General features: G+C 42.2%; 6 protein-coding genes and 5 long non-coding RNA genes across 16 annotated transcripts in view; 7 read left to right on the forward strand and 4 right to left on the reverse strand.

Annotated features, from left to right (window-relative positions):
• Nucleotides 1-1891: 1891 nt before the first annotated feature.
• ACTR3B (actin related protein 3B) lies at nt 1892-27881 on the forward strand. The gene is made up of 12 exons (XM_048323668.1): nt 1892-2033; nt 9414-9469; nt 11255-11379; nt 12308-12418; nt 12777-12872; nt 13027-13134; nt 14460-14603; nt 15200-15373; nt 17853-17945; nt 25736-25861; nt 26260-26343; nt 26929-27881. The coding sequence occupies exons 1-12, from the start codon at nt 1990-1992 to the stop codon at nt 27022-27024; spliced, it is 1257 nt and encodes a 418-aa protein (XP_048179625.1). The 5' UTR covers nt 1892-1989; the 3' UTR covers nt 27025-27881.
• Nucleotides 27882-101463: 73582 nt separating this feature from the next.
• LOC125335880 lies at nt 101464-116440 on the forward strand. Its single transcript, XR_007207585.1, has 3 exons — nt 101464-114550; nt 115398-115564; nt 115717-116440. It is a non-coding gene; the product is annotated as an uncharacterized LOC125335880 (long non-coding RNA).
• A 196761-nt stretch (nt 116441-313201) lies between these two features.
• On the reverse strand, nt 313202-322992 carry LOC125328926. The gene is made up of 2 exons (XR_007205056.1): nt 322911-322992; nt 313202-313652 (listed from the first exon to the last, which is right to left on the reverse strand). It is a non-coding gene; the product is annotated as an uncharacterized LOC125328926 (long non-coding RNA).
• A 34096-nt stretch (nt 322993-357088) lies between these two features.
• DPP6 (dipeptidyl peptidase like 6) lies at nt 357089-901279 on the forward strand. Of its 5 annotated transcripts, none has more exons than XM_048324150.1 (26): nt 357089-357329; nt 733940-734054; nt 741339-741437; nt 765131-765225; nt 767529-767603; nt 786797-786849; nt 803198-803279; nt 819976-820096; nt 848066-848220; nt 849432-849529; nt 853382-853505; nt 854347-854385; nt 861152-861259; nt 861824-861915; nt 863601-863648; nt 865519-865637; nt 886039-886086; nt 889283-889381; nt 891653-891722; nt 893436-893630; nt 894595-894649; nt 895513-895618; nt 896458-896516; nt 897785-897857; nt 897957-898030; nt 899026-901279. In XM_048324150.1, the coding sequence occupies exons 1-26, from the start codon at nt 357273-357275 to the stop codon at nt 899170-899172; spliced, it is 2406 nt and encodes an 801-aa protein (XP_048180107.1). In that variant the 5' UTR covers nt 357089-357272; the 3' UTR covers nt 899173-901279. The 5 variants fall into 5 exon arrangements, with proteins under 5 accessions (XP_048180107.1, XP_048180176.1, XP_048179947.1 ...); XM_048324219.1 differs by lacking the exon at nt 357089-357329 and adding an exon at nt 419225-419462; XM_048323990.1 differs by lacking the exon at nt 357089-357329 and adding an exon at nt 500233-500524.
• On the reverse strand, nt 499162-500427 carry LOC125336152. The gene is made up of 2 exons (XR_007207688.1): nt 500339-500427; nt 499162-500236 (listed from the first exon to the last, which is right to left on the reverse strand). It is a non-coding gene; the product is annotated as an uncharacterized LOC125336152 (long non-coding RNA).
• A 37954-nt stretch (nt 901280-939233) lies between the features above and the next one.
• Nucleotides 939234-971991, reverse strand: PAXIP1 (PAX interacting protein 1). Its single transcript, XM_048324636.1, has 21 exons — nt 971561-971991; nt 966530-966664; nt 964626-964669; nt 962009-962072; nt 961558-961671; nt 959020-959664; nt 955536-956247; nt 954685-954779; nt 953633-953728; nt 953127-953264; nt 951656-951777; nt 950922-951106; nt 950746-950789; nt 948254-948321; nt 947766-947868; nt 944802-944970; nt 943155-943255; nt 941862-941996; nt 941703-941778; nt 940486-940547; nt 939234-940016 (listed from the first exon to the last, which is right to left on the reverse strand). The coding sequence occupies exons 1-21, from the start codon at nt 971648-971650 to the stop codon at nt 940002-940004; spliced, it is 3213 nt and encodes a 1070-aa protein (XP_048180593.1). The 5' UTR covers nt 971651-971991; the 3' UTR covers nt 939234-940001.
• Nucleotides 971992-991210: 19219 nt separating this feature from the next.
• On the forward strand, nt 991211-995317 carry HTR5A (5-hydroxytryptamine receptor 5A). Its single transcript, XM_048324884.1, has 2 exons — nt 991211-991964; nt 992915-995317. Exons 1-2 carry the CDS (start codon nt 991227-991229, stop codon nt 993245-993247), a joined length of 1071 nt encoding a protein of 356 aa, XP_048180841.1. The 5' UTR covers nt 991211-991226; the 3' UTR covers nt 993248-995317.
• A 26637-nt stretch (nt 995318-1021954) lies between these two features.
• On the reverse strand, nt 1021955-1038636 carry LOC125336451. Its single transcript, XR_007207762.1, has 4 exons — nt 1037606-1038636; nt 1035783-1035917; nt 1032473-1032753; nt 1021955-1021965 (listed from the first exon to the last, which is right to left on the reverse strand). It is a non-coding gene; the product is annotated as an uncharacterized LOC125336451 (long non-coding RNA).
• Nucleotides 1038637-1104399: 65763 nt separating this feature from the next.
• Nucleotides 1104400-1106445, forward strand: LOC125335048. Its single transcript, XR_007207315.1, has 3 exons — nt 1104400-1104575; nt 1104784-1104968; nt 1106243-1106445. It is a non-coding gene; the product is annotated as an uncharacterized LOC125335048 (long non-coding RNA).
• Nucleotides 1106446-1112692: 6247 nt separating this feature from the next.
• On the forward strand, nt 1112693-1122393 carry INSIG1 (insulin induced gene 1). 2 transcript variants are annotated; one of them, XM_048325163.1, is made up of 6 exons: nt 1112693-1112733; nt 1113164-1113558; nt 1115958-1116082; nt 1116738-1116904; nt 1117360-1117459; nt 1120134-1122393. In XM_048325163.1, exons 2-6 carry the CDS (start codon nt 1113180-1113182, stop codon nt 1120161-1120163), a joined length of 801 nt encoding a protein of 266 aa, XP_048181120.1. In that variant the 5' UTR covers nt 1112693-1112733; nt 1113164-1113179; the 3' UTR covers nt 1120164-1122393. The 2 variants fall into 2 exon arrangements, with proteins under 2 accessions (XP_048181120.1, XP_048181028.1); XM_048325071.1 differs by lacking the exon at nt 1112693-1112733 and adding an exon at nt 1112754-1112863.
• Nucleotides 1122394-1133177: 10784 nt separating this feature from the next.
• The window catches only part of LOC125327102, a 38539-nt gene continuing 18283 nt past the window's right edge, over nt 1133178-1153433 (forward strand). Inside the window, exons 1-2 of the mRNA XM_048306558.1 lie at nt 1133178-1133499; nt 1135711-1135997. Of these exons, the coding sequence (XP_048162515.1) occupies nt 1133292-1133499; nt 1135711-1135997 (495 nt within the window). The 5' untranslated portion in view covers nt 1133178-1133291. The remainder of the gene's footprint in view (nt 1133500-1135710; nt 1135998-1153433) is intronic.

Here is a 1153433-nt window from a genome sequence, read left to right on the forward strand (position 1 = left end):
CTGCACGTGAGCTATTGCAATACCCGTTTCCAGATGAGGTGTTCTCTCTCCTCAGCTGTAACAGCTAGCAACTTCTTAAAAAAATAAAATGAAATGAAAGTTGAGAATTATAAGAAAGTTTATGGTGATGTGCCCATATAGCATATGAGCAGATATTCTCTGAGCCCAGCGCAGCATATTGTGCAACAGCATGGGAGAGGGGAAATTTTGGCCAGCAAAGTCAAAGCATATTCTTTCTTTTATCTGTTGGATGCTAAAGCAGTGCCTTTCATGTGCCATTTGATTTCACCGGCCAGACAAGGGGGGGCAGACAATTTCCACTGCGCTCCAATCCCCAGCTCTGGAGGTACTTATTAGAGTCTGAACATTCGCTATTTCAACCCACTGATAAGGGAGCCCATCCAACAAGCAAATTGGGCTGCCTTCCATCATGCTCTGTATCTTCCAAAATCTCCAAAGGGAACAGAGCGAACAAATATGTTGAGCGAGTGTGCTCAGTTTGTGGCAAACGGCAGAACAACCCCCCCAGGACATATGCACAGTCTATAGCCATCGCACCAATGCCGGGGATGAGGACCGGCGGATGCAGCTCATTAATTTTCTTCCACAGGCCTTCAGTAAGCACAGAGCTGGGGGCGGGGGATAGGAAACTGCCCCCTCATGGGAAACAAGCTTGCTCTGTAGTTCATGCTGGGGCCAAGGCATCTGGAGGAGCTATTTCTGGCATCTCCATGCACTCACAGTGTGACCAGGGCTGAGTCACACATCATTATCCCGTATGCAAATTAGATGTCAACAACTTTGCAGGTGATGTTTGTTGCAGCCTATTTTTTTTGTTTGAAGTGCTCAAGTGTACTAGTACATGGTATTCTGGGCTGACCTGGAGGATCTGTGGGCTGTAGCGCAGCCACCTGCACCCAAAGAAATAGCGTTTTGTGTTTTTACAAGTGATTGGTTCCACGTTGGTGTTTTTTCCTGGGGCAAACCCCACCTTCACTGAGACGTGAACCAAGGCAGGTCTTGCTCTGAAGGGCAGCAGCATCTGCAGCATTTGCTGGGGGACGGCAAACCCCTTCTTCCCCCTACAACATGCACTGTAGCCTTTGCCATCATATATGGCTTGAAAGAATCACAGAATATTCTGAGTTGGAAGGGACCCACAACGATCATCAAGTTCAACACCTGGACCTGTACAGGACATCCCCAAGAGTCACACTATGTGCCCAAGAGCTTTGTCCAAATGCTTTTTGAACTCTGTCAGGCTGGTGCTGTGCACGTTCCTGGGGGCCCTGTTCCAGTGCCCAGCCACCCTTTGGGTGAAGAACCTCTGCCTAATATCCAACCTAAATTTTCTAATATCTAAGCTAAGAAGCTTTTAAGCTGACGAAATCCATCATGTCAGGCCCTGTAGCAGGGGCCCTGGTAGATGTGGGTGAAGGAGCGTTCTCAGAAGCAGGAGGGCGACTGCGGGACCTGTGCACGTCAGTGGTGTGGAATAAGGAGTGAAACGTGCTGGCTTTGGCTGGGGTTATTTTCTTCACAGTGTCTAGTGGCTGGTTGGGATTTGTGCTGGGCACAGGGTTCATAATACAGAGATGTTAATTTTGGGGAACGGGAGTTCAGTTTGGAATGGGCAGCCCAGGCAGGTGGTGGAGTCACCATGGAAGTATTTAAGGAAAGACTGGATGTAGTCTGGTCGTGCTGCGTCGTAGGCTGGACTCGAGGACGTCCAAGCTCTTTTCCAACCTAATTGACTCAGCGGTTCCGAATTCATCACCCAGCCCCAAGCACGGCTCTCTGCCACAGACACAGCTCCGCACCCGCGGGAGGGCCCTGACCCGACATGGCGGCCCGGGCGCGGGCGGCGGCGCAGGCGCGGGGGGCGGCGCTGGCGGCGGCCGCTGCGGGCCCGCCCGCATGGAGCCCGTGCCGGGGGAGCCGGTGGCCGCCCGGATGGTGGCGTAGGGCCCGCACTGCCGGCCCCGCAGCATGGCGAGCTGCCTGCCGCCCTGCGTGATCGACGGCGGCACCGGGTGAGTGCGGGCAGGGGGGACCGGCTGCCGGTCCCCGTGCTGGGGACGGGGGGGTGTCTCCGCGCCGCGCCCCTCCGCCGCCTCCCGCTGCCGGCGAGCGCTCCTCGCACGGGGCCGCGCTCCTGTCGTGTGTCCCGGTGCCTTCTCGGCTTGCCGAGGGCTTCCCTCCGCTCCGGCCTTCAGCGGGCTGGTGCCCATCCCTCTCGTCCTCCTTCTCCTCCTTTTGCCCTTCCATCCCGCCGGAGCGCGGAGCGGGGCAGGCGTGCTGTGTCCCCGCCGTGTGTGTTTCTGTGTGCCTTTTTCGCCTCTCGGGACCCGTTTTTGTTTGTGTCTTCTGGCTTTGAAGTATTGCATGATGCAAGTGCTAAAATTGGGGACGGCTGGTTTCAGACGGGGAGAGGAGCCAGGAGCCCGCACTGAGAGCGGTCCGGAGACAATACCTGGAAAGGTTCGCGGAGATGCCCGAGCAGGGCGCAGTCCTGGCGGTGCGGAGCTGTGCGTGAGCACAGAGCCCAGCGAGCACAGCTCTCTTGCCTCCGGGCCCCTCGCAGTGCGGGCTCCTGCTTCCTCTCCCCGTTTGAAACCAGCCGTCCCCAATTTTAGCATTTTCAGCTGAGGTGGGAGCGGGCTGCCTTACTCCAGTGATGCGCTTGGTCATTGGCTCATCCCTTCACCTTTCTCGGATCAGTGTGAGATTTATCCCATACTTGACCAAACCACAAGTTTTGTAACTCAAGTCTTGGAGGGCAGGAGTGACTCTGAATTGCAGAGGCTGTGTTTGGGAGGCGTTCCAGGAGCGGGACTGTCCTACCTCTCTCTGCTAGAGAAGACCCATTCAGCGTCCAGTCCTGCTGTGCCTTAGTGGGGGAGGTGTCAGAGGGAGCTGTAATGAAGGTAATACTGAATCTATGGTGTGCTTTTGCTAATTAATACCTTTCCTTTGGCCCAACAGTTACAGACAGCTCTGAGGAGAAGAAGTGAAGCACCGGTCCTTGAGTAACTATTCATGCAGTAGCTTTACTTGTCAGACTTGGTGGCACGGATTGCATTAATTTAGCCTTTCCTCTGCAGGGAATTTGCAACACTATTTTAATTTCTTTCATACTTGGAAGGTTATCTTTAAAATCTCCTGAACTAAACAATCTTTAAAAAACCAAACCCCAGACTAATCCAACCAAATCAAGAAACCCCAATCCTAGGTAACCACAGGAAGCACTTTCCAATATTGTGGTGCCACATTGCATTCTCCTGAAAAAGTGTGTCACATTTTGAAATACGTCTATATTAAACTGTAACAAAAGTGTTAGAAGTTTTTGCCTGTTTCTGCTTATACTTTAGCGTACCAGAAACCAGGTCTGTTTCCTCAGTGGGAATACTGGAGTTCACAGCTGGAGACTTTGGAAGTAGAATAGAGACGAGGTTCTACCTTATATATAATTCTGCTTGTTCTTTAGATACTTCTTGGTAGTTTCTCAGGTTTCTTCTGAAGATATTATAAGTATTTGTTCTCCACAGGTCTGTTGATATTACAGGACTGCTACTTGGTAGTTCTGGAGAGAAATGGGAGGTCTAGGTGGAGCCTTTAAAAAGGGTACAGTATAAACTATAAAATCCAGAAAATGCATTAAATGCCAAGTCTGCCTTTTGCAGAAGACCTCCTTGGCTTTCAGTTTGTGGAGTAATTCCAGTGTTACACTAGCAGTAGATATTGCTGGCCAACAGTTACACAAAATAAATAAGGATAGGAAATTGCTTTTTGTGTCCTTTCAAAGAAATAACAACTGAAGTAGAATTTCTAAAATCTGTTTAGTGCTTGCATGGGTAGACTAATGGGGTTTGTGGGGGGGGGGGAGGAGCATGCATCTTGTTTTGTTTCAGGAAGGGTTTGGATAGTCCCCAAATCATGCACGTTTGTTTTTCAATGCTTCCAAGTGACCTTAATTCATAGGAGACAGCATGATGTCTCTGCTGGTGGGACTTGTGCTTGACTTTGCTGTAGGGCACTCAAACATGGAAGACTTTTCAGCAAAGTGCCTACTGAATGTGAAATAAGTTATCTTGGAGAATTCAGGATGAAATGAGTCTGAACAAAAGCAGCCAGAAGAAGTAGCTTGAGTCATTGATGTGCAGTCTCTGGAATTTTCCTCTGTGTGGGCTGAAAACCTTCTTATTGTTGGAATGGATCTACTTTGGGTTACAAGCTTCAAACAGTTCATTCAAATTATTCATGAAAGGGCTTTCAGATGAAAAACTTGAGAGAGCATAGCAGAAAGCAAAAGGTATGTGCAGATGTGCACTGTGGGACATTGCGTATATAAAACACACTTTTCTACTTAAATCTCTGCTACTGCATGACGTGTTCTGTCCAGCCGCTAATTCATCTTTTTTTCATGTAAGTGATTTTAAGAAGTTTGTTAAAAGAATGGTTTTGTTGTTGTTTTGTGTATAAGGAAGCTGGCTTAATTTACCGTTATTTGCAACCACAGGCCTTAGTCCTGTAAAATGCCAGAATTCCTCCAAAAAAGTAAGAACAGATGTATAGAAAATGGGTGCAGACCTTCAGTGAGAAACATACTGCTTCAGGACAGGATAACATTCCTTTAGTCTATTAGATAGATGACTCGAATTTCCTTTGCCATAAACTGTTCACTCTTTATTCACATATGTTGCAGAAAGAGTTAATGATTTGCTATAATCTTTTTCCATTAGTATTGGCAAATGACTTGACGTAGTGCAGTTTTGATGCACTACATCTTGATTTTCTCTGCATGAGGTTCTCCTCGTGATCGGTTTACACATTGCTGTCACTCCTTTTGTGGAGAAGGGCATGCTATTTTTAGTTTCTTAGGCCTACCAAGTCTTTCTGTGTTGCTGTTTTAAGTAGCTTTAAACTTCATAACTAGTTTTATTAATTGGCATTTAGCTGTGGGACATCAGAACAGTAGTAGGTGGGTGAGCAAAACGAAGATATCTTAAAATACCTCTCTTCAATGTATTTGCAGACACTGAGGAGTGCTTCTGGTTTGGGTGTATTTTAATGAAGCCATTCCTTTTTAGTAAAGGAAAAGTACTTTGGCAAAGTCTTACAGATGAGTTTAGAGGTAAATACTTGATTTCTGGGAGAAGTGAGCTGGACTGGGTCTTAAAACTTGAAGGTTAAGGTGTTTTTTGATGATGTTGCTATTAAAGATAGTTGGAGCCTCAGAACATGCTGTTTCCCCTTTTCTTAGTATATTTCTGATGCCTGATGAGTTGCTTTAGCCAAGTATTACCTCTCCTGTCAACGTGTGGGACATGTAATTGCTGTTCTGTGTCTAACGAGCTTGAGTTAATTAACTGTTGTTTATAATCACAGGCTTCAGTCCTGTAAAGTGCTAGACTTCCTCAAGAAACCCAATGGCTCTGCTGTATTCTTTATTCTTACAGTGGCTGCTGGTGCTCTTGGGTAAATTGTGCAGACATAATAGATTCTTTTTCTATTTGATATTTTCTCCTTCATCCCTTCTTCATTCTCATCCCTTGATTTCAAAAGTGCTTTTCCAAACCTTCATGAAGAACTTGTGTTGCAAGTTCCTCAGACATATTTGTAGTAATGATAATAGTCTGCTATGGCAGCGTGGCATCACAGGTGTTCTGGCAGCAGTAGCCTGGTTATTCAGCCTCTTAGCTGTCAGGGAAAGTGTTCTATTTACAGAGGCTATTTGTTTGTTAACAGGACTTTCTCAAAGCATTCTGCTATTTTTAATCACATCATATCTATCTTTTCAGAGGGGTTTTTTTGTGTGAATGTAACACATTGTTTTAAAGATGTGGACCAAAAAACCAATAGAGAGTGATGAAATACTAAAATAGGTGCATTTGGGCTTTGGTCTTTTGCATACTTGTACAGAGAAAAATTGGATGTCTTGTGTTTTCAGATGGATAAAGCAACTGCCTGAGTTCGTGATTGGTTCTCATGCTTTGGGAAGAATTTTCCAAAACATCTCTCTTCTCTCTAAAGTGGTTAAGGGTGCAGCATCTGCTTCTAAGTGCAGTCCATTTGTATATCTTTGGAGTTATTTCTTGGTGTAAGGTTTCCATCTTTCCGTCTTGGTGGGACCTCAGAAGAGAACAGGGTTAGGATGACCAATCCTCATGCAAAAGCTGGTGAAACTGGCTTGTGTACGAATTCATCATCCTGGCAAAACAGTATGGAAGAGACTATTTCTATTTTTAGAAGTTGCTTGTTTCAGTAATGTGTAATTTCCAGAGATTTAAAAAAAATGAGTAGTCCTCCAAATCTCCTTGCATGAAATAGCCTTACTCTATTGGATCAGTTTTCTGCTAATTTTTAGTGCAGTATCCTATATTTTGGCCAGTTTCCAGTAGGTTCCTATCTCACTGGCAACAAATTGCTGCTTTTAATGAAATTAAGTTGGAATACTGATTATCTACACATTCCGCTACAGCTGTCTCTGTAATTTACAGATCACAAGATGTTGTATTACCATTAGTCTGCTAGGCTGTAACCCAGGAGAAAGAAAACTGTGTTTTAGATGCTTAAATATTCATTGGCGAAGGGACTGGAGACCAGGTAGCCTCTGTAACTGTTTAAGTCCAGAGCCTTTCCGGTCAGTGAATATTGAAATATCATGTAGGAGAGGGAGTGTTTTCTGTAGGAGGTCCTGGAAGTGGGTTACCCAAACACTTTAATGTACCCTTGAGAGGTGGAATGAGTTTGGGTCCTGCTGGGCAAAACAGAAATCTGGGACCAAGTCTGCCATGTCCTGAGGCTCCTGGATAGCAAAGAGCAGCACAACTGCATAATCTATCTTCCTTCTCTTTCTCAGTGGTCTTGGGAGAAATTTGAATTTTCCTTCCATTTGGTTTTATCAAAACACCTGAAATGTGACTACTTGTTCCAATATGTCTCTTGTTTGATCCTAAATAGATTTTTTTTTTTTAACAGGTTTTGTTTCACTGCTTCTTTGCTTCAGCATTGAACTGAGAATTTAGTTATTCTCATAGTCTTTCATGGATTAATGGCACGCAAAAGAAATCTTTCCATATGTTACCTTCTGTGAGATGAGTTCTTTGAAGAGAATTTTTTTCGTTATACTGAGAAATAAACTTACCCTGTAGTTTTTTCATTAGGTGAATTAACCCAGCTTAAAAATGAATCTGTAAAATACTGAGCTGTAGGGGTTTGGTAACTTTACAAGTTACTCTAGTAGGGAAATTTGATCCATTCTTGAGAGGGAAGGTAAAGCTCTTTCAGACTGGTAGCCCAGAATGACTTTTACAGAGTGTTTCTTTTTTTAATACTGTGAGTGGGTGTGAGTTTAGCATGTGTGTTGAGGGGGAAAAGATGGCAAACTGAACTCACCTCTTGGCCAGACTTTAGTTTAAGAAATGAGTTCTGGTTAGACTGCAGGAACCTTTTAATTTATCCATGCACACAGATATATAAAAATTGCATTAAAAAGTATATATATGTATTTGCATGCATGTGTATGTATACATTGTCTTTGGTTTTTTTCACTGAGGCTTGAAGGGCTCTTTTTATGAGGTTTCTGCCTAATTGTCATTTTTAAGTCTTGAAACTAGGTCTTTTAAACCAAAAAAGGTTTTCCTTGGTTTTTATTATGTTCTTAGTCAAGATTCATTTCAGAGAGAGAAATAAGAGGAAGTGTCCTGTACTGGTCTTAAATCCCAGTGGAACTCCTGTTGTTGCTTGTTAGGTCTTAACAATGTTCCCTATGTAGGCCTCATTCTAAAATGTGAAGAATCTATGCAATAATAATAATAAAAAGAATTTTTACTGGTAATGGCCTTCTTTACAATCAATCTAATTTAACATTCTGATTATGTTTTTCTGAGAGCCAAAGCAAGTGTGCATAAACACTTTGGATTAGACTGAAAGCATATGTCTATAATGATGATTAAAAACCCAACAAACCCTTGCCTCCAAAACACAGTCCTTGTCTTTTTAGCCTTGGGGGAAATGGCTTTTAAACTATTGTTTGAAGTCTATTGAAGCTATAGCTTTGAAGAGATGTTGAAAGTATAAATATTTAAGTTCCAAGGTCATTGATAATTCAATTTAGATTTAATTCCTTTATCTAAGAAAACTGGGATTCTTAATGAGTATTTTTATACCAAATACTCTGTAAAGAGGAACCTACTTTTCAAGCTGCTAATGAAGATGCAAACTCTCTGCTTTGGCCATGGCATAATATTGTTTGCAAATATTGAGAATAGGATGCAGACAAAGACTTTAAATTCAGTTTAGGACCTAGAGTAGGATTGATCTCATTTAAGAATGTCATGGCTTTAGGTTTTTCGTGTAAAAGTGATGTGAACAATGCTGATTCCCTCAAGTCATGCTGCTGTTGTACTTCTGTTTCAAGCTAATGGCAATATTCAAGAATGACATCAGTCTCGGCAAGTATTCAATCAATTTAGTTGGGTTGGGTTTTTTTACACTGTTTCTGAAGTGGGTTTTGTTGTTGTTGTGGGGTTTTTTCTTTTTTTTTTTTTTTTCCCCCCCTAGGAGAGAGAGCTGTTTTTCACAGTCAGGGATGTTAATTGTTTCTAGTTGCTAAAGACCTGGAGTAGCTTGCAGCCACTAACACCGTGTAGAAATTTTTAGGCTTTATGTGGAAACTCCTTTACGTTTTTTCTTCCCCCTTCGTTTTTGCTCTTGATCCTTTACTTGTTAAAATAGATATTATATGTATATTGAAAGAAATGATCAATGCTTTGTACCATCTGCTGTCTGTTTGTAATGCATTTCATCAGTGCAGGCTTGCTTTGGTGTAGTATTTGTCTTTTATCACACACTATTACCTGTGAGGAGATGAGTGGTTTGTTCAAGGCCTGAAAAGGAATTGTATCACGACTGTAACATGGGTTCTCAGCTGTGGTTTGTACTTGTGACACGGTACTATTTTTTTTTTTTCCTGTATTTGAGGATATTAAAGAAATATGTAAAGTCTTAAGGCCCTCTTTGGTCATGGTAACTGAAGAGTAAAATCTGCATGGCCCTGTTTTTACCAAAGGGGGGAATGTGACCTGCTTATCCTTTGTCATAGCTGGTCAACAAGATGGAAGAAGTTAGAGCTGAGTTTTCAGATTTGATAGTTCAAAATAACACTAGCAAAATTTGTAAGCTGAAGTTGTCTGAAAAATAAATTAACACCTAAAATATTTACCACTTCTGAGTTTTCTTCTCAGCAGGATGATACTTGAAAGCATAACCCAGAAAATGTGGACATGGCATGTGATACATGTTTCATCTTCACTTTAAGAAGTAGAGAGAATTGAAAGTATTTTTTTTCTTCATGTTTTTGCATCTAAGTGCATCTAATGACCTCGTGCTCATTTTTTTTTTTCCCCTAGGTATACGAAGCTTGGCTATGCAGGAAATACAGAACCTCAGTTTATTATCCCATCATGTGAGTTGATTTTTCTGTCCCTCCAAACTGTAATATACACTGCTGTCACTGAGCACTTCCAGGATTAAATGATGTGCTTCCAGCTCCCAACTCAGCTGTCGTAGTCCCTTGTCCATCTAGGAAGTGATATTCATCGTGTTAGCATCCTTGGCTAGAGTGTAGCTAAACAGAGCTCCTTGTTTGCAGTTAGCTTGGACTGTTGCTCATTAAACCAGCTCTTGGTTGCTATGACAAAGATGAAGAGAACTCCAGTCCAATTTCCTTTTTATCTCCATTATTTTTCTGCCCAGACTCTTGAGTAGACAGAATGCAATTTACCTCCTGTCTACCTGACACCATGGTTACAGCCTGGATAATCTGGGGAAGGCTTCCAATCAAATTAAGTACTAAAGTGCAGGTGGTGTCTGCCTTATTTACATTGTCTGGGACTGTAGACAGTGTAATATTCAAAAAAGTTGTTCCTATTAGAAAATGTTCCTTTTGAGTGTATATTTACCAATTAAAATGTTCTTGCACATTTACCATGCTTTTGTTGAACAGATTTACTCTTTAATTTTTTTTGTGTGTTAAACTTGTTTAAAATGTTACACTTTTCTGGTGTTCTTGATTTTAATTGACATCTTAATAGTTTCTCTGAAATGCTATATATATTTAGAAATAGTAGCACTGACTATGTATTTATATCTATAATGGCATGTTACATCCATTTATGTTAAACACTGCTTTTTACTTTTTGTAAACTTTGCCAATTAACTACTTATTAATGCATCTAGACTACCTTGTAGCTACTCAGGGTAGAAAGCATAAAGATAAGGAAATTATAAAGGTAATTGGTGGCTGAAGAAGTGAGGAGGACACGTGTTCTTCACCAGCTGTAGCTGCAGTACAGTCTCACTATTTTTAAGGATTGTAAAATTCCAAACCTAAACTACTGGTAAAGATTTAAATGTCTTATGTTAAAGAAGTGGGATAGTAGGGATTTCTTGTGAATTTTCTGTAAATCCTGTTTTATACAGCTGTAAACCTGTTGGGGTGTAGATGTTTTTCCAAAAGAATCGTTTGCCTGTGAGTCATTTTTTGGTGCTAGTAGTATTTGTGGATGATGCATGCCTACTCTGCATTTTCTGCTGTATGTTATTTAGATCCTGATTATGACATATTTAAAAAAAACTATATAAATAAGGTTACATTTTAGCAGTACTTCATTCCATTTTTATTTTTAGCTTGCCCCAGATTTGATTTTTGCTGTCTCATCTTCTTGCCTACAGCAGCCATCATCTAATAATTTTAGTGGTAGTTGCAGGCTGCTAATGGGAAGCATAAGTGTCTCCAAAGATTTCTCTGTAGCACTGCAAATTGATTTCTCCCCTCCCTCTTTCCGTTTTCTCACCAACCAGGATAATGACTCCAGTACTTATTTTTGAATACACAGTTTATTTTCTTCTTCTCCTGTGCTCTTCCCCTTTATTCTAGAGTTAAAACTCAGTAAATTGTGTTGCTTACTGGAATGCTGCACTCTGCTGAAGTCTGTAACAGAAGGCATTTTCAGTATTTTCTGTGAATTACTATTTGCATTAATGAGGGATGGGTGACCAGAATCCTGCAGGATAGAGTAAGAATGAACTCGGCTATATTGTCTTGTCAGTAGATCCCTTACATGATTTGTACTTTTTATATCCCAGTTTTTATTTCTGGAAGAAAATCCTTAAGTAAAAAATTTTCATCACTTGGCATTTAGCTGTTTAAATTTTTTTGGTTTTATTTGTTTTTTGGGTTTATTTTAAGGTATTGCAATCCGAGAGTCAGCCAAAGTGGGGGACCAGGCTCAGAGGAGAGTAATGAAAGGTGTTGATGATCTGGACTTTTTCATAGGAGATGAAGCCATAGATAAACCTACCTATGCTACAAAGGTGAGCAATCAGGAGACTTAGATAGCTTTTCCCAAGTCTCACATTTTCATGATAAAATGTTCTAGGACTTTTGGATAGCCCTTCAAAACACGTTTGCTTTTTTTATAAAGTATTTTTATTGATTTTTAAAAACTGCATGATTTGGTTCATGGCTTTACCCTTTTTTAGATATCTGTTTTACTAGTGCTGTCTTGTGTGGTTGGTGTTTGTGTAAATATTCATTGATATAGTGCAGCTGTTCAGTTTTCAAAATTCTGAGCTATTAAAATAGTGATATACACTGAATATTTAAATTCTTGCTAAAAGTGTACCCTTTTAACATATGAACTGGGAAATGTGTTGGATACTTTTGCTTCAGGGAATGTCACAATTGTTTTGTGAAGGGCTGTCTTCAGTGCTGCTGTTCTGTGAATCATATTTTCCATACCCTAGTAAAGGACTTCCTGTACTTACAAAGCGTTACTGGCTTATGAACTATGTGGAAAAAATAATATTTTATACATCCTTCTGTGTTACTTAAATGTCAGCTGTGTTCTTAGTATTGAACTAAAGGTAAACATCATCCCTGCCAGAAATTTTTGTTGAAAAATATATAGCCCATATGGGCTTTATTTCTTTTTATAATATGGAAAGGCATACTGAAGCCAAGTACAATTCTCAACTTCATAAATGATAAAATTTATACAAAAAGACCTTAAAACACAGTTCTGCAACAGACTTACAGGAATAGTCTGGATTCTGGCTGCTAGTCCTGCAAGGTAGAATTTGGCTTGGAAGTATGTGGGAGCAGGAGCTAACTTTGAATTGTGCCTCTAAATTAAAGTCAGGATGGAGGGTTTGATAAGATACATGTGAGATGAGGTGTTGGACTGTTCCTGGGTTTATTTGTCCTTGCATGATCCAGTGTTGACAAGTTTTCCTGTTGCAGTGGCCTATCCGACATGGTATTGTTGAAGACTGGGATCTCATGGAGAGGTTCATGGAGCAGGTCATTTTTAAGTACCTTCGAGCTGAGCCTGAGGATCACTATTTTTTAATGGTGAGTTAATGAGATCTGGTAAGGAAAGTTTTTAAGAGGAAAACCAAATGCTATTCCAAGCACAAGTAGCTCTGCTGGAGGATTTTTCTCTGTATGTCTTATTTCAGCTGTGAGAGGGTTTGGGGTGGGAGGAGAAAACTAATCTTCAAAGCTGCATTATAACTACATTCTGTTAATTTTATGATGCAGGCTACTGCAGGTCAGCTGCTGCTTTTGAAAAGCTTCAAACACTGTCTAAATTCTGTTTGAAATTTTCTATTTTGAGTGCACTGAGGACTTTAAAAGTTTGATTACCATACCAAGCTAATCAAGGCAGGATCCTATTGAGGTGCTTTTCCAAAACTCTTTGTTTTTGCAGACAGAGCCTCCACTGAACACACCAGAAAACAGAGAATATCTTGCAGAAATCATGTTTGAATCATTTAATATCCCAGGACTTTACATTGCTGTGCAGGTGAACAAAGTGAATGTGTTCTTCTAAAGTACAATATAACTGCAGTGTTTTGGCCTTTTGTAGGCATGTGTCTAAAATGTTTGAAACAGTATTTTTTGAGAACGTAAATTAGCACACTCTGCCTGCTTCTAAATATAAACTCTGTGTGCTGTAGGCAGTGTTGGCCTTAGCTGCCTCCTGGACGTCACGGCAGGTCGGGGAGCGGACTCTGACTGGAATTGTCATCGATAGTGGTGATGGAGTGACCCACGTAATCCCCGTGGTGAGTAGTAGGATGCACTTTGAAATCAGCAGTGGTTTGTACAAGGACATGGTTTGTTTATGACAGATTGAAATAAGAGGTGTCAAATGAAACCTTATTTTACAATTTTTTGTGGTGTTTGGGACTTCTTTCCTTGAAAAAGTATGTATTTCGTTATGTGAACTTTATTATATAATAATTTAGCTTGCAGACTACAGGAAGGTCACAGTAAAGAACCATCAAACCATCTTTTAAAAGGCTATTTCTGTGTAAAACCCTACTTTCTATTGCTGTGATGCCTCAATTCTCTTTAGTATCAATAATTTTCATGGGTTTATGTCTCCTGCATGCCACCAGTGTCTGACAAGAAACGTCCTAACTTTTTTTACATCCTGTATTTTGGTTGTTTAATATATCTGGTAATGTGTGCTTTTTATATGATGTATTATATATTGTTGTTTCCACTCTGCTTGTGTGGAAACAACTATAAACTTGTATAAATACCTGTTCAGGTACATGGTTGATCTCATCAGTTTAATTATGTGAGGATGTTAAAAATACAGAGCTATCTGTATATATATATACATATATATATATATATCTGTATATGTATATATATATATATATATATATATCTGTGCATACTGACATCTGTTGATGTAGTTTTGTGTGGTTTTGAACCATACAGTGTCCTTGAATGATCAGGTATTTTGGAAATGAAGATTTGATTCCCTTTAACTTCATCTTGCATTGGTGTTAGCCTGGTCTTCTCAGTATTTTTATTGCATGGGCAGTGCTGTGAACAAACAGCATTTACTGTGTGAAACTCTGAAAAGTGTAAAAAAAGGAAGGGGTGAAATAATGTGGCTCAGCAATACCAGTGTTTTGAGTAAATGCATCCTAAAAAAATTCGGCAAGTAGTTTTTTTAATTTTTGTTCTGCTTATTGTTAGATACTACTTAATTTATTTTTTCGTGTCTGAGAAACTTAATTTTATATGTTTTTCTACTCATTTTTCACTCTCAAAGAGAACACAGGTAGTCTGTTTATTATGTTTGCTTTTCTGATGATGCCTTAAAGGAATCATCTTATCTGACTAATCCGTACAAGACCATTTATCACTTGTGTATCTATTGGATAGTCCTTACCTGTTTCTATGTGGTAATCAAGGTCTTTAAATAAAAATGATCCCCACTTTGCAGTAGGGGTGCACATTTTTAGAGTGATTTTACAGTTTAAAGATTTTACTTTTAATAGAAAATCAGAGTATTATAAAAATGAATGTTAGTTATTGATACACAGTAAGTTTTCCCCTTAAATATGTTTTTTCCTCTCCTCCTACATAGGCAGAAGGCTATGTAATTGGAAGTTGCATCAAACATATTCCTATTGCAGGTAGAGATATTACTTACTTTATTCAACAGCTTCTAAGGGAAAGGGAGGTAGGAATTCCTCCTGAACAATCTCTGGAGACAGCAAAAGCCATAAAGGTACACCCTCCTTTATCTCTTAATACATATATAATAAATCTCCGTGAGCTAATTTTTTGGCTCTAGCAAGTTGCCAGTGGCTCTCTTAAAAAAGCAAATGTAGGCAGTGTATTATAATTACACCAGCTTCTGGTGGTTTATCCAATCAAGTGTGGGGTAAGAGGAAGAGGAAGAAAATATTCATGCTAGACTGTTTGGAGTATGTTCTGCAGATGAAATCAGCATTTAAACTTAGGAGTTGTTTAAAATTTGCTTTGTAATAGAATTTTTAAAAAGTAGAGTGATTGTGTGGGTCTGATCTTGCAGTGAAAGCTTTCCCTTGAACTTCTTTATTGTCCCAGACCTGCTGTTGGTGATGTTTTCATTTTGGGAGAGGCAAATGTAGCTGAGTCAGCATGTGCAGCCCTTTGGAAGCAAATGGGGCTCGTGCTTTGTCTTGTGGGGTTGAGGCTTCAGTAGTCATGTCGGTGAGAAAGTCCCTCGAGTAGCTCCATCTGTAAAAATGCCCACAGTTTCGTTTTTTGATTGTGTTGCACTTTAATTCACCAGTGTACTAATTATTTCAGCTCTTTTTAATCCATGGTGTTTCTTAACAGGAGAAATACTGTTACATTTGCCCCGACATAGTGAAGGAATTTGCCAAGTACGACGGAGACTCTCGCAAGTGGATCAAACAGTACACGGGCATCAACGCCATCAACAAAACCAAGTTTGTTATCGATGTGGGTTACGAGAGGTTCCTCGGACCCGAAATCTTCTTTCATCCCGAGGTAAGAACAGGGAATAGCTGTGCTAAGTTGTGCCATTCCCGGTGCCTGGGCGCCATCCCGTGGCAGTGAGGGGCCAGTGAGTCTCCTGAACAAGGTGCGCTCACAGGTGACTTCAGCACAGCAGAGAAGTGTTTTTCTGATGTCCAGGCTGATGTTTAAAACATCTTGTTCTGTTCCTTTAAAGGCACTCTGAACTTGAGAAGAAGTTGTTTGAATTCACAGTTTTTATGTAGTATTTTCCTCTTTCTTTCAGTGTCAGTTTAAACAAGTCTTCCTTTATACTTTGCTGCCAATCCCTTTGGGCACTACTCAGCATTGCGTTGATGATATTTTAAATATTGGATGCAGACTTTTGATACTGAATCAGTTTATAATGCATGGATGATAAATTTATTCTTGAAGGAAGTCCATTGAAATCTCTGTTGGTGTGGTCATAAGTAGGATGTACAATTTTGGGAAAGATTACTGTACCTCATCTGTCTGATTTTTGGTAGTTCAGTTTGAGTGAGTTTCAGGATATTGTGGAGAGGAAGGAGTCAGGTTTTAATACAGTCCTCTCCATTCCTGCACACTTGGTTGAATTGATGCAGGCACTCATAGTCTGTAATACTGTTAAAAACTTCTATTAAAATCTACATTAACACTGGTGAGGTTTCCCTTTTCCTACCCTCCTCCTATTTAAGAATATTAAAAAACTTCTCTCTGTCACCTTTTGTCTAAATTCCTGCTTTAATCTTCTGTGGTCAGTTTGTAGCCATCTGATCTCTTGCCAATATTTAATCTCTGGGTTAAATAGTTTTTCTTCCCTGCTGTTTACCCATGTGATTTAACAGAGAAGCATTGAATCCCATGTCAGACATCATTTTAAGAGCTCCTCTTTCCATAAGTCTCTGAAAAGACTGTTGGGAACAGGATGAAGGACCAATTTCCATGTATTTCATTTCTTGATAGTTTCTTTACTCTGTATTGAAAAAAAACACCTGAACCTGAACTGACTTCCTAGACAAGAAAAACATAGTAGATGATGTGTACAGCATCCAAAGAGAATTTCTTGTTGTGTTTCATTAACTCCTCACTTGAAAGGGTATCAGCTTAGCTAAGTAAAAGCTGCCTTCAGTAAAGCTGTCTTGTAATGTTTTCCTATTTTCAGTTTACAGAATTTGTTCTGAAGTCTTTAATACTCCTGAAGTTAGGTCTTGGGGTTTTTGGTTATCCAGATTATTTCTCCACTTTTTAAATTAGATATTTTATTTGCCATTCTCTAACCATATTGTATTGGCTAGTAGACTGCAATTTTACATTCAGTTCTCTTGCTCCTGTTCTGGGATGATGTTATACCCTGCCTCTCACTTCTACTTATTTCTTTTTCCCTGCTGTTTTATCAATATCTTTGTGGAGAGCTCAGGAGTTCTCAGGCTGTAGCTCATTCAGATGAAAACTCTGTGTGCAGCAGCACAGCTGCTTGCTTCTCTTTTGGTTTATGTGGCTTCATGGTTTTGCTTCTTGCATGATTAATTCTTACTGTGGAGGTTAGCTTGAATTCTTGGGGAGTGCCCCCATCATCCTTAGGGCTTCTGAGCTCCAAGCCAACTTCCTTTGCTAATTTTCTCTCGGTTCAGTGTATGCTTGTTATGTTTGACTGTTGTTATTTGTTCGTCCAGGTAGATACCTCATCTTGCTTTGAATGTAAATCCCATGTACTTCTACTCCTTTGGAAAAGCTTATAATATATCCAGAATAATATATTATTATATACTGGTAATTAATTTAACTTTTCAGAGTTTAATCTCTGAAAGGAAAAAAATGTGGGCTATTATCAGTTCTTTTCTTTAAAGTAAGTTTTAAGTGGAAAAATGCCACTAAAATGTTTTCTAGCATTAGCAACTCTTGACTCTCTAGTATTCATAAATGCAGAAATTCACATTAGCACTCTATTGATGGTTGCATTGTCATTGGTGGGGGCTTTCACTCAAAACTGTAGACTGTTTATGCTTTTTTGAACATTAGATACTTCCTGGGCTTGGGGAAAAAAAAAATCTAACTTTTTGGTGGGAATTTTAACTGGAGTATTTTAGAAGCATTAATTTTTTTTTTTTTTTACAGGGAAACATTCTGATTTGCACACTGATATTTTTTATCTCACTTGAAAGGAAAGGCAGGACTACAGTGCATAGTAATAGTATGTTTAATATTGCAGGAGAGCTCAAACTCATGTCACAGGCAATAAAAGGCCCATAGTGCATAAACTGTAAACAGTGAATTTCTGACCAAGGAAGAGAATCTGAGTTTCTCAGCAGAAAAAGAAATTCTCGTTTCCTTTGTAGAGAAGTGATTGTTTTAATGTAGAATAAGTGGTGAGCAAGACTTGAAACTCCCACTTGTCCCCTATTATAAAATCTCTCCACAGTCTTATTTCTGCCTTTTTTTTCCCCTCTGTTCTTTGGATGAAAAATCTAATGCCTGTTCTGTTTCATTTTAGTTTGCTAACCCTGATTTCATGGAATCCATTTCGGATGTAGTTGATGAAGTTATACAGAACTGTCCCATTGATGTCCGGCGTCCATTATATAAGGTATGGCCTTTCTCTGGCAAGATTCATGTTATTTATTTAAAGACTAAATACCAGCATCATGATCAGAAACCTGTACATGGATACCACATCCTCCATGATGAGAAATGTGAACTTTGTAGAGAAATTAAATGAAGTGCCACTTCTGAATGCCGCTAAATATTTGCTGGTTTTTAGTTTTGAAAGAAAATTATCTGTAAAGGCTTGATACATATATAAGTATTGTCCCTGAGGAACTGAGGCACAGGGATGTTATTTGTATCTGACATTTGTAATGTGAATTCTTGTGCATTGACGACTTTGGTTTGCCCATTTTAAGGGTTATACTGTGATCTTACCCCTCTCACTCCCCTCCTTCCCCTGCTTTATTAAGTAGGGATTTCAAATTGGTTTTTTTCATAGCCTTGTCTTTTACCTGCCCATTGTCTGCAGTTTTAGTCGGTGTTGAATCACTTATAATGTACATGAAAACTGAAAATATTTCGGGAGACAACAGTTAGGCCACCTTAAACCTTCCTAGGCTGTAGTCCAGAGTACTTGCAGTCCCTGATTTTTAAGGAGTGAAAAGTAAGGTACTGACATGCATAGTCCATGTCAAGCTCTGTATTGGCAGCACATCCCATGGTTCCCAGTTTTCTGCTTGAGCAGGAGCAGTACCATTTTCGAAGTAACAGCATAAAGCAATAGCACACAGAGATTTGCCTGCTCATGTAAAAGGTGGTAGCGTTCCTCACCTGTTAGAATGAGCATTAACTTCCACCTAAGTCATGTCTCAGGGTAATTTGTAACTACTAAAATTTTGCAGTCCCTTCTCTTTGCCTGGTAAACACTAAACACTCTCTGTAATCTAGAACAAGATGTAGCACTCCAGAGCAGATCTGTGGAGCAGGATAAAAGGGATAGTTAAACTACTTCACAGGCTCATTTGTGACTGTAGATGTCTTCAGTGGCTTCAAGCTTAGCTAGCAGAAGGCTTTAGAAGCCCCTTAATGTGTGGTTGTGTTTAGGGTCTGCTTTTTACCTGAAAGACCAAAGCTTCCTCACAGCAACAGCTTCTTTGCTTGATAGGGTAGGGCTTGGTACTGACTTAGAAAGTGGTATTTAAAATTTGAGGTTGTTACTTTTGCCTCATCATAATCAGCAGACAAATAACTTTCCCTTGGCTTGGCACTGATTGAGACTTTGTTTTTCCTTTTTCTGTTTATCATTATACTTGGTTAATTAAAATAATGTTTCACAATTGCCTGTTGAGTGTACTGAGAAATAGCAGCAGCTATTAGTGGTGATAGTTGCTATCTTCTTTAAGCAAGGTCACTTCAAAGGGACAAGCATCTCTTGTTCTCATTGTTTAAAACAGTGTATGGATGCAGAAATACTCCACTCGTACTTTCTCTCTGAGGTTTATCAGTTTCAGCACTTGCCCATGGTGCTGAGTGGTGGCCAGCCAAGCCCCTGTGCTTTGGAGCTGAGTTTCCATCAAATGTATTTGGATTCTTCCTTAGTGTTCCTGCAGAAAATACCCAAGTACCTAATATCCTTCTTGCAGACTTTATGTGGTATGCAGCCTTTGAATCATTGTTCCACAACCCATCTTTTGATGTCCTATGGTATTTCTGAGTTTTATTGGCAGTATCTCTGTTTCCTAATCTCATCAACATCTCTCTCACAAGGCCAGTTATCTTACCTCGTGTTTGGGCCAGCAGAACCTAGATAAGACTTCTGTAGCCAGATCTGTGACTCTTAAGGGGAGGAAGGCATCTAAGATTCATAAATGCTCATTGGTCAAAAGGAATGACAAAAGTCAGAGGCTCTGAAAGTTTTATTAATAAATTACACACTTGGCATGGAAATTGGTCTGTTAGTTTCTGACCTACTATATAAGCACACAGCAGCAGGTTTTGGGTAAATGGGTTGATGCCTTGAGAGGCCTCCTAGAAACAGAGACTAGACAGGAGTAAGGGAATAAGGCAGGTATTTATTTGAAAGGCCTTCAAAGGTACCCCCTGAGGGCCAGAGGCCATTGCCAAGATGGACCCTGGGATGGATGACAGGTCACGAGTTCTTCACACTTTTATAGGTTTGGTTCATTTGCATATCAGGGTTAATTCTCCAATTAAAGCTTCAGTTTAATGATGTAATTTCCCTCAGCTTGCCCCCTTTAGAGGCTCTTTGGTTTATACTTTTTGGGCCTAGGACGGTCAGGGTGTCCTTGAAGAGCAGGCCCAGAGAAGCTTTGTTATGTCTACCTATCATGAGAGAGCAGGCTACAAGAAACTAAAGAGTTACACACTAAGCAGTACAGAATTTGAAAAATATAGAAGTTAAAACCTAAGGCATCAGGGTGTAGAGTGAAAAGGAAAAGAGGAATTAAAGAGAGAAAGCAAAAGGGAGCACCAGTCCTGGTTTCAGCATCAATCCAGCTGCATCAGTCTGTCCAATGACGTATCCAGGGTCTTGGGGGCACCCCCAAGGCTTGGGGTGGAGGTACCTTTTTATGGACAGGTTTCTCTGCCCCAAATAGGTTTCTTGCTTTCCATGTAAATTAGTTACCATGTGCAGTCTTTTCTTTCAAGCCTTTCTGAAAATGGGTTGGAGAGCTTTAGGGCGCTTCGGTGGTAGTAATTCCACCCTATAGTCCATGCCCACTTCCTCCCTCTCGTTCCTTGTACTGCGTTGTGGTTCTTTCTCATGGACAAATGCCCTTTATCTGCCTTGCCCCTCTTCTCCAGCCAAATCCTTTTCTTCCTCACAGTGTGTTAATAGCATTAGTCCCTGTTGTTACCAGCAGTTCTTGTCTGTTATTACCAACAGACCTTGGTTGGCTGCGCAGCCATCTGATTATTGGTGTTTGAGACATACACAGGAGCCCCTTACTTTCTGGGAATTGGGAGCTCAAAAGGATCTCAGTTTCGACTGCTGTTCACAGGATCAGTAGAGAGTGGGCTTTAATTATGGTAGTTTTCAATCCTGGCCACAATTTGAGTTGGTAAGTTTCTTTGAAAGTTCAATAACAGAAGTATTATTTCACTTGAGTTGTTATTCAGGCAAGGAAAGTAAGTTTGCAAGGCTGTTTGTTAAAAAACAGGTTCTCACTAAACACCTGGGAACAGACAGTGTTTCTCTTAAGCTCAAGAAGGACTTAGTCCAAGTGCAGTTTGTCAGGGTTGAGGCCTAATGAGCTTTCTCAGATCCCAGTGGGGGCTGGGGTGGGGGGGAGGTGCACCCCCAAAAATCCATCCCACAGCTGAAGTCAACTTCTGTGTGGTTCCACAAGATCCCATAACCTGCGGCCATTCAATACCAAGCATGTTTAGGTATTCATGATTCAGATCATGCTGAATCAAATGACAACATCCTTAACCTTTCAAGCCAACTTCTCAAGTTGAAAACACTGCATGAGGTGGGGACTGTAGGATGCTGGCCAGTGTGGTGTTATATTGTTGATGAATTATGCAGGTTTTCCATGGAAATGCAGGTGCACGGAGAGAGGGTTTTGACAATATTGGCTCTTTTCCTTAGAGAGGGTGACTTTTTAGCTGGGTGTGCAGCTGTTGTGGATTCTCTCAAAATGAGAACTTAGTGAAATAGTTGAGCCCATTGGTGCAATTAAGACTTGGACTGCACTTGTGTCAGTGTTCACTCAGCAGGTTAAACTGCCCAACTCACAAGAGCCCATCCTCAAAGACTGGAGAGGTCCAGGAGGTTAACAGGGTGGTAAAAACCCCCTGTTATCACTTCTGACTTCAGTTGCTGATAAATAGAAACACTTGGTGTGAGAGCAGCTCCAGCTGCACAGTGTGGTGGGTAGATGGCACTGTTCGACTGGCTTTGCTGATCTGTGCTCCAGCACCACAGAAATTCTCTGTTACTGACCCAGAGCAGAGTGGGGAGGCTCTGGGGGTTTGGGAAGGGTGGAGAGGCTACCAGTCCATGGGATCTGCTGGCACCATGACAGGACATGGGAAAGGAATGGCATTCCTGCTGCATTCTTGTGGTGGTCAAGTGGAAGCCCCAGGTGCTTAACTCTGTCAGTGCAGCACAGGAGCACTGAGGAGAAGCCCTGCTTATTCCTATCACAGCTGTAAATAAATTTATAAGATTACTCCTCCTAGTTGGTTTAACAATGGCTCAGTGCATCTGTAAGGTTTTCTGGTTTCTTTTGAAATTGAGGCATATTTCTGCAGAATGGCACAACCATAAGTCATGCTGAAATCTCTTGCTATTACTTGAAACGTGAAATGAATGTTAAAAATCATGATTTTAAGGAAAAAGAAATGGTTTCTTTATCATTAGAAGTAAATGTATTTGAAAAGTAGTGTTTCTCACAATAAATTCACTTCTTTGTATTATATTTGTTGTTTGGTATGAACAGTATTTATTCTTAGACTTTCCATACCATGTTGGCAAATAGTGCCCTGTTTTAACCAAATTAACAGAAACATGCAGGTTAATTGATTCACTTGCTAAGGAAGTGCTTGGCTTCAGCTTGCGAACCTTCCTGGTTTTGCCCATAATAATTTTTATTAACAGTCATATATTGATCTAATTACATGTGTCGGGTGGTCTGGTTGTGTCATGTTAACTTTTAATTCAGGCTGTCAGTTGGAAAGAAGGGAAAATGGGATGTGTTGTTCTTACTTGCCAGAAAAGCAGGGGATGCTTTTCAGCTTGGTGCTGCAAAGTCTGATGTGTCCAGCTGAGAGTGTGCTCACACCACAGTGCAGTGTGAAGATGCACAAACCAATTCAGCACCTTGTGTTTGGTAGTGCTGAGTTCTTCAGGAGCTAGTTTCACTCTTCGGGATTTTATGTGAGCTTGATTTAGTCAGAGATTTCTGTTGCACGAGCTGGGTTGCTTTGTAGGGTAATTTCATGTCTCTGCAGCATTACATTGTACAGGCATAATACCAGAAATGGTACGAGGAGAAACTCAGTACCACAGAGTTCGCAAGAGAAGCAAAAGGTGCTGATGAGAAGGGGGAAATCTCTTGCCACCTGTCTGAGATGATCTCGATGACCTTAGAGGTCTTTTCCACCCTTAATGATTCTGTGATTGGCATCCACTCTCCTGGTCTACTTCCAGAAACAGGCCACTTTCATTTATTTGCTTGTTGCAGTGAACTTTTTCAGGTGTGTGGAAGGGCTTCATCCCTCTCTGTTAAGGGAACACATTATTTCAAAACAAATGTGCAGCCAGTTAGCTATAAAAGTGAAAACCAGCTGGAGGTTCTTTCCATCAGTAGGTATGATAATTGGTGTTAGCTGAGAAACATGGGGGCTGCTCGGAGCTGTTAAACCAGCTGAAGTGTGTTTGAGCAGAGTAAGATCAGAAGGAGTCTTCTTTAAAGGAATCAGCTGGAAGCAGATACTTAAAGCCTAACTTCTTTGATGTCTTTTTCTGGGAGGTCAGAGGATTCCCTGACAGGCTGAAAACCCAAACATTTCTAGTAAGCTTTCTCCACAGTCATATTTAGCATGCTTCATTTTTATGGTTTTTGTTAAGTAGTTACTGGAATTATTCAGATTTATTCTAGCGAATACATTTGAGAGGTGAGGTGGGTGGTGCTCCCTTGGTTGTTTTTTGGGGTTCGTTTTTGTTTTTTTTAATGTGCCCATCTTTTCTCACTGTTACTGTATCCTTTGTAAGTGGTGGGTGTGGTATTTGAGGGCTGGGGAATGAATGTGGATTCTGCTTTCATTTTAAGTGAGGAGTACCTGGCTTCTGACCTTGCAGAAGTCTGACTTGCTGAGTTCAGAACTTATGGAAGGCTGTATATCAAAAGTCTTGACTAAAGAGTTAGCATGGATTTGGTCTGGCACTGACAAGAAGTCCAGGGAGCAGGGGGAACTGTAACTGTATAATTAACCATCTTCTAAAGGCAGTTGGTGTTGCCTAGTTACTTACATCCAGAATTTTGCTTAGCCTGGCTGGTCCAGATATGTGATAATGAGGTGACTCATCTGTTCAACATTTGTGCCTTGGTGCTTCTGTTCTCCTTGGGCAGTGTTATTGTTGAACTGATTTCAGTGTGTAGAAGTACTTGAATAATCATAATTTGAAGAAGATGTAACTTGTTATCCTCTAACTCTGGAATGGTAACTGAGTGGAAGGATCCTCCCAATGATACTGCTAACTCTGTACTTGTATGAATTGGTCTTGCATGTATTTGAAAAATTATTCCGGGGATTATTTTGGAATCTATTTTTAGTGGTAGCGTTGTCCACTTTATGGAGTATGCTTGAAGTTTAATTTGCTTTGAATAGAATTATTGCTTTCACATTCTTTGCCAGCTTCATTATCTCCAGGCAATATTTTCTGATGGCATCTTTTTAATTGCTATTTCATCACTCAGGTTGGTTGTTGTCTTTTTTTGCCCATTAGCAATTTCCTTTTCCCAAGTGGAGTGCATGACCACTTTGATGCAGGGGAAGAGATGTTCTTATGTATGGGGGGAGTAGGGGGAATCCTCCCTCCTGCTTTAACTTTAGGACCAGCTGTGATTTCTGGCTCCTTTCCTCTTCTCTGTCCTCTTTTCCTTTTGGAAATGTTTCAGTAATGTTATGGGGACTTGTGCTTTTTTCTTTAAAGCACACCTGCCTTGTTATGCATTCTTTTATACTGTAGATAATCTGAAGCTGTGAAGAAATGAGTTTTTTCTACTGTAATGGTTTTTATGATGTGCAGGGATTTTTTTTCTCATGAATAAACAAACAGCTTTCTCCTCCCTTTCCGAGGTACAAACAAGACTTCCCTGGTTATCTGTTGCTTAAAATCCAAGTACTTCTGCACCCTGCAAATGTGAACACTTATTATGCATGTCTTTGACTCTTCAGATCCATGTGCAGGCTGAGAACAGTGGGTCAGGGATTCTTTCTTCATGTGCACAGTCTTGGTCTGCAATGTCAAAAAATGTTACTGAGAGAGAATCCTTAGACCTGTGTGTGATGAACTCCTGATCCAAGTTCCTTGTAGACATGTGTCAGAGGCATGTGAGTGGTTTTAGAAAGTGCTAATTGGCACTTGGGGTTGTAGTTGCAGCACTGTGCAGAGGCACATGTGCAATTTAGTCATATGGAGTTCTTTTTTCTGATCATGAGTTGCATTTTTGCAGTGTTAACTTCTAGAGATCCTGTCTGATGTTATGCTTTAGGGGTCCTGTTCTGAATCCCCTGCCTTTGAAATGGCTTCTGCATTAGTCTGTGATGCTGCAAGGTTATCAGAATTAGGGATGCGAAGTCCTAAAATGCCTGTTTAGAATCCCAAGTACAAGTCCAGCTAAGAAGCGTTTGATTCTGCTTGGAAAAGTAAGTAGTACCAGACAAGCAAGGGAAGAGGTATCATACCTTCCTCTGTTCTGCAGTTCTCTGTGAAGGTGTGGTGTCTTTTTGAAGAACTCTGGAAATTAAAAAAAAAAAAAGATTCAGGTAATTTTGTAGCTATGTAATATGATGAGACTTGAGCCTTTTTATTGTCAAGGCTAAAACTGCATGCTGTGAACATTCTCAGGGAAACTTCTTGAAGTAGTGTCTTCTGCTGCTCTGCACTTGTAGGGTAATAGTTCATGGTTCTAATGGAATCCTCTTTTGTAATAACCCATTCTACATAAATGTATTTAAAGGAGAAAAGTAGGGGAGCCATGAACCTCCTATGAATTGGGGGATGCTTAAGGTGTTCTGCCCTCCTTGTCAGCTTCTCAATGATGCTGAGATCCAAATAGTCACCTCTGCAGTGTTGGCTGGTGGGAAACTTGGTTGAAGACAGATTTACAGAATGTGTCTTTAATTTCTGCACAGAATGTGGTCCTCTCAGGAGGGTCCACAATGTTCAGGGACTTTGGACGACGACTGCAAAGGGATTTGAAGAGAGTGGTGGATGCAAGATTGCGGCTTAGTGAGGAACTCAGCGGTGGTCGGATAAAAGTAAGCAAGCATTTCAAGTGTGTTAATTACATGACTAGTGACAGAAACTTAAGTTCAAAGTTTTCACCTCACTAGTGAAAACACATTGTAAAGTCAGTAGGATATGTTTATGTGTTGTTAAATGCGCTGGTAGCCTTGCAGTGTATGACATCTCTTTATAGGAATCTTAAAATTACTGTAAGCAGTTCTGGTTTTCCTTCTAGGAGATGTGTGAGCAGTAGGCAAGAGAGATTTGTGTCCTTCATCACAGTTACCATGAAGAGTTCTGTGACTTGGTCTCCTAGGGGGAACATATCTGAATAATAAGTGTGATAGTGATGTGAATGGAGGGTTGAAGGTGTCTGGTTCTGACCACGTTAAGTTTGAAAAACCAGCTAAATACAAACTTTTTTCCTTAGCCCAAACCAGTGGAAGTTCAAGTGATAACACATCACATGCAGCGTTATGCAGTTTGGTTTGGAGGTTCCATGCTGGCTTCAACAGTAAGTCTTTATCAAAGTTGTTCTTAATTTTTATTGCATTTTGAGTTCTGGGTGTATTTGATCTGACTGCTAAGTTTTAAACTTTTTCATTGTGACAGCCTAAACTATGTCACATTCTGGAATCCTTACCCAAGTTTTATCTCAGTAAAATTTGGACAGGGCAAATGGGAGCTTGAGTAAGGATATCATGAGTTGACATAATTCTGATGTATTTTTTTATATGATAGTTGCAATATAGTGCCTTTATTCCTGAAGTCAGCACTAGAGATCAGTTAGGACTTCAGGAACATAAAATCCAAATCAATGGTCTTAAATGCAAGACAGAAGCAAATACAGGAAAATGGGAGCAACTGCTGTCTGCCAAGTGGGAGTTCTTACTGCTGTGTTTACAAGCAGTCTTATGACCAGACAAACTTCTCTTGATTAGTTGTATTCATATCCTAATTTCTCATTTTATTATATTTCAAAATGTAATACTATGTCATAAAGCTGCAATCTACAGAAATGCTAAGATGTTACATATTTGTTGGTTTTTTCTACTTATGTTCTTATGCTTTTGGGGGGATTTGTTTTATATTTTTATAGCCAGAGTTTTTCCAAGTGTGTCACACCAAGAAGGACTATGAAGAGTATGGCCCTAGTATTTGTCGTCACAATCCCGTTTTTGGAGTCATGTCATAATGTTCACCCAATGGAAGTAAGATCTCTGATAGATACTGTGCTGTTGAAGAAACTCATGCAGTGCAGAGGAAAGCAGCAGATACTGTAAATACTGAAGCAAGATGTGGTTAACTCTGAGGCATTTGGATCACCATGGTGCACTAAAGCACAGCTTACAGCCCCAAGTCATTTCAGTATGAGCCATTTCTCTGCTGACTACTCAGAGCCTTTCCTTCTTTCTTCCTAAATGTGAGGTAATTGAAAATAGGTAAGTCTCGGTTTAGGGGGTTGTGCAAATACTACTGAAACTGAATCTAGAAGAATAAGGCAGTGTTTTACTGCTTGTGGAAAGATTTAAACCTTTCCCACTTGTGCCCTGAGTTTGCAATCAAACCTTTAGCAATGGAGCACTAAATACCACATTGCCTTTAGGAGAGTTGGAATGGATACGGGTACCTACCCAAATGGAATAGATTGCAGGATTGGGACAGTACTTTGTAAATGTAGGTTTTCATACCATTTTGTATTTTATGATATTGCTAGGGTGAATTGATGCCTAGTTCTAAGCACGAACAGCTATCAATGTCATGGAGTGGTGTTATGCAGTTCCAGGTGTGAGGCATGTATTGGAGTTGTGCCCCCCCCCCAATATTTTTGGGGGGAAAATAATAAGCCATTTATGATAGAAACTGATCTGTTCATGTTTGGATGATACAAAGTGATTTACAGTATTGTACGAAATTTATTATAGACACTGTTACTTTGTTTTGAATTTTCTGAAACTGTTTTTTAGGAGATAATGTTTTGTTTTGCTGTTGGTGAGTGATGGATGACACATGGGCCTTGCACCAGTGAAATAAAAGCTGTTAACATCTTTATTAATGTTTGTGGTTGTCCTGATTTACTCCCCCACTTCATCTCATGAGGTTGGTTTGGCATTTATATGTCAGTGTCTGTGGGATCACATACACTGAATGTGAAGGGACCTCTGGAGATTTCTGGTCCAGACTCTTGTGTAGTGCAGGGCTCACTTCAAAATCACCTCTGTTTGCTCAGGGCCAGTCAAGTTTCTGTGCATGGAGGTTCCTGAACACCTGGGCATCCTGTTCCAGGGCTTAACTACCTTGTTGTGGGTGCATGTTTTTGTGTTATGGGCACAGCTTTTGTTCTATGGCTTAAATCTTAACAGAGTAGGAAATCCTGCTTCCTCTGTCCTTGCTGATACTTGTCCTACCTGTGTCAGCAGAGGTTTTGTACAGTTTGTGTAGCCCAGTAAGAATTTTGTAAGACAAATCAATTTGATTTTAGCTGGCATGGAGGGATTGAGACGAACCAATTATTTGTTCAGCTTAAGTTAGAAATTAAACAAAATGAGACTGCAGGACTCAAGCCTGCTTCTGAATGCTTTTGAACTTAAAGCTCAGCACTCAGGGGAAAAGCATTGAAGCATAATTTGCTGAATCCTCTCACTAAGAAAGAAATGCATATTCTATTACAATGTGTACTGTTGCAGCTTGTTCCAGTGGTACATCAGCTTGTCTGTGTTTAAAATCTACATTTCGAGTTTGTCACTGCACTGCTGCCTACTTAGGATTTTGGCCTGTACAGCAGAATCCAGAGCCAAGAGCAAAACGTGGCTGGAGTTGGGCTTTAGAGGAAGATTTCACACATTTGGTGCATTGAGAAAGTGGTTGCTGAGGCCCCAGCACACTCACGTGGTGCTACAAAATAGGGAATGCTGGGCAAGTAGCATGGGATGTTACACGTGGCTTGCAAACAGCTCTAGCCAGGCATTAAGGTATCTTGAAATTTGCAGGAGGTGGGTAATCTTTTGCTAAAAACTTCTGACATAAGGCATGGGCATCCGTTTCATTTGGGGGGGGAAAAAAAGCTTGTAGAAAGTGAGCAAGACTTGCGTTGAAAACAAATGGGGAAATGGGCTCATGTTTGCTCTTCATTAAAAATATAGATAGTAAGAATGTTAAGGATGTTTGAATGATCTGAAGATGAATTTCCCTATTCTTCAACTTTTTTGAAGCCTAAACTGCTTGCCACACTACAGACCATGTTGAGTCTAAAGCAGTCATTGTGCTGAAAAAAATCCAAGGTGAGATTTGTCAGGGGACCAATGCAAATGTGAGTTATCAGCCCCCCCTTCCGTCTTTATGCTGTTGGGATAATTTGAGTTTGAGGGCAAGTAAGTTTGCCTTTTCAGTTACATTTTATGGATTTTTTGCACATAGTGAAAAGCCACAATGACACTGAAAATGATCCCCTTGTATTTTGGGTGCTGACGTAAGAAAGAAGCATGTGGTTTAGCTTTGAATCCTTTTGGACAGAGGAAGGAATTGAACTCAAGACTTGTAAACAAGGGCCAGCAGGTACCTAGTCCGCTTCCAGGGACTTACACACCAACAGTTCCTAGTGGGCTTCTGCACAGCATGATTTATTTCATAAGGAGTGCTCTCTCTCTAAACATAATACATTCCTGGAACCTGGTGAGGGTAAAGGTTCGCTGCTCTTACAGCTGTTGTTGGAGGGGTTGTGATCCTTTTTTGTCCCTGGCGATGTCAAGACACTTTTGTGAGATGATTGGAAGTATTAACCTTCAGGCAGCTTCGCCCCACCACTGCTTTCCTGAGCACAATGATCTGTTAGTGCTTCACCATGCTTGGTGGAACTGCAAGTTCATGAATAGCACAGTGAACCTGGAACTTAAATTGATCTTGGGCTTTGCTGCTGCTTTCTAAATCAGTCTTGTGAAGTTGGTTCCTCTGGTTTGTTTGTTTGCTTTGGGTTTGTTTGGGTTTTTTAAATTGGCTTGTAGAATGCCTTGAATATCTGTTTAAAAGCTCTTCAAAGATCTCATCAACAGCATGGCTTCAGTGGAGGGACTGCATGGAGGCAGAGCACAGGTAAGCTAAACTGCAGGAAGTTCAGTATGATCTGCATAGCTGTAACTGGTGCTTTTGGCTCTGTTGAAGGTTTATGGTACTGTGTGCCCATTAGAAAAAGGGATTACCTTGCCCCCCCCTCAGCCAGTTAGCAGATGATGTGTTCTATCTTTGATTAACTTTGGCTTGATTTGAGTCAGTGCTCTAGAACTGGAAGGTATTGTTTCTTGCTAACAATCTTTTGAGCCTTTCCCTTTTTTTTCAGTAGTATTTAAAAACACTTGAAGCTTTTATGAACCTGAAGAGCATTGTGCATATGTTCAGTGTGGTACTTTCAATTAACTGCAATTAGTGAAGTCTTGACGTGTACTGGAGTACTGATGTTTCTGTAAATAATTCATTCTTTATGATCACGGGATTCTCTCTCATCTGGAAAAATTGCTGTTTTGCCAAACAAGTGTTAGAGATGGAACAAGCAAAAACCTTATTAAAAACCACCAGGGATACTGAGCAGAGAGATGCAGCCTCCAGCCTAATGGAAAGTGTGTTGCATGATATTAAGAAGTGCTGTGTGGTGCTGTCAGATAGTTACAGAGATGAAAGCTCAGGTAAAACTGTGAAATAGCCACTTACCTCACTTTCATCCACTGGTCCCTAGCAAGAGCAGTTTTGCAAAAGGTAAAGAAAAACACAGAGTAGCAAAGGGGAGTGTCCGTATAACTTTCCAGCTTCTTGGGTTTCTTTTCTGCAAGCTAACGTACACGATGGAAGAAAGAATCAAAAGGATATGTATTCATGTCTTGCTTTTGTCGTCACTTTTGTTCTTGCTGTTTCACTTCTTATGATTCCTCTGTCAATATCCAGGGTCTGATCCAAAGTCAGAGGAAAAGATTTCTCATTGGCGTTTTTGATCCTGTAATACTTTATATTCTTTTCCATTTATTATAGCCACTTCCTATGTCAGTCTTGCCCATGCTGCATCCCTTCAGGCAGGTCACTTAATTTCTGTGTGCTTTTTCCTAACCTTTTCCTAGGGACTGCCTCTTAGACACTACCTTAGCAGCCAGTGTGTTGACTGACTTCAGTGACAAATCCTTAGGTGCAGATGTCTGACTTTGGCTTCAAAGAGTAGCATAATTACATTCTGAGGACAAGTCATCTCATCCTAGCATGTATGCATCTATAAGAAGTTGGTTCACTCATCCTTTGTCAGTGCTTTTTCCATTCAGTTAATTAATAAAACTCTATGATGTGATGCACAGATGTTACATCTAATTCTTAAAGGCTTAAAGTTGGGGGGTGGGGTGGAAATCCCAGCCTGATTTTGGTCTCTGGGCACTGTGGGTTGAACACACTGAAGCAGTGTGGCTGAGGGGAGCTGAGGAGGGGCTGCTGCAGTTCCCTGCACTGCACCCAAGAAAAATGCTGAAGGATGCTGCTCTGCTGCTTTGGCTTCCAAACAACCTGACGCTTTTTACCTTGATGTTGTTTAAATGAACAGCCTCTGTGGTTCTGCTTGTGTGTTCACAGCTTGGGTCTTGCTGTGCCAACCTGTTATGTGTTAGTTACTCTTCCTGCCTGTTCTCATGAAAGATTAAGAAAGATTTGATCTTGTGAGCTGCAGCTTTCTCTGGTGCAAGGTAAGGGTGAGCTGCCACAGCTGTTCCTGTGTTCCCGGGGACACACAGAGCTGCTATGGTGTGATCTCACAGCACAGAGCTCTCAGCAGCCTTCTCAGCTGTACCAGCACATTGTTCAAGAAGGAAGTTTTGTCCACTCTAAGCAGTGGTGGTTGAGTGACATAAGTGGCAATTTATGACAGATTTTTTTCAATACTTCTGACTTGTGCATCCAGTCAGGTGCTCTTGAACACCAACCTCTGATGCAATAAATACACAGTGAGAGTAGAAATCCTGGTATTTTCAGGTTGTATATTCTGATGTTTATTAATTAATTAATCCTTGTTTAACAGCCTGCATTCCTGGCTCTGCTGTTGCTTTTGCTGTGGCTCTTGCATGAGTTTTTAGCACATTTGCTCGTGTAGTTGTGTGGTGTGTCTGTAATGCATTAGATGATATTGCCAATTAAAGGATTACAGCCAAGATCTAATTATGGCCCTGTGGAATAAAGTTTTCAAATTATTCTGCTGCAGTCTGTAATTATACTGTGTGTGCCCTGATGCCAAGGATTAATAGGGGGATTACAGACTGTTTCCTGTAACATGCAGTTCATGGATATGCTGTTCACAACTCACTGGCTTTAAGGAGCTGGTAACCTCTCATGGGGAATGTTATTAAAGGATAGAGTCCAGTAGAATGTTTTGTGTTATGTTATGCTTGTTTCCTTCCCTCACGCTAAGTTTGCCATGCAGGCACTGGTCAGAGTAGCTCAGATCTTGAGTAGACAATGCTGAAATTGAAGTATTAAGGAAGTGAAAGCAGACAAGCTTCAGTAGCCAACCTTGCACTGTTAAACTCATTCCTCTTTTGTACTCGTCCTTCACACCTCAGCAAAAAGCTGTGGATTCTCCATTGCTGTGGAATGGAGGTGGGAGCTTTCTTGATGTATTGTTAGATATTACAGAAGTAGTAGAATATAAACTTTCATTTCTGCATATCTGAAAATTATTTACTCCAAGAACCTCTGCAATCAATGGTTCCCTGTAGAACTGCAAGTGTTTAGTTGTAATGAAGATAAACCAATGCTGATGTTATTTGAAATGGATGAGAATGTAACTAAGAATTGTCTTTGGAGTAGCATTAGAGTGCTGAGCTGTTAGTTGGAAAGCTGAGGCTACTTTCTGCCAAATTACAACACGTAACCTAAATGCCATTTTGTTACAGTGGCGATTCTGTAACACGATCTATCAAACAAGGAGGGCCGTGGAAAAGAAATATATATGGACGGATTCTTCGTAGATGTTTGAGAGAGATGTTTATTTCTCCAGCCACGTGGCCGGGATCTGCCGAGGAACTGCTCAATCACGGGACCCAAGGGTCCTTGCCCGCGCAGGGGAACACCAAACAACCAATGGGGAACGAGGCTGACCAGGGCCAGAGAAACCCCGTGTCTCCCTCCCAGGGCCCCTCTCCCCGGGCTCCGTGGCAGGGGGGAAGGGACCCCGACATTTCACCCATTTATTTTTAACAAAAAGAGATTTAAAACTTAACATTGAAAACAATTGGATAAACATAACAAGAACAGTTTTAAAATAAGCCATCCTCCTGAGTCTTTGTATGTCCAAATAGATTCTCTGGAACATCTTAAGGCTGACAGAAGGGAGACAGGACTCTCTGAGCATGCTTTGTGGGGAAACGGAGGCAGGAGAGGGTTTAATTTCTTCCCCTTTTCATCCCCCACTCGGCATTGGAAAGGGATTTTTGGGGAAACAATTGGCAAAAGCATGGTTTTGTGAGGGAAACCATGAGTGGAAAAACGGATTGGGAATACCCTGGGGGTAATAGGACATAGGGTAAAAGGGAAAGGTGGGATTAGGAAAGGGAGGCTGTAGGGGGGGCTTATAATGGAGATACTGTCTAACATGACTACGATTTTTTGCATATATACTGCCTTTTACAGGAACACCATCAGGCCCAGTGACCTCTGACGCTTGTAACCCTTTTCTACCTTGCACAATTTTGAATTCCACTACCTCTCCATCTCCCAAGCTTGGGATGCATTTTTCAAAGTTACTCTTTTTAATAGCAGTTCTATGAACGAATATGTCTTGCTGGTTGTCACATCTTGTTATAAAACCATAATTTTGTTTAACATTATACCATTTTACTATTCCTAAAACCTTAGCTACGGTGATCTTTCCCTTTTTCCGAGTGGCTGCTGTTCTTGCTTGCTCTTTCGCTTTCGGTTGCTCCTGTGTTGGAATTGTTGGGGCTGCTCGTGCCTGCGCACTCTTCCCGGGGTCTCATTCGGGGCCGGCTGGGCTGGGCTGGGCTGCGCCGCTCAGTTCTCCATGCGTTGCTGCTTCTGCTCTCAGCTGCGCTGCCACTGTCTGGGGCCGCGCCCATGTCTCAGCCGGGCCCCTGAGCAACGACCCCCCCATGCTCTGCTCCAGCACACATTTCGGCTGGGCACGGCTTTGCTCCACCGCCGCCAGCCGCCGCCCACACGCTGCCCCTCTCGGTTGGGTGTTCCCGGGGCTCGCTCCACCATGCGCTGTGCGCGGCCGGGCGGGCACCGCTGGGTCGCGCCGCTCCCGCCGCTCCTCACTCCGCTGCCGACACTGCGGCTCGCGTGGCTCCGCCCGCGCGCGGGAACTGCCTCGCTGCTGCTCACAGAGTGCTCGGTCCACATCGCACAGTCCCCGAGCCAGGCTTCCCTTCACCAGGACACAGCTGACATTGCTCAACACTCTCGGTAATTAAATAATATTCATGAAAATATTCTTCCCTCGGCATATATTTTGACTATAAATTAACTGTGTCCAAACGGTGTTCCAAAAGTCTTTGGTCAGAATTAAATCCCAAGAAACATAGAGAAAGTTCTTAAACAACCATGCCAGGAAGTGTTTCAGTTCTTTTTGAGCTTGAATCAAGCTAAAATTTACAAATCATTGTTCAATAATCTTTTCAAGTTTAAGATAAATGTCCATATGCGGCTCTGAGAGCCAAGAGTCTTCCCACGGTTCCTCCATAGTTTAGATATGGAATAGCAAAACAAAAACAAGAAGAGGAATCCAAAGTTTCTTTACTCACGCATCAGTCGCTTAGGGATCGGGGATCGTTCTGCTCGCAATTCTCCACCATTTTGTTACAGTGGGGATACTGCAACATGTGTATCAAACAAGGAGGCCGTGAAAAAGAAATGTATATGGACAGATTCTCGGTAGATGTTTCAGAGATGTTTATTTCTCCAGCCGCATGGCCGGGCTCTGCCGAGGAACTGCTCAATCACGGGACCCGAGGGTCCTTGCCGGGCAGGGGAACACAAAACAACCAATGGGGAACGAGGCTGAGCAGGGGCAGAGAAACGCCGTGTCTCCCCCCAGGGCCCCTCTCCCAGGGCTACATGGTGGGGGGGAGGGACCCCAACACCATTTAACTTTGTGAACTTGGATGACTCTTCTGAAGGGTAGTATCAAACCTTAGATTAATTTTGAAATGCATCATCTTGTTTCCCGTGTCAGTTCTGAGTGGTTGAAGCAATGCTTGTAAGCTGAAAATGCTCAGAGCCCTTCTTTGGCACTGAGACCCACTTGCATGAAGCAGCCTGTTCTTACTCAACTCCCATGACTGTGCCAATGAAGTGACCACGTCTGGGCTGCTTTATGGGCTGGTCTCTGAACTGTGTTAATTCCTGAGTTGTGCTCTGCCATTACTTGGCTGACTGACAGTTGGCCATGGCCAAAATGGTGCTGTGGATCTTGATTACAATTTAACAGCTGAGCTGATGGCACTCAGCACCTGGGAATGTTCTTGGCACTGTTTAATTTACCAGTGTAAATCTAACCTGTGTCTTTTGAGTAGCAGAGTGATGCTAAATATTTCAAACAGGATGTTTTATTTTCTTAAGACCCCAGATCTTTGTCCTGCTTGTTTTTACATTAATCTGATCTATGTTTTAGGAGAGTGTTTTTACCACGGCTGATGAAGAAATGTGGACTGTCAGATAATAATGATAAATAAAGACTCTCCAGTTTGTTTTAATAAAAAAATAGTTTTTAATACATTGTTCCTAATGTCAGAATAAGATCTAAGTGTGTAAGTTGAACATATGTAACAATACAGGTCAGCTTACACTCCTAACTGCTTTTGCAGTTTTTATGGTTAACAGGATTTTTTCCTTCATCTTTTCATGTCACTGCTTTGCGTGAGTTACCATCATGTAACCTCAGTAAAGCTCTCATTACAGAGATGTATCTAATCTCTGAGAATCTTTCCTCCTGATGGGAACATGTGAGAAAGGAAAAACCACCCTGCCCAACTTCCACATTTCTCCGGATGGCTTTACGGAACTATCAGTCAAACAATTTGTTCTGGAGTATTGGCACAAATAAGGCCTGGCAGCTGGAGCCAGCCTGCTGTGTGCATGGCATGAACATTAAAGCTCTTCTGTCTTTCTCTTCAAGCAGAAACTGCTTTGAAACTGTAGTAAAAACTCTCCTTTGTCCTTTTGTGTCTGTATGGTATTTTCCCTGTTTCCTCTGCCAGAGTATTGTTATGTCTTGGTCCTAAGAAGTTGGCATGGATGATTCAATTAAATTATTAAATTAACAAAAAGATTGGTGTGACGAAATGATACTTTTCAGTGGAAAGGGGAAGACTTTTTGGGCAACTCTGCTAGAATAGTTTCTTTGCGTAGTCATTTTTGAGAACAAGGAATACAATTCTCATTATTTGGCAAGATGCAGTCTTTTGAACCTACTCCTCAAATGGGTCCAACTTAATGAAATAGTAAAGCAGAGTTAAATAATGCTGATAGATGCAGTTGTCATTGTGGTTTGCAAAGCAGCAGAAGAGCAGTGAAAAATAAATTGCTAGTATCAGCAGATGACAAGTTTAGTGGTGTCATTCTTTTCAAAGCCAAGCATTGCTTTCTTTTTCACAGGTTAGGCTGTACGCTTGTAATGAAAGCCAAAGAAGGTAAATCTTTCACAGAATAGTAATTTAAATCCATTCAGTGAGTTAGAGACCCTGGGTTATGAGTACTCCAAAGTCTTAATAACTGAAGGTAACAGAGAAATTAATTCCCCTTTCCTTTGCTGGTGCTGAATGTAACTGGGCAACAGCTCAGTCCAACCATCAGTTAAACTGCTAAGAAATAAACACCTGAAACATTGAACGAAGTAAGCTGCAGCACAGCCAACTCAGTTCTTTCTGAAGGGAAGGTCTGCTTGTTCCAATCATGATTTGTGCCACAGGCTTTTATAGCAGCACTGCAAAAATCTTATAAAAATTGTATTAAAGATCAGCCACCCTTAAACATACTAGGCTTCCAGCTGTGAGCAGATTTGTCCCAGAAGCCCAGTGAGTTTGTGTGAGGTTCCTGATTTTATCTTTCTTTAATTGTGTCTATTATAATAATAAAGCTATTTCTTGCTCCTGGATGTTTACAGAGCAACAAGCACTTGGGGCTAAATGCATGTTAGGGTCCTGGCTGTAGCACTTAGTGATTCATGAGGCATTGTGTCTTCAGAGACAAAAAGAAAATTCTCCTCCAGAGAGCACACTTTAATTGCTCAGATAGGTACATTAAACTTTTACACTTGAATAATAAATTATGTGGAAGAGGAGCTGCCTCTTTGCAGCCACTTTTTACCTTCTCCAGCCACCACCAGAAATCATCAGCTGGCAAATCAGCAGCTCCCTGAGACCATTCAGGTACCTTCTGACCATGTCCTGAGGGTTGGTGCTCCTTGTTCAGGATTGCTCCCCCCTCAGAGGGATGGTTCTGTAGCTTCTAAAGGTAGCTGTCACTTGAACCAGACACCCAAAATTAAGCACTAATATTTTTGTTGTTGTTGGTTGGTTGGGTTTTTTGGGCTAGGTTTGGGTTTTTTGTTTGTTTTGTTTTTGTTTTTTGTTTAAAGGAAGGATTCATGATGAGCTACTCGGCATTTTCTCAGCCAGAGCAGGGTTAGTTCAAAAACCAGTTTTGATAAAGCACTTTTTCATGTCAGGCATTGGGTTTTTTGTGAGGAAAATAAAGTATTTCAGTCCCCAAACTGAAATTGTTCTTTTCCAAATGATGCTAATAGGCATATTACACATCATATGACAGTTAAGCTACACTTTTGCTATGATTGGCTTTGGTTGGGATTTTCCTTTCCTTTTGGACTACTGGCAAGTGCTTTCAGGATTTCTATAGTTTGTTTTTTTGTTTTTTTGTTTTTTTTTTGTTTTTTTTTGTTTTTTTAAATAAGTTTTCATTTCATTTAAATCCTCTTGAAAGTTCGGTCAAAGTGCTATTTTGGTTTTGTGAGCTCCAGTAAATCTAATGTTTTGACCAATGCTGTGTACTGCCAGAGATGCATTCGGCACTCTCCCAGGCCTCCATGGCAGTAATTAACAACAGATACTAATTTTCTTCAATCCAGATGATCTCTGATACCATCATGGGAATGGTGAGTGCTGACTAGGAAGGCAAACGTATGGCAGCCTGGCACAACTGCTCAACACGAGCATCTCTTGCTCTAGAGCTCTCTGGTTTTTGGTCTTGTTGACCATTCTGTCAGGTTTTTCAGCTCTGTGAATGGCAGCAGAGTGGAGCTAGATGTGAGCAAATCGTTCTGGAAGGGGGGGTGAGGGTATCATGAAGAATTTACGATTTTTCCTCCTGAAGATGTTAGCTCTTCTGTGAGGAGGGTATTCCTTATGTTTGATATTCCTGAATCCTTAGTGGGTATTCAGGTAACTCACTGTTGTGTGCTGAGAAAATAGGGTTATAATCCTGAGATGACATGCTGGTTTTTTAGGACAGAATTAATTTTTTCCACTTTATGATTCTCAGATACCTGAACCTGAGCTTATCAGTTTTGGCTCCTTTTGTAATCCTAGGAGGGAAGTGTGTGCTGCTGAGTGTAATTCACACAGGTCTGAAATAGGTCAGGGGAATGACTCCATGGCTCTGCTTGTTTCTTTCTGTGCAGTGAGATCAAGACATGCAGCTGAAACTGGGTGAGAAGAGTTTTCTTCAACTCAAATCTGTGTCACAAGCTTGGGTTTAAATTTTCTGGTGGTATATCCAGTCTCTGACAAGTACAGACATTTGCTAACCTTTCTTCAGAAACAGCAGGCTTTTTCTGAGTCCTGAGAGGATCAAGTTAGGACTAAAATCTCTGAAAGACTGAGTTTACTTCTAGAAGCAGGGAAAGAACCTGTATTTCCTAATGAAATTTCTGGTAACGTTTTCATGCTGCCCTGAATTTTGAGTAGATTCAGACATCCATTTACCAGTTACCAGCTGGTAGTAGCACTAAATTGAGTGTAACCATCATAATCAAATAAACTGTGAGTGTTTATTCTTTCCATGCATCCTTTCTTCATTATTCAGTAGTACTTTGTGATGTTGTATTTTAGCTGCCCCGATGTAATTTGTGTGTGTGAATATTACATTTTTTCAAAGGCATGGGGTTGATGTGCAGTGTCAGAGCTGAAAAGGTTCATTTCACATTGTTGTTTCTGTGACAGTACTGCTTATGTTTAAAGATCTTCTTTTGATGTCTTTGAAATCATTTTACTCCTGGACTGTAGCTATTCTTGGGTCCTTCCATATTTCTGTTTCATGAATCTGCTTTTAATGTTATTTGCTTTTTATCTTCACTGAGCTGTCAGCATCTCTTCCTTCTAACAAACAGGACTGCAATGACTTGCTGTATTGTGATTTATTGAGTGCTGGGGACATCAAACAAGGCATTTATTATAGCTTTGGAGTTCAATAATAGTTCAGATTTGGGGCTTCATCCTCCTTATCTTAAAGGCAACTGTTAGTTCATCAGTGACTGTAATTCCTGATTCTGGGTCTGCGTTTCTTGCCACTCAAAGAACAAACTCCTAAATAGCTTTATGAATTCATTTAATATCGTTTAGTGCTTTAACCTTTTCCAAACCATGAATTAGAGCTTCTAAGAAGAAGCAGACAGATGACAAGGAGAGCAATATGTTAAACTGTGAGCACACTGAAAGAAGATTGGGACTAAATCCTGACCACTCCTTGTGGGGAAGGAGGGCAGCCAGTGGAGCCCGTTCCATCTGTATTTGTTTGCTAAATGGATGTTAAGATGGGAGGTGCCAAAGGAACACTGTTACCTTGAACCTGATATTTTTTTTTAATGATAATCTTGATGAGAATTACAAGACCTGGGACAGCCACACCATGGCTTTGCTGCATGCAGCTTTTTGAACAGCTGGCCTGCTCTTTTGGACATCTCTGGTTACCAGTGGGATTGATGAGGAATGTGACAAGTACTAGCAGGGCTTTGAATGACAATACCCAGCTTGGTGGTCCTTCTCTTGTCCTTCCACAAAGGTGATGTGTTGCTAAAGGTCTTGGTAAAAAAGCTGTATCGTGGTTCCTGTGGTGTGGGCTAAAGTCCCTGTGTGATCTGTTGGTGCAGTTGGTGCAGCAGGAGGAGAAGTTAAGAACTTGGAAGACACAAGCATTACCTTCATATAAATTTTAGACATATAAAGAGTGCCAAATCCATTGGCCAACAGTTCAAAAAATCCCTTTTAGCCAGTCTGAAGCATCACTGTGATCAGTCTAGCACTTGCTATTCAGAACATGTGGGCAAGTCCAACTTGGTGGTGTTTTCATTGGTGCTGTAAAACCAAATGTGGTGCTTCTGTTCCCTGCTCTCAGCTGCTGTGTGATGGCTGTTATTATACAGTTGCCATCTATCATTCCAGCCATTCAGCTGCACAGTATCCAGCTATTTGTCTTGCACACTGAAAATTATTGTCAAGTGTCCCATTGTTTCAGCCAGGTTTGCTCCTCTGCAGTGAACAACCGCAATTGCCTTTGACATCAAACCTTGTGTGTCAACTGCCTTCAAATTTTGAGGTGCACCCCAAGGCCCTCATCACAAAGATGTGATTCCTGGTGAAGGTAAGTTAACCCAGGAAGAATGACTCTGAAGAAGCAAAAGGCAAGTGCTGTTACCTACAATTATTTGTACTGCTCTACCGGCTCTTCCAGCCACATCATGAATTGTAAGGTTAAAAAGGGCAGGCTCATAGCAGAGAAAAAATTCTGTGTCACAGGAATGACACCCTCCACTTACATGTGGATTTTCTTTTTGCAAATCAAGACCTGTGCAAGGTGACTAAATTTTGATGGCCTCTTCGCAGGTGGAGAAGCAAAAGCAGAGGGCAGTAAATGACTTGTAGGAAGTACAAAGGGTCAGTGGTGGTGGTAAAGCATCAAAGGTTCCTCTCCAATCCCAGACCAGAGCATTTTCCCTGCTCACACTCAGGACTGTCAATATTCTCTTACTCTGGGCTGCCATTTTTCCTAGCACTTTACTCTGAGGAGAGCCTTCTAATTAAATTGTTTACAGGTGGGTAATTTGCTGGACTCCCCACACTTGTCTTTCTGCTGCATTGATTGGGAGTGCTGGGCACATCACAGGGCCTTTAGGTTCTTTGCAGGAAAATTTTCTCTGTGAATGCATCAAGGAAAGTGCAGCAGCTCAGTCTGTGCTCCCTCTTCCTGAATCACTGACAGAAGTAACAGGAGCAGCTCAACTGTTGGTCCTTTTGAACTACAGTGTTGCTTCTCAGGACAACACCATTTTCTAGATCTGGAAATCCATCACATGGATTTCCCATGTGCTGTGACGGTGTCATTTGAATGTGTACAGTGGCTAAGGGATGTCAGTGGTTGAAGGAGACCAATATTTCACAAGTGAATGCTCCTGAATAATGTTCATTTATTTGTTTATTTGTTGGCAGCTTTAGAACAAAGTTTGTGAGACACCAGTCTGCACACAGGGCCAAATGTCTCTTACCTCCTTGGCTGGGAAGGATCTTGACAATAGATGTTCTGACAGCAGGGCCTGGGATGTTTGGGAAGGAGTCACCTATGGAAAGCATGCACTGGGGAGAAGGCAGCAGCCAGGATCAAGCAATGTGTTTTCTCCAACCTAAAACCAGAAAATCAACAACAGTGGCTGAGAACAGGATCTCCTGCCCCTCACTGGTTCTGGGGAAGGCGTTTCAGTTTATCCTCTTGCTTGGGAGCACAGTGCAATTCTGTTAGTCAAGCTGTTATGATAGTCAGGTGTAACTGTAAGAGCGTTCTTAGGGAGTGAAAACCAGTGTTAATTCACTCCAAATAGCTGCATTAGTCTGGATTGTGTTGAATTTGAGCACAAAGAGTTGTGGGGCACAGAGGGATGGGAAGGAGGGTTGTACCGACATTTAATCTAAAGCCCATGGGCACCTGATGCTGTTTTGGTTGCATTCATTTGCTCCACAGGTCCGTGTGCCTGCTGGGTCCAATTCTGTGCCCATCTTCTTTTGGAGATTGCTAGGTTTATCATAGCACTACCTTGTGTCCTGCTGATTACTGCAGGACTTCTGGTAATCCTCACCAAGAACCTGAGCTGCTGTGCAGGTTCATAATGTGGGAGAAGATTTATCCTGTGTGATCCGTAGGTAAAATATGTTTATTGCTCTGTAATTTTCTCTAAGGAAGTTGCTAAAAGTTCGAATGCTTTAAAAAAAAGCTGATTTATTTGTTGTTGTGCTTAACTTGGATAAGAATGTGAAAACATTTGGTTTCCCTAATTTTGATGAAAACAGGTTGTATGAAGAATTTCCCAACAGGCATCCACCACTACCATCATGAACAGTCTGCATTAACCTGCTGGCTCCTGCTTTTTAGTCAGTTTTAAATCCTACTTGTAGTGTTAGGATCCTGTCATTACACTTGATAATTTAAAAAATTCCAAGCTTTTGGCCACTTCATTGCATGAAGTTTTAACTGATGCAAATTTATTATTCCTGACCTAACATTTGTATAAGCAAATGGAATTGCACCACTGTGGTTAGCCTACGAGGTGCAAAAGTCATATATACTGAAAAGTCAAATACTGAACAGCAATTTCCTTCATTAGTCTGATTTTTTTGTGCAAGTAAAGTGCTTCTGGTATATTGCCAACCATTTTTTTTTCCCAAGGTCATTTCTATTTAATGTATCATAGTGCTTAATTCTGCTATAGCTCTGCCTGAGTTGAATTAGAAATCCCTGTATGCTGTAACAATTTCTTTTGAAAGGATACCTTAGTAATACTTCTCAGAAGAGTGAAATGTCCAGGTATTAATAGGTACACTTTTTCAGGGATTTTGAAGATGGTAAAAAAAAGCTGTCATACACCTCAATGATCTTTGCTGAAATTTGACTGGGGCACTTGATGGAGGTGTGGAGGCAGCCCAAAGTCCTGGACTTGGTTTGTGCTCTCCATTTCAGAAGTGAGTGGGAATAGCAGAGTAGAGCTTTCAGGAAATGTTGATAATTGGGAATCTGATGGACAGATGTTGCCACTTTTATATGTCATTTATACAGTCAAAATATGTCTCTCATCAGTTGTAGCAGGATCCCCAGCTCTCAGTAATGATTCCACCTGCCACTGTCCAGTGCTCGCTGTCCCATTAGAGATCAAATACAGAATATAATGTTCAGTAGTGATTTAAGCAGGGTCTGGGAAGGATGCTTGGGCCTCATCTTCTAATTTTGTCATCTTCAGAAGAGCATGGTTTAGGAGCTGCAGTGGGATTGGAGGATTCAATATCCAAGGGGATCTTTCAGGTTGTCTGGGAAAGAGTGGTCTCAGTTCTTCTCTGCTGCCTGTGTAGAATCCTGAACCTGGCAGGTGTTAATTAGCAGCTTGTGGCCAGTGTAGTCAGGAAGAGCTGGAACCAGTGTTTGATGCACAGCTGCAGTTCACATCCCATTTAGGTCACGTATACAATAACACTCTATGTACAGAAATGCTACAGAGCACAGAGCCCACTGCACCTTTTCGCAGCCACAGGAATGACTGCATAGCTGTTGTCTTCTAGAGTTAACATTTGTCTTTGGTTAGAACACATCTAGTAAAAAAACCCCTTCAGTAAATGGTTAGAGGTAGCAGGGCGGTGTGTTGTCCTTTTTTGCAGAAAACTGAGTTTAGAAAAATTCAAAATTCCAAGGCCAAGACATTTTGCAGTGAGCATGACCAAAGAGCAGGGAGAAATAGCTCAGTACATCTGTAGAACAACATGTTTTAGTTCTGCCTGCATGTACCAGCCAACAGCTCTTACTTACACCTGCTCTGGAGTCTGTCAGCTTTGCCACAGACAGAACACGCTGTCCCTGGTGAACAGCCTCTCTGTTGTGTGCTCACAGACACCCTGTGCTACTTGTCACCCCACAAACCACACTCAACACCTCATTAGCACCCAGCTCCCAGGCCAAGGGGTCTTCTGTCCCAAGAAAGGTCTCCATTACCATCAGAATTGTGCTGCCCCTTCTAGGAACCCCTCTGGCTTTCAATAGAACCAGTTAACTTTGGGAAAGCTGCCGGGTGGCAAGAGTTTCCCATTTGCTTGGCTGGGCTGTGTGGGGGAGGAGTGGGAGGAAAGAAAAAACCACAGTGAGTGTGAATTTGTGTAAGATAGTTTCTAATTTCTTGCTTTTTTATAAGTTTGGCTTTTTCATAGTTTGGTACTCAGGAAGGACCATAGAATCATAGAATGGTTTGGGTTGGCACCTTTAAAGGTAATTTAGTCCAAGCCCCCTGCAGTGGATGGGGACATCTTCCACTGGATCAGTTTACCCTTCTGTGGTGCTTGACTTGACAGCCTCCTGTGTGGATTCAATGCAGTAAAAGGAGACTGTACTTAATAACCAGATCCAGCCCAAATTTCCAGGAGACCCTATGAGTAAAGCAGATATTCATCAAAGTCTTCTCATGTATTTGAATGTCTTATGACAGCCATATTGTTTTCAAAATATTTTTGCTATTTTTTACCTACTTATTTTCTCCTCTAGAAGTACTGTCCTAGATGACAACTGTAATGGGTTTAATTTCATAATGGAAATACTCCATGTAGCAGTGTTTGGCCATCACTGCAACACAGGGATTTACCCAGTTGCCCAGCTGCTTATTGGGAGATCCTGGTGAACTAAAATAAACTAGCAACCAGCCCCAGTTTGGTAGTTATGAGAAAGGGAATTAAAGTACTAATTGGAAATGGAGTGCATGAATTTGACTGGCATGAGTAGGAAATGCCTGAGGAAGCTGACAATCCATCACTACAATGTTGCTCCTCAGAAATTCTAATTAGAGATAGCAATTGGGTCCTTTTAATTTTTTTCCATGTACACTCTAAGCAACATGAAACCAATTAACTTCCTTATTGCATTGATACATTACTTTATGTACAGAACATAGTGATAGAAGACATTTCCATTTGAATTCTTGCCTTTTGGCCTTTAACAGAAAATCAGATAGTTGCAATTTATTGGACAATTACAGATTATATAGGAACAAAATTTTTAATCTTTTTTCTACCAGAAAGGAAACCCTAGACCTTTCTACTTCTAGAAACTTTCTTCTTGTACAGAGCTTGTGATTTCTCAGCAATTTTCCAAAACCTGATAAGGATGCACATTAATTAAGTTTAGATGAAGGAAACTTCTTTGCAGTTAATCTTTAAGTCTGATTGCTATTCTGAACAAAAAGCTCTCCTTGGCTGGTAGTAGGTATTTAACCAGGATTTTGTTTGGAGGCAAGGCCTGAGTGTGGGCGCTGTGCATGTTCACACACAGGATGAGCTAGTAACTAAAAATAAGTGTCTTAATCCAGCTTGGAATGATTAATAAATTTAGCTTTTCCTGTTTTGACTTTCTTCTGTTGAGGTAGGACTTATTTCTGAGGGAAAGTTGTATAAAGCTAAAAATTAAAGTCTTGTGGTGATTCCAGTTACATTGCCCTAACAAAGAGAAGTACTGAATTGAGGCTGGTGGGGGACTGGGAGGAGGCAGGAACTGATCTGTCTCAAGACATTTACTCCAAGCCTTACTTCCATTTACTTTCTTTATGGGTCATTCATTCAAGGCTCATAAATCAAGAACAACAACTACGATGATTTCTGTGAAACAGTGTCTGTTTGGGGAAACTCCACAAAGGGTGAAAACTGGCAGAGACTGGAGTACCTGGCACTGTCTGAATGTGGATTTATGGTGTTAGAGACCCCCAGTCACTCCCCATCATGGTCTCACATGGTGCTGCCTATACCCCATGATGCAGAAGGAGGAAGAGGCTGCCTGCTCCCATTGTTGGACCCTTCCCAGTTGTTACCACAGCTCTGTCCAGCTCTGACAAATATCCAGACCCAGCTCTCTGTTCAGACATCACCCCCAGACAGATGCAGCTGACTGAGAAACCAGTTTCTCTATTGCTCAATGAAGCAATGTAGGGCAGCTGTACTTTATTTTCTGCATAAACTGTGCTGAGGTCCTTGGCAGTGAATTAAAGCCCAGCATGAGCCTTCAGCATTTGTAGCAGCGTGGTCCAACCTTTGCAGGTGTTGGATGTGGGAGTGTGGCCCCATCCCCATGATCTCCAGGGGTGTAACCTTCTTTGTCCTCTGGAAAATCAACTGTTTTCATCTTTTCTCTGACCTCTCCTGTCCCTCCAGCAGCCACTGCAATCACTCTGTGGTACCAGCTTCCTACCTGAGGACAAGGAGAAGACAGTGGGAAAGGTGGGATGGCTGCTGCTGTGCAGGGGTGTTGCTGCTGGGCATGTGGAGAACCAGAGACAGTAACTCAGGTGCTGCCAGGTGCATTTGAAGAGGTGCTGCCTGCAATGGTTTCAAGGAAATTGAGCAGTATCTGCTCTGCCACTCCTGGTGAACCTGCAGAGCAAAACTGGCTGCATTACACAGATTGGCACAACAATATTGAGAGCTGAGATTTTTTTTTTTTTTTGGTGTAAGATGCTGAGAGAGTTTCAAGAAGTGGCAAAAACTCTTAAAGGCAGGTTGGATTTAACATTAAGGAAAGTAAACTCAAAAGTCTCAGGAAACTGAACTTAATGTCTTACTGGTTTGTATTTATTGTTCTCGATCCTATGGGAGTGATGAGAAGTAGATTTTCAAACTGCATATACTCTGTACTGCAATACTTTTCTGTAAAGTCCAACTTGCATATGTGCAGTGTTGCTCTGTGGTGCAAGATACAGTTCTGTGGTACTGAACACTATCTGATGAGCTAGAGGGAGCTCTTAGACAAAGATATGTGCTCTTTCAGCCTTGCTTTTTCTTTTCAAAACAGTAATTTTAATATCACCAACCTGTCATGACTATTGTTTTCCAAACTTACGACAACATTTAAAGACTTGGAATAGATTTTCTGTGTAAGAAATTGGGTTTTGTTGAGCTCGTTTGCCTATCTGATCTCCAGAAAAAGTTTGGGCACACTGATAGAGGAATATTTCAGCTTCCCTTACAATGAATTCCTGCTACAGTGGAAAGGCAAACATCTGCTTAAAAAAAAAAAAAAAGTCTCGTTTTTAATTCTGAAGTCAGCAGAGCTGTATGTAAGGGGTGTTTTCCAGCGAGAAGCACATTTGCTTATGGGATGCTCCTGTGCTCAAGTGCCTGCTCCTTAACAGCCTGACCCAAAGCTCTTTGCTGTTTGTGGGATGACACTCATTGACTTCAACAGTTTGACCCCAATTATTTCCTGCTGGAGCTGTGGTTTCACACAGGAAGAATTCTGTGTCTGTTGTCTTGAAAAGTTTGTGAAGACTCTGTAGGTTTTCTCTTATCACAGCTTCTCCCTTCTCTCACATCTGGATTTGGTAAAAAGGTTTGGGTGCTTTGTGAATCTTGAATTATCACTTTCCCATGTTCAGATTATCTTTCAATAGTTAGTGAAATAAACCCTGCAGTATCTCACAAGCCCAGCAGTGTTTCTGTTCTCAGTTTACAGGTGGAAGAACTGAGGTGCACTGTGAGCCAACTGCATCCATGGAAACATGTGGGATTTCTGTGGCAAAGCCACTGAGCCCCCAAACCTTCCTCTGTTCCTGCCTTTGCTCTGTGGCTTGGATTATAGGATTTGCAGTACTTTAGATGTTTGCACATGTGTCAGGAGTAAACTTGCAACCCTTTTCCCCTCTGGTCAAGAATTTTGCTGGTTTATTTCTGAATATCAGTACCTCCATGAAATTCAATGTGTCAAAGACAAAACAAACTTCCTGACTGCCCCATGCTTCCACGTCCAGTTTGTTGAACCAGAGCAATCATGAGATGTCTCAGCAGGGTGTGGTGGATTCATACCCATACATCTTTTACAGCGAGCTGGTGCCTTGATCCAAAAATGTTATCTCTTAAACCTGGACTATTGGCATTTGTAATTCAAGGCAGGATACGTTTTTATGTGTGGAGATAATGCAGAACAAGTCTAAAGATTTCTGCACAAAAGCAGCACTAAAATCAAGTGGAGCATGGAGTCCTTTTCAGTGCAGATGAAATCAATGGCTCTTTCAGCTCCAGCTGCCACACGTGATATCCCAGCCAGGTCTGCCTGTGCAGGAAGCTGGTGATGCTGGGAAGACTTTCACAGGCAGAGGGTTAGGTCAAGTACCTGGTTTTGTGGAGGGTCAGGAAGAACTGCCTGTGTAACTGCACCATTGACATCACCTTTCTTTCCCAGAGATCAATTTGTTCTGGGCACGACAAAGCATCCTTTTTGGTTTCCATCTCAAAATAAATGCATTCAGGGTGAAAAATAAGGCAAAAAAAAAAAAAAAAAAAAATAGAAGAAGAAATAATTTTAAAAATACTTTGGAACCCTTGAAAACTGCCTTATTTTTCCATTCCAAGATGTTTCAAATAAGCTCCATTCACCACCACTCCCTGGGCCTGGCCATCCAGATGGGTTTTTACCCAGTGAACAGTACACCCATCCACGCCATGGGAAGCCAGTTTCTCCAGGAGAATGCTGTGGGAGACAGTGTCAAGGGCTTTACTATAGTCCAGGTAGACCACATCCACAGCCTGTACCTCACCCACTACGTGGGTCACCCTGTCACAAAAGGAGATAAGGTTGGCCAGGCAGAACCTGCCTTTCCTAAAGCCCTGCTGGCTGATCCTGATCCCCTGTTTGTCCTTGTGTGCCATGTGGCACTCAAGATGATCTTCTCCATGACCTTCCCTGGCACTGAGGTCAGGCTGAGAGGCCTGTAGTTCCCTGGATCCTTCTTCTGGGCCTTCCTGTAGATGGGCATCACATTTGCTGACTTCCAGTCAACTGGGACCTCCCCAGTTAGCCAGAACTGCTGGTAAATGACGGAAATATTCCCAGTGATAACTTCCAGCAGCTCCCTCAGTATCTGTGAGTGGGTCCCACCTGGCCCTGTAGAGTTGTGTGTGTCTTTGGTGGCACACCAGGTCTCTGAGCTTTTCCCCTTGGATTATGGGGGCTTCATTCTCCTCCTCATCCCTGTCTTCAGGGGAGCTTCAGCTTGAAGCAGGGGATGCTGAACTGTTGTAACCACTGGACTCTGCCTAGCAGGCTGCTGCTCCCTGAGAGCTCAGCGAGGGTTTCCTCGGGCCATGCGATCAGTCGCACCCCGGAGTCCATTTCGGACAGCCCTGAGATCTGGCTCCGGCACACAGCAGCGTTACAGGGCAGTGCTGGTAAAGAAGGTAGAGAAGGGTCTCTCATGAGGGCTTGAGATGGTTTTAATCACATCTTGTCCCCACGATGTTCAGAGGTAGAGAGACTGTGGGGTCTGGGTGCGGGGTGGTTTTGTCAGGGGCCCAGGGGCGGTCCCTGGGTGGGGTTGGGGTACAGAACAAACAGGGAGAAACCAAGGGAGTGGCCAAGGCTAGGGAGGGAACAGGGGGATCGTACAGAATCACAGGGTTAACAGGCCACCACACTAAAGCTCAGCTCTGCGAATCAAAATCACAGTTTGATATATTTGTTCTAAGCAACCTGGAGAGGCAAGGTGTGGTTTGCCCTTTCCTGTCCCACAGGTGACTGTAGCAGGACCTGCTTTCTAGATGCTCTTTAGGAACATCAATCAGGCACTTTGGTCTGTAGGGGAGCACAGATGAAAATGAAATTTTCTTCCTTATTTACAGTCAAGGATGCTTCAGTTGGCAGCTGTTGCTGAAGTCACTTCCAATCTCATCTTGCAGAAATATGCTGCCAGTTAACATGCACTGGCTTGCTTTTCATCCCATTACAGATGCAGCTGCCAGGAGCTGGGACTGGTCCCAGTGGGTAAACTGGCCACAGAGCAAGGTAATGTGTGTATAGAACAAGGAAGGGAGAGTGAGGAGATGCAGGAATGTTTTTTACATATCATCCCAGACTGGGGACCCTGGACCAGGCAAAGTTTTTCTCTGTTTATTTGTTGTTGCTGAGTCTATTTTGCCTGTAAGTGCCTGCCCAGGATCTGCCCCTCAGAGTGTGCTTGTTCTGGGCTCTGCATTTCTGCAGCACAGGCAGTGATGGCAGCAGTCTGGAGGCTGCTCAAGTTGTGGGAGTGGCGGTATCCACATAAAACTCTTCCACAGGAGGGAGAGCCTCAGAGCTTCATCTGGGGATAAGACAGGCTAAGATCCACCTGGATCAGGACCAGAAGGATATTCCCACATTCCCTGATAAGGACACAGCTATGTAGCTGTATGGTCCTCCTGCTTGTATTACAATGCATCTGGCCCTGTGGAAAGGTCAGGAGGATTGCCAGTATGACTATAATTGTTTTCAGGCTGGTGGAGCATTGAAACTGCTCCCCAGCCCCAGATTTAACTTTTTTTAAATTCCTAGGCCTGTGATATCTGCCATTAAAAAAATCCCTGGCTGAAAATTCCTGCCAATTTAATGTTTTCAGGACAGGAGTCTTCTGAATTGTTTGTCTGAGCTACAAATAACTTATTACACATATGTATGGTGTAAATAACTAATTTTGGGGAAAACTCTTAGAATGCATTTGTTGAGAGATACAAGCCAAGTGGTGAGGGCTTGAAGCTGCCCCAGAGGTTTGAGTCCACTGGTTCAGTGGAAAACAATGAAAATTATATGGGGATCATTTGATATCTGGTTTAGATTCCTAAGATTTTGTGGCTACAGTGTAAGCATCTGCAGGCAAAGCAGATGTCTAAGCTCTCATAGCTGATGAAGATGAAGGCAAAATAGTCACTGGAGATATCTGCTTTAAGTTGAATAGAATCATTCTCTAAACTCTGTTAACTACATTGGGATCTCAGACACCTGGATTCTATGTATAGAGCTATAGGTAGGCACTTATGTAGAGGTTCATTCTCTGGAGCTGAATAGTGCTGTAAATACAAAATACAACCTGGAGAGATTGAGATCAACACTTGCTCAAGCCTAAATATGAAAAGACTGAGAAGGAGTAGCTCTAGTCTTCAAATACACAGAGGACTGCTACCAAGAATAACTTGTTTTTCAGATTCCTGGAGAATGTGATGAGAATTGATGGATTTTGGTTGCAAGCAAGGAGGATTTAAAATCGACATCACAAAAAAATTTGGTAATGAAACACTGAATAGAGATTCACTGAGAGGGATGTAGAGATGTCAACATTTGAGGTATTTATTAACATGTATCTGCCAGAGGAGGTTGGTTTGGATTCCTTACAGTCAAGTAACTGAAAGATAAGGTCTCTTTACTATTATAGGATAATTGAAAGCAATATATGAAACACTACACAAATCATGGCTTCATTTACAGAAACATTTCCTGCCCTGGAATTGAGGATGTCACCAGACTGGGATGTTCCCTCTGTAGAGGTTACTGGCTGTGCTTACATTTTCCTGAGGAGTCACTGGTGTGGCAACAAGAACAAATAAGTCTTTCTGGAGGAATTCAAAGTCAGTTTTGTTTTCAAAAGCTTAAGCTACTTATAAATCAAGTGGTATGAGCATTTCTGCAAGCATTTTGCCTGTTGAAGGAATCCCATCCACCATTTTGAACCTCTCAAAATCAAAATCAACCTTCTGCCTGTCCTGCAGAAGCAGCTTCTGAAGGTGCAAGAGTCCTATACAAAATCTGTGTGCTCTAGAGCACATGGCACCTTCTGTGCTCTATATTAAGTCTGAAAAATTGCAATAGGCACATTATAAATGCTTGGATACTGGATTTTTCTGGCAAAAAATAGGGAGAAATGAAATCTTCAAAGGCATTTGACATAAAGTAGTTTAAGCCTTGTGAACTGCTGAAACAGCATGTTTGGGTAGGGCTATCTACTGTAGCTATTATCAATATCAAGCACTATATTACTGTGGCTGTGTTATCTCTGACAAGATTAAGTGCATTCCTGTCAGAGAGAATTTTCCGATAAAGATTTCATTGCGTCTTCCCCACATACAAAATGATAAGTGACCCTGATATTTCTCTGCTCCACTTTATCAATAAAAATTGTTCTGCTTGGATTATTTCTGTTTGTCTCCTAATGAAGTGACATTTTGTGATGTGTCAGTCAATCCTGGACTTGAGAAAGACACATGGACTCAAACCCACATCCTAGAAGTTGTAGCTATGCACCACACACTGAAATATGCTGTGCTAGGCTTTTAATCTGCTTTGATCATAAAGGCATAAATCACCAATTAAAAATAATAACTGAGGTGAGGCAATAGATTATTTGATGACCCAGATTGCTCACTGTGAATCATTGCATCACTTGCTGAAACAGGCATATGATGGCATGGAGTTGGAGACATTGAAGCTGATTTAAGAATAGACACCAGCAGTGTTAAATCAAAGTTACTGCTTATAGAGCAGAATTTATAGTTTGCTGGGTAGACATCTTGAGGACCACATGGAGTCCCATGAATATTAAATATTCCATGCTGCATGTGAAAAGTGCAACAGAATGGTCTAAAATATGCACAGGAACCTGAATTGATGACAGTGCCCTCGTGTCCTTTTCCTCACTTACTCATCCTAATGCATCCATTTCCAGGGAATCTTGGCTGTGCTAGGGTGAGCCTTCCACACTCAGTTGGGCCCAGCACAACGAAGGGAGCTGGGATTTCCATGTTGGCACAGGTGAACTTACCCAGAATAAAAGTTATTCTCTGGCATCTGTGTAGGTTGGATAAGCTCATGATGGCTGAAGCTGCTTTCCAGGGCTTCTTGGGAAGTGTGAATGCCATTTTAAGAATATTTTTGTCAATGGAAGTGGCTTTGGGGATGATAGAAGGAGTCAGTGGCCAAATAGGAGCTCAGAATACCTGCCCATTCCTGACTTGGAGTGTTATGGAACTGCTGCAGGTGGTGTCTGGTGGAGACTGAAACCAGTTCCACCTACACTGTGAACAGACCAAGGGACAGGATAGTCCCCAGGCATGAGAGGAAGAAGGGGGAAGAGCATTTAGGAAAGGCTGAGGCTAGTGAGATTGCACCTGATTTAGAGCATGGAATTTGCTATCTAAACTGAGGCAAAGAGCCAAGTGAAGAGCCAGGAGAATGGAGAAAAGAGCTGTGTCTAGAGAATCAACACCATGGCATGGGAGAATCATTGATTCCCTCCATCCCAACAAAGAGCCATTGGTTCTTATTACACCCATGGCTGTTCTGGTGGCCTTAGATTACCTGAGTAGCAAGACCAGAGACTGGGAAAGCTGATGTGAGTGTGCAGCAGTCAGTGCCAGTGGTTGTAAAGGATCTGCAGCTGTTTTCATAGGTGACATAGTTCTCATTTGCCCATTATGATGTCAAGTGTGTTAAATTTATGAGGCAGTGTGTTTATTTTAATGTGCAGTGTCTGCATCTCACCAGCCGCATATATTTCAATCTTTAATGCAGCCATCTCATTGGATTATAACACTCTTGCATATTTACTCACAGTCTCTCTGAATGGAGAATTGAACAGTATCTCATGGCATTTTACTAATTAAATAGATTGTGTGTTTTGCTGGCAGTGTGTTGTGAACATTAACTTCTGAAAGCTTTTTCATTTGTCATTGTCTCATTCCTTGGCATTATGATTACTGCAATTTTATATGTGGTAAGACTGTACAGCAAGTTAGACTGTACATCAGAAATTCCTGCCAGCAGCAATCTGCTCCATGAGATAGAAGTGTAATGGGATTCATAATGTTCACTCACACTCTCTTCATCAGCATTTCCTCCCTCCTCTTGACTGGGCATTTTATTTGTGTCTCTCCCTGTTCCATTTGGGCTGTGGGGAAGAGGGCTGTGCTCTTTTTTCGATTTTCTACTTTAACCTTGACTCTGAAACACTTTCTTATCAGGAAAGGGATGCTGCAGGAGCATATGGCTGTGAATAGGATATGTGTTCTCACAGGTACTATCAGATCCCCTCCCTCCTAGAGTGTGGAAGAAGCTACTCCATCCCTAAACCTCCAGCTCAGTGGCACTACTCTAGCAGGGTGTGAGGCATAAAACCCCACAGCTGAGCACTGGCTTGCTCCTGGCACTGAATGAGGTTTATAAATGCCCATGTTGCCTTTAGGTTTGGGGTTGCTGTTGCAGCACAGTGGTGTTTGTACCTGTTTGGACCCATTTTCTATTGTAAAAAAGCCATGGCCATCAGTGTGAATGGTGTTTGTATCCCCTAATTTAGGATGTCTACGTTATAAAAATTTGCCTCAACTATATTCCAGTGCTGAATAGAAAAATATTTTAACTTTGGGAAAAGAGATGTATTCTAGTCCTGATTTCAGAAATTGCTGGTGAGATGCAGATTGTCCTAAATTTAGGGATGGGTAAACTCTCAGATTGAGATGGCTATGTGTGAGCCTGGTGCCCAGATTCCCATTTTATTCCATGAAGAAGCTGTTGATGAAGAGACCAGATTGTACAGAGTTGTTCAGCTCTGCATAAATGTAGGATGAGATTAATATTTCCTAGATTTCACTAACTGGACAGCCTGGCTCTCTGTGAGATATAATCGGGGGTCACCTGCAGATGTCTCACCTGGCAAGATGTGCCTGGAAGTGACAGTGCTGGATGTCAAAGCTACTGTGATGTCTGTCCCAAGGGATGGCAGGGACCTTGAAAATTCTTCTCCAGACTCCTCATCTGAAAGAGAGCCCTTCTAGAAATGCTGTTAAAGTGACCCCAAGCTTGGAAATGCTTCTTTCTTACTTGTTGATGCTTCCAAAGGTCATAGCTGCCCCCTGCCTGAGCAATGAAGTGCACAGAGCAGTGCAAGTGCTGTGCTGCTCTTTCTGCAGGATTATTGTGACTTGATGCCTCTTCTCAGCTGCATCTGCAGGAGCCATCAGTCTCCTCCAGTCTGATGAAGTACATCCATCTTCCTCCCTCTCCTGGTGGCCTCATCTCCTGATGACAATGCCTGTTCTTGTGTGGATGTGTTTTGGAGCCCCTCTAAGCATGGTGATCTTCAACACTTTTTTAATGCTTGCTAGGCTCTTCTATTTCTTTAAGGTAGGGAGCTGCTCTTATAAGTTATACCTTTTGAATTTATTTTTTTGCTCAGGCAAAATAAGATCAATCAAATCGTATGGCTAATAAAATTGATAAAGAACCAATAAAAGCCTGATGACACACCATCTGGCACGCTGAAGATGAATGAGAAAACCAAGCCACTGCTCAAATCTTAACCTTCCCAATCACATTAGAAGCTCATTCACACTTCATAATAGCCCAATATTTCATTTCAGCTACCAAGATTAATGCCAAAGAATACATAATCAGACAATAATTCTCTGTATCTTTCCATCCAGATGCATCGAATGTAGTCATCAAAATAAACAGATCAACACTTTCTTCCTTCCCACCATATTCACTAGCACTGTAACAGCAGCAAGCAAAACAGAACCTCTGCAGGAACTGGGGATCCTGCTGTTAAACAAAAGGCAGCTGGAAAGAACAGCTTTTCCAAAGCATCAAAATTACCTAGGGGGAGAACCCCTGTTAAAGTCCAGAAAATTCAAGTTGTAACTCATGGAGCCTCCTGCTGTGGAGCCATCAATGGGCTTTTGAAATTTTCACCTGACCCTGCCAAGAAGGGTGTTACCACAGAGTATAAAGCTGAGTCTCAGATGGAGAGCTCAGGTGAGAGCACCACAGTGCAATCAATGGAGTTGTATCTTAACAAGGGTTTTCAAAAGTCAGAAAGGAACCGAAAAGCCAAATAAGGGTTATTGGAGATCATAGCACTGAACAGCCACATCTATAACATTGAGTGACCTTTTAGAAAGTGAACATATCCTTAATATGGATTGTGATCCTGATGCACCCTGAAAATATGGGGTATTTTAACAAATATTGACAAATTGTCAGTGTAATCATACCAGACAGGGCTGGAGAGTTAACTGCATATTTAAAGTACAGATTGCTGAAGGCTCCTCAGCTCCTTCTTTCCCACTGCTGACCATCCCTCTTGTAATGCATGGTATCTTGTACAATGTCTGCTGCAGTACTGTGAGCTGTTCACAGTCCCAGTGACAGGCTTTGCTCATCTATCACCTCAAGGCCTAATCAGAGTGCTGCTCTGCCTGTGATGTGTTGGTGCAATGCATCTGCCCAGAGACAGGGCTGGAGATTGCAAACCCACACATCTGGCAAAGGCACATGCCCTGCGTGTTTATGGATGTGTGTAAAGGGGTATGTGGGCACACACATGGAGCTGTTTCTCACTTTGGCTTTAGATTAAAATTGTATTGATGTTTACAGAGTAGCTCAGGACTCCCAAAAGAGAGATGTGCATCTCTCAAAATGCCTGTGGGCCAAAGTAATCCTGGTATCTGCCCTGAGGGATGCCATGAATTGGGAACGATGACTTTGGTGGGAGGATTACAGCAATTGTGCTCGGTGATATTAAATGGCCATTAAACCGTTTATTAAGCCCCACAATAAATGGCATACTGAATCATCTGAACCATGCAAAATATCTTAAAGACCTGACTTACCAGGAGAACTCAGTGAGTAGTCACACACAGGATGTAACTCAATGCAATGCATTTATTAATGATCCAAAGGAAAAGAAGGGCTCATTACTAGCAAGGTTTGTGGTTTGGAGCAGCAGCTGGCAGTGGTGAATAATGGTGAGGGAAGGGCAGTTATACGGTGTTCTGTAAGGTGAAATGATTTAAAGAACCAGCATTTTTAATGTACTCAAATGCCAGCATGTACCCCTGGGAAGTGGAGTTGTGCCTGGAGCTGGCAGGATGTGGGGCTGCCTCCTGGAAGGCATCAGCTTGGGGAGAGAATGAGAGGTTATGGCCAACAAACAGCGTGCAATGATTGTCTGATATAATTATGTGGCTCAGAGAGCTAATGGGAGGCTCAGATGTAAATCCAGGGGAAAATGGAACAAAAGAAAGAAAGTTATATTACTGCTGTTTGCTGCTGTAGTGTGTTTAATGGCCAGAAGTTATCTTGGAGTCTGAATGAAGGTGCAATGCAGTCCTTACTACAAGAATAACCACTTACATTTTAAAAAAGTTATCTGACTTTAGGCAAAAAGCCTAAGTACAAGAGGAAGGGTACTCAGAAATAAATGGGTCTTACTCACAGACTGTAAGCACCTATGTGGGATAAAAAATTACTGAAGGCAGAGTGCTGGGGAAATGAGCAGGCAAAGACATGGTGACATCCTGTGCCAGAACTTCAAGATGGATATATTCAGGGTAACAACGCAAAACTTTTTACAGGCTAGCAGACCTGGTAATACTCCATCTAATGATTTTCTGGATTCTGCATCACTGCTGGGTTTCTCTTGGTAAGTTTTACTCAGTTCAAGCAGAAATTATGCAGGAATTACCAGGTGAAATGTTATGCCCTGTATTACAGTGCTGTCATACTCACTGATCCTCATGTTCCCTCTTGGCACTACAAATCTGTGAACCTAAGAAACACATGACTGAAGGGCAGCTGTGGTACAGCTGCTGCATTCTTAAGTGGAAAAAGCTATCTGGGTCATATCTTGGGGAGAGAGATTGTGCTGTGCTGGGGAGACAGGCAGAGGTGAGGACTGACCTTTGGCTTGTTCTCAGTGACAGGAATTGCAAATGCATGTTCTTTGCAAAAATACACCTTTCCCTGCCAGTCCTAGGCAGCAAAGGTCTGCTACAGACAGAGCCTGGCTGGCTCTCACAAGGCTTTGGGAGGGGTAAGAGGGGGAATGCATTTTTGCAGGGGGCCATACTTAGGGCTTGTACTGGAAGAAGGCTGTTCGTGTGGCCACAGAATGAGCTGGTATGGTTTTTCCCCACTCCAACAACAATTCAGACCAAGACTACCCATGTTTATCACTGTGCCATCCCCTGCTGTCAGTGCTTCTCACAATGCAGCCCAGGATGCCATTTTCCCTCCAGGCTACAGGGGCGCATTGCCACTGAGCTGACTTGTGCTCAGCTTGGTGTCCACCAGCACCTCCAGGGCCTCTTCTCCCAAGCTGTTTTCCAGTCAGTCAGCCTCCAGTTTATCCTGGTGCCTGGGGATGCTCCTCCCCAGCTGCAGGACCTGTCACTTGCCTTTGCTGAGCTGCATGACATTCCTGTTGGCCCATTTCTCCAGTCTGTCGAGGTCCCTCTGGATGGCAGCACAGCCTCTGGTTCATCAACCACTCCTCCCAGTTCTGTGTTGTCTGCAAACTTGCTTGCCAGTTAGTTGGCTTCAGTAGCCAAGCTGCTGCTGGACATTCTGCCACATGAAGCTTCTACCAGGACTTTCACCAATGCAAGGAAGGCATCATGCCCAGGCAGCCCAGTGTCCCCAGGGCTGTGAGCTGAGTGCCACATTTGGGACACCTCTACAGAGCAGGTTTGTGTGGCAGCAGCCACTCACACCAGTAAGTGACAGTCAGTGCAGACAGACAGTGGGCTGGGGCACAGGTATCTAGGTTAGGTTTCTAGTAGAGGACTGATGTCTCCTGTGCTTCATTTTTTGTCAAAACTGTCTCCTTATCCCCGTGGGCTCCCTCCCTAGTGCACAGCTACACTCGGAGACCATCACTTGATCTATCCTGCCTTTAGTCAGGTCTACACCTTGCAGCTGATTTCACTGCAAGAATCAGTGAGTTAATGTGGAGTTTTCTGATGGAGACACAGATCATGTGGGTATTGAGTCATGCAGAGATATTAGATCAGACCCCAATAGCTCATCACTCTTAGCACAGCAACAAACCCACGCTGGTAATCTTTGTCTCTTAGCAAAACTAATGCCCTCAGAGGTGGGGCTGTGCTGCTCTGGAGCTTGGGTGGCCATCACTTGCTGTGGCATTTCTGCTCTGTTCCACGTGGTGTGATGTAGACACACTCTTAGATACTTTTCAGACTCACTAAATCATGGCAGTTCCCAGGAACTGATTGGGAAGTTGTATTCTCAGCTCCTTGGAAAATTATTGCTATTACATTGTCACATCAACAGTTGGACAGGCATTTTTACAGGCATATAATACCAGATCAGGTGGGGAGATTAAAAGGTGTAACCAATGAAAAGGACAAAGCAACAGGGATGAAAAATTATTGCAGTGCAGATTAATTGCAAAGCACTTACAGATATAAAGTGCAAGTCATGCAAGTCAGGAAGGCAAGAGAGAGCTTGATAGACAAGGAATAAAATGCAAAGTACAGGAACAAATGCAATTTCAACAGAAAGTTTATGAGGAATTATTGCTCTGAGGTAAAGAATTTGAGGCTGGAAGAAATAGCTAATAAAGCAGAAGGAAAGTAATTTATTATTTGAAGAGGTTAAGGTTTAGGAGCAAAATCTGTGACAGTTCTTTAATGTCAGCAGAGATCTGAGTGCAGTTATTCCCTTGGATAACATTGAGACCTCTGGAACTTCTGCAAACTACAGGATGAGCCCAGCAACAGCCTGTCCTGTTCATGAAGTAATTGTGGGTTCTTTCTCCGTATTTCAACAGAGGACAGAGGAAAGCTCAGAGGTAGAAAACGTGCACCTGAAGGCTGAATGATTTTGATAAATGTTTAACTTGCGAAATGCATTGCCCTGAGCTGTCATGGAGCTCACCACATTGAGACAATTCATTGAAATAATGGTCACAAGGAGAAGGCTGCATTGTGGTGACAGTTTGACATCACAGCTGAGCCAGTCTGGCCTGGTGAGCTGGGGGAGGCAGCACGCACCAGTTTTTCAGCTACAGGCAGGTGGTGCAGCCATCGTCCGTGCAGTGTAGGAGGCAGCTCCTGCACTATCCACAAGTGACACTCCTGTCACTGAGGCTGCTTGACAAGTCCCACTGCAGAACTGTCATGGTAAGTCAGCATAATTTTGCTGGGCATTAACAGTGAGAGAGAAACTTTCTTGGATGGACAGTTCGAGGAGGATGGCATTGATGGTTTTTTGTCTTCCTCAGCTTCTCTCTCAGCTATGCCCAGCTCAAGCCTGGGAATGTGACAACAGGCTGGTTGTGGAGTTCCCTTGGAGCAGCCAAGGCTGGTTGCCTTCAGCCACTGGCATTGCCTTCAGCCTCATTACTGATGTGCTAATTAACCTCATTGGTGCAAAGGGTTCTGGCACACAGTTCCAGAGGCTGTGTGTGCAGTATTTACATTTCTAGGGAAAGAAGAATTTGATGTCTTTTCCCCTGGTAATTAGTGCAGAAGTTTGAAACCTTTCACTTTTACTGATGCCTATCCAAACTCCACTCAGCCCATAGCACTCTTTTTATGAAAAGTGTATGGAAGATGTTTGAAAAACCTCTGAAAGATTGCCAGTGTCTTGCAGACTTTATGCTGTCCTATACTAGGTGAAGGTCCCTGAAGAATTCACCCAACAATTCTGTCATTTCCTGTGTAAATGGCTGCCTTATGTACAGAAGGGGTTTCTGGGGGGGGGGGGGGAAATCATTTATACCTTTCTGGTTTGTTAACTTGTCCATGTAATAGGAGGCAAGCTGTGCTATCTGTCTGAAGGTGGGTGAAACAGTTTTTACTGAATGAAGAATTCATAAGAACATGAGAATGACCATACAAGGTCAGATCAAAAGTCCATCCAAGCCTGTGTTTGGCACAGACAATGAAGTGGCAGAGGGAAAACGTAGAACAGAAGAGCAAGCAGACAATATACCCTCTTTACCACTCTATGGTTTCCTTATACATACACTTTTTTTTTTGTGTGTGATTTATTCTTTTGCCTTTACAAACACAGATCATAATCCTGATGTCAGTGGCCATGCTATAGATTTGTGTAAAAATGCCTGGTGCTCTCATCAGGCTGAGGTCAGTAATGCAAGTAATGGCAGAGCTGCTGACCCAAAGCCCTTTCTGCTGGAAGCATCCAGGACTGGAGATCTTGGTGGTTTAAAGACCAGATAGGATTGACTGGCTCTCTGGGAACTGGGATACTGATTTGACATCCTGTAAGAGTAAAGATAGTCCTGGGATTATATTTCATGAATAAATAAACCTTGGTAGTGAATTCCCTCAAATAGCTGTCAAAGATTCATATTGGTGTTTCAGTAAAAATCAGAAGCCTTGATGGTACAACAAAGCTGATGTAGTGAAGCAAATGAAATTTTTACCAGTGAATGCTTGAGGTTCAATTAATCAGTTCTTTAAAGTCAAGAACATTTATTCTTTTCATCACTGAATTTAGTAATATTATAGCAGTAAATGCAAAAAGGCTTGCTATAAATTGTGCTGGCCATGTATGGTCAGATTATTTGTGGGAATAATTGCTACATGGACTAGAATTACATTACCTCAGGTTATTGGATTACATATCATGTCCTGCTGAATTTGTAATATCGTTTTCTTTAAATGCAAATGCTAAAATAAATGATAGCTTCTGCTTTAGGGCTGTGGATTAGTTATTCAAGATGATCTTACTATTAACTCTGCAGGGAAGATAAATTGGTTAAAGGAAAAACTTGACATCTTATCAATTTTTTCTATATAGAGGTTTTAGTGGAAAAAAATGCTTGTTGCAGCAGTTTCATTTTAGTTCCTTAATCATGTGTTAAGTAAGTCTCCACTAGGAGTTTAATATGGAATTTTAAAGTGCTTGGACCTAATGAAACCAGGCAGGACAGTGGCACTGTGGCAGTAGCAGGGCAAGCTGTCTTAGAGTAGGAAAAACCCAAACAAGTCATGTTGACATTCCTCCTTCCCCTTGAAAAGTTTGCCAAAGCTTTTATGGTGCCTAATGACACTGAATTTGGGTGCCAGAGATTCACAAGAGAGGCAGGTTAGTGCTGTGTGCTGCCACCACACCTTTCAGTGACTTCTTAGAACTTAAAGGAGGCCTATAAGGAAGATAGGGGCCTCTTGTGAGGATGAGGGAGAATTGTTTTGAAATGAGGAAGGGTAGATTCAGACTAGATACAAGAAATAAATTTTTTTAGAAGGAGGGTGGTGAGACACTGGCACAGGTTTCCCAGAGAGGTGGTAGATGCCCCATTCCTGGAAACATTCAAGGCCAGGTTGGGTGGGGCTCTGAGCAACCTGGTCTAGTGGAAGGTGTCCCTACTTGTGTCAGGGGGGTTGGATGAGATGACCTTTAAAGGTCACTTCCAATCCAAAATGTGCTATGATTCTATAACTCTGTGCAAAAAATTTTGAGACAGAAAACTGGGGAGATTGGAAAAATTAGATGAAAGGTAATTTAAAGAAGAAAAACTCTGCACAAACTCCAGATTCAGTGGAAGGATCAAGCACATAAGGAGTAGTAGGAAGGGCTGGGAGTGCAATCATGGGTGTTATGGCTTGAAGCAATGGGATGAGGAGGCAGTGACTTCATTCTGCCTAAACTTTTGTGCATTTAATCTTCTGGTCTCCCTAGGCAGGTCATAACTGGGACACACTGAGGGATGGGCTAGAATTCAAGCACTGATAATAATAAGGGCTGTAGAGCAGGATTTATGAAGAAAAGTTAAGCACCAAATGTGCACAATTTGTCTCTGTGACAGCCTGACATTAGAGCAGTGTAAATACAGATGAAAAGGAAGAGGTGTCATTTAACATGGATTTAACAGAAGGATGCTGTGAGCAAGGGCTTTACACACATCCTCACTTCAAGGAAGTCTGCACATTAATGAAGACAAAACTCAACCCGTTCTGCATGCTTGGCTGCTGCTCAGATTCCCACCCCCCTGCAACTCCTCAGTCAGAGCCTTACCCTCCTCCCAGGAGGGAAATCAATCACTCCTAGCCACATCCAGGTGGGATGAAGAGGGATTCACTCTCCTGGGAGTAAGCAAAACTCCCTTCCCGTTTCTCCAGAGGCTCAGAATAAATCCCCTTAGTCAATGATGTGCTGCACACGGTCCCTGCTCTCCTGTCACCTGTACCTCAGGTTAGGTTTGAGGTGTAGCTGCTGAGGTTACCTGAGTGCTCTAATCCATCACTGCTCACTGGGGCAATGGCACACAAACAGTTGGCCCTGAGGAACCACTTAGCCAGTGAAATGGGTTACAAAGCTACCAAACCTCAGGAAAACTTTGGAGACCATCAGGCTGAAAGAAACACCTGTCCAGAGGAGCTGTCTGCAGCCCTTTTCTGATTCCTCGCTCAAGGGTAGCAGCTGTCTGAAACCTCCTACAGCCCGGGACAAGGCAACCAGTGCTCAGCTATCAGGAAAGCATCCACAAGTAGTAATTTCCCATTATTTGTTAGATTGCATTTTAATTATTGACAGGCGGGCAGCCAGCATTGGATGGTGATAGCTGCCAAGAGCCCAAAGGCTTTTTGTGTAGGAGGTTAAATTTTGTTAATGATCTGAGTTTCTGCCAAACTCACTGCCACATATCAGGAATGACGCTAACTAGACTTGGAGGCTGTTTCAGTTAAGTGCTTGCACTTTATTTACATGAGCCATTTCATAAACTGCTGCTCAGAAAATACAGAAGAGCACAGAGAAGACATAAGGGTGGGTGAGTACCTCTGGATGGCTGACCAATTTCCTTCTCCACATCGTCAAGTTATTTTTCTGCAGTTGGGGAAGAAATTTGCCCTTATACTGTCATATTGATTTAAGAAAACTCCTTCTTTCCAGTCCTACCTGCCCTTCTGCCTCTCATTCCAGGAAAGAATTTTACTAGAGAGTCTGGGAATTTTTATACAAGAGGAATGTTGTGATTTCTGGGTTCCTTTCTGACATGTCTGTTTAATTTTTCCTTCGTCTCCAGCTCAAGAAGTCACACAGACGGTTTAGATTCATTACCTTCCTTGACAAAGTGACCTTCACTTCATGACCTTCAGCTTCCCTTCTGGTTACCAAATCCACCTGCCCTCATCTCCCCCCTTCTTTTCCTTAGGGTGGCAGCTCATCTCTTCAGTATTTCACTTTCATCCTTACCCCTGGTGTATTAAATTCAGAGACTCATCTACCCATTTCCAATTAATTTTCCTCCTTCCATTTTCCACTTCATGAAAACCATCTCTCATGCACTACCCAGGGGTTTCCAGGAAACCCTTATGCTATCCACTCTTCCAGGAACTCTTGTGGCTCTCATGCCAAAGAGGATGGTGCTGTTGCCATCAGAGGATTTCACTGCTACCACCAATTTCTTGACCATGATGTTTTTCCCAGGACTTCAGTTTTTCTCACCATCTAAATTCTGAAGGATCCAAAATGAATGAAAATAGCACTGACAATATGTTCAGCAGGTGACCTGAATGCACATGGTATTGCAACAGCAGATGATGTTGACAGGATGGGAATTCCAGCTCACCATTCTGGTGGCCTGTAGAGTTGGGGCTGGTTGGCAGGGGAAATGTCAGCCTGTCTCATCCTGTGTCAGCCTTGCAGTTAGAGCTTCTTCCTTGAGCCCTGGACACCTCTGCAATACCTGGTAAAGTGATTGCTTGGAGAGTGCAGAACATCTGAAGTGTGTGCCCACAGCTTCATTGCACACCCAAAACTCTTAAGTAGGATTTAGGGCTGAGAAGTACAGGAAGTTATGTGATTCCTTACTCTAAGTCAAGAAAGCATCACCTGTCAAGGCAATCTAACTTCCCTGTTTTATCTCCTGAGAAAAAATACATGGTTGATAAATTTTTAGAAGTTAACATGAGCAAGTTATTTTAAAGGAGATATTCACCACCGTCAAGAAATCCCTTCTGCTCAAATTTGGCTGGCCCCCAAATGTCTTGCAGAAAGGTTAGCACTGAGTATTTTAATTCCCCCTCCAGGCCTCCACAGTTATGAGTTCTCATTTCCCTTCCCTTCCCTTTTTCCGTTTTCCTTTTTCCACTTCTTATATAAGTAAAATTCCAAGTGCAATGCATCTCATTAGTGATCATGTTTCATATTAATTTAGGTAAACCAGGAGAGGGCATTATATAAAGCACTCAATCGAGCAATAGGCTGAGTACCAGCATGTTGGATAAATAGGGAAACAAATTCCCAGAATGCTCAGTGCTTTGTGTTTTGCTCACTACCTTGCCCAGTTCCTTTTCCTGGCACTAGATTCCCAGTAATGTGAAATAATACTTAATAAAACTTACGCTTGGAAAAGTAATTTGTTTGGGCTATTGATTTAATTAAGTCGAGTCCATTTGTTTGAGCACTGTTTTTGTTTTAAATGCACAGCACAGAACCCACAGAAGAATGTTCCTCACTGCAGTCAAGTACTCTATTCCTTCCTGGAGCGAGGTAAGGAATGGCAAAAGAGTTTCCCTTGGCACATGCCCTGTTGAAAATCTCAATATGGAGGGTTAATAATCTATCAGTGACCTGGTGCTCCAGTTTGGGCTGATGTCTGTGGACTGAGAGCCCTTTGTGCCCTTGGTGTAATGGAACCTGTGGCTCCAGTAGGGAGAGTTTGCAACTTCACATCAATGGGGATTTTGTCTGTGATTGGTTTTTCTTGTTATTCAACAACAACCAAAAGGCTTTAAAATACCATGAAACTTGTTAGGCTGATGTCTATTCTACCAACTGCCTCTCTTTTATTGGTAAATTTACTCAGCTGTATTATTTTGTAATGCCAATATCCCTTCATCAGCCATGAGTCACAGTGTGTGTCAGATCTGAGGGAGTGGGTTCTGTAAGGCTTCACCTGTGAAAGATCTTGGTGAGAGTTGGGAAAGTCCCTCCATTTTGCCATTTGTGAAGTGCAGTTATGCTTTTCTACTTGATTTAATGCTGGGCAACAGTCTACAGGTGGAAGAAACAGCAATAAACCAGTAATATTAGGAAACAACCCTTTAGTATAAGAGTATATAGGCACGTTGCCTTGGATCTATGATTGCTAATAAGGCATGAGAAAATGTCAGACATCTCATTTTTCTGTGTCTTTTTTAAGGCTGAGATGTGGAGAGTGCTACTTTCCACTTACTCATTCTGAACTGGGAGCCAGTAGTGTTCTGCAGAAGTGTCTCTAAAATATCTAGAACTGATTAAAAGTAAGATTTTAAAGGATTTTCATTTTTTGGCTAGTACAGAATTAAAATGTTGGGTGAAGGTTACAACTGCCTGTTGATTTCTGTGCATCACTCTTGTGGGCATGAGAATAAAGAATTACCATCACCCTAAGTTACTCAACTTTCTTAGTATGGAGAGTAGAAAGTCAAGAATATCGTCCTCTTCAAGCACTGCAGAACAAGGTATCACACTTCTCTCATCTGGGGACCCTGACAGGGCCCCAGAAAATGGCCACATCACCAGATTTTTAGCTGGAAGGCTCGTCAGCCCTAACTTCCATTCACAAAATCATATTTTGGGTTCACACTCAGATTTTGATGAATATGGGTGGTATGAGAAGCTGAATGGGATGGAGAAAAAAAAAAATCTTTTTATTGTTTCATGTTTAGTGCACCATATTCTTCATACAGAAGATGGGTTTGATTTTCTTCTAGCATGATATAATTGTGTATTTTGTCCTGACACTTCATTTCCCTCCTCAGACACAGAGATGCCATTTTATACCATCAACTAATTGTTCATTATTGTTGAAAAGGATGAGAGGAATTTGACAGCTCCACAGAAATCCAGAAGTCACTGGGTGTCTGTGGTTGGGCTCCTGTAGCCAAGTGTAACCTCTGTCCTCTGGCAGTCAAAGGAAACATTCTCCATGAAGCCAAGGATGTACAAGTAAATAAACACCCTCATTAGGTTTTGTAGTGAAGACCTCATCACTTAAATTATAGATATTTCAATTAATTTGGAGAACTCTCAGGATCCTTGCTGCTTACAGACTGCTGACCTTCATGGCCAGAGATGCTAATGCTCAGTTAATTATGAACAGGTTAATGCCAGTTAGTTATAAGCAGGATTATGCCCTTAAAAAAATGCAAATGTGTTTGCTGTCAGAGAAACAATTTAACAGTCAGCAAAGGTATGGACAGGAAGAGCTGTTGGTATTATTCCTCTTCTTGAGTTAGTTTCTCATGGATTTTTTAAGTGTTTTGTTTAGTTTATTTATCTGCCATTATTAAATATCTCTATCCCTAAAGAGAAGAAAAGAAGCAAGAAGACATTGTGATTTTTTGTATCTATTTCCTAGCATGAAAGATGTGTCAGGAATTTTTAAGATTGCAAATCCAAACATAAAGAAATGAGCCAATCACAGCCATAGCTCTCCCTCTTTGTGCATCATTTAGACAGACATACATGGGAAAAAACCCGTGAAGGTGCAGTTAAAGAATCATAAAATTATAGACTAGTTTTTGGAAGGGACCTTTAAAAGTCATCCAGTCCAGCCTCCCTGCAATGAGCAGGGACATCTTCAGCTGGACCAGGTTGCTCAGAGCCCCATCCAGCCTGACCTTGAATGATTACAGGGCCAAATCCTGATGCATAGAAATCTGCTTGCTTTCCATGGAATTTCACAGGGCTTTTTGATCACAAAGCTCACTGTGCAACCACTGGCATGACATCCATTCTTGCTTCCTCCTGAGCATCTCCCTGTCTTCCTGTGGACCTTGGCAATTCTAGTAGGTGCAGATACTGGATTTTTCACAGCAACATAACAAATACAATGTATGATCTGTAAGGTAAGAGCTGTGTGAAGTGCAGAATAGCATTGCCAATTCCCTCAGCCATTCCATGTTCTGCAATTCTCTCTGCTTCTCACCAGTTCAGCTTCGAAAGCACCCTTCACAATTTTACTGGTTTTTCTGGGAAGCATCTGTCTTGAAGCTGTACCAGAGGGGAAATAAAAAAGGGAGCTGGGGGACTGTTGGAACCATATTGATTGTGTGAAAATCCTTCTCAGTGCTATTGAGAATAAAGGAAAGGAAAATGATTGAAATTATTGAAAATAAAGGAAAACATTCATATTTATATTAATGAAATAATATTAAAACTACTGATATATCTTTTGTTTTGTTTTGTTATTTATTAATTTTTAAAAAGACCTTATGATCCAGCCAAGCAGGATTTTTACAGCCTTAGTGAAAGGGATAATAAAATCCACAGTGTGTCCCTTTCTTTCCCATCATTTCCTTGTTGAGCTGTCTAAGACATACTTGGCCAGCTGCTGCAACAGGCTGATGCTTTTAAATCCATGCCATCCTTCTTGCAATTGGTTGCAATCAGTGAGGTCAAGAAAGTTCTGCAAAATCAGCTTTTTTAGGCTCAATACAGGTAAATGAAAAGCACATAGTTTTGAGCTGAAGAATTCACTCAGTATATTCTTTGTTTAATCACAATCAAGCCAAATTCCATTAAAACTCATTGTGCACTTGACTGCCCATGTAATAGGAACCACAGCAAACAATGAGGTATTAGTTGTCTTTTTTCCTTTTCCTTTTCCTTTGACCCTTGAATTTGTACAATATCCATGGAGTGCAACTAACTATGATCTCCGTACTTAATCTTAAAACGTAATTAAAACAAAGAAGTGTGAAATGAAAAGCAATCAGACAGAAAATACGGACTCCAGTCAGAGAAATTCTGTCTGTTTTAGGAATATAAATTGGGCTGATTGCATACTTGGATCAGTCTAATCAAAGTAGTACTAGAAACCCAAACCAGTTTTTGAGGAGAAAAAACAGATATAATTGTTAGGTTTTCCACTCTACAGTGGACAAAAAACAACCAAGATTGCAAAAGTCTTGTCCAGCATTGGGTCAGGTTGGGAGCCTGTGCTGGAAGTCCATGGTTCTCAGTTCCCAGGGGAAGCAGCAAATGCCAGCCCTTCCAGCTTTGGTCATCACTCTGCAATTGCTGAGTCAAAAATTATAACAGCGGCCACGCACTCCTGGCCAAATGAACAGCAGCAAGGACTCCTTTGGTGTGGCATCTTACTCAGGGCACTTCTTAGCCTTATTCTCTTTTGTATTTCTACCTTATCTAATTGTCACTGAGGAGGCTTTGCAGCCATTAAACAAATAGTTTAGTGCTTAATCCTGTCTGTGTCAGCATTCCCAGCCTGCCAAACAGAAAAAGAAAGAAAAAGAAAAAATAATTCCTGGTTTTGGGAACTCTTTGGGCAAGATTTGTACTCTGTATATGTACAGAGCTTTATCCCAACTCGACTGTTTTTCTGTCACCAGGATCCATATAATGAACAGTTTATGGCCATGCTATAGATCAGCCCATTTGGCTCAAAAATTAAATAACAGTAATATGAACATCAGATACCAACAGTGAAGCTCTCAATCAGTGTATCCAGGAGTACTTTATGAAGGTGGCCAGGTACAGCAGTAACCAGTCATCAGACAAGGCATACTCAACGCTCTCTATCTCAAAATGACACCCACAGGTGTCCATTTGTCCTCATTTCTGTCCCTATTATGCACTGGATGGGATATAAATTGTTCAAGTGGCAAATGATTTTTTCATCAGTATAATCGACTGTTCCACAGTGGGGAAGAATCTCATAATCTTACATAAATGGTTTTAAAACAAATCTACTGTGTGTCTTCTCAAGAACTTATAATGAGTGGATCTCCCTCAGCTTTGACATATTTTGTTCTATTCACTCTGTGTTTGGCCCATATTGACCATCAGTCTTTGGCTAAATTAGGATCAGTTCAATTTGCTGTACCTCTTGGGCAGACAGTGCAGGAAAGCATGAAAATATCCATGGAAAAAACCCTTTCTCAAGGGATATTTTATCTTTATTTGAATTAGGATTGTGAAAAATCTCTCCACTGTGTTATCTTTCCAGGCTGCAAATCTAATAAACATGAGCCCAAGAATCCTGCATTTAGCTATTTTTTAGATGTCGAAAATAAAGTATGAAGAGCTGTGAAGCAGCAGCAGCAGGACAACCTCATCACCTTGGGGTCAGGGAGGACCCTGGGAGGGAGAACTGCTCCTTCCCAACCAGCAGCAGACCTCACTTAACTGGGAAAACCTTCAGGAACTGGGAGACTGTGAGAGAGGTGGTGACCAGGAAGTTCTGAAGGGAGTCAAGGAGCGGGGCCACATTAAAGCCTTCAAGGGGAAGGCAGGAAGGAAGGAAGGCAGGAAGGAAGGAAGGCAGGAAGGCAGGAGACATTTTCTACAAACCTTGAGGGATGCAGAGTCCATTGAGCTCCAGAAGTTGATGAGGGCTGCTGGGCTAAGAACTGGTTGGGAAGAATGGACCTAATGTGAGGACTGTTTACACCTCCTTATTCTCAATCATCGCACCCATAAGACCCCAGTTTTATCCACCTAAAGGTTGCTTCCTTCTAAGATGTGCTTTGACAAAGTGCAGAACTTGAGTTTTTGATGGGGAAGATGGAGGCAGAGCCCCTTCCAAGGCTGACACCTCGCAGCACTGGAGAGCCTGGCCAGGACTGTGTTGGGGCTCAAGCCATGCTGTCTAGCAGTGACTCCACCCTCCATCTCCCCAGCACCAACCTAAGTGCCTCCCTAGCACCAGGTGGTAGAGGATTGGAGCCCTGCATCTTGTTTTCTGAGAACACCATGTCCCTGCAAAAGGTTGGGTGCAGCCAAAGTTCTGACCACAAAGCCAGACTTCCCCCAGCAGCATTGAGTAGAGAAGAGGAAAACCCTGAAAATTATTAGCACTGCTTTTGCTTTTAATTTCCATGGTTTAGCAGGAAGATGACCCTTTCTTCATGGTTTCAGCATGAAGGGAGGAGAAAAGCAGGTGAAATCCAGTGTTGAATGGAGTGCTGCTCATCAGCAGGGCGTGTTAGCCACTGACAAGAGGAGAGTGTTTGGTGAGGGCTGTGACTACCCACCCCTCCAGTCTGACAGCAAGACAGCAACACAGATGAATTTATGTTCCTCATTCTTCCCACTTCTGATAGTGCTCTTCTCTCCTTTCCACTCCTCAGTTTTCCTCCTCTCTGATCCTCCTCTCAAACTTTAATTCTCTCAGTGTTTTCCTCCATGCACTGACAGCGCTCTCTCCTCATTTCTCCTTTCATAGCATTTCCCTCTTATCTTCTTTTGAGCCCAAATTACTTTTGTTTTGTACCACCCGGTTTTCTTTCAGCAGCTCTATTCTTCCTCCTCACAATCCAAACTCTGTTTTCCCAGGAGGCCTGGCTTATCCCAGCTCTTTGAATTCAATTAATTGATCTTCATCAGCCAGATTGCCATTGGCAAAGAAAACCAGCATGCTGACTGTCTTTGTGCTTTAACTTCTGTTTTATCCTCATTTAATTTGTGCCCTTTGCAGCTTACTGAGCTCTAATTACCTCTGCTGCCACCTCACTGTATTCAATTATAGCCTTCATCTCACTGACCTGACGTCTCTGTCCTCATCAAATCTCACCTTTCTGACTTTGCCCATTATTTTTGTATAAAGTCAGTACCCTCAATGGGGAGCTCAGTTCTTCCAATCTCATTTCATTTTCTTGACTGCTTCCAAGCACTTTCTGTGCATTTCCCTGCCTTCACTTTTCCAAACTATTATGAGATTCATCAGAGCAGAGACAGACCAGGAACTCAGGCAGTGGTTTCATCCAAGCCATCTTGACCTGGCTTGAGGAAAATTGATCTATACACCAGCATCTCATAGTAAGGGTAAAAAAATCTCCCACATCCACTCCACAAACTCTCATATGCCCATGCTATTAATATTTAATAATATTTTTGCTAACATTTCTGGTGAAATCTATCCCACTGGTGCCTGGCTACCTCCTCTCCTGCTCCTTTCATTCCTCTTCCTATTATCTCTTTTCCCACCATCCCATCCCACTGCTGTCAGGTCATGATCCTCAGATATGCCTCTTTCAAACAGCCCAAATTTCCCATATCCTTCATTCCCTGACCTATTTTTGTGCTGCTTCTGCTCTTTTCCTTCTTACAAACCTGACCATAATGTGGGGGGGGCTGCACACTGACACAGCATTCACATCTTCTTATTCCTCTATCTCTTCATTCTGCTTTGTTTGGTTATCCCTGATTTTCTTAACTTCTCTGGAAAGGCTGATGCTTTCCTAATAGCTAACATCCTTACCCTTTGCCCCATTCTAACTTTTACCTTTATTTTCATATTTTCTGTCTCCCATGATGGTGATTTTTGTGTCATTTATGGGCTGTTGTTTGGAAGTGGGGATGGTTCATCACTTGAAAAGCTCTTAGCCACAACACAGAAATGCCACTGAAGGTTCACTTCTCACTGAGTCGATCCTGCAAAGTGCCTGGGTTTGACCATTTCCCTCCTTTCCAGCCTTTCTTGCCTCTTGCTGTGAAGCTCCTTCATAAGGCTGATTTGGGCTCTGGATTATGTCTGTGACTCTGTCCTCATCCACCAGCAGGTTTCTGGTCAGTGCTTGTATTTCTGTGGGTCACCTGCGGCAGACTTTATCTACTGATGCCAATATACCATGGTCCATGATGCCTCTGGTATCTCCTAATTTCATTCACCTCACTAGTACTTCTTTAAAAGAAGAAATTCTGTCAACTGCTGCCATAGTGGCCCATGTCAGGGATGGCATACAAGAAGGTCTGGGCATGAGGACTTGCTGCAGGAGCCCCAGCCTATTGAAAAATGCCCATTTGTGTAATTTTTTCTGGTTTTGTAATCCATCTCAGAGGTGAGGAGGATCTGGGCAGTTACTCTTTCTAGGCTGCATGAGTCCCACTCATCAGTCAGGTTTCTGATTCCTCACAATGTTCTGATTCCCATTTCAGCTCATTTCTCAGTTGGATGTTTGGTTTATCACTGATCCCAGGAGCTGCACTGCTCTGGTTTGGCTGAAGAACAGTGCTGGTTTCTCACAGTGCTGGTCGTAAGGGGCCTTGAGGAAGCTTGCATAGCACAGGTGTTGAGTTGTACATAAAACACACCTGCCCGAGTCCTTTGCTGTGCACAGGGAGCTGAGGCCCCATGTCCTGCAGCTGAGCCCCACTCAAGGAAAGTCTCCAAAAATAACCTTGAGCTTTCCTCTCCCTCAGTGAGATCTATAGCTCTGGGTGGGAAGGCAGCTCCTGAAATTAAACACAAATTCCCCAGTCACTAGTGCAGCCTCAGATGAATATTTGCCTGCGAGGGAACAGGCTGTGAGACTTGCCCTGAGTTATTTTCTCACTTGGGGCTCACTCCAGCAGCAATGAGCAGAGTTACTGCTTGATCTCTCACTCACAAAGGAGTGAAGTGTGGCATGCCAGGTTCCTCCTCTGACCTTATGTCAGAAGAGAAAGTGCTTTTTAGTACTTTTTCTTTTTGACATGACTGTACTGCTTTGTCTTCTCCTATTCTTCCTGAACATTCAACTCCCTTCAAAATCCCCTTGCTAACTACAAAATTCCTTTTTTCCTTCCTCCCTGCCTTTACTCTGCTGTGTTACTAGATACATGAGAATAAAACAAAAGAAAGTGTAAATTCAGGAGACACAGCTGTTTTGATTATCTGGTTGCTTTTGTGCCATCCTTGAAAATTCTATTTCTGTGTAAGAAATTCTTTTAAATCAGAGGAAAACTTTCTGCCTTCACTGTTCATTGAGATGTTTTGTGGTACACACAGGTACAATAATATGACAGCAGAGCTTCAGGTATGCTGAATGATTCCCATTTATCCCAAAGCTTTTCATGAAAACAAATTGCTATGAAATTATTGAACAAGTCTCTTTCTAAGACTCTCAGAGCAGGCAGTCCAAACCCATTCCCTTCCCAGAGTACAATGAAATGAGATCTTCAGCCCTATTGCAATATTTATCCCAAGGCATCAGATGGAACGACAGAACTTAATACTGCAAGGAATTACAGTTGCATTTTTTATCATGTCCAGCTTACATCTCAGCCATGCTTTGGTTTACTTACCTTTGAATTTGCTGTATTTATGCTTCAAATGTGCACTGTGGCTATTTCTGCCTGGTAAAAAATAGATAATATGTGTGCCTACAGCTTGTTGTAAATGTGTACAGAAGCACATTAAGGGGATCAGATTTCCAGGAGACACAAACCAGCACTACTTTGTTAATGTGTTTGTAATATCAGCCAAATTTCACTGCTTAGAACTATTTACAGCTATTTTCCACCTTTACACAATGCATGGGTCTCAAGGTCACAGTTACCAATAAAACAGAAGAATTGGGTCAGACTGGAGTGTCTGCACCTACTGTAAGATGAATGAACTACTGAAAATTGGTGGTGGTGCTACAGGCCCCGGTTGACACATAAATTGGTGAGTGTTAAGTGTGTGGGCTTGGGAACTTGGTGTCTGGAAGGAGGAATTCAGAGTTTTACTGCCATATGGGTGTGCTGTGATTGAAGCAGAACGATGTGATGATGATGGCACTGGGTGGGTTACCCAAAGTGTTGTGTGATTTGGGACACATCCTTCACCTGGACACACTCTCTCTGCTCACTGGGGTGAAATAAAGGTGCTGCTCCTCTCCTCTGTACTGAGAACCTTAGAGCAGAGCGGCTTTTATTCTCTAACATAAAGCCCTCATTGAGAAAGATGGGTTGTATCTGTAGGGATACATTGCCTGTGGGGCTGAGCAACAGAGCTCCTCTGACTTGATGATGGACCATAAACACTCCCATCACTTTTTGCATTCCCAGGGCAAACTGGTAGAGGTAGAAGCAAATCTCTATGACTTCTAGTAATACTAGGGTTTTTATGAAACCTGCTCCTTCCCTAGCCTGGCTAAGGGAGGCTCTGCCTTGCTGTCATGAGAGATGCTTTTATGTGTAAGTGCCTTTTCTCTCCACACTCCTGTCAGTTTTCTTCCAAAGCTATCTCAGAGTGGTAATTTGGGAAATCAAGGTTAAAGTTTCCAATTCCTCTGTTGACAGACCTCTTTCAGAGTCCAGGTCACTTCTTTAATGGCGATTCACCTTTTGCACCCTGAGCAGTAGGTTTCCTATTTCATAAATTTAAAGTTGTCTCAGAATGACACCTTCTGTTCTGATGTGATGGTGGAGCTGTAGCAGTGAACACAGCAGCAAAGCCCAACCTATCTCCTCTCCTTTAGGGTCCATGCCATCCTTTGGAGCAGGTGGAGGGTGTTTCTTGCTTTTTTGGACACATCCTCTGCATTTTAGGCATCTCTCATACCTTTGGACAGTTTCTGCACTTTCTGTCCTGTTTCCTTTTAGGGTGGATGCATGGGAGGGGAGTGCAGGTGTGCTGAGCATTGGGGTTTTACTGCTGGGATTGAGCTGGGAGCAGCAGCTGCTTATTTCTCTGAAGCTTAGGCTGGAGTGGTAAGGAGATGGGGAAAGTGGATGTTTGGAGATGCTAGGGATAAAATGGTGAGGAATGTTAATCAAGGAATGTGGTCCTCCATGCAGGGCTTCTCATGAAGGGCATTAAATAGGGAAAGGGACTGTAGGAATTGTGAGAAAAATAGCTTTATTTTTGACAAGAAGACTTAAGGAGGATATGAAAGCCACTGACGTGAGAAGAAAACACTTTAGTCCATTTTTATTATTTGTATTAATTAGCTGTGCCTGACTGTGTCTTGGGACCAGGCAGTGATTCTGCCTTGCTTTTGTGCTTGAAGGGCTGCAAGGACCTGAGAACCAAGACCTCATTACTCAAGATTCCCTGTGGCTGAAGGACAGCTTCATCCAAGCAGGCAAGACCTGGGACATTTTTGAGTATCTCATGTTCTGTGTCCAGCTGGGAGGAGTTTGGATGGCATCACATATACAGGTGAGTTCCAGGAGCCTACTCTTGTTGCCCTCCCTGGCTTCTCTTTGCAGGTGGCTCAGTACCAAGGGGTTCATGAGTCAGTTTAGAGCTCATTTATGCTTTTTCAGTGCTGTTACCAATAATGATTGTACAAATTTAAAGGCTAACACGCAATGGAAGAAACTGTTCTGGGGAGCTTTGTTCCAGGACCAGAGGTAATTTCTCCAAGGCTGATAATGTTGAAAATTAATAATTCCCCATTTGAATTAATTAATGTATTTCGATTGTCTTAGTATTAGCAATTTAATGAAGAAAAAGGGCATGTGGGGGAGGTGAACCCAATTAAAATGTAATTGTTTCATTCAATTCACAATCTTGCATTAGCGAATCTGTGAAAATAAGTTTTTATAATTAAAACGAAAAGTAGGTTTGATGATGTCCACCAGCACTTTTGGAGTCCATCTATACTACGACAAAAAGAAATTCAACATGTTTGTGTCTGGAAAGAGCATCTGGTATGTACCCCTCCTTTCTGACTTGCTAAGAGTTTATTAACATTTACATGAGAATAGAAGAAGCCATTCAAAAGAAGGAAATATGTAATGATCCTTTACTGCCACTTCTAATACTGGAAATATGTAATGTATCATAGTGGGGACCCTCCTCCAGCATGTTAAGGTTTGTAAGTTTGATGAAATGACTACCTACTAACTAAATTCCATCTGTTCCAAATACTCCAGGAAGCACGGTATTGCACTAGATTTTGGCAAACTGTCACATGAGGTTCGGCCCCATATTAGCATTTTAATTGCTGGCTGATTGCTTTTATGTTGCAAAACTCAGCTCACAACAGTGTGTAAGTTGCAATTAGTTTTTACTGTGTGATTCATTAGTTCCTATAAAGCATGTCGTGCTGCAACATTTGGAAGGTAATTTGCTAGAAACATTAGCACTCGCATTCAAGAGTGGGGAGTGGCACTGGAAATGTAGCAGTCCTGCCTTTTACAACACACAGCCCACGTTTGCTGGCAGGACGCCTTCTCTCAAACGAGATCGAGCTGACAGCTGCGGATAAAATTGTCTCACAGTGGCAGGTTTTCCACGTAAACAGCATCTTGTTCCTGCAGCCTGCTCCGTATGGATTTGCATCTGCCTGGGATCTGAACGGAGTTGGTAGGATGGACACAGGTGTGAGAGTTCCCTTTCTGGGAGTTTGGCTGCTGAGCTCAGCCTGGTCTGTGATATTTCTCTGGGGGAGTTTCAGATGTCTTTTTCATGCCTCAAGAATCTCAGGCTTCTTTTGGAGATGCTGCCGTGTTCACATTGCTTGTGATGGGGAGGATGTGTGTGTTCAAGTTACATTAATCAGTTTTGCCTTGAGAAAGGGGGATAAATTAAGCACCATCTTTAAAACTCTGCTACCTCTATCATCCTATATTCCTCTAGGTAAAAAAGCAGGTATTCTGATTGGGTTTAAAACCAGCCAAGAATTCTTAGCCCCATTCTGTTAAGCACAGTGGTTCATTTTGCCTTCTTCCATCTCTTGGAAATTGTTGTCTCTGGCAGAAAACTTCGACAAATAATGCATGAGGACATGATCAGTGAGTTTCCTACCGGTACACGCATGGTGTGACAGCTTTTCTGAGTAACCACATCAGTCATATTATTTTATCTCCCCTGACTGGGTGAAACTACCCTGGAAAGATTATTCTGCATGTGGTTGCTGGCAGTCCAAATTCTAAATCCTGACTGTGAATGGCCTGTCTGGGATGCACCACACCACACATCACACTTCAGCACTCACTGCTAGCACCTCTCTGAAGGTGATGCCTTAGGTTTTAACTTTCAAAGGTGTAAATCTCAAAATGTAGCCTATAGTTTTAAGGAGGAATTTGAATTTTTCTTGACTGATGAATAAAAAATGGATCCAGAAAACAATAGTTAAAACATCTCCCCTCTGAGCAATGTCCCTTGGGATTTTCTAGGTTTCCTTTCTTCTGTTTTCACAAACCCTCTGAAGATTTGAAGCCAAACTTTGTGCATCTTGCCTGTCAGAAGTTTTGCATTTGGGAGCATTTGCCAAGTAAAGAAAAACACTGCTTATTCCTGAGGAAACACACTTAAGTCAAATTAAACTGGCACATTTGTAATTATACAACAAATTAGGTAAAATATAAACTTGCAATACTTCAGCTCAGACTGGAAAAACTCACTCAATTTTCTAGCATATGCTTTACACCTGTAGGAGTCAAAAGCACCTGCAGCTGCTCAGTCTTCCCTGTTGGTTTGGTATAAGTGGCAGCTGCCTCCCAGCCTTGATTTTCATCTCTCAGTTTAAGCATCTTGCTGCTCAAACCAAATTATAATGCAAAGCGTGGTCTGTGCTGGGAGATTTGAGATGCATGCTCTAGCTGTCTGTTGATAAGTCTGATTGTGGAATAAGAGTTTATCCATTTCTTTCAGCTCAAGCTGTACAGTGTGTTCTCTGTTGTGCTAGAACAGAATGACTGCTGAGGGTGTGAGTGCAGAGGTCAGCTGACAGGTAAGGTGGGTGACTCCAAAGGTTTTATGTTAGGTGTGAGTCAGAAGTACAGGATTTATGCCTCTTTTTGTGTTTCTGCTGCCTGGAAAGTGAAAGCCATGGAAGGTGTACTGACAGCAGCAGAGGTAATGCCAAAGTGGGAAAGATGGAAATCTTTCTCCTGCTGCCTTTTCCTGTTTTTATAGTTTATAGTGCATGGAGCCCAACCAGCCAAAATCTTCCCTGAAGGCTTAGTTGGTAGTCACTGTTGGGCTGCTCTGCCAGCACTGCCTGTGAATAATTTCTGTTTGAATTTCTCTGGAATGGGAGCAGATGGAACTTCCTAAATAGAAGTTTGCTTTGCTCAGGTTAGAGGACTAAGTCCCACTGACAGGCATAAAGCAGCTGCTCTGACTGCAGTGAAATATGAGTGACTTGCCTGTGTGTATTTAAAGTCTTGCTCCAAATAAAACAGTGCTTGAAGGAATGGCCAGGGAAATCAGGAGCACCCTTTGCTCTGCTCATCCACTGCTGGCCCACACATGTGAGCAGTGCAGGGTAGGCAGTGTGTGTAGGGGAAGGAAAAATGGTGGGCTGAGATTTGAATGGTGCAAGTGCTTATTTGGTATCTGAGATGCAGGGAAGTGGGCAATGAATCTATTGAACTCTACTAACTGCCCTGGATTTGGTCCTGCAGTATTACCCAGACTCTCCTGGAGATGGTGATTATTCAGTACCCAGCAGAGCTGATCTTCAGGAGTGTGGCTAAGGCTCTTGTGTATACCATAAAAACATAACTGCTCCTCTGTTGCAGTCGAAATATTTTTCTTCAACACAACTTAAACTGGTTAAAATAATAAGCTAAGCTGGAAAAAAGTCCAAAAATCTGTGTTACACTTGAGTAGGACGGTGTGTTGTATGTGTGTAACTGTAAGTAGATGAGAATGACATGGGGCATTACAGTGATTGTATTTACTGCAGAGGCAAATCCTTAAGCCAGAGTCGGTAACATCTTTGTTGGACAACATGGCTGGAAAGAGTTTTTTCCACAATCATTTTTTTTCTGTATAAGGTGTAAAGGACAATGGTGACTTTTTTGATCTTTTATGCATTTATATTCAAGAAATAAGCAAGTAAACTAAGAATTTTCTCTAAATGCAAAATTATTGGTTGTTTTTTTTTTTCCCCCTTTGCCAAACGTTTCTTTGGTGAGGACGGGCAGGATGGGAGGGTTGTCAAAATTTTTTTCATCTCAGCACTTTCAGTGTGTGGTATTTAATTTCAGAGGGCTCCTCATTCTCTGTCTGCTGTTCAAGCTGACCTCAGAGACTCCCTTTGCCCCTGCAAAAAAAGAAGAAAACTTTTGGAGATATGGCATTTGCTTTGTTCCACCAATGGGTAAAAGGGGGAATAAAACCTGATGACAATATAGGTCTTGGTACATACTTAAAAAATATATATATATATGGCAGCCCAGTGCTGCTGAGATTTCCAGCTTTCTTCTCTTATTCTTTTTTCTTTTACAAGCGCAGGCTGTAGGTGGGGGAAGTCTGACTGAAGTTGGCAGAGGCATTTTGTGTGAGACTGTGCTGCTTTTAACATACCCCACGTATCACTGGCAGTGTTAGCCAGCACTGCTGCTTCTGTGAGACTTTTGATGGTGACATAGTGCTTTGCTGAAAAGGCTCAGAAATCCTGTGGAGAGACAGATTTTTCTATTTCACTGTGTTTAATAGATTGTCTTTTGCAAATGTGTTTTACTCTGGTGGACAAATGCAAAACTTGACTTCTTTGTGACCCAATACTTAAATTACATGGCATTGGGAGGGGTGAGGACAAGCATTCCTAGTCCAGCTTTACACATGGAAAGTGGGTGCAAAATTCTGTGTATGGGAGAAGAAGAATTGTTCCTTGTCTGGATGCCTTTGGGCTGGGGGAGAGGAGATTAAGGGAAGCCTGAAGTCAGTCTGGCATGGGCAAAAGAGAGTGTGCTTGATGTCTGCTTTGCTCTGCAAGGCAGGTGCAAGGAGTGGAGACATCTTCACTATTGCAGCATAATGGAAAAATTCAGAGAAGCAGACAGCCTGATGTTCACCTGCTCTCCCAGAGGAAATGGGAGAGAAGGAAATGGTACCTTTAAGGAGAATTTTTATGCAGGAGTGAAAAATCAGAGATGGCATAAAGCAAACGTGCAAGAAACCCCCACATGCATCTGGCTTTGGAGTGAGACCAGCCCTTTTCTTTGAGATGCCACACGAGTGCTTAGTGATGGCAAAAGCTGACGGTAAGACAAAAATAGAAATATGGCAGTCACTTTCAACCTATCAAACTAGCTGACATCAATGCTGTAGCAGATCAATCAATGGTTGATTTATTTATCCATGTATTTCTCTGGCACACCCAGCCCCTATTTCTGGAAAAGGAAAACATTTGTGTGTTTGCATAGTGTAGGAGTAGATTTGTCAGTGGAGCTGCTGAGGATGTTTGCTAAGTGAAAAATAATTTTGTGTGTTTTAGTAAATGCAATTCATCAGAAGCTGTGCAAATTAACTGGGTAGAGCTACACTGAACACAATGGGATCTGCAGACAAAAAAAAGATAAATTATGATATTAATCCTGCTCTATGATTCATTGGGAAGAACTCAGAAGCCAAGTATTTTCTTCAAAGAAATTATTCAATGAAGACTGAACAGTGACTATGAAAAAACAAAACACCTCTTTTGCAATGGTTTTAAATATTGTTGTACATAAAATCTAATTTATATGGTATTAAAGGCTTTTCTTTGGACTACAAATCATCTTTGAAAAAAGCATCTTGTAAACGGTTCCTCAGATGCATCTCAAATACTTTTATGATTATTAGTAAATGGAAATAGAGTACCTTGTAGTAGTTTTATTACATTTTGCATCACTGTAATGGATTACAGAGAGGCTCTCAGTGCTGTAACTCAGGCTGCATTGCAACTTCTAAGTCAATACACATTTTTCATAGGTTCTTTGTTTTTTGGGATGATACACCACTTTGCTCTGAAATGATCCATGCCTGATGCCAGCTGGAAGTGGGAGCAGTCAAATGGAGCTGCCCATGTCCATTAAGAAAGCCCATGATGTGTGTAAATGACTGGACTTTACCACCTGTTTTTGTTTCTTGCTTTGTCTGGCAGGTGGAAGGAGGTCTGCAGCACCCTAAGGAGGTGTGAGAAAGGGAGAGGTTCACCTTAGGTCATGTTGGTGTTAATTGTGGAGTGTTCAGGGAATCTCTCTCCCCAAGCTCCCGTGACACACTGTGGCTCTAAGGGAGTCACTCCAGACCAGTGTTATTTTGGGATGGCATTTGGTGGCCATCTGTGATGACACACAGTGCCCAAAGCAGTGCTTGGCCATGATGTTTATGGGGCTGGATGTAGCCCTCTCTCTGCAGCTGAGCTAGTCAGTGTAGGCCAGGCTGGAGAGAAATAAGTGCGTTCAAGGCATGAGTTATTTCAGGTTAGGTGTCTAGCTTGTGTCTAGTTAGTCTGCAACATCAATATCTTCATTAGTACAGAGAGGTAGCTTGGATGGATGTGGGAAGAGATAAGATAGAATTGAGCTGTGGGCTGTGAGACGTGCTGCAGAGGCACATGGCAGCACACAGAGGCTCGTCTCCACCGGACCCTGGGAGGAGGAGGTGTGTCTTGGGCTGACTTTATGATGTGTATCCCATATCGCTGCCTATGCCCAGAAATTAATTTTTGTGCCTTTCTATGCCTCTAAACTGAGCCTGAGAGGGGGAAGGAAAAACTGAGCAAAACTTTTTCAACGCAGTTTGCAGCTTGTTCAAGGTCACACAGAGATAGCAGGTTTTTTTTCCCCAGCTGCAGCAGGGGAGCGAGGAAGCTCCCGGCTTGCGGCTTTCCAGTCAGCTTTTGGCCAGTGGTTCAGCTTCTTGTTCACCGGAGAGAGACTGAGAGCTGAACTTTGTTTACCCTTCCCTGGAATTCTGGATTTTCTCCCTTTTCTACTGGACTGCTTTCAACCTCAGAGCACATCAGGAGGACTTTCCACCGGGCACAGAGGGCCTGGCCCTGGGCCAAGCCCCAGCTCCGAGGAGACCGAAGGGAGGACTCTAGGGAGGACTCTAACACTTTCCCAGGTTTTTTTTCCACAGTGAAAGATTTTATTATTTAGCATTATTTTCCTTTCCTGTGTGTTTGGTAAATAAATAGTTTTATCTCCTTCATTTTCCTTCGAGGAAAATTTATATTTTCCCGAACTTGGTGGGGGAGAGGTGGTTGTGCCTTCTCTCAGAGGATATATTTCTAAATTTGGCCAAACTGGAACAAGGTGTCACATGGCAGAGCCCTACGGAGAGGAGCCTGCCGGGAGCTGACGGACGGGTGAACAGCGAGTGATCATCCCACAGAAGGAAGTGTGCTGCTGATGTGGCAACAGGGGATAGATCACAGGGTAGTGAGAATTGCCGTATAAGGAAATATTGTGCCTTGGAAAAGTGTATAAAACCAGCTCATTTCTTTGAAGAAACGACTGAGATTCCTTGCTGGTCTGGGTCCATGCCTCAATCGCTACAGATGGACACTTGAAGTTGGTCAGATGAAACTCATGTGTTTAATCTAAACTACTTGTGTGGGCTTTTCCAACAAAAACAACAGAGAAACAGAGCATGGTTCATCCTACCCTTTTTGGAAACCTCCACATGGGATGGATTCATAGAATCAGTAAGGCTGGAAAAGACCGCTGCTAACCCATCACCACCATGTTCACCACTAAACCAGGTGTCACATTCATGCATTTTATGAACACTTCCAGGGATGGTGATTCCAGCGCTTCCCTGGGCAGCCTCGTCAAATGCTTGGCAACCCTTGTAGTGGAGACATTTTTCCTAATATCCAATCCAAACCTCCTCTGGTGCAGCCTGAGGCCATTTCCTCTCATCCTTGGCATCTCTGTGTGTTCTCCACTGACTGCAGACAAATCCTGGGTGAGTTGTTTAGAAAGCATAGCTTATCTGAGGCCAGCTCAGGTGAAACAGGATAAATCCTAGCTTTACAGGCCTGTAAGAAGATTTCTGCTGCCTAAAGTTTTATCCAACTGCATTCCATGCAGTAAAGAATACTAATTCTGTGTATTTTTGTCCTTAACTTGCCCTAGTTACACCTCTGGGCCAAGGTCCAGCTAGAAACTGGTCTTGGCTTCTAAGTTATAGAGATCCTTTGAAAATATAAGGCATTATCCAAGTAATATAGTATCTTATCCCAGTAGTGCCTGGCCCAATAACATTGGTGAAGTTCTTACTGCTCCCATGTTTTTCCTTGCTTACAAAAGGACCCATGTGCTTGCTAGATGAGTGTTGAAGTAAAGCACGAGCACATGAGTGCTTTGCTGAACAGGAATTGATTAAAATACATACTTTGGGGCCTTACTTAATTATGTGTTGGGGACTGCATAATTGGCACCATACTGAAGTCATTTAATAGCTTTCTTCTGATAAATCTGTACAAGCACAGCAGACCTGAACTGTAATTTAGCATGATAATGCCAGCTTCATCAAGGCCTGTAGAAAAAAAGCAGAAAGACGTTCGGCTCTCTGTGTCCTTGTGAGAGGACTGAATTAGTGATTGCAGTCTCTGATCTGACAAAAAGCAGCTTCAGTGTATTTTTCCACTGAAACAGCTTCTTACTTGAGCAGAATGAAGGAGGCCCTGCACAGCTGGCAGAGACTGAGCTGCCTAAGGTAGTAACAGAGACTTTCAGCCTCTAGTCAGAGTCAGGCTGACAAACAGTGGCACAAGATTAATTCACTACAGGACTTGAAGAGATTATAATGCCCTCCATTAGTTTTAAACAGCAGTCCAGTGTCTGATGGGAGACACTAAATCTTGGTGTAGTAAAAGACATTATTTCTAAGCCCTCTGCTCTGTATTTTCAGGGTTAATAAAAAGCTACTTCACTATCAGAAGCTTCACAAAATGTGTATATTTAGTAAGTATCTTTCCTTGAGAATGAGTTGTGACTGTTTTCTTCTTCTCTTTGTTGCAACACAGAGAGAAAAAGACAAACTCTTGTGCTATCAGAGTGCACACTGCACACAAGCAGAAAGAGGCAGGAGAGAGACCCTCGAGAAAGGTGCAAGCTGTGATTTAAAGGCTGCACAGGTCACTCTCCAAATCGAGTCCTGGCTGTGACTGCTGGCTTGTCACTCCCAGCCATGGACAGGGCTTACAACTTCTCTTCCCTGCTGCTGCCTTTCTTCTCAGTCATCCTGCAGGCTAGCTCCCCTGTGTCTGTGCTGGTGTGATCCTTGCTGCAAAAAGCCCAAACAAAGGCTTGTCAGATGTGTTGTGTTGGGAAGAAATGTGCTTTTCTTTTCAAGTGAGAAGGCATTGAATTTTATTATATTATGAGTTTTCCCGTATGTTTCTGGAGCTCAGCGTGTGCTGTGCTGTGTAGTGCAGGGAAATAAGCCTATGCAATATTAATACCCCTGTGTCCAGGGCATCCAAGGTGGGTGCAGGGTCCTCTCTACCTCCAAGACTCTGCAAGAAGGAGACAGGTGAAGCAAAAAGTCATGAGGTGTTTACATTTGTTAAGAAAATTGACATTTGACAAGAAAAGCTTTTGAACATGCATCACAAAAGCATGAAACATTTGCTCTGAAGGGTAAGTTTCTACCTCCAGGAGCCAGTGCTTCACAACTCATAGGAAGGAGGAGGTCTGCTTGCCCTGAGGCCCAGCTGTGGATACTTGTCATAGGGTTCATCCCACCAGCCCACATCCAGGGCCCTGTTAAGAATGTTTGTTCCATTGGGGAGAGCTGATATCTTCAGCAGATATTTCTTAACTGTTCCTTTACCAGAAATGTTAAAAAACCCCCAAGTTCTGCCCCCTAAATATTATAGAAGTATGCAGTGGAGGGTTTTACTACAGGCGTTTTATTATTCTGCAGCAGTGTTCCCACAATATGGTCTCCTTCCTCACTCAAGCTTATAGGGAAAATATTTGACTTACTTTCAATAAATCTGAAGGCCATTAAGTAGTGAGTATTTGGTTTATTTTTCTGGGGGCTTCTCTAGTGCTATTCTTGTTGGGTTTGTACATTGGTAAGACCAGTTTGCATTAGAAGAGGTTAAATAGTTTTTCTTTGTTTATAAACATTTTGCTGACATAAATATTTAATGTCATTAGGGGGCTGCTCCTCTTCATGAGAGTGCTAAATATCATGCAAAACTGAAATAAATGTTACATCAGGGAACTCTAGGGAGCAGTAAGAAAAATAGTCTTGAAAACAGGAGCAGAACTGTAATTTATGTTTTACCTAATTTTGTTTCCAATGAAATGATCTGGTTTTATAGTCTAAAAAGAGTGATCTTGTCCAAAGGGGAGCTATATTTTACTAAATTTTTTCTTACTTTAAATCAGGCCTTACTGTCCCTTGAACAAGGTGAAACATGTTAGAACAGCCTAAAAGAAAAAAATTCTGACAGTCCCCTGAAGTTAAGCAAATGGCAAGTAATTGTTAAATGGAAGGTACGAAATGGGAAGTAGTTTTCAAGGGTGGCTTCTTCAGGGGAAATCCCCCCCTCCAAAAAAAACCCCAAAAAACAGCCCTCAACAACAATTTCAGGAGGTTTGGGAAGGGTGAAAGCTACAATCCAAAGAGCTGTAGTTGTTTTAAGAGTCCTTCTGTGACTCCTTCATAGCCAAGAGAAGCTGAATAGTACAGACGTGATCACCATCATGGAATATCTACAACAAGATAGAGAGATTGTGTTTGTAAGGTCTTCCATGGGGAGGAAAGGGATTTTGGGCTGATAGCTCAGATCCAGCAAGTTCCATCTGTGGATAGGTGGGAAGTTTTTGGGCTCTTGAGAGAGTTTTTGAGTTCTTGAGAGAACAGGAGTTACATGAAGTAGGGTAGGCAGGGTACAGGGATGTCCCCATGTCCTCCTCATCCCACAAAACTGCCCTTGTCCCAGTATTCCCCATTACTGCATCTCAGCAGGAGCTCACAAGATGAATGGCAGGCATCTAAATGTAATGAAGGGTGTACTGCAAACAAAGTATGAGGAATATTAATTTGTTGAGAGCTAAGGAGCTAATAGAGAATCACAAAACTTCTGGGAATAGACAGAGATGAGGACTAAAGAGTTGTGAATTATTAATTTATTGCCACTAGATGAGAGGCACAGTGCAATTGATCCTCTCTACTGCTCCTTCCCTGCTACATGTGACTTACATCTACCTCAGATTACAGAATCTGCCATAAATTTCACTGCTAAGAGCATTCCAAGGACAAAGAGAAAACATTGAAGGATGCTCCCACCCCACAGATGCTGGGTGAATATGCTCCATGTATTCACTCAGCAGTTCAGATTTGCACCCGAGGGATTTCTGCTGCAGGTTGGTGATAATCTCATTGTTCCTTTGGTCCCTGAATCTCCCTTGCAGTGTGTCCCTTCTGATACAATCCTGCAGAGACAAAAATTCAGTGTAAATGAGCACAGCTCCATCAGTCAGATGCACTCAGCTGTAGCCAGCCCATGTGAGATATTCACAGCTCTCACACAATCCTCTGGATGTGTGTCCCCAGTTGTCCCCCGTTGAAATCGTCACTCTTCAAGTAGCTGGATGGTGCTTCCCTCCTGCCAGCCCAGCTTTGCCATGAGAAGGGATCAAGTTCTGTTGAACAGATTCATCCCCTGTCTTAGCTGCATGTATTTAGGGTACAAGAGAGCAACTACCCAGACCTGTCTCTTCCCTGCATCCCAGCTACCTGCTGTGCTTGTTGGAAGGTGAGTTGAATCCATGAATGGCATTTGACCCTTTTATTGCCAGCTGAATTTTCAGCTGTCAGTACATCCTGCTGTAGCCTGAACTGCTGCTCCCAGCCTGGCACTGAAATGCCCAGACAGACGGTGCAACCCAGCGCTCGCTTATGGGACATGAGTTTGAGCTTGCACCACTTTGACTCTCCCCTGCCTCCTGTGCAAAACCTTCTCCTTCATGCTGCTGTTACCAAAAAAGCAGAGTCAGGGATTGCTCTTGCAGCAGATTTCAGGGTGAAAACAGGCCATTGACAAATGGTGCTAGGTCTTACAGAGCTCGTTTGTGTTCTGCTTTGCTCAGCTGCACCATCAGCTATCAGTTGTTCCTGGTTTCATTAATATCAGGCTGCTACAGAGACCTTAGCGTGAGGGGCAATGTAAATTAAACACAAAAAGGTGTACCCAATAATTCATTGCCTTTCTCACTTCTAATTTGGCATTGAGAGAATATCACTTCTTAATACAACATTTGGTGCCTAGCCAAACACTAAATTTAGGTATTTGTTTGTCCCCTGTTTACCATTTGCATGAGGAGATAAATATTGCTCATTGAGTCACTGTTATTACCTTAGAAATAGCTCCGCTGCCCTAAAAGCTTACCCCTTAATTGAAATGGGCAAAAGGTGTGTCAAGTACAGAAAGCAAAGCAGCTACCAGAGGGGATGCCATGCCCTTTTCTTGCATACAACTTGATTAATTCTTATTGTTTAATGCCTGGAGGAAAATGTTGCAGATCACTTCTAGGTAAATATCGTAGGGCATGACTTAATTTGTAATACTGGGGGCTATAGCACTACATTTATTATCACTTTCTTAGCTATTGCAATTTGTTTTTCCTGACAGGCACAGATCCCAGGGTAGTTTATCTCACAAGGACATTGATAATGGGGAAACGCCTTCTTTGGAATAGGAACTCTTTGTGAGAAGATGAACAGAAGAGCTTAGCACTGTTCCTTCCCTCACCAACTCTGATAAGCAAAGAGCGGGGGTGGATCACAGCTTGTGCACAAGAGCTTGTCTGCAAGGTTCCAGGGAATTGTGTGGGCAATGGGAGCCTGTGGCTGTGGGTATAACACAGCCAGTGCATGGGGGTTTGGCAGGAGAGACGGGAATATTTGTATCTGGTGCTGCATTTTGAGTATCTTGAGGCACAAATACTGATGTCCCCAGCCAAAGCTTTGTGACTGACATTGCAGTATTTAATGAGTAAATCATAACTGGCCCAAGAAGTCAACACAGTCGTGACTGAGGTTCATGGTGAGCAGCCAGTGCCTGCATCTGAATCACACTGGCTCATTTAGATCTTGTACTCCTGCATCCTTATGCACATTCCAGGAGCACATCTCGTACTCCTGCGTCCTTTTGTACCATTCCTACTCCTCTTCCACACAGCACACCCACCTGTTGGAAAGGACTCCTGTACCCCATTGCAAGGGCTGTGTTTTGGTTGTCTTTTTGGTTTTCCTTCAACATTTTTGCCTGCTTCTGTGCCTCACCATAGCAGCCAGACATGCATTCCTCCAGCAAACAACATGTAACTTCCCTCAGCACCCCTATTCACAAGATAAACCTCCTGAATGCCTAGTCAAAGCTTTGGGTTTGTTTTTTTTTTCCTCTCTCCCTGTCCTGTTTTTTCTTGTCGTAAGGATTATATTTGCTCTGTGTTTTTGCAGAGCCACAAACAAGGAAGGTTGGTGTGACAGTGGCTCTGAGTGCTTCTGCATGTGGGTGAGCCACAAGTGGTCCCTCCTGGAGCCAGAGTAGGTGTCAAAGCCATGAGCTGGTGGAAACACACAGCTGAGGCTGTGGCTGTATCCCTGCCATTTCTTTTCCTTGCTGCTAATGTGCAGGAACTCTGCTAGGAAGATGATAAAGCCTTCATATTGGGGCTCAGTTTTTCAATGGTTTATACTACTCAGAGCTGTTCAGAAGCTGCAAAGTGAATTTTGTTTGCAAGCCACGTGAGCCTCTTGCTTGCTTTTCTGGCAGGTGCAGGGAAGACACGGGCCACTTGTTTGCTTCCTCATTTCTATGCGAGAGCATGGTGACATTTGCTCTGCTTGACATTGTCTGTGCTGTGTGCAGGATGCTGAAACATGGATTTTACGACTGCTGCATCTCTGGGAACTCCAAGAAAATTAGATATTTCTCTCATGAGGTTCATCTGCTGGGGAAAAATATTAAAATAACTGCACAAGGCTGCAGTGATGCCATTCTTATCCCTTAAAATGAGAAAGCAGATTGCTTTGCTTTTGTGCCTGGATTTTGTCTCGTATCCAGGGTGATGCTTAGCACTGACAAAAAGAGGACAGGCTGATTTCCACAGAGCTCTGGGCAGTGTTTATACCAGTGCATATGTACCAGTCTGAACACCCAATAAAAACACTTGATGGAAATACTTAAATTTATATGAGCACCATGGAGCTTTGGCTATGGCTCTTGCTGCACACACCTGTGCTGCTGCACATAGGCCTGGTAATTATTTGCCTGAATTTAATAAAAATTGGCTGTGTTTGTGTTAGGAAAGACCACTCAAAGGAGCTGATGCTGAGTACCCCCTTTATCCTCATACTGTGATAGATTTTATTTCAAACCAAATTTAACCTGGTGCTCTGGAGTCAGTTTTTCCACTTTATAAGTAGCTTGAAACTGTTCAAAGGATGGTTTGTAACCCTACAACTCATTTGGGAGTGGGATTTATACTGCTTTTGGTGATGTGCTGGTTTGGCCAAATTTGGAAATATATCCTCTGATAAAAGGCAGGTTACAACCAGCCCTCCCCCACCAGGTTCGGGAAAAAATGAATTTTCCTTGAAGGAAAGTGAAAGAGATAAAAACTATTTATTTAACAAACACACAGGAAAAGGATAATAATGCTAAATAATAAAACTTCTCAGTCTGCTGAGAGAAACCTGGGAAAATTTCAGAGTCCTTCTGTAGATCTCTCTCCCCCTCCTTGGAGCTGGGACGGGATGGTGGGCCCACCTCCAGGGCCAAGGCCTCCCTGGAAAGTCCTCCCAATGTATTCTGATGTTGAAACCATCCAGCAGAGAAGAAGAGAAAAAACTGAAGTCCCAGGAAAACAAAGTTCAACTCTCCAGAGGAAAAGGAGCTGAAAAATTGGCCAAAAGCTGGCTGGAAAGAAAGCAAGCTGGGTGCTTCCCTCCGCTCTCACTCTCCTGCTGCAGCTGAATGCAGAGAGCTGTCTCTATCTCTGTGTCCTTGAAAACATGAAAACAAACTGCAAACTGCTTTGAAAGTTTTGGTCATGTTTTTTTCTCTTCTCAGGCTCAGTTTAAAGGCATAGAAAGGTACAAAATTAATTTCTGGCCATAGGGCAGCGATATGGGATACGACATCATAAAGTCACCCCTAGACATGTGAACTGGGGAAGAGCTTCTGTTGTAGTTTCCACTAGAAGAGATATATTTCACACATGCCAACACTGTGCTGCAGACCAAAACAATGGGGATTCACTTCAGAGCCTCCTTGCTGCTTTGAACCAAACAGAATACCCAAATGTAGACCCAACCAGCATGAGTTAGACATAACTGGGAGTTTTTCCACATGTGCCCTGTCCATACTAACTAGAACAAATCCACCTGCTCCCTCCTTGCCTGTTCTTTGGCTGCAAATGGAAAAAAACTCAATTAAGAATGCTGTGGCACTTAGGAATTGTACTGGAGGCGAGTGGTAAACACTTTCTTTGTGACTGGGCTGGGTGAGCCATGGTCTTGAGCTGAGTCGCCTTGAAGATGTAGGGGATGGGCCAACTACCAGGACAGAAAATACAGCACCAAAATCTGCACTAGAAACTGCTGAACCACATTAAAACCTGTGGTTTTGGGCAGACCTTATGATATTTGCCTCTCTCTTTCTTCCCACCCTCCCATCCCCCTTTTAATTCATATTGGTTTAGGCTTTTCATTTAAAGTTTGAACTTATCCTAAGAAAATGCTTTGAATGAACACGATTTTCCAGTAGAAGGCCTTTATTAAACATTTTAGATTAGCCTTCTTGATTGTTGAATTTTAAAAGATTTCCTCTTGGCATGGTAATTCAGGCTTTAAGAAGCAAATTTCTTATGAAAGGACTCAGTGGTTGGTTATAAAAAAATGCTAACAGATGTGGTTAGCAATAAAATTGCACCATGATGTCTTTTAATTCCATATTAATATGTAATTGAGTAATAAAACAGTAGCCTAATGTTTTGCATGCTGCAGTTTTACATACCCATAATTTATCCTGTAATGTCACCTGGCTTTCTTGATCTCATCACAGTATAAAACTGGAATTTCATTAATGAAACTAAATTCTATTTCTGCTACACTTTATATCTGAGTCTGCCAGGCAGCACTGAAAACCCTCAGGACAGTTTACTAGAAGCTAAAATTGCTGTTTTTCTTTCAGCATAAGACACAAATGAGACAAAGCTGCCTCTTCCAGTAATGTGGATAATACACAGAAGCTGAACTCTATTAAAAAAAAAAAGGTGTTTATTTATAATTAAGAGTAGGATAACCACTAAGCCTATAAAGCCATCATCCAGAGTTGATAGTGGGATTTTTAAGCCACAGATACTCTGTGTTTTTTAGGACTCTGTAATCATTCAAAAGCCATACAAAACCCTGTAAGCTCTCTAGGAGAATTGCTTACCAACCTATTTTGAATGCATCTGAAACAGATTTAATTTACAGTGATCTTTCAGCAAAGCTTCTCTATAGATTCAGTTCCCTCTGGCTTGCTCTTATATCTAAACATATCTTATAGAACAACCTTCCTGGCTTTAATGATAGCCAAAATAAATATATAATTATGCTTGTTCCTGTAAGTCATGACCATTTCCACAGGATGAAACAATACACGTGTGATTTGTTTGAATTTGATGTTAACTCAGTCACTGTTGCAGCTCCAAGTGCTCTGCAGACAGAATGCTTTTGACTTCAGCAAGAAAATTAAATTAAGCCCACAAAACAGACACCTTTAGATGATTCCAAGGATCTTTTGTTATCTCTAAGCTGGGCTTTTTTAGAGATGCTTCAGCAAGGCACAGGGTTTCTGAACTGCAGATTTTACTCATTTTCAACAGCACATTAACAAAAAACCACAGAGCAAATGTAAAATGGATACTTAATTTGTGGATCTAGCAAACCATAAATGTTGCATTTAAAAGCAGAGGTAGATTAGATTTTTAGCAGGAGCTGGTGTTATCGGAAAAGTTTTACTGGAAAATGAGGTTTTCTTTTGAAAATGCTCCTTCAGCAAAGCTGTGTTGCCAGAAGCAAAGGCTCTGGGAAGCACTGTGAGCTCTGTGTGTAGCACCAGGGGATGGATCCTGGTCTGATGTGTCCTCCAAAATGTAACCTGTGACCTTTGGGGCCTCACTGGCTTTTTGGCAACAGATCACAATGAACATGATCATGAGAAAAAATTTTAGACATTGTCCCAGGAAAACAGCATTTCCCTTGGTAAATCACGTGTATTTTATCTCAAATGTATATTTCTGCTGCTTTGAAATATACTGTCAGTCACCACAAGCCTCAATTTACTGGTGAAAATACTGCATGTTATCAGTTTTTATATATTTCAGTACATTTTGTTTTCGTAAACCTAGTCATAAAAATCCATACCTATTCCACTGACAATTTTAATAGAAGTTCAGCCTTAGCAGAATCCGTATTCAGCAAGATGCTGCATCTGCCCAAATCCTTTCACAGAGGAAAATATTCTTTCTGTGGCTGCATTAGAGATAGGAAAGGATGTAATAAATTCCACATGTTTTAAAAAAGTAGCAGGAAACTGATGTTGAAGGTTCTGGAATATTGTGTGTACTCACTGTACTGAGCCAGTAGGTACAAGGTATTTCTGAAAAAATATGTTCAGATCCAACTTTGTATTAGGGTTTGGCCTCTCAGTGTTTGGGACCTTAGAAGTCAACTTTTTTTTCTTCCCAGAGAAAAAGACTGATTCAGGGTAAGTTTATCTCATTTGCTGTGAAACTGGCTGTTCAAGGGCCAACTCACGCCACAGAATGAAATTGTTTTTGAGATTTTTTTTTGCCCTGAGATATTTTTAGATAAATTACACATCTGATTAAAGAATTTGTTCTGTGATTTTTTTTTTCTTGTTGTAATTTGCTCTTCACTGAATCCTCTGTGTCACAGACTTGAGCACATCCCAGATGAAACTATTCTACTTCTAAGACAGCACCTTGAAAATTTTAGCATGCAATTTTAGCACATAATTACTATTCAGTAAAAAGTGTCTTTCCACTGTCTTCATCTTTGCCACTGTGAAGAAAATGTAACCCTAACCTTGTCTCTATAGAAAGACGTAATTTTGGGAAAATATTTGAGATCCTTTCAATATACATGTAATTACCTGTGTGGGTGTGCCTGAACGCTTTGCTGTGCTGAAGGCTGACAAATGGATTTCCTGTAATTTTGAAATTCTGCTGGCACATGACAAGTGACTGAAAACTGCAGTTACATAAACTTCCAGATCAAAGGATGCTTTTCTCAGGGTGCTCTGCTGTGTGACACTGTATGAGAATGAAGCACCTGAATGGAAGCAAATATTTATACTTGTTTTCCTCTGAACATTAGACACATTAAAAATAGCAGCCCCAAAGCAGATTGTATTCTTGAGGTCTCAGCCATTTATTTGACTGCAGTAACCTTTTTACACCTGCAACTTTTCTAAATGAAGTTTCACTGCTGCCTGGCAGATCACCAGACAGTGGATTGTTTCCTTTTGAAGCACGAAGAAACAAGCTGTTTTGGGAGACATTTTTGTATGTCCATGATTTCAAGGATTAGTGGCAACAGAGAAAGAATAAGCTCTTTTCAGCCATTTCATGTATTGGTTTTTTTTGGTTGGAAATTGTTTATATACATGTGTAAGGTGTATGGAGGAAGAACTGATAGATTTTGGCACAGAAGTGTGAAGATGCATCCTGTTACCTCTAAGTTGTGTTCTCCAAGGTTCACGCTCCACCTTTGCAGTTGCTCTTGGGGTATCCATATGAGTGACTGTGGGTAATGCTGAAGGGCACTTCTATCCCTTCTGTAACCCTGTCATTTTCTATCTCCTCCAAGGACCTTGGTATCAAAGTGTTTGAACTGTTTTCTCTCAAAACCTGTTGAAATTTTTAACATCTGCCCCATTTGCATGTTGCCTTTTGATGATCCACCATGAGCAACTGAGAAACTCTGCCTGCCTAAACTGCAATAAACCTCAAAGCAATTATTGCTTCCCTCAGTGATCCATGGAAAATCATATCTCTGCTCATTTAAGAAAATGCAAAGCTGTTCCTTCTTTCGGGGCTTATGTCTTGCCTTTCTGATGGGATGGTAACACCTCTGCTGTTGGTCATAAGCCCTTTAAGGCTCTAAATCAACCAAGTGTAAATACATAAATAATCCACTGATTTGACTTCATCTGCCTGTGCTCCCTCTGTGTCGGCTTAGAGCTTCCCAGGCACTCTGGGATTGGTGCTCACCATGGGCAGTCAGTCCATGGCTGAAATAATTTTTGGAAAGTAAAAGAGCGTGTGCATATGGTAATATTTATGCACTAATCTTCTTTCCTGGCCAGGCTGAGGCTAAGAAATTGTCTCACAGTTGATTTTTTTTTTTTTTTTTTGACATGTCAGTGGTGGCTGAAATTTCATCAGTCTGAAGTTTCTGGTCTAGTTTATGATCCATTGTTCTTTGAAGTGTTGCATGAATGAATGATTTTATCTAGAATCTAAAATGGTGACCTTGATATTGAGCTCTAAAGTGTCTTGGAGATGTACTTTAGTCTTCCCTGAAGTCCAACTTTCTATATGTGATAAAATTGCCAGATGAGTAACTCCTTCCTGATAGTCACTGATGCTGTATCCTGTGTTGTTTATACATCTGATATTTTTAGTCTTTACTGAAAAGTATCAGTAAACTTGTTTTGCTGCCTACAATGTTCTTAATAATTTTAGATCACATGCAGGTGCTATCTGAAGAGGTGGACACTGAAGAAGGAATCATAGTGTTCCCTTCTCGGCAAGGCACAGTTGCTACCTCAAGAATGTTAACTGCAAATTGAATTTCAGCAATGGATGCAATCTAATGGGTTATTCTCCTGAGCTTCCCAGATCCACAGATGTTTCCATTTCCTGATACCACCAAAAGTTTGTCAAGAAGGGAATGCCACAGGTGAAAAATTCTTAGAATTAATGAAGTGGTTTCTTGCTAAAAGCACTTTTGAATGTAATAAAAAACTTGGGTATTAGGATTCTAATGAGGGAAACGTCACAGAAACTGAGATGAGCTGCAAGTTGATCACTAGCAGGTAAGCTGCAGTACTTATCTCCGAAATAAAATGTGTACTTGTAAAGACAAGCACTAATGGAGTGTTGGGTAAATGTAATAGATTAGATGAGGATGGACAAGTGGAAAATAATTTGGTCAAGATGACAGGTGGAAGGATTCCTACTGTTACCCGTATAAATACTGAAGAAATTTTCTGTCCCATCAGTTATTAAAATTATACATTAAATCAAGAAGAATAAAACCAGAATACTGTTAACATCAGCAATTTATACACTGCAACAGAAAATGTTGTATTCGTTAGAAATGAGCCTTTTGCTAATGCCTTCCTAACTCCAAATTTCCCTGAGGGATGAGGTGAAGCTTCAGGTGAGAAATGACATCTAAGTACAAGAGATGGTCTTCTGGCTTTGAAACATATCACAATTATATCTTCTCTTGCTAAATTATCAACAGAGGCAAACAAAAGTAGTTCATCAACCACAGCAGAGGTACTAACATTACTTATTGATGATGTATGTAAGTGCAGGTAGAAAAGAAAAATCTACTGAAAGAACATTCTGCTTTTATTTGCTCTGGTCACTAGTATGGATTTTCTAAAAACAGTTGTGCCATTCATTGTCTTAGTAAATTAATGAATTAACTGTACTGTACCACAAGATTTAGCCTTTGAAACTCAGGATTTGTTTCACAACAAGATGTTGTGTTTACAAGAAACATTAATCTTGTGTGTTTGCTACTCCAGCTTTGAGTAACTTAGGAAGAGCAGCTCTCTGTGGGCGAATGTGGGTGTTTATATTACACTGAGCTGGGTAACTCTTTCGGTTGACTTCTCTACCTCCCTCTTAATACTGGAAAGAGTAAACAGAGAAAAGTCAACATCACAGCACTGTATCTGCAGAACAGCATTTAGAGAAATATTTTTGGATTTCTGCTTTACAGATACCAGAAGAGATTGCAAAAGCTGAGAGGAAGCAGAGAAGGATCTGCATGGTCACATATATTATCTATTTGCTGGTTATAGGTCTGTCCCACCTATATGAACAAGTGTGATTGAAACAACAAATGCTGTTAACAAGGCATTAGCAGAATGGGACGTTTCTCATCATTGGAGCTCCATGAAGACACAGAAAGTCATAGAATTAATGTAGTGTTCAGCCTTTACAAGGAAATGTCAATTAGAGGTGCTGAGAAATGAAAGAGGGGATAAACACACACATTTATTTCAAGAACACAGGTGCAGGTTACAAATCTCAACAGCAAGTCAAGCCTTGCCATGTTCTAGCTTGGAAAATAGGGAGAAAATGGTTGGAAAGATGTGTGCACATCATCTACAGTACTTGTGAGCCCTTCTGATTGCAGTTAAGTGGAAGCACTGGAAAGAACTTCTACCTTGTGGCTTGAGGACTCATGTTCCAGTGGTTTTCTCCATGTGCTGTTGACGTCTCGTCATGGACACAGGACAGTCAATCAGTGCTGGAGAAGCAGGCAGTCTCAGGCTCTCTGCCTTGTGTTCAGCTATGGTAGTCGCTGCCTGGTGTAGTAAAAGTAGGGAGAGATTTGGACATGATTTATTGACATTAGAGAATTCACATTCCTTTTTTTTTTTGGAACAGTTGCATGGAAAACTCTGGTTTTCCTGCTTGGCTTTTCAGAGGACTTTGATAAATGCAGCTTTAGTATAGATTTTGCTGGTGAGAGAGAGCTGGTAAGCTGAAATCTTTTGCAATGCCAGTGTCAGTGAATGCCTTTACCAACCCACCTTTGCCAAACAGGGTGAATGCAACACTGATCACCCTGTTCCTGCCTGTGGGATGTGCAGACCCAGGCTGTTCCTGACTGGGGGAACACAGTGGTGGGCATGACAGCAACAAGATGCCAATGGAAATTGCTTGGGTAGGTCATGGTAGCTGGATGCAAAGCTGCCTTGGAGACTGTGAAACGCATCTCTCTCCATTTTGGACAAATCAGTGGGTGCAGGTGCACTGGCAAAGCACCTGGGGGTGCAGTGATGCACAGGTATTACCAATCAAAAGGCTGATGCTGAAGAGGTAAAGAGCTCCTTAGACTATTTCAATGAATAGGGTAAGACAAGAAGGAGGAAAACAATTACCATAGTGTTTGAAGTATATACCAAGTGTCTTAAAAATGCCTTACCATAGTCTTTTATCACAGGAAAATAATGGGTTGTGGCACTTACAAAAAAGGAGTATATTATATATTTTTAGTTCTTTGTATGTATTAATCCCCTCTTTTTGAGTCATAAGCAGTAAGTTTTAAGAGAAAAACTAAATTTATTGCAAGATTATCACTGTTCAAATCACCATACTTGTTCTGAGCTGTACTTCAGGGAAGGGTATCTTACCTAAATCATATTTGTGCCCACAGAAAAATTCAAAGAGCATTCTCGGAGTTGGCCTTAACATGTAAAGTCATAGGAACAACTAAGTTTTCTGAACTGGGTTCAGTGGTGAACCAGAGCTTTCTTTCTGTTGCATGGCATTTCCTTACTGAATGCAGGAGTATTTACTGGGAGTAAATCACATTTTCAGAAGCCTTAAGTGAGAAGCTAAACCCTTATTTGTTAGTTTATGCTGTCAATTCAACGGGGAATTATCCAATTCTGCAGAATTGGACAATTTTGTAGAAAAAGAGCTTCCTCCTTTTTTCTTCCCTATTACCTGCTGTTGGGACATGTGGTATGTAAATTTACACACCATTTACACATTTAGAGATGGTAAATCTGTTGTGAACACCAGGAAAGAATTTCTGCTTTTTTTTTTAAATGTGTGTGTTTTCAGCATTTCTGGAGTTCAGAGCAAACTCCCAGACTTTGAGGTTTATTCCTGTCTCGCTGAAGTCAGTGGGTGTTGTGCTATTGATTCCCACAGAGGGAAAGCTGAATTGTCCAGAATGCAGCTCTGGGTCTGTCCCTTTGCTGTTTTCCCGGTACTGGCAGTGGGATGATGTGGATGAGAGCAGAGTGGGTGGTTTGAAAGCACCAACTGAGACATTGATTTTAGTTTTAGGTCAAAAATGACTGGGCTCCAGGTACCTAATGAGAAATCCTTATATGATGCCAGGCACTTAGCTGAGGTTTAGTAGACCATCTTCACATAGGAAAAATACAATGCACTTCATGAAGTGTATTTCCTGGGTAACTCCTGCTGAGTTAAATGGGACTAAAGTAAATAATTAAAGTTTCTCTTTGTAGCATTTTTTCACCCTGACCAATGTATTTGGTGGCTACAAAAATTACCTTCTTTTAGCATGGTGTGCTAGCAGGTACAACAAGCTTTCATCTCCTTACACTTCTGATAGCAGCTTTTCCCCACTGTATTTCAGATGTGTGCGAGGAAAGCCTCTTTAATCAGGCAAGAGTAAATATCTGCAAAAGTATTTTAATTATATTAAGATGAGTTGTTATAAAGGCTTTCTTCCAGTCTCCTTAGGGTTTCTGTTTAGTTCTTATCACTGAGAGAATGTTGTTCTTTTACCTTTAGATGGAGAACAGAAAGTTTAGGGCAGAAATAATGAAATTTTTGTTTATTTATAGGTTATTTTTTAAGCTTAAATATTACTGTAGTGGATACTTTCCATGGCACTGATAATAACAATGAAAGATCAGCCACAGATCATAGAATATTGTCATGTAATGGATAATGTATTAAATGCTACTGCACTTTCTTTTATTCTGAGTCAAGTTTAAATTACATGTGACATTCAGATCAATGAGAGGATTTTGAATTAAATGTCTCATTATCCTCTAATGGAACAATAAATACTAATGTAGGTGTTCCTAGGTAGTAACTCCCTTTGGAATACGGTCTGACTGTAGAATGCATTAGTTCATAGTAACATTTAATGTGTTTCTATGTTAACACCAACAGAAACAAAGGTGGAGCCATCCACAGCTGATCCTGAGGTCTGTGTTAATCCTGGGTTTAGCCTAATGTTAACCTAATCCTCATTTGCTGAATGAGATGGAAGAAATTGAGTTCTTGTCAATCCAATTAAACCCCTTAGGTATGAAGGGTTTTGTCTGTGAGCACTGTATCATGACAACTTTAGTCAACTAAAAAGAACGTATTGGAAACCTTGTTTGTTGCTGGCAAGCACAAGATTGTCCCCTGAGTGTGTGCAGCCTCTGCTGGTGCCTGTTAAATCACACTGAGCCAATGGCCAGTGTCACATCTGCCCAAACTTTGCTCAGTTCATATGCTCAGACCTTTGTTTCCCTTGTACATTAAACATAACTAGCCTGGTTTAAGTTCCTGTCACAGTTTGATTAATGAGTGTATAAAACTCAGATCTTGTGAGGCAGCAAGAAGGAGTGATAGCAAGAATGAGTGAGTTTTTGTCAAAATGTGTAAAGCAGAGCTAAAGAAAATTTGTATCTGACTCCGAAGCCTTAAAGGTTTAAAGAAACATATGCACATCTGTTAAGAATCAGTGGGGAAAGCCTCAATTTCAGCTGCATGCATGGACTGAAAATTATTTCTCTTAATAAATTAAGGGCTTGGCTTTGCTGAATTGATTCCAAATATACCAGGGTGAAGAGCAACCTCTTGACTAATGAAGCTGTGTAAATGACTGAAGAAAATTGTCACTGGGACTTTGTTTAAAGAAGTGGAAGAAGACTTTGACTGAAAAGCTAAGTACCTACCAAGATATATAATAAGGAGAAGATGAGTTACTATTATTTGTCTTTTTTTAGTTCAAATTGGATTACTTGTAGCTGGTGAAAGAGGACAAATTTTGAGTTTTTTGAGAAAACTGGAATGTACCATTTGTTGCTTTTGATTCCACAGAAACAATTATTTTCCATTGGAACTAGCACTTTTGACTGTCTGCTCTGGCTGTCAGTTTATGCTGCAGCTCTGTATATTTGCCCTCAGTGCAAGTTTGGTGTTTTGGTGGTCCTGTCTGCTCACTGAGTAGCTGTGAATGTGTCAACACTGACTTTAATCCACTGTTGTTGAATCGATGGCCATCTTAATCCCCTTTGTGCTCAAATTGAGGCCAATGGATCCTGAAATGAAGAAATCAATAGGCAATTGATGTCTTGGAGGAGATGAAAAATGAAACTTGACTTGAGAAATAGTGCTACAAGATATACATAAATATGATGATGAGAATGGCCTTAGGCAAAGCAGCTTCAAACTATTTGCTCCACCTTTACCAGAGAACTGCTTCCATGTTTGCTAGATGAAGCAGAATTTGCTGATGGTTTTGCACCCTTTCTTAGACAGGTCACAGTCTTTGCCAGCTTTTCTGCCCTCCTTTTCTCAGTTTGATGTGTTTTAGTAGGTTTTTTTTTAATAATTTGCCTGTCATTCTGAGAGTGCACATTGTTCTGAGCCTGCCAACATCTCCTCCCATCTCACAACTTTCTCTTTTTATCTTTCTCTTGCTTCTGGCATCCTTGTACCTTTTGTGCAGTACTCCACACTTTTTGAATCATTATCTTGTGCGCTAATCCTTCTTAAAATCCTTATCCTTCTTAAAATCTCATATATTTTCTAAGGGTCTCATAAAAATCCCTCAGGCTTTAATCAAACCTTTTATGACAGGTTGATGCCTCTGGTGTTGACCACAGCAGCCTCTGGATGAGTCTTAGCTGCTTCTCTCTGAATATTATAATATTCATGAATTCATGAATTCAATATAATTCATGAAACTTGAAGATCTTGCTGTTGAATACCCTTCTTGTGTTCTAGCCTGCATACTCTAAATATTACTAAAATTGGCTTATGAATTGGTGTGAGTTAATTCACCGGTGCTGAGCCTGAGAGCCTTGAGAAGAGCTGTAGAAGTGAGATCCAAGCAGGTCTAAAAATACAAGCAGTGTGCTCTGTGACTGAGGAAACTGAAATCTTGGTTTTCTGTGGCTTTATATTGGGTGGTTGGATTATCTTCCATCAAATTAAGTGCAGGCTCTGACTGAAAGTTTTCCTGAATTTCTAACAGCATTTGTAACAGTCTGTACTCAGGGGGATTCTCTGATGTCTGGTTCCATAATTAAAGTAGTGCTGAGCTAATTTTTCTCCTCTGCATTGGAACCTCTTTTCACAAAACTTTCAGGGTCTAAATGCGTCTAAGCCTTCAGTTCCTCTCTTCAAATTTTCACTGAATCTGGCTGAGTGGTTCTGATGTTAAGAGGATGCACAAAGGCAGTGGGATTAGCTAACCCCTTTTTGTCTCAAATCAACCTTACAAAAATGTTTGGAGCAGGACTCATGGTTCAAATATTTTGAAAATTGATGGCTGTTTCTTAGTTATGAGAGTGGACGGAGGATTCGTCTCTGCTTGTCTTGAAAGAGATACTTTCTGCTAGGCATGCATTGGAAACCACCTTGGTGTGTCAAAAGGTGCAGAGAACAAGGCTTATTCTTGTTTTACATATAACATGTTAAGACAGTTTCATTCTAAGCAAACAATGGGAAATAAAACTTTGTAGCAAAATTAAAATATACCTACCATTTTGACAGAGACTTATTTTGTAATTCCTATAGAAAACATGGAACATTTGTTTATAAATGATGTAAAAAGCAAGAATGTAATTTTGGAAATTATTGGAGAGAAATCCAGATTTTCAGGCAGCTAGAGAGCACTTGTACGCTTGGTTTGAAAGAGATTCTGCTTATGTGTGTAGAGTTCACACCTGGCTTTCATAGTTGCTGGACAGCACAGAGAAGCCTTCCCACTTTGATTTAGGGGCTTGTTCTGAATGGGGAGATCACAAAAGGGGTTTGGCAGAGTTTGGGTGCTGGCAGAGAGTGGGAAGGAGTGGGTTGCTCTTGTGTGTAGGTGGGAAATAAAATACTCATGTCTGCCTGTCTAAGAATGCTGACTGGAAACAGGAAGGTTTGGCTCCTCAGTTTTACACTCTCTGATGAAGAACCCAGGTGATGGTGCAAAGTTAAATTTGTCCCATTCCTGTGTACTGGACTTAAATGGACTTTGAAGCAGGCAGTACCTTCCTGTGTTGAAACCCCAGCTGATGGCTAATGCCTGTCTGCCTTGTAGAAATGCCAAGAGATGAAAGCAAAGATGTGGTGGCTGCTGTGAGGAACCACTTGGAAACCAGTTTCTGAGGTGCCTTCTGAACACAGCATTATTTTCCTCTCCAGGAACACAGAGAAAGAGTCCCTGTAAATGTATACTGGGATTTGGGCAAACCTGTGTTGCATTAAGTCTCCCTGAATTAATGTTATTTTTCCCAGACATTGCATTTTAGAAAGATTTTTTAATTGGAAGGGGTGGCCAAAGCCTTTTAGTAATTTTTAAGCATCCTATAGTGATTTGCTATTCTCTCCTAAAAATATGCTTTTATTTCCTGCTGGAATTGGTTTCACTTTGACATTGGACCTTGTTATGCCTTTGTCTGCTAACCTAAAGATCCTGTTAAGTCAGAAAAATCTCTTTCTTAAAGTAGGTATTTATAGACTAATTTATCATTTAAGCCAAACTGAACGTTTTTAAAACTCTTGGTGGAAAGTTGATTTTACAGACCTTGAATCATTTTTTCCTTATCCTTTGTGAACCCTTGCTTGACCTCTGCACTCTGAGAATGATGACAGAAATGTAGTGGACTGATCTCCAGTCATGGTGTCTCCATGGTCTCATGAACAGGCAGTTGTATATTATCATGGGATATTTCTATTTTTAGATTTTGCAGCTCTACAGCCATGCCAGTTGTTGTTAACCTGAATTACAGAGACATGTATATTTATTCTTTAGGGCTTAATAATTTAATGCTTTGCCTCTCACGCTTCACTGATACTTGAAAGTAAACGATAACATTTTTCTTTTCATCCTTTCCTCTTGCCTGTTTATCGGAAAATTTCACAGAAATTAACTTTTTAAGTAAGCAATACATGTTTAGAGATAGAAAAATATCCCAAAAGGATTTGATTTCCACTCTTTGTTGTACCCAACCATGTCCTAAAAGCCAATGAAGGAGCAGTCTCAGATACAGAGGAAGTCAGGAGACAACTAGTCATTATTCCTTGTTATTTCATTGTGTGTTCCTTATTCTGGTATTATCAGGCTGAAGAGTTAAAACATTTTTTTAGTCTTTCCTTTTTTCAAAGCACTCCAGCCCAACACACCCCAAGGAAAGGATCTCAGAGCTCAGGGAGCTATAAAGTTTTTCCTCTCTCTGGGCAATAAGTAAATGTGTTTTCTCATTATTTTTCTCTGTTGTTAGCACATTAATCTGAAACCAGAAAGAAAAGACCAACAAGTACTAAGGGTGATAAGGGATTTGCTGATGTTTCATGAAGGCAGCTAGATTGCTGCAATACAGCTGGGAAATAGGAATACTAAAGTCTACTCTAAACGCCATTTTACGATAATGACTCATAAAATATCAGTTCTTTGTTTTAAGATTTTGTGGCTGTATAGTAACTATGCATTTCAGGAGAAAGTATCTCTAAGTTGAGTACTAAGACTAACTTATCAAATTGAGAGGAAATGAGGGAAAGAGATTATTTTTTTTAAGCTCAAATGTGATTTTTCTGGCCCCAGATTTTCAAGTAAAAATTGAAGATAAATCTTAAGGAAAGAAAAAAAAAGCAGACTATAAATGTAATAACTTGCTGGAGCATTTTACGAACCCTCAGTACAAACAATATTTCTTGTGATAGCTTTGAAGATGGAATTTGGACCATATTTCATGTGCTGGTGCATATAACAGTGGCTGTAGTATATGACAAATATTTCTCTCTTTTTTTTTTTAGAAAACCTAGAACTCCTATTGCACTTTATCTTGTTCACTATAGATCTGCAAGTGTTTTGTTGAGGGGAAACAAAGAACAGCAAAAAAATAAAGGGATTATAACCTTTCATATTAACTGAGATCTTTGTTGTATTCATTGCACTCAAAATGGACTCCAGAAATGCTCTTCGTAATGAGACCATGTCAAAGAGCCTGGTCTTTAATTTGTGGAAGTAGGGATGCTCTGCAGTGCAGCTCCACAGAACTCAGCAGAGCTGCTTCAGACAGCCCCAGAGGAGGGTCTGCTTTATCTGTTTGGTGTCAGAACAACTTAACACACGGTTGGTATCATCCTTCCCAGGTTCAGTTTACTGTGCAGTTATTAAGGTATATATATCTGGATGTCTGTAATGAAGTTATTTGCAGCCAAACCCAGACAATCTGTGCTCCTTTTGGTCAATAGGTCAGGTGAGTTGGATCCTAAAAGTGTTCATTCCAGGGAGCTGGATGAAGCAGGGCTCTAACCTTTGCAAAAGGAGGCAGAATACAGATATGTTTAGTCTTTTGTAGATGGGTTATAAGCTTGTTTTGCTCTTGATCCTCATCTGAAAGAAATGGACCATTACTAGTGTGAATATATCCTGCCTTTGACCTGAGATATACCTGGGATATATTACCTGGTGCAATATGTGGACTGGTGTAATATATATAATCCCACCCCTGCATGGACCCATCATGAACCTGTGGTGAACACGGTGGTGTTGGGTTAATTTTGGACCCAATCATCTTAGAAGTCTTTCCAACCTTAATGATTCTGTATTTTTTCATTCTGTGATTTACCTGTGCTGATGGAGCAAGCTGGGTGGGTGGCTGAGCCCGCACTGGCCAGGCTGCCCCTGAGATGTGCAAATCCACATTTAGGTACCGTGGGATATGAGAAAAGCTGCTGCAAAAGGGCATTCTGGCTATTTTGACCCTGCAGAGCACTTCTCTGTTTCACAGGCAGCGACTGGCACTGGAGTAATTTGAAGCAAGTTTTGGCCTCTTGTGATTACTGCAGCCCAGTGAAGGCTAAACAAGCCTGGAATTTATTGTAAATGTGGGGGGAATATGAGGGAGGCCGATGAGATATCTTATCCCTTTTCCTTGTGATTTGTGCTGTTTTATTTTGCTGCACCTCCTAATCCCCCTCACAGTGGCTGCCCAGTGAAGGTGTGCAAACACAACTCAGAGCTCTCCAGGAATGGAAGGAGTACCAAGACTGGCCTTGCATAGCAACAAGGACTACAGTGCTGTGTGCTTTGCAATTTGTGGTGGTGCCCTTAAATCTGACTTCACCCTCAGGAGGAGATCCTGGACAGAGGTGACTGTGGCAGGCTTTAAAGGGAATGGTCAGGGTGGCAAACACTCTGCCAGACTGATTTTGCACAGTTCACCCCTGACGCCTTCTCTGTCTTTCCCAACACAGCTCAGGAAAGGTGTGAGGGAGAGGAAGCAGCTGCCTCGTGGGAATCTGTGTGTCCCTGTCAGGAGTGTGACCTGGGACAGTGGTTCCACTGCTGAAGGAGCAATGTGAGGATGCTTTTGTAGGGACAGGTTTCAGCAAATTGTTGCTGGTCCTGCCTGTGCTCTGAGCCACTTTGAAACCTGAAGTCAGAAGTGCAGTGGTGACACAAACACAACCTATCTCCTCCTGTCAGCTTCCACCCAATACAGAAAGTTTTTCCAAAATCTGTCACTTGGAGAAAAAGAAATTCTGTTAAAAAGTCCTTATGTATGTGTCCAGAGATAGACTAACTTGTGCACGAATAGAATTTCTGCCTTAGGAACTGGGCAATAATCTAAATTTGTCCAACATACAGCAGCAAAATAGGGAGGGGAAAAAAAGTACTTTTTTTCCTCAGCAAGGACTCCAAGAACTCCAAGATACTGATAACATTTAACCTTCTCTCCTCTTCTGTAAATATCTGTCCCCTGAGGACCTTGACAATGGCTAAAACCCAACTGTTCAGTCCAGCAGAGCTCTAGAGACATCCTGCTGTTTTAAAATTGTAACTGTGAAACAGGATGGCAATGGCTCATTTTAAAAATTCCCTATGATACCATTTCTAAATCAAGTTAGTATGCAAGAAGTGTCTTGGAGCAGGAGAGAGGCTTTCCTGTTTTTCATTCTCCTCTGGTATTGTCTGCGTGGGAGGCAGCTGTTGGAAGGCCTGCAGGAACTTGAGAATTTGACTGAAAGCCATAAAATTGTACAAATGCATTCAAAAGCTTTGTACAGTTTCTATTGGAATCTGGGTTGCAAGTTTATGGTGAAACCTGAAAACTTCATCTGCCCGTTATCTTTTTTGATGCAAATGTTTTGCTGTGAATATTTTGGAACATCTAATTTGAAGTATTAAAATATATCTGCAAGGAAGAGGTGTAAATACTTTCCTGGAATCAACTTCCGTGCAAGAAATTAATTACAGAAAAGAATTCTCTTCAACATCTACGTCTGCATATGTCTGTTTTCATCTAGGGCTGCTGTTCGTTGCTATTCAGAGGTGCTTTCCAACCGTTTTATCATATTGTGTTAATTAAGATGATGTTTTCATTAGTTTCAGTTCACATATTGTTGGAATATAGATTTTTGAAGAGAGATTTTAGCAGATAATGGAACGTGGGCAGCACAGTGGAGGCCACAGGGAGCTCATTACCCTTTTCTCAATTCGTTGTGGTTTCATCAGTCATTAATTCCACTCTAAGTACCCTATTGTTAGAATGTACATTGTGAGTGACTTTGCTTTTCATATTCAACAACGTGCCACTTTCCATACATAATACAAAGGTAGACTGTAATTATTGGAAGGATTAGAATACTTCAAAAGATTTAGAGACGTGGAAGAAGGCTCCCTGAGGAGGGTGCATTTGAGAGTGTTTGAGACAACAACACAAATAACCTTGTAAGGCTGGAGAAAAAGGCAGTGAAGAAAAGGGATGATGTTGAACTTGCTCTCATTTCACAAAGGGATAGAATGAGTTAGGTTGGAAGAGGACTCTCTCTGGTCCAAGTCCCTCCTTGGGACTTGACTTCAGTGTCAGGTGATATTGCTCAGGGCCTTTTCCAATTGGGTTGTAAATATTTTTGAGGACCCTGATTTCAGGCTTGACTACCCTCAGGATGTTAAGCTTTTACTTTTATTTAAAGGGATTTTTTCTTGTGGTAACTATCGTCTCTTACCCCTTGTTGCGCTTCACCGCTCTGGACAATTTGTGTGTCTTCTGTCTATACCACCCCACTAAATAGTTAAAGACAGTAATAAGATCCTCCCTTGGACCCTCTTTCTTTTCCAGGCAGAACCAAAACAGCTTTTTCAGCTTCTCATGGTACTTTGTGTGCTCCAGGCTCTGGAACATCTGCTGTACTCTCTTTTGTATGTCTGTGTCCCTCTTGTATACAGGAGCCCCAAATGATATGCAGTATTCCATACGCTGTCTTGCAAGTCCATGATGAAAAATCACTTCTTTCGACTAGTTGTCTATGCTTTTGCCCAGTATTTCGTTGTTTTTATTTGCTGCAGTGGTACACTGCTCACTTGTCCTCAATTTGCCCACCAGCAACCATGGATGCTTATCCATGGAGCTGCTCTCCAGCTGCTTGGCCTCCAGCCTGTGCCAGTGTGCAGATGATTCCTCCTCATGTGCAGGGCATTTCCTGAACTCTGGGAAATTTCTGCCAGCTCATTTCTCCAGTCTGTTAAGGCCCTGCTCCAGCTCCCTCTTGCCATTCTTGAAGATGCATATGATGTTTGTCATCACCCTTGCATGCATCCTTCCTGTTCTTGGATACTTTGGTACAGGCTTGTGTAGTCTCTAATTTGATGTTCTTCTACCACAAGCAGGGCTTCACTGCCCTCGGCTTTGGCCTCAGTGCAGGGGTGTGGCGCACTGGTATATGTTTATATCCATACCCACTCAATTCACATACAGGAGCAAAAGGACACACACATATAAAACCTTCTGCCCTGACATCCCTGTCTCCTTGTACCATTGCAAATGGACCATGTGCATGCTAAGGCTCACCCCTGGGAGCTGGAAGCAAGCTCCCCAAAATGGATTGAGGTGATACCAGACTTACGGCTGGGCTATTGTTCAATTAATAGATTTTGGTTGCTTACTAGAGGTCACAGCATGGCCAGATCCAGAAGTGAAGGCTCTCCCTGGAAAAGTGAAGTGATGGCTGGTTATAAGTCAGCTCTCACGCAGATGCATGCAGAGGCAGTTAGGACAGAGAGCTACCAACTATCAGGAAAGCTGAGTATAATCCTGGCACAGTCCTATAACTCACAGAGCATATTAGGTGCTGAAATTCTTATTCCTCATTTTCTTGACAAATGATGCAACAAGAGCAGAAAATGGCTAATATGAATCTTGTCTCAAGACTGTGATTACAGTGGTAATAAGGAATGATGTAAACTTAACTTGCTCTTGTTACAGAGTGCTAAGGAGAGGGAATTGGACTTCAGGAGCAGTGTGCAGCCAGAACAGAAGCTGGCTATAAAATAGCTGTTTAATAACCCTTTTTCATGATTTTTGAATTCTGTTTAGCAAGCAGGGTTCTTGTGTGATACTCAGTGACAGAAAACAAATGCTTCTTTGCTGTACCTTTTGACCATCAAAGAAAATTTTGTTTTAAGGAAGGACATTTTGTAAGGATTATAGAATCATAGAATGGTTTGGTTTGGAAGGTACATTCAAAGGTCCTCTCTGCAATAATCAGGGACATCTTGAACTACATTAGATTGCTCAGAACCCCATGCAACCTGGCCTCAAATGTTTCCAGGGATTATACACCACATCTCTGGACAGCCTGTTCCAGTGTTTCACTGAAAATTATTGTAAGAAATCAAATTCAAAAAACTTCTTCCTTATATCTAGTCTGAATCTACCCATGTGGGACATAAAATACTTGTTCACAAATACCATCTTCTAGCCAGACTCTGTGTGGGTTTGCTTTACTTGAACATGAAATCTTGCAGAGAACACAATACATGATACAGAAATCACAGCAAAAGGAGGCTTCAGTTCCCAGAAATCTCTCTTTACTGGTCTGGCTTTTGATCCCTTTGTGTATTTTCTAAGTAAACTATCATTATTGGATTAATCCAATAACTGGTAGAGCCCTTTAGTTTGCTTTCAGGAAGCAATAATGTGTCTCAGTGTCTTAGGAGGGGGCACAATCCACTGTTTTGCAGCCCTCTGGGGCAACACTCTGCTGAGCTGTCAATACAGGGATTATCAGGTGCCTCCACCTCTCACTTCCTCTGTCAAAAGGCTTCTCTCAAGAGCTTGATTCCTTTAAAAGTCTTGTCTTCATCTCTCCTTAGTGACCGTGATTGAAATTGCTTTTTCTGGAATATAATAGCTCAGTTTAGGAGTGTCCATTTCACCCAATTCTTGCTATTTTAAACTGTGAAATCAATTACCTTCATTTATTTGAAAATAAATAATATTTGTGTTCAGCATCCCTGTTCTTTTGGTACTTTAGTGTTTCTTTAATGCCTCCGTTTATCTGTGGCCAAATGAGAACTATTTTATTGGGATTTTCTGATTCTGGTATTCATTCTGACATTTTTCTTTCCACCAGTGTAGAAGTTGGTTTGTTCAGCCCTGAAACGCATCCCAGACAAAAGTGTTAGAATTTTGATAGTAGAAACATGCACACAGACTGATTCTCTTCTATTTGCAATGTTTCTTCTTCAGTGATCTGTTTCTAGTTCATCTGCAGACTTGCAGATTCAATGCAAAGCTCTTTATCATGTTTGCATGCAGGTTTACTGCTTGTTTCAGATCATTAGCTGCTCTTGAAAGTGTTTGTGGTATTACTAATGGGACCCAAGCTGAACCTTAGTTGTGATTAAGTACTTCCATATTTGCAAAATCCTCTTTGGTGGTATCTGTTACTTTCTCTTTTGGGTCTTACAGCCAGTGCTCATTGATTAGTTTCTGCTTTGAAACTGCAACTCCAGGGGAAGCTTGAAAATGTTATTCATAGATACTTGCTTGGGTCAATATAGCAAATGCACCATCTATTTCACTTTGTGAACACATCTCCAAGTAGCTCCCAAACCTGTGGGTTTGTAAGAGGCTAATAAACAGCCTGCTCTGTGATTCTGCAGCAGTTCTGCTCCCAGCCCTCCCTGCTGCTTCTGTAAGGAGAGTTTGATTTCTTTCGACAGGTTGGTGTTTTCTGCTGATGCTGAAAGGGTTTTCTTTCTTGGGCTCCTCTTGTGCCGTAGCATCCATGGCAGTTTGCTAATCTAGCACAAGTTCTGTGAGCTTTGCAGGGGCCTTACATTTCCCTTCTGACTTTTGAACCATTTTATATAAGAGTCTTGGCACATGCAGTATTACTTGAAAATGAGGTCATGGGGCAAGGTTTTTTTGCACTTTAGAGTAATATGGCTCTTGCTTGAAACTAACAGCTGGTCTTTTATGGCTTAAGATCCTTTGCTTCAGTCATTCCTAGTGTTTGCTGCAGCTCATATCCCCAGGCCATCAGCATGCCCTTTCACATTTTCAGATGAACTGTGTCTGGCTTGCTGTCCAGTGAAATCTCTATACACATTCCTGTGCAATATTTAAATTCTGCTTTACAGTCATGAGGTGGAAATAGATGTAAGGGTTTCAGCTCTGCTCATAGATTTAGCATCCTGCTCTACCAGCTTCCTCTGTCATGGCACAGAAGGTACAAAAGTGTCATTTTGGATCCTTTGCTGCATCCCATGGTATTGTCCTGAAGAAAGGAGAATGCTCAACTTCTCATGTCACTAAACTTGACACTTCTGCATAATTTTGACCAGCTGCAGATCAAAACCAAAAAATTGTGCAAGCCAAGATAATGGCCCAGAATCCTTCCAAGGTGAAGAAAATGGTTCCTACTGCAATAGAAAATGCAGGGGAAATGTACAAGAAGGCCTCCTCCATCTGATGGTGTTGTGTAGGTACAGCCAGGCTATCCACATGTGACACTTCTCTAGCCTGCCTTCAAAAACTCCTATATGAGGAAGATTCAGTAGGTTCTCTAGGAGGTTTGAAAAAGAATTCTGTAATTCTGATGTAACATTACCTTTTCTCTTGCTTTACTGGTAACCAAGGAGAAATCAGATCCATTAATTGGGTTCTTCTCTAAATGTTATATCCTGCTTTTGTATGGCAGATGCCACATGCTCCATGTCTTTTCTGAACTCCTGTGATTTTACTGGCATATGTTGTTTGGTCATATTTATATTCTGGGCTCTGTATAGGATACTCTGGTAATAGAAATTTAATGGTTCCCACTGTGTTTAATTCAGTCATTGTATTTAGCTACACTTGCTCCTCTGTGTCCATCTTGTATGTGTTGTGTGTTTTACTGGAATACTATTTAATTAATAAGATCTCTCAAAAACAATGATTAAAAATTCCACACTGTATTTAAAACACACATTTCACTGACTTTTAGGTGCACTGGAACATAAGTTTTGCACTGGAACATAAGTTTTGCACATCAGCCTTTTTGTCCATTGTCTGTGCAGTTGCCTGAACTTTTTTTCTGTAGTCTTTATTTTCCTGTAGTTGTGCTGATTGCTGTGTTACTGCCATTGCTTCCTGCTTTCCACCATTTGCAAAATTCACCTCTGTTGCAGTTGCTTCCCAATTTGCTTACAGATTCTTATCAATATATCTTCTTGGCCTTTCTCCAGGATTCTGTGTAGCTATTTATTTTACTGTTTGATATATGCACATCTGTATCTATCTTGACTACAGTGGTGTGAAATCCATCCCTAGAGCTAACAGACTTGCTTTTTAATAGTTATAACCTGTCTGGTTTTTAATAAGAAAGTCTTTTATGACCCCATCTTCAGAGGAAGTGGTCCTTAAATTTTCCTCTTCATTTTGTCTCTTCCTTGTTGCAGTTTTTTAATAAGTAATGCACAGTGCTCTAGACTTGCTGTGGATTTGTAAATGCATTTCCATCTTTGCTGAGTTTTTGTATTAATGTTCACAAAATACACAGTATTTAGGGTGAGGGAAAAAAAGAGCATATAAGACTTTCTTCAAACAACAGGCAGAACCCTCATGTTCACAAGCCCTGGACCTCAGAGTGGACTTAAGCCACCCTGATACGTGCTGGAAAGGCCCAGCAGGGCCAGGGCACAGGCAATGCAACAGGTTTCTGATGACAGCACTGATAAGAGCTTCTTGACACAGGTGATTGAGAAGCTGATGAGTGGGGAGACACTGCTGAACCTCATGCTTACAGTGCTGGGGCATGTGGAGTTTGGCAGAAACCTTGATGACACTGACTGCATAAAGGTAAAAGTCAGGATTATGAAAGGAGGGCAAAAAGCAGGATCACAGCCCCAGACTTCAGTAGAACAGACTTTGAGTCTTCAGGGACCTGGGCCTTGTTCTGTCCAGTTTGAAAATCTCCAAAGCCAGTGATTCTCTGAGCATGACTCTCTCTGTGAATGTCTTTTCCCCTCTTCCATTTTCCTGTCTTCTGCCTTTTCATGGTACAATTGCTGGATTATCCCATCTCTTTCCAGCAGCTAAACTCCTTTGACTGAACTGTTGAAGTCAATTGATCTGCTATGGTCAGCCATGTACACACAGCTTTCTATTTCACTGACCTGTTCAGTTTTCCTGTCTTGTGGGGTCTTATCTTCTTCAGTGAACATTTCAGTACTGCAGCTCAAAGTGGTCATAAGGTTGCTGGGGAGAGGCAAGGATGAGAGAAACAAGAGCACAGCTGGTGCTATTTTCAGCCTGTTCAGTCTGGGATCAGTGTACAGGGAGTGTCAACACACATCTTGGAAGCGTGGCTACACACTTGGAGGTCTTTGTTTTCCTCACCTAAGAATGATGTTTGACAAGGCGATGAGTGAAAATGGAGACCAGCGAGGATCTTTGACTTAGAATTAATCACTCCCAGAAGTAGCATAAAAAATGGTGACTTAGGTGGACATAAAAATCAGGCTGGGTTGTTCTTCATAAAGTCATAGGAGTGGAGAGCTCTCGCTGTAATGCAAGAAGGATGATGAACAAGCAGAAGGAGCTTTAAATCTTAATGCAGGTTCTCAGTTACCCGCATATCTGTTGCAAATAAAATGTATTTCAGAGGGAGCCTGTTCAGCAAGTGCTTTGAATGTGTTTCTGATGGACTTTGGTAAAGATAATTAAGGTAAGTAGAATAGGGTGAACTTTGATTAAATACTGACCGATAGGAAGAAACTGACAATATTTAGACAAAGATCATGTTACCTGAGAATGATCATGAAATTATACATTTATGATTCACAGGACTTGAAGGAACATAAGTAGCAAAACAGTAACAATGGATTTCAAGTAGGAAGGCTTCAATACCCACAAAATTGGTAGGTGTTGCCTGGGAGGCAAGCGTGATGGAACAGGGAATTTAAGAAAGCTGGCAATTTCTTAAAGAAGAATATTAATAAGGCTCTCTCCTTGAGGAGGAGAGATAAGACGTCAGTAAGAGATCAACTTGGTTAAATTATGAGCCTTTCATTGACTTCAAACACAGGAGGAAAGGGTACAGAGACAAGAAACTAGGTGAGGTTACTAAGGAGGAGAATAAAGGCATTGCAAGAGCTCTCAGTAACCTAATCAAAAAGGTTAAGACATAAAGTGAGATGAAATAGCAAGGCACATTACTTAGGAGAAGTCCAAATGTTGACACTTAATAGACAGAAGATTTGGAGAAGCCTAAAATGATGAATGCTTTATTCTGTGCTGATCTTCACTTGCCATCAGGTAGACAGCACTATTAATGCCTGTGCACAACAGAGTGAAATGACAGCCAGAGCAGGAGAGCGAAACAGCAGAGGGAGTTCTCAAATTGATCATGTAAAGTTTTTCTGTCAAAGGAATTTTAGCAGCCCTTAGCTGATAAAAAGCCCTTATTATCCTTTTTCCCATGAGAGTACTTGGAGATGAGTGAGGTACTCAGTGGGTGTAGAATGTGGATGGGTACTAGGGAAGTGTGGTCTAGAGGAAATGACTGTAGACTGATTAGTTCTCTCAGAACAATATAACACATGAGCATTTCACCTTGAAATGAAGGATATTGTCAGTGAAGTCCTTCAAAGTTTCCTCAGGGTTTGGCTGCTGTTGTTAGTGACCTGTACAATGCAGAGGATCCTGAGATGAGAATCCCCATCAGAACGATACAGACCATAATTAAAAATGATCCTGACAGAATGGAAGTATGACCAGAAAAATGAGAATATTATTTAATAGGGAAGGATTACACTTATGTAGGAATAATAAAGTATGTGAGTATAGGATGAGACGAAAACTCTCTGGACATTCTGAGATGGGTGAAGAGGCTACAGAGAACTGCAAACTAGACAGAGATGAATGATTGCAAGCTTTTCAAAGTAGTTAGTGTCACAGGGAATGTGTGAACAGCAGCACAGGCTGCCATGTGAGGTAATTATTCCTGTGCAGCAAAAGGATGGCCTTAGAGAGAGAATTGTGCCATTTTTAGTGCTGTCCTTCAAGACAGAGATGATCTATTCTCTAGCTGAGAACAGTTTGAAACATGACCTAAAAAGAAATATTGAAAGAATTGGGCTTGTTCAAGATGAAAAAAGAATGCTGATAAGAACATGCTATCTTCCTTATTTAATTTTCATATTACTTTTTACTTATTTTCCCTCCTATTTTCTCTTGTTAAAGAAAAAAGGAGAGTATCTTCTCTAAGTGCATTTTGAAAATGGAAAAAGGACAAGATTTGACCTTCAGCAAGGAAGTTTCAAGTTGGGCTGTGGAAACTCTGTCATTGGGGCTGACTTAGTTGACAAATGTTCATCAGGAATGCCTTGGGCAGGGAGATGGGTGGACCAGGTAATGTCCTCTTGGATATCTTCCAGCCTTATTTTCTGTGCTGTGAGTTGTTGCGGTGGCTAAGTCCATTTTACACCCCCCAAGTTACCCTAAAAGTGATCCCTCCCTACAACACTGTGCTAGAAAGTTCTCCCTTTGTCTAGATTCTCCCGGTCACTGGCCCTCTCCCCACTCCCATCCCTTTTCCCATTGGCCCCTGTTGTGCCATTCAACCTTGCCTCTGCCCCCGAGCCCTCAGACTATTGGTTTTGGATGCCCTCCTTTGGGAGTTTTCGGGATAAAACTGGCGTAAGCTTTCGGTTTTAGGTTCTTCTTTCCCCTGCCACCCTTTGGGTGTGTTGCCATTAAACGCCTTGGAATTGCATGCAGAGAACCCCTCTCGCCTCTCTGTCTCCAGTTCCTGCACAGACTGTGGGTGTGAGCGGCTGTTCGCAACCACTGACGTTGACTCTGGTGAGGGAAGACATGCAGACAATCAGTGTGATTGATAATGCAAGCTTCAGTTTATTGAAATCTAAGCTCTGCTTTTATATACTCAAATATGCATACTTGTCACTTCTCTATTGACGCTGGGTAAAAAGCTACATGTTGCGATTCGGGAAATCAGGGTTCTTCCTCATTTCTCATGATCAGTACATCTTGTCAGCACGTCCTGCTTTTTATCTATAACAGGATTGTCAAGAACACTATGTCTGTGTCCTTGCTCTCCTTCTTTATTCTCATGATTTCTGTTCTCATGATTTCCTTTTGTTTGCAGCTTTAGCAAAAGGCTTGCAAAGGCCTGCTGATTTCTGCAGTTAGCAAGAGGCCTGCTTATGTCAAGCTAAAAAGGTGTTTGCATGTACAGCTCTTCCAGGGACCCGTGTCTCTGATCCTCCAACCATTCCTCGACAACCACCTGCGAAGGAGAGATCGTGTGCACGCGTAGGCACTGGGAGAGCGCTGCCTGAGCGGCCCACGAGGGACCCAGCAGGGACGACCGCGGCATCGACCCACCGAAACCTGCATTCAGTAGTGAGTGAATGAGGTTTTAGTTGCATTACTGTTGGGAGGCAGTGACCCTTCTCCCTACTAATGTCATACTGGCTTGTGAGCAGAATGACATGGGGATGAACAGGAATACTGCTGGCAGTAATCGCTTGTTGTTGCTCTATCTTTACTTTCAGACATCTAGTCACCAAAGAGAGGGATAATATCCCATGGCACAGCTGATTTCTCACTTTATACAGACTGAGAGTGAAATTCATATAGAAACCTTTGATTGAAAACTTTATTTCTGTATGATGTGTAAATACTACATTATCACTTCACAATTGACGAGTGAGCAGAAAAATAAACATCTTTGTAATCATTTGTTTGTAATACAGGCAAATCTGTTCACATTATGAAAGGAATAAATTTTACCAGCTTCTGGGTATCTTTTTTTTTTTTTCATTGTTTGTCACACTTCAGAATGGAATAAATCTGAAAGAACATCATAGAAAGGCAAAATATAAGTGCTGAATAGAAAAATTGGCAAGGAGTTAGGACTTGTCTATCACTTGTCATACGTCAGTTGCAGAGGAGGCATAAATGACTCTTGTTAGACTCCGAGATGGTTTGTATTGACAGAGTTTGTTGTGTTTAATTGCATTAAAACTTTCCATAAGACAATATATTTCAGCCTTGTGTACTCTGAGTTTTAGAAAATAGTTGTAGATAGAATTTCCTAGAAATAAATGATGCTGTGGGTTGATTGATACATATGAACCCAAAGCCCTCTAAGACTGTTTGGCAGCTAAAAAAGCCTCTAAGGAATCAAGGACAAGTGTAAGACTTTTCTTCTTAATAAATCTGTTCTCATGAGCCATGAATAATTCTGATATCTAGGACAATTTTTTCAGGACAGAGAGCATCATGTTTCAGTGTTTGATATGGTTACACTTTCATGTCATTTGTTCCTGTACATAGGAAATAGCTGTACTGTGTTGAGGGATCTGGTTTTAATACTGTCAGAATGCGTAATCAATGAAGTTTTTAAATACTCTTTTTTTTTTTTAACTTGTGGGAAGTTATGCATAATGCAACATGTGAGAATACCTTTAGCACTGCTGCTAATGAAAATCCATTTTTTTGAAAATCTCAGGCATTAATGAACGCAGGAATGTGTTATTCCTTGCAGTCATTATTTTGAAGATTATCCCAGGTTATTAGATTTGATTAAAGGATTTTATGCTTGGCTTGCTTGAGAGCTGAGGATTAAGCAATAAGGAGCTTTCTCCTATGCTGTATCTTTGGGCTTATCATTTCATACTGCAGGGCTTTGATTACTTACCCAATTTTGTAAAACATACAGATTTTGTTAGTTTACAGCTTTTTAGATCAGTCAGAGCTATTAAGCCTGCTGGGTGATATCCTGCCTGACAAGCCCTATTATGGGCTAGGTTTGCTTCTGCTGGCTTGACCAATGTATGCCCTTTGTCAATACAGAGCACTCAGCCCTTGTGGGGATCCCAATCCCTCCATACAGGGACTTCAGTGTCCTTGGGGATTGAACTTGCCTCCCTGTTAGCAAATATCCAGAAAGTTTTGGGGATCAGAAGATTTTTTTTGACTTGTATGAAGGATGTGAGGTTCTTCAGCTTCATCCGGAGACAAGGACTGATACTAAGATGGTTCAGGGGATGCCTGTCTGGATTGTTTGTCTACTTTACTGTAGAACTATCCCTGATCTGCCTTTGCACAAGTGCAGGCTTCATCCAGTGCTTTCTTACGGGGGGTTTGGAGGGAAAGGTGAGGAATCCAGATGCTCATTTCACTGTTACAGTGGTTTACAGACAAGAGGACAAATGTGTTTTCACTCTGTGGATGCTGCAGACAAAGGATATGTGTGTGTCTCTATGTCCTCTTTCTGAAGACAGTGCAGAGGTGGTCAGAAGTGCAGGAGCAGGGTCAGAAGATCACTGTGAATTACTCTCCTGAGGATAAAAACCCATTCTGCTCATGGTTCTGCCTCCCATGTACCAGGAGTTAGGGCTATAAGAGGTCTTCTCCACACCAGTGTGCCTGGCTGTTGTGCTATGTTTATGCTCACCCACAGCCTGTGCACTGGAGGTGTCCAGGTGGGAATGCTGTCACTCATATCCTCCAGCCAAACCTGCAGCAGTTTCAACAGATGTTCTGCTGAAGGTGTCTTTGTAGCCCAGTCTTCTCTGATACACTATCAAAGAGCAGGTCAAATTCAAGGGTGTGGGTTTGTGTTTTGGGTTGGTCTTCAATACCAGAAGATGCACGTCACGTTAATGTTGTCTTTGTTCATGGCAAAAGACTTTCCTTGTCCCTAAACAGCTGCCTGAAGGATATAGGTTGTGTTTCTCAAACACTCTCTTTTGCTGGTCCTTCAGCTCATTTCCAGTGTGGGATGAAGGACCTTGGTGTTTAGAACAAAACAAGACCTCTGACTTCTTCAACCCAACCTCCCACACACAGACTTCACACAGAATGAGTCCAGCAGACTGCCTAGGCTGCTTTTTGATATTTAAAGACCCTGCATGTATATAGATTCCCCTGATGTTCTTTGAAATATGTGGGCTGGTGGTCACTTTAGTGTTAAACTTAAGTGTAGAGCAGCAGATAAATACAGCTTCTGAGCTTTCACAACCTCTAATGCATTAATTGTTACTGCCCCATCTGACTTGATTTTCCCACTTTGGTCTATAATTCTGATTTTTTTTTTTCCAGCTTTGACCTCTTTTCCATTATCAAAGAGCTGAAAAACAGACACCATTCTTTTACTTTTTATTCCCTGTGGTCAGTTCATAACTTATTCAGCATATTAATTGCATGTTACACCGTGCTTGGCTTATCTTTCTTCAAACAACTCATTTGCAGAGCTGCAGTTCAATCTGGTTCCAGTTCTCGTTAGAAAGAAATTAAACTTAGATTGAGCAGAAATCAGAGTCCATAGTTGTTAACCCATGGGAGTTCAGGGAAAGCTCTGGACTGAACAGCTTTTGTCAACTTTTAATGTGTAAGGTGGTCCAGGAGGTGATGAGACATGGAATGCGGTTATAGGAATGCCAGAGGAGAGGTATGAAAGGAAGCCAAGACATTTCTAATGCTGTTGACAGTGTAGATTCCTTTCCTTTCCTTACTTGCTGTTTCTTGCCAGGATCGTCCTTCTTCTTTACATCCTGTCCTTGGTAGAAGCATTTTGACAGGTGGGACAGTACAAGGGTGAATGTCTCAGAATAGTCTGCTGAGCTAATTTCCTCTCAGTTGTCCTTTTGCAAGTTTGGGAGGTGTGGACCTGGGCAACCTTAGGGAATAGGGACAAAATTCCAGTGACTAATAATTCAGAAACCCCTCCTGAATGAAACACAGCATATTTGTTTTTGTTTTGGTGTTGTTTTTATCAATCAATTGAACTTACTAAAATGTGAACCATATTCAGACATTAAAAACCTCTCACCTAAATTAACTTTTGATAGAACCATTTTATTGGTGTTCTTAGACCTCCAACAAGGAGTAACGATGGTAAATCATTAATATATATGCTGCCATTTTAAAAATTAAATCTGTGCCCTGATATGTTTTACTGCTTTATAGCTATTATATGAAACCCCTTGGGATGTTCTCATAAAAGGTGCCCCATAAATTTTATATAGCCTTGTACTGCATTATATTTTATTGCAATATTCCAGCTTTTCAAAAAACCTCCAAGGCATCGTTTTTTTTCCCTGCAGGCCTCCATGGGAGAAAGACATCAAAATTTGTGTTGGCAATTTCTAGTGAAAACACCTACCATTTGCAATTGTCATCTCTGTTCTCAGTGACATATTGCCTTCTGTCATTTTCGATGGAAAAAGCTTAGGTGTAAAAGATACAAATGGAGATGGATCTGTAGGAATGAGAGAGATCTATTTTGTATGTACTTCTTCTGTCTCTGATTACACACCAGTTGGTTTCTCTCTGCTTGTTTTACCCTCCTGCTGAGCTTTTACAGGCTTTCCTGCAGTTTAGCTACTTCTACAAAAACAGCCAGGGCCACATCCTATAGGGGAGGACAGAGGCAGATGCTAGGTGGGGTCCATATGCTCCCAACTCCTAATGATGGCCCCTGGGGGTAAGGAAATGAACCCTGAGGCAGCATCCAAGCATGGGGAGATTGCCCCATAACCCCTCTTGGTAGGAACAAAGAGAGAGATGCTGATTTTGTCAGCCCTCTGGAGACTTGTAGTCCCTACAAAGGAGAGAAGGAATGATCTCCTGGATGGTAGCCTGAAATTTAGTACTTGGGCTTAATTCCCATATATACCACAACACACTGTCCATGTATTGGCATATTAGAAGAGAGCAGGTTTTTAACATTATTTTGGAGGCCTAAAGATGCAAATCCTCTTTGTGTGTGGAGATCTGAAATGCTCTGGGGTGCTTAAATGATTAAAAAATGGAGATGGGTGTGTGGAGAAGAGTCTGGGACAGCTGTCATCTCACTCTGAGTGTGCAGTGCCCAAGGCTGTGGTACCTGAAGGGAAGGGAAGGAGTCCTTCAGGAAAGCCACAGTGCTGTTCCTGCATTGCAGCAACAGCAGCTGCTCCATCTCCAAACTCCGGTGAGGAGGGATTGCAGAAACCCAGTGGCTCAAAATAGACTTTTGCAGGCATTGGGGAATACAGAGGAACTTCCTCAACACTGTGAATGTTCTTCAAAATCACATCAATTGTTTCTTAATGTGGAAATTATTTTCCTACTACTGCTTTTCTCAAGGATTGAAATTAGTCCTTGCTTGAATTGCTTTGGGGCACGCAGAAAGGAGGTACATTCCAGGTCTTTCAATTTCTTCAAGAGCCATCAATGCTTTTCCTTGAAGCCTTACTTGCAATGTTTCTCAGTTATCAAATAAAATGCTCTCCTAGATTCCAAGTTAAGATAAATACTTAAATCAGAATGCTTAAAGCAAAAGATAATTTCAGAAAGGTCCCGTGAGTTTTCAGGCTTGTGATGTTTCTGAGCATTTGTCATCCTCTTCAGTTATTTTTGATGGGACCAGTGATGTGCCAACAAATTCTGCCCATCAGCAGATCTGACAGTACAGGATGTATCAGAGTTCTGCCTCTGAGCAAACTACTTGAGAACTAATGCCTCCTAAGCTGTGCCTTTTGAATGATGCATGTATCTTCTACCCCCTTTGACACCCACGTCATCTGTGATCTAATTCAAAGAGTGAACTAAAATGGGAAAAGGAAAGAAAATTTTGAAACATGGTCACTTGTAATTTTGCCTACTGAGTTTTCCCCTTGGGTTCTGGTTTTGCTCTTGTATTAGGTGTGCTGCTGGTCCTAATGCCTCTATAAACCCATTTACAATCTCACTCCTTGCTGTTTGATTCTGTTCATCATTATTATCCACCCTTGTCAGCAATTTTAATCACAGTGATGAAACCAGATTAGAACTATTTAAATATGCTAATATGGTGACAGGCAATTGAAGGGCTTCTTATAAATGACTCAAAATCAAACATAACTTCCTGTGCTTTGCTGCACCTTATTAGCTGTGATATTTCTGCTTGTCAAATATGTTATACTGCCTCTTACTTTCTTTGTGGTCTGATTTACCCTTTTGATTACTCTCAGTTTATTTCAAATTCTTCCCAAATTGCATTTGTGCATTTCTCTCCTCACCAAGGTGGGTGTAGCAGGTCCCCGGTTTGACACCGGGCAGAAACACCAATTAGAGTGTAATGGTTTGGTTCAAAATACTCATTACTTACTTATTTACCTTCTGTGAGATAAGAATTAGGAGAAAGCAAAGCAGGCACAAAGCTTAAGAGAATATAAAGAAGTTTATGAACAGAGCTAAAAGAAAGGAAAAAAAAATCAGACCAAACCTTCAGAACACTTCTCCTCCCCCCACCTTTCTCCCTTCTCCCACTGACAATGTAAAAAGACAACCCTTGAGATTTTCAGTCAGTTTACCACTTCTATAATAACCTTGTTCAGTTCACTTAGGGAGAGGAGTCTCTCTTGCTCATGCTATGGAGACATCTCCACAAGAAGTTCTCTCATGGTTTCAATGTCACAGCGAGCCAGCCGCCCGGGTTGGTTCTCTGCTCGTATGTGAGAGTCCCTTCCCCCAACTTACAGCTTTCCCCACAACTGCTTTCGAGGGTCCAGTCTTGAGCTACTGGGGTACCATTTTAAGGTTGAGCTGTTCAGAAACAAAAGTTCTCTTCACCCGTGTCTGAGAACATTTTCATCTCTAGGAATGGAGGCCCTCCCCCTTCCCTGGGAGCAAAAGGGTCCTCATGGTCCTCATCATCTTCATCTCTAGGAATGGAGGCCCTCCCCCTTCCCTGGGAGCAAAAGGGTCCTCATGGTCCTCATCATCTTCATCTCTAGGAATAGAGGCCCTTCTCCTCCCCTGGGAGCAAAGAGGCCTCATCAAATTACAGCTACTGTCATTTGCTTATTTCTGCTCACAATTACAGTTTGAATACTCCATCCCCCCATGCTTTCATGAAATTACAACGGGTACTCTGATGTATCATAGTCCATCACCATAGCTTTACAACAGAATTTCAGCTTCTAAGCATCTCCTCTTTCATCTCCCTCAGGGTTTCAGCTCTTCCTTCTTCACTGACTTTGGTGTCTCTATGGTGTTTTCTTCACCTTCCCTCTTCCTCAGACTCGGAAGAGCATTAATGTCTGCAGGCTTCATCTGTTCTGGAGGAAACTTACAGCACTAAAAGGATTAATCTCACCCGGGCCCCGCAGCTGGAGTTCGCTTATCGCCATTGGTCACATGAACTTTGCCGGGCAGCGGTGCAGCTTCAGCTGAATCTTTGGCTGCACTGGAGGCCTGCCTGCACGGAGCAGGGCTGTGGGGGCTGCCTGCACAGAGCAGGGCTGGGGTGGGCTGTAGATGGAACAGGGCCACGCCACGGCTGACCCGGCTGGGCCGAGCAAGGCCCGGCCCAGCCCCATTGGGACGCCTGCAGGCTGCCCCCACCCCACTACATGTCCGAAAGCTGGAAGGCAAGAGAGCTTTCCCAGCCTCTGTTCGTTCTTAAATGTGGGTCACAGAGGCGTGTCAAGCTCTTTAAGTGGCTTAAAAAGTTGCCAATATTCAAACTAGCCAGTTGATAGGTTCTGTTAGGTCATAGAGGAAGCTGTAAGCACCTCTTTGCAAGAGAATCACTTCCGTAGCTATGCTAACCCATGACAGTGGGTTTGTAAAACTTCACCCTAAACTGCACCCAGTGGCAATGCACTGTAACCTACCAGCAAAGCAGGTGATCAGCCTGGAACAGTTAAACAATCACTGGAGGTCTTCAAAGACTAAGTCAAGGATTCTTCTCATCTGTTTTGCAGCTATGGAGGCTGGAGGTTTAAATGTAAGCTTTAGAAACCACTAACCAGCAGAACACAGGAATACAAAGGTATCACAGGATTGTCAAATCTGCTGGCGAGGGGCTTTCAGCTCTACATCAAGACACTTTCTGCATGTCAGACAGTGATAGGACAAGGGGAAATACTTTCAAACTAAAAAGAATAGATTTTGATCAGATGTTAGGAAGAAGTTCTTTATTCAGAGGGTGAGACACTGGCACAGGTTGCCCAGAGAAGTTGTGGACACCTCATACCTGGAAGTGTTCAAGGCCAGGTTAGATGGGGCTTTGAGCCACCTGCTCTAGTGGAACGTGCTCCTGCCCATGGAATTAGATGATCTTTTGAGTCCCTTCCAGCCCAAACCATTCTATGATTCTAAGATAGTTACAGGACTGAATTTATTGCCAAGCTTAATTTGGTCCACTAGAAGTATAACTTCATTTCATGTTTCTGACTAATCTAATTATGGTAGCAAAACATTGAGATTAGCAGTCTCCTGTGTAACCCTAAATGAAAAAGACAGCCTAGATCCCAGTAGAGATCCTGGTCTGTGTTATAATTCTGGCAGAGTGGGAGGGAGTGGGAATAGAAAAGCTGTGTGTCTGTTTTGTGGCTGAAGCAGAAATGCTTGTCCTACACAGACTGACATGGGAGGTAAAGACTTTGCTAGAGGATGGGGTCTCTAGACGTCTTTCCTCAAAAGGAAAGACACTGTTTTTCCCCATGTTTACAAACCAAGCTAGTAAAGAAACTGATTGCAAATTTGTAACAGAAAATTTGAATATATTGATTTTTTTTTTGTAGGGGTGTATAGATTGCATGTTATTGAAACTAATTCGTGGCATTCTAGAGGGAAAGTTTTTCCAGATATTAAAAAAAAAAGTAGGAAAACCTAATTTTAAGCATTATCTTTTTCTGAGATCTTCATGACCCTTGGTGTACTGAGCTATTCTTAACTCATGTATGTGGCTGGGAGATGCATGTACAGGTGATTTGGGAGAGACTGAACGTTATAGCCAGCAGTGGTGAGATCTCAGCTGAGTGTTATAGACACATATCAGTGAGACATTTGAAGAAAATGCTGAGCAGTAATAGAGACTCTGAAAAATGAACTCCAGAAGGAGAGGACTAGAAAATGTGACCTGAGTCTTCAATTTACTGAAAATAAAGAAGATTAATTTTGCTGTGGCCTAGGAACTGGACAAGAAGTAGTGAGCTTAATTCTTCAAAGAAAGGGAGGTTCAGGTTGGAATGACACTGAAGTTAAGAAGAAGTCTTTTGGGAAGAGCTGTGGAGCTGTTTGGGAGATGTACAGTTTCCACCACTGGAGGTCTTTGAGAAGCACTCAGCTCAGCATTGCTTGGGATGATTAAGGCATGGCAAATCCTCACCTGGGACTTAGCTTATAGATCTGCTGGAATCAATTGCTATTTACTGAATCAAAGGGAGTAATACGGAAGTATAAACCCACAAAATGCCATGATAATTTATAGTTTCAAATAAAATAATAAAAAAGTAGAATATTGTCCTGGGTTGCAGTGTATTCTATTACTATCCTCATGAGCTGTTGAAATCAGGTGGGGCAGTGTTTCCTTGCCTCCTGCCCCCAGACTATCTTTCTGTTAATGGCCCATCATTGTCCTGCCGCATGACTCAGAGATAACTCCCTCTGGACTATCTTCTGTTAATGAGCCTAATCAACACTTTGCCTCATGACTCATTACCCCATTGTGAGATGCTCCACCCAGAGGGAGGAACCAAGCATCCCATCGTGGATATAATCTGAGATGCTGAACACCAGAGGCAACTGTTCCACTGGATTTCCTGAGGACAGGAGCTACACAGCCACCACTGGACCTGAGGAAGAGCAGACCCATTTTCTACAGGATCACCACTTCAGAGGACTGCAGCCACCATTCTACCAGACTGCTACCACCACCCTGACTAACAGGGTGTCAGGTTGTATCTTGAATCTGTCAGTTTGAACCAGTGTTTTCTTTTAGATTTTCCTTTTCTTTAATTTCCCCATTAAATTGTTATTCTGACTTGGTGCCTCCCACTGGTTTGTTTTCAAACTAGTACAAGTATCTAAAAGGCTAGAAACTCATCTACCAAATGAGTTCTCAATTCTAGACTCTGGATAAATGAATGTTAGATGTATCCCAAGCTAAATTTGGAAAGTGCTAGAGAGATTAAATCACACACATGTCATTCTTTTCAAAGCAGGATGTCATTTGCATGTTTTATATCAAATCAAACACTATTAAACTGCAGTGGTTTGTAAAGCCTGTCTTCACTCAGACAAAAAAGTCTCTTACAGTCATGTATTCCAAAATAAACTCCTTGAGAGTGAGCTGGGAGAGAGTGAGTGACCTTCAGCAGAAGAAGGACATCATGTGTTGAGGATACCTTGGGATGCCTTGTCTTGTTACATCACCACTGCAGGCAATGAAGAAAGCTTTTCAAGAGGTAACCAAAATCCAGCTCTTAGAGGGATTTACAGTCTAACATGATAAATCACATTTGCTACCCAGGCATGGGAATAATCTTGATGTTATTTCTACTACATAGTCTTGATGTTATTTCTACTACTCATAAAATCAGAAGCTTGCTTTATGTAGGAGCAGGCATTAAAACTGGGCTAATAATTCTGCCCTGCCATGCATAAATATAGCAAAAATCTATATGTCCAAGAAAGCAAGATTTGCCTCTGAGTTTAAAAATCTAATGGAAATAAATCAGTGTATATAAAACCAAGAGAGAAATGTAATTAATGCCTCTCAGTGCACTCTTCTCCAAATAAGAATCCCCTGGCAAAAACTATGCCTTCAAGCAACTGGGTAATGTAAAGTGTCACTTACAGTCATCACTAATGGAGCTCTCAGTACGTAAAATGATGAGCTCCCAGCCACAGGGTTTATTGAAGATGTTTAATAGTTCAAAGCACATAAACACAAGTTGAGCTGAACTTGCAGCTCGACTTTGCCAAGAGATCTGCAAAAGGAAGATTGAAATGGGTGACGGCAGAAAGCTGCTACCCTGGATCCTCTCACCCTCCCCAGCCAGGGCAAGGATCTTCTTTAGAGTCTGTTTTCTAGTGGTTGTCTATAATCTGTGGTTGGAAGGGACAGATCTGAAATTAATTATGTGTTGTTGAGTGCTGAAATGTTGTTTTTCCTTTGCTGAATTATTGTTGTCTTGCTGAGTTGGGCCAGCCAGAGGTTTATTTCTTTTTGTCACACAGATTTATTCCACAGTATTCTGTGATTAGAGCAGTGGGGAAGGTGCATTTCAAAATCTGCCAGAAATCTTAATGTAAATGGACTTTAAAAACATCATGCCTTTTATCATCATTTTACTGAACTCCCCTGAAATTATCAACATCAGCTTTGAATTTTTCTACTTCATTTTCACCTATTGATGTTCCAACATGTAGCCTGAATAAAACAAATTGGCTTTTCTATTTTTCTTTTCTGTTCTTCTCATTTTGTACATCTCAAAAATTTATTGCTGGGGCCCAGCTATGAAATGTGGCCATTGATTTAAGTTCAGTTCCCTGAAAGACAGAAGGTGGTTGTGGTCTTAGAAGATCTGCTTCCCTGAGGTTTGGTTTCATATGTTGGAGGAAGCTCATCTGTCTCTAGGAATGAACAGCACTAGCCACAACAGAGTCTTCAGGATTGTTTAAGTGAAGGTAAATACTAATAAAAAAAAAGCTAAGAAGAACATAATTACAGAGCTATTACTCAGCATCCACAATCAAGTACTTTCCCTGACATCATTGTTAACAGTGTTCAGCTAATCCTTTGGAAGAGTTTTTACTACTTAAACTCAGTACAATTTATTTTCCATTTTCACTTCTATTTATCTGTTTTTATGATAATGAGTGCTTAATCCACCATTCATCACTGGTCTTACTATGATCCACTTTTGAACATTTCAATCTGATTATACCAGCTATGTAACTCAGGGAATTAGCACACCAAAGTGTGAACAGCAGGACATTATCTGGCTTTTTATTTTTGTGTGGGTAACAATTTTCAGGTGGTGTTTCTAAATTTTTTTAACAAAAATAAATGAAATGGCTGCTGAAGGGGAATGTAGGAGAAGGGAGGATTAGGCTTTAAGGTTAAAATGGGTTAATAACAGCCAGGAAGAGTAGTTTTGTCAGAGCTTATCAGCATCACTCCCTCCGTGGGTGTGAGAAGAAGCCTGGAAGGAGCCTGGATACTGCAACAATTCAGCTGGGGATGGCTCCACAGTGCTCTGGTGGTTCATTTTTATTGGTTCTGTATAAAACCACAGAATTAGGAGAAATGTCGGAAAATAAGATATGAGTAATGCTTTCAAAATTGATAAGCAACAGAAGAGACCAGACCTGTTTTTGATGCTACACCGACAATCCAAAGCCAATGTCTTGTTTTTTTCCAAGAAAACTAAGACCTGAAGGTTTGTGGTTGTTGGCCAAGGTAGTTGTATTTATGAGTCTTTGCAGGAAACTTGTATTGGGGAAGAGAAGTTGCTGCTGCCACAGCTTATTCCTTCCCCTTGAGCAGCACAGCAGCATTGTCACATGTGCAACACAACCACACTGCAAAGCTTTTGTCAGCACAGCTGTGGGTCACAAATCACAGCTTACCCGGCTACTGGGTGAAATCACAGCTTACCCTACTACTGGGTGAAACAAGAATTGTAGCAACAGCTGGTGGCAAAGACCTCTGCTCCAGGCCCCATCCCTCAAAAAAACCCTCTGGCTTTAGCAATTCTGGCAGGACAAGCAACCCAAACCTTTGCTTACACCAGCGTTGTTGCTCTTAAAAGTTGTTAGGTAACAACTAATTACAGAGCTATTTCATTATAAAGTTGCTCCATTAAGTTGTGCTGGGAACTAGTTTGCAAAGTTCCTTTGGACATAGTTGGGTCAGTTCTCACCAGAATTTTTTGAACCTTGCCCAAACCTTTCTTTGTGGTTCATTCTTAATAGTGATATGTTATTGAGGCACCAAGCAACAGAGGTTTATGAAAATAGTATTGCACAATACGAGAACATCACAGGTTATTTATTACCCAGATAATATTAACAAGGTGAGAATAATTACTTGTTACACATGGAAATTAAAATAATGGCCTCTTCCCAGTAAAGCACTGTGGCTTCCTGCTGCACAATCATATCCTGCTTAGTTCAAATGCTGCAGGTGGTAAGGAGAAAACTGGGAGGGGTGCAAGTTGGGTGGAGTGTAGGGGCATGAGAGAAATAATAAGGAAATAGATCACCTTGTAGGCAGATTTATGTAGGAACTTTAGAGAAAAAGGTGGAAGGTCTGGAGTTGATCTATTAGAGAAGAATACCTGGATTCTACTCTTGGACTACCAGCAGGAGAGGAGATTTATAGACCTCTCTGGGCAATGTTCAAGACCGTGGCTTGTTGTGGTGCCACTCAACCAGCTGTTTCCCCTGGCCATTCTATACTGAAATATGGGCCTGCTGAGAAGGTAATGGAGAGTGGCCAGAGAGGCTACAGAGAAGGTGGAGAGCAGCCTGGGTAAGGCTGATGTGAGTGTGGGTAATGGAAGAGGCAATAACTGGGTGCTGAGGTCTCGAGCTAGCTAATCAACACCTTTTTGTAAAGCTGAAATCTCTTCTTTATAGGCAAGAGGAAAGAATCCTGCAAACGGATTAATCTTTCCAAAAGGGGACTAAAAGCTCATACAAAGGCAGAATTATGTCCCAGCTCTTCTGCCACGAGCCATTGAACTTCTAGTGAAATATGAAAGTGCCATTTTTGGCCAGATTGGATTAGTAAAACAACCACATCTATTAGCAAAACTTAAGGCACTGTGAGATATGGTTATCCTAGGGAAAAAAATGTGCTGCAATATAAAAGGTAGGTTCATTTGGCATTCTTGATACGTAAAGTCATTGAAACTGCTTTTGTTAGAACAGCACAGGGGGAGGGGGCTTATGAATAGGAACAAAAATTCTTTTGTGTTTATATTAACTATGAAGTGACTTAGGTATCATACAGAACACAGTTTTTCCTTCCTTTTCTTTTTCTTTCTTTCCATCCTTCTCAGTGAGCCTCTTCCTTCCTTGTGATGTTGAGATAAATAGGATGGAAAATAAATGTTAAGGAACAACTAAAATAAATATAAGGAACAACTTATATCCCAGCTTTGTCTCATTTAATTTTACAGTGACCATATCCCACCTGGGATAGAGGACACAGATACCTCAACTCAAATTTTTAGAGTAATTTGGTTGAAATTGAAAAAAAGAACTTAAAATAACACTATTACAATCTCATATTTTTACATAAACAGGAAAAAAGCATTTTCATCCCTGCATTAGAGATGGCTACCCAGCTCTGACTGAATTTACCACAGCAGGTGGCTTGCTGGGGCAGGGCAGGGAGAGCTGTCTTGAGCAGGTGGAAAGGCTGGGTCTGCCTGGAGAGCTCCATGGGGAGCCCCAGCAACAGCATTCCATGTCAACACATCACAATGGATCCTCAGATCAATACTGCTTTGGCTTGCATACGTGTAAGGCTGAATGATTAATTTAGCAAACAAATATAACAGAATGACAATTCCCTACTGGAGACTGTTAGAGGAGCAGCATGTTTCCCTTTCCAGTAAATCTGGAGGCTTGTGTGTGTTGTTACATCTCATTTTCAGAGATTGCTGCTTGGGTGTCTGCTTGATCAGCTGAACAAGAGTTGATGGGAGAGGGACTCATGGTACTCACACATGAGGGATTGTGTGACCTCTCCAGTCCTGTATTTCCACTGGATAACAGAAAGGGACAGGGGTGAGCATCTCAGTGCTCTGCCTGCTGAATCCTTCTCTGGATGGTCAGAAAATGGCCTTAGAAATTCCTGTGCCGTATTCATGCTTTGGGCTGATTTTCTTTTTTTTGCACAGCTTTCAGCACATTAGTCATTGTTCAGCTGCCCCTTGAGATAGAGAGTCCAGAATTTTATGACTATTTTATACTCCCCATTCTAAATGTGCTCTATATTTATAGTCTGAAATTCACAGAATCATAAAACAATTTGGGTTGGAAGGGACTTTTAAAGCTCATGTCATGTAGTCCAACCTCCCTGCAATGAGCAGGGTTGCTTTCAAGTAGATGGGGAACCTTATCCAACCTGACCTTGAATGTTTCCAGGAATGGGGCATCCAGCACCTCTCTGGGCAACCTCTGCCAGTGTTTCACCACCCTCACTGTAAAAAATCTCTTCCTTAGCCTGAATCTATGCTCTTTTTATTTAAAACCATTACCCCTTGTTCTATTGCAACAGGCCCTGCTAGTAAGTTTCTCTCTATCTTTCATGTAGCCCCTTTAGGTACTGGAAGGTGCTCTAAGGTCTCCCCAGAGCCTTTTCTTCCCCAGGTTGATCAAGCCCAGCTCTCTCATAGCAGAGATGCTCCATTCCTCTGATCGTCTTCACGGCCTCCTCCAGACTCACTCCAACATGTCCATGTCCTGCTTCATTCTGCCTTAGACATCTCCTTCTACTCTCAGAAATCCCTTTTCCCTGTGGGACACAAGGCTGACACAGCTGCTCTCTATGAGCCAAACTAAACCCACACCAGGATCCCTGAACTAAGTAATTTCAGCTATGCCCACTGAACTCCTCACAAGTGGCCTTGTGCCTGCAGCTGACCTTGTGAACCTTGGTTCTCAGAGTTGGCAGCTTTGACTTTCTGTAGCTTTCAGTAGGTGATAAGGTTGAGCCTTCCCCCAGAAACCAATTTAGAGCCGCTTTTGCTTTTCAGTCTTTTACATGGAGCATTGTCTCCCATAACATCCCCTTCCTGGAGATGCTGTCCATCTGTCAGATGCTACTATCACGCCTTCCCCTGGGCTGCTCCTCAGCATCTCTGCTGTCACACCCAGCTACCCTTGACCTTGCTGTGGACTTTGGAAGTACAGACTGAATATTGTCACACAGGGGTTGTCTGACATTGAGGTACACAATGAAGTGATGACAGGAGATTTGCATTTGTTGTTGCTTTCATCCTCTGCTCAGGGTGACTGCAACCCTTAGGAAATGTAGTTCTTGGTGTAGAAATTGTAAATACTTAAGTGGCATTCAGTTTTCAAGAGGAGAAAGGAAAATGGTGATATTTGAGGCACTTGTTATGGTAAGTTCTGCACTCTGCATAGAAATGAGGACACAACAATGTGCATGTGTATTTAATACCTCTGGAAGCGGGGTGGAGCTTGTCAGCTTGTACTTCAGCTGAAACAGGTTCAAATCCCAGCTTTGCCTGGCTGGTAACAGTACTAGAGTACTTCCCTATCCTTGTCATCCTGAATGTGGTAGAACGAGAGCTGAATTTATCTCTTCAGGCATCCAACTCTACTAACATCTGTGTTTTCCACTCCCAGCCTCTGGCATGAGCTGCAGGAAATGGCAGAACCCTTACCAAATTTTCCTTCTGATCAGTTCTGTACAGAGGAAATATTACAGACAGTTCATTTCCAAGGCACGTGGAGAAGTGGAAATAGCTCCTTCTAATTCAAGATTAAATTGCCACTTAGGTAGTCAGACAGGCATTAAGCCACCTTCTGAGCTCAAGGAAATGGCTCCATGTCAGAAAACAGGCATAAATCACCTGAGAATATGATCTTGAAGTAGCTTGGTGGATTGATATATAGAGAACAGCTCTTAGAGCTGTATTTAGTTAAAAAATCAACATGAATTATTGAAAGGATATGCATAAGACAAGCACTATTCAGCTTGATTCAAGAGTATCTTCAATAAAGGCAAGAAAATCTGTATCCAGGTGACACAGGAGGTAAGAGCTGATGTTATGACTGTTCTCATGGAATGTCACTGCAGGGGAGCCAGAGAAGAATCTGATATGAAATTTATTTTGGTAGACACCAACTTGTGAATGTCAAAACTTAAGGAAAAAAAAATCAAGAGTTAAATTCAAAATGGGGAAAACATTTGCATTTAAACTATTGGGCCTTTTCATACTTCTCCAGTTAACTGCCATAACTTTATTGAAAGATTCAGAAATACAAAAGATACTCACCACAGGTTTCATCTCTATCACTTTGCTAGTAAAAGATTATTTATTCCGTAAGTGTCATTGCCATGAGCCACTGCCCCAGGGGTCTGATCTGTGGATAAGACTCAGAGAAATCATAATATACCAGTGGAGGAAAGTAGGAACAGAAATGTCAATAGAATTGGTCTCAAATATCTGAGGATTGAAGTAGACTTCTAATCAGAGGGATTATCTTACTCATGACCTTAAGTCCCTTACCTTATCCTTGGTGGGTAGTGCCTCCTGTACATGTCTTCCCAATAAAACCAAAGGTGGTTTGTTTTCTTTTTGTGTGTGTAGGTTGTGTGGAGGACAATGGCATCTGAGGGTGGAAACAGCTCATGGGCTCTCCCATGATCAGGCTGAGACAATAAAGAGTCTATCTGTATTTTTTTTCGTGCTCAGTGGTAGAAAGTACCAAGTTGTGCAGAGCCATTAGCATTTCAGTTGTATTAGTGGTTCCTTCATGCGTGTAATCACAGCCATTGCCACTGCTCCTCTTAGACTTAGTGAGAGGAAGTAATTATCAAAAGGAGAAAGGAGACCTCAAGGTCAGGTTTATATCTGAGTGCTTTGTGTTTCAGACACCGGCATTGTCACAAGCCCTGAGAGCCTCCCCCACCTAAAAGTAAATGTTGTGTTGGTGGAGCATGACTACACGTGTCCTCCGTGTAAGGAGAGGAAGTTCAGACATCTGTCTTGTACTTGTGACTTCCAGAGAATTCCACTGGAGTGGAATGAACCCTTCCTTCAATGAGTAGCATGAATTTCTCTGCTCTTCAAACAAATATATCTTTCAAGGAATTGGGGAGTTTGCTGACAGTAGGGTTTCACTATGCCCGATACAGATCAGTCAGATTAGAACTTACAGTTTTATATGTATTTCTGTATTTTAAAAGAAATTAACAGGTAAGTAAAATAAAATGACATTGGCCTTGATTTTCCTGTTTGGGGCTTTGCCCCATTTTTTAAATCTCTGGAAACTAACTTTGTAATTCTGAACTGCACTCAGCTCTCACCTGTCAACTGTCAAAAAGTGACATATGAAGGAGGAGAAAAATTATACCCTTAAACCTAATGTATGGTCATGAAATAGTCTCGCTTTCTTATATGACTGCAGCTCATTAGCTGTGCTGCACAAAAGGGTGTGACAGCCTGCTTTTCTGCCACCATTAAAACCTCCTCCGTTTTCTATAATGCTTCAAGCTGGACCTTCCCTGGGTAGTTGCCTGTCAATTGCTGTGCCCATTGCCTTTTAGTAAATATTTTTCTCTTTATATGTCAGTCAGAGGGGTGGGAATTTTCAGAAGAAGCAAATGCTGGAGGAATATTTTGGTAACTTTTTGTGGACTTTTCCAAGCCAAAGTCTTTCTGCTTTCCATTCATCTGAGAATTAGTGAAGGTTGCCTTGAAGATCTATTGTTGTTTATGGTAACCCTGTGGAATAGCAAGGCTTGAAACTTCACTGGTTTTGCTATCACTGTGCTCCAGGAGACGTGCTGTGAGGATAGGGACTCGACATAACATTTCTTCTCCTGTCATCTCTGATGACGCAGATGCACAAACGAAGGTCTACTTGTTTACTCGCATGTTAATTTTAAGCTTAATTAGTAACACAAGGGGTGCAGGGAATTAGTGTTTGACAAATAGAAGAAGACACATTTGGAAGGAGAATGAAGCAATGTTTGTTTTTAAGCTCCTAAGAGGATGTTGCAAACTGTGAAGAGAAAAGGAAAACAAAGTTGAACTACACGAAAAGTACTTAAGAGTGTGTCCTTTCAAGTACACCTTCCTCTAATTTAAAAGGGCAGTGACTGCAAATATAAAGAGCACAGAAAAATTTGTCCTGTATTTAATTTTCTAGAGGAACAAGAGCCAGTATGAACCTGGCTGTTCATTCCCCAGGGAAGACATCGGATTAAGTTTCCTTTGTAACTTGGGTATAACCCATATAGTTTTATCCAGTGGCCCCTCTGTGATTCCTGCAGTCCTTTAATAGTCTTTAATATACCAGCCTTATGTTGGTTAAACAATCAACAGAAGAGATCACTATCTAGCCACTGCTGAGGAACAGGGAGAATGGCTTTAAGGACCCCTGCCAATTTGCTTTACCCCTAATATTTCCCCTTCCCAGCTGAAAAGCAGCCTTTGTGGAGGATCTCACCTTCTGATATTTCTAAACCCATTCTTAAACTGCAAAATGGCACCAAGGGTCACATGAAAGCTGATGAAGAGTCAAGACCAGGTCTGAGGGGTGTGATCTGTATTACGAGCACCAGGCAACCGCGTCAGTTGTTCAGGGGATAAGATTTACCACTGGCTCATGTTGTACTGTTGTTCCTGGTGTGTTTAGAGGCAGTATCTCCTCCTTTCCTGCTGTGCCTGCCATCCCTCACCTGGAAAAACAGAGCAGCAAGATCAAAGCACACGAAGCAGCTACACTGCACTTGCAAGGTATTTTAAAGTCTTGTGTCTCTGTTCTTGGTGAGACTGCAAGCTGTCAGCTGAACAACTTCAGCAAAACACGGTGGCCTGGATCCAGAGCTTTTGATTCTGAAAGTCTCTGGAGGACAAGAACTCGATTTAGAGTTGGAGGAAAATCAGTAAGAGCTGGTGAAGGTTGAGAATGACTGTGCAGCCCCTGCATGAGAGCTAAAGGGTCATGGACCCTGCAGCATACCAGCTTTGAATGATTATCTCTCCGGAACAGTGCTTTGCACAAGAAGCATCTCTCAGGTCCTCTCAGCAGCTGGAAATCCTTCTGGTTTTGTTTAGTTTAAAATGTAATTTCAGCAGTGCTGATGAGCAAGGGCATATGGAGAGGGCACACGCTGCCACCCATGCTGCAGGTCATGAGAAACAGATCAGCACTCCTCATCCCCAGAAAGGCTCCTTCCAGCCCTTTCCTCCAAGGGGTTCTCTCAGTGCATCTGTGCTGTTGTGTGGACCTGTTTTGCTGTTTTGTCTTGGTTTTTCCCTGTAACTGTGCCAACTCTGCGGGCAGAGGGAAGCACAGCACCTCCTGGTTTTGCTGGTCCCATGGAGAGTTCTTGTGGAGATAGTGGGCCCTGCTTCCACTTCCCCCACTCCACAGCTCTGTCATCAAAACTTCAGTGGCCAATTACTGCCAACATTGGCTAGAAACTTTGGAGTTTGGCATGTTTCTTCTTGCACGTTCAAAGAGTTGAAGGGTGAAGTGTGAATCTCTGCCAAGTATGTTTGGGTCTTGTTATTGGTTTTTGTTGTTTTGTTTTGTTTAATTTAGTTTAGTTTTGGTTTTTTCCCCTAGAAAATTACAGCTCTGCCATTGGGCTCTCTTCTCTTCCCTGCTAAACTGGTGAGCATTTAGAGAAATTTCAGTGTGACTGCTAGTGAAGTAAATTTATTCTGGGGTTTCTGAGCAGAGCATCTGGCCCTGCATAGATCTATCTTCATTGCCCTGCATGAGCTGGTCTATACAATTTTAATTGTGCTGCTTTACACCTCCCCTGAGAAACCATTTGCTTTTCCTTAAAATAATAAGGAGTGCAGTGGAAATTGGATTGGTTCCCAAATGCCATAAATCTTTTCCCTGGTTTTGGGAGAGACTTCCAAAATCATTGACTAAACTAAAAGCAGAATTAAATGCATATTATAGACTTCAAGAAATCTACCTTTAATAGTTACACTGTGTCAGCTATCTTTATTTCTTTTTCCTTTTAATAAAAAGTCTATTACAACATTCCTCAGAGTTTCAAGTTGTTAGTGCATTCTGTAGTTATTTATGGATAAATGTAGTATATGGCATATCTAGGGAAATAGTAGCCTACAACAGCCCTGTGTTCAGTTGCTTGAAAGGAAAAAGCCCGTTTCATGTTTTAAATTTACTAGCTTTGATATACGTAAAAGGCATAGAGAGACTTCTCCTTTCTTCTTCAGACTGAGCTGAAGCCAAATATTTTTTGTCTTCCACCAGGGACCAAGTGAAGGATGCTCAGAGCTTCCTCAGCAAGGTTTTCTGAAAGCACAGGAGAGACTCTCCTTGTCAGGAATTCAATTCAAGACATCAGCACAAACCCTGGTTCTTAAATCATACTAAAATAATACTTTCCTTTTTGTATAAAGTCAGCTTTCTCTAGACCAAAGAGGGACTTTTCTAGAACTAAGAGGCAAGTAAGGATACATGTTCTGCTTATATTCTCAATGCACAGGTTATCTGAAGTTTTTCCAAAATATTTCTGGACTGCTGTTGCAATGTTTTTATTGCAGTCTTTTATTTTTCGTTTACTTAGCATTAGGAATTGACCTGGTTGTTTCACCAAAAGTGTTGAGATGAAAATTATAAATCTATTTCCTTTTTCTGCAAGGAAAATGGTGAGGTTTGGTTTTTTTTATTGATTAAAAAAAAATAAGTATCAGGATATAGCTTCTGTTTTGCTGACAAAGTTTTGGTCATAATCATTTTTTGAGTCCATGGCTATCATAACTGAGTTGAACCTGACAAATTTTTGACAGTGTTCTGCAGCTGAATAATAATTCCACTGAGGTTCATGTAATAATTCAATCCCACTTCACCTTCGTTTGCCAATCACTCATGCTCAAATAAATCTTATTAATAGGACATAATGCTCCAGACCTGTGTTTTGATCCTGCTCTTCTTTAAGGAAAACTCCTGCCCCTTTCCCTGTGATATCAGTTTCCTGTTCTTTGTTCTACTACAAATAATATACTCCAAGCTTTTAAGTTTAGTCTTTTTGCTGTACTTCATTTACGCATTGTTTTTGTAAAATTATTCTGCCCGCATGATTGAAATTATTCTTACAAAATTTCTCTCCTCGAGTCTCTTTGCATTTTTATGAAAGTTTGTATTGCTCCCCTCAGAGAGACTCTTGTCTTTGATTTGCACAGTAATTTTCCTGTGCACTTAAATTTTTCTCCTAGAAAAGGAATTTGTATTGTCCCCTGGCCTATGTGTTAAGATTTTGTTTTGTTTAATCCATTTTAATTTGGAGAATGAAAAAAGGTCATTCAACTTGATCCAGATGGAAAAAGACAAAGTTTTTGAATTCCAGAGGACATTTCTGTCAAGTTGTTACCAAAACTCATCTTTATTAATGATGTTCTAGTATCTGGGTACTCATTTAGGGACTATGTTACCTCTCCATATTTTATAACATATATGGAAACAACTATTAATTTCCTCATTGATGAATGCAGTGCTATATTCAATTTTGTGCATTCATGCCTATTCTTTAGCATCTTTTAAAGTTATTTATGGAACAGGATTCCTACCTACTTTTACGAAAACAAAAGTGTTATTTTCTTCTTTCTTCGACAGACTGCTTTGCCTCTAGATGGAAACCTAGCTGTTTCCACTACTTCTTTTCATGCAGGAATTTTTTCCTTTCTCAATTCTTATTTTAAGGGAGTTTTGCTGGTTCTGTGTCATCTAACCCAATAGTTCAGGCGCCTCGTGTTAGCCACCTCTGGGTGGCTGCATTCCTATCTCTATATGTGATGTTATAGAACTGCTTATCAAGATGAGAGATGAAAATCCTGGCCCTGTGGGATTTAATCAAAAATAGTAAGGAAGGATGGAATGGAAGGGAGGATGAATGAATTAAATTCAATTAAATACTAAAATAATGATGTTTCCTGGTCTGCATTCTGTATGATATTCCCCTAACAGAGAAGACATTACCCTCACATAATTCCCTTTTATCCCCAGATACCCTCCTGTTCTTCTTCAAGTTGAGGTGCTCTGTGTCTTATTCCTGTGTGGTGCCACACAACAAGGACTAGGAGCAGTGAGTGATTCAGACTATGTGGGGTTTTGCCTTGAAGAAGGCTGTGAGTGGGCTGAATTTCTCTGACTCATTGGAGAGGCTGTGTGTGTGTGAGAAAGGGCTGGCACTAGGGTAGGATAGCAGAGCCTTCCCTTGGGGTAAGCTCCTTTGGGAGGGAATGACCAAAAGAGCAGAGCCATAGAGCTGGAGTTTTAATTCCCTCAGTGCAGAAGATGGTCAGAAAGAACCACCAGTCTGATGTTAAACAGTTCATAGAAGAGTGCTAGAGCAGGCTGGTCTTTCTATTTACCCCTGCCCTGAGCCACTACAACACACTCACTGTCTTCTGGACCTACATTTTATAGGTAATGATCCTGCTTTATCCTTTGGCATCTTGCCTTCCCTGGGGCAAAGTTAATTTACATTTACTTTTGCTTCTTGCACTGCTGTTTTTCCTTATCATGGAGGAGCCATGGTACTTTTCAGTGTCTCTTATCTGGGTGTGTTGAGGAGACCGAAACAACGCTGCCTCTTCCTAAATCTTCTGCTGTCACAGGTAGTGCTCCAGAGGCAGACTTAAATCAGGCCTGATGACTTTTCCTTCTCTGTTGTAATACACCTGGCTCCACTAACTTCAGAACATGAGGCCCCATCTTTCAAAAACCATCACTACTTTGATGTGTTCAGGTCCTGATGTGAAGAGCCTGGTGCTGAGGAAGGAGGGGAGCCACATCCCACCCAACCTAGTGAATGTTTTCTTCCCTGAAAACACTTGTGTTTACGGATGCTGATCATGAGGACAGGGCAACTCCAAACAAGGAGCTCAGCATGAGCTGGAAAAGAAGCAGTTTCAAACAAGAGACAATTTAGAGCAATCAGCAGCAGCCCTAACAGGTAACTCAAGGAGTCAGTGCTCCCTTCCCATGCCATTAGCATCAAGGGCAGCCACCATGTGGAGAGAGACATGACGTCCTTTTGCTTTCCAGTCTCCCTCTGTGGATGAGGGCTCTTTCCTGCTTCTACCCATTTTATAGCCATGACCAGTCCCAAAAAGGCTGGGAGATGAACATAGACCTCCTGGTTCAAAAGTTGCTACTGAAAGGGCTGTTATCCTTTGCGTGTCTTTCTCCAAACATTGGGTTTGATTCCTTTTTAGGAAATGCTGAGTAAGTAAACATTAAAGAATGAAAAATGCATAAATGTCTTGCTTTGTAGCGCTAAAAAAAAATACCTTAGCACAGTAGTTCTCTCCCCTGCTGTCCCACCTCTGTTATCTGAGGATGTTGTTATAAGGCAGTTCAGAGCCTGACACACTTTGCAAATATAGATTGTCTTTCCCTGCAGTGCTGCTGTAAAATGTGTTTTTGGGAGGAATCTCTTGGTTTCCCCTGTGATCTCTCATTTTAATCTTCCCACTCTTCAGCTCTTGTTAGCAATAACTCTAAGCTTTGGGGAAGACTGAATGGCCACCAGAGTCACCTGCTCACACACTCTAAAGTCTTTAGACAGATATCAGCATTCATATTGAGCATTCCAAAATAAAAACCTCTTTGCATTTCTGTGCTTTCTCTCAATATTCTTTTGGTACTGGGACACAAATAAATGTTTTTAATCCATCTGAGGACTTTCAACTATCATTTGCTGATGAACACGTCTATGAAAAATAGCAGTAGGGCACTTGTATCTGTGCCTTCTTCACTGTATTTCTGTTCTTGAGCTACAGCAGCCTAAATGAATAGTGACATAGCATAGATGGAGTAGCGTGATCAGGGCACACTAATTTGGAAGCACAGCTGTCCCCAGAGCTTGTGTGATGGGGCTGATGTGATGTGGTGTTGTGCAAGGGCTAGAAAGGGTCTGATAAACCCTCAAATGGCTCTTGTGTACTAAAATGCCTCCAGTTTTTCAGCCCTGGAAAAGACATCTCCAAGTCTATCCAGATTCACTGATGACTGAATCATCCCATTACAGGAGGCTACCAGAAGCACATCTCCAGCAATAATCTCAGCACTTCTGTCAGCAAAAGAACAGCAGTTTCACAGTCTGAATAATTTGCTAACTCAAAAAATTTACTACTGAAACAAGTGGTTAAAAATGACGGCTTAAAAAAGTGAATCTCGTAAAAGTAAATTGAGTTTAGGCAAATGAAATAAGATGGTCTTTTAGTTTTTGGCTTCTCCAAATCCTGGTAATTTTGGGTCCTGGTCACTTAAGTGTTTTACTTAATGAGATCACTAAAAATAATTAGGTTCATGTTGCTGATGTAAAGGAAATTCCAGCAGCGATTGTATATGAACTGATAAAGATTTGCTGCAGGTGGAGTTCTTGGAAATAGGAGTTTAAAAGAGGATAATTACTGTAGAAATCTTGTTGACTTTAGTCAGTGGTTACATAAAACTGTCCTGATCCGTTAAAGGCAAACCTTTTGCCTCAGAAATAAGGCAATATTTTCCCAACAGGGGTATTGTTTGGCATTGCTGATGCCATTCATCTAAGAAAAAACCTGTTCCCATCATGGAAGAAAAAATTTAACAGGCTGCCTCTGTACACAGGGAGCTAGAGTTTGGATAGGACTCTGTGTCAGGTAAGACAAAAGGCACCTGAATAATCAAAGCTGGGCTCATGGTTTTGTGCAAATTCTTATATTTTCCTGCAAATATCAATAATATGAAAACTGCATCTCAATTCACATCATTTATAATATTGTAAGGAGCCGGTGCTTTGTAATAACCACCAAGGATTTGGGGAATTGGGTGCAGACGCTGGGGATACAGGTGTCATTACAGAAGCCTCTAGGGCCATGATCTGCCCCTGGGACCAGCCATCATCAGCAGAGGATTTGGAGGATGAGGCAGATCTATGGGGAGCTCTAGGGGATGGCCCTGTCTAGCCCAAGGGCCAATTCTCCATGGTGCCCAACCTGGGGGCACCAAGTTGAAAAAAAAATGCAAAAGAAGACAGATTGGACTACCCCTGCTAATGTTCTTCCAAACAGCTCTCCCCGAGGGTGGTTTGCCATTAGCTCAGGTTTTTTTTGAGCCAAGGATGACCCAGAATCACCCTGCACAAAGATTGGTATCTGCCAGGTGAGCCTCTCCATTTCTCCTCATGCTGAGGTGCCAGGAGGGCCGCAGGCTTGAGCATGTCCTGCCTGGATGCACAATGAGCTGAGTAGTTTTCCCTGGATTTTTGGTGGATTTTCAAAGTAAGGCATAGCTGTTCTTCCTCTGCTGAGGAGCTGGGCAGTAACAGCTCTGTGAAGGGGACACCTGGAGACTCCATGGGGCAGGAATATCCTTGTGTTGTCTCCATGAGAGTGAGTTCTTCCTCTGCCCTTCTGCTCTTGGCTGCTACCAGCTGCTGGTTTGGTGTGACCCAGAGAGTTCTCAGCCTTCAGAGCTGGACAAAGGGCTTTCAATCCTGCAGTCTGCTGCACAACAACTGTGTTCTTGTGCTGTCAGCTTTCATACAGACTGATAACTTCTTGCTGTTTTGAAAGCTGTAAGGCTTGAAACTTTGGGAGGCTTAGGTTCGCCTTGTGACAGATAATTGAGTCTGTGTCACTGAACTCCAGATTCTTAGTTTGATTCAGTGTTCTTCCATGAATTCAATACTATGCTTTTGTTTGTTTCACCTTTCCCCTAACAGCTTGCACGCCTTCAGTAGCAAACTCCAGGTAAAAGGCTTTCTTTAGAGTGGCAAAATGCTGTCTTCAGTGTGGGTGTTAAAAAGACAAATAATTGCTGCAAACAATTTCCCTAGCACTAATAAGGGTAATTGGAATTGTTTGGCTTACAAGAAGCATGGTGGATTTAAAAGCCTAAAAGCTACAGCATTCTGCAAACAGAGAGATCCTCCTCAACAGGGAATGATTTCATTTATTATAAAGGTATAAACTCCTTCTCTGGACAATAAGTGCTGAGAGCAGCAGGCTTAGGAATATTATGGCTTTTAAATAACTGGCCATAATAATTTGAGTCATAGAAAAGCTTGACTTCTTGAATCGTGGTCTTCAGAAAATCTTTGTGTGAATCTTAAGAACAATTTCTGCTAAGTGTCCAGTTACACTGAGCTCATGATTATAAGGAAAAGAGGAGCATGAACTGAAATCCTGATTTCAGTAATAATAATACTGTTATTTTCTTAGGTGGAAGATATTGCTTCTGAGACTTATGTTGGGAGAGGGGTGGTGTGGTTTCCAGTTATTCTAAAAAGGGATTTCTTGTGTAAAATTAATCCAAACTGTCAAAAATGCCTTACTAAAAAACAAGGAAAAGGCTGCTGGAAAGTGGCCTAAATGTTAGTTCATAACTGTGGCATAAAATATTACTCTATTTATCTGAAAAGACCAGAGAAGAATAGCAGAAATAACTGTATTGGGAGCACTTTAATCCTGGTAAACATGAGATAATGAGGCTTAAGTTTCTTCCATTGAGATTAAAATAACTTTTATTACACTGTACTTGCAGTGGGCAACAGTGCCTGTGGATGGTTATCAAGGCCCAGCTAGCCCATGGTAGCTGTTTCTCGGTCACCTGAGTGTGCAGGTTGAAAGAGAAAGGAAAAAAAAGAAGAAAAAAAAGGAAAAAAACAGGTCTGAGCACTTCATAAAGCACCAGAGGTAGTGGGACTGGGATTTTGCTTTACTGTTATCTGGAAGATCAAAGCTGCTGGCTGTCTGTTTTGTCTTCTCCTCTCATACCACAGCAAGCTGCCCATTTACCCCATAGGTACCTAACAGATGATCAAAAGCTTTTATGCTTTTTCCAACTACATCAGCCAGTCTAATAAAAATAAAGTCATCTTTCCCTTTATTTCCTGGTATCCTTAAAAGCCTACAGCATTACCACCACCATATCCTTAACACATTCAAAATGGGAGGGAAAACAGCTGAGAGATGGGGAATTAACCCTGTATCATTCATGTCTGATTGATGATAACCTGGTACCATTCCTCCCCAGTCAGTTAGAACAGTCATCTAATAATACTGTATCTGTGTTAGTGTTAAGAGTATTCAGGTTTATTCGGGTAAAGTATTGCTGTTTTGATATCACTTCCTTCACCCTGGTCTGATCCACGGCAGTCTGAAGCTGACTCTTCCAAGCCCCATCTGCTCAGAATGGTCTGCAGCTCAGGTAGGAGACACTCATGTCTGTAAATATTGTCTTTCTCCTTCAAACCCTGCTGTGGCTGACATATGCTGTTCTCTGCTCCCTCTTTAGAGCCTGATTAATAATACTGAGGAACTCAACATAAGCCTGACTCCTTTTGTATTACTGAGCCAGTGACTCCTTTTCTAATATTGAGCCAGTTAACCTCTGATCTATTAACATTAAACTATATAATTCAATAAGTAAGGGCTGGGCTTTCAATAATTGAGAACAGGCTACAGGGTAATTAGATATTATGAACTGGGGGTGAAGAAGCTCTAATAATCTGAGGAGACATGCAAATCCATAGTGAAAACTTTCCTGGAGGATTACTCCCTTTTCATTTAGGGCTGCTAGGGAGGCTGTGCAATACCTATGCCTGCAAACTACTCTGCCAATACTGAGTGGGTTCAGGAAGAAAATAAGTATAATGCTGACATGACCAATATGGAATATGTGACAGAGTCTAAGTAAGTTGGATGAATATTTCTTAATTAGTGTAGGAAACGTTAATGCAAATGTATGAACACTGCTAAGCATCTTCATGATTTATTCATGAATATTCCTAGCTGCTGTGGAAGCAAACCGTGACTTACTGCAGACTTCTTAGCTTCCTGTTGATAACAAAACCAAATCCTCTGGTAAATTACTCTGTGGAAAGTCCTGGTGCCCCATAAGATTTTTTTCAGGAAGCACTGCAGGAAAAATGTTCAGATCGCAATGGATCTGATGGAGTTAGAAGGCTTACTCAGATCTTATAGGATCATCAAAGTTGGAGACCCCAAAATTTAGGGCAGGGACATAAGGCCCCTTGACAGCCACCAAAGGGATTCTTTTGACACAACTGTGTTTAAAATCAAGCTTTTGTGTTCATGAAAGCCACTGGTGTTTGAATCCAAACATTTTCAAGGAAATCTTGAGAAGTTTGGTAAGTAAATGCTTCTTGCTGTTCTCTCCTGATGTTTGCTTGCAAGAGTTGAGTCAGTTTGCTTGTGCTGTGGAAATTGCCTATGATTATCCACCAGTTCCCAGCAATTACTCAAAATGTGACAGAACAGTATTTCAGTATGACTAAGTCAAAACAGATTCTTACTGGGCTTAGGCATTTTGAACTCAATGGGACTGCTCATGTGGTTAGAAGTAAGTTACAGCTCCAAAATTAGTCTAGATTTCACTATCAGTTTATTCACCTCCTTTTCAAGGGCAGATGTGCAAATTGCACATCTCAATAAGGGGCCATGAAGGGCACCCTCAAATAGTAGCTTTGAATCTTTGTCAGCACTTTATTGAAAAAAAACGGATTAGAAAAAGGGGTGTTTACTGCTCCTGAAAAGAGCAGTTCATCTTCCTGAGTACACACTGTTCCTAAAGCTGAGAGAAAATCCTCCAGACAGTTGAATTATTGACACCTATCACTAAACCAGTCATCCTGTGCTCCTACCATAGTATCTGAGCTGAGGTGCACTGAATCTCTCCATGATTCAGTCTATTCATGTGTTTGAGGTGTTACAAATACTCATTCCTATAGCCAGTGACATCCTGGGAAGTTGTACTTGAACTGCTTGCAAAGGAAAGCAAAGGATTATATAATTTCCTGCTTTCCTACAAACCTCTTTCTGTCCAGGGTTCCACAAAACAATTGGGGAACTCTTAATTTTCAGCAGGGAAAACACAGATTCAATGCCAATATAGCAGCTAGTCTGGTTCACATGGGCCATTTGGAAAACGTTTGTTCACATGCAGAGTGTATTCATGACTGCCTTGTGATCTCAATAACAATCCTGAATCCCTTGGGCAGCACACAGGGCAGAATCTCTTGTCTCAATTCTATTCGAGGCTTCCTCTGGAGTCCCAAGTAAAATCAGAATGATGTCAATGTCCCTGGAAAGCATGAAGGGACAGCTTTGGAGGTAAACTCAGGATCTCAGCTCAGCTTTGGCATTTATTCATTATGTGGCAATTCCCAGTGAGGGTCTTCAAATGTTCTGCCAGAAATACACACAAATGGAAATTCTCTGAAAGAGGGAACATCGATGCTGTTTATAGATTAAAAGTAGGTTATCAGGAAATTAAATTATTTTAGTGAAACTTTGGCTGAAAATTGTCAAAGTCTCTTGGGATGAGATAAAAATAGAAAAAAATTGCATGGAGTTATTTCTATCAGTAATTTCTGATGACTTCCATGGTCTGTAGAATTATGCCCTCTGTGTCAACAACATTGTTACAGAGATCCAAATGAAATCATAGTCCTCACTTTGAAAAGTGGACATAAATGCTATAAAAAAAGTAAGAACACAAAAACATAAAAGAAATTTCCCTCTTTAATCCACTTTATATCTATGCTACAAGCTCTGCTGCAAGACTCTTCATAGTGATGAGTCTATACCCTCCTTTCACAGCTAAAGCAGAAAAATGAACAAATCATTCAGCTTTTATACCCTCTCCAAATACAAAGCTCATCTGCTTGTTTGTGGATCCTTTCTTTGCTCCCTCTTAATTGCATCCATGTGTATCAGCAATCACTGATGACTCTAATAATGAGGGAAAACTTGCAAAGGCTGAATGCTGAGAGTGGCAGTTCTGAAGTGTGAGTCTGCCTGTGCACTGTGTTCTTGTTTTTTGTCATGTGGGAGTGGGATTTTGTTTTTGCAATGTGCTGCAGAAGTAGCACCCTTCAGGGATGAAGAGATTGCTTGTTGGAACCCTAACCAAAAGAAGAATCAGGATTAAATAAGAGGGTTTCTCTTTTTTTCTTTTTATTTTTAAAAAAAATTATTATTTCAACAGTTGATTTTCTGTGAAATAAGAAAACTTGCAATACATGTTTAACGTTGTATTTAAGCAGACAAAACATGTCAGGCATTGCAGTTTGGGGTGATACTAGGTGGCAATTTACTTATTTATTCATTCCAAATTTCTCCATGCACATTAATGGAGTGTCTCTTCCTGGATCTAGGCACCTTAACAGATACTTAAAAATCCAACCAAATGAGGACAAGAGAGAGCACACACACTCCCTGAATGTCTGAAACCCTGTAAGGACCATCCCCAGTGGGATTTTCGTGTGCCCTCAAGAGCAGATCGGGGATCCTTTGGAAGCAAAGAAAATGAGGATTACAAGCTGCAGCATTCTCAGAGAGGATATTCCAGTAGTATTTTCCTTTCTTATGTTCAAAGAAGGGTTCAGCACTTCTGTTGGTCTTATCTGTGGGAACATGGCGAGAGTGTGTTGGATCAAAAAAAAGTTGTGAAGAGAAAGTACACTGCTACAGTAAAAATGGTGCTAAATCCTGAAAGAAAATACTTCAGACTATGTAGAATTATAAAACTTGTACCCAGGCATTTTAAAAGACTGGATATATGTATATTTTTTCTTGATATAAGAAGCCATGGAGAACTCCTTCTCTACATGTATGTACATGCATTTAAGCTGCTCAATTTGCAAAATCAATATCTCAAGAAGTCAAGACATGCCAGTATAAAAAAATGATATTTAGTCTGCTTTTTGTCACTGTGGGCATATGATGCTATGGTATGCACTTTAATAATTTGTAAGCATAGTTGATATTTTAATTTCCACAGGATTTTTACTTCTGTGTTTCAAGACCAACAGTTTTCCCACTAGTTTTTTTTTCCCCTTAGGTGTCACCTGGCTGAAGAAGGAGTAATGAGAGGGAAAGTTTTGCTCAACTTCTGCAATCTTTAGACCTTTCTCAGTACAACCAGTATATTCAGAAATTAGATGCACATACATGGTTGCACACCAGCTTGTGTTGTAATCTCTAACCAGATTCAACCTCTAAATTCCCATGGACATCTGAGTTGGAGTGAGGTAAAGTGAGTTTTGCACTGAATTTGAAGGGAGGCTTTGGGAAATACCACAGTGCCATAGATGGATATCCCTGGCTGACGCCTGAATTCTTCATGGGGCTAGTGGTAAGTATACAATGCCACGTGGTGTCCTGTATGGCTGCTTTCTGAGCCACTTCCAATTCAGGTGTGATTTACAGCCTGCTCTTGCTTTCTTCCTGATCAATTGCATGAACTCTGTAATAATTTGTGCTGGTGTGTTCTTATATGGTAAAATAATCCCCTGTATTCTTCATTTCACTAAAAGCAGGTACATTTTCTGTGCAGCTCTTTAGTCACAGAGTGAGTGAGAAATAGGAATGTGACATGTGAACACATCTGGTGGCACCATCAGAGGGTGTGCTGGTGGCTGGAGAGGGGATGTCCAGGTGTCAGGTGTGCAAAGAGCAGTCCCAGTTTGCAGTGACCTAATTAATGACAGTAGAGCCCCATGAGAAGAGAAGCCTGAAGTGACCCATGAGAGCTGCAAACCTGCAGCTCTCAGCTGATGGTAGCATGGGTGGGCTGCTCCTGGTGCTATCCAGAAAATGTCAGCACCCTGCAGGGGTTAAAAACTGGATGGTTTTGTATTATGGACCTTAGATCCCTCTTGGATAACTGGTCACTGAAGATTATGATCTTTGTACAGGAATTAACAGGGAAAGAGAGATTTAAGGAGAGGAAACATATATGAAGGTGTGTCAGATGGAACTGGATATCAACCAGAAGTTCTGGCTGGTACTGTAAAAGTAGCTGGAAAATATGCTGTGGTGGTAACAATGCCAATATAAAGAATGCAATGAGAAACTCATAAAAAAAGAAGCAGAAATATGAATTCACAAATTATCTAACCTGAAATACTCTGAGGTACATGAATAGCAGACTGTGAGAGTTGCCTCCCCCCACAAAAAATTCTTAAAGGACCAACTCTCCTTCAGCTGAACCAGAAAAAATGTGCATTAGAACATCCTAATCCAGTTTGGATTCACCTTGAACCTCTTGCTAAAAAGGTAATTTTGTTTCTGTTTCTCTGCCCTACCCAACAACGTTCTTCCCCCGTGATCAACATTCAGATCATGCAGCTGAAAGACTGTGACATCCACCAGACACTGAGACACCTCATGGAGAGGCTACTTCCTTTGGTCTGTAAAGGCTTGGATTGGGCAAGAGTAGCTGGATACTAATCATGCAAATGACATCCTTAACAAGTCTGTGCAACAGAAAAGGTGATTTGTTTCTGCTAATTGCAGCTATGTGACCCCACAGAAAACTGCCCTGGATTTCCAGCACGACTCACAGGAGCAGAACTCAACCTACTATTTGTTCTCTTTGGTTTGTTGGCTTTGTTCTCTTTTGCTTCTCTCTTTATTCTATCTGCTTTCCTCCATGCTCCACGCCCACCTTCATATTTTAAAGCATCTTGAAGTGTTTCACAAATGTAGGTTAATTAGCAGTTTCAGACCAATCTTTACAAAGAGGCAGGAACATTTATCTAGCACAAGACTAGAGTGGTTTGCTCTGTCTGCTTTGGATCTGAAGGACGATGGCTCTGCTGGACAAATGGACATGTGCTTATTGAAGCTGACACAAGGAATGATGTTTTTTCTCTGGTTCAGGGTGAAGTTTAGCTACCATTTTCTTAGAAACCTGTAATGATGACAGTCTAAACCCCTCCTTACAGTCTATTCCAGCTTTTGAATATCTATCTCCTAGCTACAGCAGGCATAAAGAACAGCTTATTAATATATTTTTTTCTTGTGTGTATCTTTTATGTTGTTGATGTTTGTTTTCTTGGTCTCCTTTTTCCAAACTGAACTGAGCCCCAAGCCTTTCCTATAAGTCACATTTTCTAGAGCTCTTGCTGTTATTTTTCTCTATTCTCTCTGATCCATGCATTCCTTGAACTGTGATGCTCAAAGCAGAAGAGTGTTTTCTTAGTCATTTGGTCAACTTTGAGTTGCAAAGAAGAAATTCTGTTTGTATTTCAGGAGTTATTTTATGTTTTTCTTCCTTTTTTTTTTTCTCTTTTTAAAGAAGTTTGACATTTACTTCTCTTTATTTCCTCATCCTCTAAAAACCGCAAATCCTTTTTGTAGAGGAGCTGCATAATCAGTTGCTTCTTATCTCTTATGCAGTTGATTATTCTGTGGTCTGCATCACATCCCTTACAGGCTGCTTCTCCAAGGGGACAGTCTTATCAATTCTTCCCACGGAAAGGCAGAACATACTTAGTTTATAGATAGGTTAACCATATTCACTGTAATTCTGGCTGGTTTAGTGTCCAGGGAGAGTGTGACTGTATCTGCAACAAATTTGGATAATAGCATATAATTTTTTGTTTCCTTGAGCATCTTTTATCCCAGTGGTGTGCGGTACATGTACCTGCTGCTAAGTACTATCATGGAACCACTTTGGAACAGAGCAAAGTTCAAATCTGAAAGGATAAGGGAGGATGTATTTCATTGGAATATTTTTTTCTAGGACAGTTTTATAGAAACATTCAGAACTTGATGTCCTGGTATTTCCTGAGGCTGAAGTCACAGACTATAGTATTTCCCACCAGCTCTAGATTAGAGCTGAGTTACAGCAGGGCTCCTTTCACATGCCAAGTTGTATAGGAGATTCAGGAACTTCATGCTGTCTCTTTGCATGAGCCCAAAAATGCTAACTACTGGTAATTAGTAACTAATGGAAATTAATACATCACTAATATGGGAGAATAATTTAGGTCCTACTTACATTCTTCTATAATGAACAGCACTTGCACCTTCATGGTTGCTATTATCACAGTGTGAGCTCTGACAGAATATGAGAACTGGGAGTATAGACCAATTTGCAATAATAATAAAAAAAATTCAGTCTGGAGGAAACCAATTCAGTGATTGAATTAATGGAAATGCAGTACTGTTCAGTCAGTGACTAAGCCAAGTTGGTGCTGTATAAGTCAAATGTCGCAGCTGTCATTGTCTGCAACTTCTAGTAGGACAAAACCCTCGCAAATAAATTGAGTCTTCTGCAATCTGCATGGCTTGTTTCTGTCTGAATTTTCTCTTGATTGTGTCCCCTTTCTTGGATGTGGTTTTGTGCTCTGATGTACAGCAGCTGCCCTGAGCTGGTGGTTTCAGCCAGTACAAATCTCTTCTCCGAGCTCACAGGCTGCTCTGTACTGTCTGCTGGCAAAGAGTAGCATCAAATCAAGTTACTACAGCTCTCTCTCAGGTGCCAATTAAGAGTGATCCTGAAATGAGTTGTGGTACACAGCCTGGGAAAACTGACAGCTGTGTTATGAAAAGCAGGAAGATTAGCTTTTCCCCCTAAATCACTGAGATATCCCCAGTGACACGGTATTTGTGAACTAAGAAGATAAATAATATATGTGTTTTTTACACATATGTTTTTAAATATACAAAGAGTTTAGGAGTTGGAATTATATCTCTAAAATCCCTGTGAACTTTGCTTTACTTCTTCGCATCTCAGTAGCATAAATCTTGCCTTGGGGAACTATTTGCAAGCCCAATCAGGGGATTTCAAGCCTGTGTGAGCACCTCCTGCCCATATCACAGTGGATCAATCAATACCACAGCAGCGCAATAATGCTCTGCATCAAAAATTCTGCAGAAGTCTTATCAAGACCTACCAGGGAATGAAACCAGAGAGTGTTATTTTGAGTGCAAAGGCTAGCCACACGTTTTGAGATGAAGGTTGTTAATCTCAGCACTGTCAAAAAGTGTGGTATCTGGGGAAGAAATGAAAAAATAACATCAGCTTGCTTTTATTTTTGTATTTACAGCTGGGCAATGCAGTATTTCCTTTTGTTATTCCTGCTTCTGCCTTCCTCAACAGATTTCCCACCACTGTGACATAATAGGTCAAGTTCATAACTGATAATGCCACTTGGTTTGACAAGAAGTTGGCGTATTTTTTTTCCCTATCTTCCTTTATACTTTTGCATGTCTGTCCATTTGTCGTATTCATATTTTGCAGATTATCCTGCAGGGCTTGGCTCCCGAGGCAGAAGAAGGACAACGTTGTTATGGGATATTCATACCAGTTATGCACATTTTGAAGCTGACTCTCCAGCACCTTGTTGTGATGCAGCCACTTCTCCCCTAAAAACCAGCTGTAAAGTGCCTACTACAAATGCAAATAGCTGTAAGAGCATGCAAGGCAATACACTACTTGGCTCTGTGGCACTACAATTTTGAGGGGGAGGAAGCAAAATTGTAATTTAACCCACAAATCATGGCTTGCTCTTGCTTCTATTTGAGAATATATCATCATAATCTCTTCCAAAACCACTCTTATTAATCTCTCAGCATTTGTGTTAATCACAGCCATTCATGTGATTCGTGTAGAAATCAAGAACCTATGATGTCTCTTATCACAGCATCAGTGTGATGGGTAATTAAAAGCTAATCAAGTGGTCTCCCAGAGTTCTGGGCCATCATTTACCATGTAGCCAGCATGATGGATTAGAACAGTAATTCAGCCTGAAAAGATAGAATCCATGTTATTTTTCCTGATTTTAATTCAAATGGTAGAATTTCATCCTTTTGGTAAGATGGATGATGCCATTTCAGAATATTTTATGTTTGTGGGTAGATTTAGGAGGGGGGGATTTAATAATAAGGCACAGGAAAAAGAGAAAGAGGTTGTTGATAGAGCAATAAAATACAGACAGCAGAGCAAGGTGGGCAAAATAGCAGTCTTGAAGCTCAATCCCTTCTGAACACAAGCTGCAGTTTGGTGCAGTTCAGCCTGTGGGTCCTCATGGATGCTCTGAGAGCTTTGTTGAGTTTTTTCTGACAGAAGGAATCCAGTGTCTTTCTTTCTCTCCACCTCCTAAACTCCTACTTCCTATTTCCTGCTTTCTTTCCTATGGGAAAACCTCACTCATTTGGAAAGCAAAAGACCAAAGCTCAGAAACTACAGGCTAGCTGGTGTAAATCTTTAAAGCACCCCTGGAGACTTTGTTAGCCATTAGTGTGCTCTGTGATGTGTCTGTGAATTGTACAACTCCCTGGGTTGATGGGGACACACATGAAGGTTTGCACTAATTATTCTCTTGACTCAGTATTAATTTAGTACCCTGGACTCTTCTCTATTAACACAATTGGAAAAATAGAGCTAAACCATTGAGGCTCTCACATTCAAGAGTCTTCTCTATAAGGCAAAAACCACACAGTGTAGACCAATCATGGGAAAGGCAGTTTTTTAAGAATCCTAGTCTCTTAAAGGCCTTTGTGAAGTGCAATCTCTGACAAGAACATGTCTTCATTGTCTCTCTTCAAAGCCCTGTTGCTGGGCTGCTTGTGTCAGTGAAGGAAAAAACACTCTCTTCTAGTCAGCAAACTGTCAGACTGTGTCAGTAAAAGTGATGCACAGCACTGACAAGCTCAGGGTGGTATCAGTGCTTGTTTTCAGTAAGTGGTGTGACCTTGCATTTGACTCTACTACATTTGTCATTAGGGATAATTAGGTGTGTTCTGCATCCCATAGCTTCCAACTTTTCTTTACCCAACTTTTCCCTCTTCATTCTCCTTCACTGCCTGATTTTCTGGAGTTCTTCCTAGAGCACATTGTACCAGACACACATGGTTATTTGTACTCAAGATTCTACTTGTATTTGATGAAAAATATGAAGCATATTTTTAGCTTAGATTAGACTGAGAATGATCAACTATTAAACAGCTGCAGGTCAGGGCAGAGGTTCATCTTGCTCAGTACTCTCTCAGAGTGGGCAATAGTAGAGGCAAGAAATGCAGAGTGATATTTCCCAGCACATTCTTCCAGCCTCTGATATGTGACTCAGCAAATTCCTTATCCAGAAGTGGTGCATCTTTATATTTAGCACCCCTTTCTCCATTAATTCGTATTTTTGTTCTGAAATGTGCCCTGAAATTTTATGTACAAGGATTTATAAAAATTCCAAAGGCTAGACAGCTCCAGGTAGTGTTGGATGTTGACCCCTGTGCCTTGCATTACTCCAGGAGGAAAGACAGTGTCCTACGGACACTGACTATATTAGATTTTCTCTTTACAGTGAGGGAACTGGGGGTAGGTGTTCCTCTTCTCCAGTGCTTGCCAGCTCTGGGCAGCCTTGCATGTTGTTCCTCAAGGGATTGACTGTTCTCAGGCTTTCACCTGTGTGAAAAAGAGGCTTTTATGGTAAAGCTCTATGTTGCTCCAACAAACTGTGCACTGGTTTCTCAAATAATTTATTTTCATTTGGTTCAGTGCTGTACTGATTCTGCAGTATAGCTGATTTTATACTCTTCCATAGCAGTGACTGGTCTCTTAACAGGCAGCAGTAAAACTTGACCTATAGCCCATGTTTTCCCCCCAAATAGTGATTATATTTTAATGTGGAAGGAAATGTTCTCATGGAAAATATTTCTCAAAAGGAGCAGTAATAAAAAAAAAGAAAAAAAAACAAAAAGGAGACAAGAAGGAATGGGAAGAAAATGGGACTTACTCTGGTTATTTGCTCCCTGTGACCTGACAATAATTTATGTGCAGTATTAAGTAAAAGAGAAGTTACCATAAAGTTTCATATTGTCTTCTTCTTGAGGGAATCATAATTGTAAAATGGCAAAACCCAACCCCAGTTTGCTGTTATAAATGGATTGTATATATGAATAGCTTGTGGAGGTAAGTGGTGAAACTGTTGCTTATGAAGGTGCTTATTTTATATTGCTTTTGTGTGCAGGGCAATCAGTCTCCACTTGTTTGTGATTTTTATTAAATATGATGCCCGCTGATATTTTATGAGAAATATTTAGGCAAAGTAATCTATTTGATTCATCATCTGAAATTTACCTAATGAATATATATTGCATATGATTAATCTTCTTATATTTCACTGTTCCAAGCATTTAAAAAAAAAGAGAATATAACCAGAATGGGCAGCTTAATGCCATCCAATAAACTGCAAATGAATAGAGGCTTTTAGCAAAGGTGTTTGAACTTGCAGCTCATGGCTGGCTGGCAATGTTTCGCTTTCAGACAAAATGAGTTTTCTCAAAGAATCTTTTTCTTCTCCTTGTTCTCCACTAAACTGAACTGAAATGCCTGACTTGCAGTTTATATGATTTAAGAATTTGAACTGTGTAATTGGGTGGGGTCTGCAATTTGTTTCCATCCTGCGGTTGGGTTTGTCTCTTGTTTCATCAGATGCTGCAGAGGGAGAAGCTATCCCTCTTCATAGTGCGACAGAAAACACCAAAAATGTTTAAAAGTTTGGGCACCTCTAGCAAAGCCCTTTTGCTCTCTAATATGTTCTTATAAATTAAAATGACCCAGAAGCTGTTTTTCCTATCTGTTTTACTAGGGAAAATGGTGGACTTCCTTTAATACACACTGGGATTCTCTTTTAATGACTGTCCCTTGAGGTTGAATTTTCATAAGCTCTGCAGACAAAGAGTGATATGTGACACCTTTTGTGACCCTTTTGTCTTGGAATCAAAGTTGTTTATTGGAGCTTTTGTTCTGTCTGTTCCCCTTCTACAGCTTTTGATGCAGGTGGCCATTTTCATCCAATGATGGCGTGACTCTGTCCCTGCCAGCACTGATGAAGTCACATCTCAGATCTTGTGGTCAGTTTTGGGCCCCTCACTACAAGAAAGACATTGAGATGTTGAAGTCTGCCCAGTGATGGGCAACAGAGCTGGTGAAGGAGGTGGAGCACAAGTCCTGTGAGGAGCAGCTGAGGGAGCTGGGGTGGTCAGCCTGGAGAAAAAGAGGCTCAGGGGGGACCTTATCACTCTCTATAGCCACCTGAAAGGAGGAGGCTGTAGCCAGGTGGGGGTCAATCTCTTCTCCCAAGGAACAAACGATAGCCAAGAGGAAATGGCCTCTAGTTATGCCAGGGGAGGATTAGATTGGATATCAGGAAAATTCCTCATCAGAAGGGTTGTCAAGCACTCGACCAGGCTGCCCAGGGAAATGATAGAATCACCATCTCTACAGGTATTTAAAAGACATGTAGACATGGCACTTAGGGACATGGTTTAGTGGGGGCTTCACAGTGCTGGGTTAACATTTGGACTTGATGATCTTAAAGGTCTTTTCCAACCTGAACGATTCTGTGAGAATTAAAGACCTTAATGATACCTTTTGATACTTAGGTAAATAGAAGACAAAAGAAGAAGGAATCAAAGGGTAGACCAAAGAAGGGGGAGACCAAAGGGAGACCAAAGAAGGAACAAGGGGACACCCACTTAAAGAGGCATTTATGACCTCATATATCCTGGGGGTAAGAGCTACCTAGCCAGTGCCCACTGGCCATGTCACAAGAGCCCCAAACTGCTCTGCTGGAAGGAACTGGAAGTACTGGTTGGGGAGCATGGGAAAGAAGGCAGAAAACCTGACTGCAAGAAAACAGTCTTTCTTAAGCTTTACCATTCATGAAACAGCTTTTGTATTTTGGAGCTGGATTGAGTTTCTGATATGGTTAAGGCCACACTGTGAATCACTGTTGACAAGCAGGACATTTTTTGTTCATGGCTGACAGTCCCTATATTGCCAGACAAGCTGCCAGCTTGGAACAATTGAGTCTGTGGCAAAGTCAGGGTGATGGGGAAGCAGAGATGCTGATTAAGATATGGATATTATCCCAATGAGTAGGAAAGTGAGGGAAATAATCCCTTTTTCCATAGGCTGGAAATTTAGAGTAGTATATCCCATTATTTCCACACCTTCTCTAGTTTTCATAGAAATGTATGTAAGTTTGGTCTTGTGGTTTGTTTTTTTTCCCCAAAGTAGGTAAGAATATTGTTATTAAATATATAAGAACCAGCATTCTGGGCTAGATTAAAAGCAGGTAGTGTCCAATACTTTCTCTGTTTTTAATCAGTGATTCCCCTGGGTGAGGATTAACAGGTTGTATGGGAAACTATTTTTATCTGGTATATCCTACCAGCTCCTGGCAAACAGCAGTTCAAGGAATTTCTGAGCCACTATTCATCTGCAATGACATATTCTCTATCAGTGAGATTAAACTTTTTTTATGAACCAGATTTTGCTTTTGTCTCTACAATTTCCTGTGGCAATGAGTTACACAATTTAATTATAAAGTGCATAAAAAATAATTTCTGTTGGTTTTGGGTTTTTTTACCTTCCTTCTGATCATTGCATTTCACACTGGCTTTTTCTTGGGCATCATGAATAATGATTTGCAACCTTTCTTGTCTGCACTGCTCCTATACAGATCTCTCCTATCCTTTTCTTCTCTTTCTCTAATTTCTATAACCTATAATTTTGTATGTGTGGTTATGTTTTTTTCCCCCAAATGCATTAATTTGTATTCATTAGTATTGAAATTCAACTGCAATCTTATCACCCTGTCATTCAGCATTGTGAGCTCCTTTTCTGAGTCTTTGAAATCACACAGAATCGACTGTTCTGAATAGTTTTTTGTTATTTATTCTTCTCCCTCAACCATTTATGAATATGCTGAGCTGAACAAACTCTGGGATGGACCCTCGAGGGGCTTCCCTGCTAACTTTACCTCCCTCTCTCTGTCTCTCTCCAGTTTTTCGTTATTCCTTTTGTTTCTTGTGTTTTAGTGTGTGCATTAATCTGTAAGGACATATTTGTTCTGTTGGTCTGTCCATGCCTGTGGTTCACTACATCATTTCCCATCCATTTTCACAGGCTCCTCCTCCAGATGAGGTTTTTTCTCACCAAGGCAGACCTTCCCCGTGGATTACACAGAAGTGAGCTGGGAGCAAGGCCAGCGGAGTGAGGAGCAGCGCAGCAAGTCTAGAAACACCACTGATAAAGGAGGCAGTGATGCTTTTCTCTTTCCTTCATTAACACTGGAAGAGAAGAACAACTCAAGCTACCACACTTAATGCAGCCTGGGCTCCGTGCTGCATCAGGAGAAGGCAAGGGGAGAGCAGCAGACCTGGCTGGCCATTAACTGAACCTGACAAGTGTTTACATGAGGAATCAGACTGGCAGTGCCCTAAATGCACTGATTTATAAGGCTATTGATTAGCAGTGACCAGTCAGGAAGAGCAGTGGCAAACTGCTGCTTCAGCATTGCCCTTAAGGGCAAAGATCAGTGCAAGCAGCCCACGCCTGTGTATTTATAGCTGTATCCATGCACTCATTACCATCCCGGGCTTCTATTAATATATTCATATATCTCAACATCTGTGCATTCACCAGACCAAACCCATGTTCTGTTATCCTTCATATTGATTAGGTTTTTACACACATATTGAGAGAGATGTACTGGATGTACTTGTTTTTAGCTGATACATATTTATAAAGGAAGACGACTAAGTGTGTGCCTGTGGTCACAGTTTATCTTTTGCTGCCTTGCTTTCCGAGGGATACAACACAGCTCTCTCCAAGATTACTTCCCTTTTTATTGGTATCTCATGTTCCACACTGAAACAGTCTCTAAAGTCCTTCAAATTATAAATATATCTTAACACTCCCTGATGTAATGCATCATATTTATGCATCTCACAACCCAAGTATGAAATAGTCTCTTGGCCTACTCGGGTTGCTGCACATGGAATATTTTAATATTGTAAAAACCAACTATTCTCAGGTAAATATTTTTTCATCTCCTTAATATTGGAGTACTCTTTTCAGATATATATATAAAATTCAGTGTCTTAAAATCCTCATTTATAGAAATGCTTTTGAACTTAAGTTGCAAATACAATGTAAAATGAGGTTTATCATTTGCCCTTTCTCTGATAGCACAGAGAAATATTATATATCAAGTCCAGTTTCAAGTCCAGTGAGCTTTCTGTTCTGATGAACTTGTACCTCCTGAGATGTCAGAAGCCTCTAAACAGAAAATTCCCTACCAGTTCTACTGATGTGCTCTGTGACTGAAGCCCTGCAATTTCTTTTCTCCATCTGTGCCGTATCTACCTATCTACCCAAAAAATGATGGGAAATGATGGATGCAGGACCCAGATTCATTTGAGCCCTAGGGAGTGTTCTCAGTAATATCAACCCTCCTCATGTACACAGTTCATTCATATCACTTGTTATTAATATTTGTTGTTTTCCTTCCTCCCTTTGCACAGCTTGGCAATGGTCCACAGCCCTGGGTCTGGTGGCTGTGGAATCAAGAGGTGTAATGCCCTTCTGCACTTCCAAGCTCCCCCTGCCCATGCATCAAGCAGGAATTTCTACTGCTTCCCATCACTAGGTGAAGAAGTTTTTTGTTTCTGCTCCTCAGTTGCATCAGACCTGACTTTGAATCCTGATTTCCATTCCCATCTTGTTTCTCAGTCTCTCTTGGAGAGATTTAGCTGCTGGCAGGTGCTTTCTGGAGAGATTGTGGCTGGAAGTTGTCTGCAATCTCAGGATCTTCCTTTCAGAAGCAGCATTGTGGATACTGAAGTCATCCAGAGGCAGGGGAATACCCAGTGCAGCATGGGCACACTTTGCTTCCTGCGCAGCTTTGGGAACATCTGGGTCTGCAAGCAACTCAGAGGTCACCACATTGTGTCTACAGGTTAGATACATCACCATGAAACTTTGCTTGAGGCTCTCAGAGGGACCTGCTGGTTCAGATTTTTGTGGCACCAGGGAGCTTCTGGGATGGGTGCTGTGAAGTGCAAAATGAACAATGTCCTTCAGCAAAGAGCTGAGAGTGCAAACTAGGGCAGCCATCAGCACAGTGCCACAAATGCCATCTAGAAAACTAGCCAAAGTTTAGGTCTCTCTGCTGAATAAATAAGTTAGAGCTTTTGGTTACCAAAGATCTCATCTGTACAGAAATTGTTCTGGCCTTTAGCATGAAGTTTGCCTCGGATGTTGCAGAAAGAAAACATTTAGAAGTCTGAACTGTGCAAATGGGCTTTGGAAGCGACCTTATCTGTATTTGTAAAGATCAGTATTACAGCCATACTTGTAGTTATACTTTCACTGGACTGCCGAGAGCCCCTGAAACAAAGCCACTGCTTTGCCCTGTTTTGGTCTGTCATGGCAGCTCTCACAGCTCCAGACAATAGCATCCATTAACCAGGTTAGGGGCCACTGTGACCAAGGTAAGGCTGACCTGTGAGCTGCTCCTGGGTCCACATCCCTAATTCTCCTCCTCTGGAGAACTAAATGAGCTTTCTGGGGGACTGGCAGGAGCCAGAGTTGCTCATCCATGAGAATGAGGACCCTTTCTGAATTTCATGCTTCTACTACTTCTACAAGAATCTTTGCAGGAAGCTGTGAGTTCTGCAACTCTATAAATTGTTCTGGCAAGAAATCAATAAAGACTAAAGCCTAATGAACTGGGTTTCCATGAATGATTTCATTAAAAGCCCCAAATCAGCCAGGTGCTTAGATAGACTTACCTTTAAGCATCTGATCAGTCTTACTTTTAGTCAGCTCTCTGCTGTCTTAGCTCCAGGCATGAAAGCAGCTCAAGTCAAGATGTCTTAATGGAATAAATTTATGTGTATGATGAATCACAATAATGAAATATGTGCTTTCTGCTTTCCTGAGTACAGATCTAACAACAAAAAAAAAAGAATGTCAGCTTCTGGTTTGTTTTTGCTTTCACTGTCCTGTGTGTGTATAATGATGTCTGCTATTAACTTTAGGGATTATTAAAATTCCCTGGGCTGTATGAACAGAGTAGTAACTAGAAGAATTTTCTAATCCAAATTAGCTTTACTGCTGGGGAAAGTTTAGGGACTACAGCTTGGCTCTTCAAGCATCTATTGTGAATGCTTTTTGAACACTTGTCATGAACAAGGCCTGGGTTTCACCTCTCCACCTGTCTGCTACCCCTCCAGCTTGAGACGATGATGGACAGCCAAAACTTCTGGTCTTGGAGGTCATTTTACACTAACAATCCTTTCAACCTCCACTAATCTCTAGGAATCACAAATTGTGTTTCTTATTAATGCCCTCAGAGAGCCTCAGTTTCCTTGACTGAGGCAGAGTGTTGGAAAGAGACAGGATTTAAATGAACAAGAGGAACGGAACTGGAATACAGCTCTCCCAGTTTGCGAAGTCCATTCAGCTGTGACTGTTGTTTTGCATATATCATTCTTGGTTTGCAGATACATAGCAGCACAAATGGATTCACATGTAAATTTGTCCCATGATGATGCTGTGTAGCAGAAACGAACATAGCTCTCCAGGGCTTATCTGCTTCAGTTCAAGGGGTAGCCAGTTCCTCTGTAAAGCTGGCTGATATGCTCAGTGTTTGCAGGAGTGAGACCAGGGGAAAGAGTGAGAAATTCCTTTTTTGCTGTCAGCTTTGTGCAATTGCCAGCAGCAGACACAGCACACATCAGTGTGTGTGAGGGGATAAAGGGGCACACTTCTGTTAGGGATTTCCATTAGATAATCTGCACTTCAGAACCAATACGGTCCCCACCACTGTTTAATTGCTGGGGCTCATGCACCAGGATGCAGAGGGCAGGCACTGCATGACTAACGGGAGCAAAAAGCAACCCAGTGTTTTTAAAACCATACTCAGCTCTCCTGGGCTGAGTGATGGCACACTTCTGTCTGCAGGATCATTTAGCCAACTCCCCCTGAAACCCAACTGTCTGTAATGGAAATGCTGATATCTTATCTTCAGTGGCAATAATGGAGGAACCATGAAATATGCCCAGGGAGCCCCTTTATTGGTTTTAAAGTGACAACAGAGACACATTCACAACTGTAATCTGCTCAGGACACAAATTTGCTCCTCGTTATCTGTGGGTCCAAACTTAATGCCTTTTTAATTGCCTATTCACCGCACCTACCAATTAAGGCAAAATGATATCTCTTAGTTTAAAAAATGTATGAGCTTTACAATTAGAAGTAATTGTCCTCGTTAATTGAAAATGCAGCTTTATTTTCTGTTGATTGTATTTCTTTTTTTTGTTAAAGGATTGTAAAGGCTTTTGGAATCCCATTAAAGGGCAAATGCTATCATGTGCTTCCACTGCAGTCACAAAGGACAAACTCAGGGGTCAGCTCAGCACTTGGGGGCTCTTTAAGCTCTGTGAATATTCAACATAAAGTTAGTGATGTTTAAATATGCTAAACTGTGCCAGAGGGTAACTTTCTTACTGGACATCTTTTTCTCACTGCTATCAGCAGCACTCAGATTCTTGCCTCTTGGGACAATGGTCATCTCTACATTATGTGTAAGTGTTATTCCAAGAAAAATAGTGCCAAGCTGCTGTTTGATGAAGGAATGGTAAGTATATCTGTACTGCATGAAGAAGAAGACTCTTGGGGAACACCAAGAATTTTGGAAGCCCCAGAATACAGGACACAGGGTCAGCAAATCCATAGCTGGTTCAGGGAACCAGCCAAAATGGAGCACACAGCACAGGAACCATAGATGGTGTTCACATCAAGGTTGCAGGAGCTTGGTCTAATCAATCTGTATTTCAAATAATAATCTCATTCAGGGGACAAGGGACATCTCCTGCCTACTGCTCTCATATCTCATGCTGAGGATGTTCAGAGTAAAGGCAGACAGAAAAAATGATGAGCTCAGATGAAAATGCTGAAGAAAACTTTGGGGATGGAACCACCAGGGCAGTCCTTGTACATTCTGAACATCTCATTCCATATAAAGAGTTATCTGGGTTATAAGCTGCATCACGACTTTGATAATGCATCACAACTTCAGTAGTGGAATTGGGACATCTTCAACATCCAGGCTACCCCTGTCTGTCAGCGGATGCCAGAATTAAACTTCAGTGCATGAAATCAAGCCTCACTGCTGTGCAAAGATCCTGGCCAAGAGCCTCAGAGTCTCTCTTCCCCCTTCAGCAGAGAGCTGGAGCCTGCAGAGATGCACTGACTGACGTGCAAAGGCATCTTTCATCTTTCCCTGTCCATGCGTTTGCAAATGGAAGCAAATGGACACAGCCAGGCTTTTCTTCTGAAAACCCTCTGCCTTATTCTTCACATCACCTTTAAATGACTAGATCCCGTGTTCCACAGAGCAGCTCAGAAGAAAGACACAAGGCAACTGCTTCATTTAACACTGCTTGACAAAATGATCTTTCATGACCTCCCAGCAGCAACCCTCTCACTCATTTTAAGTACAGTGTAATTGCTGGGTGTCTGACTCACCTCGCTGTTTTTCAAGTGCACTTCTATGGCTACATTTTTAGGCATGACTTTAAAATATACAGTTAAATGCTCTCTGTTCATATTTCTGTGTTACTCTGGTGTTCTGGCTGGGATGTGTGTCAGTCAAATGGACGTTTAACCTTTTCTTCTGAGGGAAGAAAATACTGAAGGATAATATTAATTGGTTTGTGTGAAATGAGTGCTTGAAAGCTGCATGCCTCTGTGTATGTGTTTGAGTGTAATCCGATTTAATGGGACAATGCTTGGATTGCAGCTCCCCAGACCTGGCAAACAGCTCAACCCTTTGATTTGTGGGTTTTTCAGTCAGGGTCCAGTTCAGTTTGAGTGGTTCACTGCCTCTCTGACATGGGACTGTGTATTCCCAGCAAGATACTGGGATACAAGATACAGACCCACTAGCAAAACAAAAGATTGAACTGTGGTTGTACTCCTCATTAAAGCACAAATATATTGTTTGGGCTGTATTCATGTTCAGAAGCTCTCAAAATAATGGTCCTGCTTCCAGCTGAAGCTGGCAGGGAGTGAGAAGCATCCAGAGGTATTCCATCCTGTCTTAACAGCAGTGTCTGAGCAAGGGGTGTGTGTAACTCTCAAGGGCTGCCTCTCTTTCCTTTAATTTTGATGGAAAGCTAAAACACCAGCGTAGCTAAATAGTTGGTATCAGCTAAAACCAATTCCCATCATGCTCTCTATATAATCACAGTGTGATTAATATGTTGGAAATACCCCATGTAGAAACCTACCTTTATTCTACAAAGGAAATTCATGCTGATTCTTCTGACATTTACCTTAATATGGGCTAAAGAGCTCTGTTGAGGTGCCCCTCTCCCCACCCTATTCAAGGACCCCCAGAGTGGAATTCCAGATAGTCAGAGCTATCAGAGTAGTAAGAGCAACCCCAGTCTAGCCTGGTAAGCCATATTTGGCCACCTATTCCTTAGTTGTGGTCTTCATGTATAGCTTATTTTTCAAGTTTTAGAGAATACATATAGAATTTAAATATACTAGTGGAAAACGATACTATAATAAAATTAAAAAACTTGTGGATAATACTCCTTTAAAGTTATTCCAGGGCATTAAGGCTTGTGCTCCTTTTTTGCACTGAAAAGATTAATCTTTAAAATCCATTGTTAATTCTAGATTCTCTTGAGGAAATTGTGGAATTAATTTGGACCTAAGGGACAGATTCTTGATGGGTGCAAATGGGTACCTGGTCCTGTCATCAAGTGTCTGTTTTTTTGTCTTAATCTTGAAATTAAAATACTTTTCAAACCCAAGAACAAATAGTCCAGTGCCCAGGGCACTCAGGAGAAGCCTTTGCTTGTTTTCATTCGTCTGCTGAGGTTACTTGGATGCTGCAGTTTTCTATCTCAAAGCTCTTCCTTGCGAAACAGATCCATCCAAGACTTTGCCCCACAGAGTCCTGAGTCTTGTGGGAGCCCTGGAAACTAGACCTAGCTTCAGTGGTCTCCCACAAGCGCTGGGAGCGCTGAGTGCCTTCCAGCAGAGAGATTTTAAAAGGAGGGCTTGCCTCCTTCCACAAGTCCTTGTTGATCTCAATTTCCCCAGTGTTCCCTCCCTGTATAAATAAGACCTGATCCCTAAAACCAGAAGACAGCTTTGCGAGCAAGCGATTACATGAGGTCTTGTTTGCATTAAAAATTATTAAAGTATGATGAGAATCTGGACTGAAGCAACAGTGCTACCTGCTAAGGCTTGAATGGTGTCTCTGATTAATTTATATTAGCTCAGTCCTATATTCTATAATTCATATGGATTTTTGATTGCCTTCAAGAAATATACTGTGATGTGTGATTTTTATTTTATTTGTGTCTCCTGTCATTCTCAAGCTGGCAAGTAGGGAGTAGGGAGTGGGTCATCTTTGATCAATAGGCTGGCAATTGCCATGTCTCTGTGTAACTTGGCCATGAGCAGTAGGATGTGTCTGACTCAGTGTAGACATCGAAATGCAGAGGAACCACTTGACTGAAGGTGCCCAGGGTAATGGTGTGTGCTGGTTTCATTTTCTTCACAGTAGCTACATGGGGCTGTGTTTTGGCTTTTAAAGATTGGGATGGAAACATCCCTGTTCTTGAGTCCGTGAGGACCATGGCCAGGTTCATTTATTTTTAAACTATTTTTAGAGGAAGTTTCTTCTTGCCTACATTCTTGCTCGTTCTCATTATCTTTTACATGCTGAATTTCTTCCACTCCTCTGACATTTCCTTTCTCTGCATTGCTTTTCCCTGTGCTACACATCTGTTATTCTGCCTCTTCCTATTTATTTCCTCTTCCTACTTTCTAAAATCACTAAAATCCCCCCCTCTTCCCTCTTTCTTCTTTTCCAGCAACCCTCAGGCTTTCTGTCTATTGGTCTGCTATCCTGCACTTTGTCTTGTTTTATTTTGTTGACTTAAGAGGGGAGCTTAGCTGTGCAGGGGACTTGTCATTCCTGCATTGGCAAAGCACAGGGCAGTTAAAATGGTATGAACATGTTTTGCAGAAATAATCACCTATAATATTTATATTTGCATGGCAAAATATTAACTGGAGTCAACTTAGAGACATAAATCCTGAAAATGGCAGAAATTTCTAGTTATGTGCCTACAGCAAAGACTTAAAAATACTGATGACAGTTCTGTTCCTCTTGTGTATGATGTAAGAAAAGGGGTAGCAGAGACCTGTTACAGGTTTTGCCTTTTACATTACTCTACCCTTACCAGCAGAAGCACCACCATCCAATTCAGCACTTAGTTGTCTTTATCACAAATGTCTGAGGTCACAGCTGTGCTGCATCTTACAAAGCATGAGTAGGTTTGTAGTCATATTATCATGTAGCAGAATATCAATAAAAAGGGTGAAGGCAAGAATTATTCTGGTATACTCACCATGTAGAAAACTTGAGCTCTAAAGGTTTTAAATCAGCATTTTCTTTTATAGCAGGTGCAGGCTGAGCAGCAATGGGCAGATCCCATATTCTCACTGTGTAAATGGTGACACACATCACTAGTGGGATTTTCAAATGTGCCTCAGGAATAAATCTTTTTGAAAAGCAGACTCTTAAGCATTCAGGTTCTGCTAACATCACATCCAAACAAATGTGTGGGCACGCATGAAAGCAAAATCTTCATATAATAATGTGGTTTTTTTATTGCCCCTCGAGTATCTGAACAAATCACTGAGGTATTTTTTGCTAACAAACTATCTCAGCACCCCAGCATAAAAAAATGCTGCTTACACACATGCATGAGTGATGCACATGTGTCTGCCTGCACTGCCATGTGCACACAGAGGAGGGAGGAGGGAGAGGACGCAGAGGGAGAGGGCTCTTTTTGCACCATTACTCTCAAAGATGTTTTGGAGCAAATTCAGGGAGAAGTTAAGCTTTGTCTGCCACATTAAGTCAATGTGTGTTAAAGGCACAATAAAAATGCAAAGACGTCAATGAACGCAACACAACAGCCGATGCAGTCAGAACTGTCAGGCTGAGGTCTCTGGAATAAGTGATTTCTTCCCTTTAAAGGTTTTTTGAAAAGCAGCAGTAAGCATAATTAATTGTCATAGCGAGATATAAATTGTTTTCTGGAGAAAACACTGAGCTTTTGCCTACATATTTCATGCAGCTGTGGTTATGGAAAAGGAGGTTTTAGGAAACTGGCCTCCTCTGACTGCATCCTTGTTATAAATGTGTTCATTTCCATTTCTTTGTTTTGTTACAACTGCAGAGACATTTTGTGATTTTAAAAAAAAATTCAATCAATAATTATTCTTTAATCAAAAAAAATATACTGTAAGAAAGTGATTTCTTTTAAACAAGATTCCCTATCCAAGTTTCAGTCCTTTAATCATTAATTTTCTCTCTCACTGATGAATCTTACCCTGATGATCATGATGGGGACAGACATGTATCTGCAACATAGAGCAAGTGGTAGGGGCTGCTGGAATATGTTCAGATATGGCCAGGTATGTCTGTCTGAAGTCTTTGAGGTCTGCATGTCCCTGTCTGAGGGTAAAATTAGGCCTTTGCTATGTTCTGCATGGAGCCAAGACTGGAAGTAGTGTGAGTCGCGAGATGCACAGAGTTTCAGCAAATGAAACACATATTTTCAGGTCACAATGTCAAGGATCACAAGTTTACAGCTTACAGCCTAGATAAATTAATTTTCTCTGATGGGCCATAAAACTATTACAACAGCCATTACTACAAGAGGTGCAACACTGTGAAAAATCTGGCCACTTTTACATCTCTGGGTCAATAGGCTTGTTCAGTTTTGCTATCCTCTGCATCTACAGCTGCTTCTTAGGTCTGGCAAAAACCCTGCTCAAATCTCCTTTATTAACTGATAGTTCTGATGTTATTATTTTCCTATATCCTCTATCATTATTGATACTTTTTTCAGGGCAGGGTGTGCAGTTTCTTGCTAATTCCAAAGCTGAAATGAATACTCATGTTCTACTTAATTACATTTTCATAACAGTGCCCTTGGATTGATAATTTAGAGCTAAAAATACACATAGCTCTTCTTTCTTTTACTAATGGGCTGGGTATTTAGTGTCAGTACAGATTCAGGAATCTTTTATTTTGAGACAGCCAATGGGGAAGTCAAGGATATACTTTTTATTATCCTCAAACAATGGCAAATCTTAAAGCCTTGAAAATAAATTCCTGCTGAAAGAAATATCTATGGCATGGAGTCTAGATATTCTCTTAATCCGAATTCTTAGTAAAGTTAGCATAATGCATCTATTGTGTAGGGAGATAGTCAGAAAAAGCAAATCAAACTCTCACTCCAGACAATCAAAAAACCATTCACAATTCACTCTCTCTGGACAAATTGAGTCATAAAAGAAATTCCCTGCTTGCAAGAGCTTCCCCAGAGACAAGACATCGCAATAACAATATGGCCAATATGGCCTTTCTTCAACACTTTTGCATTCAGAGAATTTATAAAAACAGGTGTGACAGAGTGTTTTACAGCCTCTCACAGTAAGAAGAGAACAAGGCTGTGTCTGTGCCTGGTAGGCAGGCAAATAATTTACCATTGTTTGACACTATGAAAATTAGAACAAACTGAACTTGGGGTTTTGGGGATGTTCTTAGCTTCTTCTGACTCTATTCATTTGAGAAATAACTGTCTTTCAGCTCCTTACTGGGAAAGGACAAGTCCTTTCTGGAAATGCTCCATAGTCTGAAGAGATTTGTTTGGGTTTTCCTACATAATGAATGGCAGTGGGGAGACCTGTGCTGAGAAAATAATGTCTGCTTAACTGTAGTAATTAAAGATTTTGTTCCTTTTAGTTTTTTTTTTTAAGCTGAAAATTTAATTCATCGCAAACACAAAGAAAATGTTATTAAGAGGATGTAAGCCTCTGGCATATTTTTTAGTACACAGCCATACCATGGGGAAATATTGTAAGGAAGGTCCATTTGTGTTCCACTTACTGGCTTTTACTCCTTGGAAAGATTCTTTAATGATAAATGTGTTTAAAAATCCATTACAATGGGTACATTGGGTTGTTTTCAGTTGGAAAGGGGGAAAAAGCAGCATAAACAATTTTGTATTTCAAATGCATTTTGTGCTGAAACATTCTGCTGTGGCAGAATTTAAACTGCAGACAGATTGGAAAAAATAATGCAGAACTGCTTTGTTTTAAAATATTGGTAGAGATAAAAAATGTATTATTCAAGGGAGCTCTTTGGACTAGTTCTGAAATAGCAAAGAGTGAATGCAGATGGTCTTAAATACATATGTAAGAGAGAAATTTGAGGGAGACATAGCACATGGGACCCAGCTGTGATCCCTTCAGATGCTCTGCAGGGATGCTCTCTGGCTTGTAAAGTTTATTTTTCCTTACTCCTTGAAATGCTGTAGTAAATATTTTCTGTTTCGTATCCTTTTGTCTGCCCTCCTTATTTAATCTTCCCTTGCCTCTTCCTTCCTAGACATCCTTGATAAGAATATGATCACTGGTCAGCTTGCTTATACTTTTATTTCTGCTCTTTGGTGTCACTTCCTTTGAGGTCTTCATCTGAAATTTGTCTCGAGTGGCCACGAGGAAGAAATCTTGTCTGCACCCTACTGTGGCAATCTCTATGCCTCATTAGAGTGTTTTTTAATTGCTTGGAAGGTACTTGGGACAGAGTCTGCTCTGAGGCCTCTGTAACATGCTGTTGGTTGATCTGAAAGGAGCCAGTCTCCCTCATAATACCATGTAATTCCAAGGTCTCCCTTGTATTACCATGGACATTGTTTAAACTTCTTGATGACCAGCCTTCACAGAGAGGTGGCAGGAAGAGCTTTTGTCTAAGAAACAACCTCAGCCATCTTGTGTTTGTTCCCAGTGAAGAGTCCTGTCCATCAAACAGGTGAAGCAGGTGGAGTTTCTCCATTTTCAGAAAACAATGGTGGCTTTCAGAGCTGTGGGGATTGCTCCTATTGCTCTCACACACTTCACAAGTGATAACTCAACAGCAATGACACTTATATTTCACATTATATTTCTACCCTACAAGCAGCTGGACCTATTGCACCCTGTGATTTTTAAAGCAGGGATCAGTAACACTTGATTTTGCAGCACAAACACTTCAAGGGGAAAGCATCAGAGTGCAGGTCATACTTTATGCCCATCCCAGTAAATTTTTAGCCCGGGGCTCATGGAGAACCTGTGTTAGTTGTTGATGAGGAACTGCACTGAGGTCAAAGCTGTATGGTCAGAAAGCAAGGAGACAGCGTGTCTGAAGGGGTTTGCAGTGCTCATGTCCCACTTCAGGCCAGCGTGCTGCCTGAGCGGCTTTCTGGCACTGCTGGCTGCCAGGGGAAATGGCAGTGTCAGGGTTCCAGGCTGGTGAAGCGTGGTGGTGACTGCACCCTGCAGCTTCCCTGCATGGCTGTGTGTATTCCCTGCCTGGAGCCAGCAGCAGCTGAGCCCCCTTCTCTGACATCCATCACCAAGCACATTCCCTTTCCCATTCCCAGCACATACCTGGTACTGGGAAGGCAGCTGGGGTTTGATTTGCTCCATCACAGGCATCAGAACCAGTGCTAACAAACAGTCAGGTCTGCACTGGGGGCTGCCTGTAAAGAAGTTGTGAGGGGCCCCCAAGCTGGCAGGCACATGAGGTGGAGCTGGAGACAGCCTCAACCCTGGGCAGCAGGTGCCTCCATGGAGACAGGCTGAGGTCAATACTTCAACAAAAAGCACTGTGTTTTTGCATTCAGACTCCCTCTGGGAGAGGTGGAAGGCATCTCCCACATGGATGGCAGGTATCTTTTCAACCCTTTTCATGTCCAGCAGCTGTAGTTGGGCAAAATTATCTCAAACTCTACAGCTTTCTCTGCCCCCCAGCCAACATATTGATCTGTTCATGAGTAAATTAGCAGGGGGATACCCTTCAGCAAGTGTGTTAACTGCCCCCAGGCAAAAATTACAGTGACCCTACAAGGGAAGCATCAGTCGTTGCCCTCCCTGATGATGTGAGTTTTAACTTTCCTATCTCCTGTCAATAAATAGCAGCCAAGGTTTTCTGACCACTTGAGACACTCAGGAATAAATTACTCCACCTGCCATTACAATCAATATTGAGGCCAAAAATATAAGGCCAGTACTTTAGCCAGAAGAGGCATGGAACATGCTGTAGTTGTGATTCACACCTGTTGCCATGTACTGACATGGGATGAGGCTTAATTTTTTCTGGGCTGGTGTGAATGAGGGGGTTGGCATTTCCAAATGTGCCTAAAGGTAGTGGTGCAAGGACCTGCAAACCTGCTAGGCACGGGGCAGTCTCTGTCTCCACAGTGAATATTGTCATATTTGTAGCTGGCTGAGAATCTTGTGATAGAATTGGTGTGTGAATAAGAGATGATGTGGACTGAAATGCTGGTGAAAAAAAAATCAGTAGGCAACACCACAGAAAGAAAAGAGTATACTCAACAAGTAAACACAGTAACTTCTGTGTTTGAGAGAACTGGGGATGGGAGGGATGCTTCAAGGCAAAGACTGAAAGGGGTATTAAATTATTTTATCTCCCTGATGAGTTTTGCTGTACATTTTTCTTCCACCCTTTCAGCCAAGGAAGCTGAATGTCAGGTGACATTTAATATAAAAGCAGCTCTCACTAAATAACCAGACAAGATTGAGGGATATCTTTAATATCACAAATGTGCCTGAGAACCTTTAATAGGCATGGCACCAGCTGTAAAAGCGACTGCTCCTTATGAACACCTCAAATTGGCATATTGTGTAGGATCCTTTTGATGTGCAGATCTAATCTGTCTCTGAGCAGTAATTGTGCAGCTCACACAATGATATTAGCATGTAGACCATGCAGCTTGACTCTGTAAATGTATTCTGCTGCAGCAGATGGAGTAGCAGCTTGTTTTTTTAAAAATGAGATAAAATATCAAAAACCAGAAGCAATTTTTAAAAATTACTTTTTTTTTTTTTTTTTTTTTTTGATGGGAGGGGGGTGTGAGCGCTGTAATTTTGGAAGATGTCAAGATAGCAAGATCAAGCACCTGGACCCTCTTTAGCTAAAACTTTTATCACCACGAGATACAAATGTTGATTTATTCTTCACAATATCAGCGTTTTCATTTTCAAAAACAACCAGTTATTTCTGGTGCCCCAGTTTCTGGTTTCCTATTTTTTTTTTCACTATACAAAGACCTATTTTTGCAAAATGACACTTCAGAAATCAAGCTTCTTCAATGAGATTTAAATTGGACATGCAATCTCCTCAGTTATTTGGAAATAATTTGAACCCAGATAGTTCTAATGAAAATATCCACCATTCATCCATATCAGAATCAGTTGATATCAGAGAAAGCATTGAAACTGATATCAAGTCATTGATGTTTCCTGTGTATGTGAAAGGAAGGAGTAAACTACACTTTCTGTTCACGCTGGGCAGAAAGAGATGGGATTAAAACCAACAGTCAGCACTCGAACAGTTTATTTGGGAGGTTGGGCAATTGCTGTTGTTTGAAGATTTTGTGAAAAGCTTAGATGCCTATCAAGAATGATCTGTTAGATCTGGCCAAGCTTTGCAGAAGAATATTCACTAGGTGAGATCACAAGGTCTTTTCCAGCCTCATTTTCTACCATTTTGTCAATGTATATATCATGATATATTATGTATATATATGTTCAGAACTTCATTTATATGATTTAATAGATCCACCTGATTCTGTCCCCACATATACACATATACAACATACTAGACCAATATATATAGGTAGCTTGCAGAAATGGCCTGATGATTTATACTTAGATTTACAGTTTTTCACGCTGTGGAATGAAAAGCTAATCAGGGCAATAATATTGAAGGCTGGCAAGTGCAGAGCAGATGCAGAGGTTTTGCTAAGGAGCTCATTCCTCCTTCTCAGCTCGAAGAAAAGTCTCCAGATGGGCCACAAGGTGGCAGATGAGCTGCAAAGATTACAGATTAATAGCTACAAAATAAGATTGCAAATGACAAGTTTAAAAAAAAAAAAAAAAAAGGCAACAATTAGGGATGGAGTCGTTGCTGAGCTTTTGGGTGCTTTCCTTGAAATTCAGCAGTGCTTCTCATTTTCATCACATAACAAAGTAAACCAAATATCCTCATCTCTGTTGCAACAGGTTTGAGTTCTGATTATACTTGATGATAACAAAATCAACCACAGTAATTTTTTTGGGCAGGCTCCTTGCCTTGGGCAATATTCCAAAAAATTTACTGGTTTTGGCCTTTCATCAGTGTTTGGACCGAAACAGCTCAAGCATGAATTATTTTACATCTGATGGTTTGGAAGTGTAGTGAAGAAATTTCCTTGGGACTGGAGAGTAGCAAATGCACTGTGTGCTTGTGCTGGAACCCTCACCTGCTTGTTTAAATGCCTTTGTGTGTCTGGTGTTTGTAGCAGAAGAGTGATAAGAAACTGGCAGCACGTGTTTTCTGCAGCTCAGAACTGGTGATCAGAAACAGTGAGCAAGGGATCCTGGCTCTGGTCCTTGGCTCCTCTGCTGTCTGGTAGATCATCCTCCTTCTGCTGTCTCACCAGCTTATTCCTTTTTCTGAGCTACAGTCAGTCTGCTCTGCAACCTTACAACCAACATTAAAAAAAATCCTCCTGAACTCCTATAATTTTCTTTCTGGGATGGACTAAATTATTGGTGTTGTCTGAATCACTGCCCACCTCAGCAAACACACAGCAGACAGGAAACAAGCTCTAATTAATTTCGCTCTTCATTTCAAGAAGACTGAGTTCTCCTTCATCTTTGTCTCTGAGGCTGATCTGAGCCTGTTCTTGTAAGAGCCATTTGAAGCACAGATTAGCTCTCAGAGAGTGACAGCCCCTCACTAGCAGTAGAACACCTGACTGGAGCAAAGACACTCTGCTTGTTAATGGGAACATTAATAATGGTTCCATTGCTTTTGTAGTTCTAAATAATTTTACTGAATAGTTAAACAGAAATTTCTTCTTTTTGTTTTGAAAGCAGTCGTCTAATTTTTCAGCTCGTGTTTGTTATGCTGTTGTTGATTTTCCTGTGTTTGATCTTATGTTTGCTATAAGAAGGATATATACTGGAGTGCTTCTAAAATGTAATAGATAAATGAATTTGCTGGCTATGGTCTTATGTAAGGCTTGGCAATTTTGTGAGTGAATGTTTTGTTATAAATAATTCAGTCAGTATTAATCAAAAAATCTTGTTTAATAATCACTTGGTTCCATGTCTTCTGTTCATTAGTTTTCCTCTTATTAAAATAGTCATAAGTTATAGGAACTCTCTGAGTATATCCCAGAGAGATCCAGTGACAGTCAGAGTAAGTGGCTGAAAAAAGATTCCTGTCAATGTTTTTTCAAAGGTTTACTGTGTTTTTATTAATTTTCTTAACTCATTGTCCTAAGAGCAAGAATGGCCAGATTTTCAGAGTACAGAAGAGAAAGGTTTACAGTGTTTTTTGCCTTATGGTTGGTTATGGTGGCATAATCAATCAAGACTATTTAATGATGAAAATAATCAGGATTCTGCAAAATCAAGAATTTATATTTGCTTCAATTCAATTCAATTCAATTAGCTTCTACTACAAATTCAGCCTATAGTCAGAGAAGGAAGGCAAAAAGGGTTTATGAGATTGGCCTGGTTTTGTCTGGGATATAGTTAATTTTCTTCCAAATGGCTGGTACAGTTTTGTATTTTGAATTTAGAATGAGAATAATGCTGATAGCACACTGATGTTTTAGCTGTTACTGAGCAGTGCTTACTTTAAATCAGGGTCTTTTCAGCTTCTCACACCAGAAAGGAGGCTCAAGGGGCACCAGAAGTTGGGAGGGGACACTGCCAGGACAGCTGACCCCAACTGGCTGAAGGGATATTCCAGACCATATGGCATCACACTCAGTATGTAAAGTGTGGGGAAAGCTGGCCAGGGGCTGCTGCTTGGGAACTGTCTGGGCATGGGTTGTGGGGTGGAGAGCAATTGCATTGTGCATTGTTTGTTTTGTATATTCTAATTATTTTATTTTTGTCACTGATTATTATTTTTATTCTTTTTCAGTCCTCTTAAACTGTCTTTATCTCAACTCAAGGATTTTAATTTTTTCCCCCAATTCTGTCTCCCATCCCACTGTGTGAGGGAAGGAGGCAGTGCCTGTGTGGTGTTCAACCACGACATATAGAGTTTCCTGGGATCTCTAAGATGACCAACATGACTGGTAAATTCCTGGTCTAGTGGTGATGTGAGCATCCATCACTTTGGCTGGCTTTGGGGGAGACAAAGGCATTCAGAGCCTCTCAGGTGTGGGCACAAGTCCTGGAAGAATTAGCAGAAGGGTGTAATGGCTCTTTGCTGGAACTGGCACAGCTGATTTTCTGATTTGGAAGAGCTGATTTTCTCTCAGCTGTAGCACTTACCCTTAATGAGACAAAATAATTTCATTCAGGTAGTAATGTTCACTCTGCTCTTTTGCATTTCCTGATTTGTCTTGGTTAGTTTTTTCTGTCCCTAACAGTGGTTCCAACAAAGCCTCATCACTGCAAAGAAGGGGTTTTTATAGTTATCACAAACCTTATATAAAGTGCTCTTTTTTAATCATCACTTTTGGTATTCCTCATCAAAAATGAACCCACTAGGGATTGCCATTTAATAAACTCTTTTCTTAGGGGAGAATCACATATGTTATTAACTGTATTGAAATTGAAAACTGAATTGAAAAAATTACTTTGAGTATTTAAAAGTTTAAGCAGGGGGAAAATGGCAGTTAAGCAGTTATGAGGAAAACATAGTTTGCTGGACATTCTCAGTCTTCTAAACCACGTTTCAAATTTTGTTTGGTATCCTGAATAAAGTCAATATTCTTTCAGAAAAACTCAAACAGCAAGACTTTGTGCACAAGAGTTACTTCATAGATGACTACAGCTGAATTAATCTTCCTTGCCCTCCTTTACAGGCACCAGAGTCAAAACATGGGACTCATAGAGTGCTATTCTACTCATCCCAAAATAATTTAAATTAATCACATCCTTGAATCATCTAATTCTTCCTGATGACCATAAAGACACACTCAGGTATTTGTTTGGCAGCTGACATCCTTTCTGTGGATGAAATGCCACCCACAGAGACTTTGTGAGATAAGGCAGGAAGACTTTGGATAATATAGATATGTAAGAACTGAAATGGTGCAAAGCTGAATTCATTGCATGAGTCAGCGATGCTGTTGTCGAGGTGTGTGGAATAGCTAAATCAATATAGTGATAATAGAACCTGACTTTTTGCATATTTTTAGTTACAATACCATGATTATACTATTATGCCATAGTTACAATAGTAACAATATACTTAGGAGTTATTATACTATGATGTATTTCCTAGGTCAGGAAAAGGAGAAGAAGCTGTCTCTGGAAAACTGAACTGAAATAATTATTAACTTAAAAGTCTATGTCTTTTCTTTATGGATTAGGTTTAAACAAAATGTTTATAATTTAAAATGGGCACTTATGAATTTTTGCTCAGAGTCCTATCTGGGGGATGTCAGGTATTTCATATACTTCTTTTAAAGTGCTAATATGAGAAGTGAGGTGGAGAAGCTCTGCCTTTGTGATAGCTGTGGCTGAACATTATCCCCATTTTATAACCTACTGTATGTTAGTTACACAACAGAATAAATGGATATTGTATTTTGAAGGGAAGTTTTTTCTGTCATTGTAGGCCTGAATGTATACGAAAACCTGTTTTGCTGATGGACAGTGGGATGGAGAGAAAACCAGAAGATGGGGTTGGCAGTCATGGCTCTTGACAATCTTGGTAGAAGACATCTTGAAAATGAGGTTACTGCTAAATCAAGGTAGCATCAGCATTCCTACATCTGCTTACTTAGAAATGAAAGCTTCAGTGTAGGAATCTGTGAAAGGAATGGGAAATGTTACAGGAGACACTTAGTAAAAGGCAAGGTGGAGGTGATGATGGGTTGGGAATATGTTCCCACGGATCCTGGCAACCCATACCAGTCAGAATCTATCATTACACAGGATTTCTTGCCTCAAACTCCCATTTATCTTTCATGTAAAGAGCCTGCAGGAGAATATTCATGGTATATTGCAGTAGATGAAAGACTGCCAAAGTTGATTAGCTGGAGTCAGCCTTCTCCATATAGTTTTTGTTGGAGTTCTGAGATTAATTTTATGTCCTTTGGTGTTGTCATTGCTGTCTCTTCCAGTGACAGACTATACAAGGGAGGGTGTTTTCAGAGATGTAGGGTATGTATACTTTTTCTTTGCTATCTTCTTTCTGAATAGTTCCTCCTTGCAGTGAATAATTTTTCACCAAGGTATGAGCTGGAAAAGCTCTCCATGAGTCATTGTTGTACAATGCTGATAAGATGCTATCAACAGCTGAAGCAGTAGCATATTGGTTTTTCTTCTCACATCCTACACTACAGATAAAAGATACACGTCAATTGAAAACATGTCCATTTGGTGGAAATGTTCTTGTATAAATCTTTATTATCTGTTTGATTCTTTTTGTTATTATTGCGCCAAAACCTCCTCAGACTAATGTTTATAATACAGGAAATATAGACAAGCAGTTGCAATATTCTTCCCTCTAGTGCGCCTGGCCACTCTTCAACATGCAGCAATGCCACTTGGAACTGACTTTTATGACAGGAGTTTTCCTCTGGACTGGATGAAGATGTGCTGGGAGACAGATCCAGATCCTTTGCCTCCAACTGTTTGGCACTGGCACAATGTCCATGTGACACAAACCAGTCCATGTGACACAAACCAGTCCATGTGCATATTGCCAGGTTCTCTCATGTTCCAAAGTAACCTGCTGGGAATGGTCAAACCTGCCCAGAAATCTTGAGAGATTCTGGGAGATATTGGTCAAAGCTGCCCTTGGAAGCCTTCTGACAGTGCACCAGGATGGACAGCATTTCAAAGTCTGGGGACATTGCTTGGCATATTTCAGTTTTGTAGTAGAGATACAGCTTCTGCAATAACCAGTTTCATGTATTTTGTTCTCACAAATGTCAGTACTCAAAAAGCTATCTCTATCAGCAAACTTAGAGTTATGTGCCTGTTATATATGCTGTTGATAAAAACCTGGGTTTATAGTCTCTGAAGTGGAGGATTAGAGGAAAAATTTATGATTCAAGAACTCAAAACCTAAATTGTTCTATTAGATATTGTTCATTTTTGACAAATACCTCTAAAAGCCAGAGTTCATATCGTTCCACGGCTGTCTCCATACACAGGTACAGCTGCCTCCCTTCAAACATCCTGCCTATTGGTAGAAAGTGAATCTATGACTTTGTGGCTATTGTGGGAAGTGAATCCTTGACCTTCAACACCAAAAGAATAAGAAGTGAGCCAAAAGTGTAAACCTTGCAGCTGTAAGAAATCCGGGTTATTACAGACACTGGAGCTTGCCTTTAGATGAAGACATGATTATACACTAAGCCAGTGTATTATTACACTTTCATTTTCTCTACTGAAAGGTCTATTACCCTCTGTAGCATGATCTAATATCTGTTGAAGTCAGTGTGAGCTTTTCATTGAGTTTAATCGGCTCTGATTCATGATCTAAATGTGTGAGCCTGTTCATACCAGCTAGAATTAAACAGGGTATAAGAAGTGTGAAGAGATAATCTTTAAAATCTATGTGTTGATCTCTAGATCTGCCTCTCCATATACATCTGTTTTCCATGTAAACACTTAACAGAACATCTATCTGAAGGTGGTAACATAAAGTGTGAAGGAACCCAGTCTAAATTTAATCAAGTGGTTGTAAAGGGCAACTTAGGTAAAGCTGATAGAAAGAAAAAGGAGATTTTTGAGTGAAAGGAAAAGAAAAGATAGCAGTTTTCATGAGTAACCTTACAAAGAAGGGTTTTTTATCATCAGCATATATTTGTTTTGTTTGAGGTTCATTTCCTACTTTTTCTTACTCTGTCACTGCAATGAATATGTTTTGTTTTTTTTTTTCTCTGAGTATTTTTTTACAGATACTTTCATCACTGTCACTAAAGGGTGGTTCTCCGAAGGCAGAGTGCACCCAACTCAAATCCATCAGCAAGGAATCAGCTCTCTGAGGCTGTGCAAATAATATGGAAAATACTCCCATATTTTTAATTTTGAAGGATGTGATATAGGCCCTAAAGTCTGAATTTTTAACAATTTCAAATTTTTTTCCAGAGGAAAATGCTGTGATAAGGACAAAACTGGAGCTTTAGGGCAGTTTTATATTGCAGGAAAGGGCTCTCAGTCATCTTCAAGTACTTGACCTGAATCTGCTAATTCTCCTTTTGCTGCTGTGTACATGAATGGCCACACTGGTCATACCAAAAGGTTGTTGAACAGTTCATCCTGTGGCTGATATTCAGTAGGTGCTGATATTCAGGAAACATTTAGGAGACCAACATATGTTGTACACAGAGCTGTCCTGCATCGTGTAGCCCTCATCTTCTCTTAGTCAACAGTTCAGCACCTTTCTGAGCTGTAGTTTCTTTAGTACTGTTATGTTTAACACCCAGTCTCAGCCCTCCCCTCTGGTGTTCCAGTAAATTTTCTAGCAGAGTAGGGGATTTTTTAATGTATTTATTTCTTGACAACTCCAGCTCATTTGCACATATTTTAATGGCAATTCATTCACTAGCAACTTAGTTAGACTCCAAAATGAACTGTACGTGCTACAGTTCTGCCCACACCTCACATGTCCCTACTTTCACTAACTGGTACAACTGCACAATTACAAATCTTCATTGTGACAGCCAAAGTTTCCACCAGTGGGAATTACCTCTGTAGGAAAGCAGGCAAGGGTATTTTCCTGCAAATTGTGGTTGATTGCCATAAGGAGTCCATCCAAATGAAACTGCAGTTGCTCAGCTACAGTAGTAGATGGATCATTTTCAATCTATAGTATAGACAAGTGTAGACTATAAATCAGCAAAAAATTCTCAGTAGACAAGCTATTTCAGCCACAACTATTTACTGTGGTGGAAATTAACATACATTTGATGTGTGCATATAAAAGGTGACAGGATATAACGACTGGGAGAGCATTACATGGGATGTGGCTGTGGGCTGCAGACTGCTGGGAGAAAATTCTGTTTTGCATCAAACTCTCGGAGAGACTAACACCACTCAAATCCTCTACAGTTTGTCACTGCCAATAGTGAAATCACCTGGCTAGTACTGTGCTTTCTATAAGCAAAGAAAAACGATCATGAATCAGCCACTAGCTTTTAAAATAAAAAATATATATTTTAGTAATTACACAGTGCTGACAACTTCAAGCTCTCTGAAGGGCTCACAAACACTTTCATCCAAAACCCTCTGCAGAGAGTAGAAATAACCTAAGGATTTGGGGCCAGGCTTACTGAATTTCCCTATCTACCCCTTTATCTTCCAGTCAACTGGCATCAACATCAATTACTGTGCATACTGCAGGAAATGCTTTTCATACTGTATTATTGTTCTATAAATCATATTTTGATTCAATGAACCTAGAAACTCAAAATGGAGGCTGAATCATGTGTGAGATAGCAAGAAGGCAGGTGGAGAATGGGGAACACTGTGGCTTGTGTCTCTACTTTCTTCCTGCCAGAGGAAGGGAGCGGCCATGGCACAAACCCAGAAACCTTCCCCCTGAGGGTCCCCATGTTTGCAGATGCCCTGCCAGAAAACACTTTTGGGGATATGGCCCCATCCCACAACTTCCCTCTTTGCCATCCATCTCCTATCTCCTGCCTCTTCACCACTTGGTCCAAAGAGGCAGAGGAGCAGAAAGCAGTGAGAGGAGGCTGGAAAGCACATTGTCTGGAGGTGCAGAACATATTTGTGTGACAAAAACTGTGTGCCTTTTGGGCACCCTGAGCTATGGGATGTGTCCCTGCTCTGGACTTGTTTCTTAGATGTTTTTTCTGACCTAAATGATTCTATGATTCTCTGTAGCATGTTCTGCTTGCCCCACATACAGCCAGAATAACTTGGATTGTGACATGGGTAACACCAAACCTGTGGATGAACATTGCTCTTTTGAGAATAGCATAAAATTTCTACTGCAGAGAACCAACTTATTAATTAAACTTTCTCTTGTAACAACATGACATCCCTAGGGAGCTGGTTCAGACAGGAAACGAGGATAAAAAGGGAGGAGATATAATTTAGGGCAACAGTAATTTTTTTTGACATTCCCATTTTGATGCACTTAGCAGGGGTGGGCAGGTTGTCTGATCAAATTTACATTTGACCTCATGACCTCAGTCTGCCTTAATATCAGTGGAGACACGTAGGCACCGCAAAGGCATGACTCACCTCATGAAAGCAGACATCTGAGTCAAGAGAAGCCCCCAGAAGTGCCTATTTCTTTCCATTGATTATACAGGTCAGATATAAGTGCTCACATTACAGATGTGTAAAGATGGGGGTCGTGAAGACATTGCAGAAAAGCACTTTCTACCTGTCCATCCACCAAATACAAAATAAGCCAATCAATTACATGATTAAATCTTTTGGGCAGGAAAAATCTTCCTGACATGCTGGTGCAGGTAAAAGTCTGGGAATAGCAGTAAAGGCTCTCAGAAATATCAGAAGAGAAATAATAATAATTTATGTGTCTTATTACACAGGGTGGAAACTCAAGTGCTACACTGAGATCTGTCACAGGATCTATGAAATATGACTGACATCAAAAGAAAGATAAAAAAAAGGGTAATTTGGTAACCTCATAACTATTCTGGGTTAAATTAGTTTTTATCATTTTAGAGGATTAGGTTTCCACATAAACTTTTATTGGCTACAACATCTTTATTACTTGAATCAAATAGGGTCTAGTTTTCTGGATCTTATTTTGGTCTTGCAGAGTTACTTAATTTTATTAGATTGTTTGATCTTGTCTAAGTGCAGCTGTTAATCAGTCCCTTTCTACATCCTCCTTTCTTCCTCTGCCTTTTCTGGTAAATTATTTCTGCCATTAAGAGCGCAAAATCTGCTAGTCTTAGTAAAATTCATCTTGCCCAATACTATAATAGGAAAATTTAACATGATTTCCAGAAACCCAGATGCTTTTCAAAGGGCATCTATCAGGTAGATCAAGGAAGATCTTGGTCATTTTGGGCAGCCTTGTTTTGCTTGCCTCTGTGTGTTGTTTAATACTCACTGGTCATTAGCCCCACACATAATTGGCACTGGATTTCTGAGGATTTAGATCTCCTTGCTTTAATTACATATATAAAAATACCAGACTATCTCAATATTTTTTGTACATTGCACTTAAATATATATAAATATTGTTAACAGGGGCAGTAGTGAGATATTTTCTATTTTGTGTTTCTTCTCATATACAGATTTTTTCTGAGTTAACCTAGTCTCAATCTTTTTGAATCTCAAAGATTTTCTAAGCGCCTTTTTTCTGTCTGTCTAATGCAGAAATAAAAACAGCCTGCTAGAAAAAAAGGAACAGGTATCTGTTCTCTATAAATAGAAAGTTGTTTTGTTGTTTTCCAGATTGCTAGCTATCCAGTGCTACACTGTATAGAAATATATTGCCAATTTATGCAGAAAATCAAGGAACACAAATTAACAAGGAAGATGAAAAGAAAACTGATGGTGGACTGATCTGTTCTTTCAGCATCTACAGTCTGATCTTACAAAAGTCCTAATCTATTTTTACACCACCTAGGGTGTAAAAAGCCAAAAATGTGGTTAAATTAGCCATTGTATTTCTCTAAAACACACTATGTGCATGTATAGTTTCTAAGAAAACACCAATATTCAGCATATACATAAAGATTGATAGGTACAGTTGAGAGTCTGCTGTCCCAAACTGGATTAGATTCAAAGAAAATAATGAGGTGTTAGAAAGGATGCTCTAAAGTTGTTTATTTTATATTTACTGTGGACCTCTAAGGACCCCCAAAGGGCATTGTTAGTGGATAGGCAGTCAGTCCACATCATCATCTGGTTATAATTTTGTTCTTTGCATCAGTGAACCCAATAAGTGATTGTAAATATGTAAAGGGTTCAAGAGCTGCTGTAATTTGTGGGGGGTTTCTGTAGTGCTTGTTTTGGTTTTTGTTTTGTTTTCTGTTCACTTTTGTTTTGTTGTGTTTGTCTCATATGATGCAGTTTCAGCAGACAGGATGTAAATAGCCAGACTTTCTAGTTTGCCCCTCAAATAAATCAGAGTTTTTCTCTACCACCTCTGTGTTGGCCTATGGAGGGTACTGATATCCTCTTTGTAAACCTGGCCATTTCCACCCATTGTTTGTGGAGGGTTGTGTTAAGCCAGGTAACATTAACTGGGGTCAGCAGCAACACCCATCCTCCTAATCTGGTCCATTCACAGCTGTGCACACTGTATGTCTGAGACGGCAATTTCCCCCTGATTTTAGCTGTTTGCAGCATCTTGACTTCTAGGATGGAAGAAGTGATGCTCAGCTGCAGTGACCCAGCAGTGTGTGCTCCTCTCTCAGCACTCTGGCAAGTAAATCAAGAGTGTCTCTCCCTTCCAGACTGTTCATCAGCCCATGGGCTCTTGCAGCCCCTCTGTCATATGTTTTGTGCACGTAATATACTCTTTGCAGCCAAGAATTGGGCCTGAAAGGAGAAATTGCTGCAGCAGCTCAGTGACAGTTCTTCTGTAGCTATATTTTTCTTGTCCTTACCAGTTCATTCCCCTCCAGAAGTTTAACAGGTTGAGCAGGACTTTGAGTTAGAAAATCTCAGTTCTGCAAAATGCAGTTTGAAAAATTCCCTACAGTACAGAAACAATATTAACAGTAGATGATAATTAGAGTTATTGGAGCCTGATTGTTAATTGGGCTGTTACAAATAAAACACATGGATCATTAAAAGGACATCAAACATGGTGGCTTGCAGTAGGGACAGCAGGCTTTGGCAGAGACAAATTGTTCATTAAGGCCATATGATGACTATAAGTAGTGGTTGTTAACACCAAATTTCACTCTAATGGGATGCTGTTTGGTGCCTGGATAATTTCCCTTCTTATCTTCTTGTGCTTCTTTAATGGGCTTTTCCTTTCCTGAGTGTTGTCTTTGGCTTTGTCGCTGTCAGCTGTGCTCACTGGTCCTGACAGTCTCCTGGCTGGTCTTCTGTTTGCCTGTTTGTTTGTGCAGCCATTTCTTAACTAAGTCACTGGTGTACACCAGACACATCAGTCCTTTGTAGCTTGGTGGGAGCACTCAGTGCTCGTGAGAGTCTCCTATTTCTCTGTATTATCCTGGTTGTTTCTCTTTTCTGTTCCACTATGGTTACCAGCACAGCCAAAGTCCCAGACTTAGAGAAATACCAGTTGCTTTTCACCCAAACTGAGTGACCAGAAGCAATCTCACCAAAATGACAGAATGTAATCTCAACATAAGCAAAATCAGGAACAAGGGTCAGTAAAGAGATCCTCCACAAATGCTGAGGTGGTATCATAGTGCTCTAAGAGAAAGTTGGTTCTGGGGAAGCATTTTAGCTAGGATATCTTAGGTGTTTTAGACTAATTTCAGAATAGACCTTTATTTTTCTGGTATTTAATTTCCAGGGGAGTTCTGCACTCAGCAGCATTTGGCATGATGGACAGCAGGCAGCCTGCTCATTAGTCCTGTATTTAAGTGTTTTTTAGTCACATTCTCAAGCTTTCCATCCCTTCAGTTGCACAGATACTTTTATTGAATTTCACTTTCTTTTTCAGACCTTTCCAGGATTTTTTAGCTGTTGCTTGGAGAGAAGAAGCCTCAAAAAAATTCTAAGGGCATGGGGCTGGCCAAGAAAAGGATTAAGCAGGGACAGATAGTCTGTTCCAGGTTTGTCTCAAATAAGTGAAGGAGTACCTGAAGGTGCCTACAAGAAAGCTGGAGAGTGACTTTTTGCAAGGGCAGGTAGAGATAGAACAATGGGGAACAGCTTTAAAAAGACAGAGAGTAGGTTTAGATTGGATATTAGGAAGAAATTCTTTACTGTGAGGCATTGGAACAGGTTGCCCAGAGAAGTTTTGGATGTCCCATCTCTGGAAGTGTCCAAGGCCAGGCTGGATGGGGCTCTGAGAAACCTGCCCTAGTGGAAGGTGTCCCTGCATAGACAAGGGGGTTGAAACTAGGTGATCTTTAAGGTCTCTTCCAACCCACATCACTTTAGGATTCTATTCCATGACTTCTGGGGCTCATGGCAATGTGCTTTCAGTTTAATTCATCCTTGATCACCGTCTTATGCTGTATTTTCACATCCGGTGGGATCTGGCTGGGTGCAGCCATGCCTGGATGTGAGCACCTGCAGACCCAGCACAGGTAGCTTTATGAATTGACCAAATGTGTTCACGCTTGTGCAATCCATATGAAGCAAAATAACCAGGTACTGCTCTGGGGAATGGAGCTGCCAGTTTGGCATGCACCTCTCCTTGAAAAACTAGACTGAATAAATTCATGTAGACACCCTGACAAGCAGCTGCTGCAGCTGTGTTCTGAGGAGTCTGAGGGTCATTGGTGTCCTTTAGAGACAAGCCTACAGCAGACATGAGGTGTGATAACAGCATCCATCCCCACACAGGCCTTGATTCTGCTGCTGATTTTGTCAGCAAAAGTGTTTTCCCATGAGGAAACCCTCTGACATAAGGATTCCCCAGGCTGGGGAATCTGCAGACAGGTATTTGTACCATGGTGACCTGTGCTCTGTGGGGATAGAAATCACTTTGATAATAGACTTGCTTTCAATAAAGACAAAGTGATACTTCTCTCTTGCTGGTAAGATTAATACATCATATGTATTCTAAACACTGTCTCCTAAGCTGTCTGGCTTGAATTTTGGGTAATGCAAATGGTATTTTTTTCTTCTTCCTGCTTACAGCACCCTTCAGTTGAAGAAATAGCTTTTCACAGGAGAGACCACATTTTGCAATGCTTTAATCTTTGTAAATGTGGAAATCTGATCTTTATAATCACTTCCAATTATTTCTTACAGCAGACCTTTCTAACCCTAAGAGGTTATTGATGTAATTGTGTTTCCTCCTTGTTAGGCAAATGATACCCTGTAAAGTGTCTTGAGCAAAATTAATGGCTCCATTTTTTATTGATCTGTTTGGCTCATGCAATTGATTTGCCTTTCAGTACTGATTGGCTGATGATACTCACAGTAAGAGCTGATAAATAAATCCTTTTCTTGTGCAAAGCATCACGAAAGAAATTGCTCACTGAAATCTTTCTCTTTTCAGGAGGTGTTTAACTGATGCAGAAAGGAGACTTGTCACAATGAATAAAAGCTAAAAGTTGTGGTTTTTTATAATGGGAGAAACTAACTCCTGACAATTTAATCTGCTTTTTCTTGTCACAGGCAGACTATTCCCTATGGAAAATACCCTTCTCCCTAAAATATCCTTCCCTTGTAATTTTAACTGATCATCAAGTTCACTAAACCAGTCAAAGAGGATGAAAGTTGGGCAGTGGATGTGTAATGATACAGGATGCGAAGCTTCTCTTTTCTGTGATGTTACCAGCAATATCTTGGTGTCATCCAGTCAGGAGTCCAGTATGGGACATTTTAAAATCAATCCTTACCCCCACTGAAAGGGGTGTACCAGCCTGGAGATTCAAAGGCAAAGCTTCTTTAAGACATTGGAGACTTGCTCTTTCCTTTTCCTCTCTAATCATCTTCAGGACTATCTTTTAAATGCTGAAGATATCAGATGCATACAGTACAAAATTTTTCCAAAAGTGTCAAAGCCTTAAAAACATAAAAGCAAAGACTTGAAAAAAGGGGTATTATTGTGCAATATGAATTCAGTTGTGAAATGTGCTTGGATCCACTGGCCTGTGCCAGTCCTGCTTTGGGGGACAGAAAGGGTCTGGAGACAATTTCCTTGTGAGCATTTTAACTCTCTGGTCCCAAGTAGCAGGCTTGCATAAGATGTTGACAATTCTTACCACCTCCAAGCATGAACAAGAAGTGTTTGTGCTCAGTACTCAAGCTCTTGGCAGTTTTTCAACCTGTACAGCATCACAGGGAGTCAGAATTCCAGAGCTAAAGTATTAGGTGCCACTGACGTGATTTTAAAGGGTGTTATTTGAAATCAAGAGTTATGCTGTCCATAGAAACATACCAGGAAAATGAGGGTCCAAAACCACCTTCCGCATGCTGAAGTTAGCAGTATGACACCTTTTTTTCAGGAGCAGGACATGAGAAATCTGCTTCCACAAGAGTTGCTGAAGGTTGGAAATGATGAGATAATCAGAATTGGGCCCTTTGATTTTTTCTTCTGTTCTGTTCTAACCTTCTAACCTGCTGCTTCTTTCCATCAGAAAAAGCAGAGCAATATTAATTTCTCTCACACAAACCACATGCTCTTATTAAACAGACTCCTGCACCTGGCTCGTGGCTCCTTGAGGGCTCCTTTGTATATCCCACTCTCTAATTGCCAGCCACAGTGACCTTCAAGTGCTTTGTGCAAAATTCTGGAGAATGACCAAGAGCAATGTTTTAATAACTTCACTAGCATGTTAAAATGTGGGAGCTGGAAAAAGTATACTTTATTTTGTGTAACAGCTGGTACCCATTTCAATAGGATTTACCAAAAAACTTTTTTGCTTCTGGGTTTAGGATGACTCATAATTGATCCTGAGAGGACAGCTCAACTAATCTCTGAACAAAACATAATTATGATAAGTATTTCGGAAAATTTAATTATTCTGCCCTTGGGAACTTACAGTCTTTAGAAGAGATCTGCTTCTTACCACATTTATTTGGACTAGTGATTTGTAAAGGGACAAATAACATCCAACTCCCATCATAAAACAACTTTCATTTTGGCCTCATTAAAAAATTAATCAAGGCACATATACTTTACTCTGAATGGCATTGGCGTGTGGGCCAAGACCCAGTTCCTCAAAGGCATACAACTGTCCAGATAGGAATTAACCATCTAATACTTGGTGATTTTGATGGAATTATTTACTTAACAGGCGTTGTGGGTCTGAGACTAAATCCTGGGGAACTGGGTACCAGCTGGCATCTGTGATGCTGCATAAATGCTGATGTTGCACAGCAGTGACTGAGACACTGAGAGAACAGCTCTGACACCGTTGGCTGATAAATGTGGGAGATGATGGTTTGGGCAGCAGAGGCAGAAAGCAGAGCAATGCCAATGCCATCAGGCAGAAAAAGGAAACAGTTTCACACAGGGGCAGCAAAGACCCCACTCTTTCAGGCATTAGAAGAAATTTTCCGTGATTCACTATTTCTCCATTGCTCAAGTGTATTGACAACATCCTCTGAATGGCATCATATTTTGTGGGTTCAGACATTCTCTTGAGCACCTGGCAAAAATATATCGGGGCAAAGATCAGAGGTAAGGGGTTAGACATTAAAGTAATAGCAAATTTTTCACAGCCAGGTAACATTTGGATTTTGGTTTCCACAACTCCTGTTGGAGATGTGATCTCACCAATAAAAATTTCATTTTTCCAGCAAATGGTGACTAGAACAATATATTCCTGATTTGTTTTAAGAGGGACCTCTCAGAGTTAAATATGGTTTCTGCTCCTAGACTCTGGGAAAGACAGTATAGAAATATTTTAAGTGAAAAAAAAAAGATTACTTGATACAAGAAAAACCTTTAGAATGAAAAAAACCTAACAAAAAACCTCAAATCCCATAACCAACCAAACTGCAAAACAAAACAGAACAACAGCAAGCAGAAAATATATTTTCTTCTGACTTAAAATGAGAATTCATTCTTTCTGTCTGTGATAAAAACAGTCAAAATAATGGAAAGAATTTATCTTAGTGTGCCACAAAATCAGTGCCTCCTTTATTTAAACAGTGTAAATATATTTCTGCTTGCAAGAAAAAATATATTGTAAGTCCATACTATTTTCTCAATAGCCTTAACAGGACCTTGAAGCTAAACAAGTGCTCACACTTATCAAATCCATTTTCACTACATACCTGGCACAATAATGCTTGAGAATGGAAACAGGTTGGTGGGTATCAGTTTATGCAGTCTACTGAGAAGTGTGGATTTAAATGTTGTATCACTAATTTCCACCATGCAAAACTTCAGGGGTTTACATCAAGTGGTAACGTTGACACCAGAAAACTATGGAGTTGATCTTGGATCCATTTGCATCACTGGTGCTGTAGGGATGGTGTGTGTGAGGCATCAGCTCCCACCTGCACACTAATGTCAGATCCAGTCAGGGGCTGCAGATGTGGGAAGGGACAATTTGGAGCCAGATGTGGGAATCTGCCCTCTCACAGACACAAACTGCACTGGTGCTCCTAGGACAGACTTTGTCATCATCTGGAGAGTGGAGATGGAAACACCCTTCAGAAAAACAGGCAGCCCTTCTGAATCCATAAAACATGGAGCCAACCCTCACAGATTCACCCAGCCCCAGGTCTGGAAAAAGCAACAAACTGTCTGCATGGGAAAGGACCTGCAGTATCTGTCACCTGTGGTGCTATCTGGGGAGCAGGTGTCCCAAGGGGTTTGCTCTGTGAATGCCACGGCTCAGAGAATTTTAGAGATGGTTCACTAGTAAGGTGTGTATGTATAATCTGTATGTGTGACTTTTATTTTGTTTTGGTATGGCTATGCTTTACTGGGGAGGGCTATACCTTCAAGAGGCTCAAGTAAGTACTTATTGCTGTGTTGTGGACAATATTCACATTATCAGCATTCTGGAGAGCTGGAGAAAGTGTCCTGAAAAATAGAAATTCATGGATTGGTTTTCACAGACCTCTCAGTCAATTTATTTGTCTTGCAACTAAAAGATTCATTTATTAATTTCTGCCAAATATCAAGTTCAAATTCAGATGAAAATCTAGAAGTCAGGCTGGTGACTCCTTCCTCTTCCTCATCATCAGAAATAGGAGGTTTTGGTCAAGATGCCCCTGTGCAAATCCATTAGCCTTTAACTGGACTGTTAACTGTTCTGCAGCTGGGCTCAGTGCATTGTTTGCAGACTATAGAGTTATATAATAGGAAATGTACATTCATGTCTGTGACTTCTACTTTTGATCTGCAAGATGATCTTTATCGATGAGCCATCTTTTTTCCTGATGTTTATTTTCTTCTTCATTGTTTATAAGCATTTCAAACAGCTTTCTTTCTTTCTCAATCTTTTCTGGGTCTTTTTATTGACACTAATGCACGGCAGTTGGTTAAATAAATAATTGAGTGGATTCAGGTTTAAATATTGATTAATTGTTAAGGAGTCTGGGTTCAAGGTGGGTGGCTGTACAAGGGGCTGGCACATGTGAGAAGGGAAATACCAGGAAGGAAAAGACCATATTTATAGTGTGGTTTTGTCATAAATTACTAAAAAGATTTAAAAAATAATACAATAAGTTTTTCAGCTCCAGATCTGATCTTGCTGTAAGAAGAGAATATAATTTTCCACGTTACACTGCTATAAAGGAAGAATGTGTGACATGCCCACACCTACTGGCAGAGAGGCAAAGAGAATCCAGCCACCACATCCAGATTTCTTGTCCCACCATTGTGGTGCCTGATTGTACTTGAATGCTGGCTGGTGTTTGAAATCCAGATCCATCTCCCAAACTGTACATTCCTCTCCAGCCAGATTACAGTTCCTCCAAAGGATCAAACCATGAATGATTCCTAATATCCATCCATATGAAAGGTTGGAGTCTTTGAATTTATGGTGCAGTTATGTGGTCCTAATGGCAAATCCTCAGCTGAAACAAACTGTTCTGTTGAAATCGGGAAAGTCACAGTGGTTTAGAACAAAACTGGAATAAATTTTCTTAGCAGAAGCAGTTCATGGAAGACTGAAATATCCTGTGGGATGCTGCAGCCCAATGGATCACTAATTTTAGGAAGCAGAAGCTCTCAGTTGCAGATTTCCACTGCTATCTCCTGCGTCTCCATTTCTTTTTTCAGCAGGTGGCGGCTGCGTGACAAGGGCAGCCACTTCTGAAATCAGCAGAGTTGGTTTAGATTTACTATGGCAAAAGTGGGATCAGAATTTGGTTTCCTCTTTTTATATCTTAGACATGTTTGTTAGATCTCTGTCTAGATGGAGACAGGCCAGGAAGAGCTGGGTTTTTAAGAAAGAGATAAAACCAATTCTATCAGTAAGCAGGAAGAAAAAGCAACTCTTCCACTTGCTGATCCATACAAAAAAAGCCCATTTTTCTTTCACAGAAAAACCCAAGGAAGTGATTTTTCATTCTGGACGAAACTGCAGAAATGACATGAAAAGTGCTTTTTCCAAGGATTTTTCTCCAAGGCAGATGCATCTCGCATCCCAATGACCACAGAGGGCTGGTGTGCTGTGCAGTCCCCGTGCTCCAGAGGAGGATGGGGTGTATCAGTCCTGAATTACAAGTGAACAAGCCTTGTCCTCATGCTACCTTCAGATCAGGGTGATCTGTCTGCCCGTCGGTCTCAGCAATGGTGCTGCTGCCCATCATCAGGATACATCAGCACTTGCCATGCGAAATTCGCTGGCAATAGCAGTTTTTGACTGTTCCGTTATCATTAATTTCACTCTCAGGCTGCAAAACCCTTGTGGCTGAGACACTCAGAGAGAGAATTAAAGGAGCCCTGTCTGTGTGAAATAAGCAGTAAATCTCTGAAGTAGTTGTCTGTTTTGGTGTATCTGGTGTGCAAGACTGGACATTCTGTTTCTGGTTGCATCAATTTATTACATCAAGAGCTGTGGTGTCACTATCAGAAGATCCAGACGTTTCTGTACCTGCATGTGGAAAGTCAAAGCAAGGAGGGGATTCTGGCTTTGACTATTTTTTGTTACACATTTTTGTTGGAAGTGGTGATCTGAGGCAAGCATGAATTTTAAGAGGAAAAGTAAAGTTGTAGAGACCAGTGCTCTAGAGATTTCTGCCTCTCAGCATTGAGTAATACATTTCCACAAACCAGAGCATTGGCTTCTAAGAGAGGGGAACAAACAGGACCATAAGGATTCATTTTTCTCCCAGAGAGCAGTGTTTGCTGCTTTGTAGGCAGGTTTGTAACCCTGCACAACAGTCTTTATTCCTCACTTGGCTAGTCCATGACTGGTATCAATGCCTTCCTTGCTGTAGCTTTATGCTTTGTACTGTTAAAGATTGGCACTTCTGGGGTGAGAAACAGGCAGCAGGCTGGAGGAGACACAGCTCTGAGGATGACCACAAGATATTTGGTCTTTTCAGCAACCAGACAAAAGCCCTTTGTGTTTGTGCTTTCAGATCGTGACCCCATGTCTTGTGATTTGATAAATCAATCTCTCCAGAAACAATCTGGCCAGGCTTGGATTTCAAACATCCCCAAACAGTAAACTACTTCAGAGCTGTGCTGCATAACAGGGGTGAGTGGAGAGGTCATTTGTCTATGTCTCTGTGATCAAGAAGTTCTGCCCTGTAGCCCTGCTGAAGGTCTTAGCACAAATAAACTCTCTAATACCCAGCTGAGAGCTAAAAAGCTGCAGTGAAACTTGCCTGTTTTTATAAGAAGCAGAATCAGGGTAGCATTAAGTGCTTCCTAAAACTTCAGCTTCCGTTGAGTTTTTTGACAATTCAGATTCTTTCTTTGATATGCTACCAGCAGAAATACTTATATCCAGTATTAATTTGAAGAAAAAGCAATTTTGTTCTTATGAAGGAAGCACCGACATGAAGGATTGGACCTTTGCAACGGCCAGTGCAAGATGTCACAAGAGTGTTAACAACGTAAGAGTGACCATACCAATTGGGATAAAAAGTCTATTAATCACAGCAGTGCATCCTGCTGCTGCTTATCAAGCCTCAGTGCTCAGGTCCTGTAAATCCCTGAGGTGGAGTGACTGGCTCTGAAAAACCTGTCTGAGGCCTGTATTGAGAGCACTGAGTTTGAGGGGCTCAGACAGGTGGGTAGTGTTTTCCAGCTCTTCCCTGCCATATGGACAGCAGCCACCTACAGCCTACACTGATAACTAATGCTTAACTATAAGGGGAATCAAATCTGAAACAAATAACACATTGTAGAATTAGTTTGTTTTTCTTCTACCTTTTACTAATGTGACTAGAAGAACTACCAGGCTTTCAGGCAGTTGCTATCCCAGGTCCGCCTGCGGTCCTTTCATTTTCCACCTGCTACATCCTTCTGACCCAAGAGAGCTTTAAGGGAAAGGTAAAATGTTGCCATTGGTATTTTGGCTATTTCATCACTGGGCTCCCTTAGGAGGAGTGGATGCCCTGGTCAGAGGCTGGCATTCACATTTCCGATTTGTCCCAGCACCTCTTCTGTGATTATTCAGTCTCAGACAGACCTACAGGCTATACAAGACTCTTTTCAGTTTCTTCCACAGAAAACACCTATAAAAAGAGTTTATTAGCTGCCTGGTAGTGCCCTTGTCTTCCCTGAGTGATCCTTGTCCACTGGGATCATCAGTTGTCCCTACAGGCTTTTCTAGGCTGTTTTGTTCCTGGCGTATTGGAAGAAGAAATTATTATTTGTTTTAATCTTTTAGTCAATTGCTTCTCAAATTGTTTTTTTCATGAGCCTGATTGTATTTTGTGTTTACTAAAAAGAATTTATGATGCTTCACCAGTATTTTTATTACTATTATTTGGTTTGGGTACAGTTTCTGTCTGTGGAATGGTGCCTTCTTAATTCTAATAACCTCTTTTTCTTTGCTGTGTCATCACGCTGCTTTCCTTTTATCTTTTCTCAAGATTTCCTTGGGGGGGTGGGGGGGGGGTATTCACTGTGCTTCCAGTTTCACATCCTTCAGTAGTCTTCATACTGCCTAAAAGGTTTTCATTCCCTCAGCTGGTTGTTTTAACTTTTTAACAAGCTTCCTCATTTATACCGAAGTTGTCTATTGGAGTTTAGCTCTACTGCACTGGACTCTTGTTGTGGTGGTAGGGATATTGAATATCAGTTCATTTCAGTCTGTGCAGGCCTGAATCAGACCCCGTGCATTGCTCAGTGTGAAGGCAAGGACTGCTTTTCATCTCCCCATCTGCTTCAACAAACTATTGCAGATAACTGAAACCCTGAATATATTAAAAAGATAATTCCTATGTCACTGAGGTTATTGCAATAACCATTTTAGAGGACCCACCTGGGGAATTTGATGGCATACAAAGCTGAAACCTGTGCTCCTGAAATTATCCATTTACAGCCAACCTTCACCAACATGGTGGAGAACAAATCAAAGAGTGGGAGCTACTCTCCAAATTTGGATCATAATTTCCCCTTGCATGCATTTTAGTTCATCAACAGCCAGTGCTTGGTCTTTGCTGGGAGTGGGAATGCTGCTCCCTAATTCTCTAATTCACAATTGTTGGGCAATTTGCCCATCCCTTCCAGACAGCCTGGACCTGCAGGTGGCTACAAGGCAGGAGAGGAGGGGATCTTAACAGAGGCACAGAAGGAAAATCCCCTCAACTGCAAGCCAAGCCCAATCTTTGGCGGTATGTTTGTACCATATGGCACCAAACAGCTCTGAAAAACAAACCTGACAGAGTAGGCTCTGCACACACAACCTAATTCTGCTTCTTGCTGTTATTTCACACTTCTTAGGTACAGCTCTGGGAGGTCCTCAGCATATGCCAGCATAACCGAAATATGTACTCTACTTCATCTTTTTCTATATTTTTTTTGCTGGGGTTGGTAGTATTAGGAAGAAGATTTAGAGTGAAGAACTGACATCAAATATACCTCATTCTGCCCTGAGATAATTCCAAGAAGTCTATTCCCTATTTTGTATGCATTGTATTCTCCATTGTGTGTGCATTTATGTCTGTAACGAATTTTCAGGTGTTTTTAGGAGGATTACTGAACAGGGCTGGAGTAATTTTCACGGAAGAGAAAACCATGTTTCTAAATCATGAATGCAGAGATTCACCATCACAGATGGTGGCTTTTACTCTGTGCTGTTAAACCCTGTTACAAAACTGGATCCAGATAGAGCTGAGGTGAAAGCAGACTAATGCCTGCTCAGCCTCTGGCTTTTTTGTTCTTGCATTGTGAATAATCTTAGATGAGATGAAAACTTATCAGGGACTAAAGACATGGTGATGCCATGCTGGCAAAATCCAGAGCACAAGGGAAGTATTCAGCTGAAAGATGGTAACTGAGGGCACACATTAGTCTTCTTCTGAAAATTATTTCTTTTTGTTGGAAAAAAAAGGAAAAAAATCCACACTCCAAGAGCAACACTAACAATAATGCATCACAAGTGTTTATATTTCCCTCTTCCTAAGATTGAGTAAAGACAGTTTCTATCACTGAGTTGCACTCCTGGTGGTTTTGGATACAATTTGGCAATGGTGTCACACTATTGGCAAGAACTCAAATGAACAGAAACCCATGAAGATATCTAATGACGACTAAAATTTCTGAATGTGTTTGTCTAGTACCTTGTGCATTCTTAATTATTGATCCTGCTGTCCATCTCTCAGCACTGACAGCCCTTGTTGTAGGCTTGGCCTCTCAATGGAGCATAAAGGAGTGCAGAGATCTCTGAAATACAAGTAAAACACAGATTGGAATTCCCACAGTATTTCCCTGGGCAGCCATATGACAAATATTTAATTGTCTGTAGATCAGTAAAGCACATATCCCACCTGCCAACATCTTTATTTGGAAAGAAATCCTTGAGAAGTTTGGCCACTGCAATGCAGCTCTTGCTAAGAGCAGGTAGGACTGGGACAACATGTTACAGCAGTCTTATTTGCAGGCTCTTGTAATTTCATTAGGATTTGATTGTTTCTCCTAGACAATTTTATAGGCCTTTTTGTTTTAGTTGCTATAGATTATTAGAGAAGATGACACTGCTCCAGCAGGTCTTACAGCAAGTGCTCTTATGAACTCTGGATGCCATGGACACTATTGGGAGCTTTTCCCTTTTATGGTGAATTACAAAGCTGAAATGTGAAAAAACAAGTTTGTTCCCTTTTTTGCTTCTTTGTGGTGCATAAGGGCAGTTTCAGCATCTATTCTGCCACTGGCCTTTCAACACAAATATCAAGCTCTGAATACCTGGATTTGTTCAGAAGCTCTGGGGAGAACAGATTCAACAGGACAGAAATATCACAACAGACAAAGAGGAACCTGTGCTTTATTCCTTATTCAGCACCCGAACTGAATGTATGACTCCAAACTCTACTTTACTTTTTCTGTGCGGGGGTCTACCTCTTTGCCAAGATTGATTTCACCCAACTTTAGGTGTCACCCTTCTAGTTAAAGGGAAAGAATATATATGTTTAGGGAGTGGCTCATCTGACCCATCTTAGATGTCATCTTTAGCTTGAGAAGAATCACACCATTGATCAAGACACGCTTCACCCTGTCACACATAAGAGCCATAATAGGTCACATGAATCGCTTAAACTTGGAAGAAAAATCACTGACAGGAGAACTTGGTGCCTCCTTATCCTTATTTGCACATAAACACTTCAACTACACAACAGAGAGAGTCACCAAGGCCACAGGGGCTTTCAGTTGTTTCCTGGGATCACATACTGAGCATGACTATCTGATTCCCAGGGCACAGTTCTGCTTTATTTATGAGTCTAGTTATTTTAAGGCAGAAAAACATCAGAGCTTCTAAAGAAATCCTCCAGCTTTTCATCCTAGAGTAAGATGCTGCTTGTAGGCAAAATAAAAACAGTTTGAGAGATGGGGTATGGCAGTACCTTCTGACCATATTTAAGCATAAGAAAAGCAGTTCCGGGTTGTTGTGTGGATGGAACTGGCTGGCAGCACAAGTACTGGTGACCTTAAGCCCTTATTTGAGTAGAGATAGTGAAAACATTCTAGAAATAAATGATGGGTCTCACATAACACTTGTATTTCAGTCTATTTTGATTCCCACCAAATAGGCCCAAGGCTAAAAATAAGCAAACTTAATTATTCTTGGGAGATAACAGGAAAAAACCCCAACCCCAACCCCGTTGTGATTAAAGGGCTTGAAGGGACATGGTGACAGACATGTGAAGAGATTGACCTAACACTTGATCAAACACTTCTAATATGTTAGAAAACCTATTCCTTCTGAGCACTGGTGCTGATACGCCCTTGGGACACATAGCAGGGACCAGACTTGAACACAAATGTGTGCTGGAAATGTTGTTCACTGAACAGGGGAAACCTGAGCATCGTGAGTGCCTCCCATGCAGATCATAGCAGCTGCTGGGGGCAATCTGCTGTAGATAACATTAATATAACCCCATATCACACTGTTATACAGACATATGTCTCCACCAGTATTTTATATTCCTACACTTACACAGAGAAGAAGTGTTGGAGGGTTTGGTGTCTTCTTTGTCAGATATCAAGTGTTTGACCAGCTTCCAGTGGCTGGTTATGCTCCCAGTGGGCATCTTTTAAGCATAATTGATTCCACCCACAGATACATCATATCTGAATATGAAGAAAGCCTTGAACATTGTTTAAATTATACAGGTAGAGTGGAATCAGTCTGAGCACTTGAGCTCTTCCTCCCAGAGAGAGGAACCATTTTATCTTACTTTGTTTCCTTTTTCAGTCAATTAACAGAAAGGAGCAATTTAGAGGATGATGTATGCAATTGCTTAGCCATCATCTTTAGGGTGAGATAAATCATAATACAGCTTCTCTTGACTGGGCATGAAGACAAAGGTTGAGTCATGTTTAAGTGAATGTGAGCCAGACCTTACTGAATCATTTCTGCCCCAACTCTCCTTTTCTTCCTGCTCTGGATGCATTTCTTCTTGCCATCTCAAGGGCCGTAGTTAACGCAGTACAGAGCAGTGTCAGACTAGCAGAACAAGCAGCAAACCCAGCAGTACTAAGGCATCACCTTCCAATAAAAATTGCCAGGCAAATCTGGGGAACAGGACTGTGTGAAAGACACCCATCATACTGCATTTTGGAGGCAGCACTGGAGCATAGCTGCCTTGGAAAAATAAAATATATGTACTTCAGATTTTAGATTTGGGTTGAAAAGTCAACATATGTATCTGCCTGGAACTAGTGGCTTCAGTTTGCTATGTTCACCTCTGGAAAATTGTTGCTCATCCAACTGTGAATATGACAGAGAGCCAGACTCTCCCGAGGGAAGATGAGGAATAGGCAGTTTCAGTGGATAAAGTATATCACTGGCACACACACACCGAGCAAAGGCGTGCTGGGGAGACCCACTCCTGAGGGATGGCAAGTAAATCAGAAATAATATCCTAGGCCAAGAGACTGCAGCTCTGGAGGTTGTTGTGGTATGGTTAAATGGACAGAAGGTGAAAGTCAATGGCCTTCAGATGCAAGGACATTTAGGGAGGTATCTGGGATAAATGAGGTAACTCCTGAAAGGGAGAGGAAGCACTCCAAAGGCCCATAAGTATACAAATACCAGGAAGCAGTAACAGGCACCATGGAGATGGGATCAGTGTGGCTGGAGGGGGATTAGACTAGATTTTGTGGCTGTTTCATGCTTTTGTGGCTGTTTCATGAGAAAGGTGTCTCTGGAAATGGAAGGAGCTAGAAGTGAATGGCCTGTGCCCTGGTAAGACAGCCCACAGTTCAAGTGGAGGATGATAGACCTAAAGACCTACTGATTGCAGATAGACCTGACTGATTGCAGCAGCTGAAAATGGACCTGGGAGTGAGGTGTTACTGATGCAGAGGTGCCTGTGCCCACCCCAGGGAGAACCACTCTTGTGATTGCACAAAAAGGAGATGAGCACGACTGGGAGGTGACTGAGTCTCCGGCTGACCCAGCTGCCTGGATGGCCTACCCCTGGGGAGTGACAGGTTCAGTGAGGCATTTCCTTTTCTTCATTCTCATCTATCCCTTCAAAAGGCAAAAGGCGTGTCCCAGCAGGGAAGTCTGGAAAAGTCAGAATATAAACCCAAGTTCTAGAACGTGGTTTCCCATACTGACGAAATATTAGTTAACTGTTACTTGACCCAGCCCAGCCAGCGTGGCTGTTGAAGAGACACAGGTGTGATACACTGCCCAGGGACCCCCACAGGACAAAGCAGAAATTGAATTAACCCTTTTGATATCAATGCCCAGACCACAATTCCAGCCAGCACATCCCAGTGTGGACATTATCTCCCATTCCAGTGGAGCCAATGAATCAAGCCTCTCATCCCTTGCTAGTACTGTTAGACACCCCATGCTTCTCCAGTCTCCATCATAGCAGAGGTCCAAGGAACCACAGCTGATGCCCTTCTTTTGTCGCTCTCTGCCATACCTGAACAAACTAGTGAAAAAATAACAAAAATCACCTGCATGTGAGGTGAATTCCAAAGATCACTGAGTGCTGGGAAGCACCACGGAAGGCCATGAAGGTGGAGGAGAGCAGGCTGCCTTCATACAGACTCACCAGGTCCACAGCAGCCATTTGTGCCCACAATGAGTTGTGTTCAGTGAGTAAAACCAGATAGCAAATTCATGTGAATCCAATAGGCTAAGCTATAAAGTTCTTAATATGATATTGAGGTGTTACTCTGATGTAATAGGCCACTTACAAAAAAATGGATATAGATTTTCTGTCTTTTACCTGATCCATTTCCTTTCTCACAAAGGAGCAGCTAAGGAGGAAAGTGCTGTGCTCTTGTTTCATAACCATTCCTCTGATACTTATGGTGATGCCTTAATGGAGATGCTTTGAATCATTTGCTTTATATTGCTGTTACCTGTTATTTTCATATCCCTTTTCCATTACAGTTAAGCCAAGCACCCATTTAGTAATTCTTACCCAAGGCCACGAGAAAACAATAGCAAGATACTTAGTGTTACTGAAAAGCTTCGGGAGCTTTCTATGTCCATAAACTGCACAAATATTTCTGTGTACCAAATGAGTTTGCAGACATGGCTGGGATTTGTGCTCAGAGTCATAGATGTTGTAGTTGTGCAGGGCTCTTGGCATCTGTGCCCCAGGAGCAGGAAATTTCAGCAATTTGTTATAAAATGCTGCATTGCCAAAGGCCTGAGCACATTTTAATGCAGAAGATTGAGCGTATGTTGCATATCCTTTTCTGGCACCTTGTCTGCAGGGAGGTTGGGCTCAAAGCAACCACAAGAAGAGGCAAATCCCTTGATGAAGCAGTAAAACTCCTCCATTTGACTCTGGAGATCCTTAATGCCAGTGGATCAGAGCAGAGGAGTGATGGGGCTGCTTCCAGGGTTAATTGCAGTTTCCTACTTTTATGATAGTCTGTAAAAAATTTGTGGGTTTACCCAAATATATGTATTAAAAACAAGAACAACAGATATCTATCATCTTCAACAACATTTTGCTCAAAGCAAATAAAACACTCTAAACCTCTCTGTCTCTGCCTATCACACACAGTCTCCCCCTGCCAACCTACGGAAAGGGTTTGATGGCAGCAAAACATTCTACTTTTGACATTTTCTGAATGCATCATTTTTCACTGTGAAGTCATCTCATACTTTATACTTTGCTAAACCTTTGAGACATATTATAAAAACCGCAAACAAAAGCAAACAAGAACAGCAGCAAAGCAACACATACTTCACTGAAACCTTTAAATAAAATTGTTTTTTGCCATTTTGTCTTACAGGCAACAAGTCCATTGAGTTGATTTATTCTCCTCTGGTTGTTGTGTAATGCAGGGGGTTTGGGATTTGGGAGAATAAAGGGTTTTATTGGAGATATTTAATTCAATTCTTCATTTTTAAGCTTCTTCATGCCTTTAATTATTTAATTCTTCAGACATGCCATTGTGGGTATATGTGTAACAAATTGGCACTTACCTGCCTCTTACAACCCAGGGGTGTCAGGAATGGGAGCCTGAACAACAATGGAAAGTTATATTACATTATTTTGTCCAGAATATCATACAAAGCAAGGGACAGGTTCACTGTCAACCACTCTGAGGGCAGAATTTATCATCTGGGTGCTGTGGAAATGAACAGGCTGCATTCCCTGGTTTATCTGAGTGTACCTCTTCATTTATACTAAATTGGGTGCTGAATGCAGGTCTCTTCCTAAAGTTAGAAAAAAGTAAGCTGGACACAGCCAAATGTAACTTGAGCAAGGCAAGGGAACTAATGATTTGTACTCTGTGTTTAGTAAATAACAAAGGAAAAATTAAGGGACCGTCAAAAAGATTTGGTTCTAAAGAAAAGTAAAAAGATTTAATTCTAAAGCCAAACCCTTTATGTTCTGCTGATTAATACTTAGTCATGCTTAGTATTCAATAATGATGGTTTTCCCACTACCTTAACTGTTAATTCAGTGGGACAAACTTAGTAGGTGACTGATTTTGTAGTAATGTCATTAAAACACTGTAAATACTATTGGCCCAGTGTTTAACAGCTTTTTGCTTTCAGTCCTGTTTGAATACTTTTTCATGAAGCATTGGGACATGCTTTAGTGGAGATGAGGGATTAATCTTTCTTTACTGGTCTTGTTTTAACCAGATTGTTTAAAAAGACACATAAATAAGTGGTTTGAGTCACATTATAGTGCTCACACACAAATCCCGTTCCCCAAAATGCCAAAAAAGCCCAAAACAAGAAAAACGCAAAAGAAATTCTCAGCACAATTGTTGCTGAAATTCCAGTGCCTGGAGCCACCCTGTTTCCTGTATGGTAAGAAAACTGTGCAGGAGATATAATGAGATATAAAATGCTAGTTCCCTTAGATGTGCCCAGTAAGGATCACAATGTACTTTTTCTAATCACTCTCAAAAAGGGTTTATCAGTCTGATCCTTCAGATACTCCTGAATTTCACAGCCTGGATTTCAGTGTCCTCCAACAGTTCCACTTCCATCAAAATTTCCCCCTGAATTGGGAAATGTGCCTTTCTCCTGAGCAGGCTATAGATTTCTCCATGCCTCAAACTGAGCACAGATTTATGCCATGGTGAGAAAAGCTCTTTCCCTGGAAGAGTTTGGCACCAGTGGCAGCTCTGGATTCTCCTGGGACATCCTTGCTCCTGTGGCCTGTGACGGAGCCATGCTTGGATGGTGGTACTCCCTCTGACTGCTTCCCTTGTTGGAAGCCCTAAGAAGTTAAAAGTCAAAGGATTGACTTGACAAAGGATTGATTTGTAAAAGAACAGATGGGGATAACCTGCACTCAAGAGTTTTAAAGGATCCGGCCAAAGTACTCTTAAATTCCTTAAAACTGATGGTTAGCAAGGCCATGAAACTGCAGGAAAGTAAATATACTGATGTTTTTAAAGGCTAAATAGTATGACTTGGGTAATTGCAGCTCTTTCTGTATGACATTGATTCCACAGAATATAATGGAACAATCAATCTGATATAGGATTAAAGGAAAATAACGTAATTAATGCTAATCTGCCTAAGATTATTAGCAGTAGATCTTGTCAAACTAAAGTGGGTAACTTTACTTGATAGCTTTACAAACCATGCTGATAAGGGAAATAGTATCCCGTTGATGGACTTAGGCTTTGCTAAAAATTTTGCCTTAGTCCTTAGAAAAATAGAAAATCAACATGGATGCATTAAATTGATTAAAAGCTGCTAATGGGAAGAACTCAAAACATTCCTGTAAATTAGAGATCATTACTGGACAGGTGACCTGCTAGTTAAGACTGCTATTTAACAGTTCTGTCAAGGCTTTGAATAAAATCCTATCTGATAAAGCAAGGTGATGACAGTAATGTTGGGGGTGTGATAAATAATGAGAGGTGTGATGGAGATGGAATGGTCTGCACTGATTGGCAAACTGAGCCTGGCCAAGCAATGTGCCTTTTGCAACAGCAAATCAAAGTCATAAATTGAGCAAAGAACAAAGGGATGGATGCTAGACAGAGGCTGCTGCTCGAGAAACTGAGTCTGTGGAAGGGCTGGCCAAGGTGGATAAAACTGACGCATTGTAGACTCCTGGTTTGAGGGTCTCACCAGTGGAGTGGAGGGATTTCTTAGATCATCAAATAGGGGGCCATCCAACTAGTTTGGAGAGGTTTGAACACTCTAAATTCAGTTGGTTGTTGTTGTAGGCAGTTTTTGTTTTATCATGTCTATACATAACCAAAGTCTTCATTTAGCAAGTTACCCAGGACCATTTCTTCCATTAAGCATATGCTTAAATAGTTTGCTGAGCTGGGGACTCTCATCACAAGATACTCTTCCATTATCATGTGGTTGTTTTTTTCCCTTGGTTTCATAAACTCATTTGGATGCAGTGGTTTTCTGTGGTTTAATTTACTTTCTCTGTGTTATTATTGTCTCCAAACTGTGTATATTTACAAAAGGAATTAAATGAGTACTATTTATTTTACAGCCTGTAATGGCCCTTTTGGAGGGAAGCCATTATGTAGATACTTAGAACATACATCTTTTCGCATTAGAGAGCTCTCATGACATAAATACAAGGAAACAAATATCAGGCTCAGTCCTGGGAACAGTTTATCACAAAATAGGTTTTATTTCCAAGAACAGCTCTGTAAAAAAATGGAACTATTCATTCAGCTGGGAGTGTCTCCTGATTTTTCCCTATTAAAGCAGTTTGGTTATAGATGTCTGGGTAAAATTGTCATTAAAAAATAAATGTTCTCATGTGTGAGTAATTGCGTGTGCAGAAATCGCAACCAATTTCAGTAGGACTGTTCCTGTTGCTCCCAGTTTCAGCTCAGTTAAAGGAAGGAGATTTAAAAACCCTTTTTTGTTGCACAGTCAGTACAGAAAACTTAAGCAGAAAGCTGAATCTGGACCAATGTAATGAATGTGGCATTAGAAAGGTGAAAGGTTTTTTCTGGGAGAGGAGAGGAGAGGAGAGGAGAGGGGAAAAGGGAAAAGGGAAAAAAGAAGCCACAGGAAACAATTTAACAGAGAGAGAAATGTATGAATGTGCTGGTAGTGGGTGACTTTCTCGACTGCCTTTTGTCAGGGACAGTGGTGACTGTTCTTTCAAATTTTGTCCAAACGTGTCTGCTATGGCCTGGATGAAATTGTTTTCAAAAAATGACTGTACTAGAAAAGTTTTGTGGAGTGAGTATTGTATCTTCTGCCTACAATTTTGAAAATAAATGGTGTGGGCTTAAATGCAATTGGTCTACCTCAGCTGAAGCCAAAGAGTCTTTTTATTACACATAAAAATTGTCTGGATGTATTGACCTTAACAGGGCAACAATGATTTACCCCAGCTGAGAATCTGTCTCTGCATGTTTATTTATTTCCTTTGCTTTCCTTTTCTTCCTCACTGCTCCTATAGTTTGTTTCTCTTGTCCCTCCCTGCACCTTCTGCACACAGACAAATATATACATCTAGACTTCATTCTCATTCACTTTCTTTTTAAATTTTGCTATGAAATTTAAGGCTGATTTCTGAACAGAGCCAGAAGCACTTCAGTTTTTAAGCTCAAGAAATTTTTCCACTCTTCATGCTAATCAAATCCAGCAATTTGTATGGCATAAAGGCAGGCTGTGACTAGCCAGGCTCAAAGATTATTTCTTGACAACGTATTAATGTCAAAAATCTCAGTTGTTTTATTCTGGTCATTGCTGTTCTATGGACACAGGAAAATAGTTTTATTCTTTTTGTATGTCCTGGACAATCAACTCAATTTTCTTTGAAAGCATCTTTTGGCAGAATGTATCCCTCTGATGCAAAGCCTGGTATGTTGATATTATGCCTATCTCACCAGCTTGGTATGAAAGACCTTGAACTAATGACTTCAGAATTTAGATTAAACATATTTATCACCTATTGAACTGATACACCTTGGAGAGCAAACTTTAAAAAAAAAAAAAAAATCTTTTATTTTTCTCTTTTCCAATTCCCACTGAAAAAAACAGAGAATGAATCAATGGACACAAATGTCATGTTAGGCATGGTAAATACTTCTTTGTAGTCATGGTGTTGGGAAGCCATAGCCTTCTGTCTTTTGAGCTAAAGACTGAAGTCTATAACTGGAAGATTGTGGGTCAGATCTCTGCTTTTGCCCTTCTTCTGAAAAAAACTGCCAGCACAAATACAAAATAATAATATTTGAAAAACTGCATTTTGTTCCTGTTTTTCATTAGATTGAGAGATCCAAGGCCATGAGCAGCAGAGAGAATGGAGTGGAAAAAAGACCAAGGGCAATGAAGTAAAAGGGGGTAGGAGACCCAAGGGATCTGGATTAAGAGGGATCTAGTGATGGGATAACTGAGATGATTCTTTGTGAAGAACAGCAGAGGGTAGAACTATAACCATGGCAATGCACGTGTCAGCTTGCAACCCATCTTGCAGAGAATCAATAATCTCAGCAAACAATTGCCAAATCTAGTAGTGAAGTGGGCACTAAACCGCATTCGATGCTGATTCCATATAGATTCGTAACTGTTGATCTGGGTAATGCCAAACTCTGTCACCTGACCAGGTTCCTTCACAGGTGGAAGTTTCAGGGGAGATTTTACCTGAGGTCCAAATACTTTGTCCTTAGCAAGCAGAAAGGTAAAAAGGTAGCCAGGAGACTGATGATTTCAGACAGCACAGATAAGGGAAACTGTTGACTAAAACTGAAAGAGAAGGAAAAGATGTTATAGCAGAAATCAGTAGAAAAAGAGTGAGTGAAAGGGAAGAGCCTTTCTGTCACAGTGACAGAAGACCAGAATTGAAGCAAGAAATAATATTTTAATCACTGCTCTCTATTCCAAGGCTAACAAGTATTTGATGATCAGTTGACAGACCTGTAAAGTTTCCACATGTTATGTGGACCCAGATCATCCCTAAATGTTTCTTTTGATGGGGCCATTCATACAAGACTTCTTTGCTTCATGCCCTTCCAGAATGAGGAGAGCCAGGGAGATTCAAACTTTGCAAACCCAGGAAAGTTGTAGGCAAGCTGTCAATTGGGAGACTGGGAACAGAACAAAGAATCTAAAATCTTAAGGGTTTTGCTACCTTCTACCTGTTTTACCTTCACTTACACAATTTTATAATATATATATCCCCTATGTTTGTAGATATTTCTGGGCTTCATCCTTCTGCAAACAGCACCGACACCTCCAGTTCATAACAGAGGCTTCTTTCACGGCCAGCTGACAGTGATGTGGATCTGGGTGACCAAGAAAATAACAAAAGTAACAAGTTAATGAGGGAAATTGTGTCTTTGCTGTCTCCTGCAGCCTTCAAATCAAGACTGGATGCTATTCTGCATCTCTCACAAACAATTAATTCTAGTAGGTGTTGATCATCTGCCTAGGAAAGGGTTTCAAGACTCCCGAATTTACCTCCTGCATACATTTCACTCAGCTTTGAAGTGAAGGAAAGTGGGGTCTAAGAGCAGGCATTGGGCTGTGGACTTAACAGGCAAGCACAAGGAATGGCCAAATCTAAGGAGAAGGTTTGGCATAAACTTTGGTAAATTATCACCTCTTTTATTTTGTTTGTGAAGTCCAAGCTCAGGTTATGGTTTCTCTATTGTGCTTTATAGGTTAAAAGATACCTGGCATTTATAAATGCCTGATGGAAAATCAATAGTTACTGTTTATGTTCAAGGTCATGGGCCTGGGAAGTTGGAATCAACCTGCAGTCAGAAGCATGCCCTCAACTGAGGAATGTTGGAAAGCTTTGACAGAGAGGGTGGACTGCCTTTTATAAGAGCTTCTCGGGGAGCACCCGATCTCTGAGCAATAGCAAGAAATGCTTCTGCAGTTTTGTTTTTGTTTCCTTTAATGTATGCACTGCCAATTACCACAGCCTTCAGAATTTTAAGGAAAACAGTCATTAAGAGGTAACCATCCCACATTTGTAGGATGGTTTGCTGGCAGCATTTGCTCTAATTGACCCATTCAGGAGAGTTATGTTGGTCATGTGAACATAATCGACCCACAGCAGATTATTATTTCTGTCACAGGGCTTCTCTGCAGATGTGATAGAAAGTAACTTAGGCAGGGGCTTACGGGCTTCCGAGAATCTCATCAGCCTTGAGCAGTACAAATACTTGTATGCTACTGAGATAAACATGAAATACAACATTCATAAATACCAGGCCCTTGGGCTCAGAACACCTAATGAATGTGGAATGTGTTTCTTATATTATAGTAGATGTGATGGAATGCTACATAGAAACTGAAAATAGAGTACTAGTCATGAAATATCCTTCGTAAAAATGTTTATTTATGTTTATCTTTAATTAATATGTTGCATTAACATCTGTTCATATAAAATAGGAAAATTATTGACTCAAATACAAGTTATTTGAACAATCATAATTCTCTGACTGACAGCTTGCTGAAAACATTTGCAAACCCGTATCATGACAAGTCTGGCAAGTTGTATCTTACTATGCCATTAATATTCAGCAAAATGAGATTTTTTTATTTTTGTCATCTATCATATAGAAACCAAAACCAAAATCAAGTGACACTTCACTCAGTTTACTGTGAAAACCCTCTATTTATAAAAAATGAACTGTAAATGAAAGGTACTGAGGAGATTAATTAAATAATATCCTAAATAATATCTTTTAGTCTTGGATGTAATCAAGTCCTTACTGAAATCATGGTATGCATATAATCCTGCATTTATGGTTGTGGCGGGGAAATACCTTCAGTGTTTCACTACTAGCAGATTTTATAGAAGCTATGATTGGGCAACATTTCCTCAAATCCTGATTGTATTCTCCTCCTATCCACCGTTAGTACATTGCCAGGAGATTTTTTTGTATTTAAATTAAAAATTAAAATGCATCGTATGCAAGCTGTAAAGTAAACTGGTATATGAATCATTTAAACTGAAATGTATACCACTGCAGAAACTGGTTTAGAATAATTTCTGAGAATAAAATTATTTTAAAACATGACACCTTCTTATCCATAGAGTTGTGGCTTCCTATGTTTTTTTTAAGGAGGCTGCCTGGTTTTGGTGACAAATGCACTTTTTTACTGTTGTAGCCACGACAACTGCACAGCAAGAGGGAACAAACTGCGCATTTGATTCTTTGTGCGTGTTAGCATCAAAGCCTCTTTCTTTACTCCAAGAATTTGTTCCTGTGCAAAGACATTGAAACCAATGGCTTTCTTAAAAAACTCCTCCCGGGAGCAGGTAAGGCTGAAAAACTTCTGTCATTTCTATGAAATTAGCTTAAGATTTCCAGCTTTTACCTCAGACCTTGCACACACCAAATAATCTACAAGATGGAACGTCATGGAAAAATCACGTCCTTGTGGAGGTGGCATGGACACACCTGAAATTTTGCCACTGCTACAACCTTTAGGCACCAAGTTTTGATGTGGGATGTGAACTGTGGCAATATCCAAGGAGGAAAGGGTGAGGAAAGGCAGGAAGGAGAAAAAGGAAGGGAGGCAAGGCACAAAATTTTGAACATGCATGCCTCTAGGGCTGGAAATGAGACTGGATGTCTTTGCATTTGCCTACATATGAGATAAATATAATACTGCACAGCAGACCTCCCGTTTCACCTCTCCTCAGTCCTCCTCCGGCTCTAAGGAATCAACCAAACCCATCTTGGGCCATGTGTGTTGCAGGTGTTTTGGGATGAGGGATGTTTAGCTATGAAAAATGAACTCTTGGCAAGAGTACAGGGGATGATGAAGAGCCTGGTGAGTGCCAGACTTGCCCAGAGGCAGCTCCTGACACCTCTTGACCTGTGAAGGTCACCCAGGCTGTGATCAGGCACCATCACCTTCAGCCCCAAAATGAGAGCAGGTGTGTACCTCCTTGGGTGGCACCTCTGTGCACAAACAGCTGGCTTAGCCAAATCCATGATGAGCAGGGACAAAGCATGGAAAGACTAGCGGGTACTCTGGGATGTTGGTCTTGGGGACTTCAAAACCTTCAGCATTATTTTTGAAGGATTCATTTTCCCTTGGATATTATTTGACTCTCCCATCAGATGGATATTTAAATGTATCTGGACGCCAGAATATTGTACTGGCTTGTGGGAGGACTGTTTTACTTTTGTGGAGTTTGAGACTTCTGCAGGAGGATCCATTGAGGCGTAAAAACTTCATTTAAGTCTTCAGAATGGTTTGTGACTGCATCAGCTACACACTTTATGGTCTTATGCTTTTCTTTTCTCTTCTTCAGGAGAGTGGATTTTACTGGAGTGGTCCCATGTGAAAATTACTCAGTTCCTGAGTTCATTTCATTTGGAAACCACTGAGAAGCATTAAACACAGAATCTCACATTGGCATTAATGCAAAGCCATTTTTTAGAGCAGAAGTTGACATTACCAGGCGCCAACAGATGCCTTGTAAGATCCACTAACAAGTGCTACTTGCGGAGAAAATTCAGCATATTAACAGTGTAGAGAGCAAGAAACAGAGTAGACTTGGTTTTATCAGATTATTTAGCATAAAAAACATCACTTTTGCTTCTCAAATGGTGACTTATTCCTCTTGTTGCTGCTTAACTTGAACAGATTAATGCAAATTTGTCTAGGGTGCAATTTTGACTTGAATTAAGATAAAAGCCACTTTTAATCAAGTACTTCATGCTCTGTAGGTTCCCAGCCATTCCTTATCTCTTATTAAGCACATAACCCACTCTGTCATTTTGATTTTGTATCAACAATTGTCAAGATCGGTTGTCACTCTCTTCCCTGACCAGCAGATACTTGATCAGAATAGATTTAGGATAGCCAGACTCTTTCAAAACAAGAAAGCAAAGCTTTAGAAATATTTTTTTAGTGCTTAAAGAGGTCCTTAGAGATTTTTTTGCACGTGAACAGAGTTCTGTTTTTTTTAGACAAACTTCTAATTTTCCAGTACGTTTTTTATTTCCACGTGAGTTTGATGTCTTGGCTGATAAAGTGACAGAATTCTGGAAATGCTTCTCTACAGACAGTTGAGAACATTTTCAGTCCATGCTTCAGAGGACCTAACAGAAGACCCATTTTTTCAGAGAATAAATCAGTCCAGCCAACTGCTACTTCAAAAAAAACCCTAAAAAACCAAAAAAACAAACCTGAAAAAAAAAGACTCCACCAAAAAAATAATAAAAAAGAAGAAAAAAAAAAGCAGCTTAGAAGCTTTGAACTATGAGATGCTCAAACTAGTTCTCAATAAATGGAACATTTCTGATTTTGGTGTACAATATTTAAACTCTATGATCCCTAAGATGTGATTTAGGAGGTTGTTTTGTTCTTGACAGGTTTTCAATGCATTTGGAACAGGGTCTGAAAATGGGAGGGCTTCATTTAAATAGAGAACTACGAAGAGTCTGGGCTGCAGATGTACAGAAAAATGTGCACAGTTTGATTTTGATGAGGGAAAATGAGGGTAGGAGGCTAAGAGGGAATCTGCTTACTTCTTAGGGATCCTGAAGGGGAAATAAGGAAAAAAAAAATGGTTAGGCTAACTTACTATCCAGGGGTTCCTGCCTCTGTGGAAATGTCTGAAGGTCTGCCAGTTAGAGGGAAAAAAAAAGAAGAGCTGAACGCTATTAAAATACACCAACGCTGGAACAGCACAGCATTTCAAGACCTTGCTAAGAATTTGCTTGCTTCCAAGTGGTGCTGAGTGAACAATGTATAACAAATAATCTATTTGTCCTGTTTGTTTAGTTTTTTTTTTTTCTTCTTTTATTCTCTCTGTATATTAATCACAGTTTTCAAACTGTGCCCCTGGGTGTGTTTGTAAAGTGAAGGCCCCAGTGCACACCTATCATAGAAAGGTCTTCTGAGTGGGGCTGGGTGAACTCCACTGAGTCTCATTGTGCAGCCCCAATGCTGCAGGCTCTTGGAAAGTTGAATGAACTTCAGTGTGGAAGAGGCCAGGTGGGATTTGCTTCACAGAGCTATGCAAACAGCCTCACTCCAAGTCTGAAAGGCTTTTGAGAGTGTTACACTGGGCTCTGTGCATGTAGATCCAGCTTGTAGAGACTGAAGGCTCTATGTAAATATTTAGAGCAGCCCTATTTGCTAGGCTTTGTTCATTCACTCTGTAAAGTCCTTTTGAAGGATTACCAGAATGCGTGATTAATTCATAATAAATGTACTTAATTATAAGTACTTTTAATACTCTGCACATGAACTTCTTTATATAGCACCTCTTAAAAAAAACCAAACCCAAACCAAAACAAAGACTCATACTTTGTTGATAGGCACATGCATAAAGACTGCATATTATGATCAATTCATGTAGAAAGTGTCCCAAGGTTTTCTTCTGTATATCATATAAATAGGAGTCCTGGGCTACTTGTCATGGGGTAACAATTATCATGGCCCACATATCATCTGCTTGACTTATTGACAAATAAGCTTGAGCACAAGCTTATTTGAATAAGCAGAGTTCTTCCTGGTGGGAAACCTATGGCAGGAGGTTTACATTCTATATCCTAATAGGGGGTTAAGCAGGATAGCCCCAGAGGTCTTTGTTCTGAGAGAGTTCATCACCCAATTAGGACCCAATTCATCACTGTGCACATGAATGTAGTGGTGAAGAACCACAGATTTGTCAGGGTTGGAAGGGACCTCTGGAGATCACCCAATCCAACCCCTCTGCCAAGGCAGGGTCATCTGGAGCAGGTGACACAGGAATGTGTCCAGGTGGGTTTGGAATGTCTCCAGGGAGGGAAACTCCATGACCTCCCCGGGCAGCTCTTCCAGTGCTCTGCCACCCTCAATGCGAGGAAGTTCTTCACGTTGAGGTGGAAGTTCCTGTGTTTTAGTTTGTGGCCATTGCTCCTCATCCTGTTGCTGGGCACCACTGAAAAGAGTCCGGCACCATCCTCTGACACCACCTTTGAGATATTTATTTGTATTAATGAGATTCCCTCTCAGTCTTCTCTTCTCTAGACTAACCAGGCCCATCTCCCACGTTCTTTCCTCAGAACAGAGGTGCTCCAGACCCTTTATAATCTTTGTGACCCTCTGCTGGATCCTCTCCAAGTACCCCCTTTTCTCTCTTGTACTGAGGAGCCCAGAACTGGACACAGCCATCCAGATGTGGCCTCACCAGGGCAGACTAGAGGGGCAGGATCACCTCCCTTGACCTGTTGACCACGCTCTTCCTGAAGCACCCCAGGATACCATTGGCCCTCCTGGGGCCCTGGCCAGGGTACTGCTGGCTCATGGTCAACTTGTCACTCACCAAGACTCCCAGGTCCTTCTCAGCAGAGCTGCTCTCTAGCAGGTAGGAAGATACAGTCTCATAGCTAATGTTAGTTACCTTTCAAAGGCTTCCTTTCGGAATAAAATCCTGAACAACAAATGTGCAATTTTCCACTTATAACTAGTTTTATGCAAAAGAGACTTCTATAGGATCAGTCCTCAAGAAACTACACCAGAAAGTTCAGAGGTCTTTTCTGAGAGTTTTGAAAAACTTTGGGTCTCACTAAGCTGGCTACATAATGACAACAATCCCCCTGAGACTATTTTTTATTTTAACCATAGACAAATCAAGGGCTATAACTTAAAAAAGCATGCAAGTTCAAATTATTTTTGGGTCTGGTTTTATTCCTCCAGTTGGATATAGGCCTATCTGCTTCTTGGCTCTTATCTGAGCTATTGACAATTACCACGCAAAGATTGTACCCAGCTGATGGATTGATTTATTAACAGAAATGACAGAGGTCTGCATTTGAGCTTAAATTTCAAGTTCAAGTTTAACTTCTCTTGACAATCACTCGACTTTGATCTTAAACAATTTGAAGCAGTTTTACCATAATTCCTCACTGTAAGTGAGCCAGTTCTAGTCAATATGTCTATCTCTTTGAGGGAAAACGTTGTAGTTTTTTCTCTGTGAAGGAAGTCCTGCTACCATCTTCACTGGGGACAAAAAAAGTTCTGCATAACATAACATGATTTATCTGGGAGAGATATGATGAGGATGCTATTTTTAATGATAGCTCAACTAAAATAAAATGTGCAATGACTCTAGGAGGTTATCATTTGAGAATCAGAATCTCACAAAGACAGAAAAAGGGCAGCATGAAAAATTAATCATAGGAATGCCTAATCTCCACAGAAGGCATTTTCAAAAGGGAACACCTTTCATGCTTTCAAAGGGAGCCCTACCACTTGAAAAGGCATTTATCAGAGACAGGAAAAAAAGACCCCTGTGAAACTTGCAGCCCAGGACTGGAAACTGCAATAACAGGTTCCAGGTTTTGTTGCAAACTTGCAGTTTTGGCTATAGTTACTGTAAGCTCTGGGTAAATTTGTACTATTAGTGAATCTGGGTGTGTTTACATATGTCACTGAAGATTAGGCAGTGGCAGTAAGAGATCTTTTCTGGATCGTGAAACATCCTCCCCAATACATAAATCTTCAGAGAAGTCCTGATCTTAGCGCTGGTGTTTGAAAGGGTCTATGAGAGGTACAAGAAGTACTGCCCTTACTCTTTTGTGGAATGGTAGGAAGTACCAAAGTGGCTTTATTTTTACATGAAAACTATGCCCACTGAGATCCATAGAAGCAGAAAGCACTTAAGAATCTCAGAAAATAAGTTTCCTGTTATTCATGAATTATAAGTCTACTTTAATTTTGATGCAATTAAAAAATTAAGATAAAACATGAACTAGACTTCAGATTTCATCCCAAAGACACCCAAGTCTATGTGTCTCAAGTATGGTTCTGTTCTACTGACCCAAGCTGTCCAAGTCTTTTGGTTCAAGCTTGAATTTTTAATCTTTAAAACTCAATTAGATTTTCCTCTCTGAGCACATTAGCAGTTGTGCAGGTCTGGGCCATAAAACTTCCCAGATTTTGTAGCACTGCTGCTGTATGTGCTGTGAGGTCTCCCAGAGATGCTCCCAGACAGAGGACATAGCTGTTTGGGGTTTTAAAGGCTGTTATCAGTAATGTTCTGGAGCTTGCTGTGAGCACAGTTGGCTTCTTATGCTTGTACACTCATTCTATTTTTTCTATTTGTTTTGGACTGGTAGAACAATATTTGCTGATTCTGGTAATTTTTTTTTGTATCAGACTGAAGGTGCTGGAACTTGAGTGTATTTCATGAATATCTGAGACTCTTTTGCATTACAGATAGATCAACATTACCTCAGCAAACACCCCTGGGACTCCTATCTCTATGCAGAGGACAAGCACTTTCTTTAGCCGAGCTCACATTCTGACAACTAATGAATGTTTTTGCTTTGCACACCATTGCCAGAGTAACTGATGCAGCACATGACAGTGACCTATAACTTGTCCATTCATCAAAACCTGAACTGAACAGTTTCATTGTGTTTTCTATATGGCTGGATAAATGCCTTGATCCAAACGCCACTGGAATCAGTGAGAATATTGTGTTAATGTTGCTGGGATTTAGGTTGAACTCACAGAGGTTAGGGATTTTTGGAGGGCAGATAATTTTGTATGGCCTTTTGAAATCCATCCTTTTAGAGAGGTATCGTAGATAGAACGTGTGCTAGAGGATTAACAGTACAAATCATCACAGCTCATTAGGGCCATCACAGGGAGATTAATAAACTTCTATTGGAGGGGTTTTCAGCCACTGGGAGCTGGCAGAAGGGGGTTTTACCCCTTGCGTGCCGACACAAAGAAGGCCGGAGGTCAACGCCGAAACCCCTCTGGAAGGTGGCACTCAGTGCCCAACACACAATGAAAAAGGGGTAGAGCTCCTCACCCAAATGGGCTGTATCCTTCTGTCGCTGTTTAGCAGGCACGCAGGCGAAGGCAAAGAAGTAAAGACAGGGGACTCTCTGTATGTGTTCCACGCAGGTTCATTCCCGTGAAAAGACAGGGACGAAGAGGCCAGTTGGTGGGAGGGTCCAGGGATCTCATACCGGGTACAGAATAGGTGGGGGAAGGGATCTCAGCCAATGGGATAGAGACAAGCAGGTGGGATTGACAGGAAGGGAACCAATGAGAACAACACATAGGAGGGACTCAGGGAAGGATCCAATGGGGGTGTTGAGGAACAAGGAACTTTCTAGAACTAATACATATTAAAGAAGGAAAATGAATATACAAAACTTCATATGTAAAACAGGGTGCAAAATATTAACCAATCAGAGGAAAACATGCAAAAAGCAGAACAAGGGAATCATGGGTTCTCACCATGACTGAAGTTAGATGCTAAACTTGGGTTGCTGACCACCACAGCTGGTTGTCTGAGTTCTCCTCAGGAGAAACAGTGGCTAGAACCACCTGCACCGCCAGTTTCCGTAGGGTTTGCTGAGCAGAACTGACTATTTTATAGTTTTTAGATTCTTGTTGGGCAGTCTCTAACACCTGTACTGGACACTTAAAAATCTTGTAATGCTAATGATATTCCATCCAGTCCCTGGGAGTCTGCATCCTGCTGAGAATACAAATAGTTTGCAGTCATGCTGTGCCTCTTGCTCACTGGTGTGTCAGGAAGTGAATGCAGAAGGACTTATTTGTTGACAACCAACAACATGGTTTTGATATAAATTGCAGTTATGACATCAATTTCCTTTTGTATAGCACTCCAAAGTCACAGAATATTTACACAAGGCCAAGTTCACCTCAAGGACAGTGCTGAACTAAATTTAGCAAAGGTACAGAAAACAGAGGAGAAAGGATACACGACTCCTGTTTCTCTTTTTTTTGGTGTGAAGCCTGCAGACCAATTCAGATATTCATACAAGATACAGAACCTTTGAAATCCCAGAACTCCTTATAGCAAAAGTTGGTGTCTTTTGTTTTTGTGGTCCCATCCCGTTACTAGTTTTTAGAGGGAAAAAAATTTCGTTGTGAGTGACAAACTGAGGATGACTGCTTCCCTAGCCAGAAGTAGTACCCCAAAAGCCATGGAAACCTGGAATGCTGAGAACCAGAGCCAGGAAAATCACTGAAGTTTCTTGAAAAACAACCAGGAGATGACCAAGGGGCTGGGGCAAGGTGACAGGAAACCATGTCTCCAAAGCTACAGGGCAGGCAGCAGTCAACCTTCAGTCTGTTGGAGCATTCCAAAACTAATACATCCAGGAAGAACTTTTTCATTCCAACAAATTGATAAGGTCAAATATCAATTTATACATATGGCATCAATCTCTGTCTGATCAGTTTTCTTCTTCACCTGTGTCTCAGAGTAAGGTCAGTTTTGGATTTCAGTCTAGTACTAGACTCATCCTTCTGGGAACACAGCTCCAGACTGATGTAAAGTTGTATTACTTCATAGATTCTCAAAAGATTATATTTTTATTCCACCATTGTTTAACTATTTATTCTTCCAGCCTCCATTACTGCATTTGATATAATTTTTCAACTTTATGTGTGTCTTGGTTTGAAAGACAGGTGTCTGCCAAGGAAGGCAGGAGTCTCCCTTGAAAAAAAAATGCAATCCCCTTTCCTCTAAATTATTATAATTTTGAAATTCAGAGGCTTTCAGGCAAAGATATGAGGAATAGGAATAACAGTTCTTTACTATTATATATCTGTATGTGTATAACCAGTCAAACAAACAACAATAGCTACGGCAGTAACAGCAAACAATCACAAACCCAGTCCCAGCCTCTCTCGGCTGTCGGGCCCTTTCCCCTCGGGTGCAGTTCCGCTCGCAGCCGGCAGGGGCGCTGGCGGCTCCCGGTGAGCAGGGCAGGTGCGATGGTTCCCCCGCGGCTGCAGGGGGCGCTCCGGGGCGAGTTCGGGGAGCACGCGGCACCGGTGCCCCGGGATCCCGGGAAGGGATGGGACAAAGGCTTCACAAACCCCTGGGCAGCCGATCCCGGTGTCCGGCCGGACCCTCGGGAACAGCAGGCTGGAACAGCAGGCTGGAACAGCAGGGACGAGCACAAATCCCTGGTGGCAGACGAGATGTATCGAACTCCAGAGCTGCAGTGGGAACCCCCAGAGGTCTGGGCAGGCAGGGTGAGCGGGGCTACAGAGTAGCGAAGGCTCGAAGCAATGGCGGGGGCAGGGTGGCCACGGCCCGGCTCCCAGCGGGGCAGGGAAAGGCAGACTTGGGAAACCTGGGGTTTCTCCGGTCGAAGGAAGGCAGCTGAAAAAGCAGAAGCCTGCAGTGCTGACGAATTCCTTCCAGCCTCTCTCTCCGTCCAAATGCTGGGAACTAACAGCCCACAAGCCCAGGTGAAAGAGAGTAGCCAGATGGACCCTTCCTGCTGTGGCCAGGTCTTTTGTTTTTCTTAAGCACCCAGTAATTTGTCCCCCTGGCAACATGTATGGGGAAAATTCTTTAAGAGAAAAAGAAAACAGAAGGAGAACTCCTAAAACCCCAACAATGTGCTTCATTCTGATCTGTGGTGACTTCCTCATGTGCATCACTTGCAGCAAGACTGATGTTTTATTATTTTAAACTGTAGGGAAATGCAGAGAAAAGCATAATGAGAAGAAAAGAGAAGTGTCTGGCTCACCTCAGAAGTCTTTAAAAATACTTGAGACAATCCTGGTTAATTTTTTGAAGTGAGTGATTTACACATTTTGAAAGTGGAGGATAGCAATGCCAGGGAACAGGAGCCACCTCTCCAGGCTCCTACCAGATGTAAATCACTGTAATACCAAACTGGAGAAGAGAAGGACCAGTCTTAATCCTTTCCAACAAGGTAGAAAAGAAAAATATTTTTGCACTTTAAATTTGTTGCTTTCAGGCTGCAAACTGAACGGAGACATATAGGGTTAGTTAAGCAGCATTTTCATTTTACATGTGACTAGACTATGTGTTCATTTCCCCAGGAAGAAAAATGAGATGCTTTCTTCTCCCCTTTTTATCCTTTGGAGAAAAGATGTGTGTGTATCTTGCAGGCAACTTGTTGCCTGTGAGTGTAACAGAGAAGACAGTAAAAGTGAGGAGAAAGAACAATTTCAGCCAAAGGTCAGAATTGTAACAACACAAAATTGCTATAAATTTTTCATGAGTGAGTTTAGACTGAATTGCTTCAATTCACAAAACTACCTTTCAGATTGTTGAGTAAGAGCAAAGTGACCTGTGAGGTGTTGAAGCAGAGCTCAGTAAGCTGGCAAGATAAACTACATAATGTGGTGACTGCAATGGGAGCTTTGCAGCAGGGCCTGCAGTCGGTTGCATCTGCAGAGGTCCTCCTGGGAAGGACCTTCTGCTTGGCAGGGGACAGCCTGCAGCATGATGTGACTGCTAAACTCCTTTCCCTGGTAACATGTGTGGTCCCAAGCTGCTGCTGCTGTCATTGCCACTGTGGAAGGTGGTGTGGAGACCTGGCTTGTCTGAAAATGTCATTCATTTTCTTCGTCTGCACTTAGTATGGGTCAAACACACCTGGGGCTAGCTGAGGTGTTCCAGGATCTCCCACCCAAACAGTGTCACTGCTGGAGGCAAGTCTTCTGTAGATCTTGTGTTGTCTGCCAGACTCACGTCCCAGATGCCCAAGGGCATTTTGCATAGCAAGTACACCTATGTTTAGAAAACTAATTATGGCCCCACACAGAGGTTTGAATAAATTTAGATATCTACAATGCAGGCATCTCTATGAGCTAGTCAATATGTCCATTGACTCCAACATGACTAAATCAATTGAGATTTAGTCAGTGTAAGTCACTGGTATCTATGGTGCAATTTATCTCATTCTGAAGCAGATACCTGAAATTAGTCAAGTGGTTCTCACTCTGCAAGTGTCAATTTCTCTCCATTGACTATAATGTGAGCCAGATGTGAGATGGTCTGATTTAACCCTTCATTTTTTCCGATGTTAAAGGTTAAGTGAGCTCAATTTCTTTCTAATTATACTAGTCATGTGCAAACCCTGATGAAGCTCCTCAAATCCAAGAGTTTCTGGCTGGAAGAAGGAGAAATAAAACTTTAGTAACTTATGAACCAGTTTTGTCTGAATGATAGGGTCAGCTCAGCCAGCCTCAGGGGTGGTTGACAGTTCAATGACTCAGTGCCAAGCTTAGCTCAGGCCAACTGCAAATGTGAACCCCAAAACAGCTCCTGTCACTGCCCACTTAAACCACCATGGCTCAGGTGGCATTGTCCAGCTTAGAAATCAGAGTGAAAAGAATTATTTACTAAATTGTGCAGGTACATTATTTTGTCTGTTATTAACATTTGTGGTATTTGCAGTATTTAAACACTCTGCAATTTTTTCCCCTTAGGCTATCAGTGCTTTCTTGCAGCTCGGAGGAGAACAGCTCTGTACACAGTGCTGTTGCATGTTTTCACCAATTTATCTGAAGACAGAATTAACTTATATAAGCAATTATGAGACTTACAAGATTCATAATTGACCTCCTTTGGAATGACTATATAAGATAAATGGATATGATGTCACTAAACTGCCCTCTGATTACCCTTTAAGACCACAAACACTCTTGCAGGTAACACTTGGGATGTTACGTAGGAATATAAATATAAAATTCATTGATGGCATATTGATTTCCTACAGTGACTCAAAGCATTTATCTTAGCTCTACTTATTACTTATCATAACTCCAAGAATGGCAGCAGATTCACCTTCTCACTAATGGAAAACATTGTTCAGGTTTCTCTGAAGAGAGACACAAATTGTTTAGTAATAGTATTTTGCATAATCACCTGTTTAAATAATTACCAACAACCTCCTCCTGCTGATGTTTTATAATAAACATAATGATTTCTGAAAACATTGTGTAGCCTTCTGTGACTGGCGCAGACATGTCAAGGTTTTCTGGTCTAGCAGTCACAAGGAGAAGAAATCGTGCTTAGCATGTGTAGGACTCTTTCCTCCAGTGCCAAAGCCAAATGTTCTGCCAAACATCTTGCTCATGTGTAGTGTTTTCTGCACATATCCAGCTGTCACTGCCCTGTGTCACAGAGCATGTGGGTTGATTCTTAGGTCAAGAAAAGAGCAAAACATTTTGTCTTTGGGATAAGTTTAGTCATAAATCTCCTGAGTTTTCTTTTTTTTTTTTTTCCAGATAGAGTAAATATGGTTACTTGATGCCGCTGTTTGAATTTATGATATTTATATAATCTTTTCCTGTTGGGGAATTGGGAAATTGACTCCTCAATAGGATTGAAAGTATGCTTAAGTAAACAGCCGTGTGAAAGGCAAAGCATGTTGTGATTTTATTTTGCCATTCCTTTCAAAATGAAATACATTTCAGTGGAACACTTATTTTTGCTTTAATTATGGTAACATTTTACCCTGATGGAAGCCAGTAAGTTTCTACAATGACACATTGAATGCTTATGGTAGATAAGGATGGTGGCAATGCCATCACTTGTGTCTTCAATAGCATCAAACCATGGCTCCAGCTTTGACATCCTGTGGTGGCAATGGCATTGCCCTTACTGGCTCTGCTTGCTTGTGTTTCACTTTACTGGTACTTGCCCTTTAAATTGAACAAAGATAAGATGATTTAATTATCTGTCTCAGTTTAGTGGAAGTGAGGTCATTATTTAACTCTTTAATATTTTCCTGTGTCAGCATCATTATTTTTTCCAATAACGGAGGCTGTTGTCTGGCTGATAATCTTCTCTTGTCCTTTCAAATTCCTGAGAAGATCACGGGTCCTTTGTAAAACGAACCTTTAAATATATTGACAGTAAAACCCACAGATACAGATGAGCCAGGATTAATGCTTAAATCTCAAGGGCTTCCAAATGTCAATGACAACGTGGGAGTTGTGCACAGAACTGAGCTGAAAATTCCCATGAAATGTGCCTGTCAAAAACCACTGATTTTCACTTATTCCAGGCAGTTCACTTGAAATTCTTGTTCTCCAAAATTAATATTTAAAAAGTTAGATGTTACTTCAGTTTCTGGGAGGATTTGTTACACCACTGAGTGCAATTATCATTCCCAACCTGTTGTGAAACAAAGTACTTAATGCTAAAAGCAGCAGGGATGCTGGGTGTCTGGGGCTTCCTGTTAAAAGCACATCGGTCTGTTAGCACTGGAGTTAATGCAGCCTGTTTTCCTCCAGGTTATTTCTTGTGGTTGGCTGTCTGATATCTAATGAAGTGTGTGTTCATGTTGCATCTTTTAGTACTTTACAAGCTCTCTTTGTCAGCCAGTTTTCATGAAACATGTCTGAGATTTCTGCTCGTGTTGAATTTGGTTTTCTTGTAGCAGGACTGTCATGCAGTTTCTCTGGCTTGCACACACACATACAGAAAAGAGCTGCTTAACTTCTATAACCTTAGAAAAAGAGTTTAGGATGTCTCGGCTGCAAATAATTAAGCTAATTCTGAATTTGCTTGTGGGGTTTTGCTTGTGGGGATATCACTCTTGCAATGGTCAGGTTCTGTATTCACTGGTTGTTGCACATGTCCATGCCTCAATCGGCCAGTGACCTTCTTGCAGAAGAAGGTTGCCTTGGAATTGTTTGCATCAGGATCATGTTATGGCCATGAATGTTATTCAAAAGCACGTACTGGTTTAGAGGGTTTTCTTTTGTCAAATGAATGCAGGGGGGATAACACTTTGTGGTTTGTAACCTAGCCTGGTGATTGCAATGAAATTACAGCTCGTGGCAGAAACAGATGATGGCTGTGTCAGAACATTTGAGGTTTTAATGAGGCAGAATTTTGTTACCTGATCCTAGATCCAGTAGCTTGTCATCTAGTTGTGAGCAGAATAATTACCAGTGGTCAGGATTCATTAAAAAGGTAATTCTTTTTTAAAAGGAACTGCTGTGTGAAGCTCAGCCTTTGGGCTCTCAAACCTCTGAGCGGCATACAGGGAATGGCAAGGAGATGGCAGTCAGTGTGTAGCTCAGGGGGGTGGGATGGAGCAGAATACTTTGTAATGTCACCCTCCATTTATAACAAAAGCACATCGGATAGAAGTAAGAGGAATGCCCTTTTGTAAGAACTGCAATAGGACTCATTACTCCCAACGTTTTTAACTATAGAAAATATGAGAAGATCAGCAATATCTGACTCCATAGATAAGCACAGACCACATAGCAGGGACAAAGGCAGCAAATTGGATCTAAAATGAGAGAGAAAGAGCCTTTAGAACAGCAATGACTCCAGGAGCTTCAGAGCTGAAGAGGCTTTTGAGGAGACAGGAGGAAAAAGGAAATCTTTTGTCCCTTTTAGGAACAATGACTTCAGGGCTCTTTAGCACTTGGGAGGAGTGATTTGCCTGACTGGAACAACAGACAGGGCTGCGGAAGTTTGCTGGCTTCACTGTGCCTAGGAGAACGATCAACATCACTTTTTACCCTAACATTGAGCTACTTGGTGAGAGAGTCACAGCTGAATACCCTGAGATGGAGTTAAGATCAAGTTTGGGAGTTTTTGAGGCTGGGAATGCACCTTCCTCCTTCTCTGGATGGGACTGATTGGAGGGAGGAGACTGTCATTTGAAAAGAGGGCAGGTTCTCTTCCCTATGGCAGCCTGGGCAAGCAACAAGTGGGTAACTCTGGAGAAAGCTCATGGTCTCACAGCGTGGCTGGTTACTGCAATTAGACTGTTCAGTTTGTGATGTATTTCCATGCACTAATAACTGCAGCCAGAGGGGTGGGTGTCACCAGTGGTATGATGTCTGAGAGATGTGTACCCAGCTTTCTCCACTCCAGTGTTAATAAAAGCTGGTGAAAAGACAGAAATTTGTCTTGTTTATCTTTGGTGTTCAGTTCAGTGCTCTGGAACAGCTGCCCTCCTGTCTTTGCAGCATTCAGGCCCCAGGATGTTGAAGAGGACATTACCCTGACAGTCTCCCAGCTCAGGTTTTGGGCATGGTTCCCTGACCTTACTCAATCAAGAATCCTGTTGGTTCAGAGACCATTCAAAATTATCTGCTGTGGGACTTTTCTTCTCATTCTGATCATTGTTTCCTTTTGTAAATCTCATTTAAGGACATATTTTTACTCTGCCTGCCAGTATGTCCATGGAAAGCACGGAGGTTATATTGCAAAGATAAAGCAGGAAAAGCTTCAGGGTTTTTAGACACTTTTCTACAAAAAATATCAAATTCCTCAAGCCCACATTTACAATAGGCATGGAGTAAGACCCAAAAATTATAATAGTATTATTACGTGGCGACTGCAATATTTTTGTATTTATATAATTTTACTTTATTAGCAGGCAAAGTGTATGACTTTTTAGTAATTCTCTAGGACAAAATTCTCTTTTGAGCTCAGCACAGTTATGTTATTTCCTTCTCTCTGTATCTGGAAAGACTTTTGATATAGCTCATTTAGGGAGGAAAAGGATGGCAGACCCCTGCACTCTCTGCTCTGGGGGCTTTCCTGCACCTTGAGGTCACAGGGTCTCTTCTGCTGTGTTTACTGCTTTCACAGCCCTTTTTATACGCTTCCAGGGCACGCGCTGCAAACTGGAGGTCCCCAGAAACAAGGATGACAGAACTTCATTTACATTTCTTTGTGTGCTGGATTGTCCTACCTGAGACTGTTCAATGCATTTCATTTCTGTTATTCCAACTATTTTGCAGTTAAGCTTGAGCAGTAAAGCTGAAATCCCCCTTTCTCTCTCTCTCTCCTCTTGTGGCACTGCAAAGCATATTTCAAGGCACATTTTTTGTGCTCTGCCTTAAGAATACAGCACTGACCAGGGGCGAATGGTCCCTGTAGCTCTATTAATGTTAAATGAGGCTTTTCATAAATCATGACTGAATTTCTTATGTTACATTATGCCAGAAATTCTTTTCAAAATGCTCAGTGAAATCAAAGTAGCACACAAGGATTGACATTTAAGTTGCATATCTACCTAGAAATATTTTACACACTCCATTAAAAAGTTGAAGATAATTTAAACACAGTAATTCATATTAATGAATTAAGTGGAAAGAAAGTATATTTTCAATGCTGAAAAATGTTTATCTGGCAGCTTAATCAAATATTAGAACAAACAGAAAAGTCTGAGGTCTAATTTTCAAATGTTGCCTGGTCGTATTTGGAAAAGGGTAAATAACTCTGCATCTGTCTGCCTTTCCAAACAGAAAGGTTGTTAGCTACCAGGGATCAGGAGGAGATTTATATGTCTCTTTTTGTCTTTCATCTGCCTAAACAAATAAAATTCATGCTGCACCTATAATGATGGAAGTAATAAGGGAAATGGTAATCAAGCAGAATTAAACGCTCTGAAATTGTCTAGCGATGAATTACTTTAAGCGAATGTTTAAAGTGCATAATCATTTTACTGGAAGATTGGAAAATCTCATCAGGCACTGCAAATGGATAGATGTAGAGCTAAGGGTTGTCCTTTCCCACGGGTTCAGTCCCTGCTGATGAAAATGGTCCCCCACTGGTTGCTGTGACTTGTAGTCCTCATCCTGCAAGGCTCAATCCCTGTTTAAATCTTTACACTTGAAGGCTTACCATGATCATACCATTTTGGGACTGATCCTCTGCACAGCCTTTTCCTCTCTCTTCAAACACCTGGTTTAGAAAAATGAGTGCAACTGTCCTGATGCTCTTGTCCTTCCCTGTCCCATGCCATGTGTAGATTCTGGTTCCTCTGTGAGGGGAAGGATGCACAGAGATGAGTGCTGGAGAGTTTACAGGTTTTATTTTCTTGGTCTCATTTGAAAATATCTCCTAGGGGCAAGGCTGGAGGGTACCTGTAAGGGTGAGTGAGCCAGAACCACTGGACTGAAGGGGAGAAAGCTGTGCCTTGATTTTCCTTTGCTCTTTACAGTCATTAGCACAGCTATCAATCTGTATGGGAGTACTCCACGCCTGTTCAGCAGGAGGTGCTGGAGAATCACAGCTCGAGGTGGTTTTGTGTCTTCAGACTGCAAATAGGGCAGGAGGGTGTCTTAGTTAAACCTTCCTGGGTCACTTCAGCTTCTGCCAGTCTTGTGCAAGACAAGACTTAGCATTTAGGTGTGAGGTGAACAGAGAACTTCTGCAAAACATGGGTGTCTGTCCTGATGTGACTCCTGTAGGAAATAATTTTACTGAAGGAGAGCAATGTGACCTCAGAAGAAAACCGGTTATTAGAAACTGCAGTCAGCAAAAGTGTTTTCAGTACTGAGTATTGGTGTTCTCAGCTGGTTCAAGCTGATACATGGCTGAAGCTTTTCTCCTCTCTGTTCTTTGTGTTGCCCTTTTCTGAGAGCACTGAAGAGCCTTGCCTGATAGAAAATTGTTCAGGAAAACACAGCTGATTTTCCCTGCCCTTTCCTCATGGTGGCCAAAGATCACTGAGGGAAAGATGCTGATTGGCAATATCCAATTCCTGTTATAGCCACGTGGATCCATAAGATAAAGCTTGCAGCAGAGGCAGGGCTGCTCTGATTTATGACTGATCCTGAATTATGGCTGATCCATTGTCATCTGAGACATCTTTTTTAGCCATCCACCTGAGGCTGCCGGGCATTGAGAAGGCCAGAAGCAGGACCTCATTGTTCCAGACAACAGCGTCCACATACAAACAGGCTCTAATAAAGCATGTGGCCATATTTTTTCAGGAGCATTGGCTCCAAAAGGGAGGTTCATATGTATTCCAGAGTTTGCAGACTGTGACAATGCACCTGCTCCTGTGGCAGCATCCCTGGCTGTGCACCGGGGGTGTGTTTCTCTGTTTCCAAGCAGTAGATTACTGTCTGAAATAGTTCAGTGGCCTTATAAAGAAATGTCTCAATTGGGTGAAATCTCTCTGACCCTCTGTTATTTTTCTACTCACCAGCTTTCCCTGTGTGGGTGAGTCTTTCCTCCCCTCATTCAGAGGCTTAACAAAAGTCCTTAAAATTGCCACAAAGTTGTCTGTGAGCAATTCCTGTGTGTGAAAGGAAACACATGGGAGAATGTTGGAAGAATTTTTTAGTTTTTAAAAACTCTTTTCATTTTTCTGATCTCCTTGTCCTCTTCAATCATGCGAAGCAGAAGTAAGCACTTAAATAATAAAACATTTGTGTAAAATTACTTTTTCCTTGCCCTTGTTTTATATTACATGAATCTATCAATTTTCCCTGCATAAACAAACAAGATTAATTATTCTTGGATGTTTGAGAATATTTCTGCCTCTTATGATCAAGCCCATTCAAGTTATTAAAAGGAATAATAAGAACAGCATTTCATGTTGAATAAAATGTCTTTTATTTGGTCATTAATGCACTATTATGGTTCTTATGTACCAACCCCCTAAACAATTAAATTCTCATGAGGTAGATTAGCCTTTAAGGGCTAATCAGAAACCTAACAGACGCACTTTAAAGGGGCACATATTTCAGGAACTGGCTAAAGGATGGATGTTCAGAGGTAGTTTTGAATGCTGACTGTTCATAGCAGAAAATGGTTTGGGTCATCCGAAGTGAGTGTGAATCCATTTTCTTGTCTTGTGAATCCATTTTCTTGTCTTGTGAAAAATGTTGAAGCTTCAAGGAGTTCTTTGTGCCAAACCCATGTGCCTTGGAGACCTATCAAAATGTTTGTGTTTGCTTATTTATTTTTCCTGAGAAATGAGGAGGGGGAGGTTGAGGAACAGAACAGTCTTGGGAGAGCAAACAGCTTGGTAATCGAGTCCCTCTCCTGAGCTCCCTGTGGATGCTCTGCTTGTGAGGAAGGAAAGGGCTCTTTCAGTCTCCCCTCAATGTCTGATACGACTCTGAGCAGCAACTGTGCATGAGCACATGTGGGAAGAGAGTGGTCTGTGTCTCCCTCCTCTACTCAGGTCCTGACTGATTTCTGATCAGTACTCGGGTACTGATGTTGATTTCTCTTCTTCTCCAACAAAAATGAACTGTTTTTTTAGGGAAAAAAAGAGGAGCAAAGGTTCTTGTTGATTCATCATTTCTTAACAAGGAATATCTTACTGAACACTTTCCAATCAATTAGCTCTGCTGTTTTATGTGTTCAGCTCAGCACCTAACTTTTCCTCCCTATGCCAGAAGTGATTGTCCTGCTGTGGTGCAAAGGATAAAAGTACTGCTTTGCTTCTTGGGACAAAGTGAGGAGAGATTGAGTCACGAGCAGCAGCACTTTGTTAAATTGGGATGAATCTTGAGCACTGACTTGGTGTCTTGAGAGAGTGACCGGACAGGGAGGCAGAGGATAGACCCTTCAAGTCTTCTGGAGCTGGGCCCAGTGAGCTTAGCCTGTATCAGCACCATTCCTGCTTACGTGAAATATTCTGCTATACAAACAGAGGGACAACCATGCTGTCAGCAATGGGAGGAAATTGAGATAAGGTAGAGTTTCCTCTTCCTCTCCAGACCATACCCTGGCTCCACAGCTTGGAGGTTTGAGTCTCTGTTCAGAGGGTAAACCTTCTTGGCAGCAAAGTATCATTTTAAGTCAAGTCAGCTGTGAGAGAAGTACAAGCAAGTTGATCCATGGCTGAGCAGTGAAGTGCACTGAAGAGAACCACAGTGACCATTTGGGAAGTGTTCCATTAAACAGACAAATTTCTGCTATTGTGAAAGCACTCAGTGGGTGTCCACATAGTTTGGGACCATCATTCCAGTCAGGCAGGCATGAAAACATGGTGGTTTTATTTTTATTTCTATGTTCTTTTCTTCCCTCTTACCTTCCATGTTCAGTATTTTAATGCTTCTGGAAACCCGAACTGAAGAACTCACCAGGGGATGTGGGTGACAGCAGTGTCCCAGTGGCATTCTACAACTCACACTGATACCTTCAGAGCTCAAAACATCTTTGTCCTCTGTCATATTCCTACTGTACTTGGTCTAAGTAACAAAGTTTATGTCTTTATCTTCTTTTTATTTATTTCTGTCCCTCTCTTTTGGCTTATGGCTATGGGAAAGGTTTTATTTGGGTTCATCTTCAGTTCAACCTTCATCGATAAATACTACATGTCATAAATTTAGCAAAGAAAACTTATTCTGTCAGCAGAAGCATTCACTCAAGTCAGACCTGCTTGGACAGGTGGATGAGGGGAGCGTTACATGACTGACTTCAGAAGGGTCTTTCCGGCAAGTGTCACGGAATTGAATTTAAAGTGTCAGACACTTGTTCCCGTTATAGCTCCTGCTGGGCACCAAAGCCTGTTGAAAAACCCTAAAAGACAGCTGGAAGGGAGTATTGTAGCAAATGTCACTGTGTTTTAATTGACTGGTCTGAGCAAGGAAATCCACAAAATACTGAGAGGCCAAGTCCTTGCCCTCAGGTAGCTGGCTTCAGGAGAACTTGCTGTTGCCTTCAAAGTGTACGTCATGCATCCCTGTTGTCTAAGAAGATAAGGGTCTGATGCAGCTGGTGAAGTTCAGCTTTGAGTTTGAGAGGTGTAGATCTGTGTTCAGCTCCACAGGTCAGGGGTTCAAACCTTGCTAACGACTTTTGAAGAAGCAAATCTCACACATCTATCTCAGAAATCAGCCCCAGAAGTTTAACACCGGTGAGTTCTCAGTAATCTATTGAAAAGCAATGATATGAAGAAGAGAAGCTTTTTGCCTTTGAAAATGCAATCTCCACACGCTGCTGTACCTGAAAATGTGCTTTAGCAGTGGTAAAAATGTCATGTTGCCACCAACATGCATTGGACAGATCTGCTCACAGCAGAGAGGGCTCATTTGGCAAAAATTAGCAATGGATAGAGATTCTCAGCATTCAGAGGACTTTGGCTGAGCTAGAGTTGAGCCAAACCATCAGGGAAGGCTGCTCTTTTTTTTCTTAGTCATCTCTCTCCTCACATTTGTTCATGATTTTCTCCTAAGAAAAGTAGAGAGTGTGGGGAGATGACTTTCTCTGAAGGGAGAAGGCAGGAGAGCAAATACATATCTCAGGTGTGAAGATCTGTTGTTAGGGAGCTAAAGTCATAGGCATGGGAAGGTGGAACTGGTCAAAACATCTTGACTTGCCTTTCAATCAAAGAACTATGAAAGCTTCTGGAAAAAAATCCCTCAAGTATCACATGAGCTAATGTTGCAATGCCTTTTATATGTAACTAAATAAAAACAAGGCAAATGTGCAGTGATTACTTATTGCTCTCATGCTGAGTTTTTGGTCAGTTCCACAAATAGGAAAAGAAAAGTGCATTTGAGGTTTATTTCTAGTAATGACTTTGGGAAGGACTTTCTAATATCTTACAGGGCACCAATAGCTGCTGGAGGATAAGAAACATCAGCATAGATGCCCAGGACCTGGGCCATGTGTAGCATGTTGTGATGTTCATTGGCGAAGACAGACAAAATGGGAACGGGCAGCATCAGCCAAGGGAATTTGGTAACAGGTTGAAGGGGCTCAAGCAATTAAAAAGAAGATATGGATACCTATTCCTTGTGAGAGTGAGAAAAACTTACTCTACTGTAAATACTCTGGCGTGGTGCTGAAAGAAGAGAGTGTTGTATCTAAAGGCACAGCCCTTTAAAGAATGAAAAAGATGCTCCTGGTCTGCTGAGGTTTAGTTCAGATATATTTTCACTTTGGGCTTGTGAAGGATCCAGCCACTCTGCTCCTCTGCCCTGCTCCCACCCGTGTCACACACTGGGCTCTGAGCAGAAAACTCACACTCTCAGGTGTGCATCTGCTTGTGACAACACTCAGGCCAGGAAGAGAATAGCTCAGCTTTCATGTGGGGGCAGAGGATTAAAACAGAAACAGAACCTGAGGGGGTTGGTATATCTTTTGTTGTGAGAAGCATCAGGCAACAAAAAGAAAAAAAATCCACCTCTCTCCCTAGAGATCCAGCAGACTAAAGAGACATGGTGTGAGAGGAAAGGGATGTCTGGAGAGGTGAAAGACTGGCCCAAGGTCACAGAGCCAGGGCAGGGTTTGCTGAGGAGTCAAAGCTTTCCCAGTTGCAGCTTATGGTTTGTCTATTTGTTGGATGTTCTTGACTTAAGATGTCACTTTCAAAGCTGAGTTAGCAGCTGTAATTGCACTCCAGTCATCTTTATTGCATTCTGATAGTTCACTCAGACAGCCTCTTAGGCACAGCACTTCGTGGACCTCTGGAATGGCAGGTGTGTGCTGTGAGGAGCTCAGTTTAGGCTGCGCTTGGCACTGCAAAGTAATGGCAGACAATAAAGTAAAGCAGACAGGTGGCAGGGCTGTAACACTGAATGTGCTGATATATCAAAGGAAAGGTAATGAAATCCTACGTGGGTAGGTCATCCTTCATCCATAAAACAGGACAGTTCTCAGCAAGAGAGAATTACATTTAAATGTAGCTTTGCCTTGTTAACATTTTTTGGACATTGTTCCTTCTCTCTTGTCTGTGTTGTGATGACCACTAGATTTTTCCTTTGGATCTCAAGTTTAGTGTGGAGAAGAAAAGAAGGTTTTAATAATCTTTAAGTATAAAACTAAATTAAAACCTAACTGCTTGCCTAGCATCAGTTTTCAAAAAAAATTGATGAGGCTGGACCTGGAAGTAAAGGTGTGCTGGCCAGTGAGAATGAATGGATGGAAAACAAAGTGTTAAATGTGAGGGAATAAAGAACATAAGGACATTAACGTGCTTGGACATTCTGGAGTATCACTGCCCTGCAATACCAAAAGCCAGAAGGGTGAATTTGCATTCACAGCAGCAATTCTATAAATGTGTGCTGTGACTGTTGGAGAATAGTACTATCATTGAGAAAAAAAAAGAAGTGAAAGTTACAGAGAATCAAACATTAATAATCTGATTGTAATTGTACAAAAGTCTTTGAATCACTCTGAAAGCAAGGAAAAATCAGAGACATAGAGGTGAGCAGAAAGCAGACTAAAAAAACCCACAGGTTTATCAAAGGGACAGCATGTTGTGCTGTTCGATACCTTTCTCTGATAAAGAGATTATATCTGTGGGATTTACCTCGTATAAAAACATCAAAAAACCATTTGAGACAGTGCCATGTGAGAAACTGTAAATAAAATCAGAAAACATGAGGACCAGTGCAAGAACTCTACAGTGAAATGACAGGAAGGAAGGAAGCTTTAGTAGTTGACAGGAGCTATGTCAGTCTTGGGGAAGTTACTTACAATCTTTTTCAAAAATTAATGGACAAATAAAGGACAAATGGTGAGGAAAGATAAATATCTTCCTTCACAAGGTGACTAAAAGACACCATGGCTATGAAAAGATAAATACCTAGGTAGGCTGCACTGGCACAAGCTCATCCAGTAGAGGTTGGTAAGTAATGACACCGCTGTGTAAGGCACTGGTCAGGCATCAGGAATTGTAACATTTTTCTATATAAAATGTAAATGTAGAATCCTGGCCACCTACATTCAAGTGACATGAATAACAAACCAACAGGAGCAGGAAAGTAGAGTGGAAAGGAGCAAGAGATTGTTCTTTATGAAAGGAGAAATGAAGAGTAAAACTTCTACAGCCTGGTAAAAGAAGGATAAGCAGGTGTATGGCAACCATCAACAAATCTGTGAGGATGGAGACTCAGCTGAAGAGAAGAGAAGAGAAGAGAAGAGAAGAGAAGAGAAGAGAAGAGAAGAGAAGAGAATTAACACAGGTGAAGGAACAAACATACCCAGACTAGCTGGGGATACTCTTTTTTAGAAATTTCCAACTCTCAGAGGAGCAAGGCTCTGGAACAGTTTTTGGGTGGGGTCAGGATACAAAACTAGACTATTTTGAAGATGGCACATACTTTGCATGCCTGCAACAGTCACGGACAAAACACAATGACCTAGGAAATCCCTTCTTGCCCTGCACTGCTCTATGTTAAAGAGGAATGGGGGATGTCATGGGTGCATGTAGAGAACTAATGTCCACATGAATTGTTATTTACTGTCCTCAGCTGAGGATTTTTTTTGGCTCTCATGGCAGTGTTTGAACACTGGCTGGCTGAGTTTTGGATGTGATATCTTTTGAAGTAATCTGCAAACCTTCCTCTCGAGCCCTGAAAGCATATCATCCATCAGGGAGTATATCCCTGAGCATCCCAACCTCCAAGGGTATGTCCCAAAGAGCTCAGTGTCAATGGCAGAAGACAATGAATCATTGAGACATAAATGCAGGTATGTAGTTGTAAGAGATGCTCTGGTTTATGTGTCTGCTGTGGGGAGGAGGAGGTGTGCAGAGTACAGAAAATAAACTGTGGGACAAGCACTGCTTTTATGATTACTAAAAAACTTCACACTCCATCAATTCTAAGACCTCTGGTCTTTAATCCAATATCTGAGGCTTACAAACAACTTGCTACCATAACTCACTAAATCTTCATGACTCTCTGGGTCAGAAATGCAGTCCTGGTGATTAGAATTCAATAGATCTCCACCTCTTTACACCACGCTTGGGTCTGGCCACGTAGTCACCCTGGTGGCCTTTGGCTTGGACTGTGTATTAATTTAGGTACAGCATTTATGTCTGCAGTTCAACAAAGTTATTGGCTATCTGAATAATGTCATATGAAAGGGAAATACAATTTCATTTAGAGATCTACAGGGATAATTCAGAGTTCCAAATATCCCCTTGGCAGACCTGCAAATTAAAGGTTACTTTCTTCCTCAGCTTAATAACAGAGCTCTCCTTGATGCATCCATCTTAAGAAAATAAAAATGAAATATTTCAAAATCTAATTTAGCAACTTCCCACATAGTATTGGGATATTTATAAGCAAAGGATATCTGAATTATTTCAGTGTTTAGTAAATATATAACTGTCACTTGCAGAAGTAGACACTGAGGCTTTTCCTTCTGTGAGCTGGAATCAGTGGGCCATTCAAATGCTCCCCAAACACTCCCTAACAGCTAGGCTTCAGATACCTCACTCTATAGGGAGCTACTAAACATGGTCAAAGCCAGGTTCATGATTTTAATTTATATTTGGTTTATGTAGTGTTTCAGAGCATATTTACAGATGTATCCTAAGATTTTCCTAGTTAAAAAGATTATCATCTTGTGGAAACAGGTCTGTCCCTTCTGTGACACACAGAGAAGAGTTGCCAGGTCTCTCTGAACCCCATCTGTCCTACCTTAGACCTGGGCTTCCTGGATGATCCCATGGGAAAAACAGAAGGGAAGATTTAATTCTGTAAGACAATGACTTTAAAGGTACAGAGACTGAATAGGCCAAGCCTTATTTTCCGTGATTGTCTTAAATTGTGCTGTCAGTAGTGGCACAACCTTCATTTGGAAGGATATGAACACATCTTTCTGCTTATCCAGAGGTAGAACTTAGAGAGAGGAGCAATGCTTGAGAAAGAGAAGGTGGCAGCTGCTGGAAGTGAGCAACTGTTTCTTTTCCTGGCATTGAACACTTGTAAATTTTGTCCTTGTATTGAATTCTGACCTGAGCAGTTTGAACAAATGAGTCATAGAATCATGGAAAGGCTTGGCTTGGAAGGGACCTTAAAGACACCTCCCTGCCATGGTCAGGGACACCTTTCACTGTCCCAGGCTGCTCCCAGCCCCATCCAGCCTCGCCTTGAACAGTTCCAGGGATGGGGCAGCCACAGCTTCTCCAGGCAACCTGTTCCAGTGCCTCGCCACATACTGATTAAAGAACTTCCTCCTAATCTCTAATCAAAATCTTGTCTCTTTTAGTTTAAAACTTTCCCCCTTGTCCTATCACTGTCTGCCCATGTAAAAAGTTGCTCTCCCTCTTTTTACAGTCATTTGTATGAAAGTCTTAGAAGAGATAGAGAGATGTTTGGAAATATATCTGAATTTCTTTCTATGAAGATGGGAAAATAGGAAAAGAAAAAAGACAGAACTCCTTTGCCACTGATAGTCATTACCCAAGAAAATAGCATAACTTCTGGAATAAAGAGTCATGTTCATTAACATCCAGGCTTCTACACCACAAATTTTTGCCAGCATGGTTTCTTAGCCAGTGTGATGAGGCAATGTGATGTGTCCAGGCAAAAAGCCCAGTTCACCAGCAGTTACACTCCCATTGTAATACAGAGTTCATTTGAAGATTGAACAGTTGGAGGATAAGAACAGAGATCCGTAAAGGGCATCACTCAACTTGTCCTCACTGTCTTACTGATGACAATATCAGTTTGTCCACTTTTGTGTTCAAGCAACAAAACTTTGCAGTAGGAGCCTACAGAGAACATGAATGTCTTGATCAGTTATCAGGGCTTTGCACTGTGTCCTTTCCCATCATACCCAGACAGCAGAAAATCACTTGCTGCAGTGGCTCTCTGTAGTATCTGTATCCTAAATTAATAACATGCCAGTTTATTATGGGATGCAGCTCTCTGCATTCAGGAAAACGAGGACACAAACATAGTGCTGCTTCCTGCCTGTGGCATTTCCTTTCCTCTCTGGGATGTAAGCTCCTCTGGGTCACTATCAAACTACATTTCTGCAGTCTTTTGCTTCTCTGCTTAAAACTGAGTTTCAGACCAGTTCCCAGGAAACACTGAACATTTTAAATTCCTGTTGTAAAGGACATGCACAGTCAGAGTCTTAACACCTACTCAGGTCAGGTACTTCTTTGATTCGGCTACAAAAGAGGGAAGCTGTGAGCTTCAGTTCCCACAGAGTTATTCAGTGTCTATCTCCAAAGGGGTACGATATCTGAAGTGTAGTAACAAGCATCCATCCTCCTAAGCAGACAAAGCTAAATGCAAATTTCACGGCAATGAATATACGGAATTTCCATTTCATGCTTGGAAGAAGGGGCAGGCTTTTTATGACCTGATCCACTTTCAGAGACTTCCTGAACTGATACATCTGATCTGATCCAAACTAACTGCTGCTGCCCTTGAGTGCCTGCAGTCCTTGCTACCTGTTTCAGTACTTGTTTCCTGAAATTTGATCCTCTGCCCTTCCCTGTCCCCCAGCACTGACTACATTTTAGTGCTTTGCGAAGTTCCGCATTCTGTCCCCTGTGGGTGCATTTAGAAGCCCACATCACTAGCTTAAAGTCCTATCTTTGACCACTCCAACCTCTCCAAATTCTCATGTCTTCCTGTCTACAAGCATCAACACTTCCATGTCATGTCATGTTCCCATGGGGAACAGTCCTGCTGGCTGGTAGGGATTACCTGGATAGTAGGTTGTAGGAAAAACAGCAGCCATTTAAACTGATTGATACATATTTTTATTGTGGTTCCATTTCACTGTGTTCAGCACATTCTGCTCCCCCCACTGATGCAGCTGTTCTGTGACACTATCAGGGGTCATCTGTGCAGGGCCAGGGGGAGGTTGTGGGTTTGCCCCTTTGGTTTTGGTGACCTTTTTTTCCTAGACAAAATCTTATCTTCCCCTTCCCTTTTCTGCCAGCAGGTACTCGACTCCAGGGTCTGCTGGCTTGGGCAGGTCCCAGATGGCACAGGGCACATAGGAAGTCTGTGGTAGAGCAGGAAATTAACACTCCACCAAAATGCCAACATTTTTTCTCATTCTTTTAGCTCCGGGGCCAGGCAAAATGCCAGACCCCATGACTGCTGCTGAGGGGAAAAGAAGGGACTCTTTGCTGACTTCAAGTGTTGCTGTCCTTAGATCACAGACAAAGCTTGGGACTGTCACACAGGGATACAAGTGACCCTCCAAATCTACAGCTGTAAAGTCTTGGGGCTCCTTCATCTTCTAACAAGGACACGGAGCTGCTGTATGGAGCAGTGAAGAGCTTACCAGGAATGATGTGCACCAAAGTGTGGGGTTGAAGCTTTCCCAGCTCCTGATTACCAGTCATGGCAACTCCAATCTCAGTTTTTCCACCCTTTCAGGAAAGGGTGTGGTGTGGAACCTCCTCTAAAGCTGCACCCTATTCTCCAAACCATGGGTTTGGGATAAGGGAGAGCAGAGAAAGGGTCCCTCCTGCCCAGAGTGGCTCCTACTGAGCAGGGTGAAACCCTCCCCACACTCTTGTCCACCTCTGCCTTCCCTTCAGGCAGGACAATGCCATGACCTTCAATCAAACACCTCCCCAAGCAGCTGTGAGTGCAGCTGGGTCCTCTCAGTGCAGTGCATCTGTTTTCCCTAAGTGTGAGGTGCTGTCTTGCAAACTATTCCTCTCTTAATAAATTATTGATGAAGCTTCTCCCTGACAGATTGCAAAGCCAGGGAGCCTTGGGCATTTCTGCTCCTCCCCCAAAATGTTCTAACACTTGTATTTATCTGAAGAACATATGCTTATTGTTCCTGATGACTTTGCAGCTTTTTGAGTTGTTGTCTTCTTCAGGAACACAAATGCTTTCGCTTCCTGCAGACAGGAAATCACCTTCCTCTACGCTCAAATTTCATGGTGTTTTTGGAATTTAATGGGGAAGTACTCTACTGGGAATGTGACTGGACTGCTTACTGATGGATTTTGAAGTTTTAAATTTGGACTGAGTGTTGGTATTGATATAAATGCACAACAAAGAAGCAAATTAACACAAAACTCCATTTTGTATTTTGGGAGTTTCTGTACAGCTGCACTTCTGAGGAGCCAAAGAGCTTTGCATTGTTCAGGTTTTCTAAACACAGGAGGTTCTCAGAACAATGGGAAAGCATGATTTTAATAGAGTTTTTCAGAATACAGCCTCAAATTGACCACCTTGGAGTCAGCATGGCAGATATGAGCTTCTTGTCATCGTGCCTGAGCAGTGGCTGTCTGCTCTGAGTCCTCCTTGTATATCTTAGACCACTAAAAATGTGAGGCAGAGCCATATCTCTGCTGGAAACTGAGCTCCCCAGGCATGCTCTGACTACAGCAAGTTGCCTTGGGGTATGTTAGCAGCCAAAACCTGGCTTACCTCTACAAGCAGAGTAACCTTCAAATGGCAGTGGAGAATATATTTTACTGTTGGTAAAGCCACATGCAGCCGTTGCTGTCCCAGCCACAACCAAGGCTGGTCCAGGCTCAAGGTACTCTTTGCTTGAGCTACACAGGTGGGCTTGGGGCAGACAGGTCTGCTGGGGTCATGCCCGTGCACAGGTCAGGCCATGTTTGCAGGGCTTTACTGAGTGCTGGAAGTTGGATTGCAGCTTTTAGAAAGTGGGTTAACCATCAAACTTCACATTCTTCCCAATTTCCCTCAAGCCATCTTTCTAAAACTCGGCATCCTTTTACTGTGCCAAAAATATTTAAAAATATTCCCTTTTAAGTCAGCAGAATCTCCTGCTATTTCCATATTTAGCTTTCCCATTATTTTTATCTGCTCTGTTTTGTGTTTCTAGAGTCAGGTAGAACTTTTTTGTTCACTTTAAAAGCTGCAAATGCTCACCTACCAGTCTGCTTTTGTGTTGGCTCCACTGGCTTAATGGAGAGGGGTCCTTTAAATTCCCCAAGGAAGGGGGTGTAGAAAGGAGGAGGGATGGTAAAAAGCAGGTAAAGGTTGGAGGTTGGTGAACAATTTTCAGCAATGTTTCTGTGAGTGGTTACATATATTCTCCTTGGAAGCATTCAGAGCTGTCTCTCTCAGTGCCTGCACAGTAAGAGCTTGAACCTTTAGGGTTTTCCTTTTTAAATTTGACATTATTTTAATTTCCATAAGTCATCAGTTATCATACCCCAATGGCCATTTTTTCCTTGCACCAGAGAAAAATAAAAGCTAGTTTTCCTTCAGTACCTTTGTCCCAGTGTGCCAATCCTTGGTTTAGGATACGAAGTCTCATGAAGTTTATGTAAGGCTGTTGTTTTCACTCTGTGTTTCATTATTACTAATACAGACTTTCAAGCAAAGGACATAAATACTAAAAAAAATTTCTTTTTGCCCTTCTTCCATCTGATTTGTTAGTCTGACTCAATTCTTGATTTGTTGGTAAAACTTAAGGGTACAATCTGTTAACCTCGTTTTGTTTTTACATATCTCCTTTGCTGCCTGAGACCTGCATTTAAAACTTTCATCCATTGTGAAAAGCAGATAGGAAAAGCATTGACTGCTGGCTAGAATGGATATTCCTAATCCATCTTCATCAAAGCTACTCCCACTTCACCCTCCTTAATCCTAAATTGCAACCATTTTCTAAATACCTGGGAAAGATGGTTAATACTGTAAAGAAACTACCTGGAGTGTCCCGGGGCAACATCTGTGGTAGCAGTTACCTTCCTGGTGAAGTAATCCCACCTCTCAGCTCTCAAAGGTTGTAATTTTCAGTGACAGAATCTTTTAAAGTTTTCTGTCAGGGTTAGGAGTATTTAGAGGTCTTGCACTCTAGTTGGGATCTCTTTGTGCAACTTTTTTTACATGACCAGTGAATGCTTTTTAGGTCACTATTGAAATGATCATGTGAAGGGCAATGACAGAAATGGGACCACAGATTCTCCTGACCTGTTAAGAGATGTTGCAAAACACTGTCTCTAACTAATTGTGAACAGGGTTTCTGGGTCCTGATCTTGGGGACAAGAGGCTTATTTCTGCAACTAATATTGTAAGATTAATCTGAATTAAATCTACCAACCCTAGCATCTCAAAATAAAAGATTTTCTCATTTATTGGAAAGAGTTTGGGGAAAAGTTTCCAAACTTTCTGGACCACAGGAAGGTCTCAGCCCCAGGCATACCTTACTCCTTTGTGCCCTTAGTGAAAGGTTTGCAGAGGCAGCAGGGATGTGGTGACCGGCTGTGTCCAGGACCTGTGGGACCCCACAAACCATAACTGGGGGATCACCATGGCTGGGCCTCATGGGCACCTGCTGAACTAACTGAATACAAGCAAACATTGAATGAGAGTCATGGTCAAGATTTTGCAGCCTGAAACACAGGTGCTTCATTCCAGGAACTTTTTCAAAACTGGAAGAGTGATTTCACTGCTGATTTTGTGCCTCAATATCCTCAATTATGGTATGTCAAACTGTGGGATAGGATGGAAGACAAGGGCCACCAGTGATCCATGTTGGCACCACACACAGCGCAGGGCAGCACTGTGGGGTGATGCCAGCTGTGATCTGGCAGCAGTAAAGGTGCTCAGGCTGAGGTCCAGATGACCTATCTTGCATTCCCACAGGATGTATTAACTCAAGTGGTAACAGATCTTATTTCTAGTACTACCATGGTCAAGATCAGGGCTTGAGGGCCCACTTGGTGGGCAGGACTTTAGGAACTTTTGAGGATGATGCCCTTGAAGCTCATGCTCCTGTGTGGTAGGTATGGAGTGTTATTTTGCAAGGATGACGAAAAGGATTTATAAAAATTTCCTAATTCACACAAGAACAGTGCCACTGTGTGCTTCATTTCCACACTGAGCTCTGGAACAACTAGTTAAAAAATAATTTGGTTGATTCTGGGTCATCAAGTCCAGACACCTTTCACCTTTGTGAACATGGTAAATCCTGTTTATACTCTGAAAAACTCTATTTTGAGATTGTCTAGATTGCCTTTCCTCCATTACTAGCAAGGCATTCAAAATCCTCACTCTTCTAACAGAAACTGCCATAGGATTCTCAGCCCAAATTTACTGACAGCTAAGTCCTTGTTCCATCATTTCTTTTAATAGTCCTCCCTCTAGGGTTTGTAGCCAATCCATCATCTCACATTTTACAGAATGATCATCTCTCTTTCATTTGTTAAACCAAACAAGGTAATCATAAGATAAATGACTTTAGAGTGAGAGGAGATCAGACTTACTGTCTCATAGAATTGCACAGCAAACTGTAAGCACCTCTTTCCAATCATCCTTTTTGTTCTAGAGCACTGTGGTCTGAAGTTATGTAGTGAAGTATTAAAGACAGGGATTTGTTTATTCCCATGGGAAAATACCTGCCCTGCTGTACCATTACTGGAAATATCTCATCTGAAAAGTCCCTGGCTCACAGTGATTATTTTCATGCTGAATTCCCTCAGCCATGTTATTTTTCTTGTGGGACTATTCCCAATCCAGCAAGCTTTTTGTAGTTCCTGCTGTCAGGGTTTGATTTTATGTGCTGGGTTTTTTCCCCAGCATTCTGGGTGAGGGATTTTTCAGTACCCTGGGTATACTGAGATCTCTGGACTTGGCTTTTACCTGGGATATGACTGTACTCTTCTACCTGTGCTCCATTATTCTGATTGCCTGGGCTTTACTAGCAACCCTGCCTCTTTCTTCTTGTTAAAACAAGAAATATAATGCTTATTTCATATTTTATCTAGAACTTTAATCCCCTCCTAATCCACACTGGCCTTGTCCCTTTTATTCTGCTTCCTCATAGTAGGTAGATACCTTTCACCAGAAATAATTCAGTATGACTGCTGGGCTTTCTCATCTGTTGACAGCATTAACAGATCAGATGTTTTGCTAATGCTTCTGAGATGATGGTCCCAATTTAGTTTTCTTGTTCAGGTTGGGTTATAGGAGTCATTTGCTAAAAGTGAGTAAACAAGAACTCTTTACTTGTAAACAGAACTTAATTAGTAGTGGAGTAATTTAGAGATAATATCACAGTGCCCTTCTGGCACAGGACACACTGTCACTTTCATGCTCATTGATCCTGTTTAATTCCCATGGCATGCAGATTGCAGCTTCCATCAGACCTCTGGAGCCCACCATGCACAGGTCACTGTATCTGATGTGCATTTCATTTAACATCCCTCACAAGTGGCTGTCCCTTGATTTCTCATTTCCCTGACTCCTACCTTGTGTGACACGCAGGCACAGTTCACTGGGTGGGCAGCATCCAGCCTAGGAGTGCATCTTCCACAGGGCTCCTACATGTCACCATAGCAAAATAAAATGGTGCTGCTTTCATCCAGTTTAATCATGTGTCTCAATTTTGTGAGCATTAAAACCATTCAAAGTATTTTCATGCAACTCTAACTGACACCTTCTTCTTTTTTTTTTTTTGGTGAGTAATGAAAAGAAGTAGGGTGAAATTAAATACCTCTAAAATGTTTTGTCAGTTTTCCCCCCATGTTCCAACTCTGCTTTGCACTGACTGACAAATAAGATGCATATGAAATTAAAATCACCAATGAATAACGCATTTCTCCAGGAGAGCGTGTAAAGCCAGGAAGATTGTCTTTCCCATTTATGAATTTAAAGCATGAATAATTTAGCAATGTACTGGCACACTAAATATTTATTTGTGGTGCTGCTCTGAGCAGAAAAGATTTAAAAAGGCACAGAAAACAAACTTGACTTTGACCATGAAGATATAAATAGGGGATTTACGTGCTGACTTAAGAGGTTTAGGAACATGTACCTCAGTTGCAATAGGATTTATGCTACTGAATCCCCATGTTTCTTCTGGAAATGTCCTCTAACATCTTCTGTGGTTCCTAGATATTGCCTTGGTTTGCCTGGATGTGCCTTCTACTTCTGGCCCTTTTTGAACACAGTATGTGGTAATACTCTGAAATCAGCACTTCAGCTGCACTGGTTTTAATTATAAATACACTTCATGCAATTAAAGATTAAATCCCCCATCCCTGACTAGCTTTTCTGAGACTGGGCTAACAATCAGAGCACTTGTTTTTCTGTGTGCAAGGCAAATCATGATCAGCCCTCCCTGGAATCAGCCTCTGGAGGGAATATGGGGGTGGAAAGAGAGGAGAGTGGATTCTATTTTCTGTAAATAGAGAGGAAGGAACCTGAGGATGTGTTTTCCACCATCAGGTTTCCAAAGATGAAAAGCAAACAACACCTAAAGCCCCTCAGGCAACTCAGTGTCTCTGTTTTCTCTCTCTGTTCTCAGCTGTCACCATTTGAAATGGTTCTTAGGGTCCTACATCCCTGAGTTACTGTTCTGAATCAATTTACAGTGGTGCATGAAGGGACAGGACGGAGTGGACAAAATGTTAGGACACAGACCTGCTTTTTAAGTACTTGGCTTTGTAGTTCATACACCATGATTTTAAGAAGGAAGCTGACTGCATGTATTTTTAACTAGAGACAAACAGCACAGGTAAAAGCTGTAAAGAGAGATGATATTTTAAATAGGGAAGCACAAGATGCCAGAGCTATGACTGAGCATCCCAGTGTTTGCATTGAGTCATATTAGAAGTATCTTTTCAAAAAGCTTTCTTCCTATTTTCGTATCTTCATCAGCTTCCTTTTTTTTTAACAAGCTGATCATATTGTTTTCCTCTGCAGAGTGGTAAGATGAACATTGCATTTTCAAGCTGGTAAATGAGCTGAAATGTTGCATTTAAAACCACTTACTGCCAAATCTCCCACGGAGGAGAAATACCTTGTAAGCCTAATAGTCTGCCCAGAGCAGAGTCTGGGCAACTCAGGCTTCAAATGCAGCTCCTTCCCAGGAGAGGCACAGAAAATGTGAAGTGTCAATGAGATGGCTTTCTGAAAGAAGACTCCCAGCTAAATGTTGGGTTGTGCATGCAGAAGGCATTGTCTGGAACTCTCTGGCCTGTGGTACAGCAGATGGGTGGACTCAGACTAGATAATAAAAATGGCCTGTTGAGGTTGCATAAGCCATAAGTGGCATGAAGATAGGAGTGTATGTTTATATTAACCCTGTAAAAACTCATGGAGAACACCAGTAGCATTACAAAATCAGGCACACAGAGGTTAGGAAAAGCCAGAATTAGGGGAAGACTACTAATTTATGCACAGTCACTGTGATTGCCTTTTAATGTGGTAACTAATGATGCATATTTCTTTGTAATGTGAGGGTTCAGTGGGAAAGAGAACTCTCTTCTGACCTGTCCTGACCAAGCCAGTGGGACACCTGTGTTGTAGGGCTGCTTGGAACCCCTGTCTTCAGGTTTGGGAGCTCGGGGAGGAGGGATCTGGGCACAGGGCTCCACTCTCATGGTGGGTTACAGATCAGAACCTCCACACTGTCAGAGAGAACAGATTTAAGCTTTCTTCTTGAATTAGTGTTCCAGCTGGTAATACTTTGAGCTTCACCCCTGCAGACAGGCTTATGGTAACACTCAACCCTGCAGTGCCCCAGCCCATGAGTGGACTAGACCTCAGTTCTCTGGTCCCAGCTGGAAAACAGAGGCTGTGAGCCAGGAAAGTTCATTACTGACAGGTTGCAACTTGCTCAGAAAGCAATGGTTAAATAAATGGAAAATGTCTCATATGAGCCTGTCAGCTCCTCCACTGATCTTCTCCAGAGCAGAGACTGGTAATTATACCACTGCACATTAAATTAAATGGTGACTTTGTCCAATAAAATGTAAGTTAATTAATTTTTACTTATTCTCTGTAAGATTTGTACTGAACTTGTGTTCAAAGACAGTGCCTTAGCCTTAAGTGTTTTCTAGTCTCATTGGCTTGTTTTAGCTAAAACTAAACCTCCCTCACTCTGAAGCTTGTATCATCCACTGGCAAAATGTGTAAAAGCTGGGTTATTTTCCCCAGTTTTTGTGGTGGAATGTGGCCTCATATCTGAAATAAGAACCATGGCCTTACTTTATTATTCTTAGTATACATTTTTCCTGCTTAAGTTTCTGTTTTATTCTTGACAATATTCTTTTAGGCTCTTTAATTATTTGATGCAAGGACTATTTTCATCTTCACTTCAAAACTCTGCAGTAATTTCTTTTCCCCTTTTTAAAAAAAGCAAACGATAATTTGTTTTGCCCATTTGGAACAAGGAGTCTCCTGGGAGCTTAAGAGAGTGCTCATCTTTCACCTTTCATCTGTAGCTGAAAACAAGAGTCTGCCATGACCCACTCAGCAGCACAGGTTAATGCCAGCAGAGTTCCCAGCGGCACAGTTTCCCACCCCCCTCCTCTGAAGCCTCGTTACTTCCTGCACAGTCATCTCTTCAGCTGGATGAGCTAAAGGCACTCTCCTCAGCAAAACGTTGCATTAGCTGGATGTTGTGTATGGATTTGGTTGGCAAGGGATGCTGTGGCACCCTTCAGTGTGGGAAGGTGGTCACGGTCACATACCCCCAGGGTTTGGGCAGCCAGGCTGGTGGCAGCTTCTGAGGGGGTAGGGTTATGAAGGGTGGCAATGACCTTTGGGGGGAAGAAGTGCTGTCCACACTATTCTCACTAAGACCCACCTCCTCCCACTTCCAGCTGTGACCTTTCTCTGTCCCCTCCCTGCGGCAGCAATAGCCCAGCCCAAGGGATCTCTGTGTGAGGGGTAGAAAATGGATCTGGCTCTGTGTTCCCCCTCTGACTGCTCAGCCTGGCACTGTTTCCTGTGCTATAGACATTGCTGAAAAGTCCAGCCCCAAGCTGCTGCTGGTTTTACTTACTTATCTGTGTTTTCCATGCTCCAGGTCTCACAGGTAGGCTCAGTAATGACCCTTTTGAGGTAGGGCATTCTATTTTATCAGACTCTGGGTCTGGCTCTACAATACGTACTCAGCAGCAAAGGAAAATTGGGATACTTATTACCTAAGTATACATGTAGAAGAAGTCAGACTTTACAATGCACTGCTCCTGGTAAAAAATAATTTCCTTTGAGAAAAGGACTCACCTTTCTGCATTTTGGGTATATAAATCTTTCTTAGGGGCAACCTGGATTTTGTAGAATGGATGACTATAAACATATAGAAAATTAATATATGCAGTGTTGAGTGAAGATCCAGTCAAAGTGAATTCAAATGTGAACTTAAACGACAGAAAATCAATTCCTGAGCCACAGTTTGCAACTACAGGCAGGAGTAATTCTATATTTTAAACAAAACATAGTTACTCCTGCCTATATAGATAAATGTACTTTTCCCTTATTTTACACTGATAAAAATTTTATTGCAAATGGTTTATCTACATCAGAGAGATAACATTATTTTTTTCTGTGGAGGAAGAGAACTGGTTAATCTGCAGCTTTTATGGCTTTCTGGGATTAAAAGATGAGGAGAATGCTCTAAACTTTTTAGTGAAAGATGAACCAATGACAAAAACGTAAGAGAAACCCACAGCCCACAAGCACCTTTCATCAAATGCTGCCCAATCAATAAAATGCTAAACAAAATTAGACAGCTGGGGTAAAAATAACACATACAAGATCACTTTGGAAATTGAACTAAAAATAAAGATTAGGATTTGTTTTGGGATTAAATGGTTTAATTCTTCTTTGTGTTGGATTTTTTTTTCAAAGTTGCAGGTGGTTTGTTTGTTTTTAATTGCAGGTTGATGTAGTCCTCTGTGGAAGGGACATGCTAAAAAAGCGTGTTAATAGCAGAGGACCACAGAGGGACAAATAGTTCCCAGCCCTGAAACTCTCCCCAAGTTACCTCCAGCAAATCTTGCTTAGGGCATCAGGGTCCTGCTTTTGGAAGGAGCTGGAGACCTGAGTCTTCCAGATATGACATGTTTCACATGTGCTGTAAAAGCTGTAACTTTCTGGAAGTGTCCAAAAAGCCAAAATTAATCTGGTGATTTAGTCACAAGCTGAAACAGTAGTTGGGGTAGGCTGGTGGGAACAAGGCAGCGGATGAACTTGGCTCACTACTCCCTCTGACATGAACATGGAGGTTGTCTCCTGCTGGATTAGCTCATCAGAAGGAGTTAGAGCAGTCAAAGTCACTGGTTCTGGCACTTTTCAGTCAGCTCTGTTTTGTTGCATCCCAAAATGGATGCATTAGCTAAATCTGATTCTCTTGCAGTCCTTTAAATATAGAGATCCTGAGAGTTGCAATGGATTGGCGGCTTTAAAGAGAGCAGAATTCGATCTTTTGCATGTGGCTCTCTACCCTTCTGTGGGTAAATGCTAGAGAAAGTCAGCCCTTTTCCAAAAGATTCATGCCTTTCCAACCCACATCCACTAATTGATTGCTCTCTATAAATTGTAGTAGTGTTTGAGATAGTTTTACTATCTGCTGAGGTTTCTGATTCACTGCTTTATTTGAAGTGGCACTTTCTATTTCAAGGCACTCTGATTCAAGAACTTCTGAGCTTATATTTAAAAGGTTATTTTGTTCATCATTGCCCTAATGAAGTCACAAAGCCAAGAAGATGCTGCACAAGTTGGATTTGTGCTGCTGCTTTCATCACCTGAACCAATATTCATGCATTTCTACTTGACAAATGTCTCAGAAATTCAGAGCATCCAAATGGCTTCCTGTTCCCTGCAGCTCCTGGAAGAAAAGTTACCTTTGTTTACACGTGGAGATGGTGAGAAGCTCTCAGCAGCTTCTGGCTTCTGCCTTTAGAATGGAGTGAAAGCCCTTGTCTGGAAATACAGACACGTGTTCTGTGTGGGCAGTGGGAGATAACGGCCAGCTGGGGGGAGAAATGATGTCGCTCTGGTGAAAAGTAGGCAGTGGGCAAGCTGAGGATAGACACTAAAAAGATAAGAAAGACAGTGAGGAGGTTTATATCTGATGGGGAGAAAAGTGGTTGAAAAATGCATAGAGTGAAGAGAAAAATAAATGCTGGGGAAAATATATTGTTAAGATCATGTGGGGATTATGACTGGACAGAATTACATTTGCCAAGACCAAAGCAAAGGGTGTTAGAAAGACCATGTGATGAGAAGCAGGTATCTGTCACTCCCCTTTAAGAGCTCCTTGGTTCTGTTTGATTATCTTTTCACTAATGTTACAACTAAATATTTCTTGCAGCTAAATTCCCTTCTCTGAAGATAAATAGAATAGAAGAGTTGTGGCATGGTTACGAAATGTGGTATAACTGAGGAGAAATAGAAGAGGTGAATTGTTACTAGCATGGCATTAGGGTGGTGCTAAGGTTTCTCAGCAGTAGTGATGTTTATGGCACTGTGTGAATTGTGTGCTGCAGTTTTACTGTGTCCACAGAGTGAAAGGAAGACAGATGAGTTACAATTTTCTGCAAGGAAATTGAGTGGTAAGGTCTGTCCTAAGCTCCCAGGAGGAATCACTGAGAGAAGTCATTTGATTTCTCAAATTCATAGCGTCATGGTATTGGAAAAGACCTCCAAGGGTCAGCAAGTACTTTCACTGCCCGAGGCAGGACCGCCTTTATCGATGTTAATCATGCCAAACTTGCTCTTGAAGATGTCCAGTGCTAAACACTCACACACTCCCCAGACATCCCATTCTCCTGCTTATAAAGCATCTAGAAATCTTTTTTTCCTGGTTTACACTTTGTTGGCTATTAGTAAAATATTTCAATCTCCTGTTTTGAAAGACACTTTGTAGACTTGATGAGATGACTTCTTGTCACGACTGCAAGGCACAACTCTAACTTCTGTTGCAACACATTGCAACAGGGGCTCTGCTGGTTTAGGGGCCAGGGTTTAGCAGATGTGCCCATGGTGGAGTCCAACACCTGCATCTGCCATCATGCTGTTTTTACTCTGCAACTCAGGAGCTCAGCAACATCTGTCCCCTGGCTCTCATACAAAGACCTGAGATTTTGGTTTTCTTTTCCTGAGAAAAACAAAGCTGGAGGCTCTGCCCCTGCTTTTTAATGCAGAAAATGGGGATTCAAATGTGATTTTACTTGGGCTACTGTTGGATTCCCTGAACATGCTGCACTCCATAAATAGTCACAGAGAAAAAATCTGGAAGAAAGCTCTGTAACTTGAGTCACCTGAAGGGTGAGAATAGCTGTTTCAAATTTTTGTGGTATATCCTCGTGAGAGTAGAGTTGATCCAGACCTCATGCTTCCTTCTTTTTATTACATAAACATTACTGTAAGATTTCTGAAATCTTTCATCATTTTGTTATTTATGCAGAAACAATGCATTAAGTTCAATAGATTCAATAGATCTGTTGCCCCAAAACAGCATTTTCAGCATAGAAAGAAATTGGAGAATTAATCCTTTTGGATTTGTGCAGTTATAGGAAGAAATTACTTGTGTGCTTCAGGAAAAAGGGAAAAAAACCCAGGGGACAAATATTGATCTTAAGTTTTCATGTAAGATGTGAGCTCCTTGCATCAAGAACTCTGATTAACTGCTTGTCTCTACAGCACCTCATGCAGGGCAGCTGTAAATGTTTTCTATGATGTCTAATAGGAACCATAAGATTACTTTTGTATCTTTCCTCTATGATCCAGTGCAGGCACATGAAAGGCAACATACCAGCACTATATACATATTTAATAGACAGCCACTGCTTGTAACCGTGGAAAGGTCCTTCTAAAGCATGAAGGACTTAATGAATGTCTCAAACACAATTGGTCGTTACACACTTGAAAATTTGAGATCAGTGGAAAAGCTGAAATAGCAAGAATTCCAGGATTGTACTTTGGGTGAATTTTGAATCAAGAAATGGTACAGGGACCGAAGGTAACAGGCTAAGACACTTATTCGTGTGTGGGTGCAATTGGGGCTTTCTTTTCTTCCTTCCACTCCCAATACACACTGTTATTTTCAATACTTGAGAATTTGTGTCTGGTTTCTGTACTTGCTTTTTCTTCCCATGCTTACCTGGACAAGTCATAGCCTTTCTTTCATCCAGTCACAACTGTCTTTAAAAGAGGCAACAACTCCTTTTGGGTGAAAGAAAAGTACTCTAGTGGGGGAACAGTGGGGAGACCTAGTTTCCTTTCTTCAGTATGGCCTATTTGATGTCCATGGAAAAGTGTTGTGACACCCTCGTGCCTCATTTTACCCAAGAATAAACAGAGATATTAGTGCTTCCCTTTCTTTTGGCAAATTGTGTTGTTTGTTGATGAAAGAAGTATATAATATTAGGCCTTGTTGTTATTATCAATGTTATTGCTGAAGATTTCACATGCATTTTAGGGAGCAGGAAGATAAATGTACACCTACCAAAGATCCCAAAGGCTGTCTTTATGAGCTGGATTGCTGTGAAAAGGAGGATGTGGAGCTATTTGAATGTGGTTCAATAGAGCTTTGTGTCTTGTGCTGTCCTCAGGCAGAAGACTTCTGTGTACTGCCTGTGTCTGGGACAGAATTCCTCTTTCAACTGGATACTGGGCACTACCACGGTATTTCAGAAGTGTATTGAGACAGTTCATCCTGGAAAATGTGATTTCACAGCCAGTAAAACACTAGACATGGTAATAAAAAGGCTTAATATGTGTTGTTTGTTTTGCTGGCAACAGTGATTTTTTTTTTTTTAAATTGAGCTTTTGAAGCTGAGCAGAATGATGCCTCTACAGGATTTTCTGAGCAATTTGGTTCAGATTTTCATCTGGAAGATTATTGTTTCCTTGCAGACAATAACAAAAAAATTCCACAAAAATAACTCCTTCTCTGGATTTTTGACAACTATAAGCACAAGCCCCAGACACTCCAGTCCTGGAGCTTGTCTAAAATACACACCCCAGGAAAACAGCCTCTTCAGGCAAAAAGTGGTGCCTTGGTGTTGGCCTGTAAAACTATCAGATAAAGACTGTAATTTAATTGCTCGTTTAAGACAGCCTAAAACTGCACTGCTTTCTGCCCCAGCTGCCTGCCATACCCCAAAAGGAGAGCCAGAGGACCTTGATGCAGCCAGATAAATGAGGCTCCTCACAGAGTGGTTCCCATAGATTGCACAGCCCAGGGCACGGGGAAGGATGGAACCAGCACTTTCCACAGTGATATCAAACTACATAACTGTGCTTTCAGGCTTTCAGGCAATTAATCCAGGACTGCTGAGGTCCAGGGCATTAATATAAACGGCAGCTGGTGGTGATTTACGTTAATCTGGGGGTCGTGATTGTGGCAGTCCAGGGGTGGCTCTAAGCTCAGTTTGGATATCTCTATGAAGAGAGAGAGGCAGAGAGCCTAAACATCAGCCACCCTTAAATTGACTGTGAAATGTGAGTCAGAGCCTTGATTTAATTCTTTATTATGGTGGAGAGGTTCAAAGTGAAGCATTACATTTTACCTTGGAGCTCTCAGCAGTGAAGGCAACAGGCTGCCTACAGCAAAAGCCAAGCACGGGGCAGTGGCATGAGAATGCATGCCTCAAGTTTAAAATTAAAGATTTTGCTCACCTGCAGAGTTCCAGTTATCTTCTATGATGTTTCCTATGTTTTCCAGTGTGTTGTTATTTTCCCTGAAAATAGGGGTCCAAAGCAAAGAACAGTTTTATGCACTGAAACTGTCAGTGCTGTGTCTGTGTGGAGGCAGCACTGGGGCAGGGAAAGTGACTGCAGGCACAAGGGGCTCGCAGGAGCTGCATATCCCCCTTGTTTTAATACTTAACATTTGGGATCCAATCAATGTAATCTGAAATGGGGTGGACCAAAAATGAAAACAGCAAGTGAGGAACTAAGTGGACAGAGAAGCAAAACTGGGCTCATGGTCTACTACTTTAAAGGCATCCTTGAACAGGTGGGCACTCTTCATGAAGCTCCAAGAGCATCCAAAAAATGAGGAGGGAGCAAATCTCTTCAGACCCAGTGGGAACCAAAAATGTCAGAAAAAAAAAAGAGATCCCTTGATCAAGAGCATCAAAGACAGAAGGCACATCTGAAAGAATGGGAAGAGATATGTGACCGCAATCCATCACCGAGGAGGTGCTGTGAGCTGTGACTCTTGGAAATGCCATTGTCTGGGAGCAAACTGAAGTCTCATCTGCCCAGCAAATTTTATGAAAAAGCATGAGGCTCTAGAATCACAAATGATTTAATCTTTTAATCTTAAACATATTTTAACCTTTGTGTTTAACAGCCGCCAGTACACCTGCCACCCATTAATACGGATTATGACTAATTTGTTTTTTAATCCATTTATTCTCCTGGCTAGTATGATAGATCACGGCAATGAGCTCCAAAATTGAAGTGTGGTAAGGTGTTTGGCAGGCTGCTTATTCTTGGGGCTTATTTGTCATACTATGAGAAATAGTCAACTGCTCACTGAGTGCAGTAAGCCTTCCTAGCTCTTCTTTTACTTGTCACCTCAGGGTTAAGAGAGCTTCTGTTGGGTAGGAATTGTGGGGCAGTTGGGATCTTTCACCTGTATTTTCTATTCCTTTGAGTTTTTTCTATCCTTCACTGCACTTTCATTTCTTTTGCTGCTATGCACAACCTTCAGAATACAATAAATCACATTTCATTTATGTTTCTAGTGGGCTTGAACACATTTCAATACTTCAGACTCTCCTTTAGAGTTTTGGCTTTGTCGTCCTGTTGTTCATCAGCATTTCCAGCCACAGAGGCTCACAAAATGAATTCAGGCTGCTCATCATTTTTTGACATACTCTGTGTAAGGAGTTCCAGCTGGCTCAGTGCACAGTCTCTGGAAAGTCCTGAAGCCAGACACAGTTTTCCGTGGACACAAAAAAATGTGAACGGTTTCACTATTTTCCTGCTTGTAACTTATCAGCTTCAGATGACTTGCCAGTATATAACTTTGCCACTCCATTTATCTTTCCCAGCTACTGCCTATAGAGGTGTCTCTTTGTGCCACCCTGCAGAAGATCTTTATCTGTACCTTTGCAGAAAACACCTTACTCTGGCATCTCCTTCTTTAAACCAAAGTAGATTCTTGAGTCTCATGAGAAACATGGCAGCAACATACATAAGGTGGATGTGTACCTGTTGAAGTGAGCCCAGAGGAGGGGCACAAAGATGCTCAGAGTGCTGGAGCACTTCTGCTATGGAGACAGACTGGGCGAGCTGGGTTTGTTCATTTTGGAGAAGAGAAGGCTCTGGGGAGACCTTAAAGCACCTTCCAGTGCCTAAAGGGGCTACGAGGGAGCTGCAGAGGGAATTTTGACAAATACATATAGTAATGGGACAAGGGGAAATGGCTTTAAACTGAAAGAGGGGAGATATAAATTCAAGCACTATCCAGATGAAGGTATCAGCTGTGGATGCAACAGACTGTACCTCTTATCTGCGTGATGGAAAATTCCCTCATTATGAATTGATAGAAAGGTTGAGAGATTATTTAGAAAGCATACAATGAAAGAGTAGTGGCTGTATGCTGATCAAGGCTCAGGCTTATTGGTTTATGACAGTTATAAAAATTGAAATGTTACTTACTGTTCAGAGTAATGCCTCTGAACAAGCAGTACTGTAAATTCTAAGAAAATGTTCATCTCCTAATCAGATATACTTCTCAAGTCTACACTTCTTTTGGAGCTTATGCTTCTTATATGGCTTACTCACACTCCCTCTAGCCATCAAAGAAAATGCATTAGCTTTGAGCTGAAATGAGCTATTATTTCTTGTGTCCTAACTTGGGAAAGCCAAACAGGAAGGGATAGAAGGCGAATCAGAACTATGTAGTTTCTTGCATTTGTGCCCTCATTGTATGCACAGATGGCTAATGAAGCAGATCTCTGACGGTGCTGCTGTGTGAATGATCATGGTGGCTGGCAGTAAAAACTGAAGTTGCATATCTGAATGTATATTCCTTTAACTGACACGTCTATCCTATAGACCATGCATCTAAATAAACCTTCTCTTAGCAGGGAAGTGGGGAAACTGAACCAGGTTAACATTTTAATGGAGAAATCTTGGCTCACTGTCCACTGAAGTAAATAGAAGTTTAATGCCTCAACTTATTTTTTTAGTTGTTACTGTGTAACTATGGAAACCTGAAATTAGTTGTTCAATCAAACAGTCAGTGTTCTGTAGTCTTGCAGTCTTTTCAGCCCTAGGATCAAACAGGAGTTAAAAAATACCTCCCAACAGAAATTTAGTCTTTGTGAAAATGGCGATGATGAAATTGTGTGCTTAGAACACCATCTTGGAAAAATGCTTTAAGTTATTGCAGGGAAAAATAGTTTAGTCTGGCTCACTGGTGCTTAATTTACAGTGTGATTGCTCTGATGTGCCTGTCCTTCCAAATGTTTAGCAATGGAAAGGTTTGGGCATGTGAATGTTTTACTGGGGAGCACTAAATCATTCTGTGGCAGCTTCTTCATGACCATTTCGCAGGTACAGGCACTCCTCTAAGGGGACCTGACAGTAAATGTGAGGGACCTGGGGCTAACACACTTTTAAACTTCTGTTCATTGAGGACTAAAAGCATGAACACAGGTGAGTTGCTGTAAAGTAACTGTAAAGTGATGATTTGTTAAACTAAGAAGATGATTCGTATTTCTATATCGGTGTTTTTAAAACTATTTTCTAAAAATCAGGGTCCTCACTGAGAGCAACAGTACTCTGCAGTATACAGTAACACAGATCTCAGTTTTATGAAATAGATTTTTTCCTTAATGACAAAAAGATGTATAATTTTTTCCCTGCTGTCTGGCTGAATTTTCAGAAGGGGAATTGTTACTCTTTACCTTGAAGTGTTTATGGGTCTGTTCTATGGCTGGTTTTATGGTTACCGTGTCAAAGGTATTTGGTGATTGCTGTTTTGATGCCCAGCTGTAAAAGCCTCACAGGCTCCTCATCTGCATAGTTTCTTGAAAACAAGGCTAGTGAAAAATTAGGGGCAGTTTGCCGAAGCTGTTAGAAAATGGCAGTCTCTCTTTGTAGTGGACATAATTTCACAAAGTTGATAAGAGTGGAAATGTCAGGGAAGATTGTGGGTGAATTAGACACAGATCTGCCAGGTGCTTAGATGCCAATTTCTTGCCAGCATCAAGGGGATGTCAGAGCAGATGCTTTACACCCAGAGTGGAAGTGTGGTGTGCATCCACCTCACGTCTATCCTCCCTGGCTGGGGAATTGACCATTGGTGGGGAAAAGGAGAAGGCAGCAGTATTGAGATAGCTCCTCCTGTCCAAACCCTGCTAGAACGAGGTGTCTCAGGGGAAATGGTTGCAGTAAATCGGATCTGTTCTGGGAACGGCAGGCAGTTAATCAGGTCTCTGCTTACTAAGTGTGTTCACTGGGATTTCCAGTAGAGAAGAGAAAGCTTTTAGTACCACTCCGTGCAAAGTGCAGGATAAAGGAGACACCAATTGGAGAAGTTTGTTTCTCTTTTTTCCCTCCATGTTACATCTGCACTCTGTTTCCTCAAAACTCCTTTTCTACCACTGGGCCTTTTGCTGCTTTTCACCATGCCCTGCCTGATGGCTCTCTGGTTTACTTCCCAGCATAATAGAAGGCTTAAATGTGAAAACCTCTAAGTACTAAGAAGTCACAAGCTGGATGCTAGATATGACTGCTCTGCCTATGCTTTTATGCGTTGCTTTTTTCCTCAGTCTCTCGAGGCTGAAGTGTTTACATTAAGGGCATATTATCTGCTATGTTTTGATAGGATAGGAATATGACAAGGAGTAATGGATATAAATTAAAAGAGGGGAAATTTAGGTTTAGATATTACGAAGAAATTCTTTCAAATTAATTAGCAAGAAATGCAGTTAAAGACTTAGATCACAAAGTCTTTATCCAGAGATCACATGGAAAATCCACCTCTTGTCTCTTTTTCTCTCTCTCTTAGTTATACTGCAAAAGGAACAAGGAAAATGCAAGGCCCATATGTTGAAATGGAATGAGACTAAGAATGTGTTGAAACTTTTCACTTTGGAGATATGAATTCAGGGCATGGAAGGGCTGAGCCCCTCTGACCTGCTCAAAGGCTCCAGACACTCAGAAGCATTTCCTTGGCTGCTTGCAATAGATGTCTTTTGAAAATATTGCCCCATTTAGAGTTTCTGAGCTCCAAGAGTTTCTGAGCATTGAGCTCAGTGGAAATGAAGACAAAACATCCCACAGCTCACTGCCTACCAGCAGACAAACTGCCAAGCAGATTCCATTGCCAGATGCTGCCTACTTTGCTTCTTTTATCAGCCATCACCTGCTTTTATACACTCAGTGATTAATGTAGGCCATCCCCAATCCTCAGGCAGAAGTTGTTGCAACTAGATTAATATTAAATACTTTTGGCTTATTGAAATAATAATTTTACTTTTGCATAATTAAGCTCTTTAAAGGATTATATATTTTTTTTTCCTCTCCATGTGGCAGCCCTAAGAGCTCAATAGTTATTGATCACCACGTATCCTAATGGAACCACAAGAGCTTGTGATACAGCTCTGATCTGTCTCTGCATTGCTAATGAAGGTGCTTTAAGCAAATTAGATTAGCTTCAGTTTTATGTAGCTCATATAGAAGCTTTGAAAATATATAAAATAAAAGTCCTCCTGATAATTTTTGACATTACTAGAGATAAAAGTCTTATTGTGACCTGAGGTAGCATCCTATTTTTTTTTTTGGAAAGCTGCAAGTGTAAACCTGTGTCTCTCTTTTGAGTCAGCACTCCAGGTTTGTTGTGTTCTGCAGCAAGGAGAGATCAGCAAGAGATAAAGGACCACGATACTGCCACAGCCTCAGGCTATGGGGCAAGGGAAATAACAGCTAATGATGATCACAGAATCATAGAATATTAAGGGATTTGAATGGACCTTAAAGATCATTTAGTTCCAACCCCCTTTCCGTGAGCAGGGACAACTCCCACTAGAGCAGGTTGCTCAGAACCTCATCCAACCTGGCTTTAAAAACTGCCAAGGTTGAGCCATCCACCACTTCCCTGGGCAGCCTGTTCCAGTGTCTTACCACGATCACAGTAAAAAAATTCTTCCAAATATCCAGCCTAAATTTCCACTCTTTCAGTTTGTATCCGTTACTTCTTGTCCCATCCCTATCCTATCAAAACATCTGTGTCAAACTCAGCTCTGGAACAGTTTGCATTGTGTGTTCCATTTCTTCCTCTGGGAAATAAAGCACCTTTCACTTCAAAAAGTGGATTTTTACTCAGAAAAGTAATACACTTTGTTCTGCTTCTGAGTGGAGGGGAAGATTGGAAATAGTGGCTGGACATCTATTAACAGAAAAGGAAAGAGGGGCTTTGCAGCTAGTCTTTCTAACTCACTTCAGGAGAACCTCTGGAGTGGTAGGTGCTCAAAAGGAGCCTTTAATTACATCTCCTATTTGGCTGTCATGAGATCAAGCCCAACTGCTCTGCAGACAGGGTCTGGGAGGCCAAACAAGCAAAGTTTGTCTGTAGATGGTACAGTGAGACTTCTTGGGATTGACTCCTCTGACAACTGAACCAAACTCCTTATGCCCCGGATTAGAATATCAAAGTTTGATAAACATTTCTTACAATGAGGGCTGAGTGATGACCTCTAGTGTGGTGGAAATTCAGAATCCTCCTGATACTGTACATGATCTCAGAGCCTGTGTTAAGAGCTTGCACTGTCCATGCACATTTTCTTCAACCATCACTGACTCAAGCCTTTGTATTTTAGACTGCAACATCTCTAGGGTGCTAAAAGGCCAAAAATTCCTTAGTGATTATCAGGTCTTTGGATACTGTGGTAATGAAGCTATATTAGTCACCAGAGAAACTCTCAGTAGTTGACTGAGGTGATGCAGCAGGAATTGGACAATAATTTATTTTTAGCTAAGATGTTTTTATCCATTTTAGCAACATTTCACACTAGTTCTCTGAACCCTGAAACTCTAACAAGGACCATTTTAGAAATTAAAAATGTATGGCATGAGGCTATTTGATGCTACCATTAAGGCACTTCACTGCTGTATTCCTGGATCATCAGGGGAGGAGGAGGAGGGGTGCCCTTCAAATTAGCAGAAGCTGCACATTGCACAGCTGCATGGAGGGAGCCTGAGTGCATTTTACTCAGGGAAAAGAGGTAGTGGTGGCCAGAAAGAATTGCCTTACATAATGGAAATGGCAAACAGCCTTTGGGTGTGCAGTCAAGAGGGAGAGAAGCCTCTGGACATAACATGTCAAAACACTTAGGAGATTTTGCCAGTGGATCCCAGTCATTCAGAGAGTTCAGTGGCAGCGAAGACATCCCACCACATACATTTAATTTGCTTTATGTGTTTATTCATTCTTTGCCTTTTCATTCACATCAGTTTGGCTGTGTCCTGGTACTGTATAAGCTCTAATTGCCTGAGCAGATAGCTTTTCCCTGACTTTTGTGTCATACATGAAGAATAGTCTTGGAAAAGGCAAGGGCTGGGCTAATAATACACTGCTGTTGTGTAGGTGTGCTCAGCACTTCCTTTAAATTCCTGCTGGCTAAAGGGTTCAAAGCCAGCTGGCTGGAACAAGGCTGTTAACTCTGCCTTTACATACCTGAATGTAAATGGCCTGACTTGTGAGAAATGATGGACACCCACGTAAATGTCCTATATTTCTCTGGACACATTTGGGGAATTCTTGTTTAAAAGACTACAGTACTAATTCCCACATCTTCTAGTTGGTTAACCCTGAGGGCTTGGCTAATTCCAAAGGACTGAGCTCTGTGACCTTTCTGCTGAGTACAATGTTTATCATATCTGAGCTGGAACAAAGAGCAAGAGGGCATCAGGACAAAATTCATGCCCTTAATCACTAACAGAACTGGAAAGAAAACACAGATTAATAATTTTGTTCCTTGCTCTAACTCTCCATATGGTAAAGCATGGCTGATTATGGGTTTTCAATGCTCCTTATTGCCATTATTTTGCTGTATTCTGCAAAAACTGCCACATTCATTCTTAGTCTGGTTGTCTAAAGGAAGGGAGGTCAGAGATCCAGTGTAAGACAACATAATTGACCTTTATTTGTCTGCAGGTGCTGGAGCATCTTCTGAAGAAATGTGCAGCTCTGAGCCAATGTCCCACCTGATGGTAATGGACTAGCTTCTCTCAGGGTTTTGTAAATGTTCCTCAAGACTCCACCCATGAAAATTAAGCTTCTGCAAGTACTGCTCACTGTTAACATCACATTTTGGTATCAGAGAGATTCCCAAATTAGTACCCTGCATTTTAAATGAAACTCTCTGAATGTTTTAGCCATTTCCAAGAACAGATTTAGGTGAATGAAGATGATGTTTGTCATGTTAAAGAAAGACAAGAAAAGTATTTTGCTGTAGATTTCAGTAGGAAGAATCTGATTTCTAGAAGATAACCAAATTATTTCACATTTTAAGAACTGACTTACATCCATATTTGAGTGAGGGATAGCTCACTATAATACGACATGAAGACCATCTCTTCCCAACTCAGTGTTGTCCTGTGATTCATCCAAAGCTCCTTAAAGACTCACAATGATATCACCTGGTGTGCACATTTGGACTTTGGGCTTGGGCTGGCTTACGTCCACAAGAAACTCTTCTCATGCTTTAATTTGTCCCTGAGATTTGAAGCTGAAGCAGATTTAGTTCTTTCCCTCTGCAGTGACAAGGCAGAGAAGCTGCATTTGCTATGAAACTTGTGATATGGTTCTTCTTAGTCCAGAGAGGGTTGGGTTGGAAAGGACCTTAAAGATCATCTTGTTCCAAGCCCCTGCCATGGGCAGGGACACCTCCTGCTATATCAGATTGCTCAGAGCCCCATCCAACCTGGCTTTGAACACTTCCAGGGATGGGGCATCCACAGTGTCTCTGGGCAACCTGTGCCAGTGCCTCACCACCCTCACAAGAAAGGATTTCCTACTAATACCTAATTTAAGCCTGGCCTCTTTCAGTTTAAAACCATTTCCCCTTGTTCTAGCGCTATGTGCCATTGCAAAAATGTGCCGTGAAGCCCTGAAGGATGGGAAGACAGGAAGGGTTGCACTGTGACTGCAGAGCTGTTAGCACTGCTGTGACAAGCAGGTCATACTTAGTTAAGCAACCTGCTCATTTTCACTCTGCCTGAACAAGAGGTCAAGAGAAGTTCAGTGTAATTAACAGTAGAGAGATACAGGGGATGGAAAAGTATGAAGCAGTGTTTATTTAAAGAGCTATAAACCTGGTGAAAAAAAAAAAAATTCCTACCAGAGAGGGAGCTATTAGAATCAGCTTTCTTTAGGAATATTTCTATAATAAAGTCTTGCAACTCCATAAAAGGGTGTAAAACTGTCTGAATAAAACCCAAGGAACAGATTTCTGAAGCCCAGGAGCCACAAGGGACAGGAGCATCAAGCTTTGTTCATAGCTCCCTTACCTTGAGCTCATGCATATGTGGGAAGCTGCATTCCCAAAAATGCCCGGTTCATAATGATCCACTATTGCCCAGTGGCTGAAATGGAAATTTAGGAGTCCCAGTGGGGAGCTGCTGCTCCTGCAGGGCTTGTGCGGGAAATGCCGGAGAGCTTTTACAGCTCATGGAATGTAGCTCGACACACTGCTCTTCATCACTTTGTTCTGGCTGCAGCTGTTCCCCCTGGTAATACTGTTAATACCTGTAATGGCTGAAAATGGTGTTTGATGTGGATTTGACTGATAATGGTCCTTGACATGGATTTCCCAAGATTCAAAGGTTTTTCGTGCAGTGAGGCTGCCCTGTGCTATGGGCTGTTCTTCCCCTCCTCTCCTGGGAGCAGTCTGACAGGAGGGGAATGAGAAGGGTGAGAGCCAGAGAACTCAGAGCAGCAGGAATGGGCCAACACTGAAACCAAAATGGGCTTGAGAGGGGGTAGGTACAGAATCTTGGGGCATGTGGGGGTGATGTCAGTGCTTCCCCCTGCATCTGTTGAGTAGGGCAGCAAGCATACAGGAAAGGACAGCACCAGATGCTGACCCAAAAACTACCTAACTAGTACAATTCCAGCAGTAGCACAGCTGTGCTTGGCTAGTTTGGGACTTATATTTTAATTCAGAGCCAAAATAAATGTTTGAACAAAGGTGGTGGTTTTTTTTCTTTGAGGGATGCTCTTAAACACCTCTCATGTCTTTGAGCTCTCTCAAAATGTTGGTGAGCACAGCTCTTACTCTTGTTGGATGTTGGTTTAAAGGTCCCTCCCATACATTATCAATCATCTCCTAAAGTAGTTTTCCTACTTTAAAGCGCCGGAAATTAAGAGTAATTAAAAAAATGCTCAATTGAAATTGTCTGCCACTGAATCTGTCTGCCATAGGAGGAACCCTGTGCTGGAGAGGAGAAAAAACCTGAGCATTCCCTTATGGGGAGGAAGGAGTGGCAGAGACAGCGTGTGATGGATCATCCCCCTTCCTTGTTCCACTGTGTTGCTGTGGGGAGGAGGCAGAGAAAATTGGGAGTGAAGTAGAGCCCAGGAAGAAGGGAGAGGTGGAAAGAAGGAGGTAATTATTCATAAAATGTTATTGGTGTTAAGTTATTGTCAATCAAATCAGAGCAGGATAATGAGAAATAAAACCAAAAGCCACTCCTGTAGCTCCTCCACTACCAGAACCTTGCCATGCAAACGTAACACAAGTAATCGTATTTCGAACAGAACATGGGTTGAAAAATGATCTGCCATCATTAAGGTGGACATAACTCCTATACATGGATCAAAGGCTCTTTCTAGTTAAAGAATTTGTCCTGCCTTTGCTCCTTTGAAAGCGCTTACCACAAATTTTGGTTCTGTAAAAATAATAATTCTAATCATCCCAATCAAAGGTCACCCAAATGTAGGAAGTTTTATCTGAAAAAGGACTTTTAAAGCTGTAGGGTTTGGCTCACCATCAAGGAACATTTTCTATTTCTCATCATTATATGAGCTTTTGGATTTGCAAGGAGAGTACAGTTTCTGAAATAAAACCCCTTCTCTCTAAAAGCTTAGATTTCACACACTGTTCTTTACCCTTGTTGCTCAGTGGCATAAATTTCTAGTTGAAGTTTACACAGCGTTTTATAAACCTTGTAAGATATTTTCTATGTCCTGAAGTCCCCTGATCTTAGGAAAAAAGGCAAATCATGTAGTTCAGGAAATACAGAAACCTTGTCACCTGAAAACAGACTGAAACCCACTTCATTTAGAATCTTCCCTCTGACACCAGCACCAGGCAGTGTTTCAGAGGGAAGCCACAGAGCTTGGTAGGAGACAGGTGGATTTGCTTCCCCACACTGGCCTCTAATCACAGGTGGCTGCTTTAAGTCCTGATAAGTGAGATTCTAAAATCCTCGCTCATGAGGCTCCCTCAGGATGGGGGAAATGGAAGGGAAGGTTTGAAGCTCACAGGAACAGACTCCCATCTAAGGAAGCTGCTGTTGAGGCAGAGGAGATGCAGACCAAGACTTTCCCCTGATTACACATGGACACTGCAGAAAAGACATAAATTAATGAGTTCAGGCAACACCGGGATTCTTTTATAAACCTAGATCAGACCTTCTGGTGTCCACTTCAAGATAGGTCCTTCATACAGGACAATGCTTTCCCCCCAGACATGAAACCAAATGTGACCAAAAGGAGCACTTGGTCCTGCTCTCAGAATCACTTCAGTCTGAGCCTCAGCTGGGGACTGAAATTACTGACATGTTTGAAGTAATGACAATGCTTATATACTTTGGCAGATGAGAGTGACAGTGCTCAGCACCAGCCAAAATTGAGTCCTTGCATGAGCTTACCTTTGTGGCAGGGATTTCTTAAGCTTAAAACCCAAAGTCTCTCAGAGACAGATAATTACGTATTTTTACCTTGTGGAAATATTTACACAGGTTTGCCATGGGGAGTCATAGTGTCCTGTGTTTTGTGTGTTTGTGTTTTGTGTGTTTGTGTCTTGTACCCTCTTAAAAAGAAACAGAGTCTGGCTTTTAAAGTAACATTTCAGAGTGTTCACATCAAATTCTCCTTCCTTTGAGATGCTGCATGAATGGTTGTCCAGGTACAGGTGCAAAGGCTTTAACACAGGTGTGTAAAGAGAAAAATGTTTTTTGTGAGAAAGATGTTTTCCTGTATTTTCTTCTTCTGCTGGGTTTTATACTGGAAAGCAATAACAAGAACAAAAAACTTTCCATAGCTGAGTTCACATTTCCATTTGTAATTGCAAGAGCAGAGTAAGATGGAGCAGAAAAGCTTTAAAACAGAACCATGTGGAGAAGAGAATTTCTATACTAATGGACATGTTGATGCCTCAACATTTCATTACACGTCAGAATGAAACAAGCTTGTATTTTAAAATTTCAGAAGTCCTGCAAAAAGCTGATTCAAAAATTCTGGAAAGGATTTTTTTTTCATTATTTCTGTGAAAATAAACATGCTCTTTGGAAGCATCAATATTGCAAACTATTCATTAATGAGGAAGTACCTAATTCTCAAGGTCTCCACTAGAAAATATAAATTATTCTCATATTCCCTAGGAAGAACTCTCCTACTCCATTGATTCCTTTGCCAGCCTCCCCCATTCTCCTTTCCTAATGGTGTCATTGAAGGAATAAAGTTAATTGAAAATTAGTGGTCAGCTCCACTTATTACTGATCACGCACACCAAATCACTGCAAATGAGCAGTGGGCCTGGGGGATGCGTCCTTCTCAGGTGCTTCTGGACTCCACAGACAGCTTCCAAACCACAGTCCTGATAAAGCTTAATGGATCAGAAATGCTTTGAACTTGAGCTCTTATTTATCTTCTATTTTGCCTTCAATGAGTCAATGGGAGTTTTGCAACGATGTAAACGGGAACACTGCCCACTCAACCAGAATTATATTACAGCAGCTCATTATTTCTTTGGTTCTAAAATGTATAAAAGGACATTTCCCCCACAATTAGGACATTGTTGTGTGATCCTCCAAATATGCAGTAGCTTCTACTGTGCTCATAGACAGAGTAATTGATGTTTATGGAGTTCTCAGAAGGCTGCATTTACTCCTCTGTGGCTTAAAGGACTCTATACTGGCCATTATAAAGGATTTGTGCTTTCTCTAGGAATCACTACTGTTGTGGAACATCTGAATCACTGTTGCAGAGGGTGTATCACTGGTGACAACCAGATGATTGATCCAAAACCAGTTTATTAAAAATTAATTTGATGTCATTCGTAACGTTGGCTCCAGTGCTGTTTTCTCTGAAGTCCTGCTTGCTTTGAAGTTTTGTCACTGTCTTCTTCAATATCAAGATCAAACACTTCTTCTGCATAAGTGTTACCATTCAGGGCAACGCTGTGTGTGACCTGTTTCCTTGATCAAGATTTTCTGGTGACCTATGCAATCAGTCTGTGTCTGTTGTGCTGCTGAACTTCCACAGCTCAGCCACACACCCTGGAAGACTTTCATGGGTTTTGGTTGTTTTTTTTTTTTTAATTTTGAGAGTTTAGCATCTTTTATTCTTTTTTTCACATCCCAAAATGGTTATAAAAGTTGGAGTTGATAATCTGAATGCATCTAGAATGGATTTTATGCTTTACATCCTTTATTCTTATACTATGCCATCATGACCTCCCAAGAAAATCCCCAAGTGTCTTGATTGCAGTTGACAAAATATACATCAATTTTATTTCTCCTTGGATTCCAAAAGGAATAAGAATTAGCAGTCTGATTGTCTTCATAGCCTTTTCTCCCAGTCACAGAGATCAAGTTCACATTTATCAGACCTCCTCCAAGTCATCAGTGTTGCTCTGCTGTTTTGCAATTTCATCAGTTTATGACAGAACACTTACATTAGTGTGATTGTTTGTTCAAATTTTCCTTTCTCTGAAAGTATTCCTCTTTTGGATACTTCTTATTACTGCTATTATTCTGCAGGTCTCTGTTCAATCACCTTCTCTGATGAGGGGAGTTCATCACCAATAGATATGAAAAATACAGGAGATAGAGCTGTAGGTGGTAGTAGGAACAAGGAGAATAAATGTGGCAATTCTGCAAACTGTGCAAGTCTAGGAACTTATATTCTCTAATTTTTGTTGATTTTTTTTGAAAAGAATTCACAGATTTAAGGACTTTGAGGATCTGAGTGTTGGAAAATTTCATCCCAAGCACTTTGTCCAAGGTCACATGTAAAGGGCTTGTGTAAGAGCTAGAACCAAATATCCTGAGACCTGATTAGCTGCAGGATTATGAGCCTTTTGTTTATTCCCTCTCCTGTGGTCATTGCAGCATCACACACTCCCCTCAGTCACATTCAGCTAATGGAAAAGTTGTCATCTAATATACTGAGGATATTGCTTTGTCTCTCATATTTCAAACATCCCAAACTACAAAGCTAAAGAAAAAGATGCCCTCAGCTCCTCATTTATCATTTCTATTCTCACAGGATCTGCTGCTGCAGAATTTGTTTTCAACGTGAGTTAAGGGAAAAATCCCTCCTAATTGCTAAACTTTTCTAGTTTATCTTTTATTAGTTGCAAATAAACACATGAATTACATAGATGTCTGTTATTCATGAAAGATTGTCATAAAGTGTCTTTTTAAAGCACTTCAAATTTAGTGACACTTTCCCTCTTTCAGGAATATTATGATGACAACATAAGAGGAACTTGCCAAAAATGCTTTCTGGGTGGGATAATAAATCTGTGCAGCAAACATGAGCTCAAGTGATATTGAAGGCAAAAGGCTCTATGGAGATTTGCCATAAGAAGGTGTGTTCTTCTCCTTGTGGATGCTTTGTTTCTACAGCTCCCGTATTTCACTGCCAGTACATTATAACCTCTATCATTTTGCAACAATAAAACCAACAGTCACGCTTACTGGCTCCAAAAACTTCACAAATTGTTCAATCCATTTTGCCATTTCCTTGGAAAATCAATTCCATGTCTCTATTTTAGCTCTGGTGAGCACAAAGAAGAATGTTTGGAAAAGTGCTGGTGTGCCAGGATAATCTGTGGCCAAGTGGGATCAGCACCTGTCAAAACCACAGTGTCTTTCCAGCCTTAAGCTTTATCTATGAGCACACCTAGCAAGGAAATGCAACTATTTCTCAGTCTTTGAGGTGAAAGATGTTATGGAAAAAAATGTGCTTGCTAGTTTGCAGGTCCATGTTTAAAACAGAAACTTAGAAATGCATCTTTGAGGTGTGTTTTTTTCTTATTGTTAGCTTTGTTGTTGCTGTTGTTGTTGTTTTTAATTTTTTTTTTTTTAATAGCAAGAAGTAATTTCCTCTGGGTTAGCACATGGTGAATCATGCCAGTTCCTGCAGCAATGGCACACAATAAATCACACAACTAGTACTTACCATTTTTTGTCACCTGAAGAACCAGGTTACAGAGTGCAAGATTTGCCAAGATAGTTTTGGCATAATTATTTACAAATATTTACACTCATAATTTTTTAGCTTCCACCAGGCACTGAAATTATTTGTCATAATTTTAAGGCAAATAAAGAAGCTAAAGGTCATTTTCAGAAATTCTTTTTGCATCCTTGGGGTCCTCTACAAATGTTAGGCAGGTGTCAAAGCTGTGCACAACATCTTAAGTATGAACTAATTCTCATTAGGCTTGGGCAGCTGCTGTGCTTTCACACTGGAAACCTTCTCTGTCCAAGTACAGATTCTGCCAGGAATTTCAGCTGAGGGAAGTATTTTTCTTTCCAACCAACTAAATTCTCTTATCAGCTTCCTTTTTATTTTATCTGTACAAAGCAAGGAGTAAGACCCACATACCAGAGTGAGTACTAAAGCAAATGATTAGCAACCAGTGACCATCTCCTCCATACCTTGAGGTGTGGCCAGAACTGAAAACGGTAAACTATGACCCCCAGTTAAATTCCAGCCACAACAGGAACAATATTTACATTGTGGATTTAGGGTTGAAAAAGTGAAATATTTGGGCAGAGGACCTAGAGTTTCCCATCAGGCTGTCTATACTTGTTTCCAGGAGAGGACATCAGCTCCCGATGCTGCAGAATGCTGGTTGTGTTGAGCAGCATGTGGCAAGATCACGGACACAGGTAGAGGTTTAACGGCAGAAAGTGGAGATGGGCAAGTAGAAATAGAAGATGGGCCATCTTTAGGTCCATCCTCATGGCTCCATTGTCCTGGACATCCCCTCAGACACACAGTGAAGGCTGTCAGGCTTGGCAGACCTCTTTCTCCAGCCCTTTCCTTGGTTGTGATGGAGTCTGTTTTTGTGGGCATCTATTTACACTGTAATCAAAATACTTGTTTGGAAATGTTTGGTTTCATTTGGGTGGGCTGTAAAAGCCTTCTGCTCTTCCTCTGCTTCTGAATGGGAAATGAGGCTTCAAAGTGACAAACCCAAGAGCTTCATTTTGGAAGTTGTTAAAATGAAATGTTCCATCATGTCAGAAAGTATTTATTTGTGACTCTTGAAAACAAAACTCCAATATTTTAAAAACACTTTAATTTTTTTTTCAGCAGAAACAAAAAATCCACAACCCAACAAAAAACCCCAAACTAACAACAATCCCGTTCTGAAAATTAGATATGAATCTACTGGAAGTTTCACTTGCATAAATGCACACTTCATTCCCACTGAAACCCCTTTTTTCATTCAATTTGGTGGTTAAAAGGGAAAAATAAAATAGCCCTCTCCCTGTTTAAGGACACAAGCAGAAGGGAATGACAGTAGTGTCACTTGCAGGCTGGGCCAGGGACTTAGAAAGTGCCAACACTCCCAGTCTTTTTTCCATTTCTCGTGGGACTTTGCTGATGGGATTTCAGCCAGTGGGTTGACAGAGCCAGAGATGTCTTTGAAATAAAAGCAGCCTGATTTTCAAAAATACCTAATGCCTGTCACTTTTACTGACTGCAGCAAAACTTCACTAAACTGAAAGAAGGGACATTTAAGTGTAGGTGTTCAGCCATCTGACTCTCAGGTTTATGTATGAGGCACAATTTCTGGTGTTAATACACAGTATCTCCCCTAAAGAGTCATGCAAGTGTATTTTGGAAAAGTAGGCAGTCTCTCAGAAAAGAATATGATATTTTTACTATGCTAAAAAGAATGTTATTTACTGTGTGTGTACAGCTCCTGTTGGACTCAGTACTATCCAAGCAAATTCTTGCAGAAGCTTGACACTAAGGCAGTTGTGTTATAATGTTCTTTTTACAGCCAGATTTAGCAGTTATATCTTGTTTTCCTTAATTTGTATTAGTTAATTGCTTTGCAAACCAAAATGAATAGAGGCAAAACTCCTGTGAGACTCTGGGAGTGTGCTGGGAGCATGTTGTATGACATCTGCTCTCTTCACTTTGAATTGCATCAGATTTTGGAGTGTAACAGACTGTTAATGGGTGCCGTCACACACACTTTGATGAAACTGTATCTCTACATTCTGAGTTTTCAGCCCTAAGCTTGACCCCAATGGACCCATGAGAAGAGTTTTAGTTCCCTGTGACATGCTTCTTTTAAATCTATGCCAATGCATTTCGAAAGCGCTCTCAGTCTACACTACTGCATAAGTGTCACTGGACAAGATTTTTTTGTCAGCACCATAGGCTTGTCCCAACAATGCCAAAGTCAATGGTATATGAATCTATTTATTTGCAACTGCAGATCCCTGAACACTGGTGAAAGACACAGTTCACATCCCTGAATTCAAAGACAGTATCACTAATAAACAGCATAATCATGTATGTGATCACAGTGTGTAGGGACAACCCAAAGAGACACAAGAGGCTTTAGAAGAAATCTCGGTGAAGAAAAGGGTTAGAACAGTGAGTGTGGAATAAAACAGAGGGAGGAACAGGAAAAGATGGGCACACAGGGCTGGAGCAAAGATACAAGTGACATGAGGTGAAGTTCAGTCTGTTCCACAGGAAAAGAGAGAAAGCAGATGGTTCACAGCTATTGCAGCTACTGCAACTGTTCCTGCAAGCGGGAGTCACTTCGGCAAAGTTGCCTCCAAGATCTCAGGTGAGGAGTGATGGAATGAGGAGGAAGAAGGCAGGAAAGGATCAAAGGATTCTTTAGTTCCCCAGGTAGGGAAAGGTCTCCTCTACCTTTAAGGTTGTTAGTCATAGTAAGGCTGCAGTGATAGTGCACCCCTTTGAAACGCCCTGAGAAATCTTTGCTCTCTGAAAATGAGCATGGATACGAGAGGATCCAAGCTAAAAACTGAATCCCCTAATTGCATTTAAAAAAATGAATTATCTACTTTAGGGAAGCTATCCCTGGATCAATCCATTCTGGAGAACACTGACCTAGATGTGTAGATCTCCAGGGTGAGATATTTGGTTTCAGCAGAGAGATGTTCATTCACCCTGAGAGTCCTGCTAGAGATTTGCAAAGTATTAAACTTGCATCTGATACTTATGTAGTGAACCAAATTCTTGCCTTCAGCAACATTAATTTAATATTGGAATTAGCCAGTGGAGTTGCTCTGAACTCCAGCTTATGGAAATGAGAGGCACATCTAACCTAGAATCTCATGTGGAAACCGGCAATATAGATTGAGATGTTATTTAGAAATATTTCATGGTCGATACCATAACTTCAAAGCTCAATGTGATCTCAAATCTCCTGGCATGGATACATGACATTTATTAATAGAGGTGCTGAAGGACTGGCATCCAGTTGATGTCATCAGACAAATTACTTCTCCATTACCTATTGATTACTGTTCTGCCTGGCAAAAAGTACGTGCTTACTTCTCATACCGATGGGAACCAGAAAAATTCAATAGCTGACTGCTTTAGGTAATTATCCAGTTCTTGAAATGCTTCATCTATGGACAAATAGAAACTGTGGCTTTTCCAGCACCCAGAAATCTGTTTTCTCAGCAGAATAATACAAGAGAACATATTGCTTTCATGTTCCTCATATTTCTCTGATTCTTTTCCACTAGATGATAGGTTTAATTCATGCTCCAGGCTTTATTTTCCACAAGTGGGGCATAGTTAGTCAAAAGATGACTTTATTACATTTTATCCACAAGATAAGAGTGAATCATTAGTAGGATTTGTGAAGAAGTTTGGATCCAACAGATTTCCACAAAAAAAACCACAGTTATTTAAATAGAAATGCATGTAAGAATGTGTAAGTTTTCACCAAATAAGACAGGAGAAAATCCAAGTGACTTTTTTTTTCATTTCATTTTGATAGGAAAAACGCCCTTTTTTCTGACACTATTGTCCAGACTGATTTTGTCTAAACTGCTCCAGTAAATGCCAATACATATTTTTACAGCATTACAAAGGCATCACATAAATTGATATATTATTTCCTTATCTCTGCAAAACATTTTGACACTGCTGAAATTAAATACTTCTGTAGTCTTAAAATCAAACATTAGATTTCTGTGGATGAAAAGACTTCTGGTTTCATTTTGTTTTCTCTCTTTTCATAAAACCACCTAATATGAGCACGGATGTTACGATGTGTTCTGGTGACAGAACAGTAAGGTCTGTTTCCTAGTCACAGTTGAGATTATAGTTGGAAGACCCAGATTGGCTCTTGTTCTCAAAGAGCTGATTCTTTCATGTGGAGAAAAAACCCCCACAACTCTCCTTCCTGTGAAATAAGCCTGGTGTTGCATTTCTGCAGAGGTGGTGTGGAGGTGACTGTTTATAGACCTTCTAATAGCATTTGAGATGGGATAGACACAGTACTGAGATTGGAGAGCTAAAGGGGAATTCATCAAGAAGGGAATGTGATGGATACATTCTCAGAGTGAAGCCCATGGAAGAAAGGATGAAAAACGGCCAAGTGCCCGAAGAGTGGGGATGAAGGAAATGTTTCTCTACTAGCACTGAATCAAAAAGGGGTTTGTCTTGTTCAGAGTCTCCTGAGTCACTGTTAAAGAACTGAGAAAACTCACCAGGCAATTGTGACTAAACTCAGACATTCCAATCCCTCTGTGAACCACAGGGAGCTTAATTTGGGACGGGCAATGGCACTGGAGTGGGAAGAGAAAACTGAGATTGATGGGAAATGTGAGAACACATAGACTCTTGGTGGCAGATTTCAGCTCAGGAGACTGTTATTAGCATTTTATTCTTTCCAAATATTTCTTTTAAGATTAAGGATGTGAAGAGTCATTGCTGCTGTAGCTAAGGAACAGCTCCCCAAGAAAACACAGAAACTACCCTGTACCTCAGCACAGCACCCCAGGTGTACTCTACAGCCCTGTGCAAGAGCAGGCAAGCTATTCTTTTAAGATCTTTAAAAATTGCATGGAAAAGACCTTGACAAAACCTGCCCTGATTTACATCCTTCACAACTTCACAATTTCAGCCATCTTCCACAGAGAGTAAATCAAAAAAGGATTTGTCTCACTGGCTGCTTAATCAGTCTGTAGTTGCTTAGCAGCTCTCCAGATTGGCAGTGACCAGGAAAGTTCAGGAGCCCTTGTGGCTTCTTGCAGAGCATAAAGTAATTTAAAAAAAAGTCTTTCTTTAATCTATGTTCTCAATGGCAAAATGGTCACCCACTGGAAAAATGGTCAGTAAAATGGATTTCATCAGAAAAAAAAAAGCAACACCCAAAGGCTTTGTTTTCTAGATTTCTTGTAACTACAGCTGGGACAAGGTTGAAACCTTGCACTGTGACAATTCAAATAAATAAATAAATAAATAAATAGAAATATTAAAACCCCAACTACTCAAATCTGTTGTTAACACTTCACCAAAAAGATCTCAGCATCTCTGGTTGTCCTACAGCATTCCCCTTTCTCAGACAACAGTGAATCCATGTCCAACTCCTGTTTGGGTCTTCCCCAAAAGAAAGAGAAGAAACACCTCACCAGCCTGCAGGGAACATCTGGGTTATTTTGTAGTCTCTGCCATGAAATCTTCACATGGATGTCCAAACACTGTCATTATTTGTCAGGATTATGAATGGGAAAACAGGATCGGGCATAAAAATCCGAATGAACTTTGAATAGGAGCCAACATGGAGAGCTGTAATCCATTATTGGTTGACAGTAGTGGTTTTTGTGTGAGGAGAGGATGAACGGGGAATTGCAGAGTTGTGAAATGTGTGTGTTTGACAGGGTTGTGCTTTCTCCATTTGTGAGTAGGATCAGGATGTTCTTGCTCTGCTGCCTCCAGCCCTTTTGAATACAGTGACTTTTCCTCAGCTAGAACGACTCAAGTCCCAGCCCTTTCCCACTTGCACAGTGAGCTCTACTGCCCCTACTGCGTTCATGTACAATTGTCAGTAATAAGGAATAATATATGTATTTATCCATATCTGTGCTTGGGAGCTACTCATACCTCCCAGTGCTGAGTGAGGTAGCACTCAGGCCATCTTTCAGAAGATAAATAAATGAACAGACATTAGCTTTTTATTACTTCTGTGATATAAGTAAGTGCTTTTGGTAAGTGACTGCTTCAGTTTTAACAGCTGAAGGTTAAGCAACCTTAAAAGAGAGTGCAGTTTTGTGTTCACTGAGGTAGAAAGGATAACTTTCCTGGCATGATGGAGGTTTTTGAATGTTATTACATGCCCCGTGAGCAAGTGGGGTTTTAAGATTACAGTTCCAGAACTGAAACATATTGAGTGATACATCAGGGACTTGAGAATGAAACATAAGCCATGGGTAGGTCTGTTATCAAGGATGAGGTGTGTATGGCATATAATCAGTGTCCAAAACTGGGAGGGAGCATAGCTGGGACAGGTGGCTTGGACAGTATTCTGTACCATGGAATGTCATGTCCAGCATATAAGCTGGGGAAATTACCTGGAAAGGATATTACCTGGAAGCAGGGACTGATCTGGGCTCAGGAAGGGGGATCTGGCATCGGTCAGTGGGTGGTGAGCGACTGTATTGTGCATCACTTTTTTCTGGTGGGTTGTTTTCTTTCCCTTTTTATTATCACTACTATTATTATTATTTACCATTATTTTTGTATCTTTGTTTTCAACTATTAAACTGTCCTTATCTCAACCTACAAGTTTTGCTTTTGATTCTCCTCTGTATTCCATGGGGGTGGGGAGGGAAGAGAGGAAGGTTGAGCGAGTGCCGTTGTGGTGCCTGATTTCCCTCATTTCCAGCTGGACTTAAATCACCGTACTGGTCCATGGCTTCCCAGTGCTGTTGGCTTTGTTGGTGTGATGACACCCACAGGCTGACGATTCCCAGATTTTTACTGTTCCTCTTTGGATAGAGTACATTGCAGAGACATTCCTGCTCTTGTTTAATAGCACTTTCTGCAGATCACTTCCTTGGATTAACATCTTGCCTTTGTTCAGCTGTCAAAAATAATTCATGCAACAGTGCAAAACATATTTGAGGCAAATAATAGCACAATAATGAATATAAACCGTGTAGCAGTGCAATGCAGATGAAACAAATAGGGAAGGAGATGAAAGAATTAATAACTATAACTACTGGAAACAGGTTCTTTTTTAAAAGGTAAACACAGAGTGATAAACATCAGCCTAAAAAGCAAAAGTGTGTGCAGCCTGGAAACAAGGTGTAGACAAGCAGAACAGAGTCTCCCCTTAAAGCAGCAGAAAAATAATCAGAAAATGTCTGGCAAGAGAAACTAAGTCATCTCTAAAGACTGCCAACAAATAATACATAATGCATTTGACTTCCTGCTTTGCTCTTTGCATACCCAGATCTTTTGGCTGTGTCACAGGGAGATCTGGCAAGCCCAGAGAGGTGAAATGAAGCCCTGAACAGGAATCCAACACATGTTTTACTTCTCTTACATCCTTTCCTGCCCTACATAGGCTTATATGATTTCATCCCATTGTAAATTATCCCATTATCATCACTGTAACACCTGAAAGCTGATCTCAGCCAAGCTGATCTGCATAATGTTACATCTGAGCTTATTTATTCAGGGCAGCACTGCAAGCTGGGTTGAATCTTTGGGGGATTTTTTGCTAGTTTGTTTGCTTTACTTTTTTAACATAAATATAGCATATATATAGTGTTCACTTTGCAAAAGAGAAAGCTGAAGACTTGTGAAACTCCATGAAAAAGAATTTCACAAGATGAAGACCTGACTTTAGCACATTTATGCAAGTCCTTAAATCCCTCGTTGTTGAAATCATCACTTAAGTTTATACACAGTGCAAAGGATGTTCTTCCAGCTCGTTGACCACAACATCTAGTAGATGTGTTTACCTAGGAACTTTTCCTGGTGGTACAAAGGTACATTTTACTGTGCAAGGTTTCTACTTAAAACAATATCTATTTTTTTTTTTTTCTGAATAAGAACTTAATACAAGTCAGGAGGAGGACTAAAGGTGAGGACCTCAGAATTCATACAAGGGAGGGATCTCCCAGGTTGTCATGATCCAGAACAATGATATGCCCTTGTCCACATCCATCAGGGAAAGAGGGGAGATAGCTCAGACCCTGCTTCATTACTTTCTAACAATTAGTAGGTACCCTGGCCTTTGCCAGTCACATTGGTGGGGGTGGCAAGCATGAGAAGGACAAATCCCACCAGGCTGGTGAAAAACAAGTTCTTTTTTCCATTAAAAAAAGATTCTCCAAAGGAGGTGGTCCATTTTGCTTACAGAGGATTTTTTAATAATTGCATTTTAAATGAACAGAAGTAGTTTTGATCCAAGAGCTCAGAAAAACAAAGCAAAACCCCATTTTTTTTGCTGTCCATGGATATCACATTTATGCCATATAAACCCCTTGCTTTGGAACTCCTCCTGGCTATCTCAGGGGACAGGAAAGATTGTTTTTCCCCATTTTTAATCCATAATTTAGCTGCTGGGAGGGACAAGCAATGGAAAATTTTTAATGTTAGAGATGTCATAGGAAGGATGCACTGGGTATTCTTGGTGGCATTAGGCTTTTTAGCCTGTTATTGTGTTTTGTCTGCATTGAGGTTCCAGAACGGATTTTTCTCCTATATTTTTTTGTGTGAGAGTAGGAAAGTGGATCAGTTTTATCTGTAGCATGGGCTGCAGTTCCTTTCCTATGGCACATGGGACAAAGTATATAAGGAGAAAAGGTACTTCACAAGTCCTCTGCTAGGGGAGGTATCTAAAGCAGGGAGGCAGCAGCCACACTCCACTGGACATTTCTGATGTGGCACATTACTTGTGTGGGTTTGGGTTTCCCACTCTATGTCCTTGATCAGCATAAGATGGTGGGAGGAATGTGTGCAGGGCGAGAACAGATGTTCTCTGTGCCAACTAAAAAAAAAAATCACTGTGACATATAGAAAATGTGGTTTACCTCTTTTTTTTTTTTACATGTTGTCTTCTACAAAAATGGACCTGAATTCACAGATTTGGGTGGGGAAAGGGAAGTGTTGTCCACTAGTTCATTTGTATCCTCCTGACCCAGAGAGCTGCTCAGAAGCAAGAAGTTCTGGATTTTTTTAGAAGCAGGTGAGAATAATTTTTCACTTAACCATCCCTTTCTCACTTAAAATAATTACATATATTTTGTCTCTAGGACGATATGCAGGCTAGATAATAAAAAGCATTTTTGTATGTTGGTATCGAATGGGTTTTGTAAAGTACCTTCATGACTATTTGTCTTTTATTTCAATGAGTGCCAGGTGATGTAGAAAATTCTGCTAAGTACCTCTCTTACCTTTCTATAAATATCTTAAAAATCTATGACCTGCACAACCCAGATAAGAGCAGAAAACAGAATATCAATTTGGATGTTTTGTGGATGGCAAATTATCCACACAGATTGTCTGGCTCCTCTCCACACCAGAGTGTCTCCTTCCATCACGGCCCTGAGAAGGACACAACTTTCTAAAGTTAATTCAAGTTATGGGCATGAGTAAGGAAGTGGAACTGCTCATTGGGAGAGGACAGACTTGTCTGACAACCAGAAGGAACCTCCTAACATTGTAGAGGTAACTTTGGAAAATGTTCCCACAGGGAACAGTTCTTGACGTGTTCTGGGTCACTTTAAACCACAAGGGGAAATAAGCAGGACCAATCTAAGCTTTCCTGGAAGGGAAAACACTGGGAGGAGCTATTTTTTCCCAACATGTTCTGTTCTTGTCTCAGACACACTGTTAAAATTCAGGCCAGGTATTTATTTGCATATGGATTTTCCAAGGTGTCAAACAGTTCCTAACACGTCACTGGAGGGTGCTCAGATAATCTAGAGGCTATCACCCTGATGGGATCACATCCTGCTGCAGAGGGAAAGATTTTGCATCCTTCTTCCACGCCAAATTCTGTTCTACTTTTTGAGACTATCTTAGAAAATAAAAGTTTGGTAATTCTTGGACTTTGGGGAATTGGAGAATTTGGGAACTTAGATTAAAAAACCCTCCTTGAATTCTTTAAGCCTAGGGGACTCTTTCCTTTGCTACTGGATATTTTTGGCAAGAGTGATAGAAAATATCCTTTGCTCTATCAAAAGACAAGAAACATCCTGTGGAGGACTGAAAGGGAAGTTGAGAAACCATTTTTGAGAGGCATCTCCAGTGAAGAAGCTTCATTTAATGTCACTTGAAAGAAAAAATCCATTTCTCTCAAACTCTTGCTCCTTTTTACCGAACTATTATACTTGGGCACTGCCAACTAAGTCAGAATGTTGGTGTCAGGTGTTATTAACATTTACATGCCCTTGAAAGTGTCAGGGAGTGTTTCCTTGATATTGTGGTGTTTTTTTTCTTGTTTGATGTCCTACCTTGTAAAGTTGGTGAGAGCATCCTGGAAGAGGGTGAATGCTTCTCTTTCTTTTTAATTCCTGTCTTCTGTTGTTGTCAGAAGCCATAATGTTGGAAGCTAAATGCCTCAGTGCAAAAGTGGAGATATTTTTCTTCTTTCTACAGGCTCTTTTTACTCTTCTACACTGCCAACTCATGAGTAGGTCTTTGATAATTGTTCCCTTCAGCACAACTTTTTACAGATCCTCTTGAGATTAAAACTTTTCAGAGAATATCACTAAACTTTCACTGAACATGTACCAAACTGTACATCAATATAAAATTGTTCCTACCATTCTAGCTGTTTTGGAGAGAAAAACTGAAAAAGAAAATGAGGAAAACAGAATTAGGAAAATTAAAAAAAGGAAGAAAAAGGTTGTCCATAACTCCTGATAAATCTTTCAGAGATCGCCTGACTTCCTGTCCTTGGACACTCTTAAGTCCAAGTTACGAGTACTAATTGTAACTTGTTCATACTGGCATAGGAACAGTGGAGCAAAATGGAAGTAAACCAGAGACTTAAAGAGACTGAGTGGAAAAATATACCACAGGTATGGCTCAGGATGTCAGAAGTGTTCTAGAAAGAGATGGATAATAGGAAAATAGGATTCAACAGGTAAAGATATGTGCTCCACAAGCCAATCATAACCCTCGCTACTGGACACCTGGTCCTCCCCTCCAGGTTATCACCAGAGGGGTCTGTTTGCATTAATAAACCTCAGTAGATTCTCTGCTGAGGTACGGTGGCTGGAGAAGAGAGTAGGTAACACTGCTGCTTTGAGCCCAGAGTAATTCAGGCAGGTTTACATCATTCTCCTGGAGCAGAAGAAAATGGGTCCAAGAGACTAAAAAATTAGGAATATCTCTCAGCAAATTAATTCCTACTTGGAATTCTCTATACAGCCCTAAAAAGTGTAGATTTTTGCAGACTTGAAGGGTGGGTACAAATGGCATCAGAGCATCTTTACTCTTTCACACAGGGGAAAACCAGTTCTGCATGCGACTTCTTGGATGAGTCTGCATTGGCTTGTGGTAGAGTGGGAGAGTGCAGCAGGGCTTTTATTTTAATGCTGTAATAAAATATCTACAATAAACTCTTATGTAATTATCAGTGCTCTGTTTCCATCAGAAATGCTCAACATACCCGACTTCAAAAGATAAGATTCTTTACCAAGTAGGCTAGGTCAGTTATATCTTGCCAGTAAATACTGCATCTAATATCACATCTATTTTTACTGAAGTTAAAATGATTATTTTAATGCATTATTAGTTGTTAATTTTTACCTGAATGTGTCACATTAAAATAAAACATTTAGCATCCAAACAAAGATGCGAAGAAGCACAATGTCACCTGTAAAAATCAGAACAACTGAACAGGGCCAGGCACTTGCTGGCTGCCTCACAGGGAGTGTCACAGCAAAGGGCCACATCCTGTCCTTGGTGCCACCAGTGTAATTTGCAACAAGAGCACTGACTATGAGCATTTCCATTATGTTCTGGTTATAAAGTAGAATACTGAATATGATAATCTGGGAAGAATCATGTGCTTGAGTACAGGAAACCAGTTCATGGAACAGTATGAATTGATGAGAAATGTGGATGATAAAGGTAAATGTTGTTTCTCAGCTGGCTTAAACAAAGGCTGCCATGGAGAGGGAGCGTCCCTTCTCTTTCTGCTGCCCTCACCTGCATGGTTCTTCTCTTCATGGTTCAGTAATTTCACTGAGTGAGTGAAATTTTCAACCAGCTCAGTGCAGATGGATTGTGACACTTAATTTGACATTGCTAACCCAGCAGAACTAGGGCACATCTTCCAGGTCCACATATGTGCCCTCATTACATCATGGTGAAGGAACAGGAGAAGAGGCAGACACTCACTGGCCTCTCCTGCCTCATAGAAACCTAGATCTGTGTGCCAGAAGGGGCCACAACATGCTGTGGCAGATCCTCATCTGGACATCAGGGCTGCACCTGGGGTGGTGTCTTGGTTTGAAAGACAGGTGTCTGCTAAGGAAGGCAGGAGCCCCCCTTGGAATGGCAGATGCGATCCCCCTTCCCTCCGAGTTATTATAATTTTGAAATCAAGGGCCTTTAGGCGAAGATGTGGGAAATAGGAATAAAAGTTCTTTACTATTATATATCTATATGTGTATAACCAGTCAAACAAACAGCAATAACCATGGCAGTAACAGCAAACAATCACAAACCCAGTCCCAGCCTTCTCGGCTGTCGGGCCCTTTCCCCTCGGGTGCAGTTCCGCTCGCAGCCGGCAGGGGCGCTGGCGGCTCCCGGTGAGCAGGGCAGGTGCGATGGTTTCCCCGCGGCTGCAGGGGGCGCTCCGGAGCGAGCTCGGGGAGCACGCGGCACCGGTGCCCTGGGATCCCGGGAAGGGATGGGACAAAGGCTTCACAAACCCCTGGGCAGCCGATCCCGGGCTCTCAGGAACAGCAGGCTGGAATGGCAGGGACGAACGCAAATCCCTGGTGGCAGGTGAGATGTATCCAAATGGGGAACCCCCCAGAGGTCTGGACAGGCAGGGTGAGCACGGCTACAACGTAGCGAAGGCTCAAAACAATGGCAGGGGCAGGGTGGCCACAGCCCAGCTCCCAGTGGGGCAGGGAAGGCGGGCTTGGGATCCCGGGGTTTCTCTGGCAGAAGCAAAAGCAGCCAAAGAAAGCAGCCTCCTTCTCCGTCCAAACACCAGGGACCGACTGTCTGCCACCCAGGTGAAACACAAGAGTAGCCAGATGGACCCTTCCTGCTGTGGCCAGGTCTTTTGTTTTTCTTAAATATCCAGCAATTTGTCCCCCTAGAAACACATATGGGGAAAATTCCTTTAACAGAAAAAAACCCAGGAGGACTCCTAAAACCCCAACAGGTGGTCAAGGCACTTACCCCTCAGGCAGATGCACAGAAAAGGAATGCCTGGGTTTGTAAAATGTCATATGTGAACTCTGTGGCAGAGCTGGAGATAATTCTCAAATACCAGTCAATAGCATCAGTCACAGGGCCTTGAGATGTCTTTAGCTTTTACCACTGAACTGAACTCTGTCTGAGCTGGGCAGGATTGATATGGCTGTGATGACTTCCATGCCAGTAAGCCAGCTTGGCCTGAGATCAAATTAGCCAACAGAATATCACTGTCGGTAAGTTTCAGTTTCCAGATGCCAGTGTCTTTTAACATTCCTACCACAAGAGTGCTACTGGGGTGTGTTTTCTATTATTTAATTGGGTGAAGCCCATCTTTATTTAACATTATTTTGAAGTTTAATGTAGTTTGTCTTTTTTTTTACGTCACAGGACCCACAAATCAATATGTATTGAGTTAGACAACCACAATGAGATAGTTAATTCTCATCCACCACGCTTTGAGCACTACCTGCATTGACTAGAGAAGGCAGAACTGCCTCCTTGCACTGAAAACCAAGGAAAAAACCCACTAATGACATTGCCAAGTACTAACCCTAAGTTATTTAAGCTAGAATTTTTGCTGAATTAAACTGTCAGTTCTTCTACATTGTGTAATGACTTTTCCAAGCAAGCTCATAGGTATGCATTTGAAGTTTCTATCTGCACTGTATGTTTTATACTCTGTGGCCACTTTAAAACACATTAAAGGTAAGAATGTCACAATCTGACTTAGACTGACACTGAGGTTCTTTCTCTGGTATATAAATCATATTTTTTTGCCTTTCAGTAAAATTCCTCTATATAAACTCTGGTGCCACTGATGAAAGTAAATTTACTGCAGGGTATTTGGCAAATAGACACCACCATTATCCCATCTTTGCAGCTTATTTTTACACATAGACTTTGGCAGCTGGTGGTAAGTGGTTATCCTACCTGTAACGGTGTGAAAGTGTTTATCTGTATAAAGCACTAGCTGTCAATGCCATTTTTTCCCACAAAGCTCAAAATACTCTGCATATTTCTTCAAACCCTGGTGTTTAGGTCTGTGTGATCACGCACAGCTCTTCTCTACCTCTGATTGAGCGTAAACACATTAATGGCTTTATGATTAATGAGAAAAGCCTGGAAATGTCATTATTCACAACTTAGAGCTCAGAAGATAAACAGCAATAATCCCAAAGCAATTGGCTTAAAATTAGTAGAGTTATATGTAAATAATTATAAATTGAAAAAAAAACCCCAAAAGTAAATTTCATACTGGCAGTTATGAATGACCTGGAAAGGCAATTTTATGGTTCACTAAGAGGGTGGGGGAATGTGTTTTTCTCAAGCCCACCATGGCAGGATCCTGAACCCAGGTGATGATTTCTTAGCATTGTTACAATACACACAGATAATAAATTTTTCTAAGAGCAGAGTTCAGAGCCTCAGTATTGTTTAGTAATGCTGAATAGCAGATGATGCCTCAAGGAGCTTTCAATCTCTTGGGGATTAAATGGACTATTGCCCAAATCCCTATGGAATTATAACTTTGAGGATACCTAGCAGGCAGTGAGAGACTAGAAATAAATTATGCCCAACCTTGGTGTTACATCCTGTGACACCGCAGGCAGAGCAGTGCCAAGGTGTGACTTGTTTAGCAGTGAAGACACCCAAACCATGGCATGGTCATTCCTGACCTGGGACAGGGCCAGGACTTGCTTTTCCTGCTTTTGGAACCAGCTCCCATGACCACCACTGATGGAGGCATCTGACAAAAGAAGTGTGTGGGATTTTGTTTCAGCTATTTTAAAGTTCCATTCCTTCGTCAATACTTTAACCCTTTTGATCCAAATTTTCTGTGTTCCGTTTTGCATTAAGTAGTTCTGTTCTTTCAGAAAGCAGAGATGAGGAATTGCCTCAGCCAACTTCTGTTGAGACATCTCAATATTTTCGAGTACTTGCCTTTGCAATCTGGTTTTTTTTTTTTTTTTTTTTTTTTTGGTAGTCTACAAACAGGCAAAGGCCATACGCAAAAAGAAATGCAGGTTCCTTACATTTGCCACTTTTCCAGATTTGGTAAGTGTGTAGCAGTGTGGTATTTCCCACCCCTTTTTTAGGTTTATGAACAAAAAAGCAGTGAAAATTATCATGTTCCTGTGACATGAGACTTCACAATATTCCCAGGAAACAGCATTTGTGATGGAATCAAACCAAAACTATTGCTAGTTTTTTTTTCTCCTAAGAGTTCTCTAGTTAGGGAAGAATTTAGTCTTGCTTCTAATTTTTTCCATTGAACAATTTTGTAAATAAATCTGCAAAGTTTAAGGGTGAGATTTTAGAAGGTCTGTCTTGCATTTCTTGTGCTTCCAACAGAAAGTCGTTCTCTTTAATGCATCTGTTTCATGTTTTGGTTTCAGAGAAGATTGTATACTTTCCTTAAAAATGCTGAAGACCCTTGCAGTGCTTTTTATCCCTCTGCATCTTCAAAATTTTGACAGGAATGGAGTCCTTGCTAGTGTTCTCTTTTATTATGCACTGTTCTCTTTGGTGTCAAATATGACAATATTCTTCAGGGAGACTTAAAAAGGGAGGGATGGCCCACTCATTGTCCTGGTTCATAAAGAGCAACTGAAGTGGAAGAAAAATTATCATTAAGGAATTTTCCTGGAGATATTCCAGGGAAAGCCTCAAGACTGAGCAAATGAGAAAGGCAATCTCCATCAGTTACACCTGACTGTTCAGAGAATTAAGCTTGTAATAGAAATCATAACAAATGCATTTTCTGTCATTGGGAGGTTTGCTGGCAAGGCTTGAGCAGTAGGAAGAACTTTGGGCTGTGCCAAAATTAATAAATTTAGGGATGTTACAGTTACATACCTGCTGCAGCTTATTTTGAGCTGCCATTCATGTTTCCTTACTAGTGCTGGCAGTCTCCTCCACCCACAGAAACAGGGAGTGCTGTTTCCAGGGTCCAGGCTGATCCAAGCCCACCCAGCAGTTCTGGTTATGTCACTGGTCAACTAAATAACACAAACCAAGACCTGCCGAAAGGGGACAAAATCCGTTTAGAGACAGTCTCACCACACCGTGGAGAGGAGAGGGGCAGGTGTGTTGTGCAAGGAGTTACAAAAAGAGTTAGAAAAGTAGATTTGTACCTGAATAGCACATGATGATTGCCACCTCTAGTGCTGCTGTAATACAGCTGAACCACAAAAGTATCTGAGCATAGCTAATTTTAACCTTCATGGTTATTATCTCTGGTTTGGTAAACAACCATAGCCAAAGACGTAGAGCAGCTTTTTATTCCTCTGTCCTGTGTCTTGATGAATCCTGCTGTATTTTGCATCCAAATACAGCTGCGGATACAGCTGCATACTGGCATCAGCTGGCAGAGCTCTGGTGCACCACAGGGTCCCACTGACGCAGGACTGGAGAGATGCTGGGACAGGTTCACACTGGGGCCTTAGGTAAGCAGAGTTTTCTCTGATAAGGCCCTAACTCTGTGATATTAGGGATGGGAGAGGAAGAAAGGAAGGGAGGTTCTTCCTAGTAGAACTTCTGGTCTTGCTACCACTTCTACAGGCAAATCATCCAAACTCTAAATGGATGAAATCAGAAAGAAAAGCACCAGAGGTGGAATGTTTTCCTCAGTTTTTTTTTTTTCCTTGGTGTTTTCCACCAGTCTCTGCAATACTGTTTATGTCCTCTGTCTCCCTGCTATGTGGGTCACAGACAGACTTGTCTGCTCCTAAAAAGTCATCCTGTTCTTTTATCTGCCATCAGGACCAGTCAGGCTGCTGCAGATCTACCTGCCCCATACCATGCTGGGGCTCACAACTGTGAATTCTTCCAGCTCATAAGATGTGCCAGAAATTCCATTTTCCTACCAAGCAGCATTGCTATAACAGGTATAAAATAACTAGAGGGTAGGCTGTGGAAGCTGCACATGGCTGGGCAGAAGGAGGCCGTATCTCATTTTCCTGTCTCAGTAATTTTTCTGTTTCCCCTCGGGGCATGTCTCCTAAGCCTGCCTCCCTCTTTGCCTGGTGCAGGGCTGGTCTCACCTCTCCTAGACAGCACCAGCCCAGGTCTAGTCATCTGCTTTGGTCCCACTGGGGACATTGTTCAGGGTTTTTTTCCTAATCATTTACTAGAAGGGGAGAGAGAGTGTGGGAGCTGCATTTTATAGGGGATGGGCACAGGAAAGTGTGGGTATGGGCGCTTCCAAAGGGTGTGCAGATTACTGTAAGGACCAAGGCTACTAGAAATGCCTGCAATACTGCTTATTCAATTATTAAATCAGTGCTCTCCACTTTTTAAAATACTTTAATGTGCTTGGAGGAGAAAGATACTTAATTTGCACATTAGCTAGAACAAAAGCTTTTGTTCTGAGTTGATTAAATGCATTGCAATTGCTCCCACATCTTTCCCCAGGCAAGCACCCAGAATTTATGTACTGAAACATATCAGCACTGGTGATGACTGCACAAGAGGATGGGGATAGAGAGGATTTTGTTGCCTGTGTGTCTGGTTCTTTTGCAAAAGCTGATTCCTGTCTTCAATCTGGTTCCCTCCAAGCAGTGGACAACACTGGCTGAAGATTTGTGCATTGACCTCCAGTTGGTCCAGATCAGAACCCAGAGGAATTTTCTGAGAAAGAGGAAAGGACATTGCAGCCTTTCAAAAGTCGTTCATGCCTCCAAGGCTGATCAAAATGTCTGAGAAGTTGTTCTGGCGTGTCACTAACAAACACGCATCCAGTCAATCATGTTGCATTTGGGGTCTTTTGCCTAAATGGGGAGAAAGAGCTGAGAGAAAAAGGAGCAGTCAGCAGAACCCATCCCTGCATGCCAACTCAGCCATTTCTTGGTGCAGCAGCAGTGTGCCCTGTCTGCTGGAGGACAGAGCTGCAAATATTTGCACTTTGCATGGTCTGTTACATGAGGCAGCTGAAACCCTTATGACCAGCAAAAATTCGAAGCTAACATCTACACAAATCATGGATTTGGCCGTGGTAGTCAAGGTGAGAGAACAAGTCTTGGCTGATCCCTTCTGTGCCAAAAAATCTCCATGGCAATGTGGGTTTAAGAATATTTTCAGTGGAAAAAACAAACTTAATAACATTCTCCTCACTCTTCTTTTTATTCCAGCCATCTTTTGAGCACAGCCTGTCAACAGCCTCTGGAGCTGTGCAGAACCTTTTCTGCTGGATATCAAACTTCTTTTTATAGTGCTGTTCACTTCTTTCTTCCAGTTTGCACAGAGGCAGGAGACACATCTGAACCCGCAGGATATTTTTGGAAAATTAGAAAGAAAAATATTGTGTTTATTTTAAGAAAACAAAGAAGGCAGCCCACTTTTTGAACAGGGTCAAGGTGGCTGTTTAAAATATTGATACTTGTACAAAAGGCCTGGCGACAGAATGATAGTTCAGCTTTGTGTGTGCTTGTCTTCCCCTTTGTTCTCTGATGAGACAAGCCTGTTTATTTATGCTGGGGGCCGCTTGTACAGTGCAGATGAAGGCAGGGAGAATGAGCAATGAACTCTCTGGACAGGAGAGGAGCTCTCAGTAGCCCTCCTCAGCCAGAGACTGCTGACTTTAATTCAGGATGGTGTGTGGAGATCATGGCTGCTCGAGGTGGGAGGGAAGAGCTGGCTCTTGAGCCCTGCTGTGCTCTGCTGCTTGGGTTTAATAAATCAGCTGGATTTATTTTCACATAGCTTTAGACATCTCTGGTATCATCCTGGGCTTCCTTTACAATCAGTAAGAGGAATGGGCACCTACAGCACTATTACAGATGCTTGCTTTCAGAGGAGCTGCTCCCCCAGACTCTGCTCACTCTCTTCCCTGAATATCCACTAACTCTGATGGGATCCTTGTGGGATCAGTGTGGGTTAGAATATTTAAGTGCAGGGAGTTACATTAAGCCATCTGAATGCATCTTTAGTGGGAAAAAGGCTTTTGCTTCTCTGTCCTAGAAGCTTTCTATACTTTAAATATATGTATTCTGACTTGTATTCTGTGACCATTCCCTGGTGGGAGGATGTATGTGTAGCAAACTTAAACCCGCTGAAAATAAGCTTGTTTTTATTATTTACCTTTCCCTGCCTCTGTAGGAATAGTCCTCTCACTTGCCAGGCTCCACGGGCAACAAAGTATAAACCACCAAGTTTTAGAAAGTGTTTTGTGAATAAAGCTGTGAGAATAACCTTAGTGACACTGCTGGTGGCTTATGGTTTATGAACCAGTGAGGCACCTCCAGAGAAGGAAGTAGAAAATTATGGAGGAATAAGGAATAAAATTCTGCTCTCCCTACACTGATAGAAATGTGGAAAGCATGTACCTGGCAGCTCTCATGGTGAGTTTTATCAAAGCAGTTGCTGCTGGCCTAATTTTCCTGCCCAGTAAGCCAGGTTTTGACATTTGTGGCAGCAGAGTAAAGGCTGTATTAAATGTGAACTACTGTTCCCCGTCACCCAGATGAGCATCTCTGGCACCAGAAGTATTGCAGGAGTCCCAGTCCCCATGAACAGTTTTTCTGCCCTTAGACACAGTTTCACTCTGTATTTGGGAATGATGTTGTCTCCAGGTGCAGCTTCTAATGGTGGAGAAGAGACAGCAGAGGTAGTTTTCCTTGTGTTTGGTACCTATGATATAAAGAAATACTGCCTTAAGTGAAAAGTCCACATTTTTTCTGGGGTAGTCTGAAATCCCTCCATGGCCTGCTGGAGATGAGGAGCATCTGTCCATGTGTTTTGCAAAGAGACAGAAGCATTCTGTTGTTGCCCTGTTAAAATAATGACTCACATAAAGGAAAGGTTTGGAAAAATCAAGCGGGAGGAGTGAGAGTGCATGTGACTGTGTGTGCATGATGCCTAAAAGTCTGAGTGAGGATTAATATTGTATTAGAAATTTAACAACTCTGAATCACTGCAGTTTTCATTTAATGTTACAAATGCCTGTAACCTTAAAAGTCTAATACATGACAGATACACTTAATTACCTCACTGGAAGAAAAATAATGATCAGGACTGTTAAGTAGGAGAAATGAAACATGACTAAGATGGCATTTGTTACAGTGTCTAGTTTTAGACTTTTCCAAGCCATTTGATGGCAAGTCTGTAAGCAGTGGGTGGTCACTAATGCCTTTTCATGGTCAAAGTAACACTTTCTGTGCCACTCTCAGTGCTGGGTTGGGGGTGGGCTGGGTCCTCCCCAGGATGCTCTGACAGAAGAAAGGATGGACCGAGATGAATAGAGGAGGGTAGGGCCTGAGAGTTCCAATCTGTCTTCACCACTGACACCACTGAAGCTGGGGGAATCATCTCCTCCAAACAAAGGCCCAGTGTGAGGTGAACAAGAAATTAATAATTTTGTGAGCTTTAAAGTAAACATAGAGTGATTATTAGTTTTAAAATTATTTATTATGCCAAAAAGCAATAGACAGTGTCTCCCATGCGTGGTTCAATATTCAAGTTTCACCAGCAAGCATAATATGTAGTTTCAGTGAAGCAGACTTAGCTGGGTACCTAGTATGGAGTGCACCACCAGAAGGGAGAGATGATTTTTGACATAAATTGAGTTCATCTTTATCTGTTGAGAGTTAGTTTTATTTTTTTAAAAACCAAACAAACCAAACTTGATATTAATGGTAAATCCAGCCACAGTCTTCAAAAAATATACCTTGTGAATGTCTTTGGGCATCAATAAACAAGGCTTCTGACTGGAGCACCTTTTAATATAGTATTTTTTTCTTCTCCTTCCTTTTCTTCTTTCCTCAAATTTTTATTCATTACAAAGTCAAAAATTGTTGAGCTGAAAAATGACCACGTTTAAATTTCTTTTATGTTAAGCGTGTCAGTGAAGCAGCAAAGTGCTTTTTGTATTTCTCCATTGCTCAAGGCAATTCTTAAGGCCTTTTCTCATGATCTACTTCTACCCAAACGCCTGGGAAAAGAAAAAAATTCTTCAGAATGAATTGATTTATGAACACAGCTATTGGTTTTTAACACACTTTTAGTTTTTTTTGTCTTTCTCTCCTGGATGAAAGATGTTTAGTCTATGAATATTATTGGTTCTAAAAATTCTTTCTCATATGTCTCATGCAATCACAGAGATTAGAGAGAGAGAGACTTTTTGAGTCATTTAATTCATCCCCTTACTATTACAGGACTGTCATCTAAAGTATATCTAGTACTTTATTTTGTTCAATTCAAAATAATTTGGTAGATGTGGGCTTTGAAAATGCCCAGGAAACAATTCCAGTGTCTCATCAGTCCCATATTGATCTGGATCAGTTGAGACAGCCCATCTGGACCAGCAGTGTCACAGCACAGCTGTTTTTGGGAACAATCTCAAAGATCCACTGGTGCAGCTGCTACATGTGGCTGCTTCTCCAGCCCATCCATCCCTGCATGGCTCGGGTTGGGGCAGCTTCTGATGTGATCTACAGCAATGCTCACACTTGTGGCTTCCACTCTTCCATCTCTTGGGGATAGGAGGCAGGGTTGTTAATCTTTCCTGTCCTAATTTCTAAGGGCCCTCTGCATACCAGCTTCCTCCAGCTATGGTGCTTAGAAATTTCAGATATGCCTTTCTGGGTGGTGCTTTTAGGCATGTAGCTCCTCTAATGAGAGTTTCTGGAGACTTGCACCTTTGAATCCCATGAAGCAGAGCGTGGCAGTGGCTTGCTTGTAGTAGCTGGAAGATGCACACCAGATCCTCTCTGTGTACCAGGGGCTTTGCCTCAGTTTCTTGCTCTTGTTCAGAATGTCCTAGATTAAAACTGCTCTTTGCTTTCTATCCTGACTGAAACTGAGTATTGGCATCCTCCTGCCCATGAGCTGGCTTGGAGGGAAGCTGAGATTCAAGTCGGAGTGTGTAATTGCTCTATTTTGTGTGAGTGCCTCTGGCATATTCTTATACATTTATTTATTTAATCAAGAGTGTGTTTAACATCCCACAAGGGCCAGGTAAGCAATTTCTATTTGGTCATGACCAATTTTATTTATTTCTGAGCAGAAAACCTTCCATTACCAAGAAACATAATGCAAGCTAAGGTCATTATCTTGAAGTTTACATCATTGTTACAGTTTTCCAATAGTACAAAACTCAAAGATAAGCACTGAATATCGTAGCTTCTTGAAGGGGCTGGAGCCAGATCCATTTGCTATGTCTGTCACCTAACTGAGTTTCCCATTATGCACGGGGCTGGGGTGCAGGTCCTCTGCAGAACTGCCGTGGTTGCATTTGAGCTGAGGAGAGGGTCCTTGTGCTACAAGGTGTGGCACCACACAGAGATTACAGAGCTTGCACCAGGCCAGGCCACTTGTTCAAATACCAACTAATTTTTAACATTTGAAGCATCCACACAGTTACTGAATCATTTAGGTTGGAAAAGACCTCCAAGACCTTGGACTAACCTGCACCTTGCCAACTACACCACAACACTAAGTGCCACATCCAATTGTTGAACGCTTCCAGGGATGGTGAATGCACCACCTCTCTGGGCAGTCCATTCCAACTTTAACAACCCTTTCTGTGAAGAAATTCTTCCTGATGTCCAAATCGAACCTCTTCTGGTGCAGCTTGAGGCCATTTCCTCTTGTTCTGTCACTGGTTGCCTGAGAGGAGAGACCGACCCCACCTGGCTACAGCCTCCTTTAAGTTGCTTGTAGAGAGTGATAAGGTCCCCCCTGAGTCTCCTTTTCCCCAGGCTAAATTCCTCCAGCTCCCTCAGCTGCTCTCACGGCACTTGTGCTCCAGACCCTGCACCAGCTGTCGCCGTTCTTGGGACATTCTCCAGCCCCTCAATGTCCTTCTTGTAGTGAGGGGTCTGGAACTGGACACAGCACTCAAGGTGCAGCCTCACCAGTGCCCAGGGGGACAATCACTGCCCTGGTCCTGCTGGCCACACTATTGCTGATACAAGCCAGGATGCCATTGGCCTTCTGGGCCACCTGGGCATACCTGGCTCATGTTCAGGGGGCTGTTGACTCAGATCCAAGATCAGTGGTTGAGGAAAAAGAGTAGGAACAAAGTCTTTCAGTCCTTCAGGCAATGTTGTGTTGAGGGTAATGAATGGAGTGCTCAGATTTTTCTGCTTCTCTGTTTGTTTTTTGCTTGCTTTTTTGTCAATAGGAAACAAAAATGCAGCTTCCACACCTCTCAGGCGAATTCAAGGGATGCTTTTAGGCAGAAAAGTACTCACTGCTCTTTTTCAGCTGATGCCTTTCACATGCTTTAGTGCTTATTGCAGTAATCAATTAAAGAGACTATGGTGAGCATTTTTTTGACTTAAACTCCTAAACCATGTATCCAGGAACCAAAGTACGTGCCTGGATTTCCATGTGCCAATGCCCAGGAGATCACATGGACACAAGGGACCTGGAAAAAGAAAGAGAAAAGGAGAAAGAAAAGGAAATGAAAAATGAAAAGTGGAGAAAAAGGAAAAGGAAAAGGAAAAGAAAACCTCTATAAAGGTGATTAATCTCATGTAGTTCATTTTGGAAAAATAATGGCCTAGGGACATCAATATTTACCTATATCCACTCAGGCAAGCTTTTAACACACCTATATCCGCTCAGGCAAGCTTTATAGACACACCTATAGCACTGAGCTGTGTGCATTGGGTGTGTGCCATCCACTGTGGGGACAGCCATGTCCCAGAAAAGTATCTCCTCAAAGGCGGATCATCCTGAAAGTGATGCTTCTCCATCTGTTTTTCACTAAGGCATCACTGAACCCTGACCCAAACTCTCCATGACCCCGCAGCAACACAGTTTTCCAGTTTTTATTGATGTCAGTTAACAGCTCCTCACTGCCTTTGCTGCTCACTCTGTTGAAATCTTGTGGATATATCCACACTACTTATTTAATTTTTGACCTAGGAGACAGTGGGTGAGCGGTAGGTCTCACCACAAGCATTTAGTGGCTGACTATGTTTGTGCCAAGTGTTACTAAAGGGACAATTGCCAGCCCTTGCTGGATAAAGATATGGTTAATTATGATTAATTTTAAAGAACAGCCTGCAAGGTGCAACATCCACTCATCCTACTTCTGCAAATCATGTCTGCTTAAAGATAAGCAAATATCTAGAAACAAATTAATTGACATCTACACTTCTTTCTGGCTTAACGCTTGCACTGCTCTGCTATCTGGAAGCTGCAGTCATAAATCCAGTCTCTCCATGTGCTAAATGCTATGGAAGGAAAAGGAATTTTGGGGAGTTGTTATTGTTTGCTTGGGTCTGCAGAGTCCCCATTCACCCACCTTTTGGATAATTTTAGCACTTTCCCAAGCAATTGCTATTTCTTTGGAGGACAGCCTTGGCTGCAATTCACTCTGGATGTTTTAGGTATTATATTAAGATATCATCATCAACCTATCTAGGCTTATCAGTGAGAAGAGACAGGGGATCCTTGGTATTGCCCTAAAAATACTGTGTTCTTTGTCCTGTCTTCTCCAAATGAGGATAGAACAGGAAGTCACCAAGTAGGAAATCAGAGGCAAAATCAGCAGTAAGCAAGATTAACTAAAAGAATGAATTGAATAACAACTAGCATAAAGCTGGTCTCCTGTTAAAAAAGGATATTCAATACAGGTTTTCCTAGTAATCATCATTATTTCCTATGAATTTCCAAAGGGACTGAGGAAGGAAGAAATATTGGAAAAGCAATGTTTTCAATCCTGCTTGAGGGACAACTTAAAATTCTACTCCCTCATGCAGCTGTTCATCAGTAGAGCACAGAACTCTAAAACCGTGTCTGCAGTTCAGCCTTTTCAACTTGATATCAAGCAGGGCTCTGACAATATCTGGGTAATTGCAGACTACTTGGAGATATTCCCTTGTTCTCAGTTTAAGGTCTCTCTCAAAAACAGAAACAACAATAAAATTGCATAGATTGTTACTTCAGAAACAGTCAGAAATCACTGGTCTGCTTTCCATGATGTTCTCTTAAAGCACATTACCATTTTTGTGGGGAAGCACAGCGAAAGCCAACAGTAAGTGTTGTGGCACACATCTGTAGTGGTAAAGTTTTGAAGGGAGGTATGGGACATGAGTAGGAAAATGAGAGAGAGAATAGTGCTTTCTGTAGCTCTTTGTTGCTGTTGTGAATAGCATCACAATATCTCTTAATGAAGCAGATGTTCAGATAAAAGAGTTTCAGGCTACAGGCACCAAAAAATAGAAGTTTCCACACAGCTTGAGTTCCAGCTCTGTTATCCTTGTTAACCAGTTGTCATGCTCTGCCTGGCAAACCATAAGCTCAAAGGCATCTGTTGGAAGAAAAGTATATCAGAAATATTTCCATTACAGTTTCTTAACCACATCTTGCTGTGCACTCTTTCATCATGTTAGATGGAACCTTTTCAGACTTGTGATCCCAATTTCTATAACTCATTTCATTCTCATGTGGGGCACCACAGACCTAATGCTCTGCTGTTGTAAAATGGGAAATAAGTTTACATAAAACAGATGAGTTTTGATTTAATTGCTTTTTACTCTAATTACGTGTTAGTGCTTGCTAATTGGAACTGTGTCAAACAGTCTCCAAAGTCTCATGAGAGAATTGTTATTTTAACATCCACATGTGATAAAACTCTAATATATTTGGGACTCTTTCTCATTTTTGGATGTATAAATGAGAAAATTGTAAGGGGAAGGGGAGAAGATGTTTTGGAGGAGAGGTCTGGTTTGTACATTAAGTATGGGACAAGAAAGTCACACTTCACTTTGGAGAAACCTGGATCAATGATAGGTATCACCATTCTCAGAGTGAAAGGTATTTGGAGACTACTTCCAAGCACAGAGTAGCTGCTAAAAAGGCTTAGTGAACCTAGAATTAGGTGCAGACCAAAGACAATTAGACCACTGGGTCAAAACCAGCATTTGCACTGCGAACATCTGCTCTGGGTTTGTGTCCAGACTCTCGTGATCTCCTGCAAGCCAGAGACTGGTGAGTGTCTATTAGGGAATGTCAGCCAGAGGCATGGGCAAAGGGACAAATCCACCCTGTGTACAAGGCTTAACAGGAGGTGCTTATTTTTTAGCTGCCATGGTTGATGTTGAAGTGGCCTGCCTGGCTCGTTGACAAGCAGGGTGCTGGCAAGTGGAAGCATAAAGCTGGCTAATGGGAAAGGTGCACAAATCCCTTCAAAAACAGTAGCTGGCTCTGTGCAACCTAGAGGCAAAGCCAAAACCATCATGTGCACCGAGGTACAAAACAAACAAAATAAAAAGAAAAATAGGTCCATAAAGGATAACAGCAGTGACTGCAGTGTAGTCGTGCTGCTTATGGCCTCCCACAGCTGTGTTAGACAGCACAGATGCTGTAATCACTCCTCTCATGCTTGTGACTGGGGAGACAAGTATTCTCCTCATGCTGTGGAGGAGCTGCATGATGTGGTGGTGAGGATGATCTGCCAGGACCTGTGCCACTGCCTCCTCCCAGCACACAGAGGAAGAGTGCACGTCCTTGCTGTGAAAGTGATACAGAAGGACACAGGTCCCCTGGCCACTGTAATTCAGCTCTGATTGTAAAGTAATGAGGTCTTGAGTTACAAGAGCCCTGCAGTGAAACCTCAGTGGAGGCAGCTGGAAACAGAGAAAGCCTACAACAACAACAGCAGCAGCATGTGGGCATTACAGTTAAAGCTCCTGACTGCAGCAGCATTCGTGCAGACTGCATGAACACACCTGTGCTTAACCCACCCTGACCCAGACTCTGTAGCTGAGTGTGGGTTTGTGTCCATGATGTGAGTTCTGAGGTGTGGGAATGGCATCTGCCCTACAGGACCTGGAGCTGGAAATGATGAAGCAAACAAAGCTCAGTTTAGCACTCTACAAGACAGAAGGGAACCTGCATGTACAAGGTGGTGTACAAGGTAGAAATCGTGGGTTATGGCAAATTTTGAAGAGCCAGTGTAAGGTTTTCATGCTTGCTAACACGTATATGTGCTTGGTGGTCCTGTGAAGACAGACTGATGCTGTTATGTTACGGACAGGTTTCTTTCCTCAGCCTCAAGACCAGAGTTTTCTGGAATCCCCGAATTCAGGAAAGGAGTTTGTCTGGCCTGAAAGTAAAAATTTTCCCTATGGCTGCTGCATCTTCAGGCTTTTGCTTCTAAAGAGCACAGGCTAATCCTGGGCTATGCTAAGATGCCTCAGGGAGATGGCTTTCCTATGGGAGTCTCTGTCAAGGACTGCAGCACCATATTCCCTTTGTTTATTTTAGTTAATAGCTTGAAATTGCTCCAGAAGAAAGAGGATGTGTGAGTAAAAAGGAATTTGTCAGACCTAGGTATGATTACAGAGGAATCAAAATAGCTTTACACCTTCAGATTTATGAAGATCTGCCTCAATGGAACTCTTTGTTGTCAATGGAGATAAAAAGCTAGTTTAAGACAGTAGGTGATCTGACCTGTTTCAGAGGTCTCTGTCAGTATGATGGTTTTCCCCCACCTCTGTCCCTGTTCACTGAACCTCTGATGACTTTAAGGGCAGCCTGCAGTGACTGGCTCAGCTACAGCCACCTCCATTTAGTCAGCTAAATCCACAGGCTGGTACAGAGAATCTGGGTCAGAGATGTCAAGTGCAAAACCAATAAAGCAATGAGCAGACACATTCATCAAACTCTTCTATAGGATGAAAAGTTGCTGCAGTAGCAGCAGCATATAGCTATTTCTTCTCTTTCATTAAAATATGCTTAACTTGGGTTGCTATTCACTTAAAGGTTCTCCTTCACATTTCACCTTTTCCCTTAGAATTAACCTTGGAACTCACAGCATTTTCTTTAAATATCACAACCTCAACCTCCAGGGTTAGTTATTCTTTAGCAAAATTGCTCTTGCCTAGGCAATGCTGTATACTAACCAGAACTATGTCAAAACATTAATTCACTTTCCTACTTATTTGGAGAGGGGAGGACATTTGAGATATTTAAATAATGTTGTAAATCTAATTAAGGAAATCTAAAAGAGTCTGAGTTTTCCCAACTGGCATGATTTCCTGCATTTCTTCCACTGATGTTGATGTTCCTCTCAGCCACCTCTGGATTCATCAGGAGATGTCAGACTTTGCAGAACAAGCTGTTTACACAGGAAAATTAAAAGTACTCAGTGCTCATGCAAGTCTCCTGATTGATAATATGCCCAAAGCACAGTATATGGGCTTCTTTCTCTTCTTAGGTCGTGTGCTGGGTGCCAAGCACTGTCTGAAGTCTGCAGTGATTTATCTGTGCACGTCTCTGCACTTACAGGGGGGATGGAAGGAAGTTGCCACAGTCTGAGTTGGAAGTGCAAGTGCATTGCTCTGGCGCTAATAGCAGACTGTTGTATTTCTGTCAGTCCAGGCTCTGTCTGAAAGTGCATGTTAAGACCACTTCCAGTAATTTATGAGATGAGTGAGGAGCCAGCAATGTGAAGGAAGCTGCCAGGGCAAATCCTTAATAGCATGAAATGCAGTGCTAAGACAACATGCAGCCCTGGAACAATGTGATGTGACTTCTGTTCTTCATTTTTGTCAAAGTTCTGCAATTTCCTGAAGGCCATGAACAGCTTGAGAACCACGCCAGTCCCAGGGTCAACTAACTGTCCAGACCCCAGTATGCCACAATGGGACACTTTTTTCTCTTCAATGACACTTCCAAGAAAGTCAGTGCTGATTGACCCCCACATTTACCAGACTATTGCTTCTCCTGCTTATCAGCTCAGGTTCCTCCTGCCAGGTCATAAATCATAAAGTTGCCCAGAATGTTTGTACAGTGCATGGGACAGATGGAGCTGTGACCAATGGCTGAGTTCATTAAGCTCCTATAAAGCCAGCAGTAATAACAATAATAACAAGAAGCTTGAAAGAAATCTGTGCTTTCCTGGAGGTTCTGGGAAAGACATCTGCTGCAAGCAGTTCTTTCATACAAGATGCAAAGAAGCACTGTTAAAACCGTTCTTGTGATTTGTCACTGATTTCTGTGCCATCATTACCCTTTCTCTAACCCAAATATTTGCATCTTCAGTTGTTCCCATATTGTTAATCCTTTTATTGTCATTGTTGTTTTCATGGATACAATTTCTCCTCATAAGTGACTTTTCATTGGTGCAAAGCATTGTTTCATTGCTGTATTGTGTTGCACAGCTGCTATTTTTCCTAGAATTGCATTCTTTGCTGTAATTTCCTGCTTAGCACTTAGCACAAAAACCTGTTGTCCTTTCCTATAATTTTTGCTGGTTCAGTCTTGCTCTTGTCTGTGATTCAGCCTCCACAGACTTCTTTCATGGAGTGTCCTTTTCCCTCTCTATAATTTGCATTTTTTGCAATATTGTGTATTCCTTTCCCATTTCAAAGGAAAGTTGCAACACTGTGTTAATCCGATTCTCTTTTCCTACCTGCTTTTCTGCTTCAGCTTCAGGAATCCTTTTTTTTCGCTCCCATTTCCACTATCATTAACAGTGAACTTCCATCACCTCCAAGGGCAGCCTGTTTTAATGTTTGAGCAACATTTCAGTGATGAAATTTCCCCTATCATATAATCTAAACCTCCCTTTCCTTTCCTACAGGAACCTGATGACTGAGCACTGCCTCTCAGCTACCCTCTTATTCGCCCCTCAACTTTTCTCTTTCTGTCTTTTCCTTCCCTACCTGTCCCTTGTTTCTCTCTCACTGAGCTACCATGTGTCCACCTACTCTGAATAGTGGGATGTAAATAATTATTTTGCTGTCAAATGTTTTATGTTCATTTCCTTCTCTGGACTGTAATTCTTCCATGAGTGGTCACTGCGTAGTTAATCGCAATTCATTACATGGCTGTCAGAAATCCAAGCTATAGCTTGATATATTCAATCAGTGTCCTTGGCTTCCATGCAGTAGTGTGCAGTGGGCTTTAGATTAAATTGTTATGGTTTGTTAACAACTTATGTACCTTCCAATGCTGTCATTGTAGGGCCTTGGGGGTGTTGGGATGGAGAAACAGCTGCTCCCGAGTGTGATGGGAGATGTCACATCAGCAGTGGCTGAACCAGGACTGGTGGTAGGAGGCCACTGTCTGGGAATTTTCTCCTATATTATGCGGCCAGGCAGGGCTCAGGGGTCTTGGTCCAGGCTGCAGCCAAAGCAGATGGCACTTCTTTGAAAAGTTATGGAAATACTTAGTAAGCTTTGAAGCTTGTTGAGCTGAGGCTGTAAGTGAGCCAGTTTTCTGGAGAGAGCTAAAACAGATTTCTGGATTGATTGTCATCCCTGGCTAATATAGGGCAACTGTTAGGCAAACAATCCCTTCTTCCAGGCCAAAGTAAAATCTTTCACCTTCAAAGCTAAATTAATTTGATGGTGTAACTTAAACTACCTTGCTGCTACCGCCTTAGTTGTGAAGGATGTACACTGGTATTTCACCCTTGGTGGCAGTGCAGCCTGTGCTGGTGCCTACAGGCTGCACTGAGGACCTATCAGAATAAGGCCAACCTATGGGCCAGCCTAAATATACTGCCAGCCCAAATATATGGCCAAGTTCATCTTTTTATAGCCCTTGCCAACACAGTTCCTCCTGACTGTATGAGCAGAAGTGGGCACCAAGGTGTCTCCACGCTACAACAGCTTCATCGAGCAATGCTGAAGAGGTTTAAACAACCACAGTTTGAAGTCAATTTTAGTCAACATTTTACCTGAGAAACACAGATGGTATCTTTATTGTCTGGGCTGAAATTTTGGATTCCCTCACAGGTTTCTAAGACAAATTTAATACACTTCAGTCTACCATCAACTATCTCTTGAATTCAGTTCTAGCAGTATCGAAGTCCAGCAAACCATGGTCAGCATAAAAACGGTGTCCAAAAAACTGTGCTGTATAAAATTGTGCAAGTCACACCCCAGTGAACACAAATGCAGCAGTCCAATCCAAAACGTACTAAAAAACAGCAAACAAATAGGCTGCCAGGTTTTCACCACCATCACATCTGTTCTAAGGGGTCCCATACCCACCTTGACAGTCTGAAGAAGCTGCTTGCAAAGTAAGTGTTTTCCACACAGACAGTTCTTCTATATGTTCTCAGAAACTTGCTTCAAAAACCTTAAACTGCACCATAGACCACCAAACTCAACATTAAAAGGAAAATACAAAAGAACAATATGTACCAAATGGAATCACATAATTCCTTGAATAATATGTAGTAAAATTGTCAATATATCCCCAATCATAAGAATATTCCTGAATCCTATGCCCAGGACTCCTTCCAAAATATATACTTCACCTATGACACAACATCCTCATAGAAATTTTATGGCTGTAACAACCCCCATGAGCCAGAAAAAAAACCAGCACAGGCAAAGCAGAATGAGAAAAATACCCACTTATTAGTAGACTAAAAACTTTTACCAATTTCCTCTCTCTGTCTCTATCCTCCAGAGGAAACACAAAACACTTTCCAAAGGTGGCAATCAAAAGACATTACTCATGATAAGAAAAAGTCAAAGCATCAACAGAGACAAACATTCATAACATGTTATAATTCTCCTCTTTCAGCACCACTCCAAATTGCTTCCCAGTGAAACTGCCCATGTGCCATGAGCTATAAATTCTTACTCTCTCCTCTCTCTCTCTCTGTGTATCCTTTTGCAGTGGTAGACACTCTCATGTCACCTTTCCCTTTGCAAAACCCTTTCTTCTCTTCTACAGCTATCAGATTTTTCCTCTTACCTTCCCCCCCACAACTGATTAAGAGAACATAATTAAATTCCACCCTTTGTTCTCAGTTTATACTCACCTTTGAAGTTTGGTCTACCTATTCCTGGCTCAGCAAAGAGCTTTTAAGCCTGAAATCTGTCTGTTGTTTCAAAGTAAATCAGTTAATGTAGCAAAAGATGCTTTTTCTTCTGTACAAACTTTGCCTAGCTTAATACATAACTTAGATAGATCAATGCTTAGAAAAACACCACCTCCAAATCTATTTTATTGCATAAATATTACTCAGACTTGATATCCATGGCTCAACACTAAATTTTTAAGGGATTTTTTCCTCTTTTTTTATTCCAGACTGGGTGTGAGTTCTAGTGGGCCAATAGTGCCTGCCTTAATAGGAATTATCTGAACTGACTTTAAAAAGTGGGTGTAGATCTATGCGAATAAATTCACCCCTGCATCAACCAGGACATTCTTCTGCAGCAACACAGCTCTTGTTCCTTTTGTAGTGCATGTTTAAGTGCCTCAGCACCTCCATGTGAAATATCTGGCTTTCAGAGCCATATGTCTTTGTTGAGCTGTAAGATGTGTCTCATGTATCACCTGCTGCACGGAGATTCTGATGCATGACTTGGTCCCTGAGGCTTTTCTGCCCAGGCAGCTCCATGCAAGGCTTAATCCTGCCAGTCCTGTGGAATGGTGTCTTGAACTTCAAATTGAAGTGGTGCTAGGCACAATGCACAGTGTGGGGAATGCAGGCAAGGCTGGGCTAAAGATCTTTCTGAAGCATGAGTGCATGGATCAGAGGAGCACTGGGCTCCCCATTGCAGCTGACCATAGAAGGAAAGCCCCCAGGTGATTTACGTAGTCTGGTACTTCATGGTGAGCAGCATCTTTGGGAAGGTTTTGCCCTTTCTCCCATTGAGCACAGCATGTGACGTGAGTGCAGAAACATCCCTGCTGCTGTTTAGGGAAGTGGTTTGATAATATAATAGCCAACAGACATGAGCACTTGAATTCAGGCACCTCATTTATGCTGCCTTTGAAATTTAAACAGGCTAAGTGACTCCTCCTGAATTACTCCTATCACTCCATATGAATCTATGATTGTATTTTACTGGGGTTTTTTTAAGAATTGTTTTCTTTCAGTCAGTAAAAGCCCATCAGACTATTCTGTACTCCTTGTGTCCCTGATAATGATATGTTATCTCCTAATCTCTGCGTGCATAGGAATGCACTAGGGAAAATCTTAGGGTCTGAAATTCCAGGGAAATATTTCTCTAGGTGAAGTGAAAAAGGTGGGATGGCAGATTTTATTGAAACATTTACTATGAGTGATTTCAGTTCAGGATGAAATGTTCCTAGGCCTTTCTCTGGGTTAGGTGCAAGCAACATGTATTGCAAACCTGCCTAATAGCACCTTCAGTCCTGCTCTCTTCAATATTAGATTAATCCACCAAAGCCTTGGTATGTATGACCCTGTGGCAGAGTCAGTCACCTACATGCTCCCAAACTGCTGCAAACACACCGAGGGAAATTTAAATTCTCAAAAAATTGATGGTGCTTTGATGTTGGTAAATTTTTTAATGTCATTTTGGTATACAATAGCAACAAATAAAGAAAAATCCCAGAAGCTGTGAATGCATCTTTGTCAGTTGTCTATGGCAGGACTTGTTCCTGTAAAAGCTACGAAGGGGATGCTATTGGGGATTATATATTTATAAAAACAGATTAGATTCAGTATCTCACTAAAGGCAAGTACCTGGTTCCAGTTTGGTGTAGGCAATCAACTGCACAGAAACACTGGCTGGGAGGTGTTGCAGTGGGTTGTGGTGCTGCAGAAAAGACTTTGGACATATGTGCAGGTGCTAGGGTAAATGGGTCAGTGGGGCCATGGAATTAGGCATGGGATGCTTAGAAATGGTATCTTCCATTCCCTGCAGGAAAAGCACAGATTCAGATTAATCACAGCATTCAGTCCAGAGCACACCAGTAATAATGCAAACCACCTGTGGGAATTGGGAGGAGTTAACTGGAGTCCTTCAGCCAAAAATGAGGGACAATAACATCCTTCAGAGATGCAAGAAATATAAACACAAAGGAATAAGCTGCTCACCCTGTTCCTTGTGGGTAGGATGAAAAGAACCAGCACTAGACAGCAGCAATAGGGAGTTTTGTTGGGCACTTGGAAAAACCTTTTAAGGTTGCTGAAGCTCTAGGAGGGCCCAGCAAATGCTTTGTGGGTTGTTACGAAGATCTAGGAGGGCCCAGCAAACAACCTTTGTGGGTTTTTACAAAGAGGCTGTGCAGGCACCTGTCAGCAATGATATGCTAATGATTCTGAGCAGAGCTGACCTCTGAAGGTCTCATTCCTGTGAGTGGGAAGCCAGTGGTTTGTGTAGATCCCATACATAATTTAGGAAGCCTGCAGCTGCTGCCTATAGGCTTCCAAAAACAGTAATGCTCAAAAGTCCTTGGCAAAAGATGCTGTCTTTCTCAGTGGTACCCAGGGGTGTTTGTGGAGGTAATTTCTTTTTTCCTGCCTGATCATCAGAGTATTCCATTTACTTATTCTTGGCAAACCCTATGTGATCATTAGTGAGGTAAAAGGCAATAGGTGCATTTTAGGAAGTTAGATCACGCTTTGCTTCAAACACTGGCTTGGCAAAGCTGAATTTTTTCTTCAAACATGGTAAAACTTTGTTTTTTAACAAGACAAACTCTGGTTTTTTTATTTTATCCTGGTCATTCTAGCCATCCTGGCTTTCCTTCTTTTTCCCCCAAGTTCTGTATTTCAAAATAAAATATTTACAGAACAAAAAATTGTACCAAGTCATTTTTCCTATTGATCCACATCAGCTTTAGAAGCTGGCTGGACTGAGACAAGTCCATGTCTTGCTTCCACTTTAAGGTGCAAATAAACACCTGAAAATCCCATTCAGAGCCTTTTCTGCAAGCTCAAGTCTTAGAATGTCCGTTTCTTGTTGATTTTCCCACACAGAAAGCAAATAGGAAAGCAGAGTGCTCAGGCCAGGTCCTGAATCACTCTTCCTATGAAGAAATGATTAGATTTAGATTTGATTAGATGCTTTACTCCACTTTAATACTGATTCAAGCACTCTCATAACATCTTAATCCCTCTTTAACTTGACACCACCAGTCTGATGAACCTGACCATACTTAGCAGAAAACAACACTACAGGACAAGGAATGTGTCAGTTTTCTCTCTGGTGGAGGGCTATGAAATAAACTGCTGAAAGACACCTCTAACAAAAATCATTTCTAGAGCCAGCAGTGCTACCTGAAGAGCTGGGTGCCCTTGAAAAATTATATATTCCTTCCTTAGCCCAGTATCTGCAGCATTTGCAAGCTCATCGAGTAGTTGCTAAATAATGTATTCCATTCCTAATTATTCTTGCAGATGAGAACAGTTATAGCACAGCCATCACGTAGCCCAGCTCTGCTTGGCTTATGAGCATTGATGTTTGCTTAGCAGCTTTGCCAACTGTGGGTGCTACATTTTCCTTGCTTTGCTTGCAATGAGCATGAACCTGGAAGATCTTATGATCCTTTTGAAAACCGTAAGTTTCTCTGCATCCTGACTCATTTCTGGAGTGAGCAGGAGGACTGAGCACCTCACAGGGTCAGACTTGCTCACAAGCAGAATAATTTAGCATGAAAAATGCTATTGTATTCAGCAAACTATTTCCCTCTAGGATTAGTGAATATAAGAGGAAAGCAAAGGAAGTTAATGCTTGCCAGAAGGGAAATAAGATCTCTCCCCCAGTATGGGGCTCAACTGAGCAATCAATCTTGAACATGCAGCCCAGCATGCCCCGAGAAAAACTCCTACTCCTTCTCCCCTGCAGAAATTTATTAGTTTGAGACATTTTCCACAGCTTGCTCTCTGTACTCTATTTTCATAGCTTACAAGTGCTCCTGGAGGGCCGGAAACCCAAAAGTGCGATTTGAGTAATTGTTGCATTGCTCCTTCAGAACAGCAAGGGAGAAGCCACACACACCCCATTCTCCAGCCAGGGTGGTTGACATACAATACCACGTTTTTTCAGCTGAAGAGGAATGCAGCACACCTTTGGTGGGGCTTCCACCACTAGTTCTGAGCGTGATATCCACTCTGTTTGGAGGTTTCCCCAGGGGCGTGGTTGTGTGGTGAAGGGTTTTTGAGCTACAGGCAAGGAGAGCCTGAACCAGCTCTGCTGTTTGAGACTCATTCTCCCTCATCCCCCTGGATCTATTGTAGGCCACTCAGGAAATAACTTGATCTTCCAGTACAGCACAGCAGAGATGGGAATTATCGATGACTGTAGTCACTGCTTTCTTTTCACTTGTGAACAAGAGAACTGTGAACAGGAGATTGAGACTGCAACCTCATTGCAGTTACAACTTCTTCATGAGGTGAAGAGGAAGGGTAAACACTGATCTCTGCTTTTCAATGGTCAGCGAGGGGAACCTGAGGGAATGGCCTGAAGCTGTGTCAGGGGAGGTTTAGGTTGGATATTAGGAAAAAGTTTTTCACCCAGAGGGTGATTGGGCACTGAACAGGCTCCCCAGGACAGTGGTCACAGCACCAAACCTGACAGAGTTCAAGAAGGTCATGAACAATACTCTCAGGCACATGGTGGGTTTCTTCGGGTTTTCCTGTGCACGGCCAGGAGTTGGACTTTGATGATCCTTGTGGGTCCCTTCCAGCTCAGGATATTCTGTGATTCTGCTGGTTGTCTCTGTCTCTGCCCAGCTGGGATGGCAGCTGATGAGACTTGCATTAATCTTTCTGACTCCCTTGGGCTGGTCTCTGGGGTGGGATCACCCTGCTTGCCTTGGGATGTCTGCAAAATGAAAGTCTGAACCAGTGACCCTCATGGTCAGCAGGGTTGGGTAGGCACAGGCAAGATGTAACTCACCTAGTCCAGGTTAAACCTTTCGTTTAGGTGCTCACTCTAAAAACACGTGTTTCACCAATGCCTGTAATGGATGTCAGGGTCTCTCCATGACTCCAGACACCAGTTTTTGGTCAGAATCAGCCCCATCTGTGGACTTGTGCCACATATGGAAGGTCTCTGGGCACAGGACACTGTTTCTGCCCATTATGCAATGCTTAGCCCTGTGAGGAGCTGTATTCCTTACTGTGACCACCCATTCTGACACAAAAGTTCAATAATTAACATGTTGTTGCTATAAACTTGTGGTCAATAATAAAGATGCTATTTCTATCAACTTGTTTTCCGTTTGTTTTCCAAAGAACTATCCCAAGGCAGTAGCAAACTGACTAGAGGTCAGATCAGAGACATTGTTGACCTCCATTTGCTGGTGCCACCACTAAATCTTAAATAGCCATTACAGATGAGACCATGACATTTTTTCTAACAATGCTTGGTTTGAATGATGCTGTCATTTTTAGATCTCTGTTCTCAGCCTGAAAAATCTTTATTTTGTAGACTTGGTTAAAGATTTTGAAGAATATTTTTCAGGAAGGGATTGCTTTGATGATATACTTTGTACATAATACTTGAACAATCCCCATCTGAGAGCTGTGTTGTTAAGATATCATTTTACTTCTGGTGGAAGCAAGGAAGCTGATGGATTGTCTATAAGATGAATGAGCAGGGGAGGCGGATTAAACAGCAGGGTCTGAAGGAATAATTATTCTGTGTGCTTACCAGAGGAAATTGATTATCAGGCATTCCTGATCAATTCATTTTCCCTACATCTGTTTTTTCACAAGAATGAATATATTTCACTTTATTAAAATTTCATGGTCTAAGGGGCCTTTTAATACTATGAACCAATAACTCCAATAAGCTGTTAGTATGAACAGTCCAGCCTAGCAGTGATGTGTAAAAACTTCAAATGTGGAAACAAAACAGTTGGGAAAAAGAGCAAAACCAGGAACAGCTAAATGAAATGAAAGAAATGTGTAGTGAGTGGTAAAATTATCCTTTATCTCTTCCTCATTGTGTTACTCCTTCATGAGAGTTTTCTGTCTGTATCTCTGTCTGGAACTGTCTCTTTTCTATTAAATATAATGCACACATAAGGTGAAGGAATTGCCTAGAATGTCACAATATTATTTTTGAGATTGGTTTTGCAAAATTAATGAAATCTCCCATTGCTCTTACCAAAATGCTGGGCTTTGAAATTTATACCTCGGTGACTGGAGCCCACAGAAAGCAGCGGTACAAGCTAAGAATTATGTAGGGAGGGCAGGGGACTCTTATCTTGGGCTGTTCAGGGCAGTCAGGAGCCATGAGTTCCTCCATCTACCCATATGCTGTGTTTTGCTCCATCTGGAGTGGTGACTCTGCATGAACCTGCAGGATTGACATACTCTCTTATTTTCGTCCTGACTCCTCTTGCTGTCTTGCCAGGACCTACAAATCCACCGCTGGGTCAGGGACTCCCCAGCTGCACAGATGGAACAGAACCGGGGTTGAAGTACAAGCAGTGGACCAACCAAACTGAAACAAAGGGACTGACTTCACTTCTTGCCATCCTTCATAAAAAGTATTTAATTATTCGGTATAACTCTCCAGGTGGGAAATTTGAACTGTCCTGAAGACTTCTCATATGCTGTAGCTAGACAAATCTTTACGCTTCAGAACAATTTTTTTCATTTTGATGTGTTGATTAATACCCTGGATGGAGAATCTGAAGTCTCTCAAGTAGTTCCCACTGCAAAAGCAATCCAATTGTATACAGATAACAAAAATTTAAAAATTCTCTTGCATATACAGAAAGGGTCAAAAAGGAGATTTTTTTGTAATTTTGTTATGTTGTACTCTTTTACTGAGACAGGAGATGTTTATCTATGGTTTAAGACAACCAAGAACTATGGATCGAGCATTTGCAATAGTGGTCACGTAGGAGCTGGATGTCGGAACTGCACTTTGGGGATTATCATGAAATCCATATGGATCTCCAGATGGAGATGCTTTTGCACAGCTGCTTGCAAGTCAGGCTCTGGTCACCATCCAGGCAGCAACCAGACACTGTTCACAAGATTTGGTGCCTCATGGAAGCATTACCTTTTGCAAAAACCTCAAGTTTTTGTCAAACATTCTGTAGATGCAATGGTTAAGTGAAGGAAGGTGAGACTTTCCTATCTGAACAGAGAAACCAATTTCTACCATAGTAAATTACCTAATCAAGAAGACAGATATGCCATACAGTATTTTGGAAAATTTATTAGGAGATTGCAAGACACAGTGCTTTGCTGCTGAAAATATCCCTCTATCAGCTCAGGGTTCTGCCTCTAATATTATTTCCTCCTCTAGGAAACAGTTTCTTCATCAATCTCAAAAGTAGGAATGTTTTCTTCATGAGCTGTAGACCAGCTGGTCAAGAGGGAATAGCAGCAAGGACAAAAGTGATGTCCTTGAATCCTTCATACAAATAATTTAGATTCAATCTGTTTACAGAGGTTAGATATCAGTACATAATTCAGATCCCATTAGACTAGAACATCAGGGGGGAGATGATATTTAGATAGATCCTACAAACAAAAATCTCCTTTTTCTTAATGCAGTTAACCTAGCAAACTCACCTTACAATGCAAAATAAGCACTCTGAAGAATCAGAAAATATCTGTAATTTAAAGTAAAACCCCAGTTTCTTTACTAATTTTGCAAACTGCTTTGCTATTTGCATGGTTACAACTGTCAGGACTCATCTGAATTTCCAGGTTAAAATCACAACAGTAAAATAAAAGGAAATTCTTTTCACCATGGACTATTAAGGACAGAAGGGCAATCAAAAGACTTAATTTGAGAATCCTTGTTGACTAGAATATTGACTCGCTGTGACCATTACCGTGGAATTAATCTAACAGAATTTAGACACATAAAATGCAGACTTCTGTGTAGGAGTTTCTAGTTATGCTGGGCTCCCTGTGTGGCCATTGGGAACTCAACCAGGGAAATTTCAGAGAAGTTAAGATGCATTTTATCTCATCCTAGAGATGCCTACAGTCCTGACATTAAAATGTTTCTCTCCACAGACTGAAGAAAACACCTTGGCAGGCTCATAGACTGTAGGAGTGCAATGTCAGCTTAGGTGGAGGCTTAACTGCCCGTTTATAAAGAAGAAACCACAGAAGCACTTGAAAATCCTGGCTGAATCTGTGAATACTAAACTGGCTTCTATCTTGTTGGCCTCTTTCTGAAGAAAGGGGTCACAGCACCATGAGCCCACGAAATTCCTGAGGAAACCCTTAGGAATGAGAGCAAGAACGTATCCCTTTCACAGGCAAGTCTTATAAAACCTTGGTCTTGCCTCACAGCATAGGACTGTGGGGAGGGGAAATGTCCTGTTCGTTTTCAGGTTGCTAGAAACAGCAGAGATGTAAAACATTGTACGAGAAATTGGAAAACCTCTGAATCTTTGTTAACCAGGGGGAGCCAGGGACCAGCCTGACCTTCCGGAAATGGTTGCTTTTGAGAACTGATGAGCTGTACCCATTTTTATGACAGACCTTGTTCAGCAAGTCCCTTTTGCTCAGCTGTAATTTCTGCTGGAGAAGTAACTAGATTACAGTGTTATAGTGTACATATGGTCCTTACAGCCGGCGAATTAAAACTTCCCTGATTCTCCTCAGTTGCTGCTGCTGCCAAAACAAAGGTATTTTGCACTAAATACGAAATCTACGACTTTAAATCTGCCTTGCTCTAACAGCCAGGCTCACTTAAAAAATGATGGTTCAGCCAATAACCAGCCTGTTAATTTGCCGAAGAGATTATTGAATCTTGCCAAAATGCAAAAAGGAAAAGAAGAGCTGGGCTTTTCCATCATCACTGATAAAAAAGTGAAAGTGATGAGACAAACTGTATGTACAGGAAATTAAATCCCTGGGACAAAACAACCTGGTTAGCTAGAAAGCAAGCCAAGCAGCCAGGAGACAGTAACTCTGCAATCATAAAATATCCGCATTTTTGGCTGCCAGCTTCTTAATAAATGCCACCTTTGCTTCAGTGTTTTGCTCTCCACCTTCTGTCTGCTCAATTTCTTACTCTGGAATAAAGTTTTCCACTTCAGTTCTGCTTTTTAATTCTGAATTCCAGCTTTCTCAGAATTAATCTGTATTGTGCTGTGCTGTCTGTAGGTGCCAAAGCCTCCAACAAAAGTACTGAACAAATTCAGGAATGGAAACAATTTCCTCTTCCAAGTGTTTTCCCAGGAATCAGCACAAAGGTCCATGATAATGTTCCTAGGTCTGGCAGCACACAGGTCCTCTCTCTTCTCACAGCCAGCCTAATTTGTTATAAGATCTTGACTCTAACAGAGTAAGAATTTCCAAAGTTGGTAGCTAAGATCAAAAATGTAGAAACAAACTACCACTAATGAGAAAAAGCCACCTTAATCATGAGGACAGTGTTCAATTTAGATTCGTTGGCTCAATACTTACTCTTCCTCCTTGATCACCTTCAGGAAGAAGAGCCCTTGAAGCTCCACTTCATGAAATCTGGCTTAACATTGGCAAGCAGAGATCTGAGAAACTCTTCCAAAGCAGGATGGTGTAGGAGTCCTTCAGTCAGCATGATTTGTGAGAAATCCAGTAGTACACAACATGCACATATGTAATCATGGACCAAACCTTCCAGAACAACTGCACAATGACCAAACATCATCCTCTAAGTATCCAACTAGCATAGCAAGGCCTGTGACTGTCACAAGATACTGTTTGTAAAACCCAAACATTCACAAAGAGGTTGAAGACTGGTCGCTGCTGAATGCTCGTTGTTATTATTTTTAATTATAGAGCTTGCTATGGTGAAATGTTTATGAGGGTCCCAGCTTTCACTGACTGTCAAAGGGAACTTAGTCCCTTCACACCACTGGAGAAACTGGCACAGTATAAACCCATCAAGTGGAAACAAAGAATTAAACATCAGTGGTTTGCCAGAGCTTTGGTGACAGCCTTCTCCTCCCCTCTTTTCATTGCCATGCAAACAGCTGAGGGATGCACAAGAAAAGGCAAAATGAAAGAATCCTTTCAACAGGAGACAAAAATGAATCACTTTAGAATAAATATAATCCCTCAGCCATGAAGGGCAATTAAAGTTATTTTACTAGTGAAAAGGAGAGCTTAATAAAGTTATGAGTGTTTTAAAACTCATGAAAGCAATTTTTACATTCCCCCTTCATGGATGAGCTCTCACAAGTCACAAGTTTGTGAGCTCAATTATCAGCTGCCATTCAGGGAGCCGCAGGTTGTTAAAGTGCTTTATCAACTCTCTCCATCTCCAAGCTTCACCATTAATTCAAGACTGGGGTTTTTTCCCTTCCATTCAAGAAATTAGAACCCAATAGCAATTTTGGTTAGAACAAGACAATACATTCAGCTCCCCATCTCTTCTCTTCATGCCAGCTCTGTAAAATGATCAGCCAAATAATTGGTAGAATTTCTGGTTTTTGTTCCTCCACAAGTAGCTGTTGAAAACAGACAGGTGAAAATATGAACACATTATGGGAGGAGCAAAGCAAGGCACTGTGATGGAGCAAAACCTGAAACATAGAAATTATAAGCAAATAAACAAGTTTAAGGAAGGCATTTGAAAGCCGGGACGATTTAACCCTGGTTTATTTGTGAGCATAACTTTCACCTTCTGAGCAGATCCATATCACTTTGAATGTTTAAATCCTCTCCAGGGTTTTCTGCATTGTTTGGATACCTCCCCCCTTATCTGGGTAAACTTGACTTGACAGATTGACTTATTTTTGTGGTTTTGGCCTAAAATTGATTTGGATTTACAGACTGAAATTTCCTTCTCTTTCAGTGCTTATACAATCACACACACAGTGGGGGAGAGGGGTGAGTGGGAGGAGAATTATAGATTCATTTCTGGTTCCTAAGAGCTCACGTCCAGCAGAAATGAACCCTTTTTGTGATCTGCTTTACTGACAATTCCTGTATATGCAAATGCTTCAGGAAGTTAAAGTAATTCCTACAATAGCAGTGAGTGAAAGCTGTATGCAAAACTCTTGTCTTTTAACAGCAGCTACCTTGTGCCAAGAAAAATAAAATAAGTAGTGAGCTGAGATGGAGAGCTTCATTTACATTCTCCCTTTCTATGGTAAACCACACAAAATGTACCATCTCAGATGAAATTTCAGACACTTAATAGCACAAAGCAGTCACACACCAGGTGGTATTTGCAGAGGGGTCGCCATACGAGCAGCTACAAGGAGTCCTGCCAAAACTCACCTTTCACTCAGGCAATTCTGCAAGTGGCCACCTCTTAAAAGTCAGCTGCTTTGTTCCTGTGCATAAAACATTGAAAATGTAGGAGCTTTCAGATGTTACTTATCAAGACAACATTAGGGCAGGAAAATCACACTCCCTACAAGGCACTTGACCTTTTGTTCAGTCTCACTCTCCTGCACATTTTAGTGCATGATTTTAAATGTTCCGCAATGAAAGGGAAATTAGGCTGCTGTGATAGTAGTGGTGCAGTTATTTACAGTTGTTTCTGGAGGCTGATTCAGAAATGTTTTTGCTGGACTGTGCACCATCAAGCTTCTTTGAATATCCTCATCAGAACTCCCCAGGATCTGGGCACTGTACAAGCACAAGTGTGATGCATGCACATGTATTTTTCGGAAGCAGCTCCTCTTTGAGCCCTCAGGTATCAGGATTATGAGTAACACATTTGTTTGTTGGGTCCCTTCCCCCTGCCATGTGGTCCTGGGAGAGGGGCCCTGGGAGGGGAGACACGAGGTTTCCCTGCCCCTGGTCAGCCTTGTTCCCCATTGGTTGTTTTGTGTTCCCCTGAGTGGGCAAGGACCCTCGGGTCCCGTGATTGCCTCAGTTCCTCGGCAGATCCCGGCCATGTGGCTGGAGAAATAAACATCTCTGACACATCTACCAAGAATCTGTCCATATATATTTCTTTTCCGCAGCCCCTGTTCTCTGGGGCAGTCACACTGTATGCTTCCTGACACAGGAAACATTTTTTGAAACAAGGTTAATAAAAAAAGAAAAACCTATCAATTATGCATTTTTACAACCTTAGCTCTGCTGCAAGAATAAATTGCATCTAGACGTACCCACACTGATATTCTTTGCAACTGTTGGCAAGAGCATGTAGTGACAAGGGGGAATGGTTATAAACTGAAAGAGAGCAGGTTTACATTGGATATTAGGAAGAAATTCTTTACTATAATGGTGGTGAGGTGCTGAAACAGGGAAGTTGTAGATGCCCACATCCCTGACAGTGTTCGAGGCTAGGTTGGATGGGGCTTTGAGCAACTTGGGATAGTGGAAGATGCCCCTGTCCACAGCAGGGAGTTGGAACAAGATGATCTTTAAGGTCCCTCCGTTCCAAATCATTCTATGATTTTATAATTCTAAATTTCATGGACCAAAGAGGAAACATGTCTGAATATTCAGTCCTCTTACATGGTCATTGCAGAGTAATGTATGGATCAGCATCACTTAGAGGACCAAAGTCAGAGAAGTTACTCTTTCACTAGCTGCATGTTAGCAGAACAAACTTCTGAAAATAGTACATGCTTTTGCCACTTGCAATGCTCAGGATTTTAGCAAATTTCCCATTCAGACACAAATTCAATAAGTCCTTGATATTCTGAGTGGTGTCCAAATATAATATCATTATGTGATACAAACCATTTTACTGTTTTCTAATGTAACAACTCTCCAGTGTGAAATACTGTTAATGACCAACATAAAATAGTGATCATTTTAGTACAGTTGTAAATCAAAATTTATTTTGTAGCTGGCCTGCCATGAGGGTATGATTAACTTTTATAAAATGGGCAGGATTTGGGGAGCCATTTGATTGGTCAATATTAGTTCTAAGCCAGAAGTATAAATCTTTATGACTAAACAGGTCAAAATTCATTAGTCCCATGCCCCTTCTTCAGTTCAGTTTGCTGTAAAGTGGCTAGGAAAAAAGCACCAGTGAAAAAAAATGCCTTTTTTTTTTATTCCCTGATCTATTTTCTCCCAGCAGAATGAAAATATACTGTGGGCTTTAGGTCCAGCCTTGCTGCATGATGATCTCTCTCAGTTACAGCCACAGGCTGGCATCTGTGGACAGCTCTGTGGAGGTTGCACAGCTTGGAGGGGTTTGTGCAAGCCAAAATCCTGTAAAAGGTGCTCACCCCTCTCAGCCAAGTCCTGGAGCCATCCCTTATCCTTTCCTGTGTCCAAGGCCAAGGCTAAGCAGCACAAAACCACCTGGTGCTGCTTGGAGAGCCAAAATGAGGAGGAAAACATGGCATGGATTAAACAGAAGTCCCTGATGTTATCGACTTTCAGCTCAGTCATTGCCTCCTCCATGGCCTGGAGCAGCCCTCTGTACAGATTCTATTTAAATAAAGACACTTAATTTCACACTGCTTGTTCATTTTCTTTTTCCCTTCCTCCCCAGGGCACAGACATCAAAGTCCACAGGAAACAGAGGATGTTAAGCCTACAGCGCTCTCATGCAGGTGATGCTTCCCAGAGCCATCACCCCAGCATAGCTGTGCTGGAAGGGAAAAAGGGCTTGCTTCTTGATTACTTTGCTGTTTTTCACCTCCCTGCCCAGGCAGGTGTGGATGCTGAGCCACCTGGTGCACGGTGAGGAAAGAGCCCCATGGACAGCTCAGCCCATCACTGGGGTGCGGATGCACATACAAGTGCCAGCCTCTGCATTTCTCAGAGGTTCTCATGGAGCTGGGAAGATTTCACTTCTATGCCTCCCTCTGGGTAGGTAGAGGGAAGTATCTCCATGCCTTGATGGAGTCATTTGATTTCCTGCATTAAAAAGATAAGGAAGAAACCAGAAGCCTTGCTCTCAGGTATGGGCACCTCCAGAGGTTTAATTCTGCTGGAGACCTGCTTTGCAGCTGGGGAACTGTCCACCAGTTATCCATCCAACTAGGGAGGGTGCCACAGGAGGAGCAGCACCTCAGCAATGTGTCCCCAAGAAGCAAATGCCCACACCTGCAGTGGTGGCCACTGGTTCAGAGCTGGGGGCACCAGGTGCCTCGGCATCCCCATAGAGCTCATGGCTAAATGAAGGTGACAAGGACACACAGAGAGGCTGTGCCACAGCAGGAGCCCTGCCAGGACCTTTGTCACTCCTCTGCACCACCTCTGTGGCAGTAAATCTATGAAAATTGTCTCCAGACAGTTAATGATGTGTTTATGTACCAGAGTTTCTAACATTTTATAAGGGATTCTTATCACCCCTTTAATCATCTTCCTTCAGCCATTTTAAACTGCTGTTCCCATGAGATCTATAAATGAATATTATTCATCGGTGAACAATGTTAGTGAAGGAATCCAAACAGAATCTGGTACTTTATATCTGGGAATTAGGCAGCTTTATTATGGAAACTCTTCTGCAATTTTAATTACAGTGACTGTTACTTTTGACTGCTCATAATAAAAAAATTATCTTTGATAAATGCTAAAATAGCGGCTCCAAAAATGAGACCATGAAAACAATATGTGGTGAAATATTTGTTATTTTGTGCCCTTAAAGCAGTCAGGGCATGACTAGAGCAGAATTAGGGTTAGGATAATAGTAAAACTACTATTAGATGGGAAAGACCTTTCTTTGCTTAAAGGACGCCTAAAGAGATTTCCTCACTCTTAACAACAAATTTAAAAGAAATTTTGATCAAAACTAGAAGGACTGTGCATGCAAAACTTATTAAGCAAGGAGGACTCATTTCTCACCTGAGCAGTCAGAGATTTATTGAGTCTGTGAAGCAAATATCCTCTGCAGCAGATTTTAGCACCTTCCTGACCCGGTGGCCAAAAAGCACAGCCAAGCAGGCAAAAACTGCCTCTTCTCTTTCCAAATGCTCACTGCTTCTTGTTTAGATAAGAAATGAGTCATCCACAATCTTAGCAGGAGGCATTGCTGGCCTCATTGCACAATTTTTTTTTACTTCAGAGGGTACTTCCCTGTCTCAGACTGTTCCTTCCAAGGAAGGAGGCACTGCCCTGTGTCTGGAACAGCATCAAGCATGGCACAGCACTTTGGGTGCATCCAGGGTTCTTCATTTAGCCTGGTTTGATTTGGTTGCTGTTAAAAGAAAAAAACAGATTAACCTCTCTGCTGAAATATAAAGAGTTCCCCTAACAGAGCAATATTTTGGGAACAGAAGAGGGTCTTGTTTCTGAGGATGGGACACATTTAGCTTCTGAGATTCAAGGAGAAGCCTCTTGACTGGGACTCCTAAAACCACATCAGTAAGAATTACCAAATCCCCAGTACCACTTCCAAATGGTGTGTCTTCTCCTTTAAAACGGATGGCTCACTGCAGGCTGGGCAGACCTTTAAATGTTCTTATTTGACTTGTGCCCTCCACATCCAGGGTTGATTCACAGTCTTTAGTGCCTTCGCAGTGCCATCTGTTCCCCTGGCCAGCTGCCCAGGGACAACCTGCTCCTACCCTTCCCTTGGACATATGGTGCCAGTGCTGAGCGGGGGCAGCCTGCACCGCAGGGAAATTCTCCTCTGCTGTCCCCCCCACTCTCAGCCTCTGCTCTGATGGGGGGGAAAAAAGGGGCAAAGCCAGGCTGAAAAAATATAAATAAGGAGCCTGAGGGTCTCCTGAGCTTCCCTGGTTGCTTGTGCTGCTCCAAGAAGACCCACAGCCAGGCTGAGGGGACCCAAGGTAGGTGACCACCTTGGAGCAGTTTACCCTGAGGTCCCTTGATAATCTGCAGTGCTTTTTGCATTACCAGCCATCTGACTTGCTCCAGGCTGTGTTCAGATGAACACAGCAGCTCCAGAGGGAGGTGGGGAGGGCTGGTTCCTGTTAGACTCCCTGCCTACAGACATCTACCCACAGGTGAGCAAAGCCCTCGCTTCCTCCAGGCTTCACAGCTCCCACAGGATACTGCAGGGAAAGACAGTCTGGGGAGTAGCAGAGTCCCAGGGCACCCAACCTTTAAGGCATGATTTGCATTTTGCACCGATGGGTGAATGTCATTTTAAGGTCTGGATACCACAGCACCAAAAACACAACTGGAGCTCCCCTGGGTGCAACTTGAGGGAAGCTGCAAGCACTGACCAAAAAAAAAAAACCCAAACAGCTCCAAATCCAGCCTGCCTTTGACAGCAATTGGCAAAAAAACATCTCACTGAGAGTTTCACTTGTGTGCAGGCTGGCAGAAAGTGGCAGGTCACTCTCACCACAGGATACACACACTGGGATAATGAGCTCCAGGCTATCATGCCTAGGGATGATTAGAGCCAGAGTTCACTGAAGGGAGGAGTTATCTGTAGGGGGATAGGAGACAGTAGGTCCAAACTGACAGGGCATTAAGTCAGCACTCCTTGCAGAAGATGCTCAATTTGCCATGATTTGCCATGTATGTATAATTCAAAAATTAATGTGCAGTTCTGTTCCTTCAATAGAGCCTTCTAATGTGTTTTGGAAGGATTTATTTGCTACGGCTTTTTGTGATATTTTATTAATTTTATTTCAACATTTTATTACAGACAACAAAAGCTGAGAAAATACTTGGAAATATTGCAGCATCTTATTATATTCATCAACTACCCTTGACTAGAAAGAAGTACTCGCTATTTTATAAAGGAGTGAAAAGAAACCCTTGCTTCGTGGTTCACTACAGGTTTGGAAGACTCCTACACCCAAACTGTGCTGTACTGCTGCAGAGTTTAAAGAGGCAGCCTGAAATAAAGCAAAAATTGTAAAGCTAGAAGGTATTAACTCAAGCATTTAAATGGTACTCAAATATGAAATTGAGGAATCACTAAGTATTGTTAAACTGAGCTTTACTGCGTGAGCAATGCAGAGCAATAAACACAATCTCAGTGGCAAATATATTGTTACCCTTTAAAACAGCTTTAGGAGTGGTGTGAGAATCCAGAGATAATTGATTCTGTCTTTCACACCAGACAAAAAAATGTGTAAGATACACTAAAGAAAAGACTTAGAAAGTACTGATACAAAACTCTGATATACTGTAAAGAATTAACAGGATTTTCATTAAAAAAAAAAAAAAAAATGATGTCCTTCACATATATCAGGATTATTTGCAAGGAGCCAATGACCATGAAGATAAACATAGTTTTGTCATTGCAAAGGAGCTGGAGTTTAAAAAAACTTAAATATCTTGCCAAAGACTGTTAAGGAAACTAAATTCTTGAGGGATAAGAAGGAAACTCCTACTCCAGATTAATTACTGAAAACAATTAATCAGGAATTGTCTAATTAATTGGGTAGAAATAAACAGTTTGTTCTCACACTGGAGAGTGAGGTCCTGCATTAAGGATCTCTGTTAAGCTTGGTGCTGTCTGTGTGTTCAGAAATGACCGAGGAACAGGGGAAGATACTTAATGAAATCAACCCCTGACTGATGAGCTGTGGCAGAGTCTTGTGCTATACTGCAGCTTCAAGATAAAAAGATGTGTTTAAATCATTTCAGAGCTCTGTCCCAGCTCTCACCAGCATGTATATCATGTGGAAAACCCAGACATGCCTTATCCCTTCTGTCAGTGCTACCAGGGAGGTCTGATGGCTGTGATCTTTCCTGAAGGAATACTGTGTGTCATGTGGGTGTCTTCTGGAGCCATAGGACATATTTCTTTGGAAAATCCTGTGCTTTGACCCCAGGCCTCTGGCCAGAGTGTGATGTGTCTGCAAATGGTGTAATGCAGTTTCCTTGCATGGCTGGTGCCAGAGTGATGCCAGAGGCAGTGGGAAGGGGGAGCAAAGGAAAACATTTGAGCTCATGATTGAGAATCCCATATGCATCCCACATCAGTAGTAAAATAAGTCAAACTAGATGGAAAAGGTAAAGCAATGTCACTGTGGCAAAGGTAAAACTCAATAAACTAAGATAGAAGTGATATGGATATATCAGAAAGAATATTTGTGAAAGTTGATACTGTAAGTCCTTTTAAATCTATCCCAGTTCTTGGCAAAATAGAAACCTGCCCTTTTAGTGGCTCACTGTCCTGGTACCACACATAAATCCTGCTGGGAAACAACTGATGCTGAATTTTTCTTGGCTTTTATTTCCCCTTACTCTGTAACAAAAATAAGTGACTCCCCGTGCTCAATTTGTAAGCGGTCAGTGTTCAGATTATGAGCTGAAAGTCAGACCACTTGACAGTACACACCCATAAAGCCCAAACAGGAGCTTTCACCCCAGATGAAGGGGAGGAGGAAGAAGTATCTTCAGTCCTTCACTACTTCATGTTCAATCAATTTTCCTTCAATGCTGAATGAGTTCCTTTGACTCTGTTTCCTGTCTTTCCCTTACGCAGGACAAATCAGTACCATCCAATATTTATGGCAGCCCTTATTTCATATTGATTATTTTTAGCTCTTGGTATTCAGCAGCAGCAGAATTCTCTACTGAAGTTCAATGTAAAATCTAACTACAGCAGCACTCTTGCAATAATTGTTTTATTAATTAATTACAGGTAAGTGGCTGTACATAAGGACAATTGTAATTATCTGTATCATACTGTGAACTGCAAACAGTCACACTTTTGGGCTTGAATATTTTTCCTCTGCCTTTTAAGAATAAGCCCATCAAATCTAGAAGAACTCCTTGCACCAGAATTTGGCTGACAGGCTGTGTTGATTGAACTCAATATTTCTGTCTTAGGTTTGTGGGTTTTTCCCCTGAAGAATCTATTAACAACTTTTTCTTTTCTATATCCTTGTTCAGTTGCTGTGAGATGCAAGTTTCAGGGTCAGGCAATATCACCATGGGTCTTCATTCCAACACCCCTTATTTGGGCAGAAATCTCAGAAAAGTGAATCAGGAAAGAGTGTGGAAGCACCTTTCTAATATTGCTTTCTTGTTTTGGGGGATTTGGCTGAGCCCTGATTAGATACGTGGTATCTCATGCCTGCTGCTTCACTCTGTCCTCTGAATCTTTCTAAGAAATGTATGAAGACTGAAGCCAAACAATCCTGAAATAATACAGATAATAAATTCAGGACTTACACACATCTCTCCTCACACATGCTCAGTCACAGTGTCATGAAACCTTTATTGTTTGCAAAGGTCAAGAGCAGATGAGCTGGATGTTGCTGGTCCATCCCAGCAGGAAGAGGTTCCTAGGAAGAGGTTTCTTCCCCATATCTCCTTAGAGCCAGTGCTAGAACCCAGATGGGATCATCTGCAGGAAGCTTCCCTGGCAGGACCTGAGCCAAAGGTGCCTCCAGTCCAACCTCCTCTTCCTGTGGTCTCACACCAAGCCTGGACATTGTTTATAACAATTTCTCATTCCCACAGGTGCTCAGGACCCCTGACCATCCCTCTTTGCTCCCCACATCCCTTGTCCTTCTCTATCCATTATTCTTCCGGGCAGGACTCCAGATGCACAGGGGCATTTAGGCTCTGAATTCCAGTGTGGAGCAGAGAGACAGGCACCATTGCAGGTTTTGGTTGGAGGAAACTCCTTCCTCCCGCTGTGAAGATCTGTAGGAAAGACATCAGGGTCAGTGAGGCTCTTGTAGGTATTCGGAAAACATCAATATCTTGCACAACTTGTCTGGAATGTGTGCACGGGTACTGAAAAATTTCAGCCTATCGGGGGTACTACCACAACACTTGGGAGGTGGGCAAGAACATTGCTCTGAGGGATTAAGGGTTCCTTTGCTCTCTCCTCCTCTCATGGGGATGTCTGTATACATTTTGTGTAGCCCACTAAGATCAGCACCAATTGGAAAATATGTTTGAAATCAGAGAAGATGCTTTGTGTGGGAAGAAGAAAAGATCAAAGACTACTTAACCTAGTTCTTAGGAAATGGACCGTGGCTCAAGCAAGAAAGAAACTGAGAAGAGAGATCAGGCTGCAGAATTCAGATGTGGAGAGCTAGAGTACCCTGCAGAGTCTGCAGTGTGACCAACAGGTCTGGCAGCATTTCAATTGCAAAGGTGAGACAGGGTTAAAATAGAAATATTTTTCTACATAACTGGTTATAAAACAGTCAAGGAAAGCTAGCAAAATGCATAACCTCTGCTAAATGCTCTCTCAAATGTGACATTTTTTTTCCAGTGTCAAAATATAAATTATGAGGAATAGAAGCCATTGCCTGAAAAACTTTGAGAACCTTTTGGTTACCATGCTGGAAGGCACTGCATGTTAATTGCTCTTCAGCCCTTACTCAAGAAGTTCTGAACACCATGAGAATTCAGGAGACCTGTAGTTTCCAAACAACTCCAAAATAAATTTTTTATTTTTCCGTTTTCTGTCCACTGTAAAGCATTTCCATAAAATTTCTGAACTTCCACAAGGGAAGTAGTTACTGCACTTATCTTTACTGAGGAAAACCAGCTTGTTAGGCTTACTTTCTCCCCAGATTCCCTGAGCTGAGCTAAATAAGAGAACCTGGATTAGTAAAATGCGCAAGAAAGGGTTAAAAGAGAACAAGGGCTGAAACCTGACCCTATTGAAGCATATTTAAAAGTTCCATTGACTTCCATGGGGCAGAAAAACACATCTGCTTTGGAGAGGATGAGTTTAATTTTACGATAGGATTAACACAGCTGCTTTGAAGGAGGCTCCCTCAGCTCTAAATGCTTCCAACTTTCTGACAGTTTTGCAGCCCTAATCTTTGATGTTGAAATGTCTCAGAGGGTCAGAAGTCCAGCTGAGGTTCAGACCCCAGCCTTGCTGAGGAGACGAACCTTCCTCTACAAGAGAAAAGTTAGGAGCTGGATTTGCCAGGACTAGGAGGCTCTGAGGGCAGAGCCTTTTCCATCCATTTTGCAGGAGATATTTCAATGGATACCCCTGCCTCGATATATCTACTGAAGGGAAAGTGTCCTGGAAGTACCAAGGTGACATTTTGCCTGAGCCCTAACAATCTCATGGTCCTATCAAGTCACAGGGTTTGAGAAAGTTAAACCACAAATAGGCTAAACAGTAGCAATTTCCAAACACCTCAACAGGCCCCTGACATTTAAACAAATTGGGTGTTTATCTGTTCTGAAAATCAGGCAGTGAGACTAAAATTCGTCTGCAGTTTAGACATCCATGTCTGAGCAAAGTGATGGAGGCCACAGAGGGTAGGGAGCAGCTGAGCAGCCTGAGATTGTGAATAGAGGTGATAAATGATGTCCCCAAAGTGTCTATGGTCTCCCAGTGACCATGAAGAGTGACTAGCTTGGTTTTTAAGGTAGGTGAGATGAATCACAGCACTAGTTAGCTAGAAAATTGCACAATTACTTTGCTGAGTTGGTCCTCAATAAAAATATGAATTCACAGTCTGTCTCCTGTAATTGGTGTAGATTCAGAACAACTACTGAGTCCAGTATGGAGGCACTTCTGCCCTTGCCCTCTAAAAACCTGAACTAATCTAAAAGCACTGATGAATTGTGGTTTCCTGAAGAGATTGAGGCAGAAAATAAGGGGCCATATCACTTGCAAATGGCATCAGGAAATGTTGCAACAGTCAGGGACTGAATTGTACTTGCCCTTGCTCTCCATTTCTGTCTCATGGTTGCTCATGAAACCATTCTTTTTACTGTCTGGAATAAGTGGCAGGATGCAGACTCCAGAAATGTATTTCAGACTGCTTGCATGATAAATCACCTTTTATTGTGAAGGGTGGAGGACTGACAACCTGGTGGGCAGGCTTCTTAATCATGTCCTTTTGAGAGAAAATGGTCTCCATCTATTTTGAAATGTTTAAATACTGGAAACCAGTGTCCTGGTTTAATCACAGCCAACAGCCAAGGCTGACATGGACACTCACACAGCTCCTCCCGGTGGGATGGGAGAGACAGTTGGAAGGGCAAAAATTAAAAAACCCGTGGGTTGAGACAAAAACAGTTTAAAAGGTGAAGCAAAAGCCACATATAAGCAAAGCAAAACAAGGGATTCATTCGTCACTTCCCATGGGCAGCAGGTGCTCAGCCATCCCCAGGAAAGCAGGGCTCCATCATGCATAAAGGTGACTTGAGAACACAAAACTCATGACTCTGAACATCTTCCCTCTTCCTTCTGCTTCCCCCAGCTTTATGTACTGGGCATGATGCCATACAGTGTGGATTATCTCTGTGGTCAGTCAGGGTCAGCTGTCCTGGTTCTGTTCCCTCACAACACCTTGTGCACCCCCAGCCTCCTGTCTGGAGGTGTCAGATGAGAAGGAGAAAAGGCCTTGGCTCTGTGTAAGCCCTGCCCAGAAATAACTAAAACATCCCTGTGTTATCAATGCTGTTTTCAACACAGATCCAAAACATAGCTCCATGCTATGAAGAAAATTAACTGTATCTGAGCTAAAACCAGTACAATAAAAAAAGATTTATTTGCAGGGAAATAAATTTTGCTTTTGTCCCTAGACAAATCCATAGTCTTGTCTTGTACTGTGGTTGAAGCAAAGTTCAAAAGTGATGTGTGGCCAAAGGCAGGTTTATGATTATTTCCTTAGAATCACCTATTTTTTTATGAGCTAGATTAGCCTGACTTAAGCAATATATTGGCAGCCTCAGTCCTTTCTTCAGAAATATAAAATTTGTGTGTTGAGTGTTTGAGAAGTTGATTCTTATTAATTCCCAGCCCTTTCAAAAATCAGTTTTACTGCTGTCCTTTCATCCTTCCTCTCTAAGACTGGGTGGTGACTACATCAGCTGAATTTTCTACATCAAAGATTTTCTGGGAGAAGGCACAATTTATAGTCAGACTGCTTGGAGATAGACAAAATAACATCTCTTCCATCTCCTTATACTCTTGGGTTTGAGTGGCCCCCATATCTCATCTTAGGTCACCTCTTTACTCAGGACAGGATGAGGGGTTCTGGTTGGTGTCCCCACATGATCTTGGGGAAGCCATCTAGTCATTTATGTCTGTAAAACCCACTGTGAAACTGAATTCTGCAGGGACAAAGCAGTATGAGATGAGATGGGGTATCAGGAGAGGCAGAATATATCTCAAATGTGGGTCTTTTGCTTTCTCTTTTCCAGATTTTACACCCTCCTGTTAAGTAAATCACTTTACACACAGGAGCTTCTTCACAGAGTTGTAAACTGAAATGTTTTTCCAAGCTGCCAATTTCCACTCTGTTATTTCACCTTTCCCTCCACACAGGTGAGCTCTGAAGAATCAATTTTCATCTTCAAAGATATTAAAGCAGTTAATGAGGTTGATAGGGTTACCTTCATCTCCTGATAAAACTGACCAACTTTCGCCCATTGATCTTTATGTCAAAGATTTTTACTCCTCCTTTGGAAAAAGAATGTCTAAAATTCATTCTTGACCCATATGCTGTGACCATTTGCAATCACAAATGGAAACAAAGGAAAGGAAAATGAAAGGACTGGTGACAAAACTAGTTTTTCATTGTTTTAAGACTTTTGTGAAAAGTGCACCAGAAGTTGTAACTACTGAGGGGTTTAAGGCTTCCACATGCCTTTCATTTACAAGATGTGTTTATAGCAGTGAGAGATCTCTGCTGTCAACCTATGTTTCATATTTGACTGTTTGCTTTCCAGTAATGATCTTTTAATGACAGTTTTGTTAAATATTAAGGCTCCTCTGTCCTGTTTTGGTTGAAAACCCAAACAGAACGTCCTTACCACCCAAGGTAAATCTCAGCATATGGTGTAACATAAATTAGTCCCTCTGCCCCAACCAGCAGAGCGAAAGCATTTGGTCATGGCTACTGGGATAAGTGAATTAGAGCAGGAATAGGTCACTGTTCCCAGTGCAGACTGGCACTGAAGAGCAGGGCACGTAGCTGGCCAGAGGGTTTCATGCTTTTCTGTCAGTGGCAGGAGAGTCTAATGTAGGTCTGAACCTCTTTTCCATCCACCATGGACAGAGCTTTTTCTGCCCACCTCACAGCACCAGTGTGCCAGGTGTCTCTCCCTTCCCTTCTTGACTGTTTTGTCCCAGTCTTGTTTCCCTTTCCTCAGCCTCTCTTCTACCTCCCAGTCCTCATCTCTTTGTCCAAGCATTTTTTTCTAACTTCCTTCCCTTATCTCTATCTAATTTAATTACCTTTTTAACCGGACACTGTCTAGCCCTGCAATTCCCTTCTTCACCATCATACTAGCAGCAAAGAACACAAAGCTGGGGAAAGCACAGGAGAGACAGAAACTGGTCACACCTGATATTGGGGAACTAAAATGTGTTGCAAGAACATCTGGATCTGCCCTGGAGCCGTGAAGAGCAAATTCAGTCACTGTCTCCATGCAAGCAGAGCTCAGGAGGAGTAAGAGCTGAAAGGCTGGAGAAACCTCAGTGAAAACCCAAGCCTGGAAGATGTTTTCTCTCAAGCTTTCAGAGGTCTGTACTGACCCATGGAAAACAAGCTGACTTCCAAAAACAGCAGCTCAATAGATATTCTAGGCATAGGCACAGTTATCCTTGGAAAAAAAGTAACTTTCCTGCCATGGTTTCACCTGGGGAAAGGGATACTAAAACCACTAAGAAAAGTCTCAAGTATTGCCTGGCACAAGAAATGCAGTGGTTGAAATGTCTCGACAGAGTCCCTGAATCAAAAAGTAATGGAAAAACCAAAGCACACAAACCCCACCTTGCTCTACAGGTCCCAAAGCTGGCTGAATAGGAACTGCTTCAAGGATTAATTCAGGCGAGCATCCTGCCTCAGCCAGGACACACAAGCTCTAGCTGATGGGATTCAGAAAACAGAGAGTAGAAAAGCAGTGGAAACAGGCTCATCTTGCAAACATTTATTAGAAAAGCAGTTCCAGTGAGCAGCCATGATAATAAAAAAGAGGCAGCAGTGGCAGCCATAGTCAGGATTTTCATATTCTGCTCAGGCTGTGCATTTGATCCATCACAAAATCCCCAAAGCCACTGAATGATGCCCTGTCTCCTATGAACGGATCTGGTTTAAAGGAGGAATCTGCTTTTAAAGGACACAAAACAGGTGATACAGGCTCTACTTTGAAAACCCACGTGATTTCATAAAAAAAAGGGTCATGCTTCTCTGGCTTGTTAGAACGTGTTGAGTTTTACTGTCAGTGTAAAGGCTTCTGTAATGAAACCAATCACTGCTTTGGGTAGGAAATTTGTAAAGCTTTTAACCCAATTCTTTGGTTCCTAATTAAAATAACATCTAAGAAGCAGAGTTATACAGGCATGAGATATTAGCGCAGTGCTTAAAATTAGGTTAATTCTAGAAACCATGTCTTTAAAAAGAAAATTTAACAGCCGTGAGAGACTCTGCAAAAGCCAGCAGTGGGATGTGAGATTTGTTATTGTTTATATTAACACTGGGTATAATGGCACTGAAATCAAGGTTTTCTGGTTTTTAAATTATGCTAAAGACCCACAGATGATAATGGGCTTCGAAATTAGACTCTAAAGTAATATCAAATAGTGAATGTGATTAAATATAGATAAGCAGAGCACAATCAGTCATGGAAGAAGAAACCAAAAAAGCAGTTGTGAAAATGGAAATACGGTGCTGCAAAATGCCAAGAAAAGAGATTTGTCAAAGAAACAAAAAACGATTCAGAAAATGCCCTGAGTTTAGGCAGCAACTTTGCTAATGAATGCAAACAGGACTTTGGACTTCTGGGGAATATAATAATCTGTAAATCAAAAGGAGAGGTAGTACAGTGCTTCTGTACAATGTATTAGTTAAAGACCATCTAGAGTAACTGTCATTGTGCTTCTGAAACAATCTAATTTCTCTTAATTGGGAAAAATAGAGATGAAAGCTAATATTATGCACCTCAAAGACTCGAGAGATGCAGGAATTTAATAAAAAATTAGACTTTTCCTTCAGTGCCCAATGAGAAGGCTGTTTATGTAAACATTCTCACACCACATTGTGGGTAGGTGCAAGAGAGAAGAAATATTGCCACTTCCAGCAATATTTATCCAGATTCCCTCCACCCCACGCTGTGCCCCTGCCATACGAGGGGGGTACTGCAGTGATGCACTCAGAAGGCACCTGCTGAGGAGGGTTCACCTCTCTGAGGGGTCCTTGGTGCAGATGTGAAGGTGACAGAGATGTCCTGGAGACCAAACGACTCCGGTTACACACGATTTACAAGGGGATGTGCCCTGCTCTAGAGAGCTTTCAAAGTCCACAGAGGGAACACAACTGGGGAAAAGAAGATGTTTACAATGATTGAAGTGGTAGGAGTAGAAACATCATCCCCACACCCCACAGTTTTGTGGGTTTAGAAAAACACCACTGTGTGTCTGAGGTGTAGAACGAAAGTGCAGTGAAGATTAATTCTTTCCAAAGGTTTTTTTTCATTTCTGACCCTCATTTTCCAGATCTGTCATGTTCCCCTTTCCACTTTTGATGCTGCTGTAAAGCTGAGCTCTCTAATGCAGTTACTGCATCCACTCTGTACAGCACAAGCTGTTCAGCATGAATGCATTGCTCTTTGCTTGCTTCTCTTGTGTTCCCATGACACCGCTGTTGACAGGTTTTGAACACGTCACAGACACAGGTGAGGGGAACAAGAAATGAATCAAGCTCAAATCCCAGGCAATGAGATTTCTTGCTTTTAAGACCTTTTTTCCCCCTGCGTTTGATAAGGAAGTTCACTTATTACCCTGTTTTTAAGTGAGTTGCCTATTCTACCTTCAGGATCCTAATTGCTTTTCAGATTGTGTATATCATTAATACTGTATATCTTTATTTTCTAGCCTAGGTAATAATTGAGCATTCAGTCATTGTTATACTCACCATTCTGCCAAAATTTATTAAAATGAAGCAATTAACTATTGTCTTAAATGGAGTTTAGAGCTAAGGCTCATTAATTTTAGACCCAATACAATTAAGTGGGATGATAAATGTAAACTTTTTTTATCACAGCTTTTTACAGAACCCTTTTTTTATTATGTGGTGTGAGTGTTCACTTTGTGCTGCATATTTATTAGTTTGTTTGGCCTCATTTTATGAAGACACAAGTCAGTACTGTGTCTGACATTGGAATTGCCCTGAATCACACCCAGAGCTGGTAGACAGAAGGCAGCACCCTTCTGGACAAGACCTTCAGATGCAGGAATCCACAGCTAAAGGCTGTCACACAGAGTGACTTGATTTCAAAAGCTGATTTCCCCCCTGCCCTCAGCTCAGCTATGAACCTTTCAGATGAAGTCCTTTTCTAATTAAAGTCCTTAATGCAGATGAACCTAATGATGTAGCTACACGTTCATGAACAAGGTCAGAGAGATGAGGACTCCTGATGAAGTCCAGAAGGAGCACTCCAGAGCATAATGTCAAGGCACATGATTAAGTGCCTTGCTGAATGTAAACCTCGAGATCTAAATATACCCAGCCAGGCTCCCCAGAGGCCCCATAGCACATCAACTCAGACCCAAAGATGATACAGAGGCTTCATTCCATTAATTTTTCTCCTTTAACACATAACTTCCAAGGCAGTATTATCCCTATTCCTTAATTTGGGTTATTCCTTCTCTACTGAAACAAGAGGAAGTAATATGAATAATAGGTAAGGTAGGAGAGTCTGAGGGAAAAAAATAAAAATAATCATAGTTATAAACTCTGCCATTAGGTCACAGCTCTGAAGAGTACAGCTTTTCTGTACCTCTGTCTAGCAGCTGGACAGAGCACTTTGAAGGGGTCTGCAGTTCTTAGAGATCGGATATTCTTGTCCAGATATCCAAGTATAGTCACCTTGCAGGACATGTCTTCTGTTGCAGCTTTTGTGTCATTTGAGATGTAAATTACATCACCACTTTGCTAATATTTATTTTAGAAGAGGAAGGAAAGTCATCAGAACAGGGAAGGATCTGGGTCTGGCTGTCTCCACATATCACTGCCTTCCTCCCCTACCTCTCCAATGAGATAAAAGGGGCACAGTTGGTAAATGGCTCTTTGAAACCTGCCAGGCTTTCCTTTTGGTTTGGGATAGCTTTGAGAATCCCTGGGCTGGCTGCAAAAATCCTGCTTTTGTAGCCTTCACTCTGATCTACTCCTAGGGGTAAAGGTACACTGCTAAAATCAAGAGGAGTTTGGCTTCTACCTGCAGGGAAGTTGTGACCAAACACCCAAGAAATGCCTAACATTGTCTATTCCAAATCCCTGGCAATGAGCAGCAACCTCTTCAACTGGATCAGGTTTCTCAGAGCTCCATCCAGTTTAAGATAACAAAATGAAATCCAGCAATTACTGAGTAAGCAGAATGACTTGATCTTTTCAAGAAAAAAGAAGTTTCAATAAGGACAAGTACCTTATTTGAAACTATTTTGTGCTAAGGGAAGAAAAAATAACCACAAATAAACACTGAGTTTTTATTTTCATTGTGGTACCAGATTAAATTTCAAATCTGAGAATGCCTCTTGGGTCACAAATGTTGGTTTTCAGCTTGTTCTCATTTCCTGGGAGAGTTAGTGAGGTGGCAAAGGAGACTCCAGAAAAGTCAGATATGTCAAAAGCTGTAAGTAATATTTCAGGAAAGGTCCTTTGTGATTTTGTCTGGATGGCAGCACTTCAATGCAATCAATAAGAGAATTTGTGCCTTTTTGGGGTTCTTTCACGGAACCAGTTGCTGCCTCTTGAGTGTCCAATCCTCAGGACCCAACAGATTCATACTTTCAGCAAACAAATAAGATCAACAGTGAATTATTGGCTTCAGCAGTAAACTTCCAGGTAGAAATCCTCCTTTCTCTAGTTTGGAAAGGGATTTTAAATTAATAGAATTCAAAGCATCCAACTTGGAGTAAAACCCTGAAAAAGGCCCATAACTCCTTGAAATCATCCTCAATTCCCACCTTACCAGAGAGCTTCTGCTTGTGATACACCCACTCCGGTTTTATAAATCTGCTTACTGCAGTGTAGGAAGCCCAGGTCACCTCCTTCCCCCACATGTCCTGTGTTTACCCAGGAACAACTGCAGCAGGGGCACTGATTTACCAGATTAGACATGACCCTGCTTCCTGAGCTGCACAGAAGAGACTGCCTGTGATTAGTAGCTATCTGTGAAATGTTCAAAGTGAATTGAGAGTTAGCAGCCTCATCTGACTCCCTAAATGTCTATAATCCCTCTGCATGGGGGTTCAGATGAGTTGATGTGACGTAATTTGTAATTAGGCAGCTTGAAGAGCAGAGAGCCTTTAGAGAGCTGGGTAAAGCCTGCTTTCTCCAGGGAGAGTGTTCCTCACAGTGAAAGGAGAAAAAAAAAACCAGCAAAACAAACACACAGCTTCCAATAAAGCCAAGAAACAGCCACTCATGCTGCCCATGGCTTCTTTGCTCTCTCCTACAAACAACCTCTCTCCTAGGAGGTTCCCTGTGCTGGTTTGTTTCCAGAAACAGTGGTTCCTTCCTGTAGTGGTGATGTGAATATCCCAGTTGTGGACCTAAAGAAAAGGAAAGCAACACTACATTCAGAACCTCATTTCATGCCTATTTAGATCACCACTGACTCCAGTAACCCTGAAAGAATTCTATTCCTATTTGTGGCAGATTTAATGGTTGGTTGTCACTTTATTTTAAACATTAATACCATGTTTTATTTCTATGAATAGAAGACACGGGTATTTTCTCAGCATTAAAAGGGCTGGTTTCTTGTCTGCTTTCCCTTTAATTTCTTGCTACAATTCAGATAGAGATGGATTCTACAGCTCCTGACTCTAAATCCTTGCTGGAGTACAGGGAGTCTGTGTCAGAGGTCCTGGAGAGGACGGTTTCATATTGCAAATTCATTTTAAGTCACTCTATTGCATTTTCACTGTTCAGCCTCCAATCCAAGATTATCTTTGCCCATCTGTTATTTATCCTACTGGTTACATGACCCGTGGATTACCCAGATTTTCTTTTAAAATCTCATTCTGCTTATGTCCATTCATTACTTGCTGCTTATTTGTCAAAAAAGTTGCCAGCCTGCAGTTTTACTGAGACAGTGGTAGGATGCATATTGTACAGCTGAAGGGTTTGTGCACACATCTGTAGCTATCTGTACCAGGGACAGCAGAATTTGGGAGAAGCACACAAGTATCCACTGCACCCCCAGAGGAAGCCCAGATGGCCACGAGGGGAGATTTTGCCTGTGTGATGCTTCTTGAGCAAACACATACGCATAATCATAATCACCCATTCACTCATAATCACCTAGAATTACCTGTGCATGAGCACCAGCCTTGCAGAAGTAGCCTTTGGCCACCAGTTGATTTAGGGAGCAGTTTTGCCATGGTTCCTGAACTGCTGCACTTCTGCCTTTTTGGGTTTCAGAACGGTTTTGACTGTGCCTATTCTTAATGAGACATATTATGGATGTTCTAGCACTAAGGATTCTACTTTTGACCAAAAGGAAAATCCTTTCCCCCAAAAAATAGTTCTGATCCAACTACTGCTACTGCACCTGAATCATGGATTAATACATGTACCCTGGACTCATGCTACACAGAGGTCTAACAAGTTGTGTGCATTAAGCCCCATCTGACTTCAAAGGCATTCTTCCTATCTTTTTCATAACAGTTTTTCAAGAGGGAGACTAAAAATGTGATATTGCTGCTACTGGTAAGCACTTTGCATCATCCTGCATCTTTAAAGCTTTACTCAGGGCTGTGTCCCATTATACTGGGAGATGGAAAAGCAGAGGGAAAGTCACTGCACACCTTAGGGAAATCAGCTTTAAATTAATAGCATAAAACAAATAGCTGTGAAAACTTGAAGCTGGCAAGGCCTGGGAGCATGTTGTACAAGCAGAGGGAAGAGACCAAAGGGAATAGTTCAGACAGGAGTGGACTATATAGGAAGTTAAACACTGATTTTTTTTCCATTCTAACACCTCTCCACTGCAATCCCTTGGTGTCAAAGCAGAATTAGTCTCAGCTGTTTTCCTGCCATTTTCATGTAAAATATAACAAAATTATCAAGTTTAAAATGCTTTGAATTCTTTAAATTGTCTGTACTTGTAAAGTTGTTGATATTACCTGCTGCTACAGCCATCCTCCTGGTCAGGGGGTGGATATACAAACTAGGGACACTGTTTGCAGAGGACTATTGCAGCCAGGAGTTGGAACAAAGTCTCCTACATCCAAACTCAGCATGGTTTACAGCAGCTGTACTCCCTGTTGCTCTCTTTCATGTTTGTGTAGAAGTTTTTGCTACCTAAAGGACAACTAATAATAGCCCCAAGGAAAACACAGAGGTGCCTGGCAGCAGCTTTACCTTTCCGTGATAACGGATTGATGGAGAGGGGAAGAAAAGCTGGGAAATGGTGCTGTGAGCTGTTACTGATGTTACAGGTAGGGTCTGACTGCTGAGCTCATGGGCACATCTTTATTGCACATGAGCCAGTTACCCTCTTTCAGGCTTGGGAAGGAAGCAGGAGGCCAGGCCAGGCTGCTATCTTTTCTCCAAGCTTGGTTTCCTCCATGCAATGAAAAATATTGACTGAAATGGCTGAAAACTCATAGTCTATCTAGGTCTTAAAGGGCCACCCATGGAGAAGAAAGTAGTGCTGGCTCTGCCTGTTACATGACACAAAGAGAATGGAGATACTTTTATTCTGAGAAACCTTAGCATACTAGTGACTGAAAATGAAGAGCTGTGATTTCAGTCTCACAGCCAGAGGAGGATCCAGAGCAAGTGATTGTCCTCATGTTCCCTAAATCCTTATTTTCAGAGATGTGTCTCAAAATGCTGATTATTGCTTGTGGAAAGCAAAGGGAGCTCCCATGTTCTCTTGCCCCAGTATTGCCTGTGTCTGAGCAAAAGCAGATGGGTTCTGGTAGCCAGGTGCAAAAAACATCTGAACGGAAGAAAAATAGATTTTCCATAACACCAAACTAAAGAAAGCTGCTTTTTGTTTGTTTTAATTTACAAACCATTACCCATCACATCCAGGGTATTACCAGAGCTGTCAAGAGAAAGAAATCAGTGTGGAAACAGCATTCCACTGGGAAATGTGAAATGGCAACAAGTTGGTCCCTCTACAGTATGTCCAACACTTAATACAAAATGATGTACAACTAACGTGCAATGAGTTCTGCACAGGAACTCTCTTCTGGAATGCTGGCTAGTGATTTACTTGCTTGCTCAGAAAAAGAACTCCTTATAAAAAAAATATTATTCCTTGTTTCCCTTCTCTTTTTCCAGCACAGACTAATGAAGAAGCTGAGCGATTCAGCTGCTAATGTGATCATGAGGGGGATATGTTTCAGCATTTATGATGGTTCTGTGGTGATTATAGCTTTCTCTCCGTTACTTTCCATGCCATGCTCTCTTCAATATGAGTAACAAGTGGCTTCAGGCACTTCTGTGGAGGATTAAGCATTATCTCAGTGATGAAGTCTTCCCCTCTCTCATCTGCTCTCTGTCCTTAATGTTTTGCGTGCTTCTCTCTTCCATCTGCTTTCCCCTCACATGTTCAAGCTCTCCCCCAAAACTTAATTTTGCATTCCAGCTTTGATAAACCTGTGCCAGTGCATGGTTAATGGGCCAAGTGAGGGCTCAGGGACATTGGAGGAATTTCCTGCAAGCATTTGCCCTGTGCTCCTTCAGCTATGATTTCAGGTCCCAGACAGAATCCCAGACTAACAAACTGTGACAAAGTGGCTCAAAGCTGCAGCCTCCTCCATCCTTCTTTCTTCATGATCTTCTTTTCTTCCTTCATTCTCCCTTGTTTTTCTCACTGTGACATCTCTGCCTACTCTTTATTCCTAGTTCTTTCCTCCATCAATCAATCCTGCATCCCCAGCTATTAGCTGCCTTTATTTCCTTCATAGCTTCCTTTCCTGGAGTGGTCCACTCCTTTAATACTTAAACATTTCTGGGAGAAAAAGCCCTACTCAGCTGATTTTACAAGCCATTACCCATCACACCCAGCATCTTGCCAGGGCTGTACTCACCTGCTTCCCTTTAATCTTATCACCTCCCCAGTTTCCTTCTCCTCTCAACTAACTGGAAATGCTGATGACAACCATTAATTCCATTTTATATTCCCCCAGCCATTTTTCTGGCTTGTTTTTCACCTAATTTTAGCTTCTCCCTGAACTCTCACTGACAACTCTTTTTTGGCCATGTCTCTAGATGTCAGTTCTCTCCCTGATGCTTGGGCTTCTTCTAATGTTATTACTCACTCCTCTTCAACACTTTATGGCTTACAGCCCCCTAAAGTAACAACTCCTTTCTAGCTATTCTTGTGTCCATGGGGTTTTCTTCTGCTTCTTTTTTATAGACCTTCCTCTTATTGCTTCTGCTCTGTAAGTGGTGCCAACCCCATTCCTCTCTTCACAGTCCCAGCAGTCATCCACATTTAGCACTGCAATCAGTTTTGTCCGTTACCACTCCATCGTGTTTCTTGTCATCCCAGATGAGTCATGGTCACCTTCAATCTCCATACAGAAAAATCAAATGGGATGATGGCTGAGGAACAGCTTTCCATGAGAGGGCTTTGGTGCTGAGCAGCTTTCTGTGCATTTTGCACTTTTATGTAAATCCAGATGAGTTATGTGTAAATAAATATTGCCAAAAAGGCATTTTATGGGTTATCCAAGCATTTGCAAAAGCTAGGTCATAAGCAAGCACATCTTTACACTATGGCAGAACTTCTACGTCAGGAATTTTCCAGGGCCTCCTAGACACTATGTCGTATTAAGATGATCTGTTGTAACTGCTGTTCCTCCCTTAGGACACAGCAAAGAACTACTCCTTATATATTATTTACACCGAGCTCTAGCCTAGGTAAATATATATGGTAATGCTGACTGTGTCATTCTGCACCTCGCTGTATTCATGCTCTTTTTCTTGCTGTGGTAATATAATACACTTGTTTGCAGCAGCTGTTTCATCAGAATATCCTTCAGCAGGGCTAGTTGTGCCTCTCAGGCTGTGCATACATTTGCTGAGGGATACAGAGAGAATTGAAGAGATTATTTTTTAAGCCCCAAGACGTTTGTCACTTAGGCTGTAAATCAGCTGTGTGTTATACGGATACACTTCTGCTTTTTAAAGTGTTTGTATTTGAAAATCCACTATGGTGGAAGCTGCGAATTCCCTCTGGACTTCCTGCCATTAGATTATTTTAATTATGCAGCAACTTCATCCTCATTTGAATACAAAGGGCCTGATTTTCATTGTGATAAAGACACCCAGGCATTTTTCAGCCAGAGCAAAGGAGTGTCAGCAGAAGCAGCTCAGAGCTCTTCACACTTGCTCCCACCAAGCTTCCAGCTTTCATATGGCTGGGGAGAAGGGGACAGTTCTAGTGACCCGACAGTCCCCAATGACAGTGCCAGGCCAGATGCTGAACTTCAGCGAGGCCGCAGATGAAAGATGTGGCTGGAAGCTCCTGGGAGCACAACCCTTCGGAGGGGCTCACAATGCCCGAGGGTGGGAGCAGCCCATGGTGACAGCAGTGCTGTGGGCACCTCCCAGGGCTCAGAGAGGGACATGGGCTGTGATGGGGGTTTGTCCATGCAGGAGAAGGTGGCAGAGGCTGAGCCTCTGCTCTGGTTTTGCTGAGATGAGCAAGTTGTCTTTTCTACTGAGCTTTCTTAGCAAAAGTCTCTCTCTGACCCAGGCAGTAACTGTACAAGGTTCCTCCATGTTGAGGTGATATGAGGAAAGAATCATGCTTCAGCCAATGCCTTTTTTCCTCTCCAAGAAATACAGAAAAACGTATTCCATGCCATTTTTGAGTGCTGCACTCACACAAGTAGAGAGGAGGGGGTGAACAGGCAGCTGCACTCACCCAACCTCCTCCTGTGCCTGGTCCAGGGAACCTCTTGGACTTGGCTGACTCCTCTGTCCAGCAACCCTTCAAAGACTTTTCTCCCCTGAACTTGTACAGTAATTTCTTTAAGTCTATGCAAACTTTCAGCATTTACAACACCTAAGTGTTTGTACAACACCTAAATCTGTAAGTCTGACAAAATTACCATAGTTAAAATATTCATTGTGCAAAAATTACCCACTCTTTTGGTTCGTTTTGTTTTCAGCTTGCCACCTTGCATCATTTCTTGATGACCTCTAATTCCCGTATTATGAGGATGAAGTGCATTCACCACCTTGCCACCTCCACTGTGACATTCACAACTTGTATCTTTGCTGGTGGTTCTATTCAGTCTAGTGGCTCATATGGAAATAACTTTGTACCTCTGTTCACCTTTGCAACTTCCTCTGAGTATTATCCAATTGTCTGTATCCTTTTCAAGAGGTAGGATTAAAATGACATGCATTACTTCAAATGTGGGATTATTCAATGGGTTGATATAATGGCATAATGATGTTTTCTGTTCTATTCTCTATTCTTTTTGCTTTTTATTTTTTCACTTTTTAGCTGTCAGTGAGCATCCAGCTAATAGATGCATGAAAGTGGCTTTTTTAACCTCAAGATGTTTTTCTTGAGCAGTAATAACTAGCTCAAAGCCCATAATCATGTATGCAAAGTTAAGATTGTGCTTGGGTTTTTTTGGCATTTTTAAAATGAAATTCCTTACTTCACACTTTGGTGTCAAATTTCATCTGCCGTTTAATCATGAAGTCACATAATACTGCAATTCTACAATTCTTTTCAGTTCACTTGTCTTTTACTAATCTGAATAATAAAATATCAGCAAGCCTGCTCACTGACAAGGCTCTTCCCCACATGGTTTGTGTATATTTTGAAAAGTGAATGTGCTGGAACCCTCTGTAGGATGGCACTGGGCACAACCCCACACATTCCTGCCCTTTTATTCCTACTTTCCAGCTATCTCCTTGTCCATGCAAAGATTTTCTCAATCATATTCCAAAACAACTAACTTTTTAAGAATTTCTGATAAAACCATTTCTCAAAAGCCTTTAGGAAATGCGAGGAAATACCTCATCAGGCTACAGTCTTTTGTGCACAGACAGGTTTCCTCCAAAGTACTCCAATAGACTTGAGCAATATTCTTCTTTTTCTACAAAAGTCTCAGCTTTTCCTAATATATCCCAGCTTTGGTCAATGTGTCTGTTAGTTTTGGATATGCTACAGCTTCTACCAACTTACCCCATGTGATTGCCATCCTGCCCCAAAGATAAATTCCCTGATTCCTCTGCCACCATCCTTTAAACCAGCATTATAAGGCCACTTACTCACTGGTATTAAGACAGTTTTAAACAAAAGACTAGGTATTACCTAGTAGCTCACCTATTTTATCCTTCAGTATATATGTGTATTCACCTAGTTTTTGGTGAACACCATCTCGTCTATGGTTTTTGTTATACTTTACTTTTTCAGCTGTTTCATCTGACCTTACTCTTTCTCAGAGCTATTTTTATGCCTTGATCATCTTCTGGCACTCAAGTTTTTTTGCAAATGATGCACCTGGAAAGGATATTCAGAGATTTAAACAATATATGCTTTTGTTTGCATTCTGCTTGTGCATTTAGTATGATTGGAAAAGCGATTTTTTTTCTTTGGTGCACAAACCTCAGCTACCCAAGAAGTGTTTTTTTCCCTTATTGCTTCACCTGCCTTGTTCTATAACCACGCTTCTTTTTGAAAAAACACAAAAACGTGAATTTTATCTGCATTTAAGTATGTTGTTTTTTATCAGTTTAGGCACTCTCTGAGCTGCATGCCAGATTTTTACCTTTTCAGATGAAACTAAAAGCTAAGGGAGTAAAGTGTTGTAGGTAGATTGAGGATTGAGTATTCAGACAGACAGGGGATTGATTAGCTAATTTACAAAGCACTAATTTTCTAGGTGACTTTACAAGGACTGTATGATCTAGACAAGTTATATATACAGTTTAACAGAATTTACTAATTTTTCAACTAAATTTAAAGATCTCTGAGAGAATCTTTTCATCAATATGAAATTGCTGAGTGGTCCACCCCTCTGCCTTTGAAGCCTGGGCTCAAACCTCTGTTCCATCCCAGCCCTTTTGTACAGAAGGTGATCTATTGCAGCATGTAGATGTTCTGCTCAAGTGAAATAGCAAAAAGGATCCCTTTCCTCTCATGGCCCCCCATGTGTGGCCAGGAAAACGGGTGTTACTCTCTGAAAAATAACACTGGTGAAAGATTCACACATATGTGGGATCTGCAACTTGATTATGGCTACCCGGGACAGCAGGTAAAGTTAAATGACGGTAAAAGGTAGTTTGTCCTTCAGACCGATCCAGCTGGCACTTCTGAAACACTTGGAAGAAAATCCTGTGACTTGGATGCCAGAGGTCTGTAAAATGGGGGAGCAGAGAGCAGAAATAAAGGTCAGGAGGCTGAGGGTCTCCCTGTCTCCTGTGGAGCAGATGCTCTGTCTTCAGGACTTGAGGCAGGAATGGATTCCCTAATGCATTGTGATTCCTCATAATGCCATTCAGCTGATTAACTAAACCAATAATTATACTTCTTAACTTGAATGGAGATCAGGGAAATGAAAGTGTGTAAGAAATAATTATGCTGGTTTTACATTTGTAGCTTTCCTTATCTGCAAACCTTGTTTCCAATCTTAACTCTAAATCCATGGATTTTATGTTTCTTTTCTCTAAAGGGTAATGAAACAAGTTACACAGTTTGACAGAGCCTGCTCTAGCAGCTGAATTCCATCTGCCTCACCAGCATTTCACAACTAAGTTCAGTCATTCTCCCTCTTTTTTTTTTTTCTTCTTAGAAAGTCTAGGCTTGAGATCTCCAGGAGTGATGATTTTGGGAGAACTAGGCAAGTAATACTATTCTGTGATCTCAGAACTTTCACCAGGTCTCTGGTCCATTTAATAATGTTCCTTTGCACTGCAAAATGCATGTATTGGAAATGAAGGGTATAGCTAAGGGCAGCTGAACCACAAAATTCCTGAATGTCTCCTAAAAGAGTCATGCTCCACTAAGATTAAAGGTTAAGTGCTTCATAACAAGTAAATTATCATCTGAAAAATACAGCCTGCGCTTAGTTAGCCTTTGGAAGGTGTGGAAGCTCTGTAGGTAGTAGCTCAGATAAATTAAGGAATAACAAGAAAACTTTGCTGCCTGATCTCATTGTATAAACATGGGGTGCTTAGCAGGACTTGGGAAATGAAGTTCTGTAATGTAGTATAAGGGCTGCATCTAAAGGTCTCCACTGGTGCAGGGTCACATTGTGCTGAGGACTCTGAATATAAAACCTGTGCAACAATGGAGCAGCAGGAATTAGTAAGATTATAAACTCAGTTATGAAGTGCTAATCTTAAACCTTCTTTGAAGTCAGAAGGATTTTAAATGCAGCAGTCCCTTGGCTTGAAACTCAATCCTTTCAACCTTTATTATTTGCTTCTTAAAGTTGCTACGGACTATTGGCTAAGGTAGTCTTCTTACATATTGGAGACAAAAGAGCTTGATTTAGCTGTTCACACAGAGTCTATACAGGAGCCTAAATTGTACATAATCCTTAAGCACCTATGCAGGAGCAGTGTGTTTCTCCTGTGATGCCATTGCTAAATTTCTTCCAATTAAAGCACTTGGAGGCAATAAACTTCCAGCACCAAGTTTCATTCTCTTCCTTCTCAGTCAGCTCAGTATAAGTCTTCCCCTGGTGAAGAAGCTGAGGAAATAAACTTTGAATTTCCAGAAAGATAGGATTGAAAATGGTGAGTTTGACTTCTTTTCAGCAGCAAGAATAACTTTGATAAGCTGACCTGCAAAGGGATGAGCCATGTTGACACGCAAGAATGACCATGTAGATTGCAGATACCTCTACATCTGCTGAATTGCAGAGGAGGCCCCAGCCAAAATGCAGAAGCAGAGGCTTCAGCTGCAGCTGAGGGCCCATATTTCCATCCAGGTGATGCTGGGCAAATGCACAACTTGTTTCTGGTGCAGTAGATGCGATATGTCCAACACACACCAGAGCCTCTGATCACAGAGCACAGCTGATCTCTTACACATTAGAAAATACCTAAATGTTTAGAACAAATTTATTTTTCTCCACTAAAGCAATATTTCCTGAAGAGGAAAAGAAAGTAAAAAGATGATAATAGATACCAAGTCAAAAAGCAAATTCCCCATCTACTGAATTTGTTCCTCAGAGCTCTTAATCCATATTTCACACTGCATTAATTTGCAAAGGTTTGCAAGTGAAAGGTACAAAAATGATTTTAGCATTAAAGAAAAATGTTCTAAACCGGGATGCTTAGGTTCACCCATCCAGCTAATGGAAGAGATTAGAATCCTGTTGGATTGCTGCTGTGGGAGTACCGATGTACAGGCAATGTCCTGCTTCTGAAAGGGCTCTTTAGCCTAGAAAAGGATAACAAGAACCAGTGTCTGGAAGTGAAGACAAACCTAAATTTGAAAAAAGGACATGTTTTCTATTAGCATGACAATATAACTGCTGGAAAAATTTCCCAAAGGAAATAATAGATTTTCTACTTATTTGTCCTTAAAGCCAGCAAAGCTTTCTGAAATAAATGTTATGATCAAACACAAGTTTCTGGGCTAAACAACAATATCTGTTTGTAAATTGGAATAGTGAAGGGCACTAAAGAGGACAAAATAGAGGATGAAATGTTTTATTTAGCTTTTAAAGTCCTCCAAGTTTCTGAAGCTGCTCTTGCACCTGGTCTGAGTAGGGCTGTAGGGATGCATGCTTCACGCCAATATATTATTATATATTCTTACTATATGTTTGCAATCTATTATTATTTATTTGCAATTAGAAAGATTACCCTTTTCACTTTAATATTCAGCAGCATATTGCATTTTTAGGGAACAGGGCACTACCTTGGAGGGACAGTATATTCTCAGTGCAGTCATGTTTGACCTGTTAATGACGTGACCCTAAACAGGGGCTTCAGATTAATCTCTCTAAAGAAAAAGGTATCAGAGAAGAATTTCATTCCAGTTTGAACTGAGGTTACTTGAGTCAACTTCCAGTATGATTTCTTTCTCTTTCTAAAGAACATAAATCCTCTAACATTAGGGCTGTCTTCTGCCTTAAAAGTCAGGGCTATTGTCAACACAACTTCTCAAGACTTTGTCTTTGCTTCGTTTCCATTTACTTTAACAAGATGCTACACTGAAATAAGGTGCTTCCTGGAAATGTAGGATTTTAATATATAACCCTTTGAACATTCTCCCTTCCTCAAAAAGCATCCTCTGATTTTCTGAAAGGAAAAGGCACTTCTGCGAGAAATCAATAAACTTTAGAGGAGATGAAAAGCACCATTGTCCTTTTTCATTTTAAATCCTATGAGAAAATCAAAAGCAAAATATTATGATCTGTGCTCACGTTCCCTAATGTTTGATAACCAAAATATTGTCTTGCTTCTTTCCACTGGGTTGTAGTAGAAAAAACCCCCCCACAATCTAGTATCAAGAGGGAAACTTGGCCCTAATTCAGGACTGTCTAAGCAACTGCTTATGATACATTTGCTGGAAAATTATATGTATGCTTGAATGTATAGCTGAATCAGGACTTTTCCATGTCCCATTATAGATTACATTCAGCCTTCTTTCTCAAGCACAACTAGAGTTTGAATCAAGGAGATGTTTCAGCTCATATTTAACCCTTCCCTACTCTCAAAATAATTAACCAAGATGTCTAAAAGTGGTTGGCTCAGCCACTGGTGGAAACACTTCATTCCTCTTGGCATGTGCAGCATGTCCCCAGACTGTCCCACCCCACTGTCTCCAAGCCCTTGGGAGTATAATTCCAGCATGGCACAGGGCCATGGACCCCACTGGGGTCATCTTCCCAAGCCCCAGTGATCCACAAACACTAGCAAACATGGGCAGTGCTGCTGATCCAAGGGAGGGTGGGAAGAGCTGCTGCTCTTCCTGGACTCTCTTTGCCAAGCCAGCACTGCAAACCCTGCCTCTTCCCAAAGGAGGAGTCCTTGGAAACCACTTATCCCATCCCCTTCCATCACTATCCTGTCTTATTGAGGAACTTGCTATTTTGCCTGACTTTTGTAAGGATATGTGGTGATAAAACTAAAGTTTCTGTGTTCTTACCTCTCCATCTATCACCACTGGAATAACAAAGATACAAAAGCTTAATGCTGGAGATGAAAATTATAGAAAGGAATGACAACTGAACCCTCTCCATGTGATTTTATCTCACACTCTCTCTCCTCTTTTCCCTGCTTACTCTTGAGAGTGGAGCTCTGTCAATTATCAGGCATCAACCAAATCAGAAAGAATCATTGAGATATGTCTATCTGCAGATTTCCTTGTATTATTTTCTCCCTCTGTTCTCTGTGGAAACCACTGGCAATTATTTTTTTGCTTCTCTTTTCTGTCACTGTCTATTTCTTTTTCACCAGTTTCACAATTAATGCATCTGAATGCCATGCAGGATGCTTCAGGTACCACACAGAGAGCATTGAGCTCTCAAAAGTGTAGCAAATGCACAGTGCAGGAAAAAAATAACAAAATATGATTTCTTCAGTGACAAGGTTTGCTCACACTGTGAAATGAATGAACTCCTTTCTTCATTTTAGATAAAATATTTTATGCTTAGAACTTCCCCACAGAACTTCTCTGCCAGCTTCAGAATTTAGATTATGGACATTTCATTTCTGTGACATGTAGTTCCATTTAGAGCACATCTATTCCCTTCTTTAATTGTATTTTGAGTTGGCCACAGTGGAGCTGCATTTCTGGTGCTCACTCCATGGGACCCAGTGAAGGGATGAGCCGCACAGAAGGGACATCTTGCCCAGGTGTCCCTAATTTCAGAGACCAAGAATGAACTGCCCATGGGAATAAAATGGAAGAATTCTATTACTTCCCCTTTCATCATCATCAAATTCACAGGAGTAAGAAGGGATGGCATCCTTTCTCATTCTTTCAGTTATCTTCCCATGAAGGTTTTTTTGCTCCTGAAGAAAAGAATTTTTCTCTTTCTTTTTTTTTTTTTTGTTTTCCTTTAAAGGCAGTTGTATTATTACTTCAAGATCGATGTGAGGGATAGTGCCTAAGAAATACTCCTTCTACTTCACTCTCTAACCTATACATGATTAGGGGAATAAAGTGTAAATAAAGACCAAGCTCTGTGTAAGAGTATGGAGTAAATACATTTCCTCTGAGTAAGAAAGTGAGAGTGGATATGTACTGAAGAAGCCTGGCTAATATTGCTGTTCTAACATGTAGAAGTAGATGGGTCATAAATCAACTTCATCATAGCTGTAGGAAAACTGCCTGGAAAAACAATCTAATGCAGCTTCTCAATGGCAAAATTGCATGAGAAACCTCGGGCAGCCCAGCTGTAACTTCATAAGAAAATTAGATGTCTGTGTTCCCTAGACCTTGCCTTTTGTCCAAACTAAATGTGACTACTTAAATTGTTCCTTCGATACGACTTGCAAGCATAAAAGTGGATGCACACATTTTGAAATTTCCTCAACAAGGAGAATTTACTTCTGTGCTGCTTGCATGCAGATGAAGATTTGATACTGAGCATGTTTTTAGTAGAAAATTGATTAATACAATGTATTTGCAATGAACTTCACTTTGTGATGCACCTCACTGCACTGAAGTGGCTCTAGCAAAATTTATTTAGAAAAATGTAGTATGCAAAAAGTCCATTGCAAATTTACATTTTGAGACTCTTGTGGTTCAGATCTCAGCCCAACCAGCTCTCAGGAGGACCACCCTTGCCAGATAGATAGAGTGACTTTTATTCTGACCAGGTTTTTAATTCAAGTTGGCACAGCTCAAAAATGAATGGCCTAATTTCTGTCCCTGGAAAGAATAGAGCTGTATCTGTATGTGCTTCCTCAAAGAGCACAGTTAGAGCTGAGTCAGCTCTGAAGTTCTGGCATGGACAACCTAGGTAGCCACGAGCCAACTGCCCTCAGCAGTGCTTTATCTTACACATGCATTTTTAGGAGGGCAGGAATTCTGTTAATTGTTGGCACTGTAAACCTCAGCAGAAGAACACCTTTGATGTCAGCTGAGTAACTAACCAAATTATACCCTCTGGGAGAGCAGGCCAAGTAGTTAAAAGTAGCAGACATGAGGTGAAACCCAGAACAGCAATCCTCATGTTAGCAATACAGATGTTTTACAGGTACAGCTGTTCAGCTCTGCACACCTACAGCTCCCACTGACATCACGGTGCAAATGTTTGCATAAGGGTGGTGGGAAGAAGTTTGTGATCATCTGAGATTCTCTAAGGGGGAGCTGACTGCTTTTTTCAGAGGAAACAGAACAGTGCACAAGTCAGCTACTGTAATGAAAATGTTCAGCCTCACAGAATACCAGGAAAAATAATCACTAGAAAATGTTTAGTCAAACCCATGTTTCCAGTACAGAAACGTTGACTTTTAAACAGAAGGTATAAAACATTTACCTCTGTTTGGAGCAGCCAATATCCCAACAGTCCAAGCTCCTTTGCAGTCAGAGAAGAAACCAAGGGGGAATGGTACATTGACCCAAGAGGGAAAGTGGGTCACCAATGTCCCAGGTTTTGAACTATTCTGAGATTTCTCTGTTGAATTTTCCTATGTAAGATTATATATATATATATTTTTTTTTTTTTTTTTTTTTTTTTTTTTAAATTCTGATCCCAAATAGAACCTTCAAATCCTCTTTTTGTGTGTGTAAAGTACACTGTTTTGTTTCTTTTCTGGCAAGGCTGTCAGTTCCTTTGAGGAGCAGAAAGAGGGAACCCACACAGCATATGGTGACAGTTGCCTGCATTGCTGTTCCCAAAGAAAGCTGTCTGGCTGTCCTAAAATAAAGAGAGACAAAGCATTTGAGGAGAAATGCTGCAGATTAACACCAAGGATTACCTCAGACGCCACTTTTTTTTTCTTAGAATATGTTATAAACACTCAACAGGACAAGATATTTAAACATATACTTAAAATAGTGAATATTCTCGTGTGAAACACTGCAATCACTCAATCTAGTAACCGCTCAGATCCTATATGCTAAATAATGCAGTTATAGTAGGTACGCTGCTACATTCATATTCCAAAGATACCTGGGGTCCTGTACCACAGCCCTCAGTCTGAGTCCTGACCTGGTTAACGCTCATGACACCACCTTCAGCAGTGTCTCAACTACCCCTAAGCCTTTTTGCCTCTTTAGGATCATCATCAGATTTATGTGCAGTGCAAATATACTTGAACAGGACTGCCTCAAGCCATCTCCTTCAGGTGTGCTCCTTCAAAGGCTGTGCTGAGCTGTGCTGGTTATCAATGGTTCCTGTCAAGAGTATTTGCCAGCAGCACTTGTTTCCAGCCTTGCTGGTAGTCAAATTCCTGATAGAACACCAAGAAACCAAGAGCTTTGCAGCTTTAAATCCAAAGCCATTAAAAATTACCAGCAGCCTCCTGGTAATCAAAGGCCTTGGGAATGAATACTTTAGTGATAGACAGCAAGAGCTGCCAAAAGAGCCTTATTCCCTGCCCTTTCTCTTTGCAATAACTCATCTGGTGACCACTGACCCCCTGATATAAGTGTGGGAGTTGTTAACGTAGCAATTAGTGCAAGACCTTAGAGCAGGGCAGGGTCTCTGCCTAACAGCATGGATAAGGCACCTGAGAATTCTGCTTATCATTTAAGTGGATTTCCTATGTGCCTGGTGTTCTTGGTTCTCAGGCAACCTTAGCTGCAAGTGCAGATTTAGATAAATTGTGGGGAACTACACATTTTCAGAGATGATTCATCTGTTATATATTTGATGTCTATTCTACAGTGAGATTATCATGTCTTAGAGTCCATTGAGTGACAGATGAGTTCTGCATTGACAAGAAAGTGAGCCTTTAGTGTAACTCACAGGGAGATAACTCCACTGTAGCTACCTCCTGCTAGGCAGATGAGTTCCATGCTAAATACCTTTACCAGCAAATTCACTCAGTCTGAGCCCCAGGATTTTTGACTCAAGCCACATGTGAAAGGTGAATGTGCCTTAAACCAACATTTTGGGATCCCTCTGCTTACAATTAAGTAATATTGCTGTCAATAGAAGGAGAGTTGTTTCATTTCATTAAGCAATTGAGTACCTGTTCTGCAGATCTTATACTGGGGAGAAAAGCAGTTGGGTATCCAAGCACTATAAATCAGTTTAATCACTCTACCTTTCTTGGTATATGGAGTGGCTACAACAAAGAATTTGGCTGATCATCTTTCTTCAGCTGTCAGCTGCTCTGGAGCAGTGGAAGATTTCTATCCCTTGCAAAGAGCTCTGCAGCTGCCAAATATCTAAAGCAATTCAGGAACCTGTCATAGGCTTTCCTGTGGCAGCCGTGAGTGAAGTCTCATTGCAGAGGGGAAGGAAATGAACTTGCTTTGCTCTTTTAGTATGGATGTAATCAGCATCATTACCCAAGGGAATTGAGCTGTAAATCTAACGTCAACTTCAAGGTTAGCATCATCCAGAGGACTTCCTAGGGAGAGACGGGTTCACTGTGATGAAGTGTTTTGACTTACTACTGCTGTGTTACTTTTGACTGTGTAGCCCTGCAGCTACAGAAGCTGTTGCCTCAGACATTTCCTGCCTGTGGCCCCTTAGGAAGGTGATTTGGAAGACTAGGACAGTGTGCACTGAAAATCCACACATCCGAGGAGGGGTTGAATTGTAATGTTGGGAGTAGAGTTTTAAACTGCAGTGCTCCTTATCCTTCATGATCCCAAATCTGAATAAGAGTGTGTCTTCATGATACATTCATTTCAGGGTGAAACTTGAGGTGGCCCCTTCTACATCTGCAATACCATACTCTCCAGCTCAGCCTGTGCACAGCAGTGAGCCTGCTTTTCACATGCCCTTATGATGAGATTTAACCGGCAGTAGCCAGAATGGTGACCAATGCCAGAGAAATCTGAGCCACTGAATTCCTTCATTTTGGCTCCTTAGCTCTGCCAGTTCTTTTGAAGAACAACCTGGGGCTCCTCCAAGTTTCTTCAGGAACTCTGAAGTCAGACATGCCTCTCTCCCATCTCTAGATGCTTGGCTGGGAGTGGGTGTGTGTCTTTCCCTCTAGTTTTCCTTTTCTACTCCTGCAGTTCTTCAGGGAGAGTTGTGGTCCCTTAGCAACCCCAGGGCTACAACAGTCTGTCAACATAACTGCAGCCAAGCAGGGTTCACCAAAAGACCTCAATCCTATAGGGTACAATCTTTCCCACTTTAGAGAGTCTTCAGCACTCCTCTCCCTTCTCTCACTATCTGCTGCCTCCCAGCACAGTGGCCTGATGAGAGATGTCTTGAGCTGAGTCTTCCTCAAACAATCTTCAGGATGGGCTCATACACAGCTCCCAAGAAAGGCTTAACTTTTGTCATAACCTTAAGCACAAGCTTAATGGTGGCAGACAGAAAGGGGTTTAAGCACCCGTTAAAACTAAGTGCACCTTGCTGCTCCTTGTTATATGTTGACTGGTCATGGATTATACTGGAGTGGTGGTTTTTCTGAAAGAAGCCAGAGAGGTTTCTCCAGAACAGCTGTTTCCAAAAGCTGCATTCATTTTCTTATTCCCTTTCTTATGAGCCTGAAACCACATCTTTCAAAATGTCTTTCTGGTGAAGACAGGAATTTCAGCACTCAGAGATGTTATGGACAGTGGCCTCATATTTATTGCAACAAACACTGAGGGACTCCACTGAGCACAGGCTGTGAGTGGCTACAAATGTAGAGAGCACAGGACACAGGGACACTCTCCGTGGAACATGGTTTTACATCACAGATCAAAACACAAGACTGAACAATATAATCACATTGTAACCAAAGGTGCTGTTAAGCAGCAAAATCTCATGAAAGAAACATGAGAGGGTTTTGTTTCCTTTCCCAAGACTGCCAAGTGTGTTTCATCTTTAAGTATGAAATCTGGTTTATTTTACTAACAAATCTCAATCTCAAATTGGCAAAAGGGCTTCAAATGTTCTTTCCCTTTCCCCTTTGCCATGACCATTCCCTTCCCTTCCCTCTCTTTTTTTCGTCTCTGAGTAACTTGAAAGTGAATACTCATGTTTAAACACCTATGATTGAATATTTTTCTGTCTAACTCAAATGAATCTACTCCCAGTACATTATTTTATAGTTTGCGTTCCAGTCTGTACACTTGCCGATGTTGAGTGGACATTACAGAATCCTCTATTGGAATTTCACCACATTTTCTAAATTCTCAGAATGAATTAGCACAGTAATTCCTTGTAATAATAATAATTCCAAGAGGAAAAACTGTACCCTTGTTTTATTCCCATGTAAACCCATGGGCAAAATTGCAGTCAAAATACTTCAAAGCAAGATCTGGATAACAAATTTTCAATTTTGCAGAGCTTGCAGGACCAGATATCTCTAATCTGAAGCCGGGCCCTAAGGCATACTTATGCACATGGAGGTTCACCCTTGTGCAGTCAAATCATGTAAACTTCCTTTTATAAATGATAGGATTTACACATGCAAAGGCTATAGCTGTTTTTGTAAATAAACATCTTGTGAAGGCACTTGCAAGTATCTGCAGGAATAGTGGGTCTCTTTTCTGGCCTGATGCCTTTTTCTACCATATTTAGGTGAGAAATAGATTTCAGCATGATTTTCTTATAACCCTTTTTATCATAACTGCATGAGTCCTTCCACTGTCTTCAGCTGAGATGCTGACTGTGCACCTCAAGATCTTGGGCTATTAGCTCTGCTCTCTCTCTAAAGGAAGTTTAACATCCTACAGTTAGGCTGAAAAATGGGTAGCATGCACGTTTCACTGTACCCTCCTAAGTTCAATTTCTGCAATATAAATTCAATTTCTACTACATAATGCAAGCCAATAAGACTAGAAACCGCTTTTGTAGAAAACCAGATAATAGTTTCTCCCTGGATTGCTTCTTGGCATAATAACCTTATTTGGTGGCATCTCATCACAAGACTGATGGGGCTGTGCCTCTTGGTGGAGAATGGGTAATGAAGCACTGCAACAAGGCCCTGACATAGTTTAATTGGGAATAAAATGCATTTTATGCAAACTCATAACATACAGGACTGGAAAGAGATTTGCAATGTCACACAGTTCCCTCTTTCTTTCCTGTTACTTTTTTTAGCACACAAATTAACAATCTGTAACATACTATTATAATAATTGGTATTCTAGTCTATAACAGGCACGAACATAATTTAAATGAAGCAGAGCTGCATGGTGACAGCAAGAAGTCTTAACTTTCATGGCCAAGTATAGTTATGAGAGTCATCATGAATATATTTGTATGAATTCCTGGAGTCAGCACTATCCTGATATGGTTCTGTATATCTGTATTAATTATTGATGATATTGAGCTAAACAAATATTGATGTATCTTTCATCAATATAATTGCCTTTGGAAAGTTTTTGTTGCCTCCTGCACTGATTCCTTTCCACAGGTCAAGTAGTGACAGTGCTGACCAGGTCCAGTTTCTGCCTTTGGAGAGGATGTCTGGAGAGGTGGGAGCAGTCTAACAGGCTCCCCAGCCCACTTGGCCAATGAAGGATTTGAATACTTTGCCCTTGCTCTGCTAAATGGCCTGGCATCATCTCAGTGTCCCATGCAATACCTCAGAAGGAATTTCACCACCCAAGTAGGAAGGTGTCTGCACCAGCTGGTAAGAGGTCAGCAGGCAGGGGTGTTTCCTAAATCCAACGCTCTCCATGGTCCAGGCACTTAATGCATCACTTTTCTTCATTCAGTATTAACTCCTGAGCCCTATTCTTTCCTTGAGAAATACAACAGAGATCAATAGTGCCTTAAAAAGGAGACTGCAGCAGGGCCAGGCTTATGTATCACACACACCCCGTGTGGGATAATTCAGTCGCAATAAAGAACCCACATCACCTCCGAGCATATGAAACCCTTTAGTGCTCACGTTCTACAGGTGGTGGGCAAACCAGCAGCCTCCTACTTCTCCTCAGCTACTGCCAAAGAGTGGCTAAACCAGCTGCTTGAGCCATGATGTTGGATCTAGAGGATCTTTATCCAAATGCTATGGAGAAGCTGCAACAAGATAAAATGGGAGTGACTGTCTTGTTTCTCATCCCTCCTTCCCCTAAAGGAACGCCGTTCACATCCCAGATTCACCTTTGGTCTCAGGGTAGGAGAGGCACCCATAACTCCTACAGTAAAAGAAAGCTGAACCCAGGACCCACAAGTCTTGGTGGACTGGATTAAGAAGCTGATTATTTCTGAAAGATGGAGAAAATGCTCAGGCCAGGTTTTGAAGGAGTACAACTGATGATTGTTTTCTGCAGGACAGCCTCAGCAAGGTGCCCATCAGCCCAGGGTGTGAGAGGCAGATGGACAAACACAACCTTCCTCATGTTCTCCAGACAGTTCTCCTAACTCTCCCTCCACTGAGAACTGGGATATTTGGGGACTTTTAGCATTCAAATTAAACATATTCATTTTTTACCCCCGGCATGAAGTGAAAGGACATCAGTGAGAGTTGAGGCTTTCTTTGGATCCAGTCTCAGTTGTCTCCCTCTGTATCTAGGGAAAAAAGCCTTTTTTGCACTGAAAATCACAAGAAGCATAGTTAGATGTCATGGTAGTTGGAGCATTGACTCAGTTGGGCAGAATCAGATTCCAGGGAAATCTCCTTGCCAGAGAAAATCAATCTGAAGGAAAAATCAAATCAAAATCATGAAGAAAATAGAATTACAGTGGAGAAAATTCTAGTCCCCCACTTCCCAGAGCCTATAAAAAGAACAAACCTATTCAACACTCCACTGAAATGGTATTACCTTCTTATCAAACAAACTGAAAGAGAATGAAAAGCCAGTGGCTTTATTTATACAATCTACATTTGTACCTGTCTGGGTTTTTTGGTTGGTAGTTTTTTTTTTTTTTCTTTTGCAAAGGGTTCAAGCCCAGAAAGAAAAATCTCTTGAATTTCAATTTTTTGTTGACTGAAATAAAAGACTGAATCCTTGTAATCTCTACTATTTTACTATTTATTTTTCTATTCGGAGACACTTTTAAGTCATAATTTCTGACTACCTGAGTTGACCTAAAATCATGTTGCTACATATGTTTAGTTTCTTTTTCTGTATCCTAATAACCTTTACAGCATAAAGAACTTCCTGTTTAGTCAACAGGTTCTTCCCTATTCAATCAAGCTAACTGAGTTCACAGAAATGCTGGACATTGCACTTGAGCTGCCACAGATGACAGCTAAAAACTGCTTAAATTTAAAATCTAAACTAAAAATAGTTTCAGTATGAAACTTGAAAACTAGCCAAAGACAAACTGAAGTTCACATTTTGTAAACCACTCCACAGCTACAAAGGTATAACTCAGTAAGAATAAAAGCTTTGCTTAGTCTCTGGAGATCAAAATGGGTTGGACTTTGTCATGCAGAGAACAAGTACCTCAGTAACAACCTAACAGGCTTAAATTAGGATCACCCCCTTGTAGACTTACAATAAATCTGTATCATCTTCCATCCAGAATTAGCAGATGCAGAAGAAATTAAATAGTTACTGGCAGACATGTGGTTGGTCCTTCAACTCAGTTTGCTAAATATGTAGATAAAAATATAAATATATAGATAGACATGATTGTGCTGTGAATGTCTCTGTTAATGAGTACACATTGATCTGTTTATCTCGAAAACTTTCTGCAGGAACTGGACATTTTTAAGCAGGTTGGATGGAGAATTAAGAGTCTCAGAGTTATTATGAGATTCATGTAAATAGCTGGCCTGCAAGAAGAAGGATCAAGCAATTCCTTATAGACAAAAGGGATGCAGCATGAAGCCAAATTGTACCAGAGAACCCAAGTCAAGGACAGCTGTTAGAAACATACCAGCAGGAGAAAATGCTTCAGCTGAGCCTTGCCCTACTCTGGAAACCAGAAAACTCCCTTCCTAAGAGCCCAGTTTCCCTTCTCTTAATGTTTGCGGTGTCTCTCACCTGAATTCCCAATATTCTTTTTCCACTAATAAGTTTTCTATCTTGGTTTTGATGTGTGGTATGAGAGAAATACAAAAAAAAAAAAAAATTAATTACAAACAAGTGAAAGAAAAAAGCATAATGTGGATGTAGATTCATGGTTTGGTTTTTTTTTTTTCAGTGATCATCACTTTTTTTTGTGTTTCAGCATGTTTATTTTTCATAGTGGCACTTCTTTGGCAATTTCTAATGCTTAGTTTAGGATCTCTGCTTCCAAGGACTTGGTGTGGCCCTCAGTGTCAAATGAGTAAGTGATTTCATTTATTGCAGTGAATATTTTAGAACAAAAAGTAAGAGCATTTGTGTTGCTGATTGTAACACTAAAGAAATTTATGTGCTTAGTCACTCTCAATAGTCTTTGTCCACATAACTCAGGTGAGCTGGGCACTCTGCTGATTCAGCTGACCACTCTGAGCATCTGGGTGTTGCCACATCCCATCTATTCTGGACAAGGCATAGAAATCCTGATCCCTCCTCTACCTTTTACCATCCCATAGACCCATCCTGAGATGTCCTTACCAGAAGTTTTCCTGAGAAGAACCTGAGACCGGACCCAATGACTTTAAAACTACAACTGGAATCTAGCTGTTTGCAACAAATAAACCTGTGCTTGCAGAGATTGCCAGTGCTGGGTGCTGTTTCTGTCTAACCTTTAATGGAGAAAATAAAGGGTTTATATTTGTAATATCTTAATAACATAGCCCCCAGTCAGTCCTGATAAATGTAGTAGGTGAGCAAGAGCACCCCAGTGGCATAATTTATTTGTCAGATTAAGGCCGTGTGTATGTTGTTATGGAACCTCCCATGTGTAGTGCCAGGTTAATGTGTTGGGCTTGACTTGATTGTTTTGGGTTTTTTTTCATTTTGAATAACTCATCACTAAAAGGATCCACTTAACTTCCCCCTTGCTTCCCTAACTTCCCCCTTGCAGACAGACTGCAATTAAAACAGACCACAACCCCTATGAGGTCTTACAACTTTAGGTACAAAAACTACACCATTTTTTGGTTTAAAAGTCTGGACAATATTCCATCAATATTAGTTAGAATTAACACCTTCTTGTATTGCAAGCTTTTTCATCTTATTGATGGATTCTTTAGCATTCCTATAAAGCATCTGTCCTGATTTCAGCTAGGAAAGAGTTAGGTTTTTTTCTTGCAGCAGGTATAATGTTGTGTTTTGGATTGACTATTTGCGGTATCAACAGCATTACAGTAAAATCACCCAAAAAAAATCAAGAATGAATTTTGGTGATAGAACCAGACAAACACAGTGGTGATGGAACCAGAACTGGCTTCAGCCTGCAACAATCAAACTGTGTATATCAAAACACAGAAAAGGTAATCATGATTAGTTGGGATGAGCTGGAAAATGTTGGACTTGGGCATGAAGTAAAAGTATAGAATAAGGGGTGGGTACTGTTCTGGTTTTAGCTGGGATAGAGTTAATTTTCCTCCTAGTGGCTGGTACAGTGCTGTGTTCTGTAATGATGTTGGTAACTGCAGTGGATTTGCATGGCAAGGGTTTGGTAGAGGGGACCAGAGACACTGTGTGTTGAACTGACCATAACCCTCTTTCCCTGTGTCCTTGTGCTGCTGGGGAGGAGGAAAAAGAGAATTTGGGACTAAAGCCCAGGAAAAAGGGAAGAGTGGAGGGCAGGTGTTTCAAGATTTAATTTTTATTTCTCGTTATCCTATTCTCTTTGTTTGGTAATCACTTAATTTCCCCAATTCAAGTCTGTTCTGCCTGTGATGGCAACTGGTGAGTGATCTCACTTGTTTTGTATATTTCAACACTTTTACTACTACTGCTACTACTACTATTATTATTATTATTTTTATTATTATACCTTCTTTTTCTGTTTTATTAAACTGCATTTATCTCAACTCCTAAGTTTTCTCACTGTAACTCTTCCAATTCTCTCTCCCATCACACTGCTGGGGGAGTGAGCAAGTGGCTGCGTGGTGTTTAGCTGTTGGCTGGGATCTGTCTGTATAACCACCATAGTGCAAATTATTCCTCATCGATCTCTTATATGAGGGTGGAGGGAGAGCCTAGCCACAGTCTGTGTTTCAAAGTAACTGGCTGTTAAATATTGATTCATTTAAGCTAACAAGCACCTTCTCATCAAGTTTTCTCTAAGCTCCTATGTGATTTTCACTTTTATTTAGAAGTCCATGTAGAGAAACTTATTTCTGTAAATGGTTTGATAAAGACACCAGAAACAGCATGCAGGAGGGAAAAAAAAATAAGAAGAAAAGGCACTTACACCTGCACAGCAATGCATGATTAGTTTTTCTGGTAACTGCTATAGCAATGATTGCTTCATTTGCTACCCTTGATGCAGGGAGAATCTGTCATCTCAAATGTTTTCTCCTGCTGTCTATTAATTCTCCTGAATGTATTTGCTGTGGCATATGCCATTTTGTCTTCCCTGGCAACTAAAATTTGTTCCCATGCAAAGCCACAGTAAATACCCCATGAGAGATAATATAGCCTGCCTTAAAATGCAAAAAACACCCCAAAACCCTAAAACAAGCAAAAAGTAAGCCTCAGATAAACTATAACAGATGTATAGGCTGAAATGCCCTTTTAAATACAATATGCTATAATGTGTATTTTCAGGATTTGTACTATCAGGGTGCTTTCAGGTATAATAGACTTTGTATGTGTCTGATATCACTTGGCAGGAGGAGGCTTTAGAGGCACTATTAACCCAGACTTAATTTGAGGAGCCTGAAAATGCCACCTTATTGTATTGATGGAAGGGCCAACCTAAGGCACTGTCTGAGGTTTGACTGCAACTTCAGTTCTTAGGGGGCTCACACACCTGACCCAGCCATCAGGCCCTTCCCTGAAGCTGGTTGGGTTGGACAACCTGTTGTAACTTTCTAACCTGTTGTAACTCTCTGACCTGTTGTAGCTTTCTAACCTGTTGTAACTCTCTGACCTGTTGTAGCTCTGCTCACAGGTGGGAAGCACTGGGGTGAGATGGGATTGCAGCAGAAGAGCAGAGGATCCAGGAAAACTTAGGTGAGTCTGAACAAAACACTCTGAGGATGAGATGAAGGAGAACCTGTTCAGAGCCCCATTTAATCTAAATTCAGGCTGTAACTAATATACTGCTAAAATCAGGCTTCAGTACATAACTGTGATCTATAAGACAAAAAAGGGTGTTTTGTTCAGCGTATAAAAAGCTAAAGCTTGCTGCCAAAACCTGTGCTTGAACTCTTCTGAAGCCAGCCCTGAAACTCTCACGCTGCAGAAGGTTTTGTGAGAAATGACCACAGAATGCAACAATTTTGTGGCTGATGTGAAATCATCAGCTTCAGCTGCCTTTCAGAGTTCACCTTTGAGGTGATTTGGCCTCACAATACAGAGCAGGAGCTGCAGTCCTATGTTAGATGTTTCCTGGTACCATCTTCTTGTATTGCAGAGCCACCAATCCTGCTCTGCTGACTGATTTGTCCAGGTGCAAGTGATAAACACAACCTGCCCCAAGCTGAGTATTCAAGTCTAAAACCTGCCCTCTGGTGCTTTGCTGCTAAAGGGGTAAAGAAAACTTGATAAATCTTTATCCTTATGTACAAAATCAATGTACCTCATTTACTCCTGATTTTTCTGTCCATCAGGCTGCAGCAGTCAATGCAGCCTCTCAGCAGATGAACTTGTTTTGCAGAGCAGAACATTGGTATTAGGGAGGTCTGCAGCACTTCAGTTATGTCTTTTGACGTGTCTCTGAGTACTTCCTGCATGTGGGTTGTTTTTTGTAAGAAAGGTGAAATGCTTGAGAAGTGGTAGATGGAAGATGAGGTGGATTCCTGGGCAATCACCCCAAACCTTATGTGACAGTTTGAGAATTTCGGTGCTGTTTTGCTTCGTGTGTGTGCTGTAGAGTTCTCTAGAAATGTATTTTTAGGCTCTTTGACTTCTTCAGAGCTTGTGATGGCCATGATGGGGACAGGACTCCAATGTGGGGTCCCAGCCCAAGGCTTCAGCCAATGATTTGGATTGTTCCACAGCGTTGAAATGAGGGATAATGGATGTTCCACCCTGGCTTGCCTCTTATCACCCACAGCTGTATCAAACCTCCCAGATCAAGTCACTATCACTAGAGAGATACTACAAAAAGAGAACACAGTTTGATTGCTTCTGTGCAGCTCTTACTTTTTAATGTCACCTTCATCAGCTTATTTGTGTTGCTGTACACCTGACTGTCATTTTCAAATACTGGAGTTTATTTCAACATCAAACTCCTTTTGTTTTTGGCTTGTAAAAGGTGGAGGTTTGAACAGTGGCTCTTGAAAGACAACAGGCAGTCTTCATGCAGATTTAACAGGGGGTTTGTAATTGTCCTTAACAAATGGGCAAACATCCATCCATTAAATACATTGTATTGATGTAGTTAAAAGAGAATATTTTGCAGGAAATTGTGTCATCTTAGAGTAGGGCATTGAAAAGGTTTTTGAATCACTTAGGTTTTTTTCACTTTCTCTTCCTTGTCAAGAATAGGAGGGTAAAGGGAGGGCAAAGTCCCTTCAAGCCAGAAGGGACTGACCAGTCAGAGGTATGGGGGGCTGATCATCTGCTGGGGGGCTGTGTCATCAAGCCCTGCACATTGGAGGGACCTGCTCAAGCTGATGGGTCATACGTTCCTCATCCTTTACCTTGATTTCCACTCCAAGCTGACCAAATAAACAGTTAAAAATGCAATTCAGGACTCAGAAGCTGCTACAGGAACTCTTCAGTAGCCTAATGCAAGTCTTCTTAAAATCACCTGATTTTAGGGAGTGAAAGCTCACGGCTCAGCACTTTGTGAAAATGAGGAAGGTCTTTTGGGCTGGTTGTCCAGTAACTGAAGCATTCAGAAGAACTGATCTGGTTTCAAGAATCTTGGCTTAAAACATCTTTTTGCTATTCCTTTTCCATCTAAGCAAATGCTTTAGTTGCCTCGGGGATACTGCGTGTCTGTGTTGTGCATCCATCGTGCTAAAAAGTAGTTCACACAGAACAAAAATGAAAACTAAGGCTGCTTGGGAGTTTTCCATCAAAATTGACCACTGAAAATACTGTGTTTCCATCCCAGTAAGGGCAGAGTGGATTTCCTCAGCTCCTCAAAGAATAAAACCCAACAGTTTTCTTAAGTGGTAGGGGAAGAGTTTAATATTTTTTGTTGAAAAGTTTTAATGGTTTGATTTCAAATACTGTTGTGCCATATAAAAATTCTTATTTGGTAGCTCCCAGTCTCCTTATGCTTCTCTGATGTCCAGGATCCACTGAGGAACCCAATGCTGGGTTTCTGGTGCTTCTCCAAAAGACAACAGATCTGCAACATGACAGGTGAAGAGCAACTGAGAAGTCCAAGGATACGGACTTGGATTACTGCTCCTATGAGCAACTCTGTGACAGTCATTGCACCTACACTTCATTTATTTTAACAAGATATTGTGGATCTAAAAATTTTAACTTTTTAAAAATTTTATGCTTTTCAGTTTTTGTTTTTCTTTTTCAAAGATATTCCAAAACAAAAAATCCCTTTCAGTTTGCTCTAAAGAGAAACTGAAGTAGTATCTAGTAAACTTTTTTTTTTTAAGTTAGTATGGACTTTGTGCATTGTTTGGCAGCTGTAAGAAATGACCTTAACTTTCAAAACATGTAAGTGGTGACCAGTGCAAGGGTCAGCAATGCTCTTTGAACATCATGTCATCCAGCTCAGTCGTGTTGCACTGCCTCGTGGTCAGCAGGATTTTAGCATCACTGCCAAAACCCCTCTCATCCATGTGAATAGCACTAGAGCTTTAACTAGATAGATGCCCTTCATTTTCAGTGCAGATATACCAATCTTTCATCTGCTTCACACAGCTTGCTCCCTCTGCAAAGGTAAGATTTGAATAAAATTATTTCTCTTTGATTTATTAAATTAAAAGGGCTCATGTAGCCTTAATCTAGCCTGAAGAATATTTGATGGCAGGGTTTATTGGATGATTTTTCTTATGTTTATAATCTATATAAATTATGCAATATTTTTGTAACATGTCATGTATCATGATGTGATTTAATATCCCATATATATTCTGGTGCCTGAAAGTAATGTGGAGAGATGTCTTTGAAAGGCCATTAAGTATAAATAAATTAGAGTGAGAGCTAGAGTGGTGCTGATGAATAACATTCCTCGATAAGGAGACCTCGTAGACTAAATGGAATGAGTAAATTATTACTTAATAATGCCATGCTTAAAACATTCCTAATAGTTACAGCATTCACCTGGGAGTGTTCATGCATCTGGCCAAAGAACTGCTTATCCAGCAGCTGCATAGCATAAAATAAAACGCAGTTCCAGAAGCAGGCACAAACCCCAGAAATACTGAAAAGAAAAAAGCTCTTAGAACCAAAATCGTGGATGTTCACCCCGGACATGTGTTCTCTGGCCTTATAAGCCCTGATTTCTCCACTGGGCAAATTCAGAACTTTCAAGGGATGCCTCATCTGGGGCTTTCTGGTGTTCAGTGAATTTAGAGCCTGTGGGACCTACAAAACATAAAAGTGAGGTTGGCTGTTTTCTAACTAACTTGGGTGTTTTGCTTCCATTAAATTCCTTTACCAAATCCAGCAGGTTATCTGTGCTCCACAGGTGTGAGAGCAGCTGCTTGGCTGACCTGCAGGTGGAAGAAAATATGGATGATCCAGGCAGCTGAAAGAACTCAGTGGATCAGCAGCCGAGCCAAAAGCAGAGCCTGGATCCCACATTCCATGCCTGTGCTCAAGTGTTTGAGAAGCCACATCCTCCTGAATGATGATAATGGGATGAGATAGGCAGGCAGGGAAAGGCAGGAGGAGTATTGTGGGAGAGGAGTTCAGCAATGTAGGGTTACTTGTTGTTTGCTTTTTAAGCTCTCTTTTGCCATCACATCTTGGGTGAACAACAGGCCAGGTAAAAGAATATTTGGAAATTGTAGCTGAGGAGACAGGATGGACTTGGTTGACATGAGAGCTGCTGTGAGTGCACAGGTGAAACAAGACCAAGTTTCTCCTTGGAAAGAACTCCACAAGTGTGGAGTTCTTTGGCTCTCACACTGTTGTAACCGCTGGACTCTGCCTAGCAGGCTGCTGCTCCCTGAGAGCTCAGCGAGGGTTTCCTCGGGCCATGCGATCAGTCGCACCCCGGAGTCCATTTCGGACAGCCCTGAGATCTGGCTCCGGCACACAGCAGCGTTACAGGGCAGTGCTGGTAAAGAAGGTAGAGAAGGGTCTCTCATGAGGGTTTGGGATGGCTTTAATCACATCTTGTCCCCACGATGTTCAGAGGTAGAGAGACTGTGGGGTCTGGGTGCGGGGTGGTTTTGTCAGGGGCCCAGGGGCGGTCCCTGGGTGGGGTTGGGGTACAGAACAAACAGGGAGAAACCGAGGGAGTGGCCAAGGCTAGGGAGGGAACAAGGGGAACATTCAGAATCAGGGGGTTAACGGGCCGCCACATCACACCCTTTTGAGATTCTCACTGGGTCAGCTTGTTTCAGGGATAGTTTTGCCACCAGTCAGGCCTGCAGGCTGCAGGGGGCTGCAGAGACGCCATGAACTGGCTTTGAATGCACGGAACTGAAATTCGTCCTTCTTGAGGAGAGGATATTGGGCCAAGCTGGGCTCTGTGCTGACAACAGCAGCAGCTTGGGTATTCTTCCTGTTACAGTCAGCATGGATATGTCGTGATAGGGTCTGCTGAGCAAGGATTTCTCTTCATGATCAAGGTTTTGAGGCACTCAAAACACCTCTTTTTCCCTGCCTGTTGACAAATCTGGAAGTCTATGGAGATGTCTCTGTTCTGGGGAGGTTTAATGTTTACATCAATGTTACTCTACACTGGCGTTTTCCCCATCATTGCCCTATCGTTGATTAACCTCCACTGTGGTAACAACGAGAGTGGAGATGGTCTCTTTGCAGTTTCAGTGCAGAGCCACAGAACACAGCATGGGCAGAACAAGTCCAAGTGCTGCGGGGTTATTCCTGCTTTCCAGAGTTTTGCTGAGTTCACACCAGTCCCAGAAGCACAGCTGCAGTAGGAGATGCTCTTGTCTGCACCACGTGTGTGCTGGTGGTTTTTTACCTAAATTGCTGTAATGGAGACTGAAAGATCCTGTGAGCCACCTCTGTGTTGCTGTCATGAGAAGAACTCTTAACAACCAAACCAAACTCTGCATTAACTGTGTCCACTTGAGTGGATTCAAAAAGCTCAGTCAGGCTCCTGGCTATGACTAAACCATCTAATTATAGCCTTCCTGTGCTGTGCTTTTTGCATTCATTCCTGATCCATCATTGCATTGATTTTTGGAATTGTGTTCTTTAGCACTCCATGGTCTCAATTTTCACATCCTCCTTGTCTCCTGTGCTCTCAATTTCTCTGCCCTCACTGTGTGTTGACTGCTCATCTTTCTATTTTCCTTAAATCAGGCTTTTAACCACAATTCCCTTCTGGGGTGGAAGGCAAGGTGAACCTTGATGGTTTCTGCAGTACTTTGAACTCTGTACAAGTGCCAGCTCACGTTTTGGTTTCTGTGTCCCTGTACAGTGGCTTTGACCCGTACAAAATGGATGTGCTTCTCTGGTTACGTCACAAGTGATGTCAAAAATTGCGAAGTGATGAGGTCTTGGACTAACCTCAGTCAGCTTCCTACTGAATATACTGGAGAAGGAAATCAGTGGTGTTGTGTCTTTGCCATGTTATTGAGAAAACCTCAAAATCCCTGCAGTTCACAGAGCAGTGTTACCATGCCCCAGACAGCTCAAATTTAGATCAAAACAGGCTCCTGGGAAGAACTTAAAGTATTAAGAAATATTTCAAAGGTCCTCATCGAAGTCTAACCTGAAACTTGGAACTAGATGAATTTAACAGTCTTGGTAGTCCTGTGTTTTTTCTTTGAGTTTTGTGACACTGGATATTTCTTCAAAAGACTCAGCTTTTGGAGTCAGAATAAATATGTAAAGCTCTGGATTTCAGTTTTGATTTTCACTCAGCTTTACAGAGTTCATCTGCAAAGTATGAATTAGAAGAAATCAAAAAGTCCTCCACACATTATTAAATTCTGTGACATAATTTTGGCTTTAAAGTTTTGTTTTGTTTTTAAGTCTTTTGTCATGATTGCATGGATTTCCTTGCATGCATTTTGCATAGCTTTAGCTCAGCTCCAAAGACAGATTATTAAACGTTCCCGAAAAGTATGACTGAGATTCCTTTTTAATACTCTTTTCAGCCAAGCTTATGTATAATCCTTTTCAAAGTGTAAAATGCCAAGGGATGTTTATATGCTACAGCTTATGTGACAGTATACTGTTGTTCCTTCACACTTCACTAAACAGTCTACGAATACTAATCTGTAAATCATTCACTTTTCTCACAGGCACTGGAAAACTCTGTGCTGTTTGTGGCATTGTCTGTTCTTTTCTAGATATTGAAGCCACTTCAGTTTAAAAAACAACAAACTAACGATTTCATTGTTGGTTTTCTGCAGAAATTAGGGCCTTCATTGAAACAAGGGCCAAAATGATGGTGGACACCATAGGGTTGCACAAATATGTCCTGCTTCAGGGATGTTGGAAGTAGATGGGCAGAGGTGGGATCTCCCTCAGTGCAGGAGCACTGAAGGGCAAAGAACAATGGTGGGTGGATTTTTTTGTTTTGTTTTGTTTTTTTTTGTTTTTTTTGGGTTTTTTTCCCCAGGATCATGTAGAGAGAGCAGAGTTTCTCTTAGCAGAGTTTGATATTGAATCAATTTCTCCCAACTTTCAAAGGCTGCACCACCACTATGCATTCAGTATTTCCTTTCAAAGACTAGTAAACATCAACATGCTTGCTCACATTTTTGAAAGCAAAAACCTTTTTCTATGAACTCTTCCTGATATCTCAGTTGAAAACCGCTCTTTGCTATAGAGAAGGGAGGTCCAGTGCCATGAGGTTTGTTTTGGTTTTAGTGGAGAATGGAGATGCCCATGAGTGGGGCAGGCATTAAGTGGAAAAATGAGCAGGAGACTTTCCTTGTGTCTCTCTTGCCAGGGAATAAGACAAAATGTGCCCTATAGTGAAAACAGACTCCCTGCCTGCTCTAATTGACTGGTTAATGAATGGAGAGGGGTATTCTCCTCAGAAAGGACAGTGAGGTTGTGTCTTCTGCTTTACTTCAGAACAAAACTGATAAACTCAGTGGCACAACACTCCCATGATCAGTCTGTGAAATGCAAAGAATTTGTTGGGCAAGAAAGAGAGAAAAGAGTACAGATACTTCACCTGCTCCTTATAGTTGCCAGAAGGATTTGCCATGGATTTGAAATCTCTTTGGTCAATTTTGCTTTCCTATCTCTTTTTTTTCCCCAAATTTCTTCTTCTCACTTGTAAAACTGCAAATAAGTCCAGGGACTTCTGCACGTCTCCATGCAACAAACCATGCTGAGAGAGTACAGTGATGCCAGGGCCCATCAAATACCCAACTCAAAGTCTATAATTGGGTTTATTAGCAGACATTTTGCTTGGGAAGGTATGAGAACCAAACCACTTGAACGGAGCCGTCAGAGCAGGAAACTTCAAATCTTAATTAGCACAAAAAGGTAAAAGCCATCCTAGGGCTGTAGCAGGGAATTGTGATGATGGGGTGTTTGGTGCTGAGCGTGCTTGACAGATCAGCCAGGGTGCCAGCACCCACTGCCCACAGAGGTTGGTGGGACACTTGTCCCTGAGAGGGGCTCACTGGCAGCACTCGGAGCTAAAGAGGAGCAGACACTGCAGGATTAAGGAGCAGAGTATGGTCATTACAACAGGAGAGCTGCCTGAGGGGGCAAGACTGACACTGACAAGGTGGTTTGTGCCCTGAGAGACTTGTTTCCCTGATAAAACAAGTCCTTAGGTGGCCACTCATCTCCAAACCAGTGTGCCCTGCTGACAGGGAGGGATGTTTGACAACACACGGCAGCATTGGGTCCTCTCTCCTGCCTCAGAGCTGAAACCAATTGCTTCTAACCAAGTTTGCCTTTTAACTACACTTTATTCTGCTGTCAGCCCCCATGGCGGGCTCCTCACTTCTATTTTAGCCACAGGGCTAGAAGATGCAGCCAGTTAAATGTGGGCTATTTGCCCTTCAGAAATGAAGGAGCTGGGCTTCTCCAAAGCAGCATGGGCTCTGGGGCAGGACAAGCAACTATTTCTGTTTTTCTGTAACATGCAGAAAGGGTTCTATTTATTTAAAGGTACTAAAGTTTGCTGTAGGAGCATAAAAATACTTGAAACAATCTATTTGGATAGATTAATCCAAAACCAAAAGAAACCATGGTTTGAGAAGATGAAGTGTGGATCCTTTTAGCCTTGGCTATCCAGATCTTCTTACTCAAATATACGGTGTTTTGGGTTTTTGGTTGGTTGGTTTTTTCTTTTGCTAGTCTGAGAACTGAATTTCACCAAATTTTTGTTGCAATAAAAGAGGAGGTGGTTTCTGACCTCATGGGCTGAAGTGGAGGGGTGGACTGGGGGTAGGAAAAATATCCCAATAGTGACATGACATGGATATTTTATGTTCGTTTGTTTGTTTGTTTAAAAAAACCCGCAAACTTAAAGCACCAAGTTTTTACCAACACAGCAGAGTTGCTTGTGCAGCTCTTAGTTCACCAAAATGAAAAACAACCAAAAGCCAAAACCTAAACCCTGAACCCTAGGACATCTGGAAAAGGAATTGCTCAAAAAGGCAAGACCCAAGTCCTTCAGCTTGGTTGTAAGGAAACATCTGCCCAGCATTTCTTTCACTGTAAAGAGCTGGACTCACTACCCCGAGCACCAGTGGGTCAAACACCAGCTCTGTGCGAGCCCGTGGCATCTTTAACGCGATTTCTCACTGCCCACGCTGGGGTGGGGGATTAAATGAAATGATGCCGAAGGAGTGAGCGGTGCCGGGGGCGAGGCCGGGCCCGGGACCCCGGGGTGGGGAGCGTCCCGCGGGGCGCGGAGCGGAGCCGAGCGCAGCCGGGCGAGCCCTCCCCGCTGCCGCGGCGGCCTCGGAGGGCGGGGGGCGGGAAGAGCCGGGCTCGCCTCGCCTCTGCTTCGGAGGGCGGGGGAGGAAAGCGGTGCCGGGGCCGGGGGGGTGTTTCGGGTTTTGTTTTGGAGCCGGGAAGCCGGGAGCGCCGCCAACGAGCAGACCCCGGCGGACGGGGGCAGAGTCGCGGTGCGGGTGAGAATCCCGGTGCGGGTGAGAATCTCGGTGCGGGGAGACCCCGTCCTGCCCTGCCTGCTGCCATCCCCCCTCCGCCGCTCCTTGGAGAGTCGTGCCCGAAGCCCAACTTTCCAGCCCGCCCGCCGGCCCCAGCATGAACCAGACGGCCGGGGTGAGCAACCACGTCCGCTGCTCCGGCAAGGGCTCCAAGGTAAGAGCGGCCGGGGGTCCGCCCCGCGGGGAGCGGGGCTCGCTGGGCTGCGTGGCGGCGGGGATACCGGGTCCCCCCTCCTCGGCTCCCGGTCCCCAAACCTATAGTTGAGAGCGTGTCCCCCCGGCCCCGGGAAGCAGCCTCTGCTCTCCCCGCTAGCCCATCGCTTGGCGAAGTTCAGCATCTCTCCCCGGCTCCCGCCGCCGCCCGGGGCGTGGAGCCGCCTCCCCGCAGGGTGCTGGGGCACGGATGGCTCTGGATGGCTCTCCGTCCCTCCGCGCAGGGGTGACCCCTTCGGGCTGCGAGCCGGGCGGGTGCTGGACCGGGCGCTCAGGGTGCTGTAGCCTCATAGCTTCAAGTGCTGGAACGGTCGGAACTCGTGCACCTGCTTCAAACGGGATAAAATCCTTTGAAGGTAAGGGTTTGTGGTGGAGTGGAACGTGGGATCAGGTACAGCTTCATCTACTGTTTTTACTTCTTGCCGCGGTGTGTTTGCATAGCCAGAATTAAAAATAAATAGCTGAGATTAAACACGTTATTGTGCACTCTGCTGAATTCAATCGAAATGTAACTGGGTGCTTGCAGCTCATCCAGGTCAAATTTGCATTAATGTTTTTATGTAGTGATGAACATAGCCCTTACATCTACACAACTACTTCATGTTGCAGAGTATCAATGCTCTAAAGGCAGATGCATGTGCCCTCTTACAGACAATTCTGCTGATGTTGTTCTTCTGCAACTCTTTGAAGTGTTTCTCTCCGTTTATTTATTTATTTATTTATGTTTCTCTGTTATGGTGGACACACCACCCTCCCCAAGATTTCACATGCTTTTTGGGGCTAGTATTTGGTAGAGAGATATGATTCTATAATACCTAATGGGATGCACCCTAAAGAAATGCAAAATTTACCTTTCACTGGAAGTGGTGCTGTGCTAACTTTTTTAAAATTTTATTTTACCTCCTAACACTGGCGTCCTGTTCTATCCTCTAGACTTGGTGTTGCGGTGTTGTTTGAGATCCTGGTGCTGCTGCTGCTCACCTGGTTGTATACTTCATGTCTAGTTAGTGCAGACCTGACTCTACAAACTCTCAGGCACACAGATTTACTTCGTACCTCCCCTTCTGTGAAGTTAATACAGTTGTTCCTCCTTTTCTCATATAGTGTTTTTAGGGTTAAACCCACTAGTCATAAGGCTGTGTGAGTATTAAAAAATGCAACATGATGAGGGCTGCGGAAGTAAACAAACAGATTAGATGAGTCTGCTGAAATTATTTACTTGGCTCCATGACTAATCATATATTTGAAGTTGAACCCATACCTAAGCTCTTTGCATAATTCAAGGACCTTAAATTAAAGGTCCTCTGGATCTTGCCTGTAATTTCAATGCTGGGCCTCCTTCCTTTGCACTTTCTGGTTTTCTTTGAGTTTTGGGTTGAACAGCTAAGGTTATTGCATATCAGTAATAATTTATTCTACCAAGCTGCTGACCTAATACTTTAATGCAGAAGAGAGATTGGACGCAAATGTGTATATTCTTAGCACATGATAATTGATACATTTTTATTTGCCTTGAAGGCATTTTCGTCTCATTTTCAAATGCTGTAGGATGTGGATATTTTTTCCACAGGAAATAAATACAATTTTTTCAAGTCATAAGTTTGAAATTATTGATGGTTTCAGGATTTAATTAAAACACAGAAAGCTCCATGCATGACTGATTTAGTTTCAAGGAAACCTTGCAGAGTTCAGAAAAGAGAGTTTATCAAATGGGGCTGAAAAGTCAAGTAACTGATTGGTAAGAGGTCTCTGATGGAGTAGACAGGAGGCAGAATAGCCAAGTTTTTTGTGACTCTGACTTCTAAAGCATAGAAATTAGAAATGCTGGTGAGATGTTTAATATCTGTGTTTCATTTGTTTGGAGTTTTTTTCTGAACAACAAACAAACAAACAAAACCTCAATGATAAACAAAACACAGAACCACAAACGGGATTTGTCTGACTTTTCTAATCTCCTAACTTTTGAACTCGCAGCCAATTTTAACCAAAATTGACAGAATAAGAGTAATGTTGTGTCAGGTTGCTACAAGTGTCATGGAAATCAATTGTTTAATAGAGAAGGACTATTTAATACCTGAGTAGAGGAAGAAGCAGGGAGAAATCTGTCCCACCCTGTCCCAGCACCTCAGTCAGCACATGGCTGTTGCTACAACAGCATCTGCCCTTCATAGGCTGTGCAAAGATTGGGAGGGAATGAGAGAAAGGAAAAAGCACAGAAGGAACTCCAGAAGAACTGAAAGTTTGTGGAGGCAAAGAGGCAGCCATGGGTGAGGGCTGGGGTCTTCCCAAGGGGGAGTGCGTTGAGCAAGTAATTAATCATAAATCAAACACTTTGTTTTCACAGCTGAATAAACAACCTGTTAGGGTTTTTTTCCTCCCCCCAAAAAAGTTGTTATGATGTGTCAACTCCAATGCCAACTCACTGAGGTAAAGTCACTCTTCTTCCTGGCTTCTTCTGAGTTTCCCTCTTGCTAGGCAATGGGCACTTAGACTTCACATTTCTTTTGCAAGATTTACAGCTTTGCTCAGTTGTGGTGAGCAAGGGAGGTAGCATTTTAAAGGAGGGATACAATTAAAGCCCTTAAGTAGATGGGCTTGTTTGTAATTCCAAACTCTAGTAATGCATGCCCACTAAAAGGTGTCTATATTTTTAACATTTCTATGTAATGTTTTTTAGCTGTTTCTAACCAAGAGCTAGAAGCTCTAAGCCACTCATGAGTGCTATTGAAATACTGATTTATTGTCTAGAGAGAACTATTTTTGAGAAATAGTTTGTGTACATACAGCTTCTAATGCTCTTTTTTCTGCCTGTGACTAATCCCTTTGCCTTTCCTAAGACAATTTGTGGGAGGAAGGCAAGAGGATTCACCCCAATGCTGTAATGAAAAGCTATGTCACAGGAAGATTTCTGATGTGTTGAGGTGGTTGGGGTGGTGAGCAGCCCGAGTCTGTACAAAACCCACCCACCCTTTTTGTGTGGGCTGGGAGCAGGCTTTGACTCTGGTTAAGGAAGTGCACTTTACTGCAAAGTCACTCAGATCCTGCCAGAAGAATTTGGGGGTCAGTTCCAAGCTGTCACATTTTGACAGATTTCTTGAAGCAATTAATGAGGGCTAAGTCCATATGGGGACTCAGGCTTTTCAACAGTGCATGTTGCAGCTCCTGGTTTTTGGCTTTTATTCAGCAGCTCAAAGCCCCACACCAACCAATACAAGACACAGAAATTGTGTCTTGAATTTAGCTTCTTTTCTTAAATTAATACCAAGGAAGACACTGTGAGAAGGCACTTTGTTTCTTGTTGGGGCTCCCAAATTCATCTGTCTTCAGGGAGGAAAATCAACAGAAATCATTTGGGGTAACTTCTTTCTTTAGAAGCTGTACTTGGGGTCCTTCATCTGAAGACCATCCCTGTCCTCACCCAGTGAGAAAGGAAGTGTCCCATGGAGCAGGATCTGTGGATCTGGTGTCCTTCTAAGTGTCGAAGAGGATTCAGAGACCCATCAGCTTCCATTCTTTTAGGGACTGTTGTACCCATCAGGAGACAGGCTGCTCCACAGCAGGAGCCCTCCCTTCTCTCCTTTTGCAGAAGGGCCAGAGCAGAGTTCAGGGCTGTTCTTTGGAGTCGGTAGGATGGAAGCGCACAGTGTCTCCTGTCTCTTTATTTTAGATGAAAATGCCTTTAGCCAAACCATTGGTTGACATGCACAATTTGGAGGGTACAGTCTAAACCCCCAGCTCTGTACAGTAACCTCAGCAGCACATCAGGACATGTTGTTTGGCACAACCCTGCTGCTATTCAGTCTCTTCCAACTTCTCTCTGACTGTCTTTTTGAACAATTGCAGCTGTTTTAGCTGTTTTGTGTGGAGCTCAGTCTTGGACGTTGTCAGTGCATGTCTTCTGGATCAGCTTTCCCTAATCCGATCCCTGTTGTCCCATGAGATGTCAGTCCAGCTCCTTTGCCATCCTCATATGCAGTTTATGGCACCACTGATGAATATCCAAACTGATTATGTGTTTGGAGGGTTGATTATGTGTTTATTAGACATTTGTATCTTTATTTTGTGGAGCTAGGCTTTAACCTCTTCCTGATTCCAATCCTCATGTGTGGATGGGAGACAAGTGTTTCCCTGCCTCAACAGCAGTGATGAGAATCCCTCAGGCTGTATAGTAAAATGAAACAAAGCTGAATTAAACCTGAGAAAATGGGGCTTGTTTCCATCATGGATTTTGTTGGTGTCAACACACGACACACATTTTGGACTGTAAAACATACTAAAAAAACCAATTTTCCTCTCTCAGTGTTATTTACGTAAGCATTAAAAAAAGCTTGCTGAAACAAAGTTAGGACATCCACCTGAATAACTGCAACCTCACTTTTAATCACCAATAATGAATGCTCAAGGATAACAGCAAATCATTTGGACAGATTATTTTTTTTCTTTCCTTTTAAAGGAGAAACAATTGTCTGAATTAGCAGTATTGGTATGTAAGAATGTGGGTATGAAAACAACGCAATGCAGTAATGTAATGTGTTTGTTAAAGTACACTCAATTAAGCTGAATTGAAAATGCATTTCTGATTGTACCCCTGGTTTCTCTCTCTCATTGTTTTGAAAAGTACAAATTTAACCTAGGAGAAAAACAAACTGCTGATGTAGGGTGTTCTGGCTGCCCTGATCTAAAGGGATGGTGCAACTTTTGTACAGCTGTGGGCAAGAGGTCCATAATATCCTTTTAACAGATTTTGAGGGAGTTTGTTTTTATAGTTTATTCCTTAAACGATTAATAAGAGATTATTGCATCTACACTGGGTAAATCCAATTATCTTCTCTTTTACATGAACTATTCCCCTCATATGAATTCCACTGATTTCAATTGAATTACTGCTTATTTATGTTGGTTTAATTGCAGAGAGATTCAATACCTCCAAAGTTATGGAAGCAGTAGAGGCACAGCATTTCTAGGACTCTTGGATGCAGAAAATTAAGATAAGGAGGTTGTGCTGGCTCTTCTGTGTTACTGCTGAAGTGGAAACGAGTTCAGCTTTGCTTGCACATTGTATTTTACTGTGAGTGGTAAGTTACCCTGCATGGGCACAGCTAAGCAGTGCATTTTTGAGTTGCCCAATTTTAGTGCTCTAGTGGGAATTCAAGGTTGACTTCCACACCTAATAAGTATTAAAGTAGGACTTGATGTAGCTACCAGGGTGTTAAAACATAATCAGTCAGCTACCTCCAAAATCCAGGCTTACTCAGAGGGCAGTGGCTTAGAAATTACACTTCCAACTCAAAACATCAACCTTCCTGAGTAGTCTGATATAGCACTGCATGAGAGACACAGACAAGATCAGTGCCCCATCCTGCTGCATGTTGTGACCCCACACAGACAGAAATGGCTTGGCCTTCAGCGTGTTTATGGTTTAAGCTGACAATAAGGAGCAAAAAGCTGGGAGAATGGGAGAATTACTCTGGTTTTGCAGGCAGTGAAGTGCCAGGAGTAAGCCACCAAACATACCAAGCAGAAGAGAATAATAACAATCTCAAATTCTGTGAAAATTTCAGACTAGGTAGAGATTACAGACTGAAGTTGAGCTTTTCTGCCATAGAAAAAAAGGCAATGCTAATCACTGTCCATTTAAGAGCCAGCAGGCTCATCAGCATGTGCTCCCCATATCCCAGCAGCATATCCCTCTCTGTGAAGCATGTTATCCCTTGCCCAGGGTAGGTGTCAGCAGGAAAAATCTGTGGGCAAAGAAGGGAGAGAAAACTGTAGACTTGGGTCCTCTGTGCACTAGGGAGCCAGGTATTAGTTTGGCTCCTGAAGGAAGAAGGTTTCATTTTGTACATGAAGTGGAACTGTGTAGTGTTGATTTAGCTCTTTCCCCTGTACCAATTTGTGTAGATCCTCTATCTTCTACATCCTTTGGGAGGAACTTCCACAGAGCTGCAGAGGCAAAACCCATCAAAACTTCAAGTGGTGAACTCTAAATCAAGAAGACGTGCCAAGGAACTTAGGGGAAAGTGTTTGAAATTGGTTTTTATTACATTCTTTGACTTTCTTGTAAACTGTAAGTTTTAGTGGACACTATCTGGAACAGGCACTGAATTTAGTGAGAGAAGTTCTGCTTCTGTTGATGTAAATGGAAAGATGATTTTAGAAATTTCTATGGCCTTAAGCAACCCAGCCCTAAGGATTTTAGGAGTAACAGTTGTGGGAACTTCTTGGTTTGATCTTGTTATTATTTCAGACAGTGAAATCTGCTTTCTCTATAATTCTACCTGTAAACCTGATGGCTTTTGGCAGTTAATTCAGCCATGTTCCCTTGAGTGCTTCCTGGGACTGTCTGAGTGTCAGCTGTCTTATAAAGGTCCACTTAGCAGGATATTTGGCAAGAAGAATAATGGTGGGTCAGGACCAGAAATTTCAGAGGAAGGCTCAAAAGCCCCTTTGAAGGATGGGAAGCCAAAGGGAGATGGCCAGGCTAATGCTGTAAGTGTCCTGAGTGATCAAAAAACCGCCTGGCAGGGGTTGTGCTTTCCCTGACTGAAGGGAATCCTACCACAGGATGCAACCTGAGGAACAGCAGGCTCCTCTAGCCCTGGTGTTGAGGTAGCATCCTGTCGAGGATATTTTGGGTGATGGAGAGCAAAAGGAGCTGTGATTTTTGTAGCCCTGAGAAAATATGCACCAGCAAGGGTGTACTTTGCCTACAACAGCTGTTATTTTAAGGGTCTGGAGAAAGACCCTTCCTCCCTTATTAAATACTTGCCTGGAGCATTACGGAAGGGCTGGGTGGAGCTCAAGGGGTTCCCAGCAGTGTGTGGGATTTTGTGCTCCATATCCCTGCAGTGTCCTCAGGCACAGGAAGCCCTGAATCTGATGAGTTCTGGGCATCAGCGGTGACAGAACCATCCCTGTTTATTTGTGGGTGCTGCTCTGCTGCTGTTTTTCATCTTTAATGAGAGCTGAACACACCATAAAATTTTATTGGGTGTTTATGCTAACAAAATTAACTAACAGTTGGTGCTTTAAAAATGCAGCCAGAGCTCTGAGCTCTATAACTGGGAATGTGCAATGGCTTTTTAACTGGTGTAGGACAGAGCAAATGTGTGAGTGCCAATGTCATTTAACAGCAAACAACTTTATATTAACTTTTTATTGACCAGAACTATTAATTGAAATTTCCAAAATAAACCTTAGCATGATATGTGCTTAAACAAAATCGGATTTTCAGACGTTAGATAGCTGGAAGCTCTGTCAAAACTGTGGTGTTAATTTATAATACCAAGACCAATGGGCTGATAATCAAAATAAATTAGCTTAGCCACTTCAATACTTCAATGCTTAAATCAAATAATAGGAAGAAGATTTATTCTAGCATTTTGATTATTGTGTTTCCCAATAAAATAGATATAATATCATGCTGTGAATGCTGTATGGATTACTCGAGGCCACAATTTCAATGGGAGTACAAAGAACCTCTAGGCTACAGAAAAAAAACCGAAAAGGGATTATCTTCAGACTCAAATTCTTGCTCAGTAGAATGGAATTGGCTTATTTCTATATCAGCACTGTTAAGTAAACCTAGGAAAGTGATTTGCTTTCATTCATTTATTTATTTAGTGCTTTTATTTATTTTCATGCAGTTTGCCCATGCCTAATCTGGAGAGTTTGATGTTTATGGTCTTTGCATACCAGGACGTTTGATGCTGGTTTTAAAATAAGCAGATTGACATGGTGGGATTTTTAATTTTTTAAAATTTTTCTTATCAATGAAATAGTTTGATTATCAGATAACACTGATTTACCATGTATTTATCTAGGTATAGTCAAGGATAATTTGCATTTCATGGCACTTACATAAATAAAGTTTGGCTAAAACACTTGAGGGGAATGTCCTGATCCCTGGATTAAGCCCTGAGTTACATTGGGATGGTGACTGAGTGGTTTAGGCTTGACATTGTCATGTAGTTGTAGGTTGTGGCTGATTTTGAAGGCCAGGCTCTGCTGCCATCAAGAAAACTTCTCTAATCTGCTTTTAACCTCCCAGTGTAAGCATGATCTTGGGGATGTGATGTGAACTCACAGCAGTCAACAGTAGTTGCACCTCATTGAGACTGGGAAAATGGTTCTGCTCATGCTTTAGTTTTTTATTGGTGAAAGTAAGGATGAGCACTTCCCTTGCATGGTCTGTGAGCTCTTTGGTGGAGGAGGGTAACTTGGTAACCCACTAAGTGGGGCTTCTATCTTTATTGTTGGCCTTATGTTACTGTGCTTAAAATCTGAGAATTTAACAAATTTTAGTGCCATTCATTCCTTGGAATGAAGGAAAAAAGGTAGAGAAGGGACAGAAATATAGTAGGTTGCACAGTCCCTATTCCATGTCATCCAAACCTTGCTCCAAAAGACAGCCTTGGAGGGAATGCATGTACCCAAAAGACAGTAGTGTTGCAGGCATGTAGCACAAGGAGGGTAAGCAGGGACCACATCAATTTTTCAGCTCACTTGAAAGGAAGGCTGTTAAAATGATAAGACCTTTGGTAATTTAAAAAGAGAGCATGTACAGCCCTCCTAGGTGTCATGTCTTCAATTAGGCAGAATAAAATATGCTGCAGCAAAGTCAGGGCTTGTCCTTGGTGAGGGCCCCAGGGAGAAGCTTGGGGACTAACAAAGGTGGTGGGCACTGGAACCCCTCTCAGCTCTGCTGGCAAATTGAAAAGGGGCAGGATGTCAACATTTTGAAACCAGCTCATTTTCTTATCTGCAGATGGCAAATTGGAATGCTAGGAAGAGGCTGAAATTATGGCAGACAGATGTGTGCTGCTGGTAATTTACTGCTACTCAGGGCAGCAGATACACCACAGAATTTCTTTTTTTTATTATTAGTTTACGTTTCTAGGCTCTTGACTTTCCCTTAACATCCCAGCCATCCTAGTGTTTGCAGATTTTTAGTGCAGTTTTATATTCAAGTCCAATTTTGCTAGATAATGACCTCACACAGAGCTTTTGCCACTACTTTGGCTGTTCTCCTAAGTGGAGGATCAAAGAGTTTTTCACAGGTTACAAGTCCAGGAAAGGTCCAGCAGCAGGGACCAACATCAGTGTTATTTCTATTGCAGCACTCTGTAGGAATGCTAGTTGCATGTTGGGATTCTGTTGAACAAGAGGATCTCCAACCAGACAGCAGAATACTGCTTCCTACATCAAAGAACTTAGATTTTAAATTTGTTCATTGCTTTATGGTCATCCCTCAAGCTTAGAACTTTATTCTTCCTCTTATATTCTTGGTTCTTAGCAGTGATTTCTGTGTGTGAGCTCGCTGATTGTCACAGGGCTTCTCTTACACTGGTTAGCACCTCTCAGGGCTGCGCCTGGAGCCCCCTGGGAGCAGGCAGTGAAACACAATTCCCTCGACACGCTGTGTTGCCTCACTGGCAGTCCTCTTGTCTGACCACCCGTTGCACAATTAATCTGCCAGCAGAGGCCACTGAAGTTTTTCAGTCACTTACTCTAGCTTTAGCCACTCTTTACTGTTAGAGATCTCTCCTCCAGCAGGTCAGGACTATCCTTTAATTTCCCAGGTCCTGATCTCTGCATGCTCTGTACCTTCACATTTTCTGACTTGTTGTGAATTTAATCACTTGAGTTATCTCGATATTGTTGGAATTCCCTAAGGCTGAAGCAGTATTGCAGAGCATATCTGTGCCCTGTCTGTATCTTTCACTCCCTCATTTTGGGTTCATTCCTGCTTGCTTCCTATGCCTGCTCTGCTCCTACTGTTTTTGGGTGGGTTTTATTTATGGCAGGGGAGGGCACTGAATACTCCACTTTACAAAGAAGTTAATTTACTTTCAGTAAATAAAACCAGCTGGTTTTCCCTTACATTAAACGATAAGGGAAATTTGCTTGTATTTTTTTTTTTTTTTGGTTAATCTGTGTGTATTTTTGCCTGTAAAGTGCATTTGTAGCACAAAAAATAATTTGCCTTGCTGGTTTGATCAGCTCAGGGGCACTAAGCGGCTGATTTAGACTGAAAAACAGATATCTTTAATGGGGCCCTGAAAAGGCAGTGATGGCTCTTAGGAAGGTAGTTCAAGCTGCCACTCAGAAGCTGCATCTAGCCATGCATGATCACAGTGGAAGTGATGAAGGTATTAGCCAAGGAAGGAGGGAGGAAAGAATTTGTTTATGAACCCTCAAACTCTTTAGTTATGGCAGTAATTTGTTGGGTTTTTTTCTCTTTTATCCTTTTTTTTTTTTAGAAAACATCAGTGCTTTTTATGATTTTAATGGAAAGTGATCAATGCTGTTCACCATCACAGCATTATGATAAAAATGCTAAAACTATCTTTGACAGCAGAATATTGTAAGTGACCTCCAACAGTTAACCTTCCTCACATACTTTCTGGCTGTATCTTCATTATATTTTACAGCATATATTTTTCACCAGAGAAATTGTGATTGGCAGCTGATATGGACTAACTGAAAGAGAGGGAGATTGTCTTTATTTTCTTTAAGCACAGGAAGGATATCCATGTCTAACTTCCAGTAATGCCAGCAGAAGCAACATCCTTAAATCTGTGTGCTGATGGAAGAATTGCCTCTAAAGCTTTCAGTGTAAAACATGCAATTTATTGAAGAATCACTAATGAAGAGCGATAGTTCCTAGTGCTTAAAGTTTTAGTGATTGTACAAAAATGAGGCCTATTGCATGTTAAATTATAGTTTGTAGAGACATCACAAATTACTTATTCTTTCTTGAGAGATCCTTTCTTATTTCCTTGTTAGTATTTTTTAGATTTGGATTTTGATATGGACATCATTCAGAAAAAAAAATTAATATTTTGTTCAATGGAAATTGTCACTTTTATACTCTCATGCTTTGGAAATAGAAATTAAAAAGACTTAGGGAGCAAATTTCACTGTGGTCCTACCATTGTTGTTTCCAGACTTGGCAATTTAACTAAGACTGTAACATTCATATGAAGACTGACTGTATTTACCTGAGAAGTAGCTGTTCTTTGCAGAGGCTGAAGTGCACAGATACGCCCAAATACTGCAGTAAAATAATAAAATGTAGGTGTTACCAGAGCAAAGCTGTATGCTTACATTGTGTGGTAGAAAAGGTATCTACTGTCCCATGTGTGGTTTCAAAGCCAGCATGCCTGATCTTGTCAACAGCACCATGGAGTTCAGGTGATAGTGTTTGCCAAAAACCAGATATTTTTTGATGAGTGAGAAGGGTATACTGGAGCATCACTGGAGGGAAACTTCCTTTCTGATGTGTAAATATGAACAAATCTTCACATTTTGGCTCCGTGTCTACGTGTGCTGTAATAGCACTCCTGAGCACCACTGTAACAGCATTTCTAACCATGAGAGTTCATGTATTTTTCAAGATTTCCAATTTCATTTAATAAAACAGCAACAACAACAAAAAAAAAGTAAAAATGTTATAGCCAGTGCTGCTGCAGAGGTGAAAAAATGCCAAAGTGCTGCAAGGGAGTTGGCTTGAATGAGTCCTCAGAAAGATTGAAACTCTCTCTCTGCACTAATTGGGAAACCAGTGTAAGGTGATCCTTGAAGTATAGGACTCAGTTTAGGATTACAGCACCGATATTTAGACATTTATTTCTGCTCACATGTAATTTAGTGGCAGGATTTTTCTGCACTAGTGCTGTGTGAGATGCCACACATCCTTCCAGCTGTGTTCCACAGGGACACGACCTTACCACAGGTCCTGTGTTGTGTCTTCCAGCACCAAAAGTATGTCTTGGAGATGCTGGGACATCTCAAATGATGCTAGATATCTTCATTTAGCCAGTGGGATTGGACAGGCAATACCTAAGCTCCCATTATAGTCAGTGGGACATAGTAGTGTCTAGGGAGTGATGAAACTCACTGCAAGGTTGCTGTGGGCTGGCTGCTCCCTGACTTGCTGCTTATATTCCATTGATTTCCTTTGACTAGATCCCTGTTGACTCTAATAGGAGTTTAGACACCTGGTACTCATATAAACACCTGAATGTAGACATCCTAATCTCAAATTGCATCCCTCTTGTAGCATCAGCCTCATCTACTGTGTTACTAGTTGTCAGTGTGGGTAAGAAAAGTGGGAAGAATTATGGTATTAAATTCTTGCCTGCCAGTTCCCAAGATCCAGGATGTTTCTTGTGTGTCCAGATGGATGGCTGAATACCAGAGTGTAATCAGCAAACCTGAAAGTGATTTATCTATAAAAATACAAGGCACAGCAGTCAGAGCTTGGGAAAAAAAGAGCAGGTCTACTTTCCTAAAATCCGGTCTCGGAAAAGCTTTGTTTATTCTGATCAGGGTAATTGTGGTAGCAGACTTAGATTTATGTCTGCATTTCAATCTTGATGAATCCTTGGAGAGGCAGCCTGTTGTCTGGACCAACAGAAAAAGGATGCTCACGTGAATTTGAAGATACCAGCTCTTTTGAAATAGGCAAATAAGGATTGCAAAACTGCTGATATCAGTGCACAGAAGATTTATGAATCTCTACGTGGAGCAGAAGGCAGAAGTGGATAAAGCAGGCAAGGTTAAATCATGCTTTGTCTATAATTGTGAGCATGATATCAATGTATGTGTCTGTGACTGCTGGTTCCTTTGGGAACCCTGTCAAACATTAGCTAGTCACTTGTAACTCAGGCCATGCCTTATTTTCAAAAATTTTGCTCTAAATAAATTTAAACAATAATGAGATCTTGTGTTGAAAAATGCACTGCTTTCTGTTGGTACCATATTTTTTTTATTTTGCACAGCAGATTGCCCTCCCCTTACTGCTCCAAGAACTAAAGATGGGGTATTTACTCTAGTGTCCAAAGCCAAGGCTCATTCTCCACTCCCTTAAGATTGGTTAAATGCCACCATGGTGACAACTTCCCTTAGTCCTCTTGTCATAACTTCAGTGGGCTTAATTCAGCACATGGCTGATGGTAAAGAAAAACCAGGCTATGTCAGAACTGCCAACAGCTCCTGTTATACCAACAGTCTTAGCACTCTTAAATTCTAGCATTTAGTTTTACCCTGGTTCTTCAATATTTAGGAAAGAAGATCTAAAATATTTAGACCTCTGAAAGAGGCAAATGCTGGAAAGGTTATTTGGGGGGAAATATAGTTGGTTTAGTCTTTTTTTCCTGGTGGATGGCTCTGGCTTGTAACATTTAGAGGGCTTTTAAATTTAGTTGTGCTTTTAAAGAAGGTATATTTTTTCATTTAGAAATAACTTTATGGTCAAGGGACAGAAAAATTTGTAAAAATCTGTGGGGAAAACATCAAGTCCTAAGTGAAAACATGCACACATTAGAAAGTAATTTTCAAAACTCGACCAGAACTTAGTGAACTGTGTTTTTGATGCATTATCCTCAGAAGAGAGAAGATAAGGAGTGAAGAAGAAACAGTCATCAGCTAGGGTATGTCTGTGGGCTCCATTGCTGTAATGTTTTAGCTCCTCAAAGCCTCTGTTGAGATTTGCTACAGATAACTACTGATTGCTGTAGATTGGAACTGAGAAACAGGGACAGCAGGGACTGGATTTTCAAAGATATTTTTCACTTTTGTAGTTAAACATGACATTTGGTAGTGTCTGCACAGTTGTCTTCCACTACATGGGAGGTGGGAGCTCTTTGTAGGGTTTCTTTCTTCCATCTACCACCTCTCTGGGCAACCTGTGCCAGTGTCTCACCACACTCACAGTAAAGAATTTCTTTGAAATACTAACCTGAATCTGCCCTCTTTCTGTTTAAAGCCATTACAACTTATCCTATCACTACATGCCTGTTGCAGTGGCGATACTGCAACACGCATATATCAAACCAGGAGTCCCGTGGAAAGGAAATATATATGGACAGACAGATTCTTGCTAGATGTTTCAGAGATGTTTATTTCTCCAGCCGCATGGCCGGAGCTCTGCCTAGGAACTGTCCCAGTCACGGGACCAAGGGTCCTTCTGCCCGCGCAGGGAACACAAACCAACCAATGGGAACGAGGCTGAGCAGGGACAGGGAAACCCCGTGTCTGTGCCCTCAGGGCCCCTCTCCCAGGGCTACACGGCAGGGGAGGGACCCCAACACCTCACCCGTTTTATTTTAATAAAAGGAGAATGAAAACAACTGGATAAACATAACAAGAACAGTTTCAAAACAAAACAAGCCACCCTCCTGAGTCTTTAAATGTCCAAACAGATTCTGTGGAACATCTTAGGGCTGACAGAAGGGAGACAGAACTCTGAGCATGCTTTGTGGGGAAACTGAGGCAGGAGAGGGTTTAACTTCTTCCCTCCCCTTTTCATCCCCCACTCGGCATTGGAAAGGGATTTTTGGGGAAACAATTGGCAAAAGCATGGTTTTGTGAGGGAAACCATGGATGAAAAAACGGATTGGGAATACACTGGGGGTAATAGGACATAGGGTAAAAGGGAAAGGTGGGATTAGGAAAGGGAGACTGTAGGGGGAACTTACAATGGAGATATTGTCTAACATGACTACGATTTTTTGCATATATACTGCCTTTTACAGGAACACCATCAGGCCCAGTGACCTGCGATGCTTGTAACCCTTTTCTCCCTAGAACAATTTTGAATTCCACGACTTCTCCATCTCCCAAGCTTGGGATCCATTTTTCAGGGTTATTCTTTTTAATAGCAGTTCTATGCACGAATATGTCTTGCTGGTTGTCACACCTTGTTATAAAACCATAATTTTGCTTAACATTATACCATTTTACTATCCCTAAGGTCTTAGTTACTATGATCTTCTCCTTTTTCCGAGTGGCTGCTGTTTTCTGTCTCGCTGCATCTTTGCTCTCTCCTTCGGTCGCTCCCATGTTGGAATTGTCGGGGCTGCTCGTGCCTGCGCACTCTTCCCGGGGTCGCGTTTGGGGCTGCGCGGGCCGGGCCGGGCCGCGCCGCTCAGTTCTCCGTGCGTCGCCTCCTCTGGTCGCAGCTTCGCAGCCGCTGCCGGGCGCTGCACCCACATCTCGGCCGGGCCCCCGAGCGACGACTCCCCCGCGCCCTGCTCCAGCGCGCGTCTCGGCTGGGCACGGCTCCGTTCCACCGCCACTGCCGCCAGCCGCCGCCCGCGCGCCGCCTCTCTCGGTCGGGCATTCACGGGGCTCGCTCCACCACGCGCTGCACGGGGCCATTCGGGCACCGCCGGGTCCCGCCGCGCCTCGCTCCGCCACCGACACTGCGGCTCGCGTGGCTCCGCCCACGCGCGGGAACTGCCTCGCTGCTGCTCTCAGAGCGCTCGGTGCACGTGGCCTGGGCCGCACGGTCCCTGCGCCACGCTTCCCTTCGCCAGGACACAGCTGACATTGCTCAACAGTCTCGGTAACTAAATAATATTCACGAAAATATTCTTCCATCGGCATATATTTTGACTCCAGTATTAACTGTGTCCAAACGGTTTTCCAAAAGCCCTTGGTAAGAATTAAATCCCAAGAAACATAGAAAAAGTTCTTAAACAACCATGCCAGGAAGTGTTTCAGTTCTTTTTGAGCTTGAATCAAGCTAAAATTTACAAATCGTTGTTCAAGAATCATTTTAAGTTTAAGATAAATGTCCATGTGCGGCTCTGAGAGCCAAGAGTCTTCCCACGGTTCCTCCATAGTTTAGATATGGAATAGCAAAGCAAAACCAAGAAGAGGAATCCAAAGTGTCCAGGGTTTACTCACACAAATCAGTCGCTTAGGGATCGGGGATCGTTCTGCTCTCAATTCTCCACCATTTGTTGCAGTGGGGATCCTGCAACACGCATATATCAAACCAGGAGTCCCGTGGAAAGGAAATATATATGGACAGACAGATTCTTGATAGCTGTTTCAGAGATGTTTATTTCTCCAGCCGCATGGCCGGGGCTCTGCTGAGGAACTGTCCCAGTCACGGGACCAAGGGTCCTTCTGCCCGCGCAGGGAACACAAACCAACCAATGGGAACGAGGCTGAGCAGGGGCAGGGAAGCCCCGTGTCTGTGCCCTCAGGGCCCCTCTCCCAGGGCTCCATGGCAGGGGAGGGACCCCAACACATACCCTTGTAAAATGTTCCTCTACAACTTTTCTGTAGGCTCCTTTTAGGCACTGGGAGGTGCCTAAATCTGAACTCCTGAGGGATAAATACAGAATACTCCTAATTGTTTATTATTTGTAAGGTCATGAGCCTGCAAAGGGGGTTTTCTAGCATCTCCTGTTTCATCTGGTCAGGTCTGATGGCTTTCTGCATGACATGCCTGTGATATGTATAAATGCACAAATCCTTCACTTGGTTGGCAGCAAAACTCCTCTGTGACACTTAATTAGCTTCAATTTACAAAGCCCTGAAGAGAAATCCCGGAGAATCTCCCTTCTTTACTTTCTTCCTGTGTTTGCTGCGTGCAGAGAGCAGGAAGCTGTGCAGTCATCCGAGTGTTTAAAGCTGTGATTTTTTTGCTGAATACTAATTGGTACCTTTGCACAGAGGATCTTCATTCCCCAGCACTGTTAATGGTGGGGAAACAGAGATGCCTCTCTCGAGTGAAGCTCTGAGGTCTCCTCACTCAAACCCCAGTTTTTGTTCATTTGGACTCATATGTGCTGTGCTAATCACTCGATTGCTCTGCTGCTCCTTGAAATGCTCTGGTCATGAGATTTTGACTTTTTTTTTTCCTTTTTGTAACTTCCCTGCTTTCCCACTTCCTGTAGGACATGAAGGAAAAAGGGCAGTGGAAGTTTTTGGAATACATGCATGCTTAATTGTCTGTAAGCTGACTTGTATCTTTCTGCCTTGCTGTGGCTTGAAGTGAATTTTAGATTTTTAGAGCAGTGATATAAACCATTAAAGAGTTTTGCTGTCTAACCAGGCACAGCGCTTCTACAAAGCTGACTCTTCCATCAGATAAAGATGAGAAAGAGATCAGACTGAGAAAATCACACTGTTTAGGAATGAAGAGCATGTTTTATTGATCCAGAACAAGGAGGCTGCAGTGCTGTACTGCTGGTGTGCATCATCTTCACTTGAGCATGGGTTTCACTTGTGGATTGATAGCCAGCAATAGCTGGCTGCCAGTTTAAGGTAATAGTCAAGGCCTGTGCTTGACAGCAAAATTTCAGAAGAAAATGTGAGTGTTACATGAGCAGTTAAAGCATATTTTGACCTTTGGGTATAGCTAAATATCACAAGGGAAATAGAGGAAAGCACAGGGAACAGGGGTGGCTGTAAGGCTGTTCAAGCAGGCATTAGCTTCTGGCATCCCAAGAACACACTGCAGCAGGCAGAGATCAGCAGTGATGGGCCAGCTGACCAACACTGTCACGATGCTGAAATGTCCGAGCTAGGCTGCAACACAGGGTACCAAACTCTGACATGCCATTCCCAGCAGAAAGCAGCTCCTTATTCACCCCTGTGGGGTCACATTTGAGTCAAACCTCAAGGGAAAAGAGGAACTGCAGCACTGTCTTTTTGCAGCCAGCATGGAACTTTTCAGCAGGGCTCTTTTACTCTCGGGGTGGCTGCTTGTACTAGTTTGAAAACAAACCAGTGGGAGGCACCAAGTCAGAATAACAATTTAATGGGGAAATTAAAGAAAAGGAAATACTAAAAGAAAACACTGGTTCAAACTGACAGAGTCAAGATACAACCTGACACCCTGTTAGTCAGGGTGGTGGTAGCAGTCTGGTAGAATGATGGCTGCAGTCCTCTGAAGTGGTGATCCTGTAGAAAATGGGTCTGCTCTTCCTCAGGTCCAGTGGTGGCTGTGTAGTTCCTGTCCTCTGGAAATCCAGTGGAAGGGTTGTCTCTGGTGTTCAGACTCCCAGATTATATCCACGATGGGATGCTTGGTTCCTCCCTCTGGGTGGAGCATCTCACAATGGGGTAACGAGTCATGAGGCCAAGTGTTGATTAGGCTCATTAACAGAAGATAGTCCGGAGGGAGTTATCTCTGAGTCATGCAGCAGGACAATGATGGGCCATTAACAGCAAGATAGTCTGGGGGGAGGAGGCAAGGAAACACTGCCCCACCTGATTTCAACGGCTCCTGAGGATGGTAATAGAATACACTGCAACCCAGGACACTGCTGAACATTACAAAGCCCTCATGGCACAGGGCGCCAGCCAGGGCATGTCCACACATTTCAAGCTGAACAAGATGCCTCAGCTCTTCACCTTTCACAGCACCCCAGTGATGGACATCCCATTTTCCAGGGGGTCAAGCCAAGAGATCCTCATATGCAAGTAGAAGCTGCTTCATGACAGGCATTATTCATCACTCTGTCCACCTTTTGTGCCACTTCAAAGGCTCCTTCTCTCTACCTGGCTCTGAACAGGTCTTAAGCCTGGCTGAAAATCAGGACTGCAATTCTGTGCAATTTGGTTTTGTCTTTTGGCAGCAGCATATTAATTACTTTGTAATGAACCCCAGATGTAATAATAAGTTGCATAATGAAATCTGTGCCTTTCTTTTCTTTAACCTCTATAATTTTTGTTGTATTATGGAGAAGTTACATGATTTTTTTTTCTCTCGGGAAAATAAACATTTTTGGTCCTGACTATTCCATTTTTTCCTATCCCTTGATTTGTAGGCTATGTTGTATTTTCATTTCAGTTTGTGCTGATCTGTTTAGCACTTGTGGTGGGTCTGCATGTTTTCAAGATGGGAACCAACAACAAGCTATCTTTTTTCTTTTATTCTCTTCAGTTTTTCAACTCAGATCTTGGCCTCTCTTAGGCAGGTTGAATAGCCAATACTTGTACCCATTGACTGCTGTCTTGGCCTCTGAGAGGTTTTTGTTTCCAACCTGAGATTCTCTCTGTGGAAGGACTGTTTCTAGAAAGGCTTTAGCCCCCAGTGGAAGAGGAATGAGGCCTTTTATTTGGCAAAGTTAGGAACCTACATATCACTTTTTAAAAATCCTAACCAAAAGAGATATAGTAATTTCTTTGTTTAACAGTGGAATTTATTTAGATTTTTTTTTAAAGCTCTATTTTGTAAGAGGAAAGAATTACCATGGCATCAATTTAACCTACCCTTTTCCATCTGAAAATGCTCAAGTTACAACCTCCTTGTTTTTCTGTAAATCTCTTTAAAGGTTCCTTTCACAGTGCACTGCAGAGGGAAAAAGAAAAGAGAAGACATGGAGAGATTTTATATGCTAAGGAGGCTACTTCAGACAGAGGCAATTAACTGATGCTGTACAGCTCATACAAGAAAATCAGGAGATGTGAACTGAAGATCACTTTGTAAATGTGGTTAACAGGCGGAGCTTGAAAGCCTCCTGCAGCAGCAGTCTGGGCTGAGGTCACCAGGGTTTGATCCTGGGTCCTAAGCAGCTTCTCTACTGCAACCCAAGACAAGAATCTTGGTTACTTCTATTCTCAGATTGACAGAGATGGGATAATTTTGCTCCATGCTGGATGAAAGCAGCCCAGAAATCTCTTACATAAAGGTTGTCTGTGATTATTCTTGATTTTCTTTTTTTTTTTTAATATCTTGCATATGGAGTAATGTACTTCACTCTTAAGAGAGAAGTAGTAATATGTTTATGGATATAAACCAACAATGTGATAAAGTTTGATTGTACAAAATTCAGTGGCAAGGTACACTTGATTATTTACTGCAGAGAGGACAGAGTCAAAGAACTGTCAGGGAAACCCTCCTGTTGACTCATGAGATTCAGAAGAGAATGCCTTGCATTCTAAACTCCTTAGAGTGGGGTTTAGATGCAACTAGATCCAGACTTAGTCCCAGACTTGGGCAATGGTTTATGTCTGAAGGATTATATGTGCCCAGCCAATCCTTTAAATCACTTAGCTAAGATTTTGTAGTCTAATTCCCAATTCACTACCGAGTATCTGATGTGATAAGGATCCTCTTGGTCTCAAGGTGCAACCCTAACTGTGGTTCAAGTACTGATAGATAATAATCAGAGGACATTGTGCTCCTTACCTCATCTTAGAGAAATTTTGAGCTCTTCTGTTATTTGTCCTAGTGTTCCTTTCCCTTTCCCTTTCCCTTTCCCTTTCCCTTTCCCTTTCCCTTTCCTTTTCCCTTTCCCTCTCCTCTCCTCTCCTCTCCTCTCCTCTCCTCTCCTCTCCTCTCCTCTCCTCTCCTCTCCTCTCCTCTCCTCTCCTCTCCTCTCCTCTCCTCTCCTCTCCTCTCCTCTCCTCTCCTCTCCTCTCCTCTCCTCTCCTCTCCTCTCCTCTCCTCTTCCTCTCCTCTCCTTTTCCTCTCCTCTCCTTTTCCTCTCCTCTCCTTTTCCTCTCCTCTCCTTTTCCTCTCCTCTCCTTTTCCTCTCCTCTCCTTTTCCTCTCCTCTCCTTTTCCTATTCCTTCCTTCTCTTTTTCTCTCATTCTCTTTCTCTCTCTCTCTTCCTCCTTTCCTCCCTTCCTATCATTCTACTGTGTATTAAGTGTGGATTGCTGACAGGTCCAGATCTGGCAATCTCAACAGCTACTTCTCTGAACCAAACCTGTACTCTTTGTTTCTATAGATGGAATTTGTGGGCTAAAGGCTGGGGGTTCAGTCACCTTTTTCAGGAATAGTTTCGAGCATGTTTTATTCATGGATTTATGTAGGTGTCATTCAGAGTAGAAAAATTTCAGTGCCTGTTTGAAAGCTGCAGGAAGAAGTCAGGCATTGCAGCATTTGTACCAGCGGCTGCCCATGCTTTAATGTGTCCAATGAAAGAACAGGGGTTCTGTGTCTCAGAAATAATGCAGTGCCTCAGCCTGTGACTCAGTGGTGGCTAAGCTGGCACAGTTTTGCAGACAGAGCACTGACCAGTCTCAAAGTTTCTCTTGCAGCACTTCACCTGCTCTAAGCACACTGGTATGTGTGGAAGCTGCCCACGCCCCTGTCATGCTCAACAATTTAATGCAGTAGTACGACTGAGAGGGTTTTTTTATCCTCGCAACATTGAGAGAGGAACATTCAAGTCTCATACCATGGAATGCAGAAAGGATTAATGGTGTCATTGGATACAGCTCTTTTTTGCTCATTCAAATTTTTTTACATGAGGAACCAGGATATGTAAAAATCTATAAAGGATGAGGTTTCAATTCTGCACAGTTTTTGTGTCTGACACTGGAGCTGATAAAAAGTCAGAATTTATCTTTCCTCCAAAATGTTGTCAAAATTGGTATGATTGCATAAACAGAGCTGGTTTTCTCAATCAGGCTTTTCCTTGTGGAAATCTGTTCCAGTGGAAAACTTCTGGCAGATCTTGTTAGAGGACATAAGTATCCTAAAACTACTTTGACTGAGGAATGAGGCAGTTGTCTGCTTGTGCATTTAAAGGAAAAAAAAAGAAAAATCCACAGCAACAGCGGGAACTGCTATTTTGAGACTTAACATCCATCCATCCATCCATCCATCCATCCATCCATCCATCCATCCATCCATCCCCCCCCAGTCTCAGCTCTTGGTCTGAGCAGAACTCCTGAACATTCCTGATCTTAATTTCTGGCAATAGTTTTAGCATGTATGTAGCCATGCACATCTGTCTGGAGCAAACAAAATATTACACAAAACAAGATTCAAGAAAAAACCAAAATACATCTACTGGCTGTGATGGAAAGCTGTAGGTGTGTGGCAGAGGCATATTCCAACTCAAAATGCAAAGCCTGCTATCAGGGAGCTGAATGTGCTGTCAGATAAAGAAAAAACACTGTAGAAGGCAGCACATTCATAGTAGCATTCAGAAAGATAATATGCTACAGATAAAAGACAAGCATCCTAATACAGAGAGAATTATACTTCCTTACAATGAATGTCTTTTCTAACAGCACTGAAGATTTTTTTTTTCTTGGCTCAATTTCATTCTTTCCACTTGTTCATGTGAATACTATTTCTATCACAGTTAATTAAGCAGATTAGGGTTTGTGGGGTTTTGCCAAGTTCTGTATTGTTTGTCCCAGAAGAAGTGGTCACTGGCTAAAAATTCTCCAGAGAATGTCAAGCGTTGGCAGGAAAAAGTTGCTGGGGCCTCGAGTTAAAATGGAAATGTCACTGATTTGCTGCAGTAAAGAAGCAAGGATGCTTCTTCCCCAACTCTGACATCCCAGATGTGCTCCCACATTACTTGAAATTCGTGGAAATTAGATATTTATAGCACCATGCTCATTAATTCAAATAGAAATGGGTCCCAAATAGTAAGCAAATGTTTTCAACTTTCATGTGTTAAGCTGTAAGAGCCTATTCTTAGCTTATTCATTTCAGGTTGTGATCAAACTGGATTAAGATGTGCATTTATACATAGTTTGACACAGTGTTTGAAAGGGGGAAGGATAGTTATGTGATTTCCATGGCTATCAAAGTACTTGCTTGTAATTAGGAACCAGAAGCATGAAAGGATTTGTTGCAGCAGGGATAAATCTTTAAATAATGCCAGCACATTTCCCAAACCTCATCTCATACTGGCCTCTGTGGTTAAGGCAAATGAACAGGAATAGAGATGAACCAAAGGAAAATGTGATACTGGAGAGAAAGAGGCAAAAAATAAGTGTCTTTTGAGGTGATACCTGTCAGAGAATTGCTTTGTGTTTGAGTCACAGTAGCCCTGTATTTGAGATGTGTGCTAGACATCCCTACTGTTCATCATGCCCCAAAATAAACAACAGATAATGTGTGAAGTGTGGAATCAGACATGCAAAGTGTTTTGCTCACAGTTTCTTGGCAGATTAGTGGCAGAAGGTGGGGGAAAGGCTCATAGAGCCTCAATTCCCACTGCTTAGAGAGCGCCGGCTCTGCTCAGCAGCTCCTGCCTGGAAGGGTGCAGGCAGAGCACCACCTGACTTTCCTTGGGGGTTTTTGATCCTGAGAGCTCTTGCCAGTGGATTGCTGGGGAGACCCAGGTCCCTCTAGCTGCTGCTGTTGGACTAAGAAATGGCTTGGAAAATTCAGCCCTGTTTTAGGAGATGTGCTTGTTAGGGGAGGTCTTATACACCTGACTGCTTCTTGTGGTAGGAGGTTCTGTGCCAGGAGGGGATTTTTTCCAGCTGATCATGAACTGCAGAGGAAAAAGTCCATCTGAGTGTGCAGAACAGATTTCCTCTGTGCTCTGGAGAAACACGGATGCTGCTACCTGGTGCAACTGAGGGGTCTGGCATGAACCAGGATGTCAGGGCCCTGCTTCAAGTCTCCAGTGTGCTAGGCAAGATGATGGCCATCACCTTAAATGAGTTCTGATCCCTTCTAGACCAAGTCTGTTAGCTCTCTGTCAACAGGAGACTGAATTATCTGTTGTGGCCTGAGATCTGGGTGCCAGCAGCTGGCTGGAAGTCCTGTGCCCCTGCAGCACAACTTGTTCCTTTCCTGCCTGCACTCCCCACGTGAGAGCACTCTTCCAATTGCTATGCTGTAAGCTGCCAGCAACAGCATTTGGATTGAGGATTAATGAGACTGAATTAATTGTCCCTGGTATCCCCAAGCACCGTGCTCCCTTCTCTGCCACTGCTTCCCCTCTGTGGGGTCTCTCCTGCAGTGCCTGCTCCTTATGGGGAGGCAGCAGGAGAAGGGTACACGGTGCCCCTGTGCAGAACAGCCTGCACATTTCTGTTCACTGAGGCTGATGGGCTGCCCTGACTCCAGCAGATTAAATGTGCCTGGGATAGTTCTCAGGCACTGAAGCCATCTGGCACATGCTGCCTGCATCTCCATTGCTGAACCTTGGAGCCTCCCCAGAAAGGATGACAATTGCTTTTTGGTCATGGGCCAGCACCTGTGGTAATTCCCGTTGCACCCAGGAGTTGTTTGGAGGAGCACTGGTTGTCAAGGGCCAAAACCCTGCCTGTGACTGTGTTAACAATTTAACTTTGTACAGGCCTCAGTGCCAGTGCCCACAAATGGCCCTTGACCCTGGTTAGTTTATTAACAGAGACATGTGGCCCTTTCCCTTTTTATCTCTCAGGGGACCAGTCTCAGAGCCATGTCCAATGCTCCTGGGTGCACAAGGGGCAGGAAGATGCCAGCATATGTGAGGCCTTAGTGAAGAGAAACACCCTTCTTAAAATCATGCCATTTCCTGATTTCTCTATCTGGCTCCAAGCTAGGACTAAAATCCAGAGGAAAACTTCTCCTGAAGTGTTTTACTGACTCTCACAAGTCAGTAAGCAGTTTCATGGCCTCTTTAGAGAATGGCAAAATGAAAGGACTGAAAATGAGCACTCTTGTCCCAAAGGCACCTTGGCTTATTTTCCGTGTCTTTTCGAGGTAACCATTCTGTTACTTAGATGTTGGAGGAACTTGGGCAAAGCTTCTTCTTTAAAGACCCATGAATGGATAGACTTTGTGTCAAAATGCAATTTAAAAAGGCACATAATAAAAACAATATCATTCCATAACTCTCAGTACCATTAAGCTAGTCAGCAGGGGATGCAGAAGTCACCCAGGAAAGAAAAAGCAAGATAATTTTTCAGAAGAACATAGGCTGCTAAATTACTTTGCAGCTTCCAAGCATCTGGGGAGAAAAATAAAGTACATTCATCCCTGCTTGAACTGATGAATAGAAACTGCAGAAAAGACTGGGTTTTTGTATTGCTGGTCTGCATGTTAATTCAGAGCCTGGAGCTGGTGGATTCTGCTTCGACTGAGCATAGTTAGCGGAGAGTACATGCTGAGAACTTGCCTCTGTGATACAGTGTGAATAATTTCATTCTGTTGGAAGTGGTTTCTCAATGGCCTGTACAGAGAGGAAGATCTCTAGTCTGGTTTTCTGGGATAATGAGGTGTTATGTGACCATAACATGTGTGCGAGTGCACAATCACTTCTGCTTCTCTCCAGTAGCTTTTTGATTCAACCCACTAGTATCAGCTAGATGTGATGAAAGGTCTGACAAGCTTCATGAAAATCAATGGCTTCATAAAGGAGAGAGACTCTTTTTATGCCTCCACCATATTAAAGCATGCAGTATGAATTTACTCACTGGAGACACTGTACAAAGGAGAAATAGGAATGCTCTAGCCAAGGAAGAAGCGTCAGCAGGAGCTGATACCTTGTTAGACATCAGAGAATCTCACCATGAGCCATGGAAGATGAGACTTCAGTAGTTCCATTGCCCAAGGAGCCAATATTTTCCCCTCCATTAGTTTCCTTCTGCTCTTCCAGACAGGGATGTAATGTTATTTTAACATTGAGCTATGAGTAACTAACAAATAAAGAAGATAAGGCATCCTGCTTAAGACTTCTGGAAAGCAGTCCAGCAGAGAAATTGCTAGCAAAGAAACTGCCATCTAGACCATGCTGCCTCCCACCACAACATCGTGGTGAAGCATCAGGGGTCTACATCTTCCTTTGAACTTGTGGGCATTCTTGCTGCAAGGAAAGTTTGGTTCCTTTTGTGGGTGAGGAGCAGCTATCACTGTGAGGATTGGCTGTGCCGTGGCAGGGTTATGGACCTTTTGGAACACAGCCTGTCACTCATGCCCTCAAGACCAGCAGATTAAAGAGAAGTGTGTAGTTTTTAGCAGGTTTTTCTCATTTTAACGTGAACAGGTAATTTGTAATGTTTCATAAGTTGCTGTGAGGGCTGGGATTCCTGGGGCAAATGACCTCTGTACAAAGCCCCAGGTCTGTGAGGCTTGTGGTGACCCAAAGGAGGCTGAGCTAACACCCACTAATGACTCCAGTGACAGCACAAGTAGCAGGGGAATGAAAGCTGTTTCAGTAGAAGAAGTTGGGCAGAAAAAAGTTGTATCTGGGTCCAGACTTTACATCCTTCAGTGCGTTCCAGTAGTACTGTTGTGTGTGCAAGAATTATAAGAGAAACAGCAATGAAAACAGCTAACAAGCAGTTAGAGCCATCATCACAAGATGTGAATGTACATGTGGGAGCCATTTACCCACATACATCTTCAAACAAGGACTCACTTTCTTCCTTTGCATGAGAGGAGCCCCATGTAAGCATCCATGAAGCTATTTCACTATCATCCTTTATCATCCTTCAAATTATGTCTCTTTTTGCTCCTTACCATCCTTCATTCCTTTCCCTGTTTCTCTCCTGTCTGTCTGTCCATGTCTCTGTGCTGTCTCCTCTCTGAAATTTGAGACCTGCTGCACAGGCTCTTTCTGTTCTTTACATAGCACATTGCACAATAAGTCAGAGCCCATTGTTAATGGAAATATTGTATTACTTTTATAATAATCATACTTTACACACACACACACACACACACACACAAATATTTACTCCTTATTTATTTTTAAATTAAAAGGGGAATGGGAACTCTCTGACATTTTGATAAAGAATATCCTAGGTAGAGTTGCTTGTGGGTTTTCTGTTTTATTTTGTGATAATTTTTTTGCCAACTACGAGGGACTTTATCCAGAATTTTATAGTCTTTTTCATTTTCCTTGAACTTGGTTGGAGTTTGGCTGGCACTTTATCAGGTACTAAGTCCTGTTCCTGCCCTATTTCTTGAATCTTTTTTAGCATTTGCACGATTTTTGGCAGTAACCTTCTCAACCACATCCAAATTGTAGAATCCTCTCCCACTTCCAACAGGTAGCTTGGTTAACAGCAGCAGCATTTTACTCTTGGTGCACAAACCTGGTTCTCTTTGCCACGGGAGTTGCGTGCTTGGGTTCATCCAACCTTGCTGACAAATTTAAGTGAGAAGTCTGGTCCCCTCCAGGCTCCCTTTATAGTTGGTGATTTTTGATGGATGTGCCCAAAAACAATTCTCCCCACCCAATATATGAAACATTCTTCACAAGCCTCTGTCTCAGAGCTTCCAGCCTTGGCCTAAACAGTGCCAGTGTTTGGCCACTGTGTTTCTTGTGCTGAAAAATGTTGCAGAACACTCATATCATTCCTAATGAAAGATAGACTAGTGACTTAATGCAGTTTCAATTTCTAATATAATAAGAAATAAGGTAATGTGTTTTTTTGATTTATATCTTGTGGTTTATGACTGCATTGATGCAGTTTATGTGGATAACTGTACACGTAACAAACTTAGACACAAGGTCAATACATCAACAAATAGGTGGGCAATGGGGATACAAGAGTTACAAATGAAGGCACACAACCTTTGGAGTCTTTAGAGTCACCTGAAGCATGGTGAAAAAGGAAGTTGGTGAGAACCAACAGGCCAGGGCAGAGTCTGGCCAGCTGGAACAAGGCACTGATGATGGAGTGGAGTGGTTACAGCGTAGGACTGAAACTGCCTTGGCAGGAGGGCTGTACTTTGATCTCTGGAAAGACCACAGCTGAACTCCTCAAGGGAAACCATTCTGGGACACAGACTGTAGTTAAAGGTATCTGCATTCTCAACTTCATGCCCTGAGTCAAGGGCCAAAATTCAGGTGGGATGACTCTGGATAATTCTTTATCTTTTTGTACACACGAGAAAACTAAGAGCTGTATCCCATGACTTCTGCATGAAGCATCCATTCCATACTTTGCATCCAATATTTCTAAAACCTGTTAGAGTATGTCTGGGGTGCAGGAGAGAGAGAATCTGCCAATATGTCTAGAGAAGTAATGTTTTACTGAAGTTATTCCATTGCTGTTTAATGCATTCTTTGTCATGTTACTCCAGGAAGGCAGGAAAGTCCTTTCACCTTTCTGTGATTGGAAACCATGGCATGAAATTCTTTGTCCGAGGTATTTCAGGAGGCCTCTGATGGAAGGATCAAGGTCCAACACTCACTTCTGAATCTGTATAAGATGAGATCTCACTTGGGATTTTAACTGATGGGTTATGACTATCTACAAAGGTGTATTACTTTTGACCAGGACACATTCAGGAGTTTGAAATGGCTTCTGTTCTAACCTCAGGGAGATGGTGGACACAGGGATGGTTAGGAGGTGTTTGTGCAGTCCATTGATTTCAGAAAGGGGCAAGAATTTAATAACCAAACTTTGGGGCTGACAGACATAAGCAGAATTTTTTTGGTCAATAGTACACAATGCTCAGCCTCTGTCTTTTGCTGTTTATCAGTTTCTCTTCCAAACTCTCTCTGGACTGAATAATTTAAATTTTGCAGGCTGGCTGTTCACTTTGTTTTGCTCTGCACTGCATTCTTTGAAAAGGCATGGGAGCTTTCCCCAATATGATAACAAAGACTAGGTATAATACACCCAGAGAGGTCTTATCACTTTCTTACAGTGTATAGCAATTACAGTAGTGCTTTTGATTTATGTTATATCCTCCTAGCAACCACACATTTTGTTTGCCACCTTCATTTCAGCTGCATATTGAACTAACAGATTTGGGATTTTTTTCCTCACAGTGAAAGACCTTAATCTCTTAAACAGTTCCAAAACACTTTCCTGGTCTGCTAAAACTTCTCATTTTTATAATGTTTTTTCTTTTATTATTATTCTTTTTTTTCTTTTCTCTAGACCTATTATTTTCTCAATTTTTGCATGGACTTTAAGCTTGACAACTTTATTGATTTATTTCCTGACTACATTTTTTAGATTTGGGGCATAGATATAGGTACTCTGTGTCTACTCCAAGTTGGTATTTGCAAAATTACCAGCCCTATCTAAGTCTTCTGTGCAGAGTGAATGCTGGAACACGGGAAGTGTTTACTCCATCCACAACACTTCCACTGTTTGTGCTGCTATTGCACTTCTGCTCTGAATGCCTTCAAGGGAAAAAGCATTTCCCCCCTCCTGTTATCCACTGGGAAGAAAAGCACCATTCAGAAGAGCTCATTTCTGTTGAGTGGGTGCTAATTTATTATGGTGTTCTAAATTTATATATAAACAAGTGTTAATTTGAGAGCAGGTGGCTTTTATAGTGACAGAGCCATCTGTAGGGGACCAATTCTAATCTCATTTCTTTATTTCAGTTTCTGTTTCTAGAGCACAGCTATCGCTCACTCCATAGCCAATGTGTAGGCAGGTGAGGACAGCCACAGGGAGGACCCACTGGATGTTGAGATGCAGCTTGACTGTTGCTGATGAGCTGTTTCCTCATGTGAATTGCTCCAAAGGCATTTCTCCATAGTTAATTCTCATAGACTCAAACTTTAAGGCTCCATCCTGACAAAGCATGTCCAGAGAAGGGCAACAAAGCTGTGAAGGGTCTGGAGCAAAATTCTGGTGGGGAGTGGTTGGGTCTGGGGGTGTTTAGTGTGAAGAAAAGGAGGCTCAGGGGAACCTTATCACTCTCTACAACACCCTGAAAGAAGGATGTTATCAGGTATGGGTCAGTCTCTTCTCCCAAGTAACAAGGAACAGAGCAAGGGGAAATGACCTCAAGTTGTACCAGGATAGGTTTAGATAGGATAGCTGGAAATCTTCACTGAAAGGGTTGTCCAACATTGGGACAGGCTTGCCAGGGAAGAGGTGGAGTCAGCATCCCTGGTGGTATTTAAAAGACGTAGATATGGCACTGAGGGATGTGGTTTAGTGGTGGACCTGGCAGTTCTCAGTTAACTGTTGAACTTGATAATCTTTGAGGTCTTTTCAAACCTAGAAGTTTCTGTAGTTGTTAAAACAAGCAAACAAAAAAATTGGAAAGGTTGCAAGCAATTAGGAGATCAAGTCCTCTTGAAAATGCATATTTAATTTGAAAAGCAGTGGAGAATTAAGCATATGGGTACAAGTGGGTGTTTTAACACAATTTACAGTCCAGGAACCTACATTCCTCACATGGAAGGCCTTGAAAAGTTTTTTTCTTCTAGGGGGTCTCTCAAGGAGTAGGATTTAACCCTTTACAATGCAATTTTGTAGGGCATGCCCCTTGCCTTTTGTTTTTGAGGAACAGTAAAACAAATTCCTTAGTAAATTTAGCATAAGAGTTTGGAATATGCTCTCTTATTCTGCGTGTTTCAGACCGTATTTACTTTTGCAAGTGCTTTGGATGGATTCAGATCCAAGATGTAAGAAAACAGGGAAGTCAACAGGAAAAATGTAATGTTAAAATTATTGTAGGAAAACACTGAAAAATGTCTGTGCTGTATGAGAAAACGAATAGTTTCTGAACTGTAGCACCACATGTGCTTGTGACATGAGGGCTATAAAAGGTCTATGCAGACTGATCCCATGTATTTGGAAATGAGTAATTTTCTTTTCATACTGATGATCTGAGTTTCTGTATTTGGCATTTACACTTTCAGGAATAAGAGAAGTTTTGCAGTAATTTTAGCTGAATTTCAATTAAAATTGAACCTATGTTACACTAAATTCAAAAGAACAACCATTACCTTTATTGTTTGTGGGAACATATTTTCTCCTGTGACCTTGGCACCTCAGATAGTGCCCCTGGACATTTTTTTCTCATGATCTTGGTTCAAGCAAGATGATTATGGGGATAATTCTTTGATTTATATAAAAAGAAAAGAAAAATAAACCTGTACAAAAACTTTGGGCTTTTTCTGGCTTAATGCTAATTACTGCTAGTATAAAATGCATTAACAGAGAAAGTATTTGGGAAAGATGCTCATGTGAAAGATTCTGCCAATTCCACCCCAGCCATGAGGCCCTGCATCCCAGCTCAAAAACTTACAGAAGGAATCTCAGATGCATTGAAAATTGACTCCTGTGCTTCTGAACAGAATAAGCTTTGAAACCATATTATAGAAAGATCAGATGCTGTGAATTTGAAGTAAACAGCGGTAGCACAGTCTTTAAGAGACAAAGCAAGAGGCTGACAGAGGGAGTGGTGCTGCAAAACTCACAGCTTTAATTTGTAGATCATTTCCTTGGAGAAATACCCTTTCCAGTGGGTATTTCTTTGTATTGTAGGAGCTCACGCTTGACTTCTTCCTGCTGGCTGATGGCTGGATTCATTCAGCCCACACAGTTTCAGCATCAGTGCAGAGTAAGACCTAGTACTGCTTCAATACCAGTGGACTCCTGAAGGAATATTTATCTCACTATCTTTGTTTTTTCTTACTAACTGTTGACCCTGAAATTCATAGCTCAGATTGGAGACATTAAAAACCAGGATGAAGAGGAACATGAGGTGTTCAGGTGAAAAGCTGCTTTTCCATCTTTCACCCACTCAGCCATTTTTGCTGCCCTTTTCTTCTACCAGCAGGAAAAAAAGTACAGGTTTGTAAAACATTTAGTTGTTGTATTCATCTCTGGGGAAATTGCATGTGTCTCAAGGCCCAGGAGCCCTCAGAGCTTTTTAACTCATGCTGTTTCTTGGTACAGTGGAAGGATGATAACTCAAGATGAGACATTTGCAGGGCAGTGATTATTAGTTAACTGAAATGAGTTTGCCTTTGGCAAGAGCCAGGTCACATCAATGGTACATTTGAAAATCCCACCCTCTGTCTGTACCAGCCACAGCCTTCAGGTGAATCTGTCACAGGCAGATAAAAGTCCTGAAAATTTTAGACTCCTGTGGTAGCATAAGCTTTTCATTTTCATCTTTATAATTTCAATGATTTCATTACAGTTGAAGTGTTTGTGAGAGTTGTGACTGGAGCTGCAGAGTTTGAAGCATATACTGAAGAAAACTTGAATTTGGCCACAGTGACTTCATAAATTTGCCAGTCTGACCTCGAGCCGGGAGGGACACTGGAAGGAGCAGTGATGGATGCTGTCCCTGTACTTCTCTGTAAAGGAACAGACTCCTATTCCCAGTCCTGGACCTTCTGCCGTGCTCAGCAGAGCTGCCGGTGCTGTTCTGCCATCCTGCCAAAGGATGGTGGCAGCACTCCAGGAAAGCGTTTTGTGATGATCAATGCTTTTCTTTGAGTCCCTCGGCCCTCTCTGGATTTCCACAGTGCCGTAGTCTCACCCTCCCCCTGCATAACTCAACTCAGTTGTCCCATGAGGAGGCTGCCCTGCTCCAGTGACAGTCCTGATGTCACCTCTAATCTCTGTCCCTGCAGTTTGGGAGTGAGCTGAACCCAGGTACCAGCTTGGTAAAAGTTGTATCTGTAGGAAAATTTCTGTTTTCCTTGAGAACTCTTTTATGTTTCACCACTGATGAATTAACTGTCTTACTCTTGGTTTGCCATAGGAGAAACCACCTTTGTCACCCTGCTCTCTGCAAACCCTCCCCTTCTGCCTTTTCTCTAAGATAGTCTGATTGAAAAAATTAGTTAAACTCTGAAGAGCTGTTCTTAGCTTGCATTTGTTTTTGAAAATGGGTGTTTCTGTGCCAGACCTGGAGAAGGTTATTGTGTGTCTAAAAACCTGACAGTTTTTCCAACTTTATCAAGTCTTCTAATAACATATATCCTCTCTCCACAGAGAGACAGAAAGGTCATATCTGTGGGAGGGTCTTTGATAGAATGTAATGTTCTGGTCATGGCATACTTCAACAGCCTGCAATTTTGGATTTCCCTTCCTAAACATTTCACCAACTCTGAATGACACAGAGCAATCTCTGACACACACCAAAGAAAAGTAAAAAAATACACACTTTCCCATCTCTGGGGGCATATGTGCCATCTTTTCCAGAAACAGTGCAGGCTTGATAGTTTGGTTGCACACTAAATGCTTTCACTTCTTCCCACTTCTGCTATTGCAAAATACTTTATCTGACCTTGGAAAGAATTATGCTTTTATGCCCAGACAAAAAAAAAAAAAAAAAAAAAAAAAAAAAAAAAAAAAAAAAAAAAAAAAAAAAATCTAGTACAGAATGGAGCTGTAAGCCTCCTCAGCTACATGGATTACTGAAATCACATCACCTCTGTGCTCTGTTCATTGCACCGACTGCCTATATAGAGCAGCAAAAGGATTAGGCAACCCTAAGAGATTGGCTGTCATAATAAGACCCAAAATCAGGTGAGTTTGGTCTAAATTTGGGTTGTTGTGAACACTTTTCAGATATCTCTGTGTATGATTCCAGGTATCTCAGTCTGAGAAAAATAGGGATTCATTAAAACTCAACATCAAGCTTTCTGATCTAATAGTTATATTACACGTAATTACATTTAGACTCAAAATCCTTAGAAGTCTCTTTTATAGTTTGTCTTAATTGATCTGGACATGCTGAGCAAAAGTGAAAATTTTAGCTTTGCCTTATTCCATTCTTTCCTTTACTAGAGCAGTTTAAAGGATCCACTTGTCAAAAAGAATAAAGGACTCTCTCATATTGAGAGTTCTCATAAAAGGCCCTAAGAGCTTCTATAGAGCCATTACTGTCTATTGTGCACAGCAGATCTGTAAAATACTGGCATGGGGCTATATTTAATGCACTGAACATGGTTAACATAATTGGGAATCAGCATGTTTTCCTGTGGAACTGGGCATCTTTTGCCCCCTTTTGCTCTCTCCAAAGAAGCCCAGCGGTTTCACACTTTCTATTAATTCCTTTATTTCTTTGAAACAGGGTGTTTTGTGGAGGAAGGAAAAAAAAGGTAAAAATATAGGGGAAGGCAGAAATCACTGGCATTACAAGTATGAGTAAGCTTTGTGATGTGACAGTGTATGTATTAAAATGACAGCTGAAGGAAAATTCATTCCTATTAAGAGTGAAAGAACTGAATGTGAAGAGACCCAAATGAGATGCATAAAATTGCCAGAGACAGAGTAAATAGTGGGTGTCACAAAACTGCATCATCCTGAAAAAAAATGCACAGAAGGCAATACTGAAACTTTGAAGAAAGATTGATGTGACAACAGCTGCAGGTAAATACTGTGGGGGAAAAGTAATTTCCACGCAAAGTACAGCAACCCTTGCCTTTTAAGTCTGTTTATGTTGGCAACAATGCATCAGTATGCACAGGAGGAAAAAAAGAACACAGAGGATTTGTGCAAAGGTAATTAAGATAATTAATCATGCTCTTTTGGTAGCCTTGATCACTGAAAACTTTGACATTATAGGAAAAATTATCCTTTGGTATTATTTCTGTGGGATCATATGAACAGTCTGTGGGACCCTGAATATCTCAAGGAAGACATAACAAGGCCATGTCCTACATTCAGAAGTCTTGGCAGTTTTTCCAAACAGCTCCCCCAGCAATCCACCCCATAACTGCAAAAAAAGAGAGGAAATCTATGCCATTAAAAAAAAAGAGAATTCCTGCATCAAATGACTTTTTGTCAGCAAATAGAAAAGTGGGTAAAAGGCCACAGAGTCCATTAAGAACTTTGCTATTAATGCCAATATTTTAAGCCATGCTCCAATATTGTGTGAACCTAAAAAATACTAAAATATATAAGTGGAACTAGTGGACCTCAAAACAAAGATTAACTTTTCATGAGGCTAGTGCAAGTGCCCACTGTTAATATATGAAACACTAGAAGCTCCTTGTTTTTTCCAATTTCTTCACTTGTTTGGGGTGTACTTAATTTCTCCTAACTGAGGGCTGTGAGAGTTAATTTCTATGGGTGAAGGGACAATATTCAGGAAGAAAGAGACACCTCTCAAGGACCGCTTTTCATTAGGTGAGACATTTTGATGAAAACTGCTGGAAATGCCCATTTCTCTCCTTTGACAATATCCAACACTGATGCCTGAGTGACGTTGGGGTGTCAGAGGAAATGAGAGAAAAGCTAGCATTGATGTTCATATTTAGTCTTAATCATCACAATGTTACACTTGTGGAATTTATTGCCGCTGTAGTTTGTGCTGCTTTCTGTGGATTTTATTCCAGCCAGGTTCATTTTTGCAGGGACACTGGCTAGGCTTGAGTAACTTGTCTAGAGCATAATGATGGTGACAATCAGGTTCAGTGTTTGTTGGCAACCAGGATGAGGAGACAGATGAAATATCCTATAAGCATCTGGGAGAAGTCTTGCTATTGCTGGCTCTTGTTCTTCTGGGGGACTTCAACTTGTCAGATGTCAGCTGGAAATCCAATACAGCAGAGAGGAAACAGAAGGTTCCTGGAGTGTGTGGAAGATAACTTTCTGATGAAACAGGTGAGTGAGTCAGCTGGGGGAGGCCCCTGTTGGACCTGCTGATTGTGAAAAGACAAGGTGGTGTGATGGCTGTAGCCCATGTTTGGTACAGCGATCATGAAATGATAGAGCTTCTTATTCTTAGAAGTGTAAGGAGTGGGCTCAGCAGAACACTTGTCTTGGACTTCTACAGATCGGGCTTTAGCCTGATAAGTGGTGGAGTTGAGAGGGTCCCTTGGGAGGCAGTCCTGAAGGGCAAAGAGGTTCAGGAAGGCTGAAGGTTCTTCAAGAAGGAAATTCCCATGTGCTGTAGGACAAGCTGGCAGGGAAAATGGCGTGGGTGAACAGAGGGCTTTGGCAGGAACTCAGGGAAAAAGGAGTTTACGACCTTTGGAAGAAGGCTGAGGGAGCTGTGGATGTTGAGCCTGTGGTGATTGAATGGCACCAGCCCTGGAGGAATTTAAAAGCTGTATAGATGTGGCACTGAGGGACATGGTTTAGTGGTGGGCTTGTCAGTGCTGTGTATTAGTTTGACTCAATGATCTTGAAGGTCTCTTCCAACCGAAACAATTTTGTGATTCTAACTTAGTGAACCTTGCCATTCAACCCTAAAACTTTTCTCAGACCTTTCTGATTCCTTTGTCTTTGCTTCGGATGCCTCTATACTGCTGTGCTGCTGGTGGAGGACCTCCCTTAGAGTAGGAGTTCGCGCTGTGGTAGCGACGCAACACATGGCAAGTGATGGATGTGCTTCCTGCCTTGCAGCCAAGCTGGCCAAAGTGGGATCCTGATTTAGCAAAGGATGAAAAGGTGGAAGCAGTCAGGCAAATAGACTGCATGCAGATGCAGGAGTCTGGGCATCGTTGCCGGTTCAGTGCCTTCCCAGTGTCCAGAAGCAGGCACAGAATAGGGGAAGAGACTGCAGCACGGTCCTAATGAAAACAAAAGATTCTTTCATATAGGTTTTGACCAAAAAAAGGGAGATTCAGTATTGTTAGCAGAAAACTCTTCCTTTGAGTTCTATTTCAGGATTTTAATTTCAGATGGTGTTTGAGAAAAAAGAAAAAAAAGGGATTGTGTGAAGTTTTTTTCAGTGAATGAGCAGAATATTATCAGGGAATTATCTGACTGTCATCCACCAAAACAAAACATCAAAGGCTGAATCAGCACTTGGATCAAAAAGAACTTTTAATTTCTTTGGTTTTGACCTTAAAACTTCTGTAATTGGTTTCTGATGTTTTTGCCTGTTCTTATCTAAATTTCCATCTCCAGTATTGTTGTCTTCATCTCCCAGTATTGTTGAACTTGTAAATCAGGTGTTGGCTCCTGTAACAGCTCAGTTTAATTCATTTCATGCAACAGTCACTGTGTTACTGGAAAATAACTGGAGAAACAGCTTACGCTTTTGCATTATCTAAACATAGCTGTTTCAGAATGCATTCACCTACAGAATGAAGAATTTGTTCCTAACACTTTTTTTCACTATTTGATCAATTTATGTGCATACATTTGAAGTAGTTGACTGCTCTGTTCAGAAAACTTGGTCTCTTTAGTTCACTCATCCACCTCAAAAGCTGTGCCCTCAGATTAACTTGCCTTTACCTTGCACTGAAGGAGTAGAACTCTATCAGTATTTTTATATTCCAATAGCATATAGTCCATACCCATGAAGATTCAGGAACTTCATCTATTTGCAGAACCTTTTACACACAGCACTACCTCACTAATTTTTTCAGAAGGGTAAATATAGCAACATTGTATGGTTTTTCGTAAATAGTCTATCAGTAATTCTTGTCCCTGAGGAGCAATCCTGTTTTATGAGTGCCCTTTCATGCTACAGGAATTCAAAATCATCCATGATTGCTTTCAGATTTTTTGGCATCACTGCTGTCACAATACTGTAGCCAAAGTAACCTAAATTAATTTAGGTCTACTGGCTTTAGGACCAATTTACAGTAATTGATGATCTGTCCTTTATAGTTGATGCATTTTATATGTGCTTATCTTCACTTGCTGCATTAGCTTGGCACCCAAATCCAAATAAGCAAAGTTGCATAATTATGTCAAACTTGGCCTCCCTACATACTGGTCATTTAACAAACTACCAGATTTGATCTAATAATCCCATCATTTGCCTTGTTAATGTATAAATACTTTTTTTTTCATTGCTTCCTATCCTGACTACAGCTATTTCTCTTGCTTGCAAGTGCTGCCACTTCTGAGAACGTTACCCCCAAAATCTGCAATCCGAAATCTTGGTAAAAGCCTCTTGCTATCCTCAATATGTTAAAAAGTGCCATGTATTCTTCCTGTTTTATTTTTACATAGTTTCTAGTCCATGACATTTCTTTCTCTCTCAACCTAACACAAACCATTGAAGCTCCTGTAAATGTCTTTCTGTTGCTGTTAGAGGGCTTTGGATTAAGCCCAGCATTTTCCCCACAGTGTCTTCTGAGGGATTTTCTAAAAAAAAAAAAAAAAAAGAAATTTCTATGATATCATTGTTAGTCTCCTTTGTTCTGGTACAAAAGCCAACTTCTGTAGGACTACAGGGGTTTCACTTCCCACTGAAATGCCTGATGTATTGAGTGTTTCCATGCAGTGAACTGCCCAGGGCCAGGGCAGGGCCTGGCAGCTGCCTGTGGTTGTCCGTGGTGCCAGTTTACAGAGCTGCTGGCACAGTTTTTCTCTGTTGGTGCCCTCAGAAGCTGTTTGGGCACAGCTCCAGCCATAGCAGAGGCTAAAGAACATTCCCAGTGGGCTGCCAGCATATGCTCCCTGTTTTGGAGGAGAAAGGGACTACAGCTGGAGGGCTGGAGTTCTACTGCTTGGCCTCTGGACAGGAGATATTCAGTGGGTTGTTTTATCTTTTTACATAGACATAACTGTGCAAACTGGTAACAAAACAAGCTGCTCTGAGCCATGTATTCTGTGTATCACATTGGGTTGGTGCAGAAGACAATGTTGTGGTTGATGCACTAACTGGATGTGGGAAATTGAGTGCCCCAGGAAAGGTTGGCAGGATTTCCCCTGACTGTAAGGTCTGAAGAGGTGCAGAAGGAAATGGGAATGAGTTTTGATGTCCTGCCCTTCATTCTTTGTCCCTAGGCTGTCCTCCTACTCATAGCTCAGTAGGCACAAAGTGTCCTGGGCTGAGATCCTGATGGGGTCATACTCCAAATGATCTATGCAGGATGTTCAGTGGTGTTTGTAAAGCTGGTGGTCACCTGTTTAGTTAGTTGGACATTATATGTAGGCAATTTGCTGCAAGAAAGTTTATATCCTTTACATATATCCTTTAAGGTTACACCTATTCCACCTATTTCACAATTTAACTGGAAATATTGAAGTTCACTGTCGAGTGGCTCACACTAACAAAAACCCCACAACCCCACTATTTAAAAACTTCAAACTGAAAGTACTACATTGCAGGCAGTTTTCGATTGTACAATTTCTCTTTGCAAAACCCAGAGTACCAGGGTGACATTTAGACAACAGGCTATCCTTGCCCCAGAATAACCCTGTTTACGAAGTGCAATTTTCTTCTGCCCTTAAACACTCTATCTGTTGATTTTTTTGCTAGTACCTTAATTCACAAAAGGTGAATTTTCAATTCTGTCTGAAAGAGATTTACCTTGACAAAAGCCAAACTAAGAAATACCAAATAAAACAAAAGCCAACTAAAAAACCCCCAAAAAATCCCAAACAAAACACGCCTCTCTTCCCCCCCTGCCCAAAAAACCCCAACCTCCTTCTCTCAAACCCTGGAAACAGTGAGAGGCTGAACCCTGAGGGAAGGAATGTGCTGGGCATTTAAGATCACACAAAAGAGCATCATCCTCTTCAAGATTTCTCACCAAACCTGCCTACCTCATAAAACTCTTTGCATTGGAAGTGGTTTGGGAAATGAGAAATTTCAGTTCACCAGAATCATGTTTTGGTAAAGTAGTCATTCAAGTGGTCAAAGTATGTTTCCTTTCCTTAAAATAAAAATAAAAAAACCCGAAAAACCGAACACCAAAAACCTCCCCAAATAATTTAAAGAAACTCTATTATTCTGCAGGATGAGAAGTTCATGGAATAGGTGTAGCTGTATTCTTCTCTGTACATCTTCATGAAGACATCAGCCCTTATCAAGGCAAGGGCCAGTACAGCCAGGGGGTTTAACTGGGTACCAAGAAAAAATGTCACCAAAATGAGAGGCAGGAGGTAGTTGGAAATGATGAACAGCCAGAAACAAGTAATCAAGAACAGTGCCTGTCCTCCAGAGGGCCACTTATCTCCATCTCCTTCACTCAGAAATTTATGAACCACCTTAGTTCACAACTTCGCTGAAATCTGATCGAAACACTCAATGCTTGGTGTATGAAATATGAAGCAAGATGGAAATGCTAAGACTAAGAGTTGTAGGGAAATGTCGTGGTTAGCTTCCCTCGAAAGCATTTTCACAAGGATGGTGCTCTTGCCTTGGCTTCCAGCTCCACCCCTTGTGCCCTAAACATCTGAACACCACTTTGCTTGTGCTTAATGAACTCTCCGGTGCCTGTCTGAAAAAAACAAAACAAACCAGATCTCCTGCAAGCAGGGACATTTTTTTGGTGTTTGGAAGGTAATGTGCATGTCAGTAGCACTGCATAATGGAATCACTCAGGAAAAAGAATAACTTTGGATTTAGAAGGCATCATGAGATGCCATTCAATAAGGAACTGGATTAATACCTTAAATTACTTAGAAATGTGGGGCTGTAAAGGGCATCTGGGGCTGAGGCCAGCCCCTTGCCATAGTCAGCCTCTGTCAGATAAACCCTTTCATAAACTAATTAGCTGATCCATCTTAGAACAAATTAGGTCATTTACTACCATTACTCCCACGGGGAAATTGTTCAAGGGCCTCACTTCTCTGTTGCTTTGAAATGTTCTTCTAATTTTCAGCCTCAATTTATTCATGGCCAGTTTATATCCATTTGTTCTTGTGCCAATGTTGTCCTTTAGCTTAAATAGCTCAGTTTCCTCTCTTATTGTATTCCTTGATGTATTTATAGACAACACTCACATCCCCTCTGAGCTTCTGCTTCACTAGGCTGAACAAGACAGGCTTCCTTTTTCTTCTAGCACAGGCTCAGTGTTGGTGTGATCATCATTGTCCTCAGAACCTGATCTTACCTGGATTTGTTTCACCTCTGTGTGTAAGGTGACAAATACAAATAATTGAAAATAAGAGCAGTCACCTTTATCCAAGATTCAATAGAGAAGAAATCATCTACATTAAAAATGGGAAATTATACCTGCAGTAGATGAGGTGGCAGCATTCCCTATTTTTGGTAGCATTTATATAATTCTGAGCTTATTTCAAATGCAAAAAACCCCCCATTTCATGCTCTAGAAAGTGTACACATTGTTTTCCTCCACTGTCTCCATCTATGGGAGTTCTTGACACTTTTGGTTGATATTTTCTCCTCCCAAGCACATTTTTAGGCCACTGCTCTTTTTTTAGGGTCAGAGGTAGACTCAGAGGAGGGAGTGGGGTATGTTGTGGCCACATCTCTTCAGTAGATTTTGAAAGGACATTTCCCCTTTCTGCCCCTACTCCACATGCAGTCATTTGCCAGGGAAGAAGCTGTTTCATAGTTCTGCAGTGCACTGCGTCACTACACCTGAGGTCCCCCCGTCCCAGTCCAGAGGTTGGTGACCAGAGCACTGCCCTTGCTCCAAAAGGGTTGAGAAGCTATGAAAAGGATGTGCCACATGCCTTGGGACATGTGGCATGCCAGCAACAGCTCATACAGGGCATGGAGGTCACTTCGGACCCTTGAGTAAATCCAGGCTGGAAGGCTGGCTTCATCTTTTGTCAAACAAAAGATACAGTTCTCTTTCATGCTTTCACCTGCTCCCAAAAGCACGTCCTGAAAACTTCATTATTTATTATTGTAACTCACAGTGTGTTTGATTTAGAGCAAGAACCAAAGATGCTGACAGCAGTGTGTGAGATACATATGAAGATAGTTTCAGGGAGTTTGTATTCTGATGCTTCAGTGCTGCAGAGATGTGGGCATCTATTTCACTTCAAAAAATATACATCTTTTTAAAATGAATGTAACATTTAGAAATACACATTCGTCTGCTTCAGGTTAAGCCACTGTGAAAGCCTTTGAAGAGTCAGAGCCTAAAAGATGCACATAGCTGAGTTGTTTTGAGAGATGCAGAAAATGTATTAGCACAGATTTATTAATTCAGTTACACAAACTCTCCACATGCTCATCTCTTTGTACTAAGAAATGTGACATTTATGGGCCTCGCTGGTAAAGTAAGGCTCTAGCAGAGGCCTAAAACCTGGTGCTTCAGGTGTGGGAAATCATTTAGTGTGTAGGAGTTAATGAGAAGGAATATAAAATATTTCACAGACATTTCTGAAAACATGTGTTATCCCTTTCTTCCTTCATATTCCTGACACATGTTGTCATCAAATGGCCATTTCACACACCCACAGACATCTAGTCATCTCTTTCTTTCTCATCTAAAATACTCTCTGTTTTGAGCAGTTGCTAGACTTTTAGAGATCTCTCAATTAGAGATGATCAAAAGCATTTCAAGTTTAACAACCATCAGGAAACACAGCTTAATTAAAATAGGCACATTTTGCAGGAACAAAGTGGTTTCAGTTTTGATACAAGTTTAAATGGAGAATGAATGTAAATAAATTGTGTCCGGTTTCTTTCATTTAAATATAGAAAATATTTCGGTTTTACTTTACAGTTTTGATTAATTTTGTTTCAGCTGTCGTAGTCAAAGCACTTTATATTTCTGTTCATCATGTATCTACTTATAATTAATATTTAATTAAAATGCTTTAGACTTGAAACTTTCCTGTAACATGATGGACTTTTTATTTCCCTTTAGAGTTTTGTGTTAGTGAGAAATTAAATGGTAATTTTTTTTTCAAATTCAGAATTTCCTACTTCCATCAGTAAAATTGGAGTGAGCCCCTTCTCTGTATTTCTTATGCTGAGGGGGGAATAAGCTTCCCCAGATTTTGATTTTTATTACCAAACAATCCACATTAGCTCTGCTCAGACAGGCCTTGGCACCAGAGGGTCCATCCAGATGTCACTGAGTACCAAAAACTGGCTTGGCAGTTACAGATGTGCCTTTGTTGAGGTGATTCCCTCTGTGGAGAACTGCAGTTTTGGAAAGGGCGGTTCAAAGGCTGTCTCTAAGAAGTGAGGTTACAAAGGCTGGGGGAAGGCAGGCTGACAGAGCCCAGATGAGTCACAGGCTATCAGATGGTTCATTTAATGATAAAAAGTGAATTATTGTGGTACACAAGTTTTGTAGTTGAGAACACAGCATGGAAGGCTGAAACAGCATTACCCAGGTCTGGCTGCTTATAATATGGATTTAGCTGTCTTTGACAGCCAGTGCCCTGTGAGCAGTTTATTATCTGGAAAGTTTTAGAGCCCCGTGTTCCGCTGATGGTTATTCATCAAGTGTTGCCTTCATTCCCAGGCTGTGCTCAGACGTCTTTCAAAATTATGGTAAATATTGATTTAGTGCCCTGCTTAAACATGCATCTCTGGCACAGACCGTTCAGCAAGTGTGCCTGTGTCAAACAGGAGAATTAAATTCATAGCCAGAGTTCACTATAATAGCTGTCTTATTTGTCTAATGCTTGCCTTCTTGGAAAGCATCATCCTGTCATGTGTGTCTCTGAAGAACATAAATGCAATAAATCTATTAAAATGTTAAGACCTTTGACAGTGAAATATACTGAGCCCCTTAATTCTGGAAAAGTCAATTTTGAAGAGTCACTGTAAAAGTGATGTGTTTGGGCTGCATGTCTTAGCTCCTGCAGGAGAGACTCTCATCATTGCCTCTTCCATTCTCAAGTGGTACTCAATTTCTAGTGTGGTACTTCCTGCTTGAGAAGTTGGTGCTGTGATGACCAGTTCACCTCACCCAGTGTCAGAATGAAAGCAGACATCCCTTGAAGAAACTGGTTTGGGGTTCAGCAGTGAACCAGAACACCAGAGGAGATGAATGGGCAGATGGGTGTTCTTTTGTGTGTGGTGCCTGATGTGGAGCCTCTTCACCAGCGGTGGGTCAAGTTTGTATCTGTGGGTAGAGATTGACAGAGAACTCCACAGGGATTTATGTGTCTGGTGATCCTTGTGGAGAGCTTCCATGTGACCCACTGAGAAGCGTTCCAAATTGGGATCTTTGCCAACTCAGTCTAATATTAAAATGAGACTCCAATTCCTCAGTATCACCTTCCTTGACCATAGTGCTTATAAAAACAGAAATTGCTAATGTATGTAAAATTAATACAGCAAAATAGAAAAAGGTTGAGATGGTTGTCAAGAACAGTTTGATACATAGGGAGGATTAAGAAGACTCAATTTAAAACAAAGAAATTGTGAGCTGCAACTGCTTCATAAGAAACTGTTAAGTTGTGCAAACCCCATCTAAGTTGTTTTTTTCTCTTTAGTGAATATATGAATCCACAAATATTCTTTTCGATGTTGCATAAAGCCCAGCATCGTTAGCCTCTCTAGGAATTCATGTTACAATTTCCTTCATGAGAAATGTACTGGTGGCTGTACTGGATGTGGTCCAGTTTCTGGCTATGAGGACTTTTGCTCGTGCCCAATGTTGCCTCTGTCATTAACTGATCCGGTTCAGCCCCGTGCTTCAGGAATGGCACAGCTCTCAGCAGACCCATGAGGATGTTTATCTGAAGGCATCTGCTGCTCTGCTTGCACAGGACCTTTCCTTGGTACTTTCTTTTTTCGATGCCACCTGTGACCTGCTTTTACCACTGCCTTATTGTCCTTTGGTAGAGCCACACCTTTTGTAATCTAGTAAGTGAAGTAAGAGTCTAGCTTTACTTCTTTTTATTTTTGTATGTAAAATGTAAAAAATATGAGGTTTTGAGGTCCTTTGTTTTTAGAAAACTCACCCATGAAGAAGGGACTGTGTAGATCCTGCTCTGCTGCAGCATTTCTTCTGGGATGAAGTTTAGACTCCATTATATGCATTTTTCTGGAGAGCAAATGGGTAGATATTGGGCCGTTTCTGTGTCTAGGAGGTTAACTTTCTCATTACACATTTCTTTTCAGCAGGACTTCACACTGAAAGGGCAGAAAACTGCTTTGATTCTGAGTCCTTCAGCAGCCTTTTCCTCCTATGGAAAAGGATTTAGATACCTGTGATGGTTACATTTCTTTGTCTGTTTTTTCCCTTTGTGTTCCCTTTCTGATTTTTGATGTCTCTGTTAGCCATCTTCAGAGGAAAACATCTGTTTTGTGGAAGACATGAGGCAAAGCAGCTGCTGCTAACTCTGGGGAAGGGAGAGTTAGTTAAAAACTTGACCCTTAGTGGTGTCAGTTTAAGGTGCTAATGGATTGGATGGCAGATTCAGACAGGCAGGTTGGTGCTGCCAACAAGATCAATGATGTGAAAGGTTAATTAATGACACATGGCTCATTTAGATTAGGAAGGGCAGCAGCTGGGAAGACCATGAGATGGATTTGCTGAAAGCATCACAACTGAAATGGGTTGTGTTGGGTTTGTTCTTGAGGGAATGAGCTGATTTCAGGTGGACATTCCTTCCATCCCCTAACTGGGATTTGCTTGAGTGCAAAAGGTGTGTTTGTGCATGTTTATATGTGTGCTTTACACACATGTGTGCGTCCCATCGTTAGCTCCCTAAAGGCCCTAGAGAAGATATGACACTCCCAAGAGAGGACATCATTGATGATTTCTGAAGAGCCAACAGAAATCTGGGTCCTACTGAACACACTGGCACCAGTCCAGGGGGGTGTTTAATAAAGTGCTGAAATTTTAGTGTGGGGATAGTCACCGTAGGTCAAAGTAAAAGCATAAATCTGGTCTGAGCCAGGTTGCTCAGCTTTCTGCAAGAGGGAGACTGTAATGAGCAAGACTGCTCATAGTATCAGTGGCATTCCTGAAAATTCAGGCATGAATTCAGGGCTTTTCATCTAAGCACTTTATATAGGCTGCCAGTTTGCCTTACTTCAGTAACAGAAAAGCCCTTTTACTCAAGATTTATCCCTCAGACCAGTGGCAGCTTTTCAAGTAAAACTCAAGTGTCTTGAGTTGTGAGACTGTTTTGGAGTAAGTTCACCTAAGCCACCCTGAAGAGTCCCTCTCACTATGGATGGTACCTCAGCAGTGCAGCTCTGGTGCCTTTGGCTCTATCACCAAAAAAAAGTCACCACTAACAAAAGAAAGTCATTTGGCCCTCATATCTCATTTATGTGAGCAGGTCCCCTCCTTCCTGCAGTCACTGTGAGTGACGATGTCCCCACACCTTTCCTCTGAGGTTAAGCCTGTTGTGGCAGTATGGGAAAGAGGTGTTGCTCATCAGTCTCTGAGGGTTTCCAACAGGAATAGGCACCACTACTGGGCACTAGTTTTGCTGCTCATCCTGTAGAGAGTTGTTGGAGCTGGGTTTGAACTCCTTGCACTTCCAGCTGCTGGCTGTGAGCCATGAGTTCTGTGAGGAACGGGGAACAGGCACACATGTGAAACAGACTTTCAGAAACAAAAATGGACCATTCAATTCATCTGGCCAGGACCAGGTAAGGTATTGCTGGGAAGGCTGGGCACACAGTGCATGGCCAATAACAGCAGCATGATTTTGTACTAGGGGCAGGAGGTTCTTCTTCAATAAAACACTTCAATAAAGTGTTCTCCAAAAATGCTCATGTTCCTTCACATAGCCCACAACGCCATGTTTGAAGCAGATGCTTCTCTTTTAGACAGCAGCTAACTCAAAACAAAACTGCTTGAAGCAGGTGTTCTGGTATGTATTATTAAGAGCAGGGAGGTGAAGTCTTCATTTATCTGTTATGTATGTGGGCAAACTCAAGAAAATAGGTGTGTAAGTACTGACTAATCAAATATTGGAATTAATGGCATAAAACAGCACATTAATGGAAAATATTCAAAGTGTGTGTTGTTCCTTACCAGTTTGTTGATTTTGTAATAAACATTGACTTGTCTGAAGAGCCACCGAATTATAGGTATGATTGAAGAAGCTTCATCTTATAAGTTCTGGTGCTGTATGTTGCTACATATCTTTGTAGGTTATCAAATGAAAAATAAACATGTCTGAACATCTGCCCTGCACTGTCTTAGGAGCACTTTGAGAATATATAGGCTAAGTTTGCCCTCTACTGGATTGCAAAATTACATCACTGGCTTTATTACTGGCCAGATATGTTATGCTCTGGTTATTCCCAAGGAAGTTTCCCATTACACGATATAACACATACTCACCTCATCCTCAACACTTGTGTCATCTTTCCAGTCAGTCATCTTTGCTGTGTGAACTGCTCCCTGAATTATTTTGTTAAGAGTTGTTCTTTTAAAAAATGTCTCTACCCAGTGGTACTTTGGAACAGGGTTGTGTTGGTGCCTTTTTCTTTAGATGAAAAGCTTCTGCAATGGGAGTGATTCTGAACATCAGGAATAAACTAACAACTGATTGACAGGAGACATCTGCACAAACAGATCCTCTCTTTTCCCTCTGACAGCTTGTTTCTAGCAAGCCCTGGGGTCTCCAGCAAGCTGCATTCAGAGCCAGGAAACAGCCCCTGAGGGGCTGCAGCTCCTGCTCTTTCTCTGCTAGTCAGGCTCCCTGCCACATATTTACTGAGCACTTTTAGTGTGGCTGCAGCTACTTGCAGTCAAGGCATGAAGTGATGCTGCATCCTAATTCTAAGGATGTACTGGGGTTTCAAGGCTCATTTGGTTTGTGCTTTAAATAATAGTTACAAACATACACATTTGTGACAGACTGCATTTGACATCAGCTCTATAAGAGTGATCCCAGAGTTATGAGGTCATACCCAGGAAAGTTAAATCTGCTGTGATGAATCATGAGGTATATGAGATCAGGTGCTTATCTAATGTAAATCAGTGTAAGTTCTCTGACCTGAACAAAATTGTGTTGACTTGTGCTAGCTGAAGGTTTGTCTCATTTTTAATGTAATTTCTCATTTGTTGTTTTCCTCTGTTGGGTGAGCTGGTAAAGAAGGTTTCTTGGCCTCACCAAACCACTTCTGTACTTGCTCATAATTTTTAGGTCTGCCAGGCTCTGTTTATAACCAGAAATGCTGTGTCAAAAATATATTAGTTCCAAAAAGTAAATCAGCGTCTGTCTGGACACTGCTGAGCAGATCTTTGCTCTGTCTCTTTGTTCAGATTTTATCTGTACTGAAAAAAGACCAGACAGCACAGTGGGGCACTATTGTCCATCCCTGTGGCAGTGCCAAAAGCATGTTAGGAGCAGCTGATGGCATTTTTAGGGCTCCTGTTACAGCTCTCTTTTACTCTTCCCTGGATCCCCAGGCAGCAGTGTGAACCAGAAAGCTGCTGAGTTTTTCTACTGACAAGGTTCAGGTTTTTTGCTATGAAGTTGTGTATCTGCACCCTGGTGTGCTAGAAGGTTGTGGTAAAAACCCCTGAAACTCAAAAAGCTCTTTCCAATAGCACTATAGTTCCCTAGAGCCAGCAGGTTGCTGTTTTCATGCTGGTTTTATATACAGATAACCTGAAAGAGGCATGGAGATTGAATATTATCTGAACTGCTCCACAGTCAAAACTAAATTTGGAGGTGAGGAGGAAACCAGCATATCTTAGAGCATCAGGTAATAGGGAGATATTTCTGGCTGGCTGATTTATTTGTCTATTTATTTCACCATCAATTTTGGAGTTAAAGTAAGTCCCTGGGAAAAATGGGGTAGGCAACAAATGTTTAGTGGTGAAAGATGTATGATAAATTACTGTGCCTATGGCTCTACAGTTCATTTCAGGGGCAGCACCTCCAAAACAGGCAGAGGAGAATCAGCTGCTTGAGATTGGGAAGAAATTATTAAAAAAAAAAAATTGGATATTTGAATGGTGCACAGACAGAAAAGGAGGACTACTGTACCAGTGGATAAGCCACTGATTGCTCTGACCATAGAGGCTTCTCTTGAAGTCTAGGGAAGCCTACCTCATTTGATTTCAGAATGTCCTTAGGAGAAGTGAAATCCTGGCATTAGTCCCAGTAATTCATGTCTTGTAGGTCCCAGCCACTCTCTCAGTCTTTGTGGGAACTTGGTGCTGTGGTGTCATAGGCTGGGCAAATTCTGGTTGCACCGGGAAATGTGTCTGAAGGCAGAAACTGGTGCAAACTCCTTGAGTCAGGAGGTGTAATTGCACAGAGAACAGCTCTGCTCAGTAAGGAGCTCCTGTGATGTGGAGTTGAGGCGTTTTTAATCATTCCCAACTAGTCACTCTGTGCTGAAGTAGAACTGCATGGATGTCCCATCCTGAATCCTATGTATCCTGAAATTTGACATTTCAGGACTCTTTGGGTGGTACACAACTCTTCCACATGGAAGAAGCTACAGCCCTGCTTTGAAAGTGTGAACAAAGGCTGGGAGTGGAAAGCAGCACACTGGACCCTGCCTAGTGCCTGGAGGAGCTGGATGGGGGCTCCTGGGAGCAAGCAGACCTGAAAATTCTGTCATTTGATGTAATTTTTTTCCATTTCATTCATGAATATTCAAGAACAGAATGTGGAGGTTAAGACCTGAACAGCTGCAATATTGGTGGCAAAGCTCTTTCCTTGACTGCAATGGCTTTTGGCTTCCAAGTGGTGTTCCTAGGACAAATCCTGAAAATCACAACCTGTTTCCTAATGATAAGCCTGGAATAGAGCTAGCAGTGTCCTAATTTTTCCACGGTCTGGTGCACAGAGAAGCTAAGGTCTGGGTCCTCAGAGGTCCTTGGCGCTTAACTCCAGTGCTGTGAGCGGACTAATAGGCAAGAATTGCCCTGACCAGCCTCATCTTGGACCTGTGTCACGTCCAGCAGCTCTGTTTAAGCTTGTGCTCAGGTGTCCAAGCCTGCCAAGCCTGAGCTATATTGCAGGTGTCCCTGAGCCCAGCCCAGCCTTCTGCTGTCCTGGCACTGACTGCCCTCCCTGGATGCACCCCCAAATCTTCCTTGATGGCAGTTTGTCTCAGGTTGGTCTCCTGCTGGAGTTCACTGAATAGAGCTGGATCTGACCCACCATCACACCTTGATGGAGCTCTTATCACCACGGCTCTGATCAGGTCTGTGGGGTGGTGCCCTGTGTCTCCTGGCTCCTTCTCCCTCGAGGAGCAGCCCTGCTTTTGCTGGTCCCTGGGACTAAGCCCTGTGGAAGTCATTGAGTCCTTTATAGACATTTCAAGAACTAGCCCATGTCTTGCCTGAGGCCACAGAGCAATATCAGCAGACATGACAAATCTTCATTGAACCATCTTTCTTTTGTGCTGCATCAATCCTCCGTAATTAATAAGATTTACAAACTTACATCCATTACTTAATTGCTTCTGCATTCATAAAAATGTCACAGCATTTTAGTTCCTTTTGCATTTACAGGCTGGAGCTGTGCAGTCTGTGGGGCAATGAGCAGATTTCCACTTCATTATAAAACAAATGGTAAACAACTGCACAAATGGCTTTGTTGTTAGCTCAGGCCTGAGAACTGAGCTCTAGACCACTGTAGACCACAGGCTACTTTAACAAAACCACTTTTGATAGAGAACATGGAGATAAGCCATGGAAAATAGTTTGGGAAAATGAAAGCAAGTGTGAAAGGTAGGTTGGTTTTCGTTGAAGACAAGCTATTTAAAAGGATTTGGGAGTGGATGGGGAGAGAAAGAAGAGAAGGGGGCCTGGATCATGTGCACATTGCACAGAAATGGCCAGGGGGTTGTGCGGCATCTCTCATACAGGACTCGGACCAAGCCATTTTTCCATAATGCACATGAAAGAAGAAGAAACACCTATGTCCATTTTACCTGTGCAGGAGCCAGGCTCTGAATTCCATTCTCTAAGTATTACAGAGATATTGTTTAACTCAACTGGTAATCTTTCATTTTTAATTTTAAAAACGATAGCTATGGACCTAGAAATAATCTGTGGGAGTTATAAGGGAAAGAAAATAATTTCTCTTGCGTTCCATCATCCCAGCTCACATCTAATTTATTCACTTCATAGACGCATAAATTCACACAGAAGTCAGACTCAGCTGAAACCAGAATAGATGGAGTATTTATTGCACAGGCAAGAGCAGCCTGAGGAACATCAGAAAAAAAGAGGGCACCACAAGACATATTCCGAGCTCCTATCTCATAAGCACCTTTGATTTCAAATTCTCCTACAAAGGAGTAAATAGTACCAGAGAAACTGCTTTAACAGACTGCATATGACAGCTGGCTAGGGAAAAGTTGCATCTTTTTTACCAAAAAGTGTCTACTTTTTATTTAATTAAAAAAAAATTATTTCAAGAGGAAATAAGGCATAACAACTGTAATGGCCAATCTCATGCAGCATTTGAGTTCAGAAGTTATTTTCTTTGTATTCTATAAAAACACAGAACACTTGAATTTCAAGAAGGTAGCGCGGATTTGTGTGGAACTGAATGGGAGACAAAAGAGAGTCAGTGACTGCCTAAGGTTAGGAACTCAATCCACTTCTAGCGACAGCAGCAGACAGGAATATAAATTCTGTCTCTCAGTAAAGTTTTGAGAAAATAATGTCATTTTCTCCATAAAAACTGCTTCCAAGCTCTCCTCCTCAACTTTTCATGGTATCTGCATATGTCTTAGAGCTCTTGGCCCTAGAGGATTTGGGAACCCATCTCTTTCCTTGTGGGCAGGGCTGAGGAGAGGACACCTTGCCCAAAGCTGTGGAGTGGGTGCTGGATGTTGGTTTGCAGGCAGCCCAAGCACACAGATGAGCTGTGGAGCACCGTGGCTGCTCGAACTCAGGGCACTCGCCTGGGGGAGCCCAGGTCTGTGTGAACCCAGGACAACTGTGCACAAACCCCAATGCCAATGGAGCTGAAAAGGTACCAGAGTGAGGTGAGGGTTGAGCTGAAATTCTTATGATTTCTTCTGTAGACCCAAAGGTCTAAATTCCACTTACATCTTGCTTTAGGCCTCCAAGTTTTCCACTGGCCTTAATTCCTTTTGTTCCATGTATTTCTGTTTCAGAGCTGCTGTGGTAATGTTATTCCAACTCTTTCTGTTTTGCTCTGCACCTGATCTCTGTGTCCTTTGACAGCATGGATCAGGCAAAATGTGTTGTTTACATTTTGAATTTGCCACTATTTCATCCTTGGAATCAGTGATTCTACTTGTAAAAAGCTTTTTGGTTTTTTTAACTCTATAAATGACAATTGAGATTGGTTCAATTCTTAAAACATCTTGCAGATAGCTATCACAAAAGTCAATAAGTTTCCTTATAGAAAAAATGAAGTTTTTGGTTACAAAAAAGTCTTTATTTTTAAAAATATTTTAACTTAGTTTGTGAGAAATGGTAGCCAGATTTTTTTCATCAGTCTGTACAACTTCACTTGGTGCACCAGTTTTGGGGGCCTTACAGGTCTCAGCTTCAATGGAAACTAATGGCTTAATAAATTCTTAATCAAGTATTTTAAAACTAAACAGTTTTTAGACACCATTTGCAGGTTTTGGTAAATAAAAGTTTTCATGGAGAGAATTTCCACAGAAACATTCACATTTTCTTCTTGCTTGTGTAGGGAGAAGTTTTTGCTGTCTTGTAACCACTTTTTGGTTTTTCATGCCCTTGTTGTTTTTGGTTAACATTCCTTGTTCAAGTCATGTCGTCCATATCCATGATGTGCAAAATACATCCATGATGTGCATAATACACCTGGTAAAAAAATCCAGTAGTTGAAAGTGAAGATCAGTTAACCAAGGATCTATCCTATAGAAAGAGTTAATATCTTATGAACTTCCATGATGAAAAACAGCTGGATTTCAAAACAAAATCACTCATGAAGAATAATCTTTCCTTTAAAACTTTCAGCATAAAAGTATATTCTTATCTATAAGAGAAGATTGTAATCCTCAAAATGTTTCCTCTTGTTGTATTCCAAACACTGAACTTCAGCACTTCATTTGTATTGATGTTTAATAAATTGGTTTTGTTTTTCAGCTGCAACAAGGCAAGATGAATTTTGTGGAATAGGGCAGGGTAATGGAGATGCGGTGTGTAATTTGGATGATGAATTATCAGAGATCCAGAGTAGCCTGTGTTGTGGTCATTTTATTGTTCAGAGCAGTAATAGAGTTAAGTTATATTTACATTTTCTAATTATATTTTGTTATGCAAAAAATTATATGTACATAGCCTCTTGCCAAACCAACCACTGAACTCTATTCCTCGCTCAGAAAAAAAAAGAAAGAGAACAACTAAGACTGAAATAGAAAACAAAATAGATAATGAAAGCCCAGTGAAATCACCGAGAGGCTCCACACTGAATTCCAGACAGGCATCCTGCATTTCATCATGGCCATGGCCTTCTGTTGTCCGCCAAGCCTGCGGCTCAACGTCTCCTCCTGCCAGCGGCCTTGGCCAGGATCCCTCACTCAGTGCTGCTCTGGGAAACACATCTTTAAAATCCCTTGATTTTAGGATCAGCCACAAAATGTGCTTGCTGGAGATGGTGGCATCCAAAAGACTGAAATTATTCTCCCCTGTGCCACAGCAAAGGAGCTGTAACGGCAACCCAGTGATCAGGGCACAGCAGGTGCCATTTTCTCCCCAGACTCCAGACACAAAGTGTTTTTCCTCAAATAGATGGCTCAAGTTTTGGTTCTCCTTCTATGCAGGGTGGCCACTCAGGAGCCAGGTGAGATGCCTGGACAGTGACTCCATGGAGGGAGAGAGGGAGGGACCCCAAAGCCAGGGGTCTTTTTTCTCATATCTTTCAGTAGAGTATCCCAGTAAGCTGCTCTCTGCATCCCTGTATTGGAGCAAAACAATGTTTTTATTCATCTACTTGGACACGCTGTGTCTGCCTCAGTTAACTGAGAGTCTGCAGAGATTCCACTCACCTCCCCACAGTAACTGAATTTCCTGAAAACCCATTTGTGTCTATGTGTCTTTATAAGTGAAGGATGGCATAACCCTTACTCTTTTTGATGGGACTTCTAGACCTTTTTCTTTGCTGCTTCCCAGGCATTTGTTGCAATGAACACCATTTTCCTTACTTAGCTGCTTCCCCACCTTTAAATGACTGTCTAAACTAGACAAAATAGGGTGCATTAGAAAGATACTGAGAAGATGTATTAATTTATGATTCCAGGTAAAATAGAGATTCCCCAAAATAAAGTCCAAGGCAGGTTTAAACTCTAGTTCTTCTACCCCAAGTCTGGTAACCTGAACTAATACCTAGAAAAATTAATAATAACTTTTCCAAAGTTCCTTTTGGTTCCATATTAGGCAGCATTGTCTTTAACTGAAGGCAAAATTTTGGTATAAGTTATCATTTGCATTCTATATACCTTGATTTAGAGCTGAAAACTGACAAAAGTAGTCACATTCTTGACTATTCTTCCTAAATATATTAGGCATTCAGAGATAAATTCTTAGTCCGTGCCCATCTTACTAACACTTGAAAAACAACAATTCTATTGTAATATTTTATATTATTGGATAGATGTCAGGGCCCTCTCTGCTCCTACATTTTATAAATGTGATAAAGTGTAGGCCCTGCTCTAGAGAGTTCACACTTTCATAAACTCAAATAATGAAAATTAAGTGATTGTCACAACAGGTTAAGTAAATCCTTGACTTTGGAGAGCTCTAAAACTCCATCCTAGCAATTGGTTCACACCAATAGACACCACAAATTACTTGTAGGCATGATATCAATTTCTTCAAAAGTAAAGAAACTTAGGTACCTGGCCTCAAATAATTAAGAAATTAACTTACTAAATACACCTAAGAAGAATAAACCGTGTATTGTAATGCCTATATAGCAATGTTTGGCCACCTAATGTACTAAAATTCCACTGAAATGCCACTACAAAGTAGAGAAAAAAAATATCTGCTGGTGTTGTAGGAACATCATCCAACAGCAAGAAACATTATCTTTGCCCTCAAGGTGGAGAAGAACTCAAAGTGAATTGACAGGCTTATATCAACCTCTCATCATTTAGAAAAGGAGTAATGCAATTAAAAGTAGTCTTATTTTGTTGAAATATTTTATGTCAGGCACAGGGTGTTCTGAGGTGATACAGATAATTAGCAGAGAAATTTAATCATCCGTATCACAATGAAAGAAAAAATTTGCTCTTTAATCAAAAGATAGACCCACCTGATCTGAAATGAGAATGTTTCAGTATGTCTTCCAGGCTAGAAAGCCTAGTTAAAAATTAATGGAAGTTGGCAAGCATTAAATTATCTACCTAAAAGATCCTATACAGCTTTACAAATTAAATAGAAATTCATTGATATTCACAAACTAAGTTATCTGCAGGACTAATGCATTGGAAGAGTGAAATAACATACACCAAAGGCAGAATGCCTTCTGAGCAGTGTGCCTTCACTAGGGCTTGTGCTAAACAGAAGGTTCATTTGTGGGTCCAGGTTTTCTGCTCAGCTTAAGTGGGAACTGTGCTATTTTCTACCAATAGAGCTTGACTCATGGTGGTGTTGAAGGAAAATTTATGGCTAGACCCTGGCTGCAGCTGTGGTTTCAGTGGCAGGACTTGTGTTGATTTCAATGGGATGAGCTTGCTTGGCTCTTAGTGCTTGGCATTTTCTTGGCAATATGTGAGATTCTTCTTGGTTCCAGGACTTGTGGTTTTGGTATCTTTCCAACTTGGCTGGAATCACTGTCAGGAGTGAAAACGTCAGTGAAGGAGATTTTGATGCTTTTTGCATTCTCAACATAATTGTGATTAAAAAATGTAACTGTCAGAATAGTATTGAAATGAAATGAAACTTGTTTCAGAGGATAAAATCTGTTGCATAACAAACTTTCAAATGTTTACTACAAGTCTGTCTATATTTTCATTTCAGTGTTAATGAAAAAACCTTAGCACATATGTTGCTTTCAGCATTCTATATTCTAGTTAGGCTTTTGTGTGGATTTATGCATTTGTTTTTAAAGATCTGTAGTCTTCACTTGTACTGGGAGAAGCTTGGTAGCACAGGATACTCTTAATTTAGCAAAGACAATGGGATCCTTTTGCTAGGCACTGGAATTGGTGAAGTCCAGATGAAAATCCAAAGTATGTTTAAGGGTGAGGATACTTGCTAGAAGAGATTAATGAGGAGTACATCATTCTACAGCAGGACTTTTAGTTTTTGAAGTATAAAAAACTTTAGCTCTGATTAACCAAAAGTGGTACTTGCTTGAAAAACAGTCTCATAATGCTTTCTATTAGCATTTTCCTGTTACTGATAGTGAATCTAATGATTCTGCCCAGATTTTCCTAGCATCCCCATGCATTTAAATTTTATACGCCCAGATATGATACAGAAATCATATTCTGAATGCTTTTCCTCCTACTCCAAATCCCTTAGCAACTTCAATTTCATTCATGGAAAAGTAATTATTTGAACTCTGTATATTTTTAGCTTTTATTAATGGAGTTTAAAAGCTGGAAATGTGAAAAAACAAGAAGCCTTAGGGTAGAATTTATACTTCTAGTAGAAATCCTCCAGAATTTGCCCTCGTTCTTGGGCTGTGCTATAGAGTTTATCCTCTGCTTGTCTTAGGAGGAAACCTCATGGTCAGTATGGACAGGGACTCATGTATGAAACACATTTGGTACTTCTACCCAAGGAAGTGAAAACACAGCACATTCATTAGCGCTGTGGATATGAGTCTGAGACCCCCACACCCAGTCTGTTTTTGTGAGAGCACAGAAGGTTCTGTCTGGGCCAGGTGAGGAATCAGCATAACAAAATGAAAGGCACTGCCCCACTGAGCCTGTAAGCTCTTGGGTTTATCATGGGCTACATGAAAGCAAGCTGGGGATCTCTGTACTGACCCCATGGTCTATTGCAGATGAATATTCACTCAGGGATAACGGGGAGCTGACTGAATTCCAGGTAGCTGTCCAGAGGTGACGTGTCTCAAGCCAAATCGCTGATGAATCTAACAAATTACCACGTTTGCTAAGAACTAAATGTCAAAGCACATATAAGGGTATTTAGTGTCTCAGTAGTGTCAAGAGACATCAGATGTGTTGAGCTCCCCACTGTTTCCCTTGGGAAAATGGTACATGAGGAATAAACTGTCCAGTTTTATCCTTGGGAAAATACACTCCTGTTAGTGTAACAAGAACATATCAGTATGTCTTTTCTCAACAACAACAGTGTTCAGCTGTTCCATTCCAAATTCCCTGAGCATGTGAAGTTTTTAAGTCCCACATTAAACTGGGAGGGATGAGAAGTGAATGAACATGCTGTCAAAAAAAATAACATGGAGAACAGGTTTGTAGTAACCTAACAAAATAGAAGAATTTAAAAAAGAACTAATCAAAATATACATAATTCTAAAATGCAGAGGTTTCTATCACATTCACTTTTTCCTCAGGAAACAGAGGATGCTGCCTGAGATAACATAATTTCCTTTTTTCAGACTCTCCCATTTATGTTAACAAAGATGGCTTAAGCACCCTCATGCAGTAAGAGCTAGCAAATATTAGCTTTTTAACAGCAGCTGCTCTGTCATTATTGTAATCTCCTGAAGAATTAGTGATCCTAAGAAGTAAATTTTAAATTTATTTAGCAGTGTATTTACTTTATCGTTCTCTCCAATTTCTCCTCTGGCAGACAAGGCAAGACTTCCTTAGAAGACAAGACTAGAAGCTGTAAGACAAGACTGGAAGATGTAAATTCTTGGGCAAAATTTTAGGATATAAGAAGTGAAGATTTTTCAGAAGAGACATGTAGCAGTGGAATTCTCAAAATTGATCCACTTAGGAAGGAGAAAAATGTTCCTTGTTGTAATTCTCTGGGGTTTTTTTTTTCAGTGATGTATTACTAAATACTCTTATGGAATATATTTACTATGACTAAAGCTGTTTCTGCCTTATTTAGGGTTGCACAGTATAACACTCAACTATTTCATTTGGGATCTCACCAATCCCATCCCTCTTGAATACTATAATTTAATAACAAAGCAAGTACTTGAGATGTTCTCTGCCTCAGCTGTTATCTCCTTTTCTTGGCACTCACTAGACCACATCTGTGGTTCAGCTCTGGGGCCTCACTACACGACTGATACAAATTGGAACAAGTTCAGCAGAAAGCCACCAGGATGGTCAGGGACTGGATCACTTAACCCTTGCAGAGAGGCTGAGGGAGATGGGCTGGTTCAGCCTGGGGAAGAGATGGGTTTGGGAGGACCTGGCATCAGCTTTCCTACTTCTTGGGAAGGTTATCAAGAAGATGGAACCAAGCTCTTCACAGTGAGGTGTGGCAGAAGGATGAGAAGCAGCAGGCACAAGCTGAGACAAAGAAAAGTTCAGACTGAATATAAGGAAAACCTTTATCCCTGTGGGATGAGTCAGCTATTAGAGCAGGTTGCCTAGTGAGGCTGTGGAATCCCAGTTCCTGCAGGGTTTCAAGGCGCAGCAAAGCTCTGAGCAACCTGCTCAGGTCTCAGAGCTGGCACTACTTCAGTAGGAGGTTGGGTTAGACACCTCCTGAGATCCTTCCAGTCTGAATGATCTTCTGATCTCAAGCATTTGGGTTGGGTTCCCCCTCAGCACTTCTGGTGAAACGCACCAGTTTTCGTGGATGCTTGACAGAAAGTGCAAATCAGACTCCCCTGATGCTCAGCTCAGACTGTGGGCTCAGTGAAGGGAAGAAGAGGTGAGTCACACGACAAAACAGTGTGCTGGGGACCTGGGTCTGGTGGGATGCAGAGGATGAGAAGAATTCAGAGCAAAAGGGTACTATGTCTTAGCCCAATCTTAGAGAAGACCATCTTGAAATTAGGCTGGAGAGAAGCCTGAGCATAGGTTTGTGGCATCAAGCTGAGAGGTAAAAGACAGGATCCTCACAAAAGGTCTGACTGAGAAGAAGAAGCCATTTGTTGCATTTTGAAAACACAAATCCTTTTATTGGAGACAATAAAAAGTAACCTTAAATTAAGGAGAGGAAGTGAAATCCTGATGCTCTTAGAACTGACTCTTAATACAACAGCTGTTGTATTTGTCTGTGGTCTTACATCCTTGAAAGATTTTTCTTTCAAAATACTGAAAAAATTAGTGTCTGTGCTCTGCAGCCAGATAATACTGTGTGAAGTTAATTCTTTCCTTCTATTCAGAAGGACTGATCCTAGGCTTGTTTGGAGAGTGAGGAGAGCCAGCATCAAATGGGTTTTATTTGATAAAATAAATTCTCCCACTCTCTTATCGACATGGCTTTAAATAAAGTATTGTGAATAGGATGTAAGCATTGTAGCCTGTGCTCCTTCTCAGATAAAGTCAGCCCCAGAGTACTGAAACCTACAAAGAATAGAATATCCATGGGGCTTTATTTATTTTTTTTTCCTATCTCTCATTCTGTGAGAGGTGTGAGAAAAGCATGTTTTCTCAAAATGGCCTATAAAAATGTTGGTGGATGAAGATGCCATGTTGGTTTTGTCATAGTACCTGAGGTACAGAGGCTATATCTAGATCAGATTTAAAATGAAAACTTTCTGATTTCCCAGGGTTTTCCTCCTGTTATGCACCTGAAATACAAAATGACTGATTGCAAAAAACCCCTTCTTATAGAGGGGTTTCACTTCAGATCTTGCTGTTAAGATGCAGCTGAGTCTGGGCCAAGCCTTCCAACATTTATATCAAAAGTAACTCCACTGGTAAAGTAGGTGCACTGAGACTAAACCAAGGAATGCAAAAGTAATGCATTTTCACATTTTCCCTCTGAGAAAAAGCCTGATATAATGAAGGAATATTTTCATGTTTTATTGAGGTTTCCTGGGCTAGATCTCTGGTCTTAAATACAGAGGCTTTTTAGCTACTTAAATCACACTACTTTATTGTGTCCCAGGGTGATTGTCTGTCCTTACACATCATTCAAAGGAAGTAAAAAAAAAATGTTCCCAACAAAAATATGGAAGAAATTTCAGGTCATCTTTCTGCTTTTACCATTCCACTTTCTAATAATAAAAAACTTGATTCTGTGTTCAGTGAGAGTATTTGTTGCAGCTCTAGTGAATTTCCATTAAAATGACATGGAGAACATCCATCAAGAAGAAAATCTCAAAAGATGTCTGAATGGTGGCTGACAGGGAGTCCAGTCAGGTTAATGCACTTGAGGGAGTAATGTGGTTGTATCACTTGGAGCTGTCTTAAATGTCCCAAATCTGAAGCACAGTGTCATTGACTGTTTGCAGCAGAATCACCTGGCCTGGGGTACAAATCAGCAGCATGGCTTAGTCTCACGCTTCTAGATCTGAGATCAAGTCTTAGCTGTTCCATCAGCCAAGCAGAAGTTGTTCAGGTGTGAAAATTACCAGCCAACATCATGATCAGCAGAACCTGAAGTCTTTGGGAGCACAAGAGATGCAGTTTTGGAATCATCTTAGGAAGCAACAGAACAAGTCATTTGTTAAAGGGACGTTTTGATCTGTAACAAAAAGGGTCACTCTGTCTAGGGTGCTGTGATCCTTTGGGGCGCAGGGTGATGCAGGCTGAAAGAGGCCTCAGGAGGTCTCTAGCCCAACTTCCTGCTCACGGCAGGGTGAGCTCTGACAGCCTCCTGCTCTGACACCAGGGGAACCAGGGCTTTATCCACTCAGCTTTGTAAACTTCCAAGGGTGGACTCTGATCATAAAACTTTCCAGAGATAAACCATTCACTACGTCTTTTCTGAAAGTGTCAGGTGAGTCAGAAAATAAGAATTAGAAGCTGTGAACGAGAATTCTCTCTCATAATGTGTTTGGCATTTTTGCCACAACATCATCGGTGTCATTTTGCACAACACTGCAAAACACTTTTGTTTCCTGTTTCTGGAAGTCTCTGGATTATAGGGTCAAACTTCAGTGGCAGAAGTGAAAACACAGTAATGTACAAATTCCAGCCAAAAGGACCCTGGTTGGTGTTTAATAAAAGAAAAAGCCCTGGATACGGTCAGTGGTGAAACCAAGCATTTTGCCAGTAATCTCAACTTTAAACAAAGCTGTTTTAATCAAGATAATTGCTACTTTTATGCCAATAGTGCATAAATTAAATATGAAATAAAAATAAGAGATAAACACTGCAACTGCATTATGACAAAGCTGAGGTAAAAATATCCAAAACCCCACTACTGCCAGAGTTCAATGTAGGGTAAGGATTTCCATTGGTGTATGAAGTCATGCAGGAGGCAAATGGAACTACTAACAGTGAAGTACAAGTGTATTTTGCATTCGTACATAATTAAAACTCCTAAGGGTAAAAACTGAGATGGAACAGGAACTTCCTCATAAAACACCAAATTCCAAGTAGAGAAATCGAGACCAGATTTTGAGGAACATAATGAAGAACTTCCTGCTCAAAATGCACCTTGTATAAAGTATAAGCAATTCCCAAATAGAGACAAGGGAGAGAGTAATCAAGATATTCAAGTGAGAGGTGGCATTTTTGTGAAACAAAAGCTCCCACAGGTAATCTTCAAAGGTACCAGCATCACCTGCCATTGGCACTTCCCACAAGGGTCTTGGAGTCTCACTTCTCCAATTACCATCACTTCTAAGATACCTGCTTGTCGTCTTGGGTGATATTTTGTATTTAAATATCTTTGAACAGCTGTGTGGCTTAGAGAAAACTAGAGTGTGAACAACACTATGGGATTGCACAAGTTGTGTCCTATTTCTAGTGAACACCCATTGCCTATGAAGTGAAGATGCTGCAAACTGTGAAGGACCAGAGCTCAAAGTGCTACAGATGGGCATAAAAAAGGATGCATGGACACGTCTGAAGTTCCCTTGTTGGGAAAGAAAAAAAAAAGAAAAGAGAGCTTTTGGTTCAGCCATTGGCTTGGTTAAACCTTGGATGACAAGAAGAGTTCCTGCTTTTTCTTCTTGGTTTCCCTTCTCAGATATTAAGCAAATCACTTCTCAGTTTCCTGTCTCCTTCTGAGTGAGCAACATGTAAAGCAGCCCTGTTCCTGCCAAGTGAAATCGACGGGCACCTAATTCTCCTGAAATGTAATTACTTCTGGTGCATCAGGGAGAGACAGACCACACTCCACAAGGATTTTTTTTTTTTGTGTGCAAGCTGAGATGCAAACCTTTGGGATGGGTGGCAAGGCTCTGTCCCTGGAAAGCTGCACCAGGGCGAGGAGGAACCACATTCTCACAAGGGCAGCAGGATGGCACCGTCTTCCAGCGGCTGCTCCAGCCACCTGTGGGGCAGCGCAGCTGAGGGACTGCATTGACAGCGATGGGAAACCTCTCACAAGTGCGGGCACCGCTGGAAAGGCACAGAGGCCACGGCCGGGTTCAGCTGCAGCCCGACGCGGGCAATGCCCCTGGCTCTGCATTTTCCCCTGTGGGAGCCGAGCTCCGGCATCCCCCTGCCCGTTCCTGCGCCGTGCGGAGGGGCTCGCCTCGGATCCCGAACCCTGGCGCTGGGACAAGTCCCTAGATCGCCCCATCCCCGACAGCGCCCCGCGGGCTGAGAGCGGGAGGGTCGGGGGGCTGCGGGTCCGGGGCGCAGCCATGGTAACGCGCCGAGCATCCCCCGCTCCTCGCGGCAGCGCCGTGCTATTCCCCACCCTCCTGCACCAGCCGTGGCCTGGCCGGGGCCGCGCCGGCTCAGCCGGTGAACAGTTAACGCCGGAGAGGCGGCTCCTCTCCCCACACCCTCCCCGGTTCCTGTTGTAAAAAGCGTGTGTAACCCCCCGGGAGAGCGGCGAGCCGGGCACAGCCAGCGGAGGGGCGACAGCCCCCCTCTTTTTTATTTATTGCCCCCCACCCTCCCTTTTTCTGCAAGTGGTCTGCGGGGTGGGCTTGGCTCGGCGGGACCGCCCGGGCCCGGGGCGGCGGCCGGGCATGGCCGGGGCGGGGAGCGTGTGTGCGGCTCCCTCCTGCCCACCCACCCCGCCCCGCCGGCTCCCGCAGGGCAAAACCTGGATCTGGGTGGTGACAGAGCTGGGTGCCCCCGCTGCTCTCGCCTCCCCTCTCCTCTGACAGGAGCTGCTTTATTTTTATTACCTTTTTTTTTTTTTTTTTTTTTTCTTTGGGTCAAAAGGAAAAATATGTATTGAAAGGGTGGGGAAGGAAAAGAGAGAAAGCAGGCACCCTCCCCCTCTGCTGCTCGTAGTCCCCTCCACTCCACACCAAAAAGAGCCATCGCAAGTGCACGCCAGTTCTTCACTAAAGTGATCCAGCCGCTGGATTAAGTAACTCTCGGGGAACAGCACACGCACGCACACACACGGCAAAAATGAAGGAAAAGGCAATGTTTCAAACGGCTAAAATGCAAGGAAACATGATGGTAAGTGGCTGCTGCTGGCGCCTCCAGTGACTGTAAGTGTCGGGGCTCCCTGCTCGGCTCGGCGCTGCCAGACCCCGCTCACCGCCCGCACGGTCGGTGCGGAGCCCCCGCTGCTGGGGCTGGGCTGGCCGGGGGACAGAAGGGGGCTCTTTGCTTGGTGTCCGTGCCCCGCTTGGTGCCTGTCCCCCCACTGGAGGGGCTCACGGGGGATTTGGGGGTGCGGGGGCGTCCCCGTTTGCCGGGGGAGTGGGGCGCAGCGCGGGCGGGGGGCGCGGGGCTCGCTGGGGCACCGCGCCCCGGCACGGCCAACTTCGCCAAGTTGATGACCACGATGTGTGTGCGTGAGCTGGGGGCTGTGGGGGCCGCCTCGCCTTTCCTCCGGCATTACTACTGGAAACATTTGTCTTGATGCCATTAAAAAAAAAAAAACCAACAAAACCCCCCCCACTACTCGGGATGCCTTTTCAATAATCCCCCTCCTCCCTTAAGGAAAAAATAAAAGCATCCAGCTGCTCTGCCGGAAGAAGTGCTGGTTGCCATCTTGTGCTGATGGAAATATATTGGTGTGTTTTGCCTGCTGGCTTGACCCGCTGGGGGCGGCGGGGCTGGGGGTGCGCGGGGCCCCGCATGCGGCGGCTCCGCAGGCGGGAGGAGCTCGCTGCGGTGGGGCGGGGGTGCACCGCAGGCTGGGAGAGGCTTCAGGGCGCTTCGCCTTAAAACCAACTTCTTTCAAATAACCTGAAGCGCGTAAAGGGTACCTGTTGGTCTCTTGTCCCTTCTCTGCTCAAGAAGAGCCCTCCTGTCTGTGTTTTGCCTCCCCTGTGAGGGGAAATGCTAATATTTAATAAGAAAGGTAGTATCTGTTTCTCTCATGCCTTCTGTTCAAGAAGAAGCTAAAGTATTCGCCATCCTTTAATCAAGTTCTGTAGTAAAATGCTTTGCTGGCTTTTTAAGGAAGTGTCTGCTTTTCCAACTCCAATAATATTGCTTTTTCCAGCGGTAGTGTTTAAGAGGAAGGTGCAATGCTATGTGACCTGTGAATTCAAGTAAGGCAACTGAACAGGAACTTCTACAAACATTTTTTTCCAGGAGAATTACACAGCCTGTGTGATTGCAGCGTGCTCCTTTTATTGTGCTTTTTAAATGCCGGGCAAATATCTAGTGCTGGAACTTTTTTTTGTGGGGGGAAATTTAGACTATTATCTGCTTAAGCTACTCATCCTGATGGTCATTATAGCTTTTGGTTAGGAAGTTCTTGATCTGTAAGAAAAAACAATCAACGAGCTGAGATGGCATTGTTTGATTTAAGTACAGGGTGAGACTAATTCACACACACAGAATGTGTAAAATCACAGAATTAATAAAAAACCTCTTGCACATTTTCCTTGCAAGTGTCCAAAGTCAGGGAATGAGGAGCGGGCAGGGATTCCCCCACCGCCACTCAGCGCAGGGCTGAAGCTTCTGCTGGGATTTCTGGCTGGTGCTTCCGAGCGTGGCAAAATGGATCCGCCTTTCCACAGCTCTGCGGGATGAGCAAGGGCTGGGTGATCGATCTGCACACATGGCTCTGTAGCAGGGGCAGTCCACAACTCCAACCTTCAGCCAGAGACAATAGTTTATGCCTCTGACTCAGACAGGAGCAGGATCTGGCCCCTCAGGCTGCTAAGTCACAGTTACTTCTGTCACTTGGGGCAGTCTCCCTGGACTTGAATGCAAGGTTTTCCTTTTGAGAACTCATTTTTGAGACACTGGGAATCAAATTTAAAGACAAAAACTGTTATATTTGATTTTGGTGGGGGAACAGGTGATTTCTTTAGATAATGTCTGTTTCTATGGGCCACACACACCTGGTTTCGGTGTTAATCTGCTCTGTGTTTGCAGCTGGATCTGCAGTTTATTTTAGCAAGAATTAAGTTTAGGTGAATATTTGAGCTTTAAGATACTTGAACAGATTTTATATTTCTTCAAGGTAGTATTTAGCAGACCTAGTCCTGAAAACTGAGGTACACTTTTGATGGAAATTCCAACAAGTTAAGCCTAGTAGTTTATGCTTTTCCTTAAGCTGTTGTTTAAAAAATAGTAGTTTTGCTTTTATATCACTTTTGTTTCAATTAAAATTAGAATCCTGAACTACTCATGTCAAATCCTGTGCTGTGGATGTCCTCCCTCTCCTACCTGGCAGTGATTGCGAATACTGGCTTGGGGTGTGTGGAATCCCAGGAGTTGCATTACAGTGTGCCCTGCATTAAGTGCCTCAGCAGAATTCAAAAAGCCATTGAAAATTCAAAGCCCACCATGACTTTTTTTTTTGTTTGTTTGTTTGTTTTCTGGCAGTTTTGCTGTTGCTTAGAATCCTGACAAGCTTCTAACTATGTATTGATTTTTCTTCTCTTTAAAAATCTCTGTTAAATTGAGCTATTTCATTCCTAAAATGATGTGACAGCAGGTGATAATACTGACACACTGGTCCCTGACCATGCAGTGGACCCTTTTCAAGTGTGGTAATAGCTCATGGAGTCATTACACCTGTGATTTCTTTATTACCTAATTAGACCAGCAAAAAATGAAGCCATTCTTGTGACACTGAGATAAATGTTTTTATCCCTGTAGCAGTATTTTACCAGGGCTTTGTTTGGCTTTTTTTAAACAATAGCATTTACCTGGAAAGGTGCCTATTTTTATTTTACTGCTGTATTTCCCATTCATCATTTGAACCAGGGGAATGCAACTTACAGAAATAGCTCAGGCTCTTACAGTGGGCTTTCTCTTAATTCTACATAAATGCTGTAGGAAGTGATTAATATACAGTGGTTTCTCCCAATAAGAATTGACGTATCCTTGAGTTTTCCAGTGTACTTGAAGTTAGTATGCAACAATATGGTATGGAGATAAATGTCTATCACTTTTGGAGATAAATTTAACACACTTGCATTTTATCCTAACTTTAGGTGTGGCTATATAATTTATTTCATTAAAATATTCCAGTCTTTTTCCTTGCACATCCAGTTGTCAGGTCGGGGCAATAGTGCCAACTACGCATTTTATTCTACGCTTCCCTGTGTCTCCCCAGGGACTGGTCTATCATGTACACAGGGGTTTTGTTTGTTTGTTTTTAATGGATTTGCAAACAAATGTATCCACAAGAGCTGTTTTGAAGAGCACTTTTACAGTAGTGCCAGATTCTTCTCTTACAAGCACTCTTGCAAATCCCAATTTGTTAGAGGTACAATTGCAACAAGGTTTATAAGGAGCTACTACCTTTGGTTGTGGACAATTAGGTGAGTGGTAACAATGGGCTTGGGGGAATGCAGAGGGGTTTTGAAAGCAAATTAATGTGCTGTGTGTGAGCAGGCTGTTAGTTTGGCACACTTAGTGGTCAGTGGAAGCAGTGAGCACCCTGATCTATCTATGTGTATTAGGGGGAGGGAGGTTGCTGTGAAACTCTTGTTCTGAATTTCACTCTAACCTGCAGGTGCTCGAATGTTTGGAAACTGCCAAGAGAAACCATGGTGGATGTGTCAGATTTCTGCTTTACTCTGATGAAAAATGTATGAATAGGGCAAAAGAGACAGCTTGGGTTCATTGAGAGGATTTGCAGAAGAGTCTGGAGATTTAGATTTTCAGTTTGACCATTTAAATTCCAACTCTCATAGCTACAGTTTTGATGTACATATAAAAAACCCAAATAAAAATAAGCCCAGTGGCAACTGTTATCTCCTCAGAAGTCCGCTAGCACCTCTGAGGCCTCGGAGACCTCAAGGGTACAACTGACATGAAGACTAAGCTACCCTGTCATCCCAGGAGTGCTCCTGCTCTTCCTTGAGAAACACAACTCTGGTACCTCTCAGGAGCAATAAATTCTTACTGAAATAAATAAGACCTTGGTGTTCCATTGTGATTTTCCTTATTTGGCATAATTTACCTACAGGTGTGTTTCTTGCAGTGCTCAATCACATGGCACTGAAACATGGTGAAATTCTTCTCAGCCAAGAATGCAGTTGTCCTAACATGGGCTAAAGAAGCTGTGTAAAGATTAATTTTTCTTGAAACTCCCACACTGAAGTACATGGTGGAGTTTGTGACCCAGTGCAGGTCCCTGCTACTTTAGCCTTCCCTCTGTCTTATATTCAGCTTGACTTAGAAGCCAGATGCAATCCAGATTTTGTGTACTGTTCCTTAGTTGTCTACTACCTCAGCTGAAACACAGGGAGCTCCAGAACTGAAAGCAAGGAAACCGAGGTAGCAGTTCCCAGGTGAGCTGTCATGAGTTCAGCTGGAGTTTAAAGCGAGGCAGGAATTCAATTGCTGATACTACAGCAAGAATTGCAGCAAAAAAATCGTTGGGACTGAGGCTGCTTAGTGAAAGGTGAGTTGTGTTTTGAGGACTGTAACATTCTGGTATCGTTTCTGGGTCAGGCATGAAAGGGAACAAGGGTTCCCTTTTGTAAGGATGATATGTGCAGCAGGCATACAATCCATAGGAGGTGCTGGAATTGCTGCATTGTGGGAAAGCTGTAAGATATGCTGAGGCTGTTCTAATGTCGTGTTGCTAGCTGGTGGAAATTAGGAGCCTTTTTACATTTGAGGTGGGATGGTAGAGAGCTCCACAAGCTTTGCAGGATCCTAATATTGTCCATGCAATATAGTGTGCTTTTAGATACATCCTTACTTAGGGTATAGAGAAATGCAAAGCCTAGAATTATAAGGGATCCACTAAAGCTGCAGGACCTGTGAGAAATACATGGTGCCAAGCTGTCTCAGAATAACTTTGGGAGCCGTGGGAAGCACTCCACATCTCTGGCTCGCTACTTAGTGCTGTGAAATTGAAGGAGGACATGTGGTCTGACTTTCATTTTCACTGTCAGAAGGGTTCAAAATCTTGAATCTGATGGTGCTCCTCACACCTGCATCTTTTTCTTCAGTATTCCTCAGCAGCTTCCCTGGTTCCTCTTACTTGCAAGGAAAAAGGTGCACTTTGTGCTAATTTCTCCCTTCCTCCTCTGAGCTGTCTGACTATTCACAGGACAGTCTATCCCCTCCCTCTCTTTCTGTATCTTTTCACTGCTTTGCCAAACAGTAAAAGGAGAAGTAGAAGGGACTGTTATGATTTTAGTGAATGACAGCTGAGTGGGTGGCTGTAGAGCCTTGAGCAGCAACAGAGCCACAGAGCTGTCTGTGCAGCTGGGAAGACAGCATTGCATTCATCTCTATTTGAGAGGTTACATTTGTTCATTAATGAAGTCTGGACTTGCTTAAGATAAATACCTAAAATGTAAGTATTGTAGATGTTGATGGCCTGAGGCTTTATTTGATGAGCAGGGTTTTTCTTTCTGTGCTGTGGAATGAATCTTTCAACTGCCAGCAGATACTACACAGCACGTTTCAAGTGTCACTCTTGTATATCTCAGAGATCTCATTTCTTGGCAGAGCTTTGTACTCTCTCAGTATTGGCCTGACTGACTATGTAAAGGGGAAGGCAATAGAGAATCATGCCCCAAGAACACCTCTGGTTGGTACACAACCCTTACTACCAACAGGCTCTTTAATGCAGATGACAAAGACAAAACAGGATTCAAAGCTGGAAGTTGGAGTCAGAGCATTCCAAACTAGAAGATAAAGTGCCCAGTTTTTACAGGGAAGGTGATGAACTGCTGGAACAGTCTCTGTGGGAGTCTGGTAATTCTTCATTAGAACAAGATGGACATAGGATTTCTCTGACTAAACATTGGCTTCTTCAGTATAGACATTTATATCTAAGTTAGTCAGCCTGGGCTTCCTCTACAAATTAGTCAGTGGAGTCTGATTAATCCCATCTTCCTGTAGATGTGCAAAATGGGCCAGAGTACCTGCACTCTTAAGTGCCAACTTCTCTCCATTGACTCAAGGAATTATGGGGTACAAGCTGAGCCTGCACATATCCAAGTGATGAGTTTGTCTGTTGCTTAAACATAGTCATAGATATTCCAGAGCACCTTAAGTGAAACTAAGAACCCTCTCTAGCCTCTGCTGTTACATCAGACGAAAATTACTCTGCACATCTGCCCAGGGTTTGTCAACTACATCTGCAGTGGCATGTGAAGATAGATGAGCTCCACATTTGGAGCTCTGCTCTTTGCAGGTCCCTGCATGCTTGTGCAGAAGCAGGTCCAGTCTCCCAGCAGCGCAGCCCAGCTGTAGCAGGAGAGGAGCTCCATCTCAGCAAGATGCCATGTTGTAGCAGGAATCTCTTGGTCTGTAGTTTGTATAAACTGAGCTGTCCTAGAACATTATAATGCACCCTTGGCTTTAAAATTATTTAACCCAAATGGTTTAATGTCATCACAAGTGCAATATGAGGATTTATTCTTCTAGGTCTGTTTGCTTGTGTGCTGTCTGTACAGTATTGTACTACACAGTGACTCACGTGAGATTAACAAGCAAAGCCCATTTATTAAATTGTTTTATGTACTCTAAATCTCATGTAATCCACTAATGCATAATGCTGTCACTTAGTAACCTTGGCATTCCTTCCCAATGGAGCATTGCATTTAGCAAGTTCCCATAGTATTCAGTTCTTTTGAAAAGGCTGCAGTTGAGAATGCAATTTTAAAAATAAATCTAAACCCTTAGAGCCTAAATGCTTACAATACACTGAGAACTGGGACCCAGCTGTAGCATGCATTCACCTGTAGATTGCATGGATTTTCTAGCCTCTTAAGGACACTGTAGCAAACAGACCTTGCACTGTAGCATGCAAGGTTTGCATTTGCAGTGTCCTGTTGCCCTTGGAGTGGATTGTCAAGATTATGTCAAAATATTGTTTTTGCAAAAACTGGCTTTGTGCCATCACTTGGATATCTGTGGAGATATTGGTGAGGTCCTGGGACTTCCTGGAGCACCCATGTTGTAATGTTTATGCTGAGCTCTGGGTAGAAGTTTGTGCCTTGCTGGTCGTTTCTGAGCACAAAATTTTCCCTGTGGGTTCTGTATGCCCGGCAATGTCCTCTTCATTGCTACAGAAGGGAAGAGTGGGAACAGAAGCAGTGGAATTGCCTGTGGAATTGCCTTGATCAGGGGGAGAATTATTTTGTGTGTAACTGGATCTGAGTCCAACTCTCAACTGTAAGTAGGTAGTTCCCAAGTTGCACACTTGCAAGGCACAATAAAATTGTTGCAAACTCGGTGCACCTCCAGCAACAAATTTAGGAGTTTTTTTGTGGCAAGGCCTCTTTCATAGTGTGACTCAGTGCTTCTATGAAGTATTCTCACCATCTCATCCCTAATCACTGTGGAATAATGACTTAAGGGGTTATCCTGAGATGCACAGAAATGTCCAATCAAAGCAAGTATGAGAAAACAGACAATTCAAGACAGTGGGATGAGCTGCAGTGGTGAACATTGCATGCCCAGGTCAAGCATTGGATGGTAAACAGAGTGGTCAATGCTCTGGAAAATCCCTCTCAAGTTACAGGGAATACTGGCCAGAAGATTTTGTCAACTCAGGCATGTGTAGACAGACTTGGCATGAATTCCAGTCACATATTGCATAGCCTCATTCTGTAGTCATTATTCAGCACTTACTCAAGCAAAACTTTTGCCAAACTTAATGGGTTTACTACTCCTGCTGAAATGAGTAAGAATTTTGTTTGAGGCTTAGGTGCTTTCAGATCTGACTCTCGACACATAACCCCACCATGTTCTGTGTCACCAGGGATTTTCAGTAATTTTTAAAAGGTAGCAACAGGGAAATATACTGTAGTTGACAAAAAAAAAAAAAAAAAAAAAAGAAGGTAAACTTCATGGTAGGAAGGCAAGAAGAAGAAGAAAAGCAGAGTAAGGTGGTTAAGACAAGCACTCTGTATTTTTTACTTAATCTTGTTTTATGAGTTGTCCCCCATGGAAAGCCCCATGAGCTCCTCCATCAGCTGTTCCCCAGAGCATGCTGCATGCCTGCACTTCTGCTTATGTTTGTTTTCACTGATGATGTTAAACTGGAAAACATGCTGAAAATGAAACATTTTTATTTGTTTTTCATTTGGGACTGACGTTATTAAAAACACGGAGAAAAATTGAAATGATAGCTTGGCATGTTTTCTGTAAATACTGAGTAGTTCTTCTGCAGCCTATGATATAACCAAAGTAACCTAGAAATAAGCTTGTATTGCTTTTTTTCTAGTGCCTAATTATAAGGATGTAAAAAATATGCTCATAATAATGTCTTCTCATCCAACTGTGAGGGGGCTGAAAGTACCACTTATGAAGATCTAGTTTGTAAAGCAAGTGATTGTAATGCAGGAATATGACTATTCATGAGCTCTGAGTTTATTGACTGTTAAAAACTGGATCTGTGGTCTACATGAAGGATGTATAAAATGCTGTGGGTAGAGCAGTAATTCAGAAAGTAATTGTAGTTCATATCAGTATGACTGAGCCTTTCTTGATCTCACTATTTAGAGTTTTTCTCTGGGAAAAGAAAATATTCTCTGTTGCTTTTATGTTATTCTCTCTGAATTTTATTTCATTTGCATTAACCATGTTCATCTACATTTGTTAAAAACATTGTTAAGGATGGTCCATTTTGGTTGGATTCAGACATTCTTGTAGGAATCCAAACCTATAAAAGATGCTGGGAATTTTAAAAATAAAATTTGCTCCTCTTTGTTCCAGTGTCTTGGGTTTTACACCTTCTTTTGTTTTTTGTGATTTTTTTTTTTAATAAAGAGAGCATTTCTCACTATCTTCTTACTCAAATTTTAACAGAATTGCAGTCTTGGTAGGGAAAGGAGGCTGTTGGTAATATCTAAGGGTAGCAAATAAGTCCTATGCAACAGCAATTAAAGCAAAAAATCACGTCCTCCAGAGGCGTGCTCCTTGTTATGTTCCCTGTTCAGCAGCGTACTTAAGCACCTGTTTAACATTAATGGTAAGCATATGCTTAAATGTTTCTGCTGACTTGGGAGTTATGAGAAGCCTGCCTTGCACACACAATAGTTGAACAGCCCATTTCCATCTGTGTGTGAGCCCAGAGCATGGTGCTAGCTGAGCATTTTCCAGGTTAATTAGATTCTGTAGTCATCAGCTCTTCTGTGCTCTCTGGCTATTGGGAGCTCTGCTTCAAGTTGTGCATCTTGTGCTGGTAACTGAAACAGAATATTGCACTGTATTTCACCAGTGTGTTCAAACAGAAGCAGAATTGAATGGATTGCAAGTACACCATAAATACAAATTTGGCTCTATATTGCTAGCATGAATATGGTGCATTCTTCAAATGCAGAGTGTCTACCAAGGACTATTTATTCTACAGAGCTACCAATAATGATTATGCTTTCATGAATTATGCATGTATTTGTCCTTAAAACTCACCTGGCTGTGATGTGGAGTGTTTAAGATTTGAAGCTGGCTGTAAGTATAAATTGCAGATATTTTTCATAAAATATAAAGTCCTTACAAGTTTCTTTGCGATATTAGAGACTGTTGTGCCTGTGTCTACAATAGGAAAAAAAAATTGGAATCAGAAGAATTATAATTCAGTACAGGAGAAAAAAAGAGAGCTTGATGCTCAAGAGTCTTGCAAGTAAAGGCAAAATTATCTGAAGTCAAAGGTGAGCTATTCATGTATTCAATAAAGCAAGCAAGATGAGATGGAGGCATAGAAATACATCTAAGGAAATTATAAGAGGGTTATTGTAGAAATAAGGGAGTTATTATTTAGCAAATGAAGAAAAGAAAATTTTATCCCACAGAATGCCTAGAAGCAACTTGCCAAAGTGTAAAAATGTAGCAGTGAGCGTCACATTATCTATTCTGGTCTTCTGATGGATTAAAATGAGGAAAAAAAGTACACACATTTAGGGAGATATTGAATAGATGAGGAGGAGTATAATCATTTTACCTGAATTCAGTGGCACAAAATTTAGCTTTCCAGTATTTTCAGAGAGGGGCTGCCTTTGTTTCCTCTGAAGTTTCCCCTGTTTTTGCCATTTATATGGTTCTATCATATTTGAATTTCTGGTTTCTAGAGAGTTCCCTAGTATTTAATTTTCACATTCAGGTATGTTGTTTGTATGGTTTTAGCCTAACCCCTGAAGTTTTTAAAGAGTTAGATGCTAGTGAAACATTGCATGTTAACAGTGCCATCACCAAAACCATTGAGACGAAGTGGGCTAATCTGCATGGTGACAAATGGCCGTAGTGCTCTCCTGAGCTCTCTGCTTCCTGCTGGAGTGAGGAAGACATGTTATGAATAGATGTGACTGCAGAAAGGCAGAACAGTGGAAACACTGGAAGGCTTTGGGTATTTTGCATTTGTGTTAGGGGAAGCTTTCAATCTTCAGTCACAGTTTGAATCCATCCTAAACTGATAGTTATTGATGGCTGCTAACATTCGTTGCCTGCTTGCTCATTTTTGGGTGCTGTGGGAGGAACAGAGCCCCAGCTGCATAAGGAATTGCCGTGAACCACTGTGTGACCACTCAGGCACTCTCTGGAGGTGACTGATGCATCCATGTTGCACATCATTTGGCAGGAACCTCCCTTCTCCCAAATGGCTTAATTGTCACTGGAATTGAAATAATTTCCATGGGATTTTTTCAGCTTGAGGAACAGGATTCAGTCATGAAAGACGATTTTGTTCTGTGATGTGTGAATGTGTGTTTGTTCCATGCAGGGGGTGAGGCTACAAGGCTGCCTGAGACAAGGCTAGAGCAGAGTAGGAAGGAGAAGAGGTGTCCTAAGCGTGCACCATCTCTGTGGGGCACACTCTGGAATGGGCTGTCTTGGTGAACTGTGCCTTTTTCAGGGAGCTAGCAGCACTGCTTGGAAAGCAGCTTGGAATTGCTGCATGTGAAACACAGATGCTCAAATCCTGGTTCCTGGAGTGAAATAAAGAGCAAATTTGTAGTCAGGACATGTGCAGTCTCTGCTTGTGGGTAGAGTCCGTATGTCAAGGAGTCTTGCAGTTGGTGAATTCATGCACAGGCACATCAAGAACTTGCAAATCATAGGATGTGTTGGATTGGAGGATACCAAGTCTAGGTCCCAGTTGTCTCAAGTGTCTTTGTTATTGGTGTATGCTGCAGAAATTCTGCTTGAGGCTAGGAAAGTCCATTGGATCACACAAGCTAAGCCCAGTAAACACATTTACTGTTTGAAAAGTGAATTCATTTATTTCTCTTGTGCCTTGTAAATGTGTCAGACTGGCACATCCACTCAGCTGGATTCTGTATCTTGTGCTTTCTCCTTTTGCAGATTCTTGTAGTAAGCTGGTTTTCCTCTCATGTAACTGAATGTGTAGAGACTTGTAGCAGAAATACTAACATTAATATGAATGAAATATAGATGCAAATATGTCTCTGTAAACACTGGAAAAAACAGCAAAATAAGTGTGAGAAGAATGTCACACTGATAACAAAGAGCATTATTCCCAGCAATAAAACTGAGGAATATGCTGTACTGTCAAGCCCAGAAGGCCTGAGCTCTGACAAAAATCACAGTACAGGCATCTCTCCAGCACAGGACCTCACTTTCTAAGGACACTAAAAGACCACAAGGTACTAGCACACTGTGTGTGTAATCACAGTTCTTTCTCCTGTTATGCCAACAGGGAGCGACACCAGCTGAACAAATGTTTATTTTTTCAGACATACTTCATATAAACTAAATCAGCTTCTGAGCTGCAACCTTACTAATACTTAGGAATGCCTAAGTAGGCAAGATTTGGAAGCAAAGGACTACCTGTTCTCAACTTTTGACTCATAAAAATTATAAAAGATCTGCCAAAAAACTAACTTGTCATTACCAGTCAAGAAAAAACAAGTGTTGTGATGAGAACTTAGTAATTGATACCCCTTGTCCACCATGACACTTGTAAATCGTCTCAGCCAGACTACCTGAACATACATCTTGGTGCACTTGACAGTGTGGTGGATGAACTCAGAGAGAATGAGTGAGTGGATAAAACCAACATATTCAAATTTTCCTGATAAATACAATTTTCTTCCATAAGGTATTGCACTGGAGCTTGTTACACTCATTTCACACATGCTCAGGAACAGATGTCAGTCCTTTGCTGCATGCTAGTAACAAGGGTCTGTATGTTGTGGTAGGTCACACACGATTTGGGAATGAGGGAAGGTCACACCTCCTGACCTGCCCAACCATGTGATAGCACACTGAAAGATGTGACTGGAAATGATGAGAGCAGGGCGGCTGGGGGCTGTCAAAATCCAGTGATGGAATGCGTTCAAATAATGAAGCCAAGTGCGTTTCCAAATGTCTCAGTCTGTCTTGCCTACACCATTACCTTTATCAATCAAATATGTAGCTTCATCAAGAAATGAAATTGTATTTGTTTGACAGGACCTATTTTCCAGAAATCTGTATGGATTAATATTATTTATGTTGCTATCTTTTAGTTCTCTATTAATTGAATCCCATTTCAGCCTTACTACTTTTCCATTCTTAGACAGAGTCCTTCTAAAGGGAGACTAACCAAGCCATATCATTTCTGTGGGTAAATAGGGCATTAATTTGGAAAGGCTGGTTGTAAATGCTGTAAATCATGACAGTAAAACCAGCAAGGGTGAAGAGGAGATGCAGGGAGACACTTTACGATACGAGGTGAGACAGAGCACCATCAGCAAGAAAGTCCATTTGAGATTCTGCGGCATCAGTAAAATGGAGTGTGTGCATCTGTGAGAGGACAAGAGAGTGTGAGGCAGAGAGAATTGTTATTAGTGAAAGTCCTAAACAATGGTATTGTTTGCTACACACTTTGTTGTACATACCTGTGAGCAGTAGGAATGTATGCTGAAGGTCTGAGGAGAGGCAAAAATGGTATAGGTGCTTCTGCAGAGAAACAACTTCATGACAAGTGGAAAGGCATTTACAATTAGCTACAGCAAGGACAGACTGGGGTGAGAAGCAAAAGAATAATGATGGAGTTCTGTGTGTGCTGTGCTGGAGTGGTATGTCATGCAATCTGACTGAAAAGCCTGTGCCACATTGCTATGATATGGAGCAACTTCAGAAGTTGTTAATGCAAATGTGTCCTGCCATGGGGAGAAAAGTAAGTCTAGAGATTTGACTATAAACGAAGTAAGGGCTAACCTATGGTAATGAAATGCAAAGCATCTGATCAAAATTCAGCATGTTAATCTGAACAGTAAATCTTTTATATGAATGTGTCACTTGAGCCCCATAGTCTACACAGTTTTCTTCTCACAGTGTATGTTGCCCTTGATGTCCATTGTGGTTGCAGAGTGTGGTAACATTTCACTGTTCCCACTTTGTCCTCCACAGCTTCATGGAGTCAAATGGCTTTAAAAGTTTCCTGACTACTGGAGGCTTCAGGATGCACAAGACAATTTGTTGAACTGTAGGGCCTTTGCATGGGATTGAGAGCGTAGATATTTAACCAGTGGGTATTTGATCTAGTCATAGAAAGTGAAATTTAAAGGAAACCTCATGTTTAAATGCCAACAGGTGCAATGCCACTGTGGTTTCCTCAGTTTATTTCCTTCACGCAGACTCTGAGACATCTCATGGTTTCTGAGGAGAAGCAGTGTCCTGCAATGAATACACTTGGTTTGGCACACAACAAATTTGAATTTAGTGGGAATATGATACTGATTTCCTGTGTGACCTTGGACAAATCTCCTGCTGCTGCCATACACAGGATAGCTGTGTCCCTGCAGGGCAGCCCTTCCACCTCCTTCTGTGGGAACCGTGTCCTGCCTGGAGCTTCTCGCTGGGCTTTACCTTCATTCCCTGTTTGTAAAATAGGGGTGATAATTCCTTCCATTCCCTTTCCTTCGAAGTTTTGACTGTGGAATTTAAACTCCCATAATATCCATCCGTATTTGTTTGGTACATAAACTGTGTCTTACTGTGTTAAGTGCTTGTCTATAATTAGAATTACATTAAATGATACAAATGTCATTGATCTGTTGAATATACAGAGTTCAATAAAGGATAATAGCAATCTGTAACTCTGTACCATACCTGTTAGGTGACACTTGCAGAACAGGTTTATGCCAAATTACAAAGAAAACTGAGGATAATGTCTTCTATTCATGTCCGTGTTTGGGCTGAGTGAGAGTTTTATTATGAATCTAAGCAGAATTTTCACAGATAGTTTCTGTGCACTAACTTTTTTTACTGAATCAGGCAATATCCTAAATTGATAATATTTCAGTTGATGAGAAAATTCTGGCAGATGGTGGAGTCTAGTATAAAATTTTCAGATCAAATATTTGTTTTTCTGTTTTTAGCATTAACCTCATATAGGAATGTTATGATTTTGATAATGCGGTGTTTAGAAAAAGATGAATTAGAGTACTCTGTCAAAGTCTGATATCTGAAAAAAACACTTTGAAATGTAATCCTTGATGGTTGTTTGCTTTTATGTTATATAACTAATATGTGGAAAATTAATTATTTCAGTATTAATGAGAGTTTGATGAGAACTGAAATTTTGTTTATTGGGAAGTTTCAACAGTCTTTGTTTTCATCTTGCTTTGGAAGGAAAACAAATATCGAAATAATTTTTCTGCTAAATGGAGATTTAATTTTCTTTTTCTCACCTCGGTTTTGCTTTTTAGCACATAATTTCCCCATCCATCTACAGCCCATTAATGCTGTTAAAAATGTATTGTAAATTGAATGGACTGAAAAGAGCATATTTAGACACAAGCTATTATTCTGTTCTTAATTCATCCTTTGCTTATGCAAGACCACAATCTGGATTCACAACCTTTTTAATATTCAACATGGTGTTTCTAGCCTGATTTGACTCCTTTAGGTTGTTGGTAGGGATAAAGTGAGCAGGATTTAGAGTAGAACCCTCTACAGGATGGAAAGTTATTGAGGGATGCCTTGTTTCTGTCTTCATCAGAAAGAGAGCTGCTGTTTGAGATCTGTAATGGGTGTGCATAGCTTTCTTTGTCTTGAGGCCCCCGAAAGCCATTACAGCTTTTAGAATAAGAATGTGATAGCTCCTTTGCAACCATGAATATTCCTTTAAAAAACGTACTTTCAAAGTCACTCATTACCAAGAGTGCCCTGATAAGTACTGCAGGCATCCCTAAAGTCCTTGGCATGTGCCACGGGTTGGTTTCAAGCAGACCATTCTAAGATCTCCAAGCAGGCGAAACTTCCTAACATGCCTGGATGGATCCAAATCCCATCTGAGGTAATCATCTGGAACCAGTAACACCCATTTAGATCTTGGTTCTTCGTGCATATCATATGCACGTTGTGTCTTTCAAGATGAGCACAGAGAGGAAAATGATGTTCAGGGTGAAACCACAGCACATAAAGGCACTCATCATCCTGTTTTCAAGTAGCCAGTGAATCTGGGTCAGGTAGCTGCTCTGAGCACCATGTTCCTGTGAGTAATAGAATATCATCCCAGACCTGCTTGGATAGACCTGCCAGAGCTGCTGTCACGCCCTGACTACATTTAAATTTGACCTTGATCACAGTCCCTGCTCTGTTCACTTGTTCTAAATACAGTTTATTCTGTCCTTGTTTGCCTTGTTAAATCTGCTGAGATGTGTGTGTTGGCTTTAGACAAACAGCTCCTAGAGAAATACTATCTCTTAGGGTAATCCTTATTTCATAGCAGATTTGCCTGGGTGGTGGGGTGTGGTGCGTGTTTGTGGTGAGAGATCCCAGTGTCCCAGGGTAGCTGGTAGGTGTCTACAAGAATGGTGCCAACGGACCCAAAAAAGAGTCGTGCACAAAAGCTGGCCTGGAGATTTGCTGTTTTTTCATAAAGGAGACCTCTCAAAGTTTATGCTATAAGTCATGTGAGCTCCTTTAGAAGGAAGTAAAAGAAAAAAGAAGAAAAATACTGAAGCATAGCACTCAATCAGTTCTTTGGAGCTAAGATGCAAAGGATTAGTGGTTTAAATACTGTTTCAGTTCTCACAGTGTTACTCCTTACATGGACTGTGTGCTTCTGAATCATAGTCCAGCATAACTCTATGAAAACACAAGTAACAAAGTTTTCAGCTGTAGTTATAACCTGGTTGTTTTTCTCCCCAGAATGGCCAATTTAACTTCCACACTCTCTTTTCTTCAGGCCTTTTCTGTGTTGACAAATGCACTGTGGGATGAAAGTCATGCCCTCCTCATGGTTTGTTTCTCTGTACCATTACAGTGCTATGGTATATGTCGGTCATGGGTTTATTTTGCTGGGAGAGGCAGATAGTCTTTTGAACATCACCAGGAGAGAATTTGGATGTTGTACTGTAGTGTTCCTATTTCTTGCTGGTTTTTTTCATTTAGCAATGTGGCCAGGAGCACTTCAGTGCAAAATGCAGTTGATAAATATTGAATACAGGGCACTAGATTTAGCTGTTGGCAATGTAGGTGAGTATTTCTGTACACCCTATCATGAAGTTTGGATACCAACTGCTATTGAGACTGAAGCGATGGAGCTTTTTTAAAAATCAGAACTGATACTTCATCATAAAGCTGCAGTGCATAAGGACCTTGTATTTCTAGCCATGCAGTCTGCAGTCTTCTCTGTTGTAATGACAAGAATTCCTGGCTATTACTGGACTGACCCAAATAGACTAAAGGATGGTTTGTTGTGGAGAAGGTTTTTGTTTCCTTTAGATTTAGTCTGCCCCGGCACTGCACAGCAGAGACTCATGAGGCTGTGAGTATAGTAGTGTGATCTATAAAGGACTCTGATTATCACTTTCATAAATGACTCTGAATTTTCTGACCAAATTACCAATGAAGTGAAAGGCATTGAACAAGGTTTTTAATTATAACGAATGGAATCTGTGCTTTCTATGGGTGGCTATTATTCCTTGCTAAAAGTTAGAGCAATTAAACTTCAGACAGTCATTGGGCAGATTATATAAAAGAATCACTTCATTTGAAGGTTTGGGTGTTGGTTTGGATTTTTTAATTACTGTCTCTAGTGGAAACTCACAGTATATCGATTTTTCAAACCTGCATAGAGGTGAAGTATTAATACGTGTGCCAAAACAGCTACTACAGGTGTTACTGTTATAGACTTGCAAACTTGAACAAAATTAATGTTGTGTCTTGATTTTGTGAGACAGTAAAAGTAGTGGGGATTTCAATTATTTTTTTCATCTTAGTGTGTCTTTCTGGGTTTAAATTTTCTATCTACCTGTGAGATGACAATACCATGTCCTTTCTCCTTTTCATATACATCAAAGCTGACTGCTTGCCTGTCAGACAAGTGTGGAGGGGGTATCTATTTTGCCTGTTTTGGAGACTAGGGTATTGTGGACCAATACTGAGGGTAGATGTGGTCTCTTGGTTCAGTCTGCAGCTGGCTACTGATGCAGTATGATCCTGCTTTGAAGAATAAGGTATATTGCTCCTTTGTAACATATTTGTGGCAGGGATTTGCAGCTACTGTGGTGCAAAAAAAAAATCTATATTTCTGCAAATTCTTTCTAATGGGCCTCATTGTATCTGTGTTCAGCCATTTGTGAAGTGGGCAACTTAACGTTTGTCTGCCACATGGGAGTATTGTTCAGCTTGGTGAGGAGTAACTTAAAAACCATTTAGAGATCCTTGGATAACAGACACTATAAAAAATACTGATTCTTTGCACTATTTCACTGCTCTCCTTGTCCATTTTAAGTCCAGCTGTGCACTTACACCAAGATGTTAACACTCCGCTCCTGTACAAAAGTAGGTTTGCTGACCCTTTTTGTGGAGAAGTAATATTTGTATGCACCACGCATGAACAAAAAATGCCTTTAGAATTTAAGAATAAAGCCACCTAATCCTGAGTATCTTTAACTGGCAGCAGGGCACACCAGGAAGGTGCTTCTACATCCAGGTGGAATATTACAAATATTCATCCTCAGTCTTTACTTACAGAAGCAAGGAAGAAACCTGGGGCTGTAGTTCACTTGAGGTTCCCTTCAGGCCTTGAACATTTGGAATCACAGAAGCAACTCATTACTTAAGTGAGCTTTGAGTGATAAGCTTTGAAGGATGAGCATCCTTTTTAAAGGATAATAGTTGCTGCTTAGTCGAACGTTTTCCAAAAGCCTTGATGAGATTTGAATGCTGGGTTCTCCGGAAATAGAATAATCCTCCAAGTGGCCTGGAAAAGCCCAGCCTGAACACTACACTTTCAGAACGACCTGTGCTGTGCTACCTTACCCGCCGGATCTGGGTTCAAAGGCATTTCTTTGGATGGGCTTTTGGCGAGGCTTAAAATCCTGTGGGAGGAAGTGGCCGCTGTCCGCGGGGCTGGCTGGGCGCTGACCGCGGGGCTGGCTGGGCGCTGACCGCGGGGCTGGCTGGGCGCTGACCGCGGTGCTGGGCGCTGACCGCGGGGCTGGGCGCTGTCCGCAGGGCTGGCTGGGCGCTGACCGCGGAGCTGGGCGCTGACCGCGGTGCTGGGCGCTGTCCGCAGGGCTGGCTGGGCGCTGACCGCGGAGCTGGGCGCTGACCGCGGTGCTGGGCGCTGTCCGCAGGGCTGGCTGGGCGCTGACCGCGGTGCTGGGCGCTGTCCTCAGGGCTGGCTGGGCGCTGACCGCGGTGCTGGGCGCTGACCGCGGGGCTGGCTGGGCGCTGTCCGCAGGGCTGGCTGGGCGCTGACCGCGGTGCTGGGCGCTGACCGCGGGGCTGGCTGGGCGCTGTCCGCAGGGCTGGCTGGGCGCTGACCGCGGTGCTGGGCGCTGACCGCGGTGCTGGGCGCTGTCCGCAGGGCTGGCTGGGCGCTGTCCGCGGGGCTGGCTGGGCGCTGACCGCGGTGCTGGGCGCTGACCGCGGTGCTGGGCGCTGACCGCGGGGCTGGCTGGGCGCTGACCGCGGTGCTGGGCGCTGACCGCGGTGCTGGGCGCTGACCGCGGTGCTGGGCGCTGACCGCGGGGCTGGCTGGGCGCTGACCGCGGTGCTGGGCGCTGACCGCGGAGCTGGGCGCTGTCCGCGGGGCTGGGTGCTGCCCAACTCCGGCGGCGAGGAAGGCTGAGTGTGTGCTCAGCACATCGTTGTGCCAGTGCCTGCCCCCCTCCCCGAGTTTGTAGCCAAAAAACCACAGCAATCTTCTTGAGAGCAGACGGGTATTCATTTGACCATCTGATTCATTTGATTGTAGTGGAATCCTGTGTGCAAAGAACTGTGTGGAGGCTTGCTCCAAAAGTATCACAAGAATGGCATCGTCTTAAAATATGGCCACAATTAGCCATGCAGGAGCCAGGATGAAAACACAGCACTGCTATTCTCTGCCTTGTTCTGTACCAGCGTGTTGCAAATGAGGGGGGACATTTATACAAGACCACCTGCCTCTTCATATTTCTGTTTGGCCACTGTCAGAGACTATTTACTTTGGGATCTTCAGCAAAGTTCATCTGAGAAGTTGTGGATGTTCTATCCCTGGAAGTGTTCAAGAGAAGGTTGGATGGATCTCTGAGCAACCCGGTCTAGTGCAAAGTATCCCTCCACATAGAAGGAAGGTTGGAACGAGATGATCTTTAAGGTCCATTCCAACCCAAGCTACTCTATGATTCTATAAATTAACTAAAAAGTTGTCAGTTAGCTATTTAAGCCACAGAGAACTCTCATTCAGAATTAAAGTAGCCTCCATTTCATTTTGTTTATTTAACTCATGAAGTGGATTAAGCTAAATTAAATTAAAGGCATTAAATTCCATAAGGGACTATCTTTGCAGATACTTAATGTGACCTAACTTGTCCATCTACAAAGTAAATTTACATGTAGCATTCCAAGAATCTCAGGGTAAACAGATCTTTAGCCTTTATCAAGAAAACCTTTATTTGCTGTTTAATAATATACTTTGAAAGTGTTTGAACTTATAATGAACAAGGGCACCAACTGTTCACTGGGGGAATTGACATGGAACAGCAAATGGACTATGAATTCCTAGTTTGATATGTAGTAGTTTTCCCTCTGTATAGATAAAACAGGTTCTGTTGAGGTCCATAAGTATTTTCTGTGGAATTTAAGACCCTTGGTTCTGCTTACAAACATGATAGTCACAGATTCATAAAATGAAGTGGGAATCTGAGGCCTGTTTTAGCAGGAAACACTGTGCACACACTTACCTTTAAATACAGAGGAGTTTGATTGACTGGTTAAGAATTGCCCTGAATCAGAGCCAAAGTGCTGTGGCTTTTTGTGACATTTATATGGCTTCAGGATATGGATGTTCAATGAAAACTTCAATGACAATCTTCCTTAATAATTCAGAACTCCTGATTTTTCTTCAAAATTAATATCAGTCTGGGTGATACAATCATTCTGCAAATTTGAGTCCTGGCTCTATAAGGACCTTTTTGCAGGAAGTAGCTTACAGATAGCAGCTTTATTGCAGGCAGAAGAAGCTGGCTGTAAACTCTTTTTTTTTTTTTTTTTTTTTTTAAATTGAAGTTGCTTGTATTTTATTAGAGCCATTTTAAAGCTATTTTTAGTCTCCTGGGAAAACAGTGGTGTGCTTTCCAGAAATCTGTATTTTGTGAAGCCTCACCTGAGTACTGCGTTCATCTCCGGCCCTCAGCACAAAAGAGACATGCAGCTGTTGGAGTGAGTTCAGAGGAAGCCACAGAGATGCTCAGAGGGCTGGAGCACCACTCCTGAGAAGACACGCTGAGAGACTTAGAATTGTTCCTATTGGAGAAGAGAAGGCTCTGGGCAGACCTTAGAGATCTTTCCAGTACCAGGGCTATATGACACTTGGAGAGGGACTTTCGACAAGGGCACGTAGTGATGAGAAAAGAGGTACTGGATTTAAACTGGTAAAACACAGGTTTAGATTGGATATTGGAAAGAGATTCTTTACTGTGAGGGTGGTGAGACACTGGAACTGGTTTCCCAGAGAATCTGTGGATGGCCCATCCCTGGAAGTGTTCAAGGCCAGGTTGGATGGACCTCTGAGCAAGCTGGTTTAGTGGGAGGTGTCCCTGCCCGTGGCAGGGGGGTTGGAACAATATGATTTTTAGAGTCCTTCCAACACAAACCGTTTTGTGATTTATGCACAGTTTTTACTACAGGAAGTCTCTCTTCATCATTAGAAGGCGAAAAACATTAATAGCAACACTATCCTGAAGTAATGCACAGCTGTTGATTTACTTTATTGCAGCCACAGGTTACTATTTCCTGGGGAAATAAAGAAACAAAATGAATCATTGAGGAAGACTTTGGGAAATCATGCCGTACTTCATGATTGCTATGAAATTCACAGTTTTTTGCCACTGTAAAGAAATCCTCCACCACTAATCCTCTTACTAGTTTTAAAATTAAAAATACCATTTTTTACCTATAAAATAATGTCTTGAAACATGAAAAATAACTTAATAACTATAAGAATTTACCTAGGCATTTGAAAATGTCTGGTATGAATGACTGTTTCTCTTGAGTGTCATTGAAATAGCACAGAAAAAATCTGGTTTGTTGTCCCAGAATTCCTGCAGCATAATGGAAAGCAGATGCAAAGACCACAGTTACCTGAGATATGAGGGTTCTGCCAGTTTGGCTTTAGGAAACATGAAATATTCCTCAAAATGGAACAGCTTTGTTTAATGCATATATATTATTCACTGCTGTTATATGCATTCATTTTTCCAAGTGTGTGCACTGAGGTTACAGACATATTTGCATATGCTGAAAACATCAAATAACCTGAAGTTAAAAACCTACAATAAATTTATGTTAATATCTCAGTAAACAGGGTGGGAGGAAAAGACATCACAACAACATGTGTGTCTTCCTAAGTGCTTGAGAGGATGAAATTCTCTCCGTGTAAAAGGTTGTCTCATGATTGTAATTGCCAACTACACTGTGGGTTTCTACATAAACATATAAAGAAAAATTTAAAAAGAACAATTGCATTATATGCATATTAAAAATTACATCTATTCCATGAGAAAAAATATGCTTGCTTGGAAAGTTAAATATGCAGTTGAAACAGTTTGGCCTTGAGCAGACATAATTACTCTCATCTGAGGCCTAGGTGGAAGTCAAGGCTTTGAAACTGTAAATGTTTAAGTGCATGAGCAACTTGTGTTGTGTTTTGTACTTGGAGCTCCCTGGGGAGTGTGTCATCTGAAGGGGGGCTCATGTGGGCGAGTGTTTGCAGGCCAGGTCTTACACAACAGTGATGTGGCAAGTGCTGGGAGCTGCCTTGGTCTAACCCTGCCCTTTCCCATCTTCAGGGGTTGTGAGTCTCCCACAACTGCTTGTGTTTGCCCCAAAGTATGCATCAAATAATTTTTGATTGCTTGTCCCTGTAAAAAATGAGCTACAGGCTTCACTTTTATGTCTCAGGAATGCAGTCAATAGAGATCTGGTGAAACAGGACCTCAAGGTGGGGCTGAGACAAGTTTGGGGTTAATGTCAAGCTGTGCCTCTAAGTCTTGCTTAAGGCCCTTTATTGTGTAAGGTAAACTCTACCCTACAACCTGTTCCAAACTTTCATTGTTAAGCAAATTGATGTAGCATTCATGTCCTTTCTATAAAGAAAATTCTACCGTGGGAACTATTACAGCTTTTTCCTTTAACTACTCTATCCTGTGTTTTAGTACAGGACTATTTTAAATTAATTATCCTCTAATTTGTAGTTGAGGCACTCAGTGGCTCTAAGTGATAACATCTCCACTGTGCAGTTAATGTTATGCTTCTTTGTGTATATAAATACATCACAAACACATTTTTCTGTGATGCAAATTGAAATCTAATAGTCTAAACAGGATCATTTCTGTATAGTGCTTAGCAATGCATTCCAGGTGCTTGAAAGCAATTCCAGAGAGTGTGAAAAAATTTCCACAAATTCTTCATGTCTTAAACTTTCTGTTAGTCTCTGCAGTTGACCTCATATCCTGTTAATAGGAAACACTGAAATGTTTTTGAGCATGGTTTTAGCATGGGTGCAAAGATAGTGAAGCAATTTAGATTTTCTGGATTTTTGTTTGAGCTTTCCAGGGCAGGTTCAGTTGAGAAATTATAATGAAAAATATATTCAAATGTAAAAAATTCTTTTTATGTTCTAATATACAATCTTTTAAACTCTGAGGGTGTGAAAGCAAGAATTACAGGAGTGATTTTTGTAGGAAGCTTTCATTTTTCCAGTGTTTGAGAAGACACATTGAAGATTCTTAGTGAAGGACCTCTGCATTTTTGGGAAATAGGGCCCAGTAAGGGGTGGGTTGCACTGGAGAAAAATTTATGAGCTATCTTGAATATCTTGGGTTTTGGAATTACAGTCTTCCATTTTAAAAATTTGGCAAAAAGTGTAGCATTTACTGGGATTCAAAAGAGCTGTAAGATAAATGAATAATACAGAGTTGATGTCATATTAACACTGTTAATACATTGTTTTTCTTATTAATCCATCCACCAGTCAAAAAGAAAAAAAGATGTGGTTACCAGGTGGGTTTTTGCTCTTTTAGATACAGCATTAAACTTTTAAAGTGCTCTCTGATACACTTTTATGCATGTCTTGATCGTTATCTCTCCATCATTTATGTTATAATGCGTTACTGGATGATCTGGAGTAAATTTAATTTCCTTACCAGCTGCAGTCTTTTTCTTTTGGCACAGAGTGATTGTGTTTGGCTGTGTTTAGAATGAGAATAGAAAGAGCTTTTCACATGGCTTCTTAGACCTCTGGTGTTGTACAGTCACCTGAAGTAGGAACTTGGTGCAGTAGAGACCCTGAAAGATATGAAAAGAGAATTTCAGCTACAGCAACACAGTTCATATTCTCTACTCTGCAAGAACTCTGAAGGAAATAACTTCTTTTTGTCAATACTCAGAATATAAACCATATTAATACTGCAGGTGAGATTGATGCCATGAAGATTTTTGCTTTTTCTTTTATACCCCTGTTACACCTTTTTACAACTTCTGTATTCCTAGTGCTTTTTGCCTACATTCTTAGATTTGTTTGTTAAGCTAAGAGACTATAAACATTTTAGAAGCTTCGTAGCTAGGGACCAGTGTGCCCCAGACCCCAAGGTCCTCTCCAGAACACTTTCTGTAAACCAAGATAGAACCATCCAGGGGAAGGTTCCTTGGGGAGGGGGAGCTCACTTGAACCTCTCATTGGGGAATCTTTGATAGATATGCTAATTAGAAAAGCCTATAATGTTATACCCAATGTTGGGGGGACACACACACACACACACGGGAACACATGGGAAGAAGAGAGACACAGAGACACAGGGAAAGACTCGGTGAGGTGCATCTTGATGCATATGACCTGGACGTGTACACCTAAGGATCCTTAAGAATAAATACCAAGGCAAAATCCCTTTTCCCCTTCTAACCGTGTATGCCTCTTGATTTTAAGACCAGGAAAAGGCATCAAGATCACTGAAACTCCAACAGTGAGAGAACAATCTGGGATTTTTTTTATCAATTCTTCATCCAGGGTGATGTAGTTAAAAGAGAGTAAAAAGCTTGATCAGCAGTTCAGCGACACAGATGTGATTACCAAAAGTGTCAAGCTTAGCAGAGCTCTTGTTGAAGTCAGCAGGCATTTTCTCAATGACACTATGGGTATGGGGAACTCATATGTTTTAAATAAGCAGTTTGCAAATGTGTGTCCCATGGGTGCATTTCAGAGTCTCAATGGATCATCTTGCTCTTCTCATAATTTCTTTTGATTATACCAGGCTGGTGTTTGCTGTTCTGATGTGTGGGGTAGGTACATTCCAGTGTTACTACTGAGTCTGTTCCCTTACTAGTAAGCATTTATCCAAGTCTCCAGTGTGACTGCATCTTCAGGAGTGGCTTTGCACTGAGAATGTTTGTCCCCCTGACCTTTATGCACCATAAAAAAAAAAAAAAAAAAAAGCCCTTAGAAAACAGAGTAAAAGATAAACACAGCATGATAACAGCAACAACTCAGCAAGCTTCAGTCTTTCCTAAATGCAAATCAGCGTAATTAAATTCTGCAGTTAATGACAGACTATACAAGCCTGATTTAGCAGATCCTCTAATGAAACCCTGGTGAAAAACAGAAGAGTGCTGCCCTCTGAGATTATTAAGGCACAGCATCATCCTCACCTAAGGTTTTGGAGCCACTACTGTGAGTGAGAGGCCAGGGCCCGTGAGATAGCCAAGCCAGGTTTCCCAGAGCAAGTAAGAGCTGACAGAAGGAGCAGAAGGGAAGAGCAGCACTCTGTCATTTCTCCCATAGTTATTGCCTGCTTACTCAAGTTCTTCAAGGAAGAACAAGCAAAGTGTTTGGGCCTCTTCCAGTATGTTACATAACAAAAGATTCCTGCTTTTTGCCTGTAATCAGAAGGCTAATAATTAATGTGATTTCATGTGCATTTTTGAGCTTTGAAGATTATTTGTGTCCTGTTCAGAGAAAAATACTTTCGATTTATTTTATTTCACCATGACAGAATTTGGTGTGATTTCTCAGAGATCTGCAACCAGTGCATTTTTTGGCACTGTACTTCAAAGTGGGTAGCCAAAGAACTTAACTGTGGGGAAAGAACCAGTGCCATTTACTACGTTAGAGTCCAGTGCACACATAAGGAAAGACCTTGAACTTTCACTTTGAAGTCAGGGTCGACACTAATATCTGCAAGCTGTGAAATAACTGTGACATGGAAAAGCATTGAAGAGATTAGCATGCAAATAAGGGCACAGGTCTTGTGGTTTGTTTCCAAATTCCCACATTCAGTACTGTTACAAGAGACTTCTGAAAGTAGAGCAGAGTTTGCCCACAGGACAGGTTTATAAGATCACTGCAGAAGCTTATTCACTGGTGTTAGGTCTTATCACTCTGATGCACAGATTTGACTTCTGTTCTAGGATGTAAATTCTAACTTTCAACACAGCTCCAGTTTCACAGGAGAGCAGTGCCAGAGTTCTGTGGAGTGTGAGGTTTGGGACAAAAAGGTAGATGGTTTTGTTAGCTGTGTGTACTTATAAAAAACCAAAAACAAACAACATCCCCTCCTCCCCAATTTAATGATTGGTTAATTTGCTTCTAAGCAAAGAAACCATCTGAACTCCTGGTAGACCACTGTGTCATGTGATCTCTTCATGAATCTATACTGACTGCCTAAGAAGTTTATTTTATGCCAAGTTTCCATAACCTGCATCCGTGAGGAGGTAAAATAGGTGTGTGCTGTGATATTCCATTGCTTGACTAGTGCTAAACATCCCCAGAGGGTCAAAGCATTTGTTCATACTGGCAGTTGTTTACAAGTTTGACAATGGTTTGTAGAACATCCAGCACAGTGAAGCATGGAAAGTCCTCATGTGGCCCATCCCAAGAGTGGCTGCCATCACCTTCTTCCTGCTGTCACATCTCCTGAGAGAGAAGGAAGGTGCCAGCTGAAGTACACATTCACATATTCACAGTGTTTTGAAAATAATTAATTTTCAAAGAGTAACAAGTAAAAGAAAAAAAGATTGATAAAACAGATAGTTCAATGTTAGTCAACATTATAAATTATCACCAAGCTTTTTACTTTTTACTGTTTGTGATTGAAAAGATGTGAAGTTGGTGTAAATTTACGTGTTGACAGTCTCTCTTTGACTGAAGGCTTTTCCGGGACAGAGAAGTGGGAATAAGGAGAGCCACTCAATGATATTTAAGGATGAAGATTGAAAAGGGTTCCTTGGGAATGCAGAATTAATCTGTCCTTGTCTAACTTATCCCAAGAACTACATCCTGCTTTTGTTTTAACAAAGGCAAGCCTGGGTCTAATTGTTTTCTGGGTAAATGGGACTGAATGATACAAAGCAATTTCTCATCCTCCCCAAGCCCAACTCCCTGTGAATCTTTATTCATTGATAACTACCCACATGAATTCCTTGGGCTCTTTCCTCCAACCTGTCCCCAGTATTCTGGATAAAGGTCTTGCATCCATCTAGTACCCCACTTGCCCCTTTTGTGTTTTGATTGTGGGATAATGTTCCATTCTTTGACATTACTCATTTCCACTGCTTGCTCTGGAGGGATGGGAATGTTCTCCAGCACAATGTTGAAAGACATTCTGCACCACAAAGCACAAGATGTCAGAGCTACAGAATCTTAGGAGCTGCCCAGTGTGTTGGAATCTGGTGGAGGAACTCTTGTTTTGAGCACAGTAAAATTATCTTAACTGGTGAGCCTGACTGAACAGCTGAAGCAAAGATACTGCGAGATTTGGGACATGATATAATCATTACCCTTAATTATGGATGACTGAGTCTAACTAATACCTGTGAGGCCTAAGACACAAAGCAGGACTCTCATGGTGCTCAGAGCAGAATGAAACTACAGTAATTGGCCCAAAAAATCCCCGTAATTTAGGACTTAAAATCCAACTGGTAGCAAAAATTAGTCTCCAAAATGACTACGGTGTCAGATAAAGAATTCAAAAAGACATGGGAAATCATCAATATGAAGGCAGATAAGGACTGTGCAAATTTGGGTCTAACAAGAAATCTACCAGCCTGAAAGTAGTCACCTGGATGTAAATTATTTTTTTAAAGTGTGTTTCATTAATACAGTGGTCTGGTGCCTCATGTCTGGTCCTAATTTGTTGAAAATACTTTTTTCTTTTCTTTTAAGAAATTTTTTTTCCAAACTAAAATTTACCAAAAAATCTTACAAGTTCAAAAAATAATCATGTCATTCAGCCTATTACCAAAATGAGTAATAATTACTTACATTTGGTGTGTTAGTATCAAGATCTGCTTTCATAAATGGAAAATATTGAGAATTACTTTCTTTTCTCTTGAAAAGTTTAAATATTGATTTCTAGGGGTGTGTGTATGTTGCAGGATCCCCACTGACATGTGTACATGGATTTTTTTGGTCCATTAAAAACCATCTCCAAATGAAGCCATTTCAGTATTTCAAAACCAGCTTTTCATTTCTCAGCCAACTGACTGATGAGATTAACTTAAGTTTGATGCACATACAATGCTAAAAAAATACATAATTTCTCTAATACAGCATTAATGTCTAATTCTCAGCATTTTCAAGTGACAGTTGAATTTTTTTACAGTGCAATTTATTTTACAAGGTTGAGCCTCCTGCTGGGGAGTAAAGTGCTGTATCATTGAAGGTAGATGTCAAAGCAAAGTGCTTTTAGGTTTTTTCTTTCCCCTTCCTTCTTGATAAGGCACAAAGCAGCCTTGAGGGCCTATCCTCCACTGGGAAATCTAAAAGTGTCCCACTTGTTCATCTACAAGTGATGAACTATCAGCTGACACCAGTGTTTTAATCCTCCATCCTGAGTAACCCTGCTGAGAGCAGGTCTAATCGGTGCAGCTGTAATGGCCCAGAGGTGATGGAATTTCCCAGGTGCAGTCAAAACTAAAGGTTAAGTGGTGTTCTCTCATTGTGTTTTTTGGGACTGTCAGAGATTTAGTTTTTCTTTCTTTGGGCTCAAGGGCTTTGTTTATAGTTTAGGTATTAAGTTTATTCAGTGCTGCAATCTAGGTCCTCTAAAGAAAGAAGCTTGCAGCCTTATCCAGAAAAAAGAGGAGTAGGTGAGGATATGATTGTTCCAGCATAACAAATTCCAGAAAACCAGCACAAGCTTTAAAGATGTCTCTTCTAAATGGGAAATGTCACTACTCTTGTTTCATAACTTCCTGAAAGTATAAATTGAGGTGGGTTAACTTGTGAAGGAGGCTGGAATACAGGAGACACCTAGAGCAAAGTAACCTATTCCAAAGCTCAGGACAGGTTTCTTGGGCCCAGTCCTGGATTGCCACAGCTGCACAGGCAGTGCTGAGAACTGGCAGTGAAGGAGAAACCAGTTCTTATTTGCAGAGAGGAGTTATGGCAGTGTTTCCACAGGGATAGCTATAAACCTTACTCAATATTGTGAAACTGTAATTCTACGGTTTTTAGGAATTAGTGACAAGGTCCTCTTGACCTAAGATTGGCTGGGATGGATTTGAGTGAACAATGAAAAGCAAATTCATAAGAATGATGTAGAGAGGGCGTGTTGGAAGCAGGAGAGTCTGCAGTTTCAAGCTGAAATTACTTAGCTAAACTGAGGGAAACTTCTTAAAAAAGAAAAGACGAAACAAGGAGAATAAATGTAAACCAGCATTTTTTTACTACTGTCCTCTTTTGCTCTATGTGGTTTTTTTTCCTGTTGGGGGGTTGATTAAATAATGCTCTGCACTGAAGTTCTAGAGGCACTTTGATCAACTGGCTTTTCAGATATTCCTTGGAAGAGCTTAGAGACGTCAAATGCAGTTACTCTTGTTGAGTTAAGAGTGCTGCAAGATGGAGGAACACAGAGAGGCAGTGACTGATCCCAGCATGGTTGAAGCAGGTGGTTCTGCTCAGTGTAGTGCAGAAATACCAGCCTGTCATCTCAAATACAAATTAAAGGAATATTCCTGGAGCTCTCTGGCAAGGTCTCCTGGGGGTGTGACACCATCTTTGTCTAATAAAAGCCTGTCCCCAGCAGGATGAGTGACAACTTATTTCTGTGTTCTTTATGAACTAGACTTCTCAAACCTGGTACCCTTTTTCATTACAAGCTGCAGAGTTTAGGGCAGAAACATAAACCTGGCTTTTCTTTTTATATCAGAAGTGACTTAAAAGGTCATCAGACTTCCATTTGTGATTTCAGCAATTCAGATACGGTTTTGAACTTTGTTCCATTTTAACAGGAATTACTCAGTTCCTACAGTATGGTGATCATACGTGAGAAACAACTTAAATGTGCTGTGGGCAAAGGGTAACTAGACTAACTATTTATGAATATCATTTAAATTATTCCTGTGAGGAATTCAGTTTAGATTTCAATGAACTAATTTCTTTTAACAAGATATAATTAATTTTAGCCCATTTAGTACAACAGAAAAGATAATTTCTAAAAAGCATTTAACTTCTTTGGTACTTCCTGTCCACAGAGATAAAACTTGTTTTTCAAAGGAGAATAAATAACTTCATGCCAGTTATTCAGCAGTGAAACTAAGCCACCAAAGAGGTGATACAAGCAACATATATACAAACAAGTCATCTACAGCATGAACCTCTCTATTTCTGTCACTTATTCTGGACTTCCTTGATAGTGAGTGGAGAGAAATTGGCATGTTTAGGGTACAATTTCTCTGACCTATTTTAGATATCCATATTAGGAAGAGAGGAATCCAGCCTCATGTGAGGGCTGTTGGCTACCAAAGAAGATGAGGATGGCCAGCTCAGAAGTCAGATAGTCAGAAGCATCTACATTTGATCAAATAATTCCTGTCCTTAATACACATTTCATTTTCTAGAGTGATTTTCTGCAGTGTCCTAGTTTTCTTTTGTGGACAGTGACCACGTAGCCAAGGCCTTTAAGATTGAAATCTTATATGGAGGAAAACTGAAAATAAAATGTGGTAAAAAGCAGAAGATGCCAAATGAATGAGCAGTGTGGCTACCTTGGCACCAGCCAAGGTGAATGCTGACACACACATCAATGGTTAATCGATCACTGTAGCAATGCAGGGTAATAATCAATGCTGCAAGAATTTTCATTTTCCCCTATGAAAAGCAATATAACTATAAAAGATTAATTGTACTTCCATTGCTACATAGCTCTTAATTTCATAGTAAATATTATCTCAGAATAAAAATGATTTTATTGAAGATTAGAGTGCATGCAGTAGAACAATATCAATTTATCCATAGCCATGTATTTTCTTCTGCTTTGTAGCCACAGCAGTTAATTTTCCCATGCAGCTGAGTACTGAAATGGGTTGGCTTTGAAGCCCAAATGCAGCTGTAAGTGAGATGTGATACATTGTGAAAATTGATCTGAATGTCACAGCTTGTAATATAGAGGACACTGGTTCCTGTTAGTACCTGTAATGTCCTACTCCTCAGCCTGCGGCATGATGGAGTAATCACTTTAAAAATTATCCAGAGTAGACGGCCATCTCAGACAATTTGCTGAAATCAGTTCCTGTGTAGGTGTTCCTGCTAAGCAAGTGCCTCATTTAAGCTTCATGCTGATTAAGGAGGTCTTTCTATTTACAAAGATATTAAAATGAGCTTGTTCATTTTTTTTCCCTCGTAGATTTAACAGATATTTTGTCTCTGGGGAAGAACTTCATTATTATCTGTTTCATTTGTTAGCAAGTAATAAAGTTGCATTTATTGCCAAGTAATCAAGGAGAGCTCCCTGGTATCGCAGACTCTGCGGACACAGAGAACAGGCAGCTCTTACCCCGAAAATGTGTGGTCTGTGTGAGGTAGCTTTGTGGGGAAAAGGTCAGGAGTCCACATTTCAGACTTCATACAAACACGAAGACAATATTTTTGCACAGAACAGAGCAGTGCACTTTCATAAGAGCTTCTGGGACATTTTACAGTGGTCCTCCTTGTTCAGCTGGGACTCAGCTAAAAGCAAAGCAGTGAAGCAGGTGTGAAGTGAAGCCTGGGGGCAGAAGATGAGAGGCAGAGGTGGAGGCAGCTTGAGTACACAGTGTGTTAGTACACAGTGGTGGAAATCCAAGCAGCACTGCAAGTGTGTCTGTGAACTGTCAAAGGCTCCTCATGCATTTGCTTCTACAATTGTTTCTGTTTCCTGAGGTGTTTGAAAGACTCTCTGCAGCTTTTCCTGGTGCTCTTTGCTGGAGGGGAGACACTGGGAGGACTGCACAGCAGATAAATGATCCTCTGCTCAGTCTATAGATCAGAGGAGAGAGAAGCTGTACCCATTGAATGTCTCATTGATTTCCTTATCTCTCTCTGATCCACCTCCCCATCTGGTAATATGAAGAAAATCTCAAGTAGAATTGCTGCTGGTCTTCTGGTGATACAGGGGTTTTCTCCTTGCTCACTGTAGCACTATTTCTATTATTTTAGCTTTCACTGTGTGTTGCAGGGGTTTCATATGAAGACGTAAAGGTGTTGCTAATGTTGACTATACTAATTGCATCTGATTTCATGGGGAGCATCCTCTCCATAGGGATAGCAGACAAAAGAAGGAAGTTGGAAAATAGACCTGTAGGTGTTAAGTGAAATGCAGGCAATCACTGAGGTGTCCCAATCAAAAATGACAGCATTCTGTTTTAATTCAAACTGTCATGACACCTTCTGCAGTCCTGCTGGCAGCACGTGCCATGAAACGTGCAGCAGGATCAGAGCTGATTCTAGGATGAGATTGCAAGGCAAGAAATACTCAGCCTGAGTCCCAGTTCTGACAGCTATTCCCAGCGACCAGGGTAATTCCTGACCTGCCACATTTGCTTCCTTCTAGGGCAGCATGTGGCTCCCAAGAGCCACCCTCTTCCCCATACCCCTGGATCACATTGGCAGCTCTAAATAAGAAACTCTTTTACTGCAGGGGAGGGTGTGTTAGGTGTGGCATTTAGTCACCAGCCCAGAAAATGTTGGTTTTTCCACTCCAGCTTAAATCATCTCTTCAGGAAAAAAACCAAGACATCGTCATTAACCTCTGTATCCCTGTTCCCACACAGTGACAGAGGAATAAATGAGGAGGTTTTTAGACAGGTGTATTGCAGTAGTATTTATTGCCTCAGGATTCCACTTCAATGCAGATAATAAAATGCATATCGATATTGGCCCACGTACAGCTGTGCATAAGAAAACTCTATTGTGGGAGAAGGGACAGTTCCTTATTCTTTTGTATGAAATGTCGATGAAATCATGAGGATAGTGAGACCTCATAGGTATGTCTATAGTAAAAATTATAAATGTTAACAATTAGGGCTGTACTTAATTGAGCAGGGTTCCTTTGGTATCTTAAATGCAAAGTTTTTCCATGCCAGTGACTGTCACCACAAAGGATCCATCTCATTTGGAGGTACTATTTCCAAATAATAGAGCCCTTAGCAATAAAGAAAACTGCAAATATCACTTTAAATCTTTGAAATGGGAGGCAAACCTTAATTGATGTGAGGTTTAATTCTCCCTCCCTACTGCAACCCAGGGAACCAATCAATAATACCACTACTAACATGTCAGCTCACTGTTAAGAGCAGCTTCTGACAGGAATCTAGCACAAGGCTTTTTTGTTTTCTGGAGAATATGACACGCAAGAGATGTTCAGTGTTACTCTGTACAGATGCCTTTCTAAAGTGCATTGGTCTGGGCTTGGATTTCAGCATTTTTATACAAGAAGGAATATCTGAAAAAAAAATCAATGGTCACATATTAAGTCTTTTAATAGTTGGATCTCTCAGTGATAAACCTCTTTTCTATTGTGAAGGCTATTTCGAAGAGTATATTGAGAAAGAAGCAAATATTTGACTAACACTCTTAAAACGCTTCCTTAAAATCTCTTACTAAAGTATCTTATTTCTCTAGGCAAATCCACGGACAATGAACATGTAAATTTATTGTTATTAAGGGAGTTTGGGGTTTGGATAAACTTTAGGTGGTAATTTCAAGGGATTGTAACTGAATATGTAATTTACTTCTACATCTATATTTTATTCCAAGAACATGCTTGGAAAGAGTCTGTGCTGAGTAGTCTGCTTAAAGAGTGATTCTTCATCTTTAATAGTGATTTTGTTTTTAATCAGTACCTGTTGTCCAAATTAGGATTGCCTTTGTTTTACCTCTACAACTTTAAAATAATTGTGCCAATGAAATTCAGGGAAAATCTTGACTCCATGAATTTTCTTAAGCAAGTTGAGAAATGGTATCTACACCCCCCCTAGATTAGAATTTTTTATAAAGAAATACTAATTTATCAGCTTCCTGATACAAGCAGATCATCAGTGTAAAATTGTGCAAAGGTTCCTGTAACGGAGTGCAATGATTATTAACACACAGGTGCCTTGGTCTGGCACTCTGGTGGTATTACAACAAAAATGGTTTGAACTTTTAGAATTCACCAACTCTACAATGTTATCCTGTCCCTTTGAGTTAATTAGGTCAGTAATCAAGAGCTGAAACTTTGTTGATGGATAATAATCCGCTCTCTAGTAATGGTGGACTCCTGTGAAGAGTCAGCATGAGTTGCATTGATTAACAAGATGAGAGACTGCAGCTTGACAGGAACTTACACTTGTGACTGTAAAACAAAAGACTTACTGTAAATTGCACAGACTAACCAATAAGACAGCAGGAATAAATTGGTACTCAGGCATTTGGAGATCTCTTGACTGAAATCTCTCTCTAACATGAGCAATAAGCTACTCTTCTTCACTTCTGTCTCTAAGGGGAAGGAAAACAAACCAGTGTGGCAGAGAAAAAGCAAGGGATGTTCAAGAAATGATTGTTGATAGCACACATTGGTACCTAAATTATGAGTCTACATAAAGAATTTATGGAGTGGTGACACAAGACATAAATAATGTGCTTGGTAAAAAACTGACCTCCTAGAACAGATAAGAAATTCAATAAACTGTGTCTGGTAAAATCATATATATACTTAATTTATTAAAAGTATATCCAGGAAGTCCTTTGAGTAAGGCCCAAGAAGCTCCATGCCAGACTTTATGATTCCACTGTTGTCAGAGGAATGTAACATCTCTGATGCTGTATATTGCAACTACTAGAAAAAAGTCAGGAAATTTGGAACATTTGGAATATTTGGAAATTAAAAAGCTGTGAGATTGCTTCCTTGAACCCTGAGTACCACTCAGCTTTTCCTAGGCAGGACTGGGATGACATCCCTGTGTAGATTAAATGCCAGAGGGGACGAGATCACAAGGCCTTGATAGTCTGTTGTAGTTTTTGGTGTTGACTGTGGGGTGAGTGCCTCATATTTATAATGATTGTGGGGGGAAAAAAGAAAGATACATTTGATAGAGTATTTACAGGCTTCATTTCTAGACTTTCATCATAAAGTAAATATCTGAGGCAAAAAATAATTAAGTATTGATTATGGGGAAAAAAAAAAAAATTACTCAACTTTGTACTGTTTTGTAACTGAGACAAACTAATTCCAGGAAGAAAAATTGTATTATAAAAGCAAAACAAAATCAGAAATTATAGATGAAAGCAAAAAAAAAAAAAAGTCACAGAAAAATCCCTAGCAAAGCAAAATGTTCTCATTCATGATAGGAATTTCCTGCTGACTTCAGAGAAACAGGGTTAGGAGCAAAGGTGCAAAGTTTGACAAAAGATGTTACTTAAACTGTCAAGGCAATTCTGATGAGCCTGTCAACACTGTGTGGATGCCTAATCTCAGATGTGATGCCAGGGCCATAAATCTGAGCTAATTTATTCATGGAGAATTAATCTGCCAGCGTCAAATGTTTATTCTGAGAGCTGTTTTACTAATATGTGGCTTTAGCACAAAACAAAAATCTACTCAGTGAAAATATTTTTAACACATTTTGGCAGTAAACGCCTACATTCAGTCATAACCATAAAAGTGTCCTCTTGGTCCTGTTGTGAACGCTTGTTATGGATCAGCAGTGCTTCTTTAAAGGTAAGAAATCCAGGTTCAGTAGAGGTGAACATTCTTGGTGCTCTCCGTGTCCTCTGTAAATCTGTTCTTGAAAGGTTCTTGTAACTCTGTGATCCTGTGCATAGCAGGCTGCCACAGGCCCTTGGTGAGCATGAAGGACTTTGGCACTACAAATCGTGCTGTGTGCTATGTTGTGCTTTAGGAGGGAGGGTTGTTTAATGAGAAGCTTGGCATGACCCAGCAATGTGCACTGGCAGCCCAGAAAGTCAACTGTGTCCTGGACTGCATCACAAGCAGTGTGGGGAGCAGGTCGAGGGAGGGGATTCTGCCTCTCTATTCCACTCTTGTGGGACCCCACCCACAGTGCTGCATCCAGCTCTGGGTCCCCCAACATAAGAAGGACATGGAGCTGTTGGAGGAGTCCAGAGGAGGGTCATGAAGATGATCCAGGCACTGGAGCACCTCTGCTGTGAAGACAGACTGAGAGAGTTGGGGTTGCTCATCTTGGAGAAGGCTCTGGGGAGACCTTAGAGCACATTTCAGTACCTAAAGGGGCTACAAGAGAGCTGGAGAGGGACTTTGGTCAAGGACATGCAGTGATAGAGCAAGACATGACAGCTTTAAATGGAAAAGGGCAGGGTTAGATTGGATATTGGAAAGAAATTCTTTTCTGTGAGTGTGTGAGAACTGGAACAGGTTTGCCGGAGAAGCTGTGGATGTCCCATCCCTGGAAGTGTTCAAGGCCAGGTTGGATGGGGCTTTGAGTAACCTGGTCTAGTGAAAGGTGTCCCTGCCCATGGAAGGGGGGTTGGAACTGGATGGTCTTTAATGTCGCTTCCAGCCCAAACCATTCTATGATGATTCTTTGAAAATTGGGAAACCACTTGTTTGTTACTCCAAAGAAAAAGTGCAATTTGATCTGATACATTGTAGCTCTCTTTTAAACCCTTCTACATCTCTTGGGTATGTAGCAACTAGTTCCATTATCCAAACCTTTGACAATCAATAGCTATCAATTTACTGCAAATTCCAATAGATAATGTTAGATTTTGAAAATGGAACAGCTTAAATCAACCTTTTATTCCCAAATCAAACGAGTAAATTCAAATTTGATCAAAAATCACCTATGTCATCATTCTCTCCTTCTACTTTATTAATTTTAACACACTGCAAGAATTAATTGAATCTGTAATAGTAATTGTTTTCCAGACATAAGGATTGTGGTGAATGCATTCAGTTTCATTCAGTCTCGTGGGCATCTTTTCCTCCTGCTTCTCCAAATTTATATTCTGGGAGCAAAGCTAGAGAGATTTTAGGTTTCCCCTCCTCACACACATCCTCTATTGAGTATTGATTTGTCGTCCCATTTAAATACAGCATTCAATATTCAGGTGTTTAAGTGAGACATAAATAAAATGGCTTACTTGGCTAAGCCAAAGAAACTATTTTCCAGGGAGCTGTTGTAGTTTATGGTAGGCTTGGCACCAGCATAAATATCATGATTTCATTATCACAACCAAATGGTGAACCCTTTTGGGCTTGTGGAAGAAGAGTTATCCCAAAGAATGGAGAAGAGAGATAGGAGCTGAGCACTGTTGCTGCACTGGTTGGGATGAGGGTTTGAGGTGGCCATGCCTTTGTGTGGCTGGGGCTGGATCAATGCTCACTGCTGAACATAGCTGGAGAAAGGAGGATGGTTTCCTAGACTGGGGATAATCACAGAATATTCAGAGTTGAAAGGGACCCACAGGGATCATCAAAGTCCAGCTCCTGGCCCTGCACAGAACAGCTTAAGAATAATGGTGGTTTTCATTTTGATGATTGATTTGAGCCCTGAGGAAGGCGATGGGAGGCTGATGAGAAAACTGATGAGACTCCAGGGTACAGGGACAAGATCCATCAGCACCTTGAGCTGTAGAAGGGGCCTGGAGCAGGGTGAGCCTTGACCTGACTGAGGAGGGGGATTTTACTTCCTTGTCTCACTGGCTTTGCCACAACATCAGTGATGATTTCAATGGAGCCAGTGACCTCCTCCTCCTCCTCCATGGCCTCCACACCTCTCAGCAAGCTGGCAGATGCCCTGCCCTCACACCCCAGCTGTGAACCTCCCTGGCTGCTCACCCTGCAGCCTTCCTGGGGCTGGGCATGTCCAACCTCCTGCTAGCTTGCCCTCTCATGAGAAAAACCTCCAGAGCTTTGCCTGTTGAGCAGCTTTTCCCCCTCCAGCTCCATCTGAGTGCCAGGGCAGCTGAGGCCGCTTGCTGTGAGGAGCTGCCTCAGAGAGCTGGGGAGGGGGTGAGTTATGTCGACCTTTAAGTGCAGAGGCGAGAGCGCATCTCGTAAAACAGAAGGATAAATTCATCTCCACGATGCAGTTTCAGTGTTTCAGCAGCCTACAAATTACTATGGAAATGGTATTTCTCAGTAGTGTCCCATCCCCCAGCTCCCGGTTCCCCTTGGGTGGGAAAACAGAGCTGAGAAAGCAGTGAGAAAAGTGTGGGGAGAAGACAAGGGAGTGGGAAGGAGGGAAAACCCCACTGACAAGAGCAAGTCCCTTCTGGTGTTCAACAGAGCCTCCCTGTGTTTCCCATGCTGAGGGAGAGGGGCCTGTGCCTCTCATGGGCACAGCAGGGTGGGAAGCAGTGGTTCAGCTGAGGCCTCCTGGGCCCCCCATCTTGCCCAGAAGGGCACCTCCTGTGCCTTTCAAGGAGAGAAAAAAGTCTTAAATCTCATCCAGCATGCTCCTCTAAATCCCAGGGAGGAGGGGGAGTCAGTTTTATTCCCAGGCAGTGATCTGGAGCTGTACACAGTACCAAATAGGATGATGTGAGGTTGGCTGGTTATTTATTTGCTTGATGGATCCTTCCTGTGGATGCCACTCCCCTTGATCCTTCTGATGCTGTTGCCAGATATTGCAATTTTTGTAATTAGTGTGAGTGGGTTTTTTATTATTAAACTATTATATACCATCCCCCATATTTCTTGCTGATGCTCTTCCATGAGACATGTGAAGAGAGTGCAACCTAAACTTAGTCCAAAAGTTTAATTTCTCACCTGCACACTTATAAGACCAGTCACCCAATTTGCCTTTAAAGGAAAGGCAAGTCTTTTTTGAGGACTAACCTCAAAGTAGCCTGGAAACTCTTCCCCAGGATAATGTCTCTGTACAGCTTCACTCGCCTTAAAATGTTGATGTTTTTCATCCCTTAAGCACTTGGCTAATAGAAGGTAATAATTGGGTTGGTTATAACGTTTAGTTTATTTTGTTGGTTTATTCTGTTTCCTATTGTGAGAAGCATATTTAAAATGGCTTTAAACTGTTTCATTTTGTGGCTTGAAATCAAAGTTAATCATAAGCCTCTTTTTTCTTCTTAATATAATGAAGTGTTTCAAATTGTAAGATCCAGCCTGCATTGTGTGCCATCTCTTATAAGCTGCATGCTTCATGGAGTTAAATAACAGAGTCAGGGCTTTTAATCATGACTAATGGCAAAGACAGAAGCAAATTAAGAGCTGCAGGCAAGAGCAGAATAATGTGTCCTGGTGAGTTTTGAGAATTGATGGATTATGTGCTTATTTAAACTCCAGGAGCACCTGTGGTCTTTGTTCATGGAAGAAGGGCCAGGTGTGGTAGACACAGGTTCTGCAGGATGTTCCTGATGGACGAGGCAAAAAAAGTGAATGAAAAACAGAGATGGAGAAAGGGATGATGCAACAGAAATATGCCCAGTTATGTTTTTAGGAGAATAGGTGTAAGAATAATGTAGCTCTGTGGAGGTTACAGGCATTTGGCAGCAGTCAGGAGTGCAAGAGGTCCAGTAAGGGCTCCTCAGGGAGTTTGGGTGGTGTGTAGAAGCACGAGGATATAGCAGTGTGTAAAAAGCAGTTCCAGGGCACAAGAGCTGCAGAGGAAAAGGCATTTAAACTCAGAGTGTCTGGGTGATACCAGAGATGGGGAGTAATTTCATTCTAGGCAGGAAAAACTCGTTTTGAATGTGACATCATACTTGAAGTTGGATTTTAAAATAAATAAATAAATAAAATTAAATAAACAAAATTTCTGGCAATATTGCTGAAAAGGCCAGCTCTTGCCCAGGAGGTGAGCACAGAGTTATGAAGCCCTGAGAAGGGACTTGCCAGCTGAACCTTGCTGATATTTGCAGATTTGAGTAAAAAATCAATGCACGCAAAACAAACAGATAGAATTTCAAATAGTAAGAATTTATATTAATATTTATTAATGTATACCTCTGTCACAATATACTATTTCAGTGCAATTGGTTCATGTTTGGCTGACTTCTTGACTTGTTATCATTTCCAGCCTGCCTCTCTAACGTCTTATGCTTGAGGCAGTCATTAACAGCCTGGGCAAGAAGGAATAGCCCTTTGCCACATAAGAATTGTTGTGATTTACTCTCCTTTTTGCATGAGTGGAAATAATTTCACTTTCTGGAAAATAGCCTGAGAGGATTTGGGAGTCCTGACGGTAAAATGGCCATAGGTTAAAGGACCTTTTTTACCTGGTGTGGTAATTTGGGCTGATATTCACTCCATGTAGTCCAGGAACAGATAAAATTTCTTCTGGTCCTCTAATGCTTTCCTGCTGCTACCTGTCCAGCACCATGCAAGTGCAATGCAGTGCCCTGTGTAGTTCTTGTGGCTGCCAATCTGCAGTACAGTTTTGGATTTGCCTGTTAATGGCAAACCCTTTGGTGAACACTGATCAGTCATTTCCTGTTTTTACTGGCGGTGTAGAGTACTTTGCTGCTGACTGGCTCTGTAGTGATCCTTAAGCTTGAGTTCTGCCCTTCCAACAGAACACAAGCAGAGAAGTCTCTTTGCTTGCCCTGATCACCCCTTTTGATCCATTTGTTGGTATTTACTCCATAGATACCTTCTCCACTGTTCTGTCCCCAGCCCACTTCTCCAAGTCCATACCTGTGGAGGATGCTGGGTGTCCTACTGCAGTTTAGCCCGTTTCCTTTGTGTGGCTGTTTCAGAGCTAGAAGCAGCCCAGATTTTTTGTTTGCAATGGCTTTGTGCTCTTGGCTTCTTTGCTTCAGTAGGATGCCTCCCTGGTCTGAGCTTCTTTCAGCTGTTTTCTTGGCTTGATGGTTGTTCCTCTTCTAGGCTGCAATTGCCTGTTCTGAAGAGACCAAGCAGAATCCTGACTTTCTGTCTGCTGGAAGGAGAACCTGCAGTGTTTCAATGATTTTGGGCAGGGAACCCATATTTTCCCCTCTTGCCTTTGCTGTTTAGTCTCTTGGTCACCTAGGCACTTCTGCCTTCCTCCATGGATAAATGGGAAGGACTGTCACTATAACTCTTCTCTGTTTCAGCACATTCTGATTGTGTCTACTTTTGTCTGAATAAAACACAAGAGATGTGCTACTTACGATAAACTTTCCTCTTGTGTCAACAGTCCATGCTTGAACATCTCTAGACCTGTCTGCTTAGAGAAACTGGAGCAGTAACTTATGAGCAGACACTTCCCCATGATGTGCTGTAGAAAGTGGATTTAAGTCAAAGTCCTCAATTTTTACAAGCTTCTTGCTTGCCACTGACAATCTTAATTCCATTATAGTTTTCAGTGACTCCCATGAATTCTGTGTTTCACTCTCCTCCTGGGATACACGACATGTTAATTCTAGTCCATTGCCTGAAAAACATTTTCTTTTATTTTAATGCAATGCAGCTTAAATCCTGTTGTGACACATTATATGCCTGCATCATTTCAAGTTTTCCTAATGTTTTACTGTGATTAAATCCACAGCCTGTGCTTCCCAGACCTACTCAGTTCTGCATGTCAGCTGATGTGAACTTTATGCAGTACTCGCTCTTGGTTTTTTGTGAGTCTCCTGTTGACACCTTGCATTTGCCCATTGGCCTCAACATGGCTTTATTGTCTATGGGCAGCTCTTGCTCACAAGTATTATGATCTGCTGTTAGTGCCTTGTAAGAGTTGTAGGGATAATGTTGCAGCTGGCTATTCAATCCTGCTGGAACAGAATTGGTCATTGACCTAACAGCATAGCTGCCAATGTGGTGATTGAATTGTTGGCAGTTCTTTCCAATAGTGTCTACACATTGATGGTCCTTGGATTTGCTGAAGTCACTTTCTGTAGCTCTATTTAATTGGAAATCTCTATGTCTTCAATAACTGCATACATCGCCTTCTTTCTTCTCTAAATGGTTATGTTTTTCAAAATTAGGAGGTAGTGATTTTCAGCACGTGACAGGCCAGTCTTTCTTTAGCCTCCTGCACCCCCACTCCCTCTGTGTGTCCTGGACCCAAATGCCAGCTCTGTTTGGCTCTGTTTCTTGTTTTCCTTTAACCTTGGGCTTCAGTACTTGTTCTGACTGTTTCAGTTTTAATGTCTTCCCTGTCAGATCGCTTACCTTTGCTGTTTGCAACCACTTCTCTAAGATCAGGTGCAGTGCAAGCCTCACTCCTAACTGATGTCCCAAATGTCCCAAACATTTCTCTGACCAGGAATCTGTGATGGCAATACAGTTACATGCCGATTGCAGAAAGGTCCCACTTACCACAAGATATGACCTGTCAGCACTTCATTGCTCAGCAATAACCAACCTTTCTGTTCCATTTCTTGCTGTATGAAGAAAGCTATTTTTCTCTGGGATTTTTTTCCTTTCTTTTTTTTTTTTTTTCTTTTCGTCTTGAATGTTGGTACTTACTAAACACTCTCATTAGCTGTAGTGGCTTTGAGGCATTATTCTGGCAAGTGTGTCTCATAGGCCTTCCATTTTTTTCCACAAATACGTTGTAAAAGTTCTCATCATTATTCATGATGGCTGTTAATACAAATTGTTCTTTCTTTCACTGTCTCCAAGTTTTTGCAAAGGTTTTGTGTAGAAAACCACTTTCTTCCAGTTGCCAGCCAGAATCTCCATCTGGCTGCTTCAGTAGATGGTGTTCTATCCTGTTACTCTCACTGTTCTTTGCTACATTTCTGTGTTATTTGTATCAATTGTTAGGTTGTAAGAATTCCCGTTTTTAAAACTGAACTCACTTTTTATTCTGGGAAATGCTTGCAAAAATATAATATGTTATATGAAAGCCATGTGAAAATGTATTGATTTTCTTACATCTTCACCAAACTCTTTTCAAGACATGCTTTTTTCTCTTCTGGTTTCATGGGGCGTTCAGCTAATGTGGTAAACACATGATTCAGTGATGTATGAGGCAATGGAAAGCTTTATTCAATTTCTGGAGTGAAAATTAATTCATTAACATTGTCATCCACCATTAAATGTCTGTGTTTTCTGGGTACTCATCTTTCTAGTCTTTTGCAATTGATCATCTCACTAGTTTTCACTCCTTTAATGGTTTTATTTTTTTGTACATGGCTCAAGTAATAATTTTGTAGTCTGGATGTCTGGTTCTCTTCAGTCCACACCAGTCTGAATTTTTGCACTGACCAGGGGTAAAGTGATGGTACAGACCTATTTATTGTAGGCAATGAGAGCTTATTCAAAAAACAGGACTCAGCTGATGAAAGCTGAAGCTGTCAAGAATTTAGTCATGTAAATTAAGAATTATAGTCCTGGGAATCTTGGATCAGCTACAGACTAAAACTCAGGATACATACATGAGTTTAATGTCTTCCTTTTTCATTTTAGTCTGCCAAGTACCTGCACAGCCTGTTTTTGTATGCTGAGGTTTGTCTCTTTTTCACAATGGACCAATCTTCTGTCTGTTCCAGGTCAGGAGAAATTGTCCAGATCCCAGCAAGACTGTTCAGTAGGTGCTGCTACCCTTAGCAGGCATTCGTCAACTCCTATAGAAAAAACCACACAGCTGCTGCTTCAGATAGAATGGTGGAGGAGTATAGAGGAGGGATAGTTTATAATAGTTTATATTTTTTTTCTGTAGAACCTTATAGCTAGACTTTTCATCTATTTAAAGCACGAGATCCTCTGCCTAAGTGGCTCAAACCCACTGTCCCTTCCTGGATGTGGAAGCGCCTTTTCTCTTTCTCCTTTAAAATTATAACTTGAATGCAATTTGGAATTCATGGGGCACAGGATACCACAAGACCCACTGGCCAGCTGATTAAACTGCCTATCTTTGTGTAGGCTTGGGTTCTGATTCTTGATCCTAGGCCTGTTTATGTATTTTGAATTAGTCAGTTATTGTAATTCAGACTGACACTGCTTGTTTCATTGTATTTTCAAATAGTATACCTGTCCTAGAGAGCCAGGTGATAAACTATATCTGCCAGATCAAAAACTAAATAAATGTAAATATCCCTTAGGCCAGAGAAATTCTCAGTTTACCTTACTATTTTTGCAGTAATAAAAGTACTTAGAAAAATCTGTACCTCAGTTTCAACAGGAGTTTTATCCAGGAGAAAAATAAGCACAGGAGAAATGTGTGCAAAAGAAATTTAGTCTTGTCAGTGGCTGTCTAAAATTCCCCTTTGTTTAACCTTTATCCACAACATACCTTTAAAAAGTTTTCTCTTCACACCTGATTTAAGAATCCTTAATCAGATCTTTGTCACTTGAGTGTGTAGCAAAGAGAAATTGGAGAGAAATCACAAATGCAGCATTGTATGAACACAGCAAATGTCCAGTGAGGTGCTGTGATTTGACTACACTGGCACAGACCTCAGTGACCTTGGGCTACTCCTGGAGACTTGGTGTGTCTCTTGCTAGCTGTAAAATAGAAAGAATATATTTAGTAAAAGGTGTTGAGAGGTACAGAGTAACATAATAAGATACTTCACTCTTCTGCAATTACTTGTTCTCTTACTAGTTCTGGAGTGGGGTTTATGCATAGATGTGCAATTCTGGACAGTTGTGCAGACATCAATAACGTTTATTTCAACACAAATGCATTTTCTGTTTATGCTGTGGTCTTGTTATTAGTAGTTATGATGTTCCTCTCCTGTCTTTGTTATATTTGGCTATTAAAATCTCATGCACATTAAGGCAATAGTAGCCTTTGTATTCTCAGCTTTTATGTTTTTGAGAGGATGTCAGTATACAGGGAACTGTCTCCCATCTTACAGCTTTGCAGTCAAGTGTTTAATGCAAAATCTAATATTCAATTACAGTATTTATAAAGGCAGTTGTTGTCCATGATGCTTATGAAGGAACTTGCAAATGAAAATCTCAGTCATTTGAAAAGTAAATGGCAAATAAAAGCACTAGGAGCAAACGATTATTAGATCTCATGGTTTTTAGACTTCTTGCGTTATTTAAGGAAGTTCAGCACTGTAATTCATAACTGCTCAAAACTTGCAGTCCTGAATTTCTGGTATAAGATTTTATTGTGTATTCTGTGACACCTCTGAGTACTACTTGGAAATACAATCATAGAATCATTAAGGTTGGAAAAGACCCTCAAGGTCGAGTCCAACCTTTGACTGAACACCACCACATCAACTAAACCAAAACACCAAGTGCCACATCCAGTAATTTCCTGAATATTTCCAGGGATGATGACTCCACCACCTCCCTGGACAGCCCATTCCAAAGCTTGACAACCCTTTCAGTGAAGAAATTCTTCCTGATGTCCAGTGTGAACCTTCTCTGGTGCAGCTTAGGGCCATTTCCTCTTGTCCTGTCACTTGCACTAGTGAGAAGAAACCAATGCTCCCCTTGCTACATCCTCTTCTCCAGACTAAGCCACCCCAGCTTGTTCAGCTGCTCCTCATAGGACTCACTCTCGAGACCCTTCACCAGCTTCTTTGCCCTTCTCTGGACTTTCTGCAGCACCTCAATGTCTTTTTGTATTGAGAGACTCAGAATTGGACACAGCACTCGAGGTGTGTTTGACCAGTGCTGAGTAAAAAGGGACAACCCTTTCCCTGGTCCTGCTGGTCACATTATTTTTGGTATAAGCCAGGATGCCATTGGCAGATGTGTTGTCCAGAGCCTTCCTGCCCTCCAGCAAATCAACACTCCCATCCAACTTAGTGTCATCTGTGAGCTGACTGAGGTTGCACTTGATGCCCTCATCCAGATCATTGCTAAAGATATTAAACAGAACCGGCCCAAATCCTGAACTCTGGTGGACACCCCTAGAGACCAGCTTCTCTCCCAGGAGCCCTTCTCTGTTTGTAAACATCAGATCTTAAAATAAAATCTTGTATTTAGAAGATAATTATTTCAATATTTATCCTATTGATTTAATGAACAATACCTTGATAAATTGGACAAACTATGAAAATATACCAGCATGTCCTGCACAAGTGATAGGACAAGGAGTAATGGGTGCAAACTGAAAGAGGGGGAAATTATGTCAGATCCTAGGGAGGAATTCTTTACTGTGGTGTGGTGAGACACTGGAACAGGTTGTCCAGGGAGGTTTTGGATGCCCCATCCTTGGCAGTGTTCAAGGCCAGGTTGGATAAGGCCTTGAGCAACCTGGTCTAGTGGGAGTTGTTCCTTCCAATGGCGTGGGGAGTTGGGACTGAAGGATCTTTAAGATCCATTTCAACCCCTTAGCATTCTATGGTTCTATGATTCTACGCACGCACAGATAGAAGAAAACGCTGGTATATAATTTTTAAGTTTTTCTCCAATCTGGAAATCCTCATATGAAAACACACTTTGTGAAAACATAATATATCTTCAGTGGAGTTCTGAAACTTGACTGCAGCAGGTGCTACCAAAAAGATAATAGATCCTCGAATATCTTCTCATTAATTCCAGGTTATTACATACTGCACTAGACATATGGCACAGCATTAGTAGAATTTTAAAAAGTACAGTTAGGCAGAGAGTCATAGTTTATCTACAATTTCCCATATTTACAAGGAAATGTTCACCCAGCATAAAAAGATACTAATTCAGGTTGAATAGTACCTATGAGCCCAATTCCCAAACCAGAGCTGTGACTTTGTCTGGTGCTATGCAAAACCTGCTCAAAGTTCTAATCCAGGTGCTCTAGGATAGAAGTACATACAGTGATGGCCTTCTCTGCTAGGATAACCACATGTATGGGAAAATCCATGCACTGAAAATAGGTTCCTTTGTCCCGGAACGGGCCTTGATGGAGATGCTGAAAATACTGAGGGTTCTTCTTGTACATCAGGACCATCTTTAAGAGGTGTTATTTTTCTCGCACATCTCCCTGGCTGTCAGATGCCAACTGATGTTTTATTTTAGCCTCTTAAAATACACTCTCAGTTGCAACTCATTTTAAAAGCTACCACTGTCATAAGGAATAGTATTTCAAAAGTACTTCATAATGGGTGGAGTGCCTGGCTGTCTGCTTGTGTTAGTGAGATGGGATTTTTTATATAGGGCTGAAGATCAATTTTAGTTTTACTTAACTGCCAAAGCTCAAATAATGCAGAATGTAATTTCAGATATCTAAACCCTTTAAAACAGAGTAAAGACCTAAAAATGTTCCTCAGTCTCCTGCTTGTGAAAATACTGTAGGAAAAAAACACCATCCTGATAACAAATCATGTGGGGTTAAGGACATTCTTATTACAACACAGTGATGTAAATGTGACTGTTTTATAGGGCCTGTCTGTGTTACTTCTGCTGATGACTGAGTTATTAAATAGTTTATTATGCTTTTGTTTTAAATATTTTATTTCCCCTCAAAAAAATGAGTGCAGCCAACCAACATTTAATGCTATGCATCATTGACGAGGTAGAAATATTTGAACGTTTTGATCTGCTTCAAACTGTGGAGAGCTCAGTTTCAGTCTGTAGTGAACCCCAGTGTTTTTTTTAAAACTCTCTGTATTTCGTGCACTCTCAGAGTATCTTGCAGGTGTGAGCAGAAGTGGTCTAAACCAAGTGTCATTGCTGTTCTGGTAAAGAAGTCCTGCTGCGCCTGCCCTCCAGAAGAAACCTGCTTTCAGACTGTGTGCAGCCATACCTATCTTGCACCAGTGCTCTTTGTATGTACTGTCAAGAAACAATATGATTTTTCAATTGCAAAAATCATCATTCTTATAAAGTGTGCATGTGCAGAGATCAGGTTTTTTGCCTCATTGGAAAATGAGACTTTTTCACAGTGTCACCATATAGAGTTGTTTTCTGTCAGAACTCTAACACTTACTTCTTAGACACCCCGGAACTCTGAAAACTAACCAATAGCCCAGTCACTTGAATGCCTCAGAAATAGTCACATGGACATTATTTCTAACTCTCCTCTTTTGATTTGTATTTCTGGGTTTCTGTTAGAATTGAACTGGCCAGAATTGCTGAAACACTGTAAACAAAGCCATTTTTGCTCTTCTGTGCTGTGCTGCGGCCCAGACTTCCTCTTGCCCTGTCCTGATGTTGTTTGAGCTTTTCAAGCACAATTAAAGTTTGAGGCCAGTAGAGATCTGTGGGAATAGACAGGCCTATCTGTGTTCTCTCAAGAAGACAGAAGCTGTGGCTTCAAAATCATTTGTACTTATCTGTGGACTACTGGACCATGCAGCAAGATGAGCTGGATCTAATTTGGGGTTTGGCACACGTCCACATTTCTGTCAGCTCCTTTGGCTTCCAAGGCTGCTGTGGAAGGCAAAACTATACCTGATTTCTCCAAAAGTTTGCTGGTACAACCTCAACTTGTCCATAATTCTGTAATGGATTTAGACCAGCAGAATGAGCTTCTATTGGACAATCTTCTGTGTCATGTAGCTAGAAAATTTTTGATCTGATGCTGTGAGCCTTACAGACAGGTTTTCTGTATTACTGAACTGTGGTCTGAGCAAAGAAATATGAGGTTCAGAATTTCTTGACTACTTAGCTCAGCTCGTCCTTGTCTGCAAGGAAACACTTGTGCAGGTTTTGTTGCAACAGGAATTTTAATAAAACAAGTTCTACTAAAAACTGCCAGGAAAATTTCAGATTTACATTAATAAATCTGGCTTATAATTGTCATAAAATAAGTTAAGTAGAAGGTAAAAAATGATTAAAAAAAAAAATTGTTTCCTAGAAATAAAGAAGCAAGAGATACAATACCAAAACATGTCCCTAACGTTATGCTTACCCGTAGGGATTTTCCTTATTTGTTCCAAGTAAGCCAGCTAAATAATTTCTACCTGATTTGCTTTGGAGACCTCTCAGAGCTACACCTCCTATTTCCTCTTGGTTTTAAAAAGCAACCTGCTTTCTTTTTGACAGAAAATAGAATGATCTAGCCTCGATCATTCAGACCTTTTCAAGACCATATTTCTTTCCTACTTGTGATTTCACACTGGGATGTCACAGGTACTATGACCATGTTAAATAATATCTTTTCCCTGTCCTTCCTAAGGTTCTGGAATTAACACTTTTATGGCATATCTGGATTGGATTATATTACTGGCTTTAGGCTTTAAGCAGTCTACCCCATAATACAGCCTTTTAAAAAGATGCTGATATGACTTTAGAAAGTATATTATGGGACATATTAGCAGCATGCAGTAATCTCAAAATTTGTAATATGCGGCTCACCACATATTTTTCAGGTATATATGTGTATATGTATATCTACAGATAAAACTTAGATTTTCAGTGAGTATATAAGGCTAGAAACCCAAAACTGAGTAATGCTTAACTTCCTTTCACTTACACTTTGTTAGGTTTGAAGGGGTTTGGCAGACTTTCCACTTCAGGAGTCTAGTGCTATGCTGTATGCTCTGAGACTTATTTTAGCAATTACTGGACTATTTTCTGACACAATACCTGACTTTAAATGCAGCAGCCATCTGTCTATTGCCTACTGTTGGTTGTATCTGTCATACCAATTGCTATTGCTCAGCAAAGATACAATTTTAAGGATATATTCCTGGTTTGGCTCCCAAGTCACCTTAAAACTGATGCCTCCATCAGATTGCTTCAAAAACCTGTGTTTTGTAGCCAATAAATGCAAAAAATAAAGGAAACTTGGATATATACTTCCTTAAAGAACACCTCCATAAATTTTGGTCACTTTGCTTAGGGGCAAAAGAAGTTTCATTTCTCTGGGTACAATTGCACAATCTTCAAATACTGGAAGGTTGTGATGAGGTCCCAATGCAACCTTCACTTCTCCAGGCTGAACAGCCCCAATTTTATGGTACTGTTCTTTTCTATGGTAAAATCTCAAAAACTCCTACCTCTTTGATATTTTGTGTTGGAAAATTGGTGTGTATTAAACCATTTTAAATGTTTTAATTATGCTGCAGACTATTTTCCTCCAATGTACCTACCAGTGAGAGAGTTAACCATGTCTGCTGAGAAGAATCAGCCTAACTGTGAGGTGTTTTCTGCTCTGATGCTCACTGTGGTTGAGGAGCTGAAGATACAAGTTCAGGATTAGGGATTCATTATGCACAAATCTGACATGTTTCAGGCTATGTATATTTTTGGGCAAGACAGGAGAATTTCTGGATTTCTCTTTTCTTCCCCAGATAATTCAGTTAGCCAGAAGTATCCAGAGCAATATGGGCTCTTTTGGAAACTGAGGTTGGTTTAATGGCTTGTTTTAAAGTAGTGCTTTCTGCCCTGTGCCTGTTGGCCTTTGTCCTTTTGCAATGAAGAGCTGCTGGGGCTGGGGTCTGCAGCTTGTGCTGGTCTGGGAGGGGTGTCCAGATGCTGTGCCAGTGAATGTGCTGCGAGCAGGCTGCTGGACTGTGACTAATTGCCTCATTTTTACTACTCCTGTGTACTGATGAGAAAGGGGAAGGAGCTTTAGCTTCTGCTTTTCCACTAGTATATGTTTGCTTTTCACTAGATGGCCCTTCTTTCCTGACTCTTTAATTGATGGATGCTGTGGCCAAAAAGCCAGAGCTGTGCAGGATGTGCCTCACCCTCACTTCCCAGCCTGATGTGATGGAGTGAGTCAAAAGAGATTATCTAAGATGTTTATCCATGGTAAGGGTCCTTATAGATGAATGTGTACATTTAGGATCTCTAAGAATAAAACCCAGAGGAAGATCGAATTACATCATTAAATTAGCTGATAACAGGAATGCGTCAGGGAAAGCTGGTGTCTTGCCAGCTGGGAAGTTTCCTGATTTGTTTCCAAAGCAGACTTTCTAGTTCTTCGAAAAGCTATTGAAAAATATACTCCTGCATAGGAGGAGGTTAGGGAAGGTTGGTCCTGTCAATACACCCGAGAGTTCTTTCCTTGGATTCATTACTAAAAGCAGTAAGATTTTCAAGAGCAGCTGTTAGATAATGTCAGTTAGGCCAGAGAAACTTCACAGAAATTCAGAGTACTCTTGTTTGACTAAGCAAATAGAACTTGATACTTACCCTGAGTTCTGCAAATACTACAGTCTGTTACCGATGCACTAGATACACATAAGGACTCTAAGGAATTTATTTTAATGTCCCGAGTATTGATTGAATAGTAATCTGAGTTTCTCTAATGTTGACATCAGTTTACAAAATTATCTCTGATAATGTGCTGGTTCAGAATAATAGATTTTGTGGCCTAAATCGGATCATTATGATAATCTAATCAGATCTTCTATGCAACACAAGTCCACAGGGGACCTGGTGGAGCTTCTGTGCTAGTTTGGCTGGCAAATTTTACTTGCAGAGTGTATTGCCTCTTATCTTACATAAGACTGGAATGCTTCCTGAGCATTTTTCTACTCTGTGATTGTACTGGGCCCCAGCATATGACAGTGGCTCAAATAATATGATGAAGAAGGAGAAATATGGAAGGTTTTTTCCTTTTATTTTTGTACAAGCTTGTTCCTATTTCTTCATTATGCCAGAGAGTTACTTTGACCTCCTACAGGAAGTCAAGTCAATAATCCTAGAGAAGCCTAAGACAGATAAACAATACAGATAGAGATCTCGAAATCTTATCAAAGTGCTGATTGGATAAAACACAGGCTTGGGGTTTGGACTGAGGTTCCTTATTTAAGAAACTTTGATAAGTAATTTGGAAATGGTAGAAAGAACAGTCTTGATAGAGAAGAGAAACAAAAAATAGATGGGAAACCTTGAGTTTTGTAATTGGGGCACTTTAGAAGAAGACATTGGGCTCTCTTAAAAGCTCTTGATAAGAGAGAATATATATAATCTGTCTTGTGTGATAGTCCTTCCTTTGCATAAGCAGTTTGCTTTTCCTTCACAGAAGCTGTCTAGCGTCATTGTGTCTTTTTTGTGGCTCTCAAAGGAAAATTGCCCAGAACTGAATGCAATTAAGCCTGCTTGGGAAACACAGGTTATAGAAAAGAGGTTATAGAATCATGGAATGGTTTGGGTTGGCAGGAACCTATGAAGATCATGTAGTCCAAACCACATTTCATGGGCAGGGCCATCTTTCACAAGACCAGGCTGCTCAAAAAGCTTGTCATCCTGACCTTGAACACTTCCAGGGATGAGGCATCCAAAGCTTCTCTGCGCATCCTGTTTCAATGTCTCAACACTATAATTGTCAAAAATTTTTCCCAACATCCAATCTAAACCTACCCTCTTTCAGTTTGAAACCATTGACTCTAGTTTTGTCACTACAGACCTTGGCAAAAAGTCCTCCTTTTTTCTAAACCTTCTCTCTTTAACTACTGAAAATCTTCAGGAAGGTCTCCCTGGAGCTTCCTCTTCTCCAGGGTAACAACTCTTTCAGCCTGTCTTTAGAGGAGAGGTGTTTCAGCCCTCTGACCTCTCCTCTGGACCCACTTTAACAGACCCCAGACCCCAGACTTTAACAGATCTGGCTCCCCAATGCTCCACGTGGGGTCTCACCAGAGCAGAATAGAGGGGGAGAGTCCCCTCCCTCAATCTCCTGACTCTGCTCCTTGTCACACAGCCCAGGATATGATTGTGACTTTTCATGTCACTCTCAATCCAATCACAGTCTACATGCAGAACCTTGCACTTGGCCTTGTCAAACTTCACGAGGTCTGTCCAGGCCCTGTCCTCAATCCTGTCAAGGTCCTTCTGGATGGCATCAGAGTTACTAAAGGTTATGTCAGAGCAAGATCTGTATAAAAGGCCATATGAATTGAGACCTTTCATCTTAGAATAGAAGCAAACTCCAGGTCTGCTGTTTGGAAAATTTTGATCATACCCTGGTTACTGCACTCAGGACACAATTTTGTGTAATTAATGGTGAACACCTACCAAAGTAAAGCATGCAGTGATACTAAGGGGAACTCTAGTTCCCAGACGTAGCCAAGTGGGCAGTTTTATTTTATCAGTTGATTTCTCCATGGCCTTGCTCTCCTTGTTTCAGTTCTGTGCAGTTTTTCACAATTTGCCATGCAATGGAAGTGTTTCGAATTTCTGATTGATGCCACCAGACCTGTTTTTGACATTATTTCCTCAATAGCTTCTTGCAACTCTTGACTTTGAAATAGTTTCAGAGATGTAGTTTTGCAATACACACAGATTCACTTAAACTGCTTAAGGCAACACACTATTCCTGCATTCCCAAACGGCTTCACTCAGCTCCCATTTGTCAACAGCACTTCTCTTCCTCCAGGCTATTTTGGCTAGGAAATGTCATTCAAAACCAGGACATTCTAGCTATGTAATTCTGTGAATAGCTTTAGTCAGGTATCACAGCACCTCCCTATTGATTAGGTACTTGTTCCTCCAAGGTGATTAACAAACTAATTTGTTCTGCTAATTGCCAAAGGACTTGACCCCTGACCTGGAGAATTACCATAGATTTGAGATAGGACAATGCTCAGAGTTTCTTCTGTGAGTGGCTTGTTAGAGATCCTCTGAGCTGTTAGCAGTCTGCACAATCAAGGGAACAGTTCTCTCCTGAAATGTCTTCCCAGCAATGGTGCTCTGCGTGAGGAGCAGCGGGAGCTCTTTCATAGGGAGCAGAGGCGAAGCATTTCCTTTGGAATGCTTGTCTTGATTGATGATCCACACAATGTTCAAGGCATCCTCAGTTAACCCCAGCTCTGGATTCGACATTGGTTTCCAAGTGCTGGGTTTTATGGGCTTACCTCTATCTTAGGCACTTTCTTTTTGCATCTTATCCAGGATTCTAGGATCTTCTGCTTATATCATATGCAGAAATCAGAAATTCTCCTGTACAAAAGTCACCACAATGACTTCTCTTATGAGAAAGGTGTTAGTAGTGTGGTTAGGTAGGCAGAATTTCTTTGCTGTGAAAGTAATGAAACTTTTCCACCTGAAAAGCTCTTCTACCTTATCTATTTTTAGTTGCAAGGGAAGATAATTTTGGTGATTATCAGCTCTGTGGATTTCCTCAGGTTCACCTCTCATGGAATGTTTTAGCAAATAAAAAATGGTCACGACATAACTTTATGTCTCCTGGCTCCCTAAAAACCTACAGTTTTCCAGTTATCTTCCTGGGTAAAACAGATTTTGGAAGGGGACCTAAACTAGACTTTACTTGAATGAGAATTGGACATTTTACCTTTTTGATTCTTTAAAATACAGCTGTGTTTCGAGAATAACAAACTAAAAGTTACCTACTGTGACTTTCCTAGAGCCTTTAGAGGTTAAGTATCTCCTTGGATGTAAGGACTATTTATTCTTGGAGGGCCTCCAGGAAGGACAGTCTCTCAAACTACCTTTGCCAGTCCAGTGTTCTTGATACTGAATTGGTATGCCCCTATTTTGGATACCCACTTCTTCAGGGAGTACTCCAAGATAAAAAGAGGCAAGTTCTCATTCATTAATTCACTGTTCAGGTCTTACAAGTTCCAGTTTAACATTGTGAAGCTGGAGAAACTTTATGTCTGAAAAAACGAAATTTGTGTGTGGAAGATGCCCACTGGTGCAATGATGTGGCACTGCTGGACATCACCAGAGCTTTGATATTGTATGTAGTTTTAGAACCCTTAGTAGAATGGAATTTCAGAGTATTTTCAGTTTAGTTTAACTTGTAGGTTGTTAGACTTATTGCTGTGGTAATTCTGTAAGCATTTTCTCAGGTCCAGCTGATGTGTAAGATGTTGAACATTATCAGGGTTTTTGTCTAGAGGTGGACTGAGATCTAAAAAGAGCACCAGATTAATATTCCTTGCTTCATGCTGTTGCATTCATGAACTCAGAACTGCAGCTTACCAGGAGCTGAAGTCACAGAAAGTGAGTGGGAAACCCAGCCTTTTGAGGAAGCTTGTCATATTCAGTGAGAATTTTGTTACAATGAGATGAATCTGCTCAGCCACTTCTTGTATTGTTTTTTAAACAGACTGCAGTATTCAGCAGCTTGCTGGAGAGCTTTTCATGTTACCTGTATTTAAGAACTGCTGGATTGAGTTACAGATCAATCTCACCCCAGCTGCAGGGTTCTGCAGGGGTTCATCTGTCTTCCTGTGCTTAGGAAAGCAAACACTGTCTTACACAAATACATTCCTGCCACTGCCATCAAAGAAACAATTTATAGATATAAAGGAAACCTGGAGGACAATAGTAAATGGCAAAAAATACCCAAAACTTTAAAACTGTGTCATGCCAAATCCATTTTACTAGTTTAGGGCTGGGTCGATCCTCATTTAAGGTAGTGAGTATGAAAACAGGAGGAATAATGCTGTTGAAGTCAGCAAAAGTGATGCCTATTAAAGTGAGAATAGAATCAGATTATAATCAATTGAGAAATATGTAGTATAATGCAAATCATCTTTAAAATACCTACTCTGACTCATGATGGTTTGAAGGCTCTGAATTTTTTTGTGGAATTCTATCATTTCAAGTGTGCATATCTTCCTCAGAGTAGAAGGATTTTTTTCCGATGCTTACACCCTGCAATCTCCTGTCAGGATCTGAAAGCCAGGCTGTGGACATTCTGCCTTGCTCATCCACAGGAAAAATAAAACAAGCAAGAAACAAAGCTCAGCAATGCTGAGAAGGGAAAAGGAAATCCAGAGCTAAAGGGAAAGGTTTTACTTAGTTCATTGCTCAGCTGCAATCCAGGATCATGCTGCCTTGGTCACTCTTGGGATGTGTCTGTTTAATGTTTCAAAAATTCTAATGGGGTAGGTTTCACACTCTTCCTGGATGATGCTGCAGCATCCTTAGAAATCTTTTCTCTTTCTTACCTTCTTGTGAGATCTATTTTGTCTACTACAGACACAGCAATTGTTGCCTCTTTCTTTATAACCAGCTGTTACAAAACTGTCAGGGTTTTCTTTACCCCCTCAGTTTCTTCTCCTTCTGCATGTTCCTCCTTGTTTTTCTCCATAGTCTCTCCCAACTGATTAGCATTTTTTGTCTCAATATGGGCACAGAACCCTAAATGCTAAATTTAGTAAAAATCTTACTGGAAGTGTATTTAAAGCTCTTCTGTCTTTCACTGGCTCCATCATAGTATTTGTACTTCCCAAAAGTGTGGTGTTACTGTCTCATACCAAGTTTGAGAACTGTTTTAGTACAAGGTCCTTTCCCTCAGAACTTTCATCTCTCTGTGAATTCCCCAACCCATATTTGTGTACCTCATTATTCTCATTGAAATGCAGTTACTTGCCTTTATTGCATTACTTTTTTTATTTCTCCAGTTTAAAATCTGTCTGAATTTTGATACTCTGATGTTGACTAATACTATAATGTGCTGGTCAGCTTTTTGCAAAATAAGGCATACGTGCTCCCTGTAATGATCTGGATGCATTTACAGGTGGTGCACCCACATTTATTGACTTTGCAGCAGGTAGGGGGAGTGCAGTTGTGCCCTTGTCATGACAAAGTAGAAGCTGATTGCATAATGTAGGTCTGCCTCATCTGGGATGTTATCATCCCCCTTCCAAGCCAAACCTTAGTGGTCCATTAATGTAAACTGCAGAGCTAAGACAAGTGATCAACTCAGCTCCTGATACAGAGGAATTCATCACTTTGCAGAATTACATCCAGTTATATTTTATAAATAAAGAGGTACTACAGCATTTTCCCAAGCATCTATTAATATCCAGGAGATACAAGTGCTAGTGATAAAAATCACTGCAGCATTACCAGTTTCTTCATGGGGAGAATGTTGCTGTCATTCTCTGGCTGAAAGCAAAGCAGAAGAAATTTATTTTTTCTGTAATGCTTTTACCCTCCAAAGAAATCAAGGTGAAATTAAACCCATCATAGCTGTGCTGAAAAGTAAAATTTACACAAGGAGAATACCAATGCAGTTCGTGGGCAGACTCTGTTTTCTGCCCCTAGGAAATGCAATAAAAATACAAACCAGCTGGCTGAAATTGGTTTGTGAGTGTTTATGTAAGGCTGTAGGCAGGCCTGAGTCTCATGCATGAAGTATAAGATCACACATTTGGCTTCCACCTCACACTCTCGGGTCCCTTGGCTTGTGCATCTTGCATTTGAAACACACGTGGTTTCTCCCCTGTGCTGTGACCCCACAGGATGTGTGCTCTCCAGCTGCAGCCTGTCTGCATGGTTCTTCTCTTTCACTGGGCTGTGATGCATGGGGGTATATCCACATTTGACAGAAGAGAGACTCCACATCTGAGTATCTCTATAGATTTAATCTTGGCTTCTCCTTACACTTGATTCTGAGTATAGCAGACACTGCCAAACTGGTTTTTCAGTGGTCTGCCAGTGGGATTTTAAGTACTCTGATGCTTTTCTACAGATGGTGTGGTTTTGGAATTGTTATGCAGACACTGTTCTTTTTTTTTTTTTTTTTTTTCATAGTAGCTTAATCCTCTGTGAAAGAGGATTTAACTAGAAAACAGTTCTCTTCCTGTGAAAGAAGTTGATTGTGGTATTACCCTGTCCTTTCCATCACCTTTGTGGCTGGGGCCAGCTCTGTTTGGTTTTCCTTTTGCATTCACTGATGAGTGACTTCACAAATAAGTAAACTCAGACTATTCTGTAGGGATCTTTGCAGTTTTCATCAGCCTCAAGTTAATTGGCCTGTACATCCCAGTGTCACAAAAGAGTTAATGGTTGAAAATCAAAGGCATTTGTGCTCTCAAGTCAGATAAGGAACTGAGGCCAGGTATCCTAGGTAGCTTGAGGTTTTGCAGACATTTAACATGTGTATTTGTTCACATTCTTATGTGTTTTCAGTGCCTTTATTTATGACATTTACATATATTCTACAGAAGTGATACATGCAATTAAGAAACCATGCTTGGTTTATTTTGATTTTGGCATGCTTGAAAATCATTTAATACACACAGAAATATTTCACAGAGAGTTATAGATAGATTAAATTTGGATTAGACCCCAAGCATATCCCCTGTTTAGAAGCTGTGGTGTTTTGTTTGCTGTGTCTTAAGGCTGGAAAGCGACCCTTAGATAAATTCTCCCCAAGGAGGTATCAGAATATGTGGTTATTGAGGGCCACTCAGTCTCAGTTCTGCCTTGTCCTTCTCTGGCCCCACTGCTGTAGCAGCCACATGAAACAGCCTTTAAGGGCTTTTTCTTCACAGTACTTCTATGTGAGAGCAGTGTTACAGTCCTTTTAAGAGACTGACAGACACAGGGCACGATTAATTCATGACTGATTCAGGATTCCTGGTGGAATGTAGACATATGAGGGGTGGACATATTGCATCTTAGCTGGTCATCCCAGTTTCCTACTGAAATTTGTGGAGATCCAGTGAGTGCTCTTAGCAAGGCTTGCCAGAACTCATCTCTATTAAATAGGTGCTGAAATAGATCAAATGACTCCTGACCTACAGTGGTTATTACTTACAAAGAGAACTTACGTAATGAGCTTAGCTATAAATATTTAAATTGTAGGAGGTTAAAGGTGTGAAATAAAGCTCAGCTGGTATAGTGAGGGTATAGCATGGCCACCAGTGCAGATGATTAGAAAACCGTGAGCTTACTGTGGACTCCATGTTTGTTTCTAAGGAAAGCCAGACACAGTGTTGGCTTGAGATCCTTTCCTGTCACTGTTGGGTTTTAGTTGTGTGACCTTGCAGACATAATTGAGGATGCAGGTTGAAAATTGGCAATGCATTTGAGATAATAGCTCTGTTCATCTAAATATCACAAAGGAGAAGTTTCGCTGTGCAGGAGCAAAGCTGTAGAAGTGAATACATGCCCAGGTAGCACACGTCACACTGGCCTATCTATCCTGTTTCCACAGCAGAGGACAATCTAGAAGGGGAAAATTTATTCTATTGTGTTGAAATGTGGGATTTTTTCTTGCCTGCTGAATGGTTTACTGCATGCTGTTAGTGAAGTTATATGAAGAAGGAAGACTTACTGTGTTGCTATCTGGAAACTCTGAGGCTGGTGCTCAGTATTGATTTAGCCATTGTCCACAGGAACACTAAGAATTATGCCTGCTGTGGTTGTTATGCTTTCATCGTAAAGCCTTTGTTGAGCAGCCTTGGCCAGTAATACTAATGGATGGAGCACTATCAAGCTCACTGCTCTTGTAGGTCAAATGAAGTCTCAGAATTTAGTAGATGCTTGGTGTTTCCCTTCTCAGTGATTCTGCTCACAGTTTTCCTGGAGCAAGTTGTAACAACTAAGTTGTGTGAAAAAAGTTCAAATATCGTGGCTTCAAAGACCCTGCACACGTGAGGAACCTGAACTGACAGTCACCAGAGGCATTTGGAGCTCTCACATAGACTTTTCTCCTAATCCTCAGAAGAGATCTCTATTCCAGACCTGGATACAACTGAAGTGGGAACTTGAGAAGAGTTTCTGCTATCAGCAGTGTGTTATCAGCTTTCTATTCTAAATAGGGTTTTTCATCAAAGTTTTTGCAGTGTGGGAAAGCTACTTGCAAGTGGTTGTAAACTGCAAAATTAATGGACCAGATAATTGCATAACTGTGTCATCTGGCATTATCAACAAGTGTTTTTAAGAGCTTAAATTTTCCTGTGAATCTATTGAAAGCTCTAGGTCAGCAGACGCTACATTAGTATAGTTGCCTTTGATTCCATTGGAATCAGATATCAGCATGGATAGGTACCTAATTCCTCTTGTGAACTTCATTGATTTATTTGCACACAGCAGCTTTCTTGCTGTGAATGGTGTGTTTTCTGCTTTGCCAAAAGTAAGGAAGAACCATTGATAAAGGATGCCCACAAAGAAGGGCTGGTTTTATTTGAAAAATGTGTCCACACAAAGTGAGTGGGAAGATGCAGAGAAATGTAGGTGGTATTTCTGGTGATGGCAGGGTCCATGAACTTGTGGTTAGTTCCTAAGAAAGGTATTGGATCTCAACTGATCTGTTGATCCTGAGGGAAGCTGGTAGGCTTTAAAGGTAAGTGAAAATTTGAGATAGAAACACCTTAAGAAATACAGATCCTTAATGCACTCTTTTCTGTTTTAATCTTCTAAAGAGATTTTCCTATCCCACATAGTTTTACTGCTTATATAACAGAAAGAGTCTGCCTGTTGCAGAGAGTCTTGGAATATGGGGTTATATCATTAATTTTTAAGGACATCTATCATTAGTCTATTGCCAGAAGCATCTTCCATGAGATTGGAATGTCAGCATTTCGGTGTGTTTGTTTAAATGGCCACTGGTGAATCAAGGTCCTTCAGGACCCTGGTGAACCCTCTGTGTTTATCTGCACATGTGAGCCTGTGTGTGCTGTCTGGTACATTCATAAACAGCTCTGGGATTGTAGCACTGGCATACACCTCTTAATAAAATAGCCACAAGCTTTTCATTCACTACAGACAGCCTGAACGCGTGCTCTGCTCTGCTCGGTGGGTTTCTCCAGTCTTGTTTTGTTCCATGTGGAGGTATTTCCCGAAAACAAGCATCTGTTGCTGGTAACATCATTTTTTGGTAGTGTGAACTGAGATGTCTAGAATTAGTACAAACATAAATAAGTTAAAAAAAGATGCAAAATAAGAATACTGAGGGGAATAAAGAAGTGCTTGAGTTTATTCTACAAAAACCTCACGTGTTAGACATGTCCAGGGTTTAAGTTGTTGGGGATTTTATTTTCTCAAGATCAATTTATTAAAATGTATTTAAGCATCATATGTGAATAATCATTGTGACTGAGAGCCCTCCAAGAAGCTAGCAAAGGGCAGCCTATCATGATGCTTGTAAATCTTAAATTTAATATAAATGTGTATCTAGGAGCAGAGAGGTCTGAGACAGGGAGGTAAAAAAACCCTCACATAAATGGCCTTATGTTAAGTCTAGCAAATTAAAATTCTCAAATGGAATTATTCTCTGACCTTTTATCACCCTTGGACTATGCTCAAGTATTTTAGTGAGCAACTTAATGGCAAGAGTTCTTCTGCCTTCAGTGAGGATTTCATCCTGCCTGTGTTTGAGATATGCCACAGAAGCCTAACAAAGGCCTTTGTCTATTCTTGGAAGTCGATGATGAGCCTTGTAGTCATTCCCATACTTCTTTCAGTGGAGAAGATCACGCACACAAAGAGAAATAAATCTCCTTTGTGTTTTCATAGTCTTATGGCTTCGTACTTCAGGAGATGAGGTGACCTACTTAGGGGAAAAAAAAAGACGGTAAAAGAGAAGTAAAGGACAAAGGAACAATAACCAAGTGTGGATTCATGAAGAGTTATAGCAGAATAAACTGATCTTTTTTGTTTCTGGAGATGTGATTCAACCTGCTTTCTGCTTGGAGCTCCCCACAGCTTGGTTTGCAGAGATCTTGTGGAAAGTGAACATATTAAAGATGTCAAACTTGTGGTTAGCAGGCAGCATGACAGACTGGACAGAGGAGCCTGGAAAGAGACAGTTTTACTCCCAGCTCTGTGACTGGTTTAGATGAGTGTGTATTAGTTCTCTCTGTTTCTTTTCTCACCTCCCGCCTCTCTTGCTTCTGAAGACTGTAAGCTCTTCAGAGCCAGAATTGGCTTCCACCATGTATTTATATGTTGTCTGGCACACTGAGACTCAGGTCCCAGCTGTGGTTCCTGTATGCTGCTGGAATATAAATAATAAACCTCTATTTTCTTTCACTAATTCTGACTCTGCATCTTTTGATACTTCCTTAGTTGTGCTCTGTTATTTTACAAGATCACGGAGACATTTCAGGGAGTGCACGCAGTCCTTGCCTACCAGTTATCCTACAGATGTCAGAACAGAACCCCAGTAGCTACAGCTGAGCTTAGGATGGAGCATTACCAGAAATAAAAGTAGAACTGGTCCCGGATGGCCTTTCAGTAGCGATAGGTGCAGTAGTGGTGAAGACTTTTCTGTAAATGTGCTGCTGTTTGTTGTGTACACTGAACTGATAGGTGAAGAAGGTCTTTTGGCCAAATGCAGCATCTTTCTCTTGCTGAAACAGTACTCACATCACAACACATCTCAAAATTCACAAATATCCCAGAGGATGTGCCATTTCTGTATGAGAACAGTCTATAAAAGCTCTGAATCTTTGCAATTTTGCCACTCCTTGCTTTTGTGCCCACTGGGTATAAACAATGCAGTTGCTTCTCTCCCTGGAAGTCCTTAAGAATGAGCTTCAGCTCATAGTGGGGCTGCCCATCGGCTGTCTCACATCAGGGGCTATTAAAACTTGACAAAGGAAACTCCCTGGCTTCATTCAGGGAATGTTTTGGAGGGTGCACTAGATCCACAGAGTTTTTGTCCTTCAAAAGTGACAGCTTCAGGGAGATTCATTCTCAGCATTCAGTTCAGATATCTTAGAAAGGAAGCTGGGTCTCTATAGCCAGTGCAGAGGGGAATACCCTCCCAGAGTGTAATTTCAGAGCTTGTAAGTTTTAAGTATGCTTAATTCCATTGTCTGAAGACCCCAACTGCAGATAGTAAGTATGTTTTTCTAATGCTCCCTCTTGTTTGCTTCTTTCCCCCCCAATTTACAAAGAAGTTGAGGCACCCAGAATCATGTTTGTGTGTTTCTGTCTAATTTTGTCTATTTGATCAATTTTATAACCAGTTCTGGCAAAATGGTGTGAGGGTAGAAGTCTATATTGCTACAATTTTCTTTAAAAACAGGTAGTTTGGTAAGAAAAGACACAATTCGTAGACCTTCAAAGGGAGACCACTATGTCATTTTTCTGTCTTATCAAGCACTGGAGGCTTTCTAAAAGAAGAGCTGTTATAAAATGCACACCTGCAGAAAAAATTCCTGCTGGAGCTGATACCTCATTGGACAGTAGAGGATTTAACCATTACCTTTGTCTAGCTGGAAAAGTTTGCTTCACTAGTTCTTCTCCACAAAAACATGTGTTGGGGGTTTTTTTTATGTCCTGCTTTTATGGTCTGCTTTTAGGCCAGTTTTGGCTTTTCTTTTTGTGACTGGCAAATCCCAGTACTGCCATCTGTGAGCAGCAGTGCAAAACACCATCTGCTGTGAATGACTCTCATTGCTCTGTACCCATTAGAACCCCACCAAAGATATGAGTTAAGATGCAGTGGAAGGCTTCAGGAGACAGAAGTGCAACTGGAGCAATGTTTTGTGCCATACGTGATCCCACTGGCGCCAGGAGGATTATCTGATGTTTAAATTAGCATATAACCTGACCTCAGCTGTTTAACATTAAGCAGAGGGGAAAAATCTATTTTCATTAATCATGGTGATGGTGGATGTAAAATGCCTGCATTAAGTCATCGTGATAATTTAAGAAAGCAAAGGTTGCTGCTCTGATTTGAGATGGTAAGAAATAGGAAGGAAATCTGCAGTAGGGAAATTGGAGAAGTGAGTGGTATCAAAAACTGCTTTCATGCAATGCTTTTTGTGCTGCATTAGTTTTTTGCATTGCTTTTCTAAATGGAAACCAGTGTAATTCCAGCTTGAAAAGAACAGTGCCCACTTGTATTAAGTTTCTGGCCTGCATTACAGAGCCCTCTGGCAATTATATGAATAGACCACTAAATTTAAGCATTCTTCTGCCCTTTTGACATATATAGAAGGTTATTGCATTTCCTCTGCATATTTGCTGTTCAAATAGTAGAAAGAAATTTGGTTGTTGCAGGTGGTCAGTTCATTCAGACTTATAACATTTCTCAGCTTATAATGTCAGAGCCTAGGCAGGGAAGATAAGCAATGAAATAGTATTTTGAACTTCTCCCTTTTATGGGTCATCAACAGAAGCAGGTTTTGGAAAGATTAAAATGTATTTTGTAGTTGCAGTATTCCATATATTTTACTGCATTGTAGTACACTTGTGAAATGACTGGTGATGCTTTGAAATGTCTGTGGTGCTCATTTCTGCCAGAGTCATGAAAGATGTGTACAGACAAGGGCATCACAGGTAAAATACAGAGTGCAGGAGGAGAGTGAAATATTGCCCCATTGTATAAATAGAAAAGCTTACTAAAACATCAAAATACTGCTCATTTAGACAGCATGCTGTGGCTGTACTTTCTTCACAAATAAACAAGAAGCCTGGTTCTCTAGATATAAATAATCCCAGGAGTGAACATAATATCTCATAAATGTTCTGCTCCCCTAGCCGGTACCTATCTGGGCTTAATTTGCTGCTCTTGGGAGAATTCAGTTCTTCTTTCAGTACACAGAGGCCTAATATCTGGAGCCTGTGAAAAGACTCTTAGTGGACTTTGGATCAGGCCTGAGTTCCAGCTTTAGACTGTTGAGAGATTGGAAGCCCTGCATGTCTCCAGTCTGAGCTGAGGCTCCAAACTTGGCCATGCCAGTGCTTTGTGTCTGTATGTTTGTGTGCCCCAGCATATGTCTCTACAAGCACTGAGGTATTTGGGAACATTTTCAAAGTGGATCTGGAGAGCTGGAAGTCAGCTTCTCTCTCTAGTCATGGAGATTAAAGTGAACTGCCCGAAATTCATCTACAGCAATATGGAGGCCTTGAGGGTAGGATGAGGAGGCAGGTATTATCTGTGCCTTAGAAGGAAGGAATTGCATGTGATTTCCTTTGTATAATGCCTGTTGACCTTCCTTTTCAGCTGCCTTGTCCATGCCTGGTTATCTCTGAACAGATTACTGTCACACTGTCACAGGCTGGCTATGGAGGTGCACACTTCCATGTGCATTTCCAGATGCAAGACTCCTCCTTCTGAGGAAAACATTTTGCTTGGCATGGCCAGCCCAGGATCTCCACTGGTCATTTTGAGGTCATGGATGGTGCACAAGATGCCAGCTGTGATCTGTTGGGCTGGGAGCTTGTCCAGCACAAGGATCAAGCTTGCATCAAGCTTGCATCCTCAAGCTGAGATCAGAAGGGTGCCTGACCTGTGTGCCCATTAAGAGCTAAGGCAATTAGAAGAATGTTCTCCAGGACTCTGGAATGAGTTTCTGTTCAAAGGACTGAAATAACCCATATTTAAAGAATTGGAGTATGCTGCAAAAGGCAGAGTGGACTTCTGCCTGCACTGAAGCAAGTGATAGCTCAAAAATGGTTTGCTGCCTGAGTTTCTGTGAAACTGATGACTTTAAAGCTGATCAAATTCTATTGAATAGTTAGTGATGCTGGGGCACTGAGACCCATGGAGAAGTAAATTCGTGAATTGTTTTAAATCTAAGTAAGCAAATATGTTGTCACAGCACATGAAGCATTTCCATTCTGTTTTTTATAAGCTACCTTTTCCTCCAGAACAGCCTTTCCTCAATGCTGAAGACAGAAAGCACCTCAGTGATTTGGTCTGATGACTTTAAGAAATGGATGTGATTCGTTAGACACTTCTAGGGATCCTGAATTAAAACACAGGGTTGTTAAGTCTCAATTCTGCTTTGTATGTTTCTCACTCTGCCTGAGGAGCAAAAGAAGTTGTGAAATATTGAGAAGTAGTGAAGGTTTTTTCTTAACAAGGAAGAGAAGGATAGAGCTGGAGAAAGCAAGGAGTGAAAGAAGGATTGTAACTCTTCACAGGGTAAAGGTGAGGATGGTAGCTCATGAGGTAACCATACTATAAAGCTGTAGCCCTGATCTTGCAAAGATTTCCATGCAGACTGAACAACATTTCTTACAGAAGTTGACCGTATGATCACATTATTAGGATGTCCCATTTCTAAGGATAAGCATTTTCAACCTCGGGTGCAATTCTGCTATCACTGAACTCAGTGGGGAACTCTGCAGGTGCTTTGCTGGTGCATGATAGATGTTTGAGCAAAGGATATAATGCACGAACACTCATGTTTTCCTGCCAAAATTGGGTAGCAGATTGCAATTCTGGAGTGTGTTCTAGCTTCTTGCTTTCCCTCCCCTCCAGCTGTTAATTATTCTTCCTGGTTTATATCTTAAGGGAGGAATTATTTATCTTTCTCTATTTGTGTTTCGGTGAAACATTAGCAATCTCTTATTAACTGCCTCTGCTAATTATCTCAACAGTAGAAATATTCCTGCTCATCAGTGAAGCTGTGAAGGAAGAATACGGAGCAGGAATAATTAAATCACTTTGTTGTCCCCTTTCTCTGCATGCTGCACACAAACAGAGTAAAAGGATGGAAGATCTTAACCCTGCTATGCAGAAAATGCAGTGCTCAAGATCTTGTTGAAGGAGGGAAGATGTTTTGAAATGCTTCTGTGGAGAACTTTGGGGAGTTTTGCAGTACGCCATAATTCAGTTTTTGCGCAGTTGTCTCTTTCCTGTGTGCATTCTCACAAAACAGCCACATGCTCCTTACAATGAAATATTTCACCCTAAATATTTCAATGTTTTAAAAACATTTGTGTGTAGGAAACCAAAGTGGTTAATGTGAATGTCAGTGCCCCTCATCTGTAATGAGCGCTTACAGGAGTCCTCTGTGATACCAGGAGGAAATTTACAGGAGGAAAATTAGAAATATTACCCAGCATGTTACTGGTATATTTAAACTGAAAAAAAATATAAAGTAGGAGTATTTATTGTGCAATAAAAAATGAAATTATTTGTTTAAAAAGCTAAGGGCTTCTAACACTTACCTACTAGAAAAGATTTTGCAATCGCAGACTTAATAAATACCCCTTTCCTACAGTGCTGTTTGCCACAAAACATAAATCCTTTTTGTTAAATAGGATGACTGAAAGAAAGCAGAGTTATGGAAATACATGACTAATGAAGAGAAGGTGATATGAGTTATTCTAATGTGAAAGGCTCTCTCCTAACTCTAATGCTGACCTTTTCCCAGTGAAACTCATTTACAGTGTTACATGTTACTTGTCAATAATTTCAAATATTCTGGTGGTGGAGTCCATAACTCTTAGCTTGAATGTGTCTTCTAAAGTAACCATGACCATTTTCTGAGAGACGGGGAATTCTGATCATTTTTCATGCATAGACAGAACTAGGACAAATGTCTGTCCTTGGGATCCAGGTGCTTTCCTGCCATTAATCTTCACAGCCCCCTCTGGGGTAGGTGGAGTTTGTTATGCACACATTTTATTCCTGGGGAAGTGAAACAGAATCAGAGAAGCTTGCCCAAAATTTAATTCTGGTCTGACTGAAGTTAATAGGAGGTAAATGCTTTGGTAAAATTTGTTGGAGGCACAATTTCTCATATTGTAAAGATGCATTTCAACAATCAGGAGTCTGTGCCTCCAACAGCCAAATCACTTGGCTCTGGCCTGTTTGCTGACCCTTCTTGTATGTGTAGGCCAAGCTGGACCTCTCACCTGTGTGAGATGGACTTATATTTTAAATGAGGCCAAGATGGTGTTCTACCTTATTTTCCTATTTTTGTCTTTCAAAAGTCCTCACAGCAGTTCTTTAACTTGTGAAAATTATATATATCTTTTATTTTCCTCATTGGAAATATTCATCTAGTATTTGTGATCTTGGCATAGGGAAGCAGATAGGTCTTGGGCTAATGTTAATCATGTGTAAAGGCATTTGTAAAGGTATTTAAAAGGATACCATTCTCAATGGAATAATCAGGGCACTGTCTGCAAAGTAATGAAAATTTAAAAATAACTGTTTGAACAATGGAATGTAGAAACGAATAGGCTGTAGGAAAACCCACATAGTGTCAAGATTGTCTGACTGTTTCTGACACACTTTTTATAAAGAGGGGGAATATTGACATATTGGCTCTAACTTCAGATGCTTTAATAAAACAATGTCTTGCTACATAGGCTCAGAGATTGCTCCTGTCTCTGTGAAGTGTCCATAGTCGCTTTTGCTCTCTTTTTCTGTTGCTGAGTATTGCAATCTAGGGGCCAAATAGCTCTAGGCTATTAGTGCTAAGGCCAGAGAAGAAGTACACTTTGCAGAATGAATTTCTGTCTCTTCACACCTTCATACAGTCACCCTCCTCTCATTGCTTTCCCTCTGTCATCTTTAGCTGGGAAGGAGAGGCTCAAGGATTTGTTGGGCAGTGAATATGTACTGCAGAAAGATGTTTATCGGGGTGAAATCAATTTTCTTCAAAAATTGGACCAGTTCCTCTCTCACTGCAGAGGACTGCTCCTCATACTTACCTGTTTACAGACTGTATCCAGCCCTGCACCAGGGCATTCTTACTCTGTTAGCTGATTGCAGTACTTAGACTTTGAGGCCAAGGTTCAGGTAATCATCATCTTTCTCAATAGTTTCAGAAATCCTTAGAACATACCATGTTCTAGTGAGCACCCAGCAAGGAGGTCAGAGCTGAGAAAAACTAAGGCTTCGGGGCTTCAAAAACTTTGCTGCTCAGCTGGGATGGGTAATAAGTCCTGGAATTGTCTGCTCTTTGCCAAGCCAAGGAGTAAAATGAGTTTGGTTCAGCTTAAATGATTTACTTTAATTTAATTTTTTTACTATTCTTCATCCAAATTTCAAAATTTATTTTGGGACATAAATTGGTGTTCTATTCTGTCTGAAATTTACGTCTTCTAACCTTAAGCAATAAATCCCCCTCCACCAATGTCTTTGAGCAGGGAATTTTCTTTTAAACTAGCTCTTTTACCACCAGCAGTTTTAACTTGGATGGGTCAACACTTTCCCAGAGTATCACAAAATAGTTCCTGACCAGCTCTCTTTGAGTACCTGGTAAGAGTCAGATGAAAAAACTGGAATTGAACAAACTTTACAAATTAGAGCTCATTTCAGTCACTATGCCTTCACATATAGTGTGATTTCATACATTTCAAAAGAAACATCATTATCATCATTTATCATTTTTTCATGCTTTTATATCCTTTTTTATTATAAAAAGGAGGTTCTACATCATAGGAGAACCCTAGATTGTGTTTGACACAGCTCTTCATTTAAGTTGCTGTGGCTTTTTGGAAACATTTTCTATTGTATTTTGGTATTGCTTTATGTTTTACTGACTATTCAGTATATTTCCCACAGAGACCAGTTCTGTGTGTTTCCTGTAGTGAAGACTATTCAAAGAGGCTATAATCCTGTAATAGTTTATAGCAAAATCAATTTGATATGCCTTGAAAAATATTCTCTTGTATTACAGTCAAAGGAAATGTGTGTGCAGAGCTGAGAATTTATACTTGTAATGAATTTCTTGAAGTTGGAAATGCATGTACTTGTGTAATTGAGGGCCCTGGCCCTCTTATGTTTGACTTAATTTTTCCTTTTCCCAGCTCTTTTTAAGGAGAATCCCATTTTATCACCGCAGTTAGTTAGGAAGGTTTTTAGGATTTTAAACCTCTATTTCAGAAGAAGCTCTCCTGTTCAGCAGTATTTTGTGCTAATTTAGCTCCAAACGTTTTGAGTGCCTCCACGGAAGTAATTAGGTGAATTGTTGCAGCGTAGCTCTGTGTACAGTACCTGCTTGGCAGCACATCGTTGAGTTAATATTTAAGAACTACTGCAGCACCCTCAAGTGGTGATGCTGATCTGTGTTTACAGTTAGTTTTTTCCCAAATGTTTATTTCTAGGCTTATGGATACTTTCAGTGTTTTAGACTGGCCTGCTCAGGTACTGTCAGTCCCTGCAGTCCTTACTCAGGTAAAGTGCCCACTAAATACAGTTAATCACTTTGGAATCTGAACAACGGTCTTGGGGAAGTTTTCCTTGGATTGTCAAATGATTTTATGGAGGGCATAAAGAGTCCTCTGTGCCCGCAGTAACTCTGGCTTTTGGCTAGAATAAAAAACCTGAGAACCCTATAGAAAGAGAAATGCATGTTGGGGTTTTTCTCCAGACTGCGCTTGCAAACATGGAACAACTGTGCGTAAGAAACACAATTCCTTGGGCCCACACACTGACCCCGGTGACATCTATGGCAATGACTTATGAGGAATGAATGCTATTTCTTAAGGAATTTTTACTACCTTTGTGGTATAGTTATTTTTCCATTAGCTTCCTATTTTAAGCAAGCAGCTGGGCAGTGGATCAGATGAATGATCCTGGTTCGGGGCCTTGTTGCTTCCAAAATTAGCAAGTGGCACTTCCCCTGGTGTTTCATCTCCTAATTCTGCTGAGCCTTCCCAGTAACAAGAGTCATTACCCTGTAAAACAAAAGGCCATAGGGTAAAGCCTGTGCACCCTCCTGCCCCCAGTACAGACCTACGTGAGCTCCTCTGGTCTCATCCCTAAAACACTGACGAGAAGTTTCATCGCAGAAATTTACTGTAATTCTTAATGGGTGTTGTCATTACTTTAAGGGCCTTAAGTGAAAACAGCTATCAAAATTCTTACTCTCTCATCACTTAAAACAGTGTGTGCTGGACAGAGTGTACAGAGTGGTGGGAGTGGAAGTGTTCCCTCACCTCCAGAGCTGCTTTGTGCCCTGTGTGCTAATGCTGTGGGTTAGCAGAATGGCACAGCTGCTTGTTTACCACTGCAACTTCTACCAGGTCTGGCATATTTTCTATATGAAACTCAGAGAAGAGGTTTGACAAACACTGTTAAAAATCCCCCAATTTTATTTCAGGAAGGCAGAAGGTGATCCAGACTCTTATTTATAAATTTGTGTTGATCCAAATGAATTTTCTTCAGATTAATATTAATATTTAATTTTCATTTTTTTTTCTTTTTGCCCTCTCTCAGCTATTTGACATAGAAAATAGAAATCACTAGAATTGTAAGCTTTGTCCTCCTGTCTTTTTTTTTACCTCTCTTTTAAAAGAAGACTCATTTTAAGTGTTCCATCTCAGTTGCCATCTATATAAGAGACTGCATTGTGTTCAGAAGAGAAGCATGTCAGTAGAGGGCAGGGTCCAACAGTAGTGAGTTTCCAAAGGGATCTGATAAAGAAATGACAACTATTTTTCTAATATGAGCTATATAATAGACAAAAACTGTGTGTGATGGAGCATATTTAATTTAATGTCTGTGCTCTGATCTTAAAGGCCTGCTGTCAGCTTAGAAATCACAGGGTGAACTTTTTTATTTTATTTTTTTTTCTATAGAAAAACACTACTGGTAGCAAAAGAGAGAGAGATTACTTTGTGAACTTGCCTTAGGCTGCTCCTAAAATAAGCAGAAAGGTGCAGTCCCACCATGGCTGCAGTACTAAGCTGGGATATGCTGGCAGCCCACACTGCAGCTGACCCACAAACCTATTTTATGACATTTTGAGGTGCGTGTGGGGCTTGCAAGGTGGCAGGGCAGGCAGCTTCTGCTGCCTCTTAAAGTAGGTGGTCTGGCTAGAGAATTGTCTGTGGTGGAGAGGGGACCTAAGTTCAGCATGAGAATCCCAGTCAAGGTTCAATCAGCATAACAGGGCATCCTCAGCCCTGGGTCACAAGCTCAGTGCACAGATACACCACAGATAAAGCAGTGCTCCTCTACAGTTCCCCAGAAAAAGCAGGCCAAAAATGAAACTATTGCCAGTGGACTTACTTAGAAATAGGCCTCCACAAGTGTTCTGAAAGTAACACTATTTCAGGCTTAAGAGACTGGGAAATTCCAAAGATTTGAGCTCCTTTCAGGTGTTATCTTTCCTTTTCCACAGGATCATGTAATCCTAGTATTGTTTAGTTTGGAAAAGATCATTGATACCAACTGCTAACCCACCACTTAACCGTGTCCCAAGTGCCACACCTACACATCTATTAAATACCTTCAGGGAGTGACTCCACCACTGCCCTGGACAGCCTGGTCCGGTGCTAGACATTCCTTTCCACAAAGAAATTTTTTGTAATATCCTGTCTAAATCTTCCCTGATCAGCTTGAGGCTGTTTCCTGTCATCCAGTCACTTGGAAAAGAGACCAAATCTCCACCTGGCTACAACCTCCTCCCAGGGAGCTGTAGAAGCAATAAGGTCTCCCCTGAGCCTCCTTTCCTCCAGGATGAACACCCTCAGCTCCCTCAAATACTCCTTATAAGACCCAAACCCTGATACAAGCCAGTTTCCAACACTTTCTTGCAAATTCCTTAACACAAAAAAATCTCTGTGTGTTTCAAGATGAGGCAGATGTTTTTCGTAGGAAAATCCCAGATAATTTAAATTCCTCCGTGTCCTGTTCTACCCAAAACACAGTTTTGCCCCATTTTGGGGTGACTGTCCTAGTTTCTTATGTCATCTCTGTTATCCAGCAAATGTTTCCACCTCTGACAAGTTGCTGGCTGCATTTGTCATAATGCGCCGCAAATGTCGGTACCACGTGTGCTTCATCTTCAAGGACCCGTATGTTTCTGGGTGACACAACTAGGCCATGCTCATTGCTTTTGAGGCATCATCCACTTCCAAAAATACCAAGCAACACCAACAGAAGGATATACACCTTTGAATAGGGATACTGTTTTCTCAGTAAAGGAAAGTTTCACGAAAATTATCATCCCCAGAATCAGTAGCAAATTCTGTTTTACCAAGATACTGGATAGGCAAAGACATATTTAAATTGGTGAAGAATAACTAGAATAAACAATTCTCACAGAAAAATTATAAAATTCACTCAGGCTCATGAAGCTGAAGAATGTTATAATGTGGTTGTTTATGTGAAGTCATTGAGAATGTAATGTTGAGAAGCAGTTCAATGATTTAAGAACCTTAAATTCCAAATAAATGGTGATGCTGGTTCCATCTGCCCATTGCTGGTAATGCTCCTGGAGGGGTGGCATCAACCAGTGTAGCAAGTGATGTTTCATCAGAAGTTACTTCCTAAAGTCATGGTGGCCTCATTTTTTAAACAATTGCATTCAGTGTTGGTGCTTTTACAAAATGCAGCTCTAGTTGTGCAGCTGTTGTGTTGCAGACACTGTGATGAACTCAACAGCTGGTTTTTGGACTCTGTTGTGAGATTTTTAGCTGCCTCATTGCTGTTTGCCTGCTTTTGTGAAGAGGAACAGGAGGATCTGAATGCTGCTGTGTTCTTGTATAACTTGGAGGGAATTAGATTATTTTTTTCTGGAAGAACAAACCTTTTGCAGAGATTTGAAATTATCAGTGGCAGTCAGACTTTCCCAGGATTGCCTTTGTCACAGTCTTATTCAGATCATGATGAAGCAGATTGTATTTTTGCACTTGGCAGAGTCCTGAATTGCTTTTATCTGTGTGGTGAAATTATTGAACATCTCTGAAGTTAGTTTTCATTCTTTCTTCAGTTCACTTGACATGCTTTTACGATTCCTTGGCATATGCAAATAAATGTAGATATAGATCTATGTCTAAGTCAAGAGTGCCTAGGTGTGTGCCTGGCTTGTTTCACAAAGCACTTGCTTTATTTGTTTTTTAAAGATATTACTTAGCAAGCCAATAAGATCTCTGCCAGCTTAACTAGCAACTAGAAATAAAATACTCCTAAATTTAGGTACATGTAGTGAATACATCAAAATTCATGTGAATATCCCCTGGAATTTTCCAAAGCAGGAGCTCATATTGATTTTACCATCACTGATCTGATTTTGATAATTCCAGTGTGTATTCCAGTACCTCATGTTGCTGAATACCCTTGCAGAGCTTAGAGCCTGTGGCATACAATGAAAGAGTGCAGTAAAATTAAAAAGAAGCACATATATTGGTGAGTTTAATCCAGGTACATCCTAAGAGGTATTTAAAATGAAAACCACTCATTGGTTGGCTTGTCTGTTGGCCCTCAGCAGCTTTGGTCATAAACTTGTGTTCAATTGGTAAAGACATAATTTATTAATCTCCTATCAGTATTTTAAAAAATGAATGCACTGTTTGACAGCCATTTATAATCTTGTATATTTGTTGTTACATAATGGCAGTTGACCAGAAACATTTACAAACCTCTAAAATAACTTCCATGAGTCTCAGCCATTTCAGACTTTATGTTACTAAGACAGGTGAATTGGACAAATGGTGTAATTTGTACTTAGAAAACTATGAGCAAGTCTGTAAGCCTTTTCCCCTAATCAGTTTATGAAGGCAAATAGGCAGGAAAGAACATGCACCAGCGCTAAGATTGAAGAAGCACAAACATCAACCCATTTAAATTAGTCCCAAATCCAAAAAGGGATTATTTGCCTTTAGGTGATTTCAGGGGACTTCAGAGAGCTAATCTAGAGCTGTGCTCCATAAAGTCCCTGCTCACAGCCCACTTAACTCCAGACGACTGGAACTCATCAGATGCTTTTCTGTTCAGTCTGAAAACTTCCTGAAGTACAACCCAGTGGCAGTTCTGTACATTCAAAACTGCCCATGAAGAGATCCCACAACAGCTCCTCACCTGTCTGTAATCCTGTGGGAGACAGAAACTGGGGTGAGTTGTACCTACAGCCCTCAAGATTGCCTGATCCGGTATTTATTCCTGAAGAATATCCAACATGCTCTCCCACAGGCAGGGGTTTTACACACCTCCGGCATTGCTCCTTTCTATATCAATGCTGCAAGAGAAGAATATCTGAATATGCTGAATCCATGCCAAACTGGAGGAAGAAACATATGTCTGGCAGGGCCACAAGGAGAACAAAGGAGTGGGAGGATATTTGGTTAGCCTAGGTAGCCTTTTTGAGATGTCCACTTGTCTAAATATACCTTTTTCCCTGCATATTCATATTTTCCTCTAGGGTTTTCTTTCAGCTGGAGGGTTCCCAAACCTAAAATTGTGTCATTACATCCTCTGAGTATTTTAATAAATCTAGGTTTTGTTTCTATTCCAAGCAACAGCAACAACAAAAAAACCCCTGTGAGTTTAGTGATAACTAAAGTTTAGTGATCTGAGGAGTCAGATCTGTTTAAAGAAAATCTTTGTATTATAAACAAAACACTTTAAATGAAATTATTTTGTCTTGTCTGCTCCCTTTGAATCCTGTGGCATGCATTTGAAATTCTAACTCATTAAATTCCTTCTGTTTCTCCAAGATTCTGCATGCACAAGTTCTTTTTGGCAAGTGCAAACTCAGAATTTCTCCAAGGTATTTTGCTTCTGTGTGCTGCCAATTTTACAGTGGTGAATTTGAGAGCAATTGCCTCAGCTTCTCCCAACTTGGGCAATTAAGGATGTGCAGATGTGGCTCATGCACATAAATGGAGCAGGAACCTTATGCATCCCTTTCACATACAGAGCTGAGCATATCTCTTGTCTTGAGTCAGAGTCTGAGGTGACAGAGGGACCATTTTGCAAGATGTTTGCTTTTCTGATAGACCTGTAAAAGCCTACTTTGCCTTTCTGAAGACACATATATCCCCTTTTCTTACTGAAAACCCCCTTGAGAGATCAGATTAATCAGGCAACCTGATTGCTGTCATGGCATATCTGACTTGAGTATCAAACACTGGCAGGTTACAAAGCAGAGAAGAATGTGCCTAGTGGAGAGCAGCTCAGCAACATCAGCCAAGTCTCACATGGATGCCAACAGCTCGTGGCATCCAAAGAAAAATATATTTATCTGTAATGCTTGACTTCCTGGCTTCTCTTGAAGACATGGATTTGGGACCTCATCCTAACTTCTCTCAGATAAAGCTTCCAAAGACAGAATGTTAATTAAGACAAGAAGGACAGTCTGCAGTACAAATTTCTATTGGTATGAATGGCAGTACCAGGTACAGGGGTAGGCCAGAACCCTGATGTGGTGTGCAGCTGTACAAACACATGCACATCAGTGTTTTCTTTTACTTAGGCTTTGCATAAGCTTTTTTAGCCCCAGACTTGCACAGCCATTGCTCCAACTCCTCTCTTATGTGTTGGTTTCTGTGTTTTCTGCCTTTCCTCACCTCTGCATCAACTGCAAAATCATAAAAAACCATATGGGAAAGACCTTCCTGGTCATATGATCTGTAGCTTTGCCAGTTGGCGGGATTATGCCTTACAGCACATTTTCTAACACCTCACACAGGCTATTTATAAGTGCCCTCAGCATTAGGACTTTCACCCATTTCCTTTGGAAACAGTCCTGCTCACACTGCCAGGAAGAGCCTGCTGATACTCAGCTACATGCTCTTGATTTCATTTAATTAGGCCTAGGTGGGTATCAAGACCCTCGGTGGTTAAAATCACCTGTTTGACTGACCACTGAGAGAACATTTATCCACCAGGCATTGGAATTGCCCTCTGGAGCAGCTGATCTCCCTGGTTTTGAAAATGCTCCCATTGTGTGGCTCCAGTTAACCTTGTACCACCCCAGCCTGGCTCCCTGTTCCCCAGGCATGTTGGTGCTTTCCGTCTCTGACAGTTTTTGGTGCATTTCTTCCCTGCCTCTTTGACCTCACTTGTCTTCATCTCCTTTTCTTCTCAGCCCTCCTGGTTACTTCACTGTGTCCCTGCCTCTTCTATATGCTTTTGATTTTTTTATTCTTGCCTCCCTCTGGGCCCATCTCTAGTCCTGAAGAGCCTTTTCTTCCAGCCAACTTTCTTTTTTCCCCAAAATCTTGTATCCCGTAAAGCCACCATTGTCTGCCATTCCCAGTACTTGAGTATATCAGTGTTTTATTTTCCCCACAAAAGCTGTCATTCAACCACTTGTGGAAGATTGAATTATTCTTGGGGTTCCCAGAAAACTAATTTTACTAATGTTTCTTTTAGTCCAGCCTGGAAAGCTATCTTAGGGGCCTGTGAGGGTATTTTTCTAAATAGTGTGTGATTCCAGAGAAAAATATGCTTCTCTATGTCCTAAGCTCACTCACTGTCCAATGCTGCATTTCTACATCACTTGCTCTGAGATGCTGCTGGCACAAATAATGAGCTAGGAAAGTGAACAGCTCAGCATACTAATTCCACAATAAATGTTGCCCCTCCTCAGCCCTACTGTCACTTGTCTTGACACAGTGCAATGCTCCTCCCAGCACACCCGTGAGATCAAAATGAATGATCAAATGTATCCTCAGGGACTGCTGAACTGGTGCATTTGACACAGGAAAGGGATTTTCTGCTCTGGTTTGGTTGGGTTGGGTTTTTAGTGGACACCAGGCAGCAGATGTATAGAATGCATAAGCCTGGGGCCGTCAGAGATTCATGAGCTGGATGCTTTTATCTTGGCTGACCATGGTAATAGGAGTTAAGATACTGTATCTTTGTCTGTCTAGTGCCTAGACAGTTGCTATTATAAAAAACCCAGATGTTTTCTATTAATAAATACAGTCATTTTAAGAGAAAATACTAACTTGGCCTTTTTGGGAGTGACATAAAAAAAAACCCAGGAAATTCTAAAATTCCTTTAAAAGTCCATTGGAAAATTAAAATATAATAATTTAAATAATAAAAAGTGTACTTGAACTATTGAATTTTTTTTTTTTTTGGTTTTTAACCAACCTAATCAGCTGCTTAATAATTATCACCACTTGAAAACTGGAAACAAGTTTAGCTCTGTCTGCAACAAACTCTGTATTATTTAGATGGCAAGCTCATAAATTGCTTTGTCAGAACAGAAGAATCAAACATGAATAGCAATGCTTGAATTCCCTGACAGATAGAACTAATATCTAAATAAAAAATATCCAGGAGTAATATTGCTGGATTGTTTCTTTGCCAGTGTTATTCTGAGCTGATTTGTCTGAAAACAAATATTTAATGTAAAGTTTTAAAGGCAGTAGGGCTTGGGTTTGACCTGCTTTTGATTGTGTTACATTAATAGTGCTGAAATATGGGGACACTGTTTATTTATACAACGTGGGGGGAAAAAAAAGTGTCATTTTTATCTGAATGCTTTAGAAATGTCAGTAAAACATACTTTGGTGCTGCAGGGAAAATGTCTTAACTAACACACTTTATTTTGATGGAAATGTCACTAGTTAGGAATCAAACCTCCCTTCAAAACTTCGGATACTGAATTAAATATACAACTAAGTGAGGCTTGAAGACACTGTTTGTTTTGAAGTGCCTTGATTTTTATCTTGGGATCTTGTTGCAGAGTTTAGGGAAAGGATTTTTCTTACATATAAGATAGGGTTTAAAGACAAGAACCCTATGTTTGTACTTTTGAAATATTTTGCCTCTTTACACACGTTTCAGAACACAAATTGCTCACTTCTCAAATCTTGCCACGGGCTGGAAAGGTCTTTTGCTGCAATGCAACCCTGGTTCCTGATATGGTGTTTGTTTAGTGGCATTTTGCTGCCATGTCTCGATGTTTCCTGTAGATTTTTTTGGCTCCATGCTTTCCATGCCCCACTGGTGTGCACATTTTATGACAGTGTCTGTTCACAGGACATTGTAGAGGACTCTGGGCTCCTAGTTGTGCACAGATGAATAGCAAATTAACCACGGACTTGCAAGTGTAGGGTAGAGGTGCCTCCAGCACTGAGCAGTGCCTCAGGAGCGCTGGGCTGTGTCCTGCCTCACAGGCAGGCAAGACTACCATGACACATCTTTGCAGGGGACAAGCTGCACCCTGAGATAACTTGTGCACAGGCAGTCTGGAGTGCTCTCCAGAGACCCTAATGAAATCGTCTGGGTCCCCTATAACTCTGAAAAATCCTCCTGCTTTCAGCAATGCCATCGACAGACTGATCCTGATGCATCTTACTGCAGGGGGTTATTCAAGATATTTCTGCCTCCAGCTGCCTGCCCAGCCCTTCTAAACAAGGTCACTCTGGCTGTAGCAGGGTGACAGAAATGTGTCTTGCACTTCCCAACTGGTGCAAATTTTCTTCCTTCACCCACTGTGATATCCAGAACATGATATTAAATTGTTTCTGCTGTCCCCAGTCTGTCATGGAGGGGAGAGCTGGAATCAGAAATGCCTTTAAATAGCTGTAATTATTTATTTTCAGGCAAATGAATCACAGCCCAAAGATGCACGATCAGGATATTTTGGTGGATGAGGACCATTTGGCTGTTTGTTTTTCACTGAGCTTTTCAAGTATTTGACATTGCAATTTTGTATTTCCTTAATGTAATTTTTCTGTGAATTGTGTACACACATATATGTACAATATACGTGTGCATGACTAGGCAAACTCAATTATGTGAAATCTTGGTTCTTGAGAATTAAAACCACAAACAGTGTATTTGGATCTGAATTGGTCCTTAGAGGTTCTTCTGGGTTTGAACTGGGCTGTGATGCTGAATGTTTTCTTTTTTCTGTAATTTCTTTGAAACTCTTTAATTCAGACATTTAATCTTTGGTGTTTTTTCCTGCCGAGTGGTTTCATCTTGCCTTTTCGTGGCTTTCTTTGATTATTCCTTTGTGTCCTACTTTTTCCTTAGAAGTTAAAAATGTATTATTTCTTTTAATTTTATTCTCTTGCTCCTTTTTTTTTCAGCACTAGTTGTCACCAATTCCAGGTATCATAAAGCCACTCTTAATGCAGTTCAAGGTGGAATTTAGCTGAGCTATGTGTCCAGATTTTTGGTAGTCAATTTGTGTCTGAAACAGAAGTTACAAGGGGTCCAAGTGGCTTCTGGAAAGTTACCTCTGTTATGATGTGTGTCACTATGACTTAGAAGCCAGACCTTTGCTTCAGAGCATTGTGTGCTCATCTTGTTTTTTAATTAAATGTCAGGATCTCAGTTGTGAAGATCAAAATGATTCCTTCTTTCAAGTTCCGTCAGGAAGGCGATAGAGCGTTTGTTTTTGTTTTCTCTCTTGATGAGATAAGGCTCCCTTTTCATCTAAATATTAAGACTTTTCATGCCTGACTTTGAAGACACAAATAAAAAGGAGTGGATGAAACTATTCAGATGCAAAGAGATTTTTGATCAGGCAGGTGTTGAAATCATAGGGGGAGGGGGTTGCTCTTAAGAATATTGTATACATGCTCTACTGAAGTGGGGTTTTTTTAAGACTGATGAAATTACATATATCAGAGATGGTGCTATATTAACAGCTAAAACTTTGAGCAAGAACAGTGTTTAGAGACACAATTTCAGCCCATAAAATCCACTAGTTAAATTATAATGAAGTTTGTGAGCTCTTCAGCAGTAAGTCTCTCAGTGGGAATGGGCAAACATTGGTTTATGCTCTGTGTGTTGTAATCCCAATATCTCTGTTAAATTTAGAGGTCAAAGGAGAAGTTTTTGGAGCGCGAAAGAGGGGACAGCAACTCTGCCACTTTCCTTTAAACCTAAGCATCTGTTGCTATGGAAACCCCTGTGCCTGATGCTGGAGCAACAGGAACTGTCACCCTCTGTCCCGAGCAGCCGTGCGGGGCTGGCGGGGCTGTACCCCGCCGGCAGCTCCGCGGAGCCGGCCCGAGCAGTGCCCGGTGTCCCCGCCCGGAGCGCGGAGCGGCGCCCGCGGTTCCCGGGCCGGGGGAAGGGGCCCGGCGGCCCCGAGCAGAAGCCGTGGCGGGAGGTTCTCGGCGCGGCCCCGGCCCCGGGTCCGACCCCGACCGCGACCGCGACCCCGGCCCCAGCCCCGGCCCAGCACGCCCAGCCCGGCCCCGGCTCCGTCCCCGGCTCCGGGACCGCGGTTGTTTATCCCCGGCCGGAGCCGCCGGGAGCCGCTTTGGGCGGATTTCCACTGAGGGGCGCTGAAGCACGTTTTAATGCAGCAAAATGAATTAATACAAAAATAGTAAGAGACACGATTTACCGGATTATTTTAAAAAGCGACGACAACAACCACCTCCAAAAAACCCGCAACCCCCCCTCTCCCCGGCCGTGGGGAGATGGGGGAAGGAGGAGGACGGGCGGAGGGGACGGGGACCGGGCAGTGCCCTCTTGCCGGGCTAAGCCGTGCCCGCTGGGGCAGGGCAGGGCAGAGGAGAGGCTTCGCCCTCCCCCCTCTCGCCCCGTCCTCGGAGCCGAGCCACTCTGCGCACAGCGGCCTCCCAGAGCCCCTCCGGCTGCCGGTCCCGCCTCTCCACCTCACCTTCCCCCTCCCCACCTCTTTTTCTCCCTCTCGGCTGGCGATCAGGTGTCCGTTGCCCTTTTTTTTTTTTTTTTTTTTTTTTTTTTTTTTTTTTTTGAGTTGTTTCCCCGGGAAAAAAAAATAGGCAGGAAGAAAACCCAGAAGGTACCGAAAAGGAGATGATTGTAGAAGAACCCTCCTTCCCAGGAAGAGCAACGTGCTTTGAATGAGGCTTCCCAGCCTCTTCCACTCCATCTCACACACTCTGTCACTCTGCCTCTCGCTTGTGCACACTGTTGGTATGCGACCTCGGAGGCGACTGCTCCGCCACCTCTGCCTGGGGAGCCGCTGACAGCCAGCGATTGAGCCAGCCCCCCTTCCTTTTTTTTTTTTTTTCCCTGCTTTTGCAAACACACACGCACACCCCCAAAGCACATTTAATGCTGATCCACTCAGGCGCCATTATCGGGGGTACGTCTTCGTGGAGTGTTTTGGTTCCTTTTTTTCCTCTTCTGTTTTTTTTTTTTTCTTCCCAGCACCGGATGGTGCAGCATTCCCGGGGCCTGTGGTGTTACGGCTCGATTGCGTTTTATTATTTATTTATCTTTCTTCTTCCTCTCATCACTCCCCCGTCTCTGCTCTCTTGATCCCCCCCGTTTCTCTCCGGATGCCGGTGCAGAGGACCGCGTAGCAGGATCCCTCGCTCTCCCTTCCACTGATGTGGGACTGATCCTCACCCGCGTGTAGCATGCTGTAGCCAAAAGGAAGAGAGGAGGGGAAGAAAAAAAGAAGCGTCTCTCTTTCCCTCCCTCTCCCTCGTTTCCCGCGGATTGACTTCATGGCTTCACTGTACCAGCGGTTCAGCGGGAAGATCAACACCTCCCGCTCGTTCCCGGTTCCTCCCGAAGCGAGTCACCTCCTGGGCGGCCAGAGCAGCGAGGAGGACGGCGCTGCCGGCAAGACCCCGCGTCCATTGCAACAGGAAGGCAGCCGGCCCCGCTTCCAGTACCAGTCGCGAAGTGACTGCGAGGAGGAGGATGTAAGCGCCGGTGTCGTTCGCGTGCGGTTGGGTTGGGTTTTGGGTGCCCCCCCTCCCCGCCCCCTGTCCTGCGGGATGGCTGTGTGCCCCTCTAGGCTGGCAGCAATTTCTTGCGGTTTGTCCGCTCTTCCAGGCGGGTCTTTGCGCTCCTCTTCTTCCCCTGAAGTGCCGGGAATAGTACGGGACGGAGCCCGCTGGGAGTCGAGCCGATCCAGGACCCGCCCGCCCCCGCACTGGCCCCGCAGCTCTCCCTGTTACCGGGCTCCTTGCGCGGCTCTCCGCTCCTGTGGAACGGGGCTGGGGGGCTCGGGGTCAGCACGTTAGGAAACGCCAAGTGCCAGCTCCGTCCGTCTTCCCCCAAGCTACGCGACAAGGCTCCCCACCCCCCTTTTAAATTTTTTTTTAATTTTTATTTTATTATTATTCCGTGTTTTATCCCTTAACACTCTCCTGGGGCAGAAGTCTTCACCTTGTCCGTCCCTCCTCGCTTTCCTGTCAGCCTCCCCCTAACCTGGCAGCAGGGAAACTTTTTAACCACTGAGCAGCCGTTTCTGGGTCTCTCTCTCGCCCCCTCCCCCTGCCCCCGGGAGAGCCCCCGCGGGGAAGCCGCAAACTTCGGCCGCGCACCTTCCGCTCCCGCGCTGCTTCCGAGAGCAGCGACTTCAAAGGGTGCATCTGCATATCGCCTTAGTAACGAGTGACTAATCCAGGCCGCTGGCTGCCTGCTGTGTCCGATGGAGTTAAACTAGTCTGGGTCGACTGCCCCTGGTTCTTTTGGGGTGGCGAGGAGGGGGCCAGGGGATTTGGAAAGCAGAAAGACTAAGAGAAAAAGGGCCAGTGTTAGATCAAAACATGTGGCTCCCCATCGCTGGCTGGTGTTAGGTTTGCAGAGGGATTTGAGTGTGTTTTGCCTCTGTGGAAGCACACACAAGGGGAAGCAAATGGCTGCAGTTGGGAATAATGTTTGTGTCTGTTAAAAATACTTGCCCGAGTGGGACGCGTTAGCTTTGCAGCAGGGTTTAGCTTTGGCTCTGGGAGCCTTCCCAAGCAAGGCACAGCTTCAAGCCACAACAGCAGGGCTGCTTCACTCAGAGGATAGTTGTGCATGCAGGGAAATGTCCTCGGATTATCTTTTAAGTCCCTGTCCATATTTGTAAAGACTTTTGTGGTCCATAGAGCAAGCGCTGACTTCTGTCAGCGATGGGGCCAATCGACCTAAACCTCTCCCTGAGGTGAGAGACTGCTGACAGCCCCGGGGGACAGCAGGGACAGGGACCTGAATTGACTCTTCCCTGTGACCCGCTCACCGGCAAAGATCTTGGCACTGCTGCTCCTTGGCCCTGGCCAGCTGCAGGAAGGGACCGTGCCCCTTTCCCGGGCGTCCGCGCCCACTCGTGACCCTCTCCCGGTGTGGCTGGGGACACGGGGCCCTTCCCGGCGGTGTGCTGGGCTCTAGGTGTCGCTGCGAGCCAGCGGAGTGCCACCTCCAGGGCTGGGCTCAGGCACATTTTCCTCATTGTTTTAATTTCGCTTTCCTGTATTTGGAGACAGCAGATGTCTGGAGCCGCTTCTCTGGTCACCAGAAGCGCTGAGTCCGGAAGCAAAGGAAAGCCTGCAGTTTAGCATGTGCGAGTGATTTGTGCAGAGTGTGTCCAAAATAATATTAATAACAATATTCTTTAACTTCTAAAATGAGAGATTTTTTTTCCTTCTTTTTTTTTCTTTTCCTTTTCTCTTCCCCCCTCAGAGTTGTGTGGGTGGAGAGTACTGCTGGGCACTGCTGTCTGTTGAGGGACACTGCTGTCTGTGCCTGCCTAGGTGTCTTCTGCAAGAAAGTGCAAAAAATGTGGCCAGAAACAGGGATTTGGGGTGCCTCCTAAACTCACATAGACACTTTGTGTGAATTGTTTTTAAAGGGGGCAACGCGTCTGAGAAAGTCCCCAGGACTAGGTCGGCAACTCACAGGTGCTCCCGTCCAGCAGACTGGGCAACCTGAGCTGGTGGTCTCCGGCAGAGGGTCGTTCAGGTCGGGAGGATGAAGTCATGACGAACCAGTGGAAATGGTCTTTAAATTTTGTGTTTCCGGGAGCGGCAGTTCCGCTCGCGGGGACAGGCGCCGGCAGGAGGGGCAGGACGGCCGGAGGTGTCCGCGGTGCTGAACCGGAGCGGAGTGGGGCGGGGGAGCGGGGTACGGAGCTGTCCGCGGTGCCGAACCCCTGCTGTCCCGGGACACGGGGAGCTGTCCGCGGCGCCGAACCCCTGCTGTCCCGGGACACGGGGAGCTGTCCGCGGCGCCGAACCCCTGCTGTCCCGGGACACGGGGAGCTGTCCGCGGTGCCGAACCCCTCCTGTCCCGGGACACGGGGAGCTGTCCGCGGTGCCGAACCCCTGCTGTCCCGGGACACGGGGAGCTGTCCGCGGCGCCGAACCCCTCCTGTCCCGGGACACGGGGAGCTGTCCGCGGCGCCGAACCCCTGCTGTCCCGGGACACGGGGAGCTGTCCGCGGCGCCGAACCCCTCCTGTCCCGGGACACGGGGAGCTGTCCGCGGTGCCGAACCCCTCCTGTCCCGGGACACGGGGAGCTGTCCGCGGCGCCGAACCCCTCCTGTCCCAGAGAAGGGGAGCTGTTTGCTCTGCCAAACCCTCCCGGAGTGGTGCCGAGGCGAGCTGGCAGTGACCTCTTGCCATCATCCCTGGCGAGATCGGCAGAGACAGAGGGCTCCTTTCCCATCCCCCGTGGCAGCAGTCAGGCTCACTCAGGATGAGCAAATGCAGCCCTGGGCATGAGACCCCCGAGGGAAAGGGAAAAGTGAGGCAGAGAGCTGGCAAAGACCAAGGAATAAGTACAAGGAGAGTGGTCTGTTTGTGCAGGGTATCATCATGGGGGAGGGCTTAAGGAGACAACATTGGAAACTCTTTTCGAAGATTAGACTTCTGTTTTCTGTTTTCTACAAGTGGGGTATTCACACTGTCTTTCGTCTTTCAACATCAATGTAGGAGAAAACCCCAGAACCTAAACATATGGAAACAAAGGGCTTTTTCCCTTTCCATACTTGGAAATATCAAAACAAACGTGAGAAAGAGGCTGTTCTGTTCCTAACTTTGTCATGTGATTAATAAAAGGGAGAGAACTGAGTGTATTTTATGGGTTGCTGATGATGATTTTTCCTATTGAAATATGTGTGCTGTATTCAGCACTGTATTTTTAAGCACCAGCACAGACCTCAATGCAGAAAAAAAAGGATCTTGCCTTTGAAGGTCACAGTATTGTAAGTAAGCATTCTGTCCACTGGAAGTACTACTGGTGGAAAAATACTATGTGAAATCTATACAGAGTTAAAGAGGAGGCAGTAAGTCCCTAATAAAATTCAAATCAAAACCAATAATGATTTTATATGACAACTGCTGACTTACAGACACCATTGAGACACACCTGAGAACATTATTTCTGTAATGTAAAAGTATAGCAAAGTAGAGGTTGCAACATTCTTTAGAATTTTAAATAGTTTGTACTATGTTTCAGCTCATGGCAGTTCTATCAGAAAAATAATATATAGTAGACCTAACTACTGAACAAAACCTGGATTGACTCATGCAAATTTTTCATGTTAATTTCTAGTCTGATGAGACAATCATGTTATTTATGGGAGGAGTAGTAAGGAAACTAGGTTCTGTATAAATGACACCAGAAAAGCACTTCCTAGTTGGCTCTGTGGCATTATTGATATTAAAGTTAATTATTGGAACAGCTCTAAACAAAATTCTGATGACATATTTACCTTGTTGTAAGATTAGCTTTTCACTACATTTATTTAGATGAGGAGACATCTGTGAGAACTCTTCGTTCAGTTTAGTGTGGTGGAATAGCAGGTTATGAAAATTTTTTTTAACATAATTTTCTTTTTTAGATTGATGAGATTACCTTTTAGATGGTAATTTTGATTGGTTTATCTTTTAGACTGATGAGATAAATGCTCTGCATATTGTAAAGTGGAAGGGATTTTCTCTTACACATTGACTTGGGAACTTTTCTCCATAAGGTAGAGCTTCTTCATCTTTTCAAGTCTTCTTTCTTGGCATCACAGTGATTAATGAGTTTAATTTTTGCAGGCAACTGCCAGGAGGTGCTGAGTAAGATGTATCATGCTGATTGTGTGTAATGCCACTCCTTTTAATTACTGGGATGATAACAGTGCATTAATCAGGTGCATAAAAAATTCAACACTGTTCTGTAATGTGGAATATTGATCCATTTTATAAGGCACTGATTGTAAAACAATGATCACAGAAGTCTTTTTTAAAGTGAATTTTGTATGAGAAGTTATCTGTTAAAGATATTGAATCCTCCAGTGAAACAGCATAACAATTTTTGATATAAAAAGCCACATGCTGCATTCTTACAGGTTCATTACTTAGCCAAAATTCTCTTTGGCTTTAGTAGGTGACTTAAGCATATAAAAAAAGCCAGTCCCAAAGTACAAAAACTTTCATTCCTATGAATAGTCTTTCAATAACTGAATTCTGAATATTTCTTTCTTTCCTGCATTTGTGTAAAACTACATTTGGCCATATATTATACTTTGCTAGTTCTGAAATTGATTATTCAGACTGATTTACCTTTTGAGAAGTTTTTCATTCAAATATAAATGGAGATAATTTTGAGATGCCTCAGTGAAACCGTGTTTTGTGCTTCAATAAATTAAGGATTTAGTAAATCAAATATCCTTTGTTAACAGAGTGAGTCTGAGAAAGTGAGACTCAAAACCATCAGTGTAAAAAAAAAAAGGTAATTTGATATGTCAGACTTGCTGTTGCATGTAATTGAAAGTGTTAATTTTCAGTTCATTATTTGTGTAATGGGAAGAGATATTGCCTCCTAGAAATGTGTGTCAAGGACAGTGTTTCAGAAAGTTTGAGGCCTGAGCTGCAGGCAACAGGCATTTCAAAAGTGGGATGTTTTTCTCCTAAAGAGAAGAGTGAATTGATTGTACAGAGGGGGTTGTAGGACTGCAGAAATCCCAGCTTTGTCGTAAGATGTAATAATTTGAATTGTAACCAGAATTCTATCTGTAGATCTGGACTACTGTGTATATGGGCAGAAACTACTGTTTAAGTCTGTAAGAATCTCTTGTTCTGCCTCTTCTTCGTGAGTTTTTGGATGCTGAACTCAGTTATCCTCCAGCCATTAAGATGCAGAGAGCTGGAATGGATATTTCAGTGGAAATAATTAGGCCCCACTGACATCCTGTAACTCACCTTTTGAAATGAATAAAAATTGCAGCTTACTTCCTTCAAAAGGAATAGTTATAAACCTTATTAAAATCATGGGTTATATTTGCACAGAAGCCCATCACATATTTTGTGATTACTGAATACTGGGCACTCTGATCTGCAGGTGATACACTTTTCATACTTGGCTTTATGGCTATATCTGTCATTAAACCAACTTACGATTTTTGCTGCCAGTTTAAAAGCAGCCTCTGTTTCTGCAGTCTTCCCTAGCCATGGTGATGATGCACACACTAAAAAATCTGCCAGAGAAAATGTATTTTTAAGTATTCAGGAATAGCTGTGTGAAGAGGCTGAATCATCTCTCTGATAGTAGTGAACTGTGCCATAGGTTGGGATACCTCACACAGAGTACTCGGCTCACGTTATTTCTCTCTCTGAGCTGGGAGCTCGAGTGCAGAAACCAGAGACTGAGCCCAGGGTTGGAGCAGCTCAAGTTGGTTTCCAAGGGGCTTTTAAAGACATAGGAACTGGGAAAAAATATCTGTGAGTATGTGCTCTTCTCCACCCATTCGTATATTTTTGTTTCAGGAAAGGCCAGACTGAACGCAGTCCTTAGGGTGTGTATCACAGGTTGGAAAATGCTCTTTGGGACTCAGAAGATTTTTGTCCCTTGAAATAAAAAGCTTTACATTACTTCAGGCTAATATATTTATGCTTGTGTTGGTGCAGTAAAATCTCCCGTTGTAGCTCGTTAACTGCAGGTTGATTTTTCCGGGATTTTTGTCTGATGTGCTGGATGGTTCCCAGCACACTGCCGTGAGGTACGAGCGTTTTCATCCCGTGACCAAGGGGTGGCAGCGTGTCGTGATCACACCGTTCCTATGGAGTGCTTGGCTTTTCCCTGCTTTTATAGGGAAGCACCAACCACCCACTTGTTTACATACTCACACCTACACGTGGGGGTTCTTCAATTCCTTACTGCTTTCTCTAGGTCTGTTGGAACTGATGGCAGTTCTGTAACTCTCTTTTTCACCTTCAGGGAGAAATATTTGTTTTGACAGCTCAGACAAAATGATTCAGCAATAGTTTTAAGCGGCCCCTTATTCAGACATGGAGGAAGGAGGAAAGAAACAAATCTTCCTTCTAAGGGAATGTTTTTCTCTTTGCTCCGAAAGGAAAGCAAATAAGACACCAGTATTTTCCCAAAAGCCTCTTTCACTCACAGTGGGTTGTGATACACTGTATCTTTTCAAAAGCAATAATAATAATTTAGTTTTGTAGTTTCAAGTTATTTCAAAAGATTTGTGGTCAAATACAAAAATACATACTGGAATATATTTCTTAGTTAGATGCACAAATACTTATTTTTGATCAGTTTTTTAACAGATGTGTTCACCTTTGAAAACGTTATGTGTATTCATTAAATTGTGGGTGTTTGGTACTGGTAGGATTCAGTGTGGGTGAGTTCACTGAGTTAAAGCATATTTTGAGTGTGTGCATTCATCTATATGAATAGATCACTGGGCCATAATCTTTACTGCCAGTATATAACTATAAAAGAGAGTCAGAATGAGCATTGGGCTTATGGATATTTCACAGCACAGAGCAGTGCAGAAGGGAACAGAGGGAGAGTGTGCTAGTACAGTCCAGTAAGGTGTTCTGAAGGGGGAATGGGCACTGGTTTCTCTGTAGTGGAAAGACAAGTCCTTCACAACCTTTCCACCTATAGAGCATTTGGGAACCTAAATTTTCCACATGAAAACCAGAGTTTTAATTACATCTTACTTTTTTAAGCACTTTAATTTAGAGACATTTCATAGTTTATTTTGTTAAAAACAGCATTTGAAAGTCTTCCCAACTATTACAGCAAAGATCAATGCAGTTTTTAAGCCTCAGGAAACTTGCAGTGTGGAGTCAGGGGGAGAGGTAGAGAGGGGCCTGGTACTCACTCATTCACTCAGGAAGCATTTCAGTTTACCCAGAGGTACTGAAGTGTGTGAGGTAATCTGAAAAATGCCGATACTGTGACTCTCTGCTGATGAATATGGTTTTTAATTATTTATCCCTCACATAGAGTAAATTATTTTAGTCTAAACAAGGTGCTTGTTAGTAGAGCTCAGCTATTACATAGATTCTTCCACGAGCTGCAGTCTCTGTACCTTTTCAAACTGCACTTATTATTATCTTCACTTTGCTGATGGAGAGTTGGAGGCTGAGGTGACACATGGACAGTTCATCTCAGCTCTATGGCAGTGATGGTCTGCTGTGGCTCAGCCTTGTGAGCTATTGCAATTTCTGGTTCTGGGCCCCAAGGGCTTTAAGACTAAAAATTGTCCCAGTTATCATCAAGGATATTCTTACAGGTGTAAAACTAATTGTGAAGTCTGGCACATTTGAATCTTTGCTGTATCTAGCACTCATTTCTGACAGTTTTGCTGTGGCTTTTCAAATGTCTGATGTTTCCTTCTAGCTCTTCAAGGCTTTGGAGTTTGCTTTGAGCAAAAGGAGATTTAAAGCATCCAAAAGGAAGGACAAGAGTACCTTAATGCTTTCATTATAATATTTCAGGGAGGGGGTGGTTTGGGGCTTTTTATATTTCTTTTCTGTATTTGTCAATAGCATCTGCTCCAGCATTTCAAGCAGATTTCAATCTAGGCAGACCTCAAAAGCAAATGCAAAATTCTCCCCAGGCTTTCTCTCTTGGATGTACAGAGCTACATGAAATGGAAATGCAGCAGTGGGAAACTCCTGATAACCTCAGCTCCAGTTATACCCCAGTCATTAATTTTAAAGTGTTTATGACAAAAGTATGTACGTGTTCCTTATTTTCCATTAAAATAAGCTCGAACACTCTATAAAAGAACATAGCTGTGGTATTTTGGTCAGAGGAGAAATGAAACCCACGCAGACTGAGCAGTTACAGATGTTGCTGCAGTCTCTAAGCCCTAGATCTGAAGACACTTGGTGAGCAGAACCCGCAGGAGGTGTACACAGGATCCCTGTGCCTGCTGCTTTCCTCCTGTCCTGCAGAGGCAGAGGGAGAAGTCCAGCACCTGGGCAGCAGCAGGAGGTTTGTTGCTGCCTGTTGTCCCTTCTCAAGGGTATAAGCAGTGGTTTGCAGAGCCCAGTCTGTACAGTTCGTGTCTGTGAAGATGAATTCAAGTGTCCTGCAGTGCCTCTGGCTAAGGGGGACTAAAAAAGACTTTTATTTATAAGGTCAGCCTTTGGCAAAAGAAAAAGTATGACCTGCTAACAGTATCAAAACAGACATTTATGCTTGTACCAGGGTTACAGAAAAGGAATCTGGTGGCAGCTGCTGCTGCTGGCTGGATAGGGTGGTATGAGAGGTGGCTCTGGGCTGGATGGCTCTTCCCATTTGCTCCCAAGACTTCTGAATCCCTTATATGCCACAGAGGCAGCAAGCACAGCTCATCTCTTCCTCTCTCCCATCCCTCAGCCCTACCTCATAGGAGAAGAATTCCATGGTTTTTGCACTGCTGGGAAGTCATGAGCCAGTTCTTCCTCCCTATCTAACAGGTGGCTGCTGGCAACCTTATCTCTCTGTGCCCTGGCGCCTAAGGATGGATATCCCAGCAAAACCCCGGATGGCTCCACTCCAGCCACTGTCCAGTGATATTCCCTCAGGCATTGCTCCTGCCTGTGTCCGTGCCCTCCTCTCAGGATAGGCAGGTTGGGTTATCTTGTGTTTCAGGGGAGCACAAGGAGACTTGAGCAGAGAGCAAAGAGGGTGTTGGGATCTGCTTTAAATAGTGTTTGACCTCTTGCATAAGAGACTGATTGTCCCAAGATAAGTTTATTGCATACACAGCTCTGAGATTTGCGCAGATTGCTCGTGAGATTATGTTTCATGTGACTGTAGAATCCTATCTTTATTTGTTTGTAATTTATTGCTAAATCTTTCCTCATGTTTCTGTATAACCTGTACTAAATACGATTTGGTTTTGATTTTGTTTTTCTATTTCTATTTCATCTAGGTGCTAGAAAAGAAAAGCAATATCTAAAAGACCGAATTTCTATTACTTTGTTCTTAGGGAAGGTGTAGAAATCAACAACTATGTTGCTATAGACACATAAATGCTTTACAGTGAACCAAAGATTTCCACTTTTACTACTCTTCTAGGCATATTGAATCTAAGCACTTTATTGACACCGTTCCTCTGCCTGCTCTGTATTAACTCCTTCTTTTCCTTTTTTTTCTTTTCTTTTCTTTTTCTTTTCTTTTTTTTTTTTTTTATTTGGGTGTAATCCCAGATACAAGAGGAGACACATGGAGAAAACACTAAAGGTATTATACTTCTTCACAATGGTGTCTCTGATAAAGTGGGTGCTGTTGAAGCAGCTTCTTTGTTCTGTTATGAACTGCAGCACAAACACTTGTCAGAACACATACAGTGAGTCATTGCAAACAAGAGTAATTAATTAAAACTGACAGAGCCAAGGTTTAGGATCACAGTAACCCCATCTATTGAACTTGCCTTGTTTATACTCCCTGTGTTTGAGTGCAGTGTGATTGGAAGAGGCTTCTTCAAGGAATGGGTGACTCTCACTGATTTCTGGGCACATTTATATACCTTCTCTTTGAGGAGGCATGGATCAGTGGTAGAGCATCGGAATAACTGTTAGGGAAGTCTTGCAGCTCCTGGGTCTGCCACTGACCTGCTGCATGACCTTCAGCCAGTTATTTACCCCTGGGAGGCATGACCTGCATCTGTTGGGCACCATAAAGGAATCAGGGCTGCGACTTTGTTGCTTCGCTGTGGTAGTGCAGAATTAAATAATTTTTGCTTTTGGCCTAAAGCTTCAGGCTAAAAAGAACCCATAGATAGAAACATGAGATTATTAACAATTAGTAGTGCAGTCATTAATTCTGACAGTGGCAACATTTGTGGGAGCATTGCTAATAACCAAAACAGGCCCTGATTGTCCTTGTTTATGGTGGGCTAAAGGTCTCCTTCATTACAATGTTTCACTGGCAGTGCCAGGAACTGATAATCACTATAATGCACATTTTTTCTTTTAGCTAAGAAAAGCTAATAAGCATCTGTAGTTTTGAAAATGTCAGATTGAGCCAAAGTGCATGCAATTAGATAAGGATAATGTAGCAGATAATAAGAAGATACATGATACTGGATGAGCAGTTATCAGACTGTTGTGCTTTGGCTGCTGGAGTGCTATGTGCTGTGTAAAAGGAAGTGGTGGTTGGTTGAGGGGAAACATGCCAAGAGTTGTCACAAATGGAAATGGGAGGTAATGTGGTAAAGTGACAAGGTTGGTCCTGGGGGAGTGTAAATATGGATGTCAGGCTTTTGATAGATGGAAGGGTTGTCTGGGTTAAAAGTCATGTACTTGGGAGATGGGAAAGGCCACTTAGGAAAAAAAAAGGAAGCAAATATGGAAAGGAAGACGGGCAGAATGGAATAATTTGTCGTTGCTGTCTCTAATGTTTCTTTTTTCCTTTTTTCAACGACTCTCTGCCCTGTGTATGTGTGGTGTCTGGGCTGTTCTAGCAGCTTTAGTGTGCTAAAACCTTTCTGAGACAACTTCTTTGCCCAAAAGGAGACACAGACATGATGCACTCATTAAGTGTGAATTTTCAATCAGTATCCTCAGTTTGCCTCTGGGGGAAAGAATGAGGCAGACTCTGGGAGCAGGGTTAAAAACAAGAGGATGAGAAACAGACAAGGGACAACAAAGGAAAAGAAGAAAGAGGAAAGCCATGAGGCACAGAACTGGATGCCAACTCTGATACTGGAAGAGAAGAAATTTTGCTTCTAACATTTTTTTTGTTTTAGGGCAAAATATTTCTTGTGGCTGAGACAGAATATTCCATATTTTCCCTTTCTTCCTACTTAGCCTAATCTAGCAGCTAGCTCTTGACAGAAGGGCAGGTTCTTTGTGATCTGAGAGAATAGGGATTTTTGTCTGATGTTTTTTCCTGAAATGTCTCTTCTACTCTTATTCCACCTCTCATGAAGTATTCTGATGCCTCCAGAGGGAAGAGACTAGAAGCCATTTCTGCTGTATTTTGGTTCTATAATAACTTTTACCATTTTTTTTTTTTTAGAATTCTCCAAGTATTTAATATCTTTATAAAATACCTGACAGAAAATCTGTATAGTTCTCATCCTCTCCTCTTCTGTAATGTCTTTAAGACCTTTAAGAAGATATTCTATAAATACTTAACTTGTGACTAGCTATGTAGCTACACGTTCAGTCTTAGGAAAAAAAAAATTATTATCCTTATGATATGTTTGAATTTTAAATAACAAATTCAAGGTATGTTTTGTCAGAAAAAATTGTCCCTTTAAATTGCAGTTTACACCAGAATATATCCTTTTTTGCTGTACTTTCAGCCTTGATTACCTGTGTTTGTATTACAGGGTTGTATAGAAGGGTGTGTTTGATGTTTGGAGAGGTCTCTAGGAGAATCATAGAATCACAGAATTGTTTGGGTTGGAAGGGATCTTAAAAATCATCTTTCCCAAGGGCAGGGGCACCTTCACTGTCTGTGACAGTTTAAACTCGGGGGGGAGGGAGGTTGAAATTCTCTTCCCTTGAATGTTCAGAGAAGGTAACATCCCATTCACAGGATGTAAATCCAGAGCACATATGAACATGGCCAAAACGGTTATTTTTGTTATTGTTGTTGTTTTCTCTTTTATTTTTACAATTCAGTCAATAGCAAGTTAAATGCTTCTCAGTAAGTTGTTCTTCTCCAGGCATTGGGCAAAGTTCATCTTAGAGGAGAGTGAAAGGAGAGGAAATCCACGGTTTTGTCTCATGTTGCGTCATGAGTGAGCATTTTCTTTCTCTCACAGACACATGTTTCTCTCGTAACAACTGCACAGCTCTGTAGTGGCTCTCCCCTTTTTGGGTGAGCTAGAAAGAAGTGCCTCATGGCACTGGGCAGAGAAGGTGAAGGTCAAGAGCAAGGTTAAAGCCAGTTTAATCACACTCTGTAAATCTGCATGTGAAATCCCTCAAACTGTAACCATGTTCCTTCACTGTCTCTCCCTGTCTGTGCTAAGCTGCAGCTCTTCTAGAAATTAGCTTTTGGTAGATAGCACATGGCCAGTGAGCTGGAAGGATGTGTGAGAATGCCACAGTCAGCTTTTTAACTGTGCAGCTTAGTGTAAAATGTAGGGAGCAGCAGTGTGAATCGGAGGATTGAATTTGCCCTAAAAGTTCCACAAAAGGCTCCTCTTTTGCTGAAGACAGATTGTGCCAGTCCAACCCGAAAAACTGTAATTTAATTTGAAAGCACCGTTCTGCATTCCTTTCACCTGATCTCCATTGGTGACAAGCCATAAAATTTCTCTGTGGTCCGCTGGAATTTAATAGATGAGAATCCCCTCACTTCATAAAATGATTAAAAGCACTCCAAATGTATACTATTAGCAAGACTTCTGTGAGACAACTCAATCATCAGGCTTCAGGGCCCTTTGAGAAAGGTTTTGTGAGCTTTGCTTGAAAGGCAGATTGCTGAGATAGGTAATAATTGAGGGAAAGACTAATAAACTGCAAGACAAAGTAACTTAGAGAAAAAATGATAAAGGATGTGTATAACAGAGGTTTTTCCTGTTTGCCACAATGCTGAGAAGATGAATTGTACAAGGATCAATGTCTCTAGCAGGGATAAGTGATAACTGTGGGGCTCATTTTGGCAGCAGCCCGCTCCTGTGTTTTTCTTTAACCAGCACCTTGGACAGCACTGAAAAGCAGAAAGAAGCAGTTTGGTTTTGTGTGTACGGCCTGTATCTCATCTAGAAAACTCATCTTCCTCCAGCATGTTGGATCATAAACCAAAAACTGAATCCACTTTCATCAAATGTTTGTAAGTAATGAACCATTTCAGGACCGTTCTGTTCTGCTCAGGGCATTTCTACAAACAGAAGAAGGATGATTTATCGACTGATTGTAAAGGGACTGCCTTTCCTCTCTCCCTCTCCCTCCTTTCATACAGGCTGGCTGTGACTTTCCAAACAAGCAATAAAATGTGACTGTTTTATTTTCCTATTCCATTTGTTTTCGTGAATGCCAAGCAAAAGCTAGTTAAGCGGTAACTGGGCAACCAGGTATTTGGAAACTGAGCCTCTTAACATCAGTTTAGATGCCCCAAATTGCTAAGATTGGGTGAAGAAATCTGGTGGCTGCTTTTAATCAAATGGGTTATTTGAGAGTTTGTCTATTGACATCGCTGAACTTTCTGATGAAAACTTAGAATATATCTCATAGTTAGTCCTCTCTTTTCTTCCTCTGGAGCTCAGAGCAGTCCAGAAAGGTACAGCACCAAAATATGTTCTTTACATCACAGTGACATAACTTTCAGAGTTTCCAAATGTAAATTTGTGTACTTACTAAAAGGCAGAGAGGCTTTTTGTACTTAATAGGTCTTATCTCTTATCAAAGCAGGAGGTGAGAATTTTCCATGACTTGGACTCTCCCTTTCCCTTATAATGGCTGAAGTGGAGAATCTGTCCATCCTCAGGATATCTATCTAGGAGAAAGTTTTGTTGTCAGACTGAGGCATTTCCATCATTTTTCTTGGTCGGCTTCAATTATCACTGATTCTCATTTGTTCAGGTCAATGGGCCCTTCTCTGGAGACAGTAAAGTTTTTTAAAATGAAGGATATTGTTGAAATAAGAATTGATGGCTCTAATCTGATCATAAATTGTTTTAGGCAGGAAATAACAAGATTTTTAAGATCTTGCACATTGAAGTATTGAAATAGTCTTCTACAAAGACTGGCCAAAGATAAAAATTATATCTAGCTTTAGGCTAGATCTAGAAATCCTACTTTTATGTGATTGTATACCTGCCCTTGGAAGCAGAGAAAAACATAGAGGCCACTTTTTCAACTAAATCTATTGAAATTTTATATGAGCTAGTGAAGATGTCTCTTCCTCCAGCTAGGTAACAGGAACTCAGTTTTGATTATACAGGCTAAACATCTTTTCAAAGAATCTCCTGAAGAGGTAAAGGTTATTAGATTATGTGTTTGTTAAAAAAAAAAATAAATAAAACGGGTTATACAGGGCTGAATCTTCCCTCTGAACATATTTTTAAGGTAGTTCAATCAGGTTTGTTTGAGAGTCCCTTGATTGCTGCATTTCAAACAGGATGTGTCAGATGTATATAATATTTCTTTAAGCATTTCCAGCTACCTCCCCTGTAGGCCAAGCACTTTTCCATTTCCAGAGGCAAGATGTCTGTCACTAGGAGGGCAGCAGCATCTATAGACATTTACGCTGCAAATGTTCTGTGTGGGAAAATCTAGTTCAGAGCAGTTCTTTTCCTCTTATTGTTGTAGAATTGTATGTTCTTCTTTTTCTCTTGGCTTTAGTGTTTCTGCACAGAGTCCCAGAGTCCTTTATAGACAGTAGCTTTGCCTGTCTCCATAACAAAGGCAGATTGCAAAGAAAAGCCTAAGGATGAGAAACTCAAAAGAATATCAGACAGTTTGTTTTCTATTACAGGACCACTACAGTGTATGAACATTATCTCCAGACTAGGTGAGTTGCAGATTTTGGTATCTGAAGAGAATTTAGTAGCTCAATACATTCAAATGATCGAGAACACTGAAATGAGTTTGAACAGCCTTACTGAGTATTTTCCTTTTTTAATACAAATCACCCCCAGGCCATAGGAGCAGTGCAGTTCATGTGACAGAATTGCCCAGCTGTAAGCACCCAAGTTCATTAAGTCTCTGTGACTCAGAAACAGGCAGAGCAAGAGTTCACTTCATGTAGGAACACACCTGAAGCCCTTCAATGGCTCATTGCACTGTATGGGTTCAGAGTGGGTTTAACATGCATTGGAAGCTTACAGTAATAAAACACAAATTGTTTTAGAGACCCCACCCAGAGGAGAAAAACTGCCCATTACTGTGTGCCATTTTTCTAGTGAGAAGTCTGGGATTGGTTCTCAGCCTTGTTCCAGACCCCATCTCTGAGCATGAGCTCTTGGCTGTTGCTGCAGACCCAGGAGGGGTCTCCTCTCTCCTGTCCTTTCTAAACACAAGGAAACATGGGAAAGTTGGAAAAAAAACTGAGGAAAAGTGAATATGGCTGGGTGGTGGTGGTAGGAAGAGTGCTGGGATGTAGGGCTCTGCTCGTCAGCAGATGATGAGTGTAAAACTTACCCAAGAAGGGGTACCACAGGCAATGCCAGGCAATTCCTGTTAGCTTCTTCCCCTCAGTATCCCTGGTGCTGATTTTTCAAGCTCACAGTGGGCTCAAAATGTTGCCAGTGTAGGAAGGGCTGTGAGCAGCTGTGTCCTTTGCTGTGTCCCTGAGCACTTGTGAGAACTTGACCTACGGCACAGACTGGTTTAATGAAGCTACTTCTTCAAATAAGTGATGACACGCATACGTGTGAAGAGGTTTGATGTAGCAAGACTGCTCTGAGGCAGGAAATTTCATACCAATTATTCACTGGGAATAATTCACTGGCCAGCATTGGGAGAGGAGAACAGCCCTCTCCGTTTTTGAGCAGTGCAGGAGGGGAACAGCAGAAGTGGTGCTTTCTGAAATGGGTGCAGAGGGGAAGCAGTGACGGTGGTGCCCTCTCAGTGTGGTTAGAGGCAAAGGATGCAGGCAACAGCTTTGCACAAGTGCAGAGGAGTGGATTGGGTTGATGTTGAGAGGGTGGAAACTGCCAAAGTAATCTCCAGGTGTCTCATCCCAACAGCAGAGGGAAGGCAATCTGCATGTGAGCAGTACATCGGCCAAACCCATGGCTGTAGCACGTGACTGGGAGTTAGAGAGCTGGCTTCTCTTCCTGTGTGGCATTTAATTTTTTGGGAACATTTAAATCCCTGGGTTGTATTGGGCAGATTTTCCAGAAGATTTTGGTTATGCAATAAGAGTCATCCGATATTGTTTCTACACTGCTGTTAAGATGAAGTGTTCTTATTATATCCTATAATCTTACTTGAGTTTTCTGTTCTTGATGGTTTTTCTAAGCCTTGGGCTAAAAGGCATTGTGATAGAAATTATTCACCCAACAAAATGTCCAAACTGTAAAGCACTAAAACTCTTTCCTTTTTCCCCTACTTCTCAAGACAGCAAAGATCAAGCAGTAGAGCTTATACTGCTTGAAAGTGCTAATATGTGTTGAAGACTCAGGATTTTTAGGTTTATTTGAGCTGGAATTTCACATGCCACCAAACACACAGTCAGTCTAAATCAGTGCCTCCCCAGGGCCGTGTCTGCCCAAGGGATGAGGGTCCCTTGTGCCAAAGCTGCATGTGCAGGGCTCAGTGTAATGCTCTTGTGGAAAAGCTGAGGGTACCACAAGCACTTTGTTGCGCTCATGCAGTGCAAGCTTTCACCTGCTGATCATTCATATTAGTCAGAACTAATTTACCTGCTGATCAGTCACCCTGCTGTAAACCTTCAGGTGCTGGTAGAGGTTTTTCAGGGCTCCATTACAAACCTCTGTATGATATTACAATATACATCAGAGAAATCACCAGCATGTCAGGCACTCAGAAAATATCGGTGGTGCTGGACTTACCATTGCTAGTGAATCCCTTCATTCATTTTTGCTTGTACTCAGTACTCTAATTTCCTTGTGTGCTTTGAGTGTCTTTAATTAAATGATTGCATGTCACTGTGGTTGTGTTTGGTTGTTTTGCACAGGACCCCTCTTCCTGTGCTCACAGTCCTTTGATGAAAAGCTCTCCAACACTGCATTTTCTGCCTGTTGTTTAATGTATGGCCCTAGGCCTTAATCTGCTCTCTCTTCAGACACTGTTTAATCTTCTCTTCGGCTCTTTTCTAGCATTTACTGCCACAATTTTTGAATGCTAATGATTTTTTTTTCATGGGACAGTTGCTGAATATAAGGAGAGGTTTATTCCCTGAGCTAAGGAGCAATTCTTAAGGTATCCTAGACACCAAAATATAAAGACTATTTTTGTGAGAGTTTAAAACATGGATCTGTGACCTCATTGACAGTGCTGACCCTCAGCATTTCTCAAATAGTATCAGAAGTCCCAGAGGTGAACATTTGTGAAGTAAGTGACACTGTAGTGCTCACTTAGCAAAATTCAGCTTAAATGTTTTGCCCAGCATCACAGAATCTGGCTGTATGAGAGACAGGGAAATCATCTGTGTCTTTAGCATGTCTTGCTGAGTCATGAAATTGTCCCTCCTCCATCTTTCCAGCTCAGTACTTCATTTACTGCATGCGGCTGCTTTCCAGTCACGCATGTCACCATGGGCCCAACTAATTCCCTCATGGGGCCTTTGCATTATAAATCCCAGTGTGCTTGAGGACGAGGCTAAGTTAAGGTTGCATTGGACTGTATCAGTTTTACAGAGACCCCCAAAAATGTGCTGTGCTTAGAGGTAAACCAAGACTTGTAGGGAGAAGTAGTATTTTTCATTAGGGTAACAAGTCTTGTGGGTAGAAAAAATTTGAAGTGCACTTGCCCTTCAGATTCCTCTTACATCAGCTGACTTCCTCCTAAAAACGACACCTCTTTTATGTCCCCAGCTGAGGCTACAGAAACAGCCCCCTCTTACAAAGCAAGCAGGAAAACAAGAGGTGGCATTACATGTCAGCAAATGGAGTCTCCAGTGGTTCGTTATTAGATTAAATGCAGGAGAGTGACTCCAGACCTTTGAGTTAGCAGAGTAACTGAAAATAGTTTTGTTCTCACCCTCTCTAAGAATCAGCTGTTGTGGGGAAAGAGGTCCCTTATCTCTCTAGTGCCGTAGTCGTCAGAATGCAGGAAATATGTCATGAATTGGGAATGCTGAATTCTTTTCTGATAGCAAAGGGTGTATTTTAGTTATTTCTACCCACTCATGAGGAAATCAGACACACAGCTCTGACACCTTTCCACTGTCTGTTCCCTTTTGTATGCATCTGACTATCTTCTGCAACATGCATTTCCAATAAATTATTTTGGTAGAACTTACCTTTCTGTTGGTATTCATACATTTCCTGGGTGATGTGGTGTGTGCTGGGGTAATTAGGTAAACTTAGCTGAGCTGTTTTCCAAATAAACTGTATACTTTCTAAACTCTCTGATTTCGGTTTACATTAAACTGACAAGGTTGTCCTGACTTTAGGGACAGTTTTGGCAATGACAATTTAATTTAGACTAAATTAAAATAGAAGAAGGGAGTTTTAGCAATCTGTCCAGATGGGTGAAATCATCTCTCAGAAAGTTTCCTAATCCCAAATACACAGGATTTTATGGGTGTCCTTTATAGAAGTCCTACCACCTCATATAGATAATTAAAGAATCCTAGGAGCAAACTTTTAAACCCAGGTATCCAACTTTCCAAGAGCTAGACCCCCATGGCTGAGAATTCTCTGACCCACATAATCATTTAAGTTGATCTAGGCAAAGTGAATAAGCTCACATGGAAAAGAATGACAGTATCCCCTCCAAACACATTTCCAAAATCTTTAGCCTGGATATATGAGGATGAAATTCTAGGAGGTCAACAGTGGAACAAAAACAACTAAGAGAAAAGAAAAATATCCACAAAAACATAAAGCACAACTATTTTTTTCATGTTCCTTCTTGTTACCATGCATATCATTCTGGAATTTTGTATTATTCTAGTTGTTACTTCACCCAGTTTTCCTCTACTGAAGCTATTAAAAAAGATGTTTATCTTTTTGTATCTTCAGTGTTTTTATTGCTGAGAAAGAATAATTGAAATCTTGTCTCCCATTCATCTTTCTGCTCTGTGTGATACTGTATCTGTGTTGAGTTTAGGCAGAACTTCACAGCTGATGTAACATACTTAGAGGATTTTCCTACTTTTAATAAGACAGAGTATCCTTAGGGCTTTAGAAGAGTTCCCGGAGGAGTCAATAGGAAGAAATGTTCATCATTGCTTAATGGAAAACAGAAGTCCTCCTGCTAAGAGAGAAATGCAGCACCACAGGATGTTTTATTTTATTGCTTTATATTACAAAAGATCTGCTTCCAAATTCTCTGAGGCTAGAGAAACTTCAGGTACCTGGAAAATAGAAATTTTCCTTGTCCTGAGTGGCTCAAAGGACTAAATTTTAGGGGGAAAATTAAAAGAAACAGGTTTATGAATGAATGCGGAAGAAATTATTCATGTGTGTGCTCTGATGACACAAATATATTTTGGGAAGAAGATTTGCATAGAGTTGGCCATGAAGAGAAAAACAAGCTAAAGTGTGGTCTGTTTGGAGGTAAGGTTAGTAAGGGTGAGGTTCCTGAGACTGTTAAGAATTCTTTCTGTAAATAAAGTTCAATTTCAGTTTTTGGCCTGTAAATATTTAGTGATTTGTGTTCAGGAACAATAAATTATGGATTTAAGATGAAACAGGGCAGTATTTAGTACTACATCCTATGCTAAAAGGAGTAGTTCTGAACTACTTGGAGAAATAGAGTAGATCTCTTCACTGTTTTCCATGATTATGTTCAATTCATCTGATCCCCTGGTCACAAGATTCTGATGGATTAGAGCTGTGATTCCAGGTTTGGACAATAAACCAGTAAAGAGCTCATAGTTCTGAGAGCACCAGGCAATATTTAATATTCCCCAGTCACCCTGAGCTCCTGTGCTGGAAAGAGCAGGAGTTTGCTGCATTGCTGGAGAAGTGCTGGCATATTTATTGCAAGGGCAGCTTGCACATCTGGTGTTTGTAATGAGCTTGCACCTACCTGGAAAAGCAGAAATCACACAGTTTAGGCACATGAGCTGTTAAGTGGCAGCTCTCAGGCAGTAAGTGCCCTGTAAAGGCTAAACTCACCCAAATACCCTCACATTTCCATGGGCTAAGAGTGTGCACAAAGAAAGTTATTGCACATCAGCAGCCAAGTGATGGTTTTATTGCTTGCCGCAGTTTGTCTGTTTGCACCTGAGCCCCAAGGAGCAATCCATCCTTCAGAGATCCTGAACCCCAAGGAACAATCCATTTTTAGCCTGTTTGTGCCTTTCCCAGTGGAGTCTTGATCTGTGAGTGGCACTATGACAACACAGTGGCGGACTGCTCACTGTGGGTGAGAGCAATCTGCTGTGCTGCCTCAAATCTCAGACTAAAGTTGAGATTTTCACTTGACATTTAAGTGCATAAAGCTTCAGTATCCCTGTCCCTATCCTAGTCATCTTGTTCTATATTTCCTGACCAACGATGACCTGTTGCTTTAACATTCCACTAATAATAATGTATATTTCTCCTCTTCCCTGGGGTTGGTAGGAGACTCTCATCTCCTCTGCAGAGACATGTCACACTCTTTCAAGCCCTTCCCAGAAAAAATGTCTGGGCATCCACGTGTTGATTCTATCTGCAAGACCCCTTCTTCCCCCAGAATTCATAAGGATACATTCCTGGTATGGCATTTCATCCTGTCAGACTAGACTGGACTGCAAGAAGTTAAGAAATGGTGTACTTAAAAGAGAAGGTAAACTTAGCTGCGATCATCTAATCTCTTCTGGTTGTTCTGGTATCCCACGGATCAGATGTGATGCATGGAACACATCCATCCATCCATCCATCCATCCATCCATCCATCCATCCATCCATCCATCCATCCATCCATCCATCCATCTCTTTTAGCTGTAGTGAGTAGGAACAGGGAGGTGCTTGCCCAGGAAATGTTGCGCTTCCTTTGCCTATGGAATAAGGGGAGTTTCTGCTGCCCGGGTTTTGTGGCAGATGCTGGGAGCCAGAGCTGTGCCTCATCCTGTCCAGGCACAGTTCAGCAATGCAGGGAATGTTGGTGCTGAGTGTGGCTGGAAGGCAGTTTCAAAACTGCAAAGTGCTACCTGAGGTTGAATGGTTCTGAAGCTGTCGGGCTGACACCTTCCTTCAGCAGGTCATGAGCTTCCAGCAGCTATGCCAGCTTTGAGCTGGGCACTTTTTGAGTGTAGTCATGATCTGACCATGCCCCAGAGACAGAGAATCCATCAAGGTGTTAAAGTGACGCAGCCATTAATGACTTTGCTCTCAACTATGTGCCTCATTTTTCACCTGGATTTTTCTGAATTTGTCTGGCTTCAGATTTCAAGCATTGATCTCTGCTGGGAGGCTGAAAACCTTTATACCATTCAATATATTTGGTAGGGGAAGAAACTAGTGCTTTATAAATGTGGGCCTGTGCTAATGTCACTTTTTTTTTTTTTTAACTTCTTTTCCTACATATGACATTTAATGTAATTAAAGAAACCTCTTCTTTTGCTGCTGCAAATGTTTGGAAAAGAATTACTGCAACTATGGAGGTAGAGCTGCAACTCCTGTAGGTGCAGCCATGTCTGATGAAAGGTTATTTTGACTGGGTGCCATTAGGAATTTAGTCCTGGCAGCACAAATCTCACTGTGGGCTCCTCATGACTGCCAGAGTCAGGAAGTTTGTGTTTGCATGGCTAACCTTGCCGAACTTGCTGCTGGGACTTAACTGCTCCAGGGACCTGAACCTGCTAAAACAAAGTGAGCGTGGGCTGCAGTCTCCTGTCACCAGGAATGAAGATATACTGTGTTTCTTAATTTATTTCTCCCTGATCCCTATCTCTTGTCATGAAATTCAAATTAATTCTTAACACTTAGGAGTCAGAAAATTTCCTGTTTATTGTCTGTATGGGACTGATCAGAATGGAAATTCTGTGGAATGATATTGCTGAATTTTGAGGGAACAAGCTCACTTCCAGTAGTGTTTGCCTGTTGTATTTTTAACAGAAAATGAAGATTTAGAATGTACCACTTTTTAATAATAAAACATATTACAAATAATAAGAATAATTAGCTTGAACATTAGAGTCTGGTGTGGGAAAGAACTGAGTTTTGCTGGGCTTTGGCATTTAAGTATCTCTCTGGAGCTGGCCTAGAATCTTGCACCTTGGCCACATAAATGATAGATTTGTGGCTTCTGTAAGCAACCTCTAATTAAATTCAAGGATAAAAGAAAGAAAACAGAGGAGAAAAATGAGTTAGGAGAGGAACAGCCAGTTCTCTTACACAAAATGTACTATAGGTGTATGATGAAACACAGCAGCCTATCAAGAGAAAAAGCAGAAATAAAAAATACAATAATGGTTGCAAAAGGACCAAGAGAATAGTCTGGGAATAAGTGCAGAAAAACGTTTTGACAGAAGCCACTACTGATGCAGAGAGAGAGATTAATTCCTGTTTCCTGTTAAGGGGGTAAGCGGGTAGATGGTAAACTAACCTGGATAACTTTGGGTATTTTGCAATTGAAATTGAAGCTGCTGGAGAAGCTGATTTGCAGAGATCTGATGATTCACCAGATAATTTCCAAGCCCTCAGCACTGCAGCTAATGCTGGTTTTCCTGGTGTGCTTGGGTGTGATTTTTAAACAAACGTTTCACAGGATGGCCCTAATGTTACTCCACTGGGAAAAACATTTTCCAGCTGAAGTTCTTAACACCGTTGAAGTGATGAGGAGAGAGATGAGAGCAAGAAGTTTATCTCCTATCTTTCCAAAATGGGCTTTTCTGCATAATACATTCTTGTGTTTGTCCAGTTTGACTTTAAATTATTCAAACTGTGGGCATCCCTGAAGTAACCTGTTTCATAACTAGAATCTCAATGAGCCCCTCCATTCACAGTACAAACCCCTCTGCATGCCTCTGGAGAGCTGCATGTGCTGATTTGGGATGGGATATGGGCCATGGAATATAAATTGTTCATGGACAGCTGCAGGGCTTGAGAATGACCCCGTGATCTAAGCTGTGGATCTCAGCTTAAAGCAAAGCAGCTGACCGTGTGTGCATTAATCTCTCTCTGTAGGCATTTTGAAGTGCCATCCTGTGAGGGCCGTGAGGGCTGTGGGTGTCAGTGGAGCTTGGGTTATAACTGCTCTATGGGGATACCATTAATGGGATGACACATGGCGTGGGATTTAGCATTACTCTGCCATTCCTCTCGACTGCCAGTTTTCAGATCAATGTAGAGAGTAGTGAACTCCTTACTTTTCAGAAGCAAAGTCAATGGAAATCCCCAAGGAAGCATTGGATTCCACATTGATCAGTTGGTGGTAGCAAGTCAGCAGGGCTTGTTTTTCAGCTTCAGCTGTGCATGTATGTTTTGCCACCTGGAACAATCCTGGAGAGCTTTCTTTCCCTCCTGGGAGGGAACATTGTACTTTTCTGCTCCCTTGTAGCTTCTGGGATGGTGCACAGGATATGGAGGCACTCAAAGCATTCCCATCATGATTCCTGTTCCATCACAGGACCTGGTGTGCTGCCTGTGTGGCTTGTGTGTCACCTGGCAGGATGTGCACGTGCTGTTCTATTATACATACCACAAACAGGGAGAGGAGCACCTAGAGCAATGCACAGCCTAATTCCTCTGTTCCTGCTGCCTCCCAGGTTCTTCCTGCTGCAGGACAGCAGGAGAAAAGATCTTTATGGGTTCACCAGTGCACTGTCAGGGAGAAATAGAGGAGTCAAACATTGAATTGAAAGGTGTGTAGCGTTAATATTGCCAATTCCCCCCAGCATCTGTAAATTCAAACCTCTACAACTTAAAATTTGATTAACTTAATCAGGAGATTAAACAATTCTAAATCCCTTAAGGCCTTTTATGATTTTATTCTGTAATTTCAGGTGTTGAGCTTCTAAAAGAAAGCTGAAGTCACCAAGAAAATTCCAGTACTAAAACATAGCAGAGTGCATACTGGATCCCTCCAAAGGTCAAAATAGTTTCTTTTTTCATCTCCTTGATAATTGTCAGTAGCGATTGCCTGGAGAAAGAATATTAGACAAGTATAAACAGACTGTGTAGCTCCCCCCACATGTCCTCCCTGCAGCCTGTGGCTGAGGATGTTTCTGTGCCCAAGGCCATGTCACTGGATTTTTCATACAAACACATATAAACTTCTGGCATACTCAGAGTCCTGGGGCACTGAGCTTCAAAGATTAACTCTCTGCTCTTGGAAAGGGAAAAGAAAGAATGAAAGGTCTTTTGTAAGAAGAGGATAAAGTGAAAGAAACATTGCTATTCCTGCACACCTGAGCCCTGATGTGCCCTTCAATTCTTTCTCTACCCCTGCAGTGAAACCATCTGTTCTGGGTTTCCACATAGGACCTGGCCAGCCCCTATCCCCTTTTATTTCTAAGAATCAGTAAGGTAAACTTTTTTTGGGGGACACAGTGGGATAGCTCACCTTGTGTCCTAACTCAGTATATCAAGGCACAGGGCTCCCCTCTGCAGTCTGTATTATTGCCTAGAGAACAGAGAAACTGAGACAGAGGCTGACTTTGTGTCTTGTCAGAGCAATCCCTGGATGCAATGCAACAAATTTGCCAACTACTTTAAGCAAGAAATTTATTATTATTTACCAGTGAGGGGAAAAACCCATTTGGTTTCCCTAAGTGAGGGTGACCAGTGAAGGTCTGGATATTCTGGAGGTCTCTGGGTTGCATCAGCAGTGTGTTTAGAATACATAGTGTGGGGAGGAGAGATGGAGATGGCAGATGAGATTCCTGAGAATTTAACATGCTGCTTCCCAAGAAAATGTGTGGGAGCCCAGCCTTGCTGCGCTTTTGCCCCAGTGCTGTGAGTTTTTGCTGGAGCAGGGAGAGAAGGAACCAGTCTCTCCTAAGCAGCGTGACTTAGACTTCACTTTGATTTTCACCATCCAGGTGAGAATTGCACAAAACTCATGAGTTTCAAGCTGCTATAGAAGCTCCCCAAATTTCCAAGCGGCAAAGATAAAAGGAAGGGAAGACAAACTGAGAAAGAGAGTAAGGTGGTGCCTTAGGTTTTAACTTCTATATTTTTCAAATCCTGTACTGCCTGGTGTGTAACTCTGAAGTTTTGTGTGGACTGTTAGCTACTGTTCTCTCGTGCTGGTTAGACATAACAAACCTCTCTAGGTTTGCTCTTCAAGGACACCTCGATTGTCCCAGGCCCAAAATGTGTAAACTAAAAGCCTCTGAAGAGGAGGGGCAAACTTGGGGTAATTACATCATTAACTGAAGTTATAACTGGAGAATTAACCCTGATATGCAAATGGACCAAACTTATAAAAGTGACCCAGGGTCCATCTTGGGTGGAGCCTTTTGACTGCCCAGGGTGCACCTTTGAAGACCCTTCAAATGAATACCTACTTTTATTCTGTTATTTTGTCTAGCCTCTGTTTTTAGGTGGCCACCCCAAGGCATCAGAGGGACAATGAACACAAAAGAGAGGAAAGAAGAGATGTGTGTCATTGCTTTTCATCTTAGTGACTTTACTACCAGGCTGGCACACTTGTGCATTGTAATGCACTTCTCAAGTTATAGGGTGGTTTGAAGCCGTGCCTGGTATCAGAGACGGGAGTGAAAGTGTAAAGCTGTCTGCCTTCTGCCCTGAAATTCACTCCTTGCCTTGGCTGTAAGCCACTAAACCACAATTAAAATAGCATGAACAGGATGTGTCACTGAAATGAAGATCACAGTGTTCCCTCAAACCCTCTGGTGGTGCCCTCCGGAGGCCCTGCGACAGAAGGTGAGCCCAGTGTATGGCTTGCATCCCTTGGGCACCGAGGTACAGGTAAAAGGCTTTACAAGCACAGCCGGGAATTTATGGCAGGAGCACATGAGGAGACAAAAACAAGAATATAAAGCGAGTGACAGAACTGGAGACAAGACAATTACAAGCAAATTGCCTCTTCTCTCCCTTCTTTTACAGCACTTTAGTACTAAGAACAGGCTCAGCATTGTCAGCAATAAAGAAATGTTCTCTGTCTCCAAGCCATTCAGCATGTCTTCGGTAAATCAGCAGTTTGACAATCATTGCAGCAGCAGAAACCCTCCTTTGCATAGACACTGCTGTGTGGACTGCATGAGCTGCTGGAGCCACATTGTGTGGGAATGCAAATCCAGGGCCTAAACCACTGGCCCTTTCACTGCACAGTTTCACTCCTAGTTGCTTGGAGACTGGTGCCACACATAAAAGATTTTGGAAGATCCTTGCTTTTTTTGAAACAATCCTTGAAACCTCTCAATGCTTCATTAGCCTCAAGGCACCTGACAGTGGAACAGCCCATCTTCCAGGCCAGTAAGATGGCTTATCCTCCTGTTATGGAGTCTTTCTGTAGAAAACTCTGTTGAACTCAGTTGCCCAAGCTTGTAGTAATGGCCAATTAGATGGTAGGGTGCTCTGGTTTCTCCCACTGCTCCAAGTGCTAGTTGTGTTCAACATTTGCTAGTTCTCTGACACTTTCTAACTGATGACACCTCTTGAGCTCCACAGCAGATCTGAGCCCCTTTAGCATCACATTGAGTCGAGGGAGTGCCCACATGTGCCTTAAGCATGAGTCAGTTGTGCCCTGACCCCAGAGCCACACTTGACCCTTGTGTACTCTGTTTCAGCTGCTGAGGTCAGCTTGCACATGCTGCCTCCCTGGCTTGAGATCAGGAGCTCCAGGCACTCCTCATGGGGCTCTAGGCTCAACAGAAGACCCATGTTCACACTCCACACTGGTTTAAGCATGTACTTAAACCCATGCACGTGTAAGACCTTTGCTGAGTCAAAGAAAGTGACAGCAAACTCCTATGCCATGAATAGCAATGAAAGCCAGAAAAAAATTTTAAGGGCACCATTAACTTGAAAATCCCACTCTGCCTGAAAATTGTATCTGTTCTAATTAGCGGTAGCGCTGTGACTGAGGGAAAGTAGCAAGGCATCAAATGTCTCTCCTCTTAGCCTGATAATTGTTCTCCTGATTGTGCTTTGAGCTCTGTTGTTCTTACTGCTTTATTTGTTTTTTCATGCCTGCTTTGCCTTTGCTTCGTGCATTAGCAAAAATCGTAGAATCCAAGAATTGTTAAGGTTGGAAAAGACCTCCAAGGTCATTCAATCCAACTATTAACCCTGTTCAACACAAAACCGTGTCCCCAAGAGCCATATCCACACGTTTTTATAACCCTTCCAGAGATGGTGATTCCACCACTTCCCTGGGCAACCTGTTCCAATGCTTGAACACCCTTTCAGTGAAGAAATTTTTCCTAGTATCCAATCTAAACCTCCCTTGGTGCAACTTCAGGTTGGTGGCTTTGCTCATGCCTGTAGTGCTCTCCTTGCCTTAGGCTGTGCAGAAGGGCACTTCCCTGGAGCAGCAGCAGGAGGACTCACACTGCTCTTGCTGAGTTTGCTCTCTGCAGGTGTCTTGCTGTCCCAATGAATCCTCTGCAGACAGGGGAGCTGCCTTGCTGACTTGCATGATGGGCCTGGGGAGCCAGCAGGCATCTTCCATTGCTGATCAACAGCACCTTTCTCTCCCTTGCCCATCCACTGGATGAGGGTTAGAAGTATTTTTCAATTTTTGTGTCTCCCATAGCAATGATGGGGATCTGAAATGAATTAACTGCCAGCTCCAGTGCTGGGACCCAAGGGTGAGTTTTGGGGCAGGGCAAAACTTTTCTTTCATCCCTTTTCTGGGGCTATTTCTGGCTTCCCCACAGTGTGTCATCATGTGGCCCCACAGACATTTGTGCTCCTGGCAGAGGATGGAGAAGGCAGGAGGTGTTCTGGCTCTGGTATCCGTTTAATAACTTCTCAGGCCATCTTTGTAGGAGCTGTAGTGTTTAACACCGTGGAGCAAATGGGTTCTGCTGTAGTGAGAGCAATAGAAATGCTCTCAGTTAACCAGTTCTCACAGCTGTTTCCAGTCTTTCAGCTATCCTCCAGTCCTAGCTAAGTGCTCTGTGGGTCTCTTGAAGCTGTTTCCAAGACTTCTCTGCAACTTGGCACCCAACTCTTCCTCCATGGTGCAGCTCCCAGCCTGGGACCAGCAAGAAACACAGTATTTTGTGGTGGGCAGCTGTTTGACAGGGAAGAAGTTGTGATTTATGGGCCTCTCCCTTACCTTTCTACTTGCCTGTCCAGGTGTGTCTCAGCATGACGAGCCTTGTGCCAGGCCTTGATGCTGCCTAACAATCTGCAGGGGAAAAAAAATCCGCTGAAAATTCTGGTAACTCCTCAGTTTTGAAAGAGAAACACAGTGTGTGCAGCTGACAGCTCTCAGCAGAGTTGCCAGTGAATATATAAACTCTGGCAACTGTTCTAAAAATCCAGTGACCTGCTGATGTCTGTCCCTCAACTGTTATTTTGGTTTTGATGACTGCTTGGATTTTGGTTCATAGCAATTGTAAAGGTGCCTCTGCTACAACCACACAAGTTTTTGCACGATGGTGGGGGGGAATACACTGTTTATATGGCTCAGAAGGAGGCATAGTTGTGTGCTGAGCTGATACCTCTTTGGGAAAACAGTTTAGCAAATAACTTTAAATAAATCTGTCGAATAGGAAGTCTGAAAAATTTCTTTTGTCAAAGATATGTGCATATCTGGATTTCACAATTTTATTATTATCTGTGGAAGGCTATGATTTCTGATTCTATAAATATGATAAGTTTAGGAACCCAATTATGCCAACCATTTATGGTGTCCATTATTTTTTTTACCAGAATTGCCTGGTGTCATGGTGATTTCTAAGGAGCAATACCCAGTGTGTGAGATGTGTGTCTCAGCTCTGCAGGTCTGGGGCCAGGGATGGGCTCAAGGATGTTCCTCTCTACAGCACCTGACAGGCTGAGACCTCTGCTCTTGCAGTGGCAGAAGGATGAGGCTGGACAATAATCTTTTGCACTGTTTGAGCAGACTGGTTGTTTCCAGAGAAGAGGGGTGAATACAATATGAAATGTTTATGCACATAATGTACAGAATAGGCAGCATGAACATTTCTCTGAAACAAAAGAAAAAAAAAATCAATATTTTTCATTAATATCTGAAGAGGGAACAAATAAAATCCAAACCATGCCACTGAATGGGTGTTTGCTTGCATTTTTCATGGCAATGTATGTGCAAAGAGGCACCTCCCAAATGTTTATATATGCATGGCACTAATGGCATTTAGTCACCAGAGGGCAGGGTTTGCTGAGCAGAAATTCTTTCTGCTAAGAGAAATACGGCTCAGGAAAGAGCTCCAGAGTCCCACTCTCAGTGCTTTAATGCCCTTCCAGCACTCTGCTGCCTACCCTCCGAGTTAATTCATCTGTTCTCAGTTTCAGCTTTCTTATTTAAATCTCCTTGCATAAAATTTATAATTCCTTCTCTGTGTCCACCTACAATGTACCACTAACTCTGGTTCAGTTAAGCTGTTTCGGATATATTTATGAGCTTTGTAGGTTCAGGGACTATATAACTTTGAAAATCATTGTGGGTCATATTCTGTCTTTTGGGAAATGTTAAAAAAAGTGACAGAGTTCAACAAAATAAAATTGCAATACAGAAAGAGTCATGGGGAAATTTTTTCTGAGCTGAGGTCAGGAAAAAGCCAAAAACTCTTGCAGGAAGGAGTTTCAATTTCAGTGAACAAGAATAAATTGTGGAGTTTCTTGTCCTAAGATGGTAATAAGTACCAGACAGAAAGGCTGGGGAGAATATTAAGTATGTTGGCAGTCTTTTACCTGAATTGGTGGTAAAGACATTTGAGGCTTTAAACCTTTCAGACTGCGTGTGGCAAATTATTGATCTATTTATCTTATCTGATGTTGATATGGAATACCTGTAAGCAGCCTGCTAGTAGGGAAGTTTCTTGAACTACATAAAAACCCCATCTTATTCTTCCTTTGTTAAAAATAGATTAAATGGCACAGTGATAGGCAGTGAATGAGAAAGCTGATTCCTCTTAGAAATCCCATAAGGAAAAGCTGATTATATGTAGAAAGACTTAAATCTAGACCTGTTAGCTTTGAAAGTTTCCCTTTAGCTGCTCTCACCTGTGGCTGAATTTTAATCAGGTTTAATTCTGATTGCCCATATGAAATGCATGGAAGTTTGTTTGGAGGAAAATGTTGAGGAAAAAGGAGAGTCACAGCAACAACCATGAAACTGTTGTTTGTGATCTCTGAAATACTTGAGATAGTTAATTTCCTGTTAGCCTAATTCTGCTTTCATTATATTCTGGAGTTCCTGTTGCTTGTTTAATGTGTATTATTGGATGAGTTTTGTCATTTGGTGGAGCAGTTAAATTCTGTTGTAATCTGAAGAAGTGCTTCAGACCTGCCTAATACAGGAAGGATGAGAGAACTGGCTACTGCAGCTCCTTTAGTTTTCTTTCTGTTCTGATGAGAGCCGCTCCACTGAAATGCCACTGATCTGCCTCAAATAAATCGTAAGAAATGTCGGAATAGTTAGATCCTTGGAGGTGAATGAATGTTTTGGAATAATCACATCCTCAGGGGGGAATGAATATTTAGTATAAGAGAGGAGCCTCTTTTAAGCACTAGTAGAGGTTCTGAAATTAAGACCTTCAACCAACAGCATTCACTTAACCCAATGTAGAATATTGAACCCAACATAAAAGCATTTTGGGTAGGAAAGAGTTAATTGATTCATCATTAATACTTAATTTGCTTCTTTGAAAAAAAAGGAAATAAAAGGAAGAAGAAAAGTGGAAATGTCTAAGCAGAGAAGTGGAAAGTTGTAACACATGGTGACGTTGTGGATTCCCCCCAGCTCCCACGCTCTGACTGCCCCGATGTGGTTTGTTGCCTGAGTGCTTGAGACAATCACTGGTGAATTCAGTCTGTCAAACAGGGAGGGCTCCAATTTCCAAGTAGGACATTTCCTATTGGAAATTGGCTCAAATTTGCCAAATAAGGACCATGTATTTTATAGGGGGTGAATTGAGGAAAGCTGAGACCAAGAATGTTGCCTGTGCTGGCCAGGGAAGACTGTGGCACCGTAAGGAATTAACTCCAATTCCAGGCTAACTGGACCATGGTCCATCCTCCCTTCCTGTAGCTTTTACCATTATTATAGATACAGGAATTTTATTTTTTTTCTTCTATGTCTGACTCTTACACAGACCCACTCTTGGCTTTGCTGTTCATACCTACAGTCTTTCACAGAAATATAAGCAGGTAAAAGAGAAGCTAAAAAAAAATATTTTTTTTAAACCCGAACTTTTCTGGAAAGTTGATTTCAGAAGTAAGTTGTGGATTTGTTGGACATGTTCAGATTAATGTGCACTGCAGTGCAGTGAATATTAAAGGAGCTGTCAAGAAGGAAAGTCTGTGTATGGGATAAATTAGGACTCTCTAGGGATTAAAAAGATGTAGGACTTTTATTAAGTAGCTAGCCTACTATTGAAAAATAATGAGTAGTTTCCATAGCAACCTCACTTTCACATGGAGCAGACATACCGTAGCAACATAAAAAAGAACAGTATCAAAGAAGGAATAAAACTGAGCTGTGCTATTTGGATTTTTAAAAATATCCCTCTGCCCTGAACTCTCTGTTTACAATGCAAAGATCAGTAAATCAGAGGATTTTTTTTTTCAGAGGTTGTAATTGTTATAACTTTCATCCAAATACTTGGTATAAGGAAGTGAAGTGATAAATACTGCTGAAAAGAGAACTGGAAAAGATCATGGTTCTTTCCAGTCTGTACCATAGATTAAACAAAGGCAAGGGCATTTCAAGTTATCAGCATCTTGTCACGGCCCCATATCCCTGGGTGAGTTCAGTTTGATTGGGAGGCTGCTGCTGGTATTTCCTGCATGCAGGAAAGGTGTGTGACAGTGTGTATTACACTCATGTTGCTCAACACTTGACCCGTGCAGAATATTTGTGAGAAAAGCCCAGCTAAAGTCGAACTCTCCTGTCTTCAAGTTCTCAAAATTCAGGTTCAAGTTCCTCTGAAGGTTGACTAAAGGTTCAGATTTCTTCAAGCAAGGCTGGGTTCCTTAATAGTTTCATGGAGAAATCAAGTATAAATGACACAGTCTCTAAAAAGAAAGGCCAACCATCAGCCGACAACTTTGACAGAGGTTTGCTGTGGTTTTTTCATGTCAGCGTGAGTCCAGAATTCCCAACAAGTGCTGAAGGCCATGAACTTCAGGCAACTAAAACTCAGGAAAGTTTCAGATACACTAACTTTGCTAAGAGGGTCTCTCTCTCTCTGTGTTCTGCTCAGGAATAGTCCTCTAAATTACCTGACTACTCAGGCTAGAAAGAAAAATTACTGGTTTTCTTTTCTAGCCTGTATTTGAGAAAAGGTACAAGCAGATTTTTAAATACAGATAGAGAAGGGATTCTAAATATAAAAACACTAAGGATGCAAGTAAAGAAAAAAATCATTAGTAGTAATCATTACAATAAATTAGAAGATTGAGTTTCTAGAGTAAGAAGAGACAAAGATGAAATCTGAAAGGTATCAACATGTTCAACATGTGCAGACAGGTTAGGCTCTTATCTGGCCAATAGCTTTACAACAGTGTAATTGTACACAAAGAGCCATCACAGAGTGATGTGCTCAGTCCTGCTGGTTCTTGGTCCATGCTCTCAAAACTTGTGTAATTCACCCATAAGAATGCAAGAAGAAATGGCAGACCAAGTTTTCTGATTAGGGACACTGACCTTTGTGTCAGTACTAAAGATAATGTGACAGATGCACGACAGCTGGGATCTGTTGAAAGAACCCAAACCCCATCAATTTCAAATCAGTCATATATGAAACCAAAATATAAGGTCATATTTGAAGGGTGAGGGAAATAATGTCCACGAAAAAAAGACTTGGTGTCATTGAGGGATATCAAAAGAAGGACAAGCTCTCTGTACATTAATATGTCCGAAAATGTTCACATGTATTTGACCCTTTAACCAGAAGAATGAAACTACAGTAGAGTTTTACTGACCCTGATGGGATTGTTAATTAAAAATTACATGTGTGACAAGTGGCCATGTTTCAAAAATTTTTGAGCCCAATGAAGAAGATCAAGAGATTTTCTGAGGTTGCATAAGGGAAGGGAATATATGTCTCACAGAGTTGAATTTGAAATATTTGTTTGTTGAAGTGGAAGTTCAGCGCTCTACGACTTCACCTCTCTGATCTGCATGAAAAAGAGGTAAACAGAGCAGAGCAAAGAAAACTGAAGGTAGGGAAAGATTTCCAAATGAGGCAGGTAGGTGTAGCCTGCTAGTTGAATAAATTGCCAAGAATTATTTGTAATGAACTCCAGTTTGGGAATTATTTTAGTCAGGACTAATGAATTGCCTAACTCAAACAGAACTCAAATTCAGAGAAGACCTGCAACCATCAGGATTTCTGGATAAATTACTTTAAACGTTCTTTATAGTTGATGAATATATTAACCTTCTTGATTTGTGAAAGCTCTGCCACGTGAACCTGTCACTGCGCTGCAGGATTTGCCTCAGGGCAGCTGATTCAGGATTGTTGATATGAACCTGTCCTGCTCCACCATCAGCTCTATGAGGCAGCTTGTTCCCCCTTTGCTCCAGGTATCATTCAATCAGCCCAGGCTTGATTAACTCAGCTTACCTTACATTTACCTCTGAGTGCCAGGTCATAAAAGTGAAATTGTGCATAGTTATTGCAGAGAAACTGATATCTAGTAATTTCCTGTGCTAAGTCCTTTAGAAATGCCAGCAGGTAATATGCCATAAACTGTATTCTTTTTTTTTTGGCCTCAGCTCTCAGAAATAGAAATGAGCTATTAATTGTAAACAGGTGTAAAAGGCCATAAGGATCATGAAGTTTTGCTTTTGCAGCAAAAATTCTTACACATAGTAAAATGTGGTGAAGTCTGTCCTTTAAAATGTAGAGAGCAGATTAGATTTTGAAGTGTCAAGTGTGGTTCCAAAAAGTTTGTATCCTTAAAATTAAGAATTTGCTTATGTGATTTACTGAACTGGGCTGTTTATTAACATGGAATAGTGCCATTTTCAAGTCAGAATGTTGCAAATAATTGTTTTTCTTGATGATATTTTCTTTCTTCTGCCTTGTACAGAACTTTTTATATGGCTTCAGTTTCATTAATATTAAAACAAAATTTGACAATAATGAAAAGGTTCTGATTTTAGCTCTACAAAGGTAAATTAATAGATAAGACAAACAGTCACCTTAACGTTTCATTAATACTCTCCAACATTTCTACTTGGGCTACACAGAGCTGTGGCAGCTTTCTTGATAAAATACTTCTTAATGCCAAATGCTAATTATTCATGGGAATATGCTTTTCTGTAGCCTCAGGCTGTTACAGAAAATGACAGCTTTTGATATTACTAAATAAAATAATGTTTCCCCTGTGGCATTTTATTGTGTACCACATTTAATGAAATGTAGATTTTTAAGGTCATTTCATTAGCAATGAACCCAATCGCTTTTGGTGTCTTATTGTGCTGTAGTGGTTTTAAAAACAAGTTTCTGAGTAAACTTATTTTGCTACAGAATATCTTGGAGTTTCTTGAACTTTTAAAGTCTATTTTCTCCACTTGCATCAGAAAAAAAATTGTGATTGCTAGGAAGAAAGCTGTGATGTGAAAAGCTGAGAGATTCCAACTCATTTTGTTTCTGCGAAGATCTGAAGTGCATTTCCCCTTCATCAGTTATATGACTTTCCATCCTACATCACTTACTTTTCAATTAATAACCTTTTTTCCAAATCCATGCCCTTTGGGGAATAGATTTTTATTACTTCAGGAATCCTCTGCTGCTTTTTACAACTGTTCAGATTATTTTAAATACTTGTGAATTATGAAAACCTCTAGCTACTATGGCAACACCTGATGTTCATCAGAGGGTTGTTTTCTTCTGTGCCTGCAGGCCTGATCCTGACCCCTAGGAATCAGTAGGGAATTTTGCCAGTAATGCCATGGAGAAGTATCCCAGCCACAGGGGTACAGCCTGCAGTGTTTTTGCAGGGGAAAAGGCAGTGCCTGAGCTGTTGTCCTGGTAGGAATTTCTTCCCTTTGGAGTCACTCAAAGCTGTTGACCCATGTGAAGCCATAACTGGTAGCTCAAGATCAGCCTTTGCAGAGCCTGTCCACCTTCAGGGTGCCCTTTTAGGATGCCTCTGTCTCACTTTTCCCACCTGCCATTGCTCCAAAGGGAAAGGGACATTTAGACTCCCAATATCTCTTCTAGACCCCACTGTAGCACTGGGATGGTTAAATAACTGCCCCTTTTTAGATAGCACTACTGATAAAAAGCTCCTTCTGGTCTTGTTTGAGCTTCATGCCAAGGCACGCTGCTGGCTGCTGGTGGTGTGTATTCTTCAAAGGATGGCTGCCATCCTTGCTTACTTCTCTGCAGAGAGCAAAGAGCCTTCGAAAGTACCTTCTGCCTCATCAGAGTAATGAGCACTTAAAAAAACCTCACCAGTCCCAGAGCTGGCTCAGTTCAGAATTTTGCTGGATTCTGTGTAATTAATTAAGATTTTTTTAAACAGTTGCTCTGCCAGCCTGTATATCTAGGTTGTGCCAGTTTCCAGGATTCCCCTCCACCCCCATCCCCGCCCCTTGCCCCGGTTCCTCGCACAGGCGTGAGCAGCTGCAGCAATGGAAGACTTCTTTGTAGAGGAGGCAGCTCCAGTGAAACAGGTAGGCAGGCTGGGGTGGGCACTCCATGCCCTGAGTGTGCTGTGGTGGCTGGCAATATTTAAACCCAACAGACCCAGGATCCAAACAGCTTACAAGCTCCTGCTACCTGTGAGGGAGCAGGGGTGATAGGATCTCTCAGAGACACAGCAGGTGTGGCCGAGAGCAGCCTGGAATTCTGGAGGAAGATGTCCTGGTGTCCATCAGGAGAAGGCTAAAAAGTTTCTTATGTGACTAGAAATCTTTGTGTTTTGCTCATGGGGGTGGGTGTTGTAAGCAGAGCTCTCTCTCTCTCAGGGAGGAGGGAATTCAGCAGGAATGATGCTGAGCAGAGAAGTTCTGAAGTCTTGTGGGAGCAGGGAAGGAGAGGAGCAGGCAGGCTAGAGGTTTCCTGTACAGGCCTGGGTATGAGGAGGCTTTCAGTGATCTGCCCTCAGATGGGTCTGTTGGCACTGTTACTGCTTCTCTGACTTTTCTGTTTCGTGATGTGTTGGATGCAGAAAACTGAGGACACTGTTGCAGCACAGGTTACATCAGGACTGGATTTGTCCTGTCTGCCTTATATTGACATGGAACATTTCCTTCCTATATGATTCCTTTTTTTGTTGTTGTTTTTGGTTGGTTGGTTGGTTTTTTTGTGAGTTGGTTACTCTTTAGGTTATTCACACCTCTGCCAGCCCTCTTGTTCCTTCAGCCCTGTCCTAGACAGATATATCTGTGTGCAAGTGATACCCTTGGACAAAATGATTCACAGCAATCACTGCATGGGGCAGAAATGTGAAGCTGGTCAATGCTGTGGAGTTTGACCAAAAGGATTCAGGACAGCAGGTGACTTGTTATTGTTGCAGGTTCTTTAGGCCAAACCAGATTTGGGGAGTGTGTTCTCCACTAGGAAAAATGACAGCTGCAGAAGATGCCTGTAACACTTCTCACATTCCACCAGACTGATGCTGCTGTGTTTGAAGAGTTGAGCATTAGCACTGGGTTTTCTAAGATGTAAGTGTACAAACTGATATATACAGGGTGGAAAATAATGTGAAATAAAAGCTAATTATTTGAACCAGCTGCTTTAACTGATAGGTGTATTTTGAAATGAGCTATTCTCTTTGGTCACACAAGGGTTGTGGGCTGAGTTTTGCTGCTCTTTGAGTAACTCCTGAAAACATCTGCAGCATTAACAGCAGCAGATCCTGCCACACTTTTCCAGTGACCGTAACCCAGATAACAGCTGAGAACACACAGTGCATACACTGTATTGACAGGTAAAGCTGTGAATACAGGAGAAATCTACAGCCAGTAGGAGTGGATCTGATGTTGCCGGTGGCTGCCACAGTGGTGCAAAGCCTGGCTGCCAAAGCAGGACTTTATGTTTAAGTGATGGTTCACCCAAAACCACAATCCTCAGGGTACTCAAGAGCAGACTCAGGATGCACCAACTTCGGGACTCGTTATCCTGAGCTCTACTGCATGGATGGGCAGCTATTCATCTATTGGGCTTCCAGTCCTTCAGTGTTACAGTGGGATAACAGCATTGCTTACCTCCTGGGAATGTGGTGAGGATAAATACTGCATCAGTCTGCCAGATGCTATGGACCGTAGCTACGTTAGAGGGCCCTAAATGGGTAGGTTATGTTTACTTTGTGCCTGAAATGGTGTTTTGGACCTGATGGGGAGATCTGTGTCTCTGATTAGACAAGTTGAAGAAGAATTCAAGCTTGTTCAGTGGATCTGAAGAAATGTTCAGGATATTCATCTGATGATAATATTTTCAAATGGAAGATTAGTTTTTGCAAAGTCATGTCATGTTTCACAACTTTTGTTAGAAGTGAAACCGTGTTGTTTCTAAACCAATTTGGCAAATAGGTGTACATTGAACTTGGCAATTTTTTGTAGTGGATAGCTGACAGTACCTGTGAGAAGGGTGAGGAGTTATATTCCTGTGCTAAATAATGAAGTGGGCACATCAGTGACAGGCTTCCACTTCTTTAAGCACGTTTGAGTAATTTAGACATAAGCTTATAGTTCAGTCTGTATGGACAATTTGCTTGTGCTGGATAACTTGTTTTCCTCTCCACTGATGCTGGTGTTTGGCTGCCAAGTAGAACAGGATTTGAACTTAGTGTCTATCTGGAATTTTTGACTTTGCAAGTGCCCTGTTTAATTGCCAGTTTCCCTTGGGAGTGGTGTGTCAGCACTGTAGGACCCCTACAAAGGGTTACATTCAGCTGTTTGTTTTACAAGTACTCCTGGAAGCAGGAACTGGAGAAAACTGGCTTTGAATTGTTGAAATTCTGAACTGAGAAATTTTTTTTGGTGTTTTTCTTTTAATACAATGATTATACCTTTCTACAGATTTCCACGTTTGCAGTCATTTTTCAGAAGCTGATATTTTAATATGAGTAGGAGGGAGCATGCACTATAGCTGCATATTTGTTCTGTAAGCATTTTGGATAATGGAATGAGGAGTACAGTTGAAGTTTGCAAAATTGGTAATTGCAAGCACTCTCAAAGAGGACAGGCATAGAATTTCAGATGATCATGATAAATGTAAGTGACAGCGTGAAATCAATAAGAAAAAAGACAAGAAAAACAAATGCTGAGTATTGTAGTTAGAAAGGAAAGTCATTTGACACCAGGACAAAATGGGGAATGGAATAACTGGCTAAGCAGCTCCCTGCAGGAAAGGGGGTTTGTGGCTTTTGTAGATAGTTGCTGACAAGTTAAATATAGATCCAAAATGTGTGCAACTGCAGAAAAGGTGGTGCCCATTCCAGGGTATATTGATGGTTGTATTTGAGCTTTGGGAAGTAATTATTCAGTTCTACTTGGTACCAGAGAAGTCTGAAATTGAATGCTGGGCCTAATGCTTGGAGGGAAATTAGAGAAACTGGAAGGAGTCCAGATAAACTCAGAAGGGCAGAGGAACATGGAAGAAATTTGAAAAACTCTATTTGTTTAATTGAAAAAAAACAGAAAACTGAAGAGAAAAAAATTGTCTTAGCTATGAAAAGGCTTTTTTTTTGTAATAAAATTTTCTACTAGGAAATCTTAATTTGCAACAATAATATGTTGGTTAGATTTTAGAAGAAACTTTATAATTATACATGGCTTTAAGGAAGAATATGGAGTACTTTTTGTGAAGAGAACAATTCAGAACAGAGAAGACAAACATCTGTCAGTGTAAGGGACTGGAAATTCCCCATGGCTATCTTCAGCAGAGTCTTTGTGTAGATTTCATTGCTATGGAAAGTACAGGCTATGTGCTATGCCCAAAAAGGATTTTTTTAAAATGTGTTTTAGAGGAATTTTGTGGTGGTATATAAGAGAGATGCAGAAACAAGAGCTATGTAGGTGCTATCAATAAGGTCCCAAGGAGTCAGGAGCAGGGTGTGGATGTCAGGGCTGCTTCTCACAAAGACAGAAGTGCTGCTCTTGCTGTCCTTTGTGTTAAGTGCCGAGGAGGCATTCCTATACACCTGCAGATGATTGGCTTACTAATGAAACAGCAGTTTGTAAATACCCATTTTTGGAAGAATTCTGGTTCTTTAAGTGAAACAAGTGATGCTACATTGCTCGACACCATCCTCTAACTTCAGGTAACCACCTGTCCCTACCACAGAATTACCTACCCACATATTTGTGATCATTATTTTAGAACTATCCCTTTTTTTATCTAAAAGGAGGATATTTCACTGTATTATGTGTTGAGTTGGGGGACTTGTAAATAGGAGAGTGAGTCAGAGAGAACTTCAAGGGTAACTCCTATGATTACTTTCCTGGAAAAAGGTCCCATTTTACTGCTTGGCTGGCAGAGAAAGAGCTAAAGCAAAAATGTTTTCCCCATGGGTTCCATTAAACAAAATCAGGGATCGAGAGTTGTCATCTGCCCAGCCAATTTTAGGAGAAGAACTGTAGCTCTTGTGTAGCAGGCAAAGAGTTTTTGTTGTGAGTCATAACCTAGCAAAATCTTTAAGTGAAAACAAGCACAAATACAGGCTGGGTGGGGAATGGATTGAGAGCAGCCCTGAGTGAAATGACTTGGGGTGTGTGTTGATGAGAAGCTCAACGTGACCAGGCAATGGGTGGTTGCAGCCCAAAAAGCCAATTGTGTCTTGGGCCACGTAAAAAGCAGCACGACCAGCAGGTCAAGGGAGGGAATTCCAGCCCTCTAGTCTGATTTCATCAGACCCCACCTGGGGCCCCCAGCATAGGAAGGACATGGACTTGTTGGACCAAGCCCAGAGGAGGCCATAAAGATGCTCAGAGGGCTGGAGCACCTCTGCTGTGAAAATAGGCTGGGAGCTGGGGTTATTCAGCTTGGAGAAGAGAAAGCTCTGGAGAGACCTTAGAGCCCCTTCCAGTATATAAAGGGGCTATGAGAGAGCTGGAGAGGGACTTTTTTGCAAGAGGGTGGAGTGATTTGGCAAGGAGTAAAGGATTTAAAGTGAAAGATGTTATATTTAGATTAGATATTAAGAAGAAATTCTTTACTGAGAAGGTGGTGAGGTCCTCGCACAGGTTGCCCCATCTGTGGACATGTTCAAGGCTGGGTTGGATGGGGCTTGAAGCAACCTGCTCTAGTGGAAGGTGTCCTGCACATGGCAGGAGGGGTTGGACTAAATGGTCCTTAAGGTCCCTTCCAACCCAAACCATTCTGTTGCTTTGATATATAAATGAGGGTGCTGCTGGTAGCTTGGTATTCCTGGATTTCTAAATCTGGTGATATTTAGCAAGGTTGTTATGCAAAACATGAACAACTGAGAGCTTTCTGCTGAGAAGAGAGATTGTTAGAGCTTAAGGATGATTTAACAGAGCAAACTGACATTTTAAGAAGCACACTGCTATGTCATATATTTTGACCACTTTGATGGAGTTCTTCTGGATTATCTGCTGGTGTGACAATCCAGATCTCAAGTATAAAGCATGAAAAGGGCTAAAGCCATTAGAATACAGCTATCTAACATTTTTTTTCCTGAAGGAATAAAGCAGCCTAACCAACAATTTATTCCCTTGATGATCATGACTGTACATCAGACTGCTTGGGTTTCCACAATAAAGTAAGAGGAAATAAGAGAATGCTGTACTATGGTATTGCTTAAGTTGGATCAATGAGCAATTAAATAAATTTATCCAATTAACTTGGCCCTTTCTTCTATTCTCAAGCTGTTTTCAGATCAGCCTTGTCTCTTGTGTATTTGTCTTTGCTGTTGAGCACAAAACACATTTCTGTATCTAGATCTTCTGCAAATTATAATTGCAGTGTTTTTCCTGTTCAGTGGCTGATTAATGAATTCTAAAAAGAATGTTGTAAAAGCAACACAGTCTTTTATGGTTTGGTTGTTTAGATATTAACTAAGTATTTTGAAATTCACAGATTTTCAAATTTCTGGAACATGCTCTTAGTTATTTCCAAGTACATCTTGTCGCCTCCAGTAATTTCATAAGCCAGAGCTCTCCATCCATTTAGTACTCCTAAATGAATTTTTCTTTTATGAATTTGTCCATTAGCTTTTGAATCCGTGTCACTTTTTAGGGCATTTTATGCACTGTTGTGTAATTATCATATTGAAAGATAGAATAAACAAACATTCCCAGATTACCTTCTGCATTCCACACCTCCTTATTTAGACCCTTGTCCTGTCTGTTTTTTCTGGTCTGTTCCCTCTTTCTTGACTAATGATTTGCAGCATTTGACTTGCATCCTTGACTGATCCTGATCACCAGTTGACATTTTCATAGATCTGTTTGTTTTAACCCAAGCTCTCCCCCCTGAGTTCTGATTGCTCAAAATCCATCATTCTCTATGTAAACTTTAGGGCCATTTCTTCTTTGTGCATCCCTTTACATGAGTTTACACTGGGCTCTTGTAGGACATTCCATCTTTCCCTCATCCATGAGGCTTTAGTCTCAAGACACTTGGCAGCCACTTGAGCAAATCCCAGTGTCATTCCTTTCCTATCCCACATACTGTCTGTGATATGTGGCTCTTCTGTCTTGTTGTTAGAGCTGGTTACTGCCATTAATTCTAGCTCCACTGGAGTTGGTGGATACATTCACTGGGACAGATGGGTGTCCCTCACATGCCATGTTAAATTCCCTTTCCAGGTGGTCTCTAACCTGTTGGTTTGATTTAGTAGCTGATAGTATTCATTTTCTACCTGCCAGCAGGACCAGAGATGCAGTCCTTTAGTTCAGGAAGATAATAATTTTGTTACAAGTTAAATAATAAATCATTAACTAAACTGGCATTTTTGGGTTCTTTTTATGATTCCTGCAGTTTTGCCACTAGAACTTGGGAGATTATGCCATCTGAAAAATTGAGTCACTCTATGGAGATACTTTGTCAGTGGCTTAAAAATTGTATATGTGAGATTTATGGCTCTGAAAAACTAATGATCTCTTTTCTCAATGCTTCGTCAAATCCTGCTGGGCTTATGCTGCCCATAAGCCCATCTAAGCCTTGGTGTCTATAAGGCAATGTGTTTTGGTGATTAACAAAGTATTTTCATCTATATTTATTACACTGAACCTTGTCAGACCAATTCTGATCCAGCACATTTATTAGATTGTATCTCTTCATGCCACTGATGCCACGGTGATAGTTTCCTGTGCCTGGTTGCAATAAAATTTTAAAAAAAAATCCCAACCCAAGGAGCAATGTATATATTTGCATAGATTGCTGAAAAAGGTGTTAGATAAAATATTGCTGTGTTTTTATGTTCTGAGAATGTCTTGAATTGCAGCCTTAAGCCAGATGATAAATTCCCTCAGTCAGGTATGGCTGAATAAGTTCTTACCTTGATAAGTCAAAATAAAGATGTGTGAGTAGTTGTTTGGAGAATTCACAAGGTGAAAGAAATCTGAAAGTTAGTGGCTTTAGGAAATGCAGTGCAGGTGGGAGAGTGCATATGCTTTAAAGCCTGGGACTGCTCTCACTTGTTTAGGTTGCATCTGCGATGTGATGAGAATGCAGATTCACTCCATGGTAAGAAGAAACCAAAAAAACCTCCCTTTCTTTTAACAGTAAGCCAGTAACTTCAGGGAATATCTGTGTCCCCTTTTCTATGTGTTTGATGGAAATTTCATCAACACTATCGCTCACTTCATCTTGCAGTTAATAAATTATGTATCCCTGTGGAACCATAGAATCATTTAAAGCTGGAAAAGGTCTCCATGATCACCAAATCCAACCCAGCATTGCCAAGTCCACCATTAAATCTTGTGGAGTGCCACATCTACAGGCCTCCAGGACTTGTTCCCTGGGAGCCTGGTCCAATGCTTGACAATCCTTTCAGTAAAGAAATTTTTCCTAATATCCAACCTAAACCCCCCCTGGCACAACTTGAGGCCATTTGCCCTTGCCCTTGTCCTGTTGCTTTTTACATGGGAGAAGAGACTGACCCTGACCTTGCCACAGTCTCCTTTCAGGTGGTTGCAGAGAGTGATGAAGTCCCCAAGTCTCCTTTTCTCCAGGTTAAAGACCCCCAGATCCCTCAGCCACTCCTCATAGGAATGTTTTGCTATGATTTAGAAATACCTGAGGGAGGTTTTTCAGAAGTACAGCAGGCAGGTGTGCCTGATGCTCTTTGACAGCCACTAGAAAAGGTCCTCATTTTTGTCCCAAGCAATCAAACAAGCTTATGGTGCTGTGCCCGTTTCTGGGCTTGCACCCCTGTGCTTTGGGAGTAGCACAGCATCGCTGTACAATATGTGAAAACAAATCCATTTTTAGCTTCAAATGAAAGGCTCATTTCCTCCTCTGAGCTTTAGGGCCCCACATTGTGCTTTATCTACCAGGACATTGATATGTAAGCATGCGAGCCTGCTTCTTTCTAAGGTAGTAAGATAGAATTGCAGTTGGTATAAACCACAATTAAATACAGCTATGGAAAGGGAAGAGAGAATGTTACTAGTGGCCAGGGATGTTTATTCTATTTTCTTTTGTTTTATTTTAGTGGTTTTTGCTGTAGGAGTTGGAGCTGCTAAAATTACTGGTAATTTTCTCTCCAAATAAAGTGCTTTACAATTTATGTTTTAAATACTTTCTAAAGAATCTTTTCTCACATAAATTCTACTGCATCTATAAATATCAGTGAAATCAGTTTAAAATATCTAGCTAATATCTGCGCATTTTTGTATCATATCCTCATAAGGCTTTTTGCTAGGCAGATTTTCTTGTCATTTTTCAGTGCATCTCAAAAACTGTTGCACATTTTTTTGTCCTTCTCTGTCTCTAGCTACTTTCAGACTGCAGATTTATTTAATAATTAAACAATGTCGCAGCATCCACTTGTTAATAAGGGTATGAGAAACCTGGCAGTGATTTCCAGAGTCCTTATTAAGAAAGAAGAACAGAGAAACATGGAGTGCATGAAAAGCATCTTAGAGAACATAAGGGCTATGAGGACTTCATAACAAAAGTCTCATGAAGAGCCCTCCAGAATAAGATACAGCTTAAAATTCAGCGAGAGCTTTTTGCCAGTGCAGCCAGCTGACCTTCCTCTATCCGAGGACACAGAGAGTCCTTAAGAAGACACATGGACCTGCTGGTGTAGGTGCATCAGCAGGAGGGGTGAGAAAGTCAGCGTGGGGGGAAAGGTGTTGACTCCCTCACCCCCTGGTTGTGCAAACAACCCTTTCCAGCGTGTGCCTTTGCCTTAGTGAGGGACTGTGGTGTGCCCTCTGATGCACAAGGCACAGGTGTGGCTGTGTAGTTTATTTAAAGTTTCCTTCTATGCTCGTGAATGCTGGTGGGAATGTTGGAAGCTCAGGGAAGACTTGCAGAAGTAGAGAATGTGTCTCAATGAGGGCAGGTATACCTGCTGCCATCAAATTCAGACACCTGATGCCAGTTCTCCCAGTTACTTTGTGCTGTCCCTGCTGTGACCCCCTTCCCTTTCAAGTTCCCATGTAATCCTAAGAACTGGCCCTTATTACTATTTCTCAAGCCAAAAGTTTCCTTTGAAAAGACTTTTTCTTAAAGAATTGTGATGACTATTGCAATTTTGAAGTCTTTCTCCTGCAATCAGCTCCTCACCCGTGACCTCTCCTGCCTGTTCTATGGAGAGTTTTGTGTCCTCCATCAGCCTTGCACAGCCTCTGTGACATGTGGCCCAGCTGTATCCCACATCCACTGAGTGCCAGGCTTCAGCTGATGATGCCTTTTCCTGGTCTCAAAATCAAGAGTCAGACATGGCTAGAGGGGAAAAAGGGATTTTACCTTGGTGTTTATTTTAAGGATCCTTAGGTGCACTACATCCAGTTTGAATGCACTGAAATGCACACTGCAATGCCCCCCCCAAAAGATCTGGTATAACATTATAGGTCATACTAATTAGCATATCTATCAAAAATTCCCCTATGAGAGGCTTGAATGACCCCCCCCTCTCCTGGATGGTTCTGTCTTAGTTTACAGAATGTGTTCTGGAGAAGACCTTGGGGTCCGGGGCACACTAACCCCTACCTATGAAGCTTCTAAGATGTTTAGTCTCTTAGCTGAACAAACAAGTCCAAGAATGTAGGCAAAAAGCACTAAGAATACAGAAGTTGTGAAAACGTATAAAAGGGGTATGAAAGAAAAGGCAAAAATCTTCATGGCATCACTGGGTATTGGGTGCCTGGAATCACTAGCACTAAGATCAGGGAAAAGAGTGGCAATGATTTGAGAGGCATTTCAGGAGACTGCTCAGGGCAGCTTTAGGAGATGTGATTCATGAGATCAAGCCTCATATGGGAATGGAGTAAACAGGAGCTTTAGGTACACAGCAAATACAGTCCTGGTGTATGTACTCATGGTATGTTGCTCAGCTATTAGATGCTTGTGCAGCATTTCACATAATAAGACCTTGAGCTGAGTAGGTGTCAGTGTTTCTGTAGGATTCACTCCTGCTGCCTGTTGAAGGGGCTCTGTGTTTGAGTAAGGTTTGAGGCTGTACCTCATCAGGACAGATTTTGTGTCTGGTTTTGAAAGTACAGCTACATCCGTTCATTCAGACTTGCAAAACTGTAATGGAAATTTATCAGCTTGGCCACAAAGACTAATCTTCCAGCTTTAGCAGAATGGAAATACTAATGGTGATTTACTCGTCCATCAAAAATAATTACTCATCCCAGCTGAGCAGGCAAGTAAAATTTGCAAGACTCAATTAAATACCTGCGCTGAGGAGAGTTTATATGATATTCTTGTTGCAAAGCACTTTGATTCTTACTGGAGCTGCATAAATTAACAACTTCAGTGCTTTCCAAGAAACCCCATGGGTCAGAACTCAGATTCCTTGACACTTTGCACTGTTAAGAGTGGCTTTCACTGAGGAGCAGGTAATAGAAAATATCTACATGAGGTAATAGGAAATGTCTACAGTAGCAAAGTAATTGCTACCAGATGCACTTGTGGCAAATACATGATGCTAAATGATACATAGTAATAAATGAAGTGACACAGTATAAAAAGGAGCAGCATTATTTCAAATCTTTTCGTGATATTTTAGTGCTCACTCAGCCAGTGTGGAGCCACACATGGAACCGAGACCCACTGAAGCAGAGCGCAGCAGTGAGGACTGGTGTGGAGCCAGTCCAGAGGTGCTTGTGAAGAGGTTAATTCCATGGAGAAACTGATCTTCTCACATCTTGCTACTGTGCCTCCAGAGTGCATGTCCTGGTCCTCCCTGCTGCCCAGCACAGCCAGCCTTGGGGGAGATGGTGACATTCCCTCTGCTTTTGTTCTCCCTTGGAGAGAGCTGATGAGGAGACACAATGCTGTCTTGAGTGCTGTGCTGAGGAGATGCAGATGGATTTTAGAATTTTAACAGTGTGATTTTCTCATCATCAGGGTTGTGGTGAGGGAAGTTGCTGGATTACAGAAGGGAAAGTTTCTGATGAATAAACCACAAATTTATCCACATGCCAAGGGCCTTCCTTATGGCTACTGTGAGCCAGCCAGGGATGCTCCTGAGAAATGGGGGACCAGCAGTCATCACCTGTGGGACGCTGCATCAGATGCATTTGTGACTACCTTTGTGAGGGAGAAAGATTCCTTGAGCTGTTTTCTAGACCTGTCCAAATAACTCAGCAGCTTAAAATTTTGTTCCAAGTTGCTGCTTCCCACTGCTGCAAAGGTAAATGTTCTCCAGATAGGTAGCTCAGGCTCTAATTTCTGACAAAGAGGAGATTAGTTTAGGATTTATGTAATGAAGTGCTGGATGCAGGGTAAATTGAATAGCTCCATTTGTTCAGACATAAAGCACAAACCACCTGCAGTCTGAGTGACTGTCCCTTAAATGTCATGGGGACATGGGTCATTGTGGAAATACTGCAGGTTTGAGTCACACACTTAAATAGAAACATGAAAATCAGGAAGCAAAGGGGGCTGTCAACTCATCAAGCTCATCACCTCGTTTGTACTGAACATGCCCTAAGACCCAGAGCAGTGTCTGTTGGCTGGGCTGACACTCCACCTTCAAATCAGCTCAGTGCAAATCTCTAAAGGTACCAACTAAATATAAATGTGAAAGGCTCTGATGACATAAATGCATTCAAAAATCCTTTTTTTTTTTTTTAACTATGCCTGGATAGGGATTCAGAGAGAATATTTCGGAATTGTCTAAGAAAATAAAATGACTGTTGCTGAAAAAGGCCATGACAGGAAGACTTTAGTGTGTTCTGACATTTTTTATAGTCAATACTGAGACAGTATGCAAAAAAAAAAAAAAAGGCAAATTAATAAAACATTTGCTTCTTAAAACCAAATAAACCTTCCATCTATATTAAAATCCATAGTCCACCCACCAGTTAATTAAGCCTACAGCAACATAATGGCCATTCAGCATTAAGCACTCTGAATTAGGTAACAAATTTGCTCAGCCAGCCACAGGCATTAAATAACCATAGATACATAACTTCCACTAGTCAATAAATCAAAGCTACACAAAATCATTACTCACTTTTCTGCACGTCTTTTCTTCTCTGAGATTTCTGCTTTCTTTTCAATAATTGTGAACATTAAAGGCTTTTCCAGAGTGTGTGCTAAAAGGGCATCATTGAGATGAGCAAGGAGAGGGAACAACGGCAAGACTCAAAGGAATGGTCTGCTCAGGTCCTGCAAGAAGGGGCTTACAGCTCCCATGTCTCTTTTCCTTGCAAACAGAGATGCTCCTGCAGGCCAGGCAACTGCTAATTGTGAGTAAATTAGTCTTTGTGCTCTGTTTCACTATTTTTACAGCGTTGGTCAGTGCATTTAATTTCTCAGTTGCTTTTTTTTCACCCTTCAAAGAGTAACTATCAGTTCCTTCCATCTTGGAGAGAATAAATACATTGCAGGTGGTGAGGCAGTCAAATGCCAGAGAACTGAAGTCAAGCATTTCCCTAAAATTGTAGGACATGCTAGACCATGACCTGTGTGTTACAATCAACCCGAAGGCCTGTTCACAGGGACTCTCAGCCCATCAGTCATCTTCTCCATGAAACACTTGGTGCTCATTGCATCACCCATGAGCAGGTACAAGGTGAGGCCTCCTGGAGAGTGTATCACATTGACCTTACAGGTGCTTGGTCTTCTGTCTTAAACCCTGAGAGTTGTCTCGTGTCATATAATATCAACCTCTCCTGTTTGAGCATAGCTGGGTCATCCCTTCAGACTGAGCAGTGAAGTTTTACCATGGAAAAGTAGCTACTGGGAGGCAAGTTGTGACCTGGAGAATTGCCTTTGCCACCACGTTTTTCTTTTTTCTTAAACCAGTCATTTATTCCTAAGACCTCCCTTGAGCAGATGTCGCTGGATGTTGTCTGTCAATATGTGAAGTGCAGGCAACAATGTGTTAGAATTTTCTTGTAAAGAAAAATGTTTTAAAATTTCCAGATAGTTCTGTTGAAACTTGAAAATAAACTTTTACCACTTCTGCTGCTTTCTGTGTCCCTCTAATAAGTAAAGAAATACAAAGAGCTCAGTTTTAAAGGTTACATCTAAAGAATTAAAGCAATAAAGAAATATAGACAAGGTAGAGATGCAGGTAGCAACCAGGTCAGTGGGCAAGAGGAAGGATAAAAGAGCTGTAAAAAATAGATAGCAAATTATCTATCTGTAGAAGGCAGAAAAATAACATGAAGTGTAGAAATATTTAGAAAGAAACTCTTTATGAATATTGATCCATATTATTCATGCTTTCTATTCTATTCTATTTCTATTCTATTTCTATTCATTTTCTTTTCGTGTTGGGAAAAAGTAGAGTCCCGTCTTTGTGAAGCCCACTGTTCAGAAGGGGAAATGCAGGATGGGAGAAAAGTGCTTGTTGTATACACAGCTGTGTTCCCTGTATTCTATTATGGAATCTAGTCTCAAATGATTTCTAGCCTTTAGTTTGTAATCCTAATGTCTTTTGGATTAGAAAAACAAGATGTTTCATCAAGAAGATTCCAAATGCAAAATCACTTGTAGAAATGAAGACTCCAGAAAGCCAGAATTTATGATTCCAATAAGCTCCGTATAGCAGTTCTTGCAAATTAGACAAAATGCAGCCATCCAAGACTGCCAGTTTATCAGGTCAATTGGAAAGTGCATCACTTTCCCAAGCCCCATCCAGCACCAGCTGGATTTGAATCTCTGCTAAATCTTTTCAGTCGTGGTATGTGAGCAAAACCTCGGCTGATCAGGTTTGCAGCACAAACCCAAAATGAGTTTGTCACTCTTTTAAATTCCCACATACACTGGTGGAAAATTGCTGGAAAATGAAATAAAGAAATGACAGAAGCAGTTTCGGTTCCTGTCAGCTACGAGGTGCAGACAGCCTTACACAAATACGATCCACAAGCAAGCTCATGTCAGCGTGTCCTGGTTTCAGCTGTGATGGAGTTCTTTTTTTCTCAGTAGCTGGTACAGGGCTGTGTTTTGGATTCAGTATAATGTTGATAACACACTGATGTTTTGGGTTGCCAAGTAGTGCTTACCCTAAGCCAAGGAATTTTCAGTGTCTCATGCTCTGCCATAGAGAAACTGCAAAAAAAGCCAGGAGGGGGCATGGCCAGAACAGCTGTGACCCCAACTGCCCAGAGGGATATTCCATACCAGAGAAACCCATGTCCAGTGTATAAACTGGGTGAGTTACTCAGGAGAGGGGCCAGTCATGCTTCAGGGACAGGTCTGGCATTGGTCAGCAGGTGGTGAGCAATTGTATTACACATCATTTGTTTCTTTTACATTTTACTTCTCTCCCTTCTTCCTCTTCATATTATTACTACGATGACGACGACTACTACTACTACTACTACTACTACTACTATTATGTTAATATTATATTTTACTTAATTTCAATTATTAAACTGTTCTTATCTCAGCCCATGACTTTTACTTTTTTGCTGATTCTCCTGCCCATTCCACTGGGTTGGGGTTAAACCACAATGTGGCATAATCTGGCATCAAAGAGAAGGTGCTCAGGTAGGAATGGCCCAAGGCTGGATCTGCTCCTGGGTCTCAGTAGTCTCATCACAGCAGAGGGTTTTTCTCTTGACTTACCCCCACTCTTGGCTTCTCAGGTAGGTTGAGCTCAAGCTGCTCATCCTACAGCTGCTGATCCCCATGTGAGAAGAGTGGGAATCTGCCAGGCTCCTGGCAAGGCATATGGATGCTTGCCATTGCCACGCTGCAGCTCCAAGCTTCTCGTGCCACACTGTAGCTGCTACGTCTAATGTTTTTTAAATGTGGGCCCAGCACATTGTGGTACTGGCTTCTTCTGGACCTCAGGGCATGGTCCAAGTACTGTTTATGCACTAGAAATTTAAAATAAAAAAAATGAAAAGAAGACATCAGCAAGATCTTTTTTCTGCTTGTTGTAGGGTCAGGTCCTGCTCACTTTCAGTGTGGGTCCAAGAATACACAAGTGTGTCCTTGGTACAGGATACACAAATGTATTCTGTGCTGTCACACAAGTGTGACCCACACAAGTGGGTCCTTGAAACACACTTTGTATATTTATTTGTATAAGACTGTGCACATAGTGAGTTATTTGGAACAGCTTCTCTAAAACAGCCCTTTCTGGAGTAACTTCTGTTTTAAGCAAGCCCTTGTTACTTGATAGTTTTCATTCTGCCATGCTCATACCTACCTTTCCTTTAGCCTCTTTCCAGAAGCCACTTACAATTGGAGAGGGTGCAAAAGGCGCAGAATCCAATGGATTAGCACTGAAAATACTCAGTTATAGTACTATGCTGGGTTCCAGCTGCTCTCTCAGATCTCTGCCCAGGTTTTAGGCACTGGAGAGAAACAGAGGAGCAGAAGGTGTATGGTGCATGTTTTCACATCAGAGCATTTCTCCTGAGAAGTGCTGAGCATTTTATTATTTATTTCTGGGGGATATATTGAGAGGCAAGATGCAAAGTTTCTCAAATGGTGGGGGCCCAGTTTGTGACACAAACTGGAACGAGCTGTGGGGTCACACCTCTCACATGACACTGAGTGACTTACATAAGGAAACCCGGGTGATTACAAACAGGTGTCACATCACTTTTTCTATTAAAGTGATCAAATGGGTTGAAATCCCCAAAGATGAAGTTATTGAGGTTTGTGCTCGGGGCTACATAGCCCAATTGCCTGCAGTCTCAGGGGAGTGGGAGCTTTGCACAGGAAATGGACTCTGGCCATCCAAATTTTCTTTAATAATTGCCTCAAAGTCTTATTATGTGTGCACCACATCAAATAATTACAGGACTCCTCTTTTTTTTTTAACTTGTTACCTAGGACTATATTTGCTTGCAAAATCAAGCTTAGTTATTTAGTCCTTGAACTGTTTCTTCCGCTACCTCTACTGCATTTAAGGATTTATCACTGGCCAGAGTAAAACCCCATGAAGCAGTAGTAGTCTTAAAAGTAGAGTGATATGTCAATTGGACGAACAATAGCATGAAGTCAGGCTGCTTCCTGCAGAGTGGATTAGTGGAATAAACCAATTTTTGGTGTTCAGAGGTTTTAAAAAATGTTCCTTTCAGCCGTTTTCAGGATCATCTTTCATTTTGCATAGGGTAAGGATTTTTATTGGAAACAAAGCATTTTATTTCCCAGTGATGAATTATCAGTCAATGAGTTATTCCTGTGAACCCAGTGGGTTTTTTGTAATCTCTCAGAACCCTCTTTTACTTCTTCATGCTGCTCTCCAGACTTCTCAATGATTAGGCTTCCATCTCCCTGCATGTGTATGAAGGTCCAGGTTGTCTGGTTAATTTTCATTATTTTTCGAAACTGATGGAACCCAGCAACAGTTGTAAAGGTGAGAGGTGCCCTTCCCCCTGCTATTTGCCAGTGCCCTTGTCTGATGACCCCGGGTTGTTTGAGAGCCCAGTTTAAAAGCAAATATCTCCCCCTGAAAGCAATCCCAGGCGACAGCTCCCATTAAGCTCTGGGTGGTAAATGAGGCTCTGATTCACAGCCCTGCTGGGTGCTGCTGCTCTGCTGCCAAGGGGTGGGAAATAACAGACAAGCACAGGATTTTCCCTTGCAATCAAGCCCTTTCCGACTGGCTCTAATGGGTATGTGCAGGTGCAGTGGAGCACGTGGATGCTTGGAGAGAGCTGTGGATTTCCGTTCTGGTTTCAGGCTGGAGTTCTTGGTTGCAGCGTGTGGGTGTGTTACAGCAAAATCCATCACCATATTAAGTGCTTGGAGTGATTGCTTTGCATGTGAAGTAGCAGCATTCACCTTTTTGCGTCAGGTAACATTCCAGCTATCCATGAATGCCCAATCCCAGTTCCCCTGTAATTAAACTGTTCTGTTTCAGCCATAAATACGGTCTAATAATGGTATTTTGTAGCACTGCAGCCATTGGACTGCCGTCCTTCTGCAGGTGTGCTGCAGGAAGCCATGGAAATGCAGCTGCCACAAGAGTGTCTGGGAGAGCAGGGCCCAAATTACTTGGGCTGCATAGCAATCAGCCTAAATTGCTGTTGGTTTGATCGGAAGGACAAATAGGTTGACAATAACACACGGCTGCATTGACAGACAGCCCTTCCCCACAGCTGTAAAAGCTGAATAGCCAAAGGTAGCACAGGACTCCAGTGCAGATCCTAACAGTTAGATTGCCAGTTTCTGTTTCATTTTGCCACCAAATGCTATTACACTTGACATTTATGCATGTTCACCACTATAATTTTAAATTGTATTATCGAAATAAAGAATGGTATGTGAAAGCCACAAATGATAGCTCATTTAGTGCTTTCCTTGTGGCTTTGGCTCATCATGTTTTTTGACTTACAAAAGACTTGGCAATTACACAACTGGGCACAGTGAGGGGAAAAAAACCCAAACCACAGCACACTTTTTGATCAGATTTTTAAATTAGTTGAACTTTCTTTGGAGTGGAATTGTGTGGTCTGGTAGGATAGGCTCCCAGGTGGGATATTTCTGTGGTCATAAAAATTTGTGCATCTGAGCAGATAGCTTGGAACATGCTGTGGGGGGAAACTCTGTGACATGATGGTTCTTTGGTATTTTCTAGTGTGGGCAAAAATTTCCATAAGGTTCAGCTCTCAGAGGTCAGACTGTTTCAAATGGTAACATGAAGGAATACACAAGAGGAAGTTGAGCTGAGGCACAGAATAACTTGCAGCAAGCAAGTCACTTAAAAGACAACAAAAACCCCACTATAAATACATTAGGAACATGTGAAAGGCAAAAAAAGTGACACCAATTGCATAACGTGGAAAGAAAAATCAAGATGGCTTAACAAAGGCTGAAATTTTTATTCTTTATTTCAGTCTTCTGAAATAAATGTGTGACCCTTTAATTAAAGTGATTAAATTTACCAAGGAGACAGATCACCTGGAGAAAAGCGGGGAGGAGAAAACACTATCAAATATGTAGATAAGTCAAACATATTTAGTTTAGGAGTGTCTGGCTAAAATCACCTGTGAGAGTGAACCACACCTGGGGAATGAACCATGAGGAAGGAAGAAGCTTGAGAGAATGGCCAAGCAGTCAAGCTGACTCCAATAGCCCAAAGGAGAATGGATCTATTCATTAATAACCCTGTGGAGCATAATAAGGAGATAAAAATAGACCCTGTGGATTTGTCAGGTATAAGTTTTGTCATCCCTGTAAAAGGATGGGATCTGCCAAGTGGATATAAAGTGCTAAGTGTGACACATCTTGAATGCAGCAAGGCTTTCAACACCATTCCAAATGGCACTTCCCAAAAGCTGTAGAGGAAAATGCATTAGGGTTCAATCATCTCAAAATGGGTGTAGAGATGCCTGAAAAGCAGTAGAGTAACCTATTCATGGTTTGCTGTAGAGCTAGGAGAGCTTTCACTGAAATGCACCCAGGCATCAAACCTTGGGACTTGTTGTCAATATTTTCACGGATTCAGTTGATGGAGGAAAATCTGCCCTGCTGACATTTCTTGCTGGTGCCAGCCTGGGATGGGTTACAGACACTGCAGAGTGCAGGATTAGAATACAGAGTGGCATAGGCCTGCTTGTCAAATAGCCTAAAATCATTAAAATACAGTTAAATAAACCAAAATACTATCTACAGGGCTGAAGGGAATCAAATACAGAGATATAAAATGGTAATAGAGATATATTTCACTGGGCAGCATGGAAAGAACTGGTGTTAGATCATAGATAGACATTGTTAATGCTGTTGTAAAGATGTAAGGAATTTCTTGAGGGAAATTTTAATAGGAATAGCATTAATAGAATATGGGAAATAGTTATTCTGCTATAAATACTTTTTTTTGTGATTTGAGTCCCAGTTTCAGAACTATAAGTACAAATCAAAAAGAATCCAAAGGAAAGCAAGAATGACAAGATTTAAAAACTAAACACAACTAAACTAAGCTTGTTTGAAGGCTGAATTTGTTTGATATAAAAGGAGAGGATTTCAAGGCATCTCCAGTCCAGAAGAACTTCTTAGAAAATGGAGAGTAGTGAGTCAGAAGCAGAAAAGGAGTGAATAGACTTTATTTTCAGTAAGAAAAAGATAAGTTTATTAGCAGGGAAAAAATGTGATTCTAAGAATAATTAAGCCTTTTAAAAAGCTTGAAAAAAACCCCTACAGTTGCTGATGCCTGATGCTCAGTGATTGTTTAATGACAGATAACTAAAAAAATCAAAACACAGTGCAACTATACATACTATAGTGCAAGTAATTTTGTATACTACTATTGCATAATAAAAATATTAAGCCTAACATGAAACTTGAATTGAAATAATTTAACAAAGGCAGTTTGCACTGGAGGTTTCGAGATGGCAACTAGTTCTGTTCTGTGCCATTGTCCTGTGAGCCTCTGGGTGGATGTGTGTGAGTGGAACTGTGTGATGCCAAAGATGGTTAATGAAAACCTGGTCCTGCTGGTATCAGTGATCAGTTCTGGTGCCTTCTTCAAAGGGAAACTTGTACCAAAAGGAGTAGAGAAAAGAAAAGAAATGCAGCCAGTTTGAAACCTGCAAATAACAGGAAGCCACAACGGCTGTGCCTGAAGTCTCCAAATTAGATACCCAAAATAAACACCCATGTTTGCAAAGCCTGGGGATGCAGGGATGCACCAGACTGGGTGATACAGGTCTGTTTTCCCAGCCACTGGCAGGAGGAGTTACTGCTCTTCATAGCAGGACGTGTGAAGGGCGCTGCAGAATGATCAGCACTCGCGGTCTTTGCCTGCTGAAATGTGTAGAGGTCACAAGCAATATTTCAGTGAAGCTAAAGATCTAACCTGCAGCCCTGCATAGGGACAGAAGTGTTTTTATTTCCCCCCTATATACAAGGAAGGTATGAGGCTAGGTTTAAACAACTTTATAATATCTCTATGCCCTTAGTAGAGAATACAATGTTAATAATTGTCAGGAATATCTACAATTTGCATCCTACAGATGTCTTACAAAGGGAGGTTTTCTGCAAAAGGTGCATCACTGGTCCTGGTGAGTTCAGCAAACACTGAAACACATACATTTTTGTGGGGAAAAATAAAGAAAGCTGTTCTGATCCAAAATTGGTTTGAATCTAAAATATTTCATTTGATCAGTAAATGAAAAAAACTACAATCAGTTCTGTCATTCTTTTGGTCCTAGCTTCAGGCTGCAATAATGGCTACACTTTGAGAAAGTGATGGGGTTTATGACATTTTAAAGAGAGAAAACTAATTCCGTTTGTAGACTGTCCCTTTCTTAACATTCCTGTTTATGAGAAAACAAATAAATAACACAGCATAGATATTTATATGGTGGAAATTCTGTTTGAAATTGAAATGCATTCCATTTCAGAAATGATGTGATATCCTGAAGTTTAAATATGAGCTTGAAAATGTGGAAATAAATTAGGTATTTTCATTCTCTTACTGGTAAACTTTAAAAAATAAAATTTAATACCTTTGAAGGACAAATGATTCAGAGCACTGGATGCAGAAAGCCTCTATGGATTTGGGTCATGCACTCAATCATTTCTTCTAAACTTAAGCATAGATATGAGAAACACCCCTGCTTCTGTATACATTAAAGCCTGGATCTAAACTCCATACTTTTGTCACAAGTTGATATTGAGATATAAATCACTAAACAGAAATCTCTGTAAAGCCTCATTATAGAAGGGACTTGTGTTAGTATCATTGATTGAGCTGCTGATTTACTGCATCCTCATCACTGAAGTTCTCAGTCTACTAAATGTATTCCACACGCATCAAGAGAAGTTGGTATTTATGAAATCAAATATACTGAAATGCACACAGTTGTGCCTTTCCCAAATGTAGTTTGATCTTGATAAATCATGGAATTGTAACATGCATTTGTCATCATAAGCCCAGCAAGGTGAATTACTCATGTCTGAAGATGGGCTTTTGTCCCTTTGAAATCCGCAGTATTTAATAAGCTCATGCCTAATTCTGTTAGTTTGTGCTTTAATTTACCTGCAAGCAAGCCATGGTTCAATAGTTGTATTTTAGTAGATATGAAAAAAACAGGCTTGCTTTTGTCTATATTATTATTATTATTTGGAGCCTAAAAGATATTTAAACACACATGTGGTCTGAAATATCCAAAACAGATTCTAAAATACAGAGGTTGCAATCTCCTTTGGCAGAACAAGTAATAAAGAATGTTATTTCATAGCTTTGTCACAGAAGGAACTTGATTCCTCTTTTATTATATTTTCTTCATTCAAGGGCATGTTCAGGTGAAAGAGGGATTTTATAAAGCTTTTCACTGTTATTGATCAAAATAAATGCAGGTGTGGGCATTTTTTTCCCTATCTGCCACTAGTCAGAAAAACACACACACATCAAATTGGAAGTAGTTTGGCCATACTGATGTATTTATTTCTACTCAGGTATACCTCATGCTTTCTGTAGAAACAAAGTGGAGAAAGCTTAACAAAAGGAAAATGAGGAAGAGTATTTTCTTGGGTCAAACTCTGAAAGTCCTTACTTCCAGCACAAAATTCTCATTGTGGTCTGAACAAGATTGAATACTTTGTGCCTCCTCTAAAATAGGAAAGAATTTATTTCTTTTTGTAATCTCTTTTATCACTTGAGGTTTGTCACTCTTACTGTGGAGAGCATTCTTAGACCACTCTTTTATGACTCCTAATGGTCAGGGTATAGAAATTGTTGCAGCACCATTAGAAACACATGGATCTCACTTTTGATGTTTGCATTCAGAGCATAAGCACAATGAAATATCAAAAGTAACTAAAGCACAGATTATGGCAGATACTTAATTTGGAGAGCCATATTTCATGCCTCATAGCTTGATGGTAAAGAAATATTTTTTCTAAAAATCTCAGCGTAGTCTTATTCCATCAAGAGTAAAGAATTCCTTCTGAAAGAAGAAAAACACAAGGAAAACCACAACAAATCACAGCAGGTTCCACTTCAGTGAAACAGACGTCTGAAAAGCTTCTGAAATTCATACAGCAGGCACTTATAGGGTAAAATGTGATCAAAACACTCTGTCATAGGCTCATATTCATGCACTGCACACCTATCAGTTCAGTTAACCTCTCTCTGATGAAATAATTATGTTGAGAGCATGATGATGTGCTGTTTTAAGTCTGCCATTGCTGATGACTTATTATTTTGTCTACTTTGACTTAAAAAGGTTCAAAGAATGTACAACCAGTATGAACAAACCTCTGGTCCCTCTGGAAGAAAGTCTGATGTACCAGATTTTCTCCAACAGCCTGACTGTAATATCTGAAGGGGAAGAACAAGTGTGTCTTGGAAGCAAAAAGTGAACCCCAAATTTTCCCTGTGCAGACTCCTCATTTGAGCTGTGAAATGCTTTTTCTGTGTGTGCCAGAGGAGCCTGGGCTGTTCCTGGACAGCTGCTCAGAGAAGGATCTGACCCTTCTTGCTCCACACGTGGTCTTGTGACAGATTTGCCAAATTTGGGACTTTTAAACATTTGCATCTGCTTCACTCGGACAGCTCCACTGCCTATTGACTTGAGCTGGCTTTTTTACCCAACTGGATTTACTCCATTTGGATTAGATGGCCCTTCCTGTTGTACTTGTTTGCCCTAAAAACTATAAACCACTTTAAAAAGTAACTTTCATGAGAACACTTTGTATCTTTCAGCATAATTACTGCACCTAAGCCAAAAATTGTGGTGAGACAAATTCACCCTTGTGCCTTCTGTTAAAGATGTTTGTAACCCATGTCGTATTGGCAGTCAACGCATTTTCCACTTTGTGACTTTCCAAAGCCTTGAACATACTTGATCATCTTTAGAAACAACATCAAAGATGCCAGTTTACAACAGAAGGAGGAACTCTGCCTTGTTTGAGGATTTTAATTATATGCCAACTCTGCTATAGTGCCCATTGTTTTTAATATCTTGGAATGGGTTAAGTGATGGTCAGCATCTGTCTCCATGGGAGGAGACTGAGATAAACCTTACAGCATTTCTGATAGCTGCCTGCTTAAGAAGACCATGAGTCATAAATCCAGATTAGGACAGTGGGAGGTTTTTTCCTTCTTTCCTTCTTCCTCTGGTAATGAACAGGGCCCAAGTGGGAACTGCACTGAGACAGTCTGACTTGAGTGAAGGGGATGTTTAAGAAACAAAACTTTCAGCCCCAGTTCAGTGTAAATTCTCCGAGTGAATTCATCAAAGAAGCTGGCAGCTGGATAAAGGCATCTCACACTATACAACACTTCAGTTTTTCTTCTCTGGTTTATAGATGTCAGATCTTGTTTCTTCGATGATTTCCTTCTAGTTCTCTCCACCTCTGGTAGTAACAGCTGAGAAGGATGAAATCTCCAATTTTTTCATGGTCAAGCAAGACAGTGGTATTTAATTAGAATTAGAAAAGACAGTAACACCATTGTGCTTTGGGATGTATTCCTAAAGAGCATTAAAGACCCAGTAAATAGCATGTCCTTTGGTTAAACGCAAATATTTCCAGAATGGGAAAATCCTGCCTGCCAGAACCATTAGTCCATGGGCATGGTGTCTTAATAAAGCAGTCAAGGTCATTGTTTACCCATCAGTAGTCCCAAAATACAGCATCTAAATTATCTTCAGGTAAAAGCCAATATAATTTTTTAACCTTTTAAACAAAGATCCAAACAGGCTTGGTTCTGTACAAACACAGAGCAGACAGATGGTCCCTGCCATGGAGAGCTGGACTCTGAGACCTTGCATTTCTCCTGGTGACTTTCTGTGTTTTCTCTGATTAGAATATAAGCACTGGCAGGCCAGGAGACCTTGTTAGATCCTCCTTCCCCCAGGTTCCTCCATATGTATGAAACATTCAGCAGAGATTCGGACTTTTAAATGGTTTTTTGTCCTGTTCTTTCACAGCCCAGTACTACTTTATAAACTCAGACTCTAAATGGGGCCAAGTCAGTGCAATCCTCCCTTGTTATTGCATCCCATAAAAGCTCTATCAATTTTCATCCTTGAAAAAACTGGCCTTTTGGATGGAGGTAGAAACATTCAATACATAATCCACTATTCAAAATTACTCTTTGATGTTGAGTAAATTGTAAGATCTGCAACTGTACTGCTTCATGTTAATAAAACACTGATATAATATTAGCAGACTTGCTATCTTTTATTAATAAATTAGGCCTTACTCTTGTCTCTAAATAGGCTAATTGCTTGTGTGGGATGGAAACATATAAAGGAAGTGATTTGCACTTTGTTGTGGAGAAGAAATTCCCTCTCTTCCCTCCCTTTCCCATCCTTTTTAATTGAGCTGGCCATAAAGTTTTATACCTTTTCCAAACTAACCATGGCATTTTTGTTCCAATGTTCTTGTGTTCTTTCCTTTCTCTCTGCCATCACCTCTCTGGAGTTGAGAAAAGGTTGGTTTGTGCCTTTTTCCCTTTTTTCAGATTTACTGGAAAAGAGGGGAAGAGGAAGAAGGGAAGACAGGATAAAGGGGAAGATTAGGAAGAGGGTAGAAAAAAGGGAAACTTTCTGATTCACTATGATTTTCTCTAAAATCTTGATTTTTGTCTGAAATATTAACACAGAAATTATCTTTTTTTTTTTTTTTTAAATCCCCACTATTTATATTGGAATGTTTTATTGGATTATTTTTTAAGCTCTCTTATGGGTTTTTTTCTTTGATTTTTCTTTCTATTTTTTGTCTTTTGAGGTGTTTCAAGATTAGTATATTATGTATCTTTCCATCAGACACCCCTATGAATCCTAGTTCCCTACACACTCTTGGGCTGTAGAATACCAAAGTGCAGAAGGTGCTTCCCATACTTCTCTGCATGTGTCTGAATTAAATGCAGATTTTCATTTTATTGGGGCAGAATCTGCATCATTTGCCTCCTATTTCTACCTCACCAACATGGTAGGATATATTAAGGCCAGGATTGTGCCTGTCAGGCTTTTTTTTATCAGCTTGTTATTCTTAATTTCTATATTTTCTCTATCTTTCCCTATTTTCTGCCTGTTTCTCCAACATTGCCCATTTTTTTGAGTGCCTATTCTTCCTTAGTGGCTGCCGTGCTCTTCTGCTCTCCTGATATCTGCTGCCTCCTTTGCCTCATCTAGCCCCAAAAGTCAAGTTCCTTCCCTGCTTCTCCTTGCCACCTTCCATTTCAGCCTCTCCAAGTCACGGATCTCCCTGCACTGCAGTGGTTTCCCCAGGGAGCAGTGGGATGCCTGGTCATGGTGTCCGAGTCGTCAGCACTGGTACACACTGATAATTAAGGGGTTAGTAAAATAATGCACTGAGTGTAAAGGATGTCAGATTAAAGCTTATGCAATGAACTCAATTAAACTGACAGTGGAGAGCTGGGGAGGCAAGAGTTCAATTTCTTATCCTAACTGGCAGTTCTTTTACCTCCCTAGCTATTACTAAAGAGAAAAAAAAGCTAAACCCTAGAGACATCCCTAACTGCCAGTGCAAATATTCTCATGAAAGTGCAATAAAATCCTTAGCACGTAGATAGGACTAAGCAGTACACTTGACAGTCCTTAATCCTGTTGACTTAAGGCATTCTCTGGATATTCATTTTACATTTCTGTAAGAATGCCTGAGAAGTGGGACAGGAGATTTTCTGTCAAAAATGGCATGTCAGCATCAAATCCATTTTACAGCTTGCAGATGTAGATTGTACTGAAAGTAAACAGAGGGATTTGGGAAGATAAGAGGAAACACCTTAGATCCAATTACATATAAAAGAAGTAACCTCAAAGTCAAGAGATTTTGTAAGTCATAAACAGTATGCCAACTTTTAGCCTCTCTGTGCTGTAGCTGACCATAAGATTCACCATGAGTATAACCACATTTATAGATGTTAGGGGCAGAAAGGATTCTCTTATCTGAACTGAATGCAAAGGTCATTAAGCTCTCACCTGACATCATTGTATTCATCCTTATGACTTCCAATACAGATTTTAAAACATACCTGGGAAAGCAAAACTAAGGAATCAAAATGCAGATGCAGTGTAGCTCCTTTGCAGTGGCCTAAGTGCTAAAGTTTTAGAAAAAGAAATGCTAAGTAGGTAAGTCTGGTTTGTAGTTGTAAATATGATCCTGTATCCTTCCAATGTGGTATTGTGGATGGACAAAAAATGTACTGTCCTTTTAAACATGATTTATTTTTTCTATTTTCTTACAGAATTTTAACAGGAGTTGGGAAATAGAGTAGTTGTCTGCTCATTGCAGTCTTCCTGGATGCCTACTCTGAAAGCCACTCCATGCCATATGTGCCAGCCCATTTGGTAATATTATTAGGTTCTGGAGGGGGATTAAATTCACTGGTTAAGACACGTAAATATCAGTGTCTGCAGGACTGTCTAAACTCCCATTACATCCTGTGCATATACAGCCAATACAGCCAATTGTGCCTAGAGAAATAAAGATGATTTTCAGGTTAATATAGGCCCTTAATTTTAGGTGTTTTAATTTGCAAGTTGAATTCCACCCTTGGTCTCCCACCACCATCTGATGACAGTCCTTAACAACCAGGCACAAACTTCCTAGAGGAGCTGTGGAAATTTTAGCCTTGTTTCCACCCCACTGCACCCACCTGTGGGTCTGTGCACTTGCCCTGTCTGTATCTGGTGCCACATTTAGGGAGCTGCAGGGAAGCTCTGAGAACAGCATACCAATCACATCAAGGATGAGGAGGTGGAGAGCTCAAGCTTTTCCCCTTTTGAAGCTGTGCCCTGCCTTCATCAGCCATACAGTTGTTTCTATTTCTGATATTCCAGATCATTAATTACCTCTGCCCTCACCGGTGAGTCTGGACACTTCCTCCAGCCTGTTCCCCTTTATGAGTAAACTGTGATTAACTTTGCTCCCCACCCTAGAAGAGGTGTAGCAGGACAGGTGACATTGCCAGGAGAGCAAGGACAGGATCGTGTTAGTAACACAATGACTCCCTCTTCACAGAGCAGATGAGAAAAAATGAAGAATTAAACTGTCCTTGCAGCAAATTCAGTGTTATTCCGTGGCTTCCCAGAGAGTGCCAGGAATTTTCTAGCTGTGAAATACTCAGTCTTCACTTCCAGTATCTTCCCATGTAGACCTAAGTGAACACTGCACACATGGTTTGTCAGATCAGAGAACATTTCCCTGCGGTTGGGGGGAAGTAGCTGTTATTCCAGTTGCTTTCTCTAAGGAGTTACCACCTCAATAGAGACAACAAAGAAAAATAATCTCAGGTTAGGCTTTTTATTTGTATTTAAAATATTTGATTGAGGTGGGTTTTTTTAGGCTGGTAGACCTTTGACTTTGTACTTTTCTCATGTGAATTGGATTTTCTTTATAGAAAAGTGCCAACATTACTAGCAATACTATTTTAAAAGTATCTGAAGGGTTCATTAAAACCAGTATATTTTAACAATCACTCTTTCTAATATAAAAGCCAATACATTTCACATACCATCTGGAACTAGGCAGTGAATTCTTTCAATTAAGTTAGGTATTTAATTAAACTGAATGGATATAATGGTTTTCCAAAATATTTTTGTGACAGTTCTGGTACTGTACTAAGCATAAAAAATTTATGAGAAAGTCAGTTATTTATCATGCTTTCATCTGCTTTCAAGTGATGCCTTTCTTCTTGATGGGCTCCTCTTGATGGGACTGTTAGGATGTAGAAAATGCTGCTGTCAAAGTGATTTGCTCCTTCAGCACCTTCCTCTAGGTTCTTCTTCAAAGTGATAACTCTAACAAACCTAAAAGTGGGTTATACTCTTTTCACTGCTGCAGGTGGAGTATATTTTGGTGGCATGTCTTTACAAAGATACTGATTTATGAGTTTCTAATACTTTCCATATTCCTAATGCAATAGAGTAATGTAGAACACACTGAGGTAATCTGGCTCCTACCAGCTACAAATGATGTGAGTTTGTAGCCTGCTTCCACCCAGATGGTAACTTCTGATCCTGGAAGGCTCACAGAAGAAATTAGACACTGCTCAGGACAAAGAAATAATGTACAGGCAGCAGCCCTTGACAGTAGGTCTGTAAACATAAATCAACCCAATACCTGTGAAATTTGAATTTTATTCCTTTTTTTCCAGAAGTTTAGTTTTTCTCCATGTGTTTTTTTAGAGAAAGGAGATGTGTCTTTCCATTCTTTGTGTATTTGATCTCCACACCTCGATTAAGCAAACAAATGAAAGCACAGCATTACTTGTTCTGTGGTGAGACAACAACAAGTGGCTTTTAAAATATCCTCTGATTCTGAGGCCCAAGTTACAAGTTCAAATAAAGCCGCAGGATACCAAGTAGAAGACCCCTATCTTTCAGAATCATAGGCACTGACTCTGCTGTTTCTTTCAGGAGTCCTTAATGTCTGCATATACAACTGTAAAGGATAAGCTTCAGGACACTGGAGTTTATGTGACCATGCATCATTGCAGATGATGTAGGGACATTTCTTTGGCACACCTCCAGAGAAAGCAGAGACATAAAGAGCAACAATGTCATTCCAACCAGATAAAATATGTTTTATCTACAGAGGTTTCAAGAAAAAACAGACCAGAGCACTACCTAGACAATACAGTTAAAACAGCAAAACTCAGGAAAACTCACCATTCTGTGGGTGGGTGCTATTCCTGACAGTCATTTTGATGAACCTGCCTATTTTAGCATTTTTAATCAGTGAGCTTTTATCCGTGCATTTTCCTTGACCACTGAGGTTACCATATTACCTAACTCTTGATGTAAAGCAGCATTTGTAGAAATGCAGATTTTTAAAAAAGCCCAATCATCTTCCTCAGTTGCTGGGCAAACATAGCAAGGAGGTTTTTTTCAATTGTCTTTGTTTTCTATAAGAATTAAGAAAGAGAGGCAGTTTCTGAACTTAGGGATCCCTGGCAAACCATACTTCTCTAATACCTATCAACAACCTTAAATCTGACAGATTCAGAGATTTTATGGTGAAGCATGTAACAATACCTTTCAGAACATTTGCATAGAGAACCACTTAAATAGATCTTCACATAATAAATTGTAATTCTGCTCATTGACCTGCCCTGGCATTGGCTTGTACTTCAGAGATAAACTAGACTGAAAATTTGAGGGCAGAAATTTTGGTTTTACTCCACCCAGTGGAGAACATTTGGCTACAGCTCCAAGAGTGATGAAAGAGGTATTTTTCTAAAAATTAAATAGCAGACAGATGAGTTTGATACTGATGCAGTAGGAAAGTCATAAGATAGTGCAATTGAATAGCAAAGGCCATCTTCCAAAGACCAAGCCCTTCACAGGATACAGCTGGAGCTCTGCTCCTTACAGTTTGTTGGATGGTGCCATTACCTGCATTTAGGCAACTGAAACAAACCCTAAGGATGAAATCTGAACTGTAGGCACCTAAATGTGAGCCAGCCCACTAAGTTCCCATGATAGTGGAGGTTGTTGACTGAATTAGTGGAGTCATAAGAATTCAGATCACCCTAAAACAGAAATCTATGTCTCATCAATTGAACTGTGCTTGGGACTTCATTAATTAAATTGACTGTATCTCCATGGTCTGTAGTGGGAACTTGGAGATGTGGTTTGTGTGGTCACACTCAGATATCTCTCTGCAAGGCCAATCACACCCCAAATGTTGCATAATCCTCTCTACCTTTCTTGGTTTTAGCATTGCATGGGACTCTGCAGATGCAGTTCATTATAGCCTTGTGGAGGTTGTCATAGTGGAAGTGGCAATAAATTGGGTGAAGGATTTGGGTACTGTATGATAATTATACTTGCTGTTTTCATTTAGAACTCATCAAAAGTGAAAGTTAATGAAGTGATTGTTCCAGTTCAGAGTTTATTTTACAGTTGAGAATCTATTGAGGAGACCAGAAAAGGTCTTCCTCCCACTCTGTGAGGATGAATTCAGTGGTTTTGCTTAGATTACATATTTAAGGTTTTTTTACAGCCCTTGCAGCTAGAAGCAGCACCTCTGAATGAGAGTTGCAATGCTATTTCATGCTAGGGAAATAAATGTGACAGCAACCTGAAAACGTCACTAATCACAGCTCTGCCTAGGGACGTGAAACAGGAAAGCATTATTTCTGCCCTGTTTGGTAGAGTGTTAAACACTGATTAGACTCCAGTGAAAGTAACAGGTGTAACAGGGAAAATGAGCCATCCCTGTTTCAAGCAGCGCCTGCTTTTGTCGCAGTGGGTAGTTTAAACTGTTTAGGATGTATTTTCCTAGCTATAAAAATGTCTGCAGATGATTGAGAATTACTGACTCCACAGCATGACTCCACACTTTTGGATCTCTTTGCCTCCATTAGTCACAGTTCTTCTTCTCCTCAGAAATCCTCTTTCTTCGTCCTTTTTTCCCCCACTTTTGCAAGCAACCGGGCACTGCCATCCCGCTGCTCCATGCATGAATCATTGTGGCTGCCTCTCAGACTTTATATTGTGAGGCTTGGAAGGTTTGTGGAGAGAGTGGAAACTCCTGCTCATCCTTAAATTGCCCTGATAAGTGGCGACTGGCTTTCTGTTGTGTTAGCTGCCTGTCTTGCAAGCTCAGCTAAGCCTGAAGAGTGAGTGAATGAGGAACTCAAAGGTGGTGCAAGATGCTTTACAAGCCATGTTTAATGTTTAATGAAAAAGTATAAAACCAGGAAAGAATGAACCTTTCTGTCTTTCTCAGATCCTTTATAAAGGCCCTGATTTTAATTTAAGTTTAACCTCATTGAACCACATTCCTTTCTCTCATTTTTACTGACACTTCCAGGCAACCCATTAAGACTACATCTAGTGATAATTAAGGAAAGTTCAGTACGAGCAGATTGTGCTCTGGGCTTCTCAACAGTTACCAGTAATGATGTTAGAATGAAACAACTGCTCAAAATGCAGAGTCTGTATTTATATATAGTAAGAGAGATGGAGGCAGGGAAGATGAAGGTTTATGTTGCAGGACATAGGTGCTCTGCAGCTATCCTTGGGAAGTCACTTTTTTCCATGTCCCTTTGTTCTTCCCTAGTCTTCTGTCTGATTTTTTTATTTTATTTAATGGTAGGACTCAATGGCAAACAGAGCCTCCTGGTAGATATTTATGTGACAACTAGTCCACAGGCTCCAATTTCAGAAAGAGCTCTGGGTAAAATTATAACAATCATTAATTATCCCTTCTGTAAGTAATTGCATTTTTTTGGATGAGTAGCTTGTTTGCAGAACTATTGGTCTGCTAAATAATAGTACATTTGCATATTAAAAAATGTAAAGAACAGGAAAAGTGTCTGCCCTGGAGCATCTGAAGGATACAGTAGTTAGTGCAGGAACCTACCAGTTCTGTATTGCTTTCTTTACTTTTTTAGGCACTGTTGATTCAAGTGAAACTATTTCCTGAAGTCAGCTCAGTTTAAAACCAGCAGCTTTTCTGGTGGTGGGTTTGTGGTGGATTGTGCCCCCTCATCCCATATTCATTGCAGCTCTGCAATGAAGTGGACAATGGTTCTTGTGAGATGTAAGGGTTCAGGGACACTGAGGTGATGCTGAACGCTTTTTTTGAGTATTTCCCACTCCTGGAACTTGAAATTTGATCTCCACAACGCTTAAGTGAATTTAAACATCACCATAAGTATCAAAGACTTTGGATTTGCATGTGGCCATTATGAAAAGAGTTTGATTTTATACTTTCGAGGTTCTTTGTTGTTCAGCTGTTTGGTCTACTTTGAGGGCTGTGATAGTTCTTTTCAGACTGTGAGTATTGAGGTCAGCAAGGGACCAAGCTGTTTCTGCTTGTCCTTGAAATGCAGGCAGGAGGAAGGTTTGTGATGTGACATTCACATGCTCCTTCCTCTGGCATCTATTGTTTCCGTTCAAAGGGGAAATAAAACTGAATTCTCAGTTTAAATACAATGTTGAAACCTGTGAAATTATTTTCTTTGAATGTGAGGTAGGCAGGTGAATTTCTAAAGCCTCTGAGGTAGTTTTGAATGCAGAAAAAAACTGTGAGTGGTTTTATGTCTCACTACGCCATGGTACTTATGTAAATGGCCATTTGAATTGGTAGGTGCTTGGGAATTCTAGAAATGCACTTTTGAGATCTAAAAGCTATTTTTATGCATTATTAGATAATTTCTGAATCCATCCTGAAGTGATGCATCCCTGTTTTTAAGCAGGAGGTGGCTGTGGGATCCTGCAGGGATATGTTGGGGAGAAGCCAAAGTGGATTTGCTCAGCGAGGGAAAGTCATGCAGGAGCTGGGGAGTCAGTGGGGCAGGCAGCACAGAGCAAGGCAAGCAGAGCTGGCCCAGGGATGGCAGCCAGGCTCTGGCAACAGGACAGATCTCCAGGCACAACAATAGGATAAGATAGGTCCACAGTCAAGCCAGAATTCCAATCAGCATGGCCAGGCTCAGGCATAGCTACAGCATCAGTGAGGCAAGGACCTGGGGCAAGGGCTGGAGCACAGGCCTCTCCCAAGTGAAGGGGTCAGCCCCTGGTGGAGCCTCTCCCAGATGGTCTCACAGCCCGGTTCCCAGTAGCCTGGTCCCAGACTGTAGCCACGCCACATCTGAGCTGACCTGGGGCCAGCCAAACCTTCAGACAGCCAAACCTTCAGACAGCCAAACCTTCAGAGTGGGGATGAGGTTTTGCAGAGTCTGTTGATGCATCAGGACCACTGGCACCTGGGGAGGGAACCTGCCTTTCTTTGCTGCATTCCCTCTGCATGCCTCCAGTTATCTACAGGATTTCCTGGCATTCCTGCTGCATAATGCTGGATTTTACAGACTCTCCTGAGGCATCTGCAGTGAGTGCCCCTTGCAGTGTCCTTTCCCAGCTATGGCTTTTGGGTGTAGCTTAAAACTGATGTCTTGGCCACTGTGGCTACATCCCCAGCCTGTTAAATAAAAGTAGAGATGATCTCTACTCTTTCCTCAACATGTTTCAGTGTGGAGAATTTTATCAAAGACACACGAAGCACTCCTGTACTTTGCAGAAGGAAAACTTTTTGGTGTCTGTTGCTGTAATGGATGAGTCAGAGACGATAACGTGTCCTCCTCTGTGCTGCCGCCATGCACGAGTGCGTTGAAGGATGTTCTCTTACGTGGAGAGCATGCATCAACTCCAGGGAAGTTTTCAGGTCCTGGATGCAGCAGTTCAGTCTCTGGTGCAGCCCAAATGTTTTGGCTTTCTTGTCTGTATATGCTGAAGTGACATTCAGCTGAAAAGTTAGGCTGGTGCTTGTGCTGTGCTGCTCTGGAAATGCAACATATTTCTTCAGATGCAAACACTTGCTAAAAGAAAAAAGAAACCAACTATAAAATGTAACTATAAGATATGAAATATGGAATTTATTTGTATGAGACACTGTACAATGATATTTTTATATGAAGCCAAAATATCCAGGAGAAGTAATTTTTACTCCCAACTTCTGCAAAATCATTGTGCAGTTTTGAAGGAAAGGTGACACTGTACTACGGTGGTATCTTTGGATGCTTTGCTGTGTCTTCATGAGACATGCAGAGAACAACTTAGGAGAGCAGATGGCCCAAAACACCACATAGCACCCTCCTTCTGCAGTAGCAGCTTTACAGATCCTATGTCTCCCTCCAGGCCCCTCTGGTATCTCCTGAGAGCTGAACGGATGGGGTCACAGTGAGACATGATGTGTTGTGATCACTACTGCTGTGATTCTAGAGATATTCTGGAGGCTCTGTCAACACCATCTGAGATTACTTCATGTTCTCAGTTCTTTGGCACATCTGACTAATCAGTTTCCTGCTTAGAATACAGAAAGTTCAATAACTCCAGTCCTCTTCATTTTATTTGTTGAGAGAAAGGTGTTGAAAGCAGGCTGCTTTGTGGTATAGAGGACTCCAGGGTCCAAAGCTACTGAAGGCTCATGTATTTGGGGGTGAAAAGGAGGGTGAAGATTTATATTGGTATGTTAAAGAGTGATGTCCCAACGCATTTGCACCTCTGAATGCAGAATGAATGTTCTCAGCCAGGGTGTGCATGGTGCAATCAGTGGAATGTCATGGCTGCAGCCAGCTCAGTTGGTTTGTCACATCAAATTTCCTCTATTCTCCAACTTTAGGAAATCAAGCATATGCAGAACAAAACTGTTCTAGGGGAGCAGACTCATTTTCTAATGAGCTTATCATAAAAACATAATCTGTTCACTGCAAAATGAAAATGTTTTCTTCTTTACTTTGATAGGGAGAAATGGGAGGTAACATTAGATGAAGGTTATTCTTAAGAGCTTAAATCGGTACTTCTTCCTTGAAGTTGCCAGTGTTGCCTTTGGCTAGAGTGACTGAAGTTAAAATATAAGGCCCTTTTTTGAAAGCCTTTTGAATTAACGAAGACTCTGCTGGGCTTTCTTATTCAAAACAAAACACCGTGTCTGTGTGGGGGAGAAAAGGAAATGGAAGTGATTAAACACTCAAGGAAAGCAAGGACAAGAGCAGCAGAAAGTACCTTCCTTGTAACACTGATAAGAGAGAGGAGAAACCTGGTGTGACATTGTTTGTGTGTGGAGCTGGCAGAGCTCCTCAGTCTGGAAAAGCAGAGTTTTAAAGAAGTTAAAAATGAACTTGAATGAGATATTAAACTTTTAGGAAGATGATACCTGCAAAAAGAGGCAGAGATTGTACAGGGGAAGGCAAACAAAGCAGTGCACAAACTCTGCAGCAAGTTCCAAACAGCAAGAAACTCAAAATCATTGAACTGTTTTTAATAGATGAAAAAAAACATGCCATGCTGCAGTTACAAAATGATCCAAATCCATAACTTTGCTCAATAATTTTAAGAATTTAAATTTGGGTTCAGGCAGTGTGATAGTGAGCAGCCTAATGAGCCAGCTACCAGGCAAGATAAACAAGATAAGTCGTCTGGACAGGAGGTGTCACATTTGTGATCAAAGCTTGGGAGTCTTGTCACTGCGTTTTCCACATGTCACCCTAGAATAAGCTTAGTAAACCTCATTAAAAACACTATCTTCCCTTGCAGGTTATTTGTAGTTCCTGTTTTTAACTTATTTTGAGGTGTAGTGCTTTACAAGTTCCTATTTTTTATAAGATTAAAATCCCCAAAAGACCTCGGGATCATGTAACTTTATTTTTTTCCTTTTTTATTTCATCTGTCTCTGGGTCAAACCCTGCAATTCTTGCAATTTGTCATCCAAGAAGACATCCTGTCTTATCTGGAGGTGTAAACACCAGAGAATCTTCCCATTCCCTCGGCAGTGGTGTACACCTGGCTGGAAAATCAGAACCTCTGATATCTCTGATTTGACAAGCAAGACATTTTGTTTGGCTGAAGGGAAATATCTCAGTGTCCTTAAACCAGCTTTTTTTCAGGTGCTGGAGTGAATGATGATGGGTGAATTCAAACGTTATTATACAGGGTCTCTGTGCTTGATCCCACACCCAGGCACATCCAGGACACACATGGGTGTTGTGCCAGCTGGGTGTTCTGTCAGACCAACCTCAGACAAGACTGTGACACCTGGGAACCAGGTCTGCAATGAAAAAGGGGACACTGGGCATCTGACCTGTGACAAACAGTCAGGATGAGGACAGAGCAGGGTGTGGTAAACCCAAATGAAGATGTTTGCCTTCATTTTGACAAACCAGAATGTTGTCTTTCAGTAGTGCTGTTATGAAAAACTGAAATATGTGAGGTGAGAGACACATAGAAAATGTTGATTTTTCTGGAAATTGTGTTTCCTACTGCAAAGAAAGTTATCTGAGTGGTGGTTTATTCCCAACTGACTCTAACAGAGATTCTGTCTGAATCTTAGTATTGCCATCTGGCACCCAGTTGGAGAACCACAACGGCATATGCTTCTTTTATGTTGCTATTTGATAGTTATGAGTAAGACAACTAAGTAATATATTTAGCTAATTACTTTTTAAAATTCCATGTCCAGAAAATTCATTGGAAATGTGGTACAAAACTTTGTTGAACACAAGTGAGCCAGAAACTGTTTTCAACCTGCAATAAAGAGGAAACACAAAGCAAAGACACAGCACAAAATCACACTGCACCCTGCAGTGGTGATGATGCAAAGCTTCATTGCCCAGGTGGGAAGTGATGAGCTGTCAGATAAAACCATGAACTCCCAAATCAGAAACATTGACAACGTTAAAAAAGCAGTTAAAAATCACTGCTTTTAAATGTAATGGTATTGTGTTGGCCCCCTCTCTTCCATGCTTCTGAAAAATATGGCTGTTTTCCAAAGAAAATACAAAATACTGATTGAGGGGAAGCCGGGTGAAGAGTGGCTGAGGGCACTTGGTCTGTTCAGCTGGAGGAGACTGAGGGGAAACCTCACTGCAGTTGCAACTTCCTCGTGAGGGGCAGAGGAGGGGCAGGCATCGATCTCTTCTCTGTGGTGACCAGTGACAGGATCTGAGGGAACGGCCTGAAGCTGTGTCAGGGGACGTTTAGGTTGGATATCAGAAAAAGGTTCTTCACCCAGAGGGTGGTTGGGCACTGAACAGGCTCCCCAGGACAGCGGTCACAGCACCAAGCCTGACAGAGCTCAAGAAGTGTTTGGACAACGCTCTTGGTAACATGGTGGAATTCTTGGGGATGGTCCTGTACAGGGCCAGGAGTTGGACTTGATGATCCTTCTGGATCCCCTCCCTTTCTGGTGGAGGATGGCAACCAGGAACAGGGATGGACACTCTTGGCGTTTTACGTTGTGCAAAGAGATCTTCTGAGTGTTGCGTGAGCTCCTCAGGGTTTGAGGGCATAACATCGGGAAGGGAGTGCTCAGTGCATGTTGGAGGACTTCAGAGTCCATTGGTCTGGACCTCTGACTAAAATTCTCTTATCACAGCAGAACTAAGAGCTGTGGAGTGTGTTACAGGACCTTGTGGAAACCCTGGTGGAGTTCACTGGGCTGTTACAGGAATACTGCTGTAAGTTGTTATTAATTAATAAATAGAAAAAAATTTTAACAATTATTACTAGTAGCAGTCGGGTGCAAAAATGTCTGATTCTTTAGACCTTAAACTGAATTAATAGGTATTAAGGAAGGGAAATCCAGAAAATTTGCTGGAAGTTTGCTCAGATTCCGAGAGACTGCATGAATCCATATATTACTTTAATAGAGCCACATTTCACAGTGCAGCACAATTTAACAGATTTAAATTGCAAAACAATGAATGCACTATTTTCTAAGAGCAGTATAAAAACTAAAGCTACCTTTGGTGGAGTCTATGCTGAGGAAATGAGAAAGGAACAGATGGGAAAGCATTTACATAGGAGATGGCAGGCAATTTCATTTTTTCTATTGGCATGCTAATTAATGATCTTTCCAAAGCAGGAATGCTGTATAAATCTCCTAAAGGAAGGATAATAGCAAGGTCAGATGTATCTGCTAAACCATGCAGGAATTTGAATGCACAAGTATTGCAAAATCATGTGTCAGATTAATAACCTGTTATATAGAAAAATTTGAAGCACTTGGTAAATACAATTTGAAATGCAGATGGGAGATAGAAGGGCAATGCACTGGAATTTCAAGTTGCAAAACTTGAACTCTCGAGCTGTCCTGGATCCTGCAACTTGTTTAAATGTATTGCACAGGGTGAATGTTGAAAAGCAGAGAGGGGGCTCAGATCTGTCATTTCCTCCCCTTTCCTGAGTCCATGGATGCCTTTGAAAGTCTGCATAGTTTAGCTGAGAAATAGGGATTCAAAGACTTAAAAGCATTCTGTTTAGCTGAGATAAACATTTGAAATAGGGGAGGCTTTTCTATAGCTTAGAATAATAGTCATCATATTTGCAGTTCTTGATATAACTAAAAGCTGTGTAATGCTACTGTCTCTGCTGTGCTGGGAAGTGAACAATTCTCTGTTCTGGCCCAGAAGGAGCCCTGCTCACAGCTACCAGGAATTCCCAATTCCATGTCTGGGGTGCTGCTCAGCTGGGTGTCACAGTGCCTTATGCACACCAAACCCATGGCAGTGTAGGATTTTTTCCTTTTTCACAAAATAAATAGCAAAGTTGTCTAAAGTCACCCTGATAAGCTGTAGTAGAACTGTAACCTGGGACTCCATCCCCAGCTTTGTCTGACTCCAAGGCTGCACTGCCTGAGTGTGCTTCTGCCACCTCTCCAGCCTCATCTCTCTCCTTATCACCTTTGACATTTTTGGATCTCCTCCTCTAGGACAACTTTCTGCCCCTGCAGCCAAGTCCCTGAGAACCCAGTGTTTCACAATGCTGAATTATGTTTTTGAACACATGGAGATTATAAACCTTAAATCCCCCGTGGCTGAAGACCACTTAGAAAACATTTTAAATTGGATGATTCTGAGGAAAGTTAAAGTATGTATTTCATGCAAGAGACCATGAGGCCATGCTGTGCCTCACAGGTTGGCTCAGGACTGCAACTCTGGAAAGAGTTTGATGGGTAATTTCTGTAGTAAATCTCTGTGCTCACTCAGCATCCAAACTGGTGGATGCTAAACTGAGTGAGGACCTTAGCTGAGTTCCTTGGTGATCCTCACTTTGGATCAGTTCCAGTTGTAAATATTTCTGGGCTAAATTCACGAGGAGGATTGAGTAAGCTCCCAGGTCCAGATGTAGGGCAGGAACAGCCCTGTGACATCCTCCTTAAAGCTGTGCCAGAGCAGAGCCATGGGTGGTCTGTGTATTTCTCATTGTAGGACTCATGGCCTCCAGCCATTCCACTCCTTCTTATCTTCCACAGTAGCTCAGGATTTTCTACACAGGGAACTTTTAACGACTTTTCTCTTCATCAGCCTTTAATGGGAAGCTGAGGATGTGAATTTCTTATCCAGAAATTACCTTTGGAGCAGTAAGGAAAAACTCCAGGTACATCTGCAAGTGAACCTGATGTAAACAATGGATAAAAAAACCAGCATGGAGTTGGAAATCAAGATGCTGAAGAATAGTAGCACAAATGTGATTGTCAGAAGCAGTATTTGACAAAATTATACAGTACAGTCTACTAGTGAGTGTTCACACATCATCAAGTGGAAAACTGTCCCCATCCCAATTCTTAAAATGAAGGAATTCAAACAGAAGAAAATAGCATCATGGTATTGTTCTGTACTTTCAGTAGTAAATGAGATGTATTAACAAAATGTGACTTAGAGAACTTGGCATGCAAGTAGGATTCAGATGAGTGAGCCTGAAAAAATGAATGAATACAGCTAGAAATACAACAAGGCAAGAGTTAAAAATTAATTTTAACCTCGAGACTGAAGAAAATGTTAACTATTATATATTGTTATATTTTTATGCAAAGGTGCCAATTCTAACCATTTCATGAGCAAAAGAGACTCAAATCTCCAGCAATAGTTTCTCAAAGATTTAAAAAAAAATATTTAGAGGTAAGTGTGGCTGTTAGCTTAATTGGGTTAGCATCTAACTTAATAGAAAATGAGGCACTGGCAATAATATAAATAATGCTGTTTAATTACAGTCATGACCTTTAGTAATTGCTGCATTATTGCTTGATATTGTAGGAGATTTATTGTATTTGCTGTAACAATTGTTTTTTTCCTTTTCCAAAGTCATCAGGCATTGGAATTGGAAAATATCTGTTAGATTATCCAGTTTGTGTATCCCCTGCTGTGCAATGTCTTGTCCAGTTCTGTTGTAAATATCTTGAAGTGTTTTTTAGTGTGAAATGTGCTGGAAGGTTATTCTTCAGCCTGAAATACTGGCTATTCTTACCATGGAAATATTTTTCCATCTGGTGAGTTGAGGTCCAGGGTTCCTTCCATCCCATTTCTGCTGGTTGATTATTTTTTTCATGCTTCTCTTCATTTAAAATGGTTTTATTAACCCATTCTTCTTCAGAGTATTCATTCTTTTAGAAAACTTAAACCCATATCGAGGGATTAGTTTTTAACAACTCATATGATTGCTTCTGTAATATTGAAGAAAATAGAAGAATGTGCATTTTTTCATCAAGTCTGTAGAACACTTGTGCAGCTATTAGTGAAACAATGGCAAAAAATAAGCACAGTAGAGCTGGTGCCCTTTGAAACTGCAAACTCAAAGAGATTCCCTAATGCCCCTAATTTATTAGCATCCTGATGACAGTGGAATTCCTGGGGCAAAATGTAGTCGTTTAAAAGCAAAAAGTGAAATAAAAAAAAAAAGAAGAAAAAAAAATAGAGTAAAAAAAAAGTTCCCGAAGCATCTTTTGTCTGTCCAGGCCTAGTGAATAATATTGGAAAGACTTCAAAAAAACCTGCACTACAAGGGATAAATATTAACACAAGGAACTATAGCTAATATTAAAGAAGTGTAACCAACAGATTATAGCCTGGGATGTGTAATGAGCTCTCACATTCTTCCTTCCAATCAAACTTGTAAGAATTTTTCAGGATCTGCAATGATCTGCCATTGTGCCAACTGATTTACAGCATTTGGTTTTATTGAGTCATCTGGTGAAATTTGTAAGTAACTGACAGTAAGGGACTCCTGGGTATGTGTACAGAGGTTGACAGGGGATGTGTGTTTGTACCTTCAAAAGTAGATTAAAAAAATAATCACTTTTTAAATGTACCTAACTCATGCATCAATTATACAGGAAACTAATAACTGAACATCAGGGGGGAAAAAAGGAAAGGGTAAATCAGTAATTTTCAAAAATATTACCTATTTTTAGAATAAATAAATGTTCTTAAAGAGTCAGTGTTGGAAGGACACCCAGTGGTTATTCTGCACTCTCTGTTGTCACTCTGCCTGCAGTCCCTTGTGCCTCAGTTTCCCTTCAGAGCTGCTTCCCACTGGTTTCTTCCTGAGGCTCCCATGCTTGAGCCAAGACAAGGGTCATTCATATGGCTGAAGGCCAATCCCTGCCTTGCTGGAAGCTGAACACCATGAAGGGACTTGAAATTAAATAATTTACCCAAATGAATAAAACATTGAGTGCTATTTTTAGAAGCCAGACTGAGTTCTGACAGACTCAGTACTTTATTTCAACTAATCTCACTGCTGGCCCCCCTGAGCCCAGGGCTATCCTCTGCACTCCAGAATTCAGAAAGTAACATCATTAACGATTTTGATGGAATTTGCTACCTTTTAGCCAAGTGAGTTCCTCTGGGGCCTGGAGCTCATTTCAGAGGCAGTCTCCCATAGAAAAGCTGCCTTGGCCAAACTTCCAAAAAGTCGCTCAGATTATTTAATTGAACCTCTCACTCTCACAAGAAGGTATTGCTTATTCTCAGAGACTCAATAGGTCTCCTGGTCTAGACAGTTCCCTCTGATCATTACAAGAGGTAGAGCCATTAATATCAGCTCATCAAGTTTTGCTGCTCTGTCATATTTTCCCTTATTTTAATTTTACTGAAAGTGTTATAGTAGCACAGTTCTTTTGAAGAAATGTGAATAATTTTGGCCTGATTTTCCTCTTGACTGACCATATTTTCAAAATAGGTTATTTTCTTCGTCAGCCCATTTTAATGATGAGTTTTATCTCCTTCTCAAAGAATGGGAAATACCCTTCAGGTGTGATGGCTGCCTCAGGGTCATCATTGAGGTCTGGTGGATGCAGCCAGACCTAAAAAGTACATATTTGCTTGTCCAAGAGTTTGAATGCATTATAAATTAGGGCCTTAAACACAGCACAGATGTCCCACGTTTTTTTGAGCCATTCCAAAACTCACTGCTTACTGCGAGAGAGTAGTGTGGGATAGTGTTTCCAGTGACAGAACTGATTTCTCTTACGATCCTCTTCCTCACCAAAAGATGCCTGGATTGATGATACCACTTCAACTTTCTTTCTCATAGACATGCAAGAAGCTCCCAAAGTCTTGAACTCGTTCACTTAATTCAAGTAGTAACAGAGGAGAGGCATCTTCAAAGAAACAAACAGGCTGGGAAATGCAACATGGAAGCACTTTTTAATCGTCTTACTTGTTTATTGAATAGATTGCATCCAAATTTAGACACCCATAAAAATCAACAGAGGTGGTAAAAATTTCCCAGCAATGCTTCTGATATTAATTTTTAAGAAAAATGAAATGTATATCTTTTCAGAGAACTCAGCAGGATGCTGCCTTTTCTTTTTTCTTATTATTGTTCATTGTATTCAGGATGGAATTAATGATTTTCTCAAAGGCTTATTCCTTTCAGAAATCAGTTCAGAAAAACCATCTGTCTTGACAAAAGAGCCAGAACTCTTCCAAACCAGGCCTTGCTAACTAATATATTGTTCCTTGAACTTTGATGACCTTCACAAGCACTTCAGCTCAGAGGTTATGTCTCATCTCACACAAATGTCTCTCACACCAGTGTGCCAGGTGAAGGTAATGTCACAAATGTGCCTTACCCCCCACAAAAATGATGACTCTTCCATGTGAATATTAGAACTTGCTTAATGTGACTTCAGACAGTTGAAGGTTTTGATGCAGGCAACAGGGGGAAATAAAGGAAAAGAATCTGGAAGTTGTTAAAACATGCCTATAGATAGGAATTGTCATTTCCTACTCCAAACAGGGAGAAGATAATATTCTATTCTGGGAGCTACTCTGCCCCAGATAGCAACATTTCTTGTCTGTCCTCACTTTGTCAGGACCAGGTATCTTTCCTCTTGGCACCTCTCTTTGCCTTTCAGCAACCTCCTGCTCCTGTAACCTTCTCTTATTCACATCCTTCTCACCAGGCTGCTTTATCACTGTTTCCTTGAGAGTCTCTGTTTCTTTCTTCCCTGGCCTTCAATCTTTTCAGATGTGCTCTAAGAGGATCTTTCTTATCCCATATCTTTCAGCTCCAGGCTTGCCTTCCTATCCCTACTTATAAATTCCTTCTCTCTCAGCCTCCTCACCCTCCCAGCTCTGTGGGATGGCTCAGGTAGAGGCAGGTGTATGATCCTGTCGCTCCAGAAGGAACCCTGCCCATCTCAGCCTGGACTTTGATGTCTCCAGGAGCAGCACTCCTGGCAGGTTGTCTCCTTCCATCAGGCACTGCAGCCTTGTGCTGCTGCCCTGGTTCTACTTCCCTATGCACTGGCAATTCGTTGCTGCTGCCAGGATGGTTTGGGGGAGATATGGGGTGGCATGATGAGGCAACCAGAAACTTCTTGCCATATTTTGGAGAAAGTCCTAGAACTGAATTTTCTATGCCCCCTGATATGGAAAGAGCCCACTGTGACAGGCTCCCCAGGGAAGTAGTGGAGTCACCATCCCTGGAAGTGTTCAGAACACAAATGGACACGGCACTTTGTGCTCTGGTTTGGTGGTCCTGGTGGTATTTGGTCAAAGGTTGGGCTTGATGATACTGCAGATTTTTTTCCAGCCTTAATGATTCTGTGATCCTGTAATTGTCTGAAATACAGGCTCTGCGTGTCTTTGCATCCTCTGACCCTTCTTCATCCGCAGGTGCTTCCATTGCTGATGTGGGGGCTTGCTGTGGAGTCTGTGAACATACTGTATGAGACTGTATTCATTCAGGCCTTTATCTCAAGCCTCTTTAATTCTTTAAGTGAAAAAATGCCATCAAAATATTCAATTCAGTGTAAATCAGACACTTGGCTACTCAGATAACAGAAAAAAATTCTCCAAGTGACGTTTTTGAGCTAAACGGTCTCTCACTGGCCATTCCCCGTCTCAGGACTGCCTGTGCAGATGCACTCTCACAGGACTGGGTTTAGTCCAGCTGGTTTCTATTGTGAAGCAGAAAAACAATTCTGGCAAAGGCTTATTATGGAAGAGAGGCCACACAGATGTGAGGGGTGAGCTGAAAAAGGCATTTCAGCAAGAAATTGTGCTCTGTCGGAGCTCTCTGAGCAATGAGTTCCTCTTTCATAGAATGGACAGAAATGGCAGGACCCTCTTGTCCCTAAATGTTGGCTTTTCTGGGTTCTGGTGTTATGAACAAGGGTAACATTTGCCTCGGGCTGCCCCAGGGTGCTGTGCTGTACCTCTGGCTGATGGTGCAGCTTTGCATCCTCTCTACTCCATGAGATACCTTATTGGTACAAATCCACCCCAGAGTAAGTTCGTGCAGAAAACTCCATGTAAGCAGTGATGAGTGTGTGATTGCTGGTGCAGCCCCGTGAAACTCATTGGAAAAGTCACCCCTTTGCCATTTCATCACTGTAACTTAAGGGAAAAAACCCTGACAAAAAATGGCATATGAATTTTTCCCATCAACCTTTAAGTGCAGTCACAGTGTATATTTTGAACAGCCATACAGAGGCAAGGAATCCTTCATGAACCCAACTGGAAAACAACAGATCTATTTTTACTGGTTTTCAGGCCTTATTCAGTACATAAAAATTAATGGGCAAAAATTATCTACATTCCTGTGCTATTAAAAAAAAAACCAAAACAGAAAACCAAACCACCTCATTCAATTTCTCATCTTGTACCAGCCTGTTCTAACAGGAACAGAGGCAGTTTGCCAAAGGCTAATGCTTCAGTTTTTTATGATTAGTTTCTTTAGCCAGAACCAGATATTTAGAGGAACTAATAATTTGTTGCGCTGCTAATCTCCAAAATGCCTGCAAGGACTCACATCTAACCACACCAAAGTGTAGTCATGAATCTTTTTGTTCATATTTTTGCTCTATGTTTTTGGAATTAATATGTTAATGTAAGAAAAGAACAGTGACAAGATTATATGACCCACATAATTTTTCACAGCTTGGCATCACAAGGATGTATAAGCAAAAACAACATAAGGGAGAAGTACCTAGATAGAAGCTGGAGGTTTAATTAGAGAAAATTATGTGGCTATAAAGTTGTCAGTATTATTCATAGCTGACCTTGATCAATCAAACTGTCTTTAAGTGGGGGCACAGCATAACCTGACTATGTTTCTGCAGTTTAGAACAGACATCTCTATGTCAGAATGGCATTTCAATGGTGCCTGATAGTTTGGGATACCTTCATTCTTGAGTGTACCATGGAAAGAACTCTGATATTCAGAAGTGTGGTGAAAATCAGTTCCCTTTACAATCACTTGTCCTGGGCCTTTTGGATTCTGATATGCTCAGGATTATTGATCATTTCTAAAAATGTAGCATGTTGTAATATAGACTTTTTTTCTGTATCCCTCTAAGCCAACACAACTGGGGTTCATAAGGGAACCTTCAGGCCTCTTTATGATGCTGACTGTAATACCACTAAACATTGCATTTACTGGTGCATATCACACAGTACTTAAGCTCCTAAATAGTTCAAAAGACATCTGCCAAATCTGCAGATAACTACTGTGAAAAATGTTCCCCTTTTCATTCTGTATCTGAGGCAGCAGTAGGAGCCCACCTTTTAACTCCTGAAATCTGCAATGCCTCTTTTTTCTCCCCAGGTGCTGCACTGTGAAAATCAACATTAAAAAACCCCCAAACTTTTCAATAGAAAATGAAAAGGGAAAAAAAAGAATTTTCCTATAATAAATTGACTCAGATTGGACCCTGTGGCCAGTGCCCATCTAAACTGTCATAAAAATTAACATAGGAATTACCAGATCAGAATGTCACAGACTAATGCTCCATCTGGTCCAGTGTTCTGTTTCCAGAAGTGACTTACACCAGATGCTTCAAGGGAGGAATAAAATATTAAACATTTAAAGAATGTTATAAGTGCCCTAACCAGCCACTAACATGGTCATTGGGCAGCTGCTTGGAAATCTAGTGGCAGAAGGAGCCTGCCAGCATTTCTGCTTTCCTAGTAAATAGGGCAAAGAAATGCACTTCCCTGTGGGACACTGGCATCCACTGTGTCCAGCCCTGGGAACATTTATCATTCCTCCTTCCTGGAGTGCTCACATGCATCCAGATGCACACACAAATCCTGCTCTTTTAAGTGCAAAAAATGTGCAAGGGTTGCAACATGAAGGATTTTATCGGAGGTGAAAAGTTGCTCAGGAGGCTCATGGGGCAGGATTTGTTTTAATGCAGAATAGACATTTCCATCTGATCCAGTCTCCTTAAAATCCCTTTATAACCAAAAGAGCAATAATGGCACTTCCAGGTCCTTCCTCTTCTATGTGGGTTTAGATGCCTGCTTTAGGAACCAGTAACTTCACAGACTTGAGCTCCATTGACTTCCAAAGGTGTCCAGGATGGCTTTGCTCAGACCTCACATGTCTGCATTTCACCAAATGAGTCCCACCTTTGGTGGCAAAGCTAATATTTTCAGAATGATAAGGGGCTTTAAGGAATTAAGATCCAAACCAGTTAAGGCTCTTGAGGACATATTTCAGTCTGTCCCTTTCCTTAGCCTCCCTTATCGCCCAGCAGTAATTACATCTAACACAGTCTGGATGATTATGGGAGTGGGATAAGGAGCTTTTTCCCTCTAAGTAGCTGCTCAAAATGATCCATCTTCATAATGACCCAAATGTGTTGGCAGTAGATGGCCATGAATGGGTTGATTGCATCGCTAATGGTTGATCACACAAAATGCCCTCTGGATTAACATTAATTGGTCACCTTGGTGGGAGCTTCAGATGAAAAATCTGTCTGAACAGGGACAATGATTAGGTTTTACTTCCCTTGTAGAATTTGTCCTTTAAAGGAGGAAAAACCCTGAGGGAATGGTGGCACAACCACTGGATGTAGAGAGTGACTTGTCCTCCCCATGCCTGGCATCTTCCAAAGTCACTACTTCTGTCTCTGTCCTAATTGCTTTATATTTCATGTTGTTTGAAATTCAATATTTGTTTATCTAAAATACAGGTTATATTCTTAGGGGTACAAAATATTTCTGTGTGTTTTCTTTGAGTCTAATTTGTTGACCTTTCATTTCATTTTTTGCCTGCGGTGACTGGGGACAAGTTGACTTCAGGTGACTGAACAATTCTAGTGAAAATAATACCAGGGCTGGTAAAACATTACTGTTCCTAACAACCCAGGAATACACAGGATAGATAAAGAAAAGCAGAAATTTTCAAGGCACAGTGTTGTATCACCAATCAATGTCAGAGAGCAACATAATTTAGAAAGAAAAAAACCACTCACCCAGAGTGCAACACACCATTAAATACAGTGTAGACTATTTTATCTGTACCTAATAAGGGAGAGAAATAGAAACTGGCTCTATAAAATAACATCTATTAAGCCTGAGAATAAATCTACACCATGGATGGAAAATAAATTTTTAAAGCGTAAAACCAGGTATTGTTTAATGCCTGCCCTCACAAGGACACAGAGTGACAGTTTTTATTTATCTAAAGAGTACTTGCAAAGGGGAAAACTATCCTTAGGTCTTGATGTAGGCATGGCATAGAATAATGAGCTTGGAAATTCAACTTTCCAGCTGTAGCAGCTGGGCTGGATTGCCTACAAAGGTTGTCAGATCTCCATCAGAGGAAGTTTCTAAACCAGGGTTGGACAAATATCTGACAGGAGCTTTTTAACTCTTTTCTCCTACTTTGTAAATTGGTTTATTTTAATTTAATTCCAGAGAATCAAGGCTTTCTTACAACAAGGTGTAATATAATTCACTGTAATTTATTATACGTAGAGCAGGTTTTCAGTGAGCTGTCAAACTACCAAAATTCAGTGGAGGACAGCCCTGGAGCTGCTTGTCCTGGAAGATACTGCTTAGCTGGGCTGCCCCAGCTGCAGGGTGCCTGGAAAGCTGAGATGCCAAGAGAGATCTGGTAACTCTGACCAGTGCATCTTCATATGGATCCCAGATCTCTTGTCTATTCATATTTGACAATTTCTAACAAATTTAGCCTTTCAGGAGGGTTGCTTTGACTGGTTTTTGTGTTTCTCTCTGCCCACTTCTCTTTCCTACTCACTTTCTTAGCCCTCTTGGTCCCAGGCAAGAAGATGGGTTCATCCAAATGTCCCTTAAAGAGGACAGGAGACCCCAAAAACCTAAGTCTCTCTTGCTGCAGTCCAGAAGTTCAAGACTTTAGGCTCCTGAACGCACAGCATGTCATGGATCATTGGTGCTGCTGGTTAAGGAGTCAAGACTTCACAGTGAACAAATCAGGAGTGCAAATCAGGATTAGGTGTTGCTGTAAATCTGCCATGTAGGTGAGAATGGAAGTTTTCAGGTAGTAGATTTAGACATTGAAATGGAAAAAACTCTTTAATTTCTTTCTGCTTTTACCTTCAATTTGAGTAGGAAGATTTTGGCTCTTGGCACTGAATTTCGGTGAAGATGTTTGGTATCTTGTATGCTATGGTCAAAACATGCTGGTGGAGATGGGTCGGTTTGCTTTTTCTTCTCTACAGCTTTTATATAAGCTGAGACACAGAACACATGTAGTGGAGGGAAGGAGAACTTGTTAAACACCTCATACTGGGACCCTAAAATCTGTGTAGCTGAGTTTGATGAAGACACTGCTTGAAAAAATATAAAATCTATAATAAATGGGGCCTTCTGAGACAGACAGTGGAGATGGCAGGTTATCTCGGATTATCTTGTTCTACCCAGAGCCCATGCTGCTTTCAAGCCTTCGCTCTTCCATCTCCTGCAGACTGGAAATCAGCCACTGAGTGTGACTCGGAATAACTGAGCAGAAATAGGTGCTGCATTTTGCAAAGGCTCCATGCCTATCTATGTGCACTTACATATGAGAAAAGACACTTTTTCCACCTTCATATTTCTCTAGCACAGTGCGTGGACATAGCTGAAGTATTCGTTTGAGTTAATATATATGCAAATAGTAGAGACCATTAAATAGAAATTATTTTCTCCTGCTAGTGATCTTCAGTACTCTTACACTGCTGCACTGTGGCTTCTTCCCAGTGCTTTTTGCTTGCAAACAGCTGACTCCTTTCCCTGTGAGGGCTGGTGCTTCCAAGGAGCAGGGGGCAAGCTCAGGAGTTCACTGAAGCTCCCAGCATGGGGGGCTGGAAAGCAATGCCAGAGAAAGGAGTTGCTTGTCCTCAGCCTGCCCACACAATGGCTTGTACAGCCCTGCTGTGAGCCAGATCAATGCGCTGATAAGTGAAATGACCTGCCCTGAAAATAACCTGGTAAAAAAAGATGAATTTTCTGATCCACCTCACAATGTTTTATTGCCACAACCAAGGTGTCTGCACACTGCAGTGTGCTACATATTTAAGGGAGGAACTTCATTAAAAGTATCTCCTGGATTTGTCTGTTATTGAAATAAAGCAAGCAGGAGTTCATGTTCAGACATCTGTGTGGCTCACATGAGCACCATCTGACAGGGCAGTGTGGGATAGCAATGGGCATGTTGTTGCTCTCCTGATAGTGGCAGTCAGCAGGAAAATACTGTTTGGGGGAAACTTATCTCCCTTCTGGAAACAGGCAAAGTTTGGCATCCAATTCCCTGCTTCTGAGCATGCAGCAGAATCAGTGCTGTCAGTGGCAGAATGAGTACAACCAGTCCTGCAGGCAAGGGAAGAATGGAACATGTCAGGTTTCTGTATTTTGGCCAAAAGCTGTTGTTGTCTTTGGAGTCTACAACAGGCAGCTCAGGCTGGAGAGATAGGGGAAAGCTGGAGGTGTGGATTTTTTTTTCTCCAGGCTTCTATCCGTGAGTCACAACTGTCTGTGGGCAGAGCTGGGCACAGCATCTTCCTGTTGCTGTGGCCTCGTGTGTTTGCACCTGTTTTCATCACAGTTCATCTATACTGACACATGTCCAAGCCTCAGCCATTATAAGATCTTCATGAAATGAGGTGGAGAGCTGGGTGTTTCAGTCCTGCTTCTTTTACTTCCTCTTACAATAATACAGAGGGTTGTTTTGGTCTGTTTTTATTCCATGGGTTTGGTATCTCACTTTCCTTCTTTGGTTTGGGCTGTGGCTCTGGGGTTCCATATCCATTTCCAGAGTCAATTATTGAGCTGGGATGGGAATCAGAGTGTGATCCTGCTGCTTTCACTTCTGAGGACATTATGAGCAAACAGGACTACAGATTTCCATCTTTTCCTCTTTTGTAGATTTTCTGTTACTTTTTGCTTGTTTGTTTGGATTTTTATATTTTCTTTACCTGTCAGAACATTCTGCATCTGGCTGTTGTGACTGATCCCCAGTGCAGGGGTATGATCAGATCATGTCCTGGTGAGCAGGTAATGCCCTGGTGCCAAATGGACTTATGGGCTTACACAGGTAAATGGAGAAAGTTAGAGCAGTCCTAAGACCACTTCATGGGGCGGTGTGCTCTCACTGGGAGCAGAAAAGGGTCACAGCTGCTCACAGTGCAGCTGAGCATCAGGTCCAACTTGCAAAGATGTTTGCCTAATTCTGTCAAGAGAGCTCTGCAAGGAGTAGGAAATTGGTAGCAGCTTTTCAGGATTTCTTAATGCAGGCACCCTGACATCTTGTCCCCCTCATAAACCACTCAACAGTGATCTTAGATTTGTGTAACATTTATTCCTTTCTACTTTTATTAGGAAGATACCCTAGAGTTAGATGGTCACAAATCATTTTCTGATTTTTAGCTTGCATTTATTCTTTCTGGTTTATACATATCTGTCCTGTGTCAGTGTTAAATTTGGGGTTAAACAGCTCTTCCCCATTTCTGCTTCCCTTCCCAGTACATTTATAGGTGGCAGCCTTGCTTTAATTAGGCTCCTATAGTTTCTGTCACAAGACAGTTCTCCACTTCCTCAGTCATCTGCCAGCCATTATTTGCATCTGTTCCAGTTTTGTTTTCATTTCTCATGAATATGAGTGACCACAATTGTACCCACTATCCAAATGAGGTGTCAGCAGTACTCTGTGATTCCCTACTAACATTTCTCAGCCCTTACTGGAAAGCAAAGACTTTCCCAGTAACTCCTTGGAAGTGTGGATTTCATTTTTGCTGCCTTCCACACCAGTGGTTTATAATCCTGTGATCGATTACTGCAATCAAATCTTCTTCCTCTTCTGTTAATTTGAGAGCTGCTATAGGAACCAAATTATACTTACAGGAGCACACGTAGTGTTATTGCTCTCAGTAAATGCAGCTGAGGTGGGATTTTGAGCTTGCAGTAAATATTCTTGGATGATTTCACTCCATTATGTTTAACTAAATTACTGGGTAAAATCTGAGCATCTCACCTTACTGGAAGCAAAGCAGCAAAACCCACAGCAGCAGTCACTGCTCAGGGGCACAAATGTGTAACCCACCAGGGCAGTGTAGTGGTTTGGTCCAAAATACTCATTACTATTTACCTTCTGTGAGATAAGAATTAGGAGAAAGCAAAGCAGGCACAAAACGTGAAAGAATATAAAGAAGTTTATTAATAGACCTAAAAGAAGGAAAAAAAAAAAAATCATACCACACCTTCAGAACTCTTCTCCTCCCTCCACCTTTCCCCCTTCTCCCACTGTAAAAAGACAACACTTGAGATTTTTCAGTCAGTTTACCACTTCCAAATAACCTTGTTCAGTTCACTTAGGGAGAGGAGTCTCTCTTGCTCATACTATGGAGACATTATCACAGCAAGACAGCCAGCCAGGTTGGTTCTCTGCTCGCATGTGGGAGTCCCTTCCCACGACTTGCAGCTTTTCCCACAACTGCTTTCGAGGGTCCACTCTTGAATTACTGGGGTACAATTTTAAGGTTGAGCTGTTCAAAAACAAAGGTTCTCTTCACCCATCTCTGGGAGCATCTTCATCTCTAATAGAGGCCCTCCCCTTTCCCTGGGAGAAAAGGGTCCCCCTCATCTTCATCTCTAGGACTGTCTCTGGGAGTATCTCTAGGAACTGAGGTCTTCTCCTTCCAATTGAGCAAGAGTCCTCATCACTTCCATCTCTCCCTGTTCAAACATCTCATCAAATTACAGCTGCTTCAGCATTTGCTTATTCCAGCACAGGTGCTTTCGCTCACAAGTGCAGTTTGAACGCTCCACCCCCCATGCTTTCATGAAATTACAACGGGTACTCTGATATATCATAGTCCATCACCACCATGGCTTTACAACAGATTTTCAGCTTTAAGCATCTCCTCTTTCTTCTCCCTCAGGATTTCAGCTCTTCTTTCTTTACTTAATGTATGCAGGCTTCATCTGTTCTGGAGGAAACTTACAGCACTAAAAAAGGGTTGATCTCACCCAGGCCTTGCAGCTGGAATTTTGCTTATCGCCATTGGTCGCATGATCTTTGCCGGGCAGCGGGGCAGCTTCAGCTGAATCTTTGGCCTCACTGGAGAGGGGGAGCTGAGCCACGCCATCTGCACAGAGAAGGGCTGGGGGGGCTGCAGGTGGAACAGGGCCCATCGGCTCCAGGATGACTGTGTCCCGACCCAGACCCAGCCCGAGCAGCTCTTGGCGTGGACCCAGCAGGGCCCAGCAGGGCCCTGTACAGACCCAGCCCAGTTACCTGTCCCCCGGCTGGAAGCAAGAGAGAGACCTTCCCAGGGTTTGTCCATTCTTAAATGTGGACCACAGAGGCAGTCAAAATTCTAAGTGGCTTAAAAATTTGTCAATATTCAAACTAGCCAGTTGATAGATTCTGTAAGGAAGCTGTAAGCACCTCTTTGCAAAAGACTCACTTCTGAGGCTATGCTTGCTAACCCATGACAGGCATCCAAATGGAGGAAGTTAATACTGAAGGATCATCTGTAAGGACTTGTGGAAAATTTGACAGTTGTGGTTGCTTTTTTTTCCCAAAACATCAATGTGACTTTTTTTGTACCTCTGTTTGTCTCCTTTCCTTCATCTGTTTCTTACAAAGTGAAGGTCATGGAGGAGAAATTTTATGGTTCAATGAAGAGAGAACAGGCATTAGACTTACATCTTATATTTGCCATAGGGAGGTTTATATAGAGGTCAGAGTTTATGGAAAGGAGTTGAAGGACATGAGAGAGTGATTTGGTCATTAATAGCTGGGCTCTACTCCGACCTCCTCAAACCCCCTCACCGTGTCAGGAAGACCTTGGAAATGCCAGTGCTTTGACATTTGTGGGCTTCAGACTTCCTGAGTCTAGAGAGAAGCTGCTCTCCTAAAGTGCATCTGTCAGAGTAATGAGAATAGTGAATGAAATACCTCAGTTTATTTCTGAATTAGGATTTTATCATGAAACCATGTTAAAAATGTGCTGAAAGCCATTTTTCAGCACATTACAGTGTCAAAAGCCCGTAACTTGGTGGAAGCATTTTGAATGATTCCACAGTGGCAGAATATTTCAGAAGAAATATTTTCCCTCCCTCCTAACCATAACATTCAAACCACAAAGGAGAAATCTACACAGTAGAGTCACATTTGGCTTGACCTTGACCTGGACGTGCTGTGTTGTTTATAAGCCCTGCCTGCAGCAAACAAAAGAAATCTGCTGAACAATTTCACTTCTTACAGCATGGAAAGCCCAAAACTCATTCCCATCTTTGGAGGACAAAGGAATATAAAGCACATTCTTCTACTGCTTAGAGGAACCATTTCAGGGAGGGATTCCACTTCATTTTGGGTATCACTGGAGTCCAGAAAAGTGCACCTTCAGCTGTAGGTGTCTAGTGGTGCATGAACAAAGATGGAAAAGAGGAGAATAGCGCTCAAATCGTGACTCAGCTCTTAGTGGGCAGGCACATGTCAGCATAAAGCTGTCACTCTGGTTTTGCTCAGAGGAACAGCTCCATGCAGCTGTGCCTGCAGTCAGAGCACGTGTTCCCACAACAGCTCTTGTCTGCACTGAGCTTGACTGAAGTGCTTGGGACCTCAATACTAATTGCATAACATCAAGAAGGGTTTCTACACATTTTCTTACATCTAACTAATCATTAACTAATCTGACTAACAATAAACACTAAGAAAATTGAAATATTCTTATCTGTCACTTTGATGGCAGTCAGACTAAGGGTGTATTGCCAGAATGACAGAAAATTAAGTCTGAAAAAGTTTGGAATACTGTTAGCTAATTGAGAGGCTGATTACTAAGGGGGTATGAAAAAAAGTTAATGAGGTATAGCTAGTCCTTTCAGATAAACATGAGATGAGTCACTTTTGTTCTTTATTGAACAAAGGTCAGATTCCACTGCCATTAAAATAAATGGGAATGCTCCTCATGGGAAAACATTAGGACTCTGATACCAAATGTGAGAATAGAATAATCGAATACATCCACAGGACCAGTCTGTCATTTCTGGAATTAGCACATAACAGCTCTTGGAGTCAAGTAAATTTGGTATTCACATTTGAAATGGAGCTTTGCATTTCATGAAACATATCACAGCCATTAGGAAGTGTGGGTCAGGTCCCAAATTTCTGGTCAATGCACATCCCCCTATGGGTTTGCTGTACCATGTGAGTAATGACACCTTGCACAATTAGAACTTTACAGGTTCAGACCCAAAACACTTCTGCCCTTCCATGAAGGGAAGAAAGGAAAGGTTTCATAAGGACTGTGTGAATATTGACCAGAATATCAAATGTGGTCTTATATTCAGTGCAGTCTGATCAAGTACACACTGCACTGTGTTGTAAGACAGGAAGAGGAGTTTTCTGTGATGCTGTAACACAAAGATGAAGATGTGTGACAGCACAATGTGGCAAAGAAAGAAGTCACATAAGAATGTGCTACCCCCTTTCTTATTGAGAGAGCCAGGCAACACACCAGCTATTCAAAGCAAATCTCTTTTATATATTTCTACTGGATGAGTTCCTTCCAGCACCTGGGTTACACCACCAGGCTTTCAATCAGAGCTGACACTTCAAAAAGGTGTCCTCTGCATAGTCACATCTCTAGAGATGGCCTGTTATGCTCCACCACACTGCAGGAGATCAGCTTTAACAGCTGTAACTGCCTGTAATAAATCAGTGTTTGTCAAACAAACTTGTCTTCTCATTTCAGAAATGGATTTGAGATATGGTAGGGGGTTTTATGTTTTACCAGAGAGGGATATTTCACACTCTTTCTGCTTTCTTTTCCATTTCCTGAAATTATAAAAGGGAACATAAGAAGACCAGATGCATGAACAATAAAAGCAAATGGTCCTTCTCTCTTATAGTGCCCTATGAGCCGGATAGCATGAACTGTGAACAAAATTTTTATGGTTAGGACTTTCTATGGGAACTCCCTTCTGGATAGATTCTCTCAATGATATCTTTCCTTTAGAATAAACATTGGTACAATTTCCTGAGTAATTGATTGATTTTCAGGAGACAAAAAAATAACATCTCTGTGTTTTCTATTTTATATGATATTTATTTTTTATTTAAAGAGGGACAAAGGGTTAAAAATAACTTGGGAGGAATGATAGGTCTGTAGATCCCCACAATCATAAAAATCTCCCACCATTAGAAAACCACAAAAATGAAGTAGAAAGCACTACATGAGGTATTTCTCAGCTTCATTCCCTTGCAGCACATTGGAGATATTTTTGTTATACCATGTGATTTCCATACTCCTTAAGTAGCTTGGGTGATTTTTTTTCTTTTTTTTTCCTTTTTTTTTTTTTTCATATAGGATTAAAACAATCCCTTTGTAAAGACTCATCATGACGGTGCTTTAAAGTGCCATGACTGTCAGCTCACAAGTTGTCTTAAAGTTGGATGGCTGACATAATAGCATTTTTTTTTTTCACTGACCTAAATCAAGCACTGGATGGATAAAGACTTCTCCCTGTATCATCTCAAACAAGGGATTTTGGCTTTCTTTTTGTGCCCATGTTCAGCTATTGGATACTTTGTGCTGAGCTGTGAACTGTGTGGTTGTTGGAAGCAGCATTAAAAGCCAGGGAGTGCCTCTGTTTTCAAGAATATCTATCACTCTACTGTTTTAGGCTCCAGACTGGTTGTAAAATATGTCTACAGCCATATAGGATATGTATTTGATCTGCAGACCTCAGAGATGAACAAAACCAAATTGTCCAGAATGAAGAGATTCAAAAAAATATGGAGGGTGAGTGAAAAGTATGCATTAGTCTATTAAAAATATTGCAAATGAATTGCAAGCAGATAATTCTGGTGTTTGTGGACAAGTTGTCTGGCTGCATGCACGTTACTTGATCAGACTTCACTGCAGGGTTTGATTGTGTGCTCTTTTTGTTTTTTTTTTTTTTGCATATTAGCTGCATCTTCACAAATTTCTTGAGACATTAAGCATTCGAGTTTATTTGACTTTTGAGAAAAGTTTCAGAGAATTTGCAACAACAACGTTTTTACAGTAAGAGCTCTTGAGGAAACTAAGCTAAACTGATTTCCTCGGTGGCCTTTAAAAATGCCATTTAAGGTTGGATGAATATAAAAAAGGCATTACAAAAAAACCAAACCTCTTTTCCCCTCAGGCTGTATTTTAGGTCTGAGATATACTGTAGAGTTGAATGAAATGGGACATATTTAAAGCCCTTGCAGCACTGGAATCTAGCATTATGGCAAAATTAAATAATAATAGATTGTCATATTTACTTTATAAACAATTGCATGTCTTATAGGTTGGAAATAAGAGAAAATAAACAGATGATTCTTTAAAAAATGTGAAGTTAATTTGGTGCAACAAGTGAAACTGGCCTCTCTGATGTCTCATGAACTGGGTTTCCTTGAAAAGTTTGGGGTTAGTTTTTCTCATTGTTAAATTTGCTGCAAAGATTAACCATTTAAAAAGGAATTTAAAAGTCCTAATATACATTTGTTTGGATGCTTTCAGAAAATGGGGCTTTGGTATCAGTTAATTATGTAAATTATGTTGCATTATTAGTTAAATAAGATGTATTTTCCCTGATCTGAAGCTCAGCTGACTTGCTTAGTGATAACATTGATTAGACTACTTTAAATTAGCTTTGATTTGCTATTCTATCAATGATGAGAAATGGTTAATTCCCATAATATACAGCAATTTATAGTCAGGGCATTGAGTAGCAGAGGATATTCACATTTATAAGTCTGTCTTCAAATAGATGTAACATCTCTATTTATGGTTTTGTTTGTTAAAAAGTGTTACTGCTTGAGTGAAAATTATATTTTAATCATCATACAAGTTTCATTTGTGCAAACAGGCAGTTTCCTTAGAAATTAAAACAGATCCATTAAGCATAAGTAGATATTATATCATATTAAGTGACATGAGATAATTACTGTAGTCAAAGCACGGTACTTAAATGGGCTCTGGGAGCGGTTTAGTTGTGAGAGACAAAATGTCCTTCTTGGATAGAAGTATTTTATTTGCATATAGCCGTGTATGTTGTGGTGCAGCTGAACACTTTGTCCTTTACCTCCTATTTGTGGAAGCTATTTAGCTGCAGGCTATTAGGCATCCTTTAATTGATGCCTTTTCTGCTCTTCTCCCTGAAGCATTTGTCCCTATTCCATCATTGTGGTACCTGGTATTTCAGGGTAATATAGCTCAAAATTAAATTTCTGCAGAATCAGATGTCAGTTTTAAATACTACTGTTTCCTTTTTTCCTACTTCAAACTATTCTGGATAGAAGCACATCAAAATCTCAAAGAGGGCTTTTATGCTTGGGATTAAACCAAAAGGGTTAGACCTTATATTGTGCAGAGTGTGCTTTTATAATAAGCCATAATATATTTATGCAGGAGATTACATGTCTATGATATGGCACACATTCCCTTCCTCCACTTAACTCTCAGCACTTAACTTGCTCAGTATTTATGGATATATCAAAATTATGATTTACACTGTACTTATCATTAACATCCCTTGCAATAGCTCTCTGCAGTTCTTGCCATCCTTCAGAATCCAGTCATAAAATGAAGAGATTAACAGATAATTAAATTAAATCCTTAATTATTTGGGGATGATGAATTCACTCTGTGATTCCAGAAAGGTATAGAGAGTCTTTTTCACAAGCAGTAGAAGTTGAAACCAGTGGAGCTGTGATGATTTATGCCTGCTTGATGATCTGACTCACACTGTTAATTTTCTGCTCCTCTTTTAAAAACATATTAATAAAAAATGGATGTAGGAACTGTTTATTAAAATATGAAGCTTTCAAGATATTTTTGAAATATTATATACGCTCCAAGATAGCACTGCTTGAAAAGTATTTGTCATTTTTCACACTAAATAGAATGTCCTTCAGCAAAAGGCAGGGGAGCTTCACTTTTGTTTCTCCAGAGGTGTCTGCCATCCACGGGAAGCCTCTCATTGTTTTTAATTAATTCTTGATCTGGCCCCTGTTTCATGCCGATCTCCAAAGGGTTGGAATATATCACTGACAGTTAAATCTTCCAAAGTTTTCGGCAGGTATGCACTCCTGCTGGAGAAGTTACTCTACACTCCTGAAGATAGAGCCAACTCATCCCAGTAAGGACATAAAGCCAAACTTACCAGAAAAACAAAACAAAACAAAACAGGGAAATGAAGTGTAGGGTCAAAAAAGCAGAAACAATAAGCACTCAATCTGTACTCAATTCTGAGTGCATTTGCTCAAAAAAAAAAATCTACCTACAGTCATTATAAAGCAATATACAGATTATGGTATTTGATGGGAATGCTGGGCTATGATGAGGACTGAGGGTTATATTTACCTTAGGTATTGGGCTGTTTTGAGACCTTGTTAGTAATGGTTCTTCCTGATGCAGAGACATCTGGTTAACACTTCCCCCAAGCTTGGAAAAAACCACCATGCTGAGTTTTATTAGGAATAAAAAAGTAAAGCAATTGTCATGGAAACATGAAAATTGATATGAAAGTATATAATGGCTACTTCAAAGCCAGTGATCCTCTCGTGTAAACCTTTATTTAGAAAATGTCTGGAGCAGACATTATTTACTTAATAGGACACTTCATTGTGATCCATCATACCTGTAAGTGTTTAAGCTCTGGGTTTATTTAATGCATTTTTGACCCAACAGACTATGACGGCTATAAAACCCTATTATGGCCTTTCAGGGTAAGTGTTTGAAGCAAATATGCCTTCTTTAAAAATCCCTATAATTTGCTCTGGAAAATGCTTATGATAGTGGGCTGGAGCAATTTGTTCTTTTCAGGAGCATCTCCTGGAACTGTCACTGATTCCATCAGGCAGCTGTACTTTCCTACTTCATAATTTTTGTATTTCAGGCTATAAATTGGTATAAAAGCACTGATTCTGGAGCAATTTTTAAGTTTCTCTGATTCTTAAATACTTATCTTGATAAATATTGTTTTAGGTGGTTTGTGACTGAGGGACTGAGATGCAAAAAGAATGTCTTATTTCAGTGCTGTTAAAATACATTTTATGTTAAAAGAATTACGGCCTGAGCCCCAGCCTTAAAGGCAACAAGGCTGAAGTGTTTTAAGCTGTTAACAGAATGTGTGTCCAGATTTTAGGGCTTTCCCCCTCCCTCGAGTGGCAGTGATCTGCCCTTTCAGTGCTGAGGACAGGGTATGAGTGCAAGTTCCAGCTTGTATGGGCTCCTATATTCTCCTTGCTCCCTGTATACATCCATCAGACAGCAATACAGTGCAGCTTTAAACCTTTTTGGAGAATTTCATTTCTTCCTTGCAGTCTGCAGGGCAGCTTCTCCTGGGCTGTGCTGTGTCAGAGCATCCTGCAGCAGCTCTGCCTAAGCAAGAACTGATGTAAGCATTGATGGCCCCAGATTTGAACGAGCAAAGATGGATTTAGGAGAGGAATGTGCATCTCAGCAAACTTCTTGATGGTTTCTTTTCTGCCTCTCCCTCTAGTAGCTTTTAACAGGAGACTAATGGGGGTGCAAAAGTCCATCAATTAGTGCACTCCCCCCTTTCCATTTTCCGGGATGCTGCTCCCATCCTCTGCAGCAGGCACTAATGGGGGAAGGATGACTGGGAGAGGAGTGGGAGAGAGGGAGGAGGCACCTGAAAGTCTGAGGATGACCCTCAGCGTAGGCAGGTGGGAAAAGGCTTGGGCAGCCTCCGGGTCCCCTGGTAGGGAGCACATCCTCCCTTCCTGCAGCAGAGGATGAGCCTGCAGCACCCATGGGTGCCTGCCCGGGTAGAGGCGGAGCAGCTCTCTGGCAACTTGAGCAGCGGGGACCTTCCTGAGGATGATCTGGTTAGTGCTGGCAGGTAGGAATGGAGTCTGAGAGGAGCAAATAGGACAGAGACACCCCCCCCCCCCCCCCCAAAATCTGAGGTACAGGGGTGGCAGATAGGTTGGGGAAACTGCTTGTTGTGTTGGCAGAGGGCAACAGTGGGGTCAAGATTTCTGCTTTTGTTGTTCTCTCTTTGCTTTCTCCTCTCCTCCCTTTGATGGCTTTGTGATCAGGTGAAGGAAAGGAGGAGGAAAGAGAAATTTGGATGGAACAACTCACAGCAGCACTACTTCTGCTGGGACCAGCTCCAGTCCCTCTGACTCCTTTGTCCCCAGGTAAGAAGCAATAGTGAAAGAAGGTTGTAGACAGGTGTGGGTCAGCTCTTTTCTCACAGGTAACAAGAAACAGGACAAGAGAAAACAGACCGAAGTTATTCTAGGAGAGGTTTAGATTGGATATTAGGAAAAATTTCTTCACCAAAAGAGCTGTCAGGCTGCCCAGGGATGTGGTGGAGTCACCGTCCCTGAAAGTGTTCAAAAAATGTTTAGATGTGGTGCTTAGGGAAACAGTTTAGTGGTGGACTTGGCAGTGTCAGCTTAATGGTTGGACTCAATGATTTTAGAGGACTTTCTCAGCCTTAATGTTTCTATGATTCTCTGTGGGTTTTAGTTCCTGTGTTTGGGGAAGGGTTTGGCCATGTCTACTTCAAGTCCTGCAGTTTCAAAGACTTCTCATGGCTGAATCAGGAGGATCCACCATTCTCCCCTTGGAGATTCTTGTCCTGGCCCAGGACTCAGCCATGCTCAAAGGGCTCACTTGGAAAGTGCTCAGAGAAGTGAACCAAGAAAACTGTTAAAAACCAACCAATTGCACATAAATTTGAATCAATCACTTATAACTCTCTGTTTATGAGACTTTATGTTTATGAAAAGGTCAAATGTTCACCTTCAGGAGGCATTTGGCCATTTGTTGCTCTCTGTGTGATGCATTTTACTAGTGAGGGTGGCTGAAAACAAACTGCATTGATTTAAAATAATAAGGGAAAATATTTTATTACATTCTTGAACATAACATTTTAATATGTTCTTGAACATAACAATTACCTACAGAGGTCTTCCTTGCAAAGATGAGTTTGGTTATACTGGTCTTAGTTATTCAGGGACTGTCCTTTGTGTTGCAAAACTAGTGAAAAAATCCCTATAAATCAATAGAAATGTACATTACAGATTTTGCTATATATTGCTCCTTTTATAGCACTTATAAGGTTTCTAATTATACTTAACTATTAGTATGTGGTGTATTGGTTCAATATGGGAACTACTCAATTCACTTCATGTTCTTTTACTGCTCATTCCCCAAGGTCAGCAGGGGAACTCTCAAGTGTGGTAAAGCTGTTAAGTGTAAACTGGATTAGAGAATTTACACATGCTTGCAAATCTCAGTGAGCAGGCTTTAAATTGCTTGATTTAAGGTTTTAAGTGGACTTGGTAAAGCAATCTACAAATACATCCTACTGCAACATTAGATACAAATGTAGGACATGCTATTTCAAAATGCTTCTTCTGCTTTCCATTTGAATTTTGCAAACTCCTGTGGATAAAAAACAATATTGAAACTTAACACACTGATCCTGCAAACCCTTATTCAGGTGAGTGATTCCATTCATGGCAAGAATTCTTTTGGTTTCTGTGGTAACTGCCTATAAAATTAAATATATCTATAAATGTTTACTGCCCTGTCAGAAAAAAAATAATAAATTGTTGAAAACTGAATGGCATTAGGTGTTCATTGTCCTGGCAGTGTTGTGAGGCTTTTGGATAGAGCTGATTGGGATGCAGCTGAGCCGTAGCTACACAGACCAGGGACCTAAGGGTGGTCCTCTGATGGACTTGGATTCATCTCCCTCACCTGTGGGATGTAAAACCCTGGCAATAAACTGCAAAGGAGACCCTCCCAGAGTTAAAAAGCCCTTCACCCCCAACATTTTTGCTGCCTTAGCAAGTTCCTTTCAGGTTATTTCATCTGAAGATATCAGAGAGGCTGCTTGTTTTATACCAGGGATGACATCAGGATGTCTGTAGCACAGATATCCTGATGTCATAGCACAGGATGTAGGGACAGCATTTTAACCTAATTTTTACAAAAGAAATTATGCTCTCAGAATATCACACTGCAATTCAAACACTTCAGCAACCTAAAGCTAAAATGGAAAATTGAGCAAGCAAATGAAAATGAAAATGAGTATTTCCAGCTTGACTCTTCTTTGTAAATCACTTTTCACCTGTGATTCTCCTTTCACAATAGACCATGCTAAGAAGTTGACTGTGCATTTGCTCATAAGACACTGATGCTGTGCTGATGGCTGTGTGTAATCACTGCTAGCAGTGACAGCAGGCTGTAGGAAATTTCCTTTAGCATTTCTAGTCAGTATTTTCACTGTGAGTGATGAGATCTGAGGTTTCTGGAGTAAAATCCTTGTAGTCATAAGCAGACCTCCAATAGTGACCATGGCTCAAGTCTTAGATGCTGAGGATCTTCTGTATGAAGGCATCTTATTTGACAGCCATGGGGCATGGGGAGTTAGCTGCATTGCTTGCACAGAGAGGTAGCTTCAAATATTCTGCTCTTATTTAAATGAGGTGCAACATATTCATAATTGATATAATTTACTTTAAAATAATGAGGAGAGGGGAGAGGAGGAGAACAGCACTAGAATTCAGCCCTCCTATTCAGGGACAACATGAGAAACTTGTCTGATTTTCCATTCATAGAGCCATAAAATGATTTGGGCTGGAAGGGACCTTTAAGATCATCATTATTTGCCTTCAGGGTGGAAGGGCCTCTTCCCACCACAGCTCAGTCTCATTTTGCTCTATTCTTTACATCAGCACATCCTAAACTGCACGGACTGAGCTTCTCAGCACCAACAAAGCAATAATGGGGAGCTAGGACTTGGCCTTTGATTCATTTTCTACAGCCACAATGGTCTTCTTGGTAGAGTCTTGGGGTTTATTGAAATAAAGGGTCTGTATGGCACTATTGGATGTTGGAGTTTGAGTCTAGGCTTGCTAATTTAGGTTCCTAAATAGGACCTAACCTCTTCCAAGCAGAGGAAAACCCCAAACAAACTGGTGAACAGGTTTGTCTTCCAAAAAGTGTCAATGGGGCAAAAGCTGAATGTAATAATGCATTTACATTTAGCAAAATTATCTGTTTATGCAAAAAATATGGACTTTTTAGTGCCTGTGTTTAAAGGACTAACAAAATACTGATGTCAAAAGAAAGCTCCTATCTCACATATTTTTAATACAACCAATGAATTCCTCACTGATGGGATGTGGGGATGTCTCTGTCTGAGAACAGAGTGACTCTTGACCGGCAATTTCATGGTCCTCTGAGAGCCTGTTGGGAGAGATGGGTTGTCCTGCTCATCCCTGGGCCATGGTCCCAGAACAAGGCAGATCTTCTTTTGGTAGACCTGCTACCTCCCCATCCCTCAAAGAGGTGAGGAGTCCCTGTGGGAACAGGGCTGTGTTGTGACAGAGCTTGCTGGCACCACAACTGGACCCCTCCCCAGTACAAAGGGCCGAGCAGGGAGCAGCCCTGTCCCTTTTTCTGGCATCTCCATTGAGAAAGGCCTTTCTTACCAAGGCTTTCTTACCCAATTCAGTTAGAGTTTGCCTCCTCTGAGTGGAGGGCAAGTGTTTATCACCCGAGAGCTCTTGCATCTTTGATCCCACAAATAGCTTACATAAGCAAGAAAGTATGTGAGCCTGGTCCAGGCTGGCACTTGAGGAACACTGCTGCTGGTTAATTTGCATGTTCCCTGCTAAATTGAATATTTAATCTGAGAATTTTATAGGTTATACTCATGGGAACCAATGTGCAGGATTTAATGGCAAATAACACAGTCAGTAAAGGCCTACTTATAATAATTTATTATTGGGGTTTGTGTGTGTGTTTCTTTTTTTTTGTTTTAAAGAATGGTGAAATTGTCCTGGGACTCCTCTTGACCCTCTTTCCCTAGAGGGTAATTGTGACTTCTCCTCTTTTGCCCAGCAACAGCACTGGAGGGGGGCAAGGTGAAAGTATCCTTGAAGTGTGGCACAGAATAACTGTTTGGTAGATAATTGCTGCATTTAGAGAGGGTACAGAATTAATGGTGTGGTGTCCTTCTGGCAAAAAGATTGCATGTATTAGAGAAGCAGTGCTAATAATTCAGAATGCCTCCACAAATGCAGAAGTTTGCATAATCGCACAAATTTGGTGAGTGTAAAAGCCATGTAAAAGTAATGATTTCTGATGGCAGTAAATAAAATGGCACATCTTTCAGTTCATAAAGAATTTGTTCATGCAGACTTTGGTGTCTGCTGAAATCTAAGGACTCACTCCCTTTGCCTTTTACTCTGGGTGCTGTGTGGCAAGGTGTCACCAGTTCCTGTCTTCCAGCAGGATGACTGGCTGTTGCCCACACCTCATGTATGGTGAAAATCAGAGTGGTCTCCAGCCAAGGCTGAAGTTATCTTAATCTGGAGAACTGGTCAGGAAGGTGGTTATTTCCTTCCCCTCCAGAGAGTTTTGGACAGTTTTTCTAAAGTTAATATCCAGAAGATTTTTCCTTTCCATTTCACTACCAGAGCAGTTCCTAGATGGCTTTTCTCCTCATTTCAGCCATACCATTGTTGAATTTCTGGACATTTTTCTCCTGTGATGATTTCCTTTTATTACCATTGGCTTCCAAATAGCTCATATGGGAGGCAAGCAGGAAAAATACTTCTGTATGCTGACTCTGTTCCCTTCTAATACCTACACGGGGAAAGAAGGGAGGTTTCTTGCACCCTTTTGAGGTAACTTAATTCCATCATTCTTGCTCACTGACAAAAAGGAAACACTCTTTCCTTTTTCTGCACAAAGGAAAGAACAACATCTGGAGCTGAGCGGTGTCAGCAGAAACCCTCCTGCTGGTGAAAAGACCAAGAGGGCACAGATATCTAACCAGGAGAGTGGATGGAGACGAGACCTTCTGGGATTCATTTGAGAGCATCTGGCTTAACTCTGTCAGCCTCAGAGACTGAGAAGGTCTATTTTAATATGTTGACCCAGTCTCAACAATCTGGGAAAGCAATTTTTTGTTGTGGAAAGCTCTCTATAATTAAAAGTACCCATTTGTTTTGAACACCTCTGTTGTGTTAGTGCATTAGAGTAGCTGAGCTGCATCCCACTGATGTTCTCACAGGATAAAGAGGTGCAGTGACAAAAAAGGAAGTTATGCTGGTGCACCCCACGATCATATTCCCATCTAGATTTTGGACTTGTACAGAGCTGAATGATTAGAGGGAGGAAGGCCTTAGTGTTGCCTTTGGGAATATGGGCAGACTCCTGGCTGAGGAGTCAATAGAATGCTAAAATTTAGGATCTTTTGGTTTGAAGGATCTGACCCGTGCAGAGTTTGGAAAGGGTTTCTAGTGAGCATTTCTTGCCATTCCTTCTCTTGTCCTGTTGTTGCTCCCCATAAAGCTTGGAGCAAGCACTTTCTGGACCACACAAAAGAAACAGGTTTATGGCTGCTCTCTGAATTTCAGGTTTTACTGCCTTTGTGGGGCTGCTCCTGAGAAATAAGTATCTCTGAAATAGTAACTTGATTGACAATAAGGAGATGGGATATTGCTCCCCACACCTGCTGCAGTTTCAGGATGTGTACAGCAACTGGTGGGGCAAAAAGTCTTCTTGCATTGTCTTTTTTTTGGCGAAGAGCAATCCTGTCTGGAGTATTTGAACACTGATAGATGGCTGCAACTGAAAAACACAGTAGGGTGGACTGAAGTTTTTGACACTTAGTTCTTCACAGAGGTGCCCTAAATAGATGTTACATACAGATTTCCAGTGTTTAGGTGTAGCTGTGTTCCCTGTCAAACCTGCCAGAATCATTTGTTTGCTCAGAAAATAAAGCAATAATGGCATATATTACTTAGAAAAAATTCAGATTATTTTAAAAGAAATAAAATAATAAAATGAAGCTGAGATTTATTTTCTTTAAAGACTCATGGCTATTTTCCCACAAACCATAGGATTTGTGGTGACTTATAAACTCTTTATGGATTGTTCTTCGATCAATTTTTGCCTTTTGAATGTGAACTAGCTTTTTTTTTGTTTTTTCTTGGTTCAGGCCAGCTATTTCTTTCTGTGGAAAGTCTTCCTCCTGTTTCTTATCTCCCCACTACTTCTAATAGTACAAACAGAGAACATTTTTCATATTTCTGCTCCTAAGCACTTTAAAACCACTGGGATGCTCCCAGGGCCACGTCTGAGTGGCCAGACACACCTCGTGAAGGTTTTGCAGAGAGAGTAAGCTCTGTGCAATTCATTATTAAAGACTCTCAGGCTCTTTCATTGACTGCTGGGACTGCCCTGATGGTGATTCTGCTCCCTCTTCCCTGTCACTGAGTGCTCAGGGGCCTGTGGGAGTCCCACCAGCAGTGTTCAGGGTGAAGCAGGTCTGGGCTCAGCCTGGTGCCCAGGATTTCTGCCTTGCAGGGGATGCTGGGTGGCTCTGTTGCTGCTGGTACCCTTCAGGTATCTAAACTGTGCCTATTTTCCTTCCTCATTCTCTCCTCACATAATTTCTTGTCTTCCTGTTGTACACCAGCACAAAGTAAAGAGGACTCTTGTTGCAGTGGGGATCCTGCAACACGCATATATCAAACCAGGAGTCCCGTGGAAAGGAAATATATATGGACAGACAGATTCTTGATAGCTGTTTCAGAGAGATGTTTATTTCTCCAGCCGCATGGCCGGAGCTCTGCCCAGGAACTGTTCCAGTCACGGGACCAAGGGTCCTTCTGCCCGCGCAGGGAACACAAACCAACCAATGGGAACGAGGCTGAGCAGGGACAGGGAAGCCCCGTGTCTGTGCCCTCAGGGCCCCTCTCCCAGGGCTACACGGCAGGGGAGGGACCCCAACACCTCACCCGTTTTATTTTAATAAAAGGAGAATGAAAACAACTGGATAAACATAACAAGAACCGTTTCAAGACAAAACAAGCCACCCTCCTGAGTCTTTAAATGTCCAAACAGATTCTGCGGAACATCTTAGGGCTGACAGAAGGGAGACAGAACTCTGAGCATGCTTTGTGGGGAAACTGAGGCAGGAGAGGGTTTAACTTCTTCCCTCCCCCTTTTCATCCCCCACTCGGCATTGGAAAGGGATTTTTGGGGAAACAATTGGCAAAAGCATGGTTTTGTGAGGGAAACCATGGATGAAAAAACGGATTGGGAATACACTGGGGGTAATAGGACATAGGGTAAAAGGGAAAGGTGGGATTAGGAAAGGGAAACTGTAGGGGGGGCTTACAATGGAGATACTGTCTAACATGACTACGATTTTTTGCATATATACTGCCTTTTACAGGAACACCATCAGGCCCAGTGACCTGCGATGCTTGTAACCCTTTTCTCCCTAGTACAATATTAAATTCCACCACCTCTCCATCTCCCAAGCTTGGGATGCATTTTTCAGGGTTATTCTTTTTAATAGCAGTTCTATGCACGAATATGTCTTGCTGGTTGTCACACCTTGTTATAAAACCATAATTTTGCTTAACATTATACCATTTTACTATCCCTAAGGTCTTAGTTGCTATGATCTTTTCCTTTTTCCGAGTGGCTGCTGTTTTCTGTCTCGCTGCGTCTTTGCTCTCTCCTTCGGTCGCTCCCGTGTTGGAATTGTCGGGGCTGCTGGTGCCTGCGCGCTCTTCCCGGGGTCGCGTTCGGGGCTGCGCGGGCCGGGCCGGGCCGTGCCGCTCCGTTCTCCGTGCGTCGCCTCCTCTGGTCGCAGCTTCGCTGCCGCTGCCGGGCGCTGCACCCACGTCTCGGCCGGGCCCCCGAGCGACGACTCCCCCGCGCCCTGCTCCAGCGCGCGTCTTGGCCGGGCGTGGCTCCGTTCCACCGCCACCGCCGCCAGCCGCTGCCCGCGCGCCGCCCCTCTCGGTCGGGCGTTCACGGGGCTCGCTCCACCACGCGCTGCACAGGACCGGGCAGGCACCGCCGGGTCCCGCTGCTCCCGCCGCGCCTCGCTCCGCCACCGACACTGCGGCTCGCGTGGCTCCGCCCGCACGCGGGAACTGCCTCGCTGCTGCTCTCAGAGCGCTCGGTGCACGTGGCCTGGGCCGCACGGTCCCTGCGCCAGGCTTCCCTTCGCCAGGACACAGCTGACATTGCTCAACAGTCTCGGTAACTAAATAATATTCACGAAAATATTCTTCCATCGGCATATATTTTGACTCCAGTATTAACTGTGTCCAAACGGTTTTCCAAAAGCCCTTGGTAAGAATTAAATCCCAAGAAACATAGAAAAAGTTCTTAAACAACCATGCCAGGAAGTGTTTCAGTTCTTTTTGAGCTTGAATCAAGCTAAAATTTACAAATCGTTGTTCAAGAATCATTTTAAGTTTAAGATAAATGTCCATATGCGGCTCTGAGAGCCAAGAGTCTTCCCACGGTTCCTCCATAGTTCAGATATGGAATAGCAAAGCAAAACCAAGAAGAGGAATCCAAAGTTTCCAGGGTTTACTCACACAAATCAGTCGCTTAGGGATCGGGGATCGTTCTGCTCACAAATCTCCACCATTTGTTGCAGTGGGGATCCTGCAACACGCATATATCAAACCAGGAGTCCCGTGGAAAGGAAATATATATGGACAGACAGATTCTTGATAGCTGTTTCAGAGAGATGTTTATTTCTCCAGCCGCATGGCCGGAGCTCTGCCCAGGAACTGTTCCAGTCACAGGACCAAGGGTCCTTCTGCCCGCGCAGGGAACACAAACCAACCAATGGGAACGAGGCTGAGCAGGGACAGGGAAGCCCCGTGTCTGTGCCCTCAGGGCCCCTCTCCCAGGGCTACACGGCAGGGGAGGGACCCCAACAGACTCTACCTTTTGATTTGTGATAAAAGTGATTCTAAAAATATCTTGAAGAGATCCCCTTGGCCTCTCTTCCTACCATATCAAATCCAGAGATCATGTTTGTCTCTTTGTTTTGTTTTTTGCTGTTAATTTTTTTTTTTGTCTCCTTCAGCACACTTTCATAGAAATACACTCAGAGTGAAAGAAATGATCAAAGGATTGGAACAATTAGTGTAAGAAAGAACATTAAAATATGCATAAACTACTTTGATTTAACGACAAGTGATGTGGATGTGAGTTTATAACAGTTTACATATTTAGGAAAGATGTAAACATGAGGAAAACAAGAAAATATTTGTCATAACAAGTTGGAGTCTAATTTACACTTATGGAATGGAACTTTAAATGGAATAATGTATGCTGAATATAAAGCAAATTGTACTGCCTATAACATCACTTCAGCTATAAAATATTTCACAGGAGATGGAACTAAATCCCTTTGCTATTTTATAAAAATTGTCAACTGACCTAGACGAAACACTAAAATATTGATTTAGAACAGTCTTGCATCACTCAGAAGGTGGTCTGAATGATGGAGTGGCTGGGGCTGTTTTCCCTCACTAATTCCCAAGATCCAATAGTGTTTGAATTTGACAAGAGGGCAAACAATCTCAGAGATGTAGTTTCTAGTTTTTGTGTTATGCGGTGAGGCTAAACAGCAGCAGCTGCAATGAGTTCCAGCCTTCATGAGCCTGCAATGGTATTGCATCTAACTGCTTTGCAGACTGTATTATATTTTAGCTTGATGCCTCTTAGGAAAAAAATAAGTTTCTTAATTCCTTTTTGAACCAGAAGTGCTTTGATAAAGAAGTGCTAATGTTGTTTTAGCAGAAACAGTGTCTGTGCAGAGTGCTTGGTATGGGTCCAGAGACACCAATCTCTTAGACCACCTATGGCAAAATTCATTCCTCAGCCCTTCATTTAGAAATTTCTCAGGACGACACAAGCAGTAATTAATCCTGAAGCAGTCCACTGAGGCAGGCAAACCTCATTTTCCAGGCTAGGCTCCTTGGAAAAGATGGTAAAGCTCTCCCAGAGCTGTGAATATCCACTGCTGAGTGCAATGGAGTTACTCAGCACCTTTCAAAACCAGCTCGTTCGTGAGTGCCTACAAATGGGCTTAGATGCCTTGCACGAGTCTTCTAGATTCGAAAACTGCACCTTTACACTCCAGCCCAAAGGAACCGAGGGCAAAATCGGCATTAAAACATGAAGTACAATCACACCACGCTGCTGGGGGCTGGCACAGCAGCTCCTGGCAGCCTCAATGTGTCCCTGCCCAGAGGGCTGGCATGGAGAGTAAATTGGAGTGGCATTTCACCAGGTGGGGAGATGTGCTGTAATGGAAGAGAAGGGATGGACCTGGGCAAGGCTTTCAGAACCTGCCCATGGTTTGCAGTCTGAAAGTGCCTTTATCAGTCAAATAGCACACCAGGATGCAATTTGCTGTGAAGACTCCAGATATGAGTTGGGAACCATGAGATTCTAAGGAAGTGGAGCTCTTGAACTAGCAAATACAAATTTACTTTGAATTTCACATTCTTAGTAGATGGTCATACAGAGATGATGTGGCAGATACATGCATTACAGTCACACAGAATATGTGAATGTGTGATTAGGTGGATAGGAAGTGATAAAGAAAATAAATGTAAAAAAAAAGAGAATTTGTTAAATTCAGAACAGGAAAAGAACAGTAACAACCAGGTAACTTAATAGTGGAGAAAATCTTTCCTGACTAACCTCAGTTCAGAGGTCTGTGTTAAGATTCATGAGAAGTTTCAGGCCATCTGCTGATGTGAAGCAGGTTCAATGCTGAGGAATACCGACTTGGTACAAACCAATCTGCCTTTTATTTTCTAAAACTTGTATGAAGTTAGCTTAATTTCTCGAAGGCAGCTAAATATGGTATTATTAAATTATCTTAATACAACCATGGTAAACAAATACCCATTCTGCTAATATGATTTTTCTCTCTGTAAGATAATGAATATATTTATTCACTGATTTGTAACTCAGCTGGATTTCTGACTTCTGCCTATGGAAAGCTCCAGGCCACTTCTTTTGAATCTCTTTGCTTCTAATCTTTTCTGGAAATCTTTATTTTCTGTTAGCATAACTAAACAGATCAAATGAAGCCTACAGCTATTACTTGCCTATGCTAAGCTCCTTCATGTATTGTTACATTATTCTGGATATCTGATTGTTGTTCCTTGTATTATCTTTTGCTCAGTAAGACATAGAGTACTACAGAAAGACTTAAGATTAAATGATAGGACTGCACTTAGCTCAGTCTTTCTGCCGTTGTTCAGAATTATTTGGGATTTAGGTCAGTCATCTAAGGATTCATCTCCTAACTAGAAGATGGATTTTCTTTGGATCATTAAGTCTCACAGGTCTCTTCTTCCCACATCTCTGAAGTGGTTCTTTCATTTATAATCTCCTGGCATGCTCAGATAACTTTCTTACATGGCTTGACACAGTATCAAAGTCCATTACTCAGTTACCAACCCTAATCTGTCCTCTGGCCTCCCTGCAGTGGAATGGAGCTGAAATTCCAGCCTGCCTGGGACTCAGCCAAACCCTGGCTGAGGCATGGCTCATGCAAAAGGGCTTTTCATAAATAGCAAAATCCCCTCATTGCAAGCCCAGTGCTGCAGGCAAGGGTTCCTCTTATGCTCACAAACTTGATACAGGGGGCAGGAGGAGGAATAGAAAAAAGGCAAAGAATTTACATACATCTACATATACAAATAGCAGTTTGACATAGATCTGGAGTTCTTGGTGCTGAATGTAATTCAGAAGTGGAGTCCCTAAATATTTAAGTTCTGTTTATGTGTATGTACATATATATATATATATATATATATACACATAAATATATTTCCTTACACACACAGACATGAAAACCCCACATTCACACTACACATGGCTGTGGATGTACCAGTGCAGCAGTCCTCCTCAGGGAGGAGAGCTGTGTTGCTTCACCAAAAGGTGTTTAGAGAGAACTTTGAACACTGTAGCAGCAAAGCCATTCCAGCAGTACAAACTTGGGGAAGATGAACCTCTCTTAACTTAAATGAACTCTGTGTAGGTTGAAAAATCCCTTTTCAACACTGCCAAACCTTTGAAGCAAAAATCTGCACATTGTGAGGGAATGATTGAAGTGTGAAAACCACCTGTCCATGAGAAGCCTATAAAGGATCCCCACCTGCTCTGATCAGTGTGGATGTGTAACACGAGCCATTGCTGTGTGCTGCTCTCTCTTTGTGCTGTGCATTTCTCCAGCCCCAATGTCAGCGTTCAGCTCTTGCCCTAGCACTGAGGAGGTGTCTGTCAAATGCAGTGTCATAAGACCACCCTGACACTGAAAAAAGGCCACAGGACACAGAATTGGGGCAACCAGCGTAGCTGGTGGGCTGGCACAGGGTGAGAGAATAAAAAGCTTCATAACCCAGGGACACAAAGAGAGGTTTTACAGTGAGCAGAGATCAGATACATGAGTGGTGCTGCTTGGGGTACACGAGCATGGCAAAATTCATAGGGAACTTGGAAAGAGAAGTTGACCCAGATGAAGGCTCCTCTGTTTTTCTATTAAGGGGTTGAAACCCTCTTGTTCTGGTTTTGCAAATTTCTCACAATGGAGTTGGGCCTCTGCAATCCCTTTGGCCAAGAGACCAGCACCATCCTACTCCCATCTCCAGAGGAACAAGGCACTTGCAGTAGTCTCATTCAAAGCCCCAACACTGTGCTTGAGACCTAAGGCTACGTTTCCCAAGGCTGTGCAAGCCCAGTCTTGTGACTGGAGTTTGTCTCGGGCTGTATCAAGGCTGTTCTCCATCACAGCCACAAGCCAGATTTCAGAAAAGTCTGATCAAAATTAAAGGATGGTGGCAGGCAGCTAAGGTGAAGTGATGCCTGAGCAGAGAGTTAAAATAACACTAGGGTAGAGGTACTGTTAAGCACTTGTGGTAGGCTTCTTCTTTTTTTTTTTTTTTTCCAGGGACAAAATAACCTTTTATGGCTTGGGGCTTTTTTTTTGGTTGTCTTTTGGTGTGGTTTTTGGTTGGTTGCTTGCTTGGGTTTTTTGTTTTGTTTGTTTGTTTGCTTGTTTTGGGGGTTGTTAGGGTTTTATTTCCCAGTATCCTCATACTTCAGTTGTTACCATAAAGCAATTGCTATGTATTTCTAAAATAGAAGGCACACTCCAATATCTGTTTGGAGATTTTGATAAGTTGAATGTCCTATAACTCGTGAATTGTGAATGTCCCATAAATATTTTAAAACTACTGTTCCAGCTACAGACTCACTGAAATCCATACTGAGACTTCATTTTCCTGACAGATGCCTTTATATTTGCAATTCTGTCTGGTCTTGCTGTTGCAAAATCTAATCAAGAAAAACAGGTCACTGCTGGTTTGAGCCTATTCTCGAGGTGCTTGGTTTGAGGTTGCATTGCAGTTGTCACCACCTCCTTGCACAGTTTTGTAATCTCAGACCATTTCCCCAGACCAATGGGCTACAGGTCCCTTTGCTCTAATAACACTCCCACACTGCACAAAGAAACTGGGAAAATAATATCCACTGAGGTGGGAGAAAGGTTTAGACACAGAAGTGATCAGGATTAGATTTGTGCATAGATCAGCGACAGTGAAACACCCTTGAAAAATCTCTACCTCAAAGCAAAATTTGACTTGCCTAATGTTCTCATTTTGTCTTGTTGAGTGAATAAGAGGCTAAGATAATCTTGAGGAATCTTGTAATTTCTCTGCTGAATCACTGTGTGCAATAGGGGTACTTTTTCTACACAAGTATGAAGGAAATCAGAGTTTTAGGACTCTGTGGCTGGAGGAATTTCCATAGAAATTTGGGCTACGAAAGGAATACAGCATCTGCCCCACTGTTATTTCTGTTAGGGTCACTAACAGAGAGATGTATATTAACCCCACCCCACGTGTACCAAGTCAATAACAGCAGGACTAACAGAAGGAAGTGTAGCTTTTTAAAAATGCACCCTCTAGGATTCAGCATAATTTTATGTTTGGCTTATCCATGGCATTCATACCTACCAACTATCTACAAATACTCACTAGAAGATTCCTACACTGACCAGAGGTTTAAAAATAGGTTTTACTATTATTCTGTGATATATATGTGGTTTTTACTTTTAGAGACCTAGAGCCTTCCACAATTTTCCAAATCCTGCACTTTTCAAAAAACCAAAAGCCCTCAGCTGACAATCTCACTGAAATATTTCAGAGAGTCACTCCAATTGTGTCTTATTTTCTGCACTCTGTAATAAGCACTAAGCATTTACTCTTTGGTTATGTAATCTATAAAATTCATCTGTTAACTAAAAGTCAGATTCACTGACAAAGAAAAAAGTAAAGGCAGGTGAAATGTCTTCTGTAAAGGTTAAGTGCATCCTTTATTTGCAACAGAAGATTAAGGATTTTCCCTGCCAAGTATTGTGTATCTGAGTAACCTTGTAAAAATGAATTTTCTTTATTTACAAGCTATAGTTCTGTAGTCAGAGAATTTTCTGAATCCTCTCTGCTGTGGATGATCTCTGGAGTAAGTTCTCCAGTGCCTACTACCATGATTGCATTTGTCATCTATCACTTCATTCTGTACAGAGATTTACTCTCATCTGTCTTCCCTGCCAGGCTGCCCACTTGCACAAAAGTTGTGGGACTTTTAATATATTTGCTGAACTTTATTTTGTCAAATTTTGTTGAGTAGCCACAAGTCCAAAATTGATCAGGGCAGACACACATACATATAGTCATTAGAAGCCTGGATTTAAAAAATCAGATTAAAGATAAGAAGCTGCTGAGGAGTTCTGTGAATCCTATTTCTAGTGTTTTTGAGGACATGATGATATTTTGCAGGGTCTCAGCTGAGTTTGCAACCACAGTCAGAAGCAAGAGCAGTGAGAGGGGATGTAGGTAACAATTCATAAACTGTTTAGGATTGTCTGTGACAGATTCTCTGTACAGAGAGCTGGAGAGTGGCAAAGAGAAAGGTAGAGCAAAACTTTTGTGAGCAGGGAGCAACTGAAAGATGAGGTAAAGCTGGAGATGCACAATCACTGTTTTGCTCTTTGCCTTCTGTGTTCTGGGGCCACATGAAGAGATGACAAGCAAACTTCTTCCCTATACTTAGTTTTACAGACTTTGGTAATAGATCTGCTTCTCTAAATCACAAATATGTTGTCTCTGAGGGCAGATGAGCAGAATTAGTCCCTATTGTGCTCCCCTCAGTAAAGCACAACAAAATTACATCCTGGAAAGAACCCAGACTTGATTGCTTGGTATAGCAAATCTTTCTTGAATATTCAGTGTGAAAATAATTTGTGTGACTTCTGTATGTGGCATCTTAATTTTGCTGTTGTTACACTCATTCTAGAGCACAAATACCCTACCCAAAAATCACAAGATGAAAGAGAAGACATAAATTTTTAATATTTGCAGTCAAAAGGAAATGAGGCTGTATCATGTGAGATTCTAACTGCATAGAGATTTGGATCCCAGTTTCAGCAGCCTTCAACCCTTGAGTCTACCAAAGGCACACAACCCTTTGTAGAGCAAGATGAAATGATGTTTAAGCACCCTACCAGTTAACAGGTGATTAGTGTATGCCTTTGCTCATTACTCCATCAAGGAACTTGCTCTCAAACAATGAGCACTGAGAAATGCTGTCATTGTTCCTAAATTATTTTGTGGTAATTAGTCAGCTGTAGTCCCAAAGAAGAAAGTAAGCTGAGGATAATGGCAATATTTCCTGATTACCTAGAAGCATGTTAATGCCCTGCAGTCCTGTATGTGTCTAGGGGGATCTGTGCCTATGCCAGAGTCCCCAGTCTGTGCTGTATGCTGTCTCAGTTATACAGCTGAGCATAAATAGAAAATTTCTGACCCTTTTTACATCTTGAGCCATGATTCACTTCTTTCAAGAGCTGCATCCTACAAAAACCATAATTAGGGGAACTTTATATATTCTATAGGCCGTGTGACCTCTGTTTTAAGGTTAAATCCTGTAACCACAATTGTCCATTTCATTTCCCTTCACTTGCATTGATGACTTGATATGTCTATCGTCGTTTACTGTTGTAGATTGGTGCTTGCTTAAAGGTTTCTTGGCAAAATTTGAAACCCACAGAAGTAATGCCATGAATTGTGGCTGTTGCATTTTAATTCACCCCAATGCAGGGGTGGATTTCAGTGTGGAAGCAAAAAACACCTCTGAAATTGAATATGTACAGCTAATTCTACAAGCACACAAAACCTTGTGGTTTTGTGTTTGCAGGCTTGTCGGTGTAGTTTGACGTTATTTTCTAATTGATAATGGACCAAAAACTGTGTAGAATCAGAGTACTCCATAATTTCCTTGATAACTTTTATATTTTTGGGCATGAAACATGTAATTTCTACTGTCACCATAATTTTGAAATACTCCCCAAATCTTCCATGTTTATCTAATAAATGTGTGTTTACCTACTGCTAAGTACTACATGAGTCAAAAGTAGGGTTTTTTTCTTTCTAAATACAGTCACCAGTAAAGCACTGTGTATTCTGGAGTCTTCTGGACAGATAATTGAACAGCTGGCAGTAGTCCTGTCAATGAGTACAAATGGTACCACAAAAGGTAGCCCAGCAGCTTTTCTTCTGCTATTGTAACTTGCACAGTGCATCCATTTTCCCCCTCTGTCTAAATCAGGCAGCTGTACAGCAATTACTGTCAGCATAAATTGAGCAAGCTTGCAAATTGTCTTCAAAGTCATCCAAGAAAGCAACTTTATCCTTTAAGGTAACTGAAATATTATGTTATTATATACATTATATATATATAATTATTCATATAATTTATAGGTTTTTGTAGGGACAAGTTAAGTGCACTTTATGTGTTTTATCTGGATGACTCCTAATGCATGGAAATGTGAATTATTCATAAGCTGCCTTTTGGTTATAGGAGTCTTTATATAGCTTTTGTTTGCTAATGCATTTGATAGGCGATTTTGTGCACTAACACATTATAAAGAAAACGCTGGCAATAAAATAAATGCTAAATTATACATTCTGCAGTTCTGCATTAAGAGCTCTTATAGTCTGCTTCATCATCTTTCCTCTGCTCTGCTCCACAAATCTAAAGATAATTGATACTGTGGAACTATCACTCAACTCATCAAAAACACGCTGCCACTGAACTATTGCTGTGTATGTTGATGTAGAGCTGGCAGAGGTAGCCAATTCCTTAGAGCAGTGAAAACCTAAATACCTGACATGGAAGCTTCAATATAATACCCAGAGTCCATCTGGGGCTTCTTAAATTCTTAAGCGTGAACAAATAGAATTTATAGTTATCATCCAAACAAAATAATTAGTAAAGGTTTTGAGTGCTTGAGTGCGTCTGCTGTAGCCAAACTGATGACCTAAATCCATGGAAAGGAAAGGAAAGGAGAAAGGAAAGGAAAGGAGAAAGGAAAGGAAAGGAAAGGAAAGGAAAGGAAAGGAAAGGAAAGGAAAGGAAAGGAAAGGAAAGGAAAGGAAAGGAAAGGAAAGGAAAGGAAAGGAAAGGAAAGGAAAGGAAAGGAAAGGAAAGGAAAGGAAAGGAAAGGAAAGGAAAGGAAAGGAAAGGAAAGGAAAGACAAAGAGGAAGAGGAAGAGGAAGAGGAAGAGGAAGAGGAAGGGAAAAGAGGATGGAGTGACCTCCATATCTTTTTCACCCTAAAGACTTGTTGTTCAGAGTATAAATGAGTCAAGGTGATTTAGGGAGACCTCTGCAAATGTAGAGGGTTCTATAAGATGAGGAAGGGCTAATCCCTTTGGATTGTTTACTTATATCCTTGGAAACAATGGAGGTCACGTTGGCATTGCTCATGGTCATTTTTCACGAGCAGGGTCTTCTTAATAGACTTGGTCAGTCTCTCAAAGTTTTTAATAAGATTTATATCTCCTCTCTACTGGATATCTTGATGTAGGGTGGCTCTTGAACTCCTGGTTTGCACAGCCAGATTGGGCATATCTTTCCCCTCAAAGGTCAGAATTCAGAGGAGCCGCTGAATGACTTAAAATCTACTGCAGTTTCCTATAGACTTGTCAGCGCTAACTCTGCCCCAGGGATGTCAAGTGGGCTTTTGTGGATCTGAACGCTTTGGGACCACAGCATCATTCATCTTACTGAAAGTTCCTATTATCAAAATGTGCCTGCTGTAGCAGATCCTTGTCCCTCAGGTACACTGAGGAGATTTTTCACTAGAAATGGGTATTTCAGCCGAAACAGCAATAAAAGGGTAACCTTAGAAGACAAGTACCAGACACAAAGTACCTGAATTAACAACAGAGGCAGGAGCAGGAACCAGCTTCTAAATCAGTGAGATTACCTTTTATGTGGAATTTATGACTCTAGCCTGGTGTCTTTGACATTTTCATAGCAATTTGGATCCTTAGGTCACACTCTTCCCCCACCATATGTAACATACATACATTTCCTCAGTGGTTTTGGTGCCAGCACTCCAGGCTACCTTTACATTGTTGTTGAGGAGGACAGGAGTAGATGGGTGACCCATTTCATACCTAGCAATTCAATCACAGGGGAAAACAGTCATCATTTGCAATTTTGTGTTCTGCTTGAGCCAAATCCATGTTCCAAGTCCAGCCTGAGTCCCAGCTAGTGCCTGGTTTGATAGTTCTTGTCAAAGAGGTGTTCATCTATTGGGTTTGTATCTTGCTTTTGTCAATGATCAATGTGTAATGTTTCAGAAAAGGGACTAAAGAAAAAAAAACCCAAACCATAATTCACTAAACCAGTTGCACAACACTGTTAATTTATTCTCAGCGCCCTATGAGCATTTTTGTGAGTTCTCCAGCCTCAGCTGAATCTGGTCTTAAGTTTCATAAATTAAAAATAATTACTGTTAATGAACATTTTTAGCATCTGTATTCAAATTAGCTCATCTTAATTAACTCGGATCTGCTTTTCCTTAGTTTTTGAAAAAAAAGTAGCAGTTTGAAATACAACTAAAAGCCAAAGAGGATTTGCAGAGCACATTGTCCCAAGTTCATGCAGACCACCAGAATTCTTACTCTTTTGGAACCATTCAGGTTCTTTTATTAATCTTTTATTAAACGTTTCCCATTCCTCCCATGTGGATTCACATACCTCCTATTCTGATATAAACCAAAAGGCTTCCAATAACAGCGTTACACCTTTCTTAAGAATCCCTGGTTACTCTCACCTGTGAGTTAAGCTTCTGAGTAGTTGAGAAACAGGGAGTGTGTTAAAATTTAGTGAGTAAGAATAATGGTTATTACTTGAAAATAATCTTCCATTAATTTTTTTTAATTTGCTAATGGTTTCTAAGTGATGGGCTGAAATTGTTCTCCTTTACCACTGCATTATCTTTTCTTTTGTTACAGATTTTTATTGCTTCTGATAGTTCAGTTGATTTAAGCATATTCATTCAGAGGAGCTGTATTTACCAGAAAAAATTGCAAGAGATATTTCTACTTCTGAAAATGTTGTAAAATGTTGTTTGCTTTTTTCTTTATTTTTTTATAAGATAGTTTCATTTTTATGTTACCATTTCAGAGCTTTTCTGAGTTTCCAGGGGAATTATTGGTTAAAAGTCATCAGAGCATAGTCATTAAACTCTCTGGAATTGAGTGCATGGAGGGATGAGCAACTTTGGAGGGAATGCAAATCTTTGTAAACTTTGCGAATTAGGATATAAGCACCTATTAAAACATATCATTATTCAATTAATCTGTAAGATAATGGGAGCCTTGTTTCTAAATTACTTAATCTTTATGCTTATGAGTCTACAAAATATTTCCAAGTGCAGTAGAATACATTAAGGATTACTGCTTAAACTCTGCCTCAGAAACCTGTTTCTCCATTACCTTGTGACTCAAGAGGTCTTTTCACACTAGAATGAAATACTCCTAAATGAGAATTTTCCTTTCACATCACTTGCACACAGGTTTTTTCCTGGAGAAGGAGTTGCATGGCAACAGCTGCTGGCTCATATGTTGCACAGCTTCCCGGGGTTCAAAAGCAATTGCTTAGAAATTCCTGTCATTCCAAGAAGTAAGAGGACTGTGTACTTGACTGCTGGAATCCATCAGGAGAGCCTACTCACTGTCTGTGTGCTATACACTTACCCACATTGAAACCAACATCGGTTTTTTTGTTTGTTTGATTGGTTTTTGGCATTTGGTTTGTTGGGGTTTTTTTTTCCCCTATTTGCTGCTTCTTTCTTTTCTGCTCTCCTTCTTGGGAAAATATTTTACAGAAACCAAGAGTTTCAACTCCCCAAGTTATTCTAAACAGCAGCCAAACTTCTCAAAAAGGAGCAAATCTAATATGTTCAGAAGTTCTTTCCTGTCAAGTTGCAAACTGCAGAATATCCCAAATGTAGTGTATAGAATCATTGCTACGGAGATTAGGCCAATTTGTGCAATTGGTTCTAGAATCCCCTAATTTAATAAAAATATGAAGTAAGTGTGGTCATCCTGAGGAAAAGAGAGAATATTAATGAGGCAATCATTACATTTGATCTCCAAAAATAATTTGATTAGTTTTTATTTTAACAGGGTAATTAGAAAAGATGACTCACATTTTACTGATTTCGTTTCCCTTAGCGCGTATAAGGACATAAAAATTAGAAATAAAACGTCTATGTGGAACACTGATTTAGGTGTATCTTCTTATGCTCCCTACTTAAATTTTGTGTTGGCCATTATTCTTCGTGTATTGCAGTGCTTTACAGCTGAGATTTCTGAGATATACACTTCCCACTGACATTAATGGGAATGGTACATCAAAATCCGCTAGGTGGCTTTGAAAATTTCAGATATATTTTCAGTCCACTGTGGGAATACTGCTGAATTTATCCTTACACCACCCCTCGGAGACAGGTAAATATCCTTTAAATATATTTTATTGAAGTTGAACTGTGCAGAACAGAGATGTGGGAGACATAATGGACCTAATCCTATTGACTTATTCTGGCATTGGAGGCGTAATCATGAGCCAAAACCATTAAGCATTCATCAGCAAAACTAGACTGATACTGTAGTGGCCTCATACTATTTAAAGATATGATTTAGAAAAAATCTTTGGCACTCTGATTTCTTTTTTTGGTGTGCGGAGGGCAGAGAGTGCATTTATATATTTTGAAGTGAAAACCAAAATATATTTTTATAATTGGCATTATAATGCTTCATGGGAGGAATACCTCTTGAGCTTGATATTCTTTTCTTGGCAGAACTACATATGGGTTTCTCTTTTGGATTCAAGAGCAAGTCTGGTCATGTCCATTACAAAATAAATCTCCTGGCTACTGTGGGCAGCCTGGGCCACCAATAGATAAAATGAGCAACATTTTCTTTAACTACTGGACAATTTCTCTGCTCTTTGTACTTAGTCTTTCCCCTTTGTCCACCACTTCTGAGACTTCATCTGGGGCACTGTGTCCAGTTTGGGGATCCCTAGAAAAATAAAGACATCAATAAACTGGAGTAAGTCCAGGGGTGGCCACCAAGATGGTCAAGGGCTGCGTAAGGAGCTGTGTGAAGAGAGGTTGAGGGGCTTTATCCAGCCTGGACGAGAGCCAGACTCAACACCTCTTGGAGGTGCACAGCTGAAAAGACGACAGGACAGGCACACAGGTTACAGCAGCAGAAAATTAATGAGTTGCTGTAGAATTTATTTGAAATCATTGTGCAATATGTGAGAAATAATGACACTGTAAGGAGGCCTCAATTAAAAGTGTTGGAAAGAAGTGCTACAAATCATGTGTTGGTTGTGATTATGGCAAGAAATTACAGGCTTCAGTAACAGGTGAATTTTATCGGACATCAGGAAATAATGGCAATGTTAAGCAAAGGGGGAATAGAATGAATTTTTAGTAGTGTGGGATCCCCACTACTGCAGGTGTAACAGAACATCCTGGAGGAACATCTTTCAGGAACGGCCTAGGGGGAGTTTATTTAGTTTTTTGAAGGCACAGACAAAATAACCTCTCCCAGGCTCTTTCACACATGTTTTATCTGGTTTTGTTGATTAAAGTGTAGGGCAAAAACTTGGGGTCAAAGCCTTGGCCCAGCTGCAGTCTTCTTGTGTGACCTTGGGTACATCAGTCAGCTTGGGCTGTGGTTCAACATTCCATCTCCCAAAAGGAGGTTATTGTTATTAGTGCTAAGCATGGGAGGTGCAGCAAAGGTATAATCCATTAATGCTTTTAAAGCACTGGCATACTACATTAATGATAAAGACAAAGAAATGATCTGTCCTTGCAGAATTTGAAATCTAAAAAGATGAAAGAATGTGAGAGGAAACATCCGTATCCTTGCCTTAGGGACGAATGACACAATCACAGGAGAAGTGATTTGTCAAATGTGACAGAGCAAGACTGAAAGAAAACACCCAGATTTGTCATGTATTCCTTAAAGACAAGGCTGTGTTTCCTCTCTTAGCATAACTGGTCACAAATATTGTGATTTTGTTTCTTTAAGCTCCTCCACTGGTGTTTTGTCACAGGAGTCATTTTTGCTGCCACCAGCAGTAGGAGCAGTACAACCTGCAGCCATTCAGTTTGAGTTTATTTTAAGATGGCAGCAAGTATTAACAAAGTTAACGGGACTAACCCAGTGGTGTAGTGCATCCTTCCAGCCACAACCTTGTTCACTGTGTCAGCTCTCTCGAAGGGTAGCTTGCTTTACACAGTGCAGGCACTGCTATCAATAATCCATATGTTACTCATTTTTCATGGCTTCTGGCTTCTATTGCCTGGAATCCCTTTGTTCTTTCTGACTTCAAGACCAGAAATCCTGCCAGAAATCCAGCCTGACTCGGGCTCAGAGTAGTGTTCTCCAGACTGCCACAAGTGCTGCATCAGTACTGCTCTTATTGTATATGTAAAGATGACCTCTATAACTTTTCTGGGCTCTGTAGAATTTACTGAGGCCTGTGCAAAACCACAGTCACTTGCTTATTTTAAAAACAAGATTTAATCCAAGAAAATGCATAAAAGGCCTGCAGAGTGCTTCACCCTTGGGTGAGAGCTGTTTTCTCCACACTAAGTGGAGGCACACAGACCTGTGACTCATAAGATTATTGAGCTGTTGGAACAGTTTGTCACAGACTGATGAATGATGTCAAGGCAGGACACCATCTCCTAGCAACTCCTCTAGCCCAGAGTTGTTGCCTTTATGTTTAACCCTTCTAAATTTCCATGCATGCCAGGATGCCACCAGGATGTATTTGCACACCAGCTTCTGCCACAATTTTATCAATACTTCTCTTCCACTGCTCTTTCAACAGTGGGCAGGGCAGGGCAGAGGGCTCCAGCACATTGACTTGGCTAAATGGAATGGATCAATCTGTGATGCCAACACAATTTTTTCCTTCTTTTGCCTGTTTCTTTTCCTTCTGCTTTTTAGACGTGGGATTGTTTCTGCTTTATCGTGTGTTCAATAATCCCTACGGTTTCACTGAAGTCTGCCTTAAAACATGCTTCTCTGCATGGCTCTGAGTTCATGGCATCCAAAAGGAGTATTTTAAAATGATCAAATGGTTTAAATAATGCAGGGGAAAATCCAGCAGCAATCTGAACTTCAAGACTTTCCCTTTGTTACAGACTGGTAGACAGAAGATGCCTCTCCAGGATGCAGCAGCTCTTCTTCGGTTCCTAGTTCCCACCACGTGTTACACACGTGCCTGGTGACAGCAGGAAAGATGTTTCCTTGCTGAGAGGAAAACTGGTAACAAAACTCTCTGCAAAGCCTTTCACTACACTTTTCTGAAAAAACAGAATATAGGTGGTTTTATGGAACTAATTCGATCTCAGCAAGCTAAGTAAGGGAAGTCATAGTGTCATTGATTTAGAGATACATAAGAGTTACAAAGAGAAGGAAAGCATTCATCAGTTGTGTAAGGGTAAAGGGATGGCTTGTGACCAAGTTTCTGTGTTTGGTAAACTGATTTTTGTCTCAGATCACACCAGAAAAAACCTTGAGTCTTTGCTTAACTCTTCTTGATGGCAGTGCATTGTGTTCAAGAGCACTTATCTGAATGGAAAGAAATCTCTTCATATTTTGCCTCAGTTTTAATCTTTGAATGGACAAGGCATTCATGTAAATGGCATTAGGGAAGTTGGTTCAGTCCAGTTACTGTTGGAATTGTGCTGTTCATACCAGTTTGTTGCATGAACTGGCATTATCCCCATGCTTTTGCCATGAGAGTTCACATGCTTGTTGGCTGCCCCATCTCAAACCATGCCATTTGGAATTTTCATACCCAAAGCCAGTAGGAGCTGAGCAACTGGCACTTACTGAGCATGTGCAGCTTGAAAAATTAATTTAAATTTGAATTTTATAACTGAATGGAGCCCTCACTCCTCATGGTGTTTCTCTGTTCCCAGACCGAGCTGTGAGTAACCAAGAGGAGTACCAAGTTTGTGGAGACAGGGTGCCCACCCTGCCTGTCTCCCCAACATAACCTCACAGAGGTCTCTCAATGAAAGGTCCTTCATTTGTCTGTGCTTACCAACACTAAAATCCCTGTTGCAAATTACTTCAGTAGTAGCTGCCAATTTATTTTTGTGAATCACCTCGTTGCAGCAGCCCCGCTGCTGAGTGGCAGAGCTTTGCTGTAGCGCAATCTGTGTTCATTACAGAAAGTTTGGGCCTCTTCACAAGTATGGGTAATATTGCAAATCTTTCAGCATCTATTAGAGCTGGAGCTTGAGGCTTGAATGCTAATGGTACTGAAACATAACACGGAGGTGATCTGACAAAGTCACCTAAGGAGATTTTCATAAACCTTTTGTACAATTTCTCTGCTTCTTTGCCAGTGAAAATTAACCTCTACTTGCAAAAAAACGAAACTTCACCTAACTCATTTAGAAATAGCAGAGGGAAAGAGAAAATCAATCCATAATGAACAGTATCACATTAAGAAAATCTAATTAGAAATGGCTTCTCTTTTATTGCACTGATAATGGTAAGCTCTAAGAATGTCATCATTACAAAATTCAATAGCTTATAACAGAGTGAATTTTTTAAAAAGTGTTTAAACTACCAGATGAATAGCTTCACATACCACATAATTAAATTGTACAGAAATTCTCAGTAAACACTAATGTTAGAAATGTGGTACTTTCTTTTAAAATAAAGTATATATTATCTTGTGCTCTACATACTTCTAAAAGTTGCCTTGATATTATTAAAGAGTGAAATTCTCTCTTTACATGGCACTGAGGACAAAGTCTTCCCTACTTAATCTTACTTGTCTTCAGCTGGAGTTGGGTGGAATTTTATTTGAGTCTGTGAGGCAGCTTCTCCCTAGAAATGTTATTTGAATATGGATGGTGGTCTTTAAGACAGGGACTTGAAGAAGTAGAAAAATTTAAACCTTTCCAATGTAACTCCCAATATTTTCTTTTCAAATTATTCTTAATTTCTTCAGAAAAAAACAAAACTAAAAATTCTCCTACTACCTGGAAACAGGCCTGAATTGTACCATTTTATCCAGGGTTCCCTCTGTTGCACAGTCTTTAAACCAACTTCAGTTTTACGCAAGTAAAACACCCATTAATGAGTTTTTAATCAGTCACTGCATGATTTGATACTTGAGATAATTCATCGAGTTCTGGATGCAGCTAAAATACAATGATGTGCTGCACACCCGTTATATCCTGTGGCCTAAGGTGTAATTTACCAGTGCTAAAATTCTGTTTTTCTAAATAAACTCAGATAATCCGCACTCACACTGAGGGAGCAGCATATCTAATGTGTAATCTTTTTGTAATGAGCCTATTACTCTGGTTTCTAGGTAGAGTTCCACCAGGCATATCTGTGAGCAGTTTTGTTCATACTCTCATTAAAAAAACATCTTAGTAAGATGAGCTGCTGCTTGGCAATTTATATGCCTGGATATATTTGTTTATAACAAGAGCAAGAGATAATTAATACACTTTATGCAGAAAGCTTCAGCCATGGAAATAAAGAGGAACAAGATAAAATCAGTTCTGCTTTCTTTTTAACCAGTCAAGGGTGGCAGAAGTTTCAAAAAGTTTAGGAAAAGGATTCAAGGTTACACAAAAAAAGAATTTCTCTAGTGTGGACCTTGCAGATAAGAAACAATGTGCTGCACATAATACTTCTGAGGTTTGAATTAAAACTGCCAGGGATATTGGCACTGGAGATGAGCACTGTAATGCACTGTTCTGCAAAAGGAGTTCATCACTGCTAACAGAATTTGAATTATGCTTTACTAGATTTCCTGCATATGTCAAAAATAAGTAATTGCCAATTATCCTGCTCAAAAGAGCTGGTGGGATACAATCATTTAACTTGAGCATAAGTGCAGAGCTGCAGAGCTCTGAGAAAAAGCTCTGCAGTGGAAAAGCTTCAAGAAGTAGTTGCTCATAAATCGAGATAACTTCAACTGAAGCAAAGGCCAATTTTAACTTCATCCGAGCATGCAGATGTTCAGTACTACTTAATACTCTGCAGCAATGCACCAACTAAAGCAATGGGTTAATTCCAACTGGCTCAATAAGGGAGTATCTTTATTCCTCAGGAAAGAGACAGCCACAGAGGCTGTGGCTTGCTTGGAATAAATGTGCAAGATCAAGAATGAGCCTGGGTCTCTTAAGCTCAGCACCCTATCCACTGGAGTCTGCTTTCTCTGGATGACCAGCAGAGAACTAATGAGAAAATATGATTCCTTATATAGTAGGCTCTTTTAAAATTTTTCTTTCTTTCTGCAAAGGTTATTGAATCCATTTAGGAGCCAGAATATTTAATGGTTTGTTCAGAGATCAGAGTCCAGAGCTAGAGCTCCAAACTTCTATTCCAGATTCTGCTGCTACTTCATTTTAGACAGGTCACTTGTTAGCTTCCCCAGTGGCTGAGAAGGAAATAATTACATGGAGTTTATGGTGGTGCTGTGAGACATACTTATTGGTTTAGATTGCCTTGGGATCGTTGCAAGAGAGCTGATAGGGAAATGTCAAGTGTTAAAGTACTGAAATCTTTCCAGCGTCTGAAAAGGTTCCTGGAGAAACTGTGCACACAGTATAAAAAAAATCATAGAACACAAAATATAACCATAACATAATTGTAGAGATTTGCCTACAAACATACTCACCTTATGAAATGCTTGGCATGACTAAACTCCATCTGGAACAGGCAAAACTAAGTTTGACTCCAAGCATCAAACAATTCTAGTTTTTTGCATATTCTTGGTTTTCTGCATATATTTGTGTGCTAATGCATTAGATTAAGGAGAGATTTTGTAAATAGATTTCTGTGAGTCAGGCTTCATGACAGTTTAAAATTGTTTGGAATTCTCTAAAATGTATCCCCCTGGTTTTTGGTGCCTACACATAAATTCTTGAGACATGAGGATAGCAAATGGGGCTGACAATAATTGTGTGGGAGACAGGCAGAGAATTCCCCAGGAGCAAAACAAACAGCCCAATAATTCCCTACCTTAGCAAAGTGAGTTCTCTAGCTGCCTTGAATAGGAGAAATTATCACCCAAACCTCCCAAGCCCAGCCTGCTGTGGAGAGGATATAATTAAATTATATGCAATTAAATACTGTAAGTAGCACACCTGCACAGAGGATGGGCAGCTCTGCCCCAGGTGATCCTCTTGACATCTCAGTCCTGGGGTAGCTCTTTCTCCCCATCAAGTTCTCTGGAAAGCTGCCAGCAGATTATGCTGGTGCCTCCAGGCTCACAAGATACTGTAATGGGATCTTGTGGAAATCTGTCATGTTCCTGGAGCCTCAGGACTTGTCCAGCACTGGGTGTTTTGGGGACTGCAGCTGGAGAACCAAAAGAGCTGAGAGGTGTTTATGTAGGCTGCACATCCTGGAGTCACAGCTGAGGGTTTGATCTCTGTAGTTCCCTGGTTCTGGGGTTGGGTTCCTGAAATAATGGACCAAAATTGCTGAGGGCAGCACAGCAAGTGGTGAACTTCGCCCCTAAAGTTACACGGGTCTTGGATTGCCATTTAAATTAATCTGTGATTTTTGGCCTGACCCCCTCAAACTCTTTATCTGAGCTTACAGATCTGGCAGCCAGATGCCAAGGGAGTGCAAAGATTGCTCAGAAATTTCAGAGAGAAACTATGTAAGGCAGTTGCCGCTAAAAAAAACAAGTCTTATTAGCTTCTTAGTTAGTCAGAATCCTAAATCGAGAGAATAAGAATTGAGGGGGAAGAGACTGATAAATTGAGATGTCTGTGAAACTCCAGTGAGATCTGAGGTGAAGTCTGTGATTGTACCATTCGCTCTGGGCTGTCACAATGTAGAATGTGGCTTGTGGTCTGCAGGGTGATCTGGTGGCTAAACCTGTCACTGGGGCTGTGTGGTTCCCTCTGCCTGCCCCAAACCCATGTAAAATAGCATCATTAGATACAGTGAGGTCACTGCAGTCTATTCTTTTGATCAGATTGTGCTCACCTTAAAGAAATAGGCCAGAAAAAAAAGATCTTTCGGATGAAAGCAGGAATAAATCAGGTAAAATCTTTTTGACAGGTTTTTTAAGTTTATTTGTTCCTCTTCACGTAAATAACATGCACAGAACTTATTACTCAGCTTGGCTGGAAGCTTGGTAACTCCTGAGATGTATTGACCTATCTGAGTGGGTTCATACTCTTCCCCTTCCATGGGAGATTGTGGTCTTGGCAAGATTCAGCTGTGGAATGAAAATCCAGCCATGTTCACAGCACTGCTTTCCATGGGGAGACAGGTGCTGCATTTTAACATTTGACTGGGGAAAAAAGTAGGTTAGAAGGTTTTGGTGTCCTCCCTGGGGCTTCATCCCTGGCTGAACAGATAATAACTCTCTAGGAAAACACTCCAGCAGTCTGGTGTTTTCATCCTCCTTCCCTGAAAAACCCACTTGCTGCTCTCCTCTAAGGAGATGAAGAGGGTGAATGTCTGCAATTAGCAGATGATCCTGCATTGAGGGGCTTGAGGACATTTGATTCCCATTTTGGGTATGTGGCAATTTTGAAACAACTGGCCCCTAATCCTCAGCTGACGTGCTGCAGGCAGGGCCCTGTTTGGCTGTGGATCTGGTCTGTAGTTCTGGCATGTTCCCTACAGGTTTGATACACATTTTCAGTGGGAAAAAACAAGAATGGTGCCTTAAAGACACAGAGTAAGGCTGTACAGGATATGTCTCTCTGAAGTATGAATGCCAGAAAAATTCATATCTGGGCACGTATTGACCTGGTCACCCCAGGCTCTCTTTATAGCCATAGGAGAAAAAAAAAAGGCACATTCAGAGTAGAATTTCTGGCCTAGGTTTCCTCAGGCCTTCTGTGGAATATATTGATGGATAGTTGTTGACTAGGAAGCCACAGGTCATGTGGAGGGCTCAGGTGTGGGTATATTCCTTTGACCAGATGAAGCTGATGTCCAGGAGCTGGAGCCAGTCTCAGGTTTTAGAACTCTTTGCCATCACCTTTCACTGTGCCAAAATAACTACACATGTAATATTACACTGTCTTTCCTAAAGTGTGACAGAAGTCTATTCCCCTCCATCCCTGGGTTATTACTCAAATACCATCCTGAGGACTCTGGAATGACTTTTTGGGAATCCACTGTTATTCTTCAGCTCTTTTTGTTATGTCTGTCTGAGAAGGAGTAACATGCTTAGTGGCTTGACCTCAGCTTCCCCTTCTCATCTTATTTGGCTCAACTGCTCTGGCAAATGCTACAGTGGTTTGTGGGTTTGCCCATATCTGCCCATTCTTTATAGTAAGCACTGAATTGCTTTGGCCCATCCTTTTCTTTCTCATTTAGTGTCCCCTCTGCCCTTCCCTGTTACTGAGGCAAGACAAGGTAATGCAAAGCTCCCAGCCCTATCTCACCCTCTGGCATCCTTTCCAATAAACAGACATTGCTTTAAGGCACCCCCTCCTCCTTTGGAGCTGTGATTCAAATAGTTTAATACTAAAATATACGTTTATGTTGTCACTCACCTTCATTTCTTCTACACTCTTGGAGTGATACCAACCAGCCTGAGTGATATATTGCATTTTAATTTATTGAACTGTTCTTTCGCCTCTTTTCTTGATACATTTGCCTTTGTGAGTACCTTGGCTTCATTACCCGTAAAGTGTCACCTTGGGATGGATATTTCCCATTCACCTTCTGAAGTGGAAGAGAAATAAAAAGAAATCCATTTAGTTTCTCTGCACTTGGACTGAATCACTTACCTTCTCATTCTCTTTGGCTGCCACTTTTACACCACAGGATTGCTGCTAACAAACTTTCCTGTGGGCGTCCTGCTGCTGGGAAACTGGGTTTATTCCTCACCTTCACAGTCTTGGTTAATTCATCTTCACCTCTGTACCAGCCCATTTTCAGTAGGAGGTTTGCAGTAGACCCAGAAAGAAGTGCACATGTGGAAGTGACTTTATTACTCACCTCTCTTTGCCTGAAGGTTTTTCTGGTCTGACCTTGTTCATCCTGCTGGTTAATAATATTTGGGAAAAGCTCTCTGGTAGTTTTCTGGACTTTCCTGGGTTCTTACGAACTGGGACTTGTTAGGTGATTTTGTAACTTTTTTGTCCCCCAAGGGTGCCCTGAGGGCAAAACAGGATTGCTCATAATTTACTGTGACTTTCTAGGTTATTTAGAAATTCCCTAAAAGGAAAATTTAAGAGAATACCAAGAAGTGTCTTAAATCAGCATGGCAGCAGGTAACAATCACCTTGCTGTAGTTCCTGGAGGACTGTCAAGTCTGTAAACAAAAGCAGATGTTGTGCATGTGAAGAAATGACCCATCCCCTGGAGTCTGAAAGCACTCACAGAGGAAGGGAATTACTCCTGGTACTGCAAGGCTTTCCCTCTCCTGGGCAATGAGTGCAGGGCTCCAAATTCCCACCTATCTGCCCTGGGGCTGCTTGGTACTCCCTTGTTTACCTAGATACAAGAGAGGGTTATATCAGGACAAATATTTCTGCTGCTTCTAGTAGAATTCAAGATCAATCTGTTCAAAATGTGGCTGCTTAAAATTGTTGACTCAGGACTAATTACAGAGGCAGTGATTGTATGATGCTGGAATTATGTAATTCCCTCATATTTCCTTCCCTGATTTCATTTATTCTCATTCTACATTCTATTCTTGGCATCAAAAGTCTTGTCTCTTTCTTTCTATTTTTTTTTTCTTTTCAGTTCAGAAGAAATGGAAATTTATAGAATGGACCAGTTTCTGATTTTAATTTGACTTTTTTTTTCCAAAAGTCAGCCTTTAGGATGGATTACATTGTATTTAGCAGCATCAGGATTAAATTTTTCTCTTGGGCTTCTTGTATTTGTTCTTGTTGGGCTATTCTTTCTTAGCCCTGCCTGCCAACAACTAAAACAGTTATCTGATGTCCATAAAGATATAGTTCTGCTCCTTGTAGGATTAATCATCTTCCATGATTCTTCCAAAGCACATTTTGGCTTCCTTTCCTCACTTACAAAACCTCTTCTACCCATTGCTCAGATATTATTTATTTTCATTAACAAAGGTGTGTATAATTTTTTTTTTTTTTTTTTTTTTGTCTGGTGGGTAAATCAAGCCTTCTTAAGTGGCTCCATTCTCAAGAAAACTCCCTGGTGCATTTAAGGTAATAGTTAACCACTATTCTTCCACTTCATCATGGCCTTAACACATAAAGACAATGAAATTGTGAGTGGCTTTTGGTTGGTTCATTGGTTTGGGTTTTTGTTTGTTCTTGTTTTGTTTTTTTTTTTTAGTTTAGTGGATTCAGTTTTGCATCTCTTTAAAACAAAACAGTTGTCAGTTTATCCTGCCATTGGAGCAACTGGAATACAGCTCTGTGCTCTTTCAGTTCCAGAACATGTTTACAGCCTGAATTAAGCATCACTTAAAAGACAAATTAAAAGTCAGACTTGCTATGCTTTTCATTAAATGGAATTAGTTCTTTTTGACCAGCACCTCTTTGTATCCCAGGTTACCTAGGGAAGTTCATCATTCTTTCATTTTCTACCCCAATTTTTGTACAGAGATTCTGATTCTGACATTATGCATTTAGCAGCTCCAATGCTGAATGCTTCTGTTGCACTCTTTTGTATTCCATATAATGCCTATATGCTTTATACAGAACTTTATATTTCATTCTTGGGAGATTTCATAATTTATTAAATTCTGCTGCATTAGAAGCATCATTTAGATAACAGTCTCATAAAAAATTCTGTATTCATTAGGACTAGACCCTTTTCCTTTACTAATTGTAGTTCAGAGACTACAATTCCTGACCCACATGACAAGCAGCTATTGTCCAGTTTTCAAGACTTAAAAAACATCTTCTCTATCTAGTTCATCCTGTGGGGGAGCCAGGAAAACAACCATCAGCAGCCATCCCTAAACTTCTGTGTCACTACCCAAACCTGTCCAACACTACTGAAGGAGCGTGGAAACCCACAGAAACACTTTTATGAAGAATCCAGCATTTGACTGAGTGGACACACTGTGGAGACAAATTTAGAGGAGTTTCCATGTGCTCTGTAGAGAGTAAATGAAATTGTCCAGTTGCTCAAGATGCTCACTTACCCAAAACACAGGCACCTGGCAAAAGATAGTTCCCAACAGGAAGATTTTTTTTTTCCTCACTCTGGGAATTACTTCTTTATCCAGTCACTTCTTTATTAATAAAAAAGAAAAAGGTATTTCTGAATCACCTAGATGGCAGAATTCCTTGAGAATGGAAAGAATGTAATGAGAAGAAGATAATGAACATAACTTGCTTGAGCAAAGCTACCAGTTTAAAAGAGCACAAGAAAGGAAAGGTCATGTCTAGGTCTACACAGAAAATCTTCTGCAGAACCATAGCTAATACAAAAAAAATTCCTAATTCCACATTCAATGCTTCCTCTTCGCCTAAGCACAAGTATCTAAATGAGCAGATAAATAAATAACTGGAGCAAAGCCAATTGTTTCAACTCTGAGAAATTCACAACAGAGAATTAAACAGTAGAGATGGGGATGAGGGGAGGTAATTAAAACAAATTGGAAATTTTAATAGGTAGAAATAAAAATGGAGAACTTTCTATCAATGAGTAATCTTGATTGCAAAAGTATTTGCAGATGGCTTTGAGCCTTAGAGGATTTCAGCTGGGAGGTTCTTCAGCAGCACAATGAGCTCTGCAGTGCTGACCCTTTGTAAGTGCCTAAACTAATCTTCTTTTGGAGTATCTGGGGAACTGGGAAACAACTGATACTTACCCGAGCTTTCTCAGGTGTGTTTTGCAAAAGGCTCCCAGCAGACAGGATGGAGCTCTTCACAAAGACATCAGTTATCTTCCCAACCTCATCTGTTCTTGTACTTGTGTTAAAAATGAAAAGGCCCTGGTGAAATTAGTGCAAAATACAGTTGGGAACATAATAAAAACTCTTTTCTGAAAGTCTTTACAATGCTGCAAGCATCCCTCACTTCTCTCTTCCAAAAAGGATATAATAGTGCTTTTTACTGCTTTGTTATATTTGAAAGAGGAACATGTAAGTGTTTTTTACTTCTTTTTTTTTTTTTTCTTCTTTTACCATTTTTTAGTAACCTAAAATTCAAATTGGATGAGGACAACATATAATGTCCTGGCTTATTTTTTTTTTTTCTGAAGAAAAGCTATGCTCAGTATTTTAATAGCACCATCTGTCACTATAGCAAGTGCCAAGCTGCAATATTGATCTTGTCACTTTGGGGAATGGTATGGTATTTAGGATTATAAATAATATTTTTCTTTGCCCTGTTCATGTGTTAGTTTTTATATAGAATCCAAACTCAAGAAACCACTCTTGCCATCTAATAAGACAAGCACTTTCTTAGAATCCACGGCAAAATATCATTAGGACCCAAAGCAGTATTTGTGTTATTACCTGTCAGAGCTCAGTGGTGTGAATAACCAAACTGGTCTATGAGATTTATATAGTGGCAAGTAGAGCCACAGCTAAGTAAGGATAATATGTTCTAGTGACCATAAGTCAGCACTGGGCACTAGTTTCCTCTCTTTAAAAGAGAGAAGATTATGCTGATGAGATTTTAAATTAAGAGCGCTCAAGCTGAGGTTATAAAGAAAGCAAGTGCTTTGTTTTTTGCTATTTTATGTGTTGAACAGAATCTTGGTTTGTTTTTTTAACAGCTCTGTCCACTTCAGATCACTTGGATTTTGTTTAAAATTTTCATTTCGTTTGCCTTGGGAAAGAGAACATGCAGTATTGCAGCCTGTTTTTATCTCCAAACAAGACTCACTGGAGAGGCCAGAATGGTGGTGTCAGGTTTGAGGTTATCCTGAGCCTGGAAAGGTCTCAGTGTGTTGAGCTGCCTGATTCAGAAAGAGACTTTTCCTGGCAAGGAGGAGACAATTCTCCTTCTAATGTAAAATCTTTTGGGTGCTTCCCCCCCTGTTTACATTTCTGGATGTAGATGTATTTTCCTGTGCACTAGGCAAAACTCTGATGCTCGTGAATGGTTGAAGGAAAAGATGCTGGACAGATGTAAGGGGTAATGAAATTTTCTGAGTTATAATGATGTTTTCCAGGATTTACAGGGCTGAGTACTTCTCTCTGTAATACTCTGCTAGACAATCAACATTTTAATTATATGCCAGCATTTTTTTCTGCTCCACAAGTTACTTTGCTTTGGGTTGGGTATTACATGAATTTTGTGCCTGATAAAGTAAGATTTCACCTGGGACTTGAAGTGTTAAAGTGTTAGGACAGAAATGCTTTAATACTGTTTTTTTCTGTTAGTAGTCCTCCTGCTGCTGAACATGTATTTATCCTCTGCATGCAATTTCACTTCAAGGCAGCTCCATGGTGCTCCTAAGTACTGCATTTTATAGATTTTAAGCAGTTGCCATTAAATATCTCTCATGAGGAACAAAAATACCAAAAACATTTACACAAAACATCAAAATCTTGTACTATTATAATCCATTATAATCCCATTCTTCATTTTTCACTGTCTGTGCAAATTGATTTCATCTAAGATATTACCCAACTATATTCAAGACTGGGGCTGATTCTTTCATCTGTTTCATTTCCTGTAACTCAAGTAATTTTATGAAGTGCAGTATTTTTACCGCAGAAAAATAAAATCTAGTAAATTGTCTGCTGTGTGTTGGGATCTGGATAATCCATTCTCTTTCTCCTTGCTTGGTTTTGCTGCCTGGTTGTTCAGACACTTGCTCAGCCATTTCTGAGTGTTAGCATTTAATTAAAGTGATACCTGGTGTAGAGGACAGCCAGGCTGTAGCCATGGATGCAGCAGAAATTTGTACAGATGGCACATCGAGCTGTTGTACATAGATGTACAAACAATCTGTAGCATAACTCAACAGAACGCAGAAAATTTCACGTATAAAGTGTGTGTATGTATATATATATGCATATTTATAAATGTGTATACACACACACACACATATACATATGTCATATGGGATAAGGGCAGTTGCCAAAATCTCCACAGTGGTCTTAGCCATACCTTTGAATACCAAATGTGATTTCTTTCCTTGTGTTTCCTGTGGTAGCTCATAAACACTGTGTGAGGCTCTGGCAGGGGTTGATCATCAGCTTTTGAGGCCATGGGAAGTCTGGTTGGGCAGTGTCCAGCCCATGATTGGCGGGAACTCATCCTGCTCTCCATGGACTTTAACATCATGGCAGCACTGAGGTGTGGCTGGTCCAGGATCCCTGCTTCTCCAGCAGGGAACAATGGTTTAGAATAGGAATGGGCATTATTTTGCACATTGTTGGGTAGTAAAAAAAAAGCATGACTAATTTTTTTTCTGTTTCTTTTCCAAGCAAAAGGGAGTATCTGCCTCGCCTTCTCCCTGCAAAATTGGCACAGGTTACTCCTACATCCATTGCCTTATGTCTGTAATTATTCAATGCTTGTGTTTTCCTATATGTGGGTCGCTTCTCACAGGTGGTAATTGCTGATCTAACCTCCTTTACTAATGCTCCACTAGCTCAGAGCCAGTAATGCCTGGCTGCAGGTGGGAAAGGAGACAACAAGAAACATTGCTCTGTTTGAGGCTTGACACAATCATCTTTTTGCATATACTCATCTCTGGTTTTTGGTGGTGGAGGGAGCTATACTGTCATTAGCAGCCAGCAGGGTGTTGTAAGGGATGTATTTTTGCAGTGAATTCAACTCCCCTGGTGCCTTAGGAGCCTGTCTGCCTTCCCAGCAGCAGAAAGTGGGGGAGGCTCTGGGCTGTCTGGGTCAGCAGGAACCAAAATGCTGGGGAGAATGGAAAGCTGGCAATAATCTCACCTTTTCCTTTGAAATGTGGGGTGACTTGCCTGGCCTGGGGACACTGGGGGGGTGAGGTTCTGCATCGAGCCAGGGCAGGAGGAGAGCTGCAAGGAGCTGAAGGGTGTGGGGTGAGAGCGTGTTTTGTACATAAATGAGCAGAGGGAATGAAAGGAAAAGGTTTACATGGACCTCTGTGATCAAAGAAAAGATTTTGTGTGTTTCACCAAGAGTTTTATCTCCCCTCTGGGCTGTATTACACAACCAGCCCTCAAACAGAGCTTTTTTAAAGAAAACACAGGTAGCTTTTCCCTTTTGATGATCAAACAGGAGAGATGCATAAAGTTACTGAAAGTGCCTGATTAAAACCAAATATCCCTCCTTCCAAATGCCTGTGCTGACAATTTTTTCTAAATCTGAGAAGTTTTGTCCAGCTGTAAGCTGGGAAATGCTGGGAAAAAGGAGCAATTAATAACCCCAGGGAAGCAGAGGAGGATGTGGTGAGTGCAGCAGGGAGCACAAACCAGAGCAGAAGCATTGGTCAGAGGGAAGGAGAGATGGGCACTCTGAGTGCAAATTAATTAAGCAGCAGATTTAATCTGAAGTCTATGAGCATGCAGGAAAATATGTCAGCCTTATTGCATTTAAAGTATTTATATTTGTAAATAGATGATACAAATTCACAAATGATGGAGCGCTAAAAACCAGCTTTTTTGGAGATGGGGATGGATGTAGGAAGCTATGTGTTCACTAGCCAGCATTTTGGAAGTGGCTAGGAAAGGTTTGTGGAGACCAAGTGTGATAGTTAAGAAGTGATAAGTGGGGAATGATTCATGTCCTTGTTTGTTAAGGAAAAGAAAAATAGAGGGAAAATATTTTTCTCTATTATCAGAAATAAAGACTAGAGACAAGTGCTTTGATGCAAGTGATCTCTTGTAATAAATTGTGCTGAGTATCTCTTCATTAGAAAGGCCAAGAGGGTGGTTAGAGCTGTGAAAAATGCCAATAAGATAACTGCAGCAGGACTTGAAGGATTTCCTGCTCCAGAGAAGGGCAGACTGAATGATTTAACAGACAGCAACACTGCCAGCAGCTTCCCTGTCCTTACCGGGCCATCCAGACCTATCATACCAAAGGGATTTTCTGGCTGATGGGTGTCTTCCTGCCTTGGTCTGAGTGTCCCAGGGGAGCATCCAGAGCTGAGATCTTCTCTGATGCACCATGGGAGAGTTTCCCCATGACCTTGTGTCCTGAGGTGCAGCAGTTCCAGAGTTTACCCTTCTTACAGTCCTTGCTGAATTTCTGACCCCTGAAATGCATATTTGGCAGGACACTGAGCATCCAATGCCTCTGCTGTGGGGTCTGAGGGGAGATGCAATCCCAGAGAAGCCGTGGATGCATTTGGGGTGTAGAATGCAAGGCTCAGGGCTGCAGGGCTTCTGGCTGTGATGGCTGATGTCTGTAGGGAATTTGGGCAGACGACCTACGCAATCAACGCATCAGAGAAAATAGGAATGGAAAGGATCTCTAAAGGTCATCTAGTTCACCCTTTTGTCCAAAGGCGAGTTTAATTATACCCACACCATTCCTGAGAGATGTTACATCTCCTCAGCCTCTGCCTCTCTAAATTAAACCATCTGAATTCTTTCAAGATTCTCCTCAGACACGATGTGGTTTTGGAAAACTGTAAGCCTCTTCTGGGCTCTTTCCAATTGATATGCGTCCTTCAGCAGCCCAGGGCTGACTGTGGCTGGTGCCCTACATGCACTCTCTCCAACTGACGAGCACCAAGGATTTCCAGTTTTGTTTCATAGATGTTCATAGACCCCATAGATGTATTCAGCCTTTCATAATTTGGAGTGTTTCCTCAAAAATCAGTTTAATGTCTTTAAGAACTCTTGGGTTTGAGTTAACAGCCTTTTTTTATTAACTTTTGACAGGGTAAAATAATGGGTCAAGTCTAAATATGAAAACTTTTAGAAATTGCCTCAATATAAAAAACTTTGTGTGGACCGAAAATTAGTACAAAGTTTTTGATAAATGGCAAAGTCTCTGTTTACAAGGAAATGTTTAGTGCAGCTGTCTGTGTTAGGTCAGCTCTCATTTAGCATCTCCATTTAATGATCCTGAAGAGGGAGTAAACAGTCTGTTAATGAATTTGTGTGTGGTGCTGTATAGGGAGGAACTGTGAGTAATAGGCAGGAAAGAAAAAGACTACAAAAGGACATAGAGATTATAAACACAGATAATGAAGTTAACTTCATCTCTGCATAACACAAATTAATGTGTTTGGGTGGAGGGGAGGAAGGGAAGATGCTTAAATAAACTTGGCCTAGTTGAGGGCATTTTATGAGAAAAGTAGACTGATATGCCTTGTACCTAAAAGGGGGCCTGCAAGAGAAGCTGTAAAAGGACCTTCTACAAGGGCATGAAGTAATAAGACAAGGAGGAGTGGCTTTATGGTGAAGAAGGGTAGATTTTGATTAGAAACGAAGAAGAAATCTGCATCTCTGAAAACGTTCAAGGCCAGGTTGGATGGGGCTTTGAGCAACCTGGTCTAGTGGAAGGTGTCCCTGCCCATGGAAGGGGGTGGAACTGGATGCCCTTTAAGGTCCCTTCCAATGCAAGCCATTCTATGATTCTGTGTGATACTACTCCCAAAAAACTCAATTGGACTGAATTTGGACTGTTCAAGGAACCTCTCAGACACATGTGGGACACAGAAATCTTCCCTCTCTGTTTGATTGCTACTTGTCTGTGTGCCTTACTACCAAAGAGATATTTGATTATACATAAAACCAGTAGTGAAGATGAAGGAGGACTGGTTAGTGAGACTGAATTGAAATGTCCTGGATTGGCTGATTAACCTAAAGGACAGAACAGCCTATGGGGTTTCAGCAGAGGAAACAGAGGCACCAACATGGCAAAAGGGAAGATGTATGAGAAAATGCATTTAAGCATGGGAAAATTGTCACCAGCTATAAGGCATTTGAGCTGACCACATGTGACGGATAGTTCAGCCTGGTGCTTAGAAAAGTGGGTAATATGTGGTGGGAAAACACTAGGGAAAAGCTGGATTTCTGAGAAAGATGGTATAAAGGATAAGGGGTGTCATCCTCATTCTTATTTTAATTTATTTTAATTCCCCTTACATTGTCCTGAAAAGAGTAGCAAGGGAGGAAGCTTAGCAGGAATGAGACTCTGGCCCTAAGAGTCTCTGCTGAGAGCAGGTTCCCTCCAGCATTTCAGCCCTCTGGAAATAGAGACGAATTCAAGGATCAGATATATCAAACCCTCAAAGATATGGATTTAAAAACTTAGACATTTTATTTTCAATTTTTTTTTTCTTTTCCTTTTGTGAGTGTCCCAACGTGCTGGAGGTTTGAATAAAGAAAGTTACCTATCTAAACTAGAACACATCCAAAACCTATTCCCAAATGCAAATTTGTGTGCATGTGTATAAAGAGATTGAGGGAATGCTTAATTACGATTTTCCTTTAAAAAAACTGCATAAAAAATAGAAAAATATATTGAAAAATTCAGCTGGGCCTGTTAGTAACTGGCTTATGGGTAAACAGCAGCAATGTCCTTAAATATCACAGAAATAATGTAGGAATGCTGAGGTCGATGAGGGCATTAAGAGACATGAGTAGAGAATGACAGATGAGATTGTCATTGCAAAAAGCCTCCATGAGTCCTGTGCCATTAGTATTTAGAGAAAAAACTGAAGGTCATATCAGAGACTAGAATATGTTTTCCTGGGGGCAATATGAAATGCTAAAAGGTTTTATGATTATGCCAGAGCAGATAGTTAGGCAATTAGAGCTGTTAAAAATTGTCAAAGCATGGGATGCAGATGAGGTGCATCTGAGAACTGAGATGGAAGTAGCAAGTGGAATTGAAAGCTTTGGCAGATATTTTTTTGATCCATCTCCAAGGATGGGGTGGTTGGAGAGGATTGGGCAGCATGGCTAATATAGTTGCTATATATAATCAATGCTCATGAAAAATCCAGTGCCAAAGCAACAGTTTGGTAAGAATATGACTGATAGAGGATATTTTGCTTGGACTTAGGAAAAGGGAGTTCTTGGCTTATAAATTCACTTGACTTTCTGAAACATGTTATTGTGCCAGAAGACAAATGTCAAGCAAAGTCCATAATTTATCTGACTTTTCTGAAAGCATAGCATGCAAAATATCGATCTGCTTAATAAATGCACATTATCTCCTGAAAATGACTAAAAATTCGCTCAGGGAGAACAAATAGTGTCAGTAACACTGCAGAGGGATAACAGAGACCCAAAGAGCAAACACACATTGTGCGCGATCTATTTGCATCAGGTTAGACATCCTCGTGCAACATTTTTCTTGTTTTGAGCTTTAGACTTAAAATGTAGAGGAAAAAGAGGGAAATCTTGTACTTTCTTGTGCCAAAGTACAGGTACAGTGAGGGGCAGAACCACCACAAGCCATTCAAGGCTGTGCAAGTCTAGACCGTGTAATACATTGTGTCCACCGTTGGCAGGGGCTGCCCCTCAGGCACGATTCTGATTCAGAGGAGATCAGCTCTGTCAGCCTCATGTGAGATTGGCCTCATAAAGTATTAATGATGGCAAGCTAGACTGTTTCCAGCACAGCCAAATGGGATGTCAGGAAATATTTGTGAGAAGACGAAGAATGCAGTGTGATGGTTTTAACGTTTCCCTCTGTGCTGGGCTCCTTCCCCAAAGAGGATTCCTTCTCCTGGTTGGAGATGGGAGCTCCCAAAGCAGCAGCAATGGGCAGCTGTCCATCCCTTTCCTGTGTGTGATGTTCTCCTTGTCTCCTCACCTTTCAAAGTGATATAGGTCACTATTACACTGAACCTCTGTGTCCTTGTGAGGCAGGAGTAGATGTGCAAAGGGGTGAGCTTTTACTCCTCCCCACTTTTCAGTCTAGGGGTGAATTTATTTCTAGGGGTGTCTTATCTTCTTTTGCAGACTGAAAAAGCAGTAGCAGGTCTCTTGCAGGTGAGATTTTTATTCAAAGTGGGATCTGTCCCAGGGTGTAAAGGGAGCACACGTCCCTTAGAATGCACCTGTGCTGCATTCTACCATCCCAGACCAACCTCTTGCACTGACTCAGCAGGAATGCAAACAGGAATTGTAAGTACTCAGCACCTTCAGGGATCCAGCGTTGTCGTAATCTCCTCCTCCAGCATAATCTTCATAGCTGAACGACTCTTAATGTGTTTGCTATTCATCTGTTCTAGCATTTAAATAGTAATTATTAGTGGCACAGTCTTTTGGGTGATCAGCCCAAAGCTGCAGTGCCATAGTGTGACCTTGAGTTTTCCTACAGACAATGGAAATTAGTTGATAATGGACAACAGTAATTGCTTGGATGACAGTGCACCTCTGGAGCTACATCACCACAATACATCACTGAGGCCAGGAGCTTAGCAGGACTCAGAAAAAAAAAAAGGGAATTAACAAAATGCAAACAAGATGTCGAAATGCATAAAAAATGGGACAGAGGATAATACAGAGGGTAATTATAATGTAATTATATAAATATAATCATATGAGTAAGCACTGTGGCTTCACTGGGTGTGCTGCATGCAGGGCTGGGCTCAGAGATGGCTGATGAGTATGTTTCTGATGAGTGTGTTTTGAGGCTTGAGTAAGTCTTACTCACAGGAGAATTCTTAAACAGTGGTATTATTTAGTTTTGGAAAGGAGACCACAAGGAGGACATCAAAGTGTGACAAAAGGCTCTACAAGTGTCAAGCTGTGGGCCAGATCCAGCCCAGTGAAGGCAAGTGTCATGCCAGGAATCCTCAATTTTGGAGCCCTTTTCTCTCACAGTGGAAGAGGACGAAGGAAGGGGATGGGACTTAACAGAATATCAGGACATCTTTTCCTCTTTCTTGCATGCAAATGTTCATCAGGATCATTGATGAACTGATGCACAAGAAGCTACAGGGAGGAAGAAACCAGGGTAGCAGAAACCAGAGCAATGAGATTTCCCACCCAGCCTCCTGTTAAATAGTTTTCCTTACCTACTCCCCCAAATATTTCCCTGTGTTTCTGGAAGTCCTGCTGCAAAGCTTAATCCAGGGAAGAGAAAACAAAAGCTTCTGAACAAGCTGTAAGTCTGACATTTCTAACATTTGAGTTCAAATTGAATACACAGACTTTATTTTCACACATGGAACTTGTTGCCACAAAAGGAGATGAGAGAAGAAGTCTTACAGGTTAGGGAAGAATATGGAAACATCAAAATTAAAAGTACTGCTGTTGTTCTGATTAGCAGGAGCACCTTTTAGGAGGGATAGTCCAACTCCACAACTGACGTTATATTTTAAATATTGGGGATGAAGATAAAAGCTAAGCTGGAAGTACAGCATCCTTCCTGGTTTTTACACTTTCTGGAATTAATTATGTTTTCTACACATTGAATTCACTCACTTGTATTTCTAGTCAGGTCTTCTGTGTGCTCCTGTGTTTGCATGAACAAAAAGCATTCACGATTATCAGCATAAAGGTTAGAAATATATAAAAAGAGCTTTTGGAAGGCCTACTAATAATTTAACAGAAAATTTGTGCCTTCAAGCAGGTTTGTGAAAGTATTTTTGCATTTTAATCTGGCTGATTCTGGCTGTCATAATACAACCTTTACTAAACTATCATTAGCTTGATCCAATGTAATGTGTTTTGTGGTTTTGATCTTGCTTCCTGCTGCAAACTTATCCTTCAATCAGAAATGGCCTCACATATAAGGTGGCTGCACTTGCAGGCTCCAATTTTATTACAACATTTGGCAGACTGATACACTCATGCCATTTAGTATCACTTTATCATGGATAATGACAGCACAACTAACTACAAAAATAAAAAAAGCCTTTAAATTTTACATATTGGAAACTAGTTAAAATTCATTTTTGACCAGGGGGTCTTCTTCCAGCTGAGAAGAAAATGTAAAATGTATAATTTCATTACCCTGCATTAAACTGCTATTTTTCCTTTAGAGTGTCTCTAGTGAAATCAGCATGACCAAAATCCTGTTCACTTTGCTTTTGTTCTTTTTTCCATGGAACTCAAAAATGGGTAATATTTCCATGATTTTTCCATTCTGTGGTTTTATTGCTGGGGCAGTATTGTTTCTGTTACGGCTTGTGAGCAGTACTTTGTATCTGTTCTTAAACAGTTCTGATGCGTGAAATGATGATGTTCCTGTGCTCTCTCAGGCTTTGAAGTTATTAGAGCTAAATATTGTCAAGTTTGCTAAATGTTTAGGTGAACGAGCTGCTGTACTGTCAGACCTGAATGTGCAAAAAGTAATAATCCATACTAAAAAGAAAAACATATCAGCATTTAAAAGAAAGAAAAAAGAGTACTGGCATTTTAAAAGGAAATGTATTTTCAGGCCTCTTTATCTCTCTACTGGGTTTTGCACTTTGTGTTAATGAAGTCAAACTTTCCCCTTTCCTCAGGAAGGCCAGAAATTGATTTTTTTTATTCTTTTTTAATGGAATTTGGGTGTCTCACATGCCTCCCTATGTGAGGACTTTAAAGAAATTTCCACACATCAGTCTTTCCTGAAGATTTAGTTGTACCTTCTAGCAACCTCTCCAAACATGCTTGTCTGCACTACCCTTTATCATAAATACTTCCCCTCTTTGCAAATGTATTTTAGTCCTGAGTAAGGGATAGACAGCTGAAGGGAATCCTGGAAAAGGCAGGCTGGTGCTATTCCTTAGTGTCTGACTAACTTATCATTAGGTCTTGCTGTGCCTCATATCACCCCAGCACTGATGGAGTTTCCATAGTGGGGAAAACAATTATTGCCAGTTTGCCTTGTAAATGTTGACAGGCATCTGCTGCTCCTCTTAGAAATGGAAATTGATGCTGATAATTAACACAATTATAAAGAAGGTTGCTGGAAAGACTCCTGTAAGGGAAAAGTGATGTTTTAAGGGCAGTGCTGTGGGGTATAATGAGAATTGGTATTGCCTTTTAAACCATTGTACTGAGGCTGGGTTGGTTGTCTGATAAAGTCTCACCCATTATGAGACATTATTGCAAAAAGTTTGTGTTGTATCAAAGTCCATGATGGCACAGGGGTTTAGGCTGGAAATTCTTTATCCCTGTATCTCATTTGCAAACCTCTGGATCTGGGCTTTTACTGGGGTTTTGTTGGGTCTCTTTTTAATACAGAAAGGAAGGGTGTCAAAGACCTTCCCTTTGCAAACTCCTGTAAGTTCAGCAAGGCTCAAGCCTGGCCAGTCCAGACCATCATCAGGGACCTGTTGGGTTGCAAAATACAAAGAAAAATGAATGTCTAGATTTGGTGCAAAGCATGTGGCTTGATGTGCCTGCACAATCTAATCTTGAAAACAGTAATGTCAAAGAGGAAGAGGATGAAAACACATTCTATAAGCTTTGTGCTACCCGGTAATTTATGCACCAGGTATTTAGACTGAGGTCACGAAATACCAGCTTTTAAATTAGAGACAGCTTGGTGCAAATGCCAGTGATAAATGAGTTGAAAATAACATTAAATAATTACTGTGAAATAAAAGGATTATTTAGAAGTTGTAATTGAGTTCGATGCATGGTGATTATGGTATTGGTAGCAGTTCATGGCTCATCCAACGTTATTATTGCAGAATCGATGTTTTCATTTAATGTTTTCTAGATTGTTGTTGTCATCTGTGGTGCTTAATTGAATAAAACACAAGATTCACTTGGAATAGATGCAGATACAAAGTACTAAATTTCTCAGAGGAAGAATGTTTTCACTTTGTTTAACCCAAAGCATTACTTTATTTGCAAATATAATTGATACTGGCTTGAAGAGCATTCCTAGAGTACATTAAGCAGGACAGCCATAACAACAGTACTAGATTTATGGCAGATGAGTGTAAATAGTGCAGTATTAACTGTAATGGATTCTGGACTATAAATATGCCACCACGTCCCACTGGGTAGGATCAGGAGTCTCATTCATGAATGACTTTAGATGTGCACTGTATGAAAGGAAAAAAGCCCTGTACTTTGAATTACCTCTTGATACTTAGCACAAAACTGCATATTTTGGTAATTCTGGGCTGCAGGCTAAAGCCCAGGTCTCAGCCCCCCGTAAGGTTGTGGTCTTGGTGTCCAAGGCCAGCACTGAAAGTAGAAACAGAACGTTGAGTTTGGTGGAGGTTCTGTCAAACCTCAGCTCAGGAGGACCTGTGCAGGGAACTGCATATTTTAAATCTTCTCTCAATCCAAATGGAGGTGTTACTGGAAGCTACTGAATGTGAACCATTCAAGTTTTCTGTATCCAGGAAGGGTGCAGACATGCAGTACTGCACACACAGAGTCTTTTAACAGGGTGCCTCAGAAGCAAGTACTGGAAAAAGAAATATCTGTCCTATGGGGAGAGAGAAAGCCACTGGTAGTAAAAATGGTCTCTTCAGGAACAGGCAGCAGTGGCTGGGCAGGTGGCAGACAGAATATTCTTCTTGGAACTGCAAGGCATTTTCTGCAGCGTCTGTTCTGTTGGAAGTTTCTGCAGCCCAAAGCACAGAGAACCCCCAGCTGTGCAGCTCCTTGGTGCTGTTGTAATACCAGTAATGTATATAAAAAAATGGTATTACAGTGATCTTCTTGTATGTTGGCTGTATTGCTTGTATGCAACTATGCTACAGGACTATTCTATGATAGGCGCTTTTTTGGTTTTGACTTCAGCACACAAAAAATGGGTGTTCATTTATACTGTGTTGGCATTGCACTTCTCTGGCTACGTAAGGAGGCTTCAAAATTGATGTGCCTTACACTTACAGCCACTTGGAGCCACTTCACAGAGCCAGAGTAACATCAAGGGGCTTCATTGCCTGGGAGAAGAAGATGCACAGCACTTTGCCAGGATGGAAGCTCTATCAGCCTTTTATGCAATCAATTACCTCTGATTATAGAAATTGAACCCTCATTTACTGCGCAAAATCTGATGAATATACTTAAGTTTCTGTATCCCAAAAAAGGATTCATCCCAAACAAATTAACTACCCCTTTTCCTCATGGAAGGAAAGTCAAAGTGAAGAGATGTTCTGGTATCATGTTCCACAATTCAGTGTGAGCTCTGCTCTTTCAGCAAAGGCCTACCTGTACCATAAGGGTTTATTCTACCATCTGTGTTTGTGTAAACTTCTGTTAAAAAACTATATTGTTATTGGGGAGAAAATTAAATTCTTAGAACAGGTTTCTCTAAGGGAACTGTCTGAATCCTCTGTGTTGCTAGAGAATGTATCTGTATCAAGGAACGTGATACTGCAGAGTTTATTTAACAATCTGATACAAAAGGGTTTATTTTATTACAATTCATGCCATCCTAATGAACCACTCGATAAGAAAGTATTAAAATGCAGTGCTGGATGGACTGTAAGTGAATATTTATTTGCCTTCTACCACTACCACATAGATGAACCAACAGTCTCAGGCTGGTACTTAATGGTTAAGATGAACTGTTTAATCAGCTCTATGGCATTCTGCTGCCAATACTGTCTGAAGTGAAATCAGTTGAAAGAAAACACCAATTGAAAGCATCCTTGCAAGACTGTAACTGCTATTTTTGTAGCTTTTAATCACATGCAGCCAGTCTCTGGCATCTGTGAAGCAGGGGGAAATGTTGAAAATAGATTTATCTATTTTGGAAAGCTTGTCTCTTTGCTTCATTTCTGGACATAATTAAAAGCCTGATCTGTTGGTTAGAATTTTCCCATGTACTTTGACTTCTCTTTGGCTGCTGGAAGGGGTGAAGTGACCAGGCCAGGTACTTCTGAAGAATGATGTCTGTTAAAGTTCTGTACAGGAGTTTCCCTCTCATGTCCAGCTCAGATACATTGACCATCAATCTCTTACGTTTTCTCCTCATATTATTCCTTTCAGAGTAGCTACTGCTTGTTCTGGTGTCACCAAACTACAACTCAAAGTGAGAATTAGTTAACTCAGTGCTCTGGATTGCTCTATAAGGCGGAGGGAATTTTTTTTTATTTTTTTTTTCTGCTGGCCAAGTTCTATTTCCATTATTTCAGGCTCTTGCAGCTTAAGCCTCTAAACATCCCATCTTGCAGTCACTTCCCACACCAGCAGAAGTCTTGATCTACAGAGATGAACAATAGAAATGAAAAGACTGCTGATTCCATGAATAAATATAAGCCCTAAGCTGCCTTATTATCCCTGGAAAATATGTCCAAAAAGCTGTCTTTGGGTAATATTTGCAATAAAAGGCTGATAGTGTTCTCAGGACTGATGAAATCTCCCCCTCCTTGTTTCAAAATTCTGATTTGCTCAACAGAGAATGCAGTGATGGGCGATGCAACTTTTTTTCCAGCGTGAATTCAGGTATGAAAGTGAAACTTTGTGAGCTTTCCAAATGTAACATATTGCAGATATTTCACAGGTAGAGTTGGGCAATGACCCAGGGCTTTTCAGAACACGCTGTTTACAGCAAAGCCTGATCTGAGCACATGGTATTGATCTCCTACTGCCTTGGTGGATGGGTTTTAGGTCCTTCTGCATCTCATCTTGTAACCAGGATAGGATGACAGCAAGCTGGACCGACAGCTGGAAAAGGAGTGGGCTCAGCTTTTGTCTCTGTGGAGTTTGGTGCTGTATTACAGCATATGCAGGCAGTCACATGCAGGACCTGTATCTGATTTTTATGTGTGTGCAAATGATGGGCCTATTTCATATGTGCAGCTACATGCAATTTGAGAGGTATGTAAATGAGACATGCATTCATTATTTGTGACAAGAAAATGGCTCACTCTTGTTTACTCTAGCTCACGTTTCATACTTGTGTGATTTCCTAAGGGAGAAAGGAAAAGTCCACATTCCTGCATAGCTTTGTGTAACCATGTTATGGAACTTTCTGTAAGTCTCAAAATATCTCAAATTCCCTTCTTTGTGCTATTTTCTAAACTAAATGAAATCACCAATCTTTTTTTGTGCAAGAATTCAGAGGCTCACAGCTGTAGGCTACTTTGAAATGTTTGTGTCATTATTTATTCTTTGCTGTCTTCAGAATATGGTAAAATGGAAAGGTCACAGATACCATATCAAACAATAATGTGGGGAAAAAACTGCGTTGGAGACAAACTCACTAGTGAGTGTTATAGAAAAGATGTGTTTCTTGTTTTGGGATGTGTGTAGGAAGTCGTGATTAAATACATCAGAGTATCTGTGCAGTGTTTTGGGGAGGCTGTAATGTGGTTTTTTCATATTCATAAAAAAGAATGAAGCTCTGTAAACTGTGTTGGGGCAATCTCAAAGTAATACTGAGTCACAATTTTTTGTTAAGCAGAGGTCCTCAGTCCCTCAGTGAATGCTGCTCAGCACTCCCAGGACCCGACAGCAACACTCAGACCTCCAGATCCATTCCCTGTGCCTCAGCCTGGCTGTCAGACCGCGAAGGAACAAACATCTCAGATGGCAAGGCACAGGGAGTAGTCTTGGCAAGAGACATTTTTATGCTCCCTGTACATTTTGGACATCCCACCTCTGCTGCTGCTGCTGATCTTTTGCCACTGACTGTCACAGCTTTTTGAAGACTCGTCCCTGTTTCCAGTAGGGACAGTGGGGGCAAGTTTGAGGCACCCTTTGTCATTTCCAGGAGAGATGTGAGGGTTTCACACCCCATCTGCCTGCAGGGCATCAGGGGCTGTGCAATCTGCCCTTGCTCCAGCTCTGCCTGAGTGCCCAAGGTGGCATTGCTGAACACCTGCTAAGTCTCTGTAATTAATGAACATTATCAATGCTAAATAAAGGATGTCTTAACCCCTTTCAGAGGTCTTTTGCTGTGCTCAGAGCCCTGCTGCTCTCCTGTAAGAGGTATAGGATTTATAGACATCATGCATCTCTTCTGCATTAATTTTCTTATGTTACAGGTAAATCAAATAAATACATGAGAACAGGACTTCACCACTACATTATTTGAATTCTGTTTAGGTTTGTATTCAGGCAGTTATGTATTGTATGTGTTTGTACATCATGCTGTAAGGTTTCCACTTTCTTTACTGTGTCATCTGTCTACAAGTGAGCTGGGGATCTGGTCTGGTGCAGTATCCTCAGAGCTGAAGAGTACCTCTCTGAGGCACTTAAAACAATGATGTAGTACTAGCATGCTTCTGAAAATGAAAGCTCTCTAAGGTGGTACAAATGGCACATCAAAACTGCTGTTTTTTAAAAAAATTAGAGCAAGGCATTGTTCTTGTTTCCTCACAATAGAAGCAACTACTGAGGTTGCAGTATTAATAAGCCAATTCTGTTCATCTCCTTCATCTATTTTAGCAAACACACACTTTTACCTCTGTGTCAGGGGTTCTGGGTAGGCCTTTCCAGTTGGCCCATTTTCCATGAATTGCATTTCCACTAGAGGGCATTCAACATTCCAGTAACATGTTTTGTCTGCCCTCTGGGATAGTACATGTACTGTGCAAGACCTGCAGTCCAGAAAGGTGAATGTAGGGTGGGTACTGAGGCACAGAGGGGGAAAGTGAGTGAGGTGACATGACTCTGTGTTTTACTTGTTTTATCTGCTTAGTGGAGTTTTGCCCAAGTGTTGTTTTCTTCCTCTTCCTTCCACCTTCAGACTTGAGCATAGGAATCTGAAAACATTGTGGGATTGCCTTCTCCAAAAATAAAGACATGAAGCAGACAGGAAGGGCTTTGGGTCCCTTTGTGCCTCTTTTAGAGAAGACAAGTGTTGGCAGTGTTTTCATTGTTCAGTCTCTTGAGGAGGTTATTTTAGTTTGGTGGAAAAGCTTATCTACCACAGAGCTAGCAGGAATGCAGCAACATATGCTTACCATAACAGATTTAATCCCAAGAGACCTAGAAACGCTTGATAAAAAACACACCAGCATACAAACCCTCACAGCAATCATAGCCCCCACCAGAAGCTGAGGGTAGTGACCCCCACAACCCATCCAGCTCCCGTGAGCATGTTGGGGAGGCAGAGAACACCAGGGAAAACACCAGTGCAGGTGGCAGAGGTGAAATCCTTGCACCTCTTGGTGTTGTTTGGGAATATCTGAGAGAAGTTATGAGGCTAACATGGTGTTCAATGAGTCGCCACTCCTCAGGGCCAAGTGGTCACACCCTCTGCCACAGGTGATGACAGTCTCGAGGGGATCCTCTCCAAATGCCTAAAGCTGGGCTCAGCCTGCCCAGCCTGTAGGATCTGATGGAGCCACGTGTCAAGTTTTATGTTCAGAGACCGAGGCTGTTTGGTCTTTATGCCTTCATCCCCTGTGAGACCTCAGAAGCTGTCACAGTGTAACTTTCAAGTGTGCAGCATCCATAAGATGAATGTATGTTTTATGCATCCATTTAACAGTGTCAGTATTTTGCATCACTATTGAAAGTGTATGGCTCATATTGAAAGTACAGGTATTTTTTCCTCTCTTTTTCTTTTTTGTTAAAGCTGATATAAAAGTAAATGAAAAATAACAACCATTGCAATGAAAAGTGTACTTCATAAAACAAATGCTTAAAAAGCCACTTGCTCCAGCTGTGGCTTTTATGTACGAGGATCTCTCAGGCAATGTATGCGCTTACACAAGAAGCCTTTCACAACATTTACATTTAAACCAGTCATCATCTTACATGCAGATCATTTATTCATCCTATAAATCACTTTGGAGCTAAAAATGAAGATGAGGCTCTCTCTTTTCCAAGCAGTAGGCTGCTAAATAGCCTAATATGTTTGCAGCTGTTGTGAAGATGGGGATTCTCTGTTTGACAGTGATTGGGGGGGGGGGTATTTTCTCATCACTGGTGATGTCTTTTACATCTGACATGGATATTTCAGTTGCAAAATATATGTTGTGGCTATTCTGTAAAATTTATGTTTAATGAAATAAAAAAAATAAAGGTAAGGAGCAAAGAAATAAATTCTTCCACTCCTAAAACAACAGTTAAAAAGAACACATTCTGAGTCAATAAGGAAGTAATTCAGCTGCTACCTAGAAATAACCAGGAGGTGTGGGGGGAAAATGTCACTGAATATTGATCCCTAAGAGCACAGGGAGCAGGAATACTAAGCCAGACTGTGAGGAGGCAAACTCTGAAAAAACAATTTGGAGACCATTCACAGCTGGCACTGAAGTTGGGGCCTCAGAAGCCTCTCTCACACAGATAAACAAGTGAGAAAGAGGCATCTGTTGCATTGCAGCTGCCAAGGTCACACCAGCAGGAGCAGGCAGAGAAAAGCCAGCGACAGGGTCTGTATTCCACGCAGGGATAACACAGCGTCAAACAATTGTGGCACTGCTCATCCCCTGCCTTTGAGATTGGGATGATGTATTAAAATATATACACTGACTCAAAAAATAACCCCACAGTGGATTAAAAGTAATGTTTTTGAACAGTAGCTACTTCAACAGAAAAGTCTGACTGTCAGAACACACACTTGATCTTTGGGGTAGGCAAACCAAAGTGGGTACGGAATCCAGAACTGAGAAGGGCACAAGTACCTGCTGTGTTCCCCAGAGTCACGCTCCAATTTAGGCAGGAAAGTGCTATGCAAAACAGCTCTAGCTGTGCATGAAAGAGCAGACTTCTTCACAGCTTGCATCCCCGTGTTGTCTTATTTGTTTACCATGAACTGTGGGGTCCTGGAACTCGGAGCGGGAGAGAGAAATGGGAAGCAGCAGAATACAGTGCTTCAAACAAACCTATTATAATAATTCTAAACCACCTTCTCATGTTCAAGATTAAAAAAAAAAAAAAAAAGAAGGGAACTTAGTGAGGCTTTGGTAATGGACAAATAGTAGCAACACCACAGGACTATTATGCAGACAAACAAGTCGTTCTTGCAATGCCCATTGTCTCTGTGTCCCCTGCTGCCATGTACCTGCTGTCTCAGATAGCAGGAGTTCTCATGCTGGTGGGAACATTTTGAAGTGTATCCCCTGTAGGAACAGATATTTATGCAAATAACTAATTAATGGCATTGACTAAATAAACTGGATTTGATCTGTTAAATGAAAATAGCACACCAGATTGCTTTCTTAATGATTTTGGTCATGGGTAATGGAAATGTGATGTATTTTTAACTGTAACTATATTCATAATCTGTTATTGCCTCTAGTCCTTTCACAGAACCTTTGAAATCTGAAAAATCATCTGAGTGGATCCCCAAGACAGAGGGGTCCTCAGTGGAGCCTCTGAAAATTCCTCTGGACATAGAGACTCTCCCATGACTAACCCTTGGTAGAATCAACATGTTGGAGACAGCCAGAGAGGGGCAACCATAGCAGGGCTGATGAAAGATAACGCTAATTAATGCATATCCTTACTTTCTTTTATAATAAAATTAGTTTTGGGATGCCTTTTGACAAATGGAGAAATCTTGCCAAAGCTAGGGATTAACTTGGAACAAGACTAAAGCATTTTTATGGTCTTCTAACAGGAACTATTATGAGAAGCAGGGCTAGGGATGGTGTGTAGGCAATAGAGATGCTCTGCAGCCTTCGTAGGAGTAGGGCTGATGTCAGCTGATCTCCCATCTAAGTGTTTCCAATTCCACATTCCTACTGGGGATGTTGCTGTGTAATAACGTGATATTACTGTTGTCACATTCTTGGAGAGGGGCAGGGCACAAACTGTGCTTTCAGAACAAAAAAAAATTAAATTCTCCCTCTCCAAAGCTTATTCAGATGAGCACAGAACAGAAATCTCCAGAATGAACAGCCAGAATATCTGGGTGCTTCTGAAGCATCTAAACCATATACTCCTGTAAAAAGTGTTTCTAGCCATGCAGCCCTCATGGGTTTACAGCTCTCTGTTGTGCTCTGGCATCAGCTAAATGAGGAGTCCTTGACCTCCAGAAGGATCTGCAGAGGAGGACACACCCCCCTCTGACCCACTGCATCTGAGCCATACAGGTCCAGAGGGAGAGGGGCTGTGCCACTGCTTTTTTGTGTGGATGAGATGTTGGCACTGGGACTTGAGGAGTGGTAACTGGTCACCAGCATGCCCTGGCACATGTTCAGGACCATGGACATCTTGATTTTTATGGACCTTTCCCTCTTGTTCCTCTTAGAATTTCTCTAGGAAAATTGGAATGGTGGGGCAACAAATAGGACAGTTGCAAAGGCATTTTATCAGTCTTGGGGATTGAGTGGCTTTACCTTTTTTGGAGTATGCTGCTGGTCTTAGAAGAACATTGTTCAGGGAGACCTTCTCACACAGGAAGCTGCCAGCCTGGTGTCCCCTCTGCCTCTGTGGCCTGGAAAGCAGCACCAATGCACACTGAGCACTGTTCCCCTTGCATCCTGTGTTGACCCACATTTTAAATGTCTGAATGATAAAATACATGTCTGCAACCTTTTTAAGGCTCATCTCATAGTGGATGCCTGTGCTGGCAGAGTCCATCTGTCTTCCTGAGTTGTCTTTAAAACATCTACTACCTACATAACTTTCTTAAAAACCTGTAGCCCTTAGGACTTTTCCTCTGTAACATACCTATGAGTAAATTTTTCTCTTGCCATGTGCTTTCCTGGGCCTTGTGTCCTTCCTGAACTGAGAGCAAATCAGCCAAACTAGTAGGAACTGTCAGTGAGCGTGAAGCTCAGAGGGGCTGGATGTACGAAATGAGATTGTGTGATGTGTTCTGCTGGAGGTAACACATTACTGCACCCCAGATACTAACAGTACTAATGGCTTAGACCCACAAAAAAATTCAGCTACGTAGCTCTCCATGGGATCTGGTCATTATCTCGAGCAGGGAGAACATTAGCAGATTGTTCAAAGGTGTGGTTACCCAAGTAGAGTTAATTTCTACCCACTTTGCCCACTGGCTTCAACTTCCTTGATGTGGCAATGAAAGGGGAATAAATAACCCAGTGTGGTACAGAACCCCAGGTTTCAATGGAGCACAAGGGTTCTGCATCCAATAACTGTACCTGCTGCTGCTGCAGGCTTCTCACTGCTCTTAGTCTGTGCTCCCTGGAACAGATGTGTGCAGCTGGAGGGCTCACTGAGCACAGGCTGCTGTTGGATCTGGCCTTTGTAACACACAGGGAATAGGAATGCTCTGCACTGACTGCTGAGAGCCCTTTGCTGCTTTCCATGAAGGAGCTGCTCTGCATCCAGACACCTGTACCTCCACAGAAGGGCAGAATCAAGGATGGTCTTGTATCCTGATCTGCTTAAAAATGTTTGGGAGCAGTAACAAACTGCTCCTTTTACTATCATGCATTGCTGTAATGCATCATCATAAACAAAGGTTTCTGTGCTTTAGCTCCTAAAAGTTCACAAGCTTTGTGGTGATGACAGTTTGAGCTTTTGTTCCACCTTGTCCTCCAGAGCCACTGGAACAATTATTTCTATTTGCAGTGTTCAAGGTTTTCAACAATCTTTGAGCAGGAAGTTTTGTGGTGACTTTGTGAACTCCAAGGAGAATTTAAAGAATGATCCCAGACCATAATCTTGTTTCTGCCAGTCTCAGGAGAATGAAGCACTTTCCTTCTAACAGAAAATGCTCTAGGACATGTGTGACTAATTCGTTACAAGGTAATTAAAAATTATCTGTATGACTGCAGTGCTGCATGATTGTGTTGAAATAAGCACCCTGGGTGAAGATGAGTTGAGAAGCTGGGAACAGCTCCTTTCACCTGTTGCTGGTTCCTCTCCTGATGGGAGAGAGTTGGCTGTCTGTCCTGGTGTGGTGGCTGAGGAAATAATTGCTGTCAAGCATGGGGATGGCATTCATGTGCTTGTAGCTGGCATTTTGAATGTACATCTTGGTTAGTGAGGAGAGGTGTCTGTGCTCATAGTGGGGCTCCTGAGCTGTCCCAGTGGTGGCACAGCGTGGACTACATGGATTGATGGAGGCTGCTCACCATGGGAATGCAGTTTTTGCGGCAGGGTCTGGAAACAGACCTCTCACACGGCACGGGGAGGGAGTGGAGACAAACCTGATGCAATGATGGGTAGTAGGGGGTGAAAAGCCTGGTGTGTATTTGACCCTGGCAGGGAGGAACAACCAGCTCCTTGTATCCTTGTGATCAGCTGGGATGCTGTGGGGAGGGATGGATTGGAAGGTCGTACTCCCAGGGCCCTTGTCTGCCAATGCCTCCTGCCATGCCCTAAATAGGAGTGTCTGGGACCCATCCTTGTGCCTGCCAGGTTTGGCAGATACAGATTCCTGTCCTTTGATAGGGGTGTATTAATCTTTCATCAGTGATGACTCAGCCAAGCGATAGCATTGGTACCTAACATAGCTCAGAGGTCAGGAAGGATGGCCTCAGCCCTGCTAATGTGAGAGGAGATTATTCTCTGCCTGTGACTAATGAGCATTTCTGAATGGCAATGGCCACTACTTCCTCCTCCAGTGTCACCCCAGGAGGTGTCTGGCAACCTCAGAACCCCTTTGATCAATGCAGGAGGGTGACAGAGAGCTTGAGGGGATGTCACTGCCCCTGCTGCCATATCCTGCAGGCAGTGAGCAGCTGGTGGCCATCTGAGGGGATGAGACACCCTGCGCTGGTCAGGGGTGGCAAGGAGGTACCGCCAGGCATTTCAGGAACACTGGGGTAGCTGTGCTAGGCACTGGGAGAGCCAGTCAGAACAGCAGCTTCCTAATGCACCATGTAATGAGGCTCAGCCACATGCATTTGCATAGCTAACTGCTGGACTAATTAGCACAATTAACTTCTTAGGTGTCCAACAACAAGCTTAGTGGAAAAAAAATCTACATTGTAAGGGAGAGTGGCCATTTCCAGAAAAACAGTGAAAAACAGTGTGTTTTAAGTTATTAACTGTAAAAGAATTGAATCTGCATGGGGAGGGCATGCAGTGCAATTAAGTTCAGGGATTGCCAGTGCAAGTACTCAGGGGTCAGGGACACAGTGAATGGCCCATGTTTTAAAAAGAGATTCATTTTTTTGCAGAAATTTCCAGCATGTACATAAAAAAACCCCCAACCAACTAAACAACAACTCCACAACAACAAAAAAAAAAAAAAATAAAACCCAAACCAACACACCAATTCCAAATACAGTTTTGTTACATTTGAATTCCTCTTGGAAAGAAAAATAGTAGAAGTGTGGAGTAAAGCAAGCCTTCATTACCACTCACAACAGGTAGAAAAGTAGACCAAGCCAATTGGAAAATTCAAACTGATCCACTTATATAAAACCTTGAAAACAATTCTGTTCTGATGGCTGGGGAAAAATTTTTGAGCAATAACCTCACTATAAACATACAGAAAATATTGTGACTTAAACTATGGGGACTAAAGAGTTGGAACTGCAGTGTAAGCTAGGACTGTGTCAGAGTATAACCCAGCATGAAATCAACACAGGCTGATAGATTTAAATGCAAATTATTATTTTGTGTTAGGTGCTATTCACTTTTCTTTTTAATGAACTGTTGCCTGGATTGTGGCACCTGGGACAAGGCAAGGTTGTCTTGTTTGCTACCAGCACAATTCCGTGTTGTAGATCTTTTACTTCATGGTTTCTATGAACTTCTGGGAATGTAATGGTGAAAATGCAGAAATGCTTAGGGAGTCTGAGTGGTGGCTTGTAGATGTCTTTAGGAAAACTTGGCCTGCCATTGATGTGTCCCTGAACCAAGGATCAAGATTATCCCAGGTGTAAGGAGACATTGACCGTAATGGTATTGGTGAATGTGACCTTGTATAATAAATCTGTGCTGTAAAATTGAGGATCAAATGAGGCATAATCACTTCCTTGTCAGATAAACAGTCTGATGTTCCCTTTCCTTAGCTGGTTATCCGCAGACTCAGCAGAGATCTCAGCATCACGTGAGTGAGAAAACATTCACCTTTACACAGCGCTACAGCACTGAGGACAGCTCTGGGCTCCATCCTGGGTGCGCTGGGTGGGAGGTGAGGATGGGAGGAGCAGCAGCGTGGCAGTTTTGTGTCACCTGGTGTTGGGGTGAGTGAGGGCTCGCATCAGTCCCAAGCAAATACTGAATAACCTCCACGCTGCCCTAAGTTTTGTCCAGCCATGTGCGGTGCCCTTCCTGGAGCGTGGCACTTGCTCTGTGCCTCGTGCTCAGGCACAGCCCGTGTCACCCCGTGCTGGCAGCAAGGTGGGCGAGCGGGCTCGGAAGGCCCGTTTGACAGCTCTGATGTGTTGGAGAGATCTCTGCTGTGGCAGAGAAGCTGCAGGGAGCGAGCTACGGCAGCGCGGCGCGGAGCAGGCAACGCGTGCTCGTGTGTCACCCTGCAACGTGACCTACATGGCAGCCACCACAGCAGACGTGCACGGTGGCCCCCGTCACACCAGGGACACGGAGGGGGCTGGGGGAGGCTGGGGGCACGTTTCACCCTTCGGCAGTGAGGGGGCAGCTCCCCGGACAGCGTCGGTGCTCCCCGCATCCCACGGCTGCGAACCCGCTTCCCTGGGAGCGCGCTGCATCCTGCAAACGTGCGCTCGCAGCGGGGCAGCGGCTGCCCTTGACACGGCTCTGCCCCAGAGCCGCGACTGACGGCGCCGGAGCCTCGGCAAGTTGGGAGAAGACAAGAGCGCGCCGGCCAGGAGCGCCGCGGGATGCGGGATGGGGCAGCGGCGATGCGGGATGGGGCAGCGGCCCCGCTGGCCGCCGCTCCTGGCTGGGGGATGAGAGCCGGCTGTGCACATCCCAGCGAGCCGCACAGCGAGCGCCGAGGCAGCCGGTGCATGCGCAAGGCGCGGGCGGCCGCCGTGGAGGTGGGGAGCGAGGACCACATCGCTGCCTCCGGCTCCGAGCTGCCAGTTGCTGGTTGCCAAGCAGTTATCATTGTTTCTGTGACGATTGCAGAGGCTGTTGCTAATTGAAGAAGCCCCCACAGCATCCTTCTCTCTGCTCCTGCTTCTGCTTTTATTTTAGAGGCTCAAGGGGGAAGACAGCCAGACTAGTGCTTTTTTACATTGCATTTTTATTTATTTCTTTTTGTGGGGGTGGGAAATTTCTCAGCTGGTGATTGAGTGATGGACTAGTTACTCATCCGTATCCCTTCAGTCTTTGTGTGTGTGCGTGTGTGTGCGTGTATGTCTGAACACACAGACCAGCTTACACACACGCACACACACACAGAGAGTAAAATCCTGTTTGCCACTGCAGTGGGCACAAATAGGTGAGCATGACTACAGCCAAGGAGCAAAATGCATCAGGGAAACAAGCCCAACAGCAAGACCAGGTAATGCTTATTTTCCTCAATTTCAAGCAGATACAGATTTGCATTGTGTAGCTTTGTGTTTATTGTATGATTATTATGATTTCTTTTTTTTTTTTAAATCTTTTTGGTGTGCGTTCTTAAAATTGTCAACTGAGTCACCAGTCAGTGGCAGGAGGAAAGTGCTGTGTAGCTGGGTTCAAGGTCTGCTTTTTCGGTGTGTGTAGAGACTTGGGGGAGAAGCTGAAATTGTGCTATTTTTAACAGCCTGTACCTCTTGCTGAAGGCTATAGAGGTTTGTTCTGTAACTTGTTCCTTACATGGGTGCTGGGAGAAGGGGGAAGGATGTTGGGATGGAGGCCCCTTCTCACTGGAGGAAGGGGGCAAGGGTATTTAAAAGCCCCTCTGTGGATAGAAATAAAATTGTAAAAGTGGGGTTCAGCTTCGGACTTTGTTGTGCACTTTCAGTGAGTTTTTTTTGCCTGGCATTGTCTTAGAAGGGCACTTCAGGGTACAGCATGTGCCCAGGCTGTGCATGAGCAAGCAGGGGTGACAGGGGAGGCAAAAAGCAGCTGCAAGTAGGTAAAACTCCTACTGGCTTTGGGGGAAATTGCTGTGCTCACACCATATCTGAACTCGATTAATTTATTTCTCTTGGTAGGGAAATTATGCAGCTTTACATGTTTCTGTAGAGGTAGAAAGTCAAAGACTTCATTTTCTCTGTCAAACCTGTATTTTGGAGGATATTCCTCTCTGCCTGCACTTACCAGGATGGAATGAAGTCAAAACTTTCCCTAAAACGCAGCGGGTGGGAGAAAAAGAAAGGAATGTGTCCTCAGCTGTAAAGGATGGACAGAGCTAAAAAGTGGTGGCATAAGGGAAAGTCTGGTTGCGATCTCTGAGGCTGGTGAAGGTTCCTGGGCTCCGGGGGCACCAGCAGATCAACATCTCCGTTCTCCTCATCCCCACCTTCCCCTCCCCATGCTCGGGCCATGCCTGGGGGAGCACGGTGGAGCCCGGACGCTCCAGTTCTTCAGTTTTCCTCATCTCCTTAAAACATTGGAAGTTCTCCACTTTAATCTTTGGTTAGAACAGCACGGGAGGATAATTTAAACAGATCTCTCAGGGCACAAATTAATTCTTAAAATAGTTCTTCCCAGCTTGATAGGCTGAGAGCCTCACATATTGTTTTTCTTTTTTTTTTTTCTTGGTAATGTATTTTAGGGAAGGGAAAAGCATGGGAAGACACTAGGCACCACAAATAGCATCATCTAATCTGCATTTTCAGGGTGACATTATACTAATGACCAAAACAGGCTCAATGGTTCAGAGAAAACAAGAAGGAAGCAACTTTGATACTCAGGGTAAAGAAACTAATGCCTTCATCTAACCCTGTGTACGTTGGACTTTGTTTCTCTGTTCAGTGCTTTTGGAATATGTATTTTTGTCACTGTTTGCTGCAGGTTAAAATGAGTCTACCTGTGTTTCTGGAGGCAGGGGTTTTTATAAGTGCCTTTTCTGAACAAAGAGGGCTGTGTGGCTTAAAGCTCTGTGAAAGTATTGGGTTTTGTAAGTCAAGAAGTATATGTTGCCTTTTTATAAAGGAGAGGTGTTTTTGTTTCAAGTAGTGTTACCTGCTAATGCCATTTTGCTGTTGGCATGCCATGTCTTTGCTACTTTGGTCTTCCTACGTGAAGTATAAAGTGCTCAGAATAGGTCTTCAGTATTATGCAGACTCTTGATTGAGTATATTCTAAAACTGACTGAATTGCAATTATACCCATATGGTACACTTAAATATTCTGGAAGTACGTGCTCTCTCAGCTCTGCCCTAGTGTGAGCATGAAATAGAAATACCAAGAATATATAAATATCAATCATATTGATGAATATTAATGTCTGAGTCTGTGAGCAACTTTGCTCACTCCCATAATTTCTTTTATTGTTTTCACAATACATTATTAGTAAAATGGCTTGACAGCGGGGGGTTGAATCCATTCTCTGTCTATTGATTTGAGTGCACTTTTATCTTCCAACACCAAAAGCAGATCTAAACCCTTATTTTATCTAAAACTGTTCATAACTGAAAAAAGGCTCTATTCAAATTCTATTTCTAGCTGAAATTCTATTTCCAGGCTTATGCATATCAAGAATTATTGAGATTTTTTCTCCTCTCTTAAAAGTGATCAAGAAACTGAAAAATGTAGCTTGGAGAAAAATTGAAGGCAAAGTGCTGGTCTGGCTGTAGAGGACTGAGTCTTTTTCAGCAGCAGCTGCTGCTGTCGTAAGAGATTTTGACCATCCCTTTTATGTGTTCCTTGCTGTGACATTCCCTGGATCCAGAGGCAAGCAAGTGACACAGTTGGCTTAAATCTGTGCTGTGTCCTACCATGCTAACCCAAACAGAAGCTGGGCATGAAAAGATACTGCAGGAACAGGGTGGGGAAAGTTTGAAAACATCTGCAGAAGCTTTGCAGGCATAAATTAAAAAATTTATTTTAGACTCGTGTCTATATGCAAATGAAGTCATGTTCTGTCCTGAGATTTACAAAAATGATAATACTTAGAAAATCACTGGGATGTGGAGATAAGTAAAGCACTGCCTTAGCTGCTGAAGGCAGGCAATCCCTTTCTTCCTTAGGTAATTAAAAATGCTTCTATACAATATCTTTCTGGTAAGTAATGCTGCTCACCTCCATGGCAGTTAAACTACTCAGAATTCCAATCATTTATCTCCTTGCTTATCTGTCTCATGAGTCTGAACTCTAAGTCTTTTGGACATCATGTACAGAAAACATTCTGTAAGTGATAAGTAATGCTGTCTGTTACTGTCAAGTTGTGATTGCTTGATCAAGATGTGAGTTGGATGTGGTTGCCTCTGTGCACTTGGCTGCTCCTGACACAGCTGTGGTTTCTTGTTTAGGGGGCTGGAGTTGGACACTGTGCACTACACGATTATCTCAGTTGGTTTTCTGCTAGACCCAGTGCTCAGAAGTCCATGGCAAAGCCTGCAGACACTGATAGACTCAGGGTCTGGCTCCAGAGGACTAGAGAATCTTGTTCTCTCTCTTGGGGTTTGTTAGCTGGATGTGTGGATAGGCCATTAAAACACTTTTCCATTAAAAAGGAGAAGAAAATAGCAACAGCAGGTCAAGTACTCTGACAATGTGCTTTAGCTATTTACACAGGCTGAAGATCTCTTTGTTTTAACATAAGCCTGTAAATTTGTTATCTTAGTTTAGCCCAATTCTTGCTACTTTTAATGGCCTTTGGGAAAGCAAATAGCTCTGCAGTCATATATAAAGATAAGGAGGCTGATTTTTTAATGAAAATGTGATAACAGGCATAACGCTAAAATGAGACTGTTAAATATTTTAAAAAGTGAGTCAGCATATCAAGTATAACAGGATCACAGATTCTCAAAGAACACTTTTTATAAAACATATTTAAAGGGTTGACTGGTTAATTGGGTATTTGAACACGGAGAATAAAGGATTGTTCTCATTTCTTTTGCTGTCTAGAGAAGAGCTGTCATGGGCTTATGGGGAGCAAGATCCTGCTCTGAAATGTGCTGCTGTCCTAGACAAGGTTGTTAATGACTGCATGGAACTCCAAGTAAAAGACCAAAAAATAAGTGAGGAGACAAAATAGCTTGAGGGCTGCCTTATTGAAGTGGGCTCCATGGAGGAGTGGAATCAGATCAACAGAACAGTTCTGCCTATTAGCTGTCATTAAGGTAATCAATTCTGAATTTTACAGAACAGCTGGAATTCCAAATAAGAGGTGTGGTGTCTTCAAGGGGAAAGAGAACACATTTTACTTGGAAAACCTAGGCCAGACTCAGGAATAAAATGATGGAAAGATTAATATTTCATGCTGCTAATGTTCCCCTGCCACCCTACTTCACAGAAATAGCCTGTAGTATCTTGAAGACTGGGTACAGGTGGAGGAGTATCTAATATACTGAGCTGAAATGTGCCTCTCCTTGTGTAACTTTATCCAAATAAGAAAACAAGTGTGCACTTTAGCTGCATTATGCAGGCATTCCCCCTGTGTTGTTGTAATTCAGGTAATTCTGGGATTTCCAGTACCAGGGGATGGCAATCCCTGTGTGCCTTGCTGTCTTCCTGCAAGGTCATAAATACTCTGTGTCATTGTCAGTTCAGTCCTGTGCTGTTACTTCATTCCCAGAGTAGATTAAACTAAAAAATATGGGTGTGCTCACATTGGGAAGCAGTGTGAACCCACCCTATGAGAGGCAGAGAGATGATATTGAGGTCCCAAACACACATTTGGGATGCGGGGTTATTTCAAACTTGTTCCAGACTGGTGTGAATGTCCTTTAGAGGCTGTTCAGCATCTTCTCACTAAGCATCATCTGAAATGAAGCCAGTTTCTGTATACTGAATCGACTATAAAATCTGAGTGAGAGCATGGTAGATGGGTACAACTGAGGGGTTTGGTCAGTTGTGCAGTTCTGAAATGAACAAAAGTACTAGAAGTGCCCCCCATGTCTTTAGTAGGATGGATGGAGTCAAATAAAAACTTCATGTGAGCTTTGTTCCTGTACCTAAAGATATTCTTATATACTTTTTTTTTTTTTCCCTGTGAAGTGTGACTTAAAAATCATTCCAGATCTTCTTTGCTCACTTGGGCGCTGTCCAGAAAATCACTGCCCCTGGGTACCAAATGTCTTGGTTGGTTCTACATGCTCTGCATGAAAGAATGCAGCAATCCTGATCCTCTGTGACAACAAAGCCTCCATACAGCACATGAGCAATACAGATTATGTCCAAAGAGTGCAGGATCCCTTCACATTGTAAACAGGCAGTAGTGTACAGCAGGTTCAGGCATGAATTATAAGTTGTGCATTTTATGTCTTGAAATAGGGAAGGGATTTTTCCCTTTTATTTGTCAACACCATGCCTGTTGTGTGCTGGATCACAAAGAGGCACTGCTGAATCCTCTCTCTTTTTCAGCAAGGTTTGAAGTTCCACGTTGTAACTGAATGTTTGTAAGCAGATTGAGCTGTGAATTCACAAGAAAGCCCTGATTCACAGATCCATTAGCTGGCACAGTCAGACTCCCCACTGCAGCATCCCAGTGCCACAGAATCCACACAGAGGAATGGAACAGCACCATGAAATACCTCTGAGATGCCTAGACCCAACACTGAGCTGAAAGGAGCCTGGCCTGGACCAGTTGAACAGGTGGGAGTGAGTCTCCCAGGAGATGAGCTAATTTAGCGTGTTATCTCAGTGACTTGTGATAGCAGAGCTCCTATGTTCCTGGCTGGAGCTGAAAACTCTCACATCCCAAAGGTGAGGCCCTGCTGGTGAGAATCCCTCATTCTCATTGCAGTATTCTGGCTCAGGTGATTACTGCTATGCAGAAATCAGGGGCAATGCCCACTTTGGGAAGGTGTCTGTCAATGAGAAGAGAAAAAGGAGAAAGCTCTGATTTGCATAGAAAACAATAGTTCTTTAGTTCTAATGGAACTGTTTAGTATTTGCTGTTTGAGGGCATAATTTTTTAAAAATAAAAATTCTTCATGTGAAAGAATAATTTTTTTTTCTTGAAAACAACTCTTTAAATTACATGTCTTATTGTTGTCCCAACACAGGCTTTCTCCAGGAACTCATAGAGAACATTTGTTTCATTCTGTTAATGGCATCTGATCTATTCCTCAAGAGATTAAATTTCCGTAATAGCGCTCCCGAGAACGCTGTATTCAAGAACATGGAATTGCATCAAACTGGCAGTCTTTTCAGGCTGTTAATTTGCCATGAGGAATGCACTCAGATAAGCAACGGAGAGGGGGAGACAGAGGTGGAAAAGAGCATGTTTGGTGTAAAACTGGAGTGTCAAAAAACGGGATACTGCAGAAAAGCCTTTTCAGTATCCAGTGCTGAAATGGAAGTGCTTCTGGAAGGCCTCTGGAAGGCCACAGCCTCTAAAGTTCGTACATTTCCACAGGATGCTGTTTGAGATGGTGTAAATTTTACACGCTCTTTATACCTTGACCAAGTGGGATGTGCTCTGCCACTCTCCTTGGTACAGCTGTTCCCTCCATTCCTGGCAGAGGCACTTTGTGTTGCGCTCTTTCTTATTAAATCTCTCTTTTGCTGTTGGATATGGACAGAATAATCTGTCTCTGAAGTTCACCAGTTATGTGGGGTCATCAGGGTGTATTTGAATGCCACAAGACTCTCAGAGAATTCGATGTGTCATTCCAGCTGTGGTCTATTAACAGTGCTGTGCATTGCTACAGGCATTTCATGAACAATGGTTGTACCTGCCTTCAGTTCTTATGCCTTTAATGCTGCTTCTTTGTGATCTTTATCAGGCATTAAGTTGTGGTGAATCATGGTCTCTTTGGATGATATGAGAGAAGGCAGCACTTCTAAAATGATGCAGAGTACAGTAATGTCTATTTTTTATATAGTATATTCTGTATGTTTTACGTTCGCATTTTTTGATCTTTTGTCCATTTTTTTTTCCTTTCATCTTTTCTTTCACCATTCTGTTCTGCCCACTCTGATTCTTAAGTGGGATTTAAGTAAATGAAAATAGAATCAGAGAAAGTGCCAGCAGCAATGGACCAGGAAAACTGAGCACACTTCTTCAAAGTGCAGATGTGAAGATGTGAAGAATTAACTGTGAGAGGAGTGCATTCAGCAAGTTTGAAACATTTGTTAAACATAAATTTGGAGAGGGACCTGTATTTAAAATCAGTGAAGGTTGTCAGGAATGGAAAGACAAGTAAATAAGAATTTCTGACTTAACAGCAAATTTTGAGTGGGATTATTGGTTGTCTTTGAAGGACAGTTCAGTGGGTGGAGTATGGAACTTAATCCTTCTTGTGTGCAGACTTCCACTGCTGTTTTGAGCAAGAGTGTTGGGTCCTTAGTGGCAGTTAGCAGTTTCTTTTCTGCTGAGATAGTCCACGTTGCCTAAAATGGGGGAAAAAATATCTGGGAGTCTCCTGAGGATAAGTACATGAAATATGGAGTTCTGAGATACCGTAGTAACTCAGGCTACACAAGTAACTGAGATATCAGAGAGATGCATTCCTTGATGTTTGGGGAATGGAGGGACAGGGTCACAGGAGAAAACCTGAAAGTTAAAACTCATTCTGAAGGTTTTAGATATGAATAAGAATTTCAGCAGAAAAATATCAAGATAAAGGTAAATGCTGTCAGGACTCGAGACAGTTATAAGCAAACTTTCAAATGAGAGAGAGATAATGCACAGAATCTGAGGATTGTATCTGATTCTAAGATTTTGGGACCTTGAAGCAATTTTATACTTAAAGGTAAGATGGAGATGCATCTTTCAGCTCTCCGTTGCATAATACAGAGACCTTTTCCGAGAAGGTGTAATTAATATTTTTTTCAATAGAAATACTGCAGTATAATTAGGAGCCGGAGAGCTTAAATGGAAAAGTAAATGGTGGGATGATGAGCCAAGGATATGCAGGGTCATAGGTTAAACCAAAACCTTTCAGAAGTGGAAGCCAGAAGCTGAAGTTCGGCACTTGGCAGGCTGATGGAGAGCATCTTCCTGAAAGTCAGGGTGAGGGGATGAGCCAAGTCTGAAGCCCAGAGTCTGGTACTTGTAGAGAGAAAGCCTTGAAAAAAGTTGTGGAAGTTGTTGGAAGCAGAAGCTCTTAAGTGTGATGGAAGTGGAGAGGACATAGCTACATCCTGCCTCCACTGGTGAAAATCCTTCACTATATAAAATCCTTTACTATATAAAATTAAGGAAATTGCTGATCTTCAGAGATGTCTTCCAACCCTAACTTTTCTGTAATCCATAGGAGAGGAGATGGTGAGTGACTATTAACTCTCTGGACTAGTTATGGGAATTACAGCAGAAGTGGGATTGGATTTGGTGGTGAAAGATGCTTGGGGAGGAAGGAGCTTCAGGCACCTGTTCACCTGTCTGCCTTGAGCAAAGCAGCAAAGAGGGGTTTATTTTTGCCAGCTCTCAGATACCCTGTTCCCCTTCAGAAGCACCCTGCCTTCACAATAAGTACTTGAATAACACAGTAACCAGAGATGTGGACTGCTTTTCTGTGTGGGGGGTATGGTGGGGAAAAGGCAGCAGCTGTCTTTGCCGGGGGAGAAGATTCCCAAAAGAACAAGAGGAAGAAAATGGTTAAGGTCCCCCTCTTGCTCAGGAAAAGGGCTCTGGTTCTCTCATTGTCCCTCGTGCTCCCCATCCCTGAGTGCCCTGATTGCCTGTGCCCTTACTGCTGCAGGACTGAAGCTTTTTTGTTGAGAGACAACCTGTGTGCTGTCTGCATGATAAACGGTCAGTGGCAAGCAATGTAGGGCTATTACTATTATGAGATACTATTTTGTGAAAGAAAGTGCAGGTGAAAAGTGCAGATAGACCATAATTTCTCAGAGCAGGTTTTGTCCTAGACTGCTGAACATCATCTGCTCACAGAGGCATAACAGGGGCTCTGCTTTGGGATCTTGTCTTGTCAAATAACCCCACAGTGCCAGCACCGTGGCTGTGCCTCTGGGCTAATGGCCTTGGCAGGAGAGGCTGCTGAAAGGATGGGACAATATCCTTGCTTTGCTGGTGAGTGAGGAGCCCTGTTGGAAGGCATTTCCCTGTCTCAAACGACCACCTTAAAAATGCTGAAATGCAGATGATCATGGGCAGAGGATAGACCAGTTTGTTAGAGTTGGTGTGCGCTGGGATGGAGAGAGTCAGTGATGGCATCCTAGTGAGTCACCAAGAGAGCAGGAGCATCCAGACATCATCTCTCTGCTGCTCCCTCAAAACTGTTTTGTTCCTTTTTACTCTTTGGTGGGTATTCACCATCCATCCCAGGGTGGGAAAGCCTCATGCCCTCATTGCACCTGTATGAATACACAAGCTGGGCAGGGAACCAAACCCTGTTTTGTCTCATGGTGAAGGAGGATGAGAAAGACTGAAACAAATACTTATGAAGAGTTAAACTGAGCTTACAAATTAAAAGATCATGCAAAAACCCATTGGAAAGGGAAAGAGAATGAGTTTGAATGAAATAGCAAAAACAAGCCAATCTGGAGGCTGAATTGTTGCCTTTTTTATTTTTTTAACCCTTCAGCTTACATCCTTTGTTGGTCTGAAAAGAAATGGATGTTCCTTTTATTGTTTATAACACTGTAAGAGAGATAAAATAAAAGTAAATTTTACATAAAGTTTCACAATGCTTTGGCTAAAGTAGTTTCTATTGCTGCTTAACTGCTGCTGAGCTTGAAATTGGAGAGATAATAAGCCTTCATCTGAAGCAATTAGTCTGCAGTTTTTGTCTCCATTACCTTCACTTATGTCTGTAGCCCAATAGTTACATGCAGATATTTAAGACTTAGTTGTAGTAAGATATTGTCAAAAGTGAAATCACAACTTAGACTTTAATTTATTGTTAATTTAGACTGTCAGAGATACTGTTATAAACATATAATAGCATATTATGTGGAATGCATTTTGGGCCATTAATTTAGCTTAATCACGCACTGTGACCAGCCTCTCAACTCTTTTTGTGTTGGGTTTAAAGGGGTCTGATACTTAGTGTGGTTGTAGGAATTAGCAAATGGTACATTAAGTTGTAACTGCGCTTAAGTGTGCTGAGAGCCTCCCACTTTTATGTTTTTGTTTTCATGGCCAGGAGCAAACAGGTTATTTTCAAATGCATTTGCAGCATTTTGTGCCTACTGATAGAAACTCAAGGATGGACAGGGAAAGCATTTTAGAACTTAGCCCATATTAAATGAGAGGGAGGAGACATGGGACAATACATGGAAAAGCAGATATAGCTTGAAGGATGTAGTAAGGTAAACCTTCATGGTTGTTATTATTCTGAGATATGGTGGTGTTAGAGAAAAAGGAGGAATTGCTCGAGATGGGGAAGCATAATGCAACTTTTTTTTTTTTATTACTTAAATTTGGGATTCTGTAGATGTCTTTGCACTGAGTATAATAAGCATTGACTAGTCCTCATAGCAGGAAATTTGTTTCTCAACTTTGCTTCTTCTCCTTAAGAATCCCTGGCACTTCACAGTTTAGTTGAATCTAGTATACTAACAAGCTTCCTTTTTCTAATTTTCGTGTCCCAATATCTGTGATTTAAAAGTTAATTTGCAAACATTGCTGAGAATGCTGATCCATTGTATCTAGCGAGGATTTGAGATCAGTCTTTGTGAGCTCAATCATTGGAAGGTTCAATTGCATTAAATTGATTTATTTTCCATGGTGTTTTCCTCATAAGCTACAACACATGGTTTAACATGGACTATATTGGTAGTTGACTTTGCTATTGCAAGTCATGGTGTAATTAGAAGTTTTATTCCAACAAGCTAAACAAGCCAGATAAAGAGCAGTTGTGAAAATATGGGACAGAAAAATCCAAGGAGAAATTGATTGGAGCAGCCCTGGAAAGTACTTTACACATACAGTCTGTGCATTAGTAAGATTATATTGATTGGGAAATGCTTTGACTTTGGTTGCTGAGGGCTGTTCAGTGCTCACTTGTCCAAATCAGTGTCTCTTGGCAGGACCAGCTGACCTCAGTTACTCCTCCTCTACTTGAGGAATGTTACTTTCCCACCCATAATGCCTTTGAGGGTGATAATAAGTAAATAGATGATGTCTTCTTTTGGTTTTGTGCCTTCTTTGCAAACTGGGCTTTCCAAAGCCCTTCTGGGAGATTGCAAGACTGAGTTGTTGTGTATGAGGCATTTTTCCCTCAAATATGTTAAGGAATTCAATGTTGATACTGGGCTGTACGATAACAGAGCATCCCTATGTAAAGCAGGGAACTTTAAGTAATTCTGGAAAGTGTAGGTATCTGAAATTAGAGATGTTTTACATGAGTGTCTACACTGAGAATAAATCTATTGACTACATCAAGCCATGAGCTGGCCCCTGTACTACCTTTCACTATCCTGGAAACCCTCATGAAGAAAATTAAGGCTTTAAATCTACAAGAGCAACAAACTTGTAACTAACAGATTTATTCCAGCTGGCTCATTCTATTTTCATGTGGCTTTTATTATAGAAATAGCTGATGCTATAAACAGTTCTCTGTACTGTTCTATCACAGTGGGGAGAAGTGTTTCTTCCAGAAATCCAGTTTCTCTTAGGTTCTCAGAGGTGTGGAAATCTGATGGAGCTCTGTCTGAGAATGGACTTCAGGATTAGGACCACAGTATAAATTAGGCCTTGTATACACACTGGGATAAGGTTGTGGGCCTGGTTTCCTCATCATTTGTTTCAGAAGATTTATTTTATCACCTGTTGGCTCCCATCCTCTTGCTTGTGAGGAAATACTGTCCACACTGGACTTCTCCTGACCTTGAGGTGGGAGGTGACTAGAATGCACTTGGGGACCACATAGGTTCCCTGCCAAATCTCCATTCTAGATAGTGTGCTTCCTATAAATTCCTGTAGGTTCCTAAAATTCCTGCAAGCTCCTATAAATTTTAGAACTTCTCCAGTCAGTTATAATGCTCTTAGCATCTGGGTAGTAAATCAGTGTTATCAGTAAATAAATTGTCATCTTGTCTGTCATGCCAAAAGGGAGCAATTTTTTTTTTTGTTCTTCAGCATCCTGCTGTGAATTCCAGAGAGGCTCCAGTGATCAATAGCACACAGTCACTGTCACAGGCTAAGCCCAGGTTTTAAGTCTTCAGTGATCTCTCTGCTGTAAATTACAGCTGTTTGAAACTATGATGCATAGTTGTTTTTCTGTAAAATGCAGTTCATTTGTGCAAGGATATTCCCCGTAAATCATCCCACTCAAAATATATTGGGGAAACCTTTCAAATCTCCGTGGAGCTCTTCCTGGGGATGGATGGGGAGCTGGCTGAAGCTGGTGGCTCAGGATTGAAAGGTGGGCAGGGACAGGTGACTTTGAGAGCAACCCTGAGGAAAAGAGCTTGGGGGTGTTGATGAGAAGCTGAACACGGCCCAGCAATGTGAGCTGGCAGCCCAGAAACCCAACCACATCCTGGGCTTCATCAAAAGGAACGTGGACAACAGGTCAAGGGAGGTGATTGTCCCTCTTTACTCTACTCTGGTGAGTCCCCACCTGGAGCACTCTGTTCAGCTCTGGGGTCCCTGACACAAGAAGGACTGAGGAGGCCACAAAGATGGTTAGGGGGCTGGAGCACCTCTCCTGTGGAGACAGGCTGAGACAGTTGGGGTTGTTAACCCTGCAGAAGACAAGGTTCTGGAGAGACTTTATACCACCTTCCAGTGCCTAAATGGGGCTACAAGAGAGCTGGAGAGGGACTTTTTACAAGAGCATGTAGTGACAGGGCAAGGGGTAGTGGTTTTAAAGTGAAAGAGGATCAGGTTGGTCTAGATATAAGGAACAAATTCTTTACTGTGGGGCTGGTGAGGCCCTGGCACAGGTTGCCCAGAGAAGCTGTGGCTGCCCCTGGATCTCTGGAGGTGTTCAAGGCCAGGTTGGATGGGGCTTGGAGCAACGTGATCTGGTGGAAGGTGTCCCTGCCGATGGCAGGGGGGTTGGAACAAGATGGTCTAGTCCTAAGTCCCTTCCGACCCAAACCATTCTATGATACTATGGTTCCATGTTGAACATGTTTGGACCATAAACCTAGTTTTACCTAAGAATTTGTGTGTGTCTACATTAAAAAGTAAAACCAAAAATGACTGAAATCAGATTTAATGGGATCGGGAATTACCAAATCAAAGAAAGCCCTCATTGTTCTAAAAATGGCTCTGCTGCCCAAATATGTGATAAGCTTCTGTTTTTATTCTCAAAGGTTTAAAATTTCTGAAAACTGAAACTTTTTGTCCCACTTTGATATAATTGGAGTTAATTACACCCCCCACACAATTAATATAATAAATCTCTTCCCCATCTTGCTCTAGGAAAGTAAAGAGAGCTTGGCTGGTTGCTACTTCTGTAATAAAGCATTCTGGAAATACTGTTTTATGTACACAAAGATATGAAGTAATTGAGCTCAACAGGCCATGTAAAATACACATGAGAAATAAAGCATGTACTTGAGGCTAAAAATATAATCCTAAATGAATCCTACTGGGATGGTCTGTGCTCATGCTACTTCTAGTCCTCTCACTGCAAGTAGAGTTTATTTCTCTTTGCTTTTGTTTCCCAAATAGCTTTTTTTTATCATTTCTCTTTGGCCTCTATGAAAAAAAGTTGGAGAAAGAATCAATTCTTTCTTCATGTAAGTTGCTACAGCAAGGCCTACTGTAACACACCAATTGTGCATAATCCCACAGAGCAGAAGAATAGACGTAGCAGAGGTTTGAGGAAGAAGTTAATGAGAGATTATAATGAAGCTACATGAGTGTGCTCTTTCTCTGTGGAGTCGCTGTTCAGGGAGACTGTGATACACATTTTTCAAACAATCTTCCAGATTATTTTTCCTTCAGTTCTAACCAGGCTCTTAAATTTTTGCTCACAGGTGCCTGTGGGTTGCAAGAAACACAGCCTCCAATATCCACTGAGCCTTTGTTTTATTTTTCCTTGGCCCATTTCTTGAATAATGGTTTATGTTGTTCAAAGAGAAAAAATCAGGAATTCACTTGTTGCAAGCTACACACCAAATACTGTTTGTACTTTAATGTGTGGTTGGCTGCTCATCAGGTGTAATGCATAGCTTTTATTTATTTTTATTGCCAAAACTGCTGTTAAAACAAGAGATGACAGTTGCTCCAAGGAGACTAAATTGAGGTGACACTCAGATGTTTATACTTCATTACTTTTCATTGCCTTGACAGTTTCTGTAGAGCTCCTTTCCATCATAGAAGCCTTCAATTAAGATTAGTGTGTGGCTCCCATGACAAAAAAACTATTGAACTGCATTTTGTATAGTAATCATCAACATGGATAACACAACTAAATCAAGAATAGATCAACTTCACTTAAGGGATTCTGCAAGGCTTGATGTGTTGGCAGTATGCAAAAGTGAAGATCTGACTGAAAAAGGTGTGGCATTCACTTGTCCATTTGTGCTGATTGTCTTTGCAAATATGAACTATCATTACATTATCCTTTTGCTTTCATATCCTGTGAGAGAGGAGAGGATACACAAAAAATTTGTATTAAGCCAGACTGTTAGCTCAAGACTGATGAAATCATTGCTGTCCATTTTGTGAAATTTCAGTGCACAAGAGAAGACTAGGAGCTTTCTTTAGAAGAAATAAATAGATAAATAAAATCCTCCTGTAACGCTTGCTTGCAAAAATTATGTATTTGAGGGAAGAGAGATTTTTGCAGAACTGGATGCTGCTGTTGCTAGTCTCTCAGATCCCTTCCTCCCTGCCTGGGACGTGGTTTGCAAAGGGGTCTGGAGATGGGAGGCTGTTGTTTCCCAGTGCCTGGCTGCAGCATCCCTGCTCCCGCCCTGACACCGCGGCACGGGCAGATGGCTGAGGGTGGCACAGAAGGCTCCTATCCATTTTTAGCAGCAGATTTCAGTGCCTGCTAGCCACTTACTCTTTTTGTCATTTGGGCAATGCTTCAAACTCTGCTCACATTATTTATCTTTTAAAAAGCTGGGGTAGCTCCTCATTTCTTTTTAGAGCATTTGGGACAAATATCCTCCTGTGTTTTGTCTTGGTCATGCTGCTGAATGATGTGATTCTGTTTGTTGTGAAATGCATTTTGCATGCATAAAACACAGCTAGAACTACTCAACAAGCTTCAGAGACTTACTTAGCTAGCTGTGATTTGGCAGGAGATGACCAGTTAACATGAAAACCCAGGAAGAAAATCAAATAGTTGTGGGAGATGTTGAAAGTAACAGATGAGAAGAGGTTGCTTGCAGAATTTTAATTCTACACAATAAATTATTGCTCACAAATTGAACTGCTGCTTGCTTTTCAGGGATATTAGAGAGCTGGAAATAATGCATATTTTAGCCAGGCAATCATCTACTGTCTTTTGTTGACAGACAAGTAAAACCTGAGTGGGGAAAAAGACTAATTAATCATTACTTTATGTAACCTTTACCAGTGTGATACAGCATTTGCATTTGAGTCCTAGTGTGCAGTGTTCATTTAAATTAAGTCTAGTTTGGTTTTTAATTGCTGTAAGATCCAGGAATAAAACAAGTGGAATTATTGGTTTTGGGGAGCCTAATAGTCCAAGTCCAACCAAAAATGACAGTCTCAAATGTCTCCACTTTTTGTATACCACATCATTGGTAAATAATGCCCAGGGGAGAAATTGTGAGTCGTGATAAATCGTTGAGCATCCAAAAGCTATTGTTGGTCTCACTGGGGACCACTGAAAGCTCAGTGCTTTTGAAAACCCAGCCAATTATGCACGTGCTTATGCATGGGCTTTGAAGGCTCGCTTTTCTTGCTTATTAAAAGGCATGGTTTTTTAAAAGCTTTCTGTCATTACTGGCCATTTATTTTTCCTTCTGTTTTCTTTTGAAAACATCTAAAAAGATAGCACACTTGAAACAAACACATTTGAACTGCTGTGTAGTCAAATGATGGCATTTAATTCAGGAAACTGAGGGTGGTCTTTTGGTCAGTATTAAGAAGGAAAAGGCAGCAGTTTCTCAGGTTTTAGAGTATTAGATAGCCCTGCTGAGTTTTGTCTTTTCCTTTGCATACAAGAGATAATAATGGAGCCATAGTGTCATTTTAGTTATAGAATACAGTTTGTTTTCCTGTTTTAGTTGGAATATAGCAGATTCTGAAAGACCTTAGGACAGGAGATGCTCTACAATAACTGTTTATATTATTAATGAAAATTAATTTTCATTATATTTTAATTATGTTATTTAAATATACCTTCCTTGCAGAAAGGTGTGTGTTACTAAAATTGCTCTTTCCACATGTGATAATAATAATGCCTAACATGTCCTTCACGCTTTATGTCTATGAATTGCTTTTAAAAATATTCACTCTGACATCTCAGTGATGTAGGTAAACTGCATTAGCCACACTTGGCAGAAAGGGAAGCTTGATACAAGAATGAAGTGGCTTGCCCAGGGCTATATTACTCCTGTATTTCAGGCTCCAAGCCCGTGAATTGCAGTGACAATCAGTGCTGTGGGGGCAAACAGTTTGGGTCAGCACTGGCTTCAGGCAGTTTGTTGACATGTCTTACATTCCTTAAGCATTTTGAGAATGTTAACAATGATTTATTCATCCATTCATTCCACTACTCACTAAAAGTTCTGATTCTTTTAAATGAGATCAGGCACACTTGGGTCTTCGGATCTTTGTGGGCACTTGTAGAGATTTGACAGTCATTTAAAGAAACTCCTCCTAACCCAGACTCTGGTAAGCAACCATGGATATTAATAATCCATCAGGAGAACATGTGCACACTGATTGTATACACTCATGTGTCCACACACAGATACGCAGACATACAGCCCACCATGAAAATCATCAAACGAATCCTCGTGCCTGGCAGCATTTAATGAACTCTGAACCTGAGAGCAAGAAATCACTGTTGTAAATCTAAAATGCTTCCAGAAAGGTGTTAGGCACTATCTCTCCCCTTGAAGAGGCAGCATTTTCCGGCTTTAACTGGATTTCTACTGGCCTAAGTAATAACTGACCAGGGAAATAAAAGCAGACTGGTGCACCAGTCTCAAAAAATATCTCATCCCTACAGTAGAAAATAGTGTCTTTCCCAGTGCAGATGGTTGTAAATTTGAAGTGGTTTCTTATTTGTTCCTGAAGGAAGAAGAATTTCATGATATCTGCTGCTTTGTGTCAAAAAAATATCCAAGTGCTGTGGGTCAGTGGTTTGCAGTGACAGGATGCAATGAGCCCCAGAAGTGCCTGTCGGATGCACTGATACCACCTCCCCCTGTAGCCAAGTGCCTCACAACTGTTAATGAATTGAACCTCAGTGGCTGGGATGCTGGCACAGCTCATGAAGCCTGAACAGACTCTTTTGGTTGCCTGCTTAGTCTTTCTAACTGTAGCAGGCTGCACAGTTACCTTTAAGTTGTGCTTTCCTTTCACAGGGAGAGGATAGAGGCACAAAGTGATGATGCAGCTCTGTCTCAGACCCAGTGCTTAACCCTTGCCTCTCAAGCCTTCAATGCTTTCTCCACTGAATCAGCCTTTCTCCCAGAAAATTCAGTGTCTCCTGAGTTATTTTATAACCTGCAAATGTGTTTGCTTCCCTTGAGGAGCAGAGTATATGTCATTCCTTAGTGGGCAAATAGGAATGGCATGAGGGACAGGTGAACAGTGCTGCTCTTAGCTGTCCCCCTAGATAGATGGTTCTGTGGCCATGGATTGCTGGCCTGAGAAAAAGAAATATGATGAGGTTTTCAGGCAAATCCCTGAAATTTCTCTTTCTGCTTTTCATAGCATGGCAAAGTGACAGCATTTTCTCTAAGCTACAACTAATGAGGGCAAGAGGACCTAGATAAAGTGTGGAGGCTGGAGGAGAGGGAGCCTTCCCTTGAAAATAGATGTAGTGTGTTAAAAATATATATGTGGGGATAAGGAAAAGTCACTAGAAAAATAAATCCTCATCGGCCTCTGTTTCTTGTTCTTTCTGGAAACTCTGCATCTGAAGCTGAAGATAGTTTCTGTCCTGAAATACTCCAAGTGGTCTTTCCCCTTCCCTTTGGCTCTAGCAATGTTAGTGGCATAGGGCTGGCTGGACAGCCCTGTATTTTGCAAGAGACAAGGATTCTGGCACTTGATTAACTCCAATAAATGGTGTTTTTAAGAAGTATTTCTCAGTGAGGTATGATAGCCCTTTGTCTCTAATGAACTACTCAAGATACTATTTTTATTTTCATTATGTCTGCATATTATCAAGCAATAAATGCAGACATGTGCATGTAAGTGGAAAAACCCACTCCAAACCAACCTCTCCTATCCAAAGAAAAAAGCAAATACGATTTGAACCAAATGTTGGGAAGCTTGAAAGAAGCCAAAATGCCTTATTTAAGGACTTTCAAAAGAGCGATCTTTGATATTAAGAGTGATTTTTGGAGTCTAACATTGATATGTTACTATCTAGGACTTCGGGCTCAGTTGTTGAAGATATCAGACACAGCTTAAGGACCAAAAAAGATGTTCTGATAGCTGAGGAGGTTAAATGCTGTCGTGGGGCCCCTCACACCCTTGTGCTGTAGTTTCTATGTAATTCTGAGTGATCCCCTTAGACAAACATTTCCCAGGTTAAACAGTTCCTATTTGTACCATTTTTTTTCCCCAATGCTCAGCTGAATTTATTTGCTAACTAAGTCTGGATTTTAAACTTTCTTTTTTTTTTTTCTGACTTTCAGAAGTGCTAGACATTTCTAGCTACAATTGAACTAGATAGGAGCTATACTTAACTATATAAAGTTATGATAATTGCTCTGAATAAAATCAGATCTCAGGCATCTGAAATTAAACACCCTAAATTAGCAAAATGTTTGACCTTAATCATTCTCTGACTCAGCTCCCCATCTGTGTAATGGGATGCCATCTTCCCTTCACCACGTAGAGGTGCTGTGGAAAGAGAGTGATGAATATTTGAAGCACTCATGTATTGTAGTGAGGAGCTCCACAGAAACCACTGTGAGAAAATTGATAACTGCCTTTAGAGCAGGTTGGGATTGTGCAAATGCGGGATCAAATGAAATATTGAAGAGCCCTCATTACATGTGAGCACCAACCACTTGGTGCAGTTTCTGAGGCAGTTGAAAGTATGTAGGATGTATAATTAGACTTCTGCACAATACATATGTACAGGGGGCTGAATTACAGCTCATGAACCTTGAGGCTTGAATTTGACATTGCCCAACTTAGTGCCTATGTGTGAACCTTAACCTCAAGGTAGATTTAGTCTCTTATTGTTGATTACAGGTGAGATTTTCAAAAACATTTGCCTCTTCCCCTCTCTGTTGCCAGTAGAGATAACAGGACTTTATGGATGGCTTTAGCAGGAGCTGAGCTAGACCCATGTTGAGTATTTTCAAGTCACAAGCAAGGATTTATGTTGCACGTTGCCTGAAAAATACACTGGGAAAAAAAAATGCAGTGTTTGATGCTTTGTCAGTGAAGTGAAGTTCTTGTCGTTCCTAAGGGCTGTTAGCTTTTTCTATTAAGAACAACCTTGTATGTGAGATGCTAAAATTAGGTATTGGCAGTGTTTGTTGTTGTTTGCCAGTGCATAACATGAGTAGGCACAATTTCTGTTATTAACCTTGAATGAAGAATTCCACTGACCCGGTTCTGAACATCAGAAACCTTGTGGTAACCTCCAGAGGCTTTTATCTGACATGCACTGAGTGGTATTTAAATGACCCAGAGTCGAGTTTTAGTATTATTTATATTGCAGAAAGCATCAGAGATCAAAACCTCATTGTGTCAGGTTCTTATCAGATGCTGCCATGAAGATCTGGCAGTATAAATGGACAAATGGAGTTTTCTTATTCCTGTTTTACACACAGAGGAGGCAGAATCTGGCCTGCAGAAAGCAGGATTTGTTTTATGCTCACTGAAGAAGAGAAGAGACTCCCTCAAAGTCAGGCACAGAACCTTTAGCAGAGTCAGTAGCAGTATCCAGAGCTGTTGGGTCAGAACTGTTATTTCAGCAGCGTTACTTCTTTTCTCATCTCCTTTGCAGATACAGTCTTCCAGCTTCCATGCTGAGCTTTTGCCTTTTTTTCCCCTGCCCATTAATGACTTTTTCTGTCCCTTTTACATAAGCAACGTCTGATATTATTAGCAAATAATTGTCTTCTTCTGCAAAAAGAAGATTTTTTTTTTTATCACAGCTCTTCTCATGGTACTTACCATGTCTCTTTTGAACTTTGGAAGTCAGAGTGTACTGAATCAATGCTACAGTGCATTCCTCCTACCTCCAGCATAATTTTCTACCATACCCTTGGCATAGACTCCCTGATCCTGCACATTTTCTTAGCAGTAAAAAAGAGCCATTTGAGCTGCTACAATTTATGTGATCTCACAGGGAAAACATTATTTCCTTAGAAGCAGCAGAAGCAAATTGAAGTATTCCTCACTGTGAGGTAGCAATTGGATTGAAATACCTTTCTGAACCCCAGGAAGCTGTCCACTCTCACAAACCAATGAAATGCCTTGGAAAACATCTGTCAGCTGCCGTGGAAGCCCCCTGGTCCAGCACCCTGTCTTTGTTCCACTGTTTCATGGGTACTGTGGTGAGCTGTGGTATCAAAGAGCAATCTTAATCTTTCAGCAGCACAGATACACCCAGGTACAAACTGAGATACTCATCACAGGAGAATTATTTCTTTGCCATGCTGGAAAGGGCCTCTCATGATGAATTCTGGCTCAGAGATTACCACATCCAGGGGTGGCAAGAGTAGATGAAGATACTGCCCTTTCTGTGAAATCATTGTTCAAATTTTCATCTAATTTTTCTAATTCAATTGACTTTCCAGCACCCTTCATTTTCTCTTAGCCACAAATCTAGCTCCTGTATTTAGGTTATCTTGTATTTATTCATATTTTAATAATATCTAGTAGCTCTGGTCATTTTACCGGTTTCTGTTTCCAAGGAAATGAAGAGCTATGTGTAAAGCAAGAGACCATGTTTATGATGAGCACAAACAGTAAAACAGAAAGAAATAAGACAATAATAAGGCCACTTTCTTCCTAGGGTTTGATAAGGATCCTAAAGTACATGGTTATACATTTGAGAGCATTACAATACTGAGGATCAATGATTAGGAATGCATAATGTGCTCATCCCAAACGAAAATGACTTTTTGAAAATCAGTGTTTTCTTCAGTGGGACTCTGAAGAGGAGGAAAAGTGCACTTGCAAGTGGATTCTCTTCTCTTCTCTTCTCTTCTCTTCTCTCTTCTCTTCTCTTCTCTTCTCTTCTCTTCTCTTCTCTTCTCTTCTCTTCTCTTCTCTTCTCTTCTCTTCTCTTCTCTTCTCTTCTCTTCTCTTCTCTTCTCTTCTCTTCTCTTCTCTTCTCTCATTGTTATATTCAGGAGGGAAGTTCAACATGCAGCTCAGCAAACCAGGCTGGATGGTAGCACAAAAGAGAGGCTCTGCATTGCTTTTTGCCTGCAGTGATTCTGGCAAAACAGTTATGAGGGGAATTTGAACAAAGTGATTTCATTATTCCCTCTCTTCTAGTATCTCATCTCTCTGTTTCATGACTACTGAACTCTCAGTTTTTAATCCCACTTCTGTATTGTTTCATTTTTTTATTGTGTTTATTATTAAAAAATATCTAACAATCCTAATGAAATAGAAGCAGTCTATGTGATTATGAGATTTTAAATGTTAAATATAAATTAGTCTTAGGAATAACAAGTATTTGTTCTCTTACCCAACAGGAACGTATCACTAAATCCCTAACATTATGTGTTAAATGCATTCTTAAGAGCAGTGGGGATTTCACATGGTGTGCACTCAAGGATGCCCATCTGTAAGAGATGGAAGCCTCCATTATTTCATAGCCTGAAACCTCACTCTATCTACCCCATTTCAGGACTTATTCTTACAAGGAGCAAGATCACTGCTGAGTGACCAAGACCAAACTCTGTGTGCTAGGGCAGCCCTGCAGTGGTTTGGTGGACATCTCTGAGGTTGCTGTCTGTACCTCTGAAGGAAAAAAAAATCAATCCCTTGTTCCAACTTAGCTGATTTAGCAAGAGAGAGAATAAAAACTTTGATCCCAGTAAATTTCTGTAAGATAAAGAGAACATATGAAAATGAGATTTCACCAACAATAGCCCCATTTAATGGTGAAGCTAATGACTGATGTATTTTCATATGCTATTTCCTCCAAGACTTCAGCTGTTTTTCTAGAACTGGATGGTGAAGCTATTCCTCAGCTGAATAGGAACAGTATTCATCACTACTGTGGCAGGAGAATTCTGGGGAGGATTTTACAGGAAATAGTTTTGCCATGCAGGAAGATTTCAGCAGCTCTTGAGCTGCTGCATTTCTGCAGGATGATCCACTGGAGAACCTGGACCATCCCAATCTTTGCAGAGCACCTGTTCACCTGCATGAGCCACTGCAAATGGCTCCACCACTGGGATTGTTTTGTTAAAGTGAACAAGGTATGGTCTGTCATATTTATAGAAAACTCTTTAAATATTCCGGTTGCAATCTTCTCCAAACCGTGACAGAAAACACTAATGAAAAAAAAAAGCATTTAAACCCAAAAACCAAACCAAATTTATAATTCTGGGAACTGGGATTCCTATTTGTAAATAAGAAGAGAATGTAGTGTAACCAGGAATTGCTCTCAAAAGGCTTCCTGAAATGTTAGTATTATTTTAAAAGTACCTATAAGGCAAGTGTTATTTGGAGGCACAAAGCCCTACTACTTGAAACACTGTTTTCCTTTTAGTTCTATTGATTTCTTTTGTGACTCTTGGTTTCATTCCCAGGAACTTACAATGCTTGCTAAAAGCTCGTGTTATTTATCTTCCATGAACTCTTGCATATCTGTGATAGTTCAGCAAAATTCTATTTCTTAGCAATTTGCTCTTGATGACTTATCTGTTCCAGAATTTAACCACAGGCTTGATTTCTTTTTTTCACCTGATATCCAAATTATTCAAGACATGATGCTTAAGAAATACTGTGGGCAATAAAAGGGAAGGATTCTGGAATTTGTGGGTGCAAAGTAGTCAAAATCAGGGCTTTTTTTACTATCTCTCTGCACCTTCTTTCAGCACAGCTCTGATTTAGTATTATTCCATTCTTTCATCCCTCCTTGCTCTTCTCTTGAGTTCAGGATGCCAGTCATATCAGTGTTGGAAAATCTCTTCAGCCTACTTACAGATGTGTATTAGGAAAGAATTATGGGCTCAGTTGTGCTTGAAGTATGTTTGAATTGTAGGAGCCATTCAATAAGTCTTAAACTGCAGATTTGCTGCTGCTGCATCTGTGCTGATCTGTCAGTAACAGCATTGCCTTTGGGTGGTTTCCTCCTCAAACACCTTTTGTGTGTTTGGGTGAGACTTCCTCTCTGGGTCCACTGGGGCAACATCTACTCCTGAGAAAAAGCAAATGCAGTTACTGTACATATTTCTGTATTGGGGCACGTGCAGAAAAGAGCCCCTTGGAAGCTTTTTCTCTGTGTAGCTTATGAGCTGCTCCCTGTGCAGTTCTAAGGAAACACTTCTTGGTGTCCCTCTTTTAGGTGACACACATCAAAGATATAATAGATGTCTCTTGATAAGCAGACTTCTAGTTCTGCTTAGTGGCTGCCTTTCTTTATAGTCCTTTGCAACTTTTTGTGTGGCATTATTATGGGTGGTTCGCTGGATTCCATTGCGATAATTCAGTTTTATTACAAATATTAGAAAAATGTGTGGTATTTAATGCTTTTATTTGATACTTGTAAACAGACAAATGGCTGCTCAGCACTGCATGAGCCTTGGGAGGTGTTTTCAGCAGTATTGCACAGGAGAAGCCATTGTTACACAAAGCAGGAATTTGCTTGAGTTAACAATAGGATGTTGGAAGTTCCTTTAGGAATAGTCTGGCAGTGACTTGGAGTGCACATGTTCTTTGAAGTGCTGTGTTGGAAGTAATGCTTTATTTCTGATAAAGGGTTCTATTTGAAATGGTAGGAAACAATCATTATTCACTTCAGTCTCTTTGACCAATGAACCTGAAAACATCCTCAGGCATTAAACTTGCATTTTTCTTAACAACCCTACTGAACCAGGGCAAGGATAACATTGAGAAATTTCATTGCTGCTTATAAGCAGGGATATCATTAGTCATCAGAGTCATTATTAAATTATATGATTTGTTTAATGGACCTACAGTATACTTGAATTGCTGAAAAATCAGTTACCTTTTTTTCTAGGAATTATAGGAGAGGGCCTACAAGCACACATAAATAGAAATTTATGTGAGACTGTTCTAGTAGGAACCAGACTGAAGTCTGAATTGCTGCGATAACTGCTAAAAAAAAGCCTTTCCTATTTCTAAGAGCTGGAAGTTGGTGCCACTGAAAGATTGAAGTTAGGCCAAAACAGCATTACACATAAGCAGCCATTACCTCACAGTCATTCATGATCTGCAAATGACTTCAGATAGGATTATGTGGGTTTTTTTCCCTGGCATTAAGGATGGCATTCAAGTATTTGAATGTAAATGCCTAGTGCTGTTTCCATGTCACAGACAGAGAACTGAAGACCTGCGTCTTTCTGGAGTGGCAGAGGGAAGCCAAGCAGGGTAGACCATGACATTTAAAATAGCACATGACATCTGTGATTAGGGATCAAAATCCTACTGTTTTAGTGATATTCATGTTTTTAGTGACTTTTAATTTCTTTCTGGTTTACTTCAATACTCTCTCACAGCTGATGTTATTTGCCTTCCACGCAATCCTGCAGAGCTATAATACTTAGTCTCTTAAAAGAGTGTTCCACCTAAAGCTCTGCTTAAAGATTTTACATAAGTATTCATTCTTTTAATGTCTTTTGGACCCCATAACCACAGTTTCATATTAAGTTCTTTATACCTCATCTCAGGTAACAATTATACACATTTATGAATGACTAAAAGATAAATGTTTTTCACAAAATATTTGCAGACATTATTTCAACTTTCATTGACATGAAAGAAAGCTGCTTGGCTTTTTTAGAATATTTTTCTTCTACCTGCAAGAGTTACAGCTAGGATTACCTCCTCTGTGTTTCTAGCATGCAAAAGTGATTCCCTCTTCTGTATTTATCATGAGATAAACTCCACATATATGAACCACAGAATCTGAGATCTATTGGTTCAAGAGAATTATGGAAGAATAAACTAAATTGTTATGAACTGATCTACTTGCTGTAATTCATATAGCAGAAATGCCTCAATTGCTTACACTGAAACCAGATCTAAGACAGCATGCAACTATAGTGTATTGTGAAAGTAGTTCTAGTCTAATTTCAAAACCAAAAAATCTGAAATTACTTTTTATTTGGGAATGCAGCAGGAAATACAGAAATTGATAGTGGCTGCTGAGGAATGAGAAAAAGGATATCTGCATCAGTCATACAGACAGCTTGCAATCTGAAAAAAAAAAAAAGTGGAATAAAGTGATTTGCAAGTTTAGTTTATACCTAAAACTATATATTCTGGTAGGATAAAGTCTTTGCATATTGATACCAACAACTTCTAGGCTTGATTTGGGAGGATATGTTCAACCATGCTCTCTATGCCTTCACCTTTCTGACCATCTCTGCCAATAACTGTGGAATCCAGCAGCTAGTTTCAGCCAAATGTGATGGAACAGGCAGAGATTTCAAAAGTATTAAGCCCAAATGAGAAAAGTAGTGGGTGCACAGGAATAAAGAAACTCAGATTAATGCCTCTGAGGGGGGAATGAATGGAACATGAACCCAACAGTCGCATGGTCTGGCTGACCTGCCAGCTGGCTGAGCAGCACACGGAGTAGTTTCCCTTTCCATGGCCAGTTTTCTGACTTGGGCTATAACTCTGTCCAGAGCACAGCTGTAAAGCTTCCTGACCCTTTTTGTGTGTATTGGAAGAGATCTGAGACTCCCTTTTCAGCAACATGATCTTTAAGGGGAATAGGAGAACCAGAACTCTTGAATTCTGCACAGGGAAATGTCGAGTTAATTTTGAAGGAGGGTCTGTCTAGAAAGTGAAGCTTGAGCTTCTGAGCAAAAAAGCTTTGGAAGTTGTTAATTTTGGCTCCCATTTCTCAGGATTCCTATAGTTTTTAGCACTTGTCCCACAAGTTTTACTCAAGCAAAGAAATTCAGATTTCATAGTGCTTAGTGACAGGAACACTGCAGCTTGGAGTGGGCTGTAAATCTTGGGTGGCTGTAGTAATTCCCAAGGGAATAGCATATGTCACCACAAATGAAGTGTGAAGCTGATGGTTTTTCTGTCTCTGGTGCATCGGAGAGAAAACTCATGTAGTAAAGACTCAACAGCTTTGTACTACCTGAAAAAACGTAGTTTGCTTGAAGGAGTCCAGGCAGACTAATGTCTTCCAGCTGGAATTGCATGCATGTGTGGGGCTTGTGTGTTGGGTAGTTATAGTAGCATAAGTAATGGGTTTGTTTTCTGTGAAGGTCTGAATAGGGAAACAAGTTTAGAGCTTTGGAATTTATTAATCCCCACACAGAATATAACTACTGGAGCTTCATAGCTGTAATGTTTGGATTTCCTTAATTTCCATAATTTTCTGCCTTTCTTCTCCATCCATCTGCTCATCTCTCTGCATTCTTGTAACAGACATTCACTTGCTTTCTTAAGCTTTTTTTTCCCCCCATCATAAACTCTTTGATGTTCTTTGATTCTGCTATTTTTATTTTTTTGTTTTATAAATTACAGCCCTTTTTTGTTGTTTTTTCTCTCTTGATACATAAAGTTTTGGTGAGATCTTGCTTGTATCATCCACACAATCAAGTTGTAACCTGTGCCCAAGGTTTCCAGCCAAAATGAGGTAGATTAACACTAGCCTTCAAACAAGTGTGCAGAAGTCAGTGTGTCATTCCCTTTTCTCTTGAAAATTCAGGACTTCCCTGATGCCCAGAGGCAGCAAGTCGATAACCACTCGTCAGCAGAGTTCATGGCCCCAGACCTTTCTCTCTGTAGCAGAACACTTGTGCCCACACAGCAACACACGGCTTCACTACGGCTCTGCGGGGAGGAACACGTGCCCCTGAGCAAAGTCTGCTACAAATGGCACTAATCCCCCTTCATGATTCATGTGTACCCACAGCATGGACTCGTGGGGACAAGGCTGCCAAACTGGAATTCAGAGCCAGACGCAGTTCAGGGGAGGATCTGACATTGTGTTGATTTCTGCAAAGCACCCAGAGTACTCCCAGCCCACACAGATGTTTTATTATTGCATATTAATATACATTATTGAAATACCACCAGAAGGTCAAGAACAATTTAAGCTGTTATTGTGCTGACATGAATCAAAATTACAGTAAGCAACAGATATGGCCCCCAAAGGGCTGTTGTCAAAAAGCAACATGGACCATACAGGAGAGATGGGCAGAAGCAAGAGGTACTGAGGGGAAAGGGAAGCAAGTAACTCTTAATGATAAATGCAAGCTAGTATCAGGTGGGAAATAATTCCAATTAAAGAGAGAATTTATTCAATAACAAATATTCTTATCTTGGTGAGCTGCTATCTCCAAGAAGACAAGTGTGGAAATGAGGGTATCGGTGCTCATACACATTATTGAGATTCTGCATGCATGGCAATACTTTTGATTTCCTCCAAATGCAGTTGAGACCAAAAACCTTCAGCTACTTTGGAGCCAGATGAAAATGCCACCAGGAAGCTTAATTTTTCAAGATGTCTTACAAATATACATGATCTAAGTTGTAGCCCAATGTGTTTATTAAATACCAGGCTGTTCTATGCCCCCTTTTTCACCCATATTTTTTGCACTCCTTTCTTTTTCTAGTTACATGAGTGTATTAGTTATGTATCTGCAATGAATCAAGTAGAAGTTGTTACAGCAGTTACTGCTTTCTTAAGCCTTTGTATTACTGATTGTGCCATATTTATGGGCACATCCTGCACACATGACTCGGGCAAGTAGATCTATTATGTGTAGAGGAGATATATTTTTTTTAATTTTTACTCATATAATAATGACAGATTAAACAATGACATTTAGCTGGGATTTTTTCTGTCAATGTTAATTTTAGAAGTATCCATGAAAATACATTTTTTTTTCTTTGATTCTCCTCCCTTTATGAAGAGCTGAAGAGAGAACCATAAAATTCACAGTGGTGGGGCTTTGAATTCTGCATCACTGTTGGGCTATCACAGTTTGCATTTTTTGTACAAGGTTCTCCTGCTGTCTGCAACCCAAGGGAAACAATCCACTGCAGAAAGCATGTTAAGTGGTCGTATAAACACAGAATAAAATTCCATTTATTTTATCTATAGGTATATTTATACTTGCATTTGAAAAAAAAAAAAGAAAATCAAGAATTTTAGCTTTTGATTTCTTATTTTGAAGAATTACAAAAAGTCAGTTGTGCTGTCTCTTATTTTATTAAAAGGCATTCCAAGTTGCTTGATCTATTCCAAAGATCTTTTACTGAAAATTGTAGGTGATCATTGAAAGATGTTATAATTAAGTAATTAATTAATAAGTAATTAAATAAAGCTTAATATTTTCATGATCTATTTATTATAGGCACCATGCAGCAGAAGGACCTGTATCAAGAAGATGAGACAGGATAATGGAATAGGAAGCAACGATTTTAAGTCTTTGCTTTCCAGAAAGAGGCCTAACTGAAGTGTGGAGATAAAATTAAAGCGCCTTGGGGTGTGAAAGGGTTAAGGATCAGGTATATATCTGTGTGTGGGCTTGTACATACATTTATGTATGTGTTTTGCGTGCAGCATTATAGAAATCATAACTCTAATCTCCTGTTTTCTATATATTATACACAAGATTTCTGCATAGAGAATCTTCAGTCTTAATAATATAGATTATTATTTAAACTTGTTTTCAGTTTTGTGCTATATGCTTGGGACATCTATTTTAAATAGTCTACTGCCTATTTACTATTTGTTTAATAGGTTTTTTCAGGTGTAAGGTACCTTTACAAGATGTATTTTGATTCAAGAGGGAAGCTCTTACTATGGTAGTGTGGATTTCAGAGGCAGCAGTTGTTGGCCTCAGGGCACTCGTTGAGCTGGCAGTTCTGAGCCAGTCGAGATTAGGTGCATGTGAGAATGATATTTTGCATCTCTGTGTACAGAATTTAGTTGAAGATTATTTCTTCCCCCCAGCACATTTTAGATAAGAGCGTTCTCTTTTTTTCTCACTCAGTTGTGATTCTCTCAGTTTTAACTGTTGGCATTTTATTCTTCCCTTCTGAAAAATAGTCATGGCTATCCTATGTCATCTCTTTGGAAAAAAAATGTGGTGTTGTTATCTGTTGGTGGATTATTTCTTGATCAAACAAGTCAGCATTATGAAGGCTGAAATTTTATCCTAGTTTACTAAGAGCAAACAAGGGGACATGTCTTAACCTGAAAGAACTCTTAACCTTAATACACAAAGATAAATTCACATTTCCCCCCCTTCACAGAAAGCAGATGAATAAATACACCTCTCTGAACTGAGATTAGTCCTTAACTTTCATCATAAAATCAGAACTGAAATTATGGACATTTTTCAAGAACATAAATATACTGAAATATTCCTTTGGTGAGCCTGCAGTATCTACTTTTTATTGAAGTAAATAATGTTACTAAACTCTTTGAAGTATTCATTCAATTTGGGAGTTTCAAACTATCCCATACAGGGCCAGGTTTTCTGCTTATCTAATCCTGTCTGCTCTCTAAGGCAGAGCTCTGTATACCGACATGTGCTGCTATCAAAGAGTCCTGCTTGTTCTGGGTCCCTCCTACTTGTCTGTGGAGCACAAATGCACCTCTCTGAGGTTAAAAGTGTTAGTGTGAGTTGGAAATAGGGTACCCACTCGTTGTTCTGATCCTCAACATAGAAACTAAGGTTCACTTTGTTGTTTTGTTCAGTTTGATTTCACTTCACTGGAGTTTGAAAGTACTAGGGGAATTTTGTCAGTGCCCTATTTCAAGGAACCCTTATTAATCACTTTCAGTCATGCTGCATAGTTTCCTGCTGTGTATTGTTGCTGAAGAAGGAAATTCCAGACTGATGTTTTCATTAATGGTTGCAGAAAGTTGGACTGGTACTACTTGCAAATATTGAATTGAGTGGGATTATAGGAAGGCTTTTCATAATGTGCACCTCAGTGTAAGAGAAAAGTTAACTCCATGTTCATATTCTGTCTGTGGTAAGGGTTGTAGCACACAAAAGTGGCAGCTCAGGCAGTTACCTGCAGAGAATAGTAGCCTTGAGAAAGCACAGTAGGTATTTCTTGCTGCATCATAATATGTTGGAAACTTGCCAAGTATAGGGAGTCAAGGTCTCAGCTGGTTCTTGTAAAATTTGACATTGTTAATGTGGTTAATGAATGAAAACCAAGGTACGCCAGCACCATGAGAGCACCCGCTCTGTGAATGATCTCTGCATTTCCATCATTGTCCTCACCCTTTGACATCCAGATCTCTGTCTTCACCCTTTCTTATTCCCAAACTATATATTCTTAAAAAAGGATTCTAAATCTTCTTGTGTGGAATAATGTAAGAAAATAGTTTAGGAAAAAACTTTGAGTTTTCATTCCAGGTAGGAATCGTGTTATCTTTTGAGAGGCCTGTTTTGTGGGGTAAGGTGTGGACCAGTAGTGGCCCAAAGACTACTGAGTGAGGCTACACTTCCAGGCACCACAGTTTGGGAATCCGTGAGCCAAGCTATAATTTAATGAGTCAGACCTCATTAAAAGCTTCTTCCTCTTAAGTTAGAGGATGAGACTCCTCAAAATCTTCTGGAACTGTAGTTCAGGCTTAGATGCCTGCCATTACTTAGGATAGCTAGCTTGCTCTCCTACTCATCTAAGTTACATGAAAGATAGGGATTTCATTTCAACTTACAGATGGTTAGGTATTTGCAGTCTCCTGATTCATTGATTATATTGATACATGACACGAGTTGAAATGTATTTTAAATCCCATTTTATTTGCAATATATTCTAAGTATAGCACTTAATGCAGTGTTTCACAGTGATTCAGAATAGAGGCGAGTGACTCAGACTCAGGGAGAAGAGACTAAGTTTTTTTGACTGCTCTTGAAGGCATTTCTGTCATAAGGAGATACTGGGAAAGAACGCAAATATTGCATCAGAAGAGGACAAATTAAGTCAGAGGAAGAAAATGGAGTGCTGCAATGGAAAGTGATGCTCTGGATTGGACAAAAGATAAGAAGCCTGTAGAAGAGATAAAAGCTGGTGTTGGTGTGCTCCAACATGATATTTGGAGAAATATAAACTACAGCCTCAGGGATTTTAAAGAATAAAGAATTTAGAGAGCAATAGTTACAGAGCAATATTGAAAGGGAAAAGAATCAAAAATTTTTAGTGAAGACAAATATAACTAATTTGTTCTAAATTTTTTCTGGTTTTAAAGTTTATGTAGTACTTATCAAGAACTTCTTTGATGTAAATTGGGTTTTGTGTCCTTGCTTAGCATTTGAAATATTGCATAAATGGCAGTACTCTAAATATCTTATATAACTACTGGAAGTTATCTCAGTTTTTTAGTTCCTCTTGAAAAATGGTTTGCTTAGCTTGTTGAAGCAGGACTTTTTAATTGAAATCTAGTGGAAGCTTCTAGAATTCTTACACATGAATGATGTATAAAGTCTCACTTAATTTGTCTTGTGGTTTTTTCCATTGTCTACTGAGTTCACTTTGCTTCCTGACTGAGTTTAATGAACTTGCTGTCCTTAGGGAACATTGATATTAATGCTGTGTACTGCTCAAAGGCCCCAGGCAGGAGTGGTGCAAGGTGCTGTGCAAACACTCAGATGTCATTGTGGCCCCCAGTGTCATCTTGCCAAATTTATTACTTTCGTTTCACGCATGCAGCAGCTTCAGCTAAAGAGTGTTTTCTTTGAAGCCTCATTGTGGTAGCCTAATTACTGCTCAGCAGCAGTAAAGTCAGTCCCTTGAACCCTACAGAGCTGGATTCAAGGGACTGAATAGCTGGGACCATTAAAAATATGATGTCAGGTCTGTCCCTGTCCTCGAGTGGGAATCGTGCAGAAATAAGAGCAACAGGTCCTCCTCTACTGGCCTTGACAGCTCAGCTTTCTGAAGTGCAGGGGGTAGATTTAGTTTTTCTGCACCACCTGGTTTACTGCTGTATTACTGCAGGGATCACCACGTCGTGTGATGAAGGGGACAGGAAAAATATCCTCCTAATATTAAACAGATATTACTGCAGGCCTGGGCCCTACGGTATATCACCGTGTCCCGCAGCCATAGAGAGGAGGAGGAGAGATGATCCAGCAGGCAGGAATTGTGCAGCAAGACTGATTTATTTAATTATTTTACAAACTCTTTCATAGACTTTTTTCTTCATAGTCTAATTAGACAAAGGATCAGCCACCCCTTGGGGAGACTGGCTAAAATCCTAAAACATCCATTGTCAAAATATTTTTCTACTATACCATAAACAAGACTTTCCAAGGTTGCAGGTGGTTTGGTTGTTTACATTCCCTGCTACCTCTTCTGTGAGAGAGAAAAGTCTCTCACGGACTTAGAAAATAGCAAGAAGATCCTCACTAGCAGCATTTTTGTCTCTACAAACAGATATCAAGGTCTTGCCAGAGCTGTCATTCTCCAGGTTAATAAAAGAGTAGTGTGGAGCACAGAAGTGCTGGAAAGGAAAAGCCATTTCTCTACACACATCTGCTTCAGGGGGAGAAGAGGAATTTTACACAGGGATGGATGCAGAGCTGTGTAATCCCTGTCCTGCACTCACACCAGTCTGGTCCAGCTGTGTGGGAACCCACTGCCTGGCAGGGCACCACAGCGCTGGGACATTCACAGACACACAGTTCTTGCAGAGGCCAACGTGGACCTGGACAGCTGCTCTGGTGCCAGACAATGACGATGACATTCTGTCTGTCATTCTCTTGATGTAGGATTGATAAACAAAAGAGCTTGTGGGCCCTAATTAGGAAAATGCAAAGATGAAACTGATGTGCAGGCAGAATTAATTTTCATTAATTTAAATTCATTCTTTAAATTTTAAATTAATTAATTTTAATACTGTTGCTTCTATTAGGAGATCTGACTGCTACAGTCAATCATTGTGATCACCTCTGCAACACAGTTGTAGAGGAAAAAGTACTCTTCCAGGATTAATGTATGAAAATTGGACCATCACTGTTTCTATTCTTGTTTCCAATTTTATCACTGATTATTAGAGTGGCCTTGGTAAGATCACTTGTTCATCCTGGACAATCTTTCACTTTTTCCTCTAAAAAAATTCTGTGAAGTAACTTTTAGTTCACGGGAATGATGTATGGTTAAGCTTTATCAAGTAAATGTGTTTTGAAATCACCAGATTAAAACAGGTTATCAGTGCAGGGTATTGTTAAGCTATTTCACTGCTAAATGACTCATCTGAGAAGTTAAAAATAGAGTGCCAATGGGTTTTTGTTGTTCAGTTGTACTGTGACTCTAGAATTATGTTACCACTGTTGCATGACCAACTCAAAGACCATGTCTCCCTACTGTAAGAAAGACTTGACAAGCCTCCCCCTGCTCTGAGGTTTTCCAGGCATTTGGGTTGTTTTTATCTGGGGCAGATGTTCACAAGAGACTTTTCACTTGAGCAGGAGGGAATTGATATAATGGAAAAGAGTTTTCCATGCTGTTATGAGAGAAAAAATTCCTCAGATTCTCGTCCTGCACTCAGAAATGAGTTTTGTGATTTTGGTAACTGCGGCTGGAAGATTTGCAGCGAGCACACCTTGAGTGTGTGTTTCTGCTTTCCTGCCTCAAGTGAGCTTGATGAAATACTCCCCATTATTGCCCTCTCAATCAGATTTATTTCCTCATTCAGGCTAAGCAGTTTCCAGTGTACTCCACAGTCAGATATGGTGAGCAGTCATGGTTCAGTACATATCCACTTCTTCAGTTTTGGTTCATATACTTCTGTATTTTTCTTGGTTTTGTTTCACTGAGGTCAACAAGAAGCAGGCAATGGGAAAACAGAAGTGGAAAATGTCTGTGCAACTTAGCATGATGATTTCTGTCCATTTGTTCTTGCTTGTCTGAGGTCAGACTATTGACATTTAAGCCTTTTCTGGTTTAGAGAGGTGTATTAAAACCCATCAGTGGGCGTTTTCTCACTTGACACCAGCACAAAGTTAGCACAAGCTGCATGTGACAGGAGGAAAAATCAGTTCAGCAGTTCCCTGCCCTTACCTCTCCATCTGACTATGACACTGAGTCCCCATATTCACAGAGTTTTGGTGTCACCCACATTCTAGAGTTTTCTATGCCCGTAAAGGCTTGGGGGCAGCCAGAAAAGAAGCACTCTGTGTGGGACCTGAATGAGATCAAGCCTCTGTGAAACAGGGCCTGTGATGCTCCACAGGGGCATCTGCTATTTCACAGAGATCACTCACCAGTGAGTTTTGCTCAGGGCCACCCCTTTCCATTTGTGCAGAGGCACTGTGGCTCTCCTGGAAACTGGTTACAGATGCTTTCTGTCTTTCAGCTGCTATCTTTTATTTTATAGACCTTTTCTCTGTTCTAATCAGATGAGGTATACCCAATTTACCATTTTCAAATGTCCTGCCCCAGCAAATAGGATGTCTAGAGTTAAACTCTGATACCTTCTGAGATACTGGAGCCCATGAGCCTCCCTTGAGTTTTGTGTCTGACCTTTACATCTCACTTTCTGAGCAGGTTTACAGACTATGTGATTTTTTATACTCTCTGGTTTCAGTAGCAGCTCTGATTGCTGACTGTTGTGATAAGGCCTAAAAACTCATTTCTTTTACTCTTCATTTTCACATTCTTGGACAGTGACAGGCCAGGAGGTGCTTTGGTTCTCTAGAGAATAACTTCTGTAATGTGAGCTCAATTATTTGATGGGGTGCTTCATACATCCCTGTAAAGTGGCCTGGGAGGGGATGGAAAATGGTGACTATTAATTTAGGAGTCAGCTTAGTGAATCAAATTCATTCAGCCTGGGAGGACCTGCCCTTTAGGCATCGAGTCACCTGTATGATACTCCTGAGTAGCTACAGCACGTGGATTGCAACAGGAGAGACGAAAGCAAACCAGAATTATAGACTTGTTGAAGTTGGGAACAAGGCAAGAGCATCTTGGCATGGTGCAACCTGGTTCCATGTCAAGAATATAAACCTTCTCAAGGTCTTGAACTTTTGCAAAGCAAAATTTTTATTACTTCAAGTTTTCTATGATCTTTCCCAGAGCCAGATTCGGCCATAAATCTACAGGCTGGCTCTGTATTCTGCTGTCTCTAAGATGTTTCAATGCCTCTTGCCTGGGACACATCCCTTTTCTCCATGGTGTGAGGGGCTTTGGGTGCAGAGTGCTGCTCTACTGGAAGGACTGGAATGCTGGGATACAACTGGAGAGCCCACCAGGCAGCTGAGCTGCTCTGAACGTGTGGGAGATCCTGTCCTCAGAGTGCAGTACAGCTCAAGGACTGATCGATGGCTGCATCTGGCACTGGGCAGGGGACTGTGAGAGAGGCTGCAGAACTGCACAGATCTGACTGCAGGGACCACGGGGTCAGGAGTTTGATATCACACTGAATGTATTGAGCTTAACAATTCTGATAACCCTTTTGGTTACAGCTGAATGACTTGGAAGTCTGGTTGGGTGGAACATCTTGCAGCTTTACAGGAGTTTTGTAGTGCCTGGGGATCTTGTGTGCATCTCTGGAGGCCCAAGACGTATCTCTTGCAAAAGCATATTTCTAATGCAAGAAAGAGGTGTGCAGTGAACTAAAAAAAACGTTTGCATAACCTTGGTATGTCTATGTAAGAATTAGCTTTTACATCTGGTAAATAAAATACTGTGTAAACTTTCTGTGACCAAAAGATGACATTAACAGAAAATGAATTGTAATTAATCTTAGTTAACTGCTAATTACCTGTAAAATCTGATTAAAGGGAAAACTAAATTTGCCTGCAGTAATTAGCGTTTCAATATGAAGTCTATGTCCATGTAAATATGTCTAGTTCTCTGCATTAATTTATCGCCACTGTTATTTATGAGCTTTCTTTTTCTGCTTTCTGCAAAGGTTACAGAGAATGAAGGACAAAATTAGAATAATGAATCCTTGTTTATTAGCACAGCAACAGAACAATTATTGTATAGACATTTTATAAACTCCAACATTATGATATTGTCAGAGAAACATAGTATTTCAAATATATTAGCATAGAAATAGGCTTGTTTCTTACTATTTCAAATAGTTCTGCTTGCACTGGTTTGTCATTCAGCTGTCAGTAGAAAGGCAACAAACATTCAGTGAGAACTGACCCCCCAAAAAAGGAGTGACCATTCTGCTATTCACTGAAAAATGGATTTTGAAATATTTGCGTAATGAAATCCCCAGAGCAAATGGACTTTAATAGCTGGTGGGGTTTTGTAAAGCAACATCAAATCACAGATGGACATCCAGAGTGAATTTTCAGTGGGGATAGCAGGCAAGTATATACCCAGTTAGAATGTGATTGAAAGGAGTAGACATGTAATTCTTGAGTCTGACAGGTAGCAAGTCTTTTCTCTGTCTTTTTAGAACAAATACATTAACTACCTTGTCCTCCATCAAATTGTCTTAAGAATATTCCTATGCCAGAAAAATTTGGTATGTATCATGTTCAACAGCAAAAAGAGCAATCCATAAAGTATTCCTTATAGAAAACTCACAAGCCTACACACTTCCACACAACAAGCTGTTACTCAGAACAGCCCCCGTGCTCGTGATGGAGTCAGATATTGCTGCATCTGCATCTACACTGAGGGGAAAACACACACAGCCTGTCCCAGCCATCTCAGGACAACTTCCACGCAGCAGGATGCTTTTCCATGGGAATAATTCCATCTTTGAATAAAGGACATGAACAACGCTCTGAAACACTCAAACAGAAAATGTCAAGGGTTTTTGTGCTACTACCCCCCAGAGAATACAGAAAATCACTCCATGACTACCTCCTGCATTGGAAAAATAACACATGCTGACCCTCTCCCTTCTATCCTTTAAACAGCTATCCTAAACCTTACCAAACTGATTATCAGAAGCTTGATATAATCAGGTGGTGTGAGAACAACAATTAGAAAAGCTGCCAAAATAGCTCCAAAGCCACCACCAAAAAAAAAAAAAAAAAAAAAAAAAAAAAAAAAAAAATTCTTGACAACCAACTAACCAGTGATCTCCACACATAGAAATCTTACAGTGTGATATACTTTCTGTAGTGTTCCAAATACCCTCCTGGAGTTATGTGAGTGAAACAGTGACTTTGCACCAAAATACTTCTCTGCTGATAATTGGAAAAGGACAGAAAAGCCAGTACTCAGAGAAGTAGCAAACAACTACTTTATCTTTGTCTCACTGAGCCTGGGTCTCAAGGGAGATGTATAAAATACTTTTGAGGAAGGCGATTTGGGATAAAGTGCGTAACTTTTCTGGATATCAGAAATACAGACACAACAGCTTCATTTTTATTTTGAACTGCAATTTTTTTCTAAGCCTTTCTTCTCGATAAATCCCTTCTGCTCCACTTTCTGTCCAACTGATAAGGAAAGGAGCCTTATCACCTCTTCCCTTGATTACCCTTCATGATGCTTTTCTCTCAAGTTGTTCAGCTGATTAACATAACTAAATGAAAGTCAGAACAGTGTGTCCTGCTTTGTACAGAGATTGAAGTTTGCTGCCTCTGTTTCAGCCAAAACTCTATCAATTGCTCTATGAAAGATATTAAAATCTTCAAATCTTGCCAGTCTTATATGGATAAAACATGGATTTAGATGTTTACAACAACGCTACTTGTAGTTCCCTCTTGAAATTGCTCTCCCATGACAACAAGGGAGCAAAAGTTGAGATAGTTTTGTCTTTCAAGAAGGAACCAGAAGGATATCAAAGCAACTCGCTGGATATGACATCCTTTCTCTGTTTCCCCTTGGATTAAGGGCATATGGATGGTCTCCTGGAAGATATGTACCATCATGCTTTGCTTATACAAAATTAAGTAAAAAAACTGTAAAAGTTGTCAGCAAGATCTCCAAAGAATAGTAGTTCTGAACTAGGCCTTTAAAACTGTCTTAATGTGCCCAAAGATTATCGTATCAATGGTTAATTCCTAAATGATTTCATGACACAAACTATTACATCACCTGTGTGAACCTCTTTGAAAATTTGTACTGACACATAAATCAAAGGGGAACAGCATTTGTTCCCACAAAGAGAAATTGATAAACCATTTATGTAACTTAAACATTATTATGTCCTTGATTATTTACATGCAATCTCATAATTTTCAAGATCTAACTTTTTTTACAGAGAACCAAATTTCTTAGAAATACAAATAAGCAATATACACACAAACCTCCCAAAGAAACAAACAGAAAAAAACCCAGGAAAAATAGTCTGGTAAATCCTGGGGCCTGTAATTTCTAGCATATAATCTATATTTCAGTGTTATAAGATCAACTGGGCAATGCACAGTAAACAGTATCTCACACATTGACTCCTCAGTGCTTTGTGTAATTCTTAACTGGGCCAATGTCCTCAAGGAAACTTCACCTGTCTCTGAAACAACTGTAGAATCATGGAACCATGGAATCACTAATGTTGAAAAGACCTTTGAGATCATTGAGTTCAACTGTTAACCCAGAACTGCCAAGTCCAGCACTAAACCATGTTCCCAAGTGGCACATCTAGACATTTTTTTAACACTTCCAAGTACAGTGACTTTACAACTTCCCTGAGCAGCCTATTCCAATGTCTGACCACTCTTTTAGTGAAAAACTTTTTCCCAATATCCAATCTAAACCTCCCTGGTGCAACTTGTGGCCGTTTCCACTTTTCCTAACACTTCTTCCTTGGGAGAAGAGACCGAGCCACGATATGGCTACAGCCTCCTTTCAGGTGGCTGTAGAGATTGGTAAGATCCCTCTGAGCCTCCTTTTCTCCAGGCTGAGCCCTGTTGCCCTTCTCTGGACACACTCCAGCACCCCAATGTCTTTCCTGTAGTGAGGGGTCCAGAACTGAACAAATAGAGCTAAGCCCTTGTCTTTTCATTTCCATTAATTTTAATTTAGCCAAAAAGAAGGGACTCAGTCTTACAAACTAATGACTTGACTACTCTTTTCTGTAATAGTTTTGCCATTGAGTTCGAAGATAGTCAGGCTGTGCATCTATGGGACCGTGTTTTTGTATTCCTGTCACCTTTGTCCTTTCTTCATTTCTTTTCCATATTCAGTCATTCCATGTAATCCAAATAAAACTCTGCTTGTCTTTAAGCTGGGGTGATGCATCAATTGCAATGCCTGAAAGTGCGAAAGCAATTTCAACCAGAACCTTTTGCAATAGACATCATATTACAGTGGAAACTGCTCTTACATGCACAAAACATTGCAAGGGCATTGTAACAGATCCTTTGTGGCAGATTTTCAGGCTACTTGGAAGCTACTGTGGTTGTTCTCATTTTGGCTACTGTGCTTGTTCTCATTTTGGGATGAGAAGGCACCTCATTCATATTATTGAGGGGATCAGGAGGTGAGCTCAATATCCTTTAAAGAAATATTTTGTTTGTTTAGGGGTTTTTTTCCTTCAGCTGTATTTCTCTGCAGTGATTTCCTTTGGTATTTGATCACATTTAAAATTCACTCATTTGATTGTATTTTTCAGAAACTGTTGTGTCAGCAGCTCATATTCAGCAGACAGAAGCCCAAATAATTTTAGTCATTAGTTACCAAAGAAACTCTTCTTCTACTCTTCCCTTGTGTCTTATACAGAAACAGTAGTAAAACTGGATCTCTGCTTTGTCTGCTCTATAGATAACAATTGGTAATTCTGAGAGGCTGAAACACTGATGCTTCCTTTGGCAGTGCAGCTCAACAGAAAAGCCTACAGAGGTTTTTGCCTATTTAGAGGGCAGGGAGTGTGTCTGTACTTCATTCCTTTAGTGCAGCTCAGTTTCTCTCTGGAAATCGATGAAGAAGACGGGAATTGATGCTTTCATGCCTGCTTAGTTTTGTTCCAGTACTGCTAATACTGGATTAATTAATTAATTAATTAATCTGGATTAATTACTGCTAATACTGGATTAATTAATTAATTAATTAATACTAATCAACCTAGATTCTCTATAAATAGGACTGGAGTTATACAATAGTAGTTTACCACTTTGGCAAGTTTCAACTGCTAGAAATTGTTTGTCACTGATTACTCTTGTAGTGCAACCTGTGTACCAGATCCAAGCTTCTTCCAGACAAAATTGTCTAGAAACCAGGGATTCAGAAGAAGGGCAAAATATCTGTTACTTGAATAACTCCTTTTTCTTGCTCTGTCTTGCAGAGCATTTAATAATTTTTTCTGCAACCCTCCAGTCTTCCAGGTGAGTTCATTTGGTAGGAAACCCTGGAGTAACAAATACTTATTTTCTCAGAAGATCTAATTCCAGCACACCTGAGTCGATGGGAGATGCAGGAAACTGTTGTGCCAGAGTCCTGAACTGGACCACTGGATTGCTGCAATCTTTCATGCCTGGCCTTTCATCCTGGTAGCTTGAATTCCAGCTGATTCTCCTGTTATGACAATTGAATGTATTAAAACCACTTATAAAATCCCCAGAACATGAGGAAAACTTAGAGCATCTCCATGGATGGCAACACCTTGCCTGGCCAGGAGCAGCTGAGCTTTTCACTTGTGGTAGGAAGTCCTGATCACATTGTCCTTTTGACTGAGAGCTCTATCCATTAATTTTGAAGCAGTCTGCTTTAATGTCCCTTCTTTTCCTGAATACGCTGTGTAGCAATGATTTCAGAAATTATTGTCCGAAGTTTTAGAGAATAGGAGCCTTGACTAAAAAAACCAGCCACCTCAAAGAGCAGATGGTGCTTTCTCTCCAGCACTAGGCTAGATCTGTGTCCTTCCCTATGCCCTGTTGCTGAACTTAGGGGTTTCACACAGCAGGATGATACTTTGAAATGTATTTGAGAGATAAGATAAGGTTCATGAACCTGGTCTCCTACAGAATATTGTGCACCAGGGTGATACATGGAAGTGGACAAATGTACCTGTCATGGGGAAGTATGCCTTGTAATGCCAGTGTAATTGAAACACAGCAAAACTGTCATTTATAGGTAAAACTTTTAATCCGAATATGGAAAAGTGTAGATTTGAGAAAAAGTCAAACCTGCAGGGGTTTTTTTTAGCATCTTGTAATAATCAGAAAAGGGAATTTGTAGGATCAGGTGAAAAAAATTTTGTCTCATGGGACAACCTGTACATGAACTTTTTTAGATGATAAAAGGTAAAAAATTAGAAATGACTGAAACCGTCAGATGAATTTTCCTGTGGAAAATTGAGGGGCAGTTCCATGGTAATTGAATAGGGTGAAATGTGTTGGTCTTCTGATTATCGCTATCAAAGAACTGGTCAAATCTCTAACCAGATTAAAAGATCCTTGGTTATTAAGCATTGACAAAGGATCTTTAACACTGCTCTCTTTATGCAGTAGGCACGTGGGGGTTTTGGCACAGGGAAGTAGAGTGCGGTGGTTTTTTTCCTCCTGGTGTTGAGATTTAGCTCTGATTACTGAGGCTGATTCTTCCTTTATGTAAAAGACAAAAGCAGCCAACGACTCCGTCCTTTAAAGCGAACTGTGTCGGAATGACTGGTGATTCTGTGTTGGAATTCACCAATGGGCTACTGCTGGCTTTAGAATGAAAAAAAAATCCTGATAACATTATTGATGGAAGACTATCCCGTCTACATCTTTAAGATTCACAAGAAAAACAAAGGCAGACTTAACTGCTGAATTAATCAACACAGGCTGAACTTCTCTCCAGCAAACAGCTTGTCTTCAAAAGAAAAGAAAAAAAGGAAAGAAAAGAATAAAAGAAAAGAGAAAGGAAAAAAAGAAAAAAAACTGAGCGAGCAGGTAAGAATGAAGTATGACAGGAGTGTAAAGTGGAAGTTACAGAAAACAACAGACCTTTAGCAAGCTTTATACCCTTCTGGTGCAAGAAAACAGATAAGATTAAATCCCTCAGCTTCTTAAGAAAAGAGTAGAACAATCTGCTGCGGGCTATTGCAACACCAGAAGGATGTGTGAGGGTCTGAGACAAGCTTGAATATCTTTCAGTGCTCATTTCCAAGTGCCTTTTTGGCTCCTAATTCCTCTAGGCTTCTAATTTGCCTGTTACTTTGACTCAGCCTGAGGGCTAATTATTAGAAATTAGCCTATTAGAAAATAAGCCTATTAGAAATTAGCCCATTAGAAAATAAACGGCATAGAAAGGCAGCCCAGAAAGATGTGTTGAATGAATGCTGAAGGCAGAAATAACGAGTGTCTTCACAAAGTCTAAGGAGGAGAAGGTGAAAGCAAGTAGACCGTGCAGCAAGAGCCTGCTTCAGTCCATGCCCTTCCTCCTCCCACTCCCCACAGGAGCCTGAGCCCTGAGAGGACTGATGCTGGTTTTCGCTGCTGGAGGTTTCTGGAAGTTTATTCAATAAGAACTGTTCCTTTCAGCTGTTCTAAGTCTCTAAAGGAGCTGTGATCAAGGACAAGTCAGGGTGAATAGGGTTCCTAATTCAGATCGTGTCCTGTAGTGGATGTTGTATTAACAGGATTCTGCATATAAACTGTGTGATCTGAGCTAGGTTTTCCTTTCCTTTAAAATACATACATAACGTTAAAAATGGAACATATTTAACTGAAGTTAATAATTTTGGGCCAGATTCTCAGCGAGTGCCAGACAACTCTGACTTTCTGTGGAGATGCTGTGAGCTACCAGAGCTGGCAGCCAGACCCAGAAGGGCCAGCAGTTCGTTTGGTGTACTGCCTCACACTTCTGGTCGAGCTGGGGTTATCATATTGCCTAGGGGAATTAGGCAACTTCATTAGCTCCCTAATTTCTGTTTTGGTGCTTTGAAAATACCAGATGTAATGAGTGTGTTTTCTCCTAAGGCAGACTGCATGCAGTTTTCTTTTCCCGTGTTGTCCTGTCCAGGTCAATCTCCAGGGTATGGGAATGCTATAGGACCATGGATCTGCTCCTGCTCCTTCCCATTCCAAAGCCTGCCACATCCATAGTGCTGTGCAAACTACCACTTTTTCTCTCTACAGCCGTTTCAAGGCAAAAATGAGAAATGGTTCTTTCCCAAGGGCTGGGGAAAAGTTAATAGCTTCGAACCAAATGAAAAAAGTTGTTGTCTGTCTTGGTTTATGCTGAGTACAGCTTTGAAAAGAGACAGGAGCAGACTCATTTTGAAAACATCACAAGTCAAAAAATCAACTTTCTATTAATCAAATACTTTGGCAGAAAACTTTTGTCAGAATGCTTTTTGTTGTTGCTCTTATTAGTGTCGTGTTTTGTCTCTGAAGCTTTGGCTGGCACTTGCCCCTGCCCCTTGGGTCTGGAGTTCTGGCCCACTTAAGTCAATGTTAAAGCTGCTTTGCAGTCTCAGTCCTTCACTGGGGCCCCACAAGGGTTTGTCTGTGCCTTCATCAGTGCAGGAGGCTAGGAAAAGCTGCCTTATTTATTTTCCCACCACAGCCTGCAATTAAAAGATATTTAGGCTGTTTGGCACTAGGAAAGGAGTCCTGCTGTCCTCCATGTCATTATTCCAGCTGCAGCTTCATAAACTGATGTTCTGGCATAGAAAATGAATTTATGTGGAGTCAGATATCTGAGATTAAAGCTAAAATGCTGTTTGAATGCTTTTGTGTGGTGTCATGAATATAGATCAGCTGAAACACTCCATATACCTGTCTGTCTAATCATATACCTACTTCTTGAATCAATAAAGTTAAGCACATGGAAATCTATTTGAAATACAAATCCACACAAAAGACGCTTTCTTTAATCTTGGACCAATACTTGGCTATTTCATTAACATATTATCTCTGAAAGGTAACTGGGTTTGTCAGAGTTGAAATAAGATTAAATGAATCAGCTATTGTAGTTCATCTGTTAAATCGCAGCACTTTGCTCTCTGTTTGTAATACTCTCCAGACTAATGAAGTAGGGTCAATCACATGCATTTTTGCTGGGACCAAATTGCCATTAATTGTGTCATCAATTGTATGGATAGGTCAATAAATGTTGCCATTGCACACTGACTACTGCAGTGCCAGAAGATGAGCCACGTTCTCGTAGTGTTGTGCAGATTTAGACTCTGCACAGATCAGTGTCTGATTTCTGCAGTGTAGGAGCTCCCCACACAGCACATGGTTTCCTGCAGGAATATCCCTGGCTACGTCACCTGCAAGTGCCCCATGGCTGGAATGGCTGACAGCCATGGGCAGCTGGTATTTAGCAGTGTGGGAGGTGTGGGAATCACTCAATTCCCACAGATCCCTTTGTAACTTCAGTGTGTTGAGCAATTTCTGAAGAAACATTTATTATTCACAGTTGTGCTGTTTCGGTTTGTGGTTCACTGGTGGATGAGAGTGGCAGGAGAAACATTTGTGATAAGTAATGCAAGCAATGCGTTGAGTGGCTACTGCAGTGACTGCATCAGGGCACACATTGGGTTTTTAATTTGCTAATAAAAATCACCCAGGAACGGGAGGAAGGGAGGGGCTGTGTTGGCTGGTAGTGTCACACATCCTGGTTGAGGTTTCCAGGGATATCAGGCGGTGCAGAGCCATCTGCTCTGACATACACCTCTGACATTCTGCAGAGGGGGTTTAACCAGCCTGAGAGGACACAGACAGTGACCTTGGGAGGGATTTCAAAAGGGCAGGTGAGAGGGGGTGAAGAGGAGAGAAGGAAAGAGCTGCCCCATCTCAAAGGGGATGGGTTAGAAGTGACCTGCATAAAAGACTTGGATAAATGAGATCTCATCACAGATTTTTTTTCTGTATTAAAGCTTGCTTTCTTTCTTTTTTTTTTTTTTCTTTTGGAGTGGGGGGGTTTGGGGTTTTTTGGTTGTTTTTTGGTTTTTTTTGTTGTTGTTGTTTGGTTGGGTTTTTGTTTGTTTGTCTTTTTAATTCAGTCTTTTATATTTGTTTGTTTTGTTAAGATTCAATAATCTTTGAGCAATCTGATCACTTCAACTAATCTTGGGTTTCAGTCTTCAGAGAGAAAAATGCCAGTGCCAAAACCAGCAGGGGTCTGGGTTCAAGTGCTACTGGTGCAGAACCTGCTGTGAAATGTCTTCAGAAGAGGGGGAATAAGTGGATCTTTTTCTGAAGAGCAGAAATGGGAAGAGTCTCATCAGCTCTGAGAGTCCAAAAGGGACCAAAGTTACACTACACTTTTTATTTGTGATATGTGTGGAAGAAATATTTCTGTCGAGCAAAGAGGCTCAAGTTTGTGATTTGTTTGGGTATTTTTGTTTGCTAGTGTGGGGGTTTTTGGCTTTTTTTGTTTTTAATATGCTCTTTTTTCATGGTTTGTGTGGGTGAAAACCCAAGAACTGAGCAAGTTCTTGGTAAAAAAAAAAATAGAGCTTCTAAGCAAACTGCAAAGAGATGAGAGCACTTTCCATTCTCCCACTTCCCCAAGGAATGTGCTAACCATTCAGCAGTTAGCTGCTCTGGGCTGGATTTCTCTCAGCTTTTCTTGTTGCAGCTGCATAAACAATTAAATATTAATTGGACTAGGAAAACAGATTGGCCATGTGCAGAATAAAGACATTCACCTGGGACATGAATGGCCAAGTTCAGCTCTCAACTCCAAAACTGGTGAATTTTTCTGACTTACTTCTGAGTTGTTGGTCTCAGTCACCTGAATGTTATTTACCTCTCTTTGTTGCTTTTGTCCATGGTGTCTCTCATGTTTGAATCATTCTAAGCACAAAACACCTTTTCTAAAGATTTCATCAAAATTAGCACATTCCCCACAGAAGTGTTAGTTTTTTGGTGCTACTTTCTAGATTGTGGCAGGTTCAACACTTCTGTTTCAAAAAATTTGACTAGCTCCAAAGTGTTAGAAATATTTATTTAAACGGACCTTCTGCCACAGGCTTTTTTTTTTTTTTCCCAGACAAACCTTGGAAGATGAAGGATGAAAATATATGCTGTTACCTAATTCTGTCCCTTTTACTGGGAGGATAAATATTATGTTACCTTTTGCAGGTTGGGAGATGTTTTCTTAGCACAAGGCATAGCACGTGTTATTTGTCTGTTCAGTTACAGCAGCTTCTGGATATTCAAATACTGCATTTGTTGCCTCAAAAGTGCTCACAATCCCCTGTATTTTATCAGCACGTGTAGTACAAAAAAGGCCAAAGTGAGGAATGTGATGTAATGAAAATGTCATACCTAATTCAAAAAGCAAACAAGGACCAGATGTCAAAAAAAACCCCAGAGATGGTTATACATTATGGATACATACAGGATGGAACAAAGGTCTGGTTTTTGCACTTTGAGGATTTTTCATATTCCAAATCACTATTATGACATAACTTTTGATGTATATTCAGGCTATCCTGTGCTTTGCATTCCCAGTGGAGTGTAACTATATTAAGACCATTGCTCAAAGAGTACTCCCAACTAATATAATTATTTTCAGCTTTGAATTTGATCTCTTTTGGTCTCAGAGAGGTTAATTATCAAATGTCCCCTGTTTGCTTCTTGTAAGTCTCTCAAAATTTCTGTAACTGAGATTATACACTAGCTACTGGACAAAATTTAGCAGTGATGCTCTGTATTGAGTCAGAATGTTCTGAAAAGCAATCTTAATTGTTCTCTGTACCCTGTGAATCTTCTTTGAAGTTAGCAGGGCTGGTGTGGGAAGATCATTTGACTACTGCTTTTGTTGCCTGCTGCAGCTCATCTTAAAATTTTAAACTGGGTAAGCCACAAGGGGATTTCTCTGGAGATCTCAGTTGTCAAAAGGGCACAAGTTTCCCAGTAATTCCCAGAAAAGAGCTTGGCTTCTTGTCGTCATTTTTAACACTGTTATAACAAGTATGCTCTCTATTTGCCAGTAATACAACAACTTAGTATGCTGTTAAATTCAGTTGGGTAACAACACTTCCCAACAATTGCTATCCAGTGAGGCAAATAGATAAAATATGTGGAGATTTTTGTTTTGTTGGGGTTTTTTTCTTTCTTGTTAAATGAAATTATGAAAAGCCAAGTCATACAGACTTTTCTTTGAGCTCTTTTAATCAGTAAACCTGTAGTAGCACATGTATTACAAGGGCATATGGGAGGATGGAAATGATCACAGAGGGGTTTGAGACATGCAAGTAGGAATTTCAAGGGAAGGGAAAATGTGTTTCTTAATGCCATCTGCTTTGACTGCAGAGTTGCTCCCCAAAGCCAGCTCCAGCTTTTTTCACTGGAGATACAGTAAAGGGTAAGGAAGCAACTGTATTAACCAAGGGTCTGTTCTGATTTTGTCATTTCTGATGGTCTCCTGCTTTAGAAGAGTGTGACTTTGCCACCAGCACAATGTTAAGGACAAAGCCTCCAAGATCTCCAAGTCATTCAACTGCACACTTTTTTTTCCCTTGTCCAACTTGCGCTGTGGGCACTGCATTACAATCCCAAAAGGGCTCCTTAGAAACCCAGCTGCTGGGTCAGTCACCAGAGCAGGGATCAGAGAAATGCCTTGCAGTGAGAGCTGAGTGCAACTCTGTCCCTTGGACCACACTCAGCCCCCTGGTCGATTGCAGCGACACTGCCGGGAGCTGATAGTGTTGCATGAGATGTTTCTTTTTTACATATTTTTGCCCCGCCTAAGAAAGCCCAGCTGCCAGGACAGTGTTCACTGCTATTTGCCTTGAGATTACCAACGTGTGTTTACTGTGCTGATCAGGTAAAGCATCAGTGAAGGTTTAATCATTGCAGAGATGTTGGCCTCAGGTGTTTATAAATCACAGCCAGGGACACCTTCCATTAAACCAGGTTGCTCAGAGCTCCATCCAACCTGGCCTTTTAACACTTCCGGGGATTGGACATCCACACCTTCTCTGGGCACCCTGTGCCAGTGCCTCATGATTTGAGTTCTCAAGAACTGTTTGCCCTAGAAATCTGGAAATTTACACAGTTTTGTTGTCTTGAATTACTACTTGGCTTTCTGAATCTCTAAGGGATCACTCAAATCATGTTAATAAACTCCCTGGACCATAAAAGCCTTTTTTAATTTTTTTTTTCCTAAAAAGAAGCATTTTTTATTCATCACAAGGCTAACAGAAGCAGAATTTCCCAGTACTGGTGAGTAAATCTGCATGCTCACAGCTCTTATTAAGCTCAGTAAGAGTTGTGGGAATTGGAAGACTCTGGAAAGGAAGTTTTAAGTCATTAAATCATTCTGATATCTCTATGAAGGCCTGCATTTTCTATTTTTTTTTTACAGCTTTCTGGCTCCTTAACACATCACAGATTTTCACTTTCAATGTTGCTTGATATCACACCAAACCAAGAGTCCCATGCCCCTGGCTGGGCAGTGGATCCCTTAAAACTGCTATTGGGGTAGAAGTGAAAAGCAGAGATTTCCAGCATGTCCTGATTCCCATTTCACTGCACAGTCCCCGTGGGATGGGAAAGTCATTCTGCTAAGGGAGAGACAGATAACATAAACACTTTTTTGGAAAGTGATTTAAAAAATACACCTGTAGCATGTTTGGATAGGACATCACAGAGAATTGAAGGTCTGCAGAGTGGCTTTTCAGTGCAGGAGAAAGACCTCTGTAGCAGCTGGTCTTTTTGCAGTGTGGGCTGTGTTTGTGTGAGCTCTCAGCCAAGAATATTCCCTCTGGTCCTGTGTCTGGCTGACCGGTAATTAGGAAAACCTTTGAAGTGTGAGCAGGATTTCTGATGATCCTTCAGCTTTGGGGTCATTAACAGACAAGAGGGTGGCAGGATTGGTGACAATCTGCTTTTGTAGGAGACTTGCTGCCCTAGCTGGCATGTAAAATGTGCACTGTGTTGTAAATCCTAGAGGGTTTTTTACTCCACAGAGGTGAGGGAGGCTGTGTCTGGTGGCTGTGACACTGACTGGAGACCTGGGTGCTGTGCTGGGAGGCACTGGAGGAGTTTGGCAGGTTAGACTCTTCCTTCACTGGAACCAGTGGGACCATGATTTTTTTTCTTGTTAATCTCTGTACCTTGAGCCTCCTTCAAGCAAAGTAAGCCCAGGAGTACCTCAGCATTCCACAGGAACACAGGGCAGGCAATTCCTTAGGATTTGCCTAAAGTGAAGCTAGTACAGTTCAGCCTGACTAATGATTTAAAAATCAAATCAGACATTAAATCCAATAAATGAAGTTGTGAAACTTTGTTTTCTTTTGTCCTGAATTGCTTCCACAAAGCATTCCTAGAAGCAAGGAACCCCTTCCTCTGATCAATCTTACTTAACAGGGGTAAACAGGGATATAGCCCCAGCATTTCATACAATCCTACAGGGCTGAACTGACACAAACTGGTTTGTTCCACCACTTCAAAAGACAGATGAAGTAGAAAATTAATTATAATATTGATTCCAGATTAGCCAAGTTAAATTAAATGGTTTGTTCAATACCAGGTGATTTTTAAAATGTATTATACAGTGCATTATTTACGATCTCCACTTAAACAAAAAGACCCAAATATTTTATGTAATTAAGAAATGGATTCTGAGGTATAGCTCTACAGGCTGAATGAGTAGGCTAGGTGCACTTCTGGAGATATTTGTTCTACAGAGAGCATAGGAATGACCTTAGGAGAGCAGACAGAGGACCCATCAGTCTAGTGCCTTGTCTCAGAAAGTGGTCACTCACAGATAGTTGTAGAAGAGTATAAAAAAGGGCAAATGCATGACTGTATTTTCTCAAAGCAGATTTTCCTGATTTCCAGCTATAGATGGAGAAGGGCACCATCAAATACAGCTTTCTCTAGAGGTAACCACGTTATGTCACTGAAATCAGTGGTATTGGAATAGATTTACACTGCCAACACAAATATAAGGTCTAGCTCTTAGCTTCCCACCTGGAGGATGTCATTGAGTCCCTCACTGACTCCAAAAAAAATAAACAGGAAAAAGTGATTTTAGTGCATTATCCCTCAATAAGACCAAATGGACATCTTTAACAGGAGTCAGACTACAATAAAAGGCAGGAGTGTATTAGTATGTCAGTGATAAGAATCACACATCGAGATTATGAAGATGAATCATACAGGGGTTTGCTGTTTCTTTGGCTCTGAAGATTTCTCTAGAGAATTTGAGGTTCAGATATAAAATGTTTCTGGCTGATAGAGCTGCTTGTATGGTTGCTATATCTTGCTGATGTTTTCCCCTAAACTGATATATTTAAATAACATCTAAGGTTTGTGTCCTGCAGTCCTATCAGGACTGACACTCCTTAAGCAACAGAAAATGAAAGGAGATTATTATCTCTGAGCTGGGTTTGACATTACAATTTCCCAGGGTAGCCAGCATCTCAGGATTGTCACTATAACCATGTGGATCTCGTGATCCAAGATTTTGTCTTTGGCGCTGATGAGTCAATGTCCCGGTGCTGAGATGTGTTCACGAGGATGGAAAAACAGCGAAAGGTTGAGCTCTCAGCAGTCCCTGCGTGGCCTGTTTCTCATCAATTCCCCAGTGCTTGTGTTCCTGACCCATGTCATTAAAATCCTGACCACACACTGGTACTACAAATGCTGCAGCTTTCTCTCCCATTATCAAGGGTGTTCTGTAGCCACCAACATATCCACAAGCTTGCTGTGAGAATTGGAGTGCAGCAGATCTGGGGCTCATCGGTCTCCATCTGGCAAAACATGAGTGGAGGGGGAGGCTTAGCTGGGTTGCAAGCCACAGTTTTTATCACAGTTCTTCACAATATCTGGCATTTCTCTTGATGTCCCTGCTCCAGGAGGTTAGTGGCTACAGGCAGACCTCAACTTAGAGCAATCAAACAGGTGGACAAAAAACCCTTGAAATGAATGTGTTGGAAAGATCAAATCCAGACAACTAATGATAAGTTCTAGGTTTCCTATTTGAAAATATCCATGGCTTTGCAAGTAATCTCTTAATATGGTTTGTGTTTGAGTCTGATTGATGATCTTTAATTATTGAAAGGTTGGCAGAGCTCAGTTAGCAGAAACAATTGAGAATGGTTCTTGTCTATCTTTCTTTGACCATGATATTGACATTTGAGTTTCTTCTGCAGAAACAGAGGAATTCAATATATGGGATGTGCAAGTCAGAGCCCTGGTTTGCAGGATATTTTCCTTTGATGTGGGAGAACTTCCTAAGAGAAAAATGTCAAAAGTGTGCTTAAAGAGGGTTTATGTGCAGCAAGGCAGGGAAAATATCTGCAGTCATACAATGTAGCTCTATTACGGAAAGAAGGTAGAACCCTTGAGCATAGCAGAGCTCTTCCTACACCTGTATTTTTCTATTTTCTTAGCTTTTTTCTGGATGAAACCCCAGCCAAATCTCTTCTCTGTGGTGGTGAATCAGTGGGAATGCTCTGTGCATACTCATTAGGCTTCCAAACCCTTATGCATAAAGAAGGGCTCACAGTCAGGGCAAGTGACGGTGTTCAACCATCTGCATTCCTATCAAATCTCTTTTATGTCCAGTGCTGAGAATTGCCACACTTTAAATTGTAGTTTGGTTGTGGGGTTTGGGTTTTTTTCCCTCTTAGCATGTGTTTTTCCCACTTGGGAAATACTGTGCTGTTTGGTAGATGTTAAGCAATTAATAAACTGGCATATTTTGCATCCCATTATGTGGACAGAATGACAGAGCTCTTCTTGTGTGTGCAGATAAAGGCAGCAACATTTAATTCCCTCTCCACTACTGAAACATGTCTGGTCTGTGCTAGACTTGCACTGTACTGCTGCTGCAGGACTGGGGTTATTTAATGCCACAAATATTGGAATATCTTACACTGTGTGCTGTTTTAAAGGATTTTTGTTTCATTATTCAAAGCTGCCAGGAAATGATTTTTGCATAGTTTATCTTACCCTTTTTTCTAGTATTAGTAATCCTACATGGCAAGTCAGTTTTGTCACTGGCTTGGGACACCAAAGGTTTGTGTTCATCCTCTGCTGCCAAATATGTCTTACATGACTTTGGGTGCTGACTGTTGGTTAAGAGCCTCTTACTATAAACAGGTCACAGGCAAGCAATGATGTCTCTAATGCCTTGATTATCATGCAAAATTTGTGTTTGAAGTTTATGTGACATTTATTTAGAGAATTTTGGGGAAAAAACCACAACTAAACAACCCTAATCCTGTAGTCATGAATTTAGGGCCACGTATCCTTCACAGAACTCTCTACAGAACAGTTTTCAAGTCTGGATTGAGAGCTCCTAGATGAGTCTCAGTGCAGGCATGGCCAGATCCTCCTCTGGAATCATCTGCCCAGGACTTCTGCTGCACAGTTTACCAATAATCAGGGAACCATATGCTGTATTTCATAGTTAAATTGAAACAGCCTTCATTTCCACCAGTAAGAGTAGTAGGAATAATTTCATATTTTGCATTTAATTTGGAAAAATGAGTAGAGAGTGTGTCATTTTCTTTTATATGACAATTAGAAATGTGCCAAAAAATTCAGTCTGGATTTTATGTGCAGCTATCCTTAGCAATTAGTCATCATATTTACTGCCAAATAAATGTGGTTTTTAGCAGAATTTCTGTGAAACTGCAATTACAACTAGGGAATGAGTAGATTAATCCCATCTGCATGTTTCATGTGGATCTTCCCACAGATACTCTGCATCCCCTCCCCACATACTCTATTCATGGCTGACTTACTGAATCCAGTAAAACTGGGAGAAGGAAATTCTCTTCACTCTTCAAATGAAAAACTGAATTAATATAACTTAACCTTATTTACCAAAAAAAATTACATTTTCCTATGGCACCTACAATCATGGCAATTTGAGCAGGCAGAATGCATCATTTTCCTTTGAGGAGAATACTGGTTGGAGTTCAGGACCTAATGCTGCAGGCCTTCCTCCCTTTGCTAAAAACAGGGTGATTTAGAAGAGAAAGGACTAAAGGATCAGACCATGACACAGAGAACAATTGAAGTATTGCATGAGGTGAAAGGGGTAATAAATCATGTCAGGATTAACTTCTTGGCTTTCAGGTTTTTTTTGAGACAGTATGTGCTTCCAGAAACTCCTCTCCTTTAAAACAAGTGCAGTCCAGAGGTTTCTTTTTTTGAGAACTAATTGGGATTATTTGTTGTAGGAGTTGTTGGGTGATAAATTCAGATGATGCTTTGTGGATGTCAAGAATCATGTTTTGCACTTGTATACAATACACAAAACCTTGCCAGATATAAATCAGACTGTGCACTGGTGAGGTCTGTGCATGCAATTTGCAGCAGGAAAAGTGTCTCCCAGGCATATTCATAAACCCCCACACTGCAGCACATACATGAGTAAAGGAGTTGATATCAGGGCTGGACAGAGAACTGAGCTCAGCCCTTACTGCTCCCTTTGGTTGCTCCTCAGCACTTTTTTGGCTCATGGCAGTCAGTACTCTCCCAGGAACACAAGAGGAGCAGTTTGGGGCACAAGGGGGCATGACCCTTCTAAAATTGACCATCATATTTTGGCCTCTGAAGCAGAGAATAAGTTCTGGCATCTTCTACTGAACAAAATGAGGTTTTCAACATCATTTACTGTGGCACGTGTTGGTCCTGTGTTTTTCATAAGGCTTCTCAACTGTCTCAGAGAAGAATTGTTCCAAACTAAGGATAATGAAGTCTGAGCTTGACATATTCATTATTACTAATGATAAATCTGTTCATTTCAGTCATCTTTAAGTTCTTTGTTAAATTACTTTTTGAAAGTGAAGAATATCTGAAGGAAATATCTTCTGAAATTTTACTGAAATGTTTCACTGAGCCTACCCAGTCAGAAGACCCTGTTCACATTTGCAGGTTGATATTTCTGCAAATATTGCTCTTTTAACATGTCTTAGGGAGTTAAACTGTACCCATATGATGATTACAGCCATTTGCTGGACCATCTGTCTTTCAGGACTATCAGAAAGTCTAGATGGATGATACTATAATTTGGAACAAGGTATTTCATTCCCTTGAATTTACTAATGCCAGACAATACATAGCTCAGTTCTATTTCTAGTAATGATGATCTAATTGCCTCAGCCAGACTGTGTCACCTCATTGGGAGTATAGATTTGTGTGATGCCTGCTCAGTCATGGGGAGACCTAGAAGGGGTCATGCCAAAATACCCAATCATATGATTCTACAAATGTATCTTCAAAATGAAGTGGGTCAGGAGTGTGATCCATTTATTTCCTTCTCATTGAGCAATGAACACGTCCTTAGTGCAGGGGGGAGAGTGCACCCCACTATGCAGCACAGGCTGTGTGGAGACACCACAGGACAGTCACAGAAAACCTTAGGCTGGAGGTACTGCTGCAGAAAGGTGGCCCAAACCCACTCCATCAGAGCTGAATTGCAGTTATGTCGTGTTACTCAGGGCCTCATGCAGTCCAGCTGCAAAACTCTTCAAGGGTGGGGATGACACCGCCTCACTAGTCCTTGTCACAAAGATTTACCACTCCTATTATGATGATTTTTTCATGTCTCACCAGAATTTCCCATGTTACAGCTTTGTTGTGCATGAGAGGACTACCAAGAAATCTTTCTCTGTTCAACAAAGATCCATAAAAGCAAAGAAAAGAAGACTTGGGAGCATGAGAGACACTCCCATTCATTAGCAGTGTTCATTTAGAAGTTGCCTGTGCATTGATCAGCAGAATCAAGCTGCATGGAGGTACAAAGTGTCCCTTACACACCCAGGTATCTTTACACAGTCTTTAGTGTTCACTCCAAGTTGTTTTTACACTGGATTCTCTATCCTATTCATTCTCCAAGCTTGATGACTTCAGAGATTAATCACAGCTTGTGTAGTGAAGTTTTCTTCAAGATTGGTTGCAGAAGATGAGATTGACATGGTGAATGTTGCACTGTTCACTTCTCAGATTAGAAGTAAATTTGGACATTCATCTGTCTAGCCTTGATTCTATGTTTGCAAAAAGAGGATAATAATTCTTACTTGCTTAAAAAAGCTGTTAGGAAGAAAGATTCCATAAGAGACTGCCAGTCTCAGAAGAGGTGGTGTCCAGGCAGGCTGGTGGCAGAGCCATGCCCAGTCCTTCCAGGCAGGAACGAGAGCTTGAAGCAGCACTGAAGGGCTGAACTTTGTCCTGGAGGCTGCTGCAGAGGATGTGCAAATCCCCCATGTGAACAGTGGGAGAGCCCAGACTTCACAACGTACTCAGACCTCATCTGGGGGTGTAGAAATGCTAATGGAAAACTTTCAAGGGATTTAATAACCTTTAAATTTAATGAGATTTGAGAGGTGAGTTATGAAAAGATGAGATATACAAATAGAATAAAAATAATCAATGAAATAGTAGCATTGAACATGCCCACAGTGTGAAACAAATTTTATGAAATAAAGGAGATACAGTTTTAGGCAGGGATCCGCTAAACCCAGTATGTGGTGGTGTATCCAAATGCTCACAGCCTGAAGAGACAAGGTAAGCCTTGGCCTTTTCTAATTCCTGAGACTCTGACTTTGCAACCTGGGTCATTTAGTATGTTTTCTTTTAAACATTTAACAGTATTCGTATTAAAGCATCTAAACCTGGACAAGCATTTCTGTAGGCCAAATATGTTAGCACTCATCTGTAGCAAACACACTGCATATTCAGATTATTCGTATGGTGCTTTGGAGAATCAGCTGGTAATGGGTATTTTGCTGGGTGTGTGGAGATGTGTGATTTGTGGTGAAGGACAGACCAGCCATGGATCTGAGCAGATGGTGGTCATTACTTGTGCCAACATGCAACTGCATTTAATTACAACAGAAGTGCTGAGGCAGATATTTCACTGGGCTCTTCACACATATCTTCCTAGCAAAGTGAGTAAGTAGTCAAGGAAGCTTTGCACATAAAGCATCAGAACTGAAACAGACTCACTTTAATCACTGCTATATGACAAAGTGTCTAATACTCAGAAATTCCTATTCTCATATACATTTGCAGATAGTTCTGCCACTTGAGAGCAACAGAATATCTTCTTCTCAATGTGCAGGGACCACAGTGCAATTCAATTTGATGGAAGCTTCGTTTTTCCTTGAATTCACAAAGCAATAGAGTAAACTGGCTGCTCATAATAAATATGTCTGCACACCTTGAAACACAAATGCAGCTTGCCATTTTGAACCACATTATATGGAATTATCTGTATTGCAATATGATTTCATCTTGGGAACTTCACTGTTTTATGTTTATATGCTCTCACTAAGTCGTATTTTCAATTTTATGGGTTATTTTATTATTGTTTTGCTAATGACACTTAAACCTCTTTGTTTCTCCCTCATAATGCATCTTCAGTGACAGATAGTGTGGTCTCTTGGCTGTGAGTTTGTGGTTGTGGAATAATTTTTAGCAATTAAGCATGTTATTGATTAAACTGTTCCTTCTGTTCCATGATTCATGTCACCAGACAGTGCACAGGGAGCAAAAAACAGCTGCAAAGAGAACCAAGTGTAGAAAATGAGGGTTGTGTCAGATTATTCCTCATCAACCCCAGCTTTCACAGACAACTCAGCCTCAACAGCATCTTGTAGCCAGCAGCCCATGGTGAAATGCTCCAGTAGAAAACCACGTACCACATGTAGAATTAGCACATAAAATGAGTGCTGCTGGAAGCAGTACTGACATTTCCTATGTACTTGGAGGTACGGACTGGAAAAGGGGCAAAATTTACAGGCTTAGCAGTCTCTGACATTGTACAGCCTCACCTACCTCATATGGCTGGGGAATAGGCTTGCAGAAACAGCTCTGTCTGGGATTTAGGGACTGCTTTTGTACTTAGAGAAGGTACAGTCAGCATCCCTGGAAGTGTTCAAAAAATGGGTAGACGTGGTACTTCACCACATGGTTTAGTTGGCACAGTGGTGTTTGGTCAAAGGTTGGACTTGATGATCTTAAAGATCTTTTCCAACTCTGATGATTCAATGATTCTAAAATCTTTCTAGTTATTTCAGAGATTCATCTGTCTGCCTTTATTCTAGGTCCCATGCTGTCTGCATTATGTCCTGTAGCTTGAATTTTCATGGGCCAGCACATAATTTGAATATCGAGGGAATTATGATGAAACCATCTGAAAGCATTTGTTCCTTTATGAATGTAAAAAGCAGTGAAAATAAAGTCCTTTCTTTAGTAATAAAATCTTATGCTTGTGGCCATACGGCTGATTTTCCTGCCCAGCTCCTACCTGGCTGCCAGGGCCACTGGTGCCTATTGATATTGTAGGGACCATTCTGTGCTTTTCAGATGTTTCCACAGATCTTTTGATGTGCAATTCTGAACTTTTCTGTATCAAAATATCTGCTAATATTCTAGTAACAGGAGCTTCTGCTTCATCCTTTTGAGGTTGCTTTCTGGGCATCCCCAAATGATGTTGCTTCTTTTAGGGAATTTTAGTTACATGAGATTAGGGCCTCAGACATTTTTAATATGTGTGGAGTAGATAGAATTTTGGCTTTTGGTCAGTTTTGGTGAGTATCTGGGGAAGAAGAGCGGCCCAGGAATGTCTGAATGGGAGCCCCAGGGTGATATGTGTGGGGACACAACCAGAGCTAGCCCAGGCTGGGGGAAGGCATATTCTCCTCCTGAGAAGGACATAGAGGCAACACAAAGTCTTGCAATTTATTCTTTGAAGCTTTGCATGCAACTGACCTCCACTTAAGCATTTTGTACTATATAAATATTTCAACTGAGCCATGAATCAAGATTAATGCATTAGGTGACTACCAAATCATTAGCAGTGCAGGATGTAATAAAGTTGATGCCGGGGTTTTATTGAACAGGGCGTGTTGGTCATTAAGGTAAAGTAATGGTGGTGTGTAAATGTGAGAGCAGAAGAAAATTCCCTCTGGGTGTCTCATCTCAAACAGGTACTAATGGTAGGAATGGCAAGTAGCAAGGCAGGAAGTCAGGCATTATTTAAATCTCTGTAGTGACTGAATTCTGATTAACAGATTTGCTGCATCTCTTCTCACAAGGAGGATGATGCCAAACCTTATTTTCTGTTAGGCCTCAAAACCGTAATTTGGTTAGTGCTAGGAGAGCTGACTTGTCAGAGTCAAAACCAAACACTGAAAAGAACACAGAGCTGGGGAGCAAGGCAAAACTCAGGATTTGCAGCATATACACAAATTTCTAGTCTTCTCTTTTTTTTTTGATAGTAACAGAATGTAACAGTCAATGAAACATTTATAATTAATTGTCAAAACAGACTTTTAGAAAACAAATAGGAAAAAACCCAGAATCTATTCTTTTTATGCTTGAAATTTCCCTAGTTTCAATGATCATCATCCACTTAATTTATTCATTTTGTTTGTGCCCCACGTAGCCTGAGTTTGTGCTATAAATGAGATAAAAAAAAAAAAAACCACTTGCAAAGAATTACTTGGCTAAGAGCTGAAAAGTTCACTATGTTGGCATTTTCCTTTGTGTGCATTCCTGTGAATTCCAATGATGAGAACATCAGCCTGTTTAACAAATGCAGCCAGGATTTGTATTCAAGCAGGAATTCGTGCCCTTGCCCCTGTGTCCTTACGGGGAGGGCTGGCACTGCGGTCCCATCTCTTGGTGGGCTGGGGTTGGTCACCCACAGACCAGAGAGATGGAATGACCTTCACTGATACCTGTTATCTCTGCTGTCAGCAGCTTCCTCCCCACTCCCTTGCTGAAACTGAGGCCTTCTGTGACTTTTAGGCCATCACTATGGATTTCATAACTCTTTTGAGCTCCTGATGATTTTTTTTTTTTACTCTTCGCAAATTAATAACTTGAGATATTTGTGCTGATTGTCCTGCTTATTTCCATTGTAGTCTTGTTCAATCTTGTTTGTTTGTATCTCAGATAGGAACTTTACCACTCCTACTCTCCTGGTTTCTGATGAAAATGCTGCTTTTATCATCTTTGCTTCCTCTTTAGCATTTAATTCATCACTGGCATTTCTTATCCCCTAATACGGTTGTATTTCAGGGATCCATTCAAATGATGGATCCATCCTAGCAATGCCAACACACCCTTGGCTGCAGTGATTCTCTAGCCAGGATGGGAGCTTTCTTTCTTTGATATTTTTTTTTCCTTTTTCATTTAAAAACAAATTTTGAAGATTTAAGATTTTGATCTGCTCCTTGCTAGGGAAAGCATTTTTTGTTCATCAGTTTCTCATCCCCAACATTCTTCTTGAAATACCATCAACCCTCTTCTTCAGATTGTTTCCTACTTTGCAGTCTGGAGCCTTTATAAATACAGTCATTACAGGGAGAATGCCAACATAACATTTTTCAATGGCCACATTCTGCAAACCAGAATTATACAGGTTTCAGGGAAAAAAAGTCCATGGTCACTTTAGAAACTTATAGACAGGATTAAAGTGCTTAACTGAAGAATTTACCTTTATGCAAATGTGTGTTTTAGCTGATGGTTTTGCCCTGTCTTTTGTAATGCATTATCCTTAGCTGAAGTGAACATATTTTTGCATTGCTTATTTTTGTGAGCAGTAACTAACTTGTGATTTAAATGATCAATTTATAATTCTCTGAGGTTGCTACCTTATTTTATGGTGATTTATTTTTGTGTAGAATGTACTTTTACAGCAAGTGACATTTCAAGAGTGTATTGCAGTCTCTGGAGTCCTTGAACTATTTCCAAGCAGTGAGCCTGCTGAGGTTTAAGCCAGTTTGGAAATCTGTCTGTTGGGTTGATGGATTATAGTCCATGTAGTGAGCACTCAGCCTCCACAAGGTTCATGGCATCTTCACCTTTAAGGATCTAATTTATGTAGAAATGCCAATAAATTATTTAGAAGGGCATGCTTGCTGATATCAGCAGTTCTGGAGCAACTAAAAATGGTATGACTTTGAAAAGCGTTGGAAATGTTGGCAGGTCTTCAACAATTCTTTATAGGTTCCAGGTATTAAATATTTTACAAGGAAAAAAAAGCTGGTTTTTAGTCTTTTCCCCAAGATTTTCCTGTCACTTCTTTAGGAATTTATCAGATTGTTCTTGGAGTAAAGTTCACATTGATTCTGGAAAAGAATTCATCCCAGAAACGTGTGAAAGGAGAGTGAAATTTCAGTAAAATAGAAATATAAAAGAGCTTCTTCCTTACTTCCTGGCTCATTAAGGATTTTTTCCTGAGTTTGAAGAAACCTCACATCTCTACTAATAAACTTCATATAAGTACATGTACAGGGGCCAGGCAAGGATCCAGGTTAGCACAACATGCAGAGCAGTTGATGATGTAGAAATTTGCCCTGAAAGCCCAGGTAATCCTTCTGGAGAACTGCAAATGTTGACTCTTCAGGTTGAATACCTAAATCTGTCTGAAGGTGTCTATCGAAACAGCAGTGTTTTTACAAGTGCTGAACACCTAAGTTCTTTACTAAATCAACAGGAATTTGAAAATCACAATCTGATAAAATTAATATTTATTAATGTACAGGCTTTAGACGAGAGAGCAAAACCCAGTTGTGCCACCTCTGAACTTGGGGTTTGTAAGATACCACCAGTCAGAGGACCATTCGCAACTCTCTCCTTCCCCCAAAACTTATTCTTTGCCCCCCACACTGAGATATTCCTGAAAGCACAAAAAACAAGCAAAGGTAGTAAGTGAAAATTATCTTTATTAATTTTCATTTGATTGTAAATGCTAATTGTCATTGCACTGCCATGTTAGATTAATAAAAGGCAGGTGTTGTTGGGCTTCTCCCCCCATTGAGTGTCTGTTCAGAATCAGAGCTTCTTCCTCCTGTATCTCTCTAAAGGTCAGGGCATTACTTGGCCACCTATTCTAAAAAGAAACATACACATGTAGAAGGTGATTTTCCTTTTACTATTTTATTTAATATTTATAGCAAATAAGCAGCCACTGAAAACTGGACTTAGATTTTAACTTCATGCACAAATGAGAAAACAAGCTGTACTGCAGATAATATTTTACAGGAATATGACACAGTATATGGATTTTCTTTAATCCTGAAATTCACAGGAGTAGTGGTGCAGCTTTGTCCTTAGCTGGGATCTGTTTATCTAAAGCTTTAATGACTAATTTTTTTAAATTTTTTTTCTTGCAAAGCCTAATTGAATTTTGGAAGCAGGATTAGATCTTTAAACTCTGAGGCACTGATAGGAATGATTATGGAAGACCAAACTAAAGCAGTTGTCTGTTATTCGCAGTGACAGCACAGCAAGCTCCTTTCTAAGGGTGTCATATGAAACAGCTGCTAACTTAGCATGGATCTGGCTCAGGACTTTCCAGCAATTTGGAAAGCTCATGGGTTTTCACCTGAAAGAGTAATTGTGGGACACAGAGTGTAGTTTTTGTATGTGAACACACACATTGCTAGGGAGGGGAGCAACGGGAGGTAGTGCACCTGCTTGGACTTTGGTGCTGTGCTGATCACTACCACCTTCTGCATCCCTGTGTTAGCTCATTGCCTGTTTCAAAGGAGATATCCATCACATGTGTGCAAGGATCTTATTTTAACCAGTAAACATATGGTGAGCATAGCTGCTTTTTGCTGTGGCCAGAATACTGAATTTTTAGGTGTGAATCTGCTGCAGGGCATTGCCTTGGGGCAGGATGAGGTAGCAGAAGACAGAGCTTCCTGAAATAGATCCTAATTCACATGAATTTGGTTCGTATTAACAAATTAACTCTTTGACATTGTGGAAATATGTAGAAGTAGAGGGAGATTCCAAAAGCCCTCTCTTTTGCACAGGGTTGGTAGAATCACCTTAAAATTTTCAGAAAATGCCGTGGGTTTTGTCTGCTGGCTGTGTCAGAGGTATACAAACGATGCTAAAACACTTCAGGTTGTCAGCAGTGACTTGCTTAACAGGGGCTTTAGGGTCAACATTGCCTCTTCTAATTAAGCCCTTTACAAGTAATGTCAGGACAATTTCTAACACAGTCAGGTCATAGTTTTGATGGAAACATTTAGTGTCCACTGGCAAGACTGAAGAGAATTTGAAAATCTGGTTATTAAGCGGAGTGATAGTCACTAGTAGTAAATTCTCTTGTATTTGTGGTGGGTACATGAGTATGTCTAATGCCTGCATCTCACTCTCCCAAGGCAATGCCAACCCAACCATCACCATCTTCTCCGGAAGCTGCAGCAAATTCTGGTAATTGCTAATTTATCCAATTATCCCATTACCTCACTGGGAGGAGTCTGTAAATGAATGAATAATGTGAGGAGGGATAATAACTGAGAAAGGAGTAAAGAAGTGATGTTAGTATAGGAAATATCCTTTTTGAATAGGTACTTTTCTATTGTGGTCAGTTATGGTCATTACATTTTATTCCCACATGTGTTTCTTGGCTGCTGCAGGAATGCTTTTACTTTTGCATTTATTTTCAAGCATTTTTCAAATTATTTGATGTGTGCTGGGCTTTCCTTTTTTAGCTCTCCCTGGAAACATTCCTCAAAGACAAGTAAGGACCTCTCTGTCTTTCTCAGGGATGGTATCTCTGGTAGCTGCTTTGATGAGTAAGGAACTGTCTGTCCGAGAGTAGCTGGCATTCATGGAGGGGGAAAGACAACTTAGAGCTACAAACTAAAATAAAACTAATGGTTGTATCCTACAATGTATTACAGCATCATCCAGAAGAGCCTTGCTAGTCAAACTGAATGAGCTGCCTTAGTCCTCTCTGAGCACTACCAATCTAAACAGAGGCAGCAATAGAGGATGTCATATGTTATTCTCCCTGAATACATTTAAGAAGGGTGTAGGTATGTGAAACTACAGTTATATAACTTGCTTCTGAAAGGAGAAAAATGCAGTATGAAAAGCGATGTAAAGGGCAGTAAGGATTAAGATGGAAGTACAAGATCTATATTTCCAGTTTAGTTTTTAATCCCCATCAAGTCCATCAGAGAAGTGAAAAAGGAGTAATTGATATGGAAGTATTTTTTATAAATATGTTAATGTCTTTATTGTGAAGTAGCACCTGCTACTGCATCGAAGGTTATTAGATTGGTGTGCATGAAGCAATACCCATAGAAGAATTTAGATGAATAACCCATAATAAATCATACATTACAAGTGCATGCAGTTAATATCAAGATTAATTATGCAGTGACTTGTAAGTCATTATATCATAGATATCAATGTTGAGGTTTAATTTTTCTCTAAAAACTGATGAATTCTGATATAGCTCTTTAACTATTTATAAGCCCCTTTGAGATGCAGGCTTAAGCAAGGCAAGGAAAACATACCATTGTGTCATTGGTTTGCTTCTGTAATGGAGTAGTTAAACCTGCTGCATCAATCATATAGGAATTTAATTGGAGTTTTTGTTTTCTGTGCCAACCTTGTAAACACCTTATCGTGTTTTTCTTCTGAAGTTTGTGGTAGCACCTTGCTTTTCTCATTTTTACACTCCTGATAATCTTCTCTTGTGATGGTTATATTGTGGCATCGTTTTTATCTGATTTATTAAAATTATTAAAGAGCAGGAAAACACAGGATACATTCTGCCATGTTGATGAAGGTTTATGAGCTCTTTTAATATATTGTGCCAAATATAATTTATATTCTTGAGCCATTAGCATGTTGTGTTAGGTTTGAGAGGCCAGGTTTTGGTAATGGGGGGGCTACAGGGGTGGCTTCTGTTAGAAGCTGCTGGAAGCTTCCCCTGTGCCCAGAAGAGCCAGTGCCAGGCAGCTCCAGGATGGACCCACTGCTGGACAAGTGTCTTCCTGTACTGCTGGGGGAAGGAGGTAGAGCTTGGGAGGGAGAGAGGGGAGAGGGAAGGTGTTTTTAAGATTTATTTTGCTTCTCATTATCCTGCTCTGATTTTACTGGTAATGAATTCAGTTGGTATCCCCACGCTGAGTCTGTTTTGACCATGATGGTGTTTGGTGAATGACCTCTCCCGATCCATGTCTCTACTCATGAACCCTTTGTTACCTTTCCTCTCCCCTGCCCAACTGTGGAGGGCAGTGATAGAGAGACTTCAGTGTGTACCTGGCATCCAACCAGGGTCAACCCACCACACATGTGAAACACCACAATAATTTATCTCCCTTCCCAATTAAGGACCAGATCAACTTTTGAGACAGACACCCATGGGCTGGGCTCAGCTCCCCACACTGTGCACAGAGAGGGCTGGGAGCTGCAGGGAGGTGGTGCAGGATTTCATGCACAGGGCAGACATCTCCCTACCAGGGAAAGGATATTCTTGTTTAGACACCTGTGTTGGATCTTGGGTCTTTTTCTGCAGAGCAGGTGTTTATGTTGGGAAGTCATACACCAAAATGTCTGGGAAGTGCTGAAATACTCCTGTCTGCATCCCACTGAAGTACATGGGACTTGGGGACAACTCTAAATGGTTACAGAAAGGTATCCTATTAAGTGCTTTTCATGAATTCATGTACAGCTGAGCCTATGGGCATGTGGGGCCATAGGAAACCACTGCCTCTTTCTGGCAATATTTTCTCTGTGGATGTAGGAGGGCATCCTATGAGAAAGGAAACAGGAAAACCATTGTGCAGTATCCTGCATTTACTGACACCAGCATTTCTTTATTTGTACCAAAAAGACTTAGTAAAGTAACAAACAGTTAGTGATTTTAGGAGCAGCCCACAGTATACAGTGTTAAATTTGTATTTGGATGAAGAAACCAAAAGTACTCTGAGGCACACTGTACAGTTACTTAATGAAACATTGACTGACAAGCAAAGCCTAATCATGACTGAACCACATTTTGATTTTTCTGGAAGTTACCTATTTTCTATTCCTTTGCTTAATTGCCCGCATTTCCCTTAATATATAATTTTTTTTAAAAAATAATTGCCTACATGCCCAAATGGCTGACACGTGCAGTTTGGAACCGCACACATCCTCCCCGTACACCACACGCCATCCCTCTGAGCTCAGAGCTTAACTGGTGTGCAAAGGGTGATGAGTGCCATCTGGACTGAGGTAAATGTCATCCCTTATGGACATGGGAAGCATTTTCCAGAGGCTGATTCCAAGTGTGCTCCCCATTAGCAGGCAGGCCAAGCATCCCCACCTCTTGCTGACCCTGTGCCCGCCCATGGCAGCGTTCTCTGCCAAATCAGGCTCTGTGAAAGATGCTCAGGCAATTTGCTGTGACTGCTACAATCATCCCAGCAGCAGCAGAGGGAAATGGGATTCTTCTTCCCTCTGCAACAAACATTTCAATAATTTTAAGTGAAAGCAGCAAGCTGGAACTATGTGTGGTGTCCATTCACACAGGATAACAGGAGTTAATAAAATACACTGGGATTATGTCTACCTGTGCAGAGCAGCAAATAACAGACAGCACACCCAGTGGTGTTCTCCAAGCCAAGTTCAAATGCTCCTGTCTTGACAAGGTGGTGGAAACAGCTGATTAGATGTTACCTCTTGCTCCTCTTACTTGAAATTCTGCCCTTACATTCCCCCTTGCTGGTCACACCACAGATGTGCTGCCTGTGGGCACGGATGCAAGACCAGCTGCAGCTTGGGAATGTATTTTGTTACCTGGCACAGCTTCAGAGAGGGCGTTGCTGGCAAGGGAGAGCTGAGCAGGCAGCAGGTGAGCTCTGGCCTGTCCTGCTGAGCAGAAAAAAGGGGAGCTGCACCCTTCTCTGTGCCCTGTCCCCAAAATCTCTTGTGTGTTCGGCTCAACTTCAAGGCTGCTCCCCTACCTCAAAGCTATAGTGGGAGAGCAGTTTCTTTTGCTGTATGTGAGCAAAGGGAGATGGTTTTTAAATGATACTCAAATGGAGAAGTGCTTGGGCACTGGGCATCAATCTTCACAGATGTTTGGGAGCCTTGCCTGCAGAGAAACCGAGGGCAATCAAGAGCCAAAATGACTTTTAAAAACCTAACCCTGCTTTCGATGCAATTGCCCAAATATCTTGCATAGATGACCTCATAAACCCTCCATGTTTCCCAAAATCTCTGTTCTGAGAGTGAGGGTATTCCATCTTCTCATACTATGGAAGGGAAAACTATTGGCAAAACAGTGGCAGGAAAAGCTACAAACCAGTGAGGAAATAGGAAGATGCAGATTTGGGATCAGCATCACGACTGAGGGAGGTTAACGAGTTGTCCATTACTGGATCAAAAATTGGATCCATACCATGGGTTTCCACCCTGCATGGTTCACTCCTACCATGGAGTGACCAGCTGGTGGGAGTGGGATTAGTTCAAAATCAGAAAAATTAGCTAGTACAAGCATGAAGTAGTCTGTAAAAATTAAACTTTTTTCAACCATTTCTCTCATTTGGTCTTTCCACATATTTTTTTTATGCAGCAGGTGCATTTTCTGGTTTAGGAATTTTAATTCTTAATATAAGGCTTAATGTAAGTGAACACTTAGTTGTGTTGTATTTCAGAGATATGTGAAATGTGGATGCTATGGAATATAGGAGGCTCTTGTGTAGTCCATGCTGAGCATGAACCCAATCATAGAATTTTCATAGACTCGTCTTTTGAGATTTTCTGAGTTCAGAATTCTTGCTGTTAAAGGATCAGGACTATATCAAGATGTCTTTCATTCCAATGGGAGATGATGACTTCCTGTCTGGATGGCAAATGTTCTCATTTCCTTTGAAAAGTTACAGGACAAATGTTAAGTACCTCCTGTAATTTCACAAAGACATTTGATAGAAGCCTCCAGCTATTATTTCTGTCTGTGCTGGGCATTTTTTGTTGTTCTAGAAGCTGATGGCAAGGTACAGGCTGTAGCACAGGGGCTCATTAGGGCCTTGGAAGATTGATTATTTTGCACTCCACGTCTTCAGCCTGCGAAGGGGATGTGCTGTGCAGTGGTGGAGCTCGCACTCAGAGCACCTCCTCACATGGCACCTGCAGCTGGACTTGGAATTGCTGGAATTGTGTCACCAGAGCCCAGGGAAAACAAAGTAGAACTGGGCTTATTCCCTGCAAAGGAATTTTTTAAAATGTATTTTTTACAGAAGCACAACAGAAGCAAACAGCTTCCAACTCTTTGTCCTATTACCCGGGAGAGGTTATTCTCTCTCACAGGAGGGGAAAAAAAATACTAAAATCATGAGTAAATGGTGACAAAGCCATTAAACAAAATGGAAATTAAGGAGAAAGTGGGAATGAGATGCTGTTGATGTGAATTTTAAGAGTCCTTCACAAAGGGTTATGTAAGAGAATGAACTAGATTCTGATTATGTTTTTGAATTCATTCCAATAAAATGAGAAGAAAAGTACAATCCTAGGTCTGTAGTGCCCCATTAGTTTGCTGTGAGTTTTCCTGTACATAACATGACTTTTTCATTTTACATTATAAGGCGATATTTTAAAAGGCAAAATACTGTACACAAAAAAGCAATGCAATTCTTCTTTGCTATTCCAATAACCTAGCTGGGCACTAAGGCACAGTCTTAACATATTTCTTATTAAAAAGGAGAGGTCATAAAGCTTTTTTTTTTTCTCCTCCATCCTACTGCTAAAAAGTAAATGAAAGTGAGCTTTCAGATTTAGAATATGGTTTGGGTTGGGAGGGACCTTAAGACCATCTTGTTCCAAATCCCTTCCCATGGGCAGGGACACCTTCCACTAGGCCAAGTTACTCAGAGCCCCATCCAGCCTGGTCTCAAACACCTCCAGAAACTTGGAGTACACAACCTCTAAGGGCCCTTTTATTTCCTGTGAACCCAAAGAAGCCCATGGCAAAAAAGAAAGAAAATGGGGAAGAAATAATAAAAAGAAGCCACTGGCTTTTACTTCAATTCCTCTGATTCTTTTTAACTTCTGATCAGACATATTTCAATTATTACTCACAAGTCATGGTCCCTGACCATATGGAGAAGGAATTAGGTGAGATAATGAAACTTCTGCCTTCTCCACTGGTCCTACCTGGTGGAGAGGGGACTGCAGCTATTGACTTGTGAGCTGTCCTTCAAAGGAGCCAAAGCCCAGCTCCACTCAGCGTATGGAAGAACAGCTTACTTCCTATTTCAAATGAGATAAAAAATAATGAGTGGAAAAGAGCTGACTTCTCGTACAAAGCTAAGTGTGTGTAAAGGATGAGTCTCTGCTTTCCCATGACAAGACACGGAGAGAAAAAAGTTGTGTCTTTATATACATATATATATATACACACACATATATACTTCACTGCTATAGCATTATAAAGCAGTGAATGAATCTGTGCAAGCCAAGATGTTTCTTTGATCCTCTCTCCCTCACACACCTTGCCCAAATTAATTTAGCAAAAATGACTGCAATTTTTCTAGTATCATGGCTTTCTTCCTTGTCTATGTTCAATTTTTAGGTGAAATGGTGGCTTTAACCTTGCGTTTTATCTTGGCAACCAAGAGTGCCACTTGACACTCCCTTCATTGATAGATCAAACCAGCAATAAGAGTAGGGAATAAATGGTCCATAGCAACCTCATCAGACATAAAAGACCACAGTTATATATAGTCATATAGTCCTGCCGTTATTTACCAACAGATGAAGAATTTCTGGGAGTAGAGGTAGAGAATCCCATGGTACTGTGAAGACACAGGCAGGGAAGTGTGGAGTCTGATCCTCAACATGGGGGACACTCCAGGGGTGAAAAATGCCATGAGCAAAACAGCCGTGGCCTCTGTTCCTCAAGGCATCAATTGGTAATGAATGAAGATCAAATAACTGAGATTCTTTACACTGACCATTATCTGCTCTCTACAGGGGGAGGTTTCAGTGGTGGAAAGCTGTTGAATACACAGGGGGAATGATGCAGGTATTTATGCCAATGCAATGGAAGGAAAATAATGCAGCTGATCTATCTGAGTAGCCCATATGATCTGTCTGTTCCTTCACCGTGCTGTGGTGTCTTTTGGCAACCAGCACAGTGGCTGCCAAAAGATAAGAGCACAGATCAGTTGTGTCATGTTCTCTCTTCATTCCATTGACTCAGAATATGCCATCAAATCTTGCACTCCTAAGTGCCACCTTTCAGTTCCTGAATTTAGTGGCAGCAAATGTCACTTGAGAAAAGCACAAGGGCTATGATGGGTGATAATTTCAGGAAACATGGTGTGGAGCTGTGTCACTTCAAAGACTTGTTCTGATTGTGGCTTTCAGTGTGAATGTCACTGTACTGCTCAGTGTCCTCTCCAGGTAGAGAAGACACCCTGTGTATTGTGAAGGGGAGAGGAGTCCACAGTTTGCAAATCGGATGATGGGGAGTGGAGAGCCTGTGACAGTGCCATGAAGTTATGGGAACTGTTTTGGATCTCTTGAAAATGCAGGATTTCAGCTGGTGTTTGCTCTTCTGCCAGTTAAAATTAGGGGAAATCTGAAAACTGTTTCAGATCTTCTAGACAGGTGCCGTGAGTCCAGAGAAGCTTCATGCCTTCAGCTGCAGCAAGGCCAATGTCAGGTCTTGCTGAATGGGAAGTCTGGAGTTCAGAAGCCAAACCCTGCTTTTTCTGAGATTACAGGAGTGTGTGCAAGAGGAGGTAAAGGGGTCACAGTCTGGTGAACGTGAGGAGAGCTGACAAATGCGTTTCCTAAGCAAAATGACTTTATATTGCATTACAGAAAATGTTGTGCTTTGCAGGCTGGTAGGAGGGAGAGTCCTGCTTTTAATTATGATTCAACATTATCTTTCACTGATAATAGCCTTTTTGTAATCAAAGGAGGTAAAAATGAAATGTATGTTGCTGATTTTTTTGTGTGCACCAATGAGCAACACAATCATAATGTAGTTTTAGATTAAATTCTTTTGTTCCTTTTGTTAATTTGAGTTTGATGGCTTTCTCTGGTGCCAGAGCATAATTTACAGCAGAGAAAATTCCCTTAAATTGATTTTTAAAAATGCATTCATATACACTACATTAACCTTTTCATTCCCTTATGGTATGTGTCAAAGAAAAATGATCCCTGTAACTCTGCTTATTGGAGAGATACATCTGTGAAGTACATTAATTGGTAGAGTTCCCATTCTGCTCTGAATAGATTTTTCACATGGTAAATGAATTCCTGGCTGTGCTAATGCTCATCTATCTTTACAAATACTAGTATTCCAGCCCCTGTCATTTACTTTCTCACTGCTCCATGTCTGATCACTTCTGAACTCTTTTATTAGTTGTGGAGGAGTTCTATCTTTTAACCTAGATCAGGTGAAGAGAGACACAAAGGCAAAGGTCCTCAGGACTATTCTTGTGCCTGAATCCTGGTGAAGCCACAGGGATTTAAGGACCTGAGCAGCTCTGAGGACACTGGCACGTGCATGGTGCAATGTGCTGTTTGCAGCCCCACATCAGAGGGCTCAGGCTGGGTGCCTGGTAGGGAGATCTCTACTGGAAGGTTCAGTGCAGCATCACAAGTTTGGGATGTCTTTAAGCCTTGCAAAAGGAGTGAGAGGGAAAGGGATATGAAGACAGAGGGTCTTTTTGAGGCGTGTTATGATCACAAATAGATCCAAAACGGAGCTCTGTAGGGAAATGTGGCCATGGCTCTGCCTGCTGGGTCTGATAAAGCCCTCAATTTCAGAAGCCATACTCTGCTTCTCGTGAGAATAACAGGCTGGTGAGGTGTGGAGAAGAAGTTTCTTTCTTGGACACTGTTTTCCTTACCAGCTTTGGAGCATTTTTCCATGGGATGCAGTGAACCTGTCACGCACAAGTTGTTGAGTCTGCATGAGTGATTTTTCTCTTTTCAAATCCTACAGCATGTTTATTTCAATATTATGTCCTTACATTTATGGATAAATCACCTGCATGACTCAGGAGAAGAGGTGTTTTTGTCACTGCTCCTGAGATGGTAACATGAATTGTTCAGGGAGATTAGAACTTATCATGAAAGCAGAAAGCAGTGGCTTTACTGCTGGTGGCCCTGGTGGCAGGACCCCTTGTGAAATAGATCTTCTAAGATAAAAAAAATTGCAATTTCTGTCTCAATCCGTTTTGCTTCTTTTTCTTTTTAATTCTTTTTTGAGTGGGAATGTGGATATTTCCATTTCACTCTGTAATTCACTTACTGAGTCTCAGAATTGTATTGAATTAAGGATAATTCTTTCAAATGAAAAATGAGCAAGAAAAGTGTACTTTATACACAAGGAGTCACGCTCCTGTGGTGTTGTGCCACAGTTAACACAACCCAGTATGGAAAATTTGGCATCTTGCTTTCCTGAGGAAAACTGACTTAATGTTTGTTGGTTCTGTTTGCTGTCAACCAGGAAGTTTTGAAAATTAAAATAAACGACTTTGCAAAGCCTTGTACTGTGCTGTGAGAACCCTAGCAAAACCAGAAATCAATTAAAACAGACCAAGCATAAGACTCATAAACCTTTGGAGACCTTGGAGTGGCTTTTCCTGACAGCAGCATCGGTGCTGAGCCAGCTGCTGGCATTTCACGCCAAGAACCCAAGCACCCTTCAAAGAACTGTAATGCTTCCAACCACAGTTGTCCTAAGATAGTGCTGGAGAAGGGCCTGGGGAAATTCAGTCTTTTTTAAAAAAAAAACAACTTCATGAACATCAAATCAGGATATCCATGAAGTGGTTTCTGGTTCAAGAATATCTGAGAAATACCCAAGCAAATACCATTGGGAGAAGTAAGATGTCTCCCAGCTACTGAGGACAGTCTCACAGCCTGTGGACTCTGCCTCTTGCCTCATCATCCCAGTGATGCCCATGGATGTCAGCACAGGTTGCTGCTAGCCAGAAAGAAATAGTCAGCATTATAAAATATATAAAAAACATCTGTTCTTTCACTGTTGTGTCCCCCTCCCTTTACTTCTATGTGAGTAAAATGTGGGTCAAGCAAATGATTTTCCTTAAGTGTAAGAATTACACAAATAGGGGAGAGTTGGGGACTAATGCTAAGATTTTGGATTTGGGATACTGATGAAGTTTAGGGCTGCATTTCTGTGGTGAAATACCCTGGAGGGGTGCAGGGGACCAAGCATAGGTGACCACTGGTGTGGTTTGTCAGTGTGCTCCCAGGTGTGGTTTTGGCCCATTGTAGCAGGACTGTCACAGGAGTGCTGCAGAAAATGTTGGTGTATGGAGTGGGCCAGGGCCTGTTTTGCCGAAGAAGTTGTGGTGAGGTTGTGCTGCAGTCCAGTATCAGAGAGTTTGGCTTTTGGGTGAGAGGAGTGCTCAGCCAATCACCCCTGGGACAAGAGAACATATTTGTTTACTGTTTTTTATTTAATTGTGAAACCAGGAATGCAAGTTTCAGTAGATGAGATGAAGGGGACAGAGATGAAGCAAAAACTCTTGGCTGGGGAGAAGGCCACTTAGCTGGGAGAGAAGAGCCTCCATACTGGATCCCACTCCCACAGCTTCTAATGTCTTTTTGTCTAACAGAATTGTATAAAATGCAGGCCTACACTTACACTTTCTTTTTCCATTGTTCAACTTAAAATTTTTATCAGAGAAGAATATTATTTCCATAATTTTATTTAAAGTCTTGGCTACATACTGCAACATTAGAGACCTATATATCAAAAATTACTTGTTCTTAGAAACAACAGAAAACTAGGATTCCCTTAAAGGTAAAATTATAAGTATCACCTTCATATAAATATTGGTACAGTGATGAATAATGTAATTGCTTTGTCTTTGAAACATCCATACATCAAACATTTTGTCTTTTTCAAAACTGTAAATGACTGGTGCTTGAAAATAAGCTGTGTAAAATCCATTTCCACCCTCCCCCCCCTGCTGCTGTACATATGGATTTCATATTCCTCTTCCCACTGTCTCTGCACCACAGTGACCTCAAACCTTGGCTGTCTTCATAGCTGTCCCTTACATTGCTCCCAAGCAAGTTATTTAGGAATTAAACCTTGTTTGCCTCATTTTTTCCTTCCTGTACCATTTATAAAAAAATTATTTGTAAACTAAATGGAAAAAAAAATGCCTAGGAATTAATAAAATATAATATTGAACCGAGTTTTTAATGCTGTCTTTCTACCTAGGGGAATTAAACACCTCACTATTTCTCTTATCACAAATTCTTTCTTGGTGTTCAGAGTCATAGATTGAATTATGTTTTCTTTTTTTACTGAAATACAGTTTCACTAAAAATTGGAATTGCCTTTTTACAATGTAAGTAGGTTGGCATTTTTTTGGAATTAGGGGAGAAAACAAAGCTGAGAGGTTGTTTTGCCAGTCTCTCAAATCTTTCAGAAAAGCTTCTTTTCCCGTTTCTTGAGATCCTAATTCTTCAAGAAATAGAGTGGGGAGATGCAATCCTGGCATGCCTTGGCAACACCACTCTTTGCAGATGCTTTCTGCACAGGTATGAGCTGTTTCAGGGCTCATGCATGTGTGTTGTGGCTCAGCTCGGAAGGAGCCAGGCTGTCAGAGCATTGTAGTGGAAAAACTGGAGCTTGGCAAATGCTGTGGTGTAGAGGGGTCCTGGGATCAGTGATATGATCTGTGGCATTTGGACTTGCCAAGCATTTTCATGGATTTGGTGAACACGCAGACTCCTCTGGAATAAAACCCTAAGCATCAAACCAAGTTTTACTGGTGCCATGGCAGATATTTCACTCTAGGAGATGATTTGCTTCTGTTTTAGCGGATGAATGTGTGTGCTTATATCAAACACTGAAATAAAATCAAAGAAATGCTGTTGATTTTATGGGCTCTGTCAGTAGTGTGAATGGATCTTTAATTATGACTTGAATTACAGTAGCAGCTAAGGGCCCCTGAGAGGATTCACAGTCCCACCGTGCCAGGTGCTATAAAAACATTTGTGTTACAGCACCAGAATGAACCTAACTAATGGGGGGAAAGTGAAGGGATTCATAAAATGACATTATGTCAAGGCCAACACAGTTCTTGGCTAAAGAGATCTGTAGTCACATATGTCCTGTGCCATACACAGGTATTGCCATCTCCTTTCTCCTGGCCATGGTCAGAGGCTGGCCGTGCCTCTGGCTGGAAGCACTCAGAGTGCAACAGGTCCAGATGGTGTTTGCAGCATGAATTTTGTCACCTTGAGAACAGGCTTCTGGCAGAATTTCAGAGTCCATGTTCCAAGGTTCTAATTTATTTTGGAAGTTCCATGGAGTCGCTCTGACCCTAAGCACTAGCAATAATTTGGGGATGTTTCAAATGGTAGTGGTGCTTATTTACAGACTTTGTAAGGGCATAGGAGGGTATTGCAGCGTGGTTACTCTCCTTGGGTGTGAAAGTCATGTGAAATGCCAGTTCAAAACACAGAGATGCTAAATTAATCTTTTAGTGCTGCAAGGTCTGGAGGTGATCCAAAACCATTTCATCATAATGCCTATAAAAATGATGGGAAGTTATTAAATATCCATTTCTGCAATCCAGAACATCTAGGAATTCCAGATATTACTATATTTAAGTTGTTTTATGGATTTATTTTTCTTTTAACTCAGAGGCAGCACTGGGTTTCATTTGTAGCTGACAGACTCTCTTGGCTCCAGTGGAGCCAATGATCTGTGTCAGTCAATGCTAGCTGAGGATCTGGTGCCTTCTGCTCTTAAACTGTGGAAGACTTGTCATCTGTTAAAGCTACACTTAGGTGTGGGATGCAGATGGCATTCATTCTCTCCTATTGACTTTGTAATAGAAACAAGTGAGACCGCAAGCTCTACCACAGCATAAAACATGCAAGGTTTAATTTTATGGGGAGCTGAGTGTTACGGGTACAAATCTTTTCCTCACGCACTCTCAAACACACCATTAGTGCCCAGCCTCTGAACATTTGCACTTTGCAGATAATGGTGGAAGGAGATGGAACCAAGCAGAATGGCTTTAGGGCATTCATAAAAGAGCCTCCCAGAAACGCAGGGCAGGAGAGCGTTCTGCATTCTGTGCAGGGTAAAAGATTTGTCTCACAGTGCTGGGGAGTGGGCAGCAAAGATGTTCACTGTTACTAAGTCATTGCTCCCTATTAGTAAAAGCATCAACAGAAGATGAAGAAAAACATAACATAGTTGTCTTTCATCACCACAACAGGCAGATGGTTTTATCCCTCTTATTTCTGTTGGGGTTTTGCAGGAAAGCCCACGTACCTGCCATGCCTCGTTTGTAAAAACAGAGCAAGGTTTTATTCCTCTCGCTCTGAAGTGTCACCTTTAGCATCTGAACAACTGAGTTTACTGTAGCCTCAGGCTCAGGCTCTGTATCTATCTGGAAACTGATTGTTATTCAGCATCACACTCCAGCTGGAGCACAGCTCAGGGTGGTCTGCAGCAGCAGAGGGGAGGGAGGCAAGTAGGGAGGAGAAGGAAAGGAAAGAAAATAAATAAAATATCCCCAAGCAAAAGTAACTCAGCTTGACTTCAGAGGTGAGAATCATGCAGTTACATGCTTATTATTGTTCATCTGTGTTATGATACTTCCTAAATTCTGTAGTGGCTGAGGTTTCCTCTGTGCCAAGCAGGGTATCAAAAGTGATTCTTGCCCGTGAAGAACCTCCATCCTAGGCTTAAGGCAGAGGAGCAGTGGAGGATCCAGGCAGGAGGACTGTGTTGAGACAGCAATGCAGTATCAATCAGCAGAATAACCAGGATTCTCAGTGAGCTCCTGCTGTAATCACTGCAACTCATCTAGTTTGCTGCCATTATCATCGCAATTAGTATTTTGTTTTTGCAACATAAGGTTGATAATCTAATAACTGTATGAGTTACCCACTCCTCAGCTCATTTGTTGTACTATTCAGCAGGTGTAATCTGCTGCAATTTTGTATTATAAAGAACTAATTAGCAGCAAGATTATTTTTCCCCTGAACTTCACAGGATTTTTTGTCTTGGACAACAGTGTTCCTATACCATTTTATTCTGTGCCATGTTCAGGACTTGGTGAGCTGAGTTGTAAGAGATACCCCACTCACCCACATTTCATCAGACAGAAGTCCTAATTCAGAATTAGGCAGCATGAGTGAAAGGTAAAATACTCATTTTTCAATTAACAAAGTTAACAAGCTTGTTAGAAGAATTTTTATTTGCTGTGTTTGTTGTATTTAAGGTCAAAATTTGGAAATAAATCAAAAAGAAGCAAGAAACAGAGCTTGCAAGAGTAGCAAGTATGGAAACTGCAAAATTACTGCTATAAATCCCCATCCTGCCACCTCTGAGGCAAACAAAACCTCTTGCACCTGCTTTTATTTTATACCATGAATTTCTTGGATTTTCGTTCGTCTTTTGCTTCAGATTTACACCAGTGTAACTGAGTCCAGAGCTCAGTCTCCATGGCCCAGTGTCACCTGCTTCTGCAAGGAACCTCTAAATACAGCACCTGTGTCTGGAATGTATATATTTCATAGAACACACCTAGGATTTATTGTTACTGCACAAAAGTGGCAGCTCTGTGTTGACAAAGACTAAGAGGCCCACCATGACTATCTCACTACTGATACTTCAAAGATTTTGGTCCAGGATGTATAAGTTTTTATTAAATAATAGCTATACTTGATGAGTGATGTCTATATTGTCCTTCAGCCATATAGAAGATGGTTATTTAAAAAGGAATAAAGAAGTTGTGCTTGATGAGTTGTTTTAAGAAGCTATTATATTATTGTAATATGACCACTGTGCTGGCAGGCTTTTGGCAGGTTTCAAATAAACATGCCAGAAATAATTTTGTTGACAGTATCTTGGATTGGAGCGCATCCAGCCTTCATCCATAACATGTCAGCACAGTGATTCTTTCACAGGCAGGAAAATATGTCACTGTAGATCTGTATTTTAGAGTCTTAAAATACTGTAGATGTCTAGATTAATGGCTCCAAAATCAACTTCACAGGTGGGTAGTGACGTTTTTCAATCACAAATGAAGATGTAAGAGATGCAAAAATAGCATTTGCAGTTTTTAATATGCAACATCAATGAAGTGTGCTTATGTAAAAACCTGTGGAAACATCTGCTTTACTTTCCAAATCCAAAATCAATTTAGTTTTCGTGTAGTGGAAAGAAGGAGGTAAAAAAAACCCAGCAAAGGCAAAGAAGGAGAAAACCAGGCTGAAGGGTTTTAACTTGCTTGCACAGGTCGTGAAGATGTTGTGTTAGTGCCTCATGTGAGGCAGAGAGGAGGTGGCTCCTACTGATGAGTGACTTTAATATTTTCTTTCATGTTCCCTTCATCAGAGCAGAAACCATATGTGCTTGGTTTATTTCCCTTTGTGTCATATGCTCAGATTTCAGTATGAAACCCAAATTTGGTATCTTTAGGATTAATACAAAGGGCATCTGCTTGCTGGTGGGTTTAGAGCTCCATGTTTATCCCTGCAATCTGGGTCTTTCAGGAACAGGCAAAATCCAGCTTTGTGCCATGTGCTGGAAATGCACCCTTTGGGCTGCCACTTCAAGATCATTTATGTGCTTGAATCAGTACCTGCCTAGGGCTGAATTAAACACCTTCCTGGCTTCAGTCGCAAGCACAGAGGCTTCCCTGAGCAATGTGAACAGGCAGCTGAAGCCTGCTGGTGGGAAATGCAGGCATCATGTGAAGGGTGAAGGGTGGGGTTTGCTGCCAAAGGCAGGGGGTATCACAGGCTGGTGAGGCTGTAATGCCCTGGAGGTAAAGGCTGGTCACAGTGACACAGCAACATCCCTCTGGAATTAACAGAAATACAGACAGGGATAACCCGAGGTGGCAGTGCTATCATGAGTATGGTGTGATGCGTCTGCAGTTTTGCTGTGAGTGATTCTATCAAAAGAGACTTCAAATGACTGAGAACAAAAGAGCAGCTTTCCAAACCTGTGCTGAATAAAGCTGTTTGTCTTTCTTTGAAAAGTCATTTGTCTCTCCTTTCTTTTTACCAGGGGAAATTTCCTGATGGAATTTTGAAAAGAAAGTGAAAATACTCTTTTCTACTTCCTTGCAGTGTATTAAACCCCAATATTTTGCTTATGAATAGTTTTCCTCCTCTTGATACACTAGAAATTCACAGTCTTTTTTTTGTTGAGATTTTGCTCAAATATTGATTGAATGCTTGGAGAATTAATGGGATTGACTTGATAATGGATTCAGTGCAAGTACAGATGTCCTGAAAGCTCAAGTACATGTGTGTATTTCTATCACACGGGGACTCATGGATGGGGAAATCACACTTAATGCAAGGTTTTATTAATCTTTTGAACTACGTCTGAGTTTGTAGATGTTATTCAAGTCTATGATCTAATTTTTTCTTCAATTTTAAAACTTCTGACCATTTGTGGTGAGAGTGTTGTTTTTCAGGACTGTGACTGTTGCTGTCAGTTCTGTAATGCTGTCAGTGAGTGTTTCACCCCTGTCCCAAGACACTGTGAGGGCTTGGATGGGTTTCTCAGCAGCTTCTCCTCTGTTCTCCTGTTTCTCTCTAGATCCCCCTGCACCCTGATGTGAAAGAAAGAACATTTCTGCCACTTATGAGGAAGCCCTGCATTCTTTCCCTGGCTCATTTATCAGTTTGTTTCTCTAGGAAAGCCACAGACTTTCATTTGTGCGTTTTTGCATCACCCGAAAAATGGAGACCATAACAGTTTCCTAAAACTGGTGTTAGGAGACTAAATTGATTAACATTTGTATTCATAATTAGTGTAAAGAATCTGTAGAAATGGGAGTATTTATTCTGTTTGATTGTTGCCAAAATTGCATTTCTCAAAGCTCCTGACCCACTTTTCAAATTTTTCTCCAGTCGCAATAGTAAACTATAAATTTGTTCCTTCTAATTGTTTTTCACTTCAAATAGAAAGCCAAATGCAAACGAGGGGGAGACAAGGAGGGGAAGGTGTGCTCACCTCTACCCCTCTTTGCCAGAAGGGAGAGAATCCTTGTGGCTTTTCCAGAACTAGAATAAATGATGGAGTGCATCAGGTGTTTAAAGCCAAGTCAAACTTGGCTTTCCATCACAGATTTATAGCCTTTGTAGTGGCTACATCCCCAAACATATGGAAAGAGAGTCTAGACATTAACTTTTTCTGTAAAATGCATTCTAAGGAAAGGCTGAAAAATATTTCCCAGCATCTTCTGAAAACAAAACTCTGAGGTTTGCCTGACTTCCCTGTTCCAGTCTTTTTGCTGTGTACAAGAAACAGAAGTGAAACAAACTCTGAATAACAGAAGAACTTAGTCTACTAGAAAGTTTTTTGTTTTCATAAAAAATTTAAAATGGAAAAAAAAAGTAGTCTTTTAAAGAAGAACCAGCAGCTCTGTTTTAGACACACCATCCCTCATAATAAAGGAAATGAGGCAAAAATCCTAAATGGATGAGTTTTACAAGGAGGAGGAGCATCCAGAGTTGTTCTGGCTGCGAGACCAGCTCACTTGACTGAATTCAGCCTCCCAGAAAAATGGTGTGCACTAATATTTCATACCGTTCCTGGGGGTGCTTCAATGCCTGCACGAAATCACATATAATGCAAAATGCTAAGAGGAATCCAGCAAAAACACATGAAAGTGCAATAAATGTTTAAGATCTTGTGAATGCGAACACAGCACTTCATAAAACCCTCAGTGCTGAGAGCAGGGGTGCTGTATACGTCATAGGCAGAACATATGGTGCAACCACAGTGCAGTCAGAGCTAATCAGTGAGCGGCGATGGAGCTTTTATTCTAAAGTTTTAAGGACGTGATTAAATTTAATGTACATGCTAGACAAGGAGCCTGTCTTCAATTGCTTAGACCTACCAACCTAGGAGTGCACACAAAATGCCCTGAGGAGATGTCCTGTTTTCTGGGAAGGCAGGAAGGTTCACCAGGGGGATGTCCTTATTGATTTTTATCTCTATACATGCCCCTGTGAATTATTTATCTTCCTGTATGCTTCTCTGACATCTTATTATGAAAGTCTCTTGGAAATTACTGTAAAGCTCCTCATTCCCAGACTTAATGAAGGTTGGTAGGAAATCGGTGCTGATGAGTGTGTTTGGATGAGTGCTGGGATGGGGGCTGGTGCCTGAGTGCCAGGAGGTAATGGGGAGTGTGGGTTCCACTGCTGAGCCACCTGTGGGTGCATTGCATTTATTCACTGTGTAAGGACTTGGGATCAATTCAATTAATACCCCCATTAATTATAACAGCGTGGATTGTGTTCAGCTCAAGGACGTCACCCACCGTGGTTGCAGGGTGTAGTGCTGCAGACATACCTTGCTGTCTAGATTCTGTGCTTGTTTCCATGTCTAAGTGCTGTTTTCTAAATGCTCATCTTCTTTTGATGTTTCTAGGAGCTGGTGGGGAGTAATCCTCCTCAAAGAAACTGGAAAGGAATTGCAATTGCCTTACTTGTTATTCTCGTTATCTGCTCCCTGATTGTCACCTCCGTCATACTCCTGACACCAGGTATTTATAAACTTTAACTCACTTCCAGTCTCGTTTTCTTCTGTAATTTTACACTTCCAAGAGTAAAGGGATTGCAAACTGACTGCAAAGTCGACATCAAAGGAATCCTCCTTCCTGACTTTATCTTGATGTGATGCTGAGTTCAAGGCTGTTCTTAGGTAGATTGTTTTAGCGTTTTACATTTCAGTTCAGAGCTGAGGACACAAGGCTGGAACTTGATTGCCTAAACATGGATGGGGAGTGTCATTTTAGATGTGCCAGGGTAGGAGAAGAACCCTCACAGGGCAGTCAGTGAGGGCACAGGAACTTCTGAAATTCATGTGCACATGGAGCAGTAGTTGCCAGTTGAGGGTCATATCCCAGACCATTGGCAACGGCATTAGTTGCTTATGCCTTGGTACCTAAATCCCATCCCATTCAGCTGGATTGTTTTTTAGTTCAGAGCACAGTGTTTACAAAGCAATTTCAGATAATGATATACCAGATATTACTTATCCACAGCAAATAATTAGTAACTTCCCAATAAGGAATTCTTTAAGTTAATCCCCTTACCAACTTTCAGCAAAGTTCTGTGCACGTAACCTCTGTAAATTACTTCTCTTACAGTAGTTGCTGATGTTGTAGGCTTGAATTTTAATGTGGTGTCATTATGGTTATTTATTATTATGTATTTATACAGCCCTGTAAATTTCCATGCCTACTTAGGGAGTAGAAATAAAGCAGCACTGAGAAGACTGTGAACTGAATATGAAAAGACAGACAAAATGAGAGACAAGACATAGAAAAGAGAATTCAGTGTCAGAAAAGGTGAGGAGCTACAAAACAGGGGGGAACCAAAGGTTCCTTGCTTAGGGATGTAGAGAAGAACAGGGACTCCTTCTTGGATGAGTACATCTGAGTGGGAGAATCTGGGGAGCAGCAGGACAGGAGCACAGAGCTGAGGAGCAGAATGGAGGCAAGAGAGAAATGGAACCTCCGGAAGTGCAAGAGCACAGGGTAGTGAAGTGGGAAAATGAGACGGAAGCTGTGGGGCAAAAATTTCCAGCCCATTATATGTGAAAGTACATGCAGTCCAGCAGGTCTGGGCCATCTTCCCTGACCAAATTCTTTTCCCACATTCCTGCTGTATGATGAGCAGGAGACAGTGACAAACCAGGAAACACAGGAGTACACTGAGTTAATTTGAAAATGAGTGAAAATCAGCACATTATTTTTTTGGTTATTTATTGTCATGACATATTCAGTTTATTTCATGTTATCATGAAGTTTTCAATGTAAATGTAAGTACGATGTGGTCATGCCAGATTAATTATGTAATTAAATTAATTAAGGTTAAACTTAATTAAGGATAATCTATTAAATTAATTTTGCTGCTGTTCAGATTCAACATCTTTGGACAGTGCTGTTCATCTCTGAGATGTTTTGGGGCATGGTCTGTGAACTACACTCACATCAGGCACAACTTATTAGATATGGAAATGTTGCCTTCAGTTTTACAGAAGCACAGATTTTCAAAGATGCACACTAAAGCCTAGATTCCTAAACCCATACCTGTGAGCTTCCACAAGTTTTCTTGAAGCAACTGTACTGCACAGATGGGACCACGGGTGCCACTTTCATCAAAATCCAAAAAGATTGCATCTACTGACTTCCCTTGATCAGCTAGGTAGGTTACCCTGCCATGATATGAAATCAGATTTGATAAGCAGGACTCTGCTCTCATGAAGCTGTGCTGGCTGTGACCAACGACTGAATTCTCTTTCAGGTGTTTTTCAATACTTCCCAGAATAAACTTCTCCATAACTTTACCAGGCACTGAACTATCACTAACAGGCCTCTAGTTTCCAGGGTCCTCCTTCTTCTCCATCTTGAAATACCCACATTCAGTTCTAAATAAAATTCACAAGTGTATTTTTTAATTTATATTTTATATGCACACACAAAGACATTCTCCCTTTGGGATGTGTGTGCATACACATAAAATACAGTTTTTAGTATGTACCCAGCAACACCTCGAGATAACACTGTTGAGAGGGTCTCCATGCTTAAAACTTAGGAATATGCGAAGTTATTTTCTTTCTGTGCTAAAATTTCCGTTCATATTTTTTGAGATTTCTAATTCCCTGATCTGCTGGTAAACTGGGCTTGGGTTGTTTTTTTTCCCCGTTGACATTTCAGAATTGTGTCCTACATGTACATACAAAAACTCTGAGCTCAGTACTGCTCCTGTTTTTATTGTGGATCCAGAGTGCTTCGTGGTGAGACTATGGGGTAAATTAGAGAGTTTAGGTTGCTGCTGTGGCTTGGCAGCAGCTGAGTTCAGTCTTCTTCTAAGCCATTGGCCCTGGAGCTTGTTATGAGGTTGGGCTATGACAGAAGGGAACAGGAGGCCCATTTCATGGGCATTTCCTGCCAGTCAGTGCTAAGTGAGACACTGAGCCTGGTTTGACAAATGAAAAATGTATAACATTGCTAATCCTGACTGGGATGTCCCGACAAGGACTGGGGAAGATGGAGGAGCCTTTCCAAAAGCAGAAGCAGAGTCTGCATTTCCCTGCCATAAAATAGTTCTCTGGAAGAAGAAATGTTTATCCTTTGGTAGCCAAGCAGAGAATTAAGTGATAGATAAGTGAACAAGAGGCAAGGAAGGGGCAGGAGCACAGGGAAGGAAGGAGGCGGAGCAGTTTTGTGGAGTTCACAGGGAGCTGCCAAGTAGGAGAGTGACATCGGCAATAAAACAAACAAAACAACCAAACAAAAACCCCTCTTCACTGCAAAAGCCTCCAAGAGGGGATATTCAAATGTTTTAATTCTTCCTTCCAATGGTAATGTTGGAGTCCAGCCTGATGCTGTCACACCAGCACAAACAACCTTTTTCATTTTACCTCTGAATCCCTTACTTGTTCCTGTCTATCTCAGTCCTCTTCCTGTCTGGGAAACCATTTTTCTCTCAGTATTTTGGTGTTGGATTGAAGGCCTGCTTTGCAGTGCAGTAGCAAGACCTGAGATGCAGAGATGTTTTAAACCCAGTGCTGAACATCATTCAGTGTCTGATTCCAGAGAGTAATTTTGGACAAAATGGGCTAGAGTGCTGCATATGGGCATGTAGTCCTTGCTCAGACAAAGAAAAGTGGTTACCTGGACCCATAACTTGGACTAACACTGGGAAAACTTGGGTAATCTCCTGCAAAGTCAAGAATAACAGGTAAAGTGGGAAGTGGGGAAGATTTGCTTAGCAGGGCAGATAATGATTAAGGTATTTAATAATTGGGGGAAAAGGGGATTTGTATATCTCTTCCAGATTCTTTTTCAAATCAGCCCAAACCTTTAAAGGTTTTAACTCTGGATTCAGCTGCAGAGGGGCTGAAATTCCTACTGGTTTGGGTTTCTTAGGGGGAAGATACTCACCCTGCTCCAAGATTAGCTCATAAACTGGGAGCAGTGGATTTTGCATTCAGCAGACGCTGTAATTACAGTAGCAGTGCTCTATTGCTGGCTAATGCCTGTGTCTTCTGTTATAAAATCCTAAAACCATCTCAACATTTCTGTGATTTGTATAGATGTTCTTTGATGTTCTAGAACAACATTCTCAAAAGAAGCAGTAACTGGTGGAAGTTTACATTTAATTACACAACAGGACACCACACACATACACCATTGTCTATGTTGAGCTTCTCCAATTTCATGTGTGTGTGAGGCCTGCCGTTCCACCCACCTCTGACACCTTTGAAAAATGTGAAGCTGTTTATACAAATGATAACAGTGTTGGCCTGAACCTTTCCTTATTGGCAGCTCCTCACTTGTCACAGCATGTGGCACCTGTCTGGGTCCCATTCCATTGTTTGTGTATTTGTACAAAGACATGCAAAACTTTCTGGAAGTCTGCCCATGCACACACACACACAGAGCAAAGCTGAAAAGAGGACCCAGTCCTACAGAAATTGTGAGTACAATAAAACCTTCCCAAATTGCACTAGACATTTTGCTTAGGAAGAGGCTCTGCTTTCTCGTACATCCGTTCCTGATATTTAAAGCTTTCCGGAGATATACATCACATTTGCTCCTTTCAAATCTGACCTTTTAGCTGAAAAAAAGGAAAGTACACCCTAATACATATTAAAATTTTTGCAAAATCCATAAGAAACATTTCTCAGAAGAGGTACTGAGCTAGTCATTGCATAGCATTAATTCACAGCATGCTGTCTGCTGTCAAAGGTATTGCCTAGAAGCTTTGTAGCACTTGTGATACTCAGAAAGAACAAGGAACTGTCCTTTGAGCAGCTGTGCAGGAGAGCAGTTTGTTCACAATAGTTATGTATAAATGTGTATTTTACACCTCTAGGAAAAGGAGGGATATTACAGAAGGGAGAAAGGCTGCCTGTTTGCCTTGTCTGGCCACTGCCTTTTGGTGACAGAGAGGTCATCTGGGTGAAAAGAAGGGTCTGCCCAGAGATCCAGCAGGTATGCTGAGATGGGAAAGGAGCTCCTGGTGTTCTGGCCACAGAGAGATGGGCACACTGTCCCTCACATGCAGTGGACAACAGGCGAGTGTGTGAGGAGGGCATCTGACACCAGCATGTGGGCTGAGCACCAGGGATGATGGAAAGAAAGGGGGGCAGCCAAAGGTGGCTGTAGCCTTCTGACCTATCAAACAGCCTCTGAGCATGGCTGGAGTTGAGAAGAAGCTTGAAAGTGAGGAGGCAAAACAGGCAGTGAGGTCAGCTCCTTGCTCCTTTTTGTTTGAGTTTTCTGGATTTGTGGAGGATCTTTGTTCGTTTTGTGTTCTGGAGAGCCGGGTGTTGTCAGCTCAGCCCAGGTTTGTTTGGGACCACTGACTTCAAGGATGAAGAGCAGGCAGATGAACCCAAACACAGGGTTCCTGTCATGCCTCTAATATTGAATCAAAACCAATATGGGCATGGTTTCTACTCAGTTCTCTCAGCATGTAGCTGTGATGTTTGGATGCCGGGTTTGTGACTTGGCACTCAGATCTCAAACCCCTGTGCCACTTGCACTGCTGCCATGCTGCCATCTGGATCTGCTGGGCTGAGGAATATGAATGCAAAAAAAAAAAGGTGGCACATGCTAAATCCTGTCCTTCCATAAGCCCAAAGAGGCCTTGCAGTCCCTGCAGTTGGGTGTGGACACAACCTGTCCCCCGACTGCTTTAGACACCCTGAGGCACACTTAGAGTCTGCTGCTCAGGACAGAGTGGGCTGCCTGAGATCCCACAATTGCATTTCTTTCTCCACAAATGTCTCCATTAGGGCCAGAGGAATGGAGCAAGTGTTCTTAATAAGCCCTCTGACCTACCTGTGTGTTAGAGGAGAGGTCAGGAAATCTGATTTTTTTCACTAAAATTCATTGATGGGTTTATTATTTAGTTATTTGTTTTCTCCCCAGCTTTGTGGCTGAGATAAATGTAGTCCATGATCTAGTAAAGAACCCCCTGCAGCTCGTACAGCCCAAAGCAGGGGACAGGAAGGGAAGCTCAGCTCTTTTCTTAGAGAGGCTCCTAAGTGTGCAAAGCCCAGATGCAGCCTCTCCCTCTTCCTGCTGTCCCTCATGAGGAGCTGGAGTGCTGTGGAGGAACAGAGATGGTGCAGCTCCCAGACTGCCTGTCCCCATCCTGCAAAAAAGGAGGAATAGGAGGGGCTTTCCACCCTGCTTCTCCCCAAATCTCCAGCACAGAGGTTTGCTTGTGCCTGTCCTTATGGCCTCATGGGGGGAAGGGGTGTCTGTGTTCCTCCAGAGGGCATTTGGGAAGCAGCTCCTGGAACAGGCACAAGCCCAGGGCTGTGTGTGGGCTCTGAGCTCCTGCTGTGCCCCTCCTGACCTCCCTGGGTATCCAGTTCTGGGGACTTGCACCACGGTGGAAACTAATTGGAACAATTTCCTGGGTTCCTTGTCGCCTCTATTTTCCATTTTAATAAATAAAATTATGCGGAATAACTTGGCATAATGCTGTCACACAGAGGGATTTGGCTGAGGACTTGTATTGATGGCTTTTGGTATTTGGAAGCCACAGTGAACAGTGTGATTGAAGCCTCAGCCAGACTTGGGAAAAATATGAACATTGAAGAATATAATTTAATTTGGTAAAAATGAAAGTTTGTTCTGAAACACCTTTTAGTGGAACAAAACACTGTTCATAGGTGATTTTCTGTCATCTCAGGTAGCTTAGGGGCTTCAGTTTAGTACAGCAAAGAAGACTTTTTTCCCACAAATAAATGCCTTCAGAGTCTGATTCTGCTTTTCTAATCATAAGTGTCCAGTGTAAGTTTAGCACTAAACAATATTACAGATAGCTAAGGCTGCCAGTAAGCCTCAGGCATGAGGATACTGCCATGAGGAAAGATGCTGAAACACACATTCCTGCTGTGGAAATACTGAGAATATGGCCTCCTCTTTTCTTTAAAAGAGCAAATGTATTTAAAGCTGACTGAAAGGTTTCCATGAAAATATTATTTCAGCAAAAAATTGAATGTTGACAGCAAATTATTCATAGAGGGTGACTGCTTGTCATAACAAAAAAAAATTACAGTTGATGGGAGAAAAGGAAAGCGGCAATGTATTAATCAAAATTGTTGGGTTTTCAAAGTTGTTAGTTTTCCTCTAAAATTTTCAGCTTTGATATTTCCATGTTTACAAATGACACTGTACATCCTTTCACTAAAAATTAAAATTAGTATGGGCCAGCTATGCAACACCTGAGGGTTTAGGGTTACATCTCACAGACTTTTCAAAAATATTTCTGCAACCTAGTGGCTGATTCCCACAGAAATTCTTTCGTGAATTTCTGAAGTAATCTGTATGAGCCCTTATAAGGTTAAACACCTTTCTAGCTATGGTTTTATGTGACATTTTTTAAGGAAATAAAAATATAAGCTGTAAAGAATTGGCCATTTTAAATACTTTTAAAAATGTAGCTCATGATTTCAGAAATGTTTTAGTGTTTATCTCTCAAATATGACACCTACAGGTGTGTTTGCATGACTTATGCTCTTTTTTGATCATGTTATGTTTGAAAATGTGTGTTTTGGACCATTTATTGGTCTTTTTGCAGTTGTTAAGACCAGGCATACATAGCAAGGAGGGTTCTGTTAGTGAACCATTAGGTGGTCCTTTTATAATACCAACAATGGGAAGGGATTTGTGTGTGTCAGAAAGCTTAATGTGGACTGTTTCCAAATGAAATACGACATGTCACTACCCACAGTTGCTGTACTTCCAGATACATTTCAAAGCTGAATTAATGGTGGTTTATTTTTGAATGTTTTACAGTCGAAGATAACAGCTTGTCTCAGAAGAAGAAGATAACAGTGGAAGATCTCTTCAGTGATGATTTCAAGATTCATGACCCAGAGGCTAAATGGATAACTGGTGAGTTTTGAGCATTTTTTAGTATCTTTTCTTTGCTTCCTTGCTCTGTGGACATTGCTTTCTTTATGTCCTTCTTAATTCCTCCAGTTCTTTATGTTGCTCCTGAAATTACAGAATCAAGGAGTGGTTGGGGTTGGAAGGGACTTCTGGAGATCATCTTGTCCAACTCCCTCCTGCAGCTTCTAGAGCTGTTTGCCCAGAATCATGTTCTCAAATCCCTATTTTCAACCTTCAAATTCCTATTCCAGTTTTCCTCCTGTTAAACATGCAAACACCACTGTTCTAACTTTTTATCTAGGGCTGCCCAGTGGGCTCATAGATAGACACAGAAAAATACAGCCGCCTTCTCCAAGAGCATTCAGAACTTAGTAAGCGATGTAACGCATGGTTGGAGGAAGTGGTTGGAGCACCAGCAGTGATTATTTTACCATTAACAAAACTGGAGGTTTATATTCCCTCATCAAATCCATTTTTTTCTGGCAGAGAGGTGAAGCAATGCTAAGCAACAGGGAAACAGAGGTCCAGCAGCAGCTGGGCTGGGGCTTGCACACAAGCCATGTGCTCTTTTTATCCTCTGCTGCCTTACATTTTCCAGTCAGAGGAAAACCAAATAATACTTGAATTAATGCATGTTGGATTTGCTGGAGTGGAGCTACTTTGGGGGATGTAGATTCCAGCTCTCACTGGAAATTGCTGCAGTCAGAATGAGCTTTGGTGAGAATAAAATGATTTGTGGTGTGCTGTTCATGTGCATTCCAGTCCAACTCCTATTATCACGGAAGTTATTAGCTTTTCTTTTGAATTTAATGGGGAACTGGATTGAGTCCTTCCTTGTGTTTAGCTTTCCTTGTCTGCTGTGCCCATTGGGAACAATTTTAATACCTGTAATGAAAAAGAGAGTGTTAAAGGGTAGTGTCAAAATAACACGTTCCCCAGCTGCAAGTTCTGCCACGCACTCAAGTAGAGGGGAAAGCTGTTGCAGGCAATAAACACCTCCACAAACACACCTGCAAAGTGCAGGAGCTCTTTTCCAGGCTGTGTTCTCTGTGAGAACGGTGCTCCCCACAGCCACTTTCTGGGAATGATGATAATGGAAATGTTAGCTGCATTGCAGTTCAGGATTTTTTGTCTAGCATCCTTTTCCATTTAGCGTGGATATCCCTGATGACCCTAACGAAAGGAAAGGTGTTTTATTGAGACCTTGACTGCTATTTTCTTTATTTGCTGGAGTATAGCAAATAGAGCATAATGGAGGCAATGATAATGAATTAAGTAAACTTTTGCAGGAACAGAGAATGAAGTATTGCCATAGAGCTGGGTATAATATGCCCCCACTGATGGGTATCACTTTATGTGACATAAGGCTTGTTTTCCACAAAACTGGGGTCTGCTGTGAAAAAACCAGCATTTCCCTTGCTATGGTCAAATACTAAAGTCATAAAAAATTTTATTAGGACTCCATTCTTGACTGTTTTAAAAACCATGTCTGTCCTCTCATGTACCCTTACTGACTTCAGTGCAGTCTTGCCAGATCTGAAATTACTAAAATATTGTTTCTGTAAGAGACAAAACACAAAGACATATTGTGAAAATATACTCAGAAATTTTAGCATTACTTCCTCCATTGCTTTGATATGGACAAACACTGACACTGATTTTAATACATCTAAAGGAATTTTATGAAGCCAACAGATACCCTGAAGATTTGCCCAAGGGTGACTTTGCATTTAAGGGCAAGATGCTGATCTATAATGTCATTCATCCAAGGGCCCAAAGCCATTTTGCAACATTAATTGCTTTCTGTATTATAGTTGGATTTTTCACAGCTTTCTCTAGCTGGCTAAGTGGTGAAATTGTGATTAAGATGAAAGACTGGTAGCCAGATTCCTAAGCACATGTTGTTATTGGTCTCTTAGCTTTCAGTATGCAAATGAAAGACTCCAAAAATACCAAAGCCAAACTAATTAACTTAGTATAACAAGATTGCTGGAATGCCTTAGCAAAAAAAATTGCTTATTTTAAAATACCTAATTTAAATTTGGATGTCAGCTCCCAAACCTAGCTGATGCTTTGCAGGGATCCACACAGGTGTTAAAATACAAGTAGCTGTTCTGTGTCCTTCTTCCCCTTCCTCCCCTGTTAATCATACAGCAAAATATCACAGTCATTCAGAGCTCTGCACACTTCAGTCCTCTTGGCTCATCAAGGCTCTATTTCCTTCCTTTCCCTCTACATTATTGGAGAAGAGAGGAGCTTGGTGGCCAAAGATGAAGCATGCTGCATGTTTTAGGAGTATTTGAATCATCTGAGGGATCTACTCCCAAAATAATTCAGTCAGTAAAATATGTGTCCTTCCCAATAAGCAAGGGGCTGATTCAAACACTCTGAATGAGGAAAGTCTTTCCTTTATCTTGAGTGAATCTTAGAGAAAGTGTTTCAATAAATAAAATATTTATATTCAGGGTGACACTTAAACATATGCTGAAAGTTCCTCGAAATTTATAGGATGAGCTCATGTTTTATTACTATTTTCTTGATTCTCAATGGGCATGTGGAAAAATAACGTATTTCTAATCAACAGCTTTGTGTCATTCTATTGATTTTAAAGGAGGAAAGAAAAAAGAAAAGAACCAGTCTCAAAGCTGACATAACTACACTTTCAGTGTAAAGATTACAGGCTTTGGCTCATTTGTGGATATGTTTGCATTTTTTTAAATTGGAATTGCAATTAAATTTACTTGCTCAAAGTTAGAGATGTGGCAAAGTTGTAAATTTGAATGTTAGAATTTTTGTGGTGCCACTGTAATTTCAAATTCCAGTTTGCATTTTTATCTAATGGTTTAGGAAGAGGAAAGAATAATTTGTTTAATTAGCATGTGTCTTCTACTGCTCTGAGCACTGTTGTCTTCGGCTCCGTTAAGAGCGATCCAGAGAGGAGCAAGGCATTCATGGAGTGAAAGAACAAGGGGGAATGGCTTCAAACTGGCTGAGAGTAGGTTTAGATTGGATATTAGGAATAAATTCTTTACTGTGAGGGTGGTGAGACCCTGGCACAGGTTGCCCAGAGAAGCTGTGGATGTGTTCCCTGGAAGTGTTCAAGGTCAGGTTGGATGGGGCTCTGGTCTAGTGGAAGGTGTCCCTGCCCATGGCAGGGGGTTGGAACTGTATGATCTCCAAGGTCCCTTCCAACCCAGGCCGTTCTGTGATTCTATGATTCTGTGACTAGAATGGACTGCTCCAGAGTTTATTTCCAGTTTCACTTCCAGGGACTGCTATAGGTTAGGTTTTCCCTGTAGTGTGAGTAAATGCTGACTTCATTGTGCAGGTTTCGTTATTCAGGACAGCACAGCATATATGTTATACTACAGTAGGTGTAAAGCAGTGAAGTACAGGAAGTTTTGGGTTCTGCTGGTGGTTAATTGGCACCCCCTTGCCTGGCAGTCCAAGTGCAAATAATCTGAGCTGTGTCTCTGTTCCAGCCCCATTCATCCCACGCCTTCTCCTGTGCTCCTCTCCTCATCTCTCCATGCCTCTCGCTCTGCTGAACTTCCCTTTCCTGCACAACTACAATTATATTGTCCATATACTTAACAAGCATATGAGCTCCAATCAGTAGCTCTTTTCATACTTTGTATCATAAACATAGTATTTGAATGATTCCTTGTTTCATATCCCACTCCATAGCCCATCAGGAGTGTCCTGTGCTGGCCTTTTCAGCCATCTCCCAGCTGACAGGTGGCCTACTCGTTAGTCTAGTCTCTAATTGTTTAGCAGTTCTGCTCATGAGCACCACATTACCTTGTAATTAAGCTCCACAATTACTGGGCTTTTCCTGTAATTTCTCTCACACAGCATTTTAGGTCAGGTTTCTGAAAAGCTCGATGGGATGCTGTAAAGATCCTGTAATGTTTGACAAAAAACAGGACAAAGAAATTTGTTGTCATTTTGTGCTGAAGAGCAGCTTGGTCCTCTGATTTCTCCTACATACAATAATTCATAGTCATTATTTAGACCTGACCTGAGAAGCCAGTTGAGTTATGCATTCAGGTTTTGTGGCCCTTTAGAGCTGCAGTGCTTCTTGCCAGCTGTGAATCTGACCCCCAGCATCCTGGGAGCACTCCTGCCTGATGGGGAGGGAGCATAACTTAAAAGAAAACAGTGGAGACTGAACTGCATATGCCACTTGTGGAGACTTATGCTAATCTTCTGTCTTTTTACTTAATGGCAAATGTATTTTGCCCACATTGTAAGTACTTGGCTGCTGGTTTAGTTAGAAAAAACCATCAGAGCAGCCTCTAATATCCTGACAGAGGTTATTGTGATGGACTGGGTGCAACGTGTCATTCCTTACTTCTTAGAGGTTGTTTTTCCAGCCTTGCTGTTGGCGTCTTGCAAGACAGTGCATTTTGCACTGGCTCTTGTCAGGATTTTGGGCTGGTGATTAAATAGGTGACTGGAGGTTTTAATTTTCCTTACACTAGACACTGGCCAGAAATGGGGAGACAATCCTTGCAGAGGAGTTGTAGCCAAATGGGAAGAATAAAGGTTGAAGTGAAGAGCACAATATATTCAAGCAGGGAGGAGCACTGCAGTGAGGTGTAGGACACCAAAGGACCCATTTAGGGCCACAGGAACTTGAAAAAATGTGAAAATCAAGCCCTTCACTCTATGGTCCCTGCCCTCTCACTTCACCTGCAATATTGGAAAAATAATATTTATTCTTATGTGAAGATGAATAATGAGTAAATTAGCAAGAGGCTCCAAATGACATTTTCAGAAATGTCTCAGTTATTTGGAAGCCTGCCACTCAGTGAGAGCCAGGACCATGGTGTGCCCAGCTCGCCTCTGAGAATGGCAGCTGGGCTTTTACCTCAAAAATCCCTTTGAAAAACACACTAATAACTAATATCTAAATATAAAGGAGTAATTCTTTTATCTTTAATACTGAAGCACATATGTTCTGTTGCATGTTTTGCTAATAACATCATAGAGTTTCTGGGCTCTTTTAAATTCTAATATTGAATTTAATGACCTAGAACTAATAAGTTTTATTTACCATGCTGAAAAAAGCATCGTGTAGTAACTGAGGTAATTATTTTGGTTTACCTTTAGTAATAATGCTCAGATCAACAATACTTAGATAGCCCAAATGCCCTCAAACCTCTTCTCTGCAGTGTAAATCCATTGCACTGTATTGATAAAAGCACTGATGCATTTCAAATTATGCAGATGTGTACAGAGTAAATGAATTATTTATAGGTTGCTTTGCATAGATATTAAGAACTTTGTAAGTGCTAATATTTTTCATTATGAGAAAGATTTGTGCTAAGGTGCTGCTTTGATAGCTCTTAAGACTAAAATTGCCCTCCTAGAAGCTACAGCATGGTTGACTGGCGTGCAGGCATCTCTGGGCTGCTTCTCCATGGGCCAAAAGATTCATAGGATCATTAAGGTTGAAAAAGACCTCTGAGATCATCCAGACCAACCATTAACTCAGCACTGCCTCGTCCACCACTAAATTATGTCCCTTAGCTCCACATTGACATGGTTCTTGAACACTTCCAAGGGTGGTGATTCCACCGCTTCCCTGAGCAGCCAGTTCCAGTGCTTGACCAGGGAAGAAATTCTCCTAATTTGCAATCTAAATCTGGCACGACTCAAAGTCATTTCCTCTTGTCCTATCACTCAGGAGAGGAGGCCAGCTCCCACCTCACTAGAGCCTCTTTTCAGGTAATTGCAGAGAGCTATTGACAGCTTGCAAGTGACCATCCAAAATGTAAGGCAGAAGGAGCCTTTCCCTTGGCAAGGTTGGGCTGTCAGATGAAAGGAAAACTCATCTTTCTCTGTCGTCTGAGGGGCAAAGTTGTCTTCCTTGGGCACTGCAGCTTGCACTCTTGTGCACGTTTGGGATCTGTGTTAGGAAGGAGCTGCTTCCCCCTGCAGGCACCCTTGAGCCCCAATGCCACCCCAGTGCCTGTCTTGTGTTAGAAGAATGTAAGGTAGAAGATGCTCACAGGTGGTTTTGTTAGTGTAAATCTGGTGAAGGCATAAAGAAAACTGGGTTACTCTATCAGAATATTTGCCCACCTTGCTAAGTAGAAATATTAGTTCATTAATTTCAATGTGTTTTAAATATGTGTTTAAATGACTTAAATGAATGGGTTTACTGGTCTTAATGGTTCAAAGACAACTTTCTCCACTCCCAATTCTGGTCTGTCAAACTTCATATCCAAGCTCTTGGCAGCTTGTTCTGAAGTATTTTTTATGAGTGTTTTGGTTTTTAAAATGTTTTTGAAATATTTTCTGAGACACACAGCAAGGTACCTGGGGTATTGCACGTTGGTTTGTGGTGCCAGAGGTTTCAGTGAACTTCCAGTCCCTGTTACAAAGAGCCCCACGGCCTGTAAGGATGACCTTATGCTGAGGTAAAGACACCCTAACTAAAGGAAAATGCTGTGTGGGCCAGAAGAAAATACAGAGGAGGGACTAAGAAGGCTCTTCTGGTCTAGCACATCATGGGGATGGCCTTCAGAAACCTTCTGTTATGATTCATGAAGATATGGATGATTGTTAAGTGAGTTTTTAGGTAGTGTTGGTGCCAGTGGAAGTGTCCATGTACTTTAGATCTGGTCGATTACTATTCTTAATCTAAATGCCTTCATGAAGTGACATCCTGTGTTGCCAAAGCAGAATGGGTAAGGCAGTGGTTGCTCCATCACGACTGCCACATGGAGGAAGAAGTGAGGAATATGTTAAACCATTTGAACCATAGTTTTGATTTTAGATCCCATCCTGGATCATCTTCTTCAGGGATTTCTGTGGATCTGTGATCTGAGAGCACTGAAGAGAATTTGTCCTACTCCTGCCTTTCAGCTGCTGGGCAGCTGCCCGAGTTCAGCAGTGACAGTAACCCATTCACTAAAGACAGGAAACATAGGAATTAATGACTTTTTAAGATACTATAATAGGCCGTGGAGGAGAGCATCCCTGCCATGTAGCTGTTTTGTTCATTACTGCTAGAGAGAATGAAATGAGAAATCAATTTGGCTCTTTCAAAAATTAATACAGTCTGCAGGAGCAAGCTGGGGAGGAGTGTGGTGCCGAGGCTTTGGCAGTGCCTCAGTGCCCTCTCCTCTGCAGTGCTGGAGTGCTGGTGGGACACGTGCCCCTCTTGGACTGAGATGATAATTCTTTGGTGTTTACAGCAACTTCTGAATTTAGAAGGAGAAATGTGCTGGATAAAGTCCTGTTTGGGAAAAATATCGCACCCTGGAAAAGCAGAAGTAACACTGTAATGGTCAAATAGCGGTTTCATGTGTGGTGTTTTTGAGTAGTTTGATGTCTTGAGGGCTCAAGATTTCCATAAGAGCCTAACCCTGTGTTTGGAAGCCTCCACAGGTAATCTAATTTCTCCAAAGCCTGCTGAACTCTAATCATTCCCCTGCCTGTCATGACTGCTGTTGAGCCTCTGAGTCAAATGTCCTCCTGAGGTATCAACATATGGCTTTAGTTAGAGAACATCTAAAAACCTACATGCATTAAAAAGTGGCCTCAGGCATTCAGTGTCATAGCTTTCTATTTGTTATGTCTCTGCATCTTGCCAGGATGAGTGAAGAGTCTGGCCCAGGGACAGGGCTGGTGGCATGAAGGTCACCTGGGAGAGCTGAGATGCAAGGAATGAGTGATGAGGAGAACATGGGCAATGTGACGCTGCACAGTCACTCAGGGGAGAAGCCCAGGCAAGCAGGGAGGATCTTGGGGGTGTTCCAGGTGGAGCAGGAGCTGGAGTTTTGAAAAGAATGAAAATGAGTCTGGAAGTCAGTACTGCTGAGAAGTGGCTTAATGGCCTATGATGAAGAGCTGGAAAATACATTCAGTTGCTGTGGCGGTATCAAAGAGAACACTTAGTGAATCAAAGATGGCTGGAAGAGGCAGGAAAATTTCTTGGACTTAATTTCTTCTTGACTAGGTTCTGCTAACATCTCCTGCCCATAACTGCCTGATTCTGTTCGCACCGATTTTTTTTTAAAACAAAGGAGGAAAAATAGACTTCCCCCCAACAGGCAACTTCCCACTCTCACATGCTGGACCAGCAGGCTGCTTTCCTAGACTTTTTATAGCCATTAACAGAAACAGATTCCCTATTTCCATTTCAAGCCCTACTCCACTAAAATTAGTGCTTTTCCCTCAAAGTAGCTCAGAAGCGAGGCAGTCCCCCCTGGTGTGACTGTGTCTGGCAGCGAGAAGCAGCTTCAGGGAATAATTTGAAGTTGTAAAAGGTGTGTGAAAACTAGAACAATTTGGGCTCCTTTGTGTGTTAAATTTGTTTGTAGATTTGAGGTAGAAATCCCTGAGACTTATGTAGAAGCTGTCCCCTTTGCTCCTCCCCATCAGCTGTGTGTTGCTCTAAGGTGCACTGCAGCATTCCTTGGCTCAGTGGTCCTGATGGTGAATGCAAACCTGATAAATTCAGTGCTGGTCCTTTTACCTGCCAGCAGGCAGACATGCAGCAATGACACTGGATTCACAGTGGGGAGCCTTTTGATTAAAAAGTAAATAAATAAATGAAGGAGAACAGCAGGGATGGAAGTGAGAAGGAGACGCTGCCACGGGGAGCGGTAGCATCTGTGAGGGACTTTGAAGAATGTGGCTCACAGCAGAGGTGTTTCTGAACCACAGACACACAACCACATGCACAGTCCTGCCTGTGTGCTGAACAGTTTAAATCCTGTCAGGAAAAAGATCAGGTTTTTTTCGCCCTGTTCAAAGTGGTTTGAAATCAAAACCCCACTGCTTTCAGCGCCAGAGGAAAGGCACTGGTTTTTCAAGAGTTTAACTGGGAGAGGGATTAGGTGTTCCCTCAGTGGGTGTTAGTTAAAAATCCATGTGAATAGCTACCGGTAGAGTGTGACACCAAGAGATGCTCTTCCCCAGCTGACACCTGTGTACCAGGTAAGGGTGAGCTCCCAGCTGTCCCCAGCCCTTGGGGAAGAGGGAACTGCTGTAAAAAAAATTGTCTGTGATAAGCCTTAAAAAGGATGGCCATAATTGCAGTCCTGCTGGTTGAATTTGTACTAAAATAAAGTTTCTGGGTTTTTTTCCTTTGCTTCTTCAGAGGAATGTAACACAGGCAAGAGGAGGGAGAGAAACAGGAGCCATGCTCTACTCCTGAGTGATGGAGCAAGCTGGACACAGCAGAGGGTGATGGTCTCCCTTCCCAGGAGCTTGGCAATGTTTCACCATGAGGAGGGTTACTTTTGGATGAGAGTAAGAGGTTTTATTTTGCTTGGATCCAGCACTGCTTAGAAAATGTGGGTAGATAGGAAGGAGACTCAGTTTTGAACTGTAGGTAAAGAAGCTCAAGAGAGAGGGTTTGCATGAACTTGATGAAGGTTTTCGTAACAGGCTGATTTAAGGATAGAAACATTTTAGGAAAGCGACACTTAAGAGTTAAGCACCCAGGAAAGCACAGATGGAAGAAATGAGGTGCATAATTGCAGGCTACACTGAGCAAAAAGCACGTTCAGGGGAGGACTGTAAAGGGATGATGGAGAAAGGAGAACTCTTCAGGGTGTTTTCAGGCCTCTTGTTAATCCATTGATCCTAATTACTACACACTGCTGATACCTGCAGTAGTGATTTCCAGAAATGTTTTTATTCTAACACAGTCCATCTTTAGGAACCCTCCATTCTCTAGGATGCAATTTGCTTACTTTATTTATTTATTTATTTATTTTTAATATTTTAATCAAGGTAATTTTCTGTTTTTCTCACTGCCCTGCCCAACTTTGATTACTTCTTGGAGATTTTTACTTGGTGCAAAGCACATTTTCCTGACTCACTAGCTTTCCCTGAGCTTGCTCCACTGCTGTTGGACACTTGTTGAACATGGAATGCTTACCAAGGATTAATTAGAGCAGTATGTATTCTACTTGTTCCTTTTAACTGATATTAAATAAACACATGCTGAGATACCATAATTAAATAATTTGAAGACAGGAAATACTGTATTTCTGGTGATTAAACTTTATATCATGTCTTTGTAACTGAAAATTTAGCAGGCAAAGATTTACTTATCTAAGAAAAAAGTCCCCGGTGAGCTTGGACCTCCTGACTGGATTAAGCTGTTGAATGTATGACAAGCACTTCTTTTTTCTTTTTTTTTTTTTTCTACAAGAAATAGCACCAGACTTATATAACTCATTAAAAGAAATTTAGAACAAGATAATTATCATTGATCAAGGGAATGTAATTATACTTTAAAATCTCACATCAGTGCAAATTCAGTTAAGAACACAGGAGACCAAAGCTTTGCCCAGCCTCAAGTCCTGTTTCCATGAGAGGCGAGGTGTGTGTGCACAGGGATGAGCAGGAGGGCAGTGAACCTCACGCACTTTTTAGCTCAGAGAATTCTCAGATCCTCTTGTATATTTTCTGTTCAGTTGCCCAAAATAGCTTTCTCTTCTAAGACAGTTTCCAAGCGTCCTCCAGAGCCTCTTGCATCCACCATTTCTTTCGTCAATGAATTTCACTGACCTAAGACCTCTTGCATGGGGAAGGGTTCTTGGGAGCTTATTTCTATTTGCTTTTCTTGGTCAGCCTTAGATCAGAACCTTGGACGAATGTTTTCCATTTCTAATACATAATTTTAGAGGATGGGATGGGAACTACACAACTTCTCAAAAATTCTCAAAAATGTTCAAATTATTTGAGTTTCATGACTTTGAAGACAAGTGTATGCATGCAGTATAATTTGTTTGACCCTAAAGAAAAGCCAGATGATTTTGCTGTGTATTAGAGGTAAAATCTGTCGGTGCCTATACCAAATCATGCCACACAAAATAATCATGTTATAAAATCATGTGATTCAGGTCCCCAGCAGGGCTTCATAGCTTCATGTGAAATCAGCTCTGGGTCTGCTGGGTATGATGCCAAGATTTCATTTTGCTACTTGACTTAAAGTCCCAGCCTCTGGGGACGGGTAGCACACAAAAATACTCTGTTTCAAAAAAGCAGTGTAATAAATAAACACGTTTTTAGTCCTCAAAGATATTATAATTGTTTCTAAATGGTCCTTCAAATGCTAAAATTATTTGGAAGGTAAATGGAGACAATCCAATGTTTAAATTCATTAGAAAAGATGTTTTAAAAATATCAGGTTCTTTTGAAGGCTTGTACCTGATTTCCAATGCTTAAGTTCCATAATAATTCACAAAATCTGGGTAATCCTCTTCAAAGCATTTTAATTTTTCAGGGAAGGCAGAATGGCGGGGGTGGAAAAAAGGTGTAAACAAAGTCTAGTAAGAAGGCAGTGGGACATGTCGATGTTCAAGCCAAGAAAAGTTTAAAAAGTCTCAGCTCAGAAGTATTTCCCCCATAAGGGACAAAAGTTTGGATCTGTTGGATAAATGAGGATTATTTTGGCATGCACTTGACTCTATAAAAATTGACTCCACAATGAATGGTGGTGAATCCAGCAGCTCAGAGAGACTTTGGTCTTATTGCAGTTCCATGTGGTCATTTATGCAGACTAAGCCATTCCAAGGTCTGGGTGCAAGTGTTGGCTTTGCCATGCATTCACTGTAGGAATATCTGAGTACCATGGTATCTTCAGGCAAGCTGAGAAGAACCACCAAGACGTGGACAAACATCTAAAATCCACCAATTCTGCCCAGACGGTGTCCAGAAATTTTTCCAATACTCTAATTTGTTACCACCCTAATAAACACTTATTCTCTGCTTAGCAGTCAACTTTCCTATTTCCTGGGGGACAGGAGCCCATCCCCAGGCCTGCTCCTGCAGCTGGCTCTGGATGCTCACCCGCTGGCAGCAGCGTTGGGGAGCGGAGCCAGCGGGGTCGGGCTGGCCCATCGCCCCACAGAGGGGTTAATGCACATATGCTGGGCCATGTGCAGCAGCTTCCACTGTCTGCTACTGCTTCAGCTGATGGACTGACTCATTTTACAAGACAAATTGCTTGGAATACTCATGCATAAGCCAAGATGCTCATTAATAATTTGGAGGTATTTTTTCCTTCCTTATTCTCCTTGGCAGGGGGAGCAGGCTGTGAACTGTGACATATAAAATGCCTTAAAACACTTATTTAAAACCAAAGAGTATATACGTACATATGTATATATGCTGGTTTGGCCAAATTTAGAAATATATCCTCTGAGAGAAGGCAGATCACCACCCCTCCCCCACCAGGTTCGGGAAAAATAAATTTTCCTCCAAGGAAAGTGAAGAAGATAAAAACTATTTATTTAACAAACACATGGGAAAAGGAAAATAATGCTAAATAATAAAATCTTTCACTGTGGAGGAAAAACCTGGGAAAGTGTTAGAGTCCTCCCTAGAGTCCTCCCTTTGGTCTCCTCGGAGCTGGGGCTTGGCCCAGGGCCAGGCCCTCTGTGCCCGGTGGAAAGTCCTCCTGATGTGCTCTGATATTGAAGCAGTCCAGTGGAAAAGGGAGAAAATCCGGAATTCCAGGGAAGGAAAAAAAGTTCAGCTCTCAGTCTCTCTCCGGTGAACAAGAAGCTGAACCACTGGCCAAAAGCTGACTGGAAAGCAGCAAGCCGGGAGCTTCCTCGCTCCCCTGCTGCAGCTGGGAAAAAAAAAAGTCACTATTTCTGTGTGACCTTGAACAAGCTGCAAACTGCTTTGAGAAAGTTTTGCTCAGTTTTTCCTTCCCCCTCTCAGGCTCAGTTTAGAGGCATAGAAAGGCACAAGAATTAATTTCTGGGCATAGGCAGCGATATGGGATACACATCATAAGGTCACCCCAAGACAGTATATTTATTCCATGCGTTTCATATTTTATTTCTTCCAGGTGTCAATTTCAGGAGCAGCATTTGTGAGAGTTTGCCATTACCTTTTGCCTTGAAGCCGATACTGGCATAAGATATGGCCTTAAACCAAATTAACCTTTAACATAAAAGCATGTTCTTTATTATTATTTTCTAATTTTAATGCCTCACAAAAGAAGATATTTTTAAAAATATATACCAATAATTATAATATTCTTGATTTCTTTTCCCAAGGGGCACAGAATGGCTAATATAGCTAAACTATCAGGCCAGAAGACTGAATAAGAAAACATGAGAGGGATTATTAGAATTCCATAATTTATATTTGCTTTCCTTCTTCTAGGGCAGGAAACTGAGAGTGTAATCAATTTTCTGTTGCAATCAACTTTTTTTAGGAGAAACAATATTGAACTATACTCAGGAGAGAGCAATACTGAAAACAGCGTGTTTTTATCCAGTTTGAGGGACATTATCACCTTGATCACTGCAGTGAGCTTGGGTTGCTCCATCCAAAAAAGATAGATTGTAATGGGAATAGAAATGGTCCAGAGAAAGATTAAGACCATGACAGAAGCATGGAAATGCGTGATAAAAAGAATTTCCCTGAGTTATAAAGAAATTATGTAAGGATAGAAAATAAAAAAATATATGAAGAAGTCAAGCTCTTTCCATTGAATAAGGTCATTCTTTGGATTTAATCTCATCTGCTGAAAGTTGTTAACCCATTGAGAAGGTGTTATTGATGAGAATTGAAGGAAGGAGCAGTCATTCTTTTGGTGTAACTATTTTTCATCCATTGCACTTAAACCAGGTGTTCATATCAGCCCTTTTGCTTCTGCACCAGCATCAGCACAATTGTCTTCTTAGCAACAAACCACTGCTGCTTCAAGACCAGCAGAACAAAGGCAGTAACAGATGGATGATGTTGGTTCCATGGGAGAGAGAGGAATAGGAACAAGAAGAAGTGAAATGAGGAGTTCAGGAATCTTTTCTGGGCTTTGGTACAGGACTCTGTGTAGGAGCTGACCTAGTCACTGCAGGCACACCAAACCAGTGTGTGATGCTAAGGAAAAGCTCCTCACTCATCATGGAATCATAGAATGGTTTGGCATGGAGGGGAACTGAAACATCATCCAGTTCCAACCCCCCTGCCACAGGCAGGGACATATTCACTAAACCGAGTTCCTCAGAGCTCCATCTAACCTGGCTTTGAATACTTCCAGGAATGGGGCATCTACAGCTTCTCTGGGAAGCCTGTTCTATTGCCTCACCATCCTGCTTAGCTGGCAGTAATTTTTTCATTCCCTCATCAGTCGGTTTAAAAACAATGGGATTTTATGTATAATTGCAAAGTGTTTTGTAGAGGGATTCTTTGTGGAACAGGGGCATATGATACCCCTGGAAAAATTGGACAACCCAGAGTTGCTGAGGAAAAACCCCTGAACTGGCCCCTGGCTGCAGGCAGGCCTGGAAAGCACCTGGCTGCAGGCAGCCTTGAAAGTCCTTGGCAAAGTTATACACTGGTCATCTCCCCTGCAGATTAGAGGCTGTCTAGAGAGACTGGGCGTGCATCTTTGCAAAAGTAGATATAAGCTTGTGTAGGTAAACAATAAAGCGGAGAACGATGCTCAAATCGTATCGGTGCATGGGTCGTTTCTCTGGCCAGCTCTGCAGCACTCAGTCCCTAAAGTGTTTCTCAGTAGTAGCTCCCTTGCAGTTGAGTGCAGGAAGACTGTTCTCACTCAGGTGCCATTTACCTCACTCAGTGCCATCTCACTCAGGACACCAGTCCTCTGCCCAGCATCAGATCTAATTATTTATTAATGGTTCTTTGCAAGTGTTGAAAGTGTTTCCATTGGCTCTGTAACAGGGTGCCCTCTTGTGACCACTCCAAAGCGAGTAATCATACACTGGTTACCAAGATGTGTCTTGGGGTCTTGGATTTCATCTCTTGTCTGGCTTGATTTTCAAAACCCTGAGGTCAGGGTGATGGCCATGTGATCACAGACTCCTCATACAGTTAGACTTCAGCACAATCATGCCTTGCCAGGCACATCTGAAATTACAGGGTGACATCAGAGGGATTGGGAAATATTGCACACAAAGATAATTAAAACTTTACCGGGAACTGCACACACAGCAGAGCTGCTTGTTAATATACAACTGTCTCCTTCAATCTGCACTGAAATTTAAGTAATCTGCCTGCAATAGTAATAATGGAAACCAAGAAAAAACACTTTATATGTTCTTTCTGTCCATCGTGGCCACTAACAAGTGCAATTTGGTTAGGGGCAAAGAGAAGGAGCCACGGGAATGCACAGAGAAATTGAGTGAGTGAGCTGTGGGGTCACATTTTAATGAAAATTTATTCATGGATTCCTTTTCTTAGTGTCAAATGGATTATTACATTTAGGTGTAATACTTTGGATTATGCACTCCCCTGTGTGGAGCCAAACTAAATGAGGCAGGTAAGACCCAGTTCATTTGGCAGAGAAGAGGGAGGTCACTGACTGCACTGGACTGGGAGTGCTTGGAGCAAGTGTCCCTACATGGAACAGGCAAGGTGGATGCAAACAAGGAGGAATGGTATCTTGGGCTCTCATCTGAGCTAGAAACTACAGTGGAAAAAGCCCTGGAGGTTTCGTATTCCCAGTAAAATCTGTGTCATTGTGTGTTTGGGGCTGTGCGCCCACCCCAGTCACTTTATGGAGCTGGGATAAGCTGATTCCTGCTACCTGTTGGCTGCACTTTTTTTTTTTCTCTTCAATTGCATGATGAGACTGAAAAATATGTAGGGTGTGGATAAAAGCATCAAGGACCCTTTTCTGGGAAAATAGTTGTCTGGGGTTAAATTGCTTTTGGCCTGTGTTGAATGTGAGATGTTTCCAGCAGGGAATCAAAGGGATGAGTGTAATCTGCTGTCTCCAGCTGTCCGGTAACCCAGGGGTCATCTGCACTTTTCCTTCTATAACATCTAGGATTTGAAAAGCACATGGCATGAGCACAGCTGAACAGGAGAATAAGATGGCAGAGAATTTTTGGGGGAGATTTCTTGGCTCTGGAATACACCAAAGTCAACTCAGTGTGGTGCACTCCCCTCCTCCCCTCAGTCATCAGAAAAATTGAGGGCAGCAAGCAACAAGGTGTGAAGTTTCACTGCTGTTGCTATGGTTTTGCAGCAGTTTTGTAATCAAGATGTTTTGCCCTGGATGGATTTAGAGCCGAGAATTTCTCATTCATTTTTTGCCTAATTGTAGTGTCTCTCTTTTCCCCCACTCCTTGTTATAAAAGCAGATAGAAGTAGGGAAGGGAGTTACGTGAAGTTGAAACAAGTTCTCGGTTTCTCACATGCATTTCAGCTTTTCATGCCTGTGCCACTGAGTTGTGATCTGAGACCACAAAGTTCCCAGATTTGGGCTCTTTGAGGACAAGTTCAGCCTCACAAATGAGGCAGCAGCAGAATTTTACCTGGTTTCAAACTGGGGACCAAAATTTCAAAGGTGTGCTCTGTCTGGATTTCAGGCTTGGTCCTGAAATTTCTTGTGCTGTTGTTGTTTTTGGTTGGTTTTTTGTTTTGTTTGAATCTTGAAAGATTTGGGATTGAATAAAAAAGAGAAACAGACTGGTATTGCTGATTTTTATAGTTTTAAGTTTTCCCAAGACTCAGTCCTCTTCAAGCTTTTGACAAGTTAATTTACAAGCCTGCTAGAGGTGCATGATGATGTGGGAATTTTCCTGAGCTATAACTGTGGGTTTTTTTACTGGTACTACTCTAAAAGCACTATATTGGTGCACCAAGTGCAACTGCATTGAGATGATGAGCAATTAAAACCCCTTCTTGCATAATAAAGCACACTCTATCATGTTGCACTTACTTAACATACCAATGCAATGTGTTATACAGCATTTAGCTAAATTACAGTAAATCACCTATTTAAAGAAGTTTTTCTTTCAGCCTTGTGTGTGGGGAAAAAGTGCTGGGAACAGTAAAAGGATAATGACCTATAATGGCAGAAAGCTAAAAATGGGATTCCAGTTGTCTCCTGGAATTAAAGGCTGTAGCAATGTTGTTAAAGGCAAGCTGTTCTCTGTCCCCTGTTGCTCCTTGTATCAGCATCACAAAGTCTAAGAAATTCTTACTTATTTCTACCAGGAAAAGTAGCAAGGCAGAAGAAAAAGGAGTTACTGGTGGGGGCAGGCAGATTGAAACAAGAGACAGGGTGGTGGCAGGGGCTCTGAAAATGTACAAATGCCAAAGTCTACAGGGACCATCCCTAAGGACCAGCTCACTGAGGGCATGATGAAGCTGTGGGTATGGAAATGGGATTTTGGTGCTATTCCCTATTCATGATCCTTGCCTCCCACTTTCTCTTACCCCAGCCTGCTGTAGGCACCAGGGGACAGGAAATGGGAAACTTTGCCTGCATTTTCTCTCTGGGAAGCAGCTCAGTATCAAAACAATCTTTGCTTCTGCCTTGGGGAGGGAACTTCAGAATCAGTTGTTTGTTGGGTACATGCTGTAAATATCAAATAGATGAACTGCAGCATGTCTGAAAGAACAACAGATCACAGTATTAAATGCATCATCACAACAGCTTTATTTCCACCTGAGTTTGTCATTGCATCCCCCTGGACACCTGAATAGGCTTCCACTGGGGACTGATTGTGCTTTTATTTTGCATTATGATCTAAGTGGTGAAGTTTTGCAGCAGTTATTGAGCATGCACAGTCCCAGCATTTGTTCAACATATGTTCTCAGTGTTTCTCTGAGGAGTAAATTCCACCTGCCCCAAGGAGTGTAGGTCTTGGGGGGCCACTCTCCTACCTGACTCCAGTTAGGCAGATACTGTTCTAAGTGAGTCAATAATCCTACAGGCCTAGTAAACAAGATGCAATTTCCCCTTGCCTGAAAGCAAAGTAAAATAAATATTTCCACAAACCTGCCTGTGTTCATCCTTCTCCTAGCTCATACTGTGCTGCACCTTACTCCTCGTTTGGTGCTTCTTCATGTTTGCTGGTTTGGGGTATTTTTTTTCTGACAGTTTCTGTTTCCTCTGTGAATTTACCCTTTCTGTTGTTTTCTTCTCTGCTTCCATTATGTCCAAAAACCTCAGGCTCCCTCTCTCTCAAAACCAGTCCCTGAAGATAACAGGCTGTGTCTGAAGATAGATGCTTCTGCTGCATCTGGCAGGATTAAGGGGTTTTAGCGTCTTGGCCCCTCACACAGCAACCTGTTAACCACAGCTTGTGCTATTCCCTCACCTGTGACACTCAACACATTTTTTACAGGAAATTCAGAACCCCCCCAGTTTACTTTCCCTGTGAGTTGCTCACCTGAGCTGTGGAGATGGCCATACTGAGCATCCATGCCTGGTGCTTCATGTGCTGCTGATGGGCTGCTCTCTCCCCTCAGGCACTGCTGTGTGGCTGGTTGTGGGTGTGAATGTCGATAGTCACAGCTGAGCCACAGCCTGCCTGTGTACCCAGCTCAGTCAGGATGCTGTTCCCACAGACACTGTATTGCAGTGGGAGCTGCCAGCCTCCCCCAGTCCTGAAAGCGTGGGCAATCACCACAAGCCAGTAGGTTTTTCCTGTGTGCTGCAGGTCATCTATGGATGGTCTGGGTTTGCTTTCTCCAGCTTGACCCTTCTCTTTGGCCCTGGTGTGTGTGTGCTGGGATGAGAGCTGTGACATGCTCAAGTCATTGGGCACAGCCTCTTCTTTCCCCACTCTGGTCTCCATCCACTGTTCTGGGGCTCACCTGGCCCTTCAGAAGGGTTGCTGGGATGCTAGACAAGCAGAAATCTTTTTTTCAGTTTTAACTCCACTGCCTGATCCTCATGTATCTTTCCAAAGAAATACAACTGTACTACATAATGTTGAAAGTACGAATTCTGTCTGGAGAAACATCTGTCCTACTATTGCAATCTTCCTGCCTGTTATCTTAGATGGTGAGTGCTATCCAGGTGTTTCTGATCAATACCTGCCTGGGAGGACTCCAAGAAACCCTTGGCTGGTTCAGGCGTAGCTGTCACCTCAGTGAAACATGTGCTGTGCCAGTGCAGAGCTCCATCCCGGCAGCCCTGCACGTGGCTGGGTGCAAAGTGCCCTCTGTCCCCAGGGAGGGATGAGGGCTCATCCCACACGACCTGCTGCTGTCTGCTCTCTCGACACAGCATAATATGTTTGCCAATCCTGCTAGTATCTGGAGGCTCATTTATCTGAAATGGCTTAAAACAACTTCAGGACTTAAATTTCCTTTATTCACCAATCTTCCTTAATCTTAGGGATTGAGAACAATAATTCCCTAGATGCTGGCTTTCATCAGACTGAGACTCATTCAATTATCTTTCATATCTGTTGATCAGGACTCAAGAAGTTGCCTTTTCCAATAAATCTGTGGCTTTAAAAGACTGGAGTGGCCTTAATGGTCCCGACTCTACCTTCTCTCTTTCACTATCTGTCTCTGCTGACTTGCTGCATATGAATTTCATAACCTCTTTTTGTCTACTTGTCATTCATCCATTATTAAACTGATAGAAAACTACAATTTCATTAAAATACTTTTTAGAGCTGGATTTAAATGCTTTTTTTTTCCTCATATTTTATCACTCAGTTTTGCCTTCTGTTTTCCATAATCTCTGATGAATAATCAAAGTTCCCCTCACAAGCACGCAGGTCCTGCTAGTATCTTATAAACCAGTCTCCCCTCTCTGGTAGTGTGGACTTCAGAGAAGCTGTACTGCACTAAATTTTTGGGCACTGAGCTATGTTCCTGTTGATGGATGTAATTCCTTCAAATTCTTTGCACTGCCAGCAGTCAAACTTGCTCCTTCTAGAAGTAAAGTTGTCCCAAACCTTCTTGTCCACGGTGGTGAGCTATTTTGTCTGGTGTCCCATCTGACTGTCTGTGCTGTTCCTGGCCGGGGCTCAGTGGCTTCAAGGGACATGAGCTCCCTCTCACTGGGCCTGTTTTCTCTGCCCATGTATTTTCTGACTGAATTCAAGACAGAGAAGCAGATGGGGTTTCTGATTTCACCCGTTCTGCTCAGCAGGTTTTTAAAAGTTTCTCCCCGGGCCTCTCCATTCCTCGGCACTGACTCTCTACAGCCCCAGGGCTGCTCCATTATTTCTGGTAATCGTTGTTTTTTGCAATCAGTCACCTTTTTTTTAAGTGTGACTACATATCTGTGTCTACACTCACAGACTGAAAATATATTTTACCACCCAGACAATTTCCTGGAAGTTGGAAGAGGGGTGAGGAGTTGGTGAAGTGAACTTTGCTATTGAATCATAGAATTATAGACAGGTTTGGGTTGGAAGGAACCTTAAAGACCACCCCCTTCCAACCCCACTGGACACTTTTCACTAGACCAGATTGTTCAGAGCTCCAACCATCCTGGCCTTGAACACCTCCAGGGATCGGGCACCCACAACTTCTTTGGTGAAGAAGTGATGGAAGAAATCCAAGAAAGATTGAAGAAATGGAATAAATGGCTGTAAGCCTGAAAATTATAATTTTTGGCATCATTTATAATGAACACCAGCCCCAAAGAAAGGCAGATATAAAAAATGAGATGCAGTGATGACCTTTATCAGATGTGGTGACAACTATAAATCAGGCTGCAAATTCTCATCAGCTTGCTGGACAGAATTCATTACAGACAGAGGCTGCTGCATTGCTTTCTGGCTTTGATTGAGGTATGTCCCATTTAAATAAATGCTCTTGCACTGGAACAAATCACACATTTCAAAACAGAAGTCCAGGAATATTATTCATCTTTTGAGGACTAAGACCAGCTAAACCTCACAGTGTTTTGTTTGGATATAATGCAGATCAATTTGTTCTTCTCTTAAGCAGACCAATTTTCTGTTCATTAATTCAGACAGTGTGTTGATGGCTGGTAGTGAATATAATGGTGAGATTTACAGCCCTAACAAATCAGCACTGCTTCATTTATGGTTTTTTTAATGCATTCCAGAAGTACATGCAGCAGATTAACACCTGATTTTAAACTTGTTATGGTTTAACAAATAATGGGAAAGTGTGTCATCTCTTACATCCAAGCATGGAGCAACCATGGAGTAATCTTCCTGAAGTTTCATAGTTTATTAAAATGTTATGGGGTTTTTTGGAGCATAAGGAGCAATAAAATTTGGTAGCAATGTCATTATGGGCAGTAATGTAGCTTCCATCAGTTCCTGCAACGTTCAAGAAACAGCTTCACAGACTCATTAGATTAATAAGATACTTTACCTGTGTACTGAACTTTGAGCTGAGTTTCATTGCTATATTTTTCACTAATTAGGAAATAGCCTGAGAGCCTTACAATTATCTAAATGTTTTGCTGGCCATATTTAAAATGTGATTTTTCTGCCTAGAACTTAGTGTGTAATTGGAAAACATTCTGTGTTGTTGACAGAGGGTGATTATTAAAGCAGTAATCTTTTTCAAAATGCCTGATTATTAGGTAATAGTCTGTCTCTCAGTTTAATTTTTCCTGTTATTTCTGGAATGCCTGAAATATTGCTGGAAAATAAAAATTTGGATGGCATATTTTCCTCTTATAACAATTCTTCAGACTTTGTGGCCCAAGTATATAAAGACCAGGTGTGTACAAAACATTAAATCTTTTATTGCCTTACTTCCTAAATTGCTGGCATAAACACATTTCTTAAGGATCTAAACACAGAAGGTGGAAGTTAGAGTTGTAAATAAATTGCTGCTGGATCAGACCCCAGGGACTGTCTCTTCTGGCATATGGACCAGGACAAGGGCAAATACTTCGGGAAGATTCTAAAAAGCAGGCAAATTTCTCAAGCTGATGATTCAGGATATGCCTTTAGTCCCTCATTATGGCTGGTTCAAAGGCTTCCTGAAAAGCATCCCCCTTCAAGACATATAATCTTTGGTGGATTTTTCTTCCACTTTTCAAATTCTAGTTTGGATCCACCTGCAGCCCTGGCACTTGCTCTGTTCTGGGACTATGACTTCCACACTTTGTTTGCCTTCAGCATGAAGAAATAATCCCTTTTATTTGTTTTGAACCTGACACTGACTGGTGTCATTTGGTGCCTTCCAGTATTTATCTTGGAAAAGGCAGGGAATAAGCAGCCCTGGTTTATCTTCTCCATACTGCTTATGATTTTTTTGACTTCTGTCCGAACTCTGTTCAATCAGTTCTTTCTCAAGTTAAAGTTTCTTAGTTTGTTCAGTCATAAATTTTATGAAGGAGTACTTCAAAGATAAATGCAAGTCTTAATCTAATTCAGATCCTTCTTTTTTTTTTTTTTTTATTCAAGACAGAAGTTGCTGATAAAATTTATTCCATAATTTAAAAAACAGGTATGCTTTGAGAACTTTGCCTATGAGTCTGAAGAGGTGCTGCTCTGACTTGGACACTGAGAATCTTAACGTTTCTAAAACCTTGTGATTTTGAGAGGATAAACTGTATTGCAGCTACCATTTGCCCTTACAGAATCTGATTCATCCCAATCTCAGAGAAGATTTCTTCTTTCTCCACTTATGTGTAAATCTGTGACATGGAGGAGGAGATTTTTTATTGGTAGCAATAAGCAGAGCATAGAAGCTTTTCATCTGCACCTTCAGAGCATTTTGTAAAGCTGGTTAATGACTGTGATAAGGATTATCATCACCAGGTTGGAAATAAAAGACTGAAACATAGATAAGGAGTGTGGTAGGTCTGTACACCAAAGTTTTGAAAGAACCAAGTCTCAAAACCCAGTGTTGCTTTTAGCAGGTCGCCCCAACTGGGCAGTGCACACCTCTGTGGTTACAGTGAGCTGGATTTGTGCTTGTACGAATCCTAGGGGATTTAACCTCACCTTTGACTCATCCCAGGACAACCCATGGATAGTGTTAAACCATCCACGTCCCTAACCCTGGCTGCACCACAGTAACACCCCTGGGGTAGCCACAGTAAAGGTAGGCAATGAGGAATTGTTTCCCCAACTGAAACTGGAGGCAGGAGTTTGGTAGGATCCATCAGTTCTCAGTCTCAGTCTAGCCAAGTTGCAAAAAAACCATAACCCTAGTCCTGTGCCAAGAAAACCTGCTGATTCCCTTAATGGCAGAGTGCTTGGGACTTATGTTTTATGTTTTATCTGCGAGGCAGGGCATGTAAGCACTGCTCAGGCTTGAACTTCAGTTTATGACACCTTTTTATTGTTGTAATGTTTTTCATCCTGAACTTTTGACCTGCTACCTAACCCTCATTTGGAGACCCTTTCATATGTCTGCCCCAGCCCTTCTGTCAGGCAGGTTGTGTGCTTTGAGAGCTGGACACTGTCTCCAGTATTCTTGTCTTTGTGCAGCTGTCTTGAGAGCTGGAGTAGCCCCAAAGTGCATAGAGACAAGCTGATTTGCCTTGTTTCATGTGAAAATGGTGATTTCTCTGCATGTATCTCCTTCTGGTATAAGTTTGCAGAACAAATGTCAGAGTTGGAGCACAATATTATGTTCCAGAATCTGCTTTGTTAGAGGATCATTTGCCTTTCAGAGACTTTCCAGGCTTATTAAACTCCTACAGAGACTGTGGACCTCGGAAACCTTTAAACATAAGAAATGGGGGTTTTGGCCTTGTTTCCTACCCTAACAATATAGCAAGCTGTGTATGTACATTCAAAACAGGTCACTCTTGCATTCATCTAAGGGAAAGTGTGGCACAACAAACACATGACAAACACTGACTACATCATTTTATGGCTGTCCTCAAAGCCACTTTTAGTGGTGGCTGTGTTAAAAAATAATCTGTGTTCTTCAGAAAGAAGTTCCCAGCAGTACTTTTGGTTTAAGTCTGTAATTGGGTTTCACACAAACAGACAATTTCAGATTTCCTTAATGACCTTTTGTTTTTCTCCTTGCAGATAATGAATTCATTTATAGAAACCAGAATGGCACAGTGATTCTGAGGAATGTCGAAACCAACAGTTCAACAATATTAATAGAAAACAAAAAAATTGTAAGTATTTTCTATGACAAGTAGCTGAATTTCTCAGCAGTTGAATCAGTAAAGCAGAAAATGACTTGGGTTTCAACTTCATGTATTGTCAAGGAGAAGCAATTCACTGGTAATACAATGGGCTATGCAGTGATGGATAATGTGAGATTGAACTCCAGCTTTTGTTATTATTCTGAGAGCTCAGTTTCACTCATACTTCTGAAAAGTATCATATGGAGATTTGAAGCTAGTCTTGCATATCATATATAATTGAAAGATGCATAATTCTCATGTCTGCATGCTTGATAAAAAGGACAATTGATATCATTTACTATCATCATTCTCTACATTTCTCCATGCAAATACCTATTTTTAATTTGTGCATTTGCTGATTTTTCTTGCCTAATTTCAGTGTTGTTTATGAGTAGTGCTGAGGAATAGAAGTGGAATTGCACAGGAGAGAAATCCTAGGAAATTGTGAAAAGAGGTTATTAGGTGGCTATTAAAATGAATGTAAAGAAAGAAAATTCACATCTAATACAGAGTATTGTTTATAGGAAGAGAAGTGTTTTGTAGCACTGTTTTTTGTAGTAGATGAAGCCAGCATTGTGGCAGAAGTCAGTACATCAATTATATTAATTACTTTTTAAGGAGACAAAGAATTTATCACTGAATTATTATAGCAAGGCCCAACTTTAAGCTTCACATGCTGCATTTAATCTTCAACCTTTGCTGCATCACACAAGCAATCCTCTTTTACCAGAGTGTAACCCTTTTCTTTACAATTCTAAGGGTAAAGAATGGGCTGGCTTCCTTTAACGTCAAGGTCTGTTGAAGTCAAATTGCTTCCATTTGGCCTCTGTTTATTCCACTGGATTTTAATTTTTGCCACTTTAAGAAAAGGACAGTTCTACAAGATAATCCTACATTTTCATCCCATTGCCACCCTACTGCCTGTTCTACCTTTGTTGCTCTGCCCTCTCAGTAAATAAATCAGCAGGACACCTCCACACTAATCCAGAAAGTGCCAGTGCAAGAGCTGCAGTTACACCTCGCTCAGACATGTTGTCTTTTTCCTCTTCCTTCCCAGCCCTGGGTCAGAAAACTTTTGCTACTTGGTCATGTTTTCCTTTCTCCGTGTTATTAACATACAGTAAATAAAATCTGTCTTCATGCTGACACTGCTGGTTCCCAGGCTCCCCTGTACCTCCTCATCCTGATCTGCGCTGGGTCATCAGCGTGTTAGATGTCCCGGAGAGCTGGTGTGTGCCTCCTCCCTGGAAATGCTCGGGATCAGGTTGGATGGGGCTCTGAGCAACCTGGTCTAGGTGAAGATGTCCCTGCTCATTGCAGAGGGTTGGACAAGATGGCCTTTAAAGGTTCCTTCCAACCCAAATCATTCTATGATGGTATGACCTGTCCCCTCTGCTTTTGGCTGTTCCCTGGGCTCCCCCCACAGCACATCCAGCACATCCAGCCTCACTTGGCCTTGAGGAGGACTCTCCCCAGTGGGGTGCTCTGTCTTTCCCAAATTCCCCTTTCAATTTTTCTCTGTGGGACTCTCTCAAGGACTTACATCTAATTTGTTAGGTGAGAGGGTGAGATTTAAAAGCCAGTGGATGAGTGATGTGTTAGTGGCACCTCTCTTTGACCTTGGTGCCATCTGTGCCAGCAATGCATTATACTGAAACACATTGGGAAGGAGAATGGCTTCACTACACAAATGAAAAGTGGAGCAGAAAAAAGGTATTCCTGAGAAGTCTGAGATATCCTGGCATTTCTTCTTGTTAGCAAGATTTACAGTGCTGATTTCTGCAGAACCCAGGTCAGGGTGCACTGTATCACTGCAGCATCCCAAAGACTTTTAACTGGGGAAAATGGAATCGTTTTCCTCCGTGTTGTCTTAATTGGGGGAGGTAGTGGTGTCTGTGTTGCTAATTTGCTCCAGAAGCTATTTACTCTTTTTCATCTCCTGCACTGAATGAGAGGGAATTAATAAATTGCCATTTATCAGAATTTTCTACTAACTACTGCCTACAGCTGCCACCTCACCAGCCACTGTGCAGTAAGATTGAAAGGAAAATTCTGGGGTTTTTTTATATAGCTGCCTGCTCTGAGTCACAATGCATCTATTATTCCTCTTATGGGGGCACACAGGGGCCCACATAACATTTCTGGTGTTTGAAAAAAGATACTACATTTTCCAAGACACTCAATCTGGCAATACTCTTCATCCTTAGAGAGACGGTCATAACAATTAGTCCTAGGTGTTATTAGCTTGAAAACTGAAGAACATTTGTTTCAATATTGTGTTTATTTTTCAGGTCTCCTTAAAGGCTATCCGGTATGAAGTGTCACCTGACCGGGAATATGCTCTCTTTGCCTTTGATGTTGAACCTGTAAGTAAACAGATTTGATTTCAAAATACACAGCCAGTGGCAAACGTCACTTTTTTTTTTTTCACTTTTTATGCCAAGAAGATGATATTTTAAATTAACTGCTTCCTATGAAACAAAGCAAGAAACCCCTTCACTTAGCAATTCTGAGAGCATGTCACACTGCCATCTAGTAGAGGAGAAAGGTATAAATTAGACCGTAGAGGAAACACTGTCATTGCCGGGATTTTACAGCCTTTGGGAGGGGGATTGTAAGGACATGTCTTTGCTACAAGGATTTCTATCCCTCTTCTGAGGGTTTTTTTTTCCACAGTGCCTTTTTCAGTGACCCTATAAATTTCTTCCCCAGAACGAAAGCTACTGTCAGTGTCTCCCACAACTGAAATAATACATTAATTATGGTGTCACCATTCCCAGTGCTGCAGTTAGGGTTGAGCTATCACTTTCATTATAAATACATTTCTTCAGAGGGTTAGGTATAAATCACTCGTAAAAAATCACCATTAGGTTGCTACTAAATTCTGGATTACAGCAAATTCAAACTTCAAAAGGGAGAAGTGTAATGAGTCATTTTTAAATGATGACCAAAGAATCAAACATGGGGGAAGCAATTCTTCTGCATGACTAATATTTTTGTCTTTCTCAATTCTGTTGGTATAAGGCCTGAAATGTTTGAATGATAGCTATGCTGTACTACTTGGATGAACCATAAACCCTATATATTTTATTTCCATAATCTAGAATATCACCAATTCTTCAAAATAAAAATAATTAATTCACTAACAGCTGTAATTATTTTTCCATAATGTAAATAACTTTTCAGTTGCTAACCAAAGGAAATTTGTTGCTCCTTTAGGTAGTGGGGGTTGTGGCTCTGTTGCTCATCTGATTTCTTTGCTATCATCTTTGGAGTTATTCCTGACTTGGTGTTATAAAAGTCAGCAGAAGCATGCCTGGTTTTAGAAGGAGGGAAAATAAAACTGTATCAGAAACTTTAGGAATAATTCATAATGATTTTTCCTGGGGAAATTACTGGTGCTGTGACTTCACTTATCTGAAGCTTAGCTGAGTTCTAGACAGAGATGGATGTGGAAGTGTTAATTCTAAACATGGGGAAGACAGCCTAAGGGTCACTGAGCAAGCAAAGTCTTTCTCTCAAATTTCCCCACCTTGTGAGCCAGAGATGTTTTGTAAAATTCAGTTCTTTTAGTGTAAATCAGCCTTTGGCTGTGGAAGCCCTGTGCCAACACTGCTCAGATGCACTGTGCAAGCTGGAAGAGCCCCGAGGAGGGAGGGCTTCCTCAGCTCCTCTGAGAATAACAGAAAAACACCTTTAATGACAAAAGAAAGAAGAGAGAGAGAGTTTAATTTATGAAAAACAGTAATGAGAAATTAACTTTTTATTCTCAACCTTTATCCATTGAAAGCACTGCACACTCTGAAGGTCTGCAAGAAGCAGAATTGGGGGGGGGGCTTTTACAGTGCAGACTTTGTGCTCGGCTCTAGAGGAGTGCTTGATGTGGGCAATGTGGCAGGAGGGGCATGGGAATGGAAAGGGGTGGATGTGTTTCCTCTGCATGGGATGGGCTGGATGTGTTTCCTCTGCATCCTCCTCTCTGTATGCCAGTGCTTGCACACCTGTGGGTTTGAGGTACAGGCAGAACGCTGAGTTTGTGGTCCCTAAGATGCCTCTCTGGAGAAGAGAGAGCAGCACACAGCCAGGTGCTCCCTTCCTCACACCACATCTTCTTCCAGAAAGGAAAACCCAGGGTGGAAGGCTGAAGACATGACCTTTGGGAACATTTCAGGATGTGACAGATACTCAGTGTAAGAGAACATTGCAAATTGTTCAGGTATTCATATATAGCAAGAGGTCCTGAAGCAAAATAAAACAAAACAAAAACCCCTCTTTTTGTTCCTTTAAGATCCATGTTTATGGAGAAAACAAAGTTTGTTTTTGTTTTGTTTTGTGTTTGGTTTTGTTTTGCTTTGTTTTGAAGCATGCTAATAGAGGGGTAGTTAGGTTCAGTCTTGGTTATTGCAGCCTTAAGCCATGATGGGTGGCTCTGTGTATTAAAATGGCAATAACTGTTAAATTACTTCTTCAGCTTTCTTCTCCCTTGGTATGCAGACTGTGGCTACAAATAATTGCATGTTAGTTAGCTCTTCACATTTTCTGCATTTCAAACTGTATTCTTGGACAAAATTCAAATTACGCTGTTGTCTGCAACACAAGAAATTGATTAGCAAAGCCTTGGGCAGTTGTCCTTGTTGCAAAGTCAAAAGGAAATTTCAGGAGATGTATTGGCAGAGGACATGTCTTTAAAATTTAATTCTACAATTTCAAAAAAGGAGCTTCTTGGAATTATTGTGTACTTATTTTGTAGGTGTCACAAATTGTTTCCTATTTTTTTGGCATTTGAAAGTGGGATGTGCTGCCTTTTAATTTTTTGTGAGTATAGATGTTTTCATCATTTTTTTACACAGTACAGTTGTGCTGCTTTTACATATGTGTATAATATTTCAATATGCATAGTATGAATTAATCATTTTTCTGAATTCTGAAATGAATGGATTCAGCCTCTATGTTTAATACCAGCCAGTAATAAACATCAAATAGAAGAACACAATGTGTCACTCCAATGAAGCAGAATATTTTTAAGAAAAGTGCTACAAAGTCATTTCCTTCCAGTAACAGCTGCTTCTATACTTTTCTGTTTATTTGCACAGAAGCATCTCTGCTCACTGTTGGTCTGGGTGACAGCAGTGACACCCACGTTGGAATAACACAGTGCTGAACTGGCAGACACCTATTTTGCAAAGATACTGAGGCAGCTGATGTTTGTTTTCCTGTTGTATCACTTCATCATTTTAAAGGATAATGAATTAAAGCACGTTCCTTACAATATATTTCTCCCAGGAAGCTTGGCAGACAGCTGTGAGGTTGGTGTGGGTACACTGTGGCTAGTCTGGCTGTCACATTTCATTGTAAATGCTTTTTTTGCAGTGCTTATATTTACAGAAGTTTAATCTTTCAGGCAGCAATATTCTGGGTAAGCCTTGTGCTAATAGGGAGCTTTTCTAACCTTGAACACAGAAGATTTGTTCTTTTTCTGGAAAGGTCACAGGAAAGGCACCAGGCTTCTTTGTCTTAAAATACTCCCACAGTTTTTCTGCTGTTTGTTTTTGATTTCTTTACACTAAAACAAGGTGCAACCTGAGGACGAAACAGCAGAGAGAAATTTCTGGAAAGCACTGGGGAATAAACACCTCCATAGAGAACCTTTGACTTCAGATCATCCTTCACCAAAACAAGTGTCTGGGTCTCTGATATAGGGTTTAATAACCCCAAAACACATGGGCAAATGGAGTTTGGCCACTGCACCTCAGCAGAAGGGGTGCAGAGGCTCATGGCTGTCTCCGGTGGTGCCAGGCCAAGAACGCTCTTGCCCAGCTCCTGGCTCCACCAGCACTGGCGGGCAAGCTCTGTGCTCCCCGTGTTCCTCCTGGGGAGACACACAAGTCTCTGGGCTGGAATCACCTCTGGGGGTCTTCCTGGTCTCCAAAATGGATTTCCTAAATAACCAAGTGACAAAGCAGCCCTTAAATCCAGTGGCATATCTGTGACCGAGGTAAGAGTAAAGACGAGTCACTAAAGCCCCACGGGCTTGTGCAGCTGTCTGTGGCAGTCACTTACCAGTGGAGTTTGTGTAATGGAATAAAAGAAACAGAGGAAATTTGTGAGAAGAAAAATTATTTTTTGGAGTGACAAAGTGAGATGTTCAATAGGGAATATTTAATTGCCTTTATTATGAATCAGTGTTGTCATCATGCAAGAGAGGAACTAAACCTGCCAAGATTCTTCTTACAACTTTTTTGGGTTTTGTCTCCAATTTTACCAGCCCATTACTGTGCTTGTGCTAGTAAAGGGCAATTACACCCAGAAATCCTGGCTGATTAGCATGGACCAAACTGCAAAGACTTCTGAACAAAGTTAGGGCTCAGAGGCTGTTGCAGCTGATACAACAGATGCTGTTACCTATTTTGCAGTAAAAGAAATGTTCTTTTTTAATGCTGAAGGCTGGAAAGAATCAATCATTGTTGTAATTAGAACACACTCAATTATTATTTTTTGGACCAGCTCATGTGGTGAGTTGAGTATTTCTGTTCTCCCTGCCTGTACCTCTGACAGGAGTGATGGGACCAAAGAGAGCTCAGAAAGACCCAGACCAAACCTTAGGCTTGGTATTTAGAGTGAATGAAGTAAAAAAAACATTATTTGTAGAAAGCAACATATTACTGTTTGTTGTTGTTACTATTTTTTATTATTTCTCCAAGTCTGGTTGTTATGTGGAATGAACAGGTTTTGTGCTTATGGTACAATTACAACCTCATACTAATTTAATTAGCTGTGTAAAAATTAAAATAATATAATGCTTGTTATTTCCAAAACATTAATGGGTATAAATATTAATGAGTCCTCACAATATCCTTTTGAGCTAGGTGATAAACATTATTAAGATAAATACACCTCTGAAAATTGAACACTGTCATAGTTATCATCAGTAATACTGCTCAAACTGTAGTCATGATATTTATTGCTTAATTGAAATGGATTTACCAGGCCTAGAAAGAGGCTTACATAAATCTGTTTTCTTTCTATGGCAATAAATATATTTCAAATTTACTTTTTTCATTCTCACCCAATGTTGTTTTCAGGAACACTGAAAATGTTTAGTGATTTCACGATAAAGTGAGCACAGGTAGAATATTTGTGTCATAAACAATGCTACCTGTTTTATTGATTGTTGTTTAATTTTTGGTGTTTGTTGTAAATTATTAGTTTTTGAGGGGTCATTTTGAGGGGAAAAAAGCTTATGTTTATAGTTTTTCATATCCTCTTTTTAATGTGAATATAGTTTTGAATCCTTGTTGTTCATAAATCAGAAGGATCCTCTATTGGAAAGCTGCACAATATAAGGGCATTTTTCACTTATATCAAACGCTGGTGACTAAAATTATTTTTTCCACTGTTATTAGGATAAATAATGGATTAGGATAATGCACTTCCAAAATAAAAATCAGAAAAGGACTCAGTCCAAATACTGTTTATATTAGCTAAAATGTTTTTCTGTTATTGCATCTGTGCATGTGTGTATCTTCAGGCAGAGTATCTTCTCTTTTCTCAATTCACCAACTGTATGACTGTAGTCATTCAGTGCTTTTTTATTGAGCAGGAGTCAAGTTATTAATGAATTAGTGGAAACACGTTGGCCAGCCACTCATCAAATCTGATAATTTGCTAAGTTTTCATGAAAGCAGCATCTTCAGTTACTTCCCACAGAATAAATATTATTAATACCATTCAGCTAATCTTTAATATTTCAATGAAAGGCTCACAGTTTCATGTGTGTGCCCGTGTGGGCTTTCAGTGAGGTTGTTCTGGGGCTTCAGAGCTGAAGGTGGGGAGCACCTTTCTTTCTCCTTCTTCTAACAGAACCTCTTTTGAGTGATATTATTTTAACAGCCAAGATCAGTAGTGCAAATAACCTTGTTTCATAAAGTGCTGTTTAACCTCTTTGTGGTAGAGCAGCGGCTCTCCAGCTACATTTACATAGCTAAAGCTAAGGCCTGTGTGTCCAGAAGAGTTGTTTTAACAAGAATGTGCTAAGAACATACAAGAGGTTAATTTTGTGGGTGATAGTTTACTTTGGATTCGAAGCTGAAGCAGCAGCTATTGTTTGACAACATTTAGAGTCAATAATTTATTTTAAAAGGAGATAGTTGTGGGAATTTTTAATTATGAATCTGGTCTTTGTGAACGACAGCCTATCTTTTCCAATCTCAAACCCACCATGAACAAACTCCCTCATCTGCTGTCTTCAACAAAATAGACAAAACAGAACTTTGAAAGGCATCAGAGAAGGTTGATTCAAAAAGATTCCCACACTTCTATTTGTTTTTCTGTCTGACCTGGGGGAGGGTATCTAAGCCGGGACAGCTGCTCTTCATGGCCACCTTTCACTGAATAAACCAAAGCTGCTAATAAAGGCAACCTCAGCAGCTGGGAGGTTTTCCTACCAGTGAACTCAGCTCAGGCAGAAGTAGCAATATCCCTGTCAGACTTACCAATGTGCTGCCGTTGTTGGTATCACTAATTGTTTCAGCCTAATTAATATTTGATATCTGCAGTGGCACAGAGAGAGAGGGAAGTTTGTGGCACAGCTCTAGGGGGATTCATGGGTTTTCAAAACTCTATTACAGAGTTGTGCAAACACTGCCTTCTCAGGTGTCCCCAGCCGTGCCTTCAGCAGCAGAGCCCTTCTGATGTCAAATCTTCTCTGCTGCACATGCTCACAAAATTAAAAGTTCTTGCCATAGGAGGGTGGATACTCAGTGTAATTGAGTAAACATGTTATCAAGTGGTGAGAATATTTGTTCTTACTGCTCAGCAGTCAACACTCCATCCAATTTCTGTCACATGGTTTGTTTAGAACAGAAATTTTTGGACACAGTTACAGGCCAGTGGAGCAATAATTACTGACAAGTTTAATCCTAGAGTTTTCTTTTGAAGGAGAAACTACAGAAACTAATTTCATATTGCTAAATTTCAGGGCCAATTTTGGACTAACACAGGTGAAGAAAACAAGCCAAACCTGTTCTTTATCTGGTTTGAAGGAATCTCATGGTTAACTTGAAGTCCTGACAAAGTTCTGGCAGAAACTGTGTTTCTTTATGTAGCCTGAATGGTTCTTGGCTTTTGACAGCAATTCTTCTGCTTTGGAACAGCTTGGTTTAATGAGAAAAAAAAATAGTTTAAACAAGAAGTTAGAGGGGGGTTAGGAACTCAAGTAAATGAGCTGTAGGAATGCTATGGTAGTTAGGATCCTTGGGCCATGGGAAAATGGGTTCTTATTTAAAATTAAGGGTGTCATTGTAACTCATTAGAAACTGAAAACAAAAAAAAAGAGGTGGAATGAAAAGACAAAAGACATATCCCAAGTCTGCGTACTTTTTCTTTATCTTCCATTCTTAATAAAAGGGAAATGATAGGCACTGAGTGTCAGCAAGGAAGAAAGGCTGGGTGGGGGCTGCTTGTGTCTATTTTCCGTGGAAAATATGTTTGCACCCCTTAAATGCAAAGAATGGGTGCTCTCCTCATCCTCAGCAGGTGTTCTTGGAGGGGGATCTTCTCAACATTGAAGGAACCTGGTCTAGTAGAAGGTGTCCCTGCCCGTGGCAGGGAGGTTGGAGCTGGCTGATCTTCCAACCCAAACCATTCTATGATTTATCCTTGACAGCCACTGTGGTGACTTAGGGCCTGCAGCTCTTTCATGACCAACGGTGAAACCACAATGGATACCAGATTTTTAGCTCTGTTGCTCCCTGTTTTTGGGGGATGTCTTTCCAGGGGGAAGTTTGTGCTTCTGAAATGATGGTCTGGGTGTGTCCATAAAACACAACATGATGTGATTGCCCGAGCTGGGAAGCAAAGCTCAGCACAGCCTGCAGTCCTCCATCCCCACATTCCAGTTTTGCTGGTGCCTGCTCCCTGCATAGCAGTGGTTTTGGTAAAACTGCACCAAACCCCAATTTCTTACTGAGTCTCCATTCTCTCCATTCCAGGGACTGTTTATTCTGATTATTGCAACAAAATACTCTGCACAAAGTGCAGAGCATTAAAAACTGAGTCTGCTGACTTCAGCTGCTGAGCTTTAACTGCTTTCCTACTAAAAACAATGGATGAAAGCCTTGCTGTTCTCCTAATAATGCAGATAAATGAAGTTAGAACTAAACCTGAAGCCTCCTGATTTGAGCTGGGAGTCTTCAACAGAAATTGCACAAACACGACTGAGTGCAAAATTGTTATTTCAGACTAAGTTGGACAGCCTTGCTTATGTAGCGAAGGCCAATAAACTGTATCCTACATTTATTCACAGGCACAGATACACATCAGTAAACTGAAAAGCAAATTTCACAGTTCCAGGGAAGACTAGAAGAGCATCAAAACTCAGAAATAATTAGCCTGTCATGCAAAAGTACATAGGTGTATTATGTATCAGTATCAGCTATCAGCAGTCTTCCTCTGTAAATATTTTCTTTAGTAAATGAGGTTTGCATCAAGTAGGGAAGGAAAAATAAAAAAGCCTCAAGGCAAAACACTATGATAAAAAAATAATAAATTTTTCTTAGCTCGCATAAGGTTATATTTCTCATTCTGCCTCCTTTTCTGAGTGTATAGATGAGCTAACTTGAGCAAACTGTTAGAGATTAATGTCCTAATAAGATTCACAAAATACCTTAAAAATAAACTGCAATTTATTTTTGGATAAAGCCTTCATAAGATAATTGTGCAAGGTTTCCTAGATAGTCAAAATCAGATGGACAAGAGTAAAATAATCAGATTTCTTTCTTGTACTTCTATGGGGATCTATCGTAGTGAAACATGGGGGAACTTTGCTTTACGAGGAATTAAATAAAAACTAATAGGAAAATTATTGAAAAAAAATTAAAAATTAAAAAATAGTTAGATTCCTTGCAACGTAGAGAGGTTTCAGAATTACATTAGAGGTGAGTTCCTGCTTTTTGGCATAAATTTGCTTCCTAAGCTTTTTGGGACAATAAACATCCTGGCTTGTGCTGGATCATAATAAATATAGGTGGTTATTTTAAAATGTTAAGGAAAGAAATATATTAGGAATAGCATGCAAAATGGGAAGACAACAGTGATTTAAAAAGCTTCAGAAAGCAGAACTAGAAAGAATTTAATTCTGGTGTCTCCACAGAAGCATATGAAGCAGTCTATAATCTAATTCTCTTGATTTCCAGTCCTTTTTATTTTTTTAATTTTTAATCACTGAAATAGTAAAAAAAATATATTTAGTGCCCTCTTCTGGAAAAACAGCTCTTGCTATGCAGGGCACCCCAATGAAGTTCCTGTAATCAGAAACACAAATCTTCTCACACAAATGGTCTCCTCTTTAGCCGAGTTACATGCCTAAATCCAAGGAGTGTGTAGCTCTCTGTGTCTACCCTGAACAAGTGCCTTTTATCTCTTTAACTGCCTGCAGAACTCTGCTTTTACCAGCTCTATGTTAAAACCAATAATTAACGTTCCTCCTTGGGCAGCTAATGACCCAGATTTGAAAATGGAATCTTCTATTCTTTTTTTCTTCTATTCTCTGCTCAAAAGAAGCTCTTTTTTGAAAAGGGAGAGGAATTGTAGGGCTTTAGTCATGTCTTTAAATGCATGAATCCTCATATTCTTTTTGTGCAGGAGTGGAAGAGTGATGCTGTTGATGGCAGTGCTGCGAAGGGTTCTGCAGCAGGCAAGGAGCAGGGCAGGTTCTGTGCTCCTTCCTGTCCTCTTTGCTCTCCCCCTGCTTTCCAAAGAGATGCTCACCATCACCACAGACCATTGACCCCATGGAAGTTGCCCACAGCATCCCAAAGATAACACATAAAATGTCCGCCTGCCTTCTGTGCGATTTCAGTTTGTTTTCTTTATGTCAGAAAATAGAATTGTCTCCTCCACTGAATTAGATCTGTGTGGCCATTGAGATGCAGCTCTGTGTCTTCTGATCTCATATGGAACTGGAAAATTAATCTTTCACTGAACGGGGAGAGGATTTTTGATCAAGGTCCCTGGCATATATCTGAATATTTTCATTTCTTTCGCATCCACTTCACTGTTTAAAACTGTTGCTCTCTAATGTTTTCTGACGGTCTCATCTTTCTTGTTTCAGATTCTTTTCTTTGAGTATTCTAAAAGTGCCCTGAACCTAGGACCATCTTAAAAAATTTCAATGCCAGTGCTAACTTCTTTGTCATATTCACATTCTCAGCTGCTACAGTAGAAAAAGCAATTTTTACATGCTAAGAGTAAATTTTAATAGAAAGAACATATGCTGTGGTTCTGTAGTTGCTAATTTCTGTCTCTAAAGTGAATTATTTAAAAATGAATAAATTAATTAGATATACTAAGCATTCAGCACATTTTCATGGCTTGGTTCTCACATAATTGCTACAAAGCTTTATCATTTGCATTGTAAACTTCACAAAAAAGAGGCTTTTAGAATCTTTCCACAGTCAGTGTCTGCACAGCTCAAGAAATATCTCTTTGAAAGAAGGAGTTATACAATGTTTCATTAAAAGCAGTATTAAGCATTGATTTCTCATGCTGTCCTTCAGCTCTCAGACTTGTAACTCCAAAGGCAATGAAGGTGAGAGTCAGTCGAGTGAATGTAGATGTGAACCCTGTAAACTCCCATCTCCACCAGCTACCCCCAGCTGCCTCTATAAACAGTATAATTCAGGGTGTAAATCTGAGGCTAGAATAGATATCAAAGGCTGCTGAGAGGAACCATACCCCACACAAGCTTTTGGCACCATTGTCTGGGAAAAGGGAGTTGCTGCATGAGTTTGTAGGTGCAAAAAGGGAAAATGCTTGTAAAGAATGACTGGAGAGGCCGGTGGCAGGGACACCCCTCAAGGTAGACAGCTGCAAAGAGAGGCACTCCAAGTTGCAAAGTGCAAGAGCCTGGGAAAGTACTTTGGGAAAGGATGACTGTAAATCAGCTAACTCTAGTCTTCTGTCTGAATTGGCTTTGGGCTACTGGGCTGGATGAGCTGGAATGGTGAACTGGATGGACTTTGGGCCTGGCCCAATACAGCTATTATTATGATCCCAGATATTCCTAGAGAATCATGCTGTGCGTTTTTGTGGGTGTGTTTGTATGGATCTGAAGATGTCCTATGTATCCCAAATCCCTGGATGTGGCATAATTGCTATCTCCTTTTAAAATATTTATTTGGCCTCAGGCTACTTTTGTACTCTTAATACATAATAGCGTTTGTTCATCTTTTACTTCTTTTCTTTAGATATATTGCTCAGTGTGTTAGAATCATGACCATCTAATAGATAATTTTATTCTCATTTCCAAGTTTCTGAATAGAGGGTGGGAGAGGAACCTGGGGATTTATATATGTGATGTGAATATTGATAGAAGTTTAAAAAGATCAACAACAGAATGAGCTCATTATTCATAACCTTCATTCTTAATTCTTTATAACTTCATTGCTTCTACTTCCCAATAACCTGAGCATCAACAAGTGCACAAAGGCTGGTGTAAAAATCCTACTGAGTGCTTTGCAGCTCCCATTTTATTTACCAGTTAAAAATGGAACAGTCGTCCTTTAAGCAAGTGACTGCAAGGGCTTTGTGGTGCCAGTGAAGCGCTGTGAGGGACAGGTGGCTCGGGAGCAAAAGGAGGCTTTTGTAATTGCTTGGCAGGGCAGAGCTGTATTAGAGTGCAGCAGCAGTTGGCAGATTGGATTAACGCTCTCCGAGGGGTGAGAGCTGGCACACGAGCTGTATGTTAATACCTGTGGCCTGAGCTGCTTCTGAAGCTGCATTTGTAACGAAAAGAGCCTCCACTCCACTCCGCTGCCGTCACAAAGTCATAAATCCTCAAGGCAGCCTTGAAATTCCCTTTTGGCATTGTCAGCAGTAGAAGGCTCTCAAAAGTGTAGTTTGAAAACCAATCTTTTAATAAAGAATTATTATCATGAAACAACTGAGATAGATAATCAGTTTGTGGAAGGTGAATTAGCAGCATTACCTTACAACACAGCAGCCCATCCATTACCGTGGTGGATGTTGCCATCACACTTTATTTACGGTTGTTTTACAAACTTGAGACGACACTATTTGTAAAGGAATAACTCCTTGGCTTTGTTGTTTCAGAGACTTTTGGTTTGGTGCTTGGAAAAACAGCTTCTAATCCCAGCACAGCCTCTGTATATTTGTGGGAGAGATTTACATACTAACCATGCGTGCTGCCTGTGGTGCATGGCCCCACTGCAATCAGCTTGCGTTACAAATGCTTCCAAAATGCAAGTCCCCATGGCAGGAATGTGCTGTCCCTTCCTCATGTCACCTTGATGTGAGATTATTCTCTTAGGAAACCTCTCTGGTGTGGGTGGCAGGGCATTCACAACACTGCAGGGCTGGAGATCTGTCCTGGTTGTCCTTTAAACAACGAGGACAATGATTTAATTTTCAGTCTTAAGAGAAATTGTTAAAAGATTTGAAAAACAGGCATGCAAACACTCTTCCTGGTGATCCACTGCCTGTTGTGTTACTTCCTTCTTCCAAACCAAATGCTAAAGTTTCTTCCTTGTTCTGGAGACACCGAGCTGTGATTTCCTACGACGTTGGGTATGAGTGGAGTGATCCATACTGGTATGACTGAGAGGAGGCACGGCCCCACTGGGTCTCTCTAAGGCACTGAGAGTTTGGTGCTGGCTGTGTCACCTCACCCAGGCACAGTTACACTGCTAGATCGGGATCCTTCCCTCCTTTTTGCAAGAAAAAGGTTTGCTTCCCATAATAACTCTAATAAACTCATTCCCCAGATATATATCTTCCTGCTTTTTCCCAAATGTTAGTTTAGTTCCTCTGGAATACAGAGACAATTACAGAACAGACAACCAGTTGCCAAATTCTCGGTACATTGATTGATTCAGAGACCCCTTCTTCTCATCAGCTTTCTTGCTCAAGCCCATTTCCTCCAACTCTGCCCTCCCCTGAGCTCCCCAGACTGTGCTGGAGTGTCCCAGCAGTGCCAGAGTGCCCTTTCTGTGGCTGTGAGCACATCACACATGTGGCTGATCAGCTGGATACAGCAAATCAGGTGTTTGATGACAGCTGTGGGTTATTGGCTGCCAGCTGAACCAATGCTCAGGAAGTGCTCGTTGATAGCATTTCATTATGGGTTTTCTAATTTATTAGAGGCACGAAGAGAAATGGGCAGTGTTCCTTAGAGGGCTGTACAAGCAGGTTGACACAGCATGAGACTGTACTGGAGGTGCATTACTGGAGAAGTGATAAAATATAAAGGATAATTCAATGCAGGGACAAAAGAGAATATGCTGTCGCAGAAGAAAGCAAAATGGGTCAGTATCACAATGAATCTGAAAGGTGAGAATGTTGAAGAGACCTCAAATTATACAGCTTTATTGATTTGTTTTGTTCTTGCAAGCAATCAAGCTTCACTGAGTGCAAGGTACAAAACACCAGTATGGATTTCGGTAGTTTTTCCTTTTTTATTGCAGTGCCACAAAAGGAATAGATAGCATGATGTTGCTGAGAGAATCTAATTCCGAGCTGGTTACTATGGAGTGCCTATTAGCTATAAAATGATCATAATCCTTTGCAAAAATAGTTGGGCTGGGGAGAACACTGCTGGCCATTCTGTCTCCACTGAGGGAAAAAATGAAAAGGCCATTACCCAACCATGCCTCAGCCAGAGGTAACCCCTTGTGCTCTAAATCACAAATAGAGGGGAGAATGAAAGTACAGAAATTGAACAAAACATTACACAGAAGTTGGTGGTCAGGTACAGGAATGGATTTTTCATCCCTTTGGAGGGCCAATTCAACATGTAATGGCAAATGAATGATTTCTTCACAACAGAACAGAAGGGTTCAACAAAACCAATGGTGTCATAAAGAATTTTGATCAAGGCAAATAACGTTGACATATTAAGTGAAAATTTAGTTTTTAATGTTGATGTTCGTAAAAAATACAGAATATTCTGCAAACAGGTACAGCGACCTGCTTTAATCCTCCACAGACTACCATAACAGGTTATGGCAATGAGGTATTTTTAGTCAACTAATTATCCTTTTCTCTCCTGGAAGATTTGTATGAACAACACTGTTACCCTGTAAAGTGAACATCATATTTGCTTGTTGGTGACTGACCAATAGAAGGGTCCATGTGACAGTGTGGTAGTGACTTGTATCCTTTATAAACATGATATGTCCATGCAGGAGATTGAAACACAACCTCTGAGTAGTGTTTGCTTGTGATTTTCCTCCTGAACTTGTTTTCCCCTCCCTTTCACACCATTGTGAGAAAACAGGGTACCAAATACATGAGCTATTTGCTAATGCATAGCAGCAGCCTTCCTGCATTCTACTTTATTCTCTTTCTCCTGTTAATCTGTCAGCTTCAGAGCCTGGTTAAATATCACAGATGCTAAAGGCCAAATGGCAAATCATCTTTTACCTGCATATTTTGCATCACAGCGTTAGTTACTGTTTAAGGGCGCCAGGACCATTTTGAAAGGTGGAATATGTAATTATGTCAAATGTTTGGGATTATTCAATTGGTTTGACATTCATATGTGCATTTGGGGATTTGTCTGCTCATAGCATAAGTAGGAAAATGGGCTGTACAATCTATTTCTAGCAAATGTCTTTTTAGAGACTCTTTGTGGGAAACCCTTTTAATGGATCTGGCAGTTCCTGTTTCACCAGCTACTTGTGATATATTTTTACTGTCTTACTACACAGTGTAGAAGCAGATACATTATCAAGACAACTGGGGTCTGTTAAGAATCCTGAGAGGATCTATTATTTGTTGATATACTTTATTGTTACAGAATAAAAAATGAGTCATTTTACCCAGATAAATCCTGAGTGCTTTATGATTAATTACATTAAAATATATTCTTGCTATTTTCAGGCTTTAGCAAACTGTTGTGCACTTTTCTTTCTGATGATTATTTAGTGTGTTCATTTTTATTTGGGAGCACTGGGGTGACTTTTTGGGTAAAATGTGTGATTCCTGAAAAAGAAGAAAAACACTAAACAGTAGAAATTCTGCATTTAGCCTTGCAAGCTGCAAACAGCTTGCACTTCTGCTCTGCCCTGTACTGGTCCCTTGTGAGCTCTAAGTTTTATGGGATTTTTTTTGTGAGCTTTCTGGGCAATTCTTTAATGTAAATAACACTACTGTATAAGGGGCCAGGTGGCTCTATGGAGCCATTTAGAAAATGGATGCAAAGCATGCTTTATTCCTGTATTTATCAAGTAAGTAACAATCATGAGCTCACGGCAGCCAGTCCACCTGGGTTTAATCCCAGATCTATGAGCTGTTTTATATGCCAGGTGGAAAGACCCTAAATCAGCTGTTTTGGTAGAACAGCCTGCTGGAAGATGAGTGGATTGGGCTGATTTGGGGGGCCTTCTTCTAAGGGCTTTTCCCCCTTTTCCTTGTTTGTAAACCTTGAAATGAGATGCCTCTTTGTATTGATTCAGCACCTTGTCATGCAAACATTAAAGAAAGCCTTCTGTAAATGCTGATTATTGCTGGTGCTGGCATCAGCCCACAAAGTGAGACAGAAACCAACAGACAGAGGAGATGGAGGTGTACCCTAAACTCTTTCTTTTTTTCCTGATGCTTGTGATAAATCCTCAGCAGGTAGTGCAATCTTTCATACCAGTCATAAGATGCTGAAAAACCATTCCACAAACTTCTTGGATTTATGTCACATACTTCTGCAGTTACTTTGGGGCAAGAATAAGAGCTATGGATTCTAATTTAAAGTATATGAATAGTCAGAATAAATAAAGGAGTCCAAATCCATTCTATGCTTGAATAGCATATAGTTTCTATTTCAGCAAGCCCTGCTGGACTAGGACCTGTATCCTTACAGTACTTAAACAAGTTCTTCCAAGGAGACATTACCATTCACACCATACTTTGCTCTGTAGTGACAGAGAACAGAAATCGCTTCTTCCATTTTGTTTTTGTACCTTGTTGGAACCACAATTTCCCTGTTCCTTTGGAATTTGGTGGCATGGGAGAGGCACATGCCCTTCTCTGCTGCTCTGTGTGCTGCAGTGTTTCCATTTCTGCTGTCATCTGGCCAGGCCCAGGTTTCTTCTGCTGGCTACATAAAACGGGGTCAGTGGCTTCCCAAAAAGGTGTTATCATATATAATTATCCCTGCATTCTTCTGAATTTTAGAGGGATAATTGCCTTTCCAAGACTTCAGTGGGAACAGATAGATCTGTCTCTCAGTCCCTTTATGATTTCAGTGTAAACATGCACCTGTTGCAGAGCATAATTTAGATTGAAAGTAAACAAGATCTGTGCTGTGAGCTGGGATGAGAAGCCCAGTGGGGGAGTTTCTGGCCCAATGGTTTTAGCATAATGACTTTTACAGCACTTGTTGGTGACAGCTTGCATGGGAGCTTCTGTGGCCTGAGTGTGGTGGTACCCAGAACCCCTCAGAGCACTCTCAAACCCCTTCTGACTGAGGCTGGTGGGATGGCTCAGCACACAGAGTCTACATAGCAGAACAATTGCCAAAACTTCTTCTAACCCAAAGATGCCTCTCTACTGAGAGGAGCTGTAATGCTTCTGGGATCCAGCTAAAAATCAGGGCTGAGAGCATCAAATCAGTCGCTGGCTTTTGCCACACTCTTTGATAGAAAAGGGGAACACACAGTTTATACAGCTATTTTTTTGGCCAAGCCTCAGAAACAGACAGGTTTAATGAAACGAGTACTAACTTTTAAACACTCTCCCTTCTCTGAGGCTTAGTTTGGGTTTCAGAAGAATGCTCATCTCTTTCCCTGCACTTTTCCCTGCTGTGGATTTTTCCTACTGCAAAATGAATAGCCAAATTCATCTTGACCCCAGCAGAAATTTTAGTAGAGATATTAAGCAAAAAAAGTCATCCTCTCCAAAAGTTCAGTTAACTTCATTTGGTTTGCATATCTAAGAGGAAAGCAGACATTTAATTTCTCAGAAAGACATAAAGTGATTTTTCTCTTGGATTCTTTTCTGCTTAGGAGTATTTCTGGCAGTGTGTTTTCCAAACAGGTTTGAAATTGTTGGGTTGAGAGGGATTTTTGAGCTGCATGTGCTCGTGTCCTAATAATAATAAATACCTGATCCTGAAATCTTTGCTCATACAAGTAGTTATTTTTTACATAAGCAAACCTACATATTGTCAGGATTTATCTGTCAAAATTTTGCTCCTGTGAATGAATTCTGCCAGCTGCAAGCTTTTGAAGACTGTATACTATAGCACAGCTCATGTGAGATATTTGAGAGTCTGGCCAAAGACCCAAGATAATGACAAATGACATTCATAAAATAAAAGAGTTCTTTGAGTGTCCTGCAACTTTTGTTTTCCTTACTCCTGAGCTCTCTCAGCAAAGAAAATGTTTTGCCTCAGTCTCCATTAATGGCTCTAAGACAGCTCTGAACTCTCCAGCATGGCTGTAGGACTCTGTACCACAAGCAAGGACATCAGCAGGTGTCCTGTTCAAAATTTCCCTGGCTGTTTCTTTTACCTCCAGCTTGCCACATTTGTCTATTTTCCCCCGAAGGCATCTGTTCATGCTCATTTTGGGGGGCTTATGTCTCTGGTATCCCATAACACAGCATGGCTCATAACCTTGAACTACAGTCCCAGCCTCAGATCAGAATTTATATATCTACATCATTTTCTTCATCCTACTGCCAGGATATTGGAAGACAAAAGTGGCTCAGTATTTAATGACAATGTATTATCAGGTTTTTCAGCTCTGTAGGCAGATTCAATCTTCCAGTGCTTTTTGTTTAAGGAATTTTAGCAGTTTTAGGACTTCATCAAAGCTGGAATAAACTCTAAGGCATCAGCCAGGTCTCAGGTATCAACATCAGAAGATTCGAGAGCTCTTTGGTATGACTGGATGAGGGTGAGGAAATTTGACATCATCTGACACAGGTGGATCTAAAAAGGACACTTGTACTAAAACAAATGCTGGCTTGTGGTCAATTCACTTCTATTCCTAGACCTCCCCTGATAGCAGCACACCAAAGGATCACCTTGTGTGAAGAGTCCTTATGGATCTGAATGCCGGGAAGGAGACAGGATTTGGGGATGTGACCTCATGATGTCCTTGTAATGAAGGGAGTGAGTTGCACAGGGAAGAAGGGAATCACTTCAATCCAGCATCAGTCTCTGCATTTCATAGGTAGAAATCCACTTTCACCTCTGTGCCTGGTTTTCAGGGAGCTCATGCAGTGGTATAAGGATTCAGTGTTTGGTTACAAATCGTAACAGAGAAGTTTGATTTGATATTTACAGGATGATGTGCCTTGTGTTTCCTGATGTGCCTCGTGTTTATCTGCCTCTTCACTGAGAGCCCGGAAGCTGCAGGGCCGTTCTAGACACCTCTGTGCAGGTTTGCCCTCCAGAGTGGCAGGAGTGAGTCGTGCTTACTTGTGATGCTAATGATGTGCTTGGGATGGCCCCTGCTGGGGCTGGCAGCATCATCCAGGACATCTCATGGTTTCTTGGCATAAGTGTAAAAAAAAGTACTTGTGCAAAAACAGAGGGGCCTAGGAAAAATAATTCTGATCGAACTTGCTTGGTGAAGCAAGTATTCAGGAAATTTCTTCTTTATCCTCTGGGACAGGATGCTTTATGAGAGCTGCTGGACAGCAAAAATGGTTTAAAGATTTAAGTAGAAGCCAAATTAAATTATTGCTAGGAGATGTATTTATTTACTTATTTATTTGGGAGCATACAGTAAGGACAGAATAGCAAAAAGTGATCCCTGTATAAATTTGTATTAAATGATTCATATTTAGACCTTTCACACTGGTGCCCTGACTTCTGATCACTGTAAGGGACTGTGCTGTCACCAGTGGAAAATCACCACCTCTTAAATCACTGACATTGACTCTGGTGTTATTATTTACTGCTTAGAAAATAAGTAATAAACTGCCCCCTGTGAGATGAGCTGCTGTGCAAGCTGGCCAGCTCCTCCCCAAGGCCCAAAGAGCACAGATGGATATGAAGATGCAACTTAGCAGGTCACACAAACATGAGGCCAGCTTTATGCCTTGAGTCAATACAGTTTTATTTCCTGGCTGACAGGGGCTTGACAACCCACTCTGATATCACCCAGCACCGCTCCCTGTTTTATTTATGTGGAAATAAAGCAAAAAAACCCATGCATTGTGTCCCTGTTGTGTCTAGTTATAATGATGGAGAATGTCTCCAGCTGACCAAGGTGTCCTCATTAATGACTGTTCTATATTTAGCCTTTGCAGCACCCGTGTGCCCCCAGTTTAATCAAAGACCTGGTAGCCATGGTAACAACACCGAGCATCTGGGTGTGCACGATCTGCCAAACACCGTAACAAAGTGCAGGATGAAAAGAACACACAACAGCTCTAAGTGGATTAATGCATTGTTCTTTTCTGTTAGAGACTTTGAAGTGTTTAGAAGAGCTTCTCAGCCACATACGCTAGAGCATTTTTGCAGAAAGCGAGCCCTATTAACACAGGTGACAGTTACTAATCTCTTTTTTTTTGTTTTTTTCTTAATTTTGTTTTGCAGGTGTATCAGCATTCATACACAGCATATTATGTCCTCAGCAAAATACCTCATGGGTAAGCAATTTTTCAATGTCTTCATTTAAAAACTCAGCCATTAAGGATCCTGCAAAATAACGTGTATTGTTACAAATGGTTTCCTGTGACAGTCCTTTGCAATGACCTGGCTTTCAGCTGCAGCATCCACTGAGCTGTGTGCCGTGCAAAAGATGACAAAGTCTGGAAACAGAAGTACTCAGCTTCCCCAGAGAGTCAGACTACATGAATTCCATATTCCAGATTTCAGGGTTTCTGTCTAGAATATAGATGTGGTGGTGTCTGGCTGAGAGCCATGGTTGGCCACTCACCAGAGCAGTGGAGAGGAGAAGGCTCTGGAGAGACCTTATTGCAGCCTCTCAGTGCCTGAAGGGAGCCTGAAAGTGAGCTGGAGAGGGGCTTTCTACAAGGGCATGGACTGATAGGACAAGGCTTCAAATGCAAAAAGGGCAGGTTTAGATTAAATATTGGGAATAAATTTTTTCCTCTGAGTGTGGTGAAGCCTGGCACAGGATGCCCAGAGGAGTCGTGGCTGCGGAGTGTTCAAAGTAAGGTTGGGTGGGGCTTTGAGCAACCTGGTCTGGTGGAAGGTGTCCCTGCCCAGGGCAGGGGGGTTGGAACTGGGTGTTCTTTAAGGTCCCTTCCAACCCAAACCGTCCTATCATTCTGTGATTCTTTGATTCTTTAGCTTTGATCAGTTGAAGTTTTTTTAAACCCCCTTTTTACGCTTTGTCTTCATGGTGCCTGTGGTTCCAACTCCATCACCCAGCCACTCATCACCTGCCTTGTTTCTTTAGAGTTCAGCTCTTAGTTTCTACTTTCTTTTCCCTAAATTATACCTTCTTTTTCTATATGCAATTGAAGCAGTGGCCCAGCTGGTCAGGAATGGGATGCCACCATGCCAGAGTCACATGTAGACATATGCTGGAACAGAGCATTTCAGGGTGACATTTCCATAGCACCCATGGAAATGCATAACTTCCACAACAAAATTCCTCAATTGATTGTCATTAAATATGAAGCTAAAAGCCAGGAAGCTGATGTCAGGTTGCATGTTTTAAGTATCTTAGGGATGATAACTGTGTAGAAATGGGTAAAAGGGACAATATAGTTGTGCTTTGCCGTTTCTGTCCATCATTGTATGTGACTCATTTAAATACTTGCCAAGATTCTTCTGGTTGCCATTATTATACATTATGGCTAAACAGATAGAAGATGTTTTGGATCTTTGCAGTAGCTGGCAAAACATGCAAGACTGAAAAAACTTTTTCTGGTTTGTACATAGGGTGATCATATTATCACCAGGTAACTCAGTCCAACCTCCTGCTCAAACCAGCTTACTCAGAGTTTTATCTAGCTGGATTTTGAAAACCTGCAGGGATGGGGACTGCACAGCCTCACTGGGCAAGCTGTCACACTGCCTGACTGCCCTCACAGGCAGAAAGTTTCTCCTTATATCCAGTGTGAACCTCCCCTTTCAGTTGCTATCTGCTTTCTCTCACCAATACCACTGTATTAAGTGCGTTGGGACTTGGGAAAACACTGGAACATGTCCTAAAGACCTGTTGATTTCAGCCTCCAGGGGCTTGCCCTGGGAGAAGGCAGGGTCCTGGCCATGCCTGTGTGCTCAGTGTTTCCTACTGCTTTCTGCAGACAGTTCCCACTGTTCTGTGCACCGTGGATCAGCAGCTTTCCCGCTGGGCAGTCCTCAGGGGAACTAATTTTTCAACAGGGGTATGATATCTTAAGGGCAAAAGGCCTAGAATCAGACATTGCAACACCTACATTTTTTAGTCCCCTGCCCTCTTTCCAATTCTTTTTTATTTTTTTGGTATAGTATCCAGTGGGTTTAACAGTGGAGAAGTACAGATATAAACACATCTCTCAGCATTTCTTCTGCATAAAAATCCTATCTACATTCAGGTGTTCCTCAAGGATTTGTGTCAGCATACTAGTCCACATGCACACACATACAAACAAAAAAATGAACAGGAGAAAACAAACAAACCAACCCACAGAAAACCTGCTACCCAACAAAACCCTCAAACAACAACAACAACAAAGCCAAAATAACTTCTTTGTCTTCTACTTAGTGACAGACGAACAATACTTTGTACAAAAAAGTGTGTACTAGAGACATACATGATTTAAAATCTTTGAGCCCTGGAGCTTGTGCAGCCTGCCTCGTTCCAGCTTCCGTCTTGTGACCTGCTCACCACAGAAAATCATGAGCTTGGTGTTAAATTGTTTCCATGTATGGTTGAAACATGGAAATCAGGAGATTTCTCACTGTCAACCCTGTTAAAGCTGTAGTACCCATGTGACACACTCTAGATTTCTTCAGTCTTCTCCCTTCCCTGCTGCAATCTGTTCTTTGTTTTTTGCTTTCCTTTTTTTTTGGGGGGAGTGGTTTTTTTTGGGGGGTGATGTGTTTCTTGTTTGTTCAGTTTTTTGTTTTTGTTTGTTTTGGTTTGTTTTGTTTGGTTATGGTTTGGGTTGGGTTGGTTGGTTGGTTGGTTGGTTGGTCAGGCTGGGAATTTACTCAATATGCTTAGTTTTTGAAAACTCCATCTTTCTGGCAATGTATCTGAGTAGTAGCTTGTGGGCTGAAAGTGTTCAGCAACAGGATGAAGACGCAGCAGGAGCACATAAGCTTTGTGTCTGCAGCAAACCTGGCTAAGAGCAAAAAAGGCTTGACTGACAGCGCAGTTCTATTCCAGACAAAACAAAGGTGGAAAAAATAGAAGTATCATGCATAATGTGTATTAGAAATGCTGAAAAATAACAATACAGTGGTCCAAGCAGTTTTCTACTACTGCATGATCTTTGTCCCTGACAACCAGCTCCTTTTTCCCCCCAGTTTCAACTCGGTTGTGCACGCAGCTATGGTTCCCCTCACTCTCTGTGTTTGGTTGGGCAGTGGCACAGGAAACTGAAGGGTTGGATGTGTCAGAGGAGAAGTTTCCAGCATAAGGAGGAGATTTGGAAAGTGAGAGCACACCAGAAGGTGCACAGGTGTATCAGGCATTGATGTCCTCAGAGCATGGTGAGGTGGTGGTGGATCAGGAGACCACGAGCTGAAGAAGGGCTGGAAAGATCCCTGAATCTCATGTTGGTACAGGTGTGGTTTGCAAAGTTTAGGCTTCAGATATGTACACAGGCATTGTAAACCATACTGTGCAGAGACAATTTCATTGATCTTTCAGGTGATCATGGTACATGTGAGTGGTGCAAAGGGCGGCACACTGCCATTTCCCAGGAACATGGGCATTTATCATTCCTGTGGAGCTCTCTGTATATTTTAGGGTGGTGCATGAAGAGAGAGGACAGGTCTAGCAGGTGAACGTGAGGCAACAGGTGCTGAAATACATCAGCTGAAAGTAGAGCCTTTGATGGATGAAGGGGTAAAAATCTTTTCCTCACCTATTTCATATTTAACACAGGAATATTGCTCTGATGGGTATCTGAGGATGAAGGTTGTTGAGGGCAGGACACAGCACACTGACACAGCACAAGGTTCAGTTCAGTTTGACATTCCAGGTTCTTTGGTGACAATGAAATTTGCAATCCACAAGCAGCCATCCTTGTCATCCACCTGTCAGTAACAGGAGTGAGAAAATTCTGCACTGAGCAATGACCCCTTTGCCACCTTTACAAACTGTTTCCAGTTTTTCCTCCTGTGCAAGCAGGCACAGCTTTACCCCTGTTGGTGTGTGCCCGTGGCCCTCAGCATCTCGCCAGCTCAGCAGGCGAGGCAGTGACTGCTGGGGAACAAACTCCCTCCCCTCCACAGTATCCTCCTGCTCAGCACACAGTCATTCCTGGAAACAGGCTGTGACAGTGTCGCTTTCCCTGTGCTCCCTCTCTTTATCCTCTTCCCCACCCTCAGCCATGATCTGCCAGGCAATTTAGGATTTGCACCCTCTCATGCCCTTGCTGCTCCCCTGCTGAGGCTAACTAATAAGGAAGCCAATTAACCTAATCTCTGGCATCACTTTTAAAATAACATAGCATTAATCTGCCGGCATAAATTGTTTTTTAAAGGGAATTTTCTAATTATTTTTGCCACGTTCTGCAGGCTCTCCAGATTCAGGCTGTGTCTGAAGTCAAAAGGAGCTCATACCAATGTTTTCCAGATTTAATTTCGAGCTCTCAGTAAGTTTGACAAATCAATTTGGGAATGTCCTCAGTACATATGTTCCCAAATGGTATTTTATACAGAGCTGCAACATTTTTCCACAAGAGCTGTTGTCACAGTAAACTGCCCACACTGGGTCTCTACAGGACAACTAATAGATGCCAATGACATAGACTCAAAGGATCTGATTTAAAAATTAAAATAAGCCCAAGGCAGAGGAAAGAGATTGTGCAGATTTGATACCTCCCTTCTTGTTACTTCAGCTTTCTCCCAGCCTCTTGGCAAATTCAGGGTCGAAACCCCCGCTGGTTTGACTCATTTGCCTCCTGCTTTCAATGGCCCGTGGTTTATGGTTTCCACAGGGGGAGCCGGCTGGGAGCCGGCTGAGATCCGCAGTTCCCGTTTTCCTGAGCGGAGGTGTGATGGGGGTTATGCTCCGTTCAGCTTTCCTTCATGTCACCTCTCCTCCTGCTGCTCACCCAAAAACGCGATGCTGGCGCCGGGTGCCATCTAGTGGAACCAGCCCCGTGTTCCTGGGATGAGCATCTCCGTCCTGTCCCATCTGCTCCCCTCTGACTGCTGCTGCTTTTCAGAGATATCTGCTGATAACTGCTTGCAGCTGTCTCCATTTATAAATATTTTTGCAAGGCTCTTCTCATAACAGCACAATTGCACTTGCTGCATTGCAGTTGCCAAGTACTTGTAATTTATAGGTACTGTGATAGCATCTGCAGGTCCAGATGTGGAACAGGGAGCTCTCCTGCAGTGTGCTGGGGGAATGTGGAACTCCAATACCATATACAGTTATTTCCTAATACTATTTTTCCTAATTTTGGAAAATAAAAATTTAGCAGTACAGACAACAACCTGAAAAAGAGACACTGAAAATTGTTTTATTCTTTTGTGGGTTTAATAATGTTGCTCTTACCTAGTCCAATATGAGTTATCTTAGTCATTCACATCCTTCACTGAAATAAGGGGAAGAACTTCATATCTTGGGGGTTTTTATGGTCAGGCTGGGACTGACCAGAGTGTTTCCCTAACCCAGTTGCAAGATTTCCCTCACCAGAATTAAAGTGTTTTCACACCAGTGCATGCTGCTGGGCCAGTGGTGTGATCTGGCTCTGCAGGTTCTAAGCAAGAGCTAAATTTGGATAGATATCCAAGGGGGTACTTGTGTATTTAATCTTTTGCTGTGGCCAGCAGAAATGCTACACTTTTTTCCAGTTATGTTTGCATTCCCCAAAATAAAGTCCAGCATAAAACATGTTTTTTCAGACCTCCTAGCACTCTCCCAGTTCTGCATGAACCATTTCCCTCTGGACACAGCCAAGTATCAGGGATTAGTGCTGACCCCCTCACAGGAGCTCTTGGCGCACCCAGCTGGGACATGTCAGTGGGAGCTTCCAAATGTTTTTACCAGGATCAGGGAGAAAATCAGCAGTTATTCCCACTCCTCACTGATATTGTGTTTGAGAAGGAAGGAGTTGTGCACAGTTACTCCTAAGCAGAATCCATATTTCTTACCAGATTCATGTGTTGGGCTCAGAGGAACATGGTAAGCACAGAGCTCTTCCTGCCTACACTGCCAGGGTCTGTAAAATCCTGCACGAGTGCCCCATGCTGAGCCCCAGTAACTTCAAGAGACGTCCCAGGAGTGGAGTGAGTGCACAAAACATGCTGGAGATCCACAGAAGTGGTAACAGGGAGAGGAACTGAGCCCGTGCTTCACTGTGGGTAAATTTTCAAAGTGATGTCTATAGATCTCTCTGCAGAGCTCTCACTATTGTTCCTTTTTTTTTTTCACAAGCCACTGGCAGAAAAGAAATGGACTTCAAAGTTAATTAGAGAAAACTTAATCAGTTTTGTACGTAGCCTGTTGTATATTTTGAAAGACAGGAAGTTTACCCTTGCACATGTTCCCATTTGCATGCTCACAGCAAAAGGAAATTATGTTTCATTATTTAAAATCATGGATAAAAGAACTTCAGGAAACTGAATCTACTTCAGACACCTGCCCATTTGTCCAACACTGCTCTGTTTCATTTTGATCTGGCCTGTTACACATTGTCTCTGTAGCACTAAAAAATCCTGTGCCTCAGTATCCCCATCTGCAAAGCAAGAAGAGAGATTGTACCTACCCAATGGAGGCAATATGCAATAATTATTGTACAGACTACTGCACAATTTCACTCTAACGTTTATAAACTTGTATTAGTGCCCACATTTTATTTTAAGAGGAAAAAGTAGAGCATTTAATAAAACCCGTTTTCAGCTAATTAAATTTTACTTAGGGCAGCTGAATATTTTCCCCCATGAATGATCTGTAGAGGTTGAAATAAAATCTTTATGAAAAGGTATGTAAAACCACATGAAAATGTGAAATTTGTTAAGTAAGTAAAAAAATGTATTCTGCAGTTCATGAAGAACTTGCTATTTCTACTCCTTCTCTCCTCCCTCTCTTAACAATTATGATTTTATAGATTTTATCACATTCTGAGATAGTTTATATAGTTCATTAAGGCACTTCTGCACAGTGTGGTGGCTTTTCTGCCAGACTATAAATAAGAACATCCTCATGATGTCAGATGCATTTTGACAACAGAAAACTGGCCCTTGGAATGGTTACATTTGGTAGCTTGATCGTGGAGCCTGACCTTACATCCTCTGATGTGGACAGGAATTTTTCATCTGAGTCTGCTGGCATTTGGCTCAAGCCCTGATGGAACAGTCTGGCTTTTTGCTTTCTGTAATCTTCTGAATTAAACGCTCTGTAAATCACTGAAATAGTGGTTAAATCACATACCAGCTTATTGCTTATGAATACATTTTGGGCCTCTTTGAAAAGAAAGAACCAGCATTTCATTAAACAAAGCCACTATTCGAGCATCGCTCACTTCCAAGCTGTGGCAGGTTGAAAGCAGCTCAGCCTGGAAGGCAGTTCAGGCAGGGCTCTTGGCTGTGATGGTGGGAGGAAATCCACTTCAGCAGCTCAACACCATATCATTTCCCCAGGGGATTTTCCAGTTGCTCACCCATGTTGGCCACTGCACAGCATTTATTTTATTATTATTAATGCGAAATGTTCCTTTCTTGTGTAGGCAAAGCAATTCCTACCACATGCTTCTTTCTTCCAGAATCAGTTGTGATGTGGGTGGACACCTTAGAAACCATGTATAGTGATAATAATAACGAATGGTCCCCTGAGGGGAGGATTTGATATTAAGAATTATAGTAATGACTAAAAAAAAAAAAGAACTTGGGTAATTAATAGTTAGACACAAATGTTAGCACTTTAGCAGAGAAAAGCCCAGCAACCAACCTCTTTATGTTACAGAAAAGGTCAATAGCTTATAGCTCATCAGAAAGAAAAAAAAAGAAGAAAGGTTTGAAGCAAACTCTCCCATTGTGTTTTTCTGAGACAGCACCCCCTGAAATGGAGGCAGGGTTGCTATTAAAGTCTGAATCTTGAATAAAATGTGCTTCACTGGTGAGAAACATGTCTGCATTTGAAAGTGTTTTTGTGCCTCAGGATGTACCTCCTCTGGACCCCAGTCTGGTGTCAGCCTCCAAACCTCAGTCACTGCTGGCGAGTACACATGCTTCCTGACACCACCAAAAATCATCTCCTTGGCATGGGTATTCCTCCTTTTTCATACCAACAAGGTTGAGTTAGTAGAGAGTTTTGACAGAAAAGGGAAATAAAGGTAGATGAAAGAGAATTTATAAAATGATGGTGCATAGCACCGACTAACCACAGCCTGTACAAATGCTGCTTCCATGCATCACCTTCCCAGGAATAAAATTGTAGGTGGATTTTCATAGTGGGAATCAGGAATTTTTGTTTGCATTTTTGCCCTAATGTTCCAGGTCCTGGATGGGGTTTCCAATAGGACAGGAACAAGAAACACAGGTTTCCCTGGGGAGCTGTTTTCACTCCACTTCTGTGGGTCTGTGGAGGGTGAGCCTTGATCATTCGTTGCTGTGGCTGGGTGATAAGCTCTTTCAGCCCACTAAACTCTCAGTGCACTGCTGCTTGATTACACAGCACACAGAATGTGCATCCTACAAAAAACAAACTTGTTTCATTTGTGGGCACCTGAAAATAAGTCAGTTTTGAGGACCCAAACCTGCAAGATTATGGGCATTTCCTCATTGTTGTGGGATTTAATGAGTCCTGGGCTCAGTCACATAGTGAGGGCTATATAGGGACCTGTGCCAGCCACTGAGGGCTGTACAGTGCCCCACCTCTGAGAAATGCCATAGCAGTCCATGCCACAGCTCTCGTGCACCCTATCTGTGTCCTGGGGCTCCCTGTTATCCTTTCTACTTGGTGCTGTGACCCCTCCACAGGTAGTCACTAACCAAATTTAGTAGTCTAAAAATGCCTTTATCCAAAAATGGGCATCCTGAACCCCTAAGGAGCTCAAAACATATGGGGAAGAAGGGTATGGGGATATTTTGGAAAGCAGGAGAGGACCTCTGGGTGGAGAATGGATGCTACAGCCAGAACTGTCCTTGTCACAGTAACCACTGAGAAAGTCTCTTTATGGCAAAGGTGATAAAATACCTGGCTGATAGCCCAGACTGTGTCACTCCAGCCATGATGCCTCTTCACCCCTTACCCCAACATTTACTGAATGTTCCGCTAGAAATCTGAGGAGATAAGACAGGAATAGAAAAGGTTGCTTTCCCATGTCACACATGAGAAGGAGATAAGAGGAATGAAAGGGCCTTCCATATGCAGACCACTGAAGGCAGATGTTATACCCCCTTTCAAATGCAAGCATTCCCTCTTGTGTGGGTACTTCAACTTTATACATCTCTGTTACGGGGCAGAAGTGCAGAGCTAGAGGTCCTTTGAATAAGGAGAGTATTTTGCCACCTGCTTTTAAGCTGTACCTGAAACCAGGCCAGCTGTGGTGGTGTTTAAAAATCATCATATCACTGTTGATAAAAAATGGAAATAATGGCACAACTAAGTATATGCTTTGTTAATTTTAACTGATGATGACACAGTCTGTGTGGGGAGGGGCTGTTTAGAAGAGTGTTCCAATACTCCTGAGAGCCTCCACACAAACCTCCAGGATCTCCTTACCCTGTTGACATGAGAAGAAATAAGATTTGCTCAAAGACTTAGTTTTCAAAAAGAAAACTGAGAATACTGAGTCATTCTGGTTTGGTTTGAAACCAATTAACACAGACTCTTAAATTATTTTAGAGCACAAGCCCAAGAATCAATCTCTTGCCCAATTAGGAGTGTGACCTAACAGCCGGTGAAGTCTTACTGTAACAAGGCACTTCTGCTGTCTCTGGTGGTAGGAGATCATTTCTGTGTCTCATTTTATGTGCTAATAATCCCATATTGCTCTCTGCGGGCATCGCATCATGCTGCCATATTTTTATTAGTGTTTGAAAGTCAGACAAGGTCAGCTGGATGGAAAATGCTCAGGTTTCATCACAAACATCCTTTCCTGTAGATTGGCAGAATTGCTCAGAAGAACCACATTCAACCCAGGCTCATCCAGGAGACCTTCCCAGTTCATTCCTAAACATCTCAGTGCTTATCAAGTTCTTTCTCTTCAACCTGTATTTTTTTCCCCATTTTGAACAGCTGATTTTTGGCTAGCTGCAATTCTGACTAGCCTTCTTTATAGCATTCAAATATTTAGATTTTCATTTTTTTCATGTTTCTGTTGTAGATAAGTACTCGTGAAACCCTGATAAATCCAGTGCCTTACCTCGTGCCTTGCACAGCACTGAGGTCAGAGCTGGGTGAGAAAGCCCTACAGAGTAAAAGAAAATTACATGAGCAAGAGAAAATTGCTTTTAAGTGGTTGAGTTTATCACCTGAGTGCTATCGCCTCTCATTGTCTCTTTAGGAGACAAAATATGACTCCAGGAACAAACATTCCTTTTAAAAATACTATAAAAATTCACTCTGTCTTCTCTGATTTAGAAGGGTCACATGAGAAACATGATAATGTCATCTTCTTAAAAGTAATGTTGCCAGTGTCCAAGGTCCATGTCCACTGTTTGCTTACTCTGGGAAATGCAGAGGTTTTGATCAAGGCTTTGCAGTCCTCCAGCCTGCATCACTGCAACCCAGAGCTCTGTACCAGTCTCTGATGCACTTTTAAATCAGTTCTTTTAGACTGGAAAGGCAGCTCTGTGCCATCATTTTACACCAATACCAATGGAAGCTGGTGGCTCCTTTTCTGACAAGTGATTGTGTTTTGTGCCTTTGTCCATGGCAGGTGGGCTGGAACTAGATGATCTTTGAAGTCCCCTCCAACCCAAACCGTTCTATGAATCTATGATTTCAAGGTGGTGTTAGTAAAGTGCAAGGTTTTGCAGGTTCAGTAGCAAATATTAAATTGATGGGGGGTTACAGACACAGGCAGACCTCTGAGCTCATATTGTTGGCCTGAATCCAAAAGAATTGCCAAATTAGAGACAAATGTTTCAGATTCCCTTGCTTTTTAGCTTTTATACTCTAAATTCATGAAATTCGTCCATCTTGGAAAAAACGGTTGGTGAGTGCTGATGTTTCTAAGAGCAGCTGAATCAATTGATGTGCATCTGCAGTTGAAATTAGTAAGTTCAAATTGCTTTCATCACCTCCTTCTACTTTTGTTCATTGAAAAGTGCTGCAAGGAAAATATGTGTATGTGTGAGTGTGTGAATTAAATATTTAATAGTGGATGAGCCTAGATGAATGGAAGAGCCTTTCCCATCTAATTAAGCACTTTTATTAGAATTCCAGGAGGGTTCTTTTTGTTGCATCTTCTAACAGTCTGATTTCTTGATTATCTGTTCTGGCAAGTCTTTATTCCCATTTGTATGATACTTTATTCTGTCTCACTGTGAGTCTCAGCAGGGCTCTGTATCTCCTGGAGAGAAATTTTCTTAATGGCACCTGTCTTCTCTTCTCCTTGGTGAATTTTGAAGTAAACAAGTCATTTAATTGTGTCAAGTCATTAAAAACAACTCATTAAAATTGTGTGTTTGCTACTCAAGGAATTGCATTCCTGCCTCTTAGAAATCTTTCACTCTTCCTCCATGTCCTTATCTGTGGTTCTTTGTACATTCATTAATTAACCTATATGTTTTACACGCTTTTATTTGGTTTTGAAAATTTTTTCTGTTTGCTTTTTTTTCCTCATCATGCATCAAGAACTCTTAAATATTAAGAAGTTTCCAGTTCTTTATTGCCCTTCCAGATCTATTCTCTATTTTTTTTTCTATTTTCTTTCCCTCTTTCTAAGGAAGAAGAAATCTGTCTTAGCTGCTGTCCGATTTTATGTTATTAGAAGTAGATGTGAGGACATTGAGTTCTGGTGCTGAGACAGATAGTTTAGATAGATAGATAGTTTTTTATAGTTAACCATAAAAAATGCTAAAGTACGGTGAGCTGATGTCCTTAGGACTGTTGTCTTCCAAAATATTCAGTGCTGGCTTGATGCAGATAACAAGAGGAGATATTTCTGCCTTCACCACATGTTTTTGTAGCTGTCTTTATTTCTTCAACTTTTATGTATTACTGACATCTTAACATACTAATTATATAGTATATGTTTTCCAAAATTATGACATAGTGAAGTAAGGAGGTTCAAATTTTTCCCCATTAAAGCATATATACATAGTTTATATTATTTCCTTAGAGGATGGACATATCAGAGCAGCCTTTGGTGCAAATTGTTGCATTTTTGTTCACAGTGGCAGCATATTCAGAGAATTTCCATACCAATCCTGTCGTTCTGTATTTGAAATTAAAATTAAGTTATGAAAACAGACCTTAGGACAACAGCCAATACCATACCCCAAAATCTGACTGCTTTTATCAGGTTCAGACTTTTTAAGTCTGGCATTGTGAAATATTCTTCTTGAAGTAAAGGAGCCAGTCCTTCAATTACAGTGGAAAATTTCTGGGTATTTTTTAGTTGCTTTTGAAGAACTTTATATAGAAAAGTTAGTCATGTTTATGCTCAGAAGGAGAACCAGTGCCACGAAGTCTCTGAGGGAAATTTTCCTTCTTTAGGAGAAAATGTCAGAAGAAGGAACACACAGATATAAAAATTTCAGCAAAAACCAGTAAAAACTCTTTCAAACAAGTTCCTCATTAATCACAGTAACTTTTAAAGTCAAATGCAGGTAACACATGATTGATTAGTTTGTTTTATTCTACATACTTGTTCTGAGCTCAGTTGCAAGCAAAGATGATTTGGCAGTCAGCACTCTGCTTGCACTTGGGAACTTCCCTTGTTTGGAAATTTTGAGGGAAGACTTTTTGGCAAAAAACTTCACTTAAACGAGCAAACTTCTCAATTTATTCTTCAGTAATGTTTTTTGAACGTGATGCTGAAGTCACGCCTGTGTCTGGAGCAATTTAACAGCCTCTGGTCCAGACAATGTCATTTTAATGTGGAAGAGTTTATGTAGCACCTGCTCCATCTTCTGTCTGGCCTAAAAGGTATTATTCCTTTCTTTCCCAGGCTATAAGATCAATCATTTTAAAAGATGAAAGAAATAATGGCAACGCTTTAGTAAGGCCTTGCCATTTCTTTGGCTGGCAATTAAGATTAAGGTTCTTTTTTGTGAGAAAATAGTGAAAATATTGTGAGGATGCCGTGAAGCTGGTTCTTCATCCAAACCAGGAGCCAGAGATGTACAGACTGCCTTCGGAATTGCCCATTTCCAAGCCAGCATCCTGCACAAATGAGCTCACAAGGGACAGGCTCAAATCCAAACAAGCCCTAATTATGAGGGTCTGTGAGGAGCACTGGCTCTTTGGAGAGGCTGAGATGACCCATAATATTGATTCATTCAGGAAAAAAAGTACAGAGGAATTTTAAGCAGGTTGTTTAGGAGGAGATGGAAGGGTGTAGCTATGGAGGACTGCAGCTTAACAGGAGTCACGTGCTTCCCAGAAGGAGCTGACTGGCATGAGATCCTATTTATGCAACTGTAAAATGGATGAGTGCTCCTGGAACACAGGTGTGCATTTGGTCTGACTCCCCTGCAGAAATTTAACAGAGGAGAGATAAAGGTCCAGAATAGCACAAGATAATTGGAAATGTGTTTGATAAATGCTCTCCAAAACAGTTTTTCAGTTTGAGGATCGCTAAGAGCTTTCTCCAAGAGAGCATCAGAGAATTGTGGCCATTCTGCCTGGATGTGTAGACAACTCTCCCTCCTCCTTCTCTCTCTAGGTGATATAATAGCCCAGAGAAGTTAACTTATAGTTTGTTAGGGTATAATTTGCCCAGAGAATACCCTATCCCTGGAAGTGTTCAAGGCCAGGCTGGATGGGGCTTGGAGCAACCTGGTCTAATGGGAAGCATCTCTACCCATGGCAGGGGGCTTGGAATGAGATGATCTTTAAGGTCCTTTCCAACCCAAAGCAATCTGTGAATCTCTGATAATGGGTTTTTAAAGCGGTTGCTTGGGGCTTCCGGGTCAGGAGTCCATGCATATTCCAGCATGGACCATGCACCCAGTGTAGCCCAGTTAAGTGTGTGAGAATCTGATCTTTCACAGTGAGGTCCACAAGTGAGTGGACTCCATTCATGGAGCCACCTTTGGGCTTACTGACAGCCCAGTTTCCCCTGGCCACTTCTGGCACAGCCCATCTCCAGGTAGCTCCTGCAGTTTCTCTGAAGCCTGAGAGATCAGGCTTGGCAAGGAGGGATGTCTTCTCAACCCCCTTGCATGTGGTACTGAAGTTTGCTGCAAGTGGGTGAAGGAGTGTGGCTACTTCAGGGAAGAAGATTCTCTTCAAAAGATGAGGAAGAAGCCAGAATATACCAAGATGAATATGTCCATCTCTTGGGACCATTTGTGGGAGGAGGCTAGGATCTTAGTCTGCTTTTGTAGCCTGTGGTAGAAGGGAATAGCTCACAGCATGAGGATGGATTTTGCTGCAAGATTTTGCTACAAAAGAAGTTTCCCAGCCATACCAAACAGCTTGAAGAAGAACTCAGGAGATGCAATTCTGTTTTTCCTTGGCCATACCCAAGACTGAGAAGATGACTTTGCTTTTTTTTTTATCTGCAGCACAACTCTTTACTTTTCCTTCTGCCTTATCATCTACCAAAGCTGGTTTATGCAGCATTTCTCATTGCATTAGTTTTCCTCTCCTGACAGATGATGCAGTGAGCAGAACTGACAGGACTTGTCTGAGCTCTGGTGTGAATGATTTGCTGTAATTGGCATGTCTGTCCCTTAGCTCCACCTGTATTATCTGAAGCATTACAGCTTTAAATTCTTACAGTTTGTATAATCTCTTTATTTATGTATGGTATTTCCCGCTTTATTCATAATTTCTTGCTCTTCTTCTCACCATGGGTAAAATAACCCAAGAACTAGATAGTTCATTTGACAAACAGTGAAGTGCTATTTTTTTTTTCCCAAAAGGGTTTATGATTTGATTCACTGATTTTCTCTTTTCCTTCTACTCTCAGAGGTTGCTCTCTGTTAAGATAATCAGGATAGCTAACCAGAGAGACTGATTCCTAACAGACATAGCTGACTGGAAACTTAAGGAACTAATGCACACAAGCTTGAAAAGATCCAGAACAAGTTGTAGGGCTCACCTTTTTACAGGAAAGGGAATTTTGTGGCTGCTCTCAGAATGAGCATTATGTGTTCTCTTATCCATACCTTTGTCATAACAAAAAAGACTTCAGGCTGCTCACAAAGACACCTTCTGGGTAAAAAACATAAGAAAAGATATGATTTTGCTCTACAAGCAGCAGCTGTGGATGACATTTTGCATGTAGAAACGAAAGCTATCTGGGCATCTTATGATACACTCAGACTTGCAGTGTCAGGGCATCAACAACCCACTTTGCCCCTCCACATTCTCAGTTCATCCCATCTCCATCAAACCTGTCAGCTTTACTGGGAGGGTTCCACCTGCAGGACTAATGGAAGGGGGAACCTGCGGCCATTGGGGTCCTCACCTTGGGTCTGCCCTGATTCTGGCTGGCCTTTGAACAATTCACAGGAAATTACAGTTTTTTCACAGTGGGAAGATTGCATAAAATCAATTCTGAACATTCCTCTTGCTGCTGTGCTTGTCCTTGTTGCAACAGCACCAGCACAGAGGGAATGAGCAGCCCAGGGACTTTCTGCCTGACAGTGCAGAGCTGGACTGTGACTCTGGTTACAGTCTGGTACTGCACCAGGCCCAAAACAGGCAATAAAGAGAATTCACTTAGTGTCTAATTATTGCATTCAGTTTTGTTCTGTTTTGAAAACATGGTCTGGAAAACCCTGTGCAAGGAGGCCTTTTGCTTAAAGGCCAGGCAGGATTTGGCTCTTTTCTCTGGTTTTTGGTGATGTTGGCCTCAAATTGCCTTGTTGTTCCTGTCTGTAGACCGGTGATGATAATATCCTTACTTTTTCAAGCAGTTTGAGATCTTCTAATGAGGTATATTTTATACAGGCTTTATTAGAGTTCTTGTTTGTAGGATATTACGATACACAGGGTTGTTGCAATGTGACTTCAGAATATGTAATGTAATTATTTGTGCTGAGTATAAATACAGTTAAGGCAATGCTATCTGTGCTGGGATAAAATGACATTATGCTGCTTTGACATTTACCAAAAAAGCCTCCTTTTTCTATATTGCATTTGCTGTGTGTCACTTGTGTTCTGCTACAACGTGACGGTAATGGATGAGAGAACAAGAAAAGTGTTTTGATTTTATTTTCCAAAAAATTTGATATTTTGTATTAATAGGAGCTTTTCTCTTTGAAGCCAGGCTTCATATCAGTTGTCATATGGTTGCTAATCTTTTCTGCCATCATGTTCAAAAGAAAATTATGAGGCAAAAAAAGACATTGGGTGAAGAAGATGAAATTATATTTTTCTTGTGGCAGTAGGATTCAAAGATATAATTATTGCTTATCCTTTGTGGACATCATCAGGTTGATAAATACAGTTAGATTGTTTGCCATCCCTGAACTAATTCTTAAGGCTTAGGCAAGTCAGCAATGGAACTAATATGTTCAGCTTCTTATTAATAAGAAACAGAAATTGTTGCTTAAATGCTTGATCTTACCAACACTTGCTAGGGGTATAGTGTCTACCTTACTCTTAAAAAAGTCTAGTGAAATCTGGCTGAAAGGCATCTTACAAGTTCGTGGTGTATTCCCAAAGCAGGTGTGCAGCAGTTTAAACAAGGACATTCCTGAAACTGAAATCTTACTCTTCTCTTTTCGCAGGGATCCCCAGAATTTGTATCCCCCTGAGGTCAGCAATGCAAAGCTTCAGTATGCTGGTTGGGGTCCAAAAGGGCAACAGCTGGTAAGAGAAAAAAAAAAGTGTGCCAATGCATTTAGAGACCATACTGCTATTGCTTGGAAGTAAAGAAACAATAATTCCTTTTTGAATAGTTCCTTGAAACCTGTGTGGTGGCTTCTAGCATTTATTTGTGATTGTTCTATCATGTAATTTATACAATTATTATAAAGATTATAAAATATGTCATGTATTTATAAAATTCCCAAATAGATCCATTCACTTCAAAGTAATCGTGTCTAAAAATGCAGAGAAAGAACACTTCATGAAAGCTTTTTGAGAGGATGCACCTGCTTCTCCCGATGCTGGACACAGGACAGATTATAGAGATAATAGACAGTTTGATTTATTTAGCATCTCATTGCTTCACAAGGGCATCTTCAGACTTGCAAACTTGGCAGTGGGGATATGTTAATATTAGCAGCCCAGTTTGGAGAATGCATCTCTCTAGAGCAGAGATGCCCTGAATTTGCCCTGTGGTTGTTTGCAAAATAGACAGAATTAGAAGTGGATCCTGGAAAGTTTTCAGAGCTGCTTAAAAAAAACCAACCACACCACTTGTCAGGGATTCATTGTATTTCATGGAGCTATTCATACTGCAACAATCTTAAAATCTCCAGTATTTTACCCCTCAGCCACTGCCATCCTGGATGTGCCCATTTTTTCAGTTTTTTCAGAGCATGTATTTCCTGGCCAGATCCCCTGGCTTCATTTCCTGGTGCAAATCCAATATTAAATTTTTTCCATATTCCAAACACTCTCTTTCTGCCGTAACAAAAAATGAAAAAGTGGCAACATCTTTTTTGATATGGAAGGTTTATACCGAGAAATGAGCTTTGAAAGCTCATTAAAGGAGAAAATCTGGCATTTGTCTCCTGTTCCCAGCCCTCTCTTGGGGACTGTTTGTCTGTGTCCTTAACTAGATTGTTTTAAATTCTGTGATTTAAAAAACAGCTGTAGGAGTCATTATAATTGCAAGTCTGAAAATCGGGTTGGAGAAAATATAACAGATACAGGAACAGGAAAGTCTTTCCTCTGCTCCATCAGGAAAATTGTGTTTCAGCATCATTGACCTCAAATCTGATCAGAGAGGAGGTGCAGCAGCCTTTACCTCCATGCAGCATGTCCTCTGAGGAGCTCTTTGCTCTCATTGCACGCAGATGGAAGGGACCTTACACATCACATTGTTCCAATCCCCCCACCATGTGTAGGGAATACCTTTAGGACATAGCAAACAAAGCCAAACATTTTTTCCTTCACTGCTCACTAGCTCTATTTTAAGTCTGACAAACCGAGTTTCACAATGTGTAACAAAAACTACATCTGCTAATTAGAAGCTACTATTGAGTGGCATTAGTCACGTTTTCCACCACACAAGTGAATCTTCCTTCCTTTAGCAGAGTTTTTCTGTGAACTTTTGTGCCCTCAGCACCTGTAATCACAGCTTGTTGCTGACTCACACCCATGCCCATTTTACCAAGCTGAAGGGCTGCACCTAATTTCCACCTTGGAAAGAAGAACTAATGAGATCTTATACCAAAGCCAAGATGACCAATTTACTGCCTCCATGGCCTTCTCTACCAAAGTAAAATAACCACACAGAAAGGAAAAATGTTCATATCAAAATAGATAAATTGTATCTCCAACAGGACAGTATATACAGTCCAAGAGAAGAAAAGTCTTCTTTACTCCCAACTTTATCATTTAATGCTGAGGTAGCTGATACCAATTTCCACCATATTTCATTAAGAAATTTTCAGTGAAAACTCAAAGCCCTAAGAATTCTGTTCAAGTTCCTTCTGTGGGGTACATGCTATATATATATATATGTGGTTGTTGAATTCTGTATGAATCTTGGAAATAACTTGCTACAGCAAATTTGTTCTGCATGCTTATTTTTTCTTTTTTCTTTTTCTTTTTTCTTTTTTACTTCCAAATATGTAAAATTATTGGCCTGTAATTGAGCTCTATTCCCTTTTCTTGCATTTGGAATCAGGTTAGGTGAGGAGCAACTCACTGGTAGTTTAAGCGTTATTTTTTCATACTTCTAATATATGTGCCTTTTTGCCCTTTTCCTTGCCAGTCATTTACCTTGAAATAAAATTATAGCTGTAGTTTATAAAATAAACATGCTTTTACATACATCAGTATAATCTTTTTATATCTAATAATCAGCAGAGAATTGCCAGAGAAAAAAGAGAAGCTTTTAAAATAAGAAAGAAAACCTACAAGCATTATAAATGAGATCTGGAAATACACCATGTTCACTGTTCTGTATTTTAGGACTAATTGGGTTACTCAGAATATAATTGCCAGCGAAATTCGTGTCACCTTCTGTGGAGATGCAAAGACAGAGAAAAATTAAAGTCTATTAAAATCTGATAGTGGGAATGTGTTTGCTAAATGTACACTGAGTTGTGTTGCAGGAGAAGGAGGAAAAATATGCTGAGTGGGAGGGAAAGGAGTAACTGGGAAGTGCATGTCAGCTGCCCTGGTTCCAGGAGGTTCCTGAGTGTGTTTGAGGAGGGTCCTACGGCAGCAATTAGGAACCCGAGTGTGTCAGGCCTGGTGCTGCATGCAGCAGCAGCCCTCTGGGCACAGGCTCAATCCAATTTTACGCTGAATCTCCCAGGAAAGGTGGGAGTGAAGGGCAAGTGGGTTTTGCATCACCTTGAAGATACCCCAATTTTCAGGAAATAGAAAAGCTTTCCCCTTGAAATCTCCTGGTTTGTTCTTTTTTGGCAACACAAAGGAGAGGCAGGGCAGGAGAGTAAGAGGGCTTGGTTCCAAAATTTTTATTCTCTTTGTAGCTTCTATTTCATCCTTCCTAGGGGAACTTTTGGGTTGCTGTGCCTGACCTCTTTCTCTCTTGCATGTCTAATCATTCAAAAAAAACCCCAAATCTGAAATAGAAGGAGCCTGAATGATCTTCATTCTCTGTGATTAAAAATATAGTGGAATATTCCCAGGAGCAATTTTCTATTTATCTTGCTTTATTTTGTCCTTTCTCATTAAATTATATGCCAATTTTGGGGTGATTAAGTCCTCAGAGCATGGTTCTTCACTTCTTACTGGCCTGCAGAATGCCACACATGCCAACTGAGCTGTTTAAATAACGGCAGATACTGGATCTGAGAAAATCAGAATGCAAAAAAGCTCTCACTTCTGGCACCTCAGAAAAATGCTTCAGCTTTCTCTGATCTCAGCCAAAGTCTTGACAAATAAAGTCTCACAAAGCTGTTGGAAGAATGGGGCCCTCACCAGTGTGAGCTCCAGAGTCATTAGAAAGAGAGCCACTAATTTCAATGCAAGAGGGAACACATTCCCTAAATCTGGCTGTTAATGAAGGGCTCATTCCTCTCATTTGTCCTACAGCATGAGTCATCATTTATGCTTTTATAGAATAAGTGAAAAACACTGTTAACTTGGAATAGCTGTGTGATATATTCACTATTTGTGGGTGTAAATGACTATGCAAAATGCCTATGGGAAAAATCCATCCTTTCCATGGTGCACCTGACAGCCCAAAGTCACACTTAGTGTTCAGTTTCATCAGCCCACTGGCCTTCAGCATGGTGCTTGGTGTTTTTTTAGTGAACAGACTGTATTATCCCAGTTTGTGTGATACTTTCCAGCAATATGAGGCTGTGGGTGGCATAACAGGACTGCAAAAAAGTGTTATTCTGTACCTTTGTCCTGTTCTGGGTGTGCTTATCTACACAAGAATCTTCACTCCTTGGATTTCTTCTCTTATTCTGATCATGCCATCTATGACTCAACAGCTACCCACTTCTGATTTTGCCACAAAAAAATGAAAACCTTCTGTTAATTGATCTTATTGGAATATTTTACCAGTTTCATCATGTTCCATCTCATGTTCCAAGGCTCTGCCCACATCCTGAGAGCTCACGTAATGTTCCCGTGATACATTTGCCCCAACAGCATCTAAGAAAAGGTTAATAGTGCCTCTGGTCCTGAACTCAGCTTCATAAAACTTGTGTGGCTGACAGGCCTGGACCTGTCTATTTTTCAAGAAAAGTAAGTGCAGTGTGAAGAGGTTTCCTTTGTTGTTTTGCTTGGCAGCACAGCCGAAGTCAGGGAGCGCTTCAGGAGTAAGAGGCTGTCCAGTGCATGTCTGTAGCTGAGGTGCTCAAGGAATCCAATAAACCCAAAGCTTTCAGGAGGTTTTTATTTAAGTTATCCCAAAATGTGCACATCCAGGTTCAAAGTATTTGCATTAAGCACCAGCTGGGAATATCCATGGGCCCTACTGCCAAAAGGAAGGAGGAGGCGGGAGGCCTGCTCTAATAAAATGCAGTGAATATTTGTCTGCGTTGACAGCACTAAATACAGTTCACAGGAGCTGCTAAACTCCAATTTCAAAAGCAGAAGCACTTCTGCTGTGCTGATATTTTCTTTTTTTTTCAAAATCAGAATCTGTAACCGTCCTGACAGATATTAATGGTAATGGTGACACTTCAGATGCTGGGGGAAGCAGTTTTGCACAACTTTAGAGGCAGCAGTTATAATTCTAAAAAATACCTCTCATAGATCATAGTATTTATTCTTCTACAAAGAGAAACATTTTTTTTAAGGTTCGCCTGACCAGTCAGTCTTTTACTGTTTACACAGTTTTTTTTAAGTACCTAAAACATACAGAAAGAGGGTTGGGGTTGCTGGAAGTTTTGTGTGCCCTTGCACTTACTGCAGCCCCACAGAAGGGTCAAAACACGTTTTTCCTGCATTCATAGGCAATTAGCCTTTTTCAGTGTCAACTCTTTTTGGAGCAGGAGCTATCTCTTATTCTTGTAGACTACAATCAAGTTTGTAATTGGTTCTAAGGTAACAGAAGTTAAGTTTCACAGCAGGTGCAGAAGATGCAGTAAGAAATCTCTATTTCAGGGAAATGCAAATGCCAGGAAAAAAAATGGAGTGATTCTTTCAGCCTCTACCATGTTAGGGGTTTTCAGGCGCCTTCAAACAGTGAATGCTGATGCTGGCAAACAGCTTATTGTCATAAATACTGCTGTTTTAAAAAGTGCAATACAATTAAGAGAAACATCAGGTTTTTTTGATATTTAAAACATTTGAATGATAGATCCTGCTGCACATGACCAGAAGCTATCCATCTCCCTTATCTTTTTTTTTTTTCTAATGCTGTAGTACAATGTTTGCCAAGTAGGATATCTAGATGCAAAAAAAAAGCTGGTTAAGTGATGACACCTGGAACTAAACTGGAGTGACTCCTCTAATTAGAAGTTTTTTCCTTGCCTGAATTTGTGCCTGTCATGCCAGCTTAGTTCCAGGCAGAAGGGCTGCACAGATATCAAGGGAAGGGGACCATTTTCACAGGAGGCACTGAATTATCTGCTGTTGTTCCTATTCCAGCTGGGCTTTTGAACTGCTCTGGGTATAATTGCTGTAGGTCTATTTGTCTCTACCATTCTTTCATAGATTTTTGCATCATTATTTTCAAGCTGCTGTTCCCTCACCTTTTCTTTTTGCAATGACATCTGAATCAATATTTAGCTGTGGTCTGCTGTATGTAATTATTCTGGCTTGCTTATCTTGCTAGTTGCAAGAAAAAAAACTTCTGCCCTGTCTCCCTCTCCACCCCCATCCCCAAAGTCTATGTAAGCTCTATTTAAGCATAGTGAGGGATATTCAGGCAGATTTTTAAATGGTCCCTGCATTCTGGAAATGCAAGACTTTCAGCATAATAATGTGCCAACCTCATCCCCTTCTCCAGTGTCAGAATATGAAATTTTTTAGGGAGATGTCAGTAAGATGTAATACACATACACTGAGCACCTGGACAGGTTGCTCCTTTCCCCTCTCCCCTTGCTTTATTCAAATAAGTCCACTGGAAAAGTGTTGTGTTTAGGTTTTGTTTTGTTTCTTGGTTTGTTTTTTTTTCCTTTGATACTCTCTTTGGTTACAGTGGCAGCAGTGTCCTACTTTTAACCTTGCACATCCTTGTCATTCCTTTGTTACCCTTGGGCTTGGTGTTGGGTCCTCATTCCCCAAAGGGAGGTTTTGGCACAGTCAGTGTTATTTTCTTTGCTGAGAAATGGTCACATCCCTTCCCCTCTCAGCATCCTTGGTACTGCATCTTCATCAGTGGCAAAAGAGCAAGATATTTAAGATAATTGAAGGTGCTGCAACAAATGTTACTGAAAGAAGATGTAGGTGATTTTATTTAAAATAAGATGTTGCTCTTTCTGTGGACATGAAAGATTTCAGAGGACAAAATGGAATTGATTATTTGCCATAGAAGTTTCACCAATAAATCAGAAAGTAGCTGCCCTTACACCCAAATATGAGGCATAGGATGATGTATGTATTTCTGCTGGGGCTGAGACACTCCCACAGGCTTCCTCTGTGATTTCTTATATGTCACTTTGTTCTCTGGTGAAGTTGCAGCAATGGATTCCTACCTTTAAATGGACTTACAGAATTGATGCATTAAATGTTGCAGACATTCACAGTCTGCATTAAGGAAACTGAGTTTGTACTTACAAGAAATGCATATATCCATGGATTTACTAGCTTGGAGGAGCTCACCATCTTGTTCCTCTACAAGGAAAGTACTGAATTCTCTTCCTTTTTATGTTACTGCATTTCCTCACCTGCTGCTGTACAAGATTCCTAGCAGTAAAACACTCCAGCATTGGGTCAGTTCCACTGAAAGTAACTCCCTCCTATTACAGAAATTTCTTGAATTTCAGTTGAGATTTATGGATATCAAACAACTCTTTTTTGTTAAGAGCAGTTTTCATTTCAGAGATCTAACTGCCAAAAGTGTCTTCTTGGCTGTGCATAAGGGTCCCTGGCATCTTACAAATCAGTGGTTGGTGGGTGATGGCCATTGAAATACATGCCTATGAAAAGCGTTGTTCTTGAAAAGTGCCATGAAAATAGTTACCTTTTACTTTAGATAGCAGCAGTCACTGCTGAGAGTGAGGTGAAGTGGCAGCCATTGGGATGCCACAAGCGGGACTGAGCAGTGCCACCCAAGGGACCGTGGAGTGTCCCACCTTGGCTTGTGGTGCTCCTTCCCCAGAAACTGCCATTTACCAGACAGATGAGGAAACTTCATGAAAAATTCTGTTAGGTCTCCTCCTCCCCTGCTGGAATAGGTGTTGAGTGTTTCTACAACCAAGCTTCTAATTAAAGAGGAATATTGGAGTGACCAGCTCACTGTCCAAGGTCGGATGTGCACCTGGAGGAATCCTGAATCCCAATTGCCAGCTTCTTTATGCTGACACAAATAATCTCTCTGCTCTTCTTAGTCACGTATTCTTTCTATAACACAATAAAGTATTTTAAATGGAACACTGTATCATCTCACATTAAATAATCTAATTTACAGTCATGCCCTACATAACCATCAGAGATATTAGGTTATAGAATACAAAATAATCCATCAAGCAGAACTTAAAAGCAGAATCAGAGTTCCATACTAAGTGGTACATTTACTATTACATTCTTTTATATAACAAGGCAGTTATAAATTAAAATAACCCCATTAGAATACAGGGCAATGAAATACAAGCAGACATGGTTCTTTCTCATTGTTGAGGTGAAAAAAACCCTCTTTGCTTCCCTGAAGAACAGAAAATAGGGCAGCACGTTTTTCTTCAAACATATATTTTTAAATCTCCAGATTTGTGATAATTTTTTATTTGGCTGTACTTTGGTACATTCTAGGTGTGATTAGAATCCGTGCATGTTGTGGTCTAACCTGCTCACAGAATACAAATGGAAATGTGCAGCATTTGTAATGATGCAATGTCAGAAATGTAAAATAGCTCATAGAAAACTGAGAAGAATATTAATGCACAGAAGGACTTAAGCTGGGAGAATCAAGAGGGAAAATCTCTTCTGTACCCAGTTTAAAAGGAAAAATTTTGGGAATGTGTCTCCATTCCATAGAAATCTCTCATTACTTCTATAGTCCATTATGTGGGACTTTATCTCAAGTATTAGTTTTGACAATTTTGGATTGTCTAAAGACATTTAAACCCACAAGATCTTTATAACTCTACTGATTTCCTAAGAGAGAATCCAAGCGGGATACTTCCAAGCAAGTTTCTGAACAGACCAAATTCTGTTCTCCTGAATTCCAGGGCTTGATACTTTTTTGCCATATTTCCTCATGTAATCCTGAGCTTCATCACCTCATGGTGTGTGCAGCATCAGCTGCTCCCAGATTTCGCCTTGCCCTGCAATTTCTCCTGGTTTGAAACTGTGAGGTCCAGCAGAGCATCTCCCTTCATCAGCTCCTTCATCACCTGTGTCAGGACAAATGCCCTCCACAGACCTCCTGGGTTATCGTGCTCATGTTGTTGACCCTCCAGGAGTTAAGAGTTAAGGTGCCCCATGAGGATCAGGGTATTTGAATGTGAGGCTTCTTTCATTTATATGAAGAAGGGCTCATCTCCTTCTTCTTGACCAGCCAGTTGGTAACAGATGCTCCCACTGCTCCTTTTCTTCCTCCACCCATACCCACGCCCTACAAGGTGATCACCTCCCCCAGCACCAGAGAAAAGTCACCTCCAGACCTGGAGAGCCACATCCTCTCTCAGGAACCCTTAAGACACTGCTCTAGAGCTCTGGACGCTGTTGACAGGTATAGGAAATGTTTCTTTATTTGAAGACATGAAGGAATGCTTTCCCATTCTCTCTGACGTTTTAGTCACTTTGTTGATCGCATGTGATGAAAGCAAAGTTAAGTTCTTAATGGTTATTTTACAAGACATATTGGCAGTTTCCAAGCTATGTGGCTAAAATCAGGAGATTTGCATGATTTACTAGTGGTGACTCTTCTACACTTCCTTTCCCAAACATGCAATCGGCGCCACCAAGGGCAGCATATTTTTTGTTCAACTTTTGCAGTGATTCTGGTGGTTTCCCTTGCACAAACACTTGCATTTCTTGTCATTGCACAGATTTCCATGCAGCTAAACTCTTACACCACTGGAATCACATGTGTTCAAGTCTTCCAACCCCAGTGAGAAGGCATCAATATTGTTTTTGACGTGTTCATGGATCAGTATGATTCTTACTTGCATCAATCTGCACTACTGTATTCTCTGGCTGCAGTAGTCCCCTGGGATTTTTAAGCTCTCTGTCCTGAAAGGTTCCCTGCAGAATTATTTTAAACAGGTGTAGTCCTCATTTTGATGTAAACATTACCTTTGCCTATGTCTGAGCAAGGTAAATGTGAATTAAACTAAGATTTATCTCTTTGTGGCATACATTCAGAAACTGCTATTTCTTCTAAATCCCTGGTGTCTTAAGGAGTTAGCTTCTTACTTTGAATTAAAACAAAGATAAACCCTGATATAAAAACCTGAAACTATAGCCTTTTCTGTCAATTATTTATTAAGATGTGATTCTCTGCAATGTGCTGATTGTGTGGAAGAATTTCATTGTTTCATCACTGGTCTTAATAATGACATTTTCATTTTCTGAAGAAAAAAAAGTTGATTTAAAAATTCTTTATCTCACTCTTCCGTCAGAATTGCTATCTGTCTCTTTTCTAAATTATGATCATGAACCAATTGATGGGGAGAATGAAAATATTTTGAAGGTTTTTATCTTGTATTTTTTTATCAGTGCTATCAAACTATATTTAAATGGCAACAAGAAAAGTCTAATTAAAATTGTAGATCTTAATATGTAAGCTCACTGGTGAGGAGCAGTTTATGGTTTTATTACCCTTTTTGAAGAACTGATACGAGCTGGTGTAATCACATCATATGCATTAGGAAAAACACTAATGACAGAATACATTAATGACAGCTATTTGAACATCAAAGTTTGCATTTTATGAGGCTCAAAAGAAGAAATTGGCAGAGGATTCATTAAATAATGCATAATCAATCAGCAACAAGCTTTAGAACTGATTTTGAGTTGATCACACATTTTTCTGCTGAAGTTGATGTAAGAGCAATAACTACAAAATGCCAAGACCTTTCCGGTACGATGCTCGTCACACTTCCTTGATATCACAAAATGAAAACACAATTATTGTATCTGCTTCAAGATGCTACATGGATGAGGACAGGCCCATGCTAATTGTGTGTGGTACAGACAGGTTTTAGCTTGAACAAACAGCAGGGAATCTCTCCCTCTGCAGCTTTTCATTTTCACAGTCCTCAGCTTCCAGGTTTCATCTGGCAGCGTGAAAACAAAACCGGCTTAAGAAGTGATGCCTCCAAAATATTTGGATGGAATTAAAGAGCACTGGAAATGGTGGAGAGAAAGGAGAGGTCTCTCTGTATGTGCATACCAGGAAGGGTTTGATCATGATCAAATCTACTTGTGTCCGTGATCTGACATTTCCAAACCCCATTTACAAGATGTGACTCTGTTACAGACCTCAGCCAGCTACTTAGCATATAAATAAAGACATAATACTTTTCCACTTCCTGAACATATTGGTAAGATAAATCTGTGTATTTTCCAGAGGCTTTCCGATCAATGTGATGAATAACATCATATAAATATGTAAATAGTTAATATAGAGTTCAGCACAAAACATTCCTGTTGTTGAAACCCAAAAGAAAATGAACAGGAGTCAGACTATTCTAAGGAAGTATCTTATGCTGAAAAGTTTTTAATAAAAGTCCTTGATTAAAGGGACTTTAAACCCCCCTTGTGGCATTATTGTGGTGGGTTGCTAAGCAAGCTGCCCTATCACTCCCTCTCCCCAATGGGCATGGGGGCGAAAATTCTGTGAAAATCTCATCAGTGGAGTTAAGGACAGAGGGATCACTCACTAGTTGCCATCAGGGCAAAACAGACTCAAGTTGGGGAAATCAATTTGATAATTTGCCATTAATTGTAACAGAATTGTGAGAGTGAGAAACAAAACAAAATCAAGCACTGCTTCCCTTCCTCCCCCTCCTCCTCCACTGACCATGGTGTCTGCAAGTCTGTTTCTCTCACATTTTCTCGCTCACATACAAAACCAGCATTTTTACCCTTTTATAAATACATTTTCACAGATGCACTAGCAGCATCCCTGATGGGGGCTCAGCTTTGACCAGTGACAGGCCTGTCGCTTTTCACAGACTTTTTTTTTCTTTTTTAACTGATTCTGCAAAATAAATACAAGCATTTCTGAGAGACGCAAAAAGTTTTAAGATTATTCTGTTTCCTTGTTAATTATTCAGAATATGCTCTCAGGTAAACTGGTTTTCTAGCAAAACAGCAGAAAAAAAACTAAAAGAAAAGTTTAACATTAAAAACAAGAAACAATGAAGTACATTATGTTGGATGAGAATAGTATGTTTATTTGTAGTTCTATTTCCCCACTCACTGTGTCTTCCATTTTGTGACCAGTCTTTTTAAGCCTCAAAGGAAGCTTGAACTGATTTTGAATTTAAAACAGGGTTTTGTGGTTTAACCCCAGCCAGCAGCCAAGCCCCACACAGCTGCTCACTCCAGTGGGATCAGGGAGAGAACCAGAAGAGTAAAAGCCAGAGCACTTGTGGGTGGAGATAAAGACAGTTTAACAGGGAAAGGAAAAGCTGTGCACACAAGCAAAGCAAAACAGGGAATTAATTCACTGCTTCCCATGGCTGGGCAGGTGTTCAGCATCTCCAGGAGAGCAGAGCCCCATCACACATATCAGTGACTTGGGAAGACCATCAAGAAGCACCAAGAAGCACCATCACTCAAAATGTTCCCCTCTTCCTCCTTCTTCCCCCCATTTTATATACGGATCATGGTGGCACCTGGTCTGGGATATCCCTTGGAGCAGTTTGGGTCGCCTGTCCTGGCTCCTCCCAACTTCCCAGGCACCCCCAGCCTCCTTGCCTGCATGGCAGCACCAAAAGCAGAAAAATCCTTGGCTTTGTGCAACCCCTGCTCTGCAATAACAAAAATATCTCTGTATTATCAACCCTGTGCTCAGCACAAATCCAAAACACATCCCTATACCAGACACTGGGAAGGAAATTAACGCTACCCCAGCCAAACCCAGCCCAGAGTGTCAAGGCAAGGCTTTGTGCCTCTCTGTTCATGAGGGCCAGCTCTTGTTGAGCAAACTCTCCATGTCAAAGGGCCAACCTTTCCATGTTATCTATTCTCTCACAGATAAATCCTGTGGGCTCACCCTGCAGTGTGGAAATGTGCATTTTAATGTGTAGGAAACATTTACACTTCCCAATGTGCTAATAATTTAAAGTAATGAGCACCCAGGCATTTACTTTATGCTAAATTTGAGTGACGCAGCTCATTTAGTTGACAAGTGATATGCTAGAAATTGTGGGATAAAGAGAACATAAACTTAGAATGCCACCCTACAGCTGGAAAATAAATAGGAGCAGTAAAAATGCAGATTAGTGCACATGAATCTATTTTCTTTTGGTCTATGGAGAAACAGGAATTTCACACACCTCTTTGGAAGGAAGGTGGGTTGAACAACTGTAAAAGGAGGTGTAGTATTCACCTACTCAAAATAGTTGGTCACTGTGACTTTTTAAGTCTTAAGGAGATTATTTTCATTATATTCCTGAAAAGATCCATAAATTAATCAATTTAAAAGTACCAATATGTTAATTAATGCAGCATAATTACTGAATACCACTCTGGGTCAGTTTGGTAGAGGGTATTATTTCAGAAGCCATTAAGCAGTTGCAAATGCTTAAGCATTTTAAATAAATCCTTGAATCAGTGTCGTTAAGGCTCTTGTATCTTTGAAGTGAATTAAGTTTAATTTGTTGTTAGATCAAATATTTACCTTACTGTACAAATTTATCTTACTAGATACTTAAGCTTTGACTTTTCTTCCTGTCTCAGGCTCCAGAATCAGTCTCATATTTTTTTCTCCAATTTTAGTTGTGTCGTGCAAGGATGTCAAATGGTTTGAAGTAATCAATTCTAACACCAGCTGCAAACAGGCATGGATTTCTTCCCAGAGCACAGGAGTTAGTGCTGTGCTGATACCTGAGGCTGAAGGGGGTATGTCTGAAAGTTTCAGGTGACGTCCTGAGCCACATAAAGCCAAAAGCAAAACCTCCATTGATTTTTATTATCCTGGGATTAAGTGAATGCATTTGAAAAACCCCAAACTTTAGCTTAATCCCCTCAGATTTTCCAGTTATTTTTGTTAAGTGTTTAATCTTTTGGGCATCTGTTAAAACATCCAGCAGAAAGAGAGGTCTTCTGCTAGATCCAGTGGCAAGAATTTCCATATGTTAATCCTGATTTCATTAGGAAAAATAATCTAGGTTTCATTGGTTTGCCTGTTGTTTTGGAGAAATAAAAGGGTGGAAATACATTTTTCCTTTTTTCTGTGTCCTGTCTGTTGTCTTGTAGAGCTCATATCTTCCTTGCTTTTCTGTAGAGTTAGAAATTTCTGTTTCTTCAATCTATGTATGGATGTTTCCATTCTTATTATTTATTTCAGAATATCCTCTTTCCTCTACATTGAATGTGTCATGATGAAAATGGACATGGTATTCAACACAGGGCTCTTCCTGATTTAGCACAGCTTGATTTTCCATGCCAGTAGCTGTGTTCAGTGTTGGATTTTAAGGCACACATATTGCAAGAAATTCTGGGGTAAAGTCTTGCTCAGATATGGACATCAAAAGAGAAGACACCAGAAATTTGGGCTCTGCTCTTCGTCTCCTGTACACAGAGGCATAAAACTGATCTTGATCCCTTCTGTCATCATTTTAAATTTGTCTAGGGCTGCTATGCAAAGCTGGCATAAAGTAATGTGAAAGTGATGTCTGTACATATATTTACTATTTTTCTTTACTAAAATTTCTCATTGTCTAATTAGCTGACAGGATTGATCATTTGATAGAAAGCACTGCTTTGATGCCATAAAACCAAAACAGTAAAAATTGTTACACAGGTATTTCACAATAACTTCAAATATGTTTCTAACATGGGATGTGAGGTAATCCAAAGACATTTCTTTCTTGATGAATAACAGAAGTCCAAAAGCTTTTTCTTAATTTATAAGATACATTATACAGAAATCTTACTTATGCTGCTTCAGTTATCTTTTATCTTGATTATGGTTGACATTTTTAGGGTACAAGGCACTGTAGTTAGGAGGATAATTTTTAAATCTCCATGAGGTGCTGCCATTTGGCTCTGAATTATATGGGAGACAGTTTGAAGTCAGAGCACTATCTTATTTTTCCACCACAGCTACCAGATACCTCACACAGCCTGATGAGTGCAATGAAGCTTTGAAAGACCCAGCAGTGAAGGTGGAAAACAATGCAGTTCTTTAAAAAGGGAAGGGCAGGAACAGGTTGTCAATCCACCTTCTTTGTTTTTCCTGTAAGCTCATGTAACACTGAATATAGTAGAAAATATTGCAAACCTTCTTTTGCTGGAAGAATTTTGGCAAGGGAAGGGTTGCATCACTTGAATAAATCCACTTGATTGTGTGCCTGTCACAGAAGAGCTCTCACCCAAGCACCCCTTAGCACATTTAGTACTCAGACACAGAGATTTGGATTTATTTGGACTCAGAGTATCTTATTCTGCTAAGTCTTCACTTTTTTTTTTCACATTTAAGCTTCAAAAACCTCCCCATATGCAGATTAGCTAACAGATAAAATTCTTTACTTGGAATCCTTTATCTGGCCCCTCTGTTTACTAAAATTCAAGGTAGGAAAGAGAAAGTAGTATCTTCCACAATGTATTTTTAACTTTCAAAACCTATTAATTGAATGAAGCTCTTCTTAGTTTAAAAGGAAAGAGAGCAAGCTACAGCTTCAGTAATAATTTTTACCTTTAGGCAAACCTGCTATAACTCCTGCCAAAATTAAATTAAGGTCTATACTTTCTTCTGGAATCTTTCCAGCTCATCTTTGGGTGAAACATGTACCATAATAGGATGTGAAACAGAAGATGAAAGCAAATATTTTTCTCAGTTCTGTCTTTTCATAACTTGAGAAATTACATTCTAGTATCGTGGTAAAGATACATAACATTTATTCCAATATCTTCAAGTATATAAAAACCCATCTGTATATGTCTACTAAATTATATTAACAGTTTGCATTTCAGTCTAAATAGCTTACTGATACATCTTTTCAGCTTGAATAGACTTTTAAAATATTTTAAAGACAGGGATGGGGAGCAGAATAAAGCCCTCATAATCCAAGGTGCAAGGGTCAGTGATCTGGCACACCTCTTAGACACACACAGCTCTATGGGGCTGGATAGGATCCATTCAGCTGGATGTGGGAGCTGGCAGAAGTGCTCTCTGAGATACTTTCCATCATTTACCAACAGTCCTGGCTAACTGGGAAGGTCCCAGTTGACTGGAGGGCAGCAAATGTGATGCCCATCTACAAAAATGGCCAGTGGTGTGAGGTTCAACAGGGCCAAGTGCTGGGTCCTGCATTTGGGTCACAACAAGCCCAGGCAGTGCTAGAGGCTGGGCACAGAGTGGCTGGAAAGTGGCCCTGCAGGAAAGGACCTGGGGGTGCTGGTGAACAGCAGCTGAACATGAGCCAGGTGCGCCCAGGTGGCCAAGAGGCCAAAGGCATCCTGGCTTGTATCAGAAATGGTGTGGCCAGCAGGACCAGGGTGGTGATTGTCCCTCCATACTGGGCACTGGTGAGGTTGCACCTCAAACCCTGTGCTCAGTTCCCTCACAACAAGAAAGGCTTTGACGGGCTGGATCATGTCCAGAGAAGGGCAACGGAGCTGGGGAAGGTTCTGGAGCTCCAGTCTTAAGAGGAGTGGCTGAGGGAGCTGGGATTGTTTAGCCTGGAGAAAAGGAGGCTCAGGGTTATCAGTCTCCACGGCTTCCTGAAAGGAGGCTGTAGTGAGGGGGGATCCGTCTCTTTTGCCAAGAGGTTAGACAAGAGGAAATGGCCTCAAGTTGTGCTGGGGAACTTTAGGTTGGATTCTAAGAGCAATTCCTTCACAGAAAGGGTTGTCAAGCATTGGAACAGGATGCCCATGGCAGTGGTGGAGTCCCCATCTCTGAAGGTATTTAAAAGATGTGTAGATGTGGCACTGGGGGATGTGGTTTAGTGGTGAACTTGGCAGTGCTGGATTAATGCTTGGACTCAGGGATCTTAGAATCATAGAATGGTTTGGGTTGGAAGGGACCTTAAAGACCTTAAGGGTCTTTTCCAACCAAGTGATTCTGTGATTCTGTGACTCTCCTTAGAGCAGGATGTGTTTCACTTTGGGGTGAGGGGACAGGAACTGTGCTATCGATGACAGCGAAATGCAGAACAAAGTTTTTAACCACATGATAAAGACTAATGCCATGGAACCATATTTTTGTTATTGGCTGGCTAAAGCTTTACTTCCTGATCAGCATTTAAACACATAAATAAAGAGCCTGATTCACAGGAGCATTTCACAGCAATAGATCTAACAATGCTCAAAACCTGAGCAATGGCATTCTTCATCTCATGCCCTCTAACTGAACTGTTCGATTTCTGAAATGAAGACAGGAGTGAGAGAAATAAAGCTTGTATCAAAGCACCAAGGCTTCAGTTTGTTGTAAATTAGCATCTTTCTATTAGCTGATGGCATTGGAAGCAAGCTGTGGAAATCCTTTTTTGACAAAAGATGCCATAAAACTGTGATATGTGATTTTGTACTGCCAATTATTGTAAAAGCACAATGCAACATTTTATGCTGAAGCCACTGCTTAATGCTGTTCTCTTTTTCTTTTTTTTTTCCTTCAAATCAGATATTTATCTTTGAGAATAACATCTATTACTGTGCCCATGTGGGGAAACAAGCCATCCGAGTGGTCTCCACAGGAAAGGAAGGTGTTATTTTCAATGGCCTCAGCGACTGGCTGTATGAAGGTAGGACACGACATTTAGGCCAGCAGCTAGTTATGAGTTTAAGTTACACTCTAGAATTACAGACCTTGCTGGAATTAGACATCCAGCATTGCATTTCTGGGCATGGGTGGACCACGGAGCTGAAAACCTGCTATTCCAACAGTTGCCTGATGTACTGGACTGGAAATAATGTGAAATGATGTAAGAATTCTGTTTTCAGGCTGTTTTCTTTCCCTTAGTCCAAAGGTAATAAATCACTGGGCTTTAATGAACAGAACTGCTTCATTATTTAATGGCACCTGCAATCACTCATAGATGTGCCAGTTTTCAAATCACAGAAGAGGACAGAAATGGGGAGGGAAAGGGGTTCTATCTTAAAGGAAAAAGCGAGGAAATAATTTTACTTGATGAGCTGTTTTCCACAGAACTAGGTGGGCCTTGGAAGCTGCCCAGATCTTGCCACCTAAAAAAAATTCCTAAAAGCAGACCCCAGTAATTGGCTTCTTTCCTGTGGAGTGGAGGGTCATCTCTGGAGCACTGCTTTTCTTTGATCCTTTCGTCTGGCAAAGGGCCATTTAGGTGTCTGTGAGCAGCTGCTTGAAAAGTGATCTCAACTGCTCATTAGCCTAGGAGAGCATTGCCACCCCCCCCAAGTTCTTTTGGGGGTTGTTGTAGGCTTTTAAACTCATATATCAGAATAAAAATTGTAATACACACATTCTCCCCCCCATGTATATATATATACATAAACATATATATATATATATATATATGTATATATATATATATAAAACAGGCACACAACATGCATACTGCTCTCTGTTGCTGGCTAATGCCAGCAGCTCTTTCTCACAAGGATCCTGACTTTTGGACCTGGCAGTGTCTCTTTCCTGTGGTACAGCTTCCCTCTAAAGTCACACTTTTTCCTACAGGTCCCAGCACAGTGCCAAGGTTTTCTTACCTCTACAGAGAGGAAGTTTCCAGATACATCTATTAACTGTGTCCTGTTGGCTGCTCCCAGTTTTTTTGAGGCTTAATAGAACAGAATAGGTTGCAAAATGCCATTAACAGTTAATTGGTGTAAAAATATGAACCACTACTTAAATTGGTCTGTATCACAGCTAAACTGGGGCCCTTGGACTCAAGAATGAGGGAATTAAAATAAATTAGTTTGTTTGTCCCTCCCAAAGAAGCTGATCCCATAAATCAGCATACAAACTTGCCAAACACATCAGTGGAAAAATCTGATAGGGGTTTATTACTTTTGCTAGCTAAACATGTGTTTCTACTAAAATACAGCACATTTACAAGTAAACATCCTCCTTGTGCTGTGAAAGCACTTTGTAACAAGAGAAGAGGCTAAGAAATTACAAAATGCTAATTTTCTTTCACTTTATTTATTAATTTGCTGGTGAAGTTGTGGGCAGGTCTGTTTGACTCTGTAGGTCAAATGTGCCTACTACTACCCATATTTTGCTGATAAACATCATTTACTACATCAGGTCTCCTCGCAGAGTCTCACACATAGCACCACGCTGAGAGGAGTTTGTCAGGCCCGTGAACTCTGAGCACACCAGCAAGCCCAGGATGACACTTGTTTTGCTGACACATATTTTTATTCAATTACAGGATTGCTCAGGCAATTTCTTGGCTGACATTGACTTTCAGGTTTGCCCTCTGTAATGAATTTTCTTGTTAACTTTATGTTAATATACTCGGGTAAGAAATGAACGTGTGATCGAGTACAGTCTGGTTATCCCAAGCTAGGTTCTGTAACCTGTGAGGCATGAGGCAGATTAGGACCACTGAACCTGCTGTTCACTGGCAGTATGTTTGGGAGAAATTGGGAAGTGGAAATGTCACTTTGTGTCCAAATACAGTTTGTATTAAACTAAATAATTCTCTTATTTCACAAGCAAGGTGTAGAAGGTCCCACAGGAAAACCTGATTTAAACGTTCCCAACTAATGGGAATCCAGCATCAAATCCAGAGGTGCACTGTGTGAGCTGAGCTCCTTCTCTTGTCATCACTTGTGCAGTCCTCATGGAGGCAAAGCTGGGACCAGTGTCAGGACAGAGGACTTGTCCAGATGCTTGAACAAGCTGTGGGGCCAGGGTGTCGGATGAGTCTGCAGTGTTCAGGTGCCAGCTCTCTACATGCATGGATGGATGGAGCAGGATCCAGAAGAAGTTGGATATTCCATGGGGATAAACAGATAGGGACAACTGAGAAATGAGAGACATCTTCCCAGTGGAGTCAAAGGGAATCCAGTTCTGGTTGCCAGTGAGGCTGAAGCTTTAACCTGGGATACTCTGCCAACACACTATCCCCAAAACCTTTGTTCTTCCAAAGTCTCTCCTTTTCTTGGATGCCACCTCTCAGTGGGATAAACTTGGACAACATTTTAAATCTGAACTTACCTGACTGGAAATGCTTGAAAACTTGGCAAAGACTGAAATGTACCACGTCAAGTCTATTTTTGCTCTTCACTCGTTCCTGCTGTGGTTTGTAGCCATGCCTTCCCCACCTCCCCAGCCGAGCTGGGTGGGATGCTCAGGCCCGTGTTTGTTTGCTGCTGTCTCAGCGAGCTACCAGGATGAACCCTGAGCATATGCAGAAATCTCCCTCCATCTGTGCAGCCAGCTCCAGCAGATAGTCTGCAAAGGAGCTTGTGAGAATCAGGATCACAGAGAGTTCAGCACACTCCTCTTCGCTCCCGTGCTCTTTTTGTTGCTGAAGTTCTGTGACCCCTGGCAGCGACAGCAGAGCCTCCTTGAAGCGCCTGTTGGGTTACTGTGGCAGCTCACAACCTGCTTCTCACTTCCCTAAGTGCAGCACAGAAAATAAAACTCGGTGTTTTCTATTTGGGGAAGATGACTTTTAACGACTTTTATCTAAGTAGCAAGAGCACACCAACAACCCCCCCCGACCTTTCTGAGAGCTGTTTGCACAGTGAGCTCTGCAGATGGCAACCCAGCAGTGCCACCCTTTGGGGTAACTCCTGACACTTCACAAGGATGGCAGACCCGGGGGGACACTTTTCTTCATAATGTCATTGCTTTTGTCACAACAGAATAGATGTGCTGCACTGTTAATCACAGGTTTTTCCTAAGTCCAGAAGCACAGCAGATCCAGAGTAAATTTGACAGGCTTTTTGCCCTGGAAAAATGCAGACGTTCATTTCAATTCAAGTTAAGCTCTGCTTTTGTAAATTTGCCAAAGGAGAAGAAATTTCTTCGAGGTATTTATGCTGATCTGTTGACTTTTGATAATATAGTGAAAAACATTTCAAATCAATCAGAGCTTAATCTACTTAGTGCATTTAGCTGGAAGGTTATAGATTGATACATAGATTACTGTAACATGAAAGCATAGATTAAACATGGGGTTTATTACTAAAATAAGCATTGACAAGGTTTTCATAGTCTGACTTAACATTTTCAGAGCTGTGCCTGATAGATGCTTGTACTAAAATCGAGTGATATCCTATAAAAGAGAGTTTAAAGTTCTGCAGCTGAAATCAGCTACACATTTAAATGCATAGCAGCAGCAAAGAGTGGGTTTTATTTCAGTTTGCTGTATGATCATTGTTGGTTTGAGAATATGTTTTAGCAATGATAAGTCTTACAGATAATTTTAAAGCAAGTGCTGGTATAGCAAAAAGGACTTCCAAAGCAATAGGATAAGAGTATTTATATATTCTGTATATAAGTACTAATATCTTAAAGATAAGGTGCATTTAAAAATTAAGTTGCAGGTAAAATTAATTTCATTCATGCGCTTTTTTTAGAGCACTCTTCCACAGAAGTTAATTCTGTCATGGTGTAATTAAAGTATCTTAATTTGCCACCAAGCACTTGGAGAGGCTGTTCAGATGTTGTGAGGAAGTGTGGCAGCAAGGCATTCTGATGGAGGTCACCTCTGTGATTCTGTTAAGTGAGAAGGAGCAGGTTGAGGCGTCCCTGTGTTGCAGTTTGGAAGTTTGTTGATTTTGGGTTTGTGTGATTCTGAATCCTGAGGAATGAGGCTGGAGGACTTCCCTCCATACCAGCATGTTGCTGCCAGAGCAGGAGCAGCCCAGCAGGGTAATTCAGGGTCCCTTTAGCAGGACAGGGACCTCCTCTGGGCTGCACTGCTATGAAATCCTGGTGTGGTCTCCTGTGAGCAAGCCTATGTTCACAGATAAAGGTGGATAACTTCTGGTGTTATGCTCTGAGTGCATGCTTGGAAGTTCTGGGGGAGCAGGATGTGACACAATGGCGTGTGCCACTGTCACTCCTGGAAGGGGAAGGAAGGATTTTCACCTCTAGATGGTCCTATGCCATGAATAAAGTGTAAAACTGAGTGTGAAACTCGCTGCATGTGTGTTCAGATATAAGAGTAGAAACTAGAAAAATGTAGGAGCTATTTTGCAACTTGGTCTGTGAGACACATTTGTGGTGATTTGGGACTTTGGTAAGAATTGATTGTGAGTAAAAAAGTAAGCACTGAGTTAAGAAGTAAGAATTGCATGTGAGTTACTCCCTTATCTCGTGTCACTGTCAGAGATCAGAGGATCAGAGGCTGTCTCTAAATTTGTAAGTCTCTAAATCTCAAGATCATCTCAAAGTGAGAATTCCCATTCCAGACTTTGTCCTGACACCATGGTTGTGACATCTCATCTGGACATCTCCTCATCCTCAGACATCAGAGGGAACCACTCCTGGCAGCCAAGCCCCAGCCCCAGCTCCCACAGCACACATTTTAATCTCTTGTGTAGTATGAGCTTTGCACAGCCGTCCTTTAAAACTGATACTCTGCTTTGTTGAGCTTAATGCACAGTGGTGTTGCTGTGTTTCTTTTTTTGCTAGGAACCAGGAGGAGGGGGGAAAAAAAGACTCTTTTTCAGAGATGACTCCTATGCCTTATTAATCTTCATTTTGTCTGCCTCTTGTGTGATCACCAACAGATCCTCTTGTGTGACTTCGCAGTGACACCTGGTGGGAGAGGCCAGGATGTCATCGTCATTAAGACAATGAAACTGCAGAATTTTTTGCTGCAAGATCTAGGAAAGGCTCCCAGTTTCCCCTCACATACATTTCCCTGAAACTCTCTCTGAGCTTATGGGAACTACACATCCAAAGCCACTGGCTGATTCATGCTAATAGTGCTTCTGTTCCTTTTGTACACTTTATAAAGAGAGGAAAGAGAACACAGTAATAAAGAAAAATCTTTTCCATAATTTAATCAGCATCTCACAAAAAAATATCAGAGGGTATATTTAGAACATGTATGACTGGTCTTGGAAGTGCAGCGCCTGGCAGGAGCTGCCAAATCAAATATCAGTTATTTTGAGCTGTATCTTTTATGCCTATAGCATTTCAAGCAAGTGAAGTAGACGTATTTCTTATGTTTAGAAATATTAATTCTGTTCCTCTGGAAGTGGTCTTAGTACTGGGAAAACACTCAGTAAGTCTGCTGAAGCAGTGCCTTACCTAATTCATCTGTGCGCTCAATTTTTCATTGTATAACATGAGAAAGCTGAACTTCTGCTTGGAAACAGGAACTTTGATGGTCAAATTATACCTGAATTTGAAAAGGAACATTCATAATTAGGCTGAAAACAAGTATGTCCTGAAGTTCCTGTTTAGTGCCACCAGAGAAGGAGATGACATATCCTTGTGTTTCACAGGCAGGTCTAACCTTTCCCAGTAATTAGAAGGTCCAAAACCTGGTGGGGGAGAATGAGATGAAGAATTAGACTGACTCATCACTGCATTTTTTAAGATACTCCAGATAAATAAATCTCTTTCCATGCAAAAGCCATTTCTGCAGACAGTAAAGGAAATGGGACTACAGCCTTAATGGGACTACAAATTATTCCATTTTGACAAGGTATGTGAAGAATCATTGGGACACAGAATACAGATTTTACTTTGTTTTTATGAACTTTCACATTTTCAGTCACAAAGAAAATATTCCATGGACATGGGTAAATTTGCAGTTCTACACAGCTGCTGTGGTGTAAAGGGAATTTGGGAAACATTTGAAACTGGGAAATGGCATGAGATAGTGCCAGAAATGCAAGTCTAAAAACCATTAGTTTACTCTCAAGTATGTGCTGATAATTTTTGAGGTTTTTGGGGGAAGCTGCATGGAATTTGTTCCCTCATTTGTGTGCTTGGTCAGGTGAGGTAGCAGAAGCAGTGTGGTACTTCGGTGACATTGCCACCATAGTAAAACAGGAGGTTTTCCTCTGTTTTGCCTTTCAGACATCATTCAGTGTTGCCCATTCAGTACACTCAGCTGCTGTGCAGCACTTGGGGCCATACAGGTCCCAGTTAGCCATTCTTTAGCTGCCTATTGAAGGTGACTGCACTTTTATGTGCACACTCATTTATACCAAATGCACATAAAATCTGCCCAGTTTAGTTGCTGTCAGAGGATGAAGAGCAGCTCTTGACCTCAGCCACGTGTTTGAAGTGGATGTTTCCGCCATACATAATTCTGTTGCAAGGAAGATGAACTAGATGCAACATTATTTTGCTTTATTCATGTTAAAGCAGAGAAAGAGAGTCTTATGCAGGGAGGGTCTTAAATTTCACCAGATGATGTCATGAAAGGTTCTGTAGAAGTTCCCTCACCTCCTTGCTTTGGCAGACATTCCTCTGTTCCAGGGAAGCTGACCAGGAAAAGGCTTCTGGCCCCGCTCAGCTGGCAAAGGTCAGGGAAAATTGAACCATTTAAAATGCACATTGTGAATGCCTGCCTGGAAATCAGCAAGCTCCTGAAAACTTTAAAATGTGCTCTTGTCTGGACTGGCTTCAAAATCCAGCACTGCACCATGAGAAGCCCTGCCAGCTCTAGCCCAGTCCTTAACCTTCCCTTTCTGCAGAAGGTTGTTTGGAAGGAGGATGCCAGCCAAAACCAACACCTGTCATCCTCTAATTTTTGGATCATCATCACTCAGGCTTCAGGATGGCTTTTGGAAGGAAAAGAGAATATTATTTACTGTGGTCAGTGATCTCTTTGGGGCAGTGGAAAGGAAGCCAGTTGTTCCTCCTGATGTTGCAGCTCAGCCAGCAGCTGCTGGTACCTTAAGAGGTGTTCAGTGAGTGAAGTTGTTTTCAATTTGCCCTGAAGCCCTAGTAGGTATCACAAAATAGGTATTGTATCACTAGAGTAAAATATTTCCCAAAAAATGGTGTATTGTGAGTTGTATAACAGAGCTGTTACGGTTTTCTGCTTGCACACAAGTTCTATTTCTCTGCACCAATTTTATTACAGTGGCCTTGGGTTAAATTGCCTATTGGAGATCTGTGTCCTCATTTTCTGACTATGCTGGTATTTTTAATAACTAATTAGTATATTAGCACTTTAGATATTGCAGAACAGATTTTGACCTATGCCATGCTAAGTTGAAGTCTGGAATAACTCCATAGAAGATAATCGTGATGTCCTGGATCTGCACCAGGATGCTGAATGAGAGGCTGTTGCTGTGATATTTGTGCTTTATGTCCACTATCAGGGTGTCAGAGGAAATATCTTAAAACATTATTATTCCCAGAAAATAAAGAGTGGCATGTTAGAGACTATTTTCAAATCCAATCAAATTTAAAAGCCATGCTTTTCCTCCATAGAATCATTTCTGTGGTTTGATAGTATAAAACACAGAAAATGTGTTTAGGTGATCAGGTTTACTGCGTGTAAAACAAAAATGCATCATTTCTGTGTTGGTAGAACTGAGCTTGGGGGCTGTGACACATGTAAGAGTCTTCCAGGCTGTAGAATGTTGTAAGAGATTAAAAGAATTTAATTACTTTGTACGAAAAGGATGTACAGTATTATAGGGTGGAAATATAGCTGTTAGGACATGTTTCCCAGGGATACTGCAGGGATCTCTGTCCTGGGGGATTTTTAAGAGTGAATTTAACAGATTTTTGTCATGGGTTGTTGAGATAAACATCAATCCTATTTCAGTGCAAGGAGGGGATTAGATGACTTCTTTGGGCTTCTTCTAGAGCTAAAATTTTATGATCTTATGTATAGTTTTGATGGCTTTTTCTGATATCTTTGCAGTTAGACATTTTGGCTCTGAGATTACAAGGAATGCCTGGTTTTATATACAACAGGGTAAATACACATAAACTGGTTGTACTCGATGGTTGTAGGGAATGGAGCTCTCTATCATGATAAATTTATATGTGCTTCATTATTTCCCTGAGGAAAATTGGTCATTTCCTTCTTCTGAGGATGTCCATGAACTTTTATTTGAAAAACATGTTATAAAGAAAGAAAGCTTAATGTTTTTAAAGTGCTGCAATCAAGAAGTGATTACAGAAAGAACAAAGAAATTGAAAGATAGTCATAGAAATTTTATGTTAGTGTGTAATTCCATCAATTTGACCTAAAAAGTAATTTCCTGTAGGTTTTTTTCTTGGTACAGCCTTGCTTGTGGAACTTAAGGGGCCAGTGCAAAAGCTGCAGGCTGTTTAAATAGCTTTCCTATTTGTCTCACTGCTCCCTGGCCTGAATAAAGAGTATCTGTCTTAAGAAATAAAAAAAAGCAAAAATGAATGTACTCTGTCCAAATTTAGAACAAGGGAAAGCTACATGAAAGGGATGAAAATTCTGCTGAGATATGTGATTCTCACTAGAGAGCAGGCCTGTCCGTTGTTGTATAATAGCAGGGAAATCAAAAGAATATCCAAAATGATGACACAAGTCAGATTATAATTTTTGTACATCAGCTTCCCTAATTTAAAGGGAAAAAAAATTAAAAAGGACAAAGAATCAAATTGAAGTGCAGTTTAAAATACACAACTCCAAATCCTAATGCCATCTGGAAGCAATCAGAGGTCAGAGTGGGTCTGTGACTGGAAGAGCAGAGAAGTAATGACATGAAATGCAAAGGGTGAATCAGTACCCTGAGGACCTGGGAGGCCCCCACAGAGCTGGGGACCTGGGAGGCTGGCTGGGGACCTGGGAGGCCCCCACAGAGCTCAAGTTCATGGTTTCCTCCAGCAGAGATTAAATCTTTGTATGTGAAATAAGAAAGAGGTTAAATCTTTGTATGTGAAAAACAACCTTCCGTGTTCCTGTGTGTGCTGCCTGTGCTTGGCATTGTGTGAGGCGTGTTGACCAGCATGCTCAGATCCTGGGACTGGGAAAACAACGCTGTTTTTTCCAGCACTGTCTCAAGCTACCAGCTCTCCACTGGGGGCCTCAGATCTTTAAGACATGAGGCATGTGGGTGATACAGTGCAGGGTATTTTTCAAATTGTGCCAAGGAAGCCCAGTGGTGACTGCAATGTTGATGTCAACCAGGACACAGAGCTGATCCTGGCTGGGTTCTGCTCTGTGTCAGGACAACTGAAGAGCTGGAACAGATCTTTAAAACTATCAATTGACATGCCAGCAGTTCCTGAAAGATAAAGCATCCAGGGATTATATCACCCTCAACACTCAATTAGTTTACATTGCTATAAGTAACTACCATATGGTGTAGCTTCTGCACCAGCTGCTTTCCAGTCTTCAACGAGTACAGGTCTAAGGGGAAACTATGCCGTGGGGTTAACAGTAATTAGAAAAGTGGGGGAAAATAGCAGGTTTTAAAGATGATCTTAAAGCTTTTGGATGGGTTAAGCAGTAAAATACAAGTGGCCAGGGATGCGTTGGCTGCCGTGTGCCAGGCTGGGAATGCCAGGTGCCTGCAAACACCACACACTTGTGCACAGCAGCCAGTGTGGGACAGCAGGGACCAAATCCAGAAGGATGTCAGAAACCTTCAGTCCTGTCCTGGGATGAGGTCTGCAGAGACCAAGCAACTGCTCAGACCTGCTCTGTGCTCTGCCTTTTGGCAGCCCTTGCCCACATCCACTGGGATTTCTCAGTGTCTGGAGGTGGAGGGACTCGTATTGAGGCATGTTTCATGGCCCATCAAGGCAGAGCCAGACAGGGGGATAAGACCAGGAACAAACCCGTGTCGTGATGTCTGCTCAGCTCTGCAGCCTCCAGCAAGAACAGCATCAACCTCTTCTGTGTTGCATGGCCTCTTCGCCTGTTTTCCTCTCTTTCCATTACAAATTGAGTTTCCTACTTCGAGAACTGTCTCCACAGCTGAGCCTTGTAGAGCTGGATTTGCTGCCATTCTTCCCAGTTCTTCTCTTCTAAAGGGATCATGGTCGTTTCTTTGTTCACCTGTGTCATTCTGGTGCTGAATGATCCCTCTCTCAGCCAGTTTGTGCTACTGTTTGCATACCAGAAAATCAAGATTGGAATGCCTTGTTTATTTTAGTTTTTATTTTTTGATTTTATTTTTAATGACTGAAAATTTGCTGTGCTGTATTCTCCAACCATAAGAAGTTTTAAGACCATGAAAGTTCTCACAAGTCACTCTGGGGTGGAAAAATTTATTCTATTGCTTTGAGTCACATCAAACAGCACAGGAACACAAAATGCTGCTAAGAGCTAAATACTGTGTTTTATTTATGGTTATTTAAAATACTTCTTAACAAATTCCTTAACTGCGGATTTTGAAGCGATGCTTTTTCACTTTTAATTTTTTTCAGATTTTAGTGAGAGTGGATGTATCATATAGTACAAAAGCAAACTATCAAGTGCTCTGGTTTTTTATTCATAAAATTTCCTGCCATGTAGTGAGGTGTCCTAGATGGTTTTCCAACTGTACTGGCCATATAGATATAAGCTACACCAAGAAATTATTTACTCTTCATCTCACCTGGTACTGATTATATAGCAGAGAACACACACTGCAAATACACTGTTGGGCAGATTATTTGAATTTCAAACTCTTAGCTGAGAAATATTTCCCATAGTTCAGACAAATTTTCCAGAAATGTAGATGTAAAATGAACAATTACAATCTCATTCAGTATGCACAATGCCCTGATTTATATATTAGATACAGATCAGAATCATACAGTTAAGCAGAAGCTGATACCTCTGGCAAATGTACATATTCTTTAAAGTTCTCTGAGTTTTGCTTCAATATTTTTTGAGTGTTTTCACTGACTTAAATAGTTTTTATTCTTGGCTATCATCGATTAAGCCTTAAATCTGTGGCACCTGGCCTGGGAACCAGAGAATAAAGCCTTTCTTCTGAGACCTGGAATAGTTACATTCCAGTCTGAGAAGAATCCACACTTTTGAAAAAGTGCAGAAAAAAATGTTTACATTGTAGTTTAGATGTAGACTTTTGATGCATACTGATTTTAAAAGGTAGTAACTAATAGATCTTGTTTTTTCATTTTATCAGTTTCACAGTCATTTAAAATGAAGATTACAATTCTACTCCTTAGTGTGATTTTAAAAGCATGATCCCTCATGGATCAGCGTTCCTTCTGCATCTGTAATTCCTTTCCAGGCTAAATCTTTTACTGTTTTCTGTTGTTATTGTTTAGTACATACTCCTATTTTTTATTATTATTATTATTATTATTATTATTATATTCCATGCATTCCTTTTAAGCTTGTTTTAAATCATTTGAGACTTTTCTCTTTCCCAATTCTGATGAGGCAACAAGAACAACATAGGCTAAAGAGGAGAAGTACTGCCTTGGAAGGAAGAGGTTAATACTGAAGGGCACATGAATGCTTGTTGGCAAAAGGGAACAGTTCCAGAGTGGTCCTCAAAACTTCATTAGAGATCAGAGAAACATGCAATATTGCATTAACTGGAAGAAAAACTCTTATATTACAGGGTTTAATGTCTTTAGAAATGTTGCAGAGTTTATTTGAAAAATAAACCCAACAAGCCTCTATTAAATTTATTGAGGAAATGGAAAGCAGAAACTCAGAAGACTGTAATTGCCACCTACAAATATGATAATTAGAGTGAATAAGAAGTAATGAAGGAGGAAATCAGAGACAACTCACCTCCTGAGCAGGAAGGTGGAGGTTATAATGCCACCATGTGGTAAGACTATGGAGAGCTGGAGCAGCTCCTCTCTCCATCAGGATTCGAGAAGAGAACTACAAACAGCCAGAAATCTGCATGATTTGCTGGAAAAAAATATAGTATGCAAATGGCATCCTGATTGGAAAGAAGCAATGTGAGATGAAATCCTATTTTGCTTTTGATTAGTGTGTGCCGTCTCTTCGTTGGTGTGTTTGTGGGGGTTTTGACTTGAATTTTAATTCAAAACGCTGTTACATAAAATATTCAGTGGAAAAGTGAGAAGAGTGCAGAAAAGAATAGGAAGAAAAGCTCTCTTTTTAAAATGATGTCATCTATAAGCTTTTTTGAGTACAAAAATCCATCATTCTGTTGTATGTTTTCTTGAAATCATCTCCAAAGTTTCTGCATTAATTTTGATTTTTTCAAATTCTTCTGATAATCCTGGGTTACTTCCCAGTTCTATAACATTTAGAAACATGAGCCTTAGTGTTTCACAAAGTACTTTTTAGAACACACTATATGGAAGTGTAATTTTTTTATGGAAATGCTTCAAGTTCTGCCTACAGCAGGATTTGGGATTCACAAAACTGTGTCAGCTTGCTCTTCCCCCCCCCCAACTTCAGCTGGTAATTCCTCATGGTGTGACAACTGGTTGGCTGTAGAAATTATTAAGATTCAAGAGCATGATTTCACAGTCTGAGTCGGATGAGCTTTTCACAATCCCTCTTTTGATCAGATTAGTGCTGACCCCTGAGCTGACCATCAGCCAAGGGGAGCCGGGTAAGCCTCTCCTCCCAAGGCAGGGGTTGCTGGTGGTCTCCCTGGCTTTCCCTTCAGGCTGCTCTGTCCTGCTCCACTGCAAGGTCTGTTCCTTGTCTTCAGTGCAGCGTGAACCTTTCCCTGATCTGTGCCCCACATCCCTTGCACAGGCCTGTTTGGGTTTATAAAGGGCTTGAATCCATGCTAAATACAGTGGCTGCCTCTGGAAGAGCAGCTCCCCTCCTTAGCACCTCCACACTTGTAGATAAAATGCAAGAAAAAGATTAAATGACCAGCACAGATGACGCTCAGATGTATCTCTTGGTACAAGTCTAATTATGACCTCCACTGAGGTAATTATTCTGTCTTGATCTTAATGTCTTTTTCAAGCATCAATTAATAAAGCTTCACATAATGTCCTGGTAGGACAGGAATTATTACCATCTTTTTAGAAACAGGCAAACTGAGGCACAATTATTGACCTGGTTTTAGATGAGATGAGAGAAATTAGGACACCAAACTGAGGTGAGAGTTTCACCTTAGTCCATAGAAACCAAATAAAGTGCAGAGCACAGTGTGAAAACCCAGATCTGGCTGGTTTTGGCACGTCCCTCGGCTCACCTCCAGCACAGGCCCCCAGCAGGTGCCCTTAAGTTTTGGTCACAGGATATGAGGGATGCACAGCTGGAGAGATGCATCTGTGAGAGTCACTCTGCAGGAAGGCTGGACCAGTCCCCAGTGATTTCCACAGGAATAAGAACCTTTCCAACCCACAGGGCACCCTGTGAGCAGAAGGCAAATGTCTGTTGTTAAAGCTGCCCCAGCTCTGTCAGACTGTTCTGCATCCTGAAGGGACTGATGGACTCTTACCTGCCTTTCAAATCCCAGAAAAAAGGAGCAAATCGCTTCAGCCCTTCCCTTTTTACCCAAATGAATCACAATCATTTGCCTCCTACATTAGTTTTGCTTTTGCTCAAAGTTGAGTCATTGTCTTATATTTGATTTAACAACAATAGCAGGAGAAAAAAAATAGCCATCAGTAGCTACTGCATAAGACTAGATCAAAAGCAGTTCCTTAAAGGAGGCTTTCACAATAGCTAGATTAAAGATTTGAGAAACTGGTAAGAAATGGAGCTGAAGAAAAACAGCTCCTAAAAGCAAAGCATTATGTTTTCATGCTATCTTGCTTTTAAAATTGAAGGCAACAGTCTGAAAACAGGCATCTAAATAAATCTTACTTGAAGAGAATTATCTGGAGATCATTGTATTTATTGCATTTGTTTTGATTTTCCAGCCTCTGCCTCAGACTGTAGGCATGGACATAAAAGATCCAATAACTCATTTTAAAAATTAAACTTCACTTGATTATTGAACTGACCCATCTTAACCCTTAAATTGTCATGTGTTATTCTGGAGTATCACCAGCAGGCTAGAAATGGTGAGAATAGGACAGGAGGCAAGAGCTGTGGCCCCAGCAGCTGAGGGATTTCAGATGCGATAGCTGAGGCTGTGCTGCCCCTTGGAGGCACAGCACAAAGTTGCATAAGCACATGAGGAGAGAAAGGTTTAATTAGGGTGCTTTTAAATGATCTTGTTTTTTAGCTCTGCCTCCTCTCCACTCTTCTCCCCGAACACCCTGTGAATTGCCCAAAGGGCTGTATGTCTGATAAGGGTCTAAAAGCTCTGTGATGTAGCACTCCTTGCCCAGATTATATCGTGTGTGATGATACACTGGAGAAATAATTTTCCAGCTAAATGTTGGTATTTTAGAATCATTTTGTGCTTCTCATCCCTTTTTGCTAATATTTGACATCTGCTATTACTGTGAATATCTCAGCAACTATGGATGAACAGTGGTGGGATGGGAGGGTCAGGAGAAGGTTCAGGGAGTTGATGTGATTATTGTCTGGCTCTGTGGAGTAGGTCTGGGGATTTCCCTGTAAATTTCCCCATTTCAGCAGTGTCAGTGGAGCTGTAAATCTGGCTTGTGAGCACTGCTGATAAACACCAGACCCGGAGCCATGGTGAGAGAAGTTGATGTCCTGCTTGCATGGCCCCAGTGTCAACACACTGAAACGAAGAAGCAGCTCACTTCTGCCCACTCAGGAACTTGGGGTCCTTTTAAAAACTCTCTCTGGGGGATGACCCAGCTAAAATACTATGTTTTTTGAGAAACAACAACACAAGGCTTCTTACGGGACTCCTCTTGTTTGACAGTTTGCCTATGAAATTTGGGCATCTGCTTTTGACCTTGCAAGTGAGAGTAATTTGAAGTGGATGCCGACCTGGCAAGTAGTGAACCAGGAACTCTAGATGTGCATCAGGAATGTTTCAGTGCTTTTGTGAGATTTAAAATTATTCAAGACAGGATAATAAACCCCAAAAGGAGAAATGGTAACTTTAATGGAGTTGTTCTGGCCGTGTTAGCAGAGAGCCTGAGGCTCTAGGTGAGAGGTGGGAGTAGCACGACAGAAGTGCAGTCATAACAACAACTGAGCTGCCTTTTGGAAGGGCTGTAGTGCAGGATCTCCCAGTTACTGAGGTCGAAGTTCATCTTCAGATCTCACAGCACAGCACTGCAGAATGGCACTGCAGCTGAAGGAAGTTGTAGGAAGAGTGGAGAAGCCAAGAGGTGTGTTTTCCTTCATCCCACTGAGACTTCACAATCCAGCCCTGGCAGAGCTTCTTTCCCTGGGAGAGGAAGAAGGCAGCAACATGATGGATCTAGCCACATTGCTTGAAGCCCAGGCTTGTCCCTGACTGAGCAAATTGGGGTTAAAACAGCCAACCTTCTGTTCCCTCCCAGAACTGATGTTCACCTGCATGAACTACTTGCTTGGACTTTGTGGAAATTTCAAATGCAAGTCCACTGAGGGCAGCAAATGCCAGATCGCAAGGAATTTGGCTTTGGTTCCAACAAAATAATTTTCCTGGGACATCCAGAGATGGTTCCTGACTTGCCCTGTACCATGTTTGACCTGATCTTTTTCTGTAGGAGAAAATACACATTTGGGAGCACAGCTGAGTTATGGTTTAGAAGGGAAACAGCCCTTTGCCTTCTACCCTAAGCTAAATTGTGCCTGAAAATGGAGAGTGACTTCTCCAATCTGACTTTACTTCTTTTCAAGCTTTTAGTTTAGCTTAGTGGAAAGAGGGTGTACTTTGCTGACCACTTGAAAAAGGAAAGAAAGTATAAAATCATTGCTTGGCTGCACAGTTTTCCTGAGTAAATGTCTATTTTTAGTCTCAAGTAAACAATGAACCGTGAGTGCATTCACAGAAATTAAAGGAGTGGATTTGGCTCCTTCAAACACATCAGTCCTTATTGGACAAACCTGACAGTTTCATTTCTTTATATCACATTATAAAATAAGAACTGGAATGTTAGTAAGTACGAATTACTACTTATACCAGTTATGAATTTGGATTTAAAACCACATTAAACCATCTGTCTAAGTACAAGGGGCACAGAAAGGTAATTTACAGGCAATTAGTCAGCCAGGTGGTTGTGTTTATAGCAGTATATCATGGTCCCATTTTCAGTTTGGGAACATAAATCTGCAAAACAGAAACCAGATATCCTGTTAGCATTCCTTAAAGAAATGTTCTTCACACTAAAAAAAAAAAAAAAAAACCTGTGTAGTCATGATGTAACCATGCTTTGAGTATTTTCATAACCTGGTGGAATCTTGCTAAGGCTGATGAAGAAGAAACCTTCCACCCAACATGCCAACAACATGATTGGGATTTATAGCTGCAGGCTGGAGCACAAAATCTTCAGGGGCTGGAGGGAAGGACAGCGAAATATCACTTGGAAGCAGCCTGAAGAGCAAGTCACAGCCTCCCTCCCTGAGGAACCCTCCCACACAGGAGTGTTTGTGCCTGTAGGAGCAGGGCTGAGCACCCACCTTGCACTGCTGCAAGTGTTCAGCCAGTCCAGAGCTGCTGGGCTTTCCAGGAGGAAAGTTACCAAGAAAAGATGAAAGGCAGCCAAGGAAGTCTTAGAAGGAAAGGACAATATACATACTAAAATTGGTACCTCTGTGTGTAACCCACATCCAAATACTCCAGGAACAACCTGAGTTAAAAGGCTGGGTTTTTAGTGATAGGTAATAAATGGCAAAGAGTACAGCTCACCATTACTGGTCCTACTCAGCAAGGACAATGATATTTTCTTTGCAATTTCATAACGTTTGCCACCTGAACATTTTGAGGCATTTCAAAACCTATGTTTCATAGTCTGGTGGTGGGAAAGTTCTTGCCAGCTTGCTGTGTCCTGTGGCCCAGCTGTGCCTAGTGCTCAGCAAACACCCCACAAAACCAGAGCCAGGGAACAGTGAAATATTGGTCAGCCATGTCCTCAACACAGCAGTGCTGCTAATGTAATGGATAGTAAAAATATACTAGTGGAAAAGGAGCTGCTATAATCAGTGGTTTTATTTTGTTTGGTTTTTTTGGTTTGGTGGTTTTTTTTTTTTTAATGTGGGAATTGTCCTCAGTACTAAATAGGAAGTTTTTTAAGGGTAGAGCAGGCTATGATGACCTTGGAAATTCAGATTATGCTACGTTAGGTATTGTGATCTGTTGGGTAGATAAAAATGGAGCCATCTCCATCCTGCCAATAAGTGCAACAGATAAAGAGGGGAAAGGAGGGTATTTCTTTCCAAAGCCACCCTTAATCAGCAAAAAACAGCAGACAAAATTATCTTTGGTAGATGGGGATTTGTGCAGTATGGGTTACATTTATTATCTGGCAGGTTATAAGCTGTATTTTAATTTCCGGTATTTGCCTGCTACATCCGAAGGAACAATACGAGCTGGATCCACTGCATGTCATTTATAAGTCTGTGCATGTCATTTATATGGTAATAGGGGAGTTCCCCCTCATCCCCAGTGATTTCTGCAAAATTCTGCATGCTGGTTCTCAGCATATTTAGCTTTCTCCAGCGTAAATTAAAATGCACATTCATGATCATTGAACAAAGCGGGCAGGGATAATTGGTAATTTGAGCCTGTTCTGTACAATGCAATTCAAAGTAATAGTTATAATTTGCAGTTAATTAATCAGGGCTTTTTTCCCCTTAAAATTCTTAATTGCCTTTCTATGATATTGATTTTTAATAAGTTTTATTCCTACCAGTTTTAGAGACAATTATACAGGCAATTTCTTCTCACTGTTACTGCATGGCTCTGTGTGTGTTTATATGTATTTCCATATATTTGGGGATATTTTTTCAGAAATTTTTATATGCTGGCTTATGGATAGAGTTTTTGTTGGCTGAAATTAAAAAGTTGAAAATAATGGAATCAGTGTACGGCCAAGAGAAGCAAGGTACAACAGGGAACAGAAAACTCAAATCAATACAATGAAATTTTTAAAGAATTTTAAATATCTGGGATTCCATTGCCACTATGAACAGTCAGCCTCATCTGGTATTTAATTCACTATCCAATTAAAACTCTCTTTAGAAGACTCTAATTGTTGTAGCTTTAAAGTAAAACCAGCAATCATTAGAGACACAAACTTTGGAGTCTCCAAGGAAATTAAGATGGTCATAAATTCAAAAATAATAATCTTGGCGGATATAGATGTACGTGGGGGTGGTGCCTGTGATGGCAAATACGCCTTGGGCACCGAGCACCCCATGCCTGACCAAGCCCAGCCCCATCCAACCTGACCTTGAATGACCAGGGATGGGGCATCCACCACCTCTCTGGGCAACCTGTGCCAGTGTTTCACCACCCTCATTGTAAAAAACTTCTTTCATATATCTAATCTACCCTCCTCAGTTTAAAACCATCACCCTTTGTCCTGTCACAACAGGCTCTCTAAAAAGCTTGTCCCCATCTTTCTTAAAGGCTTCCTTCAAGTACTGAAAGGCTGCAAAAAATTCTGCCTGGAGCCTTCTCTTCTCCAGGCTGAAGAACCCCAGCTCTCAGCCTCCACAGCAGAGGTGCTCCAGCCCTCTGATCCTCTTCCCGGCCTCCTCTGGATCTACTGGAATTTCCCCACTGGGCATTCTGCACACCAAACCCACGGGGGTTTATTTCCTATCTCACTTTTGGGAGTTTCTAGGCTGTCACTGACAGCTGGAGTTGCACAGACCTGGTTGGTGCCCCTGCCCCAGGGGCACAGATTTCCCTTTACTTTTGTCAGTAGATTTAGGGTCACTGCACACGAGTGAGTCTACAGCTCAAAAATATTGATAAAAGAAAGTATTTCCTGGTAGCAGGGATAAAAGAGATTTTGATGGGTGGACATTATCCTGCAGGGATGTTTGTCTTTTCTTATTGCTTACCTGAGTCCAGAGTGGAGGACCTTTAAGACACACACCCAGGAAGAACAGAATTCTGCTCAACATGCAAGTGCCACAACTCTGATAAACACAGTCAAACCTCACTGATCCATCAGTGGCATAATCTGATTACATACCATTACCTTCATTAATAATAAATGTTCCTGTTATTTTATAAGAACATTTTTTCTGAAATATTGCTGCAAGCTAATTTGAATTCTGTTTTTATCCAGCTCTCTTTCTTTTATTATTCCTTGGTGACTCTATTGATCTCAGTAGTTCCTCTGATTATTCCGTCCTGTAAAATCAGATTCATCCTCTGAGTCATTATTGATCTAAATCTCTCAGTTAGCCGGGTCCTGAGTCACAGTTCAAGTTGAAACCCCTGGGAATATTGCCATAACACGGCAATATATACCCTGAGTGGTTTTTTAATGGCTGTTCAATTACTTCAGCAGTTTAAACCCAGTAAGGAATTAGGAGCTAAACCAAATTCAGTCAGTGTGCTCCAGTTCCCATTTCATGAAGCAGGACTGTATTTTGCAATATTAACTGACATTTATTAGCACTCAGACTAGGTGACTAGCAGGTGCTGCTCAGGGTGAATAAATCATGCAAGCAATTCACATGAAAGACAGCTTGTGCAAGTGCTGATAAAAATCCATGGGGTTGAAGAACCAAGTTCTTTAATAGCAATGTCAGGCTGTTCAGTCTTCTTATCTCTCATATTTCTTTATGAAATGTTAAAAGAGATTGCTTTTGGGCACTTGTGTTCTTGAACTATTGCAATCATCTAATGAATTTTTGATTCAGAGGGTTTTGTGATCACTAACTTTCTTGATATATCTGTAGCTATTGAAATGGATCCCCTGTGTAAAGGCTGGCTGTCCATCTTCCTCCTATCATAAACCCCACAGATTCGTTAAGAAGAACCTGTAACTTTTAATTTAAAGGAAAGGTGAAGTCAAAGCTACTTGAGCAGGTTTGAATAGAGTAATATTCAGCATATAATGAAAGCCTTGGTTTGTCTCACTGCATTGCGCAGATAAGCAAATTGCATTCCCAGCCATAGCAACCTTTTCAGTGGCACCAGAGGGGTAAGGAGCCCTACTTCACCTGGGCCGTGTGAATTCTCTCTGGTCTGGGCCCTTAGCAACTGAGAAGGTATGACAGGACCTTGCAGAGGGCGTTTACCCACGTCAGTGATCTACACTGCAAATTGCTCAGAGGATTTCTGCCAGGAAATGTTTCTACAGATTTAGTGCCTTCAGCTAACAGGCTTTCATGAAGACCTGACAACAGGCTGTGGGTTTAAGTTTGTGCCAGGTGATGGAAAAACACGTTGTTATTATACATTAGTGGCAGACAGCAGTTTGCCACTGCAGATGGGCTTCCTAGATACATTTGCTCTGTGGAGTGACTGCTGGAAACAGGAATAGCTGAGGATAGGATCTCTAATATTTCTATTTCGATATTCAGCCCCCATTTTCATTATTACACATGGACATCCTGACAGATCACAGACCTGCCGGTGTCTGCATGTCAGACTTGTCATCGTGGTCCAAAGATGGTTACTGACACTGAGACTGACTCACACAACCAAAGGACACCTACTAATTGTTAGGAGCTGTTGTGAGCATTAATCATTAATGCTTTTGAAAACTAAGGATTCCTAAGGATGGGGTACAGGTGACAAAAACCCAGAAGGACAGAGAAAGAAGCTTCTAAAAAGAGGAGAGAGACGATGTGGAGGCAACTCAACATTTTTCTGGTGTGTTTTTTTGGAAAGAGAACAGCTTTTATTGCAAATCAGGCCCCAAAAGACTGATGTGCCAACAGGATAGTATTGCTTCGTGTATGACACATGGTAACCCTGCCTGTCTGCTGTGATTGCTCTGGAGAGGTGCCAAACCTCGTGGGGAGTTGCTCATTGCTCCTGCTGGATACCCAGGGTCCATGTGAAACCTGAGGGACAGCTCCTCTCCGTGGCTTTTTGCACCTCAAGTGAGATTTTCAGAGCTGAGTGCACTCAGTGTGTCACAATGTGAAGGTGGCCTGGAGGAGACACTGAGCATTTTCAAATCGTTGAAGACTTCCCTTATTTGTAAGAATACATCTCAGATGACATCTCACACTTGTGTGTATCTGTTTTGTTCAATGGTTGATTGGGGTTTTTTTCTAACAAATCTATTTGTAGGATTGAGGGAGATTTTAAATATTCATGATTTCTTCATTATTACAGTCTGAGCTTGGCCTCCTGTGTGTGTTCTGTAGGGTCTGTAGAGGTGTACCTGAGGATAGGATCAGGCTGGTGTTCAATAAAACCAGCTTTTGAAGTCCCCAAGCACTCAAACAGTAAAGAAGGTCTGGCAGCTGCATGCCAATAACCTTATAAACAACACCCCTATTGCCCTGACTCATATGGCAAATACAGGATCCTTTAGTGTTGGAAACACAACAAATTAGAAGAATCAATGAATCAGGGAAAAAAAAAGCAAAACAAACAAACCACAAACATTAAATTGACAATTTCTAAATGGGGTGAAATTAGTAGCCTCAGAAAATCTCTTCTGTCTGTCAGGAGCTTGATCCCATGTTAACATGATCTCATCCTGCTTCTTGGGGATTGGTATCCTAAAGACTGTCCTAGAGCAGCACTGGTGGATATTTCTGGTAATTGGGACAATGATGAGGAGTCCAGGCTGGAGTGGTCAGGATTTGGCCAGGCTAGCTGGCAGAGTTGCCTCTGATGTGTACACTCTGGCTTTTCTGGACGCTGTTTGCTCTTCATTCCCATGTGTTCCCTCAGGGATCCTGGCCAGGTATTAGCAAGCATCCCACAGTGACTTGTCTGCTGCTGGAGCACTGCAGCTTGTGGTGCTGTCCCCCAGAGCCACCTCCATCTCACAGAAGTGAAGGTGGACCACAGCCCATTTGTGTCCACGTTTGGTGGGGTTTGCCTGTTTGCCAAGCCTGGGCTTGGCTCAGGCCACGCAGCAGCTCTGGGGCCCACGTTAGAGATGTGGAGGTAAGACATGACCTTGCTGACCACACAGAACACAGGAAGAGTGGTTGTCCCCAGTGCCCAGCATGAACCCCCTGGCTGAAATGAGCTTCTCTCCCAGCCCTCAGCATCTGGCAACGGGGAGGCAAAAGCACTGGCCAAACCCTTGCCTGCTGTCTCAACACGATGTTCTGCAGGAGCAAGGGGCTGCCAGACAGCCTGAGCAGAAAACAGTGTGTGTTCCAGCAATTAAACCAGATGACTAAGAGGAGCTAACGATACTTGCATCCCACACCTTCCCTGTGCTTGAGGAGATGCAGAACTCCTGGCTGGGCTCCTTTCCCATGGATGAGGGGCTGCCACCTTCTCATGGCTGCTGAACGCACAAGAGCTGCTCGCCCTCCACGATGAGATTTGGGATCAAGGATCTGGTGTTTATAAAGTGCTCTCTAAAGCAGGTCCTCAAGAATGCCACAAAAGCAAGTAATAGTCTATTCTTCCTAAGCTTGTTGCCTGTCAGTGGCAGAGGAGACTGTGTTCCAAGCAGGAATAAAGGGCCACAGGGATGACCATTGCAGCTGGTTTTTCTTAAGGATCTCTGGGAGCACTGCAGCTCATTTTTCTTAGGGATCTCTTGGAAAATAGCAGCTTGAGAAGGATTGTTGTTTGCATCCAGATTCACAGAATATTCTGAGCTGGAAGGGACCCACAAGGATCATCAAGTTAAACTCTTCATGGCCTAAATGGCCTGTACAGGGATCAAACCCACACCCTTGGTGTTACAAGCACCATGCTCTGGCCAGCTGAGCTAATCTCAGGGTCAGGAACTGTTTAATTGGGCTGAACCCATAGTTTGCCCTCAGCCACATAAATTTTTATATTTTTCTACAAAAGGTTGTTGAATTGTTCAGTGGACCTGCAAAATTGCATTTTTTTTCCACCTGATTCAATTAAACAACTGTGAAAGAGGATTAATTGCTCTGAAATCAATGGTTCTGCAGGGCTGTTGCTGACATCAGCACAAAATAATGTCAACACAGGAAAATGGAGATTGGATATGGTAATCTAAAACAGTTTTATACTATTTGCATACACATAACTACTTTTTACACTCATTTTATACCTATTACAATGATTTAATGGAAGTCAGTGAAGGCCTACACTACAGCAACTGAGAGAAAAATTTGGTTGTATAGAATAAAAGGTCGTTTTCCACAGCCATTCCTGAAACACATGTCTGTAAAAGCCAATGGGAACAATGAGCTTTCCTTAACTGGCTAAAAATACTTGCTTTCACACTGTACAATAGTAATCGATTTGGACATGTGGTTGGTGCTTTGAGATGATGTAGTAATTGATTTTAAAACAGATGGCAGCTGTCAAATAAGCATTTGTATTTATTTGATGTTTCTATGAGAACCCTTGGGGTTTCACTATCTCAGTAGTCTTTGTTTTCTCCTTTCCTAGACCCTCTTGCTGTTCTCTGATCTCTCTTCCTCTCATGTTCTTTTGATGTGTCCTACTGACAATTTCTTTTGAGCTTTCTTTCCCAAAGTAAGCCATTCCCTTTATGTCAGGCTTTAATTTCATTTTGCTTAAAATTCCTTTTTATTAACAGTTTTAATAAAACAGCAAAGTATCTTCAGTACACCAAACACTTCATGATCTGAGCATCAGCTACAGTACATCACACAAACAGAACCATTGGCTACAGTCCCCAGAACAGCTGTGCTTTACCACAGCAATAAATAATACTGGTCCTGAGAGCTTTGGAATCTTAAGCTGCTAATGCCTTCTAATTATTTTTCTATTCTTTTTTTAAGTGATCCAAAAGAGTTGCAGTGGTACCTGTCACACTGTCAGAGGACTTGTCTGTCCAAGCATCTTTGCCGTCTTGTTCAAGTCTCTGTCTCTGTTAACTCAACTAGAAAATTGCAAGTTATTTGTGTCTTCTAATAAGAAGGCCCAGGAAAAATATTTTTCTTCACTTGCAAATTATTTCTTTTTCTCAGTTTTTTTCTCCTGATACCATCTTTTTCCTTTTTTTGTCTACTTCAAAAATTGGAAGAAATCTCTAAGCTACCAATGGATTTCTCAGTCAGTCACTGGTGAAGGCTCCACCTTTTCCCAAAGAGCAAGCCAGAACTTTGCCATTTTCAGCAGAAAGTTAAAATTCACGAATATCACTCAGGATGGACAAAGGCTGCAGAATTAGTTGGATTTTTAGAAAAGCATGAAGAAATGCCCATAGCCATGGCATTTACATGTGCTTGTTAGCAAAGAGGAACTCTAACAGTGTAGAGCTCTTTGCAAGGTTGGGAAGTGGATTTGTCATTGAAATGTCTTTAGAAATGCCCCAATACAGGTTATGGTTCAGGACATTAAAACCATCTCTGTGGATTTCCAAATGTGGTGCATACAACAGTTTTTTTCCAGAGCCTTCTGGTTGCCACTGAGATTGCACAAGATAAAGGCCTGGTGCTTTTCCCTGCACTGAGTCTATCAGGGAAGCCAGAGGTCTGAATGCACTTCACTGGGACTAGTCAGTGCTTAGATAGAGGTGGACATGATAATTAAAATGGTTGAGTTCTATGGCTAAAGGTGCTATACAAGTATTAAAAAGAATAGCCAAATCCACTAGTGAAGATTTTACAGGACTGGGGTGGATATTGTCCATGGAGGAATGAGCCAGAGGGCTTTTGGAGTCTCTTTGAGGCCCATTTCCTATGATTCCTTGAGAAGTTTGTTACCTCAGGTAAGATACAAGTCTCCCATTTCACTGCTCTTGCAAGTACTGCTGGAATTAAATTGCAGTTTGAAACAAGCAGGTGGCTGCTTATCTTTATACACATGCTGGGCTAATTTTTGGTGACACACCTACTAGAAATGTCCACCCAACTTCTGATCCACTGTTCAGTCTTTCCAGGGATTACCCACATTGTATCATAGCTAAATGCTGCATCCAAGCTCAGATTCACCACAATTTGTTACTTGGCAGCTGAGAACCGAAGCAGGGGACTTCTCATTCTTATCTCTGATGGTGAGCAGGAAAGCATCCATCAGGAAACACATCCTTCAGAAGAGATTCCCACTTTGGGCAGCCTGGTTCGCTCTGGGTGCTGCTCAGGTCTTGATTCCAAAGACAGCCACCCATGTAATGCACTAAAGCATCAGCCTTGAATTCAGCTCAGGGAACATTCCTCTCCTCACACCTCTGTTACTGCCTCCAGTTTCTTCTCTCCTCCAGTGACACTGAAGTCTCTAAAATGGATATACACCCTGTTGTCACTGAATATACTCTGACCTGGGACTTCAAATGCTCCTCCTGAGGATCTGTTAATTTAGAAAAGTCTTTGTTTCACACAGCATTGAAATGATCATTCAGTTGGGCCTTATTCAGCTAGAAGGATTAAAATACACATCCTGTAATACTCCCTGAGCACAAACCCATCACTGGCTAACACATGTCCCCACTGCAGTCACTACTCATGAGCAGGGTCATCCAGCTGTTTTCAGAGTGGCTCATTACTGAATGTGCTGACATGGAATAAGCACTGACTTGCCTCAGACCCTGTGCTTGAACCCAGCCAGCAGGTCTGAACAGCCTTTTTCAGCTAAGGGACCCGCACACTTTATTCTCACTATTTTTCAGGTTTGTATGCCCTGTTGGGGCTGGCAGGAAAAACTGTAGAGAAAGAAGGAGCACAGAGCCACCAGGATCTGACTGTGAGGAGCCTCAGCAGCTTACTCACAGCATCCTGACATCATGTCTCTGCATGCTCTGGGGAAGAGAGCAAAAGTTTTTTGATGAGTTACCACTTTATGTTTTTAGTCAGGAGGTCATGGTCTATATAGGTAGGGGGGCTTTGGTGTTTAAGGAGAGCCTGGTTTTTCATACACATGAGGCAGAACCTGAACTAGCTTTAGAAAGACCCAGTAATATTGAATGCAACTGATTTTCAGAGCATGTGCTAAATACAAACACATAAGGAGTAAACTGTCTCCAAGAACAAATTGTCTGCAAATCATTTTTTCTTTCAGCTGAAAGGACTTTCTGGTACTAATCTATTCTATATTCCATAAGAATATTCTCTGGTTTGCTAAACTAACTGATCTCTCTAACAACAGCAAGGTCCTGGCTTTGTTTCAAGGCAAAGGTTCACTCAATTAAATCTCATTAACAGAGGACCACAAAACCTGCACTAAAACCTTTCTGGATGTATGACCTTCAGCAGAACTGCTTCATTAAGTCTGAGATCCTGGAGAAAATGTTTGCTGAATAAAGTCATTCCTAATTAATGTTAAAATGTCAAGGATTCATCTGCCATCCATCTTTACTCCTTTTTCTTTATGCTCTTCATTATCTCTTTAATGGCCAACCAATATAAAAGTCAAAAGCAACATCTTTTAAATGTACATATAACAGGTGGGACAGGGCAGCAGAGCAAATTTGCCAGATGTGCTTTCCCATGAAACATTTCTAACTTCCCAAATATCTTTCCAAAACCTCATTTACATGCTGCCATTAAGCATTGATTAATTAATTTGTTATTTATGAAAACCATAAGTACTGAGGATTAATTTTCCCTTGCACCCTCTCTGATAGTACCTTGAGTTTTATTCCAAGCCATATGCAAGTCTTGATTAACAAAGTGTTTACTTGCCCTGTGATGAATATAATTGTCTATTCTCCAAGGATTGCTCATTCAATTTTTTTTTTTTTTAATTAAACCTTCTCTGGTGAGTTTCTGCTCATCAGACCAGAGGGACGTCCTAGTTGGACTGGGGGGGTCATCAGAGGGTGGTGTAAAAACCTGGTGGGTCTGAACTCAAAAAATCCTCATCTATTTTTCCAATGACCGGTGATGGCAGCAGATATTGGAGCTGCTTAGACCTGTGCAGCAGGACTTCATGGTGAACATTCTGCAGCCTCTTTAATTTTTATTCTCACATTAAAGTAATGGGACCCATCTTCCTGCCCATCAATCTGTACAGCATATGCAAGCCCTTCTGGTGGTTTAAATAGGAATGACTCACATGATATTAAGCCTCTTAATGAAAATGGATTACGTTATTGTCTTTCACAAAATGGGAGGTTTAAAAAAGCCAAGTTAATGTCTTCCAAATGTCAGTAACTGGAGACACTTTGGACCAAGAGTCAATTTTATAGCTTTTCTGCAAATCTGTAAGATGAGTTCATCTTTACAATGAAGGATATTAGATGATATGGAAAGTATTAGAAATTAGAAGTTATTTGAATTTGAATTTAATGAGAACTAGTATTAAAAGTAATTTCACATGATGGCAATATTGTTTTCTCCTTACATACCTGAACTCTGACATGTTTGCATTGACATCTTTCTAAGTACCTTTTCAACGGCAACTATGTTACTGAGATCTCAAAAATCCCAAAAGTCAGTGGTATAAAGGATCAGGCTCTAACCCTGGCTACTTATGGCAAATTGCCTTGCAAAAGCGATTTAAAATACGAAATAGGGATAAAAGTCAAGGTGGTATCCAAGGCATAGACTCTAAGACCTGGTATCTTGTTCTGAAGCCTTTCATAAGTTACAGGAAATTGCTATATTTGTTTATTCCCAACTGGCAACAGAACTTAGGAATATTTAAATAGTTGCTGAAGCTCTTTCATAAGCACTGTTTGAATTGATTGGTACGTGTCTAGTCGGATGTTGTGAACTCTAATCATGTGCAGGACACACGGCAGGAGCAGCAGGGCCTTTTGTGCTGTCATGAATGTGCTTACTAATATGAATAATTTGATGTTTCTTCAGCAAAGGTAATTAAGCCTAATAACCTATAAATACAGAGTAATTGTTATCAATTGTGTTCATTTGTGTATATGGCATAATTTGATGAGTATTTTTGATTGATATTCCTGTGGCATCCTCCCTGTGCTGTGATTAGACTGGGATTTTCGTATCTGCTCTGTTTCATTTATTGCTAAATAGTAATTTACCTCTAATAGCCCTTTCTTTTTTCTGTCCTCTCTCTTTTTTTTTTTTTTTAATTAGAGGAGATCTTGAAGACTCACATTGCTCATTGGTGGTCTCCTGATGGTACCAGGTTGGCATATGCAACAATTAATGCCTCCAGAGTCCCCACCATGGAGATCCCGATATATACAGGCATCATTTACCCTACTGTTAAAACATATCATTATCCAAAGGTAAGGGGAAATAAAACAGTCAGTCCTGCTGTTCCGTTGAAATAAATAATTGTTTCTTTCCAGTAGACTCAGACAGGAGACTAATAATGCATGCTCACAGGCAATGAAAATAAACACATCCAGGGCAAGATCAGCTGTTCCCCAGTGAGGGTGGTCTCCATTACTCTTTAGCTGCATTTGTAAAATTGCAGTTTTCTGGTTCTATGAGAATTAGTAATTCTATATACAATGAAAATAAAATTTAAAAATCCTTGCTTTTTACGCACACAAAAGCAATTTTGCTTCCACGCTGGAATGGATGGAAGTTGGATGGTGTCTGAGAGTTTGTCTCCAGGATGGGATTGTTGGTGTCTGTGGGTTTGGAATTTCTATATTTCAATATTTGGATATGTTTATATTTAGATATATTTCTATATTTAGTTTTTATATTGATAGATAGATAGATAGATACACACATACATACATATATTCTTTATTTAGATATATTTTCTTCTGTATAGAAGGAAAATGTAGTATTTGGGCTTCCTTAGAGTATCCAGGATGGCCTTATGTCAGTGGAGTCATTGGTTTTAGAGATTTGCTGTGCCTGAAAGACAGAAAAGACTTAAGAGCCAATCTCCCCTCGACTGCAGAGACCTGCAGCGGGTGCCCAGCACTGACACAGCTCTCCACCAGCACAGACTCACTGCTGCTGTTATTGCTGTAATTTCCTGCTCTAAAGCAGTACAGGGGTGTCTGCTGCAGTCATCCCTTCTGGGTTTCTTGCTTTAAGCACTGATTGCCTAAGACCTCACATGCTGGTCCAAATTGAACCATAATTCAACAGGAGAGATACCCAGATATATGCAGGTTTTTTGGAAATCACAATGGCTCAACCCTTTTCCTATAGTACAAACTGAATCAGTATTTTACTATATCAACCATCATCCTGTTAGAGAACCTTTTGTCAAAAGATGCAGGAAATAGCAATATAGTAGAATTTCTTACTAAGGGTACAAGAGTCCTGAGTAAAATTGCCCCTTGTTTGTGCATACCAACCTCCACACCTCTGCACCACATCCCCAGATTTGCAGTCTCCCTGTGAAAGACCACAGCAGTGCAGTCCATATCCCCTTCAATGGGAGTGCTTTTTATAATCCATGGGGATATAATAATTCAAAACCATTCTGTGTTGTATATTATATGGTCATTTATTAATTTTTAAAATCTAGGTTGGAATGGAAAATCCAACTATTTCTTTGCATGTGATTGGTCTGAATGGACCCACTCATGACCTGGAAATGACTCCCCCGGATGATCAGAGAATGAGGTAGGTGCTTTCTCACCCTGGGATACTGGCCCAAGTTCCCTTGGGGTTTTAGATCAGAGTCTGACTTTTTTCAAGATCATTTTACAGTTTTTAACACCAGACCTTTCTCTGCTGCTATCAAAAAGTTTAATTTTGTGTAAATCTGCCTAATTTTTTTTTCAAATTATTTGTCTTTTTATCTGTATTTTATAGAACATTATATTAAAACAGGTTTACAGTTAATAACTTTAAAATAACCTAAACCCATTTATGCAAAAGATGATGTGTGACCTGTGGCCAAACAAAATGGGCATTTGCCTTTCAAAAGTACAACTTCACCTGTGTACAGCAGGTGGGAATTCAGGATCACAGTATTCCCATCACAGTATCAGATTGGTGGCACCTGAAAAACATAATTTCTCTTTTGGTAGCATTCTCTTCAAACAGAGAAATTCAGAAAGGTTTTAATTACAGCAATAACTTCTGACTGCAGGATCCAAGTGTTGCTAATAAATTTGTTCTATGTGGTTATGGGTGGCTGTAATTTATTTGGTTGCAATCAATATTGCAAAATGATGCAAAATACATCATAATTAATTAGCTCCTGTATATTTAATCAAAACCACAACCATTGCCATCTCTAGGGATGATAGAAGTAGTGCTGTCAGAGCAATAGGGGTGCACTTTCATTATGTGTATGTTTTCTGAAATGGGAGGATCAGTGTGATAAAATTTCATTGAAATAGGCAAGAGGGATGTACTACACATTCAGTTACAGAAGGGAGTTTCAAGAAAGCAGGGGAAGCTGGTGATAAGGATCTTCCAGCAGACACATCCTATCTGAAGCATTTCAATGTGCTCAGTGCAGATGATATATGGACAGAGTGGCATTTTGTGTTCTTTTTATCTGGAGCAAAGTGATTTAGTACAATTAATAAAGCTGATGATAAAGTGAAGATATACCATGGCCTTTTTTCCTTCAAAATTGAAAGAAGACAGAAATTTTCCACAGAAAATGGATATTTTTCAGTTAAAAAAAAAAATAAAAAAAAAAAAAAAAGAAAAAAAGAAAAAACAAAGCAAAGATGATGATGGGAAAACATATTTGGGGGTGAAATGCACAGTATTGATCGCTTGTTGTTTTTAAATTTCTTTCATTCTGAACATTTTTGTCAAGTTTTCTCCAATGCCATGCTTTTCTGTAAAAATAAAGAAAGTGAAAGGAAGGGGTTGAAACTGAAGGGGGTGGAAAGTAGTAGTATAACATTTAATGCCTGACAGGCATTTTTTATTTTGGTGAAAACCACTGGACCTCAAGAGTTTCATCAGCAGATGGTCAGAACTGGATCATGATGCAGCTTATTTCTTATATTTGCATCTCTGGTGACAAATTGAGGAATGATGTTATCTCCCTGGAGTGCAAAAATCATCCCTGGCCCTTGCATGGGCCAGAAGCAGACAAATAATGGAAAAAACTCAGACAGCTCCAGTCTGGATCTGAGACAGGAGTTGTCTGTGCCCCAGGGACCATGGGCTGGAATGCTGCCTGTCCCTTGGCCTGTAATAAATCACTGCCTGGTCTTTGTGGTGTTTGTGGCTTTGTTCCCATGGTCATACTGTAGGTATTCATATTGTAGAGTTGTTGGGGATGCCTGCCTCCAGGAATCAGCCATGGACAGCTGGGGCATGAACTGGGGTGCTGCACAGTAACCAGTCTCAGATGATTGCAAACCAAACCAACAATGTCTTTACTGGGATGGCGAAATCCATTGCAAGCTCAGGATGGCTCCACCCTCCCTGACAGGGCTCAGACAGGGTGTCCTTTCCCTTTTGCTCTGATGTAGATGTCTATAAACGCAGCGGTCGAGTATCTGTGGGTACAGATGTCGTTCTATGGAAGAAACAGGTTCTCCCTTAAATCAGCTCCATATAAAAAGGGACAGGTTAGGCAGAGAGGGCTTGGGAAATGCACTGACTTCCTGTGTTCTCCCCACTGGCTGCTTAACCAGTGCAGCTGCAGAAGCAGCAAATGTTTAAAATTAGCTGAGATGAATCACACCTTCTTGTCTCATTTTCCTGTGCAAAATGGGAACCATAAAGCTTGGTTGTCCTATAGAAGAGATGTGAAGGGAACTAAATGAAATTAAAGACTCCACACTACTCAGAAACTGGAATAATGACTATATGCAGTTATCTGTGGGCTGAGTTATCCATAGTCTTGATGGCTGGGAGAGGCTTCAGAGAGAAATTGAGACTCCATGCCCTTCTCTGGGGTTGTAGGGAGCACCTTGATACACCTAAAATAATAATTTAAAGTTCCTGATAAAGAACTGTGGCTCCTGTGTTCAAACAGTGAGAGGGATGTAAAAATGAATATATGTCCTTGAAACTTTAAATTGGATTTATGGAAAAAATGCTCCAAGCCACAATAAGTACTAAAATCAAGTTCCTTTTCTGGGGAGACTGAATCTGCTCAGTTCATTTTGGAGAGAAAGAAGAGACAGTTATACAGTTTAATTTTGCTGTGTTGTTTTTTTCCTCTTAGGGCCTATGCTGTTGCTGATAAAGAGTAAAATTACAATTTTATTTCAGGCTCTAAATTTTCAGACTGCTGTTGTCTCACCTGGGCATATCCTTTCCCCCAGTGCAGTAGATGTAAGCATTGAGGCCTTTTGTTTCTTTTTCCCCCAGCCAATTTCAGGCACTAAATATTACTGAAAAGCACAAAATCAATTTCCAACTTGTTCTTTTTCTAGACAAAAATCTTTGTGCTTTTGCCCTTTCTCTTCAGTACATGCAGGAGCTCTTGCCAGAACATGAAGGACTCTCCAGCGACACAGCACGTTATTTCCAATGAGAGCAACAATTCCTTATACATATTTTATAGCAAACAAATGAACTAATAAATTTTTTATAGACTGTATGCTGTAAAAAGTCGTATTGTGCTTTAAGGATGTCTTGGCCCACATAGCCCAGCAGTTTATCATAACATCACCAGCTTTGACGGTTCAGCCGGAGTTGTGCCGTACAAATGAAGTGGTGGAGCCCTGAATTGCTGCAGAGGTGGATGTCTGGTAGCACCATGCCCTGGCTCTAATAAGGCAACCATCAGTGAATTTATTCCTGTATTTTCCAGCCCAGCCTAAGTGGTTGCACTCCTCACTATTGTACAGGACTTTTCCTGAAGATACCGATTACAGGACTGTGACTCCCACACCCACGATTTACTCCAAGCATCATCACAACCTGAATATGTCCAGCAATAAGATGGTGCAGGGAGTGTGGGAGGGTGGTTTTGCTCATGCAAACTATCTCTGCTCATGTCTTTATGGCAACCAACTGCATCTGCTTTACAGAAGCCCTGTGTCACTCCAAATTCTGTCCTTCTTACTATTTGTCTTTTAACGCAACACTCCTGGATACTTTGGTGTGTAGTTGGAATACTCAGAGGCCATCAACTTTTCGTAAGCATAAAGAACCCAACCATTGATAGTGATGGGTCTGAGTCAGCTCAGTTTAGTGTGCTCAGAATGAAAATAGGTTGCAATTTCTTTTCCACCTGTGCATAAGTTTGTAGCTCCGGGCAGTTCAATCCTTCTCGGAAGACAGAATAGCTTGAAAGACTCTTTATCTCTGTATTCGTCTCTTCTTTGAAAATAACTTCCAGAAGTGGCAGATAAAACACCTGCACAGCCCTAAAAATGTCATTTTTAGGGGTTGAAATCCATACATAAAGCAGCCTAGAGACATCAGGACACGATGTTCTTTAAAACCATCAGTCTCTCCTGAACTGTTTGCCTGCATCAGCCCCCGACTGCTCTGCCATGTGTATGGCAGCATTGTGATTTGGTTTGTGCATGTCTGTGTTTGCAGGGACTACTACATCACCATGGTGAAATGGGCCACCAGCACCAAGGTGGCAGTGAACTGGCTGAACAGGGCCCAGAACGTGTCCATCCTGACGCTCTGCGACGCCACCACAGGGGTTTGCACTAAGGTAGGAGAGATTAGCACAGCAGTCACTTGCCATCAGTGTTCCTAACCCATGCAAGGAGAAAGTATTTAAGTTATTTTACATGATGAAAAGTCAGCTGGCACACATTAATTTAGGCAGACAGAATATAAACAATGTTCACAATTTTTAATTCTTTTTCAACACCTAGAAATCCAAAAACATTCTGTGTGTGTGTGAGGGAGAGTGATTACCTGTCTTGAAATACCTGTATCCTCACACAAGCTCACACACCTCAACAGTTTGCAACCTAAATATCTTTGCAACATCCTAGCTGTGTTATATGTATTTAATGGCATTAAAACCAGCTCATGCTTATCTACACATGCCTTAATTGTAGTTAATTAATCCCTTCTATAAATGCAGTAATACAAATGGTGTATTGATATAAAATCTGGATTAGCACATTCCATCATTTAAACTGGCATATGTTTCCACTGTGTAAAATTGTTCTTATACATCCATCCCTTGAAAAAAATGATGCAATTCTGTGCATAGAGCATGGTGAGAATTTTTTTCTTAATAATTTTCATTTCAACCTTTATTTATTTCTTAAGAAGCTTTATTTCTTTGGGGAATAATGTATCTTGTGGATTTATGTGTTTTGTCTGTATGAGTAAAATGCTTTCTTGATCTAGTGAATGCTTATCCATCAGGGAGGAAAGTCAAGGAAAGCAGCCACTTCATTCCACTCCAGAAACAAATATTTGAACAGTTTCTTTGTATTTCTGAACAACCTTTCAACTACAACCTGACAGCTTCCTGCATCAATAGGCAAAATATAATATGTGACAAGTATGGTATTAATGATCTTTTTGTGTTTCAGAAACATGAAGATGAGAGCGATGCCTGGCTGCACAGACAGGTATGAGTGATCTTCTCCTTGAGGTCAAGGTTTTGGTAGGATTATTGTTTCATTGAGTTTTTCCCCAAAGAGAAAAACTGATTTCTGGCCCTGAGAGAGATACTTGGAAGATGGCATCTACTCTGGTAGGTCCCACTGTTCTTAGCCTGGAATTTACTTGTATTTAGAAGAGATGAAAGGCTGATGTTGGTAGAAGACCACTCACTGGCAGTGTCTGTAGAGGACTCATCAGCCTCAGAGGCAATCCTTCATACCCTACCCTCATGCTGATGGTGATTTAAACACTGTGGTGGTTGTTTTCTGGTCATTTTATTAAGAGGATCTGTGTCCATTCAGGGACAAAATCATGCAGATAGGCTGTTAAGACAGTTAAATATCATATATAACACTTGCCCAGGAGTCAGTTTGTGACCTCAGATTACATTAAGTTGTTCTTGAGAGAGAAGCTGTGATCTCAATTCAGCCACAACACTGAACTGTTTCTCTAGCCTTGTGTGAATGCCAGATCGGGAGCAGCATGTCCCATAATATCTTGTATTGTATGTTTTTCCAAGTCCAGGATTAAGGCATTTCAAATTTTTGCCACAGCTTGTTCAGAGGAGCCAAGAACCTGTAGAAATGACACTACATCCGTTCACAGCAAGAACAATGCTCTCCTGTGTTCCAGTGGCTGTCCTGCAGCAATGGGCTACGTGTGATGCAGATGAAAATCGATTGTATATGGGGAAATAGATTTTGTGCTCCAAGCATTTCAAATAATCTTTTGCTGATATCGAGTAAAAATGATGCTGAAATAGTCTTTACATTCATAAGGACCATATTGGCTTGAGTAGGAAACAAAAGCTTTAAAGACAAGCCAAATCAAGGGAAAATTAAATTGCCTGGATATTGTATATTTAAAAAAAAAAAAACCAAAAAAAACCCCCAGGATTTATTTATTTTATAAGTTTGAGGACAGTAGTAATCCTTTAGTTGCTATGTACTGCAGTATAGTAGAAGTTGTGGTTTATAATATTAATGCAGTACAGTGGAACTTGTGTTTTTACGCTGCTCTGGTTATTTAGTCACCTACCACGTGGACAGGCATTAAAAGATGGTTCTTTATCCTCAATATCTGAAGTAAATGGTCTGTCAGTCCCTAATGGGCCTGCTCTAGGGAAATACATTTTGTTTTACTACATCTCCAAAAAGCATATACTTAGTTTGAGAGCACATACTTAGTTTGATGTTAGAGAAAGATGTTCATTACAGCCAAATGAGTCAGACATCTCAGTGCTAAACTAAAATAACATTTTCTATGGACTTTGGAGACATTTGATAGCACCCTTCAAAAGCTTTTGCACGAGTCTGAAGAATTATATAGCTCTTTTGCCTCTATTTCTGACAACAAAATTACTTAAAATTCTAGTTTTGACTGAATATGATTACTGGGATAATTGTATTTTCTATATTTGCCTTTTATTCTATGACACATTAATCTAGATAACTGGAAAGGTATTTTCATGGCATGTGTGTCTGACTATGAGGATGATTTGAAAATGTTAAACGCTAGTTTGGGTATACTAACCTCTTCCAGAAGGAGATGAATTGCACACCAGGCAGCTGCTGAAGGAGCTCAGGAGTGTGGCTCAGCTCGGGATGATGACTCCTTGGTTGAGACATTTTAATATAAGTATTTGCAAATGAGCCAGGTGCTCTGTCCCCTCTGGAGACAGCCAGGGTGGTGGCAGTGGGGTCACACAGCCAAGGGACCCTGGGCAGGGTTCAGCCCACCACAAAGACCTTCTTTGACAAGTGTCCCAATTTTAAATCATTAGGACCAAGGAATCCAGCTGCTTGCCTCATTCTTTAAAATACTCCTTCAAAATTCTCCGTGTGCATGGTTTGAAAAGCACACATAGGTTTTGCCTTTTTCCCAGGAATTTAAGTGCATCCTGGAATTAGGGACAAACTTCACAGTTGACTGGGGGAAGGAGACGAGGAGAAGATCCTCACCAGGGACGTGAGGAAGTCTCCAAGGATGACAGGGTTGACTTTTTTCAGCTTTCTGAAATCCTGGGAGTTCTGAGATAAAGCATACAAGGCATGAATTTGAATTTTGTTGTTGTAGTAGTTTGATGACTCTGTGGCATTTAGCAGTCTGCCTACAGAAGGTCATAGTAAACAATCTCATGTTTCCTTCTGGGCTTCAGTTAGTGAATACATTTTATGCAAGTCCAAAATCTTTAGAGAGCCTCTCTCCAACACAGGCAAAGAGAAATAAGGCAACCACTCCCTGTGCAGCTAAAAAATAGGATAAACTACTTAAAGTATAATGAGAAATACACAGTATTTACACAGGTTTTGCTAGAAAGTATCTGTCACTCTTTGTCAGATGAGGTGGCACATGTTCACTAAAACTGCCCAGGGACTCTGGAAGTTTATACTTCTTTTATTTATATACTTGCTTGTGCACTTCTGAGCCCAAGAGCCAGACTCAACTTCACTCATACTTTTGCTTAAATACACAAATTGTTTGAAACACTAATTATAGCTGTAAGCAATTTTGTTTCAATTTTTGTGAGGAAGCCATTTTCCAATAGTACTGGGGATGGTCATATACAGGCAATGAGTCAGCAAGGGAGAAATCAGACGATATCTGAGCACCTTCTGAAGATAAACTTTACTGGCATTTTAATTGGTTTATTTATTTAATTGTGCATGTGGCCTGAAAAAAATTTAATTATAAACCAGGGTGCAATTGCAACTCCACCAAAGGCTGCAGTCTTTCACATTGACGTTGACAGGACCAGGAGATTACCATAAAATTATTTAGAGACCTCTAACCTCCAAAACTGCCCGTGTGGGCTGGCTGCCCTCCCCTGATAACAGTTGCTTTGGGTTGCATTTTTCTTTCCAGTCCCTATTTCCCCTGTGTTTCAGATGACCTCAGTCTGAAACTGGACTTGCTCTCTTAAAAGGCTGAGATGTTGAAAACCTCGCACCATTTTTTTTACTACTCCCTTGCTTTGATCCTGCATAACCCAGAAATGAATCTTACATGTAGTTAATAGGAGGCATGAAAAGAGATTTTTAAAATAAAACCAGATTCCAGAGGAACTTACAAACAGGACCCACTTTTTTCACTCTGTAAAACTTTTTTGCCATGTACTTAGCCCATAACTGACCTAATTTTGGCCTAAAGACAAAGGATGCAGCAGAAAGAGGACCCAGAGTCCCATAACTCCAATACCCAAATTCCTCTGCCAGAGATAAAAAAGCAGCTTCTGGCTACAAACAACCTTTTTGATGCTTAAATGGAGAGTCCCCATTTCCTCCAGTGGAGGGGATGAGCACCCAGACACATGGGATCCTCTCCAGCTGCTGACCCTGATTTTGGTGCAGCTGCCCTGGCTTCAGAGATGGCCATTGGTGTGGCCAGAGATGGCCTCATCTGAGCATGGGGACAGGGATGGAGGATGAAGCTCAGCATTGCCCCAGGGGCTGAGTGCGTCAGGAGATGGAAAGAGATCTTCCCCCTGTGCCCTAAAGAGGAGGGGACTGCATTGTCCCATTAGAGTCGGTGCACACTGGGTGTTTTCTTTGTTGGATTTACACAAAGTGTTTGCCAGTATGCAAGGGGTTAAAAGGACTCGTGTCACACCTATCTGCTTATCAGAGCTATGGGACTGTGACACTAAAAGTGCTGGGACATTTCACTGAAAGAATAAATGCCCACACAGCAAAATCATTAATGCTGGGATCTGGGCAAAGGTGGATCAGACAGAGAGGGCAGGAGACTGCTGAGGAAGGGAAAATGCATCAGAGAATCAATTGGAAAGGATTCAGTTACTCAGATTAATTTGTTTCCTTCTTAAAACACGAGGATGAACCAGAAAATAATAATTCTTATGGAAGTATAACTCTCAGTCAGTAAGAAAACCAATATGCAAAGAATCTGCTTTGCCACTGATTTCTGTGAGGAAAGTGTGGAGTCCAGCCAAGAGCATGTGAGGCACTGTAGAAGAACAGGAGGCTGGGATTGTGTTGAGCACAGACAAACCGGTTTGTAGCTGCAATGTGTGGTGCTGAAACATGATGATTGTTTGACCCATGATAATGCGTGCGTGGTTTTGGTGGAGCTGTACTTCTGTGTCCATGAATCTTTCATACATTCCAACTCAACCATAAATCAGATAATTTCTCTTTCAAACTTTTGTCCCAGTGAATATTTCATCATGCAAATCCTCGAGGTTGGAGACACTTGTGCACTCCCCACCATCCTGTATGCACCTTATCTTCCCCTTGTTTTACCCGAGGAGTCTTCCTCAGCTGGCTGCAGATCCAGTGATGCTCAAACACAATTGAATTCACTCTTCTTTTTTTTTTTTTAATTTTTTAATTGTTCTTCTTTACTCCAGGACTTTGAGCCTTTCTCTAAGACCTACAGAAGCTCCAACTGCATTTAACACTGTCCCCTGACCCATCCCAATTCTGCTAAACTTGGGATAAGCCACAGAGGCACTCCTTGTTTTCTTCTCCTGACCATTTGCAGATACATTGACTTGAGTTGTGCAACTCTGAGCTCCAGCACTGAACCCTCCAGGAGGTTCAGAGCCCTCCAGCAGCCTCCCATTACCTTCTCTTTTCCAATAAAACTGAAGTATTTGGTGACATAATTTTCTCATATTTCACCGTCATCTACAACAAAAAGACTACAGACATTTGAGACTATATTCATATCCTTATCCTTTAATTATGTATTAATGAAACATGAGTTTGTTCAATCCCTTTTTGCACCTACTGATACCAGCTGTGGCCATAAACCTCCTGTAGCAAAAAACTTCCACACATTCCATGCCTACTGCACAGTAAAAGTATTTTCTTTTACTAGAACTAAACTGATGTATTATTTTCAAGGAGGGCTGTTCTGTTCTAGTGTTGTGGCATTCAGTCAATAATGGTCAACCAAAGGCTCAGACAGCTCATATCACATGCAGAATATTTTAATTAGGTAGCTCCCTAAATTACAAAATCCTGTTCCATGAGAATTTCAGTCTGTCTCCTCATTTACCACCTGGGATCAGTCATCTCTGTCACAAAGTTCTGACTGCATTCATGTGTTGTCTTTCCAGCAACAGGAGCATGCAAACAGGGTGCCTTGTAACATCAGCCCAGTGCTAGAACCTCACACCTGTGCCATGAACTTCTTTCCCCTGTAGCTCTGAATGAATCTCAAACTCATCTGCACAATGCCTGCTCACGCTGGCAGAGACATATTGCTGGAATATATAATGCAGGAGGCACAGATACAGAAATGGGGGGTGAACTCATTGCTACCTACCTCAGGAAAGGAAAACCTGTCGAGCAGAAGGTTTGCCTGAGTTATCACAGTCATTATTCAATGAGGTTTCTCCTGTCATGAAAGACATTTGGAAATAATATAGAGTTTCATGTTTCAGGTTCCAGAACAATGTCAGAAACAAACGAAACCATTACTTCATAGATTTGCAACAAGCTGCAAATGGGCACATTTTAAAATATACTGAAAACCTAAGCAGGGGAAAATAAAAGAGAAAAAGAACAGTTTGAACACCTAATAGATCCCTGACAAATCTGATAAATAGTGGAAAAGAATTAATCAGTAAAGAACAAAAGAGCAAAGAAACATAGAATAGGAATAATGGGTTAGCTTATGGGAGGTAAAAATGTTTATTCCTTTGCTGTGCCATAAGTCTCCCTGTGTGGCCAGGTTCCTGCTGGTTCAGTGTGGTATCTTGGCATGTGCCAAGCAGAAAATCAAGATATTTGATTAGCACTGAACTGCAGAGGACCCAGAAGAGGCTGGCAACAGTATCCTTGTTGATTGCCCTGGAGGAAGAAGGGTCCACAAAGCCCAGCCAAGAAAGGCAGGGCTCATCCAGCCACAGAAAATCCTGATATCACAGAAGAGCTTTAACAGAGGTTCAGCTTTTTATTTACTCCCAACTAGTCGAGATTTAGAGTTAGCTTCATGTAGCCAGTTCTCTTGGTACAGTGCTCCTTTGTCCCACCGTATGGACCATCCTTTGCCCTCCCTGGTAATCTGCTGTTCAACCATTTCATGCAGCAGAGACTTCTCATGTGCCTCAGGGTTCTTGTTCACAAAAATAAGACTCCCTTCCAGGACATGCTTGCTTGCCACATGTGGTGTTTGATTTTCCTTCTGCTGAGTCTCTTCTATCTCTGGGTGAAAGTTCCAGTCACCCAATAAAAGCCAATCACCACATTCACCTGGGAGCTCTGTGCCAAAGAGAGTTCTACAGGAGATCCTCTCCTTCATAAATAATTCAGTGGGATAAGCATTTGTAAGACAGTAGGAAAAGACAGCAGTTAGATGCTGTTCAGTTGTGTTTCCTCCAGGACAGGAGCAGAGAGGTTCTTCCAGCAGGGTAAACAGGGTTTGTCACACGGGTACTAAAGGCTGTATTCCAAGTCCCCCAAGCAGTCAGCTGTATATGTGTACTTTTGGCGTTGCAAATGGGAATTGACTTTGTAGCTGAGGAACTCGCCTTGCTGCCTGTCTTCCAACAGCTGAAAGGTGTCTGCTTTCCCAAGAGCAAGAAGCAATAATCCTCAAAACTTTCTCCAATTTTCAGCAGGCTCTTTGTTTGCCTCAGCTTGTTGTCAAAGAGCACTTTCTGTTTTGCTGTGAATTAATTTCACAGGGTTTTGGAGTGCTGAGCTAATTCTAAGTACAACCAATTAACAATTAACACTAATACACCTAATTTTGCTACTTATACAGAATGAAGAGCCCGTTTTTTCCAAGGACGGTCGGAAGTTTTTCTTCGTCCGGGCCATTCCCCAGGGAGGACGTGGGCACTTCTACCACATTGCCATGTCATCATCACAGGTGACGCACTGCTGCTGCTGTGCTGCTCTGGGTCTCACCTGAGGCAGACAGCAATAAAAGTGGTGTCTGTGCTTGCAGCAGCGAAATGGGGAGGTGCAGATGTAGAAAGGTCTTGTGCATAAAATAAAACTTCCAATGATGCTTTATTGGGCGTAAGATAACGTGAATTTCCAAATGAAATACTTAGAAGAAAAAGGTCAATCAACTGTCTCTTTCCAAGCATTATTATTGTTTTGGTTTGGTTTTGTAATGCCACCTTAGTTGTAGATAAGCAAATCGCCACCCTGCCATAAAGGACTAAATAGAAGCGTGTGGGCACACTGGATTAGAGGAAAGGGTTTGAAGTTGCTCTGTGCTGAATTCACCTTATTGTCTTCAGTGGAGTCATGGTTAAGATGATTCTGATTCTGTTTTTTCTATGCCTGCAGATTCACAGAAATAGCAAATGTAGTGGTAGAAATTGCGGATGTATGGTGTATTTTTCATGGGCAATGGAGCCAGAAGAACTCCCTTTTTCATAAGTTTTAACAGTAAAGAAATCTACTTCTCTTTTCTTTCTGGCAGCCCAACAGTAGCAATGACGACTTACAGGCTATTACATCTGGAGATTGGGATGTGACAAAGATACTGGCATATGATGAAAAGAGGCAGAAAATGTAAGTAAATTTTGGCCTGACAGATCAGACTTTGTTTAGCCCTGGGCTCTGAGGGCTAAACAGGGCTCTCAGTTACAAAGGTGTTGTATATACGCTGAAACCTGTGAGCATAAGGAGGTGGGGATAAGAAAGCAGGAGAAGCTGTCTCTGTTTTGGCTTAACCTCTCACACCATTACATGTATCTTGTGTTATTTTGATCAATCTGTACAGTTCAAACCTCTCTTTCTGTGACTATTAAATAAATTTGTGCAGAGGAGTAATTTCTCCTGCTGCAACTTCTAATGTTAGCCTCTGTAGGAAAGAAGCCTGTTTTCATCAACCACCTAGTCAGTTTTGGAAAGATTCCTTTGTTGACCTGCAAAAATACCAATGCAATGGGAAAAAAAGAGTATTTCGTTAGAATTAGAAAAAAAATTTTAAAAAAGAAAAACAAACCCACCCTCCTTCACACTTGCTCTTTATGCTACAGAAGTAAAATAACTTCTGTAAACATTCATTTTTTCAAATACACTTCAAGAAATTATGTAAGAAAATATTTAGCTTTCTGAAATCAAATAACAGATTTCTTTCCAGACAAAATTTTAGGTGGATATGAGGTTCTCACCTCTCAGTTACTTAAGGTCACTGAACAGTTGAGTAAATAGTTTCTGGAATACAATAAACTTTGAGTGATCATTAAGAGCACAGTTCTTCTTCAAGATTTTGAATGCTCTCAATCACCAATAACTTCAGAGCAATATAAAATCATAGAAACACAGAATCACAGAATGGCTTGGGCTGGAAGGGAAAGATCTTCCAGTTCCAGCTCCCTGCCATGGGCAGGGACACCAGGTTGCCTGTCAGACCTGGCCTTGAGCACTTCCAGAGGTGGTCTAAGCAGCAAACTAGCACCAAAGTCTTACTGGCATTTTAACTGGCCAGTCAAGCAGAAAATACCACACACAATTTGTGCAATCAAGATGTGTGCCTGGGCAAGTGCAGCTTGTTGGAAGCAGATCAGCAGGGATGAATATCCTTCCTGACATTGTTCACCCCATGGATGCTATATTTGCTCCTGTGCTTTATCATTATCTACATGAAATGCATCTGGAGGATTAATTCAGACCCCAGAGGCTGGACTGAGGTCAGCCACCTCCTGCAGCATCTTTCCTTTACCTCCAGAAGCTGCCACTGCACAACAGAGCTTGTGTTGTTTATCCAGAAAGGATAAAGCACTCACCACAGTCTCAGGACAAAACAAGGACAACAAAGTGTTCTTCAGCTTCATGCTCTGCCTTCCCACCAAACCCTGGTTAGCTGTCTATCTGGGCATAGAATAAAATGTGGCTAGAGAAGTAAAAGCTTCCTCTAGAGGAAGAAGAAAGGTCTTTAAAAGAAATTCTGAGCCATAAAACTTGAAGTAAAAAGGTGGATGTCTTCCACTTAATCACTTGATCCTTTTTGATCCACTGATATGACCAGTGTAGGACCCAAAGTTTTCCATGCTTGTTTTAACTGCAGTGCAGTCAGCAGTGGACTTTCTTGAGCCTCTCAGCAATGTGTCCCTCTGTATCTTTTTCTAATTCAGTTTAAACCTTGCTTTTACAAGACCATGAAAATGGCAATATGAGTAAAGGTGTTGTTGCATGAAATACTTCTAAGCACCCTTCTAATGGTGCAATTCACTTTTGTTTTTCCCCTCCAGTTATTTCCACAGCACAGAAGATTCGCCAAGAAGGAGACATTTATACAGGTATTTGCTTTACTAACTTCATATACAGAATTTCCCATCTCTTCAATTTTACACGAATCATTTCTTAAGTTTTTGTCTTTAATGGCATTGCAAGATCTTTCAATGTGTCACTGGAAAAGACAGAACAGTGTAACCATAGTGAACAAAATGCTTGACACTTTGAAATGTTCTACATTAAGAAATTTTCTCATATTAATGCAAATTTTAAATTGGTCTCAAGATTGACTGTCACAAAACTTTCCAACAGAACTTCTTATACTTGAAAGAATTCAGAAATACATAAACTAATGGTATAAACTGTTTTTATACTTTCCAATTGAGGTTTTGAGAAATTTGGTAGTAGCTCACCTCTTGATGAAACTGAAAAGCATTAACAATATTTTATGTTTAGAAACCTTTTTCTGCAGTTCCAGAAGAGTTTGGTATCCTCCCTAAATGTATGAAGAGCAAAAGGCTGGCTTTACAGCAAGCTATTGCTAGTGTTGCTATTGTGAAGTATAGTGGAAGCAGATTATAAAGGGGAGGAAACACAAACTTTTAAAATATTTTGGAATCATTGTTCCATTTGCCCTATTTTTGTTCTCAGTCACCCTGCTGCCATCACAACATCAGCGATGAGGGGCAGAGCTGGTGACGGCTTAAGCGGATAAGGGACAGTCAGTACGTTTTCCTTCTCTCCCACGACATCATACCTTTTTTTTTCCTCAGTGGGAAGGAAACTAGAGCAAACTAAATTACCTTTGGTTAAATAATTTTTTCCTTCCGAGACCTATATGCTTGTTCACTGCACTCCACAGTTTTTTGAGAGTGTTTATTTCCTTGAAGAAAATTTAAAAAATTACATTAACTCTTCATTTCTATTGAAATGAGAAGAAAACCTTGCTTTAAAAACTGAGTCCAGGCACAGCTGTTCAAGAGCTGCTGGAATGAGTCAAAGTGCTCCCCACCCTTCCTTGTCTTGGCATCCATCTCACCCTGGTGCCTCATCAGCCTCATCTCCCCACACAGATAACTGAGAAAGAGCAGATGAAGATCTGGTTTTTTGTGTTTGATTTAGTAGATTTAATTGGGATTGAAGTTAGAGATAAAATCTGAGCCTAAACAAGAACCCATGATCTGCTTATTTCAGTCTCTGTGATCCTAAAAAGGTTGCTCAGCCTCATCTCTTGAAATGTTAGCAAAAAACACTCACCTGCTTTACAGTCATACTGGTTAATATTCCTGAAGTTTCAAAATGCTATAGTGGTACAAAATGTTATCTATTAACATTTGCTAATAATCTGTAATTCATTCTTAAAAATTCAGTGGACTCCTAGCAATACTTGTGAGCGAATGGGCAGGCCACATTACCTTCTTCAACAAGAGATCCCTAAATTCAGTCTTTCCTTTCTACTTGGAGGTTATAAGAGCAGCTATTTAAACCTGTAAAAAAGCCTTTGGCCTCTAAGGCAGCAGCTAGAAAATCAGACCAGTGATGCAACCAGTAAAAAAGTTAGAGAAAGCAATTCCAGCTCTTTGTTGTCTGTTATAATATAAATAAGTGTAGAAATATTGCTCATTTCATCCACCAAATTATGACTTCCTCTTGTGGAATTGCAACCATCATTTTCTTTCAAAAACTATACCTTCCTTCATAACCACCTGACCTTGCAAAATGACATCAGTATCCATTTATATATTCTCTATTCAAGCAGGAGGGGAAAAAAAATCCATTACTGCTATTTAAACTCAACCAAATGGAAATACTTTGTCTCTTACTAATGTTGGACACATTAGATTTATATTCTTGTTCTAAAGTAAGGTTCAAGTAATCTTGCTTTCAAATAACGTTTGCTCAGTGACCTTCATGGAATTGTATTAACTTTTTCAGTGCAAGCACAAATGGGAACTTCAACAGGAGGTGCCTGTCCTGTGATCTGATTGAAAACTGTACTTATTTCAGTGCATCCTTCAGCCACAATCTGGAATACTTCCTCCTGACATGTGAAGGTACGTTGGGTTCTGTTATTGTACTTGCTGTGCCTCAGGGTCAGGATTTAGAGCCAGCACTGATATCTTTAGACAAAGAGATGCTTTCAAAGCTTTACTCTTGACATTTTTCTTTTCTTTTGTGTTTTTACTTGTAGCTAGAAAGCAAATATTTACAACCTTTTCCTGTGCATACGTGCATAGAAGGTAGAGGTAGATTCCTCCAGCCACAAGTATCCTTAAGGGAAAGTAACAGCAAAACCTGGAGAATATAAAACATCAGAAAATTTATGAGAGAGAAGCCAGTAAGGTGGGGTTTACTGTGGGTGACAGGGACCGAGTTCCAGATACATCAACCAGTACTGTGAACAGAGGGCTTTAAAGTTACAACAAGAAGACAATTTGCCAAGAAAAGGCAGTTTACAGAAATGTGCCTAATGGACAATGTAAGTACAGAATATCTGGTGCTTCCCCACTCATTCATCATAGATTTACTTTAACTTGGCATAATCTGCAGGTCCAACAGGAATTTCCTCTTTTGAAAATGCCTGAGAGTATCCAAGAGGCCAAGGATAGAGGACATTGCAGAAGAGTCAATGAAGTTTTTTCCAGCTTTGTTAAGACTAAGTGCAGATCTTCACAAAACTTAATCCTATGTAATTTAATTCTGCTTAATTATCCAAAATTGCACACACAGTGCATGCACACCAGTCATCTGCTCCTAGGATTGAAGCTGCTCAAATGGCTGCATGTCCTCTGAAACAAGGCTTGAAATCTGCAAACAGGAAATTCCTTATTTTCAACAGCTCAGGAGAGAAGTGAGTAGGTTTTGATGGGATATTTGCAAGGAATTCTTTACTGTGAGGGCAATGAGGCCCTGGAACAGGTTTTCCAGAAAAGTTATGGGTTCCCCATCCCTGGAAGTGTTCCAGGCCAGGTTGGATGGGGCTCTGAGCAACCTGGGATATTGGTGCCCACGGCTGGGGGACATCAGGGGTCTCTGTGGTGATGCAGGGGCTGCCCCTTCTCTGACTGGCAAATACCCATTGCTGCCAGTAATTGTTTGTGGTGAACACCAAGGGTAAAGAAGGAATATTTGAGATGGTAAAATGGGAAATAATCAAGACAAAGTGGGGAAATAGAATGGTTACTATACTATAAAGTAAAACAGCTGGACTAGGACAGCTGTAAAAACATGTTTTTCCCCTGGAAGGGAATGATAGGCTGCATGTTGGAGGCATTTAAAGGTATTAAAAAAATATCTGGCAAACACAGTACAGAAAAATAGCATTAACAGGGTATTGCATTAATTAACTCAATTGACTAATTAACTTAATGGTCTTACCTGTAAATATGAATTTATAGCTATGGCAATTATACACAGAGAAGTGTCATTTGTTAATAAACATTCAGTTCTGTAGTAAATATTACATTTACAAAGTTCCTCTCTTTAAAAGATAAACCTTACTTATTTTTCTTCTTATTTTCAAGAACAGCTGTCAGAAGCCACCAGACAGTGTCCATTTCCTTTGCACCAAGATAATTGTTTAACCATAATGAGAATCGTTTGTGAATAACAAGATTCAGGTTTATAAAGGGCCTTATCAACAGTTATGAGGTGATAAGTTTTTGATTACATTAGATCTCATCCACAAAAACCTGCAGCAATACCTGAAGAGGTTAATGAGTTTTATTAGTGTGCACATTAATCCAGTACACAAGATGATGATTTTGCATAATGAACCATGGGCCTGATTCTCAGCTGCTGTACACAATAACTCAATTATAGGGTCATTAGGGTTAGATGTGTTTACATCTGCTGAATATATCTTTGTCTGAATTTTCATTATTCCAGACTAAATCCTCAAACTGCAACCTCACTGTAGCACAAATACAGCACAGCTTCATCTGTGGAACTCATCTCAGTGTCTCCATTTAGATACCTCCAAAAAAAAAATGTATACATGAGAAAATACAGAAATCTTGGTAGAATTTCCATTTTCAGTGAGCTTATAAAAATATCAGTCCATTGCATTTGGTGGAGTTATTCCTTATTTACATGACTGAAAGTGAGAGGTCTTTCAACCTATTTGCTTTCAAGCAGTTTACAGGAACCACATTTTTTTTGGGCACTTTTCATGTTGGGTCCATCTAACTTCAGATGTGTGCTATGGGTGCACTTGCAGCTGGGACAGCTCCCTTTGGTTCCTGTTGCAGCTGACGTGAGACAGGTCAGTGTAAACCTCTGTTCTGGATGAAGTGCAGACTTCTGGATAAAAATATCATGCTGTCAGGCTTTGGTCATATACATAGGTGTTGTGGTTTCATGGAGAATCACCTGGATCCACTAACAGGAGAATTCCTGTTCCACAGCTCCTCAGACTGCTGAGCCAGAGCTTGGCCATGCCTCAGTTCCTCAGGGTGTTGGCTTACTGCTCACAAGCACTCATGCTCTAGTATCGTTTTGATTAACAGGAAATCTTATTTATTCACGTGTACATATAACCCATAAACGGAAAAACTCCTTGATGAGGATATACAAAGGGAGCCTGCTTATCCTGATCAACCAGACAGAGCAAGCCCACCAGGGTGAACAAGAGTTTGCCTTACAATGTCTGCTCCCCAAGGGCTTCTGCCAGGAGTGCCCATCTCTGCTTCCCAAAAAAACTCCACAGCTGGAGCTGATGTTCAAGACCAGACAGTGTCAGACAGTACCTGTGGCTGCTTGGTACTTTCTTCTCCATAATATGTCTAACATGCATAAATTTGTATATAAATATGTATAAAATGCATAAACCTCCATAATATGTATAAAATGCATCAATATGTATAAAAGCACCCAGATCTCAGGTCTTGCTGTGTACTCAGTGACTGTGACATGAAAATGTGTGCTCATAGTGATCACTGGTGTACCCCATGTCAGCCTCATATGTATCTTTGAAGGTGGCTAAATTAAATGATTTTTCTCCAATCAAGCCTGTGGTACCTTAAAAAATTGTATTTTCTCAGCTGTCCACAGAACAAATGCATGGGCAAATATTTATGGCTTGAAAACAATTTCTGTACTGACAGAGAATAACTTCCACCATACCTCAGTTTCACTCTGTCCTTTCCTTTATGACCTTCTGTTCTAAATTTCATTGAGTTTAGAGCCACAGACATGTCTGTGGCTCAGCTGAACTTCTCTACAGTGGATGGCAAGGTTTGTCGGATTTGATCAATCAATCAGTGCTTATAAAATACTCTGTGATACTTAAATGAAGGGCAAGGGAGAGGGAAAATATCTATTGTAAAAGAACCCCAAAAAACCAAGAAAGGTCTGGCATTGCTCATTTGATCCCAAAGGTCAAGAGCTCGAAGTTTTCTACTCACTCTTTTGGTGCTTTAAAGGCAAGATATAATTGCCTTAAAAGATTTTTTTCTGATCTGCAGAATACATTTAACAGCTTTGCCACTTGGCACAGGCTGAAATGAGAGCAGCATGCTGTAAAAAAAGGTAACCTCTCTTGAAAGAGGACAGTGTAATGCTTACTGTCAGGAGGCAACATTTATTGCAATCAGTCAGTCCCAGAAGGCTAGTTACCTTATTTTTCATCTAATTTTGTGTGCTCATAATCGAATTACTGTAGCAGGAGCTAAGGAAACATGATGCTTTGCAGACTGCTGTTGGATTATCTCCTCTAGACACGGTTGAAAAAGCAGTATCTGCTTGACCAAGGTCACTCCTACTGTCATTTTCACCATAAAATATGGGTTTACACTTCTGCCTCCTCTCATAAACCAGCACAGGCACCTTGACTGGTTCCCTCTAAGATAAACAGAAATAAAATCTGGATGGAAGTGGTTTGCTATTTCATACAAAAATTTAATTGAGGATGGATTTTTCTCATCTGAAATGAGATGTAAATTTCAGTTGCATTGAGAAAAGGATAGGAAATTGCAAATTTTGGCTGTGGGAAGAAATTTATTCCTGTTTCTTTAGTGGGACTCAGACACGTAGGGTGCAAGCCTGAATGACCCGAGCCAATAAAGCACTAAGCTATCACATTTTTAGGTGATAGTTCATTCTCCTCTGAAGGATGAAGCCTTACCAATTATTACCACTGTAGTCAACTGTGCAGTGTTTTAATATTTCCATTGTACATAGATACACTTTGTCTTCAGAGACTCCTTCCCTCTGCCCCCAGTGTAACCCACCAGCATTAAAAGTCAATTCCTAATGAGGTTGTTCACGGGGAAAGCAAGGGAAGCAGCCCTTTCTGTTGCAGGATAATTGGTACTCTGACACTCAGGTGCTTTGGCTGCAGTGTCTTCACTCTCATAAAAAAAAATCACTGAAATCACAGAGAGTTCCAGTCGGACTCACAGAACTGGCAGAGGTTTCCTGGAACCTGGAGTTCAAGTCCCTGATGTTGCAGACAGTGGTGTTGTGCATCCTTTACATAAGGTGCTCCTTCTCCATCAACTGACCTCAGCCAAAAATCTGATCCTGGCCAGCTCAATGTCCCTGGGGAAGTGTGAGGTTCCCCACAAAGGGTTAATGCCTTCTGGCTCTGAGGCAAGAGGAATAGAGAGGAAGACCTCTGGCCTGTGCATACATCTCTGCAATTGATGACATTTAATACACAATGAAAACGATGGGGGGAGGGCAGTGTTGTTCATGGGATGCCCACCAGCCTGATAATTAAAGTTCTCCATAATCATGCTTTATCAGGAAGGGATTAATAATTTTTAGGGATGTCACAAAGAAAACTGGAGGGGAGAGGACTGTAACAAGGGCTAAGGGAAGATTTGTCTCATGCCTGGCATGGTTGCTGGTGATAGAGAAGTGCCTTGGCCACTACACTGTGTGTTATTATTCATTCAGTTAGGGAAGAAACAGCTTTCACTTTGAGGAGGGACAACAGTGCAACTGAACAGGAAACTATCTTCTTCTATAGCCCTTCCTCCTCTTCCAGAAACAGTAAGATTGCTTTGTTTCAAAATGCCATAAAACCACTATTGTTTATCCTGTCTCTTTGAAGATTATCTCTGCTGGAAGCTGTGGCTGTGGCTGACTGGCAGCCTTTATTGTCAGTCTTGTGCAGGCCAAATGACTTTAAAGCTGTCTCTCTCTTTGGAGAAAAGAAAACAGACTCATGTAAGAAAAATGTTAAAATATTGTCACCTGATTTGGCCGTCCTCTCTGGCAGTTCTCAATAGCTTGGCCTAGATGCTGTAGATCATTAATGACAGGTAACAGACATGAAGTCATTTCTGCCTTTCCTAGCAGGCAACTCTGCAGCTGTAGAGCAAAATTTTATCTTGTAACTGAGCTGTGTTTGATAAAATACCTAAAGAACCAATACAAAAGTATATCTGCTTTTCCCCACATGTGTCCTCTGAGCCAGCAATAGCAACAACTCTGCAACTGCACTCCTGGCCCTGAGGCACTGAGAGGTGCCAATAGGCCTGGGAAATCTTTAAAAATAGGATTTATTGCTATTACATCCTGCCAGAAAAAAATCGTGTTTCAATCCCATTCACAGATAAAATGTGGTACAAAAGCACTGATTAGGAAAACTTCACAATTTAAGGATCTCCTTTGAGAGTGATTGATACTAATGAAGGAGAAGCACAGCCAAATTAGCAATGATCTGAGTCAAGTTCCTCATGCCATTGGACATTCATTCATTCTGTCTGTGCTTTTATGACTTTTAAAGACAAGTGCTGCAAGTTTTTCCTCTACAGAGGCAGCCTGTAGCTGTAAACTTCCCAGCTCCTTAAATTGTGTCTTGAGAATTTAATTATCTTCTTTCCTCTCACTTGGTGGAACTTGGAAGCACCATCTGGAGATGGGAACCCTTAAGAGCATCACTTGCTGCTTTCACTTAATAGGTTTGTGCTGAGCCTTAAAAAGTGATTTTGTTATTCCACATTTGTTTTATTTTCCAGAATTTTGCTGGAGTCAGTAAAGATTTTCACTACCAAGTTTCATCAAGTGATCTGGCTCTGCTTTGTGGCAGGTTGTCCTGACTTTGCTTTTAAACACATTTTAACACCATAGAGCCTGGAGCATGGTTTAACAAGGTTCAGCCTTCCGCAGTGGAGAGGTCTAAACCCACAGTTTGGCATCTTTTTGGGTATCCAGGTTGTTCTGCCCACTGATGTAGACACAACACAAGCTCTTGCCCACAGATGACAGAAGTCTGAAATGTTTTGTAGTTCTGGAGTTTACCATAGACAGAGAAATTTTTAGTGTGGGTGAGTCTAAGTCACAAAAGGCGTTGAGTGAAATCATTGTTTTGTGATGAGGGCTGCTTTAGGAGAAGCATTTCTCCTTCTAGGGACCAGGATCCAAACCCACGCTCGTGTCCTTGGCCAGTGCCATCTCTCTAAATCCAGTCAGTGATTGCTCACTAGCATTTCTCCTGATTTCTTTGAATGGGAAGGGAATTTTACTAAAAATCACAATCCAGCACTCCTGGGCAAGGGAACATTTAATGGAGGCTGGAGGTGGTCAGAAAAGTGGGAAAACTGGGTCATTAATGCTGCCTCATGTGCTGCATATCCCATGAACAGCATGAGATAAGCTCAGACAGCAGCTGGGTGGGTGGGAAAAACCTTTGAAGCACCAGCATCCAGGACCAGCACCATTGGCATAGCTCAGCTCAAGATTTAAACCCCAGGATTTTTAATTTTTTCTTAAACATAAAATTCTGAGCATTGTTTCTAGTATTGTGGCTATACTTAATGTCATTTCTGCATAAAGACATTGACCTTTTTTGAGGAGACATATATTTTGGAAAATCTCCTAGTGTTTTATTCTCTCATGGGATTACCAACTGATTTGGAAAGGCTTGAACGCGTGCCATAGAAAAGCTAAATTAAAACCAATAAATCACATGGATTTGTTGATGAATATCCTTACAAAGTAACATTTTCTTTTGTTTTGCCCATCTACTTATGGGTTCAGTCTGCTTCATCTGCACTTTTTGTAAGTGGCTTTGGGGAACTTTTTCCCTGAAAACACTTAAAAGATCACTCCTGTGAAAATTTTGTCTGTAACATTCATCAAAAAAACAGGGGCTGTACTGATAGAGACTTACTTTGTGAATAAAAGTCTGAATCCTTTCTGCCTCAGGACAGAAGATCATGACATTTGTCTTTCACTGTGAATGAATCAAATCACATTTTTCTTCAGTTTCTCCATCAAAATGAGGGGGCCATGTCACAGAGATATTTTTGGCAGCAATTTTTACATTTATGACTCCTTGAACAGAAAGAGCTTAATACTATTTAATATCTCGGGAAAATCCTATACTGATATTTATCAGGATACAGGAAGAGGGAGTAGAAGTTTTATTGTTGGCAAAATAAATACTGCACTAAGTTTTTAATTTGAATTATGGAAAAGTATGAAAATTCTTTTGCAACCTTTCTCCAGATGATCATTTTCATGCTTTTACCAAGTGGGGAGCAGAGGTACAGTGAGAATAAGTGGTTTGCCTATGGACATGTCTGGAGTCAAGTATCATGACCCCCATTTCCTTCCTCATATTTCAAAACAGTACCCCAAGGAAAAGCAGCACTGACTCCTGGAACAGACCAGAAATGTGTCTCCTTCTGCAGCCTGTCTCCATCATGGATGGTGGATAATTAACCCTCTTCAGGATTTTTGCAATAATGTACCCATCAGGGACGTGTTCTGCCCAGCTCCTGCAATGAGAGGTTGGCTCATGCCTTCAGGCAGGAGAATAATGAACCTCTTTCTACATCTTCCTGAGTTCCTTCATTTAATCAGACCTTTTAACCTGTGCCATTTGGGCCAGGCCTACCATCCCAGGAAAGCAATGGAAAATCTGGAGATGAGAATATTTTTACTAACTATGGACAAGCAGATGTAAATCAATGATTCACAAAGCACAAATTTATAAGGCAGTGTTTTAAACCTCTCTACATTGCCCATATATTGCCTTAAATATCACGTAGAAATGTTGTGTGTCACAGTGTCCTCAATAACATTGCTGGAACCAGATTGTAATTAGCAGTTGTTATGCTCAGGTAAACATCAGTGCAAGCCATAACAGAAGTATACAGCTTAGCTCTTCTCTGAATATATTGGGCTATTTATGAACTATAAAACAGCTCCATATTTAAGCAGATACATCTGCAAAAAGCAGGTGGGTTGCTTTCTTTTTTCTCCTTCCCATTACAAAATAATCATGGTTTTTGTATAAGGATTTTCTAAATCCTGAGTTGGATGTGGACACCTATGATACATACACTTACAAACAGGGTTTTTTTACAATAATTGTTTTAATTTGTTCCCCCACATCCAGACATGGAAAATTCCAAGACACATTTGGTAACAGTGGTCTGAGAAGTCCTAACCAGCTGCCAAATGTTGGTCAGGACTCACGGGTTTGGTTTTTTTCTGCTGTCACGAGCTCCTTTAGGGAGCTCAAGTCAGTCTTGGAGCTCCAGCTTCCTAGAGAGGTGTTGTGAAAATAAAGTCCATTACCAACTGCAATGCTCAGGTGTGCAGTGACAATAAGGGGCACAGAGGCTCCTAGACGGATCAATTTCCAGAGTGGTTTTGAAAGCTTTGGTGAATCTTCAGTCTATTCAGTGCAAAGAAACCTTCCTAGCACAGAAACCCAGCCATTAGTATGCAGGAGAGCACTCCTGTGACAAAACCAGCATGTAAAGTGATTAAATGGTACCAGAGTGAGGAGTTAACGAGGCATGGCCGCAGACGTTTGCTGGTAGCGCGCGGCTCGGCCGCAGACGTTTGCTGGTAGCGCGCGGCTCCACGCGACGCCTCATCTCAACAGCAATCCAATAACGAGCCTGTAATTACACCACGGGCCTTAAGAAGTGCAGGGCAAGTCCTCCCAGGTGCTGGATGCTCCTAACTCCCTCCAGCCACAGCTGGAGGCACCCACAGCAGCAAAGAAGCCCTCAGTGTGTTGCAGGATGGGGCTCCAGCCTCCTGTGCCCCCACAGCATTGCTCAGTGCCTTCAGAGACAGGCAGAGATCTCTTGAACAAGGGTCTGGATTCTGAGTTATAGCAGCACTAAAGCAGTTATGAAAAATATAATAACTCATTTTGGCTTAAAGCACGTCATTATGCATTGTGTCTTCACAGCTGTGAAGTGTGTCAGGGTCTGGGAGACCCAGTGCAGCTGCAAGGGGAAATATCTTCCTGTGGCTTTTTTTTGCTTGGAGAGTCCTCAGACATGTATGTGTGTGCTGTTTGCTTCTCGTGGGTGATATGGAAGTACAGAGCTTCTAGGAAGGATTTGAACAGAGTAAAAAGTTTGCTTGTCAAATGCTACTGGGGCGATGTTTCATTAGGAGTGTTTTCTACCCTTAACACCCAAGTTAAAATAATAGAAACTCTTTTTCTTGCTTTTGAGAGATGAAGAAGCTGAAGCTCCTATTTAACATCCCGAAGTAACCACTTCATTGTGACTTGGAGCATCTCTGGCAGATATCCAGGGAAAGCTTGTGGTTATGGGTACAAATATCTGAGTCCAGGGTCTGAAAACAATACTAAATGCACCAGGAGGAAATACCTACATTTAATCCCTACTTAAATTTACTTAGGTAGAAAGCCTGCTACCTGGCAAGGTTTCTGAAGCATATGGGTTTAGTGTCAACTAATAATGTCATAAAACTGCCCATCCTGGTAAAGGCAAAGCATCTTAGAGAGTCTCACTTCCTACTGGAATTCATGCAAATGCTTTCTAAGTGCAGCTGGTCCTGCTAAGAGGGCCAGAGCTTGGCAGTTCAGATGACCTTTGGCAAATATAATGATAAATTAAGTTGTTGAGGTCTAAAGAGACTTAACTGGATGCTGAAATAACTATTAGCACTGAAAATGAGTTTTATTAACCAAATCAAGAGCCTATGGATATAAAAGTGCAATAGGCACACCTCGGTTTAAACAAATGTGAAATGCTGACCAGCTGGAGGCTGCAGCTCCATGTAGCCACGTCAGTAGCTCTGAAGACCTCAGGCAAGGCTGAGAGCCAACTTAAAATACTTTTTTACTGCTGACACCATAAGCAATAATTCTCAGGTGGTGGCTGGGAGGAGGAAACGAAGGGAAAGGTTGTTTCTACCTCCTGTCCCCGACAGGTTGTGCCTCCCTGTGCCCCACCTCGCCTTACTGTGAAATGCAATAATCCCCTATAAAGCTCCTCATTGTATTTTTCATCAGTACATCTCAGAGGAACACAGCACTGCCTGTCCACAAGGACTGGAAGACAAAGTCAGTGCAGATCCACCCTCTGTCCACCTCAGGGGCTTTTTCACCAATCTGCTGCCTGTGCCACAAACAGGTTCATTCTTAGCTGGGCCCAGGAACTGAACTAAATGAAAATTAAATAGATTTTTTTTTTTTTTTTCCCTGCTGGGATCAGTTCTAGAAGCTGTTCTGCTGCTTTACTGGATGATTTCACAAACATTTCTGATCTTGCAAGGGAGTGGGATATGATGGGATGGGACCAATTGGCTGAGGTAGGGATGGGAATGGACAATACTAAATTCAGTGTCCTGGGGAAAGTGAGTGAGAATTTCATCATTATGGAAACATAGAATACCCTTAGTTAGAGGGCATCCACAAGGACCATTGAAGTCAACCAATGTCCCTGCACAGGACCACCCTAAGAATCATTTAGAAGTTTTTTATGGGCCACCTAATGACTGCAGCCTATTACTGCTGCACTCCAGAGTCGACTGGTATCTATATTCTATATAATTCAAAAATAAAATACAGTTTTCATCAGTTCACCCAGTTTTAATGTTATTTTAAATCCCACCAAGTGCTATAATATACTCCAATATAGATTTTTGCTACTTGGTTCTTGGTGTGCAGGTCTTGGGGGCTCAGGTTTTCTGAACTATCTGAGCTGTCCTTGGCTTGGTTCTGGGTCTACAGCAAGGGGCAGGAAGCCAATATTTGACAGTGTGTGCTCTGGGGGTCTGAACACGGGGGTGTCTGTCCAGGTAGAGCAGGGCAGGCACCCCCCAAGAGGTTTTACTCTTGTGTTACCACCCAGGACTGTTATCCTGGCCAAAATACCTGTCTAACAAACCCCAAGATCCATCAGAAACACGGAGATAATGCTCAAGCGCAGCTGAATGTCCTGTGATGCTCTCAGGGCATCCAGGAACCGGGTGTGCCCCAGCCGTGTGCCTGCAGGTTCCCACCCAGCTGGATGCTAAACGGGCACAGCAGCGTGCTGGGGCCTGGCAGGCATTCCCGGGGCTTGCTCACATCTCAGGTCACTGGTGAGTGTTATCTGTTGTGACCAGAGTGGTTTCCCATGCAAGGATGATTACCACAACCTCAGGTTCTTGTGTACCCGGTAGCGGGAGGCTGTAATTAGCGCTCCCAGGCAAACTGTGACCTTTTGGAACTTTTCCTGAGGCTTATGAAGCCTAAATTAGTTTCTGCTGTTTGAAAGCATGCACAGACTTAATCTCTGGGCCCTATTTATATTATAATTACTATATAATTCACATTTGCATTCACTTGACTCCTTTTCTTACTTAACAGCCGAGGTTGGCTCTCGCTTCTCAAGTCCTTTGTGCGCGGTTCATGGGTCACAAATCCCGTGGGTGAAGGCAGGGTGGGGGATGCTCATTCTCACTCCCTCACATGCTGTACAACTGCAAAACAGCAGGCTGGCATGAAAACCCCCTTTTGCGCAAGCAGAAGGTACCACCAGAGCTTTTTCTGCAGGAAAAGAGAGGATGGTATTCTTGGTTTGGGAGCTGGATGAGAACTTCTTTTCTATCTCCTGTTAACAACACAGTTATGGCTATAGTTTGAGATTAATTAAAATGGTGACTTCTGTGGATATTCCAGTACATTTTTTCTTCCTTTAAGCAGACTACTGCTTAAAGTGGTCTGCTTAAATTGTTATAAAGTATTTCATTCTATTCTTATACATCTTTAGTGTGTTGTAAACTCCCCATAAGTACTCAGTGACATAAAAATAGGTGGAAAACCACCCCAAACTAGTATGCATGAATATTTAACAATAAAATTAATAGAAAATGTCTGTAATTTTCAGTGCACGAAAAAATATTGTGGAATTAAAGCCAAAATTCCTCTCATCTTTGAAATGGTCCCATTCTGCAAAGCCCTCTGTGTTCCTTGCTTTTACATGTTCTGATCTTGCTTTCATTTTGATTCTTGCTTGTAAATATGAGCTGCCTGGCATTGTCCAGAGGAAGGTGATCTATCATCTGCTTCCATCCAGGGTTCCTGTCACTTGGTCATTCTGTACACACAAAATTTTATCTGAGCTCCACTCACAGGAGACAAATGACCATGACAACAGGCTTCCTCTGATGCTTCAAATAATGAAGCTTCACAAATCAGGCAGAAGCCTCCTGCATGTCGAGACCAGGGTGCATGTGCATTATTTCCAGCTATATGAGCAACCTTGGATGAACTCATTATTCTGCAGAGGGTAGTACAGATGTTACCATCTCAAAAGATTTAAAGCTTCCTCTGAGGAAAACTGCTTCTTTCACCTTGTTTGCCAGCTGGGCCAGCTGTAAGGTTTATTGGTGGCTTTTGTTTTCTGTTTGCATGGTACTTGTTAAGCCCTTTATTAATGCAGTCAGTACATTAAGGGTATATTAAAACCTGAGAACTCATGAGAGGAAAACAGCTTAATAACCAGACAATGGGAAACAATGTTATTTATGGGATGTTGGTGGTGTTTTTTGAGTTAATATCCAGCACCAGTTATTACTTAATTAGCTAGGAAATAATTATTTTGTTGCAAGAGAATTTTACTTATGGAAAAGAATAAATTAAGATTACCTAAATCAATTTCTACCAGGTTTTTACTGGAATAAACAGAAAATATGCAATGAGGTTTTATTCAGTCTGTTAATGAGGTGTAAATGGCACTGAGAGAGAGCATTTTCCTTTATGCTGCAATTATAAGGAATTATCCTTTTTCCTTGAATATTACAGAATCATGGAATGGTTTGCTTTGGAGGGGACCTTGAAGCTCATCTTGTTCCACACCCTGCCATAGGCAGGGACACCTTCCACTAGACCAGGGTGCTCAAAGCCCCATCCAGCCTGGCCTTGAACACTTCCAAGGATGGGACAACCACAACTTCTCTGGGAAACTACTTCCAGTAACTCACCACCCTATTGTGACTTTTTTAATGCGAAATTACAAAATCATAGGAGAATTCAGGTTGAGAGGAGCTTTAGGAGGTCTCTAGTGAAACCTCATGCTCCCAGCAGGGTCAGAGAGGATATCAGACCTGGCTGCTCAGGACTCTGTCTAGTCTTGCCTTCAAAGCCTCCAAGAATGGAGAGTGCACAACCTCCTTGGACATGCTGAGCTATCCAGTGACTTTCCGGAGTAGTCAGGGAATACAGAAAACGCCAGACATAGTCCCCCACATGTGGTATTTCTTTTAGGGTTAGCATGTACTAATCCAATAAGAAACTTATACTTTAAAAATAGGGACAAATGTTAACTTTTGGTTTCATCTCTTTTCAAAGTTTGCAGAAAGCCTGGATGAAAATTGGATTGAAAGAGGTTAAATTGAGGTATTCAAATAAAACAGAACCTGGAAAAAAGAGGGAGTTGAGTGTGGGGATTTTTCTGTTCAGATTCCCTAGATTGGACCAGCATACTAGAAAAAAATGCCCTGGGCTTTTGGGAAGTCAGTTACCCCCATGTGAACTGGAGTTGTTCCCTCCTGCCTCTGGTACTTGCAACTCCAGGGATGCATTACCAGATTCATGAACACTGCAAGCAAATTCTCCTAATCTTCCTCCTTTTCACAGCTAATCTTATCACTACAGTGGTTATATACCTGCTCCATGCCCTGGAGTTTGTATGTTTCCCACGTTCCTTTTTGGATCCATCCACATGCATTATTGCATTATGGCTCTTCAGAACCTTAGCCAAAGCCTCATGAAAGGGAGGAAATGCTCAGCCCACTCAATGTGACACCTCATTGGCCGATATTAATTAAGAAGGAGAAGAGGGAGATTAGTGAAAGAATTGTGAGCGAAGGTTAAGTACCAGCAAAACGAACAGGAAGTAGATTATGATGAAGAGGAATAAAAGGCTAACTGGAGATCAGCCGCAGGGTTCATTAGGAGCTGGCCTGGGGAATGACCCAACTCAGATTGTTCCTTGGCAGCCTGGGAGCCCAAGGCTGGATAAAGCTGGTGGAATTTGTTAAGACACAAAGCTGATAAGCATCATCAGAAGGCAGAGATAAATACTAGAGAATCCGGATGTCTTGCAGGGCTGGAGTGGGAGAAATTAATAGTACAAAGAGCAAAATTAAGCACATGGCAACTCAGGGCAAGAATTTGTCTTGTGTGTTTGAAGCTCAAAAGTTACAAATGCCTCAGCAGAGCAGATGTGTGCCTGGGCACACAACGCTGACCACTGGATTAGCAAACTGCCTACCTGCTGTGGTCATGGAGTAGGTGAATGCTCTCTTAGGATGGATCAGGCACGGAATTTTCCATGGAACTGGGCAAGTAGCAGTTTCAGTATAAGAACCAATTAGGACATCCTCAACAGCAGGGGTAGAGTTCTGGTCTTTTCTGTTCAGGAACAAGGAACTGAATGTAAAACACTCTTGCATCAAAGAATAAGATGAAAAGAAACTTTGTCCTACAAAAGGGAACTAAAATAATCTAGTTTATCTGACTGGATGAGAGCTTTTGAGGACACATGACTGCTGTGACTATGATGGAAATACTCATGCTTAGTAGAAAACAGATTGTTGGAACAACTCCAAAAAGGTGCAAATTGGAGTGACAGCCTGTACAGCTTCACATTGGAAGGCAGCTCCTACCAGAAGAACAAGACACCAGTAGGAATTACATCAGCAAACCCAATTACATTTAGAGAGAGTTTGTCAATACTTTTGTAACACACGATTTCCTGAAGCAGCAAGGATCTTCTGGGACCCAAAGGTCTCATGTCCTTCAGTGGCCATAGGACAGAGAGCGGGATGAGCTGGTCAGGGCCAGCCCAGCTTCCCACACTGCTCTTTGCAGGCACCTCTCAAAATCCCATGGAATGGACTGAGGACCTGACCACACTTATTCATTCCAGCAACCTTTTGAAGAACCTGTCAGGCCTGTTTTGTGTAGTGGAATTAAGACCAAATCTCTTGTTCATTTGCCCTCTAGTCACTGATAACTGATGCTGCCTCAGAGCAACCAGATTTATTTCTGCTCCACATAAAGTAAGCATGAAATTTATTACCAGTATCACACAGGGCAGAGACAAGCAGTACCATCAGAGTGCTTGCATGAGAACAAGCCAGGATTGATTATTTTACAAGACAAGCTACATTTGAGGAAGTAAAGATTTGATTAAAAAATTAAATGCCTTGGGGAGGGTGAATAGCAGCATAAATCTGTTTGATGTTTATGTCAACAAGGTTGCCAAAGCAAACAGCACGAACATCTGTCCATAGCATAGGCTGGAAAATGCTGCAAATGGAGAAATATTTTAATTGTGAGCCCTGGTTCACGGAACTCCCCATGTCTTTATTTATTATGCTGATAATATCACCCCAACATATGAACTTTATGCAGCACGTATAAATAATTCATGGATTAGCAAATAAAGAGATCTGGAATCTGTACACAGAGATGGCTGTTGCCAATTATCTCACTTGTGCAGAGCCAGACCCTTTCAGCTCCCATCGGCTGCAGCTGCTCTTTTAAATCATTCATCAGTGCTTAAGAGATATGCTGGTGGCGCTGGCAGAGAGTATTTGAATTTTCATTGTTTACACACTGTGAATTTAGCTTCTGGTCTGAAATTATCTGCAACGCTGAAGCCTTTGAGAATATAGATGAGAAGAATAAGACAATTCCTCTTTTTATCCTTTTTAAACACTTCTATAATTTTGATTAACTTTTCTTCAATTTTACTTCATATTCTTTTTATAATCACTACTTTCATTTTAAAGTTATAATAATTTATGTAATTCCCTATGTTGTTTAGATCATGAAAACATCAGGAATACTCTGGAGTATAAAAAGTATGACAAAACAAATGTCTGGTAAATATTTTCTTCAAGGTTATAAAAAGATTTTCCATTTTTATTCTAGAAATCTATACCTTATCACTTAAAAATCTAGAGTTGCTTCTTTCTGATCACGCTTAAGCAGAACCTTTTTGGAAATAATAATAAAGGCTGCTTAAAAATTGATGACAAACCATGGCCAGTGCTTTTTCCTGTCAAATTACTGAGGCACTGAGTTTCTGTGCCCATTCACATCATGATGGGTAGCACCTCCTGGGTGATAAATTGGCCTGTTGTCATTAGAGCAATATAGCTCAATTTACTTCTTGCATGGATAATTACAGTAATGGTTTTAAAGTCAAAGGCCTTATGATAAACCCAGACTTTCAGCTGTATTAATTGAAAATCTAATTCATGTAACTAGACTTTTGTGCAGCATTATTAACTGTGCATCTATCTGGGATGTACAGAGTGTGTCTATACACAGTAGTTCTGTCAATAGTTTTGCTCCTTTCTCTTAAGCTACAAGTAAAGAAACAACTTCTAAACTTCTGTCAGGATGCTGGAGTTGGCTGGTGCAATGCTGGAGGCAGGAGAGGGGAGTGGAGCCTGCAGTGGCATTCAAGCACATCCCATCCCACTCCTGACACAGGGATGCAGAGAGGGATAACAGGGACCTCTATGGTGCCACCCCTAAAAATTCTGGTGGAGGTGACGGGGAGCAGGAGTGCCAGGTCCCACACCTTGGGGAATGTCACAGCCCTGCTTGCACCTACCCCTCTGGGGCAAGAAATCCAACAGCATCATCTTCACCATGTCATGCAGAGAGTGGCCTGCTCATGATTTTGGGAACAGTCATGAGGTTATAAGGTGTGACCTGGGTCTCTCTTACTTTTGCAAATCAAGGCAAAGCAGCTCAGTGTCTGCTTTACGTACTTAAAGTGGAGCACTTTGTGTTTTATCCTTCAAGGAGCACAAGTGAGTTTTATCCTTCAAGGATCCTGATGCTCCCATGCTCTCAGGACCTCTGTGAGCAAGAGGCAGAGCACCCACAAGGTTTCTGAGGGGGGAAGGTAGACACCGGGGGATCATCAGTGCTGATTAAAGAACAGAAGCAGCAGAATGTGCCTGAGAACGTGGGGGCTCAGGAGTCCCCATCAAAGCCCGTTTGGACGGGCTCTGGAGGAAGGAGACACGGAGCAGAGGATGTCCTCGCTCTGCTTCTGTCAGCTCCCAGCAGCTCACTGAACAAATCAGGTTTCCCTCTCAGATCGGCGCATGACAGTGGATGGCATTTAGCAGATGGCATGTGTAATGGGACTGTCACACCGCCACAGGTTTGGAAATAAAGCTGGGGAGGCAGTTAATGAATACACACTTCTCATTTCAAGGAATTCTTTCTGTCCCTGTCAGGCATTAGGCGCTCAACTTGTGAGTGTTGAAAGACTTCTGATGTGTGTGCATTAAAAGACGCAGTCTAGCATGTAACTGGGTTGTTTTACTTTAAAAACTGGCATTGAAATAAGCAATTTATGTCATTCCTTAAAAAGTGACTTTTTCTTCTTGATAACTTTCAGCCTGCTCACAAGTGAAATGTGTTCTTTAACTGGAGTGTTGTCATTGAGAATATTTAATATCAAGAGTAATTCTTCTCACAGAGATGATTCTACTCTGTAGTTTTCTGTCTTTACCATTTTTCCTTCTTTGTTAAAAAATAAAAATTAGGCAAGTCAAAAATCTGCTTTTTCAAGGATACTTAGTCATTTTATTTTTTTTTTAATTTCATATTACCTCAAACAATATCTTTATGTAGGACTTCACTTAAAAACATTGATCTGGGGAGATGACAGTAGCAGTAGTTAGTAGTGAGAGACTAAGGAAACACAATATGTAATACATGTAATTTTCTAAACTACACACTAGAATCTTTATTTATTTATTAGGTTCTCACAGCTTTTTCAATGCCAATAAAAAAAAGGAAAAATAAATTAGAAAATATAGGGATTATATGCATTGTATTTCTCTCTCTATCCCTTTCTTTTTGTTGGCATTTTGGTGTTAATTAACGGACTGCTCTAGCTCCAACTGGAGTCATTTGGGAGGATTCCTTTTATTTTCAGTGATGATTTTATCATGCCCATGTTTATTAGGTTTGTTGCTTTTCCAGCAGTCTGGCTTCTGGGACTGCAGGGAAAAAGCAGGGCAGATTTATAAATAAATACAGTCAGCATATCAATGTATATCAGTAGGAGAAAGGTAAATTTAGCTAAATCCTGGTGAGTAAACCTGTTTTCCTTTGTTCATTATAATCCACCTTCCTGCATTCTAAAAATGAATTGGATTGTCAGGGGAGAAGATTCTCAGTTACAAAGAAACGAAAGTCAGGCTGCCATGTTAGTCAGCTTAATTATAAATAAAATATTTTTCTGCCTTTTCTCTGTCCACGTGAGGTCTGGATGAAACACTCCTGACTGCCTGCAGTGGGATGCGGGCTCTTGGCAGCACAGGGAAAACCACTGACACAATTATAGCGCCTCAAAGCTTTTCTTGCTCTCAAGAACTTATTTCATGCACCACACCAGTATGAATGGCTCACCAGCACCTGCTTTTGCCATTTGTGTGCACACTCTCAGTTACAGCATTGTAGGGGCTTTTTCTCAGCCAGCCCTGCACAAATTGCTGTTGCACAAGCGGTGATCCCACAGGATTTGCTCGTAGGTTGAAGGGCTTAAGAAGGCACCTTAAAGGGGTTGGAATCTCAGTGGATATCAGTCTCTTAAAGTTTAAAGAATGTTGGGTTTTTTGATATTCAGTGTTCTGTTTCAGGTCCCTCACAACAAGAAAGACATTGAGGTGCTGGAACATGTCGAGGGAAGGGCAACAGAGCTGGGGAAGGGTCTGGAGCACAATTCCATGAGGAACAGCTGAGGGAGCTGGGAGTGTTTTAGTCTGGAGAAGAAGAAACTCAGGGGAGACTTTATCATTCTCTACAACCTCCTGAAAGGAGGTGTAGCCAGGTGGGGGTCGGGCTCTTCTCCCAAGGAACAAGTGATAGGACAAGAGGAAATGGCCTCAAGTTTCACCAGGGGATGTTTAGGTTGGATATTAGGAAAAATTTCTTTTCCAAAAGGTTTGCCAAGCATTGGAACAGGATGTCCAGAGAAGTGATGGGGTCACCACCCCTGGAGGTGTTTAAAAGACAAGTAAATGTGACACTGAGGGACATGGTTTAGTGGTGAACTTGGCAGTGCTGGGTTAATGGTTGGACTCAATCATCTCAGAGGTGTTTTCCAACGGAGATGATTCCACGGATTTATGATTCTGGGATCTTCCCACAGACACGGCATGGGAGCCTCCTGGCCCTGCTATTGGGACCTTTGCTGGGCACACAGGTTTCCCCAGCTGCTCACACTCGCTGCAGTTGTACCACGTTAAATTATGGGGAAAGCAAAGGAAAGTAAAACAGTCTCTGAGGTGAAGAATAACATTCCATCACTTCAGGGCTATTTCCACCTTCCTGGGCAGTACTGTCAGGCTCAAGGGAAAATCTACGAACAGGTATGGGAGCAACATGTGAGTGGCTGTCCTGGGTCAGCCCACCTGGGCCCAGTGTCCTGTCTCCAAGAGCAGTCACCAGATGACAGCTGGAAAACAGGGAGAAAGAAGCTGACAACTACAATATGAACTTGATCTCGTGTACCATCCCATTTTTCTATCAATCAGCCACATGATGACTTTCTGAACAAGAGGATGAACCCAGATCACTGTGCTAAGGACAAAAGGACCCTAGAGCATCCTCTGGTGAAGACTGTGGCATCCTGAGTGCTGCAGCATCCTGTGGTAGTGAATTGTGTGGTTCACTCATGTGCACTGCATAGTAATGATAATTCTCTTTGTATAGCACTGACTGATTTCAATACCCAAATGTTGCATTTTAAGACAGAAAATGTGGCCTTTTTCAGTGTGAGAGACAAGCTAGTGTTTAATTCATTAAGAAAAAAATAATTTGCAAAACAGCAACATTTATCCATAGCATACAAAATGTAAATGCTTTATGCTGTGATGTTTGGGCATCATTAGAATAATTTTAAAGGCGAGTGATTTAATTGTGTTTCTGCTAATTATAATGTTTACAAATTAGGGAAAGATGCATTTAGTGGTCTGTTGGGAAAGGGCTTTGAAACCTCACGTCTTTGAGTCTACAGTACTGTCATTTAGTCATAAACTCTTTCTAATACCAGGGTGATTTGCTTTTTAGATTAGTCTTGCATGAAAAACGAGTCTCAAGAGCCCTCAGCTCCATGGAATTCAAAACCAGGTTCACGTGTGTCTGTGTGTGCTTTGATAGAAATTTAACCAAGTTCTTTTCTTCTCCTTTTCAAGGTCCCCGTGTCCCGATGGTGACTGTTCACAACACAACGGATGCACAGAGTAAGGGCGGGCTTGAGCTTTGCAATCCTTCAAACAAAAGTAGCTGGGCAGGACAGTGAGATGTAGCTGCTCTTTGCTAAACTTACCCTCCTGGGGAGCCCAGACTCTGCCTAAATGGAAGTTTTCTGCAAGGCAAAGGGACTTGCAGGGCTGTTGTGCTGCCATCACAACAGCTGCTGTTTGGGGTAAAAACACACAAGTTGGGGCATGATGTTTGTTATCCTCTTTCTCAAAAAAATGCACAATTCAAATCCCTCTCAGTCTTTTTGTTAGTCTTCCACTGATTTTGTTTTGAGTCCCATATATAAGAAATAAGATAATAAGATAAATGTAAGAAATATTTAGCCTAATCTGTGGTTTTAATAAAATCACTCTGATATGAATTATCAGAGATAATGGAGTGAGCCTCGCAAGTGGTGCCTCTGCCTGGTTCCCTGACCTGCCCACAGAGATTGTAACACTTATTATTTGGTAAAGCTTTTTCATGCTAATGATTTGCATCTACATCAGTGCAAAGCTGTAATTATTCCAAAAATAGGTTTCTTCCCTCAAAATATTTGGCACTCCCTATAGCCATTACCAGGCTGGCAATGTGGAGTCCAGAAAGCCATGGAGTTTCTGGGGTTCCACTCTGGTGGGATGTGGCATTGAGTCTCACGTGAAACCAAGATTTATCTTCTCCCATCGTTTTAATGGGAAAACATCGTCTTTTGTTTTAGCAAAGAGTTCAGCCCATCCTTAACTGCAGTTAAGGACTTCAGGCACTGATATGACCCAAATAATAAGCAACACCTTTATTCTATTTCTATCTGCTTTGTACATGGTCAATACCTGTTTATCAAGTATCAGTTTCACTTACCTGCACTTACAGCAGCTCACTGCTCTTATCTCAAAAGAAAAAAAAAAGAGAGTGAGCAAACCAAGAGATTTGGCACTCAAACTAAAGGTTTACTGTGAAATGCTGAGCTGCTTCATTTCCCACTGAGGTAGTCAGTGTGACAGGAAAGACTCTCTGCACAAGGGAGTGTCAGCTCCTTCTTCTTCCCAGCAGAGCGTGAGCTTGGCAGTGCCCTCCCCAAGTATAACCCCAGAGCAGCCCAGCTGATGCCCATGAGGCACTTCAGCCAGGAGAGTTTCTTTGCCCTGATCTGCAGCTCCAAAGTCACTTTCTTTCTCCCCCACTTTAAATAAAACACCTTAATTTTACTGCCAAGATGGAGATGTCTGACTGGCTATATCAGCATGGGACAGTGCTCTCGTGAGTGGTGTTATACCCTCCTGTATAGTTTTACAAAATACTTTTAGGTGAATAAAATGACAGAAAATATAAAACAGAAAGAGTGAATGAAGGGCTTTAAAAAGTAAAACAAAACACACCAGGACTAGTTTTCCTTTGACAGATGCATATGGGTAGCATCTATTACACAGAGAACTCAATCTACTCATGTGCAGAACACATTCTCTACTGAAATTCATGATCTTCTGCATACAATTACCATTTCCCCTGGTTCTTTTCTTTTTTCCCCCCTCATTCTTTTGCTTTTGAATGAAGGGCAACTGACAGTTGCATGTTACTGAATTTACTTATTTAATATGAGCCCATTACTCTATAAAAGGGAGTTTGCCTCTGTATTCTGCAATAATCTGATAATAGTGAGTTGCACTGAATATTAGAGTGTGCTTACATTTAATTAAGCAATGACCATTTGTACTCCACAGACTCAAGCTCCCTGTGGTCCTAAAGCAAAAAGGATTGTCCTTTAGGAGATATGCCAATCTTTTTTATTTCCTTCACAGTCTTCCTGGCTTTCTGTGAATGCAATTATATGAACAAATAAAATGGCTTGACTAAATTCCCCTACGTGCCAAGCCCCTTTCTGCTGATAAAGCTACTTGTGTGTGCCATAATTAAATGAGAATCTTAATATTTAACTAAATGTAATAGGCTGTTGCTTTGACACTTTTGTGGGGGTTGTGGTTTTGATAAAGAACCAGGCTTTGCAGAAGCAGGGTGAATATTCACTGAACCAATATACTACTGCTGAAAGGTCTCTGAAATGTGTTAACTGGGAAGGGCAAGTTTTTGTCTGCCTGTCCAGCAGAGATGGGCAGTGAGAGCAGGATAATCAGGTACCAGAAGTGTTATTTGAGGAGCTGGGGTTACATGTCTATTTCTGGGGTTACATATCTATTTATCAGTGTGTCTCAAAAGGGAAGTTACATTCAGTGAAACATAATGTGGTGTGAAATCTCACACCCTCCTTGGGTTCATGTGGCAGAGATAATGCCCTGGATCCCCCTGGTTCACACCCAAACTGATGCCAGGGGAATGACCACTGATGATAGACTCCCCAGACCAGGATCTACTCACCCCAGCCCTTGAATCCTTCCTCCATGGGGCTTAGGATCTTTGCCATCACATGGAGACATTTCCCACCATGTAAGACATACAACCTGAAGTGTCTCCTAAAGAGGGGCTCTTTCCCTACCAGCTGGGAAGGACTTACTCTTGCTGGTGCTGGAGGTGGCTGCTTTTACTAGAAGAGGCTCAGCAGGTAGAGCACATGGCCAGGATGAGAGGATAAAGGTTAAATCCCAGGAAGGAGGAAGGAATCCTCTATCTCTGACCCAGAGAGTCCTTGGGTAAGACACACAAGCAAAATGAAAAATTTTTGAAACACCCCAAATGTCAAGACTGCTCCAAAACCTGACCTTGCTTGTTTGTATGAGTTTTGCCCACTCTCCTCCCACCATGGCTTTCCTTCCCATGGATTTTATCTTGCACAGCAGCACTACCTTGGCCTGAAGCCCTCCATAGTCTCCTCCCCCTCCTATTTATTATATATAACTTGGACACACATACAGACTTGAGGACCTCTTCATCTGAGATCTAGCTTTGCATGGCAGGTAGATACCTCACTGGGACCCATGCTAGTGTCCCAACACAGCAGGTCACATTCCCACCTCCTGCAAATCAGCTGAATGCCACTGATTTCAGGAATACAGCTCTTTTGCCAATGCAGAAAACTTGGAAGGGGTTTCAAAGGCTTAACTGAATTAGACATCTATGAGGACTAGAAGGAAATCTGTCTTTAAGGAAACTTGTGTTAAATATATCAAGGTGACTATAAAATGTTAAAATGCATTTTCACAAACTGTGCCAAAATTTTTTGTGATCTTGTCCTTCTTCTTTCAGAAATTTTTGAGCTGGAGATAAATGAAAATGTGCAGCTGGCTGTAAATGACAGGCAAATGCCGAAGGTAGAATACAAGGAAATCAAGATAGATGATTACAGTAAGTAGCTCCTTTCTTCTCACTTATTTGTCTCTTTCACTGCTGTAGCTGTGAAATGATACAGCCATCCTGGGTAGACTGGCAGGAGGAAAAATGACTTTGACTCTCAATAAACTCACACAGTTTGCAAAGCACTCTCCTAGAATGTGCTACATTAAGGAGGTTATTACAGAGGCAGAATTTGATGAGAATTCAGCTGAAGAAAGGCAAAATTATAGGGTTGGGGTTTTTCTTCCTCTTAAAATTTCCTTTGTGTAGAAAAAGCCACTCTGGGAAATGACACAGTGGGGTGCCCCCATTGTTGGAGGCATTTGCCCTGGATGTGTGTGTGTCATTTGAAATGAGTTTGGAGTGGGCTAAAGTGTGTTCTTGCTGGCTACAAATGTGTCTGCCTCTCAGTGCACAATCTGAGCTGCAGTGAATGATGTTGACTCTCCAATGACTGCCCACTGGAGTCACTCAGGTTTCTTAGAGAAAGCCACATGATTTGGGAGGGTTGGAAAAAAGAAAAAAGAGCCTTATGAGAAAAGACAAAGGAGATTTCACCTGGAGTAAAGAAAGCAGATGCTTGGAGCAGTTTGCACCTGCAGCTGGTGTGTTGTTTCTACTACTTGTAAAACCATTCCCCACATAAATATATATATATATATATACGTTTGCCAAAGAGAGAGAAAAGCCTGGTGGCAAACAGCCAAAGTGTAAGCCTGTCTCTGTAGTTGTAGTTTCTCTATATGGGGAAAATCCACATATTCAGAGATGCACAATGGCTCCCCAAAATCCCAGCCTGCATGTATGGTGGCAACTCTAGAAAAAAACCCCAAAGGCCCTGGGTTCAAATGTGGCCCATAATGTTTTCCATACCAGGAAGGACTGAATCTCTCAGGCCACAGGCAGTGAAATGAAAGCAGCGAGCTGTGCTGGGGGCAGGTTACTGATTTCAGGCATTTCCAGATGTTATAAAATGTGAAGCAAAGGCTGAGAGATGGTTGCCATTTGAGAAGCATAACAATGGCCCTAAAATGTTCTGTTTGCCACACGGGCATAAGGAACATAAACCAGTGCATAAAATAGCAGGAACAGACATGTGCTTCCAGGTTTTATGGACAGGAAAGGAAGGGTAAAGAGCCCATCTTTCCCCCCATAAGCCAGCTCATGGGAGACTGGCAGTTTATCAGGGATAACTCAGCTTGATACTAAATTTTTTAACTGCAGGTCCCATTGCAATTCTGCTCATTTAACTGAAAATATACTTGTGTGCAATAAATACAAACTGGCCACAGCCATGTGGCCATTCTGCTGTGCCCCCCCTGTGATTCCAAAGCTTTGGGCTGGGCAGCCTTGGGAACACTGCAGGTAGCACTTAGTAATATTTAAAGTCAAGTGATGGCCTTTTTGGCTGTCCCTGGGCCATTGATCCAATTTGCAGCTATTAGCATTCAGATGGAATAACTAATTAGGCAGAGTGTCAGGCAACGATTGCAAAGCAAACCACTTAAACCGTGCTGCTAATCTGTGTATTAATCTACTGAAAATGCTCCTAATACCAGTTTAATTGCTGGGCCTTTGCTAATCTAGATTGTAGATAATATTTTTAAAATAAATGTGCTGTCCTTAATGCAGAGAGTGTTTGAATGGAGGCAGTTTTGGCTACTGATACAAACCCATAGAAAAGACATTCAGCTAAAAGAAGCTTCAGTGGTCACATCTCTCCTTTACATTGGTTCTGTACCCGTACAACAATGTGGGCTTCAGCACCTTTGCCTCCTGTTTACAGCAAAATTTAGCCCTTCAGAAGTTAGGATTGAAATACTTGTTTCTCCCTCTGTCTTCACACCACTATAGCAAAATAATTCTATTTCTCTCCCCCAGCCACCATACTTAATTGGGTTTTAAATTACCATTTTCATTGCCAATTTTCCTCCTTCTCTTTTGCCCTGAAATATTGATTTCTGTCTGCGTCACTCATCCAGCTGCCAAAAAAGGAAAATTATAGCTATTGACAGATGTTAATTGAATGCTATAAAAGTGATGCATGACTGAGCAGCTTGCACTGTACTCCCCATTTACATTTCTTGTCACCTCAGCTATCACAATATGGGTCTTTTTTTTTTGACAACATCTGTGTTTCTAAGGTGTTATATGCCACTGCCTCTGAAGAAATGTCATTTTGCTCCTACTCATCTGTAGCCAAAACACCAGAAAAATCTATTGGAATCGTGTCAGCATTCCCACATCAAAGACATGTTGTTATTTGTTCTTTTTTTTACTTAGGATTGCCAATGCAGATCTTAAAGCCAGCAACCTTTTCGGACACGGCGCATTACCCTTTGCTTTTGATTGTGTAAGTTCCTGCTTGTCCTTTCTTTCTGTTCACATTATCAGGGCAGCATGGAAACCTTGCCCATGATCAGGAACTTTTAGGATATGTTTTGTACAAGGAATGCCAGAGTCCAGCACGTTGGTCCCTACCCCATCTCCCTTCACAGCTGGGAGAGGCCAGATGTACATCACTTCTTTCCCATGTTTGAGCCAAGGTTTTCAACTCCCAGGAGGGCACCCTGTTGAAATCCTGCAGAGTAAATTGTGGATTTTGTGAAGGTGTTCCATGTACATTTCAATCATTTGTGGGGCAGAAACAGGAGGAGGAGGAGGAATACAAAATGTATTTCGACTTTCTGTCCCAGTGCTCAGGGCACCCACCTTGTGATTAAGAGGTAATTTTAGAGTGGAATTCAGGCGGCCTTACTAGAGCTTAAATTTTAGGTGCCCTCATGCAGAAATCATTCCCTTGTAAGTGCTGGTGTTCCCTGAAGTGACAGTAAAGAGAGAGCTGGAAACCTTTGAAGATCTCCACGATGTTAGCATTTATATTAGATAGGTAGGTTTTCCTCCTGGTGGGCAGAGCAGGTGGGTATTTCTTTATGCAACATTTAATAATAATAATACACATCACTGAGGGCTTTTTTGGGAGTTTGGAAAGCAACTGCAGGAGGGAATTCACTGACCTTGCAAGAACCTGTTTGGCCCTGGCTGCCTCCCTGTGCATCGCTTGCTGCCTGCCAGGGAACACCCAAGAGAGAAAAGCCTCATGCAGGAGGGATGAATGCCTGGTGAATGCCTGTACCACCCTGCACAGCCCTCCATGAAGGACAAAGCCACTGCAGTGAGCGTGTGGTTACGTCACGAAATTACTGCGGAGAAAATGTGCTTCATTATGGAAGTGCTCGAGGAAGATTGGTTCTCATCAAGCACCCAGCACTTGATTAGGCTGCCTCTGGAGCTGGATGGGCCGGGGTCTCGCTTGGATACATGCAAATGAATGGAGTCACATGCGCATTAAAATCCTGCAGCGAAGTGCCTGATGTCTCTGATAACCCCAAAAATGGGAAAAAGTGGATAAAAATGCCAGTGATTCTACAGTAATCCCAGCCCTAAATTATTGCTTAAAGTCATCATCATCTTCCCTTGTTTTTTCCAAGTTGCCTGGCTGAAGCAGGGTCTGTATTTCTCAAGACAGTTCCCCTGTACAGACCCTAAGCAGAAGGGTGAAGAGGAGGTCTTTCCCACCCCTTCCCCCTTCCCATAAATTTTGGGCCAAACTGGGCATTATTAAGCCTTTTTTTTTCACTTTAGAAGAGTCCTTTCCCTCTGTACTTGTGTGATGCAGTGATGACAGAACCACTTCAGCAGAAAATAAAAAAGAGCTTTGGGGAATATAGAAAATAGATACACATAAATAGATCCCAAAATAGTTCCCAAAATAGATCACTGCCCTGGTTACTCATGGGAGGAATCCTGACCAATTCGAGATGTGCTTGTTGGGGTTCAAAGCTCAGCTTAGAGGCTGCTGTGCACAGAGGGAGGCAGAAACCAACCTGCAGCTTCCACCCAGCCTCAAAACCCATCCCACACAATCAGCCTCCTGCGTGCCATCCTTGCAGAGACTGGTGTCCCCTTCCAAAAACCTGTCCTACCTTACCCTGCACGATGGGGCTGTGGGACAGCGAGGGCGTTTGGTGCCGGTGCCTTTTCTTGATGCCCGTTTCTGTTTCAGAGATGGGACACCCGGCAGCCAGATCGTCACAGAGAGGTTCGAGGTGACGTGGGAGAGCGTCATGGTCAGCTCCCACAATGCCATCGTGCTCAAGTTCGACGGCCGTGGCAGCGGCTTCCAGGGTGCCAAGTTACTGCATGAGGTCAAGAGGAGGCTGGGCCTTTTGGAAGAGAAGGACCAGTTGGAAGCTGTCCGGTGAATGGCGCTGTTATTGAAGAAATTAATTCATTATAATAATTAACCCAAGACTGTCATTAGTCCTGTGATGTGTTAGGGTAGAGCAAGGAGATGAGAGGGACAGTGTAGTCATACAATTGCAACTCCATGTGAGAGGGAGCTCATGCCAGCACAGTGCAGAAGGAGAAAAACAAGCCCTAAACAGAGCTAAATTAGAGCACACTTATCTGCATCATGTGTTCAAAGCCCATTTATTTTTAGCTCTGTACAGTCATACAGCTACAAACAAGTAAGCTTGAATATCTGTTCCTACATTAATATTTTGCTTGCCTGGTAGTTGGAAGAAAATCCATCTTTAAATCCTTAAACTTTTTAAACAGAATAACCAGGGCAAAACCCTAAATGTCAAGTCCTGTCATATGGTTAGATTTATTCTGCACATAATCACATTAAAACCACTATCGGGGTGCTGCAATAGCTTTGCAATAGCTTACTATGGCTTCCAGAGGTAGTGTAGGTTATTTGTTGCCATTGCTTGGTCAAATCCAACGAATGAGATTGCAAGATTAAATCAGATTCATGTGAAAGCAGTTTGGACCAGATTTCCTAGACTGTCTGTGTCAAGGGGAATGGGCTTTACACTTAAAAAAGGGCAGGTTCAGATTATATATTGGGAAGAAACTCTTAACTCTGGGGGTGTGAGAACTGGAACAGGTTGCCCAGAGGAGCTGCGGATGCCCCATCCCTGGAAGTGTCCAAGGCCAGGTTGGATGGGGCTTGAAGCACTCTGGTCTAGTGGAAGGTGTCCCTGCCCATGGCAGAGAGGTTAGAACTGGATGGTCTTTAAGGTCCCTTTCAACTCAAACCATTCTATTAATTTTTCTGGGGCCAGTTTAATTTAAAGCTGATGAAAATCACACTGGTTTTGCTATCGAAGGGAAAAATATTTTTAACCCATTGCTTTTCCTCTCTCATATTCTAGGACAATGCTGCAGGAGCACTTCATTGACAAAACGAGAGTTGGTGTGTTTGGGAAGGTAATGTTTTGCCATTGCTCCTTTGTGCTGTTCCAGTTGGCTGATATGGCTAAACAGCTGTGCTAAATCCTGATTTACTGAATATGTCAGTGGTGACATTTTTATTATCATTTATTTTTGAGATAGGCTGCACCTTGCTCAGCAATGCTAAAGGTGGAAGCTTTCATTTCACCAATGTCTTCATCAATGACTTCTTTTAAATTAACTTCCAAGTGCAAAAAGTGACTATTGCTCAGAAAAAACATTGTCAGATAATTAGGGGGTTTTTCCCTTAAAAAACTTCTATTTCATTTTCACATTGTCTCTTAAAGCCTGTGGGAACGTGGATACATCTAACTCACGTACAACAACGTTGTGGATTTCTGAGGCTGATTTGCTGTGTGTGCCTGGCTGGGAAACAGCAGCTGTAAAGTACTCAGGGTTTGAGATGAGAGCGGGACCGCGAGTAGAAATCGTTTATTGTGGGAGACACAGGAGTGGGCGAAGAGAGCTGCACGTAGAGCAGCATCTCTGCAGGGAATTGTTAACTGCTGGCAGCAGACACTGAAATTGTGATGCTCATTTTAAATAGAGAAAGACTGGGGTAAACATTTTGGAGAGGTAACATATCGGGTTAGAGCTATAGCCATAAAATGGGATGAAAAAGGCCAACTCTTGGGCACACAACCCTCCTGCCTTCAGGAGAGTGCCAGCCACAGGGCCAGGGAGATGTCCCTTGTTTTGTGTTTTTCCAGGGCAAGGAGTTAAAGGCTCTGTAAAGTCTGAGCATTTGCTGCAAGGTTTCAGCTGCCCTGTTTCTGTACCCAAAAGCAGCAGTGCCTCCCAGCTGGAGCACTGACACCCCTGTCCCCTTTCTGTTCCAGGATTATGGTGGCTACCTGAGCACTTACATGCTTCCAGCCGGTGAAGAGAACCAGGTGTTCACCTGTGGAGCTGCTCTTTCCCCGGTGACAGACTTCAGACTATATGGTAAACCCCATCCCTGAGCCCACAGACCCTCCTGCTGACCAAATGATGTTTCTTCCCTATCCTTTCCCAGTTGCCATCTTTCTTTCCCAAGATCCTTCTTAGTTTATATTCTGTGTCTTTTTAGGACTAGCCATAAACCCTTTTTCCCCACTCAAGCAATTTTGCTGGCACCACTGGGACCAGCCATGGTGGTCAGAGTCATCAAATCACTTTACTACTCCTCTCAAATAAAGGAGAATTGTCTTTAAACTCCTCCAGTCTTTGCCACCAACCAGCCCCACTGCCTTGAACATGCTTCCTTCTTGCCTGAACCACCCATCCAGGCAAGCTGTGGTCCAGTCTACCTGGCCCATCCTGGCTCTGACCATAGCACTACACTGCACATGGTGGTCCTTTCTCTCAGGGATGGGAGTTCCCTTTGCACTTAATGCCAGTGAAAATCAGGGGACTGCCATGGAAGTCAGTGGTGTTCAGCCAGACTTCAGGAGCTGAACAGTTATCCCTGAGACCAAAGGAAACTTGCTGCTGATGGAGAAGGCCCCAAGTGAAAGGAGAAGGGGACACGACATGATAACGCCCTTTTATCTCAGTTGCACTAACAAAGATTAAAAAAAAGGACTTTCTGTGAACATTTTAGTGACCAGAAGTACATGGTGACAATGACAGACTGTGGTATCACACATATCCTTAGTGCATTTTAAAAAACTTTTAGAAATGCGTCCTCTGTAAGTAAGGCCATGTTAGAAAATAAGATGGTTTTTAGCATTTGCAATATTTGACTCAAGCACCAGTGTGCTCTCTTATGACTGAAAGTGATATTTTCTTTTTTTCTCTTCAAGCTTCAGCCTTTTCTGAAAGATACTTGGGCTTGAACGGGATTGATAACAAAGCATATGATGTAAGTGCACGGACACTGCATTTCCCTGATAAAATGTGAACTGGGTCTTAACTTTCCCTCCATGTGTTCTCCTTCGAGGAGGAAGCAAAGTTATGCAAGGGGGACTTACTAGTGAAGCTCTGAAGGTGTCCTTCAGCCTGCTTACTGCTTTTCTTGTCTTAATAGTAATCATGGATAAAGTTTTTATTGATTAGCTCTCGTGTCTGCCTCTCTAAATTGGGTAAATACAGTTCTAGAGATTGAAAGAGCTGAGTGACTCAGATGCGCCCAAGACGACACGGTGTCACGACCTCCTGAAAGTTCCTGCCAAGGGTCTTGTAACTTTGATTCTCTCTGAGATAAACAAACTCAAGTGAAGCTCAGCTTGATTTTCTCAAACTTTGTGGTATTTCAGGTAGGCAGAACTCTGTGCCAGAACTGATCAGGACATGGGAAAGGAGACACAGCATCAGTTAACAAAGACGTTTAATACATGTGATGGGATCAGTTGGATCCTGTGCTGCAGTTGCTTGGAGGCAAAACCTGATAAAGAGCAGTCACGCAAACAAAATTTGTTATAGAGTAAACCTTGTTCAGCTTCTAGGCCTTGTCTCCAGCCAGAAGATGTGAAGGCAGCAAAGGTCTGCCACTGTTCTCACAGAACAAGCAGGTATCACCCTGTGTCTTCACAAGGCAAGATTTAGCCTGGCTACCTAAACTCCGAGTTCATTGTACTCATAATCTCTACATTAGTGCAAACTCTTTTTTGTCCTTTTAGAAATAATTTGTATTTATTTTCCCCCGTGCATCTGAAAGACATCTGGGGGCAAAGGCTGTCTCAGAAGTGGACACTTGAATTTCATATCAGGTCCTCCCCCAAGCTATCAAACTCATTGAGGTTGGCTTTCAAACCACACCAAAGTCATTCCAGATCCATGAGGAGTTCTTAGGCATAGGCACCTGGACACACTTCTTTATTCACTGGAAATTCACTTTGTTCTTCTCCATGATCTGCAGGTCAAGCTTTTAGTGAACATTATCAGAACAGATGAGAATCTCTGACATCTTCCTGCTGCTGACACTGCCCTGCCAGCACAGGATGGGGGTCTATTTTATCTCTAGATTTATATAAGTAGCCAGGAGAATATGTTGTGCTGGTGTCTGCTTGTTATCCTGGTGATAAAGTATTAGAAATAAGAAATAAGTGAAATAAGTGCTTCTATTGCCTCCATATGAACTGCTCATTTCTAGCAAGTTTTTTAATCTTATTGCAACCTTTACCTTCACAGATCAGCAAATTATCACACAGAGTCTCATTACTAAAGGAACAGACATTTTTGATCATTCATGCTACTGCTGATGGTGAGTTAGCCCATCATTTGAGCTCATTATGTGTTTGTGATAGCTTTGATTTTTGTTAATTAAATTTGCCTCTTTAATGATTTCAATCTGTTTTTACAGAAAAAATCCATTTTCAGCATACTACGGACCTTATCACACACCTAATTAGGGCAAAGGCTAATTACAGCTTGCAGGTACAGTATATGTTTCTTTTTTTTCCTATCTGAACAGTTATTTTCCAGTTTGAACTCAAACTGCTGTTATGAAACAAGCTTTAAAAAGCCAGTAGCAAACTCAGCCTGGCAGTAGAAGTAGCACCAGCATATAACATGTTTCTTTCTATTAGTCCCATGCTTATGTGATATCACTATTTTGGTCTGGACAGTTGTAGAACAATTATTGAATTACAGTAAATTATGTGAGAGACATATCCCTAAGGAATTTATTCCTGTTGACTTCCTTTGGGAACACCAGAACAAATTCAGGATGAATTTCAGGGGAAACAGGGCTCTAAATTAAATCAACCAGAAAAGTTATGAAGATAAATGTCACTTAAATCTGACATCCCACTGCGAATGGCATACTCTGGTCTAGAAAGTTCCACTTTCCACCAAATTATATCTCTGTTTTGCTGAAAGCTCCATGTCCAAGTCATTAAATCTTTCAAAATGAACCTACCCTAGCACCCCTGCCTAGACAATCTGTTATGATCCTCTTTCATTTCTTCAAGTTACCTGCTCCATTTAAATGAAAAGTTGGTTTTAAGCTATTTAATTTCTAGCTTCCCTTTTTTTTTTTGTTTAATTACTTCCCCAGCAAGATTTATTAATTTTTCTTACTTAATGACATTTTTGCTTTAAAGCCCTCATTTTAGTCAGTATGACCTAATGCCATTTCTCTGCAGAACTCCGTGTTTTTTTGGTTTTCACAAGGAAAGTGTGGGCTGGTTCTTCTTAGACTGAACCTGTTCAGAATGGAATTAAATGGAAAATCCTCCCACCCAAAAAAGTTCCTTGTGAGGGAAGATGCAAGTCTGCACTCAGAGCACTGAGGTGCCCAGATTACCCTGGGCCTCACATGCATCCATGGGAAGCCCTGTGAGGCTGGGGAGAGGCAGTGGGTTTGCAGCTGCAGGTGTGGGCGATCAGTCCTGAGACTCTAAAAGGTGTGTATTTACCTGTTTTTGCAGATTTACCCTGATCAAAGCCATTACTTCAGCAATGCAGCATTTGAGCAGCACTTGTACCAGTCCATTGTCAACTTCTTTGTGGAGTGTTTCCAAGTTCCGGACAAACTGCCACTAGCGCCGCTGAAAGAGGAGGAGGACGATGATTAACCCTACTTGTCCGTGCTAAGCACAAGGCAGATCTCTCTGACAATATGCAACTGGATCATTTTCCTGAAGAAAGAGATGTTGTTAGCATGTATTTAAAAAAAAAAACAAAAACTGAAAGCAGCTCCTCTGCTTTACTTGACAGCAACTCCTTCCTAAATGGAAGAACATTAAGCATGGTGAACTCAGCAGAAACTGCTGTCTGAAATAAATCCATCACAACCAACATCTTCTTTTTCTTCGGTTGTTTTGGGGTTTTTCCCTTTTTTTTTTCTTTCTTTCCTTTTTTTTTTTTTTTTTTTGCCACAAAATGACTTCTAGAGTGAAAGTGGTAAGACATTGAACTTGAAGGAACACCCCAAGAAACCACTTTGAGGACTGGAAGATTTAATATCTCTTTGCATTCAAGCAGTCAAGCAGTAGCAGTGAAATCCATCATCCACATTAAGGTTACTATAGTTAGCATCACACTGTGTCAGAAAAAAAATCTAACCTAATACATGGAGAAGATTATAGCACAATTATTTTAAAGGATACAGATTCATACACTTGCCTGCTCTTTTCCACCTTCAAGAGGTTTGTCATTGCTACGGGATACACAAATTCAATTGTGCGAAATATCACTATAGTTACACCCATCTTTACCTTCCTGTAATTATTTTGTTAATTCTGTATGGCTTTCACTTCTGTTGTTCATTGGGCCTCATGCTTACCTTATTAGCTTCTCAGCTTGTTCTGGATGGGGAAAAAACATACAATGAATTAACCAACTCACTTTAGACCTCAGGGGTCTAATGAGGCAATGGGACTTGAGCTACTCAGATATTAAAAAATCTATTGGAATAAAGTAAAGAAAAACTCACTCTTGAGTTCCCAAAATAGCTCTTGCCAGCAAGATTGAGTATTTTCTTTGGCAGTCTTGAAAAATATGCACATAAATAAGCTAAATCAGCTTACATTGAGATATTTTTTATTGCGATGTAGAAAAATATGCGACAGTCATGATTATTCTTTCACTTCCTTTAGTGCTGGAACAAATGGCTGGCAACCTGTTGGGGAACAGCTAGGTGAGGCTGTGGTACAGGAATTTGTACCAGAGACCTCACAGATCATCTTATAAAGCCATTTAAACAGAGACAATGTGCAGAGATTTATTGCACATGCTGTCTGTGGCTTAGTTTTATTCCAGGTCAATGATTAGCATATTCCAAACTCATTTAATTATCTCTTCTGTTCACACTAGTTTTGACAACCATAAAAGGAAAAAAAAAAAAAAGGATTTTTTGCTTTTAAAGGTCTAACTGTTCATTTTAGCAGTGGAAAGCAACTTCTAAAACTTCTTGTGGAAACATTCAGCTCTCAGAAAGGAATCCAACCTCCATTCACTTCCACGTACTGTGTCATAAGAATTTTGACAGTGTCGCTCCTTGTAAAATATTCTGACCAAATGTACAGCCAGTATTAATACTGTATATTTCATTTTGTTGTATATAAAGGAATGTAAGTCAGCTCTTTGTCAGATCCCCAATCCAATATTAGTCTTGTGTTCGACATGCATGCGGTAACACTTCTTTGCTGATCAGGACTCCTTAGAAGTACTAGCTTGGAAATATAATGATTAATGTAATTTCTTTTCTTGTTTTAACAGCTTGAATGTCAATGCTGGTTTCTACTTTTTACATAGTACTGTGGGTAAACTCACATCCTGACAGCAATGATGATGTTTCCATTGTGTTCTTTAGTGTGTCTTTTTTCTTACCTTTATTTTAAGCTTTGAACGTTGGTTGTACTTTGACCATCATAAAAAAATATATTGATAAACCACAGAAATTACCTAGTTTGGTTGGGATTATCTCCTTTAATTTACAGTGCATCGACATTGTGTGAACAAGAACTACAGTGTAAATCTGCTTTATCTGGCAAAATGCCAAATAGACCACGAGAATGCTGCGTGTCCAGATTTTGCTACGCTGAACAGGCTCGAGAGCCTGAAATGAACTTGAACTGAGAAATGTAAAAATCTGCTCTGTCCACAATCTTTTGTAGAAAGAACTTTAGGATGTGGCATGGTAGTGTTTGTTCATTCATGGAATAAAGCATTATTTTACCACCCTGGTTGCTACTGCTGTTATTTTATATTAAGATATTAAGCAAGCATCAAGTTCCTGGAAGTGCTATTTCTGGTTGAATTGAGCCCAAACTGGCACTTGCTGACTTGCTGCACTTTGTCAGTGCCAGGGTGTTGTCCCATCAGCTGACACCCATTTGACCAAATGAGATTCAGAGGAAGAGAAATTTAATATCTCAATGCAAAACCAAGAAATGATTGAGGACACCTACTCCAATCTTTGTTTCCAGCAGATCAGGAAACAAGAAATTGGAGCACTGGGATGGGGAAGAGCAGATTGCATCAGTACAAAATAGCTTTGCTGTTATTTTGCTTAATTACCTAAATGCAGCTAGTATTTTTTTTATTGTCCAAACAAATCAAGCTTATACTCTCAGCTAACTGGCATATCTGGTTGCCATAATGTTCAACTGTGGCATCCCAAAGAGGAAGAGAACTAATGAGCAGTGCCCTACTAATTCAGAAGGAAACCGCAGAGGGAAAAATGAGGCATTGCTGGTAGCTAATTAACAAAGCCAGGCAGCCAGCCATGTTTGTAATTGTCTATGGGTTCTGGCATAGAGCTTATAAACCCATCCAAGCTCTGCTTATGAGCTCAAGCCAAACAAATGCTGCATCTATGAAGGGTGGGAAGGAAAAGAATTGAGTGAATGAGAAATGGTACATGGGATGTTCCCATGGGAAGAGCAGTGGAGTCTGCCGTTTGCAATGGGGAAAAATGTTTGGTGGAGGAGGCTGAAGGTATGGGGCCAGTGCTGGTACCTGGGAGGTGCTCCTGCATTTGCTGTCATGCTCATGTTGTCCCAAAGCTCACTCAGGTTGTTTTGTGTGTTGGGTCTCAGGGCACATCTGCCCCACAGTCTTTTGTGGGGCTGGCACAGAGCTGCCAGACCTGCCTGGCTGAGGGCTGGGCTGAGGACAACTTTCTTCCTTGACCTGAGTAAATGCTGGCTCCCTGTGGCACTCATTTATCTCTGGACTTCTTACCTGCTTCCCATTTGCAAAAGAAGAGCAAATGGTAAAAATGGAAAAGATAACAGAAAAAGCTCAAGATCTCAGTTACCAATTCCTTAATCATGTTGCCTTACTGAGCCCGATGTTTGCTTATTTTTATTCTGCTCTCTAAAGTAAAGCTTCCAGCTGGAGGCTCAGAGTGGAGCTTAGGGCACTTTCTAAGATCTGTCTCCTCTTCCCACTTCATCTTTCCATCCTCTCCCCATTCAGCATGATTACAGTCTGAAAGAAAACCCACCACCCCCTTGGAAACTAGGAAAAGACAAATATAAAAACAGCGTGGTGAGCCCTCCCAATAAGCCATAACCAAAATAAATTCTTTATTCTAATAGTTAATTTATGATGATTTTTTTCCTCTTTGCTTTGAGACATTCATGAAAAGACTCAGGTTAAATGATGCTACATTCTGCCTCCTCACTGGAGGAACAGCTTTAATCAAAATGTCCATTTCCATGATTGAGAGCAAAGACTAAAAAGCAAATACAGGTGGAACGAGGCCCCAGGAAAGCACAAAAGTAAACCATGCTCCAGTATTCCTGTGGAATAGCAAAGTTCTCTCCAGGCTGGGTTTTTTTCCTTCCTTCCTTCACTTTAAATTTACCTTTTGGGTCAATTTAAAGCAAGAAACAACTCTCTGAGCTGATGTGAATGCTCTCATCCTTGCTGGAAAAGGAATCCTTACGGTGCCTTTGGAACAGCTGTTGCAGTCAACAGCTGTCAGTGTCCTGAATTGCAGTTTGTGTGGAACAGTTCCACTAACTCGAACTGACATGTCATTTCCAGTGAGTATTTGGAACCTGCCTGCAGAAGATCCTGAGCACCTGCTCCCCACCACCTTGCCTGGGAGCACTTTGGATTGAGGCTTAGCTCTTCACCCAGAAAACCAAACCCAGCGCAAAGCATGAACAAGGCAAATCCTCTGCTCCACGTTCTGCTCTGAAGCACCTCAGGAAAAGAATGTGGAGTGTCAGGAGCCCAGATTGTGGCTGTGACAGTTCCTGGTTGACTTTTGTTCCCTGTAAATTCCCATTTGGATATGCAGAAAGCAGGGAATTCAGGATGTGGTTTTGCCTGTACTCGGCTCCTTTGAGAGCAGAGCAGTGGAGCCATCACATGAGCCGTGGCACACACGAGGAAATGTGGCCATCACAGGAGTCTGGCATGTGATGCCAAAAGCTTGTCACCCATTAAAAAGTGTTGCAGAGCAAGGGGGAAATGAGACCCCAGAGGAGGCATGGCCCATCCTGAGACACAATCCCTCCCCTGCCGTGGTTAGGATCATGCCCATGAGAAACACAGAGACTCTCCAGATGTTTTCAGTCTGTGCACTAAGACAGGTGCCAAAAGACAGATGAGAAAAGCAAGACTAACACAGTAAGCTTAAATTTCCCAGCTATCAAACCTCTGTGGGAAATCTTTAGGAGTCTAGAAATCAGTGTGAGCTGAAGACAGCTGAGATCTGGCTCTCAGCTCTTCCCCCAAGGCAGAGACTTGGAGCTGCTCATCGCAGCTTGCACCCTCGGAGCTGCCATGAGCAAGAAGCACATGCACCCATAATGATGCAGAGTGCTGGGGGGAAACAGAAAGGGGCACATTCTCACCCAAAAGCTACCAGCCATGCCTGCAATTTTATCCTGCATCTTGCGCACACGGAAGTTAATGGTCACTGAGGAAATCAGCGGTGGAAGGTCAGCAGTAAGCACACATCAGCAGGTGTGCTGAAAGACAGAGCAGGGCTGGTGCCATGACAGGAGCAGAAATCACTGCTGCAGGACTATCAGTACCAGAGCTGGTGATAAGGTGTTTGTCAGATGATGGTGATGAAGGTATTGTAAGGGACAGAAGCAAACAATGTCCCAGATCTCAGTGGAAACAAAAGTCAGAGCTATGGAATCATTTTTAATCCTTATCATCTCTGCACAGTGGGCTGTAGTTCTTCTTGAAGAGGTGTTTTTTGAAAGTAGAAGCCCTGGAAACAAACCTTATATCTCTGTGATCCACTAGACTTTTGTTTTCACTGTGATGATTCTGATAATTATATCATTTACAAGGAAATTGGGATAGGAGAAACTTTTTTCACTTGTCTCCGGAGGCAGGCTGTAAACAATTTATCTTGCAACACAGCAACCAGCAGCCAGAAACTCAGCCCAAACTTCCTTTAAAAAATCTGCAGCTCTGCCTCAACCAATAACAGCTGAAAAAGCACAGCCTTTTCCTACATCAGGATTTTAAAGAGAAAATATCCTTCATCCCCTCACTCAGCATCTTCAGGAAAGAAGTAAAGAAGAGGAATTAATCCCCATTTCATTGGATGCAAAGACTTCCCCTATCTGCAGTGGCCTGGGTTACCTCTTCTGGGAACTCCTGTAGGAAGATGCTTTCAGGAAAAGCTACAGTGCCACAGTTTTTTGTGGACGGATGTCAGCCAGTTTTGTGGAGGGATGCAGTAAACTGCAGATGTCTGTATGGAACATCTCTGCAGCTGAGACGGCCATTCTAGACTTTATAACTTTTTATGCAGACTAATAGGCACTTTATGGCACAACTTCATAGAAACATGGTTTGGGTTGTAAGGCACCTTAAAGATCACCTAGTTCCAGCACCCATTCCAACCCAAATTTATCCAGCCAGCTCCCTATGCCCACTTTATGAGGGCACACTCTGTGGTCTCCATGGGCCAGGCAGATCAGGGTGAGCAGACCAGCTGCAGGTATCTCTTTTCATCCCAGAAAACAGGGACAGCAGAGAAAGTACTGGATTTGTAAAGGAGTGATTCCTAACCCCTCAGTTGTCCACCAAGTTGCTGAGTGCAGCTATGAGCAGAGCACAGGCACTTGCTGTTATATATTTGTTTCACTTTCCAGCACCGGGAAGCTTTTGAGTGGTAGGATGCCATCTGCTGCTCCAAAGGGTTATTTGCTCCTTCCTTATGCCTTCCCAGTGGGCAGCTCCCACTGATGGGGACAAATCTGGAATATATTCAGGACTTTTGTGAAGTGAAAATTTTTTCATCCATAAAAAAATCCCTTCTCAGATAATAGAAAATGGAGTGAAGAGTTTAATCTCCCAAGAGCCAGCTCAGTTCTGAAGAAAAGTTTGTGCAATGAACGAGGCATCCTAGAGAAGACACACAATATTTACCCACAGACCAGCTTGCCAAGAAGATTGGATTTTGTATAATTCCCATTTTAATGCCAAGAGTTGCTGCTAATTCTGCCAGCACCCAGCCCCATTACCAGAGAAACAATCACCTCCACATCTGTGAGCCGATGCGATGGCCTGTGACCCTGAGATATGATCCCAGCATGTCTCTCTAAAGCCTGTAGAGTGAAGAACAAATTAAAACACCCCATCAGCTCTCAGGGACTGGAACTTAAACCTGCAAGCAAGCTCTATTAAGTAGAGTAATAGACACCAGTCATACTCAGCCACACAATGGAAGTAAAAGGGGATGAATAGCACTCCATTGGCTCCAGCACTCCAGAAGTAATAAGCATCATGCTGGGCTCACTGCACTGACTAATCCATAATTTATTTGGCTTCATAAATATCAAAACATACCACATCTGTTAGTACTTCAGCACAAACCCTGCAAATATTGCTTCAATTATTCAAGAGCTCGTCGCAGGAGCCAGTCGACTGCTTCGAAGGTGCAATTATAGAAGGTATCTACTGCTTGGGAGTTTGAGCAGAGCAGTTGCCACCCAGGCCCCTGAGGCAGTTGGTACAGGGAGTGTTGGGAGTACCAACAGTAAGAGGACAAAATTGCCTTTGCCTCAGAAATAGCCTAAAGCCTTGAGCCTCACACAGAAAGGGATGCAGGCAGCTTGGTGGCAGCTCTCAGAGGGGTTGTGTGTGGTCCCCGAGAGCCTTCAGAGACATCCCTGCCTCAGCATCTCCCTTTGAGGGGCTGCCCAAATGGTCATTAAATCAACAATGCCAAAGCTTGCACTCCTAAATTTACCCTCCATGCAGGACAGACCCAGACTTGTTTAAATGATCAAGTCCAGCAGTCCAAGTCATGTCTCCACCAAGGAACCCCCACCTGAAGCCACCCTAGGCTTTTCCTCCTGAAGATACCCCCCTCTCCCAATGGCATTTGGGTGCCAGGGACAAGACCAGAGGCTGTGTCCAGTTGCTGGTTGGTTGGAGGTCAGGGTTACAATGACCAGATGGGACAGTGGCATCAGGTCCCACACAGATCATCCCTGTCCATGCTCCCCTCTTCACTGGGGTTCATACATCAAACCCCCTCTGTTTAAAGCCAGGTTTCCAGGTTGGACCATGTGGAAGTTGCTGGTTGTGGTTTATGAGCCAATATGTTTTTCCACTGAAGAGAAAAAATGAAAAATCATTTTAAATTTGATTTCACTCCCATGCCTTCCTCCTGCAAAGAAATGGGGAAAGAGAATCTCAGGGGCCAGCAACCCTCAGGGGCTCAGCCCAGCACAGAGCAGCACCCAGCCTGGATGCACGCACAGGTTTGGGATCCCCACATCATTCGTGAAACAACACGAAGAATATTAACTGGAATAGATATTAGATAGTCTGGCCAAAGCCTGCAATGCCTTTAGTTAAGCAAGCAGAACAAAGTCAAAATGCAAGTGTGACCAGACCTACAGCAAATCCTATTTGAGGATATGAAGCCTGACTTTGTAAAATAAACTCAAATTTATCCAGGTATTCGAGACCTGCTGACCCAGTTTGGTCTGCCCCTTTGCTCCAGAACTGGGAAGCTGCTTTCCTGCCTGTCCAAAGTTTTTAAAAGGGGTTGATTTTTGATCTTTAATAGGGCCAGAGCAAACTTCTGGTGTTTTAACTTGGCCAGAGGTGTCAAAAAGCCACCCAGGATTCCAAAGTCCACCTTTCTTTTCTTTAACAGACAAGTTCCTGCTCCCATGACTTTTTCAAAACAACAACTACATTAAAACCCCCTTTGCATTCAGTATTTCTATTAAAGGGTTTGCTGGAGCTCAGCAGGACCTTTTCCTGGAGTGAGGGGAAGGGCAGCTCAGCAGGGAAGGGCTCCTGCAAGTGAACAGCATGAAATTTTCATGCAAATCTCCCACCAGAGCCTCTGGAATAAAGCTCCAGATTTCCCTGCCCTTAATGAATAAATCACTCAGCTCGTTAGTGGAGTCTCCGGCAAGAGGGCAGCAAGCATCACCTTTGTTGCTGGGCTGACCAAAGAACTGACATGACCAGGGATAAATATTGCTCCTAAACTGGTGCTGATGAAGCCATGAAAACCGTGTTAGCTCATAATCTCACACACAGGGAAGCAAAGTGCGGATAATTGAGATATAAGTGCTGCTCAGGCACCAACTTCAGAAACGTTTTTCCTCCCTTAGTAGGCAAACAAGCCATTTCCAAGGCAGTGAAGCTCTTTAATGTATGTCTGGAGGGGGCTTTTGCACAGCAACAAAAACAAAGGGCCTCTGAAAAGGGTCCCTTTATAGAAAGATAAATGTATGTATCTCAGCTGCTGGAGCAGATGTGCTGCAGGAGAGGCGTTTTGGTCAGTGTCCTGTGCACAGATGTGTCCTGGGGCATTGTGCAAGGTTAGTAGCTCAAGCATTTCCCATAACACACATCCCATGAGTGCCACACAGCCCAGGTCTGCAGGAACCTGTCTGAGTCAGGGCCATGCTTCAGGAAGCTCCACAAACAGGGCCAGTGATGTGGCACAGAGTAAGAGTGCATCATCAGAAGGGGGATTCTCTCATCCCCTCTGATGCCCATTAGTGGTACCCAACAGGGGCAGCTCCCCAGTTACATCTGGCTCTCCCTCCAGCTCTGCCTTCTCCCTCCTTCCTCACTGATAAAATAAAAAGTAAATTTTCTGGAGTGTCTGGGTGTCACAGAGCATCTGGGTGTCTTATTTTCCTAATCAGGCAGTTTGGATGTGGCACCAAGAGTTCCAGCTCCAAATCCAGCCTAGGCTCCACACATGTCAGGTGAGCCCAGTCCTTGCACGGGTCTGGTAAGTAAAGGGAGGAGCAGCATCAGTGGTGCTGGTTTGAGAGCAGAGCTCTGGTGTGCCTGGATATGAATGTGCCTGGGTCTCCTGAAGAGTGCAAAGACATTTGAGGTGTCCAAGAGATCATCCGGCACATTCCCAGGCAACAAGGAAGTGCCGGTGTTGTAGCAAAAGGCTTCTTGTGCACCTTTCCCCTCCCACACCCCCCAGGGAAAGGCAGGTCAGCACTCCAGCATTTCATTTGCATGGCACACTGGCCTGCTTTAAGGCATGGGTACTGCCAGGGAAATCCTTGCTGGAATTTCAAATCCTCCGAATGAAGCTCTCTCAGCTGTCACTCAGAGGACAGCTTTAAATTTTCTCATATTTTGTACACTGATCACTCCCAGGCTAAAAGGTCTCATGGCTTGCTGTCCACAGAAGCCACAAACTGATTGCTGAGTGTTGTATTTGTGCTCTAGGTTATTTAACTTACCAGTAATAACGTTCTTGGAAAACATGGAAAAACAGCCCCACCTGCCTGTCTCCACCCTTGCTCACATTTCCAGAAGGACATTCACTGGCACCTGCCACGCTGCCTCTGCCACACGCTTCAAACCCCACAAATCTGAGCCAGAGGTTCTCAGCACCTCCTTTACTGCAATAGCTTGGGAAATCCAGTGCATATCCATGGAATCTAGCTGTTATCAAGAAAAACGTAGATGTGGAAAGCCTGCTACAAGGAATATAGACTGGCAGTTCCCAGGCTTTCAGTCAATATATGAACATATGGCAGCTGTCTGCTTTCTAAACTCCGTAACTCTCTCACTCCACAGAGTGGCCTAAACAGACACTTTTCTGTGCACACCTCTGACAGCTTTAACTTCACCACGGTATAGAGGGAAGGATCCCTCTCCCTGACTGTTGGATTGTACTTGTTTCACAGTTCAGCTCCTGTGGCTATCTGGGAATGTCTCCCTGCACTGGGACAAGCCTTGCTCAGCATTCCCAGTCCCATGGTGCTGCTGCAGTTTGTGCTGCTAATGCCCTGCTTTCCAACATTTCCCAACAATGCTTTCTTCAAGATAGGAACATTTGGAGTTAGGAAAAATCCCCAAAATAATACAGATTCTGGCACTGCTCCTGCTTTTGCAAAAGCAGCACACCAGCTTACCTCATCATGCCACAGTGCACAAGCTCATGACTCAGACACTGGAAAAAGTTGAGTCATATGAGTACAGTCTCTCAAAGGGCTAATGGAGCCCTCAGGAGCTGCTGAAGAGGAACACTGGATATTTAGATGGACACTGAGTTTATTAGAAGGCAGGGGAAGAACAGACCTCAGGTCTGTCTGCTTTCATGTCGTTTCACCTCTGGAATTGCTTCTTCCAGGACTGTAAACCCTGAGGAACTTGTGCCTCCATTCCTACAAAACATTACACACAGAGATCTGGCTCTGCCAGGCAAAAAAGGAATGCTGAAGTTTTCTCCTGCATGTTGCACTTTCCCTGCTCTGTACCTCCACCAGCCTGCAGAAGTGGCACACAGAGATGTGGCCCATGAGGTCTTGGGGACATCTGCATGGGGACAGAAGCCAGGTCCAGCTCAGTTTGCAGTGGGAGGAGGTGCTCTGGCTTCAGCCCATGCTCTCCTCCTAGCAAAACAACTTCACCTTGGTTTCCATGAGAGGAATTGAATGAGACGTTCATCCAGAAGCTAAAGAACATTTCACAGCTGTGAATCACGATTGTGTGAGACAGATAATTAATTAGTCAATTAGAACAGTTAGGTGTTCAAAAGACACCATGCCTAGAAATGAGGGTGAAGAACCAGGAAAAATCTTGCTGGAAGTTTTTCAAATGACAATGATGCAGGAGCAATATGCTGGAGAGAGGAGAAGGGAAGAAGGCAGAGGGCAAGGTTAATGTCTTGGGCAAGCCATACAAAATTAATACTTGCCCCTGTGAATTTGTGGGATTTCTGAGGTGGTTGTATTTGCTTATCAGAATCAACAATCAAACAGAGGACACAAATTACGCATTATTTGGGTTTTGGTGACATTAGGACTTTTTGCAACTTTTACATTTTGATGCTATGCTGAGCCAGAGGCACCACTTGGGGAACAGTCCTGCCTCCAGGCATCTCCCTGGAGAGCCACATTCCCTATCAGGCTGAAACAGCCTGTTCTTCTTCTGGGGATTACAATTTGCTTTGTCTGCCTGGGACTTTTCAGTCTCTCGTGTTTCATACAGGGCTGATCAGAACGTGGTCTTGCCAGAAGTGGGTAAAACTGATTGCAGAGTCATTTCAGGTCTTTGCTTTTTCCAGGCTGTCAATTTGCTCATTTGTTCAGGACCTTCAAGGTGAACCTTGGCCTGGAACAAGGCTCAGAGCCCCGGCTGTCCCCAGCTCTGGACACTGCTTGTGTGGCTGTGGCTGTAGCTGGGTGTGCTGGTGGAGACTTCAGAGAGGCCCCTCTGGAAACAAGAAAAAATCCCTCCTTCCTCAGGGAGAAGTCAATGTCTCAGGTGCACCAGCCAAGAGAAAAGGCATTTGCAGGGCTAGAGAACTCATGAAGATTAACACAGCAAACTCCACACAACTTTTCCCCTGCTCTGCCAGGAGCTGCTCTGCTTCTCATCACAAGGAGCACATCTGGTACCAGGGTGGAGAAGGGACCGTGGCTCTCCGGACTAGGACTGGGACTGGGACCTTGACAGCTGCTCAAAGATTGCCCCATTTCTCTGCTTGGGAAAAGGGTTTGTCTGATTTGCTGTCTGGAAAGCTCCCAGAAAAATGGAGCAAAAAGTTGGATTCCTTTTTTTGGTCTATAATTCAGGTAACCAGGTGAAGCTTATAGCTCAGCTCCTGAATTTTTGGGGCTCCATCACCACTTTCTGGCTTGTCCAGGCACTGCTGCCCATAGATGTGGAGAGCAGTACTGATTGTCCTTGTTAAAGCCACCCTTGTAAAACACTTTGGCACAGGTAGACTTTACTCCCCTCTTGTAGCAACAGCACAAGAAAGCTCAGATTGCTGATTGTGACACCCAAGGGTTTTCTCAGCATTTATCCCGGCCTCACACAGGGCTCTCCAGCCTCCCATCACCCAGCACAGAATTTGAGCCCCTCCCCAGCCTTCTCACCCTGCACCACACCTCCACTGTGCCTGCTGAGGCTGCCACCCCCCTGCCCCTGCCTCCCCACCCTCAGCTCACCTCTGCCCTCTCCCCTTCACTTGTTGAACCAGCCCTTCCCCAGCTCTTTGTACTGCTCTCAATGGAAGGCAGAAGAAGCAATTTTTAAGTGCAAAAGGGCTTTTCTGGATTTCACCAGCTGTGTTTTGCCCTGATTTTTGGGAAGGGTCTGGGTACAGCCTATCCCTGCTGAGGTGAAAGGTATTTTTCTGCCATGGTATTTTTCTGTCCTGCCACCACACCGCCATCTGTGCTCAGCTGAAACAATCCCTTCTTAACCTAGCAGGCAGCTGGAAAATCATTATAAAGATTTTCTTCCCACTTTCTGCACATGCCAGCAGAGCAAAGGGGACACAGAGGGTGACTCTTGCTCCTCTCTCCCCCTGTGCCTGCTTCACAGCCCCTCCTGTAACTGACGCTGTTTTATATTTTACCTACACTCCCTTGCATTTGTTTTATATTTCACCTTCACTCTCTTGCATTTATCCCAGACAAAAATCACTTTTAGGTCTGATTTTCAAAAATTCCTCAATGCCTTTTTGTCAGTGCTTTGCCAGCATTTCAGGGCTGTAGCATCTTCCTGGGCACATCTGTTCATCCCTTCTCTGCCTCCCATGATCCTGTCCATATCTCACCACACAGGATTAGGTTCAACACATGACCTTTTACTGTTGGTGCTGTACTTCGGTGCCAGCTATGTCCAAGATTTTTAGGGGGTTTGTTGCCACAATCCGGTTTCACAACAACATTACACTTTCTCACAAGCCCACTGACACTCTTCTCTACATGGCTGAGGCACCTGTGCTTTAAAACACTTTAAAAAGCAAATTTATCTATTTAAATGGAGCATGTAATGGCATTAAAAAGGGGGGGGGAAAAAGGGGGGGATTAAATACCAGACTTATTGAAGCAAATGGGAGTTTTGTCCCTGATGTCAGCCAAGCTGGGGTTCCACCCAGAATCTGAGAGAGCACAGATGAGCAGATAATAGAAACGAACCAGCTGTGAAAGCTGGATCTGCAATCTCAGCCTGAACTCCCCTGCCCCACACAACGCTTACAGCATGGCTCTGCCTCTAATTGCTGTAGGCACTGCCATCCTATTGCATTTTCTGCTATTCCATCACTGAAAGAAGGACACTTATGGTACAAATGACAGGGGAAAAAAAAGAAAAGCAAAGCACCAACACCCATAGGTATTATCGTGCCTTGTGCACTTATGAAATGAGAAGGTTATTACCACAGAGAGGAATTAAGCTACAATGCTGATGCTCTGTCTCACTGAGGGTTTACAGAGTGGTAATTAAGAGAAGCACTTTCTGCCTAAGAGAGCTCTTCTGCTAGAGAGGAAGAAAAAACATTTCTGCTCGTTTTAATCAGGCATTGATGGATGGCATTAATCAGCTACGATAACGTGTCAGCATCTCCCCCGTCCTCTGCAGAGCTCCTGGAGCTGCTGGATACCCCCAGCATGCTCCTTTCCTGGCTGGACCACAGCCCACATCGCTGGGGAAGCACACAGAGGCTGGGTCTAGCAGGACAGGGAAAACACCAACCCTGCTGTTTATTTATTACAACATTTCCAGCACTGTTTTGGAACCCCTGCAGCTTTGCAGACACCAAACCATGACATCCCTACATGAATGAAAAACCCCTTTCCCCAGGTCAGGCTGCTGCTGCCCATAGGCATAAATCACTGGAATGGATTTCAGAGCCCGTGACACAAGATGGACACATCTCTGCAGCAGAGGTGGACTCAAAGGACCTTATGTGGTGAGTGCTCCTTTCCCAGATGGTTCTCACTCACCTCCATGAGCAGCCTGGTTTGAGAGGCTGCAGGAGGACATCAGGAGCCCTGTGGTGCTTTGAAAGTCTCTTTGCACACAGCACTGGGAACTCTCATCCCTGGGAGGTTGGGGAATCTCCCTGTTATGGGCAGGGAAGCAGCATGGCAATGTTAAAGCCCCCTGCACTATGTTCAAAGCCAGGAACACCAATTGCACTAAGTTGAGCCAGCCTGGGAAGTTTGGGGTGAGCAGGTTACTCACCACACAACAGCAGGACCATGCTCAAAACAGTCTCTGGTGCTACAGCCCACAGTGGGCACCTGGGCTCCACCCAAAACATGCTCAAGGTAACTGAATCCTTCAGAGTTTCAATCTGCTTGGCAGTTTTTGAGACCGGGTGAAAAAAGAAGTGCAGAAGGCACATAAATGTGGCTGACTGGAATGCTCTCCACTGTGCTGGAGTGCAAGTGGTAAGAGAGGGGAGAGAACAATACAAATGCAGGGGTCTGAACCCAGACCCCGAATGCTGCTCCTCTGTTTACCCACAGCATTATCCTTGCCAGGTTTGAGGGGTTTTGATCCAAGGGAAGCTGTGAAGATGAGCAGACTCTCAGAGGAAGCTGAGCCTCCCTCTTCAGAAAATGCTTCTTTTGCATCTTCTGCCTCTGGAAAAGTTGGAAACAATTTTCCTTGTCCTCCTGCTTGTCCAAAATCAGCAGGGGACTTTCTCCAGCATCTGTCTTCTTGGAACATCACTGGAAGCTTTCATTTTCTTTTCAAGCACATCTTTAAAGCGCAGGGAGAGAGAACAGCCCCTGGAAGCGCCTCAGCAGAGGGTCAAGCTGGGTGCCAGAGGCAGAGCATCGGGCTTGGCGCCAGTGGATGCAAACACCCTTGCCCTGTGGTCCTGCTCAGTCCTGCAGCTGCCAGAGCTCAAAGCCACAGCTGTGGGGGAGCAAAAGAGGATAAAATGGAATTTCTTTGAGTGAAAAAGAGCCTTCCAAGGACACAGCTGTTATTTTGAAGAGCAGGGCAGGAAAAGCCATGGCTTTAGTGGGCTGCTCATTGCCAAAGGCACTGTCTGAAGGAAGAGAAAGGACCCCTGGGAAGCACAGGTGGGGCAGCCCTGGCTCCAGGTGAGCACCACGAGCATTTCTGTGTTGTGTCTCTAGGCAAGACAAGGTCTTGATCAAGACTTAAGGGAGTGCATAAATGCCTGGATAGTTTGTAGAGCAGTCCATGAGCCTGTTCCTGCAGATACAGTGTCCAGCTGTGAGTCCATGGAGGAACCGGGGCAATTTCAGGAGCAAGACTTGGAAGCAAGACCTTGGTACTGAGCCCAGCATAGGATTCCTGTCCCACTGGAGTGAGGGGAAGGTGATGGACAGAGACATCCCCAAATCTCTCTGAGCAGAATGAGGCCTCTCCAGCACATGATTACAACCATGGCCTCGTCAGCATCGTGACTGTTGCTGGGACTGGAAAAATGCAGAAAAACAGCAGAGTTGGTGTCTCAAAGTGGGTGGATTTGTGATTTCTTGGTTAAACTTTCTAAGCAGAAGTCAAGCAGAGAGACACAAGGGTAAGGAAAAATGCCAGTGCTCATGGAGGCTGGGTTTTGGTTGGTCCAGATCTGCCTTTTATGGGATGGTTTCTAGCTACCAGGAAGGAAAAGGGAGAAAAATATATCACAAACCCCAGTGTGGTTTTGGCTTTTAACCAGCTCTTAGCACAACCAGGGGTCATACCTTCATCATGTTGAGTTTTACAGGCCCACAAGGACTTGCAGACGGCTTCTCCCACTGGGCCTCAGGCAGCAGAGGCTGCAGCTCCTGCCTTTTTCCCCAGCCTGGGACAGGAGATCATCCAAAGCCCTGGGACAGAGAAGGTTGGTGCTCAAAACATCCACAAGGACTTTCTGTGCAGCCTCTGTTGTGTGCAAGGGGTGACAAAGGAGCCAGCACTGTCCCCAGCCTTTGGCTGCACAGCAAAATGCAGCCTGTTGGAGGGGAACTGAACTGTCAGTACTGAGTGATAGCACTGCACATCTCCTTCCCAGGGACAGGGATGTCCTTCCCAGGGACAGGGATGAGAGGAAGAGGGACTCACATTTCCCAGGTTTTTAATCATCATTTTTATTGCAAGAGCTATAGAGATGACAACCTTGGAGCATGGGAATAATAACTGAGAACAGCCTTTGTTGTAAAGTGTAAACAAACAAAAAACCAAAAACTTCAAAAAAGCAACAGCAAACAAGTCCAAGGTTACTGGCCTATACATGTGATTTCAAAGGCTGAATTTCTTTTTTTAAAACCAAGGTTGTCTCTCTCTCAGAGTTATTGTTTGGATTACAGTCTTGCCCTGAAAGAGGATGAATCTGCCTCTCTGTGCCAGCAACGAGAAATGTTGCTATTCACATCTCTCTGAAGGTGCCAGACAAAAGTAAGCACTGCCTGTAAATAAGCTGCCTTAATAATTAATTGCTGTCACAGAGAGCACAATAGAAAAGCTCCAGAAGTTAGTTATTGCAAGTACAATTTCAAACTAACAATGCATGAACAGCTTCTGAAAAAGCTCCAAAAAGCAGACCCTGAGTTTCAGAGAGAGGTAAAACATCACCTATCAACTTGTCTCTGCTCTCTGAATAAGAGACCTCTTATTCCACTTCAGGTGAGGCAGCACATGGCCCACAAATGAGCCCCATCAGCTGTCTCTGGCTGGCAAACAGGAAAATAAAAAAGGTTTCAAAGGAGCAGGGATGAGTAAGCAATGGTATGGTCATAGGGAGCAGGGAAGAGGAGAGAGGAAGAAATGGAGAGGGAGGGCAGATGGATGGATGGATGGATGGAGGGAGGGAAGGAAGGAAGAAAGGAAGGCAGGAAGGAAGGAAGGAAGGAAGGGTGGATGGAGGGATGGATGGATGTGGTCTGTGAACATGGTCAATAAGAAATATCATCATATGGAGAGAGCAACCCCATGACAACCACAGGCATCCTCTGCTCTGGGAAGTTTCATCCAGCAGCAATGGGAAGAAGAGGAGGGTGAGGAAGGCAGGACTTCTTTAGGGCCTTTAGGACTTTATCTGAGAAATTCAAGGTACGAGGCACATGGGGAGGACAAGCTTTATTGAAACAAGGTACAAAAGGGAAGAATATGAAGTGGTTTATGCCCCAAGCCCATCAGAGTTTTAGAGGGATAATGCCCTTAATAGCATGCTTTAAGCCCTCAGTAAGTCCTTCTCTTCTCTTTTCTCCTCTTCTCTTCTCTTCTCTCTTCTCTTTTCTCTTCTCTTCTCTTCTCTTCTCTTCTCTTCTCTTCTCTTCTCTTCTCTTCTCTTCTCTTCTCTTCTCTTCTCTTCTCTTCTCTTCTCTTTCTCTTCTCTCCTATCCTACCCTATCTTATCCTATCCCGTGATTTAGGACAATTCAAAGCTCACTTTAAGCTATCATTAGCAAGTAGGGGAGAGATGGCAGTGACAGGAAGGAGGGGGAAGACACTGTAAATAGAAAAAAAAAACCCCACCAAAATAAAAACCACATTCAAGCAGAATTTGTAATTCCCATACAAAGGAAAGAAGTGGTAGTGATGCACATGAAACCAAGGAAATCATCCTGCAGACTGACTATTGGCTAATTAAATTTCTTACTTAGAATACATTAACTGAGCTGCAACTGGCACTTCACCACACTGGCATGAGCCAAACCTCTGTCCCTCAGCTGTGAGAGAAATGCCACAGGAGTAGAGCAAGGCAGCTTTATTTTACACCACACCCACCCTGAAGTGCAGCCAGAGTCAGAGGATGGCCAGGACATGGGGTCAGCTGCACGTGGGGCTGTGGCTCAGCTCTGAGTGACCCCTGTGCAGGATCACAGCCCTGGCACAGAGCTGCAGCATGTGCAGCCCTCAGGCCAAAGGCCACAGTCGGCCCATGGCAGGGCAGGGGGGTCACACTGATGGCTTTTCAGTGGCTGTGGTTCAGTCATGCTCTGACTGTGAACCAGGAGAGGGTTCTGATCCAACAACCCTGCTTGTGAGAGCTGGAGCACAAGGGTCAAATCTGATTTCTTCTGGTTCTCGGGTCTGTTTTGTGGCTGGAGTTTCATCATTTAGCAATTGTGCTGAGGACAGGAGGGCTGCACTAGGACACAGTGACTCTGTTCTAATGACACAGCTCTGGGACAACATGCCTCTCCCTACCCACACATCCACACCCTTAAAGGCTGATGGGCTTCAGGTGAAAAGTTCAGGTTCTTCAGGTTTTAAACAGCTACAAGTGGGTTGTTTTCTTTCTGGAAGCACAGTGGCATCGCCAGCAGAGCTCACCAAAGACCCCCTAACAGTCTGAGCCAGGAACAGGAAAGCAGCCAACCATGTTGGGTAGCCCAAAGATTAGATAGGAAAACTCTTCTGTCACCCTTCCAGGTTTGCATCCTGCCAGTGCAGCCCTTATCTCCCATACCACTATGGTGAGCCTAAAAGCAAAAGTGCTGAGTGGAGACACTCTGTGTTTTCACCTTTCTCAGGCATTTCATGGCCTCTGTCACTCAGCATCTCCATGGGCACAGCTGAACAGCACCAGCCACAGCCTGACACCATCAGATGGGCAAAGGGCCTTCCTAAGGCCTCCAGAGAGCAGCCCCCAACTGGCAATTACTTCTTTTAGAAAGGGATTAATGGGTAATGGCAGAAGAACGCCCACACAGGAGCTGGAAGCTGCTCTTATGGAAAACTCTCCCCCTTGGTTTGCTTCAGTCTGGTTTCAGGGAGCCTTTGGGAGCAGGATGCTGTCATGCTGCTGGAGTTCAGGCTTAGATAAGTGCTGAATCACAAACATTTCGCCTAAAGGTGAACTTCATTCTAAATGTAACAGAGAGATGGGATTATTTTCTTCTGAATTTTAGTCAGATAATATACACATTCCCTTATCAAACCATGTAATTCTTAATCAATACTTAAATCTTTAAATTATCTAAATTTATTGCAAATTTTTTGCATTTTTCCATCCTTTACACCTAAATGACCAGAAAACCTGGCTGCAAAACTGTCCATCATGCAATTTTGCCCCCCTGCATTAGGATTAAAGATAAAACACTGACCAAAGTTCAGCTGGGTATGCAACCCAGTGACAGGGAGGAATCAGTCCATGAGGGTTCAGAAGGTGTATCTCCAGAAGAGATGGCAGAAAAAATCCCACCACGAACCACAGGAAGGGTCATCCCTGTATCCCAGGCATGTTCTTCCATCTGTCTGTCTGCACTGCCTGAAAAAGTCTTTCTTGCCAGGATGATCTCTTGTGTGTTATACAATCTTTGCTGAATAATTACCCCAAATCTACTGTGGTGTTTTGGTGGGCAAAACAATTTCCATCCCTAACAGCCATAAATGCCTTTGGAACAGGAGAGCCCATCAAACTGAAAGGCCCTTGAGTCAAAGCTCTGTGATGATCAGCTGAAGCCTTCCAGAGCAAGAGACGCAGCCACCATTTCCCACAGATCAGTGTTCCTCCAATCCCAAACTTCAAGGTCAGTTAAAGTTTTCAAAATGTGCTTGATAAAAGCTCTGCAGTGCCACCTCTCCAGAGCCCTCTCGAATGGAGAGCGCATTGTAACCTTCAGCCTGTCTGGATGTCTGGTTCCCTGCTTGGATCCTATTATCATCACTCACTGGGGACACCAGCTATGTTTGAAGGAAGCCAAGCCTTCCAGCTTGTCAGCTCTGAAATATGTTGCCTGAGGCTGTCCAGGCTGTGGTTATTCCTCATTCCATGTGTGGGCTAAGGGTACCTGCAGCTCTCACCCTCTTTGCTGCGCAGATGGATTTATCCTTGGACTGCTGCTGTTTGCAAAGAGGGGAGAGTTGTCTGCAGCATCAGACAGGAACAGCCTTTGCCCTTATGGAACAAAACATTACCTGGAATTGCAGTGCCCCAAAAAGACAGAGGGTCCATTGCCCAGTGAAACCCGGCAGTGAGGCCAGCCCAGGCTGGCTGCTGGTCTGCAGCTGGAAATGCCTCTCTAATTCCCCTCCAGCTTGTTTACTTTTCACCTTTTACCATCCACGTGCCACTCTGCCCATTTCCTCTCACAGTGCACCTCTAAGGAAAGAGGGGTGGCTGTCAGATGGAAGCTCCACCCCCCACAACCTCCCCTATGACAACACACACCCTCCTGGCAGTGGGGCAGCAGCTCTGGGATTCGACAGCTCTGCCCAATTCCTTGCAGGAACACCCAGAACTGCAGCTCCTGGAGCATCTGTCTGCACCACAGGGTGCCTGGGAGCGTGGACGTGTCAGGACTTGAGAGCACCGCTCCAAATGCAGGCAGCAGCAGGTCAGAGAGATGCGCAGCCAGGCATTCCCCGAGCGCGGCCAGCGCAGGGCACCCTCCTCTAGGGCCGCTGGCATTGGACCCCTCAGAAGGGATAATAGGGGAGAGAGACCCCAGCACGGACACAGCCTGGCACCCTTGGCCACCAGCGTGGGGCCATGCAGGACAGACACGGACACGTGTGGTCACTGCTCTCTCAGGTGTGCATTCGGCGGCAGCAAGGCCAGGAAAGGGGAGTGTGCCAAAATGGGGGTGGGACAAAGCAGCGCCCCAAGCTGCAGCCCTGGGAGCATGTCTGCTCTCCCACATCCACGTAAATGCTCTGGCTGTGGCCGGCAGCTTTGGGAGCTGCCACTCTCTCCACACTGGTATGGACTCAAGGAGGAGCAGCGTTTGGACACCTGAGGTCCAGGTTTCCCAGCCTGGACCCCTCATGCCACATGGCCCAGGCTTCCCCAGGCTGCCTCGGCAGGAAGGGGTGCAAGAGGGGGAAATCCACTCATGCTGCGACTTGGGGGAGCCCACTCAAGCTGAAGCGAGCTCCCAGGTGGTGGTGGGAGACCGTGGTGAACATCCAGGTGCCAGAAGTCAAGCCGGACCCAAGGAAATGCTGCATTGCTGTGAGGATGGTCACAGGAGTGGTGCACCAGGATGGGGGACCTGCCATTGAGAAGGCAGAGAGTGGGAGACTCCGGAGAGGGGTCTCTGGGAGAGAGAGCAGCCTCAGGGACACGGTGTGAGGGTGTCACAGTGCTGTGCCACAGGACCACCAGTGCCACCGGCTGCTCCTCCCTCAGCGGGGCTGCCGGGAGGCCGCTTCATTCCAGGTTACAGGGAGACGGCTGTATTGCCATGCCGTGAAGCAGAGCTCTTCCTCACATATCTCAGCTGGGAAACTTTCCTTTTCTAAAGAAGTCTTAGGTAAAGAAAACCTGATTTGTTCAGCGGCTGTTTCCCCTGCGAAACCACTTCCAAGCCTTTCCGTGGGTTCGCTGCGGCTCAGCCATCGCTCCATCTAGTGGGAATCTGCTGTACAGAGCTGTGAGACACGAGGGACACAGGGAAGGCTCCGGGACGGTCACCGCTACTGCGGGGAGCGAAGGGAGCAGCCAAGCCCCGACCTCCTCTTCTGCTGTGACACCCGTAGAGGATCTGGGCAGGAGGGAGGATCTCACCAGAGCTGGCAAAAGCAAAGCAAGGATTCCGATTTTATGACTCATGTGGCCCTGAATGTCTGCACAAAACCACTGAACTCGAGGAGGGGGTGCTCCTGGTCCACCCCGATGCAGGCAAACTGTGAGCCCCGATGGAGTTCAAGCGAGGATTTGAGTGGAAAGTTCTCCACCTTCCACTGCTCCATTCTACACCTTCCTTCTCCTCCCATTCTGGGGATGCACCTCCCTAATAACTTTATCCCTTAATTTTCAAATTTCCTTTGATTCTTGTTAAAAAACATACTAGATTAGATTTGAAAGTAAGTCTTTAAGCCCAGAGTCACTGGCTGCTCCATAACTCCCCCCACCACACTGGTAGTCAAACAAACAGGTTAAAGATAAGTTCAGCCACAGAACCAGAAAAAATTGCCTATTCCCCTAAAGATAAAAGAGAAAACTGGGAGGTATCACAAGAGAAAGAAAGGGACACCAGCATGGGTTGTTACATTTTTAGCTAAGCAAGGCTTATGCAATGTTCTCTGCAGGTGCAGGTGTTAATTTTCCTGCCTGTCGTCTCTCTTCAAGCCCTGAAAGTCCCTATCCACTGCTCAGTGTTAGCAGAGATAACAGGCCCAAAAATACTGAGCTCTGAGTGAAAACAGGTGCCTGCATTGAATGATAACCCTAAATATCCTCATGGAAAGTCAGTGACACTCCTGCATATCTGTGAAGTTGCGCAGGAGAAACTCCCCAGGAAGCAAGTGGTGTTTGTTCTGCTGTCCTAGAATCCATTTCTTTCTAGTGGAGTGTGGAGAGAGATGAGATGAGACGAGACGAGATGAGATTAACTTTTACCTGACTCAGTACCATCACTGCAGTTTTGAATAGGAAAGGGAAAGCCAGAGGAGTAAGTCAAATTCATGGACACAAATTCCCATTGGTGTAGGACTGGCACTGCTGCTTTGGTTCATAAACTCCCCATATTCCAGCCCTCACACAGAATCACGAGCTGCTGCTTCACAGCCAGAGTAAGCCCAGGATTAGCATAAAAGGCCCAAATTCGGTGACACAGCTCACGTGGTACAAACACCCTGGCACGAGGCTGGTGCTGGTATTTCAGAGCAGTTTCCAGCCTCGGGATGCTGCAGCGCTGTGGGACAGGAGCTGCATGGGGACAGCAGACATGACTGAGCTATCAGAGCTGTGTGCTCTCTGCGATTCCTGCACACAGCACCTCCCTCCAGGAGCACAGTGGTGAAGAGAGTCTCACCCCAGCCCACCATGGGAAGCACTGGGAGCTCGGTGTGACCGCCAGGACAGCTCACAGAGGGGCACTAGTGTGGGGCATCTTGGCTAAGGTTTGAGCAGTGCCGAGGAACTGGGATGGGATCAGATCCCCAGGGTACAGCCCCACACTCACAGCCCCAGAGGAAGTGGCAATGCTGGCAGCTCTCAGAAGGCAACTCAGCCACCTGAACTCAAGGCTCAGGAGCTCAGTGGGGACCCTCTCCTCAAACGCATCTGCTTCTCCAAGTGCTCCCCCAACAAAATCCAAACTGGGAACAGCATCAGTCAGTGGAAGCATCAGCAGGACTTTTTTCTTTTTGCAGCCTTAAAAGTGGCCTGGGCTGTTGTGGCTCATGACAGAGAAATGCCTCAAGCTGCCTAAGTTCCCTTGCAGTGAGCAAAGTGAGGATGAGGCGCCCTTTCTTACAGGGTGGGTGGGCAGAGGTGTCACTCCTGCATGCCAGTGGCAGCTCCACACCTCAGTTCTCTCTTGGAAAGAAAATCCCTGGAAATAAACCAGTGGAAGCTGTGGCAGCATTGGGGCAGGAAAATAGTAATTTTCCTCATATTTAAAAGAGAAAGAATCGAGCATCCTCACTTGTATCAGTAATAGTGTGACCAGCAGGACCAGGGCAGTGATAGTCCCCCCTGTATTCACCACTGGTGACACCACACCTCAAATCCTGTGTTCAGTTTTGGGCCCTCACTACAAGAAAGACACTGAGGCAACGGAGGGGGCGAAGGATCTGGAGCATGACTCCTATGGGGAGAGGCTGAGGGAGCTGGGGGTGTTCAGCCTGGAGAAAAGGAGCTTGGGGGGACCTTATCGCTCTCTACAACCACCTGAAAGGAGGCTGTAGCCAGGTAGGGATCGGTCTCTTCTCCCAAGCAGCAAGCCATAGGAAAAGTCAAAACGGCCTCAAGCTGTGCCAAGGGAAGTTTAGATTGGATATTAGGAAAAATTCCTGCACCGAAAGGGCTGCCAAGCACTGGAACAGGCTGCCCAGGGCAGTGGTGGAGTCAGCATCCCTGGAGGTGCTTAAAAGGCGCGTAGATGTGTCACTGAGGGACGTGGCTGAGTGCTGGGCTGGGGGTAAGGGTTGGACCCGGAGATCCCAAAGGTCTTTTCCAAGCGGAGCGATCCCGGACGCGCGCCCTGCCTGCAGCGGCGAGGGACGGGCGGCAGAGGGCGGCAGAGGCCGCGCTGAGAGCGGGGACACGGACACGGACACGGACAGGGGCAGGAACAGGGACACGGACACAGACACGGACACGGACACAGACACGGACAGGGACAGGGGCAGGAACAGGGACACGGACAGGGACAGGGACAGGGACAGGGGCAGGAACAGGGACACGGACACGGACACGGACACGGACAGGGACAGGGACACGGACACGGACACGGACACGGACACAGACACGGACAGGGACAGGGACACGGACAGGGGCAGGAACAGGGACACGGACACGGACACGGACAGGGACACGGACACGGACACGGACAGGGACACGGACAGGGGCAGGAACAGGGACACGGACACGGACAGGGACAGGGGCAGGAACAGGGACACGGACACGGACACGGACACGGACACGGACACGGACACAGACACGGACACGGACAGGGGCAGGAACAGGGACACGGACACGGACACGGACACGGACACAGACACGGACAGGGACAGGGGCAGGAACAGGGACACGGACACGGACACGGACATGGACACGGACAGGGACACGGACAGGGGCAGGAACAGGGACACGGACACGGACACGGACACGGACACAGACACGGACACGGACAGGGGCAGGAACAGGGACACGGACACGGACACGGACACGGACACAGACACGGACACGGACAGGGGCAGGAACAGGGACACGGACACGGACACAGACACGGACACGGACACGGACACGGACACAGACACGGACAGGGACAGGGGCAGGAACAGGGACACGGACACGGACACGGACATGGACACGGACAGGGACAGGGACAGGGACAGGGACAGGGACACGGACACGGACACGGACACAGACACGGACAGAGACAGGGGCAGGAACAGGGACACGGACACGGACACGGACACGGACACGGACAGGGACACGGACAGGGGCAGGAACAGGGACACGGACACGGACACGGACACGGACACAGACACGGACACGGACACAGACACGGACAGGGACACGGACAGGGGCAGGAACAGGGACACGGACACGGACACGGACACGGACACAGACACGGACAGGGACACGGACACGGACACGGACAGGGGCAGGAACAGGGACACAGACACGGACACGGACACGGACACGGACACGGACACGGACACGGACAGGGGCAGGAACAGGGACAGGGACACGGACACGGACACGGACACGGACAGGGACAGGGACAGGGACAGGGGCAGGAACAGGGACAGAGACACGGACACGGACAGGGACACGGACACGGACACGGACAGGGACAGGGACACGGACACGGACACGGACACGGACAGGGACATGGACACGGACAGGGACAGGGACACGGACACGGACACGGACACGGACACGGACAGGGACATGGACACGGACAGGGACAGGGACACGGACAGGGACACGGACACGGACACGGACACGGACAGGGACACGGACACGGACAGGGATACGGACACGGACATGGACACGGACAGAGACACGGACAGGGACACAGACACGGACAGGGACAGGGACACGGGCACGGACACGGACATGGACACGGATACGGACACGGACAGGGACATGGACACGGACACGGACAGGAATGGACACGGACACGGACACGGACACGGGCGCGGACACGGTCACGGACACGGGCGCGGACACGGACACGGACACGGACGTGGAGACAGCCACGGACACCACGGGAACTCCGGGATCCGCCCTGTCCCTCCCGGCACGAGGTGTCCCCGGGACACACCGCGCTCCGGCCGCCGCCGGACAGCTGGCCAGGACCTTGTCACCGCCTGGCTTTTCCCTTCTCGCCCCGCAGCCGCTGTTTCGGGAGCGCATGTTGGGGATGCCGCCCTGGAGGGCACCGGGACTGCGGGCGCGGAGGGCGAGCGCTGGGAGCCAGGAGGGACAGAGGGTGCAGCAGGTGTGGTGGCTGTGACACCTCCCGGTTCAAAGTGACAACAGTGACAGAAATCCTGCGCTTTCACCTCTTCCTTTCCTGTCACACGCTGTTACGGGTTACAGAAGTACTGCACGGGAATTCAGGACCCAGGCTCTGGGCTGCTGGGTTCCCCTTGTGCTGGCCTTAGTTCTTCAGGGACCCACAATGACCCTTCCCTTTCCAGCCCAGATGTGTTGATGCTGTGGGTCACCCTTTGTGAGGGGTCTGGTCAAGGGCTCAGCTCAGTGCTCTGATTTGCTGCCCTTACTGCACAGCATTGCCTTTCTGAGAGCTGATATCCAAACTGATTTCCTATTTCTGTGACTCTTTCAATCCTCTCATAAAATAAAAAGTAGAAAACACATCTCAGTCAAGGGAGGGGGGACAAATGAAGAGACTTTCACAGGTGTCTGTCACTGAAACTCCAAAGGCAATGGGGTGCTAAGCACAAATCCGGGTATCCCCCCCAAAGACATTTCCATGGAGGTGATCACATAGCTCAGTGACCATTGCAATGAAAAACTGTTGAATTAATAATTCCTTTTACTGTTACCTTTCTTCCCAAGAAACAGGTTTGAATTACATGTTGGAGTCACTGTTTAATCCAGCTCCATTTGCCTGATCAGTGCTGGTTTTGGAGTGGATCCTTTCCTCCTGTGGGTAATCGGGGAATCACCTCCAGCAGCCTCTGTGCACTTCCTGGCTCATCAGAATGATCCCAGCTGCACCACATCCAGTGTTATAGCCTATACTCTAAGTAATAAACAACTACTTCAGTTAATAAAAAACAATTTTGGATGACTCTGAAGACTGAAGAGCCCTTCCTCTCTACCAACGGGAGGACTAACACGGGACAAGATACTTGCAGACAATATTTTTCATTTTCTTCTTTAGGTTGAATGTGTGCAATCAGCTTTTTACTCATTTTCATAAGAAGAAGTCAGATGAGCCTGGATTCAGATTGCCAGAAGTTTTGGGGAACCCAAGCTGTCTCTGAATCCCAAAAAAAGCAAACCATTGCAGTGACCCAGATGCTGCTATCCCTCAAGGTGCAGGGATCACTTAGAGAGCCCAGATGTGAAGTGATGCTCTGCAAAGATGCTCCTCTTCCTAGACAGGATGAATCCACAACTTTCTGAAGCCATAAGTGCCAGCTATTTCCACCTGTCCTGGAATGATTCCTTCATTGTGATGCTCATTCTTGTGAAAGTTATCTTATTGTTTGAGTAAGCCTAATTCATGGCATTAACTATAAATTGCAACTCCCTTTATATTCATTTTTTTCTCTCCCATTTTCATTTCATGGATATATTTTGTTAGGAGGTGCTGCTCTTGTGGCTCTCAGCATCCTCACAGCTACAAAACTGCTTCTTGAAGCAGAACTCCTTAAAGTTATAAAAACTCAGTTTAAGGAAACCATGATGTGGCCTGAAGCATCTTCATAAAAGACTAAGAGCAATCTGTGAAGCACATCAGCAGTACATTTGTATGGGTAAAACTACATATGAATATGTTTTTAATGTTTTATTCATAGCTGCATCGCACTGATAAATTATAGGGTACAAACTGTGTGACAAGACATAATTAGGAGCACTACTTATTTTAATTAAGGTGTATTATTAGATATAGTATTCCAGATCCCCAGAGGTGCAGCAATAGCTCTCTGAAGGGATGTATGCAAAACATCCTCTCATCATACAAGAAATCTGCTTCCATGTGCTGTAATTCCTGTGCAAAACGTACTCACAGAGGAAAACAACTACCTCTTGTGAGAGCTTAGGAAATCCTGCTTTGCTGGTGAACATGAGAAGTGGAGTTTCAAGGGGAGAGTGTTGCTGCAACTCAGGGACTGAACAAGTGGCAGGAGAGACTCTCAGCTTCTGACGTAATCCATGTTGATGGTGACAAAGTTTTGCTGCTTGGTGTCGTGAGGACATCTCTTGCTGGCTGCAGATGCTTTGTCTGGGCTGGCAGCAGGCATCCCTTCGAATGCATGTTCCCTGCAGGTGAACAGGTGAGTTTTCCAGTGTTTCTTTCCCAGGTTGAGAGGACACAGTTGTATCTGCTCATCTTTTACAGGTGTCAGACAGAACTTCTGCCCGACACAGGCTGAGCTCAGAGCTGTCACCTGGGGACAGCAGACACTCTAGATGGTGCTTTTGTTTCCTGCTGTTGAACAGGTAAAGAAGCAGATAAAGGAAAAACTTTGCACTCCAAAGTCTACCCAGCCACATGTCTGGCTTTCTGCCTGCCCTGGGTGCTGCTTCCTGCATCCTTGGCTGGATTGCAGCGGCATCCCTGGGGTTGGCAGCTGCAGCCCTGCCCTCACCCTGGACCCATCTGCCTCCCAGTGCTGAGGCTGCTCCTCGGACAAGGAACCACCCAGCACAAGGCATTTCCTCAGGCAACACCACTTTCATATGAAATGATACCAGGCCAGCTTAGGTAAAACATCATTTACAGGGAGAGGGAATAGCTAAAAATGGAACAGTGACACCAAATGCTGAACTGGGACAATCTTTCTCCCCTCAACACGGATTGCTACATCCATACCTAGAAATCCTAAAGCCACAAAATGGATCTTGGAAGCAGGGATTGAGAGGAGCCTGCCATTGGGCAAACAGGGTGAATCAGGACCCTGACAGGCAGCACCCTCCTGCTGTTTCTGCAGAAGAGCTGGGTCTCACCATCCTGGTTTCTGCCCATGATCAGATGACTTTGAGATGTCACGCTGGGATGATGAGACTTCTCCTGGAGCGGGCAAGGACTTGGGGTTTTTTAACAATATTTCAAACAGCCTGTCATTTTAAGCCACTTTGGGAAAGATGCAGGAGTTAATCACCATTTCCATGAGTGGAAAAAAGATGACAAGAACTACCTCTAGAGAAAGTTTCCATCCCTGAAGGCCAGAAACACTGATTCCTGTCTCTTTGCAAGGAACATCAGAACAAAGGAGACCTCTGAATTTTAATGCATGCTTCTGCATGTGATTAAGCCCCTGTGAGAAGATGGCAGCAGCGCTGCTGCCTGTATGGACCATTGGAAATTCGTGTTGGCAGGGGAATGAGAGGGCAAACAAAGGTCAGAGCAACATCCAGGATGTCCTTTACCATATCTGCTTTGCTCCCAGCTTTGCCTGAGCTCCACTCTGAAGTATTGCAGCAGCACAGCCAGTGCAATTCCACCCCAGCACTGCTGCTCCAGCCCCTTTGCCATGATTTTTGGGCTTGATTTATGAGTGAGGAAGAAGGAGCTGCCAAGAGCAGCCATCCAGTCGTCATCTTTGTTCCACTCTCATGTCTGTCCTTACTGTTTTCTTACAAATGTGGGTACTGAGGGGCCAGGCTGACCAGCCTAGCGTGAAGGCTCCCCACACCAGACACACGATCTCATATTATCTTTGTTCCCTCACCTTTAAAAGCTGATCTGATTAATTAGACTCAAAAACCACAGGTATCTGCCAGGTAGGTGCTGGTGCCTGGGAGGGAGGCTCGGCTGGATGCAGGTCGAGGCAAGGTGATCTGTAGAGTCATTCTTGAGTGAAATAAACAGCAGAAGAGGGTGGCTGAGCTGCACTCCAGGTGTGCAGCCACAGCCCAGCCTAGGCAGTGTCTGATTGTGTGAGAGGCTGCAAAGGGTTGGCAACAAACAGCATCGGGGCACAAGCAGATGGGAGCAGGGATTCATCCCTTGGGCCATCCTAAGAGTAGGGATTAGGCCTAAAGAGAAGTGTTCTGGTAAACAGGAATAATTTTCTGTGTTATGCTGACAAAAACAGGAATAATTTTCTGTGTTATGCTGACAACACATCTACTCCAACTTTCAGCTCATTCCACTTCTATTAACACTAAACCAGGGATAAAAAAAAAAATGCCACCAACAATATTAAGGTCAGAGCTGTAAAGTGTGAGCATCTGTCCCTGCTTTTACCCCGAGGGTTTCTCTAGGGCAAGGGGAATCCCACAGATCCGTGAGAGGAGGCTGCTCCTCAGCTCCCCAGCTCCCACACCTCTGGTGAGAGCACGTGGCCTTCCCTGGCTCCATCTCCTCCTCTAACAAAGAGACCAAAACCAATTGCACTGGAAAAGGGAAGCTGAGTGAAGGCAGTCCATATTAAATGTGCTGCTCATTAAACAGAAAGGCGTTTCACGGCCACCTACGCAGATGCACGCATCGCAATTATCTTTATAAATTCTAAATCAAAGCAAATTAGCAGCCTAGTGCCAAGCAATAAACATGATTTGATTAGGTATTCCATACCCAGGGTACAGCAGGATTTTATTTTTCTTTAAGCACTCAATTACCATCATGATCCCGTGTTCTGTGTGTTATGAAGAGCTCACTGCCCTGTGTGACAGCTCAGTTCACAGGGGCAGCTTACAAAGCTCTCCTTTTGCCCTGGGACAACTGAGCGGATGCTAAGATCACAAGAGCTGGCAGCTCTGCAGCTCACTGTGCCTTGGGTGGCACTGCCATTGTCAGCTCCAGCTCCTGGAGTCACCAAGGGCAAGGCCCTGTTCCTGAGCCAGGGAAGCCCCCAGAACCAATACAGAACCAATGGAGGGATTGAGAGCAGTCCTGCTAAGAAGGGCCTGGGGACAGGGGGGGTTGAAAAATTGGACATGACCTTGCAGTGTTCACTGGCAGCCCAGAAAGTCAACATATCCTGGGCTGCATCACAAGCAGCATGGACAGCATGTTGAGGGAGGGGATTCTCCCTCTCTGCTCTGTCCTCATGAGATCCCTCCTGCGTGCTGCATCCAGCTCCGGGGCTCCCAGCACAAGATCTGGACCTGTTAAGGCTCTCCTGTGAAGAGCTGAAGAAACTTTTTATGCTGAGGGCAGTGAGGCACTGGAACAAATTATCTAGAGAAGCTGTGGATGCCCCATCCCTAGGAGCATTGGATGCAGTTTGGAGCAGCCTGCTCCCTTCCAACTCAGACCATTCCATTATTCTAAAATTCTACTGTAGGGACTCTGGTGGGTTCGGACGGACGGTCGGAGACGAGAGATCTCTGAAGTCAGATCTTGGGACACATGGGGTTTATTGCAAAGGGCGTGGGTATAGGGGCACTGCTCAGAGCTGCCAGACTCAGCTCGGAGCAGGCCCAAGAGAGCAAGAGAGTAAGCGGGTAAGAGAGAGAGAGAGTGTAAGAGCAAAGAGAGTGAAGAAGAAGTAGTAAGAGTAAGAGCAAGAGTGTCTGAAGTCCTGGTTACAATACAATAAATCATCTTCTGTACTGAATATTCTAATTGTCACTAACCAATCTAATACAAGATACAAATCCTATAGCATTTACATACAGCCTATAAGAGTTCTTATATTACCATAGAGTGTTTCATCTTAACTTCTAAAAACTACTCTTTGGACCCCTTCTGCTGAGCTAGTAGGGTCTGCTCTGACCCTTGGACCTGTTTGCAAGCAGAGGGTATTGTTCCATCAAGAGGGGATTACTTCAGTCGGCCATACCATTGTTTTCCAGTTGTTCAGTAACTAAGACCTGGTATTTCAAAAGTGGCTTTCATTTCAATGTTGCCTGTAGTTTTCATATTCCCAAAATCTTTTGTCAGGCAATCATATTTATAAGGCTTTCCTGTTTCATCTTCCCCAACATTCTACGATTCACAAAATCCTTAGTTCTCCATTTCTTATTTGAAAACATGTTTCTACACCTGTGGCTGATAAGAAAACTTGAAAATATGCTTAAAGCTCAAGCCTTCCAAAATTAGATGGCAAAAATATGTTTTAAATGTCCTAAATCTCAAATCATGCTGGATCCCAAGCTCTCTGGGGTGGCAAAAGCAAGTGCTGGTGTTCACATCACTCAAGTGAAACACATAATTTCAGAGGTCCTTGCACAGACAACCCCTCCTCCATGATGCTGCCAGATCAACAGAGAGGACAAAGGGTCTAGAGGAACTTTGCTGTGACTTTCTGCATCACTAAGGTCATGGGTTTGTGCTCAAAAGCTGTATAGCAGCCGAAATCAAACATGAGAGACAAGGATGTCAGCACACAAATGTCTCAACAGTTCAATATGCAGCATTAGATAAATGTTTAATGCTCATTAGCATTAAATAAATATATTCTTACAGGAGGGACACTTCTGTCGAGCAAACATCACACACTTAAAGTTGTTGTGATAGTGGGTATTTAAACAGTAAATCTCTTACAAACTTGTCTGTAAAGGGCTTGTTTCTCACCGGCTTTCAATTCACTCCAAAAGTAATGCAGGAGATGAACATCGGGAACACAGGGTTCTGCCAGGCTGCAGAGCCCAACAAAGTCAACAAACAAAACAAACCAGCATTAGAAGACTCATTACAGTCATGCCAGAGCAATCCAGTCCTTCCAAGCACTTTTTTTCCATGATGTCCTAAAGAAAAACCCTCTCGTGCTCGGTGCTGCCTTTAACAGTGTTTGGTCACACTTGTGCATGAGAAGCACCAAGCCCAACACGATGAGCACAGCTGGGAGGAGAGGTGGGGTGTAGGTGACAGATGTGCTGCAGTTCCCATCCTCATTCCCAATGGGAGCATCCTTGCCCTTGCCAGGACCACAAACTACAAATGATTCTGTTTTCCTTATAAGAAGCCATAGGACCCTGAGACTGCAGCCCATTTTGCTGAGAAAGCAGCACTCTGGTGTGATGTGTACTTGGTGACGCTCTCTTGCCTCTGTTTATTGTCACCTGTTTTTAAAAGGGTCCTTTGGTGCCTATTTGTGCAGGAGGAGCTGCAAGTAATGATTGTGATGGAAACCTCTGCCACATGTGTGTTAACAGGTACTTTATCCCTCCCAGAACCTGCAGTTGTGGGGGGCAGAGGTGTCATTTTCAGACGCCAGGAATGTGTTTGGAAAAGGAACATGTGGCAAGCACTCATTCAGGACTTGCAGAACAGCACACAGCAACAGGCCACACTGATAAGGCTGTTGCTTCCTTCCTCCTTTCTTCAATATTTCCTTCTGTGCAGACACAATCACTGGCACTGTCACACAGATTCCCTGTCACATTAAAGCAGTTGCATGTCCTGTGCATTTTACAGGCAGAAGTGGGCCAGCTGTTAGTCTTTCTCTAAGTTACTAGGGTGAGTTTTCACCCTTGCTGGAACTGGGACTTGCTGCAAACCGGCAGAGCATGGAATTGCAAGACAAGTCAGCAACAAAACAAGAGGACTGGCGCTGTGCATTTGCAGCCACAAAATACACATTTTGGAACAAAATTGCCATGGTGGGTAAAAATTAACCGGGAGTAGTGAGTGGAGTTAATGCAAGAGGCTGGGAGCAGGTGGCTGTGGCTCTACCCAGGTTGCTCATTGTCAGGCTGTGTCTGCTACCTGGGTAACCCCGGCTCTGGTGCTTTAGGGTGGGTGTAAGTTTGGTGACAATCACAAGAGGTCAGTACAGCTACTCCCATGTTTTCATGTTAAACATACGTTTTCATTCCCCAGGGTCTGAATTTACCTGGACTTTCTTCACTGGATTCAGCAGTTAAAGGGCAAAACCCAGAGAGTGCAACTCAGTTTTTGCTGATGTATTCAATTCTCTCCATATGGCACAAAGGGATATTACTGCTTTCCTAAAAATCCGGGGAGCTATACTCACCACAGCAAAGCAAATCAGTCTTTCTGCAGAAAGAAGTAAAGCAAAGCAGCATTGGCTGCAACAGCTCTTTCTACCTCCTTTATCATTTCCAAATTTGAAGAGCAGAGAAGCCCAGGAACCATGTTTTTTCCACTATGAAACATAACCCAGTGCCAGCTGGTGTTCGGTATGGTCATTTCCCAAAGCAGAAGAAATTGATTTAAATCTTTAGAGGTAGAAAAAGAGCTGTTTCTGCCCTTATATTTCCCATGCTGAGCTTAAAAATTTTATAGGATGGTACTATCAAACCTGTAATTTTTCTGACAGTCCTTTGAAGGACATACTTATCCTTCCACTTCTGCCCCTCTTTTTTCTTACCTTGAGAGGATGCTTAGGACAGAAACTTCACCTGTGCTCAGTAAGGGCTCCACGGCCGTTTGCAGCTTCTGTGTGGAGGGAGGGTGATGAATTTCTACAGGTCTGTGTAACTGAAGGTTAAACAATTTATAACATCAGTTAGATCCCCTAAATAAATGACTGAACTACCCTGAAGTGCTGCATGATGTGCTCATGATGTTGTTAAGAGGTGCAACAGGGAGGAGGTGGTAAGTTAGCACTTATGCCTAGTGTGGTGTTTGAGGAAAAAATAAACTTCAAAAGGTTCTCTCCTTGTTTTTTCAGAGTTTGAATAAACTGCAAGACTTCTGCAGTGTTTCAGCAGTTACAAAGTGTTGCTGCTGCAAAACTGGAAATGAGAATTCCCATTTCAGTTTCCCCACAGTGAGCACGTTTGATTACAGTGGTTTTGTTTCTGTTTTGTTTTCTCAATTAGTTTTATATCAGTTACTTTATTATTTGATACTTTAATAATTCATTTTGCCTTCCTAGTCAAAAAGCCCCAAGCTAGTTTCATTAAAATCGAGTTTCTTGCAATATACTTCAATTTAAATGGAACAATTTACTAATTTCTCAGCTCCCAGAGGCTCCTAGACTTACAAAATCCCCCCGACACACCCCATTTTTTGGGCAGAGTACATTTTCTTTCATTGTCCAGAGGCACTAACATGAAGTTTCCACTCTTGCTTGCTATTATCCCTGCATCTCTTTCAAAGCAAGCAAGGCCATGCCTCCCTGGGACGCTCAGCTGTTCCAAGTGCAGGCTGAGGACCAGAGACTGAGTTCTTGGGAGCCATCTCAGCCCACCCCCTCACATCTCCTGTATTCCCTGCCCTTGCTATTGAGCTCAACATTTCATTTAGCTCTTAGAACTTTCTTGGTTCTCAGAAAGCCCCTGTGTCTCACATCCATGTGAGAATGGGGTTTATAATGGCTCTGTAAATAGTTCATCACTCAACATGATCTGCAGAGAGAGGCACAGCAGCTCCAGCCCCCGAGCAGGGTTTGTTCTCTCGCTGTATTGCTGACGAGTGACTGATGTTCCCAGGGCTTCACACAGCCCCCAGCTCGCCCTGTGCTGCAAGGGATGATGTCAGCTAATCAGATGATGTCACCAGATAAAATAGAGGAGTTTCCAATCACAAAACCTTTCCTCCAGGTGCACACATAACTCAGAGCTTGGCCACTTTGATCATCTCTTCTAGGAAGATATTCTCTCTCCTTGTAAAGCAGTTTACAAACATTCTTTTCTTCTACCTACCAGGATGAAGAGAGATATTTCTTTAATAACTGGACTTTACTATATCATCTGTCCCATGGAAGTAGAAATGAAATTCACAATACAAAACTTCTTGGGATGGTAAGAGCGGAAATGAAGCTGTATCAGTCACTGTGGATCAAGAGGAAAAGGCTCCATAAAACCAACATGTTGAGATATTCATTGCAAAGAAACTCTGGAGAATCTGCTTGTGAGCAAACTGCTCGATTACCACTCCAGAAGTGTGCCATGACCCCATGTTCACGTGAGAAACAGCCAAGTTGAAGAGCACAGACGGAAATGAGAACTGCTGCTCATGCTGCAGATAGCAGCCTGGAGGGGTTAGAGGCCAAGGACACAAAATATATTGCTTTTAATGCCCTAAGCAGCACTTTTGATATGCTGGATAGCTTTTATACCGTGCTGGCTGCTCTGTCAGAAAGATGGTGGCTTTGGGGAGGCCAGGTAAAAAAGTCTACAGCCCAACAGCAGCTAGAGAGTCTGGAGAGTTAAATTAATGGCTAGTGCAGCCTTCTCTAGGCACAGAGGAAAAAGGAGCCAGGGGTAAAAGCAGAGTAGGAAGCACTGGACTGACAACATGCTCACTGCGTGAGAAGCAAGGTGCTGCTTTTGGCAGGGAGGTGTCTCACTCCATCCAGGTAGAGTTACGTGGGTTTGTTGTGTTTGAAACTCTCCTGGAAAGGCGACTTAAATACAACTTGGACCACAGCTCCTCTGAGTTCTCCCCTTAGGTGATGTGAGCTGTAACTGTCCAGCCCCTCAGCTAAAGGATGCTGGAAGAGGAAGGACATGCCTGTGTTGATCCCTCCCTTTTTCTTCCAGTGCGTTTCAGTCCCATCTGCAGAGTCTCTCCACAAACCTGCACCTGTCTGCAGGACCTGTGTGGCTCCAGCCACACCCAGGTTTGAACGCGGCCGAGTCACCACTGAAGGGCTCTGTGGATGCACTTTCCCAGGTGAGCAGCAGAACGCCACTGCAGACAGAACCAAGCTGGTTTATGTCACATCTGTCACGGCCTCGGAGCTCCCAGCCCAGACAGAGCTCGGTAACTTTTTAACCCCTGCTGACTCATCTGCAATTCAGATTTCTCCGGGCTGGCCTGTTGGCTCCAGTCTGCCTCTCTCCATGCTGGGCTGCAAGCCGCAATTGTCACATGAAAAGTCACACTCTTCTCTCCCTCTCTCCTTTGAAAATATTTCATTGCTTTAACTGAACATAAGAAAACTCTGAGCTGCTTTAAAGTACATACTTTTTTTCAGAGGGCTCCTCTGGGGAAGGCTGCCTGACTGCCTGCTCTTATCACTGAGCTCCTCTTCCTTCCCTCTGCTCCAGCCTGGCCTCTGGAAGGCTGGTGGGCTCCAGTTCTTTTGGGCCCCAAGGGTTAATCCAGCCTTCACAAATACAGTTCAAATACTTATTTTTTCAGACAAAGACATTTCTCTATCTTCTCTCACAAAGTCCCTTTGTACTGCAGGAAGGGACTGTATTACATAGTAATTGTCAATAAAAAGCTGTGAATTTATCGAGTTTAAATATCAAATCCCAAAAGGCGTGCAAATGGTGAGGATGTGTATTTGCTTATTGAAGTATTTGCAGTATCTGTAAGGAGACAATTCCTGTCACCAGAAAGGACCGTGCAATTGCCCACAACACTACAAGTTAAATGGAATTAAGTGAGGAGGATTTGTCCTATAAAGACACAAAAAGCAGGGAAGGAAACTTGTTTCATCTCTGATATAACTGCCTCACTTAAAGTCCTTTGGTTGACATACTAATAAAATATGGCCTCTTGAGCTTAAAATACTTTTTTTTCCCCCCTTGTTGGTGTTGCTTGCTACAAGGACAAACCCACTCAAAGCTGTCTGATCTGGGGTGCTCCCTGTTATTGATGCTTCCTCCCTGGCAAACACGGCCTGGTCTCTGACAAAACACTGCTCAAGGATCAGAGAAACTTACCCTCTTGGTAAGGGTGGGACTATTTTCCCCAGCATCCCTCACTTTTCACACGTGTTTGCACTCATACTACGCAGGTTAAAATTCCCACTGAAGAGCTCATCTCCTGAGGGCTCAGTCCTCCAGGGAAAGCTCCCATATCCCGCTGAGGAAGCTTCTCAAGCATGCCTGTCCCTTGGGAGGAGTCTCTTGTGCTTCAAGAAAAGCAGGTAAGAGCCAGACTCTGCTGGGTGGCATGTGAGGATGAAACGAGCATCACCAGCCACTCGTGGAACAATCAATTTTCTGAATAAGTACAAAGATGATTTATTTATTTTCTTGAGGGTACCAAAATACAGAAACAAAATGCCCAGAGGTTGTGGCATCTCCATCCTTTGAGATACTGAACATTTAACCTCCAGAGGTCTACTCCAGATGTATTTCTGCAAATCCACTCCACAATTCTACTTGATGACTCACAGCAAAGAAGGCTGCACAGTAACAAGTGGAGACCATGTCTGTTTGACTTCCAACATATCCCCAACCGATGGAATGTCTTTGCTATTACACATGTTCTTCATTTACCTTTAAATAACTACTTTATCAGAATGGGTTTTCTACAAAACACAAGTTTGTATTATGGACCTTTTGCTTCTGCAAGCAACTAAGTGACAACATGCAAAGGTACTTTTTTTTTTTTCCCCTGAATACAGAGGACAGGATCAAATGAACACTTGAGTATTACAACTTTCCACTAAGGAAAAAGCATGTTCATAACAGCAATGCTGTATCAGAATACTCCATCAAACCCTTTCTCTATCACTAATCACATGCACAGTAACATCTGTGCAAGCCAGTTGGCTCTGGACAGCTCCTGTGGCTCTTGAAAGACTACTTCTTGGCAGGTTGTGTTTTTCACTCTAATTGAAAGGTTAATCAAATAAGTCATACTTGTATGTTGGCTAAATAAACACATTGTCTTCACTGATGATGAAACAGATGCATTACCACTCATGTTTCCCATGGGGTTCATTTGTTCCATGATCACATTTGGTTTTCTTCAAGCTTCTCTATGCAGTATCTGACAGCATTTTGGATAGTTTTCGTAAGGAAATTTACCTTGCAGATGCTATTGCATTCGCATCTTAACTCTTAACAGTTTCTGGTAAAGGTATTACATATCCTCAACATTGCTTCATTGTGGAAAATGTGGAGGAAGCCAATACTACAAAAGGCTGAGAACTCTCAGTGAGCACAAATGCATTATGGAGCAGAGCAGTCTATGCTGCTGAGGCTGAGACTGCCAACACATCCAAACCCGGTTTCCCTCTGCCTCTCCCTCAGCGAGGCTCTCATCTTGCACCAAGCTGTTGTAGCAGCTCTCTTTAGCTTCTAGGACCCAGTCCTGCAAGGTCATGTGCCTTGAGTCTGATTCTGTGCACAACTGAGCTGACCCCTGACACATGCGTGTCTCTCTGAAAGCAGCATTTACATTTGATAGGACAACACATCATTGATAAGGCAGGCAGAACTCTTGGTGAATGCACAACAGGTACAAAATATGCATTCAAGTAAAGTTTTGTGTACCACAACATTGCCACGCATCCAAAAGCTGCAACAGCTGATATTTGTTTTAAAGGAAAAGGCACTCAAGAATCTTCCTGCAACTTGGTAATGAGAACAATGAAAAAAATCTCAAACCATACAAAGATTAACACAGATTTAGATCATTTCAATATTACATTCTTAAGTGGGGAAAAAAGGTGCATTTATTTCTCCATTAAAAACAGTATTCACACAGTATATTATGACATTCTTTACGCTGGGATTACCTTTATTTATCTTCTGTGTTCTAAAAGGTTTAGATAACTAAACTACTTTGTTGAACTGTTAGAGATGTGTCTCTGCAGGGCTCTTTAAGCCAGGTTTCAGAGATGTTCTGTCCCTCCACTGACAGTAAAGGGAGACCAGACTTGCCAGGTCTCCGTGTCTGAACAATTTAAGTCATTTGCACAACAACTCATCAACCAACAATTAACTTCCACTCCAGTCCCTCCTTCGTTTTTACTATTTTTAAAAGTTAAAGCATAAAATCATGTCATCAATTTCCAGCCTTAGGTCTCCACATTACAGACCTCCTTAATGTGTCTTGTAAAAGGAAACTGCACTTTGGAGAGCTGAACATCACACCAAGAAAAAACACAGACCTCTGACATAAGTAAATGGCATTTGTGAAGAAGTATCATTTCCTCCCATTCTGTACCACACCTCTTTAACCTTTCACTCACTACAAACCATGGTGACCAAAGTGCAACATTCTCATTTATCCCATTTTGCCACCTTACCAGAAGTCCCGCTGGTAGAAATTTTACCATTCCTGTGATCCTCACATAGCCCCCTACTGCTCCCAAAAGAAAAGCCAAACACAGGAGCAGGTCAGGACATGGATACAGCTGAGGAACCAGAGCCAGCAATAAAAGGCAACAGGCGCACACTGACCTCTGAGGGACCTCACTCATCTTGACATTTCCTACCAGTGGCTTCTTACAGCAGCAATTTGTCATTCACTTAAGCACTTTGTTCAATTGAGGCAGTGGGAGAAAGGCAACAGAATCAGTAAACCCAAGCGCCAGCTGGATTTACACTTTAAGCCACAGCACAAAGGAGATTTGGACTCAGTCATTTCCCTGACAGGGGAGTACTGATACTCACTTGTCCGTATAGCAGCAGAGCTGAATTGTCTTGCTGATCAGACAAAAAAAAAATGCTTTTAGGATCAGTTTTTTATCTACTGAAATCTAAACTGATAAAAATGGTCAAATCAGATTATTAGAACTGTGTCTGTTGCAGGAAATACAACTGAATATAGATTCGGGAGACTCTTTATAATATTTATTTAGTAAAACTCACTATACAAACAAAAAGTTATCACAACAGTGTAATATGCAGGGTTATAGTTTCTCCTTCCTTCAAGCTGCTTCTCAGCTTCAGTAAAAACACATATATACATTTACAATGATTTCCCTTTGAAGCACTGGGATTCATATATTAAAACATACCTGGTAAAATAAGCTTAAAATAATTTCACATTGCTTGAAAAAGATTTGAGTAATTTACTCTTACCAGAGTGCCATTGTTGCACAGTATTCAAAAAAATGAACGACCACTAAAATATAGAGTAAAACATTTAAAAGTACATTTATTTCAAATGTGGGCAAAATATCAATATAAAAGAAAATAGAGTATAAGAAATAAAAATAAAGTACAAAACATTTTCATCTTCAACATCCATAATTTAATAGATAGCAAGCCCTTTTATTTTTACATCCAAATTACACTTTTGGCTGAAGTACCATAATTTATTTTAAAACGCTTAAAAATGGGCTCATCATGATACCTAAAGTGGGCTCTTTTAAAATGGTAGTATAATACAAAACATAGTAAATTATGTTTCAGCATAATAAAATTACACATCCTAAAAAAGATGCAGTTTATTTTTGCTTTCCTGCTTTAAACTGCTCATCATCCCTAGGAAAACAGCTGGAAAACAGCGTCCACAGGAAGTTCTAGTTGCTTTGTACAATGGCTGAACAGCTAGATATAGTGCTCCAAGGATTCCGGAGCAGTAAGGCATTTTACTATCCATCAAGTAAATTTATAAGTAAGCTTGTTAAGAAAGAACAACTGTAAGAAATGACAGCTTCTATAAAAAACATGCATAAAGACATAGAGGCCTTGCTGGTCCCTCCACTGCATTTATCCAACAGGCTCTATAATCTTCAGTAAAAAGCTATTTTCCTCATCTGAAAGTAACTTGTGCCAAATATTTTCCTTAGTGACAAGGTTTTTTTCCATTATCTAATAGGCTACTATTTACTAATTTATTTAATATTTACTAATATTTACTACTCCTTTGTGACCACCCTGCCTCCCTCCTCCCCTGAAGTATTTCCCATCAAAAAGTAATTCCATGTTGAATTTAAGCTAGGTTTTTGGGTGTTAAACTACCCTCCTATCAAGTAAACATTACATAACCTAAAAAACTACAATTAATTAGTTCCTAACTAAGAAAAACTTTTAGTAAACCATACTCCCCCTAAGCAGCAGAATGTCTTTACACAAAAGGATATGATTCATAATCCAGTGTTTGAGTAAGTACTCCAGTCAGGACAAACTCAGCATTGTGGACATCTGGAAATATCAAAATTCATACAGTTCACACCCTACACAGAAATTCTGCCTCATTCTGCAGGTGTCAGGAGGGGCTGTTCTGGACCTTTGTGGCCTTCATGCAAGGATGTGCAGGGGTGTCACCCCACCACTACCAGGGCCCTACAATCAGCCCTTACACCTGACACTGCACAGACCACACTTGTCCATTCCTACTCCTGTTAATAATTAGCACCTATTGGGGCGTTACACTAAAGTAAAAATACCTAAAGTGAAAAACCCCAACTCACTTGATGAATACTGAGATGGTGCCCTGGTTTCAATATGGATACAGTTCATTTCTTAGTAGCTGGTACAGGGCTGTGTTTTGCATTTAGGATGAGGATATTGTTGATAGCACACTGATGCTTTAGCTGTTGTTAAGCAGTGCTTACCCTAAGTCAAGGACTTCTCAGCTTCCCGTGCTCTGCCATCAAACAAGTGCACAAGGAGCCAGGAAGGGGCATGGCCAGGACAGCTGACCCCAACTGGCCAGAGCGATATTCCACACCACAGAACACCATGCCCAGTATATCAACAGAGAGCAACTGGCTGGGAGCCACTGCTCACTGCTCAGGGATGGGCTGGGCACTGGCCAGGGGGTAGTGAGCAATTGTGTTACGCATCATTTGTATCTCTTGGGTTTTACTCCTCTCTCTTTCATTACTATTATTACAATTTTCATTATTAAGCATGTTGTTGCTACTGTCATTAGTATTAACAGTATATTATCTTATTTCAGTTATTAAAGTCTTCTATCTCAACCCATGAGGTTTACTTTTTTTCTAATTCTCTTCCCCTCCAGTGTTGTGGTGGCAGGAGCCAGGGTGTGGTATTGAGCTGCCTTTTGGGCTTAAATCACAGAACACAGGAACTTTGCCTAAACAGGACTAAAACCCCAAGGTCCAGCCTAACCTTCCAAAAATTTATGATGACCTGCCTATAAAATAACTATTAAAAATGTCCAGCAAGCAGCTGTTTCAAATTTCTCCGTGGTTTGCAGGATAGTCCATGTGTCCCTCTATTATCTGAAAGCTTCAAATGATCTCTGTATTTGTATAATAATAATTGTAAAATAAGGAAAAAAAATCAAAGTAACAGCTATACTGTTGAAATGACAATAAAGGTTATACGTACCTATGCCTCGTGCGAAATATTCTCGACATAAATGAAGGTCATTTTCACAGGAAATCAAGATTATCTCTGGCAAACTCTAAAGGAAAGAAACTAATGGTAAGCTCAGAAGAACATGGTAAGGTATTATCAATAAATTTTAGAAAGCAACACTCAACACACTTTATTCTGCTTATGCTCCATGAGTTTTCGAAAAGAAGGTTGTTTAGATAATACTTTTCCTCCTGCACACTCCACAATAGCTTTCATGGTGGAAAGACTGGGACAAATTCCAGGTGTAATGTAAAAATATTTTCCCTAAAAAGAGAAAAGGAAAAAGAAGAAAAAACATTATTTTGTTAACTGATTTCTGCAACACATGAAGTTTTAATGTCATGTGACACTTCTTTTATACAACAGGGCAGGCTTTGCAAGCTGGGGTCGGGTTTATGGACACAGATTCATCAGTTGATGAGTTGTCCTTAATTACTGCTGATGTTTCCCCCGGAGGGGCAAATCCACAATTCTGATAAATTTGAACAGTTCAGGTGTGCCTATTTCCACAGCTGTAAAATAACAACTGCAGCTTGGTAAAACACGTAAGCTCCTTGTTTCTTTGAGCACAGCGACATCTCAAGTGTTACAAAAGAACTTTCATCTTTTAATTAACAGCCAATTTATTACTTCCTGACAAAAATTATTCTACTACTTGACTGAGATAGGTGATCGGATCACAAAGTAGATTATCTCTGTTAATCAGCTAGGAATAGAAAACCAGAAAACACCTTGCTATTTGGTCTGCAAAACGGAGAGCAAAATGTAGCATTTAGACATAACAGAAGACATAGATTCTTACTCATTACAGGTTGAAGAAATACCTGTTTTAGGTGGTTTACCTCAATAAACAGTCTGTAATTCAGTTAGGCTGAAGAATCTTTAGCAACTCACATCTCCAGATACCTCTCTGCACTGTAATGTAATTTTAACCAGAGGCACGAAAACATCTTGCACCATCCTAGCAAACAGCCTGGTGGAAAGTGCAGTCTCCAAGGAGAATCATACTACAACTCCCTGAGGCTGAAGGGCAAACTCACTCTCAGACTCCCATTTTTATGGGCAAGTGCTCTGACTATGAGGCTGGTGCAAAAAAGAAAAGAGAAAAGAAAGAAAAGAAAGTCCCCTCTGTAAGTGGCTTTTTACAAGTAACAACGGTGTTCTAAATTTTGGCAGGGAATAAATACATTAAATGTGTTTTGTTAACATCTACAGGATCCAGTCATTCAGAGGGCTTACATCCACCCCCAGTGATGCTTAAGCAGGAAATAGCCATAAAGTCAGAAAGAAAATTTATAACAAATGTTTCATGTTATATACCAGTCTCCTCTACTGCTTTCAGCTATAAAACCTGTGGTCCCAATGCTGAAAAAATCAGGTTGAAAAACTCCAAGTGTTTAAATGCTGTGTTAAACTGCATACCTTGAACAGTGGAGCTACTTGTGCTCTCTTTAGAGACTCCTCTAAACTAAAGCAGAAAAGCACCTCAGCTTCAGCATCTCTGAGCACAAAGTTCTGCTCATCTGAAAAAGAAAGACTGATGATGTGGCACACAAAACACAAACATCCACAGGACCCAGGGTGGAATCTGAGCAGAACATCTTGGTGGTAGAGTGGCTCTGAATGGCAAACACCTACTATAATTTAACATGATTACAATATCCCCTTCCATTAGGCTTCTTACAGTGATGACCCCAAATTACTTGCAGAATTAAACTATGTTTTACAACTTGCATACCTAGCAACATCACTGTTCTATCAAGTCCCTTTTTCTAACTTATTGGAGAAACTTGCAAATTTTTATTTGATTCTCTGCAAACAAAGGATCAGAATGATCAAGAAGGAGGATTAAGTTTAAAGTAAAATTATTATGACCACTTAAGGGAGCCCAGAAAATGTCTTCAAGTCCTCACACCGTCTTAACAGAAAGAACTTTCCATCTGTTTCACTTGTCCTGTTACTCAGCCAATTTTTCATTTTTTATTAGGGATGGAATTTCAGTCTTTACCTTTCCACAAAAGCTATGTCAAACACATTTCTAAATCCAATACCCCTAAGTCTAAAGACCAAAACAAAAAAATTATACAGAGAAAAAATTGGTCTTTCCAAGGACAATTCTGACAACTTGCAAGAGACAGAGTAAATACTCTTCCAAAAGGCAAAAGAAACAATTAAGACAATTTTTGTAAACAATTGCCATATTTTCCATCATTGTAGCAGGTACAAAACTGGAGCCAGCCCATTAGCTACAAATCAACCTAATTTCAGTAAGCGAACACTTCCAGTACTAGATCACAACAGCCATCCTTAGTGCCCCAACTTTCTTCATCTTCTAAGAGTTTTCAAATGAATCAATTTCTCAGTTCACTGATGCTGAAGTAAACAAATTGCATTCTTAGGATTTATAAAAATGTTTGCTGGTTTATTAGTTAATTATCCATAGATTCAAGTCTTTATGGTGGTTAGCCAGCGATGTTATACATTTTCTTCTTACAAATAAATTCTATAAAAAGCACAAAATAATAATAAACCAAATAATCACCCTTTCAGAAAGGGTGAATTAAAAAATAATGCAGCCACAGGTAAAAATCTACAAAATGGCTACACAAGAAAAAAATACAATACTTAACAACATCCAGTCATTTAATCACCCTAAAGCAAACTTTTAAAGCATGCTTTTCTTTCATTTAAGGGGAAGAAACTGTATTAAAACAAATGAAAACTAAATGAAACAAAATGTTCTGCTGAAAGAGAACTTGATTTTTAAAAAAAAACCCCACATAATTCTTGTGACAGCTTTGCTTAACCATACTAACACAACCTTCTAACTCAAGTGGAATACAAACTAGCTGCTAATATCATTATTTAAAAACTTAGCAAATTATTCTTTACGAGGTGTGAACAACGATAGACTTGCTGTAGAACTAAAATTTCTGCTTTCAAAAGCTGAACTCTTTAGAAAATTGGTAAGAAACACTGAAAACAGAAGACAAAACAACAAAGTATATTTAAATATGCTTGTCAATGAACATTTATTTTACCATAGGAATTGATACTAATTTAACTTACCAACAAATTTCTGGCATTTGAAACACTCTTCTAACCACTCTGGAGTTACTATGTGCTTGACTACAGAAATTGCTGTCAGGAACTTGACAGTTCGGGTCACTTTACTGGCAATTAGATGGGTACATTTCTGGGCAGAGTCTGCTACTTCACCTCCAAGGATATACAGTTTCTGGAAGTTGGACAAAACACAAATCACAATGGAATAGTTGTTAAAAAAATGGAGGAAAAAAAGAAACTAACTATCATAACATCACCATCAAATAAAACTAAGCTACTAATGAAATAATAAATATAGATTTCTGTATTACAGTCATTCCTTTACTAAGGATTAATTCTGACAGAATTTACAACCAGTGAAAATCCAAGTATTTCCAGACATAAATATCACCTGGCAAGATTGAAAAGTATTCCCTGCTTCTGCAGTTTTTTGATTTTGGGTTGTGCTTTTTTTAAGCAAGGAACTAACTGTAAGATACAAATTACATTTTTTTTTCAGTGAAATGGGATATTAAATTTTAATTAAGCAATAATAAGAGTATATAATAATTTTGGTCTTTTCTAGGGAAGGTGCAGTACACACTGTAGCTACAGCAAACTTGATTTTGCTAGGCTTTTCTTTAAAGAGAAAAGTATCTCATGAAAAACACATATTCCACATGCATTTTTGATGATACTGAGCAACTATTCCCTTCTCCTTGGTTTAAACTAGCTCCTCACAGTTGCTATCTTATCAATTAAACCACTCATTATCTGAAGGAATGAATAACACAATGAATTAGCTGGTGAGGCAGATCAGATTACCACAGGTGCTAAAGAGTGCTCCCCTCAAAAAAATTTCTAGAATGAAAAAATACTTGGACAGCTTTAGTAACTATGCACCCTGGACTTCTGATTAAGACAAACATTTTGCACAAATAAATAAAACCCACACCAATATCTATAAGCGTGAATATTTAACAGACTAGGGTGATTTTATGACATGAATCCTTGGGAGTCTCTAAGCAAGAAAGCCTAAGGGGTGGGTTAGAAGGCCTAAGAGGAATCGGCAGCCCTGTGCACTCTACTGCTCTGATAATGATGAACACGTAGGACACACATGGACAGTGTTTATAGCTCTTCTTTACCATGCTCTGATGGTTTGCATCAAGATGACCCATGAAAGTATTATTCAATGACACTGAACCTCTCCACTATTTACTTCCTTCCTGGTATGTGTAAACACCCTGTGAACAGTACATTGTACCCCTCTGCAAGGCAAAGGCTGCTGTTTCTATGTTCACCTCAAACACTTCCACCTGTGAGGGCAGATCACGCAAGATTTCCACTCTGATGTGGAAGAAACGCTTTCGGCATAGAGGTACAAAGATCACCCCTCCATCTCAAGAAGATGAGAAGTATCCAGCCCCAGTTAGGTATCCAAACTCTGCAGTTTTGACAGCATCAGTGCTGACAGGTTTCCATTCAATTTCACAAGCTTTGAGGCTGAAGTTGAATGTTTTTTTACTTGTGAGCCACAGCTGTTACCAAGACAGATTCTCTATATAATTAACCGGGTACCAACGTGACAGAAGATGAGAAGTTCACACTGGACCTTTATGGGATACACTGAAAAACATTTTATGTACCAAAATATTTAATATCAAGCTTCAAATGCATACATGGCAAGGGGAAAAAAAAACCTCTGAAGTTGAACCACTTTAAAAACAAGTATAAGTGTAATAAAGAAAATATTATGTATTTTTGAGCACACCGAAGTGCATATTTGTAAGAAATGTAGTGAACTCAAATTAGACCTTATTTACTTCTCATTATCCGAATGTCATAAATTATTTTTAGTTAAGTTTTAGTACAGCTTTATCAGGGAACAGAACAAAACCTCCATAGGAACTTATCTCACACCTGCCATAAGCTTTGTCATCAGCTTTCTTTGAAGCATTTGGCACTACAGATAGCAACTCCAATAGAAGAATCTTGGGTCTTATCCAGTACAACCATCACTATTTTTCTCACCTAAACTTGGTCATGAAATTTGCTGATTTAAAAACAAATGGGGAAAGGGCTTTCTTGCTTTTTAAAGCAGTCCTACAGAAAGAAAAAGCAAGGAGCACAGTATTATAAAGTAGTTAACTAAAGGAGAACAGCTACCAAATAAAATTCATTTCACATAAACCTACTCTAATGTCATGGCCAGTATGTATGTGTAGGAACCCAGAGTGCTGAGAATATCCCTCTGCCTGTTTTGAAGGGATTTTACCCCCCTGAACAACACTGTTTTGACCTCCAACCTTGGAAAAAACTACCAGCTATCAGACAAGAATTAGAAAATACAATGGTGTGAATCAGGTGATAAGACTACTATGTAAGATTGTCACAGGGTGAAAAATTTAGAGGTTTTGGGCTTCTCTTCGTAGTACATAGATAAGAGCAAAAAACATCAAAATGAAGGATTGTTGTTGTTCTCCAAACCTTCTTCTTCTTCTTCTACTACTCCATATTCTGCAGTAAAAGTAATTTGGGATGACTGGACAAAAAATTCCGCAGTTCCTGGCCGTGTTATTGAATAATTGGTAGGAAAGTGAAAACAATGTATGTTTTTAGTAACCATTGGTTAAATTATCTTTAAAAGGCTGTGTAAATCTTGATAATAGGACTTTTCTCCCGCATTCTCTGCTCTGTGTTACGCCTGGGTCACGCTGGTGACTCTGTTTCTCTGATAAGACTTAATAAACAACTATCTGGCAGCAGTGAAACTCCAGGAAAGTCTCAGTTTGTCTCTTGAACTCCTGGCAAGTACTTCAAAACACTCTCCCATCAGGAGAGATTTGATTTACAGCACGGTTCAGTGTCAATATGGGTTTTTATATGTTGGATATATGCTAATCAAGTCTTAGCAAAAATTCAGTATCAATAAAAAAGTTGTCAGATGTTTGAATGCAGTTCACAAGAGATAAGCCTGAAAGTCACCTTAATGTACTGTTGCACTTGCATAGGTTCAAATCCTGTGAAGAGCACCATTGGTGTCAGCTCAGGGGTGAGTTTTTTAGTAGGTGGTGGCAGGTCTTCAATCCTACAAAATACAGGAAATACAGCAGAATGTGATGTTTGCGCTCAAGGCTGTGTAATTTAATTTTGAAATTAGACATACACACTTTTGCAAGTTTTACCAATGGAATGACCCAGATGAACAAGAATTAGGCAGAACTCTGAAGAAAAAAATCACCATGCTGAGAACATGACATATTCTCTTCTTTCTGCACTCTCCCAACTCTCTTACTACTTCACTCTTGTAGTTACTGTTTTATTCCTGCCAACTGTGTAACTGGCAACACTCAAAACCCACTGACAGCTATTTCAGTGAGCAGGGCACAGGATGGTGCAGGCTGACGGGCAGCTGACACTTCTGAGGAACAGTCAGTTAAGGACTATGGGCACTGACTGCTCGCTGCTCTTACCTTGCTCTTTTGGAAGACGGCTGAAGACTGGATTCATTTTGCTTTGGTTTCAAAGGCAACCTCACACCCTGAAATCAGACCAGTTACATGTTTAGATCTGAATCAAGCAGGGAAACCAACTTCTAACCTGAATTAAACACAAATGAAAATGACATGCTGCTGAAGTCATGGGGCACCTACTGCTTACACAACAAACCCAAGAGCAAAGCTGAGCATCAGCCAAAGCTTCTCCACAAACTTATATTAAGTGTTCACCAAATAAAATACTGTGGGACATTTTTTCCTTTATCCACTGATAATTATCAATGGAAAAGTCAATGAATGAAATGAGAAAGAAACTGAAAAGTCTGTTCATTTGTTAAGTACATGAAGACTACAATATTCTTCCTGGTGCTAAGCATCATGGAATGGTAATGTCCCAGAAAATACTGTTTTAAACTCAAGTTCCTTAACTACATAAACAGAAGCTGGATAGATAGTCCCACCTCCCCAGTACCAGATCAGCCTCTAGAGCATGTGCCCAGGGGTGGTTAAATGTAGCTTTTAGGCTCTCCTTGGTCTGAGTAACCTGAAACCACAGCTCTCAGTTTCAGGAGTGTGTAACATCTATTCCTTTTTAACCTTCAAATCGACACCTGAAATTCAATGAAGAATGCCAGAAGCACATGAAAGACAGGCAGCATTGTTCCAGCCTTGCTGTGAGAATGTTCCTTTGGGAGGAATAAGCCACAGGGGTCTGTTCCCTGCTCTCAGGAACAGGCATTTTTATGCTAGACAGCCCATAGTATGAGCAGCTGGAAAGAAAAGTGCACGCATTCACATTTTGATGGACATTTCAACTATGAAAAGGCAAGGAGTAGATGGCATCAAGAGCATCTGACAAGACAGCTGTCCTCAGAAGAGGACCCCGAATCCCAAGACATACTTGTGAAGGCAGTGAAGCACCTTGTCTTCCCTGACACTTCCACGTGCCCAGCATTTTCTATTACCAAACCACATTCCTGTGTAGGCACCCAGAGGGCAGCTGGACCAGATTGTCTCCAGAAGCCCCTTTCAGTCTAAGTTACAAAATTCCCACTTCACATGTGCAAGAAGGGTCCCCATAAAAATACAGAAGGGAAGGTACTAAATTACCCATCTGACCGCTGGGGTCTCCATTTGCTACACAAGACAAAACATGGACAAAAACCCGGTGTGACTGACCCACACAAAGAAGGCATGTGTCCATTTTTATGATCAGCTCAACTGCAGTGTGGATGCAAACGGCAGTGGTAACAAACCCAAAACTGAGTTAGTTAAAAGCTATTTTAAATACCAATATTGCATATACTGAATCTTCTCAAAGAATTTTCTATTTTTCAACAGCAGATATTTTCCTTCTTCAGGAAAATATGAAGACCACACATTTTTCAAAGCATTTAGTTTTCTAAATGTTTCTAAAATGTTTCTAAAAGTTTCCTACAGGCCCACAAAACAATACCACAGGGATCTGTAAGAAGAATGTTTCAAACTTATGGTTCGGAATAAAGTAGTGCTTATTTCTAAAGCTGAGGGGTATTCAAGCAACAGTGCCCTGAATCCCCATCTAAAACATTAGTACAAATTAAGTTTTGTGAGTTACTAAGCACCTCTTTTCTGAACAGTTTACAAAGTGACTGAGATGCAACTGATCCAGAACACAAGAGGTGTGGCAAGAAGTTTTTCTATAATATAAAATGTTATCTGAGAGTCACCTGTAGTACAAATGAACTGGAAGTTCATCAACCGAAACTGGGATTTACCTACATCAAGATATACTGTGAAAAATTATCAAGTATAAATCTGAAATGGGAAGAAAATTTACAATACAAAAAACATGAGATAGGTGTAAGAGCTGACATGGAAACTGCAGCTTATTCTGAATATGTGGAAAACTATCTCATGCTTTGCATGGTTCACAGAAACTCTGCATGACAAAAATTTACTTCTCTTGTATTTTTTCAAGGTACAATTTTTCATTGTTCATTTCCGCTGATATTTCAGGGTTATCAACTACACTTTTTAATGCATGGTATATTTTTAAATCCTAAAATACATGGCACATATGCCCATGGTTTGAGTTCTTAGTATATATCAGAGAAACAATATAAAGAAATTCCACCCTTAATTTACATTATGTATCCTACTTAAAATTCAGTCAATATTATTACTGATTTTGCGTGTTCTGTCTTAAAAACCCTTACGTGGTCTCATCTACAGAGTATGAGGTACTGACTTAAAAAGTACTAAGCCCTTTGTAAAGGTCTGATGTTGAAATTGAAGAGTGAAACACCTAACCCAAGGTGTGTCAACAGCAACTTCATTCCACTAAAATTCCTTAATTCTGCAAAAGATTCTTTCTCAGATTCCTCAAAATAAAATAGAACATTAGCAGAAAGTACAACCAGGAGCTTCAGCAAAGGCAAGGAGTGATCTTACCAAAATAGCTGTATCTATACAGTAATTCAACATACCATTAGAAGTTCTGGTGACACCTTTAACGGGACTCTCCAAGCATCTAGGGAATGGAGGACAGAACAAAAATGACACCATTGCCAGGTTGTTTATACCTGAGGAGACACGCTCCTACTGATTAAACAGGCACACAAAAATGCTGCAGAACAGAAGACTTTGTGAGCGAAACTCTTACCCAGCAGGTTTAGCACGAGGTGCTGGCTGGGGGAGAGCGGGTCCTGGAGGTTGAACACCGTGTAGCGGCTGTGCTGGATCTGCCGCAGCGCCTCGAAGTTGCCCAGCAGGATGTCACAGAGCCACTGCGCGTTCACACACGGGATCCGCCACTCCTTGGCTTTCTCGTACTTCAACCCGCTGGCCCTTGGTGGGCAGAGAAGAATAAAAATAATATGTATTGCAAAGAAATCAGTAAACTAGCGATTTCTGATAATAAACCTAGAATACCACTATTTCTTTACTGGTGTATTACTTGTTTAAACTCTGACAGAGGAGATACTCTGAAAAATGCTTTTGTTCTACGTGTCAGAATCAGTCAGTCAGAGAAGAATTTCTGCTGCAAACAGAATCTTTAGACCTGGATTTAAATTCTCCCTCCTCCAACATTTTAGAACAACTACTTAAAAAAAGGTATTTTATTTATGGATGATCTAAGAGTCACCATCACTTAAGACAAAATAGCAACATTGGAAATTACTTTTCTTTTGCCTGTCTTCAGAAGGCCAAATTTACCATGTAATATGCACTGTAATTTAGTTCAATAAAAAGTATCATTAAGTTTATTGCTACGGAAGTGCAGAATTAATTAAAATTAAAACTTTTATAATGAACCATACGTAGCACCTCACATTCAGAGGCACGACCTGCCAAGAGGCTGCTGAGAAAGCAAGGACTATGGAGTAAAGCACTTACTCTTTACAGATGAGAACTGTATTGCTGCGACACAGATAGCCCGTGTATTTGGCACCTGCTAGGTAGGCCATGAGCTTGAGGTCATCTCTGTCACTATCAACAAATCCTGTCACAGAGATTATCTGCAGACAGAAAGACACAGTTATAAATAACTGAACACTGGTAGCACTTACAAAACACCCCCATGGAAAATATTTTTCCATGACTAACTTTTTACATTACAATGAAATGCACAGCATGGTGTATAAGCATTTAATTAAAGCATGGCTTGTAGGATACAAACAGTACAATTTAAAAGTGATTTGTTTATACATAAAAATTTCAAGTTTCTAGCAGTAGCTCTGACTCAGGAAGAATCATTTTCATTCTTCTGGTAATATTTCATTCTTCTTTTTCTTATTTACAGAGACCACAGTTTTATTATGAAAGAGCTCAGAGCTAATTTGCTTCTCTCAGATCTCCCCTCTTCCTTCTGCTGCTATTTATATAGAAGCACAAAAAAAAATGCTTACACTTACTTGCTCTACTCTAAGTATCTGAAAACTGTGTTCTACTCTGCCATGAAGCCAAATAAACTGTGCCAGCTGATCACAGGTGGTGAACTGTAACTCTACATCTCCCATTATTATCTTTAATCTTGACAGGTTTTCATTTTTGCCATTCTCTCCTTTTCTTTAGGAAAAGGCAACAGTAATTTTGTTTGAAAGTGTTTATTACATTACATATTACATTTACTACTAACCACTGAGTTCACATGCATGCTGTTACACTCTGATTTTCCCAAATCTGTACTTCTTTTTCTGTCAGTCAGGATAGGCTATTAGCAAGGCCATCATCCCATATGTCTGAATCCAGCACAAAGAAATCCAATGCCAAGACATACTTTGGCATCTCGGTTTATACAGCATAGTGCATTCCAAGATGCCTTTGAAAAAACGAAGATTTTTCAACCCAATAAAATTCCACTTCCACACAGCTCCTCATTGCACAGGCAACGGAACTGTGACCTCCTATCCTCTGATTAGTAGCACAGGCTTCTTTTTTAGGTATTTGCTAAGCACTGACTTAGAAAAACCCTCAAAAATCCTCTCAGAATATTGGGTTATGGTAAAGGAAGCACATACTGTTAGATGTGCTGTTGCTCTGCAACATAAAACTGTGCAGCCTGGATTGCTGATACCTTGCTACGTGTAAGTCGTGCAATCTTTGCCCCCTCAGTGTCTGAGAGAGTAACTCACAAAGGCAGGTGTTACTCCTCACTACTCTGAACTCAGGAACACTTGCAAAGCACTGAGAAACACCTAGCAGCAGCACCAGATCAACACAGCACCTTAACAGAAGCTTTTCTTCCAAGGCAAAAGAAACGTGTTTTGCTCTGAGTAAGCATTTTCTAGCTCTGTTTTAATACTGCTCATGTAAAGAAGCAAGCAGTGAAGCAAGCATTCTTTCAAAGTAAGCTTTTTCTTCTTACATGCTGAGAGCATGGCTTTCCTCCTGGTGGAAATGCCACTGGAAAATGAAGGGCTCGATGAGGTGGGACCATTTTCTTCTTCTTCAAGATTGCATTCAGCCAATGTGCTGTAATACATCTCTTCCTTTCTCTTAAAGCCTAGGAATACAGGCACAAACAGCTTTTAGAACCCAAAATACATGTTCATGTTATTTTATTTATATATTAGTTCTATTATTTTAATTTTTTCTTTTTTTTTTACTTTTTCTACAAATCAAAGCTTAGATTTTAATTGTTTTTCTCTACTTTTTAGACTCTTCCTTCTCATAGCATCTTCCTTAGTGCTCTCTGGAACAAGTCTACTACACACACTACGAAAGTTCGTACCCCAAAAAAACCACAAATCATAAAAAACCACATAAGAAACTTTGTATTTTCTATCTAAGCATGAAGTGCACAATGCAAAGCCCTGCCTTTCCACTGATAAAATGAAAGCATGTACCAGTACAGGTTCCCAGCTGGCTTACCTGAGCATACATGTTACTGACTTGGCTTTCACAGAGAAGGTGAGTACATCTGCTTGTGAGGGTAGGGTCCACTGTCCCACCATGTGCTTGGATGACCTGGCAAGAGAGCAAACCCAGAACTTCTAGTATGTAACAATTTTTACACTACATTAAGAAACAAAAAAATCTGAAATGAAAGTCCACCCTTTAGGACACTGCCACCATTAGCATCGCTTCACTGAAGAGTTACCCCCCAAAACCAGGTTTGTTATCTAGCTTAAGAACAATTTTGAAAACAAAAACCGAAATTAAATATGGAGCTTTTCATTGAACAAAAAGTCTATTCTTTAGAATAAATGGGAAAAAAACAAAATAAAGATACAGAAATAAAAATAACCCTTCTCATGTTTTTTATTTCTTGTAGTATAACTATTAAACAATTTTTCATGAACTATTCAATTCTATCTCAGCAATAAACACAAGTGCTGTTAAAAATGTCAACAGCTTACTTGATTATGCAAAATTGTAGGGAAAATTCAACTATAAAATCCATCAGAAGTTTCTGAAGAACATCAAAGTCCTCTTATTTAGGAAAGGATACAATCAGATTTCTCTGAAAAATAGAAGTTGGCAAAAAAATAGAAACACTCTATTCTTCAATCTTATTCACTCAGGTGGATACCTCACAGGCTACTAAATGCCAAAATTATATGCAAAAAAGAATGCTTTTATACAATCAAGTTAAAGATAGACAGCGATGCTTTATTACATTTGCTGTACTACAGCTGCCTGATTAAAAGCATAAATAACTGGGAAATAGTTAAGGCTGCAACTTATTTAGCTCATGTTCTGACTGAACATTTAATTCAACCAGGCTGCACAACTTAAGTATTTTTATTACTTTTTCTGGTCAGCAGCAGTTGAATAATTTTTTTTAGGTTGTAACAGTAGAATCACACAAAAGGATGCCCATAGAAAAGTGAACAGTGCTGAAGTACTTCCAATGTTTTCTTTTAGAATGTAGGGACTATGAAATTATGTTACAGTTTTTTAGAAATACAGCAGAATCTTACCCGTTTCCAGGTCGCTAAGAGCTGCTTGTCAGACATCTGTTCTGGGTAATCAGCAATTGCAAAGACACAGCCCAGTAGGAAATACTCTTCTGGAACTGAAATAGTTTGGCACATAAAGAACAAACAAATACTTAAATGTCTGAAGAGTTCATCTCAGAACACACTTGCTACACTGACTTCTTCCTATTACCAGGTTATAAACTTCCTAAATGTACTTCCTTGGAAAAAGTAGGATCCAAAATTTCAAAGCTGAAGGCCTTTAAGGCACAGCTCAGCCCAGAGTTTGATTTTGTTATGGGCAGTTTTTTTTCCTGAATGAAGAGGGGCTAAAGGGACAAAAAGAAGGGTCACCAAAAGGAACACATAATACAACTTCCTCTTCTACAAAGATCAGCTATGAATAGCCAAAACTAGTACAGACACAATTCAAAGCAAGGTGTGACAACTTTCTGATATCTTCATTAATTTACTAGTATTTCCAAAGTTGTAGCTGTCCTTCCTGTTCTTACACTCTTTGAAAGCTTCCCCCTCCCCCTCTTCCAAAGAAAAAAAAATTTAAAACAATTATGCTATGTATTTACACTGTCCTGAATGTATAGGTTGTGTACTTGTGGTATCAAGTGTGTATTTGAAAAGAGAATGTTCTCAGCACTCTCATGTTTTTCAGATTGCTGGATCATCCTTAGTTATTATTTAAGCATTTGCCTTAAAAATCAGTAAAACCAGTTCTGAGCCAGGAGTGGTATTTCTTACAATCCCATCCTGTAAACACACCATTACTTTTTGATATTCTACCCCATGTCATGCCATTAGCTACTTTTTTCCCGGATCAGAAGGGAATAATTACTAACTCTCCACTGCTGGATCATGCCCAAAAAGCGGCTGCTGCTGCAGTTGCTGCTGTTGCTGCTGGTGGTGTTGTGGCTGCTGGGCTGCAACTGGAAGCTGTAGTGCTTGAGGTGTCTGAGTTAAGTGCTGCGCTGCCTGATTCTGCATTTGCTGTTGCTGATGCTGTTGGTGCAGTCGCTGTAAGTGCTGCTGCTGATGTTGCAGCTGCTGCTGTTGCAGCTGTTGCTGTTGCAGCTGTTGCTGTTGCAGGTTCTGCTGCTGCAGCTGTTGCAGCTGCTGCTGTTGCTGCTGCAGCTGTTGCAGCTGCTGTTGCAACACATGCTGCTGCTGGAACTGGAGCGGCTGCGGAGGGCGGTGCAGCTGCTGCTGCGCATGGAGTGGCTGCTGCGGGAACTGGAGCTGCTGCTGGGAGAACTGGTGCTGCTGATGGACTTGCTGCTGCTGCTGCTGCTGGGGAAACTGGTGAGGCTGCTGCTGTTGGAAAGACTGCTGGGAGATCTGGGGTTGTTGCTGCTGGAGCTGCATAAGTTGCTGAGGTTGAAGGTGTAAAAGAGGATGGTGCTGTTGCTGCTGTGCTTGATGTGACTGCTGCAATAAATGTGTCTCTGGTGTTAGTTTCACTTGACTAAACAGCACCACATTTGGATGTCCCTGTTGGCTATGATTTACTTGTTGTTCTAAACTTTTTGTAGGTGCTGAAAGTGATTGTAATATCTAGAAAACAAAGATTATTTTTGTGACCTTTTGGTTGTAATTTAGTTTTAAAAAAATTTAAAGAACTACTGGGAAAATACAATTCCTAGAAGTAAAGAACCCTATGCCTAAATACCTTGTGAGCTAAACAAAAATCTTTAACTGCTTAATAGCAAAATGAAAAGACAGGACTTACACAAAGAGATGTGTGGAGCTGCATGTGGCTCCTAATAAACGGCAATGCACATTGTAGTAGAATTTAAGATTAAAGCCCATCCCTGTATTATTAATAATTTCTCCAACAGCATTATGACTATTAACACTATATTAATAATTACATCGATCAACTGCAATATTAATTTTAAAATCCCATTGGCCCACTAAATTCAGAGCTTAGTTCTATAGACTTATTTTCACTTAAAAATTGCTAATGATGCCTTCATTAATTAGTGCTGTTTGAAACACGGGAATCTTGTTCTCTTTTGAATCAATTCAGGAATATATATCTTGTTTTTTAATCTCAATTCCAAAAAACAAAGAAAAACATTGATCTGCTGAGCACTAAGGGTTTTTTGGGAAAAAAAACCAAAACAACCTAACCTCCCTACTTAAGAATACTAGATTTTAGGTTTATATAGAGTGCTGAAGTAATCCGGAATTTAATTTTATTTTTAGAAGTGTAACTCACTGTTAGAAAAATCATTTTACACTAAGCAGACACAAGTTAGGAAGTGAATTTTTAAGCATCAGAAAAGGGAAAATTAGGCAAAGTTCTAATAGATTAGGACGAGTTCTACATATTTATGAAAATATTTTAATATAAACTACGTATTAGAAATGAGGAGCAATAGGAAATTCTAGACTTGCCATTCATAAAGCCTTTTAAACGTGAAATCAGCTTTGATGAATCCTGAAAAGCTTGTTTCCTTCAAAAGCGTCACCTTCAACGATGTGCATGTGTGAGAGAGGAACCAAAGCCCACCACTAGAGCACAAAGCCAATTAACTGTATCCTCTCAACCAGACATCCATCAACTCTCCATCAGAGGTGGCTCAAGTGTTTTCACAATGCACATCAAAACATCTCAGGTGTCATCTAAATAATTCTGATGTGGTTGGTATCGCACACGTGCAACCACGATTATCAATGCACCACGATTATCCATCACTCATGTCTCAGCAGCACCACAGTAGAAACACTCAACAACTAAAAATAACACACACAAAAATGTTTCTGGGGTTCGGTATGAGGAGCTACTCTCCACAACAAGTACCAAAAGCCAAAACTACAGAAGCTTCAGGACATGTATTTCAAAATAAAGGGATAAAACTTTCTAAAGTATTCTACGGCTATATTCAGAAAGTAACAATGTATCTGCAAACACCTGATGATGACAGATCTTGCCACTCAGCAGAAATCTGAGGTTCAAACTAGACACTAACTTGCCAACAACGTTCACCAAGACTTGCACTCATCATTCCGGGCACAAAGTAAAAGAGAAGTTATAGAGAGAAAAGTAGTACTGGTATTCCTCCCTCTAGGAAGCAGATTCACAATTCTAAGATGCAAAGCCTTTCTGCCCATGCTGGAGCTGGCACAGCAGCCTGAGACAGTACCTGGTACAGCCCTTGGACACCACAGCCCAGCCCCTACTCCAGCAGACTTTGGGTGAACAGAGACAAGCCAAAGCACACGACCACCAAGTGCCCTGTAGCTCTGCAAATACTACTGACAGAGAAATACTTCCACAGGGACACCACTGATGTCTATTTGACAGCACAGTGACTGGGCTGGAGACCATGTGGTGGCCAACTTACCCATGCTGGCCAACCGAGCAAAAGGTTGGCAGTTCTGCTCAGGCCTTGCCCAGAAGTCTCAGCCCTCAAACACTGAGAAGGCACTGAGAAGAGGAATCTAAGACTCAGATTTAAAATAAAGCCTGTATTTCCATTCCATATTTAGATGTCACATGAATAGCACAGAACCAACATTTTTGAGTGGCACCACATTCTGTGTTTAAGTACTGGCTGGAAGTCTCTATACTATTCAGGTACCTTCCAAAGTTTTACCATCAGATGAACATCCAAAGAAAGGCACCAGTGCAATTATTCACATAAAAGATATGTCTAACATTTACCAGTTAGGTTCTCATGCTCCCTTGCCACAAACATCTAAGAATTTCAATGCTGCAGATGCAGCATGCTCACTTGCTTTTTATCTTCTTGTAGAAAAACATTCAACACAAGAGCTGCAATTATTTCAACTACACAAGTGGCATAAGAAAGTGTAAGTTTGGACTTCTCCATAATAATGTGTATACTATATAACAGCCTAGTGATGCCCAGCAGAACAATGCAGTATAGAACTGAACCTACTGTGGGAACAATCAATTTCACAGTTTTATGTGTTTATAGCATAAATAATTCCTTGCACTGTCTGAGAAGCTTGAAGGATAGGAAATCAGGTTTCCTGAAGTAGCAAAATAATTCTAAATTAATGCTTTTTTTCCCTCTCTTACCAAGAAGTCCTTACTGAAAATCTAAACCATGGTATAGTTATACATAGCTTTACTCTTCTAAACATTTTTTCTAAATGCATTCTTACTTCTGTGAACCTGCTAGAAATTAAGTTACTTATTACGGGGAAAATATGAATTTGGCCACAATTCTAAGTAACAAGGGGACATTTTAACTTTGGGTATTTTAAGAACAGTAAAAGGAAACTGAAGTTCTTGGACACGATAGTTCTTAAGAAAAAGTCCAATAGCTTATAAATTAAAAATCCAACACTTACATGTGCTACATTTGATGGTCTATTAATCTGCTGAATATCAGCACTATTAGTAATATTCCTTAACGTCCGCACGGTTGGACTCCACGTGGCCATCACTTCCTGGCGGTCAGAACTTTGGGCACCTTGTACTGAAGCCATGAGGTTGCCTCTCATATCAGGAGGCAAAATGTTACCTGGCACTGGTGGGACATTGGCACACAAATTAATCAACCCGGAGTCTTTCCCTTGAGGCAACCTACGCTTTGCTGCAGATGCCTGTGGGACTTCAGCTGGTGTCCAATTCAAATTCCTTTCTTGCTTTTCTGGAGAGGAATCGGAAGAATCATCGAACATCAGTTCCCCTTTTGCCTTATCAGCAGTAGTAGATTTTGGTGAAAAAGCTTGATCACCCAAAGGAGATCCTTCTCGAGAAGATGCTGGGCTTGATAATTTTTCATCAGTACTAGCCTCATTTTGTGAATCTTGTTCTTCATTTTCTGCTTCTTCCTCCTCTTCCTCTTCCTCCTCTTCTTCCTCCTCGTATATAATTAAACGAGGATGATAAGGAGTCTCTTCTTTTTTACTCTTATCAGCTATAGAATCCAGTACCCAGTCTGGGGTCACAATTTTAATGCTGTCCCGTTTATAAGCACATTCATATTTTTCCTGGGGGGGAAAAAAAATTATTTAAAGACAAAAAAATTGCAAATAAGCTCTTTGAGATCAAGACTAGAGCATGGAGAAGAAGATCACAAGAGGCTGTCCAATACCGGAGTGATCTTGCCCAGATCCAACAGGACACACTCCACACTACTGTGCAGAACCACAAGTTCCAAGATTAAAACAAAAAACCCCAGATTCTCCACATTTACAATATTAAGGACTCAGAGACACAACTGCAGAAGACAAATGTCTTCACTTGCAAAATTCTTCTCTAACCCAATCACCAAGATTGCAATCCAGCAGCGAGGAACATCACAGTCAGTACTAAAATTCAGGTGATTTTAGGTGGACATTAAGGCAAGTCTAAATACAGTTTATGTTTTGTCCCCTATTAAAAAAAAAAAGTAAAAAAACCCAGCCCCACTATGGAAAAGCATTTGGGGAAAAAGTCAGAATTTCATAATAAAGCAGAGACAAATTTTTAAAAGGTGATCACTGAAAAAAAAGCATTTCAGCAGGAATACAGCTTAAATCTGAAAGCTTCACCATTTCCTTTACTAATAAATAGATTAGACACAGAATCTATTAGAATCTAAACAGTGTTCTATTTGTTGGAATATCCTCTTTGATGGAAACCCCTCACATACATCAAAACAGTACAGAAAAAAAACTTTCTTTCAAAAATTTGAAACTTATTTCAGTATCTAATATTTAAAAGTGATTGAGCTGGTATTTTCTTTTATGTCAAACAACATAAATTAACAACAGGCACATTCAGAGTGATTCTCTGGAGTTATTTCCTACAATGAAACTGTCATTCATACATAATAAAAGATTGGAGATGAAACCAAGTTTATTTGCCAACACGAGTTTTTATTCTTTCTTTCTGGTGAGAATTATTAACAATCTTGTTTTATCATCCTGTGTCTAGTCAGAGCAATCAAGTAAGGTTTCCTAGTGACAGAATTGTTCTCGTTACAAACTGCTGCAGGTTCCCCTGTAGTGTATCAGAGCAGCAGGACTGGAAGCAAAAAGTAATCATCCCATAAAATTGTTCCCATTCAATGACTATGTGCATTAAAATATTTGTACCCTACAGACAGGAAATGCTAATACCTTGTTAAGTTTCTTGACTGGCAAGCTAAAGACAATATCCTTTGTTCTAAAAAGCTTATTATTTAAGCTTTTAAGTAAGTTATTAAAGTTATGATTCTTAATGTATTTCATTGCCTCTTACAAACAAAATTTTAGGTAATAAAGCTTTATCCAAGCATTATATTTTATTGCGATGAAAGGGACAACTAGAATGGTGCTTGACACCCTTCTAAATAGTCCACAGAAGAAGGATCAAGCACTTAATAAAAAGAAAAAGTCAAAATCAACACGCACACATATTCACCAAAAAGAACCCAGCCCTACAAAGTTTCCTATATATTAAAGAAGGAAAAGCATTCATCTCCCATAGTCACACCTTCTCTTCTCCCAATGCCAGCCCATGTTTTATTCTTCCATTTTTCAATTTGGTCCTTCATTTTTCTTCACTGATTCTGTGTCTGTGGATTTATAAATCACAATCACTAATGACTGTGACATATAAAAATTGGGCTAAGACAAACAAGAAAAATAATAAAATTCTTTATTCAAACAGGAATTCAAATACCAGCGTGAAACTGGACATCTTTTGAATTAATCAGGCTTAAAGCCATGCAGAAAATAACTACAAACTTGTCAAAGTCACCCCAAGACAAAACTGAATAGCTGCAATGCGTAATTTTGCTGAATTTAGTTGTTAATGAACAGTCTTAAGAATTCTAACTTCAGGGAGATGGAAAATTTTTGACTGTTTGAAGCCAAATGAGAACTACAAGAAGAATTGTATATGTAAAAAACTCTTACCCCCTTTGGCTCAGGCACAATCAAATGAGTACACTTCTTATTGAGGCTCAGCTGGCAATTCCCTCCATAAAAAGTAATCAAAGCCCACAGCGTACTTCGGTCTTCAGATGAAACCTAAAAGGAAGGTAGAAAAGCCTTTTAGTTCTGTGCACCCAGCTGTCTACAGCTGGAAGAATGTTAGTAATCCACAACATACCATTTACAAGGCTGGCTAATGTATTACCTATCACTTTTAAATACCAAATTAGCATGAAAGAGAGAAAAAAGGATGACAAAGACATACAACAAGAAAAACCACTGAAGAGTAATTTTTAACCTGCACAGAGACAGAGAAAACAAAGACAAAAAAAAGTCATAGTACAACAGAAGAACTGGTATCTCTCCTTAAAAAAGCAAAGCACCACACATGTAATGCACATTGGAGTAGACTGAAATATGGTTCACTTCTTACCTGAGAGAGACAAGCAGTGACTCCAAAGAAGATCTGACATGATTCTGGAGAAAAGCCATTTACACTGGAAAGTAGGTGTCAAGGATGCAAAATAATTAGATGAAAGTTTCCTGAGTGACATTAGAAGGAAATTAAACAGTCTGTGTAGTACTTCTCAGATAATACCAAGTATTTGACCATTCAAACACTTTAATCTTTGAAAGCACATTTGCTGTTTGCAATTGAAGTTGTATGCGGCAAGAAAAAACCTGATGTTCAACTGAATCAGGACACCTGTAACATTATGATCAATTTTGGTAACACTCTAAACCAGAACTGACCTGGGAAAGACAGACAGACCATTGGACTTCAGCAACTTCCCTCCCTTTTCCACACTTTCATATGCTCTTATGCTTAAGATCCCTGCCCATTTGTCAGAAAAAAAACGACTACAGAGACAGGTGTACATTGTGTCACAAGTAGACAGAGATTTTTTAAATGAAACAAAATTATTTTCCCCGTGATGTTGACAGATACATCAGCAACACTCAAGTTCTGAGGCCCAGAAGAGACAGCACACAGCAAGCTGATGACGAAGCCCAGAGCAATTTAAAACTTAAGAATAAATAACTGCCATTACCCAGAATACCTCAAGGAGTTCAAGCCTGATGAACATCCTAAATTGTTCTCCATTTCATCCAAGGCAGAAATTCAGTACTGGATCTTTCGTAAGGGTACACGTGTCTACTCCCTGCCTGAGTACCTACTGCGAGCACATAAAGCACAAACAGTCGGTATTTAACTTTTAAGAGGTTGATCAGTTTACCTGGAGCTTGCACTCTCTAAAGAACAGGAGTGAAACAGACTCTCTTAAAACAGTTACAAGTAGCATAACAATAAAACAAAAGAGGGAATACAGCAAAACTCACTTTTTTTCCTGCCAGCAACAAAACTCCAGAAGTGCTCTTTTATCTGTACAAGACCATGGAAAAATACACCCTCCTCATTCTTGCTTTTGCTGTGAAAGAAATTGCCAGCCCCCTTTGCGGCATTATAGCCAAGGTTTTCACACATGAAACTCTTTTTCCTTCTTCACTAAGTCTGCTTCCAGCTTCATTTTTCTGCTACTTCCCTTCCACTGCAGGTTAGTCAGACTTTGCAAACATCAGTGGCAAGGCACAGGAGAACACTCTGCCTTCTTAAGTTCTTCCCTGGTGAAAACAACTTCCACTAAGAAACAGACAAAATTACTGTGCTTTTACATTGTATTAAATCTTTCTATATTAAACTTTACCTTTAGCAACTGAGAGGCAAATGCCCATCAAATAAGCACCAGAATTGGTAAGGCAACATAAAATCCTTAAGGCTCTTATTAGATCCATATGTCTAACTGACACAAGATGTTTCTAGGACTTGGTTCTTCAGAAATTCAATGACCACTTCGAGTATTACCAAATTAAAACATAAACAAAAGACAAAAATGCACAGTCTCAAACTTCTGCCTAAACTGTGTCCAAAAGCTATCAACTGGAAAAACTAAGCTATTCCTATTAACAACTGTATTTTTTTCATTATGGCAGTACCTAAATCCCTAACGAAAGGCCAGATGTCACTGCACTAGAAGTCATAAAGAGACTGAAACAGGATAAAACAAAGTTAAGACTTAACAATCCATTTTAGTGAGCACAATAAGACTCAGAGTAAAACCTAAACCCACCATGCTCTAAGGACATGAAGTGCTAGAAACTCAAAAGTCCAAGGACATATTTATTGCTGACAGGTGTACAAAACTTCCTTCTTCCATGCAACTGAAGAACAAGACCCTACTGAGACCTGGTCTTTTCATTTGGCCATTCCAATGTCCCCACAATAAAGACTTCCTGAGCAATAGCCATTGAGGGCTACATTCCCACATTTATTGCTACAATTTAGTTATGGACTGCATCACTCTGCTGTTTCATGTTTATTTCTCTTCTGGGTATCCAATAACGTCAGCTCTTAAGAGCACCCTTTTAAAAAACCCTGGTTGCAGATGGAAGACAAATTTTTTAATAGTGCAACTTCTTCATGTGAAAGAACGTCAATAATGAAATGCTAGGTTACTTAAACCTGAAAATGTAGATAATTCCAAGGGTTTTTCTTGTGAACACTCCTCATGGACACAAAAAAGTTTAGAGATGTGTGACATAAGCAACTAAACACTCTCATCCTGATGATGAAAGGACAATAAACACATTTATTATGTCCAGACAAAAATGACCAAGATCACTAGCCTAGACCACACCACAGAAACACAGTGCGATGCACAGGCACGCACCTTAAACTACTGGGTATAAAACAGGAATTCTGAATCCCTGAAGCACATTAAGGCCTGAATTCCTAATATGAACACCTGGATTCTTGCACCTACCACCTCTTGTTTTCCATTTCATAACAGTTGTCCTCTAAGTGCCTGTGAAACACAAAATAGGCAAAGGGACAGGAAAACTGAAGACAAAGAAGCTCCAAGCACACTGCAATCTTGGCAGGCAGAACACCTGCAATCATTTTAGAAATTTAAGCAGTACCTATTTGAAACAGTCTTGAATCCTTCAATGGTATCCATGTTTTCTACAGATTTTTGAACTTAAAAGGATACGGCAGAAGAGCTCCACAGCGAACAGACAAGATCACCCAGGAAGGCTGAAGAAAACAAAACCCACAAGACATTAAAAACCTTGGTCTAAATGAATTACCTTCCAAGTTCATGCTATAGCTAGTTTTAATACATGTGTTCCAGATTTGGAAGTCTAAGTGTTTCACAGACACTGCACCTAGTCTACAAAAAAGACTTCATTTATTTGCAAGAGTTCGCATAAAGACAGCTCAAAGGTTGTGTAGCAACCCTCTTCTCCCATGCCATTTACAGCATTTATTCATCCTCTCCCTTTTTGCAGTTCTCCTTGCCTGTAAGAAAAAATAATTCAGATAATCCCACCCTACACGCATCACCAAGGAGTGAAGAACCCTAACCTTACACAGAATGAGTTTTCTAAAGACAGAACAGTGCTGGCTGCTGAGCACTGATGGCCTCTACCTGACAGTATTCTGGGACAGAAGGGCTCAAAGGGACACAGGGAGGTGGCAGCAAATGAAGGAGATGTAGGACACTGGTCCCAATTCAACAGAGTAAGGAAGAATGGGCAAAGAGTAACATCACATTCAGTATAAAATTACTTTCCCTCAAAGACAAGCAAAAGAATATATTGTGGCAACAGTGTTTTACGGCATCCCAGTTCTTGTTATTCTCTTTCCCTTGTAAGGAATAATACAAAAAATAGCTAAAAACATTTAACTTCTAACTCCCCAATCCTCAGGGAAAAAAAAAAGGGTATTTTCCTTCCTTAAGTTTTTATCTTCCTTTTTCCCTATAACCAGCTACTTTTGCCTCTGACTTCCAGTCCCCTAATACTTAGTCTGATCTTCCTGATTACAAATCATGCTGTGATGTTTTCAGGTCAAACTAAGTGACATTAGTGAAAGATCTGCTCTCATCTGGCAAATGAGATGGCAGTTATGAAGCAAATTAAATTATCTGAGTGGCATTAGAAAGCAGGAACTGCTCTCTATGACATTGATGTCCCTCCTTCTCATGAAAATGGCAGCAGTTTCCTTGTTTATGAAGTTAAAATTACACCAAAAAGCATTTCAGAAAAAGGAACTAAAAATTAACCAGCACACCCATTAAAACCGTAAGGGTCCCTAGCCAAAGCACCTTTCATTTTTTAGAATTAATTCACAGTTCTACACCATCAGGTGAACTCTTATGACAAAACCTATCAAAATTCTCTACTGCCACCTGTACCCATATGGAAAAAATAAACCAAAATCATGTACCCAAAGGTACCAGCACTGAAATTCTAGTGTTATTTCTTCCAATCTCTCTCATGACTTCCAGAGTGACAAGTTCACATTTGCAAAGACGAAGCCCATAATTTTTCACTGAAAAAATATCCCACTATTGCAAGGTAGTAATAAAATACTGCTTTTTCAGTGTAATAAAGTGTAATTCCAGTGTAAGAAAGAAAAAAAAAGACTAAAAAACCCCTTAAAAAACTAAAATAAAGAGGAAAAAACCCCTAATTTTCTACATGTTCCTGTAGTCTGTAATTAGCATAGTATACATATGCAGAATCAACAAAATAATTTTGCACCTTGCCAATTATATATGTGTTTAAAAACACCCCTCAGTAATCTACTACTTACTCTAAATTAAAGTTTTCTGTTGCCAGAAGCTTGTAAGAACCTTCCCATCACAAATATTTCTAAAGTAGAGCTAGCAGGACATCATCTCACAGATGATAGATACAATAGAGCAACAACAGGAAGGTGAGAACAGAACTGTAATAGAAGTCAAGTGAGGATAAAAGTTTGTGTAACAAGAAGGTAACATTTTTAAAGACCCGTTTTATTTGGTCATCATCCAAAGATGAATATTTTGTTACAACAATAAAATATCTATGTCAGTACTTCGACAATATCATGGATGGATGAATCACTCACTTTTACCACAGGGAGATCAAAAACTTCTCGAGATTCTCCAACTTCTGGATTGTCCCCATCTTCTGAAATAATATGTGAGGCCAGTGCATTGTAAGAAACTTCCTTTGCTTTCCCAGCTTTCAGAAGTTGGATAACCTAAAGCCAAAGGAGAACAGGGAAAAGCCAACAATTTTTAGCAACTTTTATAGGAGAAAAACATTACTGCAAGAAGAAACTAACACTGGATGGATGCATTAATATGACCTTCTCTCTTGGCTGTCCTCTTGTAGGTGGCCAGCACTTTCCTGAAGTTGCCAAACGTATTACATTTAAAAACCTGACTGCCAAAGGTTTACATCTCTTCTATATTTTCATCATTCCATCTGAACATCTACTTTTCAAAATAACTGAGAATGAGGTAGGAGTTGGGGAAATGTTAAGGTTTTTCCAAAATACGTATTCCTAAAAAAACATATGAAAACAAATTTCCCTCAAGCAGGGAAAGAAAGCTCTTCTAAGTGTTTGGTTTTGCATAGGATAGCTCTGGAAGTGTTTCAATATACTTTAAAGTAGGAGGTTGAATTCTAAGGACTAAGTGATTTAGCAAAATATAGAAAAAAAAAACATAAGTAAGACTCACGCTCCCTAAATTTACCTTTAGGAGCTGGAACTGAAGTGCCTCACTCCACTGCTCTGTGCTGAGAGAACGCAAAACACCTCCCAACCACCAAAGCACATCTCACTCCCAGTTTTGCAAGGCCCAAATAGCAGATGCTGCTTTAAGAGTTCACTGTTCTCTCAGCTCTGCTGTAGAGATCTGTGTGATGAATCCAGCCCTGTGCCCCAAAAAACAAGACTTTCATTCGAACAGAGAACGAAGGTAGTGAGGCGTAGAGGGGAAAAAGAGAGAAATGTTTTAAAACATTACAGTCTAGAGTTCAAAAGTTCAAAATGCCAATTAAGATCATTGTTTCATTTCCCTTTCATTATTCCGAACTAATGATTTAGAACAAAACTGGTGTGATGTTCATCTTCCAAAACCTGCCAGGGACAGATGCCTATCTCTGCAAACCTGCTGGGGACATTCCCTTCAAAACAGGATGCTCTGCCCACAACAGTGAACAGCAGAGAGCAAGGCAATGCATTCATCAAACAAAATACTAATTAATTGGTCCTTAAGCAATTACTTACTACCCTGTACACTCACTAGGACAAAGAAGCACTGAAAAAGAGACTCTCCCAAAACACAGCATCAGGCTATTTTATAAAGCATTTCTGCTAAGCAGAGAAACAAAGATAGAAAAATCATCACTCACTGAGGAGGCAATTTTGGCATTTCCTGGCTGAAGTACCTGACTTTAAAACTCCATTTGAAAAAACAAAAATCAACTTTTTTCTGCAATGGATGAATATTACCAAAAGAATTACCCTAAAATAACCAAGAAAATTGATCATGAGTTTGCTGTTCTTGTCACCACAGCCAGAAACAGGAGTGAATGCTTCCATCTTGCACACCAATCCCCTAAATACACCCTCCTGCGGGAAATCCAGTTAACCATAAAGAAACACAGGATACTATCATTCCAGTGGGAGAAGCTAAATCCAAATAAAGCACTTTTGAAAACAGAAGGTATTTAAGAACAGTCTCAGCACACAAACTCCTTGTCTCACACAGTTACAATCCCATTCAACTGCTCATTTAGGGGAAGGCTAAAAAAAGAAGTGAACGTCATGAAAACTGAGAACCCAAATCTGACAGCATCAGAAAGAAGCTATAAATAATATGCTAAAACTATGACTTTTTTAATATCAAAACAATGTTGCACTACAGAACTTGTGCAAAACGTCTGCTTATACAAAAGGTTACACTGCTTTCATGTAGTAGTTTAAACACTAAAAATACGATACATAATTATTCATTTGATTATTTTATGTGTCATGAAAAAGATTCTTCCTAATTTAGCTTATGTCGACTTCAAAACTCCTCTCAGAATACACAACTTCTTCAGATTAAGTAGCGCCTGGACTGAAAAGTTGTATTGGCACAATTAAAGAACTCACTTATACTGGTATCAGCCATATATCTGTACCTAGAAGATAAAATGCTGAAAAGCCTTAACATGAACACCGTAAAAATCCTGCATTTCAGGTATTGGTTTATACCCATTAAATGAAATTTCTTTTTGGGGGGGGAGGAATAAAAACTTTATCTTGTTCTCTCCCACTAAAATCTGTGCTGGAAGAAACAAGAGGAATAGTTCAAAACTAAGAAGCTGGACAATGGGCATAAAAAAATAAATTAAACAAGATAACCAAAACCCAAATATCCTGTTCAAAGACCTTGTGCTGCATTGCATTACTTTTTATCTCTTTCTGATGGAAATATTGATTTTAACTGGTGTTTCCAAAGCACGATGGTCTGGGTTTATATGTTTGAGGAAAGCAGGAAGAGCATTTATCAAAAGAAAAGGAGTAGCTGACATCTACTCATCAGCCTCAGTAAGGTGTGAGCAGCAAAGTGCACCCAACGGAATGGAACGGACTTAAAGTTGAGAGGCAGCCTAATTCTCCATCATTTGCCAAAGAACACCTAGGCACAATTCCAGACTTTTGTTTCCCTTCCAATTTATGCTGCATATGCTTTAATAGGCAGTGGTTTGCAGTTATTCACCTGAATAAATTACTTTTTTTTCCCTTACTCTTGGATTTGTTTTGATTAGCGTGCTCACTTGTGCTAGGGCTGTTTTAATATTTACTACAGTAACTGGTTTTCTGTGAAACCATTTGGAAATTTAAGCTGATCAAAGTGTGCTCCTCCCCAGAAAATGAAGGAGGAAACTTCTTTGCAAAAAATCAAGCTGGCATCCACTTGCATATGAAGCAGTAAAAAGCGCCAAATATAGTTGTAATTTTTGTATCAGTAATGGGACAAATTTCACTCTAAGAATGGTTTGGGTTTGATTTATAATTCCTGCATTCTGTCTTGGCTCAAAACACACCTGATAAATGCTCCTTGTACTCAGGTGCCCCAGGGTACCACAGAGGATGCCCACAGGAGTGGGTGTCCTGGTCTCAGCAAGGATAAGAGCTAATTTATTCTCAGTAGCTGCTACAGTTCTGTGTTTTGGATTCAGAATGGGATAATGTTGATAACACGTTGATGTTTTGGTTTTTGCTAAGTCCTGTTAACACTAAATCAAGGACTCTTTTTTTGTGTCTCATGCTCTGCCAGTGAGGAGGTACAAAAAAGGCTGGGAAAGAGCACAGCCTGGGCAGGTGACCCAAACTGGCCAAAGGGATATTCCACACCAAAGCATGTCATGCCCAGGATATAAATCAGGGGAGTTACCCAAAAAAAAGACTGATCTGGGTTCAGGAACAAAGTCTGGCATCAGTCAGCAGACAGTGAGCAATTCTATCGTGCATCCCTTGCTTGGGGTTTTCTTTCTTTCCCTTTTTCTTATAATTATTATTTACTATTACATCTTACCTGGTTTTCAGGTAAGATATTTATATCTCAACCTACAAGCTTAATTTTTGATTCTCCTCCCCATTCCACTAGGGGTAGGGGGTGAGAGAGCAGCTGTGCTGTGCTTAGTTGCCAGCTGGGCTTAAGCCAGTACACAGGGTTCTCCCAAGAGCTGGCCCTGAGCTGAGGCCAGCCCGGCTCCTCGCTCTGACCCAGCTCTGCCACCCAACCCAGGCAGAGGAAAATTCAATGCACTGAGTGTGGAGCAAATCAAAGCCCTATGACAATGACTCTGACTGCAAAGAAGAATAAAATTTAACATGAGAAAGAAAACCAGTTTAAGAGAATGCTTGTCTACTTGCTCTATGGGAAAGCTGCTCACTGTCCTCCTATGTCAACACACAGCTAAGTACAGGCCTTTCAGGACACTACTTCTACGACAAATTATTTACAAGAGTCGTACAGGATTTTTGCACTCGTCCTCATACACATAATAATAATACTGCTGCTGTAGGGGTTTTTTTGTCAAAAATTTTATGTCTAAAGACCTAAATTTTATATCTAAAGACCTGTCTAAAAAAGTTTTCATCTTGATCTTTAACTGTATTCATCCTAGACTGTATTTCTTTTAACACAATAGGCATGAAAACCATCTGAACAGGCCAGTGCCTGTGTCTCCAAGTCACTTATAAGGCATACGAGGCTCAGTGAGTGCCAGGACAGGAAGCTAAAGGAATCCAACGCTGAACTAAGACCTTACTGCAGCAAATACCAGAGAGGCAAAGACTTTAACTTCACTGTGAAGCATACAGTAACCTGCTTGCAGGAAGCTGCTGTCCTAAAGCTCCATGCGGTGTACTTCAAGCACCTGTCTAATTGGACACACCACAGAAACTTTGTTTCAACCACCTTCGCCCACCTCGGGTGTTATTCACTGCAAGGCCACCTGCATTACCCAGGGCGCTGCCCCAGGGCACGGCGGGAGGGCTGGGCGGCCCTTGGCCTAAACCACACCAGCACCACACCGGGCGGTCCCGGGGCGGTACCAGGGCCGTGCCAAGGCGGGAAGGTCTTGTGTGGGAGGGAAGAGCCAGTCCGGCCCCCCGTGACGAACCTTCCCCATGGCCTGTCTCTGTATCTCCGTACGGAACCGGGCACAAGGGAGGGGCCGGGCCTGCGGAGCGCTCGGGTCGGAGGAGCGGCGGCCGCTGCCCCCGCTGCCCGCCCGGCCCGGCCCGGCCCGGCACAGGAAGTCCCTCCGCCCGCTCCTCCTCCGCTCAGGCGGCTCCGGCGGGGCCTGCGCGGCGGGGCCGCGGCTCCCATGGCGGCGGCGGCGGCGCTTCCCGCGGGCACGGCCGGGATCGGGACCGGGATCTGGACCGGCCGGCTCCCCTCCCCCCCCGCCATCCCTCACGGTCCCTCAGGCGCGCGCGGTCCCCCCCCACTCCCGCCCTTTCCCCGTGAGACGGCGCGAGCCTCGAGCCCGCGCGTGGTAGCCGGGCGATTCCACAGTGCCCCCCCCCCACCGGGAGGGGGGGAGACGAAGGGGAAGGCGGGAATGATCTGAAGGGATGACCCGGTACCTTGGGGTCGATGTCTCCCACCACGAAGAACTTGACGTCTTTGAACATCTCCTCCGGGACTTTCAGCTCCTCCTCGTCGTCGGCCAACATGGTCCCGGCCGGCAGCAGCGGGCGCTCCCCCCCTGCTCGCTATTCCCCCGCGCTCACTGTGGAAAAGCCTCCGGGGCCCGGGTCTCTCCCGTCCCCCTCCCCCCGCAGAGCCGCCGAACCGCGCGAGCAAGGCGCGCGCTGCGGGACACACCATCCCCCGCCGGGACGTAGGGGGGGTGGAAGGGGGAGGGGAGAGCCGCACCGACAAAGCGGCTCCCCCCGCCCGATCAGCCACCACCGCTGCCGCAGGGCCGCGCCTGGTTCTGATCCACAGGCGCTATCCCTGGTCCTTCCTCTCTCTCCGAACCGGACCGGCAGACAGCATCCGGGTCCGGAGCTCCCCCCGCGCGGGATGCAATGGACTCGCCCCGAACGACAGAGGCGGGCAGCGGGGCTACCCGGCCCCGCCCATTGGCGAGGGGGGAGGGAAGGCAGCCGCCTCCGGCCCCGCCCCCCGGGCGCCCAAGCCCCGCCCCGGCCCCGCCCCGGCCCCGCCCCTCGGTGCCGCTGTCGGGGGACGCGGCCCATGGCCCCCTCAGCCGCCGCCGGCAGCCAATAGTTTTGGGGTGTATTCCAAGATCCAGCTCATCAGTGACTGACTACTGACGTACTGACTACTCCCGAAATCAGCGCGTACCTCCACTAAGGTTGGAAAAGCTCTATAAGGTCGAATCCCACCGAAATAAGGCATTTTTCCCTCAGAAACTGCAAAGCATCCTTCTACATTGACAATGAACCATTCCCACCTAGAGGGGGATGTATCTTACCTAACTATTTTAGATAACAGAAAACAGAAATCATCACTTTATATAAGTTATGGTCAACAGGAAGAAACAAGCACTTTCAGAGCCTGATTCATGTCGCATATTTTAAACATCGCGGCATTGACAGGGGTGTTTAAAATATAAATACTACATAATATAATTGTATCTGTATAATGAACACTGCTTTTCAAAGGAGTTCTGGACCCCCTCATAATACTTTGATGTGGACAATGTTTCCCTCCCATACTCAGAGCATTTTTAAGAGATGGCATCGTAAGACTTAGTGAAATAAAAATACAGGGCAGCTACTGTTTCTGTCCTGCCTGCAAGGCCTGTCTCACTTTCCCAGGAGAAAACTGTATTTTTTTTACCTATGTTATTCTTGAAACAATGGTAGAAACTATAAATAGGTTTACAAGTCATTTATTTACTTTTACTGGATAAAATTTTACTGGATAAAGGCTTCACCTGTCTTTCTCCAGGTCTCCTGGATCTCCACATGACATCTTCCCCTTTTTACTCCAGCTATATAAGAAATACCCAACCTATCACCTGTTCTTTTTCCACTCCAGAAAGAAATCTTACCCTTTAGTTGAATGTTTTATTGTTTTGCCCACCCTGCCAATGAAATTTACTTTTTAAAGTGAAAATCAAACTAAAAAGTGCTTAAGCTTTTATATGGTACACTTTTTTATTGTAGAGCAGGAAAAAGGTAGAAATAACCATCTGCTTTTAAATCCATTTATACCTTTCTTTCAACAATTCATATTCTCATCTCACTTTCTATCTTTTCTAATAGCCCTTGTTCAGAGTAATTTTCTTCTGTCCCATGTATTTCCTGGACTGACTTTGAAAAGACTTCTCTGAGCTCTGCTTTCCTTTATAACTACTCTCCAGACAGCTGTGCTCAGCCTTTGTTTTCTTAGTTCCATAATTTTCACTCTTTCCAACTCCATCTTTGATCCATTTTGACTTCTTCACACTGAATTAGAACTATTTTGACCAAAATCTTCCTTCACCTGCAGAGAAATATTTTTCTTATTCTTCTTGATCTACCATATTTCATTAACACCACTGCTTCCTGAGCCTCCTTTCCTGCTGGATTTCATTGCCTCTGTAATCATCTGCATCTCCCAGCACTGGTAATTTTCACTTCTTTTCTTCAATAAATATCACTATCTCTCAGCTTTCTGTTCCACATTTTTCTCTGAGTCCTTTTCTCTTCCTTATGTAATTCATTATTTAAATTCATCTTTCTCAGTGTGATCACTAAATTGCCCTTTCTCACAGGAATACCTTCCTTATATCTAAGCCCATACACCATCACATATTCCCACTCCACACAAAGAAAACCAAAGTTTTGTCCTCCAAGGGTTTGTTCTCTTGATTTCCCTTCTCTGCCTATTTTTTTTGTTACTCTAATGAGTTCCTTCCCCTGGCCTTCCAATATTTTGGATTTTCCATAGTCACATAATTTTTGGTTCGTCGTACACCTCCAAGATGACAAGTATTTCAAAACAGGCATTATGCTAATAGTGGCAAAGAATATAATGCAAACAACCTGCACACATTTTTCATAATACTGCCCCTTCCGAAACTTTCAGCAGGAGTTGCAGCTATTGCAGCATTGGGTGGGACCACCTTGGATCTTCCATTTGTTCAGCTTGCCAAACCAGAAGAATATGAGATGAATTTGCTACTCTAAATCACAGCAATTTTAAAATTCTCTAGCAATAGGTCAGATTACTGCATCAAATCATTGAAATTCATTGCAAAAGCAGTTTTCCACAAATAAAAAGTACCCATTTATACGGGTAATTGTAATTATCCTTAGGGCTAAATACTTCTTTTTAACTAATTATGATAAAAATCCAAGAATAAAGTGTAATTCCATCCACAGTATGGAAGTGTAATGAAATGTGAAAAAAAGAGAAAGGTTAAGAATTAACTATAATAGGTTTACCAGAAGAAAATTGTTTTATAAATTCGGTCCTGCATAGCAAAGATAAAATTGTGGCCCTGACCTGGGATGTGGAACATGGACTTTTGGGTCTGTCTTCCTCTTTCCAACTGGAGTAAAAGTAACTTCACTGAGGCACAACTTAGGGATGGCCACTGGATGCCTAAATCCTTTGGATGTTCTTTAACAACAGAACTTTTGATAGAAATGGGAAGGATGAGGCCATCCCACCCTCTCTCTCCCAAATGAATAAGCACTGAAAGCAGCTCCTGGACAGAGCCCCGGAGCTGTGCTTGGTGAGAGCAGGAGGACTCGGAAAATCCTGCCCAAGCTCAAGCAGATGTCAGGCAGGTGACCAGCTGTGCAGCACCACCAAAACAAGGGTTTGTCTGTGATGTGCCATGAAACAATGCACAGCAACAACTCTACAGAAAACTTGCCTGGTAGCAGTTTAGACACCTGTCAGTTCTAGTGGCCCCCAATAAGAAATTTTGTAGATCTCAGTACAGCATTGCACAGACAGGCTGTTGTATTATTGGCAGTGCTACTAATCTCACACAGAAATAGCTTTCTTTATTCACAATTTTTTGTCTTCAAAATGACCACTCCCAGAAGAAAAGACTACTCCCATGAGTCACAAATTTTTCCCCTCAAGTGCCTTCAAAATAAGCGGTGGAATTAAATTAATGAACATATTTTTTACTTCTATATGTATTTCATGAGTCACCTGTCAAGAAAATATTTAAATTCTAGTAATTAGACTATTTCTAACAAAAATGAATAGTTCCAATTTCGCATCATGTGTATGATCTCATTTACAGACCATAAGAGCAGAAAACTAGATTGGAAAAGTACATTTTTGAACAAGAAAAATATCCTATTTATTTGCCAGAAATAAATTCTGCCTTCTGCTCATGTCAGTACACAGAACTAAGTCAAATCAGTGGGCTGGTCTCACTACTCAGGTGTGCAGCAAAGTGCTCACCTGTATTTAGCCTCAATATGTTTTTGTCAGGTTATGAGGTAAAGCTCATCTGCACAAGCTGAGTGACAATGGAAGGAGGGGGAGCCCAAATAATACTCTGCAAGCTGCTGCCAGGCCCATCCCTGGGACCGTCAGCCCATCAAAGGTCCATCTCCACAAGCCAGAGGAGCACAGGGGCACACTGGCAGGTGAGAGCCCAAACCAAGGTACCACACAGGGCCTCCAAAGTGCCCAGGCAGAAGGAGAGCAGGATAAGGCCATTGGTGCTGTGCCTGTTAGAGAGAGTGCTCTGAGCTGATGTGACGTTGGCCACGTACACATGTATGTCCACAAGAGTCCACAATAATGTGAACAGTACGTTACCTGTGCTAGAAACACACCCCTGATCTCTTAACTACCAGAACTCTGTACAGAGAACTTCATGAGCATGTTTCCAGAAAAACTCTAATGTGATCTAAATTTTGTAATGGGTGCTGCTTGCACGAGGTGAAAGCCCACTGAGCCGACAAGATTTGTGCAGACAATTAGTCTTTGCTTGCATAAATGCCTTATTTGTGTGCACAAATGATTATATGAAAAATTCATACACACCTACGATATCATATTTGGGCGTAATTGCTTGTGAAAAAACAACAGCTCGATTTTTTTATCTTGTGGTTAATTAAATTTGGAGCTTAGATTAAATTGTATATTTGTTTTACTCCAGTGAGCAGAAGGCTTTCTGAGTCCTTTGTTAATAATACATACTTGTTTGGTAGCAGCTGCCTCTCTAGATGTTACTTTTCCAACAAAATATGTCTTCACAAAGTACCTAGTGTTTTACAGAAAGCTGATGTTAGTTTCCATGTGCCTGGAAAATTGTTGAAAATCCCAGAAGGCGTGCTGCCTGCATTATCTCCATTCCCATTTCTTAATGTGAATAGGATCGGCTTTTTAATCTGAATCAAAACAGGTACACAGAGGGCTCTGTTTTGGCTTGAGCTGTCTATGCATTTTTCCTCTTTCCTTTAGTGGGACTGCTTGCAAAGGCAAATATGATTTATAATTAAAAACTTTCTTATTATCTGTACAGCAACACTGAATCCTAAAAGGCTCCCTTGGAACTGGTAGTTTTATTTTCAATTCCCTTCTAATTCCAGAACTGCACTGAGAATCCCCTGTCATTTGCTTGACAGTTTTCTTTTTTAATATAATAGTTACAAGTTTGTTTGTTTGGGTTTTTTTTGCAAGTGCCAAGTAACAAGTTATATCTTTACTATAACTGTGCATAAATGAGCAGGGAGGAGAATGCTCTCATTAGCACGTCTTAATATGAGGGTGATTTTGTCAGAGGTGAGACATAGTGTTAAAAGAGGGGATGTAGTCCTTTGTGTTACCTGCTTAGGAATGCAAAAGGTTCATTCACCTTTACAAATAAATTCTTTCTTTCTATCTTTCCCTCAGACTGGCAATAACCACCTCTATATAAATTACACACACATATATATATATATATATACATACATACTTTTATATATATATATACATATATAAATATATACATAAAACATTATAACACTTTCTTAATGAGTTTTGGACCTGACTGTATTACACCAGGAAAGAAGAATGCAAGTCTTCCCAGTGTTCTGGGAAAAAACAAATAATTTGCCACAAATAAAACGTGATACTATAATTTATAGACTCCATTCTTTGCACCTGAAGAGAAGTCTTTGCTTCTGCTCAAACTAAGATACCTACCAAATTCTGTGTATTTTCTGAGTCTGAGAAAAAATGTTTGTGAAGTGTGGTGGGTAATTATCCCTGTAGCCCTTCTTTGTAGCTTGTCAAGATTTACATCATTTATAGGCTTTCCATTGGGGTAAATTAGTATCAGTGAAACAATGGAGAATGAAAATTTTCATTTGAGCCTGGGCTTTCATTCCTGCAGGCTTGAAAAAAAGCCAATGAAAGATGGAGTTACTAAAATGAATTTTTCTAGAAATGAACAAACTTGGCATTACTTGTGCCAAATCTTTTTTATGTTATTCAAAGAACACTAACACTTGTATTTATTTTTACATTATTAATGCATAAATGCAGAAGAAGGCAACTAAAGTTGGTGGTATTGCAGAGCATATTACAGAACAGTGTGAAGAGTGAGCCTGGGTACTGCTCCGAGAGGATCTCCAGTATTCATTTATGGCTTTGTGCTTGCGAGTAGAGTGAAAACCCTAAATTTGTGCTGATAAAACATTGACACACACATTGACATTACATTACTCTCTTTCTGTATGTTGTCCAGATAGTTAAATATTTCCTTTACTCATCCAGAAAGAGGAATGGACAGAAGACACTCGCCTGAGGATGTGTCACTATGCTCACACAGAAGCTCCAGTGTCTCGGGGGTGACCTGTGCTGATCTTTCTGGGAACAATCTATTAAAAGTGGCTGGTTTTCCACAGATTCTCCTGACTCAGTTAACCCAGTGCTGGCTTGGTGCAGGCAGTGATTCAGGGCTCCTGTTCTGGAGCAGAGACAGAGAGCATCAGCTACACAAGCCCACCTGTGCCACCAGGGAAATTCATATGCAGCCATGGGGTCTTAGTGCTAAAACCTTTTGAAAAATATTTCATTGCTGACATATTTTCACAGCAACTGCATCGTCTTCAGAGAAGTTCCTCCAACTTATCAAGTGTAAGGCCAGAAGGCCACTTAGATTAACCTCCCACATGGAGCACTGGGAGCAGAACTGATCATTGTCCCTAAAAGCAGCCCCAGCCTGGGAGCACATTTCTGCTTTATGGCCTTCCCAAATGCTGAAGCTTAGAGAAGCATTTTCAGGCTGGCTGAAAGACAGGTGTCTGCACATCCTTAAATGCAGACACAGGTAGACAAAGTTATCTGCCTGTGATATGGTACAAACAGAGAAGCTGAATGTATTTGTCACATGTTTGTGGCTGCAGCTTTGGGAAGCTCCCAGTGCTTAGACATGGATGTGACTGCACTATGCAGACAAGTAGTTGCTGTTGCTGGATTGAACTCCCATTTTCTTCTTCTGTGGAAGGAGCCTGATTTCTATTTCCCACATAGTTTCAAATGAAATGAGGAACTTACACTGACATTCTTTTAAAATGTGTTCTGACAGCATTCTTATAACAGCCTCGAGGCCAGAAGAAACCAGTAGGTCTTCCAGTCAGCTTTTCTTATAATTTTCCCTTAAATTTAACCCCAAATACTCCTTTTCTGAGCTAAGGTAATAATTGAGTCTTGATCTGAAGACATCAAGAGACAAATCCACCGCTGCTCTTAACTGATCAACCTTAACGGGACCTTGGAGCCATCTTAATTAATTAGAGATTGATATCTAGAACTCTGCCTCTTTAGTATGTCAGGCAGGAAATATTATGAAATGAGACATTTGTTACTTAAGTCCCTAATTGTCTGCCACTCTTGAATGCAAAAAAAAAAAAAAAAGTTATTGATTTGATACCTAGAGTATGTCTGTTTTATTGATCTCAATTATTGAGTACTAACCAGAAGTTGGGATTCAGACTAACAGATGTCACTGTCAGGACTTTCTCATTAGAGCCCAAGCTGAGGACAAATGCAGGTAAACTGCTTATTCTCTCAAGCCAGTTCTGGCTCTGATTCTCTTTTTTGGCTTACGGGAAGCTTTCAGGAAAATAAAGGCTCTGTAAGCCCCCAAATGTTTTGGTTAGTTGAAGGATATGCTCTGTGATATGCTGGAGCTGCCTCGATAGGAGCAGATAGATCTCTGAATCAGGAAAGCCTACACTCCGTTAATGTCTCCAGGTCTAACTCCTCTGTGAACTGGCTGAGGCCAAGGAAAGTTTAAGTTCAAAGTGTGGCTCCTTCAGTGTTTAGTAAGGTCTTTCATCTCTACCATATCCCTGATACCTCTGTAGACAGTCAAATATGGTTAAAAATGCCCAGGAATTGGGAAAACAGGACAAGTGCCATACCACACACAAGATCACAATGAACCCCTTCAAGACACCAGGCTACAAAGAAGTGATTTCTTTTTATTTTGGCCTAGTACAGCCAAACTTGTTACTTCTCCTGTGTGCTTAAAGGACCATCCTCCTCCTCAAAGGACCGTCCTCCTCCTTCATCACTGAGGCTTCTGCCATATTCATGTCAATGCTGGTCATTTTTAATTTTTGACAATGTGGCAGATACTCACAGATACCAGTTTAATCTTTGAAGAAGCCACCGAAAAGGTCTCTAGGTTTATTTAGAGCTGGCTCTATTCCCTACATAAATTAGAGCAGCCTCAGGATCCCAGGACTTCCCACATCTGACTTCTCAGTGTTGCAAATGGAAGAAGAAATTGTGGTATGAGGCAGCAAGCACCAAAGCTGTAATGATCTTCCTTCAGGGAGTCAATTACATTTGCTGTTTGCCTTATGGCACACGTAGGTGATTACTGTGTGAGGGCCAGGGTGCATTTGTTTAATGTATGCTTGAACTCTTATTACATTTTCCACTCATCTTGCTAGAGCTTTATCTTCAATTACACTCCTTTCCATATGCCCCAAGCTGTTTTTTGTTATAAGGCCAACCTGACCCTCTTATATCCAAAATGTCACTGAATTAAATCAAATTTTTATACTTTTCAACTTGAACAGTTATCTCTCGATGCACATAACAAACAGATAATGAGATCTGCATTTTATTAGACACAGAGGAGCTCGCTGATGTTTAACTATTAGGCAGAACCATTTTGCTGCTCAGTTACAATTACATTATTTTTCTCTATGGCTGGATAGCTGTCAATTGATTTAATTCATTCCAAATGTGTAGTATAATATTTTCCTCAGTGTTGTCTGCATTCAGAGAACTGAATACATTTCTACACTTTTTTCCTAAAAGGGAAGGGACTTTCCTGTAGTTATATTTCTCTACAGTCTAATCTTTTTGCCTCAAAATTTTGTGACAATTTTCCCAAGCTTTGTATCTGAATCAGGGATGCTTCAAGATCCCATTCTTAGCTTTAAGCATATCCTCAAGCCCTGCTCATTTCGATAGGATGAAAGCACATACTTGAAATTAAACAGTCGTGAATGAAGATGAGTTCCTGAAATAAGTAGAGCTTAAAAATGCCCCACTGGCCATGTTCCAAAGGCTGACATGGCCACCATCGAGCTGTAGTGCCCTGACATCCTGTGCTTTATAGTACATGTTCATAATTTATGATTCACACAGTGCTCATAATGATGAAATGATATCAGCATCAAAGTGGGATCCAATCAGTGCAAATATTTTGGTCCATCACAGGCCATGGGAGGATCTGCTCTCTCCCCAGAAGGGCCCAGCTACCATGTGGTTCTCCTGCATGCTGGAGCCGACTCAAACAGTCATAAATAACCCAGTTGGCAAATACCAGAAGGTTACATACCCTCTCTGGTACTGTGTGCTCTGGCTCAGTGCAAGGGGAGGAAGAGAGACATGCACGGAGGCGGGTCTAACCCCCTTTACATTTTAAGCCAACAAGAACAGAAGGATATATGTCATCATTTGCTGCATCTAAATTTATGGAGGGTAATTTCTCATAATAGGCTGCCTTGATTGCTTACAGAACATACCTTGGAGACTGGTCTTGCTTTTGTACAGCAAAAACATGTCTCTTTTCACTCAAAAGGATAAAGGATATAAAAGATAGTAAAGGAGTATTATTATTCAGATAAAGAAAAGAAAGCTTGTTTCAGATAGGAATGCCTTTTTGAGATTTACTAAGCAGTCCACAGTATTTAGATATCTACATTTTAGACATCTCAGTTTAATATAGAAAAAAATCTTATTACATTTCAAAATAATAACTCTCCTTGAAATGAATGGAAAAGACTCATCCAGAGCCATAGATTGCTTCAGAGAATCTATTTCCTCACCTATTTCACTGACATTCACAGAAAGCAGCTGCCATAAATTTTTATAATAAATGCCAGGCATGTGGATGGCTAACTCTGTTTGCACAGCCTCAGCCTGTACAGTAAACCTCACCTCTGCAGAACAGTCCAGCTGGTTGTTTATCAGAAATTGTTTGCAAGATGCACCCTGAGGAACCTGCTATGGTTCTCCATGGCCCGTGGTGCTCTTTTGTAACACTTGTCATTAATCTGAGGCTGTAATGTGGTATTTAATGGGGCAGACCTCTCACCAGGCAGGAGGGATTACCTGGGACAAGGACATCAGGATTTATGGTTCCTTACAGTCACAGCTGTCATAAAACCAGAAAACCTCCTCAAAAGGAAGAACAGGCACTGTGGAGACCATTTGTCTTTGTGCAACTTCCTCACAACATGTCAAGCCCAGGATTCCACTTGCAGCCCCCCATCAAGATATGGCCATACTGCAGAAGGGATGATGGCAGGAGAAGGACTGAGCACCAGCAGCCAGACTGGTTAGAGTGATACCAAAACTGGAGGGATGGGAAGCACCCATGTGTGGGCAGCTTTGCAAGACAGACTACTGCTAGGAGTCAAAGCCAAGGGACAGGAGATGTCATATGTGTGAATGTTGGATGGAAGGCTTTAAAACATGAAAATCTTAGTGGGGTTTGCATTTTTTTTTCTATTGAATTCTTGGTTGTGGTTGCAGTTGCATTTATAACCCTACTGCCAAGTCAGTTGCTAGTGGTGATGTAGTAAAAGCTGCCTATGTTAACTATTCTAGTGCTCAGGAAAACACAGAAGAAAGGAGAGACAGGAGCATACAATGAAGATGCTGAAATGTGGAGAGGAAGAAGGACACTGACAGTCTGCCCAGAAAGTTCTGAAGTTGTATCAGGTCAGATGAGGAGTCCTTTTAAAAACCAGTGATTTCTTTTGTTTCAAAAATGAAATTCAGATTTTAAATACATAAGCCACCTTCTGTGCATTGATGACTTTAATGAAGACACCCCATTAAGTATGCTCGTATGAAACCCTGAATAATTCACTAGTGCCAAAATGGAAGATTTTTACTAAATTTACACCGAAATCTGGATAAAATCAGAAAAAAAAAGCTTCAGTCAAAATCTGAAAGCAGAAGGTAACTACAGAAGAAGTAGAAAAAGTATAAACTACAAAAGGAGCCACCAGCTGAGCATGTCCAACCAGGTCCCTTGCCTTTCAGGTCAGTCTCTGTAGGGGCAAGAATTACATGATTCATTGCTTCTAAAGTGAGGAGAGGGCTCTGAAAGGAGAAACTCACTAGTGGCAGATGCCAGCAGCTCCCTCCAAGCCTGGTGGCTTCACCATGTGACAAGACATGGGTGGGCACACAGCTGTACCCCAGGGCTACTCAGAGATGCTGGCCTCAGCCCCTCTTGCTGGATAGGCTTTCCCACCACCAGCTCCTGCAGGAGCATGTTGCTAGTGTCACACATCATGTCCCCAAAGTGGGAGCTAAGCATGAAGCACTAGGGATCTGCTGCAGTTCACATACCACTGGGCCACCACCTCTGAGCTACAGTCTTCCAACTTTGACTCACAGATCAGCAGCCAGAAAAAAAATCTGTTGTTTTTAATAAAATGCAGTGCTAGACAATTAAGAAAGGTCTGGCAACATTTTGCTGTTACAGCAATGAATACTGGTTGTTAAAAATAATGATGCTACTAATAAAAATGCTTGTGAAAAACAGAGAGACACTTAGACATATTTATACAACCACTTCCATCCCATGGGTTCAGGAAATTTTATAGCAGTAGCAAGAAGACTGCTTGATCAGGTGCTTGCTGTGGTAGAAGGGACTAAAACACAATATTTCTAACATGATACTGTCAAATTATATGAGAGAAATTATGTTTGGAGACCATTAAAAATGGTTTGTTCAAATAACTGGAGAAGTTTGCTATCATGCCTGTGATCCAGGGGCAAGCTCTTTATCAGCCTACAGGAGACATCTGTAAGTTCTTTTCTTGCAAAGACATGGGAGCAGACTCATTTTAGCTGCAGACAGGAAGCGTGTGGTCACATACTACCATTTGACTTTTTCTAACTTGTAAGTAGCTCTTCTTATTTGTATGAACCTCTCCCTCACTTAAATAGCAACACAGATATGAAATATAAATAAACAAAATTCCACAGCTTTCGTATCTTCTCTAATGACCTGCCATGTTGCATGGCTTGAAAATACTGGGAATTCACCTTACTTAAATTAAGAGCATGACCTGGGCAGGCTGCAGCAGGGAAACATCCAGCTAGGCCAAATAATCAGGGGGAAGAAAATATTCCACAGCTGGAAGGAAGCAGCATGTGAATATGAATCTGAGACACTCAACAGTGATACCCAAGCTGAGAAAGCTGTACAGCTATTCCAGTGCTTCCTTTGGCAGGTAGGGATGTGGCTGTGGCTGTTCAGAGATCTCCAGGGAAGGAGGCAGCAACCAAAGGCCTATAAGGAAATCAGGCTGAGTGGAAGAGAAAACACATCCCTTGATGATGACATCAGTTTAATTTTTGCACCTATTACCAACCAGTTACAATAACAAAACTAGTCTTGAATGCTAAAGTGAGAAGAGGTTTGGGAATAAGGAACTCCAACCAGTGGAAGTGGGTTGCCCAGTGAGCATGGAAACACACTGACAAGGAGTCGAAGGGAGTATAATGGGGGTGAAAGTAGGTATATGAAAAAAAGAAGAATTTCTGGCTCAGAAAACAGTTTAGAGTGATTTCTGTTCTTAATGTGGTAAATGGATCCTAAAACATTTTGCCTCTTAGCTCGAAAGAACATTTCCAGACTATGGATGTATGTATGTAAATAAAGATTCAGAAACCTGCCACCTGCAAGGCAGCAGAAAGGTAACCTGGAAAACACCATACAACAGAAAAACTCATGTTCAGCCTCACACTATAACAGCCTTCCCTATAGCTTCACACCTATGCAAATTATCTGTCACAATGCATAAAGCTCAAGATAAACAAACCTCTTCCACAACTTGGCATACGGAAGAAGGGTCTGAACTGAAATGGTAATTGAGTTTTAGAGACCCATCCATTTGCTGTCATCGTGCCATCTGTCTCCCCGGCAGAGTCCTGACAGCTTGCATTGGCAGCTTTGATTGCCAAAGCTCATGTATTAAGTTAGATTTACCTAGGCTTCCCATGCACAGTTTCTTATTTTTCTATGGCCCTGCTATTCTAGATGATTCACAGAACTGCAGGATACCCTGTACTCCCAGAAGCATAATATATTTTGGTATTTTTAAACTTTTTTTTTTTTTTTAGCCAGAAATATGGATAATATTCTATTGTGGCTTTTAAGCCACCTGTAGATACCAAGTCTGCCAGAGTCCAGAGGAAGACTTGCTTCTAAGGGACTGACCGTGGGTAACAGAGATCACAGGTGCTGCTGTATGCATGTGTGAAGTATTTGCTACCATCAGAGTAATAAATGAAAACTGCAGATGCCTTATGAGGGCAGAACCCCCCAAGGCAGGCTCCAAGTTATTGCATTACTGTCATAACTGCTCACTGCAAAGCACCTTTGACTAAAAACCAATATGATGCCTAGCATAACTCTGCTGACTTCCCTGAAATTACACAGATGATTAATGTTGTCCCTTAAGGTATGAAAGAAGAGATAAAATTATTTACATTTCATGTCTTTACCCAGAATGGAACTTTAACTGTGGCAGTGAATGATGTGGGAGTTGCCCTCAGACTTTATTAAGTTACGTTCCAGCTGGTCCTCTGACCACGAACACGTTTTTCACTATGCAAGAACAAAGGGTTTAATTCCAGCAGGAGTTAATTCATGTTGGGCAGAAGACAGATAAACACTCCTGGCAGTCCATTTACTGAGACATACGCAGCAGTGCAAGGTACCAGAGTCCATCCTGCCTTTAGGCCAAAGGGATTGTGGCCACATCCAAAAGACACAAGCACTGAGACATCACGGGCTTTACAAAAGAGAGGACTATGCTCTGGGCAAGGCAAGAGGCTGCTCTGTTGAACAGCTTTTGTTCTCGTTCTGCTTTGTTCCCGTTGCAGAATTAAACAACGTTTTAGTTATGTCACTGAAGTTATTTTCCTGGTTTTGACTCGATACAGTAATTTGCTTTTTAGTAGCTGGTACAGGGCTGTGTTTTGCATTTAGGATGAGGATATTGTTGATAGCACACTGATGCTTTAGCTGTTGTTAAGCAGTGCTTACCCTAAGTCAAGGACTTCTCAGCTTCCTGTGCTCTGCCATCAAACAAGTGCACAAGGAGCCAGGAAGGGGCATGGCCAGGACAGCTGACCCCAACTGGCCAGAGCGATATTCCACACCACAGAACACCATGCCCAGTATATCAACAGAGAGCAACTGGCTGGGAGCCACTGCTCACTGCTCAGGGATGGGCTGGGCATCCATCAGCAGGTGTTGAGCAATTCTGTTGTGCATCTCTTGTGTCTCTTGGACAGCATTCCTCTTTCTCCCTCTTTTTTTTTTTCATTAGTACTAGCAGTAGTATCATTATTATTATTGTTTCAATTATTAAACTGATCCTATTTCAATCCATGAGGTCCACTTTTTTTTCCCTGTTCTGCTCCCCACTTGGGAGGGGGCAAGTGGCTGCATGGGATGACAGTCATTCAGTTGGTGGCTTCCTAAAGAAAGCTTGCATGCCCTAAACTGGATTAGACCTGCCTGAGGGATAGTTTTTTACAAATAAAAAGCCAAGAGGATTTCAACTCATTGTTTTACTTTCTGTCCCTAGACAGAAAGACTTTTCAAAGTTCTTCATAAGCATCCAAACCAACAGAACATGATCTGGCAAAGAGGTCACTCAATGGGACACTGTGAGGGTGTGGGGCATTCAGGTCCTCCTTGTTCTTGCTCCAAGGTACTCCTACAATCCTACAGAGTCTCCTACTAATACACAACAGGATTAATCTCTGCTTCTCAGTCAGGGAATTGCTCTGCTTTGAAGTAAGTAATTACATGTTACTGGGAGAGAAAGACTGACTCCAACTGTGGCCCTTGGCTGGCATGTTAGAAAACCCCAAGTAAGTCCATGCTCCAGTAAATATGTGATTATTAACCAGCTGCAACCCCAGAAACCTGAGAGAGAGCTACCCAGAGCAGCCAGCTGCTTGGCAGTGGAAATACTTACAGGAGCTACAAAGCATCACGATCCAAGCTTGTAGCCTGAGCTTCGATGCTTTGAAGCTTGGTCACCTTGGTTGGAACTAGATGATCTTTAAGGCCCCTTCTAACCCAAACCATTCTATGATTCTGTGATCTTGGTTTCAGAACACTAGGGTGACATTAGAACTGAGGATGGGCTCTGAGAGTATGAGAACAACCTCACAGTCTGTGCATTTTTACTGTGGTCTTGTTTGACCATTCTGCAATAGAAGAGTGGGTGGTCTGCAATTGTGTTCAAGAAGCATGGCTGGATGTGGTGTGAGGCTGGACTGAGGCTGGTTGCAAATTGAATGAAATTCAAGTGACAAATACCTGAGGTTTAGAAATTGCTGTACAGGATGCACACTTACTGAGCAGTCTGGCTGGCAACTGAGCACAGCTTTCAGTAGTGGTGTATATACACAGTGAGAATATGTGTTCCTTTAATCCTTGTATAACCTAGCAGCTCCACCTACCCTGTAGACCGAAATTCTCATTCATTCATTGAGCATGCCCAGCAAAAACTCCTCCTGAGCCTTACTCCTTCCTCTCCCTTTTCTGCCAGTTACAAGGGCAGAGGTTCTAAAGATCTGCACAGAGATTAACAATATAAATCCATTCACCCTTTTCCCAGGAGTAGATAATACTTGGATGTGCATTTAGGCAGTGGCACTGATTGCATTGTGAATTCCCTCCTAACCTCCAACCATCAGATACGTATTTTGAATTGGAAGGTACCTCCAGTAAATGGCATTTAGTAGCAAGCATTATTTAATGTCTTTACTGGAGGGGATGCTGCTAAACCCAGGAAAGTCCTGTCACTTCTAATTCCTCTGGCTCCATCAGCAAAGATGTGAGATAATCCTGACTTTGTAATATAGATCCTTTTCTCAGAGACTTTCACAGATGTGATCATTCCACAAGCATTATCCTCTAGCTAAAGATCCCAGCCTTCTGCTCACTTAATAAATATCAACAGTTCTGAGAAAATGAATGGTCTTACTAATCTGTGTAAAGTAAACAGCATTTTGTCCTTAAAAATAACAATATTTAGTCACCTCCAGAATCTGGTGCATTCAGCCAAGGCACATAAAGAATGCAGAATCAAAACTGTGAAATGATCTAGGGTGGAAGGGACCTCTAGAGATCACCTGGTCCAGCCCCATTGAAGAGGGGCTAACTTCAAAGTCAGATCAGGTCACTCGCAGTGCTGTCCAGCTGAATATTGGACATCACTAAGGATGAAGATTTCACAGCCTCTTTGAACTGATTTTAGAGTTTGACCACTCTCCAAGGGAATATTTATTTCTTAATTTCTAATTGGAATATAGAATCATAGAAGGGTTTAGGCAGAAAGGAACCTGAGACATCATCTAGTTCCAACCACTCTGCCATGGGCAGGGACACTTTCTGCTAGAACAGAGCCCCATCCAACCTGTCCTTGAACACTTTCAGGGATGGGGCATCCACAACTTCTCTGAGCAACCTGTTCCAGTGTCTCACCACTCTCACAGGAAAGAATTTCTTCCAATTTAATGCTAGCTTAATCCAATCTAAACCTACCCTCCCTCATCCTAAAGCTGTTACCTCTTGTTCTATCATTCCATGCCCTTTTAAAAGGTCCCTTTCCATGTCTCTTGTAGCCTCTTTAGGTACTGGAAAGCGCTATAAGGTGTCCCCAGAGCCTTCCCTTCTCCAGGCTGAACAACCCCAACTCTCTCAGCCTGTCTTCATAGCAGAGGTGCTCCAGCCCTCTGGGCATCTCCATGGCCTCCTCTGGACTCACTCCAACAGGTCCATGTCTTTCCTATATTGGGGGACCCAGAACTTAATGCAGCACTGCAGGTGGGGTCCCACACGACTGGAGCAGAGGGGCAGAATCCCCTCCCTCCAGCTGCTGGTCACCCTGCTTGTAGTGCGGCCCCAGGACATGGGTGGCTTTCTGGGCTGCCAGTGCACGCTGCCAGATCACATTGAGCTCCTCATCAACCAACACCCCCAAGTCAGCACCTGATGTTGTGATCCTCACTTGTTGCATCCCATCCAACCCCTGCACCTCTAAGGAGAGTTTGCTTTCACCCTCTCTACACCCACCCCTGAGGTAGCTGGAGACAGCAGTAAGATTTTCCTCTTAACCATCTCTTTTTAGGAGTGATAAACTCAGTTCTTCCTGTCTTTACACATCATATGCAGGTCTGCTCATCACCTTGATTACCTTTGACTGGACTTCCCCTGGTGAGGAACCCCAAATCGGACATAAAATTCCAAGGTTTGTTGGATAGAGGGAAACAGTTATAACGCTAAACCTGACGGACACAATCTTGCTCATATATAGGCCAGGATGCTCCTGCTCCAGGATGTGTCCAAGAGACCCATGAGGTCCTCCTCTCAATAAGAAGGTTGTCTGACCAGTCAGCCCCCAGCCTGCACTCTTGTATAGGACTCTTCCATCCCAAGTGCAGACCTATGCATTTCCATATACATACACACACACATATATATTTGTCTACATTCTCTATTTCCCTTTACTTCTCAACTGACCCATTCAACTCCAGCATCTGCCAACATATATTTTTTAAAGTCGAGTAAGTAAGATAATGAAAGTATTAATGATTTTTCATGAGAACATAATCTAGTTTTACTTCTTTAGATTTAATACATTTTATTTTCATTTCCCTTTTAATGTACTTTTTGTCTATTTGTTCCTGAAACAAAAAATAATAATTTATTTTCAGGAGAACGTATTTTGTAATTTGTGGTTGATTCTATTAATTCTGGGTCATAGGTTTTTCTGGGAAGAGTCCACGCAACAAAAAGCTCTCAGCCCTGGCAGTTGCTAAGTGTTTTGATCAATATAATGACAGTCAAGGGTGTTTTGCACCTTACAAACCAGGAATTTTAAATCAAGAGGCTTTATGAAAGCCTGCAAACCCTATTTGTCTTTTGAGTTGTAAGTAAAAAACCTACTCATTCCAAAATGGTCAGTATTCTTGTATATAAAAGATAAAATAATAATTTCTCCCCCCAAAAGATGGCAGTTTATTTCCAAAAATATGACATAGTCTCTAAGGCTACATCTGTTCCAGTACTACAATAGGATCCCTGGTTCTGACAATGAGTAGCACGGCACTGAACGAATCCATAGGGGAAGATCCCGTTCCACTAGAACAAGGTTCTGGACCTGTTTTGGATATGCTGCTTTGCCTTTCCTGTGGTAGCACGGAGGAACAAGTAGCAGCAATAGAAAACATCTTGTTCATTACCCCTTGTTATTGTAACTTGCTGTTTTCATTTAAAATTTCAGAGAGATTCAGGAGAGGCAGGAGGAAGCCCCAGTTTGGTTTTACCCTCCATATACCACGAGCATGGAATGCATCGGGTGCTCCCTGAACATCTCCTCTGTTTGTGTCTTCTCCCCAACTCTCTCAAACTGCAGTTCACCAGCAAATGCCATTGTCACCTGATCTTAACACAGATGCCTTTCCTTCCTTCTCCCCCAAGAGATGCAAACTGTGAGCCCCACGTTAGTGCCTGCTGGCTTCTCACCTCACGTGTCTGACCCAAAAGCCCTTTGGACCTGTTATCCCAGGGCTGTCTGGAGAAGCAGAGTGCCAGCACCAGCGCAGCCCTGCCTGGATGCCGTCCAAGGCTTGTGGGCTGGAGCTGGCTGGCATCCCTGCATGGAGCTGGGGCACAGGGAATCCTGCTCGGTGGGGTTAAATTCTGACTTCTGCAATGAAGCCCAGAATCCCTCTGCTCATCGCAATTAGTGTGCTAAAAACCAGGGGAAATGCTCAAGCATTTCAACAATGGCTAATGTTATTAAATGAACAATTAATAAGAGCAGTCAAGTGAATGATTATTTCTAATAAAAGGCCCGACAATTGCTAACAAGTTAGGAAATGCCAGCGCAGAAGTTCTCAAAGAAATAATCCCCTGCCACATTGCCCCTACACAGAATAACCGGGGTTACTAACAGGTTTGCTGGGGGCAGACTGTAGCTTATCTGGGAGCAAGGAAATTCCCGTGGCGCCTCACTAACACATTTTTAGAGGAGCCCAGGGACAATTTCACAGGGATGCTAACTTTCTGCGGCTGGTACGGAATACGCCCCGAGGGGGAGAAGCCACCCCGAGACAAAGCCGGGGCTGATTCCCGCACAATGCGGGCAGCGGGCTGGCAGGGGATGGGCAGCGGGCAGGGCAAGGACAGCGGGAAGCGGGCTGGGGTAGGGGCAGGGGACGGGCAGGGGCAGCTGGCTGGGGCTGGGGCCGCCGGCTCTGCCCTCCCGCTCGGCCCGGCGCCGGTTCCGACCCGCACGGACATGACTAAGCAGCACCTCTCCCTCCGCGGCCGCTCCCGCCGGGCTGCCCGCCCCGCACCCGCGCACGGCGGGACTCACCTGCCCGCCCCGGCCCCGCCAGCCCGCGGCGCGGCTCCTCCGCAGGGGCCGCCGCTCCTCCGCCCCGCTCCGGCCGCTCCGAGCCGCCCCGCTCCAGCCGCGCACCCCCCGCGCCCGCGGAGCCGCCGCCTCTCGCCGCCGGGGCGGGCCGGGGGCTGCCGTCAGCCGCGGCTGACGCAGGGCTCTTCCTGCCGGGGATGAAGCCCCCCGCGGCCGCCAGCCGGCAGCCCCCGCGCCCGGAGGCACTCGGGGCGGCCGGGGACCCCCCGCGCCCGCGGTAGGGCGGCGCTTTCCCCGCTCCCGGCGCGGGCAGCGCAGCGCCTCCCGCCGCCGCCGCGCCCGCAGCAGCCCGGAGCAGCCCCGCAGCCCCGGCATGGAGAGCCCGCTCAACCTCAGCTGCTCCGCCGATACGACGCCGGACACCGGCAACAGGAGCGGGTCCTCCGCCGGCCCCGAAGGCGGCCAGGCCCATCTCTCCGTCTTCAGCGTGTTGGTCCTTACCCTGTTGGCCATGCTGGTGGTGGCCACGTTCCTCTGGAACGGGCTGGTCCTGGCCACCATCCTCCGCGTGCGCAGTTTCCACCGGGTACCCCACAACCTGGTGGCCTCCATGGCCATCTCCGACGTGATGGTAGCAGCCCTCGTCATGCCCCTCAGCTTGGTGCACGAGTTGTCCGGGCGGCGGTGGCGGCTGGGCCGGTCGCTCTGCCAGGTGTGGATCTCCTTCGATGTGCTCTGCTGCACTGCTAGCATCTGGAATGTCACGGCCATTGCCCTCGACCGCTACTGGTCCATCACCCGCCACCTGGAGTACACGCTCCGCACCCGGCGCCGCATCTCCAACATCATGATTGCCCTCACCTGGGCACTCTCTGCCTTTATCTCTCTGGCTCCACTGCTCTTTGGCTGGGGAGAAACTTACTCAGAGGACAGTGAAGAGTGCCAAGTCAGCCACGAGCCTTCCTACACCATCTTCTCCACCTTTGGGGCCTTCTACCTACCCCTCTGCGTGGTGCTCTTTGTGTACTGGAAGATCTACAAGGCTGCCAAGTTTCGAATCGGATCTCGCAAGAGCAACTCCATCACCCCCATTACACCAGAAGCACTGGAGGTAGGTCAGCTTGGTTGTGTTTGGCTGGGGTCAAGCGCTGGCAGCAGGCAAGACTTTGCCAGAAGTGGGGGAAACCTAGACCAAAAATGTGCAAGTGAACAGTGATCCACCAAAGCCCTGTGGACCCTGGAGACTTCCAAGGGAAAGCAGACAGCAAAGCTTGAAAGCCCAGGCTGTTGGCTCCTTCTGAGCCCCCAGCTGTGAGCACTCAAGGTGTAGCTAAAGTAACTTTGGGCAGATTGTGAGCCTGAGCTCCACGTGGGCGAGCGGTGACTCACGGATGTCCCCCCGTGGAATGCTGAATCAGTGCTCACCGGCATGAGTAAGGGGTCACCATCCCTCCCATGGGGAGGCAAGGGGAGGGTGGATGGATGGGGTGCTGTGTCTGCTGGGGATAATACCCTGGCAACCAGAGCTGTGGCTTTGGGTACACTGTGAATTTACCCAGACAGAAAACACGTGCAGAATGTCCTTGGAAATCTTTCCTAATCGTGACTGCATTGTGTCAGTTCATCCCAGGCACGGTGACTCTGCACTGTAAAGATTTCTTGCCGGGAGGAAGCAAATGTGTGCTAATTTTCTTTCCTCTCCTGCCAAGAACTCTTAAACTCAATGGGTTTAGAGAAAGTAAGCAGACTTCTGTGCACGGCATGTGGGTGTGTGCCTGTTCTGCTGATCAGATTGTAAGTGGGGAAATAATCTTATTGTGCTGCTGTGTGAGCAACCCCATGTACCCTCAGTACTCTCTCTAGTTTCTAATCTCACTTTAATTAGTCTCCATCACCCAGAGGAGGTCATACAGCCACCTTCCTTTCAGTTAGAGCGTGACATGGATAGCCTGTGTTTCCCCTGGAGCCTTGGCCCTCGCTGGCATTGTTTGGCTCTGTACCTGCTGTGTGGGATCACCTGACTGGAGTACATATGGTGCAACTTGTGTTTGTGTTTGGCAGGTAAAAGAAGCTGCCCAGCAGCCACAGATGGTCTTCACTGTCCGTCACGCCACTGTTACGTTCCAGACGGACGGAGACACGTGGAGAGAGCAGAAGGAAAAGAAAGCTGCCCTGATGGTGGGCATCCTTATTGGGGTCTTCGTGCTCTGCTGGATCCCCTTCTTCATCACAGAGCTCATCAGCCCACTCTGCTCGTACAACATCCCACCCGTTTGGAAGAGCATTTTTCTATGGCTGGGCTATTCAAATTCCTTTTTTAATCCACTCATCTACACTGCTTTCAACAAAAACTACAACAATGCCTTCAGGAACCTATTCTTTAGGCAGCAGTGAACAGAAAAAGCTTTCCTGCTGCCCCAGGAAGCTGATTTCAAGTGTCAGTGTTTTCTACCAAATTCCTGAGGAAGTTCAAAGCCACAGATACCGAGATGATGCTAAAAACGCATCGCCATGGGTCGTATGTCCCAGCAACAGTCCCAGTCCCTAGCAGGCTCTACATCCCAGCCTCTCAGCTGCTATTTTTCCTGCGAGTAGCATGTAAGGGCTTCTCCTGCCAGCAGCCTGGCATCCTCACTCCAGTGCCCCGCTGTGTTCCTCCTGCCTCCCCAGTGACACTCTGTTTGGTAGCACCAAAGGTGCAGAGGAGTCCACTGGCAAAGAAATATTGGTTTGGCCACTGCTGGTGTCTCACAGCAGTAATCAGCTTTGTCCCATGTGCAAAGCTGGGACCCTATAACATCAGGAGGTTTTGTGATTACATATGAGAGTAGGTATTTTATGGCTTGGCTGAAAATGTGATTTGTCTTGTCTTTCACTGGTAAAGACTGCAAAGTCTTTATTTTTGGGAAATAAAACCCTTGGTAAGGGTTAAGTGCAGGCTACAAGTACCAAGCCTTTTCTCACATACTTTATGAACAGCAAATTGTGTCTATTTGCTTTTGGATTCTATGTAGCACGTTTGTTTTAAAGAAAAATACTTATTGTGAAAGCTGAATGCATGGTGTACCCTGGAATGAGAGAGAATGCATGGGAAACTCGCCTCTCGTTCCCTGACTGCTACATGTGAGCATCTGCCTCAGACCTTTATGTTTAGAAATACCAGCTGTAAATGCTAATCTTTGTGCCTGTTGTTTCCCATTTTAGAACATAAATGTATTTTGAGCAGCTGTGGGCAGGTTTCCTCTAGTTTCAGGGGATGCAAGGGGTGTATTTCAAGTTGCTTGTCAATGAGGAACTGTGTTTTACTGTTTCTGAGTGCAATCCAGAACTTGAAACCAAAGCAAAGACCCCCCTTTGTTTCCATGAGCACTGGGTTGCAGGCAGAGGGCAGTTAATGACAGATGATGTTTCTTTCTGGAAGCGTAATCAAACCATGGAGCTTCTCTTCTGCAAGGACCAGACTTGAATATTTCTTTTTCTGCCCACCTGTCCTTCTCTTCCTGCCCCTCTAAGGCTCCATCCCCCATGGTTGTTACTGCTCTTTTGCCTCCCTGCCTTTCCACATTGCCAACTTAATTATAGTGTTGGTATTTCACTCCTAGAATTAGAGTTACACACTTTATACTGCGCTGCTGAAAGACTGGCAGGTCTGCAGATAAAGGAAAGCATTCGTTTTAACTTAGTTAGGGGCAGCCACTGAAATCAGACCAGAACTGAAATGGTGGAAAAAAAGACAAGATGGAAATCAGAACGACCTGATTTCATGTCAGATATCTCAAGAAGATATAAAATGGAAAGATGTCAATTAATCATGGTAAAGCTCCCTGAGGGTGGGTAGTATTGATTTCTATCTTTAGTAGACTGTGAGACATCAGATGTTAAAATTGTCACTGGTCCTTTAAACCAGTCAAAAATCCTGGCAGAGTTGGCAATAAAAGCCCTTTTTTCTTTTGCTGTCCCTGGACAGGTGAAAATGGAAGCAGAGGTCAAGGTGCTCTCTAGTGTTGCAGCACTTTCAGGACCAGTTAGACAAACATCCATCAGCACTGATAGGGACATGGTCGATCCTGCCTTGTGGCAGGAGGAGAAATAGGATGGCCCTTGAGATCTTCCTTAACACTATCTTATGAAAGTCTGTTAGAAATACTAGGTAAAAACCTGCCCTCACTGAAAGCAATGGACAATTTTTTAGTGATTTCAAATGAATCAGATTTTTATGTGGCATGTCTTGTCTCGTGAAAGCATAGTTTTCATGTTAATTAATTCAAGGAGAAGATGGGTGGGATGTGAGTAATCTTCTAACTCCCGTGAAAGAGGCTCTGACCTGCCCTAACCATGTGCCAATCTTTACAACTAGTAAAGAGCATTTTCTCTCTTTGTTACATATTTTAAAATACTACTAGTGAGATCTCTGATGTATCAAAAATTGTAATAAACTCTTGAGCTGCTTTTTTTTGCTGAGTATATAAAGACTGTGCTGCTTTCTCTGGACAGTCCATAACTGATGCTGAGTTGTTCCATTTGGGAACTGCTGCTTTTGTTGTGCCAAGGGTTGTTTAGCCAAAAATGACTTGGAAAAAATGCTTCCTTTTTCACGCCAGAACTTCAGCTAAACTTGATGGTGCCTGAAAATAAGTGACTATTTCTTAGGCCCCCAGAGTGACACTTTAAACACTTTAAAGCATGGATTACCTGGGAAGTTGGACCTTAGTTCCCCATTTTCACACCTAACACCATGTATGCACAACCCTCTGTCAGTCCCAGCTGTGTGCATGCCATTTTTATTTGCTTTTTGATGGGTATTGCAGATTCTCTGTCTCTGTTGTGTGGGGTCCTTGTGCAGGCTGTGGAATCAGCTGCAAGCTCAAATTAATGTCCACTGTAAGCAGACAAAAGTTAAACCGAGATCAGTGGGAAATTTCCCTACTTTTGCTGCCGTTTGGTGCTGGGGTGAAGCTGCCTTTCGTTACACCCTGTGTGTGCTCATGCTGTGCCTTAAACAGTGACAGGGAGATAGGAGATAATTTTAAAGTGACACTAGATAGTTCTAATTTGCCTGTAGTCAGGAGTAGTCCACCGTCCTGGTGTAAATTACATTCACATTTAGTTGACAGGCCACATCTAATACAATCATTTTCTGCAAAAAAACCAGCTTCCAGTTGGTCATAAGATTTGTTCTTTTAAATCTTGACAAAAGTAGCAGCTTTTTTGTTGGACAATTCCCACAGCTCATACTTGAGACCTAACACCATGGTTAGGTAACACTTCTTTTCTGAAGATCATTCCTGCAATGCAATATGACCAGGCAGGGAAAATATCATTACTCTGGAGGTTGCACTACAGAATCATATTGAAACATGCCACAAAGACCTCAGCACAGGGAGGTGGCACAAAGAAAGCTGGACATCTGATCTGGGCTCCGAGGCTTTTTACAAACCTCTCATTATTCAAACACAGATGCTGAGTGGGCTCCCAGAGATGCAAATCATGTTTGAAGACATAGGCAACCACAGCTTCAAAGGAAGCATCTTGTACCTTCTTGTTCCCATTTATACACAGAATCAGTGGTGTGAAGAGATCTGCCTCACCGAGGCTTTGTGAGGATTAATTACTAAATGTTTATCATGTACCAGGAAGGTGGAACGCTCTGGTTTGAATGCCGAGCAGCATTATAAATTGAGCTTCTATTTAATTCCTCGGAAGAACGTTATTACCCATTATTATTGAGTTTTGTATGCAATTTAGTGGCTATATAATACTTGCAGAAAAGATTTCACTAACCTGCTCACACCTGCAATTAATTTAGTTCCCTCTCAATGCCCTGACAATGCAATGAACATCTGTATGGGAGCTCGGTAGTGAGGGCAGCATGTGCTGAATTCTGGCTGCTGAGCCTCGCCTCGCGATGCTGAGCGTGTGCTGTCAAGGTTCAAGGAGCAGCAGCTCTCTAGGCAGTCTGCTCCGAGTTTCTTTCATTTTTTAGGGAGGACAAGAAAAGGTCACTGAAGAATGCCTGTGGATTACCTGACAGGTTGGCTAACCACCTTCCTCCTCCACCCTCAGCCTTTTGGCATTTCTTCTCAGTGCAGGCAGGCCAGGAAGGTGACTCCAGGACATGCACAGGCCCTGCGCGGCCAGAGGTGAGCCACGCATGACTTCATCCCCTGGCAATAAGGGCTTTTCATAACAATTACTGCTAGGAGACATGTCCTTTAGACTGTCAGCAGCAGCTGAAAGTGGGAGTTTCCTGGAAGTAAAGTTGCAGGTAATGAAAGAAATTTTGCCTGACAAAGGTAATTAATGACTATTCCTTCCAGCAATCCCCGTGGTGAGGTGTGACTTGACAAAGTGTCAAAGAGATTTTTGCAAAGTAGTGGTTTGAGCTGCTTTGTTCATTGTGTTTTACTCTTGGACCCCTTATTCTACCATCACTGGTAGAACATTCCCATGGGACTCCAGTGAAGTCATGGTGAACATGATACAGGCACCATGAATTCTCCATGTAAGAACACATCCGTGGCAAAATTAGCATCCCCACTGTGATACACCCTGGCTGAAAATGATGACACTGCCACCATTTCATCAAATGTAAGACATGACAAAAAGCTCTTTAAATCCTCATTATTTTTAGTTACACTGAGGTGCTGAGGAAGTTGCAAAAGACTGGAAGAGAGCTGGAGCTGTGCCAGTATTTTAAAAAGGCAAATTTGGAGAGCCAAGTATTTCTAAGACAAATGCTGTTACTGATTCACAGCTTGAAATTGATCCTTGGCAAAAAAAGTGGAGGAGCTGATAAAGGACTTGGTGAATAAAAAATTACAGAAAATAAATATAATTAAAATAAATCACATTGATGTCTTTGATTGCAGTGCATGGTTCACTGCTGATGGTGATATAAGGTATTCACTCAATAATGAATCTGGCTTGACAACATTTAATGCCTCCATCAAAAATTGAAGAAGAAACCAATATGAGGTTCAAACTGTCCAATAATTGCTAATGACTTATGGACTGGGAAAGGTGTAAATACAGAAAATAAGGTCACTTCTAAAGAGAAACGAGGATGAAAACTGGTTGGGAGCATTTCAGCCTGGTGTGAGGGAAAGGCACGTGTCCAGGAGCAGCGGGATGGGGCCCTGGTTGAAGGAGGAGAGACAAGGCTGTGATGGGGTGTATCAGGAGCTAAACATATGGGACTTTTCAGCATTTCAGGAACAAGCAGGCTTATTTCTTGCCTGTGCATGGGCTATGTCCAGCTGTGGGTTTTATTCTGGTCACTGGAAGAGAGGCTGCGATTTCAGTTCATTGCCTTTTTGCTCTTCCCTCCTCCTCACCACTGCCAGGCAGTGAGGCTCAGCATTGCCATTCTGTGTCATTTCCCATGCTGGCCAAATCAAATACTGTTCGTAATCATCCTCAAAGGCAAGACAGATGGGCCCTTTGCCTGGATCCTGCAGTGCATTGTTGTTGTTCTTCTGTCTGTTTCAGCAGTGGGATCAACAGCTTCTGTAATGCTGAAGCCCCACTGCTGCTGGTGGATGGGACCAAACAGAGCTGGGTGCAGCTCCAGGGGTTATCCATGGAGCAGGCACTGCGCCACCACTGCTCTCTGACAGGAACTAGGATGGGGAAAGATAAAACTGGAGCTATACCCTCTCCCTGGTTTTCTGCTGGAGCCACTCCCAACAAAACAGTTCCTAATCCCGCTTCTAGTCCCCTCCCTGCTTCTGGTGAGACCAAACCTGGCCAGGCAGCCCCTGCCACAGATCTGTTCATCTCTGCAGGAAGGAGAAAGAGATGGGTAAAACCTTTCTCCACTCTAATTGCAGGAAAAAAGTTCCCCAGCCCTGCCTTCCTGGGAGAGGACACAAAGTCTGCATCGCTGAGGCACCCCCTCTGCCCACTTCATTCCCTTCCCACTGGTTGCTGCAGAGGGTGAACACCACTGTATCATTCCAAACTGCCTGCTGCTCACCAGGTCCTGAGTCTGTGCCAGTGTTGGGCTGAAACTTTGCATTTTTCATCTGTTCAGGGCTGCAGCCTGAGATCAGCGCTTCTTCCTTGTGCTTTTCCATCCCCAAGTCCTGGTTAAGCACAGGTCCCACCAGCCTCAGCTGGAGGGCAGCCTTTCAAAATTAGCATCTTTGTTGGGGAAGAAGATCTCCTTGTCTCTGGGCTCAAGATGCCAAACCAGTAACTGAGGTGCCACAAAACCCCAAGATCTGCTTCTTCTTGCCCGAGCTACTGTGAATCAATGTTTGGCTCATCTGGGTCTTCACACGACACCTGGTTGGGCAGTCCCAAAGCTTAAACCATGTCCAGTCCGGTTCACCTTGCTAAGGTCCATCACATGTCCCAGCTTTTTACTGCTCTCCTGTGGTGCTGTTCTGGAGCTATGGATATGGGGAAAATGTTCACACATTGGTCAGGGTGCTGCCTCCACAGCGCCTCCCTGGCATGGCACAGCTGGACCAAACAGGGCTGTTTCCAACCCAAAAGAGCCTGTGTCACATAGACCATGGTGAAAATTGATGCGACCACCTTGCAACCCTCTAAATATGCTCACAGCCTGATATCCTGCCCCACAAGCTACCTGTGCTGCTGTCAGGCAGAGTTTAGAGGGGAAAAGCAGAACCTGTGGTCACGTATTTTCACAGTTTGAGTGGAGACCTGCCTTTGAGGAGGGGGGAGGGATAATTTTGGTGCGTTGCCAAATGGCTCTTTCGGTGGGCACCGGAGCATATGGAGCCTCTCGCACAATTGCCTGGGAGCTGCAGGTCTGTGATGTTTTTTCTCTCCTCAGCTGCTCACCTGACGCCAAAGTTTCCAGGTGCATTAAGGCAGGATGCTCCCACCGTGCGCCTTGAACCTTCCACCTGCCCATCACGGCGCTGGGGTGAATATTAAACAGACAGCAGATGCGAAGTGCAAGTACACTTGCTGGCACAAGGGGTTACTCAATATCTGGAATTTGAACGGAAAAAGAAACTGAGAGCCCATGGTATTAAGCAATTAAGCTTTTCTGAGACTTTTAAACAGGAGGCAGGTAGATGCCGAGGAGAGGTGATGCAGCACACAGCCACGCTCCTCTGCTTCCCACAGCTTTGCAGCACAAACCTGAGCCTGACAGGGGATTTCAGAGCACGTTACCCTGACTAAAGCCCTCGGGCTACTTTATAAGCTGTTGATATTTGCCAACCAAAATGAGAGTCAGGGCTGTTTCTTATTAAAATGAGCATTTAGGGCACCTGGAGAACACTGTAAGTAGCATAAACCCTATAAATTCTTTCTGAAACCATCAAATTGGCCAATGCTTGCATGCAGAACATGCCAAATAACTTTTAAATGAAATTTATTTGACAGGAAATCTGCTGCTGGTTATCAGATCAGCTTCTCCACCACTGTTACTCACACATCTCCAAGACACCATGTACCCACTACAGCACCTTCCCCTGGTGATCCTGCACATGACTGTCCTGGGGTTGTGTCCTGGATTCCCCAGCGCGAGGTGCAAGGCAGCACCTCCTGTTCCTGGTCACCTGGCCTTCAGGATACACTGGATGTGGACATGGTATGGCTGGCTGTGGAGCAGCTGGGCTGTTTTTCAGACCCCTGTTCCTCATCCTTCTGTCTGCCAGCCCCGGCTGAGGCAGCTCCCACTCCACACCACTTCTCCTGGCTTCCTTCTTGCTCTTGGAGGTGCCCCAAGGAGATCTTCAATGGCTTGGTGGAGCCTATGGTGGAGCTCTGTAGAGCTGTGGTGGTGCTCCCAGAGTCAGGGCTGCTCCTCCAGGGCTCATAGAGAAGGTAATCACCTCATAAACTGAATGAGTTATGAAGCCCCAGATCAAACGGGGTGATAAAACACTGGTGTGTTGCTCTGGTATCCCTCTGAAATGCCGCTTTGCAGTGGGTTTAGGCACTTCAAAACCGTAAAGTAGGCATGACCCTCATGGAGGGGGATGCTGAGGAAAAAAGGGAGTTGTCTCAGCCCCAGTCTCTCCATCGCTGTTAATGGGAGAGGCATTTATTTCTTTTAGGAGCCCCATTCTTTCGGAGGGGCTCCCACACCCCCTGTGCAGCGCAGCAGGACCCGCGTCCATCGCAGCCACGCGGCCTCGGGGACACCGAAGCGAAGGACAGCGCTCGGACCTGGCCATGTGCACCTGCACAAGCCCAGAGCCTGCCGGAGAGACAAGAGGCGGCTCTGGAGACACAGCAGGAGGGTGAGGAGAGAGCGCCTGGCTCTGTCCCGCAGGACGGGAGCCGGGGGCCGCCGGCGCTGCGGGCGACAGACAGAGCGCTCTGCTCGCCCCACCGCCAGCCCTGGCAGCAGGACAGCGAGGTGACTGCTCCTCGCAGCAGGGAGGCCACCGACAAATACCATCTGGCCCGCTCACCCTCCCGCTCCTCCGTGGCAAGATCAGTCCTTTTGGCGAGCCGTGAGCCGAGCGTGCTCGGATCTGCTCGAGGGTGGCAGCGCAGGGCAGAAGGAGACTGAGTGTTGCTCGCTTCCTTCTGCCAGCTGCCGTGAAGGGGAGAAACTGAGCAATAGCCCTTTTATTGTTCCCAGATGTAGTCCTGAGAGATGACGGGATGCTTAGAGGTTTGGGGGTTTTTTAAATTGTTATCTGAATGGTAATGAAGCACCTAAATAACCTGGGTAACGCAAACTTTAGTGCTGACAGCACAAGGAAAGGAAAGATGCGCTCTGTCGCTGAGCAAGTCCCCTCCAGCTTTGTGAGATGTCTCAATACTGTGCAAAATGAGCAGCATGTTCATGTTGTTCAGCATTCAGATGTATGCTAACTTCATACAGCCCCTGGTAAATGGAAAACATCTTCCTTGTTCACCATGTACAGCTGCTACAGCAGCCCTCTAAACCAGACCAGTGGTCACAAGCCTGACAGAGTTCTAGAAGTGTTTGGACAATACTGCCAGGTATATGGTGTGACTCCTGGGGTTGGTTCTTTGTGAGGCCAGGAGTTGGCCAGGAAGGGGATCCTTGTGGGTCCCTTCCAACTCACCATATTCTGTAGTTTTGTAAATTCCACTGGCCTCCTTCTTGTACCCCTTCTGATTGTCCTGAATTTTGAGATGCTGCAGAGTAGGATTAGCACTGCACATTCCCAGATTCCTTTCTTTATCCAACTTTACACCCTCTAACACTCCTAACTCCTCGCAAAGGCACAGCTGCCCAGCCTGGCTCTGGCTGCTGGAGTCCCAAGCAAGGAGTGTCTGCAGCAAGTAGACATGAAAACCACAATTACCCACATTGTAGGGTGATGTTGTTTCTGAAGAATGGCTGGTTTATTTTATGGGGTCAGAATTTGTCGGGGTCCCTTCCCCCCCCGCCATGTAGCCCTGGGAGAGGGGCCCTGGGGGGACAGACACGGCGTTTCTCTGGCCCTGGTCAGCCTCGTTCCCCACTGGTTGTTTTGTGTTCCCCTGCCCGGCAAGGACCCTCGGGTCCCGTGATTGAGCAGTTCCTCGGCAGAGCCCGGCCATGCGGCTGGAGAAATAAACATCTCTGAAACATCTACCAAGAATCCGTCCATAGATATTTCTTTTCCACGATCTGATACGTGTTACAGTACACTGTAACAAGGATGCAACTTTTTTATGGACAAATGTCCTTAGGAGACCTTATAGACACAGGTGAGTATGGGAACTGTTTTTGTCCTTTGCCCTGCAAGCAGAACAGCACAGGAGACATGGGCACACACACAACAATTTCCCAGATGAATTGCTTTGAGTTTTCCTGGCAAGCCTAAAGCACTGCATACCGAAACATACCAGGAAAACATGTTCTCTTTGGGCACAATGACCAGCCCACACACACTGGAAAATATCCACACAAACAAACACTTTTCCTGCAAAACATACACACACACACAGAACCACATGTGCCCTTCTTTTTAGAATCACAGACTCATAGGATGGTTTGGGTTGCAGGACACCTTAAGAATCATCTAGTTCCAATCCCCCTGCCACTGGCAGGGACACCTTCCACTATGCCCCATCTAGTCTGGCTTTCAAAATCTCCAGGGATGGGGAAGTGGCCACTGCATCCACCATTTTAGCTGGGTTTTAGTTATTTGGCTCTTGACTGGAAAGTCTGAATGAATGTGTGAAGGACAAAAAAACCTCTCTCAGCAAAATGTTAATTACTAAAGCCTCTCTCTGATCAAGGATAAATGGAAAGGTGAATCAAAGGTAAACTGATTTTGACCACAGAAAATTCTGATAACTTGAATTTTTCTATACCATCAATTATATGTGATTTGAGGAGATAAAACATTTCCTGAGCTCTTCCTGGAGGAGATTAGCAGAATATTTTGGTAATCCCTCTGATCCCTCAGGAGTGAGTGCTATTTTATTAATCATTATGCATGAAGGGTTGATGTTAGAGACTGCTACAAACAGAGTTAAGAAATGTGACCAAGAGTTCACAGAGTGGCTGAGGGTGGCTGGAGGTCACCTGGTTCACCCCTGTGCTCAAGCAGGGCCACCTAGAGCTGGTTGCCCAGGACCATGTCCAGATGGCTTTTGGGTGTCTCTAAGGATGGAGACTCTTCAACCTCCCCTGGGCATCCTGTGCAAGTGCTCAGACACTCTCAACAAAAATGTGTTTCCTGATGTTCAGAGAGAACTACCTGTGTTTGCATTTGCCCCCATTGCCTCTGACCCCGTCACTGGGTGCCACTGAACCTTTTTGAAAGGTCTTTAGCTTTAGACTAAGATGACAGAAATCTTGCAGGGGCTTCGTTCATTTGGACTGCAACGTGACAGATAGTTTGATCTCTTCACATTCATATCCTCTCCTGCAATTAAATGAAGTGTATTGTTCCAGTGTCTGATTGCATGTGGGAGGCAGGGATGTAGTCTGTACTCTGACTTACAGTGTTCTAGAATTAATGAAAAAATTTTCTACTTTTTTTTAAATGGAGAAAAAAAGTTATTGTCTCCTTTTTCTTACTGCCTTCAGGGATCATCAGGAGAATTCTTGTAGCTACATGTCTCACAAGTATTTAAAGTAGTAAAACGTGTAATAGCATCTTTTTCCTTCTTCTTTTTCTTCCTTTAGAAAAAAACCTGTGAGTTTCATGGAAGTTGTTTGGTGCTGTGTGGGTGTTTTATGTGTGTGTCAAACTTGCCGGGGGAAAGCTAATGAAGAACGAAGAGTTTTGCCTACGACTTAAACACCTCTCTTCCAATCACTCATTTGACTGGCATTTCGGGGAAAAGACAGTGGTTTGAGGATTGAAGAGAAGTCAGGAGTGTGGAGGTGACAGACAGTGATGCTCAGATGTGGCTGATGTTGCAGCATCTCTCTGAGTTTCCACCGTAAGGCTCCTCTGTCTGGGGACATGACAAGCTGCCAGTTTGCTGCTCTGTACTCAGACTCCTCTTGCTCCACATGCCTTGTGGGGCTCAAAAATGCCCAACCAACCCCATGCACTGCCAAGGGGGCAGCCCCGTGTGCCTGGCAGCTGTGGGGCACCTTTGCTAACAGTTGTGTGGGTCTCATGCTGGCTCCTGGGAGCGAAGCTGATCTGGTGAGACAGGAAGAGTTTTTGGCAGCCCTTTGCTTTTCTTGTTGCTTGATGCTTCTCCTTGAGACAGTTAAAATGGGCTTTGCAAAGAGGCAGAGCCCAGGTGTATGAACAGGGGTTATCACTTGAGGATAATACAGCATATCTCCTGCATGAGAAAGCATTCCCTGAACCTGTTAGCAAGAGGGTCTGGGAAATACAAGCATGTCTTCATTTAAGATGAGACTTAGATGATCTAAACCACGGTTCTGAGAAAAGCTCAAGAATTAATCATGTAGGTTTCTTTTTATTTGGTGAAATGGGAGAGAGCACAGTGGGGCTTTCTCCTTTAGCCCAATATCCCGGTAGCCAAATACCTCCTGGGAGTGGTTCATAAAATCCATGGACAATAGCAGATCTACTACAGCTACATCACCAGAAAATGGGGAAATGTATGTTTTTTAATAGGTGACATACTGTTTCTTTGACTACTGGCTATTCTTTGTAAATAAGAACATGAATGGCCAAAGGCAAAAATATTGATGTTGTTTCAAGTGCTGGCCCCTGTGGTCTGCACAGGAAATCACTCCTCTGCAGTTGGGTATTACACACCAAAATCTTTACCATTGGTAACTGCAAGTGTTACATGTATTTTCAATCCTGGAGACAAAACATCAGGCTGAACTTCTAACCCACAGTTTCATGTTGAAAGCACCCACCCTAAAGATGCCAGAGCCACTGCTTTCTAGCCCTACAACAGTCAGTGGAAATGGATGCTGGATTTGCCAGCTGAATTTTTGAGTATCTGCTCAAGAAGTGAAATACGGATGCACCCAGGTCATGGGTGGGAGCAGTGCTTCAAAACATGCCTGTTATTGATGGGTTTCAAACGGGCCACATGTGGTTCTTATTTGGCTTTTCAAAATCCTTCAGGCAAACAGCAAGGAGTCACCACCTAGATAAGTGTTGCTCTATTGGTAACACTTTGCATTTCTTAATTATTGTCAGGTTATTCCCAAGCAATTCTACACTGCAAAACGGTAGAAGATGCCTGGCTGAAGCAAGGACTGTCTCACTGCCCATACTGTGCTCCGAAAGCATGACACTGTCCTTTGGGTTGGTGCTATTCTCCTGGTGCAGCCCTGCCTTCGCCTGTCCATAGGCTCCATAGGCTCCATGTGGGTCCCCACCCCTGCCTCATCGCTCTCCCCATTCCCACGGAGGTGCCCAACATCACTGAGCTGATGCTGAAGGCACTTGCTTGCAAATGCTGTTGAAAGAGAGGAGAGGTTGTTTCTCACTTTCCATGAGGTTAATACATAAAATATTTATTTGTAGCTTCAAGTGCCAGGTTTCTGGCCAAAACGTGCTCTTCAGAAGGTTCCTGGAGGCTCTGCTCTTCCCCTCTGGCCACTGATGTGGGCTGCTTCTCTGAGCTCCCTTCCACTGCTGCCGAACCAGACATGGATACCCCGGACTTTCCAAGGCACCAGCCCATGTTTAAGCATTGCAGATAGATGCCCAAGGCATGCAGGCAGGCAGCGTGGATCTTGCCTTTGATCTGTGCACACACACACCATCCTCTTTATCTTTTACTACCTGTTGTAAAATCCTTCCCTCCAAAGGGCTGTGATCCCAGCTTGGGTTTTTTGCTGCTCCCCTGCTGCAGATTCCAAAAGGATTTATGGGAGGTGCGAGATGAAAGAAAGGCTCAGAGGAAGAGCTCTCAGTGCCGACAGTTTCTGGTGAGCAGTGTAGGACTGGCAGTGCTGGAGAACAAAACACTCTTGGCATTTGCAGCTCAGGTTTCCACGAAGGGAGAGCCGGGAGCTCCTCTCCCAGCACTCACCGTGCTGTAACCTCCCGTCGGTGCTGCCTCAGACCTGTCTCTGAGTCAGACAGCAGGGAGGGGGCACAGCAACACCACGTAATAATGTCTTTATGGAAGTGGTGAGTTCCCACTGCCCAAAGCTCTCTGAAGCACACGCTGACATCAAGCAGCGGTGTCTTGGTTACAGGGCAGGCTAACTCTTGCAGGGTATTTTCTGTCCTGTGCTTTGGAAGTTGGAAGTGATGCTCCAGCAAGCTCTGCAGTCTTACAGAATATGAATTGTCCTCTTTTGAGCCCCTTACCAGATGACCTTTTGTATTTCTGAAGACAACTTTTGCACGCTAGCCATGTTACTCATCTGTATGGGAGGTACTGTTTGGCTTGAAAAAAGCACCAAAGCAAGAAGAGGTCTGAGCGTGGCTGGTCCCACACTCCTACTCAGTGGGCTGCTTTGAGGTCATCATTCCACATTTTATTATACACATTTTTCATAAACCCACTCATCCCAAAAGCCTTTTAAAGTGGGAAAAAGAATATAAAGTGGGGGTGGGCAGAAGAAAGAGGGAAGCTGTAAGGGTGGACAAGATTTGCCCCTTGAAACTGAGTGGAGGGGAAGGAACCCACCCCATTCTACAGATTTCAGAGATACAGGAGCAAAAGACATCTCCTGCTGTTTTGTAAGCCAACTGGAAAAGTGTTGGGACAAGAAAACAGCCCTGTGTGGGCAGTCAGAGCAGAGCAGCTTTGCAGCAGGTAAAACAACTGTGGATGTTGCTTGTGCAAGAACCTTCATTACATCACCTTTGAGCTGAACTGAAAAGCAAGTCACCATAGTTGAGCAGGCTCACAAAAAGAGATTTTCTTAGGAGAAAAAAATTGAGAGGTTAAGTGACTTTGCAGCAGTTTTAGTTAAGGTTCTGAGTTCAGGGTTCAGTGCTGAATTTATCTTTGTTGCTGCCCTGAGCTGGTGCTGTGTTTCAGTGGGAAACAAGCTGAAGTCTTGGTATGGAGACAAATCACAGCACATGTGCTGTTGTGGTAGTGTTGAACTATTTACATATCCTCGAATTTTATGAAGTGGAATCTCTTAATCCACAGTTTCATCCCAGCAAGTAACGCTCCAGTGTAGCACCATGGAGCAGCATATTCCCTGCCTCCTGAGTGCCTGTATTGCCCTCCGTGGTGTGTCTCCCACAATTGTTTGCAGGCCACAAGGTCTGGGTTTGAACAGACGATTCATTTCTGTGCTGTGATTTGGAAGGCCTGTCTACATGTCAAGAGATGAGGTGAGGAGAGGAAAAAAATCACCACCTGGGGATCACTGTGGAGCTTCATGAGGCTCTTGCCTTCACTCTCCTGTAGGAAACCACAGATCAGAACTTCCCACTGCCTGCTCTCCATCCTCCTGTTTCCTCTCTCACACAGACACTTTGACAACAGAGACTCTCCTCAGTAGGGACCAGAGTGAAATTCAACCACCTACAAAGAAGCTAAATTTTTCCAGGACAGTTGACTGTGGGAAGAGCTAACCAAGCAGCTTACCATTACTTGGAAGCAAAAATCTGAGGTTTTTTCTGAAAGATTATGACCAGGAGAAGTAGAAGGCCCGGAGGCTGATGTACAAAACAAGGGTGAAAACCTATAGAAATGATAATAAGAGGGCATCTTGTGGTATGATACCAGTAGTCACTTGGAGATCTGGGATTATTTCTCCAGTTTCTGCTTGAGTTCTGAATTTAGCTGCCTCAAATACTTTGATCATCCCTCTTCCTCATGCTTAAAAATTACTGCCCTGAAGCCAAAATGTGAGATGTTGACATTAACATTAATGCAGCCTCAGACTCCCAGCCTGCTAATCCAGAAAAACCCCACAGTAAACCACTCTCTTGATCCAAATGGTCAATGATAGGCACTGAGAAAACTGCTGTGAGACATCCCAGGGTGAACAAGTGCCCACAAGCATGTTAATGGCAGAAGAAAAAAACCCATGTTTCACCAATATTTGGATTTGGGCAGTGCTGGAGCCTGGTATTAAAGACCTGAAGACTGCCAGGATCTCACCTGCCTCTGGAACATCACTTCAAGGCCCAGAGCAAACCCTCCACGGTCCATGAGCTGTTCCTCATCCTGGTAGGAAAGTTACAGAAGTGATACTAATCTAAATCCACATGTCAGAACTCAGATTGCTGCCAGAATTTAGCCATGGTTAGGAAAATTAACAGAAAAAATCCAACTCAAAATCTGGGGATGCTCATTGTGGAGCAAGAGCCAAGGAAACTTGTTTACAACTCGTTCTCCATTTAGAACAATTAATCACTGAGCCTTGATTGCATTTCCCACAAATTACCCAAAGGATGCCTGTCGGGTTGGATTAAGCCAAAATGCCCTGATGGAGTCAGTAACTGCCTGGGTTATGGATAAAAACTGGCAGGTCAACTCACTGATTTACCAAAAAAACCAAAGAGAAACTATCTATTGAGGGACCAGGTTTTTTGCCCCTTAATTGCTTTCTGATACCAGGACTGAATTCATAACCAAGGAGGTGATAACCTGAGATGCTCTTGAACCTCTCCAGTTGTAGGGTCTTCTCTGGCCATGAAGTCATAAAATGCACTAAGAAATGCGTTAAGATGAAACTAATGAAAGAGGAAAAATGGAGTTTTGGAAAAAGGAACAATTTCTTCCGCTATTCTTTGGAAGAGCTACTCTCCTGAGGAAGCAGCAGCAGGCATGGCCATAAAAAGAGACACAAATCTAGACAACACCAGAAAATATGAGTTTTTGTGGGAGACACATCCCCAAGGTGAGTCTACATTTGGAAACTCTCAGCTTTTCCCTGGCCAGGGTCTCAGTGAGGGGCACAGGATCTGCAGCTTCTTCTCCAACCATGGATTTTATCCCAGGTTGACCCTCACCAGCTTGGTCGTGGACTTGCCTGGACACTGGGAATGAGCCTGGAGATCTGGCTGATGGCCATAATTTTATGTGCATGCAGTGTCTACATGGCTGGGTCAGACTGCCAGAGGTTGTCACCCCAGTAAGAAACGAGACAAAAGTTATAAGTATCTAATTCATCAGATACTAGGTAAGTTACACACAGAAGCTGAATTTGATGTGAAAGCAAGAAAGTATCTTGATCTGAAATGGGGTTTTTTGTTTAAATGAGGGAAAAAGCCAAGATGGATGTGTGCTATGCTCCCAGACCTTCCCTGAAGGTGCATGAACTTTACAGATTCTTATCTGGAAATATACAGGAGCATTCACTTAGGTCATTTTCAGACATAAATCAGACCTAGTACAGATTTCTATTTAGTTTTGCACATAATAAAGTATCTAGAACATAATTTCTTGGCATTTTCAATTGCATTTTTCCTCTATACTGCAGCTATAAAGTGATCTCTGATGCCTAAGAAGCATCAATGAAAATAGAGACATCAGCTATTAGGAAGTCTCTTATTTGTGCACTGTATCTACAAAAAGAATGCCTTTCTTCAGTTAAGCAGTGAGTTGCTGTTTTAGTCTGGGTCTCCATGTCTCCTTTCCTGTTCCAATATAAGATCTTCATCAAGAAGAGTTTTCCATTTAGGAGATCCTGTCTACACCATCTTTCTCAATACACTTGCAATTATTTTGTCTCCAAATGAACTCATTTGCATTTTGTAATCCATTCTAATTCCAAAACGTATTTCAGAAAAATTAAACACCAAAGAGATATTCCAGAATACATTGCAGCTGACTTTTCCTTAAAGTAGTAATTAATGATAAAAGTTTCTTCTCTCTTGAATTAGCATGATCTAAAATTAACAGCCATAGGCAACCATTTGAGGTGTAGAATGCTGCTAATCAGATTGAATTTAAAGCACCAAGTCATTTAGTTAAATAGTCAGGGAAGTCACCTTAGAAAGTCAGTCTGGGCCACCCAAAGACAGCTGGGTTGATGCTGGTCACAGACCTGCTCCTCAGCACTCTGAGCCAGGAGTGGGGCAGTAGTGGAGATAAGGAGTATTTAAACATCTCCACTTCTTTTTTCTTTCTCAGTCTGAACTTTCAGACCATCATTGAAATGTTTTAGACAAATGGCAAGGCTATCTTTGGGTCCCTGTGAAGAGACCAACAATGTTGTAGTTGTGCAAGTGTGTTAATAAGAGTCTGCAGAGTTTGCAGAGGATGCAGAGAATGAAGAGGAACGAGGGGCAGAGTACCTCTGGTGCAGGAGAGAGGACATTGGTTCATAACTCTCACTCCTGTGAAAGGTGTGGCCTTTAGCTGTGGATCCTAAGGAGCACAATAGACATGACATTAGGAAGCATTTCTGTAACTGAGAGGGTGTCTGAACAATGGAACAGGCTTGTTAAAGAGATGGTCAGTGCCCCAAGCCTGTCAGTGTCTAAGAGGCATTTGAAAAATGCCTTTAACAACTTCCTTCAAACTGGTGAGCCCTGAAAGGGTCGGGTAGTTGGACTGGATGGTCTGTAGGTCCCTTCCCCATTAAATAATCTATCCTATTCTATATTGATTTAAAGGACTTTATGCACTAAAATTCTCTTCATCACACATGCCTACAGATTCCCTTGTGGAACAGAGAGCTCCTCTATTGGACATGGGTCCTGGCTGTCACAGGGGTCAGCTGGCTTCTCAACCCAAGCCGGGTCACACCCTGGTTTGTTTCTGCTGCATCAGCCCGTCCCAGGGCTGGGAAGAGCTTGTCCTTGGAGGTGCAGCCTGAGGCAGGTGTCCCCTGTGTCCTTGGTGTTGTCCTTAGGACTGGCACACTGGCAAAATATAGCCCATGTTTTGTCCTCAAGCAGCCTGCTCCTTACAGGACTGCCTGGGAATGGGACTGCTCCTGCCTGTCAGGTGTCCCGAGACCCACATGCCGCTGCTTTGCCTTTTCACAGCAGCCATTCCCAACACACACCGGCACTTCTGTGGCCATAACCCTTACTGGGATTTTATCTGATTCATGTAAAAGATGGTTCTGTTTAAAAAAAGAAAAATGGGCTAACAGATCAGTTTTAATACAAACATGATCAAGCAGTGCAAACTCGAGCAGAGTAGCTTGTCAGTGCTGGGGTTTTCAGTCCAAATCCCAGTGCTGGCAGAGGTAGGAAAAGCCCTTCAGAGACACCTCTTGCCTTTCAAGTTGTTTGGTGTTTCTCAGCTGCACTCTGCCTTTGCAAAGTGGCTTTCTCACAGCAGCAATCGAATTCATTGCCTGAGGAGGGACAAAAGCAATTCCCACCACCTATTCTCCTAAACAGTAATCTTTTTTAAACGCGTTTATGGTGTCTCTTTCCGTGGAGAGAAATGTGCAGAGTAAGAACAGCACAAAGCTGTTTATGGTGCATTGGCTGAGCTATCAGAGGAAGGCAGCAGCGTGTTCCTCTGTCTCCATCCCAAAAGGAAAACCAGCTCCTGTGCCCCCTGTGGGAAAGGGCTGACCACACGAGGTGCACAACACGTCCTCGTGTGTCACAAATACAATCGGGGCCGGGGGGGCTCTTCCCGTGTCTACGGAAGATGTGCCAGGCAGCTTTGCCTCCTGCTCTGCAGGGTAGTTCTCCAGGGAAACCCTGGATACAGCAGCTCCTGCTGCAGCAGCAGGAAGGCAGAAGCAGGGCTGGTTCAGCTGGAAGGAGCCTTGTGGACCAGGGCCCTACATGCCTGTTGCCAGGTTCTAAGGGCAAGGAAATCTGCACACACCTGCAACTGAGTTTTCATACTGGCCTGCTTGCATATTTTCAGTCTACATACACAAGCTCTAGGCAAAGGAAGCATTTTTTTACTTTTTTTCCTTCCTACAGCGTCTAAGCTGTATTCCTGTTTCAAATGGCACATCCCACAGCAAGGGTCCATACTGCTCACACTCCTCTCACCCACCTGGTGAATGAGAGGTATCACTGCAGGAGGGGATTCCTGAGACCAGGCACATGAAATAGCCCGTGTACGTCTGTGGCAAGCCCTTTATCATGTTCAGTCAATCCCTGTGAAGCATTTTGGAGAGGTTGGAGAGGTGTCACAAACTGAGATCACTCTACACATTACACTTGACTTGTCCTGGTATCCCACTGCTTGCTTCAGGGCTGTGATTTCTTGTCCAGAACTGCTCATAGCAGTAGTTTTCTTTTGACAGAAGAGGCATGAAATCCTCTGTAGTAAGGAATGTGTGGGTTTTCACATGCTGTTTCTGCCTTGTTCACAGTTTGCAGGCAATTTAAAGGCAGCTATTGAAGATACCAAGGCATGCTCTGTCTGTTATGGGAAAAGCTTTTACGAAAAAGCCTTGGATAAGATGGGCTGGGGGGTGTTTCACAGTGCTGAACATCCATAATTTTAACCAACTATACTTTAAATAGTACCCTTTTTAACCTGTCATTTGAAGCAGTGCCTGAGAATATTCCCACCACTTCAGAAACCCGGTGTAGCATTTAACTCCTCTCTTCTGAATGGCTCTTTCAGCACAGATTCATTCCCCAAATCTGCTTTTAACAGGAGGGCTGCCTTGAAAGCTGTGCAAAACACACAAACCTCAGAACAAGATATATGGTAATGCCCATTACTGCTTTCCACAGCACTGCCCAGCTGCTGTGGGAGCTCTTTACTTTGCTGTTTAGAAAACACTCCCATGTATTGACACTTGTAAATGATAGAAACCAGACGTATGTTTGCAGCCTGGTGATGTGCAGAGGGGTTTTCATCTAGACCTCGGGGTTCCAAATTCAACTCTTTTCAAAGAAATGAAGGAGCCATTAAAAAGCAGCAAAGTTTAATTTGGGAAAACAAGACAAATTTTAAGCTTACAGCCAATGAAGGGGTGGAAGATGCTTCTGGCTGTGAATGCTTGCATCTGTCCTAGTGCAAGAATCAAGCCCGCCCAAGGGAGCATGGACATGTGGCCTTTCAAGAACTGGGGACACAATATATGGCTTAAGAAGGATAAAAAGTGCTAATTACAGATGAAAACATGAAATCACAGAATGCCTTGGGTTGGAACTTTAGACCATCTAGTTCCAACACCTCTGCTGTGGGCAGGGACACCTTCCACTATCCCAGGTTGCTCAGAGCCCGACCCAGCCTGGCCTTGAACACTGCCAAGGATGGGGCATCCACAATTTCTCTGGGTAACCTGTGCCAGGGCCTCACCACCCTCTGATTCAAGAATTTCCTCCAAACATCTAAGCTAAATCTCTTCTCTTTTATTTTAAAGCCATTCCCCCTTGTCCTATCACTGTCTGCCCAGGTATAATCAATGAAGGGAATAAAAGTCTCATTTGTTAAACAAAACAGACTGTTCATTTAGAAAATACCCACCATTTAAGCTCAAATCTCCACTTTGGGGAATACTTTTGGATTACACCCATTGTATCTGTGACTGTCTTAGTGCCACTGTTATCTCTCTATCGAAATTTCTATTTGCATTGTCTCTCAGTTGATCCTGTCAGGTATATCTGTGCTGGTTTTGCATGTTGAGACACTTATTCAATCCCCTCCAGAGCACTCAAATCCTGCACATCAAAGCGTCCAACAGGCAAATCCAGTTACTTCCAACTAGTGTTGCTATAACTAGGTTTTGTAGAGGTTTCAATATGCAGAAAAGGTAGAAGATATTTTCAATGAATAAATTGAGAAGGATTTAGGTGTTTTATATTTACTTGAAATTCAATAGGCATGCTTTGTAATGCTTTCTCCACGAGCTTCCCAAATGTGCCAAGAACAATGCACAAGCTGAAAGCCATCATTTCAAGGCGCTGCAGGCTTTGTTCTGCTCCAAAGGCAGTTTCCCCTCATCCTCTGGATTTACTTCTACTTGCAGTGTTTAAATTTTAATACTGAAAAGCCAAAACCCAACCTTCTACAGTGCCCAGGGAGTTGTATGTCTGTGCTAATGGATAAGAATCTTAAAAGTGACTTAATTTTGTTTGCTGCCATCTGCTTCCCCCCAGTATCACTTTTTTGGCTGAACCAGTCCAGTACAACTTGTACTGAACAAAGTTGTATCCATGTCAAAGAGCATCTCCCAACTACTGATCAAAATGTGTCTTGGACCTGGGGATCCTTAGCAAGTGCTGGACAACATTTCAAGTGTTTAATGGTAACACTGGGAGCTCAGCTTCATCCTTACCCCATTTCTTCTCCCATTTCTTCTCCCACCAGCCTGATTTCACCCACAATCAACATTGAGCTCATGGCCTGTGCCCTCCCTCGCATACAGACAGATCCAAACACATCTTCTCTTCCCAAAATGCAGCTTCAGGCTGTTGCATCTCCTTCTGCAAAAATCTTCCCTTCAAACCAGCCAGGCCACATCTCAAAATGCAAATGCCACAGACAAACCTTCAGGGCATCTCTCAAATCTCCCATATTGGCCTGAATGAAATCCCCAGAGAAGACTTGCCCAACAATTTAGCAGAGCCAGGGTCCTTGTTGAATTGCCACATCTCCGCATCTTTTGGAGTGGCAGACCTGTCCTCCCTATCACCTGTGGGCACCACAGAGGTGGCTGCCCATTGGATCTCTTCACTGACCTCCACATCTCATCTCATCTCATCTCATCTCATCTCATCTCATCTCATCTCATCTCATCTCATCTCATCTCATCTCGGAGATGGCTCTTCTGGGGTCCAACACACATCTGATCGTGAAAGGAGCCAAATTCCTGTTGTTATTAACCAACACAGATGGAAATGAGATGTGGACAGGTGATATTTCTACTACCACCATCAGCCCCTTCAGTTCAGTGTCTATATTTCAGAGAACGGGGGGGTAATTTCAGTGTTTAATTAAATTTTTAATTTATCCTGCTTAGTCTTATATTTGTGGTAGCCCTTTTTCTCGCCAGTTTTTCCATTGTGCCTGCAGTTAACTCAGCTGCCTCCCTCATTTTTTTTTCCATAATCACTTATTTCCCTGGTCTTGCAGGTTGGATTTATGACTTTTACTCAGAATCCCATAATGTCATGAGGCAGCTGAGGATCAATTTTTTCCTCATGCATATTAAACTCAGCTGCACAGGGAGCTCATGCTCTACCAACCACTTGCTTTCTAGCAAAGGTCAGAGTCAGAAAATGGAAAGAAACACCTCCTGCTGTGTTTCCTCCAAACTCTGTGAGATCCTGCCTAATCCAGATGGCAGTGGGGAGAAGTTGAAGGGAACCTGACCTGACTGCCAATTGCCAGAGGTCCTTTCAAACCCAAAGTTTTCTCCAGCCCCACAGAACTGCTGTGAGTGCCACACCTCCGCAAATTACACCAACAGGCCCAACTCCATTGCCCAGCCCCAGGCTCACACTGAGTCTTTTTTGATGATGAATTTTTGCCTTCTCTGCTGCCCTGCACATCTGCCAGTAAGTCCCAGGTTGGCCAGTATTTCCATGCTTTCCTCTGTTTCATGGGAAAATCTCTATAGCAAGTTGTGGGTCATTTTTTTTGAGCGGGTTTGCTATTCCAAAAAGTGAGATTTGCTGGTGGGCTCCCAACGTGTGCAAATGTTCAGCATTTGCTATTCATGGAAAGATGCTGCCTAGATATTTTGTGTTTCAAGGAAAACTGACTCCTCTTGATAGAGACCTGGTTTTATCTCCTTTGGCAAAGTCTCTGGGCTGTAAATCCTTTTTAGCCACGTCCAAGTTTGTGACCTTTTCTATTTCATGCTCTGCCTTGGCCAGCTCACAATTCTCCTTAAAAAGCTGGCTATCTCTGCTGCCTTAGCCATCTCCTCTCTTTATTTAAGTGGTTCATAATTGAGGGGTCCTGCATGGGGTGCAAGGCAGGAGAGGCACAGTCCCTGATGTCACCACATTTATGCACAGACACATCCAGAGCACGGCTTTGCTGAGTGTAGGAGTGAACAAGCAACCACAAAGAACTTCACTGCTTCCTGTTCAGCTAGCACTTGGTCCCAAACCCCAGTCCCAGAGGCACAAAGGATGGCAGGGGACATTAAAGCTTCCTTTACTACCTGAATTGCTTCTCATCACCCACTCATGCTCCTTCCCATACCATGCTCTGCAGATCTCCCAAACTGCTGGCACTCCTGAGTAATTTCACATTTACTTTTATGAATACAAGCTCCTGCTTAATCATCTGTAACATTGCCTTGCATTGAAGGTGCTGATTAAACATCTCACTTCCAAAGAGGTTTAATCCATCTCAGAGAAAATCACCCCCAAGCCTGTGCTATACTGCTGGTACTGTCAGTGCACAGTGCTGGCAGCCTTGGCTTTCCTGCCCAGAGAAGTCCATCATATCTGTAACAACCTGCCTGGATTTATTACTTTGTTGAGCAGCATTCTTCCACTGAGTCCCTTCAGCCACTCTGAGACCAGGAGAAAAATGCCAATGACATTAGCAGAAATCAGCAAGGGACAGAATTGGGGTAAAGTTGCAGTATTTTATGGTGGAACATTTGTAACAGCTGTAGCAACTCTAAATTCTCGTGTGATTCTTTTGATATTAAGAGTCCTGCGAGGGAATATCTAGCAAAAAAAATTAAATACTTGGGCAAATTCTGATTTCTTTATTCCTCACAAAAATCATGGACATAGCAATGAAGTTCCCAAGCCCCCCTGCAGTGATTCTTCCCAACACACCTCCACAGCAAAGGAGATCTCTTGGCCATCTTACGCTGCTCATGGGATGCCCAAAGTAACCAGTGACAGGATGAGAGAAAATGGCCTCAAATTGCACCAGGGGAGGTTTAGGTTGGATATAAGGAAAAAATTCTTCACCAAAAAGGTTGTCAAGCACTGGAACAGGCTGCTCAGGGCAGTGGTGGAGTCACCAACCCTGGAAGCATTCAAAGCATGTGAACATGTGTCACTTAGGGACGTGGTTTGGTGGTGGACTTGGCAGCGCTGAGTTAGAGGTTGGTCTTGATCTTAAAGGTCTTTTCCAACCTAAACAATTGTATGATTCTAAATTTGACTTCTCTTGCTCCTACAACCCATTTCACAATACCTGGATCACTTCTGCAAGGAGTTTTCTGTCCTGCCCTGGCAGAGGCTGAAAGCACAAAATACGGAGTTTGGGAGTCTCAGAGCCATTGTATCACACCACTTTTTTGTCATGGTTACTCCCTTGCATCTCACTTCACTGGCAGAAATCCACAAAACAGAGGGTCAAAGCATAAAAAAATTAATTTCCTGCCCTTCACAAAACAACTTTCCCACTTACAGTTGTGAAAAAATTGACCAGATAGAACTGGTAAGTCTCATTTTTCCCTCTGTCTGATTCTTCCTGTTACCATCAACTCTTGCTGCAGTTTTTGACCAGCTGACCTCCCACACTGCCGTGATGAAGAAGAGCCCTTCCCTTCCTGGCCAGGTCGTGGCAGGCACCAGGCAGGCTCTGATCACAGAAGCCCAAGACCTGGTTTGTATGCCTGGGTTGCTTTTAAAAGGTTTATTTCTCTCTCTTTTATGTTGGAAGAGCAGCTCCACCCACTTATTGTGCTGATAAGAGAAACAGGGTCTGGACAGTCAACATGGAAAAGACATTTCTGGAGGAAAGAGTTGGAGGATTTGGGCGGCATTTTGCTAGACAACCCCAAGTGAACCCTGAACCCATAAATACTCCTTGTGAAGGCCTGTGTGCTTCAGAGAAGGCTGAGGGTGGCTCATCAGAACTGGCAGTGCCACTGGTGCTGACACCTGAACCCATCCCCTCCTGCCCACTCACAGAGGAGGGGGCTTTTGCAAATGATTTGCAAATTTTGGCTGTAGGTAGTTTCTCCTTTTCGAATTTTAGGCTGTATTTTGGCCTCTGAAGCTTTCCTGTATGTCTATTAATGTGAGATTTTTCCAGCTGGGAGAGAGTACACTCCCACTATTCCAAAATCTGGCACTTTAGAAACACTAAGTGTTATGGGACTTGCAGAAAAAATGCCAGCTCTGGACACTGGCTGGGATCTCCTCCCACAGAGTGCTAACACTGTATCTTTTCCAACCTTAATGATTCTATGGTGTACTGACTGAGAGCCAAGCACTTCATAGCTCTGCCAGAAAGCACACAGTGTGTTCAGTTGTGCAGGAAACTCATTCAGCTGAGATATATCCAGCCACTAGCACAAATTACATCAAGATGGATTTTCTTCACCTCTTAAATCCCTTCTGATGTGTTTTAGGAAACTAAAAAAAGATGCTGTGACGATGAGCTGTCTATATGGTGACAATGTCTATATCCCTGTGTGGTGACACTTTGCAGAAACAAAGGACACATCTCCAGTATCAAGATAACCTGTGGAAGAACAAACACAAACATTCCCTGAAACTCATCAGGACCTGTAGTTTTTGTAGTCACAGCTAGAGATCCAGCTCTCTACAATCTCAATGGGGAAATTCAGAATAATAACCCAGGTCAGCCTGCCCTGCTATAAACCATGGAAGCCAAACCATGTTTGTGACCACGATGTCCTAGGGATGCTCCAGAACTGCATGCATCCCGCAGACTTGGTGATATGAGCTGCAGCCCTGCAAAGCCCTGATGCAGCACAGACAGTGCTGCAGAGAGTCAGCCACTCAAACAGCTCTCAGAGTTGAAGAAGTCGCCTGGGTTACACAAGTGCAAAAAAAAAAAACCAAACAAAAAGTAGGAAAGGACTCACCAGGTACAAAAGTTTACAGAGCTGGGAAGAAATGGGGATCAAAAGTATGGGGTAAAAAAGTAGTGTTTCAGTTTCCTGCTGTAGAAACCCAGGAATGAATGATGACTTGGGCAAAGCAGGCAGAGCACAGCCAGGCTCTGGCCACGCAGCCTGTGGCAAAGGGATTGAGACACCCAGATTCTGGTGGTCACAGATTCATGGCATGGCTAGGGAGGACAGCCCAGCATCATGGTAGGTCACATCCTCCTTCCTTTTTTCCAGCAACATGGACAGTAAATGCAAGGCTCACCCATCCTTCACTCCCAGCCATAGGACTCGCTCAGCTGAGAGTGCTGCATTCACCACTGACCCTGTCTGCTGCTGCTCCCTCCACCCAGCAAGGAAAACACCTCCCTGTGGGAGCTCCTGGGCAGCTAAGGCTGGTCCATCCCAGCTCCTGAGGTTTTTGTGCAGCCACCAAGAGGAATCGTGGGTCACAATGGCCTGGATATTTCCTGCAGGGAGTCTGAGCTGTGTATCGAAGGTGGAAAGGCTGCACAAGCCTGGAAGACATCAAAACTGAATTCTCCTGTAAATCAACACCTGCTGTTCTACCAACATGTAAAATACAACTGAAAATAGCATGAGAGCTGCTCCTGACAAAAACACCCCAAGCTGTCCACTGAACCATGGCTCCGTGCCGTGCTGGCATGTGCTAAATGCCTGGGGGTGGGACAAAAAGACAAAAAATCTAAGTAAACCATAAAAAAAAAATCCAATCTCTAAAGTAAATCCCCAAGGAGAAACCTTGTCAGAGACTATGATTTGTATGTGCATCTCTCAGTTTCCCACACCTCTGAGTTTCCAAACTATGAATTCCCTCTTTCTTAATCCAGAAAAAAACAAACAAGAGACTTGAAAGTTCTTTATGAGTGAGTTCCAGGCCATAATATGTGATAATATGAACAAACTCCCCTCGTTTTTCTGGAGTTTAACTCTACACTATCCCAAATACACAGTAGCACTCCTTCCAGCTCCCATCACTGGCTTGAGTTCAGGAATTCAGCTATGAACAGTGACAATCATTTTGGAAAGAGCTCCTCTTACAAGAACTGCTTCTCAGTCTAGAAAACACCCTTCTTGTTCCTCCTACCAACCCCATCTGGAAGGAGCTGCAGGTATGGAGGGTGAAGTTACAGCTTCAACTTCCAAAATATCAAATAAAATCACATGTCACTGGATGCCATGCAGATCCAAGCATGTTGTTACTAACTCTGCACAAGGAAAAGGCTGTGAAAAGCCTTGATAGCTCTGAAATGGAAAAATTGAGGACTCTCGCCACAGAAGAAATGCTTTGGTCCTCTTCTGCATTCAGCATGTGGATCAGAACTCTTTCCGTGACAACAGTCCTAAAGAAGAGGGGAAAGTCTCAGTCATCTGCACATCATTCTATTAACCCTCATCTTCATTCCTCTGCAAACGTGAAGGGGTACAAGGCTGCGCTCAGAAATCCAGCTGCTGTTGCTAAATTTGTACTGGTACCCAATGGGTGCCATAAATAATGTCTGATAGCACCCAGCTGAGTGCAGATGCAGGGCTGGGATTTGCATTACAGTTTTTACCAGTTGTTCCAAAGACTGGTTCACTCACTAGCTGCTGCTTTTGTCTGATAATCACTGCACAGCTCTACCTGTTTAACAGGGATCCCATTTGGTGTGGATGACAATGCAGAAACCTCCCCACTCAAGGAGCACAAGAGAGGTGTCATGTTTATTAATGCTCAGTGAGTGCTTCTGCAGACAATACCCACACTTGCTGTGCAGAAATGTATAATTAATGCATTTCTGGAAAGGATCTCATGAAGCAGAAACCATGAAGCCAAGAACAGATGGGAACCAAACTTTCACTCACTGCTGCATTTTGCAATTAAGAATAATTTCTTTAAAAGAGCTCAAATGAACAAAGAGATTGCAGAAGCAGAAATGCACAGTTTATGGTTGTCCTGGCCTTTAGTTTGGAACATGCAAGAGTTCCCAGAATTGCATTTAGTTTCAGTGATTACCTGCCTTTTTTTTTTAAATAAAAAGTGTGTAATTGTGAGAAAAAAATTACAGCAGAGTTAATGTGGAGTGCTTGGTGAATCTTCTGTGCATCATTAAATATGCTGAAACAAATTCTGGATTATTATTAATTGCAAATGGGGGGAGTTTAGCCACAGCACACCAGTACAGACAGCTCAAGGAGCAGAAGGAAGAAGGGTTTACTACTAGGAAGCAAGGAACTTTTTTTCCTCATCCTGTTAGGCTCAATCTAAGAAGAAAAAGTTGAAAGGAACTTCATCACACACAGGATGGGAGGTAAGGGTGGATGGAGGGGTTGACAAGAAAACAGGGAAATTATTCTGGAGAAATAATGAACAAGAAATAAGCACAGTGGGAGGAGCGAGGGAACCAGTTGTGAGTTTGATGAATCTGTAGAAAGCAGGCAGGCATGGTTTGGTTTGTTTTTTTAACATCTGAGAAATAACTTTTGTGGTTAGATTAGTTCCTCTCCCTCCTTGTGAACTTTTCCTGCTTGTAGAACAAGAAGCAAAATTTAAAAAAAAGCCTTGATTTTTGCCCTACAGCTGGGCCATGAGCATGATCAATGAGCAGTGGCTCACACAGCTGATGCCCAAGCACAAATTTCAGGGAAGAGATTGCCTTTGCACCAGTCCCTCCCCTGCGTGCTGCTTGAGGAGCACGGAAATACCCTGGCAGAGAAATAAAGAGCATGCCTAGGGCTGGAGCAGGTTGGAAGGATCATCCTGCTGATGAGAATTAAATCTTAAATTGCCATTTCTGATGGCTTAAGCAAAGAGATGTTGAAGAGTGCTGGTTCTGCTCTCCACAAAAACAACCCCCCGGGCCATAACTGGCTGCCTGGTCTGGGGGTAACCCTGACCTCAGGATAGACCATGTGGCCACTCTGGCTTCTGCACTGGCAGTGCTGAGCTGCTGCTGAAACCACGAGCAGGGGAGGGATAACCAGGAGTGGGAATGCTGGAGAGTGTCACACTGATGGAAAAGCACTGCCTGAGTGAGCAGGAGTCTGCTCCTTATGCAAACCCGGAGAGGAAAAGGCCATTTCAGTACATCTCATATGCACTACAGAGCAGTAAAGCTGCCTGGGCTCTAAGAGGAGATAAGAGCTCATCTTCTGCCTTGTTATTGAATGATTGTGCCCTAATAGAGGGAAAATAATGGTAAAGGAATCAAGGAGAATGTAGGTTAAGTAACCAGGTAACACAGCTAATGGAGATAAAAATGATGGAGACTGAAAGGGTTCATTGGCTGGGCTTTTTATATGCTCTTTATTAAAAAGACAAAGATGAAAGGCATGCAGTGCCTTTAACAAATGTGTGGCTGGAGTGAAAGAAACACGAGTTACACAACACCTTCTCTGGAGAGAAGGGACTTCTGTGCAGAGGAACAGCCATGTTTCATCTTCCTGGCCCCTCTGAGGTCCTGCCTGCACCTCTCAGACAGCTCTCTTAGAGGCAACAGAAGCAGGCTCCTGCCTGCTATTAACCCTTTTGAATAGATTAAGACCAGGTGCCTGGCCTTGGGTCTGTAGCTCTTCAGAAAGAGGGCGCAGAAGTCTGCATTATCCTTTTCTTTATCTCTGGTCTTTAATTCTTCTTCTCACTTTGTCTCTAGGATCTTTTGAAGTTCCTGGGAGCAGGTCTCTGGAGCAACTCTGATCTTTCACAGACTGTGACAAAAACACCTCTTTCCTGACATGGTTCAGAGGTGAATTGGCAGTGCCCTAGTGTAGGGTGCCCTCCACGGCAGACAGTCCTTCATGAGCTCCAGCGTGAGTCCCTCCCACGGGCTGCAGCTCTCCATGACCTCCCGTGGGGTCAGCCCTGCAGGCGCAGCCTGCTCAGCCTGGGTCACCCACAGGACCACAAGTCCTGCCAGCAAAGCTCCTTCAGCCTGGGCTCCTCTCTGCTCAGGGCCGCAGGTCCTGCCAGGAGCCTGCTCCAGCACAGGCTTCCCACAGAGTCACAGCCTCCTTCCAGCATCCACCTGCTCTGCTCTGGGGTTCTCAGGGGCTGTAGGCGGATCTCTGCTCCCCCATGGACCTCCACGGGCTGCAGGGGCACAGCTGCCTCACCACAGGCTGAAGATTGATCTCCTCCCTGTCCTTCTACACTGACCTTGGGATTTGCAGAGCTGTTCCTCTCGCTTACTCTCACTCCTCTCTCCCAGATGTTGTTGAACAGCAATTTTTCGCCTTTCTTAAGTATGGTACATATAGGCACAACCACCATCACTGATGAGCTTGGCCTTGGCCAGTGTCCAGTGGGGGTGAGAAGGGGCAGGTGTGAGAGAAGAGGGATGGACAAGCAAAGGAAGATGAGAGGCTCTGGCTCAATGCAAATGAGGAGAGGAAAAATACCCTTGATATGGAATAGCCATCACAATATGAGGAGAGACAAAATATTAGCTGTTACTGTAATACGTGGATTTGTCTGCTTCCTGCTTTGCATTGATTTTGGATTGTGTGAATCCAGTGACTTTAATATAGTAACTATCGATTTGTAGTGGTGAAAGAGAGTGGAGAATCTGACCACATCTGTTAGAAACAAACAAAGATCCTTTGGGGTTTACAGAAAAGATTTTGCTTCAGCTTAATTATAAACACAACTACAAGTTCCGATCCAGGTTTGGAATGCAGAATTTCCTTTCAGGGGCTGGCAAAGGCTGTTCAGCTGCTGGACAGAAGTGTTTTCAGCATCAACAAAACTGGAAAATCATTCCCAAGATGCAGAGGAGTTGTTTCGTAGAATCATAGAATAGTTTGTGTTGGAAGGGACCTTTAAAGTTCCTCTGGTCTGGTCCAACCCCCCTGAAATTAGCAGGGACATCTCCAGTGAGATCAGGTTGCTCACCATGTTTGTGTGCAGTGTGGCTGCACTTCTGTTCCTTGTGGTTGTGGCAGTGATCAGAAGATGACCTCCAAACAAAGCCCTTGAGCTCTGTTTTGTCCCTCAAACCCACAAAATCAGAGTGAAGCACTCACACCCTGGTAGCTGCAGAGGCTCAACCTCCACTGCCCTGTTCCTGCCCCCTCACTGATCCTGCCTGGACCCATTTCTGCCTCCTCAGTGTCCTCCGTATCTCCAGGGACCCACCAGGAAAGCACCACAGCCATTTCTGCAGGTGAGGGAAGGCAGGTGTGCACCCCAGCCAGGAGCCAGCTAGCTGCACTCTGCTCTGCCCAGCATCTAACATCTACCTTCAGACACTTCATTAACCTCCTCCATCTAATCCCAGCTAAGCGGATTTACCCTGATTCGCTGCCAGTCAATCAGTAATTGGGTTTGTTGACAGCCATAAAGGCAGAAATGCCCATGTCTGTGCTTCAGACACTATGTCTGATCATTCCTTCCTCCTGGATGCTTTTATTTTTGGTTTGTCCTGGTGCAATTTGGAGCTAGCAAAATATTCCCTAGGTAATAAGACCCAGGACTGTCACCATCAGACCCAAGCTGATAAATGCCCCTCAGTCTGCAGGGGAATGTGAGTCATTTGGAGGTTTGATGTTGTGAATCTGTCCTCAGTTGACATCACTTACTAAGCTTCTCAATGCAGCCCACAGCAGCTCTTAGGAAGCCCATTACCTTTCCATGATCCTCGACTCACTCAAAAACGAGTGAGGCTTGTGGAGCCTGGGACCATTACGAGCATCTCTGAGGATCTCCAGCTGGAGCTGAGCTATCCTAAATAGCCAAGATACCCAAACTAATCTCCAGGAAAAGAGCAAGATGACAGTGTGACTCTCGATTCTGGAGAGAAGTCCAAGCAACCAGCAGCTGCCTGGGGGCTGCAGGCATCCCTCATTTAGGGACTGCTCCCGTGGCAAGATGATTCTCCTGTAACTAAGCAGCGTGCACAAGCCAACCTGAGCTATGGAACTGCACTGAACTTTTCATGTGTGAAAAATACAACCTGGCTGTGCCTCCATGCCAATCCCTGCTGTGAGCTGTGCCAGCCCATGATTGGACCTCTCTGGCCCCATCAGGAGCACTGGGCCAAGGAATCGTGGTGGTGGATGCATCACCCTGGCAAAACTGCACTCCCTGTGATGTGACTTCTTTCCCTGGTGAAGGAAGCTTTTCCTGAGCCTGCATAAAACACAGCCCTGTGAATTGTTGTGTGCCCTTTTGCAGGTACAATGCTGCACAAACCAGGTGAGGGAGGGTGTTCGGTGCGGCGTAGCCTCGGTGTCAAGCAGCAGGAGGGAGAGTTTCCTGTGTTAGACATGGCTGAGGTAATCTATCACATTGAAAGTGCCACACAAACAGGAGCAAATAAGGTGGCTTGTTCAGTCTCCGGTGAAAAGGAGAAGCCACTTCCAAACAAAGCAGCTGTGAAGCTTTTTGGTCTCCAGAAAGCTCAAGGATGGATGTAAATATCAGTGTCAGTGTTTCTGTGGTGCACAGGAACAGCGTTGGGGAGAACACAGAGTTCCTATGAAACAAGATCTCAGGAAAAGCCTGAACACAGAAGCTAAGCTTGAGAATGGTTTGGTCCCTCACAGCAAAGAGGAAATGATGGAACCTGTCTCTCACCTGCCTTCTCAGGTGGATGGTGCAAAACAATTCCACTGCTGGCACACCCTCAAAGCTCAAGCTAATGCTGCAGAACAGACCTTTGTATGGCTGCCCACACGGGCTGATGTGTTTCAGGGACATTCCAGGGGAGATAAATGATTAACAAAGAAGAAAATGGGTTTAATCTCAACATAGGATAGCTGAAATATGCTTTAGTAAGACATTGACTCAGCTACATCCAGGAACACCTCTGTAGGCCCCAAACACTGAGCACTTGTGCTGCTGACCAGGAATTGCCTTCTGTACTGATGCTTGGGAAAACATTAATCCATTTATGTCCCGTGGTGCTGGAGGACTTCTGATTGACTGAGTAAATTAAATCTGGCAGAATAATTCATTAAATAAATCATTTATTTGAAGAATTTCTCTCCCGTTTCATTTGCAGATTGGAGTGTGGCACGAACAGCATCACACTGATTTGACATTATTTCTCAGCTACTTCCAGGCCATAATTGTAGCTCAGTCAGCAGTGCTGACACCTCGTTTCCCATGCTCAATAGCTGTGATGCTGTCAGCAGGGAGCATTTCTGTCTGGTTCCTGACAGTCTCAGCCCCAATGGAAGAGGAATTGAGGTTTCACCCAAGCCAAGGTCGATATGATGCCACAAGGAGCAGAGGAGAGGGATGAGGGTAACAGCACCAGGTTGCCCATTGTTTGTAGGGTAAAGAAACCCTGTGACAACTCTGTACTTTGGAGCAAGCTTTTTCAGGGTCTTGATTGCACTGTGGAAATCCACCCTGGACTTCTGAACCCGAATATGTTGCTCACAGGGAGGACAGCCTGCAAAGCACTCATAAAACCCTCCTCCTGTGTCTGCACAGACCAGATTTGAGTCACTGCCTGGAGAGCTGGGGACTAAAGCCAGTCCCCATCCACTTCCCCTCCTGCCCTGACTCATTTGCAGGTGGAATACCATCCTCCTTTCCTTAATCCCTAGGGAGAGGTGAGCCACTCTCATCATGGCCAAGGAGAAATTCGGGTTTCCCATGGAAATTGTGGCACATATTCACTTAAACCAACTACTTACAAATATTGTCCTGTTTATTCTTAAATACTCCTGGCTCATGAGCATTCCTGTGAGTTGTCACTGCCTGAAATAGCCATGCAAAAGGTAACACAGCCTTCTTTATAACCATGCCCCTATGTTCAAGTCTTTGACTCTGCAGCATTTTTCTAGGGTTTTTTTCCATCAAGAATTAAGACGGGAAGGGAACAAACCAGGTGGAAATGGGAAAAGAAAACCCATCCCCAAATTCAGGATGTCTCCTGACTGTTGGTCCCTCCTGTTCCTTTGCTCCTTTGTAATAAGACTAAAAAAGGAAATTAAATGTCCACTTAATTAACATTTCTTTAGCCTTTCTATCTGGAAAGGACCATGATTTTTACAATATGGGATACATGTTGAGTAAATCTGCCATCATTTGTGTACCATCTCTTAGAGGTTTTATATCTTGGCGCATCTAAATTGCCCAGAAATAAAGGTCAGGATCCTCTCAGTGCCGTGTTCCCAATGGCTCACAGCAAAATCTTCAGCTCATCAGTGGTTTTAACTTCCTTTGTGCATTTATCATTATATCTTGTTATTTTAACAGAAGAAAAATCCACTTTGAAAACAAGGCTTCAATATTGATAGAACCTCAGGCACAGCTTTGTTGAGCTGGCTTCTGCCTAAGAATATTCAGTGCCTTTTTTCAAGAATTAGCTTGATGGATTTTTTCCTCCCTTGGCTTAGCAGTCCTGAAATCAATGGGATCACAGAAGTGGAAGGCAAAACTTTGAGATAACGCAGAATTTTTGGCACCTTTGTTATGAACACAGACTTGCCAGCCACAAAAGACTCACTCTGAAATTCAAAGCATGTGGGTTTGCTGGCTAGCAGAATATTGGAATATTGACTCTGTTTACTTCTTATACATGAAGATCATCTGCACTGCCAGGATAAAAGCACAGGATAGGATGGGAGCTAGTCTCCAGAATTACCCAGATTCTCTTGAAAATCTACTTAGACTCTCCCAATATGGAGTTTCTATGGGTGGGATGGAATTTTGACTGGTGAGAGCATATGAAAGGTAAAATAGGATTCTATGTTTTGGAAAACATCTTAGGTTGAGTGTAGAGCTGAAGGAGTTGAAAGCCCATCCTGACAAAAGCTTCTTGGAATCCAAATACTTTCTATCATCTCACCATGAACTTATTTACTTCTTTTTAGGAACTGGGACATGCTACTGATACATAGCTTTGTCTCAACTCACAAAGTGAACATTCCCCAAAATCTACCTAAGCATTAATCAATCATTCCATGGGACAGACATGTTTTCTAGTAATAATAGTAATTATCTCTAAAAGTTCTTGAAAGTTTGGCTGTTGTTAACCAGGAATAAACAGAAATAGAAGAGAAATTATCTCAAGTTATAAAGTCAGGCTGCTGCTGTGCTTATAGAACCAGCAAAGTTCTGCAAAGATCTTTTATTGGTCAGAGTTCCCAAAAAGATTACTTAACTGAGGATATTTTTACAAGACACAGGAAAGGAGAAAGATGGCAGGTGTAGAAATATAAGCCAGCCTTTGAAAAGTGGATCAACTGATAATGAATCACTGCTAAATAGCTCACAGCTATTTAGATTTTGTTACTCAAGTAGAGAAATAACTTACACTCTCTCATCCCTGATGGTCTTGGGAAATAAACTACCAATGTATCCATAAATTACCCCCACACTGAGTTATGTAGCAACAGCATAACTATATTTTCCTCCCTCTCAGGCACGAACACACGAATGTGGTCTGACACCTCCATCCTCTCACCTACTAACCTGGTACATATAAACACAGAAAATGGCTGTTCCACAGCACAGTGCTGAGTCAATCTAAAACTTAACCATTACAGAAAATATGTAATAAGCTTTCTTTAATTCAGATGAAGTAAAGGAGTGTTTTCAGGGGAGCTGTAGATGCACCATGACAGGTCTTTGCAATGCAAATCCTCAGTGTGACTGAAATCTCAGCACAGATCAGATTTATATCCAAAACCAGTTGGTAACACTCCAGGCTCAGGAAAAGTGGGTTGAAGAAAGCCAATCTTTGTTACATCTGAGCCATTCAGTTCCTCAGTCTTTAGGATTCCAAGGGCAAAATAGGAATAAACTTCCTCAACCATCCTCAAACCCAAACCTGCTTCTATACAGGGGACACAGGGAAGATCCCGAAACCTTAAATCCTAAACCCACCCTTCCCTTTCCTCCTTATATTACCTGGTTTTAGTCACTCTGGTCTCTCCAAACAGCACCATCATCCACCCCAGACACCATTCTACCAAGTGCTTTATACACACAAACAGGAATGGGGAAAAGAAATGTCATCTTGGGTAAAAAGACCCCAAACAGTAACAAAAGCAATTATTTAAAACAAACAAACAAACAAACAAAAACCACAAAGAAATTAACATGTGAATAGATAGTGTTAAGACCCACAATATAAAATGTACAGTCCAATCCAGGTCACTTCAAAACAGTAGAACTTTTTTCACTGGTGTGCATTGGATACAAAGGTTCTGTTTCTGCCTTGGTTCTGCTGCCCTGAAGACAGTGGTAACATTTTCATTAACCTTTTGGTGGGAGCTCAGCTGGGCTGTAGTCATTGCTGTAAATCATTTGTCATATAGATGCTAAAAAAAAAAGGAGCCTTTTTTGTGCAAGCCTTTTGGACATCTGAAAACTGTAGTCAATATTTATAATCTCTGGCAATGGGTGGCAGAGGTAAAACAAACACAAGTCTGAGTTACAGCATAGCATCCACCGTGGCTACTCCACCACTGGGCTAAGTCCATTCCCAGAAAGAAGGGCAGGAAAGAGAAGTGAAAATGAGGGAACCAGATGGGAACTGTGCAGCCCCTGGAGCTCAGCTCTGCTGGAAAACTGGCCTCAGTTTGTTGTGCAAAGCTTCCTCCTGCTCTGCCATTATTTCCCATTCCATTCCCAGCAACACTCGATTGTGATAATCCATTCTGTGGAGAGAAAAACAAAAAGACATGAATTTTAAGATTAGAGCCCTTGTGCCTTGTCTTTGTTTGAAAACTCCTCTAACTGAGTGGCCCTTTGGGCTACAGTGCCACAGCTTTGTGCATCTCCTGCCAACGACAGCTCTGTTTAGGAAGCATCGTGATGTCAGGTTGGGGGATATTGAGCAGAGATTTACACATCTCTGTGAATTTGCACTTCTCTGGACTCACAGGCACTTTCAGGTGGCTGTGGGAGGAATTTTTTTCAAGTGAGAAGTAAACACAAGGTGTTGGCCTCTCTGGGAGATGGGAAGCAGTTAACTTCGGAGCTAATTACGGGGAGGCTGACGGATGCTGACAGATGTATTGTCCTGGCAAAGGGCTCGCCACTGGTTCCGCCATGAGACAGGGAGCAAAGCCTCTCTCCTCCTCTCAGCAGGCCCATGGCACCAGGGAGGAAGAAGACAAGGATGTCAGGACTTCTAATTATACACCAGGAACCTGCAAAATCGGAACAATAGAAGTGTTAGTTAAAAATAATGCCCCGAGGTGCTGAAGTGGAGCAGCAGGAGAAGGAAGATCACAGGGGTGGGAGTGAGGGGCTGGAGAGGAGATCTCCTGCTCGTCCTCTTGTGATGGGGTCTGGAGGGGCTTCTTTCCAGGGATGTACAAAACACATGTACAGTTATATACCTACCAAAACCCTGCCTCCAGTTGTTGGGGTCCCTCCCCTGCCGTGTAGCCCTGGGAGAGGGGCCCTGAGGGCACAGACATGGGGCTACCCTGTCCCTGCTCAGCCTCGTTCCCATTGGTTGGTTTGTGTTCCCTGCGCGGGCAGAAGGACCCTTGGTCCCGTGACTGGAACAGTTCCTGGGCAGAGCTCCGGCCATGCGGCTGGAGAAATAAACATCTCTCTGAAACAGCTATCAAGAATCTGTCTGTCCATATATATTTCCTTTCCACGGGACTCCTGGTTTGATATATGCGTGTTGCAGGATCCCCACTGCAACAAATGGTGGAGATTTGTGAGCAGAACGATCCCCGATCCCTAAGCGACTGATTTGTGTGAGTAAACCCTGGAAACTTTGGATTCCTCTTCTTGGTTTTGCTTTGCTATTCCATATCTAAACTATGGAGGAACCGTGGGAAGACTCTTGGCTCTCAGAGCCGCATATGGACATTTATCTTAAACTTAAAATGATTCTTGAACAACGATTTGTAAATTTTAGCTTGATTCAAGCTCAAAAAGAACTGAAACACTTCCTGGCATGGTTGTTTAAGAACTTTTTCTATGTTTCTTGGGATTTAATTCTTACCAAGGGCTTTTGGAAAACCGTTTGGACACAGTTAATATTGGAGTCAAAATATATGCCGATGGAAGAATATTTTCGTGAATATTATTTAGTTACTGAGACTGTTGAGCAATGTCAGCTGTGTCCTGGTGAAGGGAAGCGTGGCGCAGGGACCGTGCGGCCCAGGCCACGTGCACCGAGCGCTCTGCGAGCAGCAGCGAGGCAGTTCCCGCGCGCGGGCGGAGCCACGCGAGCCGCAGTGTCGGTGGCGGAGCGAGGCGCGGCGGGACCCGGCGGTGCCTGCCCGGTCCTGTGCAGTGCGTGGTGGAGCGAGCCCCGGGAACGCCCGGCCGAGAGGGGCGGCGCGCGGGCGGCGGCTGGCGGCGATGGCGGTGGAGCGGAGCCGCGCCCAGCCGAGACGCGCGCCGGAGCAGGACGCGGGGGAGTCGTCGCTCGGGGGCCCGGCCGAGACGTGGGTGCAGCGCCCGGCATCGGCAGCGAAGCTGCGACCAGAGGAGGCGACGCACGGAGAACTGAGCGGCGTGGCCCGGCCCGGCCCGCGCAGCCCCGAACGCGACCCCGGGAAGAGCGCGCAGGCACGAGCAGCTCCGACAATTCCAACACGGGAGCGACCGAAAGAGAGAGCAAAGACGCAGCGAGACAGAAAACAGCAGCCACTCGGAAAAAGGAAAAGATCATAGCAACTAAGACCTTAGGGATAGTAAAATGGTATAATGTTAAGCAAAATTATGGTTTTATAACAAGGTGTGACAACCAGCAAGACATATTCGTGCATAGAACTGCTATTAAAAAGAATAACCCTGAAAAATGGATCCCAAGCTTGGGAGATGGAGAGGTGGTGGAATTTAATATTGTTCTAGGGAGAAAAGGGTTACAAGCATCGCAGGTCACTGGGCCTGATGGTGTTCCTGTAAAAGGCAGTATATATGCAAAAAATCGTAGTCATGTTAGACAGTATCTCCATTGTAAGCCCCCCCTACAGTTTCCCTTTCCTAATCCCACCTTTCCCTTTTACCCTATGTCCTATTACCCCCAGTGTATTCCCAATCCGTTTTTTCATCCATGGTTTCCCTCACAAAACCATGCTTTTGCCAATTGTTTCCCCAAAAATCCCTTTCCAATGCCGAGTGGGGGATGAAAAGGGGGAGGGAAGAAGTTAAACCCTCTCCTGCCTCAGTTTCCCCACAAAGCATGCTCAGAGAATTCTGTCTCCCTTCTGTCAGCCCTAAGATGTTCCACAGAATCTGTTTCGACATTTAAAGACTCAGGAGGGTGGCTTGTTTTGTTTTGAAACTGTTCTTGTTATGTTTATCCAGTTGTTTTCATTCTCCTTTTATTAAAATAAAACGGGTGAGGTGTTGGGGTCCCTCCCCTGCCGTGTAGCCCTGGGAGAGGGGCCCTGAGGGCACAGACATGGGGCTACCCTGCCCCTGCTCAGCCTCGTTCCCATTGGTTGGTTTGTGTTCCCTGCGCGGGCAGAAGGACCCTTGGTCCCATGACTGGAACAGTTCCTGGGCAGAGCTCCGGCCATGCGGCTGGAGAAATAAACATCTCTCTGAAACATCTAGCAAGAATCTGTCTGTCCATATATATTTCCTTTCCACGGGACTCCTGGTTTGATATATGCGTGTTGCAGGATCCCCACTGCAACATTTCACCTTTGCAGCAGGGTGCCCGCTGTCCCCATGGAGACACCAGCACAACTCACCTTCTCTGATGGATGCTGGGCGTTTTGAAGAGGAGATAATAAAGAATTTCAATTTTTTTTTTTTCCTGAGGGATTTCACACATTTTAGTGTCTTCCAAGGATGCAGCTCAAAGTGTGCAGACAAACCAATCTGCCATCCCCTGAAGCAATGATGCATCATCAGTTAGTGAAGCTCTCATCATCTTTGGTTGGACTTTATCAGCCTGTTTATAGTCAGCACTTGAAGGATCACAGAATTTGCCCCATGCGTTTCCAGAGGCAACTTTGAAAAGGCCAGCTGGCAAGGGAGGAGAAGAGAGAAAGATTTTGTTTTAGTATGAGCCCTTGGAGAGTGGGATCTCCTGGAAAAAGAAAATACCAACCTGGAACAGTAAGTGCTGCCTTCAGTACTTTTTTGCTGTGAAGTGACCCCAAATACCTTGATTATGGCTTGTGCCTATCACTTTACAGAGATGCACTGACAAGCATTAGCTGGATAACTGTACAGAACTGAAAAACTGTGCAAAACCTGAAAAACATTTCCAAGTACAACCTGAAATGCCAAGAGAGGACAATAATGGGCTCTGTGTGTCTCTGGAAGAGCAAGCAAATGGCAGGGGCAACACTGAAGGGCAATGTGTGCCTGGAGGCAAAGCAGCCTTCCCCTTTGGATGGCTTTAGGGACAGCTGCCAGGATTTTACATTGTGGATCCATTTTCAGGGCAGTGGGATAAATTCTGTGCTCTCTTGAAGACTCTCCGAGCCCAGTGATCCCCACCTTGGTATCACACACCTCGAGTTACTCTGTTTCTGTGCTTTCCAGGGAGGGATCACTCTTCCCTGCAGCAGAAAGGCTTCGAGGATGCAAAATCAAGACCATTTTCAATAGACTCAGTCACGACTTCGTTGAGAGTTACTGATACCATTGCTTAAGTGATGTGCATCTCTCACAGGACTTTTGCTACTTAGGGTCATTTGTTTCCCAACTCTGCATGCACACTGCATCCACACACAGGCAAGAGTAATTTTCAGGATGCACCAAGCTTCAGGAAAATGAGATACAGCCCAAGCTCATGCTCTGACCATGTAGCAGAAGGACTTGCTCCAGCAATCTCAGAGTTGCAGGGTGAAACAGGGCCTTGGAATAAAATTGTCATTTTATGCAGGGAAGGACAGGGGATGAGAAATCACAATAGAAATTGTCTATTCTAATGAGAAAAGGGTTGTATGCTGATGAGCAAGGAAAGGCATTTCAAAGGAAGGAAAACAATACCTTGTGCAAATTGCATGAGGCTGCTGTTTGCTTAGAGGGAGCAGAGGCCAAGGCCTGACAGTTTCATCAGAGAAATTGGTTAGGAAATGACCAAGGGAACATAATTCATTGTTCAAATGTCAGGCTGCTCATATCTAGAGAGGAGAGTGTGCATTTATCATCACCAGTAGTACACACCCCAAAAGAATGTAAGAGAAACCGAAAAATCCATTGTAGATCTGGCATGACTCGGATACCCCTGGTGCTCTGGCTGAAGATGACCAGGAGAGGAAGATTCATACTACATTTCCTTGGAAAGTGGTGTGATGGACAAATACTGAGTGTGTTATAAGCCTGACAGAAGAGAAAACAAAGCTTTTCCCAGCCATTGGGCTGTGCATGATCTCAGCAGAGCAATGAGAAAGAGATGCATCTGTAGTAACTGGAGATATTGAATTGGGTCAGCCACGAGCAGACAGGAGGATTCAATCTAAGGGGTCAGGGGAATACTGCTAAAGTAGTTTATTTTGCAGGCAGCAATAGATTAAGACAGATTTGCAGGGAAAAAATTCTCCTGAAAGCATCTTTAAAAGAATAAGTACCAGTTTTTAGGTAGAAAACAAACAGCTGAGGGAATAGTGAGAGAATATGTGCTGGGTCAAAAAAAACCAGGTTTGTTGTGATGTATCTAGAGGAAAGTGGAAGAGGAGGGGAATTGCTGCAGGGGAACTGCACACAAGGTCTGTTGGAACAATTTTGGGTAAGAAAAGTCTTCTTGCATGGCATGCCTCTTGGTTCAAGCCTCTTGTTGTTTTGTATTATTGTCTAAAGGCCACATATTGATCACAGGAATCTTGTTCACAAGCACAGAACTAGAGTGTCAGAGGTGAGGTACACATCTTAGAGTTCAAGGCTTTTAATTTTGCCTTTGGATCAGTGTAAGTGGTGAACAGACCCATCTACGTCCTGCTTTATCAGACCTGCCACACCCAGACTAAACTGCTTTGAATATTTATGAATTGAACCTTAGGAAGTCAATCCAGGACCATAACTAGGATGACAAATTCAGGCTAGATATGAGTTAACTGGAAAATTGCAAAAGCACTCTGTGTCAGGCCACTTGGTGTCCAAGCAATGAAATGGCACATGAAAGTCTCTGGAAATTAACGTAAAGTGATGTACATGGAAAATAATCCTAATTTTGCTTGTATAATGATGGGCTATGAGCTATTATCAACCAGGAGCCAAATCTTGGGTTTATAATATGAGGTTATGTGAAAATATCAGCTTTATGCATTGATAAGGAATTGTCAGAAAAGGAGCAAAGAACACAAACAGGCTATGCTAGCACATCAAAGACAGATCTGATCCTCTGGCCCAGAGGATGTGAAAATTAGCATCACATCAATTTAATATTGTAGAAATTGAAGAACTAAAGAAAAGTGATGGGATGATCAAATATGTAGTAAGGTTCCTGTAGAAAAATGTTCTTATTAGACAAGGACTCTTCAGTCAGGGAGAGAAACGACTGAGAGGATCTATGAGGGTCATCTCAAAAATAATCAGCAGTATTCATGAAGGTCATTATCTCTGGTCCAGCAGGTCCGTGGGGCACAAGTAGCTGGAGTCTAGGACAGCATCCTGGGGAAGCCTTACTGCAGCTCCTGAGGTGTTCACTACTGGCCTCTGTTGGAGGTAAATTTCTGGGCTGGGAGGTCTAATCTGACTTAGCTTCCCTTACATTTTTAGGATCCTTAGGCCATGAATAGGTATTTTAATCTCACACAACATCATGCAGCATTAGCACTTATCTCCCCTAATCTCTTCTGCAGAAACCACATGGTTCCTCTCCCTCCTGCTTGTTATGATCAACAGACTGAAGGGCTCCCAAATACTCTGACTTTTATATCGCTTCCAGGCAGAGGGTGCTGCCCTGGGTGTCATAGTGCAAACAAACTCCAGCAAATGCACGTGGCACAGCAGATTCCTCTCTCCTTGCTCCTTCTCATGTGCCACCCCCCAGCTTTCTCAAGAAGGTTCATCCACACTGGGAAACACTGAAATTCCAAACCCACCTGGATGTGCTCCTGTGTCACCTGCTCCAGGTGACCCTGCCTTGGCAGGAGTGATGGGGTGGATGATCTCCAAAGGTCCCTTCCGACCTCAAAACTTCTGCAGTTCTGTGATTCTGCGGCACAGCTCAGCCAATTCTGTAATATAGACACAAACATGGTACAGAATGATTGGCTGGACCCAAACAGCTCAGCACTGGTTTTGTTTGACCCAGACGCTACAAAAATGAGAGCTCTGCTTGCTGATGGTAATTCTGTTTGTATCCTGTAAAGCAAGGCACAGAGAGAACTGGAGCTCACAGTTCAGCCCGCTGTGAAAAGGCAGCAACTCTCTTCCTGCTACTCTCAGAGTGTACTTGCCTGTTCTACACACTGCTCTGATCAGCCTTTTATTCATGCATGCAAATATTCAGTCATCTTTTGGCTCTTCAAGCTTCCAGGTCAATGGGGAAAAAAGTCAGTAAGTCAACAAATTAATTTAATTTATGTGCCCTGCAGACGAGGAATAGAGGAGTGCAGGAGGTTCTGAGCAGGAATGAAGATTCAGAGAGGAAAATGACAGCAAAGCATTTGAGATGTACACAGTTTTGTACTTATGGCCATCCAAGATACCATGAGGTAGGTAAGTTCTGGGTAGGAACTGTGTCAGCTGGGGAAAGCTGCTCCATGCAGCTGCATGGGGGCAGATAATATGGTAACACAAGTCACATCAGAAAGCATTTCATACATAAAACCCAGGACACCGCCACCTCCTTTGCCTCTCACAGGCATTTCCTGCAATGCCCTCAGTGCCCTGCCTGACCTCCCTGGAAGGGCACAGGACTCCTGTAGGACCTGTGCTCTCTCTGCCATTGCTGGCCTTGAACACTTCCAGGGATGGGGATGCTCAGTCAGGCTGGAAGGACTCTGAAAACCTGTGCCTTTGGGTTCAAAGAAAACTTAATTAGTGGCCTGTGTACTCAAAAGAGGATGATGTGCCCAAGTGGTCCTGCCTTCAACTGTAAACAAAGAATTATTAAAAGGTTCTCAAGGATTTGAGATAGTAATTAAAAGAAGATGAGTGATTGTCACAAGCTGCAGCCCGGCTGCTTTGCAAATGTGGTGAAGCTCCTTGGCTGGGATCTGGTTGTGATTGCAAATTATCATCTCTAAGGCTAAAGATATAACAGGATTCCCACACACCCCTCTCTGAGGCAGCTGCATGTTTCCATGCACAGGGAACGGAGCTGCTACGTGACAGACACTGCACTTGGAGCCATGCGGAGGGGACAGCAGCAAACTGTAAACAGTGTCTGGACACAGAGTCAAAAAAAGGTGTAGAAGGACCTGTCAAACCAAACATGGCAGGAGTGGGCTGCCTTTCCCATGTCCTTTCTGCACATCCCACTGGTGAAATGCAGAATTCCCCACTGAGAGAATGGATATAAAGTTTTTTTAGGGAGGAAAGAGCTGCAGGGAGCAGCCAGGTATGTGCAGTTCCAGAAGCTGTTCATTGACAACAGCCAAGTTAACAAGAAAGTCCATTTTTAAAACACTGGAAAAGTCCTCTGCTCTTTCTTAAATGGAATCTGTTGTGTCTTTAGTCAGCTCACTGCAAGCTAATCCCTCGGCTCATTTGTAAAGAAAATAGTGATATAAATGGATAAAGCTCTCAAGATAGCTGCTAACAATCATGTTCCAAGCCAATTTTCTGCTTCACTAATACTTTGAAGCTAATCAGCATTTTTCTAAATGATCTCTGCGTACTACTTGATTTTTTTGCCCCCAATATATTTACTTGGAAACATTTACGCTGGTCACACATCTTGTCACTTACTTATACTTACCAATTCAAATAACGTTTTATAGAAATAATTTCATGAGTTGTAGCTCCCAAAGATGAGTGACCTTCTCCCAGACCAGGGGTTTCCCTGACATCCAAAGCTGTGTGTGAGGTGAAGGCTGGAGGCAGGGTGGAAGATGAGTGCCAGGTTGGATGCTGCTGCAGCAGGTGGAAGAGGGCAGCACTTGACCAAGAGCTGAGCAGGTGGAGCTTCACCAAGACCCTGGTATTGCAGACAAACTGAGGGGCTTGAGCTGGTTTTGCCTGGAATCCAGACTGAGATCTGCACGTGGCTCTGAAAAGATACACAGGTGATGTTCCTGCCTTTCGGGGCAGATCAGGAATGGGGTGTCAGAAACTGGGAGATACTATTAAATTTCACCAAGATTTAAACTTGCTGTTGCATTGCTCTCGCCAGCCATTTGATAAAAGTTGGTACTAAATTCAGCACCTCCTGGTTTTCTGATGATGAGCCATACTTAAGGAGGAAAATACACCACTGATAATGGTTCAGCTGGTTCTTCCTTGGCTTCACAATCATAAATAGCACCCAGTCTTGACTGTAACTCTTCATTTCCTAGACTTTTTCCATAAGCTTTTCTACCAGCACTTCATTTTGGCATGAAGCTTCTTTTGAGTCCCAAGTAAAGGTGCTCCCCACAATACATTAAGGTGAACATTGACAAAAAACTATTCCAGTTTTTCTCCCATGGCCTCGTCCAAGTTCTTCTATATCTCAGTCTTCTATGGGCTTTACCACTTCTGGGCAAGCCTCCTATCCTGGAGTATTTTTTTAAATGTTATCATGTATTGTTATTTTGATGCGTTTTGCAAGCTGTTCACCAAACTCTCTTTAGCCTTCTTTCATTTTTAAATAAGCAGAGTTTCAGCTGACCACCACGTGGGGACAGCTGAGGCTTCCAGGTCCTTGTAGGATGCCCAGCATAAGTCATCTCTAAACATGCACCTACCACTGCTTCCGAAATGGTCTCGGATCTCAGGAGAGCAAGACTGAGCCATAAAGACTACAGAAATAGTAGGTGGTTTCTGGAAAAAAACAAAGAACAGAGACAGTTAAAGCTAAGGGTCCTCTGCTTTTTTTCTGAGATGTTGATCATTTTTAGCTGAATTTCGGTTTGAACAATTTAATTTTTTTTCATACCTCCATGTGAAACAAAATATTTAACCTATTTCTGCATTCAGCACAGGACTATTGCTTATCTGGGGTTTTTCTGAAGGCAATGACTCCATTAAACAGCACCTTTTGCTACTAAATTTTATTGAAATAGGTTCAATAGTTATTGAAAAGGGTCAGGGAAATTACTGCTGACTACCTCTTAAGAACCTTGCAAGGAGGAAAATCATGGGGGCTATGATAATTCCATAGGAATCATACAGGAATCGGTTAAAAAACTCCATAATGGGCTAGATGTGGAAATAATATTGAAATTTGCAGTTAACTCCATTTAAGAAAAGTATTTGTGGATATAACTGAAGCATTTGCTATTTAAATCTTCCCATGGACAGTAGAACTCCTATTTTTCACATAATTTCTTCAACATCATTATTTCCTCTTTTTTTCAGCTTAAATTCTATTCTTATCTGAATGAGATGCACTCCCACAAACTGAAATCAATGAAAGCCTGTACAACCCCTTGCAAATGACATCCATCAAAAGGTTCTTCCCACTGTGTTCACTTCAAGAAAATCCTTCCCAAGGATTTCTGTGACACCACAGAAGACTCACAAGTTCTATGAGCCACAAAAATAACTGATTTAATTTATGCTTTAAACTTATTTTCAGTATTTCTCTGCATGTTTAATTCACTGGAGCAGAGAAGTATCAAGTAGATGTATAAGAACAAGTGAAACCACTGGCCACTCTTATTTATGGTTACAGCCCAAGAGAGTTAAATATTGGATTTTCTCCTGTATAAAAAAAAGTTGTCACTTCTGATTTTTTTTTTTTATTCATAAAGCAGATGAATTTTCAAGATTTCCATCTAGATAGACAATATTAGGCAAAATTAAGTTAAAACAAACAAACAACAGCAACAAAAAAAACCACCCATGGAATGCCAGATCATTTTTACCACTATGAAGCGAAGAAACAGCTTTGACCTGAGGACTCCCCAGACTGCCCTGTGAAACACTGAGCTTAGAAGTGCTGTGTGCCCCACTTTGCAGAGACAATAAAGAGCCTTCCTACATCAGGAAGCTTTTTCACCCAGAGTCATGGCAACCTTGTCTTCAGATCAGTTTAGTAAACTAATCTATCTCGAAAGCATTTGGTACTGCTCTGCTGGGAATGCTGTGGGAGCATTACAGTGCTGATAATTAGAAGCTTCCAATTAATTTGCAGGTTAAAATGTACTTGTGGTCATTTGATACCCATTTTTTCTGCTGCCAAGATTGCCTGTAACTGAGAGCTGGGCACCCTGTGAGCCCCAGGATGCCAGGGCACAGCTCTGCTGCTGTTTTTCTCAGCTGCATTTCAGCCAAAGCACATCAAAATCGACATGTGCCATAGAAACTGCCTTGCTAGCTCCAGCTGCAAACATCTGCTGATCCACCACTAATGCAAACCAAAGGGCTTCACATTTGGGAAATTTTCAGGCAGGTTCAGCTGAGCAAACACACAGAGGGAATTCAGTTGTCTAGATGGGAGCATCTGCTGCCGTTTCAAGCTCCTGTGAGGTCTGGATGGTGCAGGCAGACATGGAACAGGATCTGAAAGTGTCTCACCACTCTCTGGAGGCCAGGCAGGGCGTGTTAGGGCACCCCAAACCTTTAGACAACTCTGTGAGAAACCTGAATCCCAGCTGGTTGTTCAGGAGAGTGTGAGCTGGAGAGCTCTCCAGGATCAGTTGATTCAGTTTCCTATCATGGGATCTCAGCCATGGTGCTCACAAAGGAATACAGACATGCAGACACCTTTTGACCTGAATCCCACATGATCTTAAAATATTATCTGGAGAAATACTATTTTTCTGTACATAAATGTTATTGATGATTTTCTGGACTCCACATATTTGGGGCACCTTTAGAGAATTCAACATATTAATAGAAGTTATTATTAATAATAACTATGGAGCTAAACAAAAAGTAATGCATAAACACACATTTTTCTCTTGCTTTCCTCCAAGAGGCCACAGTGCAAGAGAACTCCTAAATTTATAGTGGATGTAGTGGGGTTTTTTCAGCCTAGATTTTCAATGTCAGACTCAGAGAATTCAACTTTTTATAGTTGGATTTTATGCTCTCCTAAGGTGAAAGAATAAAAATCACGAGAAGTCTATTAGAAAACCTGGGTTGACCTAGTTTCAATTATCCTTAGAAGGAGTTTGTTAGAAAAGATGACATTGTAAGAAAGATTTTGTCCTCTAGAACTGAGATTCCCTAATACTGTTACCTGGTGTTCTTGTACTGGAGTCAGAAGAGGGGAAGTAGAGGAGATCACTGCAATGGTTTGTGCTGGTTTTGGCTGGGGTAGGGTTACTTTTCTTCCCAGTGGCTGGTGTAGGGGTGCATTTTGGGGTTGTGCTGAGCACAGGGTTAATAATACTGAGATGTTTCTGTTATTGCTGAGCAGGGCTTACTTAGAGGGATAAAGCAGAAGAAGATTGCAACTTAATTTCATCATTTCCAGAGCACATCTCTAAAAAGCTAGGATGGGTTGTTCAGAGAAGTGAAAGGAACATCTGAGACAACGTTAATATGGTAAAGGCTTCAGATGTCCTCATCCTGTATGGCAGGATAATCAGCATCTGTCCCACCATCCAGGAGAAATGTCTGCAGGAAAGTTCTCTAGAATACCCCAAGAACAGTAACAGAATCAAGCAGAGAGACCACAAGGGTTGATATAAAGCAGATGCTGGAGAAGAAAGATGTATCCTTAGAGAGAAGAGCTCTAGTGATTAAAGCAAAAGTTGCCAGTCCTGTTTAGGAGCATTAAAGCCAGCAGAAAATCATACTTCTGGCACATGCATGGACATAAGCCTAGAGAATCAGGCAACAAGGCACAGAAGCAAAGCTGCACATGCTTGTCCTCAGCCCCATTCTCGTAAGACAGCGCTGATGCCACCATGGACCAGAAAAAGGAGGAAAACAAGAGGAGGAGCATGGAAACAAGAGGAGGGATCAGCCTGACCCTAAACTCCAGGAGTTTCACATCCACCAGACTGAAGGATCCTCTTCCCCTCCTGAATCCTGTGTGACACCTCTGGGCAGCAACAAGCATTTTAAGCTCATCTGTCTAGCCAAAAATGATATCACATGGCTGAAAACAGCAAGTTTAAAGGGAAGAGAAGAAAGGGAAAGAGTAAAATCAGTCTCAAGTCTGACCTCAAAGACATGTAAGATTAAAGATTTAAGAAAATTATAATGGAGATAAATTATATAATGAGCAGTATGGACTTACCAAAGTCAGCTCAGGAACATAATTGGCTTTCTAGATGCAGAGAGTGCAGTAGAGCTCATCCCCACTGCCTGGAAGAAAGCACTTGTTAAGCAACATCTGAGAGATTAGCTCAGATGGGAAGGGTGGAAACCAAATGAACTGCAAATGTGCTGCAGCATGAAGGGGAGATGGAAACGTACTACTGCAAAGGTTGGGATCGGGATTGGGGGGAAATTATTGCTAAAGTTCCTTAAGAGACAGTTTTGACACCAATATTTTTGTTAATTACTTGGGCACAGAGAATGCCTGATCAAATCTGCTAAAGGCAAAATTTAGAGGCAATGCCAATATGTATGCAGAGAGAGATAAAAACAAATTCATGATCCTGAGGACTGAGGTAAGCAGAGAGAGATAAAATTCACTGGTGTGAAACGCAAGGTAATGAATTTGGGAACCCAATAAAAATGCAGCTTTCTGATACCTGTGCACCTCATCTCCTGGAAGTGACTGAGGAGTACCAGCTGATTGGAGAGTGAACAGCATGATGAAGTTATGAGAAATATGGTTGTAATTTCAAGAAGGACTGGGTTGAACACCCCCTGGCTGGGCTAGGGAGGGTGTCCGCAGCAGAGATAGGAAACAAAGCACTGGTACTCCCTCACCTGAGTGCTGTTCACCTCTGTAACCACCCAGGTTCAAGTGACAGGCAGATGCAGCCATGAGCAGGGGTGGACGAGGGTCATTGGGACAATAAGAGCAACTGGGAGGCAGTCACAAAAAGAGAGATGATGTCCTGCTGGTGTTGTGGTCCCAGGGTCCCAAGCCTTGGCCCTTCTGTCAGCCCCTTCCCTGGTGAGCCTGGCCAGCCCTGCACTGCCTCACCTCCTCCTCGGGTTCTTGGCAAGCAGCTCCACCTGCTGCTGGTGAGCCAAGAGGTGCTCAGGAGAGTCCAAGTCTGTGCAACATCTTTCCCAGTTTTCCCTTTGGACTGGGAAGGACAAGTTTCCCTCCTCTGGATAATAAGGTCTGATTAGAACAGTGCCCTCCAGGGGCACAATTTCTGTTTGGGGGCATTTACCCTCCAGAACCAGCCATGGGTCTCTCTTTCTCACCTCAGAGAGAAGAAGAAACCAAAGTTATAAGAAGTCTGTGGAGGAGCCAGGAGCCAACCCAAGCTCTCAGGAGAAGTACACAAATGCCTCCTCTGCAAGACTCTCCTTCCTCGGGGGGAAAAAAACCCCAAGCAAACAAAAACACAACCAAAAATCACACTCACAAGCATTTGTAGCAGTCATTATCCAGATTTTCTAAAAGCCACTGAAACTCATCAAAATTCTGGATCTCATGCTGGAAACTGGGCACCCTCTGCTTGGATGTGCTGCCACATACCTCTGTGAGGTATAATTAAGGCTCCCATTCCTCTTCTCTCCTACCACTATTTCTATATATTAAGTTCCATTCTAATTTAATTACCTTTATTGCAGCATTTCTTAACTCAAAACAAAAGGCTCCTAGGAATGGTGCTTTCAGGGGAACATAATGGGCTGGGGATTTTTTTTGGCACTGGTAATTGGCATTTGCAGTAAGCATAGGGAAATCCCAATTCCCAATGCCTTGGGGAAGATAATGAAGTTTGCACAGTTCTAAGACATTAGAAGGGAACTGGAGGTGTAAAACAACTTTTACAGAAGAAAATTGGAAACATGCTAGTTTACATTACAGGCAGCAAACGGGAAATTCACAGACAAGCTAAACCCTTATAAAGTAATTAATTTCCCATGTTAATGTTATTTATGGGCCACACAGCAGCAGCAGACTTCACCCAAGCCTGGGACCCCCTTGCTCTAGTACTGTCCAGTGGGTTACAGTAAATCATCCACACCACCTAGAATCCATAACAAGAGCTCCATGAAAATTGCCCCTAGGACCGTTTTTTTCTGATGGAAATTGAAATGTCCATAAATCATCTGTTTTAACCCAGCTCTGATTATTTCAGATGAGGGATGAGCCCAGACAAGTTTGTGCCCTGTGCATTCCAGCTGTTGGGAATGCCCTCTGGTTTAGATTTAAGGGCTCTGTGGATTTTCCTGGAGATTCTGAATGTGTTTGCTGTGCCATGATGGTGTCTGATGCCTCTGAAACCTGTTGGACCTGCTGCAGCCTTCAAAGACTCTGTCCACATACATCCAAAAACCCCTGTGTGCAGAGGTCCTGGGTAGCACAAGAACAAAGACAATTTCTGCTAGGAAAAGCATTTTTCTTGCCAGTGTGGCACATCATGGGGTACAAGCCCTTCTCAAGCATTTTACCAAAGTATGTTGAAATACAGAGCAAGTGATGCAGGAGTTTCCAAAAGGGGACACAGAATAAATGTGCCTGAAGCCCACCAGAAGTGGTTAAATCAAGATTACAGAGATGACAGCAAAACCAAGGAACATCTAACTGAAAGCTCAGCCTTAGGTTTTTTCCTTCTACAAGAATAAAAACTTTGCAGATTCTGTATATGCCATTAATTTTTGATCTGAAGACGTACTGGATAAGATGAGTAAACTGGGAGAAAAAGGCTAAAGGAACCCTAATCTCAATCCTAAAATTTTGAGCTACTAATGATTTTGGGTGCTTCCTTTTTAGACATCCATGTAGACTATTGGCTGAAAATTGATGTTCTCCACTTCTTGTCAAATCACTTCTTATAAGAGCTTTTAGTTCAGCAGCCAAAAATCAAGGTACACAGATCTCCAGTTGCTTTTGGAAACTGAGTATTTTGTGTAGTTAAAGACCAAAAACTTCCCACCATCCTCTCCACATCTTTTTTTTTTTTCCAAAGCAGGTGCGGGGAATTCTCTCTTAACACAACTTTTTCAGTGTCTTTAATGCTTAATATTACCCAAGGAAGCTGGGCAAAGGAGCTCATGCCACAGTGCTTTGTGCATGAACCTTCTGGGCTACTTGGATTTGTGTCACACCAACACCTTCCGGAGAGATGGCTGAGGTTCAGACCCCCAGGTCAGCTGTTTTTACTACTGAAATAACTGAAAGGAGTAGTAGTTTTATTTTGTTATGCACACCAGGAACAGCAAAAAGTGATTCCTCAGGCTCTGTCCCTGAATGTTGCTCACATCCCCCAGGCTGGCAACACCCAGCCATGAACTCCATCAGCACCCTGCTAAGACATATTCCTGTGGAATACAGGAACACAACCAGTTATTGCTATTTCCTCCAATATTATGCAGCCTCTTGACAATGTAATCCCTCAGGAGAGTGAAAGCAGATCATCTTTTGGGAGCACACAGCATTCTTGTATTTGGTTTCCTTTCTGGTTAAGCCCACTTGCTGGTCCCATTGTATTGCTGCCTGTAATTTGAATTTCCATTTTCAATCACTTTATGCACAGCTAACTCTTGCAAAAAAGGCTTCAACAATGGCAATATACAGTCAAATGCACATAATTGCTCCTACAAAAGGAAAAGAAATCACACCAAGGAACATAAACCTCGGCCCCTGTGTACTGCAGTTTGAAATAGATTGTGCCCTATGGCTGATAACGTATTTCAGTCATAATCATTATGAGTCTACTAAATAAGAGGCCAATCATTGTTCTAACAAGGCACTCATTAGTAATGTGGATAGAGATAATATAGATGGTATGTAACACCTGGAAGTGGCAAATGAAACAGGAGAGGGATGGGATGAAGGCACAGGTATAATAAATACAGTTGCAGCTCTTTTCCGAGTCCTGGCTTTAATTAGGAAGAGCAGCAACCTGCTGCCAGCGATGCATGCTCTATCCTGCTGGCTTTCTGATGAGTGCTGTGCTTTCCCAAGCCTTTAATGTGGGAGGAAAACAGATATCACAGCCCCAGAAAAGCCACTGCTGTGGCCAGCGTGACCTGGGCTCTGCCCTCCAGTCCAGGCATGCTTCAGCTGATGGCACTTGGGCAAGCATAGGCTGTGCTAGGAAATGAGCTCTGTGTGTGTATAGGACAGGCCATCTGAGAATCATTTCAGCACTGATGCATCCAGGGAGCTTGATGGAGGAGATTCCCTCATTAGGGCCTGCTTCTATTGCTTCTGCTCAGGCCAGGAGCATAAAATTTGGCATAAGGTGAGAAAGAAATCCTCTCTCTGGGATAGCTGTGTTAGGGCAGTGCACAATGCTCTCCAGCAAGGAGGTGCTGATCTTAAGACACCTTTAAGCAAAGAGAAATCTCTGTGCCATTGGCATGTGGGTGACTGTGCCAATGACACCTGAGATTGTGTGGAAGTCATCATCAGTCACATGGGTAAAGCTGAAAATGGACAGAAAAGCAAGTCCAGTGGAGACAGATGGATGGAGAGACCTCACCTCAGCCAAGCAAGAGAGCTGGGCTTTGTGTTGACTGCACATCCCAGCAACCCTCTGAGGCCAGCACCTGGCACACCCTGTGCTCACAGTGACCACCTCCAGGGGCAGAGGGAGGTTGGCAGTGATACAGCCAGACCTTGGCACCATCTCCACCAGCTGCAGGATGCACATGTCAGCCAAAAGCTGTCCCGAGGCTTGATCCTGCTTGTGCCACAGGCTTGGGTGAGACCCAGCTCCCCAGGCCTGGTGAAGATGTGGTTGTGGCTCGGATGAACTGAGGCTCCGTGGTGAAAGCTGAGGCGACAGCAGAGGATTGACTCAGTCTGTTTCCTGACCTGAGTCCTGTCTGCTTGAGGGTCCTGCCTCTCCCATTCTCAGGCAGTGGGCACCTGGCTGCTGTGCCAGCAGTGAAACCCAGGTCCCGGAGATGATGACCAGTTGGGAACAGTACTTTTTGCCTGGCTGGGAGGCTGGGAAGGAAAATACTTACTCTGATAACCAGCACCCTTTACTTTGTAGAATAGAGGGAAGAATAAACTGCAGCACTTTTTGCCTTGGAGCAGGACAGTGAAGGGATAACTCTACCACCCCTCCACGGGCAGTTCTGGAGATGACAGAAGTAGAATATCCCCTCTTGGAAATTTTATACTCGGCATCACTGGTGCAGGGCCCTTGTTTTCCCCTCACCATTCCCACCTGGTGCTGTGACCACCCTGATAGAGAAAGGGCTGGGGGACAATGCCTGCCCCTTGTGAGCCCTCGTACATGGAGTGCCTCAGGACCAGAGCCTGTTAAGGTACCACAGCAAAGGGACCTTCTCCCACCACCACATGGCAGAGGGGAATGTCCAAGTCCAATGTTTCCTGTAGTTATCTTTCAACTGCATGAAGACCCAACAATAACTTTAGTGGTACATGTTCAGATACATCTGTGTGACTTACCCACAAATTTGGGACATACTTGCAAGATTTTGGGGGAAGAAAAGGAGGAGTGATGATCAGTCCAGCCAGTCACCAGCTGTTGGCTGGTTTTTAAGCTGAGAATGAAACCTGCAATAACAGCACCAGGCAGCCTTCCAGCTTGATTAAAGGGGAAGGGTCTCCTGTTCTTTCTGTAAGAGTTGGCACCCCAACATATCAATGCAAATGTCAAATGCTCTCCCTTGGTCTTTATCTCACAGGTAGCAGTGCTATCTTGCCTTCACACTGCTTTTCTTGGAGTGGAAAAGGCAAGGCAAGGCAAGGCTGGAAGCCCAGAGGTGCAGTGCAGAGGATGTTCTGCAGAGCTCTGGTATGCCCTTAACCTCTCCTGTTCCTCACTTTCCCCACAGGGTGACCCAGAGCTCAGCATCCCCCTTGCCAGCAATCTTAGACCAGACTTGATATTGACAGAGGTGCTGCAGAGGAGATGAAGGGTTCCACATCAGTGCAGAGTAAATTGTTATTAAATGAGAACTAATGAATGATCACATGAACCCCTAACTGGAGCAATTAGCCACTCTGCTGCTACCAGAGGGTATTTCCCTGCTGCCACAGTTGCCTCTAGGTGGCTGATTTTTAAATTACTCTTTCTCATCACTTCAAGACATTGTCTTGGGAATCAATCAATCAAGCTTCTTTCTTTCCACGTTTGTCTAAGTGCTCATTTACACGCTAGTGTCAGGTGGGGCTGACCTATCACTCTGGGTGCAGTTTACTCCTGCTGAAAAATCTTATTTTCTTGAAGGGAGGATAAGTTCAGAGTGGTTACAAAGCACCTTTGCGCACACACAGCTGCATGAGGAGCTACCAGACATGGGGCTACAGCACACACCAAGTCCAACACTCTTGGGCAACCACTGGCTTTGTCTGCTTCATTTCATTGCTTTGGTGTGGGCAGCAGAGCCCACACCAAAGCAAAAGGGTGACTACCAAGTTTGCCACAGGTACCCTGGCCATGCACTGTGACAGGACTCAATATCTCTGACCTGATTGCTATGGTTATCCCTTGACGCTGAGGAAGAAGGAAACTGAGGCAGGACAGGCAAAGGAGTCTCCAAAGTCCCTCACGAGGCAGCAACAAGGTCCCTGGAGTTGTGCAATAAGTTGGGCTTACACAGATTCCAGCAGTGGCTGCTTCAAAATACTAACAACAACCTGGCAAGGGACCCAGCTTTGGCAGGAGATAGGCTTGAAGAAGTCCAGGGTTAAAAAAATTTCTTCTAAGTCCCAGATTCTCCCATTTTCATCAGGGTTTTTTCAGGTGTGGGTGAGGGGATTTCTATACCCAGTCCAGCCCTAAGGACTGAGGTGGGGCAAACACCCAGAGGCACAAATCATAGTCACTGATGCTGGTAGCTCTGGGCCTTTTGCCTGAATTTTGTATTTCACCCACTTTGGGGGTACAAGATCTCCAGGCCCATCTGGCAAGCGAGTGTGACAAAAGAGGCATAGACAACTGGGTTTTTTCATCACAAACCTGGTAAATGGCAGCTGGAGGGCAGAAAACATTCTTCACTGCTGCATCCCTCCCAAAGGCACGTCTCATAACCATCTTTATGGCTCCTGTAATTATTTTACTCACCCATAATTAATGCCCATTTGCTCCGTGCAAGCTGGGTAAGACGGCTCTTACCACTCACGGCGACGTGGCCGTGGCTCCTGTCTAAGGCTCTGCACAGCCACTGCCCTGGCTGGGATTTGGTCCTCCTGCCAGCAAACCCAGGAGTGCTGGTGGGATCTCAGCCATGAGCAAATGGTAATAAGCTCCCTTCAGCCCATTTTTCTTGATTGACTGCAGCTTTTTAAGCACTTACCTCGGTCTGTCATCACTGGTGTGAGAGCTGGGACCTGGCCATGCTCAGAGACCTCCTTATGGTTGGCCGGAGGGGGAGATGAGGGCAGAATTTGGCTGAGCACTGCTGGAGCTGTAGCCAGCCTGGACATGTTTTTCCTTGCATTACAGAGAGTTCAGCTGGGCACATCCAGCTGTTTGTATTTCATCAACATGAAAAAGTGACTTCATCACCATGGAGACAGTGATGATTTGCATCTTAATTAAGCAATGACAGATGCCCTACTGATAAAGGTAATCCTCAGCTTTGGATACCTATCAACTTCCAGTTCCAGCATTCCCATTTATTAGCAGGTGCTTCTGAAATCAAAATTTTACCAGGTGATTGGCAGGGAGTTACCTGTTAATGCTTTTGCTCTGTTGATGTTCTGATGGGAATAAATATTTCTCGCTGGTGAGGTGGTCAAATATTTTGGGCTGAAGAAGAGTGGGACTGGCAGGATAGGAGCCTGTCCTGTAGGCCATAAACCCCACTGCCCAAAGAAGGGGCATTCAGGGAGGCACAAAGTGATCAGCAAAAGAATGGCCATGGATGTGTGTATGACAGTGCACCACCAAACTACCCTAAAGGGCTTCAAAGGCTGGAGAGCTGGGCACTCACAGGGCTGGCAATGCCCATGATGGATTTCCAGCCCTGGCAGCTTTTTTTCCTATTGTTGGATGCTGAAATTTCATTTCCACCTCCTCTGTGCTGAAGGGCTGCTGCTGCTGGCCTGTTCTCCTGCTGGCCTGTGCACATGGTAGAAAACAGGGTGCCAGGAGCAAGGGAGCAATGGTCAGGTCATTGGGCAGGGAGGACCAGAGCAACCCCAAGTGAGATAGAGCTGACCCAGGTACAGTGGTGTCCCAGGGGTTGGAGCAGCCCATGCCACTGCACAAAACCTGCTCTGACTGAAAACTGCTCTTGGGCTCAGGAGTGTGTCCACAACCCTCTCAGAACTTCCCTGCCATTGTTGGAGCCAACAACCCAGCACTTACCACCTTCAGCAGCTTCATCATCCTCTTGTTGTGCACGGGCCTTTTGGGTTTTATCCCATTCCTGGTTTGCTGGCCGTAGAGAACGTGTGAGCTTAAATCCAAGCTCTTCACACTTCAGTGGGCTTCATTCACATTTTATTCACAATTACAAGGGCTTTTTGCCATGTGAATTTGCTGGCACTTGGTATGGTCTCAGCATACATTGCCACTCTCCCTTTGGCAAAGGTCTGCAGTGCATCTTTCTCCTCTGCCTGGCCACCCATTTTCATTTAGCCCAATTCAGATAAAATCACTTACCTTTACAACTTCTTCTCACCTGCAGAAATCTGACCAAAGCCTCGGGAGGAACGATGAGAGTGAGGATAGGCAGATAGGGACTGACACCTGTGCTACAGGTCACAAATCACTCATGGAATTTCAATCCAAATGGATTGGAAATACTGAATGCAGTGTTCTGTCCTACAAAAAGATGGTGACTCCTACATCAGAGACATGGATTAGGCCAAGCAGATAACAGAGCTGGGAAGGGATGAAACTGCAGCTCATATCAGAAAATGGAGCTGTTTGACTGTGGTGACATCTCTGCCTTTTTGGCAGAGAAGGTGTTTCTTGTTCAGCCATGTAAAACCAGAGTTAGCAGTCAGGTCAGGTTCCTCCCAGGAGGATTTTTTAGCCTCCTGTTCTCCTTTGAGCTCTATGGCATGCTGAGCATCTCCCGTGCTTGAAGGGCAGGAGACCCCTGCCTGAGAACACCAAAAAGTTAATTGGAAAGAGCAGCCATGAAAAAGGCCTGACCTTTTCCTGAATCACAGCCCAGTGCTGGGTAGCAGAGGTCATCCAATTAATGGGGGAAATGATGCTGGAAGAGAACTTTCAGCCTTGAAGGAGTGATGCCGAGTCTTGTTAGCAGGGCCCTGTACAGCATGCGAGATGTCAAGGCGAGATGTCTTCGCAATGAGAAATCAGAGGTTCCAGCCCTTGGATGTGGAGGGTTGTCACCAACAGTGACATGGTTCCTTGAGCTCCAGCAGCATTGCCAGAGGTTGACCATGGTCGCAATAGCCTGCTAAAATGATGTTCCTGTCTCCAGAGGTTTTTGCTGTTGGTAAAGTTGAAGTCTGTTCCAAGGGAAATGGCCAGGTAGGAGCAAGATTTCAGACTTGGCTATTCTCCATGTTAACAGGAAAGAGAGAAGACTGTTCCAGCATCTCATGCTCTTAGCATGTCCAAACCCTGCTCTCCAGGGACTCCATTAAATTTAGAAAGAAACTCCTCCCTTGGCACTTCTTACAACATTCCCAAGGTTACTCTCCAGGCTGCAGCAGACTGAATCAATGGGACTCCTTCGGGCTGGTTCCATGGACCATGTCATTAACTCAGACCCATTGGGATGTCTCTCATTTCACTGGTTAACAAAGATGTTCCTCCTCTGTTTTCTGATGAAGGAAAGCAATCACTTCTCAGTGCCACAGGATATCAGCCCACAGTGTCACTGCCTTAAGCAGATAAACTCCACTCCTTTGGGCTTCAAAACACTGAGAAATCATGTCAGTTTGGAGCAAGATTCTGCAAGTTGTTTTACAAGGTGCATACTAAAAGCAGTTGAATTAGGATACTGATCTTTCCTCCGCACTGCCTTTCTGTATAAAACATAGACACTTAGAACCAGCCTGATGCCCAGGCCTGGGCTTGTCTGTCTGTAGGTGTGATGAGGTATCTCGTACTCAGGTCATTCCCTGTGGATGCAAACATGCTGCTAGCAAGAATTTCTCTTGCTTCTTTCCAGTCCCGTGAGATATTTTTATTAGTAGAGTTCTATAAGCTATGAACACCTGCAACATTGCAAACCTTTGTTTATGGTACAGTAGGAAAATATTTTGACAATGGATGTTTTAGGATTTTAGCCAATCACCCCAAGGGGTGGCTGATCCTTTAACCAATTAGACTATGACGAAAAAAGTCTATAAAAGAGTTGTAAAATAATTAAATAGAGGAATCTTGCTGCACAATTCCTGCCCGCTGGATCTCTCTTCTCCTCCCTACCACTGCAGGATACCGCAATAATTCTCCACACCGTACTCACCAGACAGTCTTAAAAAGTCATGAGAAGTGCAAGGGAGAGAAACAGTTCAACTTTTTTCACCTTCCACAACCCCATTAAAGTGTCAAAGACAAGGATAATACAAGGAAATCTGTCAGGATGAATCTAATTGCATGCTCTCTGGATCAGAACAGACTTTTGCTTAGTCAGAGGTTCAAAAGAAAGCAGCCAGAGAAAGCATAAAGCCAAAAAAATGAAAAGACCTGTTAACTTGTCAGTGATTTCCCCACCAGCCATTACCAGCCACTCCAGAAAATATGAAACCTGGTGTGAAACCCTCCAATACTTCTTGGTGCTGACTGACAGCACTTAAGAGGAGCACCAGGAAAAGTGTGTAAGAAAAAGAAGTATTAGATGAACTAAGAGAAGGAAGCAAATGTGGACAGGTAAATGGACGGGTGTTCAGGGGACTGTGGAAAAACCAAACAGCTGGAATTTCAGAACACAGAAATGTAATTGAAATTATACTTCTTGTAGTGCTTTCTCCAAAGAGGTCTGCTATTCTCTCACCAATTTTATTTACTGTGGTCATAAAGAGTACAACTAATACATGTAGAAATTAAAATCAAACAGGGATTACCAGAGCAGTATATAAGAGACATGTCAGATTTACTGCAGAACCTGCTTAGCAAGCTTGAAGTCAATTTTTTTGTTGTTTTTAATCTACTTGTCACATATTTTACATAAGTCATCGATTACAGCTATTTGCTTTGAGAAGAAACACAAGCAGGTGTTAGCAAGAGATTTACTCCCTTTGGCAAGAGTTTTATGTGTTTCTCTAACAGCAGCATATGAGCCCTGTGTGAGGAAGGCAGGGAGATCCTGTCCTCCATTTTTAAGCAGGAGAGATATGTGTAAATAAATGCTGTAATTAAAACTGACATCTTTTGCTTGACTGCTAACAGCAACCACAAGGATGAAAAATGACATTAGTTCCATCAGGGGCAGGGACTCATTGTAAGAGATTAGGGAGAGCATTAAAGAGATGATGAAGTGGCTTGTAAGGTCTTTCCCAGGGATGCTGGATGGTTCCAGTGATCCACAGTGCCATTCCCAGCATGATGACTGGCACTGGTGGAGAGGAGAGGTGCCAGCTTTCAGGAGAGCTGTTGTTTGCAAATATTCTCCATGCCTGAGGTGCAGAGAGAAAAACTGTTCTCAGTGAAGGCAGAGAGGGGTGTTGTGACAGTGAGAGGGTGGTGAGGACAGGTGGGTGGTTTAAAGGGACAAACAAATCAGTGATTCAAATGCTGTTGGGTTGGAGTGGAAACTCCATCACCAAATATTCTGCATCCTCTGTGTTTACTGTAGACCTAGGGACAGGCCAAACACAGAAAAGTCAGAGGCTCCGGCTGGGTGACACACCCAGATTTTTTAGGAGCACCTCTTGGCACTCACGTTCCATCAAGTTCCCAAGGGCTGCATAAAACTTCACTCACTCAGGTTCCTGGGGCCAAGGGAGTGACACGGCACAGGAGAGGAGTCCTGTGGATGGGGAGCTCTGGAGATGTGGGAACCTCTAAGAAGGTGACACTGAGATGTGATGGCTGCTCAGGGTACCTGGGACATTCACACTTTTCTATCCATCTGGGCCATCCACACTTTCTATCACCTCTGGTAGCAGTTCTCCTAGAAGAGGCAAGGTAGGGCCCTCAGCTGACCTTGTTAGTGGCCAACCCAGCATCCTGCTCAGAGTTCCTCTCCTTCTCTGAACAGGGAGCCTGAGACACTGTCCTTGGCAGCCACATTCTTGCTCATTTTCAGAGGAATTAAAAAAAAAAGATGTGGCAATTTCACAGCACCGTGACATCAATCAGAATTCATAAGCAGCTTCCTGAAACATCACACTTGGTAACTACACAGCATCTTGCCGGTAATTAGATGCCAATGATTAATAAAGTGTGGCTGGTTCAGAGTCTCTGGCTTTGTGCTTTTTTTTTTTCCTGCTCTTGTTGCCTCTTGAAGTGGAAATTTAGCTAATTTATTCTGGCTAACACAGCAGCATAAGGGCTTGGGTGTAACTGTTGCATTTTTGTCTGAAAGGAGGCTCAGGTGGCTCCAGTCCAACATCACCTATTAAACAACCTGGTCAACGGTATCTTTGCTTCAACCTCTGCATGGACTTTGTGAGTGCCACCTATCACTTGATATACAATTGTGTGCTCTTCCTTTCCTCTGAAATGAAACACAGAGTTTAAATCTTATTTGCATATGGTCAGCTCTATAAATGGCACCCCAGAAACTGCTGTGGGCCGCTGCATGAGGACTAAAACAACATGAATGCAGTCAGCACCAGCCCATGGCTTGTAAAAATCACATTTTATTGTCTCTAAAAAATTAGCTAGAAGTGCCTTAAAATACATGCTCAACAGAGGATTGATCAAAACAACGTAATTAGAGACATGAGGCTATTTACACTGGCTTTTGCTTTTTTAATTTAGCCTTAATTTTCATGCTTGAGAGTAACCAAGCAAAACAAAACTCACATGGCTTCATGGAAACTCATGTCATTATTGAAAGCAGCTCTCACCCTGTGCAGGAAAATAGCAAAAGAGATGGGTAGGAAACAGCAATCCAGCTGCTGATCCAAGTTTTTAAATGCCACAGGTGTGTGGACATGACCAGATGTCCCTTGCTCTCTGAATCAGTGCCTGATCCTTGCTCCAGCATGGGGATCTCCTGTCTGTCCCCTTCCTGGAGATGCGGGTCCCAGACCCCCAGTGACATCCCATGCTGTCCATACTCCCTGTGCCCTACCTGTGCATGCAGCAGCAAAGGTGGTCTCTGCCACCAAGCATCCAAGTGGAGCCGTGAGGGGTACAGCCCCTCTGCCCAGGCCTCAGGTGAGATTCGAGTTTGGATTTGACCTAATCCCTTATGGAAGCACATTCTGCAACCACCCAAAATTCCTGTGCTTTACTTCTGATGGCATTGGCTATAGAAAAATATTTTCTTCCTTCTAAACCAAACCTCTCCTCCTGTACCAGCAGGTTCTATTTTGGAAGGGATGTAAAATACAGAAATATACATAGGAATATGTCATCTGGAAAAGGGGAGAACACAGAATGAAGTGTCCAGAATGATTTAAAAGTTCCAGACAAGTGCAAAACTCCAGAAGGATTTTAAAACATCACTGGCCAATTTGACTGAGCCGGAAGCTCAGCCCACAGCATCAGCACACACCTGTGGGATATCCCCCTGCTTTCATTGCCCATGCAGCAGCAGGCTGGCACCTCTGGGATTACAGCCATAGAGATTTTCATCACAAATTATTTTTTTAATGGCTTTTCTTTTCTGTCTGAGATATTACACATTGTAGCCCACTGGACTCAGTGTCTGGGTAAAAAGGCAGGCATCAGAGTCCAACAGGAGATGAAAGCAGCAGAGTCTCCTGAGCACCTGGTTGAACCTACAGGCTGCATCTCACCTGTCCTCACCATACAGCTCTGAGATAACTTGGGATGCCAGATGAAAATTGAAAACCCCAGAGGTTTTCTTCTGCCTGCAGAAAAAAAAAAAAAGCAGAGGAAAAGATGGGTCAAGGGCCATTCCCCTCAGTGACCAATTCTTTCCAGATAAATTCAATATGAACAAAACTGTTGCTGGTTTGGAAAGAAGAAAGAGAAGGAACTGAGCTGGCTGGGACCCAGCTAGCAGAGCACAGGTAACAGGACCTTCAAATGTCCTAGACATCCAAACAAGATGGATAGTCGGGTCCTGTTTGAATATTACAATTTTAAACTACCTTACCTTTTTCTAAGAATGGCCAAAATGCAAAAACTGAAACTGGAAAAGGGCCTAACTCTCTCATTTCCTGGGGCAGTTAGTGGTTTTTACCTAGCAGGACCAGCAGCTTGGCTCCCTTGACCAACCTTTCTTCCTTCCTTCCTTCCTTCCTTCCTGCCTGCCTGCCTTCCTGCCTTCCTTCCTGCCTTCCTTCCTTCCTCCCTCCCTTCCTCCCTCCCTCCCTTCCTTCCTCCTTTCCTTCCTCCCTTCCTCCCTTCCTCCCTCCCTCCCTCCCTCACACATGCTTTGAGCCTGGAGGGCAGACTGCAAAACCTGCATTTACTGTACACAAAAAAGATGACTGAGAGAATTTCAGGCTAATCTAAAGAAGGAAAGGAAGGCAGGAATGCAACGCTACATCAGCATGAACATGGAACAAGTGAGAAGAGAGGGACTAATAAAGTGGAGACTGGAAACAAAATCTTATTAAATGTGCAACTTGGAGCTAGAAAAAGTCTTTGTCAATGAAATAAAGAGGCCTCGCTTCCTGCTTCAAGCATTACCTATAAAAGGTTGCACCTATATTGCCTCTAGTTCTGTTACCAAGTCTACGTGCTCTTTTAGTTTTTATTCCCTCCTCCTCCCCCATTCCATAATTTTCTTGCTTCTAAGGGTGAAAAATATATGTAATCAATTTCTGAATTTCGCTTGCCTTTTACTGACAACAGACTTTGTCAGAAATATGAAAGAAAGTAACAAAAAGGAGGTTTTGAAGCAATTTTTTTAAGAATTCCTTCTGTTCAGGGTCTGATTAACACTTGGCAATCAAACCAGCAGGTTTGCAAAGACCTGACTGCATGACCTGCCACTAGAAGGAAAATACAAAAATCATAAAAGTTTATTGGAAATACTCCCAGGTTTCCCAGGGTGGGCAGCCACCTCTCCCTGCCCCTTCCACCCCACATCCCGTTCCCAGGGAGGACGAGGAGCTGGCCAGGATGTGGAGCAGATCAGAGCCTGGTCTTGTGGGGCTCTCTGAAGTCACCCCATCTGGCCCCATGAGGACATCTCCCCACCGAGGCTCCTTGGGCAGCTTGGCAACAGGTGCCTGAGACAAAATGCTCTTCCTCTCTTCTGCTTCTTCTCCATCAGCTGCATCCTTTCCTATGGATCCCCTCCTGTGGAATAACTGCTATTCATGCTGTGTGCACCTGGATGTGGCCCTTCACACCAAGGGCAGACTTTGAGCTTCAGCCACACCCTGAGCTGCTGTGTTCCCTGGTGCTTTTTGGGGCTGTGCTGTAACACCTCATTGACCATCCAGGACCAGAGATCCCTCAACTTCTTTTGCAAATGCCTCCTACGCATTTCCTTATCTCTTTAATGGTGTCACAGTTATTTAATTTAGCTCCTTGGAGTTTCATTTTCATTTTAATTTCCCCAAGGTTCTCTTACTTATTTCTTCTTTTTTACTGTCTCTATTTCAATGTCTGCACTCAGCTCTAACTGAGGTTCTTTCTGGGCCAAGCCAAGATGTGTAGCTGGAGAACACTGGTCTAAATCATCCCTCTGTTTTTTTAATTCTGCAGTTAAAGATAATGCATTATCTGAAGCAGTTGTCTGGAGGTTTCTTGATGGCAGAGGCACAGGCATGAACACCAACATGAGTGTTGTGTAGCCACTGACTCCAAGTTCATGAGGGGTCACAGGAATGTCTGTGTGGCCATTTGTGTTAAGTTTTACAAGATCCCAGCTGCTCACCCTTGGCTGATTTTGTTGTGACAGAACCTGGAGGAGAATGAACAAGGGGTTATGACCCAAAATAGGTAGTCAATGACTCAGACCAGAAGTTTCTCCTGGATACCACAGGGCAAACTCCAGAAAGCCTGGTGGATCTGAGACATTTTCTCTCTGGAAATTATTAAGCCCCAGAGAACCAAGATAATGCTAAAGCAAAATATGATCTGTTATCTTTGAAGCATTGTTTCTAATTTAATTTTAATAATGCTTATGAGAAATGTGACGCCTGTGTGTCTGCTTTGTAATTGCTACATATTCTATCTCAGAGGCTCTAATGTGATTTTACAGGGGGCCTGTTGATTTCCTCTTGTATCTATTGCAATGAAGCTTCAGATTTTTTGGTAGATATTCTGGAAATTACAAATTATAACTTCCCTCCTCAGACACAGGCTATGTGGCAAACCTGAGTTTATTAGCTCTGTCATAAAAGGCAACAGTTTTTTCTGCTGTAGCCGAGGCTGAATTATGGATCTGAAACTATTAGGTCTCTTATGAAAGTGTATAAAGAAATGTTATACCAATAAGATATCCAAAATTAATGGAAAAAATGGAGCTCTTGAGAGGTTCTGACTTTTTCGCATTCATTGTCCCAGCAGTCATATTATCTGTACTTAATTTGAGATTGCTGGATTAATTCACCATTTTTTTTCCTGTGGGTTGCCAGGCAATCAGATCTCTCTGCTTTTGCCATTTCATCCTGTCTTGCTCTCTGAAGGAACTAGGATCGAGCAGCACATTTTTTAAAGAGATTTTTTATTACTCCCTTGTGTTCCAGAAGTGCTTCTCTCTGGACAGGGGGACATGCTGATTTTAGTCTTCATCTCTCCATCTCCTTGGGACACACCAAGTATTTTATTACAACAGTTTTTTCAAGCACCACAAGTGCTTGTTGAAAACATCTGTCAATGCCTTTGGAGGCACTTCCAACAACTATTGCATTTCCTAATTTCAGGTGCTCTTCTCAGCCTTCACTGCTGATCTCTCTCCTTACCTGTGCAGGTAGTAAAGCTACAGAGGAACCAAAGCAACATGTTAGAAGTTTGCATTCAAGTTCAGATCTGAGTTTTTGCAGCCACGTGTTCATCTTGAAATGAAATGGGAGCAGGATCACAGAATCCCAGGATTGTTAGGGTTGGGGAACCTCTGGAGATCATCCAGTCCAACCCCCCTCCCAGGGCAGGGTCACCTGGAACCAGTGACAGAGAAACAAGTCCAGGTGGAATGTCTCCAGAGAGGGAGACTCCATGACCTCCCTGGGCAGCCAGTTCCAGATCTTCTATATCATCTGAAATGGGATGTGGGAAATCTTAAGCAGATGTAATGAAAAAAAATTTCTCAGTGGATGTGTGAAAAAGAATCTTGACAGCACAAGGCAAGCCACCTGATCCAGGTGTGTCCTGGAACGAGGTGACCTTCAGAGATCCCTTCCAACTGTGATCCAGACCTTCCCTGACCAAACAAACCAGAACAAACGTGCATGACTGACAAAACAGCAAACATAAGGCAGCTGGTTTTCATTCCGTAGGTACGCCAGTATAATAGAAACCTAACACCTCGTTGTACTGGAAATGAGCTGACAAGCAGTTTTATGCCCATCAAACACCAGAAAAAACCCTCACTGGCCCCATTTCTCACTGCTCTGTTCACACCAACATTTTCAGCTATTAAGGCTGTAATACATAACTAATGCTTTCCTATTTGGCAGCCTTATTAAACCCTGGAGACTGACTTAAGCTTCTAGTTTGTTACGTTATTAAGCTTGTCATTCATTATGAGATCAGTCTGAGTTTATTGCAGCTCTGAGCTACAGACTATTAAATGCCAAAATCAGCATTTATCCAGCATTAAGAGAGCACAGGCCCACAGAAAGTTGGGGAAGGCAAAATTTTGAGCTGGTGCCTCATCATTCATGTTTATTGGAGAGGAAGAAGCTTTCCAGCAAGAATTACAATGACAGAACCTGGTTCTTCATGGCCTTCTTCCCATGAGGAAGGGCTATAGCACAGCATCCACCTTCGGGGTGATGGATGAGGCTGTATTTGTTGGCTGGGGAACTCCACGTCCTAGGGAAGGTGGTGGCCACAGAGCAGCTGGGCTGTCCGAGGGGAGCTGGAGCAGTCTCTGTCCTCTTGGCAGGAGCAGCTTCATCCTGTTTTTCTTAGGGAGTTCCCTGTCTGGCTCCTGTCTGATGCTGTTTCAGATCTAAACTTTGCAATAAGAAGAAAGTTATGACAACCAATCCAAATTACGTTATTTAAGGTGAAGCTTAACCAGTCCTCCAGTCTCATCACGGTGTTGGTACCTCCTGATGGACACACAGGAGGTGTCCATACCAACACCCAGCATTTTTTTTGTGCTTTGTAGGGTCTGGTGTGCAGATAAGGTGGGCACAGAGCACCCATGTCTCTCTGCTGATAGACCGTACCTCATTTAAAGAGGTTACTTGGATTGTGGGCAAAGAGTTGCTCAGTATCAGAATTTTTCTTATATAACTTCAAGTTTCTATAACAGGGAAAGAAGTTTCTATCTCTCTCTTGAAATACTGATCTTCCAGTGTATACCTTCTTGCATTTTTAACTTTGGGTCTTACTAGTTTCTTTTCTCATCCCCTGCAATTCTAAATTCTCTGATGCATTTCTCAAAAGGCCCTGCAAAGACTGAAATCCCCACTTTTAAAGGAGCAGACATTTAGGTAATACAGGTGGGCTTTTTTCTGCAGAACACAGCTTTGATCTGTCATCCATATTTCATTTCCTTGCCATGACAAAGATTTCCTGGTTGATGTTCATAGGGGATATTTTTCCATTCTTTTCATAAACTGTTTTTCTTTACAGTTTATCAGGATCAAAGAGCAAACATTATAGCTTCTGATCAAACATGCACTTGTTTTGTGGCTCACATATTCTCTTTTAATTATCTGGTCTTTAAGAGAACATGTCTGATGTGCTCCTGGTGGGGTTTTCAGCTGCTTCATCCTCTGGTTCAGTCCTTCTGCTCATGTGATCATCCTATTCTTTAATTTCTCTAACGAACTGAGAAAGAGAAAAGCTATGTGAATAAATCCACGTGTGAGGGAAAGTTTCACGTACCTTTCAGGAAGTCAAGGAAGCTGAAAAGTCTGCCTATACAGCAGTGATTCAGCCTCTGAGTGAGCACATGAACATCAAAACCACCTTTTGTTCAGCCTCTCAGGGTTCATTCACAGTCATATCAGTTTTTCTGGCAGGAAGTCCCAACGGGATCATGTTGGCTGCTGATGGCATCTAAAGGCCAAGTCTCTGTTTATGAGAACTGCTACATCCATATCCCAGGGGATGGGACCTGGGACTTCATTCACCCCTTTTCCCCTACTGTGGCACCAAGAGTTATGAACTATTGGGTGACCACATGTTTTTTCCTGTTATTTATCAACAGGTGATATTGAACCCTCCAGAATTTGTATTCAAAAAGTCTCCCATCAGCCTTCATGCTCAGGTTGGGACTGAATCAAACCCCCAGGGTCTTGCTTGGTGTCTTCCCAATCTTTATTCCCAGATTGCTCTGATGATTGACCAGATGAAGGAATGAGGCAGGCTTACATTTGCCTTTCACTGGGTGCCAGGAGATTTGAACAGAGAACAAATCAATGACATAAACCTGAGATACTTTTGAGACGAGTGACTCTAAATAAAACATCAAAGCTGGGCCCGTGTGGAACTTCTCAAAACCAAAGCTGTGTGTGGAAAAACACCCTGTGTTTCAACAAGACAGTTGCTAGAGGGCTTTCTCAGGTTTAACACCACATCCCAAGGACACTAGACATTTTACTAACACCCAGATGACCTGTTCAAATCCATCATGCATCTCAATGTGTATGACAGCAGTGTTGCCATAGCTGTCAGCTTTGGAGGTTGCTGCTTCATTTCTTATTTGACATACAGTCTGCACCTGAGAGCTTTTTGGTTTCCAATACCTGTTTCACTTGGTCTGAACTTAATGTGCCTTGTCAGGAAGGGTTTTGAAAGACCTTGGGTTCACCCTGACAGAGAACAGCTTGACCCTGTAGTGAAACATCACACTCTCAGGTTTCTCTGTCAAAAACAAGAGTCCTTAAAAACACCCACAAGCAGTTTATTGGCATAACTGCATCTTGTTTGGTGTTGAAGACACTGTCCTCTGTGTGATTCTCTGAAATACACTTTCCCTGTTCATATTTCAGCCCATGGGAGAACCATCTCAACAAATAATTCTGGGTATTGAATACCCCTTTGCACACCTTCTCTTCAGTAGAAAGGAACCTTTGCTGAAAACACGCAGTAGATCATCAGGCAAATTAATTTAAATAATTTAATAAATATGAGCCCCTTAAATATATTTTGAGTGCTGTCCTAACTTGGAGTAACTAATTTTGTTAATGAGGAGTTTAAACCTGACTGTTTATGAATTTTTGCTGTCGATGCCTTTAGCAATTCCTGTCACTACATTTGATTTAAAAATTTAGCACTTGAAGTCTATTTAGAACGATGCTTAGAGTTTGAGCATTCAAAATCTCAATACATAAAAACCAAGGAGAATTACAGAATTGTTAACTTTCACATACTCTCTCATTTGGCCATCCAAATGAAAGAAAGACAGCAATAAAAAATCAGTGTTATTGTGATGGTAAGTCAGTTGTGTGGCAGGAGAACAGCAGGTCCAGCCCACAAAAACGTCACTGTTTATTTCCTGAATTTTCCGAATAATATAATCTCTTCTAATTTCACATCATTCTTCACATTCCTGGCTTGAAAATGTTTACATGCAAGATCATATCCACTTCAGCTCTCATTTCAAGGTGGGCATCCAATTATTTTTACCAGCCTTACTGATACTTTTCAACTAGGAAAATCTTTAGGCAAAAGCATTAAAAATTAAAAGGTATATACAGAAAAGAAAAAAAAAAAAAAACGCTGAAAATATGTCTCATATAATTAAACAACGTTACTCATTTATTTTCCCGACTGGGTCTCCAGATCATGTTGTCACATTGCTCAGGGCATTTTCCCCTTGCTTGTTCCTCTCAAGAACATGACTTTCAGAAACTTCCTAATTTTCATCACGTCCTACAACTAAGCTCTGAATGGAAAATGAGAAGCTCTACAAGAGACAATGTCACTGAAAAGTGACAGAACTGAAAGACCTTGCTGTGAAATTCAGGAGACAGCATGGTTGATGTCACCAGACCCACAGAGTCCTTGCTTATCCAGCTCATGGTTACCAATGAAACTGGCCCACAACATATGACTCAAGATATTCATGTGCATCCGTATGGATTTCACAGAGGTAAATGTGCTCTGAGTTGCTTCATGACCCAGCCCCAGAGACTGTTGGTACTCTGAGCTTCCCAGGCTGCTCACTTCCACAGATCTCACTTCCACAGGACACAGTGCCACTACATAGGTGTGGCCCTACCTCAAGTGACTTCAGAACAGCTGCTTTGAGACCTTCAGCTTCTCCAGCATTCAGCATTGGAGGTGGATGCTTCTGGACAGCACATACACTGGTGGTTGGATATGTCCCCAAGGGCCATGCTTATCTCTGCCTTTCCTGAGGTGACGAGCACTGGGGAGCAATGACAGGTATCCTTCAGGAAATCCCTGCAGCAATGAAAGGCAGAAGCTCATGTCTCCTGCTCCTGCATGATGCAGCAATCTGGATATGCATTATAAGCACAGTTATCAACCAGAACACATTCAGAGGAGGCTCAGTGATGAGGGCTATCCCATGAGCCACACACTGGGAATTCTGCACACCAGCGTGGAGTGGAAAGATATCAGGAAGTATTTTTGTGAGGAGACCTTGGCTGGGTGAAGGGTTTGATCCATCTTGTGTCACCATGGCATGAGGCCAGGGGTGGAGGTGAAGGATGGAAGTAAGAAGCTGGAGCTTGGTTTTCTACTCCTGTTGGTAGGTCCATCACTAGAGGGAGACCAAGACCTACCCTGTGGTTGGTGGGCATTGTATTGGTTTGGCACAGCCTGGTTTTAGGTAGCAGGGGGCCACAGAGATGGCTCCTGTGAGGAAGCTCCTGGAAAGTTCCACCATGTCTGGCAGAGCCAGTGGCTGGTGGCTCTGAAGATGGACATGCTGCTGGCCAAAACTAGGCCAATGAGAGAGGTTGGTAACGCCTCTGTGATGACATATTTAAGAAGAAAATCAAAACAAAGTCATGGGGTTTTGCTTCTATTCAGAGAAGAGGAGGAGGTGAGAACATGTCGGGAAAACCACAAAGCGACACCAAGGTCAGTGAAGAAGGAGGGCCAGGAGGTGCTCCAGGCAGCAGAGCCGAGGTTCCTCTGCAGGCCGTGGTGAGGACCGTGGTGCAGCAGCTGTGCCCCTGCAGCCCCTGGGTCTGGGGGATGCACAGATCCACCCTCAGCCCGCGGGGGAGGGGCCCGTGCCGGAGCGGGTGGATGCCTGGAGGAGGCTGTGCTCCAGTGGGAGACCCGGTGGAGAGAGAGGGCCCTGCTTCCAGGCTGGAGCAGCCTGCCCTTGGAGCACTGCACCCCGTGGGAAGAGAGAGCCCCAACACAGCAGCTCTGGGAGGGCTGTGTGCCCGTGGGAGGGGCTCAGGCTGCAGCAGGGCCGGTGGGGCTGCTGCTCCTGAGAGGGGACCCACGCCAGGGAAGTTCAGGAGAACTGTCTCCCATGGGAGGGACCCCACGGCCTCGCAGGGGAAGACTCCTGTCCCGGAGCAGCGGAAGGAAATCTCGGAGATGGACTGACCAAACCCCCGTGCCCTGTCCCCCTGCGCTGTCGGTGGGAAGGAGGGAGGGGCTGGGGAAAAAGGTGTTTTAAGGGCTTATTTTACTTCTCATTATCCTGCTCTGATTCTGTTAGCAATAAATTCACTTTGTAACTTAAGTTGAGCCTGTTTCACCCTTGAAGTGTTTCTCCCGGTCCTTATGTTACTCATGAAGCATTTGTTAATTTTGTTTTTCTTTTTCCCTCCTCTGCCCAGCTCTGGCAGGGGAGGGTGAGCGAGCGGCTCTCATGGGTGCCTGGCGTTGGGCCAGTGTCAAACCACAACAGGTATCCACCTCACCTCTGACTGGACTACAGCAAGGAAACTTTGACTTGCCATTTTCTTCTTTTCCCAGAAATGTTTGGGGTCCAGCTCAAGAAGATAGTTTGGTGTGACTGCTACCATCAAACCGCACAGACTGCATGGATAGTGCATCATATCCTCAGGACTTCCTCCCATTTTAATGCCATGAACCTGGTTCAAACTTACCAAGCCTTACCATTTGCCTGGTTTTATTATATGATTTAGACAGAAGGATTTTGTCTGGTCTCAGAGGAGAAATATCTATATCTGAAGTACATCTGAAGTCTACATCTGAAGTTAGGCTTCAAACACTGTCTCGGGCTTTGCCACTGAGAAAACTCTGTTGTTGCTGTGCTTTAAACAAAGTACAATTCAAAATTTTATACAATAAGCTGGGAATTTCTGATGGTGGTCAAGAGGATAATTACTCTTGAAAGTTTATCTTGCTTTTGTGCCAGCAGTGAGCTGGAGAAGAGAGTCTGCTGGAACTTGCTGGAGGTGAGGGCCAGGGTGGGGGGCACAGCCAATGCTCTGCTGCTATGCACCCTCAGCCCTGGGGACACTGGAGAGGGGCTCTGCCAGGGAAGTCTCCCCTCACAACCCACACATCACCCCCAAAGAAGAGGTGTCCATGCAACAGCTACAGTCCATTTTAACCAGATCAGGATAACCCTATCTGTGCAACAGGTAACACAAGCTCTTAGCTTCATGAGCAGCAAGCAAGTGGGGAAGGATCTCAGACAAAATCTCATTCCAGCTGGTTGCTCCCCTTTCCTAAGTGAGGTGCTACTTTTGCAACAGAACCAGTAGAAACACTGCCTAGTTTGAAGCTATATTATTATAATTGCAAGAAGTTCTGGTTGCAGAAGTTTCTTGCCAAAGTATTCAAGCTTTTTTTGTCTATTTCCTGACACAGTTATGTCTTCTGGCTCCTTTCTGGAACACATGTGTAAGCTGAAATTTGTTTGCATCTTGTGTTTGCTCATTGCTCGTGGCCTCTCCTCCATGTTCCTCTTCTGGGAGCTGCTGATGCAGAAACATTTGCATTGCAACCTGATGGGGCTCATCAAACACTGTTAGTGTAAACACGATCAGATTTACAAAACAGCTCATGTCCAACAGCAGCTGGGGGCTGCTATCAATGGAGACAGTGACAGTGACCATCCGTCACCTGAGAGAAGGGCACAGCTCATGTCTCAGCCCAGCCCTCATTCTTATGCAGCTGGTGGGATGTCTGTCCTGCTGGGATGCAGCCAAAGCTGCAAGAGGCAGGGCCTGCTGGAGAGATGCCAAGCATCTTTGCTGCTCTGGGTGTAGGCAGGGGAAGCAGCAGAGGATGGTGCGGGGCTGGGGGCAGGAAAGTGCTGCCTTGGCCCCGTCCTCACTCCAGTGTGCCAGACGCTGGGGGAGAAACGTTATTGACTGATTAGCTTTTGCATCAGATTTCAGTGCTGCAGCTGGTCTCTGCTCCCGTGCTCCCTGAGGTCTGTCCTCCCATGCACTCAGAGCTGCTGAAGGTTTGTGTCCCTCACTTTTTCACACTTTGGCTGTTTTGTCATTTTTTTTCCTGACACTGCAATATGCTACCTGTCAGATGGGATTCACGGGCACATGGCTCTGCCTGACAGCTAGGGCGTGCCCAAAGACTTCTGCACTGATGCTGTTGTCTCCTCCATAAAGTAACTGGGAACCCAACCCAGTGCTATCTTTTTTATCACCACCATAAAACTGAAGTGTTGGCCTGTTCATCAATCCACTGTGCAGCTCTTAGGACATGTTTTCAAAAGAAAGAGTAGAGAGTTAAGGGTTTAAAACAATATCAGGATTCCTGCACATAATTCCTTTCACAGTGGTTTTAAAACACGCCCTACAAATCACACTCTTTCTGGCTCCCAACAAAATCTAATCAGGAGTTCATCTTCTTACAAGGTAACTTCACCAGCCAAGGAAACTTGTGATGGATTCATTTGGTCACAGAATTAGTTCATCCAAACACAGCCTCACTGCACACCAGTTGGCTTCCTCTTCCCAAAAGGAGTCACAGAGGCAATACCCATCTCCTTGCAGCCTCAGTGGGGTTGTGGAAATACCTGTCTGTCCATGAAAGACTCAGTATGACAACAACCTCTCCAGGCATCTGCCTACCCCATCTGTATGCCCTGGGCTGAACAGCCCCCTGGGAGAAGAGCAGGTAACACTGGGAAGGTTTATTTCAAACAGCTCCTTCATCTAATTTGCTTCTTTGGTGTGCACAGCACCTGAGCTGGTGGTTGGGTTCTGCCAAGTATCTTGGTCACCACTGCTGGCCTGGACTTTATAAACCAGCAGTGCTCCTGGCTCTTTGGACGGTCCTTGAGGGATCTGATCTCCTTGGACCTCCTTACAAGCCATGTAGAAAGCCAAAGTCCACCTGGACATGCCCTGCCATGATAGTAAATGCCTGGCTGCTTTACAGCTGTGGGGATCTCTTAGGTCTCTCACTTCAGGCCAGTCACACCAAAGCCACATCTGCAGATCTGGAGGAAGCACAGGATCATCCTTGGTGCCAGCCTGAGACTTCTCTGCTGAACCAGGGAGGGATTTCCTTGCTCTGAAGAGCAAAACTTCCCTAAACCCAAGCACTGGAAATTGAATCAGGGAGGTACAAAAGAACAGATCTGAAAAATATTTTTCTCAACAAATAGAAAGGCTTGTGAAGGACCTAAGTGAAGAGAAAACACCCTGAGGAACCAGTCAGAGTGAGACAGGAGCCAGTCCACGGCCAGCTCAGCTGCTGCAGCCCACAGTGTGACAGCTCACCATGCAAAGTTTGTTTCTTGTCTACATCAGCTGTCAGGCCAGGTAACTCACATCACATCACATCACATCACACCACATCACACCACATCACACCACATCACACCTGGCTTTTCTGGATGTTTAAAGATGCCCAAGGAGGTTCATGCAACTCATTTCAGAGGGATACTTGCTAGATCAGGTCTAAAACAATCTAGATCAAGTTGCTGGCATGTATGGACAAAACTCCCTTGAAAATTAATTTATTGCTTAAAATAAATAACAGTTTGTTTTATTAATGCTTAAAATAAATGAGAGTCAGAGGGTGGTCCATAGATTTAGCTTAGCAATAATTTCCATGGAAGTCTAACTCCAAGCTTCAGTTCCTTTGAATTTTATCATTACTGCAGCAAAATTGCAGGAGCTGCTGATGGAGCAGTGCTGTACTGCTGTCAACCAAAATGAGATCTCTGAACATGCTTCTTCCTGCCCAGTTTGTAACAATCAAGTTTATACGTCAAAGCTACCTAAACACTGCAGTGGTCTGCCTCAAGAAGTAACCAAAAGGTTAAATTTGTCTTGAAATAAAAATACAGTCCACCAGCATTATCTACTGTCATTTTAAATCTACCCAGACGCTGCTGCTTTATCTAGTGGCAGGTGGGGGTGAAGAATGATGGCCAGAACTAAAATAGCAGCAGAGCTGTTTGCTTGTTTCCTGTGCATGCTTGAGAAGAAGCTGTTGACATCAGTCAGTTGTGCTTGAAGGACATCCCAGAGAAAAGGAGTCCTTTAATGAAGTCTTGATACCAGAAAGCCATTCTGCAAGGCCTCCTTGGAAACATTTGCTCCTGCCTGGGGTCCACTTAAAGCTCATCCTCAGCCTTGTTAAGCACAAATGCCACCTTTGCCCCTCTTTCACACCGTGGTGCTCACAGCACCCTATTGCTATTGAAGGTGCTACCAGCACCCATCCCAGTGCCTTGTTGGCCTTGAGGGTGCAAAGGAATCACTTCTCTGTGGGCATCATGGGGAGTAAGTGCAGTTTATGTGTACTATTGCCTTCATTCTTTAATGACTCTCCTCGGCTCTGAAAATGTGAAGGCCAGGTTGGATGGGGCTCTGAGCAACCTGGTCTAGTGGAAGGTTGTCCCTGCCCATGTCATGAGGATTAGGTCATGTCTAAGGTCCCTTCCAACCCAAACAATTCCATGATGTGATGAATCCCAACACCAGGATTGCAGAAGACACCAGGCAAGAGGGAAGGCACAGGTCTGTATGAGCACACACGGAGCCAGAACAACTCCTCCCATCCAAGAACCACGACTGGTTGAACCAAACCAGCAGACAGCAGGCTGTTATTTAGGGAGGTTGTTATTTATGCAGCAAGTCATTAAGCTGTGGGTGGCCACAGGATGTGGCAGTCACCAGAAGTTTCCAAGGGCAAGCAGACATAAGCATGACAGAAGAACTCTGTACAGATTTCTTGACACAAAGAGACTCTTGGCTTGGGAATGTCCCAGTCACAGATAGCTGCAAAGTTGGGAGTACTTTGGGGAAGTGGCACTGGAAGTATTTCTGCTGGAGATGAGATACAGGCCTGGGGGATGCTTTGCCTGACACATTTGTTCTCCTATTATCAGATTAGAACAGTTCTTTCCTTTAAGAGAAGAACTAAAGAAGTTCAGAAGTTACCAAATTGCTTTTTACCTAAATGCTGAGGAGGGCAGTCAGAACCACACTTTTGTATTCAGAGACCTAAATTCTTTCTGTGTCAAACCTGAAGCACTTACACTGCCTATTGATTCCCTGAAGACTTCATCTGTTCTCTTATGTTTATGGGAACCTGTCTTTTCCAGGATTGTCCCTCATCGTGATACCATGATATGCGTTCCTTAATCCTAAATTTATGAGCTTACTTTTATTCCCTTAAAATATCTTCTTAATTATGGTCAGGCTATTGAGTGATTAAGTTCATGCTGTATAAGGGATATTTCTGCTCCATCCTAATGCCAACAATCACTGCATCGTCTGGATGTTTTTCACCAATCACTCATATTTTCCCCTCAATTTATGGCAGACCTATGATCTTACAGTAAATATATAGATACCTCTTGGGCAAAGAAATCATTTCTGAAAGAAAAAAATGCCTAATATCTCCTAACTTAAAATATTAATTTTATATTAATACTAATTTACTTCTTTTTGAGATTAGCCAGAGAGATTTTAGTCCATTTAATGTGTTGTACCATTTTTTATGCAAAGTTTTAACAAAGTTAGATCACACCATAAGTTGAAAGCCCTTAAAAAATCATAACTGCAGTGCATTCAACTGACCTGTATCAGCTAAACTTGGTAGCTCACCAAAGAAGTCTATTAAAGTAATTTAAGAAAGAACTATCCTGTACATAAGCATCTTGATTGTTAACAGCATCTTTCAGCTCATAAATTCAAATGATCAGCTCATATTCAGGAGAGACATGAAGGGTGGCTGCTGCTGGGAAATCAGGGAGGAATCCAACAGCAGCTGCCCTTCTAATGGCATGTGGAGGTGTCAGGATTTCTTGGCAAGGTGTATCTATTTATAAAAAAACCCCCTGCTTTATATAAATACAAATAAAGAAAATAAAAATAAATGCATAAAGATTGGAACACAACTATCAGCAGATCTAAAGATTTAGTAATTATATCCTGTAAAACTTCAACCTGCCATGTATAAATAGCTCAACATTATATTTTCTTAAGCAATGTAGAAAAAATACTCACAAAAGGATGGGAAAATGTTGTAATAAAACACCAGAGAGGTAATTTTTACCTGTATAAGTATACCATTGGGGAGATTAGGTAGGGAAACTAGAAAACTGAATGCAACATCTTAGAACAGCCATTTAATAATGGGAGAGGGAACAGGAAGATCTGAGAAGTGAAAGAGATGCCTAACAAGTAGGAGAACCAAGAAGCTCCATCTGCTTGACTTCATCAAAAAAGAAGATCAAAAATTGTTTATCACAGAGCATAGATACCTTTAAAGGAAGGAATTCCTTAGGAGACATGAAACCAGAAGCAGTGGCTGACAGTTGCAGCCAAACAATTATCAGTGAACCATAGAACACTCTTTTTTTCATGTGAAAGGTGATTAGTCACCAAGGCAAACTAATTAAGGAAACCACCATACCTTGGTGGTTTTCTGAGGAGTGAGGACCACCACCACCATTTCCTGCAGCCAATGTGGTAGTCACATGGATTCCAGTTCAGAAACTGGTTTGTTCTACCCTTTAAGTGTTCCGGATCAAAGACCCATCTGTGTCTCCTCTCTAAGAGCAGTGGAAGAATGTTATCTTGACTTCCCAGGCATCACTGGCCCTGCTGAAGCAACTCTGCCTCTTCTGGCACCCTCTCACAAAGGAGATGGAGTTTGCAGCCATCAACAGCAGAGCAATGCCAGCACTGGGTGATGCAGGAGTCGTGCAAGGGGGCTCAGCAGCAAGTGAGGCTCTGGGAGATGCTCACCAGAAACCCAGGCAGGACTCTGTCTACAGCCTGTGTTGGGATTCAGCAAAAACATCTCCACAGAGGAAAATGAAACACTTCAGGCCCAAAGAACCAGGGCTGCATCTTGCAACATTATTTGGGGTCTTGCCAAGCAGCCCTAGTGAGCAGCACAGGCGATGGACTACTGCACCCATGCACCACATGAGAAATGAGTGATGCACCTTCATGTGAGAGGCAAAGCTGATGGTTTTTGTATTAGTTCCACTGAGCCATATTCCCCCACCACACTCTTCCCCTTGTACCTAGGAATTCACATCCCATCCTGCCTTTTTTCCATAGCAAATCCTATTTTTTTTCTGGTGTACAAAGCAAAGATGTACAGAGCTTTTGGAGATGCCTACACTCTATCTTCACAGCTGTCAAATCCACTGTCTGCAAAGCAGGTGTTATTTTTACCACATGCTCTCAAGGAAACAGCTTCCCCAAGCTATGGTTTTCAAGAACGCAGCCATAATATTTCAAATATGTGTACTATCATCATGACAAGTCTGTCAGTCAGTCTGTCTTGGGAGCAGCTTTATTTTTCCTGCATTAGCTGTGCTGCGATCAGACCCGAGAGCCTCAATGTGGCAGACGCTGAGAAAAAAAAAAGCAGTGAAAACCCAATTCTTGCCAAGTTTCCTTGCATTCATCACAAAACCTTTGGGAAGAGGAGTTCTCACAAAAAAATCTGTTCTTGTGGTTAGAGAGGCTTCGTCACTGCGGTAGCCCCTGCATAAGATCTTCTTCAATGGATAAGTAAGGGGAGAAAAGGCTTTTTGCATGGATAGGATGGGATGTACATCCAGGGGCATGAAGTGTGTAAGGATAAAACATCAGCCTCCCTGGTGAAGTCATCCATGCCCATGCAAAGAAAACACAGGCTGCTCCTGAACGAAAGCATTCGTATTTTTCACCCTTTCGTTTATTTCACAATTCAAAGCCTGACACAGGGAACAGCAAGACCCATTTCATGTTGGAGTGAAACCTGAGATCCTACAGCAGCCCGGGCTTTCCTCTCCTCCACAATGCCACGAGGGGAAACATCCAGCCTGCAAACTGATGGAAAATTTGCAGAAAGTTTTCAGCCACCTTCCAGCCTGCCCCGCATTGGTCAGGAGCCCATATCACAGAGGAAGAGGGAAACCCTAGCAGAGATTAACTGACTCCTTTTCCATGCAGGCACTTTTAATGAAAGACGCTTCCTGAAAAATCCCTAAAAACCAGGTTATGAGTTGTTTCAGATTTTGGGAGATTGATACAGCCTCTGTTCAGAATTGAAAGGCACAACAAGCCTGTTGCTGTTCCCACCTCTCCCCTGACACATGCAGGACGTAGTACTCCGTTAATTCTGCTCATCTCCAGCATTTGTATCCAGAATTAGCAATCCTCACTGTTCTCTGCTGGTATCACCTTGGAACAACCCCAGTAGAGTCATTCATCATGTAAGCAGCCAGGCAAGGATGCAACACTGTTCATAACACAAATATATTCCTATTGACAGGAGGAAAAGCTACACTCACACTATCCAGTCTCCATGTGGGACTGGGGAATGCTGGGAGTGCTCATCTCTGGCTCTATGGGGAAGGACACTGTCCATGACTGATCTCACAGCCCTGACAGCACACGGATTAGGGCAAAGCAGAACTCAATTAGGAGCTGCGGTAGCCCTTGTCACCAAACCGTAACTCTGATCAGCAGTGTACACGCAGGGACCCGGCGATACGGACAGCTAGCTGTGCTTGGCAATCACCTCAGGTTGTGATGGAGCCTGTCAGGTGTGTCAGACAACTCCCTCTGGCTGCCTGAAGGCGCAGAGGAGCAGTGTTGCCCCAACAGCAAGCGACTTTTCATCCCATTAAACTCTCCCACAGAGGCATCGGCACAGCAGCTGTGCCAGAGAGCTCTCAGGCAGCTGTAAGGGATGCAGAGTAACAAACACTGCACCTCTGAGCTTAGCTCAGGTGTTGTCCTGGTTTGGGCTGGGACAGAGTTAATTTTCTTCCTAATACCTGGTACAAATCTATGTTTTGAATGTGATGTGGAAATAATGTCAGTAATACACTGATGTTTTAGCTGATGCTGAGTAGTGCTTACCCCAAGTCAAGGAATTTTCAGTTTCCCATACTCTGACAGGAGCTGGGAGGGAGCAAAGCTAGGACAGCTGACCCTGACTGCTCAGGGGGATACTCCATACCACAGATCCTCATGCCCAGTACATAAACTGGGGGTGCTGGCCAGGAGCCACCGACTGCTGCTCAGGGACAGGATGGACATCAGTCAGCAGGTGGTGAGGAACTGTACTGTGCATCTCATTTGTCTTAGGGGTTACTCCTCTCTCTCCCCCCCCTTTCCATTACAATTACTATTATTGTTATTATTATAGTATTGTATTTTTTTTCAATTAGTAAACTCTTTTCATCTCAACCCATGAATTTTACTTTGATTTTCTTCCAAAAATGGTGCAAGAGAAGGGGGAGAGTGTGAGCAAACCAAGTTGCCAGCTGGGGTTAAATCACAACAGGTGTCTTAAGGGAAAAAAAACATCTTTGGTCCTTGTATGGGTAGCACATGTTACATGACACCATGAACAGCTGGAATGGAGATGTTCATTGGTATCCACATATGTGGCTGATAAAAGTGGCCTCATCAAAGCCTGGTGCATCAAAAAGCAGAATGATAACCCAGCCTACCTTTTTATTTTATTGCAAAACCAAGACAAAGACAGGGGGGCTAAATGCCAAGCCACTCAATTTGGATCCCAAATTAATTTCTCTTGGCTCCAAGTAGTTGGGCACAAAATCCAGATGCAAATGTTGACACAATCAGCTTAAACTAATATTTTTACCTGTGCAGAAGCAAAATAAAGGTCATGATTCAACTTTGTGAAAGGGATTGTGTGATGAGCAGCAGACCCAGGGAGCCCCTTCCAGTGCTTGCCGTGCTTTTATGGGAGCTGTGCGCTGAGGGAAGGCTTCACCCACCCGCCCACAGGTGGAGAGGGCTCTTACTTCCACAACACTTCTTGGCTAAAATCTCCTCTTAACCTCCTCCCTTCTTCTTAATCTTGTTACACCTCCTTCCAGAACGAAGAAACAATCAATCACTGCAGCAGGTGTGTATTTCCATCTCATTACTCCACCAAACCTACAGGTTGCCTTCCCCCACTCGCCCAGCTCTCCCCAGATGGTGCCAACGTTGCTTCAGTGGGTGTTTCAACACCAAGCAGGGCCAGCCACAAGGACCAAAAGGAGACAAAACACCAAGCATGACCCTAGACTGTGAAGACACATACAATTCTGGGCAAAGACCATCAGGCAGAGCATGACACGGAGATGTCAGAAGAACTGGAGGCTGAAGTGCCCTTGCAAATGAGCGATGGTGAGGGCAGAGGGAGGAGGGCTCTGTGAATAATCCCATGTTTTTATTCTTTCCCCGCAGATCCAGCGTGTCACATAATCACCCAGACAGTGGATAGCTTTATCTACCTTTTGCAGCTGGCAGGCAGAGTCTGTGTAGCAACATTACCCCCTACAGTCCAACACGAGGTTCCCACCTTCTCCAAGCTCTCCACACAGCACCAGGCTTGCCTTATTTTAAGCCACTGGGGAAACTTTCTTACTTTAGTTTAAATCTATTAAACCGGTGCTTGTGTGGGGAACTCCTGGAGGAGGCGAAAGGAGCAGGCAAGTCAGCAGTGTGCAAAGACTAATTACTGCAAATAAGTCTTGAAAAAACGTGATACATTAATATTTTCCCATCTGCACTTTCTCCTTACTTACAGATTTTTGTTCACACATTTTCTAGAAAAATGGTCATTTTTTTCCAACTTACCTAATGTTTTCATCTGCTATTTGAGAAGAACGTGAAATGTCTTACAAGATGGAAAAATTACTTGAAATTTCACATTTGGGAACTTTACTGAGAAAAAGGTACATTCTTACACAGAAAGTTAGCTCAAACAATGTTTTTATCAAGCACAAACTTTAAAAGGGAAACTACAGTGTTGCTGGCTGATGGGGATGATGTCCCCCCCTTTCTGCAAGCCTCAGGGATTCCACTCCTGTGGCTCTTGCAGGCCTTGAGGTATTCCTGAGTGGCTATTCTTGTCTTGTTTTCCTTTTTCTACATTTTCTTAAACATGAGGCAACACAATAGAGTTTGTTGTTTGTTTTTTGTTTGTTTTTTTTTTTAAATACCATAAATCTTGTGAAAACCAGAGCACCTTTGAAAGGGGATGGAAATAACTTTAAATGTTAATGGATATTAAATTTAAGCCAACACTTCAGGCAGTGGTGACTTTAAAGGTGGATCATGCAGCACCACTTGACTCTGTAAAAGCTGAAGTTGACTTTTTGGGGCTCATTTGCACTCCTGGGCAGAATTACAGCAAAGCAATGACAGCCACGGCACACAGTTATGTTCACATTTCTCACAGTTTATCATTTACCACTGTAAAATGCTTGAGCTTATTTATTATCTATAAAATTGCAGGAGATTTTGAAAGGTTCAGTGCCCAGGCACTGGTCCTGGAGTGACACAAAGGTGCAGAGGAGGAGGAGGATGCTGAGTCTCCAACCCCTGTTCCTAAAAGCCTGCTCTGATGTCCCAGTGACATGCAGTTGGGTGCCTCCCTGCCCACCCCATGTGGAAGCCTGCACGGGTGAAGCCCCTTTCCTTCCCATCCTGAGCAGGCAAGTGACTCCATCATCTCACCTGTGATGATGGGGAAAGGAAGCACCTCTGTGTGAATACATTTGGTGGGTGGTGGCATGATCAGAGAGCAGCCAGTGTTGCATTTTGCAGTGTATCACACACAAATTGCAGCTCATATGAAGAGCAGGCAAGAGGTTTCCTCAGCCAAGTGTGAAAACTTCCTATGTACCTCACACAAAAACAGAGGCTTGGAAAATTATTAAACACAAACCCTGAAACTGCAATCAGAAATCTGAATGGATGCTAGGCCAAGAGTAGTAAATGATCACTTAGCACTGATCAGTCTGTGGCTTTGCCTTCACTGCTATTAAAAGCATATTTAAGAATCTCAAAGAATTCAGTTTCTGCAATAATTTCTCGTGTCCTGCCCCCATAATCATACTTGGATTCAATCAGCACAGACCAGATGACAAGTGTGAGCATTTTCTTGCTGCGAGTGGAAAGCTACAGGAAAAGCCTCTGCACACACAGCTTTTAATGGATCTTCTTAGATCACTGCAACCCTGTGCTTGGGGCTATCTGATTTTTGGTTTAAAAGCAACTTATCTTGACTTAGCAGCGAGGCATCAATTTTGGCTGCAGGTTCCTTTCAGCCACGGCATCAAACTCTGTGGTATTTTGTTTGGAAGGAAGGATATATTCTTTTTATCCAAAATAGGAATATATTTTCTGCAAGATGCTACATTTGGGGGTTCATGGGGCAGATAATAGGGTTTGCTGTGCAAACAGCACTGCTTAAACCAAGTGCTCTGTTTCCCAAGAAAATTAAGGGAATAGATCAGAATTCAGAGAGTTTAAACTCATCTGGTTTTCTCTTCCATTATAGAATTCCTGGTAGCAATGCCCAATTGCAATTAATCTAAACATATGGTTGCAAGGAATCTCGTGTTTCTCCATCATGCTTTTGATTTCCTTGGAGAGCAGAGCTTGAAGGAGGAGCACAGAGTTAAGACCTCTAGAGGCACCTCTGGAGGCACATCTGGGCATTCATAGGTTAATCCTTTAAGAAAGCTCCGGGCCAAGTGAGCCAAATGCTGTATCAGAAACCAGAGTTCCAGTCCCAGCAGTGCTTCTGCAACTCAGGCTGCAACTGTCTGACTTCCTGGATTGGGGTAAGCATCAAGATACTCAGATCCCAGGAAAAGCAAAAAGAAACCTGTGAATGCTTTTAACTTGAGCTTGAGGGTTTTTTTTTCCCTGGGTTTGTTGTTGCTGCTGCTATTTATATTTCCTTTTCCACATAAACTGTTGTAATTCTGATTACTACTGTGATGAAGTGAAGGTGGAAATGCCAGCATCCCCCAGGGCTGACACTGAGTTTTTCACACAGCTGTTGCAAGGCTGGATACCTGCACTGGGCTCTTCTGGCATAGCAGTGAGGACCAGCACTCAAAACCATTTGGGTTGAGCTCTGGGTAGGTTCATAATGCCCCAACAGACCAACAAGAAGCAAGCTGTTACCCAGTGTTCAGCTGATCTTCCAATTACTCCCATTTCCAGCCCATTTGCTTCCCTGTGCAAAGGGTGTGAGCACGAGCAATGGTTTCTGAGCAGTGCTAGAGCAGCCCAGACACCTCAGATTCACTGATTCAGGTTATCAGCACTAACATTAATGCTAAAAATGAGGTCTCAGGGCAGCAATGACAGTAAGAAATGAGTTTTGCTACAAACCCTTAACAAAGAAATTTGAAACTCTGTGTTCTAAAGAAACCAAAGATTCAAAGCTCTGAAATCCTGCTCAGCTTCACAAGACCTGCATAAAAAGAGCACAGAATCACAGCTTATGCCGAGATAGAAGGGACTCACAAGGACTATTGTAGTCCACCTCCTGGCCCTGCACAGGACACCCCAGGAGTCACACCATGTGCCTGAGAGGATTGTTCAAACGCTTCTTGAACTCTGTCAGGTTGGTGCTGGGACCACCTCCCTGGGGAGCCTGTTCTAGTGTCTGACTACCCTCTGGGTGAAGAACCTTTTTCTAATATCTGACCTAAATCTCCCCTGACACAACTTCATAACATTCCCTTCAAAACCAATTTCATATGCTAAAGAGATGCCAAGTAATTATCGTAAGATGCTGCAGCACAGCTGCCTCAAGTTCCTGTGTGATCAGCATATTTTAAGGAGAGTTTTGCAGTGCTGTTTCTGAAGGTTGCAATCACAGGAGAGCCCTGGGGACCCACAGTACACCTCCTGCCACAGCTGGGCTCCACCATCTCCTTCTCAACGTGGGAGCCCCCCACTTACAGCAGCCTCTGGGGTCCTTCAGGATCTGTTCCCTGCTTATTCTCACTCCACCTTACATCAAGAACCCCCACAGTGGGAGTTTGTCTGTAGAATACAGGCAAATATTCTGCTCATGCTTGTGCTGGAGTGGGTGCTTCCGCCAAGAACTGCCCAAATCCAGTGCTGCAGTCACGTGGATCAGCCCCCTGGCCATAACCAGTTAGAGTGGAGCCTGAAGGTGTCTGCTCAGATGTGCAGAAGAGGAGGCAGCTGCCGAAGCATAGGGCTGTAGAGCCCATAGAGAGACCCGAGAGTATCCAAGACATCTTAGAGATTTTTAATGGAACCCGGTAGGAGACGTACAATTTTCTGGGTCAGCATCTGGAAGTTGGGCAAGGTACCTTAGGGCCCCTCAAATGCATGCCCAGGTTTAGGTGACCCAATAATTAATGAAGGATAAGATTAATCTTGAAGATCAAGAGACCTAAGTCAAAGAACCTTCAGGTAGGTGCTCAGGTGAGCAGGGTGTCTTGCTCCCACCGCTGTCAGTGGACATCAGGGATCTGACTCCACTACCCAAAGCCAGGAATCTTGTGTACTCTGAAATGCTGTAAAGTGTTCCTTCTGGACCCCAGCTGGCACTCAGAAGCTCATGGTTCTCTCATGGGTTCTATGTGGATGTCTCAGATATCCTGGGATATCCTGGATGTTAAAAGATGCCTACAGAAGGACACTGGATTGAGTGCTGGATCCCCCTCATGTAACAGCAACTCAGCATTTTCCTCATTGACACCCACATACAGACACCAAGGTGAGTGTGTCTTAATTCATGAGCCAGACCCCATCCAGAGGTTTTTTGTTGTTCTGCAGATCACAAGTAATGTTCCTTTGCTGCTCACGTAGCTGATTTACCTGCACTGTACTCACAAGGGCACCCCAGCCTGGTGCAGGTTTCACACTGATGTTAACAGGATCAGGAACATGGCCCATGCAAAGATCGAATATTAGCCTCTTACCTCTGCACCCAGAGCCAAAACAGCATTAAGCACTTTAGAAATGCATATAAATTTTATACTGATGCAAAGATGTCAAGTAAAAAAATACAGAAAAAAGGACAGTTTTGTTGTCTGTTGTTTTGAATTTATAGGAGACATCGCCCAGATCACCAGGAAACACTGCCAATTAATTATGTCTAAAATATGTGCTTGGAATTTTTCAGAACCTACCTAAATACGAGAACAAAAGGCTTTTCTCCCTCAAAACAAACATAAAATGCTATCTAGTGTTGACTCTTTGCTACTGCAGTCTCACATAACTATTTCTGAATTAAACAAAATGAGCTGTGAAGCGTTAAGGGTCTCAGCAGCACCTCATGCTCAGGATACAGGAGCTTTGTCCTGCTTCAATGTCCACTCTGAATTTCAAAGACCATATAAAGATGGCATATTGCTGGATTCCCTCCTCACAGGGGAAAACTGAAGCAGGGAAGCAAGACTGGGAAGAGAGATGCAGAATTAAAGATCGAACCAGCTTCTGACCCAGGCACCAGTACTGGCTTAGCTGTACTTTTGACTTAACAAAGCACAGGATCATCTCTAGCTAGAAAACATCCATCATTTTTAATATATTTTAGCTGTGTGCAGTGTAACATTGAATTGCATGAACTATTTCTATTAAAGTACTGGAATATATATTTAACAATAAGTATCTGCATTTAAAGCAGAAGGGAATAAATGGCAATGGACTGAAGATTTATGGAGTTCAGATCAATACTTAATATTTATCTTCTGTGTTAGTTTTTTTTAAAAAAAACCCTCTTGCAAGTATTTGTGGTTTCCATTCTGATGTCTGAGTTAATTAAAGATCAGATCCTACCTCCACAGCCTCTCTTGCAAGAGAACTCCTATACGAGGCTGCTTTTCCACCAGCAGTTTTCCTGCCCATCAGCCCGGCATTATGACATCTCAGCACGTACAAAAACATCTTCTTTAAATTGCCATCAGCCTTGCCTAAGACGGATCAAAACACCTCAGCTTCCCCCGTGTGATGTGTCTCAGAAATGTCACCTTTATCCTCAGCAGGTGACGCCCCAGCTAACAGTTTCCATGTCCTTCCAGGGGGAGGGAGCAGAGGGAGGGATGGGGGAGAGGAGATGGCAGCAGCCATTAACATGACTGCTCACGTGCTGAATTTGCTTTCTGATGCCAAATTTTCCTTTGCTGACTCTGTGAGACACGGCACATATAGCTGCCACTGTCCTGCCTGTGAGCTCAGAAGGGCTCACAGGATTTGGGGTTCTTGGACTAGACAGCATCACCTCAAGCTTTGGCCATAACACTTTTTCTAGAGAGTTTTTAATGTGTCTCGTGGAAGCGTATTTGTTTTCAGTCAGACAACTGCAAGTAAAGGCTCTTAAAAGAAACACTTTTCTTTAGAAATGCAGTTTTCTTCCTGATGTAAAGGCAGAATGGACTGTGCATGACCAACATTGGTCAGGTTTCTATTGTTATACTGAAAACAAAAATGTGTGGTGAGAAGTGCAAACACCTGTGGGTCCAAGACCCCTCTCCTATGCCAGAAATGGATCAGTGAAAGAGCCAGTGGATCCCAGCAGAGAAAATTTCCCTTTTGACAGCTGCAGGAGGGAAATAGTCAAAGTTCCTGGAGAAGACCAAAGGGTTTGGGAAAAGTTCCGTGCCAACAGGAGGGAACACAGACAGGCAGCAGGAGCCTGCCAGGGCACACGCCGGCCAGCCCTGGCGTGCCAGCAGCACACGATGTCCAACATCTCTCACTTCAGAGAATTAATTCTTCACCAGAACTTGGTGTTCTGTAAGCTTTGGGCATGGATGCCACACCACAGACAGAGGGCAAGGATAACCCACAGACTGGGCTGGTACCAGCACAGGAGCATAAGGAGAGGTATCATTTCACTTCTGTCTGAAAGCAGGAAGATTTAGCTGGGACACCCATGATATATTTTGTTCCTGTGTCAGACTGGTAAAGAGGCAGCAGCCAGTCCTCATAATGTGATTCACTGCTATTTGTTCCAGCTCCCGGGGTCGTGCCATTCTGGACAAATGTCAGCTACTGCTAAAAAATGAGCTCCAGGATCTAGCCCCCACAGAAAACAGTCTTTTAAAGGGTAACCCCAGAAGGCTGGAAAACCAAAAGCAAATAAAAACTGTTGTCCAAGCCATAGCACTTATCCTCTCTTTTTTGTCATGGTCTCCAAAGGTGAGACCCGTGACATTTTAGCTCTGTGGGCTGGCACTGTGAGACGAGAAGCCATTGGGGCTGTAAGGCTGGCTGGGGAAGAATGTTACAAACCCTTGCTCTGGGACCCCATTTGGCAGCTCTGGTTGAAGGCATGCTCCAGCATTAGCTAAAAAGACACGTCACAGTGAATGGTTATTGTCTAACAAAAATGAGCATCATAGTCACCCCTGCATGAAAAGCAGAAAGGTGCAGTAACACTTCAAAGGATCCTTCAATGCAATGGCATGCTCCAGGCTCTTGGAAGTTGATGCAGAGGCAACAAACTGTCTTGTTCCCAGGATGTGATCTCCCACTGAGGCACAAGGGTCCCTGGGGTGAATATGGGAACGGAAATACCCGGAGCGATAATAACACAGGCTTCACATCCCAGAAACAGGCACTGCTTCAACGTGTGTGAACTGACCCCCTGGCCCATGATTCTGAGCCTTTACAGTACAGACAGGCACCATGGAAAAAGTCTCTTTGAGCTGCAGACTTGCATGTCTTCTAAGGGGAGTGAGGCAGTGAAAAGGAGGGTCTGTGCCAAGGTCTCAGTGTTCCCTCATCAGTGCGGCCCCAGTTTCTGGTGGCTCTGTGCAGTACACAGACACTCATTCTGGTTCCAGGGATAGAATCAAAGGATCATAAAATTGTAAAGGTTGGAAAAGACCTCTAAGATCAGCAAGTCCAACCATTAACCCACCAGTGTCACGTTACCACTAAATCATGACCCCGAGTGCCACAAACACATAATTTTTGAATGCTTCAAGGCATGGTGAATCCACCACTTCCCTGAGAAGCTTATTCCAATGCCTGACCACCCTTTCAATGAAGAAATTTTTCCTAGTATCTAATCTAAACCTCACCTGGTGCAACTTGAGGCCATTTGAGATGCTTTGCAAAAAATTAGCACCTGGAGCATGCCCACCACGGACAAGGACCGACTCTTTTTAATTCCTGAGCTTCTGCTGAGGAATTCCTGAGCTTCTATACCACACACAGTGACTGCTGCTGATGCAGATACAGGTCTCACCTATTTGATGCAGTCCAATACTCCATCTACACCAGGAGTTTTCCAGCTTAGATAGGTCAATTAAATAGATCACGTCCTTAATCAGTGAAGGTGTGGTGGCAAACATGGGCCAAAGTGACCTTGGAAGAGGTTCTGAATTGCCCACTGACAAGATGAACCTCCCCAGCCAATATCCTCCAGCCCTTCCCCTACTTTTGTGCTTTTTCTCCATTCATTTACTGTTCTCCTCCTCCTCTTTTATTCCTGAGAAATCTCCAAGGTCTGGCAGCAAACCTGCTGCTCCTGAGAGCTTTGCTTTTCCTGCATTTCTGCCACCAGGGAAGCTCATCCCATTTGGGTAAAAATTGAAATATTGACACATGAAATGCTTTAAAGGAACTACCTCGAGTGCCTGTGGGAAGTACCCTGAGCTCAAGAGCTTTATCCTGAGAGATGTTTCCCAACACTTTAAAATCCTCCCTCGCTAACAAAAACGTCAAAAACCCAACCTGAAAATACCTTTCTGCAGAGGTGACACAACCTGAGGGTGGTTCATGTCACTGACACCAGAGCACAGTTCCCAACCCCCTTCACTGGGGATTAAAGTCTTTACCTGGCCCTTGGGCACCTCACTCACAGCATGTCAAAGGCAAAGAGAAGACTGGGTCTGAAACAGCTCTTCTTCATCCCAGGCTGGCACTGCACAGCAGTGGCAAACATCCTGACACCTCAGCTTCACAAGTCACTGGTTTTCTGCTAATTTCAGAGCATTTTAGCACCCTTTCTTCCAACTGCTTTTTTGCTATATGACTGGTTTTTCAAGCTTGTTACTTATACACTGTATTGGGGGAGAAGTGAAAAATGAAGCGTGTTGTGGAAGGTTTAGGAGAAGGAAAGGACTACAAAGATGTGATCCTGCCCAGGAATTTTCTTTCACTCCTTATTGCCTACCAGACCTGTAGTGGCCTGGAGGCAGAAGCTGGCTGCTCTCAGCTCACATCCCGCTGCTCTTTGGGTGCAGATTTTATAACGGAAAAATCCTGCAAATAACAAAACCTTGGGAAGGCAGCTACTTACTGAAAGAGAATGAGTCACTGTGTTTACCCCGCAGACTGTGATGTGAAAGACAAGAAGCCACAAAAGGTCACAGAGGAGTTGTCTCCTTGCCACTTATTTTGTCTGTTCCTCCAACAAAGGCAAAGCCATCTGCAGTACAAGCAATGAAGCAGTGACGACCAAAAGATTTCAAAAGGACCTATGAAGAGTGCCAAACACTTGATAAAAAAGTGAGTGAACAAGGGGAGTCACACAGCTCTTTGTGTAACCTTTACTCTGCTGTTAAGTGCGCCAGTTTATAGCAATTATGGAAAAGCCACTGATTGTATTATAAATGTAATGACATTAGCAGGACTGTCACTGTGTTTGTAGCAACAGTTGTGAAATTAATTTTTTTCTTCATTAAGGAGATCCTTATTTGCATGATTAAAATGTCAGCCCAGATAAATGCATGTGCTGGAGAATGAATCACTGAGCAAAAATGCCACCTGCCAAGCCCAGAGAATAAGACAAATAAACAAGCAGCGAGGAGCAGCTCAAAACTTGATCCAGCTCCCAGTGGGAGCCGTTCCATCATCCTCGGGAGCGGCAACAGGCTCCAGGCAAGCGCCAAGGCGAGGGGGCTCAGCCAAGAAACAGCTCAAATGCTTGGGATTTTTGCTTTGGCCACACTCAGCTATTACAGAAGGGAAAACTGAAGCCTAATAAAAACAGACTGTCTCTGCTGTGGTTTAGAGGGTACAAAAATCTACTCCCACGAAAGAGGGCAAAATATATGCTATCCAAACTCACTCCTTTCCTACTACTTGATAAATGAAAAGCCCAGTCATGACCCCTCTAATGTGGCTGAAACTCATCAACACTGCCTGCTACTGCAAATCAACAATATTTCCTATTTACCTTCCAGCTCCACTCAAATAATTCCTAAAGGAGATGAATCCACAGCAAAAAATGTGCCCTTGTAAGAAGTTCCAGGCTCGGAAACTGAGTTACAGCTGTCCCCGAAAGTGCTGGATCCCAAATGACAAAATTGAGAATAACTGTGTGAAGATCACTAAGTCGTTTTCCTTTTCAACTGAAGTTGAGAAGGGACGCTGAAAACATAACAGGGTGTCAAGGAGATAGTAGATTTTATCTGGTTTAAATAGCTCTTGATGTTGCAAGAGTATTTTCACCGATAATTAATGCAAAAAAAAAAAAGGATAAGAAAAAGGTACTATTTTAAATTGATTTACTCCTTTTAAAGTTCATAGAGACTCTTGATATCTGTTTTAATCTGTTTCTCATGGCAAATTGCATGATTTGGACTTTCGTCCATGCTAGAAAATACAACAAAGAAAGTAAATTTGGTATGTCCTTAAAATTCCAAGGAAATGTGTTTGTTATTCAAAATGCTGGACTTTGATACAGTGAAAAAAATCTAATTTGGCTTTATATTTTGTTTTGTATCACTTGAAGACATTAAAAGCTGAAATGTAAAGTCATCTAGAAAAACAGAACATTTCACTCTGGAAAGGCAAAAACAAAATACTTCAGAGGCAGTGCAAGGCTGGGTCCACAAGGATCCATGGGCACAGCCCCGAAGAAAATTTCTTAAACCAGTGCATTTCAGTGAAATTTTATTTGAAAACTAACATTTCCTAGAAAATAACCTGTCAGACATCACCTGACCAGCTCAGCATGAGGCCATCACAGCCCTCCTGGGGACAGAACTGGCCTGCAGAGTGACTCAGTGACAGGACAGGCAGGACAGGCAGCTGCCAGCTCAAGATGAGCTGCCAGCTGATCACAGCTGAGCTGAGGAGGCACCAGCCCGCTGGAAATCTGCATTGTCCCCTCAGCCTCCTCATCTTCCTGAGCAGATCAGTACAGCTGGCATAAAATCTTCTTCTGATCCTCAACAGAGCAGAATATTCTCATCAATAGCAGTCTATATTGTGTTTGACTTAAAAAGAATATGCTCCAAATGTACCTTAACACAGAAGCTTTTTTATTTTTAATTACTCCACTGAATCGAGTCTTTGTATGTTAGAAAAATGCTAAGGATATTTCTAATACACCTCAGTCTAATATGAACCATGCAAATCATCTGAATCAGATATCTCTTAAGATTCCATAAGAAAATTGGCTATTTTTGTGAAAGTTGGGAAAGAACTGGAAATTTCAAGTCCTGAATGCTAATTTGCATGTACCAATTTATTTATAAAAAGACAAACTTCAGTCCACCACCATGAAACACCACTCGTGGGATGGAATAAAAATAAGGCAGGAGACTCTAACCAGGGGACACAAACCACAGAATACAGCTCAGATCTCAGGTTTTCATTAGGATGAAATGCAATAGCTGGACTGGGAGGAGACAAGAGTTTTGCCAGTCACATAGCTCAGTCTTGCAGAGAATAAGGTGATTCAGGGTCAGAGGCAAGATAATGGTTCTTCATTTCCAAGATAACGGAGAGACTCCTGTCAGCCTCATCAGGCTTTTGTGAGCCTCAGGTTGCAGAAAGAGGAGTGGACAGGAAACCCAAAATGGGTGTAAAACCAAGACTCACATGGCTTTATCCAAGACCTTTATCCTGTATAACTTCTGCTGCTGCCCTTGGTTTCCATGAGAAATGGGTGGGGAAGGGCCAGCTTTTACAAACACAGCCCCCGTTGACTTCTTGCCCAGGAGCTGTACAGGTCAAACATAGCCCAATTCAGCACATTTGTGGATCATGGACAGTCTTTCCTGTAATTTCATGAAGCCTTTAGATGAGACCCTGTGCTTAGGCAGGTGTAGCAGAGGCAAAGCAAGGGAAAGGGAAAAATGGCAATTGTTTTTGCCAGACCTTCAGGGTTTCATATTGAATTTCACATGCTCCCATCACTGCAGCAGAGCTCCAGCTGCTGCACCAAGAGCCTCTCCCATAGGACCCAGGGCATGGGGCTGACACAGGGAGGGAGAGAAGGCAGGATGGAAGGTGCATGATCATGTTTCATCCCCTGACGGAGTCATCACATCAGCAAGGAGCTGAGAAAAGCCTTTTGACCCAGGCGATACAGAGAAAACCCTGCCTCACACAGGGCAAAGCAGAGAGACCTTTGTTCTGAACCAGTTCCTTACATATGGGCAAGGTCTTGGCTGTGGAGCCAAACAGCCTTTCCACAAAGACTCCAGGGATTTAGGGGAGCTGTTGCCTTTCCAGGTGCATTAACTCTTTTCTATCATCTTCTGCAACATCATGGCTTTGCACTCTGAACTCCTGCTGGGTCCAGTTTTCAACCTCTGCCTCTTCCTCTGCTTCAAGCCCTGTTGCTGCTGCTGAACTGACTGATGCTGCAGCCTGGATCTCACTGTATGATAAAGAGAAGGTTTTTGCCTCTTCAGGAAATAAAAAGAGCTCCAGATGTGGATTTCACCAGTGCTAGATTTGGTGTTAGTCAACATCAGCACAGGGCCTCCGGAAGACCCTACCCTTGACCTACCAAAGTGAGCTTCTCTCAGCAAAATCTGATTGCAAAACTCACCACAGAGTACATGAGGAAAAATTCCTGAGTCTGAGGAAAGACTCCTGACAACATGAGCTCCACAAAAGGTTTGTTCTCTCTTTCCTCTGCCCTTCCCAGCAGAATTTGTTTCCTTGCTTTGGATCTTGACTTAGGTGTTCCCTGCCAAAGACAATGTCTGAATCCTCGTGTGCCCCATGGCTCCTCTTGGCATCCTGGATCATGGGCTTGCCTGCTGGAGAGACATGAGCTCATCCTCCTCTGCTGCCTTCACAATGGGATTCTGATAGCTGCAGACCAGTTTGCATCATCTTACACTGAGATGACTCTGACAGACATCCAGGGAACTGCTCTGCACCATCAGGGACTCCTAGTCCAGTTCCCAGCTCTGCAGGATCCTGGATGTCCCTTTAACCACCACCAGTTACTTTTGCCCTGAATGCTATTTTTGACAGAGTGTTTCAGGATGTGAGATTTGATACTATCTTCTGCTGCTGTCATACAAAGTGGTAGGAAAGCCAACAAATCCTTATTACTTATTGGTTTTCAGCTAAGTTCAAATCAATTTGTATTACAGAACGCTGGACGTATATTTAATTATTGCATCCTTCCTGACACCAGAGAGATGGAGGGATTTTTATTAGTATTGTGGCATTTATGCTGAAAAGTTTTGCAGCAACTTTGCAAAGGAGGGAAGAGCAATAGAGTGATATGCAGGATGACAGATGATGGGAAAGAAAGCATCAGTGCAGAATAAAAAACAATTGGTTGAACTGCAGAATATAAGAAAGGAAAAAGGCATAATTAAACACTCAATTTGCAAGTTATTGCCACTGCCAGCCCTGGGTCTCTGGGAGGATGGGCCCAAGCTGTGAAGTTATCTGCAAAACCCCAGTGAAATTAGTAAGAATTTATAAGGCAAAAGCAGCATTTCTCCCAGGTATAACTCTGCTGCCTGGGCTCCCTGGGAACTCCCTATTTCACCTGCATCCCCTATTTCTCCTAGATCCCAGTAAGTGCCTTTTCTGCATTTTAAATTGTGTACTCTGCAGTCACAGTCTCTTTCCTCCACTGCTGCCACAATACAAAGCACAGGGGCACATTCTCTAAAACTAGCTATGTTAGGGGAAAAAACTGTAATAACATAAAAGCTTTCCTTGACCTTGCTGAATACTTGGATCAACATCTAATTGCTAAATGTTGCATGTTTCCCTAGAGACCAAACAAATAGGAAGAAAAGCCACTGGATTGTGAAGGCTGGCAAAGCTATCTGCCATCTGCAGAAATTCAGCTGGGCCTCCAGCAGATAACAACAGAAAACAATACCTTGATTTTCCTTGTTTTTCTCTCCTCTTACACAATGGAATATCTTCTCCACTTAGAACTTGGGTCCCCATTAGTCTGACTGAGGAGATATTTTCCTGGGACCCTGCTATTGTGAAATGTTGAAACCAATCTCTTCGGTGTACTTGTGGTAAAAGTCAACATCATCTTGAAATTCCAGACCAGAATAAATGCCTCTGGTGCTAAAAATTATCCTCCTGCTACTTCAACTAGAAGAAGTGTTTGCAAAGCTTGTGCTGCAAGCACACACAGTAGAGGTCAGGTATAGGTTGACTGTCTAATTTTTTGTAAAATCTCTTGATTTTGGACTCTTTAAATGCATGGATCCCAGCGTGCAATGCAAGGCCACCTCTCACCTGGTCCATGTGTGAGGGTTGCAAGGCATGGAAGGAAAGAGATCTCCACAGGAATGACTTTGCTTTTGCATTTTAAGAACATGCTCAGAACACTTTCTGGGCCTCGTGTTGGGATAGATTCAGGCAGTTCTGCTCTGGAAATAAATGTCACAGGTAAAAGTATCTTCATGTGCCCCAGGGACCTCAGTGGGATTCAGCACCATGCTGCACTGCCTGCCTCTCACAGGCTACTTCCCCCACCAGGGGGTTTAGACCACTTAGGTCTGTCTGCTTTGGTACAAACAAAAAACACTACCAAAAGATTACACTGGCCGTTGTGTTCCCAGAGTGCTGCCTTCTCCATAAGAAAATGAATGGCCTCACCTCATCCACACAGAAGATGCTGCTATGACATGTTGCTCTTTCAGCTGGTGGCAGCACCCAGCATCCCTAGTCACAGAGCAGAGCTCCCTGATGTTCAGCATATGACACCATGGGTAGCTATTTCAAAGTGACTTGCTTTTCTTTTTTAATTTACACCTCTAATTTGCTATCTAAATTTAAGCTCGTCCCCTGAGTATTTCTTCTCTACACTCAAAGGCCAATATTTAGGGGGGCAATTGTTTCTAAAACAAGCAGCTAAAGTTGGGTTGATACTGCTATAATTACATGAGTTTGTATTATGCAGACTCAATTCCCTTTGTGCTGTCCTCTAGACTGTGGCAGATGATGGCAATGGAGAATATGCTGCTGTACTACGTTCTAAAATTTCACTTTCACGTTTTGAAATCTAGCATGTCCCATGTATTCCTTTTTGGTAAATCTCTGCTCTGGGGAACTGCTGCTCCCTGGCCCATGTGCTAATGAGTACTTCTTATCATCAGACCCAAGAGTCATCGATGACTAATCAAAACAGGTTACAGAGCAATTAAGAGGGGACAAAAGCTCTTAAAAAGAGTGCTGATGGTGTTCAGAAGCAGGTCCCACTTTCTAGCTGCCACCTGATGTGGGGCTTACAGGGTAAAACATCCAAAGCCTGCCCTTCTGCCATGCCTGTATCCCAGCCTGGGCAAAGCACAGGGACCCACCCTATCCCACAGACACCATGAACAGTGCACAGCCCAGGGCAGCCACCCACACCAGAGGCTCTTATCCCACATCCCCTTACACCAGAGGAGCTCAGCAATGCAGTGAGGGGATGCAATGGCACAGCTCAGGTTCCTCCAAAGTAGAACCCAAATCTGTGCCCAAAAGGGAGCCTGAGGTGGGTGGCTCAGCTCTAGGTCTCTACTGAAGTCAGCAAACTTTAGCTGAGATTTTATCCTCACTTCAAAGTTGTAAAGCTGTTTGGGGGATAATGGCGGAACTGAGGATTTTATTCTTCTTTTTGCTTCCTTGCTTTCCTGACTGAGGCAGTGTTTTAGTGGTAAAGCTGCCACTAGACCCAGGGAAAAAATATCAATAAACAAATTACCTAAACCCTCTATCCCAGAGCTAAAAGGAATGAGGTCCCCACAATGCCTCACTGTACTATCGAGTACTTAATATCAGCCATGCATTTATTCTTACAGAAATGCCCTCTGAGTAGGGCGTTTGTTCACATGCATCTTTTTTATAAAGAACAAAGACAACCATAATGATATTTGGGTAAGAGTCCCAGTTTGCTGCTAATCTACACCAGCATCACTGGGAGCAGGCCATGGTTCTGTTCAGACCAGGAAGAGTGCTTGGGTCTTCTCTGATCAGAAATGAACAGATGTGGGTTAAGCATAGCCAGGAAAACAGGATTTCAAGTGGTTTGCTCCAGGCCAGAAAAAAAAGAAGTTACGAGAAAACTGGGACTAAAACCTCGAGTAGCTCAGTTTTGCACATACACCACTACCACCTCCCTCAGCCAGGGTGAATGCATAAAGCAGTATTGGATTCAAGCTGCCCTGTGGATCAAGCAAGTTCTGTACCCATAGCTGGAAACAGCCCTGCCCGAGCCCCCACCCCTGGCAGCTCTCACCAGGAACCTGTGTGTGCCTCAATACAAAGAACATGGGTTTAATATGCACAGAACACATGGCATGAATCATCCTTCCACACTGACCTACATAGTCATTTATGCCAGAGCAGGATGGAAACAAAGCACTTTTGGTCCTAATTTGGGAGCAAGGGCCAGCTTCTTTCCCAGCTCTAACTGCTGGTGGGTGCCACAAGGCAGGGCCAGGCCGGAGGCACGCGGGCATCCAGACACAGCTTCCTTCCCCTTGTCTGCTGGTCTAAACTTCAGGGAATTTCCCTGGTTTTGAAGTCAAAACACCAATGTTTTAAAGAGAGAAGCAGAGGAGCAGCTTAAAGCCATAACAGCACAGCAGAAGGCTGAGGAGCAGAGGGCCCTGTGCTGGAAGAACAGCAGGGCTGGAGGGCAGCACTGAAAGCCATTAGCAGAGCTTTGTGAGGACGCTGGCAGAATGACATATGACATTGTCAGGGCTTTCAACCTCCTGTTTAATGAGGGTTATGTTTCTCCCACAGGCTATATCTACATGGAGGATTTTCTGAAATCTCACTGAAGTGAAGCTTCACCAGCACCAGCAGTAGTGGTGCTTTGTTACTAATCCTGCTTGAGCAAAGTTATACGAAAACACAGTATGATCAGGGGAACCAAAGCATACTCTGTTTTATTAAAGCAATGCTTTTTGTTAGATATTCCTGGGGGGAAAAAAGGATAAAAGCTGTAGGGGACAAAAAGTTGTCAATGAAACCTATTAGACCAATGAATCCAAGTTTAGCCTCTGCATAAACTGGCTGAAGTGAAGAATGTCACTCTCTGTCTACTATAGGCAGCCAAGTAGAAGGAAAAACCTTTGGAAAGAGGTAAAAGCAGGCAAGGATTTTGTTGAAGAAAGCTGTCCCTATACCAACAGAGGCAGTGTGGGTGACAATATGAATGGAGAAGCCACTCCCACAAGGTGCCAAACATCCCTCAAGTCCTGCTCTAATGCATTAAGCCTGGTGTGTCAGAGTCACAACCTGAGAAAACAGTGGAAAGCTTCCTGATTTATTGGTGCACTGGAAGACAGGGCAGAGGGCCAACAGATTGAGAACAGACAGTCCTGCAGCAAGATGCTAAGTCCCAGGCAGAATCTAAATAGGGTGTACAAATGGAGAAGAGATTCATCATTGCCAATAGCTGGCAGCATTGCTTATTGATCACGTCCTCTAAGAGTATTAGATGCTGACACATTGCATGGGGACAGCACTGATGGAGCAACATGTCACTCCAGCCTGCAGTGGTGCTGCTGTTTGAGGGGTGAGGCAGCTCTGCCCAGCACTCTGTCACACTCTGCATGTGTCACAGCAGCAGGGGCCGTGTGAAAGCCTCACATCTGGCACACTGCTCTCCTTGAAAGATGAAAGGGTAAAAGGTTTGATTCCATGATTAGTAGCTAGGAGCTTTCTGGCCACCAGCTTATCTGTAAGGTGATAGCTTAACTTACTCTCTGCCTTTTTAGCTGATTGCTGCTGGTGTGTTTTAAATGTGTATGTTAAGAAAACATGCCCCATTCAGGCTACAGATGTTTCCCAAACTGAAAAGGTGTTCTTTAAAATCCTCTCATGGAATCCTTGCTCTGAATATGACTCAGAATGAGCAAACAGTTGTAGTTTTACCAGAGAAGGAGCAAAATTTGCTTCTTGGCAGTGTTAAATGTGCTTCAGCACTGGCAGCACTGCTTTGCTAACAGCACCAGGCTCTGCAAATGACTGTGCTGGAGTACAAGTTATCATCACTCTGAAATGAGAATTAAATGGGGTTGCTCTAGCAAATGTCAAGTTAATTTGAGGTTGGGAAATATTCTCCAACTGATAAGCCAAGCCCTTCTCTTCCCATGTGAAATCCTCTTTCTAATATGTATTTCACCCAGGTTGAGCAGAGATCACACCTCCCTGTGGGTGAGGAGCACCTGCCTCTCCCTGTGAGCCCTGTGCCCCAGTGCCAGACACAGGATTGCTTTCACCCAAATGTGATGCCAGGAGGAGGAGGTTTAGTTGGATTTTGCTGAAAATGTCATATTTTCCTCTCAAAAGATCCACTTCCTCAGTGATTTTCACTTCTCCTCAACTTTTACACAACTTGGTTTTTCTAAAGTTAGCAAGGGAGCTTGCTGCGCAGCTTAACTCTTTCCACCCCTTTTCCACCCTTCAACCAAATGTGTGAGATAAAGGTTTGTGAAGATTAAGCTGTGGATGTCCCATCCCTGGAAGTGTTCAAGGCCAGGCTGGATGGGGCTCAGAACAACCTGCTCTAGTGGAAGGTGTCCCTGCCTAGGGCAGGAGGTTGGAACTGGAGGATCATTAAGGTCCCTTCCAACCCCAAACCATCCTATGGTTCTGTGATTCTGTGATTTAACCTTAGTACAAACACAAGGGCACTCATCTTGTTTTGACTGCTGAGTTGCAATGGATTTTAACAAATTACCTAGGACACTTCTTCTAAGGGCTTTCTAGATGTTTAAAAGCAGACTGCAAGAAATAAAATCATCTTAGAGCTAACAAATCAATAAGAAATAATTGAAAACCAGACCAGCTCTCACTCTGCATATGCAGACACCAGAAGATTTTGCCTGCATCCATGCAACTGAAAGATGCTGTGTCACTTAGTTCAGGGTTTGCACTTTTATATGACCATGATAAATGGTGCCAGTGAAAAACAGGGCAAAGAACTGTGGTGAACTTTGGGATGTATCAGGAATACAGCTTGAGTCTTCTGATTGATTTAAAAGATCTTAAGCAACACAGACAGCAATTACAGCTGTGCTAGAAACTTCATTCCAATACCAGAAGGAATCTGCTGTACCAAAACCATTTTGAAAGCGTGTCAAATAATTTTCTTAGTTTTTAATTAGCTTCTGCAAGAGGTTGTGGCTTAGAGGTTGAAACAGAGAGCTGGGAGTAACAACATCCAGAGTCTCTTCCCAAGCATGGAAGTGACAGGAGAGGTGGCTCTGGGCCACTGGCTACAGCCCCTCTGTCCAGCTTCCACAGCTGTAAGATGGGTAAAATCATACTTACTGCTCAGGGACACTGTGAGACCTAATTAGAAGTTTGCAAGGAGCCCACTGGTCCTCCAATGAATTGTGTGGGGGAAATGAACAGTATTATCATATGGGTAATGAGCTCTCACAAGACAGGGAGTCTTTTGTTCAAAGAAACCAGCTTTTTCAGCAGCAGCCAGGATCCAACAGAAGTTTATTAGAGAAAAGTAAGTGTTGTTCATCTCTATATAACTGAGAATTTATTGCTTTATATTAGGAGGATTTATCTGCAACATATTGCATTCCTCAGAGTTTTTACCTTTAGGGAATGACTGAGGAATAACTCCTTAACGCCTAGTTTTGTTATGAAAATTAACTTTAGCTATCTTATGAATTGTTTATCTTAAGCCTGCACAATCAGTCTGATTATAGAAATCTAGCGTTATTCAAAAGACTGCAGAATCTCAGGTGAGTAGATGAATATTGAAAAGATACGAGGGACATTCTGCTTTTCTGATTCTGTTCCACTCATGTGCCCATTTCTCATATGAAGAAGAACAAGAGTGTAATTGTATTGCAACTTATTACTGTCATACAGAAGAAGCAATTACTATATGTATACAAAAAGGTAATTAAATATTTCCACTGGTAACCATGAATGATGCCAGAAATGTATTGCTATCATACTGTATTTTCATTACATTCCCCACAAGAAACTTGGTCAACAATTAATTCCAGCAACAGCATAAGGAAATAGCAAATAGAATATAATTTTTTTCAGTCATCCTTACTTGTAGACTGAAATGAAAAATGATGTGAGAAAAAGCAGCTGAAACATTGGAAGTTGTTAATTAGCAGAATAATCTATGCAGAGCTGAGTGACTATAGGAGTGCAGCCACCTGAGCGAAATGTGGGGCTGTGTTGGTGCAGCAATGAGTCCCCGCAGGCTGAAGAGGTGAAGCAACCAGCCCAACCCTCTGGTTTTCACTGCTGGGAAAAAAAATAAACACTGGCATCCCTTCTCCCACCCACACATTGCCAGCTGCACCAGCAGCTCAAGGCAAAAGCCCCAACAGCTCCAGCGCCTTGGGGTAGAGCCCTGTGTGCTCACAGTCCTGACCAGGACACAGATGTCCCTGAAATATTTGTGGGTGGTGGTAAAGGGTTCAGCTACTCACTGCTCTGTTTCTCTCTACTTAAACTGTATTTTCCCTATTTTTTGTGCCTTCACCAGTGATGGCAGGAAATACCAACAGGTTTTCTGTTTCTATGGAATGGCTACACACAGCATTCCTACACCATCCCAGCCCTAAGAGCAAATTGCACAAACAGTGCCAGTGTATGACATTTATGAATTATGTATGAACTTTATATTGCCACAGGGCCACGGCAGCCACCAGACCAGCAACATCAGCCTTGTGCCCTTCCTGCAGCACCTTGCATCACCTTGCTGCACTGGACTGCCCTGTCTGCCCACTCCTGGCAGCCTCTGTCCACATGGCTCCACCATTGTGACCATGAGGAGGAGGGAGGCTGGAAAGAAACCACTGTGGCCATGGAGAGGCTGGAAAGCAGCCACACTCTGCCTCAATTTCTTTCCCAGACAGGCAGAACATCTTGACTTCCCAGAAAAGTGGTAGTTCAGAACAAAATGTCTGTGGGGTCAGTGGCTGCACCACTGCCTGATGAGTGGGAGTGGGGAGGGGAGGCAAAGGGAGTCCCTAATTCCAGGGTGGGTGGTAGAGTAAAAGAGGAGAGAAAGGCACCAGAGAAGAAACCCCTGAGCCTCAGGAGGAGAGGAGCATCAGGAGCAGACCCATAACAATGTCTTGTGCTGCAGCGTCCAAGAGACAGCAAAGTCTCCCAGGCCCCAGCCTGTCAGAGAGGGCTGCTAGGGCTCAGGGAGAAGAAGAGAGCAGGAGAGGCACTGAGGACATTTAGGAGAGAAGCTGTTGTAGTTTATCAGTGGAGACTTTTAATTATAACACCCAGTGACAATGCCCACTTGGTGGTAAGATGTGAATCTCTGCCACTGTTGTAGTAGAGAAGGGGAAAACACTACATTTTTTCTCCTCTGAAATGTTAAGAGAAGCAGCACAGCTTTGTAACTCTCACAGCCAGATTACTTAACAAGAAACTCCAGGCAGTTATGAAATAGGTATAAAAGAGTGTGCCAGGGCTCCCGAGGTTCCACATGAGTTAATCAAAGACAAGTCAGAACGATGATAGCACCAGAGCCATTGAGTGAGCTTCACTTGCAATTAAAGACACACATGGCAGCAAAGTCTTCCCTTTCCACTGTTTATTTCCAGCTGTTTTGCAGTTTGCCATAACTATAAAGCTTGTGGCCTTTCTCTGCTCTTCCAAGCTCTGTAACCACTCCAACAAAATGATTAACATGAGGCCAGTTTTGCATTAGCATTTCAGCAGAGTTCTGCTGTGATCTTCCTTATTTTGTTGTGCGTGTTTACAACTAAATTCAGCACCTGCAGTGACTGCTGCCCTCCAGCAGTGTGTTTACCTTGTGTAAGTGTTTAGCTTGTGTAGTCTATCTGTTGTACATAACATGCACACCAGACAGAGGGAAAGCTTGCCTGGATTGCTCCTTTAGTCTTCTTTTGGAAGGAATCACAAGGCAATCAGCAGGAGTCTGCTTGATGCCACTGTGATGGCAAAAGCTGCCACTTCAATGTGTACAGCACTTATCACTGGCAGGTCAATGGAACACCTTTCTAGGAGAGCTTTAGAAACTGGAGGGGAAAAGTTCTGGATCTACCTCCTACTTTTATCGTTCATTCATGGAAAGTGTCCTGTTTCCACCAAAATTAAGATAGTAATATCCACTTAGTATAGCAGAGAAGGCAGCACAACTCTCTAGTATGACCAATATTTAAATCTCATATAATCTTGTTTAAATTCAGATCAATGCAGCAGGATCTATTCCAGATTAACACAGGCATAAGCATAGAACTGGAGCTTAAGCTGAAGGCCTCGGGGTCCTTCTTTCTGGATCTCTACAGCTGTTCTACACCTCAATCTGGTAGATGTGATGAAAGTCACCTACTTAGCCAAAAAAAAGTTTCCTCTTTGCCAGCAGTTACTGCAAACACTTAAGCAGGCAAGTATTGGGTAATCCCTATGACTCTGCTGATGTTCTGGCATATCTCTGCTTGGAAAACAGACAAGTCAGCATTTGAGCAGAATGATTTCTCCTCTAACAAAAAAAAAAATCAAACAAAAACCAGATTATTTACAAAACAGCTCTTTTAATAAATGCTTTAAAGAAAAGGTTAGCAGGTCAACAGATTAAAATCTGAGAACATTTCTTTTACAGCATTTTCTAGCCCTCTAGTTAGTCTGCTTTTGAAGCTAAATGGTATTCATCCCTGGGGATCTTTCTCACTACATTCTAGATCTTGAGAAATACATATTTTCTGTTACTAATAATTTTTTGCCTTTCCTTGAACTTCTACCCTCTGTTCTTCTGGCATTAATCATGTCCTCATGCAATGTTTACCTGTGCTTTCTTTTTTTTATTGCATATTTTTGGGACAGTCTGGGATACCGTCTGTTCTTCTGATCTGATGCAATTGCTTGATGTGTTCAGAGAACATGGTGAGTGCTGACGACAGCCACCCTAGATCAAATCAAATCAAATCAAAGCTCCTGCCAGCCCAGAGTCTGACAATGGCCAGTGGGTTAAGAACAGCACAAGCTTGCATGGTTTGCCCTCTAGAATATTTTTCCAGCTTCTAACAACTTCTGGTTTAGGAATCTCACGAGCAGAAATGTTGTTTTCACATTTAGGGTGTATGTTTCTTCTAGCTATTTGTTTTATCCTTTCCTCAGTCCTTGTAAACAACATGCTGCTGTAGGTTGTAGGTTTCAGATTTTGTGGTAGAAAACTCAAACAAGTAATGTTTTTACTGTTATGTAAGTGGAGTCTTATCATGTGGTTATTCCATGCCTAATGAAAAGAACAACACTATGCTTAATTATATTCAGATTTACAGAAAGCAGTTGGGTTCTTCAGGTTTGGATACTGGTGATTCAATAGACAGCTTCTTCCCCTGAGTCATTAAAAACATTGCCTCAGCATGTGAATATTGCTGGAAGTATCAGCCTTAACACTGAATAAAAACACAAAGTCCTCATCACTTTGAGACTTTGAAAAATAACTAATCCAGCTGGAGTGTTGCTAGTTTTAATTTCCTCAGCCTGCACTGATGAACTGATCTTGTTGATGGCAACTTAAATGCTTGGGTTTTGTCTTCAGCTGCCACATAGACTTGCCCTGTCTGGTGACTGCACTGTTCCATCCAAGAGGAAGCCATTTATGAGGAAGATGTACAGAGCTGTACTTGCAGCCAAATTACTGTGTTCATCAACATCTCACTCCATACTCAGCCTTATGACTTCGGCACCAGCTCTAATTACTGAGTGGATTGAACAAGCTAAGCACTCTAGCAACCTGTTATTAAGATTACCTGAAAGCACAGCTCAGTCTGGCTCTTAGAGGTGTGACCAACTTTGTTACGGAAAAAAGAGTCTAAATGAGAGCAACACCTCTGCTTCCATTCAGTCTCACCTGACCTCTGCTGATCTGTCACACCCTTAAAATTTTTAGCTGAGGAAGATGAAACTACAGAGGAAACCATGAGTTATATATGATTCAGTACCAGGCTAGTAGGACAAGAGGAGGTGTCCAGGTTCCTTTATTAGTGTGCTCTGCTCAGAAACTCCTCACTTCCATCACCACACTGGCCATGCTTGCTGGTTAGTCTTGGATTTGGTTCTGTTAATGGAGAACCTGTCTTTTTGAGCCCATCCTGTCCTTCTAATAAGTGATTGACATAAAAGCTGCTGCAAAGCTGGCAGGAAAGCAGTTTTCTCAGCCAGGATTTGCAGTGTCACTGACCGTGAGCACTCTCACTGCAGTGGTGTCAGCCCAGCGAGGGCCAATAAAATGCTGCTGCCATGGGCATTTGGTTCTTGCAAAAATAGGTTATCCAGGAATAGAGGCTGCCAGAAGCACACACAGGCAAGTAAACAACTTGTGGATGTGCGTAGCAGAATGGGGGTTAGGATATTTCCCCATTCAGTGGGAGTAATAATCCTGCTACCCCAGCATTCCATTTGCTAGATTGAAGTCAGTGTGACTATGGCCAATGACTTCAACACAGGACTGGGCTCCTGGGACTTAATTCTGCAAGGCTTCAAGCACTCATGTACCCTGCTGAGTGTGCTGGCTCTCCTGTAGAAGCCCAGGAGTTTTTTGAAGAGTCTGAAATTAAAAAAAACCCTGCTAGTGCAGATACTTACTGAAAATGAAAGGCCTGCAAAGACAACAATGCAATACATGAGTTAATTATTTCTCACCTCCTTTCAACAGAAACATAATTTACTGGTTTGACAAATTGCAAGATTGCAAGAGCACAGCTAAAGGTGAGATAACATCTCTCTTCAGAATCTCTTTGGAATAATAAAAGATAAAGATAACAAGGCAAATACAAATCTGCAATTTTTTTCCAGTTAAACAAAACAAATCAGATCCTTTTTGTTGATATCACTTTAACATGGAGTCTCTTAGATAAGCACCTAAACATTTAAAATTTAACTGATGACTTGCATTAAGACCTAAATTCACCACATTCTATTAATTTAAAGTAAACACAAGTTCAAGAAGTCCATGTTTGCTGCTGAAGATGAAAAGGAAAACCATTTTGCTGAGAAGAACATGGAACAAGATTTGCTGTAGCCATGACCAGTTTTTGGAAACAGCAGCCTTGCCTACAAGCACAGTGCATCAATCTCCCCCAATTCAGTACTAACTAAACTAAACTAACTAGTAACTAGTTTAATAAAATAAACTAGTTTATTTAAAGTTGGAAATCTCTCCTGTGCTGGTGGTCTAAGGAGCAAAGAAGATAGTTTCCTCAGCTTCAGACAGCTGAGGGGCTGCCACCATAGGTCCCAGAGCATAAATAAACTCGGTTTCTGCCAAGTAAATGTGCAACAAGAAGTATTGTATCTCTGTGCTGCTGCAGGAGCCTGGCCACGACAGCTGACTCTGCACCTGAGGAGAGGCCTCCACACAGCTGTGACACAGATAATCTGCTGCTGAGCTGGAGGGAGCCATGGAACTGACAGGTGTGCACGCAACACTGCTGGGATCGATGCAGTCTAGTGGTCCAAAGTCAACTTTCCCCGTGGTGAATGAACTGAGGTCAGCGCATCCCCAGCCCGGTTAATCCGCGAGCCAGACAAGCCAGGCGTAGATAACTGAGAATTGATTTCCCCATTGAAGCGACAGACAAATGACTACAGGCTCTCCATTCAGTTTATGATCTACAAGAAAAAACACATCTTTTAATTTTTATCAGTGATAAAGAATTATTGATATTTTTGTTAGGGAAAAAAAACCGCCCCGCAAAAATAACCAAAACAAAAGATAATGAAGTGGCCTGTTTAGGACATGGCTTCTTGTTTGCTGATTTGAAAAGCAAAGCAGTGCTACTATGACAGATAAAGAAGCCTGAGCTGTCTCTTGGAACAGCATATCCAGCATAACTTGACACAGATTAATGGGTAAACAGAGAAAAGCGAATTTACACCAGCTTTGAATCCTCCCCCTTTCAGTCTTCTCAGGAGATTAAATAATGTATGGTGGCATTATCAGATGGACTAAATGAGGAAAGGAAATAGGAAATAAGTTTGTAAAAACTATGGCTCAGACAGTTTGGGGAAAAAAAAAGTTGTGCTTACCAGCAAACTAGGTCACTAGTGACACTGATACAGTAGCCAAATCAGTCAGAGATTAGGGTTTGTTGTATTTCCTCTTGGTCTTTAGTTATATATTGAAAACCTACTCCATGGAACTATGGACCTAGGAAGAAGAGCAATTTTATGTGTGTTCATTTGGAATAAAATACCCAGTTTTAGGGGTTGTTCTCTTAACCAGTTGAGTCAGTGAATCTGTTCCTAATAGCTGTCCAGAGGAGGATAAAGCTTTGTTTGCCTTTCTTGAGGTACTACACAGCAAACTGTAAAGCAACTGCAGGAGACAAATCAAATAGCATTTTGGCTGTTGGGACCAAATCTTTGTACAAGACCTAATCTACAAATTTTACACCTCAGTAAAACTTCAGATTTTCCCAAAAGAGAGGATTGATCCGCTATGCAGCCATGGGTTTGCACACAGCAGACCCTAAGCGCATCCATGCAGGTCAGAACCAGTCCAGGCAGTAAAAAAGCCTTTGCAGCTGCTTTGCCAAACATCATCACCTCAAGCCTAGGTCCAAATTATTTTATTAATGCTTGATTTAAGCAGAAGATCTTCTCATCCAGCCATTTCTCCAGGGCAAAAGGCCAACCATGCTTCCACAGTCATAAATACTCCCTGTTCTTGCACTACTGCCAGTCTTTTTTCCATGCTTCAGAGCAGCCTTTCAAAAAGATTGAGTAAAGTTGTTTGATGGACAGTATTACAGAAAATTAAGTTTTTAATTATTTTTTAGCCAGTCTATATCTGTTCCTGAGGAATGGTTTATTGCAAAAGCAATGACACGCTCCACTGCTTGGGAAGAGTTAAGGACAAGCTGCTGTGCAAGTTTGCTCCTCACGAGGAGTGTGTGTGCCAAACCACCTTCTCCCAAGCCTTGTTCTCTCTATTCCCCTGGGAAGGATATTGATGGACATCCTTCACCTTCAACATGAAATAACAGCAGGCTTTATTTCTAAAGAGAGTCCAGACACATTATGCAGGCAAGAACATTAAGTCATGCCACTAATTCTTACATTATTTATTATAGTGTTATCTTATACATCAATTGGATTAAAATTGAGGTGGAATATCTGTAAAATGTACAGTTACACTAGACTAAAACATTCATACCAGATACAGGAAGTCTTTAAAAAAATTGTAGATTTCCTTTTTCATTCAGTAGATTTTTCATTAATGAATCTTTTGGAACAAACTCAGGTCTTTGCTTTTCCCATTGAAATTTATTGGTAAAGGGCATTTCCTACTACAAAGTTAAGTGTTAACGACCTCTCTGAGCAAATGAGGTTGTGGACTTTAAACATGTGATTGAAAATTTCAAGTGCAAATTTACCTTTTTCTTGAGGGGAAAGTCATTGGGCAGTTAGGCATTTCTGACTGGCTGCCAGTCCTAACACCAGACATTTACGACAGAATTTCTCTTGTGAATGGACAACACTTTGCTTTAGCAGATCCAGGCAGGTGAGTAGAAGCACAAAATGACACATTCCTTCCCCAGCCTCATGAAAGCTTCTCTGTTACTTAAATGAGTCTTCAGTAATATCTCAAGACCAAACAACAGAACAAGTTCTTCCTGTCCAGCTCAAATAAGCATTTACATCACAGTCAAGGAAATACAGATATAATCCAGGTTAGAAAGCTTTGTCCAAACTTCAAGCAAAACCAGATGGAAGTATTCAGAAAATATGGTGTTGGTTTGATAAAGGTCTGATGAAGAGTGAGAAATGTCCTGGGATATTCACACAGAAATCACCAGTTTCACTAAATGCAGCACCAGAGAAAAGGCAAGACTGGAAGGAGGAAGTAATTTCCACGGGCGGCTGCCAGAAGATGAGGACTGGGTGTCATGGTACTATGATTACAGATTGTTTACACACAAGGAACAGGAAAAAACTCTGTAGAGAAATAGGATTGGTAATCACAAAATCACAAGGGAGACTGTCTGTATATAGTTTGCTCACCAGTATCGAGACTAGGGAAGAAGAGTGGTACAGTTTTTAGCCTGTTTCTTTAATGAAAGGAGATTTATTCAGCCTTGCTGCCTTGACTAGTATTCACTTTCCTACTTGTCCCATACATTTCAAACCACTGGACAATTTTAAAATTTTTTACAGCTGGGTAAAGGTCACTATGAAATAAAGTTCAAGATGTTTTCAAAATGAAGATAGCAAGGAAAAACACAGAATCATTTGTGCTATTTTTAAGAATTCCAGTTATGCATGACTGAGGGAAATACTCAACATGAGCTTACAAGAATCAACTTCAACTTTTCAGCGCTTGAAAAGATGCCAACAACAAGAAAAATTATAGTCAGTTTGCCATCAGTTGACAAAAAAACAGGGTGAGTGAGCTCATAGGAAATTACTGAGCACATCCCTGGTGGAATGGCTGGGTGGTGAGCTGCAGTGAGACGCTTTCCACACAGGGAGGGCAAAACAGGCAGTGGCACAACTGACCTCAGCAGGCTCCATGCATCCATAGCTGCTTCTCCTCACTCACCACACCGTTCATAGGGATGGATGAGAAGTGGATTAGACAAGAGAATGGATGCAGCCAAAACCTGCAGGTAACCTGTGCTGCCTGGGTCACGGCCTCCTGCTTCCCAGAATGATTACACAGGGAGATCCATGAGCATGCTGCAGGGACTGGCAATGGGATTAACTGCAGGAGCAGAGAAATGGCTGACTACCTGGTCAATAAATGCTTGCTCAGAGGCCACCTAAGCTTCAATACTCACATCATAAAGGCAGGCAAAACTCTGTGACTTGCAGTAAAGGACAGGGAGCAGTGGAGGAGTAGATGGCTGCAGTGTGGTAATGAAAGGCTCTTGCACCACAGTTGGTATCAGTGAACCCAGTGGAACTAGTGACTAAGCAAGATACCAGGTGGTGTAAGAGCATCAGAGCTTGGCCTTATGGAAGTGAAACTCTAAATGATCCTTATTTGTTTTTGGAAGACAAGAATAAATAGTTGAACCTTGAAGAAATACAGTGAGAATTTCAAACAAGACAAGTAACTGTTAATAAAATAAAACCCTCATATACTAAAGTTTTTCTCAGTCTTACAGACAGATGTGTTCTGTTCTGGTGTGTGTGAAGCAATGGCTCCATGAGACTTTGCAAGTCTTTCAAGACTAGCCAGAGTAAATCCACTCCAAATAAGGTCCAGGCTTTCACAGCTACAGATACACAGAAGCTGAACTGCATCTACACAACACCTCAACTATGGAGTTCAATTTCCCTTCTCCTTATGTCACAACTGTTTTTAGTAACCTTTGTTCAAAGGAAGGCTCCATTACCTATTAACAGCCTCTTCAGTGATAAATCTTCATTAGAATCTGTTCATATGTGTGTGGATATTTATAGTGTACTTTGGAGCTAATGATAACATATGCAATAGTCACCCCATAAGGTTTATGCAAGGTATTTATTTTTTACATATATATATACAAAAACACCTTCCATGAGCACCACAAGCTTGCAGTTTTCAAAACTTTAGGCATTTGGACCTACTTATATTCACTTAGGCAATTTCTACATCTGTGGAAAACTCACCTTTGATATTCAAAGGCACTCTGGTAAATAAATTCACTTTAAGAGGGCTAAGACCCAGTGGAAGTCCAGCAGTTTTGAACTTGCAATCAGTGAATAAGGCACAGTGAATAACCCCTTCATGGTTGTAATCATAAGACCTCCCAGCTAGAAAATATAGTCCATCTGCAATTAGAAATAAAAATGGCCAAGACAGTTAAACTAAATCCACTTTATACAGTCTGACCATAAGAAGTGGCCTCGTAATTATCAATTTTATTTAAGGCTTTACATTGCTGGGCCGGTGTAAAAGGCCCTTTATGTCAACAGGAGTCCAGCCCTCTTTGTCTTCTGTGCATGCAAGTACAGCATTGCAAATATTTACCCAATTAGACAGTTAGCTCCACCCGAGTATGAACAAACAAAAACAACTGCTCATAGCATTCCAGAGAAACAACACAGCACAAGAACAAAGATTTCCACATGCAAACACAGGCAGTCAGCTCATCACGGAACAGCAAAACCAGCAGATTCTTAAACGTTAAAACTTAGGGGCAAGTTCTCTTTGATAACCACAAATCTTCGTGCTGCTGATTCAGACATAGGGGAAGTTGCCTGCCTGATTTTTCCAGCTGAGATTCCTCCAGTGCAAGTGAGAAAATTAAATACATATTCAGTTGAATAGATGCCCAGGCTGGCTGATGAGAAAACCAATAGCTTCTCTGATGGGATGCAGATTCTCTCTGGCTTCTCAGATGGGACACAAAGCCATTCATCTTGAGATGTTTTGTATTGGTTTCTTCTGTTTCCTCTGACAGGGTTATTGGTTTTTATTCCTGGTGTTTTTTCTCTCTTGCCAGATGAAGGACATTATAAACCAGTAACACCCAAGAGGTTAATCCCTGTCTGCCACAAGATCTTTCTGCAATCAGTTTCCAGCCTCTGCAACAGACATGAAGGCACCAACCTCATCTTTACAAATGTCACGAGCACCTGACCTTGTGAGGCAATTCACAAACAAACCTGGCCAAACAATGAAACCTGGGTGAGTTCTACACCAACAAACCATTCTGTATGATAACAGGGTAGAAACATATAGCTGCCCTCTGACCTCAAAGCTTGAATCTATCCCTCCTTCCTTCTGAATAAAGAAAGCAGAAGGTTTTGCCATAGTCAGAGGACAGAAATGGGCACCTCCCAAGGTCAGCCCAGACAAACTGGGATCTCAGCAGCCTCTGGAGGTACTATTTCCTCCTGCTCTCTCCAAGGGCAACCAAAAGCAACAGCTACTAACTTCAGCACCTCCATTACAGGCGTTAATCTGAGCACAGTGCATGATCCTGAACCAAGGATATTGTTACTCTACATGTTCTGAACTTCTTCAGCACTCTACATAAGCAACACCCCAAAATATCCCTGAATAAGCAAGTGAAGCTGGCAGTGTGCAGCTCAGATCATTAACGAGGTGTAATCTGCCTAGCATTTGATTTGATCTGTTAGTAGTATCTGTAAAACCAGTAAAATTTACAGTGGCATATTTGAAGCTGCTGTGTAAGGCCCAATCCTGCAGTGCAATGATAGCAAAAGTTACACTAGTGTATAGTTAGAACAACTTAGCACTTAATTAGTCCTTTGAGTTTGCATGCAAGTGGCCTGATCTCATTATTACTAGTGTGTCCTTTCATGAGTAAAAGCTGAAGGGTTTGGCTTTATATTAATACATTTTTCAGCATAACCCAACTTCAGCAGTTTCTAAAGTATCGCTCCAGGCAAGTTGTAGGCTTCCCATATGCTGCACATTCTTAACCTAAAGTTCAGCCTGGCAATCTGAAACCATGTCTGACAGCAATTTTTCCCACCTAGGTACAGTGAGCTGCATTTAAGAGCACTGGTATAATCACTGACATGGGAATCTTAAGATTTTGCCTGAAAAGTGGCAATATTTACAGTACTAATCATGAAGCAACATGGAAGCCACGCTTTCACACCATATTAAGCACTAGCACATGTGCACATTCTCTCTCTGATGCTTTTCCTCTGCACTGGTCTTCCTGGTTGTATGGGGAGCGTTATCCTGGAAAGGTTTTCCCATTATCCTGCTCAAACCCAAGACAGCTCTCTGAATACATAACTCTACAGAACGATGGGAGAAAAAAATCATGGGTAGATTAGCTCCACATAATCATGCTCGCAGCCTGGAAGAGGCACTGGCAGTTCTTGGGCACCTCCACTGAGCTCTTTCATGCAGTCATAAAGTTGTCCTTGCAGATGAGCTACAGATGTCTTAAAGGCCTCTTTTTTTTCTCTTTCTTTTAAAAGCAGTGTGAATTGGGCAGAATCATCCTATGTGAAAAGCTCTGGAAAAAAGTGTTTTCCATATGAGAGGAACAGCTCTAAAGATCTTGGCCTTTGTGCTCCTGAGTTTAAGGGACATGAGGATGTATAGCTATAACCAGCATGTGTGTGATACTGAGTCTATTCCTGGTAGCCACAGCTCTGCTATTTATAGTTACTGCCGTGGTAAGGACAGGAAGGGAAGGGAAGGGAAGGAGCAAAGGATCACTGATCTGATTTAGACCTTGACTGTCTAGTCAGACATTGACGCTGCAGCCAGCTCTCCTAGGTGGGAACAGTCCCTCTGCCTGACAAAATGAGGAGAGTTTGGAAAATGAGGATGCTGCAGAGCTCCTTCCTGTCCTCTGTAGCTACTCATTCCAAGCTGAGAGCCTGCAGTGCCACTGCATGTCTCCCCCACTGCAAGGTGATGAAAAATCCAAAACTTGGAGTAAGCTGGAGTACCACCTTTGTGGTGGTTTCGTGTTTAACCCTACAAATTGGCATAGGAATTCCAGGAGCATCTTCCTCAGGCACATATGACAGGAGTAACTGGGAGGGTTGCCTACCTGAGAGGAGAAGTGCTGGAATTAAGTGTTATAAGAAGAAGAATGTAAGAGGAAGACAGTTCACAATGCACTACTTGAGAGAAGTTCCTTTTTATCCTACATGGGAATGACCAAATCCAAGTCACCAAACAAGTGAAAACCATTAAAGCTTAAATCAACCATGGACATGCTTGCCTGAACACACTCCTTGGAGGTGCCTTTTTGAAAAGGACTGATGTTGCATAAGGATTGGTGAGAGAAATGTACCTAGTTTTCTTCCTTATGCAAGCAATATTTCCATCAAGAAATAAATGCATTTAAAAGACAATGTTCCTTTTGTTTGGTGGTTTATCATGATACCTCTGTTTATTTCACCCATTCTTTCCATGACTTGGACTACTATTATAAGACACAGGCCACGCCCCCCAGATGACAATTGACTAGCTACTCCTTTAAAAAGGCATTACAGTCAATAATTTTGCCTTCAAGGAAACTTGGTCCATAGTGTCCTGCTTTTTATGTCACAGCTAATGTTAAAAAAAAAAAGGATGGAAGTATCACTTCCAACCAGTATCTTTAAAGGTCTGGACATGGTATAAATAAATGTATAAATGCAAATATAGAAAGACTAGAATATCAACAAATTTAACCACACCTGGATAGAACAGCTTGCCTCAGTAATGACGCTCATGCCAGCCTTGCAAACCTACTGTCATCATCAAAGAAGTAACTTTTTCGGCAATATAACCAACAAACAGTATTTTTTCATAATGAAATTTAGTTTAAATCATCATTTGGAACATCAAGTATGACCTCCCTGAACTCTCTGCTACATAAATATGCAGAACGATGGTGATGAATGAAGTCAAAAGCAAGGCAAAGGCACTGCCTTTGTGTCAGGACAGAGGTTCATTGACAGGGAGTCAGTGCCCACAGCTGCATGTGGGATGTTGGTTGCCTAATTATATGATAGTTGTTATATGGATTTATAGACATTTGAAGACTGCAGTCTGCATAGAATTGTTCTTTCTGTTTTGTTCTGATAAAAGAAAAAGCAACTAGAGAAACGTCGGCAACTAAACAAAAAACCTTCAATTAACATTTGTCATATGCTCACTACAATATTATTAACTACACAAAGACAGGGCTTTGTTCAGATATCTTAGGGTTTAATTTCAATGTTCAGACTCCAACTACAGTTCCTCACCCTCAGATTATGTAAAAGCAGCCAAGTTTTTAAGCTCTGCTCACTGTGGATGACTCACATTATTATATGCTAACCACCAACACACTTTGTTTTTCCCCTTTGTTTTACATGCCTGAAGTGTTCTGGCTGGAGTTTGCCTTGTTCAGAGCTTGTACGTTCTGCATCCTGCCTGTTGTACCATGTAATCACTCCCTGTCCTTCTCCTTTCAGCTTTTAATGAGCTCCTGTGCTGGGGCTTGGGCAATCTCACAGAACTGGCCTACAGAACTCAACATACACCATTTACCTCTAAAGTGCCCTGACCTCTGAGAAGGAACCAGGACATCAGTGACAAGTGGTGTCCTTCAGGATCCTCACTGGGACCAGTGTTATTAAGTATCTTCATTAATGACATAGATAAGGGGACTGAGGGCACCCACAGCAAGTTTACAGATGACACCAAGCTGAGTGGTACAGTGGCCACACCTGAAGGACAGGATGCCATCCAGAGGGACCTGGATGAACTTGAGAAGTGGCCCATGGGAATCTCTGTGGTTTAACAAAGCCAAGTGCAAGGTGCTGCATCTGGGTTGGGGCCACCTCGATAGCAATCCAGGCTGGAGAATGAACAGATTGAGAGGGATTTGGGGGTGCTGGCGGGTGAGAGGATGGACATGACCTGGCCATGTACAGTCACACCCATGTCCTGGGCTGCATCCAAAGCACCGAGGGCAGCAGGGAGAGGAAGGGGATTCTGTCTCTCTGTCCTGGTGAGACCTCACTTGCAGTGCTGCATCCAGCTCTGGGGTCCCCAAGACAGGACAGACGTGGACCTGTTGGATGGACTCTGGAGGAGGCCACCATGATAATCAGAGGGATGGAGCACCTGTCTTATGAGGAAAGGCTGAGAGAATTGGGATTGTTCAGCCTGCAAAGGAGAAGTCTTCAAGGTGAGCTGATAGTGACCTTCCAGTACCTGAAAGGAGCCTACAAGAAAAATGGAGAGGGACTTTTTACAAGAGCCTGGAGTGACAGGACAAGGAGGAATGGCTTCACCTTGAGAGCAGGTTTAGATCAGATATGAGGAAGAAATTATTTATTGTGAATGCAGTGAGGCCCTGGCACAGGTTGCCCAGGGAATGTGTGGATGCCCCATCCCTGGGTGTGTTCAAGGACAGGTGGGATGGAGCTCTGAGCAGCCTGGTCTAGTGAAAGGTGTCCCTGCCCACGGCAGGGGCCTTGAACAAGATGATCTTTAGGGTCTCTTCCAACCCAGGCCATTCTATGATTCTATGATCTGCAGGTTTTGCTGCAGGTTCCTGAGAATTCACACAACTAGACTGGAAACCTCTGATAAAGCAGAGAACTCAGGATGATAGACTGCTGCTGATGCCAAAAGATTTTTTGAACTCTTGTATGTAGGGTTGGCATGGGGAATTAAACAATGAATGTCACTAAATCCTTTTATGGAGACACAGGAGATTACAGTTGAGCATATGACTGGGAAGGTTTCTCTTCTCTGTATCAATAGGAGAAAGTCTCGAAGGTGAATAAACTCAAAAAAAATCTCCAGTGAAGCAGAGGGAGAGCAGTTTTACACATAAAACAGGCCTTGCTCTGTGATTCTCTACCACTACCTTTTGAGCTTTTAGCAGCAGCCAGCTCATGGTTTTGATCTGGTTTAAGTAGGGAGAAAAATAAATTGTCCAAGTATCCTAAGCTTCCCATGTTAGAGGCCCATGAGACAGTCCTCGTGAGGCAAGCACATTGTCAGACTCCAGAACATCACAGAGCTTAATACAGAAAGTGTGAAAGAACAGGTGAAATTATTTATTTATGTAATGAGTAGCAATGCTGAGTACTTAGAGATTCTGCTGCCTTTGCTAAGGGATGAGTTAAAAATAACGATGTCATTAATCTTACAAAGACATGTGAGTGCTTCTTTCCAGAAATAACTGTTAGGCATAAAATTTCAGGCATTAATCAAAGCATGGTGAGGCCTAACCTTCTTTAGGATTCCAAAAAGAAATGTAAAGCAACAGGACTGTAAAGCAACACGAACAAAAGGGGCATTTAACCTTTATTCTAAGTGGGTAACTTTGGGGAAAATATGCTTGGGGACAGGTTACTGAGTAGTGTAGATTTGCACTGATTCAGCTGGTTTTAGCAAAGCTGCAGGAAGTCTTACCCTCTCAGAAGTTGGTCTCTGCTGTCTGAAAGGAACCAGGAAGAAAGAAGGGCACCACCACATGATATCATGAATATGAAAAAAATATAAAAATAAAATATTCAAATAAAATATTCTGCAGGAAGTAGCAAAAGAGACATACCCACAAGGAAAGGAAAAACACAGGATTAAAAAAATGCTTAAGAGGTTCTTTCAGGAAGGAAAACCAGCAGATGCAGCACAAGGGAATATAAACTCTGCCAAAATACTGAGAATATGGGCAAGATTCAGGGAGAGAATTTAAATACAGAAAGATACTTTTTCAAATAAAGTAGAGATGCAGCACAAGCAAGGATAAATTATATTTGTTTCTCATAGACCAAGTCCAAGAAGAGATTTCCTACAAAGATGAATCATTTTATCTCAGATCCACAGCCTTGTTGATAAATCTCAAAGTGATTCACCAAGAAAGAGTATTTCCCAGGGAATGAGTTCTAGCCCTTTTTGAGAGCTGCTGAAGGTGTTGCTTAGCAGTCTGGGGATGCAGATAAATTGTCTCTGTCAATTCAAAGCTCGTACACAGTTTCCATGAGGGGAAGTTTTATGTCCGCATGTGATTTCCTGAAACAAATCAAACGTTTCTGCAGAGGAACCCATAAAAAGCTGACAATATATTAAGGCTGTTTTCTCTCAAAATAGTTAAATAAAACTTATAGTGCAGGTCCAGCTGGGTTAGAAAAAAAAACAAAATTAAAAAAAAGAAGAAAGGGAAATATGTTATGTCTTAAAAAATCTGACAGAAGAATCCAAACAATGTTAGCGTATGAAACTAAAACCAAAAGCTGTTTCAGTACAATAAACAGCAATGGAAACTGAATATTTACAATTCCACATACAGACGACACATACACCTTGGTTCAGCAGTAAAGTCTGCAAGACATTACTGGGGTGATCCCAGCTGGCATTAAGAGAAAAATACTGGGCTCATCTGTCACTTCCAACAGTGGCACTAACAATCTGTCCAGTATGTTTTCCAAAGGCACTTTGCTCAGCAGGATCAGCTCTGCTAACTCTTTCCATCACAGCTAAAAATGAGCAGAGATCAGAAGGGATAGCCATATGCCAGCTTAATTTTACCCATCGTGATATGCAGAGAAGAGCTGCCTTTTTCCGTATCTTTAATTGATTTCATGTATTTTATTTGCTACATTTAACACATCAATGAAAGACAACTGGAACCATCACTGAACCACCACCAAACACTGATCTTGGACCATCGTTCTGCCCACCACAGGCATGGCTAACAACTACTCCTAAATCCTCAGTGTCATCACTTGGGAAGCCCATGGTCCTATATTCCTTCCAAGTGTAATGATGGCACACCTCGTGTGAAAAGAAGACCTGCTGGCTCCAGTGAGGGCAGTTCATAAACAAGAAGCCCAGTTATTCCTTCTGTATACACCAGCCTCCCATGTGTCCTGGAGAACTGGTGTCTTAAAAAGAAAGCTTGCGAGCTGAGTCCTGCTCTGCGTGCTCATCTTTTGGTGCTGAACTCTAACATAATGTACAGCTCACACTTAACTATCCCTGATAGGCTCCTTCCCAAACCCTTGCAGAGCCCAGAGGGTGAACTTGTAGATTTTAGTCTGGGAGGATTGTGACCCGAGCTTTGCCAGTGCTGGCAGAGCAGCTGCTCAGGCTGTCAGGGAACAGTCAGGAGCCCGGCATCCTCCGGTCACCCCACGGCTGGTCGCTGACGCAGCGTCTGGCTTTGGCACCATCATCTTACAGAGTCATGGGCTTGGCAGGATCCCCTTACACCATTTTAGAATGATGACAGGGATCGCCGATCCCTCCGTCTTCAGGAGATGCCATGATAGACGCCTTCAACCTTCCCCATTATTAACTGCCATCTCCCAAAGGGACAAGCAGCAGGCTGGGCGAGCACACAAGGGCTGGGCTGCAGAGGCCACCAACACGTGGCCTTAAGATGAGACACGGGAGATTCAGATTAGATAGCAGAAAAAAAAAATCACTTTTAGGGTGGTCAGGCATTGGGATGGGTTGCTCAAGGAGGTGGTGCAGTCCTTGGGGGTGTTCAAGAGGCGTCTGGACTGGTGCTGGGTGATGTTTAAGGGTTACAGTGCTGGCACGGGGTTGACAGTTGGACTCGAGGATCTTAAAGGTCTCTTCCAACCTTGACCATTCTACGACAGCGTCGCCACCGCCAGCATCTCCATCCCTCCACCGCCCTCCCCTTCCCGCCCGCGGCGGCGCGCATCCCCCGCGCGCTCCCGCCGCCGGCCGCGTCCCCACGGCCCCGCACGGTCCCTTCCGCCGCCGCCGCCGCGGTGCGGGCGGAGCGGCCGGCCCGGGAGGCGGGTGGTGTGTCCCGCACGTCATATCAGCCGCCCGCCCGCCATTGGCTGCGCCGCCTCACCCGACCGGAGCCGCGGCCGCCCGGGGCTGGCGCGGCGACTCCCGCGCCCGCCGCTCGCCCCGCCCGGCGGGGAGGGGACGGGCGGGGCGGCGGCGCGGAGCGGAGCGGCGGGCCCGGCGCTGCCTGCGGCCGCGGGTAGGTTGGTGGCGGGTAACGTGACATCCGCGGCTCGGGGCTTATAAACCTTCCCCGGGGCGCCGGCCGGTGGCGCGCAGCCGGCAGGGAGGCGGCGGAGCGGCGGCCGGCGCAGCCCCCCCACCCCGAGGTGAGCGGGCGGCGGGACCCGTGCTCCGGATGCCCGGGGGGGCGGAGGCTGCACGGGCCCGGGTGGGGGAGCGATCCCCGTCCCCGCGGGAGACGGTCAGCGCGGGGCCGCGGGCGGGGGTCCGTGTTCTCCCGTTAGCCCCGGGGCTGTGCCGGTGGGTCCGGTCACCCCGCATCCCCCGGCGCCTCGGGAGCCCTGTCGGTGCTGGAGGAGGCGGCGATGTGTGTCAGCGCAGACAGAGGCGCCGGCCTGACCCGTTGCTGGGGGCTTTACTAGCGTGTGCCTGTGCGTGTGTTTCAGGACTCCGGAGAAGCCAATGCCCAGGCTGGAGAGCTGCGCCTGGAGCTGTTCCTGCGCTGCTAGAGGAAGGCACAGGACCCAGCTGGGGGACACGGCGGCGGGGCTGGCCGCCAAGGTGGGCGAGATGCTGAGCTCCTCCGTGTCGAGCCCCTCGCTGGCGCTGGTGGGTCGCGGCGCTCGCAGCCCCAGCACCTCCAGCGCCACCAGCAGCACCTTGAACTGGAGTCAGCACCTGGTGCAGAGGAGCGTGGTGCTCTTCGTCGTGGGTGCTTTCATGGCCCTGGTGCTGAACTTGCTGCAGATCCAGCGGAATGTGACTTTGTTCCCTGACGAAGTGATTTCCACTCTCTTCTCCTCCGCCTGGTGGGTGCCCCCGTGCTGCGGCACAGCCGCAGGTGAGTCGCTGACCTCCACGAGTGATGTTTGTTCGTTTCCCCATCCTCTCGTGCAGGAGGAGAGGCGATGGGGCTGAGTGCGTGACCCGTGCGCGTGGGAGGCCAGCACGTCCATCACACAGCGAGTGATGCGAACTCGGGCTTCTGGAAGGGTGCGCGCCCAGCTTTATCCACGCGCGAGAGCTGCCCGCGCGTTTCCGCGTGTCCGAGGGCTATGTTTGAGCCGGTGCGCTGGGAATGGGGGTAAAGCGGCGGGTTTTGTTTCCCGGGCCGGAAGCGCGGCGGTGACCGCGGGCTTCCCTCGGGCTTCCCTCGGGCTTCCCGCGTGTCCCCGGTGCCCGCGAGCCCCGCGCGGGGTTCCCGCGCTGCCCCCGCCTCGCGCCGCCGGGGGGGCGTGCCGGCCCCGCCCCCCGCCGCCCATTGGCTGCGGCCGAACTGGTGAGTGGCGGGCGGCGCGCGCCATTGGCTGCGGCCGCGACTGGCCACGGGCTGGGCCACAACAAGGAAGTCACGTGCGGCGGCGCGCGCGGGCCCGGCACCGGCCCGGGGCCTGGCACCGGCCTGGGGCCCCCGCCCCTGGCACCTCACCTGCCTGGCCTTCGTCACCGGCCCGGGGCCTGGCACCGGCCCGGGGCCCCCGCCCCTGGCACCTCACCTGCCTGGCCTTCGTCACCGGCCCGGGGCCTGGCACCGGCCCGGGGCCCCCGCCCCTGGCACCTCACCTGCCTGGCCTCCGTCACCGGCCCGGGGCCTGGCACCGTCACCGGCCCGGTCCTCCCGCCCCTGTCACCGGCCCGGGGCCTGTCACCGGCCTGGCCCCCACTCCTGTCACCCGCCTGGCCCCTGCCCAGTGTCCCTTGCCCACTGGCCCTGTCAGCTGCCTTCTTGCTGCCCCTTGCACCTCTCGCCCGTCTGTCCCCTGTCACCTGCCTGCCTGCAGCCCCTGCCCGCTGCCCCTGTCACCTGCCTGGCCCCTGCCCGCTGCCCCCGCCCACCCCTTCCCGCTGCTGGGCAAATCCTACAGACGATGCAAGTCACAGTGTGGTTGTCACAGCAGCTGGCACATAGCCAGTGCTTTATCATTCATGACTCCCCCAATCCGTGTCTAGACAAAACAAGGCTTTGGTGAATGGTTGAGGAATTTAAAAGGAGTTAAATTTTAGGAAATAAACGCACTGTAATAATTTTTAATTTACGTTGAAAATACTGTAAACAACTCCTGCATGTTTTTGTTTAATGCAGTTGTGTGATGTCTGTTTGTATCACACAGTGAAGGGGGCATTAATGATAAACCATAAACCTGAATGAATAATGAACTGTGTAGTAAAAAGGATGGCCTGGGATATTCTCCAATGAGAGTTTTTATAGACCTGTCATAGTTGGATTAAACTTTGGAATTTAGCTGTTATCATAAGGCAAAAGTCCTGGTAGCTGGCAACAGAATAATGAGGCTTTTTCAGAACACAGCTGTCTTGGAATAGTATGTCCTGTAGCCTTCTTAACATTGAATTTATTACTCTTGGGAGTTTAAGAAAAAAAAAAAAAAAAAAACTAAAAAGGGCAGGAAAGGAAATGTATAAACACAGAAGTTACACACAGTAAAAGCAGCATGTCTGACCCTGGAGCTGCTGATAACACGTGGAGTTGCAAGTCTTAAAAGAATGAAACTCATCTGGTGTTTGTGCTGGCAGCTGGGCTAACACTAGCCTATGTTTTTCTTCTGCCAATTTCCAAACTGATAAGGTTCAAAAAATGCTATATGAAGATAAAGTCTTTGTCTGCTTAATAGTATGAGTAGTTATTTTTCCCTGATACAAATAGACTGGTGGCAGGTACTTGTTTAACTTCAGCTCTGCTTCTGTTTGGTATCAAAATTTATCGGACATGGACAGGAGCACTGGGCTGACTTACAGCCCAGCAGAAGGGGAGAAAGCAACTCTGCCAAGGAACTTTTAAGTCCAGGCAAATATTTAATTGAGACCTGATTCACAGCTGATGAATCATGTTCATAAAACTGTCAGCCCTGCACGTGAGCAATGAACCCATATTCCACTCCTCGCAAAGCTTTTATTATGCTTTGCTTTTATTGGTACAAGCATTTGCTCAGGATGGCAAATGACAAATCTCTTTGGACAAAAGGAGCTTCAAGTCAGATACCTTAACAGTGCAATATATATCTCTGCTTTAAAGGTTCAAAGAGAATACTGCTGGTTAGAGTGGGGTTTTTACTTCTCTAAAGTAGAAAAGGTGGGTAGTAATTGTCTTTTCTTCATCAGTCTGACAGTAGTGTGATAAGCACCTTGCTGTTTCTCAAGCACTTACGTGCCAAGCTAATATTCAGTGATACTGGAGTAATCACTGCCTGACAGCTGGTACAAGTGGTGTTCCTTCTCTTGCAGCTGTGGTTGGCCTGCTGTACCCCTGCATCGACAGCCACCTTGGGGAGCCCCACAAGTTCAAGCGGGAGTGGGCCAGCGTCATGCGCTGCATCGCGGTGTTCGTGGGCATCAACCACGCCAGTGCTGTATCCTTGAGCTAGTGTTTGCTCCATGGGCTTACTCTGTGCTCATGAAACTCTCTGCCACTCAGGTCTGGGAGAATTGTGAAGGTAAGGGTGGTGCTTCTGGCAGAGAGGTTCTGTGAGACCTGCTGTACGCTGCAGTGGTTACTGTGAGATGTGTAACACGGCTCACTTGAAGTGTCAGGGGAGGGGAGAGGGATCGACATCGCGGTATGTCTTGTTTAACTGCAAATGTAACAGTGTAACTTGTGTTATTTTAATCTGTATCTTGTCTACATCTGAAAGTTAACACAAGTGACTAGTGATGTACTAGTGAGAAGCACAAAATAAGAGTGTTCTTTGTGTTGAGATGTGGTGGTTTGAGCAGAAAACCTAAGTCAGCTGGCTTACCCAGGTTACTTGAAACAAAATTCCTCAAAGTTAAATATTTTAAAATGTAGCGTATTGTCTAGATGTTCAGTGTGACAAAAATTGATGTTAACTTTGCAGAGTCAACAGGAGCTATGATTGCTTGGCAGGTCTGAAAACCAAATCCTAAATGTATTGTATTTAAAGACAGAGAATTGTGCTCACTTCCAGTTTGAGTTCTCCCCTGTTCAGTTTCAGCAGCAGCATGACTGCAGATTTAAAAAGGATTGTCCTTAACGTCTTTTTCCAGAAACTAGACTTTGCAAACAACGTCCAGCTGTCCCTGACTCTGGCAGCCTTATCACTGGGGCTTTGGTGGACATTTGATCGTTCAAGAAGTGGTCTCGGACTTGGAATTACAATAGCCTTTGTAGCAACTCTGATAACCCAGTTCCTTGTATATAATGGTGTTTATCAGTAAGTTATGCTTCCAAAATACTATTTCAATTCTCCTGTCTTAACTAAAAAGCGTGCACATGAACTGGAATTTAGTTGTTAATGTATTTGGCACGTTCTTATAAGGAAGTTATGTTTGTCTAAGGTAGTGGTCCAGTTGTTCCAAATGCCCAGGCTGAGAACTGGGGGTGGAAGGTGGAGAGCAGATGCATTGGGATGTGTGTTGAAATGGTAGGAGCTCAGACAACTGAACTTCTACTGGATCTCAGCAGAGTGAATTTCTAAACTTTACTGGCTAGGACATGGGGATTTAGAAACTTAAGAAGTTTACAGACTTAATTTGGTCTCCCAATTTCCTTCTCCTCTGTTGCTGCTTTTTTGTTTCAGCCCAGGGAGAGAACTCTGTAGCATCTGGTTAACAGTATGTAAGATGATGAAAGTTACTTGTCTCTAATTTATCTCCTTTTCTTTACTAGGTATACATCCCCAGATTTCCTTTACATCCGTTCTTGGCTTCCATGTATATTTTTCTCAGGAGGTGTGACTGTAGGAAACATAGGACGCCAGCTGGCTATGGTAATTACTGCATAATTAGTAGTTTCCTTAACAATCCAAATCCCTTCCATTGTTGTTAGTCCAAGAATAAACTATGCCTTGAAGGGTGTGACTCACAAACTGACAGAGTTAAATAGATGTATTCCTAAGAGCTGAGCTGTAAGCAGACAACCTGTGTTGCCAGTAGAGTGGGTATTGTCTTAGTAAGTGTTGGATTATCTTTTGTATTTAACTTTTTCCAGCAGCAGCCTAAATAAGACTGGAATCACTACATTGCTCCTGCTCCATCAGTGTTTATAATTAACATCTAGGGTAGCTGGAGAACTGAGACACTGATGGGCTTTCTCTAATTACTCATGCACAAAAGTATATATAGGGAAATGTCCCTATATAGCATCAAATTCCACTGCTCCAAAATCAAATATTCTCTTGCTGGTCACTTAAGACATGGTTCAAGTATCACTCCATACGTGGGATAATATAAATTGCTGTCTTGTTTGCTAGGTTCTTAAGGAATTATTTCCTGGTGGCACACTGAAGAGTAAACCTGGCTGTGTGTTTGCACATCAGCCTAAGGCTTAGTTGTGAAAAGCGTTCTGACACTGATGCATAGTAATAATTAATATTGTGTTGATTTAACTTCTGTCTTCTTTGCTATGTGAGTCCTGTATCCTGGAAAACATCCTTCAGGTATTTAACTTTCCTAAGGCTGCTGTGGTTTAGGTGTCTTCAATTTTTACTGAAGGAAAGGGCATTTGAGGTTCTTTAAACACAAGTTCTCTACTCCCCCTTCAAATCCCACTGGTGCATACAATCTGCATTTGGGTTTATTTAGGACTACGTGTATGAGGGAAGGAGAAGGTATAATTTCTCTTTTTAAATTTGCCACTCACATCAAATGAAAAACATACATTAACTTAATTCTACTGAAGCTTTGCTATTGCAGCAGAATGTCAAAATAAAATTACAGTTGGTTTTGTGCTACAGTTCTGTATTTCACACAGTGCTTCCAGTTGCTCTGCTGGTCCTGTTAGAAAGCAAAGGAAGGGAGCCTTAGACTAGAAAGAGCTAAAATGAATTTAGTCACATAGAACTTTTTTCCTTTGATATCTTTTCACCTGGCATCTCACCTGAATGTAGTTAAAATCAGCCTGGATTCTGCCTGCAGCTTCCCTGTCAATCTTGTCATCTTCCTTACAAAGAAAGGGGGAAGTTGGCAAGGCAGAGCTTTTTTATTCTGATTATTTAGAGGTGTCTTCTCATGTGTTTTACATTGCCATTACTTAGTCAGGAAAAGCTTGGAGAGGTGCAACATTTTCATAGGAACACTTCTGCAAGTCATTGTGCAGCATTCCATGCTGGAAATCCAAAGAAGTAAGAGTCTATAATTCAGTCAACCACATCTTTCTTCCGTAGAGGTAACTCAAAAGTACTGGTCTGTTTTGTCAGCCATTGTGGATGTGTCAGGAAGATGGAATGCAGCATTTTTTTAACCCATACTTGGATAAAACAGTTATTTCTGTAGCTATATTGTGCTGCAGTCCCTGAGCTATTTGCTGCATGTGACAGCTGCAGACCAAACAACAGATACTTTCTGGGCTTGTCCAGAGCAGAAGGTGGCACCTGTGGAAGTAAGTGCAGTAAAGTTGCTTTGCTTCTTCCTCAGCCCCTGTCTAGCTTTTGCAGTTAGAAATTAAAAGTGAAATGAAAAGTGTCCCTGAGACATCTCTCATTGTGATAAATGTTAGCTGGGAGATGCTTGCTGCTTTCCAGTTGCTGGATTTCAAGGGAGCTCCCATGTACTAACAAAGTGCAGTGTGACCTTTCAGCAAGCCTGCTGTTAGCAGAGACTTTGGGGTTTTGCTTGGCTTGTTGGGCTTTTTTTGCTACCAGCTTGAGGATGAAATCCAATGTTTTCTCTTAGTAGGTTTTATAGCAAAAGAAGAGGCAAAGGTTCTGCTGCTGCCACCATCAATTCTTTTCTGCTCATTATGACACCTAGAGTTGCTCAGTCAGTGCTCACCAGCTGGGTTAAGTGGATGGCAACACTTCATTTTGAGTTGTAACCATCATTCTCAGCATCTGACAAATTAGGGTGGTATTCAGAACTTTGGCTTCACAAACACCTATTGTGTATTAGTGCTAGAGACTGGACTGAGAATGCATTCAGTACTTGAAAATTTGTTTGCATTTTGACCCTAGAAAGAGAACGTTACAAGGTTTGTTTCAAAAAAAAGTTGGTGAAATTTCTTACAGTGACATACTACAGGATTCCATACTAGAAAAGGGACTTAGGAGGAAATGAGTAAGTCTCTGATACCAGGCTTTGACTGGAAAATAAGGTAACTTGTGGTTAAAGGCAGTTTGAAAAAGGGCTGTTAAAACTGAATTAATGTCCGTTAAGTGAAGCACTGTGTACCTTCTGCTAAGAAATAAACTGAGGTAGAGAGGGAAGATAACAGAGTCTTATAAAAACTAGTGCAGTTGGCAGATGGATGTTTCAGATGCACTGATTGAGGCAACAGACACCCGTAGTGATTTGGTTTTTTTGTCCACAGTTAGGGAGCACGTCCTTGTTAAGCTTTTATAAGAAGCCATGCTCGCTGGGTCATTGTCAGCCTAACTGGAGTTAGTTGACTATTTAATAATTGAAAATACTAAAACCTAACATGTGTTTGATGTTTTTTATCCATAGGGTATTCCAGAGAAACCACACAATGACTAAGCCTTTGAAGAACACCCAGTGCCAGTGTGAAAGCAACATTATGAAGATGTGTTCCTTTTTAAAACTGAAGATTATTTAGAAGAAATAATCTCTTTGTGGGCTCACTGCACAAATGACTTGTGGGGAAAAAAACTATTAATCCACTCTTAGAATAGCCAAGTGAAATTAACTGCTTATCCTGAAATCTTACCCTGATTTACCGCATAAGCATTTGCGTATGGCTGTTCTCTGGAAGAGTTTAACACCCAGTGCATACAACTGTTCAGGCTAAGTGGCAGTTTTCCAAGTATTAGATTCCACTGTAAGTTATTGAATCAGCTGCCGTGTTTTAAAGCCTTGAAACTGAAATTTAATTACAAGCTCTTGTATCAGTGCCCAAAGGAAGTAGATCGATGGTGCTTAACAATGATGAAGTATGGTTTAATAGGAATAGTATTTATCCAAATCTTTAAAAAATAGGGTTATTTAAAAATAAGAGTGATCGAAACAGATTAAAGGCATTGCACTAATGCTTTTAAGAGACTTATGAAGGAATCATGCCCTTACTTGTAATGCTGCATTAAGTTTCTGTCTTTGATGGTGGAGAGCATTTGAGGGATGAGAGATTGGAAGCCTTAGTTTGGAATTTCTAAATTACTTCAGTACGAGAAGTGAACACTGGAGACAATCTTGTTCAGACGTGAACCTTTATCAATAGATTCCAACTGGAAATTTCATTACTCCTGAGGCTTGCAGTTAGATTTGCAAGAATCAAGTTCTGGCCACAATTCAGTAAGAAATCTAAGTGTGTGTGACTACCCCTGCTTAATATTAGACACCTGCTTCAGTGTCTCACCAAAGGACATCTTTAAGTGTCTCAGATGTCTGGTGTCACTGAAAAAACATGCATTGCATGTCATTGCTTGGCCATCAAATATATGCCCCCAACTTCTTTGATTTGTTATTTCCTCGTAGAGCTGCCCTTTCAATCAGGGTTTGGACTGAAATGATTAGAAACAGAATTGGGCCTAAAATGTGATTTAAACCATGTGTGAAGAATAGCGAAGAGCTTGTTTTCTCAGTTCAGTTTCTGAAAGAGATCACTACTTGTTTTTACACAACCCTATAGAACTTGCAATCTGTGATTGCCTTCTTAAAAACAAAAAGTGCTTATGTCACTGCATTAAACATTTGGTGTTTCCTAATACATAGTTCTGGTGAGCACAACATATTCATTTGATAGCTTAGACCACAGGAGACCTAAATAGCAAGTATTAGGTCTTAAAAGTTGAAGTGCAATGTACAGTAAGTCTGAGCCTCAAGTTCTCTTCAATATCGATCATTTCTTATGAGAGATTAAAGAGAAAAGGGTTCTGAGTTCATTTCAATGCTGCATGGAGTCAAATGGAGCAATAATTTATTTAACTAGTAAAGCTAGTTTTGTTGTATCTTACATTGAACCCAAATTTTTAGAAATACTCCAATTTTGTGGTTATGGTGTACTTGTAAACTTTTATGGATTTGCCTTTTTGTATTATGCAATTTTTTTTTTTTTTTTTGGTTGTGTTCTTTTACTATATTACATGGCTTCAGTTATGGTTAGAGGCATCAGTTAAAGGTTGAACCATCAAAACAGATGTTGAGGCCAGGTCATGGTTCTGGCTGTTTTCACTCTTCTAAAGGAGTGCTAGCAACAAAAGTTTAGCACGAAGTCTATACTACAGAGCAGACCCCAATTCTAACCTTGCTTTGGTGTAAATCAAGAGTAATTTCATTGGTATAAGATCCCTCCTCAGATGTTCAAAACCTAAATAATCAAATTTTATAGAACTACTTGGAGAGGTCGGGGTGGGTTCAGCTCAGCTGTTTAAGAAGCTGCTGCCTTGCTGGAGATGCAGCTTTGTAACCATCTTGAAACCCATTTCACAATGTTAGGAAACCAGATGTAAGTAAAGCTGGCAGTGATCTCTATGGATATTTGATAGAGAAGTATTTAAGATTTATTTGTAAAGACTGAAACTAAATCTGTACCTGTTAGAAATAATGCGGCCAAAAATGTAAGTCAAAAGTTCATTTTTTGCCAATACTATCTTAACCAAAGTGATTTAAGTTTGGAAGAAGTGGGGAGGGGAGTGAAGAAAATTTGCACTATTCTGAATTTGAACACTTAAATTCTCATTCTTACTGATAAGTTTTCACCGGTGTGTTTGGTTTTACACTTTTTTTACTATTAAAGTTTTAAGATCAAACCGTGTTTGCCTTGGATGCTCTGTGCTCACATTATGCAGAAATCTTTCTTGAAAAGGACAGTTGTTATGGTTGCATAACAAATATTCAGTCATGCATATGCAGTGGTTTAAAAAAAAAAAAAAAAATTCCTAAACTGAACTTGGCAAGATCAGCTTCAGCCTGGGTTGTACAGTTGAAGAAAAACAGCCTTGCTATTGTACCAGGAAAGAAACATAAGTGTGTTGTGGTTTTGTGGCTTTCAGTACAGAATCTTCCTGCCATTGTCTTCCAAAATGCTGAAATCCATAATCTGAAACAAAATATGGAGGGGGCAGGGTAAACATGAAAATTCCTGTTGTGGTTTGGTTGTCTGCAGCAGTGATTACTAAAGTCTGAAGCATCTTGAAGAGTGCGAGCTAAGAATGAGCTGATCAGGCTAAGCAACTCTAATAGCAGCTTGCAAATTTAGACTAAAAGTCTTCAGTTTTACTGCACTTAAGTCTCTGGTTTGGACTCCTAGAAGTTGCTGCATTTTCAGTGGAAACAAGAGAATGACTTTTTGGTCAATTTTCTGTTGGCTTATCTGAAGAAAGCTTCATTAGGAACCTCTTAAGTACTTCAGTTTAAATAGCCCAGGTTTGTTTAAGTTCAGTGTAGCTGCTGACGAGGTCAGCTCCAGTTTGATGGCCCACATTCTCCAGGTACATTGATTTCCCTGAAACTCCACTCAAATTTTGTGAAAAGGAATTAAATATATTTATATTTTTATGTGCATATGTATATAAAAGGTTGTGGGACACAGCCTGGTCTTGGAGAACTAAAGCATGAGGGTCTCCTTTTGAGGCAGGAACAGGTGTACAAAGTTTATAAAGGAAAAAAACCAAAATATTCTTCCCACCAAGTGGGATGATTTGATGTGCATATTCCTGCAGACCCATTCTGTGGCTTGTGCAGCCTTTGGCTTTAATCATGGGGATTTGCAGGTGCTAAATTAGCCACAGGAGGGCCCATAGTCTGTTCTCTGAATGCAGCAGGAACATATTGAGATGAATAATGAAATTAGGTCTCAATTGCCTTTACTGCACATCAGAGTAGCTCCAAAATTCATGAGAACAAAGCACTACATGCTGGACTAATTGAGCAAAGCATATATGTGAGAGCTTTTTGGGGGTCCTGTCTTGGAAACAGGTGAGAGGTGGGGATGACAGTGGGTTCTTTCAGCTAAAAGGCCAAGAAAGGCACCTATAGATAGATAATGGTGATTTCTCTGGGCAATGAAATACCACAGGGGTTCCCCCATACACAATTTGGAGTCATCTCCCTGCATTTAAATCCTTACATTGTGCAGTGATAATGTTCTGCCTTCATAGGCTGCAAATGGGGACAGATGAATTGCATATTCAATAAAGCCACAGTCCTTGTGCCTGTCTGTGTGATAAGAGAGTCTGTAGATTGTGATGATGCTTCTGACCTGCTCTGGCTAACTTTCAAACACAGAATTCAAAGTACATATGATAATTCTTATAAATAATGAATTGCTACCCAAATCACATTAAAGGTTAGAGCTTTACTGAGTTTTACTCTGTGAAATTTTTTGTCCAGCTGCAAATCATGTTTTCCCTATTCCATTAAGTCTTCTTTGTGTGTTAAGTAGCTAGAGCACTATTATATTGTTTTATTAAATACCAGAAAAGTGCTACAGAGATTTACATAAAGTTACTGTGTTTTATGAGAATTAAAACATCTACAAATCAGCAGAAATTAAACACAGCTACATCATTTTCTCCCAGCTGGGATGGGGCTCCCTGTGGCAACCAGGTGCGTGTCCCTTGGGTATCCCTGCCATGGTTTGGGGCTGGGAAGGGGAGGCCAACTCCTGTAGCTGCTGGTACGTCTCTTACTCATATGAATGCACAGGGAGTTCATCCTTTTCAAGATAGCTTAGAGTAGGAGCCAAAAAATTAAAATAAGTTAACCTGGACTCACAAGTGAGTCAAGATCCCATCCAGTAAGGGCCTGTGACAGAAAGGCTCACTGAGATGCTCCTGGAGAAATGATACTTGTTCACATGTGACCATGGAGTTCTTCAATACAGAAGGTCTGGTGGGTGTTCTGGCTGCATTTTGAGTTGCATGATACTGGAGAGCTCACAGAATCATGAAATGGTTTGGGGTGGGACCTTAAAGACCATCTGGTTCTATCCCCCTCCCTGCCATGGAGGTCTTACCTAGCCCAGGTTGCTCCTAGCCCCATCCAGCCTGGCCTTGAATACTGCCAGGGATGGGGCATTCACAGCTTTTCTGAGCAACCTGTGCTAGGTAAGACCACCAAGCACCAAGTCTGGGTCCACTTGCTACCACCTTGACGTGTTGGTTTGATTCTGACCTTTGAAGAGTGGTCCAAGTTGTCTGACAGTGCAGTGCTTCACCTCTTTGAAAACCTAAACCACTCTTTTTTATAAAAATTAAATGAGAAATTTCGATTTCCAAACGTTCTTTCTGGTTGTTTTTAATGTTGCAGAAATGTATAAGAATTTGTTGGTTTAGAAATTATCTTTTGTTTTGATAAATCAGCATTTTTTGGCCAGAAAAAAGGTTTTTTTAAAAAAATCTGGTCACTTTCGGTAAGTATCACCTTGCTTATGCACCACCCTCATTGATCTTTTATTTTCTGGCCCTCGGTAATCACTTTCTTCTTCCTTCCTGTCCTTTGTTAGTTAAACAGCCTCCTCTAGGCTTTATACTGGCTTCATCACCTTTTAGACCTCATCTTACTCTCTGCCCCCCCAATGGGAGCTTGAAAGGCAGCAGACACCTGTTCTGGATCTGTAGTCTGCACACTGCACTGTCTGGACCTTTTCATTCTCAGACATTACTGAGAGCTTGTTCAAGGATATTTTTTTCCTGTTTTCTTGCCTGTTTCTGTCAGAAACTCTTTTTAGAATAAAAAGTCAGCCTGCTGGAAGGACCAGCATCCCCCATCTCAGCACCTGGGGGAGCAAGCAAGGAGCTGTGTTGTTGTGCAGAATCTCTGCCTTGTCCTGACAATTGTGTTTGGGAAGACAAACTGAAGTTTTGTGTTTCAAGCAAACAAAACAACCCAAACAAACCCCAAGTTTTTCTCACCAGTTCTGCTGTGGCTCAGAAGAGCAGCTTTGCAGTGCCAGCTGTGTCCCTGTTACGTGGTCCTGGAGACTTCTGGGGTTTCAAACAGCAGCCCCTGGGGATGGGATACCTCAGGCTGTGTGTTAACTCTGGATCCTACAAGCCATCACTCAGATTTTAATACCAGCGCCTCTCGTGCTGCTGCTGTGTTACAAAAAAGCAGCTGCTGTTGAGTTTAATGCTAGGTATCATTTGAACAGATGTCATCCAAAAGCAAGAGAAGTTGTCTGTGATCCCTGATCACTCCTCGTGTGTCGCTGACAGACCAGGCTGGAGGGTCCTTCTTGGAGGGGTCTGTGCTGCTGAGCTCTTGCACCAGGACCCTGTAGCACAGAGCGTGGCACTGTGTGGAGCTGTGCTGGGGGGATGAGCAATCGGCACTGATTTCTCCAGGAAATCTGCTGCTCCAGGGCTGGTGGAAGAGGTGACACGTGCTAATGGAGGAAGAAGGTGCAACAGATCCCCACCAGCATCGATCAACCCCACTCCAAATTTTGCCCTGCAAGGATCAGACAGCATAGACCAGAAATCTCTGGAGGTGCAGAGCTTGGGCTAAGGAAACATCCCCAGGAATACCTACCCTCCTGACTTACCCAGCGCTAGCAAAATAAACAGGGCAAAATCAAAACTCCAGGGGTTCTTTTGTGCACCAGAGACCTTGTCCAGACAAGCAGAGATGATTCATTTCCATGCAGAGCTCTGCAGCAGTGAAATTCTTTGCAACCTCTTGCTTAAAGGTTTTTCCTTGCTTGGCTGAAGCACACAGACACTGTGGTCAGCGATGGCCCAGAAAGGATTCAAACACAGGCGACCTGAGGTGTACCACAGGTGAAGTCAGTGGGACTGGAGATGTGCTGAGGATCACGAGCAGCTCCAGGTCTGGAGCTGTGCTCCCAGCCACAGCAGAACAGCAGAGACTGTCACTGCTAAGGGCTGGAGCTCGGACATGAATAATCCTACTACCAAACCTCCCACAAGTCACCTTCCAAGCACCTTGCTTAGGGCTATTTTGCAACAGTTGAGTAAGAGTGAATAAAAACATCAGCAAAAGAGGCACACTGAGTAGTAAGCAACTGAGTTATCAGCTCAGTGGAAGAAGACAGTAATGGTGTCTAACAGCATAACCAGTCCTGATGTGTTTACTCAGAATTTTAGCAATTTTTTTGTCTTTTCATGCAAAGAAAACACCTGGTATCCCCAGGGCAAATCCTAGTGTCATTGTTTAGCTTTTACTTCATCTTTACTCCCACAGCTTATGGTGCTGCTGGGATGAGAATCCTACCAGGGTATGAATGAGTCTGTACCGAACACAGATTGAAGGTACGACCTGGGGACTCATGATTCCCTTGGTGGAACTCAGTTGCAAAGAATAAACATTCCCATAATTGTAGACACCCCAGGGTATTCCAGGCATCCCTATGGGCTGGTGGATTTGGCACAGGAGACACAAATTGGCCGCTGAAGACCACAGAGAAGATGTGGTACATCTCAGAAGCATAGAACTGATGCCTTGAAGCAGCTACCTGAAAACAGAGGCTACACGAGTTTAAGAGAATAAAGGTGGGTATTTATTTGAAGGGCCTTCAAAGGTACACCTTGGGAGTCAAAAGCCTCCAAGGGACTCCACCCAAGATGGACCCCAGGTCATGGGTTTTTCACACTTTTAAAAGTTTGGCCCATTTGCATATCAGGGTTAATTCTCTGATTATAATTTCAGATAATGATGTAATTACCCCAAGTTGGCTCCCCCTGTCCAGAGGCTCAGTTTACATATTTCAAGGCCTGGGACAGCAAGGTGTCCTTGAGTTCAGGCCCAGAGAGGGTTTGTTACATCTAATCAAAATGAGAGAACAGTAGCTAACAGGCTGTATGAAGTTTCAGAGTTACATACTAACCAGTACAGGATCTGAAAAATATAAAAGCTAAAACCTAAGGCATCAGAATCACTTACACTGGGAAAACATTTAAGGTCATCAAGTCCCGCTGGTAACCCAGCACTGCCAAGTCCATCACTGAAATCATGTCCCTAAGTGCCACATCTACACATCTCGTAAAGACCTCCAGGGATGGTGACTCCACCACTGCCCTGGGCAGCCTGTTCCAGTGCTTGACAACCCTTAAGGAAAAGAAATTTTTCCTAATATCCGATCTGAACTTCCCCTGGCACAACTTGAGGCTGTTTCCTCTCATCCCAAACCAAATCAACAGGAGGCTCCAGGTTTGAACCCCACCTTCAATGTCCACTAATGTGTGAACCAAAGACATCCATCAGTGCTTAAGATGAGAAAAGCCAGGGGGTCGGGGTTTATCTCAACAATCAGATGCTGGAAGTAGACCATGAAGCCAGCAATGCACAGTTACCTCAGCAGAATCACGCCCACAACTCACTGTCATGGGAAGGACCATTCTCCTGGAAGGTGCATCCAGGTGATGAAAGTCTGAATGCAAACTTATGAGGTCGATAGAACCAGTAGCCTCACACAGGAGCTGGTGAATAAGTCTTTCCCATCAGATCTGCAGTGGGATTTGGGGAAAGAACAGCTGCATTTGTCTGCCGGCTCCTTGGGCATGTTCCACCTGCTTAATTTAAGGCAGGTCCGAGTGAGCCATCTGTTGACCTGGTTGAGGAATCAGAGCTTCCCACTAATTTAAAGATATTCTTAACAGGTTATTAAAGGCCTAGAAGGAAAGGAGAGATGGATAAAAAACAACAGTAAGAAGCTTTGCCTTAGAGGCACAGGTAATATCTGTAACAGCTGCTACACCCTATGCCTAAGCTAATTGTTAAATGAATCACCCTGGCAAAAGAAGCATTAATAAAGGGAAGCGAAGACTGAACATCTGGAAAATAATATGAAAGGGAAGAATTTTCATATTTTGGAACTCCTTGCTGTGTGGGAACTGCTTGGGGAGACAGCTCTAATTGCTTGTCTGAGAGAATGAAAAGCAAATCTATTCCCAGTCTGAAATCAGCACAGTCATTGTGTATTCCTCTCTGCTCTCCTGTCCCAATACCACAACTGTTACAGGGGGCCCTGACCTGCAAATATCAAGACAAACTCTTCATCTTCTCCTCTTTGCCCAGAAAGCAGTGCTGGTCCACAAAGGCAGTGGTGTGCACCAGCCTCCTCAGGACCTGGGTCCAAGCTCAGAAGCTGTTTTGAGCAGCCAAGTGCAAGACAAACCATCAAAATAAGGTTATTCTGGTGGCACCTCTGTCTCAGGGCTGCTGGGTGGTTACCAGGACTCATTTGATAAGCCAGCTCTCTGCTTGAGGCTGTCATGGCAATGGCTGTGGGGTAGGAGGGGAGAACACCAGGCCTTCTGCTGCCTGTTCCTGCTGTGCCTTGCAACACTTTGCTGGATACAGGGAGCTAAAGACATGGCCAAGTTTCTCCCTCTACAGAAAAAGGACATGGCCAACACAGAGCAGAGTCCTCTGTGCAAGCCCCCGGAGATGCCTTGTCCAGCACAACAAGGAGCTCTGTAAAAAGAGCCCACACCACAGTCTGAGCCAGACCCTTTTCATGATTTGACACTAGAAACTGGGCTGGATGAAACTCTGGAACGTTCCTGGGCCTCATTCAGCTTTGGTAAGGAGAACCAAACCAGGATACCATGGATCTCTCCGATAGGAGGATGCTGGGATTTTAGCATATACCTGGAAAACAGATTTGCTGCAATACCTGTGCTCTGAGTCTGACTGGGATTAGCTTTTCTGCTCACCATTTCCTTGCAGAAGCAGCTTATGATTCTTCCACCTTCCCTCCATTTGGTCTTCTTGCTCTTCTGCCATTCTGCATTTTCTTCATCTCTCGTCTTGGAGAAGAATCTCCTTCACTTAACACCTCAAACAGCACTGTACAGCCAGATCTCCATCCAGCAGAGTACCTGGCAGCCCAGGTTTCTGCACAAATGAGTCCCGGGCAGCAACTTCCCAGGGCACAGGTCCAGCAGGACACAGTGGGTCTGTAACAGGGGCATGCTGAGGGCAGGGGAGAGAAGCAGCACTGAACCAGGGCCCTGCAGCAAGACAGGGTCACAGCTCTCTCATTTCAGCAGGACTGTAAAAGTCTGATCCAGTCTTCTAAACAGAGCTTAAAAGCAATTCAACCACCCTCCAAACACAACACTGCTCCCAGCCCAAGCTTGCAAGGCACTGCCAGAGGCATGTGAAGCCCTTCTGAGGGCTTTAATTTCCACCTGCAAAAGCGATAGGAGAGTTTTTCGATATTTTACGTTTGCACTGGTGTAGGTGAAATGCCAACCTGAGCACAGGCAGAACTTTTATGTGGGACCCCACTTGTAAGGTCCCCAGCACCACCTGGCATGCCCCAGATCCCACCCCTCTGGTGCCACTGAAGGAAGAACCTTTGACAGCTGTCTCTTGGCTGGCTGAACACAAAACTTCCTGTAACTGGTTATTCCGATCTGCTTCTTCCTGATGTTCTTCTGGAGTAGCTGTGCATGGGAATCAATTTCGCAGGCAGGAGACCTGACTCGGGGATGTGCCACCAGCCCAGTGGCAGCGTGTGGCATGGCACTGTGGCATGGCCCTTGGGAGGGCTGTCCAGTGACACGGAGCAGAGGAGGCTCAGTGGGTGCCAGGGCCAGGGATGAAGAGGGACAGCACCCTGGGCACCCGCGGGTGCAGGGAGAGGAATGCCACTGAGGCACGGACAGGGAAGAGGCTGAAGCCAAGGAGGGGGTGTGGGGGGGCTGGGGCCAGGCAGGCGCATTCCCAAACATCCACGCAAGGATCCTAAAGCATAATTATGAAATTTTAAAAAACAACTTGACGTTATAATTATAACGGCTCCTGGAGGAGCCGCGTAATTGAATTCTAGGGTGTCTCGCTCTCATTGCAGGCACTAACAAGAGAATGGCTCAGCTTCCCTTGCAGCCTTCCCGGAGCCCTGCAAAGCTCGGGAGACACCCAACAATTCAATTATTGTTTCCCTCTGGAAAGCAGATCATTTTAGACACGCGGCCAGCTCTAATTACAAAGGAGAGGGGGGAAAATTTCTTGTGTCCAAAATTATTTGACTCATTAAAAGGATTTACTTTCCGCCAGGCCTAAGGAGTTGAAGCTCTGGTGGAAGGATGGAAGGCAGAGAGAAGCAGCGGCTCTGGCAGGAAATAGAGGGACCCCTACCCTGAAGCAGCATCCCCAGGAGCCGGTACTCGGGGCTGAGCCCCTCCAGGTCCCCCTTTCCCAGGGAAAGCTGTTTTCCATGCGGAAGGAAGCCGGGGCTGCAGCCAGGGGTGGTCAGAGGCAGGCAGAGTTCATGGCAGACCACGAGGCTTCGCACCAGCAGCATGTGAGGAGAACAGGTCCCTCGCAGGGGTTTGGCAGGAGCGAGACCGGGGCTGGGGCTGGGGAGCTTCCCTCCTCCCTGCTCTCCTCGGCAATGAAAACATGAGGTCTTTTACTCAAAAGCTTCATTATGGTGTTGTGGGGGCTTTTTTTCCTCAGATTATTTTTAAGTGCTCTTTTGTGGCAAAAGAGAATTTTACGTAGGGGAGGTCCCTTTTCCAATTACCATTAATTAACTCATCTGTAATAGATTTTTTTATAGCCCTCCATTTCCTATGGCAGGGAGAAGGCAAAAGGCAGGAGGCTGACCCGCTGCTCTACCCCCAGATGGACCAGGGCCAATCCAACCTTACCAAGACAACACTTTAGAAGGGATTTTTTCCATTTTTGTTTCATTTTTTATAATTAAAATAATGCCTTCATGGGTTTTACAGGGACAATGCTACTGCCCAGTGTGGACAGCTTGGGTGAGAAGAAAGGGATTCTGGGCACAAGGCTCCCAGAACCATTCCATGCTCTCATCCCCAAATCCACACCTTCCCTCCTCTCCAGTGCAATGAAATGAATTCCAGCGTAATGTTTATGGTTAATTTGAAATCTAGCACTTGTTAGCTAATCCTGTTAGTAGCTTGCAAAAACAAGGGATCCCTTGTATAATCAGTAATTATAACAGGCGTTTTATGTTAAATTATATCTAATAAGCAAGACAAAAAGAGGGATGTGTTCTCAGATGAAGCTTTCCTCATCCAAAAAGAAAATAAAATAAAAAGAGGCAAAAAAGTCTTCTCCATAAGGAAATCATACACCTAGAGGGAAAATTAGAAAACATTAAGCAGTGGGATGTCACAGTGCGTTTGGCATGTCGCAGCACAGTGCCGGGGGTGGGAATTCAGAGTGGTTTCTCTCCCCATGGCAGGACCTGACCCAGCCGGCCGCCATCGAGGGCTGAGGAGCTGCGGGGTCGCGGGGCTGGGGATGCCGAGGACAGGAGGAGGAGGAGGAGGAGGAAGACCGTGTGTGCCCCAGGGCAGAGTGGTGCCGCCGCTGGGCCCGGCTGCCCGGCTCCGCATGGACGGGGCGGGCGGTGAGCCCCGGTCCCTGCGCACCGCTCCGCACCGGCCCGCACCGCTCCGAACCGCACTACTCCGCACCGCCCCGCACTACTCCGCACCGCTCCGAACCGCACTACTCCGCACCTCCCCGCACCGCCCCCCACCGCCCCGCACCGCTCCGCACCGCCCCGCACCGCCCCGCACCGCCCCGCATCGCTCCGCGCCTCTGCGGGGCAGCAGCAGCGCGCTGCGAGGGCGGCGCCGCCTGCGCGGCTCTGCGCGGGTTTCCCGCGGTATCGGGCGGAGCAAAGGAAACCGCAGCGAGAGTGGGAGAATCCCGGTGAGAAGTGGCGCCCCTTCCCCTCCACCAAAAAAAGAAAAAAAAAAAAAAAAAAAAAAAAAAAAAAAAGAACATTGGAAGAAAAATAGAAATTAAAAATAAAATTTTAACATTAAAAAAAAGGAAGCCACTCCCGCTGCGGAGAAAAGATGTTTGTGCCCTGAGGAAGCAGCCGCGCTGTGGCCGCGGGTGCGCACCCTCAGCTCTGAGCTGGGGCTCCGCGGGGCCTGCGGGCTCCTGTCCGCGGGGATCCCGTGACAAAGACCCTTTTGTCTGACTGTAGGACCTCCGGCCCCGAGTTCCATGGTTTATTGGTTGTAATGCCTGATGGAAATAAAAGAAGGTAAAAGAAGGTAGAAGAAAAAAGAAAGGTAAAATAAAATAAAAATAAAAATAAATAAAAATAAATAAAAAATAAAATAAAATAAAATCCCCGGGGCAGGCTGGAGAGTTTCCTTCTCTGCAACTTTTTCCCGTTTTAAAATCACACTTTCATTAAACCATCCCCTAAAATGTGACAATGTTTAACTACCTGAGTTATTGTAAATACGTTTAATCAAATAGACTCTTGAGGAAATCTTCCTCCATAAACACGCAATCTTGTCCTTTAAACATGTGTATAATCAGAAAATCTAATTAAAAGCTAATCGGAGGGCCGGGTTGGGTTAATTCTGCGCGGGGGCGGGCATGCTGCGCGGCGGCCCCGGCCGCGGTGTCTCCGCTCGGCTTTTCCATCCGAGATGGCAGATCCTGCCCGGATTCCAAACACCGTGTGTCAGGACGAGAAGCAAATGTTGTTTTAGCAGGAAAGTAGTAATAACAAAGCCATTTATGCAAGCACATTAGAGCGGTCGGAATCCTGCCTCTTAGTTAAAATTTTTGAGCCAGAAAATTAAAAACAAATATTTAACTTCGCAATTTGCACCCCCCGGCTGCCGCCGCCGCGAAACTTTCCGCATGCATATGGATGAACCCGGCCCCGCGCTCGCCCGGCCGCGGGAGATGGTTTAATGCGCCTTTAAATAAATTAATAGAAGTTTTGGGGCGATGCCGGGGCGAGGCGCGGAGGGGCCGCGTGTGCGCAGCCCAGCGCGGGGGGAGGCTGTGTTGGGGGTGGCGAGTCCCGGCATCACCGCGGCCACCGGCGCGGAGAGGGGCGGAAACTCCGCGGTTCCCACGGCCCGGGAGGAGCCCCCGCGCTGCTTCCGCAGCCGCGCAGAGAGCCCGGAGAGAGACTCCTTCGGGAATGTGTGCGGTGAGCAGGGACCGAGCCCACCGCGCAGGGCTGCGGAGCGCGGAGGAAGGACGTGGGGTTGGCGCTGAATTCCAGAGGGGCTGAGGGGGAATGAGGGAAGGGAAGGGAAGGGAAGGGAAGGGAAGGGAAGGGAAGGGAAGGGAAGGGAAGGGAAGGGAAGGGAAGGGAAGGGAAGGGAAGGGAAGGGAAGGGAAGGGAAGGGAAGGGAAGGGAAGGGAAGGGAAGGGAAGGGAAGGGAAGGGAAGGGAAGGGAAGGGAAGGGAAGGGAAGGGAAGGGAAGGGAAGGGAAGGGAAGGGAAGGGAAGGGAAGGGAAGGGAAGGGAAGGGAAGGGAAGGGAAGGGAAGGGAAGGGAAGGGAAGGGAAGGGAAGGGAAGGGAAGGGAAGGGAAGGGAGATGGGGAAAATCGGAAGAGAGAGGGAGAGAGAGAGGAAGGAAGGTAAGGGAGGGAGAGAGAGAGGAAGGAAGGTAAGGGAGGGAGGGAGGGAGGGAGGGAGGAAGGGAGGAAGGGAGGAAGGGAGGAAGGGAGGAAGGAAGGAAGGAAGGAAGGAAGGAAGGAAGGAAGGAAGGAAGGAAGGAAGGAAGGAAGGAAGGAAGGAAGGAAGGAAGGAAGGAAGGAAGGAAAAAATCAAAAAGAAAAAAAAAAGAAAGGAAGTCAAAATAGACACGGGAAGACAAACATCAGCCAAGTTTTCTAACTGGGTTTGGTCCCACCTCGGCCGAGCACGGTGGGTTTGGGTCAGCGGGGAAGGGATTGGCACCCGGGACCGGCTGGGCACCCCCACCTGAGCACCCTCCCGAGCATCCCATCGCAGTGCCCGCACCTCCCTGTCACCACAGCTCTCCCGCTCTGACGCTTCTCCCCCCGCACATGAAAACTCTCGCATTTATCCTTCTCCTTTTCCCTCTTTTATTTCCCTACCGTCAATTTGCCAGCCGAGCATCATTTCTCGGTAAAATTCAATTTAACGAGTGCAGGCTGCATCGAGCGCCCCGGGTCCTGCCGCAGTGGGACGGGGCATTTGCCGGGGCCGTTGGTAATTGCAGCTTTTGGGGGGATTTGGGAGATCCTCAGCATCGACAGCCACTAAGTGTCATTTCCTTGGCTCGCTGGGGAAGTATGTGGAAGTTATTTTTATTGATGTGCTCCTGGTACATTATTTTGGCAGTTGCAATTTCCGTGTGACATATCCAGACTCTCCTCCGAAAATCGAGAAGGGGAAAAAAAAAAAAGAAGGAAAAAAAAAAAAAAGGCACCTTGACATTTATCCCCAGCTACTGCCGCTGCTCAGTAACGTTTAATTACAAAACTCGGCTGTGATGCCAACCTGTATCGGTCATTAGGAACCTTTCTTAAAATCTTGTCAGCCTGCAATGAGAAACAGATTTAATGGAGGCAACCACATAGCTCCTGGTCTGCCAGCTGAAACTGAGACTATGCAAAAGAGGATAGAAATGCCAAAAAAGCCACCGCATTCCCTTCCTAGCAACCAACTCTTTAAATTTATTGCACTTTTTTTCCCCCCCATTCCTGCCCTTCAAACTGCCTTTGAGGAACTGGGCAGGATCTTCTTTATTTTTAAAGGTGTTTTGGGGAGGGAGAAACAAGTTTTTCCCGGGGGTGTCGCTGGTGTCGGTTTGGCTGGGTTTGTTGGTTGGGGTTTTGGGGAACGAGGCGGCGAGAGATAGAGACGGCCGGTGGCGACCTCCCCCCGCGTCCCTGGCCCCCTCCCCGGTCTCGCCGGTCCCCTCCCCACTGTCCCCGGCATCCCCGGCCCCTGCTGTCCTTGCAGCGAGGGGACGCCAGGGGGCAAGAGGCATTCACAAAGACTGCATCCCTTCATCCCTCCACCATTCCATCTCTCCTTCTTCCCATCCCTCCATCCTTTCATCCCTTCACCCTTCCATCCTTCCGTCCCTCTCTCCCACGGGGCTTTCATCGTCTCACAACTGCAAAAGTCAGATTTCTTACTAAAAATAAAAAGAAAACATTCCGCAAAGTGGTCTAAATTCCCAATCCCCCCCCCCCCCCCACCTTATCTCCACGTGCACCTCGTGCGCACAGCAAAGCGCTGCCTCGCACGCAGCACAGCCAGGCGGAAACAATATCCAGCAGCCTTGTAAAGAACGACAGAGTTTATTTAAGCCAGCCATTAATCCTACTTACCTTGCTGCTATTTGGACCTAATCCTATTTCCTCTGTGCATTATAAGGACAGCGAAACGACACATTTTTGTTCTCCTGGTGGAGGCTGGCTGGGAGGAGCACGCCGCCGGTGCCTGGGCTGCCGCTGGAGCCGGAGGAGAGGGATGCGCTCCGCGGGCAGCAGCAGCCTCCAAAGGAAATCACTCAAGGGAAACTTCGCCAGAGAAAAAAAACCACATTCAATTTCCTGACTACTGCTTTCCTGCCTGAGTTATTTATTTTGGCAACCGCACGTTCAATAAATGAAATATTCAGTCAACTGACCTCCGTGCCAGCTCATATGATTCTTTCAGGGGTACACTTTTTTATTTTATTTTGTTTTGTTTTAGTCCTTAGATAAACTGCAGGGAGGGTTCCCATATCCCGGCTTTGCTTGGCAACTGATGCATTACATGGCTTATGAATTTTGCAGACAATGAACCCCAGTGTGGCTGAAGCAGACCGTACACACATCTACGTGCCATTTCCCAGGCACGTTAGACATTAGGGAAAAGTATCACTTATTTTTTCATCTTTTTCACACCTTTCCCTTTCCCAGACTTTGCCCCAAACGCTGAGTTGGGATGTGAAGCTAATGCCAGAGATTTTGCTGCAGAGACAGAAACCACTTAAAATAATCAGATGGCAAAATACCAGGCTCACCCCCGAGAGCAGCATTTGTAATGCTCCTGCCTGGCATTTTATTCCTTGCTTTATCTCCCCGTATCACACAAATCCATACGCTGTGTATCATTTCTGTTTGAAATGCCATGAACTTGGTGTTTTAAATCGAACCAGCCTTCCTTTTTTTTTTTCTTTCTTTCTTTTTTTTTTTTTTTTTAGCCTCAAAACAATGGAGATTGTCAAAGGGCCCCGGGTTGAGCTTTTCTGCGTGTTCACAAAGCGTTAAAGCTTTATCGAACAAACCGGCTCTGTCTGACCCCTGCCAGACAAAAGGCAAGTTCCATTTTCCTCTGCAGAGAAGAGGGGCAGAGAGGGACACAGAGAGGGATGTACAGTAGGATTGGGTGGGCCTGGGGCCATGGGGTGCCCCAAGGCAGTGGTGGCATGTCCGGTCACCCAGCCACAGCCCTGGTGCTGCCAGTCCTGGTCATTTTGGTGGTGCTGATGTGCTTGGCCTCATGCAGGTGGGGGCATGGTGCCAGTACAGCCAGGGAGCAGCAGTCCAGCGAGCTGGCACCTGCTGGGGGCTCAGGCAGGGATTTTGTGTGGTGCTGTGCTGCATTTAGCGCTGCACCCAGCCCAGCGAGCCTCGACTGAATGAATGTCCACCCACTATGAATGGTCCTGGAGGGTTTGGATTTTTCTTTGAGGCTTTGCACAGAGCAGAACCATTCCATTGCTCCTAAGGTCCACACAGATGATTTACCATTTCCATGGGGTTTTTTCATGAATTTTGAATAAGATGGGAACATCTCGCTCTGGAGCAGTACACCACCAGGGAGGCTGGGAACAGTGGCCAGGCTTAAAGGAAGAAATGGTCAGAGAGGTAAGAAATGGTCAGAACAGCCTTCTGAGGAACAACACAGGCAGGGGGACAACTGGTGGAAGACTGGATCTGCAAATGCTGGTGTCTGGGTGTGGGCATCTGTTTGAGCCTGGGCTCTGTGTGTCCCATATGAAGCCCTACTCGACCTCCAGCTGCTGGTCCTGAAGAGCATTGATCTTTTGTAGGCTCTTGGTGACATCTACCACCATCATATGAGTGTCCCAGACACCCTTCCAGTGGCACCAGTCTCTGCTAACCTCACCTCTGCTTTGCTCACATGCAGAGCCCGACGTGGAGCCACTGGGCTAAATCCTGCCCAGCGTGTCCACAGCTTTGACAAAAGTTCGAGCACTGTTTCTTCCAGCTCCAGCCACAGCCAGGCAGCAGATGAATCAGTTTATTGACAATCACCATGATTCCCGTCAGCAGAGATGTGTCTGGAGCACCGTGATGTTGAGTGGTGTGAGGCATTTATTTCTGCATCTGCTTCTCGTGTGGGAGGATGAGCACGGAGACATCCTTTACTGGCACCTGGAGCTGAAATGGGCTTCTCAGAGGTGGGTGGGAGAAACACTCACCTCCTATGAGTTGTGCTTTGAGGGTTGCTGGTGAAGTCCACACTATTTCCCCCTCGGGTTTGGTTATTTGCAGAGACCCTGGTGCCCTATGCACATCTCTATCCCACAAGCAGCAGGCCAATGCCACAATGGCAGAGACCACCTTTCTGGTGGTCTGCTCTTACAGTACCAAAGCACCCATAGATTTCCAATCCTGCTCATAAAATGTTAATTTCCAAGGAGGAGGCTGTGACTATGCTAGTTTTGGGGTTTGTTGAGCTTTGGGTAGCAGGCTCGGGCTGCTCACCCCCCCAGCAGTGTTTTGCATTACTTGTTAAGGGAAGCTGGCACTCGGCTTTGCCGTCAGTGGAGATTTGTAAGCCTGATTATATTCCTAAGCATATGTTTGGAAATGAGAAGCAGCTCTCTGAAGTCAGTGGAATTGCTCTGATTGCAAATCTCAAGTCAAGAGGAAGGAAGCCTGGCTGCGGGTCTGAGCTCCCTCTTGGAAGAGCCACAGGCAGTGAGTAACAGCTCTGGGCTCTTCCCCACTCCGGGGGCAAAGCTGAACAGAAAGCAGAACAAACATCTTTGTCGTGAAAATCCCATAATATTACAGAAGTTTTTGTGTTGGTGTTTTTAAAGTGCATAAATGATTAACCATACTACCTGGGTGGGCAAGTAATGCCTGGCACCATTTCCAGGGTATTTTACATGTTTCAGAGGACAATCCTAAGGAGAAAGGGAAGTTCATTGAACACAGGATGCACCAGATATTCCCCCCAGCAGATGGCTGACTTCGAGTGATGGAACAAGTGGCCAGGGCTCGGCAGCAGCAGCAGCAGCAGCAGCAGCAGCAAAGGATTCACATCACCTTGCAGGGTTCAGCTCTTCGTGTCACTGGGCTCAGCTGCTGCAAAAGATGTCTCTGAATGGGAGCTGCAGTTTCATTCCCAGAACCAAACCATTCCTAAAAGAACACCACTTGTTTTGAGACAGCACCACTTCCCTGGAATCAGCCAGATTTGCCTGGCACAAAACTGCCACTACAGAGCAATGATTCTGATCTGTGAACCTCAAAGTAGTGAGAGAGATTTGAAATACTAGAAAGACAAGTGGGTGCTTTGGTTGCTTCATGTTAGAATTGGTGGGAGATGAACACCATAAAATATTACCCATGCAGGGTCACAATTCTGCAGCACTCACTCATACACCTTCTGCATTCCCTGACTCCAAACATGCTGGTACTCAAAGCTAGGCCTCAAAAAATGCTTGAAAAAATTAAATTTGAATTGCATCCATGCCAGTTGTCACATCAGAAAGAAAATGCTGCTCATGCAGTGAGGATCTTTTTACAAGGGCAGGTAGTGATAGGCCAAGGGGGAATGGCTTTAAACTGAAAGAGGGCAGGTTTAGCTTGGATATTATGAAGAAATTTTTCACTATCAGAGTGGTGAGACCCTGGAACGGGTTGCCCAGAAAAGCTGTGGATGCCCCATCCCTGGAAGTGTTCCAGGCCAGGTTGGATGGGTTTTGAGCAACCTGGGATAGTGGAAGGTGTCTCTGCCCATGGCAAGGGGTTGGAACAAGATAGTTTTTAAGGCCCTAACCTGAACTATTCTATGATTCTATGACCCAACTCACCAGGCCTGAGACTTGGTGCCTGGAGCAGCTGCCATGCGACGCCTCCTGTGGCATCTGTCCCTCCAGTGAGCTGTAAATCCCAGCCTCAGGACTGGAATTACTTCCACTTTATACCAGCACAGGGAATGGGACAATCAGGCTGACTTTGTGTAACTGGGACAAGAGAAAATTCTATTTAAATTCTGCACCCTGCCAGTGAATCTTGCAGCAGCCTAATTTTTCTACAAATAATGCCTTGGGCAAGGCTTGTGTGGCCCAGAAAAGAAAAAAAAAGGGTTGAATTTCCTCCACCCTGCTTATTTGTAACCTCCTTCCTAATGGATGGTGAATCTTGGGAGGTTTGGCCCACTGGTGGCCAAGTCAGGGCTGTGATGCTGGAGAGGGCACCCGGCTGGGGATCGCTGGCACCTGTCAAAGCAAGGAGGGGGCAGATACGGGGACTCAAACACTTGTGCGATTAAGACAGAGAGCAAAAATAAAATAAAATTAACAAAAAAAAATTAAAAAAAGAAAAATTAATTGAGTAACCTCAAATTACAAATCAATTTGAGGAAATCCCAATCTAGCTGCAGACACTCTGTGAGCAGTTGAAGCTAAATTCATTGAGCAGACAGCTCTAATTAGCACACGGTTGCTCCAACAAGCTCTGCGTGGCTTTCTCCATGTCAGATGTGCCTGGTCCTGAGCCATGACACTCATCAATTTGACCCAAAATACATTGAAGGCAGGGTGTCACTGCACTGAGATCATTTAGGGGCTGCAGAAAATCAAACTCCAAATTTCTCCGCTCCAACACCTCTGTGCCGCCTTATCCCAGCCACCCCGGGCTGGTTTCTGACCTCATTCATGCCAGTGCAAATCTGCAATAACTTCACGTTAGCCACAGGGTTTATTACAAATTGTCCTTGTGTAAAGAGACCAAAATCTGGTTTATGAAGTTGGCTTCTTTTCCCTCATTCCCAGGCAAGGAACCCTTCTGCAGCCGGAGTCAGTGGGACAGCTTTCACCTTTTAACTTAGGGAGAATTGCTCCCAGCTCACACTGATGGAAGCAAGGGGCAAACCTACTTCCTTCATAATAGCAACACTGCTTTGCTGATGCAGGATTTAGCCCTTTAGATTGAGTGAGAATTGAATATTTTTTTGTAAGAAGCCCAAAATAAGATAAATACCAGGATACCACCGCAGTGAAGCATGTCAAGTTACTAGAAGGGGATGAAACGCTGCACCAAAAAAATCCCTCTCTTTCAGCTTTAGTGAAAGATGTGACCTCATTCTTTTCCTGGGGCTGTAGAGAGATATGTGGCATTTTCCTTGTAGAGAAGTGTATTTTTCCTTTGGGAAAGGCTGAAAGACTATTTGGGTAGTGTATTATTTTAGACATATTTTGCATTCCTGCTCTCCCTCAGAGGAGGAAGTTGCTCTCTCCCACTTCTGCAACACTCTTATTCCCCTGTACTGAGTCACGTTTGATCAAACACGTGGGAGAAGGTCCCTGGCTAATGCAAACACGAGCAGCCACAAGGCTGTGCTGAGTTACACCTGGAGAGTTACACCTCCATCACGAATTTCTGGTTTTTCTATAATCATGTTAAACTCCATCCTTCCTCAAGCATTTTTTCCTTTTTTAACCTGATGTCTTCCACCAGGAGATGTTTTCTGATCTCTCCATTGTATGTTCTTGCTGATATCTGGAGCCCAAATCACATTTAGCTCTGTTTGCATAGTGAGTGGCAATGAACTGGGAAAAGGCAGGTAATATTGTCATGGTCTCATACTTTTTGGGCTTCACTGCCTTGAGGAGAATTTGAAATCTTCCCAGTGTACTGAAAACATTGCTGTAGTGACAGTTATTGCTCATCCTTAGTGAAGCATTTGAAAGAAGCAAAGTTTGTGGGGAGAAATAGTGTATTTCATTAGATTACTCGGGAGAGTTGCACACAGCAGTGAGCCTTTGGGGTCTGCACCTTTCAGATCTGAAGGAAAGCGAGGGTGCAATGCACCTCCTCTGCCTTTCCAGCCCTAAAACAACCTCATCTACCCTTCCAGCTGTGATAAAAGACATTCCCTGACCTACAGCCACCATCCCTGGGAAGTCTTTTCTCACCCTGTTGTACTGAGGCTGCTGGTGTGACTTGGATGTGAGCAGACAGCTGGGATACCTTGCCCAGGTGTGGACATGGATACTGCAAATGTCACACCCAAGTCTATCCCTCAGGCTGCCCTAACAGCCATGGAGAGAGGTGGGTGCTTCTAGGAGGTGAAGCCCCTCCCCAAAAGCACCTCAAGCAGATGACTCCTCAGTTTTTGGTCCAGTAACTGGGAATGCTACAGGTGAGAGTGTGCCCTGCAAAGTCCCCCTGAAGGCATGAGCTCCATCCCCAGTCTCCCCTCATCCTGGTGAAAGTGTTGGGAAAGCACTGAGTAGCCAGTGCGTCCATCCCATTCCTACAGCCCCCAAGGCAGTCCCCTGCATCCAAAGCTGCCCTTTACAAGACAGGTACAGCTCAGGCACTTTCAGGATGGGGTCCAAGCAAGCAGTGATGGCTTGTGGAGCCATCATTGACTTTTTTCCTACCCAGGCTTCCCCAGAGAACTGCATCTTTCTCTCGACCCCGTATCTGCCAGGGTATATGCTGTTTTTCCATTCCCCAAACGCTGTTGCAATCATTTCTGCCCAGATTTATCTCATTTCAGTAATGTCTCTTGGGTTTCATCTCTATTAAATCGTTTGGACATTGGAAAGTGGGATTACCCCACTTAGCTGTAGCTGTCTCCAGTGTGGCTCCATGTGTACTTATGATCCTGGTCCTGTGCAGGGACAGTGGGGTGAAACAAGTCCTTTTGGTGTCAGCTCGGATACCTACAGGGAAATGGGCAGCTCTGCCAGCTCCATGGCCCAGAGCAGATACCCTGGGGCGGCTGGTTCCCATCTGTAGGATTCCATATGATTGCCCTCTGAGCAACCTGGTCTAGTGCAAGACATCCCTGACCATGGCAGGGGTTTGGAACTGGATGATCTTTAAGGTCTCCTTCAACCCAGGCGAGGGTGGAAGAGAAGGGTGAAGGGTAAAACAGGAGAGTGAAAGGTGGCAGAGGATGCTGAAGCAGCTTTGCTGTCCCAGCTGCTCCTGAGTGTAGTATTCTAGCAGCAGGAAAACAGTCTTCATACCCTGTTGTACAACAAGATTTTTTAATGGATGTTAAGCCCAAAGCCCCAGAAAGTTTCTTTCTAAAGGGCAGATTCTCACAGGGCTCGGTAATGAAGCTTCACTGATGAAAGTGTCTAGTGCTGGTTTATAGCAGCTCTAAGAAATCAGTGCAATGTAAGAACAACCAGGGGGGTATTGACTTTAAATACACTGACTTGTTTTGGTTTTAACTGGTATTTTGGATCAAGAACCTTGAAAGAAGATTTGACACCAGCTTTTATGGTAATACTTCTCCCTGATGATAGCACACCTTTCCCCCAGTCACCACTACAAGTAAAACTAAGAATAAAAGCATTTTTTTAATCTTTACACTTTATATTAAAAAATAACTCTCAATAAACACCTTCCAGGATCACTTTTGACATTAAACATTGATTTCTATGTCTGTTATAAACCTTGAAGAATTGCCTCAGGCACTTGTAATAATCTAAGCATTAGATAGAAGCATTTTCACTATCTAATTATTACCCAGTTTAATACAAGCTGCACTTCAAGAATATTTGAAAAAAGAAATTATCTTTAAAAAAAAGACCCATCCCCCAGCAACTTCACTGTTGCTGTTGGAGCCAACTGCAATACACATCAATGCAGGGAATACAAATCAGACCACCCAGTAACATGACTCTTTTGAAAAGCCATCAAAACATGTACAGAAATGTCAAGGTCATCTTTCTAAACCGGTAAAATTCTCTCCCCATTGCTCTTATTTCCAGAAGGAATAACATCCAGTTTCATTCTTTCCTGTTTCCAGAACACGGCTCCTTGCTGAGCACATTTCAGACACAAGGTTAATGCAGCAAAGGGATTTGTGCACTCCCATGTCCAAGGCTGATTCCTGCTTATTTCCATTTGTGAGCCATCAGTTATTTTTGCATTTTTCTCCCCAAAACAGGGTTTTTAGGAAATTAAAGTTGGGAGCATTTGCCCATAACTCAACTCATATGAGGCCAGTAAGTTACATCTAGTCACAGAAGAGAAAATTTCTGGAATAGCCTGAATTTAGTGTCTCCTGTACTTCATACAGCTGTTTCCATAATTTATGTGCACTTATTTAACTTGGCTTTATAATTCTCACTCAAAAAATTGTAGAGGAATAAAATACCCAGCAGAGGAAGCTAAATACTTGAGCTGGGATTAATCTCATAGAATCACGGAAGGGTTTGTGTTGGAAGGGACCTTAAAGATCAACTGGTTCCATCCCCTTCCATGGGCAGGGATACCCTCCACTAGAGCAGGTAGCTCAGAGCTGTATCCACCCTGGCTTTGAGCGCTCCTAGGGATGGGGCATCCACAACTTCTCCAGGCAACCTATGTCAGTGCCTCACTGCCCTGATGGTGGAGAATTTCCTCCTAACATCTAATCTAAAACTGCCCTTTTTCAGTTTAAAGCCGTTGCCCCTTGTCCTATAACTACATGCCCTGCAATATTAATGGGGAAAGTGTGAACACTAAATCTAATGCAATAATGACTTATTACAGAAGGAAAGATATACTTTTTGTTAAATTATGCCAGTGGAGTACTGAAACCCGTTTGTCTCTCGTGGTACTTTTGTCATAAATCTAACAGGCAATTAGAGCATTTCAAATCTTGCCTGGAGTAACTTCTTGATTTACAGATTTTCCTGCACAGCTGTGAACAGCCAAATTGGGCTTAAAATTCTCCAGTGAGACAGTGAGAAAGCTCATTTTTTGTCAGATATGTCGATCTCCTTTCATAAACCTGTGCAGAGTTTGGATGCTCCACATCTCAGACAATAAGGCTACTCATTGTACCCTTAAGTGTGGAGTTGGATGTCCAGCTGTGGACAGAGCTGCTGTTCTCATTTGCTTGTCAGCCAGAAACATCAGCAGTATTATTGGGCAAAGTCTGTAGAAACAAAGACTGAGAAATGGCTTCAGAATTGGACCTTCTCAAAGGCCTCAACTAAGAATGATGAGCAAGGGTCACTACAGCTTGCCAACCCCAGTTCTGTCCCTTTTAGGGACCAGGGGTGACATTTATCCCATGGCAGGCAGGGTTTCCTTCCTTGTCTTTGTCCCCCATGCCTCATTCCAGCAAAACTTTCTGGTGCTGCTGTGGTGGTCACAAACAGGAGTGGTCTGTGGGAAATCACTGGGAATCCCCTGCACAGACTTCCATCCACATACAAGTCAGAAGATTTGTCTGTGATGGAGAGTGATTTGGTCCAGAGCAGAATATACCCATGTTCTGTATCTCCCTGGTACAGCATGTAACCTCTCAGTATAACTGGGCCATGGATGTGCTTTTCCTTACCCCTGTGTATGCACAGTAGCCATGGTTTCATCTCTTCTGGTTCAACCCATTCATTTAGGGAACAAAGTTTCACAGCATGATGATCTATGTGCATCTTAGAGAAGCTGGGGTGGGAAAATTCAGCTATCCAGCATAGAATTGGAGCCTTCTTACCTTACAGTTTCCACACTCCATCTCCTTCCTTCTGTGCTTGGATCCATCCCTGCAGTTTTATGCCTATCACATATTTTCAAGGTATTTTTCCCAGAAGTGTAAATGTTGAAACAATGTTGGCGTCAGTGTGATCATTTTGAATTTCCGTGAGTGTGTGGAAAAGCCTCAGGATATGAGATGATGATAGGCACTGAAAAACACCTTTCACTGGAGAGTCAGCCACAGTATTTCCAGCAAGCTCTAGAAAAACTGGACAGAACTGGGTGACAGGTTCCTCCTTTTCCCCTGCCTGAGGGACAGAAGAAGGAGGTGGTCTCCTAAAGTACAACACCAAGAGAGTCTCTGAAGGCAATTGAAGTCCTTGCAGCTCTGGTTTGCTTCAACAGCAGAACCTCTGCATGCTTTTTTTGGTGCATTCCCCCGTGCCAGGAAGGAGACACCCACACCTGGACACTGGGGGCTGGATAACACCAGCCACCCCGTTGGTGCCAAGCAAGAGGATGGAGATCCACCTCTGCTGGCTCCCCTTGCCCGTGGGAAGTCGTGCTGGTCCTGTCCAGGGTGCGATGGCTGCTGCCTGCAGCCAGCGGTGCCTTTTGAAGGTGGCAGAAAACTGACGGATCAAAAGTTTAGCCCAGAGGCTGCTGTCAGTTTGCTCAAGCAAATAACTTCATAGAGCTTTCAGAGATCCATGGGATCTCCATGTGCAGGAGGCAAACTTAAATAAACGGGAGAGTTTTTCTGGAGAGAGAGGCTGGCTCCTGCTCCCAGGCCTCTCAGCTGGGTATAGATGGGGAAAAGGACGGGCTGTGGCATTGGAAGTGGGGGAAGCAATGGGGCCAGAGCTGGGCTGGGGCAGGTAAGCAGGAGGGGACCCCAAAGGGCACAAGGAAGGACAGGTCCTGTCACTGAGCACTGCAGAGCAAAGCCAGCCCCACGTAATTAAATCTAACATATGTATATTTACACAGTGCACGTCTATCCCTCTAGATAGATATATTCACAGAGGGACACAAGAGTGTCTTATTTTGCTATGCTACACCACCCAGAAAAAGCCAGCCCAGAGCCCTAAGTGTCTGCTGAAGTGGCCAGAGCCATCTGCAAAGTACCTGGTACCAAGACACAAGAATCTGTGTTTGAACACTTTATCCTGGTGTTCAGTAATTCACTAAACCAAGACAAAGAGTTTTAAACCAACTGTTTGAAAATCAGCTTTATTGCAATTCAGACAGACACCTTTCCTCTGCCAGGCCACGGGTTTAATAAACACACCAGGCTCATGTCTGAGCTCACAGAGGATAACCTATAAGCACTGAGTGACAGATTTGACACTTTTTTGGAGACATACTAGAAATTCCAATTGCTGGAATCGATGTCAAAGTTTCTCTCCTTTAGGGTTTTATTTGTAACCTCTCAGGTCCTTGCCTTGGGATTCAGGGGCAGGGGAGAGGATGGGTGAGAGGTAACTTTCCCAGGAATGTTGTTTTAATGATGTTCTGTTTATGTGATGGTTTGGAGTAATGCGAAACCTTGACATGCTCTTTATTTTTTTTCCCTTTCAATCTTGTATTGTGTGGGCTTGGTTTATTTCCTTTTTTTCTCCCTGCACTTAACAAAACACAAGTGCTATTTGGGACTTAAGAACAGAGTCCTGACATGAAAAGGAGATCACCTGAGAGTGGGTGACTTCCATTTTGAAAGCTCAAGCATGGCTTTTTTAGTTCTGTGCTTCAGATGGGCTGGGCCTGCAGTGGTTTATCCTGGATTTTGGCAAGTAGGGGGATACAAATGGAATCAGACCCCAGCCCAGCCTCCCTCCCACACCCTCCTGAGGAAACAGACTTGGGTCCCTGGGCAACCAGCAAGGGGGACACAGTAGAAAGCACTGGCAAAATGAAGCTACTCCTTCCACTTGACCTAGGCCAGCTCTGAGGCTGAGGTCTTGCAATGTGATGACTTTCACAAGTGTGGGTGAAAATGTTGTGGTGCCACGAGGTGAAGAGAATGCTCCAGTTTTGCTTCCTTTGGTGAAGGTGGTGAAGAGGAGAGGGCACTTCTCACCTCGAGTGATGCCCTCAGACCTTGTTTTGACCTCGGTGCTGGGCTTTGGTACCATCACAGGGCTGAGCCCTGGGCAGGGGTCCAGGGACTGCTCCTGGTCACGGGCTGCCGGGCAGGAGACAGGCAAGAGGGAGCTGTGACTCCGAGTGTTGATCTGGAGACTTGGCATCCTTAGCTCGGTTCCAGGTTTGACCTGTAAGGACAAAGAGAGCACATGCCTGGCAGTGACTGCCCTCTGCCTCCGTGCCAGGCTGCCAGCAGGGGGCTTGTTCTTTTTGCTTAGGGTTTTATTTTTAGGTAGAGCCCAGAGACGCGACAGTGCCGGGAGGCGCAGGCAGGGCTTCACCCTCTAGAGCACAGACAGCATTTGAATACGTGATTTCACAAGAATTTTTCTTGCCTGAATTTGCACACGTTAAAGCTTTTGGATCGAATGCTTCTTAATTGCTCAGTTGTGTTATGAACAAGGTTTTCCCTCGTTGGATGATTGTTCTTGTGATCTCCATGGTCATCATTATTCCTCTGCCTCATGCAGCCCTGGCACACGCAGGGACCAACTCACCTGGTGTTTTCTATGCCTAAATGATAACACTCTTCATCACAACAAGCTCTCAATCCATAGAGCCAGATCCATGGGAGAAGGGAGCTGTTAGCTACCTTTTAGTATTCACTTACAAACAACAAACAGGGCCACTGCTCTTTTCCAAGCTCACCTGAAAGGTCGCTGCAGTATCACTGCTCTACAAATTAGTGCAGTACCTGAAGATTTCATTCCAGTTCCTGGAATGAGGTACCTCATCTCAAGGAGCACAAGTGCTTCATTTTGTGCTAGAGTTCAGGGGACATCCATCATTTGGAAATTGGATTTTTATTAGTTTGGTCTCAGCCTGGGCAGTGTGTCCCCTCGGTGGCACAGCCACTCACCGGCTGTTGTGATCCAGCCATTCCTGGATCATTTAAACCTGTTGATTTGCACTTCCCAAGCCCAGAGCAGCTGCATTTAGCAGGTGATTGACATATTGAGGAAGATTTAATTGAACAGGTCCTCTCAGAGACAGCATTATTGGGACTTAGATCCTTTTCACTCAGCTTCTGGAAGCACATGTCAGAAAGGTTATGAGCAAATTTCCCGCTTGGAAAACCTGATGGGTGACCAATAACATGCAGTTCATTCTCATTAGTGACAGGAAAACACCATGGGTGTTACCTGAATATTTCTGGCCTCTGCCTGCATAGGCAATACCCAGTCTGATACTGCATTCCTCTTTTCTAGGACAAGCAATTTGATTTTTCATCTGATAATTCAGACTGTTCTTGCAGATCACCATTCACTAACCTTACAGGGAGCTGGATAAATGTTACAGCCATAAATGCATGACAGAGGAGGGTCCTAGTGCAGGGGTCTGTGGCACTGGTTCTAAAATGCTTTTGCTGTACAGTAACAGCTGCTCTTGTAAACCTGCTCCCCAGTGACTACCCCACTGTCAATCTGATGTTTGACAGCATTTCACATTTTGGATGTTGAAGCATTTCAAAATTGTTGCACGGGTTTGGTGTAATTGTACCAAAAATGTACCCACAAAAACCTCATGAGGTCCAACAAGGCCAAGTGCAAGGTGCTGCACGTGGGTCAGGGCAATCCCCTCTGTCCTTACAGACTGAGAGGTGAATGGATTGAGAGCAGCCCTGCCAAGAAGGACCTGGGGACACTGATGGATGAAAAACTGAATGACCCAGCAGCCCAGAAAGCCATCCCTGGATGTGCTCAAGGCCAGGTTAGATGGGGCTCGGAGCTACCTGGTCTAGTGGAAGGTGTCCCTGCCCATGGCAGGGAGCTCAGACTAGATGACCTTAAAAGATCCCTTCTAACCCAAACCATTGTATGATTCTATGAATTTAACAAGCTAACCAAATATATTTATTAGTCAGCTCCAAATCTACTTGCCTTGTGCCCAGGAGTGTGGCTGGGACTGAGCTGAGGGCTCTCCTGGAGGAGCAGAGGGACCCTGTGTGCTGGTGGGCTCTTGCAACACTCCCTGACCCCCAACTGCTTCATCTTTCCTTGAGAGTTAATCTCTTTTATGAAATTTGACATTGAAATGCCTCCCTTATACAACAGATTATGATTGTAATTAGCTACAGGATAAATAACACTGTATTGAGTATTACACCAGACTTCTCCTTTATTCTGTCACTGAAGCATGTTTTTCCCCTATTGCTTCTCCCAAATCATCATGAGACTTTTGTAAAGAGAATATTTGAACAAAAAGCTGTGGGCAATTGCTCTTGAAAAGATTCTTGCAGTTACTTAATACTGTGAAAGGGCAAAATGAAATGCTATTTAAATGTATTTTCATGCTAAATTAGAATAATGAAACTTCCTCTTGATGCTCTGGCAATGAAATTGGAGACAACTCACTTTACCCAAGTAAACTGTGCAGACTGGGGGGAGCTCCTCAAACATGAGGAATGGAGTTTATCACTAGATGATGGCTGTTTGCTTTAAAAATAAATTAAATTATTGTAGTCTGCTTCACTTGAAAACTTACTTTTAATGTGTCACAAGATGGGGGAAAGAGGATTCTTGATGGGAATCAGAGAAGCTCTTAGCTCCCAGTGAAAAACAAGGCTGGGTACAGTTTCAGGGGTCCCAGCATGAGGAACTGGCGAGGGAATGTGTTCAGCAAAGGGAAGTGTCATTCTCTGAACATCATCAAGGAGACAGAAGACACCACAATTTTGTGGTACAGCATCCTCAGGCTCCTCTGGGGGTCCCTGCTGCATCTCCCATCATCCCAGCTCCTAAAATCACCCCAAAATTACAAGCCTTTTGCTGTGAGTAGCCATTGCAATCACCATCCTCCTGTAAAACTGACATAATTTTCTTCCCTCTGGAGAAGGGTTTGTAAACAAACCCTCTCCTCTGTGACAAGACATTAGTTCAGGTAATGCTGTGGCTCTGAATAGAAAGTCCCAGAGCCAGCCAAAGCCCAGAGCTGATATTTTCTCCATGGCAGTGCCCTTGTGCTTCCGTATCTCGCAGCGCTGGAGCAGCGTGTGGCCAGGCTTGCCATATGTGCTGCGGCACCTGCCTGCCCCTCCTCACTGGAGCAGCATTCCAGCCTGGGTCTGTGGCTAGGCACTGATAAGCACGTGAAAATGAGACCTTTTTTCCTCCCTTTGACCCTACCAGCGTCCACAGTCCTCAAGGTTAAGTTTACATGGGATGCTCGGGTTGATGATATTTCTCCTTCTATGACTCACTCCCAAAACCTCCTGATCCTATTCCTGAAGCAAATAGGCTGGAGCTGAGAGAAGAAAAATAGAGTTAGGAAGCCCAGATGTGCAAAGAAGAAGGCAGGAGAGGAGTGGCAGCATTTCCCAGCTTCGGTAAATACAAATAACCCCAGTGAGGGACAGGGATGATCTCAGCAGCAAGAGCGAGGTTTGCACACCCTGGTAAGAGTGCTAACACTCACCTTCAGCATGTGTGTGTGTCTTATATATGTGTGTGTACATATATATCTATATCTACATATAAAATAGGTTTTGCTGGTGTTTTTTATTTATATGTAGGTGTATATGTACACACGTGTATGTATGTGTATATTTATACAAATATATGCATATAGATATTTGCGTGTATGTACACATGTGTGTACATTTTCCTGTATCTCTCCTCTCTCCTTGATGATGTCTAAATAACACCATTTCTCTTTGCTGGACACAGTCCATCCTCAGTGCTCCTCCTGCTGGGGCTCCTGAACCTGAAACCAGCCTTATTTCTCTACAGGGAGCCAAGAGCTTTCCTCCATCTTATAACACTCAAAAAGTTAGTTTTCAAGTGAAGCAGGCTACTGAAAAAAGAACCCTAAAGGGGGAAAAAAAAGGTCTAAAATATTATAAAAAATACATTTACTGATTTACAGGTATAAGAACACACACACACATCTGGAAAACCCCAGCCCAAACCACAGCCCTGCACCTCACAACAGAATCCCCTGCCTGACTCAGCGATAAGCAGCTCTCCTGATTATCATTTCACAATTCAGAGCACCTCACCTCACGTCAGATGTATATTTTCCTGTCATACAGCTCACCTGAGGCTACGTAAACCTCGCTGAGCTGCTGCTGCCTGTCTCAGCAATGGGAATATAACTTAATGATTCACTCCTCGCCTGGACCAACATGTCAGCCCCTCCTGATCGTACGACTTGTTTAACCTCTTAGGAATAGGAGCTACCCTGACACCTGATGTGTCACATCAGCTATCAGGATGCAAGAGAGAGATCTGGCTGCCCCATCTCCATAAATCCTTGATCTCTGTAGCAGGGCTGTCACTTCTCCCTGCAGAGACTGTAATTTCGGGTTTGCTTTGAGCTGGCTGCGGTACACCTTGGGTTTGATATCTTCATCACAACTCAGAGTCTCTGTGCCAGCCCAGGATGGTGTTGCTATGACTGCTCACGATGATGTTGCAAGATGTCCAGCAAGGACTTCAAGGCCTTTGCAGATGCTTTTTAATGAAGCCTCGTAGTGAGCTGTAAAGTAAACAAGCATCATTAAATGTCTGCACAGACACAGAGAGGAATTGTCACTGCTGAGATCATTCCTTAAGGTCACACTGTTGAGTGAGCTCAACTAGAACAGGGCAGCCCCCATGTCCTGCCCCACTCATTAGAAAACACTCTCTCTTAACCCAGTCGACACCTCTGTAGCAGCAGAGTGGCCATAAATCACAGCATTAAACCCGAAGGCTGGTGCTGCTGCTCTGAATGCAGCAGGCAGCAAGGGCAACCTGCTGCTGCCCATCCATCTCCACATCAGGGCATGCCCTTCCTTCTGCTCTCCTGGAAAAAAGTCCTGGAAAAAAAACTAGTCCAGCCTGGGAAAATCCCACTCTCCAAACTGGGAAATGCCACCTATTATAAGAACTTTTTTCCACCCTCTCTTCACCCATCCAGTTTTTGTTTCCATGGAAACATGGACGGTAAATCGGCTGGCCAGAGGCAGCCCAGGAGTGGGGAAACCCCTGGGGAGGTTTCCATACCTGAAAACTACAAGGGGTAATTTGCAAAACATAGGCTTTTTGTTCCTTTGGGGCTCCCAAGTCTCTCAAAATGTTTAAATGCAAATAAAAGATTAATAAGTTTCCTATACCTACATATAAGCACAGAGTTTAGCAGCTAAATGTTCCCACCTGAACCTGGGTGATGTTTTGGATAGTCTCAGCTTCGGGTGGAGATTCTGGTGCATGGCCTTGTCCTTTGCACTGGGGGCAGATTTTGGGGCTTGGGGGTAAAAGTAGCACCAGCGTGGTCCCTGAAGTCTGTATAGGGGAAGATACAGGACATAAATAGATGTGTCTAAGTATTTACACAAACAGAGAGCAGGAGAGATTAAAAGCTACAAATTTAAAATATTTTAAATGCTTTTAGTGACAGAAAGCACTGATAAGTGCAGCTATGGGCCAGCCCTTGAAACCAGAAATCACTTCCCATCCGTCAGAAAGAGTGTCCAGCCTCAACCAGAGGCACCACCATTCCATGCCACCCCACTGCAGGGAAAACAGCCTCACACGATGCACATGGAAGCAATCCCACCTTTTTGACCTATCAGCAAAGACATTCTCAAAAACATTTGCCCAACACACCCTTTCCCCAGGATACACCATCTGGGATGGTCTCATGTTGGACACCCAGGCAAGCAAGGCTGAGAAAATATGAGCCCATGGCTGCATCTTGTTGCTGACCTTCCCGCTCGCTGTGTTTAATTCAGAAATCCAATTATATCATTTTTAAATCCCCAAATCTTGTGCTCTTTCTCCTGTGCACATCTCTTCTCCAGCCCTGATCAATATTTCCAAGCCTCTAACCAGGGAGCAAACCGCAACTGCGCTGCAGGATTTGCTCTCACGCCGCCGAAGCAAAGCTCTTCCCTGCTGCTACCCACGAGCCTGCCGTGCTGGTCAGGAAAAAATCACCAGGGGGGTGGACGGCTCTAGTCCACCTCTCTGTTGCTAGAAAATTAAAATTAAAAGCCAGCTGTGGGTCTAAAGCCGGCAGGGGCTGGCAGGCAGCGGCGTGTGCTCCCTCTGCCGTTGCGGCCGCAGCAGTGATGGACTCCGGGCAGGGCTTTCCGTGCAGGGATGCACAAAGCAGGGAAGGCAAGTCCAGCCAAAGACCTTGTTTTCCCATTAAAGTAGGAGTTTTAATAGCTGATGAGGATGCTCCCTGCCTGGCCACCTGTGTCAGGCTGCTCCTGGCAGGTAGAAAGGCAAGCTGGAGAAAATGTCTGTAAGGAAGCTGTAGGGATAAAGGTGTAATATGGGGATTGCTCTG

This window comes from Corvus hawaiiensis, chromosome 1 (genome assembly GCF_020740725.1).
Source record: "Corvus hawaiiensis isolate bCorHaw1 chromosome 1, bCorHaw1.pri.cur, whole genome shotgun sequence".
Classification (NCBI taxonomy): Eukaryota; Metazoa; Chordata; class Aves; order Passeriformes; family Corvidae; genus Corvus; species Corvus hawaiiensis.

Coding starts and splice junctions, on each gene's coding strand:
- ACTR3B (XM_048323668.1), top strand. CDS start 1,990: ATGGCGAGCTGCCTGCCGCCCTGCGTGATCGACGGCGGCACCGG. Junction 9,470..11,254: donor TCAGTTTATTATCCCATCAT/GTGAGTTGATTT, acceptor GTTTATTTTAAG/GTATTGCAATCCGAGAGTCA. Junction 15,374..17,852: donor AAATCTTCTTTCATCCCGAG/GTAAGAACAGGG, acceptor GTTTCATTTTAG/TTTGCTAACCCTGATTTCAT.
- DPP6 (XM_048323990.1), top strand. CDS start 500,324: ATGGCTTCACTGTACCAGCGGTTCAGCGGGAAGATCAACACCTCCCGC. Junction 861,916..863,600: donor GATGAAAAGAGGCAGAAAAT/GTAAGTAAATTT, acceptor TTTCCCCTCCAG/TTATTTCCACAGCACAGAAG. Junction 863,649..865,518: donor AGAAGGAGACATTTATACAG/GTATTTGCTTTA, acceptor TAACTTTTTCAG/TGCAAGCACAAATGGGAACT.
- PAXIP1 (XM_048324636.1), bottom strand. CDS start 971,650: ATGTTGGCCGACGACGAGGAGGAGCTGAAAGTCCCGGAGGAGATGTTC. Junction 951,778..953,126: donor GAAAGCCATGCTCTCAGCAT/GTAAGAAGAAAA, acceptor TTCTGTCTGCAG/ATAATCTCTGTGACAGGATT. Junction 944,971..947,765: donor AAGTGCAACAGTACATTAAG/GTGACTTTCAGG, acceptor TCCAACTTCCAG/AAACTGTATATCCTTGGAGG.
- HTR5A (XM_048324884.1), top strand. CDS start 991,227: ATGGAGAGCCCGCTCAACCTCAGCTGCTCCGCCGATACGACGCCGGAC. Junction 991,965..992,914: donor TTACACCAGAAGCACTGGAG/GTAGGTCAGCTT, acceptor TGTGTTTGGCAG/GTAAAAGAAGCTGCCCAGCA.
- INSIG1 (XM_048325163.1), top strand. CDS start 1,113,180: ATGCCCAGGCTGGAGAGCTGCGCCTGGAGCTGTTCCTGCGCTGCTAGA. Junction 1,113,559..1,115,957: donor GTGCTGCGGCACAGCCGCAG/GTGAGTCGCTGA, acceptor CTTCTCTTGCAG/CTGTGGTTGGCCTGCTGTAC. Junction 1,116,905..1,117,359: donor GTATATAATGGTGTTTATCA/GTAAGTTATGCT, acceptor TTTCTTTACTAG/GTATACATCCCCAGATTTCC.